The following is a 1069294-nucleotide window of genomic DNA, read 5'->3' as shown; positions in this document are numbered from 1 at the left end:
CCCTGGAGTATGGCTAGCGGCAAAACATTTTGAATACTGCACATATGAATGCTCTTATGAGCCTGTATATTCTTTACAGAAATAGCATACGGTGAAGTAGCATAACTATGGGGGAACAAGTTCTATTAGCCAAAGAGTATAGATCTTGTCTTTCAATATCATATAAATGTTGGGTCAGAACCCTGAAAGTTTATTGTTGCTCTAGCATTAGAAGTGATTCAGACAAAACAGCCGTTGAAGTATTTTTATATAAAATTATATAGGACCGTTGTCTAAAATATTAATCTGTTAGCATAGATATGAATGAAGAAAAAAGAAGACGTAACACATATTTTAGTATTTGGACCTACACTGGTTCCCACAAATACTACACCAATTTCCAGACACATGTTTGCATATCCTACCCAGTTAGGTACCCCCAGAATATAATGTAAGAAAAATGCCTGGTGCAGAATTAGACATCTCAATCTATAGAGATACCATATAGTAACAGGGACAGTAGTTTGACCGTGAAGAATACGGCGGTCACCTTGAAGATTTGTTTGAATATACAAATCACATATAAGAAACAATCTTCCTTGAAAGAGCATGAAAAGTCCCTTTCTGGTCAATAAACACTGTAACAGTTTCCCTCTGCTTGGGTTAATACAGTTGTTGGGTCAGCAGGATAGACTGCAGATGCTGTTGGTTTAAAGCCCACAGTTGCTCAGTGGCTCCCCTTCTAAGTTGTCAGAGGTAGTGTCTCCAGTCCGGTGTTGGAGAACCCCAGGATGGTGGTTCTGGGTGACTTCAACATTCATGCTAAGGTTGGATTCATGCTAACTGATCTGGATTGAAACTTTATAACCTCCATGACAACCATAGGGTTGCCCCAAGTTGTCAATGGAGGAACGCAAAGGGCAGGACACACACCAGATTTAGTCTATCATTTCAGGGTGAGTGTTGAGTGGTGGTTATTGGAGGAATGGAATTGATCCCTTTGTCACAAGCTGCAAAGTTTGGGCTCGCAGCACCAGTTCTCTCAACATACACACAGACAGTAGAGGTGGGGAACCAATTCAGATGGTCTTCCCTTGGGAGACTTATGGAACCTGATAGATTTCTGAGTGTTCTGGGGAATTTTCCAGTAGCTGAAGCTGGTGATTTTCTTGAAGCCCTCACCTCATTCTGAATGTCAAGATGGGGAAGGGTAAGTAACACAATCCCCCCAGAGTGCATGTTATGACCCTGCAGAGCTCCTTGATTGTCCTCAGACCTCTCAGCAACAAAGCAGACAAGATAACAGCTAGAGTGGAAGGCACACAACACCACCTGTTTAGTGTTTAGAAAGCACAACTGCATCTATCAGTAACAACAATGGCAGCGAAAAAGACCCACATTGCCTCCATTGGGTTCTCAAGTTGCTGCCCAGATGAGCTATTTTAAGAGTTTTCTTCCCTACGGGGGTGTATGTAACTCAAAATAGAAAGAAAAATGAGTAGGTTGGGACATTCTTGGCAACTAACCAATATTGTGTCCTTTAGTTGGGGGACCCCAGGCAACAATGTGACTTGTTGAAGCTAATCTAAATGATATACCGTATTTTTTGCACCATAACACTCACTTTTTTCCTCCTAGAAAGTAAGGGGAAATGTCTGTGCGTGTTATGGAGCGAATGCCTGCGGGTGGCGGGGGGGGGGATCTGCTGCAGTCGTGAGCAGAGGATCCATGGTTCCCCTTCCTTCCCTCCTCCGTGGTTACAAAGCATGGATCCACATGGATCCTCAGGATTTTTGCATTGGGCTACTCCAAACTCACTGTCAGATCACATGTCTGTGGCCACAGCATGAACCACAAAAATCATATATCCACTATTTTGTTTAGAATATTTTTTTTCTTGTTTTCCTCCTCTAAAAACTACGTGCGTGTTATGGTCTGGTGCGTGTTATACAGCGAAAAATACGGGTATGTGGCCCATATTAGCAGGTGTCATAGTTTAAGTTTCTGGCACAACAGGTCAGTGTGTCTGGCAGTTAACCAGAAAGCTGGTGGTTCAAGTCCACCCAGGGATGGCCTTGGCGGAATGGACCATGCTGCGAGGTAGGCAAAACCACCAAACTGGGGCCAATTTGACTGGTGGACAAATTCCTGCCCGGACTTGAATACGGTGACCATAGCAAAGTCAGAAATACACAAAACACAGCACAACAGGAGGCGTGGGTGGGAGATCCGATGAGGAAAAGGCCAGGTGCCGGGGCTAAGGCAGGTTGGTTTAAATATTCTGGGAGTGGATCTGAGGGAAGCCTTTGTGCTCTGTCAGGGAGATCCTTCTTCCAAAACTGCCTGCCATTGGCCAATCTTGCAGGCAGGCTTGGATCCGTTTCCTGACCGGGGAGGAGAGTGTGATGCTCCCTTGCCAGCCAGCCAGGCAGTCCCAGTACCCGGAGCTCACATTGGATCTCAGTGGGTGGACACACCATGCTTCTTCTTGGGTAGTTAATTCACCCCCCCCCCACACACACATTCAGCTCTCGCCTGTGGCTTCTAGAAGCTGTCAGCATGCAACAGCGGACACACCCTAGGAACAGCTTTGACTGGCCGGCTAAACTAGGTAAGGGCAGCCGATGGGTCTCAAACCCTCAGGGAGTTAGTGACTTCCCTTATATGAGAAGACAGGCTCTGGCAGATTGAGTGGACGAGGCCAATAGTTGGTCCAACAGTCAAGAAGGTGGTTTCTGCATGTTCTGTAGGGGGAAGTATGGGGCAGATGGGACTCTTCAAACTGGGAAGGTAGTGCATCTAGATGAAGAAAAGATTTGATCCTAAACCTCCACTGTCGTCTTTGGGAGAAGAAAAGTCAAAGGAGTAAATGCTACACAAATCTGGCGTGGAGCTCGTAAGACGCTTCCTTTCGGCAATTCCTGCAGCCAAGCTGGTGCAAGACGTAATGCTCTGCTTTCCTTTGGACTGTATTAGCAAGGCTGAGAGGTGGGGGTCTTGTCATCTGGGCAGCCCAGGACTCCCGTACACAGTGCTGAGGCTTGTGCACCGTAGAAGGTCACTTCAGTGCTGCTAATGCAGCGGTTTGACTTCCTAAATTCAATTTTGCTATATACATCAATAACTGCTATCAATATTCTGCTGTATATAATTTTTGGCTACGAGATAAACCAAACATAAAATGCTCCTCCTCCAAACAGGTAGTTTGAGAATCACTCCCTGATGTTGAATATTTCTCTCCTGTTACTTTACTGAACAACAAAGGGTTTGATTTTCCCCTAACATACAAAAATATAAAAAAAGACCTTCATTGTCTCTGTTGAAAGGTGCAAGGATTTCCCCCTCACCTATGTGTTCTGCTACAACACAAATGGACGACTCGGGTTTATGGGAGAGTTCTATCCCTTTCCCCTCTCTGAGAACTACCTTACAGTGGTACCTCAGGTAAAGTACTTAATTCATTCTGGAGGTCTGTTCTTAACCTGAAACTGTTCTTAACCTGAAGCACCACTTTAGCTAATGGGGCCTCCCGCTGCTGCCGCGCCGCCAGGGCACGATTTGTGTTCTCATCCTGAAGCAAAGTTCTTAACCTGAAGCACTATTTCTGGGTTAGCGGAGTCTGTAACCTGAAGCGTATGTAACCTGAAGCGTGTGTAACCCGAGGTACCACTGTACTTGTTTTGATTAGTGAATATCCCTTTAAGAAAACAAACCCCTCTGCATCCCCCTCCCTTCCTAATCAAAGGTTCTGACTCATGGCTTTTACTGCCGGCAGCCATTTTGCCTGCCACTCCCTTCCTGGCCTCTCTAGGGAAAGGAGCTCCTTCTCTGTTTTTTCTTTACCCATTTGACCTTGGGGTTCCCCTTTTCATTCCCTCTAGAACTGTAGCCATTCTTCTTTACCTCTCCAAGTATTGGGGTTCCTATTTCTCCTGTCTTTCTGTTTGTAGCAAAACCTTGTTTATTCAGGCCTTCCCCCCCCACTTCCCTCAAAGACATTTTTCCTCAAAATTAAGACAGGCTATTTTTCTTTTTTAAATTAAAGATGAAGGCACTTCAAAAAACCCACGGCCTCTCCACACAGAGTTAGGCTTAGCTTTAAGAAAAGATTTAGGACTGAGGAGAGAACAGCAGGCCAATGGGCATGCAGGTAAAGACTTTGCACCTGGCTGGTGACATCCGTGAGGTTATGCAGCCCTAGAAGCGCCTCTTTTGCGATTGCTTCCCAGGGTAGCGAGACCCTTCCTTCTTCCTTCCGTCTTCCTCTTGTCTATATTTGCTGCCTTCAATTTGGGCCTCATGTCAGCCCGCTTCGACGACTTAGACCCTGCCGACCGCTTCACGGATCTCGACCAGCTGGTCTTTGCGGCCATGCTGTTGGGTTCCGTGTTCATTGGCATCTTTGTCGCCATGGGCGAAGCCCATCTAAGTCACAGTGACTATTTGATGGGCAGCCACAGCCTGAATTGTTTGCCTGTGGCATTCTCCCTCGCAGCTAGCTTCACGTCTGCGTTGACCATGCTGGAGACCCCAGCTGAGGTCTACCGCTTTGGGAGCACTGTGGGACTCATCGGTATTGCCTATTGCATCATAGTGGTGATCAGCGCCGAAGTGTTTCTACCCATTTACTACAGGCTGGATATCGGCAGCACCTATGAGGTAGGTAGGAGGTTGCCATGGCCTTTGCAAACCTGTTCCTAGGGCTGAAGACTACTGGTTCCCTGCAAGAGGCATTCTTGTAGCTGTGGCCCATTTCCCCCCATTAATGTTACCTGTGGACCTGGGTGGAAAGGAGCAGCTTTCAATTGAGCCTGCATTTTCCCTGCATTTTCCCCAGACCAGGACTCAAGGCAGCGTACAGATAAAAATGTAAAAACACAGATCAGAATATTAGATAGAAGAAGTAATGTAAATAAGTACAGGCAAATGGCTCCCAATGCATATGTTATCTTTAAAAAATTTTTTTTTTTACATATTTAAGGAAAATTTCACGCGCTAATGGTAACATTCCTTTTCCATGGTGTTGGATTTTTATTTCCAATAATTTAGAAATTTGTTTGTTTGTTAAAAAAGACAATTTAAGTAAAGGAAGAGCATATTATGGTTAAATCTTTGATTCTAAGCTTTTGAAATCTCAGTAAAGAAAAATAAAATGGAACTAGAATTACAGGTGGTGAAATATAAGCGCTCTAGCTGAGATTCCTGCATTGCAGGGGGTCTCTACAATTCAAACTCTACAATTCAGTGATTCAATGATTAATATTAGAACATTGATTATTACTTTATTCCTGTGTTTATTTGCTATCTTTATATCCTACTTTTTCCTCCAAGGAACTTTGAGTAGAGTACCTTATTTCCGGTGTTCCGGGATCAGTGGTTTCCAAATTTTTGTTCCTATGGACCACCTGAAAATTGCAAAATATCTGGGTGTACTGCTGCTGCTTGTTGCGTCTGTCTTTCATAGCAGTTTTAATACACTATGCTAGATGCTGCATTATCTGTAACCATTTTTACAGACAAGCCTTGGACCACATGAATGGTGGTCCATGAACCCCCGTTTGGGAACCCCTGTATTAGATAATCCTTCTGAAGTGGATTAGGCCAGCTTCATGGCTGAGTGGGTTAGTAACCCAGGTCTCTACAGTTCTAGTACAACACTAACTTCTACAACATGCAGGCACGAGCAGAATGCAATTTAACTGTTTGAAGCCCTCATCCTAGAGATACTCAAATGTTTTCATTCCAAACTCTCATGTGGGGATGGGGAAGAAAATCTTCAACAGGCTGCAACTTGCATTCTCCCTTCTTTTCTCTTAGTCATATATGCCATTTAAACAGGAAAAAAATATGTAGAAGAACATAAGCATACTTATCAGGCAACAGCAAACCCAGACATACAAAAAATGATTCAGGAGATCTATAATTAGGGTCTCCCGCTTAAAAACAACAAGTAATTGGAAGCTGGACATAGCAAGTTTATATGGAGAGGTGATACTCTGGGAAGAAGATGTTTATTCCTTTCCTCTCATTTCCTTTCCCTGACCTAAATTGCCCTCATTCCCCACAGCTTCTAATAGCTACAGAGGAGTCATTTCACTAATTGCACAAAGTTCCATTGACAAACTCTGATATTTACCCAGCTAATTCTCTGAGATATGTACTTAATTTCATTTTAAAGGAATGGTGTCAATACTATTTCTACATATTAAGTAGATTCAGTATAAATATGCATGTTTTGTATAAAATAATGTGTCTCTTTTGCAGTACTTGCAGCTTCGATACAATAAATATATACGCATGCTTGGAACAGTCATGTTTATGATAATAACGGCAAGTACAGTGCAAGATGATGATCTTTTGTATTATTCTATTGTAAATTATAGTTGGACCATAATGTTTAGTTACATAATATTAAATATAAATGTCACTTCCAGAGCTGCTCTTACTCCCAACTAGTTTCTTTGACCTTAGTGCTGATAATTTATCAATTGGAATGCCATATCTGGCTACTGTTTGACATCTTTTTGCAGTGTGGTATAGATTGCTTGGCCTTGCTTTAGATTTAAATTAGTTCTCTATTTATCACTTTCCCAAGGACCACATTTTTCAGAGAAGATGCAAACTTCAGTTATGTTCCCTTCTTGTTACAAATAGATGGAAGTGGGACAGGGAATAATGCATTCATTTATGTCCTAATATCCTACGAGTGCCATAATATACTTTGGTTTCTCTTTTTACCTAAACTGAATACCATGGGCTGATCTATTTGGACCGTTTGGCTGTAGAGGATTGTATCAGAATACAGATTTCTTCAAACCCTTCACAATACAGTATAGTTATACAATATGCTGCTTGCAAGGGAGTATAGGCATAAAGATAATAATTGCTAGAAGAGAAATAGGTAAAGCGCATTGGTATTCTACAGAGGCTCACTGCTTACTGTATGTATATACATACTGTAGCAAAGAATCTCAAGTGTCTGCATTAAAAGTGCATTAATTATGAGATATCTCTTTTGGGTCTCATGTTAGTTGATGTAGCTGAAATGACAGGCATATAGTTAGTATGCTAAGAAATGTCTGATGATTTGTTTGTTTGTATTTGAACAGAGCCAAATTTAATACCATGGTGTTACAACAAATTTTTACTATGAACGCTAACATAGCAATACATAGATATAATGGGTGGACTACTTTCCATTGGCTTCAAACAGTAATGGCAGTCATTTTATGAATAAATAAATGGAATTCTAGAAAAGGTCTGGGCAGGCCTTTAAGTGGGTCATATACGAAGGGTTTATTCTTTCAATGGCTTTTCATTTGAAAAAGAAAAAAATTTACAGTGCCACTGCCAATACCAGGTCCTCATTTAGTTTTGTAAGATGAACCATGAGAAGGGTTTTCACCTTTTGAGATTCTAGACTCTGCTGGTGTTTAGGTTTATTATTTACCTCATTTTGAAACATTTCCTGCTCTCTAGCTACTCTCATAGTTTACCTTTATAATTTGCTTCAGTTCTGCCTGAATGAGAGTCTGTGAAGTTTAAAATTTACCTAACTCTTTTCAATGAATTGATCTAGTAACAGTTGCTATTTTGCATTTAAATCAGTGTAAGCTGGCATAGGACAAATGATTCCTAGAGAGACCATATATTTCACATGGATGTTTATTTGTTCCACCTCCTCAGATAATATACACTGGAATTGTTCTATTTTCTCCATCACACGCCTTGAATAAAGGTAATGTGGAAATACTGTTAAATACATTTTTAAAAATTAAGGAAAAGTTTGACCTGTTATCTTTAATGTGATATTGCAAGATGTAGGCTGACTTCTGTAGGTGTTAAACGAAAAGCATGAGTGAAATTATGTGTGCCCTGCTGTGTGTAAATAGTATGACACCAAAGTCAATATACAGTCATACCTTGGGTTACAGACGCTTCAGGTTGCGTTTTTTTGGGTTACGGACCGCCGAAACCCAGAAGTACCGGAACAGGTTACTTCCGGGTTTAGGCGGTCGTGCATGCGCAGAAGTGCCAAATTGCAACCCGCGCGTGATGGTAGAACTGTGCAACAGTGGAACAGACCACCATGCAAGGTGGTGGACTCTGCTTCATTGGACTTTTTAAAGCAGAGGTTGGGTGCTCAAGTATACCTGTTGCTTACTGTTGAATAAGTATTTATATTCCTTGTCAATAGCAAGCTTAAAATTCATAAATGTGGTGATTTTTCATATGCATTATTTTTTGTTATCTTTCCATTATTTAATTTAATTGTGTTATGTATCTTTCCCCCTTTTTCAGTTACAGGAGTTCAGTTGTGGGAGTCTATTATTTCAACAGCAGTAATCTGTACTTTCTATTGCACAGTGGTATGTTAAGAACTTGTTTTAATAAACAAATGTTCTATTTAAGATTTATGTGGTAAAAAATAAAGAATAACTGCATATAGAACCCTGGTAACTATAACAAGGAATTCTAATCCAGTGATTGCTACATCTCTCTGTCTGCAACACTCTTATTGATTGATTGATTGGTTGGTTGGTTGGTTGGTTGACTGACTGGTCTGCTAGGAGGCTCATATCAATGAGGCCATCTGTATGATTCCCAGGGAGAATCCCATCCAGGTACTGACCAAACCCAAGCCTGCTCAAATGCTTTCAGACCATAGCCTGATATCACATCCACTTAGCAGGCTAGTAAAAAATGTAGGAGCCCATGAACTTTTGTGGGCTTATCTATACTTATACTGGTTTTAGACAACTGTAATGATCCGTGACATCCTTAAATTTTCTGTCTCTCTCTGACAAGCACTGGGAGTCCTCTCGAGCAAGGCATTCTTGGCAAGATGGCCTAAGACAGTGGTTTTCAGTCAGTGTGCCACAGCACCCTGGGGTGCCTTGAAGGATGGTCAGGGGTGCCATGGGCAACACTGGTCTCTGTCCCTCTTTCCTTCCCTCCTTCCTTCTGATGCCCTCTTGCGACAAATCTGCCTCCCAAAGGCTAGCACAGCTGTTTGTTGCAGCAGCCCTGGCTACAAGCTCCTCAGGCGAATGGTGCGTCAGGGACTGGCCAAGAGATGCTGGTTTCCTGGAGCTGAGGTAGCCTTGGAGTAAGCAAGCAGTGGGTGAGGGAGCCCAGTCCACCAGTCCTTGCTGTTGGGAACGGACAGACAAGTGGGAGGCCGGCCGGGCAGGCAGGAGCTGTGTTAGCCTTTCTTGTGCTTGCTGTGTGCAATGCCTGCCTGCCTGGGAGGTGAGAATCCAGTGCCAGAGGGGAGCCTTTCTACCATGCAGGCCCAGCGGCACCTACTGCTGCCTTCCAGGGTGAATAAGATGGTGGCCTCACATTCACTTTTGGCCAGTCTCTGTTGGGCTACTAAGGCTGGGGGCATCCTCTTCCCAGGCCCCCCCGGGGGTGCAGCATGAGGAGGCACCTCTCTTTGGGGTGGTGACGGGGCGGCTCAGAGACCAGGGGCGGTGGTGGCTGCTGCCCAGATGACTTCCAAGAAGAGGAGAGAAGAGAGGAGGCTGAGGGAACTCTCCACAAGGGAGAGTTTGAAAAGGGGTGAGGGGATGCTGGCTCTGCAGGCAAGGGGTGGCATAACAGGGCTTCTGAGGCTTGGAGCACATTTCCCCACAGGGGAGCTGCAGAAATAATGTAGTTGGTCAAGGGAGCCATAGACTCAAAGGTTGAAAACCTCTGGCCTAGGAGACTGCCTGCAGCTTCACTGCTATGGGTAGAAACTCTCTTTAAAATTTAAAGCTAAATTTAAAGTCAATGCTGTTAAAATTAGTGTGATTATTTAACTGAGCAAGGACACAGGAACTGGTGCATAAAAATTGAAGCAATTCTACAGAACTATAGGTAGAACTACTTTACTACATACTGTATCTGCTCTTTCCAAATAGGGTGGCCTAAAAGCAATAGTTTGGACAGATGTTTTCCAGTTTACGCTGATGATATGTGCGCTTCTGGCAGTGCTTATACGGGCTCTGATTATTAAAGGAGGAATCGGTCCTATTATAGATGATGCTGTCGATGGAGGAAGAATAACAAAATGGGAGTAAGTGTCTTTTTGGTTAGGCTGCAGTGTAATACCTCAGACATTGAAACGTTTTGGTGTTTAGGTTTCAATGAGTCAACAACGGTAGAAGTAGCATCCTTGATAAAATCTCATGAGCATGGATAAACAGTTGTATCCGGCTGAGCCATACTCAGATTAACTTAGATTGGATCTACTCCCAAGTATGATTTATTTATTCATTTATATATAAAAAAAATACACACTTCCATTTATTAAAAATATAAATATTTTATAAAAAAATATGCAAGTACAGTAAAACTTAAAATACCATAAACATTAAAAAATAATCATACCAATGACCAACTCATCTGGAAAAACTTCTAACAGCTGGGTGTCAACTCAGTGCTTCTCCAGATTTCCTTTTGTACTGCACTTTCCAGGAACGGGTTTTCACTTTTCAAGTCCATGTGCAAGAAGTTCTTCTTCTTCTTCTTTTGGTCCTGGCACTTTCCACAAGGAAACACACTGTTTACTGTTGAACAGTGCTCCCCCCCCAAAAAAAATACGTTTAGGGGTACTCTCAGTTTCCTACTCATATTGGAATACTGCCCTTCAATGAGGCCAAACTTAGATTCACAAAATGTTTAGGGGTATCCGTACCCCTGTGCCCCCCTGAAAAAAGCATTGCTGTTGAATTAGAACAAGTGGCAATTGGGTTTTCTGCAGATTGCCGTTTGTTCCACTTCAGTGATAAATGGTAAGTGTTTCTTGGGAAGGTGCTGGGACAAAACAAAAACCACTCGGACCTGAAAAGTGCAGACCTCCTTTTGGAAAGCACAGTGCAAAAGGAAGTCTGGATGAGCTCTTAGTTGGATACAACTCAATGAGTTGATAGTTTCACATAAAGTGAGCATGAGAGGTATACATACATAGATAAAAGGAAGTTTACTACCAATCTGAAACTCTTTGAATAAATATTTCCTAGTGTCAGTAGGGTGGTATGTTCTATGGGTGACATATCCTGTTAACCAACAATACCGCCATCCACCTTTAGGAAGGCAGCCATGTATAGGGAAGTTTTTAATGTTTGATGTCTTACTGTGTTTTAATTTGTTGGAAGCTGCCCAGAGTAGCTGGGGTAATCCAGTCAGATTGGTGGCATAATAATAATAATAATAATAATAATAAATAATTATAGTTTGGTACTGGGGGTGTCACCCAGAGCATAGACTGGGATGAAGAGGATTCTTTTTTGAAAAGTTCTAAAATCCCCCTTTTCTTTCACTAAACTCCTCAGATTTATTTTTATGTCAAAACCTATACTTTTAAAATACATATATTTTGTCTCTTAGCTTTGACCCAAACCCTCTGCGAAGGCATACATTCTGGACAGTAGTTGTTGGTGGTACTTTCACTTGGCTTAGCGTATATGGAACCAATCACTGTCAAGTTCAACGATACCTTGCCTGCAGATCGCAACGTGAGGCAAAAAAGTAAGTCCACATATTGTACAGTCATACCTCATGTTACGTTTGCTTCAGGTTGAGCATTTTCAGGTTGCGTCCTGCAGCGACCCAGAAGTAACGGAACGGGTTACTTCCGGGTTTTGCCGCAAAATGACGTCACACGCATGTGCAGAAGCAGCGAATCACGACACGCACAGACGCGGGTTGCGTTCTCTTCAGGTTGTAAATGGGCCTCCAGAACGTATCCTGTTCGCAATCAGAGGTACCACTGTATATCTCTTACTGCAATTCACATATTCTGAAGTGCAGCAGTAGGAGGCTGACATGCTCTTGCCTGTAAGCATGGCTGACCTGTCTTTCAACTAACAGGTTCCCCATGCAACCTATTTTTGTGCATTAACTTCACAGAGAAATGTGATTTGTAGATAGAAACTACCGTATATACTCGAGTATAAGCCGACCCAAATATAAGCCGAGGCATCTAATTTTAGCACAAAAAACTGGGAAAACTTATTGACTCGAGTATAAGCCGGTTCACCACACCACAAACCTGGTGGTGGCGGCAGTGGCGGTGGAAGAACAAGCAGCCCAAAAGGGCTGCTTTCAGGCTGCTCCTTCCTCCTCCTCTGCCTTTGGGCAAAGGCAGAGGAGGAGGAAGGAGCAGCCCGAAAGGGCTTCTTTCAGGCCGCTCGTCCCTCCACCGCTGCCGCCCGCCTCACTTGATTATAAGCCAAGGGGGGCTTTTTCAGCATAAAAAATGTACTGAAAAAGTCAGCTTATACTCGAGTATATACGGTAATTTTCAAAAATTGGATCACCCATGCAGAATTGGAGCAATTGCTGAGTACTTTGCCATTTTGGAGAATCTGTTCTTTTTAAAGGGCATATTTCTTCTTACATTGCATATTTACCAAAAAAACATGTTGGTGAAAATAAGTTACCTAAATTTCTATTTTGCTAATATGATAAATTAACACTAGATATCAATATTTTGCTTATTTATTTATATGACAAAATTTATATACCACTTGATTGCAGTAAAACCCCTAGAAATATTATAATTATCAATAAGATAGTTAAGGACAATACATTTTGTAATAACTAAACAGAGATTAAAATATGCTATAAGCAGGAGCCAGAGAGTACAGCAAAGGCACCTGCCTGACAGGGAGTTCCAAAGTATAGGAACTAAAAAAGTTTGATGTATTCGAACTATGAAATGACTAGAATGTGGCACCTATAACAATGCCAGATCTGTGCTTAGCAATAATTTGTAGTGTTGCCAATGCAGGAAACATCTTTCACATCAGAAAGAGAGTGCCATGAGTAGTCCTATTCTCTGTGCAGCAAAGCTGTCCAAAAGCTTGGTGGTATACCCTGAAATTAAAAACTCCTTGCATTAATTCACAGGATTTCCCTTGCATCCGATGGCTTTTTATGAGGCATGATGTTAGCTAGATATGTGTTCTTACAATCTTCTGCTGCTCTTGGAGTCTGAGTACCTTGATACATTAATGTGGCAGTACTCTATTTTAAAATAATTTTGTTAAGAACAAAGCTTTGTTAGCTTTCTTCTCTAACTTTTTTTTTAAACAGATCTCTGTATATAACTCTTGTGGGAATCTGCTTAATTCTGTGTTTTGCAATTGGATGTGGATTTGCAATGTACTCTATATACAAGGATTGTGACCCATGGACTGCCGGCTTTGTGTCAGCACCAGATCAGGTTTAGTTTACTACTGAGTGAAATACTTAAATATGAATTTGAACTACTCTCTGTGTATCTCCCATGGAACTATTTGAGTTTTGAGTAGGGCTTTTGGAAAGATAACATTATTAACATATTGTGACAAATAGGAATAAAGGAAAGTGCTATTTTACTTGAAATAATGGACAGATATAATGAAATCAGGAAATAAGAATTTTATATTTATGCGGTTGTATAATTTTATTTTTTCTGTAACAAAAAAGTGTGGTGTGTGAAAATAAACTGAAGCCACATATTTGAAAATAAATCTTTATTTTGAACTTAAATAATATCCGAACTTATAACAATACAGGAATGATACGTTAATTAGTTATAAAAGTATTTGTATACTGCTGCATCATAAAGAAATACAGTTTACAGCAATAAAAACAAATGCAATAAAACCATAAAAGTTCAAAACAGTTAAAAACTGGTCTCAATTAACCATTGTGGAAGGACACATGCTCAATTGCAGAATGGAAAAGTTTTCAGCAGGTATTTAAAAATCGGCACAAAAGGCATCTGCTGATGTCTTTTGAGTCAAACTCATTGGATTCAGTGCAACAGCCAGAGTTAACATGAACATTTAGCTTTCCCCTGCCCTCTGTTGAAGTAGTGGAGCAGTTTAGGAGAGTCATAGGTTTGCAGCTTTTGTCTGCAACCTGGAGGTTCTCTTGCACATTTTTCCTTTTTGTGGCTCTGGCCAGGATGTTTCAGGTTCTTTACATGCCTGTTTGGCATAGGCGGCAGCTGCTCACCTGCTCTTTATCTCTTCCTCACTTCTTTCAGCTGTGGATGATGACATCCCTTGGAAAATGAGCTTCTCGGCCCACAAAGAAATCAAGTCAGTACTCACGGGTGGTCTGTAGGCCAGCCCTACATAGATTTTCCAGTCCCAAGGCATCTCCACCCACAAGCTCACACTCCACATCCCAACATAAGCTCCCTCATGACATAAGTACTGGGCACCAAGCCCTGTGCATGCCAGCTGTAGCAAGTACCCAATATGCCAAGATGCCTCACACATCAGAAGATCAAAGCATATTTCTCTTCACAGCCAAGGCCTCCGTTGGAGAGCTACAGTTTAAATGGAACGTAGTATGACATGACTAAAATGTTTAAAGTTATATTATTCAGACACAGGTTATATATTTAAATGACAGCAAAAAATTAAAACCTCAATTTTGGGGGGATTTTTTTTTAGATCATGCCATATCTTGTGATGGATATTTTGGGAGACTTTCCGGGACTTCCGGGACTTTTTGTGGCTGGGACCTTCAGTGGAACATTAAGGTAAATTTGCAAATTGCCATCCTAGATCTAGATTCTGGAAAGTAACTGATTAGTTCTAGCCCATCTTTTTATGCTAAAACTGTGACTCTTGGAACAAATGACAAGCTATGTTAAGCACATGGTGTATTTTTGCAGTCACTATTGTTTTAACATTAAATTACCGCTGTGAGTGGCACAGGCAAAATTAGAAGTTAAAGCTACTACTTAAGAGTTAAAAATGCATAGATGTTGAAGTGAGTTTTAATCCGTTTTGAGTCTATTGCTATTTTAACTTCTTGAAAGTTTAAATTATTGTTGCATTTTTTTCATATTGCTGTTGTTTTATCTTCTTTGTAAACTACTTTGAGGTTGTTGGTTTTTTAAAACCATCAAGCGGAGTATAAATTTAATGAAATAAATAGATAAATAAAATGCAACACCAAACCATACATTAACATAATATAATGCACATTTTGGCCCTCAATCATCTGTTGTTGTATCATGCAGAAGCTTCATGATAGGTTACTCTGATTTATCACAACCATAATGTTTCACAAGAAAAGAAGGGAAATCAGCAGGATGCTAGGAATGCTTCAAAGGCTAGTTAACACCACAGGTGTTGTTAACATTATTAGAAACTGTATGATGTTAAAACATGGGGAGCATGCAGATATTATCAAGGGTAATAGGATGTGAAAGAAGGAGATTTAAACCCCTACAGACTTAAAGTCCATAAAAATTGGTTCAGCAATTAGCATTAGGAAAAAAACTCCCATTGGAAGCAAAGGGACTCTTTGCTTTAAATGCTAATTGCTATGTTGTGGAAGCTGACATTTTGGAATTTACACTTGCAAGGATGCCTTAAACCTTCCCTTCGCCATGTGCTGCTAACTTTGAGAACAAGTGCATGCTGGGCCTGTTAACATTTATTCTGATCCAGTGTACCCCCACCATTTATTTTTTAAAACTGTGGGCATTACCCAGGAACCAGAGCAATTCTGTAGTTTCTGGCGAAATACTGTATTTTGGTATGTTTTCTCTCAAGCTTCAATGTAACTTAAGCACTGTGTCCTTATTCAAGCTGTGTTGAATCCTAAGTGTGTACATCTGAGAAGGCTTCCTTTTCACCTGGAATTTTGGAGACAGGGTGGGGATATTAACCAGGCAATTCCGTCAGGTGAAGACATCACTCCGCCCTCTGGTACAGTGGGTACTTCAGTACACAACTCATAGTGCTGATGTGTACAGTGATAGGCAAATTAGCCTTGAAACACAACTGTGTATTATGTTGGAAATGCGTGCACAGTCTTAAATTTAAAAAGAAAATATGAGTTCCAACTTACTATAAGTTCCAACATTGAGTGGGGAACTTGGTATAACCTCATAGGAGCTGTGGTGCCAGTGGCACTACAGTGGAGATACCAGCTCTATAGCTTGGCAAAAATGTTTTCCACACTTGATGTCATTTTCCATGGAATGCTAATGCAGATGATAAATTTACCAAGTGGTTAACTCTAAACTTTTAATTAGCATTAGAATCGTGGTAGAAGGGGGTAGAATCTCACCCTGGTTTTGTCAATACACTGAGGTCCAGCGCCGAGGGCCTTCTGGCGGTTCCCTCACTGCAAGATGTGAGGTTACAGGGAACCAGGCAGAGGGTCTTCTTGGTGGTGGCGCCCGCCCTGTGGAATGCCCTCCCATCAGATGTCAAGGAAATAAACAACTATCTGACTTTTAGAAGACATCTGAACTGTTTAGGAATTTTTTTAATATTTGATGTTTTAATCTGTTGGGAGCTGCCCAGAGTGGCTAGGGAAACCCAGCCGGATGGGTGGGGTATAAATAATCAATTCTTATTCTTATAAATAACTAAACAAATTTGTGGTGAAAACCCCTTACTACTTTGTGAGTTGGTCATCTGTATTAAAGCTCTGTTTCTGCAGCTCCTCAAATTAGTTTAATTCCCTTGATTGAGTTTTTAATATTTTTGAACTATTTAAATATTTTAAATATTTGTCAGTAAAGATGCAAAATATTTTAATTTTACATTCCTTAGTACAATGTCTTCCAGCATCAATGCGTTAGCTGTTGTAACTGTAGAAGATCTTATTAAACCTAATTTCAAAGTCTCTGAAACAAACTTGGCATGGATTTCCGTTGGAACTAGTAAGTTTACATGTGACATCTTCTATCTTAAAAAAAAACAACAACCCTCTATCCTCTTCCCCTGCTAATAATAAAATACAACAGAGTTATACTAGAAAAGATATGGGGTAAGGTTAGAACATGTGTGGGTCCAACAACAACTGGGAGGCCACCATTTTCCTCTGGCAGAGCTGGGATTTGAGCTAGGTGTCCCAGATCCAAGTCCATCTCTAGTTGCTGAACCATTTTGGCTTTAGGCCATAACTGAATTTAGGCCAAGAGTAACATGGCAATTTCAAATTTATTAGGAAGATGTTGCACAAGGGAGTTTCTTACTCTAGTCATAAATGATACTCAGCTAAACATGCATAGTAAGCTTTTTTTAGCCATGCAAATAGGGTGTAACAGAAAATTCATGTGCTAATTGTATTATGTTTAAACTAATATCTATCATTTAAGGCTCTTGGAAAATTATTTTCATATTAGTCCTCTGCTAAGGGGGGGAGGAAATGGCAGTTTATTGGTTTGAGCATTCCTCAGAGTAAATCCTAATCGCCACATGTGATTTTATAATTGGCAAACAGAGAAACTTTTAAGTCAGTTGCATAATTAAGTTGTCCTATAAACGTTTTATACATTTATCCAACTAGAGGTGCTGTATGGTTCAGTGTGCCTTTCCATGGCTGGAGTGGCATCTGTTATGTCTAGCTTTTTACAGGTAGGTGTCATTTAACTGCTATTTTAAGTCTCATCCTTCTTAAAATAAGTTGCTGTATTGTTGTGTGCACTTCCAAAAGGTTAATTTTCATAATTTAGTGCTCTGCTGGCAGCTTCAGTGACTACCGTCATCCATCTTCCCAAAGGCACTCTGGGAAGGAAGAATGGTGGTGACACAAGCTCTCGTCCTGAGCTGCCAAAGGTACCAGCAGAGTTACTGGTTTTTAAAAAGTAAATGAAAGGGAAGAAAAGGGAAGGAGCAATTCCTCTCCTAGAAAGTCGCAAATTGCTTGGACTGCCCCAATTTGCCGACAAGACCCTGTGCAGTCAGGTGAAAGGAGACCACCCCTAGCTTGCTTTAGTAATTATGTGGGCTTGGGAAATGAATATCTAACCTGGCTATGTTTAGTGAAACTGTCATTGAAAAAGTAATCAATTTAAATACAGTATACCAATAAATTTGATTTACTCTTTTTCCTATGCTCAAGTAGATTGTCCCTAGTATTCTTATACTGTACAGTCTATCGGTGTATTTTTTTTTAAGTACTTGCTGTAGTAGGGATGCAGTTAATACCATTGGGGTTTTTATTCACCAGTGCATGAAGTTTGTTAGAATGGAGTGGGATGCCATTCCACTTGTTCAAACAGACCTAAAACAAGCTTTTAAACATATATAATTGATGCTGATTCAGTTTGAAACAAAACCACTGCACTTCCCTTTGTCCTGCAATGATTCCCAAAGCAAAAATCACATATAACCTGAGGGAGGCAGGAATGCTTTCAATATCCTTCAGTATATCTGCTCCCATTTAGTTTGGAGAAAGGTCGTGAAACTATTGACTTTTCCCCAGTTTACCAGCAATCTGTCTAGATAGCAGGGTGCTAGTTTACCTCCCTAAGAAGTTATTATTTCAGATTGAAGTGTATTCTGGGTCCTTTCTGATTCCATGCTGTGGGAGTGGTGAGAGAGGTGCACAGATCTTTAATTGGATCAGGTTGTCCTGGTCCCACTACATAAAACAAAACATGCAACACAAACATGTAGTGCTGCCAGGCAGACGGGAAGAAGGGGCAGCTAACCCACCTTTGCAGGACATGCCCCATTGTACTTGAAGTGACTCAGAGATAAATAAATCTTTGCTACCACTTTGATGGCTCAAAAGTACAATTTGGAGGGGGGAAAGGCTTTAGGGTAGGAGATTCTCTGAAGGTCCCCCGCCATCGATGCCCATTCCGACAGGAAGCAAAGACTTCCTTTAATTTGTGCCAGGGTTGAGATCCCTGATGGCAAAGGAAGGTAAAGGTATATGATGCTCATGGACCTACCCCAAAGGGATTGAAGCAACTTGAATCATTACCATTCACCTCATAAACTATATTACAAGGATCACAAGATGTGCAGGCATGGGAGCCATTCCTGTAGTTGCTGTAGAGATGAACACCATTGGGGGTTGCCAATGCAATGACCAGGGGTAACAGTGTGCCCACCAATATACCCAATTAAGATCTTAGGAAATTATTCTCAATTAATCAGTGGGTCCAACTTTTCCCACACCAAACTATGTCCATCCTTGACAAGGACCAATCATGCCTGACCCCTGCAGATCTCCCATAGATGCTCTAGTGGTGTTCACAATAATATTTTTGGTTTAGTGGCACACCCTCCAGGGGATATTGTTTTGCCCTTGTTTCAGTGTGATCTGGATCAACCTGGGTTTCAACAAATGAAGCAGACACTAGAAAGTCTCCTTTCTAGAATGGAATTTACATTAAAATGTTTTGCTGAGAGTCTGAGGGATTTCGTTGTTGAAGTAGGCAGGCTAGCTCCTTGGTAAGGTCCTTATGTGTGGGTCTTTAGTATAGGAAAGGAGGCTGCTTTGTGCCAAAGGCCAAATGGGCCTCACCTGGCTGGTAGTGAGAATGACAGTAGGCAGAGTGGTGTGTGAGAGCTGGAAGCAAAGAGTGAGAGCCATACTTGATTTCTGTTTGAATCCAAGGCTGTGGCTATGAGAGAAGCCAGACCTTCTGGGATGAAAATGCTATGAGCCCCTCCATTGTAGGCACAGGTTGTGTATATTTGGAAATAAACCATATCATAAAGACAGTACAGGTTCCACTGCCCCTCATTCCAAGGAAACCAAAGCCTGAGGATATGCCTGGAACCTCTGGAATCTCGCACCGCTTAGAGATTGGGGTGATGCACCATTATTCTTTCTCATTAGGTTCATGGAGCTATGGTAATGGTTAACAGGGCACTGAATATAGTGCAACATGGACATCTGCCACAATATCATTTGAGGGCTGCTTTTCTCTGGTTAAATCCATCCAACAATATTGGTGTCTGTTCACACATTTATGAAACATTTTATTGGCCTCAGTTTGTTCAGAGGATTCTCCCTCAGTAAGTACTCATGAAGTGTTTCGGCCTGCCATATACAAGTATTGCTACATTTTACCTTGAAAAATTTCCTCCTGCATCCCTAGCAGAAAATGGGTATTTTTATTTAGGTAAATTTCTATTCTGGAGAAAAACAGCAAGTAATGCTTCCTGTACTTACCAGAGTTTGTTCTTTTTCCTCCCTTCCTCAGGCTGCATTCAGTCTTTTTGGAATTGTTGGTGGCCCTCTTTTGGGGATATTTTCTTTGGGCATCCTCATGCCTTTCGCAAATTCTAAAGTAAGTACTTGTCTTTCATCCTACGCTCCCTAAATGGAGCGGGTATGGAGTGGTGATCACCTTTCATATTTTAGCATTTCAGAGAGTTCCTTGCGTCATTACCAAGCATCTTCACACAGAGAGTGAAACAGACTCTTTGTTCAGACAAGACTTAATGCTATGCCATGGTTTAGCATTCTGTCAACAAGCAATTGGGAGCCCAGCACTCACCCACTTTCTTTCAACGCCTTGTGTGTGGTCCTGCCCTGCCATTTACCCTGGTTGGATGCTATCCATAATTCGCCATTTCATTGGAAGCAGCAAACTATGGCTCCCTTCTTCTAGGATAAGGAGGCAGAAACCACATATACATTAGGGAAGAGTGTTAGCCTAGAGTCCTGACTACAATGGTTTGGTTATTTCTCAACCACCCTGAAATATAAAAGGCAAAGTGATACAATGAATTTAATCTAAAAAACATTTTCCATTGTAGAAAACTTCAAATAAACTGTACTGATAACTCTGCACAAGGAGCAGTCCTTTAGTTATTACATCTTAAAGGCCTTTACGATCAATTTTAAGAACTGCGGTGTAGTTCCCAGGTTGAAGTAACGCAAATAAGCCCAAGTGAAAACACATGTTCTGGAAGCACTTGTTACCAACAGTACTTTAATTTCAGTATAAAAGTAGAGTGCATTCTACAACTGGGAACTTGAAAAATAAGCCAGTTTGAACTCTTAGTTATTCTTGAAAAGAGTTCTCCAGGAAATAAATGTTTGGAGAAAAGCAAATGCCTTGTGGTCTATTAACTTTGGTTAATAGAATTTATTTTCATTATGATGTTGCTATCTTAGCTTCAACTTCTTCACTAAGTTACAGGTAGGCTTCCTGATGCAGAGTCCCATATACACAGAAATAGGCACACAGAATTTCTCTGCAGTTGCTTCTGGGTCTGCTTTCTCCATTGTAACAAATGGCGAACTGCAACAGAGCGCTGGGTTGAGGGCAAGGACTTTTTAAAAATGGTGCCCTAAAAGTAGCCAATAAGACTCGTTTAATATTGGGTAGGTGGCATTAATTTCCTTTAAAGAACTGGACCCAGGGCCTTTTGGTTTTTACATGATTTTTCTCTATTGTTATTGTTTAGCTTTCATTGTGTGTAACTTTGTTTCTTAGGGTGCATTTTCAGGTCTACTTTGTGGGTTTATTATTGTTTTGTGGATTGGATTTGGGTCTCGGAGGCACCCTGCCCCTCCACACAGAACATTGCCATTGCCCCTTTCAGTTAGAAACTGTACAAAATACAATACTACACAGTTAACTACTACTCTCCATCCTACAACTTCTGCAAGGTACGTACAAGAAGTCAGTGACAAATTTGATACGATTGAATGTTTCATATTGTTTGTCTTTTTTATAGTATAGTATGTTTTCGTACATTCTTTTAACTTCATTTTTTATTGACCTTTACTATGTTATTGTTGGTCCCTCTTAGGATTCTTTTTGGCACAAACATTATTATGTACATGCTCCTATATAAATTGAAATATATACAGTAAGGCAAATCTGGTAACTTTAATGATGGATGCTTTACTTATCATTCAGTTTCTTAAAAAGTAAACAAAGTATCATTAATACAGCGATCTGTATGCCTGAACATCAAAGAGGTGTGTTGGTTACCTACCCACAGAACAGAAAACTATTTCATAATCCTCCCTATGTCTTTAGGATTGCATACCAACTGCAATTCTGTGTATGTCTGCTCAGAACTAAGTCCTATTGAATTCAATGGGACTTACTCTCGGGAGGTTTGTACAGCCTTTAGCAGTTTAAATTATAGTGGGTAGGATTCAACTAATGAGTCCCATCAGTGGACACCCTGCGCAAGGACACTGGCTTGAGCTGTGGGCTTTCCCCGCTCTCCTCTACCTGCATTGTACAAACTAGCTCAGGGGGACAATCAGGAGAGCCCCTGGAACAGCACATGGGGGCAGGAAAGGGAGACCATTCCAGCTGGCAAGCCAAAATGCTTGCCTTGGCAGAACAATAATCTTAGCACAATGTTGAATTCCGCTCAGTGTGTTTGTGGATAGTATTACTGCATAATTCTATGAAATTAATATTAAATCTTTTATTTGTTTAATTCCAGACCTGACAAAAAAGATTACTGGTGGTTCTCACTGTCATATCTATACTTCAACCCATTAGGAACTTTGATCACATTTACTGTGGGATCAATTATGAGTTTAGTAACAGGTACCTTTTTCTGGTTTTGACATAAGCATCAAAATTTGTGTCTGCAGTTCTTTCTGATTTGTTGCTATATGTATTTAAGGTATAACACATGCTTCCTTAGTCTGTCTATCGTTTTACCCTATAAATGTAGGTCTTCATTGAGCAGCTATGTCCATACTAACAAATGATATGTGCTCAATTTTTATTGGCCCTTTTCTATAGAAATGATTGGCCCTGGAAGAAGTGTAGTCGTGCACAACTAATTATATGCAGAATCTAGAGGTCCCAGATGGCCATCCACATTAGTGGGTGCGTCCAAGCATTCTCTCTTGGGTGTTGGAGGTCTCTATGTGAGTTTAGTGTGCCCTATCACTAAGAGGCAGGGAACTCTGTATCTTCAAAGAAAGTGCTCAGCCGAGGCCTCAGTTTGTTTCCCGCCTCCACTTGGAAGCAGACTACTTGAACACTGCTGTCCTCCGCATTCTTCTACTCAGGCCTGTACCTTTCTTTCTCATTGTCTCCATTAATTCTGCAGCCATTTTCTTCTGTCCTCCTACATCTCTGCTCAGATCTTTGTCTCTGGGGGAGGGAGGAATGCCTCTTTTCTTTCTCTCCTCAGATCTTGTTTCTCTGAAGAGGAAAACAAAATGAACAACCCTTTCTCGGCCTCTCTCACCAGCCATTTTCTCCCTCTTCTGGTTCCTGAGAAAGACTAGGATTGGGAAAGCATTTTAGAAGCAGACCACTGTGCTCTCCTTGCATGTGTGTGTGTTCCACTGAGAGACGCCACACAAAGAGCTTTGTGGTAGCTGCATCCCTAACCTTATTCCCTGAGAGAGCAGTATCAAAATTGGTCACAGATTGCTCTTTGGAACACTGTGGAGCCAGATCTGCTCAAAGCAGCTGGGAACTCAGCACCCAATCTCCTGCACCTTCGGCGCAGGTGGTGATGCAGAGTCAGCCCAAAGTAGAATCTGCCACATCCCTGCCCTCTTGTTTCATCAGCAGCCTAGGAATAGCATTTTCTCTCTATTACCTCATCTCCTCTGCCTCTTTTCTTTTTGCTGATACAGAACCATCAGCCAGCTACCTTCCTCCCTGTGTCCTGAGAAAGGACTAGGGTGAAGGTCTTTCCTTGCAGCAATACATTTTGGGTGAGTGGCTGGGAAGCCACCTGCGCTGCTGCCACTTTGCCAACAACGCCCATCATCCTTGGCCATGCTTACTCAGGCTGAAGGATGCTAAAATTCATCAATGTCTGGAGGACAAAGGTTCCCCACACCTGGGCTAGGAGTGTACATGATCAGGTTATATCAGTACCTGAACTGCACTAGTCTTAATAAAAAGTATTGAGAGAGATCGTGTTGTTAATAAACTATCTTCTAGGGGGATTAGACCAACATGTGGAAAGCAAACTTATGTATGGCAAAGAGGACATAATGGCCAACTTCAGGTATTGGAAAAATAAATGGGTAAGTAAGGTTTTAAGTTCTCATATGTATTTCATAGGCAGATAGCTTATCCTTGCTTCGCCACTTCTCCAAGGAAAACCTGCAATTTAGTGCTGAATCAGAGTGGATGGCAGTCAGATTTTCCATTAATTGCCATTTGTTGCCAAAGAGGTTTTCCACGGAAAAGCAGCAAAGGCAAAACAGATCAGACCGGTGCCTAGAAAGCATGGGACCAGCGGAAGTGTGGACAACCCCAGGGTCTATCCATCTTAACTATGCTGTATGCTTATTTAAATTCACAACCTAATCTCAGACTTTCTATGCAAGCATGCATGCACTAGGAGCACAAAAGTTCCTTGTGGAGTACCAGTTCCAACTAAAGATCTTCCTGTCACCTCATCACCCTTGGTGGGACTTCCTTGCCCTTCTCCAAAGCCTGGGTACATAGGATTCAACAGCAGGTGTCAAATGTGTAGGGTGTAAGGGTTTTGAACATGTGCAAGATCTAGTTCAGAAAGTAATCCAACCAGAGATTTCTCAGTAAATTTAGCCATTGTGGAATAAGAAGAGAGGTCCTCTTGTAAATCAGAAACTGGTTCAAGTAACAGGAAGCAGAGAGTAGGCATAAATGGACAGTTATTCCAATGGAGGGATGTAGAAAGCAGAATCCTCTAAGGACTTGCGTTGAGACCTGTTTTTTAACTTGTTCATAAATGGTCTAGAGCAATGTTCCCCAAACTTGGGTCTCCAGTTGCCCAAGAATGAGACCTTGAGGTAATAGCTCAATGAAGAGGTTGAACCAGTGTGCAGCAGCTGTGAAAAAGGCAATATCCATGCTAGGGAGCATTAGAAAAGAAAATGAAACTGCCCACATCATAATGCCAGTGTATCAATCTATGGTGCAACTGTTGGGATCTTCAAAGCCATAATCAGTCAGAGGAATTTGGCACTCTCCAGGTGCCCGGCTTGATTCCCTGTTGATCTCCCCCCGTCAGCGACTCCCGGCAAGACAAGGCGAGATCCCGGCGATCCTTCTTCAAACGTGAGAAGGACACACCATCCCTCCTCCCCTGCCATTCCCCAGGGAGGGGAGAGAGACAGACAGAAATGTATTTACATGCCTTTATTTCTGTCTCTCCAGCAGTGCAGAGGAAACATGTCTGCACCCTCTCACATCAGCAGCCACAGCAGAGAGAAAATAACTCCACCCATGTACTTCTGGTACAGGGTCATGTGACACTCTGAGCTAACATCCGGTGCTCAGTGCACAGAATAGACTGTCCCTTGTTCCCACGGTACAGTCCCATAACATCAACATCCTGTTTGGCTTTCCAGCCATCTGGAGCACTCAGCAGCATTGCTCCTTTTTCGTAACAGCAACTGCATTTGGAATAATGTGTACAGTTGTGGTTGCCTCACGTCAGAAAGGATATTATAGAGTTGGAAGAGCTTCAGAAAAGGGGCAGCTGAAATGATCAAGGAAAGTGGAGTGACTCCCCTGTGACTAAAGGTTGCAGGATGGGGTGGTGGTGTTTAGAGAAGAGGCAAATAAGAGGTGACATGATAAAGATGTATTAAAAAAAGTTTCTTCTCTCATAACACTAGAACTTCATTGGCCTCAATTAAGCTGAATGTTTAAAGATTCAGGATAAAGCAAAGAAAAGTTTTCTTCATTCAGCATAAACTGTAGAATTCTCTCCCATAAGAGGCAGTGATAACTACCAACCTCAGTGGATTTAAGAGAGGATCCATACAATTTCATGGATAAGGCCACCAGTGTCTACTAATCCTGATGTACATGTTCTACCTCCACAGTTTGAGGTTTGGTTCTGAATACCATCTGCTGGAAATGGCAGGAGGGGATAATGGTATTCCACCGAAATCCTGCTTGTGTGCTTTCCATAGGCATCTGATTGGCTGTTGTGAGAGCAGGCCCAATCCAGCAGGCTCTTCTTATTTTCACACACACTGCATTTACTGGAGCAAGGTCATGCATTTCAACCACAGCTTTTATACCTAATCCCATTGAAAATAGTGCTCTTAAGCATACTTGGCACTGGACTTTGCAAGAGAACTAGAATTTTCTTATATATATGAAATTCTGACTCTTTCAATTATAGGTACAGCTGTCCAATAGGCTTTGTCCAACAGTACAGCCAATACAGCCAGTGGTTTGTGGCCAATTACCGTCTACAACTGGTGCTGTAGAAGATACCCTACCTTTGGAAGATAACAGAGAAAGAAAGAGCACCCTACTTTCGGAAGCGGGGAAGAGCACCCAACTTTTGGAAGGGAAGAGCAATCTACTTTTGGAACCGAAGAGCAACCTACTTTTGAAAGGGAAGAGCAACCAAATTTTGAAAGGGAAGAGCGGCCTACTTTTGGAAGGGAAGAGCAACCAACTTTTGAAAGGGAAGAGCAGCCTACTTCAAAAGCATCTCAAGTGAAAAATAAAAATGAGCATGCAGTACAAAGTCCAGCTGTGTTTGGTTTCATTAATTCTAATTAAAAATGGAAACTCTGGGTCCCCCTCCCAATAAATCAATGTTGAAACAGTCAGTTTGGTAACCAAAGTTCAAGCAAACTTGCTCGTTTTTTGTGTGAACGTGAGCATGTGGCAAAGCAACAATTCAGTAAAAACTGTGAATCAAAATTAGTCTCACACTCTTAACCACCATGTTTCCCATTTGGCCCTGACAAATAGCAGTTGGACCCCTGCCCCTAAAAAAACCACGATTTGAACTGGTTGCAAAAATCACACTTAGGCTCCATGAAACCTCGAAGGAAAAAGAAAGAGATCAGCTATTAGGAAGGGCTTCATATCTTATTTTTACTATATAATGCTTGGACACTTGACTGCAAAACTAAACAAACTTGCTTATTATGAAGCCCCATTGAACCTAGTGGAACGTATTCCTAGGTAAACAAGCTTAGGAGTGCACTAATACTATTAAGAAGGTACTCATCTCAGGGAACTAAGATAGGAAATAGAGAGCTAGGGATGTAATTCACTGTTTTATATTTGTCTATTGATTGCTGCTGGGCAGGGTCATTAGCATACAGAGGGCATTGTGTGCCTGTCCCTGCCATCTGACGTCCAGCTTCATTTCTCTGTTTTACTGGAATCGGCAGAGGCAATGACTTTTTGAGCTGGTGCCTTGGTGCAGTTGTGGACAAACAAAATAGATACTGATAACATTGATACCTTGCAGTTGAGCAGTTTCCAGGACTGGGAACCAGGGAGTGTACCAATTTTGGAGACAATCACAGACTCTTTAAAGAAACGGGTACATAGCTTGGGGTGCTCCTAAAGCCATCTCTGTGACTGGAGGCTCGGGTAACCTCTGTGTTGAATATCGGCAAGAATGATTTCAGTAGGAAGTAGAACCGAGCACTGTAATAGGAGGAAACGAAACAAACTAGTGGACTCGAAGCCCAATTTCTGTACCTTTCTGGATCATCGTCAAAGCAAATTCCAGAATGGATTATATCAAGGGAGTATCCTTCCTTGGCAGCCTTGCTTTTTCTTACAGCCTAGTATAGCCCTGCCAGTACTCCCAAACATGCAGCAGGTAAATTTATGAGACCAGTTGACATTATGCAACTATTTTGACTGCTTTAATCAAATTAAAACTTGATTAGTGGATTCATCTCCAGAGGGGCATCCAATTATAATCTGGATGGATTGCATTGCCTAAGCTATGCATTGTACACATGACTTTCAACATCACCTTTGTTGGCGTAATCTATTTTGACATCTTTTCTGATGCTTCTAGGCTCTCTGCTTTGCTTTCAAAGCTGAAGCAATTCAGGCAGTACCAGAGCAGAGTGTCTCCCAGGCCTTTGTAGCTAGCAGAAGTCAGCCACTCCATCTCCACAGCTCTCCCTCACTAGTCAGCTCTTGAACAATCCTGAGTCTGGGCAGCAGTGGGTTCTTAGGAGCAGAGGCCAAGTACTGCTCAATAATGACTCTACACTGTTACTAACAAGCCTCCTACTCCTCCACTTCAGGGTGACCACAGCTTGTTTCCTTGAAATATAGTCCTCCATATAAATGACTGTTGGAACCACTAAGATCAGGCATAGGCAAACTCGGCCCTCCTGATGTTTTGGGACTACAACTCCCATCATCCCTGACCACGGGTCCTGTTAGCTAGGGATGATGGGATTTTTAATCCCAAAACATCTGGAGGGCCGAGTTTGCCTATGCCTGACTTACTTAGATCCTCAGAGGAAACCCTATTGGTGGCACTATATCTTACAGATTGCTATAGGGTCATGTGACCTGCAAGGTTGCATTTTACATGGTTGCCCCTGTAGTCTGGAACACACCTCCCTCTGTGATTTTCTCTGCAAGAGAAAAACCAGGAAGATTTTGACGGAGAGAGTATTCCAGAATCGTGGCAGCACTGCAAGGCTCCTGTGACTCGTGCTCACTCACCAAATATCTTGAAACTGCACCAAGAGGAAGGTCTTCGACGATCTTAATTCTCAAGCAGGCCTATATGGGAGCAAACAGTCTCAAAGGTGACCTGATCCATCACATGATCAAATTTGAAAAGACACATGTCATATTAAATATCCAGTAACTTAGATTTTTAAAATAATTTTTGAAGACACAAAAAGCAAGAATTTTATCCATAATTTATTTTTAAAGCTTATCACATTATTGAAGCATTAAACATGGCTTTATGTTGATGGTATATTTTAAGTGTGAAAATTTGACATTCTTAACCATAGGGCTTTTTTGTTTTTTGTTTTGCTATTTACAATAAACAATCTCTATATACTTTATATATATTATACATATGTATGATATATAATATCTTCCCTCAAAAAAAATGAAAACAAAGAGCTACCAGATATGTAATCAGTGTGTCTGATATACATGGTACTTTAATAGGAGATGTTATAATAGCCATTGCTAAAGTACCCAGATTTTTTTATGTCTATTTACTATTGGAAGTGTTGAAAAAGTGACAAGGAACATAATGCAAAAGAGTAGCAAACAGGCTGAAAAATAGTCCACGGTATATAAGTTTCTTGATTTTAAAAACGAGTTGCATGCTTGTTTAGAATGGCATATGAGTAGCAATCATATGCAGACTGCAAGATGATTTCACAGTAAAACTCCTTGACATGTTCTGTCCTGTTTGCTATGTCAGATTGTGGCATGCATTGAGGTTGCATCTTTTGTTCATTCTCTTGAAGGTAGTGTTCTCGTGGAACTGTAGTAAGCAAATGGAATATAGGTATCCTACCTGCAAATGTAAGCAGCAGCAGCAGCAGCAACAACAAAAAATAATATCCAGTCAGGAAAAGAGGAGACACAATTCATATATTCAACCAAATAGCAAGGATATTGCATTATGTACACACAAGTTGTGAGATTAAGCAAATGTGAATCTCTAACTGGATTCAAGGCCACAATTTTTATCTTTAGGGGACTGTAATTGGATTGCATGTATTTTAATCTGATGAAGGACAAAAGGGGAAACTTGTTGCATAGAAAGAGGACTCATTATCAAACGATATGTCTCACTGTGAACAGTGGCAGCAACACATTATGCCGATCCTTCAGACTGAGATTTATGTAAGCTCAAAAACACACAATAATACAGTAAAAGGTAATTTTTGTTGGGCCAATAGAACAAATTATTTTATCTTCTTCAATTTATATACCACCCTTCTTCATCCCTAGGTCGCAGGGTGGGTCAGAACACAAAAGTACATAATAATAAAAAGAACAAAATAAATTGCATTTTATTAAGCCAATGCAAAGATGTTTTCAGAAAACTTACCTTACAATCTATTCCTGTGTTTTATTGAACAAAACCTACATACCACGCTGAGAGTTTTTAATCACCAGGAAACCATACAAAAGGAGTAAACTGATGGTAGAAGTACCACAGGATGGACCTTGCATAACATAATGCAACACAATTTGTATTGTTGGTTACCTGAGCTATAATGGTAGGTTTTAACTCTCTTATTTCTCACCTTGCCTCCTATAGTTAAACTATTAGGCTTGGTATGGTTATGTTGAGCATTGTTAATAGAATGGTAAAAAATAGGCAACACAATTTTTAAACTCAGTGGCTGACTGGTAACACACTGCGAGCCAGAGGTTATCCACCCCAAGTAATAGGATAGGCTAGCTATATTTTCAGACTTGTTATGTTCAAGCCCCTTTGCCCACAAAACAGTTATCTAAACTCTTGATTGTATTAGAGAGTTTCTCAAATTATCAGGGCAATTTGTTTCACACTGTTGAACTGAGGTATCATTTAGAAATGCTCACCCAGCTTAGTTACGGCCACTCGTTGTGATAAGATTTCCCATTTTTCTTCCTTTCCTTCCGTTCCTTCTGTAGACGCTCCAGTTCTGCTTCATACATCATTTCCTGGATCAGGTACTTTTCCCTTCTCATACGATCCCTCAGATCTTTAGGTAGATCTGGGATTAAATAGGAAATCAAGTGTTTTATACAAAACACCAGGTGCTGTAGAAAACAAACGTGTAAATTAAGCATAAAAGTTCAACAATATGTGGAATACTTTTAAAGAAATATACTCAGCTAAGAAAAATCTGTACAAATGCAGTCTTTGCAATTGCACCTTTATTTATGCATTCACATTTTGTTCCATCTCTTAGGAACACAGGAAACTGCCAAGTCTGACCACCAGCCCATCTGAGCTCAGTATTGTCAACATTACCTGGAAACAATTGGGACTGGCCCGTTTGCTAGGAAAGCATAGGCTTTTTCGCTGAGCTATAACACACCCCATACTCCCCCCCCCCCATATTTCCATTTTCACTCCCAACAATTCTGTTGAGCATAAGAATGATTAATACCGATAAAAAACACAACCTGTACGGTTTCTCTTTCATACAGTACAGTAAGCCTGCAACTTGTGATCACAACCTTCCATGGGCTGGGGTAAATAAATGAATGGGGAGCCACAGTTCTTTGCTCTCAGTTTATATTTTCCCCCACCTGTGCTCCCAGCAAGTATTCCTCACTTACTAGGCTTTGGTAAGGGAGTGGGAGGGCTCTGACAATGTCCCACAGCCCTCATGCCACCTTCCCAAAGCAGGGTAAGGTAAAGTGAAGTGCTGGGCTTTGGGAAGGAGGCATGAGGGATCTGGGATACTGCCAGAGCCCTCTCACTGCCTTCCCAAAGCTGAGTAATGGAGGCACCTGACTTTGGGAAGCAGGTGGAAGAGCTCTGGGACACTGCCGAAGGAATTATTGGCTCCCAAACTGGGGGCTCTTCATTGGGACCACTCTGCGAGGAGTTTAACCATGAGCTCAGGTTCAGATGTCGTGGTAAGCCATACCTTTGGCAATGAAGGAAAAAAAGACTGGGGATGAGCAAACAGGCTGTAAGGACCCTGGTTGCCTCTTGGGCCACGGTGGCAGAGCTGCTGACCCTATTCAACTACAGGGCTACACCTTGGTGACCAACCAGGGCTTTTTTCAGCAGGAACTCAGTTCCAGCACCTCTCAGGTGGGCACCACTGCCATTATAAGAGAACAAGGGAGGCGTTCGTGGTGAGTTCCAGCACCTTTTATTCTAGAAAAATTAACCTGGTGACCACTGTGCCTGAGGCATAGCAGAACTGCCTCTTAAAGGAGGCAAGCTGGAATATTTCAGTAAACTGCCTAAATAATTTAATAAGAAAAACTCTGGGGCTAATGGTGTCTCATATCCACTTTGAGGGTTTTTTCCTACAATCAAGCAGTATAATTTTATGACATAAGTAGAATAAACAAAAAATATCCCACAATTTTTACTATTTAAGGTTGTTTTTATAGTATCTCTTCAAAAAGACATTCTCACCAAATGCAACCGTAATTCCCAATTCCCCTCCCACCACCAGCATTTCAAGCATCTATTTGGATAATCTTTGCTGTTACATACCATCTGTTTCATAGCAGTTTTCTCATATATTTATGTTCAATGCAAACTTGTGTGTCTCCCCACAGATAGTCTTATGTCTCGCCCCCACTTAATCATGAATTCTTTTACTTGTTCTGATTAAGTATCGTATTTAAGAAGCAATTTCCAAATCTCTGACAGTTAATGGTCCTTATGGTTTATCAGCAGTTTTTCAAATTATGTTAATTCTCTTTAAACTAGGATTGCCTCTTTTTATTTATAACTGAATTTATCTGAAAATATTCACAGCACGGTGGACTTTGCTGGTTTAAACAGTCTTTAATTTTTAATTATTCAGTCATGCTCCCACATTTTGGATTGCTGGAGTTTTCATTTCATTCACAATAATTATGTTGCAACAGCTTATTTGACAAAACTAGTCATAAACAGCATACTAACAATATGGGGAAATGGAAGTACAATATTTGATTAAATGCAAAATGACAGTAATTACTAATTATTCTTTTACCAAGAGTTATACAATACACTGACTACAAACATTTTAACAAGTTTCTGCCTTGGCACATAATACTAATTCTAAACTGAATATCCAGAATGCTAAGAAAAAGAGGGTAATCACTATTTGGTTTTCCTTCCCTTTTCTGACAGTAAGAAAAGGGTGTTTTAAAAAATGAAACATTTAGGTTACCTCACAAATTCAAAAACTGGGATTTGACCCTGAAACTGACCAACATGCTACATGCAATAAATCCTATGCTGTGCTGAGATCTGTTGCACAGAATCAACTAGGAGATCATTCTTTTTTCCTCATATATAGGATGATAATTGGTTTCAAAACCCAACATAAAGTTTGGAAGTCTGCAAAATTTGTTTTAGTCCTAAAACTTACCTCGAATACAATAATAAAAGCCAATCGTGCAGCTAAGACATGCCAAAACTGTAGCGTATAGCCGTAGGGCACTGGAGCATGAGGGGGGTCACGATAGTCTCTGTACCTAAGAACAAAACAAAATAGGAAGTTAGCCTTGTCCATCTCAGGGCAATGAATGCCAGGCCATAAATGCAAGAGCATTCTGCCCTAGGTCTGTTGGCATTGGCATCTGACTAGGCAACGTGAAAACAAAATGGTGGACTAGGTGGGCCTTTGGCTTCATCCAGCCAGGCTCTTCTTATTTTCTTACATAAGAAATAAGACTTCAATAGAGAGGCAAAGAAGTGCCAACCCTGCATATCTGAAGAAGTTCAACCTATGCATGAGGCTCCTCCAGAGCTACAGTTGTCTTTTTCACTCCACTTCTGCCCTCCTGAGCACACAGTGCTCTGGTTCTATACCACCAATTGAGGGAGAGAAAAGAAGCAGATCGACAGTGGGGATCTGGAAGCAGAACTGCTTCTGGACCCAGGATCCTGTTCTGAGTACTGCTGTCTATCACCATAGATTTGTCTGGTTGCAGTGTCTGTTGAAACCATGTCCTCCTCCTACATACCTGAGTAAGGAAACTTAGCAACAGTGCAAAATAAACTATGTTTAATCTACATGAACACAAAACAACCCCGTTTTCCAATATCTTTGTCTAGACAACTATTGAAGTGCAAAAAAGCAGCAACAAATAGCAATAGGATAAAAAAATCTCCTAGAATCTTTCAATTTTGCATATAATAACTGAGCAGGATAAATGGCCACTTTCTGCTCTTTCAATTCCTTCCTTCCTTCCTTCCTTCCTTCCTTCCTTCCTTCCTTCCTTCCTCCCCCACCACCCAGATTCTGTTTCCTCACCTTCTCCATTGTTTTCTGGGTTTAATGTCGGAAGAGACAGTTGCTGTTAATTCTGAGCTGTATTTTCGCAGGCTGAGAAATTATAGGGGTTACAATTATCTTCCCTGCCTTCAAAATTTAAAGCCAGAAAACGGAGAATACAGTGGTGGGACAGGTCTATAGCCATCTCAGGAATTCATGGAAGAAGAATTTAACTGCAGACTTCCTGATTCATAGCTCAAGCTCCTGGGCAGCTGTGAATGGTGCAGTGGGGTGGTAGCAGTTGCCTGACCCCCCCAGTCGGTGGGTTCCTGCTGCTTACCTGGAAGGAAAGTGGAGTGGAGGGCAGGAGCTCCTACGATTCACTAGCTATACTGATACTAATAATACCATCAGAATAGAGATTATTATTCACATGGCAGTAGTTTTGCATATATTTCTTTACCTGCAATATTTTAACGGCGTGCCGGAGAACTCACTTCCATTTGATGATGGTTCTGAACGATGTTCAAAATCGTACACTAGAAAAACTGATAAACTTGCATTAACGTAGCCAACCATACACCTGGGAAACAAGAATTTTTCCATTTAGTACATTCAGTCTTTTAACTTCAGACTTGTTTCAAAACATGGCATGTTGATGGGAGCGGGGGCAAGGAACACTTCCGTCTGTGAGCCAAACATCTTAGAAACAAGAGTTAATAAAATCAACATTCCAGCCAAGTGTGACTGATGATCACTTATGGATCAGTATTACTAACACTTATAACAGTTTTGCAAGCAAAGCGCAACCGCCGACTTTGGGGAATAAAAACTCTACTGAAGTACTGAAATATTTATATTTTATATTTCTTTCAGCAAAAGAATGCCACAGTAAATTATACTTTGTCCTATCTTGGTCCTGAGTCAGCTCCGAGAAGACCTGCATATTCCCACTTTAAAGGCAAGCTGGCATGAACAGAACAGGCTGAAAACCCTTACACAGTACATTTCTAAATTTCTCTCTCTCCATTGTGTTGTGCTGGCAAAAGAAAGGAGACAGGAAAAAGCAAACCTTCGAATGCCCTGCAGTGATACACAACTTTAGGGAGCCTGACAACTTAGAAATCAGACCCAACTCATTATGGAAACAGAGCATTTGTTTCCTCTCCAACATATACCAAAGTGCCAAATCCTTGACAAGCTAATGAGTTAGTAGCGCTGTCAATCACAAGTTGTAACTTTAACTGTTCATTTTCTGCCACTATGACAAAACTACAATGACGCCCAAAATAGAGCAAAAATATAACATCAACAAATTCATTCCTGTGCATGAAAAAATGAAAATGTAATACATCTGAATGTTTAATGGAAGTTACCCTTTGTGAAACGTGGCTTAGCTCACTAGGTTAAGGTGTTAAGGCATCCAGCAGGAACACAGTTCCCAGCACATAACGCCAATGAAACGAAGGGTAAACTTTTGAAATAGAAAAATAGCAACAGCATCAGTACTATGTCTTTCTGTCTTATTATACACCACACTATGGAAGCTTCAGTCACCTCTGTCTGCATTAAAATTATCACGGTATGGCTAAAAATTGCAGTAGTAGACCCTAAACATATGTTCTGGAAAAACTACAGGAAATGGCAGGAGACTCTCTTTCCATTCCTCAAAGAGAGCTTCTGGGAGTAATATCTTATTGTTATATTTATTGTTTCCCACAAAATATCAAACAACAAATCTTTACTTTGCAGAACTTATAATAGCATTGGTACAAAACTTTGTATTGCTGTAGTTTTTCCCTATTTATTGCCGCATTAGGCAAAAAGACATTTTTTTTATCTCGTTCCTTATGTTCTTTGAAGCCAAACAGGAGTACAAATGGCTGGATGAACTTTCAAGAGATGCTTGTGGAAGGCACTAAATTATGGAGATCTGGGCACAAGCCATACTGACATCCCTTATGTTTTTGAGGCATCGCGGTACTGCATTTTTCACCAATGCAATTGCCACTCAAGAGGCACACTATATGGAACACACTGCTGAATCTCATTTGTTTATATGTGCTACATGCCATCGCAAAGGGCAATACATACCTGGGAGGGTCTTTATCACAAAACTCTATGGCAACCATCACTGCAGTTAGTTGTAACTGTGCAGTGCTTGAAAGTTCACTCTTAAAAACAACAACTCAGGTACATGCATGTGTTAATCCAAGTTAATAGAGAGATCATCCTCTGAATTACTTTGCACAAGGGTGAATAAGAAACTGCAAACACACACCCCTCAGATAAGGATGTGGCTGTGGGTACACCACAACTGCATTTTCCCTCCCCATGAATAATAAAAGTTGCATGGGAAAGGCCGTTTAAGTTAAGCACAGGTGCCTACTAAACAGCAGCATTAAAAAAAAAGCCACCCAGTTGTTGGAGGATAAAACTTCCTTTCCATAGGTCCACTCCCACCCAGCTGATGGGATAGAGAGAGAAGATGATGAAGAAGGATACCAAGCAAGTTCTGTAGGATCAAAGTCTCTCCCACTTATAACAAAAGCAGCACACTGTGGGTTTGACTGGAAATCCCCAGCAAAAGAGTAATGCAATAAGTAGAAAGGTGGTTACAAAAATCATTTTAAAAAATAGCCTGAGAAGTCATGGAATCAAGAAGCTGAAGTGGTGCTATTATTACAGGTTGGGGGCATGTACTGTGTGCCTCCTGAGCAAGCAAGAAGCAACAGCATCACACAAAAAATGCTCGTGTAGATTGGGCCTGGGATGACCTTACTTCATGTTTCTATAATTAAAACTTACTTTTGTCCAGCTTCCCCTTGACCTGCGCATGGTCCATATTTGTAAGCGTAAACAAGCCGAGGGATAAAATCCGAAGTTACAGCAATAACAAATGCATTTGTGATAACTGAAAGAATTCCTATGCCTTCCAAAATTCCATACCAGATTCCTGTGTAATAAAGAAAATTCTGTGTTAGTTCCAGGAACAGCAGCAGAAGTAGCATTTCAAATGCAAATACAGTTGCAACTTATTAGTACAAATCCCATATAACGTTGGTTCTACATTTGCAAAGCATCTGTCTTTTAGTGCGGCGGCAGCTATGCTTTGAAACTCTCTGCCTATTGACATTAAGCTGGCGATCTTGCTATATTATTTTAAATATCCACTGAAAGCTTTTTTAAAAAAACTTTAACGAGGTTTATAGGCCACTTAATCATAAAACTCTCCAAAGAAATAAAATAAATAAAAACATTTACTACTTAATAGGCACATAGGAAGCTGATTTATACCAAATCAGATCACTGATCCATCTAACTCAGTATTATCAACACCAGGGGTCGCCAGCCTTTTTGGACCATAGGGAACATTTTGAATTTTGAGAGAGTGTAATGGGCAGCCGATACCATAGCTAAATGATGTGTGGCAAAACACAAAATGGCCATTCTGTATAGGACTTTGTAACACCAGTATCGTGAACTTAGCATGGTAGCTACTGTATTTTTCCGTGCATAAGATGAGGTTCTTTTATTTTAAAATTATGCTTAAAATTGGTGGGCATCTTATACATGGATAGTGGAGAGGTGGGACAGGCGATTGGTGGCTGCCGCGAGCAGGAGATTGTCAGCTATGTTTTTGTTGGTGATTGGTGGGTTTGGCAAGGTCCACTGGCTATTTGCTGCTGTAGTATTAGGGTGGGTGATTGCCGCTTGCTAACAATTGGTTGGTTCATCACTGTGCATGTGATTGGCTGTTTTGGTCCTGCGGGTGAGCTATTTTTGGCAATTCCACCCCCCCCCAAGTTAAACAAGTCTGGGCAATCCCCCCCGAAAAAAGCTCAGCAACTGTGGGCAATCCCCCCCCCAAAAAGCTCTTTAAGCAGTGGTGTAACATGATGGTGATAGTCTACCCTAAAGAGCATTCAAGTCTCAACATTTTGCACTAGATGCAGATTCTGGGGCAACCTTAGGGGCAGCCCCACAGAGGGAGCATTACAGCAGTCTAACCTAGAGAACAACTGAATGTATGAACAGATTGTGGCATTGAGCAGACACTTGAAATTCATAATGGTAAACAGCTTACCTATATCTTTGGCTCTAGAAGCTAATGGCCGCCTCCACTGTGTAACAAATTTGTATGCATCAAGCCGGATTTCAATAATATTGTTAAGTAAGGCCAGAAGTGGAGCAAGTGGAAAAGCTGCCACAAAGATGGTTGTGAATCCAAACTGAAGAACTGTGAAAGGGTGAGAATGAGGGACACACTCAGCCATATGCTGGAAAACAACCCAAAATTAGAGTGCTGACTTTGGATATATCTGCACCATTGATCTATCTTAACTTGTCCCTTGTTATCAAAATTTTCGGCATATTTGTTCCTGAGCTTTAATGAACATGAGAGGCAAATGGAAGACCTGGGTTCCCACTATGCTTTCTGTATGGTAAATTTACTTGTTTTTTAACCCATGACTTCATTGAGTAAGGAGAAGCACAGGCAATGGCTAACCAGAAGCCCTCCAAATGTTGTTAGATTCTAACTCCTAAACAGCCCCAGCCAGCATGACCAATGGTCAACGACAATGGGACTTGTAGTCCAACGAAGTCTGGAAGGCCACAGGTTAGTGACTCTGGTGTTGTGCCTACTGTTTCAAGTAGTTGATTTAAGTGTTTAAATACCCCTGCCAGCTGCACTCCAACTTACGACTCAAAATTTCAAGCTAGATCCAAAACACATTGCAAGGCCTTGAGTGTGGGAGATAATTAAAACAAGAATTGTTTTACTCCACTGCAGCACCTTGTGCCGTATTGTTGACTCCATATGGAAGTGAACAATCCATTCCCAGAACTGGATGATTGTCCTAAAGTAATAGACTGCAACTCAATGCTCTCCATATATTTTGGACTACCAACTCCCACCAGTCCCAGTCAGCATGGACAATGGTCAGGTATGATGGGAGCTGTAGTCCACAACATATAGAGGGCACCTGGTTGGGGAAGGCTGTCCTAAGCTATATTTGTTCTAGTCTAAGGCAATAATAATTTTATAGACTAAATGCAGTAATGCTTCGGATTGTTATACTAAAATAATACATTCTTGTTGTTTGGAAGTAGCGGAATGAAGCATGATATACAGTGGTACCTCGGTTTAAGAACAGTCCTGTTTATGAACTATTCTGTATAAGAACTCCGCAAAACTGGAAGTAGTGTCCCAGTTTGCGAACTTTACCTCGGTCTAAGAACGGAATCTGAATAGTGGAAGGGCACCGGCGGCAGGAGGCCTCATTAGGGAAACGGAACAGATTAAGTTCATAAACCGAGGTACCACTGTATAAATGACCGTGATGAAGCAATTTACACATAGAGTTCTTCATACTCATTTCTAGATATTCATCAAAGAGTCCATATGCATTCATAGGCTGAAGGTTGTAGTCTTTCTCCCACTGTGGGAAGCTTGCTTTTCGCAGTGAACCGTGCTCCTGTCGCAATCTTCTTCTGGTCCACCAGTTCTGAATTAACCTGCATATGTAGGAGGGAAATGCCATTTTTTCTAACCAACTGATTTCAACATTGTCATCTGCCTCTCCTCCACCATGCCACACTTGTGTTTGCAGAACAGGACAGTTAGTGGGTCCACTCTACTCCTGTTAGTCCATATACCAGATATCCTGCTGTTTGGGTATCTGCACACTATTTAGATCAATAAGGTTATATAAGGAGAGGATGAAAAATGCTGGAAGGTTTGCAGGCATTCAGGTGCCATGAGTAATTCATAAATATCAGGCACAAAGTCTGTTATGTGACAACCTTCAGGTTCCACAATAGCCATTAAAAAAAATAAGTGGGGTTCGAGTCAGACCAGTCCAAATGCAATTTTGACCTTTGTCTCTGGTTTTAACATTTAAAGCCCTATATGGCCTAGGACCCTCGTACCTACGGGACCGCCTCTCCTGGTATGTCCCACGGAGGAACTTACAATCTTCAAACAAAAACATCTTGGAGATCCCAAGGCTGTGGCTCTGATCTGGTGGAACACTCTGTTACAACAGACTAGGGCCCTGCGGGACTTGACATCTTTCCGCAGGGCCTGCAAGACAGAGCTGTTCCACCAAGCCTTTGGCCAGGGCACAGCCTGACTCCCTCCTTTGGCACTCTTCACAAAACTCTAGCCCAATGGTTGCCATCAATTTGATTTGAATTAATCTTATAATTAAATGATTTTAGAATGTTGTATTATTTTATTGTTGTTAGCCGCCCTGAGCCCGGCTTCGGCTGGGGAGGGCGGGATATAAATAAAATTATTATTATTATTATTATTATTATTATTATTATTATTATTAAAAGAGATTGAACAGCAAAGTTAGTTAGAACTCTTAGGAAATGTTACAAATTAACACACTAAGCAATTCATGACATAGACATGTTTTTGTGATGCACAGCTGATTGTTTAGATTAATAGCCTTTGTTGAACACAAACCAATGTTGTTACCTCCAGATAATATAAAAGGAAGAAAGAGAATACATACACGTTTTAGCCTGATTGATTGGTTTGTGTAACTCCCATTGCAAAGGACAGAGCTAATTGTCTGAACTAATCAGAAGAGGAAGCGTGTTCAGATGTATGGAGTTCCTTTAAAAAGGGTGTATTTGTGAGGACTGAATGTTCAGTATGCTAGGAAGCAGAGATAAGTGGGGAAGCTAATAACTACAGTACATGTTGTCTGCTAACAAGTGAACCAAGTGCTGATGCAATAGGTACAACTCAGGACATTATACAGGAAGCCATAAAAGATTTATAAGTTACTCTGTGCAACATACACAGCTGCCCTTACTTGGAAATAAATCCCACTGAAATTAGTGAGACATCCTTCTTAAGTATACAGGGCTAAGACTGGGCTGTCAGTCTCCAAGCCAAAAGCATGGTTTCTAAAACATAGATGTATAAATCAGCTTACCTATTTCAACAGGATTTTAACTGAAGCACTACTAGGTCCTACTACTTCTAAAATCAGCAGTATTGATTTAGTGATGTAAAATATTTCAATCCATTTTCTATATAAGGAGTTTTGAGCTATTCAATTATTTGTCATTTTGATGTTGGGTATTATTTATACCATTATGTTTCAACATGTGTATGTTTTAATCAATTAATTACAACGTATTTCATTTTATTGTATAAAACACAGGTGAATGCATTCTATCTGCTCTTCTCAGAGCACTTTTCCTCCTATCTCTGTTTTTGAAGGGGGGTGGGGAGAATGAATTTTATAGTACTATATAAATAATCCGCTTGCAAAACCATAGATAACAAGGCAAACCTATCTAGCCACCAATACACGGGCAAGCTTCTCTTTCAGATACTCCTTTTGTAAGGTCAAATCTTTCACAGAATAGTCCTGCTACATTATCCTTAGTAGAATGGCTATCAGACAAATACACGAATGAACAAGGTGCATCACATAAAAGACACTTGCCAATCATGGTTTAGCACCCCATCAGTTAAAAACAAGGATTTTTAAAAATAAAATCCCACAGTTACTTACGGGTAGCCTAGTTCCATGAAGTTGTTCCAAGTCTGCTTTAGCACCATTATAATACCCATTTGCATACAGAGATCTATAAGGCATCCACTAGGGTGGCACTGTAGGGGGAGGAGGGAGGGGCATGGGAGCAAATAATGGGCCGTTAAAGAGTAAAAATAGCTTGCATATTAAATTTGTATTACAAATCATGTTGCAAGTTCAAGGTTCAGTGACAATGTAATCCTATGCATGGTTACTCAGAAGTAATTCCTATAACAGCCGCAGGGAACCTCCAATCCGCAGGCCTAATTAGGCGCAGCAGGCCTTGTCATTTGGCCCATGAGGCCATTTTGGTCAAGCCATGTCCATTGGCCGACACCGAATGTCACATATGGAAGGTTAGGCTGAAAGGGATTTCACACACGTATGCACATATCACATTCACACCATAAATTTAAAGCATGTGGCTTCTCCCAAATAACCCCCAGTGTCCATTAAGGGCCCTGGAAATTGTGGCTCTGTGAAGAGTAAACTACAAATCTCAGGATTCTTTGGAGGAAGCCATGTGCTTTATATTGTCTGGTGTGGATATCTAATGGCTGGTTCAAATATTCAGTTGCTGAACAGATACATTTCTTCCACACAACCATTCATAGAAGCCAACTCCTAGGGGCCATGGGGGCAATTAAATAATTGAGGGGGCTGAGCTGCTCCTGAAGTTGATGGACATTCCCATTCAAATGGTGTGTGTGCACTGCATCATGTGATCGATTATGCAGGGCGGGGCTTACCTGTGTCCCCACAGTATTTTATTCAAGTTGGCACCCCTGTCATCATTATCACCTTACTTGTCATGAGAACATTCCAGTCACCCCCAATTTTACAAAAAAGCACCTCAGATAAATGGTAACATCTACTACAGTTGCTTATGGTGGTCTCCCACCATTTGGAAGCCCCCAAGGATACACTGCTGCTGATCCCACTCCCCTAGGCCCCCTCTTCTGCTGCTCTGATAAGCTAGTGTCCTCCTGCTTCTGCAGCATGCTATCCACGGCCCCCATGAAATAAACATGGGGGTGCACTACACAAGAGGCCCACTACCAAGGGCCCCCACAACCCGGAGTCCTGAATCTCTGTGTGAGGTTCATAACATGCAGATTGGGTGCTTTCAGATAGGTATTTCTTTGGTGGGATTAGTGCATGCATGTTTTCCAGGGTCCACGCAACATCATCAGAATAAGAACGCCCACCAGTACTGAATCCAGATTTACCCTTTCCTTGGAAAAGTGGATAAGTAAAAGCAAGCAAAAAATAAAATAAAAAACCCAACCAGACAAAAAACCTGTTGTCTGCTTATGGCACCTCAACGACCTCTTTACAATCTAAGTGCCCACTGCCACTTCTTTTTGAGGTGTTAAGTTTTGATGAGGGACATGACTTTAAAAGTGTTGGCACTTTCAAAGGAGTGTCTCCCCTTGTGACAAGTGATATGGTAGAGTCATGTGAGAGGACAGGAACACCCCAGCAAATGAACATTTTAACTGGTTCTAGAAAGGGAGAACAAAATGTAGTAGGGTCCCACTTCTAGCAAAAGCCATGATGTCATCCTTTAAATTGCTGTTGTTGTTCAGATAGGGATTTTTAAGACCCTCAAAATATTCACAAGGTTCATTTGAAAAGAAGCGATTTGTCTATTAGCTCTTAAATTCCTCACTCAACGATACACTAATTTTTATTTGTTTTTATTTATTTTATATAACATTTCATTTCTGTTTTTAATTATAAAATTATGTAATATATTATATTGAATCACATATATTCTAGACATTCCTGTTTTCCAGAGTGAATCATTTAGCTGCCATAGGACAGTATTTGACCCTAGTTTGTACCAGTTGCAGCACTGTACAATATGCCTCAATACGCCACTTACCTCTTCTAGTCTCCATCTGTTTATCAGCCTCAAGTAGGCACCAGGGTGACCTGTAAATCTTCAACATAAGAGAAACCATCATCCCTTTTGTGTTAGATTTCTGATCACAACAGGAAAAGACCAAACACAATCATTCCAGCTATATTTTTCTAAGGGAAATGACATTAAATATGCATTTAAATAGCATTTCTAAATATGCATTTAAATTAAATTATGTCTGAATATATGAAAGTCATTATTGATAGTCAGCATAGAGAGGTTATCACTCTGAGCAAATGTTTACCCACAGTTCCTTTCTGGAACTTCAGCATTAAAATGCTTTGTACCTAGCTGGAAAACCAGGATGTGCAGTTCATCATGAACAACTCCTGTACAAGTGGTAAGTGTGGATATCAGCTATTCTACAAAGATCATTCATTACAAACTAGGTTGCCTAGAAAACATTCCTGATAGATTGTAGCTGTACTGGAATACTGATATTCTTGCTTGCCCTGAGCTTTTATATAATAATGGTTTCACAGCTTGAATGAAAAATAAATTTAAAATGCAACTTCTAGAGGATGTTTCAGCCCTGCTGTATAAATGCTTTGCAATAGGTGCAAATTTTCCATCCAACTTCCCTTAAGTAAATGATAAATCTTAGCTTTCAGGTGTTTGTAATGTACATTTCACATTAACACTCATTATCAGGTTCCATTAACAGGTATCATTGATGTAATAGACAGTTGAGAGTAAAAATGGAAAGTCTAAAGGCACTTAACATCTTGTACCCAGCAGCACAGGGCATACAGAAAAGTACATTAGGCAATCCGTATGTAAACTATGAGAATTCTCTTTCTTATCCTCTCCCCCTCCTCTCTCAACGCAATCATGCCAGTCTGCAACTCATTTTGTGCTTTACTGAGTTGGGTAAGGGGTTGTTTCTATTCTGTTATATTTTATTGATTGTGGTGTTTCTGTTGTTATATTTTATATTGTAATCCATCCTGGGATCATAAATTGGTATGATAGGCAGGGTAAAATTAGGGTCAATGAGTTTACTCCGAGTATGAAGATAACCCTTTAAATTTTAACCACTTTTTTAATTAACCTGGATAGCAGCAGAATTTGATAGGACTTCTGTAAAACATGATATCTTTATTATTTATGGTATATTTAACATAGGAGTCACCAATGTGGTGCCCTGCAGATATTGTGAGATCCTCACTGCCAACAGTCCCAGCCAATGGTATGGAACTTGGCTAATGGTATGGAATGATGGGACTCCAACAAGGTACCATGTTGACAACCTCTGCTTTAGCACTTAAAATTAACAGCAATTTCATCTTTCCACTCCATCTCCCTTGATAGTTTTCTACAGCTTCCCAGGCAGGCACAATGCACATTATTAACCTTACCTTCCAAGAAAGAATGCTATATAAAAAGTAGAGCTGTTCAGATTGACAAACTGAAAAAGGAACATTTTCAAAGTGAAGCTGTTCTCCCACTCAGATTCAGTCCGAGGTTGCTCTGTGAAAAAGGGAGAGCAGATTTTAAAGACATGTAGTCAGATTTAATTGTCTGATAAGAGTTATTTATTTATTAAAAACTCTGGGGAGCTTGCACTGTATTTGCAAACAAAACGTTTGATCTTGCAGCCCAATCCTCATTCAGATGCAGTATGTCTGACTCCAGTTGCCTGAGAGCAGTAGCAAGAGAGGGCCATTGTCCTGCTTGCGGGCTTCTTAGAGATGCAACTGGTTGACCACTTGAGAAACAGAATAGAACTGCACAAAAAGGGCCTTTGGTCTTTCTGATTCAGCAGAACTCTTCTTTTGCTCTGATAAATGGTTACTCAGACATAAGTCCCACTCACTTTAATGGGCTTCAAAGTTTGAGGCACAGGATTCCACATTAAATTTAAGAACCAGACAATGCAAATTTTATCAGTATGCTAGCAAAAGCAAGGGATGCTTAAAATTCTACTCTGGGATCCTCTATCTGCTTTTGTAAAAAAATGTGACAGATGAAAATGACTGAATTGTAAATTTGCCAGAGGATACGCATTTTGTTCTGTTTCGAATTGCCAAACAGAAAGACTGCCTGGCATTTCCATGTTTATAGAAGTCTTGTACACTGGGTTCACTTCTGCTGTATACTGTAATTAAATTGACAGAATGTGCTCTAAGACACTGGATTATAAATTCCAAACTGACAGTCGGTTTGGAGAGGACTTTTCTTCTTAATGTTCGTTAGGGTGACTGGGAGACCAACACTCCAATTAGGACATAAGCATGTGAACCAGCAATTCAAACACCCACTCAGGCATAGAATATGCATGCCACAGAGACCCTGGGGTGAAAGGAGTGGGAATCAAGCTTGAAAAATAATGAAACATCATATTTGCCCTATAGAATACTGGAGGGGAAAATTCCAAACCACAATGGAGTCATTTTGCTACAGCTAAAGACTTGAGTGGCTTTCTGTCCCAGGATCGTGGCTCTTAAACTCTTTGTATCTGTTGTGGGATCTATTCTGACAGTCAACTCTGCATAGGTAGGTGATGGAGTGTGTTGTGCAATATTGTTTTCCCCTTCCACCCCCCCTGATATTCAGTATACATACTGGCTCTATGAACAGGATTAGTGTGTAAAATACAAAATTAATACATGAGATCCTATGAGATATGCCAGGGACTGAATCTGGAACCAGGGCTGGTTCAAGACTTTTTGGCTTCCCAGGGGCTAACTATAAGGTAAAAGCCAACATCCCATCCCTACCATGGCCAGAAGTCTACTGGAAGAATGGATTTAAATGTTATCCAATATGTTGCTTCATTGTTATTATTACTTACCTAAATTTGTAAGAAAAAGAGCAACCTTTTCATACAACTGCAACAAAACAAGAAACAGCATCTAAACAGATTGTAATGTAATAACATAAATTGCATTTTTGAAAAGAACAACCCTCCCTCCTCAATCCTTCCTCATTGGTACAATGACTATTATGTGAGAAGTACTTTTTATTTAAAAATGAACTTGGGTTCTGGCTAGAACTATTTCAAACATCCTGGTGGACAAATGTCTCTTGGCACTTACACTGTGTCTATGTCTCTGAACCAGGAGAACACACCCAGAGCTGCTTTGGAAGAGCATTAGAAAGCAGGGTATAAATTAATTAAATAATAAACAAATAATTTAAAAGCTAAAATCGTATCAATCAGTTGTTGGGTGGGAAAGCATTATTTGCTAAGGATGTCAGCTTTTGATAAGGTTTCAGGTTTTCAAAAGAGTTCCTTGAGCCATGGGCCATCTAGCCTTGGAAAGGTTTATGAAAGCTGACTTCCTTCCATACTGCTAAGGTCCCTTGCTAGATTGAGGGATATGTTCTGTATTGGTTATTCCTCCTAGATCTTTCAAATGCTAGCTGAGATTTTAAAATCCCTGCACCTCTTTCTCCACCACTGAATTTTGTCACAACAGCACCACAATATTCGGGGTTCACTTATTTTCAAATGTATGGAAAGCAATACTGATATGTGCACCACAATTCAATGCTGTGTCCAATGGGGCTTACTCTCCAGGAAGCGTGTGGAGGGCTGCAGCCTCATAAGCAATTGTTTCTCTGAGATAAAGGCAGTGACAATTTCAATGGAAGCTCTGCAGTTGTCTTAGGGGATATTGCTTGAATGTCCTTTTAATCAAGACATCTAACCTTGTCAAGACAAATGCATACAAGAATAAATTAACACCAACTGTATTCTCTTGCACATTAATCTCTTTGTTGCTCTTAAACTTGTAGTTGCTGCATTATTTATTTAGAATTTTACTGAAAGTCCTTTCAAATAACATGTTTTCTGCTTAGGCTAGAGCTGAATTTGACCATTAAAAAAAAGTTGAAATGCGTTATTCTTTTTTAAAAAGGACAAAACTGTTTGAAATGTACTCCAATATTATTATCTCTACTTACAACATTCAGTAGCATGATGATGCAAAAGTTGATGCATACAGCAGTCCCGGTAGTTGCAACCTGAGAGTTATTCCTGATTAAAGCCCATTTAAAGGCAGCAAAAGTGCTGACAGTCACGACACGGTAAATAACAATGCCAAAAACAGCAGCAATCACCACACAGATCTAAAGGGGCAGGGGAAGAACAGATAGAACAGGCTGAAAATCAATCCGCTAATAAATTTCCTCCTGCAATTGTTAAGAAGTGAAGTCTAAATCCAAACATTCCAAGGATGACCCAGAAATGTATGCTGATTTTCTCAAGAAGTTTGAGACACTGGTGATGTATGACGTGTGTGGGCTATGGGACAATTCTGAAAGCTACTTGTTCTTCTTGCATGTTGGATTGCTTCCACATCTTAATAGAATGTCATCTTCTTGTCCTGTGTCCAAAATACTAAGTCTGCAAAAAGCCAATTAAATCTAGCCATATAATTTCGTCTCCGTACAACAGTCCTAAATTATTACAATTAACCACCAGCACCACCATTATCTTAATCACACTTAGAGGGCTTTCTAGACTGTGGTGTCCCTGACATGGAAGACCCTCCCCAAGGAGGCTTAGCTGCTATCTTCTTCAAGATGCCAAGGATAAACTTCCCAATTTGCCCAGCATTTTTTTAGCTTTGCTGACTGCTCAGTTAGCCATTGTTTCAAATATATTACAGCTGGGTGGTTTTTCCCCTTTAATGAACTATATGTTTGTTTGCTGTTGTTTTTAAAAAGAAGTTTCTGTAAGGCACTTCCTATTTATTTTATAATGATATTTTTTGAACTAAATAAATGTGTCCACTTTTCCACTCTATTTTCAAAATACAGGGTAGAGCCTATGCCTTGGAAGGAACTTGAAACAATGCAAAATATGCCATAACCAGAATTGCAACATTCAAGCTGCAATCCTATACAAATTTACCTGGAAGAAAGCCCCCACTGAACTCAATGGGGCTGTCTTCTGAGTAGACATCTATACAGTGGTACCTTGGGTTAAGTACTGGATTCGTTCCGGCGGTCGTTCTTAACCTGAAGCACCACTTTAGCTAATGGGGCCTCCTGCTGCTGCCACGCCACCGGAGAACGATTTCTGTTCTCATCCTGAAGCAAAGTTCTTAACCTGAGGTACTATTTCTGAGTTAGCGGAGTCTGTAACCTGAAGCGTAGGTAACCTGAAGCATATGTAACCCAAGGTACCACTGTATTTTATATTTATGTATGTTGTAGAGGATTGCAGGGACAAATTTGCATTTCTCTAGATGGGAACTTCATTTTTTTTTTCTCCTCCTCTCAACAGCAAAGTTACTTAGGCTTTGTGAAGTCCTTTCAGAATGTTGACAGTTTCACACTTTTTATCTGAAGGGTTCAACTAGGCTTTGTTTCAGCAAAGCAATTAAACTAACAGTTGCTTAATTGCTTTTCTGATTAAGGCCAATTTAGAAACATGCTCAGCTGTTCTGCTGAAGTGAGACCTTATGCTGAGCACACCCAAACCTCTTATGATGACACCATGATGTCCGCTTCTTCTCAGAGGAGTCAATTAACACTAATGCTCAACGATACAAAAAGAACTCAGGTCTCAAATGAGATCTTCGAAGAACTAAGTGAATACCACTGATATAGAAATGGTCTCTAGTCCATTGAGTAGGCTCAAGTGTATAATGTTTGCAAAGTGCTTTGAGACCTTCAGATGATGAAGTACTTACTTAAATGGAAAGCATTACTACTGTCAATATGGGAGATGAAGCAACAAAAGCAAGGACAGAGTGGTTTGCTGAGCTTCATTTCCTAGTAGACAGAACAAAGCAAGCAAGCCCTCTGGCCTTTGCCCCTTAGAGAAGCACTTCAGCTTGTAAACTTTAGAAAACCCATTAATGACTGTGGTTACAATTACTATTACATGGCAGCTTGAAACACCCATCTACTTCCTTGCAAGAAAACACTCTGTTTTGGGCTCTTTTAATGCTGAAATGCCTTTACAAAATGTAGTTCAGCTATTTAAGCATAAGTAAAAAAAACCCTTCAGAAAATTGTGATCAAGTATTAAAATTGAAATAGTGAATTGTTTATCAATAATCCTCAAGCCAATCCTCTTCAGTAACACAACTAAAATTAAGGTTGGCTTACTCACAGTCCTGAAAAAGAAAAATTAAATTTATGTTACACACAAATGCTTAATACAGCCATTCCAGACATGACGGTTTTCCTATGCATGAATATATTCAAGGACAGGGAAATGGGCTTGTCTGCGTCATGAGAATTGCCCTGGCAACTGTCTTAAAATCTGGGAATGCAAGTGGGCTGCCTCTTCAACAAATTAGGCACATTTTCTTTCAAGATCAAATCAATATTATTTTGATCTGTTGTTGCGGGGCCCCTAAAAGGCATGGGGCTCATAGGCCGGTGCCTCTTCTGCCTATTTGGTAATCCAGCACTGAATGCATCATGCTCTAAAATAACCTAATGTGTCCTGTACATAATGTGTCCTGCACGTAAGGTAGGGAGGAATATGTGGTGGAGTAATTTGAATGTGAAATCTCCTGTCTTTATACTAAAGTGGCATAGTCTCATGAATACTCTACTGTATCAGTTGCTTTTTCTGAATATGTTAGTAACACCTAAGTTTTCCAGTCAGCAGAACCTTCTGGCAGGTAAAAGTTTCAGGAACAGCATGCTAAAATACCTTTATACAATGGTTGCTTATAAAACAACTGTGTCAGACCGTGACACAAACCATTTTAAACATCAGGAACAGCTTAATAATATTATGAACTCCCCCCATTTTGCTAACAGAGATGAGAAAGTCTAGTTTTCAGACAATTCAAAAGGAATTATATTTTTCAAACCATAAAAAATATTCCAGATGCAGAAACAATAATTCTGCTGCATTTATCTGCAAATGCTTGATAAGGCTCCGGTTTTCCAGATATGGGATTCATTCGTTCTTTCTTGGAGTACTTGGCTTCAAACTGGGGCCGTATTTCTTCCTAAAGAACATATGAAAAATTTGAAACATAGAATTAGACAAAGTCCTGTACAGCAAGCCCCAGGTTATCAGAATTTTGTCAATATTACATGATTTAATTTAACATGAAAAGCAGTTGAGATATATCTGCTGAGAAAGTGCTTTCTGCTGCTGCCAGAAACTAAGGGTTTTCTATTGCACTGGAATTCCTTCCTAACCTGAGAATAAAAAATATTATTTAGCAAGTGAGTCAGAACTGTAGGATCACCGTCTCTTCCCACATTCTGCCTCCAGGTGGAATTACACAAGCTAGAAAGATACAAGCAACATACTGAACAGACTAACTTTGGTCTGTGTGATCCTGAATAAATTCTGGATTGGGCTGCTGCCAATGAGGAAAACAGGAATGTCACAATTCACAGCTCAAAATTAGGCTCTGTGGTAAATTAACTTATTTATTCCTATGAACAAAGCTATTAAAAGATGTATGAAGAATATTCACAAGATCACACCAGCAAATTATGTAATATGCTCTGCTGAGCAAGATGAGAGGATTGATAGCAGATGCTAGCAATTAATAAAAGCTTCAATAAACTTAATTCCATTATATACCTCAGCAGAAAATGAAACATATGTTCTGTTTCTGGCAAGGAATGTTGTATTTACTGAGTAAAGTATCCCTGACCCAGATTAGGTCTTTGTGCCCTCCGCAAATCAGCCTACTGACATATTGCAGGCTCACAACAAGTCTCCTGTAAGCCACCATTTCATAGGTGGCAAGAAAATAGCCCCTATCTACTAGACATGCCAGTTTTTCATGTAAAAATTCTCTGCATGGAGAAGCACTCAGCCATGCAAATCCCCCACCTTTATTCGAATACTGGAACAGCCTTACAGTGATTTAGCAAGCTGTAAATAGTACCAGGCCCACACTTATCCCTTTGCCCTTTGCCCTTTGCATATAAACTGCTTGCATATAAACAGTCCTGGTCTGTTTAAGCTAGACTTCCCGGTTACATCCGAAGCAGGGAACTCTGGTTTAATGTAAGTTTACTAACCAGTATTGATTGGTGAACTGGTATTGAAGCAGAGTTCACAATTTTGGATATTACAAGGAATTCTGGTTTAAATACAACAGGGTGGAAGGGCCAAAGACAGTATGCAAATGAGGTGAGGGAAGGACAACTGCAGAATCCCGATGTCCTTTCCTGGCTTGCTAAACCATGGTTTGGCAAGCTGATATCCTTATATCCAGCATACAGGCTTGCCACCTCAGGGAGAAATAGGTCTAAGACTTCACAAAGTTGCCTCGCTTTACCTGTACAGCTGCCAATCAATTTTATTTTAGGAATTGTTGCTTGGCTGATTTCATCCACCTGCTGTGTCAGTGACTCAGCTAATGTAAAATGCCATGGCCTAGAAAGGCTCCGGAAAGGATGCAAGGGAATCAAACTCCATGCTGGGATAACTCTCTTTCTTTCTCTAAAGCTAAATCTGTATTTTGAAGCCAACTTAACTAAATATTCTTCCTACTCTCACCGGTAAAGCAGCAGCATAGACATACAAACCTCCTCTTCTTCCCAGTCTATCAAGTCCCAGTCGTAGGCAATTACTGCTCGTCTTCTTTTCCAAAACTCCAGGAAAACAGTTGCTATAGTAGAGAAATGGAAAGAAATATTAACAAAATACCACATTAATTTATCATCTCATTGTAGTTGAATAAGGGTACATTTTATTTTATTATGCAAACAGACATATTTTCTTTTGAGGAGCAAAACGTACTACTTTTGTAAAACCACTTGTCCTATGTGAATAATGCTTAAGCAGTCAACTTATTTCTCAGTGTTAAAAATAAGTAAAAACAAACAATTTTTTAACTGCAACAGGCAACCAAATGAGAAATTCTGTGATGGCTGCGTACTCCCCCCTTTCCAGTTTGGAAGTACACCTCTTGATTCTAAAGATTAGCAAACTATTACATTAAGAGATTTTCAATCAAACATATCACTGAAAATCTATTACCTGAATTCTGTATCTGGAATATCAGGATTCCAGCTGAGCCAGAGATGCTTTGGGGGCCCCACACAGCAGCCCACTCACACTGAAGACATGGAGAAACCCACACCAGTACAAAAACAGCCCGAAGAGATGCCCTGCCCATCCTGATCCCAGCCTTGAACCCCAATTCTCTCCCACCACTCCCAATCCACAGAAACAGATGGGAAGCCCAAACTTGCTAGAGGAGTGCCCATTTGGCAGCCAGGCAGTGCTATTAGCAGGAAACTATAGGGGGAGGGGGGAGTCTAATTTACCCCGGATGGGGGAGAAAACACAACTGCAAGCCATCACCCAGCTTCCGATAACAATCCTGCAGAGGGCCAGATGGAGCAGGGCTAGGTAACATGTGGTCATCTAGGAATTACTGAGCTGCAACTCCCATCAACTCTGACCATCACTTATGCTGATTGGGACCAATGGGAGTTGTAGTCCCAAGGCCACAGGCTCCCTAGTCCTGCAGTTGAGGAAGTGACTATGTAAGTCCCTCAGCCTTCTCTAATGTTCCAGCTCTAACTCTTTTTGAGAGTTATTCATGAATGACATTGGAACATAGGAGGCTGTCCTATACTGAGTCAGACTCTACATATATCTAATTCAGAGTTGTCTCTGCTGACTGGCCATGGCTCTTGAGGCTTTCAGAGAAGACTGCTTTTCAGTCATAGCTGGAGATACCAGAAAGTGAACTTGGGATCTTTCCCATGCAAAGCATGTGTTCCACCATGGAGCTTTGCCCCCCTCCCCTGCAAAGCACACTGTCTAAATCCTGCAGATCTAATATTGTTCCTGAAATAAATGTTGCGTCTGGACGTTATCGCTTGAGCAAGGATTTGACTGTGTTTGGCCACAAAGGCCATAAATCATGCAGAGCCTTTCATCTCAGCAGGGTATCAGACAGAAAGAGCTTTATTCTTTCAGAAAACATGAACATTTGCTACTTTCCAGAACATAAATCCTCTACATTAACAGGATTGTGGACTATGTTGGCAGACAACTGATTGAGTGCCATGGGCCACATTGAAACATGTTGTTGTTGTTAATTTAATATTGAGTTCAAGATATCAGTAGTCTCTGACAATCTATTGCATGAACATGATGAACAAACACACTGTCAGGAAAGTTTATAAATCAGAAAGAGTGACCTACAAATGTGAGTGGGGTGGGGTAGGGAAATGAGCCCACAGCACCATTAAAATAATCAAGTATTTAGAATAGAATAAGATTTTTAAAAACAAAAAAGTACTGACATAACCTACCTTTAGAGCAGAACTTACCCCACACTGCCATGAAAACAGCAAAAAACACAGTAGCCCCATTGTCAAAAAGATGTGTTACCTGTGAAAAGACAATCAGGTTCAGCCATTGATTTTGAATATTCTATTCAAAACTATCGTTTTCTATTGTGTAAAAAATAAGGGATATATCTTACTCAGGAAATTTGCTTAAACTGCAAAGGGTTAGGCCTAACATCAGGATGACAAACATTTATTAGGAGAAGTTTCCAATATGCTTATGATTCGGCTATCAGTAGCAAGCCAACCCTTGGGTATGTTTTTACTACCAGACCACTATTTCTACATGTCAGCCCATTTGTAGCCTACAGTAATATATTCCTCTTTGTACGAGCCTTTCTGAAATCATGCAGTCATTAAGCTATCAAAGGGAAATCTGCTTGAACTGTTCTCCTGAGGGGAAAAAAACCATAAGACCCTGACACACAGGGAAGCAATTAATTACACTGAGAAGATATATGTGAATTAAAAGCTCAAGACACAAGTGTCAGCTGCACAAAAAGACCTCATCAGACCCTCATGCAGACTGGCTACATTTCCTGCTATCATACGAAGAGTTGCATGACTGCAGAGAAGAGGCATGCTTCCGTGATTTATTTTAGAATGTATAAAGATCACAGAGGAAAAGTACAGAATTGCACCATTGAACATAAAGGGTAAGGCTGTGCACCAGATCCAAGCCAAATTCGAGCTATCTGAACAGATTTGGCTCTATCCCAGTTGAGCTGAGACAGTCACAAACCACTGAAGGTGGTGTTGGATGACCCAGGGGAAACTGGGGCTGTCACCGGGTGGGACATCAGGCAGGAAGGAGAAACATAATTCTGAAAGAGAGTGCCATGAGGGATTTTGGGCTTACTTTCCCCCTCTCTCCTGGCTGGGGGTGAGTGTGAAAGAATAATAGCCAATCTAACCTTGTAGCAAGATCTGGGAGCACAGAGAGGCCCTATTCTGCTCTATGTGAGAATCCAGTGCTATGGCACTGGGAAACTTCATTAAAAACCTAAGGAGAATCACTATCTATTGGAGGGTTAATGCTGTGAGCCCTTCCTTCTTATGCTCACACTGTATATATGTGTGGATAAAACCATATAGAGACACCAGAGTTTGTAGTGACCTTCTATCCAAAGCAGGGTTTTTAAACCTGTGCTTCACAGACCCTTAGGGGGTCTATGGATGAGTTTCAAGGGGTCCATGAAACAGAAAAACACAGAAAAAAATAAGTTCAAGGGGTCCATAGCTTTCATCAGATTTCCAAAGGGGTCCGTGACCCAAAAAAGGTTAAGGACCATGCTTCTAAACTAGGAAACCAGACCTGAGGTATGGACTGTCACTTCAAAGTTCCTCAGTGCTCAGAGGCTGAGGCAAACCACAGCCGCTATGTTGCAGTGATCAGAGTGTTGGGCTGGCACCTGAGAGATCAGAGTTCAAATCCCTACTCAGTCAGGAAGCTCACTGACCTTGGGCCAGTCACTGCCTCTCAACCTAACCTACTTCACAGGGTTGTCGTGGGGAATAAATGAGGGAGGGGAGAACCATTTGTGCCACCTTGAGATCCTTGGAGAATAAGTGGGATGTAAATTAAATAATATTTTTAATGTAACAATACCATAGTTTGTCCTGCTTCTATCAGTAATACTTTAATTTCCTTTTTTTTAAAAAAAACTTTTTATTCAAAATTACGGTAAAACAAAACATATTATCCAGAAACACGTAATACTTTAATTTCCTAAGCAGAGGCATCACCCTTGAAGGAGTTGCACTCATTTGCACCAAAGTTAAACGTAAAGTGTTTGGAAGTTTTAAAAAGGCAAACAATGTTTTTCATGGTACTAAATTAAACACTGTTGCTGTACGAAGTCAAAAGCATTTTTAATTTTTTAATATTTTTTTTACCTTGGCATAAACACAGCTGTCGGACAACCTCATGAAGGGGCAGTATTTATCACATATAGGGCACATTATAATCTCTGTAGCTTGGCAGACTTCTTTACTGGAAAAGAGAAGAGATCATGATTAATAGCTCAGTTTACAACTAATACGCTTCAGAGTGCTTTCATAATTTGGGCAGTGGAGTAGTGAGCAGGAGAAAAACAGGACAAACCTAAAATAAGCCATTTTTTTTTTACTTCAGAAAAAGTTAGTAGTAGTGGTAGTAGTTGTTGTTTAAGAGCTGCCAAGGAGGGTAAAACAAAAGATCAAAACAATACTGGTGTGTGGGAATGTTAAATAGCAACTGAATACATTTATTTATTGAATTGAATACATCTATTTCAGCTATTTGTATAATATTTAATCACTAAAGACCTCCATGCAATGCTTGCTTATATCAAATATATTAGTAGCCATGTTTTGTTTTCACTTCACCTGACTTGGCAGTGGTTCAATGTGGCTACTCCATACAGAAAGACAAAGAGTCCAACGAAGGCAGCTGGGAAGAGCATTCCTGTATACCAGCCTAACCAGGCAAAGTACAAGCCAATTTTCTCACCAAAGTACCGTCTGTCAAAAACACAAGGCAACAAAGTTATGAAGACATCTTTAATAGGATTGAACACTGGTTCTTAACATAAAAGTATATTATTCAGAGACTCAGAAGAATGACATTTTACTTCCATTAAAAACAAGGGGCAATTGTTGGGCTTTGAATGGATGGTTCATCAGGTCTCTAAGTTAAAACCCAGCCAACCTATCTACTTGCATTAACTCCACACCTTGTATTTTGTACTGTACAATGTCTTTTTGTGGGGCAGGTTGGCATGTTCCAGTGATCTTCCTTGAAGTTCAGGCTTTACTTGCCAAATGCAGTCAATTTGTTTTTGTATTCCTCTGTCAATCAGAAGGTCCCTTGGGTCTTCTGACTGAACTGATAAACTTGTAACCGTAATGTGGTCTTTTGTGACAAGGACAGCAGGTTGGCAGTGTAAAAACAACACTGGCAACAGCTGCAAATCTGTCTTTGCTGCATGAGAGAAACTTCTGGCCTAATTGTTTGGCTGACATACTGAATAGCAATCTGGGTTCGCTCCAGTGCAAAAGAAAACTTAAAGTCTATGGGATTTACATGGCCTACATGAATCCAAGCCTATAATTTAAAACTGTAAAGCAAAGTAGAAGCAGAACACTCAGCTAAGATTTATTTATACTGCTGTTCTCCACTCCCTAGGATAGGTGCTTTTTTATTTTTTTTTGCTCTCTTGTTTCCTTCAGTACTTGAAATCCCTGCCCAGTCCTGCAGCTGCAAGAAGCAGTGCACACATTGTGACTTCTGATACCAATGAGCAGCTGCTTCCAAGACCCCAAATGATGCCAGTGTTAATTTATGCATTGCAAAAGGACGAGGAGCGGGTGTACCAAACTGCTCTCTGTGTATGAATGGGATCCACAGGGCCTCTTCACTTGTAGTTTTAAAAGAGCACAGCCAGTAATGATTTTATTGGCATGCTTTATGTGAACATTGACACAGCTAAACAGTATCATTCACATCATGCTACCATTAAAAAAAACTGACATCACCACTGGCAGAACAGTAATTCAGACGAGAGCTTGGACTGTACTGAGGATGATCAGATCAATAGTTCCATCTCTTTGCTCTCCCAGCCCTGTCAGATATGACTGTTGGGTATTATTACTGAGAGATGCTGAAATGCACTTTAGCCACCCAAAGCCAGAAGAACAATCAATAGAGAATGACTGAACTTCATGGGATCATTCTCACTTCCCATGAGACCTGCTTTGGCAACTCTGCCTCATTCCTACCCGTTCCATCAGATTGATGCCTAACACACACATAAGCACTAAGGGGCTGCGTAACCATGTTGCCCACATAAGCCTGTTCAGGACGTACTGTATGCTTGAAGAGGCTCTGGGGGAAAGTGCTGTCTGGTGCGTGTCCTGCATCAGTAGTTACCTGGCAGCAGACACTGACAGTTCTCTGACCAGCCCAGGCGGCTGGATCTCCCTGCCATTTACATTGCCCACATAGGGACACTCTAAAGCTTGATAGCTAGATTCAGCTCTCTGACGTTTGGAGCGCTGGGCTGGATTTATTTAATGGTGGTCTTGGGTATTTGTCAACAGTGGGCCCTGAGAGTGGGTTCTCATGCTGCCCAAGAATCCCAGAAACTGATACTAGCCCCAAGCGTAGGCATCAATTCATACTGTGAAGAGCAGGGATGGAGGACCTTTTCCCCCAAGGCTGCATTCTGTAATAGGTAACCTTCGGGGGGGGGGGGTGTCACATGCCAGTGGTGTGCTAGCCAGAGGCAAAAGCAAGCAGAGAAACAAATGCGATTCTCATATTTGTACAATAGGCTACATTCCAGGCATGCAGAAGCCAGAGGTTTCCAACACCACCCTCAGTACTTCTCCATCCTCTAATCAAGCAAGCAAGAGACATCTTCACAGTTCGAAGGTACATTCTAGCCACGCTAATGCAACTGAGGAAGATGAGCAAGGAGTAAAGGGGTCCAGTCTGGGGATCTGGAGTGTGGCCTGAGAGAGTCCCATGGGCAGGACAGAGGCTTGGAGGGTCCCTGAAGTTCCCCACCCCTGGTGCAAAGTATGTATGAACTAGGAATGGGGAGAACCACAGCAGCAGACCCCACTCCCAACCTATGTGCATTTAACTTAATGCCTGCATAGAGTCGATACATATCTGCCAAGACTTTTCGCAGTTGTTCGGTTAAGCTGTTCAGGCTCCCTACTACACCCCACCAACTGCACACAGTTCGCATGTCTTCACATAGTAATCTGTCACTTCCTATTCTGTGTGTGCCAAAGGGCTTTCAAAGATCAAGCACCACGGACAGAGCTCAGTTATCATACGATGCAGTATCTATCAAAGAAAACCAGCTCAGAAACTGGGAATATTAACACTTCATAACTACTACCTTGGCTAATCTTACAAACCCGACACATCATCCCAGGTCCGACATCAACATGCACAAAATTAGGCAGACATCAACAGATGTCGTCTGCTCTGGAAATGTCTTAATTGCCAAGTTGATAGTGCTGCCAGCAGGCAGGCAACTCATTCATGAGGATATAGGTGAGCTACTGATAGGCTCTAACATTTAGGAATGACTGCTCTGCTGCAGACAATAACATGTGCAATTTCAAGTGAGGAAATGCAGCCAATTGAAAGAGCTATTAGTTTTTATACCCTTTTGGGTATTTTGTTTGTTTGTTTTGGAGCTTTTCCTGCAGTAACCTGTAAACCAATTTCAGGTGGAGATCATAAAGAGATCATCCAGAACCTTTAACAAAAGTTTTTGATACATGTTTTATAGAGAAACTACACATCACAGCATCCCATGGGGACATCTATTCAGAACTGTGCAGATTATTCACACACATTGTTTGTTTGCTTCTTTCTGGCAACTTTAGTGGCCAGCTGGTGTAATTAAACCAAAATTAATGACTGTTGAATGTGCCAGATTAATGGCACTGCGGAATTAAGACTTCAAATTTATTGCTAGAGAAAGCAGCAGTTGTACAAGCTTTCCCAGTAACAATGGAACTTGAATATGATCTGGTGGTATTCACCAGCGAAAAGAATACGGGGCAGTTTATTAGCTGCTTTAATACCTTGGTATCTCTGAATAGTGCCTGTGAGATCATGGACTGGGTAATGGGTATCATACAACAACTCCCACAAGGGGCCACAGGAACTCTGCAAACATACATCTTGATTCACAATAGGTGGTTTGTGTACATAATGCATTAAAACTTTTATTGGGGCAGCAGGGAATCTTGAATCTTGGTATTTCATGAAAATCTCAGCTTCTTCTTTCCACATAAAAAACTTAAAGCCTGCTACTCCATGGCCAAACTTGCATTGAAACTAAAGCAAATTAAAGGGAGGATTTCAAGTGTGCTGTGTTGAGTCATCTTGAGTATGTGCCATTGTCACATGTCCCTTGAACTCTGGATACCAGGAGATATGAAGATTTAACCATGCTGCTCAAGTCTGATGGATATTTACCTTGGGTGGTGGCACAGATGACCAGAAACAAATGTCACTACTAGAGCAATTTGCTTGCTTCTGAAGCAACTTAGTCACTATAAGCACTTATCTCTGTTTTTCTAGACTAATGGATAAAAAGAATCAATATTGTGACATGAAGAAAGCTAAGTAAACAGAAAACAAAAAGATGGACTGCAGCAGCTCAGAGACTAATTAGTGTCATAGAACAATGTATATTTGCAGCTACAAATGATTTTCAAAAATTACTCCCAAGCGACCCAGAATCTTAGTCATCTACTAAGGCAGAACTCTGAAGTTAAGTCTTAGCTTTTACTATAATAGAGTAATGCATTTGGAAAATGGTCAGTGTGCCCAACATTATTAGGCTGCCAAATTCTGCATGCCCCAAGAGGACCCTTGTGAGATTTGTAGGCTAGGTATTTTAAAAAGCACCCTTGGAATAAGGTGAAAGATTTCAAAAGGAAGAGTACTTCAACAGGCATTTAGGAATCAAATCATGTTCTGCTTTGTTGTATTTTCCAGACAGCACAAGCACCAGGTTTGAAAGGAGTCCCTCTATTAGTATGCCCTGGCAGGCGGCTGTAGTGCCTGGACCATGTTCTAAACATCTTGGGTGGGTGGGTTTAGCTGCCACTTAAATTTTTCACAATGATATATTGCTGCTGTGTGACCTTATGGGAAACTAATATGATGCTTGGGAGCAGCTGCCCAATACAGCCTGGAGCACTGCACTGGGTTTTTTGTTTTTTGGGGAGGGTGTCCAGGGCACATGTAAGCAGTGGGCCCTGGTGGGGCACTATGATCCTGGCAAATGCCCCAATATGCCTGGTACTGACACCAGATCTGTTTGCAGAAAAAAATGCAGTCCAAGAGCAATCTCCTATTGTTGTTGTTATCCTTCATTTAAAATTATTCTCTAAAATAACTTCATATAGTTACAAATATACTTTATATCAACCCGGCATTTACTGTAAAATATTTAATTTTTTTTTCTTTTAGGAAATCAGTTTTAAAAACAAATGCAGAGAAAGCAAATCTCCTAGCACTTGCTATATTTTAGAAAAATGTGTTACTGCTGTACTATATCATTTGCAGACTTTCAGACACCATTCTCAGTTACAGTATCTTCAGCCACACTTTACTCTTAAGAATTGGTGGTGGTCTATTCGCCTGCAATGCGGACGCAAAATCGGTGATGAAGGGCTGGAAGGGAGGTTGGCCATAGTTCATCTTCAGCACTTATATGCTGGCATACTAAGTCTCTTATAGTTGGGATGTAAGCCACAACTTTTAACTAAGGATACTGGGTAGGACACTTTGTGACTTCATACTGCAGTCCTTAAGTGGGCAAGATGCCATCTGGGGTGCCAATGTGGGTTTTAAAAGTGCCAGAAATCTAGTTGTTGTGACTATAGGAAAGAGTAATACTTAGCACAAGTCTATGACTCAACACATACTATAGTAGTTACTCAGGGTTTCGGAAAGTGGTCCCCTCTCAGCCCTATCTGGAGGTGTCAGATCTTGGGAGCTTTTCACGCAATTTATGTGCTCCACCAGTGAATACCAGCCCTTCTCTGCCACTTAACAAGCTGATTTAATTCATCCAAACACACCAAAATATAAAAAAATGAAGAAATGGTTTTTAAAAGGTTTTACCGTACAAGATCCAAAGGCTGGTATTTATACCAAGCTCCCCACGAAGCCCAGCACTCATAAAGTAGGTGCCTGTGGTTTTCTGCCCCATGAGTTCTTATGGATTTTTTACTTCTGTAACCACCCTAAAATAAAGGTTGTAAAGGAGAAATTAGTGAAGAAGTATTCATTAGAATAAACATACTATCCATGTAAGCAAACACACACACACACACACACACACACACACATTCATTTAGTATTATTTTCACACAAATAAACAGCATATTGCTATTCTTCAGATTCCAATTCCTAACCTTGGGTCTACAAACTCCCAGAAACTTTTGAAGGAAGATAAGAGCACTCAAAGAAAGCAATTCTAATGTTTGCAGTTTCTTTTCTAATGGAAGTTTTTATTTTTCTGGGCTTCCAGATAAGATCTTAGCATTAAGGTTGCACTGTATATTTCTTAGCAAAGGCGCACAAAAATTAGCCAAAAAGAACAAACAACTTTGCTGTTAGATATGTTTGTAACCTTTTCTTACATGATTGTGCAAATCCCAAGACATGTACTTTGATCTATCATAGGATCAGTGATCACAGAACAGCTGTTTTATACATGTTAACATTCACATGACCCTAACAACAAAGTATGGCAGGGTTTGGAAATATACGCAGGTAACCTCACAGATTGATTACTACTGGACCAGCCCTCAAAAACTTTGTAACACTTCAGCTAATACTGGATGCTGTTGTTTACTTTCTTATAGGAACAGACAGGAAGGAACACATAATAATACCAGCACTCCTAAATTTGAATTGTTATAGGGTCACCCAGGCATGATCACTTTGGGTACTGTTGTCCTGCTGTAGGAATAAGGATACCAGAAGTTGGAGTCCACTTTGAGGAAGGTCCAGAGACCAATGCAAGGTCAAACTCCAAGGTCAAGTTTGGTGAGGGAGGCAGTTAATGAAATAACCATAGTCCAGTCACAGGCCAAGGTCACACACACAGGAAAGTCAGGTTCACAGCAAGACAACACAGCTGACAAGAAGCTGCAGTACAGAAGCTGCTCCAGAAACTTTCCTAAGGAACTGCAGGCATTTATCTACGAGCCTGCTAAGCCCCACTCTAGGCACACCTGGTGGTCGTCACAGCTATCTGAGGAGTTTGATCTACTAATGAAGAAGTAGCTCCTCATGAGTAGCATGTTACTCTCAAGGAAGTCTTGGCTTTCAGATGAGCACTCCACTGGTTCTCCACTTTGCTTAGTTGATGTTCTCTTGGGCTTGGACGTGGCTCAGCTTCTAGCTCTGACTTTCTATTAGGTGGGATGCCATAAGGCCTGGTGCTTCTAATTTGGCCTTTCTGCTGCCTGGCCTAACTTCTTGTTCTCTATGGTCCCCTTCAGGGTGTACCAGGCCCTCCTCTGAGGAGGATTCCTCTAGAAGGAATTTGACATCTGTTTTGACCTCTTAAGTCACACATGGCCTCTCCTGAATCTATCAACTTCACAAAATGTGGTGCTCTCCAGATGTGACTGGCCAATGGTCAGGGGTGATGGGAGCTGGAGTCCATCTTGGGAGAACATCGTTGCCTATCCCTGATACAAACTGTTCTCTGAAGTCTTTTAACAAAGCTCTTCTTGGAGATTTGTCAGACTCTATTGTACAATAGAACGATGGTGTGAAAATGCCTTGAGTCTCAAAGGCAAGTATTTCTACAAAATACTTGTACCCAATCCAGCAAAAAACAGGATTAATATTACTGATGATAATTATAGTAAAAGTCATCTAGAGACTATATTGTGTTTGCTAAGAAAAATAATAGGAAATAATACCTCATGAAGAGGAAATGCAGCTTCATAGGAGCCATTAGTAAGCAATCGATTCAGACCTAAAAAACAAAAATATTCAATATATAGCATGCAGGGTTGGAATGACAATAATGCATTAGAAATAATACAGTAACAGCTGAATGTTGGAAAAGGAACAGCAAATTCTTTATAACACTTTATAAAGGTGTGGTAACTGTTGCAGAGTGGTACAAGCACTTTTGAACACCCACATTTCTCAGAGCTCCTTGTGAATTGCTCTTAATTTTGTTAGGATAGCTTTCAGGTATCCTATCCTATCCATCCTATCCTATCCTATCCTATGCTATCAAGTGCCTGGGAAGTTCAGGTATCTGTCTAGTAATCTTATCAAAGAATAATATGAGTGCCAGCCATGGCATCTCTTAAGATAAGGGTAGGGAACTGCATGCCCACAGCCTGAACCTGGCCCCTGAAGTCTTTTCAAAAGTGGCCTGCCAACCACCTCCCACATTCCACAGCAGTATGGGTTACATTGAACAAAACAAACAGCAACTGCCACAGTCTATCTCCAGATAAACTCTGGCATTGCTTAGGATTTTGAAGAGTGCTCCAGCATGTTCTCTGCACCACAGCAATAGCAGTTAAAACTGCAGTACTAGGATCTTCAGCAGCAATTGCAATCACTTATTCAATAACTGTGGGCTGCATTTTATTTATTTAAAATATTTGTATACTACAATTTCATTATAGATTTATAGATATAGATATAGATATAGATATAGATATAGATAGATCTTGAAAGACCTACATTGGCTCCCAGTACGTTTCCGAGCACAATTCAAAGTGTTGGTGCTGACCTTTAAAGCCCTAAACGGCCTCGGTCCAGTATATCTGAAGGAGCGTCTCCTCCCCCATCGTTCTGCCCGGACACTGAGGTCCAGCTCCGAGGGCCTTCTGGCGGTTCCCTCACTGCGAGAGGCCAAGTTACAGGGAACCAGGCAGAGGGCCTTCTCGGTAGTGGCGCCCGCCCTGTGGAACGCCCTCCCATCAGATGTCAAAGCGATAAACAACTACCTGACATTCAGAAGACATCTGAAGGCAAAGTTCAGGGAAGTTTTTAATATGTGACATTTTAGTGCATTTTTCATCTTTGTTGGAAGCCGCCCAGAGTGGCTGGGGTACAAATAATAAATTATTATTATTATTATATAGATATATAGATAGATATAAAACAATAACTGCTATTCTGGAAAATAGTTAAGAAGTCCAGATGACAATAAGTCCTAGTGCTGTTGTGGTGCCCTGTCAGTCATGCCTTTGCCTCTTTGCCTCTGAGGAGTGGAGGGTGCCATTTACCTTGTGTCATAGCCCAGTGCTGCAGTGGGAATTGAATTAGCATTTAGGAGTAGAAAGGTTCTGTGAATTTCATTTCTTTCGGTTTCCAAACTTAAATTCAGTTCACGTTTCTGCAGCAGATTGCGGATTTATTTTATTTTTTAAATCCTCATTAAAATCTGCATTTTAGTTCAAATTTCTCCTAATAAACACTTTTTTTTGTATGAAGTTTTGACTAATGTACACATTTTTGTGAGCTATTTCTCTTAAAATAACACATTTTTTCTTGTTATTTTTGTGAATATATTCATACACTTTACCCAATATATGCAATATTGTAAACCCAGTTTGGAAAACTGCATTGCAAAATTTGGGTAAGTGCAAATTTCAGAGGATGGCTGTGTTATGGTTCTCATATTGTTTCAGAAACCACAATTTTAATAGATTCATTTGCAAATGCAATTAACTCTCTTCCCAATCCTGAGCACCCTCATCACTTTTCAGATTGATTGACCAAAGAGGTGAGGTTGTGATTTCCCTCCCCATTAAAGCATTGGGATGCATATGGATGTTTAAAGCTACCATCCTACTTACTTGGAGAGGCTAATAAGCAATAAAATCTGTTGCTGTCCCACACTTACCAATTTTATTTTTTCCTTCTTCGTATTTCACTCTCTGTAAAATATGATGAACAATTCTACTTCTTGTAGCGTTGTTGAAGAACGTGTCTTTGTTGTGGATGATGAAGCTATTTTTGAAAACAAGCACAAGCAAGATAGTTATTGCTCATGACAATACAAGGTGTCACTGACATAGCTGACAAATCAGCAGTAGAACGTAAGTAAAGAATTAATTGAACTACAATATGAAATTTCTGCTAAGCTGGTTTATTTGAAGGACACTGTATATGAAAGATTTTTTAAAAAATAATAACATGATCTTGTGGTAACAGGGCCAGCCCAAGACATTTTGGCACCTGAGGCAAACCACAAAATGCCACACCAGGGAAAAAGGGGTTAGAGCTAAATGAGGAACAAGGGCTTGGGGATAAATGTATACACAGTTTCTGCTGCCGCTATGAATCCTGCTGCCTGGGGCAGCTGCCTCACATTGCCTCATGGGTGGGCCGGTCCTGTGGAGTTCAATCTCAATAGAAGTAAATAAGCTTCAGTAAAGCAGACTTCACAAGTTGGTAGATTGAACTGGACCTCTGCCTGTCCAAGGCTGTGGTCAAATGCAACAATTATGGAATTTAATGAGCTGCATTATTCCAGGTCAAGCTACCTTTCCATTTTGCCCAGTATTGCCTACTCAGACTGGCATCAACTCTGGCAGAGAGATCTGTCTCATCATCTGTTGCTACCTGTGGAGATACTAGGGACTGAACCTGGGACCTTCTGCATACAAACTATGTGATCTGTCACTGAATGATGGTCCCTCTCCTACGTAAGTTCCAGGTACACTTATTTAGGAGTAAACATCATTGAATGCAGCAGGATTTTTTTGAGTAAACATGCCCGGAATAGGTCTTCATACTTGTGATCACCGACTCAGACATGACAATAGCCAACATGAAAATTATGGATCCTACCAAAAATCTTGGGGTTAGAGTACAACCTCACTTCCTGGGTGCCATGGAGGACTCTCAGATGCCTAATGCAACATAAACAATGTTTATGCAAGGGATACAGTGAAACATCCAAAAGTCAGATAATGTATTTTGAATGACAGGGGATTTATTTTAATTGTGCCCGATTTTAAAAATGAAGCAATAACATTGCACCTTTCCTTGTTACTTGCACTTCCTAAGAGATGAGTAAAACTGGAAACTTGGAAATTTAAAAATGTTCTTGCAGTGGCTTAATAAGGCAGAATAAAGGCAATGCACCAAACTGTCATCTAAAGAATAGCCTTGAACTAACAGGACTCCAGCTGAAAGCCAGCCAGCCAATTAATTTCTTTTGATACATTCTCTGTTGGATACTTTCCAGGTTGCAAACTTTAGCTTGAGGCCAAATGTAATTTTACCCTTTCATAAAAGTCCACGCAACAACTCCTTGATTTACAGGAAGGTCTCCAGATGGACAAGAGTAGATTTTGGCCTTTATTGCAAGGTCATTAAGGGTCATGATGACAGGCCATTCACACAACTAACAATTGCATAAGTGTTTTTAAAGGGTAAATCTGGAACTCCCCCACTCCCGCAATACAAACAGCAGGAACATGGGACCCAGTCTGGATCAGAGCAAAGGTGCCTGCCATTTACTTTTAAAAATCACTCACACTGTTGTGTGGGAGGCATTATGTCTTGTTTGGCCTGAAGAGGTGAGCCTTGAGATGAGCAATTTAAAAATACACAGATCCCAGTCTCATGCACTGGCCACCTATTTGTAAGGAAATCTTGTCCCTTATAATTCCCATTGAAGGATCTAATGTCATATGCAATAAATGTACCACAAATTCTACTAGGAAACAAAATACACCACCTTCATTTTCTGTTATTAATTATTAGCATTCCGAAAGTCACATGCACTCCTAAAACTTCCAGGGATAAAGTAATTCAAAACTCAATCTAGTGTTAGAGTTGTTTTTTGTCCCTTCATTACTATATATAGACATAGAATTATAGAGTTGGAAGGGACCCCAGGGGTCATCTGCCCCAACTCCTTGGGATGCAGGAATCTCAATCCAACCTCTGCTTAAAATCCTCCAAGGAAGGAGAGTCCATCACCTCCCAAGGGAGTCCATTTTACTGTGAAACAGCTCTTGCAGTCAGAAAGTTCTTCCTAATGTTTTCAGCTATATGATGATGATAATTATTAACATAATATGAAAGGACTGTATTGGGGAAAATTATCATTCAGATTAAGGAGTGAGATGAGAATTTGGGGGTGGGTGGGTGGGAGAGAGAAAATCCATGCAGAAAAGCTCAACATCAAGAGTTTCAGAAAATTCCATCCATATCAAAAGAATTCCACATAAACATTATCTGTTCATGTAAACGGACTTTGTGCATATACAACATGACGATAGATTGATTTTTAAATGCTAAGAGTTACATTAAGTTTGTGTCTTAAATAGTTGGTTTAGGGATGCAGTACAAAATACAGATTTTGACTGTGATGCAAACCCAGATGGGCGGGGTGTAAATAATAAAATTATTCTTATTCTCATGCTTATTCTTATCCGAACTTTAAAAGCATCCTCAAGTCTGCTGCTGTTTTAATTATTTTTATGCCATTTTACTGTTTTTATAATTGCATAGGAATTGTTGTTATGTTTCTACACAGTTAAGAGCACATTTCATGCAGAAAAGCAGGACAAAATGAAATGAATTAAACAAAAACAATAAACTATTTGAAGCTGTGGTGCATTCATGTAACACATCAATACCCCTTTTAATTTGTCAACTAGTAAATGAAGTCTTGAGGAAATGATGAAATGGCTGCAATGGCTGCTTACCCCTTTCTAGGGGGCCCAGTGGTTGTGGCCCCTTGTGTTCGGCCATCCTACCTGGCAGCAGAAAGCATATGCAGCCAGCCGTTCGGGAATTCCCACGGCTGGGCGGAGAGGTGAACTGCCCACCTCAACTCAAGTTCAAATGGGTCCATCAGAGGCCCCTACCACAGGGCTCTGCCTCACCCGGTCAGCCAGAGGAAATGATGCAAAGGGCCGCAACTGCAGCATTTGAGCAAAATTTCAAGCAGTTCAGTAGGGGTCCATCCTTACTAATATGCTGCTATCCCCAAAATAAACTGTAGCAGTATTAGTTCATCTCAAAATTTGTCTTCCTTACAACACTCACTGATGGATCCTTTGCTGACTGAATGGGGCAGTGTAGCAGTCATTCTCCTCCAGGTCTGGCAGCCTTTCCTTGTCCAACCTCATTGGCTTTCTAGGTAACCATCCTCGAAACCTGCTTAATTGTTTCTCGATTCTGTAGCACGTGAAAGGCAAGACAAAAGGAAACATAAAGCTAAACGTTAAAACCGAGGCGGGTACTTTCTTTATACATACAATCATACTCGTATGGACAACACAAGTTTATGGGGAAGTTACATACAAGGATTTTTCAGAAAGTGTTTGTTGCATCGTGTTTTTTAATTGATCTGTATGCTGTTCTGGGAACACATTCGGTTGAAAAGAAAAGTGAAAATGCTTTAAAGCAGTTTCAAGAACAGAATTGTATAAAGTACAGGAGAACCAATTAGTTTTAATTGCGTGTGATCTACAAAATCAGAGTGCTCACTATCAGATTAGCTTAGTCCTGTTTGATTCACTACAGATAGCAAAAGAGGATTCTGTGGACCAACCTCTCAAGGCCGTAAAGCACTTATTCACCTCGCCAAACACATTGAGAACTGAGGGGAAGGGAATAAGAGGTTCCCCTTGTGTGCTGGACCAAAGGCAGGGACACCTGTGAAATGCCTCTCTTCATACCACCCTAAAATTTGAATCAGAAGCTCAGGGCTTTGGAGATTGTGGCAAGGAAGTGGTAACTGATTCCTGGGAATTGAAATAGAGAACTTGGACCATGAGAATTGTTTTCTCCAAGGAACACAACTTTCTCAAACCTTTATTAGCCCAGGAAGGAAAGTCTGCTTTCACGCAAAATACTACCCAGGGGACTTATTGTGAACAAGCAGGATGCCAACAGAACAGTCTTTCCTGCCGCTCCTGTCTCTAATGTCCTTTCTGACAGAACAGAAGCACTTGCTACAATGCAGCAAATATCAATGAAGGCCAAATAAGCTCTTGCCAATTTCATTTTTAGTTTAATCATTTTGGTTTAATCTAAATTTACACCTTAATTGCCAAAACTATACTAAGGATGCTTAAGCATGAGGATTTCAGAAACCACAGTAGAAAGCTCTGGCAGCAGAACTTTAGAGAAATTAATCGTTTTGCTTCCATTTGCCACCCACTCATGTCTCACAGAGGGTGCTCCTTTAAAAAGCTGCTCTGTCAATTTGTTTCAGCAACACTGTCCTGATACGCTGCAGAATTTATGGACTCTCTGAAGACAAATAATACACCGCAAGAGCTGGAAGCACTGCCGGTTCTTAGATTTAATAATCTCCTTTCCAACAGGTGGAAACAAGCAGAAGTCAAAGATTGACAACATAATGGCAATGGAAACAAACAGGCGTTGTATCCACATGGAGATTTCTTTAGGGATTCCGAATCTGACACAAGGCCATCTGTGTCTTCAGCTTGTGTTTAAGGCAATATGCAAATAGCAAGTATGCGAATAGTTTCCTGATATATCTACTTTAAATGAAAAGCAGCCATAGGTGTTTTCTAGTTTGATATTTTGTTTGCATCAAAGTAAAGGCCTTTTATAGGGCAATAGGTATGGGACACGGGGAAAACAGGAAGGTAGGTCATGCATCTCCCACCCCAACCACTACAAAACTCCTGAATAATGTCTAGTTTGGCCAGAACTGAGACTGCACAAACTTGTTGAGTCATAAAGTCAACATAACCCAGTATGCACTGTTGATATTGGTTCTTTTGTGAGACACTGTTCCTAGTGTCAATAAGATCTCTACAGGAAATGGTGTTGGTGCCAGGAAGCAAATAGCTGTGATGTAATAGGGCAAAAAGCACCACTGCTTCCATATGAGTCATATAATACCAATTCACTGGTAAGTTCTTTGCTGCATACATCTCCTATTGTTCTGGGAAGAAGATGCTAAAAATACCATCTTAACTTCCTGGTAAAATTGCTCTAATAAGGGCATGGTCTGAAGCCACATGAGGCAACCCCTCCTGTTGAAGGTGAGTCTGGTAAGAAACTGAACACATACATAAGAAAATGAATAAATGAATAAAGAAAAATATTCACTACAGCATCCTCGTGTACAATCCCCTCCCCCCCCCGCACCAGTACCTCAGTTCTGCAATGATAGTTCCCTGCTGATCACACTTTTCATGTAGAGTAGGAGTGGGAAAACATTCAGCTCGCACCCTGGGCTGAGAGCTCCTATACCAGGCATAGGCAAACTCGGCCCTCCAGATGTTTTGGGATTACAACTCCCATCATCCCTAGCTAACAGGACCAGTGGTCAGGGATGATGGGAGTTGTAGTCCCAAAACATCTGGAGGGCCAAGTTTGCCTATGCCTGTCCTACACCTTATGACAGGCCTAGTCAATGTGGCCTGCAATTTCCATCAACCCCAGCAGACATGGCCAGTGAACAGGGATTGCAGGTGTTGTAACCTATCATGAAGTGCCAATCAATATTCATGTGCTGAAGAATATTCAGCTAAAACATTCACTGAATAATTTAAGGAGAAGTAGGTACAAAGGGAGAATTGTGCACTCCCACATGTACATACAAACCGATTTGCCTACATGAGCCAAAAATCCTCTGACTCAGATCCTGGGCAGCTAATGCCCTTCAGAGTGAGCAGTGCTAGGCAAGGAGTCTGACCTGAGCTTATTATATATTTCATTCAAACACTACAGGTGCCTTCATTTAGCATGGGGCTGGCTGAAGCAAGTTCTGCTGCATGACAAAGATCGCACTATGCATACTACAAAAGACAACCCATGTCAGCAGTGTCGTTTTTGGCAAATTTCCTTAAAAATATATTTAAAAAGCTCACTTTGTGTCTAGATTTTCACTTTTTGAAATATGGCAACCCTACTTTACCTGGAGCAAATGAACAAAATATCCATGTAATCAAAGGGTGAATAATGTAGTAGGATGAATAAGGCTCCAAAGAAGCTTCCACATGCCTGATCTAAAGTAGGTCAGGGACTAAGATCAAACTGTGAACCATTTATAGGCTTCAAGTAATGCGACAACCAAACCCAACTAGCTATTTCCATTATTAATTGTAAAACAGAAATGCAATGGCTGGGATTCAAAGAACTAGGGGCACCCATAGGTTTTGGCATGCACAGTGGATCTCTTATTTAGTTTGGGTATTGTGTTGTTATATTGCAAGCTAGTCCCTGCATTAGTAACTGTTCAAGCTTTAGTATCTATTACCTTGCCTTGATTGGTTGTTCCTAGGTAGCATATCAAATCCTGCTTAAACTAGTTATCAGAAGTAGAGAAGTCTCTGTCTGCCCTTGTCACTGCCACTGTGAGTTGCTGCCTTGAAGGCCTGACCACCTATTGCCTTTTCACCTCATCCACAGTCATCTCTTTTTTTCTCAGACTGTCGCTATTTTGGGATGGAATTCAATCACATACTGGCCAATTCAGGCTGCACAGTTGTAGTTGATTTGAAGGTCTTGTGCAAACCTGCTTACTCAAAGGACTGGGTTTTTGCAGTAAAGGAAAATAACAGGAAAATGCACTAGGAAATGTGAGATAACACTTGCTTTGAGGCAATGCCATCTAACTTCCCTGCAAACAAATAAAAACGAATACTCATACAGCCAATTTTGCCTAACCTCCCTACAAAGAAATCAGAATGAATACTAAATAAATAGGTCAAAGCCTTTTATTTTCAGGTTAGAACAGCACATAAGGCAGCCACAGGTTGCAAGGACCTGTGGGTACATGAGAAGCTACATTAGCTAAGCACAAGCTAAAACACTGAACTAAAAAGTAACATGCCCCCTGCACCTTCCTTTTAAAGAATGGGGTAGGCACAGCATTTAGCATGGTAGTTGGGCAAGCAAATGGGCAATCCTTGTGGGCTAAATAGGTGAGGTTGGAGAAAGAAGTGGGGTGCATGGCTGTCAACTTTTCCCTTTTCTTGCGAGGAATCCTATTCGGAATAAGGGAATTTCCTTTAAAAAAAGGGAAACGTTGACAGCTATGGTGGGGTGAATGCCAGTTCAGATTCAGATTTATTCCCAGCTGTAACAGGGGAAGGCAGCTGTGGAGGAAGTGTCTGGAAAAGAGGTAATGGGAGGCACTTCTGAAAGTTTGCCTAAGCCTCTATTGGGGGCAGATCTCCATGCCCTAACTTGCTAGGACCCTCCCTGGGAAGAGACATCTCTTGGGGTTTGGAATCTGTTACCCCCCACTCCACTGGGTTACTCCCCAGGGTCCTCCAGGTTTAACTCCCCAAGTTCCTCCCACTCTTCCTCCAGGTCTGAAAATGCCGCCTCCCCCCCCCCTGAAGACACTTCCATGGGAATCATGACACTTTTATTATGTTAAAACACAGAGTTACGGCACTTCACACAATGTTAAAAGCCTTTTGAATTGTTCTCTAAGCTAACTATTTCTCAAACCTCCCCCTGGAATGTTAGTTTGAAATCTGGAACCCAATACATCCAAGATTAATAAATATAAATATAAAATAGTCCCATTAAGGTCAAGCTATGATACATACAAGAAGTAAGTTCTGATCGTTACTGATTCGTTAATATGGAGAACAAAACCATCATTATTTACTTCCCTAATGCATATCACTGTGGAAGATTTGTGTGCTTATGGTTAACAGACTGCTCACGAGGCCTTCATTATGAGCTTTATCTTGCACTTAGTTACATTTTCTATAGTTATTCTGCCTGCTTTTGTTTGGTTTCAAAGATTCACCCTGCTTTTATCAGCTAGTCATTTCATCCTCTAACTGTGGGGAGAACTGCCAGATGCAAGATCCATTTGCAGAGGTACCAAGGGGATATTTTCTCACAAGGCAAAAAGCTGTGGGGCCTCCAACCACATTGGGGTTTAAAGTGCCCTAAACTCCTGAGTTCTGGGCTGTCTACACACCATACATTTAAAGCACATTATTTTCCCCAAAGAATCCTGAGAGCTGTAGTTTGTTAAGGGCGCTCAGAATTATAGCTATATGAGAGGTAAACTCTTTTTTTTGGGGGGGGGGTAAATGTGATTTAAATGTATGGTGTATATGACTGGATTGGATCTCCATGCTTTTTACTCTAACAAAACATGTATTCAACTCAATTTTCCAATTGCACAAATGGTGTCTTTGGTCCTAAGAGTCTTTCAAGTGGAACATACATGTTAGAACAAACCATGAGATGACAGTAATACCTTGAAACCAACAACAATTCAACTATCCACACACAAAAAATCATTGTAACTACTGTATTTGCAGAAACAACAGTTGATTATTTCGCTTCCCCTTCTCCTTCTGTGGTTGAGCTTTTACATCAACCATGGCCATCTTCTGATGAAGGAAAAACATCACTAACCTGTTCAGGAACTTGTACCGGCGATGCAGGTAATAGATTTTTCTCCTGGAAGAACAGCAAAAATGAAGCCAGTCGAGAAGAAAACCCATCGTCAGTTACAGTATGAACTAGCAAGGAAGGAAAGGAGATTGAAGATAGAAGCCTGTAAGAGGTGGAGGAAGAAACTAAAGAGAGAGATTAACAGACAGAACCATCACAGAAACCCACAAAAGTGTCAGGTATGATGGAACTTGAGGAAACACTTTTTTGTTCCCCTTACTCTTCTTTCTTCCGTTTATGTTCATGCATGAAGAGAGGGGCCTTTTTTCTTTCAAAAGGATCCTGGAAACTGATGGCAGCTTTTTGGGAGGCAAATGCAAATATAAATAAATTTAACGCAGTGATTTCAACATCAATAACTGAATGGTTAAAGACAGCATTTGATAAACCGCATGTGCTTCAAACTGGGGAACATACAGCAATTAATACTCAGGCTAGGCAAACCCTGGCACTGGGCAATTGCCATAACTTTACATGCAGCACATCTCTAAGTGGTGCTAGTGTTAGTGACAGTGATGCAGTTCTTCTCTAGGAGGTGGCATGCATGTGGTACAGAAGCATTAGTTATGTGTTTAGTAAGTGCTTTCCCCTTAGATAAAAGAGTGGGCAGACTTCAGGCTTGTGGGATCTACTTCAATTTCTACCAGAACCCCCAATATACACCAAGTGGAGCATGGTTTAAAGGGCATATACTTAGATTTGATTAATATGAACCCAGGAATTAGTCTTGAGTACCAGAAGTAAACAGAGCTCATGGTCCTTCTACACAAAAATTCAATTCCTGGTTACTCTGAACTATCTTCATTTCAGCAGTTATAATTTAGAGCTAGGAAGGTGGTCATTTTGTTGCTGCTCTTGGGGGTTAGAAATTCTTGCTGATCTACCCTGGCCATACCAGTAGATCCAGTTCTACTGTCTGCCCACCCTGGTATTAGTCAAATGAAATATAAGTTAGTTTTTGCATTTGTTTTATCTGTGCAAATGTGAAGCTATATTGGCTAGAATGCACATTTGATTTGAAAATGGCTCTTTCCTGATATCCATCCTGCTTTAACAATATTGTACAAATAGTACACAAGGCAAAGATGTTGGGAGTTGCAATCCAACAACATCTGGGGGGAGCACAGGTGTTTCTCCACCCCCACTGGTGTAGGGAGTGAAGTGCTTCTGCTTTTTTATAGTTCTGGTCTTTTGTCAACGAAAGGAAGTACTTATTCATAAAATATGTAATTCCCTACCATAATATGTATGGTATCCAAATGCAGAGATAATCAATTCTTGGGGTGAGAGCTGGGATCATAACCATAGGTCTTGCCAAAACTTCATATGACTACCAGCCCTTCTACATGGAATGTAGTTTCATAGGCTCTACGCAGAAGAGCCTAGCAATGTGCAAAAACCGGGAGGAAGATCAATGAGAACACTCCCATATATCCACTCCATGCAATGGTTATCCCCACATTTGGTCATCTATACAAGGTGACTTTTATCTTTTTAAGAAGATTAGGTAAACTCATTAAGGGTATTGCCCCATGGTAACTAAGCAGAACCTCCATGTTCAGAACTGGTATACTTTCAAGTAGCAGAGTTGGCGGGTTGAGGGAGCAGTAGGGTATAGCCATGACTTTTGTATCCTTTTGATATCTCGCCCAGAATTATCTGGCTGCTCATTGTTGGAAACAGAATGCTGGATCCGACAGACTTTGGTCAAATCCAGCAAGGTGATTCTTATTTGCTTAATATGCAATAATGTATTTAATTTACAAAATGCAGCAGCACCAGTAATAAAGAAAATATATTGGCAGAGAAAGTTCATAATGGCTGTTTAAAGAGCCCTGGCTATGGGTGCCATGAGATGTTACCCAAAATTGAGTGCCCACCATGCTTTCAATAATGAAACCTGTGACCACAATAAGACCCTCAAAGCAAACAGAAAGCACCTGGGCGTTTTTGTTTGGAGAACCCCTTGCAAGAGAAAAGATGCAGTGTGGCAGGACAGAGCTCATGGCCATAACGCATCCATATGAGGAGCCTTTGTGATGTCATGTCACAGGAGGGGCTCAAAATTTTCAATTTTCTTTGCACAGCCTGGAAAGTGGCAAACTGCACTCACCTGCACAAGCTGCATTGTGTTTATAATCATAGTACAGTCTGACAAATTTTAGTTTTCCTTTTGAGATTTAAAATATGGATAAAGACGACTTCGGAAGAGTGTGCCTTATCTTGAAAACTGAATCCACACTGAAATAGCTTTGATCTCTCCAACTTGTTAAGCTCTGGCGAGGGAGTTAATAGCTAAAAGAGCAGACTTTCATAACAGCTCTTGAAGGAGACATCAAGAGTTGCTTAGAATCTGGGAAAGCTGGTCACAGATTGTGATTGCTCAGCAAATTCTGAACTCGTATTTTTCTTTCAGTGTATATACTCTGCAAATTAAGAACACCAACATTTCATTCTACAGACTTACACTAATGTAAATCTATATAGGTGAAAAAAGAGTTAGGCTGTTTGAATATGTTAATTAGTATAAGCCAAACAAACATTATTTTAAGTTTTTTCTCTCTAAACAATATAATATAAAGCAGGTGTAAGATTTAAAAATACATTAAAATGCATGTTTATATATATTTAAAGTTCATATATAGCCAAATATACCAAAATTTTCTTAAATGACATTTTGAAGTTAATTTGGCCATTAGTATTATACAATATTTTAGCTCTGTGGTTTTGTTTTTTGTTTTTTGTAATATACAGTATTTTAGCTTTGTGGTTGTTGTTGTTTTTTTGTAAAAGTCATGAAATGTATTTTTCTTTGTAGTAGATGCTTAAGTATTAAGGTGATTTTTTCCCCCTCTAGCAAGGCAGCATACATACTGGCAGGCTACAGGTGTTGGATATGCCAGATACGTTCAACAGGCATGCACTTTTCTGTGCTGCCGTACGTACCTGGATCTTCTCGATTTTCCATTGTTTTCAAAGAAATGTCCATTTAAAAAACAGCAGGGCACGAGTATGCAGGGGGCTCCAGCATTGAAGGGGTTAAAGGGCCTAAGGATAGAACACCCCCATGAAAATAGTGGCACTGCTATATACCACCTAAATTTAAAATTGAAACTGAGTCAAAATTGTAGCCCATTAAAAAGAAAATAACAATCATTTGCATTTCACTTTCATGGTTTACATTAGCTTTAAAAAACTGAATGGCAAGCCCAAAGATATAACTAGACCTACCTGAAAGGCATTCTTACATTCATAAGTTCTGCATATTTTCCCAGTACTTCCCAAGGGGCATGCAGCTTCACAAAGATGATATCGCTGTTTGATAATGATGACTGCAACAGAAAATGGGTTAAATGAAGACTTGGTCACAGAAATAATAAAGAATACGCATGCACAGGCACGCACACACACACACACACACACACACACTTAGAGTGTTCCTAAATTAAAATACATTCAGGTAGAGATAAGGACATAGGCTGCAATCAGAACCTCACTTACCTGATCATAAGCCCCACAAAATTCAAGACGACTTACTGCTGATTAGACATGACAGGAATGTGTGATGTTATTCATACAAGAATGTACACCACACGATATTTCAGGACATCACACACAATAAGACCAACAAATGAGGACTGCTTGACATGAACTGGGAGTATGGAAAAAGCCTTTGTTGGCACCACTGATAAAAGAGTAAAATAAAAATGTCATGAAAAAGAAGTGGAAAAACTGCATTTCTTGCAATTACTGTGCATAATACTTAAAAGTGGCACAGTGGCAGTATGTGTTCATATGAGGGCTGTAATAAAATGGCTGGCAGGGAAGCATTGCTCAATGAAATGTTCTCATGATTCTTAGCCATGCTATTTGCTATTGTCGAGAGAATACTGGATCTGCAAGAAATTGGTAGTGGCCGCTGTGCACTGGAAGAGCACACAAAATCTGTGCATAAGATCTGAGGTTCAGTTCCTGGCAAGGATCTCAGATGCTGCCACCAGTTAGAGAAAATACCACAGATTCATGTGTTCTGCAGTCTCATATATTCAGTTGCTGTTGAAGTTGTTTGAATATTTATAATGACAGGTACCTTGAAAATAGGGGAGGGGCTACTGCTGCCTTTGCTAATAGGGAAATCAACTTTTTCTTTTCCTGTGCATCTAAATTGAAGCCTTTCTTAATGTGAGAATTTCTATGTCTGCATGACACTGAATGAGTTTATAAAAGTGACTGTATCACAGAAGACAATAAACAATAAGAGCTGCTCAATCTTCTGTTATCTATGCTTTGGTGAACTCTAGGTTAGATTACTGCAATGTGTTATACATAAGGCTGGCTCTGAAGATGGTTTGGAAACTTCAGCTGGTGCAGAATTCGGCAAGATGGTTTGAGCATATTACAACGATCTGGGCCTGACTGCACTGGCTGCAAATTAGCTTCTGGGCCTAATTCAAAGTGCTAGTTTTGACCTATAAAGCCTTAAACAGCTTAGGACCACAATACCTCAAAACCCGCCTCTTTCTATATGAACCAACGCAGACTCTGTGATCATCATCTGAGGCCCTTCCTTGTGTGCCTCCTCTATGAGGGGTCTGGGGGGGTGGCAACATGAGAATGGGTCTTTTCTGTGGTGGCTCCCTGTTTCTGGAATGCTCTCCCCAGGGAAGTTCGTCTGGCGCCTTCATTACACATATTTAAAGGTAAAGGTAAAGGGACCCCTGACCATTAGGTCCAGTCGTAACCGACTCTAGGGTTGCGGCACTCATCTCGCTTTATTGGCCGAGGGAGCCGGCGTACAGCTTCCGGGTCATGTGGCCAGCATGACTAAGCCGCTTCTGGCAAACCAGAGCAGTGCACGAAAACGGCGTTTACCTTCCCGCCGGAGCGGTACCTATTTATCTACTTGCACTATGACGTGCTTTCGAACTGCTAGGCTGGCAGGAGCAGGGACTGAGCAACGGGAGCTCACCCCGTCGCGGGGATTCAAACCACTGACCTTCTGATCAGCAAGTCCTAGGCTCTGTGGTTTAACCCACAGCGCCACCCGCGTCCCTTACAGCGCCACCCGCGTCTTTAGTAAAAGCATTCCTCATCAGCCAGGCCTTTGGCGGATTAATATTCTACAACCTTTTAAATGTGTTTGTGTGGGGGGTGTTATTGTTTTGTTTTTGTTTTAACTATTTATTTTGTGTTGTTATCCTGTATTTTTATCATGTGAACTGCCTTGAGATCTTCTGATGAAGGGTGGTATATAAATCAACCAACCAAACAAACAAACGTAGTATAGATGTGATGCAACTGTTTTCCTTATATGAATATGAAGACAAGTAAATGCATTGCCCTCACAATGCAGGGGAGAAGCGGCATTATTTCTTCAAGATGTGTAGAATAAGATCATCTCATTGTAACACTATGTTCTTGTTCGCCATGTACACTACGAAGGATCAAAGGATTCTAAAATCCGGCCAGCAACAATATCTTCAGCAGAAAGGAATCCAGATAAATATATTTTACAAGCTTGCTCATGTTCCTTGCTGTCTTTAACATTTTAAAGGTCAAGCAGCTTAGAGTGAAGAAAGTTACGAAGAACTTTTGCAACTTTCTTGAGAACTACAGTGGTACCTCAGGTTACAGACGCTTCAGGTTACATATGCTTTAGGTTACAGACTCCGCTAACCCAGAAATAGTACCTCAGGTTAAGAACTTTGCTTCAGGATGAGAACAGAATCACGGCAGCGGGAGGCCCCATTAGCTAAAGTGGTACCTTAGGTTAAGAACAGTTTCAGGTTAAGAATGGACCTCCAGAACGAATCAAGTTCTTAACCTGAGGTACCACTGTATTTATTTCTTCATAAATGAATGTCTAATTCAAATGAAAGAAAATTGGGTGAAGTAACTAACGAGGTGGGGGACGCAGGTGGCGCTGTGGGTTAAACCACAGAGCCCTAGGGCTTGCCGATCAGAAGGTCAGCGGTTCGAATCCCCGCGATGGGGTGAGCTCCCGTGTTTGTTCCCTGCTCCTGCCAATCTAGCCGTTCAAAAGCATGTCAAAGTGCAAGTAGATAAATAGGTACCGCTCTGGCGGGAAGGTAAACAGTGTTTCCGTGCGCTGCTCTGGTTTGCTAGAAGTGACTTAGTCATGCTGGTCACATGACCCGGAAGCTGTACGCCAGCTCCCTTGGCCAATAAAGCAAGATGAGCGCCACAATCCCAGAGTCGGCCACGACTGGACCTAATGGTCAGGGGTCCCTTTACCTTTAACTAACAAGGTAAACAGCAGAAGCTGGGGAGGACAGCTTCCTGCCTCCCCCAACTTCTGGATTCATTGAATTCCAAACCTCCAGCACCCTTCCTCACCCCAAAACACCAAATTTCAGAGTCTTTTCCCTGGATACCATCAGCAGGAGGAGCAGAGGCAGTAGCTGATGTTGGCTTGTGTGGGACTACTCTCTCCATCCACTGATAGAGGCAAGAAAAGAGGACATCAGATCCCAACCTTGCCTCACCTGACACCAACATCAGTAGGTAGGTAGCAGTAGGTAGTATCTCTGTTTTTTTAAAAAAATAATATTTATTAAAAGTTTAAAGATTACAGAAAGAAGAAGAAAAAAGAAAGATTAAACAAAACAAATCAATACATTACAATACATAAAAAACAAAAAACAATACATCAAAACAGAAACAAAAGCAAAAACAATTGAAAACACATCCAATATTTCCATGTCTTTGTCTTTCATTTACTTGTTTCATCAACCTCCTCACACCTCCCTTTTTTGTATTCTAGTTTAATTATTTCAGCAAATCCTTTCCATCTTTCTCTGTTTTCTGTCATATAATTATCTTAATTTATTTTAACCTTATCTTACCATTAATACCATAAAACTTATTTGTACTTAACTCCTTATAACATTTCTACTAAAGCCATGTAATTTCATTCCAACATTTTTCTGACACTCATTAATTTTACAATATTTCTATAAATAAATTTTAAACTTTTCCCAATCTTCTTCCACCGTCTCTTCTCCCTGGTCTCGGATTCTGCCAGTCCTTTCTATCAATTCCATATGGTCTATCAGCCTGGTGATCTTCTGTCCGAGGCTCTTAACTCTTTTCCATGTCCCTTCTGCAGATCTTCTTCATATTTATACATACACTTTACTTTATCTTCTGCTGATCTTGTTCTTAATTTCCTTCCTTTGGCGCTGAGGAGTAGATCCCGGGGAAGCTCCAACCTAACAATGTCTTTATTCCTTCTCGACAGGTCAGCCCATTCTCCGTAGTTAAAACTAAAGTCCAAAAGATATTTCAGGACGTGTTTCAAAATCCCTCCAAAACTGAAGGCCCCCACAACTCCAATCTCCTCCTGACCCAAATCCAGGTCCCAAAAGCCAGAACATCCCTGCATAAGGGGATCTGTCCAACTTTCCTTCTCCAATCCAAGCGGGGCTCCAATCCTCAAAATCTGACTTTCTCTAAATTCAGTCATAGAAGGCAACAACTTATATTCATCAAATTGCCTCTGTAAGGCTGGGGCTCTCTCCACTTGTATTACTTGAGGTTCAACAACAACTTTCTCCCTCACCTTCTCCACAACTTGCCATGCCAAAGTAGATTCCTGAGTAGTTTCTGTATAGATGTTCACTTTTTGTCCCAAATCAGTCACTTTTTGTCCCAGATTATCAATTTTAATAGTCAACACATCCGTCTTCTTATGAAGCTGTTCCAATGAAGCACTTATCTTGCATAATGCAATCTCTAGGGCTTCTTCTGTCGACATTCTTACCAGTCCAAGGTCAATCCCTGATTCTCACGGTCTTTTATCTGTGCAGCTGGAAAATTCCCCAGCTCCACTCCTGTAACAGTTTCAAAGGCTCCCTCTAGAGGAAACAATTTCTATTTGTATCAGTCCTTTTAAACGCAGATCCAGCAACAAAATTAGTTTCAATTTTCAGTTACTTTTGCTCCTTTTTAAGCGCAGAAGGAAACAATGGAAACAATATATTTCTCTTGTTTAACTATCTGTCAACATACGTTTTATTCACAGTCAATGAACTTTCCCAAAACGTCAATCTTACTGGCAGCCCGTTTCCAGGTTCAAAACGGTGGTAATTTATCTTTTTTCACTCTCTCTCCTGCAGGCTTACGCGATCTAAAATTTCCCCCCTCTTCTCCTGCTTCCAAGGGGGGTTTAATGATTTTAGCCGATGGAGGTTTAATTCTTTACAAAAGACTTTCCAAGACTTTAGCTTGCAGCCTCTTTGCTTCAGTCTATGTACAAAAGGGGGAGGCGGACTTCCTGTTTAAAACCTCCCCGTTTCGGTGCCAAATTAAGACGTTTAAAAATCCAATTTTCCGTTCTACTCATGGGTAGTTGTTTTAAGATCAAATTGTCCACAGGAAAAAGTCAGCGCTCTCCGGCAACAGCAATGCGGCTTCACTCCGTGAAAAAAGCAGTCGATTCAAAGCACCGCGCCACTCACCCCACGTCGCTCTGGATCCCCGAGACCGGGTTTCCCCGCAAGTAGGGGAGGCGCAAAAGGTGCCAGCCGAATCCCACGTTCACAGGCTTCTCCCGCCTGTGATTTTTATGGGTCCCCGCCTTCGCCGTGGCGGCCAGACCCTAATTTCCACGCAGCGAATTCCTCCCGATCAGAGGAATTCCGCCATTGTCCGGAGGCGCCAACCCGGAAGTAGTAGGTAGTATCTCTGATTAACTCTTTCTAGAACACAGTTGTACTTTCTTTCAGATGCTGCCTATACCAATATGTGGAGTTATCTTATTGGTAAAGTATTATTTTGAAGTTTGAAGCTGAGATATTTTATTAGCCTGTAATCTGAATAAATAGTTTGCAATCCACAGGACTTAAGTCCTATGGAAGACAGTGGAGCTTCTGAGAAAGCATGCATAGGATCTAACTGTTAAGCAAGCCGAGAAATCTAATAGCTGAAATAAATAATTCAGCTTTAAGTACGACTTTAAAAAAACCCCCAAACAACAAATTCTTAGTACACAAAATTGTGGAGGAAAAAACTGAGAACATATTTGCAATATCTGCTAATGTATCAAGGGAAGTCTGTGGGGGCTTCAGATACTGAGTGAATATTTCCATTTGGTAAGCTACCCCAATTTCTGTCTGCCTCCACACCTATGTTACCTCATCATCCTTTCAGCTCATTGAGTCTATTTTTCCACTTTTGCAAAAAGCTAAGACTCCTGAAATCTCCTGTGGAGATTCCCCAGAGTCGTCTGCGACTGGACCTAATGGTCAGGGGGTACTTTTACCTTTTAAGACTCCTGAAATCCCCTGTGGATATTCCCCATGTCCTTACATCTCACTCCTGAGAAAGAAAAAGTGTTTCCATTTTCCCACCTTATCCCAGCCTTCCTTTTAGAAACTACAGACTGCTGCAATAGAAGAAAAAGAGCCTAAGAGTCATTGGTTCCATCCAGTTAAGTGTAATCATAGTGGCCACATGACCTAGAAGTCCAGAAGCATCCCATTCCATTTCATATTGTCTCTATAAAGCTACAACCATCAACCTCACTGCTACCAGAGTGTGGCTGCACTCTGCTATGTGGCTTTTCACTAGTGTGAGCAGGTAAAAAAGAGGAGAGGGCTTCTGTGCCTGCTGTGTAGGAGAGGGAATTTCAGCAACAAGTGAAATTCTAATGCATCTGCTGCACTTTCCACTTCCTGTTTTGCATCTAGCCACCATAGTTCATCGCTGTCAGTCCTTTATAAAAACTGAATCTCCTCCCCTGCTAAATTCTGTAAGAAAACCCTAAATAAATTGGACTGACAAAGGTCGCAAATTGTGTAAATGTACGCAATGCCTTCTGCATTATACTGGGATTCTTTAGTTGTATAGTATGAGGTTTTAAATTCAAAGCCTGGGTTGCCAGCATATCATTATGCATCCAAGTAAAAAACAAAATACTTTTGCTTCATGAAATTAACATCTTTGAGGCTTTGAGCACTGCCATAACAGTGACTTGCTGTAACAAAGCATCTTTAAAGACACAAAGATCAAAACAGACAACATTTAGTCAGTTCTTCAAAGAATGTTCACTTTAGAAACCATGACATTCATCTTTTAGAACATGAGAAGTGAATAAAACATCAAAGCAAAACAAATTAAGATATATTTGCTATGGCTCTTGAGAACAAAAATAAATAAATCACATGACTTGTTTTAGTATAGTACAATTGCTAGCAAACTGTCAAGTGTCTGTTGCTGTGAAAGTTGCACAGAACATTCTGCCTCACCCACGTTTCATTGCAAGCAGATTTGATTATTGCAATAGAAAAGTTTAACAAAACGAGATTCTGATGGGCACACATTTATTTCTTCTCTAGAGGCTCAGTCCCTCTAACAATTTGCAGGTTCACCACATACACATGGAAGTGTGCAAGTCCTTGCTTGCTTGTAGGTACATTATGTAGCAGGACCGTGGCTTCAGAAGGAACTACATTATAGGGTTCTTTATATTTAGCTTTCTCAATTTAGTTTTTCCATGTGCCCCACCCCCAGAATTTAACTAATGGACCATGCAATGCAATGCTTAGAAAATCCCTATGGTTTAGAAACATATTGTTGTAGAACTACAGATGTTGCAACTTGGGACAAACTAAAATATTTGGTGCCATTCCCCTTCCCATAATCCACATGTGCAGACTTCTACAAAGAAGCTGATATATGGCACTGCACATTCCACACATGGTATGTCTCCTTCTGGCAACTCCTGCAAGCCAAGCTGGTGCCAAATGTATTGCTCTGCTTTCCTTTGGACCACATCAGAGAGGCCAAGAGGGGGGTCTTGTTATCTGGGCAGCCCAGGACCTCCATAGACACTGCCCAGGCCAGGCTTGCACCATGAGGTGGTCACTTCAATGCTGCAAACTGCACATGCATTTCTATGATGTTCTCCGTTTGCTATCCTTGCAAAGTGTTCAAGCCTGGGTTCTTTAAAATCTCAGATGACAAATTAGAATGTATCTACACATACTTATCAGACAGATCACAAACAAAAAGTTTGTTAATTGACTGCCACCCCAACATAAAAACCCAAACACTATCTAGTGGGCTAGCAAGCTAATTTTAGGGAATGGGCATGCTCTTATCCACAAGAGAGATGGAGGACACAATCAGTTTTAACAGCACCAGACACTGGTTGCAAGTCCACAGGTTGCCAGAAGATTAAGTTGTGCAACATGCCTAATGGATAAGCAACGTCAGAGAAGATTGACAAGTGCACACACATCTCTTTGGCAGGTACACATACATGGAACATCACATATGCATATTTGTGGTAGATACAGAGTATTTTTTTTAAATTATATGCCTCAACCCTTTTACTGCTTTTCTTGGCACCGTAGCACAGAATTTACCTAAAGCAGAAATTTTAAATTTATAGGACAAAGTAGGCAACCACTTTAGGGCATTTTATGGTTGCTTCTATCTTTGTTTTCAAAGACATCTTAATTCATGGAGGAAAAATACCATTTAGAAGGGTTTGAAGTATACAGGAATATAATTAGTGTAATAGATTCATGCCTCTGGAAATGGATGTTAAAATAGTTCATCGTGCTGCAGGGAGCTGTAGACACTGATGTAATTAGGTAAAGCATGTTCCCAGCAGGGACATGTTGAACTACAAAAGCTATAGTTGGCATTGGGATGGCTTCCACTTTCCAGAGATAGAGGGGCTTTTAGTCCCACATCCTCAAGGGAGGCACACTTCTGACTCCCCTCCCTCCAACCATAGCAACTCCATACATGATAATTTCAAAAGTAGTTTATCAAGCTGGGCAGGTGTCTGCTGATATGATAAAAAAATATTCAGAAGACCCATTGGTCTCTCAGTTGCTTTCAGTACCACCAACCATGGTATTCTTCTGGAACAGCTATCCGAGTTGCAAGTTTGTGGCACTGCTTTGTGGTGGCCATTTTGAGAGGGTGGTACTTAGTACTGTTCAGCCCCATGGAGACTCTACGTGAGGTTCCACAGGGTTTGATTTTGTCAGTAGTGGCACCCCACTTGTGGGATGTTCTGCCCAGGGAGGCATGCTTGGTGCCATCTTTATTTTTAAGCACCAGGCAAGGACTTTTCTTTTGGGGGCCCTTCATTTGAAGGGTGGCATTGTGGCCTCTTTTGGTTGGGTGGGAAGAAATGGCATTCCTCAGAAGATTCAAGGAAGAGTGAGATAAAGTTATGAAAGATCACAGACAACTGCATTCTAATGCCTCATTTTTGGCTGACAAGTCATTGTGAAGTCTATGAAAAGGATAGCTGGCAGTGAACCCTCACCTGCTCAATAGGTATTCATTAGTTTGTATCTCATTATTGAAACAAGGACTTTATTAAATCCCATAAGGGACTACTTACATTTACTCTGTTAATGGATTTGCATTTCAAACTAGAAGAAACCTTTGCCTAGGGCGACTGATCTTTGGATGTCTTCTAAAAGTTAAGCCCTCATGGATTACCTGCCACTTCACAAGATGAAAATCTCAAAGGTAATTAAAGAACAAATGTCTGGGAGGACTTCAGCTCATCCTGGAAATATCTGCTTCTCAAGCCCATTGCAGAAGGCAATTTCCCCCCTGTTGCTTATATCAGGCCAACAGTAACCCTACCTTAGTAACCCTGCCTCAAAAGTCTGATGTTTTGCTGATGGTTTACCATTTTGTTCTACCCCCCAGCAAATCGTTGCCAGGCTAGCCTCCAGAGAAAGTTGGCTGGTATTATTTCCACCCTTGCTGAATTCATGATTTTATGAGTTCGCTCAAATTATAACCCTTCACTGAATATAGAGGTTATGGGGTGGTCTGTCCCCCATAACTCGTAAAGTATGATTGTTGTGTATATTTATAATATTTCTTTGTTTTATTTGTTAACAATTGCATTTCTGATTGTTAACCACCCCAGTTTAACACAAACTAGCTCTGTGAAATAACATGGAACGTGCCTTATTGTGTATAATAACAATTCATTCTTGTTTTCTTCTCCCACAGTGTTAGAACTGTAAGAATATAAAAGCCCTGCTGGATCAGACACCCAAGTTTCCCAAGGACCATTTGGTGAGAGACTTAGTCAAAATCTTTTCAAAGTCCAAATATATAATGTCTACTGGATAATTCCCATCCAGATGCTTGTTCCCACTCTGAAATAACACTAAAAGGTCAGTGAAACAGGACTTACCATTGCAGAAACCATGTTTATTCTTTTTCTATATGTTTTATGTATAGGCTTTTCCTATATGCTTAAACATGCTTTCCACCAATTTACTAGCCTCTAATTCCCAGGATCCCATTTTAGATATAGCCTTTAGAGAAAGATATAGCCTTTTACGTATGCCTATTAAAGTCAATGTCACAGTGGTGTGTGCAAAACTGATGTCAGGGATTGGCAGGGCTCTGAGGAGTGGGTGGAAGAGGTTGCGGGGCCAGAAGCTGATCCGGGGGAAGGGGTTGGCGATTTATGGGGTTTTGTGCCTCCTACAAGGCAGGGGGCAGAGCTGGAGGTTAGGGGGGAATTGGAGCAATTGGAGAAGGGGGAAGAGGTGCAGGAGGCAGGGCAGGGACTAGGAAGAGGATGCTCCATGAGCTAATGCAGAGACATTCTACTGTCCTCCAGGACCAGGAAGGACTTGAAGAGTCAGGCACAGCAACAACTTCAGTGGAGAGGTCACAGGTTGCTTGCGCTTGGACCGTCAGATGAGGGTACTTAAGTTTGGGTGTAGGTGTGGCCACCCATTGCTCCAAGAGTCCAGCTTGAAGTACAAGCCTGGGGAGGGGTAGCAGCTACCTAGCCACCAGAAGTGTGTGTTTGCATGTTTAGTGCACCTCTGAAGCTACTGTAGGTTGGTGCTTTGTCAATAAAGAATTAACCTGCCAGATGTTTATGCGCTCAGGATAATGATGGAGGATTTATCTGCAACTTCTTCTACACTACACCAGCCAGTGTGGTGTAGTGGTTAAGAGTGGTAGTCTCATAATCTGGGGAACCGGGTTCGCGTCTCCGCTCCTCCACATGCAGCTGCTGGGTGACCTTGGGCCAGTCACACTTCTTTGAAGTCTCTTAGCCCCACTCACCTCACAGAGTGTTTGTTGTGGGGGAGGAAGGGAAAGGAGAACGTTAGCCGCTTTGAGACTCCTTAAAGGGAGTGAAAGGTGGGATATCAAATACAAACTCCTCCTCCTCTTCTTCTTCTTCTTCTTCTTCTTCTTCTTCGAGCACTTGCAAAGTCCTTTGAAGTCTCTGAATTGTGCACAAGGAATGCTCATAATCCCCAATGGCAAGCAGAGGGGTGTTCATCCATCCCTTGTATCTATTTGGGAACAAGCTTTCTGCCTTCTGTCTGGAGTGTCACTATCACCAAAACTCCAAAATAGAATGAGGAGGGATGTGCCTTTCAAATTTGGATGAGTATCTAATAGTTTAAAATATCTAAACATGCAGGGTGAAATCACACTGACCCTTTGAAGTCAATGCCAGAGACACCATTATCTGAACAGAAGGAATTTTGTAGAGGAGTTCAACAAGCTGCATGTTATTAAACAAATGTGAAGAAGTATGTAAAACATAAATAGGATGATTTAGCCAGTTTCTTAGTGGCCGCCTCCTTTCTCTAAAATGTTTTAATTGTGTCCAATGTGAGCAAAAAAAGTGCTAACTAGAAGTCAGTGATATGAGCAGTGGCAGAGCTTCATGCTCTGGCACTGGGGGGCGGAGAGCAGGCGGGGGCTGGGCTGGCGAGCATCCCGGGGGCATGGCGGGCCACCTGAGGGGGCGTGGCGCCCAGCGGGGGCGGGGGCAGCCGCAATGGCACCCCACCGGGATCCCACTGCCGGGGGTGGTGTGCTCCCCCGCACTCCTCTTCCTCTGCCAGTGGATATGAGAATTATTTAAGAAAAGCAACACAAGAAATGCTAAGAGTGGCATCGGTGACTCAATGTTTATTCCTTCCCTGTGGCTCATTTCACATTTGCAGAGTTTACAATATTTTTTTTCCCTAACTGCCAGCTTTGCAAACGAAACTTAGATTCAGAATATCAATTTACTCTTTCCAACAATCATTTCAATGCTGCATTAAGTATGCTATGGCTAAAACATCAACAATAATTCTGCCATCTGGGGTGTGAAGTGCAATGAAATGGGACACATCTACCCCCAGCGTTCAGCCTGGACACTGAGATCCAGCTCCGAGGGCCTTCTGATGGTTCCCTCACTGAGAGAAGCCAAGTTACAGGGAACCAGGCAGAGGGCCTTCTTGGTGGTGGCACCCACCCTGTGGAATGCCCTCCTACCAGATATCAAGGAAATAAACAACTACCTGACTTTTAGAAGACGTTTTTAAGTTTTATTCTGTTTAATATTCTGTTGGGAGCCACCCAGAGTGGCTAGGGAAACCCAGCCAGATGGGAGAGCTATTATTATTATTATTATTATTATTATTATTATTATTATTAACAACATTATCATCATCATAACTGCCTTGGCTTCTGCAGGGTTAACAAGAGGATTAAATAGCTTGTTACAAAAGCAAGGAAGTGGGTTTAATGTGCCAAAATAAATATTGTTAATATTATCCTTAACTAGTATTTATAGCCTCTCTCTTCCCTTTGGTGGACTGTTATCAGGAATCACTCAAGGATGTGCACTTGTTACACCTGTAATTTCTCCTTCCATTCATCATCTTAACATGAGTTAAAGCTAAGATATTACTGAAATTATGAGAAATGGCTCAATACAAAGAATGAGAGGAGAAATTTTCTTCCTCAGTAACCCAGACCCTTGAAAAACAAAACACAAATTGTTTTGGTGAACATTATCCTACTTCAAGATGAACTCCAATGAATCTCAGGATAGTAAAATATCCCAAAACAAAGCCATGTGTCTTGTGTCATAAGAAAAACACTCAGGTCTGCTTTCCTGAATCTGTTTTTTTTTTTTAAGCCAATGCATTTTTTTTTTTATCCCAATACATTAGTACTAGCTGGGACAAATAAAAATTCTTGTGTCAAAATTTATTATGTTTCTTGGGATGTTTCCTGTCTCAGGCTCTGTTTTAAAAATCCAATTCTGTCCCCACTTACACATACGATGCAACTGCATCTTGCACTGGGGTTACATTGTGGGAATGGCATGTGTATGCAAAAATGTGTATACTCAACCATCCTCTTGGAACTACCCTCGCTTTAGCAATCGTACCTTTCAGGGCCAGCACACCAAATAGGTCTTCCCACTTAAGCTTATAAGCTCTCTGCATTGCTTACCGGGCTCTGGGAGACTCTCATGAGACCTTGCAGGGCCACGTGAGTTATCACGAGAGCATCCCAGAGCCCATGCGAAAGCTTCCTGGAGTCCAGTAAGCAAGTCTGAGAGCTTAAAAGCTTATGCCACACCAGGAAAACCCTGCCCCAAAAGAGCTTTCAAGCTTCTGCCTTCTTTGCATTAAATTTGTGTGATTTCAACCAACCACGTAAAATTGAAATCACACATGTTAAATGCATGTAAGCTGCAGTCATAACTGCGCATCTCTTGATCAGTTTTTTTAAGCCTAAAGCTTAAGTGAAAAAGAATGGATTTTCAAAAGACTTTTGAAAGAATGGCTGGAACATATAAGCACAAAATATGCAACATATCCCAGATCTCATATTTATTTAAAAATCATGCACTGTTCAAATCCTTCCAGGCATATCTTTTCATTTTTCAGCTGAAATAAATTTCATTTGAAACTATTTGCTCTCTGCTATTCATGCTAAGGTGAATTTCTCTTTTTTGTTTCTAGCTTTTAAATACATTCTGAGCATTTGCCCTGGCAATGTAAAATTTCTCTTTGAGCAATTCATCTGCATGATCGGAGTTCTACTAACAGCGAATTTAGTCTTTGAGTGCCCTATCTAGCCAAAAGAATACCATCCGCACACAATACTTGGGCAGAATGTCAAGGTTAGCAAAAGTACAATGTTTAGAAAGAAAATGCTAAGTGGGCTAAAACCCTGCTAAACAGGCCACAGGCATGCACCTGTAATACACCCTATTCTATAAGAGAGCCAGTGTGGTGTAGCGGTTAAGAGCAGTGGACTCATAATCTGGTGAACCGGGTTCGCTTCCCTGCTCCTCCGCATGCAGCTGCTGGGTGACCTTGGGCCAGTCACACTTCTCTGAAGTCTCTCAGCCCCACTCACCTCACAGAGTGTTTGTTGTGGGGGAGGAAGGGAAAGGAGATTGTTAGCCGCTTTGAGACTCCTTAGGGTAGTGATAAAGCAGGATATCAAATCCAAACTCTATAGGCTCTATTCTATCCCTGGCATCTTCGAGCAAGACTAGAATAGGCTTGAGCCTGAAACCATTGGAAATCCACTGCTAGTCAAGACAGGTGGTCCTGACCTAGGTGGACCAATTATCTGTCTTGGTATAAGGTAGCTCACCATGTTAGAAGCATGAACAATATTTATAGCAAGTAATCTAATTCATCCTGCTCAACAAACAATGGATGCAATCCACAAATCATTTAAGTGTGTTTTAATCTCACTGAACTAAATTAATAACAACACTTAACACTGCCATAGTGCCTTCAAGTGTTCAAAGTACTTCACTTTTTCTCCCCCCCTTTTAATTAAACATTATTATAGTTTTCAGCATAACATGGGAAGAAAAGACAAAATACAAATCAAAAGTACATTAAAAATTCTGTTGAACCATTGGGTCTTATTAGGGAAATCAAGTATATACTGGGATAAAATGTCCTTTAACCAACTTGCAGTTTATATAACAAACAGAACTTTAACAACTCAAGAGAGCAAAAAACCATAACACATTTTAGAAACATATTCTCTACATCTACCACACTAAATAGGATCTATCCAATTCTTCATATATAAATCTGGCCTTTGACCTTGCTTACTCCTTAAATCAGTCAATTTTGCCATAGTAGCATATTTCCACAGTTTTTCATACCAGTTTTTCACATCAGTTACAGACAGTATGCATGGCTGGCTCCTCTTCTTAGCATATGCAATCCTAGCAGCTGTTATCATATATTAATTAATTCTTTATGTTGTGGTCTTACTGATTCCTTCCCATAGTTCAACAAGAAATATGTGTGTGACAAGGAATTTCATACCCTAATATTTTAATTATAATCTTCTTCCTTTCTTTTTCTTTTGCCATATTTCATTCACACTACATGTGATATAAATCCTCAATTCTTTCTGCATTTCCAGCATCTTGATGAGTAGTCCTTATTAATTTCCCTGTATTCTAACAGGTGTCATATACCACCTACTCACCAATTTACAGCAATTTTCTTTTATTGTCATGTGTAGTACTTCACATGTCTTAACCAGCTATAATATGAGCAATCCTAAAAGGCAAGTGGGTATTATTATCTCTATTACGGAAAAACTTATGTTTGGCAAGAGTAACTTTTCTAGTGAGTTTGTGGCACGGGTGAAATTCTACATTATTTTTGGGTCCATTTATCTGGAAAGGTTTAAACAAATGACCACTCTATATGTAGGTGCTCATATGATCACCTTTTAAAAGCCGATCAGTAAGTGCCTCTCTGAAAAAAAGGCTTTTACGTGCACTTAATTCTCTGGACTGTTCCCAGTTTGTCTAAGTCATATTTCATATTGATCTTTTTCCCCAGGCTACATTTTGCAAATCATCTTTTTATTTGCAAGCCAAAACATTATGAAAAAAGGATATGGCTGAAAATGACTTCCTTTCCCAATAATTCACTCTAGCTATAATCAAAGCAACTTCCCTGGGAAATAGTGGCACGGCTGTGGCAGAACCAGCACTGTCCTGAAGCATTCTCAGTAGTGTAGTAGAGAGGTAAAGTGTAAGAGTGCGGCTTGAGGACTTTTTTTCCAGAGCAGGAGTCATGCCATCATCTGCCAAAGTGCCAGGATAGACCTTGCAAGTGAAAGAGGCAATAACAAAACTTCTAAGTTTACTATGTTTGCAGCATAGAGCATCTGCCCTCCAGATGTTGCAGAACTACAACTCCCATTGGCTCCAGAAAGCATGGTCAAGGGCCAGAGAATGATACCAAACACTATTCTATGGTAAGATAAAAGGGTAAAGGACCCCAGGACGATTAAGTCCAGTCAAAGGCAACTATGCGATGTGGTGCTCCTCTCACTTTTCAGGCTGAGGGAGCCAGGAGACAGCTTTCCAAGTCACGACTAAACCGCTTCTGGCGCAATGGAGGACTGTGATGAGTGCCAGAGAGCACAGAAACGCTGTTTACCTTCCTGCCACCTATTTATATACTTGCACTATTCTATGACTGCCAGCTCATCCTAATACGTAGGTTATTTTGCTATGTACTCTGTGTATCTGCATGTGTGCAAAATAGATTGGTTAACTTTTTGGACTCTTGCTTGGGAGTGTGACTTTTGGGACTCTTGTGTTCAGTTCCTGCACTTCAATAGTGCCTCTACATCGCTGAGTTTCTTCAAAACATTCTAGCAGCGCTGAGTAAGGAGGAAACTAGAGCTGGTACAGAACATGGCTGCCTGAGAAATTCTCCACTAGACTCCTTGGTGGGGCTGCTAGACAATCAGATCATATTACATTTCTGGGCACAGTCGAAACAGCTGGTTTGGCTTTTGAAACAGTATGATCTAAGGTGGGGTGCAACAGCAGTATTACCAACATATAAACATATGGTTTTTCAAAAAGCGAGTAAGAAACAAGTACTCAAACACATGTTTGGCTTAAAGGTGAGTCTCAGATTGCAAAAGTTTGAAGACTATCCTATGCTAAATGGTTTGGATACTGGTCATTTGGACGAGTATCTACAGCTATCTGAACCTGGACATCTTTTAACATTAGCTCTGAAGGCATTTTCATGTGCCTGCCTTTAATATGCTTTGATGCTTATAACTGTTGCTGTTAGCAAAGTTACTGTAATTCTGTATATTGAATGCTGCCTTGATGTATTTTACTGAAAAGTCCAGTCTACAAATATCTAATTAAATGAATAAGTAAATAAATAAAAAAAAACAGATCTATTAGTGCATTAGAGAACCTGACACCCTAACAGAGCTCAAAGGTTCCTATTCTGTGGAAATCCCTTTTTCTTCTTCTTCTAGCCAACAGACTTACTTACACACAGATAACAGTGTTTTACTGAGATCCACACCGGTGCTCAAAATCCACATTAAAACAACAAAACCTCATTTTGATCATCCTGAAGTTTAGAAATGTTGAGCGATGCCGAACTACAAAAGAAGTCACACACCAAATCAAATGGAATAAATGAGAAATAAAGCTGGATATCAGTGAGACAATAAAATGAAAGGAAGTGAATAATGAAATGTCACGAGTTTTGGTTGAGATGTATATGTTGCACAGTAGAAGAACATTAGCTTGAGAAAGGACCATTCCAAGAAAAAAGCACCCTAGCTTCGGAAACAGTATTGCTTTTAACCTTCTATCATTGCAGTCAATACTGCATAGCAGTGTATTATTTCATGATAACTCGCAGACACAAAAGCCTGTTCCAATAGTCTTCAAGTGGAATTGTTTAACAATGCGTATTTCAGCAGTGAAGACTCTGGGTTGTAAAAACTGAGAAACAATACAGTATTGTAAAACTTTCCCTTTGATTCTATGCAATAAATGTATATTAGAATTATGGGCTACGCAACTAAAGAAAAACAATCAAAATACAGTCTTTGGCAGCAAGCAGTAGAATTCATGTGTTCACAGTATGAAACAATGGAGTAATTTTTACATGCTGAGTTTGTCATATATACTTTAAGAAAGAAAGTATATAGCTAAGCAAATAGAGAGAGAAATGTATTGTGGCAGGTTCATGAAGAATGACCTGTGCAAAGTGCTTAAGGCTTTGCAAGTTTCTTACAACTCCATTGTGTCCTAAGTCAGCCACCCCCAACCTGATTTCTTCCAGATGTTTTGAATCACAAGTCCCATCAGCCCCAGCAAGCCTGGCCAATAGTCAGGAATAGTGGGAGCAGGTCTGGCAACTGAAATGTTTAGAGCGGACATGCCAAGCTGGTTAGTATAACTACAAAAAAATGAAAAGGGGTCATGGATCAAATGCGTTAAATCATTAATTGCATGGGAATATCCTTGTTTGCATAAAGTTTACAAGCAGATTTGAATTTTGAAAATGTTCCTTAGGGAATCCTCCTTACCTCTTTCTCCATTTGAAGTCCTTCTGCTCTGATATTTCTTTCAAAAACTTCTCTTTTCTCATTCTGTGGGTTGGATTTTCTGTACACCAAGAGGTAGTCAATCCGACATTTTCCATCCCTAAAATACAGTCCACTGGTTTTATTTTTTTCTGGTACTCCCTGCGAAGAAAAATCAGATCATTTGTTCCATTCTTTATATTAGTATTTGATTTAACACTATTCACGCAAACAAAAGGATTTCAATATAAAGGTCTGATATATAAAGCTATTACATGATAATCACTAAAGTTATCAGATTAACATTGCATCATACAGCTAGATGAATCACACCTCATCAGAATCTCCCATATGAATCAGTCTGCCAGATCTCATCCATGGCAGAAGCTCAGCAGGTAGGTATGCAGGACAGGGTCCCATCAGTTGCAGAACTCAACTGTGGAACTCCCTGACTCAGGAGACTCATGTGACCCATTGACATTTAGATACCCATGCTTTTGGAATAAATAGCAAGTTTTTTTGTTTGTTTTTTGTTTTTGCTGTTACCTGAATGTTATTACTTTTTAATTATTAGCACTGTTATGTTTTTAATTTTGTTTGCTACCTACCTACTGTGCAGGACAGAAAGGCAGGATAGAATAAATATAATATTTATAATATGCCCTTCCACAAGAATGGCATGCATAGTTCTTTCCTCTACAACAATCTTATGAGGTAGGCTGAGAGAGAGTTTGGAGGTTCTAGCAGGGGAGCGCAGCTATCGTATACCCTTGACCGAAGAACGGTACACTCCTTCTATCTGGGATGGTCGTTCTCTTCCACCAAGCACGCAGCTTTGGGAGGGACGCACATGGAGCAGTGAGGGAGGAAGGGGACACCCGCCTAGCCAGCCAGATCAGCCGAATCAAACCTGGCAATCAATGGGGTGACCACAACAGTTCTCAAACAACCAAGCCAACTAACAAATATTGGCACATTTAGGAGACGTTTTAGGCAGGCTGCAAACCCGATAAGGAAAGGAGAAAAGGGAAGCAGTGTCATATCTCAAATAATGACAAATCTATATGCCAATGAGCATAATTTACTTATAATTCTTTTCTACAAGTCCATTTGAAAAAAATTGATGTTTTCAACTTCATGCACAATGTATGTTAGATATAAGAGATAGATAAATCTGCTTGCTTTATTTCAAATAGTCAAGAATAATGTCTGGAACCTCTCTTCCATTGTCTGCAGATTAATGAAATCATGGTTAGCTTTGATTTTAGTGTTAACTTTATGACTGGGTGGGTCTGCGATGTCATTTCAAACTATATGCCCAGCAAACCTTTGTAAAATCAGATGCGACCTGAATTTCAGCAATGGAAACCCACAAATAAATGCGATATATAAAGCTTCTTACCTCTCTCACTGCCTCCAATCTGCTAGTATCCTCTGAAGTACTGGTCAAATTACCATGGTGAAGCAAAGATTCATCGTCCTTGGAAGGGCTGGCTATGCCTTCTAATTCATCAAAGAAAATATTGACATCCTTGGCTACTAAAAAGCAATAATAAAAAATAATACATCAACGTTGAAAGTAATACTGGCTTTGCTCACAAATATTAAATAAGATCTCAACTTTGTGTGTTTCAGATCAAAGTCAACATAAATCATTTGCATGTCACAAATTATCTGTTTCATAGCGCTAATAAGTAAATCTAAAACAATGATATTATGTAGCCAACAGGTCAAAGGTGGTGCTGAATGACCACAGCAACTTCAAGGCAGTGGTGACAGGGGTGCATGTCTCCCTCACTTAATCCACAAAGTGTTTCCAGCCCTCAGTTGAATGTTGTAGATTTGTAACCTCTAGATGGAATTCCACCCAAATTTATTCATCAAAGTTTTCTGAGACAAAGCCCTGCTTTAAAAACGGCAAAACATGACTCCAAATAGCATCTAACACTTGTGCCTGGCTAAATATATCATATAGGTTTTTTTAAAAAAAATATCCCTGTTTGCTCTGTATAAAAAGTCAAATCTCAGTATGTTTATATTTTTCCTTTAAAAAAGAAAGAAAAAAAGGCTGGGGAAAACAAATCCAGAGCAAAGTCATATGTAGTACTTGGAAGATTTATAGGTTTTCCATTATCCATTCAATACAATATACAAAGTGTCATTCCAGGTCTTTACGGGGAAATAAATTGGCAGCCAGCAGCAGGAGAGAGGCAGCAGTCTACATCCCATGCACCCACCCAGGGATGTACTTGCACCGCTACCTTTTCATTTGAAACCTGGACTTTAGGAGTCTTCATCGTTAAAGTTGTGGAAGGTTTTAATCCTCGTTTGAAATGAAAAATGTTGAACTCGCTCTTCCCTTATTGATTTTCCCCTCAGCGTGGAACATCCAGAAAAAAGACTCCGCCCCTTCACAGCAGCACAGCCAATCAGGTTCAAAATTTCACTGCCACAAGCACAGTACATCTTCAGTCATGGGGCGAGTGCCTCCAAACAGCTCACAACTAACTGGAAGCTTGCTTTCTACTTATTGCATCTGCTGAGCTCCCCCTGCTCCCAGTTGTTTTTTAATTTATTTTTTAAACTGATTTTCCTACTATTTTCAAATATGCCATCGTATTTCAGTTTACATGGAGACCGACAAACGTCACACATACAATTAGAAAACTGCATGCAGTCAAAAGCAGTGCAATTACTACACACATTCTGAATGAGCAAATAGGCTGTGTTCCAGTTTGTTGCAGCAAAAGCTTCTCATCGCTGTTTTATAATATCATAAATCCAACTTTTACATATGTGCATTTGGACGCACTGCACAGGAGAAGCACAAAACTGGTGTGAAGCGCACAGCATCCCTTTCCCTCCCTACAGATTTTTAGGAAGAATTCCATTACCAAATCTGTTCCCTTTTATTCAGAGGCTGCTGAAAATACATCCACCAACGTCAGGTAAGCATGGTTCTGGTGGTTCATTCACCAGACTGCCAATGACTATCCTCACAGTGTGACATCTTACACACAGGGAGTGAGTCAGCAACACATCTCTTCGACTCCTCGCTCCACCTTTTCTTCTAAGAATGTCCAGGAACATTAAAAAGGTTGTAGCACAGAATTCATATCCGTTTGCACCCTGGTGTGGCAATTTCAACAGAAAGCATAGCTAACCTTTCAACATTTTTTAAAAAAGAATATTTGATTATATATATATATTTCAGAAAAAAAGAACTTTAAAAGGATATGGCATACTTTTCCTTTTTTTACCTGGAGTATTCTAATGTTGTGGTCTTCTTTTGGAAATTCACCTGTGCCATTAGCTGTAATTAAGCCACCCATTCTACAGCACTGACACTATGCACCAGAATGCTAAATTCAGTTTTGATACTAATAATATCTGAGTAAGGCACTGGGAAGATCAAGAGAGAATGTTTAATGATGAATACACTGCTATAAGTAATTCAGGGGGTAGGAGTGGAAAAATGGGGAAGCACCCATTCTACTCAGTTTGGAGAGGTCCTTTTCAAGCTCTTCACAGTCTCAGGGGGTTGGACTAGATCAGGGGTCTGCAACCCGCGGCTCCGGAGCCACATGTGGCTCTTTTACACCTTTGCCGCGGCTCCGGGGCGGATACTAGCGAGGGGAGGAGGCGCATTCTGCGCCCCGACACTCTCCACTGTGGCAGGCGCTGTACTGGCTGTGACGTCGCATGGGGGCGGTGCGTGCGTTAGTCACGCACCGTCCTGACGTCACCTTCCCGCCCGCCCGCTACATTGTAAGGGGCATGTACGCTGGTCACTGCATTGAAAGGGGGCATGTACGCTGGTCACTGTTTTGAAGGGGAGTGAAGAACACACACACACAAAAAGGTAACTTGTTAATTTAACGTTTATTTCTATGAGGAGGAGTAATTCTGAGGGGTCAAACAAAGAAATAATAAAAAAGTGACAAAAAAGTTATTTTTATAATGACGAGTTTTGCGGCTCCCAGTTTTTTTTCCTTCGGAAACGGGTCCAAGTGGCTCTTTTTATCTTAAAGGTTGCAGACCCCTGGACTAGATGCTCCTCAGGGTCCCTTCCAACTTTACAATTCTATGATTCTTTTTGTTTTAACAGCTTTGAGCAATTTAGTATCATCAGCAAACTTGGCTACCTCACTGCTCATTCTAGTTCATTTATGAACAAGTTACAAAGTACAGGACCCAATCTTGATTAAGTCCAGGGTTGCCACCACTCTGGTTGGTTCCCACACCAACTGTTCTGTGTGTGGATACATCACTCACTGTATCCACAGACAGGACTCTGGCTTATGGTTTTTATGACTTGGTATGGTTTTTGGTGGCCGCATTCTGTAAGACTGCATTTTAAACAGGTTTGTGCAAACGCTGCTTACTGAGAAAATGTAACGTTCAAGTAGAATGCAGAATATTGTTAAACCCTTTTCATTATAATAGACAGACACACTATTACATGAGCTAGAGTTCACAAGGGCACAAGCACTAATGGGAAATGTTTGAAATAGCTTCTGGTATCATTTGTGTGATCTTTCGTTGCCTAGTTTTCATTCTAGAGAGGATGGCAGCCGAAGGTTCAACAGAATAACATATTAAAAAGAAATCTGTTTTTCACCAAGATTAAGGGGGGAAATGCAATGGCTGCTGGCTTGCCATGATTTTTATTGTTCAGCATCTAACAATGCTAAAGTTAAGATTGTGAGATAATATAATGCAAGAATAGGGAAACAAATCCATGTAAAAAAAAAAGTAGAGCATGAAAAAATGTGGTTTCCAAGTAACAAGTAGGGACCACAAATGTAAGCATTTTGTGCCTTCTTTTTTTTAGGGGTGTACACTTGCTATGCCACTTTTATTTTTGACACATAAAGGCTACAGCCCTATGCAGGAGAGCACATTTGAACTTGCTGCTCAGTACTATGCATACTTATCTGGAAGTTGTGTACATAACACGAAAATCTGTTTTTGCAGTTTGGAGCAGCTGCAAATAAATAAACTCCTCTTGTTCCTTGGAATTCCTAAACTAATAAATAACTCCATTCCAAGAGTGTGAATACTGACTACTGTAATTCTCAGCAGCCTTGTTGAACTTATTGCCATGTGTGCCATCACACTACAAAGCCTGGAAAGCCAAGGACCAAAATGGAGAATTTTTGTTCAAAAGAGTGAAATGCTTCATTGCTTCTTCTTTATGTGACTTTTCATTTGTAAACAAAGTGTTATTTTAAGCACTGTGTGTTCCCTTTTAATTAATGTGAGCTGCTTTGGTAAATTAGATTATTTGGCTGGCTCTTTCCAGACAAAATGTATTAAAAAATTTTCCATGCCACTTTTTAGGGCCTCCCAATGCAGCTCATGTACAAAGCAAAACAAAAACACGTGATTACAGTAAACTAGCTATCCATAAAAATTATACAGTAAAAGCTCAGTGCATCTTACAAAACTAAGGTAAACAATTTAAAAACAACAGCAATCTAAACCATCAACATTTTGTTCTAAATATCTATCAAAATGAACACTATCAAAATGAAATGCATATAGAATAGGAACATATCACAACTAATAAGAAATATTTTGAACCAGACTTTTAGGAACTACATCTGTAAAGTTAAAACTAAACACAAAAAGAAACCTTTGAATTGTGAAACAGTGGTAAATTATATTAACACCAGGAATACCTATGCTTGTCACATACCAACACACCTTTAAACCTGTTTTGAGAAGTAGAGTGAAATAATTATGGCTTTCTGAACTAATATTTTGGTTTCAAAATACTAACTAGTCTGAACGACAATGCCAGGCTTTATAAATGTCTAGTAGTACGTAATATAAAAATGCAACATGTTTCAACAACCAATAGACCAGCTCACTTTTTGCTCTTTTCTTATAAATATTTCCTATTTGTTGCTCACATTTGGTTAAATGTCTAATTACAAAGGGTGGGTCACTTAGGAAAAGAAAGAGAGAGAAAGACGCACTTGAGAAGTTTTTACAATTGAGAAAAACTCAAGAGAATGTTTTATTTTTAGTGCTACTTAAAGTGCACAACTCTCCATGCAATAGCAGGGCTGGGAAACCATTTTTCTGCAACGCTGCATTCTCTTTCAAGACACTGTGTTGGGGGCACAGTGCCCCCATTTTCTCTCTCTTTCTGCCACCCCTTCCTTGGCACACTCATGAAATTAGGCTAATGGTCACATTCAGCCAAGATGCCACAGGTGCCCCCCTCCCCGCTGTATAGTTAGGTAAGTAAGCATGGTGGCCTTCTCATCAAAATATATGAGTATCAGTGCAAATGGAACAGTGTATACACCCCAACATTGAAAAAAACTCCCTCTATGTGCACAGTTTTCCTGGGGAAATCACATTAAAAAATGTAAAAGTTTTTGAACAAATGATCTGGTCAGAAATCCTGAGAAGCACTTCTCTTTATTTGTTTTCAGAGCCTTTTTTTCATCATAAACGTGTGTAATTTCAGCTCTGCAATTCATCACAGAAGACAACTTGTTACAACCATTCCTTCTACATTCTTCAAGGCTCAGATGCTTCCAGACTGGTGTTTATTGGGATTGTTTGCTCGTCATGCATGCAAACTCTTCTCAGCATAAACACGACATTGCCCATCCATATTCCCCGCCCCCAATTTATTTAGGATTTACTTTCCATGGAAAATAACTTGTTGTCAATGCCCCATTTGTGACACCTGAATGATTCATTTGCAATATTTAAGCCCCTGGCTGTAAGAGCTGTTCAACAGTGGAGCAGCCCTCTCCTCCTGGCACTAGACATTATCAAATCTGTTCTCAAATGGGGTTGGCGGGAGTGGGAAGGAGGAGGCAGGTGCTTCCAGGCATGTATTGCTCTCCAAGTGAAATCCTCTGTAGGCAATCAGACACATTGTGAGACTCCGTACCTTTGCTGAAGGGTGGGAATTCTACATGTGAAAGCCCAACACATGTTTGGAAACAACCCCTTTCTACGTGAAATCTTTGAGAACCTTTTTCTTTTGTTGAAAAGCAGTACATAAATATTCCAAAGAATGTTTCTACCTGATCTGCATGCAGATCCCACTAAGAAATAAATAAAAGCTAATAAAGATTTACTGACAATTTCTTCACAAGTCCTTTTACACTGAAATCTGTACATCTGAATCCACCGCTTAATGCAATGATTTTCATTAAGCCACCTTATCTGAATCACACTTGTGTGCGTTGTTGTTCCTTTCCCACCTCCCCCTTCCAACTAATCAAGTATATATTCATTTCCATTAACATTTCTACAATGTTAAGAATCTGAGCCCCACAGAGTAACTTACTTTCTTGTATTGCATTAAGTATTTCTGAAAAGTCCACATCTCTCTTCTGAGCGTCAAGTCTTATTGATATTTGTGTTTCCAGGTGACGACCTTGACAATGCTCTCTTCCTTCTAAAGAAATTGAAGAGATTGGCGGAGTTTGCAATAGTTTAGTAGTGACTCCAGTGAAGATGGGTGGGAAAGAAACAACGGTTGCAAACACTAAAGCTGCCTGGAATAATTACTTTTGCTGTGAAGCGCAGGGAAAGTCAGTTTGAGAATGCATTTATTGAATCGTAACACCCGCAGCATGCCGCTGATGCCCTCCTCCCCATAAAGAAACAGACCATCAGCTACCTACACTCATCCCCGCAAATAACAGCCTCAGAGAGAAGATTTTTGGCCGGGAGTGAACGAGTTAAACTTCTCTTCCCCATAGTTACTGTTGACAAAACAAAACCATCCATTGCATTTTTGGCTGCAATTTACACAAGAGAAAACATGCACATTAATTGCATTAGTACAATAATATCATGCCTAGTTTGACCCTTAACAGCAACACAATCCTTAAATGAAAAGCCAAAGGAGTTGGGTGTAAGCCAGTTTTTTTCCGGGTAGACTCAACTAAACTAACACAGATGTAAATTTATTTGCTTTTAATGTTATAAATCTATTAACGATTCTATACTAAATTATCTCTGGGAATCCAAGGCATTTTATGATCTTTGTAACATTAAATCTGTTTTTCTGTTTGCTCAAATATTCTGTATGTTGCTTCCAAAACAATTGCACAAGGAAGATGTTGCTCCTGCTTAATGCAAACCTCTGTCAGGGTTATTTAGCTACGATTTCTACATTGCAGTGAGTTGGACTAGATTATCCATTGGGTCTCTTCCAACTCTACAACAGTGGCGGACTTGGGACTCTCAAATTTCAGCAGTACAGTGGTACCTCGGGTTACAAACACCTTGGGTTACAAACACTTCAGGTTACAGACTCTGCAACCCGGAAGCAGTACCTTGGGTTAAGAACTTTACCTCAGGATGAGAACAGAAATCACGCAGTGGTGGTGGCAGGAGGCCCCATTAGCTAAAACGGTACCTCAGGTTAAGAACAGTTTCAGGTTAAGAACGGACCTCCAGAACAAATTAAGTTCGTAACAAGAGGTACCAGTGTACCCTGTGCAATACTAAAATTTGACGCCCACCACCTCTCACGCTCCATTCTACAGCATTGTTGTGGTGCCCATTGCAGCTGAACCACTACCCTAAAACCGCCTCTGTTTACAGTTCTACGATTCTATGAATTGAATTTTCCATTTGGAAATATTGAACTTTACATTATTTGATCAGACATTGCCCTTTATTAAATTTGTGTATTAATAATATATATTGCTGTTAGTTTGGAGGATTCAATTGTTGAAGTAGCCAAGCCAGCTTCTTGGGCCTAAGTATGGTCCTTAGTTTGACAAAGGATGTTGCTCTGAGCCTGAGAGCAAATAGGTGGTCCCTCTCCCTCACTAGCTGGCAGCAAGAAGGACAATAGCTGGAGTGGTGTCCAGCTGGGCTAGAAGCAGGCAGAAAGCAGAGAATGAACCCTGTGTAATTCTGCAATTTCAGACGTACTGTAAATTCTCTAACACAGACTTCCCTAATCCGGTGTCCTCCAGATGTTGCTCTCCATGCTGGTGGAGGCTGGTGGAAGTTGTGGTTCAAAGCATCTGGAGAGTACAGCATATTCCAATGCATGCTCACTCTGAAGTGAGCCTCAATGTGCTCACTGAGATTCCTCCCTAATATGCATGTTTAGGGCTGCCACATAACTGAGTAGGGAGATGAATTTTTTTCCCAATCCAAAACTAACTGTTCCTCTATGTCAAGGACACACTGTGTCAAAAACTTAGCTATCATCAGTACAGACTCTTCTCTGATTCACGCCTCACTATACCCCTCAGTCGCAAAGATCCATACACTGAAACAACTCACACCCCAGGGTTTGACGCTGGTGCTGAAGTAACCTCATAAGGATGTGAATAGCTTCTGGGCATGGATGTCCCATCTGTTAAAATGTTTAAGATCTTGACTCTGTTTTGAATTCTTTTTGTACTCTGATGGGTAAAGTCGTACCTTGGTTCGTGAACATCTTGCGAGTTGAACGTTTTGGCTCCCGAACACCGCAAACACAGAAGTGAGTGTTCTGGTTTGCAAACGTTCTTTGGAACCCGAACATCTGACGCAGCTTCCAATTGGCTGCAGGAGCTTCCTGTAGCCAACCAGAAGCTGCACATTGGTTTCTGAACGTTTTGGAAGTCGAACAGACTTCCGGAACGGATTCCATTCAACTTCTGAGGTACCACTGTATTTTGTTTTGAGTTTTCGGGGTGGGGGGGATACAAAAAGGGACGTGAATAGCTGGCAGTAGAATCTAGTCAGCCTCACCATTGGAGTTTTACCTGCTAAATTTGCTGTCTGTAGAAAGTTGTAATGAAATGGGGCTTAATCCCAATCACATTGGCTTTACTGGATTGTGGATTGCTCTTGGAACTAGATCACACATTTTCTTTCACCATGGCAACATCAAGCTCATTCCAGTATGTATGGATATGGGAAGCATAACAGTGAAATAACAATTTCAACTATAACAAGTTCCAACTCTAAAACAGAACAAGCAAATAAGCAGAGAAAATGTCGAAATCCAATACAGCCTGTGACAAATATGAAGATGAAAGCAGCAGGAAGCCAAAGCACATCACTTCACCCAGCTAGTATTGTAAAAGGCAAGCTTCAGCATGCCAGCTGAAAGCATCTATAAAATGCTGCAACGCTACAGGATGCACTATAAAGGATGGATACCTTGATGCAAAGATTTATTGTGTGTGAACTGTAAAGTGTATTTCGGGGGAAAACTGACAGAAGCAAAAGAACCCATTTTCAAAATCTAATCGTGATGCACAACACAATATTCCTAAATTGCCTTTCTGCACAGTGCAAATTAAACAAAAAAATTTGTCATATACTATATGGGCAGGAAGAGGGTAAACATAATTTGACGGTTTGCTGTTAATTCCAAATAAAGGCATTCAATCTTTAAATTGAGCCTAAATAGTCTAGCAACTCTAGCCAGCAAAATTACAGGCTGGTAGCTGCAGAATACACTACATATATCAGCAGGATGATGGAGAACAACTCCTTGCCATAACATGTGAAATGACTTTAACACAGCAGTAGTTAACATGGTGCCCTTCAGATATTGTTTGACTGCAGCTGTGGTTACCAACACTTTTGAGCCCACTGGGACATTTTGAAGGTTAATCTGTTGTGGGCGCCACATAACCACCCTGCAATCACAAGTACTCACACAATACACAACTACGCCGATCAACTGCAAACACACAAGTACACCTCCACACCTATGCTATGACACACACCTCTGCACAACACAGAGAACTTTCAATCAAACAGCAACATCCTCTCTATGCAATCACAGAACTACACACCAAGATAATTAATGACTGGTTTGTGCTTTGCTTTTCTCAGAATCACCCAGTACTATACTGAAAAACTATTGTATATACTATGTCAGAGCTAATACTTGTAAGAATCCTAAACACCAACTAGTCACATGGGAGACTATATAGAATTAAGGATTCCTTTAGCAATACAGTCAGGCTCAGATGCTTCATAAGGCAATGCAGGACCAGGACAACGAAGGCCATTTTTGCTAAGCCCGGACACTCTAGACATCCCATCTGAGTTTAGGCCTCAAGACGTGCAGCTACATGGATGTTAAGCAGCAAGCAAGAAATAACTTCCTCAATCATACTAAAGAATTCCAAAACATGTTTTTTTTCTGAGAGACTCACATATGAATATCTGCCTGCTGAACAGGTCATGGGGGTGGAATTAGTGCAGTTGTATATAGTCACCCCTTCTCTAAAGGAGTATTATAGCACTGGGGAAAGTACTGAAAAGGCAACAAAACCACCAAGAGGTGGATCACCTACCTGAGGTGAGGCCAAAGCTTGGCACCATCCCTGTGGAACGCCCTCCCTTCAGATGTCAAGGAAGTAAACAACTTTTAGAAGACATCTGAAGGCAGCCATGTTTAGGGAGGTTTTTAAGGATTGATGTTTTTATTATGTTGTAAGATATGTTGTAAGCCGCCCAGAGAAGCTCTGGAGCCAAGTGAGGATTCCCAGGTAAGATCCTCCCTCTATTGTGTGGGCAGGTAATCCCTCCCCTACCTGGCCTGGTCTCCTTGGCAACGCTTCCCCCAGGTGGGATTGGACGACTGACTGAGGTAGGCGGAGACCTCCAGGCATCCCACCTGAGGGAAGGCAAAGCCAAGCCTATGTTGTTGGAGCCGCTCCAGATCTAGGGGCTGCACGCGTCCACGCAAAGGGCGCCCCCAGTTTTAAGCGGGGAGCGGTCATTATGTTGTAAGATATGTTGTAAGCCGCCCAGAGTGGCTGGGCTGGGGAATCCCAGCTGGATGGGCACAGTATAAATAATAAAATTATCAATATTATTATTGAAGTCAGATGACTAAAGAGGACATGATTTAAGTTTTTATAAAATTATGAATGGTAGGCCAAGAGTGGACTGAGAATCTTTCTCTCCCTCTCTCATAATACTTGAACTCAGATTACACAATGAAATTGATCGGCAGCAGGTTCAGAATGTACAAAGGAAATGCTATTTCCCACAATACATAATTAATTTATGAAATTCACTACCACAGGATGTAGCGATGACCACTAGCTTAGATGGCTTTAAATTCATGAAGGGTACTTCTGTCAATAGCCAGCAAGAGTGACGGATAAAGGAAACCTATACCTAAAGCCAAGGACAAACAATGTGAGAGAACTGTTGCTTTCTTGCCCTCCTTCTAAGCTTCCAGAGACATTTAGCTGGGCACTTGTTGAGAAGACGCTGCTAGACTGCATGGACCCTAGGCCATCCCAGCAGCATTAATCCTATGTTCAAAGGAGAGCACTCTCAGAAAACAGGCAGAAATATTATGACACCTTCCTCTACATCTCCAAAAGATCTCATGAGATAGAAAGCCATGGAAATCTTTCTGCAATTCTCCAAAGTTATGTGTAAACCAGGGGTGGCTAGACTTCAGTTTTGTAGGATCTACCTTGTGAAGCACCCTGTGATCTATGGATCAAGGGTGGTACACAAATTTAGTAAATATTAATAATAAATAAAATAAAATAAAATAAAGAATAACTATTAGAAACAAAGTGCATCTTTGGTTTTTGCTCTCAATCTGTGCCTCCTAAATTGCATGAAGTAGGTGAACCCACCTAATTACACTAGGCCAAAATCTACATAAAAGCAAACATGGATGGATGGATCGACTACAATGGTAGCAACGACAATAACAATATACTCACAAGCAATTTCCAGTGAAAAGAACAGTTGTTGTTTATGATGATTTCTTTGTATTGTATAATTCAGTGCCATTTACAGAACATGAACTGGAACCTTTTGACTCAAATCAGTTACGAGAAGCTGTGATGATAACACCTACTACATTTTGTAAATTAATAGGTAGCATTTATATTCTTTTTTGAGTGCTCAGAACATTCAACATACCTTGCCTCTCAGTAATCTTTCAAACAACCCTATACAGTATCTCAGTATTAGCACCACCTTATTGCAGATGGAGTAGATTGAGCTTGAGAGACAGTGGATTGGTTAAGGTCCTCTACATTCATGTGGTAGAATTTGGACCAGGTACTTGTCAGTTCACACAGCTTCTTCTGAACTCCACTGCCTCTTTAGATACTAAATATCAACCCGATGGATATTTGTAATGGAATGGGCAGCTTTTTAAAAAACAAGTCCTTTTTTGCACTGATGGATTATATGCAATGTAAGTAATGATAAAGGGTGCTTGCAGATTTGTTATTTTGCAACTGGGATTCAATGCCACAATGGCAAATTCATGCTGTGCAATTAAAGTGGATTTGCAGCTCTTGTGCAACAAGTGCACTTCCCAAAAGAAAAGAAAAATCTTGACTTTTTTCAGTAAGGGAAGTGGAAGGAAAATGTACTAGAAAATGTGGCAAGGCAAGTGCTTGATAAGACATCATACAACTTCCCTGCAAATGAAGCATAATTAATGTTCAATAGAAAGGCAATCTGGAAGTGACCAGATAAATATAGACGTCTGCATCCTGCAGTGACTGCTTCAGCTTTCTAGTTTTTGCTTTAATTTCACTGTGGAATAGAGTGTTAACAGAGCTTCGAAAAAGATATTGTCATATTCATCATGCCCTAGATATCAGCATCCAAATTCAGAGAAAGAGATCTGCATGTGGAAGCAGCCTTCCACTTGAGTATCAGGAACTGCAACTTGAACGTGCATCCAAAAGCCAGAATCGAATCAGCTACACATTGCATGATTTTTAATGGCATATACATTCCAGTGAGTGCTTGAATAGGTACCCCTTACACATCCAAATGCTCACATTAAAAGTAATTGTAATATTTTTGTAACCCACCCGAGCACCACTTGGTCAAGAATGCCCATAAGTATAAACAATCAATAAATAATGCAGTGAGGACAGGCGTTTTCCACATTCAGCCCAACATCTGATTTATGCTCTCAGTTCCTAATCTCTACACACACACGCACACCAATGTGAGTGTAAATGTGTAATCTATGTTCCTTAGACTTTAATATGCAATTGTACATGCAGGTTTCTTTCACCCTCAAAAAAAAAATTGAGTCACAAAAAAGGTGACAGCCTAATACAAATAAGAAATCTCATGATTTCCTTTAAATGGTGCAAATCTGATATGCAAATAAGTAGCAGCAAGTGGACAAAGATGTACTGCTGCCAATATACTTTCCTGATCAGTGCTGCATTTCTTAGGAAAAAATCATCTTCTTAGCTTTTGGAAGTTCCAACTCACAAACTTTTTTTTATAATAGAAGAACAACTCAAGAGATTAATATACCAAGTTCCTAAGTAGAGTACCTGAATGGGAAGGAGACTGTTTTCCAAGTCAATCTGTGTCCTGTATACTGATTAAACATTAAAACCAGTCATTTGACTTAAGTAATGAACAAATAGCATGAGTAGCTGAACTATTGGAAATAGCTCATATGGACAACAAGACCGCTATATGTATAAAATCCTATATCCACATGAACACATTTTTCCCCTGAGGCTTGGCTCTTCAGAAAATGGAGTTATGACCAACAGATTTCATAAGAGGTGAAAAGATGGGTAATAATCCTGCCATGTTAGGGGCTTTCAGTGCCAGATTACCAAATAGGCAGAGTAGGCACTGGCCAATGGGCCTTTTAGGGGCCCAGTGACAACGGATCAAAATAATATTGATTTGATCTTGAAAGAAAATTACAATCAAGCTTTCTTATTTCAATGTTATCCCACTAGAGTGCAAACAAGGGTTTGACTGTCATAGGGCCTCCACAGGGTTTAATCCGGCACCAGGGGCTTTGTGCTCATGTGTGAGAAGGTTTAATTTGGTCTCCCAGCCTCAAGTTCCAACCCTAGGTTTCCTTCAGGCTTGCTGCTCTGATCTTATTGCAGCTTTGTTTAAATGGAAACTCCTTCTGTCCTATAAATGAAAGCTCTCTGTCTTTCCTGGTGGTGAATTGCACTTAACTTTAATGGAGCATGATCCCCGCAGAAATTGAGGCCAACCAGCCGAGAGTTTCTCTTCAGTTTGCCAGGAGCAGCTCAGAGCAATAGCACTGGCCCTATCTATAAACCATCTGCTGCCTCCCTGAACCTTTGATGGGAAACGAGGAGCAATTGCCATTTCAGAATACTGTATGGCGACAGACAGACAAATGCATGTGCAACACCATAACTCAAAAAGATCTGTTTTATTTTTATTTATTTATGTATTTAACAATGAAGGGGGGAAATGAACCAATTCTGTTGGTAATTTTGAACTGTGTGTCTGTGTGTGTTTGTGGCAGAGGAAGATGTTTTATTTTATTTTTATTGAGAGAAAAGAGAGAAAAACTAATTACTGAAAAGGGAATCCTAAATGGAGGGAGTAGGGAGAGTGTAGAGTGAAGAGATGGACAATCTGCCACGTCCAAAACACTGCCAGCTTCAGCCAGCTAGAATGCGGATACAATGAGCCCCCCTTTCCCCCATGTTTCTTTTTTCTTTTCTTTTTTTTAAAAAGCTGCCCTGGAAGTAAATGTCAGGAAATTACCTACATTTTAATATTTCTATCTCACCTTTGCCTCCCAGTAGCTCAAAGTGTTGTGCATCCTTCTTCCCCTCTGCCTTTTATTTTCTCAGCAACCATGTGAGATAAGTTAGACTGAGAGTTGGTGACTGGCCCAAGGTCACCCAGTGAGCTTCAAGGGAGAGCGGGGATTTGAACCCTGGTCTCCAAGGTCGTAGTCCAACACTGTAACCACTATGCCACCCTGGTCTGCATGCGCAGTGGCTGGTAATGAGAACTGAGGAAGTGACAAAGGGACAGAAGTGCAGGAGTTCCTGTGCATAACTTACACTGGCCAGCTGAATGAAAACAGCTTGCTACGCATTGGGTCATGAAGAAAAACACACATGAAAGAGTCACCCTTGCTGCTCGGTAGCTTATAAAATAGACAGGTATGCTAAATGACATTTAAAAACAAAAACTGGGTGTCAGCATCTCAGGAAGTTGCTGCTTGCTGCCCTATATTGTGAAAGTGTATCAACAGGCCCTTTTGAGACACCTACACTGCCAAGCTGACATTGGCTTATGCAAGAACTCACAAAAAGAGCTGATTCTATTAGTACTTTCGATAAATGCAGGCTTTTCCTTGTATGCAGGAAATAAAGTATTTTGTTTGTACTGAAAAGAGAGTTTGGAGAAAGTAACACTACAGTGGTAACTCTGATACTGGCATACTTTAAGTGTCTAAAAATAGCAAGTAGCAGACTGGGTAAGTATGCTTGATGGTGATTTTATGAACAGAAATCTTAAAAGCTGTGAAATATCTCTTCTTTTCTAAAATTCCCAAACTTGCTCTACACTACTGATAACCACTGCAGTTATGAACAAGCACACAGAGAAAGGCCGAAGTGAACATCAATCTATGGATGTTGGCTTATAGATTGATTTCCATGCAAGCTTGATCAGATGCTATGAATTCATTTCATAGCATGTATCATTTGTGTAAAGCAATCAGGAAAACATTGTTACCTGGCTGATGCGTGATTGGCTTCCCATCAGATCCAGAAGATGAGGCCTCCATTTTTATTGACCTTCTGACTTGCGGGACTGAAGAATGCCTAACCACAGACGGGCGCTGTGATAAGCGATGGCTTGCTGTGCTTCTTCTCTGGTAGATCTGCACACGCTTTTCAGCCCCATGAATAGATAAGCTTCTACCTACCAGAAAGATTAAAAAACCAAGTTGGATGTAGGAGGCAAATTTTGCTTATGTATATTACAAACATAGATTGACATTTAAAGGTGTCTGAAATGAATCATTTGAAAGAAGTCAACACGTGTGTAAATTTGGTTGTTGACTTAAGTCTGCAAATTTCCCATTCTTAAAAGTGACTCAAGCCGTGGCGTACTAAGTAGTGACAGCTTATAGTAAGTACTGGCAGTTAGGTACAATCCCTTACCGAAGGCTCCAGGGTGAATTCTAAGGAATGCAGTAAGAGTGAAAGTGAAGGCAGTGTCTAGGGGGCCATGAAGGAAAGAAGATGGCCACTTAAACTCTAAGCTCTGCTCTAAGGCCCAGAAAAACAACTTCCAACATCCCAGTCCTTCTCTCCCACTTCCATATTCCATTCAGCTGTTGCCTCCCTTTCCTACTATCCTCCTCAGCTACCCTTCTTGCAAAGAAGGAATTCTGTTTTTCTGTCCTTGAAGCCATACTGTACTATAGCGCACTAGATTAAATCATACCTGTACCCTTAATTCTGAAATACTGTAAGGACATATCTCACAGCAGGAATGTGCTTTTTCCAGCCAGAACCAAAGTGTAACATGAAGTGGGCGACAGCAGAGCCCAGGTATCTTCAAATCTTACATTAAGTTTCATACTTAATGCAATTTACTTCAAATTTATTTTTGTGATTATATAAATGACATGAAAAGACTTGGTCTATTTATTTGTATCATTTATTATTCCTATGATCCTTGTTATGGTTCCTGAAATCAAGCAGTGGGTTTTTGCTTTTCTTTGCCTGGATGCCATTTTGAATCACAGTGCCAAACCAAACTTTTCAAACTGCACCAATTTTAAATCTGCAATGGTTTTTGGGTTTCTTAGAGTTCTCAGAGGACAGCCCACAAATATAAAGAAAAATAAAGAAAAGGAATGCAGCACAATATTTCATACCTGTACCTCCAATAGTTGTGTGGAAGTGAGAATTTCAGCAGCTGCATATTTTCCAACCCCTTCAGTGCAATCTTCACCAGCTGCTGCAGAGATTCCAGCTTCCACAACCTTATTAAAGGCACAGGAGCCCTGTCTTCATTTACAGTACTTAAATTACACAAGGAGTTCAATCCTCTTATCTTTTGTCGCAGGTCCCCCATTTTAGAAGGTACAGAGAGGGATCACAATTTGGCTAAAAGGAGAGACCTGGAGCCCTACATGTGGAATTTATTAAGGACCCCCTCTTTAATTCAACCACTGCTCTATTGCATCTGTTTCCAGTTTCCCTAACTTGTATGACTGGAGAGCAAAATGCATAGATTCATTTTACACCTTGGGCCACAGTACCATGATTTTTAAAGATCATGCTTGAATAAAACTAATACATTGCTGCTCTTTATTCAAGTTGCCTGTTGGCGATGCTGTACTGTAATTCAAAACCCGGCCTCCTTTAGTGTCAGAGCATGTTAAGTGATGCATAAAAGAGGCAGCACTAGGAGTAGTTGCAGAGATCTTGGCTTTGCTTCCTATTTATTCTATATTTTACTATTGTTTAGCAGTGTTTCTCAAACTTGGGTCCTCAGCTGTTGTTGGACAACAACTCCCATCATCACTGACCACTGCTCCTGATAGCCAGGGATGATGAGAGTTGTAGTATAAATGACAGCTGGGGACCCAAGTTTGGAAACACTGATTTAGAGTACAGTACAGTGGTACCTCAGGTTACATACGCTTCAGGTTACATACACTTCAGGTTACAGACTCCTCTAACCCAGAAATAGGGCTTCAGGTTAAGAACTTTGCTTCAGGATGAGAACAGAAATTGTGCTCCGGCGGCGCGGCAGCAGCAGGAGGCCCCATTAGCTAAAGTGGTGCTTCAGGTTAAGAACAGTTTCAGGTTAAGAACAGATCTCCGGAACGAATTAAGTACTTAACCCGAGGTACCACTGTATAAAGCTTTCTCAGCTTATGAAGGAGTAAAGTGGTTTTGTGAAAGCATATCTTTGTTTTTAAATCCTTTAAAAGTGACTAAAACCAAACGAGGAATGTCCAAATATGTTTTCAAATGAAACTATCAATTTAAATGAAACAATGGAATTTAAACTTTTCAACACTCTCCAGTGTTTCTGGAATATAAAGTATGCAAGCAAACTGGCCCTTTAAATATCTGAAGCTGGCTGAACTAAAGCTGAAAAATTCACAGGCAAATTTCTTAAGCAATTCCCTCCTATTTACAAGAACTGCACGCTCACATTTTTGTCCTCTTAATATGCATTTTTCAACCTTGCTAATTCTTGAATGTGGAACCTGATTGCACAGGAAAGGGCTGTAATAGGGCAGGGTATGCAAGATGTTCCCAAACCACCCATTAAATGGCTTGCCCTAGTTGCCATCTGCATCTATGTGCATGGACTGAGGGGTAAGGGATAAAACAGGGCTCTGTTGAATCTTATGCAGATCCATTAATGTGCAGACACTCTGCCCTTGTGGGAACAATCCTGCCCACATTTGAATTAGGATATTAATTTCCCCTCTAAAGCTATAGCCTGCTGGAAAAACTTTTTCAAAATTCTGGCAGGTATCCCACCAGAGAGCTCACAGAGCTACAGTTCCCATCACCTACAGTTCTCATGATTCTTGGAGGGGGGGAGTCATGTGGTTTAAATGCACCTTAAATGTATGGCATGGGTGTGGGGTTGAACATTTTTTAACGCTTCAATTGCCTGTCACCCTTGTCTCTGTCATGTTCTTGTTTTCTTGGGTGTTACAGATATAAAAGCACCAGGATATATGGTTAGAAAGTAAAGATGCCATTTCCCCTGGATGATACTCAAGTTGTTCTTTCCTCTTTACGTTGACAGTGAAAAATCCATCTTCACTTGGCAGCTAATTTTGATGGAAACAATCCAAAAAAGAAGTGGCAGTGCAGATTAAGAAGTACTTTCTGTAAATCTAGGCAAACATATAACACAAGGTGCTCCTAGACTTCAATTTATGCAATGATCAACAAGTGACTTGCTTGGCACGGGTATTATCTGTCTCTCCCAGAAAATTAATGGGGTAATGTGGAGTTGCTTATTTTAACGGAGTAATAAAAAGCCAAACCAAAAAACGAAAAGTGTTGCATTTCCTATTGCAGCTTTCTCAACAACTCAAAGAAATGTTTGGAAAAATATGACAAACACAAAACATACTCATGCTATTAGTGTGTGCCAGATTAAAAATGGAAGGGTACGAGATACAGGAAGGTGCTTTCACTTACATTTTTTATTTTATGACCTCCATTTTTAATTGACCCACAATTTTAATCCTCTGGAAATCAAAGCTGTGGCCATTTTACTTTTTTGCCACCTAAAATGCCCCCATTCTAATGCTACATGCCTACAGCTGCTGGGACGACACATAACTAGCCCTAGTTTGATGCCTGCAATAACGCTGCTAATTTGGTCAACTTTTTTTGTAAACCACTCAGTTTTATTTACAGTTAAACAGCATAAAAGTTTTGTTAAATAAATCATTTGCTCACCAGAAAGCTAGATTTAATGCAGCCCCTGTTCGATGTCAGTGCTATTGTGGGTGTCTGACTGGAAGACAAGGCTATCATTGCCAAGTAGCCACAATTACTAAGTTCTACCTCCAGAGGAAATCAGCCCTGAGTGCTCACTGGAAGGACAGATCGTGAAGCTGAGGCTCCAATACTTTGGCCACCTCATGAGAAGAGAAGACTCCCTGGAAAAGACCCTGATGTTGGGAAAGATGGAGGGCACAAGGAGAAGGGCACAACAGAGGACGAGATGTTGGATAGTGTTCTCGAAGCTACCAGCATGAGTTTGACCAAACTGCGGGAGGCAGTGGAAGACAGGAGTGCCTGGCGTGCTTTGTTCCATGTGGTCACGAAGTGTCGGACACGACTAAACGACTAAACAACAACAACAACCTCCAGAGGCATAATGCCTCTGAATTCCAGCTTCTGGGAATTGCAGGTGGGCAGAGTGCTGTTTCATTCATGTCTACCTTGCAGACTTCCCATAGGCATCTGGTTGACCACTGTCTAGCACCCATTAGGATGAATGAGTCCTCATCCAGTTAGGGATGTTCCTATAGAAATGGCTCAGGACCACAATACCTCAAGGACCGCCTCTTCCCATATGAACCAACCCAGACCCTGAGATCATCTTCTGAGGCCTTCTTCATGTGCCTCCTCCGTGAGAGGTCAGGAGGGTGGCAACAGGAGAACGGGCCTTCTCTGCAGTGGCTTCCTGTCTGTGGAATGCTCTCCCCAGGGAAGTTCGCTGGGCGCCTTCACTATACACCTTTAGGTGCCAGGCAAAAACGTTCCTTTTCAGCCAGGCCTTTGCCTGACTTGATCTACATCCTATACCCTTCTTAAAAATGCTGGCTCTTTTTTGGGGGGGGGAGTTATTGGGTTGTTGGTTTTGTTTTGATTTTATGTACTGTATTTTTTGCTCTACAAGACGCACAAGACCACAAGACTAGTTTTTGGAGGAGGAAAACAAGAAAACAAGAAAAAAAATATTCTGAATCTCAGAAGCCAGAACAGCAAGAGGGATTGCTGCGCAGTGAAAGCAGCAATCCCTCTTGCTGTCCTGGCTTCTGGGATAGCTGCGCAGCCTGCATTCGCTCCATAAGACGCACACACATTTCCCCTTACTTTTTAGGAGGGAAAAAGTGAGTCTTATAGAGCAAAAAATATGGTATCTGATATTTTATGTGAGCTGCCCTGAGACCTTTGGGTATAGGGCAGTATAGAAATTAATTAATTAATTAATTAATTAATTAATTAATTAAATGAAGTCCCTGAATCAGAGTGCCTGTCATATTAGGCAGCACTGCAATTGTAGTCTGGATTTTAATGCCAACCTCTTCATACTGGGTGCGGGGTAGAGGCAGCACGTATAGTTTCAGAGTATTATCTGAACATTCAAAGCTTTCAGCTCAGCTAAAAGTTTCGTTGTGTGAATTGACAGGGAAGCAATATTTAATTGCAAATCTTTCTGGGCAAAGGTGAGGTGCAGTGTTTGGGGGCTAAGATGCCCCCCCTTCTGCCTTGTATTTGAGTTTGGGGCCTTGGGCAATTTGTCTCCATTTTAGTTAAGCACTCAATTTGCAAGAATGCCAAAGGCATCTGGGAAACTGTCAAGCAGAACGTAAGGGTCACAGCAGCCTCCTGCAGCTTATCTCTAGCATTTAATACTGGAGAGAAAGAAGATGTGCTACATCTGTGCACATGAGTGGACAAATAGAGGAGATAAATATTTTGGCTCTTTCTGAAGTTTACTTTACAGATGCATACTGCAGGTGGAAGTTGGATACATGTGGGAATTTGCCCTTTTACGTAGCCCAGATGGGGGACTTTCCAAAACTGCATGGGGCAGAATGCAAGCGTGCAGGCCCCAGGAAGATTTAGAACAGCCCCAGGACTCCTAACAGGCCCATATAAGTTTTCTTCTTCTTCAAATTCTGCTTACCACAGACCATTCTCGGTGCCCAATCGGGCATGACATTTCAATCCCTTCTCTATTCAGTACTCCCAACGGAAGCACCAGTTACATAGGTTCCTCTAAATAGAAGAAATGTTTTGCCCTGTAAAATGGTTATTTAACAGTATGTTCAAAAATGCATCAGAAGAATGCAGTGCAGTAAGTGCTGCCAGGGAAATATTCTGTATCTCTTAATAAGAGAAATATGAGGCTTAAATAACAAAGGCAAGTTGCAATGGATAAGCAGAGAAGCATGAAGGTAATCAGCAGAAAGCTCAACACTAATTCAGGATTTGACCTAAATTTCTCCAGTCACTGTTGGATTGATTCATATACTTCAAGTTAATCTTTTTTTATTAAGCATTTTAAATGCTGTGGCCAGGAGGTTTCTGGGTTTACATAGTGAGCTTCAAAAATGCATTGGTGTGAAGACTATGTTGAAAGAATTTGTAAAAGAAGAACAAAAAAGCAATAAGCCTTTGGTGTGCATCTATACTTTTGCATAGTGAATATACTGAATTAACGATTTGCTTGATTTTTTGTTACATTAAAGCAGGCATCCCCAAACTCAGCCCTCCAGCTGTTTTGGGACTACAATTCCCATCATCCATGATCACTGGTCCTGCTAGCTAGGGATGATGGGAGTTGTAGTCCCAAAACATCTGGAGGGCCAAGTTTGGGGGTGCCCGCATTAAAGGGATGTTCATACTTGAGGTGTGGAGTTCAACCTTAGTTGTAACAGTTACAAGTCAAGCCTAGGATAATCCCACTTTAGTGTAAACCCAGCGTGTAGTATGTAGTATGTATAATATAATACGGTGCTTGGTATGTTGCATATGTATAAAACAAAAAAACCATACAACCAAATTCAGAACTGCAGAAAACTAGATATTGGGATCATTTCAGAACACTGGTCCACCCAGCCCAGTACTGGTCCACCCAGCCCTTCCAAACTCTGCTAGCTGAGGTCCTTTAGCAGGAGATGCTAGAGACTGAATATAGGGCCTTCAATAAAGCACGCAGCCTATAACTGTGTGATGGCTCCTCCCTATATATGACATCTTCACTTCTGAATTAGACAAAATGTGTTTTCTGGTGATAATAATCAAGCCAAGACCACACAACTCCTGCACCTATTCAGTGTAGCACCAAATTGCTAATAAATCGTGCTTTCTTCTGCAGATGGTCTTATGGAAGTAGAATGACGATTTGTAGCCATTTGATGTGGCTGTCCAGTATTTATTAAAGAAGAAAGTGCTCGTCCAAGCAGTTGTACATTTAAGTAAATAATCAAGTAAGTTGGAGCATTTTGGGGGTGCCTCAAAGTGATAATAAAACAGCTCTTTGCTCAAATAAAACCAGAAGCTTGGAGCTGTTGCTGAAGTCAGTGATATTTTTTCAACTTTTCAAAACATAAAGCACCAACCTTAATTCTTAAGATGGCAAACTGCTGATTAAGAACTTGGACCATTGCTAGGGTTTCCAGCAGCTGCCAGGAATTTAATCTTCTCAATCTATAGCTTGAAATACCAGAACAGTATCTAAACTATGACAGCACAAACGAAAAGAGCTTCAAAAATGATTTCACACAAAGAGTTATGGCCAGCTTGGTTCTTTGATCAGGATAACATAACCAGCAGTGGAAATATTAGGACAATAAATGCAGAATAAGTTATTAGTGTACATTGGCAAGCAATTTACAGTCTAAGATGCGAAACTGGAAGGATTTTTAAAAGAGATGTTGCATCATTTAATTCACAGATATAACACACTGAAACATCTGCAAAAGTTTTACCATTGTGTGTGTGTGTGTGTGTGTGTATATATACACATATATATACATACATACATACATACATATATACACATATACTGTACATTATAATAAATCCAAACAAGGCCTATACTATCTCTTTTATGTGTCATTATTGATAACCAAATCAACCCTCCCAAGCCTTCCCCACCAAGTGGTCCATTGCATTACCTTCCATTCATTTTTCCACTATGATTTTTTATCTAGCTACAGCTGAACCAGCCAGGAAAAGGGCTCCTAAGGGACACTTGGAGGGCTTGGATCATGAGAGCCTTAAAGGAGCGATGAGAGCAATCACAGAAAACCAGGAAAGCAAAATGCAATAGTAGCTCCCTACTCAGCATCTCTGCCTGACTGCAGTTCAGATCTCATTCTTGCAATGCCAAGCTGTATGCGTTCTTGTATGTAAAAATCTGCACTGCTTAACAGATGGTTGGCAGACAGACTTGAGCGTATGGCTCACCAGCTGGAGAGAGATGGGATGCCCACTATCACACCCTACCAGCTGAGTTGGGTTGTAAAGACCAGCAACAATGCCCATTTGGTTGTGCACATGTGGTAAAGTGTGTAGGTGGATTTTCCCCATGCAAGTGCCCTTTAATGTATCTACGACTGTATATAAAAGAGCATTTTTGCTGGAAGGGAGTGCATGAGATAAATATACTAAATACTATAGATTGCAGAGATTCCTGCACTCTACAGATTTTAGGTTTACAATGACAGAAGCAATCTTTATGTGCTGCATTATAGCACACCCAGGCTCAGCTGCAGTACAGTGTGCACTCACTTTTCAGTGCATTTGCACACTGAAGCAAAAGCTAGGCCCCCACTGCCTTGCTAAACATAATGGAGTTAAATTATCTTAAAGTGCAACCATATCCTATAAGGCAGGTATCTTCAACCTTTTCAAACCCAGAATCTACTTTGAACCCAAATATACATTTGGGGACCCATTTCTTAATCTTTACCATATGTTACTTTCACCATATATTTATTTTACCATATGGTTGCAGTGTTCCTGTTGCAACCCACCTTGAAGGCCAGTGTTATAGGGGGCATAAGCTTGCACTCCCCAAAGAGCATTGATATGTCAACTTTTCTTGTCTCCTCCATAACATGCAGTAACCTTGCCATAATATTGCACATTTCCATACCCCAGATAACGCACAACATCTTGATGTGATGACAAAGGTGTTAGTACACAATACAGTGGAACCTTGGTTTTTGAACGTAATCCGTTCCGGAAGACCGTCCAACTTCCAAAACATTCGAAAACTGAAAGCAGAAGCCTCAATACAATAGAGAAACTCAAAATGGAAGCCACATGGCATGTACAGCTTAAAATTGTTCGAAAACCAAAGCCGTTACAGTGCTACCTTCAAGTAACATAATTTTGAGTTTGTACTTCCAGGTTTGGCCACTCGCGCATGTGCAGAAGCATGCTGCACGCTTCACGCATGCACAGAAGTGCTCTATCGCGCCACACACATGCACAGAAGCGGCACCACCGGATACGGACTTTCTGGGGTAAGTACGGACCCCCAGGATGAATTAAGTTTGTATCTGGAGGGTCCACTGTACTTCCGGGTTTTCAGCATTCGAAAGCCGAAACATTTAACTTCTGAGATGCTCAAAAACCGAGGTTCTACTGCATATGTCAGAAGCTGCTAGGGCTAAAATGGGGAAGCTCTGGCTCTTTGCAAAGCTGCCTCATGTGGTGATCATCAGGGCTATTGGCTAGTTCTTCTAGAATCCAGGCAGCAAAGAGCTCCCAGGTACTGTAATCACTCTGCCCAGGGAAGTTCCTCTTTCTCTGCAGTCATTGTGAAACGGGGAAGCAGACAACATGAGGATGGTGGTTTCACCTAAAGCTCCCCATAATCCTAACTGTATACACCTATGCAAGTCTACTTGGAAATAATACCCACAGAATTCAGTGGGTCTTACTCCTGGTTAGGCACTTAATGGTGTAGCTTAATATTATTGGGTGATGCTTATGGTCCAAGCCAGTCAAAGTAGGTACTTAAATCTTTGCACAGCCAGCGACAAATACCTAAGTGGCAAAATACTGGTGAAGATCCTCAAATAATGCTTCACATTACATTACACTGTACAGTACACTGAAGGCTATCCAATTAGATTTATAACATCACAAAGCAATGTCCTAGTAAAAATGTACAGAATTTCAGCTTGTTCAAGTATCCTCCAAAGTAAACAGATTTTGGCACAAGTCTAGTCAATTAAGTAAAAGAACACGGACTCCGAAGAAATCAGAAAGGCATGCAAAAACAGAAGCTGCCTGCAGAATTGTTGTCCTGCAACGGGCAATGGAACAATACCAGAGTCCTTAGGCTTCAGTCCTAAAACTTACTCAGGAGTCAATGTTATTGATTTCAATAACATTTGCACATTGAAGCTTCCATATAAAGCTTCCAAATATTGATTTCAATTAGACAAAATTTAAGACAAAAATATCCCTAAGAAAACTTTGGTCTAATAATGCTATACAGTGGATGTGTACAAGCAGCTAGATTCTGTGACCAATGCTGTAATCCCAAGTAAGGATACCTGGACGTTAGACCCACTGAATAAAAGTGGGGCACCGATGAAGATTTTTATAGGTGCTGGGTTAGAAACCCCCTGCCTTAATAGACCAGCCTCCACTTACTTAAACTGGAGAGTAGGAGAACTGAAGAGTGGAAACAGTGCAACAAACTAAAATACTAGAATACAAAAATGGCAATTCATTATTTATAGTCACATTTCAAAGATATTTCACTGAACTCAATGGGCCTTATATCTCAGTAAACATGTACTGAGTAGGTCTTTTTCACATGCACATTTTTTTAGACTATTAATTGCAGTTCCTCATTTAAAGAAAAGTACACACATCTATTAGGATTGTGCTTCTTCCAGAGAAGACATTTCCCCAATATTTACACCTTAACAGGTGCAACTGACAAACAACAGCTTTGTGAACCCTGGAAACTAAGTTAAAGTCTGTCAAAATACTTACCAGTTTATAAATCTTAAAAACATTGTTTTCTTCTTCTAACTTGTCTTAAAGATACTGATATCAAATTAAGCTAATAGATCCTACACCCAGAGCCTATATATTCTTTCTAATACTTCAGTTTCAGGAAATATATATATATTTATATCTGTATTTTGTGAAAAGAGGTGAGTGCATAAAAAGATGTAAGAAGTCAATCACCATTTTAATACTTCACCTGCAGTGCCGAAAGCCCGACAGCTGGCCTTGTGGGCTGGTTTTCAAATGTGCATTGATGTGTCAGTGAATAAGGTGCTGCTGATGCAGAGCACATGGTCAATTTAGTGGACTGCAGGGAATTACCAATAAACCTGCTGATCTGTAGAAATGACCTTCACTCTTCTAAGCCTGAGCACAGTTATCTTTCAAGTGCCATTGGCGATGAAGAGGTAACATCCCATCTTAAACTGAAAAGGACTGCACTTTGGAAAGTTTGCTCTCACCCAACCTGCCTCAGGCAGTTTGTTCGCATAAGGAAATTTAAATGCAGACAGCTGAGCATGTAGATAGATTATTAAATAGCACCAATGAAATTCACAAATAACAGGCAGTGAAAGCACATGCATTTTCTGCCAGCAGTAGTTATTGCAAGGCAGGCACCCTTATCTTGACATTCTTATTCTGTTTGTCATTAACAATGAGACTTGCTTCAAGTTGGTGTCCTGATTTTACTGCTAGCACATGCTCAGAATGTTCAGAATCTGATAACTTTTACCGAGATTCAAGAACACTTGCACATTCATGTGATATGTAAGCGGGGCTGCACTGTCTGGACACACCACCAACACCTATGGGCTGGTTGCCTATAAAGGCGCATTTTCATGTATTCAGCAGGATGCACAGCCAAAGGGACACAGATCAATGTCAGGGGAGTTATGAGATGTTTCAGCCCTGCTCCCTCCTCATACCTTCCATGAATGCATGAGCACTTTAGACTCAATGCTAGGGGTGGGGTGGCTCTCCAGTCTAAATTCCCAAGCTACCACTTTCCAGCACTAGGTTCCCCCAAGTGGCTGTGGGGAGCGGAGGATGTGCACCGCAGAGCAGCCACCATCTCTATGTTGACAGACACCTGCTGGGACAAGTTAGCTGCTTACACATGAGCTGCTGATAGCTCCTCCTTCTCTCACACATTCCAGAAGACCATTTTAAAAAAATAAAATAAAATAGGTGTCATGGTGCACAATAGAGAAGAGCTCTGCACAGTTGCTTAGGCAACATGCTGCTGCCTGCCTGCCCCCATGCTGCAATTCCCTAGTGGCATTGCAAAAACTCACATGCACTGAAACATTATGTGCCAAATTAGAGTCTTTAAAAAAAGCTGTGTGGTTTTTTCAACCTCTCTCAGAGGAAGCTCATAATTAGTGGCCCAGATATGATTTGAGTAGAGGAGGATTCACACACAATAGAACACAGTGCTTCCACCCATAATCTCAAAATGATAGCCAATGCTCTATCTAAAGCTCTATAATAATAGTATTTGTCTCCAAAGCTCTCCCATATCCTCACATGAGACTTTCTCAATATATCCTCAAAAGGAATATTAACATCATTTTACCAGTTTCTAGACAAGGTTTTGCTGTGTCCCTAGGCTTCAGTAGCAGCTTGGTTCCTGACCCAGAAAAATAAATTTACATGAAAGGAAATAGATGATAGTTCCATCTGAACAGGAGCACTCTATGGATCTTATTGTAGAAGAAGATCTAGTACTGAGACAAGCCTACGAACTTCTTAATATGTGCTACCTGAGAACTTCAAGTCATCCAGAAAACACAAACATTAATTGTCCAAGGCTCTATTGCTCTCCCATGAATCTTTGCCTAAGTCTTCCACGGACATACCACGAGGAACTCAAGAGCACCCCGGGAGCGAATGGTCTGGACCAAAGTGTATTCCCTTTAAGCCCTTGCTTGTGTTCCGCTGATAGATGGAGAGAGGGAATCATTGTCACCAAGATACAAAGATTCTGTTGAATTCTGGTAACTCTCTGGGAGAAGCTGTACATGGCCTCACAGAGGGGTAAGGAACCCTCAGGCCCAAATGCAGTCCTCCAAATGTCTCTATAGAGCGCCTGGACTAAAATTGTCTATCAAAAACTTCACTCTTGTGATTTATCACCACACCAGCTACTCACTTTGGGTTTTAGTAAAGCAAACAGTCTAATTTGTCAGTGCCTAAATGATATCAAGCGTCAGAACAACTTGGCCACAATAAGGAAATTTTGCCCATGGTATGACTATTTTTCACCTTCCCATTTCGACTCTCTGGCACCCTATCTGCATAACCTAGCAATTCTAAAATATAGACACGCTTTTACTCTCAAAAGATTGAATGTATTGCCCTCGGCTGCACTTGAGGAACAATTCCAACAGATTCCACACGAAAAATGCCTATGTCCCTGTGGAGATGGCAGTACCGAATCGGTGGCACATGCCCTTCTGGCTTGCACTCTTTATAAAGACTTGAGTAATGAGATTATCACCCTTCTTTTATTGTCCATTGCACCCAACCACTGCCACAGTGTCCTTTCTCTTGGCAGATCAAGATGAGCAGGTGACAGAAAAGGTTGCAAGGTTTTTAGCTGGGGCAATCAGATTAAGATCCACTATTTGACTATTGATTCAAAACCCTAAAATGTATTTTATATAATTGACATTTTATTTCTATTCTTTGTATATTGTATTGTTGTTTTATTGCTATGGCCGATGGCTGATGCAAATAAAGATTCATTCATCAAGGTTATAGGCCTTCGTTCCGGGAAGAGATGAAAATGAGCAGCTTTGTCATTTTACTATTAAATGAACAAAGAAAATGTACAAGACTCTGTTGGGAGTGGAGGCATTGGCTCCAGCACAGCAGAATGAGAGTGTAAAGCTAATCAAAGCACACTGTGACAGCCTTGACCCAGACAACAGTATTTCTGGGGATACGTCAATTCCTTTGGCAGAGGCAGAGACATGACACTGGGATGCTTAATAGCAGTCTTTGTGCTGGTTCCCAACATTTGGCAAGATGTCTATGCATTTGTCAATACCTGTATGATTCAGGTGCTGCCATGTTACCACCAATGCTCAGAAAGTGATACAGAAAAAAATCCAGCATGAGAGCATTTGTACACAACTGGATTCTCATAGTCAGCCCATACAGACTCATATCTGGCGTACAAACAGGTCTAAAATTAGCTCAGGGCTTGACAACCTGATAATATGGGCTAGCTAATTAGGGATTCCTCGTGAATCACTGCAGGATGGAACAGAGACAGATGACACACGATTAGGTCCTCCAGATGTGCAAAGGTTGCATGCAACTTGGACAAGTTACTGGTGTGAGAATGTGGCCTCTGTTATGCTCCTTTCCATTCCCCTTAGCTTTCTCCTCTCAAACCCTGGCAGAAGCACTAATATTTTGCGTCAGCACCGGGAGTGGGAATCCCAATCTGCTCGGTGCTTACACGCAACAGCGGCACAGATTGAGAATGCTCCCTTCCTGATGATCAGGCTTGGAGAGATGGATTCTAATGCATTTTGCAGGTACTATACCCATATTAAAATACTATAGCAGGAAAAAAAGGAGTATGGTCACCATTCAAACATTCTTCTAAAAGAAGGTCAGAGGTATGTGCCTGGATTGTTGCCCTGACTCCTTCCCATTTTCTTTTAAATAGGTTTTTAAAATATATTATTTAAAATAGCTTTAGGCTGCATTTCTGAAAAAATGCCCACTGAAAGCAGCTTACACTTAAAACAAAAGATAAAAAGAGTACACCGTTTAAAACTCTTATTTTTAAAGAAAAAACCATTTCAAGTTAGCAACACTTGACTTAATTTCTTTCTTGCTTTCAGTACCAGAGGTAAGATAAATGAGTCAGATCAGCACCAAGCTAATGAAATAATGATAACCTCTGTTCAGGCTTTACACTTTAGTTGATTTCCTGGCACAATGTGGTTCTAGTGCAATCCCAATGAAACCCACTTAGGTGATTTTTAGACCCTGGACTTAATAGTCTTACATGTGTGTGAGAGCAAGAAACCCCCTCTGTCATTCAGCCCTTCGATTAACAGAAAAAAACTTATTCTAAACACTTTCATCTCAGTTGTCAGCACATATTCTGCAAAAACATAAAATTATTGAGACTAGAATTAACGCTGGACAATTGTAGATAGATAGATAGATGTACACATAGACACACACCTATACTTACTGAGACTGAATTTTGATAATGTGACAATATTCCTATTAGCTAACAGCCTTTTTACTAAAGGTTTTCTCAGTCTACAATACAGTACAGAATCTAACCACTTATGCTTTGTTTAATGATAATGACATTAGGATTTCAATTTGTTGTATATTTATATAACAAACTGAAATCCTAATGTTGTTGCAGTTGAATGAAATACCATTATGGTGAAATGCAGCAGTGGTTTATCTTGGAAAGAAAGAAGACAATACATCAATGCCATGTGTCTGTTCCAAAAGGAAACCGCAGCAAAATTATTTTTGAATCCGGTGTCATAGGAGTGCCAGTCCTGAAGATAATACTCCATAAGCACTGATGTCCCACAAGCTTGCTGCTTCAGCCTTAAAACATTTCCCATGCAATCCTATGCATGTTTACTTTGAAAGAAGTCCTACTGAGCTGAAGGGCTTTTCCCCCCACTGAAAGCACTCAAGCAAAAATACATGAAAATATATAGTCCATTCCAGCTAATCTTCTGTTCTCACTTGATATTATTGATTTTTTATAATCCATCTTTCCAATGTGCTCAAAGTGACTTGTTCATAAAACAAAAAACAAAACATTAAGATGTTGATAAATCAAATGATAAACTTAACATACTCCTTCTCTTTTTAATAGTATTTTATTAAAAAATACTGAGTACTGCCATAAGAAATGAGAGAACAAGAGGTGTGGAGCACATTACTTGCAAGATATACAGAAACATAAATTTATGGCTGAAACGACCAGTGGCACAAGGAATACCAGGAATAAAAGGCTCTATATTACGTCAAGAAAAAAATTCAACCAGTTTGGTGTCACTTATCCCAAATTTCTTGAGAGATGTGGAAGAGACAAATGTAAATTTTCTAATTTTCTTTTTTTTTTATGTGTTCAATAAAATCCCACCAAACTGAGACAACCTACTCAGAAGCATGCCTACTCAGAAGAAAGCCTCCTTAAGTAAAGATACAACGCCAGCCAGCAAACAAGGTCTAAAGCAGAACAAAATAGAATTGCATTCTTACTTTTCCTCTTAGTGGCTGATGCTCCTTTCCTGTTGCCATCCATCATCTCAGACCAGCACACAGAGAGCTATTTCTACTCCTGGTGTGAGGGGAAGAGTATCAAAGGAGCAGCAAGGATGAGAGAGTAGAAAGGAGACAGTCTAGGTGTGCCTGTCCTTTTTCTCTCCCTTTCCCTCCAAGTAAGTGTGCACAGAATTGCAGCTTTATATTATGGAAACGATGGGGAAGCTGTGGTTCTCCAGATATTGCTGGACTCTGACTTCCAGAGGCCCCAGCAAGTGTAGCCAGTGGTCAAGGAGCCACGTGTTCCCCATTCCCTTCTCAATGGAGCACCCATTCAATTATCTGTTCAGCACTGAATAATGCAAGGCAACCATAATGATGGATGGGCAACTTCTCCCTGATGAAGACCATATTCTGGCATTGTGCTGTACTGCTGGGGGAGGCAGCAATGTCAGCTTGCACTTTTACTGTAACTTCATATGCTTTGAGCAGCGAGCTCTTCCTGACAGATAAGGCCACTTGCCGAAAGGAAGAAGGAAGGGCAAGATCACCTTGGCCAGGTCAGTGACCAAGGCTGCAATCGTGATGCCAACTATCACATGTAAATTATCCTCAAAAGAAACAAGGCAACTCTCAACTCTCCTGACATATTTGGAGGGGTGTGATGGTCCTGATGCAACTGCAAAAGCCTTCCACTATGTCTCATTTATTTGAAAGGTATAAAGGTAAAGAGAAAAGGGACCTCTGACCATTAGGTCCAGTCGTGGCCGACTCTGGGGCTGCGGCGCTCATCTTGCTTTATTGGCCGAGGGACCCGGCATACAGCTTCCGGGTCATGTGGCCAGCATCACTAAGCCGCTTCTGGCGAACCAGAGCAGCGCATGGAAACGCAGTTTACCTTCCCGCTGGAGCGGTACCTATTTATCTACTTGCACTTTGACGTGCTTTCGAACTGCTAGGTTGGCAGGAACAGGGACCAAGCAACGGGAGCTCAACCTGTCGCGGGGATTCGAACCGCCGACCTTCTGATCAGCAAGTCCTAGGCTCTGTGGTTTAACCCACAACGCCATATGAGATCAGAAATTGCCACCAAATATCCTGCCTTAGGACAGGATGTGAGTGGTGGCCTCGGATTCAGCCCAATCAAATCAACTTCCAGTTCTCCATGTTTCAGAGGACACTGACAAGAGGGATGGCAATGTATTTTCTGAAACTCTCAAGTTTCTCAATAAGAAGCAAATGATGTTCAGTACCAAAGATCTGCTACCCTGAAGTGTATCCTCATTTTCAGAATGGTTAACTAATCACTTTTGAAACTAAGGCTGCAATCCTAAAATGAAACCCACTTTGAGTAAATACCATTAAATTGATTGGGTTTACTTCTAAGTAAACATGGCTGCAAAACTGACAGATACTCATTCTGCTAGGTACTTTTATTTACATACATGTACAATATTTAGCCAGTTAATGTTCCTAAGCAGATCTCCGAGTAATTTGCAGATGTGTAGATACTAATAATAAGCCACGGTAAGTTTTGAAATGCTCAATGTTCTGACCCAAAATGTGTTTTCCCACTGAAGTAGATGATTCAATGCAATTCTTCTACTTTGACAAACAGAGATATTATCTGAGATGGAGTTAGTAGTGCATGATATCAGTTTGAAAATATGGCCTTTAATACAGACATTTAATTTGTTTTGTGGAAATAAAGGCAAAGAAAAGTTCCTTTTCTGATTGTCAACAAAGTGTAAACTTTAAAATTAACTCCTGACATTTCCACATGAGCCATTGCACCAAATGTCATTACCAGCAAATGCCACAAGTACTGTGCCAGGACAACAAGAGTGAGCAATCTGCTGCCCTTGGTTGAATGGCCAGATGCAAGGCAGGACAGGACTTCTGTACCTTTAATAGTTGAGCAGGTGCCACACAAAGGCTACACTCACTGAAGTTTCAACTGCCACGCAACTATTAAAGGTTCAGGATCGCTGTCTCTTTTTGCATCTGGTTACCCAAGTCCCGGTCTAACTTCAGGAACCCTTTACAAGCGATCAGGTCACACCTCTGGCAAGAGCAAGCTGTCCCTCCCCAGAGAGAAGGGATTGTCAGAAATGGAGAAAAGCATAATAGTATCCATTGTTTCTTCCCCCCCACCAAAAAAATATGGAATTTTATTGCAATGGGATGTAAAAGAAGTAATTATCCAATGGACTACGGATATTGGTAAACCGATTCGATTATCATCATGGGTGAAATTATGGATGGAGAGTTGGAGATTTGCAGCTTGCGAGGTGATAAAGGAAAATGGGATAAAGATGTTTAACAGATGGTATTTAACACAAAATTGAACACAATGGCAGATGGTATTTAAAGAAAAAATTCAAAATGTATGAAACAAAATAAAAAATGGGTCAGAGGGGAAACCAAGTAGAGGGGGCACTCTTACAGGGCGTTTGGGCACCAAAGAAGGTTTCCTTTTGGGGATAATAAAATCCTTTCTTTACAGAAAGATTCAGCCTTGCTGGCATCCTCTCAATGCGGACAAGCAGAGGAAGGTTTCCTTTTTGGAATAATAAAATACCTTTTTTTACAGAAAGGTCATTGTTTTACATGAGATTATAATCTTGAGCTGACCAAGGGTGTATTCACATTACGCCTTAGAGTGCAGGAAAGTTGTTTTCCCTCCCTGTTATGCAATGCATTTCAAAGCTATTTTCTCCCTGGCTGATCATATCAACTTGGGTGGAATCTAGGTGGAATCTACACACATGTTAAAAACATTATGAAAATGTTGTGTTGGGTTTTTTTAAATCGTTTTGAAAAATGCATTGAATTTGCTATAGCTCACAGTTGTCATCTCGTGTGACAATTGTATATTGCACTTTACAACACACTTAAAACATTTTATTTGCTGCTGTATAGCTGAGTCCACAGCTGCTTCTTTTTGTTTATACACCAGGTGGGGATGTCTTTACCCAGTACAACAAATTAGGAATAGCTTAAAGACCTCAATAGGTTTGAAGCTGGTTTGAGAAACAATGCACCAAACTGTAGTGTCTTAAACAAATTACTGGGTACTACATATGCATCTTAAATAATGTTCTGTGAATAAGGATTAAAAACTCAGCACTGAGTGCACAAACACATTAAATGGGAACGTAAACGCAGTCAAGGTCTGAGATCCTGAACTCTGTTTATCTTTGGTGCCATCTCTATCCAAAAGACAGCTTAGTTTGGAAAAGCATCCAGAATGCTGTCATGTTTAAAGGACAAAAATGATTGTGTATGAAAGGTGATTTCCCTGCTTGGAATGATCCAAAAGAGGGTCATGTCCTCTGGGAATTGCAAGTAAGCAAGTTCTAGATAATCAGCCAGCCAACTTCTCCAAAGCCAGCTTACTCAGTTGATTTTATTTTGTAAATTTTGGGCTTGGTTCATAGAATACATTTCAATGGGTGAAGAAGCAATGCTACCAGATGAAACAATTAATTAATTAGGGTGGTGATAAAGTAGACGGGGCGGGGGGAAGCATAATATAAAAGAGGAAAGATGGTTTAAAATTACTAGGAAAATATAGTTGGAGGAATTGTTATACTCCTATTTCACCCATGTGTACATTTTTAAAAAGAAAACTAAAACTATGAACCCCTCATGTTGCTGTTAAGGCATTAATAATTTCAAGATGGAACTTGTGAGTATCTGATCTTAGGTAATAGTTTTAGGCACTTTGGGACCAGCACTAGTACAAAGGAACAACCAATATCACTGAGAAGACTTTGGCTGTGTAATGCTCCTGTTTATTCTGCAATATGTTCCCATCACTGGTTTAAAAATTTAGAAATGTCATAGGAAGACACCCACCCACCCTTCACACCCAGAGGTGCAAACAGACAGCACACAACTTGGAAACACATCAAACCACAAATGTAATTTGAAAAACAGCAGGGTGTGTGTGCAACTTTGCTGGGTTTTAACCATTAATGTGTACACAGCCTTTGAGTCAATCCTAACTCTAGTTCTGATGAAGCCTTTCCCTGCTAGGGGTGTATTTGATAGATGTACAACAGGGTAGGAAAGAATGTGGAGCAGAGGGGGTAGCCTGCTGTGCTCGCAACTGATTCAGAGGAGTTTTTTACAAATGGTTTTGGGATTCTTGATGCGAGGTGGAAAAAGAGATTAATGTCTCTGCCACTGGCAAACAAACCAGGCCACTATCTGTCTTTGCACTGCAGCAACGTTAAAGCAAGTCCTTTGGAATAGGCCCCTGGCCACAGATGCAAAAAGTTAAGAAGAGCCAAATTTAATTCTACCTCTTTGTTCCATTAGTAAATGTACTGAGCCAAGTAAGAATACTGTAAATATCTGCCTTCGCAAGGACTCAGTTGTTGTGTGAAGACCATATTCCTGGCAAAACTTTCTGAGAATGTGAAAATGCAAAAATGAAGCTGCACTGTCAGCACAAAATGGTCCATTTGTTTTAGATATTCATCAAATGAGGGTGAAGGAGGAGAGCAAAAAATATGGTTTGAAGCTCAACATCAAAAAAAAACGAAGATCATGGCCACTGGTCCCATCACCTCCTGGCAAATAGAAGGGGGGGAAATGGAGGCAGTGAGAGATTTTACTTTCTTGGGCTCCATGATCACTGCAGATGGTGACAGCAGCCATGAAATGAAAAGACACCTGCTTCTTGGGAGAAAAGCAATGACAAACCTAGACAGCATCTTAAAAAGTAGAGACATCACCTTGCCGACAAAGATTCACATAGTAAAAGCCATGGTTTTCCCAGTAGTGATGTATGGAAGTGAGAGCTGGACCATAAAGAAGGCTGATCGCCAAAGAATTGATGCTTTTGAATTATGGTGTTGGAGGAGACTCTTGAGAGTCCCATGGACTGCAAGAAGATCAAGCCTCTCCATTCTTAAGGAAATCATCCCTGAGTGCTCACTGGAAGGACAGATCCTGAAGCTGAGGCTCCAATACTTTGGCTACCTCATGAGAAGAGAAGACTCCCTGGAAAAGACCCTGATGTGGGGAAAGATGGAGGGCACAAGGAGAAGGGGATGACAGAGGACGAGATGGTTGGACAGTGTTCTCGAAGCTACCAGCATGAGTTTGACCAAACTGCGAGAGGCAGTGGAAGACAGGAGTGCCTGGTGTGCTCTGGTCCATGGGGTCATGAAGAGTCGGACACGACTAAACGACTAAATAACAACAACAACAATTCATCAAATAACTATGGCTGACTTCTGTGATGTCAGAAGTCTTATGGGAGTCAAAGGAGCTGACGATTAGAGAGCTGGGTGGGAAAGGCCAAAGGGTGTGAGAAATCCTGCATTTCCTGGGTATAGAGACAAAGGGGGAGGGCAAGTGACCATTGCTGGAGAAGGCAAAGGACTCAGGGTAGCAGCTGACAAAAAGAGGGAAACTGGGGGCGGATGCAATGCATACATGGAAACTGGTAATGAAGTATAGACTGGGGCAGCCACCAGTCCCAGTGAGAATGAGTGTATTTGTTGTATGTCCCTCAAGGTGCACAGGTAAACAGAAAACCCCAATAAACTGGTAAGTGATCAAGAATTGCAGTCTACAATCATCCCCCATTCTTTGCCTGATGACACACAAGTGTGATGACAAGCCAAGTGACATTTAATAGGCCTGATCAGAGCTGGCCCTCATACATAACAGAGATTAAAGGTGTGAGATAGAAGACTAGACACATCACAAAACTGAGTCACAGCTGTTAAACAGTCAGAGTATTCTGTTGGGAACCAGTCAGAGTATCCTGCTGGGAACCTAAAAATCTTATGTTCGCCCCCTATTACAGAACTTATTACAGAAACATTTTTTGAGTACGTTTGGTACAGCCGTATCATGGAATACATCGTACAGCAAGTCAGTTCATAGGCATCATTTTAAGGGTACATCTATATAATTCCTACCTAGGCAACAGTTTGTGCTCACATCACTTCAAATCCACCTATCTGATGAGAATAAAAATGTGCAATTAAGTTGTCTGTATTTGTCTGTATTGGTTTTATTCTTGAAGATGGAACATTTGTAATATATTTATTGCACTAATATCTCATCTTTTTCTCCAAGGAGCTCAAGATGAAGTACATGGTCTCCGCCCCAATTTAATCTCTATAACAACCTTGTGACGTAGGTAGGCTGAGAGGAAGTACTTGCCCTGTAAGGTTCATGGTTGAGTGGAGATTTGAATCCTAGTCTTCCAGGTCCTAGTCCAACACTCTAACCACAACACCACACACTTAGAAATCCTGTGCATGTCTACTAAGAAGCAAAGCCCACTGAGTTCAATGGGATTTACTCACATATACGTGTTTATGGACAGGATTGTAGTGTTAACAATGACATTTATATAATATTTACTCAAAATTAAGTTCTACCATGATCAATTGGGCTTAATCCATCGTAAATGCATTTACAATTGGAGCCTTCATCTAGAACACTTTATTACTTCTTCCATTACATCTGTAGGTTGAAGTGAGAAATGTTTTAGTTACATCTTCTTTGAAGCACTAAGGGAACTATAAAAAAAATTAGTGCCAAGATTACAGAAAATATGAACCACTGATATTTAAATTAACATTGTTGTTGTTGTTATTATTATTATTATTATTATTATTATTATTATTATTACAATTAATTTATTAATCTTCTTCTAATCCACTGTCTCATGGCAATTTACACATAAATAAAAAGTTAAAAAGACAAAACTTTGAAAATTGTACCCAAAACATATTTTCCTCCATGTATGGAAAACAGACAAATTCCATAATAGTAGCCATGCCTGTAGCAACAAAAACAAATACCATTTTGCAATACCTTAAAGACTAACTCTTTTACTATGGTATACACTTTATGGACCAGAGTACCTGTCAAATGGAATTTACCCCATGAAAGGATATGACCTGGTAAATTTGTTACAAGACCCTTTGTGCTTTAAATGTGAAAATGGTCCATTTTCCCCTACACAAAGCTTTTTCAGTTTAGTCATTCGAACCATACTACCTACAGATTTAAGATGTTGCTGAATGATAATTATGACTAATCAGACTTATTTTGAGGATGTATTTTTTAATATTTAATAAGTTTAACGAGTGAAATTGCACCTAGTTCTTTCTCTGAAGGTTATGCTAGCAGAACCTAGAGAGGCTCACTTCCAAGTAAACCTGCATCTAATTGCATTGCACATCTCTAAACTTCAATACAGTTCAAAATCTCAAAACTAGGCACCCTTTCTATGAACTTGATTTGACTTATATCCATACATAAGTGTTTCAGATCCAGATATATTTAATTTGAGGGCTGAATTGCCAACCCAGGTAACAATGTCAAAAGGTTAGTCATGTACACAGGAAATGGATACAGGTAAAAATCTGAGCCAAAATAAAGTGGAAGCAGAATACTGGATGTAGTATGTGCAACTTGCAGTGGTAGGACAAAAATAAGCTATATAAAACTCTTTTAAATGAAGCAGTCCTGTGGTCATTCAGCCACACTGAGCGTGTGTGTACATTGCCATGACCTAATCAGTCAAGTTCATGTTGTTGGCTCACTGAATGAAGGACAGAATGGATTTTTTTTAATGTTCTTTCTGCAGTTGTTTTCTATGCAGGATTCAGACACCCTGCAAATAAATTAACATGACACCATGCTGCGAGAAAAAGAAATACTCTACATGCAGCCAGAGCCAAAACCTACAGTGGTCCTTCTGAAGCTATCTGTCAATTAAAAGCACTGATACTCATGAATAGTTAAACGATGCTGTTAAAATAACACTCGCCGCTTTTTTGCTCTGGCTTTTAGATTTAATGCACACTGATCTTTCTGTGAGAACTTGCTGCAGGGCTGGTGTCAGTGGTCAGTTGGCATGGCTGGGCCCCCGAACTGGCAGAGTGCATTTACTGCTATTGCCTAGTAGATAATAGAGCCTGCAACACTGTGACTGAATGCTGACCTTTTGTTTAAAGTTGTTCATACTTGGGCATGTACAGAAGGCTACGAAACTACAGCAAAGCTGTGCATTGGGCTCAACAGCTCCTAGTGGTGCAAAGGGACAGCAGCAGAAGTATTGCCGATATCAGTTAAATTGGTTGTGTATATAGAGGTCCATGCTACCATCTCCCCTGTGAAATCTAGGTTCTAATAGAAAATATGTAATACATACAGTATTCTGTTACGGGATGCTACCACCAGGAGAAAATTGGGGGGGGAGCTCTTGCTGACGTCTCTTTCCTCCTTTAGCCCCTTGTGCCTAATTAGGAAGCCTCTGGAACATCACATACCCATCAACAGTCCCAATTTGACCGGGACATACCAGAATTTCAGAAGCCATCCCAGCTTCTTATTGGGTGTCTCATTTTCCATGCTGAGCATCACTTTGTGAGGGTGCCCATGAAGGCGGAGGTGGGGGAGCTGCTGCTTGTGCAGGCCAGGCCAACCATGCTGGGCCCAGAAGCCATGCCTCCTCTGCCCGCTGGAGGAGGAAAAGAAACCGAGGAGGACGAAGACGGGGAAGAGGAGGAGGAGCTGGAGTGCTGGTGTGGCGCTCACCGAGGGAACTGCTGCCAGTAATGGAGACAGGGGCTGGAAAACCTGAGCTGGCTCACACAGGAGCACAGCACTTAAAGATACGCATCTCAATTTTAATCAGCGGAATGCTGAAGGGTGTGACATCATGAAAGGCCACACAAAGGACTAGAGCAGGGAAATCTGTGACAATTGTCTCCCCCTGGTCTACCAGTGGGATCCTCTACTGCAGTGGTGTCCAAACTGTTTTCAAAGAGGGCCAGATTTGATGAAGTGAAGGGCTGTAAGGGCTGACCAAAGCTGTTGACCTTTTTTTAGGATTGAAGATATTGAGCTTTTTTTAGGGGTGAAGTTGTTGAGCTTTGAGCTTTTTTTAGGATTGAGGTTGTGGAGGGTTTTTGAGGGATTTTACCCCAGGAAATGAACTGCCACAGGGGCCGGATTAAACCGACCAGCGGTCTGGATTAGGCCCCCAAAACTGACTTTGGACATGCCTGCTCTACTGGATCTCAGCCCTATCCATGAACAGGTTGAGCTCTTTTGCCCATGGAACCATAGCTAGGATCCAAGCCACTTATCTTATGTCATCTGCTCTAGGAAACAACTAAGACAACCAAAGAGGCTTGTGGCACCTTGAGAACTGGCTTTTGTGGATTCAAACCCTCTTCCTCGGAATGCATTTAGTATAAGTGGGACATAAATGCATGAAATAAAGCAAACAAACAAAGTGGAAAGTTGTAAGGTGGGAGTTGTGTGGCAATGAGGTGCAAAAATTACAGAGAGTCAAAATTAGAGCTGAAATATATCTTCAGAAGGCACATCTTTAACCTTTCCAAGTTAGTGATAATTACGAAGTTTATTGTATTAACACCTGTCATGAGGCAGGTGATAGAAACCACAGAGAACTGAAAGGAAGTTAAGTGGAATTCCCTACCAGTGAAATTCCGATTAGGGGCAATAGGCAGCATTTGCCTCCTAAACTGTGTGCCAGAAAACAACTTATTTACTTTATTCCCTAGAAACTCAATGGAAACCACCAATAACCACACTTGCTCATAACTGCATTGCCCTGATGCTTCATGTGACTTACCTGTCCTGGGCTGCCTTTCTTGGTAATGCTAGAATGTGACAGAGGGACGCCAGGAACTTGCTGTTGTAATGCAAGCAAGCTACCGGTATTCCTTGTTTATGCATGTATTGATCCTTTTTTAATTGAACCCTAGTCAATTGTAGCCTGGTCGTATGGATAGAACTTGTCAAATAAACTATTGTTCATCAACCAATGATTAAATTGATACACATTTTTTGTCCTATGTATCTAGCATATAATAGCCTTCAGAACATCCCATGCTCAAAATAACTTTCTAAGAAAGGTTCTAGGGGGAAATAGCCTGCACAAATGTAATTTCCATATATTCAGAGCTGCTAGCTAATTTCATGCAGCATGTGCTACATATGAACAGTGGTGTGAACTGGGTCTGAAAAAGCTTCCTAGTTACCTGCTATAATTTTGAGGTGTCATTTTGATGGAATGCATTGAGATTCCTCTGGGCTTCAGTAACCCAATGTGAAGTTTAGTGATACAATGCAATTGCATCAATGCTATATTATTAGTTCAGTGAGCCTGAAACAAATCTTGAGAGTTTTAGAAGCATCACATATTTACATCGCTGTGCAGCACCCAAACACTTCAGCAGTGCTGACTAAAGATGGATTTTTGCAACACATAACATGTTTACAGTGCAAAAAAGAATTATCCACTGTGCAAGTACTTTAATAAAGAAATACGTCATAAATTGCAAACCTACGCTATAACCAGAAAACACTGAGTTGAAGAGTCAAGGAACCTACTAGTTAAGTCTTAGCAACCCTGTGTAGCAAGCTTCAAAGGTTCTCAGATCTGCAGTGTAGGGAGAAAACTTAGATGCCTGAAGTTTAGACCAGCTTTTCCCAACCTGGTGCCCTCCTGATGTTTTGAACTGCAACTCACATCAGCTCCAGCCAGCATGTTTGTGCTGGCTGGAGCTGCAGTCCGAAAACATTTGGAGGACACCAGACTGGGGGAAGCTGTTTTGGGCTTAAACCCCAACAGTTCCTCCTGCATTGTTTGAACTGGTTCACTCGCTCAGTCATTTGGAACAATTTGCTCTGCAGTAATCTTTCTGCAGTGCATCGGCTCCCTTTGTATTTAGGCGTGTGTGCGTTCTCATGTCGGAAGGATGGAATTGAATGGCTTTTTGTCCCTTTTTGCTCTCTGTTGCTGTTAACACAGGGCAATCTCATGCAATTCCTCTGGGAACACAAAGTAAGCCAAGTAGTGTGTCCTGAGTTATAAGAAACCTGGTTTGTACTCGTCTGAGGAAGATCCCACCTTTGTTTTGAAGAAGCATCTCACCTCACCGCACTATTTTCCTACTCAGATGTTGACATCACCACTGTAGCTCAGATCCTCCAGCACCGCTCCAACAGAACACTATTTCCACTATGCCAAAGTTATAGTTGGTCACAAGTGCCCATGTCTGTGCACCAGATTTGCTGTCACACTAAATGTGAAGAACTTTGCAGTGTTACTGCTTCTTTTTTCTTAAAAACAAACAAACCCAAAACCCATTAATGGTAATCTTGGTATTTTTTCACTATTGCAGGCATACCCAAAATTATCAGAAAAATAATATAGCTCCTTCCTGTACTACTTCCTGTACTACTCACATCACAGGTCAAATCACTAATTGAGATTTTCTTATTAGCAGTCCAATCTGTGCTCTAGTTAAGCCAGAAAGTCCAGTTTGTCCCATCAGTTTCCAAGGGATTAAATTGCTTGAATCAATATTAAAGGTGCAAGGGACCGTGTTATAAAAATCACATATTTATTAAAAATATGTTAGCTTAAAATGACACTCCATCTCTGTTCTGATCTTGGGGAGGAAACAAAGGACACCAACAGCACACTCCTATGCATGTCTACTCATATGTAAGCACAATTTAGTTCAATAGGCTTACTCAAAGGAAAATGTTTATAGGATTGTAGCCTGGGGCAGGTAAAAGAAATGCCCTGGCTCTTATCCAAGGTGAAGTCAGGGAGCATTAAGAAAGAACAGAAGGTTATACACCAACTAATGTGTTTATGGACACTTGCTCTTCATAAGATGTGACCAGTGCTGTCAAAGCTGGTCACCCTGCTCACCTAGGCAGTGTATTGCACAACATGACCCTGAGCTGCCCCCCAGCAGCCATTTATGCTGGTGGCAAACCTGATCTATGCTAAGGAATCTGTCTCTTCTTGTATTAAACCACATGGGTTCCTCTCCATGTACAGGTCACCTCATGTGTCTGTTAATTTCAAATTTTTATGCAGGTTTGGGGCTTTAGGTTATTATTACAGTGAAATAATGATCCAATGGAATCATTATTAAGCTGGGCATTTTATGTATTCATAAAATTCATACTGAAAAACATATTGTGCAGGATGAGCTCATGGTAACTAATCTGCAGTACAAGCATTTGTCCCTTTAGAAAGGTAATTTGGAAAGACTTCCTAAGGGGACTGCTATATTCCATTATATACTATATATGTGCTATGTTAACAACTGACAGCAGGCATATTCAAATCAATTATTGTTAACACAGGACAAAGTACGGCCCAAACAATTAGAATTTCTGTTTGGAAATATGTGCACTTTTCCTTCTCCTTGAAGCGTTGTAAAACGCTTAAGTTTTGAGGCTTCTCAGGACAAGAGAGTAGAGGTGTCTAAGTCCTGCTCACTAAAGTTATCTCTTTTCCCCCACCTCCCTCCTCTAGAAGCAGTGCAGGTTGGCTTTCCTCAGCACAAAGGAGAGCTCATTTTAACGCCCAATTAATCTTCCCAGATATTTGCACTTAGAAAACTGGTGCCTCATTTTATGAACAGAGATGATAAAATGCTGGTAGGAAAGACATGAGCTCCCACCCCTTCTGAAAGCCCAGGGGTGGCTTTCCCTCCCTCCCTCCCTCCCTCCCTCTCCTGGAAAGCATGAAGCTTATTTTTGTGGTGCGGCAGACCTATGTCTTTCCCCAAGTCCCCCTCTTCCACTTCTTCAGGATTCCTTCACACTGCTGTAAGCTGTCAGACAGCAGCATGCATGCTCCCTCTTTCAAGGACAAAAGGGGATTTCAAGCGAGGGGCGTTGAGGCGCAGGAGCCCGACCAAAGAGCAACTTGCATTTACTTCATAAAACACATGCCAGTGCAGGAGGAGGGTAGAGAAAATGAGACAGTAAATGAAGGTCAAGAGGCTTAGCTGTGATCCACTGGGGGGGGGGAGAGGGGGATGGAAGAGAGCTAGCGAGCACTGCAGCAAACATAGTCTGTGCACATGCCGGTACTCACCATAAAAATAGAAAGAACTGAAGAGAACCACTTTAGTAGGGGGCCCTTCCGAAACACCTTTCTCAAGAGCAAGAGATCCGCCGGTCCAGCGAAAGGCAAGGCAGAGGATGCTCAATTTACACACAGCAGCAGCAGCAGGAGCAACAACAACAACAGGCAAGTCTTTTCACAGCGTGTCAAACCTGTAAGCAGTTTGCGTTCTGGCACAAAACCTGGGGCAGGGAAGAAGTCTGACTCTGCTGTAGCACTGCAGCTAAAACAGACCGTTGTTTTTCCCCTCTGTGTCTCCCTCCCTCACACACAGAGAGAGACTCAAGCTACGCAATGTGGATTTCCCCCACCCCCTTGCTGTCTTCATATGCTCACAATTACTTGCTATTTGGAGATATGATGTGGAGGGGGGGTGGGGGAGGAGTTGAGGAGTGGTTGGGGGGGGGGAGAGAGAGAACGGAGCCACAGAGCAGCTGAGCCAGCATCAGTATTCTTAATCAGCCCTTGCCAGCAGCCAATCAGGTGGCACTTGAGCGGTGCCAGCATGACAGTTCGCCAGAGCCCTGACAGCACAGGGCTGAGGCAAGCAACACATTTCCACCACCGCTCGCCCGGCCAAGAACACTCCTAGGGCAATCTGTGTCTTTTGATCCTGCAGACAAATGAGCTGCCCACGGGAACTGTGGATGCTGGACAAGGAGCAGAGAGCTGTAAAAACCAGTGCCCCAAAGATGTTTCGTCGCTCACTGCCACTACTGCTTCTCCACCACCTCCACAGTTGCACCAAAGCATGATGCTCACACATGCCAAAGAGTCAGGGTGCTATCCTGGGCAACAGGGGTGCAAGTCCCGCTGAACTCAACCCTTTCTTGGTTCTGAGTAGGAACGCAAAGGATTGCACGGCTTCCCACCATCAGCTGAAAGTTAATTTTCTTCCATGGTGTACACACAACCCCCATCTATTATTCATCATTTAAAGCATTAGTGTCTTTACGCCACAGAGAGGGCAACATCTGACGGGATGAAAAGTTCGGGGAACTGCCCTTGTTAATTAACCACAAGGAAAATAAAGACAGTTCTTACGCCATGGAGGAGTCTAGATTTCTGCAATGGACATACAGAGTTCTGCCGTCAACCACACCCAAATCTGGCCTCAGAATAAACTGTGTCCCTCAACATTAACGCAAATAAATGTATTCACACATTCTCTCGTTTTAATCCACTTAGGAAAAAATTGTTTTATTTTTGGTTTTCTGCTATGAAGTGTGTGAATTAGAATGAGAACATGGGGGCAGTAAAAAAAATATTATAATAACAACTTAAAAAGGAAACAATGTGCTGTCCTTTCATGCAATGCAAAACCAGCTGCCTGAAACAGCTATCCCACTCTGCTAACGATAGGGCTGGCCCTCCAAGAAAAACATAAAGATTCTCTTTCCAGACCATGGGTGGGATGGGACACTACATAGGCATGTGTGTTTTTTTTAATCCCATGGCATTTCTCGCCTTATACTTTGAATCTGCTACTGTGATTAGAATCTTGCTTCTCTAGATGATAGTCTCAAACTCCACAACGTCTTTTACAATCTTTTACAACATCTTCACATCGTTGTCATAGCTGCTATGTTATATACATATCTAAATCAAAGCCTTTAAAACAAATGCAGGCATAAATAGCCAAGGCTAAAACTAAAATAGATTCCATTTGTCACATGAAGCTTATTGCTGCAGGTGCAATTCCTAAAATGGTGGTTCATCAACCTCAAAGACTTACATGATGAATAATGAATTTGCAATCAGTGCTCCACAATTTACCAAATATATATTTCAGTAAGAAAACCCAAAATCATTGTCAGATGATCAGAATATATATTGACACTCTTTATGAACAAATGTGAGGATGGGTGGGGGGGGGTGAGAAAAGGTTTATGTGAATCACACACAGAAAAAGCTAATTTTGTTTGCATTCCGCAAAGAAATACACATATTTCAAGCTGCTTTTAGAAATCTAGTCAACCGCCCTGTGCTAGAGAGCTGGTCTTCAAGGAACATTGTTAGGGGGCGGCCCTGGGTCTTTTGCAATGAGCACCTGGTCTTCTACCACTTTCCTTTATTTTTTAAATATTAAAGGGTGGCTTTGCATACTTCAAAGTACAGCACCAATGAGACCTCAGCCAACCACCAACTTAATTTGCTCAGAGGCTTGCATTTGCATCTCTACGTATAAATTGCAAATTTTATGCTAATTCGCATCATGGGCCTATGCCCTGAGACTTTTAAACACCCAGCAAAATCCCTGCTGGCCTCTATTAAAAGGTAAAGCTACTTGTGAGAATAGCTCTGCGAGGTTATACTTTTATGAGGTTTCAGCTTCCTAGCTAATATAACAACTTAATTTACCTTAGTTGAAGTACTAACTTGTATGCTGCTATGCCAGAAACTCTGCTGTGTCTGCTGCTTCGGTGCTTTTGAGTTTTGATACAGATTTAAGTTACTATTTTAACTATTGTTTTAATACAATGGTGGCATTTGTGTGATTTCTGGAGGCACCCTGAGTTTCTGTTGGAAGCAAGGCAGGATAGAAAAGCAATCATTGTTTTAATCATCTCCTCTTAAGACATCTATTAAACATTATTCCTGACACATCAAAGCCCCTGTGGATGCAGTTTTCTCCGTAATTCACTATAACATTTAAAACCACTACAGGTATGTATACACACAGAGTTTGCATATTGCATGGCATCCATCCAGGCCATAGATCGATGGCATGTATTAAGGTTAGGAAGACCATACAGATTGCAAAGACTTTAAACATGGTGCTAAGCCATGTGAAAGCTTCACACCCAACATCTTATTAATAGCTGCTGTCCGTGTCAGCTAAATAGACAGAATATTAGGGTACTTTGTGCCCTCTCACAGACTTAAATTGGCTGTCTCTTTTATTGGTATTCTTTGCTACTAGAATTCGTTCCCAGATTTGTCAGGAATGTGCATCTATTCCCAAACAATACAAGTCTGATTGGATCAGATCCAGACTTAGTTATGCTTAGAGTTAATTCACTGGACTCAGTGAGATATAAGTCAGACTTAAATTCCATTGATTTCAGTAGGTCTATTGTAAGCATGGCATCCAGACTTCCTTTGGTGCCATGTTTCTAGGGACAGGTCTGCACTTTAGAGCTCTATGTAAATTTGATAGACATCAATGTACCACAGTACTGTTAAGTTGTATGCACAATGCCTAAGCTATAGGTATACATGCTCATTCAGAGGGAAGAACAAAATATAATACATTGTCAATATTTTTGTTGTTTGGAGGGAAACAGCGTCACATATCTATATTTAGCAAAGTCAGAAAATTACTCAGTGAGCAGATTACAAAAGACATGCAGCTTGTTTGTAGAGCCAATTAAGCCAGCTGGCCTTGAAGGTTCGGCTTCTTATCTTGCAGTTCTTCTGTTCTCCAACTTCCCTTGCTATTGCAAGTCAAGCCCTACTATCAGAGGCAAAAAAACCCCCAAAGCAATGAAAGCAAAACCAACCCAGCCTGGAACATATAACATAACAACAATGTGATGAAGAAGGTCCATAGGATTATTAAAATATATTGCTGATATCTAAATAAACACTCACTGACCGATAAAATTTAGAAGAAGAAGAAGAAGAAGAAGAAGAAGAAGAAGAAGAAGAAGAAGAAGAAGAAGAAGAAGAAGAAGAAAGAATATGGTTTTTAGTTTATTGGATGATAGGACTGCTGCAGACATAATTTAGCTATATTTAATCTGTTCATTATTCTGATAAAATAGTGTAACATGTCAATGAAACAAGTAATCAGAAACACCACCATCCCATCATTTTTAGGGGAGAAAGGTATAATTACGTATACAGTTGACTATCTGCTTCAGATACAAGATTATTCAATTACCAGGGATTGAGGACACAGCATGGCGACCGGGTGGCTAATTTAATAATCCAACCTGGGTTTTCCTTTCCAAAAATGGCATGTGAATCCCAGGGTAAATCAGCGAGAAGTCAACTTGAATTAAGGTAAATAATAATAATAATAATAATAATAATAATGGCAGCTTTTTCAGAAAAAAGACCACAAATCTTCTTATAAACAGCCTGATCAGAAATTCAGATACAGAACAGACTCACATATTACAAATCTCTTGTTCCTAGATGGACTCATGTTTCTATATTTCTATATTTCTGGATTGAAGTTGTTTTATAATTTCATAGATGTTCTGACTGTTGATTGCTTCAGGGTGTTTCATGGGAAATAGTTCATAAATGAAATAAATAAATAAGTTATCACTACAGTTTTAGGGATGCCTTGAGGCATTCGATCTTTACCAATACGCCATGAACCAACCAACCTGATCTACCCCTCCCAGACTGATGTGTGGTTCAGGGCATAATTCGTAGCATGTATTTTTAAAGGAAATCCCTACAGGGAATTCGATTGCACAGAAAATTTCCATGACAGATCCCAGAAGCATTGCAGCCATGTAGCATACTGTACTGGACTTCTCAACGAAGCATAGAAAACAGCCCTCCATCTAGATCTCAGAATCATGGAACTGAAGGGACCACAAGGGTCCTTTAGTGCAGGAATCTTTTGCCCAATGTGGGGGCTCGAACCCACAACCCTGAGATAATGTGCCTCATAAAGTCCTGTGTGCAGACCAGCATTGTATGCACCTAATTTTGTATGGGATTCTATTCATTCTTCGAAATTGTCTATTGATCTATTACTCTTGACAGCACCTTCTAATCCACAGGCCATTTAAGGCTCTTTGGTTCACTCTGCTTGAAAGCTTGCCTGCAGCAAGCTGCTTGGAATGATGCTGATCACTGAAAGAGATGCTGGCATGCAGCTTTTTAGTAGTCTAATAGTGTTACTAGTCATAACCATTCTAGGCCTGCCATCCCAGAAAAGAGAAGGTATGTGTCATACACTTGCTCAGTAATATCACTGTTGCTGCAATAACTGATGTTATAACACTAGCCATAAAGATGGCTGCCAACCGCTTACTGCATAATACTTGTCACAAAATGCCATAAACAACCTTTGTGAGACAGTTTGAAAAATTCAAAAGGTAGGTTGTATGTGTACAAATATGTTTGTATTTTTCTCGTCCTTTGGATGGGCCCTGATCATGGAACTGAGGTCTGAAAGAGACCTGAAAGCCACAAACCAACCAGACATGCTAGTCGGCCCAGAGTATTCTGACCACTTTGGTGAATCTACAGCATTCAGCTAAAACTGGGTTCAAAGTGAGTTCAGCCTTATGAAGTATCCATTTTAACTAACAATGGCTAGCGGTCAGAGATGCTGGACATTGTAGTCCAGTGACATTTCAGTCACAGTTTCCCTATCCTTACTTTAGTGTCAAACTACATGACTGATGAGGGAACGCAGGTGGCGCTGTGGGTTAAACCACAGAGCCTAGGACTTGCCGATCAGAAGGTCGGCGGTTCGAATCCCTGCGAGAGGGTGAGCTCCCGTTGCTCGGTCCCGGCTCCTGCCAACCTAGCAGTTCGAAAGCACAAAGTGCAAGTAGATAAATAGGTACCGCTCCAGCGGGAAGGTAAACGGCATTTCCGTGTGCTGCTCTGGTTCGCCAGAAGCGGCTTAGTCATGCTGGCCACATGACCCGGAAGCTGTCTGCGGACAAACGCTGGCTCCCTCGGCCAATAAAGCAAGATGAGCGCCGCAACCCCAGAGTCGGTCACGACTGGACCTAATGGTCAGAGGTCCCTTTACCTTTACCTTTACATGACTGATACCTCCTGATGTGTTTTTAAAGCTTTAAGATGAGTGAGAGAGAACTTGCTCAGGGAAGCAGTATAGCTGGAGATATTTAACCATTTCCTGTGTTGTTTTCAGAATAAAAATTGTACCCTCCTACTAGTGGCGCTGTGGGTTAAACCACAGAGCCTAGGACTTGCCGACCAGAAGGTCGGCGGGGTGAGCTCCCGTTGTTTGGTCCCTGCTCCTGCCAACCTAGCAGTTCAAAAGCACATCAAAGTGCAAGTAAATAAATAGGTACTGCTCCAGCGGGAAGGTAAACGGCGTTTCCGTGCACTGCTCTGGTTCGCCAGAAGCGGCTTAGTCATGCTGGCCACATGACCCGGAAGCTGTACGCCGGCTCCCTCGGCCAGTAAAGCGAGATGAGCGCCGCATCCCCAGAGTCGGCCACGACTGGACCTAATAGTCAGGGGTCCCTTTACCTTTACCTTACTAAAACTGCTAGTAGCATTTCCAGAGTGAAGCTAATAGTGGCGTTGGAGACAGGGCTTCAGTTTGGGACCCTCATGAAGCCCCCACCTTCCAAGCCCTGCTGCCCCACCCCTTTGCTCTGTTGGCTGTTTTTAAGCTCTTTTTTAAAAAGCGTACATCAGGCGTTGCAATCAAAAACCTGCCATGCCGCATGTAGGTTTATCTCTTAATTAACAGTCATTAATTATGCCTACTTTCACCAAGAAGCACTTCCATGTTACAAGAAGTACTGAAGAATACACTGCTGAGCCTCACTTCCACTTTTACCACTTTGAACTGGGAGAACACCAATTTAGATTTTGACAAGAAAACTGTGTGTGCTTGAAAATGACTGTTGGTGATACAAACTGAAATAAGGTACAGACTGCACCAGTTTTAAGTGTTCTTTTTAATGATCATTTGCATAAAAACAAACAGGTGCAGGAAGGCATACCCCAGTGAAAGGGAGTACAAAATAGTTAAGAGCAGAGATAAGTATCTAAGACATAATTCTGTTACACGTCTCCCCAATCTCCAAGCAGCAAGAGATTCCAGGGGTCCCAAGTACTTTTCCAGGGTTTGGTTTCCTTGGAATGAAGGTCAGTCAGTGGGGACTGTGGTGTCTTTAGGATATAGGCTTGTATTTACACATATTTACAACCTGAGCATAGGATGGAGGGGCTTCCAGCATTAACCTCCCTCCCTCAAAAAAATAGCTTGCTTCTCACAGCTTTGGATCCAGCACTGAGCAAGACATGTTTCTGTCCCCTGCTTCCAGCCTGCCTCTTCCAGCTCTCTCACACAAACACCTAGCCACACTTTGGCCTGTTGTTCTCCATCACTTAGCAGTTGCAACCTAGTTGAGGAGGGCACTTAACGTGGCCACCCACAGTCATTGTCTTACAAAGATTGGTTCAGCAACCTCCGCTACTAGACGGGACTTGGGGCATCATTCAGACTGACCTCCCCAAACACATAAAAATGCAATCTTTTTGATCCTAAGAAGGGCCCATGGAAGGGGGGCTGAAGGGGACCTTCCCAACCCATCTTGTTCTGCAGCCCCCCAAATACTCTTCTGAGTGTCAGGAGACCCTCCTAAACAGGAAGAGCTGTAGTATAGGAGGTTGAGTGAGGAGAGGTAATTGCCCAAAGTTGGGCACTATTAATGAGCCTCTTAGGATCTGTTGTTGTTTAGTCGTTTAGTCGTGTTCGACTCTTTGTGACCCAATGGACCAGAGCACGCCAAGCCCTCCTGTCTTCCACTGCCTCCTGCAGTTTGGTCAAACTCATGTTTTAGCTTTGAGAACACTGTCAAACCATCTCGTCCTCTGTCGTCCCCTTCTCCTTGTGCCTTCCATCTTTCCCAGCATCAGGGTCTTTTCCAGGGAGTCTTCTCTTCTCATGAGGTGGCCAAAGTATTGGCGCCCCAGCTTCACAATCTGTCCTTCCAGTGAGCACTCAGGGCTAATTTCCTTCAGAATGGATAGGTTTGATCTTCTTGCAGTCCATGGGACTCTCAAGAGTCTTCTCCAGCACCATAATTCAAAAGCATCAATTCTTCGGCGATCAGCCTTCTTTATGGTCCAGCTCTGACTTCCATACATCACTACTGGGAAAACCATAGCTTTGACTATACAGACCTTTGTCGGCAAGGTGACGTCTCTGCTTTTTAAGATGCTGTCTAGGTTTGTCATTGCTTTTCTCCCAAGAAGCAGGTGTCTTTTAATTTCATGACTGCTGTCACCATCTGCAGTGATCATGGAGCCCAAGAAAGTAAAATATCTCACTGCCTAGATCTTAGGATCTAGACCCTACTATTAAAATGAGAATTCACTGGAGGGCGGGGAATCAAACAACCCATTAATCTTTCCTCTTCCCTTTTTCTGATTCACATTATTGAATCTTAGAATCAAGTGAAAGCAGAATGTTTTATAAGTAGAGGGAGCATATGCCAAAATACTCACTGAGCCAAGGCTGAACAACTGCAAATGAAAGCTGTTTCTGTTTCAATACAACAACTAATGCAAATATAAAAGTCCTGACAGAGCTTGGAGCGTCAGCGTTTCCAGTAAAATGTTTCATAAAATAGATCCTGTTTCCTTTGAAAACATTATGGGCTGCATAAAATATTAATTAAAAGGGAATGTCAGCCTTTTCACTATGCAGACAATTCTGTCAGCTCCAGAGTGACGAATGAGAGCCTTTACAATGGAGATGCTCTGTAAGGCGATACAGTTTTCTGCATCAACAATAATTGACTCCTTATAGGGTTCCAGAGCATGCTCTGAGGAGACATATGCAGCCATCTTGCTAGTGGCAAGGTCTGAGTCTGATCAATGCCAAGATGGCAGCCTGTCTTATAACTCCATGTATGCCACCTTACCAGATGGAAGAAAAGCAAGATATGAATGAAGCAACTAAGAGCATAAGAACCTATCACCAGCCTGCTGAACCAGGCTAATGGCCCATCCTGTTCTCACTGTGATCAACCAGATGCTTGTGGGAAGCCTGCAAACTGGACATGAGCACAGCAGAGCCCACAAACCATAGACAGCACATCTTTTCCTCTCTCATGTAAGTAAAATCAAATGGCATCCAAGGGAAAAAAGAGGGACACTGTTTCACACATTCTAATTGTGCCCATTAGATCGCTTCCTGATGACCTGTTTATTGCTCAGTTATTCTGATTTGTTTTCAGGGATGTTAGATGATGTCAGCTATTTAATTGAGCATTCATTCTGATTTATTTCTGGCTCCGCCTGCACTATACACTTAAAGCTGTATCATACCACTTCAAACAGCCATGGCTTCCCACAAAAATTATGGGAAGCGTAGTTTGCTAACCACCCAAAAGACTGAATTGGTTGAGAGTTGTTTGGAGACTCCTGTTCCTCTCACAGAGCTACAGTGGTTTAACCATCAGTCCCTATTCCCAAGGAACTCTGGAAATTATAGCTCTGTGGGGGAAAATGGGTCTTCAAACAACTCTCAACCAATCCAGTCTTTTGGGGAAGCACGTTGATCAACCTGAATTTGTCAGTATGTGATTGAATCCCACCCTGAAATAGTAATAGTTTGGAGGTACCCATAGCCTGAATATCTGAGCATAGACTTGGGAACCATCCATATTTTGTCTTTTATTTGGGATTTCCTGGATGCCACCCCTCAGATGTAATATTCAGCACAAATAATCTTAGAATCTTAGAATATATGTCAATTTATTCTTCAAGTCGACATACACTGATTAAGGCAGGTTTCTTCTAGCTACAGCAGGCAAGTTTATCTGGGTCTAGATACAAATCTGTAGAGTTCTATTTAATAATAAAGATGATGATGATGCACTGCATTTCCTGTCTAGCAAAAGGACTCATTGTCACTGTACTATTTATAGACGTTACTAAAAGCTCTACATATAGCATTATTTACATAATTCCAAGGTAGGAGAAAGAATTAAAGGACTATCCTCTACAACATACATGACTATAAAATACTGCAATCAGTAATTTCCAGTCATATACATCGCCAGTAACAAATGTTATGCCGGATCCAACTTAAGTTAGTCATGACTAACTTGACCCATTGATTTCAAGGGATCCAACCAACCGTCATGGAAGCATCTAAACAAATATACAACTTACAGATACGTTCATATGTGCCTTATGTTCTGAACTATCCTCTGTTACATTCCATTTATATTCAACATATAATACATCTGCTAATACGAATCTATTGGCTTCAGTAATAATTATTCATTAGGGCACTGGTGAAAGGACAACTGATTTCGTGTGTTACGAAAACAAGATTTTCAGAGTTTAAACATGTTCCAGAGAGAGACTGGATACGTAGGTTTCTTGAATGGCAAAAATATTTTTAAAGCAGGATAAAATGACTAAAATAAATACTTTTTTCCCTTCAAAATTACCCTTGGAACCTAGTACATAGGTAGTCCAAAAATACCCCAACGAATAAAAAAATCTGAAAATGGGATTACTCAAAATGAATGACTCGGAGTACACTGTAACATAGCTAAGGTGCTTTCAGACCAGAAACCTGAAAGATGGTGCACATGTAGCTCAAGACATGGTGATTACTAGAAAACTCTGAAAATGGAACATTTTTACACCTGGGGCAAGTTGACCTCATAACAGAGTCAGTGTAACCAAGACAGAACATGTCAAGGTGAACATTAGGAGTTTTGTTTGCATTTTCAAACTCTGTCTTGGCAGAGTTGAAGCAAGGAGCTTCTATCTATGCTTGCAGAACACAAGGTGCATTTACTAGTATGTATAGTAAGACAAATGAACTTGTACTATAATTAATACTTCCTCCAGCATTCAAAACCTTTTGTAAGACTACTGATCCAGCCTAGGGAACTTGAATGTACAAACTCTCTGAACAAGAGCTCCTGTATTCTGTTCAACACCCTACACACTGTAGCACCTGAAAAGGTTCGATTACTGTACAAAGTCTGTGTGGGGCTGCCCCTGAAACATGTTTAGAAGCTTTGAACTGGTATGGAATGTCATGGTGAGAGTTCTAACTGAACCCACTGCATGGAGAAAATGCAATTTGCTCCCACCTCCAGTTCCAAGTGCTGGTATTCTGTTTAAAGTTCAAAGCAATCTTTGGACCAGGTATTCAGGATACAAGTTTACCTGCACCTTTGATCCACATCGCCTCATCTTTGAAGGTTAATTGGGTAGATACTCAGGACTAGGTCTTTCCTGCCATTGCACCCAGGCTCTGAAACTAAAATTGTTCCCCTAGACCCCTCACTTCAGGCCTCCTATCCCTGTGTAAACACTTTTCCTTTGTCCTGGGGGGCTTTGAGGGGTGGGCTATAGTTTGCTTGATGCGTTTGCTTTGCGGCTTTCATTCTTATTATTTTATGCTGTCTCACTTTGCAGTTGATTGTTTTATGCCAGTTCTATATTTATTGTTGGCCACTTTGGATGTTCACCTCAAACAGCAAAGGATTCCATAAGTGCTCTAAAAATAAATAAATCACTGTCATCTGAAACATTTGGCCATCACCACCTTCTTCTCCCTGCCCCAGTCCACTTAAGAAAAAGCTTCTTTCCTTCACTTCCTTGCCTGCGCATATGCAATTTTAAGTTAAACTAGATTCATTCACCTAACTATTCTGCTGCTGAATTCAGCTTGGACCTTCAAAGGTGCAAGGGTCCACCAAAACTGAGTGCCTTTCTTAAACATGAAGTGTTGAATCCGTGTCCCCCCCCTCCCCAGGCATCCTCATAAGCCAGCAAAACCACTGCTGTAATTGATAGGAGAGGGAATTTTCTAATCTTGCAGTCCCTTTTCATGAGCAGATACATGAGAATGGGAGGAATTATGCAATACATCACTGCGTTTTTTACCTGGCCATCAGTCTATGCATAGGTTTTGTCTCTCTCACTGGAAGGCAGCAGCATATTGGCTTCCTATTGAGCACATTTTTGCTTATCTCCATTAAGGATAAGAGTGAAAACTGAAAATACTAGCTGTCTAAATACCTGCTTTGGCAAAAGAAGTATACGCTTCTCGTTACTTCAACACCAGATTGGTTGGATTAGTACACCAGTGTTTTTCCAGAGATAACATAGCCATTTACTAACAATCTAGTCTCTATCACTATCATGTTCGTGGTATTACATTACTTTTGATTTTGAAAGAATAGTTGTTTTACTCGTTGTTTTCTAATTGGAGAAAGCCCTCGTGTTGGGCTCATTTCATGATGCATGAGCTGCTGTTTCTTTTTGCTTAAAAAGCTGTAGGGAGGGAGAGGCAGAGCCATTTTGTCCTTTCAAAATAAGCTCTCCACTGGCTTCTAATAGGCTTTGACTTGCCTGAACAGAGAAGGAATTAAGTTCCTCCTGTGAAAAAGGCCTCCCCTTACTGAAGACCAATTAAATGGGATCTAAATTCTAAAATTAGATGAAAACATTTTAGACAAAAATGCTAGCATGCAGTTATCTAGGTAACTGTGCGATTTCATTGCTAGGACCTCCCATTATATCATGTTTCGCTGCAGTTTCTTGTGTTGAAAGCTCATTTATAGCTTGCCTTCGTATCCGATTACATCTCTCACTGAAATCTAAACATCTTTCCGGCATCCTCCACCTTGAATCCTGAAAGCACTCGGTCATTATTTAGTTCAGAAGAATAAGCGTAATGGTAATGATGATGATGCTTGACTGAAGCTGGTTTGAAGGGGTCCTAAATTTGACCCCTGACATTTAGGGGAGACCCCTCCCTGGAGCACAGCTGCCAGTCAGTATAGACTTAGCAACATGGACAATGCTAGGCCATGACAGTATAGTTTCCTTTGTCCCTCGCTTTCCAAAGCACATTCCATATAATATAGAAACACTGTTTGCAAATCCAGCTTTCTTCTGGAGTGCCAAACCACACCATAATGAAGCTGGAACGTCCAAACCCCTCGGGCTCTAACAAGTCCCTAGGATCTGAAAAGATGGATCTAAGCAAAAAAAAACAGGCGACTGTCAGTGAAACCCTGGGGATAGAACATTTCCAACAGTCTATGTGTTAAGACAGCCTCCTTCCTATGCCTAATGGAGCAAAAACACAAGTAATAATTTGTGATTAAACTGGTCAAGGGCACAACGTCCATTGTCTTGAGTATCTTCTGCTGGAAATACATTGGCAAGCAGGAAACTCCCCCGACCTGAATGATGTAGCTTACTTATTTATTTTATTGTTACACTTCTAGTCCACCATTTCTGCAAGGAGGTCAAGTAGCCCCCCCCTCCCCATTTTATGCTCACAACGGCCCTGCAAGGAAGATTAGGCTAAGAGATAGTGACTGGCCCAAGGTCACCCAGTGAGTTTTGCGGCTGAGTGGGGATTTGAACCCTGGTCTCCCAGGTCCTGGTCCTAATGCACAGATGCATGAAAATGCAAATCAATGTGCGAAAGATTAGGGGAGGGGTAAGCAGGACAGCTAAATCTACATTGCTCAGAGATATTTGTGAAAGGTGTTGCCGGAGGAAATTGCAGCTAACCTTTGTGCACACAGCCATTCAACCATATGGATTTTCCCCCCGCTATAAGAACCAGCCTGGACAGGGGCCAGGCCAGAGAGCCAGGGAGGCAGACAAGCACAGAGAGAAGCCATCATAAGGAAGGAAAATAAAAACCTCAAGTACAACTGTGGGTACTTGTGCAAAACTGAAGAGCAGGCACAGCCTGGTCCATCTTGAGTCTCCACTACTGAAGTGAAAGGACTGGCCACCTGCCATAGGGACATAGGAACAGTGGCGGACCTTGGAGTCTCAGATTTCAGTGGCGCACTCTGTGACACCAAAATCCACCACCCTACCCAGACCTCTTGCCTTCCATTGGACTTCATAGTTGTGGCACCTGCTGTGGCATTCAAGAAGTTTGCACCTGGTGCAACCGAACCAGTTACGGCCCCCTAGATCTGCCTTTGATAGGAAGTGGCCTAATACCAAAACAGACCATGGGTTCAGTTGCCACTATTCATGATAGCCATGTTCTGCTTCCACTGTTCGGTGGCAGTAGCTCTCAAAATACCAGTGGGCTAGGAATAAGACATGGGGAAGATGCTGTTGCACTTGGGTCCTGCTGGTGGACTTCCCATAGGCATCTGGTTGGTCAGAAAGGGGAACAGAACGTTGGACTAGATGTTCAGCCTGATCCAGCAGGGCTCTTTTCATTTTCTTACACTGACTGGCAACAGCTCTTCATGGTTTCAGGCAGGAGACCCTTTCCCAGCCCTTCCTGGAGACACCAGGGGTTTCATCCAGAACCTTTTGCATACAAAGCATGCGCTCTGCCACCGAGCTACAGCCCTTTCACAGTGGTGCTGCGAGGCTTGACAACATGCCTTCCAGGATCCCACCACCAGTACCACACTCATCCCTGCCCTCCATTGCCCAAGTGACTTTGGGCCCCATGTGAGACCCACAGTCACTCTGGCGAATTAAAGACGTATGGTTGTATGGCTTGTCAAGAACTTCATTCTGGCAGCAGTACACCTACTGTGAATATGTAGTTTAACATCAACGCTATACAAGACAGACAACATGGGGACTACAGTGGTAGCTCTGGTTACAAACTTAATTCGTTCTGGAGGTCTGTTTTTATCCTGAAACCGATATTAACCTGAGGTACCATTTAGCTAATGGGGCCTCCTGCTGCCGCCGCACCGCTGCCACATGATTTCTGTTCTCATCCTGAGGTAAAGTTGTTAACCCAAGGTACTACTTCTGGGTTAGCAGAGTCTGTAACCTGAAGTGTTTGTAACCCGAGGTATTTGTAACCCGAGGTACCACTGTACCACTGTGGCAGCTTCGTTTGGGGGGCCCTCTAGGGGTTGTGGGGCCTTAGGCCTATGGCCAACAGACTAAATCTAGCAGCCCCACACCTGCCCAACCCAGAGTGCAGCACACAATTTACACAGGACAGATATAATTCACTTTCTATGTGGTTCTATGTGGTTTGGCTGCTTACTGCTAAATGTGTAATGCTAATGTGCTGAAACAAACTGATTAATGAATGAACTTTTGGCCAAGCATTGTGTGGTTTTGCGTTTGTTCAATTGAAATTTAAATGGACCTGTGGCTACTGTAACTGGGCTGAGGAGAGCAATGCAGTGTTAAAATATCCATACTGAAAGAGTTCTCCATGGGCTTTTCTCTGAACAATCCTAGTGCCAACTTTGGAAAGTGATCCATTACAGTGAACAGGACATGGATCCACCAACTTTAGGCTCAGCCAGCCCTCACCTGCCTATTTTTTTTTCCAGCCCAGGAGATGGCACTAAGCCTCTTCCTGAGTCTCAGTGTTCCCCCTTGTACTACTTGGAAGGAGAAGGGTGGGGACAAAACTAGAATTAGTTAACCACGCCTTTCATTGACTCTGGCGCCACCTACTGTTGTGCTCCCAATGGGAACCAGCCATCATTGACTGCTGCCTTTGAACAGCAGGAAGGTGTTTGAATTGGGGTGCGGGGAGGCTGACCAAGAGGGGTCAGCAAGTACCCAAGTGCCAAAACCGAGAGCAGTTTGAGAAGCCGCTTAACATAAAACCAGGTGTTGGAAAGAGCTCGTTCATTGAGAAGTTTAGTTGTGCAGTGATGCCTTTTTATGTTTTTGATGGCTACGCATTAACATGAAATATTTGTTGTATTTGAAAAGCTGCTACCTGGTAATACTCTTCATCCTTCTTGTTTACTAATTGCCAGTAAATACAACAGCAGCCTGCAGTTTGGAAGCCTGGGCCTGTCTGACAGCTAATGGGATTCCTAGTCTCAAACAGTGTAACTTTCATGCAAGTACTTCATTCCTTATACACAGATTTCTACAATCATCAAATATATATATATATAATGCCACTGACAAGAAAGACATCATTGCAGCACAAGACCTTGCTGAATCTTTCCTCTATATTCCATTGTGTACAGATGAGTGACTACACATTAACACTGCAGAACTTACAAAATTCAAGAATATCTGCCTGAGAACTTTTATGAATGAGAATCTACCACTGCACATTCAGAAATGACAAACCTATGTTTACACATATAAGCTGTAAGGTAGGAAAGCTGCTCTCACCATCTCCACGTTTCGAAGCATAATCTCAAATGCCCGGGGGGGAGGGGCGACAACCAAGTACAGTGGTACCTCGGGTTACAGATGCTTCAGGTTACATACGCTTCAGGTTACAGACTCCGCTAACCCAGAAATATTACCTTGGGTTAAGAACTTTGCTTCAGGATGAGAACAGAAATCGTGCGGCGGCGGTGCAGCGGCAGTGGGAGGCCCCATTAGCTAAAGTGGTGCTTCAGGTTAAGAACAGTTTCAGGTTAAGAACAGACCTCCAGAACGAATTAAGTTCTTAACCCAAGGTACCACTGTACCCCCTTGAAGGCAGCCCTGTATCGGGAGGTTTTCAATGCTTGATGTTTTATTATGTTTTTAGATATGCTGTAAGCTTCCCAGAATGACTGGGGAAGCCCAGCCAGATGGGCGGGGTATAAATAATAAAATTATTATTGAAGAAAAATCCTTTACCTGTGTGGTCTTGGCTAAGGGTATCTTGGCTGCTGTTGCTGCTGCTGCTATAAGAAGGCACTGGGGTGATAGACAGTGAAGCTGGGCAGGACAAAGGAGCAGATAAATCAATTTGTGGCTCAAAATGTTGGCACAAGCCAGCATCTTCATGAAACCAGAGAGGGAGATGGTGACCAACTTGAGAGGAGGGATTCTTCCAGTGAGAAAATCCAACTGCAAATTGACCAGTAGCATCATATCCTGAAAGTAAACAATGAATATATTTCTAATAAACATAAGGATATAGGAAGAGCCTTACAGGATCAGACCAAAGCTTTCTCTTTCCAACAGTGGCTAGCCAAGTGCTCTGGGGAGGCCCATGAGCAGGGAATGGAAGCAGCAGGCATCTCCTATTGTCTTTCTGCGCTAGCCACACTTTCTCAGAAGCCCTCTGTTCCCAGACATGGAAGTCCCATATACTTAACCATGATTATGTGACACGAACAACCAGCAACTTGATTTGAGCAGAAAGTCACACCAGTGGGAGGTTTCACTTTCACATACCTTCTAAACACATTAAGCACTTTTCATTTAAGGTCTGTCGTTCAGGCTCGTAGACTTTATTCAGGTTTCCATCTATTCAAATGTATGCAAAGCTGGAATTGCTACAATGAATTGAACTAAACAAATCCTCTCCGGGTGGTAAAACAGTAGAATAGGCCATGCCTGGCCAGTTTTAAAATTATGATAAATGTGCCATTAAAATTACATGTGTTCCAACTACTAGAAACCAGTCTTCCAACATCAAGCACTGGAACAGTATCTAACAAAGGAGATCAAACTTTCTGATGTTGAGGGGTAGGTAATAAATGAATCTATTATCTTCATGTCTTTTAGCTTGCAAAATGTAGCTCATAATATCATTGCTAACAAAGTAGAATACATTGACTATTAAGAACACAGATAAAGTGTTTAGAGCCGTTTTACATATATGCCTAGACACCATGCAGATTCATGGGAGGAGGGCAGAGAACCAGACAGCCCATTCACAATAATTTATTTGATGTTTATACTAAGTTTACATAAACTTAGTGTTTATATAACATTATATATAATGTTAGATAACAGGTGTTTTTATAAGCATGTATATTTCTACTTAAAACTTCTTTAGGATATTAATAAAATGTTTCTAGCAAGCACCCAAGCACTTTCCTCTTTTTTTCAGAACGCTGGGAAGTCCACAGCCTGAAAGTCTTAGTTGTCACAAGATGGACCTCAGCAAGGTGCGGTACAATTCATGACTGCGCATTATAGAAGGATAACCAAGGCACTTAAAACAAAACGTCCGTCTTTTCAGCTGAAGTAAAGAGAACTTTTATAAATGGGAAAAAATACTATTGAATTCTGCAAATAAACAAACTAAGCATGTGTGTGTATGACTGTTGGTGTGAAATCTCATGCAATTTCTTACCCATTGTAATTTGGCTGATGCAACTGGTTCCAGTAGAAAGACTACTGCTGTCATGGGAAGTTTCGTTTTCTAAAAAAGAAAAAGGAAATTTAAAGTTAGAAATGTCAGACAGAAACCCCTTAAGGGAGCCTTTGGCAACTGTGCTGCCTGCAGCTGATGGGAGTTATGAATCCCAAACATGCAGAGGAAACCAGGTTGCCAAAGGCTGCCTTCAGGTGTCAAAAACGGTTATAAACCACAGATTGCCTCTGTCACCCACTGCTATTTTAAGAGGCTACCAATGAAAGCTTCTCTCTTGAAGCTTATAAAAAGCTTCAGTGGTCAGTTTTGGGGGAACCACAGCATGTAGGGGAAGGGTTAAGCCCCTCTCTTTATGAACCCAATCCTGCTTTCTCCATCACCTTACAAACCTCCTTTGCAAAGGCCCATTGCGATTCCTCACATATATTCTGAATACATGCAATTCCCTAATGATGGAAACATTTTCATATCCCTTTCATATCAATTATTTCTACATATATTGTCAAGATCACATTCGACTTCTATTTTCCAGCCTCAGTCCAGCATAAGACATAAAAGCCCCCTGAAATCAAGAGGGAAAGAGCTGTGCTTTCTGCATTAGCTTATATACCAAGTCTCTGCCAACCCATCGCCATGTTTAGTTTCCCATCCTCCAGGTCACAGGATTAAAGCCATCATTTTGGAAAACAGTGGCTTGTTTCCCCCTCACCCATGCAAGGCACACATACTTTAAATGTGGGGAAAGAGCAAAAACTATGTGACACCATTTACATAATTGCAGGAATTTTTTAAAAAAGAAAATGATGAGGGGGCTGGTATGGATTGGGATTTCGATGTGTGAGATGCAGCCCCATCTCGCTCCCCCACCCTTTCTGCAGCTTCTGCCCCAAAATGGCTATTGCTAACCAGCAGGGGGCACATCGCCTGCTATCTATATAGATAGGAAAGCTCCCATTCATACGAATGGATGTGCTGCAGCAGTTTCTGCAATAATTCCAACTGCTGAAGAATGCTATTTTTAGAAACCCCTTAGATAAAAGGAAATATTTTAAATTGTAAAGGAAAATATCAAAGGCATCACTGTAATTAATAGCCATTATACCTATGTGCAGACTTGTTTCAGCTATTATCTCATGCCTAAGAAATATATCAATATGTTGTTGTTTAGTCGTTTAGTCGTGTCCGACTCTTCGTGACCCCATGGACCAGAGCACGCCAGGCACCTCTGTCCTCCACTACCTCCCGCAGTTTGGTCAGACTCATGTTTGTGGCTTCGAGAACACTATCCAACCATCTCATCCTCTGTCGCCCCCTTCTCCTTGTGCCCTCCATCTTTCCCAGCATCAGTGTCTTCTCCAGGGAGTCTTCTCTTCTCATGAGGTGGCCAAAGTACTGGAGCCTCAGCTTCACGATCTGTCCTTCCAGTGAGCACTCAGGGCTGATTTCATTAAGAATGGATGGGTTTGATCTTCTTGCAGTCCATGGGACTCTCAAGAGTCTTCTCCAGCACCATAATTCAAAAGCATCAATTCTTCGGCGATCAGCCTTCTTTATGGTCCAGCTCTCACTTCCATACATCACTACTGGGAAAACCATGGCTTTAACTATACGGACCTTTGTTGGCAAGGTGATGTCTCTACTTCTCAAGATGCTGTCTAGGCCTGTCATTGCCCTTCTCCCAAGAAGCAGGCGTCTTTTAATTTCGTGGCTGCTGTCACCATCTGCAGTGATCATGGAGCCCAAGAAAGTAAAACCTCTCACTGCCTCCATTTCTTCCCCTTCTATTTGCCAGGAGGTGATGGGACCAGTGGCCATGATCTTCGTTTTTTTGATGTTGAGCCTCAGACCATATTTTGCGCTCTCCTCTTTCACCCTCATTAAAAGGTTCTTTAATTCCTCCTCACTTTCTGCCATCAAGGTTGTGTCATCTGCATATCTGAGGTTGTTGATATTTCTTCCAGCAATCTTAATTCCAGCTTGGGATTCATCCAGCCCAGCCTTTCGCATGATGTATTCTGCGTATAAATTAAATAAGCAGGGAGACAAAATACAGCCTTGTCGTACGCCTTTCCCAATTTTGAACCAATCAGTTGTTCCATATCCAGTTCTAACTGTAGCTTCTTGTCCCACATAGAGATTTCTCAGGAGACAGATGAGGTGATCAGGCACTCCCATTTCTTTAAGAACTTGCCATAGTTTGCTGTGGTCGACACAGTAACGTATATATCAATATACGTTACTCTTAATCCATCAAACTGTGCCCATATCTGTGTGTCAGTGCGATGGGCAATAAATAATCTAAATTTGTTAACCAAACAATGCTGCCTGTCCCAAGTTGATTTATGCACGCACACCTTCTGTATGTTCAGGTTGCTGACTAGCAGAATATCTAGCATGGCTGATTATAAGCGCTTGCCTGAAATAAATGCTGTTGCTTCTTCTTTTTAAATAACAAAATATTCTCCATTTTACAAAAGTGACTAGCTTCTTAAAAACAAAACAAAACCATGCTTTATGCAGTCTCCATCTCTTAATTTGCTGCAGAGTGATTTAAAGCTCTCTTTCCAACACACAATCAGCACCCCAGCAGATCTCCTTGCAGTTATGAATGTTCCTCAGACTATATTCACTAATAAATTATTAACAATCAGAAATGCAAAATAATAGGGCAAGTAACCCTATCCTAAACCGTAGACAGCAAAGCAAAATACAATGACAAAGGTGAGTGATATACGTTGCACGTTTAAAAATTAACTTTTAACTATGCTGCCAGAGATGTAAAGAAAATAAGGAGTCCCCAGACATATATGTCCAGAGCAATTCTACACATATTTACTCAGAAGCACTACTCTATTCAATGGGCTTACTCCTAGGTAAGTGCACAGAATGCTGCTCATTGTCACTATGAAATTCCCATGATTCTTGCATCTCACTGTATCCCTCTGAAACCCCCACATGTGGATGCAAAACTATAATTAATTCTTCCCACCTCAGTTAACTGAAGCGAGTCTATCTGTCATACCCATTCACAGAGACCCTCACGCTGAGGGGGTTTCAGAAAGGCACTCAATCAAGATGAGTTCCTACAAGTGGAGAGAGGTGGGGATCTTTCTTCCCACTGAAGCATGAAATACAACCTATCTAGCACAAAATTCCCCTAGGAAATATGTCCACAACGACCACACATCCACACAGGACTCATTTTCAGTAGCAAAGAGCTCCATTTGCTTCTCCCAGTCGCAACGAGTAAAGTGAGCAGAGCACATTTCAAACGCAGTAAGCTTGTTTCTATTTGTTTGCTTGTTTGTTTACCATATTCAGCTAGCGAAGCCATTCTGCTGACTTTCTTGGCGGGGCTGTTGCCAGGGCTACAGAACATCGCCAGGTCTCTCTGAGATGTCTGCAGGTCATCCCCCTTTGCTGCCTTCCGGATCGGTCCCATTTTGCAGCACCTCTGGTCCCCTGGACATCTACCTGGTTGGAGTTTCCTTGGTAGGTTCCAGTCTCTTTCTCCAAGTGGCAAAGTACACAGGGGCCACATATTAAACAAAGAGCCTCTCCACTGAAAGTTTTCTCTCTCTCTCTCTTTCGCTCAGAACTGCCTGGAACAACTGGAGGTATTTTCCTCTTTCAGCAGGCAAGGTAACGTGTGCCCTGCTTTCCTTTCACGTGATGCACTTGACTGCTGCTGCTGCTGCTGCTTCTCTGAGTCAGATCTTTTACAGCTCTCGGTAAGGTGCTCTGTTCTGGATTGGAGGGGATAGGAAAGCAAGTGGCTTAAATTGACAGGTAGATAAATAGATACAGATATATCTTTAAAAAGAACAAGAATCCTCAAGCAAGATCCTCACTGCAAAATATCTTCCTCAGAACAAGGGACTTTAAGCAAACATGATCGTACTGACATGGGGTTCCTCCAGATGACATGTTTACTAACCATTCATCCTGATTTGCTTGTGCAAATTTTACATGGATTTGCTTGTCTGGAGATTGTAAAACAATCAGCGTTCAATTCTGATTATGTCCTTCTGATCTGTGCGGAGGTTATGCATTTTGCTGTCAATTGATTGCTACCCACACTTTCCAGTACATTTCCCCCATAACTTTCCTAACTGCAAAAAGTGGAATTTTTGCACCAGAATGTTTTAATCTACTTCAATTGCACAAACCTAAATTCCCAGTATGTAACTGAATCCTTCCTGGAAAATGGTGACAATCTAGATGTGACCCCCCTCCCACACCCCTACACCTAAAGAACAAATACAGAACATAGGCTTAACAATAAGCCATGCAAGCTGAATTTTTTTATAGATGCATAAGCTACATACACACTGCCGTTTACTTTGCATCTGTTCCACTCTTACCACTGTTTTGGGAAGTGGTATACACACGACGTCAGCTACAATCCATATCTGCCCTATTTTTATCCTGTCATTTCTTAGGAAACATTGTCTCTTTTCCCCAAAGCAATCATTTGCAGATGTGAAATAGCTTTCACAGCATCCATGCTTTCACATCAGACATTATCCCAAACAAAATGGTTTTCAATGGAAGAGCTTTATGTAGTCAAGTTAAGAGATATGGTAAGAGCAGAAAAGGAGCCAATGGCTGATCTAGGCCAGCATCCTGTTCTTACAGTGGCCAACCAGAAATTTGCAAGCAGGACCTGTGCACAAGAACACTCTCAACTCCAGCAGTTTCAGGTAACTGGTGGTATTCAGAAGCATACTGCCTATGACTGTAGAGGCAAAGCATAGCTTCTATCATGGCTAGTAGTCATTGACAGACATTATCCTCCATGAAGTTGTCTATTCATGTTTTAAAGCCATCCAAGGAGAATCACAGAGTTGAACCTTGTAGTCCAACCCTCTCTGCTCAATGCAAGGAATACAGAGCTAGCACATCCCCAACTGAAATTACCCTCTAGAGACTTGGTCCCATTGTTGAGTTATGCCAAGGAATCTGTGATGTAATGCAATGGAAATGTGAAAAGTGCATTTCCTTCGTCATACACCAAGCAAATTAAAAATGATCTTATATGGTTATCATTTAAACTTTCCTTTCATTGCACACATAAACACTCATCACCAAGTACATAAATTTCCAAAGCAGTAAAGCTGTTATTCTATTACAGTTAGCAAAACACTGCACTCTCCATTTATATTGTTTGCTTCCATTTTTAAAAGATCTATTTTTGCAAAACATCTATTTGAAAGCTTCTGTTCTTTCATTGGCTAGGAAGCAGCTGCTAAGTGACCTGAATAGAGAAAACAATTGGGTTTTATGAGAATTTTTTCAAGCAAGTCAGTAAGATTAATTCTGTTTCTTCCCCGTATGACATTCCAACTGACTTTTTCTTACTGCTTTTAATGAATAAATAGTTTACAGGTGCACATCCATATACCTTATGAAACACATCTGCCATTGCATTCTATTATGAACATGGGAAGTTCTAGAAAATATCTCAAGACCTTATGGATACATACATTCAACACAGTAAGGTAACATATTTTCAGATCATTCCCCTACAAAATATAGCACAGTTCTACACATCCAGAATGCAGTTTCATTTCATCCAGGAATGTGGAACCTGCTGCTCTTTATATGTTATTAGATTACAACTCTCATCATCCCCAATCATTCACTGTGCTGCCTGGGGCTGACGTGAGTTACAGGCCAACTATGAAGGGAAGTAGGTCTGCTGCGAAGAGACTATTGGAAGACAGAGAAAGCAAAGAGAAAGCAATAAAAAGGGTCTGGCCCCCAACTCCAGAGATGAGTCAGTAAGAGGGAAAAGAAGAAAGGGCAAGTAGAAGCTGTTGCTCAGGTAGTAGAAAAAAAAGAGTGAGAAACTGAACTGCCCCGAGATGCTAAGTAAAAACAAACAAGAAGTACAGTGGTACCTCGGGTTAAGTACTTAATTCGTTCCGGAGGTCCGTTCTTAACCTGAAATTGTTCTTAACCTGAAGCACCACTTTAGCTAATGAGGCCTCCCGCTGCTGCCGCGCTGCCGGAGCACGATTTCTGTTCTCATCCTGAAGCAACGTTCTTAACCTGAAGCACTATTTCTGGGTTAGTGGAGTCTGTAACTGAAGCGTATGTAACCTGAAGCGTATGTAACCTGAGGTACCACTGTACAAGCCTCCACACCAGCTGATTCTCTGAAGGTAAGAGACCACTAGAGGGCTCCAGGCAGTGCTTCTTTTCTTTAAAAAAATGATTAAGGGTACTCTCATTTTGACTCAAGAAAATCACAATTTTTTTGTTCAAATGGGGGAAAATAAATACAGAAAATGGACAAAAGTACAACGATTCACAAAATGTTTAGGGGTATGTGTACCCCTGTGTACCCCCAGAAAAAAAGCACTGGCTCCAGTTTCTGAGGACTCCAGGCACCTTAGGAGCTGGCAGCGATATTCACCAAAGCCAACAGGAGGAAGACTATAGTCAGAGGGCTCCATCATAAACAATGATACCTTTGCGCCCTGCTTGTGACGTTGCCAGAGGCATCTGCCTGGCTACTGTCAGAAACAGAATGCTGATCTGGATAGACCGTAGATGGGTTTGGGTAAAAATGAGTCAGATTTACACTTGCAAGAAGGTTCCTTTTGACATTTAGTAGTATTGCTTCATTGGACTCCACACTTTTACATACAGTGTTTTCATTCCATCCAAAACAGTCTGAATACAAGTAATGGCAGGTGGTGGCACAGAAGTATCAGTGAATGGGAGACACTGGAAGGCTCTGGTTTTGACAAATCTTTTGAGGACAGGAGCTCTGCGACTGCCACAGCCACCAAGAATTCCCAGTGTAAGAGGCAAGGAATCTCAAACTGGAATGCTAGCAACAGGACGCGGCCATCTCAGACTATGGACACATTAGTGACTTGAAATGCAGCAAAGCTCTTTCCCCCTCACTGCATTTCAAGTTGTATTTCCACCTTGCTAATACCGTATTTGCCTGAATAGAAGCCTCACTTTTTCCCCCAAATTCCGACCGTGAAAAGGTAAAGTGCGGCTTAAATTTGTGACCTTACAAAATTTTGCTTTTACGATATCGCTGCTGAAACAGACATATGGTAAAACGGAATGGGTGTGAGTGCCTGCGGAATTTTAAGGGAGCTGCTTATATTCAGGTATTGTCTTTTTTTCTCCCCCCCCCCTTGAATTTTAAAGGTGCAGCTTATATTTGGGTGCAGCTTATATTCGGGCCAGTTCGGTAGATAAAAGGTAAAGGACCCCATGACAGTTAAGTCCAGTCAAAGGTGACTTGGGAGTTGCAGCGCTCATCTCGTTTCAGGTTGAGGGAGCCAGTGTTTGTCCACAGACAGCTTTCCGGGTCATGTGGCCAGCATGACTAAACCGCTTCTGGTGCAATGGGACACAATGACGGAAGCCAGAGCGCACGGAAACACTGTTTACCTTCCCGCCACAGTGGTACCTATTTATCTACTTGCACTGGCGTGTTTTCGAACTGCTAGGTTGGCAAGACCAGAGAAATTGGAGCTCACTCCATTGCAGGGATTCGAACCACTGACCTTGTGATCGGCAAGCCCAAGAGGCTCAGTGGTTTAGACCACAGCGCCATCCGCGTCCCATGGTGCACCTTGCTAACACCAGAGATAAGGCAGTGATGTCTTCTTCCAACATCTATTATCTGCTTGGGTTCCCTGGACCTGCCCCACCACCCAAAAAACCCTGCTATTCATGAAGCTGTCATCTGCACATGCACAAGGCTGGCCTGTGGTTTTCCACGGATCTGAGGGCAATGAAACAATCGTTGAGATGGCTAGAGCGCCGGTGGCAGATAACTCATTCCAAATCTGACCGGACACAGGTTAGAGCTCAACGTCGAGCCTGCCAAGTGGCGATAGCGACGGCGAAGAAGACTTTCTTCGCTGCCTCTATTGCATCTGCAGAAAACAGCAGCAGGAGACTTTTTCAGGTGGTTCACAATTTAGCGGAACCACCTGCGACATCTGGGCCCAGTACGGGCCACATGATCTCCTGCAATGATTTTGCAAAGTTTTTTGCAGATAAAATCGCTCAGATTCGGGAAGAAGTAGACTCCACCGTGGGAGCAGGGCCGGGGCAGGAGAGTGCTAGAGTCCTGTCTAGTCAAGTTGCGTGGGATCAATTCCAACCTGTTACCGCCGAGGATGTGGACAGGCTGCTTGGACGAGTGAAGCCAACCACCTGTCTCCTGGATCCTTGCCCATCCTGGCTTATAAAAGCTAGCCGGGAAGGACTGGGCGATGGGCTTCGTGGGGTGGTGAATGCTTCCCTCCGTGAGGGAGCCTTCCCAGACCCACTGAAAGAGGCAGTTATTAAACCGCTTCTTAAAAAACCATCTTTAGATGCGGCCACGATGGCCAATTATCGCCCAGTCTCAAATCTTCCATTCTTGGGCAAGGTGATTGAGCGAGTGGTTGCTGAACAACTCCAGGCACAGCTGGAAGAAGCGGACCATTTGGATCCCTTCCAGTCGGGATTCAGGCCTCATCATGGGACTGAAACTGCCTTGGTCGCACTGGTTGATGATCTCCGGCGGGCTAGGGACAAAGGTGAGAGCTGTTTCCTAGTTCTGCTGGATCTCTCAGCGACGTTTGATACCATCGACCATAACATCCTTCTGGACCGTCTTGAGGGGCTGGGAGCTGGGGGCACTGTCATACAGTGGTTCCGCTCCTTCCTCCTGGGCCGTGTTCAGAAAGTGGTGGTGGGGGGTGAGTGTTCAGACCCCTGGGCTCTCACTTGTGGGGTGCCTCAGGGTTCTGTCCTCTCCCCCATGCTTTTCAACATTTACATGCAGCCACTGGGAGAGATCATCAGGAGGTTTGGGCTGGGTGTTCATCAGTATGCGGATGATACCCAGCTCTACCTCTCTTTTAAATCAGAACCAGTGAAGGCAGTGAAGGTCCTGTGTGAGTGTCTGGAGGCGGTTGGAGGATGGATGGCGGCTAACAGATTGAGGTTGAATCCTGACAAGACAGAAGTACTGTTTTGGGGGGACAGGAGGATTCCCTGGTCCTGAATGGGGTAACTGTGCCCCTGAAGGACCAGGTGCGCAGCCTGGAAGTCATTTTGGACTCACAGCTGTCCATGGAGGCACAGGTCAAATCTGTATCCAGGGCAGCTGTTTACCAGCTCCATCTGGTACGTAGGCTGAGACCCTATCTGCCTGCAGACTGTCTCGCCAGAGTGGTGCATGCTCTGGTTATCTCCCGCTTGGACTACTGCAATGCGCTCTATGTGGGGCTACCTTTGAAGGTGACCCGGAAACTACAACTAATCCAGAATGCGGCAGCTAGACTGGTGACTGGGAGCGGCCGCCGAGACCATATAACACCGGTTTTGAAAGACCTACATTGGCTCCCAGTACGTTTCCAAGCACAATTCAAAATGTTGGTGCTGACCTTTAAAGCCCTAAACGGCCTCGGTCCAGTATATCTGAAGGAGCGTCTACACCCCCATCGTTCTGCCTGGACACTGAGGTCCAGCTCCGAGGGCCTTCTGGCGGTTCCCTCACTGCGAGAGGCCAAGTTACAGGGAACCAGGCAGAGGGCCTTCTCGGTAGTGGCGCTCGCCCTGTGGAACACCCTCCCATCAGATGTCAAAGCGATAAACAACTACCTGACATTCAGAAGACATCTGAAGGCAGCCCTGTTCAGGGAAGTTTTTAATATGTGACATTTTAGTGTATTTTTCATCTTTGTTGGAAGCCGCCCAGAGTGGCTGGGGAAACCCAGCCAGATGGGCGGGGTACAAATAATAAATTATTATTATTATTATTATTATTATTATTATTATTATTATTATTATTATGTCTCAAATGTACCTACCTCAGTTTAAGTGCAAAGTGAATGTGGATTGTGTTTTCAAATAAGAGGAAACTGGTTTAAGGGGAAACACATCAGACAGCAGAAACTACAGGATAGATATGGATTATGGCTATCCTCATGTGAACATGGTTTCAAACACCAGCCATGAGGGCAGGGGAGCCAGAGTAAATGGTAATATGTACACAGCAAAACTTCTCAAGACGATTTGACAGCAGAAAAAGCTGCTGTCTGCTATGCTGCAGCGACACCATTGCAGAGAGCCAGAAGGTGGTATTGCAACTATCAGCTTATCAGAGGACAAGAGACAGATATAGTTCCACTTTGACCTATAAGGCTGCTGCCAGATCTAGAATGGCCCCGCAGGCTAAGCAACTATTATCATGACTGTTTATTATTGTTTACTGTATTTATATAGGCAACTCAATTAACATAGGTTTCTCTTGGCTGAAAGAAATATAAGATGCTGATATTAATGCAAGTCCCCCAAAATAAAGGGCGACATGAAAACTGCTATTGTTATGCCACAGAAAGGAAGAGGCAAAACCAGTTAAGAGCCTATATTTGAAGGTCACAATTTTTTTCCAAAAGCCTAAAAGAATAAAAAGGTGCTCATTCACGCGGCACAAAAAGGCAGGGTGACTTTTCTGCAGTTAGGGTGCCACCACTGGAATGGGGTGTTCATCCGACCGGCACAAAAAAAACAAGCCGTTAGTATCATTGGCCGCTCATGTAGAATACTCTGCCAATACAGATTCAACAGGTGCCTTCTGTTTCAACTTTTAAATGCCTGCTGAAAACTATCCTATTCCCTCAGGCTTATGAAGGCAAATAAAAAAAAAATGCCTTTCCTTAATTTTTAACCAAATTCAGAGTTTAACCTTGAAATATGGATTTTATTGGATGGTTGTAAATTGCTCTGATTTTTGTAATGAATAAATATAAATAATAAATAAAGAACCTCTCTCTTGTCCCCTCTTCACCTCTTGTTGTTCAGGCAGAAGCGGAGCTGCAATCTCCCCAGCTTGACCACTTGTCTTTCTCCAGATCATAATTCCTGGCAGTGAAAACACACCAGTCTCTACCAAACTCACATCATGCTCTTGCGCATTTGAAAAGCAGTGGCTCTATTGCTGGCAGTGGCCAATTCGAGAAGATTCAAAAGGCTGGCCCCACATGCCTGATATCAGGTGCACTTAAAGCACAAAGGTCTACATCCTACCCAAATCAATGCAAAATCCCCACTTTCTTTAAGATTGCACCCAGGTCTAATATCAGGAGACAATGAGGAAGCCAAAACTGCTTAGCATGCTTTCTAAAAACTTGCTGCGCTCGTTGCTCAGTTTTGACAGCAGCAATAAATACTTTCAAGGTACTTCAAAGGCTCAATTTCATAGTGCGTACACAAATACACATAATTTATTATGGTCCTGTTTCACGGGTTCTTGTAGAATGCTGGACTCAGCAGAACTGAGCTGCTATTAGACATACTATTCATCAGAATGACACTTCACAGTAATTAGGTTTTTCCAGCTGCAATCACGTTGGCCCATGCAATGGACTTCACAGCATCTGTATTTTTGAAGGGTAAACAACAACGACCACAATTCTTGCAACCTACGATCCATAAATAGTTATTTAAAACCAAACACTTTATGCACAATGTAATATTGAATCAATACTTTTATTGGCATTTCTAAAGCAACTAGTGGCACCCGTCCTGTGGAACACCCTCCCACCGGATGTCAAAGAGAACAACAACTACCAGACTTTTAGAAGACATCTGAAGGCAGCCCTGTTTAGGGAAGCTTTTAATGTTTGATGCATTACTGTATTTTAATATTTTGTTGGAAGCTGCCCAGAGTGGCTGGGGAAGCCCAGCCAGATGGGCAGGGTATAAATATATTATTATTATTATTATTATTATTATTATTATTATTATTAACCACTTTTAAAACTATGAAATCATAGAAGGGTCATCTAGTCCAACCCTCTGCAATGCAGGAATTTCAGCACACAGTCACCCATCCAATTTGAAACAATACTGGATCCTGCTTGGCTTTATAAATGTGCTATCCATTTTGTTGCAAATAACACAAAATGAATGCCTTGTACTGTACAAAAAAGCCAAATTAATAAAAGGATCACAGCCCAAACAGCAGCAATGATTTGTATTATTGGAGTAGCTCCAAAAACGCAGCACCTTCAACTGGGGTCAGGAACTAATGGTCTACATGGAGCTTCCCTCTCATTTGACATACTGAGTTACAGATGGTGGCCTTCGCTGTGGAAAAACCTTCAGGTCCTGGACTGACTCCTGTACTTCATGAAGTGGGTGACAAACAAAACTAGGTTGGCAGGAGCAGGGACCGAGCAACGGGAGCACACCCCGTCACGGGGATTCGAACCACTGACCTTCTGATCAGCAAGCCCTAGGCTCTGTGGTTTAACCCACAACGCCAACCGCGTCCCTGTCAAGTTAAATAGGAAGTGTTTAATTACTAAGCCAGGATGAATTTTAACTTCCTATACTGTATTGTGAAAGGCAATCAGTCTCACAATCACAAATCTCTATTTCTCCATCTCCGTACTTTGTGGTCTATACTTCAGATGAATAAAAGGATATAAAGCATATAGGAAAGAGGAAAGTAGGGTGTGCGCTTTCATGTTAGAAAGGACTTAACATTGAAGCCAGTTATTTATTTATTTTCTCGACCAAACAAATTTCCTAAAATAGGAATATGACAATACAGTGGTACCTCAGGTTAAGAACTTAATTCGTTCTGGAGGTCTGTTCTTAACCTGAAACTGTTCTTAACCTGAAGCACCACTTTAGCTAATGGGGCCTCCTGCTGCCGCTGCACGATTTCTGTTCTCATCCTGAAGCAAAGTTCTTAACCTGAGGTAATATTTCTGGGTTAGCGGAGTCTGTAACCTGAAGCGTATGTAACCTGAAGCGTATGTAACCCGCGGTACCACTGTAATAGTTTAGCATAAAGGATATATTTAACCTGCAATCCAGCCACTTGGACATAAGTACCACTGAAATCCAAAGGATTTCCTGTTGAGTAGACATGTATAGGATTGCAGTGTTCACACACTGATTTCTGAAGACAATAAAGATGTAGGAAAATCATATTACTTCAGTGACATATTTCTAAGTTCACCACTAGAGGTCCCCAAAGTACTGATCAACTTTCAAAAGGGAGAAGTAAAAGCATAAGCTCATTGCACATACCAGTTCCTCATGCAAAAATACACAGGCAGGGAGGCCTAAGTGCTGAAAAGCTTATGGTGCAAAGCAGGGCTGGGGAGAGGGGAGCATGACAAGGCAATAAGAGGACCAGATAGAGGCCCAGGTGGCCACATTTAGCCCTAATGCTCCCCACACATTCAAAGTCCTGATTACTTCTCCCAGACTCCGCCCCTTCCTTAAGGAATAGAAGACCTTAAAGTGGCAGTAGTTTTACCTGGGCCTAGCATTCCACTTCTTCTCAGATACAGTGGTACCTTGGTTCTCAAACTTAATCCATTCTGGGAGTCTGTATGACTCCTGAATCTGTTTGAAAACCAAGATGCGGCTTCCGATTGGCTGCAGGAGCTTCCTGCACTCAATCAGAAGCCGCATCAGATGTTTGGCTTCTGAAAAACGTTCGCAGACCAGAACACTTACTTACTTTGGGTGCCGTTTCGTTCGGCAACTAAGCCGTTTGAGAACCAAGGTACCACTGTACTTAAATAGAAAATAATAATAATCCAAATTAGGCTAAGGTTACAGACTAAATGCCCAGCACTAAACACAATATATGAAGCAGCTGGTTTCCATGTACATCAGGGTATTGAAGGTGGGAACGCAAGGCTACTTCCAGATCAACTGTCTCGTATATTTTAGAATCTCTTGACAGATTGTGATCTAATTCTGAAGGGTTTGGGTGGGTCTGAGGAAAAAATCAGGAGAAAAACTCCTGTTCGGGGGGGGTCAGGTGACATGGTATACATGTTTAGCCCATTTCAGTGGCTGGCATGGCTAAATATTCCATCCTAAAGTACTGGGGTTATTGGCATCCATTCTCTCCCCGCCCCCCACCGGCCTTTCTTTTTCACCATGAAAAACATGATTTCTTGCATTGTTTCTTGCATACTTTTCATCATATTATACAAGTATACTGTAAAATTCAGCACTTCCTTGAGGGTGGGTGAGTACAGCAAGAACATAGGAAGCTTTTTAGTGTGTCCATGTCCATATAATGAATTATTTGATTGGAAGCTGCCTTATATGTAGTCAGACCGTCAGTCCACCTAGTTTGGTGACTGAATGGCAGAGACTCATCAGGATTTTGAACAGGGCTCTCTCCCAGCCTTACCTGGAGATGTCAGGATTTGAATCAGGGACCTTCTTCAAAGAAAACAGATGCTCTGCTGAGCTAAAGCTCTTCCCCTTAGCTATACAAGGGGATGTTCCCATTGCCTTTGGTAAATATATCTATATCTATATATATATCTATATATATCTATATACACAAAGGGATGAAGGTGACCCAACCAAACTGTACTAGGCAGCCAGTATGATATAGTGCCAAGTGTTAAACAGGGAGATCCAGGTTCAAATCCGCACTCAGCCATGACGGTCACCACATGATGATGGAACAGTCACATCCTTTCAGCTTTATCTATCTTACAGGGCTGCGCTGAAGATAAAATGGGGTAGGGGACTTTGTAGCCAATGCGAATTCCTCAGGAGAAGGGAAAAATAAAAACGTAGAAAGACATTTGTTAAAGGCCATTTCTGGATGAGCTCCCACACACACATTAGAACTTGCATGGATCGTGGAATTGTAGAGTTGGAAGGGACCACGAGGGTCATCTAGTTCAACCCCCCCCCCCGAAATGCAGGAATCTTTTTGCCCAACGTGGGGCTCGAACCCATGACTGAGATTAAGAGTCTCATGTTCTGCCAGCTGAGCTGTCCCATGAGCTTTCCATCTTTCCCAGACTTTCAGAGGCAGCTCCATAGAGCATACACAAGCCTCAAACACCGTAGCTCAGACTTAGTAGCCCCCAGTTGCCTACAGAGAGATGTTTCATGCACATACCATTTAAATACTAGTTGGGTAACTACAACACTCTTCAAATTTCATATAATCCCATTCCATGCTACTTGGCACATACGCATCATTATAGCATTGAACAGGGGAGGGTTCACTTTATTATTATTTTTTAAAATCAGGCTATCAGGCTGATGTGCATACTATTCAGTAACAGAGACTTTTTTCTCTTTTTTGGGCAACTAAATAGCTGTAAAGACTTCCATACTTGAGCCTTAACTAAGCACCCAAAAGCAAAAAAAAAAACAAAAAAAAACTTGACAACATTGCCACATTTCTCATAGATTGCAGCAGTTTATTGACTTACAAAAATCCATAAATAATAGAAACTGATAGTGCAGAAATGAATATTCATGTTATGGCCAGTAAAGATCGGACACTGACTTGTGTGAATACCTCTTCACTGCTGTTTTCCAATAAATAAAAAGTAGTTTTCAGGCACAACAGTTACTTTGTCTCCCAACCACTGCCGTATATGTAAGAGCCATATAGGTGCCATATATAACTAGTCACTCCAAAGCAGCTAAGGGGAAGGGTAGGTATAGACACGTTCCTGTGGAATTATCATGTACAGAATCAAGGAGGAGTGTAAACTGGCAGTGCACTGTTAGAATGCAAAGCTAACTGTGGATATATTTTGTCTACACAGCATTGTTTTCAATGGGACATGCATTCTGCCTCATCTAGTCAGGCGTTTCTTTTTTAAGTGCAGCTACAGCAGATGTGAAGAGCCGGGGGGGGGGGGTGCATGGCTGCTTATTTCCACATCAGTCAATAATGGTTTACTAATTTGTGATTTTGGGCAGAATCCATTATCTCAAGATCAATTTCACCTGGGTTCGCAATGTACGTTGCAATTAAAGACATGATTTGATATTCAGTAGTGCAACATGCAGGCAGTTTTGTGAGAAAGTGCTTTTCCTAACTTCTACATTTGAAGAAAAAAAAAAGTCTACGGAGAAGGAACTGCGAAGTTTTTTTTTGAAAAATGGTAAATTTCTAAAAAATACTGCTTTAGGAAGTACAGGTATATACAAGCTGGTATACACATGAAGTTAATACTATCTTGCTTGAGAATGTACAGCTTTGTACTGAAGACACTTAGATGGAGCTACTTCCGCTCCAAAGTTTGCTGCATATGGCAGGTTATGCTGTATTAAATGCAACAAGGAATGAATTATGTAGCTAGCATGAAGTAATGTGCAATATAAATATTAAAAAACGACGTAGGCAGCTTATTTGAAAGGCATTTGAATTGTGCTTACAAATGTAAATCATATTATCTGAAGGTTGCTCGCCCACTTCTGCAAACACAAGCATATTTCCTAGAATTCTACGGGGTGTTCCCCTCCCATAGGGAGGTTTGGCTAATGCATTTTAAGCATGCAATCCATTAAGCACTGTGGCTGCACAAGCTCCACTCGCCTCAGAAAGACTGACACGCAGAAGAGTTACAAAGCACCAGCGTTCATTAAATTGTTCCTGTGCAATCAGACCCAGAGTTTCATTTGCTTAAGCCCTGCTGAGATCAGCACAGGGCTCAGCCCACATGAATAAACTAGGGCACACGTCTGAACCCAGATATTTAAAATATCTTGTGATACAACTGAGCGCATCATGTGCTAAGGCACTGAAGTTATGTTTTAAGGCAGAAATTTTTAGTGTTCTTAGGGATCTGTATTGAACGCTTAAATGGGACTTACATAAGAGCTTTTAAATTAGAATAAATACCCCTTAAAAATGAAGGGTTGTATCCAGTGCTTCACACGTGTAGTTCCACTGCCCCAGCAGAACTTCTGTTTCTTCTGTTCCTGCCATCCCTGCCCCCAGAAAAATACCCCGCTGCTCTGGACACTCTCCCAACCCACCAGAGTAGATTTTGAGAGGGGAGCTGGAGGGGACAGGAGAGAAGGAGGAAGGTCTATTGTGCATATGGAAGTCCATCGCAGAACAGAGCTGTAGCACGAGATATGCCCTAAAGCTAACTAACCATTTCTGTTCAGCATTCAAGATCAGCCAAACTACTACTAATAATAACTCTGATCTCTCCCCAATATAAAGCTACTCACATGTTGGCTACTTCTACCTTGTTTGTTTGGTTTTTTTAAAAAAACTTACTCACATCTTATTCTTACTGAAATTAGTGTTTAGATGCAAGGCTCAATTTCCCAATTCCACTTTTGACAAACAGCATCTTCAGACAAAGTTCTGAATCAATGCACAAGAGCATCTCCTAAAAGGGCTAATGTCATCAGGAGATTGCACACATTCCTGATAAATGTACCCACTAATACAGGCTCCTATAAAGAATCCTGCTCCTTATTGTTTTTCCCTGGTAAGAAAAATACTAGGTGGCACATGGGATCCATTCAGAAATATCTGTCATGAGAAACGAACACTTTGTCACATCAAACATGTATGCCAGAATTGTACCAAAGATGCATAGAATACAGACTAAAGTAAGATGCCCTATAGAGATCATTGATCTACTGTATTATAGAAGACTGGTATAAGTTTTGGTGAACACTCTTAGCTGATTAGCAGAGCTTATCAAACATCATCATTTATAGACAAGGGAGTTAATGTCTTCATTACCATATTGTTATTTAAACATTTTACACTTTAATGAAGTAGCTACCGGAAGAGCAGGCAACATCAATAGTTAATATCCTTAGTTATTTTAACTTTTTGAGTTTCTTATTTCCACTCATAACAAAATAATTATCATCTTGCTTGGTCTTCAGTGTTGGGTCCTTTAAGCTTCCAGGTGTCCCCTTAGTAGTTACAGCGGTAGTCTTAACTTTTGAAAGAGGATTCTTAGTGGATGGATAAAGGTTCTTCTCATTCTGAGAAGATTTAACTGCTGATTGACCTCTGTTGGCACTTTGCATAGCCTTTTTCCTGGTTTCGACTTTGGTTGATTTTTGGGGAAGGCGCACCACGGACAGTGGGGTACGCTCTGGATGTTTTGACACACTGGATCCTACCGGAGTTCTCGCCGTGCTATTTTGGACCTGAACATTTTTGACAGATGTCTGGTTGTTAACAGATGAGGCTGCATTTTTACCCCTCGGTCCCAATGAAGACATCAGCTGTGTTGATTTACCATCTGTAACCAAAGCAGGGCTAACAGCAGGTTTGATGTTTTTGGCCTGGCTAATTTCTGGCATGCCTCTGGGTGACTGGGATTGTGCGGGTAATGTTTGGGTGGTGACTTTGGGAACTGGTTTTGCAGAAGGCTGTTGAGACAATGTTGGCTTCGGGACATGCGGATTTCTGTCAGCTGGCCTTGCAGGTCTTGCTAAGGTTTTTGAAAGAGGCTTAGCTTTGGCTGCAGCATCAAGTCGAGCTCTGCTATTAGGAGAATCGAAATCTTGTTCTACAGCCACTCTTTTAGCTTTTGTTCCAGGTAGCTCAGAAAGCTTACTCGCTGAACAAAAAAGGGCAGGATCCGAAACAGCTGGAGAATTCTGGGAATGTGCGAGTTTGGCTGGCGACAAGACACGCTTCTGAAGTGAATTTGAAGTTACAGCAGTTCTCAACAAGGAAGAGGAACCTTTATTTACAGGTTGCCGAACCTTTGAAACCAAAGTTGATTTATGAGGAGGAGGTGCTGATTTTTTTGATGCAGCTGCTGAAGGTTTGGAAGATGGCATATTGTTATTCACTACTAAGCCTTTTGACTTGGTGTGCCCTGGTCCAAGCTGGCTTGTAGGAGACGTACACGTTGTTACTTTGGGGGAAGAAAGACCACCTGATTGTGGAAATTTGGCTACTGCCTGTTTTCTGTTAGTTACATGTGGAGTTTTTGGATCTGAAACAGGAGTACAGGGCTTTGAATTCTGTTTCTGATACGTATCCACTGCAGATATGGGATTCATGAGTGGCGGCTGTGGCGCTCTAGCAGATGAATCGGGAACAGTCTCACTGGAAGCACCTTTTTGAAATGCCAAGATTTTCTGTTCCAACGTTGCAAACTGCAGCACCCGGCAAGGGTCGTACTTGAGTAGAAAACCTTGAAGGGTATCCCAACCTCCACCAACACGTACCATCACATGCTTGCCGTGTAACATCTAGCAGAAGAAGGGAGAAAGAGTAGAGAATAGGATATCTGCCCTTTTGTACTGCAGTATATTAGGCTTAGAAGGATCTCTGAGGAGCCTTAATCCACCCTCTGGGACTCTATCATAGTTTCCCATTTACCAGCTTTCCTCATATATTACAGAATGATCTCCAGTTGTCCCTGAAGACCACTCCACAAATCCTGAAAACATTAAACAAGTGCAGACCAAGAGGACAGAAGAATGCAGGCTGCCAACAACCACAGCAGAGAGCAGAGGGACTTATTGATCAAGCATTCCCTAGCCTCACTCAGCCAGGCATTCAGGCTGAATATGAAAAATACTGCATGGAAGATGGAGCAAGCTTGTTTTCTGCTGCTCCAGAGTGCAGAACCCAAACCAATGGATTCAATTTACTAGAAAAGAAATTCCAACAAAGTCTGTGGAATAACTTTTTGATGGCAAAAGATGCTTGGCGGTGAAATGGACTACACCTTGGAAGGTGGTAGACTCTGCTTCATTAGAAGTTTTTAAACTGAGATTGAATGGCCATCTCCCATAGATTATTTAGCAATGGTTCCTGCATTGCAGGGGTTTGACTAATGACTCTTGGAGTGCCAAGTCTATGATTCTAGGAAAGGTGCTAAGGGGGCCAGAAGTGCATGGACCAGCCTCTGCCCCCAAGATCCTTGAGCATGCTAGACCTTTCCCCTCTGCTACCAACCTTCATATGCTTGGTTTCTCATGATCAGGAGCCCTGCATTACCAGTCAAATACACTTAGACCTTCCTCACTGGGCACTGGGGGAGGGCTGATGCATGAGTCTCTGGGTCCTTCAAAAAAATTCTGCTCCTGTGTGTTGAGGCTGAATGCTTGCAGAATGCTAGGGACAGTCTTCCAAACAGGCAAGGAAATTGCAAAAGTAACTTCACCAGGATGATGGCTCCATTCATGAGACTGAATTCCTATTTGTGGGGATGTGGGCTATGCCCGGCCCAGATGAGACAGCCTATTCCAAAGCAAGAGATCGGAAACCATTTTGAGAAATTGAACTTACACGTATGAAGAGTATTTTGTCTCCCAACCTGTAGCGTCCTTCAGACAGGTACTCAATTGAAAACCTGTGGGAGCAGCTGCAAGGAGGATCTTCAGCAATGTGCTTAACCTATTTTGTACAAATATTTCTTGTTAATTTCTCCCTGTTATCTTTAAAAAATAATAATGTATGTGAACTTCCTGTTTTGCTACAAGAATGACATCACTGAAAGCCAATGTGAAGATCTCACCCTTCTTCCTCAAAACTGCCAAGCTGATAATAAGCTCACAAAATTTCAGAGGAAATAAAGAGCACTTTTAGTTGTTGCAACAGATGCATTTTCTTCTTCCTGCATTGTGATCAAATTTCCTTTCCTACTTTGCTGGATGTTTATTATGAAGATTGCGGCTGGTCTTACCTGGAAAAGAGCTCCACTGAAGCTATGTGGGACTTACTTCTCAGTAAAGAATCACAGGATTGCACTTATCAGATGGCAATCCTGTGCAGTTAGGCTGCTTAAATCCTACTAGGTGGGGGACATCAAGTAAATTTTTATGACTCTACTGAGTACGACTTAAATTGGATACAACTTGGTGAGATTACACAGATGAAGCTCATTTTCAAATGGAGCTCCTTTTAAATGCTCATTCAGAGGAGCACACAATACAAGGTAATTCACCGAAGCAAGCTAAAACTTCACTGGACAAAATGCAAGCAATACTTACTGCTTCGTGTAGTTCTCCACGTTGACAACACGACTTGGGAGTGACGGCAGGAGCAACAGGATCAGAGGACATTAATAAGGTCTCTTCCAATTCAATTTCCTTCTCCAGTTTTACTAATACAGGCGGTTCAACTCCATATCTAGAAAAAGGAAAGGAGGGGTGGGAGGAAAAGGTACTGCATTTAGGTTAAATAAAATTCTGAAACAAGGAAATGAAAAATAGTGTATAGCTATTACATGTCTCTAGCATGTCTAAGTGCATATACAGCAGGCTGTGAAGTATCTAAAATATAGGTTTGACTTCCTGAGAAATGTAGAAAGTGCTCTCCAAAGGTTCAATCATATAAGCTGCAGAGCCAGACTCTCAGAACATGTATTTGCCTGGAAACAATTTTCTACATCAGGCATAGGCAAACTCGAGCCTCCAGATGTTCTGGGACTACAACTCCCATTATCCCTAGCTAACAGGACCAGTGGTCAGGGATGATAGGAACTGTAGTCTCAAAACATCTGGAGGGCCAAGTTTGCCTATACCTGTTCCACATGAACACATCAGAGCTTGAAAGCAGGAGAACTGGAAGCTGGGAGAGTGGGACTGAAGAATCAAACTGGGATGTCGGTGTTATCCCTGATGGTGTGCCCCCTTTGCTGGGACTTGACAACAATGCCATCTTTGATTTCAAAACCAAAAAACCTTCTACTGCCTACAGTATCTAATTCTGCCATTTTGATTTATGCTGCCCAATCCAATGAGAGAACACTGCCCCTTCTAGCCATGACTTGCTGAACTACTCATACTGAATTAAAATTTGGTAGGCTTTCTTTCCCTGAGTGTCAAGGAGGCATAAAGAGGCTGTATCTCTGAAGAAAACCTTGAGAAACCATTTAACCATTTACCCATGAAGGGTAAACAACATAGTTGTAGCTGGCCTACAATTCCTATCATCCATAACAAGTGGCCACACTGGATGGGGCTTATGGGAGTTGTAGTTCAATAACATCTGGAAAGCACCACATTGGCTACCCTTAAGGTTTCTCAAGGTTTGCTCTACGTTACATACTCTATCTAGAAAACTCCAATGAATACACACCTTGATACGATGCGTCCGATTTCCAGTAGACAAAGGTACACTTGTCTGGGATCCTTATGAAGAACTGTGAAGAGAATTTTGAAAACTTAATGTTTTGCCTTATTTCATCTTAAGTTAATTTTTATTTAAGGGTAAAAAATCAACTGCAGACTAGAAATAACTTGCATGCAAGACAAAAGAAGAATAAGTAACTCAGAGAACGACTTCTGTTTCGTGCAACAAAAGACAAGTTATAATATGAAAGGCACCCACCATTTGCACTTTCCAGAAACAATTGAATATATTTTTGTTTCAATAGGCTTTCTCAGCTGGATGAATAGGTCTCTGCCGTGGGCATCTACAGTGGTGCCTCACAAGACGAAATTAATCCGTTCCGCGAGTCTCTTCGTCTTGCGGTTTTTTCGTCTTGTGAAGCACGGCTATTAGCGGCTTAGCGGCTATTAACGGCTTAGCGGCTTTAAGAAAAAGGAAACAAACTCGCAAGAACTCGCAAGACGTTTCGTCTTGCGAAGCAAGCCCATAGGGAAAATCGTCTAGCGAAGCGACGCAAAAACCGAAAAACCCTTTCGTCTTGCGCGTTTTTCGTTTTGCGAGGCATTCGTCTTGCGGGGCACCGCTGTATTTGGTATTGTTTTAAAACTAACTTGCTGTTATCTTCTGTGTTTTTAGCTGTTTCTATTGTATTTTGTAGGACGCGGGTGGCGCTGCGGTCTAAACCACAGAGCCTAGGGATTGCCGATCAGAAGGTCGGCGGTTCGAATACCCACGATGGGGTGAGCTCCCGTTGTTCGGTCCCTACTCCTGCCAACCTAGCAGTTCGAAAGCACATCAAAAGTTCAAGTAGATAAATAGGTACTGCTCTGGCAGGAAGGTAAACAGCTTTTCCGTGCACTGCTCTGGTTCGCCAGAAGTGGCTTAGTCATGCTGACCACATGATCCGGAAGCTGTATGCCGGCTCCCTCGGCCAATAAAGCGAAATGAGCGCCGCAACCCCAGAGTCGTCCACGACTGGACCTAACGGTCAGGGGTCCCTTTACCCTTTACCTTTATTGTATTTTGTACACAACCTTCAGACATGGATGTGGAAGGAGATGATGCTGATGATTAATCTAATATCCAAATTCTGAATTATTACTCCTATAAGCTTTGTTCTCCAGGGCATCAATAACAGCTGCGCCAATATAACACTTTCTGGACTTACTTCTCAATGAAAATCCGCCCCCCCCCTCCCCGCCGCCCCCCAAAAAGAAATTTGAACTGTAGGAATTTGTCAAGAGATTTGGAAAGATGCCAGATACAGATGTGTGAAGAAAAAAACAGACATCAACAAAACACACACACCACAATTCAAGTTTCCTAGGGTTCTATATCAGATATAGACTCTCTTCTCATTTTGTATTTTCCTGTTGTGAACCATTCTGGGATCTTCAGATGAAGGGCAGTATACAAATTTAGTATCATTATCATCATGTTGTGATCCTTGGATGGAGTGGCAGTATAAAAATTATTAAGGTTCCTGCATTGTTCAAATGCAAAGGAAATTGGGTGGCAAGCCAGAGCTGTATGCTTGCGCAAGGGAATCCAGTGTCCAAACAAAACAGCCACTCCTTATTTCCAAATATGCTTGAATGTAAAAGGGCACAGCAGGCTAAGAGGAATTTCGCCCCTCCAAGGAGGCTCTTTGCCAAGAGCATACAAAGCACGCATTTATGCTGCGAAGCCAGCTACTGTGTTAACTAGTCAGCAGCCTCCCCAATACTCTGAGCTACATACACGATGCAATATGGTGTGACTGATTCCAATTATAAATGTTACCAACTCCATTCTACCTAGATGAAAATGAAATTATTCTTTATTAGACATATTATTACATTATTTATAAAGTCATCTTACCCAATACGATCTCTGATTTTGCTACTGAGAGATGCTTGACAGAGGAAGGGGGGAATTAATGGTGACTCTGAAAGTATGGTTAACCACTGTGGTGCCTATCAGGCCCAGACCAATGGTCAAGGGATGATGGGCGCTTAGTCTAATAGTATCTGGAGGGCTCCACTTTGGCCACACCTGGAACAAAGATATACAGTTTCCTAGAAGTATACTTCACCTAAAGTTGGTGGGATTCAAAAAACAGAACACTTGCCATTGTCAACTGAGTTGCCCGAAATGCAAAATCAGCATTTATAAACTAAAATTACTAAGCATATCGCAACCAGTCGGTCCTAGGTGGTGGTGATGTTTGGTTTCTAAATGTATGCAGCAAACATATTTAAAGGTTGTGTTTCAACAAGCACAAGCAATTTCACAACAACTTAAGTAGCACTTCTTCTGCAGGGCTGGGACTCAGGCGGGTGTGCATCTATTTTAAAAGAACAATACCAAAACCTTAATTAACCAATTCTGTTTTGAGCTACTCTTCTTTATGAGCAGTCAGAGATTTTGCTCCATCAGGTTAAACCTGGTCTGGCAGCTGCTGGTTACAAAGTCTGGTCTGAAACTAGAGGCAGATAGTGTCATCCTCCAGGTACAAAACCAGCGCAAGATCTGATTTTAAGTTGGAAGTGTTTTGAAGGTGGCAATCCTGAACTTGCCTGAAAGTTTACATTTTCTTATCCATCTAGTTAGAATGAGGAGCGTAGGGTGGTAAAATCCAAAGCTCTTGCTTCTGATGCAAAATGTCAATTACTGACAAATTGTTGATGCTGCAGAGTCCTTAAACTGGCTGACTAATTTTAGCAGTCATGTACTTGAAGCACTTTATAAAGAAAACTGAAACAGAGACCGGCTCCTAGCTGGCATTTAGGGCATATCTGCCTTTGAGAGAGGAACTTAACTGCATCCAGTTATTTGCATCCAATTCCTGAAAAATCACATCTGCACTAATCACAGATCCATCAGTAAAATAGGTACAGTATGCATGGAAAGAGAACAAGTAAAAAATCCTGGCATGGCAACATGCTACCTTCTTTTCCCCCAGATGTTAGAATCAGGAACATAGAAAGCTCCTAAACATGAAATTATATCACCCTGTACTACCTGCAGCATCCCCCTTAACTACCAATCTCCATTACTAAGAATAAAATTTGTTACCAGGAGGGAAAGCATAGATTCTTGAACTACAACTCACTGGCCATACTAGCTTGGACTAATGGGCGCTGAAGTCCAACAACAGCAGTATGACCACAGGTTCCTAAATCCTGGGTGAAGATCATTCATATTTATGATCATACTTACTTATGCACACCCAGAGAGCTGATGCATGTGACCCAGGGGCCAGAGTGGCTGAGGGAAGCTTTGGGAAAGAGGAAGATTTTCCTTGGACAAACAGGTACTGCTAACTCCTGTTACGGCTGCCCCTTTCTCTGCAAGTCTCTTTGCATCAAAGGCCTGGGCCTGCATTCTGCACAACTTCCGAAGACATTAAGAAATGCTGGAGTTTGACAGTGGGAATCCCTGCCTTTTTAGAGAAAGTCTTTGCTCAGCACTAATAGGCAGCGGCAGCAGGGGGGAGTTATGGAAGCCTTGGACATCTTGACCAGTTGTGTCCATTCTTACTACCTCATGTCCCTGTCACTTTGTAACACCTTCTATAGCCATTCTGTGGAGTTTTTATAGAGCAATACCAGCCCCTCTGGGGACTTCTCCTACCACTGTTGTTAGAACACCAGCCTTCTATATCACCTTTTCTCTTTCTAGATGGGACTGGAGTCCAACAGAGCCCCCAAATCTCACGCATGCTCTGCTGGTACTTTGCATGTTGATGTTGATGTGGGGTGGGTAGGTTTGAGTGGTCAAGCCCCAGTGCAGGATTCCAAGGTAAAAACAAAAAAAAGCAAACTGAAAGAGAAAACCAACCTACCAACCAACCAACCATTGAGCTTTATTGACTCAGAAAAAGCTAACTTCCCATTTCCAAGTATAGTTATCTTTAAAAACACCCCAAAATGCAAACAAAGCACACCTAGATTTCCACACACACCCAAAAAATGTTTCTTAGCACCATCCAATGTCACCAGTGATAGCAGAGTCACATGTAGTAGTTTATAAGAAGAGCTGCCACAGTTGCTGGCATGGTGAATGTGGCAAAAGACCTCAGCATCACAACTCACTGCTTGCTGACTCCACCCAGAATCTGAAAGTGTTCCAGGATATGGTGAATCAATGCATATCAGAGCATTAACAAGGCAAAGAACCATACTGAAGTCCCCCGAACAAGTCAGAATATGGAGCAAAGGGGGAAGGAAATCCCAACATCTTGAGCAAATGAGCCCTGATTCCATTGAAGAGCATGATGCAACACCCTCAGTAAATCTGTACAGCTTAGTTTTAAAACAATTAATATATTTTTGTTCTGCAGCTGGCTTGAAAGCTATTCTAGGATCCCCTCTGTTATCCCCAAAAGCAACAATCAAGAAAGTCCTCCTCTTTCTCTCCATGATATACTTGGTACCCTGGCTCTCTTTCCATCAGGTTATTTTGCTCTGTATTCAAGCCTGCATTGGTTACACCTTAACTCTGTCTTTTATAGAAGAATATGCACCACCTGTTTCATAATCAAGAAACTCTGGAACACACTCATAGGAACCAGTTCTTATGAACAGTTCTACCCCTTTTAACTAGAAGCCACAGCAACAACCTGCCTGAGAAATTAATGGCCATGTCATTTCATGGGACTGACCTCATTAGGCAATATTTACCTAAGCCTTCAGATTCGAAAAGGTAAGTCTCATCCACGCCAATGCAGCGACACCATTTGAGAAAGTTGGCAGTGTTATCTCTAGCAAAAAAGGATCCCGAAGGCGCATCTTTCTTACAGGGCACTTTTCTCAAAGGGAAATCCTGGAAAGAGGAAAACGGTTGTGTAAATCAGTTGTACACATCTTTATCTGTAACCATCAGAAGGCTTGGGGGGGGGGGGAATCATTTTTATACTATCGCAAAATCCTTACATCTACATACACAGCAGGTTAGATCCAGATTAATTTTGGCAGCAAGGCTACAGGACGATTCACAGAGATGAGCAGGGTTAGGATCCAGCAGATCTCTGGCTTTGCTGACACAGCCAGCTAAACCAGCTTAACCCCCTCATCCTCAGTTCAGCTGCAGATACACCAGCTTCATCCCTCAGCTGGCTGAACCAAGTCTGGTGGTTCTTAAGCTGCTGTAAACCCAAAAAAGAGGATATTCTGGGGGAAGGACAAAATCTTGCACTAAACCAGCTTCTGGTGTATAGGATTGCTCTCTTAGTCGCTCCTTTAGTCTAATTGAAATCAGTGCTACTGGATAGAAGCCCTGTTGATTTCAGTGAAATGAAAGCACAACTAAAGTAACCTGGATCCAACACAATGTATCACATCTGGGTGGTGGTCACAGGAAGAGAGGTTTTGTGAGCACATGGAAAGTACTTTTAGATTGCTTTCCAAGGAAGAGAACTGCAATGGAAACAAATCTTGTTGGGTACGTATTACCAGTGATGGAAATGGTTTTGACTGGCACTGTTGAGGACTTGGCTGAAACAGGATTAAATAGACCATGTATCAAGGTTTGTGGAGGTTAGCCTTTAGTTGTCAGAAACACTTTCCTCACAAAAGGGGAGCCCACCCATACCTAACTGACTTGCTACTTGCTCTGCTGAAAATAGGATTTGAAAGATGGTTTAAAAATATCTTATCAGCAAAATACAGAAGAATGGAGTATCACATGAAAAGAAATCAGGACAAAGCCCCAAGGGTATACAAAATAATGCTCCAGTAATCTCAATGCAGAAGAAGGTTGTCAGACGACTTAACATATGATTCACTAATATTTCTAAGGAATTCCAATGCATAAACAATTTCAGAGCACTATGATCGGAAAGGTTGTGGGTTGTTTTTTTTAAAATTCAAAATTATCTTTTCCCTTTCACAGCAGAATAAAAATCGAACGAAGTCTCACCTTTTATCTGTTCCGAAGCATCATAAATAATCAAACCGATAACCAAATCGGGGGCTGATCATTTCCACCCCCTTATAATCTGGTGCCCCACTGGTGTGGCCACCTTCCAGCACTGCCCTGGGCTGCTCAGTACTGCCCTCATCTCACACCCATCCCTTCTCCTCCCACATACTTATGAGGAATCGCCTGCCTCTCCAGTTACAGGCGGCTTACATGCATTTTGGCATGTATCACCTGTAGCACTTTTGTTTCCAGAGCTTCTTGCCACTGTACTTCACCCTACAGCTTTTATGCCACACATCCCATAACTAAACCACCACCTGTCTTCCTACACTCCTGCATCTGCACCTTTCAACAGCCCATTGCACCTGTACTGCTCAAGAGGAAAGGAGGTGCACCTGAAATGTGTCAATATTTGTTTACTTATTTGTTAGATTTATATACCACCCTTCCCCCTGAAAGGAGCCCAAGGTGGGAAGCGATTCAAACTGTCTCTGTGTATCCTGTGCTTCATAAACAACCCCTCTCTTCCCCCCACTCCTCAGTGGACAAGGGTTCCTGCAATACCCTTGTCTTGTCTCCAGTGTCATTTTCTGTAAGGAGCTATGACATACATGCTTGCCATGACATGTTGCCAAGGCAACAACATGATGCTGATTCTCCTGGGCGGAGCATAAAAGACAGACTCCAGGGGCCCATGTCCCGAATGCATTACCTGAAAATGAGATCTCATCAGAAGTATAATAGCCTTAAACTTTGGATTCGAAGATGCAACCATGTTACCAAAGTTCCATACATGAGAACACTCTTGGGCTTGCACTTGCCCACATTCATGTGGAAAAAGCAACATCTGAACCAGGAGCAGAAGCACATCTGGCTACATGCTATCATTGCTGATGCAAAAGAACCTTCTGGTGCTACCACAGCTGCATCTTAACAAGGTAAATGTATACTTTCAGTTTGCATGCTACATCCTTCATGTGAACCTGAGCAGAAATAATCCCAGTGAAATTAGTTTGTAGAAAATCTCACTTCTGTGTTTTTATAAGCTGTGATGAATGCTGTACTTACCCTTAAACTATTTGGGTCACAAATTTCCTTTACTGTGCTTTGAATGACTCCAACCAACAAGCATAGCAACACACCGTTATCAAGATCTTCCAACAATTGGTCAGCTGTAAGTTCTACCCCTGTAAAAGAGCCACTTTTTCATTAGAGTAGTGAATAATAAACTTGAACGGACAACTCAGACATGCATAGCATAGACATAAACGCAGCCCATTTTCACAGGAAAATAATGTCCAAATGCTCCTTTTGTGTGTGTATTTCATCAGCTTTTGACCAATTCCAGCTGAACTTTCAAACCCACTTCAAACATTTCACGCCAGCCTTGCCCAGCAGCTGGGGATGATGGGAGTTGTAGTCCAAAACATATGGAAGACACCAAGTTGAGGAAGTCGGATGCACACAGCTAGCCAGGAAGATGTTATATGCGGCAGAGCCAGCACAATAACAGAAGGAGCTGTGGAAGGTTGCAGAAGAACCATGTGGCATCCTAAACCGAGCGATAAATTACCTCATACTCAACACGTTAGAAATCACAGCATCGTAGACTTCATTCATATTCTTCATTTTATTGCATATGATTGTGTTCCTGCATTTTAAAGCAATCATTGCAGCCTATATTATGGGCTACAGGTTGCAAAATGGTAATTCACCGACTTGTTCAACTAGTCCGTGCTTTTTGAAACATGCGAACATTTAAAAAGATTGTGGCAAGGCATTATTATATGCTCTTAGCAAATGAAAGAGAAAAAGAGACCCGGGGGGGGGGGAGTACCTTGAACAGGAAGAGGTGCCTGCAATTCCTTGGGTACGGTAATGGTTCTGACTTTTTTTGTGCTAAACTTTAGCCCAAAGCAGACATTCTTCTTCTCACACAAATCAAATCACATGAGAAGAGAGCAGGAATGTGCTTACTAAGATTGCTGCCTTCACTGCGTCCCCACTGCCTGCCAGGCATTGGAAGGCAATCATGTGCAGCAGGGGTTTTGCAGAGAGGCTCCAAGCATGCAGCAGGATCTGAAATTCAGATGCTTGCCTTCCAGCATGTGGAAAGTGGGATGGGACTCAGGAGAGGGGGCTAGCACACCAGCACTCTCTTCTTCAACCCTCATTTACTTAGAGTCCATCTCTCACTGTGGCAGCGACTGTGCTCTGAAACTCCTGCCTATTTACATTAGGTAGGCACCCTCAATATACAGTGGTACCTCAGAAGTAAAATGGAATCCATTCTGGAAGTCCGTTCGACTTCCAAAACGTCTGTAAACCAAGGCGTGGCTTCCAATTGGATGCAGGAAGCTCCTGCAGCCAGTCGGAAGCCGCGTCAGACATTCAGGTCCCAAAGAACGTTCGCAAACCGAAACACTCACTTTGGCATTCAGGAGCCAAAATGTTTGACTTGCAAGGTGTTTGGGATCCAAGGTACGACTGTACTTAGTTTTAGACTTCTGTTAAAAACATATTTTATTTCAGCAAGCCAACCCAGGCATTTGGTTACTTCTACAGTGGTACCTTGAGTTAAGAACTTAATTCGTTCTGGAGGTCCATTCTTAACCTGAAACTGTTCTTAACCTGAAGCACCACTTTAGCTAATGGGGCCTCCCGCTGCTGCCGCCACACGATTTCTGTTCTCACCCTGAAGCAAAGTTCTTAACCCGAGGTATTATTTCTGGGTTAGCAGAGTCTGTAACCTGAAGCGTCTGTAACCTGAAGTACCACTGTATTAGTTTTAAAATTTAGTTACCTTTATTAGTTTTATTTTAACTGTGTTTTAATGCTGATTATTTTACATATCTTTATACACAGAGAGGAGAGAGAGTTTTGAGCATTTTATCTGCAGTTTTATTACATACAGCTCTTAATAGTTCTTAGGCAGAATAGGGAGCACTTTGATTAAGCAGTTTATACATATGCCTGAATGAATGTAGGAGACAGATCCCTGAATGGGGTTCAAGGACAACAACAATTAGGGCAATGCCTCTTCCAAACAGACAAATATTCCCAGTACTGTACCCAACAAGCCAGAGAGCCAGATGGACAGGTCCTCCTGCATAGGAACCAGAGTTGCCTCATGTCGGACAGATATCCACTGGTCGTAGAGCAAAACATCTGCCAAGCCTGGGCCATGCCTTGGAGTCAGCGGACTTCGTGGACTTTGAGGGGGATCCTCTCCAAACCACACCTAAGGGGAGACGTCAACAGCTAAACAAGACAACTTGGCTACACTTTGAAATACACGGTAGGCTGCAACCTGCAGTACAGGTTGTGAGTTGTAACGGTTGAACATTATTGCTAAACATTATTAAGCCCTTTCCAAAAAAAAGGTACAAAAGTAGTATTAAGTCAGTAATGACATTATCTAATCTATTACCCAAACGCTTCACGTTTGTTTTAGAACAGCCTTATTGAACATCAGAGATGCTGGTTTTATGTATGTTCCACAACAGGCATGCAGCCTGGATTCTAAACTTTGAATTTCCATTTTAAAAGAACAGCGAGTAAAATAAACAGCGAATTATTACAGCACATAAATTTGGCACATTTGGGTGGCAATTCTATTCCCAGTTTCCAGGAGCACTGAGCTCAATAGGACCTACTCCTGAGTAGGCATGCACAGGATTCTGCTGTAAATCGTCACAGGTCTTTCTTCAGAAGCATATTTTTTTACTTCGTTACGGTAGGAAAATAATAAAGACGTCAGTAATTCACTGTGCCTACCTGAACTGCATGCTGCATGGCGATTGTACTTTCCTAGGAATGGAAAGAGACACGTTAAATTAAAACTCACAGGCTATTTTATATTGGAGTCACAGCTAGCACCTACAAATGTCGTGTTATGAACTGCTATGAGCAAAGATGTTATGAGTCTCATATGATACATAGATCCTAAGATAAGCTAACCTGAAAATCCTTCATGGACAGAAAGTTTATCATCCATTCTCTCCCTGCAGCCAATTGCAATCCCTCACAGGCTCTCTGGGAGGTCAGAGATCCTCCAAGACATCGTCAGACAGAGTGCAAAAGAGGGGATAGGCAACTGGTTTGGAGGAATTCTCTCCTCCTACATGGGTGCAAAAGTTTCAAAAGCAGATTGCAAGAATTGCAATAACTACAAACAAGGAAAACTAATAAAAAGAGTCAGAAACATTAATTATATTTATATAAGCCATCCAATTACATGCAATCGCTAGGCAGAAATAAATGAATAAGAAATTATATTAAAGTGCACAATCATAAAAAAACAAATTACAGTAATAGAAAATTGCAACAGAGGAAAAAATAAAATCAGTTTAGCAGCAAGGATGCACATCAGCTTTGCTGAATCTGGCACTCTCCAGGCATTTTGGATTCAAACTCCCATCAGCCCCAACAAGCATTGCTAATGGTCAGAGATGAAGGGAATTATAACCCAGAACACCTGAAGGCTACCAGACTGGGGAAGGCTCGAGCACACATTTAAGGAATGCAGAAATGTTTTAAATAGCCCGGTTTGGATGATCTTTCTAAATCATGGCTCAGGAACCCAGGAAAGATTGTCCAAACCAGGCCAGTAAATCTCTTACAGGAAGTTGACAGAACTTTGCTCTTGAAACAGAGTTTAAGGCAACACAATTGAAAAAACATCATTATTCAGCTTGCATAAAACTCTTGCACTGGGGGGGGGGGCAAACCATAGTTCTTAGAATTGCCAATTGGATTATAATGTTTAGAACACAAACATGTTTCTATTCTAAATTTTCCTTCACATCAAGCTGCAGAATCATCATGTCATTTTATTTATTTCTCCTTCCTCAGAAGAGCCTGGGGAGATGTACATTAAGAATAAGAAAAGATAAAGATAAAATAGTGCTAAAAACACATATACACTAAAAACCCTTGCTAGCAAATTCATTAAAACAAAAATCCATATACTATTGATGAGGAGTATCACCTCTTATTTTAATTCTTTGCAATACCAACCTTGCTTATACTCCAGATTTAGGACTAGGTCAGAGGTTGATTTGGGTTTCGAGCCATAGTCAGTTTGAGAGCACAGCTATATCCTGAACTAATCATATCTGTCAGTGCAGAAGTTCCACTACTTCTCTCTTGGATGTTAATAGCACATGCCCCTTTCCTGTTGATATTTCTCTTCTCTGCACCATACGAAAGAGGGCAGAATATAAAAAAGCAGAACATTACTAATGAATGTATTATGCTTCCCACAAGCTGGTCACAGGGAATAAATTTCATTCAGCATAAAAAGCCCTTTGTCCTAACTACAAGCCTGAGAGAGTTCATTGACTTTTTAGAAAGGGGAAAATATGGCAGGAGCAGCAAGCAAAGAGGCTTGGCCTCATTAAAATAAGGAGCCCCATACAATCAGACAAGGGCCTTAACATGCCAATCGCCAGAGTAAGAACAAAAGACAGCCTAATGTGGAGGGCACGCTCGGTGCCTGAATAAAATGAAATATTCACAAATGAACATTGGAAGAATGTCCAGAATCTTCATTTTTCAGGAATGCCTCACAAAACTAATCTTTGGAGGGGAGGCATGGGCATTTCAAAGAAAATGTCAAGTTATTTCACAACAGTTCACTGGGTAACACCACATCTGTCATAGAAGTCTATTAAAATGTCATCACTGAATTGGCCATATGTTGTCAACTAGAAGCAGGATTCCTGCTGCTCAGGCACTCTAGAGATATAATCAGAGCTTCTATTCAGACATCATATTCCTGATCCTCCAAACCATGGTTTAGCGGACTGGGAGCAAGCAATGAGCTTGCAGGCTACCTTCTGCCCTTCTGTCCTCCCCCCTTCTTCATATATATATATATATATATATATATATATATATATATATATATCCTTGTTGCCTCAAATCACAGTTTGAATATGAATTGTGGCTTAAGGAAATGAGGAAACATTCTAATAAGGAACGAGAAAGAAAACACTGCCAGACGGAACCATCATCCTTCTCCATTCCATGCGTGCTGTTGTGGGTTTTCTCTTGACACCCACGCACCACCCATGAACAGGGATCTTCACATCATAAATGCGACTGCAGATCTGAAAGGAAGCATATTCTGGCATCTCCCACCAGCAAGGGGACCAAGAGCCATTGGGAGATCGGACTCCCTTCCACCCCGGGAAGTGCAGCTTGGTCAAGTCCATTGGCCAAAGAAAGGTACTTGCTCTTCCCCTTTTTATTAGAAAGAACACACTCAACTCAAACTGCAGCTTGCCCTAGTACCAAAGAGAGGAAGACAATTGCACACTGCCCTGGTCCACACTGTTAATGCCTGTTTGTAATTCATCCCTTTCTTCTGGCATCCTGAAGCTGATATTACTTCTCTACCTTTGTTGAGTATCTTTATACTCAACTATTATTTTTTTTTAAGTGTGTAAACTTAAGGACAAGCTTGGCCTCTCATTTTTGTTTAAAATGAATGTGAACCCATTTGGGAGAAAATCTTAAAAACTGAAATAAGGAGGTAAACAAAAAGAAAACAAAATTAACTAACTAAAGAAGTGGTCACTCCCAGGCCAGCTAAGTGCAATACGCCAGCCACAACTGCAGAATCCTAGCATGAACCATGATGCAATTGCATCAAGCCTATTGGAATTCTTTAAAGAAAGTGGGCAGGCTATGCTGAGGCCAGACATCTCCTCCTTCCTGTGTAAGAGAAGAAAAAAATCAAACAGTCATACTCTTCCTCAAAAGTGACCACAATTCAAGAAACTGGAGATTAAACTGATTTACTCCTGAGGGAAGGAAGTATGTGGCCTGAGTCACTCACACAGGCCCATCTGACTCACATACATACTGCCACTACTACTTCAAATTCCTGCCTGAAGAAGTGATATGTGCAACTCAGAAGCTTGCTTCTCACCCACACATCTGGCCCGATGACAGGTATCAGCTGACCCACTTTGGATTATGTATGTCTTTCAAATGCTGACTCACCAAAAGCATTCAGTATCCATGTCTCTCATCCACTAGCACCATAAGTTATTAGCAGTTAAAGCCACCATTCGCTGCAGCTTATCATTCCAACACCACTTCTGAATTAGCAAGTAGCTCACAGTGAGTTTAGGCACTGGGCGTTAATTCAGTGGCTATTAGTTGGGCATTTTACCTCTGTTCTTAAGAGTGTTATGAAAGTTTCCAGAGAATACATAATCAAACAAATAAAATATTGTAAGCATTTTAATACCAGCCCAAAATTATATAGCAGGGAAGTTTAAAAAGGTAAAGGTAAAGGACCTCTGACAGTTAAGTCCAGTCGTGAATGACTCTGGGGTTGCGGCGCTCATCTCGCTTTACAGGCCGAGGGAGCCGGCGTTTGTCCGCTTCTGCAGACAGTTTTTCCAGGTCATGTGGACAGCATGACTAAGCTGCTTCTGGTGCAACGGAACACCAAAACCAGAGCAGCGCATGGAAACACCGTTTACCTTCCTGCCGGAGCGGTACCTATTTATCTACTTGCACTGGCGTGCTTTCAAACTGCTAAGTTGGCAGGAAGCAGGGCAGTTTACCAAATGAATAAAACAATTAAACACACACGCGCCACAAAAATCAAAAGCATGAAGCTGTTAGTAGGATTGAAACTGCATCCAAAAGACTCAGGAGAGGACAGGGAGGTAAGCACCAGGCAAGCCTCTTTGGAACATACCCCAATTGGAGCACCATCACTGAAAGAGTCTCTTCAGTGGTAGGCTGACAAGGGCTTCTGCTGGCAAGGGCATGAACAGGGGCTTCAAATACCCACTAGGGGCTTTAAAGGTCAACACCAGCACTTCTTAATGTGCCCAGAAATGTACTAGGGCCAATGCAGCTGGCATCATACAGATGTACTATGAGCTTAACATCTATTCCCAGTTAGCAATTCAGCTGCCATTTTCTGTATTAACTACAGTTTCCAAATGGCAGCCCCACAAACACAGTTCAACAGCAGATGGTCTGAATCCAGATACTCACTAGTTTCCTAACGCTAATAAATGCTGAGCTTTGATAAACTTCTGGAAATACATGCTCAGTTCTACTTAGCACATGGATGAAATATAACACAAAGCCCTCTGTTCTCAAATAACTGCAAAGACCACAATAGGAGATGGTACAAAAGCTTGTCTCTAACAGTGCAATACTATGCATGTTTACTCAGAAGTAAATTCCACTGTATCTAGGAGTAAGGAAGGATTGCAGCCTTAGATACTTAGAGTCCAAACCACTTCTGTTGCTGAGCACAACTTGAGAGTCTTGTGTTACAACCCATGTAAGTAAACAATGCTTTGGACAAATCTGCAGTAGCAGCTTATTATGTTGCAATGATTTATCTTGTACAGTTTTACACAATACTTCAGATTCAAATGTGGAAGCCACCCATGCCTAAAGGTTAAATAGATATTTAGGGTATTTCATCACAGACAAAGCTAGCAAAGTGTTTTTCCCTTCTCGTATACACCTAACCACCAGCATAACTCAGTCCAAATCCTATACACTTACCCCAACCAATTCCCAAGTGCTGCTCTTGATCCTCCTTATCATTTGCTGGTGTGAAAGTTTTCAGAAGTGCAAACGACACTTAAAACACACACTGTAGCCAGATATGCTGTAGTAATCCATCAGATATCTTAACTGCAACATCAGATTGCCCATGGACAAGCCATGGAATATTAACTTTCCACAGCTTTTATGGAACGTCTCTGGATGCAAAATGTGCTTCCATTGGTTCCACTGGAATCTTACTTGGAAGTAAGCATGCTTATACACAGTTGCAAGGAGAAGGCAAGCTGGAGGAAGAGGAGAGGACATGGGTGAAGATAGAGCTGTGAGCTGAAGGGGGTCCTTTTCCTATCCTCTGGACCCCCGGGAAACTTAACAAACCAGCTGTTTGAGGATAGGAATGGTACTTCCTTGGGCTGCCCACAAATGGGTGTGGAGAACGCAGCTGAATGGGACACAGTTGTGGGCAGCCTGAGGAAGTACTATCCACCTTAGGTCTGCCCTGCTATTTCCAGGAACCCTTCTCAATGTGAGACTTTTGTGGGTGAGCTGAGAGTTTGTTTTGACCTGATTCTGGGTGAGAACCCGGAGACTGAGAGGGAGGGTGCGTCAGAAGGAAAATGAATGGATATTGATATCAACCAATAGATTAGTAACTTTGTATAAATGGGCATTTTTGAAATATTTTGTTCAAATTGTGTATTATTGATTCCATTTTCTGTACACTGCTTAGAGATATTTTTAATATATTAAGCGGTATGGAAATTAATCAAATCAAACCTACACAGAACAACATGCTGTTTGGAAGGTATTACTCTGGAAATCAAACCTAACTCTACTGAACTCAAAACTGCTAATCGAGACTGTTAAGGTCTGTTTTTCACGCTGGAAGACAAATGTTTGCAGCCATACAGCTGAAGAGCCTACTTTCAAAGATCCCTAAAGCTTCACTGGAAGGCTCATCATTCAAGTATTAGTATGCTTAGGAACTGTTCCATGTTGTGCAGATAGTTTGCTTTAAGACTCCCAAAGATATAGCCTTGATTTGAAAGACACCATCGGGTTTTGTGATCCTAAAAATCAGATTCATATTTTGGGAATTGCATGCGCTGCATACAATCACACATACAAAGCTACACATCAGCTACATACCTTGCAACTGTATGAACTTACCGCTACTTGAAGAAAAAAATTACACTTGGTCAAAAATCTTTAGTAAACTAACCTGCCACTAGGCCTGGCATTCTCCACTTAAAAACCTGAATGCTCCCAGGCCTGTTAGGACAGGAGGCAGGACAAAGGACAGACTGCCACAAACATTACTGAATTAAGAGGGCCTGTCCCACATGCATGCCAGTATTGTCTTCCAGCTCAGAGTTGGCCCTAAAACCTCTGGACTGCTCTGCATTACTCCCCCCCCCCCCATAATAACTATATTTCACGTTCTCCGTTCTACATTTTTGAAGACAAACTGCATCTGTAGGCACTGTAACGCCCATCCAAAGCGCTGGTGTTTTGTTTCCCTAACGCAATGTAAACAACCCAGCAGCCTTAGGTAGCCAGAGAAAGCAATCTTTTTTAAACCCTCGCTGTCTGAGGTGGAAAAGGGAAAGGGAAAGCCGCTCTCCTCAAGCTCATGCCTCAAAGGCAATGCCTGCGTGAGGAAGAGCAACCTAGTCACACAGCCTTGCCCGCAGCATGTGACCATTGCAACTGTCCACCGGCTGCTTGCGCACTCCCCGAGCAAAGGCTGAGCTTGCAGCCAGAAGGAAAGCACGAATCCCCTCGAAGGACAGGACACGGGGAAGGTTACTCACTCACACGGCAACAGCCCCCCGCGTCGAGCTCCCCCTACATCGTCTGCCAGGCACGCTGTGATTGCGGCGGCGGCGGCGACCCCTTCTCAGCTGCGGCGCGCGCTGATTCACTCGCCTCCGTCCGCCCGCACAGTTCGAAAGGCCCAATCAGGCGGCGCGAGGAGGAGCCGAGGGCCGCGAGGAGGAAGCGCCGACGCCAGCCGGGCAGCTCCAGTCTGCGGCCTCCCGGGGGCGCCGCTGCGCGCTCTCCAGCCCAGCCCCGCAGCCGCCCCCTGCTCCTCCTCGGGCGGCGGTCGCGGCTGCCGAAGCCGCTGTGAAGCTTCCGCCGGGCCCAGCTGGGAGAGGAGAGTGGGGCGAGGAAAGACGCTTCGTCGCGAAGCTTTTCGCCTCCGGGTACGGGCCGCTCTGGACTCCGGAGCCAGAGAGGAGCTGCCTGGTGATGCCTTCTCTCCTAGGCTGCAGGCGGAACCAGGCAGGCGAAGCACATCGCAAGGAAGCGTGTGCGCAGGATTTTGCGCTGGAACTCGCTACCCTGATAGGAAACGAGCACCCGGACTGCCTACACGTGTAAGCGTTCTCCGCATAGTCCATTGGATGCTTTAGAATGCCAGTTGCATACCATCCAGGGCCATACCACCCACTGGGGTGGCAAGAACGCTAAATGATGATGATAATGATGATGATATTGATATTGATATTAATTTGTATCCCACCTTTTCCCCAGGCTGGGACTCGAGGCTGCTGACAGATAGAATAGAAAATGCTAAAAACATAGAAAAGATATCAATAGAAAGGAAACACTAATAGAATTAAAACAGTATATATCAAAAATCTATTAAAAATACAGATAATAACAACATAGATGACCTGTATGGGCCAATATAAACGTGTCATGCAAGGAAATATGTTGCCCTCTTCACCCCGTTTACCTACAAGTAAGCCCCACTGAATTTAATAGAAGTTACTTCTAAGTACTGGGACGCGGGTGGCGCTGTGGGTTAAACCACAGAGCCTAGGGCTTGCCAATCAGAAGGTTGGCGGTTCGAATCCCCGCAACGGGGTGAGCTCCCGTTGCTCAGTCCCTGCTCCTGCCCACCTAGCAGTTCGAAAGCATGTCAAAGTGCAAGTAGATAAATAGGTACTGCTCTGGCGGGAAGGTAAACAGCATTTCTGTGCGCTGCTCTGGTTCGCCAGAAGCGGCTTAGTCATGCTGGCCACATGACCCGGAAGCTGTACGCCGGCTCCCTCGGCCAATAAAGCGAGATGAGCGCCGCAACCCCAGAGTCGGTCACGACTGGACCTAATGGTCAGGGGTCCCTTTACCTTTACCTTACTTCTGAGTACACATGGTTAGGATGTTTGTAGGCTGTTAACACCTATGCGACATGCTGCATGTCATGTGATAAATGTACATAGGTATGTTGTGCCACAGCTTCCCGATCTAGGAGGATGTGATCTGCCTCCCTGTGTATCATCCAGGCAACAGGAGGTTTACCTGGTAGCTGTGCCACGTTAACCATACTTTGTGGTAAAGACTTGTTAAAGATAGAAAGTGTCTGTAACACTTTCCAGCCCTGCTCAGGATCAGGACTTAAGTTGACAACTATGGGAATTGGCTATTGGCACTCTGTGGCGTTTTGGGAATGCAATGCTTGCTTTCTGCTCAGACAACTTGGGTATTTGGGATATGTCCCAAACTTCAAGCTGGTTACATCTAGTGTTAGGGCTAAGATTTAGCCCAGCCAAATGATTCCTCATCTGCTTTGTAGGGTGTATTTCACCCTGAACCAATGTCACAGATGTCCTGGCTGGCCATTGTGCTAGGGTAGACTTTCTGTAATGGGCAGCTGGATTAGGACTCCATCTTTCAAGTCCACGATGTTGCACAAACATCAACAGCAGTCTTGGTCACCCGTTTTTCAGTCTTGCGAAGATCTGCCTCCCCAGTGTGTTCCCTGTGGGTAACATGCTGGCAAAGCAGAGCCAGATTGCACCATCCAGTCACCAGCTGGAAATAGCCCCTCACTGCTCTTTGCAGAGGTGCCATGCCTCTCTTCCCTCCTACTGCCCTGACCCCTAACAACTCCAGACTGCTGCAGGCAGCCCAAACCAGGCTGACCCAGGGCTGACTCCACCTCAATCAAAGCCCAGATCTGCTTGAATTGGCCCAACTTGGATATCGGGTGCAAAGTCCTATTAGTTTCCTGTCAAATTTGGTTAATATCATCAGTGCAGTTTTGAATGATTCAGTCTACCTTCTTGATTCAAAAACCACATCCAAAGTTATCCAAATATAGATCAAAACCTCTCCCTATATCTTAGCAACCAACACACCAAATTGTGCAGTGCTACCTTCATACATGTCCAAATCAGCAAAATTTGGAATGGTTTGGTCAGCTATCTTGATTCAACATGGCACCTGACAGTTTCAAATGTAGAGCAAAACACACTTTCAAAATCCTCTATCTCAGGATATGTCATACCAAATTGAGTGACAAAGAGGGGTCCAAATGCATAGAGAATGGACAGACAGACAGACAAACCACTTTCCAAAATATATAATAGATCACCACTTTTGTTAGAGTCATCCTCTGGAAAGGAGAAAAAAATAGCACTTAAAACCATAACTTAGTATTTTGACATTTAAACCAAGACATGTTTGGGCAGAGTCATTTTTACTGAATTCTTACAACAGCTACAACATTGTATATTAATGAAACATTTAGAATAAGTATAATGTGATGAACAAGCTTGATAATCTTCTCAGGCATTTGAAATGAAGAAAGTGAGATACAATCAGTTTAATTTCGAAAGGTATAACAGGATGTCTGCTTCGGGCAGGAAGGAGTTCAGTTTTGTTCCAAGAGGTTTAGAGGCCGGGGCACTGAATCCATCTTCCCATGTGAAAGTCTTTTACATAATGCTTGGAAAATAACCTCTAACTCCCATAAGAAACACTTATTACATGTGCTTTTTTTGGTGCTTTAAAAAATGCAAAACAAGGAACTCTGTCCTGAACACATGTTTATGAAGTTCCATTGGTTCCAAGTAAATGTGTTTAGGATTACATTCAAACCCATTTTTCTTTATCACTGTACATCCCATATTTCACAAAGAAGAGGTGTAAACTTGTGATCATTCACTCGCCAAGACATCAGCATATCTGCATGGTGGTGATTAAAAGTCCGCAGTTCTGTAAGACGACCCAGGAGACATGCAAAGTGCTGAGGACTATCTGTGTGATAAAGCTTGCAGAATTTTTGCAGAACTTCTAGCAGTGGCTCTTGAAGCTTTTCCACAGACTCTCTGTCCTGTATGTATTGCCGGTCTGGTTTCAAATTTACGGGGGGGAAAGGAGGGGGGAAACAATTATGAGGGATAGTTCAGATTTGTCAATTCATAGGATTACAGTGTTCATAACTGCAATTGAAATCCATGGGTTTTCTCTTTACAGGCTATGTTGTTCACATATAAACAATTGTGGTACCAGGTTGTGCACCAGTAAAAACTTGTCACAAGTTTCATTGACATTAATTCTGATTATGTATTTACAGGACCACTGATCAACAGCCCCCAGTGACTGCTGTTTAAAAACAAACAACTGTTGTAGTCAGTTAAGCTTCTGAAACATGAGGGACAACGTACATTGCTTCTCGGGATGAACTCAGTGATCAAGCTGGACTAAAAGGGCTCAGGCAATCCTTTGACCTTTGTATAATTCTAGACCTGGCATTATGAACCCATCTAAAATTGTAAGTTATAAAAATAAAAACTAAAGTGAAATCCTTGTAGCTCAATATTCTTACTCCTGCTCATGAGTAGCAAATGATGTTCCCGTTCATTGTAATTATACCTTTTTATTATTAAACTGCATTAGCAAAATGGTTTTTCAATTACTTTTTAATATGAGACATCAAAATCACATCCTTCTGTCATTCACCTGAATTTTTATTCTTCTCACGTTGATCTAATAACAGAGAAACTGAAAGTACCTGGAGATAAGATAACTATTGCTGTGAGTAGAGCATATTCTTCTTGTCTCATCTTCAGTTCCCCAACACTTTTATAGAAATTGAACATGGGTATTATATATTCATCTGAGATGCCTATAATACAAAATATTGAGAAGTACTTAAACATCAATAAAAGATATAGTTACACCACTATGTAGTTGAGTAGCATGAAACTAGACAGAGTATCACGTATCATTTATTATGATATATTTAGCCCTTTTGGTATTTGAGGTACTTCATTTCATCTTTCACACAGTTATTCACATCTGGCTAATCAAGAAATGCAGCTAAGGCACATTGAAGCAGGGATGAGCACCTAAATCTCACCAGTGGGGGCACATCATTATCTCCCTGGCCCTCAAAGGTCTGGTGTGATAGATGGGCAGGGTTGCCAACCTGTCAGTCACCTATCACAATGATGTCAAGCAATCCATTTTCATTTGCCTACAATGGCAAATGATCTTCTGATCAGTGAATGCTTGAAACTGTACAGGCAAACCTGCTTTCGACATCTGTCCACATGTATATTATATCAGGTGTAAGGCAGTAGGGGTGTGGCTTTGCCAAAGTAGCTCTGTGGGCCAAGATAGACCTGAGAAGCCTAATTAGGCCCATGGGCTAGAAATTTGCCACTGCAGAGAAGTCTCCCAAGGCTATCTTTGATTCCTTAGCTGAGAGAAATTTGCATTCACAATGGTCAGAGACAATGTAAACTGTATCCCAACAACACCTGGAGAGCCATAAGTCCCTCACTCTGTTGTGATTTACTGGTGCTGGAGTTAGACCTTCTGGCAAGGGTATCAGTTGTGAGCTGATTCTCTCGCCTGCAGAGTTAAGCATCTTAGGGCCTCTGGCTGCAAAACATCAGATCATGAGTTCAGGTTCCAACACTTACATGCAGCTCCCCAGTAAATTTTGGTAAATTTTAAGAATGGAAAGAATCAGGCAGGAACATACAAATGCAATGAGCATCTATTTAAGAGCTTGGGAAAGGAATACTTTAAAGTAGGGAGAAATTTGGTTTGGTTTGCAAAATGCAGCATTATTTTGAAGTTCACACTTCTTCAGTTTTTGCAGCTGTGCTCCACCTTGCATCAAAATCAACTGACTTAGGTTCATGGTAGCTGCTACGGATTTCAATGTGACTGAAACTGACTTTATCTGTATTGGGGCCAAGATGGGGGGAATTTTGTTTCCGAAGCACATCAAGTTTCAAGTATGTGGTGATTTTCCAATTCATTTCAAGTCCAAAATAGATGCATTTTCTAATCATGAGTAATGTGCAGATATAGTCCTAAAACTGAAAGGCTTATAAAGGAAGAGATCGTATTTCAGTTTAAGCGTCAATGAGGCCCATGACAATAAGGGGCCTCATAGGGCCTGTGTACGCCTTGGCAGTAACTATTAATCATTATCCTTATCAAGTGGAAAGGAGAATAAAGAGAGAAACAGAGTAAAGCACAAACAACATTAGAATTATGTTGCAATCCAACGTATGTAATCAGTGGCGTAGCGTGGGTTGTCAGCACCCGGGGCAAGGCAAGTAATTTGCGCCCCCTAACCCGTGGATTTGCCCTAACCCCAGATGTTGTGCCCGGTGCGGCTGGCCCCCCCTGCACCCCCCACGCTACGCCACTGTATGTAATAGAAACTCAGCATGATTCAACACCCAAATTGAGCAACAGCCTGAAACCTTAAGAAGAACAGGCAGTGGGAAAATTCATATGTATCAGGTGTACACACACAAACACACATACACATACAGAGAGAGAGAGAGAGTGAGTTCTATTCATCCTTATTAACAGACCTGTTCTGCTTTCATTGTACAGTACTCGTCTGCATAGCCTTTTTAAGCCACGAGAGGGGGCTATTATCCTTTGTAACCAGCTACTCCACTGTCTGTTCTGTGAGTCTCATAAATGGAGGGGAAATACGTTTGGATAATTTGGTTGTTTGAGAGTTCATTTTCCTCATCTCAGTGGACTCAGGTTGCAAAATTGAAAGCTCAAGCCACTATCTGTTAATATGTTTCTCCTGTTCCTGTCATTATAATATCATGCCCAGAAAACATCAGTTTATTATTGTAACAAGTTTATTTGAGTGTCTGATGATTGAGAGCTGTACTCTTACTGAAAGAGGGACTTTATTAGGGCCTCGTAAAAGGTCTGGGAACACCTGATGGCACAGCAGTTTTAAAGATAAGTGAGTGTGGATCACTTCCCTGACTGAGAGAACAAGGGAGGCCTCATGTACAAGCAGAGTCTAAGTACAGTAGGCCCACAACTTACCGTAATGCAGGGGTTGGTGTGCAAGGGCAAAATCACACAAAGTCAGGAAGACACACACATGCATGGAACCATCCCGTGTGATGATTTTGCCTTTGCACACCAGCTCCTACATTTGCAGAGCCTGGTAAGCACGGTGGAGGGCTTAAAAACTCCCATTCACAGCAGGAAAACCCAGCACAGAAAGAACTTTTTAAGCCTTCCACCTTGCTTATTGGCCTCTGGGAAGGTCATCCGAGATCTTGTGGGGCCTTGGATCTTGGAGATCTTGGATAACACTTTCTGACTTATACCCTGACCCTGCTGGCTCTCCAAATTTCCCTGCCACTCATACAAAGCTAAAAAGGATGAACCAAGAACTCAGGCCACAAGTTTCAATGTAAGGAATGATTCCTACTCAAGAGTTGAACAGAAAAACGTATATATTCTGCTAAGAATACCAGTTTGAAGCTGATAATAGATTTAAACACAACGTGTAAGTTAATAGTTTTAAGGTAAAACGTTTAAGTACAGGAATAATGTAGTTTCAGAGAAACGCAAGAAAACTTGGGAGCATTCCATTACCTAAGGTGAGAAAACACCCTTTTGAAGTCCGTTTTTCTTAAACAATTTGACTGGAAATAATAACTCTTGTAAATTCTTATCTCTAGACGCGTGTCGACAAAGAAACATAAAAGAGTTAAATGATACAGACTTCTAACAGATTTATAGTCCTCAAAAATCCGAGGTATGGAACCAAATATCATGAGATGTGTTAATACACTTTAGAATGTATATACTTTATTATATTTATGATCTATGGTATTGAAGAACCTGATTTATTTTGACATATTATTTGATATCACCAGCTGAAGAAGGCGTTTACTCCGAAACAGGGCCCTGTCCTGGTCACTACTACTGAGTCGTACATCTGATTCACACTCCGGATACTCCTTTTCGGCCCTATTTGATTATTTAGTCCTTATTTTGATTCTATATAATATGGACTCCTTTTGACTGCCATTGAGACTTGTACAAAATAACTGTTGTATACTGGCATTTCATGTACCTCTATACTATATCACTGCATATTTGAAACTACATTATTCCTGTACTTAAACGTTTTACCTTAAAACTATTAACTTACACGTTGTGTTTAAATCTATTATCAGCTTCAAACTGGTATTCTTAGCAGAATATATACGTTTTTCTGTTCAACTCTTGAGTAGGAATCATTCCTTACATTGAAACTTGTGGCCTGAGTTCTTGGTTCATCCTTTTTAGTGTATTTCCAACAAGAACTCCAATTTCTTTAACTCATACAAAGCTGCCATTGCATAAGTAAATCAAAGGGAAGCTCTGGGCCTACTGTATAGAAAACGGCTATTTATTTTTTTTAAAAAAGGATGGCTTTTTCTTCTTTATTGTAGCAGAGAAATATACCACGTAAACACAAATATTTCTGCTTCAGTTTGTTTCCAAAAGCATCGCACACAAACCACTTAAAACAATATACTAGGATTGAAGACCCGTTGGGACTTTCTCCCACTTCGTGAATGAATTACCGGTATATAGAATTCAAATGGTAGAGTTGGAAGGGACCGTAAGGGTCATCTAATTCAATCCCCCACAATGTGGGAATCTTTTGCCCAATGTGGGGCTCGAACCAACATCCCTGAGGTTAATTAGGCATATGGATATGCTCAAATCACTAGTCTGCACCATGAGCTTTGTGAATTTTCTCGCTTAGCTCATGCAGCATGCACAAGATGGCAGTTTGTCCTCCTGGTGGCCAGTTCACATGATGGTTGTGTTATGTGCACCCCTTCTGTCCATGAAGGGGAAAAGAGAAGAGTGGAAGGGTTGAAAACCTTGACCAAGGTGGGACTATAAGCTGAGTCTGAGTACTAGTCCACATGGTATCTGCCTCTCGATACCTGTCTCTTCTATGCCTCGCCAACATGCAGCACCACTGTCCACACGGCTTTGATACATTACTTGGAAAATTCCTGCACCAGAGCTGGAGCTGGTGAAGAAACTGTATCTCCCCATGTTAGGACTATTGTGGTGCTATGAGGTGGGAAGGTGAAACACTATACCCAGGCTGTTGCAGGTGATGTGTACACCCTCTAAAAAACTTGCTTCAACAGAAACAAGTGGCTGGAGTGTGGTGCACTGCCCGTTGTGCTACAGCAGCTTAAAAAACAGCCACCCGGTATGTTATTGTGCTATTGTAAGCACTGGCAGAAATATTTTTAATCTGGGCTGGCAGCTGGCTTAAATCTGAATACTCTTGCCTTAATTCACTATATGCTGCCACTGTAAAATCAGTGCCTGTTTGTTCTGTTTCACAACTCTTCATATCTTTCTGATTATGAAGGACCATGTCCTGTTTTCTGCTCATTATTTCGTCTGGCTGCCTTTAGATGCATATTATCTAAAGAGACATTGTTTCTCACAGATCCATTCAATAATCAGATAAATAATCAAATACATGTATCGCTAAATGTATATAATTTTATTTCCTCTCCCAGACATTGTGAAGAGCCTATCAGCAGTAGGCTCTTGCTACTCATTTTGTATCTTTTGCTGTATTTTGAATGGACTTGGTCTTATGCTCCTTAGCCAAACAAGCCCTCGTCCTGTAGGATCTGTTCCCTTCCTATACAGCAGGGGTAGTAGACAGTCTGTGCCCTAGGGCCACCTATAACCCTCAGCCTGCTTTCACTTGGATGGGGAAACCTGGAAGGGAAAGAGAAAACAGGGGGCAGAAGCCAGATGGAAGGAGAAGCAGGGAAAAGCCCTCAGCAATGGGCTAGTTCAGGTCTCTGGTAAGAGCAATCTGTTGTTCCCCTGGTGCAGGCAGGGAGGGAAAGAGAGAATGAGGTGGCAGGGAGGGAAAGAAAAGCAGAGAGAGGGTGTATCTCTACACACTTTGCTTTGGCCACTGCAAGCCCATTGCCAGCTGTGGACCTGCCCATTTCACTCCGCAGCCCTCAAAAGAAAACAAAAAAAGGTTCTCCCCCATGCATAAAATAGTGCATGCAACGTAGTCAGGGAAATCTGTACTACTCCAAGTAATATATATTATTTCCATGATTATGCCCAATGAAAATACTGTCTCAGTGTTACTGTAGCGTCAGGTCTTAAATGAATGGTAGATTAAATTTTTATTTCTTCTATGGTACAAGTCAAATTTTATCTCCGCTTTCAGGCTTATGCTCTTTATTATACATGCTATTTTAATTTCCCTTCTTGGAGTAATAAGTTTTAGATTTATGTACTTGAAGACGGGGTGCTTATTACAGCTGGATGTTTAAATTAAAAGAAAAGAAGAGAAACAGCTGTGAGGAAGAATGTTTCACGCTAATTAATTATGACTAAGACTATTGTTAATATGGATGAAGAGATCTTTCATCTGGATAGGTTTGAAGCTGCCGGTGGATATTAAATCAAGGAATAAATGAGCTCTTGTTTTACTAGGAAATAAACATGTTAATTACTCATTATATTATAGTTTATTTCACAGTATTCATCTAACCAAAGTCGTTTCCCAATTCAAAGCCCTTCATTAGAAAATTTACTTCAGTTTTATTTAAATGTTATCGTGAGAAATATGTTTTTAAAAATCCTTATAAATCTTGCACAAAGCTCTGCCAAGCTTTCACTGACTGCTCAGGCAATGAGCCAAACTTTCCCCTTGGTCCTGATCAGCCCAGAAGCACATGTTTGACCCAGAGTCACATTCAGCATAAAACAAAATGATTCCTAAGCGACAGGTTCCAACACTTCTCAAGGCGACAGCTCTTCATCAGGAAACATTTGTTTTGAAATTTCTTTACAATCTACAAAGAGTAGCCTTATACAGTGGAACCTTGGTTTTCGAACGTAATCTGTTCTAGAAGACCGTTCGACTTCTGAAACGTTCAAAAACCGAAAACTGAAAGCTTAAACCTCAACACAATAGGGAAACTCAAAACGGAAGCTGCGTTTAAAAACCGGAGCAGTTACTTCAAGGTTTTCAGGAGCTGAAACATACGACAATGGAGGTGTTTGACGACTGAGGTTCCACTGTATCTGCTTCCAGGCCAATTCAAGATGCCAGTGCCTGCTTTGAAGACCTATGTGACTTGGGTTCCAAACTACTGAAGGCAGGTACCCCCTCCCATATTCTCCTGCCAGTGCATGAAACGCTTCTCCAACTGAGACGCTTGATGACATGGGTTCTGTTTGTACAAAAGAGAAGGCCTTTTTGTGTGGCAGCGTCTCAACTTCGGCAGATCCTTTCAAGAGCGGCTCAACTAGGGCTGACATCATAATATTTTTGGTGCTGGGTTTTGAATGTTAAAGCCCACACTGCTTGAGACATGGGTATTTAACTGGCTGTTTGCTCCCATATGAAACTGTTGCTGGTTTGTCAGCATCATCTACAGTATTTACTCAGTCTCTCTGAGTACGCCCCCCGCCCCGCACCAGAGTTTCAGTAGGTGGTGATAAGAGAGAAGTCTTTTGTGTAAGAGAACCATGTGCCCCACCAAAAAACCTCCATCAGGGCTGTCTACACGGGTGCCCCATTTGACTGGTTTTCAATGCCAAACTAAGATTTTCATATTTACCCAGCCTTTTTGCAATCAAAACATTTTGGGTTTGATCCAGACCTAGTCATCCTTAGTGGACCCACTCAAATCCACAGGTTTACTTTTAAGTATGTCCTAGTCTGGATCCAATCCTATATACTGCCTCATCTGGAATGCATTTTTAAATTGCTATTTCTGGGTTTTTATGACTCTTGCTGCTATTTTGATATGCATTTTACTATCGTTTTTCTTTACTGAACTCATGTAATTTGTAATGGTAAGGCACAATGAAATATGTCATATATATAAAAAATGCAATCCCCTGCATGCGTGTTAGATTGTTTCCAGAATATATGCTTTGAAAAAGCTTTGATTTTTTAAAAATTATTTGGGTTTTTTTCTTCTAGAATATATGCAAAGTGATAACATAGAGTTATTAAAAAATTAAAATTGGAATTAAACCACTAATATATTAAATATCTCCCTCTCACACACACAAAAAGATGATCTAGTCTGTTTTTCTAATTCTAGTGAAAATAGATACAAGCTTTTATTGGTGAAAATAAACACATGCTATAATTAGGTAACAAGAGTTGCTAGCATAGGTGAGAGCCTTGATGTTAGATAGAAATATATTTTCCTAACAGTTTATGCAAAGGAACTCAGGGCTGTAGACAAGATAGAATTATATCTCACAAGCTATTAAGCCAGTAGCCTTGCATTAATAACAACACAAACAGAAGCAGCGTAGGCATAAATATGCAGAAAGGTTATCATTACTCTGCAACCATTCCAGTTTATCTATCACACACAAAATTGTCATGCAAAACAGTCACGACGGGAGGGAGAAGAGCTTTTGTAGCTGCATTTCTCAAAGCCTGACAATAAGACCGAGCCGACAGCTTGACACTCATATTCACATAAAAACCATCTTAACACAAACCAGTGAAGTATCCCTGTACATTTTTCCTTCAAAGTTTGGAAACAATTCATTTTAAATTGAAAGTAAATTCTACAGTTATAGTATTTATGATTAGCATTAGCGCTTGCTAATAGATGGGGAACAGTCTGTTAAAGGTAAGGCATATTGAACCTCTAGTCATTCTTGGATATATATCTGTCATGAATTGCAACTGTTTTGTTTTGTTTGGGTATTTTTAATCCTAGAGACCAAGTTTCCCAGGTAGACAGTGCCTGCCACCTGTTGAACATCTATTATCACAAAAAGGCACATCACAAAAGGAATAGGGAGGGGGAGGGAAGAGGAAAACAGGCAAAATTAGGCCCCAATTGCTTATTTTTTAAAATATAAAAACCAGCTTGGGGTGGGGGTGGAACAGGTCGCTCACTCTTTAAAAACAGGCCACCAAATGAGAGCTGGTTCAAACATAAGATGCCTACATAATCACAGTTGCCCTGCAGAGTCTGCATGCTTCCTCTTGTTCAAAGATGGCCTGATAAGGACCAGAGCCATTTAGCCAGAAAACAGCTGTCACACATTATATTCTGAAGAACATGAAAAAGCAAACAATCTAGAAATGTAAGCTACTGCGTACAGATTGAACTCATTGTATGTAGCTTGTACACTGTTACTTTTTACCTGCAAGCATCTCCCACTCCTCAAGAAGCATGATCCAATCAGTTATACCCCTGATCCAGTTAGAGGATTTAGGAGACATCTCCAGAAGCAAGAGATAGACCACAAAGAAGAAGTTATCAGATGTCCTTAAAGCTGTGCTTAGAAACGTTTTGGAGAGAAATATCTCTATTTCTACAGATAAGCTATATAGGTCAGCCCAATGACAGGCAGCATGTCAATTCAGGCTGAGAAAATACAGCAGTCAAAATACATCAAAATAATTCTTTTTCAGTGTATTGGCTGTAACATGTTAGAAAGGGCAGCAGCTGAAAAACCCTCTAGAGATATAACAAAGTATACAGTGCAATTCTCTGCATATTTACTCAGAAGTAGACCTCATTGTGTCCACGGGGACTGACTTCTAGGTGGGTGTGCATAGGATTGCAGCATTAGAAGACATAGTTATGCCTGGTCCTAGTGGGGTTTGGTGGGATGCGAGACAGCAGCCAAGGAAGAGCAATTTTATCCTTGAAATCATGGCAGCAAAACAGGCAGCATATATGGCAGTGTGACTATCTGACCGACACACCTTAACACCTCATTACCCTCTCATTTATATATGAAAAGATGAAGTCTTTTGCGTGTGTGTACCTAGTAATGATGTCATTACAGTGCAAGGGTTGGTGTGTTGAGGTTGGACATGAGTTCAAATCCCAACCCTGCTGTGACATTTACTGGGTGGCCTTGAGAAAATCAGTAATTCTGTGAGTTGAGTTGCTGCAGAACTGTCAGAATTAAAATGTATTTTGGGTACAGAAGCACACTGTAAAATAATAATAATCTGCACGCAGCATTAAACTCAAAATCTAACCATTCTTTTAGAGCCAAATATATAATGAATGTATTTACACATCCACTGTAATTCAGTGCAATTTATTCCAAATGAACCCTTTTACCTTACTAATCTAGGCTTCCCCTCCCAAAGGTACACATTAGCAATGGTAGACCTTGTACTATCTTTTTACATAGTAATAACTGAAATGGGTGAGATGGTTTTATTGGAATGAATGTGCAAGAAGTACATTTCATTGCCCTAATTTGTTTATGCATATCCTTGAACAAATATAGTTGGTTACAAAGAAACGGTTTTATTCTTGGGGCTTATATTTTTAGGATTAAACATTTACTTGATAACCTTTGGACTCCAAGCTGACTAAGTAAGCTTGCTACTCAACACTGAGATGTGTAACATTCGCAAAATGGGTGCTTTTTTTTTTTTTTTGCCTGGCATTTCAAGGACTGGTGTAGTCCTTTTGCTATCCATCAGAGGCACCTACCACTGTTACGAATTCTTTCTTCCAGGAGGTCGGCATGTCCTACAGGAAGTTTCCTGTTGAAGATCTCAGCTGACCGAAGGAACATGGCTTCTACAGCTGAACCTTTCAGCAAAGCAATCTGATCCTCATGGTCCAGGGTCTGAAAACCTGGAATTAAAGTGCGTGACAATATCAAGCCAGTAGCCAGCATCTTTCTGCCAGCAAAGAATATTGTGCAGGGTGGCGGCACCTAAAGATGGTTGGCACATCTGCAGATTTGGCACAAGACCAGCTGACTATCTAATTACAGGCAGTTGTGTTTGAAGAGTGTATTCTGTTTTCTTTCTCAAGCCACCAGGCAAGAATCCATCCAAGTTTCTCACACGTGCACATGCTTGTAATCTTATTTAAGATTGCAAGGGTGATTACATTCAACTTGATTAGCATATTATAAATTAAATTCTTGCTTCAGCTAAAGGAGAGCTGGTTGCATTATCCTCATTCAGGACTCAATTGAGTAGTTCTGAGCGCTTTCATTTGGCCACTGACCTCGTTTCCCTCACTACCACCCTCACCCCCGGTTTTGTTTACATTACAAAAAGGAACTGGGGCTACAAAAAGGGATTTTAATATAACAATGAAAATATAAAGCAGCATGTAGATAAGAGAAACATGCACATTGCGATCAGTATATTTCTTTACTAATTATTTTGGAAGGAAGCATGATTGCCTTCAGCCAGCTGACATGGATCCCCAAAAGATACAGAGGTCTGTGAATGTGTCCTAGCTTATCTATATATATTTTCCAAGCCAGGCAGAGGTATCAAAATAAAATAGAAGCATGTCAGCAGCAGACATTGAGCTGGGCTACCTAAAGCCAACTCATGTAAACATGGGTGATAACCAGTGTTCTTCAACCTTGGTCTTAGGTATCCAGATGTTGTTGGACTACCACTCCTATCATTCCCAGCCAACTTATCCAAAGGTCAGTGATGATGGAAGTTGTAGTCCAACAACATCTGGGGACTCAAGCCTGAAGAACACTGTGGCAAATGAGAGAGTACCAATACCTATCCAGTCCACTTGTACTGAGAGATCCATATGGAACCAAATGGTGGGAAATGGTGACTTAACAATAGGAATCTAGCAAAGCTGGCTTTTGAGGTTTATGGGCACAAACAAGTTGAAGGATATCACAAAACTATTTGTCAACAAGGGAGAAACAAAAAATAGACTGTACATTGCTGGGGCAAATACCTGTGCTCATGTACATTGCAAAGGAGTAGTGCAATGTATGTTGATGGTGAATTTATGGTAAAATGGAATTAATGTTGATAGGGCATTTGATCTTAAACTGCTCAAGTTTCTAAATTTTGAGGATAGTTTCCAGTTTTTGATTAAGTTTGGAGGTAGTTCCCTCCCCCCTTTTTCGGTGTGAATAAAACAAGTACACCAACACAGACATACAGCAGTGAAGCTGTCTAACCAAAACACAGAGAGGAAGTGTTAGGCCAAATGTATTTAACATATTATACCTGGTAATCTTTTGGTGAATTCCACAAGGACCTGTACGTGACTGGTGGCCATTTCCGTTAAGATAAGAAAATTTTCTTCAGCGCTGAATTCCTCTTGCAACTGAGCATTAAAATGGAATTGTGTTGTTATTAATAATAATACTAGTAATCATATCAGTAGTAATAGTCAGCTTTATTTGTGATATGGTGCATAAAAAGACTTTAGAATTGGGTGGCTCCTTTCAACTGAATGACTCAAGATAATATGGGTTATGAAAGGTTGAAAAAACTGATTATGCTGGACTGACAGCATTTAACAAGTGGTTTTTTAAAGTTCTTTTTAAAGGAGCTGGAGGTCAAGTATTGCTGCGCAAGGTGAAGAAGAATAGCAGTCTTTCTTTCTGTGGGTGGAGTGTGGTGGCTCTTTCCACACCATACTACGTAGAGCAAATGCACCTCCTGTAAACTCATGTAACAACTCAGGGCCACGTAGGGAAAGAAGCAAAAGAGGCTGAACGTGGTGGAGCCCGAAACACCCTTGAATCCAGAGGAGAAGTGAAAACCATGAAGGGGGAGCTAGGGAAAAGAGCAGATTAGGTTGACCTATTCCTTTCTCCTCCCTACTTGTCCTGTATTTGCTGTTCAATGGCAGCGGCCTCTGTATGCTGCCATCACCATTAGGCTGCATTTGCTGAATGGGAGGTGAAAGGAAGTGGGGAAGTGAGAGAGATGAAGTGGCCCTTCTTTTCTTCTCCTACCTGCATGCATTTGTTTACCTGCATACAGAACTTCCACACTCGGCGCTCTGTATTTGGAAAGCAGGTTTGTGCCCAAAATCTATTAATCCTTACTATTTTACAAGGGGAGACGATTTCTAGAATTGCTAGAATTTAAACTGGAAATGCTTCAAGCAATTATTGGATTCTGAAATGCTTACGTATCTATTGTATTAAATGGGATACTTACAAGCTTTTTAGACACTTCGGGAGGGATTCGCTGTTTATTATATGAATCCATGATATAGTGAAGAAGATTCTGCTGTTCTGGGGTTAGTTCTACTTTCTCCTATACTGGCAATAAGAAACCATAAGCATCAGTAGCTGGATAAGATTCCCTGCCTCATATTTTAACTGTACTGTACAGATTTGAGCCGTTTGGTGCCAAGAACAGAAGCAGCTATTCCTAAATTATATATGCATGTAATTGCATTCTTAAATTATATATGCATGTAAACCTGAATATGATACAGATGCATTTTTCAGGGGATTCATACACTTGAGATGACAATTGTCTTTCCAAAACCAGCACTAGATATTCTATTCAATGATATAGGGGACGGGGATCCCATTATAGCCATAGTAAGACACCTTCCACCAATAAATGAATACTTCAGATGGACCACACCTACTGCTACATCACTGTCATGGCCCTCAAATGAGACCGGTGTCTCCAGCAGCAGAAGCTCAGAGAAGGAGTCAGACCCACTTCCCATCCTTCTAAAGCAGGACCCTCTACCTTGGACCCTGAATCCCTTGCACTAAAACTTCGAGAAGTACCACTGCCCACAAACTCTGAGAGGTTAAGCAGGAAGGCCCTGGAAAATGTTCCCCAATCAGGTAGGTCACTGAATTATACTCCTGAGAAGAAGTCAGGAACTGAAAAACTATACATGTTCCCTAAAGATACAGCACTAGAGCTTGCAGAAATATTCTCTTGGCCAGGCTATAAAACCCTGGTAGTTGCTGAGGTAGCCAACCTCTGACCAACAGATTTATGAGAACTGTAGAACTGTAGACTGAAACTTCCCTGATCCAGCTAACCAGCTGACTCGCTGTCCTCTTGCCTGAGCTGTCACCTCTCTGGGATGGCAGTGGTTTAGGACAATCACAAACCACAACATGAAACTGATGGAACATACTTAAAGAACATCTGACCATTAACAAGGCTTTTGGGGCACAATCACGCAAATTAAATGCAAGTAATGCACTTTACAAAGTATGAAAATAAGCCACAGCAGTACATCTTGCAATGCTTCTCCAGTGTGATCTTTAAGGCTGAACACAGAGACCAAACATCTTTAATGTCAAATAGCATATTTAACTATCTGCATGAATAATTAACAAACTCAGTGACTGATCTATAAAAAAATCAGGAAGTTACTAATAGGTAATTATTCTCATGCAATCTTCTATGCTTATTAGTTGTAGCCAACTACACAACAATATGTTACAATAATTTTATTACCTTGTAGAGTTTGGTTGTAGTTGACATTTGCTTCAGGTCAGGTCCCTCAGTACCTTCACCAGTTGTCTGATCTACAGGCTGTGATATATTCTTCCTAAGCCGTTTCGACTTGCACTGTATTTCTGTTAACAAACCTGAAACGTTGTGCATAAAGAATATATACATCAGACATTTTGGCATGTGTATGAGCCACATTACACATAAACATTGGTCCACATGTGTTTAATGTATTCTTTGAGCATTCATTCATTTTACTAGCTCAGGCTTGCATTACAACTACATACAACCTCTCCTAGATAGTGATAGTCTAGCTACCCATGCTCTGGTCACCTCTTAGACAACTGAGATGTGTTGTTCACAGGACTGCCCTTCAAGACAGTTAAGACATCGCCACTAATACAAAAGACATACGGTATGCAAGGCTTTTAAATGAAACAACTTGCTGGGAACATACCTCGGTGGTATTAATATAACTTCATTTGCTGTCAGTTTAATTCTGAGACCAATTCAAGCTGCAAATGCTGACCTTTTAAAGCCCTAAACAGCTTAGATTCCAAGTACTGAAAGGAATGCCTATCAATCTGCCTGGAAGCTACATGCGTTTCTTCCCTGCTATTAGAAATAAGGCAGGAGATGATCAGGCAAATGGTACTTTTGATTGTTCTAGCTTGTGGGATGCCTTTCCAGAGAGGCCTATCTGGTGACACCTGTAACTAGCCTTCTAATGACATTTTTATTCTCCCTGCCCTTTGTATCTCAGTCTACTGTTTCAATCAGTGTTTTGTTCTTTTGTTCTAGTGTTGATTGCATTTTAGTTTTTTATTTTATGAGATTTTTTTAAAGGGTAATATTTAAAATTGCCTAAATAAATTAAAGCATTAAACAGTGTATGTATAGTGAACTGTCTTTCAACACTCCTAGGTACAGATTAAATATGAGGATGAGGAGCAATATCTGTAGGGGACCATTTTTGATTGGATTAAAAACGGGAACTATGGTTTAAGTTCTACATTTGCGAAGGTACCTCAGAGACTGCCTGAACTCTTAGATTCCAGCTCAATCGCTGAGATCATTTGCAGAAGTGTTCTTAGTTGTTACCCAAGTTGGCGAGGCTCATTTGAAAACAACATGAAATCAAGCCTTTAGTGTAATTGGCCCATGTTCATACTCTACAAATTAGCAGGCGTCTTCTGCTTCAACTTTTAAAAGCCTTCTGAAAACTTTCCCATTCCATCTGGCTCTGCAGGAAATTAAGAATACATATTTTCCTAATAGTTAGCTGGTTTCTAATTTTAACTTTTTAATACGGTTTTTATTGTATTGTTTTTATGTACAATTGTTGTAAACTACTCTGATTGTTTATGAACAGCGGTATATGTGTATATGTGGTGCTCTCTCTATCTCTTTCGTATTAATAGAACACAAAAATTTGGTAGGAGTAGAAGGAGATAATCTGCATTTCACGTAGGGAACTAACACTGTTTACCAACCTTTCTTCTGGTTGGTAATTGTTTCAGCTGAAATAATCACTTCGTATCTACTCTACTTACTTAAAAATATTGGCATTCAGACTCAAAGAATAAAACACACAGCCTCTCAAATTGCCACAGAAGGTCTCCACAGTCTTTTGATCGGCTAAGGAGGTTGCAGAGCAAGTGATGATGCCCAGAAACTCCCTCCCTCCTCCCTTTCCATTCATGGAAGATTCTTTTGTATGAAAGAGCCTTCCATAAAAATAACATTGGACACAACTCACTACTGTAGTGAAGCTGCATGAAAAGTATCTTTTTACTAGCACAACAGTAAGTCATCCATGCATTATATACCCAGATGATCATGTGAGTCAAGGTTGGCTATCCCCACAGACTGGATAAGGGAACATCCACAGACACAGTTAATATATGGCAATATGTTTTTTACTGTTCAGAAATAATAAATGGTAAGAAAGGCTATGGTTTCCTTAATATGGAATATTTCATCTTTTGCTACATTGTGTTAATAAGATCTACCTTAACTTCAGATGACATCCTACCACTACACAGAAGCAGGCAAATATTAATCCAAAGGCAGAATCATCATAACAATTTAAATTAAAGTAGTTTTTTTAAAAAACAGAGTCACCTTAGTTCCCTACTTTTGAGGCTAGAGAACAGGAAAATAGCCTCTTTCAGTGACTAGATATTGTTAAGGAAGATATCAATGAAAATACCTAATTCAGTGGTGAATGCTTTTAATATCCTGTATATTATAAAGTTATGCACCATAGAAAGCAAGCTTCCTCTATCACTGAAAGAAGAGGAAATTTAAAGGATTAAAATATCTTGAAGGAGCAAAATAGTATTTATGATAATGACGCAAGCGCTAGATTTGGCATTGACTTTCATCGTTTCACTACTGGCTGTGTGATGTGTGGAGTTTTTCACAATCTTTAACCGGTCCAAGCTGTTCCTATATGTCTATCACATGCCTCTGGAATGGTTTAGATAAAACATTGGAATGTTTTAGAAGCAAGTTATATCTCAAAACACATGCCACACGCAAACACTGGAACCTCAGCACATTGTGTTTATGCGGGTTTGTTTGTTTGATGTGCATCTTCCTCCTTCCACATACTATAGTGACACATAGTAACACATGGTGAACAAACTCTTATTTGTTATATTAAAATGTGTATGCTACCATATAGGTGCCATTTATGGCTGTTTAATAAAATATATAAAACAGTGGACAAAAATCATATGTAAATAACAACAACAATAATAATAGCAGTTAAGAAAACACCTAAGACAGAAGCAAACCCATTTTACCCACCAAAAGCCCAACAGATTTTGTGTAGTGCCTAAAGGATAGCAATAAAGTTGTCAAGAGGATCTCACTTCAAAACCATAATTGGGCTACAGGAGCAAGGGGAGTCTCTCCCAGAGCCACCTTCCTGGCCTCCACAGGTAAGGTTACTAAGAGAAGGCCTTCTAAGACAATCTTGTATTTTCTGTAATGCACGGATAGAGAAACTGCAGCTCTCCAGATGGGAGTTGGAGTCCAACAATATATGGAGAGATGTAGGTTCCCCATTCCTTCTGTAGTGTGCAAAGTGGATTTGAGAGAAGATCGTTTTCAAATTCTGCTTCTTTGAATTACGTATACAGCTTTGGGTGAAAAACTGTATTTTACATACATAGAATGACATTATTATACATTGAGTTGTCTGTGATACATGACTAATCAGGAGCACACAAGTAAAACCATAAACATTGCTAAGATTACTTCATCTCTCTCACTTTTTGCAATATAGCAAAATTGCGCAGGGATAACTGCAGGACTGTAGTCTGAGTCAATGAAGCAAAGTCCAAGGTGATGTTAATTTCAAATAAAACATTTCACTTGAAGTCAATTGACAAATAGGAATTTAAAGATTAAACACTCTGGCAGACCTTGAATTAAATATATATCTACTACCACTCCTTATTTCAGGGTTGTTAGGCAAGCAGTTTGCAAAATGTCCTCATTGCTGTACTTCACAAGAAGATGCTTATGTTTAAGTTATGAGTTATATGAGCCTCGTCGTAACGAAGTACAGGTTTCCATTGCAGAGGATGATTCAGGTGGCAGCACCTATTGTTGGTCTTTGTTTCACACAAGACAATCTGAGAAAACGATCAGCTGCTTTTAAAGTTTCCATTTCCAGTATCCTTGGTCCGTATTGTTTACAATGGCCCATTTTTCCCAGTTTATTCTATTATTAGTCATCAGGACAATATGGTAGTCCTCCCTCCCAGCTCCATCTCTCTAAAACAGATAAAGCTGGTTCTGGATTCAGCACTGGGGGGGGGGGGGTTATTTTTATGCAACACCTACAGATTCACTAAGTGTTCCTATCACATTGGCAGCACTTTTGTTTGTGTGTTTTATGCATTGGGTGGAAATAGGGCATCTCTCAAGATCTCTGTGGTTTGTTAAATTTGCAGAATGGAAGATTAATTATATTATAATTCTTGCATGAATTCCAAACGCTGACAGAGGCTGTTGTTTTCCACAAAGCCTAACAGTTAATATAGCATCTCATGATCAGATTGGAGGATAGAAGTATATTAAAAACTCAGAGTAGATTAATTTCCTGTAGGAACCTAAATTGGTTTGGCACTACAGTTGTGCCAAGATGATTGGAGCTATCAATAGGGAACACAAAATGCAGCCTTAATCCCATCCTTGCATTTTTACAAAAGGCAACATTGTGAAGTTTTAAGTGAAATATAGCTATAGCTCTCATGCCAAACTAATATGGAGGGTTTAAAGGACCAAACTACATATTATGTGGGAGATCTGCAACTGCACATCCAATTTCTTTCTCCTTTGCTGAGTTACAGCTAGAGGACTACTTGTCTCCATATTCCTCCTCCTCATCCCATCTACTCTACCAAGGAGCAAACAGCACTTGGGGGGGGGCACCTATTTGGATCATGAAAATGCTTAAATGTCAGCATTTCTATATTGCAGAAACTTAACAAAGCCCAAAGCATTTATTAGAGCAGGTGCTGCCAACATTTTTGGACCAATGGGCACATTCAGAATTTTCAGAAAGTGCAATGGGCAGCCGTCAGAGAATGGCTGCTGTAGGAATGTGGCAGAATACAAAATGACTGCCGCATCTAGAAGAAAAGAAAAAGCCAGGAGCGCAACATGGTGCTGCCATGCCCCACCCAATCAGAAAAAAAATCCACCTACATCAGCCACCACCATGCTCACTCACAAAGAGACTCTTTGAACACCACTTCTGTTGAGAACAGATGGGAGGCTAGGTGTCCAATCTTGGCATTCAGTAAAATGTTAGCATGTTGAACGGGGCACAACCAATGTAGGAAAGGCTCAGGGAGTGCAAATAGGAACTGATCAGGAAGAGAAAACAGTCTCTTGTGCATTGTTGAGTTTTGAAGAGATATTTACTGAGAACTGAGGATCCCTTTACTGGAGGCTTCCAGTGAGATTATCAAATTAGCCAGTCCTTAACAAACACTGAGGTCCAGCACCGAGGGCCTTCTGGCGGTTCCCTCACTTCAAGAAGCAAAGTTACAGGGAACTAAGCACACGGCCTTCTAGGTAGTGGCTCCCACCCTGTGGAATGCCCTCTCATCAGATGTCAAAGGAATAAACAACTATCTGATGTTTAGAAGACATCTGAAGGCAGCCCTGTTTAGGGAGGTTTTTTAATGACTGATGTTTTAATGTATTTTTAATCTCCTGTTGGAAGACGCCCAGAGTGGCTGGGGAAACTCAGCCAGATGGGCTGGGTATAAGTAATATATGATGGTGGTGGTGCAGATGTAAGTCCCAAAAAACAGGAAAATAAAGACCAGGGTGCCCCTTTTGCTCCAAAAGCAGTTGACTGCAACAAAACATGTCTCTCTCACATCAGTCTCTACAGCCACAGCAGGTGCTGCAACCTTCCAACAGTTTGACTTCACCCCTGAAGGTACACTCCTCCACTGTCCCCTGAGACAGACGGATGCCAAGAAGTTGACTACAGTTCAAGGTATTTCAGCCATTCCTGCTATTTCCCATTATATTATCCATTTTCCTTAAGTGCAGCTGTCAGTACCTATGTCCCTTTTCTGGCCTCATGATGTGCTATGCTCACTTAAGGAAGCTTCTGTGATATGCTCCTCAATAAATGCTGGCTTCTGTCACTGTTTTCTATATTATTTAGATATTGCTACCATATTACTCAGTTTTACTTCTCATATATGCAGTCCCCTTTGAAGAGAGACTGTAGCTCACCAGTAGAGCACCTGGCGTCTGCAGGTAGGGAAGTCTGAAATCCTGGAGCACTGCTGTCATCCAGGGTCAGCAGTGCTGAGTTAAATGGGCCAATGATCTGACTTGGGCTTATGTTCAACTGTCCCATTTTTAGAAAAGACTGAATGGAATTGTTCACTTCACTAAATAAATCACATAGATTTTGTTTTCCCAGTTTGCCAAATTGTTTTTATTGCACTCTTTGAGGTCCCTGAGAGAGAGCACCTTGAGCACCTATGCAACCATAACCTGAAGACTATCTTGGGTTTTACTACCCTTTCCACAGCTCCTACAAAATGTGAGTGCAAACTACACAGGGTGAGGCCCAGGCTTACTCACACTCAGAGGAGACACAATTGAATCAATGGACATTGATTATGCAATGCAAATATATTTATACATACACTCCGCCAGCATTCCTACTTCCTTGCACTTCTGAAGACGGCACTTCTGACACTTTCTCCTCATATACATGTCCATCTCACAGTTCCCTCCATTTTTGCACTTGTATATAGCATTTTTGGTGATACTTCTTCTGAAGAAGCCTAGAGAAAGAACGAAACATGCAAAATAAGATCTCAAAATAATAATAATAATAATAATAATAATAATAATAAATTTTTATTTATATCCCACCCTCCCCAGCCGAAGCCGTGCTCAGGGCGGCTAACAACAATAAAATAATACAACATTCTAAAATCATTTCATTATAAAATTAATTCAAATCAAAAATATGAAACTAGTTTCTGTTTTGAAAGAATGAATTTATTAGTATCAACTCTTCAGTAACGCAAATACCTTTTAACCCAGTAGAACATATGTTCTGCTTTAATGGATATTTATTTCTGTCCCTTATGATAAAGAGATGTAGCCGATCTTATATTCCCATTATCCAAGTACCTGGAGGCCTGGATCATGATGTGTGTGCAACAGAAATATATGTAAAAGCCTAGAAATCTGGAATGCGTTTATAAAAGGGATCAGTAAGTTCAGTGCTCTTACTCCCAAGTAGGCAATTTGGTGCTTCCAAAAAGCAGGGCAGGATGAAGTCACTTGGCCCCAGCATCCTACTATTGGAAGTGCATTGTCTTCTGTGTGCACAAAAGGATTTCAGTTTCCTCTCCATCCTTTTCATACACACACACCATGTGTCCCCAATGGTTGGGGGACTTTCCAGAGCAGTTGGGTGGGGGGACAAGGGGAAGTCCTGTTGCATAAGAAGCCCACTCATACAACACTGGATATCACTCCTTTGTAAAACAGAAATATACCACCTCTAAAGTGTATCTAGTTTATAATTCCCAGCTTAGACATGCCTCTCAGTAACCAGCCACCATTTTTATTGCAGAATAATAAAACTGCTTCTTTTATTTAAAAAGAAACAAAAAAAAAACCTTGCACTTCACTGTCCATTTGACGTTGCATCTAAAATGTCTTGTGTACAGTCTCCATTGAAATATATTTGACTGACACTGACCACTTTTGAAATGCAAATTATGTGGTGCTTTCACTCAGAGCCACATAGTTGCTGTTTCATAATTCCCTAGAGTTTAGTACATTTCCATACGGAGATTAAGGAAGGGAAAGGTTAGATTTTAAAGCTGAGTTCTTCGGTGCATGTTGAAAACATTTTCCTACTTTTAAAATAAATCATAATCTGCTTTTTTATCTTAAAGAGATTTTTAAAATCCATGTTTTATCAAAAATTCATCATCAATGCAAAAATGGTACCTGCAGACATTATTATTAGCAGCAAACAGGTTGATTTTATTAAGAGTTGATTGGATAAAGAGGTATCTTACATTCTATTGAGGTGAGAAATAAAATACAAAGCCCACAGAATATCTGTCTTACTGAAAACATTTGGTGATGCAAGTGCAATTAGCATTTATACACCAATTTATTTCAGATACGTAATGGTATCCCACTAGAAGTTTATAAGATATCCCACTGAAAAAAGTCCTGCTAACCAATATACTTTATCATCTGGTTTATTAAGCAAGGCTCCCCTAAATCTCCTAGGAACCATGTGCAAATTTGTCTCTCAGTTAGGAATACTGTGTCACATGCAATTCCATTTTTAATAGATTACTAAGAGTTACCTCAAGCAGTGATGCTCTGCACACACATAGATCTCTGTGAACAAAGGAACGGGCAGGCCAGTCCACTCACTTCACTGACATTATTGGGGCGGCCAATTCCAGGCAAAGAACTCCACCAACATTGGCAAGGGAATGCATTAGAAATCCAAGTGATTACAAGATCAAAATGTCTAACTTGCCATGGGGTGTATTCACTTCAATGTGCAGTCAGTCCTTGCCTCGCTTGCTAATCCTTTGCTAAATAACAAACGGCTCCACCACATAGTCCCTGCCTTCATTCACAAACTCTTCTTCTGATAAATACAGTGGTACCTCGGGTTAAGTACTTAATTCGTTCTGGAGGTCCGTTCTTAACCTGAAACTGTTCTTAACCTGAAACACCACTTTAGCTAATGGGGCCTCCCGCTGCCACTGCGCCGCCGGAGCACGATTTCTGTTCTCATCCTGAAGCAAAGTTCTTGACCTGAGGTACTATTTCTGGGTTAGAGGAGTCTGTAACCTGAAGCGTATGTAACCTGAAGTGTATGTAACCCGAGGTACCACTGTAAAAGCAAACAGAACTTCCTATTTAGACCAATTAAACTACTTTTGGCCAATTACATGGTCACACAAAAATAACCTATATTGTTCTACTTGCAATAATTTTGTTCATCCCACCTTTGCATCCTTCACAAGTCAGGGCATTATAATGGTACCCAGAGGCCTTGTCACCACAGACCACGCACAACTCCTCTCCTTTCGTTCTCCCCCCTGAAGGACCCATTCGAGTCTTCTTGGCTACAGGCATTCCCTCGAGGTCTGGCTCCTTTAGGGGAAAGTTATCAGAGGGTAGTTTTCTGAACTCATACATTACAGGTGAATACCATTCTTCAGGCTGTTGGGGATAGAAGCCAAAGCTGGAGTAATAAGGTGGCGAAGAAACGGGAGGCTGCACTGGAGAAAAGTGCACAGCGTTGTACTGTGAATAGGGTGACACATCGGAATCTTGCACTGGGGAAGTCATTGCCTCGGGAAGTAAACCTAGAAAACAACACAAAAGAAAATTTTCTTTTATAAGGAACTTACTTCAACAGCTCTACAGTGGTACCTCGGGTTAAGTACTTAATTTGTTCTGGAGGTCCATTCTTAACCTGAAACTGTTCTTAACCTGAAGCACCACTTTAGCTAATGGGGCCTCCTGCTGCCGCCGCGCCACTGGAGCATGATTTCTGTTCTCATCCTGAAGCAAAGTTCTTAACCCGAGGTACTATTTCTGGGTTAGCTGAATCTGTAACCTGAAGCGTATGTAACCCGAGGTACCACTGTATTCCCTAAAAGAAACCCATAAATCACATTATGTTCATTATAATTTATTTTTATTCTTTTGCTGCTTCCTCCTCAACCTGTATTTAATTTCAGTCAATGTGAATGAGATAAACTGCTTCTATGAATGGGTCCATGGCTGTGTACACACCACACATTTAAAGCACATCCCATCCCCAAAGGAATCCTGGAAACTGTAGCCTGTTAAGGGTGTAGTTAAGTAGGAGGAAACTACAATTCCCATTATTCTTTCCGTAGGAATGTGCTTTAAACGTATGGTGTCTGAGCGTATCTTTAAGCAATCCATTTCTTGTACTTCCTGGATGTCTCTCTCAATTAGCCAAGTTCTAAGCTATAATAAAGGTTTCTGTTCTGTTAAGACTTTGGCTTATCCACCTGATTCTTAAGATAGGCTGGATCTACACTGATCTGTAAAAACACTATTAAAGCCTATTAAAAACATTAGATAGTTCTCAGTGCGATTTCCTATTGCCGACAGATTGCTGCTCTGCAGCGCTCTCTGGTGTCACATTTTTATAATGAATTTTTAATGTTATAGCCAACCAGTGTAGACTCACCAGGAGCCAAAGCTACAGCATTCTGATATATAAACAAAAAATATTATACTTTCAGTATCTTCCCCACCCTTTCCGCTCATGCATGCTTCTGTTCCTCCATGATTCCCCCATGAAAATGGCAGGAAAGATCTGTAGGCCACTATATGCCATTCCAAATTTTGTCATTTTACTCTCATGATTTTCTGGGCTAATGGGGCTGTAAACAGATTTTTTCAGCAAGCAACTGACAAGGAAACGAACACTTCCACTAGATTTCCAGTACATAGTGGCTTGTACATCATGTGAAAGCTCAAATATAGTGCAGAAATCAACAGAATAAAATGCAATGTGAATGCAGCCAGAACTGGAAGGTACCTCAGATCACTTAGACCAACCCATGCTTACAGAAGTGCATACACACACATAGATACAATTCTTTATAAAACACCCAGTAACAGTATCCTCCGGGCAACTTACAAAAAGAGTAAAAACAAAGTAAAAATGCATACAGTTTAATCTGATTTTATTGTTCTGAAAGCCACCTTGGGGTCCTTCTAGAATGTGGGATATAAATATTTTAAAATAAATACAAATTATGGAGCGGAAAATTGACAGGAAATAAATACTTTCCACTTACACATCCTCTGTACACACAAGCAAAAAAAAAAAAAGGTTCTATGGTAGGGTCAGGCAAAGGCAGAGTATGCTTTACAAATGATCCACAGGCCAAAATCTAGCTAGCAAATGCTGCTAGTTCCTGGTATTAATTAAAGGAATGCTGAACCAATCCTACAACAGACTTCTTGCATTCTTAAGCAAGGGTGCATATTCATAATAATTCAACACAGATTAGTTTTACCTAATTACAGGAGCTCTCTAGTATGTACTTTTGCTTTATAAGTTTTCCACACGGAGAACTGCTAGCATAGTCTATCAAACTGCTGGTAGTCTATCAAAAGAACAGAGCAAAAGAAACCAAAATAACCCATCTGAGGAAATAACATGCAGGGCAAGGAAAGTACAGAACAAACTAAAGCAAAATGCACTGTGCAAGTGAGTTAGTTTCGTTACATGACATAAAGATATCAGCTTCCTGAAAGCAACAGTGCAGGGAAACTTAGTTATACAGAGTCAGACTCTTGGTCTACCCATCTCAGTCTTATCTACAATGACTGACGGCTGCTCTCTAGGAAATCTGACAAGTGTCTCCCCTCCCCCCCCCCCCATTCCTACCTGGAGATGACAGGGATTGAACCTGATATATTTCTAAGCAAAGCAGATGCTGTAGAATTTCTAAAATGTTGGGTGCTTCAGGTAACAAAGGTCAGTTTCTAGATACTGATTTATGTATAGCAAAAACAATGTTATCTAGTACAGTATTTAGAACCACAAACTACAAGTCAGCTAGAAAAGCATCCTACCTTGAGGGACTGTTAATCTGACCATTTAAAAGACAAATCTAGTTCCTTCATCCAGTATGGCTCTCTCCCACTTCCTTAACTTCCCAATACTTTACTCACAAGTGAAAATAAAAACTTCCTCTAAGACCAGCCAAGGAAACACTAGGCCAGAGGTTATATAGTTTACTGATTAACTTTATTATGAGGAGCCAGTTTGAAAAAGTCTGAGAAAATTGCTATATAACATTTCCAGCATAATTTGTTAAAATCTGGAAAAGTTGATCTCAGAACATCAAAAAGAGTGTGGATAATCCCATTAACTTGTACAACCATTCAGATTCACTTATTGGATTTTTTAAAAAAATTATGATATGTTCCATTACTTTATGCAACACCTGTCTTACTGAAACAGCAGTCGGGTATTGCATAATTCACAATGGCAAGCCTTTGTCAGCTCTTTATCCCCACCACTGAGGCCAGGGCAGCTGAAACTGCCACTGACAGCAGGGGGGAAGGAGGGCAATGCCATCAGCTCCCCTCCCCTACACACACACACACACACACACACACACACACACACACACACACTGCATACCTGTAAGGATTCTGCAAAAAATAACTAATGGATATATAACTAATGTTCTAGTCCTGTATTTAGTGTAGAGGGAATGTTGGGGGGTTGCTTCCAGATAGGGATTGCTCTTTATCTCATCGTCAGAACCAAAACATCCAGAATCAAAGAAGAAATCAGGTCTAGGGTGAGGAATTTGTCCCTTTTTTCTAGGGTGGAAGATCTACAGCTGGCAGCACATCCCTGTGGAGACTGGAAATAATGTTTCATTCAAACATGTTTGTAAACCATATTAAAGACCTAAAAATGGTGGGAAAGGAAGGAAATACATATCTCAGACAGATAATGTTTTAAGCACATTTCAAATTGCAAGTCAGATAATATGGAATGGTACTCTTCTCCCCTGCAGAAAGATTGTTGAGCCAGAGTATGAGCACTGGCATGTTAGGAGATCATGTCTAGGTAGCCTGCTGCTCCTGGCTACTTTGGAATTGGTGGGAATTCAACCCTTTTCTCACAAGTCATTTTATTTTCAATATTTAACTGTAATTTAATTGTTGATTTTTTAATGCCTTTGATCTTGCTGTCACTTTTGAGCCTGTTTATTATCTCTGCTATATAAAAAAGCAAAAGCCAGATGTTGAATTTTCTGCCAGAAGCAGCTTGATAACAAGCAGTTAGCTAACCCGCCTTATGATCTTCTTCTTGTTTAATCATTTTTGACCTTTGAGAAATTGCATTTCTTTCTCTCTCAACACAACGAACAAAAGGATTCAATCTTTCTCACCCCTCTCTGTAGAGCCAAGAATATTGTAGATTTTCAGGGGCTCTCCGAGTGTCAGCACACTGTTCACACCGGTGGGAAGTAATATTACTTGCTAAATAGAAAACTTGCTAAACCTACAGTTCTGCTTCATTTCAGAGAAGACAGACAAGCATTGGCCTCAGTTTGTACCACATGTAAAGCCAGTCATTCGTAGAATGTGGCCATGGGGAGGCAATGCTTATCATGTCCTTGCTCAGGCCAGCCCAATATGTATGGCAGGCATCGCCAAACTCGGCCCTCCAGCTGTTTTGGGACTACAACTCCCATCATCCCTAGCTAACAGGACCAGTGGTCAGGGATGATGGGAATTGTAGTCCCAAAACATGTGCTGGGCCAAGTTTGGGGAAGCCTGATGTATGGAGTATAAAATTCTAATTGTCACCTCCCCCCATTCAAATATAGTAATAAAATTACAGAGCTTTCAGTTTCCTGCCTTTTAATGGCACCCAAGCTTTGTTACTTGAAGCAGGCGGATTACTGTACTCTATCTGAGGCAGCTGTCTTACACTATCATCATTATCATCATCATCATCATCATCATTAAAGCGCTTTACTCATAGAAATGTTTCAAAGCCACTTTCACACACAATAGAAGTACAAAGGACCTGCAGGAAGTGGTGATGGTGAAGGAAACATTAAGTGTCTTAGGAGGCAGTGGGAGAAGAGCCTAAAATAATTTTAAAGTTAGTAGTACTGTTACATTTTGTTGCTCCTTTAAAAATTAAAAAGCCTTCTGTAATATTTGTGGCAGGGAGCAACAACGCTTCTGAAAGTAAAACAAAACAGCAAAAAAATGCACAAATTTAGCAATATGTATTCTGATAAAATCCAGCAGCTGCTCATTAAAATCCCAGGTTTGCCACAGGGTTTGTAGGGGAACACACTCATATTGCATATGGCTCTTAAATATAATGACGGGGAGGGAGGCATTGCAAGACCTTCATAGGAACACAAAACAAGTTATGATGAAGGTGGTGGAAAAAAGCCAAAGCATTTAATGAAAATATATTTGATCATTGTCTTTCTCCTGTAGTAATGCAATGGAAATCTTGTAGCACCTTAATGACTAACACATTTAGTGTGGCACAAGTGTTTGTCACCTACAGTCCACTTGTCAAATGCATCCTGCTATAAGACATACAGTAATCATTGTTGCTGCAACAAATTAAACAGCTGCCCCTCTAGAAGTCTTATACAGTACTTATGAGTATAGGACTTTCTCTTTTGCTTTCAATTGTTAGATTTGCTTTATTAGCAACAACAGCAACAGATATATCACAGCTGACCATCCAGTTCAGAACTCTGTATACTGAGCCTCTTCAGTGTTTGACAGGAGTGTTTCTTAGCCCTACCTTGAGATGCTGGGGAATCAACCTAGGAGCTTTTGCATGCAGATTATGCACTCTGTGGGTGATCTACAGACCTTTCTTTCCCATTATATTCTGATTTCATTATGCCATTTATAATTTTTTCACAGTTGTGTTACAAATCATAACACAAAAATGTAAGAGATTAGCAAAACTGAGTACTTTGAACAAAAAAAATCACATGTAGCTCAAAGGAGTTTATCAGAAAATGTCAGCGTTACTCCATTCTATGGACTGAATTAGCATTTTGCTTGTAATATATTTTTTTATTTACCAAATAAATGAGGAGCTTCGGCAAGAGAAAATCCATCTGCTGAAGGTAGGTGGGGATGCCCAATTAGGTTCATCTCTGATGCCATAGACTCTTGAATAGGCTGAGTTGCAGCAAATTAAGCTGAGTGTTGAAGGAAACCTTAAAAACATAAAGAAAACAAAATGCTACATTTGCTTGCAACAGCGGTCATTCTAAAGAGCCTGTCCAAATTTTCGGAAACATTCCACGTGGAGCATCTCCACGGATGCAGTTGTCTGGAGGGAGTAATGTGTGATTATTTCCATGTGGAGAGGCCTGTTTCTTAATTGTTATTCATGTGAGCAGAGCAGCCTTTTTTTTTTTTTTTTTTTTTTTGAGCTGGCACACCAAGAAAGGCCGCTATCAACTTGAAATGGTCACACATTCCCATGATGCATCTGAACTATTTTTACATATGTAAATCCATGGAAGAGAGAGAGAGAGAGAGAGAGAGAGAGAGAGAGAAGGTGGGAATACTATGGGGCAGTATTCTAACCTAATAGTTGCTGTAGTGCATGAACCAGACCAGGATTGTATATTTTCCCTTGCTCTGTTGTATGTTTCACAATATAATTATCGTGATAATTGTCAACATGTTGGGAATTCCAGCTGTTAATCGTAATCAGTGAGTTGTTTATGCTAGATAGGAGAAAAAGTAGAATGAGTCACTCGCTAGGATTAGGGGGGAGGTGCTCTTAACAAAACATCAGGCTCCCTAATTAAAATACAGTTGAGGTTATCCATGCATGGATAAAATAAACAATTTATTTTAAAAAAATCAAATGTGTTTGTTGAATGTCACATGTACTACATACCAATGGGGCCTCTTATGGCTGGAAAACAAACTGTCAGATTAAATTTATGAGAAGCACCATCATACAATTCCCTTAGATGTCCCAGCACAACATACTAGCTTCCTGTCCAACACCTATGAAAATACTCTAGGATTCTACCCTGTGGAGTTATGTACTGAAATATGAGAGAAATCTTCTATTTTCCTACGGAAGGAGTAGGTCATGGCATGACACCTCACAGAAGAGAACAGGAACAACCATTTTATTATGAGCAGCTGGTTTCTGGCAGCTGGTTTTGGGCATCATTAAAGGGCTGCAAATTGTTATTTAATATATTATTATATTTTTACTGTCTGGAACGGAGGGGAGGGGCTTTTGAGATGTTTGCCAGGCCTTGGGTACTATGTACTACAATTTGGGGCACCATTACCTGCTCCACCTGAGGCAACAAAATATATTGGTCCAAACCCTGAAGAAAGGATAAGTTCTCAGTATGTATCAATAATGTTAACCAGAGGATAAAGCTGTAAAGAAGCGATTGGGTCTCTCAGACTATTTCTACACCCAGTTACACCTGTCCTTTTGCTGAATGTCAACTTATGTCAAGGTGCAAGTGGACTGGAGCTATCCAGCTAGCAGACCAGGGTAATTGCTGCTGGGATCAGTGATGGCCTAGAGATTTCTGTGTCTGAAATATTATGAATATTCAGAGGAAGTAAAAGGGTGCAATTAATTTAAACCTAAACTTAAAGCTTCTTATTAAAGAAAAAACAAAAGACAAAATAATTAGAATTCAATCAAGTCATTCAGTCCTCAATTCTATTAAAAGTTAGAGTCACTGATGTTTAGTGATTTATATTTTATTGAAGGATTATAGCAATAAGAACTCAATCCAGCTTTGCCAGCTTGCTGAAATTCTTAATTAGCCAGTCACTTTAATGCTTATTTTGTATTGTTTTAAAGGTGTTTTATGTTTTATCATTGTACATTTCCCTGATGTTTTATGATACGACAGTATATAAATACTTTTATAAATAAATAAATAGAAACAGAATTTAATCGGGTGTGTATAGTGCATGTCAGTAACATCAGATTCTTGGCTGGGAAATTCAGATGCCACAGTAATATTAATAATACATTATTCCGCCATAGTTTTTAGGAAAAAATGGTACTTTGGTAAATCAGTACATTTTACTGACTGTTATAAAAGAGATAGGAAGCATGCACCGACATGCTTGTTATCTTTAACTGTAATTGAAAAAGTAATTATGATAAGCCAGTCAGAAAGTTTGGTATTTGTAAACTTTTAATTTCCATTGTAATACTTATTTAATCAATATTTCTCCATGCTTTATTCTGACAATGGGGAAATAACAGTTGATCGCTACGACTGACATGGGCTGAAATGATAAAAGTGAAGTTCCAGGAAATGCTATGCTTACTCACCAGTGATTTCTTTTTCGTCACCTTGCTACATTCAATCCCACCAAAGTACTAACTTCTGAAGAGACTAATTATTATGAGACACCACATTATAGAAACCAGCAGCACAATCCTAACAATGTTTAGTCAGAAGCGCTATTAAATTCAGTGGCGCTTACTCCCTGGCAGGTGGGCTTAGCCTAAGCTTCTTGATTATTTGTTTTTTAAGCTCTTTATGAAGCACACAAATTCCCACACTTGTCAAAAAAAATATGATATGATGAATTTATTTAATTATAAAATTTCACGCTCAGTTTTAAATAGAAAATAATCCCCAAACTGGGTTCAATACCAATAAAACAGAACAAAATTTACACACTTTTATAACAGTGTTTTCAAATGTTCCAAGCCAACTTGAATCCAACTTGGGAGAAAGGCAAGATATAAATAAAATAATAAATAATAGTAACAAAAACAAATGATTGATGAAAATCAATAAAGCAATAAAAACAGAGAAGAGTCACAAACAGTTGTATGTAACATATCAGAGAAATGATGCACTTATCACAGTATTATCCCCAAAACATTATCCACTAAAATTAACAACTAAAAGTAGTAGCTTACACTTGGTGTTTTCCTGAACTCTAGCAGTAGAGACACAGTGCACTCAGTAGTTCTGCATTCAGCTCAGAATCCTAATGATTTTCAAAGCAAGAACATTTTTGTGTTGCTTTTCTCACTTTTGCAGAAGGCTTCAACGATAACAGGCTGACTTTAGGTTTAGTCCTCTTTTCATTGGCTCAGCGCTGTCTTGGACAACGATTACTCATTAACAGTTCTTTCTTTGCTGAACTATCTAAACAGACTTGAAGTACTGGAACATTATAAAAACTAGAGGGAGCAAATCCTGGGTAGGATATACGTCTTCTGGGATAGCAATTAAAAACCATATTGCTACGTTTGAACTTGCACGAGACAATTATTGTATGGATCCATTACAAAGTGGAGTTGCAGATACTGAAAGAAAGCAGAGACCTTTCAGATTTCACAGCTGCAGTCAGGAGTACCAGCTTGGCCCTACGACCGTGGGTGCCTGGGCAGCATGCATGGCACTGGCAATGAAATTTGTGGGTGCCCAGTCCCTGCATGGGGAATTTTGTGGGTGCTCGGGCACCCAGGACACCAGGGAACTGGCACCTATGACTTCAGTGATGCATTTTTAACACCAGTCTTAACCTTCTGAAAACATAAATAAAGTCATCACAATATTGCTGAAAACAGACTGAACAGAGGTCAAATTACAACTAAAGATGATAATTGTCACTTCATATTTATATTTGTCTAACCAATATCCCCCACCCCCAAAGTGACAAATTCTGACTCTTGTCTTGGAAATCTCGCTTTCAAGTCCCACATCAGAGAGATAGGCAGTAAAAGACTACAAAATTAGGTTGCAATTCTAACCCCACTTCCTTGGGAGTAATAACCACGGAATCCAGTGGGAATTACTTCTGAGTAAACTTGCCTCAGGTGTGCAGCTTTGTAACCGCCCTGTAGGCCTGAGGCCTCCTGGCCTACCTGAATGCTTAAGCCTAGCAGCGAGGCTTGGACCTCTTCCTCCACCCAAGTGTTTTGTAGGTGGGAATTACCACTTCTTTGTCATGTCCTGCCCAATCCATGTTGTGCACCATCTTGATTCTTCAGCAGGTCAGCAGACTGGGACGCATGAGACTTCCATGGGTCACTTTTTGAGTCACACGACAGTCCTGTAGAAACAGCTCTCCGAATGACAGACAAAATGTCTTAAAATGCCAATAGGAAATGAGAATTTCTCCAGTTCAAGCCTGTTTACACATGGGGTATTTACTGAGGAGGAGCCTGGCTTTGCTTATTCACTTGTTTACAGGCAGAATCTAATACAGTACACAATATATTTTTCTCCTGTTCAGCTTCTGCTGTCTTGTTTTGTTCATACCTCAGAAACTGAACTTTTCCATTTAAGGGAACAAGTGTGCACTTCCTCCAGGTGTAAAGCAATCCATTTTCTGGCTAATTTGGTCAGATTATGGCCTGTCTAGGGCCATTTTTCCCGACTGTGTCGAAACATTTCCTTCTCTATGGTTTGTCTGTCCTTTCTAGGAACTAATTGTATAACTTTAACCCTTCCTTTGCCCAAAGGCCCTGCCTTTATATCTCTTTTGCTCTTCTCTCCCTAAAAGGGAGCAGGGAGGGACTATTTAACCCTTTCCCCTCACAATAGCACCAGTGTAAATAAGTAATTCTGATAAAGGGGATACTTTGCTGTTTAATTATGATCACATTACATGGTGGCCATGCAGTTAAATTTTCTTTTAAAACAACCTTTCGGACATTCATCATGAAGCGCCGTGCTGTGCCTAGAGACATTGTGTATACTGCCTGTGCGAATACTAGCATAATGCCAAGATAGCAATGCTTATAGAGGATCATCTAGTTCAACCCCTACAATGCAGGAATATGCAGCTAGGGGATTGAACCTGCAACCTTTGCATTATCAGCACCGCGCTCTAACCAACTGAGCTGTCCAGCACATTAAATGTATAGTCATAGTCCAGTGAAATGAAGGAGGTCATACTAGGCATGGGTAAAAATCCGTATCGGGATGGGGGTGGGCTGGATGGGGGTGAGATCACAGGTAGTTTAACCCTTCCATCCTGCTGTGGCTGCAGGATAAATCCCCTTTTCCAAATCCAGTAATTGTATTGAGAGGGAAGCATCCATTGGATCAAAAGCCGAAACAAATATGCACACAAATGTGCAATACGCTTTTTCTTTGGCCCTGCTTCCCATTTCTAAGACACCCTGTGGGTCTTTTAACGCTGTACATAACAGTTTATATTATGCTCTGTCCTTCCCTTTCCCATAATACTGTTTGGGGCTCTATATTTTATTTCTTCATTGCTATGGATCCCATTATACTTTTCCTTTATTCATACTTTTACTTTGCCTGTTATATCTGCAACTGTTCAAGGTCTCTAGATAGTATTCAATGCTAGTCCTACTAAGGATAGATCCATTGAAGTTAATAAGTGTGACTAACTTAGGTTCATTAATTTCAATGAGTCTGCTCAGAGTAGGACTTAGTTGAATACAGCTCTCTGAACTTCCCAATGCTATAAACATGACCAAATTGAAACCAAAAATTTATACAAAGAATTGTTAAGAGTTAATTAAATATGACAGTGGTAGCCTGGAAATATGCACTGAAATGTGTGTGCAGGGATAATTATGTTAAGTAGTAATTAGTGACTAGGTTGTTGTGGAGCAGAACATTTATGTGTTTTTAAAAAAGAGAATCAACAAAAAAATCTCTTAACGTCTTTACTGTATACATGCTTATTTTATCAGTTTAATCATTGACTACATGTTGCTTCATCTCTCCGGTACTTAGGCTTTTAAAGTCAACAGATAATAATGTGAAAAATAAAACCTTTGTCACCCACTGCTGCATAAGATGTTACATAACTATCCTAAAAATGAGAAACCTTTGAACAGACTGCCAGTAATGCACACTGTATTAGAAAGAATTGAGTCAACTCTGATCTGGAAAGGTTTTGCTAATTCCAGGAATTAATCACATATTTAAACCTTTTCTACAAAGGACAAGTTTCATGTCATGTCATGTCATGTCATGTCATGTCATGTTATTCTTCTCTGTTCTACCCAGGACCTTCCATGACTTCTTTCAATTTTGAAGGAAAATGCTGCTGTCTTTATTTCTTCCTATGTTGTTCTAACTAATTTCAGTTTTATACCTGTTGTATATTGCCTTGCTATCTCTGCTTGCATTTTACTTGGAGTACTCCAGTCCACTGCCTTGGTTGTATGTAATCCTTTCCTTCATGTGTTGCTTCGCAACGCATTTCTCCACACAACTGCTTATAAACTAATGGAATTCACTGCTGGAAGATGTAGTGATGACGACTAGGTTGGATAGCTTTCCAAAATGGTTGGTGTAGCCAGTATGGCAGAGCTTTCCAAACTGTGTGCCGCGACACATTAGTGTGTCAGCTGCAATATGTAGGTATGTCGTGCAAATGCTCCCAGCACTCCTCCCAGAGCTAGAAAGGGGTTAGTTTAACCTCCGGTTTGCTAGTAAAACTGAAATACTGTGTTGCGTGAAACGATGCATGTCTAAAAAGTGTGTCACCAACATAAAAAGTTTGGAAAGCTCTGCTGTATGGTGTATTGTTATTATTTATTAAAATTGTATACCGCCCTTCATGCGTAGATCACAGGGTGGTTTACAATATAAGAACACAAAAATATACACTATAATAACAGACAAAAACAGTACCCCCCCTTTAAAAGGACCTAGATGGTTTAATTAGCCAAAGGCCTAGGAGAAGAGGAATGTTTTTGCCTGGCACCTCAAGATATGTAACAAAGGCAACAGGCAAGCCTCCTGAGGCGATCATTCCACAAATGCGGAGCCACCACAGAAATGGCCCATTGTCATGTTGCCACCCTCCAGACTTCTCATGGAGGGGGCTCACGAAGCAGGGCGTCAGCTGATGATTGCAGGTGTAGTGGTTAGAAAGTCAGACCCAGGTTCAAATCCCCACTCAGTCATGAAGCTCACTAGGGTCACCTTGAGTCAGGTACTACGTACCTCTCCTTCTACCCTGCCTCACAGGGTTGTTGTTAGGAGAAAATGTGGAATATAAATGTAAGTATAAATTTTAAAAATCCTTCTTACAAAGACAGTATCCCTGTTACTTAGGAGCAAAGAACAGGACAGAATGCTCGCTTCCCAACTAGTGTGTCAGCTCCCAAAGGCTTCTGGGTGGCAATAACTGGAAACTGTATGCCTAACTACAATGCCTAACTGTTCTGAGGTTTGTTTTTTTTCTTGTTCTTTTACAGTCAAGCTGTATATAAATTTTATGAAATAAATGGAATAACTAACTAACTAGATGGGCCTTGCTTTGATCCTGCTGGGTCATTTTTGCATTGTTTCATTCATAATTTTTATTGCCACCCAGAGCGGCAGGAGCAACCCAATCAGATGAGTGGGTTACATTTGTTTGTTTGTTTGTTTGTTTCATCTTTCTTCCTGATACATTGATTTCATTCATCCAAGCTGTACAAATTTTCATATGATTTAAAATGATAGCATTGCAGAAAAAGGCCATCTTTCTTTCATCTTTAGATTATGCAAATAATGTATATATTTCTATCCCAGCTGATTATTATAAGAATTTTGCAATGTTAGGGATTTGCTTTACTGAGTTTGATTGTTTCCCTTTTCCCTCCTTTCCCTTTTTCCTTTTCTTTGGTTTCTGTAAGTCTGAGGGCAGGGATTGTGTCATTTTTATTTACATGTAAACTGCTTTGGGAGCCTTTTCAGGTAAAAAGCATCTCACTTCTCGCTCCTTGGCTGCTCTGTTTTCTGCCTTACCACAAGAAATGAGGTAGAAACACGTTCAGAAGTAAGTTAGAGGTCATCAGCAATGGTGGTTCAGGTGCCTTTAATAATATTCTGACTTTTCACTTACTGACTGATCACCAGGGCCAGTCCTGTCTTTTGGCATAGTGAGGCAGACACTGCAGGCAGCAGATTCTGTGCGTCATAAAAGGGGAGCAAAGTGTTAGTTACTCAATTCATTATTGCTGTATTTTTTTAACGAACAGAGAGGAAGAAAAGTGCTTGTGGGATTTACTACCTCAAATACCAAAATAACTTGGCTGGCCTTGCATACTACTTAATTTAACTTGGAGAAGAGGGTTGCTGCTTACTGTTCGGATTCAGGCAGCAAAACATCTTGAGCCAAGCCTGTTGATAAACCCTGATAAAATTTCCTAATCAAAGCATGTCTCACATTCACAGTGCAGCTTTATTAAGGCCCATATAACAATAAAGCCAAGATTGCTATCAGTTATTGTGCAGTGATAAGTGTCAGTACTTTAGATTGCCCAACTGATAAAAAGCATTCCTATTAGCTATTCCTATTAGCTATTCCTATTATGAGACTTGTCATTAAGCAATTGACCTTTTAAGATCAAATACATTTTGCACTCCTCACTCACTCTGGACATTTTAGTGGGATGATCAAATTTATTGCTCACATTTAAGGAGATCTGAGGGGCAATAACAGCCTAGCCTACCTCACAGAGCTGTTGTGACAGGGACTTTAGATTAACCTAGGTATGCCATTTTGGGCTCATTTGAGGGAGGGTGTAATATAATTACAAAATAAAAGTAATAGGGTCCCCACAAAAATAATAGTGGGGGGTGAATTCAGAGGGGATAGGAGAGTCCAGCTTCCCTTCCCCCAGAAACACCTGTTGGGTAGACGGATTGCAGTTCCTTGTGTTGGTGGCACCTGCTTTTCTCAGCCATCACAACTCCTCATCCCTCCTCCTTTGTGCTGCCCTTCGCCCCCAGTGATGTTTCATAGCCAGTTTGAGGGGAAGGGGAAGTTATTCATGGCCAGAGCTAGTTTGAGAAGGAGAACTTAGAGGGTCATTTTGACTCCCAAATATTTCACCTGCTATTTACCTCCTATGCTTTCATGTCCCTCTTTTTGGTTCCTAGAACATCTGCATGGAGACTTGGATAGAAATAGATAACTGAGCTACTTTTGGATTGGTGCGCATCATCAGCCCAGTTCCATAGCTCTTGGCACTGGACTACCAGAACAATGGCAGCAGCCTAGCAAAGAGGCTCATAGGGTTGGGTCATAAATCTACCGTCAGCATCTGAAGCTAACAATCCATGTGACCTTGACTTTTCCCCAGTAAAGAAACAAACTCCTATGTGATCCATAAATGAAAGACAGAGCAAGTTTCAGAGTCCACTACTCATACAATAACAGGTAGAGTGTGCCTGATGCTGGATGCTTCTACCATTGTTGTAACTACCTGCTCTCTCAAAATCATTCCCATTTGCTGTTTCTCCCCTACCAAGATTGCCATTTCTCTTTCCTCTAGAACCTAGAAAAATCAACCATGCCCCATTATCTTTTCCTCTCTTAACCCAATCAGCTACTGGCCCCCACTGAATTGGCCATTTAACTTTTCCCTTCACCAACACTTCCAACATTGGTGTTATTTCTTCTGGAAGTCTTACCTTCTTCTACACACCTTCTCCTGCAGGTGTTGCTGACCTTCTCTTTTCCAAATGCTGCAATTTATCCCATGCCCCATGGGTTTCTGGGTACAGTGGTATCTCGGGTTAAGAACTTAATTCGTTCTGGAGGTCCGTTCTTAACCTGAAACTGTTCTTAACCTGAGGTACCACTTTAGCTAATGGGGCCTCCCGCTGCTGCTGTGCGGCTGCCGTGCAATTTCATCCTGAGGTAAAGTTCTTAACCAGAGATACTATTTCCTGGTTAGCAGAGTCTGTAACCTGAAGCGTCTGTAACCCAAGGTACCACTGTATTAACCACGAACCACAGTTTGATGTATCAATTACTCAGTTGGGGGCGGTGCTGCAAAACGCAGGGGTTAATGTGGGAAATCACTGCAAAACAACTGCAAAACTTTGGCACAGGTTTGGAGGGGATCCCAATTTTGGGGTTCATAGTTAATAACTGGAATTTACAATGGGGAATCTGTGGAGAATGACAAGGTTAATTCCTCCTCTTCCTCCAGTCTTGATATAATTACCCATCTACCCCCACTGCACATGTGTGCACACATGCTGCTGCTTTTAAAATAAATTATAATAGAAAGCTAAAAATTTCCAACATCCTGGCTAGTTTGGTTCTTGGACCAGCCAGTCCCAGTCCAACAGGAAAATGGTGGTATGGAAGTATTTTCATATTAAAAAGGATTAATAAATCTGTATTACATTATCATTGGTGAAAACAAAGTATGTCGTTTCAAAAGCATGCATGAATTCAAAAACTAGACAAAAAGTTATATTTATGTTTCTAATTATGCTGTTCCAATATTTTCTTGTGTTATCGGGAAGATAAGGAAAATTTCAGAACACCATATGCTGAATAATATAAACACTTCAAGGAAGAGGATGCAAAAATGTTATAAGTAATGAAGACCAGAGCATATTTCCTTGCCAGGATGAAGTCTTATCATAATCTAAAGCATGGAAAATATTTAGTTTTATTATATTATTCTAGTCTTTGTAAGAAAAGAGGAACATCAATTGAAACAAGTATTTATAAGACTCACTGCACAGTCATTTTAAATATCTGAGGCGCACTCTGATCTCTTCTGTACTGGGCTAACTGCTATGCCATGTTTGTCTTGTTTAGCTTTGCAAAACTGGGCGGAGCTTACTCCAATTCTTATTTTACAGAAGACAAATTGAGGGTGAGCAATAGATACTTGCCAAAGACCCCTCAAGATCAAGGCTAAAAGGATAGAGCAGGGACGTCCAACTTGCAAGAGACTGCGATCTACTCACACGATTAAAATCTGGCAGTGATCTACCTGGGGTTCAGGTCAAAGTTACTGAGCTTTTTTTAGTGAGGAACGTCCCTTGGGGGGGGTCAGGTCCAAGTTGTTGAGCTTTTCTTAGGGAGGAATGTCCCATGGGGGGGGGTCCAGGTCTAATAAATGAAAAAAGGCGCTCAACAATAGGTCGCTAAGGAGACACTCAGCCTCACTGAGAAAACTCACATCTTCTGTTATAGCGATCTAGAGGATGGGGGGGGGCGGATGGAGGAGCCAGCGATCGACTGTGATCTACCAAAGCCTCCCAGGGATCGACCAGTAGATCCCAATTGACCTGTTGGACATCCCTGGGATAGATAACCTAAGTTCAAAAGCCAAGAGTCTGCTCACCTCAGGTGTGTTGTGCCATACCAATGTTGAAGTAAGACTCAACGATCAGTCCATTCAACTTCTGTATATGGAATAGGAAGCTCCATCTTGTTTCTTTTTTTGCCTCAGGCAAAAGAATGCTTCTATATCTATCCGATATCTGCTAGTATCTTAATCGTGGGTGGAAAATCCAGTTCAATAATGGCAACTGTAATATCAGACATATGTTGTGTGCCACCCCCAATCTCTGCCAAGCAGGTAGCAAAGATTCCAGGGTGTTCTAGGTGGGAATCAAGACACAGCAGAGACTCCCGGGTCTTTAAGAAATATGGTTTATTCTACACATATTTACACCAGAAGCTTTCAGTGGAGAGAGATTTCACAGCATTCACATCTCAGGAGAAGCCCTTCTTTCACAGCAGCCCAGTGCTGGATTCCCAGACATCCCAGTGCTTCTCTCCCTGCCTTCAGCCAGCCAGTTGTGATGTTTCTGCCCTGCATGGCCTCTGCCCAGCGTTCTGGCACCTCCTTTCTCCTCCCCAAAAATCTTTGCTGTGTGGCATCATGCCCTCCCCTAACCTTGGCACATGATTTATGTTTGCACAGACCCAAGGATTTCTCTCTGATGGGCCATCAACACCTTTTGTCATGTTAACAACCTCTATTCGAGGTGAGGCCCTGACCGGGAAAGGAAGCTTAGCCTGCATTTTTACATTGTCTTGGAATCTTCCCTTCAATACTCCAAATGTTATCTAAATTCTACCATTTTTATTAATTTCTAACTCTATATATGTAATGGGGAACGCGGGTGGCGCTGTGGGTTAAACCACAGAGCCTAGGACTTGCTGATCAGAAGGTAAGCGGTTCGAATCCCCACGACGGGGTGAGCTCCCGTTGCTCGGTCCCTGCTCCTGCCAACCTAGCAGTTCGAAAGCACTGCAAAGTGCAATTAGATAAATAGGTACTGCTCCAGCGGGAAGGTAAACGACGTTTCCGTGCGCTGCTCTGGTTCGCCAGAAGCGGCTTAGTCATGCTGGCCACATGACCCGGAAACTGTACGCCGGCTCCCTCGGCCAATAAAGCGAGATGAGCGCTGCAACCCCAAAGTCGGCCACGACTGGACCTAATGGTCAGGGGTCCCTTTACCTTTATATATGTAACAACATTTAAAGTTATAGGCAGATTTAAGCACCCTTAATTTGACTATTTTCTGCCTCCCACTAAGAAGCTTGAAGGAATTATAGCAGCATTTCGATGGGATGGAAAGATTCGTCTTGCTTCCTGCTGTTACAAGTTTATTGCAGATTAACTATTTCTGTTACAATGTCACAGCTGCACAACGTGACAGAGTCAATAAGAATCACAATGTGACAAAATGGTTTCACTTGAATTTTACTGAGAGAGTGATAACATGAAAACAAATGAATCCATCATTTACTGAAATTCTTCAATCAGAAAACACTGCGAGCCTTGGAAAAGCCAGTAGCGATTTGAGATACAGCATGCTTTTCATGTGGTTGTCAGAGTTGGTGGGAAAAGATTTAGGCCTTTCAGTAATATCAAACATACTACTTGGTGTAAAAATATTATTGTAAGAACTTTAATAACCAGCAGATCCCCTTTTAAATAATACATGTTTGCTTCCTCAAAATACATTGCATAACATACATAGGACCCAGCCTAAAGCGAACATCATGTATGCAAACTACACTGAAATAAATAAGAGTTAAAGAGGACAAATGTTCTCTTGCACAAAAGAATTGTACAAAAGGATTTCAGTGGGATCCCTGCCCCCACTCCAAGTTTCCATTAGCCTGGGCCTTTAGTTTACAAGCAAGTATATAACAGCAGATTTCAGAAGCAAAGAACTGCATTCGCCTCCCAAATTGCCTATCTCCTTTACACCTTGTAGAGCCAATTGCTGGCCCTTCTGAACCTAAAGATAAGCTGGTCCCAGGCTGTTAAGGACCTCCTCTGCCGATATGAAGACCTGATATATATTCATTCACCACCTGAAGTAGGGGGATGGGTACACAGCAGGACCTTTTCAGTCATGGCACCTGCCTGGCCCATCATTGCTCTCCTCTGAATTACACTATGTAGTAAAACCCTGACTTATTCTAGAGGGCTTTTGAATTGAACAGGGTTTTAGTATTGCTTGGAATGACTGTTACTGAAAAGATTGTTCTTGCTGTTGTATTGTTTCCTGTTTATTCTTTAGTTGCGTTTAAATATTGTTTTATCTGATTTCATATTTCCAGCTCTCTTGGAGACATTTTTTTTATAGAAAAATGGAGTATGACCATTTTAACAAGCAAGCAGACCTGTACATCCTTTGCTGTGGATCAATGACATAATACACATCAACATTTATAACACACATATGCATTTTGGAGAGGCTAAAAAATAAATAAATCCCAGTCTTGGGGATTCATATGTTATCTCTGCCAGCAATTAAAAATTGAGAAGTAAAATAAGCTCTCCAGTGGGTTTCCCAAAACGGTCTCTAACAAATTGCCTTCGTTGTCAATTATTTAGTCTTTGGTTAAACATTTCATTTTCTCCTCTGCCATAATACATTCTCTGTTGCATATGGAAAGGGATGAACAGAGCAGGGCGGGGGGATCTGCTAAAGGACTGTGTAGTCATGGTGTTAAAAGCCAATAACATAATTATATTACTAAAGGGTGACATAGTACATCCAGAACTTTGTTGCCTTTAGTGAAAATTCATGTGATGTAAAGGACTGTGATCTTTACACAGAGATCTGAATCCATCAGTTTACCACAGGGACTTCTGGGAATCCAGTTTTGCTGTACTACAAGTTGAAAATGACAATATCTTACAGCTAGCCATTTGGCATGATTATCTACAAAAAGAACCCAACCAAATAAATATAGATACTGCTTTGTTTCGTACAACGATTGTAACAATCACACAAATCATACACAGTTAGATTTATGATGAATCTTGATAAGTCCCATTTTCATACTGACACGAAGTCTCTTCTTCTGCATCTTGCACCACTCCCTTTTGCTTTTGCAATGCTTTCCTTCGCCATTCATCATCTTGAACAGTAGCACCATATGTTTTCTTCGGGCTAACGAAGCTTTCATTGCTCAGATCAGTCTCTTCAGCCAGTTCATCTTGGTCAATTATTCCACATTTCTCTTCATTCAAGCTTTCTGGGTCAGCCCATTCCTGCTTCTCACCAGAAGCAAAGATGGCATAAAATATCACTCCACTATAGTGAACTAGGGCAGCTATTAGGAAGACATTTTGCCATTCTTCGCGGGTCTGGAGGAATGATATAGGACAAGTTACTTGCAACAGGTAGTAAGAATCCAAAATAAAGCCAGAAGTTAGAGAAATGAAGTGACTGTTATCCATTCTATTTTCTAACCTGAATTTTGAAAGAATTATTTTTTTCTGATACTATGGATTACCAAAATACACAGCAGAACTTGCTTTATTTCACAGAAATATGGATTGCTATAATGGCAGAGAAGCATTTGGTGCAGGTCCAGCATTCGAGTGGGGCTTTCAGCACAGGATTCGTGAGAAGTCCCCAGAGTGCTGGTATAGGCCTTCTTAGCATTGTGGCAGTTCTGTGGCCATGAGTGACTCACTCCTTCCCTGGACCAGAATTCCTGGTGTCCCTGGGACTGTTGGAATGTGAGCTGAGTGGTTGCTTGGGCAGTTATCATGTGATATGCTCCAATATTCAACCCCTGGTGTCCTTATTGGGAAATGCAGTGGTACCTCTGGTTACGAACTTAATTCGTTCCGGAGGTCCGTTCTTAACCTGAAACCGTTCTTAACCTGAGGTACTTTAGCTAATGGGTGTCCCGCTGCCACCGTGCCACCACCATGCGATTTCTCTTCTCATCCTGAGGTAAAGTTCTTAACCCGAGGTACTACTTCTGCATTAGCGGAGTCTGTAACCTGAAGTGTTTGTAACCCGAGGTGTTTGTAACCCGAGGTACCACTATATAACATGGCAACCACCAGGCCCATGCAGGGTGAGAAATGGGAGGCTGTGGCATGACCTGGGGCAGGGTTTGTGTTGGCAGGAAAACCTAGTTGGGGCAAGGGGCAGCAGCAATGCTGGCACAGGCTCCCAGAGCATAGATGTCAGTCCTTTGCTGGGGTGTGTGGACCTCAGTAGCTGGGCCTGACCCCATGGAAGTCAAGTCTTTCTTGACATGTCCGGCTGTAACCTTTTATCACAGAGGCCTAACACAGGAAAGTTCATAGAATTTTCCATATTACTCTTGGGCTATTTTAACAGAACACATGAGTAAAAATCAGATAAAGGCATATTTCCTAATGTATTCACTAATGTTAAATTACACCTACTGAAGTGAAGGCTCAGCCCTTAAACATGTCAATAACATTTTTCAAAACGATTGGGGATGGTTTGGAGTAGGCAAGGGTATTGATGCTTTATGGTGATAATTGACTGCAATGCATTTGAACATATTTCCAGGGAAAACAATCTAAACATCTTACCTTGTGTTTAGTCATTGCACCAACGATGAGGGGGCACACCATTCCTGACAGTGTCCCCACTCCATTAGAGATGCCCATGAGGATGCTGGCATACCGGGGCGCAATATCTAAATGGTTGACATTAAATCCTGTAACATAGAAAATTAGTCAACAATGCAGGGCTACTCTCTTCAGTCATAGAGAAAATGCCTTGAGCAGACCAAAAATATTTTTCATTTTACCTGAAATAGCAAATCCACTGAAGCCTACTGCTAAAACCAAGAAAGAGATTGCAACACCTCTTGTGTGAGAGAAGCCAACTACCAAAAGTAAAGTAGCTTCCATTCCAAAACCTGCAGAAAATAACAGAGGGGGAAAACAATTCACTGATAAATGCAATATATTACATTCTGTTCCCACAGTTATTTGTTCACTGTGATCCCTCTTCTCTGTTCCTAAACTCACAGTATACTATGTAAAAAGGTAAAGAGACCCCTGACCATTAGGTCCAGTCGTGACCAACTCTGGGGTTGCGGCGCTCATCTCGCTTTATTGGCCGAGGGAGCCGGCGTACAGCTTCCGGGTCATGTGGCCAGCATGACTAAGCCGCTTCTGGTGAACCAGAGTAGCGCACGGAAACGCTGTTTACCTTCCCGCTGGAGTGGTACCCATTTATCTACTTGCACTTTGACGTGCTTTTGAACTGCTAGGTTGGCAGGAGAAGGGACCGAGCAATGGGAGCTCACTCCGTCACGGGGATTCGAACTGCCGACCTTCTGATCGGCAAGTCCTAGGCTCTGTGTTTTAACCCACAGTGCCACCCACGTCCCAGTATACTATGTAACTGTATGAAAAATCACACCTTTTATTTGTACCGTTAGCACTTATCTATGTATTTATCAGCTCTTTCCCCCTCTTCACACAACTCCCATTTCCCATTCTTTTCTCCCATTTTGGTTTAGTTTTGATGCAATATATTCTTCAGCCAAACCTTCCCCCCCATTCCATACTCTTTTAGAAAAGCATCTTAAGAAAGTTTTTATCTGAGTCTTCTCATTGATGTTTTCCATAGAAATGCCCCATATGTCTTTGCAAAGATGGTCCTGAAAAAGAGTAATATGCTGGGCAAGTATAGTTAACGATTTTGTATTTCACCCCAATAACATATCTTGACTGACACTGGTCAGTTTGCATGCAGCTCAAATGCTCCTCCACTGCTCCTGCTGCCACTGCAAAATTGGAGTCTGATTTGCTGTGTCATCTGAACGAGGGCTTGTAGTTTGTTTCCTTATAATAAACCATCAATGGTGATTAAAGATTGTTCAAACTATTTGCAGTAACCAAGCCTGGGCCCAGATGACTCTGACTTGTTGCATCTGTGGCATGGCAGGAATGAACGAGGTACACTTTTGCGCGGTGTGCACCAACACCCTGCTTGCTCATGTTAAACCACAATGCGTTTTAAACTTTTACTTATTGTGATGTATGAAGCAAGCCTCTGGAAGAGTGATGTGATCCTGTTTCACTATTGCAACAGTCCAATCAATTACTAAAAGGTGTAGGCAGCAAGACTGACATCTCACATATTCTGGGGCTCTGCATCAACCAGATCCAGATATATAAATCAAAGACAGTATTGGTGTTGCTTTATGCAACCCAGTTGTGCAGAAAGAAAGTTAATAGTGGTAAATTTGTTGGGTAAATGAGTCCCATTCTCCAATCCACTATCAGTAACCAAGAAAGCCGCTGAAAGGCTAGTGTTCTTTCACAGGAAATGCCCATCCATGTGGCACATTCAGTAATACCCAATTCATCTGTTCCAAGACACTGGCACTGGCAAGTGCCAAAGCTGATCTACAATTACACACAATAAGCTGCACACCATACATTTCTACATTAGGTAGTAACATATAATTAAAACATTTTATCTATAAAACGTAACCATACCTCCACAGTTCATTATTTTTCTTACTGCAGTTGTGCTTAAAATTCTTCTGCTGCGTAAAAGGTCAGCCAGCTGCCCTCCAATGGGCACAATAATGGTCATGACCATATGTGGAACAGCAGACAAAAGGCCAACCTGAAAGTAAATACACACAATTCTGTGGAAGTGTACTGTAGTACTGTATGTATATGAATGCAATGGTGCCCATGTTTTGTTTGCTTTATCCAATCAAACCAGTGCAGTGAATGACCTGGGAGCACTTCATGCTAAAGCTGAGTTTGAATGGATGGATATAATCAGTACCTGGCTGGGACTCTACTGAGATACCCATGTAAATTACCAGATTATGAAACAATTATACAAATGGAGAAATCCAACATGGCTACTTCTGAGGATCCTCAACCTTACTGATTTTTTTTCTGGGAAATTGCAGGCAAACTAGCATGCATGAAGCGGTCAACCTAGCCCCATCTTCTCTGATGAAGCGAAGCTTTCTCTTCCTGATCTTTCTTTCTCGGCACCATGTAACTGAGCAAGAAAGATGTGTCTAAGCACTTAAAGCACATGCTTGAAGCTACATTTCTGTTTATTCTACTCAAGAGTATTCTGCCTGTGTTCTTCTTGCTGCTGCTTGGATAAATCCATAAATCTGACCTTTGAATCTGTAAGTAAAACATTTTTAACTTACTTAGCAGTGTGTGGCCTTAGCAGTTCATTGCAAGAAGAGTAGAAAGGAGCAACCACTGTATGAAACTAAATGGGATAAAAGGGTCTAACTACCTATATTCCTAACACTACACTGCTGCTTGACTTTCATTTGTTTAAACTCTGCTACTGGTGGCTCACTACTGTTGGAGAGTGTGTTATGCCCCATGTTTTGAATCCAGGCACCCAGCAGATTATTTTGTTATTTACCCAACACATGTAGGTCACAGGGATTCATATTTTCCTCTCTCACATTTTTATCATCAGAGTCCTAAAAAAAACACCAGACCTTGGATTCATTCACATACCTTACTTATTGCAAATCCAAAGACCTCTTCAAAGTAAGCAGGCTGACTTATCAGCAGTAAGTAGAAAGTCCAGCTTCTGCAAAAGTTTGCCACAATGATTGCATAAACCGGCATTGAAGTGAAAAACTGTTTCCATGGCGTACTAAATCTCTAGAAGAGAGAATGTCCAATTTGAAGAATCATCTGCAGTGTGGCAGCAGTTACACCAGTTATATAACTATATTGATAAGAATGTCCCCTCTAATATCAATTGTACCACACAATCCTAATGTGTGTTTACTCAGTAAGAAAGTTCCACTGTGCATTGTGGCTCAGTAGTAGTTCACCTTGTGGAGCACAGCCACAACAATAGTCTCCCAGTAGCAGCATCACTGCCACTTACTGGGGGGATGGGCAACGCGGGAGCTACACCAATGAACTGGCAGGAATGTAGTATTGGTTCCACTGGTGCATCCAGGCAACACAACCTTGCTGCCACTACAGGGAGATGACTGCTGTGGTTCTGCCCTACTGGGTGAGCCAATTCTGGTGGGGCTCATTTACTAGTATGTGTATTTAGGACTACATCTTTAACCGTATTGAAAAACATCTGAATTCAGCAATAGAATGCAAACACTATGCAGTGGTTTTCCTAAGTAATGTAAGACTTACATACTCGTGTAATACTTAATACCGAGATATTCATTAAAAAAAAAGTTTTCAGACCTTCATGTTCTGAGAAAAGTGAGGAATAGTCAGCCACTGTATGCTAAAAGCTTTGAAACTAAAATAGGGAGAAAGTACTCCGGTCTATTACATTTACAGAACTTGTGTTATCCAAACCCACTTTTGATGTATTTGCATTGCTGGAGCCCAGAAACTGGAAGGCTGACAATAAGTGATGCCACACTTCTAAGCATTCTCAGAGTCCCTTTGTACACACACCAGAAAACAGCAACATCATACATTATTGTAAAGTTTTTTTCATTTGTAGCACTATGGTTCTATAAGAAAACATAGCTTTAAAAATTTGAATTACCCATTTTGGGGTGGGGGAACCACTAAAAGCTTCAAGCTGGGTATATTATCAGCATAAAATATGACACAACATCAGTGATATAGGGACATTACAATGATATCAGTGAAGACACATGGCCATAAAAGTTTAGGAGCGGGGTGTTAATCTGACATTAGAACTTGCAACCATGACCAGGGAAACTGTATACAAAATTATGAGGTAGGGTTGTAAAATGTTTGTACAGTAGTTTTGAAGAACGAACCATCTGCCAAGACTAAGCAGCTAAGAAATGACAAGGTGCACTACAGCCAGCATGGCATAGTGGTTAGAGTGATGGACTAGAACCCGGGTTCAGATCCCCAACTCAGCAATAAAACTCACAGAGTGACTTTAGGCCAGTCACAGTCTCTCAACCGAACCTACCTTACAGGATTGTTGAGAGGATAAAAATGGAGAGGAGGAGAACCAGGTACACAACCTTGAGCTCCTTGGAGGAAAGGTGGGATGAAAATGTAACAAAAAATAAAATGAATACTACAGTATTTTAACTTACACTGGCACTGACAAGATTGGCTCCTCCTATACTTGTTTCTATGTAAGTTCTTTCCTCGTTGGTTATTGTTGGGTGAACAGCTGGACTTTCATAGGCCTGCAACAGCCAGAACATGTACCAGATAATCCCAAACATTCCTGCAGAGGAATTCAAGGAAACATGAAATGGTCAACACTACTTCATGTTCAGCACAATATGTAAGAGTCAAGGCATCTAGCAATATTATTTCAATAATCATCTTCTTCTTTGGCGATCACTCGTAGCCGAGTAAGATTGTCTTCCATAAACACAGTTTTAACAATGAGTCCATAAGTGATTGTGGAGGCCAATTCTGGATCCACACGTCCTTCCACAGTGGGGACATTGGTTTCCAGGTGGGAGTTAATCACGGTGTGGATTTGCCACGCGTGCCTTCCTCTTATCACGTTTCTCCCTTGCGTCCTGAGTTCGAGTGTCTTCAAAGTCCATGCAGCATAAAGCTAAACTAATAACCCCACCCCTTTAAAAAAAGAAAAAGGAGCCAAAAAAAGTCTGGAGTGCTGCTATATTTAAAATAGTTTAGAACTTTATTGTACAGTTTTAATTGCATTCATTTTTGCCACTAGACAACTTACCATATATATAAAAGACAGATGACCATCCTATGTACTGCACCAATACGCCAGCTAGTGGCATAGCAACCACAGCCCCCGCATAGGAGCCTGCAGATAAAAGGCATGTGTATATAGGTCAATAATTGTGTTCCAACACCTCCAACTCATTATCATTTATTAATTTAGGTAGCTCACAGCAGCAGGGTCTTCTGCTGAAAAACTGTACCATAGCCAGTTGACAAAAGGAGAGACTTACAATCGTCCTAAACAGTGCATGCCAGTGCATGTAATCACAGTGATGGCCAAACTTGGCCCTCCAGCTGTTTTTGGGACTACAACTCCCATCATGCCTAGCTAACAGGACCAGTGGTCAGGGATGATGGGAATTGTAGTCCCAAAACAGCTGGAGGGCCAAGTTTGGCCATGACTGACATAACAGAAACAAAAGATTCTGTCCCTTTAAGAAGGTTAGCAGCATTCAGCAGGTATAGCTCATTGCTGTAGCACTATGGGAAGAGAACTTAAACTTGTGGAATGTCATACTGAGAGGACTTAAAAGGACAGAAGCCCTTTGGGGAGATGATTCTAAATGTACTGTAAAATGTAAGAAGTCAGGGGAAAAAACAATTCTAAGGAGTATGATTTAATAGACTTTGTTATTATAAGATGCCAGTGGTGAATGGTTAAAAAAAATACATGTTATTTCAATCATATTGAGAACTCATATAGACAAGCCATGAAATTCTAGTTTGGCCTTTACTAGTGTTGCTAATGAATTATTCCAAGGGATGAACAGACTCAGGTGTTCTTCTTTTCCTCAATTGACATTGCTTCATACTTTGTTAATGAAGAGTTAACCTACATATGAACCACTGTTGGGCATGTTGAGAACACCTCACTAGGAGCTGCCCTTGGAATAATTCATTACCAAACTCGTTTAACTTGTGATTATTCATGCTTGATGTGTGTAGTATAACCTAAAAGGTATTTTCCAACCACTTTTTTTCAAGCATTAACTAAATCAAACACAGCAAGTTGCCTAATGAAAGAAATAGATTTTAGCTTACTATATCTGCACACTCAGTCAAATATTCACACTGTATGCAAACAAACTGGAACTTAAAAGAGGGAAGCAGTTCAGACACTGAGGGAGAATGAATTATTCTAGCAGGATAATGCCAAAAGAGACAGAGAGAGGTATAAGTGAGAAGACCAGAGCTGAGAGACAGATTATTATCTATTAAATTTCTATACCACCCTTCATCTGAGGCTCACAGGGTGGTTTACAAAGTAAGAGCACAAAAACACATAACAACATAAATACACAGCAACAAACAAAGTAATAATAATACTGTTTAAAAGGCCATAGATTGTTTAATTAGCCGAGGTCTGGAAGAAGAGGATTTATTTATTTATTTTGCCTAGCAGTTAAAGCTACGTAACGAAGTTGCCAGGTGACCCTCGCTGGGGAGAGCATTGCACAAATGGGGAGCCACTAGAAAAAGACAGGGCAGAAAAATAATGTCTGAAAATTAAGTATGTGGGTGAGTGGTAAACAGGCCAGCAAAAATCTGAATTAGCAAAGAAATGTGGAAAGGTAAAAAATTAGAGGAATTTAAATGGAGAGAGAAGAACTAAGATATACTTCTTTTTTTTTTTTACAATTGAAAGGGGGAATGGGAACAATTCCCCTTGAATGAGATATGGCAGATAAGACTTTTACCCTTGACTCCATTTTGAAAGAAACTGATGACAGGTTATGCATTCTTGGGATATTAAGAGATCTCCTCCAGGGAACTAGATTATGCCTTTCAACCCCTGAAATGGAAACAGTCAGAAGCCCTCAAATGAGGAGTGACCTGAGACCCTATTATTTATAATTAATGTTATGTTTTCTTTAAAGTCACGGTACACACGAACTTTTTCTCAAAAATTTATATGAAAACTTACCACAGAAAGATGTGGTTGCTAGCCTACTTCGTTCAAGTGGAGGTGCCCATTTACTCCACATTCCATGACACGCTGGGTAGGTCACCCCCTGGCAAACATATCAGATAAAAAGCATTCAATTTCTATTTAATTCCATCACTTGTATACACAGTATTTATTCTCTTCAACTAACTATTTATTTTTTTCTTTTATGGCAGTACAGTTGTACCTTGGAAGTCGACTGGAATCTGCTCTGGAAGTCTGTTCAACTTCCAAAACATTCGAAAACCAAATTGCAGCTTCTGATTGGTGCAAGAAGCTCCTGCAGCCAAGTGGAAGCCGCAGAAGCCCCGCTGAACGTTCGGCTTCCAAAAGAACGTTCGCAAACCGGAACAATCACTTCTGGGTTTGCGGTGTTCAGGAGCCAAAACGTCCGAGTTCCAGGGCGTTAGGGATCCAAGGTACGACTGTGATTCTAGGCATACACAAGAAAATAAGCCTGACTTCACACTTGCATCTTAGTAAGCAGGGGACTCCGCACTACAATGAAGCAGAATCAAGAGGTTTGGCCAGGGCTGGATTACCATTAAGCAAAATAAGCACATGCTTAGGGCATCAAGGGAAAGGGGGCACCACATAAATTTTCCATTGGCAGATTTTTAACATTAACTATCACAAATTGCTCAGCTGAGTGTTCATTTACTCATTTGAAGTATATTAATAATCCCAACAGGACAACTATGCAACAAAGCAAGCTGGATGCCTTATCTCAACTAAGTATAGAAGCAGATGTGTTACATAACGTTAGTTTTGAGAATCTGGTTTGCCGTTAGAAAAGTAGGATAATTTTTTCAGGTATAAAGTGGAAGTATACAAAAATAAACATTTTCCATTTTACTGTAGGTTTTGTTTCATTTTGAAAAATAAAATGTTATTTTATGGTTTATTATTGTTTATATTTTGAATTATATATATATGGGGGGCACCAAAATCTTTTAAGTGTTTAGAACCTCTAAAGGTCTTAATCCAGCCCTGGGTTTGGTGGAGTGGGGAACATTCTCAGTTTAACCACCTAAAATTCGAAGAAGTGCAGGTTTCACTGGATAGCTATGTTTGAGTACTGTTAAAGTTTTGTGCATAGTGTGGCACTGAACATCAAATATAGTTTGGTTCTCATATAACCATTTTCACAAGGTACCGGTAGGTGCCACCACAAAATCAATCTTCCCTCAGTATTCCGGCAGCTAACAGGACTTTGAAATAGTGCCCACTTGTGGTAATGTTGAATGTCTGCTATATAATGATTACACCACATTGGTGTCAAGTACTAATTCAACCCAAAACACCCTTTGTAAGGAACAAGCTGCACTGTGCTCAACTGGGATTTACTTATAAGTAAACATGTAGAGGATTGCACAGTACAACCTACCATACAGAAACTTTAAAAACTATTGTGAACCATTCTAAATTAATCAACGTTCAGTGTGACCTCATACAAATCTCTGATGTGACTGTATTTGGAATGCTGCATCCAGTTCTGTTTGCTATACCTGAAAAGGGTAACCAAAATGATGCAAGGGCTGGGGCAACTCGCCTGTGAGAAAAGGTCACAAGATTGGGGGCTTCTTAATTGGGGGGGGGGGGGAGTGAGTGGGGCATGATGTACAAAATGGTGCATGACATGTAAGAGTGTTTAGAGAAAGGTTTTTCTCCCTCTCCTATACTAGAAGTTGGGACATCTAATGAAGTTGAGTATTGGAAGATTCAGGAAAGACAAAAGAAAGTACTTTTGTCATACGCTTCACAGAGAGCATGGTTACACTATGAAATTTTCTGCCATAGGATAGCGATGGCCACCGTTCTTAAAAGGGCTTCCAAGGGAGGGCTGGATAAGTTCATTGATAAGCCTATCAATGGCTACTAGTCATTACGGCTGTGTGCCATCTTCAGTATTGCAGACACTATGCCTCTGAGTACCAGTTGCTGGGAAACATGTGGGGCAAGGGTTGCTGCCCTCACGCCCTGGCTGTAGGCTTCTCCTAGGCATTTGGTTGGCCACTGTGAGATTAAGATACTGAACGAGATGAACCTTTGGCCTGATCTATCTTGGCTCTTCATATGCCCTTAAGAAATATCTTAGACAAATATATTGGATACCTACCTCCACAAGACCTTGCAAAATTCTTACAAACATAACACAACCATAATGTACTCTGGCAGCTGCAGGAATGAACATATTTAGCATGGAAGTTAGGAAAATAGCTGCTCCAAATACCCTGTAAAGAAAGAACAATATTTTCCCCCTATTATCTTATAGAGAGATGATACTTCATCTTGTACATATATAACAATCTAAACAGCTGTTAATGCTATAAAGTCTTAAGAGGTGCATAGCTAAACCATGTCATCCATCAGAAACTAAAAGAAGGGGGATTACAGTCAGCCTTTTGTGATTTCTCTGTGTCTGGGTGAAGACCCTGCCCATAAATTATCACTTGATTTACCGTATATCAACACAATTATATAATATGTGAATTATGTTCATAAGCTTTCTGGGAAAATTCTCTTCTTTTAGACCTGATGTTCAGAAACAGTGACCCTGGATAACTTTGCCAATTTTTTACATGGACACATGTGCGTTACTTGACTTGCATTTATCCACATTCTTATGGTGGATAAAATGTTGTGATTAGTTCAATATATTAATCTGGCAAACTTCAGAATTAAGTAATCTTGTTCTAAAACCTGAACATGTCAAGCTCTTCAGAAGACTTTGTAGATGGCTCTTCACTGTGTCTCAGCAATAAAGTACATGGGGGCTGGTTTGCATGCTCAATATTCAAGTTTAAATCCCAGGAAATCTCATGGATGGGTTAGCAGGTGACAGGAAAGGCGTATGTCTAAAGTACCAGAGACCCCACTGTCAGCCAGTCAGTAGAAGATGCTGGGATAAATGGACAAAGAGTCTGACCTAAGATGACAGCTTCCTGTTTTCTTAAAATGAGTGCAAAAACCATAATCTCACAAAAAAACGAACTATCTGCAAATCCACAGGAAACTGGGCATGTGCTTTAGTGATGTGAGGTGTCAGCAAGCCACACTGATGTTCTTTTCAAAAACAATATTGCATAAAATTCAGTTAGAATTCTTAAGGAATAAGATTACAACAACTCATCGAAAAAGATGTTTCAACATCTATGATCTTTTTAACTATTACTCACTGAATATAGAGTTTTCAGCAGGATTAAATTAAGTTATTTAGTTATGGCTTGTGAAAGGGTGTAGAAGGCAAGTTATTTTCTGTACAAAATTATTAATGTTAAGTTTTGGAATATTAAATACAAAAAAGGCTATTATTGCAATTATTTTAGATTGGATTTTATTTGGCCATTGCTTCCTTGTACATGCAGAAGAACACACACTAAGTGACATTCAAGTTTTATTCAGAGTAGAAATTAATGGACCTAACTTAGTCATGATTAGCAATTTCAGTTGGCTCTACACTGAGCAAAATGTAGTTGAAAGCCACCCTTTGTACTTAACCATCTTCACACAGTTTACATATTAATTCCTACATCAAAATGCCTTCCATGTAGGAATCAAATAGTGTGGGGGAATCACCCTAAAAAAGCAACTTTTAATTTGTTCATGAGGTGGCTTTCGACAATCCAGAAATGATGAGAAATTGCCAGCATGAAATCTGTTCTTAAATTATGTATGATGTTGATCCACAAGACTCTGTTCTTGAAAGACAATATTCACGTGTGTCACATTCCTTGTCCTTTTATTACCAAATACCAGACAATCAAAAGCCTTGTCGAATGTATACTAAACTATGATTTGAAATAGATTCTTAACCTTTTGCAATTGCCATAAGACAAAATAAGGTTTTTAACCTGAAGCCAAGTTGTTCTCAGAATATTATTTTTGAGTTGCAATACTTGGTGGCCAGCAGCGCTTGCCTGATCTCCTGTTGCTGAGGCTTACCAGGGGTATGGCTGGAGGATAAGGTCAGCACAGTGCATAGGCACTGGCTGGATTGGCTCTGCTGGTGTGGTTGAACCATGACAACCTCACTGCCACCTCACCCTCCCAATAAGCTGCAAAGAAGCTGCCTATGACAGACATTGACACCCTTGCTAACTGCTACTGTTAAGTTGTGCTTTGTTCAATGAGTACATAGGATAGATTAGCTTTTGCCAACCAACTGCCTTCCTAGTGTTTTGGATTACAACTCCCATTATCACCAGCCAGTGCAGGTGGATGGGGATTATAGTCCAAAACATCTGGAAGACAGCAGGTTGGCAAAGTGGCATAGGTGATTCAGTGCCAACTAGATATCTTGGTCACAAGATATTCCAACAGCCAGTATCTAGCCTTACTGGGTTCAGGATTCATCCTGAGCAATGGCCAAAATTGAGTGCTGGACAGTGGGAATCTGATTAGATATGTACAGTACAACTCTGCTCCACAAATGGCCATACATAAATACAGCCCCCAAGTCATTCTACCCCTCTGTGGATGAGTTTGTATCTTTTTATTTTGATAAGATTAACAGTAGGAAAATGTAGACCCTTTTATTTGTACAGATCACTGTGTATTTAGAATTATGTTCTCTAGTGAGATGAGCAACTGAAATGGCTTTCCTTTTATTAAGTTGACATCCAGGGCTTATTACACAAGGAGGAGAATACCTTCATCTTAAACACAATCATTAAAATTAAATAGAAACTAGTATACTTCTGCCTTTTAATGTCACAGATATTACACATTCATTGTGTAAGTTCACAAGCAGTTCCCAGTTGCTAAAACTACTGTGGAGTTCATGAAATATAACTTAGTTTTAAAAAATACGGCATTAGATAACATATAAAATTGTAGTAATTACTTTATTACATCATATTATCTTATCATACCTGTTAGCTGCAAGTTTATTTGCAATGAAGCCTCCTGGAATTTGTGTTACAATGTAACCCCAGAAAAATGAGCCATGAATAAGTCCTACTGTTTCTGGATCCCAGTTGAATTGTGCTTTCTACAAATAAGACATATACATATGAAATTTGCACACCAATGTTTAGAAGATACATTTTGTCACATGATTGCCTGCACTCACTTTGGAGTTGCAATATCATGCAGAGCGCTGAACCAAAATTTGTGGAATTTTGTCTTGCCAAAAGCTATGAAAGTTACCTTGTCTGGTGAGAGTGTGACACTTTGCAACTGCCTTTTCATCAGTTAGTTGAGGTGCAGTTAAATTATCAAATATTATAAGGGCCATTATATAATTTCCCTTCTAAAGTTTTTTTCATTTAGAAAGATATCATTAAATGCACAATACAAGTCCCATTTAACAAGAAGTGCTTTTGTTTATTTGAGGCATACCATGTGAAATATTTTTCACATGGGACACGGGTGGCGCTGTGGGTAAAAGCCTCAGCGCCTAGGGCTTGCCGATCAAAAGGTCGGCGGTTCGAATCCCCGCGGCGGGGTGCGCTCCCATTGCTTGGTCCCAGCGCCTGCCAACCTAGCAGTTCAAAAGCACCCCCGGGTGCAAGTAGATAAATAGGGACCGCTTACTGGCGGGAAGGTAAACGGCGTTTCTGTGTGCTGCGCTGGCTCGCCAGATGCAGCTTGTCACGCTGGCCACGTGACCTGGAAGTGTCTCCGGACAGCGCTGGCCCCCGGCCTCTTAAGTGAGATGGGTGCACAACCCTAGAGTCTGTCAAGACTGGCCCGTACGGGCAGGGGTACCTTTACCTTTACCTTTACCTTTATGTGAAATATTTTACTGACCGTAACCATAGATTGGAGACAGAAGAGAAAAGCAAAATCTTAGCTATTTAAAAAGTTTTAACAAGGGTGGATCATCTACCTGAATAGGCAAGCTGGTTTAAAATGGGTTGCTTGTTCCACAACTCTGGCAAAGCACACACATCTCTGCCACCTAGAATTGTGGGCCCTATAATTATCATATTGACATATCAATCATATACTTCTTTACTTGGAAGTAGGTACCACTGTGTTCAGTGGTACTTACTTCTAGGTAAGTGTGCCAAGGATAGCAGCCTCACCTATTGTTAAGCTCTTTGACGCTGAATTTAAACAATTGGTAATTGGGTATTTTCGCATATTGCATACTTGTTCCTATTTAGGACTAAAGTGTGGGTTTTCCAGTGGAAAGCCATGAGGCAAAGGCAAACCTTCTCCAACCCATGCTTTCTAGGTAGAAGACAAGCAGAAGCGTGGACGAGCCTTTATACTATCTGAATACCCATACAAAAATGAAAGCACTTAGCTATCATCTTTCAAACATCTGATCTGGCATAGGGACTTCTTACATAGTCTTCCCAGCTAAATGGGGATGTCATTTCTCTGTATCAAATAACATATGTCCCTACTCACCTCAATCTCTGGCTTTCCATTGACATAGATTGTGCTGTTGTTGACCATTTCCACTATGGCAACACCAAGATTGCATCGAATTCCAAAAGAAATGCAAAACCCCAGGCCACTCATGATGGCAATGATGTAACGTTTGGGAAGTCCACAGCAATAGCAGTCAAATAAAGGTTTCCTCACGGCCTGCACAGGCCTTCCTTCTTCATTCAATTCAATGTTATCTTCTTCTTGGTTGGTTCCATCAATTTTTCTGAAGGTGTTAACAAAAGTAAAAGTAAAAAGATGTTCTTAGGACAAGCTGTTGATGTGTAGTTGAAGTAATACGCTGATTAGCTGCTACAATTACATTCCCATGTTAGCTGTTCCCAATTAATTGTAACCGAAGCATGTGAAAGAAAGCAGCTGGGGTTTTTGCATAAGGCCTTGAAGATTTCAGAGAAATACTGGGGCAGCTGTCAGGTTTGTCTCAGGCCCATTCACACATCATGGTAACTATGGGTGGAAAACATCCAGCCCATAGGCCTAATTAAACTTCCCCATTTTGCCTGTGCAGCTGTTTTGGCCAAGCCATTCCCACTTGCTCTACACCTGATATCATTTGTGACATCACATGAGAGACAGGTAAAGGCAGGGCTTGGACCAAAGGCGGTGCTGATTCCCAGCATTTCCCAGGTGGATAGCAATCAGCTGATGGTTGGGAACTTGGGAAGTGTGTGTAAGAAACTTTGCAAACCTACTCTGGAAATAAAAAATGGTCTGCTTTTAAAAAGAATGGGTCCGTCTGTCCCCCCCGCTCCCAAAGGAGATTTTATGCCTCAGAAAAAGCTAAGTCTGTATTAATTTATTTGAAACATTTCTTTCAAATAAAGAAACATGCATTCTTTCCTGCATTTCATTTAATAAATTCATGACGGCTAACAGCAATATGTGTGTGTGTGTGTGTGTGTGTGTGTGTATGCATAGGCAGCTATTAAAACAATGAGACACAATCCAGCAAGTTCTGTGCGTTTAGTTGTTTCTGTTATGAGACCTGCAATCTAACCTTCAAACATGCTAGTTTTGGATCTCACTACAGCCACTACCTTTTGGTCTGCTTTATTTCCAAAGGGATTTGATGAAATCCATTGTGTTGGTGCATAAACAGATAGACTTCAATTTGTGCAGTAGTTCCTCTTTCTCTTCTTTCCCTTGCAGTTCCTCCTTTCCCTGCCCCACGGACAAACCTGCTCCAGAGGTGTCCTCCAACCCTCCAAAGCAGCTTGCAAGTTGCACCAGAAGACCAGTTGCATGAGCAGAAGTCCATTTTGTTTGTGCACCAACCCAACTGAATATTACCCATGGTTTCAAGAGAATGTTGGGGCCACCATTCTGACAGCATTATGCAGGTTCATAGACTTCTATTGCAAATGCACCTGGCATCAGAAATCAGATGAAAAAGTTTGCCTGGCATGGCAAACAGCTGAACATCTGTCACAAACCACAGTGCTCTTGGCCATAGAGGGTTTCTCCTAATTAGGTTCAAATCAGTTTATCTGTTCAGATACATTCTTCTTCATCTTGACTGGAGTAATTGCCTTCTCATAATTAATTCTGTAAGCAATAGCAGTTAGGTCAAGTGAGGAGAAGAACTGACAGGGATATTTAGATTGCCATCTGGGCTACCCTTGAGCTTTCTGGAACTCTCAAGTGATGTTTACCACCTCCTGTTTGCTCCTTTCCTGCAGTAATTCAGAACTTTTCTTATCTTGCTACACTGGTCTTGCATTTATTGAGCTAGACATGCCTTTGCCACCACAGCTGCAACTGGGAGGCATGTTTGGTGTGAGATGTCTCTGGGAAAAAGAACTGTGGACTTGCAGGGGCAATACCTTGTTGCCAAAGTGGTTTAACAATTCATGAAGCCCTTCTTCAAATAACCACTTACTCCTTTCCATGACCTCTTCCAGGACCAAGGTCACCAGTAGATAATACTTTGCTCACATGCTTTCAGTCTTATAATATGACATAATATAAATATGACACAATGCAAAAGGTAAAAAGGATGTGAAGAGAAGCAACAGAACCTCCAAAGACAAGGCCAGATCTAATAACACCCCTAGATGGCAAACCTGAACATTTAGAAGGAGTGCAGTCCAGAAGGGACTGAAGATGGCTTCATTGACTTTGGAGGCCCTAATGGCTTCTGAGGGGGCTGAAACCCCCTCCCAGATCAAAAGAGCCACCCACCTACAATTTCCAGAGCAGCAAGTTGTGTTCTTATCAACAACTTTTTGAATGGCCACTGTAAATATTATAATTGTATTTGTGCATACTTTCTGCGTTATATTTCCCTCTTATCACACTGTATACAAACCACCCACCATGACCATGTGTATACATACCTTCTCAGGGTTGGCCCAAGATATTTTGTTCCTGAGGCAAAGGACAAGATGGTATCTAATCCATGTAAAATACCAACATTGCATTGTTTCTAGGCATAGCAGTTTGGGAAGCTATATACAGAACATAACCCATGTTTTCTAGTGCCATTAAATGAGACTTTTCAGGAGGTAACCTGAATGTGATTTTCAGATTCAGGGACCAGTATTCAATCTAGCTGAAAACATGGTGATTTCTTGTCCATCAATTAGAAATGTGTAAAACATGTGCCCATCTGAGTTAACTCACAAAACCAAATTATAGTGCTAAAGTTGTCTTGCTCTAGACATCTTAATCACCTTCCAATACACAACATGATGCTTCTCTCTTGTCTACCAGGGGCTCATGAGGAGGGTCCTTTTTAATTTATGCCTCCCCCCATGCATGATACTCAAATGGCAAGCGCTAAGCACCTATCTTCTCCAAAGATGCACTTCTGTCACACTTTTTTACTGTCTTGTGATGGGTTTTCTCCACCATGGATGGGTTTGAGTATACTTTGCCTTCACTTTTGGTTGCCTGTGGAGACTCTGTTTGGTCCCTCCTGGGGTAGCCACCATGCTGCCTTCCAGATGTTGCTGGATGCTCATCAGTACTAACTAGCATTGCTAATGATCAGATATAATGGAAAGTGCAGTCAAAAACATCTGGAGGGCACCATGTTGGCTAATTCTGATTAGAGCTATAAGGATTTTAATGCAGTCATAAAATACAATACTTCTTTAAATAATTTTAAACTATTAAATGCACAATTGTCAACCAAAACAATCTGCCTCATTATTATTGAATTCAAATTAAACATTTTCTGCAGGGCCAGTCTTGCTCCCTGTTGATCCTAGGTGACTATCTAGAGCAGCACTTTATGGGACCAGTTTTGTTGCAGCATACGGGAGTGACTTTTCCTTTCTAGGTTGCTTTGATGCTTCTTGTTTGCTATGCAGAAATTAGAGCATTAAGGAAAATATATGGGTTTGATGCAATGTAGGGAGCAGTGCTTGAGGCAGAGACAATGAGAGGGCCTAAGCAGCAGAAATCTACTGGGACTTAAAAGTACACAGAATAGATGGGTTTATTGGTGCAAGGGTTATAGAAGAGAGACCCAACAACAGGTTTTCTGGCTGATTGGAAATGGAGCAGAAGTTTGAAAACCGTACAATGAGTTACTTTATACCTTCAAAGCAATGAATGAACTAATGCAGAGCTGAGTACCATTTAAATATTTTGCAAGGGTATCAAAATAGCCAAAGTATGACCTACTCATTCTATCTACTGGAGATACCTTTGTCAATAATTCATAGATATATATTAATTTACTGTCAGCTCACTTTTGACGTCAACATGTAATATGATAAAGCAGGAAATCTGTAGGTGTATGAAGGTATATTGGTAGGTGTATGAAGGAAAACTGTAGGTGTATGAAGGTATATTGACCAAATGTCCTTGGCCAATGAAAAAATATCTTCCTCATAACATATCTTCCTAACAATATTTATGAAGAAAAACTGGGAAAGCTTCAAAATAATCCTAGGAACTCTAGCAGTTTTTACATTTAATAGCATATACTGTATTAATATATTTAACTGCTTATGATGTCTTTATAGTTTAACAGGTCTTATTTTAAAAGACAAACACCTTAAGCAGATCAAAGCATGATTTTGAGTGATAAATGCTCCTTATTTCATCTTTCAATCTGAAATTTTCATCTACCTGTCCTAACATGTCACAGAAATATATTGAGAAGAGGCATCTCTTAAAGATTTATTTGCTTAAAGCTTTGCATGTAATAAAATTCAAAAATGATATTGCAGTTTATTATATATCTACAGATGGTGGGTTGTTTGGCTCTTTTAAAATAGTTTACAAGAAAGTAAGATATGCGACAAGTTGGCTACCCAGGACGAAACAGAAAACTGCAAGTCCTATATCCGTACATTCAGAAAGTATGAATAAGTCATTATATATGAGCAGCATGAACCAATGCATGTTTCCTCAGAAGTGCATCTGTTGTCTTTAGTGATGCTTCATCTCAGGTTTGCAACCTAGATAGCATTGCAAGCTACATAAATGATAATATAATAGTATATTATAATGTGTGTGTGTGTGTGTGTGTGCGTGCGCGCGCGCGCACACACACACACACACACACACACACACACAGTGAGTCCTGTTAGTGGTTTTGTAAAATATTGGAAGCTGCCCAGAGACTTTATTGCTTGGGGATAGCATAGAAATGACATAAATAAATACATAAAGAAAATCTTTATTATTAACAAATAATTTTGCTGTTTTGCAAAAATGATATGCTCCCCATGACAATACAACAGTTGATTATTTGGCTGGTAAAATAAAAGTCTAACTGTCTGAATCTTTCAATTTTTTGGAAGATTAATGATAAACTTGTTAGTCTTTAAAGTGGCACAACACTCTGTTGTTTTTACTGTGACAAACTGAAACAGCCGCCCCTCAGGAAATTCATGTATTTGAAACAATGTGAATATTGTGAATTTCTGCACTTTCACCCCTATGGTTTTTCTCTTATAAACTTTTAAATGGCTGCCAATTTTTAACATATCCAAGCATATTATAAACAGACAAAATCCAGTTAAGCTAAAAAGCTTGCATTTAAATTGATGCTGGTTACGATCCTAAGTACACCTGTACTGACAAAATCAAGTAAAGTTGGACTATCTAGCTGCATGCATCAGAAGATCAAAGAGTTTAATCAGATTCATGGTCACTTTTGCAATTTCAGTTTTACACAAGCTACAGTTTTTGAATTGTGCTCTATGTTTCACCTCTATGTTTCTAAAACATGACATGGATATAAATTTAGATACATGGTATAGATATAAAATCGCATGAAATTTTCACATTTATTTTCAGTATATGTTTCTTTTATTTCAGTTCTTTTTATTGATATTTTATTTTCCTTTGGTTCTTTTTCTGGATATTATTTAGCATTAAATCAGCTTTGTCTAAGTTTTATCAACAATATTTAAAATGCTTAACACTAGGCCTATTTTGCAATTATTTCATATTTTAGCAGCTCATATTTTATAGTGGGGTTGTGTGTGTGTGTTTTATCCTATTACTTTGTTACTAAGGTACAGTTCCTTGCATATGCTGCTTATTCAATTATCCTTACAAATTTCCTTTCCAAATTTAAACCTAAACTTTATTTGCTTACATTTTTGAAGTTTACATTAAGTTTTTACCTTTGGAAGTGTCCCAGTGAATCACTCACAGTATTCTTCACCTCTTCTTTCCCAGGCTTTAAAAACCTCTCCCTTAATGAGTTAAACACTTCAAAAGGCATCTTGTCTTCCTTAAATAAATCCTTTAATGGAACATTTTGTTTGCTGTCATCGCCAGTTTCCCCCAGACTTTAGTAGCCTGCCTCAGTGCTTTCCTCTATATTTTTTTTCTGTTATCCCTGGTACGACGACCGGATGATCCACACAATGTTAATACTCCAAAATATCCGTCAGAGTGAAAATTTCAGCAGAGTCTCCTCAGAACTGCCAATAGCTCAAGCAGAATTGTAGTGGCTCTGTTTTTCATCTATTGTTGTTCCGTGGCTGATCATCATTAAAGAACAAAGGGCTACACCTGGAGGTTAGAAACACTGGACCTGGTGCTTCAAGCTGGTGCACCCGACTGAAACACACTATAACTTGCTCATCCTCTCTCCCAGCTTTCTTCCGCTGTCTCTCTCACACAGATGCTGTGCGAGGTGATGCTATAGTAACGAACACAATACCTGTCCCTCTGGCCACTCAAGCTTATTAATAGATCTCATCCACAGCAAACTTTATTAAACATTTATACATTCTCCCTGTCACAGGACATGGACTTGTAGTTCCATTTTACTCTCAAACTTCCTCTGCACCCCAACCCCCCAACAAACAGCTTTTGTTGGTCTCTTGGAAACGTAGCCACCCTAGGCATGTCATTTATGATTGACATCATTAGTAGCTCTGTCTTTAAAAAACCCACAGAAACAGAATTGCTTTAAAACGCTGCGTGAGTAGTCATTTGCATTAATCCAAACAAGAACACATGGGTCATTTATTTACTTATTTATCTGTTTATTATAATCATAAAAAATGGATCAGAAAGCGAGTTATAAAAACAGAGATCTGCTTCTTTTTCTGAACTGGCCACATTGTGTGTTTACCTCTAATCTTATTATACTTATTATTGGAGTTACTACTCTTAACAAAAGTGCACCTTCTCTAGAAAATACAGGGGTGGGTCAAAAGTTGAAGCACTAGCTCAACCAACTGTGCTCTCTTAAGGTCAGAGAAGGACCCATAGCTCTAGGTTCAATTAATTCAAGTTCTTAATATGCCAAAGTCAACACTGGATTTAGGGCAGTGCTCCACTGCACAGAGCGCTGACCCAACGGGGCACAAAACAACAACAACAATAACAGCAACAGCAGCAGCAGCAGCAGCAAGAACAACAAGCCTATATTTATATGGAGGTCTGGAGGGGCACCAAATTTTGTCTTTACTCATGGTGCCATACAGTGGTACCTCTGGTTACAAACTTAATTCATTCTGGAGGTCCGTTCTTAACCTTTAAACTGTTCTTAACCTGAGGTACCACTTTAGCTAATGGGGCCTCCTGCTGCCACTGCGCCACCAACACGCGATTTCTGTTCTCATCCCGAGGTAAAGTTCTTAACCTGAGGTACTACTTTCGGGTTAGCGGAGTCTGTAACCCAAAGTGTTTGTAACCCGAGGTACCACTGTATTACTAAAGTCCACCCCTAGGCCAAACTACAGCATGTTATTTATACAGCGCACAGCATATACTGTATTATAAAGCATATACAGTGGTACCTCGGGTTACAGACGCTTCAGGTTACAGACTCCACTAAACCAGAAATAATACCTCAGGTTAAGAACTTTGCTTCAGGGTGAGAACAGAAATCGTGTGGCGGCGGCGCGGTGGCAGCAGGAGGCCCCATTAGCTAAAATAGTACCTCAGGTTAAGAACTGACCTCCGGAACGAATTAAGTTCTTAACCCGAGGTACCACTGTACAAGTAATTGGGGGTAGGAATCAAGAAATGGGGCCATAAGCAGGATAAACAAACTGACTGACAAGCTGCAGCTAAGAACAGCTGCTGCTGCTACATTACCGGCTGAGGGCAAGGAGGATTGAAGAGGTTCTTGCACTCTTACCTTATCATTATCATGGTGAGTCACGGCCCCTTCAAAGCACTTCAGGCCTACTTATATTCACTAGGGCTAAGCAATTTTCTTAACCAAGAAAAAGAAATATTAAGGGAGTTGAAGTATTGGTAATATTGCATTACAATCTCTAAAATTAATTTGGGATTTGCTTCCACAAGAAACGGTGATGGGCATAAATTGAGAGTGATTTAAAAGGGAATTTGACAAATTCATGAGGGCGATAAGACATAGAATCAAAGAACTGTACAGCTGGAAGGTACACAAAGGCTCATCTAGTCCAATGCATGAATCTCAGCTAAAGCATCCATGATATGCTAGCCATACTGTCACCAGGATCAGAAGTAGCAAGCCACTGAATACTGGTTTCTGGGAAACAGTGGCAGAAGAGGGCTACTGCCCTCACTTCCTAGTTGTGGGCTTCAGTATGGCCAGTTTGGCTCTTATCCTTACTGACAATATGCTGACAGGGCGCCAGGTGTTCACAGAGAGGCCTTATAGGTGGCTTCTTCTGATCTGCTGTACATTCTGGGTATCCTCTTAAAACCTATCTAAGCCATCTTTATGAAGGTTGACTTTAAAGAAGGAGAACGGGAGCGACAGACAGATGTGGTAATTTAATTTTCTTGTTGGAGAGTCAATGTGGGCTGGGATACAGTATATATTGAATGAATAGGAAGTGTAGAATCCTGATGTTGACTTTTGCTCCTTCCCAACTTCAGTGATGTATGGTTTTTCAGCTTGGAAAGACATTATATAGCCATTCCTAGTTGTTGGCCTCATTCACCATGACATCAAGAGATAGGCAGGATTATCTACCACAGCCTTTAAGATAGGACAGGTTCAGTAACAACATTTATGGTGTCTATATTGTTAGCATCTGTCTGTCTCGAGAGACAATGGCATGCGCCTCCAGGGGTGAAGTCAAACACTGCATTAGCAGCACTGAAGTGACCTTTCACGGTCCACAAGCCTGAGCAGTGTGTATGGAGGGCTGGCCAGACCACAAGACCCCCCTCTCGGCATCACTGATGTATTCCAAAGGAAAGCAGAGCAATACGTTTTGTACTAGCTTGGATTCAGGAGCTGCCGGAAGGAAGCGCACAGGCCCCATCCATCTCTGGATTTGTGTAGGGTTTACTCCTTAGCCTTGTCACATCCACTAGCACACCGTTGGAACTCATTAAGTCTTTACAGCCTGCTTCACTTCTCATTATAGGCACGACAGATCCATAATACAATCTTCTGGACCTACTCTAATTCGAAACCATTCGGCTCCGTTATACCAAATACTGCACCAAGAATTGTTCTTTCAGATGTATTGTATGAGGTACATGAAACTATATTTTGTATAATTCAATGCTTTTGCTATCACCCAGCACTTTTGCTCAGCTACCAGAGTATAAAAAGCTCCATCTTTAGAGCTCATGAGCATGAGACTTAATCTGAGGGTCATGGGCTCAAGTCCCTTGTCAGGCAAAAGATTCCTGCATTGTAGGGGGTTGGACTAGATGCCCCTCATGGTCCTTTCCAACTCTACAATTCTATGACAAAGACCAATAATATTAGATTCAGAAATACTGTAAGTTATCCTGGAGACTGAAAACTATGCAGTCTGTTAAGTACGTCAAACTCCTATATGGAATTAAAAACAAAACAGAACACATCCACACCAAGCCACATTGCTCTCAATTTTCCTACTTCCATACTTTTTGAAAATCCAACTCTGTATAGTTTCATAAGGTGAGCAATTAGGGGAACTGCTTGCTACTGAAAAAAAATTAGGCTCACGGGACTAAACATTTGAAGGTTTTATAGTTATCACTTTCAAAAATTCTTTAAAAAATTAAACATACACATGAATACATAGGTCTATGAGGTCACAAGTCACTGAAAACTTTCCTTCAAGTTGCTTTTGTCCAGCTCACATATATTTACTTAGAAGCAAGTTTAAATAATACGAAACTGAACACATATACCAAGCCCCTATGAAAGTGAATATGATGTTGTGACCCCAAGTATGCTTATTCATTCATTTAACTTGAGATTTATTTTTAATTTGGGGGGGGGGCAAAAGTTCTTCAGTGGACTATGCTACACATAAAAGAAGTTTGGCTGTTAATGTGACATGAAACTACATTTGACTTTTTAGAACCTCACACTTTTTATGCTATAGTGACATCTTATGGTCATTTTATTCCATTTAGTTTCCATGTATATTGGATGCGTGTTTTTTGGTTCATGTGTTTTCTAAATTCATTGGACCTATGATGTACCGTATTCTTTGCTGTAGTTTCAGCTTAATACAAATATTACTGTATCATTTCAAGAGTGCTGAAATTTATGGTACTCAGAAATGCTGCAGTAACAATGTACATGCAGCGAAAACACCACCACAAGGATGAAATATTAGGTACATTTTTTAGTCCTTTAGATTGCTGTGGGAAACACTGAATTTTAACCATGTGGAAGGCATTACACTCTCACCTTAAAAGGTGAAAATATGAAAAGTTTATTATTTCAATAAAGCAACATCATTCAAGATTTGAAAACTACACAGTTATTCATTCACAGTACAAAGTTGTAGGAATTTCTTGTAACCATCACTGTACATTTTACATATTTTAAGTATTACCAGTTTTAAAAGTTGATATAAAGAATAGATTTATTTTGAAAAGCAGCAAAGTCCAATAAAACCAAAATAGAGTATCATGCTCCAACCATTCTGCTGATCACAAACCACAGCAACACTAGAGTAATATCATTACTTTACACACACAAAATTGAATGCCTTACAGTCTAAACATAAAATTTGCCACAACTAAGGAAGGACTGTACAATTAGACAGACATTGAATATTTTGAATCAGGCCTGAGTTCAATACATATAAAGCCATTTGAATATACAACTTCCAACTTGAGAGATATATACAACACTTAAAATTGCCTGAAATTTTAGTATTTCAAAGAGAACCTCTTTTTACAAATTTCTGTACAAAGGGAGCCATTGAAGATTTAGACTGGAAGCCAAAATTCAAAATCAGAACCTGCTTGGACTAATCCTAGCTTTCCCGTCAATTTCTATTTGAATGCAGATTGTCACAACAAATCTGGTGCATCCAAGTTCAGGTTAATTAAAATTGCAATCATATATTGTAACAGTCAGTATATATTACAATGCCAAAAAGGCAGACCCAGGTAAATTGTTCTTTTAAAAAATATATCTGGAACTGCACAAACCCGGCAAAATTCAGAAGATATCCACAAGACAATTTTGAAACATCATGTAACCAGGAACGAGAGAGCAGTTGTTTATTTAGAGTGAAATATCCATCTCATACCAATTAGGCTAGATCGATGAAACTATAGCATACAAAGATAGAAAAGTATTATTTGTATGTGAAACATACATGTGGAAAACTGCAGATCAATTCTCACAAGTTTACACTGAAATAATCCTCAACATTTTCTAATGTACAAACGACAATATTGCTTACTTGTTTTGTTTTACTGTTATGAGAGCCAAAAGCCTTGATATAGTTGAGGGGAAAGCAAGGCTACTGAAATATTAGCCTGCCTGTGAATTTCAGTGATTTGTGTTTTCCAAGAATTAAGACTTCTACCATAATATTGCTTTACAGACCCAGCTAAACTGATGTCAAGCTATAACTTTCATTCCTTCTGTTTATATGGGTGTATATTGGGTTATATCTAATTGGGGATCTGCTGACACAATCACACCCACCCACACACACCCACACACCATCTGCTCTGGAGTGTCCCCAACTCTCTGCAGCCAATTTTGAGACTGTGCAGGAAGCTGGAGGGGACAGGACAGGAAGTTCCATTGTGCAAATGAAACCCCAGTTAGTAATTTTAATAAGGGAATATCATGAAAGTAACTGAATATAGTAAGTGTTTTTTCATTAAATGAACTCCTAACTTCCTTTTGTTAGGAACTACTCCCATTTGAAAGAGGGAGGTTACTTCTAGTTACATCCCTTCCTTTCTATTTGTATAAATAGCACTATAGCAAAGGCGTTCCTCTTAACTGCCCAACTTGATGGCCCATTCAAACAAATTACATTTCAGCTCATGTTGAGTAAACAGGACTTGATCCCTATTAAATACAAACGGGGCATAAATAAGCAGGTTTATTATCTGCTGCATCTGCTTTCCAAATTACATAAAAAAATTTGTATTTCAAGTAATCTGAGAAGCTGAAACTAGGATTTACAGCTTGCTTTACTAATTAAGATCATACTTCAAGGTATTACAATTCATAAGGGTACAATAAATAAGAATAGCATTTGTCATCAAGCATTTACAATCATTGTGTCTTTCATACTCCTTCACCCTATATGTTTTTTCAACCATCACACTCTTGCTAGTGACACCTGTCAAGTGATCTAAAGGTGTTGACATATCATGTGTAGATTTCCCGTCATTATGAAAAGGTGAGAGTGCTGGTGTCACTAGCATTATCCAAACATCCTATTGAGCACATAGCAGCTCCTTTGTTTAGCTCACGGTAAAGGAAAAAGTCACCAGCTATAAAAGCATAAAAACAGGTCAAGGAGATTTTCATAAATGAACGCTACAAGGAATAGTCTATCTCCAAATTCACAACATCTTCCTGCGGAAATGGCAACTTCATGGAATTTGGAGAAGTTGAACAAACATCTCTGCTAGCAAATCAGTGAAAAAAATCCCTTCCTGACTCAAAAAATACATAGCTGTGGCTGGAATACAAAACTTTTAATGTTTCATCATGGGTCATGATGGGGAGTTGAAAAAGAACTTTACTAGAGATTTATTTGATAATCACAGAAAGAACTATTCACATGTTATATTTAACAAGTGTCTTTCTCCTCTGTTGTCTTATGAAAGGTAATCACTATGCTTCTATAAGCAAAAACATAACATGCTGATTTTGTAAGAGACTTTAGTCATGTATCAAGGTGTTTCCTCATTACATGTTTTTTTCTGCTTGCAGCCTTAGCTCAAATATAATTGTCACTATTAAAAAAAAAAGTGGCCAACAAAATTGCCATTGATCCTTAGGCTCAAAGGTTTGTAAGGTAAAGTCTCCACAGTATTAGTACAAAATAATTTCCCTCCCCTGCTCTCTCAAGCAGTCTCAATGGAATAATGAAATCTGAAAGGCTGAAAAATAAAAAGGTTAACAAGCAAGGCCAATCCCAAATGTAGGTATACATTATTATTATTTTTACAACAAACTGGGGCAGGGAGCTGTGGCTGGAATACAAAACTTTTAATGTTTCATCATGGGTCATGATGGGGAGTTGGAGTCCAGCAACATCAAGAGAGCCCAAATTTAGCCACCCCTGAAAGAAACCATCCCCAGCCTTGTGTCGTTAAAGAAACTTGTTTTCCACATATTATAGGGAAGCTTCATATTCTGTACTGTTCTGTTTTTTTATTTTTTTTTTTTTAAATAATATTTATTAAAATTTTTCAAAAATACAAAAAATATCACTTTACGGGACTCCCCCCTTCCCCCACCCCTACCATATTCCCCTTTCATATTGTTGGCCAAACAAGTTCCCCATTCAAATTGAAACTTAATTTGTTTTACCCTTAATAATAATAAAAAAAAAGAAAAAAACCCAGTGTTCTTTCCCCAAGACCCACCCCATGTCATTCCACAATTTCCATTTTTTAATAAAAGAAGCACCCCAGATAATAGAAACAGAAAAAGTAGAAAATAAAAAAAAAAATATAATGAATAATAGACCAATTCAGCAAAAAATAACAAAGTTGGCAAGCCTTTGGAGTTTTAGTTCTCCCCCCCCTGTCTCCGGTTTAATTTCCCCCTGACCATCAACCCCTAGTGTCTGCCTGGAATTCTTAAGGCCATAAATCACAACTTTTCCCCAACTCCTTGCTGGCTTTTTCTTTTTAAAATTAAAAATAAATTTTTTGAAAATCAAAATTATTATTATTATCATTATTTTTCAAAACTTTAACTTCAGTCTTTAATAAAACTGTAATAGAACTCCCTCCATTGTTCTTTCCAGGTTGTAGTCTAATTTCCCTTTGTTCCGCTGCTAAAACGTTGTAATTCGAAAGTTTGGTAAGTCTGCAGGGATGGTTGTTATTCAGGGGCAAAACCTTACGTTCAGTCCCTTCCTTTCTTCAATAGAAAAATCTATTGTCTCCTTTAAAAAAACAAAAAAGAAAACACCCTGAAGACGAGATGTTATTTCCGTTTTGCAGCTTTCCCAGAAGATAACCAGTCCTGTAAAGTTCCATTGGTGTTTTTCCACTTTCCCAATCCTTGTAATGTCCCGAAGCTCCTCAAGGGGGATTGTTGTGACTTTGTTTCCTCTAATCCAAAAGTCAATTTGTTATCCATATTCGCCATTTTGTATCCAAATTTTAACAAGTTGTAGCAAATTGTATCAAATTTAACCAGCCAAGTTCTCATAATAAAATCCACTCCGCTTTTCGACTTTGACAGCTATTTTGACAGCTGTCAAAATCTCCGACTCCTTTCACCAGGCTCTCTCTTCAGTCGCCCCGGTTCCCAGGGGGGGGGGTTGCGTTTCCCTTCTCCAGTTCCTCCTCCAGCACAGTTCTTGTAGTTCCCCATCGTGAAATTTTGGATTTTTATCAGCAATGCAAGCCTTTTTGGGTCTTGGTTTCCCCGTCCTTGTTTTGGAAAGTTTACAATAGGGAGGGGACTGACTTCCTTTTTGGATCCCCCCCGCTCGTATCCAATTCGAAAAAAAAAATTTTTTTTCCTCCTTTTGAACCCGGTTTCCAAATTTACTCACGGGTTGTTGTTGAAAAGTCCGAATTTTCAATGGAAGAAGTCAGCGCTCTCCGCCGGATGGCATGCGGCTTCGCTCAGCAGGGGAAGCAGAAAACTCAAGGCACCACGCTTCTCCCCGGCACCCGATCCGTAGCCTTTAAAAAGGCTCCTTCACGAGTCGGGAGGGCGCTAACGGTGCAAGCCGAGTCTCCATGTCCACGGCCTCCGTGGCCGTGGTTTCTAAGGGTCCCCGCATCGCCGGTGCGGTAGAACCCAGCCCCTGCCGAGCAGACTCCCTCCGGAGCTCGGAGGGAGTCCGCCATTCGGCGATGGCGCCAACCCGGAAGTCTGTACTGTTCTGTTTTTTTAAAGAAAAGCTTTACACAAAAATGTAAAGTTTGAATCTTAAGAAACCTGGAGACCATACAAGGAACCTAACACATTTAATATTCATAAATTTACACACAGAGTTATGTAGCTAATTGAGCATATTCAGTGAGAGTATTAATATAACATAAATAACACAAGTGTTGTGTGTGTTTTTCTTTTTTAAAAACAACACAATTTTATCACTGGTCCCAGAGATACAAAACAAAAGTACTAAGGCAGCAGCTATAATACAAAGTTCTTAAGATACATTTAACAGTATTACAGCTTAAAATTGGAAATATAATTTAACAAAATACAGCTCACATTTACAGCATAAGGCCCTTTGGTTTCTTAAGCAGCAAATGAAAATGATTCAATCAGTGAAAGGCTTTGAAAAATAAAGTATGTAGGCTTTCTATAAAAACGGTAACTAATTCTTTCCTTCTCAAAATAGCCAGCTATAGTCCAAAGTATTATGTAAGAAAGATCTCAAAATTCCCAGGAAAGAAAGAGTTAAATGTACAGTAGAAATAGCAGACAGGGTAGAGACTGGTTCATCCCCCAACTAATTAACCACATAAACTGTTAATTAACCACATAAACTGTTGCTTCCATTTTGGGGGAAACTTGTATTTGAAAGAATCCTTTAAGGGAGATGCAAAATGGTTGTTCACTCCAAATCTGACTGCAGAAAATTTTATATTAGCCTTTCAAGTGAGACTGAACATTATGTATACAATGATTTGGCATACATTAAACAACCTGCCTTAGTCAACTGCTGCATCATCCAACTTTGTAATTTATTCAACTGAACTAAAACAATTCACTGAGGTCTCTTGAATGTGATCAAATTTAAATTCAAAAGAAGTATGTATCGGAGGGATGGCAACCTCTTACTTTTGTGTTAGAAGTAACCAGAAACTTGGAGTACAAATTGAAGCTCTTTTTCTACTAGCAAGCCAAATTTCAATGTGATCAAAGTGACTTCTAAATTCTGAGGTCATCCACCTTTGCTTCTAGGATGATCCAAAACAGATTAATTTGCACTTGTATTCCTTTAGTGCCTAGATTTTCAGTGTAGACATAAGCATGATTATTTACTTACTTTTTTAAAGACCTGACTTTAATATCACCATGCCAGCATAGCGGCTTCTATGGTAGGGACTGAAATTTTGGCATAATCAACTGGAGACAGGTTATGTAGCATGGTTACCTAAGCAGCATTTTTCAGTGATAAGGAACACATCTCAACTGGGAAAATATCACTCCTACATACCTTATTTTCTGCTGGGAAGATTGTAAGTAGCAATCTAGTGTCTTCATGTTCAATCTTGTATGTTTATAGGAAGTTCCAGACTAATGTATGCACCCTACTATAAGGTATTATATTATACCAAGATGTATTTAGAACTCAGTATCATATCAAATTCAGAAAATACAAGATCAACAAGAGCCCAGGGTTTGAAGTCTTCCAACAGCTTATCAGCAATTACAACCTACTGCTAATTTTTATTGGTTTATTTGTAAAATAACATGGTGGTCAGAAGACACATTTCTGAAGTTGTGAGGTATGCGGTTTTAATTTTTTTCTAACTCTGGGCACCTGGATTGACACAACCTGACCTCAAAACTTTGAAATTCGGGGCAAGAGAGATCACTTTGTGCCTAAGAAAATTAAATGCATAGGCAAATGAAAGTGTATTACTAAGTTGCATCCTGGAAATAGCTTTTCTCTTGTCCAGTTTGCTAGATGATGTTTCTTCAAATCAGGTTTTTACCATACATTAACTCGTTCACAATCAGAGCTATTACCCAAAGAGGTCTTTTAAGTCATTACTAGCTGAGCTGCTGCTTGTCATGCTGTTTGTTGGTTGTGTGAAGTTTTGAGGACTAAAGAAAGGATTTCCCTGCAAGCCAAAGCCAGATTGTCCCATCGCATTCATCTGTGTTCCTAAGGCAGTACTGCTGGAACCCTGAGGAGGTGCAAACTGATTAAGCCATGGGTTTGTTTTTTGTTGCGACAACTGATTCATACTAACTTTAGGTTTTTGAGCCCTAAATAGGCTATCTAAAGCTGACATATCTGGTGGTCTGCTTTGTTGTGCTGGTTGTGAAATTGCAGCTGTAGTGTTCATAGGACTATAGGGTGCCATGTTTGCTGCTGGCATCATATTCATGTTGGCCATTCCTGTGACACTAGCAGTACTGAAGTAATTCTGGCTTGTAGTACCAATTCCCATCCCAAATCCAGATGGCTGAAATCCCATATTAGCATTTAGTCCATTTCTCTTAGCGCTCTCAACAGGGGATGAAAACCCCATTCCAATACCCACTGAAGAAAAGCTATTTGAAGAGGGAACTTTAGGTTTGTTGATGGGCTGGCTGGTCAATGATGCCATGCTTTCTCTCAAAGTGTCAGTCAAGTCCTTGGTCTGAAAAAAAAAGCACCTATGGTTAAAATACTTTGCAATAGCACTCAACATAAGCAGCAGCTTTAAGGATGAAAAATAGATGGCAGCGCAGTAAGATCATTTTAGGAGGCTGGAATGCCATATTGTACAAGCAACTCAAAGATGAGTTTACAACAGGGGATGCTAACCTACGACCCACCAATAACCTTTTCACAGCTTTCCAAAATTTATCTTTCTTTTTTAAATTAACCATTCGGTTTGCTGCTGTGGTGCTCAGTAGTTCTGTGGGCTTGGGGAGGATTCCAAAATGTCCTAACACCCGCCCTCAATCAGTACAGGTGATAGCAGAACTGTATCCAGTAAGTTGTCTCATGCTTCCTTAATTCACAGGTGCTTCTGCTTTACATAATTTCCTAGAGATTGTATCTCTTTGTTCAGCATCATTGCGGCCAGTGTGGTCAGTGCCAGCTGACAGAGAGTGAGTGACACCAGCAGTTAACAGCAAAAGAGAGACTGAGTACATACTGCTCCCTCCTTCCACTTACCAGATTATTCATTTGGAGAGAGTAAGCTGCAATCCATGTGTATGTTCCCTGGCATGTTTGTGAGACATACGTGCACACTCTGTTGTGTATGGGATGTGTGTACATGTGCATGCTTATTGTGGGGTGGACTTTTTATTGTGGGGGGTCCCTTTTATGCCATGCCCACCATTGACATGTGCACCCATACAACAGGTTGGAAGGTGCCAGTGTAGCCCTCAAGTTGGAAAAGATTAACAACTCCTGGTTTACAAGTAAATGTATGTGGTTATGTTTTTGCCATTCACACATCTGCAGCCCAATCACTTTATTAAAACAATGACTTTGGATGCTTATATGCAATTGCAAATTGAGATTTGCAACTACTGCAAATTTTACAGGATAAAACTTATTTTTATTAGTTAGCTGCAATAGGACCAAAGATTACAATGAAGACTGAATACATACCTGCTTGACTGGGGCAGTAACTGTGTGAGGCTGAGGTTTAAGTGGCTGTTGGTTTTTCATTTTTTGTGCTTGTTCTTGCTCTTTTGCTAACTTTTGCTTCTCTTCAAGTGTAAGCGATCCCTTCAAAAGAATACATTGTTAGTGAGTGGCATGAACTTCAGAGACTTGGAATAGGCCCAACATCTATTCAGTATTAAAAATTATTCAGAAAGAGAAGAGCCTTGCTTATTTATGTTTGCAAAAGCATTTCTCAAGAACAAAAAATAAATTCCTCAGTAGACACACATTATATTTCCTCCTAACAGGTGAGTTTAGTATCAGTTTTAATAATAATAGTAATAATAAACTGACTTAGGTGGAATCTACACACATATAAAAACCGTTCTTAAAATGCTTATTTAAAGTGGTTTTTTTAAAAAAATATACTGATTTTTCCATAAGGCTCACCATCAACATCTAGTGTCACATTGTATATTGCACTTAAAACACACTTAAAACGTTTTATTTGCAGCTGTATAGCTGAGTCCGTGGTTGCATCCAGTTATAGTCCCCTCCACCTGCACTGTTTTTCCTTTCTTTTTCCTCACACCTTCCTCTATTCTGGCTTGTGCTGGAGAAGAACATATCTCTGGCTTCTCCCTTCCCAATGCACATCTTCTCAGTCCAGGCCTTTTCATTTTCCCACTGCAGATTTACAGAGTGATTAAAGTACTGTTTCCTTCAGCCTCCAACTGAGGATGGTGCTTGATCAAGATGAACAAGAAAACTGTCCATTTTAGCCTAGTACTGTCTACACACTGACTAACAGCAGCTCTCCTGGGTCTTAGGCTGAGGTTCTTTCCATCACCTTGCACCCGATACTTTTAGCTGAACGTATCAGGGATTGAATCTGAGACGTGCAAAGCATGTTTGCTACTCACTGGGTTATGGTCATCTTCCTAAGGTGCAAGCTCTGATATTAGAGGTGGCTGAGAAACCCACAGGCACAACGAAAATCTGTTTGTACAATGGGACTTCTGGTTTCTCTTCTCCCCACTGCTTCCCCCATCCAAGCTTCCAGAGCTGATTTTAAGAACATAAGAAGAATCTGCTCGATCAGGCCAATGGCCTATCTAGTCCAGCATCCTGTTCTCACAGCAGCCAACCAGATGCCCGTGGGAAACCAGTAAGCGGAACATGAGCACAAGAGCATTCCCTTCCTGTGGTTTCCAGCAACTGGGATTCAGGATTGCTGCCTCCAACTGTGGAAGCAGAACACAATAACCATTGCTAGCAGCCATTAATAGCCCTCTCCTCCTTGTATTTCCCTTATCCTCTTTTAAAGCCATCCAAGTTGGCGGCCATCACTGCATCCTGAGGAAGGGAGTTTCATGGTTTAACTGTGCTGGGTGAAGAAGTACTTTATCTGTTCTGAATCAGCTTCACTGGATGTCCATGGCTTCTATTTAACCCATTCTAGATTAAAAGTAATTCTAGCCAATATTTCAATCTGATTTAAAGATGCAAGAAATTCAACAAATAATTTGATCAGTCATTCTGATAAGTGCTTCAACTCTTTTGCTGTAAAAAAACCAGTTTGGCAACAATCAGGACCACTATTTCATACAAGGCTCAGCATCATCTCATGAAGAAATGCTGATTATTTCTATCAGAAAAAACACAGGGGACACCATCTCTCTCCAGTGCCCCCTCTACATAAAGTTGAACAATTGAGTACTTCCTATTTCTGACCTCACAAATCTAGATTCTGAACTCATGAAACCCTGAACTAGCAACACCAAGAAGGAAGGAGTGCACATGGGTCAACCAGGATCCATTTAAATTGGCCTTATTGGGGAGCCTTGGTAGACCAAGATACATAGCTCAGGATATAGAACCCCTGATAAGCATACTGATGAAAAATTCCTTCTTATTTATACCTCGCACAATAATTTATAAAAGCTTACCTTTCTCTTATTTGTCAACATTCCATTCTCTTTACAATCAGGTCCACTAGTTAAGATATCTGTTCCTAGGCTGCTAAACACCTTGTCAATCTGTTCAAATTAAAAAAGATGGATGAAGATGCATTTATCTTTAAAACGAATTTGATTAAGCAAATACTGGAATGATCCAATAAAGACAGCTTCTTGCCTGATTGCCTGTATTATTGGCTTTTGTTTCTTCAGGTGGGCTCATTGGATTAGTTATATCGAAAGATCTACAATGCAAAAGTACAATTGTAACAAGGCGCTAGCAAATAGTTTCAGGATAAAACCAACCCCATAAAAATGCAAATTATATGTTCCATCTTTAACAAGACAAATGATAGACAATTTGCTGTAATGAACTTCTAATTCAGTGTAAGAGAATATGTGCTTTGATTCATCTATGGGTGAAGAATTTGCAAGCTACTTTACTTTGCATAAATCCAAAATGATTTCCAATATTAATTTGTATATGTACTTCATGAAGTAAAGCATATCAAATAATTAAAATATAAGCAACATTAACTACTATTTGATAGTTTAAAAAATCTCCTTAAAAAAAGATCTTCACCTCTTAGGCTTCACCTGTTAAAATAGACAGCACCTTGCCCAAGAGTATCTATTTTACTTGATAATACCAAAAATGTCATTGCATACTTCTGAAAAATATATTTAGTTGTATCCAAACGTGTCATTCATTCCATGAACGGGACAGCTTCCCATGCTCCTCCTAAATCTGCTGCAGAGTGTTTCCCATTCCTCTGGAACAGACTTGGGGAGTTGCAGGGGCAGGATGAGAGCTGAAAAGTGCTGCCTTCTCCGTTTCACTCATGGAAGTCTTATGGTTTCATGTCATCCTTAGTAAGAAAATCTATGTTGTAGGTGGGGAGTGTTTTTCAGCCTGAAAGCCGCATTCCCTTTTCGACAATGTTCCAATGTGGAGTGGTCTGGGAGCTGCATTTAGCTGGAGGGTTTCCATCCCTGCTGAAGAGCAATAACTTGTCTCCCAATTTTGTTTCCCTTTAATAATAGTTTATTCATGTGACAAAATAACAAAACCAATAAAAAGTATACTCAATATATATATATAGTATTGGCAGAGCTAGGACTGAAACAATTGTGCTAAGGAAGAGATTGCTATCTGGTCTTAGATACTGCAATTTCATTTCTAAACAACACAGAAGGGTCATTTGGTTAGCATGGTTGATCTGCAACATAAAAATTAATATTTAAATTAGTGGGAGACATAGTGGATTGATTCCTTGAACATGGAAAACTGGTGTTCCAAGTTCTGCTGTTGAAAATCATTGGTGACTAACCTACCTGACAGAGTTGTTGTGAAGCTAAAAACGTGCTCTGAACTTCTAGAAGAAAGATGAATACAAATAACCAACCAACCAAAGAAGGGTTCTTCAAAAATGGCATTTAAGGAAAGGTTGGTCCAATTTGTTAATTCCCAGTCTTTGCCAATACTGGGAACTGGATGGATATGCAAGAAATGCAGATACCAAGTTAAAAACCCATTTATTATAAGGAAAACCACACTATACAGATTTGAACTAAAAATATAAAAAGGAAGCTTGAGTGGTATAACAAAGACACTTGAATCTTGAATGAACAGTGAAAATTTTCCAATTAGTTTGGAAACTATAAAAGAAGACTGTAAACTATCCTTTAATTCACTGTACATACAAACAATATGCACACTTACTTTTGCTGTTCTTGCATAATATGGATCTGTTCAAGTTTGGTCTTATGCTCAGTTTCCAATTTACATAACATCTCTTTTATGACTGAAATGAAGGAATTAAACTAGAAAAGAAATACATGTATTTTTAATTATTATTTTAAAGGCTGTGCCACCATGAGCAGAATACAGTCACACCTCGGGTTGAAGTCGCTTCAGGTTGAGCATTTTCAGGTTATGCTCTGCGGCAACCCGGAAGTAACTGAACGCGTTACTTCCGGGTTTCACCGCTTGCGCATGTGCAGACGCTCAAAATGACATGCGCAGAAGCGGCAAATCGCGACCCGTGCATGCGTGGATGTGGGTAGCGTTTGCATCCAGAGGTACCACTGTATGCAAACAATAAATATTCAAACTAGTTCCTAGATCTGTTTTCATTTATTAAATTCTTAAAAACTAAATGTTGCACAGCAACTATTGTGTCCCTCAGGTTTAAGTTGAGGTAAAAAGACAGAATTTTAAAAATATTTTAAAAGGCTTATGCTTTTATTTTTCTAAGAAAATAGATCAAAGTAGCTAACAATGGAATACAAACCCAGTAAAAAACATGAAACAAACAAGGCAGGGAAGTCAAAGATGATATAAAAAGCAGCCTATAAAATGAACGGTTATAAATATTTGTCCTCGTCCATGCATTTGATCCATATATCTTAGCTGACTTTAAGACAGAATATGAGACAGGAAACTAAATATGGATCCCTTGAACATTAGAACACCCACTAGCTAGAGAGGGGAGTTCTGAGTACTGGGATCAGAGAGGGAAATACATTTCTATCAGCAAATGAAGATTTGTTGAAATTGAAGAGTTGTTGAAAGAGAGGGAAGAAACTGGGCAGTAGAATTAGCGTCCAAGCACATGTGAGAAGAAACGGTTTACCATATTTATGTAGAACTGCAATGGATAGCAGTAGGATGTTTTCTGCTTTATAGTGGTGTACAAAATGAATAGTATTTTACAAAAGTGTTGCAATCTTATCTATAGCTACAGTTTTCGGTAAAATATGATTCTCTCAGGGTGGTGGGTTCAAGCCCCACGTTGGGCAAAAGAATCCTGCATTGCAGAAGGTTGGACTAAATGACTCTTGCGGTTCCTTCCAACTCTTCAGTTCTATGATTCTAAGTCCCAATGAAATCAAGGATACTTACAAATAAACATAGGAGAAACATTATCCTACCTGATTTAGATTAAGATTGTTCTCAATGCTGAGAGGAATCAGATGGGGCAGAACCTTTCCTGCAAGTTGCTCTTTTGTAATTCCCAGTTTCTTATGACTAAACGTACATTTGTAGATACCTTTTATGAAACATTAAACACAATGATTTATCTAATAATCGTGCCTTCACAAAGTAACATCATTATATATTCCTTTGAACCAAAGGCTAGGTTAAATGTATTTTTTTTATAAAAAAAAATATCACACACAAACTACAATTTACACCTTTCTTAACAGGTGGTCTGCATTATTCCGAGGGCAAGGGAGTGGAGAAACGAAAAGATGCTATATTAAGTATTTCTATAACTGTGGGCATTAGTGTGAACTTTAGAAGTTAAACCAAGTCTTTACAGCGTTTGACCAAATTAAAAGAAAACAAAAAATATGGGATATTATTTTTTAAAAGTTATAGACTTGCAATGCCTTGTGGTATTGTACATTTAACAGTACCACAAAGATTAATACCACAGAGAGACTACTACAGACAGCACAAGAAACAAAATATCATGTTACCTAGAATTCCCATAAGGACTGCGGGTTCCTTGGAAGGAATTTGTTGCAAAAAAGGCAGAATATCATCAAGAACGAACCACTTATCCAAGTATTCCAAAATCTTTCCCAAACAGACTAAGGAATTTACACGTACCTAATGAATATAAAAACAAACCCTCTAAACTAAACTTTTATAAAAATAGAGAAAATGCTTGAAAATATCAATACAGGAGTTTTAAGATTTTTCAATAGCCATATGTTCACAGGATTTGAATTTTGAGTTAATTTCATATAAACAATTAATGCTTCAATCCTAAACTTACTTGCCTGAGGGGAAGCCCCATTGTAGTCAATGTGACTGACTTCTGAATAGACCTAATTTCCCAAAGTAAAGGATTTAGGAAGCAATGTGATTTATCTATTTTGACACACACAGGAGCATGCTGGTTGGGAACTACATGTTACAGTAAACATTCACTGCTGCCAGTAACAGTATCCATGTGCCAAGCTCTCCCACTCAAATGCGTACTATTGCTTAACCAGTGGTATAAGTCACAACACGTTTTATTTAATATATCCCACCTTTCAACCCAATTTTGGTTGCCAACAGATAAAACACTATCCAACACATAATATATAATAGAAAAAGCACAACCCAATGTCCTTACTTCTTTGAATATTGTAAAACAACCAAACTATGGGTGACATCCAACAGTAGTCATACACAGAGTAGACCAAATGAACTTAATGATTTCACTGGGCCTATTCCAAGTAAGACTAACATTGGAAATTAACAAAATCTTAACTATGACTATGAACAACAAAAACAGAGAACGTATATAAATCTGGAAAGTACAATCCCTGACCATTGGGCAATGCTGCCCAGAAGTGATGGAAGTTGGAATTCAAGAACATCTGAGGGGAACCAAGTTGGGCGAAGGCTGGTGTATGAATGCGGAAGGGATGGAATGGAATGCTGGATGCCTCTAGGAAATAAAACCTCTCCAGTATCTACCCCACCTCAGTTCTGAAGATGGGGCATCTGGAATAAGGCTTCAATTGATTATTACATAATGTAAAGTACTACATAGTCATATGGAACTGTAAGTATCTCACTAGATATCTGTTTCAATTATTTGTTTGTTTGTTTTCACACAAAAATCAATAATATTATCCAACTAATAAAACCTAAACATGTTAATAGATTGTTACTATCATCATAGTAGTGGTGTTTGATAAAAAAATCTCTTCATGGAAGGCTCCCAGACTCCAGGTAACTCTGCATTCCACACCCTATTAAATTCTCTGCTACATTATTTTACTTTGGCACTGGCCTGTATAGTTCTCATTCTGCACAACCAGGGAAAACCAGATACATTCTAGTAACCAGTGATTTCAGCAGAGAAAAGTCTTTGGGTAAAGTAAGAACTTTTTAATCACTGGAATGGTGCTGTTAATAATTCCTGCAAATCTAGCTGTTAGAAGCTGAAATGTAAAAATTGAGAGCAGCTTTTTTTTAAAAAAAGACACATTTTGAGGGTCTTGAGGGTACCAAAACATATTTTGGCATCAGAGTAGGGAACCTGCAGGAGTAACCAGGTTTTTTTTAAAAAGTTCTTTTTTAAAATAAACATGTTTTCAAGGGCTTGGGAGAGTTACAAAAAGTTTGGGCATTCATAGTATCATAGCAGGGACCCTCCCAGGAGAAATCTTTTGTTTAATGACAAATTAGGAGGGCTCTGACAGACCCCCTAAAACACTTCTGGGCACAATCTGTGGCCTACAGGTTAGTCTCCCCTACCTTAATCTGAAGAATGAAAATGCTCTATTATATAATTCTTGATTTGATGAATTCACCATATTCAGTACCACTTAGGAAAGGCAGGTCTATGGTCACACAATAGTATAAGTCCAGTTTTTCACTATATGTATAAATCCTTCAAAACTGGAGTTCTCAATGGAATAGACAGCCTATGTGCATAGAGCTGTGTGTAAATAGGCCCCCACATCTGAAGTTGAATGCAGAGATGTTTGGAACTTCCCTCTCCATTTGTTCATGTGGGACGGAGGATTCATTTGAATCCCTTTATAATGAAGCATAACTTGCAATTGATCAGGATATTATTATTTTTTTAAAATAAAATTAACAGCAAAAAAATTTCAATATGGTTTTAAAGACTTCTGAATTTTCAACTTACAGCAAGAGATGATGTTTGTAAACAGGCATTTTTAATTCTTGGTATCAGTGAATTTTTCATTGATGGATAGTCTATAAGGTTCGCAAACGTAGGAATTATGTTTAAGCAGAGTTCCTGAAAATAAAAGTATCACAATTAGTACATATGAACAATATGCAGTTTTTAAAAATAATACTAAGTCCACAGTTCTGTCTTTCTCTCTGTCTCTAAAACTAAATAAACCATAACATTTATTTATTTGAAACAAAATCTAGAATTCCATTTCCTTAAGAGTTCAGAGCCAATAATAATAATGAACAACAATGTTTGGCCCTCTTGCCACAGGCAAGCACAGCCAATAGTTGGGGATAAAGGGAGTTGTAGTCCTACAACATCTGGAGGGCCACCACTTCCCCGTTACTGGTGTAGGAAAGCCTCCTTTATCAATGTTATTAAAATATTCCTCTAGTAACAAAATGTCCAAAATAAGATGATTAAGCTTGAATGCTGCCTGCAAATGTTTTAGGAACTTTATACAATCACAGAGAGAGTGTAAACTTCCATGTGTTCCATGAATCATGACCAGAATTGTTTACTAGAGAAAATCCTTTTATCATTTCTAACTTTCCTAACTATTCTCTCAGAAAGGGCTTCTGATTTAGTGTTGGTACCACTGATGAAAGAGAAGTGATTTTTTGCCTATACTCCCTTCCCCCTGCTGTTCCCCCGCATCTATCTCCTAGAGCTTCTCTCAACTCCCTGGAACCATTTTCAGGGGTTACTGCAAGTGGAGTAAGCACAAATAGAAAAACAAATAAAAATGTGAGAAGAGGGAGTTCCTTTCAGTAAGCAAATCTCCAGCTAGATTTTCCAGCTAGAATGAAGCTGAACAAAAACTGAAATTACCAGACCTGAATCTGAATCGAAGGTGCTTCTAATGCTCGATAAACCATTGGAAGAACGCTGTTCTTTATTTCTTCGGGAGGTGTTTTGGTTAGCAGCAAGTCCATTTTTTGAAGAAATATCAACAGAATCTGTTTTTAAGAAATGCAGTATTGACATGTGTCAAAGCTTTAATTTTTGTTAATCACTTCCAGGGTAACATTTGCTATTGCCTTATATAATCAAATATTCATGTAAACATAGCAAATGCACACACTCACCATGTTGCTAGCCTGGAAGCATGGAAAATAAGAACATTCTGACATTATTCTCTATTTTAAAGATAGTAATCCAATAGCATACATTTGAACTCTCCAAGAGAATGAAGTACATATACAAAGTGCAATGTTCTAGATTGACAGACAATATATACCCGTTCACTAAAAGCCCAACTAGTACCTAACCATACAACTAACCATTACACATACTGAAATATGTGGCTGCTTTGAAATATTACTGGCTGTTAAGCTTAACATCAACATCAACAACATCATCATCATTCCCTGCCTTTTCCCCTGACAGGAATTCAAGGTGACTTACAGATAAAATAAAAACATGGAAATAATAATGATTATAAATCAACTGAACATAAAAAGAATTAATATTAAAAACATACAAATAATTACAACAAAAACAGTATGACTCAAGCTCTTCCCTTGAAACAGTCAGTTCCCAAAAGCCTGTTAGAAAAAGAAGTTCTTCACTTGCCAGTAGAAGAACGAGGGAGCCAGTCTAACTTCTCTAGGGTGGGAGTTAGTCTGGGAGCAGCCACTGAGAAGGCCCTCTCCCACATCCCTACCAAGTGTGTCTGCGAGGGTGGTGGGACCGAGAAAAGGGCCTCCCCCTAAGATTTAATAAACTGGTGTTCAAAACATAGCCCTAAACAATTGGGTAGATGGTTCATATGGGACCAGAATTATGTTTAAGACAGAAATGTACCTGAATTGGTTCCTGCTGTTTAAAGACAGGGTTGAGATCAGGTAGAATTAACTTTATATACTCTTCTTTGGAACATTCCTCTGCAATGAGCAGAACATTAGGCAGAACAAAAGGTACCATGTCTGGGTTCACAAATTCGGATGTCAAGGCAGGCAAAATCCTCTGCACTATAACACGCTGAAAGAAAACAGACATTATTTTGCAAGGAAATGAAGTTTCTTCAGAAACCTGCAAAAAGCATGCTATTCCTATGTATTGCAAGTAAAACAGAAATTTTGCAAAATTTTAACAATATTGGTATATATCAGTTTGCCTTATAGCACACTTTATAAAATGCCAATTTAAATGAGGAACTGTTAAGGCCTTTGCTTTGCTGTATTGTTTTTAACACTTGATTGGGAGCCACCCAGATGGGCGGGTTATAAATAATAAATTATTTTATTATTATTATTATTATTATTATTATTATTATTATTATTACTACTATTATTATTATTTCTTACTCCAAGAACACTATAATAGAGCAGAAATGCATGCTTCAGCTACAAAAGACACAGAGTTCTGTGTCAGTACACATGTCTAGTAAAATAATCTGAGATTGCTGACCTTAGGCAATTTTGGTAGAACTTTTGGCAGCCCTTTAAAAAACTGTGACTTTTGAAGATTATCCCTTTGGAATAACGAATCGAAGTACTGTAGTGTCATTGCCCCAACATCATCAAAGAATGGTATCTAAAAATACAGATTTTTTTAAAAAAGAAAGTGATATTTGAGGTCATAAGCATGGTATATATTAAACTTTTTCAAAAGCAACATAACACTTGCAGCGCAATCTTTTATATGTCTACTTGGAAAAAAAGCCCCATTGAATTCACTGGGGTTTACTCCCCAGTAAGTAGGTATACAATTGCAGACTTAATACAGTTAAGTTAAACCTAAAAAAGCATATATGAAAGAGAACAAATATAAAATCTCAACTAAATAACAAAGATGGGAATAACACTAAATGGAATTTTTTCTCTTTTTCATATATATAGAAAATATATATTTTCTAGTTTCGGCAAAACATCCTCCTCTAAAAGAAGAGAACATTTTGCAAAATAACAGTTCCAGTTAATCACTGAGTGCTTGTTATTGGGCAATAAAGTATAAGGTTTAATCTCCTGAATTGAAAATTTTGAACCAGAATGTTGTTTTTAAAAATGCTTCAAAATTTAGCAGTTAAATGCTGCTTATTAAAGCACTTTTAAAAAGGTTCTTCTTATATTCTACAGCTATTTTAAGTACTCTTTTTACCTTAGTCATTTGGTCAGCATCTGGTCTGACTGCAGGAGCTACGTTTAACAGTAGTTTTACATGCTCACGGACTTCTTCTGGAATGTCTTGAAGGTTATTGGCGCCCAAACGACTAAGCTGCATAAATAAAGCACATGCATTAGCATTAAAACAAAACCCTGCATACAACACTTGGAATGATCTAGTTCAGTTGAATGAATTCAATGATCTACTTTAAAAAATCATTAAAATACCCCTGAACTACATGGAAGGTAGTTCACTTAATTGCTAGATAAATGAAATATGTGTTAAGTTCATTTTTGGGGTAATATACCCCTGCTCAATTCATGAAAGACAAACAAAGAGCTTCCCCAGTGTGGCAAATATTCCCACTTCTGCACCCATTCTACATCCATTTTAGCTGGTTTCAGAGACACTAGAACAGGTCCTGTAGCTGATTTTCCTTATCTCAATGCAACACAACCAAACTTATAAAAATGGGAGTAAAACACATATTTCTACTTTGGTGATGTTCCTTATCAACAAGGATGAAAGAAACTTTAATGGGGTCTTCTCACACACAGGTGAACCCAGTACCCTGAAACTTGGTGATAACAGGCTCTAAAACATGAGGCAAGAGTTTTATTTACCCCACATTATTGCTTTCCATGATGACAGACAAGCCACCTCCTTCAGTAAAGTTAAATGTTCTTTTCATTAACATAGAACCAAAATACTTACAACTTGTAGACATTTTAATACTTTTTATAAGTATTATTATTATTCAAAGGTGAATTTAACAAACAGACCCATAAAATACCTGATCCAGCTGTCTGCTGAAACTTTTATAAATATCCTGTTTGTTGACCTCAAAAATAGGTTTTCCATTATTAAACACAGCATACATAATTGCTCCTAGAGAGTACATGTCACTGGCTGTCTCACAGCTCACTGAGAGGATGTATTCAGGGGCCAAATACTCAGGATTTGGAAGACACAAAGATGGTAAGTTTGGGTCCCATTCTTTACAAGAGAACTTTGGCTGGGGGAAAAAAACAAAACAGCAAAGAGGTTACAGAAACATAATTTAAAGTGTAAGTTTAAAGAAACGTAGCTGGAGTGATTTTCTTTTACATTAATAATGACCTAAAGAGATCTAAATCACTCATGATACCTGAGAGACGTTATCCATTATATAAGGTAAGTAAATCCTGTGTTTGCTCTGAGTGCATCCATTTTTAAAGTTGAGTATATGAGGTCTGTACCATAACACATTAAGAAAATATAAACAGAACATACTTGTCTGTTTCACATTAGCTCTTGGCTAGGTAGCAAGATTATCTCCATTAGCAGTTAGGTAGCCTACCTTCAACATAAATTAAAAGCACTTAACTGGTATTGAAACACTCAATGGTGTTGTTGTTTTTTTGCGTGAGGGAATTATTCTACTATAACAACTCATGACTTCACATATATTAATGGGCAATATGCTACTCCAAGAAAGACTGTATAATTTAGGAAGAGTAAGCTGCTTAATTCTTGACTGTGGTCGTATCCCTAAAGTTTAATCCTGAACTCAGCAGGCAAATGGGTTACATTATTAAATTTGTATATTGTTATGTAGCTAAACATTAACAGCTTGATTAAGAGCCCCAATGTTTCCAGGTTATCCTTTACTGACAATGAAAAACAAATTGAAACCTTGTTACCTCTTGCTCAGATGGATTTATAGATGAGATGCTGAAGTCAAATCCAGTAATTTTCCATGCTCCACTTTTATTCAAAATTATATTTTCAGGAGTAAGGTTGCCATGGACCATTTTCACACTGCTATGTAGAAATGACAAGCCTTCAGAAACCTGTTAGGAGGAAGATATTCTTGTCAGGGTTTTGTTTTAGAGCATTTGGAATAAGCTTAGATATGATGGTATATGTTGTTTTCCTCTTTGAGAAACAAATAATCCACAGAAGTGAACTGGTCCTAGAAGTGCTGCGGCTGGGGTAAAAAAGAAAGGGGTAACAAAGTAGGGAGATTCAAGTCCAGATCAATGACCAACACACTTTTACCTTCAATCCTTTGCCACAGCAGCAGCCATTAGGCACAGCTGTATCCATGGCAGCAGTGGTTTTGCAGCAGACCCGGATAACTTGCATAGCTGCTACCTAAATATTCCCACCTTTGTCTTGATAACACCACAGCGTACACCAGGATTTGGCAGATCGTCATTTGGCATTTTAATTTTCCTCACTTGTGGTTAAGAAAGGGATCAGCCATGTGTTTTTATAGAATGGGGTGGAGAACCTTTTTGCATCCTAAGTGTCAGAGGGCATCAGTGGAACACTGCTGAGGACTGCATGTCAGTGTTTGGTCGGGGGAACATACAGGTCTTTTTAACCAGCCCCCTCCCCCCGTCCCATATCCAGCTTACCCATACAAAAATCACTGCCCCCTACAGAATACACACACCCTTTACCTTCTGCTCAACCCCTCTCGCCAGCTAATCTTGGCAGATCAGCCTAGATTAGGGTCACTTGGAGGGTTATTTGAATCTTCATTGCAATGCTGGGATGGGGATGAAAATCACATTCTCCCTGTACATACCTTCTTCCTAATCTTCCCATCCTACACACTTGATCTCTTACTTTAGACAGAGGACATTCCTATCAGTGTCAACAATGTTTTCCGTGATTTACTGGAAACCACATTTCTGGGATCTCTGAATTTCTTGGGGAAGCTGCTGAGAGCTGCTGAGGACTTTTGAATGTTTCCATAACTATGTGCACAGATTCAAGCACTGCAGAGGATCCAAAATTATGCAAGATACAGTGACCACTAGAAAAAGGCTAAAACCACTGGTAGAAAGGTGCTGCTCAGTCATATCTAAATAAATAACTGAAATAGGATGGGAATGTGGGAAAGTGGGCATGATATGGGGAGTGTAGGAGAGGTGAATCCAGCAGCCTAGAGGTTCCCCATTCCTATCCTAGAGCATATAAAGTGTGAGGAATAAAATATAAAGGTTTTCTGCTACAGCTAATTAGTTGCTGTGACTTTTTAACACTGCCTTCTAAACAGACAAGGGAAGAAAAAATGTTTCTGCGTTTTGTGAGAAAAGGCAGGTGGCTATAGTATAAATTTATTGCCTGGTTTATATAGGTTGATGGCTAGATATTGAGTGCATTATACCCACCCATGTGTAAGACTACCAGCACTACAGACCAGTCACCAATGTGCATACCTGAAGCAAGCCATATTTCATTTCTACATCAAAAAGTTTGTATTCTTTGATGTCAGATGGTAAAGGTGAGGGAAGATTGTCCCAGCTGCCAAGTATGTTAGCCAAACTTGCGCAAACTGGTTCTGTACAAAATGCCAAACAGTCCCTAGAAGGAAACAAATATCCTTAGTAAACACCCCAAATATACTTCAGAACAAGAGATAAGTAGGTATATAGGTAGACTTTGACTTTGTGACACAGCAACAGTTAGGAAATGGACATTATGATGGTGCAGGATGTTCAAGAAAAAGCACCAGGTGTTGGGCTTCTTAACAGCCTGAAAAATGAAACTCCATGACAGTGAAATCAGCATTCAACATAATATCAATTTCTACTGCACCAGAGAAGTGGAAGGTTCACAAGGCCTTCAGGGAATCACGATGAGAGAGTGAAGAACAGGTCTTCACTCAAATAAGGACTACATGAACTTGGTGAGTTTTGCTCTGCCAAACAGCAGAAAGGAAAACAGAATAAACCACATCAGTTGTATCTCTTAATCACTAAAATAATAACGAGGATGTGAATACTTGGCATATATTCAGAATAGGGACACACATTGGACAATTACACAATTTCTTTTGGGAGAAGTGGATACAGTTTCCAGAAATTAGATTGTGTAGATTATTTAATTTTCGGAAAGTTTTGAGCATGTATGAAAACTCAAACCTGTAATTGTTTTAGTAATAAACTTACCTGGATTCTTCCAATGGATGTTGCACAGTCAGCAGCCGAGGATGTCGCAGCCTTGTTAGCTGCTGAACTCCTCGTTTTAAGGAATCAATGATTTGATCCTTCTCAAATTTCTGATATTTGTCTATCAGCTTTTTATCAAAAACAAAAACTGCCACTTCCTAAAAATTAATCAAAAAATATTATTAGTGAACTATATGAGAAACAAAAATGCTACAAAATAATAAAATACTTTTCAATAATAATAAATAGCTTTCGTTGTCTTTCAATTTTAAAATAAATTGGCCACTGCTATAATAGTGTTTCCATCCTCTCTTTACATTATTACAGTGGGCAGCTTCAGAAGTTAGGTGTGTTTGTGTGTGTGTAAATACAGGGGAAACTCACAGGAACTCAATTCTGGCACCTCTCAGGTGGGTGCTATTGCCATTCTAAGAACTAGGGAAGTGTTAGTGGTGAGTTCCAGCACCTTTTTTCTAGAAAAATAGCACTGTATTGTGTGTGTGTGTGTGTGTGTGTGTACACCCAAGGAAATTTAGAAGCGTTGGAGATTTGGCAGAAGGAAAATGGCGGGGAAAAAGCACCCTTCCTTTGCAGCCCATCAATGCCAAATTCTGCCCTACCCCACATAGCAACCATATTAACATGGAAAGTTTGCTCCTTAATGTTAAATTGTACTAACAAATTCAATATTCTGTTGAGCAATAGTTTGTCCAAACTGCATATTATATTCTCTTCCAGTAACAATTAAGCAAAACGGAAGGTGTTGTGTTAGAGTCCCACAATGTCTACATATTAATTAGCAATAATGTCCAAACAGATTAATGTCAGACTGCATCTCTATTAGATAGGCTTGCCATACGTTGGATATGTCTGACGTATACGTCCAGGGGGAATTTCTGCTGCAAAGCAGTGGTTTGCCCTGGATCTTCAGCAACACAACTGAATAATTATGTTCACTTTTTTTTACCAACAGCTCAACAACTTGGGTCACTCAATAACTTTAACGTTTTCCTAAAAAAATATATGGCAACCCTATATTAGAACACCACAAGACTTCTAAAATTATCCAGGAGGTCTTGCTCAAAGTGCGGTCAGGATGTTACACATAGTAAAACTACAGCAGATAGAAGGGACTTATTCACATTGAGCATTTCTCATGAAGAAACATGTCAGAGCCAACTCTGTTACAAGATTTCAAAATACTCTAAAATATTTTTCTTCAGACCAGAATTGCATAGCTACCAGTGTTGTTGTTGTTTTAAATAACTTTAAGGTTTGCTTCTCATCATCAGTAGTAGGCAGGGCAATTCGCTACTGGCAGTTTAATGTGCTCATTTATCCTCTGTTCAACCAGCAGTTAAGCTTACTCAAGAAGAGTTGTAGTAACAAAAATGAATGTAGGAGCACTGGACAGACAGCAACTCTGGAACAGCCACCAGTCACAAAGCGTGTTCTCCTTCATGGAGAGCACGTGTTGCGGTGGGGTCTGCTGAGCCACCCCTCTGTTACCAGGCAGGGTCTCTAAAGATGGCCTGGGGCAGTGATTGGTTCACTGGGTTGCTGGGGTAAAAGTTATGTTGCAATTTTGGTGGGAGGGGTAAAATGTTTAAATACTCTGCACGCAGCCTGGAGCTTTCTCTTTGCTGCGTGCAACGGATCACCCGCCCACCCGCCCTTGAATAAGGGGTTGTTGCATTGACCTTGCTATGCCTGTCATGGGGTCGTCTGCCGTTGGGGCAGGGGCCTGGTAGGAATTTTGTCCATCTGGCTGATTGGCTGGGCCATTTGGTTTTTGCCTACTGCGTAGCAAATCGTCACAACTTGTAAGGTTGTGGTTAGGCAATGGTTATAAATTGGTGGAGGAAGGGTTAGGATAGGCTGGGCCTGCCCCTCCATGGTTGCTGCGGAAAGGGAATTCCGTTAAAGGAATCCTGGGGCTTGCCATCTTTTCGTCCAATCCCTAGAATGGGACTAGGGCCGGCAAGCCTTCGGGGAGCAGGCGGATGAGAATTGAGGGTCTGTGACTCAGCTCCATTTCTCCCCGACTTGCTTTCCCCCGCACTGTCTTTCGGTGGTGCCCGGAAGTCAGTTCTGTCCCCAGGCGGGGGGACAGATAGTCTTAACCAATGCCTAAACAACCAATCACGGTTTTGTATTTAAATAAAGTTGTGGCCAAAATTATGCCAAAAACCTTAAACAAAAATTAAGTGTGCGTTGTGAGTTATTTGGGGGGTGGCTTGGGGACCTCGACACGCAATGCCACTCACTGAAACCACACCCACTTTGCGAAAGCATGAAATGCTGCAATTCTAAAACACACTTCCTTGGGTATTAGTCCTATTGAACACAATGGGACTTTAAACTGCACACTAAACTGCACTGCTAAATAAACATAGATTGCTAATGTTGTTTATACTATTTTTTCCTTTGCAGTCCACATTTATAGCACGGTTCATTTACCAAACAAGTGCATTCAGCATACTGCAACCCTTTTACCAAGCTGCTATGTTTTTGTTCCAATAGTGTTTCACCTTAGTAAGTTTCCTATTGACATTTTACCACTACAACTGGCATTATATTAATAAATTTTTGCTCTTTGTTGAAAAGATGCACAATATTAGTTATTTATCTACTTTAACACTTGTTATACCAGAGTGCAGATACATATATCGGTATAAGTGCCTAGAACTGGAAACTAAGTTTCAAAGGTATGTTGCTGAAAGACATTTGAATAAATCTAGAACTTTCGGTCCCTTAAAACAATTGAGGTACTTTGTTCTGAAGTTAAATATATAACTGCTAAATCAAGCGGAGCAATTTGTTTGAAACAAATCAAAGGTACACACAAAACCCAATATAAATTACAAAGGATTTGATGTATCTATTTGCAATCAGCCAGAGCTACTTGGAGGTGACCAATCTGAGAAACTATGACTAGAACATTTAATTCTTTGCTATTCTTTCAAGATCTGTTTAACCTCAAGGACATTATGCAAACCATATGAGTGCGTACGGTGCACTGTTGGCACATGTCTGTCTTGAGAGATGATGGAGTGTGCCTCTGGGGTGAATTCAAGAAGCCACTGTGTTAGCAGCACTGAAGTGACCTCCCCAGGGTGCAAGCCTGGGCAGTGTGTCTCGAGGTCCTGGGTTGCCAAAGTGACAGAACCCCCCTCTTGGCCTCGCTGATGTGGTCCAAAGGAAAGCAGAGCAATATGTTTGGCAACAGCTTGGTTGCAAGAGTTGCTGGAAGAGGCATAGAAGGCGACATCCAACTGGGACTCCACTCCAGATTTGTGTAGGGTTTACTCTTTAGCCCTTTCTTCTCCCAAGAATGTCCCGCAAGGCAGATGAAGTCTGTCTTTGCATGCAGGGGAAGTCCCTAACTCACCGAGAGTTTGAAACCCATCGGCTATCCTCACTTGGTTTAACTGGCCAGTCAAAGCCATTTCTGGCATGCTGACAGCTTCTAGGAGTCATGGGTGAGAGATGAGTGCTGAGTGGCAAGCAAAGTGGACAAACTACCTCAGAAGGAGCATAATGCATCCCCAGCAGATGTACTCCTCCTGTTTTAACACCCCATACAACTTATATAGCAGAGACATAAAAATGATAAGTTACTAATAATAATAATAATAATAATAATAAAATTATTTATATGCCACCCTCCCCAGCCGAAGCAGGGCTCAGGGCGGCTAACAATACTAAAATAGTGCAACATTCTAAAAACATTATAAAAATTAATTAAAATCAAAATTGATGGCAACCATAAACTAAAGTTCTGTAAAGATTGCCAAAGGAGGGAGTCAAGCTGCGCCCTGACCAAAGGCCTGGTGGAACAGCTCTGCCTTGCAGGCCCTGCGGAAAGATGTCAAGTCCTGCAGGGCACTTGTCTCTTGTGACAGAGCATTCCACCAGGTTGGAGCCGCAGCCGAAAAAGTCCTGGCTCTAGTTGAGGCCAGCCTAACCTCTCGGTGGCCTGGGACCTTCAAGATGTTTTTATTTGAAGACCGTAAGTTCCTCTGTGGGGCATACCAGGAGAGGCGGTCCCGTAGGTACGAGGGTCCTAGGCCGTATAGGGCTTTGAAGGTTAAAACCAGCACCTTAAACCTGATCCTGTACTCCACCGGGAGCCAGTGCAGCTGGCATAGCACCGGATGAATGTGGTCTCGCAGCGAAGACCCCGTAAGGAGTCTTGCCGCAGCATTCTGCACCCGCTGGAGTTTCTGGGTCAGTCTCAAGGGCAGCCCCACGTAGAGCGAGTTACAATAATCCAGTCTGGAGGTGACCGTCGCGTGGATCACAATGGCTAGGTCAGGGTGAGAGAGGTAAGGAGCCAACTGCTTAGCTTGGCGGAGATGAAAAAATGCCACCTTTGTTATAGCTGCAATCTGCGCGTCCATGGAGAGGGAGGTATCGAAGATTACACCCAAACTCTTAACAGACGGTGCTGGCACTAATTGCACCCCCGCAAGAGATGCAAGTTGCCCCCTCAATCCCATATCGTCCCGTCCCAGCCAAAGGACCTCTGTCTTCGAAGGATTTAACTTCAACCGGCTCCCACGTAACCATCCAGCCACAGCTTCCAAGCATCTGATCAGTGTGTCTGGGGCCGAGTCAGGATGGCCATCCATCAACAGATAGAGGTTGGGTGTCATCAGCATACTGATGGCAGCCCAGCCCAAAACTCTGGACAAGCTGGGCGAGGGGGCGCATAAAGATGTTAAAAAGCATTGGGGAGAGTATCGCACCCTGGGGCACTCCACACACCAAGGAGTGGCGCGATGACAATTCCCCCCCAAGCGCCACCCTCTGTCCCCGACCAGAGAGAAACAAGCGCAGCCATTGAAGGACTGTGCCCTGGATCCCCACGTCAGCAAGGCGGTGGTCCAGGAGTTCGTGATCGACCATGTCGAAGGCTGCTGACAGGTCTAGAAGAATCAGCAGCCCCGACCCGCCTCGATCCAGCTGCCTGCGGAGATCATCTGTTAGGGCGACCAGAGCCGTCTCGGTCCTATGACCAGCGCGGAAGCCGGACTGGAATGGATTCAGAGCTGATGTTTCATCTAGAAACCTACCAAGCTGTTCAGCAACCGCTCACATACTGTGATTTCTTTTTCTACAACTGTTAAACCATGTATTCTTAGGCAATTGTTCCTTAAAACATCATTGTAATGACATGAGAAGCAATACGTATTTCCCTCCTAAAACCTCACCTGTTTTGTTGATTTTTTAGTGCCATTAAAAATCTTCCAAGCAAGCCCATTGCCACCACTAGCAATATGTCGTCCAACATCAAATTCCCTGGTAACTGGATTTCCCATGACTGCACTAGTGACATCTGCAGTCACTTTCGTAACCGTGCTCTTCAATTTGTTTAGCATGGACTCCATTGTTATGAATGTATGCTAGTACATTTACCTACCAAAAAAAAAAAAAAAAAAAAAAAGAAATCTCAGAATCCATCTTGGAAATTTTGCTAAGCAGAACATAGACTCTAAATGTTATTAAGTAAATGATATAAATATTTAAATCTATGTTTTTCTAGCTGGCATTCATTCTCAGTACTTATATCAACTGAAATATGCTGTCTCAAATAAGAGCAAAAAGCAGCAGTTGAAAATCAGTTTCTATTCCTGTTTGAAGCTGTCAGTATGAGAGATGAAAACTAAGTTGCTACATTTAACAATTTCTAACACAGTTAGCACTTTCTGTTATAATTTAGGTGTTAAAGATATCAGCTGTTTTTCTTTCACTTGCCCAAACTGTATCCAAAAAAGGATGAATCAACAGATCATGCACAGGAATAGGCAGACAAAGTTAATATGCCAGTTAGGTCCACCACAGAATTTATGAAAAAATAATTAACCACTAGAATTAACATCGCCTTGATTGCAAAACAAGTGAAGAGAGTTCAGGGTGTGAATTAGTTATCATATTTGACAAATACCTGGATGTTTAGAATGAGTTCATTTAAAAGATTAATTGCTGCAGTTGGATAGGCCAGCAAATATAACTTTTTTAAGCTGAGCAGTAATGTCTGCTTAACAAATTTAGAAGTATGCCGAAGTGTCCCGAGACTACTTAAATAGTTTCTATCCATTACCTAACACAAACAAATCACTGGATCCAATACTCTTATCACCTATTGTACCTGTGTAACAGAGTATACTTGTACAGCTTTTGGGGGTGAAGAGGGGAGCTGCAGGGGGTAGGTGAGAAATGCAAAGCCCCACTACACAAGTGAATTTCTGTCACACTTAGCAGGCTGACCTCACGATTGAATCTTACTCACATAAAACTGTTGGGTGTCAGCTTTGCAATAAGCAGCAGATAAAATAGCACCAATATATCATTTAAACTGTAAAACATTCTTCTTCCAATTGATTTCCTTATAAAAACCATGCATTACTTACATGAGCAATTCAGAGCTTATAATGGATCATTTACTGCATTTTTTGTTTTCGTGTTTTTTCTTAAAATGTTGAGGATTTATGGTGAAATATCCCAGTATACATGTGCACACTTTGTCTTTCTCCCCCCCCCCCAACAATATTATATTTTACAAAAGGTTAATGAATGCTACTTATCTATTAATATATAGTATCACCCATAAGACTGTAATGCCACCCTACTTTTAGCAGAAGGATAATTTTTAGTTTTCAAAGTTACTTATGATTTTGTCACACTACGGGATCTACATTTTAAACTAGTAAGTCATTCAAGAAAACATACTCTGATGATATTGCGGCATTATTATAAGCATTACAGCACTGAATTTAGTGGATCCTATGGGAATTCAGACTACTGCCACTAGCAACTTTCCCCAGGTGGTGTTTTCAAAGGGTAAGATTTCCATTTAACTGCTTACTGCTGCCAACATGCCTCCAAGGCTTGTTGACTATATTTAAACTGAATTGTCAGAAGAAAGTTTCAGAATGGACATTGAACACTCAGTGTAGGAGGCACCGGAAAGCAATGATTTCCTATACAGCAGTAGCCTAATGAAGGCTGTTCCCTTAAAAGAAGAGGTGTGGCTTAGAAGAGACACCTGACAATCCTCACAAGGGCTTTGTCACATACAGTCCTGTAATAAGCAAGGGAAGTACACATAATATGCGCACAGATGCTCTCACGCCCCATTTGGAATCACAAAAGCTCCAATTAATGTTCTACATAAGTCACTCGTGTGTGCTTCTGTCAATACAAGCCTTCATATATATTTTCACGGTAAAATCTACCGTTACTGGACACTTCAGCAATATTTGTGCGGGATACTTTGCATTTATCACAGCGAGACTGGTTTCATCTTATAATGAAGAAGCTTTGTTGCTGAAATCAGAGCGACAGTGGAGTAAGAGCAGAAGCCTTAAAGAGCAATTAGGGAATTTCAATACCTCGACCAGCCACCCTCAGCACGGCAGAGCAGCCCTCCCTCTTACCTGAGAAAGGGTTTGAGAGCTCCTGCCACACCGCAGGCAGATAGGCCCCTTGCCTTCCCTCTCCCCAAGTCGGCTGACAGCCACTCGACAACTGCCTGCTCGTGGGCGGCGGCACAAAAGGGAAGCTCCCCCCACCCGCCAAGCCCTCTTGCCCCACTTTGTGAGCAGCCCAGGCCCAACCCTACGGTTCTGAGGAAGGAAGCGAGCAAGCCCTTCCCTTCTCCGCGGTCTCAAGGCCACGCTCGGGCCCCCGCCGCAGCAACAGCCCCGCGGGCTTCTCACCTCAACCTGAAGGGGGGAAAGCGCTGCCCCACCGTGGGGCGTGGTTGACCGTGCCGCGACCCCCGGCTCTGCTACGCCATGACGGCCACCTCAGCACAACCTAACCTGACCGGTTCGAACACAGTAAATATATATATTTATTTCTCTCTCTCGCTTCCGCCTCCGCTGCTGTCACTGGGAGAGAAAACAGGGCACCGGAGCTGAGGCCGGAAGTCGAGCCCTAGGAAGCCCCGCCCCCTCCGCCTCGCGCCGCCAACGGTGGTTTCCGCGAGAGCGGCAAGTTTGATTGTCAGGGCGACGAAGCGCCGGCCTGGCCCTCCGTTGGGAAGTCCTCTGTGGAAGCAGCAATGCTGTTTTGTGTTTGCTTTGCCCCCCCCCCCCACCGGGGTACTTTCGAGCCTCCGCGATTGCCTTTCCGTTCTCTCACAGCGAAATAAAGCAGTGAAGTTGTGGGAAAAGAGGAAAAGGCGTAACAGATTTAAGGCTGAGGAGGAGAAATATATACGGACTTGGTTCTCTCAGCGGAGTGGTCCATGCAAGTGGGGCAGGATAGCAGACCCATTGTTATTAAAATACATACTGAGTGAATGTACCACAAAAACGGCAAAAGGAATTCTGTGTAAGTATGTATGTGGACGGTGGTCAAACTTCACTGTTTGTTTGCTTTTTCTATGAGAGGACCAAGTATGCTGAGATATATTTTACTTCTAAGGCAAACATTCTCCCAAGGAGCTCCAAGGCATAATGTTGGCCCTCAGGCAATGTATGGTTTCCTGTGGAAATGTTAAGGCCTACAAACATGAAGGTTCTGTGGTAGGTCACCATAAGGAGTAATGAATACCCCAGACACCTTAGGGTTGTTTCATCCCCTTTATTTGTCAAGGTGTAGCTTTTTAGGAAGATGAATAGGCAGGATTCATCCAAAGGGGTGGGATTCTTCCAATTTTCCCTGTTATTCTTTTATGCTGCAGCTATAGCTTGAATGAATCTTTATTTGCGTCAGCCATCGGCCATAGCAATAAAACAACAATATGATATACAAAGAATAGAAATAAAAAGTCAATTATATAAAATACATTTTAGGGTTTTGAATCAATAGTCATATATCTTCAAGGGCTCTGGGCTCTCTTCCAGCTTTAAGATTTAAAGTCTTTCAAGTCTTCCAACGAGCTGATGTTCCAAATAAAGGTCTTCCATAGAAAGCAATATCATAGGGTATATTTCACGATTAGTAACCTTTCCCACATCTTCTAATCCACTAGCATACGTCTTGAACAAGTTGGCGTTGTGGACAGGAGTTGCTTCCAAACTACTGTTTTGTGAGGTATAACTGTTTATGTGCACACACACAAATTGGATGCCTCTTCGTAAGTGTAGAACAGCTCAGGTAAACATAGCAATGGTGTCTGGTTGCTCTTCTCTGTTCAGATTGCACCACACCTATGAGCAATGGGTTGTCATTCTGCAATGGGGAAAACAAATTAATCCTCGAACAACATCCAAGGTGGGTTGAAGAGTTGCAGTTTTTTATTTAAAAAAGCAACACATGGCCTGTAGCTTATTTGAGCTGTTTCTCTAATAAAATACTTCATAATACTTTTTATTATAAAAATGTTTTAAATTGGTGACTTTTTGTTTGACTTGAGCATCTATTGTTGTTCTCTTTTTATTCCCTTTCACAGAAAATAAAAGCATTCCTGCTTAAATCCCTCTTTAATGTAATAGTAGATAGGAACTGGTTAAGCAGAGTGTTTGAAGAAATCTGGAACTAGCCTTCTAGATTTATGATCTAGTGTGCTTGTGTTCAGTTACAATACAACCACTATTTTCCAAATAAACTTTGGATTCAAATGTTTTATTTCATTTTCCTACTAGATATTCTAGCATATTGTTAATTGAAGAAATGTACTTTTATGGATATATTTTCAGTTCAGCCATTTGCATCCAGATTTCAGTTTCTATCAGCATTTGAGTGGCAAAGAATATGAAGGAAAAACCCCAATAAGCTACATGTATATAAAAATGAATAAAACCTTACAAATATATTAATTGACAGTACAGTTTCATTCTTTAAAAAAAAAACTACATCAGGGTTCCAATCTAAGAAAACTTCCCAGGTCTTTAACATATACAATATAATGTCCATATCTTGTGAACCATTTAAATATCAAATTTCTCTTCACATATACTATGTCCATTTTCTTCATAGTCTTCTCTGGTTACCACCATATCTTCAAAATCGTCATTTTCAGAAATCAGCTTTCCACCTTCCCAGGAATAAGTAATAGGGCTGGAAAGTGAATAAAATAATTGTGTAAACTGTAAAATACAGTTAGTTTACAAAGTTAGTTTAATATTGATTTTCAGTATCAGCTAGTACTACATTATATGACATTAGAATATGGAATATAAAAATAGAGTGGGTAACTATCAGTTGAGAATCCACATTTGTAACTGAAAGGTTACTTACTTCTCTGGCAGAACAACAGAAACATCGTAGTCAGTGGGAGTGAGGCATCGGACCTCAGAGTAAACACGATCCCTGAAGCCGGGGAGATGTGTGTTTCCACCAGTTAAAACAATATTCTTAAAGAAATGTGGTTGCATTTCTATGAAGACCAGAAAGAAACAAGTTATAATTCTATAATAACTTGCTTGATTTTATATAAAGTCTGTAATGAAAAGCACTTGCATTGGAGGCAGTACCTCAGTCACATGCTTAAATATTCTTCTAATGCAAATTGCTTACTTCCAAGTTTATGAAGAGGGTGCTAAGTGTTCTGGCTCCCAATCAACTTTGGATGCATTAAACTACTTAATTTAGAAGTCTGGATATTGCCTAGGTAACTTCAGCAATTTTACAACAGTAACATGTCAAGAAATAGTGTTTATTACAATTTGTTACTGGAGAATTACTAGAACAGAGGTTTTCAGCCTTTTTGAGTCTGTGGCTCCCTTGACTAACTACATTCTTTCTGCAGCACCCCTGTGGGGTTTAGGAGCCCAGCCTCTCACCATTTTTCAAACACTGCCTTGAGTGTTCCCTCAGCCTTCTCTCCTCTCCTCAGGGCAGCCACTACTGCCATCCCTGGTCTCTGAGCTGTCCCCCCCCCCCCCGCCCACCTCAAAGAGATGTGCCTCCTCACATTAGCCCACAGGGACTGGAACTTGTCTGTCCATTCTCAACAGCAACGGCTGGTGGACTGGCGGGCTGGGCTCCCTCACCCGTTTGTTTGCTTACTCCAAGGGTGTCTCAGTTCCTGGCACTGTTCTAGACAACTGAGTTTTTGTCCTTGATATGGGAACTTTAGAAGCAAAACAAAAAGTCTAACTATGCAACATGTTCTACAGTTAATTTTAGTAGTTACATTGTTTAAATAAGAATACCTTCCGGCAAGTTCTGAATTGAATAAACAATGGCTTCAGGAATTCCCATTTCTTGAATACCAATATCTGAAGGATGGAAGAGTATCTCTGGAACAGCAAATCGCTCATTTGTAAGACGAAGTATTTGTTCACCAGTTTTGTATTTTCCACTTAACACCATTTCTTCCCTTGGCTAAATCAAACAGATGTGAATTAACACACATGTAATAATGAAACCAGCTTTTAATATCAACATTAATCAGTCACCTTATTTGCATGATTTTTCCCATGTAGTAGCTGGGATCCAAAACCTGTATGGGAATCTGAAACTTGTATATTTCTTCCATACAATTATACCTAGCTATATCAGCACATAATAACATAGAAATTGCAGCCAACATGCTATGACTGAACAGTAAGAGGATGAATCAACAAACGAAAAATGGCAATTCATTTCACACACTCCCCCTCTCAATAGAGACTTTATTTTTTTTCTAACTAGGTTGCATAAGTGTTGGAGAACCTTTCATCCTCCAGATGTGTTAATTACCTTGTTTTAAATTTGCATTTTACATCTGACTTCCTCTAATAATGTTTCCTTTTGAAACATTTAATATAATTTTTTATTATCTTTGCTGCATTAAATGTGCATTCTGTAGTTGACCTCCTTTGTAATTTTTTAGTTTCAAAATCTTAAAGGCAATATTTTAATTTCCTGTTAATTATGCTGCTTTGAATATATACTTTATATTGGACTTTCTTCTGTAATGTCTTCTTCTGGATTGTTTTATTTGATGTAGGTTGTAAATGCTTTGAGATCTTTTTCTTAAAAATATATGTAAGTATAGAAATGAAATGAAATGAAGAAGAAGACTGATTTTATGCAATTACCTTACAAAACCCTTTTTTTATTGTGCTGAAGTCTGGTAAAACATAGTCCAACATTACTGTATTTTCTTCCCCCTTCAATCTGAAACAGGTTGGAATTCAGAATACATCCTAAGTTAATGATTCTTCAGAGCCACAAAAAAAAGTATTTCATTGTAAATAAATAATTAACAATTTACCCTAATATGGGTCTAAGTCCAACTTTCTCAAATGTGGAGACCTCTCAAGAGGAGGCTTTGATAATAACTAAATAAGAAAGCTGCATAGGATAACCTCCTTTTGACTTTTAATCAGTAAGACAGCTCACCACCATGTAAAGCTATTTGGGGTATTCAGTGCATATAGATGTTGAACTTAATAGTGGGACAATCACACCTTGCATGGGGTTTATGTTCTGGGGATGGCAGGAATATGCAAAACTGTGTAAATTCAAACCACCCCCGCATAACTATCCTTGCCAAGGAGCCTTACCATCATCCCCCACACCCCGGGAAGACAGCTGTTAAGCTCTGCCATGCCTACCGGGCAAGTCCCGCACACTGCATAGGCTTTGGGATGCTCTTGCAAGTTCCTGTGGGACTGTCTGAGTTCCTGTGAGATCTTGCAACAATATGCCAGAACTTGTGTGCGCTCTGCGTTGCATGCAATTTCAACCACATAAGTTAACTGCATATGTAGAGCTTGAAAATGATTTGGAACACTGCAGATGCTTCAGTAATGGAATCAAGACTATAAACCCAAGTCTGGCTGAAATGGGACCTCAAAGATCATTATCCCTGTTTCCAGATATGGGGACATGGGTCAGAACAGCACTCCCTACATGCTCAAAGGTAGTCTTCATAACAACATGTTTCAGAGCTAACCCTTAATGAACCCAAGCTTAAATTTAAGCCCCAGACACAAGCCGCTTTCAGTAAAGGAATTTGATATTTAATGTATTCATAGACCACTGTCAACAGAATGGTGGTTTTTTTCACCACAAGGCAATACATAATAAATTATTCAGGCCATAGACAAAATTACCATTAACTATATTTAGCAGTATAAAAAAACCCATACTTGGCAGTCTCCATATCCTTGAAAAAGTCTTGGGAAACATAACATACATCTTCTTTCACTTGGTTAATCACATGGGTTTCATCCATAACATGGAGTTGCCTATAATTTTTAAAGAAAATAATGCTACTTTATCTTGTTTTCATTGCTGGTCTGTTATGAGTATTCAATATGAGTATTTATTGAAGCTTAAATGTTATAGTAAAGCTGTTAGATTAATTGTGGAAAACTCACTTAAGCCTTTAATCCTCTGTGGAGTAGGGCATGCTATTAAACCAAAGAACAGTAAGAGGAGGATGAACGTTCTTAACACTGCACTTCTTTGAGTTCTCATTAAGTTGTGATTAGGAACTAATCTGTTAAACCCGATGAAGTTCATGGTTTTAAGTAGAAAAAGTTAATAATATTCTCATACCACCCTTTCTATACAAGAGGAACAAAATTACATATATAGGAAAGGTACTGTTTGATGGGGCTTTTTAAAAAAAGGAGATTATACATATTGTAATCGTTCAGGAATCCTACCTTTACAGAAGACATTCAGAATTGGCACATGAGTAGTATCTAACACTAAACAGCCCTCTAAATAGAACCAGCAAGACCCAAGGATGCAGGGGGATCTTCAGAATAGAAAAGTTCTCACTACTGTTGAGATGGGGGATAGGGGATGGGAAACAAGTGGCCGTGAAATCTAGGTTGAGTAGCTTAACTCACTGTGAGGAACCCAGCTGGTTTTGCCCATCTGTATATTCCCAATGAACTTTCTAGGGTGTAGCTTATGAAAGTTTGTGTATACAAAAAGAGGTAGCCCTCAAGTTCATGAACCTCGCCCCATTATAGTCTACTCATGTGGCCCAGCATACCCACAGATTCAGTCAGATTCTCCATGGAATCCAGTGGCATTTGGAAACAACCAACAAGATATGCCAGTAAATTATGGTGCAGTTTCATTACCATACCTAAAACAATTCACAGAATAATTTTACTGCTCATTTTCTGGAGTGTTCCATCTATTTTTCCGATTTAACTTCTGCTGCAATTAATTTATTGCTGCAAAAAAACTAATTTTAAGTATCATTGCATACCTTGCACCATAATCTAGGCAAAGTAAGCCTTCACAGTCCTTCAGCAAACCATGATATCAAAATTTGGTTTCTCTTTTTGCCCTATAAAATAAAATAAACTATATTTTTATTACTGTGAACCAGATAAGATTGTAATAACTTCTAGTTAGTGCTTTACCTGTAAGAGATTATCTCCTTTAGATGATTGGTTAAGAGCTTTCCTCCCACGTTAATTCTAAGAACAAGAAAGATTTTCTTTAATATTTATATTTTAAAAACACGAACACATCTTTTTAAAAATATTTAAAAATATTGGTTTTTTTACCTTATAATGGCCTCCTTCTTCTTTTTACTCCTGCAGTAAGGTACAATGTGTGTAAAAGAATACCCACTGTCTACAATGATGCAACACAGTTCTGATGGGTTATCCCGGAAGTATCTATGGGCACTGAGAGCCCCAGCTGAAAAACAGAGCCATATCATAGTGTCAGATACATTTATTAACACGTGCTTCAGGCAGAGGGCCTTCTCAGCAGTGGCGCCGTCCTTGTAGAACACCCTCCCATCAGATGTTAAAGAGATAAAGAACTACACAACTTTTAGAAGACATCTGAAGGTAATCCTGTATTGGGAAGTTTTAAATGTTTGACATTATGTTTTTACATGTCTTGGAAGCCACCCAGAGTGGCTGGGAAACCCAGCCAGATGGGAAGTGTATAAATATTATTATTATTATTATTATTATTATTATTATTATTATTATTATTATTTTAAAGCAAACAAAAAAAGTGTTGTAGCAATGCCAAACGAAAACATTTTCTCCCCCAAAAATAAACAGTAAGAGGACTTGCCATTCACCATTTACTCTGAGAACTGCTTGGAATTGGTATTCTTCAAACAATATTTCGTTCATGGACTCTTGTATTGAGCTGAAGTTGAAATAAGGTTCTGTGATGATGATATTGGTATCTACAAAATCTACCTATGTAGGAAAATATTTCAAGATTCAGAAGCAATCTTTTTTCTTAAAAAAACGAGTGTATGTAAAATTAGGGTCTGACTATTAATAAATATGTTCTTAATAATATGTACAGAGAATATTTCAAAACACTTCACATAAATTATCTTAATAGTATTTGGAACAGTCTTAGAAAGAAAGGCCAGTAATGCTCCTTTGCTGCACATGAGAGACTGGGTAAAAGTGGCTTGATGAAGGGTCATCAATGGCTAAGGTGAAATTTGAACTAGGGATTTTCTCCTAATTCACAGCTCACACTTCTTGCCACTGTAGTATAGTAGCTTTCTGTTGTGACAGCAGGAACGCCTACTTGAAAAAAAATTGTAGGTTATACAAAATTTAATAAACCCTACATATTCTTACAGAGGTAACTCTAGTGAGTAGGCAAGTGACCAATGGATGAAGTAATTCAAGCTACCCATACACCTGCAAGTAGGCTTCACTGAACTCAGAGGGACTTACTTTTGTGTATACAGGTACAGGAGGGATGTCCAACAGGTTGATCCCCGGGAGCTTTTGGTAGCTCATGGTCGATTGCTGGGTCCCTTTCCAGCCCCCTCTCACAGCCCTCCATTGTTGCAGGATGTGCATAATGTAAGACCTTAGTGTGAGCTTGAATTCTGGTTCAGCAATGTTTTTTCCCTTGTGTTCTATGGAATTCTTTAGAAAACTGAGTGGTAACTTGCAATAAAAAAAACCCCATCCTAAACTATATTCTGAACTCTATAAATGTACTTGCTAAAATGTATCATCCTGTATGCTAAAGACAGTAACCAATAAAAGTCTTGAGTAAACACTGGCTGAGATGGGTTTGCCATGATGCAGCTTGGGATGTAAAATCAGCAGGTGCATCGGGGTAGATCAAACTCCAATTCAGAAAAATACGCAACACTGAGATAAAATACTCTTATGAAGGTTTGACAGATCCCACAAGCAGATATGGATTATTTTATCTGCTGATACATCATTCTTTAGAACACCTACAATGAACAAGCACATTTTTGTAAAAATAAAAACCCATGCTTTAAATGAAACAGTAAATGCCCTCATTTGTAGAAATCAAAACACTCACAGTTTAAATTAAAGCTGATGCACAAGCTTCAACTATTAGGTTATGCTGACTTCCTATAAGCAGCCTGCATTCTTATATTCTTCTGGTGCTACCTTCAAGATATAGGAAAGTGTTTAATTACCTGATACATTTCTTTTCCATAAAGATAGTCCCACACTTGTCTTTGAACATCCCAGTTTACCAAGTAGCCCTGTTATTTAAAAAGTAAAGTTACTGCTGTAACCATTTGATATTTGCATAATTTTATACTGTCCTTCAAACTTTCTTTAGCACCCTACTGGAAGAAACCTGATCTCTTGAAGGTGTTTGGATGATTTGACTCCAGTCCTAGAGTAGTATTTTACTCCATGTTATTTGTTTATGATCAGGTATAATAAATACATTATTTAAGACTTTATCCTGACCATTTCTATATATAAGTATATTCCTCTGAAGGCAGTGGGACTTACACCCAAATAAGTGTTAACAGATTTGCAAGTTTAATTTATTATTAAGATGCACAGCTAAATACAAACAATAATTTCCATCTAAGGCTTCGTTATATAGAAAGAAATGTTTCCCTCCTCTCTGATTTTAATTACATTAATATTCTTCATGACTATTGTTCAAAAACTACATCTACTCATGCATAAATCTGACTAAACCTTTACCTCTCTTACTGAACCTTAACTGATTCTTGTGTAAAAAGATTTCCATGCTATTTAAATTACCTTCTGGAACGGGAGTATATAAAAAAGTCCAGATGGATCTTTAATTTCATCCAGTTGGTTAGCTGTAAATGTTTTCAGACGAGCAGTCTTTGATCTGAACTGACAGTTCGGAATAACACTGTGGGGAGGGGAAAGAAACCCAGCAGCTTTATACACATTTTAAAAAGTCAATAATGTAAGTGACCAACTAATGCCTGTGGAAAACCCACAAGTGTGACCCAAGCACAAGAGCTCTCTCTCCTCCTGTGGTTTCCAGAAACTAATATTCAGAAACCTTACCTCCTCTCACTTCAGAGGCAGAGCATAGCCATCATAGCTAGAAGCCTTTGAAAACCCCCTCCATGAATTTTTTTAATCCTCCTTTAGGTTAGATTTCCTCCCACCATCTAGGTTGGTGGCCATCCTCCTGGGAGAGTGGGTTCCACAGTTAAACTACTTTAACATGTCAATTAGCTGGAAACACCTTTTGTAACCCAGATCTCTCAGAAGTTTGCACACTCCTACACTAGCTGTTTCCAAACAAACCATACTGATTTCATTCTTTCGTTGGATTTAGTACCTGGATTATGTTTTCTGTAATAGCCACTTTTTCACTGGACGCTCGTTTGGACAATTCCTGAACATTTGGAATAATTCCTTAATTCATTCATAACTGCCAGTGAATTGATTACATTCTCACAGATGCGCATATCAAAAAATGCGAGAAAACCCATAGAAGAACCGACTGCCTGTTCCTGAAGAATTTAACTCCATCCAGACCTCAAGCGAATGAGGCTTCTCACCTGACATGAGCGTGACTGTACCCGATCTTGGCATTGTAAGCGCCGTTATCTAACACGAGAGTCGCCATTTTTCTCCTTTGGTCCCTCAGCTCCGCCCCATCGGCAAGCCAGCGCTAAATAACCATGCGGCTGAAACGTCTTTAGTCACCACCGGGCGGATCCTCTCTTTCTCGCCTTCTCATTGGTAAAAGGAACTTAGCCCCGTTGAATGATGGGATAGTGGAGGACTTTCCCGACTAAGAGAAAATACTGTAGAGGGAAAGTCATAGAGATAGGAAATAATAGAAGAGCTCTAGATTCTTATGTTTGAATGTTAGGTGTAGACTTGTAATCTTAGACTAATAGAGTCAGTTTTAATATAAACTTAGACTGCTTCATCCCAGTTTCCAGTTTCAGTTAAGTCCATTCAGACAAGAAAGGGGGATGTCTGTTCTTTGAAACTCGGCTCTTATGTGGTGTGAAAGGAACATTTTGTTTGGGGGACCTTTTAGGCATGTATCGGGTGAGATGCCCGGATAGCGTCAGCGTTCACTTACAATATCTGTATAGCCTTATATTTTCGCATCTATATAATATGCGAGTACTGTGTATAATTGTCGTGGAAACCTCTGTAAGGGGAAAACTTCAGCCTCCAGCACTTCTGCAATGTAGGGAAAATTATGTCGCTCAGAGCCAGCTCTCGTCATCTGCAATATAGTCCAATATATAGATGTTTTATTTATTCGCTGATGATGAGCAGACTTTTCCCAGGACATTAAAAAAAAAGAAGCTTAAAGGAATGTGTGACGGTGTGTCTCATTTTTCACCCATACAAGGCAATCTGGAAAGATTACTCTGCTGCCAAATGTTGTGTCCTTTAAACACGTTTAAACATTTATTAAAGTGGAAGGTCAGAAATTGCATAGTGAAAACGCAGTATTTCACTTACACTAGTTATCCCACACTACATAAACAAAATCCTATCTTTTAGTTGAGGGGAGGTATTGTCTTCATACTTTTAAAAATTCTACTATGACTTTTCCCCTTCAGGCTTTTGGATAGTTTGCGGGCTTAAGGTGGTTTTTATTTAGCTTCACACTTTGCAATTATTTCAGTAGTACTTATTATTCCCGAGTAATTGTAAACAGGATGTGTTCTTGGATTCTGATGGTAATTAGATGCTAAAATTGGTGAGGAGAAAAACAGTATAATGTGGGGAGGGGCAATAGGGAAGAAGTTCTAAATTGCTTTAAGGAGTCAGATCTATGCGCATCACCATTCGCCTCATAGCGAATTTGGGTGACAGGGTTCATCGCGAAGAGAGAACTCAGGGAAAAAAATCGTGTTTTTGTATTACGCTCCTGATAAACGTTGCAAGTGGACCTGGATAACAGGTAGTTAAGTGCTATTGTGTAAAAGCTGCCCCTCTTCGTTGCAACCCCCCCCCAACCAACTCCTCGAGACATTTCTTTCCCAGTTTGGAAAACGGACTTTTGTGAGTGGGGCGGTGAGGCTTCCAGGCCGGCGTGCCCCGCTGCCGTGAAATTATTCAGCGGGCGTCATTCACCGGAGGCAAAAGGTGACATCGGCGTCAGGCAGCGGCGTCCCGGGGAGCCCTTGTGGCGGGATCCTCGCCGCCCTTGCCCGCCGAATCCCGGCCGAGAGCCGCCCGCTTCCCCCGTCCAGGTTCCAGGCGGGCGGCGCTCCTGGCGCTGGTGCCGCCCTTTCCCCGCCCGGCTCTGCTCAGCGAAAGCCTGTCAGCTGGCGATACTGCAATCAAGATGGCGGCGGAGCCGGAGAGCGGGTGAGCGGGGGCGCCTCCGCTCCCTGGCACAGGACGGCAGGAAGCGCCGGGATGGGTCGAGGAGCGCCGGCTTTCTTTCGGTTTCCCTGAAGCGGGCGGGGGGTGAGGCGCGCTGGCCATGGCGGGCATCATCAAGAAGCAGATCCTGAAGCACCTCTCCAGGTCAGTGAAGTGGGGCGTCGGAGGCGCGCTTGCCGGGGCCGCTCTCAACAGGCTTCTCTGAGGGAAGGGGGCGAAACTGAACCGCCTCGTAGTAGCGCCCCGTTTCCCTTTCGCCGTGGGGCTGTAGGCGAGGGGTGGGAAAGTCCCTGAGGTTGGGACCTGTTCGTCCCTCTTGTATATTTTGGAGGCGTTGGGCTACCAGAAGAAACGTATCCCTAACACGGAGGGTCACTGCGTGTCTGCACCTGAAACTGGGCAGGTGTGGGGGTGGGGGGAAACACTCGCCCTGCAGCAGCAAGAAAATTGAGGAGGGGGAGAGTCTTCCTTGGGGGAAAGGAGCGGGTTGGCCGCCCTATCTCACTCTCGCCCCATCCTGCTTCTTGCCGCAGTCGGGGAAGCCCGCACAGGAATCCCTTCCCCTCGCGGCGTTAGAGGAAAGCCGGGCAAAGCGTGGCGGCGCCTGAGCCCCTTCGCCCGTCCCCGCCGGTGCTAAGCGCGCGGCGGCGACAAGGCGACGGAGCCGTAGGTGTCTCGAGAAGGGAGCCGCGCAGGCAGGAGCCCGAGGCAGAAGTGGGTGGATTGTAAATTGTGTTTGACACGTTGCCTGTGGGAGGGGCGAGCGGCAGCTTGGCTGATGTCACCCTGCACATTGTCTGTTGCAGACGGGTCTGGAGACGCCAGATTTGTGTGGGAATGAATGACAAATCGGGGTTGGGGGAAGCTTGGCAAGTTGTGCATCACGCCGGGGCAAAGGAGATGTCTGTCCGGGGTTTTGATTCGGCAAGGCGCACAAAAACAATAAGAAGAAAAATGGTGATTGGAACTGGGTTATGCTGTTTTCGCTGGCCGCTTAAGCAAACCTTTTCATATATCTCTAATATTTGCTATGCATTTATAATCCATGATGATTTGATTGAGGGATGTGTATTCGCTGTTGCAGTCAAAGGTTGGCATGATAGGGTCACACACACAAATGAGGCATTGAGGAACACACACAAATGAGGGTATTTGGCTTGTGCTGCCAAGAAATGAAGAACTGGGGAACAGTCAGAGCAGAATGTAAAACCAAAAGCCCTTCCTTACCACATTCAAGAGCATCTTATGGAATCTAAATATTGCATATTAAAGGCAACAGATCTGTGTCGTATGATTTGGTGTTTTTATTTTCTGCCATCGTCTTGAAGGATGCCCTGATTTTCTGGAAGAGTATTACTGAGCTTTGGTTTCCCAGAGTGTTTGCTGCATTCAGAAAACTCCAGTTTCAGTCCCTAGTATCTCTAGTTTAAAAAGGACTCAGTTGGTAAGTGATGGGAAAGAGACTTGGGAGGCTGCTGCCAATCAGAGCAAACAGTACTAGGCTAAATGTAGAACTAGTCTGATATAATGCAACCTGCTGTGTACTAACAAGGGATGTCAGCTTATTAAAAAAACTATGAAGTTGTCAAACTAATTAAACATAATTACTTTAAAACAAAACCAAACCAAGCAGAGATATTTGGAAGTGCAATCCTGCACATGTCTACTCAGAAATAAGACAGACTGAACCAGGTAAATAATTAAACGATTGCAACCTAAAGAGGCCAAAATTTGATCAACTGGGATGGGGGTGGGAATGAGGTATTGTTTTTAAAATGTGTCACATATTCAAGCAAGTTTTGAGTGAGTTTTTTTAACCTTGGGCATTGTCCGAGGCCACATGATAAAGCAATGCTGTTGGACGCTAAGGAGGTGTACTTAGAGGAGAGACTGCCAGTGAGCACAGTGTGTGCTGTTTTGAATTCTATGATGAAAACAAGGTGAAATATAGCTATCTTTCTGCTCCCTCATAGAACATAAGATGATAGTTCAACCTCTTCCTCCTGTGTGCAGTAACCTTTTTTGCTTTTGTGCGAGAGTATTAGGGGTAAGAATATAAACCACTGTTTATTCCTGTTGTAAGTAATAGGTAGACAAGTATCATCCTTGTAATGTGTAGCTTGGTTCCCTTGCTTTTTGGAGCTTCTGCAGACTCTATTCTGTAGTGCATCAATTGTCCTACTTTCATCTCTTCTCTGCATTCCCTAGTCTAGATTATAGGCATGTGTCTGTATGATCTGGAGAGTTCTGCATGTTGACAGGGGATTGCAATTGATTGCCCCAGGCAGCTTTCACCTCTCCTTCTGTGAACCATGGTCTAAGATTCTTAAGTAATCAAGTGAACAGTGCACTAGAGCATTTTTGCCCTGATTTCATTTGATCTGCCTAAACAGGTGTTTGCTTGGACTGTTTATACAATACCATGTGCCCTATTTTTAGTTGGGATTAGTGTGCTTTTGTTTTTCATTTTTACTTGGGGATGAAGTAGTATAATATTTGTTATTAGTATATGCGAATGTCCTTTGAGATAAGTGTGTTGCAGTCCCAGCAGTTTTTACATTGACTTCTCTCAGTGCATTCGCCATTTTCACAACCTACTTTGTTTCCTTCCCTACCTGTCAGCATGACACAGTCTGTACCTTTTCTATCTGGATGTTCTATGGACATTGGACTGTCACGAATAGGTGCATACTCAGATATAGTGAGAAATGTTTTTCAGATTCTGTGTGAAAATGTATACAGTGGTACCTCGGGTTACAGACGCTTCAGGTTACAGACTCCGCTAACCCAGAAATAGTACCTCGGGTTAAGAACTTTGCTTCAGGATGAGAACAGAAATCGCGCAGCAGTGGTGCGGCAGCAGCAGGAGGCCCCATTAGCTAAAGTGGTGCTTCAGGTTAAGAACAGTTTCAGGTTAAGAACGAACCTCCAGAATGAATTAAGTTCTTAACCCGAGGTACCACTGTACAGTGATGTGAATGTTAGTCCTAGTTCAAGGTGGGAACAAGTATGCTAACAACTGGTTGGGCATATCCTACCTGTTGTAGAATTCCTGATCAACTGCAAATGCAAGCCTTTCTATTTTTGTTGAACTCTTATAAATGGAGGGATGCAACAAGGAAATAAATGAGGAAGTGAAGGAGACTGGTGTAGAAAGAAGTTCTAATTGCTTTGGATTGAAAAACTGCAGTTAAGGATAGATCTACTCTGTGGCTGAGAATACACAATTACTTTCTTTTTAATTCTTTTGGTGTTCATTCATTTATTTAAAGCATTTTGGCCCAATCTTCAGCTCTCAGATCAGTTTACAGATCAATAAAAAGCCAAGACAAAATTGACTAGAATTATTCTTTTTGGTTTTTACTTTCATTAGATATTATGATCATATCTGAGGCAGGAAGTACTTTGACAAAGTACCTGCCAGAATTAATTTATTTCCTTTTGGTCAGCATAAAGGAAGCAAGACCAAATAATTCATGTTTTTTACTTCCTTTAGAATGTACTGATTCATATATATTTTATAGCATATGAGGTAAAAAACGCGCTCAGACTTATTTTCCCCTGTAACTCCTGAACTACATGGTAACAGCATAGCTGTTTGTTGGTGCTGTACTATTTATTTAAGCTTTATAGAATCTAAAATCAGGAATTGGCTTTATCTTCTCCCCACCCACAATTTGAAGGCTTCATTTTAAGCCATTGAGATGAAACTTCATTGTACATTATTACCCAGTGTTGCTTATTAATAATATCGTTGTTAGTTATTAAATTTGTATATCGCCTTCATCTGAAGACCTGCATATGATGAACGGAAAGAGCATTTTGACTGTGTTTACATGTCACTGTTGGAATCCATCCATCTTGGTAGTCAATGGAAAAGTGCACCTTTGGGGGTCAAGTCAAACTGTTGGAAGGTTACAGTACCTGCTGTGGTTGTAGAGATTGATATGGGAGAGACATGTTTTGTTGCAGCTGGAGGTGTCCAGTTGCACTGCTGCAGATGCACCATGGCGTTTCTTCTCTCTGTGCTCCTCCCAGTGGTCTTTCCTCCTCTGGTCACGGCTATGGATGTACGACTTTACTGTCTGTTTCCAGGCACTGCAGTTGTCTGCAAGGGATTCCCACATAGCAGGGTTGATGTTGCCAGCCTTCATGCCACTTCTGCAGAAATCTTTGTAATGCAGAGTTGGTCTGCCAGTGGGCCTTGTGCCTGAAGCCAGCTACCCATAGAGCATGTCCTTGGGGATTCTCACATCTTCCATTCTGTGGACATGACCAAGCTAGCATGGACGTTGCTGAGACAGGAGTGTGAACATGTTGGGAATGTGGGCTTGGGATAACACATCTTTGTTTGAGACTCTGACTTGCCCTGTGATGCCCTAAATCTTCCTGATGCAGCACATGTGAAAGGCGTTGTGGTGTTGCTGGTGGTGGTTGTAAGTTGCCCACAACTCACTTCCATAAACCAGTGTGCTCAACACGCAAGCCTGGTAGACCTTCATCTTGGTTTTGAACATTGGCATAATATTCTCCCATACCCTTTTGGAGAGATGAGCCATTGCTGTTGGTGCCTTGCTAATATGCTTGTCATTGTAATCCATTACTAAAAGTTTGCCATGAATGTGCAGATGGCTTCTGATTCGTCCCTCCATTAGGGAGAGCAGGAGCAACAAACCACGATCTCCGCCATATGACTATGGTAATCGGGGATTGTAGATTGGGAAACTTGACAGTGGCGTGTTTGGAGGATTTAAATGAGTTCTCAGTAGAACAGAGTGTTTTTATCAGATTTGCTAGTGTGTCAGTGCACTCATGTACAAGAAACCATAAGGGAATTAGCAATACTATTCTTTGGATCTTTGCTGGAGATTGTACTCTACAGACTGGATTACATTGGTTGTGATCACTTTGCTTAGCTTGGGAAGTCTAGGATTGACCAATATTAGTGTAACTGCTCCAGAGAGCGAGCAATAAACAAAGTGAAGTTGCAGTTGTAAAACAATTATGATAATTCATGAAAGCACATTGAGTTTTACTAGAGGTTAATGGCTTTGCAGCTTGAAACACTAATACAGAGACTTAGAGTAGAAGGGGTTAATAATGTGGGAGTTTTGCAGTTAAACCTGTTAATGCATATCTATGCTGGTTAGTAAGTGATCACAGAGCTGTAAATGTTTAGAGAAGGGACAGTTAATGCTCCCTCACCTTCGTGGTGGGAGGTTGTGTTGTTTGTTTCTGTTCCTTTCTCTCTTCCTCTCCTCTTCCTTTTGAACCATGTAAACCCAGCAGACATCTGAGACTGGGATTTCAGATTCAGACCACATGTTTGAGACTAATTTATGTATTTTGAAACCAAGAATACCTTCCCTGTGTTGTTTCTGCTGTAGCATTGAAGGATGCATGAGTGAGTCCTGTGATTACTGTAAATAAAGCACTGAAACGTACTTAAGGTGGTATACTATTCACTCTGAGAGTGGTAGAGGCAGCCCCCCCAATTTTAAGCACTTAATACTGGGACATTTAAAGGTCTAACAACTTATATTTCCTGTGCTTTGCAAATGCTGCATAGATCTGTGCTTTAAATTCTGCTGGGGGCTATTTTGGCTAAAGAGTAAGCCAATCCTCACATGCTTTTAAAATTCAGATAGTCACTTTTTCTTTGTAGTTCCCCTCATGTGGGACTTCAGAATTAATTGGTATTCACCAGTTATTTATTTCCCAACAAATAATGCATTATACAGGCTAGCTAACCCCACCTTCTTGTTTAATTACTGTTGCACATGGGGCAGGGCAGAGGCCTACAGGTGGAAACTTGCCATAAACGTAAGTAGGAGGCTGAGCCTTTCAGACTTGGCTGCAAATGGAACTGGGAGGGACAATAAGGTTGCAACTTTCCCAAAGAGTAGCAAATTGGAAAATAAAGAAAATAGGAAGAAACAAAAGAATCAAGACATTAATATTTATCTGTCCCGTGCTTAAAGAAAACTGGAGAAATGAAAAACTTGAACTTCACTATAACTTGAGGGGAGAACTGTCAAATATAGGCTAGGAATCCATGTTTGGTATTTTGGTTTATTTTGGGGCTATTGGGAGAGATCAGTATGTGGCTCTCTTTATATAAAGAATTTTAATAAGCAAGTCTTCTAGAATTATAGGATCCCCTAATCCACCACAGTTCTCAGCATGTTAGTGTACTTTACCCCCTTCATTAAGCTTTCCTCTGTTTAATTTTGATTCCAGTTAAAATGTAGAAATACTCTTCTAGGAAGATACTGGTGGATGCCTTTCCATTGAAGAATTTAGAGGCAAGGAAAGAACGGAGCTAATTTTTTTCTAGGAAAAGAGAGAAGGAAGACAGATGCTGTGGCCATCTACATGTGGGGGTGGTAGAGTGTCTGAAAAAGCACAGCATGGGGCAGCTTTCTAATGTAGCTCCCAAGGCCTGAAAAAAAATGGGGGTGCAATGTGTACCCAGTTATAGGATAAACTTACTGGTGAACTGGCTGTGAATCTAAAAGGACTTAGTACAAAGATCCAGGCTTGGACATGAGTACTTGATGATGCAAAAGACACTTTTGCATGGACCATGTTTAGATAAATAAATGTGCTACCTCCATAAGATGTTGGCCATGTGATGAGACTTACATTCCAAGTTGACAGGATTACTGCATATCTGTACTTCCGGCAGGCTAATCAGCTTTTCTCCCATCTCCATTTGGTTCTTTGCATTCCTTCAATTTCTATTTGTGTGTTCTCCTTGTTTGCCTCTTATAAGACTTAAGAGTTCAGGGCTGTGTTGCTTTTTTGGCTTTCCCTCATTCTAGTTTCAGAGCCATATCTTTACCCAAACATAGAATAGAGATGTTGTAGGTATGCCTTTGAACTACTGTTTTTTGAAGCTGTGTAGCATTCAAAAGGATATTGTATTACTGAAAATTGGCACAGGATCCTTTTCAGTCAATGAATCTGTTTTCAATTCTCAATGCTTCATATTCCATCACTAGAATTCTGTCAGCCCTCTGTCTCTCTGCTTGTTCACTGTTTCTTCATTAATCAGGTGCTCACTGTTGGAACTTTTCTTTTGTTAGTCTACTTTCCCATTCCCCCCCCCCCCCGTTTCAGATCATTTCTTATTTCTGCTTTTGAGCTTCCTCTGTGAGGCAAACATTAATATTTTTCCTCCCCCTCCCCCTTTCATTACTGCTCTGATTTATTTTGGGCTATAGCTCTTTTCTCACTTGTGTTGGCATCAGCAGTCACTTGGGAGGGTAAAATCTCCTGGACCCCTATAGGTTCACTGGTACTTTCTGCTAATAGATTATCCTTCCATAAATAGCATCCTTGATATATCCTCTGTTAAAATCTATTCCTTCTCTCTTTTCAATTAGGGTAACTATTCCTGTAATCTCTCTTTTCCTTCCAAAGAAAACATCTCAGTGTTTGGCAGCACCTGAGGATGACAAAGCAGCCAGGCTTTAAATGAATTGCTATATACCTACTACAGTAATCGGAGATTGCTGGGAAAAGCTTTTTCAGAAAGGAGGAAAAGTCTGAGAGGAAGATGAATGATTTTTGGAGAGGTTGGCGAGGAAGAGAACTTAAGAGTTTTGAGAAGACAGGATGGAAAATTTATGTGGAAGTGTAAAATGTTGTAACTAAAAGTAATACACCCAGAGATCAGAATCTGACTAAAATTAGGTTTCAATAACAGAATTTAGATTTTGCTTTAGGGGTGGCATAGTAGTCAAATACTGTCAATAAGCTATTGAATATTTAACATAACTCCCATTTTTGCAGCAGCTGGAGGTAAATCTAACTGCCTAGGGGACATTCAGATATAGGCTACTTGCTATCACAGCAGACATCTCCAAGAGGAGCACAAGCCATTATCAGTGGCAAAGTCTTTGTCAGGCAAAGTCTGTTAATAGTCACTTAGCCTAGGTAAATGAACCATTTTAAACTGAAAGGGAAGAGCAGAGTTATATTCAAATATGAACTTCAGACTTGTTGTAGTCAAGAGACAAACCACGTTGGTGTCTTCTGATGTTTTGGTATTTAGTTGATTGTGCCCAAAGCTGCTTTGCACAAATAAAACCCCATTAGATATTGTTTTTTTATTTTTTTATTTTGTATACTGTATGTTTAGATGTTTTATGTGTTCATCAATTGTAAGCTGAGTAATTGCTTTGTTCTGAAATAACTGCAGTGTTGATATTCTGTTTTAGGTTCACCAAAAACCTGTCACCTGACAAAATCAACTTGAGCACACTAAAAGGTGAAGGTCAGCTAACCAATTTAGAGCTTGATGAAGAAGTGCTTCAGAATATGCTGGATCTTCCCACTTGGCTTGCCATCAACAAAGTCTTTTGCAATAAAGCATCTATTAGGGTGAGTAAGTGATTTTCCTGGCACAGGAATAAAGACCAGTTTGCCACAGTTGATTGGAGGACATTTGGTTAATAGGACGACATCTCCCTCTGGATGGGATAGGCAGGGTCCTCAGAAGTCTTTTGCTTCCTCTTCCGGGGGTGGGGGGGGAGCTGGATTGGTCCGGACTGAATCAGATCAGATCAGGATTTACAAATTGTTTTGTACAAATAAAAAATGGGGTGGAGGGACTCGATAGCCCCAGTAGCTTCTTCTGCCCATATAGCTGTATGGTGTCTGTTTCCTCCCTTCTCTTTTGCAGGTGTTTATTCCCCCCCCCCCCTTGTTGCTTTTTTATTTGCTGTGTCCTTTTTCTAGAGCTATGGTGCTGGCAATGGACAGAATAGTACACAACATGGTCACCATCCATTAGAGGATGGAGGGTGCATGTGGGGATGTGAAAACCAAGATATACTATAATCTGTAGTAATTTGTGGATTAGGAAAATGTCTGTGTCAAAAAACAGAAGTGCATTCACTATCAAATATAGGTGAGATTATAAGCACCCTTGCTTCTAATAGTGGTGATTACTTTGTCTGTGAATTGAATTATAGGCATACAGCAGTTTTTTGTTTAGTTTGCATATCTCTGGATAAGATTAACACCATGTTAGCTTCAGAAGCTAGGTGAAGGGAATTCCTCCCCTCCACATGCATATATATTGCATACATGTATGTACACCTACATAGACACACAGTCTCTTGACATATGTAGTAAAGTGTATGGAACTGATCCTTACTGAATCAGATTTGTGTGTCCTTTTTGGTTTCCTTAATTTGAGTGTCACATTCATTTTGTTTTGACTTCATTTGGTAAGTTTGCAAACACTTCAGTCCTTATGAACAAGAAGAGGCAAGTTTGGTTTTAGGCTTGCAGAAAGGTATAAATGAGACATTTAATGTTTATGTGTATTGTTATATGCAACATGAGATTTCACATTTGCTTTGAGCATTTTCAAAACAGATTGGTGATGATGCCATATTTTCTTTAATGATTTTGTTTTTATTTTATCTTGCAGATACCATGGACAAAATTGAAAACACATCCAATCTGTTTGGTGAGTATGGAATTCAGCTTCCCAAATTAACTATGTTAGAATGGTGATGCATTTGTAATTTCCTTGCAATCATACTGAAATCACTAAGCAATAGCTAGCGGAGAGAAGAACATTTTGCCATTACTGGCAATACAAATACAGGGTTGTATCCAATGAAGTTGTTCTGTTTAGCTGAGGACTTACTTCCTTGTCTTTTGTGCCAGGCCCCCCAAATCTTCCCCAGAGGGTTGGGGGAAAACCCAGAACAGATATAGGGAGCTTGTGGAAGGAGAAGAAATCCCATTGTGCACACCGAAGGCCTTGTACAAAGAGGACAATGTGATTGGATACAAACCATTGCATTTTACATGATTCTAAAGTGTTATAAAGCCAAATAGTTTCTGAAATGTTTTGTCATGTATTTTCATGTGCTCTCATTCTAAGTTTTAATTCTGCGAGATGGCTTTAAATTAGTCACTGAATGTAAAACATTTCAATTGTTCTAAATTTCTCTTGCATATCTAAAGTCACTGGATAAAGTAATAATGGAAATGAGTACATGTGAAGAACCACGCCCTCCTAATGGACCATCGCCTATAGCAACTGCATCAGGGCAAAGGTCAGTCATAATTTAAATGTTGCAATAGAATCAAGCATTACATATGTAGGCAGTGCTGAGGAAAACAAGCTGAATAGGCTTATATATAGTTGTTAATTAAAAGTGGGCTAAATGGCAGATCTGCTTGAGAAGGGCTGGGTTAGGTTAGCTAGATTTGTAGAATAAAGGTAATCAAAGCCCAGTTTATGCATGTGATCCTAGTGCTTGTCTTTTCCATGTGGTCCCCACTGTGTAAAGGATCACATGGAGAGCCCATGGTGTGAAGTGGGCTGCATGCAAGTATAGCCCACAGAGGCCAGTAGTGATTTCCATAACTGTGATTGCATTTTTACAAGTCACTGTGATTACTGGAAAATGGCTGCTAGTCAGTAGTCCACATGTTATCTGTTTCATGCTCACATTTCTTGAAGCGACCCAAAGATTATATGTAGAAATAGGCACCTATTTCTCATGTGTATCTTCTCTGTAAGTGATAAAAAGACCCGCCTCTTTCTTTATTAGCTCCACATTGCACTTACAAAGCTTTGGAGAGAATTAAATATAGCTTGTAACGTCATTTGTAGGAGGGGGAAACAGCCTTGCTATGACGCTACATACACAAAGGGGCCTTATTGGATCATAATAGTGTTTGGGGATTGTGGTGGTGAACAATAAAAGGCAAACCAGTATATGGCTCTTTCATATCTCTCCACCCACCCCTGCAAATGGCTCAGTGTGAAGGAATGTGGTTCATGGTGTTCTGTCCCAAATGCTTAGGATGCATTGCAGTGTGGCAAAGAACATCATATCTATTATCTCACCTACTTTTTCAAGGTGATCTTCCTGTAGTTCTAGTTTGGCACTCAATTGCAGAAGCTAAAACAGGGGTGTTGACTCTTGGTCTACATAGTCCCAGATTATGATCTGTTCTAAGTTTTTCTTTTATTGGTCTCTGAGCGATTTCAGTGCTAGTTTTATCTTCATTTGAAGTAGCTGTTAAATCTATGCTGAAATTCTGTTTTAAATGCTTGCATTTTATTTCACCAGCGGATATGGTTTTGCTGAAAAAGTTGTAGAAGGAATATCTGTTTCTGTAAACTCCATTATAATCCGAATTGGAGCAAAAGCATTCAATGCTTCATTTGAACTCTCCCAGTTGAGAATATATAGTGTAAATGCAAACTGGGAACATGGTGATCTAAGGTTTACTCGATTACAAGAATCTCAGCGTGGAGAGGTAAGGCTGACTTTAAATTTAGAACAAGCTATTTTATTCTCTTTTCTCTTTCTGTAACTAGTTTATTTTCTTTTATACAAAGAAAAAAACCACATTACAGAATCCACATTCCTATTGTAGCATTGTCTAATCAATAATATTAACCTGGCTATTTTGCTTTAATTTTACCATTAAACCTACATTATTTCAATAGCAACTTGCCATATTGAGACCCCTGTCACCATTATGGCATGGCCTTTAGTTGGCATAGTTGCTGCTGACTTTGTTTGCATACTTGGCATATGACTCATTATTTCTGGCCCTTGCTAAACATGATAAGTGAAGTGTAAGTGGGGTGGAAGGCTTTTGTGGACCCTAGCCAGTCTATTGGAAACCATATCATGTCTAAAGAACAATTCCTATGCATGGTTTTAAAAGTTCATATACGTACAGTTGCAGGGATCATGGAGCAGGAAACAGCCAAGTATGAATGACAGTCCTTCAGCTATTAGTTATTTGCTACTGATGAACATAGATACCATAATATCTTCCTTTATGCTTAACAAGGGCAACATGCTTATACAGTGAAAAAATGTGCTCAGGCGAGGATTTATCTATGAAACTAAAGAATAGTTACAATAGGCATGTCCCTGGCTTTGTGTCTGAAAGTGAAACCATGCCTTTGAATTAAATGTATATTTTGAAATGCATAATATGTGTTTAGTATAAACATTCAGAAATATACTGTGTTTCACCAAGCATAACTATAATGGTAAAAAGGGACTTTTTGGAACCAAAGGAAGCTGGTTCTGCCTGCCCTAGCTCCATTGACTTCAACAGGCCTTAGACATGATTAACTTGGCCCAACCTGCAAAATATAGGTTTGACTATTATATATCTGACTCATTTAAAGTTTATACAAACTTTTTCAAATAAAATAACGGAAGAAGTTTTGGATGCTTGATGTCAATTTCTTTTTCTTTGATTTATGAGATTATTCTTCCAGGTAAGTTGCAAATTTAAATAGAAACCTTTTTTTGTTCAACAATTAAAGTATGAAGGGTAGAAAATTGAACCCAAGTTCAGATGTGACAAGTCAACAGGCCTGTGGGATCTAGGGAAGCAAGTCTGTCTTTTTACAGTTCTCAAATAGATATTTTAAATCAGGGCACGTGTGTTTTATTTTAGGTACTGACATTTAAAGAAATCAACTGGCAGATGATCAGAATAGAAGCAGATGCTATCCAAAGCTCTCAGCATGAAATCATGAGTGCTCCAGTTCGCCTGATTACTAACCAGTCCAAAATCCGGGTCACACTTAAAAGAAGGGTAATACTGCTTTGTGATGATTTTGTATATTCCTTAATGATGGCAAAGGTGATGGAGAGATTCTGCAAAAAATATGTATATTTATGTTCAGCATTAGATTTGTTTAACATTCTAATCCGTTTGACATGAAATGGGTAGAAATTTTAGTTAAAACATAGAAGATTATTGTACAAGCAGGATCCACAATTATGCTGACATGTTTGAGCTAGCACCATTTTCTTCTGGTGAGATATCCTGCCTTTCTCTGAGCTTGGAGAGGAAAAGAACCACCTCTAGATTGAGAGAGAGAGAGAGAGCGCACTTGCTGCTTTATGGATTTCCAAGGCTTATGTTGGAGGTTTTCCCCTGAGCACCTTGTTTGTAGTACCTCTCATACCCAACATGATTACAGGATTGAGGGGCAGGATTACTGATGAGCACAAGGTTTGATTAGCTAGTGGTCCAAGGCTTCCTAAAGCTTGTAGTCCTTTATTCACAGGTATACTCATTTGTGCTTGTTAAGTCATAGATAATGGAGGATGTTAATCTTCCATACTTGCAATAATTTTCTACTATCATGAGAAACAAAGTCTTGCAACAGGTGGGAGTCAGTTTGGCATCTTTGCTGCCAACATTGGATGTCATCAGAATGAGGAGGCTAGCTTTCAATTTTCAGATTATAATGTATCACAAGGTTTATTATATATATGTATTTTGTATTGTATTGTATGGCTCATTTTGTTAATTGCCTTGAGCATGCTAATGGTAGGCTTGTCATACGTAAATAAAATCTCTGACATGTCCTGGTTTTCGGCGTCGGGGGAATTTTGCCAGGAAACAGCTCTAAAAGCTTAAAAAGGGTTTGTTAAACAACTTTGCTGGTGTCAGGAATTTTACTTTTTAAATATGACAATCCTAGCTAATGGAAAGATGGGGTATAAATTTAATAATGAGAGGCATTGTTTTGCCTCTAACTCAAAAATATTTTTTTCCTGAAATTTCTTGGGACAAATTGATTAGGTATATATTTGTTAAATTAAGCTCCTGAAAAATACTTGTATAAATTAATGATGCATATTCCAGCTTGCCTCTACTGTTACTTCACTGCTAATAAAAGGTCACTCTCAACAGGAGTACGAAAGAACAAAAATAACTGAACAAAGATTCCTGCTCTGTGCTATGAGTACTGTTAAGTCTTGCTTTGTGTTCTGCTTAAAAATCATTGACTGTAGTCCCAAATCTTGATATAAAATAGATTCTATCAAAATCAATGTTACCAATATTCCAATTTTACTTTTTCTCTTCACAACAGTTAAAGGATTGCAATGTGGTGTCATCTAAACTGATTCTAATACTAGATGACTTGCTGTGGGTTCTAACTGATTCCCAGTTGAAAGCTATGGTCCAATACGCTAAGTCTCTTAGTGAAGCTATTGAAAAATCAGCTGAGCAGAGACAAAGTCTAGCTTCTGAACCCACACAGGTAAGGAAAGCAAACATTATTGTGGCTTAATATTAGTAGGTATATTTTCAGGTAATGTTTGTCTTATCTAATGGGACTCAAACACATAATTTTAGCCTTAGAAATTTTGCCTGCATGGGGCTTCTGAGTGAATATGTACAGTACTGCACAGTTAAGATTGCGTTAGGATCTATTGGTAGCCCTAGGAGTAACAGTCTTGTATGTATTTGTAGTATTCTCTTTGCCTCTAAATTATATTATGCATAGAAAAGCTTTTGTCCTGGGGGAAGGGATCAAATGCTGTTTTAAAAAATGATATTCCCTTTAATGAAATTTTGCACTTACAAATTACTCCCATGAAGTAATACAGTAATTACAAATTATTGGCCAGGCAAGTGAGGAAGGAGTTTCCAAAGAACAGGGTGATTGTGTGGGAGAAGTTTGGTATGATGCATCAAGGTACAGTATTTTTGCAAAGCTATCCTCTGTCCCACATGTTTATCAGTATATGACTAAGAAACAAGTATGAAAAGAAATGCTTTTAGATTTGTTGAAAGCACCTAACTTTTTAGTTTGGATAGCAGTGAAATGTCATACACCCTTGATGATCAAAGGTGTGTTTCAGATGCTACATTTGAAAGCTTTCCTTAACATGAAAACATTAAGCATTTATGGGAATTCTTTTAACTCTGAGATTTTTCCCCCAGTGCTTTGTGGTGAGGCTCTTGCTAAAGTTATATATTTGAATGTTTCCAGAGTTCTGCTCCTGCATCCAGTTCTCAGCAGGTGAAAACACAGCAGTCCTCAGCCACTACTGATCAAAATGATGCAATTGTGAAATTATTCAATGATTTTGATGTTAAGGAAACTTCTTATCATCTAGCAATTTCCCACTTGGACCTGCATATATGTGATGATATTCACGCTAAGGAAAAGGGTAAGTGTTTTGTGTGATTCCTTTATGCTGTTTAACATTGCTAGTCTTTTGTTATGGCTATCAGAAGATTGATTGCAGTATATTACTAGTCAATTGTGTTCATACACTTTCAGGTTTACGCAGTATTTGTTGAATGCTAATTGGTCCTCAACAGCACATAGCATGAAATGTGCATTGATATAGCCACACTTCCCTATAGGTATTCATAGTAAAGCAGTTTGAGACTTCCCAAGAAGGGAAGCATGTTGTCTTAAAAGCTGCCATTAAAAGGCACTTCCTCACAGAACAAATAAGAAACACTACATATGCAGTATTTTTAAGCTTTGTATTATTTTGCAGATGCAAACAGGCATGTTTCAGGAGGTGCTATGCAGCTTTCCTTTAGTCAACTAACTGTAGACTACTACCCTTTTCATAAAGCAGGTAAGAGTATATGCTGAGTGGTTGTTTTTATCAGTCATATTTGATCAAAATTAGTTCCCAGTATGATCCTGAAATATATGTTTTTTGTACTGTATACAACTTATTAAGCTACTTGCATGTAGTTTAATATAGTAGGAAATGGAATGAGAATGCTGCAGGTTCAGTATCTTGTGCAAAAAGGTGTATTGCACTTTGCTTTCTGCCTGTTGAAAATATGCTTAGATATGTTTTAAAATTAGTGTTCTGAGCACTTCACTTGCATTCTCAGTAGTCTGTAAGATATATTATCTACTGGTTATTGACTGAAATTTTGTGTGTGTGTGTGTGTGTGTGTGTGTGTGTGTGTGTGTAGTCTTAGCCCTGTAGGATTGCCAAGCAACACCATTGGGGTCTTTGATTCACAGCTCAAATTCTTACCTCTCCAAGCATATGTTAAAATTTGGGCTGCAGCATTAATCAGTTAATTGAACTGATCAAAGTGGCAGGTCTTGATTAAAATTATAGCATGATTAATGAAGCATTGCTCATACGTCATTTTAAGCCCTTTCAGCTCTCTTCTTGGTTGTGTGCTGCTTCTACCAGAAAATGGAAGATCACCCCAGAACCACGTGTGTTAGTGACGTGGAAGTCTCTGGGAGTGATCTTCCATTTCCACAGGGAGGAGCATCTGGAGGAAGGAGGTGGTAGTTTATGTGGCTTTGAAAAAGAGAGTTAGACAAATTAATGGAGAACACATTTACAGACCGAGAATATTTTTAAATGGCTTTAAACAGTGCTTCTTCTCTAGAAAAATAAGTGCCGGTATTCACCATGAAGTTGCTACAGTAGGTGCCACACTTTTTAACAACAAAAAAGAAGTGCCAGTACTGCATACCCCTGATTACTACCTGGGGGGAAAGCATATGCTTTAAATAAAAGAGTTAAAAGAGTTTTTAAAAATATACTTAATGGCATGTTTCTAAAATTATTTTTAATTATTGTCCAAATATGTCATACTTACAGATGAGAGCTGCAGCCATTGGATGCATTTTAGCGATGCTACCAAAGCCAGAAGTGGATGGGCAGAAGAATTATTACACGATTTCAAAGGCAATGTTGAATTGCTTAAGCAGGTTATGAAGGATCATAATATAGATTCTCCCAGTAAATCCCCACCCCAGGGGTCTCCACAGCTCATACAAACAGGTACCTTATGGCATACATTGTTAACTTATATGAAATGGTTTATATAAAGATATTTTACTGAAATCTTTACAATTGATTTCATGGGTATAGGCCCCAGTAGTTTCAGTACATCAGAAGGAATAGTGCACTTGCATTGTGATTAATTCCTTTGCGACTGTAAAATGATTTTTAGAAAGTGATGCTTAGACTCATTTGAGGAAAATAGCTGATTAGTTTCCAAAGCCTGCACAGATATGGCAAGTGTGCAACCCCCAAATTACAAGAATAATCATTTATATTTAGCAAATGAATGGGTTTTAATTTTGATACTGTTGATTTTTACTTAACATGCTTCTCTTTCATTTATCTTCCACTATTAGGTTATATTTTGACTCGCCAATAAAGGTTTTCTAGGCAGCTTACAAAGCAAAAATTACAACCAAAGGCAACAAATAATGCAGCAGTGAGATTTTATAAGTAGTGTTTTAGTACAAAGACAGAGAGAGAGAGTTAATGCTAAACTTGGTTTTATGCCTTCTGTTTCCTGCAGGCAAGGAACAGATACCTAAAGGAATCTCTAAGCCTTCCCCTGTGTCATCACAGCAACCAAAGGATAAACTGATGTCCAGCCCTGTGGTAGTTAGACTTGCAGATATTAATATTTATCAGGTATATTTCATTACTAATTGCTGATATCAGTTATTTTGTTTGTTGATATCTGCAACTATGTTGAAGTTTTCTTGATACAGAAGCTGACTTTAATGAAAGCTGACACAAGCTTTGCCAAGTGGGCATTAAAATGTTTATCTCTTGCAAATCTGGGCGTCCAGTTATGTTAATTTAGATGTTTCTCCTAACTCTGGTTCATCCTCACAATCGCAGGGTCTTTTAAATTATTTGGGTCCTGTAGAAATGTAGCCAGAAACATAGCTGGATTTCACACTGAATTTTGTTTGTGAAATTGGCTGGGTATGGTACAAGTTTGTTAAAGGAACCCTTGCTCCTAGGTGTTAGGTTGTTCCTCTTCTATTTTAGAAAATATTTATATAGAAAATGTCAGTTCTTTTCTAAGTTTATTCTCCCTTATGTGACATAAATACCCTTTTTAAAAATGTACATATATTGATGAATGGGAATCTGAACCCAGGTCTTCCAGGCCCATGTCTAGCATTATAATACTGGGTAATTTAGGCATTTGTTTGATCACTATAGTACATCAGTGAATTATCAAAACTATCACTGATCCCCCCCCCCCAAAAAAAAGCCTATTGCCAAAATTGGGACAAAACAGGTTATAGTAGGGCAGCTGTAAGAAATCAGCACTCAGAATTTTGAGCATTTTAAGGCTAACAACGTCTGAACTGTTCTTGGTATAAATCCAGATATGTGGAAAAGTAGGATAGGTAACAAAACAATTTACAACCCTGCTCCCAAAGCAGTGAAAATACTTTCAAATGTTCGAATACCAGCAGTATGATAAATAGAGAAGCAATTGTTCACGTTTGGTACTTCACAAAATCTAAAATATTCTATTGCTAAATGCTGAACTTCCTAATTTCAGGTTTCTACAGCTGACCAGTGTCGTAGTTCTCCTAAAACGCTTATTTCATGCAATAAAAAATCTTTGTACCTTCCATCAGAAATGCCAGCCATTCATATTGAATTCACTGAGTACTACTATCCGGATGGAAAAGATTTTCCTAGTAAGATGTTTTTAATTTCTTTTTCCTTCTTGTAAAGTGTTACAATTTTTTTATAATCGAACATTGGCCAAGGGCAGTTAGACTATTTTGCAAACTGTTACTCTCCTCTACATCCAAATGGGCTTCATTGTGAAAAATATGGGGGGAAATAGCCCAATGCTCAGAGTGCTCTTAACTTGGTGTGGTCCTTAAAGCCCCCCTGTTTTTCCATACCAGTGAAAGCCATGTGTAAGGATGTGAAATGTCCTCCAGATGTTGGACTCTCAAATCCTATCAGCCCTAGAGTGGTCAGGAATGAAGAGAGTGTTGTAGACCAACATCTGGAGAGCCACAGATTATTCATCCCTCATGTACAGAAGTGTGCTGTGTTCAGATTATGACAATTGGAGATGATACTGCACAGGGATTACTACCCATGCATTTTATTTCCAACATATTCTGTATCCAAAATGAGCTTTGCAATGTGTTGAATCAGTCTGTGAGTAAAATGTTATTTAAAAGTTGTATGTAAATAGAACAAAAATGTGTTGCTGAATTCAGCATAAGTTTTCTTCAGGCGTTCAGGTGACAACAATGGCAACAGGGGTGAGGCTAGTGCTTTCATCCTTATTGGCTCTCTTCACGTATTTACTTTAATACCTGAAGAGGTTACAGTTGTGATTATAGGAGGTTAACAAGTGAGAGGTGAAGCCTGTTACTTTATATGCAAGGGTTATCAGGTTACTGATGGTAGCCTGATAACTTTCAGTAAAGTTGGTACAGTTGCAAAGGAAGCTGTTGCAAGCCTAGTGATTCACAGTTAGTTCTGTCAGTTTATATACTGGACAGGAGAATAAAAAAGGTCAAGATTTTGATAGCTCAACTAAAGAACATTATATTGGTGTGTGATTGAGTTTATTCAGTCTTACTCTTCCATGGGACTTAGATGGGACTAGGAGAAGTAAGGTAACTTAGAATTACCTTACTTTTCCTGTGATAAGGCTGTGTCCCTCCATCATTCTCTCCTGCCCCCCCCCCCCATATATGGGATTGCCAACATGGTGCTATCCAAATTTTTTAGAGTACAGTTGCCATCATCCCTGACCATTGGCCATGATGGCTGGGGCTGATAAGAGTTGTAGTTCAAACATCTGGAGGGCACTACATTGGTTACCCACATTGACTATACACTTAGAATGGACTTGGGGACTAAGATATCACCACTGTGTGGCCAAATGAGGGAACTGGGGACAAGAGGGAGAAAGCATGTTCAGGAGAGCCCCAGTTGTGGAAGTAGAAAAAAATAAGTGGACAAAAAAAATCTCAGAATAACCCATTAAGAACTTGGCATACTCAATAGCCACAGAATGCAGAGTTCAGAATGCAGTTGTTCAGAAATAGTACTCTGTATACAGCCAGAACATTGGTTTCCAAGATTGGCTTTTCCTGTGCCCATAATAATGGATTTAGATTTTGTTAATGCTCTCAGCCAGTTGTTAGAGAGAATGATGCTACTTCTAAAAACGTTTTTAAGATAATAATTTTGTTTTTATTCCTTTAGTTCCAAGTCCAAACCTTTACATTCAGCTAAATGCTCTGCAATTCACACTGGATGAGAGGAGTGTTCTTTGGCTTAACCAGTTTGTGTTGGACTTGAAACAAAGTCTCAGCCAATTCATGGCCATATACAAGCTAAATGACAATTCAAAGCCGGAAGAACATGTTGACGTTCGAGTTGATGGGTTAATGATAAAGGTAATGTTGTCAAAGATACAGCACAACATTGCTCAGTGTTGAATTCCTGCCATGAATGATGCATGGGAGCGGCCACTTTAGAGAGAAAATATGTATTGTCCAATAAAGGGCAACTTGTGAAATGCAAACCACACATGATATAAAAGGGGTAAGTTGTTGTTGGAGATTGAGGCTTCACTTACTTTAAAAGTTAATTTCTAGCTCATTTGGCTGAAAAAAAATATTTGGAGCAGGTTTTCAGAAGCACTTCCCAGTGTAACATTAGATACCACACAACTTTCCTAACTCTAATCATATAAGGGAAAGAGAGTATGGGGTAATACAGGTAGGTAGCCATGTTGGTCTGCTGTAGTTGAAACGAAATAAAAAAATTCCTTCCAGTAGCACCTTAGAGACCAACTAAGTTTGTTATTGGTATGAGCTTTCTTGTGCATGCACACTTCTTCAGATACACTGAAACAGAAGTCACCAGACCCTTATATATAGTGAGAAGGTGGGGAGGGGTATTACCCTTCTGAGTAATAGTCTAGGAAACAAAGTTAAAGAGGAATAAACTCTGTGGAGTAGACAATTTAGACCTGAAAAGTATTTTAGTAACTTACAGTGTCCTAATTTAGCACATACGAAAGTGGAAAATGGCCCAGAATGGAATATATAATCCATTTAAATAATGGAATATATAACCTGCCAACTATAAGCAAAACCACTTGACATCTGATAAAGAAGATTCTAGTCCACAAAAGCCTTAACCACAATAAATCTGTTCATTTTTAAGGTGTCAGAAAACACCCTTTGTATTTTTATTTGCTATGCATATTTATCCTCCTATTTAGTTTTTATTAAGATAGCTTTTTATACTTTGTGGAATTAGACCACTAAGGACATCAGCCTTTGTTCTACCCACATACAGCAATCCCACAATTTATGTGGGGGTTATGTTTCAGGGATTGTGCGTAAAGCCAAAATTGTGTTTGGTCAAAACCCCATGGGTTCTATGGTGGGTGGGATACCCCATGTCATTTTTAATGGAATCTGTCCCTTTCTGCCTCTTTTTAATTATTTTTAATTTTTTGCCACATGCGTAAAGCACAAGTTGAATGCACTTAAGTTGTGGGCTTACTGTATTCCTTCACCCTACTTTTAGCTTATGTAGTCACCCCAGTATCACTTCAGCTCCAGTGTGAAGTAGCCAAGAATGTAGCAGTCAGACACTCAACCTCACTCCAATTTCTCAGCAGTTCCAGTGGAATTGCAACCTGAATTTTGGGAAGCTATGATTCCTCAGAATTTTTATGTACTTTGATCAGTAGTGTAGGCACTCCCTGCGGTAGATCACGTTTCTTTCTGGCATATATTCCTGTAGTTTGAGAAACACTTTTTCAAAAAATTCTGCACTTGAATCACTTCTGATTTTTAAATTAATATTTATGCTTTTTGTTGCAGTTCATCATACCTTCTGAAAGGAAACGAAACCATAAGGATGATCCACATGCAATTTCTATTCAGAGTTCTGAAATGATTTGTACAAACACAAGGCACTCACCAAACTGTAGGCACTCCGATTTGGAAGCAGTGTTCCAAAACTTCAAAGACTGTGAATTTTTCAGTAGAACATTCACAGGCTTTCCAAAATCCCCTGACTGTTTTAATCTTCTGCATCCAATTTTCCAGCGACATGCCCATGAACAAGATACTAAGATGCATGATGTCTATAAAGGTTTTATCACTCCCCAGCTGAATAAATCTGCACTTAAAACATCTGCTGCTTCTGATGTCTGGGCAATTCATTTTTCCCAATTTTGGATGGACTTTGAAGGAATGAAGAGTGGAAAAGGACGGCCAGTGAGCTTTGTGGAGTCATTTCCACTTACACTCTGGGTTTGTCAGCCCACAAGATTTGAGCAATTGCATAAAGAGCCCTCTTATCAGAAGCCCCACACCTCAAAACCTGACTCTAGTGACCTTGCAAACCGACTGCAGCGCAAAAAGCTTCTGAAAGAGTATTACAGCACTGAGACTGCAGCCTTGGCCAACGGTATTGAAAAACTGTGCACTATGAGATCCCAATCTACACATTTTATATCTGACGCTGATATTCATGTTCTTGTTCACGTCCAAAAACATGTGAGCATGCAAATCAATCATTACCAGTATCTTTTCTTACTCTGCCTCCAAGAATCTCTTGTGTTGCTCCTGGATAACTTAAGAAAAGATGTAGAGACTGTGACAGGCAAACCTGCAAAACAGGCAGATGTCTGCATTGGGATCTTACTGAAAAGTGCAGACATAGCTCTGTTGCTTCATCCACTGATGCAAGGAAGCATCTGTAAGTCTCCTGTTTTAAAAGGAGAAAGTCCAGTGGCATCAGACCTTTCACCCCTGGAGAACGGAGAAGCTTATGCATCGGAGAGCAAGCTAGTTCCTACTAATACTGCACAGATAAGCAGTTCAGATATGAATGCTGTAACTGACAGTAGGTCTGTGAATGCTGATTTTAGGAAAGCCATTCTGACAGACCCTCTTTTCAAATCAGATAGTGATTCGCGAAGGGGAAGTACATTCTCTGATGATGCCTCAGAAAAACTCTGGGGGAAAATAAATGAAGAAAATAGTGGGCTTTTCAGTCGAAGTGATTCAGAAGAGATTTGTGAGTCACTCAGTGACAAGAGTAATACATATCCCAGGGATTTGGTTAATGTTTTGAATTGCAGAGAAGATTCTCTTGAGATGTTGATGGAGAAGGAGGATGACAAAAGTGTGTTTTCAAATAAGGAAAGTGGAGCAGGAGGTTCACCTCTTAAAGTCAGAGACTTCGAATCTGATGCTGCTTGGCAGTCTGAAGAGCTTGAAAGTGACAAAGAAAAGTTGGCTACAACCAAAACGCTTGCATTTCAGTCTTCATTAAGGTATAGAAAACTTCTAGAAAATTAACTTTGTTTAGATTCAGTAAAGTGGGGGGCCCATGCGGATAACCATATATTGAGACTTAAGGCTACTCTAACATGTTACCATCATTAGGAAGTTGGCAATGGGATTTCTATGGTAGCTTCTTCTGTGATAACTTACTGTGCAAGTGCCAGCTGCTGCCAGGAGAAATAAATGGGAGGCATGGCTTCAATGAATAAGATAGAGAACCAAGTAATGCATAGTATGGGAGGAGAGAAAACACAAACCATGAGGGAGGTGGAAAGGCAGGATGGAATCTGAAAGGGGTTCCTGGTATTTGAGAAAGGGTTAGACGTAAGCATATTTAGAAAAGGTTTAGAAGGCCTATACACCTAAGAAATATATGCCCTATAGCTGTGGCAGCAAAACATTTCGTAGACGCTGGTGGCCTTGCACATTATGCAGCCTTCCCAGAACAGTTGCTCTAGGAAACTTAGGAACATAGGAAGCTGCCTTTTGCTGAGTCTCAGACCATTAGACCATCTAGCTCAGTATCAGTGGTTGTCCAGAGGTTCAGGCAGGAGTTGTTGCCCCCCCTGTCGCCGCCACCAACCTGCAAAGTAGGTGTTGTGCCATTGCCATAGCCCTGTGCCATCTTGGAACACTTTCCCTTTCTTGCTGCTCAATTGCCAGGTTTTGTTTGTTTGTTTATTTTTAGTTAAACAAATCTGTTTTTGACAGAAGTAAGAGCAGGATAAATTTTTGTACTGGATTTAATTACTGACTTGTAGAAATACAAAATTCTCGCCAACATTTGCCTTAATTTAATGGTTTGGAACATTTTTATTTTCTTTGTTTTTTTGTTTTTTACCTTAATAATTTCCTAATATCTTTATATTAAAAAGTGGAAAGCCTAAGGAACGCTGCCAGTCCAATCTCCCTGCATTCTCTGTTTCTTATAAGAACATGAAGAAAAGTCCATCACAAGCCTCTTTGGATACCATGTCTATTGATAGCATGTTGTTGGAGGAACAGTATTTAGAGAGTGATGGAAGTGATAGCCACAGCTTTTTGGAGAAAGGTAAGTAAATGTCCAGTTTTTGGAGTTTAAAGTGACAGTGGATCAAATAATCTTCTGAGTTTTTCTCCTTGATTCCACTAGTGCTTAGTACTAGTTTTAGACTGTATGTAGAAAAAGAGAGAAATATCTTATTTACATTTGTATATCTCAGTGGTATCGTTTTCAACCTCTTGTAAAACTGCCATTGTTGTGAAAATACTGTACATTACAGGCTGAGCCCATTGATTTGTAGAGTTGCTTTACCATATGGCTAATGAGTTTCCACTTGACATTAGTGCCAGCATATCTAATTCCAGCCAAGCAGACTGGATCCTTAAGAGTATTCCTCATAGATAATTGTTAATTATGACTAAATGCTGTTGGTGATTGCATGACTAATTTTTCCTTATATAAATGAGGAATTTTATTATGAAGGACAGAGTTTGACTTGATCTTCAGTATATATTAGTTTTATTGAATTTACTTTGCCATGTATATGTTTAATTATTAGGAAAAATTCATTTGAGAGAAATGTATAGATTAAAGTGTAAGCAAGATTTCAAAAATTAGCTTTCTGAGTATTTTTCTGCTGGAGACAGTACCTTATTTCAATTTTATTGATTTCAGCAATTTGTATACTGCTTAATTAGACATTTCTAAATGGCATACAAGAGACTCGATACAATAAGATTAAAAATGAATTAAAACTATAAAATCAGAATTTAGTTTAAAAGCCTGTTGGGTAAACAAATTCCTGGGTATTCCTTAGTGATGCACTTTGTGTGTTGTCTCATTGCATAACTAAGTTGGGTTCATTAATTTTAGTTCTACTCTGAGTAAAATTAGGTGGCTGCCACCCTGTGTTTGAGAGCTGCTTCCTGCAGTCTAAGATAAAAGACTATTCAAACGCTGGATGAATTGCTTAAGTTGTGCAGTATTTTTGGAAGAGGCTGTAGGTAGATAATGGTTAGATGAACTGAATTTGAGCTGGTCAGTATGCCACATCCATAAAAGCTAGTATGTCTGTATCTGTAAATCCCCTTTTAAAATTTCGAAACCTAGTTACAATTGCATGAAGTATCTTTATAAAAATGTGCAGCAAATGTAAACACATGTCTTTTTATGAATATATAAGCTATCTTGTCAAATAAACCGTTGGAAAACACTCCTGATGAAAACACAGTGATGGAAAACTATGGCGGATCATCTCCGGATGTCCTCAGCGCAGCTTCAGAGAGTGCTCAAGATGCTAGCGAAGAAGAAATGGTAATGGTCTCCCAATAATGAGGATGTTTTCACAACGTTTCTACTGGATGGGGTTGTCTGAGCAGATCTTTGGTCATGAGAATTGAAGCGTTGCTGTTTTGAAAATAGTGGGATGGTGGGGAAAGTATGCAAATGAGGGTGGCACAGCCTGGACAAAAAAAATGGTCCTCGGTGAAATAGGGGAGAAGGCTACAGAGTTCACTCTGCTTTAGCAACTACATAAAAAGAAAGTACAGTCGTACCTTGGTAGTTGAACAGAATCCGTTCTGGAAGTCTGTTTGACTTCCAAAACGGAAGCTCCTGCAGCCAATCAGATGCTGCAGAAGCCCTGTTGGACATTTGGCTTCCAAAAATAGTTCACAAACTGGAACAGTCACTTCCGTGTTTGCGGTGTTCAGGAGCCAAAACGTTTGACAATGAAGCTGTTTGAAAACCAAGGTACAACTGTATATGTTGAATAATGTTTCCCCTAGCAATTTTGGAATTAGCAGACAGCCATGGAATCATACAAAAGGTTATGTAACTTTAACCTTTTGTGGCAGCCTCTTTAGTTTAACTACTCTATAGAGGGGCCAGTATTTCCTTAAAAAGTGAGAATGGGGCTTGTGGATTTAATTATCTACACCCCCCCCAGAACAGTGCTTAGAGTTGGAAAATTCAATTGATATATTTATTTCTCATTATGCATAAATCATAAACTTATGAACTAGCATAAGGTGAACAAATTGCTCCATATGTTTGAAAGCAAATAAATATATGAAGTCCTTCTTCTGCATGGATCTCATGAATGTGAATGGGCTTTTTGATGAGCTGCTGCCAAAATAGAGCTTCTGTGGGTTACATTCACAATTATTCTGTTCCAATTATTTATTTTAAAACTCATTCCCTTGCAAAATGCTCAGAGCCGCCCACAATAAAATGGCAATGGTATTTCCTTTGAAAAGTGTTTAGAAACTCATTCTGGTTGAGAATACAGGTATCTGACTGGAGCCAGATAGTAGAGCAGGTGGTGCCCTTATTACAATTGCACTGACATCCTATTAGAGTTCATGCCAGTTCAAAGTGCTGGTTATGACCTAAAATCCTAAAAGGATCAAGTTATTTGAAGGATTGTCTTATTCCAGTATAAACCAACCTGTACATTAAGATCTGTGTGAGACCCTTTCAGTGATCCACCATCTGAGAGAGAGCCTTCTTAGTACTGTGCCTATGCTCTAAAGCATTCTTCCTAAAGAAAGCTGTCTGTTCCCTTCTTGGGCCTTCCATTGCCATGCAAAGACCTTTTTGTTTCAGAGGCCTACTGAGTTGATTATGTTATTTGTCCTGCAAAATACATGTTTTATTAGCTCGTGGTTCTTTAGCTTCTCTTCTGTATTTTGACATGTGTGCTATTTCATTGTTTGATCTGTAATGTTGTGAGCTGCCTTGAATATATCGTATGGAAAGGGAGGATATAAATTTCCCAAAATAACTAAAAATAATCGATCAGCCCAAATATTCAATCAGCATCCCCGAAATAAAACAACTGAAATTCATCCAAGCAACTATGACTAACAGATGTATCAGATATCACTAACACACAATAGCTATGTTCAACTTGGAGCAGATATAAGTAGTTTTATACTCAGTGCTATGAGTCAAAAGTTCCCAATGGGTTACAGAACCTACTCTAACTGAAATTGGTTTTTATTTCCCTTTTGTTACTTCGACTATGTGATTCTTTGAGTCTGCACATTTGTTGGGGTGGGGTGGGGAGGTCAACATAATATGAGCTTTCCCAGATGAGTTACTAATTGTATTTTCATTTTGTTGACAGATGTCTGTTGTGGTTTTTAAAATATTTGGTGTTAATGGTGAAATTGACATCAGAGGTAATGACACAGATGTATGCCTTCAGGTAAACCAGGTTGCACCAAATCAGTTGGGCAATATCAGTGTTCGACATTACCTTTGCAACCGAACAGCAGGTAAGAACTAATTTAATATAAAAAGGAATTTTTGGTGCTTTCACACTAGTGAAAATGTCTTAAGGATTCTGTTTTGTTGGTTTTAGTATGTTATGAAATAGCCTGCAGATTTGGACAACTAAAGACTTTAAAGGGGCTTGAAAATTGTTTACCTTTAGTGGATTTGTAGGTGTGTCTGTGTACTCTTCTGGAATTTTCTGAAGAAAGGCCAGAACCTAGATTCCCCACCCCCTCAGACTTCTCTAACCGCAATAAATGGTTATCTGTATTCAGTTAGGTACTAGCATACAGTGGAATCCCATGTGGCGCAGATGGGACTATCACCCATGCAATGGCACTTCAGCTTCCTGTACCTTCCCATCCTTCACATGCCCCCTAAATCTGCTTTGAAGTGTTCTGTACCTCTGCAGAGCAGATTTTGAAGGCATGCAGTGGGGCTGCAGGGGATAGAAAAAGTCTCGATCAGCAAGAATAAGTCTATTCCATTCATTCATGGACAACATTGGATACAGCCCATAGATTATACTGCAGGATTTATTTTATACTTTGTTGCTTATTCAGTACATCTGAAATATCATTAAAAGGAAGACATGCTATGAAGTTTGTGAAATTAATTTGTAAAATAGGCATTTGAGAGGAAATTATGAATACTTCCTTTATCTGATTACACTCCCTTTGACTGTAAAGATTATGGAAGCAGTTTCCATCCTTTTATAGATTTTTAAATCAAAATACCTAATACAAGTTAGCTGTCTAGTAGATGACATAGCCCCATTATATTTTGTGTTGTTTCAAAGTAGTCAGTGTTTACATCATGTTGGAGGATGGACTATAAAAGAGAGACATTTAATGTCATGTAAAACTGGTTTACCTGATTCTGTACTGGTTTTATAACAGGTTCAGATCCTAAGACTGTGACTGGGCCAGTTAAATCAACTCCTGAAATCAGACTGAGATGGGAAAGTGGACCCAGTGCTATAATACATTCATTGCTATCAGAAAAAAATGGGTTTCTACAATGTCATGTGGAAGGCTTGAGTGCTGATTTCCTAATGTCTTCACTTATGAACATTCAACGTTTTTTGGAAGATGAAATGGTTGCAGAAGTGATGCCTATGAATATAAAAATTTCTAATACAAGGATCAACTTAAAAGTATGTAATTTTTGGAGTTAGATTGATGTCAGTTCAGAGTAAATATTGATAATTCGGGATTGAGGGAAAGCATTGCTTAAAATAAATAAAGCTTAAATTAACAGCTCCTGTTAGGTACTAGTCAATAGCTTTAAAGTTATTAAATGATGTGATGTTTTCAAACAAGCACTATTGAGTAAAATTTGGCTTCATAGAAAGCTATTCTAACATTAGTGCTCTATATTGTCTTCAGCTATACTGCCAGATTAGATGAAGTAAAATTCAACGTTCTGCCTTGTTTTAGAGATATTTAGTTGGATGTTTCGAAGCATATTCTCATGAACTCTTTGCAGTATAAAGAGTCTCAGAGTTCATCTGTCAGAAACTTGCTTGTGAAAGAGGAGAGTAGGGCATGCAGAAGCAGCCATTCCTCAGTGGTAAGCAAAGTCTCTCTGTCTGTCTCTGTTTGATGCTTTTGGGAGTTCCGCCATTGACTCAAATATCACAGAGAACTTTACAGTCTGCTTGAATTTAATCTGATATATTTTTTAAAATATGCTTGTTTCACTTATATTTTCTAGGATGACAGCCCACGTGACAGTCTAACTGCTCCTGAACCAGCCCCCGTAACGCTGAATATTGACCTCCTTATGGTGGAGAGGAAAGATGATGGTTCATTTTGCATCAGAGGTCTGCCTGCCTGCCTTTATTTTACCAAATTATTATTCTTAGTGTTTTTACCCACCTTGGAAATATTTGTATTGAAAGTGGGATAAAACTCATAAGAAAATAGAAATAAATACTATAGTCTAATATCGTCATGGGAAAAAATCACGTGTTGCACAATCTAGTCCAAGCCTCTACCATTTTTGATGTTGGCATCTGTCTGTCTTGAGAGACAATGGAGCGCACCTCCAGGGGTGAAGTCAAACCGTTGCGTTAGCAACACTGAAGTGACCTCCCTGGGGCACAAGCCTCGGCAGTGTGTTTGGAGGTCCTGGGCTGCACAGACAAGAAGACCCCCATCTCAGCTTCGCTGATGGTGGTCCAAAGGAAAGCAGAGCAATATGTTGGCACCAGCTTGGTTGCTGGAGTTGCTAGAAGGAGGCGTAAAAGGTGCCATCCAATCAACTTGGGGACTCCACTCTGGATTTGTGTAGGGTTTACTCCTTAGCCCTTTATTCTCCTGAAGGTATCTCGTAAGGCAGCGAAGGTTTAGATCAGAGTTTTCTTTCTCCTGGATGTGCCACCTTCCCAGGTTGACAAGGCCCATCTGCCCCTCCCATTTGGGCTATATAAGGGGGGCGGGAATGCAGGTAATTCAATAAAACATTTAAACTATAGAGAATGCTAAAATACTAAACTGTAAGTTCAACTGTTTAATGTTGAAGAACATCTGATTTTTCCAATTCATGGAATGAGGCAAGGATGATATTTATTCATAACAAAAATAAACATCATTTTTTATCATACAGATTGATATCATTGATGAATCATGACTAAGTTTTTACACTAATAGATTGAACCATATAGGTCAAAATCAGTCAAGCTTTATTAGTGGGTGAACAATCTTCAACAGTACAAGGAGTGTATTGAATTTTTTAAATTATTGTCCTGTTGTTGCTGCTTGCCTGATCACCATAAATATCAAATGCAGAATTTACTAGCTTTTGTAATTTTGGACACTGAAATAGCATTAAATCAAACAGAAAGAAACTTTTAAATTAAGATTTTGGAAAATGCAACATAGGTGTAGTTTTCACTATAGGTGATATTAGTAGCCTCATTTAAATTTATAAAGGATTTAAGATGAAGATGCAAAAAACGAGCTTGAAACTAACATATGAAAGGATAACTAGTTAAGCTTCCAAATATATCTCCAATGTCTGTTTGTAATGAGGGCCACAGATAATTTGGAAACTTATTCCTAGCCCCTATCTGGCTCAGAACTCGTAAGAAGTTGCTGATACTTAAGTGTCAAAGGATTAATTTAAATTCTGATATTTGATTTGGGAGTATGACATGTGAAGGCATAAATCTGTATTTAGCAAACTAACAGGAAGAAGTAAATGGTAAATCAAAGATGTGAACACTGACTCATTTCACTATCAATAATATTATGTGTTGGATGCAGTGAGATACTAAGGCAAAGGTTGTATTGAGTAGTAAGAGTTATACGTAATTTACTTCATAAACAATAGAACTCCCTCCAATCCAGATATTTTGGAAAGTAAAAAATGAATGCCCCAAAAGACTGATGGGGTAAAGTGGTTAGCTACATCTATTAACACTACTGTAATATCATAACAACCACTAGACCAGTCTAGCTTATCCTTTTAAGGGTATCTTGTGGCTACACACCTGCCATTAGAACCATAAAGTCTAGTATTATAATGGCATCTCAGTTTAAGATGTTTGCTGAGATATAGTTATGTGAAGGTGTGATTGTACAGGTATGCACTTTTTGAAGGATTAGTTATTTACGAAAGCTCCTGCTATACAGCTTTGTTTCATAGTACTTGATACTTTTTAGCTGTAGATCATTAACTATTCAATATTTTTTTATATTGACACTGTACAATTCAAGTTACTGAGATAAATTGCTGTTGAGGTACAATCATTGGATACTATCAAGTGATTTCAATGTTTCTACTCAGTATGACTGATATTGCTATATATATATATATATATATATATATATATATATATATATATTCTGCCTTTTTCCTGATTCAAGGCAGCTTACAGATAAGAATGAGAACTGCTAAAACACAGAGAAAACAATGATTAAATAACAATTAAACACTGATCGACTTAAAATTATATACATATATAAAATCTATTGAAACCATACCAATAATTACAATAAAAACCAGCATGGCGCCATCCTTTTAATTAAGAGCAGCCAGTTCCCAAATGCCTGTTGGGGAAAAAAAAACCTCTTCACTAGCCAGCGGAAGAACGAGGGAGCCAGTCTAACTTTTCCAGGGAGGGAGTTTCAAATTCTGAGAGCAGCCACGGAGAAGGCTCCCTCCTGTGTTCCTACCAAGTGTCCCTCAGCAGGGGAAGGACGTCAAAACCTGGGCTGGAATGCAAGTCTTTCAGATAGCTTGGACTTAAGCTGTGTAGGACTTTATAGGTCATAACCAGCGCTTTGATTTGTGCCCAGAAATAGACTGGTAGTAGTGGAGCTGTTACTGTTGGGTATCACCCACTTTAATTATTATTTATTTTTAACAGATAACCGAACACCTAGCAGTGATGTTCCAAAGACTAAGACAAGTAACGATACAAGAGAACAAACTGCTGAAGTTGATGCGCACAAAAAACAGAATTGTCTGTCTCAAGCTACACAAACATCTCCAGAAATTAGCAGGTCTCTTAAACCTTTTAGGAATTTATCTGATTCGATCAAGGAACAGGTAACCATAAAACTACAGAACATTTCATTGTGCAGGTCTCTTGACAAAAATTGTATGTTTTAGCATGATTTTTTCCTTCTGATCAAGGCCATACCTTTTCAAACTATTCCCCCATCAAAATGAACTTTACAAAGCATTTTGAAAGAGGGACATGAAGTAATTCTAGATGACTAATACCTTTGGTTCAAACTCATGAAAATTTGTTCTTGTTTTTTGTTAAGAACGCATTATTTGGGGGGGAAATTGTTAAGAGGAGTCTAAAATTGTTAAGAGGAGGAGTCCCACCTTAGATCAAATCTATGCTGCCAGGTGCCATAAGAAAGCGGCAGAGATAGCCTATGCAGGATAGTACGCACCCTGGAAATGATCTCTTTCAGCTTCTCCCTTCTGGAAGAAGGTATAGGGTTATAAAGGCCAGGACTAGCCGCCTGAGAAAGTTTCTACGCACATGCAATTCTGGTTCTAAACGCAGCATAAGGGGTCTCTATAGTATAGTGTATTTTAAAATGGGGTTTCAGAGTTTTTAGGGGTTTTTGAATGTTTTATGTAGTTTTTCAATTTCATTGTTCTGCATGGGACAATGACAATAAAGATATCGTATAGTATAGTATAGTATAGTATAGTATAGTATAGTATAGTATAGTATATAACACTATTAAATTCTTAATTTCTACTTTATTATTCCAGCTGATTGAAGAAAATGAATGTCTTAAACAAGAACTAGCCAAAGCTAAGACAGCTCTTGCTGAAGCTCACTTGGAAAAAGACACCCTGCTTCATCAAATGAAAATGATGAATACTGAAAATAAATGACAGAAGACTCTATAATGTTGCACTGGAACAAAAAGGGATACATTTTAGACTGTGTTTGGAACCTGAGCTCTGAACAAAATTTCTGCAGAATAATCAGTTCTGTCAACATCTTCAAAGAATTAGGATGTGCTTCTCTTTAGCCTGAATTTAAGATGCAGTGATGCAGGGAAAATCAATTTCTATTATATGTTACTAATTTGTTTAATAGGTGGTGGCATGAATAAAATGTACCATGTGTCATTGTTAGGCTATCTTCATTTGTGAAGATAAAGTTCTGTTATTGGTAGAAGAAAAGTACTATTCAAGGGAGATTAAATTTGCACTATTAACTGTAGGTGGGCACAACATGGTCCATCGTAGCTAACTAATACTGAAGTAATCATCCAGAGACTGGGCCTAACACCAACAGAACTTGCCTGGGACTGCGCACCCCCTTTATGCCTACATTATCAGCTGTGTTAATGTGTTGAAACCACTCTTGGAAAGGTGTGACCCAAGAAAATGAGGAAACACTCCAACTGTGCTGGAACCATGCTAATGTTTGGTTTCTTTTTATCCAGTATTTGTGACCATTGTACAGTGAAGAATATTGGAGTGGTGCTTGGTCAGCTGATCTGTCACTAATTAATGATTAGACCAGGGCTCTTCAGAGATGATCACTAGGCATTTGTAGGAACATTCCTTACTTAAACCTTTTAACAGATTGGGGTTTTTTTTTTTTGTAAAAATGTAATCTAACTGTATATTAATGCACTTGGGAGGGGGAAAATCGAATAACTGCCCTCTTGGACTTGTGAAATTCCATTAAAAATGTAAAACTGCATTATAAACTATGGGCTACTTGTAAAAAATTAAATTCTAGTTTTCAGCTGAAAACTGCTGCAAATATATAAATAAAAAGCACAGACTTGTGCAGGAGGTTCTAAGTTTTTAAAATAATGAAGACTACACCCAATAGGAAAATTCACTTTGGATAGACCTTTCTGAATCATTTTGTTGAAAACATTGTCTGGTATGTTTTGTCTGAATTATACAATGTTTTACGGAATTGGGAAATACCTTGTTTTTAAAAGTGCAAACCAGAGTCCTAGTATCTACAGTTCTGTGGTTGGAGTTTTATGTGTGTGGGAAAGTGAAGAACTGGCTTTGGTGGAAGTGTCTTTAATTAATTGTTTCTCCTGACAGCAAAAATGGGAGCGTGTATATATACTTTCCATTTTGCTGGTCCAGCTTCCAGCTTCCTCTCATAAGGTCAGCTGCAGTGATGATATTGTGGTTGAAATGAGATAACACTTTTCCAAAAAAGATCTTGTCATTTTTAATAATTTCTTATCTCTAACTTGAGGTGTCATATGTAGTATACTCTGGGATTGCATTTGTACTCAGTACACAACATCATCTCAGTCATCTGGTCAATTTTGAAGAACCCCAGCTCCCTTCTTGTGTCATTCCCAGTAGATGATTCTGCATTAAGTAGCAAAAGTCTTTAAACAGATGATCTTACAGTTTGTATTATTACATTTCATCCAGTTCCTGTAACTCCAGACAGTGAGATCATTTGGTCCATCCATGTTATCTTTCAGTATTTAATTTGTAAAAAATTTTTTTTATATTGACATCATCAGTGCATTATCTAAGTTCCAGTTAAACAAATTGATTAGTTGAGGAGTTTCACTCCCTCCTAAATATGAAGCCTTGCTTTCTGGAAATACTTTGATGCCCTTCGAATTAGGCTTTAGTCATATGCTTTACTAAACATTTTTTTATAAAAAAGATTCCCAAGGAACATTCATTGTTGCTTCAATTACAGCAAGCTGAAGGACTTCGAGGGAGCACCAGCTCCATCTAGTGAGAACTCTGCGAACCTTCCTCTTGGGTTTGGAAATTGGAAATGCATTTTTAGTTTAGTTTCAAGGGTAAACTGTTATAGTTAGTCTTTATGAGGGTTTTACGAATGTAAAACCTACATTGACCAGAATGTCAGCCTTATTACAAATTCTTTTTTATATGAATAAGTGATCTGATATTAACATAAATAGCACAGGAGGCTCAAATGCCATTTAAATCTCACATATAAAAACAGTCCTTGGCTTTTGACCTATACAAAAACCATTCTGCTTCTCCCCTCATCCCAAATGAAATGTGAGATCAGCAGAGCCATTTTCGTAAGCAACTGTTAATTCTGTTATTCCAGAATATAGAATACAGCCACTAGTCTTTCAGTTTATTTTGAAATGTAAAAACTGATTTCAATATCATTTGGAAAATGGCATGCATGTATTGTCTTTGTTAAGTACACATGTCAAAGATGGGAAGAGAGGCACCTTTGGCGAAAACTCCAAACCTAAACATAGTAACACTTTTTGAAAACCAGCTCCTCCTATTTAGCCAACCCAATCCTCAAAACACCTTCCCCCTTCCTTCTAAATCAACTTACCAGGCATGACAGAAGGAACAGCAGCATTGCAGCCAGGATTACAGAGGGAAGGACAAAAATCAGATTTCAGCCCTGCCCCCTCGTTTCAGCAATAGCAGTAACCCATGAAAACAGAACTCCCAAAGGTCATCTTGATCATGCTTGCAATGTGCCCGAGAGGAAGGAAAGGGAGATCAAGGGAAATGGAGGGTGCAAGAAGGTAAGGTAAGAATTGTGGGTCTTGTGTAGCATATGGTTTATTAGAGGTGAGCTTTACTAGTTCCCCAAAGGTCATATCACAGCCCAGCATGGTTCACTGGCGGCTTAACCTTTGTGCCTAGTATTTTACAATAGTCTTAATCTCTCATAGAATGTTGGAAAGGTTATGGTCATATAAAGTACCCATTATAGTACCTGCAAAAAACCCCAACTGATTTTATCTGAGCCACCTCGTTGGAAACACAAAACAAGCAAACAGAAAAATGTTGCTATCTTTGTGGACAGACAAGCCCTACAGGTGTACAACAAGAAGCTAAAAGTAGAGGCAGAGTCAGAGCATTGGTAGGTACTAATAACAGATTCAGCATCAAGAGTACGGTAATAGGCAGAAAGCAGGCTACAAGGGAAGAATAGATAGCAAGGTCCAAAGAATGCTCTGCTAGACCATGGACAGCTCCAGGATAGCAGATGACACACTGCATTTTAAAGAAACAAACATGATACATGAAGTAGTGTTCATAATGTCACTTAAGCACTTAAGTCACACTTGTCTTTTCAGCTTGTTCACTCACGACTTCTCCTGGATGAAAAAACCTTGGAGATAAAATAGAAACAAAACCTTACCTAAGAAGAGTTAATAGAAAAGTCAGTGACAGATTTAATACTAGGCGCCACTGCTGTTGTTCTGTGAACTTGGAAACCAAAGAGTGTATTTGGAATAACCCCAAGGAATTCCTGATTCCAACTGATTGACAGAAATTGTAAACCTGTTGCCCAAATTATGTACAAGTTGTATTCTGGTTAACCTTTGGTTGAAGGAGATCAATCATACAGTCATCTAGGAAACTGTTCCCTAATAGTCTCTGAGGTGGGGAAAAGGAACTGGTATAATGAACCTAAAGACTCAGCTATACAGCTGCAAATATAAGGTTTTAAGTGTGTTTTAAGCACATTATAGACACTAGACTGGATGTCGATAGTACACTTATGTCAAATTCAATGTATTTTTCAAAATGTTTGTTTAAAAAGCATTTTCACAGCGTTTTTTATGTGTGTCGAGATTCTACCCAAGAGGGGCTATGGACAGAGGAAAATACACATCCTCAAGCAGGTTCTGAAACCTTGCTATTTGAAAAAACATTCTTAGAAACTGCATGTAACCTATTTTTAGCATACCCTCACTGGGGGTCAGAGATTTAAAGTTAGAGGTCTAATGGTAGAATACACAGAAGTCATTCAAAGTTTCCCCAGTGAGTTGTAAAGCTTTTACACAAAATCTTTACAGAAAAATCTACTGGTTTATACCCAACTGTACAGAAATCGTTCAAGGCACTATATTAAGACTGATAGTTTTCTATTCAATCTAAAGTTAGATCAAAATTCTGTTGAACCCTTATCAGTAATGTCTGATAAGTTTATCACCACAAATATAGAGAACTAAGTTGAATGTTTCCAAATACTTTTCACTGAAAACTCTAAAAGTAGCGGTAACCTACAGAATGAAGAGAGCTGCTTCAATTCTTCTTCTAGTTTTCAAATACATTTAAGCCTATTTGACATCAGAGGTTTTGCCAGTCATTACAGTGTTGAGATTTCTTGAGATGAAGCGTGAGAAAAGCTTTTTGCTGATGAAAAGGGAGGAACTTAAAGGGGCTCTTCATAAATTGCATATTACTGTTGTGGGATCATATATCAGTGGCTGAGTCACTACATTTTAAGTGCCAATCAGGAAGCAACATGGAAGGATTAAGGTACTTATATAACTCTCATGATTTTCTATGCCAGGAACTGCCAGCTGCTGCATGTTCAGCTGTTCTGAGAGGGAAGGAGGAGGTGCAATGAACCATGTTGTTTACAGTGGAAGAGTTTAAAAGGGTCATAGGCAAGAGTTGCCTTGACTTGTGGGACTTCTAATATGTCATTCTGCTGAGAAAGAGAAAAAGAGCTTTCATATTTTAAACTTATTAATCTTTTTCTGGAATAGGTACGTTAGGGAAGTCATGGGGGTATAGATTTTGTTCTACGTGTATCTTTCATTTTACAAAAAGCAAGTGAATAGAACTTGAAAATAATCTCAGAACATGTTACATCTTTTATGAATTGCCCTCTGAAACCTTAATATGCTCATTCTGCAATACTGTTTGGTAAACATGTAATTTAATTGGAGCTGATCCAGCATATTATGTAGACCATATTTCCAAGACAGCCTTGCTGTGCAAGGTTTTGACATGAGAATGGCAGCTCCTGAAAACCCAGATTTGAGGAGGCACATACTAATACTGGCATTGTGGTGTGTGTGTGTATAATCTGAGCAGATTCTAATAAAAACATGATGTGCCATTTCTGAGCAAAATAGATCAAAATAGAAGAGACCACTCATACATCCACGTCCTAAGCATTTTTTTAGTCTCAGTACAAGCTTGAAGCACAGTCCCCATTCCCCACACATAGTACTATCCCATCTCATACATGCAATGCATGAGTCATGAAAGAAAATGTTCCAATTTCATTCTAAATTTACTTTTTCTACATTTTTAAAATTACACGGGACTTTTCTATCATCAGAGCTCAAGCATGGTATCTGCCCATCTCTGGGTCCTGGTACAATGCATCCTTCTCAGCCATCCACTTAGGTTGAGCATTGGAAACATCTAGCTGCAAAAACAACATATAGTAGAACGTTGGAAGTCTATTCACTCACAGCTCAGTTTATATCCTCTCCAGTATGTCATCTACTTCTATAGAATGGGGGTACATTACCATTCACCTGCTTTCTGCACATCAGGCAAAGCAGAAGAGACTTCAAATACTAGATAACCATCATATGCGCTCTCAGAAAGAAAAGGAGCTGCTGCTAGCCTACAGGTGAAACTCAAAAAATTAGAATATTGTGGAAAAGTTCGTTTATTTCAGTAATTCAACTTAAAAGGTAAAACTAATATATGAGATAGACTCATGACATGCAAAGCGAGATATGTCAAGCCTTTATTTTTTATAATTGTGATGTTTATGGCGTACAGCTGATGAAAACCCCAAATTAACAATCTCAGAAAATTAGAATATTAAATGAAATCAGCAAAACGAGGACTGCAAATAGAGCAATATTGGACCTCTGAGAAGTAGAAGCATGCACATGTACTCAGTAGTTGGTTTGGGCCCCTTTTGCATCAATTACTGCCTCAATGCGGCGTGGCATGGATGCTATCAGCCTGTGGCACTGCTGAGGTGTTATGGAAGACCAGGAAGCTTCAATAGCAGCCTTCAGCTCTTCTGCATTGCTTGGTCTCATGTCTGTATATATTGCTTGGTCTCATGTCTGTATATCAAGCTTAGCAGCTACAGCTATCTTTTTGAGTAAGTCATTTGTCATTTGCTTCAGCAGCAACACCTTGTTTTACTATGGTATAATCAGTTATTGCTTTGGAAAACATTTTTAAGAAAGAAAAAGACATCTGCTAAACAGAGCAGGTTGATGTGGGATAGCAATACTTTTCGTTTGAGAAACCCTATGGTATGCCATTCCTTGATGTTCCTCATCCCTACTTTCTGTTCAGGTGCTGTTAGATGGTAATCCTGATTCCTTTTTAGAATTTAAAACTAGCAGAGGGCAACGCTCATCAATGCTGAACTAAAGCTGAAAAAATGCAACAAATAGGGAAGAGTACAATATTAAAGGCTGAGCTGAAAGTTCTGTACAGAATGCTTTATCTTGAGGTTTGTCAGGGCAGGGACAAAAGGCGTATAAAAAACAAGGCTATTGGGGGAGAAATGAATATTTTCAAAGTGTTTTGTTGGGGGCTTACCATTGGTGGAATCTGAGACAGATTTTTTTTTTTAAAAAAAAATCCTGCTAGAAACAGGAAGCTACATTACACTGAAGCAGACTACAGATCTCCCTTACTCAATATTGTCTACTAGGGCTGTGCAACTGCTTCATCAGAATCCTGAGGTGACTGTGTTCAGACCCAAGTGGGGCCTGCTTAAAGTCATCCAAAATAAATACCCCCCACCAAAGCTCTTTGGAGATTGTTTTTTGTTTTTTTAAAGTCAGCCCATCTATAAAACGATAGAAAAAAATATGAACAACATAATGTAAGTGCCAGGATGGGGGAGAGGAAGGAAGGAAAGGAACTGGATCTTGATCATTGGGAGAATCTCACCCAACACACTCCAGTCACAGTGCTTGGAGGGATGGATATAGCGTACTGGTAAGGTAAAGGCTCGTCTCTCCAAAAGGGTATGGAAGAATATGATGCTAATAACCAATACCAAGATGATGGTCTACCTACCAGGCTTGCATGATGGGCACGCTGCTTTAAGGTAGTGATACGTAGGCAACTTAAAAAATCTAGGAATGTTTTAAACATTATTAACTAGGAAGGCTAAACCTTTACAGATTAAAACAAAAGAAAGATTAGGGGAAATTAAGAAGAATTTATAATAAATTTGATTTTAAAAGTTGTGTTAAATATTTAAAGATCTACTAAAATCTGACCCCATTGCAATAGCCTCAGATATACATAATGCAAGTTCCACTCTCCAGCATAATGACTCTACAGAGCGAAGCAAGAGATATAATTCAATTCAGACAATTAATTAAAAATATTAAGTTTCTTCCCTTTGAGGAGCCAATAAAAATGAAACGGAAGTACATAAGCTACCATACTACACAGATGTAGATAATTATTTATATTATTACTGGCTGAGAAGAAACCACCTGCAGCAGGATAGCTAATTTTTTTTTATTAAAATAACTCCTCCTCTAATACTCACCACGTTAGTGGACTTGGCTGTAGTAGTGGAAGTGCCCTGCGAACTTGCACCTCTTAAAAGGGACTGGGGAGGGGAACCAGGCAACCCATATTTTAAGACTGGGAATCTCTGGATTCCATAATATTCCCACCGTGGATTCAAAGGTGCCATTTTCGTAACAGCCCTACCCAGTGGGTTTAGAGAGGCAAATCTGCTTTGATTAGCGGGTGAGGTGTGCGGTGTTTTAAAAAGTGTGGGCGCACCGACAGCAAACGGGAATACCGTGATTGCTGCTGCTGGAATGCTCTCTATGGGTCGCCTCCGCTCTGGAGAACCCCAAGTTCCCCCATATATATCTCCCCTCCCTTTCCCAGCTCCCCTTCTCCCAATGGGCAATCCTGGCCTGCCTCGTCACTCCCGTCGCAATGTGGGGGGGGGGGAGAGGAAGCGAGCAGCCCAGCTTCCTCCTTCGAAATGTTGTTTTCCTACTTCTATTTCCCCACCCTGACGGGACTACACCGCGGTCTCACCCCACCACCTCACCCTCCCAGCTCCTCCCTTTTCCACTCCCTCCCTCCCTAACGCTATTCCTGCGTGAGGGTGGGTGAGCGCGCGCCACAGCCACGGCGCGCGCGCAGCTCCTCGTCCCCCCCCCCTTTTCGGGCAGCCGTTATCGATCGAGTCGCGCGCGCGTATGTATATGTGTGCGCGCGCGACACCGCAGTGGAGCGCGAGACGAGCTCCTGTTACAGTTGCTGCCGCTATTTGGGCGGGCTGGACAGCTGAGGGAGGGCAGCAGAATCCCTCAACGCAGCGGGAACCGGAGCAAGGGCACGCGACCGGGAGCCAGATAGGGGAGGGAGGGGGGAGACCCACATAGTCTGCCAGCCATTCAGAAGCGGAGAACTCTTGTCTCCTCAGCAACGGGCCTGGGTGGCCAAGACTGCGTCTCCCCTTATTTCGCGCCCTGCTGGTCGTTAAGATCTCCCTCACTCTTCACCCGCTTCAGCCTGGCACGAGAGCTCTGAGCACTCTCTCTCTCTCTCTCTTTCCCCGCTTCACCAAACTAGAATTTGGGCAGAGGGTGGGGGGAAGAGTCTTTCTTCCTCTGCGCCCCCCTCCTCCCTCTATTTTTCTTCCACACTCCACCCAGAAATGATCTGCTGAAAATAGGAGGAGGTGATTTTCCCCCTCCCAACCACTGCTCCTGCTGCTCCTTTTTCTGCTGAGTTCTCGCGAAGCCTTCAGGAATATCCCTAAATCGCTCAGTCTGACAGGCGAGCAGGGAAATTATTTTTTTGTGGAGAGGGTCCATTTTTGGGTGGGGAGGCGGGGATAACTTACACGGCGTTTTGGGGGTGGTCTCGTGTGAAGGTTCTCTGATGATTCCCGACCATGGGGAAGGACCAGGAACTGCTGGAAGCTGCTCGCACTGGGAATGTGGCTTTGGTGGAAAAACTCTTGGCTGGCAGGAAAGGAGGGCTCCTGGGCAGTGGATCTGGACCTATTCCTTTATCCAACTTGCTGAGGTAGGGATATGGTTTCCCAGCAGGTACTGGGGATAGTAACCTCCTCCTCCTCCTCCCCTTCATCATCATCATCATCACAACCACCGCCACCCTCATTCTTGCAGTATTATAGTAACTATAAAATGTGTCTTTCTTCTGAGTATGTACAGCTGAGGGAGAGGTGTGTGTCCTATATGAGTTTAAAAGCAACTGGCCATGATGTTATTGACATACAGTAGTAACATTTGCATTTATCTCCTTCAGTGAATCGGTAGGAACTTGCACTGGCTTCATTACTTGTACTGGGGCAGAACTTTGGAATATATTGGACAACTTGATGTGTACATGCACATTATTTCTCTCAGGTTTTCTTTTTTTCATCTGGATAATAAAAAATTAGTTCATTTGGTAATTAAAGGCATGCTTGCATATTTGTAACTATATAGCAAATAGCCTTCCTCCATTGCCTTATGCTTACTGCCCTAATTTGCAACAGAAATTAGCCATGTGTCTCATTAATAGGACTATACTGTTAAGAAATTTGAACTTCCTGGTGAGAGGTCAGCTACAAGCAATAGGTGCAAAATGTATGCAGTCAGTGATTAACATTTTCAGAACTATATGAGACTAGGTTATTAGGCATTTCCAGGTGGAAGGGGCCAATTTCTAATCCTGAAAGAGCTTATACAATGTGTGGGATAGCATTTAATGTAAAGCATGAATGGTACAGTATCAGTACAGTATCTGCAGGTGAGAAGAACATATTTTTTTTTACAGGTATTTGACTTTAGTCAAATAAAAGAAGGTCTGCAGCACACAGTTCTCTGTTACGGCAGACACAAGTGCAGCAAGGGAAAATGAATTGGCATGCTATTGACCTAAAACTTGAACTAATCATTAAATGTGTTCCACTGCAAGAACAGAAGCAGGCCTGAAGTAATGAAAATTGTTTCAGTGACAAGCAAAAAAAGGTCATGTAGTTTCCAGGATTCTCCATAGTAACAGGTTTAATATTTTGTCAGGCTGCCACATTATCTTTTTGCAAATGTAGTTGTTTTAAAGGTTATTAATTTTCACCCACTTATTTCTTATTTTTATATTTTGCAATGGTTCAATAAGAACAACATTTTTGTTAGTGTATTGGTTGGCATAGTGAATATATAGGATTGTTTTTAGTAGTATAATTATATAACTTGGGTCAAAAAGGAAATGCCAGTTAATTTGATGAATTTTAATGTAAGCATCATTAATTAAACATGATTTAAAAAACAACATCAACCCTACACGTACCAGAAATTCACTTTGATGCAATTAACACCCATCTCTTCTGTAATCAGTCTGTACAGTTCTTAAATGTTTACTTTCTTTGGATTCCTTTTAATAGAGCAGTGTATTCCTATACACATCTCTTTGAGAGAATTTGATGGCTCATTTTTAAAAATAGGGAATAGATTGAAGAGATGCATTTGTAATGTGGCTTGAAGACTACAATGGTGGGTATTATAGAAAACTGTTGATTACTAAAAGTAGAAAGTTACATTAAGTGCTATCTGGCACTATTTTTAATAGAAAGCATATTAGTTTTGTAACGCATTACAGTTGCATATTGCTGCACTTTCCCACTCACTTAGCCCTGCTTTTTGGAACCTATTTAAAACAAGACAAGACATATATGACAAGTGTCATTCAGGTTACTCAACAAAGCCAAAATTAAGGCCCTATCTTCAACAAGTACAAAATGTACATATTTATCAGTAAGGCTGGAAAAATATTTCTTTTTTTTAAGTCAGTTAACATCCAGGGTTGTATTCTACTAAGTTATAGAGCAGGCTCACTGAAATCAATTTGTCCATTGATTTCATTAGGTCTACCCCGACTTAATTAGATGCAGCACTAAACATTTGCATGGCAGTGTAGAAAACATAAATAAAGGCACCACCATCACATCAAGTACCTGTTGAGCTTCTTTTGATAACTTTGTTGATAACATAATAAATGATCAGATACATCATATTGCCCTGATACTGCATTAAATTGCTGTTGGATTTAATGGTTTCTTATGTTCCTAGACTTAACAGTATCACTGACATCATAGTCACTTATCTTGTATGTTTTTCAAGATCAAATGCTGGTGGCAGTTGTGAATCCACTCACAGATGTAGTTTTCTCTGTACAATTCCAGTATTAATTAAAACTTCACTTGTGAAAACTGATGAACTTTCAAACTGGAATGCTTACTACAGTGAAATGAACAAAGTTTGCAGCTGTCTATTTGGATATTGGCATATGCAAGTGGGAATATTGTGGTATTATGACCCATTAGGAGAAGGATCATTCACAGGAACCCTGAACTTGTATGGTCCTGTACATATAAAGTTTGGAAGTGAAACAGGCCATTCAGAAATAAGCCAGAAGCTTTTGCATTCTAAGGTGGAATCTAGGTATACAAAATTAGTTTAGTTTGTATCTTAATAATTGTCAAAAATACCTACAAGCCTGTTGGGGCAGAGGTGGATTTAAGGGAGAGTGATTGGTTTTCCTGCACTGAGCCTTGAGCTGATAAGGCACTGCAGCAATAACTTAGACCCTCTAAATAGAGATACTTGATCTCTATTTTCCAGGGATGTCCCTGATTTAGAGAAGCCATCCCAGCTTCTAATTTGATCCCAAAATGTCCTGCTTTTCCTTAGGACGTCCCTATTTTCATCGGTTAAATGTTAGAGGGTATGGAGTTATTCGACTCGTGAGCTGTCTGAAAGCAATCCTGTATAGGGAAGTTTTATTTAATGTTTAATGTTTTAGAGTGGTACCTCAGGTTACATACGCTTCAGGTTACAGACTCCGCTAACCCAGAAATAGTGCTTCAGGTTAAGAACTTTGCTTCAGGATGAGAACAGAAATCATGCTCCAGTGGCGTGGCGGCAGCAGGAGGCCCCATTAGCTAAAGTGGTGCTTCAGGTTAAGAACAGTTTCAGGTTAAGAACGGACCTCCAGAACGAATTAAGTACGTGACCCGAGGCACCACTGTATTATGTTTTTATATATATTGGAAGCTGCCCAGCGGTGGCTGAGTCAACCCAGTAAGATGTGTGGGGTACAAATAGTAACATTATCATTATGGAATGAGATGTCCCTATTTCATCAGAGAAATGTTGGAGGGTATGGAATAGAAGGCAAGAGGCCAGGTTGAAATTACCAGAGCCTAGCAATCTAGAAGGGGTCCCAGGGCCTGACTATCTTGCATTTGTTTTATATAATTTCTAATAAAATATATATTTCATATTCAGTGCACACACAATTCTAAATAACTAGCTTACAAACTTGTGCTGTAAACATTTGCGACTCTATATGAACATTTGCTTCTGTGGTTTGACAGTATGACAGTGTAGTCTCATCTTATTACAAAGTCACATTTGTATGTTTTTTTAAGTGAATACTGCAAATACAACAAAGTTGTTGTGTTATACACATTGTGTTGTGTTACACATACAAGTGTAGCATTTAAAGTACTGTATAGTTAGTTGAGCAATTATTATATGAGTGCTTATTGATATTAGTCATTAGGATCTTAACATTCTCAATAGGTACAAATATTATATTTATTATTAAACTAAAAATGAGAACACACATTTATTTTAAATCCCATGTAAATATTTTTAGTTGGCCTGCCCTTGCTGGAGGGCACAATTTTTTTCCCCAGTGGGGCTCGAACCTGCTTTCAGTGGCTCTGGGAAGAGAAAGCTTTATAAAAAAGAAAGAGGGAGAGAGAGAGTGGCAGGAAGAGGAGGTCTCACCTTGTGATACTTTTAATCCCTATCATTGCAGTACTGAATTTTCAAATATGAAAAAGGGATATAGCTATAGCAAGGTTAGCTGTACACCTTTCAACTCTACAAGTCTGGATTAATGGGAAACCTGTGTTGTTGTTGTTGCCCATACCTCTCAGTTGGAGAAATCTTGATGTTTGCTCTACACTGGTTTGAGAGTGCAAGAATACAGCAAACCACTGATGTTTTAAAGCAGACTGTGGAAGTGGAGCAATGAACTGTCAATTCAGACATAAGCCCAGCCTGTGTATCTGACTCTCTATTTGGTCATCAGGTTGCAATTATTGCATTAGTTAGAAAGTCGTTTTATTAGCTAGGGAAGTGTAGTGTTAGGGAGGGAAGTGATACATAAAATCATTACATCTTTTTAAATGTAAGTGGGATTTCTTAGTGGTTTCTGTATTCTGGTTCTACCACTCAGTGATGATTCAGAATCATAGGGGACTATTCCTCCTCAGTCCTTACTGGATTGTTTTCAAAACATCATGCTTGGGATTAGTTTAAATACTTCCAGTGAAATGGCCTTCCTTTTCTTTTGTGGACATATTTGGAACAAGGCCATCTCCAGGTTTTGGAGGGTTTTTTGACAACATATTCTCACTGGGTCCAATTGCTTGCTGAACTCCCCACAATTTGCTCATGACAGCAAATTTGTGTCCAGCGTGGAGGTGCCAGGTGCCTCAGATTGACTGCAGTAATATACATTGTGAAGATGCTACAACTCCAGTTTCTCACCTTCTCCTCATTCTGTGCTAGGTTGTAAAAGCTACACAAGCTTAACAGAGAGGCTTGCCAATGATGTGTCTTTCAAACCATGGAGAGTTTGTTTCTTTTTCTTTTCTTTTTTAAAAAGAGTTCTGCAGAAATGGAGGAGAAGAAAATCAATTTCTTGTATCGCTGCTGAATTATGAAGTCCATTCCTTTCCTGGGAAGAATGAGCTCAAGATTCATGTCATTTATGAGCAACACAATGCCCTGGGGATAGCTAGGACTGACTCTGATTCTTCATGTGAGGAAATGACCTGTGCTGATGAGGAATTTTGAAGCTAGCAAGAATCTAGCTAAAGGAAGGAAGCATGTTTCTGATTCAAGAAGACTTCAGGGGAGAGCAGTGGTATCCCATTTGCAGAAGGAAGCTAATCAATAGGAAAGGACAGAAGAGAAATTATCTTTCATCTGCAAATGAGATACCATTGCTCTCCACTGAAGTCCTCTTGAATCAAGAGACATGCTTCCTTCTTACTGAATTGTTTGCTTGATTCATCCATTCATTTGCTACTGAAGGGGCAAAGATCAAACCATCCATATATTCTCCACCCGTTGGGCAGAGGTTGTGAGTATGTCTAAACTGCAATGAGCTCCTGGCTCTCTGTGAACAAGCTTGTTCCCTTAAGGAAAAGGTGGTAGACCTGGAAAAGGGAAGAGAGAGAAATAGTGGTAGATGCAGCTTTCAGGGGCGTTGTAGCTGTTTCCTACTGCCACAATGACAGCTGATATGCTGTCAGGGAAAATGAGGGTCTCAAATAAGGAAAGTGAGGAAGACGGAAACATTTCCTTAGAAGGGAAATGAGGGGGACATCTATCCTCCTCTGCTGAGAATACTTCTCCAGTGGGTGGAAGGATTGTGGTAGTAGGCGATTTGATCCTTAGATATATAGTTGGGTGTGCAATGGACATACAGACCGCAGGGTGAATTGACTGCCTGGTGCTAAGGTTGAGGATGTTACCTGCCACCTAGATAGCCTGGTAGATGAGGAGGAGACAGTGGTTGTGATGCTTGTGGGCACCAACATCATCAGGAAATGCAGTCACGAGGTCCTGGAAGTCAAATTTGGGTTGTTAGGTAGGATGCTGAAAGCCAGGGCCTCCAAATGCTACTGGTCCCATGGAGGGGCAACTAGCTAGGCACAGCTTTGTGGTCTCAATGCTTGGGTGAGACACTGGCTTTGGGAGGAGGAATTGGTTAAGTTGCAGGAAACAAAGAGTAGGAAGGAGTAGAAAGGGGTTTCCCCCAAGGACAGGTATTGGAACTTGTACTTTTTAAGATGTTCATAAACAATCTTGAATTAGGAGTAACTTGATGATGATACTAAATTGTTTAATGTGTGTGTGTGGGGGGGGAGATTGTGAAGAGCTCCAAAAGGACCTCTTCAATCTGAGTGAATGGGTTGTAAAATGGCAAATGTAATTCACTGTAAAAAGTGTAAACTAAGTGATGAATGGGACGCAGGTGGCGCTGTGGGTTAAACCACAGAGCCTAGGGCTTGCCGATCAGAAGGTTGGTGGTTCGAATCCCCGCGACAGGGTGAGCTCCCATTGCTCGGTCCCTGCTCCTGCCAACCTAGCAGTTCAAAAGCACGCCAAAGTGCAAGTAGATAAATAGGTACCGCTCCGGCGGGAAGGTAAACAGCGTTTCCATGCGCTGCTCTGGTTCGCCAGAAGCGGCTTAGTCATGCTGGCCACATGACCCGGAAGCTGTACGCCAGCTCCTTCGGCCAATAAAGCGAGATGAGCACCGCAACTCCAGAGTTGGCCATGACAGAGACCAGCCTTGTACATACACCTGATTAGATACTAGCCTACAAGTCCCCATAAGTTACTAGCCCATAAAGGATGAATGAGATAGATGAATTTCTATAGTAAGCAAAGTGGAGGAAGCTCTCTCCTCTCCCATGTGCAACTGTGTGTGTGTGTATTGTACAGACTGGCACACTGTCTCTTGGATATCTTATATATTTGATTAAAGGATATCTGGCCCAGATATCTGGCCCAGTCAGCAATGTAAAAAGTTTGATTAATAAATTGCACATAATTTCAACATTTGTATTATAAGCTGTGAAAGCTGCCCTCAGACAGGTTGCTATTACAGTCATGGTCATTGCAGCCAAGATCTATGAAGACACTTACATGTAGTAATTAAAGGCATAATAGCAATTAGACTTTTGAATAGGCATGTCTTTGCATTACACCTTGGAGCGATGTATGCAGTAATTATAAGCAGTTTGTAGTGCTGTTTATTCAGATGGATGCTGATTATTGCTGTGTAAATAAGATAATTTAACAATGAGTTTTTCTGAAGATACTAGTAGTTTGTTTTAATATGAAATATGAACTTGACGTCAGATATACACTGGTAGCAAACAATTCTTGGCTGTTATGCCTGTATATGTTTTAAGAGCAGCTTAACTTTAGGCCAAAATGAATTTGAAGAAATTTGAAGAAAATTTTGAACATAAGCTCATGGTAAAACAGATTCTGATTGTTTCCATGTGGTGATTACAGTAGTGTTTTATTCGAGGGTTACGCAAAAACACATATACTTGAATCAGCCCCTTGGAACTGCCAGATTCACGAGTCTACATACACAGGAAGGGCATTAGCATCTAGTTGGTGGTTATCTATAACCTCTGGGTCCAGGTCTCTTAAGAAGGCTCTTTTTGGCCTACTCTTGAAGGTCAAGAGAGCCTAAGTAGTTGGACAGACCTCTGTCCTTATATGTCCTCAAGCTGCAATAACTGGATCTCAAAAAAATCAACCTGACAGTGCTCTACACCAGGCATAGGCAAACTCAGTCCTCTAGATTTTTGGGACTACAACTCCCATCATCCCTAGCTAACAGGACCAGTGGTCAGGGATGATGGGAGTTGTAGTCCCAAAACATCTGGAGGGCCGAATTTGCCTATGCCTGCACTACACACTTCTCCAAAATCTACATTAATGTGTTGTCAGTGTCAGCACAGATGTGATAGCTGTGTGGGACTGTCTTTCCTCATACAAACTGACCCAGACCCTGCAATCATCATCTGTGGCTGTTCTTCATGTGCCTCCTCTATGAGAGGTCCCCAGAGGGTGGCAACACAAGAATGGTCCTTTTCTGTGGTAGCTCCCTGTTTGTAGAATCCTCACCCCATGGTGGCTCACCTGGTGCCTTCATTACATATATTTAGGTGTCAGGTAAAAACTTTTCTCTATAACAAGGCCTTAGGTTGATTAACTTTCTAAGGCCTTTAAAATGTCTTTGTGTGAGGGGAGTTATTGTTTAGTTTTTGTGTTCTCATTTTGTATTTTTATGTTGTGAATCACCCTGTGATCTTTGGGTGAAGGGTGATATACAAATTTAATTTTTTTTAAAAATGAAATAAAACATGAGCCAGTTTCATAGGGCCCCATCCCTTGGTTTAAAAATCTCTTTTAACTTTGGGGTTAAGGCAAGAGTGTTTTCTTATTCTATTTATGTTTGTCTTGCTTTAATGGTGTTACGTTTTATTTTCTATTTTCTATTGTCTTTATATTCATTTATTGTAGGCCACTCAGATAACTTTATGTTTTGTGGCAACATATAAATATCGTAAGTAAATAAAATTAGTTGATGCTAAGGGCCATGGTCCTATCTAATTTGCACAAATTCCTACACAAAATCTTGAATTACATAACTGGATTTTTAAATTATTAACCACTTGCAATGTACTGAGATCCAACCCGTGTAATGGCCACAGAGAAAGGAACAGAGAGTGAGAGCAGCCTTCCTGCTGTTAAATAAGGAGTTGGCTCTGTGTCACATGCAGCAGGTAGGCTGCTGCTGAGACTGCTTGGCTGAATAGAATCTCTCTTGATTACTGCAAGTCCGCTCACCCCTTTTGGTGCGGCGGCGTTGCAGGACGGCCGAGGTTCCACAGGAGCCCCAACAATGGAGCCATGGCTTCAGTGTATTTCCTGGTAGGCAGCAGAGGCACAAATCCCTGTCACCTATCAGGAGCCAGATCCTAGCCTGCACCCTGCTTTGGAGAATGGGGATGCAGGCTGGGATCTGGACTGTGCCAGGGGAGGAGCTGACGGAGCAAGTAGGCTTCTCTCAGGTCCACCCCCTGGCCATTTAAGCAGCCTGCACCTGGGGCACTACCTGTTTGTTCTTTTGTCTGGTTTCCTTGCCTACCCACCCTTGGTTTAGGCTGATAGTCAAGGACCTTGCTGTGGCTATGGTGGTTGCTGTTCTTTACGGGGCAGGGTAGGAATTTGTCCACTGGGCATATTGGCTCTGACTTGGTGGTTTTGCTTACCTCATAGCAATCATCACAACTGAGGTGGGGCATTGGGGCAATCCATTGTTTTGGATGGAAGGGAGGTTGTAGTATCCACCTGCCCTTCCAGACACTTGGGTATCCCCTTAAAGGGATCTGGGGGGAGTGGTCATGTCCACATGCCCAGGCAGGGCCAGGACCGAAGGCACTCCTCCAGATGGCGGTCCCTGCGGGGGTCACCCTATTTAATGTAAGTCCGCTGCCTGGATTGACCTACGTGTCATTTCCGGTGGGCAGGCTGGAAGTATTTTGATTGCCCCATGCCCAAGACAAACCTCTTTCATCTGTATTCAATAAAGTTGTGGCATGTTTTCATCCAAACAAATCTTACTGATCTCTTATTTATCTGGGTTGAGGATTGGGGAGCACAGCGCTTTGGCCTGCAAATGGGCCTATCAGGCAACTAATGGGTATTTGGGATCCGAGCAAAAAATATTAATATTCCTTGCCAACTGAGAATCTTGCTCCCCTTGCAAATGACACCTTTCATTAATGGGAAGAGTAGTTCTGAGGCAGAGAAAGTTGGAGAGCTAAGAGCTTGGATCTGTGAGTTTAAACTAGATTGGAAGTTATTTGGAGAACTGTAGGGGTCCACACATATTTGTAGTTGGATTAATTGATTGTATGAACTACTCACATTTGCTTTTTTAGTTTTCTGAGTGTGTGGTCTTTAATACATTAATTATTTCATTTTATTTGCATTCTTATAAGGCTATATAAGATGACTGAATGTGGCAGGTTGATTTCTTTAGAATATAAATAATCCAATCCTTTAAAAATATACACACAAATATACAAATTCAGTGTAAGAGTTGCTATAGCAACTAGCTGGTATTTTGATTGGGACATACTGATTGCTGTACAGGTTTCATTATAGAACAAAGAATATGCAAGCATTACAACTCTCAAATTCTGGGTTGAATTAAGATCCTCTCCTTTGTATCCTAAATTTCCAAAATGGCAGCTTTGCATAGCCGGAAAAAAACATTTCAGAACATCTGACCATGGAAAGTCATAAAAGGTAACCAGGGCTTGAAGTGGCTTGTAAATCACCCATGATTCTGATTGACTATGGCAGCTTCACCTGGAAAAATACCTGGGAAGGAGAAGCCCAACTCTCACAGATGGAGAGAGGGTCATCTGAGGAGAACGGACTACCTCTGTGAGGTGTTTATACAGGTTCAGCATAAGAATTTAAGAAGAGCCTGCTGGATCAGGCCAAAGGTCCATCTAGTCCAGCATCATGTTCTAACATTGGCCTACCAGATGCCTGTGGGAAACCCTGTTTTAATATCTTCATTCAATCTAATAGAGCTAAATTGCTCCCTTAGATTGGGCAGGGAGATTTAAGTAGTATTTACTTATGAAAAAGCTGGTGGACATTAGTTGCTTCTCCAAACTCAGAGCATCAGCTGAAGATGGGAAACAGAGTGGTAATGGTCTAATATTAAGGCATAGTAGAGATATTTTTAGCCAAGATGTTTCGCTACTGAACTTTGCTCATTGGTACCTGACTCCATTACTATTAGCAAAGATTATGGGCTATGTTCCCCATATTGTTGGAGAAAATGCAAAACTCTTGCATCCATAGGTAGTAGGTATACCCATTGGTGCAGTTTTTTTGGCACTGTGTTCACGAGGAAATACATGCAATCTTCAGACAGAAGGTGCAGCTATTAACTCTGCTCAGCCTACTGCATATAGAGTTAATAGGGTTTTGCTTTGTTTTTTAATTAGTGGTTGCCATTATAAAATATATAAGTCATCCAGATAGTCAAATGCACAGAGGTTTTTGGGAAAATGTATTGCAGCAAAATCAAAGACTGAAATATTATGAAAGTGAATGGAACTACATGTGTGTTGATTTATGTCATAACCTAAGTGGGATGTGATTTAAAGCACTTATTTTTGACTGTTGCTTAGTTTTTTTAATGAAATTTTGGTTATTTCTTGATGGTATAATAGATTATTGCATAAGCACATTATTATTAGCTCATGATTAGAGAGGAATTTTATTCTTGTCCACTTTCACTTAAACTCATATATATTGTGGAATATTTCCCCAAATTAGCTTCCTGCCCTGATATATTTTCCATACTTTCGAGTATACTGCATATTAATCCTGACAAACAGATTTTATTCTGTTGTTATAGATTTACAGCAGTGTTCAACTAACCCATCCATCAGTGCAATTATGCAGTGGGAATCATCCCTCTGTCCTTACCATGTACCCCATTCCCTCACCAAATCTGTTTCTAGAACAGGATTGTGTGCGCATGGGGGAGGAGAGAGGTGGAAAGTACCATCGTGCAAGCAGAAATACTTGCAATGACTGAACATTCACTTAGTGATATGTTGGTTTCCACCCATATTATTTAACCCTAATTTTGGCTTAGAAATGTTTGTATCTGGTTGATACTTTGATTTTTGGGAATAGCATGATGATTGGACTCAGTTTGATAATTCTAAAATTGTTGCTCCATTTAAGGCAATTGATGTGTTTCTCAGTAATGTATTAGTGCTTTGTCTAATGTAAACAAGGCCACCTGTGGATGAGTCTTCAGGTACTAACAGTTACAGCCTGGCTGAGCAGTTATTTCACAATTTGCTTGTTTTGAACCTGAAGTGTTCTGACTACAATGAAAGAAGTATTCCTTCAAAAGTCTCTTTGGATGATGTAACTATACACAAAGCTCAATAAGCTGCCTTGTGCTTCCTTTCAGAAGGAGGCTAATGAGAGAGATCCATTGTTGGACAACAGTTAACAAAGTTTTTATTCAGTGTAAGTTAGAAAGCTTTATTTTTTTGACGAATGGCAGAGTTTTTAAACTAACAACCTATAAAGTAATAGTAAGGCCGTAAATGTCATAAAAGTTTTCCCATATTTTATTGTAAATGTGGAATCATGTAAATGCAAACAATAGTAAACATAAGCAAATTAGGCGGCAGATACACAAACATTAATCCAAATCATTCTATTCTACTCATAGCTAAATATTATTTTCTAGAACTTGATTTCTGTTTTAATATGGGACACATTTCATTCACATTAGTATGCAGGACAGCTATTACATTATTATCCTACAGAGGTATTTGTGGCTTTTTCACTTAGGCCAAGTATGTTCCTTCAGCACTGGAAAATTAATTAATGTATTGTTTCTTCCTTAGAGATTAATTTTTCGGAGTTCTGTGGCATTTTTTTTCAGCATGTTTAGACTATTCTCTTATCCCTGAAAAAAAAATGTAACTTACACATTCTCATTTTAAAATGCTGTTTTAAAGCAAGAAATCCCTTCACAACACAACTATCTTTTTCAGAATGTAGTAGTACTACAAGTCGCTTTGAGTCCCCATCAGGGAAAAAGCTGGGATATAAATATTGTGGACATCCATCTGTCTCAAGAGACAATGGAATGTGCCTCCAGGGGTGAAGTTAAACGGCCAGAGAATCACAGTGCCTGGTGTGGCTACAGAGACCAGTAACTCATAACTGCTGCCTTCCACTGTGCTGTTTTTGTTGTGTCAGCAGCACAAAATTATCTCTCCAGGGTGCAAGACCCACTCCTTTCTCAGCCTCGCTGATGTGGTCCAAAGGAAATAATAGCAATACATTTGGTGCCAACTTGGCTGCAGGCGTTGCCAGAAGGGGCGTACAAGATGCTGTCCAACCATCTTAGGGACTCCACTCTGGATTTGTGTAGGGTTTACTCCTTAGCATTTTCTTCTGAAGATACCGCAGGAGAGTGGGTCTAGATTTTTCCTTGGGATTTACTCCCATAGCCTTTCTCATAAATGAGTATAGCTGCAAGGGATATAACAGCAACAACAGGAAGAAGAAGAAGACGATGACTGTGAGTGGTGCTAAAAAGTAAAAACCTTTTGTTATTAGTTTTGCTCATTTCTATCCCTATCCTTGCTACTGCCTAAGAATATAAAAGCAGTCTATTTGATCATAGAATCGTAGAACTGTAGCGTTGGAAGAGACTCTGAGGATTGTCTAAACCCTGCAAGTTTGGTGTTATCAGCACCACGCTGTAACCAACTGAGTTATCCAGGAAAATAAATTCACTTCAGTACCCTATCCTGACAATGCAAAATCCAAATCCTTAGGGCATTGGATGCACATGAAAATAAATTTAAAAGCCACCCAAAGTGTTAAATTTCCCTAGGCATATTTTGAAATTGCACACTGAAAAGTAGCAGAAAATGGTTTCTGTTTTGTCTCCTCAGCATATTCTTTGAATTTCAGCAACATCCTTGTATTTCATTTGCCAGGGTCATTTGAGAAAAGTTCCAATACTGATCCTTAGAGATTATTTCTAGTAATTTGTTCCTTGGTTAACAATATTGATTGAACCTGTTTTACAGTTCCTGTGATATTAGTCACCTTACTTAATAATTTATTGTGTGAAACTACTGTGTCCTTTAATGAAAGCCAAATACATTGAATCAGATGTGTTTTCCTTGCCCAGAAAATTTGTTACTATTGTCCAACTCCACCTTACCTCAAATGTATCTAATGCAGGGAAGCCAAGATTAAGTTTTGATTATGTTGGTGTGGCGGTCACATTAAATTTCCTGACGGGGTAAATCCTTACAAAATCAGAAGGTTCATAAGCTAAATGGTTCACAAGAGCCTCATAGAGAACCAGCAGGAGAGGGAAAAGTGAAAAAGGAGGTTAAGGGCAAGAAAACAATAGCTGAGGCAAGAGGGAACTAAAGCCAGCATGAAGTCTTGGACAGCAAGGTTGTGCATGGAAACAAAGCAAAGGGTGTGTAAAAGAAGAAGATTGGGAGCAAAAAGTTCCAAGCAAAAGTTGAACACAAAGTCAGGTGGACTTGTGCAGAGGCTAAGGTCTGTGTCTGGACGCTTTTATCCTCAGAAAGGTCACTTATGAACAGCTTATGGGTGGCTTGACAGGCAGATCTATAGAAAGAAAAACCCATCAAGCTGAACATTCTATTCTCTCAGTCTAGGAAGTTGTCATCTCATTGCATTAAAAAATGTTGGTTTACAACTTGGAGAACTAATAATCTGCTTGTTGAACTAGTCTCGAAAATTACATTGCTCTGATGTGTGTGTGTGTGTGGGGGGGGTACTTTTGTGGCCCCACACTTGTGGCAGGACAGTCTGAATTAGATTAGACTAGTCTGGAAACCATCTGATGTTTGCCTTATTGAAATACAGTGGTACCTCGGGTTAATAACTTAATTCGTTCTGGAGGTGTGTTCTTAACCTGAAACTGTTCTTAACCTGAAGCACAACTTTAGCTAATGGGGCCTCCTGCTGCCGCCATGCCGCCGGAGCACGATTTCTGTTCTCATCCTGAAGCAAAGTTGTTAACCCAAGGTAATATTTCTGGGTTAGCGGAGTCTGTAACCTGAAGCGTATGTAACCTGAAGCATATGTAACCCGAGGTACATAGCATGTCTGTATTTGCCAGCAGTTCCCACACAAGTGTCTCACAAATGTGTAGGGTGCAGGCAGGCCTGTGATCAGTCTGCACTCACCTTCATATATTGTTTGTAAGACGTGCACATTTTTTCCAGCTGCTGCAATTGTACATATCACTGGCCACAAGCTTGTCCCTCATTCTTCCAAGTTGCTGATATGGAGGTTGCTAGCAACTGTGAGGTAGCCCTTAGTTCTGCCTTTCTGTGCTCCTGTGAAGTTTTGGACCAGTTAAGCCATGCAGTGCAACCGTCTCATTTTGAGCAGGATATCCTAGATTGACAGAAGCCACCCCAGTTTCTGATGCCAATCTTGGATGTCCTGTTTTGGCTCCCTCTGCCACCATCTCTACCGCAGCTGTTGACACACCATTTTTGGTGCTGTGCTCCCTATTTCTCCAGTGCCACTTCTGGAAGTACTTGCATGTGTGGCATGTGTGGCATGTGTGTGAGTGCTGGCAGTGGGGGGTAAGGCTGGCTGGTGGCGAGATGGTGTGAATTGTGGGGAGGCAGTTGTGGTAGTGTATAAGGGTGGCCGGTAGTGGGATGATGCAGGGGGAGGCTGCGGCAGTGGTGCATAAGGGCGGCAAGGTGATGTTGAGGTGCGTGGGGGAGGTTGTGTCCCAATTAGCCTCCCCCCCCCAGGATGTTGGAGGGAATGCAGTTAGAATTTCTGCTCTTAGAGACTTGTGAAGCTTGCTGGATCCTAGAATTTTGGAGGGCTATACCTCGTAGCTTGAGTACTGTTCTGTTGATGGCCTGGTAAGTCTATGGCACATAAGGTTGATTTTGGTCACTTTTAATGGTTGGTTCCAGACATGTTTTCTCACAGTTTTGTTGGCATAAGTTTCCCTAGTTTATGAACAACCTGAAACTTATAAAATTGAAAGAGGGATTATTGAGAGAGCAGGTGGTGTTCAATTTATACCAAGTACAACAGGTTGCAGCATAGATCATTTTTATAAATTTCTCAGTAGAATGGGCAGTTGTAAAGAAATATTTTTATCAGTTGCAATTTTGCCTGAAAAGTCTCATTTGTTGCGCTCTTCCACCTAGTAAACTCAGATTGTTTCTACCATACTTTTCAAACAAGGACCCTGTGAATTGAAAAACGTAACATTATATGTACCTTTGTTATCCATGAAAATCTTTTAATAAAAACATTTTTATAAAAAAATTAATCACTTATATTTTGTTAAACTTGAACCAAAATTTTTAATGCAGGTCAAACACTGAGATGTTGGAAGCTGGTTTACAGGAGAGTCCCAAGGGGCAGATGAAGAGACCCAGAGGGCTGCATTCAGCCCTAGACCTGAGGTTTCCCACACTGGCCCTAGTCATAAGAGGTGGGATGCATCACAGGCAGAATCAGTCTTTGAGCATCTGTACTTGAAAGAACAGCCCCACTTGTATGTTCTGCTGTGATACTTAAGATTGATTAAGAATGTGAAAGAAAATTATATTTTAGAGATAAGGCTTTTGGATATTGGTCATCTTTCTGAGGTAATAAACTTTTCACATTCAATTGCTTTAAAAGCTGACCAAAGTGGTATACTCCCCACCACAAGAATATTCTGCTTCTGATTTTCTTGCTTAAATTTACCTTTATTTGTTGGCCAGTGTTTACATTTCAGTGAGCCTCTGTCTGTATATAATGATTATGGCTAATGTATTTGAAATAAATAAACCTACCAAAGTATGTATTTATTATAATAGAGTTTGTGCTTTATTTTCAGCATCTGGCGAGGACCAAATATAAACTGCACAGATAGTTCGGGTTACACTGCTTTGCACCATGCAGCTTTAAATGGTCACAAGTAAGTGTCAAATGGCTATCAATATTATGCTGGTATTACTTTGTGTTAAAAATGTTGGTATTAACCTGCATTAAGTTTAGACATAGTCATATTTTTGTGTGCACCAAGCTTTAGTAAACTGCCCTACTTAAAACACCTGCTCCACTTCTGCTGTTGTAGCAGCCACCTCCATTTTCATGTGTACAAAATAATTTTGTTCTCCCTTTCTTTAGCGAGAAAATTCAATTTGGTTAACAGCAAGTATATTTAAAACACAGCTTAGAGCCCATTTTGGGTTCTAATCTGGGCAATGATAGTGGTGAAGAAATCACCACCATCATTGCATCCGCTCAGTTTCAACCATGGAACTTTTCTACATAGGTAAAGGCCTTTTGCAATGTGACTAGGGTGAAGATGATTGGAATCCTCCTGCTCGCACCATAATAAAATGCAGCAAGGTAATTTTGTTGTTGCTGTGTTTCAAGTTGTCTGTAGCAGTCTTAGAGTTGTCTTTCTTGAAGCTGCCTGTCAGCATGTAAGCAGATTTTCTGGCTGATTGCAGTGCCTGGTATTATTTGGTTGCTGGCTGAGTGGATACAGCTGGGGTGACAGTGTGGAGTTATATGCCACACTAGAGGAGTTCACTGCTTTGGGTTACCACTTCAGGGAGACACAGGGACAGGGGTGTCCCACAGTGTCAGCTGGGATATAGAATTGTAGGCCAGACACTGGAGGAGACAGGCCTGTGACCTTCACCCACGGTTGAGGGTGGCAGCCTGGTTGAGGGGAAGTTTTATTTGGTGGAGTTTCCCCCTGAGTGAGAGGCAGAGGGGACAGTTGTACCATCTTCCATCTGACATTGTAGGATGTCTTAGTTTACTGTCTGTAGGCCTAATCTCCCAGATGTTTATAGGGATGGAATAAAATAGTGATGAAATGTGTCTGGGTGGACAGCTAGCAGAAAGTGGCAAAGATGCTGCTCCAATTCCAGTGCAGGGGAAGGTAAAGTTGGAATGAAGGGACTGACTACCATCTGCAGTGGAGGCCTATATGTTTGGTTTCGGTTCCTTGTTCCAGCCATCCGACATCTCTGGAAGGTACTGGTAGCATTTCCGCTGAGCCCTCCAGTCTGCTGGTGCTGTTAGTGAATACCAAATCAGTCCTTAATAAGACCAAGGTCATCCTGGACTTGATTGTGAAATTTGGGTGAGTGAACTGGGTGGGCTTGACCTTATCCAGCTGTGCCCACCTGGGTACTCGGTTCAACACCAGCCTATACTAGTGCATTGAGAAGGAGGGTTTGCTGTTGTCCACAATAAATATACTTTATTACAATATCCTTGAACTTAAAACCTCTTGACCTTAATATAGATTTAGAGGGTCTGTACCTTGTGTTGGGCCAAAGAGACAGATTGGGGATGCCGCTGGTCTACTGACCACCCTGTTCCCCATCAGCACCCCTAATGGAGCTAGCTTTGGTAGTCTCTGGGGTATTGTTGAAGGACCCAGGGTGATAGTCCTGGGTGACTTCAATAGTCAGGTGGAGATTGTTACTGGGCTTGGGGCTTGATAGCCTCCATGACAACCATGGGTCTGTCTCAAATGATCATCTGTCCCACACATCAGGCAGGGCATGATGTAGTCTTTGCCCCAAGTGATATGAGGGATAGGTTGACAATAGGGGTAGTGAAATGCACTCAGTTGTCAGGGTTGGACCGTTAACTGTTATGTAGAGTGGTGGGCCCTTTTGCCCCAGAGACGGATGGAACCAGTGTGTTCCTGAATGCACTGGGGTATTTTTAAGTGGAGAAAGCTGTCAGTTCTATTGAAGCCCTGGTCTCACAATAGAACAGCAAGATGAAACAGGTGGTTGACATGATTGCTCCCGTGTCCTGTCTGGCATTGTGGAGTTCAAGTGTCCCCTTGATATTCTGGGGAACTTGGGGCTAGGAAGCAAGCTGGACAAAGATTTCAGTGCAAGTGACCCAAGTCTCACTCTGAAGCTGCCCAAACACTGGTTAAAGCATGTAATCATGGCTACTGTGTGGCTGTGAAGAAGGCTCATTTTGCAGCTTGCATTGCATCCTCTGGTAGCTAGCCAGTAGAATTATTTTGGATGGTCCAGAGGTCACTGACTCACACTGTATGTGAGGGACCTCTGAGTATACACAGAGTATAAAGTAACTTGACTTCAGAGTGATCTTGACTCTGCACTTATTGCAGCTCCAGCTGAAATACCCAGCGCCAGTAGGGTGTAGTGTGTATGGGGGCACTGTGGGGTGATTGCTCCAGGCATCTTTTTTGGGGGGGGGGGCTCCTCACACCACCTTCCCTGAGCCAGCCTTGCGGTGCTTTGCGATGCTAGGATCTGATCAGATCCCAACCTTGCAAAGTGTGGTTGGCTCGGGAACGGCCAGTTTTGCCCTTGAGGAGCTGGGATCGAAGGGCACAGGGCGTCCTTCTCATGACGCCTTCCCCGAGCCACTTTGCAAGGCTGGGATCTGATCAGAAACATAACTAAGAACCTTAAAATTTGAATACCTTATTATTATATAGAAGAATAGTTCAGTTATGATTATAACATGGTTTTGAGTGATATATTTTATTATGACCACCAACCAATATAAGCTGATAAACAGAGAATAATTAGTTTATGTAATTAAGAAATAGATAATATTTATGGAAGAGCAAAAAGGAAGTTCTTTCTTCACCATCTGTTTATTGATGATAGAAAAATTTAACTACCTGTTTAAACAGTAATATAACAAGAATTTCAGTGAGTCTTCCTGGTAGAGTTCATAATAAAGGAAGAGTCAGCCTCTCTCTGGGCTTTCTATACAATGGTAGAATAAAAGAACATGACCCAAAGATGTTCATTAAATGGAATTGTCTTAAATTGGTCAGTTAACAGAGCAGAGGGCAGAACATTAAAGTGAGGGTACATAAATTCTGACCTATATTTGTAAACAGTTAATGTCTGGAAGTATGAAGTTCTGGCAATTATAAAATATTACAATATGATCACATCATATATGCATTTAACTTGTACAATTTCAACTACATGTAATTGAAGGACACCAAGAAAACGCAACATGAAACCTGCTTTTAAGCTCTCTGCCTTGCTTAGGAAGCAAGGTCCTTGCCGTGTGAAGGCTCTAGAAACCCTGAGTGAGACTTTCTCAGTGGAACAGCTTGACCATCTGGCAGTCCGTTGTGAAGAGAGTTTTTATTCAAAGTCTCTTATATTAGTTGACACAACTGGAGCTAAAATTGTGTCAAATGTTTTCACTCACCTTCCATTTTTCTTTCCCCCTTTTACAACCCTCTTTTCTCTCCTTATGCTAGAATATTCCATTACCTGCACTTGCAAAAATTGGCTAATGACCTCATGGTACTCTTGCATTATTTCTTCATCAGCTACCTGTGTGGTACAATACTATTATAACATATCTTTGGAAGTGTTTGGGTGAAAGAGGAAGTATCCACAAAAGATGGAACAAAGCCATGATTTTTACCCTACCATCCCAGTATCCATGACCATCCAGCTAGAATATCTCCCCATTGTTCAGTTGACCTAAAATACATGCTCAAAGTATTATTCTTTTTTTAATCTGGGTTGGTAAACTGGTTTTTGGTTGCCTCTGTACTGTACCAGGAATGTATAAGTACTTGTAAAGCACAGAATGGTGAAATAGGGGATGGAGGGGGTGGATAAGATAAGATAAATGCTAATAATAATAAGACTGTTAAGTCCAGCACCTAAATTACCTACCTGCACCACTGATTGTAGGGGAATTGAAATGTAAGCGTGGGATACAGAATAAAGGGGGAAAGAAGAGTTACGAGGGTTGATATTTAGTATTGTGGAGGAAAAGAGAAAGGACAGCCAAAGAGGTAGTAAAGCTGGTATCAGTGAACTGAAGGAAAAAACAGGAGACAAGATCAAAGAGCAAGCCAGAAGTCAAAACCAACCAAAGGATACAGAACCAACTAAAGGATAAAGCTCAGAAAGACTATGTTTCTCAGACAAGACTCAACTGTAACTAGAAACCTTCATATTCCTTCCTGTCCAGGAAGATGCAGTGGTCTTTCTGATGTCATTCAAGGAAACTTTGCAGCTAGTGGATTGCTGAGCAGAGTCAAGGCAAGTAAGGGACTGCTGATATTAAATTGTTAACCATCCAGAACTTTAGCTGCAAGCCTCGGGTATATCAAATGTTTATACTCCCTGTAATCTGTCTCTTAAAATATGGATATTATCTTTGCTCTTTTGATGTCATTATGAATATCTGTGGAATACCCAAGGAGAACAAACCTTCTGTGATTATGAAATATCTACTCTCTTATCCCATGAGATATAATTCTTACAACCATTTGCAAATGTCTTAGCGATACTAGCTTCTTTGCTCTTGTGTTGCTGTCATTTGAGTAAAGACTGAATGCTGTGCTTGTTTGGTTCCAATATATCATGACAATATGTGCTCTGATAAACCAGCTTTACAAAGAAACCTTGTTGTCAATCCTTAGGTCATATTTTATGTTTTTCAGGGATGTAGTTATCAAATTACTTCAGTTTGAAGCATCAACTAATGTGGCAGATAATAAAGGGTATTTTCCTATACACTTGGCTGCTTGGAAAGGAGATGTAGAGATTGTGAAGATTCTTATCCATCATGGGCCATCACATTCCAGAGTGAATGAACAGGTGACGTTATTAAATATCTTTGTTTATGTCTTCAGAAAACACAAGTAAGTATAATTTTATTCTTACAGCTATATGGACGGATTCATGAAGCTTCTTCATGCTTAAAAAATTCTATGGTTGCGTATAAGGATCATTGTGTTTGTAGAGCTATATGGATAGGCCAGTTAATTTTAAAATAGCAGACATTAGCATTTAAACAGTTCTTATCATTATTATTACTATTGAATTGTATTCAGCATAGCCTTATTTGACAGCTCTCATGACTATTGAGGCATTGATACTGTTCAGTAGTGGATGGTGCAGGGGGGTAGTTCCTGGGAGTTTAGCATGGTGTATATGCACTAGCAGAGCCAATCTGGCACTCCTGCCAGTGTGTTCGCACAGCATCAACCTTCTCATCACCTTACCCTCCCTCTCTCCATCCCAATAAGCAGCAGCAACTCAACTGTTGGAAGGACAGGTGAACACTGCTGCCCTACCATGTCATCAACTACTGGTACTATTACTGTACTACTAAGCAGTAGTAGGGTCTGCTACTTTTGAATTCTTTACAGACAAGCAGTGTAGTCCCAAGGTTTTTTTAAAAACAATTTTGTATTTCAGAATCACTGTGTGTTATAGGTTTTCAACCTAGGTGATGTGATGTTGTATGCCCATAATCTTTTTAAACCAAGAAATTAAAAATAAAGAATGCATCAGTGATCTCATACCATTTTTAAAGGCCTCTGAGCTCCGTTGTATATTGCAGACTTCTTCACATCCTAGCACTACACAACACTATACTGAATATCAAGGCTGCCTTTCTTAAAATGAGATAAGATGCCTCCCAAATCTTTATAACATTGTATATTTTTAGAAGATATTTCTTACCATGGCATGTGATATTCAAAACTGTTGATATTGTCTATACTGTATGTACATGGATTCCTGATCAATATAATGAATCTACATGAATCTAATGGAAACATGTACTGTACAGTGGTACCTCGCAGGACGAATGCCTCGGAAGACGGAAAACTCGCAAGACGCAAGAGTTTTTCGTTTTTTGAGTTGCTTCGCAAGATGATTTTCCCTATGGGCTTGCTTTGCAAGACGAAAACGTCTTGCGAGTTTGTTTCCTTTTTAAAAAAAACCGCTTGAAGAGGTGCAGTTGCGACTGACCGTGCTTCGCAAGATGAAAAACATCGCAAGACGAAAAGACTCGCGGAACGAATTAATTTCGTCTTGCGAGGCACCACTGTATATTGTATCCAATAAAATCCCACAATGTCTGAAAACAAAATTCGTACACCAGGAATTCTTATTAGCCTCTTCTTGTTCCATTACTTCCTCCTTATTTTTTTTTTTTTATAATATATTTATTAAAGTTTTCAAATAAAGCATATATTAGATAAGCACTTATCATTGTCCATTTAACATCTCTCAATTGTTACATGGGACTCCCCCACACCTCCCGCATACACTTACATCATTATTAAATTAATTTCAAGCAAATTATCATTTAACTCATCTTAATTAATAATCTTAATTTGGTTTGACATATAATTCAGCCTTAAATCTAATTTAATGGTAGACAATTGTCTGCACTGGCATCCAATTCAGCACTCAGCCAAATTACAATATTTTTGTAAATAAATCTTAAATTTCCTCCAGTCTTCTTCCATCCTTTCTTCTCCCTGGTCTCGAATTCTGCCGGTCATCTCGGCTAATTGCATATAGTCCATCAGTTGCATCTGCCATTCTTCCACAGTGGGTAGCTCCTGAGTTTTCCAATTCTTGGCAATTAATATTCTTGCTGCTGTTGTTGCGTACAAAAAGAATGTTCTGTCCTCTTTTAACACACTCTGGCCGACAATACCCAGGAGAAAGGCCTCTGATTTCTTAGTAAAGGTGTATTTAAACACCTTTTTTAATTCATTATATATCTTCTCCCAAAAGGCCTTCACTCTAGGGCAGGTCCACCAGAGGTGAAAAAATGTTCCTTCATTTTCCTTACATTTCCAACATTTGCTATCAGACGAATGGTATATTTTAGCCAGTTTAACAGGGGTCATGTACCATCTATACATCATTTTCATCACATTTTCCTTCAACGCATTACATGCGGTGAAGTTCAGCCCAGAGGTCCACAACCTTTCCCAATCTTCAAACATAATATTATACCCAATATCCTGCGCCCATTTTATCATTGTTGATTTTACCATTTCGTCATGTGTGTTCCATTTCAGCAGCAAGTTATACATTCTTGAAAGTACCTTAGTCTTAGGTTCTAACAGCTCAGTTTCTAACTTTGACTTTTCCACTTGGAATCCTAGCTTTTTGTCATTTTTAAACACTTCTTTAATCTGAGCATAGTGTAACCAGTCTCGCACTTTGTCTCTCATCTTTTCTAAACTCTGCAATTTCCAGTTGTCACCATCCTTTTCTATTATCTCCCAATATTTTGGCCAGTTGGCCTCCATATTGGCTCTTTTCCGAGCCTTAGCCTCCAGGGGTGACAGCCACCTCGGAGTTTTATTCTCCAGTAAGTCTTTATATTTTGTCCAGACATTAAAAACTGATTTTCTGACAATATGGTTCTTGAAGGCCTTATTTATCTTAGCTTTATCATACCATAAATATGCATGCCATCCAAACGCATTATTAAAACCTTCCAAATCCAAGACATCCGTATCTTCAAGAAGTAACCAATCTTTTAACCAGCAGAAAGCTGCAGCTTCATAATACAACTTTAAATCTGGCAGGGCAAAGCCCCCTCTTTCTTTCGCATCTGTTAATATTTTAAATTTGATTCTGGGCTTTTTGCCCTGCCAGACAAATTTAGAAATATCTTTCTGCCACTTCCGGAAGCACTCTGTCTTGTCTACAATCTGCAGTGTCTGAAACAAAAATAACATTTTTGGCAATACATTCATCTTGATGGCAGCTATTCGGCCTAACAAAGAAAGTTTTAATCTTGACCAACTATCCAAGTCTCTCTTAATCTCTGACCAACATTTTTCATAATTATCTTTAAATAAACTCAGATTTTTTGCTGTTATGTTTACCCCTAGGTATTCCATTACTTCCTCCTTAAAGAGGAATGCACAACATCAGCCATACTATTTTCAGATTTTCCAGAACAGCAGGAGTTGTGCTTTTAGGGAGAAGTTACCAGACAGGATAGGATGGGGGAAATTAGGGTTCATTCACACACACACACACACACACACACACACACACCCCATAAGGAAGAGGGTAGTGTACACAGAAAACAGAAAGTGTCTGATGTAAGGTATTATTTTAATTATTATAATTATTTTAACACACTGGTTTATAACTATAAGAGTTTTTTCTTTTACATTTGCATACTGTTACAGACAGTAAGTGTTTTGTTAAATCAACAAATATGAAAATGTTTTCAGTTTTGCTCAGGAGGGATATATATGAAAATAAAGAAGGAGTCTTAACTTCCCTCTCACATCAGGATCTATTCAGTAATAGCTGGTCAAAATGTAAAATAGATGAAAATGTGCTGAGTGCAGAGAGAAATAAAAATGGGCTGTATCCAGAGGTTTCTTCAATGATGGAAGGCACCTTAATCCAGCGAAGGCATCCACCAGTGGTACAGGGAGGGAGGTATCTTTTTTAGGTTCTCTTGTCCCTTTGGCTGAGAGGTAGCACAAATGGTTTCAACGAAGCAAGCAGAACTGGTAAAAATTGCCTCCCTATTCTGTCCTTAACTGAATCAAAGAGCTGTTCATCAGTGAAGGGCACCACTGAATACATCCCAATATGGTGAAATGAATACCCTTTTAAAAAAGGATTTTGCATATGGTTATGTCTTGTCCAGGTTTGTAGTTGATGAAAAGAACTTTACAAATAAAAAAGTGTGGAATGACATTGTTTTAAAACAATGAAATGGGTTATTTTAAATGAAAAAATAGTTGATATGGGAATTAATATTTTAAAAAATCTAGTCTTACCATATATTTCCTGAAATATTTATATTGGCTATATATTATCTTGGTGAACATGACTAAGAAACAGACTGAAAAATACTGACAGACAGTATTTTTAATTGAGTTCCCTCTTTAATTAAATGCTTAAAAATCACACATGGTTCTCTTCTTGATTTAGAAGCCTTTTCAAAACATAAGAACAAACTGATGATTTTAGACAAGCGAAACTGGGATTTGTTCATGTCTTTTGAAATCAGCTGTATGGAACTTAGATTTTAATAACATAAAAATCACAGTAAAATAGTTACATTAGCAGATAATTTTTATTTAGCTGAGACTGTTTGGAGTCTCTTAGCACATTGTTTTCAATGCTTCCTTTAGATGCTTTCTCCTATTGCTACATATTAAAAAATAAATAAAAGCGCAGTAATAAGATCATGATTTTCTGAGCTAGGAAAACCTAGGCAATAATTTCCTTTCCTTGGATTAAAAATAAGGAGAAATTTTGTGTGAATTGCTCCTGTAAGTGCTCATCTCTGAACAGTAGATTACTTTTGTCTTCTCATTCTTGTTGCACCCTCTAGTGGTCCTTATTAGTCTCCTTCATAGTGATCCTAATGAGAAAGCTACAAGATTTTGGAGGCGTTTGACTCTTAAATCTGGAGTTTCAGAGTAATTAAAGCAGCTCCTATTCACAACAATGGCATGAGAATAATAAATCTGCTATCTTTGATTTTATGTAAATGACAATGGAGGCTTCTTCCCTTGCTGTTGAGCTTTTATCTGAGATTGCTGGATTGCAGATGCTAAGGTGCTACAATACGTAAACTAGGAGAGAGAGCAGAGTATAAACTGTGTAGAGGGGATGGTGTTTAATGATGGCTAGGAGTGTGAAACTAGGAAATAAATATAGAAATATGTTGAGGAGGAACAATCAGGGCAGTAACTGGGGAGGCGGAACCTTAGGCACGCTGTCGGAGTTATGATAAAAATAGTTAAGGGAAGAAATAGAGAAAATACAGAGCTGAAATACAGAGATGGCAGGTATTAGGAAGATTGTAACAGAAACGTAATAGCTAATTTTATTGGTACTACCTTCATCCACTTTTAATAGGAAGGAAATGCCTTAATCATATATGTATAAGCCATGTGGGATGAACCTTCTGTCTAGCATATGTGATCATTATGTGTGTCATTACAGTGTATTTTGTTTCATCTTTTATTTCTTTCATTTAATTTAAGAAGTTGAGTAATTCTCTTCCTTATGCGATGACATCTTAAATATGTCTATTTGGTGACAGAGTTCAATAGTTTTAATTTATTGTGAGTTGCCTTGGAGGCCTGCTGTCAGGCAGAAAGGCTGGAAACAAATATTATGAGTAAATAATAAAATCGGGTTTTATTTTTTAAAATCTTGAAGTTATGTGACATCAGAATTAATGTAGCTAAAATATGTTTCATTAAAATCACCTGTCTGTTCTCTTAGTCTATATATTGATCAAGTGATCATTAATCTTAAGCAGAATACATTTTGCTTTGAAAAACTATCCAGTATTACATTAAAAGCAGTGTCACACTTTATAATTTATTTAGGCTCTTTTTTATTAGAGATAGTAAGATTTTAAAAAAACCAGAACATGTATATTTATTGTTCATTTTGGTACATTATATTTAACAAACAATATAAAACTCATTCAGGTTTCCCTTAAAGGAATTAATTCTTCCATTGGGGCTTCTATGGTTCACCTTTGGTCATTATATTTAATCAGTGCTTTTTTTCAGCTGGAGTGCATTGGAGCATAGTTCTGGCACCTCTCAAGTGGGCCCCATTGTGGACTGGCACTCCTCCGGCCTGCTTCTTGCCTTTACATACTTCTGAGAAGCCCAAAATGAAGATTTCAAGTCAAAACAGAAGCTGGCCAGTGTGTGCAAGTCTACACTTTTTTTTAGATCTATGACTTCACCTAGCTCCTAGCCACTCCTATATGTGATTTGTCAAGCTATGGGGCAGTGCCAATTCATATAATCTTTAATTCAATCTATTTCCCATCTAGCGGTGGCAGGAATTAAGCTTTCCAGCCGGTCCTCAACTATTGCACATGCACCCGAGGGCATTTCTGAGCTGCCCTAGCCATCCATTTGAATCTAAGAGAACAAAGGAGTCGGGGTGCATTTATTTGGCCTTCACCAGAACCAGAGGTGACCCCAAACCAGCTAGGGAGAAAGGTTGCTGTAGTTCTTAGCACCTCTGTGGACAGCGAACACTGCTGTTGTCAAATTGGCATCAATTCAGGGCTGCCCTGAGTTGCCTGGCGACTTACTGGAACAACTTCATGGGGAGCTCCATCACCTGTTTTTCTTGAAAAAAAGCACTGTATTTAATATATTACAGAGTTAGTTTTTGTGGACATAACTCAGCACTTTAGTTAAAAAATCTTTATACAAGTTTAGGTTCTAACATGAAGGTGTATGCAGTCCCTATAGTATGCAAAGATGAAAGTGAACTGAATGCACACCACAGCAAACCTTTCTGAAATGATAACATATGTCTAGATTTTAAACTAGCTGATAAGAAAATGTAGAGGAGGTTTCAACAATTTCCCTGTTCTCCATCTTTTCTTATCCCTTGTGTGTCTTACTCTGTGCATCAGTTATTTCCTACCTTCCTTATTTCTCTCTCTCTCCCCCCCTCCTTGCTCTCTACTTTCCCTTCCTCTTTTTTTTTCTTTTTCTGTTTCTTAGGGTCAACTCAGCAGTTGCAGTAGAACTGCAACCAGAGGTGTTTTACCAATGACACTGACACTAGATTGAAATTGACTAGACATTCACAGTTTTAGTCAGTTTCAATCTGCATCTTGAGTCCCAGGTAATGTCCTTCACAATTTTCTTGCAACATGCTATTCCATTTCTTCTGCACTAGTTTTTTCATGTACATTGAATTGGGTAGAATATATTACCTAATCTCAATGTGTGCTTTTTCAAGTACATCTTTTGTCCCTCTAAATTACACACATCTTAGAACTCCCTGTATCAACACAAGGCCGTGGTATACCTCACTGCCTATTTGAAGCATATGGTTATGCATGCATGGCTTATGGTATACTCATTATGCTTGTGGCTGAAACTATGTTCCACTATGTTTTGGTTAGGTAGATAACGTGTTTGTTTGGTAAAGACCACTATGTTAAAAATATATTCATTTATAATACAAATAACTTGAGAAATGTGGGGCCAAGTAAATTCCTGGTAATTCTGTTAGTGGTAATGCCTGTTTAGGTAAGTAACTGAGTAAGTTACAACCAGGTTGAAATGGCAAAACTGAAAAATAAGATTTGCTAGCATACAGTTTACTGGCATGTTTTTTGCCATAAATTTCCATTGACAAAGGAGAGCAAGGTAGGTCGGAATTTTTCTTCATAGAGCCTGCTCCAAAGAACTAAAAAAAATGGCCCAAATATAGAACATGGCACAGGATTCAGCCATTCTCTGCAGCCATTAAGCTATTCTGTTCCTAGGAAGTAGTGACTGATTGCTTTGGCTGTCTATAACTCTATGTTCATTATTTCTCCCCCTGTTCAGTTTCACCATACTCTTCCTAGGCCACTGGTAGTATTGTCTTAGTGACAGACTTTATAGCAGGGAAATTTAATTCAACATATAAAGGGCATTGAATTTTCAATCCCACATACTTGCCACTGCCAATTCATGCCCATGTTCTTTTCTCAACAAAACTGATCAGCAAACAACAAAACATTTTATTGTACTTTGTCAGTTCATTCATCCAAATCTGTTTTAAAAATCTGATAATTTCCTCCTATTGTGTACTAAAAGGAAAGGTGCTACTGATTCCTCTTCTTTTGAAATTTTAGCCAAATTCACAATATGTACTTGATAAGATCAGCACTTACAATATTTTGTTTGAAGCAAATATTATTTTATCAAAAAAACAACCCAACAATTTTAAATAAATACTGTGAACAGTAACACAGTACTTGGAGAAAAAACATGCAGCTGCCAAACTTTATCATGCATGGCTAGTTCTTATAGCAGCTTTGTCTTAAATAAAAGTTACCTGTAGGTTAAATGTGCACATGTATGTTGGTACTATTTTGAATAAAACAAGTGTTTGGAACTTTCTTTTTCAACTTCTGGAAGGGGTTGTTTGTAGTTTAACTTGGTAATTCAAACTACAATAGCACTGTATAGAACATACCTGTTCAAATGTATTATGTCTACAGTATGCAGTGGTACCTCGGGTTAAGTACTTAATTCGTTCCAGAGCTCCGTTCCTAACCTGAAACTGTTCTTAACCTGAAGCATCACTTTAGCTAATGGGGCCTCCTGCTGCTGCCACGCTGCCAGAGCACGATTTCTGTTCTCATCCTGAAGCAAAGTTCTTAACCTGAGGTACAATTTCTGGGTTAGCGGAGTCTGTAACCTGAAGCGTATGTAACCTGAAGCATATGTGACCCAAGGTACCACTATATTTCCAATTTCTATGATATTTTACTATCAACATCAAATAAATATCTAGTGTTCCTTATTTAGAAACACATGCTTGCAGAGCAATACTGCTCCCCCCTCCCCCATATCCACAGTTCTGGAATGAGTTAGGATGAGGCAGAGGTGTCTCTTTATCATACCCTCCCAGCAGGGGTGCTATGCTGCTGCACAGGCCTTGCTGCAACCACCAAACGCACAGTGGGTGCATATGGATGGTAATTCCTCTGGCACTAGCCTTTGGAAGACATAAAAATGAGATGCTAGGGGATGCTAGGTAGGGTCACTGGTGGATTGCATAGATCCAAAGATGGAGCAAAAAGTGAAAAATAGCCATCCACTAGGGATGTCATTTTGGGGGTGAAATTTTTTGCAAAATTATTTAGTGAGATGACCTAAAAATATGATTTTGGGTGTAAGGAATTCAAGTCTGTTATTATTTTTGTGACTGGACAACATTTAGCTTGGTAAATCTATGTTTGGTTACAAAACACATAAACTGCTCTTGAAAAATCAAAGAATTTTAATTTTACCATCTGAAATGTCAGGTAATGCTATAAAAATAGAATTTTGGCATAAAACATATCCTACTTAACATACAGTATTACCTTGTAATCAAAAAAGAACATTAGAAAGTAATGTTAATAAGAAATTTAAGCAACAAGTTTCATCAAGTCTTGCATTGATTCGTTCTTGGACATCAGCTGCCATCTTGCTTCTTGGCCTCTGATGTAGCCCTCATGTTTCTTCTGTGTATACACCCTCCCTGCTGCCTCTGTGACTTGTTTCAAACACCTCTCTATAGACTGACCATAGCAGGGCCACTGTGGAACTTATTAAGTCCCCTTATTTTTGGAATTTGAAAGTTGAAAATTCAACATGCCCTAATCAGCCACCTTTTGTTTTGACCATCAGGGCTTCAGATGCAGTGGTGGATCTGCCACACTGTTCTACCTTGCTGTCCAGGGCTTTGAACTGCTCCAGATACTCAATGAGGTTTACTTCTAAGTAGACATGAATAAAGGGATACGGGTGGCACTGTGGTCTAAACCACATAGCCTAGGGCTTGCCGATCAAAAGGTTGGTGGTTCGAATCCCCATGACGGGGTGAACTCCCATTGTTCGGTTGCAGCTCCTGCCAACCTAGTAGTTCGAAAGCACGTCAAGGTGCAAGTAGATAAATAGGTACTGCTCCGGCGGGAAGGTAAACGGCATTTCCATGCACTGCTCTGGTTCGCCAGAAGCGGCTTAGTCATGCTGGCCACATGACCTGGAAAAACTGTTTGTGGACAAACGTCGGCTCCCTCGGCCAGTAAAGCAAGATGAGTGCCGCAACCCCAGAGTCGTTCGCGACTGGACCTAATGGGGGTCCCTTTACCTTTACCTAGACATGAATAAACTTGTGTTGTCAAATGAGTATTTTATCACCATATGATATACTTAAAATATAAATGTGAATTGTAATAAATGTGTGTTATTACAAGTCTTTCAAACCTTTATATAAGCTACTGTGCCTAATTTTTAAACATATTTTTAAAATGATAACATTTCCTTATCTAATTGTGAAATATTTGTGTAGTGATTTATTTATTTTTGCACTTGTGTATGCAAATAAATGTGAAGTTCTATTCTTATTTCTACATTCTATTAGGGTAATTATGTATATGAATTATGTGATGGTACAATACAAAATAGTTCTTATTACATAGAGAATGTTTAAATATATGAAGCCAAAATTCCACTGTGCAAGAGATGGAACTTGTATTTTTAAAAGTATTTGGAGCTACTCTTTTGGGCACAGCCCTTCCAAAGTAACCTACCATTTGAAGAACAAAAACCAATAATACAATTTTAAAAAACTTAAATCTATCACTCAGCAATGCTCCACTTTTTTTAAATGGAGCCAGGAATAAACTAATTCAGCCAGCACGTTGAATCTGGAAGAAAAATGAGGGATCTTTGGAGCTGTTGGAAAAGCCTCCAATTAAGAAATTTTATGCAATAGAAGGGAGTTCCATAGCAGTGGATCCATTATATAGAAGGACCTCTCCTTCATGACCACCTATCTTACCGATCCAGGCAATGGGTTTCTAGACCATCTGAAGTTCTTAAAGAGTTTTTAAAGGCACCTCATTGTCTTTAAAGGCAGCCCCCTGTAGAGTGCATTATAGTAGTCCAATACAAATGTGACTCAAGCATTGATCACTATGGCAAAGTTAATCCTTTCTAGATAGTGGCACAGTTGGCATACTAGCTGAAACTGGTAAAAGGCACTCCTTGTCTCCAGTGCCACCTGGGCTTCCCCAGGCAGTGCTGAATCCAGGAGCATTCTCAGCCTGTGTACTTGGGAAGGGCTACCCCAAAGAGCAGAGGATCTCCCCATCCACAGCACCATATTACTTGATTCAACCTCAGTTTATTTGATTGCATCCATGTCAGTGCTGCCTCCAGTCAGCAATTTAGAATTTCCACAGTCTCCCTGAGTACTGAGGATGGAAAGAAATGGTAGAGTTGTGTGTCCTCAGCATCCTGATGATATGCAACCCAAATTTTCACTTGACTTCTCCCAGCAGTTTCATGTAATGTTAAAATGTTAAAAAATGGGGAGGGGGCAAATTAGACCCCTGTGGAACCCCACTAGCCATTGGCCATGGGGCAGAGCAAAAATCCTTCAGCACTACCTTCTGAGTGGGACCATCCAAGAAGAACTAGAGTCACATTTCTGACCCTTAAGCAGCCTGACCCCAGATTAGAATGGACCTAAGTATTTACTAGATTCAGGTAGGTTGCCGTGTTGGTCTGAAGCAGTTGAAATATTAAATAATTGCCCAGTAGCACCTTATCTTCTTCAGGTATCTGAAGAAGTGTGCATGCACACAAAAGCTGGACAATTTTTAAAAATTTTTTTTCTAAGTATTTACTGTTATCCAAAACCACCTGGAGTTGATAGAGCAGGTGTCAGCCTATCACATTGCTCAAAAGGACAAATTGGTTGTCCATGGCCAAAGGATCTAAATTTGTTTTTATGTAAGAGAAGGGGTATGATCAGTTTCCTCTTCATTTACCTGTCAAAGACTGGTGTCAAGGGGCTCGGTGATCCACCATAATGTCTTTTGGGGAATATATAGAAATTATTACCTTTTGCTCATACACTGAAATCCTAGGATCTCAGCTAAAGTTTTTGTAGTTTTAGGTAAATGCCATCAGAAACAGTGTAACCCAGGTTTCCATCAATTAGTAGGTCCTTAAGTCATATATACAAATAATTAACTCTGTATACAAAATTGAGTAGACTGTTAGTTCCTATAGTTAAGACTAAAAGTATTTTGATTGTTCAAATATGTGCAAAATCCTACCCTCATTTTAGCATTAAAACTGTGTTATTTGGCTGTGTTTCTGTACATTTTCATTTGTTGGCAGCTTTGGGAACTATTTAAAGAAAATGAGTTGGGCAAGAAAATGTTTGTGTCTGAATTAGCTTCAGTAAGCAATTAACATAATCTGCAGAGCTGCATTCAGATGAGACCACATATTTGCTGAGGTTTATGTTCCTCCTGTAGGGATGAGGCAGGCTTCCTGAACTGTAGTAGAGGGGGGAAACCAAGCCACCAGAACTTTCTGACTCAGACTATTGGCAAAATTGATTATGGAAATAGTATCTTGATCTATTTCAGTGTGCTCAAATCAGATACTTAGAAAGACTATGCCAAGCATCATACAGTTGTTGACAAGACTTTCCCCTTCCTCTTGTAACAGAACAATGAAAACGAAACAGCTTTACACTGTGCAGCCCAATATGGACACTCAGAAGTAGTAGCAGTTTTGCTTGAAGAACTTACAGATCCTACAATAAGAAACAGCAAGTTAGAGACTCCATTGGATTTGGCAGCCTTATATGGCCGTCTGCGAGTAGTGAAGATGATCATCAATGCATATCCAAACTTGATGAGCTGTAACACAAGAAAACACACGCCGTTGCACCTTGCTGCACGTAATGGTCACAAAGCGGTTGTACAGGTGCTGCTAGAAGCTGGAATGGATGTCAGCTGCCACGTTAGTATACAATTTCTAAAATTATTATTTAAACAAAGTTTTGTTTTGTTCCATTTAGATAAAGAGATGACATTGTTTTTCATTATGTTTCATTGTTACAAATACAAAGTACAACCTACACTTTGCAACTGGAGTGGCTCTGTACTTGACTGCCAGGAGCATATTATACCAGTGTTCAGTGTCTCCTTGGCATATTTCAAATATGTGTTTCTGACATATATATATCAGATGCTTCCTCCTTCTCTTCCATATTTTCTATGGTTTCAAAGCTCATTTGAAAACAGCTGTTTCAGTGCATCCAGCAATAGGTAAGAGCAAATAAACGTGTTCTGAGGGGGTGTTTCCCAGCTTTATGACTTCCTTCAAAGTTTTGCTCAGTTACTGATCCTCAGTAACTTTTGGAGACAACATGAAGTTAATTTGGGGGGGGATTTATTTAGTGGCTATGAATAAATTGAGTTGTTTTCATTTATGGATTCAAAATGGGAAAATTTTGCTTCAGTTGATCATGTTCAATACCACATCTTCTAATATCTGTGTAAAATTATTTGATGACAAGTAATAAATGACAAGTATACTTCTAAAGTGTTTCATTGTGGAATTTTGTTTACTTTTCTGGCAAATTAAAATAGGGAAAATGTTCAGTGATGTTGCTTTGCAAAAGAAGCAGAATATTGAAAATTATCTGAATAATAGGTATATAGAGTGCTGCCTTATACTGAGTCAGGACATTGGTTCATCTAGCTCAGTATTGTCTGTTCTGACTGGCAGTGGCACTCCAGGGTTTAAGATTTCCCCCAACTCACCTGGAGACCAGGGACTGAACCTGCAACATCTTGCATGCAAGGCAAATGCTCTACAAATTACTGTATTTTTCGCTCTATAGGACGCACTTTTCCCCCCTCCAAAAATTAAGGGGAAAATGTGTGTGCGTCCTATGGAGCGAATGCAAGCTCCTTGGCTTCAGCAATAGCAACGCGAAGCCTCCAAAGCGCAGAGGGAGCACTCCCTCCACGCTCCGGAGACTTCGCGTTGCTTTCGCTGAAGACTGGAGAGCGAGAGGGGTCCCCTGGAGAGCGAGAGCGACCCCTCTCGCTCTCCAGGCTTCAGGGATAGCCACCTGAAGGAGAGGGAGAGCTGCGCAGCGCCCCTTCAGCCAAGCAGGAGGAGAAATGGAAGGGGTTCCGTTTCTTATGCTGCTTCGCTGAAGGGGCGCTGAGCAGAGAGGGGGAGAATTTTTTTTCTTGTTCTCCCCCTCTAAAACAAGGTGCGTCCTATGGTATTTCCCCCCACAAGCTATGGTTTGTTCATCGAAAGAACCATATCTCTCTCTATAAAGTACAAGAACTACAACTAGGAATGAATTCCATATTTCTACTCTGCCTGTAGAGCATATTGGGCATGCTTTACCTTATTGGGCGTGCTTGAGTGTCTCAAGCAGCAATATTAATAGTGTGGTACTAACATTTATTTAGAAGCTACAGTGTTCCAGACAGACAAAACACATCAAGTGTGAAAGGAAAAGGTCACATTTGACAAATTTGTAGGAGGGCTTTTTTTTTTTTTTTAATATAACTCTGAAAGAGGATGAGTGAAGCAATAGCCGTAATATGACATTTACTGCTGTTGATGAATTGGTTTTCTATAAACATGTTGACATAAAGAATAAAAGCATTTTTTATTAAAGAGAAAGAAGTAAAAAGTAATATAATCATGTATCTACTAATAGTTATTGCACAGATGTTAATTTTTTAAGCCAAGTTACAATAATCACTCTTTTTATAATGCTTTATTTGTCAGTTACTCTTGATTATTAGTATTGCTTTAGCCATTAGTTTTCCCAGTTTTGTTTTCCCAGTTTTATGCTTTTCTTTTATTTTCTGTTTCAGGACAAGTTTTATTTCTACCATGTTCCCACAACACTTTATGGTGAAACATTTAACTTTATTTTCCAAGCAATATTCTGTTCTTCTATTTACATCATCACCTAGGCATTTCAGCCAGAACCACCATATATAGAGAACCCAGTCACTTGGCTTCAAGGTCATTTGCCGCTTCATTTTTGAAGCTCTCACAACCCAGGCTGAGCTCTATTTGTGGCCCTTCCTCTCTGGTAGGTCAAATATCAAACCTTCATTGTGGGCAGTAGTTAGTAATTTGTGCAGGATTATTTCTTTCATAGAAGAGCCAGCCGACGAAAAATTGAACCCAACTTGAGTTTCCAGGTGAGAACTCTCTCTGAATGATAGGTAAGCACAGAGTTGTACTGCTGCATACCCCCCCAAACAAAGCCAGGATTGAAAACCTCACCCTTGATAGTAATAACATTTTCAGTTACCAAAACAGCTGAAGTTGTCAAGTAGCCCAAGTCTACACTATGGTTTCTAGTATTTTCTCTCAGGCTCTGTACATTACCAGAGTGGTAATTTATTCCATCTAAGCTACTGCTCAGTCATTCTACCAGAATATGGCATACCTTCATTATTCAATAGAAAATGTTTTCCTTGTTGCAGAATAAGCATCATGAAATACATCCTCTGTTCACAAATGAACATAGGATATTGTTCAACATACAGTTGTTGATGTTAATTTTTAATATCTTTATTTTGAATCTTATGATTTATGTGGAAATTGTTAAATTTGGTTGTGTGCTTTTTGATGTTTTGTTTATTGTTTATGACTACTTTTGTTATGTTGGTAGTTATGTATTTTTATATGTTGTAAGTCACCTTTCACGTGGTTTTAACTTTGGGAAGGCAGCATACAAATAAAATGATTGATTGATAGATTGAAATTTCAAATGAATCTACTTTTAGTGACATGGCCATCCTAGTAATTCCAAGAATTGTGACCTCAAAAATTCATTTATTACCTGATTGAACTACACAGACTGGGGCAATTCTGAACTTCCCTAAGAGTACACTAAGCTCCATTTACTAAGCATTTCACCCAAGGGTGGGGCTGTTTGTGAAGGAAAGCTTTGCCTCTGTCGGTTATTTCAACCCAACATGTTTGCTCTCATCTGACCAATGCATGGGGTGGATTGATAATGTTTATTTTATAATCCAAAACTTCATTCCACACCTGAATCCCTCCCTAATATTTTTGAAATCAAAGATCAAAGTGTTTGAGCCCATGGTCACCTTTTATTTAAGATGCATTTGATTAGCATTTTTTTAGCTTACACAGAAAGTAGGTATAATTTCATCCAGATCTGAAGTTTTGCTGTAAGAAACTCTTTTCCTTTCACAAAAAATGACATGTTTCTACTTACTCATTTTCCTTGATCATAAATAGAAGTAAGTCCTGAATTTGCTTGATGTCCAGGATGCACTGTATTCTTATTTGCATAGAATGAAGCAATTCTGTCAATCGTAAAGGAAATACCATAATGGAAGCAGGCTTATGTATGTAGTATGTATGTAGTATGTATTTATTATTAATTTTCCATACCGCCTTTCATCCGAGGATAAGAGGGCAGTTTACAATATAAAAACTCAAAAATACATAACATAGTAAGTTATCACACACACACACACACACACACACACACACACACACAGAGAGTTTAAAAAAACCTGTAGATTATTTAATTAGCCAAACTGGGACAAGAGGAATGTTTCTACCTGGCATCTAGAGATATGTAATGAAGACACCAGGTGAGCCAACCTGGGAAGAGCATTCCACAAGTGGGGAGCCACCGCAGAAAAGGCCTGTTCTCATGTTGCCACCCTCTGGACCTCTCACGGAGGAGGCACATGACTAAGGGCCTCGGATGATGATTGCAGTATCTGGGTTAGTTCATATGGGGAGATGTGGTCCTTGAGGTATTGCAGTTTGGAGCTGTTTAAGGCTTTATAGATCAAAACCAGCACTTTGAATTGGGCCCGGAAACTAATTGGCAACCAGTGCAGTCAAGCTAGGATGGACATTATATGCTCAAACCATCTTGCCCCAGTGAGCAACCTGGCTGCTTAATTCTGCACCAGCTGAAGTTTCCAAACTGTTTTCAGAGGCATCCCCTCATATAACACATATCAGTAAGCTAATCCAGAGGTCACCAGAGCACAGATGACGGAAGTTAAGCAATCTAATCCAGAGGTCACCAGAGCACAGATGACAGAAGTTAAGCAATCTCTGTCCAGATAAGGGTGCAGTTGAACCACCAGCCAAAGCTCCATGCTACTAAGTCCACCTGAGCCTCAAGAGACAGCAGTGGACCTAGAAGTACCCCCCACTGTGTATCCACACCTTCAGAGGGAGTGTAACCCCCTCAGGAACAGCCAACCTCCCATCCATCTGGCCTAGGGAACCACTCACTTACAGTGCCTCAGTCTTATGTGGATTGAGCTTCAGTTTAATGGTTCTCATCCAGTCCATTACTGAGGTAAGACCATAGCCTTAGCAAAGACACTAGATGTTTGAAGGACAGTCTTATCTGTCTGTCTATCTGATCAACATATGTCCAAGAAGCTTACAATAAATCTAATAATAAACCACAGAATTCACTTTATGTATACAATTAAATATACAGGATCATGAACAACATGAAACAGCCTTTAAACAGTTGATAAAAAATATTTTATTCAGGCCAGACTCCCCAATGCCTGCTGAAGTAAATCAAACTCATCTAATGAATTTTCTGGGAAGAAATTTCTATTACTGAAGTGCCACCACTCCACCACTAAAAAGCTCTTGCTCTATGTCCCAGTCAGAGTACGGACACATTGAACAAGATGCCTCTGAGAACTGTAGTCCAAGTTGCTGTCGTACATGACTAAATTTGTAGCAAATGTGGATACTGCTATTTTGTGACAGATTGCTGCCTGTCTAGCAAAAGAATGGGGGGAAATGGAAGACACCATTTTCTGGTTAACACAAGCCTGGAGGAGTGGAACAGAATGACAGAGGCAGATTTAGGGGAGTGCCCCTGGTTTACTCGCACTGGGCACTGAGCCAAGAGAGTGCCACAGGGGGTGCTGCAACAATGACAAACAATGGAAGGTGAGAGGCAGGGGTGTGCTGAATTTTGGTGTTGCACAGGGTGCCACTGAAATTTTAAAGCCCAAAGTCCGCCGCTGAAGAACAAGGAGATACATGGAATGGAGCAGAAGGTGAGTCTCTTATCACACAACAAATAGATTTAAAATGGGATATATGACCATGATTCCCTGTGGGATGGTTCCATGGGTTATGGCTGGGGTGATGGTTTTGGGGCTATATAGCTCGGCAGAGCATTTGAAAGCAGCTCTGATATGTTTTGTTTGCTGCTGTTTTTCTAAGTTGTGTGTGTGTTTGTTTGACAGAACAAAGCCGTCAGAGTCATGAAGTGTGCTGGATCAGCAACCCAAAAGCATGAAGAATTTGTAGGTGGTTGGCTCTGTACCACATACAGTTCAGTCATACTATGTTTAAAGTGGGCAATATGGGGACCCCCCCCATATACAATTATAGAGCTACATTAAGAGCTTTGCACCAGACTCATGACCAGATGTGTTGGGGATTTTAATTTTTTAAGCAGAACATGACCTGTGAATGGAATGGAACAAGCAACCCAGGCATGTCCCAACCCTAACAGCACAGGAGTATCCCAACCCTAATAGGAAGATATTACAGACACCATTTCCGGAAGGAATAATACATCCACATACATGTGTTGAATGTATTTTGTGGTCACTGACTCTTAAATGGGTGTATGATTTCCATACTTCCCATTTATTGTGTTCTAAATGCTGTACTTTTCAAGATTGTAAGTGGACAGTGTCAGATTCATATGGAACTAAGGGGGACACATATGAAGATTTCTTTTAAGTCTGTTCATATATCACCATTGATTTGGGGAAAACAGTGAAATAATGTTGTTTCTTTGTTTTGGTGAATTGCAGAACATATGAAAGAAGTGATAGAAGTCATCAGGTGACAGATTGAAATGGACTTTCCTCCCACAATGCACAACTATGATACTTGGGAGAGCATTTACAATGAGAAGATGTCTACTACCAAGCTCTGCATTAGCTTGGTTCTGCATTAGCTTTAGTTCATGAACTAAGCAACTGCCTGGATTTAATTTCTAATTCCTAAATGGAATTACTTCAGCCATGGAAACCATGGTACTACAGTACCAGAGAAGCATTCCTGACAGGAGTCATGGTTTTGTTTGCAGTTGTATTTGTTATCGTTTTGCTTCCCTTCTGATGTTAAAAAGCATGGGTAATATCCAATGTTAATCATACTGAAAGTTGACCCACAGAAAGCAAAGGACCTAAGTCCATTATTTAATGTCTACTCTAAGTATGACTTAATTGCCTATTACCCCATTCTTCTCACTTTTTATTTCAATTTTTTGTAAAAGTATTGTTATTGTTTAAATTATAGCGAAGTGTGTTTGTATTAATATTTATTTAATTAAATGTATATAATTACATTTTGCTACATTATTCTATATTATTATATGGAAATATTACAATATTTTCTGTTACACTATTCATATTTTAGGAAGCATTAATAAAAGGCGCATTTTTCTATCAAGTAAATTAAAAGCAACAATAATGCTCTGTTTTGGTTTCTCTTTGTGGGATGCTTTCACAAATGTGCATCTTAAAATCACAAGTTACCCTCGACATCATGGTTTGTTGTTTTTTTAATTCACACTACTTCCCTTTTTAAATCTCTCCTCCCCTAGTTACCAACTTCCCCCCTTCAAATAATGCCAACAAGCATTTACTACCAAACATTTATTGTACATGGTAATAGCAAGCTAATTCTGTAAATACCTATTTTGTCAAACAACCCACAAACGAGGAAGGTATCAGCAAAATCCTAAATTTTTCAGAATTCCTTTCACCAGTGGACCCTGGAGGAGACCTTCTAGCATATATATTGGGATAAGGGATACTACTTAACACATTTGCAGAACAGTTAAAAACATGAGAATTCATCCCACTAGTACAACATCATGTTCCTTGGTGGGAGCTACTAGCACATAAGTGGGCATAACAGCACTATTTGCATCTGGTTTGTGGAAGCAAATCAAAGAAGCCATAAATACACAAATATCCTAATACAGAAAGTACAGAAAATAATTGCTTGGCTAGGTGGTCCATCTACTAGTTAACAAGTTGCTTGCATGCACACTAATCTTCATTTTGAATTTGACTGACTCCCAATGCAGAACAATTAACTTGAAGTGAAACAGTCTTTAAGTTACAGGTTTTTAAAAGTATAAGCATGCAAAAAGTGATTAATTTATTTTAACCTGCCAAGATTGACCTTGTCCTTGAACCGCTTTGGATGTTTTTTTTTAAAAATCATGTATACTTTTTCTTTTAGGATTTTCAACTGGGAATGGTGTACAAATATGTGGTCATGAAAAACAGTCTTGTTTTATAAATCATGAGTTTCACAGCAGTAATTAAGAGTTTAAGGGGAGGGGGTTGAGAATAAAGAGCTTCTTGCATGTGCCTAAAAAGCATCTCCTTTGGATGCTTAAACTACTAACATGACCATGCAGCACCTTGTTTACTATACTAAGTCAGAGGACCGTTTATGGAGAAATGGTGATCATATTCAGATATCAGTTAAGCATTACCAGCTGGCGCAGTTGGTGTTTTGAACCATGTAATTATGAATGTTAGCATCATGTTTGTGTTCTGAGGACTGAGTCTCACTGAATTTATTGGAATGTACTCTTTGGTTAAGAAAAATGCATAATATTTTGTTATATTCACACACAATCAGTGTCCCGTTCTATACTTTATAGTGATAATTAATAAGTTAACAAGTTATGAGATAATTTCTAGTAAGTTAAACTATTTAATTATTGTATTTAATTTCTTTCCAGACAGAAAAAGGGAGTGCACTGCATGAAGCAGCTTTGTTTGGAAAAGTGGATGTGGTACGCATTCTGCTAGAAACAGGTAAATCATAATTATTCTCCAAATGAGTTGTAAATAATCTCACACTTTCCTAATTTCAAACCATGTTATTTAGTCTTATCCAGTGGCGTAGTGTGGGTTGTCAGCACCCGGGGCAAGGCAAGTAATTTGTGCCCCTAACCCGTGGATTTGCGCCCCCTAACCCGTGGATTTGCGCCCCCTAACCCTAACCCTCAGATGTTGCGCCCGGTGCGGCCAGCCCCCCCTGCACCCCCCACGCTACGCCACTGGTCTTATCTGGTTGCTATTTCTTGCTGAATACCAGTAGGGTTCTTGTGGAACAAACTGTGTTTCCAATTGCCATGTGTCCAGACAGACAATGTAGTTGAACTAAGAATGTTTAATGTCCTTGGAGTATGTCTACTGATGTTAAGGCAAATGAATAGCTACCTCTCCTCTCAGAGTAACCCATAAATGAAGCTGTTCTGCCAGGCATTCTGTAGCAAAGGCTATTTTGTTTTGTGGTGAAAAAAAGAAAAAAAGAACAGTTTTCAGATTTCTGTAGCCATTTGACTTTTATGTAGTCCATAAACGTATATATGAGATTTAGGATACTAATTAGTACATTTTAACAGCTTGTATTGATATCCAACATGCCATCAAATAGCCTTACATTAAATTACTGGTCTTGATGTTTTGCATTTATGCTGAAAAATATTTTATCTAATAAGTTTAATCTTTAATTACACAATTTCTATTTTAAATACACAATTTCTATTTTAGGAATTGATGCCAACATAAAAGACAGTTTAGGTAGAACTGTTTTAGATATTCTCAAAGAACACCCATCACAACAATCACTCCAAATCGCTGCATTACTTCAAGGTAAGTTCTGTATATATAATGTGTATATGATTAAATATATGCATTATATAGGAATGTATAAATATAAAATTTGTGTGTACAAAATATATGAGAATTTTTGCAAAGTCCTTTGGTTATATGTATTATAGTATATTCTAATATTTCACGTCTAATCATGCCTTTACCAAAATGTTCACTTACTGTAATATAAAAATGGGGTATCTTTATAGGCTTGGTTTCCAAAATTTGTACTTCCTATTTTAAGAGGCAATTCAATGGCACTTAATTTTTATCATTTTCAGATGCAGTGCAGCACTCTTTGCACTCTTGTTTATCTTTGGGAGTGCTGATTGCTCATAGATGATACCAGTTGCGTGTTGAGATCCCGAAACCACCCCCTTGTCGATGAATGAGACACAAGGACACAGATATTAGGTTAATGTTATTGGGCAAATTTTGGCCACAACTTTATTGGTTACAGAATGTGAGCAGTATTGGCTTAGGCATTGGAATTGACCTGGCTATATCTGACTCCTGCCTGTCACACAGGGAGTCCGGTAAGGGTCAACCACCGATAGGAGGAGCCCCGTTGATGCAAACCAACTCGAGCTCCCCCAGGGTTCCCGACGGGGTCGTGGCATGCCCCTAGCCAAGCCCTGGACTTCGGACAAGATCTACACCCCCGGATTCCTTTAACGGAATACACTTAAGCTTGGAGGGGCAGGTGATGGCCATACCTCCCCTCCCCCATCATAAGATTAACCAATGCCTAACTGCCAAACCTTACAAAGTTGTGACGATTGCTACGAGGTAGGCGAAAACCAAATGGCCCATGCCAATCTGCCAAGTGGAAAAATTCCTACCAGGCCCCTCAGCGGCAACCAACCACGGTCCATAGCAAGGCCAAAGTAGAAACCTGCAAATTAGGGAGGGCAGGAGATTGAGGAAGCTCTCCGGCTCTTGCCTCTGTTTAAATGGGGCCCAGCCACGCCTCCCCAGCCAGTGGATTATCTGTGGGAGTGCTGATTGCCTGTAGATACTACCAGTTGATAAGCTGGTGTTGCATCGTATAATCAACTTTACATTTAAGAGATAATTTAACTGGATATATGTGTTACTGGGTAGGATGAAATGTTTCTGTGTGACCATGCTCTTAAAAAGTGATATATATATAAGAAATGATGTAGATGATAATTGTTGAAATGTGGCATCCTTTTATAAAATACTTCGCTGGTAACCCTGAAGAATGGATTTTGTTTTGTATCTTTTTACTTTTAAAAAATTGTTATATATTGAAAATTAATGAATATAGATATAATGAAGTATCTTACTGATATAATATTGGATTTAACAAAGTGAACCCAAATGCAGATGAGCATGGAACTTTCAAAATATAGAAGGACTTGGATGAGTAAGATTACATTGACATTTCTGCTCAGACTAAGAATGAGGCAGAATATATTCTAAGTCTTTGGACTATGCTGCTGTAATCAGAACAGAAAATTGATGCTTTTGAATTTGCTTTGAAAGGGAGAAATAATTATTTATACAACTTTTGAATTAGACTTTCAAATATTGAGCTGTTTTGCTCCACTGTTATGCTCCAATTAATTTGCCTTTCTTCTTTTTCCTTTGTATGTCATGATAGCAACTCATTCTTACCATTATTTATTTTAAAGCCTGCCACTCTGTCATATTCTTGCAAAATTTATAGAACTCCTAAGCTGATGTATTTACATATGTTGTATAAATGATTATATCATCTGCAACTATCCGTATAAGTTCCTTCTTCTGAATTACTATTCCTTTAATTCCATTTGGCTGTCAAATTGCTAGAAGGGTTTGAGTTATATTACAAATAGGCTGGCAGAGGACTCCCATGTCTTGTCCCTCTACTGAGTTGAAAATTCTTAGCTTTACTGTTAATGATCAGTGATGTGTTTTAACTCAAAATAAATTATATAAATCCATCTACCAAAATGCTTAGCTGGATGGGGGGCAGGGATTTATTATGCTGCTAAATTATTGACAACACTTAATTTTCAGAAAATGCATTATAAAAGTTTCCTTTTTTTACTAGATTTTTTACTGGTATTTTTATAGATGCTAAAACTGGCATGGGCCACATAATATTGGGCTCATTTTCTATCTTTTTATTTACATAGAGCTGCCACATATACAAAGCATCCACCCAATGCCAAATTAGATTTGAAGAACAGCTAAGTTAATATGTGAGAGATTTTCTAAAGCTGTCTCATTAGTCCCTTGAAATTCAGTAGCTCATTCCAGCTGAGCCTGCTTGTATGCCATCCATGGCTGCATTCCCTCGCATTTCCTGTCTTGAAAGGAGGCAGCTGTGTTTCACTAATCGCAATGCCTGTGTTAAGTCTGCCCTTCATTTCTTGCATATTCTCTGATTGCCTTGTTTTACAGCTGAGTTTCTCACCATTTCAATGAACGTGTAATCTGGCAGATATACCACTCCTTCCAGAGCCTAATCTTTTAAATGAAGAGAAACTTATTAATTTGTGAAGAAAGAAGTGATTAAATGATCCTAGTTTTAGTGGAAGCTCTATCCTACTCTCTGTACCTTGCTTCACACTGCTTGTGCTTAAATGCTATAACAAAGTCATGTACGTAGCACAGATAGTCACTTAGCTTTTTCTGTGTCTTGTGTGATACAAATTGTTAGGCCTTTGCCTAAGGATAAACATGAAAAAATTTATACAATGTGACAAAAATGGGGCAAACTGGAACAGATACACCCACTCACACCACAGCTGTGTTTTCGCTGCCTAGGGCATTGCTGCCCAGAACTTCCCCATAGGAAAACAAAGCCTCTTATTACCTTTTGGGAAAGGCCCTTTTTCTCTTTGGTGTGCCACCATTATTAGAAGTACTGAGACAGAAAACAGGAGACAGAAGGAATGCTTTTTTGTTTCCTGTGTCTCTTAAGATTTTCTAGTAACCGCACCATACTTCATTGGGAGTATGTTTCACTGATCTCAGTGGAATTTATATCTGAGTAAACATGCATAGGATTAGGTTGCATGTCTTAAGACATCCCATTTTAATATCCTATAATACTTCAAAACACACACACACACACACATGTTGCATTAGGATAAATGAGGGAAATTCAAAAATAAGTAAATTAGATTAATTTAAGTATGGTATATTTACTTACCTGTTTATTTTTTACTACAGAATACATAGAAACAGGAAATGCCACAGTTGCAGAGGAACCAATAGAGGAATGTCCAGTGACAAATCATCAATCCTGTGTTTTGTCTCCAGAGGTTTCTCCTACGCAAACAAATAAAAGTAAATACTCTCTAAGAATTATTCCATAATAAAGTATGTTACAGAACTACTGAGAAGCACAGTCATTGTGAAATTTTACTTCTCATCTAGATGAACAGTTCTGTAGTGTCAATGAAAGTCAAATATATTCTAACTAACTCGCTTACTTTGAATGTGTTAAAGCATGGAAATGTGATAATCAATATTTCTTTATGTCCTACCAGGAGCACTCCATATGTTGGAGGCTAGTGAAATAGCTGACTTGTACTGGTTGTTGTCTGGCAAGAATTCAGACCCATCTTTACTCTTTAGAAAGTCAGTCATCATTAGTGTGGTTATTTCCTTGGCTTCTTGCAGCCCTTTACCGTCAAACAATCCAATAACCTTTTGCTACAAGTTATCATTTGTAGCACTCAATTTCCCTTTCCACACCCTGCTTTACCTTAAACACCTCTTGCTGCCAATTGCCTTATTAGCGGGGGGAGGGCAGCTTGGTGAGGATCCAGGTTTGGTTTTGGTGTAGTGCATCAATCTCTTCCTGTGCAGCATCCTTCCACAGATGAGCACCAGTGGCTGGTATCTGCTCAGTCTCTTCCCAGGTGGAAGGTTCTAGGGGTTGTATCTTGTGAGGAAGGACAGTTGTGGAGCTGGAATACCTTTGTTGGGTCTCATTGAGCACCTGACAATCTGGCTGTGAAACCTCATCCATCTCCTCATCACTCTTTAAGGCAGAGATCTTGTCATCAGTCTCCTCCCCTCTGGTTGCACTGCTTATTGGAATCTGCAGATGTGGACTACAGCCATAACTCTTGTTATGTCAGTCTCCAGTTGTGTTTTTTCAGGATATGAACGCGGCAAACCCGGAAGTGTATACTTCCGGGATTTGCCGCACGCACATGCACAGAAGCACTCTGTGCACCTCGTGTGAGCGCAGAAGCACTCTATTGCGCTGCACCTGTGCGCAGAAGCGGCGCTCTAGTTGCGGACTTTTCGGGGTGCGAACGGCACTCCGGAACGGATCAAGTCCGTAACTAGAGGTACCATACCATACAGAGGTATTATACATCAATTCATGGCTTGTTTTTCTTCCTCTGACTCATCTGAAAAGTCTGCCACCATTGCTTTCTTGTCAGCTTTCCTGTGTTCATCAAAATGAACCACATGTCTTGTGCTAACTTTCCCAGTACTCAATTCTATTACTTTGTATCCTTTGCTTCCTGGAGCATAGCCAATCTGGATAGTCTCTTTTGCTCTGGAATCTAACTTGTGGTACAGAGACATAGACAGTACTGCCAAATACACACATGTGTGTGACAGGTTAGGTACTCTTCAGTGCAAAAGTTCAAAAGGTGTATGTGTTGTTTCCTTGGTTGGCAGTTTGTTTTGGAGATATATTGCAGTGGCTGCTGCATCTCCACATGTGCATTTGGTTTTTTTTTTAAATGATATTTATTGCTTTTAAAGATTACAGAAAAAGAAGAAAAGAGAAAATTTAAAGACAAACGAAGAAAGAGAAAAAAAAAGTGAAAAAACACCACAATACAATACAGTATACAAATAATATAAACCCCAACCCAATCCCATTAAGCTAAACACATAAATAAATCTAAACAAAACAGTTTAAAATACATCTCTCCTTTTCCGTATTCTATCCTTCATTTCCTTGTTTCCTCGACTTCCTCACATCTCCCTTTTTGTATTCCCATTCTTCTAATTATTTCAGCAAATCCTTTCCATCTTTCTCTGTTTTTTATCGTCTTGTAAATAACATATTTTTAAACCTTATTTCCCTTTAAAACTAAATTACTTATCTATTCTTAACTTCTTCTAACATTTCTACTAAATCCATATAATAACATTCCACAATTTTTCTAACAGTCATTAATTTTGCAAAATTTCTAAATAAAGCTTTAGCTTCCCAATCTTCCTCCACCCTCTCCTCTCCCTGGTTTCGGATTCTGCCAGTCCTTTCCGTCAAATCCATATATTCCATCAACCTGGAGATCTTATGTCCAAGGCTCTTAATTCTTTTCCAAGTCCCTTCTGCGGATCTTCTTCATATTCTTTGATGCTCAGGAGCAAATCTCAGGAAAACTCCAACCAAACAGAACTTTTGTTCCTTCTGAACAGTTCAGCCAAATTTCCATACTTGAAACTAAGGTCCATAGGGTATTTCAGAACGTATTTCAGGATTCCTCCAAGTCCATAGGCCCCCACAGCTTCAAGCTCCTCCAGGCCCCAACCCATGTTCCAGATGTCAGTTAATCCCTGGATGAAGGGGTCTTTCCAACTTTCGTTCTTCAGTCCAAGCCAGGGTCCCATCCTCAAGCTCTGGTTTTTGCTAAAATCAATCATGCAGGGCTTCCATTTGTAATCCTCGATTTGCCTCTGTAGAACTGAGGATCCTTCTTGAGTTACTTTAAGTTTCACAACGGCATCTTTCTCCTTTTCCTCCATCATTTGTCTTGCCAAGATATTTTCCTGTACCAAGTCCATGTTGTTGCTTGCTTTTTGATTCAAGTTAGTCACTTTCTGTTCCCGGCTGTCAAGTTTGAAGATCATGTCATCTACATTTCTGTGCAGCTGTTCAAGTGAATGATTTATTTTGAATAATGCAGTCACAATACCTTCTCCTATCAGCATTTTGAATAGTCCAAGGTCAATCTCTAATTCTCAGAAACTTTATCTTGCAGCTGGAGTTTACCCTGTTACACTCCTGTAACAGTTTCACATTCTCCCTCTAGAGGGAAGCAGTTTCAAATTGTATCAGTTCTTTCAGTCACAGAAACAGTTTCGATTTTCAGTTATTTTTCACCCTTTAATAAACTCAGAAGAGATCAATGGAAACAGTATCTTTCTAATTTTAAGTATCTGTCAAATCTGTTCTGTCAGTGAACCTTCCCCAAACGTCATCAGGCAGACCGTCCCCAGGTTCAGAGCAGTGGTAGTTTACTTTTCCCTCTCTCCTGCAGGTTCTCCCTAGGTCCACGGCTTCCCCCCTCTTCTCCTGCTTCCAAGGGGGGTTTGATATTTTTAACCAGTGGAATTTTAATCCTTTATCCAAAAACTTTCAGAGACTTTAGTTTGTAACGCCTTTGCTTCAATCTATTTACAAAAACGGGAGGCGGACTTCCTGTTTAGAGCCTTCCCGCTACTTTGCCAAATTAGAATATTTGAAGATCCAAATTTTCCAGTCTACTCACGGGTAGTTGTTTAAAGTCCAATTGTCCACAGGAAAAAGCCAGCGCTCTCCGGCAACAGCAATGCGGCTTCACTCCGTGAAAGAAGCAGTCGATTCAAAGCACCGCGCCACTCACCCCACGTCGCTCCGGATCCCCAAAACAGGGTTTCCCCGCGAGTAGGGGAGGCGCAAGAGGTGCCAGCCGAATCCCAAGTTCACAGGCTTCTCCCGCCTGTGATTTCTGTGGGTCTCCGCCTTCGCCGTGGCGGTCAGACCCTGCTTTTCACGGAGCAAGTTCCTCCCGATCGGAGGAGCTCCGCCATTGCCGGAGGCGTCAACCCGGAAGTTCCACATGTACATTTGGGAAGACCAGAGTCATTCAGCATGCACCTAGCAATTTCCAGATCTAAACTTTCTAACACGCCTCTCTTGTTTTATGCCTTCCTTACTCAGGAGAGTTTTAATGTGGTGCTAATTTCAAAAAAACAAAACTGAGTACATCTGAGTGATGGGAATGTACTTTTGATCTGGAGGTTATACTTGTGCTGGCTATGGAGTGAAAGTGTGGGAAGCAGAGCTCATCCACAGCTCAAAAACCCATTTCTGAAACCCAGTGAAAATCAATAAAAAGTATGGTGCTTCTGAACATGTGAAGTTTTCCAAAAGTGAAAATAACACAGCCAATCCTGTCTGAATGAGGGAAAGCGAGTCCTATGTTTAAATCAGGACAGAGAACAAATTTTCATGGTCTTTTGCTAAAGTCCTGACTTCTAGAAGAATGCCCAAGGAGAGTATTTAAATAAGAATTAACTTCTGAGCAGTTTACATGTTTACAGAGAGAGGCCATCAAGTTGCCAACTCTTAATCTATTTCTAAGGTTAGACCATGCTTAACACAACATATTTTATATTATATTTAGACTTGTTTTGCTTGGCTTACTACACTGACAGGTTGTTTTGCTTTCTGTAAAGGTGAAGCTGTGACTGGGGAGTTGTCAAAACTACTGGATGAAATCAAACTGTGCCAAGAAAAGGATTATTCTTTGGAAGAGCTTTGTCATACTGTATCTGACCACTATCTGGACAATGGTAGCAAAGTATCAGAAGAAGAACCAGTGGTGAATGAAAGCCAGTCCAAATCCAATATAGTAAGTAAGACAGAATATGGCTTAGTATCTGGCTATTAATAAATTGTCTAGTTTACACACACACATATGCACACACTTCAAATCCCACCACACTTGGCATAATCAAAAATTGTATACTAAATAAAGTAAATAAACTCGGCCCTACAGATGCTTTGAGACTACAATACCCATCATGCCTGACCACTGGTCCTGTTAGCTAGGGATGATGGGAGTTGTATTCCAAAACATCTGGAGGGCTGAGTTTGCCTATGCCTGGGCTAGCCAATCTGTTAGGTGCCAAGTGCCTGTTGCCTTTCTTGAGGTGCCTGTTGCCTCAGTGCTTTCCAAGACTTTGAGCTTCAGAGATGATCCTGCCCTTTTCCATTTCAGGAGAAGAAAAGAGCTCTAGCAGTGGTGAACACATCTGTGGAAACAGGGGCTTGCTCACTGCTTTGTACAGTTTTCTGGATTGGAGCTAATATATATTAAAGGGGTATGTGGGTATGGATGTGGGTGAAGGCAAGTAGAGTTAAAGTTAGCTAATAGGTAATATTTTATATTATATTTCATTTTAAAAAATGTGTCCTAGTGCATGGCTCCTTAAAGACTTGGGGCAACTTACAATAAAAGCTATAAACATTACCTAAATAGCAATGACACCAATTAAAACCACAATAAAACATATGAACTATGAATTAATAAAAACACTAGTAAATCTAAAACAGCAGCAGGTAACATAGCAACAGCATAGAAAATTGTCTGAAAAAGTAGCAAGTCATTTTAAATTCTGCTTATTGTCCAATGCCTGTTGAAAAAGGAAGATTTAAAAAAATAATTTTCCTAAAAGCAGAGATCCACAGGAAAGTTCCACAGTACAGTTGCCACCATGGGAAAAACTACAGTGGTACCTCAGGTTACAGACGTTTCAGGTTACAGACTCTGCTAAGCCAGAAATAGTACCTTGGGTTAAAAACTTTGCTTCAGGATGGGTTGTCAAGCCTCAAGATGGCGGCTGTAACAACTTCTCCTTCATGAACCCTCCGGATTACAAACCTTTTATAGCCTTTTATAGCCTTTTATAGCCGTCTTTTTAGCTGTTTTTATTAGACTTTTAAATCATTTTACCTTTGTTAGAAGTTTTAATCGTTTTACTTCTATGGTTGGCCAATATACGTATCAACAAGGATATTCAAACCTTCTGCTGATTAGTACCGCCGCCTTGAAGATTGGGTTATGCTGAGCAGCGGAGGAGGAGTAGCAGAGGAGTTGCAGCCATAAAAGATAAGTTCTCTTTTGTCTCCGTTTACCTCTACTTTGAACCTCCGTAGTCAGTGAGACAGCGACAAATGGGTCATGGCAAGCGACCAAGATCTGCTGAGAAAGGTTGTTCTCCTCCAAGAGCAAAGCAGTCAAAGCTTGAATCCCCCCCACCATCTACTAACAATAACAGCAAAACGGAGCAAGTAACTGTTTCTGCGGTCGAAACATACAACCGCTTCTGGCCTCTGTATGATCAAGGAGAGTTGGAAAAGCTGGCTGATTCAGCGGGGGATGGAAGCCATAGGGAAGCCCTCCTCTCTGACACCTTAATTACCCCTCCGTCACTGAAACGGGAAGCATTAGGGCAAACTGCCCATGATTTAGTACCTGATCAAATACAACTGGTAATCAGGACTTTAAGCTTCATTTTCAAGGAATTGGAGGGGATTTCTTTGTCATTGAACAAACTTTCACGGGCCCTTCTGGCTCATCTACCTTCCTCAACTGAACTATCTAATTTGCATCAATCTCCTGTGCAGCTTGTAAGTGCCTTAAAGAGACAACTTGATCAGAAATCTCTCCTTAAGGGCCTAAGATGCAGGCTGCCTCTGCTCCAAAGGAATAAGCAATCTTTGATTTTTCAACCTAACAAAATATGTTTATCCATTTTTTCCCGTGACGCCCCCAGTCTTAGGTGGAATAACCTGAGGATGGCTAAAGGGTACCTTCGTGATTTGTTAAATATTCCTTTTTTCCAGATAGATCTTATATCTGTAGCACCCCTAAATGCCACGCCCTGGCCAAGGAAATTTATGCTCTCCTTCCAGTCTGCAAGGATCCCACATCTTCTTGCAAGACAAAAAGATCGGCTGGCACCCTGGGAGATTGTAACAACAAGAGTCTTTAAGGACATGAGTGTTAAACCTCTTTTTGCCAACATCTCAACTGGCAATGAACGCTCGTTTCCTTCTTCTGTTCCTATAATAACGGGAAAAACACCTAGCCGGGTATCCCCTGTTCCACCTGCGACCCCAAGTGCCCATCTAGTTACGTTGAGGAATGATCCAATTGCAAGCGGAGATTGGAATATCCCTGAAGAGAGAAATCTTATCTCCTCTTATGGAAAACTCCCTTCAGAGGAACAGCAGGCTATTCTCGATAGATTGGATCTACTCAAACAAAGACTTCTATCGCAAGGGGACCCCTCTATACCGATGAGAGAGGAGAGCAGGCGCTCCACATCCCACATGGTGTCTCCATCAAATGCCCTGATAATTTCTCAACCTGAGACCTTGTTACCCCCTACTGATCTGAATCAGCAGCCACCTGTTGACCAACAGCACCATTCTACCGTGGAGGAAGTCGATAAACTCAATACTCCCGTCTCAGTCCTTATGCCCAATCAAAATATGGAAGTTGATGACTCCTTTGCCTCAATGCCTGAGCTAGAATCTACCCTGCCTGAAGATCACCAGGAAATGACTATGCATGCACCATCCTCACGTTCATGCCCTTTAATACATCTGCGTGATAATTCCTCTCCATCTGCGCAGCAACTACAAGTGATGGCCGGAACACCTCTTAGCGCTACCCTGGTTAAGACTGATAATTCTGACGGATCTACTAGTGTAGCCCACCAAAGACTTGTTACTACTCACCTCAATGAACAGCATCCGACCTCACCAACTTTGCCTAATTCTTCCTTCCCGGCAAAGCCCTTCCTGCCTGTTAATGTTACCAAATCATCGATACAATTAACACGGAAGAAGACCTTATCCGCACAAACTAAAATTACCGATTTCCTTATGGGTCCTCGTTCTACCTCCAAGAACCCATTAAACAACTCAAAGTGACAATTACCGGGACAGCACAAGGACTCGACATTATCAATACTTAGCTGGAACATTGCTGGTTGGAGAACCAAAAAATCAGACCCCGAATTCAGGAAGTACATAAATTCATTTAAAATCATTCTATTCCAAGAAACATGGGATGAGGAAGAGATTACCATAGACGGCTTTGATCTTCTAACACTTCCGGCCTCCCCTTCTTTGAAAGGTGGTCGCCCCAAAGGGGGCCTTTTGATTGGGATTTCACTCCAACTTCGCGCCAAATTCACTCTGGTACGGGCTTCCCCGCCTTTTGCTCTATCTGGACTGATCACAGAAGGGAAGTCCTCATTACTAATTACTAATGTTTATCTCCCCCCCGAAGGCTCAGCGCCTGATCTTGATTGGAGATGGGAATCATTTGAAAATCACCTACTGTCACGTCATACTAAATGCCCTAACTCGTACTCCTTAATTGGGGGAGACTTTAATGCTCGTATTGCCACAAATTGGGACTTACTAACCAAGTCCAAATGGTGGACTCCCCCATGTTTGGACAATTTTGACTTGGAACATGCCAGAATTAGAACTTCAAAGGACAACAGAGTAAACAAAGCAGGAGTGACCCTTTACCAAATGGCCATTCGCCTGAATCTAGTATTTTTGAACGGCACCTTCCCCCCCGATATACCGGGGGAGTTCACTCACCTGGGACTAACATCTAACAGTGTTATCGATTACCTCTTGATCTCCGCAAATCTGGCCATTAATGTACTTTCCTTTCAAGTTGAAAACCAACATTTCAGTGATCACCTCCCAATAGTGACCACTCTGTCATTGTTCCGGTGCCAGAATGACAATAAACACTCAGTCCTTCTGGAAACCTCATCATCGATCAAAATAAGAGGGATCAAATGGTCGGAGGCTGTGGCCCAAAAATACCAGGTTTTCTTCCATAGGGAAATCAACGCCTACTTACCTCAAATAACTACTGACTTACAAGATTCCAATTCGGTTTTGAAACTTTTTAACCTTCTTATAACAAACCTTACCACTTTTTTTACATCACCTCCTCAAAAGGCGAAAGTGGCGCATTGCAGTGCTGGGGCCCCTTGGTTTAACACCTCTTGCAAACAAGCAAGATCCCTTCTTCGTTCCATCTATAATGAATACAAAAACTCTAATGCTAAGGCTCTACCATCTTCCTATTTACAAGCCAAAAGAGCATACAAACAGACTTTAAAGCTGGCCAAACGCGAGTGGTATCAAAAACGTTGGCGAGCCTTGATTGCGGCCTCGAGATCCCGCAGACCACAGGAATTTTGGGCTCTGATAAACAAAAGAGCAAGGAAGTACCCACTGACGATTATCCCTGCGCCCACATGGGAACAATTCTTGAGTAAATATTTCTCCTTGGCAGAGGAATCCAACTCATCCACGGAACTCCGAGCCGACCATCTACCTTTGTGGCCCTCCACTGACCCAGACCTGATAATGGACTTGATATTAGATCTGAAAACGGGCAAAGCCCCCGGGCCGGATCTAGTCCCTGCTGAGGCTATTGTTGCGCAACCGAGGTGGTGGGCTGAAATTCTGGCCAAAGTCTTTGATGCAATTAATTCTACGGGGCTTATCCCTAGGTCATGGAAGGAGGCCGTGATCGTGCCAGTCCATAAAAAGGGTCCCCCTGCTGACCCGGAGAACTATCGGAACATCAGCCTTTTGTCTATCATCGGGAAAATTTATGCAAAATTTTTGCTGTCCAAGCTGTCCCATTGGGCAAATGACTCAAATTTGATTGGCCATGAGCAAGCGGGTTTTAGGAACAACTACTCGACCTCTGACCATATGGTAATCATGTATCATCTTGCCAGAAAATATTCTGCCCCGAGTCGGGGGCGCCTATGTGTCGCTTTTATAGACCTAAAGGCTGCCTTCGACAGTATCCCAAGAAATTGCCTATGGAAGAAATTAGAGAGATGGGGCATAGATAGAAGGCTGTTATGGCTTATAACCCAATTACACCATGGGTCGTCGGCTAGAGTGAGACTCACACCGGCGGGAAACCTATCCAACGAGGTCCCAATAAATAGAGGTGTGCGCCAAGGCTGCATTTTGGCCCCACTCCTCTTCAACCTGTTTATTAGCGATATGAAGCTCTTTCTGAACGAGTCTCATGCCAACATTCATGCCCCCCGCCTAGCTGATTTTCGCTGCCCTTTGCTCCTATATGCCGACGATGCAGCAATCCTTTCCTACTCTAGAGTTGGTTTATGCAGAGCTTTAAAGATTTTTGCGGCTTATTGCAAACTTAACCATCTGACAATTAATCATGGGAAATCTAAAGTCCTGGTCTTTTCCAGGTCTCGGAAAACTTACAGCTGGAAGTTAGATGGAGTCCAATTAGAACAGGTTTTCAAATTTAAATACCTGGGAGTCTTTTTTCATTACAATCTAAGCTGGAAGCCACAGATACAGTATTTACTAAACAAAGGGAAAACAATACTTTATACTCTACTCCAATTTCTTGCGGCCGACGGAGCCTCTCACATCCCTTCTGCATTGAAGGTATACCACGCAAAAGTGGTTTCCACCCTCTGTTATGCTGCCCCACTCTGGGCCCCAGGGTCCAATTTAACATCACTGGGGACATTGCAGAATCAGTTTCTCCGTCGCCTTCTGAAACTCCCCATGTGTGTGAGCAATGCAGCCATACGTCTGGAGTTAAGGATTGCATCATTGGAGACTGTCATCTGGAAGCGAGTCTTTGGCTATTGGCTGTCCAGCTGGCATAGGCTTCCCGACCATTACCTTTTTCAGTGCCTCTGGCGGGACGTCTTTGTCAATCCGTGGGTAGGAAAAATCCATGCCAAACTTCTGAGCATCGGAATTTCCCCAGCGGACTCCTTAAAGATGAACTTACGCTCAGCCAAAAGCCTTATTGAGCAAAGATTAGCAGACATTGAAAATCAACACAACCTCGCCAGGGGTGGGGGTGTCTGCTCCCCCAGGTATCACGGAATAACCCCACCACTTGGCCTTCCATCATACATGTCATCTCTTTCATCAGTACCACACCGACGTGCATTTATTCGTGCAAGGTTCAATGTCTTTCCATCAAACCTGCTGAACCACAGATTTTCCAATGGTTTGGTGTCTCCGCTGTGCGTGTGTGACGGGGAAACTGTTGAATCTCTTTCACATATAATGTTCAACTGTCCCCTACATAGCATAGCCAGGGCTAAATTCCTGGGTCCTGCTTTACTGCGCTTGGTTGGCAGGCCTGTTGAGTCACACGCCGCACTGCTTTTGCAGGATACAGATCCTTCTGTAACTCTGCAGGTGGCGAGATTTCTGAATGCGGTTATCTCACACTCAAAAACCACCAAAAAACAACAACAACATCAAAACTAATTGGACTGTTATGTTGAGAGTGCATGTCGGAGTTCGTCTTTAGTTTTCCTTTTCTGTGATCCATCCCTTGGAGCTCTCCTGGCCCCAAGCCGTCACTTGGCTCTGCTCAATGACCCACCCTTGCATCGTGGTGTTCACCTTCTGTGTCGGATATATCTGTTTTTATGTCCCTGTGTTTTTATGTTTGTACATATTTTATGGGCTAATAGCCGTAAATAAATAAATAAAATTGCTTCAGGATGAGAACAAAAATCGCGCGGTGGCAGCGGGAGGCTCCATTAGCTAAAGTGGTACCTCAGGATAAGAACAGTTTCAGGTTAAGAATGGACCTCCAGAACAAATTAAGTTCTTAACCCGAGGTACCACTGTATTGCAGTAGAGGGGAATAGTGTTATCTAGTTCATTTTCTGGGATCTCTTCAGAATATCATTCTTGATTCCTGGAGCGTGGTGATCACACACAGGGCCCCCGGACGTTTGACGGTCTATTGACCCTGTGCTGCCACTGCGATTGCTTTTTCCGCTGCCACCATCCTGTATCTCACGGGGACACACGGAGTCCAGTCAGTTGTTAACATAAACAAATAATCAAGTTTATTTTTAAATGCAGGAACAAGCTTATAGTTTCAGTTATTTTTTCTCTTGTCAGTTTCTTATTCTTAGTTCCTAACAACTCCAAACTGATTATTCCAACTATCTATCTGACTCCACCTAACAATTCCCCTCACTCTCTCACAATACAACTCTATCAACCCACACCTAAACCTTCCTCTACCTTCTTCAACACCCAAACCTCAACTCAACTCTACTGACTTTCAAAACCTCCCACTCTAACTTTTATTCCCCCCTTGCATTCTCACTGGCCAATCACATCACACCCATTTTAACCCTTTCCTTATGAGCCATCCTAGGAGGCAAACGCCACATGGAGTTAAGAGCAGAAGATCAGGGACTTCATGGGTACTTCACGGGTATTGTACTGTTTGGACATAGATCTACATATTTGTTCTTTTCAAAACCCAGGGTAGATGAAATGACAAAAGGAAGCACCTAGACAGAGCTTCAAAATTCACACAAACACACAAACCAGCAATACACACACACACACACACACACACACACACACACACACACACACTTGGTTGTATCCAAGTGTATTCTACTCAGAGAAGACCCATAAAAATTAATAGAACCAAGTTAGTTGTGTCCATTAATTTTAGTGGGTCTACTCTGAATTGGATCCAACCTGTTTACTCCTCCTTTTTTTATAAAAAGCACACAAAATAGAGATATATATTTTTAGAACATCTTACTCGCCTTTGATATATTTTTAATCAAGTTTTGATCAAGATTGGATTTTCCCAGACTTCCCACTTCCATACACTATAAAGGGAAAGACATATTTCGAGTACAGTGGTACCTCGGGTTAAGAACTTAATTCGTTCTGGAGGTCCGTTCTAAACCTGAAACTGTTCTTAACCTGAGGTACCACTTTAGCTAATGGGGCCTCCCGCTGCCACTGCGCCACTGCCACACGATTTCTGTTCTCATCCTCAAGCAAAGTTCTTAACCCGAGGCACTATTTCTGGGTTAGTGGAGTCTGTAACCTGAAGCGTCTGTAACCCACTGTATCAGCACCATTTACTGTAGATTTTTTACTTCTTCTTAAGGAAGGTATAAGGTTAGTTTTCTTTTAAGAACATGTTTTAATTGGTTTCAGTTACCTTTCTGGCTGCCCTTATTCTTGTAAAAATATCTGTATCTACCCTTTGCTCCAGATTCTATGCTTTCTTCTTCCCTTCTGCTAAAATCTAGCAGGGTGGCTCTGGTACTGGCATCAGCATCATTGTAGCAGTCAAGAATGCAACGATTTTTGCTGCATGAGCCAACTGCAGCATTCTAACGGAGCTAGACATCTCTTTTCCATTACTGTAGTGTTCTATGCTCCCCAAGGAACCTGCAGTGCAGTATGTCCTGTATTGTCCACTATGACAAACACATTTATTTTAATTTCTCCTGGCACATTCTACAACATTTTACAATTTTTAATTATTATTTTTTTAGATCTTTACCCCACCTTTCAGCCCACAAGGCTGAAACATGGAATTACAATAAATATAACAATAATGCAAACAATGCAACAAAAACAAGACTAAAAAGCATACAATCACTTCTAAAGACAGCAATGTGAGAACATAAAACAGGTCCATTTCAAATGAGACAAAAACACAATAGGAGGTTAAAAATGCAAGGCATATTAAAAGCTTGACAAAATAAGAGATTATTTGTTACTCTTTTAAAACACAAAACAAAGGAAACAACTGAACCCACCCGGATGGGTGAGGTATAAATAAATAAAATACTATAAAATATTATTAATTAAATAATTAATTATTATTACTGTTATCATCATCATCATCATTGTGAGGTAGTTACATAATTAGTGCCTTGTGATTGAAAAGGGCACTCTCTTGTGCCCCAGCCATCCATACCTTAGAACAGAGCTTTCCAAATTTTTCATGTCGGTGACACACTTTTTAGGCAAACATCATTTTGCGACACAGTAATTCAGTTTTACAAGCAAGCCAGAGGTTAAACCCCTTTCAAGCCCCAGGAGTTTAGAAAGCTCTGCCTTAGAAAGTGATTCAGAGGAAGGCCTCAAATGAAGAGCAGAGACGGAAATTTATGCTTCAGTTTGAACAGAACACTAAGCCACAATATGCTTTAGGAAGAACATACAAGCATGTAGGCTTCTGGAGAGGACATTGTGGTCACTTCGCTTCTCTTCATGCTGATGTGAGCTGAGCAATGGGCTCATGGGTTGTCTGCTGCAAATCAAGAACAAATTACACCTCATGGTTTGTCTAGAGTGAGACAAATCGCAGGACTAGAGGAGGAGCTAAGTGGCTGAAATCTCCTCTCTAAGCCTGAGCATTCGTGCTAAGTCATGGTTTGACTTAGTGTCATTGCAAACTGGATCTTTGTAGTTGGAAACAGTCCTTTAGGCAACTTGGTCCCAAGTTGATTAGGTACTCACCAGCACTTTGAATTTCATGTAAAAATAAACTGGAAGCCAGCACAGATGATAAAAAATGCATGTTATAAAGTACAGATCTTCCAGGAAGTGTAGACAACTCTGGCTGTTGCATTTTGCACCAGCTGAAGTTTCCCAATTTTATTAAAAGGTAGTTATAAAATCTAAGTGTGACCAGGGCATGAGCATCAGTGACCAGATCTCCACGAACAAAGAGAAAATGCAGTAGACGTTTGCCACATGCTTATTGTACTGTGGCCTTGGTAAAGCACTATGCATTCAGTGTGTGAAAATGTGGATCAAATTCAATAGAGCTATCTCATAACTAAACCTCTCTGTGTTTGCATATAATGTATCTTAATTAGAAAATTGGCCCGATGTGGTGTTTTTTTTTCTTTTTCTTGTAACATAGAAGGTCTAATAAATGCTATAGTACTACTACTACTACTATTAAAATTTGTATACCACTCTTCATCCAAAGATCACAGGGTGGTTTGCAACATAAAAATACAAAATGAGAACAAAGTGCATAATAAAACAAAAACAAACCAACAAACCTCCCCCCTTCCCACAAATATATTTAAAAGGCCATAGAATGTTCATCTACCAATGGTCTGGTTATAGAGAAACATTTGCCTGCCATCTAAAGATCTGTAATGAAGGCCATTCTTGTGTTGCCACCCTCTGGACCTATTGCAGAGCAAGCACATAGTTGGTTGGTTCATATAGTAATAGATGGTTCTTGAGATATTGTGGGCTGTTTAAGTCTTTATAGGTCAAAACCAGCACTTTGAATTGGGCCTGGGAACTACTGTAATTGGCAGTCAGTGCATCTTGTCTCAGTGAGCAACCTGGTCAATGAATTCTGCACTAGCTACAGTTTCTGAAGTGTCTTCAGACGTAGCCCTATGTATATACTGTGTTGCAATATTGTAACCTACGTAAAGGTTACAAGAGCATACACAGATGTTAGGCTCTCCCTTCCAGGTATAGGTGCAGCTGGGCCACCAGGCAAAGCTGATGAAAAGCACTCCGCGCCACTGAGGCCACTTGAGCCTCCATCGACCAAAATCCTAGCAGGAATCAATAGATTCTAACCTGTTCCTTTGTGTATGGAACTTTTCCGTTCATAATCAAGGAACACTGTCAGAAGGTCACATGATACTGAAATACTTGTAGTTATAACCTTTATTCAGAAATATTTAATTAGGGGACAGTCCTACTAAATTTGCATAAAACTAGTGATGTGGAAAGAATAAAGCCCATGCCTACCTTTACAGTTCTTCCAAGTTCTATTAATATACTATTGATATATTATGTAGTATTGCTGTAGTATTTTATACTTGTTCTTGAGGTTAATGCAGGGTAAAAATACTGATCCTTTGTGAGAATATTTTTTTCTATGTCTGTGGATGATCAGTTGCTCTCTTAACATCGAATTTTGAAACTATAAATTTTATTTTCATCTGTCTAACACAGAAATCTAGTAAACCTGTTCTGTCTTTTTGCTCATAAATCATTCTCTCCAAAGTAGTTAGAGCTAAATTCAAAGCAATATTGTAAAATTTAATATTTATGAAAGAGCTTAATTGGTTTTCTTGCAACCAAAGTGGAGCCAGTTCTAACTTATCATACAAACCTCATTTACTGGTTGAACTTGTAGACATTAAATGTGATCCAGTTTGAGATCTCACCAACTAATCCAAAAATGTTGTTAAGAAACAATAAAAGAAGGACGTTTAGAGAGAAAAAACATTCTTAAAATTGTCCCAAACTAACATGGTGGGATTGTAATTATGGATTGTAATTAGCTAATACCCACCCCTAAAGTGCTACCATTTTGAAACACGTGGCATAAATAATATGTCATCAACCTGGGTACTTTCAGTTCAAACTTCTCATAATATTTTCCCAAGGGGGTTGCTGCAGTCTTTGATCTCTTTCTGGTCCAGGATAGTTATATTTTACTGAAGCAGATTCCTAAAATCAATAAGGACTGATAACACCTGGAAGTAATAAACATGTACAAAAATAATAATATAGCATCAATAGAATGCTTAGCTAGTCAGATTATTTTTAAAGTATTTTCCAATAGGTGGCAGTCTGGTTCAATAATATAAAGAACAGCATCAGCCATTTTATAAAAGCCTTTAAAAATTATGTGGTTTTTTGTTAGATTGTTATAGAATTAACAGCAAAATATTTTTAAAATAAACATTTGCTTTTTTAAAGAAGCAGCTATTCTGATAATACTAAACAAAATATAGACTAAAATGTTGGAAAGAAAATTACATGTTGTCAAGTTTTAAGATGAACCAAATGAGTTTAACGAAAGCTAAAAAGATACAAACCAGCACGACTAGTATGCCACAGGAAGAATTTTACAGGGAAATAGATTGCATGGCTTCTGTTGCAGTCTCTTTCAAGCCCTAAAAAAACAGATGGAACTCTGTTGTAGGTCCCTTTTCTTCTTTTTAATAGCAAAATGGGTATATGTATTTGTCTAAATATTTTAGAAGTAGAGTGAGTTTTCTACAAACCTTTTTTAATTTGTCACATTTACATCCCAATTTCCTCTGTGGAGATAAGAGCACAAGCCCTACTGGATCAGGCCAAAGGTCCATCTAGTCCAGCATATTGTTATCCCAGTTGCCCACATGCATGCCCCCCAACATTTTGGGATGGTAGTTTGGGGCACCCCCACCACCCGCTGACCCCGTCACTAGCCGTCTCCCTGCTGCTGCCCCTTCCTTGCCCACACACTCGTACCCCTCCTCCCTCTTACCTTTGTCCAGTCCTCCTCCTCCTCTGCAGCCTCTGGGGGACATCAGGAGAAGCAGCATGGACTCGCATGGCTTGCCAGAAGGCTGCCCCAGTGCAGTGCAGACCCAAGCGGCCTGGGGAAGGCTGCCCAGCCTTCACCAAGTCTCACAGCGCTTAAATGCTAGGATATTGGGTTATTTGTGATATGAAGGGAGAATACAAGCTGCAAGGGGATTCCTGGGCTGCCTTATGCAAACCAGTCTGGCTGACTGAGAGAAGAGCAGAGCTGTTAGCATTGCAATAGAGTACAGTTGAGGGTCAACAACTCCTTGTCCCAGGTGTAACAAGAGACTGGAGAGTTGGAAGGTTGCCAGGGTAACTGCTCTGGGGGAGGGCAAGGGCCTCTGGGAAGAAGAAAGAGGAAGAAAGGCAGAGATCCATCTTGGTGAGGGTGAAGAAAGGACTGCTTTCACTGCTGTGGACTATGCTGTAAGATCTGGGCCCCCTCCATGCAGATGGAAGGTGTAAATAGGCGAATAAACCCTATTTCTTAAAGCACGACGGCCTCTACTGTGTCTTCTATTCTCAAAAGGGACACAGACCCTGTGTGGGCACCTGAGATCCCATACACTCTTGCCACAGCTTGGCAGAGAGAATATTGAATATTGAAGGGAAAATACAAAATGCAGAGGAATACCTGGGTTAGCCTAGGCCAGGGTTTCCCAAGCTTGGGTCTCCAGCTGCTTTTTGGACTGCAATTCCCATCATTCCTGACCACTGGTCCTGCTAGCTAGGGATGATGGGAATTGTAGTCCAACAACAGCTGGAGACACAATTTTGGGAGTCCCCGGCCTAGGCAAACCAGCTGTCTAGCAAAGTGCAGAGACATTAAGAAACAATGGAGTTCCATTAAGGCCATTGTGAATGTAAAAGAACTATCCCTGCCCCTCTGTTCTGAGAGTGGACAGAGACAGGAGAAACAGAGCTGGGTGTAATCAGCTTGCTGCTGACAACATACTCCAAACCTCCAAAAAAACCCACCCAGCAGTTTCAGGCAGATGTCAAACAATGTAGCGGATAAGATTGAGCCCTGCAGAACCCCACACTGAAGGTTCCACAGGGCTGTAAAGCATTCCCCAAGCAACACCCTCAGGGAACGACCATCCAAGTAGGACTGGAACCAACATAAAGCGGTGCCACCTACCCCTAGCTTGAACAGTCGCTCCAGAAGGACACTATAGTCAATGGTATCGAAAGCCATTGAGAGGTCAAGAAGAATTAACAGGGACATGTTTCACTTGTTTCTCTCTCCACAGAGGTCATCATACAGGGCGACCAAAGCAGTTTCTCTGTCAGAACCGGGCCTAAACCCCAATTGAAATGGATCCAGAAAATCAGTTTCTTCCAAAAGCGCTGGATCTGGTCTTTGACCACTTGCTCCAGAACCTTGCTCAGGAAAGGGAGATTAGCAACTCGCTGGTAGTTAGTTAGGTTTTCTGAATCCAGGAAAAGTCATATACAAACTGTTAATATACATAAATACAATACCTTAAGGTGCCCTTGCAAATATTTTAAAGTAGCTGTTGTACTGTATGAGTATTATTGTACTATTAATATCCTTTATTCCAGTAAGAGAAACAAGTGGATTAGAAAAGGACCAGTTGAGGGCAATGAAAATGATTATAGCCCATGTAGAGCTTATAAATGACAAAAGAGATTTTAAAAGCCAAAGATTATTCACTTTTGAAAGGGAAAGATTAAGAAGAGATATGATAGAGGTGGATAATGTAATGAATCTAACATTGCTGCCAAAACAAATTGGTCACTTCTGTTCCTTCTGTTGTGTAATACCAGGGGTGCTGAATGAATTTATATGGCTACAGATGTAAAGCGCACAAAAGGAAAGCAATTCTTTCATTCATGTTATTCATCAAGCAGAAAATTTGCTTCAGTTTAATGTCATTGAATCAACAGGAAAAACTTGATCTTTCTGGTTTTTCTGTGCATTGCTCCAATTCAGCAGTAAATAGTGTGTTTTCACAGGAAAACACCAGTGGGGAGGGGGGAGCACTGAGACAAGGACGTTTAAAGCACAGACCTGTGCCTGGAAACACAGCATAAAAGGAAGTCTGGATGAGCACTTAGTTTTTAGTATTTGTTCCAGTTATTTTCAGAGAGCAAGCAGGAGTGTAAGTATACTCTTTGTTTATCAGCATACCAACAAATATGTATATTTAACACAAAGAATGGTATAGAGTCCTGTAAATAATGTAGAAATGTATTAAATTATTTTATTAATAATGATTACATTATTAAAGCTGATGACTCAAGGTAGCTGTTTTACTACAATAATTTTTTTTAAGTGGCTAGGGGTTTCCTTCTCCTCTCTGCCCCTTCTATTGTGAGTGGAGTCAAAGGCTCATCTGCCATGTTTTGATTGTACATTCAAGCTGTCACTGACAACCTGGAGGCAACAGCTGTGCCCGTGTATGCAGCTGAAATATTTAGAGCCTTCTCCTCCTATGTCAAAATATACTAGATGGTGAGATGTGTATTGGCTCCAGTGTTACAAGGTTTTTGTTCGTGTCAGTTTCCTAAGAAGAGCGAGCAACTTGAATTATATGTTGGAAAAATGGTTCATGGGACCAGAATTGAGTTGTCAGGGTTAGGGCTGTAGAAATTAAGTTGGAATATTGGTAATGGTGGGCCAAGGGATCAGCTGGCAGGCAGCAATGCTAGTGAGGAGGCTCAGATAGCAGAGACATTGGGTCAGGAGCTGGAGGCAAGGCTAAGGGTAGCAAACCAGGCCTGCTCCAACACCAGTAAACCTTCTGAAGGCACATATGCCTTTGCAGGGACCTGTTTTTTGATCTGCTTCCTGAAGAACCAGCTTCCAATTAAAGAGGTGTTTTTCACTTTGGCAAAATTGGTAGATTGCCTGATAATCTCTAGGACTAGTGTGAGATATCAGTAATTTTACAGTGTTTTCAGTATCTGTGTTTGGGGGCAAATTGGTAGTCTATCAGCTTTTAAGTAGCAACATAAGAGCCTTGCTAGACCAGACCAAAGGCCTGTCTACTAGCACAGCATCTTATCTTCCACATCATATCTTCCAACCCAAAATTGGTGGGAGCTCATAAGCAGACATGATGGGGGGAATGGCTGTCTTCACTGTTTTCCCACAGAATCCCATTTGCTGGTATTCCACTGAGTACCAGCAACTGATATTCAGAGGCATGTTTCTGCTGATCCTGGATAAAGTATACAGCTATCATGACTAGTTGACATTGATTATCCCCTGTGAATTTATGTAGTTATCTTGTTGTAAACCGCCCTGTGACTTCCAGGTATAGGGCGGTGTATAAGTTGAATTATTATCATTATCATTCTTATTATTAAAGGTAAAGGACCCCTGACAGTTAAGTCCAGTTGCGAACGACTCTGGGGTTGTGGCTCTCATCTTTACTGGCCAAGGGAGCCGACGTTTGTCTGCAGACAGTTTTTCTGGGTCATGTGGCCAGCATGACTAAGCCGCTTCTGGTGAAACCAGAGTGGTGCACGGAAACGCCGTTTACCTTCCCGCCGGAGCGGTACCTATTTATCTACTTGCACTTTGATGTGCTTTCGAACTGTTAGGTTGGCTATCTTGGACTGAGCAATGGGAGCTCACCCGTCGCGCGGATTCGAACCGCCGACCTTCCGATTGGCAAGCCCTAGGCTCAGCGGTGTAGACCACAGCGCCACCCACATCCCTACTATTTATTAATAGTTCCCTTTTAAAGCCATCTAGGTTGGTGGCTATCACAACATCTCGTGAAAGCAAAATCCACAGTTTAACTGTGCATTGTGCAAAAGAAGTATTTTATTTTGTCTGTCCTGATTCAAGTATTATGAGAGATGAGGAAAAACTTCTCTCTATCCACTTTTTTCATACCATGAATAATTTAATATACCTCTTAATCACCTTAAAGGCACATATTGAGACAATAATTTATCAGTAGCATATTTATCATATTTTAAAACTAATTTAAAATATGATACTTTGACAAAATAGCTCATTATCTGTTGTCTTAAAATCTCTTCCTTCCTGTCAGTTTCCATCCTGCCAACTGCCATATGTTGTCTATTGCAAAGTTCAACCTGTTGTCAAGGGACTATCAGAGGAAATAATGAAAAACAGCTGGTTGTTGTTCTCTTCAAAACTCTTTATCATTTTCTCTATTTCAATAGACTAACTTCCCACTCATGTGGCCCTTTCGGCATGCCAAGATATTGATTTAGAACTTTTTATTTGTTTCTTTAGTTAGTTAGTAAGTAGATAATAAAGTAGTGATAAATATATGATCCTATATCTCTTTTATTCACAATTTAAATGGCGTTGAATCAAACACTCTTGAACAGCTGGATATCTACTCCATTTGCAATTATCAATGTAGAGAAAGAATAGTGACACTGCTATAAAGTAGTCTTGCAGAGAATGTAATGTTTCTTGGGAAAAAATGATACAGTGCAAATAAATGTTCTTTATTTGTGATAACATCTTCAGCCTTTAACTCCAGATAATTAAATGATGGACATGTTGAGCATATTTTCAAAAAAAATCAGATTTTTTTTTATTTATCTGAGCCATTTTGTAGGGCAAGGACATCTTCAGGAAGGAACTGACTGTACCCCCCCCCAAATGCAAATTAGAAGAAAAAAGCTGGCAATAAGATAATAAAATTGTGACCATTGCCTACTCACTTGCCATATTATTTCTCTCACTTGTTTAATTTATGTTTCCTGTTGCAGCATGAAGAATAATGCATTTTCCATACTCTACCACCCACTTATCCACCCTCACTTCCACAGTGGAAAGCAAAGAAGGGAAACTGTTTTTGAGCCAATTTGCTTTCATCTAGGTTGTATTTCAGATGTACTATTGTTTATATGAATAGAATTCCCACGGGGTCTGGCTGATAAAATGAGACAACAACTACATACTTACAAATAATTCAAAAAGAAGAGTTCTGAGGTTCTACTATAGGAATATTTTTGTTTGCTTTGAATTTATGCCTTTTAAAATCTCTGAAAGCCAAAAAGGCCTTTACGTGTACAATAATATAGAGCTGTTGCTGATGTTGTTGTTGTCTTCCTCTGTTTCCCAGCTTCACAAGAAGACAGCACCTATGTAGAAGAAGCATATATCAGTAGATTAAAGGGAATCCTGAATTTTGCAGAAGTTGATGACAATTAAAAAGTTCTTCCCAATATGAGCAAAGATCCCCCAAATGAGTACCTGAAGTGTGGGAATGTGTGCAAAGAATGTATCCCTCACTCTGTTTGATAAACATTATTACTCATTCTGATCTTTACTCAGATGAGGAAGCTGTGAATAACTTCTTTTTCCATTGAAGTACGGTTATAACAGCAGAGAGAAATAAAGATGCCTTTGCTGCTTACAGTTGAGGAAAGCCTGCCCCACCACACAGATTAATAAAAGAGGGGCTCACTTTTCACCTAGCCCTCCTCTCAGCCACAGGTGTGATGAAATAACCAGGACAAACAGTGCAGTGGCACTTGGGCAGGATGGTGAATGGGCATCTTGTCCTTGCTCAGCCAGAGGATGTGATACTGGGTTAGGCTATGGACTAGGCAGCTCCAGGTACTCCTGGAGGAAACTGATTTTCTAGCTCCATTTTAATCAGGATTTGGGCCCGGTTTTGGCACAGAAACCACTTTGGTTGCCTTGTGTGATGACCTGTTGGGAGAGAGACGGGAAAAGTGTCTCTGTTAATTCTCCTCGACCTCTCAGCGACTTTCAGTACCATTGACCATGGTTTACTTCTGGAGCGGCTGTCGGAGATAGGGGTGGGTGACACCGATTTGTGGTGGTTCTAGTCCTACTTTGATGGACATTTCCAGAGGGGGTTGCTTGGGGAGTGTTATTCAGCCCCCTGGAGGCTTCAGTGTGGGGTTCCTCAGGGTCTGATTTTATCCCCTATATTGTTTAACATCTACATGAAACCGCTGAGTGGACTGGTTAGCTGGGAAGTTGCCTACTCTAAGGACTGGATACACAGCTTGGGGGTACTTTTGGATCCTTTGCTGTCACTTGAGGCCCAGGTGGCCTTAGTGGTATTAAGTATTTATGTTCAAGGTAATCCACCAGAATTTGGGTCATGTTCCCAGCTTCCTGATTCTTCTTAGGCCTCTAATTGATGTGTGTGTGTGTGTCCATTTCTGTCCAATTGTTTCTCAAGCTTCAGGGCAAGATCCTCTGTGGTAGTAGTGGCAAGACTTAGTGCTCTGTTTGCAGTTTGAGATATGTATTTTAGTTGATTAGAAAGGTTTTCAAATGGTGCCAAGAAGATGGTACAATCACCCATGAGGGCCTGGCGAAGTCTATCAATATAGGCACCCGAGTCTCTATCAGCCTCCATGACTGCTGCTGCTTTTGCACCTTTTGGAGGATGAGTGTTGCTTTTAGACATATTGGTATATGAGGCCTCACCTGAGTCCCCAGATAATGAGTCTTCAATTTGCCCTTGTATGTCAAGATGTGCGGACTTGCTTTTATAAGCCATCAAATCATCAAATCATTGCCAGTAAGGTTTTTGCTATTTCAAAACCCATGGTTGTCCCTCAGTATGATTTTAGCCCTGTTGTGATTATGCTGTGTTATGTTGCCATTTAGCTTTGCAGCTAGCCATGCCTCCTATGATTATTATTATTTTTAAAATCGTGAACAAATGCATTAAAGATCAGAACAACCCTAACTGCTTTACGGTGTAATTCTATACATGTATATTTAAAAGTAAGATTTTAAAAACTTATTTCCAGGTAAGTGTGCATCAAACTTCTATTTTAAATAAGGCCAAGCTAGAAATTCTCCATCCCCTGCCACACCAACTTTCAGAGAGAGGAAATTCACAGAATAGTTGGATAGAAGTGGGATTTTTTAAAAATATCAAATGGCCACTTTTTGTTGTTGTAATCATACTGATACGAGAGAAAGATAACCTTTACCAATTTCATACATAATTCCCCCAATAATAATGCCACTGCTTTTATTAAATGAGTGTTTTGCATTCCTTTGGCATAGTATTTAAAATATCCTCTAAGATTAACTTTTTTAAAAGAAGAAAGATTGGATCTAATTATAAAAGTGTAGATAGATGGTGAATCTGACACACATCTCTAACTATCAGGGACATATAATCTTAATGTGCTTGTTTGTATGAACAATGTACTAAATCCTTCAAACTCCAGATCCGGCAAAGTTCACCCTGCCATTCTATTCATTTGTGCAAGAGTGCTTGTTTCTATGGCAACACATAATGTAGTACCATTTCACTGTCAAAATAATTTGATCAAGTAGCACATTAAGAAATGCATTGAAATTTAATTTACAAATACATAGCAGATAAGCAAGTATTTTTAAAATGCAAAAATACAGTAAAATATATCCAGTGTATTTAAATGAGAAAGATAAATTGTACATTTAATCTTGTTCAGTCATATGGTATCGTATTTATTTAGTCACCTCAAGTTCCTAGGGGGAAAGGTAGGATAGTAATCTTTTCATTCATTCATTTATTTATTCATTCATTATCCATTTCTATTTCTGCCAAAACACTAAAGAGGGCTTAACAGTTTAAAATAATTGTGTGTAGCAAATTCAGATTCAAACTGTTACCTAATGAAGAGACCATTTTGGAAAGGAGAACCCAAAATGGCAGTTGATCCCAGCCAAACTGAAACTCATTGGCCTGGTTCAAAAGTAATGTTATACCTTGGTTTGTTTAGCTTAACTTGTTTGGGGACAACAAAACCATAGTCTAAAGTTGGTTGTGACTCTCAATTTCTGTTAACTTGCTTGTTATATTTGAGCTCTGTATCCTGATTTATCCTAGTTTGTTGTGTCATTCCATTCTTGCCACTTTCCTGGCTACAGAGAGTCAGCTGAAACAAGTTCTGACTCTCATAAAAATGATTGCCCTAAACATGAAATTGTCTTAGGCATTTGTACATCTCGATATCACCATGGAGGAGATAGTGTCACAGTCTTCTATAAATAATTATTAATTAGGAATTGCAGGGAGATGAGTGCTCAGAGGGCAGCCTAGGAAGCAGATCTGGGCAGATGAGTACAAGAAACAAAATGGGAGGTGATGTGGTCCAGGCAACCCATCAGGACCATGTTGGCTAGACTTTGTGGAACTAAACTCAAAATGTCATGGGAACAGTATTGAACTCGAACTAAATTAAACATAAGCTCACATAAACAAACAAACAAACCCTCCCCATTGTAGTGGTTGAGCTGTCCCTGGCTTAGCATATTCTGGTCAGAGATCTTTGCTGAAATACCTGGAATTATACAACAATCAATGGTGCCTGTGCTTGCTCTTGCCATTTTTTTTACTGTTTTCCCAGATATGCGTGGTAATCTAGTAGCATTTCACTAGGATTTGGAAATTGCCCATCAATGGAAGTCTCAGTTCTTGTTTACCAAGAGGGACTCATTAGTTAAAGTATCAGAAAAGTTGATGCAACAACATCGAGTTCTGTGGGGAGTGGTGCAGACTGACAATTTTGTTGACATCTGTTTTTGCAATATGTATAGATGAAGGTAAAGATGGTGGGAGACCACCTGAGTATCAGAGCTTTTTGGAAAAATCCTTTTCCACATTTATCCCAGGGCAACCCTTCATAGGAAGTAGAATATGCTTGCTGCATCTGGAAATTTTGCTGTAAGCAATTTGAATGGTTTGGAAATTATACACATGATTTCCTCTTCTTTTATCTGCCTTTTGGTGAAATAAAACTAAAGAAAAAAAGGAAAAAGGAGAGATGAAGGAAGATACTCTCCTTGGTGCTCTCAAATGTCTTCTTCCTCTGCTTGCAAGAGCCTCCTTTTTTCCACTTACCTTATTGCTGACAAACTCTCACACTCCACCCTGGTTGCCTAGATCCACAGCAGCCTTGCAGGGGGAGCAGGGAATTATAGGGACCGTGAGACTGCTGGCTACATCTAAGAAGGACATACTATATCAACTGATGCAATTACACATTTGACCTAAAAGCTTCCCCAACTGCCACCTTCTCACTTCCTGCTAAGCCCTTTCTGTGGCAATTCACCCAACTCCTTTTATATCCTTAAAACCCAAACTTACTGCTATTACATCTCTCTCTGCTTATCAATAAAGCTGAAAAGTACTAGTATCCTTCTTGCGGCCACAGCAGGAATTACTTTCGTTTGGAATGGTTTGAAAGAAAGAGGACCAGCAAACCTTTATGGGGAGCATCTAAGAATGCGGGAAGGGAAGACAACTTAACACTGTTTTTTTCCTTAGGAATGTGCTGAGAGGATTTATCGTTAGCAATGACTTGACTTCTTTTTCTGAGTTATTTTTTATTACCCCTGCAAGCTAGAAAATGGTAACCTTGCTACTAATGTTGAGCTCCTTGAAAAGTGTCGGAGAATATTTATAAATTCCAGAATGGGTGGCAAATTGGGTGCCTGTAGACATTTTTGCTCAATTTATACAATGCTAATTTAGTTATGAAGTTATGTCACACAAGTGGCATCAAAATGTAGACGCAAAGTAAAAAAAATAAAGTTTCATCCCAGGCATTGTTTCAAGCTTTCTAAAGATAATGAAGGACACTGTTGCATAGTTTACTAATAAAATTAACAATAATCTACTGATAGTTTATTAACAAACACTTTGCTAACCATCAAGCACAGAACTAAGTGGCTTTAAGTCAATTACAATTGTTGATCAATTCTATGTTAGTCACATTTGAAGACTGAGTAAGAACTGTTGAATGCACTTTTCAACATGCCATTTGAAATTTAAGTAGACTGAAAGTGAAAACAATTCCAGGTTACAATATTTTAAAATCTGAATCATCAGAGTGAATTCCAAATAATGTTTATGTCACAGTCATTTAAAGTATAACTTCCTGTAGTTCCATTTGAAGATTCATTCATGTTGGCATTCATGTTGGCAGTATATACAAATTCAGCTGTTGTCTATTTCAGCAGATTTATTTATTTATTTATTTCATAAAATATACAATACACTTAATTTTTGAAATGCTACTCTTTCATCTTCAGAAATCATCCACAACAAACCTGTTACCAACAGAAGAGGATGAAGAAGATGGAGGTGAAAACAGTTGTGGGCCTACAGGTTTGTGGGAAGCACTGACACCTTGTAATGGATGCAGGAATCTTGGCTTTCCTAGTCTTACTCAGGTATTTTATTCAATTCTTTACTTCACAATAAAATAGTGGTTGAGTAATATTTTTTCTATTGTACTTTTTAGTGTTTATTTTTATACCTGAATTAAGAAAAAACAAAGGAGTACATTAAAGCACATTATGTCTTAAACATCAGAAGACTTGAACGTTCTGGGGGAAAAACATTCAGAACAAATTGATTCTGAAAGTTAACAAATTACAGCTTTTAAAAATACTTAAATACCTTCTTTGTTCCTGAAACAATACTTTAAAGGCAAAAGGAAATCCAGTCAGTGGAATCAGCGTCTTCTCATCCTTGCCAACTGTTTATTGGTTTACAGAATGACACTAATCCTAATCTGCAGAGGCAGACTTGGATCTACAGATGCAAGGCCTCTTTGTTCATTAGATGACTGAATAAGTGGCAAAGGGGTGTATATCTCTGACCTCATACTGTGCACCTTAGAGCTCACAAGCTGGGGGGGGGGCGAACTCTGGAAGTAGGAAACTATGGATGATATGAACTTTGCACACAAAGGGGAGACAAAACAACTCATCTCCAGAACAGTTATAGGAATGTGAGCCCGTTGATAACACTCTTCTGCCTAGAACCTTACAGGTTCCTCATCTCAGGACTCCAGACACTGAACACCAAACTGCACCCCAACCACTGGAGAAGCATGGAGAAAGCACTCCACACAGGTAAGTAACAGAAGCGGAAACATGCTGTAATGTATAACTGCTTCAACTGTCTTCTTTCTCCCACCCACCACCTTTGCTACACATGAATATGGGATCTTGTCTGAACTGCCATTCTCTCTCTGCTTCTCCCCCCACAACAGCAGCGAACGGTGTTTCCCACAAACAGGGAAACACTCAGTTAAGTTCTGCTTTGGCAGTGGTCTGGCGCTCCAATCATAGCAATTGCTGGCCAAACACAAGCACTTTTACTTTGCAGAGTCACATCCCAAAGGCATGGAGGGAAACAAACAGCCACTAGTGTTTCCCAGTGCTATGGCAATGGCACCCACCTAAGAGGTGCCAGAACTGAGTTCCTGTGAGTTCCAGTTGAAAAAGCCCTGGTGTTTCCCTGTAACCTCAAAGGGAGATGTATGCACTCAGTCACAGCAGTCTCTGTCAGTGGGTGAGAGGCTGAGAAATTAGCACTGTCAGAGTACTGAGGTAGCACCATGTCCAAACACTGGCATTACTACCTGGCCAGGGTCACAGCAAGGTTGGGGCTGTGTGGTTGCACCAGCAGAACCAGCCTTGTCCAGGTAAGCATCAGTGATGCCAGTGTCAGTAAGATGGCTCTTCTGAAGCCCCACCACATGCATTGTTATTGCCACTTCCTTGCTTCTCTCACTGCCTCACAAATATGGTATATTCAGTTTCAGGGACTTGGTGCTATAACCACTGACTTTTGCTTGTTACTTTCTTTTTGTGTCTCTCCTTGCTCTCTACAGGTCACTTACTGGTACAGAATCCATCCCATACCCTGCTTCATTCTGGCCAGGAGGGAAGTGCATCCCATGACCAGCAGCTGTGACAAGGATGTTTATGGCTATTCACCTGTGGGATTGTTAACATGCTAGGCTCCTGTACCATCACAGGAGGTGAACCACGGTGCTGGTGCCAAAAAGGACTCTGTACACACTACTTTGATGTATTTTGAGCTACTTTCCAAAGAGAAGGAGTCTTGCTGCAGTAACTGGTTGTCAACCCCACCCATGTACTTTTCCCTTTCTAGATCACCATCCCAGATGCTGTTCAGTAAATGCTATGTGGCTATAAAGGACACGTGTGTAGTTTCTATGCTGTTAGGGAGTAGTAGGTAAGGATTCCATGCACACACACAACTAGGATCTGGCCTCAGAATGAGACTGTGGGGGTGTGACATTTATTTGTTTTTATTTTATTGCCAGGCGTTCCAAAGGTAAATGGAGCCATATTCTTCCTGGAGGGATCTGAACTCCTATCTCCTGCTTCACAACTAGAGATGGTCAAATCTAATTCTTGGATCCAGCACAAATTCAATTCCTGGAATAGCCAGGCTACCTTCCTGATGAGGTAATGGCCCTCTGAATATGGGGCATTAAAGTAACAAAGAAAGTGGCTCTGTGCCAGAAAACAAATGGGTGGGCCTTTTTCCCTCAACTCCCTGATAGTTACAAAGTCGAGAGTTCTGTGTGTAAGCAAGAAACTGGAAGCAAGGCAGCAGGTTCGGAAGGCAGTCAGAGCCATGCCTGATTTCTGCAGGAATTGAAAGCTGTGGCTATGGAAGAAGCAAGACCCTCTTGGGGTATTAATGCTGTGAACCCCTCCATCATAAGCTCAGGTTGTGTATATGTATAAATAAACCATCTATCATAAAGATACCACTGTCTCTCTTGTCCAACATCATGAAGGAAACTGAATGCTGGGTAAGCGCCTGGAACCCCTGGAATCTCACACCGCTCAGAGATTGGGGTGGTGTATGACACTGGTGTCAGTAGTAGGGTTCATGTTTCCTCAGAGAAGACCTGTGAGCAAGGTGTGCCCAAGTCATGATGGAGGGAGGAATAGCAACACTCCTTGAACAGCTTGAGAGAATGGAGCAACAGTGGAGCAAGCAGCTTGACCAAATGAAGAAGTGACAAAGTCAGCAGCAGAGCCAGTGGCTTGATAAAATAGACCAGCTGCAAGCAGAGTGGGTGAGACGCCTCCTTGGAGGTGAGAGCCCTGGCTGATGTTCTCCACTACATGGGAGCCTGCTGTAGAAGAATGGGTGCAGGAGGAAAGGCCAGTGAAGGAGGAAAGTGCTCCACAGGAGAGTGAACTGCAAGATGGAGGTGAAGAGATGCTGCTTATGGATCTCTTCATTCCATGTGTGCCAGCAGTGATGCAGGAGGTGTGCATGCATGAGCAAGAAGAAAGAGTGCCTGAAGAGATGCCAGAAGAAGAAGTGCAACAGAAGGAATTGGGAGGTGTGTGTGAACAATGCAGACGGCTCAGCAAGCGCCTGAGGAATGGCAGTAGAGAAAAATGTGTGGGAAAGTTGGAGACGTGTGTGCATGCACCAGAGTAGCATCTGGTGCCTACTGAATTGGACGAGATAAAACCGTCCAATGACATTGTCCCTTGGGTGCCCCAGAACCAGTCCTTATAATGGGTGCAGCCCTTATGTAGGCCCCAGCAGTGAGGGTCACCCAGGTTCCAATGAATTTTGGGAGCAAGAGCCACTTGAAGGGTTGCCTGCCTTTGGGCCCATGAAGTATTTGAGAGATGTTGGGAGTAAGCAGTGAGGGGAACTCCTGGCTGCCAACTTGACTGAACTGGGCCAACTGATTCTGAAGGTGGTGCTTCCAGATAAGGACTTGTGGCAGAACTTTGATTTGCAGTTTGGGACAGGGGATGAAGTGGACTTACCCAGAGGCAGCAAGAGGAAAAATAGATGGAGGGGACCCCCAGTGTGTCAGTGGGAAATCTGATCATGCAGTTGTGTCTTAAGGCCCAGTATGCGACCACAGAGACTGTTTTGGGACTGGAGTTTGAGTTTGGAGCCTCTGATCTACAACCAAGGGGAAGACCAAAGACAAATTGAAGAGTTCCACCTGTGATTTGAGCCCCAAAGCAGCTGTCAATCTACTTGAAATGAGAACTTTCTGAAACTCCAAGGCAAAGAACCATGCAAGCAACTGCAAGGGGTGGGGGCTTGTGCTTTTTGGGACTGTTTGCTTATTTGCTGCAGGGATCCTTCCTGCAAGGTTTGGCATTATGTCTGTGTGTGTGTTTTGAAATGCTGTCAAGTTGTGCTTTTTACATGCTTGTGTTTGATAGGAACTTTTATATCATTTTAGGAATCATTCTGATAACTTTGTGAAAGGTGCTTTGTGCTGCAGTGGGACAAGGGAAAGCATGAGCAAGGCCCTTGGGTAATGTAGCTGTGGTACTGAGGCTTGCATCCTAGCTTAAACATGCTAGAAATTCATCATCATTTAGCATGCCAAGGGTGGGGGACTGGGTAAGCTGCAGAACTGTTACTTGGAGCACCTCAGCTCTGCTTCCCTTTTATCACCTGAATCTTGATTGCAGCATCTGGGCTTAATGAGGCATGTGATCCTCATTTGTCCTGAGCCTACTCCAGCTGAGAAATCACCTGGAATCGCCTCCTCCCAGAGCTAACAAACCCCACCTGGCCAGCTAGAGTGCTGGGCTGTGGGCCCTTGATTGCTTCAGCCTCCTAGAGCATACCTTCCACAGGTCCCTACACCTCAGAGCCCACCGTGTTTGTGGAGATGGGGGGCCCTCTGGTGATGGGTCCTGCTCATTTGGTTCCTCTGCACTGACCCCCATCCCTTCGCCATCCTCTGTCACCCTGTGAGTACTTTATATGCCCCCATCCTTTCTTTCTCCATCCCCACCTTGCCCCGCTGTGTACTAGTTGTGGCTGCATCCTCATCCCCATTGTCCTGCCGGGTCATGACAGGTAAGCACCTGGAACCCCTGGAATCCTGCAATGCTCGGAGATTGGGGTACCATGCAACAATATGTTTTTACCTTCTCTCCTGGGCTGAGAACACCTAGCATAGAGTGGCTGGTCTACCAGTATGGTGGCAGTGTATCCCTGGTCTAGGAGCAAGGTAAGTATTGCACTGCTCTCTTAAGCGTCTTGCCTTCATGCTATATTATGTTGTACAAGGACCACCTCTCTTCAAACGAACTAACCCAGACCCTGCAACCATCATCTGAGTGCTTCCTCCTAGAGTGCGGGTCTATTAGAATGGGCCTTTTCTGTGGTGTATCCCCATTTGTGGAATGCTCTCCCCAGGGAGGCTCGCTGGGCATCTTTATTTACTTATATTTAGGTACCAGGCAAAAATGTTTCTCTGTAACCAGGCCTTTGGCTAATTAACATTCTATGGCTTTTTTAATGTGCTTGTAGGAGGGGGGTGTTAATGATTTCTTTCTTCTTTTATTATATATTTTGTCTTTTCATTTTGTATTTTGCATTTTTATGTTGTGAACTGCTCTGTGATCTTCAGATGAAGGGCAGTATATAAATTCAGTTAATTATAATAATAATACAGTGGTAAAGGTAAAGGTAAAGGGACCCCTGACAGTTAAGTCCAGTCGCAAACAACTCGGCGGTTGCGGCGCTCACCTCGCTTTACTGGCTGAGGGAGCCGACATTTGTCTGCAGACAGTTTTTCCAGGTCATGTGGCCAGGATGACTAAGCCACTTCTGGTGAAACCAGAGTGGCGCACAGAAACACCGTTTACCTTCCTGCCGGAACGGTACCTATTTATCTACTTGCACTTTGACGTGCTTTTGAACTGCTAGGTTGGCAAGAGCTGGGACCGAGCAACGGGAGCTTTTAGCAGATGACTAAAACGCTTCTTAAGGAGCACTTGACAATCCTTCCCCCAATCAATATTAATTAAAAAGGCACTTTTGGTTCATCGCCTTAGTGGATTTGTTGTTGATTGGTGGAGAAATAATAAATAAAACAAGCAAAGTATACAGCCTCTCTTATGACACCTTAGCCTACAGTAAGGGAGAGATTTTGGCTGGACTGTGAAATGCTAAAATAAAAGGCTAGGCAACAATGAGAAAGAGGATGGGGGAATCAAAATTATTCCTTGGTTGGATGCTTAGGTGATGGAGATGGTAAAAGGTATTTTTTCCTATGGATTGAAAGAAGATTTGAATTAAACTTAAGTTGTGCCTCACTGGGAAGTTTCCAGGCAGCAGATCTTGCAAAGCAAGAGGGTGGAATTCACTCAGCCTATACTAAAGCCAAGCCTTCACTTCCTTCCCCTAGGCAATTTCCTAGAGAGAATGGCAAGAGTATCTGTTTGTCTAGTAGTCTAGTGCAAGAGAGCTGCTTGCATTAGAGCTAGATAATTCTGCCACACTTGTGTGAACTTGCTTTGGTGATGCTTGTGGTGGAGCAGCTATATTAGACAGAAACATAGGAGGAAGAGCTGTAGCTCAGTGGCAGAGCACTTGCCTTGCATGCAGAAGATTACAGGTTCAATCACCCTCATCTTCAGGTATGACTGGAGAGACTCATTTTTGTTACAAGACTTTAAAGAAAGAATCTACTAGTGAAAAGACACCATTTTATGTTGATTTTTTATTCTAGAGTTTTGTTCGACATCTCAGTTCACTGTAAATCTTCCTCTTATAATTTGTAACAAAGACACTTACAAAAATGTGCCTAGTGATTAAGTTAATGACCACATCAGGCATAAATGTCATAGCTTTATACCTTCTATACAAAACAGCACAGTTATTATTAAAATTATTATGCAAAAACTTTTTGATTTCTGAAAAGTAAAGCCATAGGCAGTTGTCACAGTTGAGCCATGGGGAGTTGCCAAAGAGCATGCCAGAACCACCAAACAAACCAAGAACTGGAGGCAATGAAAAGAACACTAGCAACAATTGCCCTGGCAAAATCCAAGCCAGCACAGGAAGATTTTATAACCCTTCCTGGTGAGTAAAGCCAATGACCAGCTTGGATGTGTGGAGCCAATTCAGTATTCAGGAATATTTTATTGAATAGGAAAATAGTTTAGTGCATAGAACAATAGATTCTCAGTTCTATCTACAACAGTTCCTCACAGATATTTCATGCTTAAATTAATGCTAAAATCAAGTAAAATTAAATGCTGGGTTTATCCTACATCAGACTACAGCATTCAGTTCATTTCCTAATGTTAAGCACTGAGAGTTGTAGGAACAGTCCTGATCTAACAACTGAAGAGGACAGCAAAATATTTGGGTTGCAGGATTGGAACAAGTGAAGCTGTGTTCATTCTAATTGTCTTAAGCTGCTGGAACAGCAGCACCATACCTCTTTAAGATACATTTTTTGTGAACTGAACAAAATGCCTGTCTTCAAAAGAAGCAAATCTTCTGCACCTCCAGAATATATTTGGATTAGCATACGTATTTGAAAAGTATAGCATTGTATATGTTGCAAATTGTCCATTATGATGACAGTTCCATTTACATGGAATATAAGGAAACTAGGTCATTGACTGATATGTCTGCCATATGTCTGTCAAACTGGCAGGTGCAGATTATTTTTTACTCATAGGGAATACAGCCAAAGATAAATTTGTTGGTCATTGATTTGATTTAACAGCAGCACACATTTTTGATTGAGTTCTAACAACTGCCAAAAAGGCCAGGTTTGTGAGAATCAAGAGAACTAGATAGTGGATTCCTGGATGTTAACAAATACAAAATAGTGAATTTAATTATTTACTTTATAAGGTATCTTATTGCCTCAGAAACTGTCATTCACCTAATGATTACACATTCATTTTAATAGCAGAATCTTTAAACAAAATCTTTGAAATTGAAACAACCCTGCTTTATATCTTATATCTTCCAGTGAATGAACAGTTATCTGAAACACTTGTTAACTGGGAAATTTTTTGTAACTAAGGAAATAAAATGTTGGGCTCTGGGAGTTCTGTTGCTTTTTCACATACTATAATTAGGAATGCTTACAATATTGTACCAATTCAATTTTGTTCCTGGATTTGGGGTTTCAGCATTACCTGATCTTGTTAGAACAGCAATGATAAGTGAGATATCATCCATTCATCTGTTTCTTTATTTCTGGACTTTGTTCAGACAGTTGAGTATGCACTGGTTGGCATAGTTTGCCTCACCACTTACTGATGTGCATTGCTAAATAACAGCATAAAAAGGAATCGTAATGGGATTGTGTGATTGCATCATGATTCCTTTTTGCTTTGTGGTTTAATCAATGCATCTATGAACTCCTGCACATCAGCATGGCGAAGGGCACATACACATGAACTGAAAACTACACCCAACCGCAGTTGTGCAATTAATTAAAAAAAAATCCAAGTTAAACTAGAAAGCAACCAGGATGGAATGGAGGGCAGATTCGTACCAGAGAAAAATGGTTGCATATACAATGTACATTTAAAGCACATTGCTTCCACCAAAGAATCCTGGGAATTGTCATTTACTCCACACAGAGCTACAGTTCCCAGAACTGTTTACAATTTAGAGTTCCCAGGATTATTTGGGGGTGGGTGAGAGTGGGCTTTAAATGTATGGTGTATATGCAGCCAACAATCCCTGGCAAGTCTTAGGGACATTGCCAGTATCTGCCAGATACACATTCTTATGCTTGCTGAATGAAACCTCAATTGCTTAGTATTAAAGAGTTGGGTCTCACTAACTTGCTCGCTGTGGTACCAAATTGTCACAGTACTTCCCACATAACTTGGAAAGGTGTTGTTTTGCATGCATATATAGTACAAAACACAGCGATTCCAACAGAAATCTGAAAATAGCATATTTATAAACCCATTGAAATGGAAGGTGTGAATATCCCCAAATGGATAAAAGTATTTCCATATGATTCAGAAAGCTGAAATTGCACTTGTAACCAAGAGAACCTGATTATTAGACGTTTCTGAAAGAATGCATTTGCATATGTCCCTACACAGATAGTTAATGCTAGCTAAGAAATGGAAATTTGGTACATGCACACACAAAACGAAACAAAACAACTTGATTACGTGAAAAGTCTGAAAAGGAGTCCCTCCCAATTGAACTCAAAGCCCAGCGTGTAACTTATCATAGAAAGTAATGCTCCAGCACAGAACAAAAAAACACACATGAGACAAAATGTTGGGTTGTGGGATTGCTGGCAACAAACAGGAATGTGGAGCTGTGCCTGACTGCAGAAAATAGTGTTACACGTAGCCCCAATCTCTGAGCGGTGTGAGCTTCTAGAGGTTCTAGGCACTTACCCAGGGATTGGTTTCCTTGAAACAAGGGACAGCAGAGACTATGATGTCTTTATGATATAGGGTTTATTTACCATATATCCAACCTGAGCCTATGACGGAGCAACTGACAGTATTAACACCCCCAAGAAGATCTTGCTTCTCCCTTAGCCACAGCATTGGATTCTTGCAGAAATCAAGCATGTCTACCCCGCAGCCCACTTCTAGCCTTTAGCTCTCACAACCTCAGCTCTGGATTCTGTTTTTCTAATTACCAGCTAGTTGACAGAGGGGGCCCCACCCATTTGCCCTCTGGTGCAGAGCCACTTCATTTGTTACCTTACCTTAGGGCATTAGCAATAAGCTGGCCAACTATTCCAAGAATGAGATTCTCGCCAAGGTTTAATAGAAAGCCCCCCCCCCCCCACTCTCACACACTATATTCCAAAAAAGCCCATACCAAATTTAGACTCACTAAGAAGTGGATTTTTCCACTGAAGATATCTATCTTCAGGATTCCATAAGCTGTCAGGGGCTCAGTTAGATCATTTTTTCTGCCACCATCATATCTACTGTTATTTACTTATTTGCAATTGTCCTCAACATTCCATGATTCCTGGAGAGTAAGGATCATATTCAATTCCTACCAAGGTTTCTTCTCTTTTTTGGGGGTGTTTGTGTGTGTGTGTGTGTGTGTGTCTTTTAAATTTAGAATTCTACAGAACAGATAGAAAATGCAACTTTATATGTGGTTTGCTTTGGGAACTTACAGTTGTACAAGAGTTCTGAGCTTTGGAACTCAGATGAGCAGAATCCTGCTTACCTAGCTCCACACCTTAGCTGTCTGGCACTGTAGAGCACTTGGTACATCCGAACTAGGAACTAGTTAGCAGGAAGCTGCTCAGCTAGCTCTGGCAATGAGTGGAAGCAGTATTTCAATGGAACTGGCTGGGGAATTGGGGTGAAGGAATATGTGCTTTACATCAGGAATGTCCAACTGTTAAATAAATCACAGACTGTACCAAATGAAAGAAAATGGTTGGCTTAATTTCTATGGAAAGTAACAATCAATATAAGGAAGCACTAAAATAAATTTCAGCTCTCTCTCACTATGCTGATTTCCCCTCAATCTTCAGCAGGGTATAATCATTGCCTGCTGATTCCTTCAGGGTAGAATACATAGTGCCCTTTTCAGTTGCTCAGTAGCTGCTTGAATGTGTGGGTGGTATACTCTTAAAGACTTCCAAACTTTCAGTTTACCTAGCAGTTAGAAATTCTACTGTAAAGTCAAGAATTCACAGTGTACACTTTGAAGTTTATATGGATATTATGGCTTGCCAATATAGTAGTCCATTTTAATCAATTTAAGGGAGAGTACCATGGCTTTCATTCTACTTCAGCATGTTTGCCAGATTTCAGACAAAGGATATGCTGGAAATAATGGAATCTGAAAACAGAGGTTACTTTTGTGCTTATCTCTCCTGCTGATTGGCTTCTGCATGAGGAGATGCTGCTGTTGGCAGAAACAGCAGATGAGCAAGTAATTCAACAAATGTAATTATCATAATAAATGCAGTAGCTAGCAATTTAACAGGGAAATAAGCTAGTAAGGGTTATCCTAAAATAAATGTAATTTTGTCTCGTATTTCTCTATGAAACAGGTAGCCCACGTTCTTTGCCTTGTAAAGTACATAAATTAGATCACGTACCACACAGAGAAAATTTCCTTAAAAATGCTTTAAAACTTTTATCATTGAGCAACATAAATGACAACCAATTTTCTCACTTATACCAACAAAAAAGATACTCCAACCAGTGATGTCTTATGACTGTTTTTCAGGATGGTTCACACAGTAAATTATTTAAGTCATGCAATATGATATTCATTTTAGAATCCCACCCCCCTAAACCCCCGCTACCGCTAGCATTCCATCTCCACTGTAGGATATTGTTGGACCAGTAAAGTGGTCTGTGTATTCTAGGTGAGTTCTAATCAGGGATGAAAAGTAATATATATATATATATATATATATATATATATATATATATATATATATAATTGATGCAGAAGTAGTATTGGGTTACTATGGTTGATCAGAGATAAAATTTTGCTTGCTAATTCATCTTGTGCTATGATTTTTTAAATACCTTCAAAATGCTGTCCAGTAATACTTTTAGTTGCGGGGGGGGGGGGGGGCAGGAATCCACTTAGCACACATAGCTCTTTGCTGTTCTTCAGGCTACTGGCTGTGCTTTGCTATATACCTGCTTTTGTTGTTCTGCTTGGCTATTATGTCATTTTATTACTTGGCTTTTATTTATATTGATGGTTATAAAAAGGTTTATTGTGTGCCACCAGAGTCAATGAATTATTTAGAAAAATGGCTATTAAAGGTTTAAGTAAATAGTGAAACTAGTTTCCTACTAAATATAAAAAAAATGCTACAGCACTAGGGAGTTCAGCATTGTTTTTCCACCACATCATCTCCTGAGAGCCTTGTTTAAGCACATACGAGCCATGCTGATAAGGTGTGTCAAAGGTCCCATCAAATTCCAACTGTTGGCGATGTGAAAGTAGCTTGGCTGTTTGGGGATACACTCAAATCATGCTTCTTCTTTTCAAGGGAGTATGTAAAAGCACTCAGTTGTCAGTACTTTTATAGGAAATGAGGTGTGCCCCTTTGGTTACTTAGAATGCAGTCTTAATCCCCCAATACTGATGGTAGGGCTGTGTGTTAGGGTGGTGAATGTTGGCACTGGTGGAGAGGGGGCAGGCTCCACTGTGGTAGAAATCTCAAGTATCAACATTCTTCCCCAAATGGTGGCCAACAGTCAGCACTGAAATCGGGTGTTTGGTGGTAGGTGTGTACTGCCATAGCCACATTAAATCCACTAGGGCAGCAGCACCAGACTGGAACTGATGTAGCAAAAAATAGGGGGGGGGGGGGGAATCTCCCTATCCTGACTGGCAGGAGCTGGCAAGGCTTCAAGTGTAGCAGTGAATCCACCTCTCTACATCTTCCTGGTTTGGATTGCTCTGCTTCCGAGCATCATTAATATGATTCAGCCATGGTTGAAACCCATTTTGCACAGAAAGGCTGCTGTGTGGAAGCCATTTAGAACTGTATCTGCATGGAGACTGCTCTATATGGCAAACTTGTTTTCTGCAGTACAGCCCTACAGATTGTTTCCATAGGATCACAAAACATTTTTATCATTTTGAAAAAACAGTGGTGGCAGCTGATCAATATGGTAAACCATATTATGGTATCATATTTCTGAAATACCAAAATTGAAGCTTTTGCCTTTTGCCTTATCTCTGTGTGTCTAATAATAGCAGATAATAAGCTTCAAAAAAAAGTATCATGAAGTATAATCTTATTATCAACTCAAGGTTTATGATGCCCTAACATGATTATTTCTTTTTTTAAACCTCTAATATGCTAATACTTTAACTGAATATTACTCTTTAATTATTTGCTAAGCTATGCACAGAGCTATTTATTATTTATGTTGCCATAGTAATAGAAATATTTTAATTACATTTTAAAGGAAGGAGACACATTTCTTTTTCTAAAAACGTGCAGACTTTATAATGAATTTCATTTTAGTTTTTAGTTTTTTTAATTATGTCATTTTCTTAGAAGAAAAAATGATGCATTCCTTGCGATCATGAGAACACTGTTGTAAAAAGCGCACAAGGGAGATTCTCAGGCAAAGGGCAACCACAAATATCTGGTAGGAAAGCACCACAGCCAGGAAGCCTACCCTGCGTGGTAGCAAATATATGGAACTTCTTCCTTGCAATGGCTAAGCAAAGTAAATCCCTGCCTAGCAGTCTATGACACCACAATCCCCTCATGTTTTACAGTCACACATCAAGCTGCCTAGATATGCCTATCAAGCCTTCACATACATTCTATTCAGAGCTGGAAACTGAACGGAAAGGTTCTGCATGATCAACCGCCACCCCTCCTTAGTCAACACAAGGCAATGTTTGTTGGCAACGTTTCCATACCGTATAGTTGTGAGCATCACAGGGCTCATGCAATGGCTCCATGTCTCTGCTTCCTGCTATCCATGTGAGTGGGCAGTATCTTGGCTTAAAAAACAACAACCCACCTACACTATTCTGACATTACACGTTAATGCTGTTATCAGCTTAGTATTTCATTTGCTTTACTTTGTAATTATAAATAGGGATAGTTTTGCCAAAGTTGCTATCATCTAATGCAAGTTTACATGGATTTTGACCTGTGATGAGGAATGTATCTCACGAGGCATATCTGGATGTTTCCCAGCAACTTGATAAACTTCCTGTGCTTGTTGCTTTCCTGAGACTGCAGACTGGTGTGCTGTGCATGACTGGTGGTCCACGTTCAGTCAGCATAATAGATCAGAAAACTTGCATAGCCCTGATACCTATTATTCATTCACAATTTAAATAAAGATTAAATCTTATTATTACCCCTAAACTGAAAATCCAATAATAGGGAAATTGTTTTTCCCTAAAACAAATTAAGGCACAAATCCTTTCCTTCCAGATTGGAAAGTTGGTCCAGGTGGCTGCTGATATTGCAAAGGTTGTGGGTTCAATCCCCGTATGAGCCCGCTGCATATTCCTGCATTGCAGGGGGTTGGACTAGATGACCCTTGGAGTCCCTTCCAACTCTACAATTCTACAATTCTATGTGCATGAATAGTGCCTCAATTGGATGCACTCAAAATGGTCACCACCTGTATAGCATTTGACTACTAATGTGTCTATACTATATAACTCAAAGAAAAACAGAGGGTCAGAGTAGAGTTAGGTGGCCTTTGACTTTATGTAGCCATACATCACACATACTTCTGTGGAAAAGATGCTTAATAGCCTATTGCATATAATAATTGGGCAGAGGGGAACTCAGCAGCCTGTCAGATGCAGTTATGTACAAACAGATGCAAGAGCAGATCACACACTTGCACCAGCATATGAAAAACACACTCTTATATTGCATCTCCCTCTCTCTTTTACACACATGCACAGATGTAGCAGCTCCCTCCCCCCATCTACTGTCTTCCACTGCTAGAGCCTGGTGACGAAATTGCTATTTTTATTTTGGGGAGCGGGTTGCACCACAGAGGTTTCCGTCTGCCAAACAGACATGGGTGACAGTACTTGCCCTTAGTTAAATGACAGATTAAAATAGGAACTTAAAACCTTATAACAATTAATTTCCATTACGTCAACAGAAAGCATGCCCTGGCAATACCCTTGAATTTCTGCCATAATTTAAATTTCCCAAATGAAAAGGTGTAGATATGATTTGGTGCTGTAGAGATAGAGGGGGGATTGCAGATGTGGAATGACTGCTCTTCACCACCAAAAATTTAAACTGCTATGACTTTGCCAGTCTTTATTAGACTTTTTTGGAATGAAGTCAGAATATGCCAGCATTCATTAGTTTTTTTTTTGGAACTAGGTCCAAATATACCCCTTACTAGATAGATTCCTTGTTTCAAATATCATATTGATATGACAAATTGTCTTGATTTTATGAAGAACAGAATTCTCATGCATTAGGAAGATAAAATGCTGGAAAAGCCACCCTCCCTAACTTTAAAGCTCTTAGAGCCAGTGTGGTATAGTGGTTAAGAGCAGTAGATACGTAATCTGGGGAACCGGGTTCGCGTCTCCGCTCCTCCACATGCAGCTGCTGGGTGACCTTGGGCTAGTCACATTTCTCTGAAGTCTCTCAGCCCCACTCACCTCACAGAGTGTTTGTTGTGGGGGAGGAAGGGAAAGGAGAATGTTAGCCGCTTTGAGACTCCTTCGGGTAGTGATAAAGCGGGATATCAAATCCAAATTCTTCCCCGTCCCCCTCCTCCCCCCTCCTCCTCCTCTTCTTCTTATGGCTCGATAATTCAGCATCCCATTCTTCTCCAGCTCTGCTGCCCCCCCCCCCATTACATGCACAGGTTCTTTGCAGTAGAAGAAATGCTTATGCTGCTTATTCTTATTTTACTTCTAGCCATTTAATAATAGTTGTTTGTGTTTGTTGAGAAGCATAAAAGACTGATCAAAATATTCAGATGACTTGACTGAAAACTGCATTATGTTTCTCACACATATTTTTAAAATAAAAAAGCAGATGTGGAATGTATTCCCTAAATATGCACATAGAAATGATAGGATAACAAACTGAGCTGTAACATGCTGCTCATAACTATATGTAAGAGTTTAAGCAAATGTGCCTCTTCTTAATTTTAATAAGAACAAAATAGTGAGTGTTCCCCTTGTAGTTTTGTTTTCCTTTTCAGCCACCCATTTAAACTTGGCAATGTCAATATTCACTTTGCTTAGCAGAAAACTGATAAGAGCAAGAGAGCAGGATGCAATCATGTCCCCAGTGCTGTTTGGTATCTATATTAAGCCATTGGGAGTGGTAATTAGGAGATTTGGAACATGGTGCTACAAGTATGCTATTGATACCCAGTTCTATTTCTCTGTTACATCTGAGTGTTGTGGATGAAGGTTATGTGGGAAGGTGGTTCAAGAACTGGGTTATTTGGTTGTTCTAGATGGGATTACAGTCCCCCAATGGAGCAGATACATATCTGTGATGCTTTTTTGTTCTCATTTGTTCCTGGAGGCTACAGTAGGTAAGAGTGTCTTTTACCATCTTCTGCTGATATGTCAACTATGACCATTTCTGGACAAGGCTTCTCCCTTCTCCCTTCTCCCTTCTCTCTTCTCCCTTCTCCCCCTTACTTATGCGTGATTCTACATTCTTTATTGCATATAGTATACTTGCAAAGGAGTTGGGAGTGGTGTTTAATTTCTAGGAAGAGCAGAGAATGTCAAAACTGGCAAGGGCAGCGATGGCACAAGGTCAGCAGGACTTCTGCAAGTACCTTATCCAAGCCAGAACCAAGTCTCCGCAGCAATGTATTAATCCAAGTTTTTAGCCAGTAGAGAAAACAGCAAGTCATTCACATCAACAGGCTTCATCAGACATCCGTTGTTGCAATAGGACAGATTGAGCAGTAAAACAATAAAACAATAAACTAAAAGCAAAGAGAAGTGATGAGGTGATAAAGCAGCTGGTAAGACGTTAGAACTGTGAGTTTAAAACCAAGAAGTGGCTAAAAACTACTTAAAAGCTTAACTGAAAGCAGGAGAGTCTGACTAGGCTGCTGTCTCCATTGCCATCTTGGCTCCTCAAATTCATTCATTTTGTTCATTCAAGTACCTTATCCACATTCTCAGGTCTCAAAAGCTGGAACCGATCCCACAAAACCAGACTAGATGGTGCAGTTTAATTTGCTGCCTCAGTGTGTCCTCAAATAGTTGTCCACTAGCATTATTTGGAGGGTTTAATCTCCTCAGTGAATGAAGTTGCAGCAGCTATCAGAAGCCTGCTGTGACAGGTTTGCTAGGCATTTTGATAATAAAATTGCTTGCCTCTGCAGTGACTTGGATGCCATTGACAGTCAGACACCAAATGTAACACTCTCTGCAATGAGGTTTGCTCAAAACGTCGAGAGGTACAGCTGAGAGGTACAAAATTATGTACCACTTTATTCTGAAAGCAATAAAAGGCATGTGCTATGTCATTGTCCTCCCCAAAATGTGACAAACTGAAAAAGAGATTTGAAACGACAAGCATATCAGCACATATTACTTTACAAGCTGCATGACCCTCTCAGACTGGGAAGACCAACTGTTTATAACATACAATATTTCCTGGTTGTCACACTAGAATTGTATATTTTTGTTCCTAAATTCCCCACTTCCCTGCCAGATACAGATAGCCGCTAGAACTGAATGGGAAACAAATAAATGAATGTAAGATCCCTAGTGATTTCTAGGCCACCTGCCAGAACACCAGCAGCCACATAAAAAGATTTTGAAGGCTAGACTTCCAGACACATTGTACTGGGCCTGTAGATCTGTTTCCACATTGAGTCAATCTTATCAGAAGAACACTGCTCCGAAATTTGGCAAGAAGGCAAGCCAGACCTTGAAGTCATCCTTTATGCCCTTGGTAACCCTAAAATGGTGGTGAGAAAATGTACAAATGATTCCTTCCAGGCCTTCATCTTCTTCTTTTGAAAATCTGGTTGTCTGAACTTGCACATGTATCTTGAAATGTGCTCTTTTTAAACAAAGTTTCATTTAGTATATATCTGGTTGTTTCAGCAACTTTAAAAATATGTTTCCAGAGGATTAAAAAGAACAATTGTCAAATGATAGAAACCTTGTACCCCTCTTCTGTGGCATACGTAGCAATCCTGTGGATGTTTGTTCAATTAAACTTATGCCAGGAAAGTCTCTTCTGCCTTGTTCTTTGATGTCCTGGGGCTTGTAGCATTGCAGGCTCAAGGAACATTTTGCTATATTGGCGGTTTACCTGCTTATGTGAACAAAATGAGGTAACAACTATGAAGAAGTTTAGAAATTATATAACTTATAATGTTGTTGTTGTTTTATTTTTACCCTGTCCATCTGACTGGGCTTCCCCAACCACTCTGGTGGCTTCCAACAAAAAATAAAAACACAGTAACACACCAAACATAAAAAACTTCCCTCAACAGGCCTGCCTTCAGATGTCTTCGAAAAGTCAGGTAGTTGTTTATTTCCTTGACATCTGGTGGGAGGGCGTTCCATAGGGTGGGTGCCACCACCAAGAAGGCCCTCTGCCTGGTTCCCTGTAACCTCACTTCTCGCAGTGAGGTAACTGTCAGAAGGCCCTTGGAGCTGGATCTCAGTGTCTGGGTTGAATGATGGGGGTGGAGATGCTCCTTCAGATAATTTTTCACACAACCCTTTTATTATTACAAAACGATATAAGTTTATTGTTCTAGCCAAACCTACAGCAACAGTACCAATAGAATAATAAAGGTCACAAATCCATAATATGAACCAACATCCACGATGTGAGAGGTTTCAGGAGATACCAACAAACTTAAATCCAGCTTGATTTCAAATTAAACCTCTGAATTACCACAACAATTTATAGCACTTTAATTCCTTTTTCCTGAAATATTTTGTTGCAGTCAGTGCATAGAGGGCTGCTCTCTGTGTTACAAAGCTATTATTGTCACTCCCAAAAAACATACCTTCCCTGAACCTGCTTTTGGAAAATTGCCTTGGTATCATAATCAGATTTATGCACATGACTTTACTTACTCCCAATTTTAATACCTAGCTATAGATAGCACTGTCAACCTGTCTGTTATCATGCAATCTTAAACTGCAAAATGTATTTATCATAAGAGCCTTAACAGGGGTATTGTGCAGACAAGTTAACTTTTCTCTCTCCCTCTCCTATATGTGTATTTGATGGTGGTGGGCTTGTATTTCTGTTCCATTATCTCAGAGTCGAAGTAGAGTGTCATGGTCACTTGGTGTTGCATAGGTGCTGGTGTGCAGAGTTTTTCCTGTATTTTGTTCTAGAGATTATGAGACACTACAAAATAGATAAGAGAGCTCATCTTGTCCAGTTCTGATGGAAAAAAGAGTATGCAAATCTTTAAGCTGCAGAAAATACTTCCTTTGGGGAAAAGAATGATTTAAGTTGTCTTAAAGCTGGAATTCTCATAATAGCATGTTTATTTTAAAAATAAAATAAAAGGCAAATTATGTTTAGTGGGCCTTACAAGCTAGTGTGTTTAGGACTGCAGCCTATGTTAACGAGCAGTGAAAATACTTTTGTCAATTTAGAAAATGCATATATATAAAGCAAGCTTTATTCTCTGAGTTTGCCACATTGCACTTCCAAATTTAGCTATTAAGTTACATTCCTTCACATTGGCTCATCTCTGCTTCCGGGTGAGTGCTTTCAGGAACCATATAGACTGAGTGCCCCAGGCCTTGGTGTAGCCTTAGTAATATGCTTGCTTATATCAACAGTCCAACAGGAATTCTTTTCAGGCATGGTTCAGTGATCCTCTGTAAAATAAAATCTGGGGGATGGCTAGCCAAAGAGTATGACTAATTCGGGCAGAGGGCAGACAGAAACAAAGGATCCCTTGCACACTTGAATATATTAGGTGTCAGCATACACGTTCTGGTGATGTTTCTCATAAGAACTGAAAAGATGGGAAGATTCTTGAGTAGAAGCAGGAACTCATTCTGTTTGAGAGGTTGCTCTACGTCAGCAACCATATGAGCCCCCCATGTACAGTTTTGTGATTAGTAATTGGCAAATCTCTTTCCGTTTCTTATTTTTCCAGTCTTTCAGTTCTCCACATTTCCTCATCAGTTTATGAATTTTTAAAAAATTCATCTCTCCTAATATACACATTTGTGTGCAATTTTGCCTTATATACATGTTTGCAACACAATTTCCCCCTAATATAATGCATATTTGTATGTTATTTTCACCAATATATGCATTTTTATGCACACTTCACCTGAGTGTAAGTATTTTTGTTCACTGGAGAACCGCATTGCAAAATTCAGAATGGTTTGTATTTTGAAGTATGGCAATGTTTCGATTTGCATATTGTTTCTGTTTGTTTGTTTGCATTTGACCATTCAAGCTGTAATACCATTTTACTTCACAGTGCCATTTTGGTAGCATTAGACAACTTTATTCTGAGCCCAGAATAGGACTAGTTGTTTTTGCTAATTTCCCTTAGTAACTGAAATGTAGTGCCTCTTATCCATAGCGTGCTCTGACTCTGGGCAAATTTGTTTAAAGTATTATTGCTTTCCCAGAGCTTTGAGGTGTATTGTTTTTAAATAAGTTACTTCTAAACTTAGAGTTCCCTCCCAGTTTTGAAGGAGTTCTTCCTACTGTGCCTCGAATAGTGGGCTTGATCAGCAGCAATTAGCATGTGATCTTGCCTCTGCCTTGAAAAGCTTCACCCACTGATTTCTGTAGTAGGACGATTGCTATTTATCTGGAGTGGACGGCTGAGCAGTGAAGTGGTTGGGTTTGCAAATTAGAGCAAATTATTCAGAAAAGGGAAAACTGAAGCACACTGTAAAGAGCTCCAAAAGGATCTGTCAGAACAAGTGAATGGGCAAAAAATGGCAAATGGGTGTAAAGTGAAGTGATGCATATTTATTTTGAAAAATCTGCTTTGTATATATGTTGGAGTAATGTGTGTTGAGTGTCTGAAGTGCATAACCACAGACATGTACTGCAGAAAGGAGTCTGCAACACATTTACTGAGAAATCTGCATATTGTGCATATTGCACACAGAATGTGCAAAAATAGTTGAGCATGCACATCCCTCAAGGCCCATTGGAAATTATCTAGAATGTCCCGAGAATGTATACAATCCTGTTGAGGTTTGCATATTCTTTAAGGCATGTTGGAACATATGTATATTGACTTAAAAATGTGCACAATTTCTTGCTCACGGACAGACCCTATGCACATTCTCCATGAAGTATGATGAGTGTACACAGTGGTAGTTTTTTAAAAAAAACACATTAGTTGCTCAATTACATCCATAACATATACATTGGATCTGAACTTATAACAGCTACAAAAGGTAGCTCAATGAGAATGTCAACCCAATATGTTGCAGCTGTGAAAAATGCAAAGTCCATGCTAGAGATTTTTTTTGGGGGGGGGGATATGTTTGTATTGTAAAACACTTATATAAATCCATAATCTTGGAATACAATGTACAGTCCCAGGCATCTCAAAAAGAAAATAGAATTAGAAAAGCTATGAAAAGAACAACCACAATGATTGGGGTGTGGAGCACATTCCCCATGAAGGAAGTCTAAAGGGTTTTTTGGGATAGGCTATTTAAAAAAATGATTATTAATACTGTATGGTAATGATTGACACTTATGAATGGTGTGGAGAGACACTTTCTCTCCCTCCCTCCAACTAGAATGTGCATACCACAGTACTAGAACCCAATAAAACTGATCATCAGTAGGTTCAGAACAGAAAAAGGGACTAATTTTTCATACAATTCACAGTTATTTTAATACTTAGCATTTTTATGATTGTTGAGATCATATCCCATACATAATCTTTGCAACACTTCTGTAAGGCAAGCCAGTATCACTGTGCTCATATTGCAGATGGGGACTCAGAGAATGTTGTTTGGTTAAGGCCATCTAGTGATTTAAACATCTAGTGACCGGATTATACTAGGTCCATCCTAGTGGGGGACCCAGATTCTTACCCACTTCCCTAGAGCACTATTAATGGTAACACTTTCAATATTCAGGACACACTATACAGCTTTTTGCTATTGTTTCAACTGTTCAGTGCTAAGTAACTGATACAGTCATATGCACAGCTTTATTCTGCATGTAAACTTGGACAGCTCTGACATTTCAGATTAGTTTGTAGAGATTGAAGGCTGAATCATCTCTAATTGACTAAAATTAGACTCTAATGAAAGTCAGGATTTGATTTTAGGTATATTACTCAATCATAAGACAACAGCTAACAGATTTCTTAAAAATGTGCTGTATCCACCCTGTTCTATCATTGTTGCCCAGAAGTCCTGTTTATATCAGCTGAGGAAATAACCTTTACAAACTGTCAATAATATTGGAAAAATATCACTTTTTACTTGGATGTAGGAATAACGAAACATGCTAAAAGATTTTAACATAGTTTTTCCCCCCTCCTCTCCCTCTGTTGTCTTCCATATGGTCAAAATCTACACTGCAAATTTAGCTTCTTGGGGGTAGGAACTTTTTGCATATGGAACTACATAAAGCATTGTGCACACTACTGTAAAAATAATATAGTATGATCTTTAATGTAATGTAGTATAGTAATAATAATGTTCATGATAATGTTTGGATAGCTAGCTGGTTTTTCTATCCTTGTTATAAGAATTAACCATGAATTCCTTTTTGAGGGAAAATATTATTTTAACAATTGCTAGAAATTATTTCCAAAAGGAAAATAATATGCAGTATTTTTAAGCAGCAAACCTATGCACACTTATCTGAGAGTCAGAATTATCTCAATGAGACATACTTCTGGTTAGATATGCATAGGATTATATGAGATTAAGCCCTATTGAACTCAATGGGATTTACTTCTGACTTTGAATAGGCATGTATATAATTGCTTCCTTATCTGGTACTTTTAGAAGAACTTCCAATTAATAACATCACTCACTCACTCACTCACTCACTCACTCATACACACACTCATTTACACACTTTTGCTGTCTTATTTCAGGAGTCCTTTCCAAAGAAGAGGAGTTATACACTGGAAGCAGTGCCATCTGCTGCTTCTGAGGCATTTCCTGTAGAAAATGAGAATGATCTCTGTGATTTTCTGGATACGACAGTTACAAAGAAGCCCTGTTCTTTAGAAATAGCAAGAGGACATTCCTCAAAGACAGGTAAATGCAGTAGTATTTTCTCTTACAATCAGTGCATTCTACCATTATGTGCTGCACACATTTTGATTAATAATGTGCTATGTACTTCTTTGACGGATGGATAGATACTATGTGCCCACAGTGGGAAGCAAATACAAATTCCCTTCTCTGCGCATGAGGAATCTTAGGGGATGCTGGCTTCATCTGATTGGTGGTTTCCTTTCCTCCCAGGCCAGCATTCCCCATTGAATGCCCAGAGTTAATGGAGTAAGTTTTCCACTGTTCGTGTTTATTGATTCCGTGATTCACCGGGGATGGCCCACACTATTTGCATGTCAGCTGGAAATAATCTGTAATTTGCTAAGACTACCTTTGTGAATATATGCTCTTCCCCCCACCAGCAATAGCTCAGTCTTAGAGCATCTGCTTTGCATGCAGAATGCCCCTGTTCCAATCCCCAGGCAGGCTGGAAAAGATTGACTTCCTGAAACCCCAGAGAACTGCTGCTAGTCAGTGTAGAAACTAGATGGACAATTGATCTAACTCGGTATGAGATAGCTTCCTGTTTTGTCCCCTCTCTTATCCTAATTAAGCCTCTCCTCCTTACAGAGGGGAGGAGTTGTGAGCAGGAGCCGCCGCATTGGCAGGGGGCGTTCCAGCCCCTGCCCAGCTGGCTTGGCTGTCGTGCCATGCCCCCTGGTAGCCAACCAATCAGGTGGAGGCTTGGGGTGGGGTTTAGCCGCTCAAATGTAGCCGCGGCAGCACTTCCCTTTCATTCCGCTGCTGGTTTTCATCGGATCATACATACTAATTATACTTACTTAAAGAAATCCCTTCTGTTGATTGAAATTCAGTAGTTGGTTAAGTAGTTTCCTAGCCCCAGGCCATGGTCTTGCTTGCTTGCCTTGCCAGTTTGTCCCTGCTCTATACTTTCAAGGAGAGTTGGGGTAATGACAGATTGAACTCTAGCTTCCTGCAAGCAAAGCAGGAGCCTGGAGAATTTATCCAGCTCCCTTCAGACCACTATAAATACTGCAAGCCTGGCTCTCTTTCTCACCTGGACGTAGGTAGGCAAAAGGGAAAGTGATGGTGGCACTACCCAAGAGTAAATAACCAAAGATGCCACGGTGTCTTGGCCGGGGGTGGGTGGAGGCAGTGGTATTCTCCTGGTGGTGGTGCTGTGTTTGTGGGATGAGGATGGAATGAGGCAGCAGCAGCAAGTCTGGGACTGCTCTGGGGCAATCCTTTCTCATAGGATCAGTTTGAGTACCGCCCTTTTTGTTACTGAGCTTGACATACAGTGGTACCTCGGGTTACAGACGCTTCAGGTTACATACGCTTCAGGTTACAGAGTCCGCTAACCCAGAAATTGTACCTCGGGTTAAGAACTTTGCTTCAGGATGAGAACAGAAATCGCGCGGCGGTGGCAGTGGGAGGCCCCATTAGCTAAAGTGGTACCTCAGGTTAAGAACAGTTTCAGGTTAAGAACGGACCTCCAGAACAAATTAAGTTCTTAACCCGAGGTATCACTGTATTGGTATTTAATATGGTACTATATTTGAAAATGGTGGCTATCATTGCATTTACTGAGTTTCTTTCTAAGTTACCATGCCTGTTATATTACTGGAATTGCAAAATGTAATCTAGCCACAAATAGATGGAATGACTGTCCTCTGCTTCATAAGCCTTTTAATGGATTTAGATATGTATTACCTTATCACTGGATGCAGGCTTTATTTACCTGTGCTTCTGTTACTGGAGGTCTAAACACAAATGCCTCTTATTTCACAGAGATTAGTGTCATGGGGGTTGGGGTGCTTGACTTCCCTTGCATGTGCATGTGTGTTTTGGTCACAATTTAGGTAGAAGGTGATTGCATAGAGCAGTTACTTAGAAACTGAATTTTTATTTTCACTTTTTTACTGTGTATTGAGGAGGCTTAAAGTAAGCCTTGCTTTTTTAAAAAACAAAGAACTCCTATTTTTCAGCAATTTGTCTCCCATACGACCCTTAAGTTAATAATTGAGTTGCCTTTCCTTCATGACAGATGTTGCCCTACTTACATTATTTTCCAGTTCCAGAGCAGCACCTGGAATAACCTCTTCTAGACACTTCTATTAGGCCTATTAATTTGCATGTTTTCACTTTGTGACAAATTAATTCTGGTAAATATATATATATATATATAACATAATGTATTCTTGCTTTGTGAGGTTGAGAAATCAATCATCCCTTGAAAAGTTACAGGATTTAATAAATCTGAGGTACCTTAGATGCAAAGTAATTGTATCACTAAAGTGATAAAGCGTGTTCTCCATAGCAGAGAGCATAACGTTGGGTGTCCTCTTGGCTGTTTTGCACCGGATCACCCGCCCACCCTCCCTTTAATAGGGGTTTTTTTTGTTCACTTGACCTTGCTATGCCTGTCATGGGGTCGTCTGCCTTGGTGCAGGGGCCTGGTAGGAATTTTGCCATTTGGCTGATTGGCTGGTGCCATTTGGTTTTTGCCTACTGCGTAGCAAATCGTCACAACTTGTAAGGTTGGTGGTTAGGCATTGGTTAAAATTGGTTGGTGGAGGGGTAAGTGCCTACCCCTCCAATGGTGGTGCAGAAAGGGAATTCCGTTAAAGGAATCCAGGGGCTTGCCAGTCTTTTCGTCCTTGTACCTGGCATTGGACTCGGGCCGTGCAAGCCCCACAGGAACATGAGGGTGAGAAGTGAGGGACTGATGCCCAGCTTCATTTCTCACCCAAATACTTGTTTCCCACGCTGGCTTCCGCTGGAATACGGAAGTCAGTTCTGTTCCTGGGGCAAGGACAGATAGTCATAACCAATGCCTAAGCAACCACTCACATTTTTTGTATTTGAATAAAGTTGTGGCCAAAATTATGCCAAAAACCTAAACAAAAATTGTTGTGTGATGTGTGAATTTTTTTGGGGGTGGCATTGGGAGCCTCAACACGCAACTATCTGGCACCTGTAAAGAAGTAAAGCTTAATCATTTTGGGTGATGATAGGGAATAATTAGCTGGTGGATTTAGTGACTGAAAAGCAACCAAATATTTTGAAAACATACAAGATATGTGTGTGTTTGTTTTTTTAAACAAAATACAAGCCATAAAATGTTGCTTGATTTGCAGAAAATTTAGCTTGTGCATTAGTGCACACACACACATTCCTCGTCTAAGAAAAGCTATTTTCAATTTGTTCACACGTCAGTCTTTATTCCTGCCCACCAAAAGCACATACCTTTATTCTTTATATTACATAGAACAAAAGTTTGTAAAGAAATGGCCTCCTCTGCATTGACATTCTTCACTTGCCATGCATTTCTGGATTTTATAAATCCTTGCTGTGGGAAAGGGCCAAAGAATTTGGCAGTGACCACCGCAGACAAACTGGATGGTCTTCCATTGAGACATGCAGCAGACACAGCAGCAAACTTTACCATGGTCTGGTGCACTAAGGAGTAAACCCTACACCAATCCAGAGTGGAGTCCCTAAGACAGTTGGATGGCCCCTTGCATGCCTCCTTCCAGCAGCTTCTGCAGCCAAGATGGTGCCAAATGTATTGCTCTGCTTTTCTTTGTACCATGTCAACGAGGCCAAGAGAGGGGTATTGTTGTCTGGGCAGCTTGGGACCTCAATGCAGCTTGCGCCCTGGGGAGGTCACTTCAGTGCTGCTAATGCAGCAGTTAGATTTCACCCCCAGAGGCATACTCATTGTCTCTCAAGACAGACAGATGCCAACAGATGAGCCATGTGCTCATGTGCTTCCTTAACACATTATGATTCAATGAGTTGCTTTCACTTTGGCACAAACACACAAACTGAATTGCAAACCAGCTTCAAACCATGGTTTGCAATCTTGTTAGCTTGTTGTTACTGCTGAATTTGCAAGCTGAGTTTGGAGTCAGAGAGAAAGAATTAATTGAATCAGACTGAAAGAATGAAGGAAGAGCAGAAGAAGCACATGAGTACAAGTAATTGTACCAATGCTCCAGCTTTAAGATCTGCAAGGAAAACTCACTCGGGTCTTATGTGTGATCGTTCCTCTAACGCTCAAAGTAGGTCTTGTTTTATGGCTACAATAATTGAACACACTCAGTAATGGGGCCTACCAGATTGCCTTCTTGTATATTTTAGAAGCCATTAGGGAAGTTCTTTCTTCAGGCATTTTATTCCTTGGGTGCTTTATTAAATGTTTGTATGTGTTCTCTGCTGTTGTTCTTTAACCATATTTTAATATTGACGTTGTAGTGTCTGTTAAAGAGACATTTCTCCCCTTGCTTCTCTGGGTATGGTCCTCTCCTTATTTAAGTAGGAAAGTGAGAACCTTACTCTTTTCTGCAAGGCAAGTCCCATCTGCTATGCAGAATTGTTGATCATACACCCACCCACACCCACACAACCACTACTACTGTATTTTTCGAAGACAAAGTTTTTTGCTAAAAAATAAAAAGGCAAAAGTTGGGAGTCGTCTTGTACATGGATAGTGAATGCAGGGGGGGTTGGCTGCAGCAAGCAGGTGTGCGATTTGAGGCTGGAGTGAGGTTTGCGTGTGATCAGCAATGGGTGGGTGATTGGTGGTGGCAGCGACCTCCCCAATATATATGTTGATGTTATCCTGACTCCTACTGCTCCCTGGTATTAGGACAGACCTGTTGCAAGGTTTCCCTACACAGTGAGTGCCCTTCCCAAACTCACGGAATACTTCGTTGTGTCAGAAGTGCAACTGCACCTTCCCAAACCCATTGAATGCTACAGATATTGTATTGTAGTCTTATTATTAATTGTATTTTAATCATTGTTGGGTGGTGTTTAACATCAACCATTCTTGGAGTAGACCTATTGAAAACAATGGTCCATTGGTTTCAGTTGGTCTCTATTCTGAGTATGATTAACAATCAACATCACCCATAGTTTCTACATGTATTCTACTTTGTGTTCCAAAGACTGTCTAGAATTTGAAATGAATATAGTGTAGCATTGTTTGGAATGCTCCACTGGGTATTTACAAATTACTCAGGAAATGAATTATTCCCCCTCATTAGTACGTAATGAGAATTGTTATTCCAGACAGTTGGCTGACATTACTAAGCAATTCCAGGATCTGTTTCTGCAGGTGAAAGATGAGGGGAAAGATGAGGTTGGTAATCCTCATGCTTATACTTTTTTATATGAGAACAACAAACTGAGCAGACTCCCTCCTGCCGCCAGAATGCATTTCACTTGTGATTAATTCTAAGCACCACCCCAAATAACTTGCAGAGACAATATCAAGCTTGTTATAGCTATTCAGTTATGTATTTACATTCCTGTTCAGAACAACAGTAGGGATTCCATTTTGTACAGCACAACAAATAATTCAAAATAATAAATGCAATCTGTTTTCTATTTTCTGTTACCCTTTGGTTCCATCTTTGGATCTTCCATCTGCTCTTTCAGTTCTTTCTAGTAATATTTTTGCTGTCTGTCAGATCCAGAAATACCCATGTTTGCTACTCTGAATTGTGGCCATTGTAATTTTCTCCCCTTCAGCATATGAACTATGCAAAATTCTGCTCTACATTAAAGCTGCCAGCTTATTTCCCTTCCTCCCCCCTACTTTTTTATTTTTTACTTATAGGTTAAAGCAGCACTATGGTAGGAAGGCAGCTCCTTGCTGCAACCTGCCCCCAGCACTTCTAGTCCTTGGCAACAGTCTGCGGTGTAGAATTTTAAAATGCACAGTCTATGTGCAAACCACCTTCCACCAACTCATCCTCCCTCTAGTATATAAGCAGCATGTGAAGGGAATCAAACATGTTTACAAAATGAACATAAATTATTTCATAGGGACAGGTTGATCAGGAGAGGAATGGACCTGCTCTTCAGTAACAGGAAGATAAACTCTCTGTCTCTGTTTTTCTTTGGGAGAGGGGAGCGAGAGATGTGGTTGGTTCACTAGCCACTTCTGTGAAATGGATGGTGGAGGACCATTTTCACATTGGGGTTGGACTCTCTCAAGTTTCACACTGGAATTGGTCAGTTGACATTGCTCCCAGATTGACTGTGGTTTGGTTCAATATTAGTTTCGGAAATACCCACACAAATGATTCAACAATTTGAAGACAGCTCATCAGCAGTGTACTGTATTGTCTGACAAAGAAGATAGAGAGAAGGAAATAGAAGAAAATGGCACCATAAAGAGAATTCAGTTTATGAGAGCTTAATATATTTTGAGTCCAACAACTCTTCCTCATGAGCACCTGAAATTGTTTTTTCAAGGGAACTGCTTGAGGTAATCAGGCACTTTTGAAATACGTTCCCCTTCTCTATTGTTTCTTGCCAGGTTATTGAAAACCTCCCACCTCTAGATTTTGCAGTTCCACAAAAACAGAAGCTTTATTGAGCTCCTGGTATGCCATTAAATATGGCTGGTGGGCTGTTTGACTTGTGGAGTCACAAGTTATGTGGTGTAATTTCTATCAATCCCAAATCATCAGGTACTGCCAACTACCGTGTTTAGTGGGTTTTCTTAATCCTCAGTTTTCACAATGACTGGTTTCTGTGACAGTAACCTGCTATATTGAAAAGATGGCAACCTTCTACCAACACTTTTGATTCTTTGATTGATGCCACAAAGGAAAAGTGTCAACAAAGAAGCTTGCATCTGCCTTGGTCCTCCCCACCCCTTTTCCCTACCATGCTGCATATCATCCAAAACCAATATTCATGGTAAAGTTGTCTGCTCACTAACCACAAGCTGTAGCCAGTGTGGGACTACTTCATCACAAGTCCCCATTCAGATGGTATGCTAAGCTAAGCATTGGCTTGGCTTAGCACAGTGCAGCAGTACATTCAGACATACATACATAACTTTATTTGCAGGCAACCTTTCCAGAGTTCAAACCATGCTCAAGCCAGCTTACAATGTGAAAAATACATAACTGCAACATAACAAAAGTAGTCATAAACAATAAATAAAACATAAAATATCTAAAATAAAGATACAAAAAGACTACCAGCAACAACCCCTCCACAACAAAACGGTCCCAACACCACCCGAGCTCAAGCAGTAAAAAGTACCAGGGAGGAAAAGTGGATTTGTGCTCCTTTTCAGGATCATCCATGCTCACATGTTTTTGCTAAGCCAGAGTTTGGCTTAGCATGTTGTAGAAACCAAGTCAGTTATCTGGCAACACTAATAATAATTCTGGGAGTCTATATGTTTACGCAGTTTCAATAAACCCAAGTTTGGCTTAGCATGTGTGTGAATCAGCTTAATATGTGGTTTACTTTTGGCACAACACTTTCACTTAGAAAGCTGTTTGCATATCCCTAATTGCATTGGCAGTCATTTTTTTTTAGTGCATGCCTTTGATCAAATTTAAACACCTATAATTATGCAGCATTTTTCACTTTGATTTCTTCAAACCAATGTTCTGCTCTTTGGTTGAAATGTTGAAGTTTTTTATTCTTTTGAATTGCTTACAAAATTATAGAACATGTCAAGAAATGAAACCCTATCATGCTTGCAAAACATATTTTACTAATTTAATATTAGGGTCAACCTAGTCATATCATTTGTGATAAAACAAACCAAGTGAGGTGTATATGAAAATTACTCCAGTTTGATATAAAATATGGAATTGTATTGAGGATGAATGTGTATTCTACAGAAGTACAACTATACAAGAAGCTTATCTGAGACCTTTAATGAACCTTGAAACTAATTTATATGAAGTCTCATAGCCCACCCATACCTTACTCATGCACTTTCCCCTTCAGTTAAAAACAGACATGAATGATTTTGTTGACATCTGTCTGTTTTGAGAGACAATGGAGTGTGCCTCCGGAGGTGAAGTCAAACCTCTGGAGAATCACATCACCTGCTGTGGCTGCAGAGACGGGTAACTCATAACTGCTGCCTTCCACATTGTTTTTGTTGCATTAGCAGCAGCGAAGTGACCTCTCCAGGGTACATGCCTGGGCAGTGTGCATGGAAGTTCTGGGTTGCCCAGACTGCAGAACCCACCAGTCTTTTGACCTCATTGTTGTGGTCTAAAGGAAATACATTTGGCTGTAGCTTGACTACAGGGATTGCCAGAAGGAGGCATACAAGATGCCGTCTTAGGGACTCCAGGAATGGGTGTCTTTGTCCAGGAATCCAAGCGGGGACCGATGGGCCACAGCATCCTTCCCAGTGGTGGCCCTGCTGCAGTCATATCACCAGTCAGGGTGAAGAAACAGAAGAAGAAGAAGAAACAGATGTTCGCCAATGTATTTCCTATTGTATTGACCCAAACTTTTAGTGCCACTCAAATTTTTTAGGTCTGACCACTGAATAAGTATTCCTTTTGAGCTTAACATTGCCTTTCTGGGTGTGAATAGAGCAATTTGGATGAAATAAATAAGAGATGTGCTAGCTATCTTATATAGTTACTGTGTATCTCTAGTCCATGCCATCTGTGTTTAGCTAGAGCTCTTCCTGCACAAATGTTTAATGTGCAGTATATTTTGAATATTTTGTAAGTAAAATTATCATTGCACACAATAGGAACAAACTGAGTACATTTTTATTGTTTGTGAAATCAATATTTCTAGAATCGGTATTGTAAATTGCACAGTTGCTGAATTAAGTATAGGAACCAAAGTAACTGACTTTTGACTGTGATCTGGAGATTGGTTTGCATAGTCACAAATTCTGCTCCCACCTAATAATGCTGTCAGTGATGATAGTACAGACCACCTACTGGAACTCAAAAGCTGTGTTTGAAATCAGCCTTTCCAAGCCAACTGGGGTGTCATGAATATATCCCTAGTGCCGAAATATATAGAATATAAATGAATATATCCCTGGTTACTATTTCGCAACATTCTTTTGTATGCTTGAATAATGCCTTGAGGGATAATCTTCACACATAAGCTTGTTTCTGCAAGAGTTAGATTTGAATACTTGGCAAAACCTTTGATCAGTTCCATACTGCTCTTCAAAACCAGAAGTGACCATATTTTAGTGAAAACAAACAATAATAATTTAGATGACAATAACTGTAACATATTCACATCCCCCCCTTCAAATGCAATTTCCTGTTTCTAAATGTATTTTCCATAGAACATTGTATTCACTGTAATGCTATTTTTATTCACAGAGAATGCACCTCAAGTAGCAATTATTGCACCAGGTACCAGTAACCATAGAAACAGTTCAACAGGCCCAACACCTGACTGCTCTCCTCCGTCGCCAGATACTGCACTGAAAAATATAGTGAAAGTTATAAGACCTCAGGTGGGTGGTCGGAAATAATGTTCTTTGATTTTGTTAAAGATTTCAACGTTTTATCTTACATTCCTCTAATAATCTGCAGTGATATGAACTATTTTAAAATGTTGAAATGAAATCCCTCCACTGATAATGCTAAAATATCTTTATAAGTTTGATTTTAATTAGACCTGACCAGAAAGAGCATACCCAGATTTCTATTTGTGTTCTTTTTCAGCTGTTATGCTTGATTTTTGACATTTTATTGCAATCTTATATTGCATTGTTACACTAGTGTACTACACCTTCTCTTGCTTCTCAGCATCTGTTTTTTCCTCTAGGCTAGTTTTCTTCCTTTTGGACTTCACTGACCTCAGCCACATATGCCTTCACTGATGTTCATTCTGATTCAGTGTGGCAGCCCATGCAATTTTTTGTTGAAGAGGTCACAATGATGCATGAATGAGGATATTGGGAATGCCAGTCACAGCCAAACAGATTAAACAGCAGTGGGGGCACTGAGGGTAAAGAAGAAAAAGAAAAATTGTGTTAAGATGAATGAGCAGCTAGCAAAACAAAAAGACACCAAATAGTATTGAAATGTCCAAGTTTTGGTGAGGTGACTTTTCTTGTGTGTAATTAGTTCAGCTCATTTAAACATGCCAATTTTGATGTAAATATAAAATTGGAGACTATGTGGTATAAACATAATTTTGATTGACTGTTATTGCTTGCAAACTCTCAGTTTCTATTTACCTCTTTTTAAAAATTTAATGTGTTTCATGAAATTTATTTTATTTCATCTAAAAGACTTTCCAAGCGTCAGAGCTGTTTTTACTTCATGCTGTCCACACATGCCTCTTTTCAGCTCTATAACTCCTTTTGGCTAGCACAGGGTTCTTCATTTCCTCTTTCTCCAGACACCGCTGTATTAGCCATTTATCACTTTCTGTCAAAGCTATTTTTTTCTGTTTGATGGCTTGCACACAAGAAAGCAGAGAGAAATTGGAATTATTGTTAGAACAAGCTGTTATGTGATAGTTAATTGGAAACAGCCTTTAAATGCTATTTTCATCATGAAATTGTCAACAGATGGACTCAGAACATTGAATAGCTGTGCTCTTGGATTAGTTCATTACTAATTCAATGTCGGGACTTAATTAAAGTCAGTGACTCGGTTCCCACTGAATTCAGTGGCATTGCATTCTTTGAGTGCAGAACACTCTATTCAATATTTTTGAATGAGTGAGTGAGTGAATGAATGAATGAAGTGGAGGCCATGCTTATCAACTTTGTAGATCAGGTAGGATTTAGAGTGGTAAAACATTTCATGCCTTTCTAAGCTTCCATACTGGTGATGTATTGAATGAAGTACCTCGGAGACTGTATCCTCCATAGGTATCCTCCCATATCCTCAGATTATCAGGAGTGCATTCCTCCATGTCCCATACACAGAGGAAAAGTAATGGTATCCAGGAGCCTGACTTCTCCACAATGGCATCCACTCTGTGGAATGCTCTGCTGGTAACATCCCTCTTGCATCCTATTTACAGCTGTCATTCTGACATCTGGAATATTTTGACACTGGTTAGTGACCTGGGAGTTGGTTGCTGCTGCTTGGGTTTTCAGCAGTTGTTAATGCAGTTGTGTGTGATGTTGACTGTGATGGTGTCATATATTAATTTTGTTATGATTTTAGAAGTACAGTTAAAATTATGGCTGTATATACATTTTAAATGCAGCATCTGCAGTTGAAATAAACATATATTTTGTTGGTACTATTCGTATTAAAAATGGCTTAGATACTGATATTCTGGAGCATGAAAGAGCGTTGCAAAAAGGGATGAAATTATAGCCGTGTGCCAGAAACGGGAAGATTTGTTGCTAGACAGTGGCACTGCTAGAAAGAGCTAGAAATGATTGAGGATTTTAAAAACTGGAAATTGTTGTGAGTCTCCTGTTTGAGTGCTGTGAATGAGTCTGGGGAATGAGTCTGAGTCTTACTTATGGGTACCAGTTGGCATATGGGTAGTCATTGTGGGATGAGCTTGCTGAATCAGATGGGCCTTTGGTCTGATCCAGTAGGGCTCTTATGTTCTTATTTTCTTTCAAGGTGTGGACATAAATGTATTTAATTGACCATCTCAGTGGTACAGAAGAGAATATAATACAACAATGAACCCTCTCATTAAAAATAGGGGGCCTTCTTTTGTCTGTCCCTGATATCTCCCTTCATTACTATCATGCCTGTAGTGTACATTCAGGCAAAAGAAAAACCCTTTTTATATATTCTGTAATTGCCATCCACACACTTTTTGCTCAGTAATAAAAAGCAACCCATGATCTGCAAGCCTTAGGCAAAAGGTCTGGAGAAGTACTCTAAAGCACAGACTATATCAGGAAAGGCCAACTGATGTGAACCTAAGGCACTTCAAACCAAACTAACTCATTTTGGATTTTGAATGCGTCAAAAGCTTTGGATCAAATTACAGTGGATTTAAGACAAAGTTTAATTTTGGTCTGAAGCATATTATCAAGATTGTATCACAGAATATACTCACAATGTTTATTTTAATTTCTGTTCTATGCCTCATCTATCTAGATATTAATTTAATTTTGCCATTGAATCAACATTGAAATGCTGTCTCTCCAAACCCTCTTTGAAACCTACTGAAATGTCAATATTTTATTGGCATATAAGGTTTTCTATTGACCATATAATATGTTACCTCATACTGATATGTTTTTTGGTACTGTATCATAGCAGTTGGGATGTAGCGGCAGTAGATGATTGCTCTTACATGCACATGGTACCTGCAGCATTGTGTGGAGTGAACCATAGAAATAAACACAGGATATTTGTATTGGGTTGAAATAGGTCAGAATTTATTATTGATTACAGATGTAAGTAGGTTTTGCTAAGGTAATCTACTCACTTGCTGGTTGTGAAATGAGATGGGGTCAACCTGGAGCTGGGTAGTCGCCTCTGAGATGCACCAGGTGCTACGATCCTGCTTGGGCCGCCATTGAGAGAGGTGTCATGGCTTATTGGCCCGCCCAAGTGGGTTCATGGACAGAGACACCTCTCCTTGAGCCCTTTAATCAGCTAAGGATCCATCCCAATGCCTTATCCACCAAAGTTGTGACTGTTGCTATGAGGTAGGCAAAAACCTGCAGACCAGCCAATTTGTCTGCAGGGGGAGGAATCCTCCCTGTCCCCAAATAGAGATCAACTAGCCATAGCAAGGTCTTCACGCTGGCCCACCTACTCAACTATCGGCAGGCCACTTACAGCCTGAGTGGGCAGGTGGTGAATCCCATTATGACCTCCCAAGAGGGTGAACTACACAATATCGCCCTCTTAAGTGCAGCGGGCACGGACTGGGCTCAGCCCCTTCCCCTGCAATCTGACTTTCCTGATCAATCAGGCCTTCCCTGTTGGGCTGGCACAGCTGGCAGGGGAGGTGCCAGGTGTCTCCCCCCACAATGGCCGCATGGGAATAAGATGGCCTCCTGGATCGGGCTGTGGCCCTGCCAAGCGACAAACGAGAATGCAATAATTGTAGGAATTATGTATGGAAGATCAATCTACAGGGGGGAAATGCAATGGAATTTTTGAGCATCTGTTTTAACAAACCATTTTTTTAAAAAAGGTGATGAACCTTAGAGGCAGAAAATAAATTAAAATATTTACATTTCAATTCAATTTTTTTCCAGCCGAAGCAACGTACATCAATAGTATCAGCTTTTGAATTTCACCGATTAAATCACAGCCATGATTATTTTGAAATCAACTCTTCCCTTGGATATGCAAGCTTTACTTCCAGTCCTCCAATCAGTCCAGCTAATTATTCCATTGGATCCATTGAAGGAAGCATTGAAGATAATGACATTCCAGGTAAAATAAAAATAAGTTGCATATTAGCTATACATTTTGATGTTGCAATAAGCAACTGGCATCGCATCCTAGGCCACCTCTGCTCCCTCAGAGGGACATGGCTGCTTTCTCGGTAGCTTTCTTTCTGAATTCCATAATACTTTTTATTCATTTACATTCCCTTCTCCAGTTTTTCTAAAGGATTGTTTGAAGAATACCCTAAAGTGAAATACAGTCAAGGGGTGCTTTCATTTGGGCTTACTTACACCCATGCATAAATGTGCAGTAGAAGCTAAGGTGTGGGATTAATATTTATCTTTTGCTCAGAGCAGACCTGGTATTTTTATCATGTCAGGTCACATCCTTGCTCTGAATAAATTGTATGATGTTTATATTTATTCAGTATTGCACACTCTGTAAAGTGTTTCTCCAACTCATGAATCAAACCACTTTAGAATTCGCTACCCAGGAAATCTAGCTTAATGAAATGAATAGAAGAGTTTTTCGTGCTTCGAAACAGAGTGCTCTGATAGCTGTTCTTGCCCTCGAAAGAAATAATAAAAAATATGAAGAAAAAAGTAGAAGGTGAAAAATTCATCATGCTACAAAAATGAGTCTGTGAAAAACAGTGTAATACATATTGGCCCATCTAATCCAAACAACATTTTCAATTGCTTATATAGTTTGCAAAAAAAAGTCATATATTGCTAAATACCAATTTATCATATGCTTATGATAATGCAGCATTGCTTGTTGTGTTCTGTGGAAAGTAGGAAAGTAGGAAATCAGTGCTTGAACTGATACTCTACTTGTATAAGTCTCAGGTTCAGTATTTGCAATCTCCAGTTAAAGGATTGCTGGTATCAGAGCTGGTACAATGTATTTATTTATTAAATTTACATGCTGCCTGTACAGCATAGTTCTCTTAATGGACAAACCCACTTAAAGTACAATAATAAATAAAATGTTAGCAAAAACAATGCTAACACCATTATATATCACATAAACCCATTTTAGATGGGCCCCAAATCCCGTCACAGCTGAAAGTCTTACACAAGGTGACTCAGTAAAAAACCAGTTTCATTTATTTTTAAACAAGATAATTTACTTTGCTACTTTTGCATACATAATATTGCATAGCTACTACTCCAGATTTCTTCTTCCAGCTTCCTAGACTGGCTTGCCTTGCATGACAGCTAACTGAATGCATTTATTTTAACTTTAGGTCACCTTCATTATAAATTGCTTTATTTCCTGTTCACAGATGCTAATTCTTCTATTTATACTTGTTCTTGTTGCTCATACTAACATCAGAGTTGTATCTACAGAATGTTTGCAGCCATAATAGTTCCTTAAGATTTGAAGAAATTGAATCATAAGCCATTTAATTTCTACAGAGAAACCAAGAGATTTGGCTAGAAATAATCTTTCAAATAATAGCCATAATAATCTCTAGCAAAACTTTAGCATGTTAGTCAGCTGGTTGTTGTTTATTATTTTTTCTAATATTGAACTTGGAAGGTTCCCATTCTATCAGTCTGGATGTGAGATTTGGCCAGCCAAAAATAAGGTGGTAGTTGCTGAATTCTCAAGAGACTTCCTAGGTGTGCAGATGTATATTTGTTCATAAATGTAAACAAATCCAGAAAATACTTACTGACGGCCAGTACAGGGGTCTACAAAATGCTGCAGGGAGTTGCGCTATGGAATGTTGAGGTATTGAGAGGGGGGAAGAAAATGGAGGAGTCAGAGGAAGAAACTGACTGGCTTGAACCTCGAACTACCTTTAGTATCCTGGAAGTGGTGATGAGAATCGGGCAATTGTGCATCGTGAAATTAAAAACCTCTTTCATGCTAAAGAGAAGGATCCACAGGGAAGCAAGATTGTACTTACTTTAGATCTGAAGTGATCAGCTGCACAGGGCTTTGGAATTAGGTCGAGTCACATGAAAAGGACTGCAGGTTGCCCCCCTCTGCTACAGAGGCAAAGGCAGATCTAGAAGAACACGACTGGTTTGGTTGCACTAAGTGCAGAGCTTCTAGGGTACAGCAGCAGGTGCCGCAGCAGTGACATCTCACAGAAGGCAAGAGGCTGGGGGGCTGCACCAGCTTTTGGTGTCACACGGGATGCCACTGATATTTGAGACACCAAGGTTTGCCTTTGACAGAGGGAAGTCTCATAAGAGAATTGCCCAAAATCAAGTTGCGGCCCACCCAGTCTGGGGTCATTCTTTCCTCCCCAGGCCATTCTATGCCCCATCAGTTACTATAAACTGATGATTTTGAGAGTGAAAACAAAAAACAAAATTTCACAGTAGAAGTTTTTTAACCATTAACAAAACATAACTCCCAATTGCTCACTGTAATTACAATGCACATACTATTAAAGCCAGTGGCATAATTCCAATTAATTTTAATGGATGTGGATTGTCCCACCAGAATTAGTGACCAATATATTTCTTCTTCTTCTTTCTAATGGATTTTTTTAATAAATAAAAAACCTTACTCTTGCTTGAAATATCTATGCAATTTACATTCAGTTTATGCTTTTTATTCTGCCTGTTTCATCTTTGGATCAGATAGATTTTCTTTTCATTTTTTCCTCTCAGCAGATTGTTTATAACTTTGAAAATGCTTGCTGGTTATCAGATATATTTATATGACATATGGGCAGTAATTGGAGCTGAAGAAACTGGTTAAAAACCCGCTGCAGAGCCTGTAAAAATGAGAATTCTAACTATTGACCTCTTAAACAAACTGCTTCACACTGTAGACTATAAAGTGCACTTCATTTTATCATGTAGCTACAATCTCATATATCTACTCAGAAGCAAGTCCTATTGAGTTCAGTTGGACTCCCAGATAAGGATTGCAGCCTTTGTTTATTCAGCTTTTGAAGAAGCAATAACATGCTTGTTTAATTTTCCAGTCTACATTCCCAAATTCTGGTTTGGTACTACTTAAAAATAGAATCTTACTTCCTTAGCTCGAGCTGGCACAAGACATTGTGGTGCCTGGGACCGTCCTAGCAGTATCTCTCCCACCATTCCTACAGTCTTCTCCTTCTCCCGCCCTCCTGACCCCACACGCCACTCTCCACCACTACCATATCTGCCTCACAGTCCTCTCTTCAGCCAGTCAGCCGTGGGTGCTCCCAGCTTTGCTCTGAGGAAAGGGTCCCTACTCAGAGTGAGGCATTGTGGATAAGGTCACCCAGAGAGCAACCAAACCAGCACTTAGTGACTGTTTGAAATACAGGTTAAAAATTTGGCGTTCAATTTTATTTAAACTTTAGGAATTTTTAAACTGTGTTTTTAACCAGTATTTTAAAGTGTCACATATTAGTGGTGGTACAGGTGCTTTCTGGGCAACCTTGCCCACAGTGCCTCTCTCTCAGTGTGAGCAGGGAGGTGGGCAGGTAGAAAGGAAGGCCAGAAGCAGCAGGTGGGCAAGATGGAAGGAGTGGTGGCAGGCAGCAGTGTTGGCCGGTCAGCTTGTGGGGCAGGTGTTAAGCAACCTTGTGGGGCATGAATGGTGATAATTCACCGCCTGAGGCGAGTGCCTCTTTTCACCTCATGGAAGGCTGGGACTGTGCCCAGCCATTGTATTATGCTTTTGTGTGCTCATTGGCCTTGGTGGTTCTCAATTAATTTACTCATCTTTTGAGTCATTTATTGAAATTGTTGACAGGAGAGAAGACATTTCTTATACAATTTGGGGGAAGGGGGGGACAGCCACTGGCTTATCATATCTGCTTAAAGAAACAAACTCAGAATACTAAACATTTGCCTAAATAAAAATATAATCCCTTACTTGCAAATGATAATGAGGCTTGGGCTTTGCAAGAATCCTGGCAGGAGAAAAAAAATTCAAGCTACGGGGCATAACCTGCTAGTGCCTCAATGTTCCTTTTGCTGTTTATATCTGACACACATTAAGAGGCTGTTCTTGGCAGGCTACTTCCAGCCATAGGGAAAGTGACAATATGAATATATGAGAAATGGAACATCATGTTTTTAAAGGACGTTGAAGTAGTCTGAGCCTAATTTGAAGCCTTTTCTTTCAGCAGTTTGTGTGACAAGTCTTATGTGTGTCAAGTCTTTCAGCAGTCTTGTGTGACAAGTATATGACTTTTAATGTATCACTTGTATTATACTTAATAATGTGGGGACACTTTGAAGGTTTCAGCTGAAAACCAGCATACAGAGCCACTTACTTAAATAACAATTAAACATCCCAATCCAATCCTAATCAGCTGCCTTCACCTACCAATAAAATCAGGTCTGGTAGGAAACATACAGTCAGTTAAAACAAAACTCTGTAACCTGGGGAAGGTTCCAAGACTTAATAACATGAGCTAAGTATGGAGTGGGTAGTTACTATTAGTACACCTTGTCCTTCAGAAATCCAAGTAGATAGCAAAGGACGAAGAGGGAGGGTGACCTTCTCATACGGTCTCTTTGAATAGTCATTCCCAGAGGAAATAAAGCTGAGATCCCTCTTCTTCTTGGGTAGAATTAACTAAATGATCAAATTGCACATCTTCTTATAATAAAAGTGGTTACTTGAAAGGCAGGAGGAAATTTGATAGGAAATCTGATTATCTTGTGGTGAAGCATTTTGCACTATCATTATAGGAAATGCATTGTATGTGCTATCAAGGGGGAAAGAGTACTAGGCTTTCTCAGCTATCATGGAGGTTCTTTTCCCATAGCTGAACAAAGGGAATAATTTTCTATATTTCTTTTAGGTATTAGTCTTCAGCAGCTGCGCGTGTTTGCACATGCACAGTGCCTTGATGAGCAAGGGATTTAAAATGAGTCCCTGGTCCTCTGAAATGGAATATTTTGACAAATATTTTAGGGGTGCAGCTTGGGTTCTCAGTGGGGTGTTCAGTCCATTTCTACCTCATAAATACTCCTGTTAGATGAGTGCCTGTGCAGTTGCTGTTTGTCAAAACAAAGGCAAGCAAAAAAGGATGTGAGATGAACTGCAGCTGATGCAAAACGTAGTGGCCAAAATTGAAACTTACGTTACAGGACATATTACTCTGGTTCTGTTCAATTGGCACTGGCTTCTCGTTTGTTCCTGAACTCATTTCAAGGTTCTGGTTAACACCTATAAAATTTGCTTGGCCACTACATTTTTTATCAAGGGGTTGCCCTATGTCCCACTGCCAGCAGATATATAGTTGGCTAGGGTACAGCATTTTTGGTTGAGGTACTCAGGTCGTGAAACTCTTTCCTGGGAGAAGTTTGGTTAGGTTTCTTGTGATAATATCTAGGTGGATGGTAAATACTTTCTTGTTTTGCTATGCATTCAAGTTGTCATAAATTCCTCCAAACTTAGTGGATTTTAATGGCTCTGTTTTAATGGCCTCTATGTTTTGTTTTTATGGTTCTGTGTTTTTTAATGGATCTTATCATAGAATCATGGGTGGGGAGGCGTACCCAAGGGTCATCTAGTATAACCCCCTGCAGTGCAGGAATTTCTGACAGATGGCCATCCAACCTCTATTAAAAAACCTGCAATGATGGAGAATCCATTGCTTTCTCTTTTTTGAGAGAGAGAGTCCATTGCCTTCTGAGATAGTCTGTTCTACTGCTGAACAGCTCTTAGAGTCAGAAAGTTCTTCATAGTGTTTCATCAGAATATCCTTTCTTGTAATATGAAACCATTGGTTCGGGCCCTGTTCTCTGGAGCAGAAGAAAACAAGCTTCCTCTATCATCCTTCTGGCAGCTCTTCAATCTTCTCTTCTTCAGGCTAAACATACTTCGCTCCTTCAACCATTCCTCATAATGCTTAGTTTCCAGACCTTTTATCATATTGATTGCCCTCCTTTGCACACATTCCAACTTATCAATATCTTCCTTAAATTGTGGTGCCCAGAACTGGACACACACACAATTTTTTTTAATCTTTCTGATTGCTGTATATTGGTTTTATAGTCCTTTATTTTATGGTGTCTTCTTTCATTTTTACTCTTCTTATAAAGCTCATTGAGAATACAATTAAAGGGAATTATTGAGGCAACTAAAATTGTAGCCTTTCAGACCTTTCCCATGAGTAGGATGAGCGTTGCTCCCGGGAGGGAGGGAGGAGTCAATGGACACCGAGGGTTGGTACAGAGAAAGAGTTTATTTCTGCTTCCTAGGATAGCAGAAAGGTACTGCGTGATCAGTCACAGCAAGCACACTTAAAGAGCAGTTACATACAGCTTATATTCCCTTCAGGTCCCCTTTCCCCCCTCCCCAAGAATCCAGCCTCATGAGTTTGTACATGTAAGTTTACATCCTTGAGCATGAACAGACCTTCCTGTCTCTGTACTCTTATCTTGGGGGGAGAAAGGTCACCCAACTATTAGGAGTACTCCTGGTGCCATCCCTGGGCGCGGGGGCTGACAGGCCTGTCTTGCAAGGTCTGTGTGTCAGCGTGGTCAGGATATTTACAACCGGTAAGATAAGACCCAGATCCGCCATCCCGTCTCCACTCGGAACTGACAAGGCCATCCATTAAGCTCATGGACTGATAAAGGAGAAGGCTTTGTTTATGCAGCTGGGTTAGTGTTATACAGCTCTAGCTAATGGATTTTAGCTAATGGATCCTCAAAGAAAGAATTTGGGAAGTTTGGGGCCTAGTTGGGGTGACTACACAGTCAGGTTTGGGTAACCTGTCCCTTCAAAATGAACAGAAATCTCCCTTTAACTCAAAACTGTGTTTTCTCCCTGAAGAGAAGCTGCCGCTACACTGACTGCTTGCTCATGAGTAGCCCAACCATACATACATAATTTTATTTGTATGCCGCCTTTCCACAGTCCAAACCATGGTCAAGGCAACTTACAACATGAAAAAATATAACTACAGCATAACAAAAGTAGTCATAACCAATAAATAAAACATTAGAAAACACACAACCAAACTGAACAATTTCCGCTTAAGTCACAAAAAATCTAAAATAAAAATACAAAAACCCCAGCAACCCCTCCCAAACAATACCCCAGCCCAAGAATAATCAGCCAGAATGAGTTGTAGGCAGAGCATATTTAATAAGAGACCGCAAGTTTCCATCCTGCTGACAGTTTATAAACCCAGAAGAAGTCAGGGAAAGAGGCAGGAATACAGAGAACTTTGAGAACATTGAAGGTGGACTTTAGAGTAAGAGGTTGAGATTGATAGGTGGGGTTACCTACCTCTCCCTGCATCCCCATGAGCAGAACTTCTCTGTTCTGACAGAAAGACAGAGAAGGGAGTGAGTACAATCTGCTCTTGAAGAAAGCAGTTGCTTAAGCAGTGAAGAGCCTGGGGCTTCTGCACCCACGTTTTCCAGCAAGAGGTATACTATTAATCACCTTATTCTCCAACTGTCTTTAAGTCACGCTGTCTTAAAGAGCTGCACGTAAACAAAGATCTCTTTTGCGTCCCATTCCATTGTGTACAAGTAGGGACAGCAGTTTTTTAAAAACCCAAAGAGGAGACAGTCAGGAGTATGCAGCTGCAGCTTCTCTAGCGGCAGTGATAGATGCTGTTTTTCTTTCCCTTGAGGAACAGAAGGCCTTTTCAAGTTTCCATGAAGGAGAAAATCAGCCTACGCAGCTGAAGTCTCTTTGGCAGCAATAGTAGGTGCCAGGCAAAATCATTCTCTTTCCCCAGGCCTTTGGCTAATAAAAAAACAATGGCCTTTTATTCGGGGGGGTGGGGTTAATATTTTTGTTTGCTACTATGTATTTTGTGTTTTTATATTGTAAACTGCCCTGTGATCCTTGAATGAAGGCTGGTTGAGAAATTTAATAAATAAATAAAATAAAAATAAAATAAATAGCAGGTGCTGCATTTTCCTTTAGACATTCTTAACATGTACAACGGGGGGAGAGGAGATAAAAATTATGTATCAGATTAATATATGTATATCTACAGGAAGGTCTACTGGCACTTAAAACAAGTTAACTAACCTTTAGCAGACTGCAACGGTGGCTGCTGGCCAGGGAAGAAATGCTATTGTTCTCTGAATGCTGTTATTGCAACACTACAGGTAGGAGCCAGTAAGTTAAAAAAAGAGATACTTACTACCTGTATTTGGGGAGTTAGGGAATCAACTTTAATTTTCTTAGAAACTATTCCAGATTTCTTTTTTAAAAATACATCATGAATATGATTACACACAAAAGTATTACCCATTATTTTCCTTGGCATATAGGATTTTTCTAATCCAGAGAGATAGAGGGAGAGAAAAATATTGAAACGTTTTTTAAAAAAGATTTTCCCTGTAATTATTCGGTGAGATACTGCTCTGTACAGCTTCTTTTTACAGTACTAAAACAACCAGACCTGAATTATATGTATGTGATGTGCATGCTTTTGACAATGGAATTTAGCCCATGGGTGTTTTTCAGAGCTAATCATCATTCTTGCTATTGTAATGAAATGAATAGGCTTTTTGAAATTTCTTGGTGGTGCAGAATCAGAATTGGAAAGGTTTTGCAGGTTATCTAATCCAACTACTTGCCCCGAAGGAGAATGTGTGGCTTGTATCTAAAGCAGCTGTGACACTTTTTCGTGGTCCCCCCCCTTTTTTTAATACTGTCTTTGTCAGATTCATCAGTTACTAGCTTGCTCCAATAATTTTTTTCTGTTCATTTTGAAAATTTAAAAAGTTTAAAACAGAACACTCCTATATATATTTCAGTCTCTCCTCATGGCTAACTTGACCCTGTTCCTTCAGCTATTTATTTATTTATTTACTTACTTACTTACTTACTTACTTACTTACTTACACCGTTTGATTGTAGTAAACCTCAAAGCAGTTTACAGAAGATAAAACAGTAAAATGAAGAAAAATTTACAACCTCACTTTAAAACATACAAAAGTTAAAATACTAAAACAAATTAAAATTACCTCAGCTTCTGGATAGCATCTGGGTAGGCTCGTCTAAACACGAATGTTTTTAGCAGATGCTAAAAAGAGTACCGGGAAGGTGCCTGCTTACTTTCAGTAGGCAAGGAGTTCCAAAGTGCAGGTGCACTATAAACGTCTGAGTTCTTACAAATGCAGAACAGGCATTATGTGGCACCTGAAGTATTGCCAATTCCACCAATCAAAGCAGTCAAGTGGGCCCATGTGGGGTAAAGCAATCTCGTAGGTAAACTGGTCCCAGGTTATTAAGGGCTTTATACGCTAATAGTAACACCTTGAACCTGGCCCTTGTGTGAAACACTCAACGTAAAGAAAAGTTCTAGGTATCTCTCAGGCTTATATGCTGCATATGGAAGATTAGTTGGTCTAAATCATGGATAGGGAAACTTAGACCTTCAGATGTTATTGAACTTCAACTCTCATCACCTTTCAGCATTGAACATGCTGGCTAGGACTGTTGGGAGTTGGACTCCGACAACAACTGGAGGGCCACATGTTTGCCATCTGTATTCTAAATAAAAATATATTACCTCACTTTTCATTTGTAATGGGATTGTCCAGAGTAACACACTGTGAATTTATTCCTGCGTACTTTGCTTTGGCATAAACAGTGTGCACCAAACATCTGTTTCAGGTTTTCTTTGTAACTAGGGAGAATGGCAAAAGCAGTTTCCTTTCAGGAAAGGTAATTACAAGAGCTGTGTTTGGGAGCTACAACCTTGAATAAACAAAACCTGTTTAATTTAGTCCCTGATGTAGTTCAAGGCAAGTATGGCTCTGCAAACAGAACCATAATTAGATAAGCATGCTGGGACTACACATTTGTGAAAGGGGGAAATGTGTTGGAAAACCTTTGCTATCCTTATCATATACATAGAGTCAAGGAAAATGGTTCTTAAATCTTAAGGCTTTCCAAGAGGATAAAATTGGACTCTTAAGTGCAATACCATGCTCGTGCTCTTTAGAGTAAGTCCCACAACAAAAGTAGGTCTTGCTTTTAATTAACATGTATAAGTTTTCATTTTAAGGATTTTAAATTGGCTCTCAGAACGTTATAGTACTCTTGAAAATTCTACAGCACCTGTATAATAGAAATGTGTTCGTTTTTCAAAAAGCATGTCTGCCTACCTCTGCAAGACTTGAGGTAGATTCAAACAGAGCTTCATAGAAATAACGATAAAGCCAAATTTAATACAATAATAAACCAACACAACAGAATCACCAGTATTAACAACTCAAGGCCATAATGTCCATTCAGTAGCCGTCTAGGCTTTTTTGAAGAAATAGGTTTTGTATCCTCTCTCAAAAGCTGCAAAAAACAGAACAGCTTTATACTACAGTTGTGAGGGGTGGAGGAGGCGAGAACAGTAATTCTACTGCCTCAGACCAATGGTGAGTGGCAACGAAGGTCAGGATCTTCTCAGAAATAGCACCTAAATTGTTGGGAAACCTCCTTGAGAGAGCTTAGCAAGTGAGGTCAGTATGCAGTGATTATGGATGTTTTGGTCCAGCAACATTTGGAGGGCCAAATATTTCTCACCCTTGATTTATGCACTGTGTGCACACAGACCACAGGTCACCTGTGGAACGTAAAAAGTGGTTGGGTTCATGCAGATAGTGATAAATAATCTAGTTCAGCATTTGATCTGTACTGAGAATAGGTAGAGTATCGTTTTGTTATTTATAAGCTGTTCACTAGCAACAAAAGACTTACAAATACATGGTTGGGGAAAGACATGGTTGTATCTTGTTGGTTTTATTCTACTAATGGAAGTCTCATTGATCTAGCAGGCATCTGTCAGCAGAATGGAGACAGACATAATCTTATCTTCTCCCTTCCACACACCTCAAAATCTGCTCCTGAGCATTGGGGGACCCTTCAGAACAGTGTGGACCTTTGGCACGGGGGGGGGGGGCTTTGGGGAATGAGGAATTTCCAAAAATGGTCTCTGCCTTAATTCTGCTGATGGAAGCCTCCATTGGATCAAAGAGCTTTATGCCAGCAGAGTAACTCAACTGGATACTACAACCCAAAGCATTTGATGCACCAGGAGCAGTATACGGTCTTCAAGCAAAGTTACCGGTAATAGTTCAAATAACCTAGCTGACTTCTATTAATGTTTGCATAGCCATGAAAAATACATTTCCATCTCAAAAGCTAAGCTTTGAAAATTAAAGCCAAATGCATAAAATACACTGATGGTGTTCTGTTCTTAAAAAGTGTTTATGGTGTGCTTTATCTGAAAGTACAGAATAACAACTTCACGTTTGGGAGGGAAATAATGGCTGACTCATTGCTTGCCTCCTAGGACAAAAGAAAAACCAGTCTATGGCAATTTTCAGTTTTTCTCTTTTGTTAGGCCATCTTTTCAAGCAGTAACAGAAGTGTCAGAAAAACAGACAGAAACTTCTAAGCCCCTCTCATGCAGACTTTAAAAATATGCTTATAATGGTGTGATTATAGTTTGTCTATGCCATGTTAGCCAAAGAGATGCTAAGAAATAGTTTGGTAGTGAAATGCTTTAACCCAGCTTATTCAGTTACTGGAGCACTTAACACAATTGAGTAATTGGTGTGGCCCCTGAAGAAAGGATTTTACCCAATATGCATTGGGCTTCTGATAAACTCTGTCAGTCTGTTTATTGAAACACACAATAAAACTTGCACATTTTAGGACTTTTTAGCTGTTTTTGTCTACTACCTTAGAATGATCTCTCTCTCAGATTTGCTATTAAGCCTTTAATGCTGATGTCTGTTTCTAGAGAGAGTTGAATTGCGATGACAGACAAAAATATTTTTGAATTTGTCCTATAAGCATCTTGCTGTTTAAGTTAAAAGTGTGCATGAAGGGCAGTGGCTATGATTAATTTGCTTATTATATTACCCATTGTTTCTTGGTAGCAGTGATGCTTTGTATGCAAATAGCTTAGGTTCTAGATAGATGTGGCATATTAACTTCTTCCTGAAATAAAAGAAGGTGAGTGGTATCGGTGTTATTCTTTGATGAAAATAGGAAAGAGAATAAAGAGGGAAGGGACTTTAAGTCATGTTTGTTTATTAAAGGGCTAGAATACACACCAATAAAATGAAATATATTGATATCAAACAGACATACAGTACATGCATACATAATCTTCATATACTGTCTATTGGCCCAGAAAGGTTATCTTCTATACGGTCTGTGAAGATAGCTCTTTTTCACGCAGATGTGAACATTGCATATTTTGTATCTGTAGAAGTGCACTAAAACAGATATGTATTGTTTTTACTATGGAAGTTGCAAATGGTATACATAAATTTTAAATATTCCTAATTATAGCCCTGTTGATTTTGATTGTGTGGTGTCATGGCTAGAGTACTGGACTAGGACTGGAGAGTTCTGGGATCAAATTCCATTAGGTCCTGAAATGCACTTGGTGGCCTAGAGCCGGTGTGACTGTCAGCTTAACCTACCTCACATGGTTGTTGTAAGCATAAAATGGGAGGGAAACCATGCACATTGCCTTGAGCTCCTTGGTGGATAGGTGACATATAAATGTAGTAAGTAAATAAATACATAAATATTCATTATTCAGGAATTGTTTTAGATAGAAAATGCAGCATAGCAAAGCAGTTACTCTGTTCTGATGCAGAGTTGTTTGAGAAAATAAAAACAGAACCTGCAAATGCCGATTAATCAACAGTTGTCACTTTGGCTAATATAAGGACAGAATACTGAACTAGATGGGCCTTTGGTGTGAACCAGTAGGGCTCTTTATTTTTGTAAGTAAAACAAATTCATTTACTCCAATGACTGCTTTCCAATATGTTTACTTTTGGTTTCCACTGTCTTATGTTGTTCCTGCATTGCGGGGGTTGGACTTGACCTTGGCTTACCTTCCAACTACAGTGGTACCTCGAGTTAAGTACTTAATTCATTCCGGAGGTCTGTTCTTAACCTGAAACTGTTCTTAACCTGAAGCACCACTTTAGCTAATGGGGCCTCCTGCTGCCGCCGCCCTGTCGGACCACGATTTCTGTTCTTATCCTGAAGCAAAGTTCTTAACCTGAAGCACTATTTCTGGGTTATCGGAGTCTGTAACCTGAAGCGTATGTAACCTGAGGTACCACTGTATACAATTCTATGATTCCCTTGGCACTCAAATTTATTAATTTATATGACTCCCCTAGGCTAAGTTTGAAAGGCAGAAGCAGGCAATGTGGTCCAAGACAGGCCAATGGGCAGGCAGGCAAAGGGGTCTAGAGGCAGTTAATGTTGTTCAGGACAGAAATGGTGTGAACTGAGTTGCCGGAAACAAGCCAAGGACACTTCTTATATAAGGCCAGCAGATTCCCAGGTTGCCTGATAACTTTGGCTTACCAGTCTCTCTCCTGCCCATGGTAACAACATAGAGCAGCAATGATCAGGCCAGTAATTCCCTCTACATACAAACTATCACAGTGCTACATAAAGCAAGCTGCCTGGACTCTGCTTATGTGGTTTGTGCCATGCATAGGCAGAGCAATTCTGTGCAGTTGCCTGTCTTCCTGGGATGCAAATTATCTCCCTGGTATATACATTCCAAAAGCTAGCATAGTTGCTTTATTATATTGCTTAAATTAATAAACTAATTTCATTTGGGAAAATAATTTACCTGAGAATTTGGATTCCCACGCTTTGAATATTAGCTTCAGGATCTAACTGAGGCCATTTTCAATATAATAGTATATTTTTAGAATCGTGCTGATTAAAACTAAATTGATCCATTATTTCTCCCCAACAATTTAATGTAATCTAAAGATTAACACCAGCTAATATTTCTTTTATTTAGTACAAGTGACGTAGACTATACCTCATGTGAGATGAATGAGCAGTTCTACTGACTTCTTTGGTAAATGAAACTACCCACAAACTGGACCCTTTTAAATCTGAATGACTTTCCATTCAAGAAGATTACCTTTTTGAGTTTTTTATTCTCAGTTTCATAACAGTGGTACTGGGTTGCCTAAGCAACCAGAAAAAACACCAAGATACTGGATGTCTGATGGCTTATATATTCCTAAGTATACTTAAAGCATTCTGTAGTGACTCCAGGCATAGTACCGTGCAAATCCCTAACTGTGATAAAAAAGAAAGAGAAAAAACATTTGCTGATAGATTTTGCCAAGAGAAAGAATGTATTGGTATTGTGCCTTAATTATGATGATGACTTTGCAGGATGCACAAGTGTAAGAGCATATTCGAATTTATCCTGGAGATGACACAACTTGATTTAAGCTGGCATGTATTAAACCTGAATTGGGCACATAAACATTTTACAATATGATAATAATTTGTCTTTCATGTTTTTATCCCTGAAACAACAATACTGTCTAATGCTAGTGTTCAAAAATGTCTAGAAATGCAAATTTTACACTTTATCCTTTCCAGCAGGAAAAATGATTGCCAATTTCCAAGTCTTCTGCTTCTTGCTATCCATAGCCAGTTAACAACTGAAACAGTGAGTGAGTAGTGAAGTGATTTGCTGAAGGTCAAACTGCAGATCAGAATTTCCAGTTCATGATACTAATTTGTCTATTAGGACAACTATCCTTTTAAAGTTATTTATATAGCTGATAAGCCTGAGGAAGAAAAGGACATTTTATGCATGTGTAGTTTATATATGTTTGACTTTTACATGGGGGAAACGCTGGTTCTTATACTTCTATATCACTCTGCAGTCTGTGAAATTTGAAAAGCAGTTTCCTGCGCCTGCCATGAATACCCCACTTCCTCTTTCATAGAAGATATGATTCCATGAAAGTACTGAAAAGAGTAGCTAAAATAATTGGAGTACTGATGGTGGTGAATTTCCCCTACAAAGAGCGGCTTAGTCAATTGGAGCCATAAAAAAACCCCACACCGTTCCGCATTGATCATGGATAATAATTAATAAACAATATCATGGGACAGCTCATCAGTGGCGTAGCGTGGGTTGTCAGCACCCGGGGCAAGGCAAGTAATTTGCGCCCCCTAACCCGTGGATTTGCGCCCCCTAACCCTAACCCCCAGATGTTGCGCCCAGTGCGACCGGCCCCCCCTGCACCCCCCACGCTACGCCACTGCAGCTCATTAACACCGATTGGCAGTTGGTTCACTATGGCATCTTCTATACTTGACTTGGGCTGCAATCCTGTGCTTCCTCAACTGGAAGTTTTATTCCCATAGGACACACTAGGACTTACATCTGAATAAACATGCAAAGGATTGCACTGCATGTCTTTCCTTACAACTTGCGAGTTTTCAACCTGTAGCTTGAAACGCATTTCATCTCACAACCATTTTGCTACGTATTTTCTATACTTTCCTTTCATTTTTCTTTTCCTCATTCTGTTCGGATGGATCTTTTTTACAGCATGTGGTCATTGTTTCCTATATGTTCAACAGCACATAGCATCTCACACCAGGTTCTTGGTACCACATAGGAATAAGGGCAGGGTCACATGCCCTCTTGTTGGTTCCATAACCAAATGTTTTTGGGGCACAGGTTTTCAGGATATCTGAAAATATTGTCACTTTCTCAGTTCCAGGATATGCCTTTATCAATTATCCAGTTTATGTGAGGATAATTGAAGGCACCCATTACTATAATGCAGGGGTAGCCTATGTGGTCCCTCCAGATGTTGTTGAACTCGTAACTCCCATTGGCCACTGGAATGGCCAGTATTCACAATTGTTGGGATGACACCATGTTGTGATTCGAGGACCCGATCCCCGCTTGGGGAATAAAGACATGTGGACACAGAATGTAAGGTTAATGGGTAAGGTAAAGGACACAACTTTATTGATTACAGCATGTGAGAAGGTATTGGCTTAGGCATTGGACCACGGAACATTAGACTCCACCCACTCGTAGAGGGGTGAGTCTGAGGAGGGGTTAACCACCAGCAGGGGAAGCCTGTTGATGCTAATCCAACTATAGGCTCTCTTCCTGATGTCACCGAGGGTCGTGCCATGGCCCCCCGCCACACGGGCATCGGACACGATCCACAACCGCCGGATTCCTTTAGCGGAATACCCAAAATTGTCGGGGAAGGCGATAGCCACACCTTGCCCCCCGAAACACCAACAACACATTCCAATGCCTAACCGCCAAATACCATGAAAGTTGTGACGGTTGCTACGAGGTAGGTGGAAAAAACCAAGAGGCCGGGCCAATTTAGCCAACTGGAAAAAACTCCTACCAGGCCCCCTCATTAAACAGGACGACCAACCAGAGGTCCATAGCAAAGTCTCAGGAACAGCTAATCTAAAGGGAGTGGAGGGTGGGTGACTCGAAGAAAATGTGTGTGAAATGGTGGGGATGGCTGGCGCGGCTGCGTTTGAGCAGCAAGCCACGCCCCTGTCGAGCTTCCCTATTGGGTGCCCAACTGGGGAGGGGCGTGGCGCCAGCCCTGGAGTTGAAGCAGAGGGCGGAGCGCCCCCTACATGACGCAGGAATCGTCTCCCGCTCACAACCCCTTCCCTCCTGGGAGTAGGAAAGGCTTTGGCTACCTATGCAACATGTCCTTCACTGGATGCCTTCCTGATTTCATTTTCTATCTCAAGATCACCTGAAACATTTTAGCCAGGGGGGCAATGGTATGACCCCAGTGATGATATTATTTAGGAGCTGGTATTGTCGGTTCCATTAAGGGACGTGGGTGGCGCTGTGGTCTAAACCACAGAGCCTAGTGCTTGCTGATCAGAAGGTTGGTTGTTTGAATCCCCGTGACGGGGTGAGCTCCCGTTGCTCGGTCCCGGCTCCTGCCAACCTAGCAGTCAAAGTGCAAGTAGATAAATAGGTACCGCTCCAGCAGGAAGCTAAACGGCATTTCCGTGCACTGCTCTGGTTCGCCAGAAGTGGCTTAGTCATGCTGGCCACATGACCCGGAAGCTATATGCCGGCTCCCTCGGCCAGTAAAGTGAGGATGAGCACCGCAACCCCAGAGTCATCCACAACTGGACCTAAAGGTCAGGGGTCCCTTTACCTTTATTGTCAGTTATTTTACAGTATATGACCCTCTTGTGACTTGTGTGATTTTGTGCCCTCTTTGATTCTAATGCAGTGAGGGCAGCTGTTAATGGCTTTCATTCTTGAGAGATACCACTTACCTTTCATTTCATGATTTCTGACCACTCATATTTTAGAAAACCTTTTCCCCTGTCCTCACATTTCATGGAAAGCTTCACTGGTTTCCCTTCTCCCCTACCTCACTTCCATTATGTTCTTGTAACCACATTCCCATGACAGGGTCCTATAGCTGCACAGGAGACAGCAGCATATATAGTAGAGGTAAAGAACATGTGGTCCTCCAGATGTTATTGGACACCAACCTCCATCAGCCCCAGCTAGCAGGACCAGTAGTCAGAGAACATGGGAGTTTTAGTCCAGCAACATCTGACGGGCTACACAGTCCTTCATCTCTTGTCATGAATTATTTTGTGTATGTGGATTCAGCTCCTATTTAAGAAATATGTCTCAACATATACAATTTTTAGTTAATTCTGGAAACTAATTTTAAAAAATCATTTGGATGTAGCTGATATTACCATAAGAAAAAGCGCTGCCTGTGTAAGAGGTAATTACAAGGCTATGGAATTGACAATGAAATTAATGCTCTTGGTGTTTATCATACTATTAGCACTTTTTACATACACATTGAATAAATCAGTTTTGTACAGCTGGCTATTAAATAGGAGTCCATTGATTGTATAGAAAATTAGAGAGAGAAAGTTCTCTAAAGGGAAATGGTTCTGCATGCAAATCAGAAAGAATGATAAACTGGTGTCTGATGCCATCAAAGGAATGGATGGGGGGCTAACACGCTTAAACTTAATCCAGACCTCAGATTGATGTGCTGTTGATGAAAAGTACTGCAGATGTAGGTGAGGTAGTTCAGTCTGCTCTTGATTGGGTTGCCTTCCTTTTGAAACAGCACTGGGGATGCTCCTGGATACATCACTTTCCCATGCTGCCCAGGTGGGATGACTATAAGCACCTTTCATCAGCTTGATATTGTTGACCAGCTACAGGCTCTCCTGTAGAAGACAGAATTGGCCTCAGTTATCCAAACTTTGGCTACTTTCTGGCTAGACTGTTTCAATGTACTCTAACTGAGACTAATTTGCGAAAATGGTCTAGACACTTCCGCAGGTTCAAAATGTAGCTGCCGGACATTAGACTGGTATCTGCAAACAGGAACATATAATCCAATCCTTTGTCAGCTCCATTGTCTACCTATTTGCTTTGAATTCAAAATGATACAGTTTGCAGAACAGCACCACCGCAGCAACATATATTTGGATCTAGTCCATTATATTTTATGATCTCTGTTTTGTTTATTTAACCTATGCAATGAGTTGATCTGAGTACATCAGTGGAAGAGCAGGGTAGTCACTGGCGGGGGAAGGTGGGTGCAGTCCGCCCCGGGTGTCATCCCTGGGGGGTGACATTGCCGCTTCACCCCCTGAGACGCTCACCCTGGCCCTACAGGTGGCTCACCCTGCCTCCGTGGGCAGCTTGCCGCTCCCCTGGGTGCACAGCATGTGTGCCACTCTGGGTGCCGGAGCAGCTAGCTCCGCCTCTGAGGGTAGTATTCAGTTTCCAGGAGCACCAGTGACACTGGCTGGTGGTCTGTTTGTAGGATGGCTAGATTCACTAGTGGAATGCTCTTCCTGCAGTATTAGTTTGATTATTAGGTATCATAGACTATAGCATTTCCTGAAACTTTAGTGTCTAAATCTTCTGATTTTTTACAATATCCTTAAAAGCCTGCCAGAGCTGCTTCTGGACCATAATATATATGGGAGGTAATTAGTGCATAGATATCTGCAGCCATGATGTCTTGATTCAGGAATGGCAAACCAGCCATAGCTGTGCATCATGGACTAAGTAAAACCAAAAGGAGGTGCACCTCAAAAGAACTTCATGAAAGTGTATTTGCAGTAGTGTTACCCTGCTCACATGATGCTGTGATGTCCCTTTGGAGAATATCCACAGAAATTTTTTAACACATAAGTAAGAAAACAAATAGCACATTCATGCCTACTCAGTAGTAAGTCCCACTGAGTTCAGCCTCCTAAGGCTGAAGATTTCAGTTCTTCAACCACTTACCCCAAAGTAATCCCCATTTAATTCATCCCCGTTGAATTCATCAGGACTTACTTCTGAGTAGATGTATATATGGTTGCATTGCAAGTACCGTTCCTCCCATTTTCTCTTTGCTGTTGAGGGCATCAGGATAGGTTTACTTTTATTGTCCACTCATCCTCCATCTCTGTCAGCTTTATACCTCTTTAATTTGAGTAAAAAAACATGTATTGTATTCAATTGTATTAAATCAAAGAATTGCAGTTAACTTGGTTTGTAGTACAGAATTTTCATGTCTTCCACTTCTTTTTGTTCTAATATTTGTTTACAACCTTAGTGCTGCTGTTTTATATATGAACAGTAGGATTATTCTTTTCCATGAGAAGAATCAAGTTCCAGGCCATAAGAAGCTTCCCTGGTGTGTCGGTGTTGATGCCGGCATGTAGTTACAAACAATATGCCTTTATAGCTTGTTTGGTGAGGCGGACACTTGTTTTCCCTTGAGAAATAAGCTCTGTAGAGCACTTGCTCACTCAAGAAGCCAGAAATATTCACAACTTCTCAAATGCAGTAGTACCATTTCTAGCTTTAACAGATTGCTACTGTCACACATGCTGTCTTGCTTACTTTGCTTGGTTAGCATCATGTAGGCTGCAGAAGCTGTAAAGAATTCAATTCTAGACCAGAAATGTGGGGTTGGATAAGACCTACCTATGCTTTGAATAGAACCACTGAAATGTTTATGACAAATTAGTATTGAATCATTTAAGTCCCATTGTTTTCAGATTGGCATGAATTCCATCTGGAATTCTTTGTAAAATGCAGCTTTTCTTTGTAAAATACAGTCTAATGATTGCTCATTAGATTTTGTTTGCTTATTTTAACTTTACCTATTGCAAATATAGCAGTGGGGATGTAAATAAACATTGTCAGCTGACATTAATAAAAGTATTCCATGAATCCTGACTTTAAACATATAAATTAATATCGGCAGTCCATATGTCCAAATAGTTATCCCAACAAGATTGATGAACATAAGCTATATAGGAAGGGGAGAAAGATTTTCAGATCACTGAGTAGCAGATGGTGGGTGTTTATCGTTCCATTAAGTTGCACAGTGTACAATGGAGTCTGTTCACAGGTAAGAGGGCAGAGGATTACAACCTAAGATTTTCTGAATTTTGTATTCCATGTCCAGTACTAAGTTCAGCACAGACAGTCAAGTTGTAAGGTATTGATGCAGGCCAATATACAGAAGTGCCCATTTGTAAATGGGCAAACTTACATTCCTAAGAGAAAACAGAGAAGAACAGTGTTTTTTTGGTGATGTGAAGTTGCCTTATCCCATTGGTCCATCCAGCCCAATACTGTCTATTCTGCCTTGCAGCTGATCACCAAGGTCCCAGGTAGAGTTCTTTCTCCATTCTAATACCCCAGATCAGTGCTATTTTTCTAGAAAAAGAGGTGCCAGAACTCACCACGAATGCCCCCCCTTTTCTCTTATAATGGCAATGGCACCCACCTAATTGGTGCTGGAACTGAGTTCCGGCGAGTTCCGGCTGAAAAATGCCCTGCCCCAGATCCTTTTAACTTGAGATAGTGAAAACTGAATCTGGGACCTTCTGTTTGTAAACGTGTACCTTGTCACAGTACAGTGGTACCTCGGGTTACATATGCTTCAGGTTACACACTCCGCTAACCCAGAAATAGTGCTTCAGGTTAAGAACTTTGCTTCAGGATGAGAACAGAAATCATGCTCCAGCAGCGCGGCGGCAGCGGGAGGCCCCATTAGCTAAAGTGGTGCTTCAGGTTAAGAACAGTTTCAGGTTAAGAACGGACCTCTGGAACGAATTAAGTACTTAACCTGAGGTACCACTGTATAACTCTTTCCCTAATTACTGCATGACTTTGCCCTTGATATTAAAGTTTATTAATTGCTTTAATATAGTCTCAAAATCTCATGGGTAGGTATTGTCTGCCAAGTAGTTACATACATGTTCAATGCAAAATCTGTTAGTAAAATAACATAAGTTCTGAAGACTTAAGTTGTTTGAAGGAAAGAAAGAAAAAACCTTAATTATGTAATAATGATGAAATGATTTGTTCTCCATGTTTTCCTTGGTACTTGAACATCTTTTTCATTCTTGTCAATTAAAAGGAACTAATTGCATATTGTTCAAGTTACTAGTTTCTGGGATTAGCACAGAATCTTCCACTCTCTCCTTACCCAGTTTTTCTAGTGATGCAACTAAGAAAGTGGGGAGTTTGGTTAGACAAGCTTTGGCAGCTTGTGCCATATAAGCACTCTGTTATAATCCTGATTGGGGGTTCTTAAAAAAAAAAGATACTTAAAAGTATGTTAATGGAACCAATTCACTAATTTTCAAATAAATTTAATTCCATATTATTCTTGGGGCTCCTTCATTTTCTCTCTCTCTCTTTCTCTCTCTCTTGAATGTTCACATTTAGAAAAAATTGTTTTTAGATAAATTATCTCAGGAAAAAGAATTAGGATGTGGAACAGTGTGGTAGGAGTTGGGCTCCTATCTCATTACACTAATTAGCAAACTCATTGAGATAGAAATGGCTTATGCACATCTAGAGACTTTTAGCTGTTTTCTTCAAACAGTAATTCCATGCTACATCCTTTTAAAGTCATCTTCCATTTACAATCTAGTTTGTCATGGAACATGAGAGTAGGGTGCCCTACTTTAAGAATACTATCCCCTATTTGAAGACGTCCTTCTGGATGCCATACAACTCCAGCTCCCATCGGTCCCTGCCAGCAGCATCTGTAGTAGCCGAAGGCTCCTCATTCCTGCTCTATTTCAAGGGCTATATCACACCCAAGTTCAGTTTTAAAGATGATAAACTCTAAGAAGGAAGAGCCTTGAAGTTGCCTATTAGCAGTTATTATCTGGACAGTGACTGGGCAAGCCTGGAGGTCACCTGGTTACAGTTTTCCCCATTATGCTGAGATTTATTTTTCTATTTATAGTCTTTCTAAATTTGCATTTATGGATATATGTTAGTATATGCAAGCTGTTATGCAAATTATCTTTTATCCTCCTATGGTGATGTGTAAATAGCCACCCTACATAGGAAGCTGCTGATCTAGAAACAGAAGCCCAAGCCTGAGTTGCATATGCAGACCTAGTCATGAAATTCTTAGGCTGCTGGGCATTTTTTTTTTAGACAGCCTCATACATTTGGCATAGGATATTAAAATATGTATTAGATGTATATAATGCAATGTGCTAGATTCAAAATTTGCATTAAAAAGAGCAAACTCTCAGTAGCTTTTTAATATCTTCTGCTGTTGCAAAAAAAGGTAAGCAGGAACCCTTTCCATAAGTTTTAATCAGTATCAGCATGCTTCCTGTGACCTATTGTACTGACACTTATTTTATCATGATTCATTTTCAAAATTATCCCTGTGAAATTTGGAACTGTATTTATGGCAGGTGAAATTAAATGAACTGCTGAAACTAAGGTCACTATTGTTGACGAGTAGGTTGAATACAGCCATAATTAAATGCAGATAGACTGTACAATGAAACGAATGACCTAGTGTATTGTACCCACTGACAAAGAAACAGTCAACGGTCTGTCATCTTAGTACGAACATGAAAGCTTTCTAAAGCTTTGAGCAGTGAATTTATAGAGCTATTAAAGATGATAGAAAAAAGTCAGTTGTGTTAGTTATGAAATGGATTTATTTCTGATTATTCAGAAATGTGCACCAAAAAATCTCAGTAAAATAAAACATGGCATTTGACAAATATTAATTTCCATTTTTGAAAGATCTGCTCTCTATTTGTCTTATTATGCTCTTATTTCTTGCTTTCCTTTTTCGTAATGTCAAAAAAAGTGCAGTGGGGAGATCAGGAATCAAGAAAAAGAATTTTTTATCTCTTTTATTAGACAAAATGCATTTTCATCACATATACAGAAAATCAGATTAGATTTTTTTGAGGCAAGTAGCTTTTGAGAAATTTTAAGCAGGTGTAATTTCCTTCTGAGTCCTATTGTTGTTACACTGGAGTAGTTTGCCATATTCTTGAGGGAGGGAAATGGTTTTCAAACCTAAATATTTCAAGAGACTGGAGGTTAAAACTTAATTGCGTGCCAAAGTCCTGTGACCCTCAATTCCCTAGTAGGTAATAAACACATGTACACAAATATTTTGGTTTATGGGCTCAAATAGGTCACAACTTTATTGCTTACAGATGTCAGCAGTTTGGCTTAGGCATTGGGTGAAGCAGGAAGTTCAACTAAGGGTAAACCACCAATAGGGGCACCCCAAGGGGTCCCTGCTAGGCTCGTGGCATGGCCCTAGAAGGGATGAACGAAGGCGTTGTGACACCCGGGGCAGGGTGTTGCTATGTAGGGCGCATGTGCAGCATTGCTACATACAACGCATGCGCCGTGCGTAGCAACGCTGCACATATACTGTACATAGCGGTTTGCCGGGATCCTGAGCTTGCAGCTGCAGCCGCGAATGGAGGATCCTCTAAATGCAGCTGTAGCGGTGATGGAGGGATCCCACCGCCATTTGTACAGCGCTTGAGTGGCGCCGGCGGCAAACCACTGTATACAGCGCATGTGCGACAGCGTTACATACAGCGCATACATGCGGCGCTACACATGCACTGTACATAGCGGTTTGCCACCAGCACTGGGATCCTCTGCTCACGGCTGCAGCCACGAACAGAGGATCCTCCACATGCAGCTGTGGCGGTGCGATGGCTGCTTGCGCCGCCGCCGTGGGGCAAGCCCCCATGGGGTGCCTTCTTGTCACTGCCCCAGATATGGCACCCAGGGCGCACCACCCCCCGATGCCCATTGCGATGCCACTGGGCCCTAGTTCACATCTGGGCATTGGTCAGAATCCACACCCGGCAAAAGCTGACGAGAGAGGGAGGGCCCCAGCTGCGCCACAGTTAAATATCCCACAGACTAGTAGTGGGGTAGGGATGACTGTAGAATTTGGGGCCCTGAAAAGCCTGTGAATACGCACAGGCTGCAATCATAACCCTTCTTACATGAGAGTAAGCACCACTGAATTCAATAAGACTTACTTCTGCACAGACATGGTTAAGATTGTGTTGTTAGCTCCTAATTTAGCAGCAGCTGGAAATAGGGAGAGTGAGTAAGTAGCAGAATAGGCAAAGCCAGAAGCCTGGGAGTTTAAGCAGGTATTTATGTGCCAGAGATAAATTGCTTACCAATTTGTTTCAAGCAAAGCATTTGCTTTTTGAAGTATTAACAATATTGTTTTTGAAACATTTATTCATCATAATTAATTCAGTCAAATTTTACTCTATTCACTCCATTCACTTTTGCTGGCAAATCATATTTGCTTCACACAGGAAATAAATGGAGTATTCAGGGTTCTTTCAAAGTTGGAAACTCTGAAACAATACAAAGATAACTGAAGAGGCTAATACATTTTAAGAGCTACAACAAAGCATTGCTTAATGTAGTTCGTTTTGAACAAAAAATGGATAGTTGTTTGTTGGTTTACACAAAGTAGTTCAGTACTAAAGTAAGCAGTACGAAACCAAATACCGGTAAAAGTGGTTTTGCCTTTCTTGTTCCTACTAGAAATAGGATCATACTTTTTTATAGACTGCGCCACTTCAGCAAAAGCCAATCCATGGAATAAGACCATCGGACACAGCAAACAGATAATAATACATATTGAAATTGCCTAAATCAAAAATTGAAGGAAATTTGAGCATTCTGCCTCCAGCCAAACATCTGAGAAATATCGAGGAAACCCAAAACTAGTTTTGATATAACTTGGGAAGTGAAAGCCTGCACATCCCTACTTTAACTAGGCAAAGTCAACTGGCAAATCTGAAGGGCATTTGGCAGGGATGAAAGAATTTCACCCATTATGTTCCTTTCTTGTTCTTCTGGTTCACTTGCCTGAGTTCATCCTAATATTTTGTATCTTAACTGTCTAGAACATCTTGTCTCACTATAGTCAATACTCACAGTTCCGTATTAGTCTGCTGGGGGGGGGTGAGGGTTGTTTGTTTATTCCCTGCCCCTCTTTCAGGTAGAAATAACTACCTTATTTTTTTAATAGTCTTGGGTCTTCTTTTGCTTCAAAATTCACAAGCATTCTACTATCCAAGTTCGCTGTTAGAAGGAATAAGGCATGTTTTTCTGCTCTTTTGTGTGCTTTTCATATGTTATGATACAGATTGGTGTCGGGGTTCAAATCCCCACTTAGCCATAAAGCGCAGTGGATGCCCTTGGGCCAGTCATGATCTCTCAACCTAATCTACCTCAGAGGGTTGTTATTGGTGGTGCAATGAAAAATAGATATTTAGAAAGGAGATAGCCTGGATGCCAGGATCCAAGTTTGGGGCAAGTACTCTTTAGTGAGAGAACCCCAGCAGAGATTTAAAATTACAAAATATGCAGCAAAGCAAAATGTGCCCTTTCAAGTGAATTCCAAAGTTTTCCTCTTCCCTTAGCATAGGAAAAAGACCACATGATTGGGAAGTTAAAAATGGTTTACTTACAAACTCTTTAAAGGTTAGGTTCATGTGCATCAGGAAAGGTTGCACAGGCAGTAAGACTTGGCTTAGTTACAAAGTGTTGCAACTTGGCTTAGTTACAAGGTGTTGCAAGTTCCTATATGATTGATATAGGAACTCAAGAGTGGTTATATGAGGCTAGTTACACCACAGTTGTGAGGATAACATGAGGAAGGGGAGAACTACCTGTGCTACCTTCAGCTCCTTAGAGGAAAGGTGAGATATAAATATAATAAATAAAAATTTAAAAAGCATGATTTCATTCATCCCATTTTAATATAGCAGTGCTTTAAAAACACAAAGTAACTAGCTGTCATTTGCCTTGCAGTATTCTTAAACAAGCACCTCCATTTTCTGCAAACATATACAGAGAAAGCATAAGGGGGGGGGGTTGCAAAAATGTTCTGCAGTTCTTGCCATCATTGGCTGCCAATCATTCCAGTGATTATGCAGCAATCATTGCTGATGTTACATTTATAGATAGGTGATCCAGATTTGTATCACCAAAATTTCTTTCTGGATCAAGCATGGAAAGAATTTAAATAGATTAGTAGCACAGGTGTCATAATGTGCTTGTTACCATAGCTATGGCACACATTTCAAGCAGTATTCCACACTAGAATCTCTTGCTATGGCAACTGCAGTGCTGCTTATTGATATAATGTGATAGATATAATTGATTCACTGCATGTTAAGGCATTTTTCTACAAACATTTACTCATCCAATGAATATATTCATGTTTTGAAATACACATCTTTATTCTATAGGTGTGAATAATTCAGTTAACATCACATTGACAATTACAAAAATTGCAATTTTATTATTTTTAGTATATTGTTCAATTCTGCCATGTATGGATCATAACTGGAAGTAAGGGTTTTAGACTGATGCAGCGTGTACACTGTGGAAAAACTGAATGCAAAAGTAACATATGCTTGAGGGGAAAATGTGGGCACATCCATGGGAAGGCTAGGGCTGTTTCAGCATATAAATTAGCCTTGATTTGCAATTTACTGTGTTGTAAACCATTTTGTTTTCATATGTGATATTTGCAAAAGAGTAATTCAGGGATGTGAGGAAAAAGCTAAACCAAAGTGGATGCTTTTTGACTGTTAGAATGTATCATTGAATACACACAAACACACACACACACACACAAACACACAGAATGTGGAATATGTATTCACAATCAGAAACTTCTTCACTGCTATAACTCCAAAGAGGAAGAGAGTCAGTTAGTAGACAGGGTCTGAAAACAGCAATAATATTAGAAATGCTTTAGAAATGAAATGATGTGTATGGGTTTTCATTACAGAATTATATAAAGAAATTGGGCAGGAGCTCAAACATATTATCTTGGCCTTACCCCCCTCCTTCCACCCTGTTGAAAAACATGTCTTCCCTGAGGGGTTTATTCAAATTCAGTGCTTAAATATATTAACAGTTTACCCTGAATCAGAACCAAGGTGAAGCTGATTCAAAATGCCATCAGATGTACTAAAACGGAATATTTAAAAGAAGAGTTCTTTAACTCTTATCGTATAATTTAAAACACCAAAACCCTTAAGCTAAAACAGCTTTGTATTTTTAGATACTTACAAATAAAGTTCAAGTATGCCTAGATGGTTTCAAATTTTCTACATAAATACAAATTGCACATCCTTATTCTGGGAAATGCATTTAGAATCAATATCAAATCAATAGAATAACAGCAACTAATCCCGTGGCAACTATTCTTTTGCCTGCTGGCCCTTCTTCTGATTCAGTGCTGTATGTCTGAGAGGTTGTGTGTCCATTTCTTTGACATGTCTATGCTTGGGGTGAAAGCAGATTGGTAGACCATAGGCAGAGAAAATGTTTGGCAAACCAGTAAGGTGCGCTGCCAAAGCGGGATGGGGCACTTCAGACTTGAGGGCGAGGTACAGCCCTCCTAAGTGCTCTACCTGCTGCTTGGGACTTGCCCACACCACACACCCTGTGCCATGGTCCTTTACTGGCCATGCTTTTCACCCTCCTTGAGTTTTTTGTCTGGCTGGAATGTGCTCTTGAATTCTCCTTGCCCAGTTTTGCCTCCACTGGCATGTGACTCCCTCAGAGGTTGTCCGGAAGGGAAGGTTTCCCACCTCTTGCCTAAAGTTTTGGGATGTGGGAAGCAAGATTGAAATCCTATCCAGCCAAGAAGCTTCCCATCCTCACCTAGTATAAGAAGCATTTTGAATTGTGTTGGGCAATCCTCTTTCTCTTAGGTCACCTTTCCTTATGGGGACTGTGACGGGCAGCAAAGCCAGACCAGAGTCTGGGGACGCAGTACCTCAGAAACTCCACTAGAGTGCTGGAGCCTCTCTCTGATTGGCTACCAAGATAGGAGCCAGAAGTGGGTGGAGCAGCACTCTGGCAGAGAGAATAAAAGGAGCAGTTTCTGAGGGAGAGAGTTAGATAGGGACAGACAGTACTTTTTTCAGGGGGTACTCAAGGGTACGCAGACCCGCACCTCTTTTGTTGTTGTGAAAAAGTGTGGCATTTACTTCATGATGAGTACAGACACTTATTTTTCTAGGGAAAAAAGCACTGGAGACAGAGAGAAGGCTTGATTTGAGATGGGAGATAGGCATTCGGATAGGGTTTGTCTGAGGGAGAACTGGTTCTGATTTGAGTTAGGAAAACCAGGTTGAGTGTCTGGGGAAGGAATACAGACAGGAGTTAACTGGAGGGCTGAGTAGAGCCAGGAGAGGTAGAACCTGGGTCTCATTCTAGCCAGGAGGGGAGAGTACTTCTGGATAAAGAAGTCTCCCAAACCAGTAACAAGGGCTGAGGTGATCCCCTGGGTCTGTTAAACTGATTAGAATACCTCAGGAGTGGGATTGCTAAAAAAAAAAGTGGGTAACTGATGAAAAGTGCCCCTTTGCTTGTGAACCAAACTACAGTGGTACCTCGGGTTAAGAACTTAATTCGTTCTGGAGGTCTGTTCTTAACCTGAAACTGTTCTTAACCTGAGGTACCACTTTAACTAATGGGGCCTCCCGCTGCCGCCGTGCAATTTCTGTTCTCATCCTGAAGCCAAGTTCTTAACCTGAGGTACTATTTCTGGGTTAGCGGTGTCTGTAACCTGAAGCATCTGTAACCCGAAGCACCACTGTAATAAACACTGACCTAAGTGTAAGGACCTAGGAAACAGTAACAGAAACTGAAGTGTAACAACTGATTTTGAGCAAAGGGAGTTTAAGAGAAGCTATGCCTGTACTACTGTGTTTAAGCCTGTGACACCCTTATGTTTAGTTTTAGTAGTAACTTCTACCTGACCCAACTTTGTTTCACCAACTTCCTTTTTTTTTTGTAAAAAAAGCTTTCCTTGTTTGATTAACTGCTGCCTGAGACTCCCTGAACCACAGTTTCCCTTACACAAGGCCCTCATCCAGGTAGCCTGTGGTAAATTGTAGACATTCATTAAATTGGTAACGTGAGGTAGGTCCACTATATTTAATTGGGGGCAGTTAGCAGGGTAAATCCACTACAGGGACCAATTTCAGAGGGATGTCTGTGTTAATCTGTTAGATTTCTGTAGCACCAGAAAGACCAGCACATGTATTGCAGCACAAGCATTTGTAGACCAGGATCCACTAAAATATTTTGGTGTGGAGTGAGGGAGGACATTGTAAATAAAGTCATTGACTTCACCCCTTGTATTTCATGGACTATATTTCATGGTATTTCCACAGGACTCAGCTATACAGCTGCAAATAAAAAGTTTTAAGTGTGTTTTAAGTGCAGTGTGACACAAGATGGCGATAGTGAGCCTGATGGAAAATTCAATGTGTTTTCAAAAACACTTCAAAAAAACATTTTCAGAACGGTTTTTATATGTGTGTGGATTCCACCTGTTTGTCCAGCTGCTGACTATTTGTTTTCTCTGTACCAATGTGTATAGTTAAAGATCTGCCAATGAGGCTGATAATTCTTCATATGATGAAGTGGGTTCTAGTTCCCAAAATTATGCAACAATAAAATTGTTCAAAGTCTTCAAAGTGTTATAAGACTTTGTTTTGTGTCCTCTTCATTAGGTTTTTTTAAAATAAAGCTAAAAACACTTCATGAGCTGCTAAAGAAAGGTAACTAAGTCAGTGCCTATAGAAATGTAGCAAAGCAAGTAAATAAATATTTCCCCTTCCCCTTCTCTTCTATTGTGCCAAGGTTTATTTACAATCAGTCCTAGTCAGTATAGTCAAGGAAACGATATGCAAATACATTTTTCTTCGGCAAGTGGCATCAGGTATTTTTAAATGTACACAATAAACATCATGCTAAAATTACTATTTTGTTGAAGGAGAGGTTTGTTTTCATTTTGAAGAATATTTGATAAAAATAATAATTGAAATAAACATTTTATATTACAGGAACTCAACAAACCTCCATTGAAAGTGAGCAACTTGAAGCACACTCTGCTGAACAGTTTGCTGGCCTACTTCATGGATCATCACCTGCTTGTGACCCACCTGAAAACCCACTTCAGCTATATAGAACAGGGAGCCCAGCTGATGAATTCTACCACAAAAATTCAATCCAAAGTATTTTGAATTCGGCACAGCTGCAACAAGAAAACAGCACTGATATTTCAGTCAAAAAGAAAAAGCCACCCATTTTAAGCAGAACTATATTTCCTTCTAAAAGTAATCTAGGAGAAACTAACACACTGGCTGGCATCACAAGAACTGGGGATCAGTGGGTTGTTAATGCTGCAGGGTTTGTGGAACGTGCTTGCACACTTGGGAGGATACGATCTTTGCCAAAGACTCTCCTTGACATGCATTTATCCAAATATGTTTCAAAATCAGACTCTAATCTGATTTCCTACCCATCTAATGAGCAAAAAGCAAGAAGAAATTGGAATGAATCTACAGTAGATCCAGAAAGCTCTAGAAGAAATTCTGAAAGAACACCATCCTTTACTTCAGAATGGGAAGAAGTAAGCCTCTGATTTTTTATACCATACATACATACATACATACACAAAAGATGTGATGGAGAGCCCTGAATCAAAATTCAGAGAGATGAATGTCAATAGCATTGAGGCCCTTGAGTGCAAAAAATATGTCTAAAATGTAGGATAAATAAATAATATAACTCCCAAAGCTGTGATGGTTGGGGCTGAAGGGAGTTGTAGTCCAAAACACCTGGAAGGCATGAGGCGGGTGAAGACTGGATTAGATAATACTCATTGAGATGGACAAATAATCTGCCCTATTATAAGGCAGACATGTTCCTGTGCACTGTAAGATCTCTGAGCACAGTGGAACTTTTGGTATTTGTATGTGTGTTTCAATTTGTAGCCCTCCAGGTCACTTGAGAAGACCTGTTGAACATTTGGAGATTAAAAAAAACACACACATTCTAAATCAATTGGTGAACCTTGAGTTGTAAGTGTTTTTTTAATAAAATTGGTAGAAAAATTGATAGCCGTGCTGCATATATACAATCCTTTGCACAAGATCAAAAGTGTGCTTGGTTTTTTGATGAAAACAAAAAAAAATGTACTATATCTAATGAAAAAATTCTCAGGGAATATATATTGTGATAGCCCCAGAGCAGTTAGATATCTGGCACAAATTTCAGAGGTTTTTGTTGCAGTGCCATAAGCTTAATGGAGGTTATTATCTCCACAGAGAATTCAGTCACCTAGATGTAATCTGTGGCCTTTGGTTGCAAACCAATTAATGGTTCTGTAAACTGCAGTTTCCAAACCCAAGGGAATCTCTTGTTAATTCAACCAGTCTCCCTATAACAAGGGACAACAGAAGAAGTGTATAATGAAAAATTGACAAGCACTATGGGTATGTGGAACAAAGCTAATTGAAGAAATTACCACCAGCCCTTTAGTGTAAAAGCACATATACCTTATGCTTGGTAATTGAATGAAAAGGGATGGGTCCTGTTGAAATATGGACATGTCTGCATCTATTTTTTATGGACAGTCTTTGACTAGAGTCCCTCACCAAACCTTAGGTTTTCAATTTTTAAAAAAATCGTAGCTCCATTTCTATTTTTTGCTGTGTGCTATGATACCAAACATTTTAAGATACTGAGTTAGGTGATCTTCACCCGACATTAAGTAGGGTGGCCCCCATGCTGTTGGAACTGCATAGACTGAGCTTCTCTGATAATTTTTGAAACTACTGAGATTGGAGAGGGGTCAGTCACATGTTTTTGTGTACTGTTCTCAAGTCTCTTATTGCCCCTTAAATAATACAAGCAATTTTTGTTTCTTTACTTGTAAATGTATCATGAGGCATAATCATAGCATTTAATACTCCCCCCTTTTTTCTTTCAGATTGATAAAATAATGAGTTCCATAGATGCTGGTATTACTACTGGACTAGAAGTGATTAATGATGGTATTGCAAGTAAGAAATAAATACTTTTTCTTTTAATATGATAACCTTAATCACTACTGTGATAGCTAGGAAAATGGTAAAATATAGCCATGTTTTGTGATTGTATCATATTTTAGTAGCACTAGCCAAGGTTAAATTGCATTCAGCATTTTTGATGCAGTACAGCAGTTTTGGGGCACTTTTCACCCTTTAATCAGTACTAAAAATAAAAACACATCCTGCTATTTGACTTTGAATAACCATGATGTTCAAAGCATATGCTTAAATTCAGTGCCTCTCTTTATCATTTTTAATTCATTTGTGGACAGATATGTCAATAGGATACTATTAGCAATGTCACATCGCTCATCTATTTCTGTGCTAGGAAAAGCAAGTGTCGTTGTCAAAAATTGTAACTAAAGAGAGCTGTATCTAAGCCAGAAATGTTTTCCTATTGACTACTGAAAAAGATCAGTGTGATTGATATAAATTATGATTGACTAGAATGGTTTGAGTAAGTGAAACACAGAGGAGATGAACAGGAGAAATTGTGGCAGGAAATGTTGGTAGAGAATTAACTGATTTGAGTATGGATTGAATTTGCTGATGAGATATGGATGGGTAATATAACTGGTATTTATTTCCTTTTTCCTTTTTAACTTTTCTAAAGAAAAAAAAATACCGACCATGCTAGTGGTCATATCTGCCAGTGTGGCAAGCTAAAGCTGTGGTGCAGACATGACTTAAATGCTTGTTATTTTCCACATATGACTGTGCCCTGTGTTTCCAGTTGCTTATTTTTAACCACCAGCATTAGCATTAGGTGCTCTGGTTACAAAGGGACACTGGGGCCAGGTTACTAACCAGCCCTCATCATTACATGCCAGTATTGCTCTGCTATCCGTGTGATAAGTGTATACCTGTGCAGATGTAAAGCCTACACACATGGATTCCAGGCCTGTCTGTTTAGAATTCCCCTATGCAGACGTCCATGCTCAATTTGCAGGGTCAAGGAGCTGCATACCTTAGAACTTTTTTAAATGCAATCTGAAGGCAAAACAATATGAGAATGGTTGCCATGCAACCTCCTTTGGGGGTGGCAGTCCAAAGCAGGGACTCTATCACTGAAAAGGTTGCCTCCCTGTAATCATTTACTATACTTGTCTGCTGAGGATGTAAAATTATGGGCAGGCACATATCAGCAGCGTAGCTAGCCGCTCAGGCGCCTGGAGCGTCACATGCACCCTTGGTTTGGGGGCAGGGCAAGTTGGGGCAGGGCACGCTGCACCGGGCCTCATCACCCCCCCCCCTCAGCTGTAGGGTGGCTGAGGGAGAGGTGGCAGGTGGATGCAAGCCACAAGCTGCCATTTTGGGCAGTGTGGAGCCTGCAGGTGCCCGAGCTACCATGCCACTCCCAAGAAAGATGTGTGGCTCGGGCATGCTGCAGGCCCTGCAGTAAGTGCTGCCCCCCGTGGTGTGGCACCCAGTGTCCTGCCCCTGCCCCCTAGCTATGCCTTTGTTCTTGATTGATTCCAGCAATATAGTTTGTTGTTCTGTTAGGCATTCATTTTGGGTTAATTGCTTCTCTAAATTAACCTGACAGTTAAAAATGCCACAGACTTATATAGCCCATAGCCATTTTGTCACCCCCCTCAGTGATGACACCTGGGTCGGACCGTACCCACCGCACCCCCCTTCCTACGCCACTGGCACATATGGAGATGGGCCATCCTTGCCTCAGATATGTTCAGCTTCTCCATAGAAATCTCATGGACCTAGTGTCATCCTTTATATTTCATAGCTTTTTGGTCACACTGCTTACATTTTTTCTGTCTCCAAACACACTAACCAACGATAACTTTTTGTATATCTGCAAGTGAGTTCTAGTCCATGAAAGCTTATACCACACAAGTAGTCTCTAGACTGCTATGATATTCTCGAATGTTCTTGGAAAGAAAGTAGTTACAGTAGTTGCAATATTGTTTGAGAAACAGTAGATTGCTCAGTAGCAGATTGCTCGATTTTTTTACTGTAAAGGTATATGGCACGGCCATGTTTTCCCACTCAAACTGATATCTCTTGAAATCAGAATACACATTTTAGAACAGGAAACAGTAAATGTATTTTTCTAAACACTAACTCTGTCAAACTGCACCAATTGTCTTTTGTATGATCAGTAATAGAGCACTCATAAAGTGATGGTTGAGAAAGAAGAAACTAGTGTAAGTATGTATTTAGCCTTTACTGCGAGTTGTTTAAACTCCCTTTTTCCTACATTCTGTGATATTGGTTTCAAGAGGTATATGTTAGTAGCTCCTCAGTATAGTTGAGAGTGTAGTTACTACCTGTAATCTTAGTGTAACAGTCAAAGTTTCATCTCCTCCTGGATGAAAATAAGAGAGAAAAGAATAGAATAGAGTCCAAAAAACCCTTAATGTTTTTAAAGGAAGAAGCACTGCTATATTGGCCATTCTCTGTATTTGTTACCATATGGTTGTAACTTTGGCAAGCTTATTTTCCTTCAAAGCTGTTAATATCCTCCCTCTATAAGGGCAGAAATGAGATAAAATATAAGTATTTAATTAGAACAGAATTTTAATTGGAAATGTGTAGGCATTTTGATATAAACCATTTCCCCACAATTTTTTCTTATATATTTAGGAGAATATAGGTTGATATATAGGGTTAGTCATAAACAGAACCATTAAAATCAGTGGATTTCAGCCAACTTAACTGCTGTCTGCTGATCTTCACTAGCTACAGTAGTCTCATACATGTACTCTTCAATGAAAAGTTATCTTTATTAATCTAATATGTGACACTGGCTTTGATATTGACCGTATTTTAATATGGATGCATGTTATGCATGTTGCCAGTGGCTATGGGTGGTAAAGAATACAATCTCCAGATTTCTGCCAGATTCAAGACTCTGAGAGTTGCAGATACTTTATTTATATCACCATTAAACATTGTCTTTCTTAATGACAGCCATTAACAAATGCGGTTATTAAAATTGTGTGGGCTGAGCTTGAGAATAAATGACCACTCAGTCAGTAGTTATTGAGGACACCTACAGCATGATTCTATGTATGTTTACTTGAAAGTGAGTCCAGTTTTGTTCAGTGGAGTTTGCTGTCAGGCAAGTGTGCATAAATAGTATCATAGCCTTTGCCACACAATCCTTTTTCTGCATTGTAACAAGATTTTCTATACTTAATAAATTGCTCAGGCATACACTTATTCATCTCTTATTATAATCTGAACTGTAAACAAAGAATAGGAGCAATGTGTGTTCTGTGCCAAGGAATGCTAGAGAAAGGAGCAGGGAGATATTAGAAAATAAAGACAAAAATATTGCAAAAATAAAAGAGTATTCAGCTCTTTTAAACTGTTTTTTCAGGTATATAAGCTATTCAAAATATTTAGGATCAGGAAACCTTTGCGATTTTGTTTAAGAAAGCAAATCTTAACATCTTGGTCTGATGGCATTATGCAATTATTTATTTAGAATACTTAAAATAGCTTTATAGCTTTATTCTCAAAATAAAATCGCACTCAAATATGATACAGGTTGTAATCCAAGGACTGCATTCTATTCTGGGCAACTTTTGGGGGCCACATGCCAGTGGTGGGTGGGGCTAGATGTAAAAGTGGGCAGAGTAATAAGCACATTTTTACCTTTGCACTGTAGGCGAATTTCTACACACCCACCGTGTGTGCCAGATAAGTAAGCAAGAGGCATTATCAGAGTTCAACGACACATTCCAGTCAGGCAAAACACTCAGGGAGGGTGTGAAGCAGGGCAGTTGAGGGGTTTGGCCAGGAAAGGGAGTGTGGCCTGGGAACTCTTATCCTCCTTTCAGGATTTTCAAAGGTTGATGGATAAATGTGTTTTAGTGGTGAACTTGATATACAGTCATACCTCAAGTTGAATGTGCTTCAGGTTGAGCGCGTTCGAGTTGCGCTCTGTGGCAACCCAGAAGTAATGGAGCGCATTACTTCCGGGTTTCACTGCTCGCGCATGCGCAGATACTCAAAATGACGTCACACGCATGCACGGAAGTGGCAAAACGTAATCCACGCAGGCGCAGACACATCATCGCATCTTGCGTTCCGTTCGGGATGCAAACGGGGCTCCGGAACGGATCATGTTTGCATCCCGAGGTACCACTGTATTAGCACCCATGGGGGTTGATGGTCTAGACTCTAAAGCAGAGCCTTCCAAAGTGTGTGTCGCGACATGCTAGTGTATCAGCTGCAGTGTGTAGGTGTGGCGCACGAATGCTCCCCACGCTCCCTCCAGGGGTGGAAAGGGATTAGTTTAACCTCCAGTTTGCTAGTAAAACTGAATTACTGTGTCACAAAATTATGTAAAACTGAATTACTGTACTGTGTCGCGAAATGATGCATGTCTAAAAAGTGTGTCACCAACATGAAAAGTTTGGAAAGCTCTGCTCTAAAGTGATGATTCTGAATCCTTCTTGCAGTACTGGGAGTCTGAGTGCTGTGTCACACATTGAGAAGGGGAAATTAATTGTTCATCTGCTTCTCGGAAATATCATTGCAGATTTCTCATCCTTAGGCCTTAAATAGAAATCTTTTGAAGCACAGAAAATCTGAAGTGAGATTATTTCCTAGAGGCTGTATCTAAGCAATAATGTAAATGTGCACAGATAAGTTTGGAACTGTTGGCCTTGTTGCACACCACCCCAGTCTCTGAGCCATGTGAGATTCCAGGGGTTCATGTTTCCTTTGGAGTGAGGAACAGTGGAGACTGCAGTGTCTTCATGACATAATGATTATTTCCAGGTATTTACATCCTGAGCCTACAGTGCAGTGGTTCACAGCATTAACAACCCAAGAGGGTCTTGCTTCCCCCATAGCCTCAGCCTTGGATTCAAACAGAAATCAAACATCACTCTGTCTCTCTCAGTTGCCAGTTTGCTGTTTTTCTTCTAGTTTACATCACTCCACACTCTATTCTCAGCTTTGGATTTGTCCTTCTATCTGTGAGTTGGAGGAGAGGCCCCACCCATTTGTCATTTCACACAGAGCCCCTTCTCTTTGTTCATCACCTAGGCTATCACTTTAGCAGGAAACTAGCCTGGCTGTTCCAAGAATTAGAAGGGGGCCTAGGCATTAGAAGGGTCTTGGCATACACCCTATTCCCCCTACTCACAAACTCACAACACTATCCTTGTTCAGACCAGTGGCGTAGCGTGGGGGGTGCAGGGGGGGCCGGCCGCACCGGGCGCAACATCTGGGTTAGGGCAAATCCACGGGTTAGGGGGCGCAAATCCACGGGTTAGGGGGCGCAAATTACTTGCCTTGCCCCGGGTGCTGACAACCCATGCTGCGCCACTGGTTCAGACCAGAAAAGCATTAGCATCTAATAAGTCAGCAAGGTCCCAGCAAGAAAACAAAAAAAGTAGTAATACATCTCTTTTCTGATTGTCCTCTCAGTACTATAGCCTAGTGAACTGCAGAGGATTTAGGGCAGACTTTCTATTAGTACTAGATTCTGACTGAACGTTTAGTGATGACATTAGAGAGAAAAGAATGCCAGACTACTGCAAGAAATGTTGAAGAGAAACTACAATTGAATTAGATTTCCAACATTCCTTGGGGGCTGACTTGGAAAAGAACCAAATCTGGTAAGTTGATTGTGTGAAGTAGACTGATGACGGGGGCCTTAAGCTCAGAGACTCTGACAAGTTGCTGGGAGTCTGTAGACTGGAAGAGGCTTCTTGTAGCTGAAAGAAACACTGTCTTTGGAGGAGGAGAGGCAGGTGAGAGGATACAAGCACAAAGAGAACTAGGACTAATTTATGATGCTTTATACACTGTCTAAATTTACTTTGGTTGTAAGATTACTTGATTATTATTTCATGGTATCCTAATGGTGAGCTTATTGTCCAAGTGTGGATCCTTACATAGCTGCCCATCTACTACTGAGCCAGGTTCAAGTTTCTTGTTTAACTTTACAAAGCCCTGAATAACTTAGGTCCAGGGTCCCTCAGGGATCATCTGAACCCTTATATCCTAGCTTGATCACTGAGATCATCTGCAGGAGTGTTATTGGTCATTCTTCCAGTTGGTGAGGCTCTTTTGACAAAGCCTCTCCTTCTACCAGAGGGGAGGAGTTGTGAGCAGAAGCCAGTTCCCACATTGGCAGGGGGGCGTATTCGGCCCCCTGCATCAGTTATTCCGGCTGGCTTGGGGGCGGGGTTTAGTCACATTTGAATGGCCGTGCCCTCATTCTGCTTCCTGAATTCGTCGGAATTCATTGGAATATGTGTGGTGTGTTGGAGGGCAGGTTGTGGCCATCACCTACCCCTCCCCTTGTTGGGTATTCCGTTAAAGGAATCTGGCGGTCGTGGATCCTGTCCAATGCCCTGATGATGGCTAGGGCCATGGCATGACCTCCAGTGACATCAGGGGAAGCTTCCAGTTGTATTTGCATCAACAAGCTCCTCCCACTGGTTGTTAAGCCTCAAATGACTCCCCGCTGTGCAGGGTGGAGTCATGTATAGATTGTTTGATCCAGTGCCTAAGCGAATACCACTCACATGCTGTAACCAATAAAGTTGTGGCCTTCTTTAGCCCATTAACCTAAAATACTTGTGTCCTTGTGTCTTATTTATATCTAAGTGGGTGGCGGGTCCTTGACTCACAACAAAAAGAAACTGAGCACATAGAAACAATTGAACATGTTTTTCTCCACTGCCAGTATTACACAAACGTATGTGCTAGGTTTAACCTGCCAATAATACACAAATTTCCAGGACACACAGGGCAACTCTGTATCTCCTTACTGCCAATGGAGATTTAGCAGGCATCTTCTGTGCCAACTTTTAAATGCCTGCTGAAAACTTATTTCACCAGGTCTATGCAGGCAATTGATAAAGCATCTTTCCACTATGGTTAATTGAGGTCTGTTTTTAACTTTTTAAATATAGTTTTTATTGTATGGTTTTAGGGTTTTTTCTGCTGTAAATGGCTTTGGGTTTTTTATGGTGTAGCAGTATATAATTTTTTTTTTTAAAGGTCCCATCCATGCACAAGAGGGAGAGAAAGAGTGTTGATGGTTGGAATCCTGAGCAGAAGCACCATTTTATTTTTATATGTAGTGGGGGTTCAGGATTGCTCGCACTCTCCTCCCTGGCATGTTTTCCTAATCTTGCCTAATGTATGTGAATTGGGTGTCACATTTGATTAGAAGTTTGTGTACAAGAGTCTAACTGATATAAACCTGATGTCTATGTAATCCTTTTCAAATATGGGGGAGGGGGGACTGACCACACAGATTGTGTCTACATGCAGTCCCCTACTCCAACATGACTTCAAATAGTTGTCAGTCTGGCCTGCCAGCAAGTGGGAAACATGGTCCTATGGCCTACTTCATCACCATTAATTCACAGTTGGGGAATATCTTTATTAGGACCAACCAAAATGTCACAAAAGAATACCTAAATAATTCTACAGAATTCTAAATCAGGCAACAAGTTGCACAAAGCAGGAGATTGGGGACGGGGGAGTTTTTATAAAGGACGGGGAGAGGAAGACTGGATTTGTACTGTATATACTTGAGTCTAATGCGCAATTGAATCCAATGCAGACCTTAATTTTTGTAATGTAATTTGGCCAAAAAAGATGAGCATTAGATTCAAGTAAATACCGTATTTACATTCCGTCTGAAGAAGGAGATTGCAAACTCAAGTAATCTCTTGTATTTGCAGGTATCAGATTACGTGTAGAATTCTGGGATGAAGAATCAATGGCCTAGTTTTTGAAAACATCAAATCTTTCTATTATTCAGCTCTTTTTCAGGTCTTAAGCAAAACACCAAGCTTCCTGGTTAAGCAGAAAGCAGATGCACAGCAAAACATGGCAGTCTTTATATCATCAAAGCCTGAGAAAAATCTTGTGTGGTATAATAAGTAAAAGAGTTGATTCAAGCCAACTTGTGGAGTATTGCCTAGTGATAGGAGGAAATGTGATTCTCAATATGGAAAATCCCTTTCCAGCTTGTAAAAAAATAATTATCCTTGTGTTGCAGATACCACCCTGAATGGCTAGATACAGTATTCTCCAAGGTACATAAAAAAGGCAGCTGTGTTGGTCTGTAAGGAAAAATCCTAGAAGTCCGTAGCTGGACAATACTTATATCAAGTAAAATATCGCAAAATAGTGTGCAGGCTTTCAAGTTCTTTAGAATAATTAATCGGGCAAGATGTCTTATACAAAGCAGGAGTTGTAGGTGGAATGAGGATGGATCTTGAAACCTTGTAGTCAGCATTTAGACCCAATCTAAAAATCTTCTATTCTTTTGTTTAAAAAAGTGTTTCATGTGTAATAGAAAAGTTTTAATCTTCTGCTAGAGACCACATAAAATTTGATATTTTGCTACACTTTTTTGCCACTAGTTCAGCCAATGTCTAAGCAAGCAACCAAATTATTTTTAGCTATATAGGCTTGTCTAAAAGGTTCACACTGTTTCTCACAATTCATTGATTTGGCTTGAACAACATACCTTTAGGCTATTTCTCTGCTCTTTCCATGCAGCTTGAAAGTGGGAGGTTTTAGGTTTTCCCTAAGTTTAGCTGTATGGTTTATTATTACCACTGCATTTCCTTGCAAAACAAAAGTTCTGAAATATCCATTTGTGAACCTGGGGGACGGGAAGGGCTGACATGACAACAGGTAAAGAATCGCCACAACAACATTCTGGAATTGAAAATTGCCACAACTTTATTGACTACAGGTGTAGGTAGGCTTAGGCATTGGGTGTGGGTGTGTATCCTGAATCAGCCTCTTGCCTGAAGGCTGAAGTTAAAATTCTCAGATTTAAAAGTAGCTTCAGTGTACATAATTAGTATTGATCTTTGTTTCTCAGGTGCATATCTCTTATCGGATCTTAATTAAGCCTATTCCCAGTTTATTACACACACACACACACACACACACACACACACACTATTATTCATAAAAAGCAGTAGAAACAAAAGAGACTTCCACAAGACTGGGCCAATGGCACTAAAGGATTGGTTTCTTGTTGCTGTGAAACAAGTCTCAATGTTATTCCTGCAGATGATCTTGAAATCAAACTGGGATGTAAGTTCAAGCGGTCCCTAAGTTACCCTGGACTGAAGTTGTTCAGGGCTTTCTAACTTAAACCTGGCTTGGTAGTAGATGAGCAACACATAGACCCTTATCCAGTCCACCACTGCATTGAGACAGCTACCCAGCACTTTCACAGCCTTTCCTGATTCCCAAGGTATAGAGGAGTAGAGCTATGTGTAAACAGCATACTATTGGCACCTTGCTTTAAAACTCCCAATGACTGTTCCCAATGGCTTCACATAAATGTTAACTAGCACTGGGGAGGGGATAAATCCTGCAGAACTCCATCACACAGATGCTAGAGGGCCAAGGAGCACTAATAATAATAATAATAATAATAATAATAATAATAATATTTATTATTTATATCCCGCCCATCTGGCTGGGTTTCCCCAGCCACTCTGGGCGGCTTCCAACTGAATATTAAAAACAATACAGCATCAGACATTAAAAACTTCCCTAGGTCTGCCCTCCTGGTTAGCCAACCTCTGGTCCACATGGAACAACTCTTCAGGATGGGTTCTTGGGGATGCAATGGAGGCAGCAAAGTAGGAGCTCTTTGCTGCCCACGCTGCCATGTAGTAGGCTTGATTATGAGCTTGAACACATGCTCAGTTGGCTGCAAGAACTACACCACTTATGCTATAACCCCCACCCAGTCCATTTCATCAATCACAGCTACCCATAATACCAAGTGAAGCATCAGGGAGACCTCAGGAGCAATCATATCAATGACCTATGAGTCTCAACATTCCATAATGAAGCTAGGACTTCAACAGGATCACCTGCTCAATCCACTCAGAAAACTCAGTAAGTGTTCATGAATCTATCACGTTCCGTCCTAACCGGTCCATCCCTCCCTTTGCAGGGGAAAATTGTTGCTGCAAGTTCAAACCTCCCTAGTTTGAAGGTATCAAAAACATTTCTGAAGGAGGGGAATGAGACAAATGCCAATTTTCTTATACATGGATTGCAGCTGCAGTGCACAGAACAGGATTTCCTCCATTCTGCCCTGCAAGCATGCAGAGAATTGGGGCATGCAGAGAATTGGGGCATGGAGAGCACCATATGGAAAGCCTTGTGTGTGTTAAATAAGCCTGACTAAGACGTGCCCTTATTACAGCTTTTCTCTTTATCTGCTATACCTCCTCCTGTTCTGATTCAGTGTGTTTCCGTATGTTTCACAGCAATTATAGGGGGGAAATCAGTGCCAGGCAGCTTACACAAACAAAACCTCATTGATGTTTGAGGGACCATGTAGATGTGAGGGTCACTAAATCACTTATCATATTGATCACGTTTGGTCTGTCCATTATGCCACATGCAGCATTGCCCCATAGATGACACTTCTTTTACCATTTAAGATGCAGCTGTTGGTACCATATATTAGAAGCTACACTGCACCGGGCTCTGATTCTCCCCCGTCATTTCTGGTTACAGACAAGAAACATGTAGCAGAATACATTCTCCAGACTCTTCTTCTCATGTTCTACTACATCTATATTTTCTTCCCTGTATTTTACTTTTTAAAAAAAAGAAAAGAAAAAAATGTAATGTAAATGTAGGGGCATATCACAAAACATCAACCTCATAGATGGTCAGTCAGCAAAGCCACAGCATACTACTTGCCTATTTAAGTAAGATCTACTGCAACATCTACTGTAACAATTATCTCCAAAAGAAGACACCCTTTCTTCTGAGTTGAAATATATACTGTATCACATTTTAAAAAGATAAGTGTAAAAGGGAATCCTATCTCCAGCATCAATGGCCATCTAATATTTTTATGTAGAAGATTTTTTCCTATATTAAATATGTTGCTTTAGAAACAATTGGCAGGTTGCACTATTGTTTTTGACTTCTTAAAAAAAGTGTTGATATATTTGACATGAAACACAAAGCTGTGAAAATTGCATCATGCTGTATATAAGATGACAAATCTGGGCCAATACAAATGTCTGGAAAGAATAGTTTTGAAGAAATGTAGAACAACTATTGTGTTAGACGGGAACACAAAGGGAATGACATCAGCCTTTCAAAGTTGAAAACTAAATTTGAACAACTAAAAAGTCAAGTTTCAACACGACTGAACATTACAAACTTTACATTTGATGGTGTGAAGCCATGAGTATTATTGGATGGACTGCATAACTTAGTGGTAGAGCACATACTTTGAATGATAAAGGTCATAGGTTCGCTCTCCCGTATCTCTAGGTAGGACTGGAGGTGAATCCTATATGAAATCCTGGAAACTACTAGTCGTGGTAGACTTGCCTTCCCCAATCAGATGCCATCCTAGTGTTTTGACTACAACTCCCAGCTGTGCTGACTGGGGCTGATAGGAGCTGTAGTTCAAAATATTTGGAGGGCACTAGGTTGAGGTAAAGCTGGTATATGCAATACAGAACTAGGATGATCGAACTTATGATGCTCACTATAAGGCAGCTTCCTTTATTCCTAGAGTTCTTTTGACTTCTTCCATGCCACATGCAGAATTTGTAAAAAAAATTATTCTATTATTAAAGTTCTTTATCAAAATTACTATTAAATGCTGTTATGGAGAAGGAATGTTGAATTTCAAAAAGTTTTTCAACACACCCACATCAGTTCCTGTTGTTTTCCTTTCTTAGAAATGAATGTTGTTTTCTCCATTTCTTCTTGTACGGATATTGGGAAGCAAACTTCAGATCATACCAGTTGATTTGCTTCCACCCCCTACTCTCCTCAGTGCAGGAAGAGGTGAGAAAAACAACGGGGTGTGGGTTACTAAATGGAGGTGTAATCCAAACAAGATAGAGCTGATTCTAGTCAGTAGGACTACCTATTATGGGTTAACAACACAGTTTGCTTTAGAATGGGCTGCATTTGCCCTGGTAAAATTTTTTTGCAACTTGGGGGTGTTTTTGTGTAGTAAAATGAAAGGAGTGCATTTGCCAAGCTTAGGTTAATTGCCAACTATGCATGTCTTAGTTAGGGCTGCCACATGTCTGGAATTTCCCAGACATAGCCAGAATATAGCAGTTGGAAACAGTGTCTGGGCGAAAAATTTCTGAAATTTGGATGCATGGCAACTCATGTCGGAAGTTCAGATTCTGGCAAATTTCCATAAGATTTGGCAACCCTATTCTTAGTGAAGAGAGAACTTGCCATGATAACTCATGCAGTTAGTTGTCTTAAATGGCTGGGAGTTTCAAAGTTACATCAAAGCAAAGACTTTACATGGAACTGCCTTTGCAAAGTATTTCATGTAGCCCATAATGCAGCAGTTAGAATTTTAGCAGGAACCAGCTTTATGGAAATATGCCTCTGTTGCTATTACAGTGGTACCTTGGGTTACAGACGCTTCAAGTTACAGATGCTTCAGGTTACAGACTCTGCTAACCCAAAAATAGTACCTCAGGTTAAGAACTTTGCTTCAGGATGCGAACAGAAATCGTGCTCTGGCGGTGCGGCGGCAGCAGGAGGCCCTCTTAGCTAAAGTGGTACCTCAGGTTAAGAACAGTTTCAGGTTAAGAACAGACCTCCAGAATGAATTAAGTTCTTAACCCAAGGTACCACTGTACACCTATATGAGGTTCTGGTTCATTTCTAAGCTCAATTGAAGGTGCAGCTTGAAGAATCTATTTGTCTAATTACCAATCAGTCATGGTACTATTCCTTTAATCTCAGTGTCCCTGGTTAGTCTCCTTCTGTGCTCTTGGCCCTATTGGTATTGAATGCCAGAGCTACCAAGCCAAACAAAGCACACCTGCCATGCATGGCAGCCCTAGGCACTTGGTAAATCTCCAGGTTTTGCTTTCTCCTTGGGTCTGCAAACAAAGGTCATGTTGAGCACTTCTGGCCACTATACTTAACTTAATGGACTGCATATGGCTTGATGTCTTACAAATTGCACACCTTTGCGTTAATTGCTTCCCTATAAGTTCCTTGAATTCTTTTTTCTGCATGTGACACTCTACAGCCTCGTTTAGTTGCACTGTCTGTTTATTCAGAGCATAGACACATATATATATTACCCATCTTATGAATGTAGGGGAACCCTGCCTGCCATTTTGATAAAGTGTGCATGTTCGTGTTTAAGCTGGATGCATTTCAGAATTGTGTATGGTCTTACAATTCCATGTTTCTATATCTGTGACATTGAACAAATTGAATTTTATCCTCTATTTCTAGTTGCAGGAGGGCATGGTACCAAAACATAAAATAATAATTAAAAATAATCAAAATCTGTAAGTCAATGAAATGCTAATTCCCTTTTTAAAGAGATTGTGGCAGGTAATTAAAACTGGAAGGAAAATCATACCCAAGAGCTTTTTCTTTAACGTGTGTTGCAGTTTACATTAAATATTACATTAAACATTTATTTTCAATGATGAGGCCCCACAATCCTTTGCAGAGCTGATTGAAATCCATGGACTTGGGTGAATCTAACTCTGCATACATTCAGGCTCTTACTAGGAGGTAAATCCTGTTTTATTTGCTAGACCTACTTTTGAATAAGTGTGCATAAGATTGGCTGAAAATCTTTAATCTGCTTCCCCAATTCTCAAAATACTGTGAAACTGTTTCTTAGATTCCTGGTGGCTCTGAATGGATGAATTTACCTTCATAAATATCAGCAACAAAACAGAGTACTATTTGTTTGAAGTCTTCAATAAATATTTTCCAGTTCAGTAATGCTTCGTTGCCCATTCAGTAGTACATAAGTTATAAGAGCTGAATAAGATATTTTGAAGTCACCTAGATACTTCCCTCTGACTTCAGTTGCACTAGAAATGAGTCATAATGTGTTGTGCTTTCTGATTCACTCATGTGCTGGGTGTGTAATGTTTTGGTTATGAACAATAAAGGGATTGTTTATGTAGGCACTAATTTGCAGCAGTACACACCTGGAAATAATGTATTTGTAAAAGCTTCTAACAAATATATTTTTGAGCAGATGTGAATTCCTTACCCACCATATTTCATGTATATTTAGAAAGTTCCTATAAATAAACTGTTATCCCTGTGGTTAAACATGGCATTTAAGGTGGAAAAACAAAGTTTATGAATGAATTATTGTTATAGTTCCCAGAGTATCAGCTATATTGGTAAATTTAGAAATATTGAACATTCAGTCTTCTTAAAATGTATCATGTTTATATATTATTTTCTCATTCAGACAGTTCCTCTTTTGAAAAGGAATATGATATTTTACATAGTAAAAAAATCATTTAAGTGTTAACATGAATTGATTACCTTTTCCAGACTGAATTTTAAACAGATTATAATGAAGCTTTGCTGACAAGTCTGGTAGTATTTTATGCTTGAAAAATTTAGAAGATGAAGAAATAATTATTTTGACTGAAATGGTGGTGTTCAATTTATGTTACTCGGTTTTAACAAGAAAACATGCAACACTTCATTCATTATGAGCTGATTGAAAAGAATTAATAGGAGCAGTGGTTTAGAGCACACTGTGTGAGCAGAGCAAAGCTCAGTGCAGTCTAAAAAAAAAGGAAGCAAGTAGTAAAGCATGCAATAGGCTACAGCTAATGCTTTGCGTCTCCTGATGTCTTCTGAAACGTAAAAAATCTACAACAGGCAGATCTCTGTAACGCATCACTGGTAGAAAGGTTCTATTCAGATTTTAGCGTTTTAGCTTGCCTCTGATGACCTGCTATTTTCTGCATTTGTTTTGACTGCTCTCATCATTCAAGATTGATGCTTGGATGGGTGTGTAGGTGGAAGCAGCAGTAGCAAGCTTACAGCTTACAGACAAAAAATCTGCCTTATCTGATGGCTATTATTGAAAATGCGAGGTGTAGCCTAGGCTGTGTAATGAAGGGGAGCGAGCGAGGGGGAGCAAGGAGCATGGAGCTGCATACTGATGAATGTAGGAGTATTTGATAAAAGATTTCTTGCTGCTAGCAGTGCATTGCTCATGGTGGAGTATTCCGACAATCACATATAACAGAAAACAGCTCAGCTGACAGCTTGATATGCCTTTTCCCCTCCACTGCATGACGTACTGGTCTGTAGTAGAGATTAATACCTACGAAATGTTGAGGTAGGAGCAGATCTTACTCTATAGCTTGCCCTGGAAACTATGTGCTACTTCTGACTTTCTTTCTTGCTGGAAGCATTCATTTGACAAGCTGGCGGGCTCCTTTGATACCAATTTCTCTCGGAACACGATGTGGCAATGCCACCTCTCAGCCCAGGACCATCGTTATTATCCTGTGGATGGATATTCCCTGCTTAAACGCCTCCCTTCTCAAACTCTTTCAGCACCCAGATGCCCTGTCCAGACTGTGGGACAATGGTTGGAAAATATTGGGCTACCTCAGTATGAGAACCACTTGCTGGCTAATGGATTTGACAATGTACAGTTTATGGTAAGTGATTTTCTCTGTGTAATATTGTGTACTGATGTCTGGTTCTTTGCCTCATGAAATCTTATACAGCATAGAAGGGAATCTGTTTTGTGTTTTGCAGTGTGCTTTAGGATAAAAATGCATTTGCATAATCCTATCTGCCTACCAGTACGAGCAACGGATTTGGGAGCCACAGTTCTGCTTGGTTCATATTTCATTCCAAAGCATTTTTAAAGAAAGTAAAAGCGTGATACATCTGGACTACCCCTGAGGGGGTGTGGAATCAGTTTTTCTTTCTATGAGGACAAGTGTATCGGTAGGGAACAGATTACCCTAGTTAATATTGATATTATGTAAAAAATAATCTCCATATTCAATTCTAAATGTTCAAAAGGACTACTGTATGTTGAGCTTTAAAAAAGAACTATATCCCTAGTGCATAGAAATGAATGGCTGTTCCTTTAAATGTAAACCTAAAACCCACCTACATTTAACTATTAAAGAGTTAACAGAGATAGATGTGTAGTGCTTTAAGCTATGAAAGCTTTCGACAAATATGACCATGGACAGGAAGAAAGGTAACTTAGTTGATAAGGCAATAGCTTACCCTTTTGTATACACCTTCCAGTTCCTAGATGTAGTAACACTCACCACACCTGTTGTTCACAAGCTGTTCTTATAACACATTTCACTATATTTTCTGTGAAGTCAGATTTTTATGTGCTGCAGTGTTATTGCCATAATAGAAAACTTCCATACGCTATATGAAATGCATAGTTTTGTGTCAATGCACAATGGTGATTTTCTTAAACATGTGAAAAACCTTTATGTGAAACTAAGATGTTAGAAAATATTTAAATTAGATTACAAGGTGGCTCTAAAGCAGTTGAAAAATATATCTATGTGAAATATTACCAACTCCTAACTTCTAGGCTCTATTAATCCAATTTCTTTATACGATAAGATTTTGTACACTGGATTGAATATAAGAATCTAATTTTAAGCAGATCAACCATCAATGGCTCTAGATCAGGCCCAGTGATATACCTATGCAGATATTCCCATTTATGATTTAAGCATTAAATGTCCAAGGTAATTCAAGGATTACATGGGTTCTTTCCCCACCTTTGTATTGTAAGATCAATATACAATTGTTGCAGTAGTGTATAGCTGCTTGTACAACAAGGGATTAAATTAGCACAAATTTGGATGAAATGTTAGGTTCTTATAATCAGTTAAATTATTATACAACCAGTAAGGAAGAAAGTAAAAGTAATCATAAGTGATAAAATATGCCCTGTTATTCATAGCCATGTTATACTGCTGTTACATTATTATCTTGGATACTTTGAAAAGATTAACCAATATCCCATCTTCAAATCTAGCAATTTTAAGTGACGTATATACCCTGCAGTTGCATATCATAAGTTCCTAGCATACTAAAAAATGCACAGTGTAACCAATGATTATTAATGCTAGAGAGACTAAATAGCATTCACATTCAAAATACTGAAAAGGTGCTAGTCTGCTGAGAAAGAATAAACTTGGTTAAGGTAAAACATATATATTTTGTTATTTTCTGGCATTAAATAATTGCTTATCCACTGACCATTTTGTATAGTTCAGACCTGTACATGTCTACCAAGAAGAAGGCTCCATTTAGTTCAGTGGGACATATTAGAAAGGAAGTGGGTTATAGGACTGCTGCCTGATTCTGTTTTATGAATGCTTATTTCATCAATGGAATATTCAACCCCATTATCAATTTTAATTCCCAGTTTGAATTGTTATATCAGGACAGGCACTATTAATTTGACATTTTTGTTCCTCCTTTATCATACTTCCCATTTTGATTTTCTAGAAATACACTTTGATGCTTATTTGTTTTCCTGTTGCCTAAGCAACACCATCACACACCTTTTTAGAATTAAGTAGTAATGTATGTCTTACTAGAAATTTCATGGAGGAATACGTGTAGTTAATGGTGATAGAATTTTCAGTATATGAGGAAATATGTTAAGGCAGCTCTCAACAACAGTGCTATATTCATTAAAATCACATAAAGTCTAATGTTTTTTCTCAAATAAAAAGCAAACTTGATAAAGCATTCATTAGAATAGTAGAATAGTCCTTGGGTTTATACTCCTTTGGCAAGAAAAGTAAGCATTTAAATACCATATAAATTCATTAGAGATATTGTTAGCAGCTTATGTACATAGAATGAAGAAAAACAGCCTCTATTTGTTTTGCCTACATTTTTCAATTTATTTTAATTATTTTTCTGCCATTGTTTACAAATGCAGTATGCAAGCTATGTCTTGCTTCCAAACATGTTATATTTTTAGAATATTTTTGCCTATAGTGAGTGAAATTCTGTAATCCTAAAATGTTGATGCACAAAGCATCATAGGCAACCTGTTGATGGCTCTACCTAAGTTGAATTTCAGAATGTAGAAAACAAGTCACTAGATGAGATGGCTATGCTTCAGTAGATCCATTTATAGTACCACCAGTAATCTGTCACAGAGTGAGTTGTATCCTTTGAAAGTAAAAGTTGGATAATGGAATAGTGTGCACTTGCTGAAAGGACAATGATGACATCAAAGACAATGCAAAGCAATGATTAGTGTGCTATTTAACTGACTGCTAAGACAGTGGAAGAGTTATATCCTTGCAATTAGGGTACTTCAGCTAATTGCAAATTATAGCATCCTGTCTGGCCTAAGCACTTAGGAAACCTAATGAGCTAATGGGCATAATTCTTTTTAACTCTTCTATTCCCATTATAGGCTTTATGCACACTCAGGAAAGTACTGTAAGAGGTCTGATCAGAGCAAACCTGAATTAAAAAACAGGATGATTGATATTTAAATATATTTGATTACAGCTTTGGAATTGGGATAACATTTGGTTTCAGTAGAAAAACAGCTAAGCAAAAATTTAGAATGAGCCAACACATGATGGATTTGGAAAACCACATTAACAGACTTGATGTCATCTTGGAGAGGTGTAAAGAACCAACAGTCATAGTCAGGCTATCAGACTTAAATAAAAAAAAACCGAATTCTGAAATAAGCTTAGAAAAGGCAGGCTGAAACTTATAAAGGTCTGTTTCTTTGCCCCGTTAGTCAATATTTGTGGGAGTGTCTTAAAAGAAGCCCAGTCTCTCCCTACAGTGGTTATTTGGGGTATGAAGGGAAGGCTGTATGCCCATGTATAGAATAAAATGTTTTGTTGGCATCCGTCTGTCTTGAGAGACAATCGAGTTCACCTCTGGAGATGAAGTCAAACCGCTGGACAAACACAGTGCTTGCAGTGGCTGCAGTGACTGGTAACTCATAACTGCTGCCTCTTGCATTGTTTTTGCAGCATTAGCAGCACCGAAGTGACCTCTCCGGGGCGCAGACCTGGGCAGTGTATATGGAGGTCCTCAGCTGCCCAGACAACATGACCCCCCTCTTGGCCTCACTGATGTGGTCCAAAGGAAAGCAGAGCAATACATTGGGCACTAGCTTGGCTGCAGGAGTTGCTGGAAGGAGGCGTGCAAGGTGCCATAAAACTGTCTTAGGGACTCCTCTCCAGATTTGTGTAGGGTTTACTCTTTAGCCTTTTCTTCTCTCAAAGATGTCCCACAAGGCAGCAGGCATGGATTATTCTTCAGGGTTTGTTCCGAGAGCCTTTATCATGGATGAGTATAGCCACAAGGCAATGGAGGTTTAGGATCAGAGTTTGATTCCTTCTCCTAGATGGGCTATCTTGCCAGGTTGGCAAGCCACACCTTCCCCTATAGAATAAAAAATAGAATAAAAACCCTTCAGGTATCTGATGGAATAGGTCCTAGTCCACAAATGTTTATGTTCAGTGCTGTTTTTTCTAGAAAAAGAGGTGCTGGAACTGACCATGAAAACCTCCCTTGCTCTTATAATGGCAATGGCGCCCAGCTGAGAGGTGCCAGAACTGAGTTCCTGTGAGCTCCAGCTGAAAAAAGACCTGCTTATGTTATACAGTGGTACCTTGGGTTACAAACACTTCAGGTTACAGACTCCGCTAACCCAGAAGTAGTATCTCGGGTTAAGAACTTTACCTCAGGATGAGAAAAGAAATTGTGCGGCAGCAGCAGGCCCCATTAGCTAAAGTGGTACCTCAGGTTAAGAACGATTTCAGGTTAAGAACGGACCTCCAGAATGAATTAAGTTCATAACCAGAGGTACCACTGTAATAATATATAGACTTTAAGATGTTAGACATCATATGTTGTTTTGTTGCAGAAGAGAACTAGATGTAAGGAATGAGCCCAATGGGGTCAATTATTACCCCCACTTTAGATAGTCACTACTACAGCATTGGAAAGTTAAGTGCAGAACATGGAAGGAGAATTGGGCTCTCAGCTGCAAAATAAGGTGAGGGCCCCTTAACAGCCATCCAGGTCTTATTGCCAAGACAACAGCTCACAGAGCTACCATAGTAGTAACCTGGGAGCTCTGCAAAGTCCTGCAGATGATTTTGGGGGCTTGAATTCCTACCTTGAATACTTTAGGGGGCACTACTGGGCTTCTTCTGTGAGTCTTGAGCTCATAGAACAGGATACTCTGTTACTTATCTGCACGTTGAAACGCTCTCTGATTGTAATCTCCCCTTCCCATTAAGTCTAGGTTTATTCATTTGATCAGACTAACCAGTCCCATTGTTTTCTTCTAACACTCAGAATTCCAATATCTTCTTGAGTGCCTTTCCCAATATAAATCTGCCCAGACCCTTGGATCTTTGTCTGAGGCCCTTTTCCAGCTCCCCTTTTAAAGGAGGCTTGGAGGATGGAGACAAGGGAAGAGGGCATTTTTATTTGTGGCTCCCCAACTGTGGAATGTACTCCCCAGCAAGGTTTGCCTGGTGCCGTCGTTAGCATTTTTTCAGTGCCAGGTAATTATTGATCCCCCCCCCGTGCTTTTGATAGACTAAGGTGACATAGATTGTTATTACTGTGCAGCTGGAGTTGTTTCTTCTTCTTTGTTTTGTTTTGTTTTATGGTATAATCTATTTGTGTTTTTAACAATATTGTAAGCCATTTGGGTAACAAGTGACTAACAGACGAAATCATAATATTAATACCCAACATGTTCATGTAGACTACAGTTTCTCATACAAAATAGCCTATTATTAAAATAATGCCCAGACATAAGTATCACTGGAATTTTCTGAAAATCAGTAGTATTACAAGGGTCTTTCAGCATAGCCAGTGCAATAAATGCACAGGTGTTGGTTATTGTTCTTCAAAATATTGTTTTGAATATTGTTCTTCAAAAATGAAGTTATGTTGTGAGTATATATTTATTTTCCAGCAGTATGCTGAATTTGGATCTGGAAAAATTCCCTTCCTCCTTCAGCACATTGATTGTTATGTGAACTATGAATGCCCAAGTAGTTTCCTGTGGTATGAAAAATGAGGATGTACCATTTCGTGCATTCCATTACTGTTTGTGGAACTTTGAGTTTATTTATGTATACAGATTAAAACCTTGAGACCTGTGCTTTTTCTACACTTTGTCAGTATTTGTCCAACACAAGACTGAGGAGCAGAAAGCTCTCATGACTGAATGCACACAAACACATTTATATAAAAATGTTTCATTTTAAAATTTGTTGTTTATGTTTTCGGTTGTTGTTGTTGTTGTTGTTTTGCTTGCTGGCCACACATTTTCCTGCACCATATTAAACTAGCCCCAGGACACTCATCTAGCCCCATTTTACAAACATGAGTTGCAAAATGCAGTCTGGTTATTTGTGCCTATAGATGAGGGCTGTTATCACATTGCTGGTGCTGAGTTGGGGCTTGTGGAATTATTGTGTCAAAAATAAATCAAGTCAGGGCATGTTTTTTGTCTAATGAAGAAGTTGCACAGGAAAGCTCAGTCTAAGATATCACATTTCTCAAGACAGCAAGAGAATTTGAAACAGGACGTCTAATGCAATTTGTCAGGAAGACTAATACAATTTGTCAGTTGCTGGTTAATGGTTGTCTAATTGGCATATATTCATCAGTATGCCTGGTCTGATGTGGGTCAGTTTGTTTATGGTGGTGGTGGGAATATTTTTCAACCTAGAGGGTGGCATGCCAATGGTGGGGGGGACCAGAGACAAGAGTGGGCAGAGCAACAGATGGGCAAAGCAACAAAGCAACACATCCACACAAATGTCACGGGTGTATACACACACACACTTCCAACCTCTATCCAGCAAGAACGAGGCACTATCACTGTTCAAGGATGCATTTCAGCCAGCCAGAATAATCAAATATGCTATGGTGCAGGGAGGCAAGGCCATTTGGTCTGGAGAGTATCCTGTGGGTCTTCATTCATCACCTGATCCTGAGATTCCTGAACCCCTTGTTTAAAGAATAAAAAGCATGTGTCAAAGTTATATGATTGATAGTTCAAGATCAGTCTTGAAGGTGAATAAGGAACATTTTTGTTTTGGTCCAAATAGGTATATATTCCCCTAGGTCATGTGCTCACCACATAGGTCTGCTGTGTAACATTCCTGTTCCTGTGCCTTCTTGTACTGCTGCTTCTGGGTATAGCACTGCTGTGCTGAGAGTGCTGCCATGCACTGGGCATTCACAGAAAGCTAGGGCTCTGTTGTAAAGTATATATTGGCCATATCACAGTAAGCCAAATCACAGTTTGGTTTAGATGAAATAAGCACATGGCCATGTATTCGAATTGGATCATTGTAAAATAATGTCTGAAACGTCTAGGGAAAACATGACATGTGCTAAACCATTCCTCCAAAGGGAGGGATAAAAGAAATATCTGGAGTGACATTTATGTAGGAGTTTATCTCACACTCTGCTTGCTTTTCCCTTATGACACAAATCCTGAAAATGTTAACTGGTGTTCTGAAAGACAAAACAGTGGTAGGGCCAACATCTTCTTCTGCTTGTGATGTGGCATTCTGATGCTTCCTCTTCCTTGGTATCTATATAGCTTCAGTCATTGTTCTTAATTTTTCTTTCATTCATTAATCACTCATTTATCATAGATGAGGAGATAATCAGATAGTACTAATTTATCTAAAATTGTATTTCCAAAAATTCCATTTCTTAAACCAAGAGGTATATTAGTATATTGTATTAATTTACCATTCATATGCTGAGGTTCATCAGAACTAGATTAGATTTATCCAAACATTCTTAAGAAACTAGAATATGAACTGCAGACCTGCTGATAAATATATATAACTTGTCATTGAAATGAGCCTCATACCATATGACTGGTCAATGTAACTGTAAGATCAGTGTTTTTAAAAACTGTTACCAGCAAACCAGGAAACTACCGGTACTGCCCTTTTATCTTATTTATTTATTTTTCTATTTACTTATCAAATGTACCCCTCTCCATCATTGTAGAATTATCTGGGGTGTGTGTCTCACACCATATCATACAAATACATGAAATCACAGAAACAATTATACACACACACTGTACAGTTCAACAAAACCAGTCCCATAACTGTTCCAATTCAGTAAACATTCCCATGGATGTTCAGAAAGAGGCAGAAGAGGAATATTTTCAGCTAGTGCTGAAAACCGGCTAGCGTTGGTAGTAGCCTAATACTGGACAGGAGGGTATTCCACAGCTGAGGTGTCACCACTGAGAAGGCCCTATTATAAGCCCCAGTTCCCCAGAATGTTAGATGATGTGATCTTAATTTCTATTCTAAGATGGGCAAAATATTATTCATATTTAACCAATGCACGTAGGAAAAGTTAGACTGGCTTTCCCGAAGGGAAATCAGGCCTAAGCAATTTTAAATATTTAACACCACCAAGAAGCATGCAGATGGAGTGAGAGTATGGTCTTGCATTTTCAAACTCTTTTTACAATAGAGAAAAGTAAAGTCAAGCAACAGAGAGCCCCATGGCACCCTCAATACCCACCAATGTATTGTAATATAAGCTTTCATGTTCTACAGCTTACTTCATCAAATGTATGACAACTGGCATTTGTCACTAAACAAGCCTAGCAATCTTGGCACAAGTGGACAGAGTTGGGAAACTGGAAACAGAAAACAAATGATCAGTATAAATGGAAAATTTTCACAAAGGAGAGGTAAACAGTGGCCCCACAAGTCTTCCGAACCAATAGATTAACAATGTACAGTTCTTGCAGATGTTGAAGAGTGTTGGATTTTTTTTTCCCATGCTGAGTGGCTAGGTAAGATCATTTTATTTTATTTTATTTTATTTATTTATTTATTTGGAAATTATATCCTGTCCTTTCAGTGCATTTGCATCTTTCAGGATGATTAAAAATATATGAACCAATAAAATCAGCATATTAAAAAAAATGTAGCAGGCAAAATGAAGACAAGAGCAGGAAAACTAAATGAAATAAGTGTTTGCTGCAGTACAAAAAGCACATTCCCAAAGTGAAGTGCTTGTCAGAATAAAAAAGTGTTAGCTGTGTGGTGAAAAGAGACAGCCAAATGAATTGCAATATTTGGAGTTTCAATAGACTAGGGGCACAGTCACAGTGAAGGCTGTCCGTGAACCAGCTCTCAGAGATGTTTGACAGTGCCTGTGATATTGAAAGACTTTTCTTACAATAATAAGAGGAGGTGATAAAGAATTCTTGCAACTTAAGACAACCTCAGGTCAAATAATGGAAAATTGATTATCTGAGTACAATTAGGCTGAAACTATCAGGGGGACCTGATTATGGGTAATTATGTGTTGTAAATAATATAATAATGTGTACAGATTAATAACAAGTGTGTAAAAATAAGTTTATGAAACTAAGGCAAAGTTATAGCACTGGGCTATATCTTGATAGAATTGCAAGTGCTTTGATTCAAATTGTTTATTTAGCAACATCCACCGACTTGGACATGCCTAGAGGGATTTTTTACTTGTTGTTTATTTGAACAGAAAACATTCTACCAATAGATCTGCTTTTGAAAGTTATCTTACTTCAGTTTCAAAATGATTTGCTATATGCTATGGTGGTGAGTGGTGGGTGTTGGTGTTGAAGAAACTCTTTGAGAATGCAGAACTGAGTGGTTATGGTACATATGAGATAACCTAGATGATTATAATGGGAATTAAAGATGAACTGAAAGTTTTATGACTTGTTGTAACTGGGACAGGAGACTTTGGGGACAGCAATAATGTTCAAAAAGTGTTGGGAGCAGCACTTGCCACTGGTAGAAAGCTAGGAGTTTCTTTCTGCTCGCTCTTCCATGCCATCACTTATTATTGCTGCTGCCTTGTAGTTGTGGTGATGGAGTTCCCCTCAGTGGCAGGAATTCATCCTCCCCTCCTCCCCAAATGCCCCTGAAATAATACTACATCACGACTCATGACACAATATCATTCCAGGGACATTTGGGGATGGTGTTTGCTGACCGCTGAGAGGAGTTATGCCACTGCTGACTCATGTGGTGGAAAAAGTAAACGTCATGGTGAAACATAAAGGAGAAACTGCTGCTGCTTGCCCCACCCATTGCAAGTACATTACACAGCGGGTGGTGCTGTCAGAAGGTTGGTGGTTTGAATCCCCACAACGGGCTGAGCTCCTGTTGTTCTGTCCTAGTGCCTGCCAGCCTAGCAGTTCAAAAGCACGCCAGTGTAAGTAGATAAATAAATACTGCTGCGGCAGAAAGGTAAACAGTGTTTCTGTGTGCTCTGGTTTCTGTCACGGTGTTCTGTTGCACCAGAAACGGTTTAGTCATGCTGGCCACATGACCCACAAAGCTGTCTGTAGACAAACGGAGGCTCCCTTGGCCTGAAAGTGAGATGAGTGCCACAACCCCATAATTGCCTTTGACTGGACTTAACCGTCCAGGGGTCCTTTACCTTTTAGGCGCAGCCTGACTCCCTCCTCTGGCAACCTGCACAGAGTTTTGCTTAATGGTTGCCATCAACTTGATTTTAATTAATTTTTATAATGAAATATTTTTAGAATGTTGGTTTATTTGATTGTTTGATTATTTGATTGTTGTTAGCCGCCCTGAGCCCGGCTTCGGCTGGGGAGGGCGGGATATAAATAAAATTTATTATTATTATTATTATTATTTTACCCCTGAAAGCTTTCAAAATGGTCCCCCACTAGTGACCAAATGTCCCTCAATTTCACCACCTGTGAATTTTGAAGGGGAGAAGGCAGTTCATTTCAGGCCTAGCTGAAAATTATTTGAAGAGGTGGAAGTGAAAAATAAATTAAATTGGGGAGGAGGACTGACTGTACAGCATGAAAGGGAACAAAAAATAGTGTAAGAACATCAAGAAGCATGAGAGAATAAAAATGCAAAAAGTATAATAAAATGTGTTGATATAAAAGGAAATGGGAAAAGTTCTTAAATGTATTTCAAGGTTAAAAGGAATAGAAAGAGAAGTATGTCATCTGGCAGAGTTCAAACAAAAAAAAATGGACAAGGGGGTTGTTCTGAAATGCCATAGGATCCTTTCAACTACCAGTGGCAATGGCTGTACATAGAACTTTCTCCATGTTCTCTTCAGTGGATCTATGGGTTCTATTTTGAGTTTTCATCACAAAGAATGAAGTAGGAAGATCAAAAAATGCTGTAAATGTTAATGAAGACTATTGGGATCTCAGGGACAAAGAATTTATATGAGGCAGATAAAAATGTATTTTGATAATTACAAAGTGAATCTTCAGGGTCAGATTTGTCAAAGGTGTTTTAAGGAAAGGATACATGGATAAATTTAGGACTGTTTGCACGCATATCTACTGTAAATCACTGCATGAGAAGAAGAGCAGTATTAATGTAAGCCTTACCATTTACCATACATTTCCATGTATAAGACAAGGTTTTTTTATTTTAAAATTGTGTTTAAAATTGGGGGTCATCTTATACACGGATAGTGTATAGGGGGGACGTGGGATTGGTTGCTGCCACGAGCTGGAGATTGTCAGCAGTGATTGGGCGTGTTATTGGTTGCTGCGGCAAGAGCTGGTGTTGATTTGCTGTTGTTGCGGCAATTGGGCGGGCGATTGGCAGTTTCTGCAGGGTTGGGGACAGACAATAGGTGGCTTTGGGGCCGTGTGCCAGTAGCAGCGTAGGCTAGGTGGGTGGGTGATTATCAGCCATCCCCCCTCAAAACATGCTCAATAACTCTGGGCAATCTCCCCCCCCCCAAATCTCCCCCCAATCTCCCAAAAATACACAGGGACATGTTATACACAGAAAAATATGGTGCTCACTTTCACTATATTTTCTTCAGGTGGCCATATGATGCTGCATTGCTGCAGAGGGGCAACCATTTTTCTCCTAAAAAATGCCCCTGGGAGGATGCTATATATCGACCAAATAAAGATCCATTGTGGGGCATAGGAGTGCTGCCACTATTTGCTGTAGTAGCAAGAATGAATTAAGAAAGGAGGAAAAGCAGGAAAAGATGTCTAGAACTGGAAATCACCCCATGCTCCACTTCTGAAAAAGTATTGTTGCATGTGAATATTTGCCGGAGTGGGAAAGGGAGACATAGCAGTGTATCTGCTTGACATACAACCCAGCTAACTGGCTTTCCTTTGCACACCACACAATACTGGGATGGCTGTTTGAACAAACCAGTGCTCTGCTCAGCAGCAATGGCAGTTGCAGAATGAGGGCAGCAGAAGGCTGAACTGCATGGTGCTGGTGAGAAAGAGAAGGAGCAGAGGACCACATGGGTTCTCTGTAGCCCTGAACTAAAGCAATCCCTATTTGCCCCCTCCCCTGCATATACTTTGCTGTCAGAGGATCACACCCATCCCATACCACTCCATCCCTCAAAGCCTCAAGGGTTTTTGTGTGTGGTACAAAGGTGCTTCTCAATGAGTGACAATGTAGAATAAGGTGTTTGTGTGAGGAGGCAACATATCCAGCCTCTTAAAAACCAACATGTTTAACTCTAATTAATGCATGAAGGGGTTATGACCATAGAGTAAGCTGTCCTGCCAGGCTTAGCTAGGTCACACACCCTCACCTTGAGAGGAAGGGCTACTAAACTCGTTGTTCTCTCCTTCTCCTTCTACCATGTGGACCCAACCAGTAAGGCTATCTAAGCCAGATGCTCCAAGATTGGACCACATTGCTTTTGCAAGCCATCTTTGTGTTTCTATAAAAATAATTTAGAAGCATTTACCACTTTGAAATGAATCTAGGTTTTGCTGCCTGTCTTTTTTTTGCTGTTTTATGGGAAAGGACATAAATCTGACCTTTGAAGAGTTTATAAGTAAACCATTTTAACCTACTAGTCTCTCTCTGTGCTAAGGAACGAGGGGAGCTTCGGAAGAAGCTTAGAAGGGGGTATTTTAAAGTTTTAACAGCCTATTTTTCCATGTTTGCATTGTTGCATATTTTGTGATTTTAAATCTCTGCTGGGGCTCTTTCACCAAAGAGAGACTAAAGGGCAGGGAGGGAAATTAACAAAGTGACATGACTCCACCAACTAATAACGTTCTCGGTTTCTGCCTTTTTTTTGAGTATTAGACTTAATTAAATCACTTTTGAAACCCCCTAATACATTTTCCAGAATAATTAACAAGTATGAACAAACTTAATTAGTCTGTAATAACATGAGGGACAGAGATTAATAACATGTGGGACACAAATTAATCATCTGCGTTGGACGGACGTGTTAAGGAATAGATTCTTCCTTTGACATGTGAGATCCTTAAGAGCATAAGAACATAAGAAGAAATTAGGGTCTCACAAGTCCCACAGAAGCTAAACAGGAAAACTATAAGCAGAGAATAAGGGCAATAAATATATTATAATTAAATAAATACATTATAATTAATTAATTAGTTAATTTCTATCCACCTTTTATCCAAGGAGTTCAAGGTGACATACATGGCTCTCCTCCTCCTCCTCCTCGTTGAACCCATACAGCAAGCCTGCGAGGCAGGTTAGGTAGATATTCTGCAGAAATATTTCCCAGAGAATGGCAAATGCATAAATAAGCATAACTAGCAACACTGGGTGATTTTACAGGGCTGGTGTAACCCACACACTCGCAGTCACAGTCCTGCCCTCTGCAATATACTTAAAATAATGATTGACTTTATTTGTATTGTCATTTACAGTGTTTTTTAAGAAAAATATTTACAAATTCGGAAGGAAATAAGATTTTTTTGTATGAGATATTATGAGTTCTTGTCTTTGCTTTCATCTTTTGTTTTTGAGTTGATACACTACTCCCTAATCGCAGGTACACTCAAATTATGGGTGCCTAGTTGTTGTTTTGCTATGGGGCAGCAATTTCTTCACCCAGGGAGACAGCAGGAAAGGACTTAAAAGCAACCCAAGAATCTAGATAATAGGTGCTTTATTCTAACCTTCTCTTTGTCTAACTGACTACATTGGATTTCCTAAATGTCAGTCATTGCGATGACTTCATTCCTTGGCTGAAACACTGAAAGGTGAGAGCAGGCTAGTTTTTCACAGAACAAATGAGAAAAATAGTGCTTGTACATTTTGCCTCATATCTCAGATTCGACAAATGCTAGAAATTTGCTAATTTTGAAAATGAAATATATAAATCAGGAGTTTATGGTTCAACTGGGGTGGGGGCAACAGCCCCTGCTGCAGGTGTGCATGTGATATTAAAGGTAAAGGGACCCCTGACCATTAGGTCCAGTTGTAACCGACTCTGGGGTTGCAGTGCTCATCTCGCTTTATTGGCCGAGGGAGCCGGCGTACAGCTTCCGGGTCATGTGGCCAGCAAGACTAAGCCACTTCTGGCGAACCAGAGCAGCTCACGGAAACGCCGTTTACCTTCCCGCTGGAGCGGTACCTATTTATCTACTTGCACTTTGATGTGCTTTCGAACTGCTAGGTTGGCAGGAGCAGGGACCGAGCAACGGGAGCTCACCCCGTCGCGGGGATTCAAACTGCCAACCTTCTGATCGGCAAGTCCTAGGCTCTGTGGTTTAACCCACAGCGCCACCCGCGTCCCACATGTGATACTACAATTTTTTAAATAGCAGATTAAGCAGGAAAATATTTTCAGCATGTATTATTCAACTTATTTTGTGATAAGCTAGCAGAGATCAAAATAATTCAAGTGATCTCTTATAATTAAATAGCTAGGCTGTAAAACTGGATTGCCATATCTCCCGCATATCAGATAGACCTCTGTACCAAAAAGACCAATCTTAAGATCGCTAGTGAGTTATGTCTCCTCCTTAACCATCACAGATATGTGGAAGTTATATATTCATCCCTGATCTCAAGACCTTAAATGTAGAGTATGTGGACAGCCTCAGCCTCATGGTAGTGGAAAAAATGAACCATGTGATGCTCTTAACCAACACTTTTCCTTGCATTGGGCTTCATCAGGACAAATCTCCAATGAATCATTCTGATAATAAATGGCAGTCTTGGAACTAGTAAATGTTTTAATTTTTAGTAATACATTGTCTCTTGTGAGAACTTTGATGCCTTATATATCACACTTTGAGGGAGCCTTTCTTTAGGGTTTTACTAGTTTGTAATCTTACAGCACCAATGAAGATGTGTCCAGTAGCTACCTAGAGATATAGTGGTGGTTAGATTTACTTTCTTCCTCCCATAATATTTTGTGTTATTTATTGTGAGGTCAGCAGTAAATAAAACATCAGTTATTCGCATTTATTTCTTAATGAGATTTTCATGCCAGTCCTAGGCATATCACACTGAAATCTTATTGTGGTTGCACAGATGGTTCAAGGGCACTGTCAAATGAGGATTGTGATATTCGTGGGAACACTGGCATGGAAACATTGGGCAAGGATGGCTAGTTGCTAAGTCCAAGTTTCCTAACATTTTAAGCATCCTTTCATTTTTTGCTTGGAACAACAACTTGATCTAAAGTCATTGACTAGTGATAATGCTTTTCTCTATGCTAAGTTTCTCCTGACAATTTCTGCAGATAAAGCTGCTGTTAGAGGAACAAAAGAACGCCAAGCCATATTTTCTTGTCAGTTGGCAACTCTTCATCTGACTCAGAATACAAATTCCTCGTAGATGTAAGACCTGGGGAGGCCTGCTGTGTCTCTAGCTAGGCTTTTCATGCTGATTTTGAAGTTGGTGCTGTGGTACAATGCTCTCAGGGATTTCAGCATTAATGCCAAGGCTGACTGTTCCAAGCACTGTTGACTGTAACCCAGATAATTGCTGGCAGAAAATGTAATATGTGGTAGAAAATGTGTTCCCCTAGAGAGGCAAGCATTTCCTTGTTTGGGATTTCAGTATGGTATCTTTGTCATTATTATATCATTACCTTCTGTAAGAATTCCTTCCTCTGATTCTTGTGAGATGGAAGTTAATCAGTTAGAATAGTCTGCCAACCAAGATTAATGGAGTCCACTGAATTTCAAAATTATTTGCAGAATTCTTTTATACTGGGGGATTTTTCTGCCAGCTCTGATAGTTGCTATGATGATGACCTTGTTTTACTTTGCCTGTGCTGTACAGTTCTGATTTTAAAAGCATGACCCTTAATACTGATAAGTTTGTTACCATTGGTGGTATGTTTTAAACTGGCTTATTAAATGCAATCTCTGTGTTAGTATTATTTACTGATAAATATATTATGCAGACCTTTTTTAAAATTTTCAAGTACCATATATTATTATTGTGTAGCTGTTTGTCCTTCTTGCCCTTCAAAATTCTTTTTAGGGTTATTATGTGGAGTAACGTTTTATTTTTTGGCAGTTTCATACTGTGTTATTTTTATCTTATGCAATTATTTCATGTATTTGTCAAGAGTTTTATAGATTCCCCTGAATCAGTGAAATGCATCTGGGGGAGGGGATTATAACCATAGCATCTTATTATTTTTGCCGGCAACATTCAGCCTGGTTTTTTGGTGCATCTCCCTTTTTCTGGTTGCTGTTCTGATGTTAGTCTTGTTGACTTGTGGAACATGATTCTAGGCATCCTCTCTCACAGCTTTGCTGCTATATATCCCCCAGTTTCTGAACAGTCTAATTTACTAGTTGCCCTGAGTCCTCAGCATGAGTCATGCTATCTAAACAAATAAAATCATTGACCTTGATGGCAGCTTGTTTCATTGATAATTTAGTTGAATTGTGGAATAGCAGGTCAAGATGTCTAGCAGCAGAAGTGTCTTATTCCATTTTCTCAACAGTTCAGGTCCTGGATTAAATTAGGATGGTACATAATTAGAAAGAACAGGTTTGATTTATTTTTAAAGACTTATGTCATACAAAGCCATGGGAGAAATCTTTAATTTCTACTACTGTAAATTTCCCACCCAGTGGAGCTGTTCCAGATGATATATGGCCTGGTGCGCTTTGCTTGCTTATCGTTGGAGGCGAATAATCTTGAACCTGCTGTGATGAGTACGCCGCCTACAATGAGTCCCAAAACATTAAACCACACATCATGCCAGGAGATCTGTGAATGATCTTACCTTTTTAAAAACTAAATGCTACTGGTGGAATGCATGTGCTAATCTGATTAAAAAGTGGTGGGGGAAGGAAGGGAATGGGGAAGTTTAGTTCTTTCTAGGCACACCATCTTCTTGCTCTAAACTGTTATTCCACATGTATCATACCTGCATTTCCTCAATCCATGGAGTAAATGTGTGTGTTTACATGATTAAGCTTGGCAAAATAGTGCAGAGGAAAGGGTAAACAACAACATCTCTGCATCATATTCCTAGTCAAATTAGCTGTCCCCACCCAGTGGCTGTGTTTAGTAAAAAGGAAAATAGTCAGGAAATCAGTGATGATGCTCCCAGTATATAGCATGCAGTTTAGCCCTAAAGAAATAGGAAACAAATTCATATGTTGACCTATTTTAGAAACTGGGTGTGTGTTTTAAATGAACTTGGAACATATGTGAATGAGTTTGTGTGGTGGCTACTTTATATATTCTGTACTAATACATTTCTTAGTACTGTAAGATAAAATACTGTATTTTAATATTTGTAATCAATTATTTTTTAAAAAACAAAAAGCCCTATTGCTTTAGGGATCCTTGCTGTGACAAAGGTTGAGAACCTCTTACGCATGAAGCACATGAGATCGCATCACAGCAGTCGTCTTGTTACCACAGTAACAGGAGTGAGCCAGCTAAGTGAGCCCCCCAGCTGCTGAATAGGAAAGGAGAAACAAAACACAGCCCTCTTCCTGTGTGAAATAAATTGCTGGAACATTTTTTTTAAAAGAAAAGAAAAATGGCAACCTTTAATCAATTGCTCTTATATTTTTTTAATGGTGGGAGAAGAATCAGGCAGTTGAAATTGTTTCCAGTAAGCATTGGGGATCCCAGGAATGTAACATTTCTACATAGATTATTAAAATAAGTATTAGGGAACACTTTGATTGACATTTCCTGCAGTCTGTTTTTTAAGATTCAAGTATCTGGCTGGTATCCTGGTATAACTAAAGAATGAATGGAATAAACCAACTGCCTATAGACAAATAGTGGGATATATCTCAGAGCACACAAGACTTCCATTCTGTAGTCATCTTCTTTAGCATAATTTGTGCTGTTATGTTCTGATAAGAAAATGTGATGTCTTCCATGCAGTTCTATAATGCCTGGCATTTTAATATCTCTAATCTTTTTAATACTGTTAATAGGGATGGAAATATATTTCAATTTCAGTTATCTTGGTTTCTCTTTTTTCCAATCTTCAATTCAGTTTCCATTTCTGCAGCAATTTGCAAATTTTGTATTTAAAAAAATCTTCATGAAAAAATTCCAGCATTTCAGTGTGAATTTATCCATAATCTTGCTGGGTTCAGGCACCAGTGTAGTGGCACAGATTGCATCATCTTGTTAGTGTAACAAAATTTCATAATTAATTCAAGGTTTTGCACCTTTGGACCAAGGTGTCTTGTTGGGTTTGAAGGGCTTGAAGGAGAAAGTGACATAGAACAGTTTGGTCCAATGGGTTATAATACTAGATTGAGCCAAATGGGAGGAATTAGATAAATGAAGTCATTTTCAAAGTAAGAAAAATGACAAGCAAGAAACCAGTTTTTAATATTTTACTGAACTATATACACTGGATTAATGAGCTGTCGTTCCTGGATAGCACATCCCAAATACTATAATGAGGGCACAACATGTCACATAGAAAATGGTTTTAATAAATCAGCTTATTTGTTTATTTAAAGCATTTTACCCCATGTATTTTTGTCCGCCTCCTGTCACTAACTCCTGCAGTCAAACTGGTGCCAAAACTATATTGTTCTGCTTTCCTTTGGACCACACCAGCAACGCTGAGAGGAGAGACTCATTGTCTGGGCAGCCCAGGACCTCTATACACACTGCCCAGGCCGGCACCCCATAGAGGTCATTTTTGTGCTGCTAGCACAGCAAAAACAATGTGGGAGGCAGCAGTGACAAGTCACTGGTCTTTGCAGGCTCAGCGGGTGCTGTGATTCTCCATCCCTGGAGGCACACTCCATTGTCTCTCAAGACAGACAGAAACAAAGACAGCCCCTGCTTTCAGGTACGATGCAAAAGAATAGCTGGTGAGTTGCGGGGGGGGGGGGGGAGAAAACCCTCAGGTGCTAGTTATTAAAGTTACTTTTTTATCATAGCTAGCTGTGATAGAAACATTTTATATTGGTCATGGTTGGTGACTGACTTATTGACAATGGAAACAGGGATGTTGGCACTGCATGGGCATACTGGCAGGAGTGCCAGCAGAGGCGGATTTAGGGTAGCGTGAGTGGGGCCATCACACTGGGCACACAGCTGAGAAGGTACATCCATGCGTCTGGTCAAATAATTTATTCTACACTAACATTAGGGTTTAGATCAGGCATAGGCAAACTCGGTCCTCCAGATATTTTGGGACAACAACTCCCATGATCCCTAGCTAAGAGGACCAGTGGTCAGGGATGATGGGAATTGTAGTCCCAAAACATCTGGAGGGGCGAGTTTGCATATGCCTAGTTTAGAGAAATCATCCAAATGTTAAAGCAAAGCACAAGGTTTTCATTTAATAATAACATTAATAGAAAAGCATTAGAGCAGTGCTCTTGCAGTCACAGTGAAACATGAACATTTCTGGCCACTTGCTAATTTTAATGTACAATGGATGTATTTGATATATTGCCTGACTAATCTACATTAAAAAGAGTCAATTGAAAGAAGAGCTGAAAAACACATTTTCCTTTCCTTTTCTTAATAATCTAGTAAATATTTTTTTCTTTTCTTTTTTGCCTTTATAAACAAAATTACAAGGACCTTATTCCAGGCCTAGAATGGATACTCTGCATAGTGTAGGATCTCCTTTTCACTTTTTTTTGGGGGGGGGCACCATTTGAAAAGAAGGCCTCCATTTTGGAGATCTTTCAGCAGGCATGTGAACATACCTTCCAACATTTCTCTGATGAAAATAGGGACATCCCATTCCATAATGATAATTTTACTATTTATACCCCACACATCTTATTGGGTTGCCCCAGCCGCTCTGGGCAGCTTCCAACATGTATAAAAACACAATTAAACATTAAACATTTTAAAAAACTTCCCTATACGGGATTGCCTTCAGGTGGCTCAGGTGTTAGACAACTCCATACCCTTGAATATTTATCCATTGAAAATAGAGACATCCTAAGGAAAAGCGAGACATTTTGGAATCAAATCAGAAACTGGGATGGCTGTATGAATGATGACAATCTGCAGTGCTTTCCAAAAGAGGGGAGGGATTATGCTGTGTGTTGCATGCAGATCACCTCCAAGGATTGAATTGCTCTGGGTTGCCTCCTTTAAAGAAGGTGGGCCATAGTGGTGTGATACATAGCATGGTACCTCAACCGCACTTAGTAAAATATTTGCCCAAAGATGTTCACACTGCAAATTGCTTCTTTCAGAGTGATAATGGCCACTTTAAAGGAGATGATGTGCAGTGCAGTACCTCCCTCTTCACTTGGGGTGAAAGAGAGGTGAGACAAAGGTCACCATATTGCAGTAAAATGGTTTTTTTCTCTCCCTAGCGAAGTGCTACTTTTCAGAGAAACAGCATCTTTCATTGTGAAAAACAGAACCTATAAAGATTCAGTGCCGGAACAGCCCTACATGGCTTAACACACTGATAAAGAAATATGTTTTCTATTACTGAATAAGATATGTTGCTAATTTACTTTACAGTGTGATCATAAATAATACACAGTTTTCCAACCATTAAACATATCGTGCTATTTCATGACTTAATATGTCAAGCGGGGTGAGTTGGCTTTTAAACATTTTACTAGCACATAAGAGCTGCTTTTTCCTGGTTTTGTCCTACAGTGCTGCTGTACTGTTTAAAGACCAGCAAATGGTCAGTCTGTGAGCCAGAGATGGAGGAAGGGGGGCGGTGGGGGCAGGTTGCCCCGGGTGTCACCACTGAGGGGTGACAAAATGCCAGTCGGTACTCATTGTGGAGCCTGCCCCAAACGGTCTGCCCCCCACCTCCCCCTCAGCTGTAGGGCGGCTGAATGAGAGGAGGCAGGCAGACTCCTTGGAGGCCCCACGGAGCGTCCTGCCCTGGCTCACCCCGGCCCACGGGCAGCTGGCCCCGCCCCTGGGCGCAGGGCACACGTGCCACCCCAGGCTCCCATTTGGCTTGCTCCGCTGCTGCTGTGAGCACTTAGAAAACGATGTTGTGATTACTACGACCCAGCATGGGTTTCTCAAAAATAAGTCATGCCAGACAAATTTCATTTCTTTTTTTATATATACTGTTTCAAGCTTGGGGGATCAGGGGAATGCTGTGGACATAGGGACAGTAAGGCTTTTGACAAATTCCTTCATGATCTTCTTGTGCAGAAGCTGGTAGAATGTGGGCTGGATGAGGTAACTGTTGTGTGGATTATTAGATGGTTGACTGACTGAACCCAAAGAGTGCTCACTAATGGCTCCTCATTACCCTAGAAAAAAGGGACAAGTGGAGTGTCACAGGGTTCTGTTCTGGGCCCATTGTTATTAAATGTCTTTATAAACAACTTGAATAAAGGAATTGAGGGGGAGTTCATCAAATTTGCAGATGACACCGAACTGTGAGGGATAGCTAATGCTGCAGAAGACAGAATCAGGAATCAAGATGACCTTGCCAGATTTGAGAACAAACAAAATGGGAACAAATGTAAGGTTCTATACTTAGGCATGAATAACAAGCTGTGCAAATATAAGGTGAGAGACGCCTGGATTGCGAGTAGTACATGTGAAAAGGAACTGGGGGTCTTAGTAAACCACAAGCTTAACATGAATCAACCGTGTAATACATTAGCAAAAAAAAGGGGGGTAATGCTATTCAAGGCTGCATCAACAGAAGTATAGTGTCCTGATCAAGGGAACTGATAGTACCAATCTATTCTGCCTTGGTCATACCCCACCTGGAGTACTGTATCTAGTTCTGGACACCACTAAGAAGGATATTGATAAGGTGGAGCATGTGCAGAGGAGCGTGGCCACAGTGATCAAGGGTCTGGAAACCATGCCTTATGAGGAATGGTTGAAGGAGTTGGGTTTAGCCTGGATAAGATGAGGCTGTGAGTACATATGATACCCATCTTCAAATATCTGAAGGGCTTTTCCCTAGCCCTATGTTCCTTTTGTTATTCCACCCTTTTATTTAGCTTTAGATTTCTACCCTTAGTTCCTTTCCCCCACCCATACTTTTTGCCTTTTTAAAACTATATTTACAAAAATATGAATTAAATATTTCTTTAAATGAAATCTTGGAAAACCAAAATAAATTTACATTATATCCTTGTGCTTCCTTTGCAAGGACATGAATGAAAAGTGTCATTCTGAGTTGGCTCTGATGTGTAGCCATTTCTATTTTTACAGACATTATAGCCCTGTAGCCTTGCTGCTACTTCTGGTTCAAATGAGAAAGTAGGGACTCCTTGGGATAGCTCAGCATGAGACTCTTAATTTCAGGATCATGGGTTCGAGCCCCACAATGGGCAGAAAGATTCCTGCATTGCAGGGGTTTCCCTAGATGACCCTTGTGGTCCCTTTCAAACTCTGCATTTCTATGAGATCAACAAAACCAGAATTTCCCAATCAATAGAAAGTACCTTCATTTCTTCCTATTTCCCATCCCACCCTAGCTCTGTGCTGACAATGCAGCTCCAAGGGTTTTAATACAGCTATAATCGAAGTCATGCTTTTTTTTAAATGCATAACGGTATTTGGAGTTTTCTGCTGAGCACTGCACATTATTCTCTAACGTTCTTTTTTGGGGGTGGGGATGGGGTGGGGAGACTGTTGTCTTTCTCTGAGGCCCATGAGATGCTGCAGATTTCACACAGAGAGATCAGGCTTTAACTTGCATTTGCACTCTCACTTATTGCTCATCAAATCTTTGCTCATTTTCAGAAAGTGATGCCTATGCACTATTTAATTGCTTCAGGCTTCCTGTTCTAGATCCTTAATTACAATGGGTATCTTTTCTGGGAGTAATGTTGTTGGCAAAATTAAGGAGCAATGATTATGCCAAATATCAAAAGTAGTCTACTTCTTATGGGCCTTCAGTTTCATAAGCAATTCAGATGTCTCATTTCTGTCTTCAGCCTTTGGAGTTACTTTGCTTACCCCCCACCAAACAATCTGCTTTGGGGGGAAATATGCAGATATTCACATGACCACATAATGGGTAGTTGCTGATGAGCAGTGTTCTGCGAGGGCAAGGACTAAATGACAGATTGTCCCAGTAGGTTAATGGAATAGCTTTAACTTTCTCTCCACCTCCTCACAAATTTGTTTGCTTGCTCAACTTTCAGCCCACTTTCCTGCATATTGAAGGTTACACAAAGAATAGATAGAAAATAAGAAAAAAATGCTTTACATAAAGCATGGAAAGTTGCTGTAAGAGCCCCAAATGTAAAATGGGATATGTTTTTTCTTTAGTATGTTTTAATCTATGACTATTAGCTTGCAGCCATGTATGTATCACCTGTACATAAGCTAATAATAGCAGGGCTCTTCATTTAGTGAATGGTGGTACTGTGCTACAATTCAGGTAACTGGTGAATGATTCACACATGTACGTATGTAAATCTCTTTGTGTTTCATCTAGAGCTGCACAAAGGTTGCCTCCAACTTCTCCCTCAGACCTTTCTTCCCAGCAAAGGTGTGGGTGGGAAATTCAGAGAGTGGAGAAAAGATCAGATGGCATTTGGGTCAATGGTGGCAGTACTACTTTAAAGTGCCAAGTTTAAATTACAAGGTGGCTTCTTCCATTAACACTTTTTTCTGCCTCTTTAAAGCAATGCCATGGACTGGCTGGATGCAGAGGAGTGGTGGGAGGCGCCAACTGAAGAACCCCCAAGGGAGGGGGAGATATAGAATGGGCAGAGGGAGAGGACTAGGGAGAGGAGCAGGGGAGTATGAAGGGGGGTGCAGGGCGTGCAACCCACCCCGGGTGTCACCCTGACGGGGGGTAACAAAATGGCAGGCAGCACTTGTCACCGCGGGGCCTGCAGTGTGAATGAGCCATGCTTCTCGCCGTCTGCAGGCTCCACACTGTCTGCCCGCTGCTCCCCCCCCCAGCTGTAAGGCGGCTGAGGCCCTATGGGCGCCATGTGCCTCGTCTTGTCCCGTATGGGCGCCCTGTGCTGTCCCTATGGGTGCCGGGCACCCTGTGGTGTGTGGCACCCATAGGGACAGGACAGCATGGGGCGGGGCATGCAGTGTCCATAAGGACAGGGTGCACCGCAGCGCCCATAGGGACGGCACGGGGCATGCGACCTCCATAGGGACGGGGCGTGTCGTGGCACCCATAGGGATGGCACGGGATGCTGCGCACCCTGTACCGTCCCTATGGGCCCTGTGCCCCTATGGGCACCACGCCCCACTCCTGTGGGCTGTTTGCCCCGTCCCTGGGCACACCACGCAAGGTGCCCGAGACCCTTCCTCCACTGCTGGAAAGGAGATGTAAGAAGCTGAAGAGGGAACAGGGTTTAGTGAGCAGGAAGAGGCTGTGGCAGAGAGTTGTCCAGACTCAGAGGCGGGGGGCAGGATACAGAGATCAGGCAGGCTGTTGAAGAATCCAGGGAGTTTCCCACTCCTGCTGCATCCAGCTCCTCCCCAAGCCCAGTATCCCATAACATGCAGATAAATGAAAAGAACTGAGCAGAGATTGGTTGTGTGCAAAAAACAGTTTGTGACTGCTTGGGAAAAACCCTGGAGAAGAGGAGCCTTAGAGGGAGGTGGGAATACAGGGACCTTCAGTGCCTCATTGGGGCAAGACCTACTAGAGTTGCTAAGATCACTAGACATGCGCTGTTTTGGTGTCAACTTTACTGACACTGGTTTTTATTTATTCATTTATTGCTGAGATACTCCTAACCCTGGTTCCTGACAAGCACTGCAATGGCTCGGCTCAGCCCCTGCCAGCACCACTGTTCTCGCACACTTTGGAGATTGGGTGTCATTCCCAGGACATTATATTTGGGGAAGGAATAGTACTGCTGTCACCTCACCCAGCCAAATACGTGCTCTCCCTTCCTGATCTTTGTGAGAGCTTCCCCTCTGAACCCTTAAATGCTGAGAAATTTGGTGGGTTGGAACATTTGGATCAGTCTTAGTTTCATCAATGTCTCACTCATAGTAGAATGCATGAACTACCCTTTGAAAAAGAGCTGCATTTGAGGTGAGAGAAAAGCTCTGCCTGGGGTACATGATTTGAGTGTTTGGCACCCATGAGTCATCACTTGATATTGCCAGTTGAATGATGAACAAGCCGGTATTCACCTTACTCCAGATCCACCTGCTTGCCATTCTGTCTGACTTTGTTTCTATCTGCTTCTGAAATAGAGTTGTTTTAGCTACTGTGGCAGTAGTGGAGTGTGCTCTAAGTTATGTTTATTTTTACAAAGTATTAACAATTAAATCACATGGGTTGCATCCAACTTAGTTTTTCCAATTGAAAGTGATAGACATGACTAACTTAGATACATTCATTTTTATGGCTCTGCTCTAAGTTAGTCATGTCTATCGATTTCAGTGGGTCTGAGTAGGACTAGCTTTGCCTGCAACCCATCTATATGGTTCCTCCCACTTAGACCCTTTCCCAAAATCTTGCAATAAAATCCAGCAAATAAAATTTTTGAAAGCAGGAAAAGAAACAGGAAGGGGGAAATCAACACAAAGGAGAACCAACACTGGATTCCTTGAAGAGTACACAGAAGCGTTCTTTTTAAAGGAGCACTTCTAAACAGCAGTTTAGTGTGGACTCCATGCTGCTCATGCATGCAGCTCTTTGTGCAACAGCCACACAATGTCATCTTCATACAGTGATAATGATGGGAACATGCCCATGCAGTGCTTTTTGGTGTTGATTGGTACTCACTGGTGCAGAGTACTGTCACCTCTAACTGCCTGATCCTGTAACTTAAAATATGAACCAGACTAGCTTCCTGATGACGTGATTGCCTGGGTGATGGGTCATTAAGGGGAGCAAAGGAAAGGGGCTCTGTGTGAGACAGTTATTTAGAAGGATATAGCCAGAGTTTAGAGTTGAACGTTGCAATAATATGGGCCACAGGAAAAAGCAGCAAGCTGGAGAGAGAGTCAAAGCAATGTTTGATTTCTGTTTGAATACAAGGCTGCGGTTATACTAGAAACAAGACCCTTTTGGGGTATTAATGCTGTGCACCCCTCTATTGTAGGCTCAGGTTGTATTAGTGTGTAAATGAAACATATATAATAAAAACACCACAATTTCTGCTGTGCCTCATTCAAAAAGGAAACATGAATCCTGGGAAAGCACATGGTCCCCCTGGAATCTTGCACCTCTTGGAGATTGGGGTGGCATGGAACAATATATTTAATTAATTGCTAGGAGTACCTGTAGTGATACTGTAACTTTTACATTTTCTGAACCTGAAAAGAAGTACAGTATGATCATGATTCATGATTTGTTGTTAACAATGTACTTGTTAAAATCCAGTTTTAAACTATCCAAAATATTTGCCAATATATACCTGTCACTATATTTTCTTGTTTGTTTTAGGGAAGCAACGTGATGGAGGATCAGGACCTTTTAGAAATTGGAATACTTAATTCTGGACACAGACAAAGAATTTTACAGGCAATTCAGCTCCTTCCAAAGGTACCCTTTTGTTTTCCTGTCCACATTCCAATGTCATAACCAAGAGGCTATTATTATTATTATTATTATTATTATTATTATTATTATTATTACTATTAATATTACTATTATTACTATTATTATTATAGCATCATTCTAAAGTAAAAAATGTTGTCCTTCCAGGCCTCGCTATCTGCCAACATAATTTTTAGTCCTTGTCACCTGTGCTATGTCTGATTCATATCGGTGCCCTTTTTAAAATAACATACTATATAACTGGAGAAACAGCAGTAACATATTCAAGTAGGTTCATTGATAGCCTTATGATCCATGAGTTATTCTAATCATCTTTTAAAGTCATCCAAGTTGGTGGGCATCACTGCTTCTTGTAAATTCCATGGTTTTCCCTCCTTGAGAAGGGAGGAAACCAATCCACATGCACATCAGGATATTAAAACAGAAAGATGACTGTTTTCAGACAACAGAGTCTGCGTTCTGGCACTGGGGATGAGTGACAACAACCAGTTTATCCACAAAAGTGCTGGGTCTTGTTGCTTCTCATTGACTATATAGTGGCTGGAGGTGGGGAAGAGAGAGAGAGATCCAGCAGAGAGGCAGCCTGTAAGTCATCTTTCACAGTAGCTTCCACTTTTGCCTAGAACTCCCCCACCTCACTGTCTGTGCATATGTGTGCTCAGTACCTCTGGGGCTCAGAAATCGCCACCATCTCCACCCAACCTGCAGTGCCCAGCAAAAGTTAGAATAACTTCCCATAGTGTCAGGTGTGGGTGATTCTATCCTCCCCTGGCAGCATCAAAGATCAAGGCAGAAACAAGAAAGTTTGTATTTATGGTTCTTGTGGTGTAAGGCAAAGAATTCAGTCCTTAACTCCATAGTGATGTTGCTCACTCTAAGCCCCTTCCCTTCCTTCCCCAGCAACAGCCTGTGGCCCTAAGGGTGGCCTCAGGAGTCAAATGTCTTTGAGCAGGTACGGTGGCTCTTCTATGCTCTCCAAGGACATCTCTGCTGGCAATTCTCCCACTCTTCCACCTTCTCCCAACACCCCATAACTTGGCAGCTCTGAGTTCTGCTGCAATTCAACCCTGTCCCCCTCTTCTCTTGAAACTACTGGAGAAGGGGGGGGGATCAACCCACTCCCCCCTCCTCCTCCGAGGGAAGCAAAGGAGGAGGAGGGGGTAGTTCCCAGCCTTCCCCTTCAGTCTAGTCCCTGACACTTAGGCAGCTCAAAGCAGCCAGGCAGTGCTCCAATACATTAATGATTTTTGAGATCCTTTCCAAGGAGACCTGCAATTCTTTCAAGAAACTTTCACTCTATCTATGTTTATTTGTTTTAAAAGTTTGTAAGATGCTCTGAAAAATGCAAACATACTAGAAGGGGCATATATACTTCTAATAAAACTACATACACATCATGTTGGTTAAAGTTGCTCTGCCTTTGATACTTCCTGCTGGATGCAAATACGGAATCCATTCTGTTAATAATTTCCCCAAATATGAGAAAAAAATAATTATAATCTCTCAATGTGGAGTTATGACACATTGCAGACCCAAGCCCAGCGGGCCAGAGGTTACTGTGTGGAGGGGTTTTGAAGTGTAGAAGCAGCAAAAAATGGTGAGACACCAGCTTGGGATCAAAATGGCCACAACTTTATTGATTACAGATGTAGGTCGGTTTCGGCATAGGCATTGGGTATGTATCCTGAATCAGCCAACCCAACTGCTGGCTGATAACTCCATCAGGGTCGATCCTGTGGTTAAGGATCCTCTATGATGTAAATCTGTAGGATGATCCTGCCAATATGACATCTGGGGTGTTCTGTGGCCTGTTGGCCCATGTCTGGGCTTTCAGTCTGAACCCAACCACTGGACCCCCTTACTGAGGTTCCCTGAATTTTGATCCTGGATCTGTGGGTTGGGCACCTACCTACCCCATACCTTTAGACTAAGGATCCAACCAAGTGCCTTTTTCTGCCACATGAGTTGGCCCCTCCATGCCAGCTTGTTGCCCAACTGCTCACATCTGCAACCAGTCCCAGAGGCTCCAGTAGATGTTCATCAGCCTGGCCTCATTGCTTGTTGGTGATAGGTACAAGCCATTTCATCAATACAAGTCCATTTTGTCATAAGTGATAGCAGGATGCCAAACAATGCACTCATCTAAAGCAGGATACCAAGCAGGACATTGCGATGTTCACCTTCTTCCAGGCAAGATTGATAGCAACAGTTCTGATGCTCCGTGCCACTGCCACCACTCCAAGTACCTGGACCCCAAAATAGACAAGCTTGGGTGTGCCATATGAAGGCCTTGAGATCTGCAGCTGTAGCCCAGATGAGGTCTATGTATTTCTTCTTTACCAGATCATTTTCAATAAGCTGAATAATGAGGGCATCAGGCAGCTCCAGTGCTGTCACCCATGCTGTGAACCATGGCATTAGATCATCCCAGTGCCCGCCCGTTTGGCTCATCCAGGTGTTATGTGCTCTGTCTTCTAAACCAAGGTGCTGGCCCCATTAAGTTGATAAAGCATGTGCCTGAGCTCAGTGCACTATACATAGACTACAGATCTATGCCTGTTTGTGGCTTGTACCTGCAAGAAATCATCAACAAGAGGCAGTGAGGCCATGGATCCCAATGCACACATAGTGCCTATAAGCAAATGATTGGCAATGGCCCAGAGCTTTAATGCGAGCCAGGGAAAGGCCCCAGCAGAAAGCCATGGCCTATACAAAAGGAATGTGCAGAAAATACTCTGGAGTCCAACCCACACTCAAGGATGGCTTTTCTAAGGACTGCTGTGAACTGGCATCTGGATAAGTGAACACTATCTGTGTGCAATAGCAGTGGGATGCCTACGTCAGGCCTCACCTTCAGGAATTTCCTTGTGTGAATCATTGGGCTGAAGTTGGGACATGTCACCGTCTAAAGAGGGGTCGCCTTACTACGCGTACAGTTACCTAATTGCGCTGCTGCACCACACAATGTTAAAAATAAGAATAAAAAGAAATGCAAAAACTGCCAATGAGAAAAAGGTGGTATTGTTGTAACACATGATATATTATGCATATCATTTTCACATGATGCACATTTGAGATGCACATGCACAAAATCCTTAGATACTTCAAAATCTTGAAATAATGGAGAACATTTCCACCAAGCACATAATACTGAATTCATAACTAGGCGAGCTAAGTATGATTTTTGAATTATCACCCATCGTTAGTTCCAAGACATATTGAACTGCATTAGAAATCTGAAACACAGTTGTGCAAAACCCAGTTGGTTTGAACAGAATTTGACATTTAAAAGTTATAATATTATATAATGAAGCAGCGAGGCCATCAATGCAGTTGAAAAATATTTGGTTTTGGTGTCAAGAATCCTTTCTTTTCTATAGAGGTAGCAGGTAAGAGAATTCTGCTTAAGAAACAAGCAGCCATGGAGTCACCAAAAGGCCTAAAGGAAGAAGCCATCAGCCTGGGAATCAAGTGACAGCAATGCAGGTCATGAAGCTAAGATGTGCTTATGAAAAAGAAGTGCTGAATATAAAGTTATGATCTAAAGAGTGGGGAGGATGACAGCTGGAAAGGCAAGGAAGGAGGCTAAGAATTGTGAGGAAGCTGATAATTTTGGGGGGCAAGGTGCAGAGACACATTGTGAAAAGGCACCAAGCGAAAGTGTCAGTGAATCACGACCCCAAGCCTTCTTCACCCCACACAGACATCATAAAACTCCTGGCACACCAGAAAAGCAACTATGTCCTAACTTTTAAAAGGATCATGCTGTGATTTCTGGATCTTTTATGAGCATTCGGTTGACTTCTGCTCTCAGATTTGTGAGTGTATAACTGAACTGCATTAGAATGCTGAGGGTTTTGACAAAATCAGAAACTATGAAAAGAACAAGACTTAGATGAGGAAGATGATTAGTTTAACCATTAGCACAACTGTGTTTTTTTAATGTTATCAAAAAAGTATGACGTGGCTTTTGCTATTTGGACCATATTTTAAACTACTGGATGGATGAATCAAAAGCTAGAATTCAAGAAGCAATCCTTTCACTATTGAGCCGATAAAATGTAATTATTTGCCAGAGTGTTGCAAGAGGATGATATAATATAAGGAAAAGTACATTCAGCACCAAAGAAATCCCTGTAGGCATCTCAAGCTTGAAAATTAGTGTTTTAATAATGTTTTTGGGTGGCATGCATATTTGTGGTACGACAAGGTTAAAGCACATAAAGCATTTAAAAACCATATGGTCAGAAAAGCATGGTTTAATGTCTGGATAAGATATAAAGACTTACTTGAAAATAAAACCCCAAGGTGGTTGTCACCGATGGAAGCAAAGGCTCAGAAAAAACTCAATATGGAGGCCAAATGGCCGAAATATTGGGAAATTTTGGAGCAAGAAGGAGACAAATTGAAATTGCAGAGTTTTGAGAAATTAAAAGACAAAGTGCGAGACTGGCTTCACTATTATCAAATAAGGGAGGCTTATAATTTGGACAAAAAAATTGGCTTCCAGGTGGAAAAATCAAAATTGGAAACAGCTGTTAGATCCCAAAACTAAGATACTTTCAAGAATGTATAACTTGCTTTTGAAATGGAATACGCAGGATGAAACGGTTAAATCTGCTATGATTAAATGGGCACAAGATGTTGGACATAACATTGTGTTTGCTGACTGGGAACAGTTGTGGACCACAGGTATGAAATTTACGGCATGTAATGCCCTAAGAGAGAATATTATGAAAATGATATACAGGTGGTACATGACACCAGTCAAGCTTGCAAAAATCTATCATTTGCCCGATAATAAATGTTGGAAATGTAAAGAAAATGAAGGTACATTCTTTCACCTTTGGTGGACGTGCCCAAAGATTAAGGCTTTCTGGGAGATGATCTATAATGAAATGAAAAAGGTATTTAAATATACCTTTCTGAAGAAACCAGAGGCCTTTCTCCTGGGCATAGTCGGCCAATTGGTGCCAAAGAAGGATAGAACTTTCTTTATGTATGCTACAACAGCAGCAAGAATACTCATTGCAAAGTATTGGAAGACACAAGATTTACCCACCCTGGAAGAGTGGCAGATGAAGGTGATGGACTATATGGAATTGGCGGAAATGACTGGCAGAATCCGAGACCAGGGAGAAGAGTTGGTGGAAGAAGATTGGAAGAAATTTAAAGACTATTTGCAGAAATATTGTAAAATTAATGAATGTTAAAATGATGTTGGATTGAAATTAAGTGGCATTAGCAAAAAGGTTAATAAGAATATGTAAAAATGGATTGATAATGGATGAAAATATATAGTTATAATATGTTAAGATAGAGTTAAGATAAATGAAAGAGGGTAAGGATTTGCTGAACTGACTATGTGAACGGGAATACAAAAAGGGAGGTGTGAGGAGGTCATGGAAACAAGCAAATGAGCTTAAAGATATGGAGAAAAAAGGTTTTGTTTTTATTTTATTTTTACTTAATTTTTTCTCTTGTTTTTGTATTTTGTATTTTCTTTTTTTCTATGCATTTTTGTATTTTTTGTATTTTTCTTCTTTTTTCTTTTTTCTCTTGTTTTCTTTTTACTTTGTAAATTCCTGCTTTTTGTAAAACTCTAATAAATATTTTATAAAAAAGAAAAGAAAATTAGTGCTCCAGTAGAGTCCCGAGGAACAGGAGGGCAGGGATATCAGTAACCTCAGAGCTGTAAACCTTCAAAGCATCTTCCTGAGTTCCAGCAGGAGCAACATACTGAAGGATGTGTGAAAGAGACTCAGAAATCTGTTTTAGGAGGAAGCCTTTGCCTTGTTATATAAATGTAGGTCCAGATTTGTATGCAACAGGGAACCGTGTAATAAGAGCTCCTTTCCAAGGGGGTATGGGGCCAACTGGGAATTGCAATGCCAGTTAGTGCTTATCGGAAAAGTACTGACTTGCACTTCTCAGCCTAACTGCTAAACCTCCTGACATCAAGAAGTTTTGCAAATAATAAAAGAGAAACTTCCACTGAACTTCCACTAGCCGCTGTTAGGAAAAAATATTAAAGCACTACGTCAAATCTTTTATACCTGTCAGAAAGCAAGGAGGTCTATGCATGGTAGAAGTACCCTTCCAGAGGATGTCCATTGATACTGTGGAACCATTGCCTTGATCCATTCACAATGCGTGTGGCAGCGGCGGCAGCAGGTGTATGCATGTATGTACTGTATGTAGGATGCTTCTGAAATCATTGCCTGCTGAATTTCTCCTTGGTTTTTCAGGTTCTGAATTACCAGAATATTTTTCCAACTAATGTTGGAATCTTTAGGCATTCTGCAGTTTTGTTTTGTTTTGTTTCTGGCTTTTGGGCATCCTCTGAAAGCACTTTGCCAAATAACTTAAAAGCTGAGTAAACCAAAAAGAAATAAAGGGCAGATGCCTAACACTTGTCTTCTCAGAAACCTTACAGGTACCCTGCCTCAGATTCCAGCCACAAACAGCCACCATGAACCTCAATCCCACTGCTGGAAGAACAAGATGCCCCACCTAGGTAAGCAAACTCACCAGGGAACCATGCTTTCCAGTATGGCATCTGAAATTACTCTATCCTTCACTTCTAAGCCACCCAAGAAATGTCAATGGCCACAGAATGTTTCCCATTCCTCCACTGTAATTTGTGGACACTGCACTGGCTTAACAATTCTCCCCTACTTAGCAGGGTCTACAAGTTTTTCTTTCCCTAACCATGGAACACAGAGTAGAGATGCTCTGTACAGAAAGGAGTGTTTTGATGGCTATAAACCCCCAAATGCAGGCAAATATCTACCACAGGCAGACTGATGAATGCAATAAAGAGCAGAGATACCTACGAGGGTGAACTTTAGGTACCCCAGTACCTTAATTGGAACTACTGGCAAATGCCCATTAGTCATTTTTCCTTGTGTGGCCTGTTTTCCAAGCATTAGTTACCCCTTCCAACAGTAGGCACACTCCTCCATTGTCTTCCAAGGCAGACAAATGCTGAGTTGCTGTCAGAATGGACTACAGCAATGCTCTCTATGTGAGTCTGCCTCTTAAAGATAATGTGTAAATTTCAGCTGGTTCAGGATGCAGTGGCCTGCCAATTACTCAAACATCTGAGCATATTTCTCTGGTCTTTCATAACAGGGAATGTTTCCAGGCTCAGTTTATATTGTTGATTTCAGCCTTTAAAGCCCTAAATGGTTTGTGGCCCAGTCACCTCAGTGCCTATCTTCTCCCATAAATTAGATCAGATTGGCATCTGAGTTCTGTTCATGATCCCACCCTTATACAAGATCAGATGGACAGAGCCTTTTTGTGGTGGCACCAAAATTGTGGAATACCATCATTGTGAAGTCCCATTTGTACTTTTCTCCTTTAGCGTTCAGAAACATTTTGAAGATCTCTCCCCTCATTCAAAAAACAAAACAAACTCAACTCCTCATGCTTTTGGTTTGTCAGTTTCTGTTCTCATGCTGTGCTTGGCTTTTATTATGTTGTTTTGGATTTGGTTTTCTCTGCTGATGTTTCCAGTTGCTTTGTTTTCAATTCTTTTCTTTTAGGGCAAGCCCTCACAAGGAGACTTACATTTTAAAAAGTCTGAAGCAGTATAGCATGGAAAAGAAAAATTGTAACAAAACCAGCATCATATAAAATTATATATATGGAGCCAGTAATATCAAAGGCGTAGATGAGGAGTTTTTAAAAAATGTCTTTAAGGTCTGCATTAAAGCTACAAGGGGGAGGGGCAAGAAGAGCTGTTGGAAGAGGAAGTCCACAAGTGTGGGGCTACCATTGAAAATGCCCTGTCCATGATCCCTGTTGGTCTTAGTGTGGAGCTAGTCCTAGACTTAGGGTCTAGACAGGTTCATATTGGTGTAGGCATTACTTCTAATAACCTGGTCCCAAATTGTCCAGACTTACCTCCTATGCTTTTATAGATCTACTTTTGGGTTGGGGAACTTTAAAGTTTATTTCTTGCACTTCAGATTGTTTATATTAATTTACTGAACTTTTAAAGTCCAGCTACTTTATGTGTCCATAGTACAGAAATAAAACTAAAGATAATCTAATGAGCACCTACTCTGTTGAGTACGCTGTGTTACTCATTCTTCATTACCATCCCCATGTTTCTCTTGTGTCTCCACAGGCAACCAGGCAACCATTCAGAATGCATCTCCAGTGCCATGCAGACCTCAAGCAAGGCCTACAGCAGTAGAAAATGGGAAGCCAATTGTGCCTCTGTGGGGTTGCCTTCCTCCTTTGTTTTCTCTTGTGTCTGGAGATGTTAAAAGAGTACATGACAGACTGCAGTTTAACAGATGCAGTTGTATGCAGCTGGAAATGGGGAAAACTGCATCTGTTGCTCACTGTCATGCAGATTACAAAGGCACAAAGGCACACAACAACTGTTTTTGAATTATTTATTAATCATACCATAATGAGAAATAAATGTATGTATGTAAAAGTGATTTTATGCCTATATTCTAGTGTATTTGACATTAATTACTACAGATCCCCCCCAAAAAAAGGTTTGTTCAACTTGCCTTTAAAAAATTATGGCTTTCTTTGTACATTTTAAAAAATGTTTGGTTGGGTTTAGGCCACGGGAGCCAGCTCCTAGGGGCTGAACCCTTTTGCCCACCTCTATATTTTTGTGGTAGGGACTGGGGGTCCCCCTATGCCTCAAAACCACAGAACAGAAGAGCAGAGCTGAGTGTGCCGTGCCTCCAGTGACCAGCTGCTCCTCCTGCTCCTCCTGCCATGGAAGGGAAGGAGGGTCAAAGCAGCCTCTTGCGAGTGGCGCTGCCAAGAGGAGCTGCCGGTCATTGAGCTGTGTGGCCACCACATTGGCTCCTCCCTTGGCTCCTCCTAATGCCCTGATGTCACATGCACGACGTCGGGATGTCATGTGTGCAACATTGTCCTCCCCAATCACCTTTAAAAGCTGGAGCCTCTGGTTTAGGCATTCCTTTTTGGTTAATAAGTGTTACTGAAATGTTGTTAAACATTGTAAAGCTTGATTCAAAGAAGCTCATGATTTGACTAAGAATAAACTTCATAAGAGGAAATCCTCAAAAGAGGACTTTCAGCTCAAATTTGGAGGACATAGGGAATGAAAAGGTCACCTACTTCCATCAGTTTTGCGGACATGGGGGGGGAATGTACCACCACTGCCAGAATTTTGGCCAACAACTGGCACCACCATTGCCTTCTCCCCCACCCACAAAGCTGCCAGGAAAAGGTCACATAATGACCTTGCTCTTACAGGATTTCTAGAGGGGTGTTAGCCATGAATGGCAGCTATCATTTTATTTTCCTCGGAAGCTCTCATCCGAGTGACCCTATGTCATGTGGAGTTATTCTGGGATTTTTGGAGGAATAATGTGATGACTGTCAGGAGCAGCAGTAGTGAGTTTCACCCCCACTGACTCCATTCCCCCAAACCTCCCAGACATCCATCCAACTTTGCAGCTGTGAATTGGAGCACAAAATTGTGGAATCTTGGGTTAGCCCTAGTGTCCACTCTCAAAAGTATCACTGTCATCTGTTGGGGTTTTAAAGACTACCGTTAAGAGAAATTGGCAAACCTTTTATACAGTTTTTAAACACCGAGAAAACGTTTCAGAATGCTTTCCTTTCAGCACTTTTTTCTGTAACATCCAAAAGCAGTGAAAATGCTGTGATGGAAATAAAAAAACCTTTCCCATCTAATAGCTTCTGCATCCTTTTCAAGTAACAAGAGTTCTGTTTTTTATATACACTGACAGGTTTTTGATACATGAAAAAACAACAGCTGCTATATATATAATATTGAAACAGATTCTAATAAAGAGCTTCTAATATGTTCTTGTTATATAGGTGAGCTTTCCATAGCTGCATTTAATTACCTCTGAAATTATCCAAGTTCTTCTTTTTTAGTGGGTGGGTAGCTGGGGAGAAAACATCAGTCCAAGCGGGGAGGGAGTCCAACACTAGACAGCTTATTTTGTCCCTGTCTGGTGACAACATCATAATAAGAAGCTGCTTTATCTCAAAGGAGAGGTAAGCCTATCTGGAGATGCAAGGGATTGAAACTGACTGTACACATGTGAAGCACATGAGCTACTACTGAGCTATGCCCTCCCCCACCCCCAAAACAATATGCTTATATATATTTGAAACAATAATTCACTTCATTACAGACATTATGGATTATCATTTACCTTAGACATTTAAAAATTCTTTTCTGTGATCTGAAAAGGAATGCCAAAATATGTGATATGGAATTGATTACTGTTATCCTGTGTGTTGACAAACCAGACGAGCTAAGTACGTTAATAAGTGTATTTGATGGGACATTATATGTTCATTTTTGGAATGAAATAAATTAACTCAGTTATTTGTCTTGTTCTTTTAAAAAAATGTATTTATTTATCTTCTCATGTTCAATCCACATGTACTCATTTGTTTATACCATTTTCATACAATTTACAGTTTTACCTTTTTCCTGTAACATTATGACTGACTAAGCTAAGGAAATTATTAAAACCTTTTTCAAAGAGGAAGGAAGAAACCACTTTCTTTTAAAAGCAGCACTGATTTCTTCTGCAAAAATATATCTCTGCAAAATATTTATTCATAGCATGCATCAATGTGTAACTCTTGTAGTTCTCTGAATCTTCATCTTCATAAAATAACATCACACATTTCTTCTTTCCTATATTACACTTTTCTCTTTTCTCCCCCTTACATCATTGAAAATAATTGAATTATGCCAGTTTAAATACTGTTCCTGATCCTAATCTATTTGTGTATTCCACTTGCCCAGCCCTGTTATTCCTGATACTTACTTCAGAAAATTTCTGAGTCCTGACACTGGGGAAAAAAAGTTGTTTTCCTGTTTCCATCCATTTCACTGTGTACCCTTTCTACCTATTTAACCTAGAGATGTCTATAGAGATCTTCCTTCAGGTGATCCAACTACATGTATTTGAAGTGATGAAGATGGCAGCTGTGGGGAGGGCATGAACAGGCTCTCTTATCATATTTATATTAAAACACAGTTCAAACTATGAGAACCATATTTTCCAACAGTCTGAAGCTTATCCATAGGGCAATTTCAGTGAGTTTCTAGAAAATACCCGTTTTCTCAACCAGTTGATTTATACCAACAACCCAGGAGAATAGTTTATGGAAGCCATAAGATAATTTCTCTTTTAAAAATTTATTTCCAACTTAAAATAAGTTTTCCTCAATTAATTGCTTTTCTTAAAGATGATTAAGATTAATCTGAATGGCCAGAATCCCTGTCTTTATGGTTTTCTGCATGTGTTTCTCTTTATAAATAAGGGCCCTGGAGACGAAAACTGGCAGTTTAAGTCCTCTTGACTCTGAGAATATGTCATTTCTTCTCACAGAACTCACAAAAGGGGGGGGGGTATCCTGTTCTAGGCTATCCCCTTTGGTTGTGTGTGAGAGAGAAATTGGCAGACAGCTCAAGGCTACATTGGTCATCCATTTTTTTATTGCACTGTTTTACCACAGACGTTCTCCAATACTGTGGAAATCGTTAAAACAAGAAACCATTCATAAAAGTACACTGCCAGATGTCAATAAAGAAGTTTAAAAGCTCAAATGGTCTGACCTAAGAATTTAATCCAGAGAACTATAGTGTTTTCATTATGCAGAAATTAGTCTGTGGAAAGGTCCTTTGGTATCCCTTATTTCTTCTCCTACTCACACACGTCCATACATAATAACAAAAACTGAACTTTTTTTGTGGGGCGTTTTTATGTTTCAGATGAAACAAATAGGCAACGATGGCTACAGCCCCACCTCTGTAGCAGAGTGGCTAGATTCCCTGGAACTGGGTGATTACATCAAACCCTTTCTGATAAATGGCTATACGTCGATGGACCTTGTGAAAAAAATCTGGGATATTGAATTAATTAATGTAAGTCAATATATTTTTACCTTTAAAAAAACCACGAGTTTTAATCCTTAAAAAATGGTCAAATGAAAATAAATTGTAAAAAAGCATAAAGCACCTACTAACGTGTTTGTTTGGGGTGATCAGTATTGATATCTGATGTTTAGACCTGCTTCTTCTGACATGCTCAAGATTCTTCTGTGGTGTAGTTCTTGTATGCAGCATATTGTTGGCCTCCGGCAAGCACATTACTGTAGAGAAATTTTGGAGCCTATTTATCTAAGAGTTTCTTGCTGCCAATTTAAGAAAGAAAAAGAAAGCTATAATAATATTTTTTTATTTGTACCCCGCCCATCTGACTGGGTTGCCCCAGCCTCTCTGGGCGGCTTCCAGCATATATAAAAACATAGTAAAACATGAAACCTTAAAAAGCTTCCCTGTACAGGGATGCCTTCAGATGTTTCCCAAATGTTAAATAATTACTCATCTTCTTAACATCTGATGGGAGGGCATTCCATAGAGTGGGCACCACTACCAAGAAAGGCCTATGCCTGGTTCCCTGTAGCTTCGCTTCTTGCAGTGTGGGAACCGCCAGATGGCCCTCAGTGCTGGATCTCAGGGTCCAGGCTGAACAATGGGGGTGGAGACACTTCTAAAGGGATAATGGGCCGAGGCTGTTTAGAGCTTTAAAGGTAAGCACCAACACTTTGAATTGTGCTTGGAAACGTACTGGGAGCCAATGTAGATCTTTCAGGACCGGTGTTATATGGTCTCGGCAGCTGCTCCCAGTCACCAGTCCAGCTGCCACAGTCTGGATTAGTTGTATTTTCCGGGTCACCTTCAAAGGTAGCCCCACATAGAGCGCATTGCAGTAGTCCAAGTGGGAGATAACCAGCACATGTACCACTCTGGTAAAACAGTTCAGGCAGGTAGGGTCTCAGGTGGCATGCCAGATGGAGCTCGTAGACAGCCACCCTGGACACAGAATTAACCTGTGATTCCATGGACAGCTGTGAGTCCAAAATGACTCCCAGGCTGTGCACCTGGTCCTTCAGGTGCAAAGTTATTGCATAATCTTAATCATAAACCAGATCTTCCACTAGTCTGAATAGTTGACTGTGCTGTCTTGAACAGTGTGTCTACTTATTCCCCCCCAATGCCTCATAAATTTCAGAATGTTCATAAAGTATTATTCTCAACATGTGATCCTATCTTTCCCTTTATAGTTTTTTAAAATTATAAAATCACTAATTTCACAACCACACAGACACTATTTAAGTTCACAAATCTCAGTATTCATATTGTGTAAAAATAACTGTTCCTACTCTCTGGGTTCGTTAATAAAGGTCATATTTTGCTTTGTGGTTCATATAAAATCTGTACAAAGTTTAGTTTGTAAAAATATTTTGTCTATAACATTCATTTCTGTATCCAACACTTTTCCTTTGCTGTTGGTCAGTAACTGTAGGGTCAAATGTCAGCCTGGGGTTTGAAAGGGAGTTTGGAAAGTAGTATCAGTGAGACTGAAGCAGAAATGTGCTAGCATAACAAATGTCTTCCCTCAAGGCCAGCAGAAAAAATTCATAGTGACAAAATGTTTATTTGAACATCTTCACAGGCTGACATGCATTTTGTCTTGTTAGTGGTAAGGTAAAGGGACCCCTAACCATTAGGTCCAGTCGCGGACAACTCTGGGGTTGCGGCGCTCATCTTGTTTTATTGGCCGAGGGAGTTGGCGTACAGCTTCCATCTGCTAAGTTTATGTTCACTTGATTCCTCTCCCGTTACTGAAGTGCTGACTGTTGCATTTTGTGTCACAAGGTCCTGAGAGAGATGACACCTTTTCAAATCAGAGGACTAGGAAAAAGCTGTCACAGATCTGTTTTTGTTATCCCACCCCCAAACTGCTCCTAACAACATGGTTTCTCCAACACTATGAGTAAAAGAAAGAAGCCTGAGAGAAAAACAAATGCTTCAGCTGCTATTGTTCAATTCTACATTAATGTATTGTTTTGCAGTCCCTTTTCAATTGCTTCCTGTGTAAATTTATGCAGGGTAGCATTGAGAGTTATTTTTAGATTAATACATCTAAACCATTGATTCAAAATCAGCCGTTCACATTTAATCCAATGTAGTTGTCCATATAATTATTTGTGCAAGAAGCTGGGGTTGATCCAATTCATGGGATATTCTTCAAGAGAGTTGTGTGAGAATCATGCTAAGTGCTTTAAGGCACTGATTAGCAAATGCCGTGATTGTGTGCATTGCAGGGTGCTGTAGCACCCTCACATTTTTGAAACCATTGCTTTCTGACCTTTGTTGTATTTTATCAAAACATGTATCTGTGGAAGTTTGGCCTGCGGTTGCCAGTCAGTTCAGAATTGTCCCAGCGTCAAAGCTCTGGGGTGGATATATTTTTATGGTTGTAAGTTGTTTTTAATTGTTTTTAATCCTGTAACCCACCCTGGGACCTTTGGGTGAAGGGTAGGAAATGAAGAATGAATGAATGCCATTGGGAATTTAATAAATAGAATGGAAAACAATGGGACTAGCTGGTGTAAGTGGGTGAGCAATATAAGGTCCCCCCCTTTATTTGAAAATTTAGTTTTTCCATAATATTACATATTTCTTTTTTTCCCTTCTTTTTAAATAACATATTTCAGTGTTACGTTACAATCTAGAACTATCCCTGTGTACTTTTTCACCACTTCCTCTTCCTCCAATTATTTTAGGCGTTTGAATCTTGTATGTTTAATCATCTGATATTCAGAACATGAGAAGGGCTGGCTGCATCAGACCAGCTGCATTTAGTCCAGCATCCTGTTCTCACAGTGGCCAACCAGATACCTGTGGGAAACCCACATGCAGGACATGAGCGCAGCACTACTCTGCCCACCTGCGATTCCCAGCAAATGGTAATCAGAGGCATAATAACTATGGCAGTGGAGGTGGAACATAGTCATTGGGGCTACTAGCCATTGATAGCCTTCTCCTCCATGAATTTGTCTAATCCTCTTTTTAAGCCATCCAGTTTGGTGGTCATCACTGGCATATGTTCTGTGTGAAGAAGCACCTTCTTAATATTACTTGGCTTATCATATATGCCAGTCAGAATCATACTGTACAGTATATTTTATTTACTTCAAGTCTAGATTACTGCAGTGTATTCTATGTGGGGCTTCCCTTGCCCTTCATTCAAAAGCTACAGTTAGTGCAGAATGCTACAGCACAATTACTGACAGGAGTGAGGCCCTGCCAACATATAACGACTGCACTCAGTTGCTGATTGCTACTGGGCTAAGTTCAGGGTATCAATATTAGTATATAAAGCTCTTCACAACTTGGGACGAGTTACCTGTGAGATCACCTTCCCCCATATATGTCCATTCAGCCACTTTGATCTATGGAAGCAGCAGTGTTACAGGTGTCACATAATACCCATTCTGCATTTGAAGGAAATGTTTATACCTCCACAGAAGGTATAATTTTTCCTTGCTCATCCATTTGAGAAATGAGGATAGGGAGAGGTCTGAACTCTCAGTTTTTCTGTTGATCAGTAACAGCAGTACTGATTATTATTCAGTATCAGCCAGTGAGCAAGCAAAAGAGATTTTGGGGACCCATTTACTCTGTCCATTACCCTGCTTTCAGTCTCCATGAGCAATTTGACTGGCAGCTGGAGTAGAGCAAGTTTCCTTCTCCATTTTTGCCTAGAGTAGAAGAGGAGAAAGAGTGCTAGAGCAGAGAGAGGGGAAAGGAAATTACTAGATGGCTGGATGAGAAATGGATGCTTTCTGTGGCTCAAGTGCCAAACGAAGCTAAATACATATCAGCCCTCCAGTGCTTCAAAATAGACAAAGGAGAAGGGGCGTGTTACCTGTTCGTACCTAGAGGAATTATGCTTGTGCACTGGATCCTTGACTTAGATTTTGGAGCACAACGGAAGCTATGCTTAGGGTAGGAACAGACTTTTGCTTTCACCATGTGAAATTTGTTAAAAACTTTCAACAGCAATTCCTTCATACACCAAAGTAATAATTAAGCCAAAGTCACAGCAGCATGGTGTCAAACAGGCTATATATTTTCTTCCCCCTTGCCCATTAATCCCTTTTAAAAACACTAAAGACTCTTCCAAGCCCTGAACTTTTGTTGCTCTTTTTATTTAAAAGTTTAATTTGTTTCATTCAGCTATTCTATTTTGGTGCTTTAGAGCCTCTTGAAACAACAGTATCATAACTTAAAGGAAGAGCCATTGAATTGCTTACATTGCAGCCAGAGAGTGATGAACACTTGTCAGCAGGAGGGTGATATTTTCTATCTGTCTGCCATCCACGGATTTATAGGCCTTCTTTTTTCTTCCCTTTCATTCTCAGTTAATCTCCTTCTGTTGTCCCCTTCAACTGTATTTATTTGCGAGAAAATTTGATACTGGTAGTTGCTGGAGAAGTGAGCACCACCAATGAGCAGTCCTTGGTTGTAGTAGAGAGTATTCAACCATGTGGGTGTGGCTGTGGGCACACATACTTATATGGGGATAATTTGCAACATTCTATAATGGACTTTAGAGCTTATATTATTTCCATTATCATGCATATAATAAGCAGAATCAAAATGCTGCAATGCAACTGACTGTTGTGGATGATAGAGGGCAAGTTGATTGTTCAAACACATATGCAGAGCACTTGAAATTACATTTCATTATGTTGCTAAGGAACTAAGTGTGCTATCTCTATTTTCTTGAAGAAGCTGAGCTTCAATTATATGGATTTTCTTTATAGTTTCTAGAATAGATAAATGGTGCATTATATGAAATTCATTTTGATAAAGCTGTTATAGACATATTTGAAAAGACAAATCCTAAATGTCTAGTTTTGCTTTCCCTCACCAGCTGATGCAAACTGAATGACATATAGTAATTTCCCCTATCTTTCCCCTCATCTCCGTAATGCTTTGTCAGTGCCTGTGTGATCGTATTAATCTGCAGTAATCTAAAGAATTGATAACTGATTTCACAAAGATCACATTTGTCCATGTTCTGTGTCTTTTCATACTGGGTGGAAAAGTGCAAAGGTTTAGGATCAGAGTTTTCCTTCTAGATGGGCTACCTTCCCAGGTTGACGAACCCCATCTGCAGTGAGTATACCATGAGTATAACATGCTTTAGCGTGTGCCATTCCATATATGGAGTGAGGCATATTTTCAAAGGCTACTGCAGAGAGAAGAAACCCTATAAAAAGGATAGAATGAACAATATCATTGACTGAATAGGTAATTCAAACAATGACATGTTAATTTAACATATCCCCATTTGGACACAGCATACTGACAATTGGAGGTTAAAAAAGGAAAACGGAGGTAGTAGAATGGAATGGAGAGTCCGGAATCCTTAAATGTTACAGTGTACAGTGCTTCTTTTCAGGATTCCAGACACTACATTCCATTCCACCAGTACCCTAGTTTTCCTTTTTTTAGTGTCTCACTTGTATCTTTTTATCCTAAGTGGCACCATAGACATTCAAGAGATAGGCACCAACATGCTTAGGAAAACCTGAAATTGACAAGAACATCAACAACAACCCTAAACAGCTCAATGAGGACTGAGCATGCTCTGTAGCCATGGGATGCTGACTAGCCATTTTGGGAAATGAAAAATCGGGTGGGCAGGGGTATTGAATGGTGTGTTGTGGAGGAGGGCACGGCTGACTTAACTGGAACAGTGAACAGGAGCAGCTCCACACTGCAATATTTTTTATATTTTTTGCAGTTGCCATTTGTTTCTTCTGCTGTTGTTTCCTGTCCACATTTGCAGCATGGAACTTTCCATTCATCAATCCTTGCATATTCTTAGTTGATGTGTATGGAGTAGGTATTATTTTGGGTTATTATTGCTGTTGCCTCCCAGATGTACTGTGTAAAACTAATCATGTTTGCTGTTGCAAGAATGTGTCAAATTAATGAAAAGTGGAAATTTAGTACATTTTTGGACTGGCATCTTAGACCATGCTTAACTCTTGAGCTTTCAATACACATTATTATCTTGTGGTTTGTGATAGTCCATTTGTTACATTTTCCTTTATTCCTAGTTCTTTCCAAAACAGACTGCACTGTTTCTAACTGAAGGCAGGAATTCAGTGTAAGCTGTGGTAGTTTTTCCAAATCTTCTGCACTGTCATTTCCTCCCACTTCATTTTAGGTTTCAGCAGGACTCAGAGTCAAAGGAAAGTGGGTGGGGGAAGTTTCTTCAGTAAAAAATGAATGCTGTTCACTATACCGTAAGGCTAGAGAAAAGTTGAAGGGAAGCAAAGCGTGTACCTTGCAGAAAAGCTTTGCTGGTGCACACTCAAAAATAAAAATCAGTCATTTATTTTTTTGAGCCTTGCTTCAGCAGCTAAGCTGCTGAGACATGATGATCTGTGAAAGATTCTGATGGATGCCAATAATTCTGCCAAGCTGCAATCTTGTGCACGCTGATTTGGAAATAAGCTTGTCTGGAGACTTACTTCCAAGTTAACCTTCATAAGAACAAGGAACTTTGGGACAAACTGCATTAGTGGGAGCTCATCCACACTTTGCTTTGTCACATAATTTTGTTCCATTTGTTCCGTGACTTTTTTGGTTTCTATTTTATTCGTTTACCACTGAATGAGAACAAACGTCAATTTGCAGAAAGCCCAGTTGACATTTGTTCCAATTCAGCACTAAACAGCAGGTTTTCCCAGGGAAAGCAGCAGGAGAAAAGGAAAACCTCTCAGACCCGTGCCTAGAAGTCACAGACCAAATACAAGTGTGGGTGAGCCCTTAGCATAGGAGCCAACTCCTAGGGGCTGTGTGGGCTTTGGCGTCATAATCAAATATTTGATGGGCCAGGCACCCACAAAGTTGATGGGCATTACCATTCAAATAGTGTGCATGCACCATGTCCTGTGATCAATTATGCAGGGAGCGGCTTACCTGGGCTCCCACAATATTTCATTCAGGTTGGCACCCCTGGCCCTTAGCTGGTTCCTCCTAAGCTGCAAATACAGGGTGAGTCTTTTAAAAGAGGCCCCATGGATACAGAGTACACATCTTCCACGGGGCCTCTTTTAAAAGACTCGCCCTGTATAAGGAAATAATCAACAGTGAAATATGCGTATTTCAAGTGACCCAGTCTCAGGGCATGGAAAAGAAGGCAAATGGAAGAGAATGAAATTATACAGAACTAAATTAGCACAGATAATTGCAGTGACTCAGACAATTATGAGGTATCAGGTGTAAAAACAATATATAATCAGTGATTTGTAAAGCAGGATCCTTCAAGCAACTGAAAGAACTGGCTCAGTCATTCAAGCATGGATCTTTTAGGTTTACTCAGTGCTGAATGCACCTTTAAAAAAAAATTCAAGCTCAAAACAGGAGACAATGGATCATAGGGACCCATGTAACCAGGCAAATTGTAATTTGCAGTTCTGTACTACCTGTGAAATAAATACATTACCATGGGATGATGTTAAAAAGCAAGGAGTGGTTTAAGATGAAGAGTTAAAGTCATGAAAATCCAGCATAAACTCGTAGCCATGGTCAGGGGATGCAAGCCGTCCTCAATGTATCTAAAGCTCTTGTACCAGAGGAAATGAATCTCTATTAATCTCTTTATCCATAAATTGTCCTTTGGTCTCACACTTCCTCTGAAGCATCTGACTACTTGAACAGATGGACCATGCAAACATTTGGCATGGCTCCTTTTTCTGCTTTAAGTGTGTGTGCTAAATCTTCCTATTCTTTTTTCTTGAAGAAGATGCAGGTATTTTTTTTATAACTGTGCAACCTACTTTCATGTGGATATTCCACCCCCTCTGTTTTTTTAAGCAAGTAATTTCCCCCTCTCCTTCCTGAACACCATTACATTCTGAAAAATTGCACTTGGTTGCTGAACCTGCTGATTGGCAGCAATTGTAAGCTGTGACAATCAAAGTTGAGTATTTTGGGTGCCTATTGTGTTCCACTTGAAGAATGCTGCCCTTATTCTATCATGCTGTGGCTATGGCAATAGAAATTATGCACCTATTATGTGAGGTATGTATCTTGTTACACAAACTGTCCCAATTATCCCAAACAGATAATACTTTCCTGGAAATGTCCTGATGGAATGTTCCATTGTTCAACAACAAATTGACCTGACATACTGCCTAATTCATTATCATAAATCTTGCTATTTAGAGAGCAAGCTCCCTTCAAGGGTTCAGCATGGGGTGTTCCTATGGGGGAAATACAGAATCAGACTCAGGGCGAATGTAGAGTTTCTACTGCCTCTACATAAGCTAAAAAAAAGCCTCCCTTTACAGCCTACAATCCATCATACAATAAACTGATAAAATAAATAGTCTCTAAATGGTTTGTTGCCCTAGGCAACCACTGCCTACAGTATATTTGAGCAGCTCTGAATAAAGTATCTGCGCTTTATCTTTTTAACCCTTTACCGTTAAAGAACAATGGGGGGATATAATGTGAAGATTTTCTTCCAGACCTAAATAACAAACATTTTCACATAATTTTAGTTCACCTTTCATGTTCTTGTTGATTGACATAACCTTAAATGAGATATATTTCATACATTTAGGCTCTGACTTTCTTCCTATATACATAAGAATGCAAAATGTCACAATGCTCTAAGTTTGCATGACCACCAATAGGTGACCTTGCCAATTGCAGTGTGAGGATTGCCAGCCCAGCCCAAGCAAGCTGCTTAAAGGATGTGGGGAGGTGCACAGTAGCATGAAGGTGGAAGGAACTGTGGGGAGATAGTAAGGGGGTGGAAAAAGCCACAGTAGGTGGGTGAGGTAGAGAACTGGCAAAGGAGACAGGGGGTTAGCAAGGAAGTCAAGCAGAATAAGCAGGGTCAGAGTGTTTAGTTAAGAAAAAAACAAATAAATTGGCAGACACTAAAAGCCTGCAGTTGCAATGTTGCAGCCCAGCCCTATACTGCAAATAACACAATCTGACAATTCAGATTTGAATACACGGATATACCTATAACTACACCTTTTTTAACAATATTTTCCCACCCCTCTCTCCTCCCCCTACTTCCCACCACTATCTGCCTTATCACTTAAATATTCATTCCATATTTCTTCATATTTATCCATTCTTATTTTGCAACAACATGCAATTCGTTCATATGTAGCTAATCTGTCCATATTATCAATCCATGTGCTCAATGGAATCTTTTTGCGGCTCTTCCAATTCATCAAAACAAGTTTTGTTGCTTCTAATATAGCACGGTACATCCTTTGTTTTTTGACCCCTTGAAATCTCCCACGTTTCCAGAATATAATTTAGAATTAAATTCAATTCCCCTAAATAACAATTTCTTTTTATTACTCAAGCGATGAAAGCAGGCAGGCGGTGGCACAAGTGGGAAAGCAGCTAGCCCAGGCAGGCTTTCCTATGCTCCTCATGTTGCCACTGCCACCTGCCTGCCTGCCTGCCTGCCTGATTGCACACACACACAACAGGCCAAGGGAAAGCTGGGATCTGAATGAGTGGGTGGCCCAGATGCGTGGGCAGGAAGTCCTAACCAATGTTGATGACCTGGTTAGTGGGGTAGAAGTGGAAGGATCATTAGGCGCGAGTGATCATGCTCTTCTGAAGTTTACTATACAGCGGAAAGGAGCAGCCAAGCATACTAGGACTCAATTTCTTGACTTTAAGAAAGCCGACTTCATAAAACTTAGGGAAGTGCTGGGTGAGATCCCATGGACAGTAATACTAAAAGGAAAGGGAGTTCATGATGGCTGGGAGTTTGTTAAGAGGGAGATAGTAAAAGCACAACTTCAGGCAATACCAATGAGACGGAAACATGGAAGGTGCCTAAAGAAGCCAGGGTGGCTATCTAAAGAACTTTTAACTGAGTTAAGATTAAAAAAGGATGTGTACAAAAAATGGAAAAGGGGGGAAACCACCAAAGAGGAATTCAAACAAATAGCCAGCACGTGTAGACACAAAGTCAGAAAAGCTAAAGCACAGAATGAACTCAGGCTTGCTAGAGAGGTTAAAAGCAACAAAAAAGGCTTTTATGGGTATGTTCGTAGCAAAAGGAAGAACAAAGAAACAGTGGGGTCACTCAGAGGAGAAGATGGTGAAATGCAAAGAGGGGACACAGAAAGGGCTGAACTCCTCAATGCCTTCTTTGCCTCAGTCTTCTCCGATAAAGAAAACAATGCCCGACCTGAAGAATTTGGAGCAAATGATTCAGCAGAGGAAACACAGCCCAGAATAACTAAGGAGATAGTACAAGAATACTTGGCTAGTCTAGATGTATTCAAGTCTCCAGGGCCAGATGAACTGCATCCAAGAGTATTAAAAGAACTGGCAGGTGTGATTTCAGAACCACTGGCAGTCATCTTTGAGAATTCCTGGAGAACAGGCGAAGTCCCGGCAGACTGGAGGAGGGCAAATGTTGTCCCTATTTTCAAAAAGGGGGAAAGAGAGGACCCAAATAATTACCGCCCAGTCAGTCTGACATCAATACCAGGGAAGATTCTGTGAGCACCTAGAAAGGAATGCTGTGATCACCAATAGTCAGCATGGATTTCTGAAAAATAAGTCATGTCAGACTAACCTGATCTCATTTTTTGACAGAATTACAAGCCTGGTAGATGAAGGGAACGCAGTGGATGTAGCCTACCTTGATTTCAGCAAGGCATTTGACAAGGTGCCCCATGATATTCTTGTAAAGAAGCTGGTAAAATGCGGTCTTGACTATGCTACCACTCAGTGGATTTGTATCTGGCTGACTGACCGAACCCAAAGGGTGCTCATCAATGGTTCCTCTTCATCCTGGAGAAGAGTGACTACTGGGGTGCCACAGGTTCTGTCTTGGGCCCGGTCTTATTCAACATCTTTATCAACGACTTGGATGATGGACTCAAGGGCATCCTGATCAAATTTGCAGATGACACCAAACTGGGAGGGGTGGCTAACACCCCAGAGGACAGGATCACACTTCAAAACGAGTTTGACAGATTAGAGAACTGGGCCAAAACAAACAAAATGAATTTTAACAGGGAGAAATGTAAAGTATTGCACTTGGGCAAAAAAAAATCAGAGGCGCAAATACAAGATAGGTGACACCTGGCTTGAGAGCACTACATGTGAAAAGGAGTCTTGGTTGACCACAAACTTGACATGAGCCAACAGTGTGATGCGGCAGCTAAAAAAGCCAATGCAATTCTGGGCTGCATCAATAGGAGTATAGCATCTAGATCAAGGGAAGTAATAGTGCCACTGTATTTTGCTCTGGTCAGACCTCACCTGGAGTACTGTGTCCAGTTCTGGGCACCACAGTTCAAGAAGGACACTGACAAACTGGAACGTGTCCAGAGGAGGGCAACCAAAATGGTCAAAGGCCTGGAAACGATGCCTTATGAGGAACGGCTAAGGGAGCTGGGCATGTTTAGCCTGGAGAAGAGGAGGTTAAGGGGTGATATGAGAGCCATGTTCAAATATATAAAAGGATGTCACATAGAGGAGGGAGAAAGGTTGTTTTCTGCTGCTCCAGAGAAGCGGACACGGAGCAATGGATCCAAACTACAAGAAAGAAGATTCCACCTAAACATTAGGAAGAACTTCCTGACAGTAAGAGCTGTTCGACAGTGGAATTTGCTGCCAAGGAGTGTGGTGGAGTCTCCTTCTTTGGAGGTCTTTAAGCAGATGCTTGACAACCACATGTCAGGTGTGCTCTGATGGTGTTTCCTGCTTGGCAGGGGGTTGGACTCGATGGCCCTTGTGGTCTCTTCCAACTCTATGATTCTATTCTATGATTCTATGAAGTCGGGTGAATGATCCAGGCCGGCCGGCAAGCCTTCACGTGCTTTCCTTTGCTGCTGCCACCCACACATTCTCCCAAATTTCCCCATCTTCATCCCCCCCAAAAAAATTCACCCCGGTCTCAAGATCCTGCTGCTATTGCTAGAGGAAAGCAGGATGAAGAGGTTCTTCTCATCACCCTGCACTACGGCCACTTCCTTCTGTTGGCAGCGCAGAGTGAAGGAAAGGGAAGATAGACTCACCCCTTTTTATTACACTGATATAGGAAGCAGTACTATTAGGGCTGAGTTGAATAAAACATAAAAGGTATCCAATAATTTCTGAACAATCCCTCAGTGGACATGCCATCAATAACTCACTGACCTATTATGCCATTCTCCTTGACCCCCATACTATCAGAGCCTGCGTCTATATTTTATTGCTTTATTTATAAGATTTCATACCCACCATTCACCATAAAGTCCCAGGGTCACAGCAATATGATATAGAATTATACAAATGGATGGAAAAGTTACAAGGATTAAAAGAAATAAAATTGTTCCAGCCCCAACAGAGCAGTATAATTTCAGCAAAAGAGGTGGATCCCACAAAACAAAATACAGTCAAGGGCCTTGGTAAAGAGGTGCTTCTTCAGCATCCTCCCAAAACTGTACAACAAAGCTTCTAGATGCTTGTCTGTGGGGAGGGAGTGGCACAATTCAGGAGAAGCCTCAGAAAAAACCCTGTCCTGGGCTGCCATTCACCACATTGCTGAGGGTGGTGGAACTACCAAAAGAGCCTTCTCTGCCAATCTTAACACCCCAGGGTCAGCAGTGAAGAAGGCGGCCTTTCAGATATTTGAAAGATACTTCTTTTCTCTTGCAGTCCCCTGTCTCATGATGCAAACACAGCAAAACTATTACACTCTGCTCCGTTGACAATCCAGGAAGCCTCCCCACCTTACATGCAGCCTGTCTATCAGGAAATTCACATTTTTTAATTATAAATAGCTACATGTTGGCTGCTTTTTAGGTCAAAGCCTGGAAAGGAGGGGTTCCGCTTCAACACAAATTTAATCTTCTTAGATTGGCAGAACTCTTTAACTTTGGGAGAGAAAGTGTAATGCACAAAAACCATCCTCTTTTTAGTTCCCTATGCTATTTTTCTTTACTGCTTCCCAGTCCTTGAAGAAGGCAGAGTACTGACGCTTCGACAAACCTGTGTTGAAATCCTCTTAGAAGTTGGTTTATGTACTCTATTTGTTCTAGTTGGGGCCATTGCATGTACACCCACCTCTGTGTATGTATTAATATTTATATACCACTGAAATATATTTAGCTGATTTGGGCTACAGTGCAAGAGTACCTAAACGGGTCTGAAGTAAGAGTTGATCCCCTCCCCCTTTCATCAGAAACATTTTTGTCAACCTAATTGGAGTCAGACTGGTGGATGAGAGATGAGTCACATTTCTCTTCTCTCTTTGAGTTGTCAGAAATGCAGAATCAGACTTAAGAGCCCCAGTAAGTGGAAAAAGTTACACCTGTGCTTCTATGTAGTCCCATTTTTGATAGGTAAGCTTGGCAACTTCAGCCATGTCCATGACGGTTCCTCAGTTTGAAAAGTTCCTGCTTTGGTGGGGGAAGTTTTCATTATTATTTACAGTCAGTTGCTGTAATTTATTCTCATTAATTCTAGTTATTATATCTCATTCTCCAGTAGTCTTAAATAATGTATGTTTATTCCCTTCAGTTTTTGCAGAGTTGAGGAGGTCTCCCCCCCTTGGCAATAAGATAGATAAGCTATGCCTTTATTCAGTTCTTTGATCTCCCCCACTCCCTTTAGCCCCTAGGTTTTTCATGTATTAAGCTTTATATAAATTACATAAAATACAGCATTTTTCTGAAGCAAAATATGAATTAAAATATTCCTAAAAGTTTCACAAGGGAGGAATTGTGCCTTGCAACAAAAATGACAGAGTAAGAAATCTGTGTTGCCTGAAAGATCTCAGAAACTGCCATTGGTGTCTTATTTGCAAAACCACACCAACACAAATCCACATTACTGAAATAAAAACATGTTAAGTTATGGCTTCACGACTTTGCACTCTACCTGGGAGTAAGCCTCATTTAACACAGGGCTGGGGTAGACAGGGCCCAGTGACCTAATGGAGGTGCAAATTGCTGTTTCTCTGGATATCAGGTTGATCATTTGATGGGTGGAAAGTGACAGATAACCCTCCCTCCTCAGCTAATCAGTACAGATCAGCTAAGGGGAGAGGTGTGTGCATGGCCCTATCTGTACCATACATTTAAAGAGGTATGATACCACATTAAAAAATAGTAGCCTTCCCCTAAGAATCCTGGGAACTGTGGTTTGTTAAGGGCGCTGAGAGCTGTTAGGAGACTCCTATTCCCTTACAGAGCTACAATTCCCAGAGTTCCCTTTGAAGAGGGATTGATTGTTAAACCACTTTGAGAAATGTGACTCTGAGAGGAATAGGAGTCTCCGAATCCTTCATGAACTCCGATTTCCAAAATTCTTTGGGGGAAGGCCATGGTTGTTTAAAGTGGTTATCATTGTTCTTTAAATATATACTGAAGATGAGGCAAGTATCGACCTTTGTTTGAGAGTGTAGTAGCCACACCCACTTTTGCCTCACCTAATACTTTCATGTGGCCCCTGGAGGGTTGGCCAAGGGTGAACATGGCCCTCAGGCCCAAAAAAAGGCTTAGCCATATCTGCATTATGTTCGGAAGGTTAGGCACAGCAAATATACTGAATTAGCAACCTCTTCCCCACTGAATATTAAATGCTCACTATGGAAGTCTGGAATCAACGGCTTGCTCACGGTAATAACTGAAAGACAGTAGTCCACAGTGTCATTTGTGCCAGCGACTGGCTAAGCACTGGGACACTGAGCAATCATCAGAAATAATTTTAGTAGCTAGATCACTCTAGAAACCAACTATAGTCTTGTCAGTGTTCCAGTGTGTTAGCTCACTGCTCTAGTAGGCATTATTTGACACCAATCTATGCAGTTAGCTTAACCTTCTCTACCAGCTGGAGTGCTGTTAAAAGAGCAAATAACAACCCTCAGAAGTGCCCCATACAACATTCCAAAACACTGAATTAGAAGGGAAACTATTGCTTGGGAATCTAGTATGGTCACTTTCACCAACCTTGTGCTTTCCAGATGTTGTTAAACTGTATCTCCCGTCATTCATGGCCATTGGCCCGTTGGCTAAGGCCAATGGAAGTTGTAGTCCAAAACAGAGCACCAGGCTACAGTCCAAACTCCTATATAAATCCATTATGTCCAAAGCATGGCCTGTCCGTGCTAAATGTTTGGATTCAGTTTAATAAAATGCATTGGAAACAGTTATGGGTTGAAAGAAATGACACAGAGCAGCTAAACAGATGGAGGGTATGTGTTCTGTGCATATACAACTGTTAATGTACAACTCCCAACACAGATATTCGCACTCAAGCATATAAAAGAGAATAGATGACAGCTTCCAGCTGATTCAACAATATTAAAGTAATGTTTAGTTTGGAAGACAACTTTCTTTTTCATTATGATAGCTGTTGTTTTGAAGTAAATTTTATCCTCAACCCTTTCAAAAATAAAATAAGTTACCTTCTACCTATAGTGTACTGGCATTGCAGTACACTAATGGAAAGCACTTATACTCTGGCAAAGTGAGGCACACAGTGTTTTCTGATCCCCCCATACTACTGCAGCCCTTTGCACCATCTTCCGTACTATTCCAGAAAGTCCCCTGGTCTTCCAGGCAGGAACTGCTTTCTAGGGTGTAGGGGGTTTACACAGCACCTGCATAGCTCATAGCAGGGGGGCTGAACAGAGCACACACAGTCCTCCTTGAGGCAAGGAAGGGGAATATGTTGTTGCCAAGGGGGGTGGAAGGGCACACAAGGAGGGCAGCCACAGGAATACACTGAGTGCAGCAGCATCCAGTGACTTGTTCTATAGAGTACCTGTGGGTCCTAGTAGCAGGCCCCCTCAAAAGTCCAGGGAACCTGAGTGATTAGGAAGTGGCAGAGCCAGTGCCCCAGCAACATCAAACTCCCTTCCCCACTACTGAGTCAGGTAAAGACAGACAGCCCCCATCTACCATTCCCTTGCATTAAACAACAACAACAAAATGGCCATGTCAGAGCCTTTACTGATCAGCATCCCAGATGAAATAGATCTTGAAAGGAAAAGACAGGTGTATGGAGTTGCCAACCAGTCACCTCAGCTGAGCTCCTGTTCCTGGGCTAGGCAGAAGGTATGTAGATTTAGATTTCCTGGTAGATCTCTGAGCAATTTGCAGTATGTCTGCAAAAGTTTCTGACTCTCGGTTGTTTTATAACAGCCACAAAAAATGGCTCCCCATGCTGTTGAAATGGAGAAAAGCTTGGGAGTCAAGCTTACTAGAATCTATTCGGTATTAAACCATAAGCATTGTCCCTGAGGTAATTAGAGCTGTGATATCAGCTTGAGGTGGACTGGTGTTGAAATCTTTATCTTAGAAGACAAATCTTGACAAAGGATTTCTTTTCTTAGCTAAATTAACCCATTGTTACGTTTGGTTCTGAAATGAGTTTCCATTAGATTGCATTGGGAAATGATTTGAACAGCCAGTGTCTCTTTGGGGGGAAGGCAAGAACTTGCCTTTTCATTTATAGCTAAACCCATTTATCTAAACCATGTATGTTTCTCTTCCTAAATGTAACTGCTTTTCTGCTTTGTGGTGCTCCTTGCTTTCTCTTTTTCTATGATTGAGGCATAATATAATCTGGATTATATTATCTAATCTATTAAGAATGCCTTAGTGTAATTGTGTAGAACAGATTACTAATTCTTCAGGCTTCACCCAGGTACAGTAGAGCACAGCGATAAGTATTACTATCTAAAACCAACTTTATTTTGTAATCAGTGTTTACAAATTGGCATAAAATCAGTGCAGTAAAGGAACATTCCACTAGGTGGATCTGGTGTTCTTCTAACAAAGTATCAAACATTCTAGCATCATGTAACTGGCATTTTATTTTACCATTGTGCTTATATGTATAAACTGGGTACATATCATAACCTCAGTCTGACTATTTGCTAAATTGCTTAACTCGTAAGATGTTATTGACAAGTTAAAGTGGGTATTTAATTCACTGACTTTATTTCTTTAACCTTCGCCCGAAATCTTGAGTGTTTCTTGAAGGAGCTGCATGTAGAAATTGCATCAGTGGATGTTACTGTTTTAATTAATAGAAGTTTTGAATAACAAGTACAAAATTCTATAAGACTTAAGAACATTCATTTTCTTTCAAACATTGTATAGTTTTTTTTGTAGCACAAAATTGTACTTTAACCTTTAAAACCAGCTTGTTCAGTGCTAAATACTTTTTTTATTTTGACTTTAGTGCAAATTTAAATCCTGTTGAAATTTACTGAAATGCAGCGATTACTCTTTTCAAAAGGAGAATGAACTCTAGTTGTGGTTGTTTCCCCAAGTATCCTGCACAATAAAACTATCAATTTGGACATAAACAAGAAAAGAAAACGTTAAGCAGATTAGATAATGTTTCTAGAACACTGATAGGAGAAGACATAAAACAAAAATTGTTCTTGACAGATGTGCCCTTACATTTAGGCATCAAAAGCAAGTTGACAAATATTTCCAATGAAAATAAATAAATTCTGCTTCCATGTTTGATTAAGTATTAGGTGTCTGATTTCTGAACTCCAATGTTAATCTTGCATTTTACCCTTCTAGAAAATGTGAAGTATCTCAGTAGTAATGGGTTGGACTAGAGATTACCTGCTCCTTTTGTTCCTACTTTTCAATCTGGGCTACAGTTAACACCAGCCAACTATTGGTCCTGTGCCTGATAAAGTATACATACTTCTTTGTAAAAGTAGTGATAATAACTATTGTGGTAGTGCTGCTGTTTCTCCAGAAATAATATCCTGGACCTCGTAACAATGGGAAACATTTGCATGACCAACTTTTGAGAAACTAGCAGGCATTTTTGCAATTTTACTTAAAATGTCCTCTTTTGCTATCCAATTCTGTATTAGCTGAGCAAACTTGAAAACAGAAGTTGAAAAGCATATACCTTTAAGACATTTCCTTTGCATCTTTCTTTGTTCGACCTTCTGTCTTATTTAAAAGTTTTCAGTGCAGTGTTTTCTTTGTTGTCTCTGTTCCAGTTATTGCAGCAGTTGGTTGCAGGCCTGTGACTGTTGTAGATATTCAAGCAGGGGTGGGGAACTGATTTTGGCCAGAAGGCCAGAGCTGAAAGTGGCTTACCCATTGCAGGCTACTTTGACAGGTAGCCAGGGCTGTAACGGAGAGGTAGGGCATGTGCTTCTGATTGTTTTGTTTTGTTTTTTGCAGCCATGGCTTCACTTTGGCACTTTTCCCTGTTCTACTTTCAGCAGGAAATAGAAACACTCAGAAGCAGCTAGGAACTTCTGAGTATATCTGATCCCTGCCCAAAACAGAGCTCCTGACTCTAACATACTCTCCAGCATTTCTCCGATGAAAATAGGGACGTCCCATTCCATAATGATAATTTTACTATTTATACTCCACACATCTTACTGGGTTGCCCAACTCACTCTGGGCAGCTTCCAGCATATATAAAAACATAATAAAACATTAAACATTAAGCAAAACTTCCCTATACAGGATTGCCTTCAGACGGCTCTGGGGTCAGATAACTTCATATCCTCCAACATTTCTCCAATGAAAATAGGGACATCCTAAGCAAAAGTGGCACATTCTGGGATCAAATCAGAAACCAGGACAGCTTCTGTAAATCAGGGACGTCCTTGGAAAATAGGGACACATGACTTTGGGAGGTCTGTAATCTGGTTAAATGAAATAGATCAACTTCTGGGAGAGGGGTTAAGTTAAGGCAGCAGCACTAGACAATTGGGGGCTAACCCTACTTCCTGCTTTCCCAGTTTTGATTTTCTGATTAATTTTTTCTACATACTGCTATATGCAACTCTGGAGGACATCTTGCATCTAGAAAAGAGCACGGTGAGGGAATTTCCTTCCCCAATACCACGACCATAATTCAGGGTATGGAGTTGCTTTTACTTTTTAAAAACAGCATCTCAGAAGTTCTGATCATTTCTAGTTTGGCCTCAAGATCATAAGATTTTGATCAGAATCAGTGGCATGTGGTCAGTGGACCAGGGGGACCAGGCTGGTCTTCTCAAAGCCCGGGAAGCTTGTGCCTGGCTTAGGGAGTGAGGTGCAATAATCCAAAGGGTCCAAGAGCCCTCCCACTACCTTCCCAAAGCCCACCTGGCTTTAGGAAGGAGGAAGGAGGACTCCAGCATGCTTTCAGAGCCCTGGTGCTTCCTTCTCAAAGCCCAGGAAGCTTCTGCCCACCTTAGGGAGGGAGGCACGAGGCTTACCCACACAACGTCCCCCCATTGGCCTTCCAAGCTGGCGCCTCTGGCCCTAACTGTTCCCCTACAAAAGAATTGACCACATGCCTCTGATCAGAATGACTTGAGGAGGATGAGGAAATACCATTCAAAATCTCTGGATTGTTCATTCAACCTGAAAAAATATCCATTGTTTAGAATACACATGATTTACAGACACAAATTTTCTCCTCTGTTGCCATCACAAAGTGCCACAGACTTTTCGTCCAATGGAATTAACTCATATAATTCCCAATTAAGTATTATTATTATTAGGGGAAGAAATAAAAGATTACACTGTGAGAATAATTGTCTTACTAATAGTGACATATGTACGTGGGCCCTTATTTTAAAAACACTCCCTCCTTTACCTTTTTTTTAAGAAATCCATATCAAATGTGTTACTACAGTGTGAAAATAGAGGATATCCTGCAGGGATCCATTCTACATTAATAGAGGATCAAAAAAACAACGTTTTGTAGCATATGCTTTAAAATAACATTATGGCTTATGCAGCTTTGGAATTAATAGTATCATTTAGAATACCGGGAATATAATATAAATGGCGTAAGCAGAAAGATTTGTTTTCCAATAACCTGTTTTTGTGAGGTGTAATTATCACAATAACAAAAAAATTGAATGTTTTTGCATTTGTGAAAGCTTTGGGTGGAATAGCAGGGAAGATGTACAAACATCTTTTTGGAAACTGAATTATGTTAAATGTTGAAAACAGTGTTTAGATCCTGAAAGCAATACATTATATAACACCACAGATGAGAGTTTTGGATTAGCATTGGAAGAACAAGTGGAAAATCCCTTTTTCAGAAATTATGTTTTTAAAGATGTCATGGCAAGTGAAAGAAAAATAGAGATTCTTTATTCCTAGGCTTAGCTAGCTCATCATTATCTGTATGAATCAGAAAGGAACAGTCTAGCCTTTCAGACCTTGGGGTAAAACCTCTGTGGATTAATTTTAATTGCAAGTAGAATCATTTTTTTCCTTCAAAATACTGAACCCCCATGGCCATGATGTCATTTATATGGGTCAGCTGGCAAATGGAATGGATAGAGATGATAATATTAATTAAAATGATAGTATTAATTAAAATAAGGAAATGTTGGGTTTTTATAGAAATTTGAATACATACATTTTGCTTCCAAAGTCTCTCCAGTCTGTGCTTATTTTTGACTAGAGGTCCAGTGAGAAAGGTATGCTCAGACCACACATATGTCACCATTTTGATTGCTGAAGACACATGGCAACCACCATCCTGGAAGTAACTAGACATGCACAAAGGACAGCTAATGCAGCTTAGATCTGCAGCTGAATTCTGCCTAAGGAAACTCAAACTCCCTTAAAGATTTGTCACTTGGGACAAAACTAGATCTGATGTAGGACATTCATGATCAGGATCTCCAGCATTTTTGTGAAATATTGGGGTGGGGGAATCAAAGTAGCCCTTGGAAGGAGGGAGAAATCAAGACCATAGTGTTGCGGTTAGCCTATTTCCTCATGTGCCATTTTTCTGATCTATATTGCGTCACTGAGCTACTATTTCCCCTGGGAGCGGAAAAAACCATGTGCATCCTTACAGATATCTGTTTTATCTATATCAAATAGCTGCTTCAGATGGGAGTTATTTAAACCAGTTAAATCCGTTTGCAGGGCATCCTAATCACAGAACTTTTGTATGTCACCTATTTGCAGCTCTTAGAGCCTGTTGTTTCACACCTTCATCAGAGACAGGTGAGAAGAAGGGATAAACTGTATAGTACATCCTGCAGATGGAGGGAACCTCCTGCTTTTCCAAAATAAAATTGTGACACATGAGAGCAGTTGATTTCTCTGGTGACTACCCAATACTGTAGAAGCTTGTCAGCTCTTCAGAAGGTTAAGTAATCTGTCCTTTGAACACTTCAACTTTAGAGAACTGTACTTAGCTGGCTGAGCATCTCTTCAGCCTCTTAGGTTATGAATTAAAGTTTTCTTCCCAAAATGAAGAGGCACCAATTTGATGTTGTTTTTCTGTGTATTAAATTTTTAAAAGGCACATCTTTTCTTTTTAAAAACTTTGTAAACTGGAATCTTTCTGCTGCAATGGGGATCTGTTCTGTCTGATCTAGCCAGACCTCCAGAAGGGTATCGATGTGGAGGGGAGGGTGGTTGACAAGGTAAGCCTGTTAAAATTATTTTATTTATTTACAATTATTTATATCTTGCCTATTTGCTCAAGTGTGCCATGATTGCAAATAGGATTAAAACATTCAGTTCTTCGATTTCAAGGTCAGAATTCTTCATGCCTTGTGACAGAAATGAACTCCAAATAACTTTCTTCCTACTGTGGAGTTCTGCCAGCACTTGTGCAAAAGCATCACTTCTTACTCAGAATAATACCCCAGATTTCCAGAAAGGGGCACCATATCCCTGAGAATAATTCACTCAGTGTTCTCTTTCGATTTCAGTTTGGCAGGTGGTGGTGGTTTCTCTGCCTTTAGTTGCTGAGAGCAGGCAGACTGTGAACACCCTGCTGATGAGTGCCTGAGAGGGAGAGATGTGCTGGAGATACTCAAGGAATCATAGAATCATAAAATTGTAGAGTTGGAAGGGATCTTGAGGGTCATCTAGTCCAACCCTCTGCTATGTAAGAATCTCAACTAAAGCATCCCATGACAGATGGCCATCGAACCACTGCTTAGTCTTAATCTTCCCAATCTCAATGAAACAAGTTTGGATTTAGGTATATTTCTTAATCCTCAATGTTTCTCCTTTCCCCCAATTATTTTTGGTAAGCCACCAGGTAAATTTTGAGGGTTCCATCTGTGAAAACTGATCTTCCTTTTCAGACTTCCTAATAATAATAAGTAAAATGAACAGAAAGGGTTGGCTGGAAGATTTCACGCTTGGTGAATGGTTGTTAAGGCTTTACTTACTTCTATTGCAATCATTGCAGCAATTTGATTAATAATGAGCCTAACAGTTAATGTCACGGTTAAAAAGTTCACAGTTAATATCACAGAAAATGTTGTAGATAAAATTGTACTGCTATCTTTAAAAAGCAGAGGTTTTTAAGAAGAAATTTTTTCCAGTAATTATGTTTAAGGTTTATGATATTAGGCTGTAGATAAATAATATATTACTATATTAGATCGTAGATAGGTTGCTTATTGGTTTTTTAAGGTGAATAAATGTCTGCATTTGAAAGTATTGGGGTAGGGTGGATATATATATATATATATATATATATATATATATCCAGTGGGTCTCACCAGTCCCCCCCCAAAATTGAGAAATACTGGTCTAGTCTGCAAAAAGTTACCATGGAAGTAACCTAAAATCAATTTAAGTGGTTGCACTGGAAATCAGAGCAGATTTTCTGACTACTGTAAAAAAGAAACTCTTGGTGTCTCTCCATAAAATGAATCTGAAATTGGACTGGTCTTGATAAATATTTACATTCCTTGGCCCTATAAATGATTCCTCTTCTTTATTGGCTTTCCAGAGAAGGTGCCAAATGTATCTCTTGCAATTGACCCTTGGCTCCTCTGAGTAGTTTTTTCTTTGTTTTTATAGTGTTGTTTTTCTGTTTCAATTGACTGCTAAGTTTGTGTTATTTTTTATTTATTTCTCTTTGGATACTGCCTTGAGTGCTGTAAAGGCAGTTAATAAATTCTTTCAATGAATACAGTTTGATTTGGATTAAAGGGCCTAATCTCAGAAATGTTTGAGGCATATCATGGCCTGTAGGTCTGCTGCTATCTACATTCTATTCTCATTAGCACTCTAGACCAGGGGTCAGCAACCTTTTTCAACCGTGGCCAGTCCACTGTCCCTCAGACCATGTGGTGGGCTGGACTATATTGGGGGGGGGGAGGAATGAATGAATTCCTATGCCCCACAAATAACCCAGAGATGCATTTTAAATAAAAGCACACATTCCACTCATGTAAAAACACGCTGATTCCTGGACCATCCGTGGGCTGGATTGAGAAAGCAGTTGGGCCGCATCCGGTCCACAGGCCTTAGGTTGCCTACCCCTGCTCTAGACCATTTGCTTAATATGTAAATGCTCTTTCTATATAGGAACATCTTCTATATCAAGCACTTTCTATTTGTACAGATACTTTCTGCCTGGCTTAGTTGTGAATCTGCCCCATGCAGCATCTCTAAGTTAGTGTATCTATACAGGAGAAAGGTGTGATTACTTGTGCAAATGTGCTCCTAATTCCTGCTTACTTGCAGTGTGTTGGCATTAAGCTATTACTGCTTTACAAAATACAAGGTGGCTTGGTTACAGCCAAGGATCTAAAATCAACTCAGCATAATCAGACTTTGCAACAACATGGACTTCTGTGCAATATTGGTATGTCATATTTAGCTACCCAACTTGAAACTGTATACAAACATATCTAGCTCTTTTAGAAAACTGTGCTTTTGCCCTAATAAACAGAGCACACAATGCACTTGTGAACCTTTGAGCTGAACTCTGTTGGCAAAAGCCTTAGATGTGATTAAGCAATTGAATTCGATTAGTTCTGTAACTTTAGTGCAGATATATTTAATTTGCAAACTACCAATGACACACTCCAGGTAGAAGCTGTTTACATATATCAACAAGGATACACTTCCAGAGACACAACCAGATAAAGCACATGAGTGGGATCTACTCGTGTACATAGCATTGTATCTTGATAGTGAAAGATCACTTGGACACTATTGTTTGAGTATGTTTGGTGGTCTGAAGGCAGGAGGTGTTCATTTACTATTGTTAAACATTCCACTTCAAAAGTACTTCTCAACTGTATATGATCATCTCCACAAGCTTGGATTTGGAGACATGAACATGAACATCATCTAAATGATTAGAAAGGACAACTCATTGCATTCATTCTAAGCCTTCATGGAGATTAAGTAGTTGTTATTTAGAGTTCTTACCCACCCTTCACCATGAAATCCCAAGGCAGGTTACAGAGTTTTAAAATAATTGACTGAGAGGTTATGCTTATCGAAGGAGATATCCACAAAGCCCTGCAATGTATGGTGCCTGTGAAAATAACACTATTAGTGATGAGATCTGTGTAGTCTATGCCATGAGGAGCATTAGGGAAGAAATGTTTAAAGAATATCACAAGTTTGAGTTCCATCTCACTGTGTCTATGTGAGAGTGTCTCTTCGTGGATTTTGCAAACTTCTGTGCATATATTTAGACCCTGCTTGGCACTAAGCTCTTCCACTAAATGAGAGATTAAGCACACCTGCCCCTGTTCTATGTTGTGGCTTATCATGTGTCTTGGGGATCAAGTTCAGAAAGAAGTTGCTAGTTTCCCCTACAATTGTATGTTATGAAAAATAAAGCAAAGCAATAACACTCTACACCCCACCCCTTATGTTTTATGAAGGCTTGTTCTTCTGCCTTTTTTTCAGGCAGCTGGACAACCATATCTAACATAGCGCCCCAGCAGGAAATGCTCTAAAAATCCCTGGAAGCAGTGCCATCCAAGGACTTAATGAACCATCACTTCTCCAGCACTTTCTCTAAAGAATAGAAGATACATAGAGTCCTCCATTTGCATTTTGGGTAAGCTGCTTTATCACAGATTTATTCAAGCATAATTTTGGCTTACCTGATGCCTTTTGAAACTCCATGCCACCATGGGTTCTGCTTTGTTACAAAAGCAGTATATATAATATGCTACAAATAAACAAACCCCATTGTACAACAATTATTTAAAAGGCAATGGAAATCAGCTCTCTTTTAGATATACAGATTTCTCATTACATTTTTACACAACATTTTATCCCTTAAAAAACAGCCACATGCTGACAAGTCTAAATTGACAGACCTCAGGATATACTTAACCTATATTTTCATTTTTAAACTGCTTTCCACCTAAATGATTTTCTGGAGGACTGGCGAAAGGTTAGCTAAGGGTGTTTTAATGATTGCATTTCAATAAAATATTATAAAATTAGTCATAAAGAAGTGACTGAGTCAACGTAGGGAAAATTAAATTACCTGAATACATTCATTCTCCAACAGATTTTTGCAGGTACTAGAAAAGTAGTACCTTTTAAAAAAACAATTCAACCTTTTATTAGTTCCATAGTGATTGATTACACACATTGGATCAAGACTTAGCCATCCTTAGAAGAGACTCACTAAAATCAATTGGACTTAAGAACTAAGCCCCATTGATTTCAGTATGTCTGTTCTGAGCATGTCTAGGGTAGAGCTTGGTTCCAGTCCATATTGATTAAGACTTTCCAGGGGGTAACTGTGTTATTATCTTGCAGCAAACAGAAGAGAGTTTGCTTAGCAACTTAGAGACTAACAACTTTATTTTGCATTTGGATAAGAAAATTTAGGAAATCACCTTTAAAATCCTTGTAATGTGTTAAAAAGTCATATCTCTTCTTGTGGAAATTGGCTGCCTATCAAACCTACTTAAATGTCATGGAACTGAAACATATACAAAAAAGAAAGAAAGTAGCTTGCTTTTTTACTAATGTAACAAACAGATAAGATAATGCTGTGAAGTCATAAGTCAAAGAAAGGGCAGTAGGTTGTGAGCAACATCCCAAAAGTTGCATGAATTGCATTTTCAAATTGCATACTTCGGACTGGTCATATCTCTTTTGTAACAAGCAGCGGTAGTGGAGATTACTATTCTAATTGGGGGAAAGCGGTGTCAACCATTTTCCTGCTAAAAACTTACCCTCCTGTGAAACTACTACTATACTTGCTTCTTCGGGTGCTATTTGTTTCAAGTAACAGTTTCAGGGGCAAACACACAAGGGTGAAAGGATTAATGCCCCTCACCTTATGCTGTTGGCTCAGTCTAGACTGCGCCTTCTTCTCACTGTTTCACTCAGCTTCTCTGAGACCAAGCCACTTAAATGCCAGCAGTATCTATCAATGCATCCTTCATTGGAGAATCACTTCAAATTGCAAATAACAGCTTGGTGGGCAATTTTCAGCAGGGAAATGACGTTGTGGGGGGAGGGTTTACCACTCCTGCCATACTGCAGTCCTTGTGAAGGCCATGGGCCCCCACAGCTGTCTTTTGTTAAGAAAGAGGCATGGTCAGTAGTCAGCACACTCTTTTAAATGCAACTGATGTAACATGCAGTATGGTTCTCATTCACTGCTGTGTTATGTATTCACAAAAACCTTCACTAAGGATGGCTGCCAGCTAGCTACTGGACTAAGTTAAAGGGAGTCATTTTGGTATATAAAGCTTGGGATTAGGATATCTGAAACATCGCCAGTTGATCACTGCTCTCTGCAGGTGAGGGCCTCCTGAATATACTATCTATCTTATCAGGAGGTCCTTTCTGCACAATGTAAGAAACTTATGGAAACATCTGATTGGATCAGGGTGTCATTGAGATCCAGGAAAGGGTGAAGCTCCAACTTCTAAGTCAGGTATAGGCAAACTCGGCCCTCCAGATGTTTTGGGACTACAACTCCCATGATCCCTAACTAACAGGACCAATGGTCAGGGATGATGGGAATTCTGGTCCCAAAACATTTGGAGAGCCGAGTTTGCCTATGCCTGTTCAAAGTCTTGAGTTGTTTCACTGCTAAAGCAGCAACTCAAATCCAAAATTTCACCTTTTCTGATCTGGGAAAATAACAAGCTGTCATCTGCTTTTCACTGAACTGCTGATGGTTGGGATGGGACCTAGAGAGAAGAATACTGCACATATTTATCTGAGAGTAAATCTCATTAAACTCAGTGGGGCATACTTCTGTATAGACATGTGTAGAATTGCACTGTACAAAGCTCTTCGTATTTCACATCCATTTGCAAGCACTTCCTTATTTCTAAGGACAGGAGGAACTATTTTGTGTAAAGTTGTTTTTATTATTTCATTCTATAATGTATATAAAACAGAGAGAACAACTATAACAACAGGTGAAAATTAAAAGATGAAAAACAAAACATCCTATAATGTCAGAATAAAAAAGTGCAAATTAGTTTTGATTCATCCAGGACACCAGTCCTTTCCACATATGGTGCAAGTAATATTACTTGCTTCATTGTTTTATTTGCTCCATGCTTGTAAAGGGGGAAATCTGCATTAGGGCTTGGAGAAATGACTCATTCTTCAAAAATAATTTTCTTTGGGCTCTTTGTGATAGTTCAGCGTTTCTATGGGTAATTCTGGTAGTATCATTAAGAAGATTGGAATGGCACATTTCCTGAATAAAATGATGAAAATGAAAAGTTTAATCATTTTTTTATAACTTCTAGAAAATTGTTTTCAGATAATCCATTGACATCTATATGTGAGGCAATGAACTTTCATGTTCAAGGCCACGTAGCTATACCTGTTCTTGAATGAGCAATAGTTATGCCTTCTCAGCTAATAAAAAAGGTGGTGGTAACCATTTGGTTGTGCCTACCATTAATTTTTTAAAATAGTTGAAAATCATTCCCTATTATTTTCCTCCCACTATTGTGATCAAATTTTCACATTTGATCATAGAGGATCATAGACAATCTTTTAGTCCTTAAACTTAATAGGCTGAATAAGGCTTTAAAAATAACTGAGCTAATCTAGAATGGTTCCAGAAAGAAAATGGGATGTCTTGAGATTATTGGGTCTTAGGTTGTTTTGTATGTTTTTAAAGAAGAATACTTGGTTTCTTTGTATTTGGTCTCTATATATCTTTAGAACACTTTACCTTTGTCACCGGTTTGCAAAATCTTGTGTGATAATGTCCCACATTTTTGCAAGTCTGTTGTCTGTCTATGTGACCATTGAAGTGAGAAAATATTGGCCTGACTGATATGTCATGGTAGGATAGAATATGGCTTACCATGACTGCTTGCATATGCTGCCTCCTAGAAAGGCACTCACAGCCGCTTTGCTTCTCCCTGGACTTTAGGTCAGTATGAGATGGCAGCTTAAGGCCAGGGAGGAGTGAAGTGGTTGCTATCGGAGCCAGTACTGTATGTTCACCCAAAGTCATGTTTCAGCTGAATATGATGTGCAAATATGGCCAATGTGTAAAAGTTGAAAAAAGGAAGAAGATAATATGTTTTATCTGAAGAACCAGTGATCTTCCTCTTGGGAAAGAAACAATAACCCTTTGTTTTATGAGCTGGACAAGGAAATCACAATACTTTCCTCTGCTTCGTTGGTGCCTTGGTAATGTTAACCACAATTGCACCAGTTCCACACTTCAACCATGTTTATCTAAGTGTATTCTAACAACTATTGTACCTTACAGGACCAAATTAGAGATGAAGTTAATTGTGTGACTCTAATTAAGATGCACATTTCCTGTTTTATAAACAACAGCTGCAGGGAAGCCTGAGAAGCCTTGGGACCATGAGGGAAGATGGACTTCAACTCTTTTTCTCCCTGCCATGGTCCCAACAAAAAATAAGCTATCTGAAGCCAGTGCTATTGATATACAAATAACAGTTTCAAACAGGGAAGGTAAGTTAGCATTCACACACCCTGTTACTTACAGCCATTGGTAAAATGGAATTTCCCTTTGATCAGGCCATTCCTCTCTTTGCTTACTAGAGTTTAGAAAAGAGATGTAGAATATAGACATAGGCGCCAACTCCTAGGGGCTGAGGCAGTTTCGGCCTCCCCCAGCGTGTCTTTAGGGCCCCCCTCAATGTTCAGAGGGTGTTCAGCTCCACCCGCTGGCTCCTTGCAACATCACATTGGGCCCTCTCAATCATTTGGAGAAGCTATCCCCTTTGAATATAGAGATTCCTTCCCTGCACATCTCCTCAAATGTCTTACCACTGGTAGATAATAGATAGTAACTGAGTAGATCTAGCCGGTATCTTATAATAAGAAGTACATCTTAGCACATACTATTCCATGCTGAAAGTTAGAGAAAGGGGGGAAATCGGCAATTGATTCCTCTGTGCTATTCTCTTAATGTGTCCAGTACAGGGCTAAGAACCAGGAGTGCATGTTCTGAACATCTCAGTTTGGCTCTTCAGATTACCTTCTGTCATCCTTTATCTATGCTATATATTTTTCTTGCTTTTTAACATTTCTTTAAACAAGAGCCCTTCATATATGCTTGAATAAGAGCTAGGATGCTGATGAAGTTCTTCTATTTGGAGTGGGGCTACTCCAGATAGGAGAATCCCATCAGAGTTGTAAGTCTTGCTCTAGTATATGAAGGGCTCTTGATTAAAGTCATGTTAAAAGGAAGGGGGAGACCATAGAAAAAGTGACAGAATAATACCCCTTGAGGAGGGGAGAACAGAATATCATGCGGATCTACAGTTTGAGAAATAGCACATTATCATTACAACTAACACAAGTCCTTTTGCTTGATTGCCTGTTTGCTGAGGTGAGGAGAAGTACATCCTTAAAAGGAGCAGAGCTTGGATAGCTCTGTTAAAAAAGAACAGTTTTTTGATGCACCTGAAAGTAAGGTCTGGGACAGGGTCATCTGAGAAATATAAGAAAATGTGAGAACTATGAAGAGAGATGGGGAGGGAGACAAACAGAGGCGTAAACTAATGAATTTTAACAGGTTTTAATTGAAGGGAACATGATTCTTACAGCAAATGGCTATTTATTTCTGTTTTTTCACTGAAACATGTAGATGTTGTTGTTGGAAAAAAACAGAAAATAACAAAAGCAAACAAAGTGTAAATAGCTTAATGGTATATGGCTTTTTACCTCCAGTTCCTTTTTTTTCCGGTCAAAATGTGTGCATATTTGATCTGTGTTTTATGATAAAGATTTTTACACTTTTTGATATATCCCTAATGCGACTGTACTAGAACTGAGGGCATTCCATCCTCTTATTTGTGGGTGGAAATAAAGCACAGTATGAAAATATACAGTGGTACCTCTGGTTAAGTACTTAATTCGTTCCGGAGGTCCGTACTTAACCTGAAACTGTTCTTAACCTGAAGGACCACTTTAGCTAATGGGGCCTCCTGCTGCTGCTGCGCCACTGGAGCCTGATTTCTGTTCCCTTCCTGAAGCAAAGTTCTTAACCTGAAGCACTATTTCTCGGTTATCGGAGTCTGTAACCTGAACCATATGTAACCTGAAGCGTATGTAACCTGAGGTACCACTGTATAATCAAATATTTAGTAACCATTCTGACACAATGCCAACATATAGTTGCATATCACTCCAATCCCCAAGCAGTGAGAGGTTCCAGGATTTCCATGTGCTTACCCAGGGGGCAGTTTCCTTGGAGTGTGGGACAGCGGAGACTGTCATGTTTAGTAACACACACAAACACACACAAACACACACACACACACAAATATATATATATATATATATATATATATATATATACACACACACACACACAACCTGAGCCTAGGATGAACTCTAGGGGCTTACAGCATTAATACCCCTACTATGAATACTGAACACTCTTCCACATATTAAAAACACACACAAATAAAAATGGAGGCGTAGGGCTTGAATTGTTTGATCAGAAATGCATGCTTTGGGGGCAATTGGAAAGCACACAAAACTTACACTACTTACAATAAAATAATTCCGCCGTTATCTTTGCTTTTCCTTTGTTATTTTTCAGGAAATTGCTTTTGTTTGTTTTAGCAGAAATTGTACATTGTGAAAATGTCCCTAGATGCATTAGGAATCATTCAACAATCTTATGGCAGAGTGACAACTGTTCTTGTTGCAAACCTAGCAGCCCTGCATGCAGCCTTGGCATTAGCTCTGGCTCATTCTCTCACCAGCCTACTCAACAGCTGATCCCTGGGCAGGATTGCCAGAGAAACAAAATCAGAGCAGCATTATATATAGGATTAGGAGAAGAAAAAGTAGTAGCAAGGAAGGCAGTCCAGCAGCAAGTGCTGCTCGTATGATTTGTTGCAGAAGCAAGCACCTCATCCAGTAATAAGGATGACCAGACATGGTGTCGTTTACTAACGGCTCATTAGGAAAAAAGCTTGTAAGAGTTTGTTATTTAGCAAGAGAACCAAAGTGGTGAGACCTTTCAGTTTGCAGGAGCTATCAAAGAAAACTAGTGAATGGTGGCATCATTGCCTATAGAGCTATAAACTACAGCATTAAGAATCAATCAAACAAATCACTTTGGGGGGTAGTTCCGGCCATAAAAACTCTTATTTGATTCTGCTACATTTGATACCCTACCAGTATTAGGCTCTGTCAGAACTTTCTAAACATTTTGGAAGGTTCTCTGAAAGTGCAGCTATAGTAGGCATTAGAGTTCCTTTGTGATTTCTCCCCAAACTGCACCATTTAAGGGAAATAAAAGTGACATTGTGCAGTTGGGAAAACACACTACTGCCATCTTGTAATAATGTCATTGTAGTCAGCAAAACCTTCTGACTACAGGCTTCTGCTTAAAAAAACCTTTGGCAGTTTAGAAACCATCCAGCTCCTCTGGAGTTGAACTGTTTAAATTCCAGCAATAGGTGACTATAAACCGCAGTTTTCATTTGAGAATCATTAGGAATTTCTCCAATTATTTTAAATTATTTAAAAATGTATACCCCATTTTTATTTACAAACTAATTATATATATATATATATATCCGTCATAATAGCTTAAAAAAAAAAGCTTCAAAATCTGAACTGAATTGGTACTAGAATGAAACAAGAAGTTAACGTATAGCTGGTACACAGGGGACCTTCATGTTCCGTAATAAATAATTATCTCTTTCTTACATTGGCTATGCTACACCATTGCCCAAAAGGAAATGGTATAGTTTTCTACATTAGCATTTAATCAAGAGGGTATGTAAAATCATCACGTAGTGTGAAAAATTGAATACTATTTAGTCTGAACCTGATCCAAAGTCTAGAAACAAATAAATTATAAGTGCTGCTAATTCTATTTTGTTTATTTAATAATAATCTACAGGAGTCTCTCTAGAACAGGGGTTGACCAACCCTTCAATATGTGTGTTATAAATAGATTATTAGTTGGCTTTCTATAAATAATTTTCATTTTTTAAAATTTGTGTATATAAAATCAGCAGAATTCACAAGCATATTCTATTACATAGTAATAAGTCACATATGATAGATAAATACCTTTAGACTACAATGCCCAAACACCCTGCTAGACTAGCAGGGAAAATTGTAAGAAATTGTAAGAAAATTACCAGCAATAAGTGGACGTTTCTGTTTACACTCTAAAGAACTATTCCTCAAAAAACAACACATACTAACAAAGGAATGTCAGTTTCAACAATTCAAATTTATTTGGGGAAATATGACAAATCCCTTCCCTGAAGTACAGCTTTGAAATTATCCAGAATGACTTGATGCTCATTTTAAATCTTTCTTTCCCCCTTCAGAATCTTAGAAACTGTGAGGTCTGATTGAATAAGTAGTATTGTGTTGAATCTATCCAGCCATATCATAGGAATTTGGCACTCTCCAGGTGCCCGGCTTTGATTCCATGTTGACCTCCCCGTCAGCGACTCCCGGCAAGACAAGACGAGGTCTCTATCGGCCGATTCTCCTCAACGTGAGAAGAACACAACCATCCCTCCTCCCTCACTCCCAGGGAGGGGAGAGAGACAGACAGAAATGTTTTTACATGCCTTTATTTCTGTCTTTCCAGTAGTGCAGAGAAACCATGTCTGCACCCTCTCACATCAGCAGCCAGAGAGAGAAAAACTCCACCCATGTACTTCCAGTACAGGGTCATGTGACACTCTGAGCTAACATCCGGTGCTCAGAGCACATAATAGACTGTCCCTTGTTCCCATGGTACAGTCCCATAACATCAACATCCTGTTTGGCTTTCCAGCCATCTGGAGCACTCAGCAGCATTGCTCCTTTTTCGTAACAACCTCCCCCAAAAGAATCAATGCATGTTGCGGCAAGCAAAGCGTGATCCAGAGAAGAAAACAAACAGTTGTTATACACATAACACTCCCCTGTTGTTTCAGTTCCACCCTTGGAACTACCCGCCACTGGTTTCCCCAGTGTACCTCTCTGGTTGTCTGGCTTCCAAGGAATGAGTGCATCTGCATTACCTTGGCTAGCAACTCTCTGTTGTGTCTTTGTCTCTGACTTAGACACAGCTCCAACCTGTCCTCGGTTGTGTACAACAGCAACACATGCAACAGCTAAATTAGCATACTCTTCTGAGTACCTTTTGGGTGGTTCACCCTTTGTGACTCTCTCAGACCTGCGTATGAGGTGCTGATCCTCTCTGCTCACTGGTTCTGTCTCAGGACTCTTAGGAGAACCAGTTCCAACAGTAAACAGTGGTTCAACCTTCACCTGTGAAGGTCTATCCATTGTGTGAGATTTCCTCTCAATGACTGTGACAACAGAGCTCTCTGAGCTATCACTGTCACTCTCAGTACCACTGTAATCTGTGAAATCATCATCATCATCTGAATCGTCCTCTGTGGGAAATGTGTGTGCTATCACTCTCTCCTTTTCAGGAGCACTCTCTAGAAATTTTGTGAGAATCACCTGACCAGATGCAGACAAAATTACTCTGTAGAGACCCTTTTCATATCCCACAAAAATGCCTCTGGCATTCTTTACTCCACCTGGAGCTTCTGTCCTCACATGAGACCCAAAAACCTTGAAATGGGCAACAGAAGGTTTTCTCTGGAACAGTTTCTCAAAAGGAGAACTTCCCAACTCTTTTGAAACCTTTCTCACCCACGCATGACAAAACGACATGAGTGACTCCGCCCAGAACTCATGTGGCAGATGTGAACTAAGCAATTGCGCATTCAACCCCTTTTGCAATTCTTTGTTCAGCCGTACACAGACACCCCTGTTCCACGCTTCCGCTGAAACAGCAACCTTGTGTCTTATCCCTTTCTTGTGCAGGAACCTCTGGAAATCCTGTAAAAGAAAAATCTGCTTCTCATCTGTGAAAAGACAATCAATGTTAGCATCATGCATATCCTTAACCTTGTCACAAAACTCCTGAAACCTTTCCAAGGCTTCCTGTGGCCTTTTTAACACATAAACCCAGACAAAATTAGAGAAATGATCCACACACACAAGATAAAATCTTGCATTGCCTCTAGATGGTTCTAGAGGACCAATCACATCAGCATACACCCGCTGAAACGCTCTGTCGACCCTGGCCACCTTCTTGGCGCTCGTTTTGGTCACACCTGCAAGAGAAATCAAGTTAGACTCAGAATTACATTCCATGTAATCACTTTGCTCAAAGTCCAACAAATACAGTCCACCTTTCTGTCTAGCAGAAAGATACAACTCTCCATCTTTGAAGATCTCGCAGCTCTTATCATCATAGGACAGTTTCAGTCCTTTCTTTGCAATCTGCGAAACACTCAGCAGATTGAACTTCAATTCAGGAACCAAGTAAACATTGTGTATAGTCAGGTTCAGACTCTTAAGATACACAGTTCCAACCCCGGTCGCTTCCAGCTTCTGACCGTTGGCTTGTTCCACAGCGAAGCTTTGCTTCTTAAACGTCGAAAAGAGTCCTCTGTGCGGGGACATATGAAAATTACAGCCCGTATCGATTACAAAAGAGTGTCCAACATCTGGCGTGGTTCCTTTCGCCATCAGGGCCTTTGCAGGTTTCACCGAAGACGTGGTACGACCTTTGCCTGCTGCCTCAGGCTTTGCTGAGCGGCCCTTCGCTCCTTTCGGCTGGCGTGGCTTCTTGCAGTTCCGCTGAAGATGCCCAGCCTGTCCGCAATTGTTAACTCGGACAACGTTCAAAGCTACAGCATTCTCTCCAGTAGCAACATCAGTGGGGGAATTAGAACTCCGTTCTTCCCTCCCCCTGTCCTTGGCATCCATTTTGAATCCAAGTCTCAGCTCTTCACCCTGGAGCTATTAAAATCCCAAAAGCTCTTTTTTGAGCTGTCTTTCTGCCTCTCTCTCAGGCAGGCAATCTCCAAGCTGTCTCAAAGTCAAAACAACTTTCGCTTTCCCGGCTCTGACTGAGCCAGCCCCAGGTGTCAGTAGTTTTCCTCTGTCCTGACTGTCGTTGCTTAGCAACTGTGCATACCTCTTCGTTATCTCACCGCAAATATGCCTGGTATGCAAGGCTAGGCTCTCAGAGCTGTTTTTCCAAACGCAGCTCTCTCGTGAACCAGAGAATAAATCAATCTGCATTCACACTTTTAGCCCGATATTCAGCATACCTTTTTGGGGCTCCGTTGCTTGGAAAACACCCCCTCTTGGTGTCCAGTTGTCTGTTCAGCTGATCAGACGTTATCTTCTTTCCTTGGTGCAGAGGATGGCACACGATCCATCAACCTCTCACCTCTCATGCTGATTCCCATGGATCAGATAACCAGCAGCTTCTGCTACCATATGTTGAATCTATCCAGCCATATCATAGGAATTTGGCACTCTCCAGGTGCCCGGCTTTGATTCCATGTTGACCTCCCCGTCAGCGACTCCCGGCAAGACAAGGCGAGGTCTCTATCGGCCGATTCTCCTCAACGTGAGAAGAACACAACCATCCCTCCTCCCTCACTCCCAGGGAGGGGAGAGAGACAGACAGAAATGTTTTTACATGCCTTTATTTCTGTCTTTCCAGTAGTGCAGAGAAACCATGTCTGCACCCTCTCACATCAGCAGCCAGAGAGAGAAAAACTCCACCCATGTACTTCCAGTACAGGGTCATGTGACACTCTGAGCTAACATCCGGTGCTCAGAGCACATAATAGACTGTCCCTTGTTCCCACGGTACAGTCCCATAACATCAACATCCTGTTTGGCTTTCCAGCCATCTGGAGCACTCAGCAGCATTGCTCCTTTTTCGTAACAACCTCCCCCAAAAGAATCAATGCATGTTGCGGCAAGCAAAGCGTGATCCAGAGAAGAAAACAAACAGTTGTTATACACATAACACTCCCCTGTTGTTTCAGTTCCACCCTTGGAACTACCCGCCACTGGTTTCCCCAGTGTACCTCTCTGGTTGTCTGGCTTCCAAGGAATGAGTGCATCTGTATTACCTTGGCTAGCAACTCTCTGTTGTGTCTTTGTCTCTGACTTAGACACAGCTCCAACCTGTCCTCGGTTGTGTACAACAGCAACACATGCAACAGCTAAATTAGCATACTCTTCTGAGTACCTTTTGGGTGGTTCACCCTTTGTGACTCTCTCAGACCTGCGTATGAGGTGCTGATCCTCTCTGCTCACTGGTTCTGTCTCAGGACTCTTAGGAGAACCAGTTCCAACAGTAAACAGTGGTTCAACCTTCACCTGTGAAGGTCTATCCATTGTGTGAGATTTCCTCTCAATGACTGTGACAACAGAGCTCTCTGAGCTATCACTGTCACTCTCAGTACCACTGTAATCTGTGAAATCATCATCATCATCTGAATTGTCCTCTGTGGGAAATGTGTGTGCTATCACTCTCTCCTTTTCAGGAGCACTCTCTAGAAATTTTGTGAGAATCACCTGACCAGATGCAGACAAAATTACTCTGTAGAGACCCTTTTCATATCCCACAAAAATGCCTCTGGCATTCTTTACTCCACCTGGAGCTTCTGTCCTCACATGAGACCCAAAAACCTTGAAATGGGCAACAGAAGGTTTTCTCTGGAACAGTTTCTCAAAAGGAGAACTTCCCAACTCTTTTGAAACCTTTCTCACCCACGCATGACAAAACGACATGAGTGACTCCGCCCAGAACTCATGTGGCAGATGTGAACTAAGCAATTGCGCATTCAACCCCTTTTGCAATTCTTTGTTCAGCCGTACACAGACACCCCTGTTCCACGCTTCCGCTGAAACAGCAACCTTGTGTCTTATCCCTTTCTTGTGCAGGAACCTCTGGAAATCCTGTAAAAGAAAAATCTGCTTCTCATCTGTGAAAAGACAATGTTAGCATCATGCATATCCTTAACCTTGTCACAAAACTCCTGAAACCTTTCCAAGGCTTCCTGTGGCCTTTTTAACACATAAACCCAGACAAAATTAGAGAAATGATCCACACACACAAGATAAAATCTTGCATTGCCTCTAGATGGTTCTAGAGGACCAATCACATCAGCATACACCCGCTGAAACGCTCTGTCGACCCTGGCCACCTTCTTGGCGCTCGTTTTGGTCACACCTGCAAGAGAAATCAAGTTAGACTCAGAATTACATTCCATGTAATCACTTTGCTCAAAGTCCAACAAATACAGTCCACCTTTCTGTCTAGCAGAAAGATACAACTCTCCATCTTTGAAGATCTCGCAGCTCTTATCATCATAGGACAGTTTCAGTCCTTTCTTTGCAATCTGCGAAACACTCAGCAGATTGAACTTCAATTCAGGAACCAAGTAAACATTGTGTATAGTCAGGTTCAGACTCTTAAGATACACAGTTCCAACCCCGGTCGCTTCCAGCTTCTGACCGTTGGCTTGTTCCACAGCGAAGCTTTGCTTCTTAAACGTCGAAAAGAGTCCTCTGTGCGGGGACATATGAAAATTACAGCCCGTATCGATTACAAAAGAGTGTCCAACATCTGGCGTGGTTCCTTTCGCCATCAGGGCCTTTGCAGGTTTCACCGAAGACGTGGTACGACCTTTGCCTGCTGCCTCAGGCTTTGCTGAGCGGCCCTTCGCTCCTTTCGGCTGGCGTGGCTTCTTGCAGTTCCGCTGAAGATGCCCAGCCTGTCCGCAATTGTTAACTCGGACAACGTTCAAAGCTACAGCATTCTCTCCAGTAGCAACATCAGTGGGGGAATTAGAACTCCGTTCTTCCCTCCCCCTGTCCTTGGCATCCATTTTGAATCCAAGTCTCAGCTCTTCACCCTGGAGCTATTAAAATCCCAAAAGCTCTTTTTTGAGCTGTCTTTCTGCCTCTCTCTCAGGCAGGCAATCTCCAAGCTGTCTCAAAGTCAAAACAACTTTCGCTTTCCCGGCTCTGACTGAGCCAGCCCCAGGTGTCAGTAGTTTTCCTCTGTCCTGACTGTCGTTGCTTAGCAACTGTGCATACCTCTTCGTTATCTCACCGCAAATATGCCTGGTATGCAAGGCTAGGCTCTCAGAGCTGTTTTTCCAAACGCAGCTCTCTCGTGAACCAGAGAATAAATCAATCTGCATTCACACTTTTAGCCCGATATTCAGCATACCTTTTTGGGGCTCCGTTGCTTGGAAAACACCCCCTCTTGGTGTCCAGTTGTCTGTTCAGCTGATCAGACGTTATCTTCTTTCCTTGGTGCAGAGGATGGCACACGATCCATCAACCTCTCACCTCTCATGCTGATTCCCATGGATCAGATAACCAGCAGCTTCTGCTACCATATGTTGAATCTATCCAGCCATATCATAGGAATTTGGCACTCTCCAGGTGCCCGGCTTTGATTCCATGTTGACCTCCCCGTCAGCGACTCCCGGCAAGACAAGGCGAGGTCTCTATCGGCCGATTCTCCTCAACGTGAGAAGAACACAACCATCCCTCCTCCCTCACTCCCAGGGAGGGGAGAGAGACAGACAGAAATGTTTTTACATGCCTTTATTTCTGTCTTTCCAGTAGTGCAGAGAAACCATGTCTGCACCCTCTCACATCAGCAGCCAGAGAGAGAAAAACTCCACCCATGTACTTCCAGTACAGGGTCATGTGACACTCTGAGCTAACATCCGGTGCTCAGAGCACATAATAGACTGTCCCTTGTTCCCACGGTACAGTCCCATAACATCAACATCCTGTTTGGCTTTCCAGCCATCTGGAGCACTCAGCAGCATTGCTCCTTTTTCGTAACATATTGTTCATTATATTTGTTTCTCATATTTTAGCACATATTGCTATCATGTCAAGGGTATGTGTCATAGATGCTTTAGCTGAGATTCCTGGATTGCAGGGGGTTGGACTATATGATCCTTGGGGTCCCTTCCAGCTCTAAGATTCTGTGTTCTCAGACTGATTAACAAAGGCCCACAGTACAGACAGAAGGGACTCTGTCTGCATCTGTGTCACATGCAGGCCGCTTACTTCATACCAGGGACGTAGGAAGGGGTGTGCAGTCCGCCCTGGGTGTCATCCTTGAGGGGGGTTTCAAAATGGCACAAAGCGGGTGGGGCAGCACTTACCGCGGCACCTGGCCTGCAGTGCGCCTGAGCCACGTGTCTCTCCTGGGAGTGATGCAGTGGCCCGCAGCCCCGCACTACCCGAAACAGACTCCATGGGCAGCTCGCCGCCCCCTAGATGGATCGCCAAATCGCCCCTGTGCGCAGATCACTGCAGCGCCCCCGTGTGCGGATTGCTGCAGCGCCCCATGTGGCGCCCCCGTGAACGGATCGCTCCGCCCTCGTGGGCAGCTCACCCTGCCCCCGCCTCTCCGGGTGCCAGAACACCTAGCTATGCCCCTGCTTCATACATTGGGTGGAGAAAACCTTCTTAGTCAATTTGTAAACAAGCAGAAACCCTACATCATGCATTAATGATGTTAACATTCTCCCCCACATAAAATACTTCCTGCACGTTCAAAACGTTTGTGTCAGAGAGAAGATTCTAGGCTAGTATTTTCACTGACAGGGACGTTCTGAATGTACAGCGGCTCTTTATGTGGGAGAACAGTCAAATGCTATACCCCACTCAGCCAACAGTATGAGGTGGTACAGCCTAGCAACAGCCAATCTGTTTTAGCTCTATGAATGAGTCTCTTTGAGTTGATTTAAGATTGTTATCTTAATACTATCGGGGAAGTAACTGTCATAGATGATCCACTCTACATGCCTTTGTTTTCTACTTGTTTGGTTAGCTGAATAAGTCTGTAAATATTTTTCTTCATATTACTCACTCTTTACAATAAATCTGAGCAAGTTCAGCATGATGCTCAATGTGCAGTTAGTGTATTGCTATTGATTAGTCAGAAAAGATGATCATTTGCACAGCTCACATACCTTGGCTCCGGGTAAACTCACATTTAAATGTCTTATAGTTTGAGGACTGAATCAACTGATAACTTGTTGTGTGAAAGAACCACCATAGACCAAACATAACACAGTCAAGTGTTTTCATTTTTATCACCTCAAAACACAATATTTTCAGTCCACATTGCTTCTCTATCAACCATCAAGTCATGTTTTAAAATAAGTTGTGTACATGTGGGAAGAGCCCTTAGACAAACCACATATAAACATTACTGATACATTATTAATTCCAAAATAACAACTATTAATTCCAAAATAGTAACTATTAAGGATATCAGAACAGCCACACCAAACAAATTAAACAATTCGGATGAAGTTAAATAATTTTGTTTTAATAATTTTTTTCTTTTTATTTTTTAGGTTTTTGTTTTCCTGCTCTGGACAGCTATTCCCTCACCTTCCTCTCCCAAACCTCCCCTTTCCTGAGCACTTAACTTATTTGCCAGTCCAAGGCTAACTATGCATACTATGTTTTGATTTAACGTTTGTTAAAGTTAAGATCCAGGGCCTCAGAACTGCTCTCCTGGATCACTGAGAATCACTTTGATTCAGCCCAGGATTACTGAGTGGCTAGGAGATGCATTTTAAGATTCACATTTTCAGACATTATTTTGTCTGTTCCCAGGAGTGCTGTGTTGCTCAAGACTTCAGTTGAGATATGAGAATTTCCCCTCTTTCTTCTTGACTTTTGCGGGTTAGCAACTTTGGGAAATTGTTTTGGGGCAAGTCTGCAAAACGTAAAGTGCTACCCTTAGGCTGCACTCCCATGCTCAAGGTAAAGGTAAAGGGACCCCTGACCATTAGGTCCAGTCGTGACCAACTCTGGGGTTGCGGTGCTCATCCTCGCTTTATTGGCCGAGGGAGCCGGCGTACAGCTTCCGGGTCATGTGGCCGTCATGACCAAGCCACTTCTGGCGAACCAGAACAGCGCACGGAAATGCCGTTTACCTTCCCGCCAGAGTGGTATCTATTTATGTACTTGCACTTTGATGTGCTTTCAAACTGCTAGGTGGGCAGGAGCAGGGACCGAGCAACGGGAGCTCATCCCGTCGCGGGGATTCGAACCACCGACCTTCTGATCAGCAAGTCCTAGGCTCAGTGGTTTAACCCACAGCGCCACCGTAATTTGGAGGAATCCTCTTTGAACTTAATGGGCTTTATTCCTAAACTGCATGACTCTAAAATGTCTGACAAAATCAGGAATAATTGGGGAGAAAGGTACTATTTGGGAGAGTTAGAATCATAGAATTGTAGAGTTGGAAGGGACCCTATCATGTAGTCCAACCCCCTGCAATGCAGGAATCTCAACTAAAGCACCCGTGACAGATGGACAACCAACCTCTGCTTAAAAACCTCCAATTAAGCAAGTCCACTACCTTCTGAGGGGGTCCATTTCACTGTCAAACAGCTCTTACTGTTAGAAAGTTCTTCCTGATATTTAGTCAGGATCTTCTTTTTTGTAACTTGAAGCCATTAGTTTGAGTCCTACCTTCTGGAGCAGGAGAAAACAAGCTTGCTCCATATTCCATGCGACAGTCATTTAGATATTTATAGATGGCTTTCATGTCTCCTCTCAGCCTCCTCTTATCCAGCCTAAATATACCCTACTCCCTCAACTGTTCCTCATCAGGCTTGGTTTCCAGACTCTTTTCTAACTTGGTCACTCTCCTCTGCACACGTTCCAGCTTGTCAATATTCTTCTTAAATTGTGGTGCTCAGAACTGGACACAGTGCTCCAGATGTGGTCTGATGAAGGCAGAATAGAGCAGGACTATTACTTCCCTTGATCAGGACACTATACTTCTGTTGAGGCAGCCTAGAATAGCATTAGGGGGGTTTTTTGCTGCTCCATCTCACTGTTGACTCATATGAAGTTTTTGGTCTACCAAGAATCTTATTTGTGCAGCTGGTTCTTCCTGCCTACTTTTTACTTTTTCCCAGAATGATGAGAAACCATTAGTGAGCACTCTTTGGGTTCGGTCAGGTGAAGCAAGGTAAAAATATAAGGTCTTTCCTACTGTCAGCAATAGGCATATTTATTTTTAGCTTTACTTTCCTCCCCACCCCACCACCATTCTGCTTCTACTTATTGGATCTGCATATGGAATGCAGCTGATGAAAGACCTATTCATTGCTATTTTTGTTTTCACTACATTGTTATCCAGTATACACAAAACATCTACTAATTCAGAAGAAATGTGGTAATTTCAAGGACACTTTATGAGAATCAAACGCTCTCCAAATTAATCAGGGAGAGAGGGGCAAATTTTTAAAAGAGGCTCAAATCAAGGGCACTTGAGAACCCTAACCATCACACATGTGAGGTCCTGAACATGATTCATCCACTATTTAACAGCTTCAAAATACACAGTGTGCTGATTTGGATCATGTCTGAAGCAGTGCTTTTCTTTGGTTAAAAAAATGAGATGTTGGTACTCATAGCTTGATAAAAGTGCTTTGGATGCTTGCATGATATGGTTGACATGGGCCGCAAAAAATAGAGGTGACAGTACTCCATACCTCTGTTTAGCATCACACAAAAAACACTGATCTGAAGCTACCCAAAAGAAAGTTGTTCAGAAGTTTCTCCTCTAATTACTAAAATAGTTGACCAATCCCTTCCCCCGCCCCTGAAATCCCCATTTTTTATTTCTGTAACTTGTGGTTGACTCCGTGTAAACTGTCCTTCAAAAGGAAAAGAAATGTGAGGTGTCCAACTTTTTTTAAAAAAATATTTATTCAATTTATATCCCACCCTTTCTCCCTATGGAGCCCAGGGCGGCAAACATAACAATAATAATAAAAAAAATTAAAATCATTCTAAGAACAGATTAAAAGCACCATAAAAGCAGATTACAGGTCAGTGTCAACCAACCAGAGCCAGTGGCAGCAGCAACAGAAGGGATTCACCTGCCTATCATAGGCTCCAAGATAGCTGATAGCAGGGAAAGTTTTTAGCATACCCTCCAACATTTCTCCAATGAAAATAGTGATGTCCTATTCAACAACAATAATATTTATATCCCACCTATCTGATTGGGATGTCCCAGCCACTCTGGGCAGCTTCTAACATATATAAAAACATAATAAAGCATTAAACATTAAAAAGCTTCCCTATAAAGGGCTGCCTTCACATGTCTTCTAATGGTTATATAGTTACTTATCTCCTTGGGGGTCACATACCATATCCTCCAACATTTTTCTGATGAAAATAGGGGTGTCCTAAGGAAAAGTGGGACATTCCAGGATCAAATCAGAAATGGGGATGGCTTCTGTAAATTCAGGATTGTTCCTGGAAAATAGGGACATTTGGAAGGTCTGTTTTAGGTGCCTGGGTCCCAAGCCTTTTAGGGCTTTATATCTAGTACTAACACGTTGAATTTAGCACGATATGTTACGGGCAACCAGTGTAGTGCTTTCAAGACCAGTGATCTTGATACTTGGTCCCATATGGCTGTTAACAACCTAGCAAGCTGCATTCTGCGCTAGTTGCAAGCTCCAGAATCCCTGCAAGGGTACAACACATGTACAACACATTACGTAATCCAGGTTATGTACAACACTACCTAAAGGACTGGGCATGCTGTGCATGCAGCTCTTCTATCGTAAAGCAGACTGAGGGTGTTATCTCACACTTTCCAGTGCATTTTCCTGTCACCTATCACAAAAAAAGTTCAATCTTTTGAGGAAATGGGCTTGTTTCACAGCCCTCCCAATCAACTATTAATTCTGCAATCTGAATTTGCCAGCATGTGATTGAATACCAGTCAAAAATACCAACAGCCTGGAAGTGGCCCCAGTATTTCAGTTTGATTGACAAGAAATTATGCAGGAAATAATAACAAATACTAACATTTCAGTTTTTACTTAAAAGCAGCTGCAGAGGAAGGGGTGTTTGATTCTGCCCCCTTGCCCTCTTCCTGATCTTAGTCACAAGCTCCATACTGCTATTAGTCCTGCTGGGGGGGAGGGGAATGCTTTCTGCCCAATGATGCTAATAGCAGGTTTGGAGGGGTAGTTTAGATCAGGAAAATGGCATGAGGGGAAGGGATTAAACACCATCTCCCCAGGGCCACTATTCCCGCCAAACTTCTATCTAAAGCTACTTTTAAGTTGTTGTCTTTTATAAGTTAGGAAATCAGACCACAAATTTTCTGCATAACATATAGATTGGCCCTTAGTGTCTCATAATAAATGCAATTGGAATTAGCTTAGATAACTAATAGATTTAAACATTGTTTTCATTCCGAAGTGTTATCAGTCTTGGATTATCTCTCTTTTTTCCAGAGGCCTTTCCCTCAATTTCAACCCTTATTGCAACTGCATTGTTCGCCATACATCCAGCCAATTATTATTCAGGATCATTAAAAAAGAGCTCAGCTGTTAATTAAATTTTGCATCTAAAGAGATTATCGCTTGCTGAACATTGCTTTTATTAAGTTCTTCCAGTAATGAACTTATTTAACCCTGCTAGTTATAGGCATGAAGGAAGGAATCCAGCATTGTAAACAAAAGGTAGGATATTTAAGACAATGGAAAGGGGATTTGACCCACTAGAGAAATAGTAAAATAAGTGCATAATCCATATTTGAGAGGTTTTTTTAATATCACTCTTTTTAATGATCATTTATATATTCAAAAACTACTAACATGTCCCAGCTAAATTTTCTGTAAGGTTAAACATGCCCTATTTCTTCATGTGGTAGCAGGGTGTGAATCAAAGAAGAAACCTGAAGAAAGCTGTGTGAGTTAGAGACATGGCACTTAAGAATAGATTCTAATGTTGGCATTAGAACATTAACAAAGGCCAGTAATGTAGCAGATTTCTTAAAAAGGCCATACATGCAAGTTTAGCAAGCAGCAGTACAGAGGCTGCATCACACATGGAACTGAAAAGGTCGGTCGAGCCAAGGCAAGGTTTATTAATAGAATGACTTCCAAATATCCCAGAACATTTTCAACAGGAATGTTCTTTGATTTACACACACACACCCCTATCCAAATCAGCCGCTTTCTCCTATCCAACACACCTTAAAATAGCTTTTCACCTCCCTCTTCTAAAGTGTCAGTAGCAAAAGAAGCTTTTGACAGAGCTCTCCCCTAACTCTGCACTTCAGATGATCCTGTATTGCTTATGCAAATACACTTTTCATACAGGGGAATTGGGGTTGAAGTGAAATTTGTAGGCCAGACTGGATGTGGGAGATCTAGGAATTTTGTTATTGCTTTATTTTTATTTTATTTTATTGCTACCTAGAGGCTCTATGTAGCTGATTTGAAGCTCAGAGAAGTGGCACTTTGAGAGAGGATGTTTGAAATCCCTGCTTTGAATCATGGAGGCCTCCCCTCACATCATTGGGGAAAGAGCAAGATAAGATAGTATTAAATGCTCTCTCCCAGAGTGCCACTTCTAATTTACAAAAGCGGCCATGTGATGCAGGTAACTCTTTAAAAACCACACTTAATACACAGACGGTTCTAGTCACAGATCTTCTACATCAAGTCTGCTTTGGCCTTCAGTTCACACAGGAATTCCTAACTACATAGAATGCTAATTGCATTAATTGCAATTATGCCATTGTTGTTGTTTTTTAATACCGCCATAGGGGGGAAATGCTTATGGGGAACAGAGTACATGGGGGGTGGAAGTTTAACACTTTCCATCTTACAACAACAAAAATCACACCCACACTCATGCTAGAGTTAGCCATGAAGTGTGTGTGTATCCCATTGGGACATTTTCCCTAAACCTAAGTGCCAAGAGGCAAGGGATTTCATTGTGATTGTAGTAGGTAAAAAACAACAAAAGCCAGGGTTGGCTGCATTAAATGCTGTGGTCTACCTAATTTTCTAGAATTATAATTTGTATGATGTATATGTATTTGCATTGTTTTCATGTTGTGTATGTACCTAGTATAGAAAGGGATAAAATATTGTTTCCCTTGGTCTTTTAAAACAAGGTTTATTTTTTTCATTCATGCATATGGTGTTATAAATCATTCTATATGCTAAGCTAGTCAGATGATTAATGTGGGCCATAGTTGACAAATTCATGCTGTTACAGTCCACTGGTTCTCATTAATCAGCAACTAGTTAAGCACATTTATTTGAAGCTTTTTTTTTGTTTCACTATAATGTGTCCAAATTGTTTTCTCTGGTACACAGCTCTTATTGATGCGTGAGAACATCTTCCAAGCTTGGTATACACCAGAGCTTAGGGCAATGAAACAAGCTGGGGTATGGCTTCAACACAAGTGGAGGAAAACTCCAGATGAATGCAGTTAAACACTCATAATTATTGAGCCTATCCAGTGACAGTGAAGGTTGCAAAGAAGTAGTACTTTGTCACATCCATTGTATCCATGGTATGCTGGCCAGCAGAGCTTTTCCACATAGTGTGGGGCCTATTGCGGTCTGGCCCAAAGGAGATGGTAGAACCAAGTCATTCACTGTTGGCACTACTGTTAAACCAGATGAGTCTCAAGAAGTGTCCAGAACCCTGATTAGTCCTGTTGTATTGGATGAGTTTCAGTTAGTAAGGCTTAGAGATATGAACAATGTGTTTGGCTTGATCCAGATGACCACTTGTGCTCTTGACCCTCATGGCTAATAAAAACATGCAAGGAGGGGCCCTCCTGCTGGGCCAGGGTGGTGACCAGTGCCTTCTTGCAGGACAGGAAGTAAAACTACTCCTTAAGAAACTCTCCTTGGAATAAGAAAACCTAATTAATTATTGACCTGTTGCTCAGCTCCCCTTCTTGGGCAAGATCATTGAGTAGTTAATCACAGGCCAGATCCAGGCTCTCTTAGATGAAACTGATTTTCTAGATCCACTTCCGTTGGGGTTTAGGCCTGGTTCTTGCACAGAAACTGCCTTGGTTGCCTTGTATGATGTCCTATGTCAGGAGAGAAATAGGTTTTCCTGTTATTCCTTCTTGATCTCTCAGAGGTTTTCAGTACCACTGGCCATGGGATTCTTTGGAGCAGCTGAGCTGGGACTGAGCGTCACCTTCTACAATGGTTCCAGCTCTACTTTGATTTTGATTTTCAAAACATGGTACTTAGGGAATATTGTTCAGCCCCATGGAGCCTCGAGTTTGGGGTTCTGCAGGGTTCAGTTTTATCCCCTCCCCCCAAGCTGTTTTACATCTACATGAAACTGCTGAGTGGGGTCATCTGGAGTTTGGAGGACTTTGTCAGCAATATGCTGGTGACACACAGCTCTGCCTATCATTTACATCTGCAAACGAGACAGTGGATGTACTATATCAAAGTCTTTCCTCTGTAATGGACTGGATGAGAGCCAATAAACTGAAGCTTAATCCAGACAAAACTGAGGCTTTATTAGTGGGTGGTTCCCTGGACCAGATGTATTAATTGTGGCCTGATCTATACTAACTCTGAAATAACATGTACTTAGCTTTGGGGCACATCTTGGTCCATTGCTGTAGTGATAGACTCAAGTGACCTCAGTGGCATGGCATGGAATACCTAGCGTCCCAGCTACACTCCTATCTGGACAAGAATGACTTAACTTCTGCTGTCTATGTTTTAGAAAGCTCTAGGTTGAATGTATTATGTATAGGACTGTGTTCAAAGGTGATTCAGAAACTGCAGCTGGTGCAGAATTTGACAGCCAAATAGCTGAATAGGGCAGAATGGTCTGAACATATAACACCAATTCTGGCATGACTACATTGACTACAAATTAGTATCCAGGCTCATTTCAAAGTGCAGGGTTTGACCCAGGGCCAGCCCATCTATGAGGCAGGGCTGGGGCAGCTGCCTCAGGTGGTCAAAACTCAAGAGGTGACCTTGGTAGGGGCACTGTGCCTACCCTACTATCTCCAATAGAGGTGGAAAACAAGTGGCAGTGGCGGCTTCCAGTGAGATCTTGCCAGAATCCACCATTGTTGCTGCTGCACAACCCAGGTAAAGGAGGCTAGGGGTGGCAGTGGGGCCGCGATTGCAGGGTGGTACCTTCGTGTTTCACCTCAGGCAGTGAAACAGAATGTGCCATCCCTAGTTTGAGCTATAAAGTCTTATATGGCTCAGGACCCCAAGACTCCCAAGCATGGTCTCTCTCCACATGAACCAAGTTGGATCCTGCAATCATCATCTGAGGTTCTTCTCAAAGTGCACCCTTCACAGGAGGTCTGGAGGGTGGTAAATGAGAATAGGCCTTTTCATTGGTGGCCCCCAGGAATGCTTCCCCAAGGAAGCATGCCTGACACCATCTTTATTTTTAGGCACCAGGAAGATACTTTTCTCTTTACCCAGGCTCTTGGTCCTTTGTTTGAAGGGGGTCATGCACTTGTGGCCTCTTTTAGGGGGGTAGAATCTGTGTTTATTTTAATTGGTTTTAATGAAAGACATTTTTGGTCACTTTTGTGAAGAATGTGACTAACAGTTAATAATAATAATTTTGTTCACCAACATTTAATTTTCCTTTTTAGGAATATTAATTCGTCTCTAATCTTGAAATAATTCCCATTGGTAAAGTGGGATATTATTAAATTTCATTGCCTCCTTTATGGCTGTTAAGTAACTCTTTAAAATGTGAATTGACTGTGAGCTGATACTGCAATGTCATATACACTAAATAGCTTAGGGAGTTGAGAATTGCTGTACTAATCTGAGTTCAAATGCCTACATATCTAAAATACTAGAGACGGGAATCTGAACTTATTTTTAATTTCATTTTGAAACATAGGAATGGCACAATTTAGATTGATCATGACTAAGTAGCAACTTTCAAAACCCAAGCCCAATATTAAAATATGTATTGTTTCTCATAGGAGACGGTAAGAAGGGGAACTCTCTTATGAAAACCTACACAGTTTTATCCTATTAATGCCAGATTTTTCAATTGATAATGCCTTGGATCCACTGCGAAATCCATATTAAGCTAGTTCATCTAGAGGGGTCCAATACACAACTGCAGTTGTGCCCAATGCACAACTACCACTGCAGTTAAAGGTAAAGGTAAAGGTACCCCTGCCCGTACGGGCCAGTCGTGTCCGACTCTAGGGTTGTGCGCCCATCTCACTTAAGAGGCCGGAGGCCAGCGCTGTCCGGAGACACTTCGGGGTCACGTGGCCAGCGTGACGAAGCTGCTCTGGCGAGCCAGCACCAGCGCAGCACATGGAAATGCCGTTTACCTTCCCGCTAGAAAGCGGTACCTATTTATCTACTTGCACTTAAGGGTGCTTTTGAACTGCTAGGTGGGCAGGAGCTGGGACCGAAAGACGGGAGCTCACCCCACCGCGGGGATTCGAACCGCCGACCATATGATCGGCAAGTCCTAGGCACTGAGGATTTACCCACAGCGCCACCCGCGTCCCACCACTGCAGTTAGGGCAGCGAAAATAATTAGACAATGAGAATGTATGGTGGTCACAAATTCCACTGGTCTTTGTAATATATCAGTTGCCCCGCTTCTATAGAGATCTCCAAACAAAATCCTAACTACTTCAAATGTGTCCCTATTTTGAGATACAGCAGCCTCACTATTGGACCATTAGTTTTTCCCAAAAAAGGGAAGAAAAATGGAGTTCATGTGATAAACTGTTTTGAATACTGAAAGCATTATAGAAAGTGTTGCATGGTTATGTATGGCTATGCATAATTTATGCTGTGTAGGCATTATCTGGGAGAATACCATTACTACCTTTTTTAAAATGATGCCTGTAGAAATCAGTGAAGATACTGCTTCTTGTATAATTCCCTCCATAGCATTTCACTCAGAACACTGGCTATGCTCACTGTAAAATAAAGAACTAAATGGAAAAAAATGGTCCTGGATTAAGGGATATGCATAATTAGTCATTAAACTGTGAAATTTAATAGGTTCTTAGCTAGGGCACCTCTGAAATGTATTGTGGCATTGAATCTTAATAAGAGTTCCTTGTGAAACAATTCTGTGACTCTACTCTCTCTGCTGGTTACTTAGCCCCAATTCCTCCAAAGAAACAGTTGCATGCCTGCCATTTGAAATACAATGGTGTGGAAACTAGCTCACCTCTTTATGTGAAGCTGCTTACCAAGAAAATCCAGCAAGTTTCACTCTATTAATTACCCCCTCCCCAAAAACCCCCACATTAATGCATACTAAAAATACTTTCTTTCACATGGCGGTCTGCTGCACATAAGTGGTTGGCCATGTGGAACACTTTCCAAATTCCCAGCTGCTGCCATGTTTGAATTGGGTCTGGGCCACAGCAGTAATGGAGTCGTGTAAGCACCCTACCTCTTTCCAGTCTATAACCAAAGTGGGAGAGTACTAGCTGTTTCCATGTCCAGGATTGGAAAAACTGTTTCCTTTTGCTTTTCTAAACTATTAGAGAGCCAGAGATAAACTGAAGAAGGGTCTGCTTCTATGTTTTCTTTTTCTCTTCAGGAACTGAGGGAAATCCTGGAGCAAGTTTCAGAGGGAAATGCCTTGAGATCCTTAAGTGATAATTTTGTACCTTGAGTCAAGGTTATCCAGGGGATAGCAGTTTCAACCTCATACTTGCACACAACCAAATATTAGCAACATAGAGCAGCCCACAATATATACTGGAAGCATGTTGGTTATGAATTGGAAGAAGCAATTCAGTCCTGCTTTGTAGAGACATGAAAGAGGAAGGAATCAACGCTTCTGAATTCAGGCTAGATCAGAGTGAGGAAAGCTTTATCCCCCATGCTGAACACTGAGAAGTGACAAGGCACTTGAAAAAAAATGACAGCTTTTCCTACAGTACCTCAGCTGGGTTTTTGTGTTTGTTTGCAAATATAGTAATATGCCGTTACCTAAAAGTAATCATTTAGTAGGGTGGACACTGGACATAGCACTGAATAGATGCAAGTTGTTGTTGTTGTTTAGTCGTTTAGTCGTGTCCGACTCTTCATGATCCCATGGACCAGAGCACACCAGGCACTCCTGTCTTCCACTGCCTCCCGCAGTTTGGTCAAACTCATGCTGGTAGCTTCGAGAACACTGTCCAACCATCTCGTCCTCTGTCGTCCCCTTCTCCTTGTGCCCTCCATCTTTCCCAACATCAGGGTCTTTTCCAGGGAGTCTTCTCTTCTCATGAGGTGGCCAAAGTATTGGAGCCTCAGGTTCAGGATCTGTCCTTCCAGTGAGCACTCAGGGCTGATTTCCTTAAGAATGGATAGGTTTGATCTTCTTGCAGTCCATCGGACTCTCAAGAGTCTCCTCCAGCAGCATAATTCAAAAGTATCAATTCTTTAGCGATCAGCCTTCTTTATGGTCCAGCTCTCACTTCCATACATCACTACTGGGAAAACCATAGCTTTAACTATACGGCCCTTTGTCGGCAAGGTGATGTCTCTGCTTTTGAATTTCAGAAGCTTCTGAGGCAGAAATTTGTGACCTTTAAGCAGTAATCATTTATCTTTGATATTTTTCCTTTGCTTCCAAGCATAACTCCCAAAGCAGTTTATGAAAGATGCAATCACACAATTTTATTGTATATTTTATCCAAATTTTATTGTTTATTTTATATAGACTATAAAACATAGCAAACAAATATGTAGCAGAGAATTGTAAAAGAACAGTGCTGTAACAAGATATTTTTTCCAGCTCCATATCACTGTACTGGTTGTTGTGTTTATCTTGCTCATTGTTGCAAATAATTTAAAGTTTATCTCAGATATTTGTGTATTACTTCATGTGTAACTTACTTACATATAGAAATTCTAGGACTAGAATAAATATACTGCTTCACCATAGTAGTGTGTAATTTTCAAATGTTGTATCAAACAACATTTTGAAAGCGGCATAATTAATGGTTGATGCTGAATAACCTTTTACTCACGCAGTTTAGTTTTATCACATAAATGCCAAGATAATGAATTTATACTCAAGTGCAGTTTGGAAAATTGCTTGGACTAAGATACTGCTTTTCTTGTTCATACCAAGTACTATTATTAATCAGAAACGATATAATTGAAATTGATTGGCTTGTTCATATATTAATCTTTTGCTTGACATGAATCAGGTCCTAATTCAATTTTACAAAAGAAGTAGGATATCCAGTGTGAATAGGTTGCCATGATGAAGTTAAGGGTTTTCCCCCCATTATATAAACCCAGGATGTAGACTTTAGATGTTTAGTAACTTTTTTCTATTAACATTTCTGATAGCCATTTCAGTTTCGAAAGACTGTTCTCCCCTCAACAGCTCTTGAATTGTTAATGATCTAAAAAAATATTGATAGTGTTTCTTTCAGCTTGTTAGTTGTTCAGCTTGTTTCAGCTCCTTTGATGGCCTAGAATAAGGCCTAGTTGATGAAAATAACTATGATTCAATTATTTTTCAAAACATAAAGGGGGCCGTTGCTCTTGCAATAGAGTGTTGATAGATTTCTGGCCGTCATGTGTAATTATTTTTGTTACTATGTCAATGAATCCAAGGTAACACAGCCTTGTGTATTTACAATTGTAAATGATTGTAAATGGGTTCGGTGGGCTTGCTCCCAACTAAGGTGGAATCTACACACATATAAAAACCGTTCTGAAAATGTTTTTTTAAAAGCATTTTTAAAAATACATTGAATTTTCCATAAGTCTCACCATAGCCATTTCATGTCACATTGTATATTGCACTTAAAACACATTTAAAATGTTTTATTTGCAGCTGTATAGTTGAATCCTAAGAGTTCATAGTATTGCAGCCTTTGTTCTTAGTGCCTGAGCCAAAGTCTTTTAAACTGAATCCAGATTGAAGCTGTGCTCACATTGCTCGCCAACCCCATAAAACCCTGAAAGGAAAAGAGAGGAGGACCACAAATGGCTGTCAAAACCTCCCTGTGTGGCTTCTATGGCAGGAGTAGAAAGCTAGGGATAAGTGGCTTCCATTCAACAGAACTGCACCTACCTCCTTAAGCAAGGCATGGGCCTAAGATTTTCCCCTTTCCACCACAGTCAAATGGGATGAAAAGTCATCCCAGCAGGATTAGGCGCATGAGAAGGAGACTAGAAGCACTAGCAAGCCACCCTGGATATCTTCTGCTGTAGCAATGGATTACCAAGACAGTTGGCCACCTAGCTGCCTTCCTGTGCTCCTAAGTGGCTGTGGATTAGAAGCAGCAGATCCTCAAGCTGGTCAGTGAGGAGGAAGTTGGCTAGTAGGAGTGCTGGCTGGCCTGGCAGTCTAGATCCTGGGGGCAATGCTCCAGGGGCTGGCAGGTGGAAGAGCCAGCAGAGCAGGGCAGCTCCTGCAGGACTACTGCAGCCTATTCTGGCTGTTGCTCAGTGGCTCACCTCAGACCCTCCCAAGTGTCCCTATTTTCCAGGGACAGTCCCAGATTTACAGAAACCACCCTGGTTTCTGATTTGATCCCAGAATGTCCCGTTTTTCCTTAGGACGTCCCTATTTCCATTGGAGAAATGTTGGAGGGGTCATCTCTATTTCCATCAAAGAAACGTTGGAGGGTATGGAATAGGATGTCCTATTTTTGTCGGAGAAATGTTGGAGGGTATGTAATCCTACTTGTTACGCTGCATTTGTAGCACCAAGCAAACTGCAACATGATGATATTATTCTATGTTTACTAGATGTAAGGTATGCCTTCCAGGTGTGCAACAGGAATCTATAGAATTAGTTAAGTTTGAATCCAAACATCCAATGGGCTTGTAAGCAATATTTACATTATATTTAGAATAATTTCTACTGTGCTTACAATCTGTTTTTCAAGTGCTCTCTGAAGATGCACATTTTAAAAATCCCACATATGTGAGGAGTTATGTTCATGCTATACAAACAAGAGTGGCAGCAAAAACGAATCAGAACAACAAAAACAAGCAGAAGCATATCATACAAAGCAGCATAAACTTCCTGGTTTCAGTATAGTAATTTTAGAAATGGTTATATTTGTGTGTGTGTGTGTGTGTGTTCTTTTCTAAAAGAAATGTCAGTGGTGAATAAAACAGATTAAGAATAAACAAAAGATAAAGGTCAAATTGGGATGATCAAAACTTAATCAGATGAGATATTTGCAAACCCTTTACCTGCGCCTGCCATCTTTCTTCCTCTTTTCACACCAAACAACAATCAAAACAGGAAGTCTCCAGTTTCCTCTGAACCAGGAAACTATAGCTACCACATTCAGAATAAGCCAAAATTCACAGTTCAAAATTGTGTTAAGATTCTGAGACTAAACATTTGTCCTACTTACGTTGATGTAGTTTTTTGTGTGGATTTCTTCTGAACTGGATATCATTTTTTCTGGATTAGCATAAGGACTGGAAGAAAAGGTTATTCTCACAGGCCACATTCATGTGTAGTCAAGTTCAGTGTAATACTGAGACCTGTTTTGGAAATACACTGACAGACTGGAAGGAAAAGAGAGGTGACAGGTGAAGACAAATGCAATTGGAATAGTAACATGTACAGTTTAGTGCCAATCTTGGTGTTCTAGATCTAATTTTGGAACCTATTTCAAGGTCTCAGGGCAGTTCACGATACAAAATTACAATATAAAAAAATACATAATAATACATAATAAAAATAAGAACAGAAACAAACCAATAATACCCCCTTCCACAGCACATTTTAAAGGGCCCCAGACATAACATGCACACAAATATGTACACCAAACACAGCAAGTAGTTTGGAAAACACATATTTCCCAAACCTGTGCCTTGAATCTGCAGTCAACACAGGGCAACAGTCTATTCTGACTAGTTGTGTGTTTGGCAAGGTATTCCAAACAGTTGGTAGGCAGATCTTCCTTTCCCCAGCCTTTAGTCACAGAGGGAAATGCTGGTAATCTTTAGTTTGGAGGCACCAGGAAAAATGAAGCTGAATACATTCTTCTCTACAGTTCAAAACTGTGAGCAGGCTTTTGATACTTTGGGGAACATGAACCATGATTAAAATCTTAAAGTCTCCTCTGCACATACCATTCTGAGGTTATCTAATAAGCAGTCATCCCACGAGGCTGGCAAAAACTGGTAAATTTGATGTTGCTGCAAACCTAGAAGGCTGGTGTAAATAACTAGAAAACACTCAGCTACCACCCCGCCAGGCTGAATGGTTGAGACAAATGTTCTGGGTTATGGAAGTGGAAAGTGTAGTTAAGAGAGAAAAAGACAGACTCCTACAGCATCTGGTACCCGCTTCTTAACTGCTGTTAGATAGATATGGTTCTTAAACAGATCTGACATTATTACTTTACAGATTCTCTGCAGATGTTCTCTATAATGGGTGTCTTATATCCCAAATAGTTTTAGCCTGTTGAAATATTGCCTAAGTTTCTGGTTAATTCTATATAATATGAATCAGAAAAGATAGAAAATGTGTTCTTCTGAATCCTATATACTTCTGTGTTCTTGATAGAAAAAGCATTTATATCAGATTGGGGGGCATGCACACCTCTTTTGTTATTGTAAAAACAGGTGTTAAAAAGTTTACAACAGGTAACAGAGCAAATAGCATCAGGTGACTGGAAAAAAACCAAACCAAGCCAAACATTAGGGAAATAAACCAATGGGTGAGAGAGAAGAGTACACAATGTCATAATTTACCATAAAGCCATCTGCCTCAAACCATTTAGTAGGGGTATTTCCAATTAAAATAGGATTAAAATCCACTTTATTTAGTTAATGGACTAATTGATTTTCCAGATTAATACTCAAAGAATTAAAATTGTTAGAGTTAAGCACAAAGCATTTGAATTTAAATAGCATAATTAAATATTTTGATACTGAAGTGGGAAATGAAACAATTCTGAATATGTACAACCAGCAGCAGTGAGAAGAAAGCACTGTAGTTACAAATGTCAAGAGGGAGGATGTCTATGTTGCTCATCTATTAGTTGGACTGATCAGATGTTAAATAGCCTATCTATACCAGTCCTCGCTGTAAACAAGTAACTAACATGCACATGTTACTAATGGGTAAGGAATAACGTGAAAAGTTGAGGTTCAGTAGTGCCTTGCAACAGTTTGAACAAAATAGCTATTATTATTACTACTATTGTTGTTGCTGTTGTTGTTGTTTCAATTTATATCCCACCCTTCCTCCCAGAGGAGCTCAGGGTGGCAAATATTTTGCAGATCTTCTACCTTAGTTAATGGTTTACTCCTTCTTACTTTGCATTTCAATTATTACATTTCTTTGCTGTACCTGAACCAAGTTCCTTGTAGTCTCTTGGGTTTGGCATCATGTTCTGCATTTGACCCCCTTCTGTGATTTTGTATTGGCGAGGTTTATGTTAGTAAAGCATTTTAATTACATTCCTACTGTCGCTTCAGTGGTATTGAAACTTAATAAACTGTAACTAGGTCACCTAATGGGGGTATACGTTTGTTCTCATAACATTGATCTTAAGTAGGATCTGGTGTGCGGATCTAACAAAAAATGTTAAAACCCATCCAGAAATTGCAAAGAGGTAGCCTAGTGTGCAAGAACTGTGTGAAGGGCTCATTAAATGAGTGTTAAGGGACAAAAAAGGGCAAAAATGTAGGTGCAAAACTGTTATCAGGTAGATATTTTTAAATAGTCCAAATCTAATTAGCTGAATTCAATAAAATAGCTATCAACAAGCTTTTGCTGAAGTTAATAACATCCTTCCATAGTCTTCTCCTCTCAGGCTAAGGAGCAGTAGTCATTAAATAATCATGATATTGTCAGATAGGGAAGGGATAGAATTCTAAAAATCCCATAATATGAGGAACATAGCCCATTTGCGCACTATAAAAGCAGAGCTACATCTGATTCCAGTGTAATTAGGTCTCAACCCCAGAATCATACTGTTCATTAGCCAAGGTCCCCCACTCCTCCATATGGGTTGTCTGGAAAGGATAGCATTTTTGAATATACGGTAGATTGACTCCAAGTACAGGAGACAGGACTGCTGTGTCAAAAGGCATCCTCCTAGGAAGGGTTGGACTCATTTACTGCTATTGCGTAAACGACTGTGTAAAGACTGTAGTGACACTTTCCACAGCCCCACCTTCCTTGAATTCTGACTGAATTACTTTGAATGCAAAGACTCATTTAACTGATTATTTTTATAGTATGGCAACTTTAGCAAAACTCAGGGGTAGAGCACTTTGAATGCAAATGGTCCCAGATTCAATCTCTGGCACCTCCAGGTAGCATTGGGGAAGAATCCTGCCTGAAATCCTGGCCAGTCACTGCCAGTCAGTGTAGACAATACTGAATTTGATGAACTAGTGGTCTAACTTGGTATTATGATAGTTTCCTGTGTATTGGGAACTTGTAAATATTTTGCCTCACACAGGTTGTCTAGGTTATATGGATAGTTCTCCAAGTTAGCTTTCTACGTCCATTAGGTCCACTGACTCTGTTGTGGCAAACTATGGCAAATATGATAGAGCCAACCCACACAATGTGAAAATTTTGCACGTTGTTGTTGAGACATGAGAGGTGACAATAGATAAACAGTTTTACATAAAATATTTCTAGCACTAGAAAAGCTTAGTTGTTGGATTCATTTTCAGCAGATGGTGGGTTTTCACAATTGAAAGAAAAGAACAGGCGTCTGTAGAAGTCGTACTACCATGAAAATTCCAAAGTCCTTTTAAAAGTATGGGAGAAATGTTTAATATTTCCTATTCCGAAAGTCCATCTTCTACTAGTAATTATGTCAGAATGCTGACAGTTTGGGGACAGTTTGGGAGGATGCCATTTAAAAAAATATAATATTCAATGTAGTAGGTGGTTCATATTCAAAGCCCAACAGCAATGGCTAGTCGCATGAGATATCCAGGGTCATATCAGGACCTGACCTCTGTTGGCTTTATTTTGCAAATTTTAAGAACTGATGTTTTACCCTGTCAGTCAGTGTCACTTTCTTGAAGAACGTTCTTCAAGAAGTAAAAGGGGGAATAGTAATATATGCTACTGCCATTCATTTTCCTTACAAAAATATATTCTAGCTTATTTTTTCAGAATTTCAGCAGTTTGGTTTGATGTTTTTAGATTGACCTGTTTCAAACATTCGACCTGTAGGTAACTAGGTAAAAGTATGTGTTATTATTATTATTTATTTGCAGAATGAAAGTTGAGCTTATATGTCAATGTTTGTTGGAATGAGCCCAAGGTGTAGGAGAGGCACACACTGCAGCAAGGGGAGGGAGGGATGCAATTTTTGCTGATTTCTTCCATCATTTCTTTTGCCACATCCCACCCTAATCCAGTGGCTTCTCCAACTCTCCATAGCAGCTTTCCAGATGGCAGCAAAGGGAAGGAGGAATCAGCAGAAATAGCTCCCCCCCTGCCCCACTTTCCAGATGAGAGCCTCCTACATGTGAAATTCTGTCCATCAGAACTTTGGATTCAACTTATAGTGGTGCTGTCAACGTTTCCCTTTTTTTAAGGGAAATTCCCTTATTCTGAATAGGATTCCTCGCAAGAAAAGGGAAAAGTTGACAGCTATGACTTATAGTGCAGAAATGCTTCCCAAGTTAGAAGAAAGATAACATAAGCAGGGTGAGGAGATTTGATTGTTGAAATTCTGTGCATATAAAACAAACAGCTGGATTATACAAATAGTGTGGTTTTACAATACAGTTTGAGAGTGTTTTAAAGTGGGGATACTGTTGCACACCACCTCAATCTCTGAGCAGTGTGAAATTCCAGGGGTTCCACCAGTTTACCCAGGACTCATGTTTCCTTTTGGAAATGAAGCACAGTGGAGACTGTTGTGTCTTTTAGATATAGGGTTTATTTACACATATACACAACCAGCTCCTATGTTGAAGGGGTTCACAGCATCAATATCTCAAAAGGGCCTTCCTTCTCTCATAACTACAGCCTTGAATTCCAGCAGAAATCAAACATTGCTCTCTGACCCTGTCCTTGCTGCTTTTTCTCCCCTTCCTAGGTTACTTAGCAGCCAACTCTGCTCTTCAACCCAGGCTTAATCCTTATAACCATCTAAGCATTGAAGGAGGGGGTCATCTGTTGTAGCTTTAAGAACTATGATCTATCCACATACAGCTGAATTTAGATGGAGGGGTTCCAGATCTTCTATCATGGTAATCTCAATAGGGTTTGTTCCCTGCAGCACTGGAGGCATCTCTCCCATCCTGCCTTCAGCAAGCCAGCCCAGATCGTTCTGCCCTTTTTTCTCAGCTATTTCAAGCCTCCTGCTAAAGGCCCCAAACCCTTCCTATGATAGCTTGCCCAGTTACCCTGACAACCTTCCAAATCCCCTGTCTCTCTTCACTCCTCAGGGCAGGGGGGAAGGACAGTTCTCTTGCATTGCCAATGGCCCTCAGTGGCCCTGTGTTGCTTCTTAATGGCCCTAGCTTGGCCAGGTCATTTTCTTTGCATAGGCTAGCCCAGGAATTCCTCTGCAGCTGTTATTTCCCCTTCATATCCCAAATATTCAAAATCTTACCATTTATTCATTTCTAGGATTTTGAGGGTCCCTTCCTCAAACCTACAACAATATAATAATAAACTGCTGGGTCTCTTCCTGTACAAAATGCCAAGAGAAATATAAGCATCAAAATAATTTAGTGATTTCCAAACCTTTTATATAAAGAAGTCTAAACTAATTACTTCTCAACCTGACAGCAGCTTAAGAACACTGCCAAAATTTACCTGTTTTGCTTGCAAGTACAGATTACATTTTTTCTTCTCGATAATTATGTGCCAAAAATAGCATAGGAGTAACAAAATGTTAGCAGAAAGCATTTTGTTTAATTTATCCAGGGATGCGCTGTATAGATATACCACCCAATTGCAATCATGTTATTTGGTTTAATCCTATTTTACTGAAGTAGAAGGAGCTCATATGATGTGCACAATATGAAAAACAGCATTGTTATTTCAGCCCTGAATGGGAATCAAGATCACTTGGTGTCCTGCCATTTGCTTTAATTGCATAATAGACAGATGAGAAATTATGTCCCAGTACAATGAGCAGAACTTCCAACATAGACTTCAATAGCTTTAAAGAAACTCTTTATGCTATATATTATGACACCTGGTTACACTGCACTGATTTACAATACAGTACATACAGAATGTAAAAGGCAGTGGTAAAGCAGGTAAAAGAATAAAATGAAAAATATTTAAAGTTATTTTTAAATAATTTAATTTTTTTTGCTCCTAGAGCATTTAACAGGTTAGTTCATGGGTAGGCAAACTAAGGCCCAATCGCCTTCTAAATCCGGCCCACGGATGGTGCGGGAATCAGCGTGTTTTGACATGAGGAGAATGTGTCCTTTTATTTAAAATGCATCTCTGGGTTATTTGTGGGACCTGCCTGGTGTTTTTACATGAGTAGAATGCATTCTTTTATTTAAAATGCATCTCTGGGTTATTTGTGGGGCCTGCCTGGTGTTTTTACAGGAGTAGAATGCATGCTTTTATTTAAAATGCATCTCTGAGTTATTTGTGGGGCATAGGAATTCGTCCTCCACCCCCCCAAAAAATATATATAGTCCGGCCCCCCACAAGGTCTGAGGGACAGTGGACCAGCCCCCTGCTGAAAACGTTTGCTGACCCCTGGATCTGATTCTCTTACACTGTCCTATTTGAAGTGTGTTGCATTTACCTGTCTCAGGGGACAATGGAAGCGTATACCTTCAGGGGTGAAGTAAAACCCTTGGAGAGTTACAGTCCCTGCTGTGGCTGCAGAGACTGATACAGGAGAGACAGGTTTCATTGCAGATAGGGCAAAAAAGGCATTTGGTTTTGCTGCTACAGGTGCACCATGGTGTTTCTTCTGTCTGTGCTGCTCCCAATAGTAACAAGATAAGGATTTATGGTATAGCCTTTATCCATGAAAATTAACGAGAGATTTGACATTGCCTTTAAAGGCATGTGGATTGCACCCCCTAGGCTATGTGTATACACATACAGCAGGATGAAGGAAGAGATACTATGAAGTACTTCATACCTATAAGTGCAGCAAGTTATGCACTTCAGGAAAATCCACATTGAAAGCCCTCCCAGATTTGTGCAGGTTCCCCTAGTACAACACCTATACTTTCCTACCATAGTACCCCAGTTTAGATAAAGAAACTGCTGTACTGACAAGAAATTCTCATACAGCTGCCACATGTGCATTGAGTAATTCCATACACTTTTTAAATTGGCAAATAAACAGGGCAATATAATGTAATGAAGAGATTATGTAGATTATGCTGGACACATCTGGAGCAAAGCTATCAATATCAATGACAGGCAGAATCAGGCCAATTTCATATTCTAGTCAGCAAAAACAACTTCAAACTGCTGATTATTCTGAAGCTCCCATCTTTTTTATACTTTAAATGCAGTTGTTAAATTTTCATTTTCTGTCAATGCTGAGACACATTTTCACTGAATTATGCAAATTCTGAATCTCTGTGCTTTAACAAAGAAAATATTTATCTCCAACTTCCAAACTATAATAGAACAAGGTTACTGAATGTTATGGGCTATATTTTGTGCAGTGTGAGAGACCATTCTAAGATAGAAAGACAATACTCAAGGGAGCAGATAATGCAATCTAGTTTAACATAAATCTGGCATAGACTTGTATTCCTTTGAGTTTGCTATTTTGCTGGTCACAAGCCAAATACAGTCCACCAGCCATGAATGAAGGGTTGTTTTTTCTATTTGCAGTGGACTAAAAAACAGGCATAGTCAAAATCCTTGAAGGATGTAATATAAGGCTAGTAGATTGTGGAGGGGGGGTTGGGGGGGTGTCATAGGTTATACACATAAGCTCTAAAAAAAAAAGACCCCACCTGCCAGTCACCTGACATAACTATGAAGTCAGCTGATTGTGCACTTTGAAGCCTCAGTTTTTGGGACTTTTAAGCACAGCACAAGCTATTTGAGCCCTTTTGCAAACAGAACCATACTACTCTTTAAATTTCTAGGAATCAGAGGTTCAAAGAGGAGGGTGGGATTGTTTATGAAAGAACTTTAAACAGCCCTGCACAGCTGTTTGAACATCTGGTTTTCAGAGGTCCAGTGCTCTTTCTCTTTCTAAAGTGAATAAGGTGGTGGTGATAGTGTTGCTTTGTGATTGCTGGTGGAAGATGAGATTGGATTACTGGGCTCTAAGCCCTCTTCATTGGGAATTGTGCACATGGAGTCATTTTCCCACAGGAATAGGACTACAGGACCTAACATCCCTAGTTTGAAAACGGCACTTTGCACATGAGGCCTGCTAAGGATAAGAGGCTTGTTGATGGGAGGAATCGTTTGCAGGGCATCATTTTCCCACTAAGCAAAGATGCTCTCTGCCTTCCTGCCTCCCATAAAGGATGTTTCTGGGGAGCAATTTGGGCAGAGGCCAGTGGCTTATTGGATTGGAGAGAGAAGAAGATGCGACCAGGGCTATGTTAGCTTTGAGCCTGTTACCAAGCATTTGTTCAGAGGTGCTTTCAGAGGAAGATTTTTCCTCAGAACCATAGCAGGGTGAGAGAGGGTTAAATCCCCATCCATATCTGCTGAGACCTTGATAACTGTCAGGGAAGCATGTAATAATGCATTTTTTTTAAAAAAAGCTTGCACATTAAATGCAAAGTTGCATTTAACTTCACGGCTAGTTGGCCCTCATTTTTCTTCTCAGCATATAAAGCGCTCTAGGTCAAACTTGTTTTTATTAGTCAAGCTAGTGCTGTCTTACCCAATTACTAGATGACCTCTCTAGAAATAACTTCTACATTTTTTTCAAGGACTAGGGGAACAGACACAGATCACAACCAGAAAAGGATCTGTGAACTTTCTAGTCCTTGGCACTTGTGTTGCTGCTGTAACACTGGGATATTTACATTTCTCTGTAGTATTGTATCATGTTTTTTCTAGGATGATATTCTGGACTGATTCATCATATGTCCTAGCTTTTCTAGTTAGCCTTTGGTACTTACATTTTAATTTCTCTTGGGTACAGCTCAATGGTTGTGTGACTTTATGAAGAAGTTTGTTCTGTCATTGAAACCTGTGTGCTGTCTATTCTGTAATTGTTTCATTCCATGGGGAAGACTGCTCTACTCTGCCATATCAGGTGTGTCCGGACAAACCTTTTATACTGTTTTCTCTATGGTTTATCCATACATTTGTATCATAATCATTTTAAATGGGGTATATGCATGACATCCTTTTTTTGCAATAACCACATGCTTTTTTTCCTTAATCTATTTTTCCATTAATGCAGAAAAAATCTTACTTAAAAAAAAAAAAAGATTCAGAACAGCAGTGCAAAAAAACGTTTTGGTGTGAATGTTTTTAGCACTTCTTTGTGCTTCTACCCTTCAGGTTTAGGTGGGTTTGGTTTTAACATGGACAGTGATTTATTGTGCTATCCACTAAATGTACTTCCTGCCTTCCAGTTGCTCTCACTTTGTTCGCACCTGAGCCATTTTATTTTGGTCCACCATTATTGCCAGACATGTTTTTACTTCCATTTGTACCAATAGTGGTTCTGAAAAGAACTCCAAGGATCTCCAGACAGTGAGTGGGAACAAGTTTCTTGTTTAAAATTATTGTTTAAAAAAAATGAATTGGACATTAATTGAGAAATCTGTTATTTCTTTATCTCCTTTGCCATCCTGATTCCCTCCAGATGTTTTGGACAGATGGGAGATGTAGCCCAAAACATCTGGAAAGCAGCAGATGGGCAAATGTTTCCTTAGAGACTGAGTGAAGGGCTAAGTCATAGTTCAAAAACAAAACAAAACCACAGCAGCATGGTCTCCTTTGGGACAGACTGCCCTAATGAATGGTGCTGCATCATGATCTACACTCTCCCACCCTGGAATGCCCCTGGGAATCAGGATTGCTCACACACTCTCATCCATCCAAAAACTGCTTCGAACACTGGTTCAACGGTTTCACAACCTCCCTGGGAATAAGGAGCTGGAAAAGAAAGGTAGAGCTGAGTGTGATCTACATACTGATAACACTTCAGCCCTAATCTCCAGATGACTCCCCACCTACCCAGCAGTTTCATCTGGATGTTGAAAAGCATGAGACAAGACAGTACCATATGCCAGTCTGGTGCCCAGATGTCATGCATTACAATTCCCATCAGCCCAAGGAAACAGTGCTATCTCTGAGAACAGGAATTCTGCAGAAATTGCCTTCTGAACCCAACCCAGACCTGCTCTAGAAGGGACCTAAGTTCATTATATTCAAAGCCACAGAGAGGTCCAGTGTAACCAATCCAGTTGCACTCCCCAAATTCCTTGGCATTAGTCATCCACCAGGATGACTAAGGTTCTATCTTGAAAAAGCAACACATAAAGCTGAAGTGAGCATAACATGAGGAAAACAAATTATATCCGAGCCTTTGAGAAGAACAAGTACAGGAAAGAAAAAATACCAGACCCACAGGGGTTAGCGCAAGTGGGGAAGTAGAGAAGATCATGGAACTGAGAAATTATGTACTTTTATCAAAATGTAGCAACATTTCATTTCATTTCCACCAGTAATCTGCTTACCTTTAATACCCAAAGTACTCGTTAAGAGGAAATATTAAACTGGAAGAGACCAGTGCAGGCCCTTGCACTCATTTCCATACAAGCCAAATTACCAGGCAATTAACTCCCTTGCTACATTTTTCCTTATTAGAGATGTTTTTATTGCTAAATGGAATACATTTACTAAAGTAAATAATCCTTTGGGAATCTTACTTGTAGCTGTTTTGTTTAATTATTGCATTTTAGATTTATTTAAACATCGATGTAGAAAAAAGTTGCTTGACTGAAGGAAATGAAACTGAAGCTGTTGAAGAGAGTATATAGGTTTTATTTGCCCCTCTGCATCTTTGGGTGCCTGTTACTGTGTGTGACCATTATTCCTCTCCCATTTTGTTCACTATTTATCCTTTTTTCATGGCAAGCAAGAGTCTGAAAGGGTTGCATTTTTGCAGCAATCAGATTGCACATAGTCCAGCCAAGGAGTTAAGCAAGTGCTTAATAACCATGGCTACTTGCAATTTTGTGCACTTGCAAAAGTGAAAGCCTTGGTTGAAGAACCTGGGTACTGCTACCCCTTGATTGCTCTGCATTCATAGAAATTTGCTACTTTAGGATCCTCCACCACCATTTCCCTCGCATGTTACAACCTCTGTAATGCAGCTTCTACACTATATGTTGTTTGCTGTAGGGACTGAAGGAAGTAAAGGATCTTATTTGTATGAAGTCATTTGTATGAAGTCAGAGATGTGGGGTTGGTAAGTTTAGACACTAGGCAGTAGGCGTCCCCTCTCCTTTAGTGTACTTGTCCTGCTTGTCTTATATTCTGGTCTTCCGAATCTCTGTACTTTGCCCTTCCTTTTTCCCTAGCAAGTATGATGTTGTTGTTGATGATGATGATACCCCACCCACCTGGCTGGATTTCCCCAGCCACTCCGGGTCGCTCCCAACAGAGGGGTAAAAATAGATTAAAACTTCAAACATTAAAAACTTCCCTAAACAGATGCATCTTTCCTCTTGTGGGTTCATTTGAGATCATAGAATTGTAGAGTTGGAAGAACCCTAAGGACCATCTAGTCCAACCCCCTGCAATGCAGAAATATACATCTCCCCAAACCTGCAACCTTGGCATTATCAGTGTTGATGAGGTAGGAATCTACTTTCTGCAAATACTTCAATAAGGGATAAATATTGCCCTGGGGGAGAAGTGCCTTTGACACTCCCCTCCCCCATGGTCAGCTTTCCAAGGCTACCTTTTTATGGTGCCTGGTGCAGGTGTGATGTTGGGGGCCCTGCCGCTGCCCTCTACAAGGGTCCATCCATGTGTATTCAAAGCTGGTGACTGCATGTGGGAATTATTGCATGTACAGACTCCTCTCTCTTGCAGTTGCCCTGGCATTCAGCACGATCCAGGCTTGCTTTTTCTGAGAGTACCAACAAGGTTTCTTTTTACTGTTGGTTCAAAACATTTTCAGGTGGTGGCTTTCACAGTGCCAGTTCTTCACTAGGGAGTACCAGGACCAATAACTAGAAACACTTAAGGGACATTCTGAAACTGCAAGAAAAATCACCCAGTGGTTTCACTACATACTGCAAGTGGGTTGAAAGAGAATCTAGGCTTAGATTAAAGAAGCAATGCAAAACATAAACCAAGAAGTTCAGCATTGGAGGAGCATGCTCTAATGCTTAATGGCTATTACACTCTTCCTAGCGGCACACAACTTGGCATTCCATAACTTTTAGCAATATCAAAAAACAGAACAGGAAAACAGGGACAAAAAAAGGGAGAAGACCTGTTCTTTATGTTTTAAGTAGTCTTAATATTCAGTATGGCAAGTACCAGGGGAAAAGTGATAGAGGAAAGAAATGCAACTTTGGACACACCACTTACTGTTGGTATTCTTCAGCAGATATTTGCTGAACAAATAGAATATTTCAGATGAAAGATGAATTAAACGAGGATTGAAATTAAACCAGAGAAGAATGAAATGCAAAAAGGGATCAGAAATAACATAGAGGTGTAGATGACTAAGTACTGACAGGACTGAGAGATGAAACTATGGCAAAACTTGAAGGAACAACTGGTGAAATGAAAGAACCTGCTATAAAAGTGAATGGAGAAATGAAGCAACTAAATGATAAAGCTGAGATTTTGGAAAACAAAAATGAAGTTATAAATGCAGAGACTGAGGAAGATCTGGATAATCTGACATAGATGGAATTGAGAGAGGAAGAGTTCTACCTGTGACATGACATGATCCCAGGCTATAAAGCTATTAAATCTCTGTCATTCTTTTTGGAAAAAGAGTGGAAGAAACACCAATCAAAGAGTCAATATTAAGGCTGGAAAAACATGGCAAATGCACAGGAAGTAGAAACTGGAATATACAGAGCTGGGTGTGGACCAGTAATAAGAAAGGGATTGTGGAGTATGATCTTAAGATACGATCACAGCAGAGCAACTCTTATATGCGCAATATGTATGATTGGCAGGATTGCTTGCTGAAATTGTTGCAGATAAAGCTGAAACTATTGCTGACATTTATCAGTATTATTAATTGGGATCCCCTTTTGGACTTATTGTGTGAAATGGAAAGTGGACATGATATTTGAGTGGAAAAAATAGAAAAAATGCTGGTTTGTAGAAAGTAGAATAGTTGAATGTTATCATAGAGCAAATGTTTTGAATAATTCTTTTTATGTACCGGTAACTGACAGCTGGAGAATCGGGATCCCTTTCTCTTTTTATTTCACCCCCTTTTTCTTTCTTTGTCTCTTTTCGTTTCTTTTCTTTTTCTTCTTTTTTCCTCCCCTTTTTTTTGTTCTATACATGCTCATCTCCTCTTTACTTTTTCTGCTTTTGTTTTTCTATAGACTAGGTGTTTTTTTAAATCTTGCTGTATTATAAAAAGCTTTAATTATATATATATATATATATGAGCGAGAGAAAAGAATAGGAAGAGCACGCAGCACGAATCACAAGGTGTTTTCCCGATCCCTGGATCCCAGAAAGGGACTAGCAATTTAGACCCAACCTTTTTGTTTTAACAACGTGTGAGCTACCACAGTAGAAATGCACCTCCTCCGTGCAGAGGTGTGTGTGTGTGTTGTGTGTGTGTGTAGGAGTGCTTAAATGTTACTGGAGGAAACCGTGGTGGTGGGATGGGACACACAGAAGCAGAGACTGCCTCACTTTGGCAGCACAACATCAGAATTGCCCCTTGATTCGTGTAGCCAGCAGCTACGCGCGTCAGTCTCCCCGCCTGGTTACAGGTGCGGCGCAGTTCGCTTTTAAATGGCTACTGCGTTACTCCCGGCCCTTTGAATCCACTCTACTACTGAATTGTGTCTGGCTTCTTCCGCGAGCCTGTGTGGCGGTGGATGCTCTGCGCGTCACGCTCCGCGCCGGAGTGGTGGCATTTGCCTCAGCTGTGTAGGTGCCCTGAGGGTGATCCTCTCTCCCCAAGGCTGCAGCGCGGAGGCGCGTGAGGGCCTCTCTCCCTCCCTCCCTCCCTCTGCGTCTCCCTGCCTCAGCAGGGTGTAATCAGCATTTTCATGAACCTCCCTTAGCTCCTCAAGCCGAAGGAGCGGGGAGAGTCCGGCCCTGGCGGGATAGTGACAGGTAGACCTCTGGCGGCTGAGGCGAGGGCGGCGAAGCGACAGTCGCTGCAGCGGGGAGGGTCGCTTTGGGTGGCGGTATGTGGGCGCCCGTCGAGCAGCCCGGCAGCCACTTCCCTCTCCGTGTGCAGGCGGGAGCGGAGGAGACACACGGTGAATATCCATAGTAACAGGGGATGCGGGGGGGGGGGCGGGGAGGCGCAGCGGTAGATCGGCAATCTGCCCGGCCGGAACCAGCGCGGCGTACGGCCCGGACCTCTCCGCTGCGCACGGGAGAGCCCGGTGAGTGACGACGAGCGGCCGCGGCCCTCCTTTGGCGGGACGAAATAACGGGGTGGGGTGCGCGGGGAGCCGAGCTGCTGCGGCGGCGGCAGCCGCTTTTCCACCCCGGCACGAGCACGCGGCCGGGAGCGCGGGAAAAGGGGGAGAGGCGGCGGCGGCACCGGCGGGGGATGGGAGGCGGGGGGCGCGCGCTCCCCTCCCTCGCTCCCTCTCGCCCTCTGTCCCTCCCTCGCTCGGCGGTGCCGGCGGCTGGATGGATGGGGGGGGGGGAGGCAGGCAGGCAAGGGAGGGAACCGCTCAGCTGCGCTGCGCTCGGCTCGGTTCCGCTGCGGCGTCCCTGCCTCGTTCGCCACACGGCGGGGAAGGAAGATGCACAAAGGAGAGGGATAAACGCTGCAGAATATAAATATCCCCGGCTTGGCTCGCAGCCCCCGCCTGCCCGCCGCCGCCGCGTTAGCTTCGCCTCGCCACCGTCGCGGCCGCCGCTTCGCTGCGCCTAGGTGAGACCGACCGACCGCCCGGCCGGGGAACTGATGAGTAAGCGAGTCGCTGTGTGAGGGGATGGCTCGGGAGGAGGAGGGTCCGGGCTCAGCCAAGGACGGTCCCTGCCTCGGGCAGCCGAGGGGGGCTCCCGCTCTTAGGCTGCAGGTTGGACGAAAGGGTAAGGAGGTGCCGAGCGAGAAGGAGCCTTCGTCGCTCGGGTCTGTCTGGCCGCCCCTGCCTCGCTTCGCTCTTCAGGCTCTGCGCTGTGCCACAGTGGAGTGGACATCACCTCAGAAGGGCAGCTTCCCTCCGTCCCTCATTTCCCCCCCCTCCAGAAAACAAGCAGTCTTTAGGAATGTCGCCGGTGCCTAAAAATAGCCTTTTTAAACGGAAAGAAAAAAAAATTGCAGAGAGACAAAGAGGGAGCAGGAGAGAGATGTGCCTCGCCTGCCATGTAGTTCTAAGGAGCGCCTGGTGGAAGTGGTCCTGTCGTGTGGCGGGCGGCGAGTTTTTCCTCGCCTCTGAGTGCTGCTGGGGGAGGGGGACCGGGAACGCTTCATCTCCAGTGCGCTCACTCCATGTATTTTTAAGCAGTGATTAAAAGTGGGCATGTACTTTCCAGCGATACACCCTGGAGAGCAATAACGCAGCGTGCGAAGCCTGCAACTGCTTTTTTTGGTTTTGTTTGGAGGTTGTGTCAGCGTTTATATTGCACAGGGGGGCTTGATAACATTCGCTGTGGTCTCAAACTTGTCAAGGAGTGGAGGGCGATAGGGTCTCGGGTTTGCAGAGAGGCTCTTTTCGTCCTTTCTGTTCAGATATTCTCAAAGAAAGGGGCTTGACTGCCTCTTCTCAGGTTTGGCACACCTGCTGATTGAAAGCATCCTTTCATCTATAACATAAAAAAAATGACATTTTAAATGCCATCCATTAAATATTTTGTATTTTGGCCCGCCTTTTGAATGAACTGGACACAGAGGAGATGGAAACAACGTGCAAACCTTTATTCCTGCCATATCTGACTGGAATGCTACCATGTGACAACATACTTATACAGGTAGCATTCTCTTAGGCCTTAAAAACAATTGCTTGACAGTGGTGCAGTTTCATTTATTTCAATGAGATTCTGTTAGGATAAGTAGTTATTGAGCTGGTTGGCTACTCAGTATCTTACTCCTGCATGACTGTAGGTGTATACGTACATATATATTTCCTAGGGGAAAATGTACGTCATCATCTGTGAAGTGTGCAGCAGTTGTTATTTTATTGCAAGCTGTACTCCCAACAAATACTCATGCTGCGCTTCAGACATGCTTTTCTCACACAAAAGTCTGTAACATAGTGGGAGTAATACAATGAACAAAACAGTCTTAGATGTTTTATACAAACCTAACTGTAGACCACATAGCTCTGAGAATTTTAGCATATAGGTTTATGTGTATTTACACCTGAATGCTGAAACAAATTGCCACCTTTGCCCATGTCTGGGGAAGTGGGTGATTTTAGAAAGCTGGTGATAAGGTGTTTCAGTGTGCATGAAGTCATGATTTATCTAGTAGTAATGTGGCCAGTATCTAAACCTTCTAAACCTTAATATTTAGCTTTGGCAATATAATACTAAATTGATGCCATTGTTCCTTGGAAAGATTTTCTACTATTATTTGCCAAGAAGCCATTAATCAACCTTGAAGTTATCCTTTGGACACAGTGGGCAACACCTATTTTGGATCTATGATTATAATCCTTATTGGCCTAATCTGCATTATCAGGTGTGCTGAGGGAACAAGACTTTGTCACAAGAGTAGTTCTTTGGTTTTTCTGTTGATTTCTATATAAGTCCAAGGGTTTTTAAAGAGCAAAAGGGCTTTTCTTTTCAGAGCAGGAAATCTTGATCCTGCAATGTTTAATTATCTCCATGTAGTAAAACTCCATCCTAATGGCAACATAAAGATTTTAATGAAGCTATAAAATGGAGACTTAGTTATTTTAGTGGATGCTATTTGGTGCAGCTTGTCAGGGAGAAGTTTAGCTCTCTCTCCCCTTAGATATATGTAAATACACACTGGCTGTGATCTTGCAGACCAGTGTTTTAACTGTTCACATGTGAGTATTTTTATTAAGCTTATTATTCAAACCTGTTGCACGAATAAAGATAACCTTGTTAAGTTGTTGCTGAATGAGAGCCCTGAAGTAATTAATGCAAATGACATGTCTGACTCATTTTGATTGGTAAAAAGGAAGGGCATGTACTTTTGCTATTTAAATAGGCCAGTTTAGTCACAAGAGGAGTTTTTAAATGAACTGTTATATTAGTTCATGCATTATATATTCATTAGGGTTCAGAAGGTATATAAGAGAAATACTTTAAAAAATCAGTTATAATTTCATCTCCCCAACTTTAAAAACAAAACAAAACCCGGGATAAAATGAAGTGGTAGATAAGGGGTTGCAGTCTGACTATTAAAACAACCAGGGCAAGAGAGGAAGTCTAATATCTAGAATACTTTATCAGCATAATATCCTCAGAAATGGATGCGATTTTCACTAGTAGAGATTGCTGAACTTTGTAAAGTTGCAGCTCACAAATTGCACCTTCAACAAGCCCATTCACTGTCCTTACATTGGCATAAAACTAGGCTCTGGAATACGTAGAATCATTCAGTCAGTGAGATTTTTTTTTTAAGCAGTAACATCACAACTATTAACAGTAAAGTCTTAAACCTTGAAACTGAGAACTCTCAGAAAATAAAATAAGATGTTAGCAGATTTAAACACCATAAGACATTTCTGACAGACTAAATGAGAAACTGATTTTATGAAAAGTATCGTACAGGCAACATGGAAATGGAAAAAGTCCACCCTGTGTATGAACTTTGAAGATATTTTGTACAAATTGTTAAAACCGAAAAGGAGTCAAATGCATATGCAAGTGAAAGACAAATGCTGGTGATGCAATTTTAGCAGATCTCATAGGTTTTGTATCTTTTGGACCTACCTCTAGATCAAAAAGTATCATAATGAAATTTTAGGTTATGACTTACCAGTTTACCCATTAAAGCTATTAAAGCTACTCTCAGAGGCAGTATGCTTCGGAATGCCAGGTGCTAGAAATCACAAGCAAGTAGAGTGCTATTTATTGCACTCTGGTCCTGCATTTGGGCTTCCCATGGGCATCTTGGCTGCTGTGAGAACTGGATTCTGGACTAAATGGGCCATTGGCCTGATTCAGCAAGTCTAAAGTAATTCTTAATCACAGTTATCCAAAGCTTTGGGGTTATTATTTAAAAATCTCAGTCCCCTAAAAAGCCATTGTCTGGACATGTCTCATAGGAACAGCAGATACTTTTTGAGATGGTCCTTACGATATGAGTGTCCCAGACTGCACATGGGTTGAAAGGTTAAAGTCAGCACCTTGAATTATGCCCAGAATCTCATGGGTGCAATATATGTCCATATTCCAGAAACAAAAAAAGGAATGTACAGCTGCCTTGTGAATCACTAAAGCTTCCAAGTCATCTTCAGTGGCAGTCCAGTTTAGACCAATCTTGGGAGTTACAGACACTGGCATGATATATTGAAATGTATCAATTAATGTTTTGCAATGTTTTTGTTGTTGCTATTATGATTATATAGTGCTATATCTGAGGATGTAAGTCACCATGGATAGATACTGTAAATTGTATGGTGCCTAATAAATTTCTTCAATAAATAAATAGCCAGTAGGATGTATTGGGAGAGGTAGAATAAAAATTACAAGTGGCGCAGAATGGAAAGGTGGTAATACCAATCTCAGAGCTGAAGCTATAGGAATTCTCAGCATTTCATGGTTAGTGCTGAATCTGAGGTTGTTTATAGATAAAATGCTAACTGTAATTTAAATCAACCTGAAGACACCAACCACCTTCTGCTTCTTCCCAGTAAACACTGAGCACTTGGCTTTTCAATTTTTTTTGACAAAGTTCCTCACTGAAGACGCCTGAGTAGCAGTTATGGGATAAGTGGGGCAGGTCCTTTTATGGAACAGTAACTAGTTAAAGAATAGTTATCAGAGAATAGGAACAGTTTTGCAATGGAGGAATGTGAAAAGTGAGTCCCCTGAAGATTAGTATTAGGACCTATGCTTTTTAGCTTGTTCTTAAATGACCTAGAGTTAGGGATGAGCAGCAAGCTGACTAAATTTGTTGATGATACCAAATCATTCAAACCGACCAACTAACCAACCAACCAACCAAAAGGTTGTGAGTAGTTTCAAAAGGATCTCTCCAACCAGGTGAATGGGCAGTAAAATTACAGTTCAATGCGCTTGTGATACAATAAAAGCATAATATAATACAATAAAAACATAATATAATGCATGGGGGGGGAATCATTATTTCACATGTGCAGTAATGAGATCTGAACTGTGATAACTGGCCAGGGGTGAGACCTCGGGGCCATAGTGGATAGCTTAATGAAGATGTTGACTCAATGTGCAGCAGCAATGATGTCGCATCCTAGGAATGAATTAAGAAGGCGTTTGAAAATTAAACTGCCAATATCATAATGCCACTATACAAACCTGTGGTGCAATCATATTTGGAACAGTCATCGTATTATGTATATTTGTGGTCATCTCACCTGAAAAAGTGTATTGTGGAGCTGAAAAGTTCAGAAAATTGGAAACAAAATGATCAAGGCATTGGAGTAATTCCCCTATGAGGAAAGGATTAAAACATTTGCTGCCTTTTAGTTCAGAAAAAAAAAGTTTAGTAAGAGCAGACATGTTAGAGGTGTATAAGTGGTGTGAGGAAGTGGATGGAAGGGAGTTTTTCTCCCTTTCTCATAATAGTGATGCTGAATATTGGAAGATTCTGGAAGGACAAAAGGAGGAACTTCTTCACATAGCATATAGTTAAATTATGGAATTCACTCCCAGAAGATGTAGAGGTCGCCACCAATCTGGATGGATCAGGTCATTTCCAAATGATTAGACAAATTCATGGATTCGAAAAATTCATGGAAGATAAGGCTATCAAAACTACTGATCATAATGGTTGGATCTCCAGTCCCCAAAGTCTCTGAATATCAGGCCCTAAAGGTGGGGCACCTGGAAAAGGACCCCCAATGCATATCTTAAATTTCAGGCAGATCCCTTACTTAAAATATTTCTCTTCCATCTTTCAAAACTGCTTGTGGCAGCTCAGTCAGAACATCTCTTCAAAGTAATTTAAAATAATATAACAAAATTAACACTTAAATTCTAAACAGTAAAACCTACAACTTCTAACCAAAGGCTTTCTTGAACTGTTGGGACTTGCAACCAAGCAGGCTCAACACTGAGGGGAAGTCATTACACGAAACTAGGCTTGCCCTCTATGCTCCACAAATATCCTGAAAGGTGAAACAGTTCATACAGAGACAGAAGCTTTCTAAAATATTTCAGTCTGGGGCCATGAAGGGTTTACAGGTAAGAACATACACCTTAAATAGGGTCTGGAAGCTCATTGGCAGCAAGTGCAGTTGACACAATGTGCTTCATTTGCCAGTTCCCACCAGTGGGCAGCCTTTGGGATTCTGCACCAGCTGTAGATTCTAAACTATTTTCAAGGGCAGCTCTTCACACAGAATACTACAGTAGTCACTCCTTGAAATTTCAGAGACATAGGTAACTGGCATGGATAACTTTTATAAGGCCTGGCTTTTAGCAAAGGGACACAGCTGAAGAATCAGATAAATGTATTTAAACAACACTGCATACTGCTGCTTATTCAACAGCAGCGGTGGGTTTTGAAGGAAATCTAAATGGTTGAGCTGCTCCAGTAGAGCAACAAATATACCACCAATAGCAGATTGCATAGTCCTGAAGCACTTGGCCCTTCACCAAGCATAATTTCATGTCATCTTGATTCAGTTTTAGTTTGTAAACCCATATCCACCTTCCAGACATTGAATCAGTTTAACAACAGCTCCTGTTTGCTTACTTAAAGTACAGAGCTAGGTAACAACAACAACAACAACAACAACAACAACAACAACAACAAGGTATAATCAACCCCAAAGTATCTTGTTACATAGCTACATATTAAATAACATTATGAGCTACATATTAAATAACAGCAATTAGGGCCATCCCTGTCATAAGGAAGTGCAAGGCATCTTTGGCTACTTAAGGTATTATTATATTTTTCCCTAGATAAGCCTTAGTACTATTAGGTTTTGCACCTCAGGCCCCAAAATGCCTTGGGGAAAACCTGTCTTTGTATTTTTGGAAAGGGAGAGAAGAACTAGGTCAATGTTAGTGAAATGGTTACAAGTGATTTTGCACTTCCTTGTTGCTGTAATTCAGGCTGCAAATGCACCCGGGAACTTGTTGGCATCTGATTGCTCCACTGTGTTAACATATTCGGCTCAGAAAGCAAAAGTGAAATAATAATATGAATTTGGGAAAATTCTATCTAATAATGCCATATGAACTTCCTTGACCACAGCTCACAGCATAGGTATACTTGACCCATTCTCCTACCATGTATGTTTAGTTATAAGAATTGTGTATTGCAAGTAATGAAGACAGAAAGCACTGTGACAGAGCCATCCACTGGGATTGGGGAGGAATGGGGCAGCAGGTCCATTGCCACATAGGCATGCCCTGCTGGTGGTAGTTGGTGTTTTCTTCCTCTTCCTTTTTCACCATGTCAACTTCAGGCTGGCAGGGTTAAGGGTCCTGAGAATCAGGCCCTTTGTGTGATATTTAAGGTTTTGGATCTAGTCGATCCAAAACAGCTGGTGTTCTGCTCTCAAAACTCCCTGTTGTGGGACTTTCTACCTGTTACTGTGGGTAGGAGAACTGTAAACTCCCCTGCCCACTGTACCATTTCATCAACATGAGGGCTTAGGATTGCAGTTACTGTTAATGAATCAAGACCATTAAGGCTGCAAAGCTGAAGATACTTACTAGGGAATAAGCCCCATTGACCTCAAATAATCTTATAAGAAAACACAATTAGGATTACTCTGTAAGATGATAGGACAGTTTTGAGTTCTAATTCGTTTTAAAAATCAGTGACATTAATAATTAACGATAAAACAGTTATAACAGACGTATTGTTTATCTGATATGAACTGAACTCTTGGTCCTTTGATTAGCCATTTCGTATTAATTTTTATTTCAGTTATATTTGATTTGGCATTTTGTTAGTTTGGTTTCTGGAAATATGAACAGAATTAATCAAGATTGGTCCTTGAGCATTCATCATATTCGTGTTCCCATTTGAGAAGTGTATGCCCTTGGACTGTGAGCTATTAGCCCTTTAGAAAATGCCTGTAGGGTCTGTATGTACATTTAACTAACTGCTTCAGCTTTCTCAAATATTGCTATAGGAAACTAAAAAGGCTGCTTGCGTACTGCTGTATGATTTCCCTATTTACTGCCTAGGCAATGGATGCTTACTAATTATCTACAATAAGAATATAAGAATAGCCGGCTGAATCAGGGCAATGGCCCATCTAGTCCAGCATCCTGTTCCCAAAATGCTCGACCAGATTCCTGTGGGAAACCTGTAAGCAGGGCTCGAGCACAAGAGCACTCCCTACTCCTGTGGTTGCCAGTAATTGTATTAAGAAGCATTGTTGCTTCCAACTGTGGAGCCATGGCTAGTAGCCATTGATAGCCTTATCCTCCATGTTGCCCCATCCTCTTTTAAAGCCATCCAAACTGGTGCCCATCACTGCCTCCTGTGGGAGCAAGTTCCATAGTTTAACTAGGTGCTGCATGACAAAGTAGCTTCTTTTATCTGTCTTGAGTCTTCCAACATTCAGCTAATAATGATAATAACTTGTACGCCACCCATCTGACTGGGTTGCCCCAGCCACTTTGGACAGCATCATTGGGTGCCCATGAGTTCTAGCATCATGAGAGAGGGAGAAAACCTTTTTTAAAATCCATTTTCTCCATGCCATGCATAATTTTACAAACGTTTGTCATACCACCACTTACTCGCCTTTTCTCTAAACTAAAAAGTCCCAAATTGGCCGCTATTTACTATACCAGTTGCCTACCCCCTTGGAGAGCTTTGTGGGAGAATATTAAATGTACATTGGGTGAGCTGAATTTTTATTTATTTGGAATATGTACCACTTTTTAGCAAAGACTTCTCAAAGTATTTTACATAATAAAATTGGGCAGCAAGTTAAGTCTCAAACTTTCTTAGGCAGATAGGGTCAACAGCTCTTAGTTCTTGGAAGTCTTGATGATAATGACTGGGGGAATCATACTGGCATTTTCTGGTGATCTAGTTGTTGTTGGCACCTCTGGGAGTGAAGTCAACCCGCTGGAGAATCACAGCGCCTGCTGTGGCTGCAGAGACAGGTAACTTGTAACTGCTGCCTCCCATTTTGTTTTTGCTGCATTGTTGTTGTTGTTTAGTCGTTTAGTCGTGTCTGACTCTTTGTGATCCCACGGACCACAACACGCCAGGCACTCCTGTCTTCCACTGCCTCCCGCAGTTTGGTCAAACTCATGTTGGTAGCTTCAAGAACACTGTCCAACCATCTCGTCCTCTTCTCCTTGTGCCCTCCATCTTTCCCAGCATCAGGGTCTTTTCCAGGGAGTCTTCTCTTCTCATGAGGTGGCCAAAATATTGGAGCCTCAGCTTCAGGATCTGTCCTTCCAGTGAGCACTCAGGGCTGATTTCCTTCAGAATGGATAGGTTTGATCTTCTTGCAGTCCACGGGACTCTCAAGAGTCTCCTCCAGCACCATAATTCAAAAGTATCAATTCTTCGGCGATCAGCCTTCTTTATGGTCCAGCTCTCACTTCCATTCATCACTACTGGGAAAACCATAGCTTTAACTATACGTACCTTTGTCAGCAAGGTAATGTCTCTTCTTTTTAAGATGCTGTCTAGGTTTGTTATTGCTTTTCTCCCAAGAAACAGGTGTCTTTTAATTTCGTGACTGCTGTCACCATTTGCAGTGATCATGGAGCCCAAGAAAGTAAAATCTCTCACTGCTTCCAGCTCTTCCCCTTCTATTTGCCAGGAGGTGATGGGCCCAGTCATGATCTTAGTTTTTTTGATGTTGAGCTTCAGACCATATTTTGCGCTCTCCTCTTTCATCCGCATTAAGAGGTTCTTTAATTCCTCCTCACTTTCTGCCAGCAAAGTTGTGTCATCTGCATATCTGAGGTTGTTGATATTTCTTCCAGCAATCTTAATTCTGGCTTGGGATTCATCCTGTCCAGGCTTTCGCATGATGAATTCTGCATATAAGTTAAATAAGCAGGGAAACAATATACAGCCTTGTCGTACTCCTTTCCCAATTTTGAACCAATCAGTTGTTCCATATCCAGTTCTAACTGTAGCTTCTTGTCCCACATAGAGATTTCTTAGGAGACAGATGAGGTGATCAGGCACTCCCATTTCTTTAAGAACTTGCCATAGTGTGTTGTGGTCGACGCAGTCAAATGCTTTTGCGTAGTCAATGAAGCAGAAGTAGATGTTTTTCTGGAACTCTCTAGCTTTCTCCATAATCCAGCGCATGTTTGCAATTTGGTCTCTGGTTCCTCTGCCCATTTGAAATCCAGCTTGCACTTCTGGGAGTTCTCAGTCCACATATTGCTTAAGCCTTCTTTGTAGAATTTTAAGCATAACTTTGCTAGCGTGTGAAATGAGTGCAATTGTGTGGTAGTTGGAACATTATTTGGCACTGCCCTTCTTTGGGATTGGGATGTACACTGATCTTCTCCAGTCCTCTGGCCACTGCTGAGTTTTCCAGACTTGCTGGCATATTGAGTGTAGCACATTAACAGCATCATCTTTTAAAATTTTAAATAGTTCAGCTGGAATGTTTTGCTGCGTTAGTAGCACCAAAGTGACATCTCTGGGGCACAAGCCTCTAGTGTGTATGGAGGTTCTGGGCTTCCCAGATGACAAGACTTCCCTCTTGGCCTTGCTAATATGGTCCAAAGGAAAGCAGAGCAATGTATTTGGCACCAACTTGGCTGCAGTAGTTGCTGGAAGGAGGTTTACAAGACATCATCCAACCATCTTAGGGACTCAACTCTGGATTTGTGTAGGGTTTACTCCTTAGCTTTTTTCTCTTCTGAAGATGTCCTGGAAGGCAGTGGGTAATAGTGATCTAGTAACATGTCTGCATCACTTGGTGCTCGACTCAGGCTGTCTTGTTCTGTCGGGTCCTTTAGAATGGTCCTTGTAAAATCTTATTCCAGCAGGATTGTTATGCTGAGTTTCATTTTGGACCCCCGGTGTGGGCTGTACAATTGCTCGTGACTGTAGTTGTGTGATAGTGTCATTATATAGTATAGTGACTAGGTGACATTGGACTTAAGTCGTATGTGGGTGGCATCAGGAGTTACCATCTACTACCTGTTCTTGATGGAGAGAGACAATAAAGTTCTTGTTTAGCTTCTGGACCAGTGTGCCCTCTAAACTTTCAGTGTTGCATTTCTGAGGACTTCTGTGTATATTGTAGTTATTGAACTGCTAAAGATTCTTACATGAATCACCTTGAGGGCCTCAGTGGGCTGAAAACATAATTGTAAATATAACAAATGATTAAGCCTCAGCCTAGATCTATTCAGTCCACATCTCGTCTCCATGTGGGCATGTGAATCAAGCCTATATCATAAACACTGTGCTTCTTATTTGGCAGGCATGGTCAACTTTGTTTTCAGAGCTCAGAAAACAGAGGCATATCTAGAATGCTTTCACAGGCATTAGATTCCTAAAGTGTACAGTTATTTGGGGTTATTTACATAAGCTCCCAAGAGTGTACCATTTACCTGGTTTCAAGAATCATTATGGACTCAGCATAGTAGATAAAATGAGGGCATTCTACTAGTACTTTTTAAAGATGATTTTGAGTTTTGTCTCTCATCTGAAGCAGTGCCATAGCTACAGGGGGGCTAGACTTTTTTTTCCAGGTGAAGCCTCCAGAGGGGTGCCATTGAAGCTCCCAGCCTGCATGTGTGTACACAAATGCTTGGGGTATGGGTGTGTGCCAGACTGGGTCTTTGGCCCAGGTGAAATAAAGCCTAGTTTCTCCCTAGTTTACTTGCAGGGAACGAAATGTAGATGTACCGCTATGTATGCTATGCCTGCCATCCAAATTAATATATTCCAGATCTGACCTTCACAGTTCTTTGTATTGCTTCTACTTAAAACTTTAGTTAAAGAAAGAATGCCTTAGAGAGCGTGTGAAACTTTGTGATGCCTGATACATATTTTATGTTGTTCCATACAGATGAACTGGACCTAAGATCTATATTTCAATTGATGCTCAAAGTAATGTCTCGTTTCCCCTTTAGCCAGTCCGCAAGGCTATTTTTATTTCCCTGGGATCAGTATAGTAGGAAGTCAGGATACCATACGTTGTGCAGATAGTCTCAAAGGTATTAAATAAACCTATAAAATCCTTATATTATTTATGACACATGGTAACAATAAAGGGGTCATATGTGCATTCAGAAATGGTTAATCTTCACACTATTGCTATTAAATAATGGCTTTTCCAATAGTAACAGATCTTAAAGGCAGGAGGTTGGTAAAGTGAATTAAACACAAAGTTGGTTTGGGAAAGTAATGGCAACTTTTGGTTTAGAGTCTGGGGCATGGGCAGCCATTTTAAAGCACCCTTCCACTCATTTAAATAACTCTCTTGTGAGCTGGCTTGGATTGTTCATTCTCACAAGTTCCAGAATATCTTTGCTATATGTCTCTGACATGTTTCCACCCTAATGTCTGCTAATGAAATTCTGCCAGAAAGTTGACTTTATTCTTTGACTTTATTGTACATGATTGCAGATCTGCTTGACAGAACAGTTCTAGAGTCACTTACACCATGTCTCTCTTTGGTTAAGAACTGCTTATTAATTCATTGTGCAGGAAGAACAAAAAGGTCATCCCCACTCCTTAAAGATGATTAACTGCCTGAATGAGCTCTTGTAGCTGCTCTGGATATTTGTGATAGGATTTAGTTTTTAGGAATTAAGTATCTCTAGAGATCACAAAGCATTTTATAATCCCTTTTCTTGGGAGGGGGTGCATAATATGTTTATCCACAGGCTTGTTGGCTGGTTTGCTTGACTAAGTTGTGGAGGTCCCCAAAGTGTGTAGTCATAAAACTAATGCAATATTAAAAATGGGGATGAAGCACAGTGCAGGAAACATTTAAGCACAATTTCATTTTCCACATCTGATGGGCTTCTGAAAGTTGTCACAGAGAATTTTAATTAAGCATAGGGCTGAGAGAACTGTAGACCTCCAGATTTTGCTGAACTAAAAGTCCCATCATCCCTGGCTATTGGGCATACTGACTAGGGCTGGAATCCAGCAACATCTAAAGGGCCCAAGCTTTCTTCCTCTGGGCTAGCATACTGTAAAGCAGCTATTTAAAATATGCAATCAACGGCACACATTTTGTTTAGAGTTGATAATATGAATAATGTTTGTGCTGACTCTTGTATTGACTCCTTTAAAATACACATTATCCTAAAATGGTTCCAAGAAGCATATATGTTAAAATGAGGTTCAGATTTGGACATTGTTGCTTAGTGTCTTTTATGAATCGCATCTTTTAAGATGTTTCAAAAATGCAAATTATCAAAACTATTTTCATTTTAAAAATAAATTTCTGAACATTTGAATGGAGTGTTCTTTATGAATGCTCTCTTGACACAAAACCAAGTTTTTTTTTCCAGAGTAGCAGTGACATGTTATGTTGCTAGGTAACAAGGCAGAGCTGTATTGCTTTATTTGCAGGAAGAAGAGATGGGTTGCTGTTAGCAGCAGTCACATATAAAATATATAAGTTATTACTGGGGCAGTTAATTCCACCCCCACCCCCCAGTTTCTGCAATAAAATGTAATTATTTTCTATGACATGTTGAACCATTTGCTTGCTAAGCTGATGGATACAACTGTGTTATTCTTACATTAATAACTTGCATATTTCCAGATGTTCATAAACATAAGATAAACTTTATTTATAGCTCCATTCATAGAGTGTGGGACTCTTAATCTCAGGGTCATGCGTTCTAGTCCCATGAAGAGCAAAAGAAGGGGGTTGGACTAGGTGACCCTCGTGGTCCCTTCCAACTCCACAATTCTATGAAATCAAATCAAAATAGTTAGCATTTCAGCTTCTGCTTACTTCTGTCCCCATCAGCTGCCTGATAACTTTGATCACCAGCAAGCTCTTCTGATATTGCTGAGTCTGCAGCCAACTCTATTTCTCACCCCTGATTAAGAATCAATTGAAGATCTCTTCTGTTTCTCGTATGTTTCTCCTTCTTCCGTCATCACCTTATAAGATTGAGGAGTTATTTCTCAAGAGACTACAGCCTTTTGTCCCCACTTCTGCTTTCTTGAGCATTCTTTTGATGACCTTGACACCATGTTCCACCAGCCCATTAGACTGTGGATATCTAAGACTTCAAGCTGGTTGGTTGGCAGCCATCTGACTTGGGAGACCATGGAGGTACTGTGCCTGAAACCATATTGTTGTGAAAATGCTTTGAAGTCAAGCAATCAAACTGGGGAGCAATATCAGACATGACTAGAGGAAGTATGCTATGTCTTGAAAAAATAGATTTGAGATGCAAAATGACATGGACAGTTGTGTTGTGTAACAATCCATTTTATGGAAAATGGGAACAGTATTCCAGAACCAGTATGTAGTTTTATCCAGCATGGAAGAACAAATCTTTCAGGGAGAAGGAAAAAGCTAGTGTGTTCCTTGCAAAGAACAAGAAGTTCAGCCTTCTCCTGTTGCACACAATCACCTACATTTCCTGAGCTTTTCTGGACAATCCAGAGTGATCCTAGTTTGGTTAAAGCACTTGAGCTTTGACCTTGTTGGTATCTGCCTGTGGCAGAAGACAATGAGGGAATGTGCCTTTGGGGTGAAGTCAAACTGTTGGAAGGTTGCAGTGCCTGCTGTAACTGTAGAGACCAATGTGGGAGAGACATGTTTTGTTGCAGCTGGGGAAGATGAAGGCCTCTTGAATGGCTGCTGAACTGAAAGCTTTGTGTCACAACCGGTAAATCAGTAAAATAGCAGTTCCATCTATACCAATAGTGCATGCATGATTCTTCCCCTTTATTGTAAACTTTTCCACTGAGCCCTTCCCCACTTAATCTCTGGGTCAGTTTACCAAGATGATTTGTTTAGCACAGGGGATTAATTAGGTCCATGTCTGTTTCTTCCTGTGGTGTGTTACCTTTTAGTATTCATGATGATTCAACCCATAGCAACCAGTTTCAGTGAATGAGATGCACATGTTCAGAGCGGGGGGAAATATAGCACTATTTTGCACTCGAGAGAGAAGGACTTTTCATTGGGTTTATTTCAAACATTACTTCTAATTTGCTATGTAAGGAAGAGGAAAGTTTAAAAGTATTACCTGCCTGAAGGTAGGATTTTATGCCGTGTAAATAGAGTATGTAAATTCCCTTCATTCTCCCTCTGCTGGATCAGCAGCATGCAGTGCCAAGAACTAAACAGAAAAGGTACTTTAGTGTCTACTACCCTGGTATTACATTGAGATCAATAGGCAATGGAGAGGAAAAAAATAAGTATGTTCTATAGCCAGCAGGATTTCAGCCTTAATATCTAAGTTATTCAAATATCTAAACTAGTGAATTACTTTTCTAGTAATTAGCACCGCTAATGCATGAGAAACATAATACCACAGACACGGCAAAATTATTTGTTGCTTCATTCAGCGCATAATGAACTGGAGTAAATGAATCCCTTTTTGAATTTACTGCTCATAAATTTATCTATAGAACTTTTTGAATAAGGAGTAACATTGAAATAACAGTACTGACCCAATTAATGGTAACTTTTATTTCTAAATATGTATCTTGCATCTTCTGTTCCATTGTATGCTAGTCCTTTGTGGAGCAGAGCACCATGGATGTAGCTGGTCAGCTGTGTTTTGCCTCGCACCACCTTGCTGTAGGGCTGGCAGATGAACTGGTGTCCTTATGCTCCAGTGATTCTAAGTCATTGAAACAGCTGCCAGAGAAGAGCACTACAGCTGCTGTCATTTGCTCTGGGGCTTCCAGTTGGCAAAGATACAGAACCACCTTTAAAAAAAAAACTTGATCTTGTACTCAGCACATCTGTTTGTGTTCTGACAAAGCATGTAGAACAATTACATATCTTGTAAGTTTAAGACATTATCTGAAATGTGAATTTTCACTTCAGTGTTGTAAGAAAAACAATAATTTCGTATGACAACTTTGTATTTAACTTATTTCTATACGTGCAACCTGAGGGTTTTTTAAAATGTAATGCTATGTACTGTACATATGATTTGATGGTTGCTATAGAAACTTGGAAGTTATTTTATTTATTGCCAGTGAAGCTTTTAAAAATAGGTCTATCCTAATTCTCAGTAAAGTAAACCTGAACCGTTCCCTATAAAATTAATAATGAATTGCCACTATAGGAGCCACAAAATCTAAGCATATGTTGGCATTGAGAACATTCTGTGTTTGAAAGGAAATCTTTAAAATATATAAATCCTTTGTTCTTGCCAGTGAAGCACACTATGTGCTTTTTGAACTGGTCCCTATAAATAGAAGAGATATTTGTCTACACCAGAACAAAATGTAAACTCACACCGACCTGTCTCCCCATTAATGAAGGGACATCCCCTTCCCAGTATTTGGTGTCATAGTACTCCAATAGTAATCTATTCCACTCCAGTTCATAATCATATAGTAGGCAAAAGTATCTTAGGTATGTCACCTATTCAGGGAACTGAATTATCTTCCTCTGCTTGAGCAACATCAAGGCTGTAGCTCTTGGGATGGGATAGTGAGGAGTTCCTTATGGAGGTGGTCTCCTCAGCTGGAGAAGTGGAGGAGACGGAGGAGGTGGCAGGCAACAAGTGCAGATGACGGTGAGTGGTGTGATCCCCAGGGCCTGGATCTGCCACCCTTCTCAGTTGTCTTCAGCCTGCCTCTTGGGACAATTGCCTCACTATGCCTCATGGGCAGGCCAGCCCTGAGTTGGCAGTAATATGGAATGCTGTTAATGCATTTTTTTTAATGTTAGATTTTTATTAATAATTATGACAGCTGCAGAGTTATCTTTTTAAAGTTATTTTTTACAGGGTGCACATAATTTACATGAAGAGATTTGGATGGCATTCATAACTGCAAGAAATTGACACATTCAACCTTTAGAAATTACCACATTCTAAAGGTGTTGATTCCTTATTTATTCCTTACTGTATACACCTTTTGACTTTCCATCCAGCAAAATACCATCCTTATTACTGTATACTCAAGAGATATAACAAAATATAATTGACCACTTTATATTTAATATACCGTATTGGCCCGAATATAAGCCGCATCTGAATATAAGCCACACCTTTAAAATTCAAGGGGAGAAAAGAAAAAAAGACAATACCCGAATATAAGCCACTCCCTTAAAATTCTGCAGGCGCTCACACCCATTCCGCTTTACTGTATGTCTGTTTCAGCAGCAATATCATAAAAGCCAATTTTTGTCACGTTGCAAATTTAAGCCGCACTTTAACTTTTCATGGTCAGAATTTTTTGGGGGGGGAAGGTGAGGCTTATATTCAGGGCAATATGTTATTTGTATTTAAGTGCATTAGAAACTTCATATTGTGAGAAATCTAGGAAACTTCTTTGGAGAGAAATAGGGGAATTTTTACCATTTCCTTCTACTTTTTCACTACACCTTTTGGAGTAGTATTGGTGAAAAGTTCATGAAAATTCCTGGTTATTTGCAAGCTGAACTAACTGAGCCTAACCACTGTACATTATAATCTATACAGTAAAGTGACACATTCATATGTTAATCTGCAGTAAAAAAAAGAGCACTAGCTCCTTTTGATAATGTTTCACAGTGGATCATCTCACAATTTCTACTGTCTTTTCTATCCCTTGAAGCATTTCAGTTTCATTCTTTCCTCTCTTCTCATTTTCTTCCCACCCGTAAGCTGGCTACAGAGCAGAATGAGCTGCAAATTCAGATTAAATTGCTGAGCCAGGTGGGAGGGAGCAAAGCAGAAAATGGACGGAACAAAGCAGTTACGTGAAAAGGAATTTGGGTGGGTTGTTAAACTGAGTAGGAGAGAGGAAATTATGGAGAAAAGGTTATCAAACTTGAAATAGGAATTCAGAATTTAAGTAAGTGAGAGAAAGTAAAGGATGGGGGGAGAATTGAGTAGGAAAGAATTTGAAAATGCATATATATGGCAGTATTCTGAATACAGTGGTACCTCAGGTTACATATGCTTCAGGTTACATACGCTTCAGGTTACAGACTCCGCTAACCCAGAAATAGTACCTCGGGTTAAGAACTTTGCTTCAGGATGAGAACAGAAATCGTGCTCTGGCGGCGTGGCGGCAGCAGGAGGCCCCATTAGCTAAAGTGGTGCTTCAGGTTAAGAACAGTTTCAGGTTAAGAACAGACCTCCGGAACGAATTAAGTACTTAACCCAAGGTACCACTGTACTGACAATAAGCAAACACAAATCATTACTTTCCCTGGCCTATAATACATGTATTGTGGATTTTGCTTTTCTAGCAATTCACACATAAACATATTGATCAATCACTGTCTTGTAGAGTTGAGATATTAGAAAGCTACCTAATTCATCCTTTTTTCCTGTGGCAGGATTAACTACACCCAAGGTATCCATGACAGGTGTTTATCCAATCTGTTTTTGTTTTCTGTCCTAGAATGCAGCCCCATCTTTGGGCAATTTCTTTCATGGTTCTTGTGATGGATAGACATTATCTCCAGACATCAACAAAAACCACTTGCCCTATTTCTTAACCCATTTTCTTATCTCTTGTTCTTAGAGAACTTGCCCTCCATACCATTTATCATCTTTAAACATTTTCAGTCTCTTCTGAAGCTGGGCAGCATCCCTCTTAACATAAAGTAGTAAAAAAAGTTGGCTGCCTAACCACACAATTCTATACTTGTATCCTCAGAAGTAAATCCCATTGAGTTCAGTAGGGATACTCTCATGTGAGCAGTTATAGGATTGCAGTTTAATAGTGCTATATTCGTGTGGGGGGGGGGGGAGAACAGCAGCACCAGCAATCTAAGAAAGTGCAGCAAATCTCAAAAGGTGCAGAGAAATCTATATTGAAGTACTCCAGAATACTCCTGATTCATTTCAAGCATGAGCCAAAACTCTCACCAGGAGAAATTATCTCATGCAGGAGACATAAAATGACCAACAATTGCCTGCGATAAACAGTTGCATCATATATGAAATTTGTCAGACATAACAAAATGTTCCAGATTGATTCAATAAATCCATTTCTTAGCATTTTTGAAGGTTTGCCTTACCTTCGTGGATTTCTGTTATTATCTTTATAATTTACACATGAGCTGAGTCTTTCCTTTGGTATCCCTGTGGAAAGCTCTATGGGGATAGATGTGTCACCACTCTCACCAAGCCCCGCTTCTCATGGCCTACATTGGCATGGGCCTTCTAGAGGGCCCAAGGTGCCTGCCTCAGGCACTCCCTCCAGCAGCCTCCTAAAGGCCTCCTGGCCAGCCCAAGCCTGGCCACCCTGTTGAGGATGCAGAAGAAGAAAATGTACAGCTGGCACTTGATGCTGCCCTACTCTTGGCTATGATCACCCTGGTCATCTAGCACACCCCAGAGAAGAGTCTGCCTTTGCAGCAGATCATTGCAGATATCTAGGCCCTCTTCCCCATTTCCAGCAACAGCTGTCAGAGCTGGAAGGATTCAATTTGCCAAAACCCTTGCTTCAGTTTGAAGCTCAAGGACCCATTGAAACCTAACAGCAACTGGAACTATTGGATGGTGGACATGGCCCGCGCCCCTCCAACGCCCTCAAGCTGCAGAACATCCCCATCTCCCATCGCAGCAAAGTGGCTTTCACCCAAGACTTGCCCCCTAACGTGCTGCATTCCTCTCCTTACCCAGCACCTCTAGACCTCCCCGGCAAGCCCCACCTGGGAGGCGCATTTATGCTGGACAACCTCCACCTTGGACTCCAAACCCTGGAGTATAAGCCTCAAATTTTGCTGTGAGACCTGGAAGACACTCCCTTCCTTGCAGGCCTTTTCCCACCTTGTCTTGGGAGGGCAAAGCCCTGATTGCAGCTACAAAAGCTGAGGCTACTGAAGAGGCCCAGAGACCACCTTGGCTGTCTCTTAGTGCAGACCCAAGTCATTGGGAGAGAAACTGGAGAGGGGCGTCCTTAGGGGAGGAAAAGTTGCCCCCATTTCCTGTTTTGGCTACATTGAGCTGGTTGGGCATAGAAAGTTGCAGTAGTTGTGTAATGGATTTTCTTAATGCACACCCTGTTGCCATAGGATTGCTCTGTAAGTGTCTCTTACAGAGGCCAAAAATATGTATGAGACACTGCACTAAAATTCTATAAATTGGATGTGTACTGTGTAGTTGAATAATTGTCCCATAATTCACAGTGCTTAGAATTAATTTACTTTTAAAACAAAGCAGTCAGTTAGTTTAATGTTGCAGCTCATGCAAGAAATATGGATACATAAAAAGAATCCCAAGAGGTTATGTAAAAATACTGCATTACAATTTAAATAATAGTTTTCTGGTAGTTTACTCCACATCTACTCTTCTGATTCATTATTAAAAATAATTCCAATTATTTCCATGTTGTGGCAAATTAATGATGTCAGTATCCTGTTTTATGCACAAGAAAAGATAGTGTGGAAAGTTGTTTAGATATTGTAGATTAATATACCTACCTCTTGCTTTTTATCATATAAATTATTAGTCTTTTATTTCTTCCAGATAAAAACTGTCCATATCCAGCAGTGATTCAAGAGTAGTTGCCTTCTTTCAAAATACATTGTTACAGGCATTATTTCTAATTAGAACACTTTTTAAAAATTTGCATGTTCTACAAACTACTGCTTTGGCAAAGCTGTGTGTGCATGTGCCTTTTCAAAACACTTTTGCTCCCTGTTAAAATATGTGTCTCCCATTGATTTTGTCTTTTGCACTGATATATGAAGGGTTTGGAACAGTTCAAAAAGGGTTAGGTTCATGGGGGAAAGCAAATCATAACCCAACTGCTGAGGCAAATATACCCAAAGTTACTTCAAAGTTCACACTAATCCAATAGAATGGCAGAATGGGCTAAAATAAATAAAGTTCCAGTTTTCCATCTTGAAAGATGGGACCACTTTGTGTGCCACTGTGCACACAAATGGGGAGAACCCCCATCGCTTCCTCTCCCTAGCTTCTGACTTCATTATAGCTTGACATGGGGTTCAGTGGGAACCCATCAGGGGCTATGTTGGATCCTGGGGTGTGGGAACAGGCAGAGCAGACCAAACAGGAAATTTACAGTCTGGTCCGTGCCTAGCTTTTAAAGGCAGATGGTTTGTTTCACTACGTCTGGACATTTCCACCCTCCTTCAATTCTCATTCCTTGCTTTGGATGTTCATTAGCCACCAGTTGAAGGGGGCTGGGAAGGAATTTTCCCTATATCCATTACTAGCCTTAGGAATGTGTGGCTTTCACCTTCCCTGGAGCAAGGACCTTGTATTCATATTGTGTCATTTACAATTCCCAATCTTCTGTTGTTACAACAATGATGGCAGGTAGGCATTGAGCAGGATCTCCAAGAAGGAAATGGGGAACATCCCTAAAGGTCTTGGGAGGTGTTGCACTATGGCACCAGCCCCATCTCTGGGCACTGCTGCCACTACACACCCAAGTTGACAGTAGCGACCACTGGGATGGCCAACACTGATGTGTCCCTGAATTGCTGGTCATCTCCCTGATGGTTGGCACCTAGCAGGTGGGCTGGGTGTGGACACTGGGCCTGCAGGCCACTGTGACCAGTAATGGGAGTCTCTCCTGTGCCATGCCAGACTTTGGGATTGTTGTTTCCAATGAGGTTGTGGCCATTTTTAAGCCACACTCAGACTCTGTGTGTTATTCCAAGTGTTTCCAAAAACAATACAGTACAGAACACAAATGAGCCTGAATAGAAATACAAAATAAAAATACTTCACAAGAATAATGATATTTAGGAGTGGGGGTATTGGTAATATGTTGTGAGTGGGGCATGGAGGGCGTTATCTTATCTCTTATATTATCAATGGTGTGAGTTTACCCTCCTTTGGCACAGAGTTACTGCTGGTGCAAAGTGTAGAATTTGAAAGGAGGACATGATTCTGAGGCATATAGAGCCTCTCTCTTATGACCAGTCAACATGCAGATGGGTTAAATCTAGCACTGGATCCTTGTTGAGACACACAGTATTTGTGGGAGGTTTCTCCTTCTCTTGGTTCACCATCCCAACCTGACTGGGAATGAGCTTTAATTATTTAATTATTTTTCTCTTTGGTGGAAGCATGTCATGTTCTCTTCATCTTCTAATGTCAATATTGGATTAGTGTCCTAAACCACAGCTGTTTAGTACCCTGACCTATAGTTCCCTGATGAATACAACTGTTACAGTAATGTTTGTGTACTCTGCTACAGTTTATATTTAAAACCGAAATGAATAGAGTTGGAACAACTTGATGAACTGCAACTGAAATTCCTTTGTTAAAGTACAGCTGCCTTAAGTTTAGTGGTATAGTGTCCCATTAGATTGAAATGTTTTCCTTCTGCTTTATCAATATTGCCATTTCTTATGTCAGATTAGTGTCCATTGGCAAAAAGCAGGATATGTGACATTGGAAGATGAGCAGGTGATTGAACCATTTATGTTGTGTGCTAATATTTATAAGGTTCTTTACTTATGTTGCGAAAGAACTGATGACTAGTTTGTTGCAAGTTCTGGTTCCTCGGTTATGTATCTCTATTATGTGGCCTATATTATGTGGTCTATGTGTGAATAGCTGTTTTAGATTAGGCTGTTGGTAAGCAAGATCAGGCCTATCTCCCAAAGCCATAATTTTCAGGATGGGTTGCAGATTCTTGATAATAAGTTGCATTGGTTGTGACTGGAAGCTGTAGATGGCAACAAGTTGCCTTCTGTCACTTTCTCTATTGGGTCTACCCTGTAATAGTCTACCCCAGGGTAAGTCTGGCCTTGTTGATCTATTTACAATATCCACCCAATGAAAGGAATAATCTGAGAAATGTCTGTTGTAAATCCTTAAATCCTGAATAGCTGTCTGACAGGTTTGCATTTAGATAAAGGGTGGTATCTGATGAACTCATGCTAGCAGAAGACTCATTTAAATCAATGGACCCCACTTAGTGATGGCTAATTTAAGTCCATTGATTTGAATGGGTCTTCTCTATGACTTAGCCAGATACTACCCCAAAAATATAGATATTTATTTATTTTATAGAATTTATACACCACTCGATTGTAAAAACCTCAAAGTGGTTTACAAAAAGATAAAGCAAAAAAATTGAGCGTTATCCACAACCATACATTAAAACATACAAAAGTTAAAATATTAAAACAGATTAAAATTGCTTCAGCTTTCTAAGCATCTGGGTGGGCTTGTCTAAACAGGACTGTTTTTAGCAGGCCCCAAAAAGAGTACAGTGAGTTTCAAAGTGCAGGTGTTGCCATACTAAACTATTGAGTTATTATAGGTATGGAAAAGGTATTATGTGGCACCTGCAGTAATGCCAATTATAAGTTAAAATGGAGCCAGCAAAGAAGTATTAAACCAAAAAACCAAGTTAAGAATAATACTGTTAAAACAGATTTTAAGTGGAAGATGAAAAAAAAACTTGAAAATAATTGTGAGAGAGTTGTGAATGACAAAGGAGAGGAAAATGTGATAGCAAAGGCCAAATTTCTTCACTGAAAGAATCATATAATGAAATATATGTGGCAATCACAAGACAATGTGGGTATATGGCTTAAAAGGTTCTGAGTGTTTTCCCATCACATGTATGTCAGACAACCTCTTATTTACTGTTTAATTTATATTCTGTAAGCTTCAACACACAGTGCTCTTACAGAGGCTAAATATAGATGATAAAAAACTATAATCAGAACACTAAAACTACAGTAACCAGCGTATAAATTATAATAAAGGGGAAGACCATATGCAACAGTGTTTGCCTGGTGCTAAAATGAGAACAGATGAATGTCCCAGTAAGTTTTCAGTTGTGGCAACCTGCATGCCAGATGCAGGTTGTCACAACTGAAAATATTATCTCTCCCGTCCTCACTCGTCTTGTCTTGCTGGAGAACCTCAGGTGAAGGTTTCAGTGTTTGGGTGGACTAGTATGGGTTAAGACAGTCCAGAGAGTCCTAAGAAATGTAGCTTTAAAGGGTAGGCATCAGCTAAGCATCATCACTTTGAACTGAGCTTGAGAGAGCACCATGAACCAACAAAGCTGCTTCAATATGGGTAGAATATGATCTAGATGATTGGTGTCAGTTCGCAACCCAGCAAATATCGTCTGTTAAATCTGCTTACCACTTCAGTACCTTGGTGAATTTGCCACCCTGGTTTCCTTATGAGAGAGAAGCGGAAATACAAATTAATGTAAGCATGTTATCCACTACGGTCTGCTCCCCTGTCAGTTGCGCTTCCAGTTTAAATTGGGATATCCATACATTTTCCCTTGTATATATATTTACTGCTTTATAAGACATAACAAAATATTTAAAAGGAAAATTGAGAAATACTATTTATTATTTATTGAATTTATATCCTAACTTTGTCATGAATGCAGTGGAGCTGTCACCCATGCAGATCAGCTGAGGAGGGGCATTATTGTCCCCTCTCTGCTCATCAAAAGATCACAGTGATTAACAGGGAGAGACAATTTGCATCTCTACCAGGATACTGGACTCTGCCTAGCCCAGGACTGGGTCTATTTTGGTGCTTTTCTTAAACCCCAACTCTTGCTAAAATCAGTTGGATCTTTCAGGACAGGGAAAGGAAATTTGCTTGGAGGGCCAAACCAGCCTTCTTAATTTGGGGTTGGCTAGACAAGATTTTAAAAACTCCACAAAGATTTGACAATTCAAGAAAATACTATTACATTGGGCATCTACTCATACTGGTTTGTGTAGCTCTTTCTTCTTGGTTTTCATCTACACAAAAACTTGGTCCAAGCATGCTGGCACTGAACATTTGATAAAGGGATCTACATGAGAAGATATGCATGCTCTAACAGGAGTGATTATTTGAATTTATCGCAAATAGTGCAGGCTATAAGCTGTCTGACTGGAATTTTTCATGATACTTTGAGTTAGTGAGGAGAATTTACTTAGCTTGGTATGGATGACTACGACTTTTTTTAAATGCTGTTTGATTTGCAGGCTTTTGTCACCCTTCTTCTTTGATAATAGTCTTTCCTTTCTCACCTTAAGGCATTAAGGGAAAAGATATTTTGAGAAATGCTGTTGATGTCCCCTCCTTGCCCCTGGCAGAGTTAATCCAACTGTCCTGCTGTGCTCAGAGAGCCTGTTCTCTCCCACCCACAGTGTTTTTTCTTCACAGATTAAGAGCCAGAGAGCAGCAGGATGCCAGGCTATGGTGTGCTGTGCTAACTGGCATTGACTATCATTGTCTTTCAAGATAAGAACTGTATCCAGTTTAGATGGGATTCCTGGGAATGCGTTTTGTGATTCTTCAGGCTATGTTTGAGGAAGCTTGCCCACACAATTCCTGCAGTATGCATAACTGTTGATGATATCCTTCATTTCCAGCTTCACAAAGACATATTAATATTTTAATTTTGAGTATTTTTTCTTTATATTATAATTGCACTGCAACTAAACTATTCTCATTTCTATGTTGTTTGGGAGTCATAGTTCAGCTCCCAGAAAGTCTGTCCTCTTCATCAGAAATCAGGCAGATACAGTGTGCCTTGCCTCCAACTACAAAACAGCCTAGAAGTTATTTGAGAGCAACACCCCCAGAGAGAGTCAGGAGAATTGAACAGCTAGTGGGTTTCTTAAGTATACATTCACATATATTACAGGATCCATGGGGAGGACCAACCAACCCTTTAACCTACTTCCTTAGAGATTGTTAGCTGTTCCTCCCTATATCTGCTACTTCTGTAATGTAGATAGAAAAATTGTGTCTTAGAATGGATGTCCAGTCAGAAACAGAAGCAGCAGACAATTAACAAGGAGTCAGTTTTGGTAGAGGAAGAATCAGAGACTTACGGCAGGTGTCAGTGCTGACAGTGGCCCGCCTTGAAGCAGAGGAAATCAAAGCTACTCATTGCCACCATTATCATCACGAACAGATGAAGAACTAACTACATTTGGGGAAATTACCTTTTCCAAACAAATCTCCTAAGAATCAAGAGATAGTTAATATTTGCATTGATTCAAATTATATTTGTAAAGGTATAATAAAAGCAAAAAAACCCAAAACCCATTCAACCCCCCCCCCCAAAAAAACCACCTGAAGTATTTCATAGTGTTCTGCTTTATTAATACTGTGACTACAAGACTGGATATTAATTCATCTCTGTGTACAGTGGTACCTCGGGTTAAGCACTTAATTCGTTCTGGAGGTCTGTTCTTAACCTGAAACTGTTCTTAACCTGAAGCACCACTATATCTAATGGGGCCTCCTGCTGCCGCTGCACGATTTCTGTTCTCATCCTGAAGCAAAGTTCTTAACCCAAGGTAATATTTCTGGGTTAGCGGAGTCTGTAACCTGAAGCGTATGTAACCTGAAGCATATGTAACCAGAGGTACCACTGTATTTTAATTTGGGCTTTTTCTGATTAAAGATGTTGCTAATTTTGAATTATTGATTAACCTGAGAAATAGCTTTGCTCAGATATAATGAACAAGCAATTGTAAAGTTGTTTTACAACTGAGCACATCTCAGGTTATTTTGGCCAACTTGCAACAAGCTGTAAAGTTTGCAGGGGAGCTCTTGCTGTATTGTTGTTGCTTTGATCAAGCAAGCACAGCTCGGTGCTGCAATTTTTACTTATATTTATAATACAGGCAGCAACTATTTTGCATGGCGGTTCCATTCCTGGCCCCTGTGCACATCGGTGGACTGTGCATAAGCCCATTCTGCCCCCGTTCTGCAGTCTTCCAGGTACAAAAGGACCCATACATTGGCGCTTCCATGTTATTTTGATGCACACAAAATGGTTGCAGCCTATATCACTTACAAATAAAGTTGAAACTGACAAAGAACGGTGGAATACATTTTTAAAGTTGAACAGAGGGGTATCAGTTATAGCATGCAGTATTTTACTACAGAGGAAAGGGGCAGCTGCAATCAAATTTTCCCAGAAAGTATACTGAAATTTCAAAGCACTAATGGAGAACTACATGTAAGAGAAAGGCTTGTCTGGAATCAACAGAAATAAGCTTTACATTGCTTTCCATGTCAATTATTTTGGCTCAAGACTAGCACTTCTGCATCTAAGTCTGCCCTGGTATCTGCTGAAGGCTAAAATGCTAATGGGAATTGGTGGAAACTTTTCTACAGGATTCCAAAACATGAAAAAGGCAATAGTCACAGAGTATGTTACCTAGCTTGGCGAGAACTTGAAAGGCACCTGCTGCCTGGGACAGGAGTTGACATCATCCCAGAAGCGTCAATTAAAACATGAAGCTGTGAAATGGTACTACCTTTTAAAGTGCATCACTGATGTACTTTTCTTGGGAGAGCATGGTCTAGCATTTACTGGTTTATCCCTCTGAATTAGTGATTCAAACAATGGAAACGTTTAAGGACTCATTGAACTGCTCTCCAGGTGGGACTTCAGGAATGTGTGCTAAGTGTAGAGGAGTCACAGAAAAGGAGTGAGTGGCTTCAAGTGCATTATGTCCCCCGACTCACAAAATGAATTTATTGCAGAATGTTCAAATCTTGTGAAACAACACATTTTGCTTGAGAGGCAATCTGCAAAGTACTGTGTAGTAAGAGTAGATTCAACACCAGATTCTTCCCACACTGAACACACATTTCTTTTGAGATACGTACTTTTGAAAGAAATGCAGTATGAGATTCAAGAAATATTTCTCAAGTTTGCAGATTGTAGCAACTAAAAAGGGAGGGGGGATGATCAGTTGATAACTGATACACTGAAAGAGCATGCTATTCCTCTCAGTGATTGTAGAGCTCAAGCCTACAGTAATGGGGCAAATATGCCCCCGCTGCTCTCCAGGCTCCACTTCTGCCTCTTATTCTGGATTACTCTCTGCTACAGACTCTTCCCGCACACTAAAACCTGTTACCTTTTCAGCTTCCAACACCTTCTCCTTCCGGTCTGCTACCTCTTCTCCCTCTGACCACTCGTTGTAGTCCCACCACTAATCCCCTGGCTCTGAGCCTTCTTCCCTTGGGGGTTTCCCAGCTGGTGCCTCTCAGCGCTCCTCTGCATCCAGCCAGTCCATGATAGTCCGTATTGGCATTTGGGACAGTAGCCTTGGCAGTGAGGCCTTTGGAGATGTGATAGCTGCATCCCACTTCCAGGGTGACAGCTCCCCTGCTGTCATGGAGAATGAAGGCCTTGGGAAAGGAGATAGTCAAACTGAGGAAGTGGGAAATGATCCTTTAGAAGGAACCCATTCCTTGGGGTATGAGCAGGGGGATTCTGGTAGAGGGTAATTTGATAATTAGGGACATTGATGATTGGGTATGTGGTGGACATGTGGCTTGTTTGCCTGGCGCACAGACTGTGAATATCACACATCATCTAGATGCTGGGGAGGAGTCTGGAGGTAGTGCATGATGGCACCAGTGGTATAGCGAAATGTAGTTGTGCAATCCAGGAACTGAAATTTAGATTGATAGGTAGGAAGTGCAGGTCCTGTAAGCCAAGACTTCCAAGGCAGCTTTCTTTGAAATGCTACTAGTTCCATGAGCAGGGCCAGCAAGACAGGCAGAGTTGTGTAGTCTCAGTGCTTGGATGTGATGGTGGTGTTGAGAGGAAGGTTTTAGATTTGTTTCTAACACATTCTAGCTGTTTTCCCAGCAGTGAAACTTGTACTGCAGTGCCTTAGATTTCTATTCAGCAGCAAGTCTAACTAATTCCCAGGTGAATGGACATGGGAGTATAGCTTCAGTGTTCCTTCATCTTCTCTGCAGTGTGCATGCTGCATGCATTTACTTTTGCTTAACGGCTCAGCCACATTTATTTTTCAAAATAATGACAGCAATTACACTGTGTAATAGATGCCAGGTTTCAGCCTAGGGCAAATGTTTATGCATGAAATATAGGTTTAGGAAAATAATGTATATACACAAAGTACAGGTGTAATTTTGTTTTTTACATCTCTCTCTTTAGCAAGGGTTGGACTATGCTATTGCTGCAGGCTTCCATTCTGTCAGACCTTGCTGTGACTTGAATTCCCAGTGTTTTATATTGTTCTGCCTATATGACTGTAAATAATTTTTATGTTAAGGTAGTAAAGATGAATTTTATGTTCTCAATACTATAACATCAGGAGGCGATAGCAATAAGTAGCTATATTTTCATTTGTTGATGAATCTTGAAGGAGGTGATTCTAGTCTACTAGAGTCAAATGGAAAGATGGTCTTCAACCTTTTCAGATCCAGGACACACATTCAACTCAAACATGCATTTGGGGACCCACTTCTTAATTTTGTACCATGTATTTGTAGGGTGGTAGTGCTGCTGTTGTGACCTACCATGGATCAGGCCATGACCCAAAAGTGGCTCTCAACTTACAATTTGAAGACTGATGAATACTATAGCATTGTATCTTCTGAAGCCTGAAATACTGTCTGAAAGGTTGCTTGGTACAACCAATAGGCTGATTTGCACATAGCCTGGAAGTCATGAAATACCTCTTGAGCCGATCAATGTGTTCATGTGTTATCTTGCCAGATAAGAGATACCAAAGGGTTGTGAAGATTGTGTAGTGGTGGCAAGATGTATCTGACTTCGTTCCTTAGAAGGGATGGGAAACCAGAGGAGGCATATATCCTGGCAGGTCAGGGTTGTGTCACACAAGCTGATTATAATATACTAAAATCCATATTTAAATGTTATATCTAAACACATCAAGCGAAATGTATTTATTAAAGGAATTTTGTCTCCAACTATTGAACTAGAAAGGGATATGATATCCCCTTGTGATTGGCCCTTTTGTGTGATACTCATAGAAACTAGCAAATGCTATTTAGGTAAAGAGATTAAGGGATTCATGATAGGACAACTGGAGGTCAAAATTATCCTTTTTGCAGATGACATTGGGCACAACTCGGCTAACCCAGTAAGATTGTTGCAAAGGTTAACAAGATTACCCATCCATGTGAACATACATTCATGCAAAATTATAGCAAAACTGAGTTTATAATTTATTATTTAGGTTTTGAACATAACTTCCTTTTGGCTAAATGAAGGAATAAAGTATCCAAGTCATACTTAGAGTAGACCCACTGGAATTAATTGGCTTACTTAATCATTACTGAGGGTTGTGGCCTCTGCCTTAACTGAATGCCACTGTGGTCTCTATCTAAAACGTTTTTAGACCAATCTTAGTCTTGAGCATAGACTACATTAGCCTAAGTCTTACCATGAATAAAATAAAAGTCTCCCTAGATTCATAGCTGAGAATCTTCTGCAGAGCACAGAAGGCTGTCCATGTGAGAAAGCTACCCAACATGTTTGTAAGAGCTAGGAATCACAGAGTAGTGGGTATATTATAGTAATGTTTTAGATGCATAGAAAGCCTTTAATAAATCATAACGTATTCTTTGAATTAAGAGTATTCAGATGTTTGGGTTAAGTAATTCTTTCAGACTTGGTGTCTCTTGTCTGTTAGATGGCACCTGGCTCTCTGTCTCTATCTCGACTTCTCTGTTCCATCTGAATCAAGAGAGGCAGCTGAGGTGTTAGGCCAGTGCATGGAGGCAGTGATGGGTTGTATGTGGGCCAATAAACTGAAGCTGAATCCTGAAAAAGAAGTGTTATGTGTCCCAGGTTCTTGCTTCCAGGAAGCGGGGAGGTGACCAATCCTGGATGGAGTTGCACTCCCCTGGAAGGAGCAGATTTGCTCCTGGATTTGACACTGTCACTGGAGGCTCAAGTGGTCTCGGTGGTTTGGAGTGCCTTTTTTCAGCTCCAGCTGGTTCACCAGCTACAACCCCTTTTGGACCAAGATTACCATTGTACTCCATGCTCTGGTAACTTCCAGACTGAATTATTACAATGCACTTGTATGTGGGACTACCTTTGAAGACGACTTGGAAAATGCAGTTGGTCCAAATTTCAGTGGCCATTTGACTAAGGTTTATTTAAATCTCATACAGCCCATTTTAAAACAGTTGCTCTGGTTGCCAGTTCATTCCTGAGCCCAACTTAAGGTGCTCACATTAGTGTTTAAAGCCTTAAATGCCTCAGGCCCAAAATATCTGAAAGACCACCTCCTTCCCTACAGGCTCTCTTCAGTGCTGAGATTGGCATGGGAGACCGTCTTGGTAGTTCCTTCACCTTCAGACGCTTGCTCGGGTGGTGGGGGGTGGCCCGGGAGAAGGAATTTTCTGTGGTGGCCCCTCTGCACAGAGGTGTGTCTGGCGCCTTCATTATACAGCTTCCAGAGAATGCTGAAGGCGTACCTCATTACCCTGACTTTTGACACATGATGTGCTTATTTTTTAGGAGCCACCTTATTTTTATTTTTATGATATTGTTTTAAACTGTTTTTAGTACTGTGCTCTAATGTTGTAACCCACACTGACACCTTAGGGTGAAGGGTGGGTCAATTAATCATCATCCTCATCATTAACTTTGAAACTAGATTAACTTTGAAACTAGATTATCCAACAAAATACCGTATTTTTCGCTCTATAACACGCACCCGACCATAACACGCACGTAGTTTTTAGAGGAGGAAAATCCGTAGGCATGCCACCCGTAGGCATTTCCTCCATAACACACACAGACATTTCCCCTTACTTTCTAGGAGGGGAAAAGTGAGTGTTATGGTGCAAAAAAATGGTAACTTTTAAAAGAGGGAATAAGTACGGATGCCCCTTATTACCAGCAGTGTTTATTCTAGCTATAGAATTATTAGGAATTATACTTACAAAGGACAACCAGATGAAAGGCATGTCTACAAATCTTAAGCAGAACAAATCAGCTATTTATGCAGATGCCATTGTCCTAATGGTTATTAAGCCAATTAATTACCTAAATAAATTCCTGTAAGTTTTTTTTTAAAGTGTAGATCTTTGTCAGACTACACATTAAACAAAGAAAAATCTGAGTGATTAGGATTAAATATTGAACTCACGTTTCAATGTCTGTTGTATAATTGCAGTGATAAAGAAAACAAAATAAATGAATGAGGAATTGTGCTGACTACAAAGATTAAACAAAGTGGCACTGATTATGCAAACAGTTATGCAAATTGTTGTTTTCATAAAAACTGAGTAAATGGATTAAACTGAGTTCATTCCAGAAAAAAATGGTAGCTACTGTGGAAGCACCCCGAGTCAGTTATTAAAATACGAGCCCCTTGTAATATACATACAAGAGAACTATTTCATGCCACTGGGACAATTAATGTTGGTATTTAGTTCTAAACTTTTGCAGTGGTTGCATGTTTGCTTTCCCCCTAAGTAAATGCTGTGTTGTTGAAATCCTTAAAGTGGTAGAACTGGAACACGCCAATTTAGGTTTTAAAGATACATTGAACCAGTCGTATGATTGCTTTACGATGTAGCATTGCCTGCTGTGTGTGTGTGTGTGTGTGTGTGCGTGTAAAAGTGTCATGGGTGCCAGCACGAAATGGCTGCTATAGGCAACAACAGCAGCAACAACAACAAGGTGACAGTGCACTGACTATGGGCCACTGCAGCATGGCTCTTATCCATGCTATTTCTTTAATATCATAATCTTTGGACTGCATGGGATGAGTTCACTAAGTAGCTTTCCATATCAGCATTGCAGCTGTTTCTGAGGAGGACAACAGACTGGTGAGAGAAGGAACCACATCAGTTCTCCCATGTGATCCAGGACTTTTGGCATGACTCAAATGACACAGAAAGGAACTGTTGCACAACAGCTCTTAGACTGGACTGTGATTCAGCCTTCCAGAATTAGCTCTAGCTCTTTTCTCTGTAGAAAGAGACAACTGCCACAATTTCCTTAGATAGCCAATGGGTTGCCCTCCAGATGTTATTGGACTACAGCTCCCATCAGCCCCAGTCAGCATGGCCAATCATCAGGAATGATGGGAGTTATAGTCCAATGCCACATTGGTTACACCTTGTCTAACTTGTCAGGTTGTATGCATGGGTTGGTGGATGTCTGTTTTATTTATTTTTAATGTGTGGCTCTTGTTATCCAGGGAATGCACAAAGTAGTGAAGCCAGGATTATGATGAAAGGACAGTCTGTTTTAAAGTGTATTTTTGTTTTCTATATAATTTAGAGAAAAAAATTCCAGACAGAAAAATAGTCTAACTTAATGCCAGTCTAACTAGAACAATGTGTGCTTTTCAGTATCAGCAATAATCAACAGACTTGTCAGACTATGTGTGCTCCATACCCCACCATACACACATCTGTCAACTTTAAGAAACTTTCAACAGAGTATCATTATTGCATTGTATCAATTTATAACACTATCTACTGAAGTTAAACACTGTAATACAATTACTTAGTCTAATGCATAGTAGCCTACATATATATTTACAGAGAATTTTTGCACACATGCCATTTTTGAAAATATTGTAACTGTCTTATACCAAGTTGTAATTGAAAAGCAGAGATAGAATTGTAGTATTTAGTAGTGCATGTCACATTCGTTAGTGAAATTGGACACAATTTATTGATGCACTATACTAAAATTTAACCTGTGCAATGGGTTTTTCTTTAGTAACAAAGAAGTGGTGTAACGCAGATCATTTATCACAGCACAGCTGCAAAAAAATTGTTTTAGGAATAAGCACCAAAAATTGACAGCACAGTGTAATTCATAGTTGCCTTGCTGGGGCGGGTGTGAATGTGTCAGATATTTTCTCTATAGAATGATCTGCCTTCATAATTAAAGTGGTTCAGTGTTCTGGATAATAATATGTATATCAGATGAGCATTGGCAATAAAAACATACCAAATACGCAACAAATGATTCCGCCTGATGTTTAGATACCATATGCCACCATCAGACTCTTCTACAATACACTTCCAGCAGTGACTTGCACTGTGTCAGCTCTGTTTCACAGTTTAGAGTAGTTGCAATATATATTTAGCCCATCCAAATTGTTCCTATTGAAGAAAGGGGCCCGGATAACTGGTTTTTTACCCCTCTGCCACTATTCCTTCTACAGCTAGATGAGATTTGTTGGTGCAGAAACAACACTGCAAGAGCATGTATCTGCACAAATAATTTTGCATCTATTGGATGCACATGCAATGCACACTGGCCCCTACTTTCCACAGCAAGTCCATGTTTAGTCTCTTTCCTCTAGCCTGAAGTTCTTAAAGGATGCTATGACTAGAGGGCCACAGCAGCAAATAGTGTGTATGTCAAAAGGAGTGTACTTTGCAAGGAACATTTCTTGCCTTCCTGCTTCAACCCTAACAAGACAAACCAGGAGTTTGGGTTATTTTTTATTCTCTATGTATTTTATTACATTCCATTTGAGTTTTTTTTTTTTTGTGATTCTCTGTCTTCCCTGTTTGCTGCTCTCTCCTTCCTGCTCCTCTGCCCTTCTGACATGGCACATCTCTCTACTGCTGGCCTTTTGGCTTGTTCTGTAGCATTACCTCTCACTACTTTGGATTCTTTCTGGCATTCCTTCCAGCCTACTTTCCAACCAAACTCTCTATTATTAATAGTATCATTATATGCCTCTCCACACATTATTTTTCTGCACCTCAGCATCATGGACAATATTCTGATGAATAGTTACATAGCTGCATTTTCTTGGCAGGTTCTTCAGTCATTCATTATTTTAAAAATTTCTTTGTTTATCAGCTTCCTTTTACTTTTCAGGTTTTAAAAATCAGTTTGCTTGGCCATCGAAAACGCATTTTGGCCTCACTGGGAGACAGGCTTCACGAAGATCCACCTCAGAAACCACCAAGATCTATAACCCTCAGGGTAAGTTCCAGAAAATATGTCTTGTATTCCCTCAAACACATATTGTAAAAGGCCTATAAAATCTTCAAACACAAAGAATGATTATTTAGCAACTACCCATACGAACTGAGATTTATAGCTCTCTTCTTTTTTTGTATTTTTATAAGGCTCTCTAATTTGTTTGACCAGCATGGTTTACTTGAGGGATTTTTATTTTATTTTTGTGATTTTGCTTGAGAAAAAACACACACTGTGTATTTAACAGAATCAACAGATATTCTTGTTCAACTACTTAATGTAATTAATGTTCATATCTTACTTAATTAGTGTGTCTGTCTGAATTTTCTGCACAAAACAGTCTATAAATTGTTGGATTTTCTAGGCTTTTTAATTTCCACATTTTTTCTTGGCATATGATGTTAGGGGGGGCAGTATCTCTGGTGGAGGACACATCGTGCTCCTTCTCGAGTAGTTTGTCCACCTTTGCTCCCCACCCTGCAACTCAGCTCTCACCTGTGGCTCCTAGAAGCTGACAGTGGCCACACTCCAGGAAACTTTGGCTGGCTAAACCAGGTGAGAGTAGTCTATGGGTCTTAAACCCTCAGTGAGTCAGGTGAGTTAGGCACTTGTCTATCCACTGCATGTAAAGACAGACTCCGGCAGTTTGAGTGGACAAGACCAATAGCGGGTCCAATGCTCAAGAAGGCAGTTTCAGCATGTGCTGTTGAGGGAAATGAGGGGCAAATGGAACTCATCAACCTGGGAAGGTAGCCCATCTAGGAGAAGGAAAACTGATCCTAAACATCTGATGCCTTGGGACTATACACATTCCTGAGAAAGGTTTTGGAAGTAAACCCTGAGGAATAATCCATACTCACTGAACAAACTCTACTGAATTGCCCCAGAGACAGCATTGAAGCAAGGTGGAACTACATCAAAGAGGCATCCTACTACTACTAATACTAATACTAATACTAATACTAATACTAATACTAATTTATTATTTATATCACGCCCATCTGGCCGGATCCCCCCAGCCACTCTGGGTGGCCTCCAACAAAATACTAAAATACAGTAATCCATCAAACATTAAAGGCTTCCCTAAACAAGGCTGCCTTCAGATGTCTTCTAAAAGTCTGGTAGTTGTTCTCTTTGACATCTGATGGGAGGGTGTTCCACAGGGCGGGTGCCACTACCGAGAAGGCCCTCTGCCTGGTCCCCTGTAACTTGGCTTCTCTCAGTGAGGGAACCGCCAGAAGGCCCTCGGCGCTGGACCTCAGTGTCCAAGTAGAACGATGAGGGTGGAAACGCTCCTTCAGGTATACTGGACCAAGGCCATTTAGGGCTTTAAAGGTCAGCACCAACACTTTGAATTGTGCTCAGAAACATACTGGGAGCCAATGTAGGTCTTTCAAGACTGGTGTTATGTGGTCTCGGCAGCCGCTCCCAGTCACCAGTCTAGCTGCCGCATTCTGGATTGGTTGTAGTTTCCGGGTCACCTTCAAAGGTAGCCCCACATAGAGTGCATTGCAGTAGTCCAAGCGAGCGATAACCAGAGCATGCACCACTCTGGTGAGACAGTCCATGGGCAGATAGGGTCTCAGCCTGCGTACCAGATGGAGCTGGTAAGCAGCTGCCCTGGACACAGAATTGACCTGTGCCTCCATGGACAGCTGCGAGTCCAAAATGACTCCCAGGCTGCGCACCTGGTCCTTCAGAGGCACAGTTACCCCATTCAGGACCAGGGAGTCCTCCACACCTGCCCACCTCTTGTTCCCCAAAAACAGTACTTCTGTCTTGTCAGGATTCAAGCTCAATCTGTTAGCTGCCATCCACCCTCCAACCACCTCCAGACACTCACACAGGACCTTCACCTCCTTCACTGGTTCTGATTTGAAAAAGAGGTAGAGCTGGGTATCATCCGCATACTGATGAACACCCAGCCCAAACCCCTTGATGATCTTTCCCAGCGGCTGCATATAGATGTTGAAAAGCATGGGGGAGAGGACAAAACCATGAGGTACCCCACAAATGAGAGCCCAGGGGTCTGAACACTTATCCCCCATCACCACTTTCTGAACACAGCCCAGGAGGAAGGAGAGGAACCACTGTATGACAGTGCCCCCAGCTCCCAGCCCCTCTTGCACTGTAGATTGCTTACTATATTGCTAGGAACTGTCTATTTTTAAATGGAAATTTGGAGGAATGCAGATGTAATTTTCATTACTGTCCCTTTTGAGATAGACAAAGGGAGCAGTGCATTGTAAATTGTAAGCAACTATCTTTTTCTCTCACACAGACACCTTACTCAATTCCACTTATGAAAACATTCATATGGACACTCTCACTCTCATTGCTGGCATATCACACCTGGCTTCTGGGAGAGAAACTATAGCTGCTTGAAAGACTGTGTTACTGAAAGTGTCACTGAGCTCATGGTATTTTCCCTTTGGAGAATTGCTCAAATATAGGGCATTTTTAGCTGCTGTTTCCTGGCACAGTGTACTTCAAGAATGCTAAAATATAAATAGGGAGCATGAAGTGGTTGTAGGCTATGATCCAAGCAAAAGACTAGATATTTTTACAGAGGTGTCATCTTTCAGTTTTTAGGAATGAAGCCTATAGCTGTTATTTAAGTGAACTTCAGAAGATAAACTTGAGAACAGAAAAGGGAAATGGGTAAAAACAAGTGAGCTGTTCAGTAAAATGTGGCAATGTGGAGTGCTCCAGGGTTCAAGCCAGCCATGTTCTTTTTCAAGAGACTCCATGTTTTCCAGCTTTCCATGTTTTCTCGCCTTCTCAATAGTAGGTCAGCATTCTGTACCCACTGAACAGCCCAACTCATTGGGCTATTTTAGGGGAATTATTTTTCCTAAAGGGTTGGTTGGTTTTTTGTGGGGGTTTTTTGTACTTCAGCAAGCATTTTCCTCCCTCCAAGCCTGCTGATACTATTCTCTTGTGTGTCAATCAGGGGTGGGAGACTGGACCTGGCTGATGGGTTGTATCTTTCATTCCTCCACCCCCAGTTCCATGGGCTAACTTTTAAAAGTTGGGTGAGGCTGCCCACTTGTCAATCACCTGTTGTCATTATTATGTCAGGTGACAACTTGAAAGGGGCTTGCCTTTGAAGTCCATGTACAAGCATTTTGTATTGATACTGCTTCAAAGAGACTTCAAATTAAAGGCAGGCACACCTTTACCTGCCTGACACCTGACATCACATATTATTATTAATAATTTATTAATCACCCTTTACACAACAGTCTAGTGTGTGTTTGTGTGTGTGTGTGTGTGTGTGTGTGTGTGTGTACGTCCAGGGGTCCTTTACCTTACACACACACACACTGTTTAAAAAAAATCAGTTAAAAACTCAAAAACAGCAGGCACATTTAAAACAATAAAAATAGATACTTGTGGCAAAACCCATTTATCAGAGAGATGTATAATTCTGTCAGCAGAGTGCAGAATGGATGAGAGTCAACCAAGGTGAGACAACAGAAGGCCAGAGAGAATAAGACTGTCATAATCAAGGCGTCAGGGGACACGGGTGGCGCTGTGGGTAAAACCTCAGTGCCTAGGACTTGCTGATTGTAAGGTCGGCGGTTCAAATCCCCGCGGCAGGGTGAGCTCCCGTCGTTCGGTCCCAGCTCCTGCCCACCTAGCAATTCGAAAGCACCCTTAAGTGCAAGTAGATAAATAGGTGCCGCTTTATAGCGGGAAGGTAACGGCGTTTCCGTATGCGGCGCTGGTGCCGGCTCGCCAGCTGCAGCTTTGTCACGCTGGCCACGTGACCTGGAAGTGTCTTCGGACAGTGCCGGCTCCCGGCCTCTTAAGCAAGATGAGCACGCAACCCTAGAGTCGGACACGACTGGCCCGTACAGGCCGGGGTACCTTTACCTTTACCTAATCAAGGCAAGATACGGGGATGAACAAGAGTTTTCTTGTCCCTCCTTATCTCTCCATGCTTATGTCCTGCCACACTCCTTCCTGTCACTTGTCCAGCTCTTCTACCCTCAGCTGTCCAAAGGTCTCCTGCCATCTGAAATAATTCCAACCATTTCCTCTTTCTGCCCCTCATGCCTGGAACTGCCTCCCCAAATGGTTCTGTGTGACTACCTTCCTTAAAGCCTGTAAGTCCCTCCTCAAAATTCAGCATTTCCAGGATCATATCACTAGTTACTATGCCTTAGCGTAATGAAACCAAATATTTATATTCTTCCATTGCCCCCATTGCCCCAACTTTGTTCTTTTTCTCTATTTTAGAGTGTGATCTATTGATGTAGGAACCTGTCATACCTTATACCCGTAAAGCACCATATACATAGATGGTATATACATTATATATATGTCCAGCACTTGAAACACTGTGTTACTAGCTCTTGTAGTTGCAGTTCATACACTTTTAGCTTCAGTGCAGGAAAGTCTGTTTATTTCATGCTGTTACTTTCTCTAATTATGTGCAGGAACCCAGCGGTAACCACACTCCTCCTCAGTTGTCTCCCTCACTCAGCCAAAGCACTTACACTACTGGTGGCTCCCTGGACGTTCCACACATTATCATGCAGGGGGATGCAAGGAGGAGAAGAAATGACAGCTATTTTGATGATATTCCTCGGTCAAAACTGGAGAGACAGATGGCACAGGTAATGTTGGGAAACCTTTCCTGTTAAAATTTAATATCATTAGGGTTGTATGTTCACTTCTCTAAAATTTGAGAAGGTATACCTTTAAAAATAAGAGTATATCTTTTTGTGAATGTTAGTATGTTTTGGAAGCTTCAACTAAATTGGTTTGCATTTATTTTGTAACTCTTTTATCCTGCTCTATAAACACACATTTTAAAATCTATGCTCTAGAGAGACTTTATATTCTGTAAACTAGTTTATTTGTATGCTAACAGGACTGGGAGATGTGAATAGCGTTGAGATGTGAAATCGAAATATTCTGTTTGTGTTTGAAGAAGATAAGGTTTTAATGACTGATTTTTTTTGTCTCCTAAGAGTGAATGATACCAGCAAGATGCCTTATTGCTAGGATTTGGTTGTAGAAACAATGTTGAACACATTACTTTTTTTAATGAAAGGCAGCTAAAGTCGAATTCCTTAGCAGCCACATTTTTTATAGATCTTCCAGGGTGTATTCTCACAATTATTTCCCTGCATTTAGTGTTAAATGGAATCATATTGCTACATTCAAAATAGTTTTGGCTGACTGTAGAATGAGTTCGTTTTGCTCTGTGTAACTGAAGTGAGTTGTGGAATCATGAATTGATGCCACGGTACATTCCGCACATACATAGGGCAGCCTAGGAGTGTCCTCTTTGAGCATGCTTTGATACCAAGTATATGGCAATATCCCTGTCTCCTTGCTGAGACAGATACCTTCAAGCATGGGAAGTCTGAGAGTTCAGCTTCCTATGTAACTATGTAAGTCAAGTTCCTATGTAAGTCAAGCCTATGTAACGCCTCAGCATCCATCATAAACCAAGGGCAAAAGCCACCTCGTAGTTGAGTGGCTGCTAATGTACTTATGATACCTAGTTTTAGTAGTTAGTATTGCCCTTCAGTAATTTTATTGCATGCTTATTAAGGAATTTCTGAAAGTTGCTTATTATCTCTGAAAATCACTCTCATCAATAATGGCCCATTTCTTATTTTTGGCCCCACAAGGGATAATTCTATGTAAGCTGCAAATGAAGCCACTTTGCCTTCCCATCTAATTATGGATATTCTTTCTTATTCAGATTTTGACAGAAATACATTTCATAGCTTTTTGACAGAAATTGGATGGTGTGTGCTCACATTTGGTTTTGATTTTTGCTGACATTATAGCAATTCAAGGGATTTGCTGAAACTGTTATTTTTACAATTAGATTTCAATCATTCTTAAAAGGGCTTTTGAGTACAGTGGTACCTCGGGTTACAAACACCTCGGGTTACAAACACTTCAGGTTACAAACTCCACTAACCTGGAAGTAGTACCTTGGGTTAAGAACTTTGCCCCAGGTTGAGAACGAAAATCGCGCGGGGGCGGCATGGCGGCAGCAGGAGGCCCCATTAGCTAAAGTGGTACCTTAGATTAAGAACAGTTTCAGGTTAAGAACAGACCCCTGGAACAAATTGAGTTTGTAACCTGAGGTACCACTGTATTGTATATTTAGATATTTTATGTTGGCGCTGTTGAAATATTTCCTGTCTTTACTTAATGAACACCATAATAGTGCTGCAGACATTACACTAAACCAGAACTGACTAACCTATGGCCTTTGGTGTATAACTCCCATCACCGTGACCATGGAGCATGCTGGTTGGGGCTGATGGAAACTGGAGACCAATAGAATCTGAAGGCCACAATTATGTTCCACCACCACAACCACATTCAGCACCCTTTAAAAATGGAATGCCACTTACCCTCAATACATTCTACCACAAATGAATAATCCACTGTCTACCTTAAATATAGCATATGCTTGACCAAAAAGATATGCCATATTTCATTCTAAAGGTCAGCGTAGCTGAACTTCTGTCAGTGAAAGTGCTGTGGGTGATATGTGCTGTTCTTTGATGGTGCACAGGACTTAAGGCCAGATCATAAACCATGTTGTAATGCATCACTGTACGCATCAGAGACCAAACTCTGAATTGCACCCAAAACAGATGGAAGGCCAGTTGAGTTCATGAAGCATGTTAGTGACAAGAAAGTTTCACTCCACTGAGCAGGCATTCTGCCCTGATAGAGGCACCCAAGTGCCTGGCATAGCCATAAGTACAGATTGATTATTTCAGCAGTTCAACCAGGACGAAGGGGGGATGTTTAATGCCCATATTGCAATCTTTTAAAAATCTAACAGCAACATAAAAAGGAAACGTGTGGTTCCCTCTTGAAAAATCCAAGGGCAGCTGATAAGTACTATTTGCTGAGTTGAACATTTAAATACAAATGTTAATATGTGGTTTTAAACAGCTGAATTATGGTAGGTTTTCTGCTAACCTATTATTGGAAGGAATTGGGGAGTCCTCCTTGGTATGCAAGATAGCTTTGATAAAGAAGAGCAGAGTAACAAAACACCACTTACTATAAAAGAACTTCTCTGCAGGTTGCAAAGATTGAATGTCGGAATAGGCAATGCCAGATTTATTGTCACTGCGTAGCTTGATATATGCACATCGTGTCACTGAGTATCTCATCCTTCACTGTTGCCGCTTCTAGTCCCTTATACCCTCTTCAAGTCCTTCTCTCATTTCTGCATATTTGAAAATATAAAACTCCCCAAAGATATATAAATTTCCTTTCTAGAAGTTGTCTCAATTTCATTCTTGAATTATCTCTCTCATACCTTCTATGATAAACATGCAAGGATGAAACTGAGGTTATAATTCCATAATATACTCAGCCTACTTCCTTCAAAGCAGTTCCACTGATTTTGTCCATAAAATGCATGTCACAGCCCATTAACATTTCTTTAGAAGTCTGTTGGGCTTCCATTTACATTTGTATTTAATATGTGATCTCTTTATAGTTATGCAAATTCACTTCCTCTGTTCTGACCCTTCCTGTAGGCAGGGTGTGTACACGCTCCTGTTTAATCTGCATCCAGTGTATTCCCATTGCTGGCTTTGGAAGTAGTGTACACATCTTAGCCACAATCCATATCTATCCTGACGTTTCTTAGGAAATACTGTATTTTTATATGTTCCCCCCCAAAAAAGTAGCTTTGATCCCTGTTGAGAAAAAGAATGACCTAGCTGTGATTTAAGTCAGTAAGGTGTACACAGCCCCAAACTCTGGTAACATTTTCGTGCCCACTGACTTCTAAGTGGGAAAATCTGGGCAAATTTGATGTGTCTAACTCTGCTTGGAGTATTTTTTTGAGCTGATTTCCTACTCTATACAATCTGGACTCATATTTTCAACCTCTGATTGTGAAGTTGTTTATACTCTTTTTTCATACCTGCTTTTCCAAGGGAGGGTACTTGACCAAAAACGTTTGACATATCAGCCACCTGTTCTAGATTCATTCTGAAGATGAAAGGCTGTTAAGGTTGAGAAGGTTATAGTGACATTATTAGCAAAAAAGGAAGTGGTTAGTCAGCAGAAGTTTTCATTTCACTGTACATGTTTGGCACATTAGAACTGAAATCGCTAGGATAAATCCTGCTTTGAGAGATGAGCACCAAGACTGACTTTTTTAAAAGATTAGACAGGGCTGAAAAACCCGCACAGTAACTGACAGCAGGAACCTGAAGCAATTGCCCCTGAAAAAAGCACAACTTTTGTTCAGCTAGATGGAAATTAATTTGAAAGCAGTTTGCAATAGTTTTAGGGCTGTCTGCATGTACCAGCTCATCTCAACCTTAGGGCAAACTTGTTCAAATAGAGAATTCCATCTTGGTGAATGAAGTGTGAGGAAGAAACTAGATTCAGGCAAATGTAGCCATCTTTCTGTTCTTTTTTCATCACATACAATGATGTGTTGTGAGTCTTGAAATGACTGGAGCAGCCACAGGCCTTTCATATCATGGATGTGAACATTTGGGCCCAAGAAAGACGTAGTCTAGTATCCTTAAAAGACACTTTTTATAACCAAAGTGCATCTTACAGGAGTGAGTTTTACTCAGAGTGGACCCACTGAAATGAATGGGCCTAACATGGTTATGTTCATTAATTTCATTGGGTCTAAATTTGGTTGAATACTACACTATGTCTTTGCCTCTTGAAGGTGTCAGGGTGTAGGCATGGGTGTTATACACTATACTAAAATGCACAAGAATAATGATGTGGTTTCCCCCCCCCCCCATTGCTTTAGCAGTCTAGAAAGGAAGGCTTCTTTGTAATTTACAGGATCTTTTATTTTAATGGCTATCTTAGTTGTCAGTTTGAACCTCAGAAGATCACATCCTTCCATAAAAACAAACTGAAGCAGCAGCTGATAGTGGAGAAAATTTCCTTAAAGTTTATTTGTTTGGGCTTTCCTCTCTATCCCATGGGGATGGAACACAACTGACACAATCTGACAATAACCTCATTATTGTTTGGCATGGAATGCTACTCTTTTTAAATACTTGCTGATACTTGCTGGGATAGTTCCATAGCATCTATATACCATTTCCTCACATAAATGGATTCTTCAGACTCCTGTAAAACATTGAGTTTCTCCAGGATAGGTTTGATGATCTGTCATACTATAATGTTCAAAGACCTCTAGAAGCCTCAGCACCCAGCTGCAGTTCATCAGATTCTCACAGCTCTGTTACACTCAGGTTGCAAGTGAAATGGAGCTGGAAAGCAAAATAGATTCCCAGATGGCAAGAGTTATTATTAGTATTAGTATTATTATTACAGTGGTACCTCGTGTTGCGTATTTAATCCATTCTGGAGGTCCGTTCGTAACAGGAAACTTCTCGTAACATGAGGCGCACTTTCGTTAATGGCGCCTCCGCTGCTGCTGCGCCACTGGAGCGCGACTTCCGCTCGCATCCCTGGGCAAAGGTCTCAACAAGGGGCATCTACTTCCAGGTTAGCGGAACGCATAACCCGCAGCATTCGTAAGGGAGACGGTATGTAGCACGAAGTACCACTGTATTAGTAATATTTGGTCTACTCTTCTCTGTGATAACTTTGCAGCATAATGAACTATTTACTTCAATAATTTATATGTGTTTTCAGGATGAATTACACCCAATTATCACTTCATCTTTTAAGAACTGCAGCAGGTTAACTCTAGGTGTCTGCTGCTTCCCAGATGAAGAAGTGCTACTTCTCTTTATGCCTTCATGGGAGCTTGCAAAGAGAAACTGACCATCTCCCCTGTGGGGAAATGCAGGAGTTGTCACTATATATAAAGTTTGTGCCTCACACTGCAGAGGAGTTGTGAGGGCCATAACAGAATGGTGATGAATTTGTCAATATATTAAACATACCAATCTTTTCCTTTAGTATCAAAATAACAGTTGTAGAGTGCCTAACCTGGATCAGGACCTGGGAACATGGGGAGGGAGTTAACTCTTTCTCCCACACCACAGCCTCAATGAAAATAGCACATACAGCTATTTGTCTGTGAGGCAAAAGCTCCATTGGCTCCAAATGAAGTTTTCCTCCCAGGCAAATTGCTGCAGGGGAGCAGGCACATTTTCACTGGGATAACAGCAAAAGGGCTAAACAGCACTCCCTGACTATCACAGCTCCAATCCTGCTTTCCTGCCATATTTTGACAGGAAAAACAAGCAAAATACAAATGTATTCATGTATTTAACATCACATATGTTCTGGCCCTTTCTCATCTCACCCTGGAAACACAAAAGAGAATGCACAGGTCATCTTATGGAACTGCTATGTAAGGCCACCTCAACACATGTTCATTTAAACTTCCCCAAGTTGCAGAAAGGACAAGCGACCTTTGTATTAAAACCATTTTCATTCATACAGTTTGCATTTTCTGCCATGCCATTTCTCTGTTTCCTGTCCATTGAAACATTAACAGACACGGAGTTAGTTAATGAGTAAAACAAGCCTTAGGCATTAATGTAGTCACAATAAATTATCTTCAGAACTCTGCTAGGTCTTTAGGAATGCTTCAAATATATTCATATTTTTTTTAAAGAGATAACTACTGACTTCTGTAGGTAACTTGCTGAAAGGTAGTTGAATACTTTGGCAGGAGGATACTCTGAGGCATGCAAAGTCCATTTTCTTTGTGCCAACACAGCTGCCTGGGCTCCACTCTCTGTGCATGTGTTGCATAAGCACATCTGGACTGATAGAAGAAGAGAGCGTGACCCATTAGGTAGAGAATAGTAGAGGCAAGAAAGCACAGTTCTGTTCCTTTATGTGTGTTCCTTAGTACCTTGGCTCAAATGATTTCCATTTTGTTTTGCCCATAAATGACAGCTAAGCAGAGGCCTAGGCACAGTAAGCTGCTGTGTATAAGGGCTGTTCTCCATTACCATGGATGAAGAAGACAATGATTCCCACCCTGTATTCAGTAAGCATGGGACCTCTGGAATGTGCTAACATGCTACCTTCCCCCAATTCCAATCTACAATTTACAAGCACTTTTGCTTAGCTCTTCAGCACTCCTTCTAGTCCAGGCTGAAGCTATACTGCGCAGCTTTGACACCCAACTCATCCTACAACCATTCCTTTCTCCCTTCACAAAGTGTCATAGCTATCCAGTTAATCAGCTTTAGTACCTCACAAGAGTGTCTACCCAGACCAAAGGAACTCAACATTAGCTATGCTGGACTTCTTTGCATTCTGGCCAGTGTGCTAGTAGGACCAGTCTCCAGTAGACTGATATCAGGTTGTCCTCCAGTGGAATGGGGTCAGATTGCATTGGGAAGTTTGCCTCTAGCACACCATCTAGATAATTCTCCAAAGTATGTCTGCAGTAGTCTATTTTTAACCTTTGTCCAATTTGCAGCTTAGGTAATTCTTGACATGGCTGCTAATACTTTGTGCAAAACCTACTGAGGAAGCAACCACCACATGGTCTGACATCCTTCAAATGGGTTAACACATACATAATTTCAGTTTCAGTAGCCAAAGTACTAATATTCAATTACTATTGATCTGATTTAGACAGGAAGCGCAATGCAACTGGTTGTGACAGTGTGCTGCCACAGTGGATAGCATGCCCCCTCATTATCACTTATTTGCTATAGTGTGGGTTTCTAGGATTGAATTGTAGGAACACTTTCTGGTCAGTTTAGATGAAATATACTCAGAGTCGCAAAGTGATTTCATGCTCTTTATTCAGCTCATAGTGGTGAGGAGGAATGAATGAATGTCCCCTCAAGGTATCTGCTTTATATACATTATTTACACAATGGGCTGCACATGATTGGCTAATTCCGGAATTCTACTGTAAGCCAATCAGGTTGTGGATTCACTTCTATCTGGAGCATGATTGGGTGGTTCCTGCCAACCAATCATACTGCTGCATTGTTCTAGGACCAATCAGACTGCTGCATTCTGAATCCTATTGTTCTAGGACCAATCAGACTGCTGCCTTTTGGATCCTATTGTTCTAGGACCAATCAGACTGCTGCAGTTTGGATCCTATTCAACTCAGTACATAACATTAGAGAAAGGCAGTCTCTACTACCAGTCCTTTGAATTTCAGCAGTGACACAGCTTGTCAGTCAGTGTGAGGCATCCATATTTCACTAAGGGAAACATGAGCGCAATCGTGATTTTCTTGCAGGAAGCTGTTTCTGTTTGAATGCAGGCTTTATTTAGACACTGATATTAAATTCCTGCTGCTTGTCTTAACTGCTGGCTATGCTCTGCATACTGTGGTTAAGCTATTGATGTATTAATTGCTAGCTACTCCAGAGATTGTAGTTGCATTTCTCAGCTGTTTAAAGCCTTTCATTGTTGCATTCTCAGGAGACTCTGGGTAGCTACTCTATTTGGTGCTTATTTTAGTTGCTTGGCTACTATGAGCTATTATATTGGATTTGCTTGTGGTGTCCAAATAAGGAAATATATACGACATTCTGCTGTCAGATGATATGAATCTGATTTTCTTTTCCTTTTTCTGTATTGTTGTAATGTGCATCTTGCTTTCTCTCCAAACACAACATGTATTTAGCATCCTGCTTTCCATATGACGGTTGGAATGAGATAGTGTGTTGTTACTTCATTTTACAGCTATGAATTTGGTCTTTTCTAATTGCATTTTAAAGGTATTGGTCCAATCTACTGAGCTCTGCTATCTCTCTTTCTGGCTTACTGCATGGAAATGTTTGGAGACTGTGCATCATGCAGTCTTGGTTGACTATAGCTAGTATCTTTCAAATAATTACGGCCTTTCAAATACCTTTCCAATGTTATCCACAAATACCACTGACGTTAGTTGTTATTGCTCAGCAGCAGCACATTTGATTATGCTCAGTATTTGTTTGTTTTAGCCTTTTCTCCCCAAAGTAAATCTCCATTGAAAAACCCTTTACAGCTGTAGAATGCAAATCAAAGGCTAAGATATGATTGAAGAGTACACACTTTCCCCCTTTCTGCTATTAAGTTCTATTTCATAATCATATAATTGTTTTATTATCCTGAATAGGTCCAAAACTCAATCTGAAATCCTTGAGCTGTGTTTTCTTTCTATAAGCCCAAAATATGTTTTGTCAGCAAATATGTTAGAGGGCTTTAACATCTGCTGCCAGTTTGAAACGCTCTCTTTTTTATACAAAATCTTGCAATACTTTTTCTTCCTGGGCTTGGGGGTGTTTGTGGTGCTTTACTATTTACAAGATGAGATGTAGTTTTCTGTTTATATTAGCAGTCTTCTGTCTGTGAAATTTGGACCAGCCAGAATGCAGGATATCCTTACACAGCAGTCCATCAGGTTCATAATGTAAGATACTTCGATAAATTGTCACTGTATTGGTGTTCATTGTGTTGCCTTGGTGTTGTTAATACTTTATAGAGGTGCCATGCTTTTCAGACTTCAAAAAGCAATGTGTAGCATCCAATTATTTCCAGGATTGTACGTATGTGTTTTTACATTTTGTTTTCATAGTGTGCAATAAACTTGTTGGCTTTTGTGTAGCAGGATACAATTTTTTCAGCTCCAAAGGTCAGTTTTTTAAAAAAAAGAAGTGACCTCATCTATAGTTTAACTTCTGCTCTGGGTGCTTTGTCTTTGTTAGCCTTCAAAGACAAGGATGGGAGTAAATTGCATACATTCTGCAATTTTACTCGGTTTTGTGCCTTCTGTTTTCAGTGACCAGGAAGGATCCTTCTAGTTTCTTGGGGCTGCTTCTCCCTTTTTTAAAGATGTACTAGCTCATCATTTCAATGTGTTCTTCATGAATGGTATCTTGTAGCATGTCTAAACAATCTGCACTTCTTTTAGATACAGGAAGTCCCTTGAAGCAATGTGCTCATATCATAAGCTGTATCTTGAATATCAGCCTTATGACTGTCTTAATGTGCTACTTCAGTGCATGTTATACATGCTATTCCTTCCTAGCGCATGTGCAAAGCAGACAATTTCTCCATCATTTATATTGTGTCACAATTAAAAAAACTTTAGTCAGAGTTCACCTTTGCTGCAAAAGGGAGAAAAATGCCTAGAACCAGGGGACCAGAAATGCTGTAAGAACTGCAGCTGTATCTGTACCTTCCACCCACCTATGTGCTGTCAGTTCTGACAGTTCTATTATTACTAATAGTATAATACTTGTTATATAATATTTAATAGTATGTGCAACTAAGAGCATTTTGGTATTTTGTTACTTAGTTGTGAGGCATGAGGAATGCCATCTGAACTGATTCCTATGCCTGCATCTTCCCAGCTATTAGAGGGAGGCAGAAGAAGGTCACAGGTCCTTTAAGGAACCCAGCAGAAATACTTAAATACCGTATTTTTCGCTCTATAACACGCACCTGACCATAACACGCACACAGTTTTTAGAGGAGGAAAATCCGTAGGCATGCCACCCGTAGGCATTCCCTCCATAACACACACAGACATTTCCCCTTACTTTTTAGGAGGAAAAAAGTGAGTGTTATGGTGCAAAAAATACGGTATGTTGATAACAACAGATTAATTTGAATTATGAGTTTTTTCACAAACCAATAAAACAAATAAAGGAACAACTTGAAGCTTAAATGACCCATTGTGAAACAAATGGCAATTGCACATATACATACATGTAAGAACGTGTATGCAATCAGTGGTTCTTTTTAAAATTAATGATACATTAAAATGCATTTTCAATGATGGCAGAATGGTGCAATAACAGGAGCTTCACCTGTTTAATTTCTATGTGCCACTATTAATATTTACAGTGAGAATGATCCACCAAACGTAAGCACTTCTGCAGCTCACTAATTTTAATTTTAAAGTTTGTACAGTCGTACCTTGGTTTTCGAACAGAATGCGTTTCGGGAGTCCATTCGACTCCCGGAACCATTCAAAAACCAAAGTGTGGCTTACTGATTGGCTGCAGGAGCATCCTGCGGCCAATGAGAAGCCGCAGATGTTGTGCCGGACATTCAGCTTCTGAAAATTGTTCCAAAACTCACTTTTTTCCAACACTCACTTCCAGGTTTCAATCGTTTGGGAGCCAAGGAGTTCGGCTTCCAAGGTACTTAAATACCCCCAATTAAATAACTCGGACATAAGAGTTCTCCCATTTAGCTGGATCATAACATAGATTTGGAAGACAATACTTATGTGGTAGACATATGTTTGACTGCAATTAGCTTTCTGTACTTACTTATACTTACGTCTCAGTTTTATTTTGTTTAGATTCCATACTTGCAGCCTCTGCCACCAAAATCATAAATTTCCCTTTTTAAAGGCACTATGGTTTTTTGTAGGACCTTGATCCAGATTGCTGAACATTTTCTCATTTCAGCTGTAGGTTCCACTTTTTAGCTATTGGACTGAGAACAGCTAGTCTGGACATTTTTTGTAAATTCTGAAAAGTATAAAATCTGTAAAACTGCGAAATTAAAGGGTTCCATGTTCATTTGTAACAATGTATCCTAGAGTGCAGAAGTATGAATTTACATTGGGAACAAGAACACAAAGGGCTCTGGATCATGGACATTGTTTGACAGTGGGGTATATATAGGAAGATTCTATGCCACCTCTGTTTTTGGCATTTGTTACTGTTCTACATCCTAACGTTTTTATACTCAGAATAAATCTTCATACAAAAGCAAATACTTATTTTGCTAAAACATACTGTCCAGAGCTTTAAAACAAGCAGATACCAAGCATTCTGTCATCTTAACAATAGTCTTGACAAGTTGAGCGTTCGGATGGAACAAAGTGTAATCTCAGAGCGTAATCACATTTCTTTGAGTGATATTAATAAGATTACTTAAATAAATGGAAAATAAAACTGCAAGCCTTTAACATTTTTTTGTCCACTACACTGAATTGCCATATCCAGTGATAATTCTACAAGGTCACAATGTAGTCAAAGTGACTTGTTAGTGCAACACATTAAGTGATAGAGCTAAATATATTCCTAAAAGATGTTTTGCAGGATTATGCCAGCATTTGAGGATGGTAAAATCAAAGGCTGACTCTTATTTTTGCAGCACACGTTTGCTATATATAACTGATATCTGTGATATTGAATACTGTAAAGTGTGAAGAAGAAAATTGTAGTAAAAATGCAGTGAGCATAGGCAAGAAAATTGTGGGCAATGTCAGTGCCTGAATACATATCCACTGTATGCCCTTGGGTGTTTGAAAAGCCCTTCCATATTTCACCAACGGAATGCCATTATACATGTGGCAAAGAGGCACTGCATACATTTTGAATGGGCTCAAAGACAGATAATTTATCCTTATAGAATCTCCATGTTTAACAACTATGAATGTCTAATGTTGATATTGGCAACTGCAAAATGATAATCCATGTGACATGGTTTAAACATTCTAAAGTGCTATATAAAGCTAAGTATTAACTATTATTTTATTATTGTCTACACAACAGACATTTCACAGTTTCAGCATTTTCCAGCATCAAGAAATAGTGATTAGATAAAGCGCTACTTGCTGGAAATGTAGTGTATCTGCCAAGTCTACCCAGACACCTCCTCCCTCCCACCAAAAATATATATTCAGAAAAGCACAGGAGTTAATAGTTAATTGCAAGATGCCAATTTATATATCTCTGAAGCACTTTTAAAGGAAAGTACCACATCTGCAATTGCATTACTATTAGTTTTCAATGAGGCAGTAATATTGGCACAAAGTTGTTTCTGCTTGTTTTGTCTTCTGCTCTCCTGCTTCAGTTTTCACGTTGGAAGGTTACTATTAATTTTGATGTCTTCCAGTTTACCTTGTGCTTGTCCTTGTAGATCTGTACAAACCAACCTCTGTCTTGTCATGATTGTGTGGCCATGAAAATGGATGTATAATGCTTGTTTTGTTTGCTCTGTCCTGGTTTACGAAATGAAACAACATTTTCTTTCATTGGAATTTTCTCATTTGCTTTCAACAGCAATTACGTGTTTCAGTTGCTTTGATTTAATCTTGGGATGGAGCCAGAGAAAAGGCTACAGAAGGGAGCTGGCAGAAGCTGGTTTTTTCTGCCCTCTACCCTGCCCAAGCAGTCTCCTGAGTAACAGGGATCCTGCCAAATGGGATGGCACAGAGGACAAAGGAGGAATCCCCCATAAGTTGTCAGAGCATATTCTGTGAGCAGAGCTCCCACTCACAGAAGGCAACTTGCCTACTTTTTACAGATCCACCGCATTCACTCCCCTGATCCTCATGAGAAGCTGGGCGGGGTTGCCATGGGGAGGAGGAGGAGCAGAAAACCAGATTCTGCTTCCTTCCTTCTGCAGGCCTTTTTCTGGATCCAACCTCTTATTTCTCAAGTTTGTTTAAAATTGTTAGTAAGCTTTTAACAAATAGTTGCCGATTTGATCTCAACGGAGTTGAAAAACAGTGAGTAGAAAGAGTATATTAAACTGGGACAAAAAGGCTCAGAAGTCAGAGATAAGCAAATTGTAAGATTTGTTGTAATACATATAGATTTAGAAAGTACTTTCCAAATGCAACCATTTTGCTAAATCAGTTTAAATATTTGCTTTTTTACGTGTAAGAAAACTAATTAAATTCAAGCATCCTTGGTTGTAGTTAAGAGACATATTCAGATCCTCATCAACGTTTCCTCAAAATAAGGCTGCAGTCCTATATACACTTAAATGGGAGGAAGTCGCATTGAATTCAGTGGGACTTGCTTCTAAGGAGGCTTTCATAGGATTACAGAACAAGTCCCAATGATTACAGTTGGGCTTCCTCAATAAGCAAATGGGCACAGGCAGAGGTTGCAATCCTGTGCAAACTGTGCAAAACTGGACAAAGTGGATTTGAGTATGGGTCTCGTTGCATTACACTCCTAAAGGTGCTTGAAATCATGAGGCTTGCTTCCAAACACTCGTAGATACGGGCAAGCTGTTAGTTTATTATGCACAAGGATAACAATGGTGTATAAGTAGCAGCAGCATTTAAATAATGTCTTCCTATTTTTGACATTGCTCCTTGCTAGAAAACTCAGATTGGAGGCTGTAGTGAAGTAATAAATGCTGACTATAAGTTATTTTTATTCTTCAGAATGGCACGTTCTGTAAATAATAATATGTAGCCAAAATGCCATGGTTGCAACCACAGTGAAATATGCTAATTGCCTTCAGTTTACATTGCTTTTTGAATACATCTGATTTTCAGACTGGAGACTGGGGTGAACCATCAATTACCTTACGACCTCCTAATGAGGCAACAGCATCAACACCGGTACAATACTGGCAGCATCATCCAGAGAAACTAATCTTCCAGTCATGCGATTACAAAGCATTTGTAAGTTTGCCAGACTCAATGTTTTCTTTGAGAACAGTTGGAAATTGTCCAGTTTAAGGAGTGACCATTAACATTTTGGTAGTCTTTTTCTCTACCTAACACAACTATAACATCTTTCTTACAGAAACAAACATAATACAAATAAAAATTTTCACATTATTGTGAACAGAATACAGATGGAAATTGTAGCTTTATCTTTAAATCTGTGTTTCAGTCCCTTCTCTTTATTAAAGAAACATCCAAATTTTTATGCCATTGCATCCAAAGTCTCATAAACATATAAAAAGGTAGTGGTAGGGAGAGAACTTAAGGGGAACCCAGATGCATTGTTTTCAAGGTTTTTGAGTATGACCATGAAGACAACCATAGCTTTCCACTTGTCCCCAGAATCAGGTACTCAGAGCTGCACCACAGCCTGTGTACATGGATATTGAATTTAGCTCCCATATTGATAGACTAATCCTCCATTAATTTGCCCGATTCCTTTTAAAATCTCTCTAAGCTAGTGGCCATTACCACATCTTGTGGTACTACTGCCTTCTATAAAATTCTTGCTGTGTGAAGTACTTCATTTTGTTCACATGCTGATTCCAGCACATTGGAAGCAAACACTTCAATCGCTGTTTTAAAAGTGGTGCTATTAAAAATTACCAGTCCTTGGTTTTATCAAAAGCCTTGAAGAATCTGTCAAATCTACTACTCACTTAATAGAAAGAAATTAGGCTCTAATAAGACTTAATCTTTTTTTAAAAAAACAACCCAAAAAACCACCCTTTTACATCTTGAGCAGCAGTGTGCTACACGCGTTATTTTTTAAAAAAGGAAAAAAGCTTCACAGCTTTAATTCAACTGTACTGAGATGATTTAGGCTTTTTTTTGCAGAATTATAATACTGGACTTTATGATTCTGAACAGAATTTCCTGGTAACACACAATAGTGAACTAAATAAAATGTTATATACCAAGATGAATGTATACCACTGAGCAATAATGTGGTGGTGGAAATTTCACGAAAGGATCCACCGTTTCTTTGGCACCACTAGCCTGCTCCAGCCACGGTAGAAGGTAGCAGTAGTGGCATCTTTCTCATTTTTCTGTATGTGTCCATCCCCATTTTATCCCATTGACATCAGTGAAGGAAGAATGACTACACCTGCTCTAGGACTGGTATAGATTTTTTGTGCTTTTCAGGGGAATGAGAGAATACAAGGTCTCCTGCAGTCTACATCCAATATGCGCCCTTCATGTCCTGCCACTGGCACTGCATCTACACCCACTGAACATGCCAGGGGCTCCTTCAGGGTCATAAAAGTGCCCCAGAGGCAGAACTCCTCCACTGGTGGATTGGCACATGTGCCCCTCAGCTGGCCCCTTTGGCCAACATTAGAATTGCAACCTAAGTAACTTTACATGACATGTGTACCCTGCATGGTCCTGTAACTGCACAGTAGTGTAACTTTTTATTTTCTATTTGTATATGGACAGCTGGTATAGACATAGATTTTAAGAGTAAATCCTTGGTTTTGTTTTTGATGACTTCTCCCCATGAATATGACATCTGTAGGTGTTCCTCTATTTTAAAGGTGAAAAATGCAGAAGCTCAGGGCAGCGGCGGAGGAAGCCACTTGGGCGCCTGGGGCGGCGTACCCAGGGGCGGGGCGATCCGTCCATAGGGGCGGAGTGAGGGTGGGGCGAGCTGCCCATAGGGCAGGGTGCACCGTGGGGCCTCCGGAGTCTGCCTGCCTCCTCCCACTCAGCCGCCCTACAGCTGGGGGGGAGGCAGTGGGCGGACAGTTTGGGCAGCGTGGACCTGCACGCGCCCAAGCCACCACGTCTCTCCCAGGAGAAACATGTGGCTCGGCTGCGCTGCAGGCTCCTGCGGTGAGTGCCGCCCCATTTTGTCACCCGGTCAACCCGCACCCACCGCACCTCCCTTCCTCTACTCCTGGCTCAGGGGTTCATGTTGCCAGACAGGGCATTCCCTTTAGCAGCCCCTAGGTTGTGGAGGTTCCTCCCCACAGATGTGTGTCTGGCAAGTTCACTATACAGTTGAATGATGAACATGCACTTCTTTATTCTGGCCTTTGACAACTAAGTTGTTTTAAACTGTTTTTAATGTATTTTAAATTGTTGTAACTCAACTTGGGATCTTAGGGTGCAGGGTGAGTAATTAATAATAACATCAGCAACAACAACACCTGCTAGTACTGCTAATAAATTAACTTAGACAAAGAGCATGAAATAACACTTTGTAAATTTACTATGTAAAATCTAACATTATGAAAGGGAATATTATAGATTTGATTTAATGAAAAGGATTTAGCTCAATAGATTCCAGGCTGGAGAGCAAAATTCTTAAAAGCACATAAAACACAATCATAAATCTTAAAACCCTTTTAAACAACAAGAGCAGCTAAAACCACCAATCAATACATTCAAACACTGAAAATGCCTGGCACAAACAGATAGGGCTTTACTTGGTGCCAAAGTGTCAGCACCAAGTGTACTTCTGAGAAGAGCGAATTCAAGAAGCAAGGCACCACTACAGAGAACACTGTATCTCACATTATCTACTCTCCCTAGAATGTTTTAGGTCAGCAAATAAGCTTTCTTTGAAATTTTGCTTACTCTGTTTCGTAACTTCAGAAAACAGTGCCTTGTTTCTTTCATAAGTATTTAGGTTCTATGCTGGTAAAAGAGCTAAGAGGCACAGAATCAACGCAGGATGCCTGTGCAAAAATGAGGGTGAGTGAAACTTACTTTTTCAAAACGGCTGTAATAGGCCGGACTTTTACTTGTAACTGCCTCACTTCATCTATGTTGTACATTAAATAAAATAACTCTGGATTTCTTTGCAATGTTCTTTATACTTTAGTTATACGTATGTTACATAGTTTTTCATGTTATCACTAAAACCTCCATCTGCATGCACGTTGTACGTTTCCTACCTCTTGATAAGTAGATTTCCCCCCCTTGCACCTTTTTATTTCTGTAGAGAATATAATAAGATTTAGCAGGCCAAGCATTTCCTTAACGGAAAACTTGACTAGTAAACTCCCATAGGACTGGATACTCAAGCCCCTTTTTGGTGGAACTTGGGAGCTCCCTTGGGGAAAGCGTAAGCCATTTTAAATCCCTTGGAATATGATGAGGGGGCGCGGAGAGAGAATTTCCACCTTTACTGCTGGGAGGCAGTGATTCAGGTAGAAGTTGCTGAATGGTGCTTACTGGGTGGATGGTTTTTCCAGCACAGACACAGCTGCTGCAGGGACTCAACAACCGTGCCTGTGCATGGGGCTGGCAGTGTCATTCCCACCTCTGCTGCTTCCTCCTGGCACCTAAAGGGTAAATATGGGCATTCCAATCCTGCGTCAATTGCTATGCATGGTCCACTGGCAGCTATTTGTAGCAAACTAAATCGCTGGCCACCATTGGCCAAGGGAGTACTGAAGGAATATGGTGTCTTTTTGTAATGCCTGCCCGTTTGCAAAAATACAAGCAGAACATTTAAAACAGAGAGCAAAACCACTAGTCCTATTTCAGTTTCCCAAGGAGAACAACTGAAACCCCCAAAGTACTTTTCCTTTAACAAACTCAGACTCCTTTCTCTGCTCAAATTAAAAGGGGGCGGGGGGGATCCTTCCCCCAGACATTGATGGATGCTACGTTCCAAAAGCTAGTACCATCAGGGAATATTGGTTAATTCCTTTGGTTCATTCTCTGATAATCCTTCAAGTATTTCAGGCAAAACAGCAATAAGCCTGTTCATGCTAATCAAGGCAGAAAACCCATAATAGTAGAGTATTAAAAACAACTGCTGAGAGCAGGGACAGGAGAGATCAGTGTGGGGTCACACTTCAGGAGGGATAATGCCCAATCATAACATATTTTTCACTTAAGACATTATAAGAATATCCTACAATTGTGTCACTGGCGGTTGTCCAACAAAATCTATTTAGATAAGAATAAAGTCTTAACAGCTTATTGGCATCATTGTTTTCATGTGTAATTGCAAATTTATGAAATGATTAAGAATATATACCATTGAAAATACAAATTATTTCATTTTGTTAATTTGTTTCTATCTGCAGCAAAGTGTAAATAAGAGGCTGATATTTAGTTTTGGGGAGATAAAGGCTGACGCTTTTGAAAGGCATTCCCAGGATGTCAATTAAATACGTATAAACCATAACCTCAATCTTTCTCATTATACATTCTGTATGTTCTTTTCTGGTGCTCAAATATATTATTTGTATGAAGAAGAGGAAAACTGTTGGCATCTTAACTCAACACTTACGAAGCATAATTAATATCTATATTTATCCCATCTAAATGTAGAACTATACAAATAAAAAGTTTTATAATCTTTCTTTATAATTCAAAAATCTTTCTTTATAATTGGGAGCTAACTAATCATTTTAATATGTTTTCCTTCTCCTGATATTTATTGTCTGTTGGATGTTTTCTTTTTCAGTGTTTCAGTTGGTAACTGCTTTGTGTTATCTTTACTAAAAAGGGACACAGATTATATTAAACATAGATAAAATAAATATGGCCCTTTTACATAATTTTTTGAGTTTTTCAGGAAGTAACAGAATCTCTAAAACCCTTAAAATGTCAAAGGAAACCTCAGTACTGCTACACAAGTGCATGCAGTTGGGATAATCAGTCAGGCTACTTTAGCATTAAAAATTGTAGTGTATCGAAGAATAAGGATGTCATCCTGAGAGGCATTAGAAAGCAGTTTAAGTACTGTCCCACTGGTGGAGAGGGAGGCCAAAATGCCTCAAATGGCCCCCCCAAATCTCCTATATAGCTAAAGTTGGGTTTACTGAGGTCATGTTGGTATGGCCATGGATTTATTTTATTAGAGTTAGGAAACATTTTAATCCTCATCTTTTTTCACCAAGCTTTTGCTTTTCTACCGTGAAGCTCATAGTTTTCCTTTGGCAAGTTTTTTCAGTATGCTGTCTAGCTTTCAGTGTATCTTTCGGCTAGAGAAAACTTACTTAAAGTACTTTATTTTGCACTTGTTTGCAATATGGCACTATTACCACTAGTTGTTTGCTGTCCTGAGCTCCTTTGAGAGGAAGGGTGGGATGTAAATTTAAGAAATAAATAGTTTATATTGTTGGGTAGGGAATAATTTTGTTTGTTTGACCACAGGCCACAACAAACTACAAATCAGACAAGTTATTACGCATTTTCAGAGATGGGCTATTAAAATATATAAGAAGATATATCCTGTATTTCCCATTCCCTACAGTTGAGTGTAGTATATTGTTGTCTTGGGAAAGGAAATAAGATGTACATTGTTCAATACACCACATTCTTTCATGTTTGTTTTTAATTTCAGAAGTCTACAGAACAAATGAAGAAAGTTCCTACTATTGTTTTATCAGTCTCTTATAAAGGGGTAAAATTTATTGATGCAACAAATAAGGTAGGCATCATTTGGTTACTCATACATTTTATAAAAAAATGTTCTTCCACATGTATTGCCACCCATTTTCAAAGTGCACGTTAGTTCTGTTGTATCTTTTGAGCTTCCTGGACAACAGTTTACTTGCACAGGATAATGGTGGGATGACTCCTAGCATAAGTTTCTGTCCTTTTCCAGCATTGTTTTCTCCGTCCCCATCTGGAAGCAAGAGGGCATTTAAACTCAGGCAAACAAAACACACAGGCTATTCCCTTGTTATTTTTAAAACATATTCAATAAGTCAAGAAAATATAGGCACAGCTGAGATCACTTAGCAGTAAAATCCTGCACGTTTATGCAAAAGTAAGTCCCATTGTTTTCCATTGTTGTGTGTATAAGCTTGCGGCCTAAAAGTACAAAGTTAGCACTTGATCCACTAATTGTAGTAAAATGCAGTGGCGTAGCGTGGGGGGTGCAGGGGGGGCCGGCCGCACCGGGCGCAACATCTGGGGTTAGGGCAAATCCACGGGTTAGGGGGCGCAAATCCATGGGTTAGGGGGCGCAAATCCACGGGTTAGGGGGCGCAAATTACTTGCCTTGCCCCGGGTGCTGACAACCCACGCTACGCCACTGGTAAAATGTAATATTGTTTCCCACTAGGTTGTTTGTACCCACTGAGTTTACACAGTAGGTCTTGGGCAGTCACTACATTTCTATCAGGAGCACAGGGACTGCCTTAAAGTGGCAAAGCACCCTTCCCCCTCCTGCAAATGTGGGGAAGCTGCTCTACTTCTGCTGTAAGCAGGTGGGTGGCAGCGTTTCCCATCTGCATGCCACCCCCTGGCTGATTAAGGGAAAAGGAAAGGGCTTTAATGTCTGATGAGTAGAGTTTAAATTCTGCTGCCTATGCAGCATGATCTTGTTCCCTGCTGGAAACAGGGTGGCACAGCCAACATGGGATTAAACCCTATTCTCTCACCCATCAGCCAAAGTCACCAGTGACGTCGGCTGATGGGTAAGTGGTTGTGGCTTGGAGGAAATGGCCTGGAGAGCCAAGATTGTCTTGCAGGCTGGAAATTCCCCACCTCTGCTGTAAATGCATGCCATATTCACTTAAGAGAGTTCAAATTGCAGCACAACTTTCAGTGGACCAGAGCGGAGTTTGAAATGAACATTAAAAACTATGAAGTCCACAGAACTTTTAACATAAGCATTCTTTCCAGTTCTAATTCGTTCTGAAAACTAATCTTGTGCTGTCAACCATCAACAGCCTATGACAATCTTTTTTTAATTCTCATTCATAGGAAACGGAACCCCTGCTTTTTAGTATCACTGCAATCTATTCTGAAACTAAGAACAAGGAAGTAAAATTAAGACGTATTATTGGTTTTACCCAAAGTAGTGTAAAATTAAATGAGTATTAAACCTCACTGAGTCTAAAGATCTTTACATAATTATTGCTCATTAAGGCATAATCATTAATTTGATTGTGGTCCTTTATGTAGAAATAACAGTTTTAAAAATGCTCCAACAATTTGAGATAAGAGGATTTAATAGTTTTGATTCTCTTCTAAAACACAAGCCCATAGATTCAAATAACCAGTTTTCAGTATACATTATTAAAATAGATTGCTAAATTAATATTTCAATGAGCTCTCTTGAGCGTTCATAGTTGCCTGAAAATATACTTTTTCAGAGTAAATTTGTCACAGGGGAAAAACAGATTAAGGATGGCACATGAGCATGGCAGATTAACCATCATCCAAATTCAGAAGATAATTTATTCTAATTCTTAAGTATGTGATTAAAGATGAAACACAACACCAGTTCACAAACAGGGTTTTGGATTGTGGTGACAGTATTGCATCTGAAGTTCTTAGCTTAAACTAAACAAACTCATCCTGGTGGTTTTTATGTGAAATAACATTTGGAAAAATTGAATGCAATGAAGGTATAAATATCATTTTGCTATACCAAGTGTTAATGTATCTGGGCAGTACCCTTCATTTTGCTTGGCTCATTTAACTACTTCACATCCCTGTTTCACTGAGCAATGAGCCTTTGCTGGGTTCTGGTTGCCCTTCTGATTGCAGAGGAACAAGTCTGGATCCAAACCATTATAATGTTCTTGTTCTCTGTGTGGCTAGCGGTAGAATAACGACCACGATCTATTGTCAGAATCACTAGTACAGGTATATCCAAAGCCCTACTGGCCAAGTGACAGGAGGACACAGTGGTGGGCATGTTTTTACTCTCCCTCTCTTTTTGAAGATTGGCATATGTATTTTTCCTCCTGCTAGAAACAATTGGGAGGAAATATATTTATGCCAATTCTGTTTTGGGGAGGGAGGGGTATTGGGAGAATGGGAAGGTTATGTAGTCTTCAGATCTATGTCGTCTTCCTATCTGCCCGATACACACATTTTTTTTACCTCTGCTGACAAAGGAAAGGCTGCCCAAGTGTATTATTTATTGAGCTGTTATTAATGCTGCTATGGTCGCTATGGAACGTTACCCCCATCTCCCACTGCCCCAGATGTTCATACTCTCACTTTGCAGCTGAATGATTGAAGGGCTGTATGATGTTAATTAAATCCACTGAGTTGCCATTTCTTTTTCTTTCATTTAGAATATTATTGCTGAACACGAGATTCGTAACATTTCTTGTGCTGCACAAGACCCTGAAGACCTCTCTACATTTGCTTATATCACAAAAGACTTGAAGACAAATCACCATTACTGCCATGTGTTCACAGCCTTTGATGTGGTTGGTCTATAAATATATTTCTACTTGGTCACATTTTAAAATCAAAAATATTTATAAATGGGTGTCATAGAATGCAATTTTGCTGAGACAGATGCAAATACTTTAGGCTGCAATCCTAGCCCCACATTACTGGGAGTAAGCAGAGGGGGGTGAACCAAGCCTTATGAGGAGCAATTGAGGGAGTTGGGTATGTTTAGCCTAGAAAAGAGGATTCTTGTAGCATTACGGGGGGTGGGGGTGGACTAGATGACCCTCTGGGACTCTTCCAAATCCACAATTCTGTGAATCGATAAGTTCCATTGAATTTAAAAACCTTGCCTCCAAGTAGGGATGCTGAGGATCACAGAAATAGAAGTATAACTAGCCAGATCATCAAGTTCTCGGTTGTGGTTTATCTATGATGGATTGTTCAGGACAAACCCTAGTACAATATAATTTTTTTGCTCAGCTCTTCTGAAATAGGTGGGACATTTTTAAAAATATTCACTTTTTAAAAGTGTGGCAATACTTTTATTTACAAATTTAGTATGCTGCTTCATATCATTATCGTGTTGTAGCTTATTTCTAATTCAGTAATAGAAAGCCATGATTCGCAGTAGTATCCCAGGGGATAAAGGCAGGTTGAATGATTATTGCCTATGATTACTGCTTTGCACACATAAACGTGTCACACCTTTTCCTACTCATAAAGCAGTGCTTCTTAGACATCAGACTAGGGCCCACAAGTGAGTTTGGGGCCACTTTCAGGTGGGCATCACTAGCACAGCCTGCCCAGTGCAAACTTGCTTGCTGGCCATGCACTCTTCATTAGACCAATGCAGCATCAGCCACTCCTTGAATACTGCTTGAATACATGGGCAGGAGCCAGAAAAATGAGGGTGAGGAGAAAGGTCGGTCTTCCTCTTCTGATGTAAAAGGGCCAGTGAAGGTGTTGAAGAAAATTAGAGACAGGTAACAGGTTAACATTTATGATCATTAATCAGATGGTAATAGGAAGGGGTAAGAAAAGACAAGTATTATATAAGGAAAAATGAATGTGCAAGGACCAGGAAAGAGGGATGAAAGAAACTGGCAGGCTTTTTTGGTTGGGTGGAAATAAGGTACAAGTTGAGGGCAAAAGGGGAATGGCAGAAGATATTACAGGAGATGGCTATAAAGACTTTGAGAGGCACGTAATGATGGGATAGGATAGATATACAAGTAAAACTCCTCTTTACAAAGATGAGTAACAATAACTCCAGAGCAGACCTGAGGAAAGCTTAGCTTTGAAACACCTTGTCATCAGGAGAACACTGTGGGAAAGAATTTAGCAATTTGGAAAGATGGATTAGATATCCGCTGATTATGCCAAACTGCTTTCATCTCACACTATTTTGGAACTGGCTGTTCCCTTGTACCACTTGTTGGTCTTGGTGTTTTTCAGCTCTCTTAAGTAGACAGAAAGGTTGAGAACAAAGCAATCTTGAATAGTTTGTTATACTTTCAGGAATCTATGTTAAGTGATAGCACAATTTTGTTTTTTGGCTAGGAAAAGATGCCTGGATTTAAATAAGGCAATATGATTTTATAGTAATACTCTTATACATTTCAATGCTCCAATAGGCTCTGAAAACAATGACAGAAACTCTTTATAAGGAATGAAAATTTGACTTTTGAAAAATAAATTTATGTACAGCTGGTAAATGATAAAGCAGGGGTGGGGAAACTTTGGCCCAGCAGATGTTGTGGGGTGCCAACTGCCATCAGCTTCAGATAGCTCTGCCAATTGTTAAGGATGATGGAGTCGGAATCCAACAACATCTGGAAGATAAGTGTTCAAGGTAACCTCTTGTCTATTTTTAATTTTAACAAAATAGTAATAGATAGGTATGCTGGAAGCGTCTGTTTTATTAATTTAAATTTGTGCCATGAAACTTTAAAATATTAAATCTTCACATAACTGTAGTGCTTTTAGCTTTCATACTTAGAAAAATAATAATGTGTGCATTATAAAAGACTGCATTAGAGTTTTCTTGTTGAGTTATGGCTGGTAAGTAAGAATGAATGAATGTATGCAGATAGTTAAATTGCATGGAGAGTGGCTGTGAATTGGTTCCCCCACCCTTCAAAATACATTTTCTAATACAAATTGAGTGGAAGAGAAAAAATTTCATAGGGCTTCTGTTATTAACGGTCATCTGAACTGAAAATTAATGAATGTTTTGTCTGTGTTCTGAGGATACAAAAGGTACAGAAAATTAACTAAAGAAGCATCTATATAGCAGAACAGCTCCTTGCTTTTTACAGATGTGCTGAGAATACTTGCTTTAATGCCTCAAGCCCATATTCTTGGTCACAGTTCCACAATTTTCTTCCCCTTAAGAGCGAGGTGTTCTTCAAAAATGGGGTAAAGAGGCAGAAAAGGGCATGACAGGAGTGGAGAATCAATGGATATGAAGAAAGCAGCAATAAAGAGGGGAAGGCACTCTGAACAATATTTGGTGTAACACCATAACCACATCCATTACATTAACATATGATTTTTAATTCTATGTTTATTGATTCTCTTATTTCTTATTGTAGTAAAATTTGAATTCTATATAATAATAAAAAAAAATACTTTAGGATCTTGTACACCGAATTACAATTGCTAAGCAGGCAGAAAAATCCATTAAGTGGTCTACCAAGACCCTTGGCTATTTTTCAAGTGGTCCAGGAGAAAAAGTTTGGGAATCACAGTTCTGCAGTATTCCACAGTGTGTGAAAATTAAGTTCTGTCTGATACGTGACAATGTTATAGTTTAGATTTCTAAAAGAAATGTGTTTAAACTAACTTGTTTTCATGATGCTGTTTGTTGCTGTTCCAGAATTTAGCCTATGAAATAATTCTCACGTTGGGACAGGCATTTGAAGTAGCCTACCAACTAGCACTTCAGGCTCGAAAAGGAGGTCATTCTTCAACCCTTCCTGAAAGCTTCGATAATAAACCTACAAAACCAATTCCAAAACCTCGTGTTAGCATTCGAAAATCTGTGGTGAGTAAAATATGTACAACACATGAGAGAAGCCTGCTGGTGCTGGTGCTTAGGCTGAACTCATTTCCCCATTTCTGCAATGAAAGGTTCAGCAGATTGGGTCTTGGCTCTCTGCCCACAGGGGAAAGGCAGGCAGCAATGTTGGGCTCCCAGGATTCTCCACTAACACTCCATTACTAGAAATATGCAGGGCTGCTGCCAGGGCCTCCCCCAGCACCTTTATAGGACACTGTTGCATAGATGCCTTCACTTCAATGGAAGCCACCCTCAGTTGGAAGGTCCCAAACTACTGACCTTTCATTGCAGAAATTGGAAAAAGTACTTGAATCATACTTTTCCATTGCCAATGAAAGGGCAGCTGGGCCCACCCTTAAGACCGGCTGCAGTACATCTGCTCTTCACTTCACTTTTTCCTTATTCTATATATGTCGGGGGTGTAGGATTGGGTTTTTCTTTCTATAAGTCCTGATCTTTCTTGAGCTTGGTGACTTCACAAACTGAATCCTGAGAGCCCTACGCCCCAAATGTTGCTGCCTGCCTCCGACCTGTGGGCAGAGAGCCAAGACCCAATCTGCTAACCTTTCATTGGGAATAGAAAACTACAATTCAGGTAGGTACAATCATACTTTCTCTTTATAATCAGCATGCTAGTGGCATGAGCAGTATTCCATTCGCTCATCTTTCTGTAGAAATTCAGTATAGTTACTAGCTCTTGGGCACACAAAATTCATTATGTAAAACAGTACTGGAGGGATTCCTAGGCATGCTAAGGAAGCCACCTGTAATTAAACATCAATTTCACCTTATGTATCTGTAGTTCAGTTTTTCCTCTGTGGCCCATTCTCTGCTTAATAGCAACACTAATACTGTAGATCAAACATAGCTTCTTGTGATCTTCTTTAGTATATATTTACCGTATTTTTCGTCCCATAGGACGCACCTAATTTTTTTTTGGGGGGGGGGGGGAATAAAGGGAAAAAAAAATTCCTTTATTTTCCCCCCAAAACCAGGTCAGGGAACAGCGGGATGGCGGCGCTGCACCTCCCCGCTGTCCCCCGAGCTTGTGGGGCTGGCCGATATCTGCCCGAAGCGCAGGGCGCTCTGCTTCAGCGCACCCGCGCTCCGTGCAGCAGGCTGCTATCCGCAGCCTAGGGAGCCCTGTGGGAACTCCCGCAGGGCTCCCCACGCTGCAGATGTCTGCCAGGCGCGCGGGGCGCTCTGCTTCAGGGCATTTTGCGCGCCAGGCGGCAGGCTGCTATCCGCAGCGTGGGGAGCCCTGCGGGAACTCCCGCGGGCTCCCCAGGCTTGCTGATAGCTTCCTGAAGCCTGGAGAACGAGAGGGGTCGGTGCGCACCGACCCCTCTCGCTCTCCAAGCTTCAGTGAAAGCCTGTATCTGCCCCATAGGACGCACACAGATTTCCCCTTCATTTTTTGGGGGGGAAAAGTGCGTCCTATAGGGTGAAAAATACGGTACATTATAAAGGCAATACTTTTCTAGAAGCTCTTACCAGCAGTTCTCACCTTCAACTACCAGACCAGAACATAGTCAGGTAGTTGTCCAGAGACAGACAGCTTTTTAAAGAAAATGTAAATATGTATTGGACAGAAAAGGCAGGAGCTAATTGGCATTATCATATGCTAATAAATCCATCAATTCTTAACACTGTTAAACAACTTAGGTAGGGTATACAATTTCTATGTGCACCTCTAGCTAAATGAAGAATTACATAAACAAATGAGTGCTGTGTACTCAGTTTCTCCTCCAAGTTGTCCAGGATGTGCATGGTTAGCGGTTAGGAAAATCAGTGACAATGTAGATTGGCTGGGTTTAGTCCTACCCAGCTAAGCAGCCAATTGGTGTGTTTGCTGATTGTTTTACAAGCTGCACACACACATACTTGGAGCAGCGTTATTAGCAAGAGAGAGAGAGAAAAGCAATTTTGGCAACCTGATCTTCAAGGCAAGTTGTTGAGCATGAGTTCCTTGTGTTACTGAGAACAAAACAGCATACATATAGTTGATAAAGTTATAGTTACATACCTATAACTTCAGATTTTATGTAGATACATCTGTTGTTGCACTGGACTCATTCTATGAGAGCAGTGAAACTAATGAATCAGTATCCTCTTGGATTATCATGATAAAATAGAATATAGACTGTAGCCTCAGGAAAGCAATCCATGGTGCATGCCGTGTGGATAATGATGTGCTACTGTGTGACCCAGTTTGAGCACTGTTTTAATGCTCAGCAATTAGAGTAGATAAAGCATCATTGTGTTTCTTTTGTATTTGTTTCAAAGCAGATAGATCCCACTGAACAAAAGACTCTTGCCAACCTACCATGGATTGTAGAACCAGGACAAGAAGCTAAAAGAGGAATTAATACCAAGTATGAAACCACAATTTTCTGATAGTGAACTGTCCTCTGTTTCTTGTTGTGCCTTGCACTCAAAGCAGTCATAGCACAGCCTTTCCTTGACGGCAACTCTTCAGTCTAGTAGAGGGGAAGACTGCACTATATGAGTGGCCTTGAAACTAGCAAAAACATACAAACAAAAGGCTGCTGGTCATTTCTGGTGATTGTTCTTCCTGCAGCACTGATAGAAGAATGACATGGGATGAAGACTTTTCAATTACAGCCCACAAGAGGAGTGGGAGATTGTTTCACGCACGCTCTTCTCTTAGGACTTTGCCACAGTGCTTTCTTTTGATTTCGTATTTTAACGTTCTACTTTTACAAAGGTCTCTAACGGTAATGCTGCTTAGTAATACAACGTTCAGTTGTGGTTGGGTTTTTATTTTCACACATGGCAGTTTTTAAATTGAAACAAACCCAGATTAGTTAATAAAATATTTGAGATATGTTTGTGAAAACATGGGGATCTATATAAGTTAATTCTACTGTTTAATATGTTTTTCAAAATTAGTAATGGCAAGACATTAGCTTCCTTGACTTCTGTATTTGCTGGTCTATGTATTCTTCATGCCATTTAATCCTCTAGAGAAATGAGGTTATATATGTCAGTGTGAAACAGAATCAGAGTTTTATTAATGGCTTAAAAAAAAGAGGAATTAATAATGCATGAAAATGCACCTTGTATTAAATATTTTTGTGGGAGAGAAGAAAACTATAAGAGCAAGTATGATATTTATGTTAAAGGAGGTCATTAATTATGAAGAGAGTCTGGCTTTATTTTAAAGTTAAATAAACTGCTACTGTACTATCTAACAGTAGTAACAGTGGGGCCATCATAGTATGCTGGATGCTTCACTTCATGGGGTAAAACGGAAGCTGCCCAGCAATTGCACTACAGGCACACGCAACTATACACAGTTTTTCAAGTTATTATAGCCATGAGTTTCAGTTTTTAAAAATCTGAAAGATGGTTTTAAACAAAACTAGGAATTTTATCAAATTTTCTGTCTCAGAAAGCTGGTTTTAATGAAAAAGTTCAACTCAAAAGGTTTTTTCCTAAATGAAGCAAACCATTCCAAAGTAATAATTCTTTCCACAAATCAGTTGAGCATTGGCTTGACAGTTGACTTAATGAAATTTGCTTACCATTTTCTTTGAAGTATTTTAATTTTTTAATGTCTTTGTGGAGTATTTGTATAATAACATTATGTATTTCAGTGAAACTGAATGAATTATAACAGTAAAAATATCAATCATAGGCAAAAAATGACATTTTAATGTATGTTCTATCCAGTCAAATTGTGAATCATTTTGAACTTCATTATAGAGATATTGATGAATAGTGTGGTTGACTTAAATGTTTTTTATTATTCTTTCATATTTAACTGAAAGGTTTCAGTTACATTCAACAACTGAATTTTTAACAAAATTGATAATTGAACTTGCTTTAAAATTCAAAATTGTATATGGTTTAGTTGAACCTAATCATAGCGCTGAATGACAAAAAACCTTTTAATACAGTATTCAATTTACTTGAACCAATCAGCTCCTTGTACATATTATGCCTATTCATTGTTGATATGTATGTAGTAGGCTGACAGTAAACACTGAAAAATATAGTACCAAAAGGAATATTGTATAGGAGAAAAGTAAATAGTAGCCTCACTGCAACAAATACTACTATGTAAATATGCTTGGGCTTCCAGTTATAAATTTTGTAATTTTTGTCATTATTTATATCCTATAAAAGCACACAAAATAAATTGAAGTTGTACAGTCAGCATTAGTTTCTGGAAAATTTAGTATGGATAATATTGAACATTAAGCTGTTGTTAAGTGATGGATCAGTCTTAAGTGTCAAAGAGACAATGGTATGATCCTATGAACCACTTCACTTACTCAACAGCTTTCAATATCTCACAAGAGACTAGTGCGTCAAAAAGGGAACTCCTCCATGCTTCAGGCCAATGCTAGAACTTGGTGGATGTGTAGTGTCTCTGTGCTATAGAACACAGACTTCAAATCTAACCTAATTGTCAACTTATCTCTAATAGCACCTTCAGCCTCCCCAGCAAGATCTTGACCTTGCCTCACGTCAGTATTCCTGACATCCTCGATATGTTATGAAACTATTACTCTTCTTATGGAGTATGTTTAGCTCTCACGCTAGTTTTTCCTTTCTGACCTTTTTGTTATCTCTTAACTAATACTTCTATATAGAACTCAGCCACCAAAATAATTTGCTCTCATGTCACTCAGAATATGCAGTATCTTCAGTCCCTACACTGGCTGCAACACAGATTTCTTGTTCTTGCCTTTGAAGTTCTTTCTCTTCCCTCACCTCCTAATATAGCTCCGCCCGTGATACTTCCTTCAGTTCATCCACTCTAAGCTATCTAAAGAATATCTAATACTCTGCCATATCTCCTTTGCTATGCCTGGGAGTACCTCTCATGCCACCTGTAAGATACTTGGGTCTCATTCTTCAAACAGACCCTTCAAACCCCACCTTCAAAGTTTACTCTGAAAATATTGAAAGCAAGAAAACCAAACACTACCTCAACATGGTCTTCAGGTATGTGGCAGCAGAGTCTTCTAAAAGAAATGGTAGCAATGGTGGGGGGATGAGAACCAAGTTTCCAAGAGAACAAGCTTGTGATCCAAATGGTAGCTGCCAAAACTTTCTCTCTCTCTCTCTGCCTTTGCTGCTATAGTTGATGTGGTAAACAAAAGCAAAAGTCACGAAGCAAGGCAAAAAGCATTTTCTGAGTCCAGTGACACAAATGAGGCACCAAAGCTGAAAACATCACAAAATATAATACTTACCTCCTCCTTCCTTGAAACCATAAAGCTTATTTGCACATATTTACACACAAGAAATTGTACAAGAAATGGGTGCAAATTTGAAATTTGGATTTGTTCATTTCTTCATTCAGGTATCTTTTGGGAACAAATAAAATAAATGCTTTTTAAAAAGAGGAATAATTGGTGAAGCTGGCACAAGAGGACCTGGAACAGATGCATCTAATTCACCCATAATACGGCTTATGCCCCCAAAAGTGCTTTTGTTCTCAAGAGTACCACTCAATGGTTTATTTTTTCTTCAAAAAATTAATTTCAATTTAGAAAGTTTGCAATGAACTTACCCCACATTCTGGCAGAGGAAAGGCATTATATATTGAGATTTTAGTTCAGGCTTCCTCAAACTCGGCCTTCCAGATGTTTTTGACATACAACTCCCATGATCCCTAGGTAGCAGGACCAGTGGTAAGGGATTATGGGAATTGTAGTCTTGATAAACATCTGAAGGGCCACGTTTGAGGAAGCCTGTTTTAGTTAGATCTGGGGGCTTCAAACCCTACAACAAGTATTCACTTTAAAGGGCTAAAAAATATTGGCAATCCACCAAATACAAAATGGCAGTGCAGAGCTTAGTATCTGTCACAAAGTGATAGCAGATGAAGGCCAAGTGAACATAATCAGCTGGCAGTTACTGATACTTTCTACAAAGAAAATCCCTTTTATATTCCTCTCCCAGCTACAGTGCCACATACACCTCGAAGTACTTTTTACTCATTTCCTTTCATTTCTAAAATAAACTGAAAAGCATATCATAAATTCTCTCATCCATTCCCCGGGCTGCTGTTACATTCACTTCTTCCTCTTATAATGGCTTCCTTTCCTCGATTAAAACAAATTTCAGCCAAAAAACAACAACCGATTATCTCTTTTTATATTCCTTCAGTGCACCCTTTGGTGCTTTCCCTTCAGAGAAGAGAGAATTTATTTCCTTCCCCTAGCCCCAAAGTCTCCAATTCTCAGTCACATTCACATACTTCCACCTTTGTTTCTTTAGCCCTGCATGGGCAGAAGCACACACCTCAGATAGTTCTGAGGTGGGGACACCAGCTACCATCTTGGATTTTGGGCAGGAGAGACTTCCTGACTTGGAAGGAGGACTGAAGTAAGGGGTAAGAGTTTGAGCATGTGTGGTGCTAGGGAGATGCGGAGGCACCACAGCAACTCTGGCTGCTGCTTCTTTTTCTCTTCCCTCTGCTCCCCACCCCCCTTTTGCCCCTCTCCCTCCCCCAGTTGGTTTGCCCATCTGCCTGCTTTCAGTTTTCTCTCCTCCAGCCTTGCATGCTATAGCCTCACTTTCTTAACTCGCATTCTCACACATGCCTATGCACTGAGCTTGCAGGGAGCTGATGCTGGGGCAGTTGGGAGCACGGTGAGTGAGGAAGGAGGCACTGGGGTGGCTGCACTTTTGAGGCCCACTGGCTATCCCTGGCCCACAGTTTGAGAAACCCTCTTTGAGGCAGTTCTCACAGAAAAAGAAAAGCACACAAAAAGCCAGTTAAGCTCATGGAAGGCATAGCTATTGTATATCATTACTTGCCAATCAATAAATTCCCAAGACAAATGACAGTCTCCACATCAGGTTGTGAAGAAGTTAATTCCCCCATCAACAATCACATTCTTTTTGATTTCCACAATCCAATCAGTTTGACAGCAGCCACTTCCCAACAGCAATTTAAGGTACTGCAATACTCAGTAATATTTACATTGTTATGTCAAAGGTTTGAAAACAGCATTGCTTCTAGTGGCCAGTTTGCAAGCATGACATGCCTAAAATGTGCAATGCTACAGAAACAGTTTTGCTTAGCTTCTGAAATGAAAGAGAAAACACTCCAGCTCATATTGAAGAGTTTTAAATTTAAGATATTTGATATCCTAACGAACAGAAAACCCAAAGAAGTGTTATGTCTGTGTATAGCACATCCAAATCACAATGCTTTTCAAAATCTCAAGGGCTCTACTATAATGGAAATTAAAAATAATTGAGACTTACCTGAACACGCATGGTAGTTTTTCATTTAGCAAAGCTGGGAACACCATCTAAAAATAATCTGAGTTTTCTAAATTAAGAACTGCTGTATTTCTCTTTACTTCTGCTCTCAGCCTACCTGGGAACTGTGTTTTTCATTTAAGGTTGGGTACAATTCTGGGTTACAAGCTAAACTCAGAATGAGGAACAGTCATTGTTTTTTAATCCTGAAATCCTAGGTGTGTCATCTGATAATTGTAGCTATTACAGTGGTACCTCAGATTAAGTACCGTATTTTTTGCCCCATAGGGCGCACCGGCCCATAGGTAAAGGTAAAGGTACCCCTGCCCGTACGGGCCAGTCTTGCCAGACTCTAGGGTTGTGCGCTCATCTCACTCTACAGGCCGGGAGCCAGCGCTGTCCGCGACACTTCTGGGTCACGTGGCCAGCGTGACGAAGCTGATCTGGCGAGCCAGCGCAGCACACAGAACGCCATTTACCTTCCCGCTGGTAAGCGGTCCCTATTTATCTACTTGCACCCGGGGGTGCAGCACACGGAACACCATTTACCTTCCCACTGGTAAGCGGTCCCTATTTATCTACTTGCACCCAGGGGTGCTTTCGACTGCTAGGTTGGCAGGTGCTGGGACCGAACGACCTAGTTTTTTGGGGGGGGGATAAAGGAAAAAAAATTATTCCCCCCCCCCAGGCGCGGGGCTGGGGCGGGGAAAGCCCGAGCTTCCCCCGACCCCAGCCCCCAGAACAAGCAGCTCTCCACAAGCCGTGGGAGCCCAGCGCGAAGTGGGATGCAGAGGAAGACCCTTCTGTTCCTCCTCCAGCTTTGCAGGACAAGCACATGGCTGAAGGGTCGCTGCACAGTTCTCCCTCTCTGCACAGCGCCTTTCCTTTGCAGGAGAGGTGCTGCACAGAGAGGGAGAACTGCGCAGCGCCCTTCAAGCGAAGCTGGAGAAGGACAGGCTTTGCAGGACAGGCGCCTCACTGCGAAGCTGGAGGAGGAACAGAAGGAGACCCTTCTGTTCCTCCTCCAGCTTCCAGGCAGGTGTGTGGCTGAAGGGGCACTGTGCAGTTCTCCCTCTCTGCGCAACACCTCTCCTGTGAAGGAGAGGCGCTGCGTGGAGAGGGAGAACTGCACAGCTCCCTTCAAGCGAAGCTGGAGGAGGAACAGAAGGAGACCCTTCTGTTCCTCCTCCGGCTTCGCAGGACAGGCGCGTGGCTGAAGGAGGACAGGCGGGCACAGTTCTCCCACCTCCCGCAGAAGCCACACGCTCTTTAAAGGGGCTGTGCGGCTTCTACTGGCTTTTCTAGGAGGTGGGGGATTCCCCCACCTCCCGCAGAAGCCCGCAGGAGCTCCGTGCTCTTTAAAGGGTGTGTGGCTCCTGTGGGCTTTTCTACGAGGTGGGAGAAGGGACTGATGCGGCCAGTCAGTCCCTTCTCCCTCCTGGGGAAAAGCCCGCAAGAGCCGCATGGAGCTTGTGTGCGGCTCTTGGGGGCTTTTCCTGCCTGCCTCCCCCCTACATTCACCCCATAGGACGCACACACATTTCCCCTTCATTTTTGGAGGGTAAAAAGTGCGTCCTATAGGGCGAAAAATACGGTACTTAATTTGTTCCGGAGGTCCGTTCTTAATCTGAAACTGTTCTTAACCTGAAGCACCACTTTAGCTAATGGGGCCTCCTGCTACTGCCGCGCTGCTGGAGCATGATTTCTGTTCTCATCCTGAAGCAAAGTTCTTAACCTGAAGCACTATTTCTGGATCAGCAGAATCTGTAACCTGAGGCGTATGTAACTTGAAGCGTATGTAACCTGAGGTACCACTGTATATCCAGCCTCTCTCCCTCTCCCTTTTTACTTTTTAACTGAAACTTACACAGGGGCTTATGTTCTAGGGATAAAGTCAAAATCACGTATAGTCAAAACCCATTGATTACATGGCTGGTGGCATTTGCCAAAGTATTTTTTACTGCCCTGGCTCTATGTATACAATTTCCACACTGCATACTCTAGTAAAGAGTTGGATATGCCATTTGAAAAAAAAAAAGCCACTGAAAGCCTTCTCCTCCATAGATTTGTCAAATCCTCCTTCAAAGTCATCTCAGCTGGTGGCCATCACTGCTTCCTGTGGGCGTGAGTTCCATAGTTTAACTATGTGTACTTCATTTATCTGCAATTCCTGATTTTATGAGAAAAGAGATGAAACTACAGTTACTTACCAGGACTGCTTTGCCATGGTGGCCTTTTAATTAAGGAGACACAAATACCAAAGAGGCTGTGAGAAAGAAACTGTTAAACAATGCCTATGCCCAGCCCAAGCAAGCCATTCACAGTAGCACAGCAGAGGGGTTTGTGATGTCCCATGATAGTATCAGAAAGCAGCCACTAGATGCCATAACACTGTTTCACTACTTTGCCCACACTGGAGGCTGAGCTTGTCACTAAGCAACGGAGAAAGGGAATTCAGATATAATTAGAAGATCAAGCTTTCAAAGCAACAAATTTCTCCACCAGACAACTTCCCTTATGCTCACAAGGACATAACTTACCATTTTTAATACAGTGAGACACAATGACACTTTGAACTGAGCCAACTGTGAGTCACGGTTTTGTCCTCTACAGATGAATCATGAAAAACACTCCTTCACCTGCAATTCTGTCTTTCTTTGGTTTGTATTATCCCAGATCACCTTTGCATCCAAACTGGCAAACTCTGGTTTGAACTTGCACAGCAGACCAGGACTGCAAACCAGATTGGATACTGGTTTGAACTGCAAGCACAAGTAAAAGTTTACCAGTTTGTATGTAAGGGCACACTAGGAATACAAAAACCAGGGATGGATAGAGGGGATTACAACATACAAATGAAGTGACCATTTTATACTGATTTACAGAGTTTCACAAATGATCTTCCTACACCTGACTACACTTGCAAAGCTACTGAGCTTTGGCACAGAGAAAACATCATCTTTCCACAAAAGACAAGATCCAGATGCTTGTTCTATTCTTCCAACACAATCTATGCCTCTTTACTTGGAAGTAAGTCTTGCTAAGTTCTAATGGGGCTTACTTCTATGCACCCTTGTATTCTATATGAGAAAAGAAAATTCTCATATGGAGAAGACTTTGAACTTTGGAGAAAAGGAAGAAAATGTATGGACTAAGATATAAAAAATACACCACATCCTGCAATATATTAAAATATTTATTGCTTTCAAATGCACAAACTTGTTTAATTAAAACCCAGCAACTTTGCTAATGCAAAGTTTTAGAAACATAAAAAAAAAGCAGTCAGCAAATTCAGCAATTTCCCTTGATGCACAGATATATTCCAATTAACACCAACACAGTACAGTATAGCTAAAAGCAAAAGTTGAGCTGCTATTAGTACTCCGATTATCTCTTGTAATGCCAGATAAACCGGAAACAATTCCTTTCTCCTAATGTAATAGACCAATGAGCCTCATTTTAATTATCTAGCTTTATCTTAAGTTCCAAAAGATAACGCCAGCGGAAAATTTAGACAATCTCAGTTGATGAATGTTACCTTAAAATATTGTCCACAAGCTACTAAAATCTAAATTAAACCTTTTAAAAAACCCAACTAAATCCTTGTTTCTTCAACATCCTTCACTGAATCTTAATGAGCCCCCATAACACAAATAATTCTCCACTCCAGCTCCTACACAGCCATTCAGTGGAACACTGTGTCAAAGAGTAAGGGTTTCCTTTACATCCCTTTGAATTGTGTTCTTTTCTTAATGGGAAGGCTTCCTAGCAAGGGATGCACAGGTGAGAATAGGGTCACAATTCACTGAAGCTAGCCCAAAGGATCACATTTCCAGATACAGCATGAGGGTACTGCTAATTAAAACACAACATTTTTAAAAAAAAACAAAACAGTTTGACAACTGCAGAAAGGCAATGATTAAATTTAACCTGAAACACAAACACAAGAAGTACTGAAATGGAGATGGCAAAAACTTTGAAACAAGTGTAACTAATTGGTTGCTATAATTATTAGAGATTGCTTATGCATTGGAAATAATTTCTATTCCTAACCTGCTCATAAACTCCTTAGATGTTAATGGTGAAAATCCTAGATTTGTGGTGTGTACTCACAGTTGGTGACACCAACATGGGAAAGAGCCACATTGCGGACACCTTTCTTTTGGTCTAGAGTCCTGACATCACTGGACTGGCTCCCATTCCATTAAGATGATGGGAGGAGTCCCAAGTATGACTAGAATTTACCCGAAGGGGGACAATATATTTCAGTTAAAGATTATATGCAACATGAATTATTTTATGTTGTCCTTTTCAATTAAATATCTGCTGACACAAGAGTGAAGAAATGCAGTTGAGAAAAATCTGAGATATGCTATCTTAAAATAAAAAATAAAGCTACATTATGATTTTGCAATCAGAAAACTTCATTTGAAATAATACCATCTACTTTAGTAGATCTGACACTGATATTTTGGTTTTATCCAAAAACAAACAGATAAGCCAGCTTCCAATAACTTCAGGGGAAATTTACCTTCAGAAAATTGTCTCCATATGCCCTAAGAATAAAGCAGGTGCAGAGTTCTGCGCCTTTACCACACTGGCCCAGTTTGCACAAACAATAGCTCAAATGTGAAAGTATGTGATACTCACAGAGCTAATTACAGCTGCTTTGTTGCAGCACTACGCAGAACTAAGCCACTGTTTGACTTCGTGTTATGTCTGAGCCAGTGTTCATGGGTTGTCTCATTCAGACAACTATACTCAGGTTTTGATGTAATGCCAAGGCAAACCATAGTTTGGCTTACCTGTGTGGACCATGGCAGCAGCAGGGTCACAATTTTTCCTGCAAATACTCAAACACTTGTAAATTCAATTGGCCATGGTTTGGCCTAGATTTACGTGCAAACCAAGGCTATGTGTGAGAAGCATGAATCTGCTACTCCTAAAAACATAATAGTACCGTTTGGAGTATAATTTCCTCCTACTGGAGTTTTTAGTCACATTGTGTATCATGGCTCTTAAAATTCTTTTTAAATATTAAAGTGTTTGGTTTATTTAGAACATCCACACCCCTACTTTTGTCTCAAGACAAAATTGCATTAGTAAAACAGAGGTTTATGGTATTTTAAGGAAATGTACTTATGGCTTAGAAACATTTGCCACTAGATCAGTGAAAATATTTCAGTTATCATAGGGCTGGTAATTCACCTACCAATTATCATTAGTATACTACTTAGCATACATATTGGATCAGGGCAACTTTAGTCCTCAATAATTAGTCCCATTAATTTCAGGGGGACTAAAGTTTGGCTAAAGTTTAATCTGGATGTAACTAACCATGGGAAAAGCCACATATAAAATGCATATCAAACTGCTGATCAAAACACAACATATAAAATGTATGCTGATTTAGGAACGTTTACAAATTTACCATACAGGTATTTTATGCCAGAGTCAAAATGACTTCACAGTTTAAAGAAAGTTTTTTGGGAATATGCTTCCGGCTCAAAACACTGCAGTTACAATCAGTTTTAAACAGATTTATTTCATAATCTGTAGCACGTAAAGAATGCCAAGATTATCAACAGTCACACATACTTTGAAATCTGGAGAAACGTGTAATGATTTAAGGTTTGTTCCATTTGTATAGAATGTTTGTAGGAGTTGCCCAGTAGCTACATTCCACCACTAGGAGGAAGAGAAAACAAGTTTTCAATTAGGGAGCAATAAATCTGAATGTAGCATGTTACAGATATGATACCAATAACTTGGGAGTCCCACTCTAGATCTACACATTAAGTGCACACTATTAATTTCTCAGATGTCAGTTTCAGAAAACAATGGTTGAGGACAACTGACTGATACAACATTTTAACATCTTTAAAACTTTTGGATATATTTTCTATTTGCAACAAAACACTAATGAAATCCTGACAATTTACTATGTATTTAGAGTTGTTTCACATTTTCACATTTGTTAATAAATTACAAAATAATTCTCCTTTGGTACCCATTCTTGTTGAACTTACCTGAATGCATCCCCCAGAAGAAACAAGTATCTGACTATCAGGGGAAAAGCGAAGGTCTGTTACCCAGCCTCCGTAGGCTGATTCTCCCTCACTCTTTGAAGCATGGGAATAGAGGTGAAGCAGTTCTCCTCTCAATACATTCCAAACCTGAGACACAAGCAGTACAAAAACAGACAAAAACAGGTTAAGGTTGCAGTGTAACTGTAGTTGTGTTCATAGTCCCTTAAAATCATAAAATAGTATAATTATCTAGTCCAATCCCCTGCAATGCAGGAATCTCAACTAGATAAAATGACCTTGGCACAGAAAATTTCTACAAACCACAAGGAAACCTATCCCACACCAGAGGTCAAGACAGGAAACATTTTTAACTCCATGGGGTCAACTTTGACAGGTGGATGACTTTATCCACCTGTCAATCATATAACATCACATGTCAAAATCACTTGTGCCCCCTTCTTAAACCCTCAGTCTCAGAAGCTTAAAAGGGGAGTGTGGGAAAACCCACAAAAAGCCCTTTAAAGTCCCTAATCTTGGAGCCTTAAAAGGGGCAGATGAAACTCACAAAATCTTTTGCAAGTCTCCCAGTGCTTCCCTTTTAAGCCTCTGAAATTGGAGGAGGCGAGAGGCTTACAAATGGCTTCAAGGAAGCCCCCATGCTCCTGTTTGATCATCAGGTGCTGTCTCCATGAGCTGCTTCAAAGGGTGCTTTGGCACAGAGCTTTCATCCCAATTCAGCTGATGGTTTTATAATATGAAAACTAATAATTAAAAAATCCTGCTGCCTTTGCTGTGCAATCTTGTTTTTGGCTGGGAAAAGAATTGCATAGCTAATGCAGGATTAAACTGTATCTGCTTATGAGCACAGTTTGAGGGAAATGGCCTCAAAGGTCAAACGGGATCCCATGGCAGGCCAAGACTGGCCACAGGCCAGAGATTCCCCACCCCTGCCACAGGAGTTTCTGACATACCTGTCAAACCTGTTCTCTGAAACATCCTCAACGTAACAAACATTTCTGAGCCATGCTATATGTACTTTTCTGCCATTTAAACATGTGCTAGCCTTCATAAAATTATAGATTTAAAAAACTGTTTAAGAATTAAGTCTCTCACAATTCACTTGTGCATGAAAAGTATGAAAATTGTAAATAAAGGCTACCACCTTTTCTTCCACACCATCTAAGCAGTAATGACTAATTTTAGAGTGTCATATATTGTGCTTACAACCAAGGCTCGATGTATACATTTCTTTGCACTGTCAGCCCTAATCCTCTACAAGTTTGGGGCAACACTGAAGCCACCAGTGGCACAATGAGCATTCAAAAGGACCACTCTATACCGCATTCTCTATGTGCTCTCATTAGGTTTGGAGAGACAAATCACATGTTAGAAATGAATGGCTGCATGGGACAGAAGGGAAAGATTAATCAATGCAGAAGGACATAAAAATGTATGCAATTATCAAGATGCAACACATATTAACAACAAAACAGAGGAGGCAAGTAAGTCCCACATTTATATGTAAATATGTTTATGATCTATAATGAAGAATTGCCTTCCTTTCCCCAATACCCTTTAATCATTAATCCTACTTTCCTTTGGATTTAATGCAGCCTTTCTATTTCTAATCATCTTTTTGTTATCAGAAGTGCACCTGACATCCTTCTCCACCTCTGTTAATATTCTTGTTGCATTGGAATTCTAAAACCTGTACGCGGTCATACAAACCAGGTCTTAGAGTACCAAAGAGCCACCACCTAATTTGTGAGAAACTCATGTGTCCCCTTAACTAGCCGATACCTGCTGCAATAACTTTTTATGCTAAATTTTTAAATAAATCATTTAAAAACAAAATGGAGTACCCGTATTTCTCCATTGTCATCTCCTGTGGCTAACAATTCATTGTCAAGGGAGAAGGCACAGCACCTCACACAGCCGTCATGACCATTCAGCTTATGAAGAACCGATGAACTTTCAAAACTCCATACCTAAAAATTTAAAACATGAAACACGTTGTTAAATTATATTCCAGTATTTTTACGTTCATTTTGAGCTTCCTACCTGTAAAAGATATTTGGACTTCAGTGACTCAGATATGAAAATTGGTTAAGGTACTCCCACAATAGAAAGCAAGCTAAACTTTTCTACACAGATGGTTTAGGACAGAGCAAAGTGCAGAAGGTATATAAAGGGACAACCAAAATGAGAAGTTAGGTGGTGCACCCTGCAAATGAAAGTTGACGTGTTTTAAGTTTTTGTTTCGTTTTAGATTAAAGAAGACAGCTAATCAGATCTTTCTGATTATCAGCAAAATACCATCAAGCATTTATGTAACTCTTCTACTGAATTAGGATAAAAAGTGCTAAACTCAGAGTAGATGGTGCTTTATGTTTTAGCATTCATTTGTAAACCTGTACTGACCTTGGCAGTCTTGTCAGCAGAGGTAGTGGAAAACATAGTGGTATTGGGTGAAATTACACAAGAAAGAATGGTGTCTTCATGGCAAATGATATCTCTCTCAAGTTCTCCTGTAACTGTGTTCCAGAGCTGTAATATTAAAATGTGCCAGTGAACAATAGTGCAGGTAGAAGGGTTTAAAACAGTACACAGGTGTTTTTGTCTTTCAAAATACTTAGCAGCAGATGCTCTTAAAAAAAGTACGTACTTTAACCACTGAGTATTTTGCAGTCAAAACAAGACTCGTAAATAGTGTTATCTAACTTTGAAAACACAACAAATATGATGTTCACATGATGTGCATTTCTTTCCTTTAAGGTTTAGCTACAGGCACCAATCTAAATTGTCAATGCTTAGGTTTTTTTATTTACCTTAACTGTCCCATCAAATGACCATGAAAGAAGCCCTGAGTGTTTTAGAAGGTGAAAATTCTTGACAGGTTCCTTGTGACCTTTCAGGAGAATAAATTCCTCTGTTTGCCAATTCCACACCTAATAAAACAGAAATTAGGATAGAGTATGGGAAATTGGCTTCAACTCTGGCTCGCTTTTATGGTGAAAACAAGACTTATTTCTTTAGTAAAACAAAAAGCCCTCAACTTTTCTTCACAAGACAATACTACTCCTCCCACAAGGTCTTTAAACCCCCCCCTCCCAAAAAATTATTTGATCTCTAAGAAGCATTTTTGTCTTACCCTCACAAAGTACCTCAAAAATAAATTTCTTTAGTAAAACAAAAAGCCCTCAACTTTTCTTCACAAGACAATACTACTCCTCCCACAAGGTCTTTAAACCCCCCCCTCCCAAAAAATTATTTGATCTCTAAAAAGCATTTTTGTCTTACCCTCACAAAGTACCTCAAAAATAAAAAATTATTTGATCTCTAAGAAGCATTTTTGTCTTACCCTCACAAAGTACCTCAAAAATAAATAAACATCAAGCTTTAAACAAAACATAAACTTTGCTGGACTGCACCTAGCTTCTTCAGAAATATATATTCTCAAGCAATAGTTTAAAATGTTCCGCACCTGTATAGTTGAGTCATCAGAGCTTGAAATGAGTGTTTTCCCATCAGAAGTAAACTGGCAGTGCTGTACAGCTTCCTTGTGTCCAGTTCTGGATTTTAAAATATTCCCACTTGACAGATTTAATACCTTTTAAAAATGGGATCAGACAACAGACTGTTGTGAGTTCACATTGCTTACAGATTGAAAGGAATCAGAGATGCAAACCCACATGTATAATTTTAAAAAGCAGTAGTATAATGAATGAGATTGTGTTATAAAAAAGCTACTTCTTTAAAGTAATGTTTCCTCCTTCGTTATTTTAACCTAAAACAACTAAAAGGAGAAATTATAAATGAAACATGCAACAAAAGTTTTCTGCATGATCTATGGCCAGACATATGCATAGCAATCCATATGGACAGCAGATATTCCTTCTACTTCGTTAGCATGGCTATTAAAAGGTATCTTTTTAAAAATGCATTCTTACTGAAAAAAACACACATTTATAGCAAGTATTGTATTTATAAAGTGCTTGATTATTTACTAGAGAGCACAACCAACAGGCACTTTATAATAGGTAGCTATACATAAAAAATACATGATGCAACAAGGAAATTAATGCATTCATCATCAAAGTGTGATGCTTCATAACTGGATTTGAGAATATCAGAAAACATACTGAGAGAACCTTAAAAACAAAGTACAATTCTGTTCTAAGTACCATATTCTTTGTATATTTGCCTCACAACATGTAAAGGAATCTGGGAAAACTAGTTTCAAGGAAGCGGGAAGTCTATTAGGGGACCTCAATGATCCACTGTAGCCTTTTATAAGTACAGGTATTGCAAACCAATAGGTCTCGGGACGGAGAAATTCAATTAGGGAATTCCATCCTTTTCCTTGGGTAAATTTTCAGGAAGAGGACCTGTTTAATTATAATGAAACAGAAAATTATTTTGCTTTTATATTTATTATATTGCAAAACTAATATATTTTTCTGCAACAATATAGTAAAGCATGAACTGAACACGATAGCTCAGCTGGTACAGCATGAGACTTTTAATCTCAGGGTCATTGATTCGAGCTCCACATTGGGCAAAAGATTCCTGCACTGCAGAGTGTTGGACTAGATGATCCTTGTGGTCCCTTCCAACTCTACAATTCTATGATTCTAAGGAGATGATCATCAGCTTGACTTGGTGAATGAAGCTCTCATCCATTCCCAATGTCATAATCTAAAGTGGCAGGAAGTTTGAGGAGAACTGAATATTAGGTGCTTGGTGGACCTAAATTATCCCAGAATATAGTATTTTCCAACTGATTCCCTGCTAGTGTTTTTGCTTGTGAGATTCTGAGTGCCAATTTATCATTTTTTGTATAACACCTGAAATGATCACAATCAGAGAAGCCAATGCCTAACTAATCTCAACTATTTTACCTTTACTGTTCCATTCTTCTCTCCAAATGCTGCAGTCTGAAGGTCTTCATATAGGCAACAGCAGCTAATGAAAGGCTCCTGTTCTTCAGTCTGATAAACAGTATGGCCTGTGAAGCCATTAATTAGCTGCAATGCAATGGCATATTTGGAAATTATTATTGTACAACACACACACACACACACACACACACACAGCTTTCACATAAAAAAGCATCTGACCCTCTCCTCAACTTCAGTAGTGATTTTTAAGATTACTGGCATATTTATAACAGTTTTTATCCAAACCAAGAAACTCCAAAATACATGGTTCTATGATTAGAAGTAGCAGAAGAATTTACACTAAATAAGAAAAATAGGTAGTAAATGTGTATGACTGGCACAACTGCTCTTTGTTGCTGCTTTGCTAAGAGTGTGCCTGCTTATCATAATCTTGTAGGTCTGAGTCTTCTGACAACTACATAGAAACAGTAAGAGCTTTGTATTAAGGGCAAACCACCCACAATTTCACTTTAGAAGGAGTTCTTCCGTATCTAAAAAAAACTTGCAATTATTTTTCACAAATGCTTTAACTATTCAGCGGTAGGCAGACATGAACACCGCCATTGCACAGCTGCAACCTTTTTTTCCCTGCTTCACAAATATCCATAGCAACGCTAACAGCAAACACTAACTGAAGAACAAAAAAGAACATCACCACTTTGATCCTTATTTATAAGTCTGTTACAAAAAGGGTGGCCAAATTGGATAATTTTGCTCTTCAAAACAGTTGCCTAATGGTATTTCTTTTCTTCAAACAGGCAGAAAAACCAGTTTATGACATTTCAGTCTCATAGCCCTTTGACAGGTTAGAGAAGGGTTTATAGAAGACCCTAGCAGTCTCCACATGGAAGAAGGAAGAAAACAAAAAAGGGGGAACCGCATGCAAAAACAGTTTTTCTTTACCACTTTCTACTAAGATAGTTGACTGGGAGATTGCAAGAAGGCACAGAGAACTTATGAATGTGCCCTTTCTTCTTTTCTCCAAGCCTGCTTCCTATGCTGAGGTGGGAGTATAGCCCATATATTCTGAACATCACAGGAGACATGCTAGTGAATAGGGTGGTCCACAGGAGCTCTCAAAGTTCCATGGGAGAATAAGTGGAATAGAAATGTGTAAAACAGAGGCATCTGTATTGTTCTAGTACACACATTTCAACAAACATTTCCAAGGAAGTTTCAATGAGAGATTATAAATGGAGATAGAATTTCTTAACACCTATTGAATTGAGAACATCTCTTCTTCTGACGTTCTTTTTCTATTAATAGTTCCAGTTCTTTCATGCACTGTTACTGAAGAGCTCAGCCTTTCTGCCAGTTTGAGTATTCCCCCAAATTCATACTTTTCAAATCTTCCTTTTGCCTTGGATGGTGAACTAGGCAGAGGCTTGGGAAACCACGGCAAGAGCATCTGTTAGCTACTTCAACTCCAGTGACTCTTGCTCATTATGCAGAGGAATTCAATAAAATGCAAATGTCTTCCTACCTGCCTGGTCCCTTACAGGATCAAGCTATTCAGGAGTGTCTGCTAACTGGCTGTCTGAGAACCCTGAGGAAGAGCAACTCCACACCCTGAGGCACTGGGAAGCCTAATGGTGCAATCAATACTGGTATGTAACCAGACATCAGCACCTATTGGCATTCATCAAGATGAGGGATTCAATCAACACAACTTGATTTATGCGCCACACATTTTGTACTCAGCAAACATGGTTGGAAAACTCAGATCCTGCTAGTGACATTAGATGCAGGTTTTTTCCTCTTCAATCTGGGAACCTACTCTTCTCACTTAATGTTTTTGTCTGAGGGCTGCTTTTCCTTATGGACAACTTTCAGGGGTGGGGATGGCACATGCCAATGTTGGCCAGAGGAAAAGGCAGAAGGAGCAAGAGGGGCATCTATTATCTTGGGTACAGTAGGCTACATTCAAGTCATACAAGCCAAAGCTTTCTAAATGTTCCATATGCAACATACAAAACATACTTACTTGCAGATGCTTCATATTGTCAATAGCCAAGATGAAAACTTCATTAACAGGAAACAAAACATCTATTTCACGTTTCAACACAACAGCAGAGGACTCACACACCTTCTTTGTCTCCCATATCTGTTGAAGAGAAGAAGGATATAGCAGAAGTTCTGCAATGTCAAAAATTTAAGACTTTAGGGCACAAATTGGAAGTCTGAATTTAGAACTGTATTTACTCTTTTAAAAATATACTTTAAAAAATATTGCTTTCATGTATGAAGTTACTTAATGCAGGCAGGCATTTTAGTTTTCAGTCACTTAATCAAACTACAATTTTCTCATATGGTCTTCAGTCTAATAGATTTTTAAAAAAGAGGTTCCATCATTTGTAGAGTTAGGATCAGGGTATTCTCCACTGTGGCAGTCAGACTATTCCAATTTCCTGCCAAAGACAACTTACTAGCCCCCATCACTAGTCACGCTCCACTGGCAAGTGTACACCATAAGCAGCCAGTGTAGATGTTGCTGGAATGCACTCAATGGGCAGGGATGTTGGGAGTTCGAATCTAGCATGTGGAGGGACGTTGCTAGCTACCCATGATGCAGACCCTCCTGTTTTAAAAGGTCTTTACCAGCAGTTAACAATGCATGTTTCTATTTGCTGAGTCCATTTCCAACCTGTGGTGTTGCTTTTTTCTACTTTTAGGGGGAAAGGGGAGATATTTCTGATACTATGGTTTAGTGTTTTTATTGCCCATGTGTACTGCTTCGCAATTATGGACTAGTGCCTTCTGATTCACAGAACAATCCTAACTATAAAAAGCCAGCTTAAGTTTTACCTGTTCCAAACGCCACCCTTTTTTTGTCAGCTACGTTCTGCCAGGTTGCTAGATCACATGACCAAGGTAAAGTGGGTTTGGAGTGTCTCTCCTTGCTGTCTGCTGCCCCCCACCACACCCTAGGAAAACCCCTTTGGGGGGACTTGCCTCAGCTTAACTTCTGCCAGCTGAACCAGGGTGAAGGAGTTATGCCAGCATAACTCCTGCTTAGCCAAGACTCAGCCAGAAAAGTACAAGGTCTACCAAAACCAAACTCATCCTGTCAATCTGAATTGTGCTAATAAGGTTTTTAATTTTAGTGTTTCTATTATATTAATTATTAATATTGCATTTTAAAGCAGATGTCTTTGTTCAGGAGAGAATGATAAATATAATAAATGTATATACAGTGGTACCTCGCAAGACGAATGCCTCGGAAGACGAAAAACTCGCAAGACGAAGGAGTTTTTCGTTTTTTGAGTTGCTTCGCAAGACGAATTTCCCTATGGGCTTGCTTCGCAAGACGAAAACGTCTTGCGAGTTTGTTTCCTTTTTCTTAAAACCGCTTGAAGAGGTGCAGTTGCGACTGACCGTGCTTCGCAAGACGAAAAACCTCGCAAGACGAAAAGACTCACGGAACGAATTAATTTTGTCTTGCGAGGTACCACTGTACAGTATTTTATTTTCAAAATATTTTTCAGTAATAAGGAATTTAAGAAATGGTGCGGGTGACATTTCCCCAAATATGCCAAAGTTTCATGAATGCTTTGATTGTTACAATTCCTCCTGACTCAACTCATAATAAATAAATACCTAGATCTTGGGAGTCTATGACTGGATGGGAAAGCTACCATATTTTTCGCCCTATAAGGCACACCGGCCCATAGGACGCACCTGGTTTTCAGGGGGGGAAATCAAGGGAAAAAATATGACACACACACACACACACACACACACACACACCCCGCAGCTCTGGGAGCAGCGGACAGGCTGCACGCAGCCTGTGCGCTACTCCAAGGCCTTCTCCCTGCTTTTGCGGGAGGTGGAGGAATTCCCCCACCTCCCGCAAAAGCCCACAGGAGCCGCGCTCGACTCCTGCGGGCTTTTCAACCAGGAGGGAGAAGGGACTGAAACAGCCAGTCAGTCCCTTGTCCCTCCTCGGGGAAAATCCCCCAAGAGCGGCGCGCTCTTTAAAGGGTGCACGGCTCCTGCGGGCTTTTCTACGAGGTGGGGGAAATCCAGAAATGTTGTCCAGAAATTTACGAGTCTTGTCCAGAAATCCCCCCACCTCGTAGAAAAGCCCGCAGAAGCCGCGCCCCCTTTAAAGAGTGCACGGCTTCTGCGTGCTTTTGCGGGAGGTGGGGGAATTCCCCCATCTCCCGCAAAAGCCCACAGGAGTGAGAAGGGACTGACTCAGCCAGTCAGTCCCTTCTCACTCCTTGGGGAAACGCCCCCAAGAGCTGCGTGCTCTTTAAAGGGTGTGCAGCTTCTGCGGGCTTTTCTGCGAGGTGGGGGAATTCCCCCACCTCCTAGAAAAGCCCGCAGAAGCTGCACACCCTTTAAAGAGCACACGGCTCCTGAGGCTTTTCGACCCAGCTTGTGGGGCTGGCAATGGGGGGAAGCGCTGCTTTTCCCCACCGCCAGCCTCAAAGCGGGGTAGGGGAGCAGCACGAAGGTGTCACATGCCTTCCCGCTGCCCCCCGATCCTCTGGGGCTGGCATTGGGGGGAAGCGCTGCTTTCCCCCACTGTCAGCCTCAAAGAGGAGACTCTCCTAGCTTCAGCGAAAGCAACGCGAAGCCTCCGGAGCGCAGGCTTTGGAGGCTTCGCGTTGTTATCACTGAGGCCAAGGAGCCTGCATTCGCCTCATAGAACGCACACACATTTCCCCTTCATTTTTGGAGGGGAAAAAGTGCGTCCTATAGTGCGAAAAATACGGTAAATCTTTATTAAAGAAACACAATTCCCAGCAAATATTTGAAAAAGAATAAGCTCACCCTTATTGTCTGGTCATCAGAAGAAGTGAGAAATAATGACCCATCAAGTGAAAATGTCACAGAATGGACCCAACTCATATGTCCTCGGCAGTCAGCAATTTTGGAAGAGGATTCAATATTCCATATCTAAATCAAATTCAGAACAAACTAATTATTTGCAGTTTTGGTAGCAGTTTGGGACATCTATTCACTTTTAATCAAAGTGTGCTTAGTTTAGAGTTAGTGTCTTTATCCATCTGTGAATGAGACTTCATTTGGGGAAATCCGCATTAACATACATATATGAGATTTTCAAAAGAGAAACAAAATATTCCTGCTATCTGCCTCACTATTTCAAAGTTGCTATATTAAGACATGCTTACAAGCTGCATCTCATGACCACTATTGAATACCCCATATTACATGACCAAGCGGACAGAAGCAAATTAGCTCTGAATTGTTTTGGTATTTGTTTGCAGAAACATAGTGAATGAAGAGTGCAGTGGCTGACCATTTTTCTAGTAGAAGATTCTATGAAATGTCACTGTTTTGATTTAAGATATCAGAGTAATTCATTTTATTGTTAAAATATGCAGATTTAAACTGGCACTCTTACATGATGATTATATAAAAGTTTATTTTTCTTTTGCTGAAATTGGTAAAGGATTCAGAACACCAATAAAAGATTACTGAGATAAATGAGAAAATGATGTGACCAGTAAAACCCAGTTAACTATTGATTAGCCTCAACTAGATGGACACATAGCTGAATCAAGTGAAATCCTGAGTATCCCACCAATCAAATCAGTGGAATCCTATGCATGATTGCTCAGATGTCAACCCTACTGTGTTCAATGTGCTTTACTTCTAGGACTGCATGGTATTTTTATGCATACACAGCTATATAGAGGCAACAGGAATTTCCTGTTCTTAAAAATGTTCAATTCAAGGTTGACTGCCGAACTTTAAAGTGGGACTGAGCTCACCGACCAGATGAGCCTTTGAAAAATGCAGACTATACTAGAAAAATCCATACTCAAAAAGATTCCATTAAGCAGCGATAGAGGGATTCTTTCATCATTCTATGCTAAGGGGGTGATTCAGAAAGGTCAAACTCACTTGCTGAACAGTGAGACTTTAGAACACGGAGAATACATATGGTTTTTCCTGTGAGTACTGCCATAACTCCCAGGGCTCTACTGGAAATGGATTAGGAAGGCGACACTGAGGCATATTACAGATCTTTGATCAAAATTTAACAGCAGTCATGTGTGTCTTGGTTTTGATGAAAGTAACTCTTTGATGGAAGGTAGTGCTTAAGTGATATTCTTAACAGCAGAACAGCAGTAGCGTTTGGCAAAAAGATGATCAATTTGAATTAGCTCAAATTGGCCAGATGAGCCCAATTCCACACAAAGGTTAACATTATAGCTTCCTAATATTGCCTTGGGTCACCTAACTCAATTCCATTTATTCTGATGGGCAGCTGCTCTGTTTTTCCCAGGTCTTTCTAGAGGCAAGTAAAGGTAAAGAGACCCCTGACCATTAGGTTCAGTCGTGGCTGACTCTGGGGTTGCGGTGCTCATCTCGCTTTATTGGCCGAGGGAGCCGGCGTACAGCTTCCAGGTCATGTGGCCAGCATGACTAAGCCGCTTCTGGTGAACCAGAGCAGCACACGGAAACGCCGTTTACCTTCCTTCTGGAGCGGTACCTATTTATCTACTTGCACTTTGATGTGCTTTCGAACTGCTAGGTTGTCAGGAGCAACAGCAGCTTACCCCGTCACGGGGATTCGAACCGCCGACCTTCTGATCAGCAAGTCCTAGGCTCTGTGGTTTAACCCACAGTGCCACCTGCGTCCCCTTTCTAGAGGTGCCAGGGATTAAACCTGGGATCTTCTGCATGCAAAACCTGTAATCTACCACTAAGCGATGTCCTCTTCCCATTCTGAAGCTAACCACCAGAGCAAGAGGAAATATTAAGAATGGAAAGTATTTACTTACATTTTCTTAAATATAGTGACTTACCTCAACAGAGTAATGTGATAAAGCAACTGCAACCATCTGGCTGTTGGGACAAAAGTCACAGTACTGAATAGTGCTGTGGTGGCTTATAAGAACCTCTGTCAACAAATCACTGGTCTTAACGTCAAAAAGCTGTAAACATAATAGCCATATTAAACAGCAATCTTAAATGTCACATGATTTTACATAAATATGTCTTTATAAAAGAACATCACTGACAAGAGTTTAAACACCAAAAACATATTACTTAATTCTTTCAACGGGATGCGGGTGGCACTGTGGGTTAAACCACAGAGCCTAGGACTTGCCGATCAGAAGGTCGGCGGTTCGAAGCCCCGTGATGTCCAGAACCCCAGAGTCGGTCACGACTGGACCTAATGGTCAGGGGTCCCTTTACCTTTACCTTATTTCTTTCAACAGTATATTGACTGCCAGAGGACCAATTTTATTTTATTAATTTTTTTATCTGCCCTTTCCCATAAGGTGCCAGGGTGTGTTGCAGCAATAAAATATACAATTAAAAAAGAAAGTTAAAAAAACACACCTCCATATATAAAAATTAAAAATGTACTTCCAATACAGATGCAGAATGATATCTTAGCATTCTCCAGAGTGGCTGGGGAAACCCAGCCAGATGGGCGGGATATAAATAAATTATTATTATTATTATTATTATTATTATTATTATTATTATTATTATTGGGAAATTGATAGCCAATTATACAATAGAATGTTTAACAGATTCAGTGTTTTATAACTATCCTCAAAAATAACACTATTTCTGTAAACTATAATTAAAAGGCTGAATGATCAAAACTTGAATAAAAAGTATTATTACATCAATATTATCTCCAAACCAGTTTAGGAATTTGAGTGTATGTTCTTCAAAACACTGCTTACAATTTTAATTTTATGTGTGTTATATTTAAAAATCATTAAAATCCTATCCTCTAACCTACAACAATTCCACTCCTGATGTTCATGGAACTTGGTGGAACACTACCAAAATCTTTTGGAGTTATTTTCCTAACTCCAACTTATACTCTACTCAAAGAGAGTTTAACATTCTATAAATCAATACAATTTATTCATGCCTTCTTACTGATAACTTAACAAAAATAAAATGATCCTTTCGAAGTCTGTGAATGCGCTACTACTATATGATATATGTTCTCTGAGCAATTTAGTAGAAGTACGGCAAAAATTGCATTTGACCATTTCCAACATAACAAAAATCATCTCTTAACTGCAGTTCAGAGCCTGTGAGATGGCAGGACTTACACTCGCTTGTGGACATCAAAACTACAGTAGGGAAGAGGACTGGTGCAAAAGAGCCATTCCTTGTGGGACAAAACTGCAGCTCAGCAGAGGCAACTTGGAAAAGTCCTTTGATAAGTCCCTTTGAAAAGTAAGTGTGTGCATGCATGAGAAAGTGTGGGCACAGAACATAGGATGCTGCACTGCACTGAAATAACTTCTGGTTGGAGACCAGCACTTGGTTGAAGGCTCTGCACCATGAAGTCTAAGCACAAGTGATGTGTTCCCTATGTTTCTGTTGTTCTCTTCTCTTTCACTATTGCTCTCCTGCTCAATTTTAAAAATAAACACAAATGGAAAACAAGATGGTGACTCAGAGGAAAGAAGTCATTACTGACATACTTAAGTACTTACAAAAAGCCTGTTTTTCGCTGCCACCAACACTGTAGTTCCATTAGATGACCAGGAGCAACACTTCACTAAGACTTCCACATCATCCTGGTACTCATCCACATTTCTAAAGCAGTCTCCTATGTCAATAGTTTTCAGTTCATTTGCTGAATGTGCATACCAAAGCTTTAAAAATAAATACACTGTATTAAGCATTTAAAAAATGAATCTGAGTAGAAGACAACATTAATGCTACCTAGTGATTTGTAAAATTTAATTTTGCAAAGGTATTTATTCATATCCAATTATAGCTGCTAACAAAACAATTTACTCTCTCCAGTGATCTATAGACATTAAAGTCAACTGTCTGCTTGTGGAATTAGAAGTAAATTTTAAAAAATTGCAGCATATTAAAATCAAGCAACTAAATTAATGTCAGACATTTTATATTTGGGCTGATTTATATCTGAAATATTGCCAAATAATGAACAGAGCTCATAAATGCTTTTTGTTTGAGAATACCCAATACTATTTTTTTTCAAGTGCAAGGTATTTGTGAATAACAGGGACATCTATATTTATAACCCTTTCAATGTAAATTTCAAATGTCTTTTAGTTATAAAATGCCATCATTATCTTTCAACGTAATCTGCTTCAGAAACATAAACGAGGCAAGAATGAAAAATGAAGAATGCTATAGTGACACATGTGTATGAGACTACATGAGAGTAATGCAGAGCTCCTACCATAACAAAGTCTCTCCCCCACAGGAATACTACAAGAGATATTCAGAGTAGACTTCAATAAATTAATGGACATGACTAACTTAGGCTCATTAATTTCAATGGGTCTACTCCAAGTAGAACTTATCTAGCTGCAAATCAATAACAAATCTTGTTTATCTCAACCAGTAATACCTGCTTTAGCACTTAACTGTCTTAGTTTCTCTCCAGCTGGGTTTTCTTATAAGTGTGCAACAGAGAGTGAAACTATAGCTAAGAATTTATGGGCACAGTGCAGGATTGCAATCTCTGCTTTTGAAAAGCATTTAATTCCTGGACTACAAAATCAAAAGGTTATTGAATCTGGCTTTAAGTACTAGAAGTCAAAGTTTCCAAAGCATACCTTTAAAGTTCCATCTGCTGAGCAACTAGCCACATACTTATCATCCGGTGAAAATCTGCAGTGAGTAACAGAACTACTGTGACCAAACAGTGTATTACGACACTGTTTCTTGTTCAAATCCCAGAGCTGCATATAAGAATTGGGGTTGCAGGGGGATAGAGTAAAAAGCATTTGAGTTTCTGCATAAAAAAGTGGTTGATTCAGTTTCTATCCTCAAAATAGCCACCAGTACAAATTTCTTTTTTGGGGGGGGGGGGGAATGCTGCTTGCAATTTTCAGTATGAACTTTCCGAATTTCCTTACCACAAACTGTTCTGCAGTTTTAGAGTACAGTATTTTGTTTCAGAGAGTAAAGTTACAGACCCTATTCTGTTAGTGCATTTCATTCCCTTAAATCTGTCTGCCTAGCCTTATATACAGCACCTCAACCCCTAAGTACATAAAAAACAATGACAGTTATATAAAGTCTCAAAATATGAGACAGATTTGCAGATAAGATAGGAAGCAGTGTGGGAGTTCCTTAAAGCCCATCCAACATGAATTAAGGATTGCTGGAGCAAGCAGCAAGAAAGTAAGATGTTCAGAAGCAGCAATATGCATATGCATGCATGCACGTATTTAATAAAGTAACCTTATCTCCCTAATTGAACCCCAAAGGCCAGCAGCAAAGTATATATGTGAAACATTTTACAAATGGTAATATAGGACAGACACTATTAAATCAATGAAAGTATATACAAATCAAATACAGAAGCCAAACTACTTCATTTTATTACCTTCATTGTTTTAGAGAATGCCTTGAACAAACATATTATCTGACCAATACTATTTTTAACATGATATCTGAAGTCAGGAAGTATTTGAGTGTCCTCAGGCAGAGTTCTATAGCCTGGGTGCCACTGCTACTAAGTTCTCTTCCCAGGTGTTTCACCACTGCAAGCCTGAAGAGCAGCCTGGAGTAGCCTCCCCTGACAATCAATGAGAACAGGTAGGCTCATATACAAGAGATCCTTCAGATATCCTGGTTGAAAACAATTTATTACAAAAGTATACATGGCAAGCAGGAAGAAACTGGATATGTAATTAATGTGCAGTCCAAGCATGAAAGCCTATCAGTGACTTCTACAGGAAACTTGGAACCGGAGAGTAATGGACATAAGGAAGCAAGTCTGTAATTCCTTCTCCTACTCTAACAAAGCCAGTAATCATGCAGAATCCAGGTGGCCTCCAGTGGCTAAGGTAAGGGATACCAAGTCTGCAGATCTGAGATAAATTTCCATGGATACTCTCACCACCACAGAGTAAGAAAGTGTACAAATTACAACTGTAAAGTAAGTGTAACTATAAATATGAATTCCGTATTTTTTACTTACTTACTTTGACAAAAGTGTCATTTGAACATGTAGCCAATAGAAATGGGCGGTGATTTGTATTGTTAAACTGGCAGCAGTTGACCTGCTCTGCATGTTCTTCAAACACACACACAAGCTGGCCTGTTCTTGAATTCCAGACCTACAGGTAATTTTAAATAATAATAAAAAATTTAAATAAGTGTTTTGAAATATTTTTCAAATATATACACTCTAATCAAACATTCATCTGGACACTTGGCAAAGCTTTCTAAAACATTTTTTGTGCATGCAGTAAGTTTCCTGAGATCTCCACATTTCAATGATAGTGGAGAATAGTTGAAAAAAGAATTTTAAGCATGCTACTGTGATTTGGATAACCAACAGTTGTTGTTGTTTAGTCGTTTAGTCGTGTCCGACTCTTCATGAACCCATGGACCAGAGCACGCCAGGCACTCCTGTCTTCCACTGCCTCCCACAGTTTGGTCAAACTCATGCTGGTAGCTTCGAGAACACTATCCAACCATCTTGTCCTCTGTCGTCCCCTTCTGCTTGTGCCCTCCATTTTTCCAACACCAGGGTCTTTTCCAGGGAGTCTTCTCTTCTCATGAGGTGGCCAAAGTATTGGAGTCTCAGCTTCAGGATCTGTACTTCCAGTGAGCACTCAGGGCTGATTTCCTTAAGAATGGATAGGTTTGATCTTCTTGCAGTCCATGGGACTCTCAAGAGTCTCCTCCAGCACCATAATTCAAAAGCATCAATTTTTGGGCGATCAGCCTTCTTTATGGTCCAGCTCTCACTTCCATACATCACTACTGGGAAAACCATAGCTTTAACTATACGGACCTTTGTTGGCAAGATGATGTCTCTGCTTTTTAAGATGCTGAGAGTTAACCGAGATTTACCATAGAGTAATCAGAATGAGTTGCAGAACCTGCTTACTGGTTTGCCAGGCAGCAGTGGTTATAGCCTGGTGTGGCCATAGGCAATGGCGGGGAGTGGGATCCTTTTGCTCTTGCACAACCGAAATATCTCCCTCATTGGCTTTGTGGGATGCTGGGAAAGTCCATGAAATTCAAATTGGCTTGGCCAATCGCAGACCATGTTTAAATTTAAACGGCGCAATCATGGGATGGCTTGGGGGTGGGTCATTCAAGGTAGTCCTGAGTCCTTTTCCTGCCTAGCTTTCAAACAGGCTCATTTCCTTTCTATTCAACAGCAAAGTCTGCAATGAATGTCTCTCCCTCCCACCCTAAAGTTTGCCCCTTCCTGAAGGAGATGTACAGGAATTGTACAGATGGAATTTGCGGAGAACCTAGAAGGCATTATAAATATAAATAATACACTGAAATACAAATGGAATGAAAATCCAAAGCACTAAGTATAAAAACAAAGTAATTTTGTTATTTTCTAGGTGTGGGAAATGACAGCGACAGGGGAGATCTTGATTCAAATCCTGGCTTCAATCAGTCATGAAGCTCAATGGGTTACCTTGATCCAGTCATATCTCACCACCTAAGCCATTATCATGGGGTTGTGGTAAGAATAAGATGGGAGGGAATGGGTGGAAGAAGGACCATGTAGCCCAACTAAACTTTCTTAGAGGGGAAAAAAGGAGTACAAAAATGTAGTAAATGCCAGCATAAAATAAACTACAAAGGGGGAGCAATATCTTCTTATATTTGTTGATCACAAACTGACTGTGGGCAAAATGCAGCCACAAACAGGGCAAATTAAGTTCCTACATATATTAGTGTACGTAACTAGATGTGACAGCAGCATGACTTGTTGGAACACATCATGCTGATTTAACACAGAGAAATGTGATGGCTGGGAATAGAACACCCTCATGTCCCATCACCTCCTCATACTTTCTTTTCTCTCAGAGAAGAAAAGACTTCCAGTCTGAGAAATCACCAGAACAAAGCAATAGAGAGTTTGGGGAGAAAAGCCACATCTTGTATGCTATCTTGAAAATGCCAGCTTGTACTCTAAAAGTATACATCTGTCACCATCATGTCTAAGCTGATGCTCAGGCAAAACATGTCTAGTAGAGACAGGGAAATGTCAATAAGATTTTAAAAATTTGGAGCACTAGTGTATAATATTTGTTTAAAGATTTCTCTTGTAAACTACCGTGTGAGGGTAGATATGCCTGAAGGAAAAGTTAAAATAAATTTAAATACATTAAGCACTGATATCTTTCCGTAAGTTCCTGATGAGGTCTCTTCTAAAATGCTACACATGGCTTTACTTATCCATGTTTCAAAAGGATCCATTCATGCTAGAACAGATTCAAAGAGCAGCAACTAAACTTCTAATCCTAAGCACGCTTACTTGGAAGCCAGTCTCACTTGTGATCCTCCATTATCTCTCACTATTAGTCATGCTGTCTGTAGCTCATGAAAGTTGGGAGTCCAAAAGCATCTGGTGGGCCACAGGTTCCTCCTGCCTCATCTAATGCTTCCCTTTTGGAAAGACAGAAGGACCTATAGTTCTGTTTTCTGCAGTGGCTCCCTGTTTGTGGACTGCTGTCCCCAGGCTCCAGGTGAGAATGTTCTTCTTCAACCAGGCCTTGGGCTGATTAATATTCTGTGCCTTTTTAAATGTGTTTGTGGGAGTGGGGTTATTGTTTTGTTTTTGTTTTAACTATTTTGTGCTTTTAGTCTATATTTTTATTTTGTGAACCGCCATAAGATCTTCAGATGAAGGGCAATAGATAAATATAATAAATAATAATATAGAAGTTTCTATATATAGAAGATACAATAAAAATACTGGGCTAATTTCAAACTTAGCGTTCCATTCATGGAAGAAATCTTTGTAAAAGAAGTTTGATCTAACCCATCCAAGTTATTTAAAATGTATGAATTTCTCAGTTAACTACAGCCAGAAATGTAAATAGCTGTATAGGTTCAAAGGAGGATAACTGATATGTCATCATTTGCTTACTTTTACTTTTCTATCTGCTGAACAAGTGGCAACAAATCTGTCATCTGCTGAAAAGGTGCAACACAGCACTTCATCGTCATGAGCTTTCACTTCCAAAAGTTTTTCTCCACTTCCAGCTTTAAACACCTACAAATGCAATATCACAGATACTTATGAAATCATACATTAAGTTTAAACTATTTTAAACATAGATTTTAGGACTGTTGTGTTATTCTTTTACCAGCTGCACTGTCCGCATAACTGAACTTTTATTAGTTTAAAAGGAAAAGGGTGGAAGGAAGAGGAAAGATGTTCAGCAATATTAAATGAACACCAATATATGCCATAGAAATTTCTTATTTTTTCAAAAATGGTTGTACTGTGTGGCTGGAAAAACTCATTGGCATGGGTAACAGTGCCACCTTGTGGTCAGAGGCAGGAAAGAAAACTAGAGGGAAGCAGGCAGCTCCATGAATCCAGTTTGTATCCTTGCCAGGCTTGAACTGGATGTTTCAACAAGACCCAGAAAGACAAAGAAGAGAAAAAGATATTTATTTCCCTAACAAGAAACAATTATGTACATACCTAGAATAAATTTAAGTAATTTGAAAGCAGCCAAGAAGCTAGAGGTGAGGGCCTGAGGAGCTTTGTTAATTAACACAGAACTACCATTCAGATGCAGGTGGTGCTGTGGGTTAAACCACAGAGCCTAGGACTTGCCGATCAAGTGGTTCGGTGGTTTGAATCCCCATGATGGGGTGAGCTCCTGTTGCTCGGTCCCTGCTCCTGCCAACCTAGCAGTTTGAAAGCACGTCAAAATGCAAGTAGATAAATAGGTACTGCTCCGGCGGGAAGGTAAACGGCGTTTCCGTGTGCTGCCCTGGTTCGCCAGAAGCGGCTTAGTCATGCTGGCCACATGACCCGGAAGCTGTATGCCGGCTCCCTCAGCCAATAAAGTTAGATGAGCGCCGCAACCCCAGAGTCGGCCACGACTGGACCTAATGGTCAGGGGTCCCTTTACCTTTAACTATTCAGATAGGAACCAACAGTTCTTTCTCATATTGCTGGAGGACTTAATCAACATGGAGTGTACGAAGGCTCCTCAAACTAGGGTGAAATGTGTGGCTATTGGAGGAAGCAAACAGCCAAAGCTTAAAAAGTGAAGCAGACTATGTCCTTCTCCCAGCCAGGTGGAAGGAGAGGGGAGAACATATGATTCCCAGCAAAGCCTGTGTGTAGTATACACTGGTTGTGCTTGCATGTCATGCTGAACCATAGTTTAGCACTGGGGAGGCTAACCTGCAGCTCTCCAGATGTCGTTGAATTACAATTCCTATCAGGCTTTGCCAGTATTGTCAATGACCAAGAATTATAGGAGTTGTAGTCCAGCAGCTTCTGGAAGGCCACAGGTTAAGGTACTGCTAATTTAGCATGGCACAAAATAGCAGCAATTAAACTAGAGCTTGCATGCTCAAGATAGAGTTCAGAAGCATTCACTTCTGTTTTAGCTTAACAATAGCTTGCTGTGTCATCCAAACCAAAAAATCATGGCTAATGTTAATTGTGATTCATTTTAAGCAAACCAGCTAAAAATATACCCAAATGTATCTTACCTGCAGCATTTTATCAGCTCCACATGAAGCTATTCTTTGTCTATCCTGGGAAAAACAAGCATGGTAAACAGCATCTGTATGTGGACGCACAACCAAACGGTACATGTTCTTCATGGATTTTTTATTTCTATATTATAAAAAACACACAATATTTTAGTTTGTATATTTCTGGGGATAAATTTTAAACATATTTCAGGCAACAATATATATTACCAAATTTTGTTTTTGGAAGAATAGTCACTCACTGAAATATTTATTGTTCTTTTAACACACATATTGTTTCTTCATCAACAGGTTATTATTTCAAAACTGCCTTGCAAATTTCATCAATTTCCAACATAACTTTAATTTCCTTCCACATCATCATCATCTAGTTGCTCTTTAAGTTCACAACAGGACATTGTATTTGAATTATATTTGTTTGCATTTTAACTAAGAGCCCAGCTGACAATACAAAAAGATGCATGTTTCATCGCCACACACAGGAGTATTGTAAGCTGCCTTGTACTCAGTTAAATCCATGGTGCATCAAGCTAAGTATACCTTAACAGGCATTGGCTCCCTAGGAGTTTCAAACAGAGGTCTTTCCCAGCCCTACCTGGAGATAACAGGGATTGAGCTGAGACCTTTTGCACATCAAAAGGCAAACACTGCTGGTTTCTGCTCAACTTTTATAAATCGTGCATGCACAAAAGCTTCTGCACAGAATTGGGGTAAAAATTGTATAGACATTTATATTTTAGGGGGTTGATTTGGACAGAATATTATTCATAAGTAAAAATGCATCTGCTTACATCCATTCCACATAAAATGATCCATTCTCAACTTCTTGCTGAGCTTTTAGCTTTGCTTGCCGATAGACTTCTGAACTTTCTGGTTGACATAGACCCAGCTGTACAATGTCTGGAAATGGTTGCCGCCCAAGGAGGTGCCCATTTAAGGATAGAAATTCCTGGAAGTTTTCACGTGCAATGGCATCCTGTGAACAATATGTATCTTATCATAAAAAAAGTGAACCTGGACAGTATATAAAAAGAGAGGCTGCTGGAAGTAGCAAGCATCATCCTGTAATAAGGAGGAAGCTAGACTAGATGAGGCCCCTCAAACATTTTCTGACTGTTACCTTTGCCTCTTTCCTCACTCCTAGTTCTGTTTTCCAACATTGCTGAAATTCTGATTGCAAGTTTCTCTCGTACATACATATATATATAGTTCATAAAAATTTGCAAAGCACCATGTTGACAGCATAAAACAATAATCTAAATTGTGATCAGCTTCTAGCAAGATGCCTTGAAGCATTTAAATACCTTATGTTCAGGAATGAAGCAAATCACACAAATTCTGCTAAACAAAACTAGATTAGTGGGAGTCTAGTGGAGCTAACTGATCAGAAGGGTAAACGGGACAAAAGTTTAAACTGGGATGTTAGACATTTGACAATATAAATGGAATGAATCAGATCCCCCAAACTCTTTCTGTTACCTCAGTTATTAATATAATCAGAATCTGTTTCTTTTCAGAAATGCAGATACACTGTCTCTAAAGTCTTTAAAATGTCACCTGTTCCACACAAGGCAGAATTATCAACTATGCCAAAATTTGGATGAATTATCACAACAAACTTATCTTTAAGTGAAAAAAGAAGTGCAAGTCATGCGAAGTATAGTTGCTAATTTCTCACAGTATACCTTTTCATCCAATATTTGACTGTATTCAGCATATTCATGAATTAAATGAGCAGGTCCTACCAATTCTGTTTTGGTTTTAATCCAGTCTAGTGAAAACATGAGAGCACAGAGTTCCTAGAATAAGAAAAATTCTGTAAGTAAATAGTCCTGTTTGCAAGCTACACTTAGTGCTATTTCAAACTGTTACTTAGCTTTGCATTTTCAGAAGAATAAACTTCCTTTCTATTATAATGTTCCAAAATTCATTTATAAAGTGATAACACTTTGGAAACATTAACAACCATACACTGTTGCACATTCTTTCATTATTTAACAGATTAGCTATTGCTTTTCAGATCAATCTCTTACACATCTAAAAATGAATATTTTTCTTGGCATGCTTTTTCCAATTTTCACAAAACTAGATGAATTGTTACCATTCAACTTATCATGTAATTATGGTAAGATTTTCGAACACCTGTGTTGTGCTTCTACTGCCATTTTATTAAAGGAGTGCATTCTTTAAGGAATGCAAACCAGACCACTAAGCAAAACCATGTCTAAGTGTAAACAAGCAGTGGTGAGGGTACTGAAGAGGAGAAATGTGACTGCTTTGCTCATCTCCCAGTCCTACTGCTGCTGTGTAACCCAGACTAAGCCATGGTTTGTCTAGTGGAGACATAACACAAAGCCAAAAACATTGCAAGGAGGAGCAAAGCAAATACAGTTTTCCTCTGAGCACCTGCAAACTTGCTTATTCATGCATAGCAATAGCTTGACTTACTGTTACCTGAAACAATTTGCAGTTATATATCCTTTTTCATTAAATTAAGCTTTTTTAGTGTTCAATGAGAAAAAAAGAATTGAGAATTTAAAAATATCTTACGCTGTTTTATGTATATTATTGTATTTTAGGTAATTTTTATCATTGTTTTATATCTATTTTAACCTTTGTTTTGGGAGTTGCTTTGAATTCAGTTTTTGAAAGAAGCAACTAAACAATAATAAACAACCACACTTCCCTTATATGCAGAAGATTGATATAAGTGCAGACTTACATTGTGCATATTGGCACTTGCCATATGGTAAGCCAGAAAATTATACCAGTACATGCAGTCTTCTTGTGATGGTATATACTGTTTATAACATTTCTTGTATTGATCAACTACTTTTTTATGTAGTGCCTAAAAAACACAATGCAATTGTTAAGTTTGGGCTGAACTTATCCTTTATGTAGTCATTTTATTGAATTAAAATAACTGAAGTTGTCCTATTGCTACAAGTATACATGATAATTTCACTTGCCCCGCTCAACATGGTAAGAGGGGAGCCAGGATCTGGTCAATGTACAAAAAGACACTGAAGTTGGAGCTGTAAGCATGCTGATATGCTGCCTCTTTCCACCTTAAGGTCAGATCTGAGAAGGAAAATGTTTGGGTTTCCCTCCTTGCCCAAATGGTACTCCAAGCGTGCACAGACCACTGCAGCTCCAACCTTCCTACAGCAAGGAATTGGAGACAGAAGGATCTGAACCTGAGGGGTGCTCTGGGCTCAGAGTGTCCATTAGCTGCGTAGGTTGAGCAAGCTGATACACTTCCATCTCCCCCTTCACTTTTGTAGCAATATATCCAATGTCAAAATCAAATTAAAGAATTAGAATTGTAGAGTTGGAAGGGACTCTGCTGGTCATCTAGTCCAACCCTCCGCAACGCAGAAAAACCACAATCCTAGACAGCCATAGAATTGGACAGAGGGCAAGAGGGCAAACAGCCAACCACATTTTAGAAGGGGTTTTTTTTTTACTACAGTTGATACTCAGCAGAACTGACAAGCCACTCACCCATCCTTCCTGCACATGGCTGTCAAAGGGCCAACCTAGTTGATACGTTAAATGAATTCACTGGACATATGTGGTTTTTGTTATTTCAATAGCAGCTGCCAGAGAGGGGGTTGATACACCATGATGGCACAACAAAGCATACCCACCCTGCTGCTGAATTGCAGCCAAAGGCTTCAATCCAATATGACAGCATACTCCAAGATTCTAGGTAACCTAGTTTTTCAAATGACTACAATGTGAGAAGCAGCTTGTGTAGTGAGGGATGAATAAGCAGAAAGACCTGTCCCAACATTGAAATCACCAAAGGATCCACAAAGTTTTCCCCCAAGCATATAAAGCCACTAGACTGAGCTTTTAAAATCCATCTTCCCCCACCCATTTTAGTATCATTTCCCAATATTTCTGAAATATTAAGTGCTTTCACAAAACAAGCTAAAATTATGCTCCAAAGATGACACAGTACTTTCCCCTATAAGGAAGCCCATTTTTAATAACCATAAAAAGCAAATAAAACACTTTTTTCATTTCAAACAATTGAGGAAATTCAGAAGAATTTAATTTTTAGGTACTTCAGTTTGATTAGTAGCAAATATAAATAGATTCCCCAAGATACTCCCTCCTCTTGGACTTTGCTCTGCTAAGGAATGGGAAGCATGCAAATTATTGTGTCATACAATAAACCTGCCAATGTCATATAGTGTCACTATTAATCTAACTAAGCATTTTACGTTGTGCTGTATCAAAAGAGCTTTAAAAGTTGAATTAGTATTCAATTAAGAAATTAGTACTGATGGATATCTAACTGTACAACTAGCAATTTAAATAAGATTTTGAACACTGCGTAAGTACATTTTTAAGCTATGTCTAATTCTTATATAAGTCACCATTAGAAATTCAGAAGCATACTTGAAGCTGAGAGCGATTCTTCTCTGTTAGAAAGTCAAGCTGGAGATCATGCAAGTAATACTGGAATGATTTTCCATTCCGATCACAGAACAGGAGAGATTTGTTAACAAATTCTTGCAGTATGTCTTCGGCTTCCTCTGTCTCCATATCCCAAAGAATACAGAATACCTGAAGTGCATTTTGAAACAAATAATTGGTCAAGTAGCAAATACTTTTGGTGATAATCTAATTCAGAATTTAAAATATGCAAATGAATCAAATTTCTATGCAACCAAAGAAAACCAATGAAATCCATAACGTTTTCCTATGTATCAGTAGGAAGAGCCATTTCCAGCAAGGGGAGCACATTCCATCATAAGCAAACCTCTGGAGGCTGTATGTCAGTGGTAGATGGGACCAGAGGCAGAAATTGGTAGAGCAACTGGTAAGAGTCTTACCTTTGTACACTAGACTGCATTCCAAGCATGAAAAATAAGGTTTCTTTCTCTCTCCCCCCGCCCTGCCCCAATCCTCCATCAGGCAAACAAAAGGCATCATCACAGTTCTAAGGTCAATTCCAAGTCAGGTAGAAACACCAGTGTGAGGCTCAGAAAGCGTCCTTCAGATGGCATTCAATGCAGCACTCAGACAAAAATGTTTTCGTAAAGGATAATTCCCCACGCCTCCTCCCTAGGCTGGCCTCAGCTAGAGCCAGGGCTTTCTCGGCTGTGGCTCCAATCTGGTGGAACGCTCTGTCACAAGAGACTAGGGCCCTGCGGGACCTGACATCTTTCCGCAGGGCCTGCAAGACAGAGCTGTTCAACCAGGCCTTTGGTCAGGGCGCAGCCTGACTCCCTCCTCTGGCAATCTGCACAGAATTTTGCTTAACGGTTTTCATCAATTTGATTTTAATTAATTTTTATAATGAAATGTTTTTAGAATGTTGCATTATTTGATTGTTGTTAGCCACCCTGAGCCCGGCTGGGGAGGGCGGGATATCAATAAAAATTATTATTATTATTATTATTATTATTATTATTATTATTATTATTATCATCATTATTATTAGTGAAGGCCCCTAATTAAGTTTCTTCTGAGGGTCATGGATCTTGCTAATATCAGCAGAAGCCTTAAGCACGTACTTCTACTACAGTGGTACCTTGGGTTAAGAACTTAATTTGTTCCGGAGGTCCGTTCTTAACCTGAAACTGTTCTTAACCTGAGGTACCACTTAAGCTAATGGGGCCTCCCGCATGATTTCTGTTCTCATCCTGAAGCAAAGTTCTTAACCCGAGGTACTATTTCTGAGTTAGCGGAGTCTGTAACCTGAAGCATCTGTAACCTGAGGTACCACTGTACTAATTTTATTATTTATACCCTGCCCATCTGACTGGGATGCCTGGGTCCCAGCATATATAAAAACATAGTAGAACATTAAACCTTAAAAAGCTTCCCTATACAGGCCTGCCTTCAGATGTTTCCTAAATGTTATATAATTACTCATCTCCTTAAATCTGATGGAAGGGTGTTCCACAGGGTGGGCGCCACTACCGAGAAGGCCCTCTGCCTTAACTCTCTCAATTAGATTTAAAATTAGTATGAACTGTTCCCACTACATAGAAACAAAATTGTACAAATATAGATATAATTTTTATGAGAATCTGTGAACTATTTTTCCAACTGCTTTTTCCATGTTTTTCAGCTACTAAGTACTAATATTTAATTATAATATTTGGTATTATTAAGAAAATATATGTACTACTTTTGACATCTTTATCCTAATGTTTAACTAGTGCTCCACTCTATATCAATGCAGAAGCAATTTTAAGAACTCTTCCAACAGTTGATACCCCTAGCAGCTGCATAATGCCCACCACCCTGTGAGCAAACAGGCAAGCACTTCTGAAACAATCCGACCTCTGAGTCTTCTTTGGCTAGTGAGGAAGGGAACAAGACCAAACATTACATATTGCTCTGGTTCGCCAGCAGCAGCTTAGTCATGCTGGCCACATGACCATGAAGTTGTACACCGGCTCCCTCGGCCAATAAAGCGAGATGAGCGCCGCAACCCCACGACTGGACCTAATGGTCAGGGGTCCCTTTACCTTTACCTTTACCATAGCATTGAGAGAAAAGGGGAGAAATTATGCTCAAGGATGGGTCATTTCTAATGTCACTCTCATTACAACATCAGTTTTCTGCAAGATGTCATGGTCACAATTTGTTTTTATGATTTAAAAGTCACAATCTCCATAACCACCACCAGTGTTTCTTTAAAACGGGTTTTACCTTTGAAGGCACTTTAACGTCCTTTTGAAGGACAGAAAGATCTCTGTAATAGTCTTTGAAATCTTTTGGCAACATTTCAACACTTATGGACATGGCTTCATCAAGTGCTTCATAATCATATGATGATGATTTCCTTATTCTTTTAAATTGCTTATTTTGAAGTTGTTTAAGGTAGTATTCCCAGCGATTGGGGAAATCTCTTAATAATGCTCCTATCAAAGATACCACAAGAGGAGAACCTGAAAAACAGGAATGGATGAAATTACTAAATGAAAATTAAACTTTTGATAAAAGAATAGCAAATTGTAAAGAGAATGCTGTGAAGGAAATGTAATTTTTACATTGAGTTGCTCACTGGTCTAGCTTAGACATCAAAGTTAACCGTAGCTAATTGGTTACTATGCACATATAGTGGTACCTCTGGTTGCGAACGGGATCCATTCCAGAGCCTTGTTTGCAACCTGAACAGAACGCAACTTGCGTTTGCGGGTCACAATTTGCCACTTCTGCGCATGCACGTGATGTTATTTTGAGCATCTGCGCATGCACGAGCAGCAAAACCCGGAAGTAACCAGTTCTGTTACTTCCAGGTCACCGCGGGACGCAACCTGAAAAGATTTAACCTGAAGCAAACGTAACAAGAGGTATGACTGTACTGATCTCACCCACTTTGCTTCTCTGCACTAGCACATGGGAGAAGAAACCATGATACCTCAGCTTAGCATTGTGTTCAAACTGTGGGTTTTGCTTTGTTTTCTCTGAAGCAATGCATGATCTGTCAGTCAAGAGCAAACCTTAGATACAGTTTGTAGATTATTCAAAGTGAAAAAACCCCCACAATGCTCAGTTTGAAAACAGCAAGGGATTGTGGTTTCTTTCTCCTACATTTTTGCAAAGGAGGTACAAATGCTGCATTTACAGTAAATCATTAAATATGGTTTATCATGACATGTGAATGAGGTCACAGTCTAGTAAACAGCAGATATAAGATGAAAGTTAAAAATGGTTTGTTTCAAAATGCAGAGAAAAGGAGCATTCTTACCTTTGCATTCTTTTACAATACAATCAGCTTTTTCTGGTAGTTCTGTTATTTCTATATTAACAAACCGAGATAATATTTCAAGTGATTTTTCATGTGTTAGTCCACTTTCCACAGGAACTTCATATTTCTTGCCTGTGTTTAGAGTTAAGATTCAAATAAAAAAGGAAATATTTAATTTAATACATGCTACGTATGAATTTACACTGTAATTAGGATTTAAGTTACAACATGGGAATTTTAACAGGGCTTGCTTAAATGTGCTGTATTTATTTATTTTAATTATTTAATTATTGTTGTTCATGGTATATATGCATGGTATATTCCACAGAATTGTAGAGTTGCAAGGGACCACAAGGATCATCTAGTCCAACCCTGTGCAATGCAAGAATCTTTTGCCCAATGTGAGATTAAGAGTCACATGCTGTACCATCTAAGGTATTATTATTTAATTTCCTCTATTGTTGTCTATCTCTTCCCTAATACAGTTGTCTGAATCAACTATTTACAGTTTTCTCAAATTTTGTATGCTCTTCAGTGTTTCTCACTGATACTGGGTCATTCTGTGAAATTCACTAAGAAGCTAAATTAATAAAAGCTCAAATCCTGCCTTTCTACATCTCTGTCTTCCTGGCTACATAACAGAGATTATGAGCTATTTTTCAAGGACAGTGCAGTTTTTCTCCTCTGTACAATGCTTACATTACTTAATAATAATAATAATTAATAATTGTTAATAATAATAATAATTAATAATAATTAATAATAATAATATTTTTTTGTTTATACCCCGCCCTCCCCAGCCAAGGCTGGGCTCAGAGCGGCTTACAAGCAATAATAAAAACAAGATGAATGATTACAACTTAAAAACAAAAATAAAATACAACATTAAAATAATGGAACATTAAAATATTAAAATGTAGCCTCATCACAGGAGGAGAAGGAAAAGAAAAAAGAAAGAGAGGGAGGGAGGGAATCAAATTGGCTCCAAGCCAAAGGCCAGGCGGAACAACTCTGTCTTACAGGCCCTGCGGAAAGAAATCAGATCCTGCAGGGCCCTGATCTCATGAGGCAGAGCGTTCCACCAGGCCGGAGCCAGAGTTGAAAAGGCCCTGGCTCTGGTTGAAGCCAATCTAACTTCCTTAGGGCCTGGGACCACAAGGGTGTTGTTATTTATGGACCTTGAGGCTCTCCGTGGGGCATACCAGGAGAGGCGGTCCCGTAGGTACGAGGATCCTAGGTAAGTGTTAATGGTAGTCATGGCAACACAATTAAAAAAACCACACTGTACATGAGTAACCTTAAATACTTAAAAGGAGGAAGAAGACGCAATCCTTACCAGCTACAGAATCTGTTACACTCCTATCTCTACTGGTGATAAGAACCTGGCAATGACTGTCAAAGGATTTTAATACCCAGGAATCCCAAATGTCATCAAGCACCAAGAGAGACCTATTAGAAAAAACACACGTCAAGCTTGGAGGCACTGTACACCTGCTTTGAAGATTCCTCAATATGTTAAGAACCAATAGACTTTTCATTTCACTTCATTTTTCAAAAGTGCTCCCTTTTAAATATTTATTCTAAACAAAAAATTGAGTCTCATGTGCTTTATATCCACGACAACTAAAATTGCCCAGAAGAAAGAATTATTGTCCGGGACAACTCTCAAGAGCTTGACTGGACTAAACCATAGCAGTTCTATACTTAATGAACAGCATTTTCTATGTATTTTACATTTATTAAACATTTGCAGAGTTAAAGGACATGCTAATATTGTATTCAGTGTTACCCTCATTTGAACATATTTGTTAAAAGATAGTTGTTTTCCAAAAACAGCTAGGTATGTTACAAGAAGCACAATAGAAAAAGCTAAATACTGCTAAATTCTGAATCTGGATGAGTTGAGATCAGCCAGAGATAGCTGGTGACTGTGGAGAAGCCATAGTCTAGAACTAGTAATACTGAATCAATTCAGTAAGTCTTTTGGACATATGTTCAACATATTGCTCATTACAACTAGAATCAAATGGGAGTAAGGAGTTCTATTAACGACAGCTAACAAATCTGGCTCATGCTTTAGGTCAGAGTGGTTTAACACGAAGCCTTTTTTTGGCAGCCCTTGCCAAGTACTAAAGAAGTGTTGCTAGTGCTAATGACCATTCCCTTCCATTTTCAATTAAATATGTTAATTGTGTATATTAAATAATATTAACCATATTGCAAACACTTCAATTTATGACCTAGAAATTTAATTCAGTGTGTGTCCTGCAGGTTCTGTGTAGAAGTACTCTTGCAGCCCACTTGGTCTGAGAGGCTGGATCACTCTGCTCTAGATGAACCAAGCATGCAATCTAGAATTCTTTTCAAGCCAGTAAATGTGCAAAAAATTCACCAATGGTAAGGAACTTAAAATTCGCATGCTAGAAGACAGAGCATTGCTAATTTGTGACTTGGGCTAGATCTAGACACATCAAGGAAGCGTTTCAATTTAAAGTGTTGTAAATTTAAACAGGGGAAACAGGTAGAGAAAAACAATGTTATATCACACATACAACGCATAAAAATCTCCTTTTCTTTACCAGTCTAGTCGAGTCCTTGGAAAAGTCTTGATTAAGCCAATGAGTACATACATGAAACAAAGACAACACAATTCTAGTAGCTGACTTGAAATGTTCAGATATTTCTTTACACTATTGACAGTACCTTGGGTATTTGCGCAAAAATAGCAAACGAAGGCGATCTTTAGCTTCCTCTATATTAAGTGGTGGCCTCTGAGAGTAAGTGAAGTCCTGGTCTAATCTTAGACAGAGATTTTGGAGTTTCATTAACAGACCTGCTTTGTCTTGTTTTCCAACAGAAACCCAATGTACTCCTCCTGGGAAACAATCTAGCAAAAGGATACAAAGTTGAATTTATAATACAGATAGATACAGTTACATGTATGTCTAAACATAAACAAATTTGTTTATTTTAAAAAGCAACAAAGCTAACTGAAAAAAATTCTAAATGTTTATATTTAAGAACTTGTGCCTAAGTTGGCTTGTTTTCCTCTCCCCTGCCATGCAATTTACTTTTGTGACATCTTTTCTAGATTGTAAGCCTGAGGTCAAAGACTGTCTTGTTTGCTATTGATATTATGTAAACTGCTCTGGGAATCTTTTGGCTGCCAAACACTGTAAAATGCCTAAAATAATAAATAAAATCAAGCTGTATTAAGAGAAACAAATGAGAACAGGATGTTTACATTCAGCACAAATAGGTATAGGACACATATATTGCATCATTCACAGAGGGCATATAAGGCTCAGTTCTCAAAGCTCAAAATGCTGTTATTCACACCAGATCTGCTCTTTTGCTGCTATAGCTGTGGAATATAATACCCTTCACTTTTACAGTGATAGCAGTATTACATGAAAGGTTAGTGTACCAATTGTGTTATAAAAATAATGTAATTAGTTAATATGGTTACAGCAACATAGCCATCTTCATGAGATCCAAAATACATTTTCAGCTTACTGCAAGTCATAGCTTATTTCATAACTACAATATTTGCTTCTGTGAGTCAAACCGCGCTACTCCTCATGTGATTTTCTAGTATTCACAAATTAAAAATTTAAAAAATACATGGTTCAGGCAAGCTATTTTCACGACTATTGCCTCTTGTCTGGAGGTAAACTATCCCTTGCAATAACCTCTAGGCAGCAGAACATTTCTTATTGATACAAAGCAGCTAGAAATACCTTTCAAAAGACTGTGGTCACGTAATGCTTCTGCCGCCAAAACAGTCTTTCCACAGCCTGCCATGCCATAAACAATAACCCATCCTGGATCGTTTTTTAATTTATACAATTTCTGTTGAATTCTATTTGCTAGTTCTGGACGAGTGACGAACACTACTGGTCGCTGTGGAACACCACCTTCACAGAGAATTGTCTTAACTTAAATTCAAAAAGAGAAGATACAAAAAATTAGAAAGAATGTAGACAATGTAACTTGCAGAGTTTTAAAGTATTAAATAGAAATACCACATCACCACTCCTAATACACAGAATAGCATCATCACTCATGATAATTATTCTATTTAGACGCCAACTAAAAGAAATTTGGCTTCAAATCACCTAGGTTGTAGGTGTAGCAGCCAGCCCTTTAAAAGAAGCACAAATTGCATTCCTCAGCTGTTTGGTATGGAGACAATCCTGGAAGGGAAAATCAATTTAACCTTAGCCCCAATGTGTAATAGTAACAGTATGAAAATTAAACTCCTACTCACAAGCCACAAAAACTAATGCAACCCTATTGTTGACTTACTTTAGTGGATTTGTATATTGTAGATTAAATCACTTGGAAATGAAGGGACCATAGAAATTAAATATATCCTGAAATACATTTTCAATAAAAAGCAGAGTACAGAATATTTTCATGCAATGAAGAATAGTTTGTCATACTGACCATATGAAGTTACTCCATCCATAGAATTCTTTCCATTGTAAGGAGAAAGAATAGGGATGCCATCCTGGAGAAGGGCAGCAAGATCTTTGTATCCCTCATGAAGCAGCGCATTATAGAAGGATACGTAAGCATAATTATCTTTGGCAAGAATTATTTTTACTAACATAGCTGCTCGTTCTCTCTGTGTAGTCTAATAAGGGAACAAAAAGACAATACATATTTGATACAATCTATCCAACCTTCAGCACTTTTAAGCCCCATTTCAGGCGCAAGGACAAGTATACAGAGGTTCCACGATTGGAACGCACAATGCACTGCCAGGAAATTGTTCATTAGGCGAGCTGATGATTTCCATTATTTCCTTTGGGAACATTTCTAATCCATGCTTTCTGTGTGAAACTGCTGCAGCCAATCAGCAAAAGCCAAACAAAGGAAAATCTGATTTGTCCAGTTTCTCCTGCTCCCTGATATGTCCAATCTTTATTCCTCCACAGTTTCTGCCCAAAATGACTGCTGCAAACTAGTAAAACCAAAGCAAGTAAGGATGTGGGCAAACTTTGGCTGTTTGGATATCTAAATCAACCATTTGTGTAGCAAGCTTTGGGTGTAATTCTGTGTGTTTGGATAACTGAGATTTCAAATCACAAGTGCTCTGATAGTGGGACCTTGCGTTTAAATCTTTTCCATTGAAATCAATTAAGTTTGGATTTAGGTGGATTATGTCCCATACAGCTATTGCTTGGTTACTTAGCAAACAATCCAGACAGTTGTGCACTTTTGCAGTCCAATATGATGCATGTCTATTCCAAAATAAGTCTCAATGGCAGTTTTTGAATGTCATCCTAAACCATAGTTTAGCTGCAGGAAATGAATAACCCTGGTTTCCTTCTGCACTTTCTGAGTTTCCTCCCAGACAGCCAAGAGTCGTTTAGCAACTGTTGCTTTTAGTTAAGCAGGAATTGTCATGTTATCTGATAACAACACAGTAGTTAAGATTAAAACAGTTTAGCTTAAAACAAGTCAATTTAATGTCAAGGTTTATAAAATTTGCTCGTTTTAAACTACCTGTGGTCCTCCAGATGTTGTTGTGTTCTATCAGTCCCAACCACCATGGCCAGGGAAGATGCGAATTTGAGTTCAACAACATCTGGAGTTCTCAGATTGCCCACCCAGATTTAAATTAACCACGGTTTATGTTAACCACGGTTCTAAGTTCAGATGACACAGAAAGCTGTAGTTAACTAAAAACAGAAGTGAAAGCTTCTTTTGGCCACCTGGTAGCAGAGCACAAGCGCCTAGAAGAATAGGTTTATTCACATTGTGCTAAACCATGATTTAGGATGACGTCCAAATGCGAGCACTATGACTTAATTCCAGGTAAGCACGTGGTGGGTAGCGCTGTGGGTTAAACCACAGAGCCTAGGGCTTGCCGATCAGAAGGTCGGCGGTTCGAATCCCTGCAACAGGGTGAGCTCCCGTTGCTCAGTCCCAGCTCCTGCCCACCTAGCAGTTCGAAAGCACGTCAAAATGCAAGTAGATAAATAGGTACTGCTCCAGCGGGAAGGTAAACGGCGTTTCCGTGTGCTGCTCTGGTTCGCCAGAAGCGGCTTAGTCATGCTGGCCACATGACCCGGAAGCTGTACGCCGGCTCCCTCGGCCAATAAAGCAAGATGAGCAAGATGAGCGCTGCAACCCCAGAGTCGGTCACGACTGGACCTAATGGTCAGGGGTCCCTTTACCTTTGCCTTTAAGCATGTGTACATTTGCAGCCTTAATACCATGTACATACCACAGGCACACATCTATAAAGTATTAATTCAACAAAAACATACATTAATATGAAAAGCCATGTCTAAGATACTCAGGAAGACAATTGCTCAAACCTATGAAAGAATGACACCCCTCTCCTCAAATTTGGAAACCATTTTTATAGGATACAGTCTGAGTGCAACCAGATCTTCTAGAAGATGAAGACAGTAACATTTTATTTGACGTAAATTGAGCATGTCTATTTTGCTATGTTTCCTATTAACATTATTAAATTACTGTTTTTAGTCACAGAGTAAGTTATTTTCACTTAGTGGCCACTGAAATAAAGGGGAGAGTCCCACTGATTTCAAAGCCATCTGTCTCCAGATGAAGCTAGTTGCAATTAGTTCCCATGGATAGGTAGTCACATGTTAATTTAATGACTAACTATCCATGGGATCTAATTGCAACTAGCTTCATCTGGAGCCAATCCAGGTTTTCATTTAGCTAAAATATTCCTACTTTTTCTGTTAAAGGTATCAACTTTACAACTTCAATGTTCAACTTTGTATTGCACTAATGTCCATGAGAACCAGAAGACCACTGCATTTATAAGAGAGTCTGTAGGGACGCGGGTGGCGCTGTGGGTAAAACCTCAGCGCCTAGGACTTGCCGATCGCATGATCGGCGTTTCGAATCCCCGCGGCGGGGTGCGCTCCCGTCATTCGGTCCCAGCGCCTGCCAACCTAGCAGTTCGAAAGCACCCCCGGGTGCAAGTAGATAAATAGGGACCGCTTACCAGTGGGAAGGTAAACGGCGTTCCGTGTGCTGCGCTGGCTCGCCAGATGCAGCTTGTTACACTGGCCACATGACCTGGAAGTGTCTGCGGACAGCGCTGGCTCCCGGCCTCTAGAGTGAGATGAGCGCACAACCCTAGAGTCTGTCAAGACTGGCCCGTACGGGCAGGGGGTACCTTTACCTTTAATGTCCATGAGAACCAGAAGAGCACTGCATTTATAAGAGAGTCTGTAGGTGCTTAAATATTACAGCAGCATAAAATACAAAAACTGCAAATAGTTTACCTGGGCTTTTACTTTCTCCTCTTCCAGCAATGTTAATGCTTCATCCGCAATCATATGATCCATTATGTAAGAAGTCTTGATATCTCTTTCCAATGCCTCGCAATTCTGAAGCAAATAACTTCGAGCCATCATATCCATTTTTATTCCAACTTGTTTCTTCCTTGCTGAATGGTAACATGAGCTAGCCAAGACAATATAAACTTAGTAAATTTTTAAAAATACCCTTAAAGTGTGTTAAAATCACCATTACATTATTTCGAGAAAAACTAAAACTGCCAATCAGGTATCAATCAATCTTTACAGTATTGGCATAAAAAGTGCACTGTATACATGGATCAGAACACAACCGTTAATCAAGTAAAGATTGCTATGGATTCTATGGATTCTTATTAGACATACAACACTTACCAGTATTTCAATCTGCAACTGATTCTGGAGGCATCAGTATGTAGGTAGTTTTTTAATTATTCATGAACCAGGTGTTCACTGACGTTTATAATACACCATTCCAAACAGTATTCTGAATGTAACAAAATAAAGAAATCCTTAGAAAACTTTATCAGAAGATAATTCAATAATGCAAAGGAATGATGATCTGAGGTAGCAAGCAGATATGTGAATAAAAATGTTACTTAATGATCTTGGGAAATATAGATACCAATACTAATGAAGCACAATATTAATTAATTGAATCTACAGTAATTCACAGAAAAGAAGTGCAGTCAAATATGCAGATATTAAAAGTTTTTATACACTTGAAAAAAACTGTACATGACCTATATAGAGTCAAAAAAACTCTATTAAAGCCACTGGAAGCTTGAGATTATAAAATTAATGTTGACGAAACACTCTACAGGTTTAAAAACTACTTGATCAAAGTGCTCTCCAAACAATGGACAAATGAAATTGTACATAAAACACAGCTAAATCCATATGACAATTAAAAAACACACACATCATTAGAACACAGATAAAGTTAACAGAAGACTTTCCAGTAGAAGTCGCTGCTAGACTAATGTAGAACATCCATTACAAACTTCTGTAGTACAGTGCAACACACACTAGGAGACTATTGTTCACCTCTTTATACATTATTGGTCCATACAATTACTAAGAAGCTGCTGGCAACAGCAACGTAGCTTCCAAGTATAGAATAAGTTATTTAAAGCACACGCTGCCTGTTATCTTGTCTACCCATCTGAATACACACACAAGCAAAAAACAAACTTGCAAAATAATGTTAAGTCTCCAGACTTCACCAACTGAAGCCATTCTGCTCCAGATAAGCAAGGACAATCTACCACCTAGACAAAAGGCAAACAGAGGGATGACATACGATCTTGGATATTTGCCCACATAAGCCATCAGAATTATGCAGAACAAAAGACTTGAGGAAGTGCATCCGAAAAACTGAATAATCTATTGTTACTGGGATTTGCGCTGTCAGGTGCATCAAGTTGCGTCTTCAGGCAACAGATTACCTTCAGAATTTAGTGACTGCTCCGGGATATATGTGCATATAAATCTATCAGCTATGTGATAATACCCAAGCCCAGCCCCTCATTTGCCTTAATCAAGAAATACAGTACAGGAGCGGACTTTTGAGAAGTCAATGGGCAGGCGGCCCACTCCCCCGCCCCGGATAATTTAGCAATGCGAAGCTATGTGTGACCCTCACCCAAACCGTCTCTCACCCCCTTTTTCCCCACCCCCCTCGCGCGCGCCTGTTCGTGCCTTTCTTATTATCTCCTCACAAGGCTACGCCCCCTCCCCCCCCTCCGGCTGCCGGAAGGGTTACCTGAGGAACACAAGCAGCACCGTGCGCGCTTTGAGGGAGCGGGCAGGGGGGCAGTTTCCCTGACAGGGTCTGCTTCTTCTCACCCAGGGGTGGGGCACCCAGGAAATAGCGGCCACTTCCTCCTCCCCGGGGCAAGGCGAATGGCTAAGCGGAGGCGGGGCGAGTCCGCACGGCACCTTCCGAGGGGAGGCGCCTAGTTCGACGGAGCCCCCGCCTCTCAAGAAGCCCCTCACGAGGCGCAGGGGGAAACAAAGCCGCGGAGGCTCGTGGACCCGAGTTGGCCGCGGGTGCGCGCGCTGCCGTGTGCTCGGCACCCGCCAGCCAACCAGAAAGGAAGGAAGAAAGCGCGCGCGCCTTTCGCCATCGTTGCTCGTGAATTCCGTTCGACCGCCCCTCTCGCGCCCGCGAAGTTAGGCGGGTTGGGTGAGTATTGGCGAGCATGCGCTTTGACGTGGCGCCGAGTAGTGGATGTCTGCGCGTGAAGACCCGGGGCTGAGGTAAAAGTTGGGAGAGCTTCCGCCCCCTGTTTGGTAACGGGGGTGGGTGGGGTGCTAAACTAGGGAGCAAGGAGAAAAGGGAACGGGTTGAATGAGGGGTTATAAGCATGAAGGGTGCAACCCCAAACAGCCTTGCTAGGGAGCAAGGCTGTTTGGGGGTGCAACCCAAACGACCTCGGTCTAGTGTACTTGAAGGAGCGTCTCCACCTCCATCGTTCTGGCCGGACACTGAGGTCCAGCGCCGAGGGCCTTTCTGGCGGCTCCCTCACTGCAAGAAGCAAAGTTACAGGGAACCAGGCAGAGGGCCTTCTCGGTAGTGGCGCCCGCCCTATGGAACACCCTCCCACCAGATGTCAAAGAGGAAAAATAACTACCAAACTTTTAGAAGACATCTGAAGGCAGCCCTGTTTAGGGAAGCTTTTAATGTTTAATAGGTTACTGTATTTTAGTGTTCTGTTGGAAGCCGCCCAGAGTGGCTGGGGAAACCCAGCCAGATGGGCAGGGTATAAATAAATAAATAAATAATAATAATAATAATAATAATAATTAGTTCTGCACTTGCATTCCTTAGCAGGCAGGCTTAAGATGCCTCTGCAAGGCTAACACTCCACTGACTTGCTTCTTAATGAAACATGGATTGGGGGGGGGGACGATGCTCAGTCCATTTTTGAAAAGATTTGTAAGTAGCGGGTTGTCGTCCTCCACCCCACCCCCGCTTGATCTATGCAGGCATTCCCGTATAAGACGTTGGAAATATGGCTGAAGTTAAGCAAAGAAGGAAAGCTAACCTTTCAGGCAAATCAACTGAAGATCAAGGGAAGACAGCACCGATGTTGAGGACTACTGGTGATGAAAAGTCCGGCTGGCGGGACCCACGAACGGCCTCAAGTTTACTGTCCCTTATAGCTTGCCTAGGGCTGACATGGTAAGCAAAATGACTGGGAAGTTTGTCTTTACACTGATGTCTTCTGCAAGTGATAAGCCCAAACCCGTTTCTTCATCTTCAGCCGCTTGGCAGGTTCAGCTTTGGGGCTCAAGTCATCTGTCTATACTGTTAAGTATAAACATCATGCCTTAACGGAGTCCTTCACATTTGCTCTTTAATTATGGCATATATTTTTATCTGAATTATAAAATCAAGGCTAAGCTGAAATCGTACATGCAATTATTTGAGAATAAATCCCATTCAACTCAACTTACTGCTAACTAAACATATAGGATTGGGCTACCCAAGAAATTGCTGAGAGTCAGTTCATTCCAAAATTTATGCAGCCATATTTTTGGATTGCAAGTCTATTGTTTTTGTAAGTTGTTTGCTGATTCTGTTTTTCTACATTTCCCAGGTTTCTTTTTCAGCAGTCAGCTCAGCTGGCTGAAGTGGAAGAGAAATACTATTTATTAAAGCAGGAAGCTGCCAAGTTTCAAGATACAGAAAATAAGATTAACTTAATATCTGAAAAGGTAATTCAGATGGGTGTCATTTTAATGGTGTGGGTGTTTCTCAACTTCTCTAAAGTCTGAGATATTTTTCATTAACTAGTATTAACTGTACCTTGCTAGATAAACTACACTCAAGTGAAAAATCATGTTTAGTAATTACATTTGCCATCCATATATTAAGTCAGTTTCTTTTCTCAAAACCAGATGCTTAAAGTTGTAATCTTATACAAACTTCCTGGAAGTAACACTGAACTTTTTTCTGAGTAGAAAAAATTGATTTGAGCTGCTAAACATACTTGCTGAGAAATAAGTCTGTGTCATATTGCAGCCACTATTTTATCTTTTGAAACAGTTATAGAGCCATAATACTGAATAAATGCTAATTAAGAATGTATTCAGAAATTATTATCAGTAACCCTACCAGAAGCATTTATGCTGTTTGAAATTGCATTCATTTAGATGGCTTTCAAGTTTTACTTTGTATAATGCAATTACTTATGAAAAAAATACTCTAATATTTATTGTGTAAGTCTTGTGATCATGAGACTGTAGCTTAAATGGATTGTCTTTTTCTTTTGATGTTTTACTTTCTGATGTTAATTTTTTTTAAAAAAAACAACATTCATTTTGCTGCACATTGCTCTTCTGAATGACACAGCTATAGAAGTGTCAGGATTAAAGTCTGTTTTTTTGCACAGCCCTGCTTCCTTAGTCTCTGCTCATGGCACTTACACACATAAGTGCTTATAGGATTGCAGCCATGGCTTCAGCTTTAGAAAAATGTCATTGATCTAGGATGACATTTCATTTCCTGTATATTTCATACAAATGTTGCAATTATAATCATGCCATAAATGGAAGTATGTCCTTTTCAACACTGGATTTTTCTACCATGCAGAGGATCAGGCTGTACAAAGACAGCCAAAAGGTTGGAAATTGAGTGACCATTGTTACACTAGAAGATACAACAGGACTGTCTTTTACTCTCCCCCATCCCCGTACCCTCCAGTATGTTCTGAAGGGTCCTCCAACTTCCCAGAGCAAATCGGGGGGAGTGTGGTCTGCAGGGGGGAGACCCATTTGCACAAGTGGGCTATGGGTTGGATGTCAGCCATAGACTTGAGGCTATGTATGCATGTGGATTTACAAAAGCAACTAAAAGTCTTGCTATCCAGTGCCAAATAAGAATTGTGTCATGTGCCAGAACAAAATTTGTTTTAAAACTGCAAAATAATCCAATTTTTGAAATACTTCAGAACAGTCAATATCTGAGCTGAGCATACTGTTTTGTAGGAAATTACTGCCTCCAGGCTACCTTGTAATGCAATTCATTCCTCCCTATGGCAACATATTGAAGTACATTTGGCCAACTCAAAACACGTTTCTGGAATTTTAATTCTAAAGTGAAATTTGTTTAGTTTTTTTTCTAAATAAAGCTATGCAGAGTTTTGAAAGTATGCATAGAACAGATTAATATGAATCAACAAACTGTTAGTTGCCAAATGCATGTGGACTCAGTCTCTCTCATATATACAGACACACCCATGCACACATGAACGACTTATTTGGAATATGTATCTTAAAACTTATGTTTATCGAAACCTTCGTTTTATATTTTTAAAAATCTGTATTAAGTGAAGATGGACATTGTTTTGTGTTACAAATGCAGTTTGAATCATCTTCGGGTATCCTGCAGGAAGCCTCTTTCTTTCTCTCCATGGTGACCAAGTTTGAACAAGAAGTATCTAACCTCCGTAACATAATAAGTGACATTCAGAACAGTGAGCAGGCACTCTCTAAAAGGATGCAGACCACTGATGCAAAATTTCAAAATATAATCAAGTCCTGGGAAAAGAGCCAGACTGAACTGGATACAAATACTAGCAGTTTAAAATCAGAAGCCAGGCTTTTACACATTGAAGTGACCTCTCAAATCAATGCAGCAGATCAAAAACTAAAATCCCTTTCTGAAAGACTGAAAGATCTTGAAGACAGTACTGTAAGAAACCTCAAAACGTTAAGTAGGCAAGAGGAAGATGAACTGGCTAAAGTTGAGCAGCAGCTGCAGTCTGATACCAAGGCAGTTGGAAAATTAGAAGAACAGCAGAACAGTATATTAGCCAAAAATAATGATCTGAGACAAAAGCTTGCAGGCTATGAACCCAAACTGGAAGAGTGCAAAACTCATTTACCAGCAATAGAGAATGCCATTCACTCTGTTGTTAGAATATCAAGGGATCTGATGGCTGTAGAGAAGAAAATGGAAGACATGACTACAAAAGTGTTCAGCGTGGAAGATGAAATGATGAAAGCTGTATCTGATATAATGGACATACAAAAAACTCTTGAAGGCATGCAGTATGATAACAGCCTACTAAGACTGCAGAATGAAGTGCTTGTGTTAAAGGAGAAAGTCCATGACTTTGCAGAATCTACAACAGAAACAGAAAAAAATACAGAAAACTACCAGAGTGTGAATGATGAGTGAACTAGTCATAATGAACAGTACAGTATTGCTGAAGCAATTGCAACTTCAGTTAGCTGACTGGCAGTTCGAAAGCACATCAAAGTGCAAGTAGATAAATAAGTACCGCTCCGGTGGGAAGGTAAACGGCGTTTCTGTGCTCTGCTCTGGTTCGCCAGAAGCGGCTTAGTCATGCTGGCCACATGACCCGGAAGCTGTACGCCGGCTCCCTCGGCCAATAAAGTGAGATGAGCGCCGCAACCCCAGAGTCGGCCACGACTGGACCTAATGGTCGGGGTCCCTTTACCTTATTCACTGAAATAAGCAAAATTTCCCCTTTACATGAGAAGACTTTGAAAAGGTGAAAATACGTTTGCATTCCTGTGTGGGGTTTTTTATTGGAATATGTATTTGCATGTTTGTTGTACTTTACCCCTCAAATACTACATTGTATTAGGAAGACATATAATATCTGTTAATGTGTTAAGCTGTATTATTCAAGTTAATGTACTTAGACTAATTTCAGCTTAAAAGGTTGTTTTAAATGCCTTTGCAGGATTAACTGTTACAAAGTTTGAACACCATGCTTTCAGAGAAAGCAGTATGGACAGATATAAGATCACAAAGCTAAGAGGTATAATTATAAATAAGCATAGCTGCCAACATTTCCCTTTTTTTAAGGGAAATTCCCTTATTCCGACTAGGATTCCTTGCAAGAAAAGGGAAAAGTTGACAGCTATGTAAATAAGGGCTTTATGAAGTAAAGGCAGGGGAAACTATAGATATTTAATTGATATGGAAATAAATGTAATAAAGCCACAGGCATATTAATTGTCATATGAAAGGTATTCCCACTTCACCACTTGCATATGCTGCACAGAATCAGGCAAGTCAGAAAAATAATAGTTATTTAGAATGAGATGGTACAATTGGGTGTGATTGGCAGGAGGGAAACAATTTTCCTTTGAACATGACTTTGAAAAACCAACCATTATTCTCACAAACACATTTGTTTTGCTTTAACAGTAACTAAAATGCAGCAACACCATTTTTTCTGGATAGTAGAACCTATTAAAGTACTATATGCTAGTTTTGTATGCATTCGCCTGTGTGCCATTTTTCTGGAATATTGCCACCCAAAGTGTATTTTATTAGAAAGAACATCAGTTGTAATTATAACAAGCTATTATATTATCTTGTTTTGCTTTGTTGGAATACACAACTGTTAAGGAGCTAACTTGTAAAGTGAGGATGAAGACAATGTCTGATTGCTCCTCCTCAGTTTTCACATGTTTTTCTCTTTGTTTCCATACACTGCTTGTTGATGAGAATCAAGATTTACAATTTTCCCCATTGCTAGAAAACTAAATACGCCCCTGCACTCCATTATGCCTGTTTTTGGGACCTAACACCATTGTTTAATAAATTAATCAGAAACGTATGTATGAGTTGCACATCCTTTCTCCCTTTAAAGAACATATTGTACACTAATCTTTTAAATAAATTTCAAGACAGCTGGTATAAAATTAAAGTGCAATTTTCTTATGATTTTTTTTTTTAATTCTTAGTGTGAGAAGACATTAAGCTTAATGGAGCAACTGGAAGATCTTCATATAATTGCTCAGATGAAGCACCTGCAGGAGGAAATGAACACCATGCAGATCTGGTCTAGTAAGTTAAGTCAAGAAGAAGAGGAGCGTCAGCAGAACTTAACATCTCTCTTTCGTGCAGTTACTAAGTATGAGGAGATTATAACTTCAGTAACTAATAACTTCTCTGTAAAGATTGCCGCTGTGAAGACTGATATTAGACGCATTTCAGGTCTTGAAGCAGATGTAACCTCACTGGTAGAGAATCTACATACTCTAGAAGACAAAGTTGATAAAGCTGAAAAGACTACAATAAAAAGTATAGGGACTCTCCTTACAAACAGCATTGACAGGACTACAATACTACGGAGTTCTGCATCTGAAAATGCCAGACAAATAGAACACATTAAGACAAAATCATCTGAGCTGAATGCTGAACTTAACAAGCAATTAAATAAGCTTTTAGATTTGGAAAGTGATAGAGCCAAAGTTCTTACAACAGTAGCCTTTGCAAATGACTTAAAACCAAAAATACACAACTTAAAGATGGATTTGGCACACTTGGAACCAATGCTAGATGAACTAACATTAAGAATAGGAAGACTGCTTGGGGATCTAATGGAAAGACAGAAAGAAATATCTTTCCTGAATAAGAAACTCTTCAATTTGACTTCTGCTCAGAGTGATGTTAAGACTATGAGTGATGAGCTAAGTGAAGTTTCAGATTTGAAATAGTCCTATCACATCAAGCCTCACTTCTAGCACTGCTTGAGGTTGCTAGGTTACCCTTCAAGTTTTGAGGTTGAAGCAGTAGTGAATTTATTATCTGCTTACAGCAAATTGAATTCATAGAGTAAAGCATGCATAAGATGGTGCTGTCATGTTCACTACAACTTACACCCAAGGAACTATTGAGGACTACAGTCTTACAAGTAGGAGTGTCACATATATCAATTGAGTTACATTCAATCAATGATAACTAGATCAAAAATTCTTTTATAAATCACAAAGTTGTGTTTGTAAAACATGTTTCAGTAAGTCTTGAATGGTATTGGATGTTAAAAAGATGATTGCAGAAGACCAAAAATAGATTAAACCAAAAGAATAATGCAAACAGAATTCTGCTCAATGTCCCCACACACTGAAGTGCAGTAAGGAAATCTCTCCTTCCACATTAGGGGCAGGCTCTGCCGGATCAGCAGCCCTCCCATTTTTCAGGAAAGCTATTCTGGAGGCAAGTTAGAAGATTTGTCTGAATCTATAGATTGTAAAAAAAAAAATTCTCCATATTTAGAGCTGAGAACTGATATCAACTGGGGTAATACATGCACGCACTTATAAGGTACTAATAAAGTTGTCTAATACCTTTTATAGGTGGATTGTAGGGCCATGTTTAGAGTAGTACTGTATATAGTTTCAGTCACTCCATCTCAAATGAGAGCTAATAGAGTTATATAAAAACACGACTAAATGAGTGCGTAGAAGAAAAATTACTAGGGACATATGTATACCTGTGGGAAATGATTTTTCTTTTTTCTTGAAATAGAATTCTGGATCCCCTAATCAATTCAGTGGCAGAAAAATGACTTTACAAATACATCTTGATGGAGTTCAGTTGCATGCAGTATAAATGGTGGCAAACATCTTTTAAATGGGAGGGTATTTCCAAAATCCTGAACAGCCACTGCCAAGGTAGATGACCCAATGGTTCGATTTAGGAAGCCATGCAATTATTAGACACTATCAAATTGAACTTTTCAAATAAATTACATTACTAAATACCAGTTGGCAATTATTAAAGGACAGCTGTTACATCTTGCTTGTGGGCTTTCTTGAAATATGCCTGGTGCTGCTGTAAACAGCACTAGGTGGATCTTTTGAGGTAACAGTGTTCTTGAGTATTTGTAGATAGCTGATAACATACAAATGCATATACAACTATTGATTTTAGTGCATCTACGTGAGAGTATGACTCACCTTGATTACTGCCCACAGCTTTTTATTTCGGCCTCTGACCACTCGGAACTCCTTCAGGCTGGTCATCCATAGCTATGGCTATGTGTCCCCAGTTTGCAAAAGGGCTCTAAACCAGCATATATTCCCATATCTGTTTCACATGCCAATGGACACTCCATAACAGCATCAGGGTACTGCGGGCCCTATTTAGCAATGGATTTATGACCAGGTACTGATCTGGAGGGTGGCAACACAAGAACAAGCCTTGTCAATGGTGGCTCCCCACTTGTGGAATGCTCTTCCAGGAAAGGCTTGCCTGACACCATCATTACATAGCTTCAGGCACATTCCTTTTTAACCAGGCCTCCAGCTTTTAACTGCCGCCATTTTGCATGGGTAGGATGTTTTAATAGAGTGTTTGTTTTTGGCTTTAAAATAGTGTAACTTGTTCTTATTTGCCATGGCAAAAAAGCAACAAATAATAACATATCCTTGCTGATAGATATGTCAAGACCTTTCAATAATAACGGCTGCAGCAGTATTAACTGGTCATACATATACTTTGAATACATACGTCTCTCACTGGGTTAGTGATAAACATTTGTAAACATAATTACCTAAACCAAGAACCTGATTACCTAATTTATAAAACTGCCTTCACAGACACTCAAGTGAACCCACGTTAAGGCAAAGCAGTTTGGTAGATCATACTTGTAAAATACTAGAAATTCATTATTTTCTTCTCTGCTTTAACCGACTGTCAGTAGCAACACATGAGGGGTCCTTTTTCAGGAGTAGACCAGACCAGTTCCCTTAGCCGCCATGAAACCATTTTTTCCAACAGGCTGAAAACTAAGGCAAACACTTGTCAATCTAGTACTTTATTTTGACCAACAGCAACAGTGAGGCCTGAGCAAACAAATACTTTATTCTCCTACATTGCCATGTGTATAAAGTTTCATGATGTTATTTAGCCATTCAGTCCATGATCCATCTACTCAGAAAGACCAAGCTTTTTCTTCAGAGATTCTGGCATCTCTGGTGGAGGTGGGCGGGGAAGTCTGAAATAAACTTTCACGGAGTCATAGATGAACCACTGTAGTGCTGTCAGAGTACCAATCATAATAATACGGGCGAACAGACCCTTCCATACACCTGTTGGAACATAACATTATTAGTATCTGGAATTATTCATGCACTTTCACAGTTCAGTATCAGCTTAAATGCTCACCTTTAAATCCCAGCCTCTTCAGTACTTGAGCAGCTGAACTGCCTTTTTCTTTGTTCAACACGGATACCACAGAATCAGCAGGATGTGAAACGATGGCACAGAAGACCCCAGCTGAAAAGCAAGTAGTCACCATTAATTTAAAATATTAATTAATATGTTTATACATATTCCAGAAAGATCCTATGTCAACAGGAGACTGACTCACAACTGCTATAGGGAGATGAGATCTTCACAACTCATTACATAACATACTTGAATCATTAGATGCCCCTGTCACCTTAAAAGAAGTTAGATAATTCAATAATCCTGCAGGACCTACTAAAGACATTGGCCAATTGTGTGTGCAACATCCACAAATCTGAATGCGACTTGTGTGATTCAGGGCAGTGGCTTCCTGGTGCTTGTCAAACAGGTCAGTTTCAAAACAAGCCAACTAAACCATAGTTTATAAAGCTGGCTTTTAAAGCTGGAGTCTAAAGGTAAAGGACCCCTGACAGTTAAGTCCAGTCACGAACAACTCTGGGGTTGCAGTGTTCATCTCACTTTACTGGCCAAGGGAGCTGACGTTTGTCCGCAGACAGTTTTTCCAGGTCATGTGGCCAGAATGACTAAGCCGCTTCTGGTGAAACCAGAGCAGCACATGGAAACGCCGTTTACCTTCCCGCCTATTTATCTACTTGCACTTTGACGTGCTTTCAAACTGCTAGGTTGGCAGGAGCTGGGACCCAACAACAGGAGCTCACCCTGCCACAGAAATTCGAACCACCAACCTTCTGATTGGTAAGCCCTAGGCTCAGTTTAGACTACAGCACCACCCATGTTCCATAAAGCTGGAGTTTATTATACCATTATTTATCATCTGTATGCAAGGGCAAACCAAGATCCTATGAAAGTGAAAATGCTGCTGAAAGCATTTTCATCTGCCTACGTGGGAGTATACATGGAAGCATGCAAGCCAGACTCTTCTTCCGACTTGCTCATGAATACTAAACTGTTACTATATTCCAAAAAGTTAGTATTTCCTTACCTATATAACCTGCTACAAATGTAACAACCAGCTGTTCTCCTTTTGAACATTCGCTCCTTGGTTTCGGGACAACGTACTTGTAAAGCGCTTCCACAGTTCTTTCAAAGCAGGCAAATTTCATCATGGTGTATGGAATCTGCCTCATCCATAATGGAACAACACCTTTGTAGAAACTTCAAAGTAGACAAAAATTAGAAAGCCCAAATTTAAGTGCTTCTGATTTGGAATTAATTCTGGAAGACACAGGAATTCAAATCAGTTACACTACCTGAATGTAACAAATGAATCTCAATGGCAGAGCACATAGTTTTAATATAGTAGGTCCCAGGCTCAAACCCTGGCACTATTAGGCAGAACAGGGAAAGACACCTGTGTGAGACCCCAGGAAAGACAGGTGTGACTAACGTTTTGCCCTAAGCAACCATGTCATTTATGCCATGGGTAGGCAAACTAAGGTCTGCGGGCCGAATCAGGCCCAACTGCCTTCTGGATCCGGCCCACAGATGGTCCAGGAATCGCCACGTGGATTGCCAGCTCACACTTTCTTTCTCTCTCCCTCACATGGTAGCAGCACCTCCTCCCTCCCTCCTCCTGGTTTCTCCCCACCCTGCCTAGAAAAGGAAGGGGGCTGGGCTTTGTTGGTGCCAGCAGCAGCAGCACTTGAGTGGTCGCCATTTTAAGCCGCCCCTCTCCAGAGCCCTTTTGCATGCCGCTCATTGTCCTCCCGCCACCACCAGCCCCTGCTGCTCGTAAGAGAGGTAAGCAGCCACTGGAACTCGTGATGCTCTTGCATAATTTTTTTTTCCAAAATATAGTCTGCGTTCCCCCCCCCCCCAAGGTCTGAGGTACAGTGGACCGACCCCCTGCTGAAAAGGTTTGCTGACCCCTGATTTATGCACACACTAGAAATACCAGTATTAGCAAAGACTGAATTAAGATTAGTGATGCCTTCCCTTGTGAAAACACAGTTGCATTGAAGTTTCTTTCAAACTAGTCATATCAGAAACAAACTAAACCTCTAGCCTCGCTCTTAAAAGAACAATGGGTATATAGTCCCTTTTGCCTTTAATCTTGGAATTGATTGATAAATGTCCACAATCCAGCCAAATCCTGATAGTGGAAAATGACATGTATTGTATTACAGCCATTGCTATCAGAACATAAAAGACCAGAGTGAAGGTATATTATTCTCACATGCCAATGACTCAAGCATCTTTGACTGTACAACCATAAAGTTGTTGATCCCTCTTGGCTGGAACTACTCAAAACCAAAGCTGTAAGCAGAACTCAGCACAAGAGACATCTAACAAAGATGGATCTAAGGGAGCATGTTGGCTCATATTGCTTAAGAACTCAGAACTCTGCTCCATGTCTAAAGCAATAATATCCATGATCAAAGCTTAACAGTTCATAAACAAGGAGCTGTGCAGGATCATCAAGAGCCACTTTAGGGCCCTGACTTAACTGCTGTAATACTTACGCCCAAACACCTTCTTCTGCAAACATTTTTGGAGCAGCTTGTCTCAGTGTATTTGCATACCCAGGCTGTGTCTGAATGCGCACCTTAGCAGCTTCCATTGGAGCCAGAGCAATATCAGCAAAGAACTCTGCACTGGCAGATGCAGCCAAGTATAGTGATGTACGCCACAGATATGCATTTTCCTGAAATAAAATTTAACAGACCAGAAAATATGTTCATATGATATTCTTTGGACAAATTCACAATAAAGGGGTGCTGAACTGCAGGATAAATAAACTTACCTCTCCCAACATGTTGCTATACATGATTTTGAAGACTTCATAGAAACCAAATTTGCAGAGCCCTTGCATGGAATATCCAATAAATGTTGGAGCCCATCCTTTTGCCAAGCCACGAACACCATCCTCTTTGACAGTAACTGAAAAGCCGTTGAAGATGCTCTTATATTTTTGTGGATCCACCTAAACAAGTTTTGAGAAGTCAGCAGTTGTTAATTTTTTTAACCTTTCTCACATTCACAGTAACAACCAATATACTCCAAACATATAGTCATCGTACTTAATGATTGTTTTAAAGAGTTTAGGATTTTTACCAAGTGAAGAAGAATGCAGTGAAGAGAAAGATTAAAAATGTTAAAAATAACAAGTCAACTGACAGTGGCAAGATGATTGCAGAACTTCATGAAAGGTTTTGTGGAAGTAATTTTTGAAGGGGGGAAAAAGAGAAAGTTCTGTGACAAGTAGTAAGATAAAGAACAAATATAGGCTGCAAGTATAAGATTCCTGGGTTTTGAAGCAACTTAAATATATATGCATATATAAGATATACGCAACTGGCCAAACCAGCTCTACTCATCAATTTGGAAATTTAATCAAAGACACATCCAGTTCTAACAGTGTATCATTCTACGTGGTACACTGGATGCTGTCGTGCACCATATAACTAAGTTACTTCTACAACAGAAGAATTGTAATCATCCAATATTGAAATGTTCAATTAAGCAACGTATTATGAATGTGCTTCAGTTGAGAGAAGGATTTTGAAGGATTAAGGCAGTAGCAAATACGACTTGCATTAAGTGAAAGAAGACGGGATTTGGGTTGAACGGCAAGAATATGTGAAAGCAAAAAGGGACAGTATCAGTATACAGATATTCAGACTTTAATATCACCAAAACTAACAGCGCATAGGGGTGGGGTGAATTGTTACTCTTCACTGTAAGAACACCAGTACTGTCTCAACTGAATAAATGGGTAATTAACAAGTGTCCACATATTAGGGTTTTTGTATTGTTTTAAATGTATTAGCTTCTGTGTTGAACTGTTTTGTTATCTTATGTGTAAATGCATTGGAAACAATGGTTTAGAAAGCAATTAATAAATCAATTGTAAAAAGAAGTACTCAGAAAAGTTGTGCATAAATGTTCTGAAAAAGGCTGCAATTTGTTACAGCTATTTAAGGTTTGCCTAGATATGCGCAATCTCAGTAAAAACTGTTCAATATTACAAAAATATTTTATGCAGAATTTGGCAATATGCTATTTTGTAAAAAAAAAAAAAAAGACTTTATAAGATGTTAATACTCTCTGGTCCTACCTTCCTACCTCATGTCGCCCTCTACTGACTTGTTCCATTTCACCTTTCATCTTACTTCCTGGCCTCTTTCTGACTTCTGCATGAACAGGATTACATTTTCTGTAATGTATACTTGGATCATACACAGCTCAAGCATATTTCCTCAATACTTTTAACTGCTTTAGAGGAATATAATAGTTGAATCAACTTTGTGAAATAAATATCTAAAATATCTAAAAATCAAAGCACTCTTTTTAATATATTACAAATATAAGCAAAGGGTTAACTTCAGATTCTTCATTCCACGTAACCAACTTCCTTCTGCCATAAAGCTAGAGGTTGGTTCATTATATGGCTAAAATCCTATAAACGCTTCCTTGGGAGTGATTCCCACTGAACTCAGTGCAACTTCTAAGCTAATTTGCAAAGGATCATACTGTTTCTCATTGACTACGTCCTCACATATTCAAGCTTCCATTGTCAAAGTTTCCGTTGTCAAATGCATGGATCATTATTATCTTTTCTTCAAATTATAACTCCACAACAAAGAAATGACACATGCATGAAGTCATTCAGCCTTTATGCTACATGCATGTTAAAGATTCTGAATGTTTAGTATTCTAATATATCAGGCTCAGATATTTTAGACATATTTGTACTGGAGGTATACATTTGATAAATCATGGTTTCTGATCACTCATGAAGCTTTCAAACACAAGTATCTGCCATTACAGCTTATTTGTCAAATGCCAGTTACATGGTTCCTAACTAAATCTGGCCCAATTTAAAATTTGTCCAATTATTTCATCCCAAATGATAGGGGGAAAAATCCATATTTGGCAGCATACAAACCTGGATGCGACACTTCACTAAATCCAAAGGTACCACTGCTGTATGTGTCAGACCACAACTTAGGACCCCACCAAAGCCACAGAGAGCGTAAAACTTGAGAGAGCCATATTCACAACTGTATTCTTCTGCAGCAAAGACAAGACACACCATGCTGTTAAATAAACTACATGCAACAATATAAACAACTTTATTTGCGTGAAATCCAAGCCTTGTTTCCTTTTGATTAGTAAGATTTCACACTTTTATCATGCTATGATAACCAACTTGACATGCAATCAAACCTGAATTCGGCATTTAACGAGATCTAAAGGAACCAATGCTGTGTGCGTGGTACCACAGCTAATAATCCCACCAAAGCCACAAAGGATGAAGAATCTGCCAGAGCCATATGCACAGCTATAGTCTTCTGCTTAAAAAGAGATAAGTACAAGTTGATAAACTACAGAGTTTGGCATTTGAAGTTAGCATTAAATTATGTAAGCTCAATCAAGAAATTTCACTTTTCTCCTAAAACAAGTTTGTCTTCCAAAATTTATGAATTGGTAGTAGGTCAACTAAAAGCATTTATTCTTTTTACCAAGACTGCCTGAAAACATTCTCAAAGTAATTTAAATGGATCTTAATTCACTTTCAAATAACCATGTTCAAGGACCAGTATCAATATCAACACATAGGCTGGTATGCTACTTGACAAAGATGTCTATGCCAACATGAATGGGATTCAAAATAATATCATAGTTACTGCACGTGTCATAGGAATGACCAAAATATTGGTATTTACAAGGTGCATTCTGCTTAAGGCAACACTTTCTTCCAAGAGATGTGCTGTGCAGGGATTAAAAGCCACATAAATATTAGATAAGGGTAAATGTCCAGTTATGCCAAAATAACATATATACAGGATATAAAACAAAAAAATTATTTCAGTTAAATTCAACAGAGCTTGATTGTGTTTGCTCATTGTTTTAGGTAACTTACCAGGCCCTGATTTCAGATTGCCTTGTAAGGGCTAAACAAACAAGTAAGTAATTTCACAAGTTACTGCTGTGCAATTCTTTACATGGGCATATAAACACTCACTGGTCAATAGACCTTCACATGATTAACCCAGTATCTTTGTAAGAATATATTGTGAGGATTTATTCATTATAAAAAAAATTAAGGCAAGTAAGTACGTATAAGGTACATCTTAGATTCAAAACTATTGCCTCAAAGCTACATGCACCAACCTCTTATCATTCCAGGGTTCTTGTAACATAAAAAGAAACTGCTATAAGGGTCTCTTTTTTTTAATACAAAAAACAAAGCTTAATTGAGTTATATATCATGAATGACATGTTGGTATGTGCCAACGGACGATGATGCTTCATGCATCTGACAAAGCAGTGTCTATTCTTTTCACAGGCCACTACAGCTATGTTCATCTTTTAAATGTGCTACAAAACCCTCTTCACTCTTTTTTTCCTAATATACGGCTGCCCTATGCAATTAAATAAAGGACAGGTTTAGTAGTAAATATTGTGTCATTGTAAGAAAACAGATATGGCACCAACGGGACGAAGTTGATGGAGAACATTTGTAGGGAGGTTTGCTTATTTTCATCATGAGACTTAAAAATATTGGTTGCTTACATAGGTGCAACATTGTATCGACCTAATAAACCCTTCAAGGTAAACGAGAGTGTGGAAAACTACTTAGCCTCACCTGCTCCTCCCAGTGTCATTCTAAGCCTGTGACCTTGTCCCCACCACACCACCCTCCTTTAAAAGTGTTACCCACCCGGGGAAGGCCCAGGCCGCTGACTAGTTGCCATGGAGACATGCCGTCTTCTGCTAGCCTTGGGCTTCTGCGCAAGCAGCATCCTTAAGCCGCTGAGGGCGACCACGCACTAGAAGACAAGATGTCCCCAACCACATGCAAGGCATGGCTAGGCCCGACCCCTTCCAGCCCCAAGGTCGCCGCAGAGCAAGCCTCCTCCGAGGCCTACACAGGCGGGGCTCAAGGCACAGACGGGAACTCATCCTGGCCTTTTCCAGTGGGAGGAAACGGAAGGGGCTCAGCCAAGGAGGCACCGTGAGCCAAGCACAAGCCCGGCCTGCATTGACCTTCCATGTCCTCCAAGAGGAACCCAGGGGGCCAAGTAGCTGAAGCTCCACCCGAGAGAGATTTCAAAAACCGGGGGGTCCTTCCAGAGAAGGAACCGAGTCAAAGGTCGTGCGGCCTGTCCCCCCCCCATTCCGCCCACTTACCGTCTGCGGACGCGGCTGCCAGGCTCCGCCGGGTGCACGAAGGCTCCGCGGGTTCGGCCGGGAGTTTCCTTAGACTGAGTCCGTCCTGCTGCAGCTGCAGGGCGTGGAATGGGTTGAGCCGCACAAGCGGCACTATGGACGAGAACATGGCGGCGGCAGGAAGCTGCGGGAGGGAGAGCGAGGGATGTGGTTAAGCAGGAGGCCCCCGCCTCGCCGTGCTTGTGAGGCGGGGGAAAACAAAACTGCCCCCGTCAGCAGCCGGGACTGAACGCGCGGCGAAGGTGCGAGAACGGAAAAGCCGCCCCTGCACCCCATTCCCCTCAGGAACTCACCTTCTAAGATGGCGGAACCCGCTTCCCCTCCGTTCCGCTACTCGGCCGGCGACTGCACTCAAAGGCCGAATATCACCCTTCCTCAATGACTTTGTCCTTCTCTGACGCAAAAGGGCGGAGCGGCGGTCCAAAAAGGCGCGCTGCGATTGGGCGCCGCAGCCCCGCGAGCTTGCGTCACTCCGCCGACGCTCTCAAGAGCCAATCCTGTCATCTCGCCTAGCTCTGCCGCTCTCTGCTCCGCACCCCTCGATTGCCTTGCCTTAGAGCGGCCGTGAAATACTGGGAAGCGGGTGAAGGGAGAGCGAATGCGCGACAAGCACCAGACCTTGGAGGGAGCCTGCTAGCTGGACCTTCCTATGACTGGCACCGTCTGGTTTAAACCCTAGAGGCGACCGTGAACTTAAGTAGTTGGGTGAAGGAGAAGGAACAAGGTTACCTAGTTGGCAGCGCCCAGTTCGTGCGTGGTGGAAATTTTGTGAAAACTTCCACGTACTGAGATCTGCTCACTGGAGTTTACATTGCTTGTTCCTAGAATGTTTCAGTGCATTTCCGACCGATATCGTTTGAATTTTAATACCACCAATATTATTTTTAAAAATAATTTTAAGAAAAGCTACGCGCACACACCACAATACTCCTGTTGCGCGAAAAGACGATGGCGCGTTGGACTAACAAAAAACAAGATGTTTTGCAGTAACTTCTGTTCTCAGGCACAACAATAAATATCTTAGTATAAGGTGTGGTAAGGCTCTTAAAATGTGGGCCAGAGCTTCATCCACAAGAGTGCCACACTATGCAACCATATTGTGGCTATGAATTGGGTGGTTTAAATGGTAACCTGATTTAGAAAAAGGAAATCTCCAGGTTGTGCTTAACAGGCAAGTGTGTTTCTGCCAAAAGCTTTGGAAAGCAATGGACTACAAAAGGCCATTCCAGGGGGAGAGTATTTGAGGGGTCATAAATCCTGACAGCAGTGTAGTATTCAGAGATGAGTACTTGGAACTCAGCTACCATCTGTCAACTACAACCCTTCACCTACAGCATGGATATATTGTTGCAAATCTGGGGTGACAGTTGTGGGGAGGCGAGGGAACCCATAACTGCTAGTTAGGGAATGTTAGAAATTAATAAATGGTAGAATTTAGATAATATTTGAAATAATGAAGAAAAGATGTCAGATGTTAGGAAATGACCTGGGGAGAAAGACCATCATGGTATAAATGCCAAACAGTGTGCAGTCATTGACCCTCTGCCTGCCCTCTGGGTACATAGTGTGGAGGGGAAGGTTACAGGAGGTGTGATGTCACACAAGAAAAATGTGTCCTTTTGAAATCTAGAGGTTGCAAGAGAAGAACTCCATGAGTGGCTGTGAAGTCCAGAACCATCTTGGCAGGATGGCACAGTGGCACTGAGATGGCTTGCAGGATGCCTTGGACTCCAATGCTGCACTGCTGTGAATAACAAGCCCCTCTTGAGATGTAATGCTCTGAACTCTCTCCAAAGTAGACCTAGGTGTAAATATGTGTACAATAAGCCATATTTCTTAAAGGCTAGTCTCTGATGTGCTTTGATTTCCTAAAGGAAACATAACCCTGAGCATCTGGAAGCTTGCTACTGCTTAGCAGAGATTGCGAGTGGTATGCAACCTTTGTAACACTGGTGTCAGTAACAATATATTACAGTATATTATCTTAATATACCAGTCTTTGGTCCTTTTCTCTTCATAGTAGTCTGAAAAGTAGTAACTGGTCCAAGATCACTAAGTAACTGTCTAAAGTTTGGAATTTGAGGTTCTTCAGTCTATGCACTGGGCCAGACATTCTCTGACCGATTACAGTGGTACCTCGGGTTAAGTACTTAATTCGTTCTGGAGGTCCGTACTTAACCTGAAACTGTTCTTAACCTGAAGCACCACTTTAGCTAATGGGGCCTCCTGCTGCCGCCGCGCTGCCGGAGCCAGATTTCTGTTCTTATCCTGAAGCAAAGTTCTTAACCTGAAGCACTATTTCTGGCTTAGTGGAGTGTGTAACCTGAAGTGTATGTAACCCGAGGTACCACTGTACAGAGTTGGCATAAGATTATTGAAGTCATGTATATAAATTGCTTTGAATACTCAAAAAGCTACAGAAATCCCCTTATTTCCTTTTACTCAAATCGGCTTACAATATTGTAATGTCCACAGTACCAACTGAGGGTTTAGGACAGTGTGCCCAGTCCAAATACATGAATTTTCCTACAATTGTCATGTAAAATCTTTTCTTCTCAGCAACCTACTTCCAGTGTTACATCCTGTAGTTCAGAAAGTAGCGCCATACCTCTCTTCAAAAGATCATACTGGCATCTTCCCAACATGCTGGAATGCAGTAACATTTATTGTGCACTGTGAAGAACTGATAGGCCAGCATGTAATTCTTATCTTTAGGTTTAAAATAGACTATCCTTACATGTCAATTGCAGTTCCATGCTTGGAAATATCAAATAGCAAGCCCTATGCATATTTCATGTAAAGACCCCTAAGAAGACGCGTTGACAAACATATATACTTATCAATATTAATACTTGTCTTTTAATACTTTGCCCCAGTTACATAGGATTGTTGTGTGACAAGTAATATTGCTATCTAAAAGGATGCTATAATAGCATATTACAGTGGTACCTCAGGTTAAGAACTTAATTCGTTCCGGAGGTCCATTCTTAACCTGAGGTACCACTTTAGCTAATGGGGCCTCCCGCTGCCGCCGCACCGCGATTTCTGTTCTCATCCTGAGGTAAAGTACTTAATCCGAGGTACTATTTCTGGGTTAGCAGAGTCTGTAACCCGAGGTAACATGTATAAATGTTCAGCTCATATGGCAAATGTGGCCATTTTGCAGCTAGTTCAGGCTTTGTACCTGACTGTCTTTTATTTTAATATTGAAGACCATATGAAGAAAAGTTACTAAAATATTCTGAAGCTGTCAGACAGAGTGTCATGTCAGAACTACCTTTGTTATAATGCTTTTTTCTGGGGGTACGCATAAACTTAAACATTTTGAGAATCTAAGTTTGGCCTTATTGAGGGGCAGTATTTCAATATGAGTAGGAAAATGAAAGTACCCCTAAACATTTTTTTTAGAAAAAAAGCACTGGCAAACATAAGGTTGCCTTAGGAGCTGGCATGCAAAAAGTACTTTAAAGTGCCATCTAGTGCCACTATTGTGTCATAGCAGAGATCAAATTATTGCCACATACCGTATATTACGTTCTTTTACATCTTAAAAAATGCTCCAGACCCAACCAACACTTTTCAGTACTTGCAATTACAAAACACTGCCAACAATTTAGTTGGTAAACATGGTCCTATTTCAGAACTTGTAGAATCTGAATCTTTTAACATTTAAAGACCCAACACAGATTATTAAATAAACAATATTATATTATCATTAATACTGACATAACAATTAGCACATCATTTCAAATAAAGGATCTTGGGCAATATGTTCTGCATCAAACCAAAAGCATCGCCTTGAAATAAAGCTTGTTATGAATTCATTTTTCACTGGTATGCATTAAACCACATATATAGGAGATAATCTATGTTGAAGGTGCAAAACAATGAATGGTGATATGCCCAAATATATTTTAGACAACTGAAATAAGAGAAATTGAGAATATAACTGGATATGATCTACCCAGATCTGTTGGCAAGTTGCTATCTCCAAGAGCCTGCCTGGAATAGATTCTATTCCAGTATAACCAATGGTTTTTTAAAATGACTTTAATGTGGTTTCCTTTGCAAAGAAGGGAGACTAACAGCATCATGAGAAAGATGCCAAAATAGTTGCATGGACCACCTCAACAGAGGTAATGGCTCATGTGTTGGGCATAGGACATAGGAAGGCAAGACATAGTTAAGGGCCAGATCCAGGTTTTCTTGGAGAAAACCAATTTTCTAGACCCATTTCAATTGAGGTTTAGACCTGGAAATGTTGCCTGTTTTTGACGGGGCTATACTACCTCTGAAGGAGTATGTAAATTACGGACACTACTGGATCCATCACTGTCACATGAGGCTCAATCTCTTCTTTCTCTAAGTGGAAATGCCAAGTATCTGAAACCTTTTTCATGTAAAATATAGAAATAACACTTGTTGTCATTGACACATTCAATATTTCCCTATGAACCATTACAATTTAATTAAGGAAAAAATGTCAGTAATAAGCACACTAGTTCATAACCCATTTAGAATACAGTATTGTGCAGTTAACTCTGATCAGGCTGTAAGGCTACAGTTCAGAGCACAGGTAGGCTGCTTACATCTCAGTGACCAGTGAGTTACAAGTAGCCTAACTCATTGGTCACTGAGTGTAAGCAACCTACCTGTGCTCTGAACTGTAGCCTTACAGCCTGATCAGAGTTAGGTACGCTAAAGCCCTTCAAAACATTAGAACTAATAAGTATGCTTAAGAGTGTGCTCCTATGGCCCAGAAGCAAGGGGGTACTAGAGCTACCTTTCCATAGGCAGGCAGCCCTCGGATGTGTCTCCAGAGATGTCAGAGGAAAGGTGAAGAGAGCAAAAATGAGCTGCATTTGGTCTAATGGGCATGCCCCTGGAAAGGAGGAAGGAGGGAATACAACCCTAGAGTTGGTATACTAATTTCTCCTTCTATTGGATTCAATGGGTTGTTCCATAAATGTGCCTCGCTAAAGCATCAAGTAAGGTGAGGTAGTAAGATAATTTTACAACAAAAGTTAAGGTTAATATCTGATTGTATTAATACCAATTTTTGATGAGACTAGAATGTTAAAAATAAGTTTATTGCATTTTGTATAGAATATGCAGTAATATCAGGATCCCATATGTGCTGCAAATTGATACATTCACATTATATTTGTAATAACCCACACTTGAAATTAATTGAAGTTACTTGATTGGTAAATGCAACTGATAACAAATTATGGCAGACTAAATTTGTTGCATCCATCAGCAGAACTTTTAACCTTGGTTGATACATAATACGTAACATAACAATGCCTTTTTAATGAAAGTATGAAATGTTTTGGAATATGAACATCCATGATGGTTCAAACAAAATTCCAAGTTGGAAAAAAAAGAAATCTATACATAGAAGTCAATTTACCTACATAAAAATAGAGGTTTTTGCTTGAGAGCATAACCATTTTGTAATAAGACAGGAATTTTAAATCTGCAGTTAATGATTTAAGATTGTAATTATTCAGTAAAAAAGTAGTTCAGTTTATTTAATGTAAATTTTCTTTCACACGATTTTACTAATAAATATGTTTTGCTCTAAGGACACCTATTGCCAATTTGATCAGTGATATGACATTAAGCACTAAAGTAGAGAACTATTATTAAAAATAGAGAATAGGGTTAATTGGAGTTACTACAATTAAAACTAGGACAGATACAGAAATGTATACAATAGGTTTACATTTATTTATTAAAATGTTACAGTATTCTACAGAAAAAATGCTGGATTTTCCATTAAACTACAATACACTAAACTTAGCTGCACAGTTTCAACAAAATGCATCCAAAAATGCATTTCCCTTTATTATCTTAGCACTTCCCACCCCTAAAAACAATAGGCAATGTAGAGAAATTTTCAGTACATTATCTTTTTAATATGAAATAAAAACATTAAAACACATTTTCACATTTTACTATCACTTTTGCCCTTGAGCTTGCAAAAACAAATATACAATCTCAAATGAATGTAATGATATCCACGTTAAAAAAATAAATCCTACAAGAAATTCCAGAGAGATCTAAAAATATTAATTATGGCACAAAGTGATCTCCTAATACTGAAAAAAGTTAGTGATGTCCACTTATACTGTCTTGTTTATTTCACTTTTCTGATGCCGCTATTATTTGTATGCAGTCGCTGAAATTGATGAAGGATGAAGACATCTCTACAGTTAAATAGGAGACCAAGTTGTGTGTGCCATACAAACACTCAATCTGTATTTTCCTCCAGGTTACTATTACTAATAAGAAATTTGGAGAATGGATTTCCTTGGTTGGTTTCCATAGACTGATAGACCAAAAGTAAGAACACTGAAATAAGAACAAAGAGCAGGATTTTTATCCACATAGGAATGGAACGTTTTTTAATGATTGGTTTCTCTGGGTTGAGATCTGCTGTGGCAACATATTTGGGGATATATTTTGATGAATAGGTTTCCTCCAGCCGGAAGTCACTGTGCTCTATAGGTCGACCAGCAGCTCCCTTGATTGGTCTGCGGCAGGTAGCACTGTTAATTAATGAGAAGTAATTACATGTTTATTTAAGGCTAAAATAGACCTCATTTGTAAAAGGCATTTGGGAGGGGAAGAGGTAGGTATTTAATGCTCTGAAGTTTTTCTAGGGAAGACAGACAAGTGGTTTGCCTCACCGAAACTATGGATTATGAGAAGGGAAATACATTGAATGAGCTTCATGATGGATACTAAATGTTATATCCATCAAATTTATATTGTTTGTTAAGATACCAGTTCTTTGAATACCAGACTTCTGACAAGCTAGAAAATAGAAGATCTGTCCCCTTTCACCCCCTGTCCATCTTCAGAGCATGCATGCCACCCAATAAAAAGGCATTCTTTTGAGACAGACAAGAAGTGTTCTCAGCATTCAACATTCCTCGTTTTAAGTACTAGAACTGTATAGGATTTTTATAGACCTGCAACTTCTAAAGCAGAGAACTTTAGGTCAAGTTACTCTGCAAGAAAACCTGCACAACAGTAACTTGCCCAGACTCAGAACTATAACAGTAAGCAGAAGACCAAGGGAAGCTGGGTAAACCTGAGCAATGTGTTGTCCCCAACTTGGCTGTGTAAATCAGATAGTTCCATCCTTGGGAATTAAAATCTATGACATGGAGTTCTACCATTTTTATACCTAAGGAATATAATGAGATGGAGGATCTTAATCTTCCAGAAAGTTAAGGGTATAATAGCTGCTTGAGAGACAAGGTGCAAAGCTGTGTGAAAGACAACTAACTGTACTGTGCACCCTATTACTAAAGCTTCCCTCCTAGTCCAGTTGCAAATATTTTCTGTGATTTAGCAGTATGGCGCAAATCATATGTTGCTTTAGAAGCAGTAAGTTCAGTATATTTACTTTATCAGGTTATACTATCTGCTAATTAGAGACTATTCCTATGATGGCTTTTGATCTGGATATCTCAAACAATCAGCCAAATCCTAGAACAGTCTGTGGTTCTGGAAGTGACAAGTACCTTAACACATGATTTGCTTCTAAAAACACCAATTTAAATGATATACAGCTTTGAAAGATCTAGGGTTTTCTAGTTGCTATCGATAAGCATGAAAGAACTGGAAAACATATTTTTAATATTATAAAAAATAACACTCCTTTTAAGACTGGATTCTTAGAAATGTTATTATAACAGAGTCAAGTGCACTGAGTTGTGCTAACAAAGCCTAAAAAGGCAGTCACTGCATGCTTGAAACAATAATTACACCTATATATACCTAATTCCTGTAGGTGTTGATGCCTCATAATGGAACATTTCTTTAAGAATATCCCTGTCTGCTCTTCTTTCCTCTGTAGATGTTTTCTCCATGACCTGTAAAAAGTTAGACAAAGGGAGAATTAAAAAAAAAATGCACAAGAAAGCTGTACTAGAGAAAGAAAAAGAAAGTGTGCATCACTGTGTAATTTGTAAAAGAATTTGGTAAGCAGAGTAAGCTTTAAGAAGATTATTGCATGGAGTTTAGCTGTTGATTAAAGATTGGTTATTTTGGTCTGTTTGGCCATTTTTGTATCCAGGGATCTTCAGTACCATCCTTTTGTTCTTTCAACATGAAGTATAGTGTTATGTAATAAAGGCTACCTTGATAAAGGAAGACTTAAAAGGCACTGTCAGCACTTCTGTCCTAACTGAATTGTATGGCTATTGAATATAAGCAATTTTATGTTTATTTCCCATTTCCGCTTGGTGGAAAGTGAAAAACGCTGTCAGTACAGAATAATACTATCTTAAAAACAGTGAGCACATATTTGTAGTGAGATTTCAAATTCTCCTATTTGTTAGTAAGGTAATAATTGGCACATAAGAAGCTTTTAAAAGAAATAAAAAGCTACACAACAGAGATGAGTAGAAAAATAATTATTTTGTATCTATTCTGCTGACTTGGTTATATGAATTTTGTTTAAAATTTCACGTTTGATGTAGTCAGTAAGAGTTATGTGATGAAATCTTAAGTTCTTAGGTATCCCTAAATTCCTGTTTGCTCCAAATATACAAAACATCACTCAGGAATACACTGTAAGCTGAAGTGAGAAAATAGTTCAGAATTAAGTTAGCATGACATTTCCAAGTTAAAAGCCAAATGCATATATGTAAGTGCACCCTCCGCCCCTTTCTAATCAACAATCTATGTTTAATTCATTTACTTCAGCTGACATCAATGGTTTCTTTGGTGTTCTTCTGGGCAACTCTGAGAAGTCACTGATTGACAGTATAGGATCTGCATGCTTGAAATTTCCAGGCACCCTATTGACAACCTGCTGAAATTCAAATTGTTCAGACTCAGAATTAACAAAAGAAACAGCAATAAAAAACTTAACCAACCAGGTAGCCTTACATATGAGAAGCCAGCCCTCAGAAATTGATTGCAGTGTTTTAAAAGAAAATTAGTGCATTCCAGATAGATAAATTGTAAGAAAAACAGCTAATCTATTATCTACAGGCATCACCCCCAGGTACTTAAGCAAAAGGAAGAGCAGCTTTCAGAGGATTATATCCAACAACATGTGAACAGATATGCACAATGGGTACCCCTTTCCTGCACTCCACCCTTCTGCCCCTTGTGCTTCCCCAAATCTGCTCTGGAGGGTTCCCCAACCATCTGGAGCAGATCTGGGACCACATGAAGACATGCAGGGGAGAGGGAATCCATTCCATAAACAGCGTTCATTCTGCTGAAAGACAGGTGTAGTTGGATATCAGCCAGAAAAATGTAGTTCAATATTGCTCCTTCTGATTTTACTTTGCATCAGACTTAAGAGCAACAGCACATTTCTTATTTAAAGAATGCCTTTTTTAAAGGAGCCCCCATTCCCTTTTTCCAAGCAGAAAGTGTTTTTCCAGGAGGAGGAAGATTATAGAATACCACCTCTTGCAAATTCAATATATTTACTAGGGTCTCGTTGCTTGAAGCCACTACAGTATCAGCTATAGGAGTACTCTTTGATATTACTGCATCATGTACAGGTAGCGGTACTGTAGTTTCAACCTGTTTGTTTAAAAAACAAAAACATAAAATAAGTGTACAATTGTCACTAGGGCCCTGGGGAGGAAAATAAAAGTCTAGATTTCAAATTAGCCTTGCATCACCCTTTTTCTTGGTGTTCTTCTTGATACTCTTGCAGACTCCCTAGAAACTGCCTGCAGAAGTCCACTTTTTGAAGATCCACTTCTCCAGAATGTCTCAGTAACTCCATCCTGAGAATAGTTCTATTTAAGCATCAGACATGTTAGCAAGCATATGGGTGCTTAATATTTTCACCAGATGACCACTACCGAGTGCCCTAGTACTTGCATCAAGTTATAGAGAAACATTTAGGCGCCACACATGGGTTCTATCCTACGTTACTCTTTAAAATATCACAGAAAACAGAAATCGTTATTAGTGATAGCCAACATGGGGTGAACTCTATGTGTTATGGAACTCCAGTTCCTGTCATCTGTTACCACAGGTTCAGTGTGTGATCATATGGCCATAGTATCTTTTGATTAAGACTGCCTACCTATCCACACCTACCTGGAAATAAGGCTCACAACCAATGATGGAGACATAATTACAGAAATGGAGTATTTTCTTTCAGAAAAAGCACAGGACTAGGTAAGCACCCACAGAAATAATTAATTTTGATCCCAACATTGACAATGAAGGGGGAAACACAAGAAACTAGAAAGAAGTCTTCTAATTCCTACTTAAATATATAAATGCTTGAGAAATGTAGTTGCATTTAATTAATGGAAGCCAAAACAGCTATAGCTTGCAACTGGAAGCAATCAATTCTATTCCATTCTTGTGAATGGTCTCATAGACCTGGCAATATGGTTCTATTGCCTGAAGTGACGTATCACATCAGAGGTCAGGTTGTGCTTATTATAAAACTGATTTATACAAAAATATGCATTGTTCATAATTCCTTGAATGACAAGCTTCAAAACATACCAAGTTATTTTTTCTTTGATCACTGAAAAATATTTATTCCCATAATCCTTGGGCTTTTCTGTATATTTGTGAATGCATTTGGATGTTTTTCATGAGAATAAAAAAAAATTCAGAAACATGCCATTAGTTTTAGGTCATTCTACTTAGCAGGCTCCTTTTTATAATATTTGATTAGTAGCAGTATTTTTATTATCAAAAGAAAAAGGCTAGTTCTAGTTTCACATAGATCTGTTCCTTATGTGTTCCTAAGATGTATGAACATTCCAGGCCTCATACAACTCACAATAGACAGTGCTATGCTATGTAAGTATCAGCTCAGAAATAAGCCCCCATCAAGTTTAATGGGACTTACTCAGATAAGTTTGCCAAATACCTAGATGACCAGTAATAAAAATAGTTTCTGAAACGATTTGTCAAAATCCAAAAAGTAGCAATTAGGCGCCTTCAGCACCACTTTCTATGCCACATACCATAGAATCCTGGGAACCTGCCCAAAAGTATTCCTACATGCTAGATCAGAAACATTCAAATCCAGTCATCTGCAGGTCTTTCTGTTAAGAAATCTGGTGAAAGAACTGGCTCCTGCTAGGAATATACATTGCCAACTTATGAAAGAAGCATCACTGACCAATGTTAGCTAGTTAGCTGACTATATATGCGTCTCACAATACACTTAATACAAATTGGCAATGCTGAACCAGAATGCACCACTCCTTTTTGATGGTGAGGGATAAGCTGTTTCAGTGATCCCTCCCCACTGCCAGGACTAACAGAATGTGTAACCATTCCATTATGTTCAGAAAGCTCTGATCCATCTCATCACCTATGATCCTTTAGGGGCTGATTTGCAGCCTGGTTGGCTGCTATTTTAGCACGCCTTTTTCATATAAAACAGCCCCTCTTACTAGTAACAGTGATGCTGTCATGCAACCATTTCTTGCTCCACAGCAATAGCACTTAGGGCAAATGAAGCTAGTTTTCCCCTCTTCTGAAGATGCTTTGTTTACCCTCTATGGCTGTACGATGTTACTATTAGGAAAAAGAACTATTTTCAAAACAAAAATAGTCATGAAGCTTGAAGCAGCAATTCAGGATGAAAAGAAAAGGTTGAGAGCAAATTTAGATAATATTTTGGGAGCTCCCAAACACCCCCTCTTCCCAACAAAATGTTTTCCTTAAAGATTATAGACTGCCACACTTCCAATTATTTTCCAATTCCCATCTTTCAAAAATGTGCCATTTTTAATGTATTAAGGAAATAGACAAGAAACTTAATTCTATTTAGCATAATATAAGGCTTTATCATTTTGCTTCAGTCAGGAAAAATGACAGTTTCCATTGCTATACAGTACTGAATTGCCTATAGCCCCTTAAAAATAAGCAACTGTTAATCAGTGTATACAAGATGTAAGTCAAATTTCTAAGGACACCCTCATTTTTATATGAGAATGGTATAAAACTGGTAAGAAACTGCTATAATGGTACCTGATTATGTTCGGCAATTTTTCTTTGTCTAACTGTAACTGAAGTCTTTGTCTTGCCCTTCAGTGGTTCTCGCTTCTCAAGTCTGAATTCTGTTTTCGGATCTGTGAATAAATGCCATCTATTATTTTTTTTCCAGGTAAAAATGGCAATTTACAGAAATATTTTCCAAACACTACAAATTATGCTAAAGGTTAACATGTGATCACAGCTTGTGACAATTTCACCAGCTGTTTCAATTTATATTTCTCAAACAACAACCCGCTGAATTTAAGAATATCCAGAGGGGCCAACACCAGCAATCTGAGCTCCTCTAACACCCTTGTTCCCCATTTGGTGTAGGCTTCCTCCTTGGAATTTGAAATATTTGCAAACATTCTGAAAAGTATTTCAAGCAAGACTTGAAATTCCAAGCAATAAATTTAACTTCTTAAAAGAAAAAAAACACAACTATACTAAGATATAATATTTTACATTTTAAAACTGGTTTTAAAACCGTTTTTTCAAAATGGTTTTAGGGACCAGTACAGCTTCTATAGTTTTATCTTCTGTTATCAAATTTTTCTGACTATTTGCTTAATATTGTTATGGTTTTTATAGTATGCTTCAAACATGGTGTAAAGAAGTTGTGCAGGAAGCGGTATTGAAATAAAAGTAAAACAGAAATATCAATGCCAATGCAGCTGCTGGAATTAAGACTTCTCCAAACAACATGCTCCGATTTCTTCTGAATGGGTAAGACCTGACACTAAGCAGCTGATGAGTTATTAGTTCACATAAAGTATAAATTTTATTTCATCTGATGTGAACAATTAGAAAGGACATCAATCAACAAATATGTGATCACAGTGAAACAATTTATGTCTTTTATTCATCTGAAACCTAGTACTATATCTCTGGCAGCTGGTAACAGTTTGAATGGAGGAGCTAAAGTTGATTTTGAGAAGACTGATGGTACAGATACAAATCCATAAAAACAACCCATTCAGTGATTGGCAGAGTCTTCCAGAATATTACTGTTTCAGTAGTTGACAATGTGAGACTATTAAGACTATTATAATTTAAGAAATATTGCACCTACATCTTCAGTATATATCATGGGTAGGCAAACTAAGGCCTGGGGGCCGGATCCGGCCCAATCGCCTTCTAAATCTGGTTCACGGATGGTCCGGGAATTAGCATGTTTTTACATGAGTAGAATGTGTCCTTTTATTTAAAATACATCTCTGGGTTATTTGTGGGGCATAGGAATTCATTCATTATTTTTTCAAAATATAGTCTGCCCCCCCCCCCACAAGGTCTGAGGGACAGTGGACCGGCCCCCTGCTGAAAAAGTTTGTCTATTCAAAGCACACACTGACTATAGATATTGCCCCTATGGCAACAAATGATACTTAATGCTGAAATGGGCTTGGCCCTAAAATTTAAAGGTTAGGGTTATTCAGTCCAAATTTTCTCATATGCTAAACTAAGGACCTAACTGGGAAAAAGTCTTCATATGAAGTTAGTCATAACTATTTGTCTCATTTAAAAAAACTGAAATTAATATTTTCTGTAAAAAGAATTGTTAACACATTTAAAGATTCCTTTCCATTACTCATTACTGTGCAGAATTTAAAAATTATTATAAACTGATCAAGTTCTAGTTTATTATTGGATAGAAACCTTAAATACATTTCTACGGAGTAAGTCTCAGTCAATACAGTGAGACATACTTCTCAGTAAATATGGGTAAATTGGGTTATTAAGAACATGGGCATCATTTAAATAGTGAGACTACAGAAGGAGAACCTGAAGTTACCTAGAACTAGTGCACATATATCATTATCACATAGATAAAAGTGCTGTGCCCAATTTCTCATACAAAGTATTCTGAATAGGTGATATTCTCACATCATTCTTCTTCCTGCTCCCAACCTTACATGACCAGGGTTGAGTCACAGGCATAGGAGTTTCTTCTCCTCCCTTATCCTAGTCTACTTATAGAATGCAGTATCCAACTCAAGAGTTCCTGTATTAAATTGAATATGAGGTCTCAGATGGGGCATTACCTTCTACATGTGGTAAGGAAAACGCTGACCAATAGAAAGCAATCAAACCCAGGAACTACTTCTAATCTACTGTAAACTATTATCTTAACATTTTCCTTGTCAGCTATTCATATTTCTTTGGATTTATTTCTACCTTCTTCGTTGTCACTGTATTGATCTGAGTCATTATTTCCATTTTGTTTGTTGTTCTCTGCAGATGAAGAAACAATTGGTGCAGGTATGAAAGAACTTGGCTCTTGGCCCTGCTCTTTCAGCTTCAGTAATTTCTTCTCATACAGCTTCCTTGTAGTAGCTACAGAAGAACAGAAAATTAGATATCTCAGAATAGACAAAAAGTTCTAGTTCCTATATGTGAGTTGATAAGAAACTCCATTTTCCCCACTTTGTTCAGTGAATCACCAATGTAGGAACCTTTGAGGATAGTCAAAACAATCACAAAACAAAATGGAAACCCCTCAGTTAACATAAAGTAAACAAGGCCACATTTTATTGCTGAATATTTTTAGGTTTCTTGAATTATGTGATTATGAAATGACAGATGAGGAAGCTTGATGGATTCGTTTGAGGATGTGAAAGAAACACTTTTATGGAGTTAAGAATGAAAGATCCAGGAAGGGGTGAGGGAACAAGGGGCATGCAAACACATTGGTGGGCCTCTCAGGGCCAAACAATGCATTACAACAATTACACTTACTGAAGTGTGCTGAAGCTGGCCACTTTTATTGTGACAGAAAAGCGGCAATCCAGGGCCCTAAATCACTCTGCATTAAAGTCCTGTGCCTATTTCCCATCAGCAATCCCCACCCATACCCACAGTGCTATTTGCCCCTGAATATGCTCTTTTCTACAAGCAACACATTGAGGTAAATAGCAGCAGAGGGTTTTTTCTTGGGCGGGGGCAAGTTCAGCAGAAAATTGTTGCCTTGACACAAAATTAAGCCAGATTATAGAAGTATTATTTGTTCATATATACAAAGTGTAACATCAACAAAGGTTCAAATCTGGAGGAGGGGCAAGGCCACACAAAGCCCATAAACACATTTTAAGACTGTCATGTTGTATCCAAACAGTCAGTGAGATAACAGCTTAGGTACATCCAACGAAGTATTAGTGGCAGTTTTTCAAATTCTAAATTGCTATCTACAACAGTAATTTCATGGTTGCACCACCTTCATGCAAACCTTCTCATTTCCCATGTGGAGAGTCTTTATTTATACCAGGGATGGTTGGCCTAGATATTGCTGAACCAGAATTTCCATCACCCATGATCACTTGCCATATTGGCTGGGGCTGATGGGAGTTGGAAACTATCTATGTTTGCAGGGCCACAGGTTTATATGACTCAAGAACAGCTTCTGCTTGTATCCTGCTAATCAGCATTATGCAAAATGATTTGAGGTGCTAAATTCTTGTTTACTGGGTGTATGGACAAGTATTATGGACTTGTGCACCTTGCAGGCATCTAAGTTAATGGCAGACATTGTAGCACTGACCAAAGGAAATGCTATTTCTGCCAGCCTGGAGGGGCTGGGCAATTACTAATGTTGATGAAGTAAACACCACCAAGCAAGTAATTATTATTTTGATTTAAAAAACACTATTAATGAGATACTGCAGAGTATTAGCTTACCCACAATAGGACCTGGATTCACACCATATCTCAGAAGCTGATCTTTGAGTTCTTCATTACTGAGATCTGTTACATCTATATCATCCTGCTCTTCTGGCCGCGGTTTGTCAGTTTTCTTTGTTGCCTTCTGGGAAGAGATAGCCAAAGTGTTAACTGCATTGTAGAACTAGGTTATTAAGTGTGTAAATACACAATAACATAAGCATGAGGAGCAATACCACCAGAGCAATCCAGATTCCATCTTAAGTGTTCCTGCGTACTGATATTTTGGAGCTGAATGGAAAATAAGGCAACATCCCTATATAGTTTATCCTATTAATGCTGTGAAAAAATATGCTACCACCTTCTTCATGCCCTTTCCATTACTAAGAACAGTTTGCACCAGCAGCTAACAATTACCAGGCCTTGATGGAGTTTTGCTTTTTAAAAATCAGGCTATGTCACTTCCTTTTGGCCTATGTTACTTCAACATTTCTGCACTGTCACTAAAGCATGAACTGTGTGCAACAAATCAAAACCCTATTTACAGTGGTACCTCGGGTTAAGTACTTAATTCGTTCCGGAGGTCCGTTCTTAATCTGAAACTGTTCTTAACCTGAAGCACCACTTTAGCTAATGGGGCCTCCTGCTGCCGCCGCACCACCAGAGCACGGTATCTGTTCTCATTCTAAAGCAAAGTTCTTAACCCGAGGTACTATTTCTGGGTTAGCAGAGTCTGTAACCTGAAGCGTATGTAACCCGAGGTACCACTGTATTGTCTTTCCCAATTATGCTAAAGACCTTCCAGGGAACAGCATAACTTTGGATATGTTTGGTTCTTTTGTCTCTATAAAAATAACACAATACCAATACATAGCTCTGGAAGGCTGGGGGACCCTCTACAGCAGATTTTTAGAGTATGCAGAGCAGGAGAAAAAAGAGGAGTCCTGTTGCACAGTATTGGATAAAAACCCCAGTTTCTAACTTTTCACTATCACATAGTCTATTTAACGATTCACATATGGAATGCCATAAAATCTTCATTACAAAATAGCCAAGGGAAGAAAATTGAAGCACATTTCTGCAAATGCATTCCTATATTCTGGAACAGCCTCAAGTAATTAGCATAGCCTCCTTGTGGATCCATGGCAACCAACAAACGGAGAACAAGTATTGTCAGTAAATATTACAGAAATCTGATAATATATTTGGCCCATTGAGAGGAACACATTTCACAATCTTATAACGGGGAAAATAAAGTAGCAACATGGGACAAGTATAAAAATTTGCTTTCCAGGAAATTCTTCCAATCATTCCTATAACAGACTTTACACACTACCTGTAAGAATTTAGAAACAGAAGTGTTCTCCAATAATAAAAATCACAGCCAGAAAGGCCCAGCCAAAAGTCAAGTCTTTCTACTGAAATAGAATCAGCTATGTCCCAAGTGCTACTCTGATGGCACACATTTTGGCACAAGCATTTTATACACACAAAATTGTTCAACCATTTAAACTTTAACATTTATCACTGTAATCTATGACTGCATCTCAAACAAATTTGTGCTAGAGATTTAGCAGACCTGAAGGAGGACAAAATTGGGCCTCTTTTGTAAAATGAAATTAAGCTACAGCCTTGGCACACATTAAGTTAAGCAAAAAGCTTAAGAACCAATCAAGATAAGATGATACTGAAGTACTTTAAACTCCTAACTCAGTATTTGGGATGCAAGACCCTTCTGCTTTTTATGACAATTTCTGAAAAGCAAATAATCATTGCTTTATCACAGGGCTGGGGAACCTGTGATCCTCCAGATGTTGTTCAACTACAACGCCTACCCGCCCTGATCACCGCTTATCTGGCTAGGGAGGGAATTCAGAGTCAAACAATATCTGGAGCCACAACTAAATATTTAGCTGTATTGCAGGAGCCTGGACTAGATGACCCTCATCATCCCTTGCAACTTTACAATTCCATGATTCTTTGAAATAATTTCAAGCAGAGGATAGAACAGTTGTATTTAGTTCTAGCAGTTGTATACATAGCCAGTAGGAGGCATCAAAGTCAGCAGAACATACTTTTACTTTCCCAGTAGAACATCTCTTGCAGTACCAAATGAGAAAAGCTGCATATAGAGAAGCACTGAACAGATAACCCAGTGGAGAAAAACACAAAACAGTTTAAAGGCGGGGTGATTACAAGACCTCCAGAGAAATAACAGAAGATGAGTTGCCAGCAAGATGACAATTTATCATGCAAAATTGAGGTTGTGTCTGAAAACAAAGTGGAAACCAATATGCATGTGGACTACATAAATATCTATTTGAAAGGTAGGTTGGCCTTTAAGTTGCTTCAGCATGACTTAAAGTCAAGAACCAACTGGCTAACATAAAAATGCACTTGCAACCAGGTTGGCTACCCACAAATGCCAGCAAAGGTTCTCATCAATCAGTCATTTTTGTTTCACTACCCTGCTAAAGGAGTTGCAATTAAGTAGAATACTGTTACAGATATACTCCATTTGCACATTATTTCTCCTCAGCTCTATTACATATAGTATAGTAATGATAGCTATATGTTAGCTATAACATATTAACATCAAAATTGCTTTAGGCAAAGTATATATTCTATATATTCAAGAGAAACTTCAAGTATGCAGACAAAAAAATTGTTAAATATATTTTTTAAAGTCATCTTAAAAAGCCCTATGAGGACTAAGTGTAGTCACTTCTGTCCACTGTTGAAGGCAGTTGAGTCAGGAAAAAGGAGTGAAATGAACAAGATCAACCCCAAAATAGCTTATACCCTAAGTTCTCTTCCAGAACACTATTTCATATCCTGGGGAAGTTAGAATTAAAAGTTGGAGAATGACTACATTGAGGGGTATGCATCCCCTAATTCATTCCACATAGTCTAGAATGATATGAACTGCTACAGACTATTTAACAAGGGTGGCATGGAGGAAAAGTGTTCACTTATCCTAATTAACTCACTCTCCAGACCTCTATCAACTATGAATGACACAGGCTTCAACAACGTATGTCATTCTAGAGAAGTGTAAACATGTGTATTCTTTCACTCCAACCCTCCTTTAACTCTCTCATATAGCAGAGAACAGATAATAGCTGCTTCTCACACAGTGCCACTCAAGATTAGAAGCTTTCCTCCTCAGCTAGTGCTGAAGCTCACTAACAGGGAAAGGGTTGCCCAAATAGTATTCTCTGGGTGTTACTGGACTACACTTCCCATCAGCCCTAGCCAGCACTGGTAAATGATCAGGGATAAAGAAAATTGTAATCCAACAGCATCTGAAGGGCACCACACTGGCAACTCCTACGACAGGGCAATTGCACTTTTGGGTTAGTCTGCAGAGGATAAGGAATCTATGCACCTAATTCCATGAACAAGTCTCCGTTGTGCTGGTGGAATGGGAAGCCGAGTTCTCAATTGTTTATCCTCCTTAATTCATCACCGCATCACAAATTTCCCCCCATGATTGGAAAAAGAAAACCCTAGTTTAATATTGATTTTGTACTGTTCACATTTCATGGTGCACATAGTTAATTGCACCTACCTTCTACACCTCAACTCAAATCAATTTAACATTTATTAACCCAAGGAAGCTGCATCACACTGTAACAAAACAAGTCTCATGGCACATTAAAGACTAACTTATTTTATTAACTAAACTTTCATAATAATACATTAATTTTGAGTACCATACATCTACATTTTTCTTTAAATCCAAATAATATGAGGGAAATATATGCTACCAAGCTGTGATGTTTTGAAATATTCCAAATAAAATATTCCAATAAAACAATGTCAAAGTAACCCTTTTTACAAAGTAAATTTTATTAATTCCCTTCCCCACCCTCAATCAATTACTGAATTTCATTACTTTGGGCTGCTGGAAAATTTATCCAATATTCAAACACATTTTGATTTACATTTTTTCCTATTAAAATTTTGAGAAAGCCCTCATTACTCTTTTGAAAATCTATTTAATGAATTGTACATTTAACAGCAAGTGGACAAGTGAATGGTGGAAAAACCCAACTGGTTTACCATGGAAACTTAGCCAAGGCAAGGTCAGCTACCCTTTTAAATACAAGGTCTTGCTGATTCACATTTAATACTTTCTTCTTAATTACCTGACTGATCTAAGGTCTCATGCAAAGCAGACTTTCAAATAAAAAGTATTTTTTGTTGTTTATTTTATACTGTGGAGAACCCAGATGCCTTTAAAAGAAATGAACTGCATATTTTCTCTAAGCATTATCTGGATAGATTATTCATGATTTTAAATATGTCACTAATAGGGCTATTGTGAAAGTCACTCCATCAGATTAGCAACTGTAAAGCAAATTTCTGTGTAGTGCAATCCTATACATTTATATAGTCGTACTTCGGAAGTCGAACGGAATCTGTTCCGTAAGTCTGTTCGACTTCCAAAGCATTCAGAAACCAAGGCGTGGCTTCCTGCAGCCAATCAGAACCTGTGTTGGATGTTTGCGTTCCAAAAAAGTTCACAAACTGCAACACTCACTTCTGGGTTTGCAGTGTTCAGGAGCCAAAACGTTCAACTCGTAAGGCGTTTACCTTCTGAGGTATGGCTGTATATTAATAAACCCAGGTGCGTATGTAAATATGATTTACTGTCATTGTGATTAGATTTTTCAGATTGTTTTATTATGAAGCACATATTTTTATGTGCCTGCTCTTGGATTGATTTGAATGAAAAGCAGGTTACCTAAGTAAGTAAAATATGTTTAGATTTGGAACTTTTTCCTCTGAAGATACAAAAGTTACTTTGTTTCTAGTATTGCAAAAAAAAATAAAAATGAATGTTTCTTATATAGCCATCCACAGAAACAAAGGACACTTCCAGATAAATGGTTCAGTGTCTCAAAAACAAATGATCCACAGACACAAGCACCACATCAAGTATTTTGGAGTGGTTGTCCCAAACCTTCTGGTTAGTATTTCTTTTCTGGAGGTGCACTTGCAACTTTAAATTGGGTTTGCCAATATTTTCATTGCTGAAATTGCTACACAGGATTGCCCTGAAAGCAAAATCCATGAGGCAACGTTCCAAAGGATAATTAAGACTGGGGTATTTTAAATAAAAACGCAGATGGAAGTTGCTAAAATCCATAATTTCATTTTCTACATTAGGCAGAAATTTCTAGCTACACTTTCCTCTGCTCTTTCTTGTAGGTTTCAGAGGAGAGCTCAACCTTCACTACATGAAGGGAGCAGGGTCAACATTTATGTGCCCTTTAAATATCAGGTTAACTCTCTGAGGTGCTTCAACAGAAGTTTGGTCACCTAATATTTCCCTATCTGCACAGCTCCTTCAACTTAGCTGTTCAGTACTCCAAAAGTCACAACTCTTTTTGACACTGAACACCTGTTATTTGAAACTGAATCCCTGCTTGAAAACGTTCAAGTCACGACAAGATGCAGAATCTTGCAACACGTTATTTTATGGCTATGTTCATTAAATTGCCTTTTAGAAGACTGTTTTTAAAGAGGCAGGGGAAGATTACTTGGAAGCAAGAATGCCTCTGATCGGTTACGCAGAAGGAGCAAAAAATTGTCAAAAGAAGTTCAGCCATAAAAGTGCAGAACAGCTTTAAATCAACAAGCTTAAAAGGGATTTTACAAAGGCAACCAGTTTTACTGTCCCGAACCTCACATTCATGCCCAGTGCAACATGGAAGTAGGTTCGTGCGCTCAAGGAAACGTTCTCTTGTCGCGAAAGTGCTACGGGTGACAACGTGAGTCGCCAGGGGCCTAGCTCAGATTTTTCACGTGGAGAAGAAGGGGCCTGGTGTAGTGTGCAGCACAGGGCTCGGAGCCAAGGCCCACCACGTGCCTTGCCAGCGACAAGTTATGCACAAGTGAAACCCTTCTTGCGCCTGGCAGGGCGCCCGCTAAGTTCAAACTCCTTTTAGGCGAGCTCTTCGCAACCCTCCTTATAGAAAGAGCAGTCTGCAGCGCCAGAGGAGGGCGGCAGGTGACAGCTTTTTGGGAGGAGGGGGGAATCAAAGGGCGGCCCAGGTCATCTTTGGCCATTCCGGTCGCGTTTTGCCACTAGAACTTGGAGCGGCACCTTTCAGGTTACCAAGCGCCCCCCCCCCGGCAGACTTCCTGCCTGCCTGTTTGCACCAAAGCAGTTTCTCTCCACGCGCAGCCATCATCTCTCTCTCGCGCGCGCCCCGCCCGCCTGTGAGGAAACATGGCGCCGCCCCCTGCGAGAGAAAGCGGGAAAACTCCGCCGCCCCCTCAGCGCTCGAAGGCCGCCTTCCAAGCTCGTAATCTGCTCTGGCGCCAGATAACGGCCACGGGGAGGAGGAGGAGGAGGAAGGCGGCGCGGCTTACCCGGCCCACGGCGACGGTCGCGGCGGCGCCATCTCCGCCGATTCTGTTCCTGGCGACGACCGGGCTGGGCTCCTGCTCCTCTTCGCTGGAGAAGTCGGGCTGCGCCTGGGCTCCCGGCGCGTTCCTCGAGGTGAGGTGCTGGAGGTAGAGCTGCACATACACGTCCTTGCGCTGCTCGCCGCCCGGCAGGCTCACATTGTTGGCGATCAGCTCGCTCTTCAGCTTCTCCTTGGTGAGCACCGACGGGTCCGCCAGGAACTCGGGCATCGCCAGGCTCGGGCTCTTGTCGCCGCCCTCCCAGGAGACAGCGAGAGAGAAGGAACCGCCAACAAAGAGGGGAAGGAGGAGGAGGAAGAGGGTGGCGGGAGGGAGGAAGGAGAGGAGGAAGAGGAGGGGCGGGATGGAGAGAGAGGGACGAACAGCCTCGCTTAACGCACCCAACTCCCGCACAGCGCGAACGCCCCCCCTCCTTCGCCCGCCCGCCAATAAAGCGCGCCGGCATTGGTCGGCGCAATCGCAGAGCTGCGCTGTGATTGGCTGCGCGGCGGATAGGAGCCGCGCGCGGGTTCCCCCCGGAGTCGGTACTTTGCGCGAGCTCCCTGTCGCGCAGTTTAAATTCGAGTCAGGCGGGAGCGGCGGAGAGCGCGGCCCGAACGCTTCTCCCGCGACGGGGAGCTTCGATTGTCGAGGGGCGGGGCTTGTTTAGTAAATGAGGCAGACGCGGGCAGAGATATTTCGTTACTTTCCCGATAGGGAGAGAAGGGAAAGTAACCAAGTTGTTTCTACCGGGGTCGACCCTGGACGGGACCGGGATTGGGGAAGCGGGGTCTCTAGGCGGAGAACTGGTGAGGCGCCCATTGTGAGGAGAGAAAGAGCCTTTGTTTACCACATCAGTTCCTCGAGGGCCTTGTGATTCTGTTAATAATAATAATAATAATTAATAAATAAAAACCATTTAAACATAAAAGTATTATTCTCCCGTGCGCTGCTGTGTTCCCCTTGGATCGTCTTGCCCCGGAGAAGCGTCCCGGGTGTCACGCGGACAAGCTTTCCGCCGGATTTGTTGCGCAACGCACGAAGCCACCTTCTCGCAACTCGCCCAGTTTGTTAATTCCACTTGCGCAAGGCAGATTTTAGAAGTACTCGCTGGGCGACAAGTTTTATTACGTAAAAGGAACAATTGGGTTTGGCACTGGTTGCATGATCAAAGGTTTTCTTAAAAAAACGTAGGTTGTGATAATTGCTAGCAATTTTACAGATAATTCCGGTAAAGACCGAACAGCCAACAATATTAAAAACTTGGTTTTGAAATCACCTGCATATGTACCATGTTTTAACACTAATTAAATAAGTGTTAAAAATCAGTCTGACCAGTGTAGAAAACTGCAAGGAGTTACCACTCTTGTGTAGTAGAACTTGTAAGATTTTCTTGCAATGAACTTTTTTCTTTAACCATCCACATGAGTGTAGCCAGGATTTTTGTTAGAGGGGGACAGGCTTTTATTAAGGGGGGCAGAACCTCAGATTTGTATTGATTTCTATTGATTTGGGGGGCAGCTGTCCCCTCGGTGCTACACCCATGGCCATCCATGGCTGGAATTATGAGTCACATTTTCATCTACCTAGTTTCTTAGGCCAGTATGTCTTTTTATATTTACACCCATGGCCATCCAGGGCTGGAATATGAGACATATTTTCATCTACCTAGTTTCTTACGCCAGTATGTCTTTTTAGATTTTTATTATTTTTTCATGTAATCCATTTTAAGTACATTACACATTATTTTTGTTGGGTTTTTAACTTCCCATATCACTTGGTAAGACGTAGCTCAGATCTCGTTACTGCCCGTTTGTTTTTAACAATGCATAAAATTAAACGTACGAATATCAAATTCTTGTTTTTCTATTGCTAGGGATATAAATCCATCTTGTATTACAAAAGAATTAAAATAATTACCTAGGAATCCAAAAAGGGTTTCCACTTTTTTACAAACACCTTATCGTTAGAATCTTAGTCTGGCAGTTATCGTAGTTTTGCCATTTCAGTATACAGTGGTACCTTGGTTTACAAACTTAATCCGTTCCAGAAGTCCGTTCTTAAACCAAAGTGTTCTTAAACCAAGGCATGCTTTCCCATAGCAGCGGGGGACTCAATTTACAAATGTAACACACTCAACAGGAAGCGAAACATTTCTTATTCCAAGGCAAAGTTCACAAACCAAAACACCTACTTCCGGGTTTGCAGCGTTCTTAATCCAAGTTGTTCATAAACTAAGCTGTTTTTAAACCAAGGTACCACTGTAGTCCATTAATTAATAAAATTAGGCAAGTATGTTAATAGCCCTCTTCATCCTGTGTATGTCCCCACTCCAGTTTAAGAAGAAATATGTGAACTTCTCCAGCTATTGATAATAAATAGATTCTATAGTGCTGTGTAGACACAAGGGCTAGTTTCCCCTCCATTCCTGACTCAATTCATGAAGGCCCAGAGTGCACAAACTGCAATGACCTTCTGGTAAGCTCTGTGGTTGCTGCATAAACCACTCCACAATGTGCCAATCAATGCATTTCTGTAGGTCAGATATGGTTGGGGCTTCGAGCTGCTGATTTCTAGTCTGCAGTAAGTAAAAGCTGGTGGTTTTTTTTGCAGTTGCTGTGACTACAGGCAAACGGGAGAAATGAAGGGGAGCAGAGGTGCTGAAAACATACATAAAAGTTTCATGGACAGGATTCCAGCAAAGGGAAAAAAACAGTTGTGGGGTTTCCTGTGTAATTTTTAGGAAAACACAGTTGCACATCAATTGTCACTGAAGAGTAGCTGCTGTAAGGAAATGCTAAAAACAAAACTGTAGAAGCAGGGAAGTGAGGGGAGCAAGTAGTTCCAGGTTCCTGGGACTATTGCTTCAAAATTCTGGGTGCCGTTCCAATATTTGCACTTTCACTGCACTTCAGAAACAATCACATAGAGAAGGTAGAGTAGAACACATGCTAGGTGGGGAGTTTTAGATATGGAAGAGCATTCAAACAAGCAACTGCAGTCTTAAATGTTTTAATCTTGGAAAGGTCCACTACATCCTTTTTCTTTAATCTAGATATGTTCCTTGCCATACAATCTGCTGTGATAGCTGACGTGGTATGGATACCACTGGGTGTATATTTTCTGTTGGTGTGTGTTTTATAGGGTGATATTGCAAAATCCCCAGTTGCATCACATTTTAAAATAATACCAGCACGAGGAAAGCTACGGTGTCAGCACATTCACATTCTTTCCAAGAATATCTTCAGTTACTTCATACTATCTTCTGTTCATAAATTTATTGTTCTAGCCCAGGGATCAGCAAACTTTTTCAGCAGGGGGCTGGTCCACTGTCCCTCAGACCTTGTGGGGGGGCCGGACTATATTTTGTGGGGGGAAATGATGCAAGAGAACCACGAGCCCCGGTGGCTGTTTACCTGTGTCTTGCAAGTGGCAGGGGCTGGCAGCGGCGGAGGGAGGATGAGCAGCACATGAAAGGCCTCCAGAGAGGGGCTGCTTAAAATGGCGCTCCTGCTGCTGGCACCAACAAAGCCCAGCCCGCTTCCTCCTTTAGGCAGGGCGGGGAGAAGCTGGGAGGGAGGAGGCACTGTCGTGTGAAGGAGAGGGAGGAAGAGGGAAAGAACATGCACACTGGTGAGTCATGCGGTGATTCCCGGACCATCCACAGGCCGGATCCACAAGGCAATTGGGCCTCATCCGGCCCACGGACCTTAGTTTGCCGACCCATGTTCTAGCCAAAGACCATGACGAACTTGTAGCAATAGTATTTACAAAATAATACCAAGCATACATCCATAATGTAAACCAACATCCAGGATGTATGAGAGAGAAGATACCAGAAACACCAAGCTAAAATCTAGCTTGATTCCAAGAATATCAAACAAATGGTTACATTAAGCGTACAATTCTATGCACACATATGGGAGTAAGCCACACTAAAATTGAGACTAACATCTGAGCAAACATTCCTAAAACTGGGTTTATAGAACTGTGTATTAAGTATTTCAACTGTTGGGGGGGAGGAACTGCTGAACGTGTGCCTAAAAATGCGAAGTATGTTGAAAGAAGAAGCCAAAAGTATTTGTGCAATACTGTGCCAGAATTTCTAAACTTGTAGGAATGTGAGAAGGGGAGATCAAAACAGTTCCTTAATATGAAGGCACAATTGACTTTTTGGTAATATGAGGTTTGGAAGTTATCAATGTTTCTTTTATTGCAATCTAAACAGAATTGTAATTTCTTATTCCCTAAGTTTTATGATTAAGAATGAAAATTTCAATCAATTCTTACGTTGTAACTCCCTTCAGGCAGCCATGGCCAATGGTCAAAGATGATGTGAGAATTGTAGTCCAAAACATCTGGAGGGCATTAAGCTGGGAGAGGCTGACCTACATAAACATTAAACAAGATACAAATTATCATTTCTAAGCATAAAACTTAGGCGATATGAAATTAATATTTTGTTTACAATTTCATTAAAATAAATATTGATAACTTCTGAATCTCAGCTTACCAAAAAGTCCATTGCACCTTCACATTAAGGAAAGTGTTTTGATCTAGATCATTCACCATTAAGAATTTTGAGGATTAGCTCAAAACATTTTATTTTCATTATTATATACCACTTGATTGTAAAAAGAGAAAAGAAAAAACCCAACAGCCGCAAAACAGCTTACAAAGAGTAAAATAAGAAAATTATCAGTAAAAACAATCAAAAACAACAATTTTAAACATTTAAGTAATAACTATTCAATAAAACATTCAAATAACACTATTAATCTTTTTTTCTATACCCTCTTCTATCTACTTGGTGCAACCTCAATATAATTTTATATCTAAATGCAATATTATACACCAGGAGTCACTAACCTGTGTCCCTCCAGATATTGAACTAGAACTCCCAATAGTCTCAGTCAGCATGGCCAATGGTCAGAGATGATGGGGTTTGCAGTGCCCACTTTCCTGAGCAGAAGCCCTACTGAACGTAGTGAGATGTACTTTTGACAAAAAAATGCATAGGATTATACTGTAAATTATTTAATCTGTAATAAGGACCCACAAAGCCATTCACATAAAATAGCAAAAATCACAATGTAACCAATAAAAACCTCAAAAGCAACAGTAATAAAACCTTCAATTGAATACTGTACAGTGGTACCTCGGGTTACATACACTTCAGGTTACATATGCTTCAGGTTACAGACTCCACTAACCCAGAAATAGTGCTTCAGGTTAAGAACTTTGCTTCAGGATGAGAACAGAAATCGTGCTCCGGCGGCGTGGCAGCAGCAGGAGGCCCCATTAGCTAAAGTGGTGCTTCAGGTTAAGAACAGTTTCAGGTTAAGAATGGACCTCCGGAACGAATTAAGCACTTAACCCGAGGTACCACTGTATTAAAAACCACTAAAAGCCTTGTGAAATAAGAATGTTTTCATTGCCCACTGATACTTTCACCTCCTTTGGGAAGAAATTCCATAACCAGGGAAAAAGGTAAAGGTAAAGGACCCCTGAAAGGTTAAGTGCAGTCAAAGGCGACTATGGAACGCTCATATTGCTTTCAGGCCAAGAGAGCTGGCGTTTGTCCACAAACAAGACAACTTTCCGGGTCATGTGGCCAGCATGAAACACAGTTTACCTTCCTGCCGCAGCGATACATACTTATCTACTTGCACTGGTGTGCTTTCGAACTGCTAGGTTGACAGGAGCTGGGACCCTGAGCTCACCCAGTTGTGGGGAATTCAAACCGCCAACCTTCTGATCAGCAAGCCCAAGTGGCTCAGTGCTTTAGACCACAGCGCCACCTGCATCCCTGATACTTTCACCTCCTTTGGGAAGAAATTCTACAACCAGGTACTGCCCAGAAAAGACCCCATTTCACATTTCCAACAACCAGACCTCTTTTGGAGGCGAGACAACAGGGCCTCTTGTAATATTTCTTGTGTTACACTAGGACTTCCTGTGTTACAGGGCCTTCTGTAAGACATCCTGTGTTACTAGTTCCTGTGCAACTCCTGTAAGCAGAAGACTTCCTGTTTAAAATAATTTAGAAAAGAATAAACATGGTTTGTACATTTATGATTGACTTAGTAGACAAACAAGCTTAGTTATGGGACATCTTGCACAAGCAGACCATTATGCAACATGGAGTACACTAATTGCTATGTAGAACATCACAAACCACAATACAGTAATTGCAAAATATTATCTTCATGGCAGTCAAGGGTGATGGGTGTAAACACCAGGCTGTCGTTTCACATACACTTTCTCTCTCACACAAAAGTGAATAAGGTATCAACTGCAAACTATACTGTGATACGCAATGGAACGCAATCTTACATGGGAGAGTAGGAGATACCCTGCCTTTCAGCATCATAAAAGCTAACACTGCTACTGTGGAGAAAGACTAAGAAGAGTTACATTACTCTGACTTCTGAGACTTCTCATATGTATACATTCAAACATGCATGCGTGCATAGGTGCATAGGACAGGTTGCCATTTCTGGTGTATATGATGACTGAACAGTGGTGAGGTCTGGGTAGACCTGGTTTCTGAGAAACTTATTTTCAGTCTACCCCTTCATTGGTTCTCAATGAGTAGATTTGCTGTCTGTACAAGTAGACTGGTCCAGATAACATGTTTTTATATATGGACTTATTTTAAATGTTGGTATTGTTTTATATATAGACTTGTTTTTAATTGTTTTATACATGAAACTGTTTGGCACTTTCCTTGTTTTATGGTTGTAACTGTTTTATTTGTTTTATAATTGTGTATTTTATTATTGTAACTCACCCAGGGATTGGGTAAGAAATCTAATAAAATAAGCAAACAAATACCCTTTTACTCACTGATGAAGTCTTCATCCTCCTCCAACCCTTAATTGCACTACTGCTATATAATCAACTTTACAACCCTGCAAAACACTGTATTTCCCTAAAAAACAAAAACCATCAATGTGCAAGAATAATAAAACTGGAATACATACACTACTCTAATCCTCTCTCCCTAGCGAAATGGGTTTAACAATGCTGGTTTACTTTGAAGGAGCATAATCCATGGTCTCAGCTACAGCCCAATCCCTTGCAGGATGGGCATAATGTATGGATTTAACACGCATTGGCAATGGCAGAAGAAAATGTTTACAAACATCAGGGAGGGAGGAAATCACATTTCCACCTATAAGATCTCAGAAAGATCATGAACTCCTCTCTTTGCTGTTACCATTTATTTTTGGGTTGACATGCCTCTCTCAAATCACCCGTACACTAATATCTGAGCTATCTGAATTGTTTTCTGTGGGACAGCAGTCCAGCAGGAAAGCCTAGCAAAAAAGGCTTGAAAACAAGTCAAAAGCTTCCATCTCTTTGAGTCTATAAGCAGCAGGTGTTTCAATCTAGCCTTCTTGTCTAATTGCCCATGTTTGTTTTCCATTGTATCAAATCATTGCTATGATTTCATTCATTAGCTAAAAGCACTGAACGGCACCATCAGGCTAGTTTCGCAGAAAACAAGTGAGGTCTGCACTTTCTGCCTCACATATATCTCAGGTCCTAGGAACTTAATCTTAAAATGGTAACGCTCGGAATCTGGAGATTTCCATCTGGGTGATGGGAAATGCTCCTCCTTACCCTGCCTGCAGACACCCATGACTTGAACTTAACAATGGGCTGATAGATGTCTATGTTGGTTGTGAAGACATGGTTGATTTTCATGTCACATTCCTTTGAAGCACCACCTGAAAATGTGGGAGTCAGCTGAGGAGGAAGATTAGTCCAGGCCCTGAAGAGATTTCCCATGTTTTATTTTTTTCATCAGACGAAAAGAGAGAAATGCTAATGCATTTTGCCAATTTACCTGAAATTATTACATATTTTAGAAAATTAAAAATGTAAAAAGCTTGCTGTGCTGGCAATTTGCTAAGTGTTCTCTTTAAAATGTTGGTTATGAGTGAAGTATATCCCTCACTCCTGTGCACAAGTAAAAAGAACAATGTGGTAGAGAAACTTCATGGTGGGTTCAATGTCTTTTTCAGAGTGCTTGCATGTGCTGTGTCAGCCATTCATTAATTGCTAGTCATCTCTCTTCTTTGCTAATGCTCCCACAAACCTTTTAATTAGAAAAGGATAATTAGGGTCTTTGCTGCCAGTGAAAAATCATCTGGTACTTACCCAAGTTTGAGGCATAAAAGCTTGTGTCTGTGTACAAAAAAGAAAAGGCACAATCACTTTATTAGTGAGCCTTCAGACAAATTCTGTTTAAAAATGTATTCAGTGGGGCAACAAGGGACACAGTTATAGAAGTTTTATTTCAGAAGAGAGTCCCCCACAAAAAAGTCATATTAGAGTGCTGTTGGGCTCATGCCCTACTTGTAAGTTTCCCAAGGGCATCTGGTTAGCCATTTTGAGAACAGAATGCTGGACTAAGGAGGCCTTTAGTCTGATTTAACAGGACTTTTCTTACATTTTTATAGCATATAAGTGGAACTTATACAAGTCCAAATAACCTCCCATAAACACTCCTTGATTTTTGTTGTGGGTCTAGTCCAGCTTTGCAAAAGGAACACAAATGCATGGCTGTTTTTATTAAATACTGCCTTGTACATTCATGCTTTGAAATGGATTGTCAGTACTGTATTCTACTTAAAGAGAATACAGATCATGAATCAGATCAGAAGAGTAATTTCAAGAGGTGGAGGGGGCCATGGTGGGTGGGGGTGGGGTCTGATCTGTAGAAAATGTAACTTGAAAAAAGAGACATGGCACATACTTTTGTAAACCAAGAAATCTTTAATAAAAAATACATTTTAAAAAAGAAGAGTACAGTGGTACCTCGGGTTAAGTACATAATTCATTCCGGAGGTCCGTTCTTAACCTGAAACTGTTCTTAACCTGAAGCACCACTTTAGCTAATGAGGCCTCCTGCTGCTGCGCTGCCGGAGCCCGATTTCTGTTCTTATCCTGAAGCAAAGTTCTTAACCAGAAGCACTATTTCTGGGTTAGTGGAGTCTGTAACCTGAAACGTATGTAACCCGAGGTACCACTGTAATTTCAATTTCCTTAACAGATCTTAGTGTTTCGCTTCAGCTTTCCAAATGTTTATTAACGTTAGATTAGGTTCATTTTCGGTTCAGATAAAAAACGTAATAGGGCTTTCTAAAGGTTGACACCAGGCCTGGCATGCAGCACACTTGGGCATGTGCCAAAGCCTAATGGCCCCATCAGGGCCCACTGCCATCATTATTGTTGCTGGGTGGCAGCAGCAACCACCGCTGCAGCTCCTGTTGCAGGAGCCTCCTAAAACCTGGAATCATTCTCTGCATGAGCAGAAAAACCCTATGGAGTGAGGATAACTTTCAAATCCTGGAGACAGAGGCCTACATACATACATTATTAATCACTTTCTATTAAGCACCTCAAAGCAATTCACTGCACAATAAGAATATACTGTATAGAGAACAATTGCCTATATATAAAACAAGCAAACAATGTCAAATGCAATAGATACCAACTAGGATCTCCACTTAGATGGCTTGTTGAAGGAGGAAAGTCTTAAAACAGAAAGACAATACAGATGGCACCAGTCTGATCTGTAATGGGAGGGAGTTACAAATAGGTGCTCCCTACGACCCTATTCCAAAATCGTGTGAAACAGATGTCTTTATAGGATTGTATATGCAGGAGTGTAGTGATTGGCTGAGACTATAAGGAATAAGATGATCTCTTAGGTATCCTGGTTTGAAGTTGTATAAGGCTTTGTAAACCAGTACCAGCACCTTGAACTTAGCCCAGTAGCTAATTGGCAGCCAGGACAATTTTTTCAATAGCAGAGTAATGTGATGGCAATATCTTGAGCTGCCGAACTGACACATTTGGCACTAGCTGCAGTTTCTGGGTCAACCTCAAGGGCAGCCCCACTTTGATTGTGTTGGAGTATCCAGTCTAGAGGTTACCAGTGCATGGACAACTGTTGTCAGGCTATTCCAGCCCAGAAATGGCTATAGCTTCCTTTCAGACAGAGCTGTTAAAAGACACTCCTAGCCACTAAGGTTGCCTGGGCCTGTAGTGACAGTGGTAGATCCAGGAGCACAGTCAGACTATGAACCTGCTTCTTCAACAGGAGTATGACCCTTTTCAAAGCAAGCAATCTGTATATGTTTAGGTTCTATGCAGACATTGCACTGAGCATAGAGTATGTGGATTCTACCTCTATATGGGTATGTTGTGAAAGCATGGATTATACATTATCTATAACTGATATCTTTTTCTTGACAGAAGTTCTTGGTATTTTATAAAATGATTGTTAGGAAAAACCCAGCAGGTGCAGTTTTCCCCCAGCATGACAATGGAGTGATTGGATAGCTTACACCCTTAAATTTCATAGGCACTGTTGGATATTCTCTCTCTGTGTGTGAGAATCATTTGTTCCAGAAACAGAGAACAGAGAAGCAGCAGCAGAAGGCTGAGACTGTTTTGTCTATGCAAGGACATTTTCTGTGGGAACTGTAACTATGAGCATGAGCACTATGCAGGGCCGGATTTAAGTTTGATGAGGCCCTAAGCTACTGAAGGTAATGGGACCCTTTATATGTCCAGCTGTCCTTTGTCAACAACAAATTGTTGCTGTTTTTTGTGTTGAATATATGCTATATGGTAATTTATGGACCTAATAGATATCGAAAGCCATTTGCACATAACAAAACATGTATTATATCAAAGTACTGTAACTGATGAACTGAAATACAATTAAGAAGAAGTATATTAATAGTGAAATTTTTGGGGGACCCCCAAGAGAGTGGGGCCCTAAGCTATAGCTTGTTTGGCTTATATGTAAATCCGGCACTGGCAGTATGACAGGAAGTATGGATAGCAATGATTCTGTGTAACTTGTTGTAACTTGTTGTGAGTCTCTTGCTTGCGTCTTGCGGTGAGAAAAGCAGAGAGAGAGTCTTGCACTCTTGTTGGACTCTAAGCATGCCTTGACCATGGCAGTGGTGAATGTCTGTATATATTTGCTACCAATATGTTTTTATGTCTGTCAAGTAAACCTCTACACTTGACTGAATCTTTATGATGTTTATGAGTGTTTATTGCCTACTTCAATCCCAAAGACGCTTCCAAGGAAGGAGCAGCGTTGAGATGGAACTCTGATGAGTATGGATACTAGAACACGTGTGCAGCAAAAGTGATGCTGCACCCAGTCCTTTCTAAATCATCCATCAGAGGTTGATGGATTGATCTAACAGGCACAGAAGGAGGGATCGGATAAATTGGTGGAATGTGTACAAAAATTGTTTTTGTGCAAATAGTCATTTTGCCTCGTAAAGATTCCATCAAACTCAAGAGCCTATGAAGCATCTTTTGCCTAATGGATAACATCTCATCAGTCTTCTTAGGCCTAACCACATGCAAATGTGTGTAACAGATTTGCCATAGAAGCCAGTCAAATTAAAGAAGGACAGCTTTGGATAGAGGGAATATGACAGGAAGCGATGGGGCTACTCAACCTTTCCTTTGCCCATCATTTTTCTGTTCTCAATTGCATACACATTTCAGCACTTTCTGATAAAGCATTCAAGTTCCTGTTGACGTTACATTTTGAAATATTATTATTGCATGCCGTCCCAATCTCTGAGTGGTGTCAGATTCCAGAGGTTCCAGGTGCCTATCCAGGGAGTGGAGAAATAAGTCAGAAGCAGCCCCTCAGCTCCAGCCAGCTCATCTGTCTGGGAGGTGTTGTCTTCCCCTTTGCCTTCAGCTACTGACTGAATCTCTTCACAGTCCCAGCCCATCAGCTGCCCATCCACACTCTGGATCTCTTCAGCCACCCCTTTCATCTGGGTGCCTTGCAGCCAGGCTTCTGGGTCATTTTCAACCCCCTGTAGCATATGGTCAGGCAGGGCCCTCACCTTGCATGGAGTCACACTTTTCTCCCCTAGGAGGGTTCTCACACACTCTTCTTGCAGCTGCTTAATTTTGTCAAACCACTGGCTCTGCTGCTGGATCATTTGCCCACACCACTCAATCTGTTGCTGGAGTTTCTGCTGGAGCATCAACCTGAAGGAGTGTTGCTGTTCATCCTTCATCTTGACCCAGGCACACATCACTCACAGGTCCTCCTCCAGGAAACACAAATCCCCCTTCTTACACCAGTGTTGCATGCCACCCCAGTCTCTGAGTGGTACGAGATTGCAGAGGTTCCAGGCATGTACTCAGGGTTCAGTTTTCTTGGAATGAGGGACAGCATAGTGGAGACTGTGGTGTCTTTATGATATATGGTTTGTTTACACGTATATACAACCTGAGCCTATGATGGACAGCTCACAGCATCAACAGCCCAAGAGGGTCTTGTTTCTCCCATAGCTGCAGTCTTGGATTCAAGCAGAAATCAAACATGTCTTTCCCTCACAGGCTTCAGCCTGCCACTTGTGTCCAGCTTCTACATCACATACACAACTAAACTCTGGCCTCTGTCTTTGAACAATCAGCAAGTTTAGGGAGGGCAGCCCACCCATTTGTTTTCTGCCACAGAACCACTTCCTTTGTTATCTTAATGGCCCACACTTAGGGGGACATTACCTCACCAGGAATTAGAAGGGACTGAGGCATACAGCCTACTCTTGCCCCCAACTCTTAACACTTTGTTTGCTTTTCTGTGCATAAATTAACATCTGAAGTAGTCACATAAAGGATTGCAGAAGTTACTTCGATAGTTAGCAAAAAAATGCATGGTGTGATTTTACTAGAAGGAGATACTGCATGCATCCTTACTTCTGAAGTTAAACTGCTTGTGAAAGTATACCATTCACAAGCGCAGTTCCTTATAGGGTTAGTTACAGGACTGGCCCACCCATGAGGCAGGATGAGGTCTGCACAAATAAATGCAAGTGTCACTTGTTGTCCATTCACATATGTACAAAGAGCAGCAGCTACAAGAGCCAGGGCAAGTTCACTGCTGGGCTTAATGGGCCAACACACTTTACGAATGGATTTACATGTCAGTGGGGGTGTATGCATGAATGCTCATACAGGCACATGGCTACAATCACCACTTAAATAATAGCAGCATCTAGCACAAGAAGCACTTTCTGTATTACGGGTGTTCGGCAGTTACGAGGAAATACTTAAGAATAAAAAAAACCTTTGACCCCGACGTGATTCGAACACGCAGCCTTCTGATCTGGAGTCAGACGCGCTACCGTTGCGCCACGAGGTCCTGGTGGTTTGTGGCAGGCAGGGCTGCAGAACTCGCTGAGCGCGACAGCTGAAAGATACCCGATTCAAAAATATACGGCGGTTGGGAAAGTTAAGCCGGGGGTGGGGGGCGCGGGAAACGTAAGAGTCTGGCGGATGAAAAAGAGATATTTCGATCTAAAGCTAATAAATGCACTTGAGTCTCTGCTAAGCGACTGCGGGTTCCCCAGGCGGGAAAAGCTCCAGTCTGCTGAGGGTGTGAGGGAGCCTGAGAGTTTGAGGGCAGGGGCGAAGCCAGCATTTTTGTGGAGAGGGGGGGCAGGCCTTTTATGGGGGGGAAGAGAACCTCAGTTTGTTATGTATTGAATTTCATTATTGGGGGGCAGCTGCCCCTCCCTGACCCCCCCTTGCCTACGTCCATGGGGCCGCTGTCCCGCATCAAGTAAATAAATAACCCCTCCCCACAGAATGCCTGCCCCCCCCGAAATAAATCCCGGTTGTGGGGCTGCCCCTGACAGGAGTCCAGTCCAATATCCCCTCACTGCAACTTACTTTCCCGCCTTGTTCTTTTGCCTCCTTCCTCCCCTCCGCCGTTGTCTCCCACCCGGATACTCCCTCATAGCCAAGCCAAGCCTTTCTCCCCTTCAATATCCACGTTTATCAAAGCCAACTAAAATGTCACAAATCATGTATGGAAGAAAGCTTTCGAGTTTTCTCTAACTTGGCTTTTACGGGCCGAGGACGCGGCTCCCTTTTCTTGCCCGGATCTCTTATCTCATCGCGGCGATACAGTGGACGTCACAATAGAACGCCAGCTACATGAGGTCTAAAGAAGACACCTTTCTAAGCAGCTCCTCGTTAGTATAGTGGTAAGTATCCCCGCCTGTCACGCGGGAGACCGGGGTTCGATTCCCCGACGGGGAGAGGCAACGATATTTTATTTTTTTTACCCCCTGCTGTTAGTTTGCTTTCACACAATTTAACAAATAATATAAATGCTAAAGAGCTGGACTAGATGTCTTTAAAAAAGAAAAGAAAAGAAGAATCCAATTAAAAAGGCGGGATAAGTCTGCCATATCCCAAAGAGGAAACTGAATTGTAGTCTCTGACTTGACGGGCAGAGATAGAAACCGCTATTACGCTGTTTTACTGTTCATTTTCTGAATGTTTTGAGCCACTTGGTGTAAATTTTGTGGGGAAGTGGCATAGAATTGATTCTAATGAACGTTTATGAGAAAACCCAACAATCAAAGGTGTTTTATCACTCAAGGGTCGGGTGTCCTGGCATTGATGCTCCTTAGTAAGAAAGAATAATAATAATGTGAAGCATCAAAGTTAAATGCTTCCTCATTACTTCTTCTCCTTCCCTACCAGGAATAAGTTTCCAAGACTCTTTGAAGATTTACTTTCTAGAAACCCAAAATAACTGGAGGTTGTAACACAAGACCTGGATTGCCGGGTAGAGTTTGCCTTCTTAATGTTTCATAACAAAAAAGCAACTATTTATTCCTCCGGAACAACAGCTACATCCCTGGTTATTGTAAGTGACAAACCAGCAATTGCAGCAAACGCTCTTAAAATTCTACGCCGCTTTTCGCCAATTTCTATTCATTCTATCTGCTAGCACTACATCAATCAACAGGGCTGTTTTGCTATTTCTATTTAAAAGTAACACTGACCAAAAAAAGTGCTTATATTTATAGAAGCCGGCATGGGGTAAGAAAGCAAAACTTCAGCCCTAATCCCATTTACCAGTGAGCAAACCTTATTTAGTTCAGTGGGGCTTATTTCTGAGTCAACATGGATAGGATTCACTGTGTCTGCTTGAATCTATCCCAAGCTGTTGTACAGAAACCCTAAATGTAACATTTCTGTCTACATGTCTGTGCTTTTTAACCTCAGTGCTCTGTGCACAACCAGTTTAAGCCACTCCAAGGCAACTTAAACATATATAATTGTGACGACACATTGCAAAGAATGATCCAATGCTAATGCTGCAGTAATAGCATCTGCTTCAGGGAGAGAACAGTTTGAGTTTCAACATTGTTGTTGTGGTCAAAAGGGCTTGAGACCTAAATACTTTATTATTATTATGAGGGCCGGATTTACATTTGATGAGGCCTTAAGCTACTGAAGGTAATGAGGACCTTTATATGTTCAGCTGTCCTTTGTCAACAAAAAAACTTGTCTCTGTTTTTTGTTTTGAATATATGCTGTGCGGTAATTTATGGACCTAATAGGTATTGAAAGCCATTTGCCACTGTTGCTGTATGTAGGTTTTATTTTATTTGTTTTTTATCTTATATTTTAGAAATGTACAACCAGGTTTTTTCCCCTTTAAATTTTTTGGGGGGCCCCAAGATAGCTTATACGTAAACACGACACTGATTATTATTATTTTTTAAAAAAATCAAGACCTCATATTTCTGGAAGTTTCAAAACAACACTCCAAACTAGCACAGACTGTTGAGGCAAGAAAGGTAGACACGTCATGTGGAGTGCAAAGGATTGAGATGGTACAGAACTGCTAGGCACGTCTCTGCTCAGATTATTTTTCATCGTGGAAATTAGAGAAGCAAGCCGAGTCAGCATCGGTCAAACACCTGCTGCTGGCATGCCGAAAAAGGAGAGTAGAAAAGGAGAGTGGAGGCCCACTCCCGGAGAAAAGCAGCTATCTAGTGACTGAGTGGTGCGTCTGCTTCTTATGTTTGTGCCCTGCACAATAGGCCACGGTAGGGCTGCACAAACATCAGATAGGGCTTCTGGGCAGGCAGGAAGAGGCTCAGTCATTCTTGCAGTGTATGCTTTTATTGGAAAACCCGCAAGTACTGTGCATTTGCAGCAGTCTTTGCTCCCTCTAGTGGTACTCGGAGATTCCTTCAGAGCTAAACAACAGCAGCGAAAATGGACCATTCTAAAGGGACATTTTTGGCACAGCCGGTGCCACCACAATAAACCTTAAAGCAATGCAGCCCTTGTGTAACTGGAACTGGTTACGGTTGTGTAGACTTGTAGAGTTGGATGGGATCCCAATGGTCATCTAGGCCAACCCCCTTGCAATGCAAGAATCTTGCCCACAGCCATCCCTGGGTGGGCTTGAACCACCAACTTTTTGATTAACTGCCAGATGCACTGACTTATTGCATACCCTACAACATTTATCCGATGACAATAGGGATGTCCTATTCTATAATATTTATGTTATTCTATAATAATAATGTTATTATTGTTATTATTATTGTTATTCTATAATAATAATGTTATTATTCATACGCCATCCATTAAACTTTTTTTAAAAAATCCCTATACAGGGCTGCCTGCAGATGTCTTCTAAAGGTTGTATAGTTACTGATCTCCTTGCTTCGGGGGTTGCATATCTCTATACCCTCCAACATTTCTTTGATGGAAATAGGAAGGAAAAGTGGGACATTCTGGGATCAAATCAGAAACCAAAATGGCTTCTGTAAATCTGGGACTGTCCCTGGAAACTAGGGACACTTGCAGGGTCTGTTATTGCACCCCCGTGTTTGCTCATTGAAGCCCCTCCTATTAGCATTGACAGCAAGCAGGGGTGCCAACCTGAATAAAATATTGTGGGGACCTAGCTAAACCCCACTCCACATAATCTATCTCATGACACAGTGCACATACAACATTTGAATGGGAACGCCCATCAACTTGGGGTGGGGCTGGCCCCCTCAAATATTTTACTGTGGGGGCCAAAGGTCTCACGGCACCTAGGACATATTATAGCTCAACTTGACATATAAAAATATTTGCTAGCACCAAAAAACTTTGCTATTATTTTATGCTTTGCAGTCTGTAGCATCCTCTAACCACTTCTTGTGGTTATGAGAGAACTTATTAATAACAGACTGGCCTTAGGCAAGATAATACAGGGTAATCTCTATTTTTCAAGGGGTGTTTCAAAAAGACATGGAGCTCTAGCTTGTCACATTCATTGTTTTGTTGTTGCTTTAAAACATCAGTAGTTTTTTAACAACACAATAGGTGCCTAGAAAGAGGATTTAGAGATTCACTATAATAAAACACTGTCTGAAGAAAATAAAACTGAATCTTGTGGTGGCTTTAGAAATTTCCAAACATCTAACTGTGTAATAAATTGTGGTTGGCAAAGCTATCCCCCCCCCTAGTGTAGGGGTAGTTTTAAAACATCTGGCGTCTGAGGGGATTTTTTGGATAGGAGGTACCCTATCTCATGGCTTGTGGTGAGCCCAGGGGAAAGCTCTCAAGATTCTACAAAGTTATGCTAGTAAAACAAGCAAGAACCATGAAGATTCTTGTGGCATGTTAAAGACTATTATGGCATAAGCTTTTGTGGGCTAGAGTCTATTTCGTCAGATGCAAGCTTCTTTCACCAGGGGAAGAATACTATTCACAAAAGCTTATGCCATAACGTAGCCCCACTGTGCTTTTAAAGCACATTTAAAACACACCTAGCTTCCCCCCAAGCATCCTGGGAACCATGGCTCATTAAGGGTGCTGGGAATTGTAGCTCTGTGAGGGGTAAATTACAGCCCCTAGGATTCTATGGGGGAAGCCATGTTATTTAAATGTATGGTGTGGATGCAATCTTTATTTTGTTGTGCCACAATACCCTTTCTTAATTTTTCAGCAACAGCATGACTACCCCTCTGGTAGTAGAGTAAAGCCCGTTTGGGGTGTTTCACTAACATGTTAAACCTATGTGGGAGCAGGGAAAGTGGGGATGAGCATGTTAAACTCCACAAATACGCCTGCTTGTAGAGTGTGAAGGTGTGAGCTGAGCACTACTCAAGGATTAAGCAGAGTCTAAATTCCATGGGAACTTCCACAGTTAGAAGGGACTCTCCACTTCAGACCTTCACTTTCCATGAGTTGGAGGGGGGTGGGAGAAAGAGCTTAGCGTGCTTATCCCTGCTCTCCCTGTTCATATGTAGGTTTTACACCCAAATCAGGCTTACGTGTCATATAAAGGCATGCATTTCATGGAGAAGTACTGAATGTGGACTCTCCTTCATTGGAGGCCTTTAAGCAGAGGTTGGATGGCTAATATTCCTGCACTGCTGTGGGTTGGGCCAGATGATGCTTGTGGTCCCTTCCAATTCTGCAGTTCTGTGATTCTGTGAACAGGGATGACAGATAAGCTGTATTGTTCAGTAGACAGTTGAAAGCAAACCCAAATGTTCCTCTGCATACTGTGCTCTTAGGTGCCTCTGATGGTACTTACATTTAATAAGATTTTCTTCATTACTTGGCAAATGCAAACAGAAATGGAAAATGCTTTCATATGCACGTTGAAAGATTAAATTCAGCATGAAAATAAATAGTATTTGAGAATTAGCTATTATTAAATTCGTGTTTGTATGGATTAATTAAAGCGCTTTTCACAATATCTAAGACGTGTGTGTTTGAAAAGAAGAAATACCACACACAATAGGAATTTTACAGGTTCATCAAACTCCTTTTGCCTTTTCCCTCGGCACCTTGAAGGAGTCCTAAGCATGTCAGTCACAGAGAAGGGACTTGGCTCTCAGCCCGGCAAGTTTTTGTTCTGCCTCCAGCAGGTTTCTCTGACAGACGTGATAGGGGAGGAAAGTGTTCCAAATGCTCAAGTGCACTGCTGGGGGATTCTGAGATAGAAATACATTTTAATGAATCCGTCTTTCTTAGCCAACTTTGAAAATGGCTGAACTAAACAGTCTCTCCCACTCTTTCCCCAGTCAACCTGATCGAATAAAGGTGATAATATATTTAACTCCAGAAGGGGGAGCCAGCACCATAGCTATGCGTTCTCTTCCAGACAAAATGTCTACCTGCTGTTCTTCAAAAAGGTTAGGTGAAGTAAACATCATCACAATTGCTGGGCTCATACTATATCTAGGATTGCTGCTTGCTGGCTGTGTCATTATCTCTTGAAATAGACACTGTGGTTGATGGTCCAGATGACCTGCTTTTAAATGGGAACAACAGGTTTGTGCAACATCCAAAGTGAGAATAAAGCTATAAGGCCAACCCCTAGTTCTGCATGCATCTCTCTTTCTCTTCCAGGGAGAGTGTATTTTCAGCAAGATGAAGTGAATAGCATCACATTCTTCCTTCCATAAGGGAACCTCTTTAGGAATTGGCATTGTCACACCATTGCCTGCTTGCCAACTCTCTTTTCAACACCTGGCAGCTTTTCTTGAGAGCAAAGGAAGCAGCTGTGCTTCTAATATTATTTGGGGAATTAATGCATGTGGAAGAAGCCAAAAAGATTGGGCTGGAGATGCACTTTACCTCTAAAGCTCTTTTGAGGGAAGAATGGCAAAGGGACTGTTAAGCAATCAAATCCCTGAAGTTTTTGATGTTTTAATTGTATTCTTAGTTCTAACTCTTTGATAATAATAATAAAAAACCTATGCAAATTAATTACCTGCATTGCTTGCTTTATAGTCTGTCCACCTGTTCAGAGAAACACTTAGTGCAGCTCAGGAAGCTGTTCTGGCTGCTTTCACTTTTTAATAGAAGAAATATATTCTGTTCCAGTATGTTTTGGTCCTCTTTGCCTTTCTATATGTCGTTCTCCATCAATCAACATGATTCAACTGAAGATGTCAACAAGAAGAAAAGTAGTGATAACTGGAAGTAAATAAAGTCTGGGACATGTCTGGGGGAAAAAAAAGTAATAATCAAATAACATAGCCTGGTTTTATCAATAGCAAGTGTTTCTGAATTATATGTCAGGTTCCAAAGATCTTGGACACTTTATGGTGTCCTTTTTATGGCAGATTCATGATGGTTTGAGCACAAGATGCTGTTGGGTCAGTCATATGGCACCCCCCTTTCAATATTGCATGTACCTGCAAAAGTTTTAAGGCGGTCACGCTGCTGCTTTTTCATTCAGTGCATATTCTGCAACTTCTGCTGAAACCCCATAACTTTTTATACTACAGATGTTCTGGTTTATTTTTTCTTGCTTCCGTTGTATCACCAATTGTATCACCAATACAGCAATAATGTGGTAACATTGGGGAAGCATCGAAGCACAAACTAAAGCAGAATCAAAGAACCCCTAATCCACTATTATTGTGTCAAGAGCACGTTGCAAAATGCACCTGACACAAGCAGCAGAGTGGAGGGGGCCTTTGACACTCAACTTTTCATGCTGATTTTGATTTAGTCCGTTAAGTAAGAGTGCTTATATACCCAATACTCAAGCAGAAACAGTGCTTCTAGATGTTCACTATGTCCGAGTGACAAATTCAGGATGCACAATTAGACTCGATTTGGCGGTCTTGCACAAAAGATCTTTTCCCTGTTTTAGGATTTTTGCATTCTGGTGCACTCAACTTGCGCTAGTACACTTTCGTTACGCTGAAGGCTTCAAGGAGCTTTATAGAAAGCCAGCAGAATTCCCTCCAAGCTGTAATATTTCCCGAAGCTTTTGAAAGAACTGATGCCAGCTTCAACAGCAAAAAAGGGTGCCAAGCTTTGCATTGTACCCGGCAACAGCTATCCAGCACAATGCTTCTGCTCAGAAATCTGCCTAGCAACCAGCTAGAGACGGAGGTGCTCCATCTACAGAGCAAGAAGGGGAATCGCACCTGACAAAGAGACTATATGCAGCTTTCCTGCTAGTTGTCGGGTTGATTCATTTGTTGCTGTTTGTATCTGGGTGTAGAGTTTTCCTGTGTTTTTAAGGAGGGTTCCTAACAAAAAGCTGTGCTCTGAATTTTCTGTATGAGCCAGGGCCAGATTACAGCAATGGAGTAGCTAACTGGTTATGCAGTGCTTAAAATTCCCAGCACAAGCCATGGACATATGTGTTTGTGTGTGGAATGGTCTGTATTTTATTTTTATTAAATTGGGTAGTTGCTTTATCTTGCCCAAGGCAACCCAAAGCAACTTACAACCAACCAAACAACCCCCTCTGCCCACATAAATTAAATTAAAACCAGGTAGGGGAATGCATTTAAAAAACATCCCACCCACTTCTAAAAGGCCACAGGCAGTTAAAGGCCAAAAGCCTGGTTATAGAGGAAAGTTTTTGCGTAGTACATTGGTACCTCGGATTAAGTACTTAATTCGTTCCGGAGGTCCGTTCTTAACCTGAAACTGTTCTTAACCTGAACAGTTCCCACTGTTTACCTTCCCACCGGAGTGGTACCTATTTATCTACTTGCACTTTGACGTGCTTTCAAACTGCTAGGTTGGCAAGAGCTGGGACCGAGCAACGGGAGCTCACCCCGTCGCGGGGATTTGAACTGCCAACCTTCTGATCGGCAAGCCCTAGGGTCTGTGGTTTAAGCCACAGTGCCACCTGCATCCCTCTTCTTTTAGATACCTGATATCTATTAGATAGGTAAAGGTAAAGTAACCCCTGACCATTAGGTCCAGTCGTGGCCGACTCTGGGGTTGCGGCGCTCATCTCGCTTTATTGGCCGAGGGAGCCGGCGTACAGCTTCCGTGTCATGTGGCCAGCATGACTAAGCCGCTTCTGGCAAACCAGAGCAGCGCATGGAAATGCCGTTTACCTTCCCGCCGGGGCGGTACCTATTTATCTACTTGCACTTTGACGTGCTTTCGAACTGCTAGGTTGGCAGGAGCAGGGACCGAGCAACGGGAGCTCACCCCATTGTGGGGATTCAAACCGCCGACCTTCTGATCGGCAAGTCCTAGGCTCTGTGGTTTAATCCAGATGCCTATTGGAGGCCCACAAGCAGGGCCTAAGTTCAACAGATCTTCCCACTTGTGATACCCCTTAACTCAATATGTATTTATTTAAAAACTATCCTGTTTCTATGCCTTTAACAGCACCATGACAGGACAGAAATTTAGGAGAGGACAGAGGACATGGAGTTATTCTCAGATGGCAGCAGGTATATTTATACATGAATGCAATGGTACAGAGAAGAGGGGGGAAATTAAAGCCAAATGGCAATGAAATGTTAAAGGCACAGGAGCAAAGCTCATGTTGGCAATACTAATGCCACATGCCTGAAGCAACTGAAAAACCTCGCAATGTGGAGGTGGTCCTAATTAGCAGCAATAAAAGTTCTGAGGAGGAAAGAGATGTTTAAAACAACATCAACAAAAATACCCCACAAAATAGCCATATTGGAAGATGGAGAGGGAACCAGCAGGAAGGTGAAACCTGAGGAGTATTTTCAATTACCTTTTAATGTGATTTGGAAAAGAAAGTCGAAAAGTTTGATCAGGGGCTAATTAAGCATAAACATACATTAACTGTTAGGGGCAGGGACCGCATAAATCAGGCCTTCTTGGAGAATTACCACAGGAAGCAGTGAAAACGACTAGTCTTTTTGTAGTTATTTTCAAATAGCACATTTTCCCAGCAGTCCTCCAAGGGAGAATATCAAAGCATGACATTGAAACAGCATCAGTCTATATTCTCCTAAACTGTATTTCCCTTCCTTAATTGGCTCCTGCCTGCTTTAATAGCTTCATAAATGTTGCAAGGGAATAATTAAATTGTACATCACTTGAAGTTGCAGACAGCACCAAGCTAGGAGGGATTTGCAAACACGCCAGAGAAGAGAGCCATGACAAAGTGTCCCAATGACATTTCAGAGAACTTGAGAACAAAGCTCCTGTGGAACGAGATAAATAATGGATGTGCCAACGGCAAATCTTGCCCCTATCTCTCCAGCTGCAGGAGCTTTCTTGGCAGCGGAGCTGGTGCAATGACATAATGCAGGGACATAATCAACTCAGCCAGATCATAAAAATCTATTCTCACAACTGCGGTGGTCTGGAGAAACCAGATTCCTCTCTCTCTCTCTGCTCATTATATTAGCCATTTTGCTGCCATGTAGTCAATTCTTTCCTCAAGGTAGCCATCTTTACTATACAGTTGTAAGGAGACCCCTGTTCTCTTCACAGAGCTATGATTCCCAGAGTTCCCTGGGAAGAGGGAAACCACTCTGAAAACTGTAGCTCTGTGAGGGAAATATGGGGTCTCCTAACAACTCTGAGCACCCTTCACAAGCCACAGTTCCCAGGATTCTCTGGGGGAAGCCATGACTATTTAACGAAATGCACTGCACAAGTGTAGAACTTTACATTCGTCCTTATTGAAATTCATTTTGTTAGTTTTGGCTCGGTTCTCCAATCTGTTAAGGTCGTCCTAGTTTGGTGCCGTCTTCAAACTGGATGAGTGCCCCCTCAATAAAGATGGCACTCCACTTGTCACTTTTTCACAGGATGAATAGGAACTGTTAGTGAGCATTTTGGGGGTTTGTTTGGTCAGTCAACCAGCTACGAATCCACAGTTATCTTATCCAGTCCACATTTTACCAGCTTCTCCGCAAGAATATCATGGGGAACTTTCATTGTGAGAAGTAAAAGTTAGTGAGGAGATGACTGTGTGAGAATTTTCAGAAAGCTTGTTACAAAGATAAATTGGCAAAGCACAGCAGAACTGTCACAGTTCAGCTGACAATGCATTTGTATCCGTTTTTTGCTCCTTTCAGTGCTCCAGTATTACAGGCATCCAGGCTAGCACCAGGTTAATAATAATAATAATAATAATAATAATAATAATAATAATATTTATTATTTATCCCCCACCCATCTGGTTGGGCTTCCCCAGCCATTCTGGGCGGCTTCCAACAAAATATTAAAATACTCTAATGCATCAAACATTAAAAGCTTCCCTAAACAGGGCTGCCTTCAGATGTCTTCTAAAAGTCTGGTAGTTGTTGTTCTCTTTGACATCTGGTGGGAGGGTGTTCCACAGGCAGGCGCCAATACCGAGAAGGCCCTCTGCCGGTTCCCTGTAACTTGGCTTCTTGCAGTGAGGGAACCTCCAGAAAGCCCTTGGCACTGGACTTTAGGGCTTTAAAGACTTTAGGCCATTTAGGGACTTTAGGCCGTTTAGGGCTTTAAAGGTCAGCACCAACACTTTGAATTGTGCCTGGAAACGTTTGAATGGGCCCTGCAGAAAGCGCTCCTTGGAATGCTACTTTCTTTGTGGAGAGGCCTGCCAGGTGTACCTGGTGGTGGCAGAGGCAGGCCTCAGGACAGGACTGGGCAGATGAGTCTAGCATCATTTCAATGGGGCATCATGGGTAATTAAAATGGTGGTTGGATACAGTCACCTGGTGCTGCTTGAACTGATGGGTGAGATTTAAAAATCAAGACATAGGAGTCCAGGACTGGCATTAGTGCTGAGCTGCATTGCATGCTGGAGCCCCACAGCTGCCCAAGGATCATGGGCAAACACCCCCCCCATTCACATTCATTTTGCTGTTGCAGGAGAACCGGCGGGTTTAATTTGAGCCACTGCTCGCTGGGATTTGGCCCCGAATCTGCCTCATCACCAGGGCCCATGCTGAGAATCTGTGAAATATGAGCAAAGAATGCTTCTGAACACGTGCAAAGTGCTTGCACACACTGCCAAATAGGCCTTATCTCAGCTGTAACAAAGAGCTCTTGACTGAAAGGCATTGGGATCTTCTCATTAAAAAGAAAATTAATGTTATTTTGATATTTTGTTGTAAGTTGCCCAGAGAACTGTGCTTATGAGCTGGCAAGGCCCCCTACCTCCGACATATAATTTAGTTACCTATATTTGCTTTAAACGTTTACTGGTTTTGCGTTTAATGATGATTTTATGTATAGTTTGTTTTTTAATTGTGTTGTGTATTTCAGCTGTGTTTTAGTTACAACTGTAACTAAACACCTTTCGGTAGGTGATTTATCAATCTTCTAAATAAATAAAATGAGGAAATGAATGAATGAATAAATAAATAAATAAATAAATAAATAAATAAGAGAGTAAATAAATAAATGCCTGTATCCATTTACTTCTAATGAGAATTATGAATACTTTCTGCCCAGCCTGCTTTATTTTTCTCTATGCCTAATGTTTGAGCTAAAGCTGTACAACTGTACAAATGTAATCAAGAAAGAAAGAAAGAAAGAAAGAAGATAACAAGCCTCACATTTTAAATGTGGACAAAGGTGGTCGTTGAAATACCCATTTTGTTGGATCTCTGTCTCCATACATTATTTCGGTTGAAAGAGAGAAATCCATCCAGTTTGACAGTGCAGGCTGGAGATATGGTACAATTCAGAAAGTTAGATATGCAATTTGGATTCCTCAATCCAGCATTAGTTCAGAGTAAACAATTATTACAAACACCCATAGGCATAAAATCCCACTGTGTTTAAAAGTATTTTATCTTTTATTTTGCATAAAAAACTCAGAGCAATTCTCCTATTTTTCTCTTTTCTCAAATCTGAAAAATAAGAATTTTAATTCTTGAGCTTCCAGGCTTGTCTTTGAATATGCACATTTACATCGATGAATTCATTTGTGCTAATGACATATTTGAAAGTAGCCATGGGCTAATGTATAACTAATTATTATTATTATTAACAATGACTGACCCATAATGCAAAATTCATACCATTGTTATTCTGCATTTCCAAGCAGAGTGATGCTTCCCCATTATCAGAGTTCTGATCCTTCTTGTGAGCTCTTAAGTGATGCACCCCATGCTGTGAGTTGTGGTCTACCTGTATGAGGTGTGGTCCCATCTATACCATGCCATTGCACATGGCTTCCCCTTAAGAATCCTGGGAACTGTAGCTCTGTGGGTATTTACTATAGTTTTCAGCAGTAGCATCTAGAGCAGCGGTTCTCAACCTGTGGTCCCCATATGTTGTTGGACTACAACTCCCATCATCCCTGAGCTCTGGCCTTGCTAGCTAGGGGTGATGGAAGTTGTAGTTCAACAACATCTGGGGACCCACAGGTTGAGAAAGGCTGATCTAGAGGCTGTGCAGCTGGGAAAGTATTGCTCTCCTGGCTTCCCAACATAGCAAGCTGCTGTTTCTTACTGAGAGGCAGCAGGAAGGGGTGCGAAGTGGGGAGCCTGGCAGTGGGAATGACAGACTGGCTCCACTTACACATGCCACATTGCACCAAGCCTCTCACACCATGCTGCTGCTGGTTCCCAGGATGCTTTGAGGGAAGCCATGATTGTTAAAAGTGGTATAAATGTGCTTTAAGCTTATGGTGCGGGTGTTATATTTGTTGCTGTAACATACAGTGGTACCTCGGACTACGTACGCTTCAGGTTACATACGCTTCAGATTACAGACTCCGCTAACCCAGAAATAGTACCTCGGGTTAAGAACTTTGCTTCAGGATGAGAACAGAAATCGTGCTCCGGTGGTGCGGCAGCAGCGGGAGGCTCCATTAGCTAAAGTGGTGCTTCAGGTTAAGAACAGACCTCTGGAACGAATTAAGTACTTAACCCGAGGTACCACTGTATTAGGAATTTATAAGCGTTTGTAAACAAGGAAGTGGGCAAAGTCATGTTAATTGTGTTCTTCACAACACAAGCAATGGGCATATCTGTCTAAAGGAGCAGTCCCTAAAGGCCATTAAGTCCAGGCTCTAAGATTACCTGGCCCCACCGCTGAAAGGCTCAACAACACCAGCAACTGGTTTTGTCCAAGTATACTCTTTTTTTATTGCAGAGATAGTTACTACTCCTTCCACGATGTGCTGCTCTCATCATCATTGTGACGTGTGCCCTGATTTTCTGAATGATGTGCAAGTCCAGGTGAAGCGCTTACCTGGGTTTGGTTCCCTCTGGAAAGAGAGATGAATGGAGTCTTAAGGTGTATCTGTAATATTTGAGTTTCTTTACAAAGATGCAAGTTGAGCATAGGTTGGAGGCACAGCTTAGCACCTCAACGAATCAGCCACATCTACCTCCCTAGGTCAGATTCTCAGAGAGCAGTTCCCATACCTGCAAATCCTTCCAGGTTCATTGCTAACTCTCCCTTCTTTTGTCTGGGCAGCTTTCTGGGCCATTTACCTGTAATTTCCTTAAGAATAGATGTGGCTGGCATACTTAGTAACTGACTATTAAGCTGATTTAAGCAGCTCTTCTGGGCGTATTAACCCTCCCCTTTCCAAATCTCAAACTTAAACATTCATTATTTTTAGCAACCAAGTTGAATTTTCATTTCTAAATTCAGTGAACTCCTACTTTGGAACATCATTCCTCTGAGTCAAAATTTCCAATAGACTGCTCCACCATCATGTTCTGCTTCCCCCCATTGCTTTTGAGCCTAAATTTTGCCTTACCAACTTCTGTCTACCTTTGGAGTTCTGGGAATTCTAAACTTGCTACATAGCCCTCACAGGGGAATTTGCAAAATAACTGAGGATGTAATTGCAGGATTTCCTAGATGTAAACCTTTGCAGAAGGATGCTTATTTAGTTTTGGAAACCACCAAGGAAAGGAACTAATCAATGCCCCTGGGCATCTTCTTCCATTGCCCAGATGTTCTACTCAGTGTTACTTTCCCCTGATATGCAAAGTAAAACTGTAGTGAGCACCACTCAGAGAAGGAAACCACAAACTGCTGCTTGTAACAGTTTTAAACCTGGACATATCTGTGAACTTCCTGCTAGATTCCTGTTGGGACCTGTTCATGGATGCAGCTCCAGAGAAGTTGTGCGGGTGATTATTACAGTTCCATATTTTCTTTTTTTCTTTTTTTTGCATTTTGTGCTATTTTTTTTTAATAGATATTTATTAGAATTTTACAACACATAAAAAACAGACAAATCCACACAAAAAACCGAAAAATACACACTTAATAAAAAAGAAAAAGAAAAAGAATCCACTTTTAAATTTCAAGGTTTTATAACCCTCTTTCCTGACCTCCTCACATCTCCCTTTTTTGTGTTCCTCTTTATTCCGTCAAACTCAGCAAATTCTAACCCTCTTTCATATCTCATTTATAATTGTATACTCCCACTTGTTATATCTCTAATTTCCCCTCTTTTTTAAATCCTTTTTTTATAGCTCTTTTAACTATATCCCAAATGCCGTGTTACCTTTAGATCCCACATCATTTTAACATTCAAACAATTTACTATATTTCTGTAGATAATCTTTAAACTTTTTCCAATCCTCTTCCATCAACTCTTCTCCCAGGTCTCGAATTCTGCCGGTCATTTCTGCCATCTCCATATAGTCTATCACTTGCATCTGCCATTCTTCCACGGTGGGCAAATCTTGTGTCTTCCAATACAGTTCCATATTTTCAACCATTGTTGTCCCTTGGGAGACTGAGATGTTAGCGGTTCCCACACTGCAATACTTTATCAGAAGGGGAATACCTGTGATAGTCTTTTGGCTTGTGTTGTCTACTAGGAAGGATGCCAAGAGGTGTATTCCATATTGCTTCCCACGTGCCAGAGATGGAGAACTGGTGGGTTCCTGATGTTCTTGGACTCCAGCTCCCATCAGCCCCAGCTAGCTAATAGTCAGGGATGATGGGAGTTTGAGTCCAAGAACATCCCCGCCCTAAGCCATTCCACAAGCCCTGAGTGCATGGGGGGGGGGGTCCCTGCTGCTTGCAACCACAACTGGTGTTTCTTGCACTTCTCATGGCAGTCTTCAAGGAACCTGAAAGTTCCTATCATGTCACGACTTTGTCTTCTTTAAGCAGTTTAATATATGCCCAGTTTCTTCAGCTATTCCTATCACAGGCAAAACTCTTATTTATTGCTCCCATCTGAACACTATTTTAAAGTTATTAACTTTAACAATTTACTCAACACCGTGACTGGATCCAATCCTCACAGAAAATACAGGATAATTAGTCTGATAACTCATGCTTCCATTCCACCATCTTGCAGTCTCTAGCGGCCACATTTTAAAAATCCATCTTCTTACAGCTTTCCTTTACTGTTCTCAAGCATACAGTACAATTACCACTAACTTCTGCTTTCATTTGTCTTCCTCTGCACCTGGAAAGGACATCAGTGACAAAACAGACAATAACTTGAAAGATAGGTTCAAGATCATGGTCAATAACAGCTTCCAACCCAGGCTAATATGGAGCAGGGGCTTTCATGGGGATCGGGCAAATGGGCTACCCCCCCTCTTTCCCATGCCAAGGCCTCGATACTGTTTGTGCTGCATTGTCTCAAAACCCCTCAGATATGTAAAATATGATCACACATTTAATGCAACTTGTAGTTGGCCCCTAGTCTTAGTTACCTATTTTTAGTTATCTTTTTTTACTTTTGGACTAGAACTCCAAGGTCCACAAACCAGAGTCAAGAACAAAATGGAAGATGAAGCTACATGGAAAATGGTGGTAAGACCTAATTGTCTATTCCATTCTATGAGCTATACACTGGGATGTCCCACACATGCAAGCAAAAATTTACACCAGTTACTACAGATTAGAATTATAACCTTTTGGAAGTGTGTGTGTGGGGGGGGGGCATTATTGCTTGTTGCTATTATTAAGCAATTTGGGAGGCAGAAACCCTTGCCAGCAGTAGCGGTTGGTGGGGTGGCACAATCGGGGGGCATTGCTCATCTGGCTTCGTAATGCTGTGCGTTGCAGTCAGTTACTGAGGAGACTAGGGGCAAGGCAGCAGCATTGCCTTGGTGCAGGGCAGGCACAGTGGTGGAGGCAATCTGATGCTCCCACTGCTGTACCTGCATTCAGTGGCGTAGGAAGGGGTGTGTGGTCCGCCTCGGGTGTCATCCCTGAAGGGGGTGACAAAATGGCTATGAGCTATGTGACACGGTGGCTTGGGCACCTGCAGGCTCCACACTGCCCAAAACGGCAGCGTGGGGCTTGCTTTCGCCTGCCACCTCTCCCTCAGCCACCCTACAGCTGGGGGGGGGGGCAGTGGCGAGGCTCGATGCGATGCACCCTGCCCCAGCTTGCCCCGCCCCTGGGCAGAGGGCACATGTGATGCTCCAAGCACCTGAGCTACGCCGCTGCATGTGTGTGTGTTTTGTGCTGGTCCTGTGGGTTATCCGAGAGGCAAGGTCCAAGTCCAGTCCACGGTCAAAGGTGCAATGAGGAGGCAGTCTGTAGTAGCTGAAGCTGGGCGCAGGGCAGGAAGTCGGGTGAAGTCACGAACAGGCTTGCAAGCAGGGAACCAGGGTGGGTCAGGTGCGCAGGCAGGAAAGCAGGACAGGGTTCAGGCAGGAACTAACAACATTGCTCCCACAACTTGGGACAGCGGCTGGCTGGCTTTTATTTGTCCCGATAGGCATAGGCATAGGGCGGCCGCGATCCTCTGGTAACTTGCCTCTCCTGGCCTGGAGGCGAGCACTCCTCCTGCAGGAACTTAGTTCCCTCCGCCTCTCTGCCCTGAGCCTCTGCAGCTCAGGAGAGGCTGGAGGGTTACTGGACTCAGAGGCAACCTCAGCTTCCCCTGACGTGGCTGAGAATGGAGCACCTGCAGGCAATGGGTCCTCCATCACCTCAGGAGCCAGAGCAGAGTCAGCTGATGCCTGCACCTGAGGATCCAGTACAGGTGAGGACCCTTCAGGCTCATGCCTCAGCTGGTTCTGGAGGCGGGGAATCCTGTGCAGGCTGGGATCCCTCAGGTTCTGCATCCGAGTCCAAATCCCAGGCCATCACGGTGTGTGTGTAGGGAACCAGCTGCAGATTGCAAACGACAGGAGCAAAGCATAGCAAACAGGTCTGCAACCAACTACCCCTCTAAGAAGGCTTCAGCTGGGCGATTTGAAATGGGCAGCAAACAGAGGGGTGCTGTGGGTGCCGTGGTCCCGGGCCCAATTTTGAGAGGGGCGCAAACAGGCGCCCCCCCCCCAGCAGGCTCCTTCACTGGAGCCTGACTCTGTGACAGAAGGAGCTGTGCTTTGACAGCGGCGCTTCTGCCTGGCGCAGCTCTGCGGGGCCCGGGTCAGGCCTGGCCCACGGAAGGAGAGCAGGTGAGTGGGTTGGCAGTGCTGCTGCCCACCCTCCTCGGCCACTGCAGCAGCTCTACCACCAAGTCACTTCTGACCTGGTGGCGGAGAGCAGGAGAGTCGGGGGCAATGCAGCTGCCTGCCCTCCTTGACTGAGAGGCACCTCCTGCCTGGCTGCAGCAGCTCCCTAACCCTCAACTGTGACCCGTGGAGGGTGCCTTATGCTCACCGCCCCCTTGGCGGCGTGCCCTGCATGCCCACCCCGGGCAGCGGGGGCATACGCTCCACTTCTGCCTGCAATGCATTGAGCTCCCCAATGCATTGCCCCCCCATCACTGGCACTACCACAGAGTGTTGAGAAACCAGGTGAGCAATGCTGCAATGCTTGGCTGGCCTGCCCTGCTAGCTGCTACTGCTTGCCCGTCAACTGTAAATGACCCAGTGATCTATCAGCAATCAGTGCATGAGACATGCTGGAGAGATATATATGAAATATCAAACATACCACGGTTTGTGGCATATTCCACATCATTTTGCTTCTTCTTGTGACTAGGCATCTTGCACTTGGGAAGGGCTTTCTATTCACACTCCAGTGTTTTTCTCTCAACTCAACTCCCCTCCACTCCACTTCTTAAAACCATTCCACGCAAGAGTGGGTCCTACAGTTTGGATTTTAGCAAGTTCCCAATCTCCAACTCTAAGGTAGCCTTTGATAACGATGCAGAAATTGGTTTTTCCCCAGAAGTGACTTCAAACTTCACAGAAGTTTAAATTTTTCAACTCTTGTCCAATTTTTTATTTTTTATTATTTTAAAGCAACTGCAGTGTTATTGGTTCTCTGAACTGGTGTATTCAGACACCGGCAAACTTTTGATATATGAAAAGCTGCTTTCTAAGGCACTTCGGGAACATAAATCTTGCTGGAAATAAATGTGTGGACTTTAGTACTTATGCTTTTACAAGAAGCATAAAATGTTCAGTTGTGATTTGGCCTGGGACTACCATTAGTCCTCTCAATTTGCTTTAGGGATTTGAGAGTATTTGGTGATCAAATCCTGTTGTATTTCATGGACATGTAACAGTGCTGAAACCCTGGAGGAAGGGACTGGTCTCAGAACTGCTACTCAGTTGACATTCTCTACTGAATGTCAGAGCGAATATGTGTTTAGGTACCTGGTACAGTGGTACCTTGGGTTAAGAACTTAATTTGCTCTGGAGGTCCATTCTTAACCTGAAACTGTTCTTAACCTGAGGTACCACTTTAGCTAATGGGGCCTCCCACTACTGCCGTGCCGCCACCATGCTATTTCTGTTCTCATCCTGAAGCAAAGTTCTTAACCCAAGGTACTATTTCTGGGTTAGCGGAGTCTATAACCTGAAGCGTATGTAACCCGAGGTACCACTGTAGCTGGGAATGTTTCATATCCTCTCTCTATAGGCTTGTGTGGTTTAAAATGAAACAAAAGCAACTGTAACAAATCCATGCTGTATCATTTCACAGATGGATTTCACAGTTTGGAATTCTTCTAAAATCTACAGGTGAGCCTCATATATGCTTGGAGTTATGCACATGTGTTTAAAACAACACCTTCCTATTTGATCAACACTGAAACAATGATTAGGAAAGGATCCAGGACCTGTTTCAGTGTTTACGGCTGTGAAAAGAGATTCCACAAGGTGGCAGAATTTCACACAGAATTTCCAGTAATTTGGTAAGCATAAGACTGCAAGTGGGCTCGCTTGACTAAAGCTGTTCTTTTCATTATGGACCCCAGCTTTACTTTGCTCCCAGATGTAGAATTGACAGCCATATTATGGAGAAGGTATTGCCACTGCACATTTAAGGCTGCGGATTGCATTCCATTAGAACCTCATGTCTGGAAAAAAGAGAGAAAAGGGCTTATTTATTAAATTAAACATGGCAAGTGATTGGAAGATGATGTCTCACTAGGTCACATATTATGTTAAGGATGCTTCAGAAATGCAGCCTTAAATGTACAATCGCAATACCTTTTCCAAACATGATGCAGCAGCAAAAATAGCTAATGCTCTTTTAGGCCGCATCAACAGAATTATAGTGTCCCAATCAAGGTAAGTAATATTCTGTTTTGGTCCAACCACATCTGGAATACTGTGTCCACTTCTGAGCATGATAGTTCAAGAAGGATATTGACAAGCTGGAACATGTGCAGAAGAAGGCGACCAATATGATCAAGGGTCTGGAAACCAAGCCCTATGAGAAACAGGTAAGCGAGATGGGTATGTTTAGCTTGTAAAAGAGGAGATTGAGAGGAGATATGATAGCCATCTTCAAATATCTAAAGGGCCGTCACATGGAGGATGGAGTAAGCTTGGTTTTTCCTGCTCTAGAGGCTAAGACCCGAGCTGATGAATTCAAGTTACAAGCAAAGAAATTCTGACTAAACTTCAGGAAGAACTTTCTTATGCTAAGAGCTGTTTGATGGTGGAATGGACTCCCTTGGTAGGTGGTGAACTCTCCTCCTTTGTAGGATTTTAAGGAGAGAGTGAATGGTCACCTGTCACGTATGAGCTAGTCAGTGTGGTGTAGTGGTTAAGAGCAGTGGACTCATAATCTGGTGAACCGGGTTCGCGTCCCCTCTCCTCCACATGCATCTGCTGGGTGACCTTGGGCTAGTCACACTTCTCTGAAGTCTCTCAGCCTTACTCACCTCACAGAGTATTTGTTGTGGGGGAGGAAGGAAAAGGAGAATGTTAGCCGCTTTGAGACTCCTTCGGGTAGTGATAAAGCGGGATATCAAATCCAAATTCTTCTTCTTCTTCTTCTTCTTCTTCTTCTTCTTCTTCTTCTTCTTCTTCTTCTTCTGGTTGAGATTCCTGCATTGCAGGGGGTTGGACTAGCTGACCCTCAGGGTACCTTCCAACTCTACAATTCTATGATGCTATGAACAGTATGTTGGACTGCTGGCCTGATTCTACAGGCTCTTCTTATGTCCTTATGGGTTACCACCAGATCTTGCCCCATGAAGCCCTAAATGGCTTAGGACCAATTTACCCAAAGACCTATCTTCCTCCATACAACCCTGCCTGAGAACTGAGATCTTCCACAAGGGTCCTTCTAACCAGTGCTATTTTTCTAGAAAAAGAGGTGCCAGAGCTCACAATGAATGCCTCCATTTTTCTCTAATTACGGCAATGGTGCCCAAACTGAGAGGTACTGGACCTGAGTTCCTGTGAGTTCTAGCTGAAAAAAAGCCCTGCTTCTAACTGTCCCATCAGGTACCCATTAGGCAACAATGCAGAGGAGGTCCTTTTCTGTGGTCCCCTTGCCTCTGAAGGTTCCTCGCCCCATGGGATGAAAGAGCGTAAGAATGTAATAAGAGCTCTGCTAGATCAGGCCAACAGCCTATCTTGTCCGGCATCCTATTCTCACAGTGTCCTACAAATCCCCGTGGGAAGCCTGCAAGCAGGACACAAGCGCCTTAGCACTTTCTTCACTTGTGATTCCCAGCGTCTGGGGATCTGTGTGGCTTCTCCCCTGCTTGCATTTAGGATGATAGTTAAAGCTTTTCTTTTCAGCCTTCCTAGTTTTTGGGACTAGGAAGGTTCAAAAGAAAAGCTTTAACTACCATCCTCTGGAAGGACAGATTGTGAAGCTGAGGCTCCAATACTTTGGCCACCTCATGAGAAGAGAAGACTCCCTGGAAAAGACCCTGATGTTGGGAAAGATGGAGGGCACAAGGAGAAGGGGACGACAGAGGACGAGATGGTTGGACAGTGTTCTTGAAGCTACCAACATGAGTCTGACCAAACTGCGGGAGGCAGTGGAAGACAGGAGTGCCTGGTGTGCTCTGGTCCATGGGGTCACGAAGAGTCGGACACGACTAAATGACTAAACAACAACAACAAGTTTTTTGGACTGCCATATTCTCCATTGTCTCTGTTGCTTGTTGTTATTGTTTTACTCCTTTAGGCGTGCACTGTTTTGATCTCCTTAGGGAGGAAAAGCGGAATATAAATGTTCACAATACTGCGTAATATCTTAAACATTGCCCTGAGTGCTACAGTAAAAGGAACACCTGCCAAACTGCTTCTAAGATCCCCATTTCTCAATACATCAAAGGAAAGTTCAAGAGACATTACTGGACAATGATCTTGGCAGGATATAATTATGCAGGAAGAAGCTTCTCCTTTATGGCCATCAGCTCTGCTTCAAATAAAGTGCAGAGATTTATAACTTTTGAAAAAATGCTATTTAATCTCTCTTTCTTTCTGTGTAATAAAGATTAGCTGTTTCCTTAGCAGCAGAATGCCATCATCATTGGCAGTAATATCTTCTTCTAAACCTCTTATGTGCAGAAGCAGAGGTTTAAAGTGCAACGCTGCCGTCAAAAGCCAGCCAGCCTCCCCTGGTGCCGAGATGAACAAAAGGACCAAGGTCCTTAGCAATGCTACAGCCCTTTGATCTCTAAAAGCCACTCGAGCTGGAAAGCAGCTGTTCTTCTGTAGATCTAGTTGCTCGCCCCCTACCCTCTCTGCTTTTCATGGCAACTTGCCAGAGTTCCCTTTGTCCTTCCAGTGCTAACTCATACTGTAGGTAAGGCATGCTGTTCGAGGAGTAGTTCTGAGGAAGCCTTGCAAAGTTGCTGAAAAGCCTATTTGGGGGGTTGGCTTACACTGCATCTCATAAAGTTAAAATCAGGGCCAAGCGGGGACCAGCAAAGCCAGTTTGGTATAGTGGTTAAGAGCGGTAGACTCCTAATCTGGGGAACCGGGTTCACATCTCCGCTCCTCCACATGCAGCTGCTGGGTGACCCTGGGCTAGTCACACTTCTCTGAAGTCTCTCAGCCCCACTCACCTCACAGAGTGTTTGTTGTGGGGGAGGAAGGGAAAAGGAGAATGTTAGCTGCTTTGAGACTCCTGAAGGGGAGTGAAAGGCGGGATATCAAATCCAAACTCTTCTTCTTTCTAAGTCTGCCATCTCATTTGGTGCGGTGTGTTCCTTGCAAGCATATGTTAGGATGTTGCCTGCCATCTATCTACATTTTATGTGGTCATACAAGCCCTTCATGTCTTGGGATGTTACTGATCAGATCCCCTGCTTTATCTCGCTTGAGTCCCTTTGTGTAAAGTGTCCTTGTCTGGCACTTTATGGAGGGCTCATTCGCACTTTCCTTTTGCCACGTCCGAGCACTTTTTCTGCCCCAGCATTTTCCCCACACAAACCCGCTCTTTAAAGCTGAATCGGAACAAGCAGCAATTCAAGCCTGTAGTCTCCACTGCCAACAGTTGCACACCAATGTTGTTCTACCACTCTCTGTAAACTGTAGCCATCGACTTTAACATTAATACAGCTATAGGCCTTTCTGCTCTTACTGTTTATAGTGGTATAGTTGCTGTCTGATCCACTGTTTAAGAGTGAATTCGTAGCTGATTGTCTTCACCTTTGGTTGCATGTTCCTGCTATTGGAGAGTAAACCCAACATGGTGGATTGTGACGAAATTGAGAACGGTTCTGTGGCTATAGCTACACCCCTTATGTACCACTGTCTTCCTCTAGTCAGTAAATTTCAGCATTATGAGCATGTGCACAGGGAAAACCCTTTTGCTGCTTAATTTTTTTTTATTTAATGCCCAATAATCCAGAATTCTAATCCTGTGGAAATATAGGAGATTAGAAGGAACTATATGTCTGTCCGAGCTACGGTAAAGCCTGGTTATTGTGATGTAATTTTGTCTGCATCTAATGATTGTTGTACTATGACTCAGTACCATTGTCTCTCCCTGCAATATCTCCCCTGTAAACTGAGTTCACAAACTGACAGCTTACACCATGCCCGCCATCCCTCAACCCACCCCCCACTCAGAAACCAGGACTATGCTTGAACACATGCCACACAAATGAAAATACTGAGTAATCATTCCAGATCCTTCACAGAAGTTGGATTTTTTTTATATATTTTGCTGTAAAAGAAAAAGCATTTTAATGGGTACATTATTCTGGAATACTAGCTGAATAATGATGACATTGTGTTGCAGCATTCCCCCAAAGTCTGAAATCCCCCAGCAACTATTTCAGTAGAAATGGTAAATGTGGAAAGACCCTAAGGTGACCATTCTGTCCCATTATGCCAGGAAGCTGAGAAGTATGTGAATTTGCATTTGGATCTAGTGATCCTCCTACAGGCATTTGGCAGCTCATATGTGGGGGAGTGATAGCGAAGTTCCTCCGCTAGGAATATATTCTGAAATGCCTGCTTCTTTCTTCAAAAATATCCAATTGAATGAGTATATTTAATTGTCTGACACCTGACGGTTCTATTGTCCTCTCAAATTGTAGATTTAAACTTTTGATGCTCCTTGCATCTGGAAGAGCTCAGAGCTGAGCCAGCTTTGGCAAGACACAGTCATTTATTTGTGGACACACCTCCTGGTCTTGATGTCTCCAACGCCAAGGCAAATCATCTGTATCTTCATCTAGCTCATCTTCTTTGCAGGGCTGTTCTAAATGTGACTCAATAGGTGCAGCTTCTTTATGATTTATTCCAATCTGCATGACTCTCATCTGCTGAAACATTAAGATGAAATGAGAACACCCATATGGAGTGGATTTGAGCAGGGTCCTGTAGTCTTTCTCCATGCATTATTGGGGGTCCTGCTATGGGAAAGATTCTGGTGTTCTCTGCCTTTTTCCTTTTCAGCAGACTTCCCTTAATATTGTAGTGTTCAAAGCAGATTGCTATGTCTCTAAGACAGGGGTGGCTAGCCTGTGGCTGCCCAGATGTTGCTGGACTACATCTCCCATCATCCCTGACCATTGGCCATAATGGCAGGAGCTGATGAGAGTTGCAAACCTGACAACTTCTGGAGGACATAGCTATCCCTGCTCAAGGCTTTGCATTAGAAAGGGGCTTAGGTGCTCCTTATCTCAGTCAGTAAAGCATGAGATTCTCAATTTCAGGGTCATGGGTTCAAGCCCCAAGTTGGGCAAAAGATTCCTGAGCTGCAGGGTGTTGAACTAGATGACCCTCATGGTCCCTTCCAACTATGATTCTATGATCAGGAGCCCATAGTCAGTGTCCTCCCTCTTTATCAGTGTGTTCAAGCTCTAAATTTGGGAATTGGTCTTTTCACCATTCAGTGAGAAAGCCCACAGTGTCCTTCCCATCTGATGATTTTAGAACCTTATGGACATGTGACAACGATTATTCTCCACTTATTCTAGCTTCATATGTAGTTTCCTATTTGAAGCCATCATACTTTGCATTTCCCTGAGATGCTGATCTTTACTGACAGCTTGACGGTAGGCTGAAAGCCAAATGAAATTAAGTCATGAGCTGCATACAGTCACAGGTTGCCCAGTCCTGGGATAGGGGATTTAGCCACACTATTTACATTTGGCTTAAAGGGCATTGTATGGCTATATTAGTAACACTGCACTAGGAAAACCCAGACTTGGCTCTTTTACTTCCTGGGTTTTCCACATTTGCTCGTGCCTTGCTTTCATTCTGGTCAATAAGGATGCCTCCAGGCTGTCAGTTTTTCTGTGGGAGGGATTCATGTGCACACATAAACTTGTGCAGTTAGCATGGATTAAAAAGCTCTGTGGACCGAGCTCAATGAATCCACTTTAAAGAAGAAATGAACTTTTTGTAGCTTGGACATGGGGAAATGTTTTGAAAAGCATTGGGTGAATGGATGACTAATGGGAAACCCTGCAAGCAAATTGGGATGCCCAGAGAATAAATTCTCCTTGTGGTATAACTGTCCTGCAAGCAAATCAGAATGAATGATCCATGAGGACTGGACTCCATGTAAGCTTGGTGCAAGCTAATCATGCATTATTATATAAACAGGTAACTTGGAGGGGCCCTAAGGTACAACAGTGGGCATGTCCAGCAGGCAAGAGGCTTATGGTTAGCCACCTCAAAATCTGAACCTAATAGTTATGCTGACCCAAATCTTCTTCCTTCATTGGTTCTTCTGCCTTGCCAGTGTTCTCTTTGTGAAAAAGGAACAATATGTCTTCCATGCTTTGATGAAGTGCTTGTAAGCACTGAAGGGATAAATAGATATGGTAAGCAGTGTTCTTTTCTCCAAAGGTACCAGAAGAAATAGAGGAAGAGTCCGGCAGAAGGAAGAAGCACTTTGCTAATGAGGACAGGATGACACTCTTGCTGGCATGAATTGGCCTAGTTGATCGTAGCAGGTTTTGTTAAGGCTGGCAGTAATGCTGATCTTTAATCCCTGCTAAAAGTGAGATCGTGTTCTTTCTAGAGCTCACAGTGAAAAGGCAGTGGCAGCCTCATTTTCAGTGAAGTGGGCACATGCAGTGATTAGTGCCATGACAGTCCTGGTTACCGGTATGAAGGAGACGAAACTGAGATGATGAATGTGTTTAACTTCAGTATCGTTGGGCTGTTGTATTAATGTAAACACTATTTAACACAATTTAGAAATATGAAAACCAACAGAATATCTGCGTCCAGTATCAAGGTGGCATAGACTTCATGCACTTGTTATATCTGTGGGTAGAAACCTGCAGGTTGGTTGTACATGGGCAGATGATGTGCAGATATGTAGTGAAGTTGCTCTCCTGCATTGACAGTCATGGAACAGAGCTCATTTGTCTGGACCACATCAGTCCTGGGTTCATAGGATGCAAGTTGCAATTCAACTGTTCTTAACATGAGGGATGTGCATTCCCTACAGGTCACACAAACAGGGCAACACTGAATTCTAATATCCGTTCCCCAGTTTAAAATTCTGATACACATTCACCATTTTGGCATGTCCTCCTGCCATTCAAATGAACAGCCTAGTGTAATTTTCATAGTACGCTAACAATCTGCACAGCTGCAGTCACAGAAGAAATAAAACAATGGGTTTGTAACCTGGAATCTAGTGACTCTTTTCAGATTATATGAACTTCATTGTTCATTTCTTTTTAAGGAAAGAAGGTGGCGACACAATCCATCTTCTCCCACATTCACAGTTGTGCAAATGGAAAGGAAACCCCATAAAGTTGTCTACCCTCTCCTCTACCTCCTCTTTCCTCTCTTAGGGGAATGTTGTATTGGGTTTTTTAAAAAATAAATTTATAATTTAGATTGCAGAGTTACTAGCATGGAAGCTGGATCTACCTCCCATTCTGTCTCATTCTCCCATCACTAGGATTGCTTAAAAAGAGTAAACAAGGTTCCCTGGGGGAAAAAGAAAACTGCTTTACTCACTGTTTCTTCAAATTTACAAGGATGGCTTTGAATTCTAAGCCTACAGGGTAGGGCTAGTTTCATGGCTGCACCATGCAAGACAGAGGAATGAGAGCAAGAGCTAAAAGAAGGGACTGAGCTTGGCAGCAGTGGCGGTGAAGGGAGCATTGTGGGAAATCACAAAGTGTATTTCCCTCTGGCTATGTGTTCGTCTCAACCCTGGCCTTATACCTGACATGTTGCTCTGCTCACGATGACCATCACCTCCAACTGGAGGACCTACTATGCATCATGTGGAACATTCTTTTCCAGATGCCCTCAGGGTGGCCAAAGGTTTTTTGCTGCCTGAGGCAAAAAGACAAGATAGAGCTCTCCTATGTACAAAACTCAACCAGACTGTCAGAATTACTTGAACATTGGCAACAGGATGGCGTAGCCTCTCTAAGGCTAGCTTAGAGAGCGCAGAACAGATGCATAAAGCTCTGCCCACTTTGCACCCCCTAGTATCTGCTGCCAGAGGTGGCTGCTGCACTCTGCCTAGTGGTAGGGCCGGATCTGCGGCAACTTATGCTCTTTGTAAGAGTAGTCTCTGTGCTGGAATGCTGGACGGCAGCAGGCTGCTGTATCCATTTATGTGACTGCAGAGGAGATGGAAGAGGACAGACCAAACCTGTCAGTCTATAACAAGAAACTGCGCAGGGGAGATGGAGTGGATTATACCTCAAGTTCTTTGCTTCTCTAATTGTGCTGAATAGCAAAAGGGCCAAGACATTTTCAAGCTAACTGCTGGGTTTCTGTCTCTCTGACAATACACACATTAACAAGTTACAGTTCCCAACTCCTGAATATAAACTTGACTATATATATATATATATATTCCAAATTTTCCAACCAGAATAAATGTAGGCATTCATCAAATGCACACATTATCAACTGACCCAGTTGGTACCATTTCTGCAAGCTGCAGAATTTGGGTTTCCTGATCTCAGGCTGTATATATGAGCCCTGGATTGCTGACCAAGGAAATTGCAGACTTTGTAAAAGGGCTATTGATAAGAGCCCCTGTAAGTCGCTAGCTTATGTGGGCTAGAAGAATTTCAGCTCTATCTATATATAGATACAGAAAAATCATTTACTGGAATCCATACAAAATGTGCAAAGAATACTAAAGGGAAGCATTTCAGACTCTTGACGGCAAAGTATAAATAAATGCCATATGTAAGCCCTTCCCCAAGTACACAGAAGCCCACAGATGTTGACTATATTGGCAAAACATAAAGAGAGCCATATTTTAACGCAAGTGAAAATTAAGCTATTAGGAGAAACCTCAATGAATAAGGAAAAACATGATTTAACACTTCCATTGTGAAAAGAATATATTTGCCAAGATTGCATTACAAGTACAGTTTCACTGAACTGTTAGACAGAAACAAAGTGTTGAGAGAAAACACAATAAAGGTTAGTTTTGTATTGGCTCAGCTACCACAAGTTTTCAATGGGTGAGGATCACAGTTTGCCTGGCTATGGTAAATCATTCTTCCAGTTGCTAATAAAAATTACTGAGATTGCGGCACCCTTTAAAAATAATTCCTGTTCCTTGCTGCTAAAATAAAATCCACTTGTATTCATTAAATAGGATGGCATTTTCCATCGGGACAGGTCTATTCTTAATATTGTGTTTCACTTGCATACTGATTGGCCTAACAAAACAGAGGTGAAGCACTCCCTGCTAATGGGAAAGATATGACAGATGGGAGATTTTGGACCAAAATCACAGAGAAAATTCTATCCGGTTGGAGACGCTGTGTTCTCAAAATAGCAGAACATGTGAACTACCGGTAGCTCTTCAGCTTTATAGCAACCTTTTCTTCGATACAAAGAATAATGTACTGCATAAAAAAATGAGGACTGAGCCAAACCAAGATAAGGGAGCCGGCTTTTCATACAAGACAATTCACCCTGCAAAACCCACTCCACCCAGCTTCAGTTTGGTGGGTGGTGAAATGGGGAGAAAATGTCTGATTCAGAAGATAGAGAGCATTGCTGTCATTCAGATTTGGCTTTGTGGTATCTGTTGCAAGTGCATTTTGCAGCCTGTGCAAACTCTGAGCCACCACCCCTTCACTCACAACCCAACACTCTGCACATTCTCAGAGGAAGCATACTTTCTATTTGCCCCACATCCACTGGGGGAGCTGAGGCCCACCTCAAATTACGCCAAAGTGAGGGAGAAAGTCTAGGCAGGAGAAGCCTCTGTGTTAAATTTTTTCTCCCTCTTCCCATATGATTTGTGTTCCAAAAGGACTCATCCCATCAACAGTTCACTTCCAGGCTCAGTTCAGGATGCCTGAATAAAGCCTTATGTGATTCAGTAACTGAAATATCACTTCCCCCCCTTTCATGGACCCGCCCAAACCCTGTAGTCTTCATTGGAAGATGTCTGGAGGGTAGCAACATGGGAATAGACTTTTCCAGTGGTGCACCCCGCCCCTTCGTAGAATGCTCTTCCCAGGGAAATACATCTGGCACCATCACTGTCAGTTTTTAGGCACCAGGTAAAGACATTTTTATTTATCCATCCTTAAGGTAGCCTCTACTGCGGCTCTCATGTTTTAATGGGAAATGGTAAGACTTGTCCTCCTTGTATTGTTGGATGAGCATTTTAGGAATTTTGTATTATACATTGTTTTCTTTTTTACTGGGTTTTTACCCTGGGTTGAATTTTAGCTTGTAAATTCATTTTGAGACTTTCTCTCTCTCTCTCTCTGTGTGTGTGTACAAATGCAATACATAATACTAAATAAAAGATTTAAAACTCAGCAGGGTAGGTTTTGGACATGTATAGAGGTACATGTCCCAAATAAGCCCCTTTTCTGTGTGGTGTGTTTTATAATTATTTTTTATAAAGTTACAAAAAGTAGGACACCACAAATTCTTGAATAACTGGCATACTGTTGCTACATGTTACATAGTGCAGTAAAGGGACATACGCATATTGCAAATGATCTGTGGCTAAAGAAGCCAATTTCTCTCCATGGTTGCAACCTCACCTACTCCCACCCCCTTTCCATAAGCAATCAATTCATAACCCCAAGAGAAAAGCTCCTTTGTTAGATTACCCAGATTCATCTCACCTTTCTACATGCATAGAACTCTAGAGAACTCCACTTAACAGAAAGGCAGAATACTAAAGATGAGAAATGCTGGGAGGATCTGAGAGGAAAGCTGTTCTGTGAGGGCACTGAATTCATTTCAAGAAATGCCATTATTATGCTTCTGCCTATGACCAGACTTTAAAAGGCCAATTCCATTTCTGTAAGTGGAATCATGCAAGCAGCATCCTTTTGTTGTCCTTCAGGAAAATAGCCATTCTGTTCATATTTATACTGCTGTGCTTGAATTGGGCCATTTTCAACCTCTGTTTATCTCCTGAGCGGAAGCCAGGAGATAAACAGCCAGAACTTTGGAGATCTCCTAAGTGACTCATGTTCTGTTTTATAAGCTTCCTGATTATGAATCAGCAAGTGTTTGTGCGCATGCATATGCGGGGAGGACACCAAACTGCTCTTTAAATCCTGCTAAACAGAACCTTCTACACTAATGAGATTTTAGAGGTGACATTAAAAATGCTTTAAAATCCAGATTGCATTGTTTGAAGTAAAATCATTGTCATGTTCTGTTCACCAGGCTCTATTTCTACTAGCTTGTTTAGGACAGAGGATGGTCTCAGAAAATATCCAGTCTAAATGAGTTGGTTGCTAGTTCTGCCTCCTTAGGTCCCTGAAGGCATTCACTGCAGGTAGCCAAAATACACATCCTGTCACAATACACATACTAAGGACATGTGCCCATTGGAAGATAGTTGTTGTTTAGTCGTTTGGTCGTGTCCAACTCTTCGTGACCCCATGGACCAGAGCACGCCAAGCACTCCTGTCTTCCACTGCCTCCCGCAGTTTGGTCAAACTCATGCTGGTAGCTTCGAGAACACTGTCCAACCATCTCGTCCTCTATCGTCCCCTTCTCCTTGTGCCCTCAATCTTTCCCCAACATCAGGGTCTTTTCCAGGGAGTCTTCTCTTCTCATGAGGTGGCCAAAGTATTGGAGCCTCAGCTTCAGGATCTGTCCTTCCAGTGAGCACTAAGGGCTGATTTCCTTCAGAATGGATAGGTTTGATCTTCTTGCAGTCCATGGGACTCTCAAGAGTCTCCTCCAGCACCATAATTCAAAAGCATCATTTTTTCAGCGATCAGCCTTCTTTATGGTCCAGCTCTCACTTCCATACATCACTACTGGGGAAACCATAGCTTTAACTATACGGACCTTAAAGCTATGGTTTTCCCAGTAGTGATGTATGGTATGCTGCCTTATACCAAGTCAGACCATCAGTCTGTCAGATTCAGTGCTGTTGACACTGACTAACAGTAGCTTTTCAGGGGATCCTTCGCTGCCCTACCTGGAGATGCCAGGGTTTGAGTGCGGGATGCAAAGTCTGTGCTCATTGTCACCATGTGTGTATCCAGTACCTACACCCTAGCTTTTCTGCTTCCTGGAGATTGCAGAATGAACTTAGCAGTGGTTTCTTGAAAAAGAAGGAGTGAAGCACCAGTTTCCAAAACCACCCAACAAACTGAGGTGAATTTGGCACTGAAATGAAGACCTACTAATTGAAGCATACCAGGAGTTCTTAAGAGCTGGAGAATTTCAAGCATAATGCAACTATTTGTCAGAGGCAATGGTCATTCCATGTCTCCCACATGAGAAGCATTTTCCCTTGACAGAGTGCTTCCTGTTCATGCTTCTCAAATCTGGCAGCAGCTCAGCTCTTTGATTAGCCAGTTGGGCTCTGTCACTTCCCAAAAAGACACAATGGGCATGGGGAATCTTAGGGTGGAATTCAGTGCTGAGCTTTTCAAGTTGTCTGGTCTGCGCAAACATTCCAGCTCGGCAGATGGAATGATATCCCCCCTCTCTGCACACTGTTTTGGGGTGTCTCCTGACCCCACTCAGAGCGGGGTGGGGAAAGGAAAATTGGGTCACCCATTGTGTTTGCAGCTCCTGTGGCTTCAGCAAATCGCTGAATTGTGTCAAATTATGTAAATTTAGAAGAGCGAGGACTACCTTTTAAAGGATGGTTTACCAAAGCCAAAAGTTTACTCACTACAAGAAGCTATTTTTTTAATAAAAAAAGTCAATTCAGTTATTGTCATAGTAAGTTGATGATTTGCTATACTCCCCTGCTGCACTGTAGAGTATTAATTTCAGTCAGCTAGCCCCTTCAACATGTATTTCAGCTGGATGCTGTTTTTGTTGAATTAAGATGCAGAGGTTCTCAGCTTGGAGAAAGAAAGGAACTGTTGCCAAGTGAATTCAAATTAAGTCCATTAGATACACAATGAACCCATCATTGTTTTCTGTAAAACACAGGTCATTTATCAAACACATTTCGCAATTCCCATTGGGCAAGATTATTAAAGCTTCTATGAAATGGAACTTCATAATACCTGCTGAAGCTTTTCTTCGCATTTTCCCTCTCTGCCATTACAGGGGCTTCCTTCACTCGGCTGCCACCGCTAACTTTCATTTAGTGAAATGCTTTTACCACTTTGCTTTCTGAGCATGTACTCCAAGACCTTCTGCGCAATCCGAAGAGAATGCATAGAAGCTATCTCTCCAAGGGGGTTTAAAGAAGTTTCAGTAAGAATGTAACATTTAATCAGACTTATGCACTTTGCATGCAAATAAATCAACGTGAAAGAGACCTAGGTATGTATGTTAATAAAGCAAAATAATTATAATTGAAAGTAATACCATCAAGAGGCTTACAATAAGCATTTTCACCTTATTAAATAGTAACGAAGTAATCATCCAGTTCTCAATAACATGGTAATGAGGATCCAATTTAATCAGAGCTTGAATTAGTGTTACAATATTAAGGGTCTCTGCCTCTAAAATATGCCACCGTTAATGCTTATATAATGATAGTACAATAGAGCTTATTATCTTTACTATTAGGAGCAGTCTAATGCATGTGTGTGTATCTCAGTGCTTTCATACCATTCTGTTTTCATTCTCCCTTTCTATAGAATTGGTTGACTAGGGGAGTCAGTGATGTGTTTTTATACCTCTAACAGGAAGGCAAACCCTCCGCTGACCACAGAACAGCAGAAATTTGCTACAGACTAACCTGCAGACTGAAGTATGATAAGTCAATCTTTCCAATTAAGACATCCGTCTGTCTCAAGAGATGATGGAGTGTGCCTTTGGGGGGTGAAAAGGGTAGGTTAATTAATATTAAGCATATTCAACACAAATTTAAGGCACATTGCTTCTCACAAAGAATCATGTGAACTTTGTTAAGGGTGCTGCTAATTCTTTTTGAGATGAAAGCTATAGTTCCCAGGATACTTTGGAAGAAGTCATGTACTTTCACTGTGAATTGGATGTACCGTACTTCAAATGTGTTGTACGGATCTTTATTTGACCCTCACTGGAGGAGTCATTTTGTGGGAATGGTAACCAGTGGATGGAGGCTTTGGGCCTAGTAGGAGACTTTAAGGTTGGAAAAGCAAACAAAACACTTGAGTGCAATCTGAAGAAAGTTAGACACACCCATTGAGATCTATGAAACTTGAATGCATCTAACTTTCTCTGGATTATATACTTCAAAAGGTATATTCATGTGAAGAAGTCGTTAAAAAGCTAAGCTGCAGTGGTTTTTTCCACAGTATGTTAGCATGTGGGTAATGATGATGCCATTATAGCTTCCTCTCTTTTCGCAATTCTGGTTTATTTATAATAACAGCACAGCCATGATATTTTGCATAGCGTAGTTTTATTTTTCCCTTTGTGAGGATGGCTCCATATGGCTGCTGCAGGTCGGAACAAAAAACATTTTCGGCGCTGAGTTTCCTAATCTCCTGCATCACATTGAAGCAAAAGAATTTGGCATCCAAAGGCCATGCTGCCTTTATTTCTTCTTGATGACACTCATTTAAGAGCCATTAAAATGCAAATAGAACTATGATTTTTAGATCACAAAATTAACATTAACAGTTGGATGATGGATTAAAGGTCATGGCCACTGTATGACTTAATTTCTCACATAATTGTGTTCAGTTTTCTGCAGATTGTTTAAAATTTGGAATTAATTTTATCTGTTGCTGAATACTGACAGCTTCCAGTAATTGGTGGGGGTTTGCATTTACGCTCTGTGCAGCCCCATCTTCATAAGATGCGGGAAACAGAAGTCATAGGGATAAGAATTTCAGTACCGCCATCCTGTAGTTAGTTGGAAAGACTGTAAAGAGGATATATTACTGAACTAGGCAGGGCCAAAACAGCAACTGGTTTGTGCCCCACAAATTTGCCCAGTGTGTTTTATGGAAGATGAAAATGATGCACTTTAGTGGCCAACCAGGCACAAATATCTCTTTATTATCTATTTTCATCGTGTCGTGGCTGAGATTCAGCTGTTTTATTATCTGAATGGGATGCTTCAGGGGTGGAGGCCAAATGCAGCACTCCTGGCCTCTTCTCTGTCTGGCCCTTGCAAGTTTCCCCAGGACAACCCCTCCCCAGCCCTGCTCTCCACTTATAAGTTGTTTCTAAGATTTGTAGCTGTGCAGGGGTTTGTGGGGAGTCGAGAGATAGTCTTCCCTCTTTAGGCACTGTCTTCCTACTAAGAATCAGGCTCCCCCATGCCTGTAATTGTTGTAGGGAAAACAAAACATTTAGTTCACTTATTTAGCAAACATCTTGTTTGGCCCTGAGTCATGTTCTATGCTGTCATTGTTGTTTGGTGCCTGTTTTTGTGCCCGATTCCTTATTCCCTTGAGAACAAACTTTGTGTGGACAGGCGGAGTCCCCAGATCCCGCACGGTCCCCCCGTCATGTGGAATAACAACTCAAGACAACGTGCTATGGGATTAAATTGGCCACAACTTTATTAAATTTCAAATGTGGCTCAGGCATTGGGTGTTCTCCCTCCCCAGTCCCCAGCCGGGGACCTAGGGAGCTTCAGGGTTATCCAGTGTGTGGGGGGGGGATGGGCCGGCTCTGGAGAACATATGTTCAAGCAGAGATAGCCGCCCCCGTTACGCCGCCGCCGCAGGGGAGAGCAATGATGACCTTTCGGCGTACAGTCAAAGCCTCCCTTCAGAAACCCCTTTAATGGGGACCCTGGTATCGCCGCCGCAAAGAGGAAGATGGACAAAAGGATTCCGCCCAAGGCCTGATACCGCCAAAGTTGTGACGTTTTGCTACGGGAAAGGCGAAACCTGCCAATGCAAGGAAATTCCTTTCCGGTCCTTTAACAGCGACCTTAACGTAGCAGTGCCCGCATACCTGTGAAGAAAAGTTAACCTGCAAAACCTATGAAGAAGAGTTAACCTGCAAAAGAAGACATTAACTGAGGGTGGGTAGGGTGGGAGAAGCTCTGGAGCCAAGTGAGGATTCCTAGGTAAGATCCTCCCTCTATTGTGTGGGCAGGTAATCCCTCCCCTCCCTGGCCTGGTCTCCTTGGCAATGCTTCCCCCAGGTGGGATTGGACAACTGACTGAGGTAGGCGGAGACCTCCAGGTATCCCACCTGAGGGAAGGCAAAGCCAAGCCTATGCTGATGGGGCCGCTCCAGACCTAGGGCTGCGCGCGTCCACGCAAAGGGCGCCCCCCGTTTTAAGCGGGGAGCGGTCATTCTGGCAACTGAACTGTATGGCTATGTATGCTCACTAAACCCACATGCAAACATGAAAAGAATAGCCTGCTTTTCAGGCTGTGGAGCCCCCAAAGAATGAAAACAATCTTGTGATGCATTGTATTTCCCAATGACTGGGACCACGGCTCAACCTCTACATCAGAGGGTCTTTAGCAGGAGACAGATGAGTGTGGAGAAAGGACAACATGTCACAGACTATTTGGGACTGCCCATCTGACTGGGTTGCCCCTGCCACTCTTTATTGGGTGGCTTCAAATAAACTTCCCTTTACAGGACTGCCTTCAGATGTCTTCTAAAAGTCACATAGTTGTTTATTTCCTTGACATCTGACGGGAGGGCATGCCACAGGGAGGGTGTCACCACCAAGAAGGCCCTCTGCCTGGTTCCCTGTCACCTCACAGGGAGGGAACTGCCAGAAGGCTCTCAGCACTGGATCTCAGTGTCCAGGCTGAATGAAGGGGCTGGAGATGGGCTGGAGATGGGGGTGGAATATGATATACATGTGCAATAAAGACTTTACTGGTAAAGTATCCAAGGATGTGTGTGAACCAGCCCCAAGTCTGCTGCTTGCAGTGTCCATGTCTTAAACAGGGCAAAACTAATTTGAATCCAGATGGCTAGTATAATTGCATTTTTTAAAAAAGATATTTTCCCCAGCTTTCAAAAGGTTCTTGTATTTCATTTTAATACTTTATCCCTGTTACATTTTATTATTATTATTAGGGTAATAACTAAGGATAAATCTATAGAATCCTAATTAGGAAAAAGGTGTCTGTAAGTTTGTAAGCAGATCATTAGAGGCACTTGTCTATGACATCTTAAATCCTGAAGTTGTATTAGAGTTATTCAAATTTAAAAATCGGATTTGCTTCGTAAATGTGCTGATTTAAAAGGGCAGATGTGTAAACCTGCTAGTGAAAAATGAACCGAACTACAAGAATTTGTGGTTCTTAGTCCTTGGACTCTCAGGCAAGCAGGAAGACTTCTGTCCACTTGGGGGCACTGCATACTTAGTCTAAGATCTCAGCACTTCTGTAAGGAATTGGAGACTCCTCCCCCAACTCCAGAGCTGTTAAAAACTGTTTTTAAAAAACACACACTCACCTAAAACTATCTTAACTGATTAATATGCCATCTCCACTTCCAATTTCCTACCTACTAAGGGAGAAATCCTATTATAAATTACAGCTCAAAATGGTCTAAGAATCTTTGCACCCAGAACGGAAAAGGGGGTGTCAGCATGATCCCAAATCCTATACTGTATTGGAGCAATAGCATCAGTAGAAAAAATATCCCTTGTTCTGTGGGTGTGGTCTTGCAGCCACATCTTTTCAAGACCCTTTCCCACTAACAAAAGAAGAAAGTGCAACAGAGAGTATTTGTGGCACCTTAAAGCCTAGCAAATTTTTATTGTGGCTTTAGCTTTCATGGATTAACAGTAGTATTATCAGATGCATGGAATATGCTCTTTGGTTGTCATGTACACGAATACACATGCATGCAAAACGGGGAATGAAATGGCCGGAGTTAAATAAGAATGGAATGTAAAAAGTGTGACACTTCCATTTGAACTGGAATGTTTGCAAAAGGACCCTCCACAAAAGTAGAGACATATTCTATCCCACAAATGCCTATGCCATAATAAAAAGTTGTTCATCTCTACAATTTTTTTTGCTACAACTTGCTAACATGAGTGCCCCTCCTGGAAACGAAAAAGTACTGGTAGTTTCCTACTCCAATAGTGTCTGGGTTTTTTTTTTAAAGGTATATGAGCCATCTATCCGGAAGATATTTGTATTTTGAGGAGTGAGTGATCTAACATGGTTATCCTTCCTGCTCCCTGTTCCTTCCTTTTCCCTGTCTTTTGTTAAGCTCTTTGATGGCATGAGAACAGCCTTTAATGTTTTAATCTGTTGGAAGGAAATGATAGGACTAGGTACCGTCTTTGATGTTCAACATTGTTTCAAGAAAGTGAGGCATTGGGAGAGGGTGGCTAATGAATAATCTCCACATAGCTAGCGATCTGCAAGCCACACAGGTTTCCTATCTATAAATCGGATAGTTGAGGCAGAGTGTTAGAAAGAAGCTTGTGCACAGACTGATGACTGCGAGGCTGTGCAAACTAAGGCTACCTGGGGGAGTCAATTTGCCACTTCTTGAGGGCTTCCAAGTGGCAGACTGGGGTGCTTGCTTGGTATGTATATATGGCTTGCTGTTTAGAATAAAATCTTTAATCTTCTCACTCGTGTTTTGTATTACTTCTGAATCTCATTTTAAAAGAACCACCTTGCATTTGGCAAGACACAAGGTGGTATGATTTTGACGTATCTAGTGGGTGAATTATCATAGCTCCGCTGTGGTGGAACCATCGTAAAAGTGTCAACATCAAGGGAATGAAGCTTGGGAGACCTAAGCTGAGTTTCAGCCAGGGCCTCAACTCAGTAGTAGACTATCTGCTTTGCATGTAGAAGCTCCCAGGTTCATTCTCCAGTTAGGGCTTAGAAAGGCCATTGTCCAAAACGATGGAGAGCAACTGCTAGTCAGTATAGACAACACTATGCTAGATGGACCAAGATTCTGAAAGAGAATAAGGAAGTTTCCTAAGTTCCCGAGTGAGAGGGGGAGGGCAAAAGTAGAGCCCTCGTGAACCCCATGGAGACACCTCTTCATTCAGACACTCTCTTTGCATGAGAAAATATTATGCCCTTACTGTTTCCACTCTTTTCCAAAAGCAAAGCCGAAGAAGCCATTTAGAAAACCATCACAGCAATACGACATGATTACAGCTCACACTTAGATCAACATGACAGTCAGTATATCACCGTATGAACAACAAGCATACGTAGTGTGAAGCTGAGTGCTGGATCAGTCACCAGTAAGGCCTCTCCTCTCATGACTCAGATGGGTATGTCCAGCTTTTAAAAAAGATAGGCACAGATCACAAACTTCTAAAATAAGATTAAGATGGAAAAACTAGGTATTGCAGGAAAGTCGGAAGTGCTGTGACATCACCCCTTGTGATATTGCACAATGCAGCATTTACCTAAATAGCTCAATAACCTCAGGTCCTGGACTGGCTGTGCCCATCCAAACCGATCATTGTAGCCTCCTGGACAGTATGTACCATCCACTGGCAGATCTTCATGATTCAAGAACCACAAGCTGAAAATGTTTTCCAAGCGTTCATCTCAGAACAGAAAATATGATCTTTACAGAGCAAACCTACACAATTCACCAGTTTATTACCTATTTTCCCAATGCACACTACATGCAAAGGGTGTTCGTATATGTGTGGAATGACCAAATCAGAATGCAAGATACAGTCCAGGTGAAATGTATGGATGGTGATTAATTAGAGGGAATTGATTTTCAAGAGTGACCTTAAAATGTACAAGCCAGTTATTATTATTTATTGAACTGAATTATGGCAGACCTTGCCACGTTAGGTAATTACCAAATAGAGCACACTAGCATGCTTATAGTTACTGTATTTTCATGTCAAATATACTTACATTTTTAGTCTGACAGAGTCTACATTTCAGGCTGACAAGCTCAGGTGTGGAGAAAGGAGGGGCGCCTCACCCACACCTTAAAACATGGGTAGGCAAACTAAGGCCCGGGGACCGGATCCGGCCCAATCGCCTTCTAAATCCGGCCCGCGATCGGTCCAGGAATCAGTGTGTTTTTACATGAGTAGAATGTGTGCTTTTATTTAAAATGCATCTCTGGGTTATTTGTGGGGCATAGGAATTCATTCATTATTATTATTTTCAAAATATGGTTTGGCCCCCCCACAAGGTCTGAGGGACAGTGGACCGGCCCCCTACTGAAAAAGTTTGCAGACCACTGGCCTAAAATTTGGAATACCCAACCAGAGCAGTCTTATGATTTACCGGTACTTGCCGTAGAACAAAGAGTTCAGATCATTAGGTCTATGGGAATGGCAGTGGACAAAGGTTGTCTGGGCATATTGGTACAGTTTCGTAATGTATGTACCCTGTACTAGTGGCTGGGGAAATGAAATGCAATAATGACATACAGCTGCTTTCAAAACAGCAGAAAATGCTAGCCAAAGAGAATATATAGAAAGCCATGCTTGGCAAAATGCTTTTGGAGCCGTACTAAACTGCCCAAAGTCCTAACTTTCTGCAGAGTTCTAGCAGTGTGTAAGCAGTGCAGATTTTAACACGTCTGGTGCGTAGTTCCCTGTACCTCGCTTTTCATGTCATTCATTGTATAGCAATTGATTATTTTCAACTGAGATGTTCTCATGCCCCTGCCCCTGCCTGGACCTGGATTATTTCCTGTCTCTGAGGCAGGGTAATACTACTTCATCAGACATTGTGCAAGTGTTTTCAATATGTCTCTAGGGCTCACTAGTCTTCTGCTTTTGAAGTAGTTGCAGATTTCCATAGCTAAACAAATAGGAACAGCTCTGCTTTTTTGCTTTCCCTCTCTAGTAACCTCATATAGAAAACGTGCCTTCTTTTCAGCCTTCAACCAATCAAAACAGTAGCACTAAGTTTTTGTTTACCAAAGAAAGGAATTTTGCTAATGATTTCTTGAGGACCTTGTCAGTGCTTTTGGTCTCTATTCTTGGCCACCGCCCCACCCGCCACTCAAAAAAGCAGGGTGCTCACCAGATCACCCAAAGGCACCACAACTCATTTTTAATATCATTTTTTTGCATTTCTAGGGTTTCCAAATCTTGTTACATTTGCAAAAGCAGCATCATTAGATCTGAGCTAGGTGTATGCATCTGAACTGCCTGCTGGTCCAAGAAGGCATTCCTCTAGAAAAGTACAGAAGGTGAGCCTGACATCCGCTCTCAACAGAAGTGCTTCAGAGATCACTTTAAACCTCTTGTTGACTAGCTGGATGTGTGTGTGTCTGTGTACATAAAAATAAACACATATGGGGTTTCTGGAAGACAAGTGCCCATGCTGCCCCAATCCTCAGGCACACCCATGAGCTGAGTGCTTCTGCAAAGGCATCTTCTTAATTACCTGAACCTTGTCAAGGTGAATTGTTGACACATCAGCCAATTTTTTCCCCAGCAGAGGGGTGATATAGCACCTGCAGCGCTGGCATTACTACAGGTGGAGTGCTCTGTTCAACTCTCATCTAATCCAGCCATTACAATGCTGCAGACACTTCAGCAAGCCTATTGAAAAATTGCTATTGCCACTTACACAGCTTTCCTAATAAGCAAGATCCTCTTCGGCAAAATCTGCCCTTGCTTGCGCCAGTGCACGCCACTGAAGTTCACACAAGGCACCTTCCTCAAACAAATTAACTCTGATCTCATTGGCAAAAGCCACAAGTACCAATGGTCCCCTCTTGGTCATCACGATCAATGAGCACAAGTAATGCTTTTCATTTTTTAAAATTTCCTGCCCTATACTGCAAAAACAACGCTCTTCAGCCAGTAAAAATGGCAAAATTTCCCATTTTGATTAAAGCTATAAAAAGGTGCATGAAGGGGAGATGATGCTAACCCGACACACATAGAAACAAATCAGAAGTGACTGTTGTACTAACCCAGCCTGTGGTGTGCCTATTTTCATCAAATCTTGAAAGGAGGCTGACAAGCAGATTTTCTTGTTTCACAGATCACTTTCAGAACATGAATGAGCAGATGTTGTGTGAAGAAGTGGACCAAGAATGTTGACCTCACCTCTTCCTTTGAGACAAAGGAACAACCAATGCAACTGACTAGAATCTGAAGAAGGCCATCTGAAATACTCAAGATATATATATTTTTTATGATATGTGATTATATATGGGCTCCTTACAGACTTCCATGCAAGTATTGACTGCACAATTCACTTCATTGTAAGGGTCTGTTCCAAAAGACGTGCAGAACCCAGTGCAAAACACTGTGTGCACATCAGAACTCTGTATCCTTAACCCAAGCTAAGGTCACTAGCAGCCTGCAAACTTCATTCGGGTGGTCTGTGAAGAACAGCAGGAGCAGCAACTACAGGGGGCAGGCACATTCATTCTGATCTTTAGTTTTCTCTTTATTGCTTCTTTTGCTTCTTAGCTTCTTAATATGATTTATTATTGTATTTTATGGAATTCAAATTGTAATGCAATGAGATGGAATGTAAGAAGTAAAATAAGCAATAAACAGGCAATTAAAAATCATACAGCATCTCGCACAGCATGTTACAATCCATGGCACGGGCAGAACCCCCTCTTGGGGGTTGACCAAACCAAGTTGAGTCCCTGGATTCCTTTAACGGAATACCCTTCACATAGGGATGGTGTGACTGTTCTCCCATTCCTATCACCTGAACCAGTGCCTATCTGCAACCTTACAAGTTGTGAAGATTTGCTACTTGGCAGGCAAAAACCCAAATGGCAACAGCCAATCAGCCAAGTGGGGAAAATTCCTGCTGTGCCCCTGTCCCAATGACAGACAACACACGATGGCATAGCAAGGTCATTGTTCCGTTTGCATGAGCCGAAAGAGAATCTCTGGGTCACGTGCAAGGGATTAAATAGGTCCCTCGAACTGTTTAGACTGCACCCCATTGGCCAGATTACACCCAGCAATGAGGGACCTACCAATCGGGTGTTGTGTCTATCCAATAGACCCACCCACAACCAGGAGGTCAGTCTCCAAGTCTCACCGCAACACATGCCCTTTTTTAGGGAGGACACGATTTAGCTTCCATTATTTTCTGGATAGTAGCATGTGAGCCAGTGAGGGATACCGGTTCAGGGAAACCTGAAGTGCAGAAGACACACCTGTTTATTCTGGCCTTTGACACTGTGTGTGTGTGTGTACACACACACACACACACACACACACACACACACTTTCAGCCCCTGGTGAAATTCAGTTATGAGGATGACAGTGCATTTCAGTCAATGCACAAGTTAAAACATTGCTTCAGGGAGAGCCTAAATGTTCTACCAAACCACAGAAACCCAGCTCCTTCTGCCACTTCATTAAAAATAGGAATCGAATTTACTGCTAATCTATGACCCATTCACGCAAGCCTGCTGCAAAATGGTTTCTGCTGATTTCAAATAAGGGCCCCTCTTGCGATTTTGAATCTCTTGAAGCTGATGTCGCAATATACTTTCATAGGACTGACGGCAAATAAAATATTCTGCCACTTACTGCAATCTTTTTTGACGGTGTAATTATGGGTATCCTTGCTCCAGGCTCCCAGTATGTTTTTCACCAGGCAGGCGGCCTTAGAGAATTTATGCATCCAACAAATGGATCAGTGGTTTTCTGAACATTAAATAAAAAATTGAATTGACGTTAGAGAGCGGTCTCTTTCTAAGTTGTTTTCTGTCTTCCATGTTTCAAAATGCAAAGACAAGATTCTAGGGTGAATTACTAAGGCTCAGGAAGAAAGTAAGAATTTGGTGGGGCATTTTTTTCAGCAAAGGGAAGATGGTTTAGTTTAAAGAAATCAGATTAAGAATTAAACCCTATCCTGCATTTTGATTAAAGACCACTTAATTGGTAATATGAGCTGAAACTTTATTACTGGTAGTTGGATATTTGTTTATAAATAAATAAACACTTTGATTTAATATTCAATTTATTTGATTTCTTCAGATCATTATCATGGGGTCCCTTCACTAATTGATAACAAACACAGTGCAATCCCAATCATGTTTACTTAGAAGTGGATCCATTGAGTTCAATAGAATTTACCCCCTAGTTCTAGTCTTTAGGATTACAACTTATGCTTATTGTTTTTAAGTATTTTGGCACTTAATTACTTATACCATGGCACACAAACTAACAAATCACTGATAAGATAGCCATTTGCAAACATGGAGGCATTGTATAGCAAAATATCAAATGCTAAATTAGTAACAGTGCATACCTATTCCCATTCAATTCCATGGGTTTACATCTGGTAAATTTGTATAAGATTACAGCCTAAAGCTCCAGTTACTGATTGATTTTAAGGGATTTATACTTTACTTTTCAACATAAGCAGTCATCCTGATCACACACAGCAAAACAGCAATAGCAAATTGTGATGAGAATGGATTAACTCTATCTTATTAACTTTATATCTGAAATTATTTATTTTGAATTCTCATTTCAGCTGCACTGAAAGCTCCAGGAACTAAAAAAGTGTAGTCCCAATCTGAAAGACAGCGAACACCCACGAGTTCCATTAGCTTTCAAAAAGGCCTTGGCGACTTCCAGGCCCAAATCCTTTCAGTATTTGAACAAAATGAAACCTTTGTGACCCTTTCAATTACCAAGTTCTCTGACAGGATGTAACTGTTTGAGAAAGAACATGAAAATATTTCAGTGCAAAATCAGGGACCTGGCAAAAAAGAAGAGTAGGTTGATCTTGTGCTTTTTTCAGCTGAACCTGATAACATATCTACTATTTTTTTTAAAAAAAACCCTCAGCTATATCTTAGTCTTACCAATAACTGATCTCACTTTTGATTGAGAGACTTGGTCTTTAGCTCTGACATGAAGCATGTGTCAAGACTTTGGACTTCCCTTCTTCAGGTTTAATTGTGTAGTAAATTGTTCTTCCATCTCTTCATGTGGTCTAGGAATCTGCTTTTTGCTGGTCATCTGTCTTCTTTTATCACACTATGAGTTCTTTATCTTCTTCCACAGAAAGGCAATAGCCTCATAAAGGACTGCGAGTTCTCTATCTTCCCTCATATACAATATGATTTGTAAAATGAAAGATGCCAGGGCTTACAGCAAGCACAGAGATACTTGTTTTGCTTGAAACACAATTCCTCCTCACCCAAGATATGTGCGGTTGGCTTGTAGATTCCCAGTGGAGAGGAATGGGTTAAAATTAAGACTGAAACTCTTCTTTCAGATTTTGTTTGTTAATGCAGCCTGGTCCCTTAGAAACTGTCTTGCCTGATTCACCACACTCTATCATCATCATAATCATCCTCAACACCTTATCATTCATATACTGCTTAATGCCAAATTCGGCTTCTAAGCAGTTTGCAAAGTATAGAAAACTTTAAAATATAAACGGTCATAATTAAAACATACAATAAAACAATGCTGCTAAAATATAAAAACCCATAATTAAAATAGTTTTTTACAATGTGAGCACTCTCTCAAGATGTCGGCAATATGTTGAACCACCTTATGTTTGCTACTGTTCAAATATTTGTCTAGTTAAGTACTCAGGAAGAGATAGATTTTCTTCACATTTGTCTTACTACTGCTCCCTGATGCCTGATTTTTTGAATGTAGAGTGCAAAAAATTGGAATGTGGTAGGGAAAGAGTTGCAGCTCAGTGACAGAGCATCTGCAGGCAGTCCCGGGTTCAATCAATGGCATCTTCTGGCGGGCAGGGCAGGCCCCAGTCTGAAACACCAAAGAGTCTCTGCCAGCTGTCCTTAAACACCCATCGTCTCTCATAATGGTGTAACCCTTCTCTTATCACTTAATTGGCTCCTCTTCCATCACTGATCCACCGGTCAACTTTGTCTCAAGGAAATTAGCTGAATTCAGTCAACTGAAAGGTGCCCCTCCCTAGTCCCATGCCCTGGGAAAAAACATCCTACACTCAGGCCAATCAATGAAAAATGCAAATATTCCTTCGCAACCCCAGCAATGACTGAGAAGCCAGGGTGATGAAGTGTATTTGGCTCAGCCTAGCTAGAATTTCAACTGCAGAACTGTTGAGGTGGAGCCAGGTTGAAATATCCCAAGGTGTTACTCTTTCTGACCAATAGGTAGAGGGTGTTCCTAAATAGCTGTTTTACCCAACATCCCCACACCTGCTCTATATTACCCCCACGTGGTGAGCTACATCACTCAGGTGAAGAGCCATTGCAATGAAATGTCAGGTAATGAGACTCTATCTCTTTATTATAGGAATATCTCATATGTCTTCTCCATTTTACTGCTCCTGAATGGCTTTACCAGTACAAGGGGAGCAGCACCATAAGAAAGCTTAGATGCAATCTACTGAATTTGAGGAGAGATATCCCCCCAGGAGACGAATCCGGTACAAAATTACTATCCAGTGCAGAGTGAATGGCAGCTATTATAAGTGATAATCCCTGTTTTCAGATGTGAACAGCTGCCACATTAGCAGCTAGTACAGCCAGTGCTTTTTTCTGGGAGGACACAGGGGTATGTACACCCCTAAACATTTTGTGAATCTTTGTACTTTTGTCCATTTACTGTATTTCTTTTCCCCGATTTGAACGATAAAATGGTGATGTTCTTGAGTCAAAATAAGAGTACCCCTAAACATATTTATTTTTAGTAAAAAGCACCAAGTACACCCATCCTTCACCCCTACTTTCCAATATAACTGAGAAACATCAAAGAAGCAGAGTCCACGTCCAAAAACACAACTCATGGCAGAGCTAGGCAGGTAGGATCTATACATCTACTGCTAAGGTGGCCATGGGAATGGGATGTGGCTGAAGGCACAGGCCTGAGTTAAGAGTGAGGTAGTGGGGAAATTGGCATAGTGCAAATGTACTAGCAGAGCCAATCCAGTGATTCTGCCAATGTGTTTGCACTGCACCAACCTCTCCTCTCTCCCTCTCTTTCCCTGTAAGCAGCAGCAACTCAGCCGTCAGGAGGTCAGATGAGTACCACCACCTCACTCACTGTCCACTGCTGCTTTCTTTCTTTCTCTCCCTCTCTCTCACACACCAGCATTTTGATTAATAAAGGACCAGAATTGAAAATTTACTGGTCTTTCTTCCCCCTTCCTATTTGCGGTGCTTAACTGTGTTCCTTTTCTTATTTCAGAGGAGTTCTGATTGCTACTTAGTTTTCTTTATTGTCGATGCTCTGTGCGATAGCAATCACATTTGCCAGGAACACTAAAACAAAATGTCATTTAAAAAGGAAAGGAAAACATTCATGCTTGCAACCTATCGCACATCCTGACATTTTACAAATCAGAAGAGACATTCAAGGAGCCATGTGAGACAAATGAAGTACATTTTGGATGGAAGCAGCAAATGACCACAGCAAGGTGATTAGCTCTGGACTCTTTCTTCAAAAGGGGGGGGGGAGAATGCCACCAAATGGGAAGATCACAGATGTTCAATCCTGTAAAACAAGACTCTGGCAAGAATAATTGCAAAACTAAAACAGCACGTACGATGCTCAGGAATAGCAGGGGGCTGTGAAGAAAAGCCACCACCGTGGATGGAAATAGAGAGTTAGTAGGAGAGAAGGGCCACAATCCAGAGACCTACTTTCATCATGCACCCAGATGGGCTTTTTCTTTGAGCAGCCAATCCTCATGCCAGATCATAAACTGCTGCTGAAACTCCACTGAGTTGGCAAAGAAATTTCCCAAGTGGTGCGGCGAGTAGCTGTTTGAGAAGCACAAATGCAAAGCCTCACAGGGCATGCAGAGCTAGTTATTTGGATTGTATCCTAGAACTCCAGCCAGCCAGCAACCTTTAAAATTTCTGCTATTTGCCACTGGAAATATAGAAATGACTGAATTGGAAGATGGTGCATAAATAACTATATGCACTCACAGGAAAAATAACATTCAGATCCTAAAGTGAGTCCAGATAGTATGAAAGTCAAAGAAGGATTCTGCTGGAAAAACAACTAGACAACTGCTTGTAGACATTTATTCATTAACATCAAAAAGCAAGTACATGTTGTAATGTTTCATGTGTAGTTTTCTCTCTAAGGCCTTTTCCTATGGTATATTAGCTATGCAGTAGTGTTTTCTGTGACAGCAACGGAAAGGGATGTTGGTAACATCACATTCTTCTGCAATCTCCATAGTTCGCTGCGCTCACACAATCTTTCTCTCTAATTTTTTGCAGACTCCTCACCTAGAAATCCAGTTTTGTGCCAAAGAATTGAGACTTTGACTCGCCTTTCCCAAGCTGGTGCACTCCAGCTGTTTTGGACTACAGTTTCCATCAGTTGACCATTGACCATGATGGGAACTGCAGTCAACATCTGGAGGCACCAGATTTATCTGCCATTAGGCAGGGCATCATAACGCAGGGAAAGAAACTATGATTTGGACTTGGATATTTCAACCATCCCACAAGTCTATAAGGGACATAACCACCTTCATTTGATGGTTATGTATTTTCCTGATGCTAGACTGCTACATTATTGAAGCTTGCTCATGGTTTTATTGCATCACGATAGCATTTATATATTCTTACAGCCCATACGTTAAAGCATCTTTATATAGCATCTGAAGATCCACATGTATATCTGGACAAAGATAATGTCTCTAATTGGGCAGTCACCTGATTAAAGAACTCATGGCTGATTCAATAAATCAAGTAATTTGTTTAATTTCCACAATTTTTAGATGAGTACTGAAGTAAAGAAAGCATTTGCTTTTAGATTATGCATCCATGTGTTGCAGCAAGCATAATCTTAAAAGAAGCATTTCATCCTTTGTTAGAAAAATGACCAGTCTTTATAAGTACTAGACTTTTTAAGTCTAGATTGACTCTAGACTTACCCTAGACTAGAGTCCTAACCCCACTTACTTGGCAATAACCCCCACTGAGTTCAAGAGAGTAGGCATGGTTAGAATTGTGCTGTAAATCATCTAGTGGATCTGCTCTAAGTATGGCTTAAGTCTAGATTCCCCACCCGCAGTATGTTTATATGTTAAAAATTTGCTGCCTGGTTATCTGGGATATCTGTTTAATTGATCAAAGGATGGTTAATCAATTAATCTAATTAATCAATTAAGCTTTGAAGCTATATTCCTGAATCTCTTTAAAGGTACTCTACCTTTTTCTTTTCCCTACACTTCTCTTCAGTCCCCTGTCCCTCCAATTGGCACTTCTTCCAAGCAATGAAATTGTTAGGAATATGACAACCAAGTGAGGAGTCAAAGAGAAAGTTTTGGCAGTGTTACTGAACATTTGATGAAAAACGGTGGGATTTGTTTCTCAAAGTGTGTATCTGTAACCTCATCAAATATGGACACAGCTTATGTCAAGATGGGCACACATGAAGAAGGCATTGACAAGTGGAATCATTCTGTCAAATAATTTGAAGAAGCAATTTTTGAACAGACACTAAGTAAAAAAAAAATTGTATATGCTCTTTCTATACAAGACAGCTCTCAAGGGAAATCAGCATTTTAAAAATGATGGTGTTTTCTGAGTTTCTGACTGTTCAATCCTATAAATATGCATTAGTTACAAAACCATGAACTGTGGTATCCTGTAAAAGGCAGTAGTAAGGCCACTATCTGGAATACTTTGTCTAATTCGGGTCACTCTAAAATGATCATAGGAACAGAAAGTTTAAAGGAGTTTTGTCTGTTTGAATAGGCTAATGCTGTAATCCTAAACACACTTTCTAGAAATAAACAATGAGACCTACTCCTGAGCACCAATGCATAAGATTATTATTTGGTATGGGAAATTACACACACAAAAGTAAACTATTTTATTTAAAGAATGTTGTGGGCTTAAGAACCAATGATGTCAAATTGGGTGTTAACTTCTGATTAAAGATAAGTGTAGTTTTAACTATTAATGATATATAATTCTGTTCTCTGAACAAATATCTCTTCGTGTTCTAGATAGGTATGGATAAGTGAACAATACTGTACATAGTTATTTCCTCTGATCTTTGTCCTGCCCCCACTACTTCAAAGACTTTTTTAAATGATCAAGATCTGCCCCGATTCCCATATGGTGTTGGCAAATAAGCTAGGATCCAATTTATCCTGATCATATTATCCTTTCTGTCAACGATGTTTTCAGACATGTTCATGTGAGTTATCCAGAGTGATTTTCTATGTTAACATTTTCAGTTAACCTTTCAGTAGAGCACCAAGGATGTGAAAGGTTGCTTGCTGGTTGGAGAATTCCTTCACAGAATCCTTTCATGATGCCTCTTTGGCCATTTCCAGCCCTTTGACGGAACACATAATACATGCATGCACAAACTTTCCTGATTCTGAAATGTGGGTGTAGATTATGGGTGAGGAACCTGTGGCCTTCCAGATGTTGTTAGATTATAACTCCCATCATCCTTGACAATTGGCCATGCTGGCTGGGGCTGATGTGAGCTGGAATTCAACCACATCTAGAAGACCAGAGGTTCCCCATCACTGGGCCCTTGCATTGTTAGTTCCAATTCTTTGTGAAAAACGTGCATACTGAAGTGTAATATAAACCTTTGTAAAGTGTTATGTTCTAGCTGCTCCACGTAATGATGAGGAACAAAACCATTAGATGCACTATGAAGTGAAGAGGCTGCAATAATCTGAAAGGTTGGGATAACTGTCAGTGTTTGTTTGGATGGACTCAACTGGGTATTAAGTGTAAGTATTTAAACTAGAAAGGTGACCAGTAATCTTATTAATTGTGACAGATAAGTCAATTAGTAGGCCAGCTAAAGAGAAACTGATGTGGACAGTAAATACTGAATGATGTTTGCCAAACAGGGCTTTAATTTCTTACCTAAAATTTTGCTGAAGGATTTGTTCTTCAGATAATTGTGGCAATTTTAGAACTACGTGCGTCATGTAGTAGATTTACTTTGATTACACAATGGTCAATATTATTGATTGTTTCAGGGCAAAGTAGTCCAGCTGTTCCAGCTCCAATCAATAGCTCTCAAAGCAAACAGCTAACAATTTCATCTGTGATCCTTATGTAATTCAGCCCATTGGACTGGTTTGTGTTTATTACAGGTCTTTGGGAAGATTCAGTTCCATCTGTAATTAAGAGAAGGACTCGTTGGTATTTTTGCTCCAAATGTCCTTTGCTCCAAATAGGAGTAGATCTTAATTTGATCCTAATGGAATATTCCTGTTTTAGTGAGCTTCTGATCCAAGAAGCCAATCTGATATTTTGGAGCTCCAGTTAAAGCATGGAAGCTTCACTCTGGTTAACTTGAATGAGGTGCAAGTCACACATCACTACAGATATGGAAAAGTGGGGAGCTTATCTGCATCTTTTCAAGTTTGACATGATTAAGGGTTAAAGGACGAAATGCTGCCTAGCATGGTGAGATCCACAGGTTACCATTTCAAGGACAGGGCAAACTGTGATCTCACCACATTGCTACACCTTCACAAAGACCATTTTCACATGTTAGAATGAATATCCAGAGTGAGCAGAGCAGGGTCGTGCATTTTGTCCTCCTGGCTCTTGAGCTCTACACATTCAATCTAACAGGGGCACCAACTATAGGGTCTCTGGGTGCCTGAGCACCCACAAAAAAATTTGTGAATGACCTTGCAGGCCCAACTGGAACCTGTGATGGGCCTAATCAGACCCAGAGGTTCCCAACCCCTGAAAATTGGCTCCGGTTTGTTCCACTCAGCATGATGCATCTTTCACCCTCTTTATCATATGGCAGGAAGGGAATTCCCATACAATCCATACTCAATACTAGGTGCTATGGAGAAGGAAGGGAATGGCTTTCCTGCAAACATTCTGTGAGATGCTGCCTGTTCCATTGTCATCTAGTCTGAAAGCCGTCTCTGTACTTAGATTTATAACTCTTCCCATCTTTTGAAGGTTTCATTGGAACTGCAGGCATTGCTGAAGACTGCAAGTGGATTTATAGTTTCCAGGTGCAACACTGAAAAGCATCCTGCCACTTCAACATGTAATGGGATATTTCAGCCATCATCTTGGCAGCATCTTCTCTATTATTTTCATCATGGTCTCAGAGCCAGACCATCCGAAAGCATGTCAGTGACCGCTGGTGGTTCCTGGAGTGCAATCTAAGAACAGCCTGTCATCACACTCAGACCACAACCGCTCCGACTGCTCCTGTAATCTGGCATCTGAAGCCATTTGTTCACTTTGTTTCACTGGCAAGGCTAGCCTAGGTAGTAACTCTTCTTTTCATGCCATGGAGATGGATGGGGAAATTAATTTAGCTGGAAGCTGTTTCAGAGTATAAGGGGACCCCCCCTCGCCACAACCTTTCCATTCCTCCCATCTTGCTTAAGTCTGCTTTACAGTGCCATTTTTAAATATAGATATAGTGTTATGCAGATAAAAATGGCCTGATAGCTGATCTATGTATTGATGCCCTTTCACTTTAAATTAATGTAATGCACGTGTCACCGGTAAGGCATATAAAATCTGTTTACAGAGACTGTAAAATTGTTAATCTCCTTCTCTTGGAAAATGTTATCCCCCTCCTGTTTTTTTTTTTTTTTTTTGTTTTTTTGGGTATGGGTAGAAAATCCAGTAGCAACTGCCTTAAGTATTTTCTTCCTTATTTAGCAGTCTTCTAAAATCTATAATTCTGTAAGACATTAAGTACTTGGCATTTATTTCTAAACAATTCCATTCCACAAGCCATACTGAGAATTCAGCAGGGCATTCTTGCACTTGCTAGCTTTTGTTATCTGTAACTCTACATGAAAGACATTTGATTTGTCTGCTAATGGAACATGCCATAGGATAATGAAGTCACCTACCAGCTTAAAATACTAGCTTGGATTGTAGCCACTCCCCCCCCTTTTAATAAGAACTATACAAGTAGTATCTGTCGCAATGTTGTGGTCATATGCCTCTTCCCCCTGCCTCCCTTATGCATAACTGACATCCCTTCCATTATACCCTGGGAGCTATGCTTCAAGAGAAATACAGCATGTTGAGTGTTTTTAAAATACTGTATATATAATTAGCTATTTTAAATGAAAGCTGTATATTACAGGAGCAACTAGCAAGACACTGCTGCAGAGCAGGTATGGAAGTGGAGCTGCAGCAAAGTTGGGAAAGTGTGGGTCCACCAGTGGAGCTGACCTAGTGTTCCTACTGTTGTACCTGTGCTGCCTTGACCTTACCGCTACCAAAATGCTTGTTTACAAAGCTATTGTACTACCAATCTTACTGTATGCTTGTGAAATGTGGACCACTTATAAATGCCATCTCCGACTCCTTGAAAGATTCCATCAATGTTGTCTCTGAAAAATATTACACATCACCTGGGAAGACAGGCGAACTAATGCCAGTGTACTGGAAGAAGCAAAGATCACCAGTGTTGAAGCAATGATTCTTCAACATCAACTTTGTTGGAGTGGTCATGTTGTGTGGATGCCTGTTTATCTTCCAAAGCAACTACTCTATTCTGATCTTAAAAATGGAAAGCGTAATGCTGGTGGTCAACAAAAGAGGTTTAGAGACTCTCTTAAGGCAAATTTAAAAAAAATGTAGTATAAACACCAACAACTGGGAAACACTGGCCTGTGAGAACTCAAGTTGGAGAACAGCCTTTACCAAAGGTGTCATGGGCTTTGAAGACGCTCAAACTCAGGACGAAAGGGAGAAACGTGCTAAGAGGAAGGCATGCTTGGCAAACCCTCACCGTGATCAACTCCCACCTGGAAACCTATGTCCCCACTGTGGACAGATGCGTGGATCCAGAATTGGCCTCCAAAGTCACTTACAGACTCACTGTTAAAGCCGTGTTTACGGAACACAATCTTACTCAGTTATGAGTGATTCCCAAAGAAGAAGAAGACTACTCTGGCAACATCTCGGTACATGGTACTGCTGTCTGGAGACCAGTGGTGCTGGTCAAAGGTTTGAGCCCCACGTTGGACGAAAGAAACCTGCATTGCAGGAGGCTGGGCAGGTTGACCCTTGTGGTATCTTCCAGCTCTACAATTCCAGGATTCAACGTGACTGACAGCTAAACCTAAAACTCTGTTAATACAAAAGGGTTTGCATATCCTGAGCCACCATTGGGTGGTCTTAACCAATGAGTTTCATTTTACATCAGCAGAGGCAGGCGCTGGCACCATGCAGGTACATAGGCTGGGCTGCACTGAACCCCGTTGTTCACAGTTGAGCATATGCATGGTGCTGAGTTACTCCCTGCTCCCAAGTGAGGCCTGGCAAAAAGGGCATGAGAGCCCCTCTCCCTTGATTACAGCTCAGCAGGAGCTGCTGCTTATTTAATGTCAGCCCCATCACAGGAGTTACCACTGGCCTGCACACAACAACTCAAACTGTCACACTCTTGATCTTGGGGCTTTAAATCGTCACACATTAGGAACATGGAGATTTCTTATGCTGAATGGATCTTTCTGTGCTGAAATATGGCTTCTATTCCTCAATGCAGATCTATTATTAGTAATTATGTTATCTGAAATAAACAACCAAATGAACAAGTCCTGAAGAAACTTCTGTTTATTGGAATCGAACCATCTAATGAATCACTCTTGAAATTCTTTCCATGTCTGTGCTGCATTCCCTGCAGATGTACAAGTCAGACTCTCTTCTCCCTTGGGGTTTGCACAGGAGGAAAGCTGCTTATTTCATTAATTGAAATATATCAGTTAATCCTTTTGGTAGTTTCCACACTAGCTGCTTAGTCTGGAATTGTCATCCTTCATTTGTCTTTTTTTCTAATGGAAAATGTTTTCTTCATTTCCCTTTTCAGACCTGGGTGGAATCTAGACACATATAAAAAACACTGCGAAAATGGTTTTTTAAGAAGTTTTAAAAATATATATATTGAATTTGCCATTATGCTCACATTTGTATAATGCACTTAAACACACACTTAAAACGTTATATTTGCAGCTGTATAGCTGAGACCCTGGAGTGATTTTTCTCTCTGAAAGTGCAACTGAGGCATCAGCTTGTCCAGTGTGCACGGATGAAGTGTGTCCACACTTCATGTTATCTTTTGTACATGGTGCAAGGAAGGTGTAAGGGAAGAGCTCAGATCCAGACTTCCACTAAATACAGTGGTACCTCGGGTTACATACGCTTCAGGTTACATACGCTTCAGGTTACAGACTCTGCTAACCCAGAAATATTACCTCAGGTTAATAACTTTGCTTCAGGATGAGAACAGAAATCGTGCTCCGGTGGCGTGGCAGCAGCAGGAGGCCCCATTAGCTAAAGTGGTGCTTCAGGTTAAGAACAGTTTCAGGTTAAGAACAGACCTCCAGAACGAATTAGGTACTTAACCCGAGGTACCACTGTATTATAATTGTGCATGACTTGTCATAGACCAAGAGGATGCAGACCCTAGGCTATCTTTCTATGGATACTGGTTTGCTAAGTGCCCTGTGCATGGCTTCCTAGCTTATCAGTGAAATGTAATTAATATTGTTTCGTTTGTATATGAGATGATGAAATACAATGCTATAGTACCATGGCTGACTTGGTGGCGAACGGATAAATGTTAAAATTAGAGCTCCAATCCTAACCAGATGTACCCGGAGTCCTCTTGGGTTCTGTTTAGGACCAGACTGCAGATCTGTAGAGTTTAGCTAAAGGTTGACTATTCATTAGACTGCTGTATTTTACCTCCAGAAGTGCCAGCAATTTTATCGGGGTGGGTAGGAGAGACTGATTAGGGTAAAGGGAAGCAGGGGCGCTAGGATAGCTTCTCCGATGCATTATAGGCTTTGATGGGAGATTGCATTAGCAAGAGTAATGGCAACCTTTTCAGCCAGGATTACTGCCTTGGGCAGGAAGAAAGTCCGCTGTGTACCTTTGTCATTGTCATCCATTTGGTACAATGCATATTTCCCTGACTTATCTTCCTTTTCCAGTGGGCAGATGCACACATTGCAACTGACACAATGATGGGCACAACTCTCATGCAGGTCACAGAAGGAAAAGGTCATTGTGACCAAACAAGAAGAAGCAAATCACCAGTCTGGGACACATTGGCAGGGAGATGTGACTTGAAATGTGCATTTTTCTCATGATTCTTTTCAAGTTTCAAGTTGTTATCTTTCGTATTCCCCAGTTTCCAGACCTTAAAACACTCGCTGTTGTTCTGTTGTGACTGAAGATCAGGGTCAGTTTCAAACAAAACTCCCAGGCAGAGGCAGTCACTGCAAGGGAAACCTTTAAACAGCAAAACAATGCATTCTTGGAGGAAAATGGCAACAGGGGTTCTTTGCAGGGTGAAGAAGAGAAATGGATTTCAATGCCTGGAAATTCAAACTCCACAAAATGACTAAGGGGCACATAGCAGTGGAAAAGGAGAGAGATAAAAAGCAAGAGGCTTGGGATGGAGCCCAGCAGGTGATATTCAAGCACTGTTTACCAAGTAGAACAGCACAAATATAACCACCTTTAGTGCATAATGGATTTATTTCTTTTTTCAAATGTTAAGAAAAATTGATGTACATGGTAGGGAAGATAGAGGGAGGGAGGGGAAATGGTGTGCCAAAACAATAATCATAAATGAGGAGGATGATTCAGACATTCCTATATGTTTTTCCACTCCCCCAGAAGGGTTTCGGGGGTTCTGTGAAAATGAGAGTCTTGCTATGCAAATAGACCAAAAGAAAAGAGTAGATTAGAAATTATCAACAATGATTTGCTGCCTTGCAGATTTTTAGAAACTTATCATTCCTAGATCCTTTAGCATGTTGTAAAATGTCCTGGTCCACAAATAAATTACGAATGGCAAAGACACATCATATAGTTGGATGGGTTGGCAGGCTGGATAAGCTTTTATAGTGTGTTTCTGATCTGTTCGGACCCTCCGAACTGGAGAGTCTCTCAACTCTCCATATGACTACGGAACCCATGTGTGATGCATATTTTGTAAAGGCACCTTCCATTTTTTGGCACTGGGCTGTCCTGGTGTAAGATACTTTTCTTGTCTAAGGGTATGTTATGCATTGGCTTCTTGACGTGTGTAAAAATGACAAAATAAACCCTCCACATTTTCATGTGATGATTTTCTACCACCTGAATACAGGACTTAACTATTTGAAGGTTATGTTCTCTCCAGCAAGAATGTAATACTACCCAACTTGGTTTCTATTTACTTTCTAGCCTAGTATACCACCTAGAATCAACCCTTAGCATCACTACTATGAAAGCTGTGAGGTTTCTCTTTACTTCTGTGGTCCTTCTAGCAATACAGATAATTGCCATGTTTTTTGGACTATGTAAAAAAGCTGCTTCTGGAAAACTAGTGGAGTCTAGTAGAGGTTTAGCACTCATATCCGTGCTATTCGCTTCTAGGAAATCCTCCGTTTGCAATCCCGCTAACTTGGTCAGGGAAGATGAGGTGCTGAAGTCCAGCAAGATCTGGAGGACTAAGGTTCCCCATTCCTGTTCTAGATGAAACATCCAGTCTATATTCTAATGTAGCTAATGGAGAATAGCACTGGTGGCAGCATATGGGATTTGATTGCCAGTGCAAAGTAAATGTTGCCTATTATACTGAGAATAGGTTAGTTATGCATAAATGCCAACAACATGCAGGTGTTTATTTGTACGTTGCTCTGCCAATTACCAGCACTTGACCATGTTCTAATATCCTGAACCTAGTTTTCTGCAAACAGAAAACTGGAATGTTGGGGAGAACCTTTATCCTTGCCATCTAGTTTTCCATGTACAGGTATTTGGTCATTTTGTGTACAAAAGCATTTCATCATCAGAGTCACCTACAGTCAGATAAGTGGTTCCACCCAGACACAGGTTTAGCATCTCAGTGATTTTGTTGTTGTTTAGTCGTTTAGTTGTGTCCGACTCTTCGTGATCCCATGGACCAGAGCACGCCAGACACTCCTGTCTTCCACTGCCTCCCGCAGTTTGGTCAAACTCATGCTGGTAGCTTCGAGAACACTATCCAACCATCTTGTCCTCTGTCGTCCCCTTCTCCTTGTGCCCTCCATCTTTCCCAATATCAGAGTCTTTTCCAGGGAGTCTTCTCTTCTCATGAGGTGGCCAAAGCATTGGAGCCTCAGCTTCAGGATCTGTCCTTCCAGTGAGCACTCAGGGCTGATTTCCTTAAGAATGGATAGGTTTGATATTCTTGCAGTCCATGGGACTCTCAAGAGTCTCCTTCAGCACCATAATTCAAAAGCAATCTCAGTGATAGCAAGGGCTAAACCAGCGTGTAAAGGAGGGTTATCATAGATGACCATTCTTTTGCACTGTGGGATTTTAAAGGACTTGTGATGAGATGAATTCACCAGCACTCTGGTGTTCAGACTAGCACTAGAGGTGCTGGACCGCAGTGGACTGGATTCCCTTCTCCTCGTTTTTCTGGGTGAGGAAAGAAAAGAATCTTGGGAACCCTGCAGTACATTCCAGTGTGAATTTGGTGCTGGATTTATGGCTTTGTTACATAGTAAGCAAATGCAACGCAATGCAAAGAAATAAATATATTGCGAGCACAGAATGGACAGATAGTCCCAACATGAAAAATGGCATTAGTTTTTATCTAGCTTCCAGCACAGAGATAGGGAAACTCATAGACAGATGAGGAAACTAGCCTTTTCATTCACAGCTGGGCTAACATATGTTAAAATTGCAGCTATTGAAGATAATGACATTTTACTTTACGTCTCTTTTGAGAGATAAGTGTGTTTGGAACCGAGGCTACACTTTTGGCCAAACAGTTTAATCGCTATTGTATCTTTTAGTGGAGATTTAAGCAAACTGACTGAAATAAACCTTCAGGGAAACCGTGGTCTCTAAGGTAGGTCTCATTTGACAATAAAGGACAGCACAGTTGGGCTAGGCACACTGTGCTATTTCCCTGCTTTCTTCCTTTGTTATAGCCTGTAGAAAGCAGGGACTGCGATATGTCTCTGTTGATCAATATTAAACGCATAGAGCAAAATGTCAAGGAGAAAATTAACTGAAATGATACTAAATTCCAGTGCTAGCTGTGAAATCTCAGGTCTCGAAATGGCAGTATTATAACTAATAATTGCTATTTAGTTTTAAGTAATGAAGCAAGTCGGAAATATAGAATGTGCTACATTGCCCCCTAAATGGAGCTTAGTATAATGATACTTCAGTGTTTGCACGATCTTTAATCTAAGACATTTTCTCTTCATGTCTTAATAACAAGCCCTGGTACTTGAAATTTACTCCTCCATTGCAAGGTAGAAAAATGGAAGGGGGAAATTGAAAAGCACAATTATGCATTAACCACATACAAGAAGAAAAGCAACGGCTGAGGTTGCAGGAGTGTGTTAGAGAGAGTCACAGTGAATAAAAGTCACATAATTTTGCCTTCATATCTATCTTTCCTGCAGGTAAGGGCAGGATTAGCATGAAGAATCTCCAAAATAGCCTTCCCTCCCTCTTGCCCCATCTCACGGTGAGCTGGATGTATTATTTGTCATTGTTTACCAGGCCTTTGTCCTTCTGAAAACCCACACAGAACTGAAATGAAAAGAGCAATTCCTACTTTTGAAAATGAGACAGACACATGGTCTCAAAGATAATGCATGGAAACATTTCTGTAAAAAAAACAACAACCACCCACTTTTTAGTATTGAATAACTGAAAAAAGCACAGAGGTGAATGTTAATGTGTTCAACTTAATGCCTCATCAGATTCTCCATTCAGAGGGTATTTTTAAATATACATCTTTTGTTTCTGGGATTACTGTGATAATGTAATGGTTGGAAGGGTTTTGCATTTATAGTCATCAGTAAGAGCAAAGGTTAACTTTGAAATATGAGTGATAAACCAAACCCTGTGTGAAATAGGGCTCGAGTAGTAAATGACCAAATAGAAGAATTACCTTATATCCTCCTAAATATTTGCTTCTATTGTTTGTTTATGATTACCATATTAAGCTGAATTATTCATATGAACGGGACTAGTTCAAAATCCTGTCCTACACTTCAACCTAACCCATTCACATTAAGGATAACATAGTCACGCTTAGCATGTTCAAATGCACTGTTATGGGTTTGCTGTGGGCAAAGAGCCCCTAAAATTCCTGGGTGGCAGGTTCTCCCCCTAATTTCTCAAATTAGTAAATGTGGGGTTTGAAGGCAAGCTAGCTTCCTTAGGAGCTTGGCTTAGAGAGGTGCCACCCAAGAATAGAGCCAAGTGAGAGCAGAGACATTACCCTGGCAAAAGGTGAGACATTCAGCATCAGGCAAGAAGTAGGGGTTGGAGTTCCTCCCCCAGCTGTGTGTTAGTTAGCAAAAGACAATAGGGGATGCTGGAAGCGGAGGAGGTTGGGGTAGCCTGTAACAATACATAAACTCTGCACTCATAAGTCTCTTGAGGTGGGATGATGTGGTGAGTGCAGTGTTGCAGGGCAACTGAAGAATCTGCATCTGTTACCATACCCTCCAACATTTCTCCAGTTAAAATAGAGGCGCCCCATTCCATAATGATAATTTTACTGTTTAGACCCCACACGTCCTACTGGATTGTCCAAGACACCCTGGACAGCTTCCAACATATATAAACACATAATAAAGCATTAAACATTAAAAATAATAATTCTGTACCCTCCAACATTTCTCCAGTGAAAATAGGGACACCCCAAGGAAAAGTGGGACATTCTGGGATCAAATCACAAACCAGGATGGCTTCTCTAAATCAGAGATGTCCCTGGAAAATAGGGACACTTGGAGGGTCTACATTCCACAGTGAGTCAAATTTTCTGAGATTTAGAGACCACTACTCGTGCACAAGGGATGCGGGTGGCGCTGTGGGTAAAACCTCAGCACCTAGGACTTGCCGATCGTCAGGTCGGCGGTTCGAATCCCCGCGGTGGGGTGCGCTCCCGTTGCTCGGTCCCAGCGCCTGCCAACCTAGCAGTTTGAAAGCACCCCCGGGTGCAAGTAGATAAATAGGGACCGCTTACTAGCGGGAAGGTAAACGGCGTTCCGTGTGCTGCGCTGGCTCGCCAGATGCAGCTTGTCACGCTGGCCACATGACCTGGAAGTGTCTTCGGACAGCGCTGGCCCCCGGCCTCTTAAGCGAGATGGGCGCGCAACCCCAGAGTCGGACACGACTGGCCCGTACGGGCAGGGGTACCTTTACCTTACTCGTGCACAAATCAGAACGGCATCACTTTTCACCTGCTAGTACTGTAAGGAATTACTCCTAGATTATTTTACCATGTTTATAACATTGTAAGCTTGTAAATTTTGCATGATTTGGACTGCATATTTCCTTAAGTATTTGAAGTGGGAATACATAGTTCACAAGCCTGTTACCCATATTACAGAGAAAGTCACTTTCATTGGCAGTCTTGAGCTAGGTGAATCCCTGTATTTGGTAGGTGGGCATCCTGAAAGCTTTCTGCTAACATACCCAGATGTCCAACATCTGAATATCACATTGCCCAAGTGTGGCATCTGTGCAGCATGTACTTCATTCTTGCACTGCAAATGGTTGCAAGGCCATCCAATACATTTTGGCACCTGAGATGAACACAAAGCGGTGCCACCCCCGCCAGAGAAGAAGTGGTGCATCACCTGTGGGGGGAATCAAATCCACCTGGCAGTTGAAGGGGAAATCAAAGGCCGTGGGGGCGGGGAGGGAGGAAGAGACCAGCTCTGAATTACATTGGGAGGCTGCAGAATCTAGAAGACCCAAGAGGGCAGCCTCTGCCATGTTCTCCATTGGGGTGGAAGGAGACCAGCAGTGCCTCCGATCCACCAAGAGGCTGCTGTAGAGATGGAATTGGAGAAGGCTGTCAAGGAGGTGGCAGATCCGGCCTGCAAGGTGCGTACTGAAGCTGTTGATGCAACTACAGAAGCAGCAGCAGCAGCAGCAGGCAAGGTATTCATTGGAGGCTGAATCTGTTGCCCCTGTGGATTATGCCACCTAAGGAATTTGGCTGACTCAGCCTCATGGGTGGGCCAGCCCTGTGGTTGGGCATGATTAAAGACTGAAGGAGCATCTTGGCCAACACAACGTAAATTGTTGAGATAGTAAAAAGATTAAATGGAGGTATTAAAAATGATGCCAGATAGCCCTATCAGGAAAAAAACCCCACATCAAAAGTAAATACAGTGGTACCTTTAGTTACGAACGCTTCTGGTTATGAACGCTTCAGGTTACGAGCTCCGCTAACACAGAAGTAGCTGCTCCTGGTTGTGAAATTTGCCCCAGGATGCGAATGGAAATTGTGCGCCAGGGGCATGCGCACAGTGGGAGGCCCCATTAGCGAAAGCGCGCCTCAGGATAAGAATGGTTTCAGCTTAAGAATGGACCTCCAGAACGAATTAAGTTTGTAACCAGAGGTACCACTGTAATAAGAAAACAGGTGAAATACTTGGATGGACTTCCTTTCCATGTGGAAAGATTTCAGGCGGTTTTTGTTTTTGTTTACTTCCACATAAATCCCTTCCCCCAGTTAAAAAGCAATGGCTTTAAAAGTATGGAACAAAAGCTACCTGGATAAAAACAAAAACGTGCATTACCCCACCTGTTAAAAGGAAGTGCTTGTGGAAGAATTGGAATATCTACTTTGAACTCTCCACCTTCTGTCACATAGAAACCACAAAGGAAACTAGTCATTAATGCTCTAAGAACATGACTGTTGATAAAGCTGATGTACCCTATCAATTATTATTGTTGGCTTGTTTGAACTGTATTTGTTAAAAATAAAGTATGTATTTAAAAAGTGTGAGTGGCAGTGAGAAATTGTGACATATATCTGGGCTGTGAAGTGGGTGGAATAGAGATGATAACTTCCTTAGCCAACTTCCGACCTGTTTTTCCTTTTATGTTTGGTGCCAGTTCTCCCTCGCTCCCTCCACAAAAGCCATTGCAGAATGTGTGTGTGTGAATAGGAGAGGGTATGCTGCTTTGCTGAGAGTTGACAGGCATCAATCCTTGGTAGGACAAATTGTGGAGAAAAGAGAGAAATGAGGTTAGTATTGGCAGCCAGAAAGGGATGACAAATCCAAGATTCGAGTTGTCCCCTTCCAGTAGAAAAACATATATTAAATAAACTTGGATTTCTCTATCAATTTGCAAAACCAAGCCATTCAATTCTAAATCTAACTGCAAAAGTGTGAAAAGTTATTTACAGGTCTGTAGCCATCTCTGATTCCATCAATTTGTTCCCCACTCTCTGTTGTCATTGCTCGCTTCTCATGTATCTCCTGGGACTGTTCCTTGCTTTAGGAGAGAGAATGTCAATAGCCTGTTTCTCCTCCAGGATGTTTCCTGGTGACAACAGCAACACTTCCACATTCTGATCATCCTCTGTTTATTTTATCTGCCTTGTGTACAATAACAAACACTTTAATTTTTTATTTTTTTTAAAAAAGCAAAAGCATGAAAAGCATCTAAAGCAAGCTGAAATGTAACAACAGACTAGTGAGGCTGTATTGGATATGATTGAAAAAAATAAATTCATTAGCCTTTCTCTTGGAATTCAAGAACCTGTCATTACTATGCAGAAATGTTTTAGATGCTGAACAATTTCTAGATACCGGCACTGAGATAGAGAGCAAGCTTATTCAATGAATAATTTTGAGATGTCCATCTAAAACTGTATTTATTATATCAGTGTCTAAATGGGTTTCCATTTTAGGAAGCAGCTTGTGTTTTATATAGCTTTTGGGTTGCTGTTTTTTGTTTTTTTGTTTTTTGTTTGTATCAAGGCATGTTGTGAATTGGTAATATTTCTGCAAGGTACCAGAATAAAAGGTACCGTATATAAACTAATGTTAATTCTATATAGGGTCCTAAAATAATATCAGGTGGTCAGCTGTATTTTGGAATATGCTAACTTAACTGTGTATGATGTTACAAATTACGGCATTCAACCAATATCATACTTATATGCGTTGCTGTTATATATATATTACTTTGGAGTTCAAAGGCAGGTATGCCATCTCTGTAGGCATCTTGATTTAGCTTTGTGGCTCTGGACCCATCAGGTGGGTAGGAGCAGGGAATTGGGTACCACCAATGTACAAGCAGGAACACCACCTACACCTGTACAATGGAACACACATAGGTAAAAATGGTGTGGTTAGTTGCCTAATTGAAATAGAAAAGCAACTGAGATGGCCTGAGGGGAAGGGAGGAGAAGAAGAAGAAGAAGAGTTTGGATTTGATATCCCGCCTTTCACTCCCTTTCAGGAATCTCAAAGCGGCTAACATTCTGCTTTCCCTTCCTCCCCCACAACAAACACTCTGTGAGGTGAGTGGGGCTGAGAGACTTCAGAGAAGTGTGACTGGCCCAAGGTCACCCAGCAGCTGCATGTGGAGGAGCGGAGACGCGAACCCGGTTCCCCAGATTACGAGACTACCGCTCTTAACCACTACACCACACTGGCGGAGGAGGGTAAGGGCTGGTGTGGAAGGGGTTCCTTCACTGCCGTCCCACCCTCCGGCATCTTAAAGGGTCAGGGGGCCAGGTGGGCTGGGTTCAGGCCCCTGGTGGGCCGGATATGGGCCATGGACCGTAGTTTGAGGACCCCTGATATAATCAAAGAACTGCAGAGTTGGAAGGGGTCCTGAGGGTTATCTTGTCCAATATGCAAAGGTAAATGTAATAGACCCCTGGACGGTTAAGTCCAGTCAAAGGCAACTATGGGGTTGCGGCGCTCATCTCGCTTTCAGGCTGAGGGAGCCGGCATTTGTCCACAGACAGCATATGACCCATATGGAGATCAAACCCATGACCTTGGCGTAATCAGCACCACGTTCTAACCAACTGAGCTAACTGCTGCTCTTGCAGACCTTTCAAGTGTCCCTATTTTCCAGGGACGTCCCTGATTTAGAGAAGCTGTCCTGGCTTCTGATTTGATCCTGGAATATCCCACTTTTCCTTAGTATGGCCCTATTCTCATTGGAGAAATATTGGAGGGTATGGAGTTATCCAAACCCCGAGCCATCTGAAGGCAATCCTGTATCGGGAAGTTTTTTTAAATGTTTCATGTGTAATTATGTTTTTATATATGTCAGAAGCTGCCCAGAGTGGCTGGATCAACCCAGTAAGATGTGTTGGGTATAAATAGTAAAATTATCATTATGGAATTGGACATCCCTATTTTCATCGGAGAAATGTTGGATGGTGTGCTCTTGTACACACTTGCTCCCATCCATGAGTTAGATCCAGTGAGGGGAGAAGTAGGATCTGATCCAGCCCTTTGTTACCCCCACCCCAAAATAAACTAAATAAAATGCTTTGACTGAAACCTCAGCTGATGTGTTTAGATGTGCACTTGCAAGAAAGCAATAAACAACCTTTCAGCTCATGAGGAAATGATTAAAAAAAGCTTCCTCTCCCTAATAGGATGCGACTCGGTTTTATTTGTACTGTTATATCTGCTAATAGAACCAAAAGCATTATTTGTTTGTAATAGATGTTTTGCTTCTCACAAAGTGGCTGTAGAATGGCCTGATTATACGGATGGTATAAAGTAGCTGCCAAAAGATTGGCCTCCATTGCAACCTCTGGATTTCAGCTGAGGTTGTGATGATGTACGGCTTTTTTGCATCTTCCCATCTTCCCATTTTTCTTCCCCTGTGTATCTTTGTGATGCTGCCCTCGTATCCTTGTGGGATCAATTTAGCATGATTTTGTTTTATGGCATTGGATAGCTGATAATATGTCCAGGCCTATTTGTTTATGAGAATTTGCTGTTGTCAAATATTACATGGTGCCTTGAGAGACAGGAATTTGTGAGTAAAAAAAAGAAGCTTTTTTAATTTTTTGAAATCTGAGGTAGAGATGTGATTCTTTTGTTGAAAACAAATATTCAGATTAATCATGGGGCTAGTGGATCAGTCATCTAGAATGACAACTGTGTGACTTAATCATATAGATTGGAGGGAATCTAAATCTTTGCCAAAATACAGGGGTAGGGAACCCTTTCCAACTGAAAAGCCCCATTACCTCAGAAAAATCTTCCCACGGCCACATGCCAGAGGTGGGTGGGGCCAGAAGCAAAAGCAGGTGGGACTACAAATGCAAATTTTACTTTTGCACTGTAGGCAATTTTTACTTTTGCACACACCCCTCTATATGTTCTTCATATAGACAAAGGGTACAAAGCAGGGCCAATAAGAGGTGTTGCCTGGGGAGAGTTCCAAGGGACCAATCGATAGGGCTGAAAGGCTGAGCCTGAGGTTCTCCACCCCTGCTGCCCTGAGGCAAGGTCTTTTGCCCATGTATTCCCATCAGGTTAAACTACTTGATTTAAAACCAAGCTACATGATTAGGAAAAGCCAGCAGGACAATGCCTGGACTATGTTTAAGGATTGCCAGGTGAGAGATTGCCTGGATAGAAGCAATTTTGGTAAAACCAGCTGAGAATGGAAAACCAGGGCAGCCGCCATGTTGAGATCACTTGTTGTAGTAAGAGTTTGCACAATGTTTGGTTGTTCTATTCGAAAGTCTCCTGTGGCGTCATTTGGCAGTTGCAAATATTACATGGCACCAGCAGGCAAACAGAAAGGTAAAACAAACAAAAAATCAGAAGGGGGGGCAGGACAACCTGCCTGTCAATCCTGTGGTGTCACAATGATGACCTAATGACCTGCCCATCAAAGCTGGCTTGCATGGTGACGCCAGATCTTTATCTGGAGCCGAAAAGGTTCTCCACCCATGGTATATTGTTCAGAGTTATTAGTCTAAATGGCCTCCCCATTCTTTCCTAAACCCCAACCAATGTTATTTAGTAATACATCTTTTCAATCTCACCTCAGAACACTCTCAGAATATGGGAAGCTAAAGAATTAAATGAAGGGATGGGTTGAGGAGGAACTAAGCGCTATGCCCTGAAAAACTGCTTATAGGAGCTTCTTTTCTCATCTTCTTTTTTAATGCTGAAAGCTGGCCTGTGTGCGCATCTACAGGAACCTAATTTGTAGTCAAGAAAGCAATGTTTATTTGGAGGCAGCTTACTCCTGAAAATCAACGGAAATCTGTCAGCTGTTTTGTTTGAGGTTTCAGCACCAAAAGAACAGAGTCGGTTATTATTGCTGGCGTCCACTGACAATATGAAATAGTGTCTTTTAATGCTTTTGTTTAAGAAAGAAAAAGTTTACACAATCTATGAAAAGTTGTATCACGGGGAAAGAAACTTCTGGTTCTTCTGAATTTTATTGATATACATGGCACCAGTCTCTCTCTCTGTCTCTCTGCCAATTCTTTCTTTCCAGAGCTTGCAACTATGTTGAAGCAGAGGTCATGTCTTCCTTTGTGTTTGTTCTGAAGCTGGCACACTGTAAGCTGAGCTGTTTAATAATAGATAATAAAAATGAACTTTCAAAGTGTGCATTACGACGACAGGAAAAGGCAAGCTATTACTTTTCATATATCTACTTTATCTGAATTTCTGTCATAATCATGTCTATTATCCTTTGAATGTTCTGTGAACACGAGCTCATTTCAAAAAGTGCAAGCAGCTGCCCATACAGTGGATAGCATTGCTGCAACTGGGTGGCATGCTAAGAGCACTTCCTATGCTCATGTGCTTGGAAGTGGTTCCAAGCTGGACTGTATGATGGCAAATATATGGCTACAAACTCGGAGCTTGCTGAAATGAAGTCACAGGGAACAATCATCACTAGGATTCTCCCATGAAAATGCCCCCTCCCCCTGGATGCTCATACCTACCCAGTCTTGAACATCTTGTTTTAGAGCACAGTATTGACTCTCTTTTTTTAACAAAAAAATGTCTTGGAGAGGCACTAGCAGATCAGAAGTGATGTACAGGGAAAGCAACTCCTCGGACTTGTAATATAGGCGTTGTGCTTTAAAACCCAAAACTTACTATATAATTAACATGAGTTATGACGAATGTTAGCCATTCATACATGTCCATTGGTGTGTGCACTTGCATAAAAGTAAAGTGCTTTTTAGTTAATGCAAGTGAGATGCAACATTATATAAATGATCCCGGGTGATCATGACCAGTGTTTTTCTCAGTGTACAGATCCAACCATTTATTTTCCAAAGCAATTTCCAAAGCAAAAGGAAAAGCAACCAAGTGTTAAATCCTACCTATTTTAAAGGTGTCCTCCTACCTTTCAGAGCCAAATTGTTGTTCTCTGTTGAAGGGCTTTGCTGCCTGTGATTATGGAAATAAATCTGTAGTACATTTTAGCCCAGTGGCCCATTGCAGCCAGCTCCAGGTTCTTAGCTCTGAAGAATAACGACAGTCATTTTATGGGACTGAGAGATTATAAATCATTTGCTTTGTCAGTTCAATGTTTTCCGACAGCATTCTTCTCTCAGTTTCCAAGACAGCTGGCCCAGTAGAACCCACTCATTTGTGGCAGCTACTCTGAAAGCTCCCACCCCCACCCCCTTTGGTGATCCCACCAGATTCCTTAAGTTTCATCAACTGCCTCCACCAGTCTGACATGCTGATGCATCAATCTCAAATGATATGTAATACAAATTATTTAGGACCAACATAAACCTTGGTTTATTGATTTTAAAAATAATGAATTAAAAGGAAAATAGAAGTTTGAGGGCAGTCGCGACACATTAGTTTGTCAGCTGCGGTGTGTAGTTATGTCGTGCAAATGCCGCCTGTGCTCCTCCCGGGGCTGGAAAGGGGTTAGTTTAACGTCCAGTTTGCTAGTAAAACTGAATTACTGTGTTGTGAAATGATGCATGTCTAAAAAAGCTTGTCACCAACATAAAAAGTTTGGAAAGCTCTGGTTTGAGAGGTGTGTGTGTGTGTGTGTGTGTGTGTGTGTGTGTGTGTGGTGTATATATGTATAAGTATATATGGTGGTTGTTTTGTGCATAGAACTAACATCTGATAAGTAGACCAAGGATTTTTTGATTCCTCCAGCAATGTACCCTGCATAATCCATGCCCCATCAACCTAAGTCAGGGAGAAGCATACAAACACAGGCATTTTCCCATGTGTCACCCCACTAAAATATTGAGAGTGGGACTTCGACTGAACTGGGATTATGTCCCGGTTATCTGGAGGGCACACTGGCTTGGTCTGGTTGTCTCTGGTTATTATGGAAATAATCTGAGTGAGCTGCATTTCCTTTGATACAATATGGTTCAGGTTTGGTCTAAACACATGGCAAAATGAGGTGGAAGAATCTGCAGGTAAGTATGCTTTCTTAAATGTTGTAGTAAAAACAAAACAAAACTCAGCAATATAAATTTAGCATATATGGGGAAAAGTTCCACGCCTGGTTTATTACTGCTATGCCAGCTATTAAATACTTGCAAGTGATCCATACCTTTCAGTTTGCAAAAGTGACAATGCTTTCTGCTGCTTTTGGTCTCTGGTTCACCCCATTATACAGAATGTGTAGATCAGGCTTCAAATACTGCATACAGTAGTTTGGGCCAACTGGCTTCACATCATACAGGGTGGTTTTATTTAATGTGTCCAAATGCCTGAAATGGAAGCTGTAGGCTGATTGCCTAAAAGCTTGTATTTAACTGTAAGGAGGGGGCACTCATTGAAAGCCTTTGGCTATGTGTTTAAGCCTACCATTCCTCTGTATACTCTCCATAATCTGGAAATAAAAATCCACTTGCTACGACTTTTTCTTCATCGTGCAAATACATTGGAAGCAAACGATGAAACAGTATTATGAAGTTTGGCTACACTTTTCACTTTATGTGATGCTTCTGTGGTAGTCTACAATGTTGAACAAAACTCACATGTCAGATCTAGACTGCCATTTGAAGTGGTTATTTATAACACACCGAGACTTCTCTCTTTGCAGTCTTGTGTCAATTTATTTGAAGACCTGATCTTACTCCCACTGAGTTTGATCATTGTTAATCAAGAGCTATTTTTATCTTAATTTAAAATCAAGCTTAGTTCAATTTGCCTTAATTCAAGGGAAAAGATATTCAAACCAGACTGAAAAACACACCAGAATACAAGATGTCAAAACCACTATTGCAACAGTTCCCTCAGACCCACCTTTGAAAAGACCAGCACCTTCCGATATAATGGGGTACCTAATGATAACCTCAAGGTTATCTTTCCCCCGATCTGCTTCACGGCTACAGCCATGTCACAGTTCACCTTGATCTCATGTGCACACACGGCTAAGTCCAACCAATATACCAATAAAGGCTAAATGAATGAATGACTAAGCCCAACCATGGCTTGGTGCAGACCAACAATTGTGTGTGCTCCTGGAGAGAACATCATGACTACTTTGCTCCTTTCCCAGTCTCCGAAACTAAATAGAAAGACGGTAAATACACTTTAAAAAGCCAGGGAAAATAAGTGAGAAAACAAGCAGGAAGGAAGGAACTCTGATGTATTGGGACAGCTTAAGGAGGCATCAGGCACTGCATGAAATGAGGTCATGGGCCACAGACTGCCCACCTGTGATACAGAACAGTCCATGGCATAATACTGTTACATGCCACCCAATCTTTGCTGAGCAGTGCACAAGATTCTAGGGGTCCCAGGCGCTTACCCAGGATTCATGCTTCCTTTTGATATTTGATATGTATTTTATATTTGATGTTAGCTGCCCTGAGCCCTGTCTTGGCTGGGGAGGGTGGGGTATAAATAAAAATTTACTTACTTACTTACTGACTTACTTACTTACGGAAATGAGGCACAGCGGAGACTGTGGTGTCTTTATGATATATGGTTTATTTACACATATATACAACCTTAGCCTAGATGGTGTTCCCAGCATTACACTTCAAGAGGGTCTCTTGCTTCTCCCATAGACATAGCAGTATTTGGACCCCAAACACAGAAATGAGCCATGCTCTCTGTCTCTTTGTTACAGCCTGTCCTTGTCAACCCACCTGGTACTCTTCACCCCACTTCTTCCTCTTTACCACTAACAGATTGAACAGGATTTTTCTTCCCCACCCACATCAGGCAAACTGAAATCCTAAACCCTTTTGGTCTCTGCCCACCAACACACAGCTGGAGGAGGGGGCCTCATCCCTCTTCATCCAGCAGAGGGTAACTGCCCTGTTAATCACCCATTATCTTTCTTTTGTTCTACATGATGGCTCTTTTGCCAGGCAATCTCCTGATCAGGAAAAAAATAGTTTAGCCTGTATTCTATCACTGCTAAATCCAATGGCTGGTACCTTCTCTTAACACTCCAAGTATTGGTTAAATTCTAACATTTACTAAATCTAGGAATTATGAGGAGGATCTGGCCTGGCCCCCAGGAGTTTAGGGGATCCTTGCTCCCCACCCAGCTTATAACAATACAGTATCATTTGGGCTGGCATGGAGGCAAGAGGAGACAAAGGGGTGAACTATAATGTATCTTATCTGACCATTTCAGTTAAGCCAATAATGGTTAGCAGTACAAATGCAGAGGTATTGCCTCTTTTAAATGTTGGCATCATATACTGTGAAGTTCAATTTTCTAAGGATCCATATTTTTAAAAAGGTAAACCAACCTGTTCCTCATACAGGACAAATATGTGGAGTCTCAAATCACACAATTTGTCTTTCCTTTTCCATTCTTTCCTTTTTTAATGATGAAGCAAGGTGTTATTTCCTTTAATTAACTTGAGACAAAGTGGTGGATTGTACTTCAGGTCTGACACTTGAAATATAAATGTTTACTTGCTTGAAACTCTATTTTCTATGCAGCCTCCTGGGTATCCAAGCCTTTAATGAATCACTCAGCCTTTGTATGTAATGATTAATGGCTTTAGAAACAACATCCATTACCCCATCTCCGAAAACGCAAACTTGCCTGCATACTCTGCTCTCTCAGAAATGGCAGAATGGAGCAATTGTTAACAGTCTGTGGGTAAGGTGTTTGGGCACAGGCCCTGGTTGCTAAAGAAGTTTTATTCCAGAATATAATTTGGATTTGGGGCATGTTTGCAGAGCTAAAAGGGCATCAGTTACATTCAACTAAGACATATTCTGATCCTATATACTGAGGTCAGTCATGATGACTAACAAGTCTGTTGATTTCAATGTATCTGTATTGAGCATGAGAGCTTTTAGCAGACCCATAGAATCAAAAGTGTGTTAAGCACTGCATCTCCATAAGTGCTAAATGGTCATTAAAACGGAAAATAAACTGAAAGAAAAAAGGGCTACTTGTACATGCCATTATAGTTAAAATATATGATTTAAAAATAAAAAATAAAAAAACAGTTATTATATGAATTGCACCTGTATTGAAGGAATTCTTACTGTGCTTCATCACTAGACAAGGGTCAGCAGAGGTTAGAGTTCAGTTCAACTGGTTCCACTGTATAATGAACTAAGCCAGAGGGGATAAGTTTAGTGAGCCAAGTATCAGCTTTGAAAAAGCTTGGCTCCCTGGAAACAAAGGTTGAAATCCCAGCAGGTATAGCTCAATGTTTTGAGGTAGATAAACGGATTTCTAGTGCGCATTACTGCGTGCAGTCCATTTTGATAGCATGAGACCTTAAAAAGAGTGGTGTGTTTGACTCTGAACATTAGAAGACACCAGAGAAACTTTCTGAAGAGTAGGGGTTTGCCTTTGAAAGCTTGACCTGATGTTGTGAGGCTCACCATGAAGAGTTCTAACTCTTCAACTTAAAGGTGGGATGCACTTCAGCAGGTCTGCACATACTTAATGCTGGATTTCACTAGACTGCATCGGAACTTTTTACAAAAATACAAAACCTAAGTACTATGTTGCCCAATAAAGATGTCCTTATACATTATTTATGCATGTGAATACAAAGTAGTACAGAAAACAACAATTTTGAAAGCATACACAAGTTGTTTCATTGCTAAATTACACATATATACTATACACTAGTGGCCAAAACTGTGGAAACCTTTTGGGAAAAGTCTATTTCTGAGGTTTGATGGCTCATAATACCACTTATTTTTGGAGTAATACCATAAAATTATATATCAATGGAAAGATAATTCAATGAAGAATGTAATGCAACAAAGTTTGTTCAATTATCTGTATTCTATCAAACATTATAGCCAAATAACCAGAAAAAGGAAGCACAAATTGCTTAGGTTGATATTCAGTAGCTTCCCTTCATTTGAATGTAGCCAATAAGCATGAGTGTTTAGAGTGCCAATCAGGTGTTATGAGCCATCAAACCTCTGAAATACACTTTTCCCAAAAGGTTTTCACAAGTTTGGCTACTAATGTATTGGGGGATAATATGCTCACCAAGTAAGCATGTTAGAAACACCAGAATCACAAATGTCCAGGTTATATGTCAACAGTGTATTCTGGGGCCAATTTCAAATGGTTTAGTTTAACCACAATCACTATGAGGTGTCTAATTTCCCAGCTGTGGCGGGACTGCTGTAATCTTTTACAAAAGATGATGTAACAGGAATAACTGTTAAATTACCCTTAAACTGTTGAAGTATAACATGTGGTCACTTTAAAGAGTTATTAACAGTCACATTCCACATAACATTTCCCATTTTCCATGATAGCATTCACTATGGGAGAATACTTTGTGAGGAGAACCTGAGCTTACAGGGTTAAACAGCTCAGAGTGTACGCCCTGCCTACTATTGGGAGGGGGGAGATTCGTCATTTCCGAGAGTCTCCAGCCTTTGTTCTTTCCCTCTACTTTCGCTTTTGAGGAGAGAGGACGTGTTTTCACGATGCTGTTTGCTGTGATAGACAATGGATAGTCTGCTGTAAATAAAAACTGCTTCTAGCTGCTAATATCCTGAGTGGAATTTATTTAAGCACACTGAAGAACGCACTTGAGTTTCCAGCTTTCTTTCTTTTTTTTTTAAATGATATTTATTCAAAATTTCATCAATACATAAACACGAAAAAAGAAACAAGAAAAACAGAAAAATACAGCAAAAAATAAAACAAAAAGAAAAAAACCAAAAAAGAAAGAAGAAAAATACAACTCTCAGATTACAACTTTTCATTTGCTTATTTCTTGAACCTCCTCACACCTCCCTTTTTGTATTCTAGTTTAATTTGTTATTCCAGCAAATTCTTTCCATGTTTCTCAATTTTAGTTTAATTTTATTTATTAATTCAACATAACCTTTCCATCTTTTAATATAATCTGTTATTCAATTTACCTTAATCTCTTTAACCTTATCTTATCATTAAAAATCTTAAAATTTCAAAGTTTACATCATATTGATGCATATCTCCTTAAATCATTTCTGCTAAAGCCAATTTAGTTCCTTTCCAGCATATTCCCTAATATTTCATTAATGTTACACTAATTCCAAAATTAAAAAAAGAATTTCCCTTGATATTTCTAATTTTTATCCAACGTCCCTTCTTCCTGGTTTCGGGTCATGTCAGTCCTTTCTGTCCATTACATCCAGTCCATCAATCTGGTGTTCTTATGTCCGAGGCCCTTAAGTCTCTTCTAGGCCCCTTCTGCAGATTTTCTTGTTCTTGTTTGTACTTACACACTTCTTTATCTATTGTTGGTTTCTTGGGGAGTGGGTCTCCGGAGGGTTCCATCCGGTAATAATTTCCATTTTCCTTGGTCAGGCTGGCCCCTTCCCCCCAGTCCCACTCTCCGTCGTCATCTTTGTAATCCAAAAAATATTTATCCAAAAGATAGTTGTTCACCTGTTTCATAGTCCCACTAGAGTTAAGAGCTTCCTAACAGGGTTAAACAGCTCAGAGTGTACGCCCTGCCTACTATTGGGAGGGGGGAGATTCGTCATTTCCGAGAGTCTCCAGCCTTTGTTCTTTCCCTCTACTTTCGCTTTTGAGGAGAGAGGACGTGTTTTCACGATGCTGTTCGCTGTGATAGACAATGGATAGTCTGCTGTAAATAAAAACTGCTTCTAGCTGCTAATATCCTGAGTGGACTTTATTTAAGCACACTGAAGAACGCACTTGAGTTTCCAGCTTTCTCTTACCGCTGCTTAATCTCTGCGTGTTGCTCAGAGCCTTTGGAATGTGGCCTTTGAAGTCCGGAGGCCTGGCTAGCAGAACTGCGGAGCTGAAGCGGGCTGGACGCCAAGGCTTATCTGAGCAATAAATCTTCATACTTCAGGTAGTATTTATACTTGGAAGCACATGCAATGGGATCATGGTTTTCTATTGGCTTCCACTAGTCTTCAGATGGTTGTCTGGACACACAACCTGACTTATGATGGGTTGCTGCAAAACCACTACCACCATGCTGTGTTTCACCAACTCTTTAGAAAAGTTTGAAGAGTTAAAGAAAATATATATTCAAAATTTCAGAGAAATGTTTTCAAATTCAGTGTTGGTATGACTTACATTTAGTGTTCATCTTTCAGTGGGGTGGGGCAGGATTTGTCACCAATAGTCAATGATGCTTTATCTTTGTGATATTGTTTTCAGTTTTTTTTATTCCATAGGTTTTTACAATTTTAAGCCATTTTGAGACATTTTATGTAGCTCTGGGTGGACAGAGATTCCATTGATCAGAATCAGGCTTTATATGTGCTACTTCTGACAATGGTGCATTAGTTTACTTCTTTTTTAATTTTTTATTTGAAGATTTTCCAAAAGTTATAATTTTATTTAAAGATTTCAATTACCTTCATCTATCTAGTACAGTGGTACCTCGGGTTACAGACGCTTCAGGTTACAGACGCTTCAGGTTACAGACTCCACTAATCTAGAAATAGTACCTTGGGTTAAGAACTTTGCTTCAGGATGAGAACAGAAATCGTGTGGCGGCAGCACGGTGGCAGCAGCGGGATGCCCCATTAGCTAAAGTGGTACCTCAGGTTAAGAACAGTTTCAGGTTAAGAATGGACCTCCAGAACGAATTAAGTTCTTAACCTGAGGTACTACTGTACAGGCATCCCCAAACAGTGGTCAGGGATGATTGGAATTGTAGTCCCAAAACATCTGGAGGGCCGAGTCTGGGGGTGCCTAATCTAGTACATCTATACTTCTCTCGGTGCATTAGTCCAGTTCAATTCTATTTCTTTCCTTACAAGCACATTGCAAGACAATGCTCATATCACACCAAGTTCAGGGAATGGCATTATGTACTCTAGCTGAAATGATTAATTTCTGTCACTGTGCTCAAATAACTAAAACAAACAAGCAAACTCCATAATAATAACAAAGCAGGAACAAAAATGGCATTTTGCGATATAGGATTAATCAGACGATCCCCACAGACTTACCTTGGGGTTTTATTCAGCACCTCCAGCTATCATATAGGTTACATGTTTGTCCAGAGCAGACAGCAAATAAGAGACCTTATGAAAGTCTGTTAGCTCAGTGAAACTTTTTATTAGAGCTAGGCTAGAAATTTATTCTGAATTTTCTTTGACCATCCTTCATTAGTTAATGAGAAAACAAATTATATCTGAAAATTATCAAAGGGGTCAAATATTTTGGGGAATTTCTCTTGGGTGTGTGCGCAGGGTTTTTGTTGCACTTTTCATTGGCTGAGGGTGTTTGTGAACACCTTTCATTCTACAAAATAATCTCACCAGTGGTCTGCACTTTGCAGCCTTCCTTGGTTCCTGTATTTCTGTCAAAGCCCAGAAGACATCATGCAACTCCATCCATGGGGCACAGACAGCTGGGAAGGCTATAGAGTTCTAGAGAAATGTTTACTGGAAGGAACACCCTCAGCAACCTTGCAGTAGAATGGTAAGCTTAAAACCCGGAAACACACTGAAATGCTAAATAAATTCTAAAGTACCCCTAACAATGAGGCATTTTTTTAAATTAAAAAATTGGACATCTCATTTACAGGATAATAAAGCTTTAGAGAAATTGGAGGACACATTTCAGCAGGTAGAAATCTCTCTCCAGAGGCCTTAGAGACAGGATCTGTTGCCAGCCAAGGTGGGAAGTTGCAACATTTCCAGGTGGCACTTCAAAGAAATGAGCAGAAAATCAGGAATATCCTCATAAATAATAGAGGCATCCACCATGCCACAAAGTCTAAGTGTCTATGCACATATTGATTTCTATGAATTGCTAGCATCAGAATCAAGAGTCCTGAAGAACAATCATTATAAGCGAAAATGCTTTTATCTACTTATAATGAATAGCTTCCTTAGATGAATATGAATTTCCTTAAGTTACCCCCTTTGAACACTTGGGCATGTTCACAACCAAACATCTGCAGCATCTGAGCTGGGCAGATAAGTACAGTTTGGAATGTTAACGTGGTGGGGAGGACAAGCCACCACTTAATTTCAGGCAGGGGTGGTGCATCCTGTTTTACCGCTAGAGGCATAATAATAATAATAATAATAATAATAATAATAATAATAATGGGAAGAGCCGCCCTATCCTGCCATTCCTGTCCAAGCATCCCTTACTTAGGTTGTGTGGTTGGGGTGGTATGAAGTGGTGGCAACATCTTGTGAGATCTCGCTGGAAACTGATACCACTTCTCCAGTGGTAGAGGAGGTGGGGCAGGGCCAGGGACTTATGCCGCCTGAGGCTGCTGCTTCACCCTGTCTCATGGGTGGGCTGGCCTCGATCTCAGGAATGAGGGAACCTGTAGTCCTCCAGATGTTGCTAGATTGACCACAGAAATTCCTTACTGTGGCAACTTCTCTTAATAAAGATGAGAGCTGGGTTGGGGGGTGTTTTACATTGTAGACACTTCCTGTCAGTAACACCTGAGAGGTCGTCCAGGGGGAAAACTGTGAAAACTTTCCCCTCAATTGGAGCACAAAGACAAGAATGAGACACATTGTAAATGAAACTGGATTTTTTGTAAAATACAGTCAATGACAGTTAAAGCTTAATGGTTACTCTGATAATGTTTCAGTCAAAATTTCTACAGAAATAATTAAGACCTTTACTTAAGCTTTCACTTTAAACTTGCTTCTGATTGAATGATTTCTCCTAGAATGGCTATTTGTTCTAGTACAACACTTCAGGCCCCTCCTAGCATCTTTGCCTGGGTTGCCATGCCTAGCAAACCCAGCTAGTGGGTGATGCTAGGAAATGGGTGGCGCTAGGAATTGGGTGTCGCTGTGGTCTAAACCACTGAGCCTCTTGGGCTTGCTGATCGGAAGGTCGGTGGTTTGAATTCGTGCAATGGGGTGAGCTCCCATTGCTGTGTCCCAGTACCTGCCAACCTAGCAGTTTGAAAACACGCCAGTGCAAGTACAGTCATACCTCAGGTTGAAGTAGCTTCAGGTTGAGCATTTTCAGGTTGTGCTCCGTGGCGACCCAGAAGTAACGGAGTGCGTTACTTCCGGGTTTCACTGCTCGCGCATGCTCAGACGCACAAAATGACATCACGCACATGCGTGGAAGTGGCAAATCGTGACCCGCACATGCGCAGACGTGCAGAAGCGGGTTGCGTTCGCTTCAGGATGTAAATGGGGATCCGGAATGGATTCCATTTGCATACAGAGGTACCACTGTAGATAAATAGGTACTTCTGCGGTGGGAAGGTAAAAGGCATTTCCGTGCGCTCTGGTTTCTGTCACAGTGTCCCGTTGTGCCAGAAGAGGTTTAGTCATGCTGGCCAAGTGACCTGGAAAACTGTCTGTGGACAAACGCCGGCTTTCTTGGCCTGAAAAGTGAGATGAGCGATACAACCCCATAGTCGCCTTTGCCTGTCCAGGGGACCTTACCTTTACATAAACCCTTGAGAAAACCCACTGGTAATTGCTAAATTGGAACAAAAGTAAATCCTCAGAAAACCCGATTAATGTTTGTTCTGATTCAGCAGTAAATAGCGAGTTTTCCTGGAGAAAGCAGAGGGGCAAAATAAGAACTTCTTGGACGTATGACTACAAGTCAAGGGACAAACAGAAGTTTGGATGAACCCTCAGTTATGTGAATAATAAAGGAATGTAGGTAGGGACCAGGCTAGCTGGGCAAAAACTTCACTGACTATTTCATGAATAACCCAATGTTATAAAAACAGGAAAGATAAACAAAAGAAAATCAAAAGATGCACCCTAGTTTTAAAAAATATTGTGGGGTTTTCCAAGGCTCCAGAACACTTGCTCATGAGTAAGTGGTTTGACTTTAAATTTCCCACTATGAATTCATTTCTGCCATTCAAAAATATCTGTCTTCTTTTTTTCCTTCTGCATTTTAACATTCATCTCACTATGCCTTCCTTGCCTATAAAAATTTAGAAAGATGAAAGTTGGATGCATAAAAAAGAATCTTAGGACATAGCTGTTACCTTAGCAACCTTGTCGTAGTCTTCAATGGCCCAGGGTCAGCTTCAAAGCCATTCACACACTAAGGAGACATTCATAATGACAGCTGCCTGAAATTTGGAATTTGCTAATGAACTGCCAATTTATTTGATCAAAATCATAGGAAGAATATTGTCTTCATCTTCCTCTGCCCCTGAAAATGAGAAAATTGGTCATAGAATTAATGCCACAAAGTCTTTATTTCGATACTATCTTCTGCACCAAACAACCAAATAAAAGTGATCACAACATAATGACAACAAACTCCATTCATTGCCTCTTTCTTGTGACCCTTATAAAAATGCAGGTGTTGGAATAAGCTGTCTCTATGGATGAAACATCTCCTGTTTTGAATCTCTCCACTGGTTCTAACAGCTTCATTGCTTTCAGTACAAGCTCACCTTCAATTCCTGTCATAATTTTCCCACTCTTTGCTTGACTTGATTTTTCTTTTTGACATGTGTCTAGTCACCCAGGCCACTTATTCTCTATAGCATCCCAACCAAATATGATGTCCATCCCACACTCTCCCTGCCATAAAAAAAAAAGAATGGTCATACAATCTTGGAAATACAGTAACTAAATTTTATTAAGACAGGTAACTACTTGGAAGGGGAGGGATTGGAAAAGGAAAAAAGCCCGTAGTGCTGAAATGAAAACAGCTGTAATGATGGCAACAGATGCTACAAGAGCCGGCTGAAGAGCTAATTTACTTCTACATCCACATCATTTGTGTTTTCATGATGGCGCCCGAACCTTCTGTGTCAGGTCCTTTGGGACAATGACTGGCATCTAGTGGGACAGTATTTAATGGAGCACATTATAACTTCAACAGCAATTACCTATCTGCCCAGACATTATTCTTGGATCATTTCTACAGTAGCATTCGTGTGATGCTTGTGTATAAGCCTGCCCTTCAAGACTAGACACCGTTGCAAGAAACTCTTGAGAGTGATGGGTCATGAAGATGTATATCCCACCCATACTCTAGTTTCTGTGCTTGCTTACTATAACAACACACTGTGTGTTTGATTAACTAAGCCCTGAATGGCTTCAGCCTATTACGCTAAAGAGGCTGCCTTCTCCCCATGACCACCAGTGACCTTATGACTTTGTTGGCTCTTTGCAAGGTAGGCCCCTTGAGATAAATGTTGTTGCTTAGAGAAAATGCTCTGACCCTGTCCTTTACAACAACTTCTACAAGTGAGCTTATGTCTCTTGCCAGTTCCCTCTTCCAGAGCTTGGGCTCTGCATGTTGACCAGTCTGCAACTTCATTCCCATCTATTGGATTTGAGATATGATGATAGTAGGCAGGAAGGACCCTCCACAGCAACTTTACAAAACAAACAAACTATTTAGCTAGGCCAGAAATGGTTAGCTTCTGCAGACATGACATAGATATTTGCAGAGATGCTGTCCTGGAATATTGCCTGGATCTTTGCCCTCTTTCAAATATTCACACTGTGTATTGACACAGCGGGTTTACTCATTTTGTTACTGGACATGCTTCACCACTTTCTACTCTTTGTTTTATATTGCAGTTACTCTAACAAGAAGCAGTAGGGGGAAAAACTTGTTAATAATTCACAACACCAGTTCTTCCATTGTGGTGGGAACTTCAAGGGGAAGGAAAATAGAGGAAGGACTAGACATTATAGCTATGGTCTGACTCCATGGTCAGAGGCAGCCGTGCTTCTGAATAGCAGCTGCAGGAGAGGAGAGGGTTCTTGTGCTTGGGTCCTGCCTGAGGAATTCCCACAGGCTTCAGGTTGGCCACTGTGAGAACATGGACTAGATGGGCCATTGGCTTTTCTCATGAATGTATGAAGGCACAAGTGAGAGAAAGAAGAAACTTCACTATGTAAGCAGACTTGCCATGTACTGGATCTCATCCACTATCTGGGTGCTCTGTTTTATGTATTCATTTCTTTTTAAAATAAATTGTTAATTGAATTTACAAATCCTTCCCAATGCCACTTGCTACCATGTACAGTGGCAATTTAATTATTGCTATAAAGCAGACAGACACCCACCCACTTATTCCCAAATTGAATTGCTCAGTATCGCTCTGTAATACAACACTAATTCAAATGTGAAGAAAGGTTTCAGAAGGTTACAAAACTAGAAAGAGTTTAAAAAATAGATCAAATATTCTAGTTGTGTGCAGTTTTGTTTATTGGAAATAACTCAGTTTGTTTTATTGTATCATTTGTTACTGGACACTGGGCTCCAATAAACACTTTGATAAACATCAGATCTTGGGAACTCATAATCTCTGGTTATGTCTTTATAAAAATGTGTGTTAGTGTCATTCACCCCGTATCCTGACTAAAAATTATATACCTGGAAATTATAATTTCCCCATATCTTGTGGGAGGGAAACATTTCTTGTGAAAGCACAGGAATAGCAGTATGGCGCTAGTTTAATCCAATAAACTTGGCACTCAAAGTGCTACAGATATTCGTTCTTCTGACATTTCTTTCATTCCCGGTTACAAGGTTAGCTCCATGTGGAGCAAAAGGTTCAGCAGAAGACTCACAAAACAGGCAATTTCATTGTATTATCCATGGGATTTCTTTCTACATAATTTAAGCTGTTTGCAAAATGACAGGGCCCAGCCTGTGTTCCCAACCCTGCTTCTCCTCCTCTCTTTTCCTTTCCGCTGCTATCTGCTTCAGACCTTTTTGTGGTGTTCCTCCCAGGGGCGTCTTACCCATAGAGGCTAGTGGTGCAGGGCGCCAGGGCGCCAAGTTCTGGAGGGCGCCAAGGAAGAGGCAGAGGCTGGACGTGGCGCCTCCCAGCATCAGCTCGCCACCCTCACCCGCCTCCGCCATGCTGCACTGAAGCAGCGCTGCGCCCAGAGCCTCCATCTGCCATGGCCACCGTGGCATGCAGCAGCCAGCCTGGGCCTCTTACCCACTGTAGGAGCTGCCCTCCAGCCACTGCCTACCTCCTCCAGCCCCGCCGGCAGTGCTGCCCTCCCTAAAAAACTCTGGGAAAAGGGGGGCGCGCACCGGAGGGAGCTTTGCACCATGGTGCCGGATATGCTTAAGACGGCCCTGGTTCCTCCTGACTGCTTTAACATTAATGTCTTAGTGTTAGACCAAACAGCTATGGTTCCTTATGTTACAGCATCTGAAATGTCTGCTTATCTTTTCTGGTGGGTGGCTCCCTCATCATTATCGCCTGGCCGTGTTGTGGGGAGCGGCTCTGCTGTTCAATCAGCACTGGCAGGAGGTGTGGCCGTGGGAAATTTAAACTGCGGTGTGGCTGGGGACCATCTTTTGCCGGATTTTCTACACACCTGCCCTCTTTTTATGCTTGGCTTTGACACAACCTTGCTATGGACAAATGTCGGCCGCCATATTTTGGGGACCAGACAGGAATTTTTCCTGCTTGGCAATTTGGCTCCTGCCATGTGGTTTTTGCCTACTTTGTAGCAATCATCACAACTTTGTAAGGTTAGGCATTGGGTAAGCCTTTGTTTGGATAGAGGGGAAGTTGTAGCCTCTGTCTGCCCCTCCACATTAAGGGTATCCTGTTAAAGGGATCTGGGTTGTGTGTATTCTGTCGGATGCCCAGACGTGGGCTAGGGCTATGCCACAACCCCTATGGGGATGCCTTGGGATGCCCCTATTGGTGGTTTATCCTTAGTTGGACTCCTTGCAGATGGGCGGGAGTCAAGATATAGTCTGGCTTCACCCAATGCCTAAGCCAAACTGCTCACATCTGTAACCAATAAGCTTGTGGCTTATTCAAACCCATAAACCAAAATCCACTTGTCTGTGTTTTTATTTATCCACTAGGGAACTGTGGGTCATGGGGCCTTGGCACACAAGTGATTGTTCCTATCCTGTAAAGGATCCTACTTGTACAGAAGCAGATCTTTCTGAATGCATATCCTTAGTTGGATGGGATTCAAATAGCTGCTGTATGCATAGATCCCCAGCCTGGGGGTGTGCACTAATCAGCTGTTTGGAATGCTAATTGGGATGTGTGTGTCTGTGCAGATTTAGTGCCCTTACTTTTACTGCACTGTGAAACAGATGATTGGAGCTACTCAGAGTATCTCACTACACAACACACATAGACAGTTTGGTATGCTGGGGAGGCAATCCCTGCTCAGTCATGAAGGTAACTACTGTTCTTGGGCATTCACCCTCATAGAGTTGCTGGGAAGCTAAATGAGACAGGAGTGGAAGCCACTTTGCACTTGAACAGTAGAAATTTAATGCAGATTAGAATAATTACAAAGTCATTAAGCAGTGCTTCCCACAACCTCTAAACAGAAACTCTTAAGAGGCTCTTCTGTTTCCAAACAACAAAACCGCCCTGTTCCCAGGTGCAGTAAAAACATCCCTTAATAAATAAGTGTTTCTTTAAAATCTGTTAACCCAGTGGTTTTCAACCAGTGTGCCCTAGCACCTTGGGGTGCCTTGAATGATGGTCAGGCATGCTGTGGGCAACACTGGCCTCCCTCTTTCCTTTCCTCCCTCCTCTGATGCCTTCTTGCGCCTCTGCCTCCCAAAGGCTTGTACAAGCAAGCAAGCAGATGAGGGGAGCCCAGCCAACCAGTCCACCAGCCCTTGCTGTTGGGAATGGACAGAGAAGTCCTAGGTCCCTGTGGGGCAGTGTGAGGAGGCACCTCTCTTTGGGGCAGAGGGGGGGTGGAGCTCAGAGTCCAGGGGTGGCAGCAGTGGCTGCCCAGAGGGCTCCCAAGAAGAGGAGAGGGGAGAGGAGTCTGAGGGAACACTTCACAAGAGAGGGTGTTTGAAATGAGGTGAAAAGCTGCCAGCTCTACAGGCAAAGGGTGATATAACTGGGCTCCTGAACCCCACGGAGGTCCTGCAGAAACAATGTAGTTGGTCAAGGGAGCCGTGGACTCAAAAAGGTTGAAAACCTCTGCTTTAACCAGTTAGGTCTTCCTTCTGCATTCTTAAATCTTAGAAAGAGATAGGATAAGAGGAAAGGAGATGACAGTACAGGCTTTCCCTTTTCATTTTCAGCGAACACATGACAGGGGCAGTGATCAGTGCACTAACTCTGCCCCCCTTTGTGTTGTTTCCTTCAAAACAGTGGCAGGCAACCTTGTCAAGAGGAAAGCCCTCCTCATGCATTTTAGAACCTGTGTTTTCCAGGCTTCTAGAATGTCTGAGAATTCTCCATGAATACAGGAGACTCCCTGCTTCATGCAGTCACCTTTTAGGAGCTGGAGGGCAATGGAAACTCTGATGAGGGGAGCAAATCTAGGGTATTGGTCCTCAATGATCCCCCTTATGCGTTTGCAGAACGGCAAAAGGGAACAACCAAAATAATTTAAGACTAAACACAGATTATTTTAATTCCAGGTGCAGCACATGGCTCCAGATTTCAAAGGCCTCATGGAGTAAATGACATTGAACAAAGACGCGAAGCTTGTTTTCAATAACACTGTCCAAAGATTTCCTTTTATTGAGTAAACAGCTTCACAGGCCCCTACATGGGAAGATATCAAGATTCTCTTAAAGGTTTCAACAGCATACCAACTCCTTTCAAGCACTTTAAAAAAAATAAAAAAATAACCCCCTTCAGTATGAAAGCTTCAAAGGAAAAGAGCTGAGCAGAAAGGAGAAAAGAACAGCTGGGAGAGAGGGCTGGTTACAAAGAGAATAATAATAGGTATAAATGGCTTCTTAGATGAATCAGAAATGATAACGCATGCAGCACAGATATAACAGAAATTCCAGAATGGTTATTGGGGATTGAAGCAGCTGAGGCAATTGACTTAAAAACTGAAAATAGTTTGGTACTCTGGCAGCAATGAGACAAGAAGAGGGATTCTTTCGCTCGTTCAGGCTCTTTTTCCTGATAAAGTAGTGAAAAAAGAGCAGAAGACAGTAGGTTTTGTACAGTTGAGAACTTCAATCATGGTGGAGCTTTCAGCACGTGTGTGAAAGGAATATCTTGCTCCATAGCCATCCCCGATCAGAATTGGCAAGAAGCCTGTATTAATTGGAAACAGAGTAGACTCTGCAAACTGTGGCACATGGGATCACCCAGTGAATTACTTCTTAATGGCCTAATGGACAAAGGGTCTGTGACTTTAAGAGGTGCATGGCAAACTTAAATCAGTAGGCCAACTCTACCCGTTGATAGTTACGATGTAGCTCAGGTGTTGGAAACCTTTGGGTCCACCAACTGTTGCTGAGTTGTCTGGCCCTTCACTGTGCTTGCTGGGCTGATGAGAGAGTTGTAGTTCAACAACATCTGGAGGGCCAAAGCGTCCACACTCTTGACATAGCTACTAAATGCTGGTGGTAACCCTGTCTCTGGCCTTCTGTGTAGATAAACTGAAGAATATGAGAATGATTACGTTTACTTTGGGCTTTGTGTGATAAATCAGCACACTTGAAAAAGGTATCCTGGAGACTTTTTCTAAATAGCTATTAACAGTATCGATAGTCTGCTTCAATAACGAAGATTCAAGAATAGCCTCAAATATGCATTTAACCCCCTGGTTAACAATAAAATTGACTGAGAAGCCATATGAAGAAACAGCACAGGAGTGTTAAGGGCCAATTACCACACCTTCTCTCCTTACCACAATCTATATAGCCAAGGCTATTTTCCTGATTTTTTGTTTCTTACTTGAATACCCACACAGAAAACAAGGTCTAGACTGGTCAATGGACCACCATCACCCAATTCGTAATGTAAAGTAAATAGAAATAAAGGAGCATTTGCAAAGCCTGTGTTGGACAACTATTTCTTTTAGGGGGCCTTGCTCTCTTAGCTTGTCTCCTGGTACTCAGTGTCTGTTAACAATGAGGTCATAGAACACTTTGCAGGATTGATCCTTAGGAAAATAAATTGCTCACACCTGGGAAAGATCAATTTCATAGTTTAGAGGCTCTAATTCGAATCCTTAGCTGCAAAAGGGAAAAGGAAAGTAAGAGGGAGAGAGTGAAAAGGCATGTCTATAGATACGCTTGGTTAATGGTGACAGGAACAACCATCAATCAAATTCCTCATATTGATTGGCTACATCTGTCTTCTCAGTTGGAAAGCAGACTCTCTCAGGTAATGCTGATTTATAAAGGAGATAGCAGCTTTTAGGCATCTTTATACAAAAGAGTCAATCTGTCTATAAATCAGCATTAACAAATTTAGACAATAATACTTCATGTTATATAACAGTGAGTCAGCTCCAGGAAAACAAATTGAATTAGTCACCGAGGTTCTGTATATTTTCATGGAGGCTTGAGGCAGGTGGGTCTGCCCTCCCCCTCCGTATCTTAAAAATAAAATCCCACATAGTACATAAGGGATTTTAGCACACTGCCTCACTGTAAGAAGCAGACCATTTTCAGAGTATTTGTTCTATTCTGAAAATGCATTTGTACGTAGCTTTAGAATAAAAACAAAAAACCCACAAAATGTCACTGTTTCTTTTTTGAGCTCGTAACACCACAGAGACGAGAAATAGGCCTCAACATGGCACCTTTTCTGTTTACAAAAAAAATACAGATTTTCACTGCTACAGCTGATGTAGCTCTTCATATAGTTAATTTTTTATTATTATTTCCTTAATGTTAATTCCTACTGCATGGCAAAAGCCTACAGATAAAGGATAACATAACAATAAAGGCTCTCAGGAAGGAGGAAAAAAACAAAGGAGAGGAAACATGAAAAGGACTTGAAAGAAGAGGGTACAAAAGGACCCCATACAAAGGCCATATTTAAAAAGATGATAGAATTAAGAAGAAAAAATGTGTTCGTGTAATCTTTAAAAAAAGGAGAAATGATTCAACTCAACCCCCTTCAAACAAAAGATAAAATGAAGGAACATTAAAAAAATTTTCTAGGAGATATTTTTATGCAGGCAGCTTAACCTGAGGGGACAGCCTTTGATGAAGCCAGATGTAGTTTACTGAAATTACGATTGTAATAAAATGTGTAGCAGCACACACAGTGCCATAACAACACGGTGTTTAGCACATCGTACTCCCATTTCCAATTCTTCATTTTTAACACATCATGAGAGAACCTTCTGAAAATGGGTATGAGGACAAGTCCAGTTCATTACGCCTTAGCTGGAATTTGACAGCACATTACACAAAACTGTGCATAATGAAGCCCTGAGAGATTTGTTGTTTTTAAGAAAAGCGGGCTTTGGGTGGCTATGGTTTTAAGAGGACAAGCTGAGGTGGGAGGGAAGAGGAAAAGTTGCAGAGGATTTTCTGCTCCAAGCACCCACTAACACCTTGTAAACCATATGAACCATATGAGGAACAATACTTGCTAACTCAGATAAGACATACATAGGGGAAGGGAATGTATGTTGTGCCTTTGTAAGAAGCTCCACCTCACACTTTGAGAACCACTGACTAGCTATGTTAAACTCATATAACAAAACCTGAACTGGCTCCCTTGTTTCCTAAGAAAACTGGGGTGGGTCCTTTTTTTGAGTAGGAAAGTCACCATTCCCCCATTCATTTTTCCACTCAGAATCACAGTCCTCTTCCACTGCCTCCAGTTTTTGTAGCCAGGAAACAAAGATGCCTGTTTAGGTTTTGTGATGTAGGTTTAACATGTCGTTTGTATTCCTTCTCAAAGTGTGCCTTCTTATGAGGGCACAGCCAATTATCAGAAAACCCATTCAAAATATATACGAGCTCCTAATGACCTCCTTCTGACCACTGCAACTCAGGAGATTATATGTGCCATCAGTTGTTTGAACACAAAAGCTCATACCAATAACAAACTTAGTTGGTCTCTAAGGTGCTACTGGAAGGGATTTTTAAATTTTGTTTCGACTACGGCAGATCAACAAGGCTACCTACCTGTAACTACATCAGTTGTTTGGTTAGGTTGGGGTCTATGTGTCTTCCAGTGCAATCATATAGATTTTTATTTGACTTCAATGAGGTTTACTCCCAGGTAAGCAGGTATAGGATTGCAGCCTTAATTAGCAATTCCTCCTGCGAGGATGATCCGAGTCCAGATTGTCACGCTGAGCATCTGTCCTGTTGTGCAGCTGAATGAAATTACCTGCTTCAGGCAGCACCATGAAGGATGGACACATGAAGGTGTCTGAATGTTTCAGAAACATTTTTTTTAAAAAACGTTGGCCCTAGTGGGAGTGGATTGGTGCCATATCATTTGGGCTCTGGTTCAGACACCATGCAGAATCTTCATTTAACAAGGAAGAAATGAAGCTGGATAGGATGAAGACATATGGCATCATTAAGGAAATCACCAAGCCTATATGTGGTATGCACCAGTGGTATCAGTCATCAAGGAAATGGAGAACATCTCTATCTGCATAGACCTTACAATTGTTAATGATGGTATAGCTGGAGGAAAACATGTACTTCCAATGCTATAGGGCTTTCTTCCAAAAGTGACAGGAACCAAATTGTTTTCCCAGTTTGATGTTCTGAGCAGTTTCTGGTAAATAGCTAAACTGACTACATTTATCACACCCTTGCCTTGTTCAATGCTGCTTGCCATTTGCACCCACAGATGCTTCCAATAGAAGATAACATAATGCCTTAGAGACATAAAATAAATTATTATCTTCATGGACGGCATCCTAATACAAGATCATGGCTGTGTACATGCAACAGTATATTCTACATTCAATGACCACTGAGATCTTATTTTTTTCTACCTAGTTCACACAAAATCTGAACCTATTGCATATTTCTTGCCCCAGAAAGGTCTTTTTCACAAAAAAGCTCAATGCAAATTTATTCTGCATTATGCTCCAGTGTATCCACACCTGTTGTGGGTGGGCATGTACCAAAATCTTAATTACCACTTCCTTTCATTCACCTGGAGCTTGTGTGGGGAGGAAAATATCATGGATGCACAATTAAGGGGATGGTTTTCAAACACATATCAAATAGCTACACTCACCCTTGTGGATAACAGAATCTAGAATCAAACTAGATGGAAAGCAACATGTTGATGATGAGCATGCATGATTCCATATTGAGTAAAACTACTTCTTTATGCTACAAATGGGTAACAGGATAACTGTGTATAAAACCTATGTGAAAGTGCTGGTCATCATCTTGAATTGGTTCTAGGACCCTTGACTCAAGATAAACAAGATGAAATCCACTGTTGTGAAACAAGAATTTTTCGGACAACTAGTCACACAACAGTGGCAAGGCCTTGCAACATGGCATATAGACAGTAAATGCCATTTTTTTGTTGTTGTTGTTTAGTCGTTTAGTCGTTTAGTCGTGACCGACTCTTTGTGACCCCATGGACCAGAGCACGCCAGGCACTCCTGTCTTCCACTGCCTCCCGCAGTTTGGTCAGACTCATGTTTGTAGCTTCGAGAACACTGTCCAACCATCTTGTCCTCTGTCGTCCCCTTCTTCTTGTGCCCTCAATCTTTCCCAACATCAGGGTCTTTTCCAGGGAGTGTTCTCTTCTCATGAGGTGGCCAAAGTATTGGAGCCTCAGCTTCACGATCTGTCCTTCCAGTGATCACTCAGGGCTGATTTCCTTCACAATGGATACGTTTGATCTTCTTGCAGTCCATGGGACTCTCAAGAGTCTCCTCCAGCACCATAATTCAAACACTGACTAACATTACAGGTCTGAAAAGGGGGTCAGATCAGGAGGTTGTCTTCACAAAGGTAAAGGACATAGTCTCCAGTACTCTGGCCTTTTATGTTTTATGATGCCAACAAACCCACAAGGCAGCTGCGGAGCAAATGGAGTACTATTACAATTGCATGGTTTAGAATGGATCCCCTAACTGTTACTGAAGCAGAAAAATGCTATGCTTAAATAAAAAAAGGAGTGGCTAGCTAGTTAATGCATGCATGAAAAACTTTTTACAGTTGTGAATGTGGTCTACCTTCTTTTAGACTCCTCAAAGATCATAAGCCACTGGTGACCTAAGAACAGGCTTCCTCAAACTTGGCCCTCCAGATGTTTTTGGCCTACAACTCCCATGATCCCTAGCTGGCAGGACCAGTGGTCAGGGATGATGGGAATTGTAGTCTCAAAACATCTGGAAGGCTGAGTTTGAGGAAGCCTGCCTAAGAAAAATAATATGGACCAAGTATGATGCCACCATCTTCTAAAAAGAATGATGAGATTTAACCCAGTAGCAAAGTATGTTCCAGGAAAAAATCTGGTCATAACAGACACCATGCCAAGAAGACCCACAATGCAAGTATAGGAGGTACATTGAAGCTGTGCATGTGTTTCTACCAGCACCTGAAAATAAGCTTCATCAGATCTAAATGGCTAGTCACAGTGATCCAAGACTTTAAGAAGTCTCATGCTAAATCAGATCAAGTTACTTTCCCCAGGGCTGAATATAGCATTCCAGTTGCAATTTTCTGTTTACAGCTGAGTAGATATTTTTGTTCAAGCTGTTCACAGTAGCATTTAACATTGCTAAAACAGCATCTTTTGGGCCATTGATATGAATTGTGCTTTATTCTATTCTGGATGTAGTTTGCTTTGGAAAATAGAAAAAAGGAAATTTCATCTTTCAGATGTTCATTATGGTTCTTAGGAAAAATAAGGACCTTTTCATAACTTAAAAAATGTTTCGACTTAATTTACAATTAAGCAGATCTCTAACATACTGTTATGAAGGTTGCCCACCACCCCTAATCAACATGGTTGATAACCATGTTGAATATAGAGGGTGACATTAGGTCATCCTGTTTCACTCCACAGTGCGGCCTGACTTCATTGAAGATCTCACTTCCAGGCATGATTACAGTAGTGCTTCTATTGTATATATCCCCGATATAATCAACCATAGGATCCGGCACACCCATCATTCGTAGGGTTTCTTCTATTGCACGATGTGCTACCAAGTTGAATGCTCTTGCAGCATCTAGGGAGGCAATATATAACAGCTTTTTTTCTATTCTTTGTGATAGCATAGTGCCATGTCCAGTAGGAACACATTTTCCAAAAACCCATCAAGCTGTTGAAAGGCCCTTTGCCATGGATCAAGGTGGACATTTCTCATCATTCTTAGTGCCAGGACTTTGTGAAAAATCCTGATTAACACCAGAGACATAGTCCTGACACTAGCGTTGATTTCAATGGGACTTAAGCATGGACTATAATGGTATTCTCAAGTACAACCTTTCTTTACAAATAAATAAATAAATTTCAGTTTATTGCTCAGAATAAGTATTATTTAATAAAACAACAACACTTTTTTGTGATTCAAGGAATGTTGTGTCCATAAACATCCTTCCACCCCCGCCCGGGCTCTTAGTTGTCTATATTTTCTCCATTTAGAGCCACCTTTTCCTGATGTAATGGTCTTACACTGGAAGCGGCATTATGGAAATAAGTTAGCAGCTGCTCTACATCAATGTTTAGAGAATTAACATCACCCCCATTATCCAGGACAGAAGTAGAATTTTAATGAAGCACAGAAACAACAGGCAAATTGACCTCTAACTTCATCAGAGAAATAGGAAAACATAAATTCAATGCAGAAAGCCTGCAGCTTCCACCAGAATTACCTGGCCAGAACTTTTGAGAAGAGCAGTTTTTTCATAACAACAAAGAGTGAATTTCACCACACATGTGAGGAAGGGATGACAATGACAGCTAACCCATTATCTGACATTATTAAATCTTAGAACTATTTTTCATGTTGGCTTGACAGAGGAAATTGCAAAGTTAAAAAAATTGTCAATATGAAATAAGGAAAGAAAGGGAAAATCCTGTTTATTCTGCATTGCTTTACATTGCTGTAAAATGTCATAAAAGGGCTAGAAAAAAAGGTACAGAAACGCACATACTCTCAGCTGTTCCTATTTACCGGGGGCAATCTGGATTTTTTGGCACCTGTATCTGGTAAAACACTGTTCCTCCCTCTTTTTCTCTTTGTTGACTTCAGGAGTGGGGGAAACATTGGAGATTATGGGTTGCAGAGTAGACCCACTGAAATATATGGGCTCAACTTAATCAAAATACAACTCTCCATTTAAAAAAAAACATCTGATCTCAGTGCAGAGGCAGGAAGCACCTGGTCTAGAAGAAAACTTTTCTAATGGTTTTTAAGGATCTAAACTACTGTTAGTTATGCACATATATACACTATGTAGCATATACACATATACACTATGGAGCATTGTATACTTCACCCCTAAAGATTCTAAGGGATCAGTTGCTTGGGCAAGATGGCACTCAGGAAGTTATTGAATCAGATGTGAAATTAAAAAACCATGCAGCATAATTAAAATCAGCCTCTGGTTGAGAGGATTGAAGGAAAGGTAACATAATACCAATGCATATAAAGGGATCTAGTTTCAATCTGGTAAATTACAGATCTGCTTTAAGTCTGTTCCCCATAAATTGGTAAAAAACACACATATTAAACCTTGAATTTTGAAATATACAGAGCAACAAGCATTGCTGAAGAAGAATCAACATGATTACCAAAGGGAAGTCCTGTCTCTCCAACATTTTACATTACTTGGACCATGTCAACAAGTATATAGATAGAAGTGATCTATATGTTGTTGGGGTTCAACTGAAAACCGCATGTCAGGAACTGGGTTGATTTTTTAAAAAGGTTTGGGGAAGCATAAGGCAGAATCGGGCTAATAATTTCAAGGTTTTGGTTCTTGAGGCCTACAGAATGACATCCTAGGCTATTATAGAATTAGTGGTGGTGAGTAGGACTTCCTAAATGCCCAAAATTGATTAGCTGGTTTGAATACTCCGTTTTGGTGCAAGATGTATCCAGAGATAGTCATTAGATAGAGGCTTTTAGTGAGGTTGATTGATAGAGAGCAGCTGCTGTTAAGAAAAGTCTTCTAAATAAATAAAGCACCCTTTGCTTTTATTGTGAAGTAGTTTCTTTGTTCTTGAGTTCTTCAACCCATCCAGCATGCATCTGAGAAGAAATAAATTTTAAACTTTCACACTGCATGTGAAAGTTCTCATGTGCTTAAATAGTCCATAAATATTCCTCAGTGGTCCTCCAATGTTGATTGTTTTGCTAAATTTGCTCTTTTTAATAGCTTCATTGCTTTTTCTTCCCCTCCCCTGAACTGTTACCCTCCTTAACTGACAGTCATATTAATTTTGGTGTGTTTGAATTAAGACCTTATATGTCCCTTGATATTCCTGGATATCTACTACTAATGGGCAGCATAAGGAAGATGAGAGTGAATCTATTATCTCTCTAGCTAATGTGTCATGGCCAGGTTTAATGAAGCTGAAAATTCTTAGTTAATATACCTTCTTTCCCTTAAAGATAATCTTTAAAGTATGCAATGCACTTTTAAGGATGTTTTTTCATTTTGGGGGGAAAATGTAGAAAACACCAAAATCATTAATGACAGCTGTCCCTTGCTTAAGGCACTGTTTTTCAAACTGTGTTCCAGGGAATCCTGGATTCCTTGAAAGCCTGCTTGTAAATATTTCTCAATGGGAGAAAAAAAACCCCCAGTAATGGCACACAAACTTTCTGGAAAGTCAGCTTGCCTTGTAGCACACATCTTTCCCTGGAATGTACCGGACAAGGGGCTTGTTTGGCTTGTTTTGGGTACCCCTTCAGGTCACCTGGTGAAATGAGAAGGCCTAAAAGGGCAGGGCATGAGTCTGACCAAACTGCGGGAGGCAGTGGAAGACAGGAGTGCCTGGCGTGCTCTGGTCCATGGGGTCACAAAGAGTCGGACACGACTAAACAACAACAACAAAAGGGCAGGGCAGTTTTCGGTGAACTGACTGTACCTTAGAGCATATTCCAGAATGTTCTTAATCACATAATAATAATAATAGAGTTCCTCAGCTGAGAAGCTGATGTGGAAAATGGTTTTTTTAAAGTTTAAAAACCACTAGTTTAAGGAAACAGCACAACCTTTATTTCAAGTATTGTCTGTAGACAACTGGGCTGGTCATTATAACTTTTGAATGCAGTAAATAGGAAGTTTGGGAATTGGTGCCTGGGACCTACATAAATGTTCCTCTGCAAAAGTGTGGGACCAACATGCTTATCTGACCAGGTATCTCGATGCTCTGTGGGGCATCATGTGTTCTGTGTATCTGCTGAGGGCAATAACTGCTAGTATGGCATGGCAGGCCTAACACATATACAGGGCTGGAGAAGAATTTGACATAAGAGGACTAATCTTCTTGGGATAGCCTCCATGCGCTGCAGAGGTAGTGTGAAGACAATTATAGTGATGAGATAAGAAGGGGAAGCAGTCATTTGGGAGATGAAGTAAGATCTCCCCCACTCAGTGTTGCAGCCTACAGCTCCTCACCCATCAATGAGAACCTTTTTCTGACTGTAGACTTTCCCAGTGAAACTCACAGGAGCTGGTGTGCATGATACAGCCATGAACATTATGTTGCTGGCAGTTTGTCTCCCTGACCAGTTAAAATGTTTTGAACATTCTTTAATACATTTACTGCACAGCAAATTGCTGGGAGGGTGCCGTTCAGGTTTAGTCTGTCTATATATGTATATATATATAGAGAGAGAGATAGAGAGCGAGAGAGAGAGAGATGTTGCTCACATCGGCTATATTTTATGAGTCTGGAGAGATATTTTGACATTTAGCGCAGTCTTCCAGTAAGTAGATAATTACGAAGGAAATTTTGAACAAGACACCTGTTAAGCAAAATGTGAAAGACATTACTTGGTAAATAACCATGGCAATTAAAGCTTTGTTTGTGCTGATTTATTTTGTTACATCCTTCCTACCCATTTTCATCAGCTCACAGCGCTGGATTTGTATGTGAACTACCAGTCATGCATGCTGCGAAAAAGACCTTTAAAAGCAATAAAAAAGTCTTTTGAAGTTTTCATAGTTTTATATTTATTCCATCTAGAAGTACTTGGCAATGTGTTTAATGTGAAGTATTGCAGATTTAAAACCCATTTATAGGCCAGTTCAGTTCCTATCTAAGACGTTATAGATAAAAGAAAGAGACATTAAGTTCACGAACAATCTCTCTTAAAGAGCTTATTTCTTCACATTCTTCCTAAAATGCTGTCATTTCACTGTAAGTTTCCACAGTGGAACAATTATATCTTGCTGCTTCCCGAAGAACCCCTGTCGTAGCTACTTCCGAGAGTAGCCTTTGTCCGCTGACTGGCCTGCTGATTCAATGCTCAGTTTAACAATAATTAATCTCTGTGGCTCTTAGGTGTAGAATCTTGTAATCTTGCTCCTTTGGGAAAAATTGTACAATTTCCTTGATTGCCAGAGATCACGGCAGCCCAAATCTCTTTCTTCGCCACTGCAGTCCCTTCAACCACTTTAAATTGCCACCCTACTGTCATTGGTGACAATAGACTCTTTCCCCTACAAATCCAAAATAAACTTTCCTACTTGGAACTCTCTTCATCTTCTGACTTGTTCCTGTCTTACCTTTTGTCTCATCACTGCTATCTAGCTGCATGAGACTTTCGTTCTTCACCCCCAGTTGCCCCAAGTTTTTTTGACACAAGGTCAATTGCTTCTTCAAAACCACATCTTCTATTAAGTTTTTTTAAAAAACTCTTTCTTATCTATCCTTACTCTTTTCTATTGTAATATGCAGTGCTTTCCCCCCTAGAAAAATAGGTGCAGGTACTCACCATGAAGTTGTTACAGTAAGTAGCACACTTTTTAACAAACAACTAAAAGAGGTGTCGGTACGACGTACCCTTGAATACCCCCTGAAGAAAGAAAAAAAAAAGCACTGGTAATATGGCGATCTTGGGCTGCAGTGCCCAAGGTGACATGTATGCTTGGGGGCCAGTAGTTCTCTCCCCTCTCCACCCCCGCAAAGGTCCAGAAGTATTTTGTTATAGGCTCTTGCTGGAGTGTGTTCCATTGTGGGAGCAAAGTGTTGACAGAGAAATCGCATTATTGTAGGCTTTAGTGTTTTAAACTTGGTGAATAAATGGTGTAGTCAGGAAGTTGTTCCAGTTGATGTGGAAATCATGTGGCAATATCCTGAAGGAAGTGGTTTCTTTGGTATGTAAAGCCTAAAGCCAAGGAGGTCAATTTGTAAGTTCATAGGTATTACTTTATTTTTCAGTCATTGGCTTGGGGAGGGGAATAAAAGTGTATTTCATCACAGAAACTAGCTTTTTCACAGATGGCCAGATTCTCTGATGAAGTTTAGGCCACCTAAGGGTATCATAGGTATCATAGGTATAGTGCATGCACTCAGGCATACCGGTAGCTATGGCATTGCATACAGGATCAAAGAAATTGCAATGTTAAAACAAGGTCTACCTCTCAAAAACTCAAAAATGTCTTTTCTTCACTTGTGAATGTGTGGGCAAACATTTTGCCAAAACTTGATAAAAATTTGGTAAGACTGGTAGGTACCTGATGAAATAAGTTTTGGGGATCAGATCTGCCTGTTGGCCATCCCTTGTTTAAGCTATTTAGGAGTTTGTCAGTAGAAACCTGTCAATCGAGTTGTAACTGGGAGGTTTTGGGGGGGGATAAATTCTTACAACAAAATTTATTATTTATTTGTTTCCCCTTAAAAATGTATATCTTGCCATCTGTCCTAATACACTAGGGTGGGTAACAAGCAGGGAGGGTAATACATAAAGCAATAGACAAAAAAACACAATGAAGTATCAGCACCCTGTCAGTTTCCTAATACATCTGCTAGGATGGTCCTCATCATTAAAAGGTCTTCAGCTAGTGCCTAAAGCTAAACAGCACTGGACACCAGCCAAACTTCTATGAGAAAGAAGCACATTGCATGACTGAGGTACTATGGCTTAAAAAGGCCCTGTGATGGGTCACAGACCCTTGGAATTCACTCAGTTGTCAAACTATCAGCAGTGGTTCCCTGCAGACAAAATGGAATGCTGTTTTCTAGACCAGCTACAGTTTCTGAATGATGACCTTATGAGAAATTCCAGGCCAGAATGGAATTGACCAGGTATGAATCTCAAAGAAGCTGTCATAGCTGCAGTAGCATTCTCAAAACGATAGAAAGTTGATCGATCAATAACATGCTGATATGCTTCGATTAAGCTTGTACAGGACAATCAATATTAGATATAATATTAGAAATAAAGAATAGAATATAAAAGCATAGATTTGAATTAGAATATAAGCAATGTAAAGTTTATTATGTGAGACAAAGTGCAGAAGAGATTTGATGGAGGGAAGAGACAAGGGATAGGGAAGGTGGGAGCAATTCTTTTACAACAGGTGATTCTTGATGTTTGTAATGTCATAATTGTTTGTTTCCCTTTTGTATTTTTATATCAATGATGGAGTTTCTTTATTCTTAAATAATAATCGAAAAGGAAATAAAATGATCGAAAGTTGTGGAATATCGGTATTTTTCTTTGTACTTTCAAAAATTACTTCAAAGACTTCTGAGTAAATTTATCAGTCATGGAGTAAGAGGAGAGATCCACTTGTGGATCAAGAACTGGCGCACAGAGTAGGATTAAATAGACAGTTCTCCCTATGGAAAGATATAGAAATACAGACTCCCATTGGAACCTGTGCTTTTTAACTTGTTTATAAATGAATAGAAATGACTGCACTTACTAAATTCCAGGAAAGAAACAGTCCTGATTCTTAAGATAACTAACTTCAGATTTTCTGTATTAATTAGGAAGCAAAATCCCCAAGTGACACGTTTATGGTATCCAATTTCCTTTTATTTCTAATTGTGAACTATCTGATCAATATTAAATCCAATTTACAATTGCATCCCCGAAATCGCTTGCAAGGTAATGGTGTAGTAACATCCCTTATCTCTGCTTTCTTGATCAGTCTGATTAGGGCATCCACGTCTCCCTCACCTGCTTGTACCTTTAGCGTTTCATCTATTAGGATGAGTCTGTGTAGTTAGAGTAAGGCAATATGAATCTAAGATTTTCTGAGTGGCCCATTAGCCATGGATATTGTGGTTGGCCTTGAGCAAGACATTATTTCCAAGCTGCACTTCCCGAAATGGAAAATAAAAACAAGGTTGAGCTACGTGACATGATTGTTGAGAGCATCAGTGTGCTAAGAATCTTTTACGTGCTTTCTCCATTTTGGCCGAAGGGATGTAGGAATACGGTAGGTAGATATATGCACAGATAAAACAATGTTCTGCAACTGTATTCAGCTAGCAAATGCCTCATTTCTGCCCTGCCAAAGGTAGGAAAATAGTATCTGAAAATGCAAACAAACAAAATTAGAAAAAGCATTTTTGTTTTCTCAACTGGTGGACCAAAGAAAACAATAATTGTTAGTCTCTTTTAATAATGGAAAGTATAATAGACATTTCCATAAATATTCTCCAGAAAGGAATGCACAGATTACTTCACTGCAGGGGGTCCAAATAACTTGCATTCTTCCATAATGTTACATTATTAGCATACAATTTAATTTGTACATGAATTTAACCGTCTGCAGGGCAAATCTGAATACATCGCTTGCAAACACTTGAATGAAGTTCTGCAGTGTTTAGACTGAATATCCCAGACAAACCAAACAAGTTGTTATGCCTTTTACAACTATCCTCAGGAGCACTTTGTAGGTTATAAAAGTTTTACATGGAGAGAAACTAAGTGTCATGAAGCTAGGAATTCTGGAGCAAACAGAAGGTCCTTGATATATGTAGCCCTAAGATTGCAGAAGAGACGCGGGTGGCGCTGTGGGTAAAACCTCAGTGCCTAGGACTTGCCGATCGCATGGTTGGCGGTTCGAATCCCCGTGGCGGGGTGAGCTCCCGTCTTTCGGTCCCAGCTCCTGCCCACCTAGCAGTTCGAAAGCACCCCTAAGTGCAAGTAGATAAATAGGTACTGCTTTATAGCGAGAAGGTAAACGGCGTTTCCGTGTGCTGCGCTGGTGCTGGCTCGCCAGAGCAGCTTCGTCACACTGGCCACGTGACCCGGAAGTGTCTCCGGACAGCGCTGGCCCCCGGCCTCTAGAGTGAGATGGGCGTACAACCCTAGAGTCGGACACGACTGGCCCGTACGGGCAGGGGTACCTTTACCTTTAAGATTGCAGAAAGACTTCCCCAAAGAAAAGAATATCAGAGCTAGACCTACCATTAGATAGAATAAGATAGACACCTCAGATGCCATATGCTGAGGACAGGGGGCGATAGTGAGGTGGTAGAGGATAGCTGTGTGCCATGTGGCCTGTCTTGAGCTTCCCAAGGTTGCCTCCTGTCTTCAGGTACAGTGGAGAATATGGTCCCACCACTAGTGCTGAAATAAGATTTAGCTGCCAGTTTAGTCTGTATGTGGAATGGAGGTGGTGGTGCCATATTGTCCTTCACATCAGGCAGCAAAATGTATTGAGCCCATCTGAAGAGAGCTGGCAATCAACGTACCTCTCTCCCAACCACCAGAAAAAGGTCAAGGCCCCCTTTGTAAAGCATTGTACAGTAAGCACCTGTTAATTTTGAAGTAATTGTGAACATAAGAATGTGAGAAGAGTCTGCTGGATCAGGTCAATGGCCCATCTAGTCCAGCATCCGGTTTTCAGGGTGGCCAGACAGACACTTGCAAGAAGTCCCAAAAGAGGACTTGAACACAGCAGCCCTCTACCCAGCTGTGATTCTAAGCAACTGGTGTTCAAAGGCAAACTTCCTCTGACAGTGGAAGTAGAACATACCCATCTTGGCTAGTAGTCTTCTCCTTCAATTGTGGATTTGCACAATTGTGGATCTCCAGTTTGCTGATTGCTTGGTTTTTAGTAGTTTGCTGCAATATTTTAACTACTTCATTTTCATCTGCAAACTTTATTTTCATCTACAAGTTTCTTCTAATGTTGCACTAGCTATCTACATATGCCAGTTTCCTAATCTCCATATACCAAAACAAATGGAGTTGTCTGTGATGGTGAGCTGCAAAAAAAAGAGTGTTAACTCTGACTTCTTGGCTTCCTCCTCCTCCTCCTCCTCCTCCTCCTTCTTCTTCTTCTTCTTCTTCTTCTTCTTCTTCTTCTTCTTCTTCTTCTTTTGGAAAATAATGTATTTATAGTTTGCCACCTGATACTCTGTTTATAATACTCTGTTTATAAAAGTTATGGAAAAGACAATGGAAAAATCTCTGTGTACGTAAATACACAGACATAATGCAAATGAACAATGGCTTTTTTTCCTTATGAGAAGGGTGGCAAATTTACATGTTCCAGTTTTAGAAGTAATCTCTTTTTCTTGCAAGCCTTCGGGTTTACCAGTCTAGTCATGTCTCTGCTCTTTCTAGTGAACAGTTTTCATTCAAGATAAGATGTAGGAAGGACAAACTCATCTCAGCAGAGTTTCAGGGCACCTGCCTATCAATTCTTTATACAAGATCAGTCAAAACTTTGCAGTGGAATGGCAGTTATCCACAAGAGGGTACTCTGTTTCTTGCTGTCACTCACTGCCTCCATTCCATTTCAAGTAAGAATGTGTGTTGCTATGATTAATCCCACAGAATTACTTTTCTACCTCTCCAAAAATCCAGCAAGTGTATTGAGTTTCATCAAGTTAACAGGAGGGAAAAATTATCTAATTTCCACTTGAGCAGATGGATGGGTAGATCAGGATTAGAAAAATGAAATGGCTTTTGTCTTTGAATATTTTATGATCTGGCACATGTAAGTGAAAACTGAATAATAAAAATGATGGTCAGGAAAATGTCCTACTACCTAATTGTTTAGCCTAAATGCTTGGACAAGCTTGTTAGAGAGAGAGAGAGAGAGAGAGAGAGAGAGATGTAACTGGCTCCCTCTCCTAAAGATGCACCATACAATAGCACATGGAAAGACTTGTACAGACATCACAACATGGCATCCTATGAAAGGTATGCAGAGTACTAACACAGTTCCAATTTTTGCTGCATGTAACCTCTACTTTAATTCAGTAGCATACATTTTTATAGGTTTTTGCAGACACAGAGGGCTCTGTGGTGCAATTTACAAAAGGCGGAGACATTACATTGTTAACAAAGATCCGTAAAGCTATGGTTTTCCCAGTAGTGATGTATGGAAGTGAGAGCTGGACCACAAAGAAGGCTGATCGCCAGAGAATTGATGCTTTTGAATTGTGGTGCTAGAGGAAACTCTTGAGAGTCCCGTGGACTGCAAGAAGATCAAACCTCTCCATTCTGAAGGAAATCAACCCTGAGTGCTCACTGGAAGGACAGATCCTGAAGCTGAGGCTCCAATACTTTGGCCACCTCATGAGAAGAGAAGACTCCCTGGAAAAGACCCTGATGTTGGGAAAGATTGAGGGCACAAGGAGAAGGGGACGACAGAGGACAAGATGGTTGGACAGTGTTATAGAAGCCACCAACATGAGTTTGATGAAACTCCAGGAGGCAGTGGAAGACGGGAGTGCCTGGAGTGCTCTGGTCCATGGGGTCATGAAGAATCGGACATGAGTAATCAACTAAACAACAACAACAACTCTGTTATACCATGGCTTTATCAACTTCTGCATATTTCCAGTGCAGATTATAGCCTATTCACACATATGAATTGTGTGAAGGCACATCAGTCATAGAAAGGGACTGTGGGTCTGCTCCTCTGGCCACATCCCAAGGCTATATGGCTTCCCCTGCCCCACCTGCAGCATCCACACATTAGGTGTGGGTGTCTGCAAGCCTATGTACATAGACCTCCATGGAAATAGGAACCCTGATCGTACAGGGATCCAGTTCACATGAAAAGCCTAAATAAATAGAGATATACATGTCTAGACTTTCCCCTGCAGATGTCCATGCCCACGTCTTGCAGCTCCTCATGAACCTCCTTCTGCAATGAATGTATGAAGGGGATGGATGTTGACATCTTTTACTATATGATGGATAAATGAACATGATAGAAACTTCAAATTCACAATTACACACAATAATTATTTCTCCCCTCCTTCTCTTCCTCTCATTTTACCCCACCTTAAAATAAAACAGAATATTTTTTTCATGATGACTTACAACACTTTTTTAAAAAAATTAAAAAGGCCAATTATAAGCACAGTTAAAACAAATAAAGACTTCAGCCTGTTTTCTTTCAGCAGTCATAAACTGCTCAGGATACATCTAAAAATTAAATAAAAAACCATCTAGAAACTCAGAAAAGCAAAAGCAGTTTTTACCTGGTGCCTCAAGATCATCAAATTTGGTGCCAGGTGAACTGAAAGGGGATAAAAAATTATAACTGAGCTGTCATCATCTAAGCATTCTTTTAAACTGCTTTTTATTTGTGCTTATATATTTTTTTAAAAAATTGTTTTTGACTGTTTTTATGTGTTGATTGGCTGTTTCTGTTTATATTTTGATTGTGTATTTTGTGCTTTTAGATTGTAATTTTATCTTGTGAACCGCCCTGAGACCTGCGGGTATAGGGCAGTATATAAATTTTAATAGTAATAGTAATAGTAGTAGTAGTAATAATAATAATAATAATAATAATAATCAGTGTTATATTTGGTCATGACCACTTCACCTTCAAAAATTGGTGCACCTAGAGTCAAACTAGACATAGTATTTGTTGCGTAGTTAGCCCTGGTGGACATTTTTAAAATAAAAAATAGATAACCAGTCTAGGGATGGAAAGCTGAGTTTGTAACTGGGGTGAGGGGGGGGCTGAGGGAAGGGAGCTTTAACCTTTTACCTTTGCTGTAGTTCCCAATCAGAATTTAGAATAGGGGTGCCATTAGCACCTTGAGAGGGCTGGATGGCCTTGAAAGGTTGCAACCAAATGCCTGCCTAAGTAAATAAATAATAGGTGTGTGGTTCTTGGTGGGTGCGGGCTGACTCCAGTTGAGACTGCAGCAGAGGCAGACTCCCTTGTTCACTCACATCCTGGCCTTATAGGATAAGGCTACCAATGGCTATGTTCTTCCTCCACTGTCAGAGGCAGTATCCTTCTGGATATCAGTTTCTGGGAATCACAAGTGGTGAGAGAACTGTTGCACTAAGGTCCTGCTGGTGGCCTGAATTAGAATGGCCGCTGGTCTGACTGAGCAGGGCTCTTCTCATGTTCTTCTGATCAGGCTGAAGAACCTGTGGGTAGACTTTTTATTTGTAAAATGTATTGCACACTGGGGATAACCACATGATATCTAGTTTGCTCCACAGAGTCAAGCCTCTGACAATGATCTCAACAGTAGATGTTCCTTCTGCTACACTAGTTATTATCACAGCCCATCACAGAGCTAAGTGCGCTCAGGCCCACTGAAATCACTGTAGTTGGCAAAAATTATTTTGACCTTTGTTGCCAAACCTCTTTAGTACTCCTGTCTTCTCTTCTACCTTGCATAGAGTCCTTCCCTCCTGACCACAAGCATTGTGAGGTTTCTTCAGAGTCCCCTCAGTCGGCATCTCTGATTTTACCTCTTTGTTACCTGTGTCCTTTTCTTCAGCTTTTCTCTTCATCTTCCTCAACCTTCAGGTTCCTGTTTCTCCATTACCTACTTTTCACTCTTTCTTCAGCCACTTGAAGGAGCTTTCTACATTATGGGGCATCTTCCCATTCTTCAGCTTTCCCCATGAAATTACTTCTGTCCTTGAAGTCTGTTGAGGTTTTACTTCCAGCTAAATCAAATTTCCCTTCTCTCACTGAAGCTGCACATACTACGAACTTTCTGAAAGCTTTTTTCCCATAGTATCACAGAATGTTCATGAACCAGGTCAGCCAACCAATATCAGAGACTTTGCAAACACTAGTGCAATACAATGTAGATTTGATTGATACATACAGATCTACATTTGCTTTGTACATTTTTTTTATTCAGCATTGAGTTGGGGATATGGAGATCTAACCCTTAATCAAAAAAGCTGTTTTCTTTCCTATTTATAGACAACTCTTCATTGTCAGAAATAGAAAAGGTTCAAAGAGTTCTTATCTTTTCTTAAAAAGAACCTGGTAATTGGAAAAACAAAATCCCTTTACCACCATGTGGTTTTTCTGTTCTTAAAGAAAGATTAAATAAGGTGATGCTATTCTACACTTCAGAAACTGGTATCTGTGACATCCATCAGGTGCTTTGATTTTAATTGGTATGCACACAAAATGGTTGCTCTGTGTGACTGAAAACACTCATAGCTAACAGCTGGAGAATCACGCTTGCCCTAAGAGAAAATGGAAATATTCTCTTTGTGAGACTCAGTTTCTAATCCTAATACAATTTATAAACTATTAGATATAAAATAATAACCCCCACACTGGTCATGCTTTCCCAAGAAAGAAAGCAGAGCAGAGCATACCACCCACCACAATAATAATAGGATATGCTTAAAGATCAAAGAGAGATAAAAAGAACAATATGTTTACTGGTTTGGAGCCCATAGGATCTGGCTTCCAGTGCCAAATAAATTTATTAAAGGACTTCCCTTAGGTATCCAGCAATTCCACAAACAAACATTGCAAATCTCATTATTTTTGCCATAGGCAGAACAGTGATTTTCTTTTAAAAGGCATGTAGATACTGTACATATTTGTTCCCCTGGGTTGTTTTTGAGTGATGCCTGTTGAATTTACCAAGGTAAACATTTTTCTTCCTGTCAAGAGCAGACACAGCATAGCTACACACTGACAAAACTATATTCTAAACTTGTCTCAAAATACTATCAAGAGAATTTCCTGGTGGTTTTAGGAATAAACATGGAACTTGTGGAGCCGCTTAAAAAGGGCACTTTCTGGTGATAATTTATTAGAATTCAGATGCAGTAAGTATACAGCTGTAGACTGAGAGACTGTGAATTTGATGCTGTGTAGCAGCTCCTGCACTGGAAGGAGTCGGGAGGAAACAGGATTGCTAGTGAAACCCCTTCCTCTGTGTTTTCATTTATCATAGGATCGTAGAATTGTAGAGTTGGAAGGACCCAAAGAGTAATCTAGTCCAGCCTCTTGCAGTACATTTCAAGAAACCGAATTTAGCTTCTTGGCATCTCTTGTCACTCAAAATCTATACTTTATATCAGAGCATTCTTTCAGTCCACCCTCATTCATTCTGTTTCTGACTGACATTGACTTGAAGGGAGCGTCAGTCTTGATTTTCTGTCTTGTGAGATTTGGTGCTTTGTTCAGCTGAAGCGCAACTCTTTCCATCATCTCCTGATCTTGGCTTTTCCAGGGGCATCTGGCACCAGCCTGGTCACCAATGGAAACAGATTGCTGCGGTAGATTGACCTTTTGGTCTAATCAAGCTGCAGCAGTCAGTGAGGTGCTTTGGTGGCAGGAAAATTGTCTACTCCTCTCTGGCGTGATCAGGTGGAGAGGTGAAGTCACATCCATATCAGTAACCAGTAGGAGGTGGCGCCAGAGGCCATGCAAATATGCAGCAACTGTGCATTTATTTTCAAAGTCACCAGTTCTTATGTTCTCTGTGGCTGGCAAATGGACAGAAATGTACGGGGCCGTCTTAAGCATATCTAGTGCTGTGGTGCAAAGATCCCTCCAGATTTCCCAGAGTTTTTGACCTTTTTAAGGGGGGGGGACCCAAAGTTGCTGATCTTTTTTAAGGAAAGGTTTCCCAGAGTTGTTGACCTGAACTTGGGAATTCCACAGATTTCACTACAGGGAAGGAGAGGCAAGAGCTGGGGGTGGGGGGAACCTACCCCTTCCTTTACTGGATGAAAAGGAGAGAGAAAGTGTGACAGAGGAAAGCAGAAAGGAGAGGGCATTTAACCCACCGACAGATAGAAGAGGAGGGTGGTGGTCAGGAAGCTGAGCCGGGGTAGAAATAGTGTCACTCCTCCCGCCCACGCAGGCCAAGAAGGAAGGACAGCAGGAGGGGTTTTTTTTAACACAAATACACACTCCAACCCAGTTGCTCCCTGATTCCCTTGAAGTGAGTGGGTGCATGCGATGGGACAGCAGCAGATTGTCCTCACCCACAACCATACACACGCAGTGCATGGGGTGTGCGTGTGCAGCCCACTGCATTTCACAATGCTATTTAAAGGCAGAAATAAAGGTGCACCTGGGCACAGCTAAGGACAGGTCTGCTTCCCTTCTGCCTGCTGGGAAGCCACCACACTGAAAAGGGAGAGACGGGGTCCTCGCTTGCTGGTGAGGAGCTTTGACAGGGAGCTGCTGGGAGAGGCTCCAGCGTCCCTGTTGACACCGTCCCCACCCACCTCTTTGGGGTTTCCCTCCCGTGCTCATGCCATAGACAGGCGGCTTGGGAGGCAAGCTGCAAGTGACTGAGCGAAGGAGAGCACAGCTAGGAGAGGGAGGAGCAGGAGGGCAAAAGCAAGCCAGCCGTGTGACTGAGACAGCAAGCGCACCACGGGGGGAAGGAGGAGGAGGAGCCTCACCTCACCTGTGCCTCCTTTCGTTTCCCATCCCCAAGAAGGCCTCAGCTCCCAAAGAGGGTGCACGAGGGGAGGGTTGCCATGAGCTGCGCTCGCTCAGCCATCCAGTTTAGAGAAGCAAGCGCACATACACACCCCAACCTCACAACACAGCCAGCGAGCAACTATTGCGTCACCCAGGATGCAGGAGCTCATTAGTCGCCCAGTACGCAGGAGCGCTGTGCGTGCACGGGGTGAGTGGATTCTAGGAAAACCGAAAGCCGCCGGCAAAGCCATGCAGCTCCCCCACTCGCTGGGTCACCCTTAAGAGGCAGGCGCTGTAGCGCAACACACCACTAAGCCCTATGGGAAATACGGTTCTGGAAATGTATTTACCTTATCTCAGCTATTTATTACATCATATCCCACCTTACCTCCAAAGACCTCAAGCTATTGTACATTGGTTCCCCTGCCCCAGCCTCATTTTATCCTTGCAACAACCCTGTGAGGTAGATAAGGCTAAGAGAAAGTGGCTGGACTAAGGAGACCCAGTGAGCTTCATGGCTCAGTGGGGATTTGAACCCTTGTCTTGCAGATCCTAGTCCAACACTCTAATGACTACGCAGTGCTATTTTTCTAGGAAAAGAGGTACCTGAACTCATCGTGAACACCTCCCTTGTTCTCTTCTAACGGTAATGGCGCCCATCTAAGAGGTGCTGGCTGAAAAAAAAAGGCCTGCCAATACTCCACATTTTCTCTTCACGTGCTGAAGTGAAGCTGCCACTCTGTCACTCACATGGCATAGGAATTGGCCACTGTGGAGAGTTTTGTGTACAGGCATGCTGGACCTAGTCAGGTGCTAGGACAGCGCTGAAGATTCAAAACATTGTACCATGTTTCCACCACTGAATGGCAGCCATTCCCCATAATGTAATGCATTTCTATTCCTTGTGAAGCTGCCTTTCAAAATACAATGATAGCAAATTCCTAGCGCAATGGCCTCTTGCCCATTCCCTAGTCTTGAGCATATCCTCAGATTAAAGCAAGTGTTCGTGTAAAGAACCAAGACAAACAACAAACCCCTATCCTTTCTCTGCAGACTGTACGTTGTATCACGCTGTGAGGAGAAGGGTGTGTGTGTGTGTGTGTGTGTGGAAAGGGATGGGAAATGTGGCATGTTTGTTCTGAGAGACATGTTCTGGTAAACAAGCTGAAGCTTTGTGGAGGCTTTAAGAAAGGGCTTCTTTTTTTAAAAGAAGGGTGAGAAAATCCTGAACACCCGAGTGTCAAGGTCAAATGAAAGCAGCTGAACAAATGAGAGTAGCATTTAGATTTTAGATACTGCAGTGATAGGTTACGAATAATATAGATTAAGAAAATCAATTTAAAATGGCGGCGTTGAAAGGTGCTGTATTGATTGCTCCAGAAACTGAAGGTTTTTTTGTTTAAACAAGTGCTGCTTATGTAGCAGGTCAGGCTTTTCACTCCAGTAACATGGCTCAGAAAACCTGACCAGAATAGGATTTTAAAAAGTCCCCCCCCCCACTTTAGGGTGGAAAGGGAAGAAATTAAATATATTTCCATTGCCTGTGGCAGTGCTTTCTGGTTATATCTTTAGACATAAGCAAGTTCATTTTACCATGACTTCAGAGCTGTCTTCAGAAAGTAATGGATTTTGAACTTTTTTTGAATACAAACTATTATACGAATCCCCCCTCCCCCCGTGGGGCATTTAGAAAACCTCTCTTACTTATTTCATATTAATTTCTTCCTGGTGCAGTTTTCACAACCACTGGTCTGTGGCATGTCCTGAATATCTTATAAAAGGGATGGTCAATATTTCAGTATTCGGCTTCTGCAGCTTTAATGGTTGTATATAAGAGGACATTTGGGCAAGTTCTGTTTTCTAGCATAGTGACATAATATGCTGGACCTGCTGAAATTTCTTCTTCTCCCACACCAGATATGACCCTTTAGATGTTGCTGGACTACAACTCCCATCATCCCTGTCCATTGGCCATGCAGCCTGGAGTTGGTGAGAGTACAAAAACACCCGGAGGACTACAGGTTGCCCACGCCTATTCTCTGTTAAAAATTCAGAACTGCTCCTGGCAGGTCTTTTGACAGAAGCATAGCAGACAGAAATTTAGTGTGAAGGCTCTCCTACTATGGAATGGAAACAAGGGGGAAAGCTTCACATCCACCTCAGCCATGAAGCGATTTCAGTCCAGTTACTAGCTCTCAGTCCAACCTACCTCACATGATTGGTATAAAGATAAAAAGGTGTGGTGTGGAGAAAAAACCATAAATGCTGCCCTGAACTCCTTGAAAGAAGGATAGGACATAAATGAAATAAGTAAATAAATAAATAAATAAGGAAAACCATCTATCTGTCTTACAGTACATAACTATGATGACTGAAAGCTTTAAGCTAGGTTCCCACTTTTTTTGGGGGGGGGACTTCTTTGTGTCTACACTACAAGCTTGATGCTGGGCTGACCAGCCAATATTGACTGCCCTGCCCTGCTATGGGATTGCTTGCCTCCAACTCAAAGCTAGTTAGATGATGCAAGGGTAGTACCTGGCTTGAGTGGACAAAGTAGGAACTTCTCCCCACTGGTCTACTCAGTGGGGATATAGCAGTGGCACCTCCATGGGCCCAGCCAGCTGATTTCTGGCCTACTTATCCTCTCTCCCTCTTTTTGTTGTGTTATCATAGTTTCATTAAGACATCCTTCTGTTGCTATGGACCCAGAGTTAGCTGCTGGCTGATGAGGCTGGGAAGGAATTTTAAGTTCTCCTTCACAACCCTTGCTAATTACTATTTTTGACACTGGGGCTTCAGGCAGAATCCTTCATCACAAGCATACACTCAGATGGTCAGGACGCATGAAGCTATTGATCCATGTCTGATTGAGCTGTTGATTGAGCATTTCTGGCAGCATGTTGGCTGCCAGAAACAGGATCCTTACTTGTATGCCTTGCCTTGCCACTGTGGAGTTGTATCCAATAACGTCCTGTCCTCTTTTTAGATTCATCTTCTGGATTTCCTTATCTGCTTCCATTCCTGACTACAGGCACAATGGACTCAGATGCCCATCTTCAAACCCTCGCAAACCCTGTTGTGCATGTGGACTGCATTAAAAACAAACACCACAATCTACACATAAAACCTTGCTTCAAATTGTCTTTCCTAGATTGGGTAGCTCATGTTTTAACTGTCCTTCTTTCAGCACCAAACACAGTATTTTTGAAACATCTATTTCTTGAAGAACACAGAACAAGTTTTATGCCGCAACACATGAAAAGCATCTGACAGAAATCACAACATAAAATATATTCCGTCTTGAATATTATCAATCTAAATATTATGTCATCGAAGGCTAAGCAAATATGTCTAGAGAAGCTCATTTATCCCCTTATGCTGAAATGAAAGTTATTTTGCAAAAACTTACAGATGCAGTTGAACCACAGACTCCCCAAGTACAAGGTCTATAAAAGCATCCTTTCATTATGCAGCCAATTAAGGTGATTTGTTTGTTGCTGATGGAACCTAATGCAGAGACTTGTTTCCTTCCAATAAATGCCTTATACTAAGAAGCCAAATTAGCACAACTTTTTAATTGCTCCAATTCCACAGGGAGGCACAAAGAAGTTGTGAAGCTGCTAATTCATTAAAGCCAATCACCTGATACGAAACAGCACCAGGTCTTCATAAAACTTCTAGAGCAGACTAAAAATGATGTTGCATCAAATTTATAGGTTAAGATATGAGAAGCTTGATAACCATTTCTAAGCTTTACATCTTACAATGAAAAATAGACCTAATCTCAAGTGCCTCCTACAAAGATTTCAACATCTGTTCCATAAATTTGAAATAGATAAAACATTTTATCCCAAGTTTAAAGTCTTCACAATTGCATTTCCACACGTTATGTGTTAATAGGAAGCACTAGGGCCCGAGGATTGCAGAACCATATGGGCTGTAAAATACATTTATTTCAAAAATCAATGGTAATCAAAGAATTTGATCTTAATGTTCAAGTTTTAAATGCATATACTAGAAAACCCATCTGTGATTAAGACTGCTGTATTTACTGGGGCCTTTCTTTAAATTGACCCACTTTCTCTTGTGTTATTTGAATTTAACAGTGATGCCTGTTAAACTCAGGGCTGGCCCTATCATTAGCTTGGCTGAGCCACTTTTCTCGGGTGGTGGATTTGAAAGGGACACAGAATCAGTGTCCTCTCTTGCTGCCTACTTGAGTCCTGCCCCACTGCTTTAGTCTCCAACAGTAGGAACCATCAGAATAAACAGACTCTGTGTTGTTGTAAGCACTCACTTTACTGCCCATTGAAAAGCACTTCACATCCTCTCATGGAACCCTCTCTGTCTGTGCACCTGAGACACCACCAACATTGCAACCCTAGACCCTACCACCAGCAGCTGCCCGGCCAGGCAGTCCTTGTCTGTCATCTGATGTAGAGTATCAAATCACAAGACAGCCACTCACAGCTGGGCAGAGTTGTTAGATAGACATGTCACAAGATGTCACTAAAATCTCATGAGATTTTGGTGAAGTCTCATGAAAAGTAGGAAAGTTTTGTGAGAATTTGGGGGACTGCATGTAGTGTTGTTGTGACATCCGAACATGGTGGGGGATATTCCTGTGCACAGCGATGACATGTAGTTTTGGGCTGTGAGAGATAAAAGCAAATCTAAAACAAACCCACCACAGAATTCTATGTTACTTCATTCCAAATTATAGTGTTTTCCTTCTTTACAGAGTACAAAATTCATAGCTGAATTTTGTGTTTTCCAAAATTTGATGGCACACTTCATGTGGTGATGTGGAAAGGATAGACACTACTGATGCCTGTTGTGAGCTGTCAGAAGGACTGCAGGAGAAGCAGGTCTTGTTTTGGCTAAGTGGAATATACTAGGCATGTGCCATGTAGTTCTGTATGAACTGAATGATTAGATTGCCCATTTGCAATGCGATAATTGTGCTAAGTTCCTTTCAGATTCTTAACACAAGGTACTGATGGTGTTGGAGACTATGTAACCAACACACTTAGCTTTTGCTAATGTCTTGGCTTGCATGAGAAAGTCCTATAACTAACAAAGTCTACACGGTAGCTGATCATAAGATATTGAAATAGTGTTTCGGAAGGATTTTCTACGTATTGTTGATGCTAGAGGAATCCCTGAACCAGAGTTAATGTGAAGAAAATGAGCTAGATACATCTCATTAAAGGCTTATTGCTGTATTTGCATTTTTGACTAATTCTCAAATATTGAAATACAGCTGATGAGGTGTACATTTAAACCCCTTTCTTTTAAAACTAAATAAAGATTTAAGAAATGCCAATGATATGTAAATTGAATAGAAACCTGGACCATTCCATTGTACAATAGTTAGCAGGAGCTAGAAATGGACAAATAAGTAATATTTGCATTAGCCAACTCGATAAAACGATGCCACAGGAAAATTTAAGTGTTGAACCAACAACTTTACATTGTGCAACTCTTTTTACAACTGAACTCAAAATGGCTGCTCCTCTAGGTTTCAGTTCTCTACTGGTGCTTCCCAGAACTGCTTTGCCTTGTACACTTAAGGAACACTGGTTCCTGCTGTCATTGCAAACACTAATAGGACTCCATGCCAAAGCACTGTGCAATTTAGGGTACTTTAATTTATTGAGCATAATATGGGGTAAGCAGAAATTGTGTCTCATTCGTAGACTGAAAAATTGCAATGGGCTCTCATTTGAAAAGGGAATAGAGTTTATTTCCAGTTTTTCTTCATTATCATATAAAGTATGACTATTGCTGACATTAAAATTCACGTTTAGATTTTTCTGAAAGTGACTCATCCTAGAGCAAATAAGGCAATCAGTTATTTATGTTCAAGGTTAGATAAGCTTTAGAAGAAAACTTAACTGTTTTGTTAACAGTTGATTCTCATATTATTATATTGGTTGTCAGTTATGAAAGAGGCTTACGTTATAAAACCCATATTATTTATTCATTTTACCCGATAACAGAAAACTATAAAACAATCATCATTTTCCTAATGTGTACTTGAAGTGTCATGAATAGGCAATTCACACACAAACCTTCCTAATCTAATGGATACTAAAATGTGGGACGCTTTCACACCTGAAACTTAAAGCAGTTCTTGCTTTAGTCAGGGTAAAATGTGAATCTGAAACCACGATTGGCTACAGTGCTCATTTGTACTGAAAATGGCTGTTCTCTACATTCTCTTTGTATGAACATTGCAATAAACAATGTGAGAAATGGTAAGTAGCTATTTCAGCCTCATTTGTGAAAATGCTCTAAGGGATATACCAAAACCAGCACGCTTATTTAATTTTATTTCACTTTTGTCCTTCAGTGTCCTGGTGCTCATTTTTATGCATTTCCCATGAGCTTACCTAACTGAGCCTTCAAATCAGCTTCAGAGGCTTGCTCTTTGGCCTGTCATTAGTTAAATTTAGCAACCCCAGAAACGGAATCTTTTTAGTGGTGGCTCCACAGTTGATAAACTCCTTCCCTGTGGAAATCTGACAGGTTTCTTCTCTTACTGCCTTTAAATATGCTGTGAAGACCTCTTTGTTCGACACAGCTTTTAGAATATCATTATGTTAAGTGAGTTTTAGTAAATATACATGTCAAGAATGAAAGCTACCATGAAGGAAAAAAAATTGACCAGGTTAAAGTAGCTGCAACAAAACAGAGGTAAACATCAGTGTAGAAACCTCTCCGGTCAGCAAGATGTGTAACAGATCAATAAAACATTAATATTTCTCAGCTAACACTTTTTGTGGGATAGCTACACAATATCCTGATAAAATTGTTGTTCTTCCACAGAAAATCAGTGTAAGATACAATTATAATAGTAAGACAATTTCAACAGCTGTTGATGACAGAGAAAAAAGTGCAGTTACACCACCTGGTAGGAAGAAATAGTGTAATAATGATATGGGTGGAGCTACCCAGACATTTCCTGATGGTGGTACAGCTTTGCAATTTCCCTTCCTCCATTTATTGGCGATGTTGGCAAGGGCAGGGTGCCTGTTAATGGCACCAGTGCAACAGTTTCCCCTTATGTGGTGATGTTCCTGGGTGCTGGAGCAAAGAATATCTGGATTTGGCCTTCCTGTGCCATGAGTGATGCTTCCCTGCCTTTAGACTCTATAAGGGTATAGCGCAGTGGTTTCCAGTTGGTGGTCCACAGACCTCAGGGGGTCCAAGTAACCCACCCAGGGGGTTCATGACACCCTTCACGTAACAAAAACTACCACAGATATATCAAAACTTTACAAAAGTAGGAGGTCCATGGTTTGACCTTTGAAAAAAGTCCATTCTCCAGTCCACTTGCTGGCTATTTAAGCTGGCTCCAGCCATGCTCAGTAGCTTAGTCATTGTTGGAATTCTCTCCCTCCCACCCCATGCATCAGTTTATGGTCCTGCCCAAAGGTGAGCAGGCAGGCTACGCAAGAGACCTTGCTATGGAGATACTTGGTCGTTGTATTTGGGGCCAAGGAGGAATTTTCCTGCAAACAAACTGGGCCTATCTGGAGGTTTTGTCTACCTCAATGCAATTGTCACAACTTTTTTCTTGGGGTGTGTGTGTTAGGCATTAAGTTGGATCCTTAGTCTTGGTGGGGTTGGGGTTTTGGAGCTCCTCTGTTGCAACAAATTTATTAAATTTGTATATCGCCATTCATCTGTAGATCTCAGGCTGGTTCACAGCATAAAAATAAAAGATAAAAACACAAAATACATAATAAAAACAAACAAACCAATAACCCCCACACCTGCCCAATTGGGAGCCAATGGGCCATAGGAACCCTCCCAAATGGCGGCCTTGGAAGGATCGCCTGGAATTGATGCAGATCATAGGGTGACTGTTAACCTAGGGTCAACCTAGCCAAATTACTCAACCAGCAGTCAAGTTGGTTGATTCAGGATACATACCTAATGCCTGCTTACATCTGCAATCAATAAAGTTCTGGGCCATTTGAACACAAGATCCAGTCTGGTCTCTTTATTTACCTTACTTTTGGTGGACCCCACCAGCTGCAGTCTTCCTGCACCTGAACCCACAACTGCTCTTACCTTTATTTGATGCTTGGCAAGGGAAATGGTCTTTCATTTTATTTTATTGTCTTTCAGCAGGTGCTGAGAATCAGCTCTCCAGCAGTGGACTGCATATGTTCCCTGAATACCAACTTGGAAGATGCATATAGGCTGATATTATGTTACCAAGACATCCATCTCACAGCCTGCAGACAACTCCCTTCTCTACCTGACAACAAGAAGGGGGAAACAGTCAGAATTGCTAAGATGAAATGCAGGCAATGATGGGAATTAGGGAGCTTGTTGATTACCTCAGCCTCACATCTTCCAAACCTTCCAAACAAAAGAGCTTATTTTCTGTTTAAAAATATGTCCCAACTAACTGTATCAATCCCTTCTCTTCTTACACACCAGAGTGCGGACAAATTTGCAGCATGTGATGTGTTGTGTACACACTGCTACAGGCTATGGGATAATGCAGGAATTTCAGTGGTGGGGGAGGGGGGAATGTACATTTTCTGCCCACCAATTGTTATTTGAAGATATCTAAAAAGCATTTAAATTTTAAACAGGCATACAAGATCCAAAGGAGACAACATCACACTCATATTATATTTGTACATAATATGCCCCTGGACTAGACTAGGGATTAGCACAAAATAGACCAGACTATTATGGCAATATATCACATTGGTTTGTAACGTTCCAATAGAAAAATGGAAATAAGTCAGGAAGGAAGGAAGGAAGGACTACCCAAAGGATGGGGGTGTTTTTTACGTTGAATTAATTGAATTTTAAAGGATGACTTATTTTTTTAAAAATGGTTTCACAGCTGAAAATGAGAGACTGGGAGTTTCTAAACTGGATTGCTTGACTATCACTACCACCCTGGAAGACAGAAAGAAGTGGGTCAGGAAACTGAGTGTACAGTACTTGGTTTTCCTAGAACACCAGGAATCTAATCTCAAACATTTCAGTTGGGGGAGGTTAGTGTAAATGGGCTAACAAGCAATGGAAAGAGCAAAGGATCTGAGTAGATCTGGGCCACACAAATGGAATGTGAGATTGTAAGATTCTGATCTGGACATTCGTAGAAATGTGAATTACGGCACTCATACCCGTTCCATGAGCATCTGAAATGTCGTATGAGCAAAAACAGGGCACAGCTCTGCAATATGTGTCTGTTTCAAGTTTGGAGAGGTGCATCTCTCTTCCACTGCACTGCCGTGTTATAGCCACAGTGTAAAGTGATTGCAATTATGGAAGGCTACCCATTCAGAATGGAGGATCACAGTCAAAACTGTGGTAGCCTATGCTCACTGAATTACATTGTGGCCTTTTTATAAACCTTGCAGAACTTCACTTGGATTTCAATTGGTCTATCTATCTATCTATCTATCTATCTATCATCTATCTATCTATATCTATCATCTATCCTTGGGCATTTGAGAATGATGTGCTTGAAATTTATGGCACAGAGGTGTAAGTCTGTATTGTTAATTCACTTGCTTTGGAGAAGAATAGCATCATGAAGTTTACCCTTTTCCCTTAGGAGATCATAGCGGAGATCCACAGAGTTACATAGTTAAAATGCAATTATAGAAGGGTAAATAACTTGCATTTTCCTGCCCTTTTGTGACACCCAATTTGAGGTGCCTGAGGCAGCTGTCCCACTCTGCTTAATGATAGGGCTAGGTCTGCCTATGACTACTGCAAATAAATTCCAGCCAGTCCATTCCACTGCATCAAAGTACTTTTTAATGAGCTCAATTGGCCTATTCCACCAAAGGGCCCTTTAGGAGCAATCTGAATGTTACATACCAAGGGCATTGGCTCCACAAATTAATCCTCATTTCTGCTTAATTTTCCACTGAGTAAAGAAAACCTAGGAATAATCAAGGATAATGTAGATGAGTGATATCCTGTCTATTCTGGCCTCTGTACTTTACATTGACATTTTAATTTCATTGCCTGACATTTAGCAAATCCTTAGTGATATTGCACAATGTCATGATTGAAATAAAAGCTCACGAAGGTGGCAGCCCCAAACTCACTTGTGGGCAAGACATATAGATTTCTCAGATAGCGGCTTTAATATACTTCATTTTTAATTTTCGCTATATACCTTAAGAGCAATCAAATCTTATTTTAGCCATGTAAAAATGAACTGTATTATTCAGGCTGAATCTATTACTTACTGCTTCTTTAAAAATATTTATTTATTTATGAGATATTTATATTAATCTAGGAAGAATGCATTAGTAGAAACTCTTGAAAATGACAATACCAGAAAGTTTTCAAACTGATGTTACTGTTGGATCTAGTGCCCTGATAATTTGCCAGCTCTTCTCTTTTTCATACATACCTAATAAGACGAGCCATTGCAATAACCTGAAGAAATGGCTTTAGGATGCCTCTGCAGATATTCTACAATAGAATCATATTCTTTCCAACAACCTACAACAAATCCTACAGGAACAATTATGAGAACTTCATACCCACTTGGCACAATAGCATATGGAAATTTTCTGCAATGCTAATGAGTACAGCTTCAATTTTTAGCCAAAAATGTCAGCACCCAGCATTCAATTAGTCGGCAGCAGAATTTTTAAATTGACCCTTGTGCACTAAATTAATTTGCCAATTCTTTTTCCTGGAGGCCATTTTTGAACTGTTTTTTCGGCCGATACAGGTTTTTTTAAGAAAAAAAGTGCTTTTTATTTATGTTTCATAATAGTAATGTACACAAAACAGCAAGTGCATTCCTTTTATAGCTAGCCCTGCTGGTCATCCAAAAATGTGTGGTTGCTGGGATCCTACGCCTTTCCCAGTGCCTCCTTCCCTACAGACTGTCCCGGTTGTTAAGATTGGTAGACAGTCCCCTCTTGGGAGAGAGTGGCCCAGGAGAGAGTGTTCAGAAATGTGGAACTCCCTCCCCATAGACATGCATCAAGCACCCTCATTATATATTTTCTGCCATTTGCTGAAGATGCACCATTTTATCCTGGCCTTTTTTGTTGGCATCCATCAGGAATGGAATGCGCCTCTCGGGGTGAAACCAAACCGCTGCGCTAGCAACACCCAAGTGGTCTCCCCAGGGCGCAAGCCTGGGCAGAGTGTATGGAAGTCCTGGGCTGTCTAGACAACAAGCCTCACTGATGTGGTCCAAGGGAAATCAGAGCAATGCATTAGGCTGGGCTTGCAGGAGTTGCTAGAAGGAGGTGTGCAAGGCGCCATCCATCCGTCCAAGAATCTCCAGTCTGGATTTGTGTAGGGTTTACTCCTTAGTCTTTTCTTCTCCTGAAGATATCCCACAAGGCAGCAGGGGTTTAGGAGTAGAGTTTTCCTTCTCCTAGATGGGGTACCATTTCAGGTTGACAAACTCCACCTGCCCCTCACTTCTCTCTACAACACGTGCAGAAACTGCTATCTTGACCTTTGGACTGACTATTAGTCTTGTCCACTCAATCCTCCAGAGCCTGTCTTCACATCTCTAACTCACGGGGGGTTTGAGACTTATCGACTACTCTCACCTGACAATTCTACATCTTTGAATGGCAGGTTACTACTTATACCGAGGGCTTGTTAACTTCCCTATGGCACATTTCATGGAGAACACATTTCAATCTACTCCCTGTCTGGAAACTACCTTTAGTGACAAAATGCTGTGGCTTGAAGAAAAAACTGATGTGCCAGACCCCTACCCAAAAGGACAGGGAGGGGTAACCAAGGCCATAGACACACCAGCAGCTTAAAATGCAACCCAGCTGCCTTTCAAGTTGCATTTTCATGTTACTAAGTGTCAGGATGCTGTCAGCGGCTCCTGGCTGGTTGCCCAGGAAAGTATAAACACAAGGGAAGGTTTCTTACCATCTTTTTTATTCAATATTTAGAGAGAGAGGCTATAGAACCCAGCCTCTTGAATAATGGTGCTGTTCCTAGTGAATCTCCACCCCCTGTCTCTCCCACTTCCTCATATGTCACTTCTATGGGTGCTGCTACGTGCCCTCTGTCTTTGAGCTGTGACCTCCCTAAAACCACTGTTGTAAATCTATAGCAGGGGTAGGCAACCTAAGGCCCGGGGGCTGGATGCGGCCCAATCACCTTCTCAATCTGGCCTGTGGACGGTCCGGGAATCAGCATATTTTTACATGAGTAGAATGTGTCCTTTTATTTAAAATGCATCTCTGGGTTATTTGTGGGGCATAGGAATTTGTTCACCCCCCCTCCATTATAGTCTGGCCCACCACATGGTCTGAGGGACGGTGGACTGGCCCATGGCTGAAAAAGGTTCCTGACTCCTGATCTATACTGTCTTCCTCTTCCTCCTCCCTGGGAGGGTCAGGATGCCCAGTCCCCAGTGGCGTAGCGTGGGGGGTGCAGGGGGGGCGGGCCGCACCGGGCGCAACATCTGGGGTTAGGGCAAATCCATGGGTTAGGGGGCGCAAATCCACGGGTTAGGGGGCGCAAATTACTTGCCTTGCCCCGGGTGCTGACAACCCACGCTACACCACTGCCAGTCCCTGACACTGAGGGAGTAACATTTCATGTTACTAGAGAGAGAGAGTGGGGATGTTTTCACCCAATGCACATTACCTGATTTCCCTGCATTTGCAAACTCTCAAAACTGCAGTTCCATGTTATCATCTGCACATGTGCAACAGCTGTCTCGAATGTACACACCTCAGCTTAACTGCAGTTTATGTCTTCACATTGGATGGAAGCTGGCTTGAGGGGAAACACATAAAACAGCTGTGTTTCTCAAAACATTGCAAGATACATATGGATTGTGGCTCATGTCATGTGTACTCTTCTTCAAACACCAGTGGGGGTGAGGGTGTGCACTGGGAACTGAAGTACCTGTGCATCACTCAGGTTTGACAGCTGGGTGGATAGTGATGCAACAAGCATGGAGTAGTCTGTTGCTACTACCTAACCAACTCTTCAGCAGTGTGATGCATGAATACGTAAGCTACTTTTACTATGGGTGTACATTTGGAGAGGCAAGCAATGCAATCCTATGAGTTTTCTTATTGGGGGAACAAATCCAACTCTCATCAATGAGATTTCCCCCTAGGTAACTGCGTAGGATTTCTGTTAATAGGAATTAATAATATAGAATGTTTATGAATGTTTACTTCTTTTATTAATGCAAATAATGGTAGGATGAAGTGTTTGCCTTAGCATGGTTTCCTCTTACCATATCAAACTGACACTTCATTATTTTGCTGTAATGTCTCTCATTAGGGAAAGAACCAAATCCACTACATGCAGTGGCTCCAAATGTTAGTACAACTCAGTTCTGATATCCGAGCCTTGTTCTTTATCCTAACTAGAACTCTCTTGATATAAATTGGGAATATAAATTGATATAAAGCCCAAGAATAAAGGCTGAACAGCTGGGAAGATTTTTTTTGTTCAGTTTTATCTTTTGTTCAGTTTTAGCCAAAATATGCCTTTTATTCAATTCTTTCTCCCCCACCCCCTGAGACAGTTACTCTGCAGAGAAGTTACACATTGTTCCATCCTGTGGAGAAAATTAAAAACAAGTTTTCTGGCAGTTCCAGCTCTGCAGTACATTCTAGGCATTAAACTGTGTCATGCTGTTTTAAAAGAAGGATACTTCGGTGCAGCTCCTCAAATGGAAGCTGTGACTTTTCTAAGTGGAAGAAAATCTGTGAAGTAGAGTGAAAAGGGACATGCATGAAACTATTCTTGACTCACAAGACCAGTCATAGCTCCCAGCTATATAGCAATAACCTGTAAAGTCGGGGATGATCTTTAAGGTCAGCCTCTAGTAATGCGAGGGACTCAAATATCAACCCAAATCACAGAATCATAGAATTATAGAGTTGGAAGGGACCATGAGAGTCACGTACTCCAACCCACTACAATGCAGGAATATTTTGTCTGATGTGGGGTTCAAACCCACAACCCTGAGACTAAGAGTCTCCCCAGGAGAGATTGGGGCAGGGGAACTGTCACCCTTCACCAAGCACACAGTTACCTTAAGGGTCACTGGTGAGTGAATGGGCTTCCAGCATCACCCATGGATTTTTTTTAAAAAAAATACAATGGACATCCAAAGCCACATGGTGACTTGAAAACTTAGTGAGACCCTAATCTGACTTGAGATGCAACTGAAAAACATTAGAACTTTCCCCAAATCACCCATTTGTCTCACAGTTTGGGATGCACCAAAAACTGATGCACACCCCTTAATAGGTAGCCACCAGGATGAAAAATAATTTAGGAATGTGAGGTCCCTGTTGATAATCCTCACCCAGCAGATGGGGGAGGGTTCTTTGCCCAGGGACCTCTCTCTCCACTGCACTCACAATGGCTGCTATTTTGGATGTTCAGATATGAAAAGAATTTATATTGATTCTGCAGCATTGAATACAAAAGCACAGTGGGACGCTTGCAATTATAATTCATATTGCCTTTCCCAGTTTCTATTCCCTTCCTCTCCTCTCTTCATTTTCATAATTTGTCTTTGGGCCTTGATGTTATTCATGAGCACATACAAACACAACCTTATAAATTGGGCATTATCTCAGAGTGGAGTTCCTCCCTGGCACAACCATTAAAAATGTGTTTAGAGAAGGACAGTTTTGTGGGCTGGTAAGCTGCAGAGACCTATGCAGGTGGCAGTTGCCCTGGTGCAGAGCACAGGCAGTCCAGTAGGTCCCAGGTTCAGTCACATACAATAAGCCTGCGTTATTGAAAAGCCTTAGACATATTAGGGCACCCCACACTTTGCAAGCGGAAGCTCCCAGGTCACTCCTTGGCAATTCCATCTGCAGTGTAGGCATTCCAGGTTCAATCACAGAGGTACAGGGTTGTGTCAAGGGAACCCATATACATGATTGGACACAGGTTTTGGATGTATAAGTTTCCAAGGACAGGACTTGTGCCCAGTCTAGCAGGCTTCCAACAGGCTCTGGCACACATCTTGGGAACAAGACACTGAGAGCACCTCTGTGCTTCAGGGCCTTGCTCAGGTTTGAGCCTACTTGATTGACAAAATGGAGTCTCTGGGATCATTTGCCCAGTCAGTCACTGCCTGCTGCTCCGCCCACCTCAGCATGTGTCAGTAGCCCAGTCTCTGCCTACAGCTTGTATTCTTCATGGCTGTAGTTCTGCCTGCAGTTACAAGGAAAACAGTAACTTCATAATGAAAGTTTTACCTTGGATAAGTCTTGCCAGCAACGTTTTTCAATGTTGAGTTTCAGGCATCAGCGTGAGTCTGCTTGCTTACAACATCTCTGCTTAATTTTGATCAACTGTATTCCGCCCCCCCCCCCAGCTGACGTTTCTTTGCTGAGCTGGTCTGATATACTGCAACCAGGTGTGTGCGAATCAGGTTTCAGAGGCTACGAGATCTGTGAGATCTGCAGAGACTACCAAAGCTCTAAACTATGAATTCTCTGAGTGATAATGGCCAAATCAATATATTTTATATCCCCATTATGATAGACTTAAAAAATTGCAAGCTCTTTCTGATGTGCCCATGATTCAGTAATGTTAATCTTTTAAAAGAAGCCGAAAGGAAATTTTGTCATGGCTCTGTCACTGCGTTCAAGGGTCTCTGCCTTATTATATGGAGCACTGAGTTCCTGTGAGCAGATCTGCTTCATCCTTCAAGCAAGAACTGCAGAGTAGTTTTTGCTTATGTCTGGGCCAACATCTTGCCAATTAAATTAATGCACATTGTGGCAAGTTCAATATACTGTCCCATTTATACAATACTATATCATTACAGAGTTAATGAAAGGATGATCATTTCAGCCTCAGAACAGGTTACATGATAATCACTTATGGGCCCACAAAGTGTAATTATGTTTCCAGACATCAGTTCTGGAATCTTCATTTCTAATTTAAGATTAACAATTTTATCTCAGCACTGTAAACTGTACCTTTAGAAAGCATAATTTCATTAACTTGATTATATTTTGGACTTGTCAGAAGAAAACAAAATAGTTAATCCAAGAAATAATTATTCCCAAACACTATTATTTAAAAAGTACAGAAAATTCTCTAAAACTGGCCAAATCAATAGCTTGAATTTATCTTTTCATTCACAGTATGAAATAAAAGTTTTATTTCTTGGCTGTCTAAAAAAGTTTTCCTCAAAATACTCAATGGATTTGGTGCATCCATAAGTCACATTAATTTCTTTCTGCTCTTTTAATACCTTGAGGTACTTGTTCTATTTTCAAGAAAATTGCCCCCATCCAATCAATAAAAATATAAGCAGAGGATATGAATCTTTCAGAATCAATGGTGCATATAATAATTACATGAGTGATGGTTGGGAAGCTTAGTCTGTCAAAACAAAAAGCTTGATTTCAAAAAACCTTAACAAACTGGGAGAAAAGCATTCAGGGTACAATCCTATACACGTCTACTCAGAAGTCCCATTAAGATTGATGTCAGTTATTCCCATATATGATTGTAGCCTCAGCTACTCCTTTCTTTTATGAAGGCAAATCTCCATTTTCACAAGAAAATACCTTTCGCAAGAGCTCAGAGGTACTGTATTTGTAATGGGCAAAAGTATTAATTTGGTACAAGACCGGTATATTTGAAGTCCTGAAATCAACTGGTTGCATTTTATTTCGAAGGGGTTTCAAGAACCAGACTTTAAAATATATTTGTAGCAAGTGTCATAGCTCAAAAGTGACTTGGTTTGGAAACTATGAATTTGGCATAATTGCAGTCTTCGGTAAGACATTCTTTTGACAAGTCTTGAGCAGTGTTTCTCAAATCCTTTATCAAGGAGACAGTTCAGTGCAATATTATATTTGTTCATAAACAAGCAGCTTTAGATGTTTCAGGAAGTGCCAATAAGTGGATTTGAGGGTTCCTTGTATTTTGTCTGCCCTTCTATTATAATGGCTGACTAGGAACTCACAAGCTGTACATTCTACCACGCAAGTTATTGTTTCGGCACCTCAGTGAAAATTGTACAAGTAAAGCACTGCACACTTACTTGTTGGTGCTTTTTGCAATGTCTGAAGCCACATGTTTTTTGCCTTGATATCACCATTTGTTAGGTGCTTGCTGACCCAACTGATACATCATTTCAAGACCCAAGATGCTGCCATGCAGATTCACTCAACCATATCTATATATATGCATGTCATTTCAGTTGTGAAAATTCATTAATAGTCTGAAAAGCAGTCTGGGATTCTGATAAGATAATACCAAACAAACAGCAGATGCTGACATCACCAATGAATGTTTCGCTGACCACATGGAAAAGCCATAGAACATCTTTCCCCAACATGGTGCCTTCCAGATGCCCACCAAGGGGGCACTCTAACTATCTTCAGTACCAGCCAGCATGGCCAATGGTCAAGGATGGTGGGAGTTCAAAACATCAGGAGAACACCCATTGGGGAAAGCTGACCTAGACCATAGAAAGGCAAATGCTGGCATATTTGCTTATATGTCTGGTAAAAGAGAGAGCTGAGGTACAGTGCTACTTCATATATCAGACAAAAACCATAGCAGTCGTGTGGGCGCCACCCTGTGTCTGAACTGCATCGGGCAACCAAATGTCTGAACTGCAGTAAAGATATACTAATTGGATCTACATTGACAGAACGTGCCATTTGAGGTTGTCCAGCTATTGAGCAATTATGCCTAAAGAAGAACCTTTGGTTTGAAAGACAGTAGAGTTTTATCTGTCTTCCTACACTACTGGCACAGCCCTCTCTGTCTGCGTTTCCTTAGATCTATGCCTCTTCCACACAAAAATAGAGATCTATATTTCTTGCAGATTTTTCACAGCATTAATGTTTCCTGGATGACCTTTGAATAATCCATCAGGGTTAGAGGTTAATGAGATGCAGAAAGTGTAGGAAGAAATTGTCAGTCTAGCCTGGCTACAAATGTTGGTGTGGCGAACTTCAAAGGCAGTTAGAAGGATATAAACAAAATTCAAATTAGGAAAATAAGAAACGATATGCATTATAAAGGATTTCCATTTTAATATTAAAGTTTCGAAGTGTCACATTGAAACTCAACTTTACCAGCAGGAGTCTATATGCTTAAATTTCAAACACTGAAGAAAATCACCTATTCAAGAGTTTGACAGTACCTTGTTCACAGAGATGGGTGACTCTTTAAAAAAAAAATCAAATAAAGTGAACTTGAACATGCCTTCATTTTTGTGTCCTTGAGCTGCCAAGGAGAATGATACAACTGCTTAAAAGGAAATTTATAGCAATCATAAATGTCTGCTTCTTTGTTATACTCATGAAAAATATCACTAGGGTCCCTGTAGGAGGCATCACCAAAGTGGTACCCTCCAGATGTTTTGGACTAGAACAGCTCTGGCCAGCAAAGCTGATGAAAGTTGTAGTCCAAAGTATCTGGAGGGTACCAGTTTGGTGAAGACTGCCCTAAAGACTCCATGAGTGGTACCTGATTTAAACAAGAAAGGGATGCTTGAGGGGTTGCTCATCAATTAGCAGATGACACCATTAGGGGTAGCTAATGCTGCAGAAGACAGATTCAAGATGACCTTAACAGATTCCATAACTGGGCCCAAACTAAAAAAAATAATTTCAATAGGGACAAATCTATGGTTCTACACTTTGGTAGGAATAACCAGCTGCACCAATATAAGATTTGGGGCACCCAGCTTGCCAGTAGTGCATGTGAAAAGGATCTACGGGTCTTAGCAGAGCTTCACATGAGTCAATAGGGTGATGCAGCAGAAAAAAGAAGCAGCTACGACTATTCTAGGCTGTATCAACAGGAGTATAGATCAAGGGAAGTAATAGTCCCACTCTATTCAGCCTTGGTCATATCACACTTGGCTTAGAGGAGAGGTGTGTGTAGGATCTCTTTGTTGAGGTTCTGCATCTTATGAGACATATGAATATGGAAGTCTGCTTTCATGTGTGTAAAGCTGCTAGCTAGATTGGAAAGACCAGCTATTATTCCTATACGAAGTAATAAGATTTTATTTTATTTTTACATTTCATAGCATATGTAGCTATTACATTACTTGCTCCCTCTCCCACCATGAGATCCAACCCATTCCACTGAGTTGCAAATAGTCAAAGTTTTAACGCTCGCCATCTTTCTGCAAACAAACTGTATAAACTTCAATTTAATACACCCACTTCCCAATTTTCTGTCATTTTACAAATGCTCCACTATTTGAAATTTCCATTCATTGTCAAGCTGTGGGGAAAGGACTTTTCACTCTACAGGTAATCTTTGTATATTTATTAGTTGTACCAAGAGATTCATAATTTGTGTTTTGTTTGCCCTAAAACAACCTCTCGCAGTGGGTGTGAAATTAGTTTGCTAGGACATATATCTGTTGATATGCAGATTCTCCTCTTGTAATGCAGTGGCCGTTTGGTATTAAGTCATATACAGATGATATATGGAACAAAGATCCACAAACTTCCTGTAACTGAGTCTTCTTGAATCCCCTAGAAAATGAATAGGGCTTCTGCAAGACAGATGAAGGGGAGTTTAATGGAGGCAGATAAATGTGGTGTGATCTTTTGAGATGGAGACAAGCTGGGTTAGCATGTCTAGAAAACTTTCGTGGATCAGGACTTTCAAGATGTGCATAAACTAAAGGAAGGGGGTATTTTATAAAACAGGGGTGGGGGGACCTGTGGCCTGCCAGATGCTGCTAGATCCCATCTCCCAGTATCTCTGACTGTTTGCCATGTTGGCTGAAGCTGATGAGGTATTAAAGACCCTTTAAATCTTGCACCTCTCACGGTGGTAAAATAATTCTGATAAATTCTGATAATTTGGTGTCCTTCAATGGTACTCTCGATCATTGTGGCTGTCATGAGTGCTGGAAGAAAGACCCATTTCTACCTGGCCTGGGGGGCGAGGCCCAGACTCACACCCTGAACAGCTAAAAGGCTCCTGGGAGGCCACTGGGACATTGCTGGAACTACTCTTGGGTTGGGGCAACTGCTTAAAAGTTTCAAAACATTTTAAACAGTTCTAATTTTGGTTCCTCTGTTGTCGGGTTGGTGTTGGTTAAATGGTTAGTTGGGGTTGGTGGTTATTTTAATTTGGGTATGACTGTAAATTGTTTATTGTTGTTGTTGTTGTTGTTGTTACTACAGTATTGTTGTTGTTGCTATTGTTGTTGGCTTCTGTTGATTTATTGATTTGTTTGTTGCTTGTACAGGATATTTTGTTTTTTAAAGTTTGATGTTTTGTTGTGTTTTTATATATGTGGTACGCTGCCCAGAGCAGTTGGGGAAACCCAGCAAGTTGGGCGGGATATAAATTAAAAAATTATTATTATCCATCTGATATCTGATCACAAGTGGGGAAAGTGCTCTTGTGCTCAGATCCTGCTTGCGGACTTTCTATAGTTATCTGGTTGGCCACTGTGAGAACAGGATGCTGTACTAGGTGGGCCCTGGTCTGATCCAGCAGGCTCTTCTTAGACTCTTAGGTTCTTAATTCTTTAATTCTTAGGATTCTAATGGCAGGATCATTCCTGAACCAGCATAGCTCACCTTGAAGACTGCGGACCCCAGATGCAATCTCAAGAATTGCCTTTATCTGGAAGGTCTTTAGATGTCAGTGCAAAGCATTAGCTGATATAGAGTCAGAAACTGGAAGACAGGTAGTCTAGAGCATCTCACTTCCTACTGCAAGCTACAGTGCAGGTGTTTGGGGAATATATATATATATATATATATATATATAGTTGTTGTTGTTTAGTCGTTTAGTTGTGTCCGACTCTTCGTGATCCCATGGACCAGAGCACGCCAGGCACTCCTGTCTTCCATTGCCTCCCGCAGTTTGGTCAAACTCATGCTGGTAGCTTCGGGAACACTGTCCAACAATCTCGTCCTCTGTCGTCCCCTTCTCCTTGTGCCCTCAATCTTTCCCAACATCAGGGTCTTTTCCAGGGAGTCTTCTCTTCTCATGAGGTGGCCAAAGTATTGAAGCGTCAGCTTCACGATCTGTCCTTCCAGTGAGCACTCAGGGCTGATTTCCTTAAGAATGGAGAGGTTTGATCTTCTTGCAGTCCATGGAACTCTCAAGAGTCTCCTCCAACACCATAATACAAAAGCATCAATTCTTCGGCGATCAGCCTTCTTTATGGTCCAGCTCTTTATGGTCCCCTTCATGGATCACTGCCTTGTCGTGGAGAAGGGGCTTGAATAACTCAGAGAAGCTATGAGCTATGCCGTGCAGGGCCACCCAAGATGGACAGGTCATGGTGGAGAGTTTTGACCAAACGTGATCCACCTGGAGCAGGAACCGGCAAGCCACTCCAGTATCCCTGCTAAGAAAACTCCATGGACAAAGACAAAAGGCACACACACACACACACACACACACACACATGGTTTGATATAATTTTAATCTCCTTCTCACAAACAGGAGAAGAAATGAGAGTTTCATAAACACCCTGTGAAGTAAAGCTTGTACAAAAAAATGATAAACAAAATCATCGTGGGACCAAGATCCTTGCCAACATGCTTTCTCTCAGCAACAGCAGATGCCAATTTTGGAAGAAAATCCCAAAGATTCAAAGGATTTGTATATGCGTATGCATTATCATATTGTTGTTTAAACAAATAGTATGCCTGGTCAAATAATATGGGAAAATTAATATTTGCAAATAATTATTGTATGAAAAAGTGCCAGTAATCAAAAGTGATATTATTTGCAAACACTTTTGGGGGAGAGGGAGGACTAGCTCTGATAAATAGGATAGCAGATGGGTCCAGATTAAATACATGGTTGTAAAATACTCCAGGGGCCCGACTTGTTTACGAACAGCAGCTGAACCCTAAGAGTAAATTTTACCCTGGGAGCCTCCTCTTGTTGAATGTTGTTCTGCTTGCTGGATTTCTTTATTAGCTAGGTTTTTTTTGGGGGGGGGCACGGTGACATTCATTATTTTTTAAAAAAGTTGGGAATGGCTTTTGTATTGGGAATTGTGTTTCTTTGACTCTGTTTACTTCGTGCGGTGTGTTTTTCCTTTTGACACTACAGTGGTGGGCCTATATCACTTTACTGGCCACTAGTTCAGCACATTCTGCCACCTCACCTGCAGAGGATGTAGACGAGTAAACAGAGCTGCATGTCATCAATGTATTGCTTCAGATATGCCTATAATGTGGGTAGAAATAAAATGCTAAAGGCCGCAGTTCTAGTCCAAGCTGCATTAGGAGCTTTAACACAGCTGAGAAATGCTGAAAGACCCCACGTGCAAGCAAATGTAACTTTAAAATATGTGAAATATTCAGCTGTTTCTGATTCTTGTGAAATCCGATATTCATAATGCATAAATGAACAACAACCATTTATTCATGTTTGCTTTTTTCCTTGCAAGCCTTATTTGTGATGGCTTTTAATATGTATTAATGCCTAAAAGAACAACATTAAGTCATGGAGCAACTCAGCTAAGACTTGCTGAAATTGATTAAATAGTTGGATCATCTTATCCCTTTTATTCAAATTGACAGAACGTAGGCCAAATACGCATACCATTGGTTTGCCCTTTTCGTTATGCTATGGCATGGTGATATACCACCTTGTTATCAATCTGTTCTTTAACAAAAATTGTACTAGGTAATAACAATGAAGATATACAGATATTCTGGGGTCTGAACTGTCAGCAACTGACCAGGTGACCTTGGAGTCAGAGCTGATAGCTCAACAAAGATGTTGACCTAGTGTGTGGCAGCTGTGGAAGAAGGGACATGCCACAGAATCACTAGCAAAGGAACTGAAAACTGCCCAAATCATAATGTGGTTATATAAAGCTAATACAATGCACGATTCTGGTCATCTCACCTTCCAAGGGACATCGTATTGCCAGAGAAGGTTCAGAAAATGGCAACCAAAATGATAGAGGGCATGCAACAGCTCCCCTATGAGGAAAATGTTCTACATTGGGGTTTTTGGGTTAAATAACAGGTCAAGTAAGAGGCAACAAGATAGAAGTCTATAAAAATATGTGTGCTGTGGAGAAAGTGGATAGATAAAAGTTGATCTCCCTCTCTCATAATACTAGAATTTGTGAGCATCTGGTGAAGCCGAAAGTTGGAAAATTCCAGACAAAAGAAAGTACTTCTCACAGTGCATAGTTAAATTATGGAATTTGTTCCCATGAGAAGTAGTGATGACTACCAACTTGGATGACTTTAAAGGAAGATTAGACAAATTAATGAAGGATAAGCTTATATCAGTGGCTACTAGCTACAATGGTACTGTTCTTCCTCCATGGCGGGATGCACTATGCCTTTGAATACCAGTTGCTGGGAATTGCAAGTGGGGAGAGGGCTGTTGTGGTCAGGTTCAGCTTTCAGGCTTCCTATGGGTATCTGCTTGGCCACTGTGAGAAGAGAGTGCTGGACTAGATGGGCCTTTGGCCTAATTCAGCAGGGCTTTGCTTATGTTCTGTAACACAAAATGGTATCTCTGCAAAAACTACTGACTTAATGCAATATTTTTCTTCTTCTTCAACAGCTTCGCTGTTGTATATTGCAGCTAAGTCTTGATTATTAACTTTTTGAAAAACATTACATTAACCAGCATGGTGGTGGAAGCCAAATGCACCTGAAGCAATAAGAACGTGCTGTCATTTTTGCAACACAGAGAAAGAAAATATATGAAAGAAAATGTAACATTGACTAGTCTATTGATTGGAGACTTGTAACCAGACACAGTTCTATAAAACCTGCCATCCTGAGCTCTCCTTAGCTTTATCTTTTGCACCATGCTCAGTTCCTATCCTACTACCCCCCTGCTTTGCCTCACTTCTCTGCTTTTTCCTAATTTTAGTCCTTGGCTCTATCCCTATAGCATTTTGATTCACGGCCTGTTCTTCTGTTGCTGCCATCCTTTTATGACTGAGTGTTGCGCAAAGGGAATGTCAAAAGCACGAATGCTGCCATAGCAAGGCTGTGACTGACTAGAATCCGCTTTCTGTGCCTGCATGAATATCAGAATCTCATTACGATTTTATTCAAATAGCAAAGGAACCATTTCCTGTCTTCCACCACCAGGGGGGACCATAGTTACAACCATGGCTGTGTCCTTGACTAGTGTCAAATAGGTTTGCTTCTTGCATAGAAAAAAAAATATGATTTCAAAAGGAGTTTACATATTAAACCAGAAACACCACTAACATCACAACAACAAAAGCCACATCTACCCTCTTTCAGAGCTACTATAAAATTTGCTAACCTCGTTAAGTTAAATGCACTTCAGGAAGCAGGGTAGACCCTTCTCTTAAAATAAGGGCAAGCTATTTGGTTTCTTTTGTAAATGAAAGGGAGAGAAGTTTTCACATATTGCTGTTAAAAGGATAACCGAGACACCTACTGATTGCATGCAATAGTTAAATAAAGTGATACTTCAGCAGAATGCATTTTCATTGAAGTGCATGAGGAAAGATGCCTGTGAAGTAATTCCATGTGAGCACTGCAACATAGGTGGGTTCTGGATGGGGGCGGGGCTCAGAAGGCAGCGACCACCAAACCACCTATCAGCAAATTAATCAAGCAAATTCTCCCTAGCTAAGCAATAGTCCACGAGAGCTTAGTGTAATGCTTGACTATGAAAAAGTGAACATGAAAAAGTTATTTGGATCATGGGATTTGAAATTCAAGTTAAATATGCACAAGTTAGCAAAAAGAAAGACACTTTAAAAAATAAAATAAAAAAGGTGAGTAGTTGGAGAATGGTCCATTGAAAATGGAGGCAGTCCTTTGCATGTTAATGATTGCAAGTTTAATCTGTAGTTCAAGTACCAGTAGTCAGGAACTCTGAACAAACCAAGATCTCTACTTGAGACGCCAAAAAGATGCTGTTACCTGACTTATTTATCTATTATAAAATGCATAACCTGGCCTTCAAAAATACTTTTCTTGGCGGCCATCTAGGCTTGTGACGTTCAGGGTGCACCTGCTGTCACTTTCAAGGGTTCCATGTTCAATATTCATTAGAATAACAGAATAATTGAAGTCTATGGAATTGGAAGTGACTCTGAGGGTCATCTAGTCTAACCCCCTCCAATGCAGCAATCCTGCCCACAGCCATCCCTGGGTGGGCTTGAACCACCAACTTTCTGGTTAGCAGCCAGATGCATTGACCCACTGTGTCACACAGAGTTCTCCTAGCAGTTGCAGTACAAAAGATGTCACAGTGACCTGCCCCAAGCTGAAGCCTGAGTATGGCAAAAGCCGCTGTTCTGTTCCACTGGTGTAGTCTCAGCCAGATTGGGTTCTAGTCTGAATGCGTTATGCATGACTTTGGTTTCCAGCAAGGGAAGCAATGCAAAGTCAAGCAAGTCCAAATCTGAATTCCAGTAAAGGCAGCATCATGCAAGGCAATGGTTCAGGTTTTGATAAAGCCAAGTCATGCAAGATACAGTTCAGGTTCCAGTAAAATATTGTTCAAGCAAATGAGAGGTCAGGTTTCAATAAGGTAAAGTCAAGCGAAGTTGAAGTTAAGTTCCAGCTAGGCAAAGTCCAAGCAAATGGGTAGCACCTTGAAGAATTCTGTGTGCCATTCCAACTGAAGAGTCATACAAAGAGGCCCAATAATGGTTTCATTTAGATGTCCTTTTTATTGCACATCGCTGATTATTTGTATTCATGACACAGTCACGTACAATCTCCCTTTCAATACTGTTCTTCATTTCTAATCAGTGCATACCCCATGGCTTCCCGCTTGAAATCCTATAACATAGCACAAATCATATTGTGGGAATGGGGTTTTTTTAATATATGCTTTTGTTGTGCTGCAGCCCCTTTAGACAGCACTAATGTGGTAGCATTGGAGGAGCATCACATAACTCAGTAAAACAGAACAAAGCCATCACTTTGATTGTGCTGAGAATGTGTTGCAGAATACACCCACTGTAAAACACCCGTCTGGAAGGACTCAAAGACAAACCAACCAACACTGAGCCTTAAACAGAGAAGAATCTCCACCTGGGTGACTGGCTCTGCCTCAGGTCACCGAAGACTCTTCAGTTAAAGGGGCCTACCTGATTTAGCAGCCATTGATGATATTGGGGCAGGGAGATTGTAGTTCCACCGGGGCTTCTGGGCTGAAATCCAAGGACATCAATACAGCTTCCTCAGGCTGTACAGGTGTTTGCAACATGGACTTGGACTAGATCTTCCTTTGAATTTCTGTCCTTCTCTATCAAAATTAGGGAGTCAAAACCCAGGACCATGAAAGGAATATGCAACACTGGTTGGCTGTGGACAGAGAACCAAGATATACAAGCATATATGGTTTGTTTTTGTTTTTTAAAGGAAACAACCACATATTCTGAAAGGAAAGGACATATCTCATAGGTAGAGCATCTGCTTCACACACAGATGGTCCCAGGTTTAATCCCCATCATCTCTAGTCTGCAGGATTAACAGTGCTGAGGTACATGAGTTTGACTCAGATAAGAGAGCTTCTCATATGAGAGAGAGAGAGAGAGAGACAGACAGACAGACAGACAGACAGACAGACAGAGGAGGGCCATTAGCTGTGATTCCTGCAATGTAGAGGGTTGGACTAGATGACCCTTAGGATCCATTCCAACCCTACAATTCTATGATTCCCACTATTTTTAATTTACTCAAATGTTTCAGTGCCTTATTTGCCATACCTGCAGAAAAATCTTTTCCCTTGTTTTTGCTAGCCACACTTCTCAATCCTGAGTGAGTGATGATTTTGCCTCCCCTCTTCCCTAATTGCTGCATTCCCTTTCTTTCTTTCTTTCTTTCTTTCTTTCTTTCTTTCGCATTCCCTCCAGCATCAAGCTGTTGTCCAATGTAAGCCATCACAATGTGTCTTTGTCACAATTTGTCTTTGGTGAAGAAAGGTTCCACATTAGTGGAGAAATCACATCATCCTGACATTCACCCCCTGCTAGCTTTTGGTGAGTATGTTAGATGAGGGAGACTAAGAAGAAAAATGAAAGCCCTGAAAGTCAAAGGAAACTGTTAAACACTTTTCTGACATCAAAATAAGCACAGTGTAACCCAGCAACACTTCTGATTCTGTGCCTGAGTTATGGATTCTCTCTTTAACAAATCAACCATAAACAGCCCACACAGTTGGCTCTAGTAATTTTCAAAATATGATATACATAAATTTAACTTTATAATCTTGTGATCAGTGCCACTGTGGGGAAAAATAATAAATCAAGCTCTATTGTGCTGTTTTATATGCTGCCAGAATGCATAACTGCTGTGCAGATATTTGATTGATTTGTCATGCATGGACAGGGAGACATGGATGGGGCTTATCAAGTGCCATTTTTGGCTTTGCAAGCCTGCAAGGCAGTCACAAAACTCTCACCATGCTCCAGTGTGTTTCTCAATTATGCCCCAGCTTATTTTATTGGTTATAGTATCTGTGGGACCTAAGCATAGTGCAAACCACTTGGTTCCATCTTAATGCCATGAAGCAGCAAGCTGTGTTAGCTGAGGAGGAAAAAAAACCTTAGGCTGCAATATTATGGATGCCTATATTTAGAGAAAGCTTCATTGAACTCAGAGGTACTTGCCTCTGAATAAACATACAGGTGTACCTTGGAAGTCAAATGGAATCCATTCTGTAAGTCTGTTCAACTTCCAAAATGTTTGACTTCCAAGGCATGGCTTCTGATTGGCTGCAGGAAGCTCCTGCAGCCAATCGGAAGCCGCAGAAACCCCGCCGGACGTTCGGCTTCCAAAAGAACATTTGAAAACCAGAGCAATCACTTCTGGTTTTTGATCATTAAGGAGACAAAAGGTTCGGCAACTAAGCCGTTCAAATTCCAATGTACAACTGTACATAGGATTATGCTGTCAAAAACTGCCTAGTCTGAATCCTTTACATATAATCAATGAAGTTATCAGACATCAACTTCCAGTATAAATGGTTGAAAAGCCTTGTTTGTATGTAGCGTTAAACCATAGTATGATAAACTGCGGTTTATCAAACCATGGCTTCTTGATAAACTGAACCCTTCCCAGTTGCGTAACTATGGTTTGTTTACTGCTAACAAACCACATCTGAAGTAATGGCTTGTTGGCTTATGAACCTTGGTTTATTTTGATTTTGTAGAGTGTGTGGACTTTTCCTTAACCATAGTTTGTTTCACCACCCTCAGCCAAGATGCTCCAAACCTGCAATGGGATAAAGCAAGAGCAGCTGGAAGACAAACCAAGCTTTGGAAACTTGGCTTGTAGCTGAAACCCGGGAAGGGCAACAATGTCATGCAACCCACTGTGAAATCATTTCAGAATTGTGTGACTGGATAAATAAATCGCATTCGGGTATTACAGCAAACCATGGTGTGCTCTAATGAGATGGACCATCGCACACCTCATGCTTGTTTCCTTTCCTTTCCTTCTTCCTCCTTTGTGCATAAGAGGAGGAGATTTTAAGCTTTAAGATGTATTCAGAGGGAACCACATTTTTCCATATCTTCCAGAACAGGATATAAAACTGTTATTTGATTTCTTTCTTTCTTTTTTTTAAGTTGGTTGTTTGCTAATACCCCTGGATAATTGTTTGATGTTTCATTAATGGAAGCTAATGACAAGAGATAGTAACTTGCTTTACAGTCCACCTTTTAGCTTTTGGTACCCATCACAAAGCAACATCGCTCCAGATGAACTTTTATCATTGAGCTTTATCAGACAGAATCAACAAAGAAAACATTATTTGGAAGATCCAATAAAGACTTTGAACTGAGCTGGGCCCATAAAAGCCCATTACCTGTCGATATTTTACAATATTTTAGAGCACCCCAAAAAGTACTACAAGGAATTGAGGGGTGCACTTGTCAGATTGTGTGTGCAGCCTCTTGGGACATAAAATGTCTTTGGCCGGTTTTGACATTATCACATTATTACTCCTATGCCTCAGTCCAAATCAAAATGCCAGATTTCCCTTTGAAAAAGAAGGGTTTGTTCCTTTTTGACACTACCACCATCCTGGTTTATTTCTGTACTTCACAGAATGTTTAGCACTTTCTGCCCTGTTGAGCACACCTTGACATCTTTGTCTTTCCCTTTAACAGCCCTTCCGTAGCATATGGCGTACATGCGCAACTGCTCAAGTATTTTTAGATTTGCTCCCTTACAACCACCCAAATATCGAACAGATGTGCTAATGGTCTTTACAATGAATGCACTGTGGACACAGAGGTATGATGAGGCTCGTAGCAAACTCATTTCTTCATTTGCTCATGTGGTGCTCACCTGTGTTATACTGGCAGCCTGTTTGCTTACTGTATGCACAATTCTCTTCAAAACTAACTTTGGGTCTTTTTTTTTTTACCTGAGGGAAGCGCTTTATGTGACTCGCCCACCTTTTACACCCCCTAGACTTAGTTTGCTAGGTACAACTAAACTATGCAAGCAGAGGTTTATCTCGTACATCCAGTGTTTAAACAGAATGCACACAAAATGAGCAAAAGTAATAGCTGGCTTGTTTTTAAGCCCATGTGGAAATTGGTGCTCTTAAATTTTCTCACGTAAAGTCTGCTGTCAGTTCTCGTTATATAGAGTTCCCATTTGTAATGTAAATGGACATATGCAGTCAGGAACAACCCATTGCAAGATGCTGGCTTTTGGGTTTACACTGATAGATATGCCCTTGGCTCTCATTTAAGTCTCATGGTTGCTGGTGAGTAGCAAGGCTTCACCTGAATTCAGTCTTGGTTGGATTTTGAACCTAGCCTGCTAGGTTGACAACTTTTTTGTAAGTTATAAGTAAACACTCTTGGATGTAAATACTGTTGAAATAAATAGGACTGGTTTCCAAGGGAATGTTTCTTAGTATCTGGATGTAGGTAGCACAGAGGCAGAGATAATATTTATAGAACTACCACACACTTGGAACCACGAAGGAAAGTTTAGCTGTTCTTAATGAACTGTGTACATCACCTTGATACATATGTATATGTGGAAGTGAGATTATTATTATTAGAAATGAATAACCTTTCAGAAGTAAGAAGGGATTAAATGGCAATCTGGACCCACAGCAGTTGAAGCATAGTCATCAGTGATTTAAATTTAAGATTTTAAATCTTAAGAGCATAAGCTGTTATTGTGTATAGTCTGAACAAAATGGGCACCCTGATCATAATGTCCAGCCCTTGTGGTACAAAAAGATGTTCTCCAGATGAGCAAAACTAAGATATAACCATTTATGGAATTCTGTCATCTGAATTTCTATTTCTGTTCATCTAGTTCCTAACATGCATATGCTTCGCACTGAGGTTCTGGCAATCATGAAAATTACAGTGACTGAAACTGGTTATCATGGAGAAAATATAACATTAGAGCTTTGAGTGACCAATAAAAAACCCAAAAGAACCATGTTGACTGTCTAAAACGCCATTTAGCTGAATAGTTTTCTACGTAATGCTGCTTATCAAGAAAGTGGCTGCTGATCGCAATGATTCTGCAGTTGCAATGGCCCTTGTTCAAAGTCATTTTGCAGGCAGGGACATTTTTCTGGTATAATAAGTCTTGTGCCAGCAGAACTCTCAGTTGTGTTCATTGTCTTTGCCACTAAGAGTTCAATGGCCCTTGAAAGCTAGAGGCTCTTAGGCAGTAACAGACCTGCATTAACTCTGCTGCATTTACCTGTAGATATATTGTCAGACTTTATTAGTGCATGAATATTTGTTATGGATCCTTATGAGAAAATAATAGCTCCATGGCCTTTTAGGTTTCTAATATGTGGTTTGTTTAAACTGTAGATATTATACTTCTCTTAGTGTCTCCACAGTGCCTACTCTTTATTCAAATAAGCTGCCAAACTTGGGTCTCCAGCTGGTCTCCTGACCACTGCTCCTGCTAGCTAGTGATGATGGAACTTGTAGTCCAAAAATAGCTGGCAACCCATGTTTGGGAAACCCTGGCCCTATGTGCATGACTCTCAATTTGAGGGCAAGAAGTTCTGGGTTCATTCTCCAACCAAGCTTCTGTAGCAAGGGGGAAGTGGAGCCGTGCCTTGCATGTAGAGCCAGTGTGGTGTAGTGGTTAAGAGCGGTAGACTCGTAATCTGGTGAACCGGGTTCGTGTCTCCGCTCCTCCACATGCAGCTGCTAGGTGACCTTGGGCTAGTCACACTTCTCTGAAGTCTCTCAGCCCCACTCACCTCACAGAGTGTTTGTTGTGGGGGAGGAAGGGAAAGGAGAATGTTAGCCGCTTTGAGACTCCTTAGGGTAGTGATAAAGCGGGATATCAAATCCAAACTCTTCTTCTTCCTCTTCTTCTTCTAGAATGTCCCAACTCCAGCTTTTGACATATCCAGCTACAGTGGTACCTCAGGTTAAGTACTTAATTCGTTCCAGAGGTCCGTTCTTAACCTGAAACTGTTCTTAACCTGAAGCACCACTTTAGCTAATGGGGCCTCCTGCTGCCGCCGCGCTGCCAGGGCCCGATTTCTGTTCTTATCCTGAAGCAAAGTTCTTAACCTGAAGCACTATTTCTGGGTTAGCGGAGTGTGTAACCTGAAGCGTATGTAAACTGAGGTATCACTGTATATTGAAACAGGGATTGGAAATCTCTGGCCCATAGATTGAAAGCAGCCTTCCAAGCATCTCCATCCAGCCCTTGGGGCTCTCCCCAGACCATGCTTCTCCATGGCCCTGTTTTGTGCCCTTGTCAAATGCTTGCATGGTGGGGATGTGTATGGTGATAAATGCCTCTTGCTTATTTGGGAGGTGTAGATGGTGGTGTAGAAATCCTTGGCTTTTGTGAGGCTGGAGTGCAGCCTGCCTTAGAAAGAGAAGAATTGCATGCATCCTTTGACCTGCTTACCTCTGACCAAGCAGAAATGTAGCCCTGGGGCTGAAAATGGTTCTTTGCTTCTACATACGCTCCAAGTGTCCCAATTTTCCAGGGACAGCCCCAGAAGTACATAGCCCACCCCCGTTTCTGATTTGATCCCAGAATGTCCCTATTTCCCCTGCCAGCGCTGAGCTCAGGGAGGCGAGTGAGATGGTGCTTGTCCTGAGCAGTGGCAAGGGAAGCATCCTGTTACCTCTCCATGGCTGCTGCTGGAGGCCTCCTCCCTTGGGCAGCTTGTAGCAGTTGTGGGAGAGCGGGTGAGGAGGAGGAGCGGCTGCAGTCGCTGAGGCCCAGCCCTGTGTAACGCACTGGCCCTGAGGGGCAGGAAGAGGGCAGGGCTGCCCTGGGTGGGAAGAAAGGAGGAGCAGAGCAGAGCACTAGGAGGCTTGAATTAAATAAATAAATAAATAATAATAATAATAATAATAATAATAATAATAATAATAATACATTGTGTGTCCACATCTAATCTTGCCACTTTCTAAAATTTATTTATTGGTGTGTAAATCTTCCAAAGAATAAAATAAAATCAGGATTAAAGGGTTTTCTCAGGATGATGGAGGGTGTGAGTGCTGTGTTCCATTGGTGTGGTGGCGGTGGCAGCCCTCACCCTTCTTCTGATAGGAAATGCTCTGCAATAGGGGGGGATGGTGGACTGAGGAGGGTCAGTGGGGAGTGAGAGGTGTTCCTATTTTCATCTAAGGAATGTCGGAGGGTATGCTTCTGTACTTAAAGGATCAGGTTGCAGTTGATGAGAGGGGCCTCTGTCAGAGACTCTGGAGAGCTGCTGTCAGAGTAGACGACACTGAGGTAAATGCACAAATGTTCAGATCTTGGTACAAGGCAGCTTCCTATGTAATGAACTCTAGGCAACTTGAACATTTCAGTCCTGTTCTTTTAAGTGCTTCTTCTGATTGTTTTTTCTTGATTTATATAACAGATAGAAGGTGTGTGCTTTCCCCCGCTAATGTCAAACTTCATCATTCAGTTGTGTAAGAACATTTCAATCAGCAGAATATTTCTGAAGCCATTGATACACCCACTCAGTTGTGCATATGCTAATTTTAAAGTTCCAGCTTTCGTCTTTACAAAATATCAGTGTTAAGTGTACTACCTCATACAAAATTCCACACAGCATCTTGAAGTAGAAATGTTGTCAGGTATGAGTATAACTGGGAAATGCTGAAACTACTAGCCTCTTGCTTCCATATGCACAAGAGACCATTCGCTAATCATCAGGCTTAGAATATCCTTCCAATTCTCAATGATTTTTCTAGGGACTGATGGCAAAAGACGAGTTGGGAGTCCAAGCGCTGCATCCACCAGCGAGGGCCAAGAGTCAGACTTAAACTGCTGAATGCTGGCCAACAAAGGATTGGTTGTCCATGGTGTCCCCCCAGCTCACCCCTTGAAAGCAGCTGCTGAAAGACATATTGGAATCAGGTGGTTTTGCCCTTGATATGGCTGAAGGTGAGTTTTAGCAGCAACTCACTCCAGCCCACACTTCTAGGTAGAATGTTAGCAGCCCTTTGTAGATCTGCTATTATTAAAAGCCATGCCTCTTTAATCCCATTTAATTGTCTCATGTCTTCATTCTGGGTGAGAGGTATGTTCACTGATTTAAATTAGATTTTACAACACTAAGTAGTATCACTAGGTCTGCTCTTAGGGCCGAAAACTCTCAGCTGTCATACAAACTTAGGCCAATTTTACAGTGAAAATGCATGTCCACAGTAACTTCTATCATTCTAAACACTAGTTATTTGTTAAGAAAAGCATTTTCAGACGGATTTTCATTAAAAGAACCCCTCATTTTTATAAGCACAAAGGTGTTCATTTCAGTTCTTAACAACTGAGAGCTGGACTCCCCCTCCCTTCACCCCCAGTTTAAATATCACTGTTTTCTCAGTAAATATACAACTGTATGTTGTTACCACTTGCCGCTTCAGGCTTGCCTTTATATTGCTGTAATTCACTGCACTGTATAAACCTTTATTCCTTTTCCTATACAGGGAATCGTGTAACTCAAAATGTTTTCCTGTTGTGACGGAGAAGATGAAGAATTATAAAGACTAACACTACAATTTAACGCTTCACAGAAACAGTGTATACCATTCCTTCTCTGTAGACAAGCACACTAATTAATATTTATTGCACCTGTCAAACCTGTAGCCATGGTCAATCCATTGCCGCGGCAGTTCAGTGGGAGGCTGGGCACCATCCTTCTCCTTGGCAGGCATGTTTAGGTCATCAACAAAGACAAAAGCCCTTTTCCCTAGCGGAGCACTGCAAGCCCTCTTCTTTCTCCTGCAAAATTAAACCATTAATTTTATTCATGTTAATTTTCATCCTTGCCTGAAACAGCAGGAAGAAGAGGCAGAAGGGAGGGAAAGAGATATATAAAAAAAGGAAAGGCAGCCTCTCTTTACCAGGAAACTGCCTGACATTATTGTTAGAATCAGTACTTTTGGAATCTGTGACCTTTGATTTTTATCAGCTGTGCCTTAAAGGTCAGGGAAGCATGGGGAGAACATAGTTATAAATCCACATGGTGTTTAATCAAAGATGGCAAGCCCTTCTGAAGTAAACAAGCTAATAAAACCATTCTAGTTAAAAACCTTTGTTAACAGAGTGTCAACAAAACCCTGCTGTCATTAAGTGACTAGCAACTGAATTAATTAAACATGGAGGGTAAAAATAAACAAACTTGGGTTGTCTTGCCTCCTGAAAGTACTTTGGCTTCCTGAGTTAGGCCCTTTCTGAGAACATAGTCTCTGGGCACGCTCTTTCTGCTGTTTCTTTCATCTTAGCTAAATTTGGAGGTATAAACATTCCCAAAGACAAAGGGTAAACTAGTCATGTAAACTAACTGGTATCAACAAAATAACACCAAGTAGTATTAGAAAGTTGTAACCAATGATTCCAGTTATGAGGGACTGAGGCCTTCAAAAGATGCTTGAAAGCAGATAATTTTCTCTGCCCCTGATGTTTAGAATCTGTGTATTCCGTGCATAGAGGAAGAAACAGAATCCTGCCCTTGTTCTTGCTCCCAGCCTTGGCTATGTGTACATAAAACCCATGAATGTGAAAGCTGCATACTCCTTCTGTGCAACCAGCCCTAAGTACAGATGCAGTTCCCCTGAAAATATAATACAAATGGGAGGCGGTGTGTGTGTGTGTGTGTGTGTGTGTGTGTGTGTGAGAGAGAGAGAGAGAGAGAGAGAGAGAGAGAGAGAGAGAGAACCTGCCAAGCCTACTATTGTCCCTCATTACACACTTCATACCTAACACCAGTGCTTTTTTTTTCCTACAAAAAATGTTTAGGGGTATTCTCATTTTCCTACTCATACTGAAATACTGCCCCTCAATGAGGCCAAACCTAGATTCACAAAATATTTAGGGGTATGTGTACCCCTGCGTCCCCCCAGAAAAAAGCACTGTCTAACACACACACACATTACCACAGAGGAGTGATATTTTGAGATTTTAGGAAATTAGCAAAAATCGCTAAATCTCAATTTCCAAAATAAATTTGTTTGTTATAAGCACCAAAATTGGATTCAAGACCAAAACGGTTGTGTAGCTGGAATCGCCAAAATGCAGGCTCTACAAATCTGACTAAACTAACAGGTTATGCTTTTTTTCCTCGCTCCCCCCCCCCCTTTGATAGAAATGTACAGAAGTGAGGAATAATAATGTTGCACTGCAAGGAGAGAGGTGTGGCACTAGAGATCTGTCAGGCTGCAGCATTAATGTAGGACACTGTAGTTTAGCCCCCCCCCCCCCGGTTACAATTCTCAGAAACCCTGAGCAAACTACAGTGCCCAGAATTCTTTGCGGGAGAGAATGTTAAAGTGTCCGTGTTTTCCAGGGACAGTCCCAGATTTACATAAGCCATCCCGGTTTCAGATTTGATTCTGGAATGTCCCGCTTTTCCTTAGGATGCCCCTATTTTCATCAGAGAAATGTTGGAGGATACTGTAGGACACCCCTATTTTCATCAGCAAAATGTTGGAGATTATGGAATAGGACATCCCTATTTTCATCAGGTAATTGTTGGGATGCCCCTCTTTTCATTGAAGAAATGTTGGATATTTGCAGTATCTGCTTAAAAGGAGACGACAGCAATAAGGCTTCTGTGCCTTTAATACTTGTCTAGAAGAGTGGTTCTTAGCACATCTGGTTTGTCATATCACAGTTTTGCAAGGATTTAAGAGATTGAATATTCCCTTGTCTGCACAACTATTCTAAGCACAGGGGCCCCTACTTTGAAAAGTTGACCAATTCTGTGCCCATTGCCCTTATAAACCCTCCAGGTTGCACCAGGTACCTCCAACCACTGGTGGGATGTCATGCTTTTAAATATTACCATGTTTATTTTTGCTTGAGACAAACGCTTCACAGACAATTTGGCCGCTAGGCCTGGAGAACAAGATGCACAGAGTCCTAATATTGTGTTGAAGTGTTTTTTTCTCCCTCACCGTTGTTTATACCTAATTTGTACAATAAACGGAATATGTGTTTGCAGCATCTTATTACAATCAAGGAACCAGCAGCATTTGACAATGAGTTTATTCATCTATCAAATCGTAGATGGGCGCCATGCATGGGTGGTCATGGTCGTCGACAGCAGAATATAACCTGAGACCGTATATTGCCGGCTAAATTATTACTTTTATGAAATCACCCTTAAAATGATATACAGTCAAATATTTTAACACACACAATTTAATTCTCAGAAGAAACTCAATTTAATGCTTGTATAGTGTAGCCATAAGTCTTTTCTTTCAAGTGGATGAGTATTCCAGAGGATGTAAACTACAAAATTATCATATGCTGCTGTAAAAAGCATTACTCAAATCCTGTAATGTTTCACATCATGGGCTATTAATAATTTAGCATAATTAATTCAAAACACTTCACGCGGTGTGAGCTGGGGAGGGGGAGGGGGAAAACGATGCATATTCCAGCCTTCAGTAGTGGAATTAAACATGAAAAACAAGAAAAAGATAAAGAGCTGCCAACACTTATTTGGAGAGTAATTCACCTATTTTGAACTTGATATAAATTTCATGTTTTAAGACTTTCAACTAAATTCACAGACCTAAATAAAACCTTCCTTTGCAAGCAAATTGTTTAACATAATTATAGTTGTTTGTCAGCCCTACGAAGAAAAGGAACAAATTAATCAATGAAGGACAAAGCACAGTGATTAAACACAAGAAGAGCTTTGCACAGAGCCTTTAAAATGCAGCGCCGCTCCCCAAATTGCAGCGCTTCACTGCCAAATGAGAGGAGCCATGGCTTTGCCTGTAAAATGTATCCCTCTGCATATGCTTACAAGCACTCTGTTCGTCAGTCACTTTTCCATATGCCTCATTGCATGCCCAAGAAGCGTGGGATGCCTTTGCCTGGTGGTGTTGTGGCCCATAGATTGCGGCAAAATAGTGGGCAATTTGCCCAGTATCCTTTCTGCATGGGCTCATGGGAAAAAGCTGTCCCATAAGCCTTTGTACAGGGGAGGAGAGGAGAGCCTATATAAGGCTGCTTCCCCTGGAACTCAGGGCCATTTTACCTTGAAAGCTTCCCACCCAGCCATCTTTGGCTTAGAGCCTTCACTGAGCAATTTTGGGTCACCAGTTAACAGGGCCAGAAAGGTTTCTTTTCTCTCTCAATCTGATTGGCACTTGGTTGGTTCCCCACCCCCACCCCGGCCTTTCCCTTAGTGATATTATGGCTTGCCTTTGTTAGGTGAAAAAACAATGTTTGTTGAAGGCAGAAATGGCATTGGGCAGGATCAACATAGTATAGGGGGCCTGAGGGAAGGATTGACCATAGCACCCCCTGTTGAATGGTCTGTTTAAATTTGAAGGTTCATTATTATTCCACAAGATGTGTATTTCTTTAAAGGCCAGAGCAAATAACGTGACCTAGTTTTACAGCTGTGAAGCAGTATAGCAGGTGCTGTTAAGTTGTGGTAATTAAGCTGTATGGTATATAAAGAGCAACATATAGCTCTCTCAGTACCCTGGTGGATGGGCTATGCTTATTGAAATATTGTAATTTAGTGTAAAAGGAGTTTTTGTTATTAAAACCTAGCAAAAGTTACTTTTGCGTTTCTTGAAATGTGTGGTCTCCCTAGCATGCCTTCTGCAGCGCAACTAATCTACAAATAGCCAACACCTGCCTGCTCAGGTAGGGTATCTGCCTGGTTGGAATCTGCACCCTGGTTCCCCAGTGAGACCTTGCTTGGTTGGCTTGCACCATAGAAGGTTCAACATTGGGTGATTCCCATGGAACAGGTTTGGAGCGGTCCAAACCCGACAGATCCTTTCCATCAACACGGGGCTTGTGGAATGATGAACTGATCTTGGACCCAATGCCATGCCAAGCCTTCCCCTGCCTGCTGCTGTCAATAAAGATTTGGCCTGATTTTATCCTACCACCATTCTACAGGGTGGTTATTTTGCTGCTCTCATGGGTCACATAATGTGCCTGCCTGGGCAACCTCAGCTCCCGTTCTAGGGCTTAGCTCTGGCATTTGAAATAGACACAAGCAAGTCACAACAAACCCGATTCTTCAGAGGAAGTTCAGGAGTACACTTTTTTCTTTTTGCGAGTTCTTATTGATATTAGTTTGCAGCCTTCATAATTGTGAATAGGCCGCAGGGGTGCTCACAGCCTTAACAAATAGGCTGGATTTTCCTCAGTTGTTAAAGTTTTCCCACCAAATAAGGCACAAGCTATCATGAACCTATCACTTGGTCCCAGTGCATGTGGGAAAGGTGATTAAATAATTGAACAACCAAAATATAAAGACACTTCTCCCGTAAATATATGTCCATGTATTCAAAGCATAACCTAGAATTGTCTTTCAAAAATATTATTCACTTGAGAATTGCAAAAATACACATTAGACATAATCAGCAGTTGAAAGCTGGCGGCAGAAAATTGGTTCAGTCTCTCACCTGTTCAGAAATAAAGAGCAGATGGTACATATATCACAAGGAGATCCAAATTCAGTTTGTGCGACACACAGGTGGTTGGTTCTTGATTTGTTTTAACAAAAACTGGCAGCACTCAAAAGCCAGTTCATTCTCCCATTATGCCAACCATCCAGACACAGGAGGAATCCATCCCTGTGATTTAGACACAGTGACTATGAACTTCTGTCATTCCCATTGTTTTATATGCTGTATCTTGCTAGCATGGCCAGAGAGCATAAAAGCTCATTGAACATGTGTGTTCAACGTGGTATTCAAGCAAGGAAACTGACACTGAATCTATTAAAAAGAATTGCCTGGATCTTACTTGCTCTTGCATTATGTTTAATACTGTGTGCAATGGTTAACTTCTATGAGAGAATATGCACAAAATGTTTGAACATTTGTGTGATGTAAAAGAAGTATCCACAAGATGTCTGAGCTTGCTATTGGTACATGAAAAAACAGAGCAGAAGGGCTAACCTCTTATTTGAATAGCTATAAATAGTAAGAAAATATTATTCTGAAGTTGGTGCAGAATGACTCCAGAGAACCAATAGCATCTGTATGCTATACTTGTTATATATTAGTTGATGGGCCTGTTCAAAGTGTAGATGACTGCCATTAAAGTCCTAGGTTAGTTGTGGGAAACCTCCAGTCCACAGGCCTTTTTCTGTAAAAGATATCCACCTGCCACACACCTGATGTCACTGTGAGAAGCAAAGTTACAGGAAACCAGGCAGAGGGCTGTCTTGGTAGTAGCGCCCACCCTGTGGAACTCCCTCCCATCAGATGTCAAGGAAATAAACAACTAGCTGACTTTTAGAAGACATCCGAAGGCAGCCCTGTTTAGGGATGTTTTTAATGTTTGATGCTTTATTGTATTTTTAATATTTTGTTGGGAGCCTCCCAGAGTGGCTGGGGAAACCCAGCCAGGTGGGCGGGGTATAATATATTGTTATTATTATTATTATTATTATTATTATTATTATTCGTGATGAGAGTTGAACAACATCTGAAGGTTAGCCACTCCTGCTTTAGGGACATCTCTTTTTATAATTCCACTGCTTCTCTCTTTATAATTCCACTGAGGTCAAAGAGATCTTACTCTTTATGAGCTAAGAAATACTTCAGAGAAGGTCACAGAAAGGCCCTTTTCTTTTGTTTTCCCTATCCACAACTGTGGTTCCTCACTGTACTTTCCCCCTGTCCAGTAAAAAAAGAGGGCTACAATGGCTCATCAGTCAATGTGTTAGATTAATCAATTAAAAGCGTTTTGATGGATTAGAAAATCACCCTCATTTAATCAAGCAGTGTATTTCCCCTCCACAAAAAATCTTGTTAATAATTTTAAATGCAAGTACTTTAATATAAGTTCATATATAAGTTTCACGGGTGACAGGTGCCATTTCCCTCTCCCAAACAATGGACATTATGTAGATGACGAATATGTTAACTGAAGTACACCTCAATTATGTTACATCTAGCAGGAAAGAATGTCTCTTCTGCTGCTAGTGTTGAATACTTTTAAATGTATTTCTTTTTCTGGCTTTTATATGTTATCCATATTATTTTATAATGAGTTTTTATGTCAGTTTTAACAGTATGTCACTTAAGAGAGAAATGACTAATAAAATATGTAAATGAATAAAACAATAACACAGTTCAAGTTTTTCCCTGTTCCCTACAATTTACAGATGGAGGTTGCAATCCTATGTACATTTAGAGAGTAAGCACCATTCAACTTTTGAGTTAGCATTCATAGGATTGCACTGAGGCTCACTAAAAATGAGAGGGTATACCTTTGTCTATGGCAGATAGTGTGGGGACAGGCCAGTGACTTCAAAGCAAGCCTCTCTGCTGCTGGGTGATATTGACTAAACTACTCTCTCATTCCTCATTAGGGATGGACAAAGAATCTGTTTTAAATAGATTTATGCATGAAATTTGGTAGAGCTGACTCGTCTGAGCTTTGCCTGCATTGGATTTTGAATGATGTGGCCCACTTAAACTTCTACATCTCCCTGTATAGCTTCACTTTCTGCAAATTTTACCTCCCTAAGACTTTGCAGTAGAAAAAACTGAGAACCGTAAGAGCCTATCATGTTCTCAAGCCTTGACTTTGAGTGCTGCATTCTTTCATTGCAGTGCCTGAGGACAGACTGGTCGTGTATCCACAACAATCACCGGAGTAATGTGGTTATTAATATTGTGCATATGGAAGCAACAGGATGAATAAAAACTAACACTTGAATTGAAAATTGTCCAGTCCAAAAATATGATTCCAAAGCTTTACTAACAGAACTTGTTCCAAAACAGACACTCAAAACACTAATGTTACATCCAAATGGTTGCATAATATCATCATCATCATCATCATCATCATCATCATCATCATCATCAAACCTTTTATTGGCATCACATCCAAACATCAAAAATCAATACAGAATTACCACTTCCCTAGTAGCACAAAACATTTACTAAAAGAAAGGAGGCAGAGCAGTCTATTGCATAATATCATGCGATTGTCCAAGCACAGGTACAGCATATTAGAAATATAAAATTACTTCAAACAGAGCTGAAAACAATAGCTCTTTCTCTCCCACAGCCTCCATTACAGCGTGAGGCTGTGTTCTCCTTGAGAGAGAATCATTAGCACCCCTTCCTCTTGGGATGCATGAGAACAAAGACTAACTAACACACCCAAAATGGAGATTTGCAACTGAATACTTCTTATGTGATGTAAAATTAAACACCTCATGGCAGAGTAGCAGGGATACATTCTAAGTTAATTATCAACCTGCTGGCTCTCTGCAACTCCTTTGTTTAGCTACAGTGGAAGTTTCCATGTTATTCATTTAGCAGTACACACACAGAGTTATTTTCCATTTCAATGTACAATTAAACATTGTACATGTTATACTTAACAAAGAGGAGGAATGTCCGCTGGGAAGAGTGCAGAGAGAAGGAACACCATGATGCACCTGTGGCAACAAAACCAGATTTCTTCATCTGCCCCAACAGCAATAAAACATGTCTCACCAGTGCTGGTCTCTACAGCCACAGCAGGTGCTGTAACTCTCCAATGATTTGACTTTGCCTCTGAAGGCACACTCTTCCTCTGCCTCCTGAGACAGATGCTAACAATTTTTTAAAAATACATTCAGTTCACTTTCATCTTAAAGAAAAAATATTAACTGAAGTTATGCCACTGAAAAGCTCAAGGGTTTCCACTAGATGGCTGGCAAAATCCTACCTATGTAGGGAGTGCAAATAATACACTGAACTTTTCTTATGGTGCCAATTAATGTTGTACTTGCTTTTCTGCCATGTGATGAGTTAAAAAATGTATGAGCTGGATGCTGAAAAAGCCAAAGACAATCCCCCTTAGACTCTGCAGTTCTTCCCATTGATCTTTTTGCCCTCCCTGTGTTGGCAAGGACTACCTATAGGCTATCACTCAGATCTTTCTCTAACAGATGGTTCTCTTTAATACTCAGAACCCAATCTGGCAATTCCCTTTAATATGTTTTAGACTGATGAATACCCTGGACGGACAGTTAATTCATTCCCCTTCACCCGAAAGAAACATATGAAGAAAAAGTTAAGTCAACACATTCCTTTAGACTTGTCTTCCGTATCTTGCACATCACATCAATCAGCAGATTTGTCAACATCAATTAGAATGCAGTTTCCTCACAAATGAACAGTATATAGGGAAACAAATCAAATTTTATTTATGTTGTCAGAAACTAAAAGAGATAACTTTGTATTATTTTATGAACAAACTCTCTTGGGTAAACCAAGTACAATTGTGCACTTGTTTTTAATTAAAACACTGGGTGTCTTTCAGGTTTTGTTTGGGAAGTGTCCTGGGTCTGATTAGCTGAGGCCTGCACTGAGAAGTTAATTTGACATCTAACATATTTTTCATGAGGTAACTGTCATAGGAAGTTGTTTGTAAAAGCACTCTTTCCAGGGCCTGCGGGGCCTACAAAAAGTAACGGTTTATTCTGAAGCAGCATCTTTTCCAGGAAGTGCGTCTGCATAATGGTCTGAACAGCTCACAATAATGTCATTAAGCTGTGTGAATAAAAGAGGGGGTCCAGAAGATGTAGATAAAAATGTTTCATTGCCCAACTGTACACAAAGCAACAATAGAATTCAATCATAAAATACGTAGTTTCAAAGCACATTAAAAAACAAGACCTAGAGAAAAGGCATGAGGAAGGTAGAGGGAAAGTTACAGATAATGAGCAGTGGTAATGCTGGTTTGGGAGATTTGATGTAATGGAAAAAAAGCTAAGAATCAATGTGTATTTGAGGACAGGATATTGAAACATAGCTTTTAATGATAGTGTGTAGTGTTTATTAACTGCTTTCATTTACAACACATGACACAAGGTTAAATGATGCTGTCATTAGGCAACCACCCCATGCAATATGATGGTAAGTATTTTTGTAGTTTTATATTGTAAACCACTCTGTGATCCTTGGATGAAGGGTGATACAGTGGTACCTCCGGTTATGAACTTAATTCATTCCGGAGGTCCATTCTTAATCCGAAACCATTCTTAACATGAGGCGCGCTTTCGCTAATGGGGCCTTCTGCTGCTGCCACGCCGCGCGACTTCCACTCGCCTCCTGGGGCAAAGTTTGCAACCAAGAGCTTCTACTTCTGGGTTAGCGGAGCTCGTTACCCAAAGCGTTCATAAGGAGGACGGTGCTTAACCAGAGGTTCCACTGTATATGAATTTAATGAATAATAAAAAAAACCCATAGACATAGCAAACAAGACTTGTTTGCTGATCTGCCTTGCCTCTTCTTGCCTTTCATTCTTTAGACAGAAAACCAACACACTTTACCTCACATCTCAAAAGATAGGCCTGATATAAAGTGCTACATCTACCTTGTGCTTATTTCAGAGTTGATTATTTTTTAAGGCTGTTGTTTCAGGTGATCATAAGTGTAGGTTTGGCCAGTCATGAGGCCATTGAACCTTATTCAGTTGCCTGCCCCCCTTCACTTTCCAAAGGATTTGACAGTTTACCACAAGTTATTGTCAGTGAAATTATCTTAGAGATTTCAGGGCTGCAGTGCACATTGTCTGCAATTCTCCCATTTCTTATGCGGTTGAAGTTCACAGAAAACGATTTCATATAGCCAGAGCCAGCTTATATAAAGGGAATAAAGAAGAGTTAAACATATTGAACCTTATCATTCCTTCTAATAGCTAACCTGTGGTTGAATGCCTGTAGGTTTGGAAGTAAAACATAGCCAACCAAAAATAAAGCAGTGGTTTCTAAATACGACATTAAAAACAGTTTGAAACAACTTACAAGCAAAAAAATGGATGGGGCCTAAAATATACATCTCAGTATGATGATGGTGATGATTTTATATTATTTATATATTATGTTATTTTATAATGTAGTGCAGTGTTATTTTAATTAATACTTGTTGGGTATGCTTGCAATATATATATATATAGGTATATATAGGTCCCTTGGCCCGTTTAGATAGCTCCCCATTGGCCAGATTAAACCCAGCAACGAGGGACCTACCAATCGGGTGTTGTGGCTGTCCAATATACCCACCCACAACCAAGAGGTCAGTCTCCAGGTCTCACCTCAACACGTACCCTCTTTTAGGGAGGACACACTTTGTTGAATGCTTGCCATACTTTTTTGCTGAGTTTAATTGCTGCTCAGATATCCATACCATGAGATTCTCCATTGCAATTTTCATAGTAATAGGAAAAATCACCTCAATTTTATGAGCCGTATTTTCATGGTTTTATCATACAATCCCTCATAGAGCTACCAGCTCTTTCTCGTCCTGCCTTCACTATCTACAAATGATATGGCAGCATAACTTACCCTTTTCTTTCCATTAACTAAAATGGACTTTTTTCACCCTTAACCTTAAAACCTCAAAAGGTATTTCTCATATATATATATATATATATATATATATATATATATATATCCCAGTAGAATTCTTACAGTGTAATCCTACACATCTATTCAGAAGTAAGTCCCATTGACTTCCATGACACTTCTAGGCAAATGGGTATAGTATTACAACTACACCATTTCAGTCTCCAGAAAGGGAGTTGGTACATTCTTTAATGCAATGCGATCATTTAATGCACATAAAGCACAAAAAAGCGGAAACAATCCTTCCTTTTCTAGACTTTTTTTAATGTTCAACTTGGCCATTTTACTGTGTTGTAGGGCTGATTTACTTATCCATTCTTAAGGAAATCAGCCCTGAGTGCTCACTGGAAGGACAGATCATGAAGCTGAGGCTCCAATACTTTGGCCACCTCATGAGAATAAAAGACTCCCTGGAAAAGACCCTGATGTTGGGAAAGATTGAGGGCACAAGGAGAAGGGGACAACAGAGGACGAGATGGTTGGACAGTGTTCTCGAAGCTACCAGCATGAGTTTGACCAAACTGCGGGAGGCAGTGGAAGACAGGAGTGCCTGGCGTGCTCTGGTCCATGGGGTCACGAAGAGTTGGACATGACTAAGCGACTAAACAACAACAACAAAACAACATTGGTTCTTCTGGACAAGCTGTAAATTTTACACACATGATTCTCCATGCCAAATTTCATATCAGCATTATGAAGTTATCAAATTTCATATCAACAAATCTGTTTTACGAGGAGTAGAAACAATAGCAGAACAATATAAAATGGTCACAACTTAACTGCATTTTTCCTATACAGCACACCCATTGCTGTATGATTATACATAATATCTGTTACATGTCATATGTTATTTGGCCTTTTCTTGACCATCTATCTTTTCCTGACTCTCCTGTATATTAAGAGTATCCCAATGCCAGGTTCCTGACATATGCCAGGAAATCATCCATCTTGAAAGAAAATGTGCAGGTTCAAGTGCAATACTAGTGTGTAAAGGGTAGACTCTGACATTTCAAGATAATTGTAATGGTGTAGACTCAAACGTGAACTATCATGATGGCTTTGACAGTGAGACAAATATTAGATGCCAAAAGACATAAATGGGTTTCCGTGTCAATCAACTGAATAACTTCTACAAAGATCTGACACACATAAACATCCGCCTGTGAAAACCTCCAGAATGTGGAGAACAATATTGCTAAATGTTTTTCAGGCTGTCCAGAAATTTACTACAAATTATTTTTATACATTTTGCATCCATACGTTCTACAAAGAAGCTCAGAAATGCATTCACTATGCCCCTGTTTCTTAGGAGAAGCACCATACTACTAGGGGTTTATGGCCAGCTATCAGGATCTAGGTGGGGCTGTAGACACAGGTTGTGTGTGTGTGTAGCAACTGTTCATTCTAGAACATTTTACAGTGCGGCATAGTGGTTAGAATCTCAAAGTAGGACCTGAGAGACACAGGTTCCTACTCAAATATGAACTTCACAGGCTGACTGTCTCTCAACCTAACTTACTTTACAGGTAGGGAGGGAAGATCTGTCAATTTCAGTTTCTTGTCCCCCCCCCCATATCAAGTTCAACCCTCCACATTTCTGCAGCAATTTCTGAATTTTTATTTCTGAAAATTCTTCAGCATATTAGTGCAAAATTATCCCAATAAACACACTTTTGTGTGCAGCTTTGACTAATGCACACTTTCTTGCAAGCAGTTTCTCCTAATATAATGCCTTTTCGTTCACTAATATGTTCACCTTTGTCCAATATATGCATTTTTGTAAACATTGTTTGGGGAACTGCATTGCAAAATTTGCGTTAGGATGACTGTGTTTTGGCTTTCTGTTTTTTTCAGAAACTGTGAATTTGATAGATTTACCTTTCAATGTAAAGTTAACTGAACTTCTCTACCACATCTACTTACTGACAGATTGTTGTGAGGATAAAATGGGAGGGAGGAGAACCTTTTGTGCCACCTTGAGGCCCTTTGAGGAAAAGTGGGATGTAAGTGTCATGAATGCAAATTTTGGATGGGCAGTTTTCCGATCAGAATTTGAATTGCCATTGATTTGAAGCTATCGGGTCCCTTTGCCTTTCCAAGAAAAACATTAATATCAGCAAACAAAACATCTAGCCTGTCTCATGTGTTCAGTAGCCAGCCTGGGAGAGACCCAGGTCACAGGGAACTCCTTTAATAGCCCCAAGGTAAAGGCTCAGGGTCAGATAAAAACAAGCCCCACTGTTTGCAACTATGGAATGAGAAGCTAGAGAAACCAATCCAATAATGCATGGCAATATAAAACCAGTATCAAAAATTTGACAAGTCTTAAGCAGTAGCAGATGGGGTAGCGTCACAGTGGCACTCATCTGACCTTCCTACAGCTGAGTTACTTACCAGGAAGGAAAGGGGAGTTCAGCATGGTGCAAATGCATGGGCAGGAATGCTGGATTGGCTCTACTGGTGCGTTTGCACCGTGTCAGCCTCCTGGCCATAGCTGTCAACTTATCCTATTTGGAATAAGGGAATTTCCCTTTAAAAAAGGGAAACGTTGACAGCTATGCTCCTGGCTGCATCACACCTCCTGCTTTTCTTTCTAATAAGCAGAAACAGGTCAGCAGATAGGAGGTCATTGTGTCATTATGTCTTCAAGTGTTTTGCTTCTGGGGTAAACCTACAAATTAAAATTGTTGCTGAAATTTGGTTGCAAACTCATCACAGTGAGCTGACAGTGATGCAAAGGCTCAACGGAAACAGGACAGATTTATCAGCTCTCCTTCACTACCTGGAATAGATCTGCTGGATGGAGCTTTTCAGATGCAATGGCTGCTGAGCAAAAACGCAAAACTCGCATAGGATTTTATTTAGCCTCACATGCTTTGAATAAATAAGCATAAACAAAACTATGTGACTGTAGGAGTAGCAGGTTTTAAAAGGGAAACAATTTCTAACTGTGGCAATGACAGCTCATTTGACTGTTGAGGTTTTAATTGTGTTTTGTCACTTGAAATGAAATGCATTCCCAAGAAACTTTTTTCATCCCATAGCGGTTAGCCTCCCCTCTAATTGCAATGAACCTATGCCTTTAAAAGATTTTAAGATGAACATCCTCATTACTAATTCATCACTGGGTTGTTTTGTTCATAATTGACACAGCTCATACAATGTGAGGTCAAGTAAAATGAAGGGTATGCAGAGGTTCGAAAACAAACAAATTGCACCTCTTTTACATGTTCCATAAATACACACATGCAATATATGTATCTAATCTTCAGAAATAAACTAAGCCCTGACTTTTGTTACTAAGTAAAGCATCTGAAAAGTCTGAAGAATCCAGGCACTGTGCATGCTTTTTTATGTCTTATATTTCCAAAGCATAATATAAAGGCTACTACTATTGAATGTATATTAATAATTTAGGAATATCAGGAATATCATAAATAGGAATGACACAGGCAGAGGATCGTATAGGGCTGAGAGATAACTGATAAAAAACCACTGCAGAATCACAGCACCTGCTGTGGCTGCAGAGGCTTGTAACTTGTAACTGCTGCCTCCCACATTGTTTTTGATGCTTTAGCAGCATCAAAGGGCTGGTGTCTGCAAACTTGGGCAGTGTGTATGTTGGTCCTGGGCTGCCTGGATGACATGACCCACCCATCCCTGGCCTTGCTGATATGGTCCAAAGGGAAGGAAAGCAATAGATTTTGCACCAGCTTGGCTGCAGGAGCTGTCAGAAAGAGGTGTTCTGTATCAGAGGCCATCAAACCACCCTAGAGAATCTACTCTGGATTTGTGTAGGGTTTACTCCTTAGCCATTTATTCTCCCAAAGATGTCCTGCACTCATTCCAAAACCTTTATCAGAAATGTGTATAGCTGTGAGGCAACAGAGGTTTAGGATCAGAGTTTTCCTTCTCCTAGATGGGCTACCTTTCCAGGTTGATGAGCCCCATCTGCGCCTCACGTCCCTCTACAGCATGTGAAGAAACCAGCTTCTAAATGACTTTGCTGGGACCACAAATCTGTTTTTCCTGGATTGCTGTGCTTTAATATGCTTTCTTTCAGCATGAATTATGAGTGTGATTAAAGTATTTAGGTGTATGAATGATGATATTATGATTAATTGCAATGCATGGAATGCCTCTCCTTACAGATCCATAGTGGAAAGAAATTATAATGAATTTAAGATAAGAACTCTCTTGTTGTACCAGGGAGTGAAATAGTTCATTTTGGGTTATGGTGGTTTGATATTTCTAATGAATTTAAAGGAAACAGAGCTTAAATTGACCATCCCTCAATAGGGTGAGTCATTTTAGGAAGTGGAATGTAATTTTTGCAAATTTCTTCAGTGAGGTATCTTTAAAAATGTTTTTGGGTGTGAGGGATCATTTTTGTGATGGGACTACATTTGGCTTGGTAAATTTACATTTGATTGAAAAGCACATAAACTATGTAAAATGTAAAATATAATATAATATGTGTATGTATAGTATGTATGTCTAGTATGTAATTATAAAAAACCAATAAAGATCATCTTAAAAAAAAACCCACATAAACTGTTCTCAGAAAGCCAAAAATGTCAGGGAATGCTATAAAAATGTTAGATTCTCTGCATAAAACTAAGCATACCACATGACCTGGGGCACTCAGAGCAGGCATCTGATTGGCCACTATGAGAACAGGATGCTGGACTAGATGGGAGATTGGCCTGATCCAGCAGGCTCTTCTTAACCTTCATTTCAAATACTGGTGGGAACTTCTTCAGGAAATGTCCTATAATTTAGAGCATATCAGTTGCAGTGGAAACCCTGAGTTGTGCCATGGTAGCCAAGTAATAGCCTGTTCCCAGGCAGGGGAGATGAAGCTGTGACCTTGCCCTTCTTGCCATATATTAAGAGACAAAGACTAAAATGAATAATCCAAACACGTGGGTGGACTGACACTAGAGTTCATGCAGATTTAGAAATTGTAAGGGAAAAGATGTAATCACAACTAATTTTAAACACACACACCTATGGATCCGTTGCCATTTTCTGAAGCAGATTGTGAAACACTATCAGAATGCGCATTGTTAAAGGTAGAAGTTCAGGCACAACTACTTATATGATTCCTATAGTGAAAAAGTCTAGCTAGGCTATCTTTCCATTTCCAATAGCTATAACTCTATGGACTAAACCCCCACCCCACCCCTCTTTAAAGGACTTGGAAAATACAATTCATTTCTGATCATTCAGTGCTGGCATTTCCAATAGACTTACAAAAGTGGAAAATTCAGCAAATATTTAGAAGAAAGTTTAAGCTGCCTTATATTGAAGTCTTTAGTCACTGTCACTTCATAGTCTTCAGGCTATTCGTACCAAAAATATTTGCTCTTATAGGGAGTTTAATAACTCTCTCTCTCTCCCCCCTCTCCCTCTCCCTCTCCCTCCCTCCCTCCCTCTCTCTCTCTCTCTCTCTCTCTCTCTCTCTCTCTCTCTCTGTGTGTGTGTGCATGTGTGTCTGTGTAAGCAAGTCAAAAAGTTTGCAGATTTCCACCCCACCACTACCTAGTAAAGAGCCTTGAGCTGATAATTGACAGCTACATTTGTTTTTGATATGCTATTAGATTTCTGCAGAAAATGAGAAAAATGTTACATATGGATTGTTAGGGACAATTCACTGCTATATCCGTTGCAAAATTTAAATTCACTATTGTAAAAGCACTGTTAGACATTGCCTCTAGTTTAAATAAGTGTGGTGCAGTACTCTAAAACAGCAAACCAGAATAGTTATTTCTCAAGAGATTCCTACATAAATGGAAACTCTCCTACATATATATGGGATAAGTTATTTAATATGTGGAAAAGAAAAGAGCATTTACAGTATGTTGTCTGTGGACAATCACATATAAACAAGCAAGAGAGAAAATAAATCCTAAACAATATTATAAACCGTTCTTGGAGCAGAAAGATTTTGGCTGAACTGCAAGGCTGTTTCTGATGAATGAGAGAACTAGTGTGTCAAAATAACATTTTAAAATTTAAAAATAGAAGTAAAAGGAAAAAAGATCACTAATTAAAAATCAACATAATATAATGACTAGAAACTCTTTTGAAAATTTAGTCCCCTGTGTTTGAGAACATTTTAAAAAGATTAAATCAAACTACCTGCTAGCTGTATGTGGATTCCAATTGTTATTATTATTGGCCAAACTGAAAGGATATATAGCCATTTAATTAACGCTCATACAAGAGCTAAGTATAATCCTTATTTAATCAAGGAGTCTATGGAAGCAGAGAACTTGAGTGGTCTACTGTAGGCAATAATGTGAGACTGTCTGACCATCTAAAGTCTACAGAAGGTGGTGGTGATGAAGACATCCTACCTTGCTTTTCCAACAAGTGGCCTGGGGTGGGGAGGCCACTCTGTGTTTGCTTGTTTTTCCTATCTTGACAGGCAACCCTGAAATGGAGATTGTGATGAAACAATCCTGAATGGGTGGATGGAAGCATAGCTGACACCACTGATCACAGTTGATAACAGGATTTCAAGTAGCTGGTTGTATGAGTTTACAATACCCTATACTCTTTCTTCTAGACAACTGGGGAATAAGTCACAATGTGTAATTTTACACTTAAAGTTAAGGGTAATATAAAGGCAGCACCCTATTCTGATGGATCTTATCTATAACAATTACAAAGAACTTTCAGCCTTAAACTGCTAAATGGTAGAGCCTGGAGAAGCAGGAAATCTTGGCACAATGGGAATATTTTTAAAAATAGTATTTTGAAGTGATGTGGACACTTTTCAAATGATTCGGCTACAAGAGGCCTTCATGCAAAAGTACACATCAATTTTGTACACAGTCACTTTAGCTGGTTACATCATGAACTATATTTAGAAGGTCTCCGGTGTAACCATGGAAACTGCTTCTTGCTTAAGCTACTGCATTAATTCAATCAACATAAGATGAGGGTATAGAAATACTTTAGAGCATTTATAGAACACTTTCTCCCAATTGTCAAAAATGAGACAATTATGTGTAGGCGGTAAGTTTTTCTGTTTATTTATGCTAATGTGATTGTCAGAAATGGGGAATATTGACATTTTTTAATATATTGTTTTCAAGTGAATGTTGACAATGGCTGGTGTATGTAGATAGGTAGCCATGTTGGTCTGCTGTAGTCAAAACAAAATAAAAAAAATTCCTTCCAGTAGCACCTTAGAGACCAACTAAGTTTGTTATTGGTATGAGCTTTCGTGTGCATACATAATTGGTGTATGCAGTTAATCACCAGTGAAAGCTGACAATCTCCATTAGTGATATTCACAGAAACATATACATTCTAAAAACAAGAGACGACTCCTGTGAAAGTCACACTTGTCCTGTATCAAATCAGTTGTGGCTAACTTGTCCCATTTCAATAGGACTTAAGCATGTCGACATTTATTTGGATCAGAGTCACAAAATGTTTTGAGAGTAGATATGCAACTGTATAGTAGTGACAGGAGAATAAATAAGAATTGAGAAGGATATGGAGACATGAGTTTCAAAAAACAAATCTTAGCTTATAGGGACATTACTATCTATCATCTATCTATCTACCATCTATCATCTATCTATCATCTATCATAGTCTACCTGTTTAATCAAGCCTTGGTGATCAGGATAGATGCTGCAATTGTCTTTAATAAGATTTTTAACGGGCCTTGTTGTTAATATAGTCAAACCATTAGTTTTAAGGAGTCTTTGATTTAGGTTTTAAATGCTTTGTTTTACAATATTCGTTTTCTGGCTTTGTTGCAAATTGTCTTGAATATATGGAGAGGTGAAGCATGAACATAACGGGTTAGAGCCAGACTTACTCTCCCATTCACTAAGGTGTTATCACCCCAAGGATTTGACTCCCCTTCTTCAGAGGGGGAGTCAAACCAGGAAACAAAATTACCCTCAGAGCTGACCTCCAATATCTACAGTGCTCCAGAAGCTACAGCACAAGAGGAACCCATTCTACCAGCAGCTCTCTGGCCTGAGCTACTCTGATTCTGACTCTGAGGACGTCAGCATAGAAAACCAACAAAACCGCCATCTCCTTTGCCCCTCCGAGTAAATGGCTGTTGAAGCAGGCTATGCCCATTTGACTTCTGTTCACTCTGATGAAGTTGGATTCAGGTAGGTAGCCGTGTTGGTCTGACACAGTCAAAATAAATTAAAAAATTTAAAAAATGTCCAGTAGCACCTTAGAGACCAACTAAGTTTGTTCTTGGGTATAAGCTTTCGTGTGCATGTACACTTCTTCAGATGCACACGAAAGCTTATACCCAGGACAAACTTAGTTGGTCTCTAAGGTGCTACTGGACATTTTTTTAAAATTTTTAAATTTATTTCTGATGAAGTTGCTCTGATGAAGCTGCAGTTTGAGATGGTCTGTTGCTGAAATGACATTCAAGCTTTGCTCCTCTGAGCTCTCAGTGGAGCTGTCCAGGGTGCTATCTGCAGTTTAAACTCCTTCCTTGCATTGCTTCAATATATTTTACATTGGCTTTCTTTGCTTTTCCATAGGGTTGGAGTACCTCCAGCTTGCAGTCCAAATCAGGGCCATGAACGGTCCTAATTTGGCCCCAAGAGGCTGTTTCCTCCCAGCCATGTCCACCTGGGCCTTCCAGACATCTTATGACATCAGGTCAAAAGTGGCCTGCTATCACTTGAACCTTGCTTTGCTTTGCTTTGATCCTGCTGGCCTCACTTAAGCTAGGAATCTGCCCTGCTTGCATCACCTGCTTCTGCTTTTCTGGTCCCTAAGCTTGGGCTAGGAACCTATCCCGTTGGGCCAGAACCTTCATACTGTTGTGACCATTGCTTGTAACAGAACAATAAAAGATCCAGTGAAGCATCCCCAAACACCACTTCCCACACCGCTCCAGGGAGCTCCCAAGCCTCCAGAATACCTTTTGGGGAGCATATAGGGGACTGTGGGGACAAGGAGGAATGTGAAAACTACCTCCTCCATACTTTCTGGTGGTCAAAGTTTCACCCAGAGGAACTCTGGATCCAATTCATTGAATACATAAGAGAAAGTGTACCTGGTTCCAAGTATTTCTCCTTATTTGAATTCATTTACATTCTCTGCTAGGGACGCGGGTGGCGCTGAGGGTTAAACCACAGAGCCTAGCACTTGCAGATCAGAAGGTCGGCGGTTTGAATCCCCGCGATGGGGTGAGCTCCTGTTGCTCAGTCCCAGCTCCTGCCAACCTAGAAGTTCAAAAGCACATCAAAGTGCAAGTAGATAAATAGGTACCGCTCCAGCGGGAAGGTAAACGCCATTTCCGTGTGCTGCTTTGGTTCACCAGAAGTGGCTTAGTCATGCTGGCCCCATGACCCGGAAGCTGTACGCCAGCTCCCTCGGCCAGTAAAGCGAGATGAGCGCTGCAACCCCAGAGTCGGCCACGACTGGACCTAACAGTCAGGGGTCCCTTTACCTTTACCTTTACATTCTCTGCTAATGCAAGATCTAACGGTTTCATGACGTGATGACTGTGCTTTGCCTCCATAGTCGGTGGTACTGTGCTTCTGAATACCAGTTGCTGGAAACCATAAGATGGGAGGAGAGTGCTCTTGGCCTCAAGTCCAGTTTCACACAGAAATCTAATTGGGCACTGTGATAACAAAGTGCTGGACTAGTGGACCTTCGGACTTACCCATAACAGGACTCTTCTTCTTATCACTGCCCATGCTGGCAGGGGCTGGTTGGAGTTGCAGGCCAACAACATCTGGAGGGTACTGCACTTCCTTTCCCGTTGCAGTGCTGCTTTCAGCCCTGGAAAATTGGTTTATACATTATAAAATGAAGAAGTCACACTATGAGAAATGTGTCGCCCCACTCATTCTGTTGGGGTTTTTTTGCTTGTTTTAAAAAGACAGCGAATACTCATATTTTGGGGTCAATCTGTTTCTAAAACTTGCCATCAAGGAAATTGCTTACATACTTGGACCTAGAAGTGTCCACACAGTTATGTGTGGATCTTAGAGGGTTTTTTGGGGGGGAGGGAGTACTACTATCACATTGGGCTTCAGTCAGTGTGATAGTCCAATCATCATCTGATAACAGCACTATTACTGGAACTGAATAAATGAGTGCTTTCAGAAACAAACGAATGATAAGGATGGGAATGGGAGACGTTATAAATCTGAACATCACACCTGATATTGCATTTACACCCTAACCCTGATTGATACTAAGGAATTCACTGACTACTGCAAAAGTGATGACATAAAACCCCTTTTCAGTTTTTCTAAGAAATATAGCAATACCTATAACGGAGCTGTGATAGCATTCATGAAACCCCATCACATCAATGCATTATTGTCAGCAATTGCCTTCAATTGTTCTTTTGCCCAAGTGAGCTATGGCTAGGCCTTAAAGGTAAAGGTAAAGGTAAAGGGACCCCTGACCATTAGGTCCAGTCGTGACCGACTCTGGGGTTGCGGCGCTCATCTCGCTTTATTGGCTGAGGGAGCCGGCATACAGCTTCCGGGTCATGTGGCCAGCATGACTAAGCTGCTTCTGGCGAACCAGAGCAGGGCACAGAAACGCCGTTTACCTTCCTGCTGGAGTGGTACCTATTTATCTACTTGCACTTTGACGTGCTTTCGAACTGCTAGGTTGGCAGGAGCTGGGACCGAGCAACGGGAGCTCACCCCGTCGCAGGGATTCGAACCTCCGACCTTCTGATCGGCAAGTCCTAGGCTCTGTGGTTTAACCCACAGCACCACCTGCGTCCCTTCATGGCTAGGCCTTATTCCTCCCTAAATGTATGCTAGCTTATGAGAGAAAGAGAAAGTTTACAATCGCCTGTTCCCAGAAGTCCTAAATTTACTGCATGCATCTTTTCATACTGGATAGCTTTTTTAAAGGCACTCTACTTGCTGTCTAAAGTGGTATTTTCCAGAATTCTATTACCTCATTCTGCATAGAACATGTAGGTTAGCTCAGAGAATATAGTATCTTTAACTGATGAAGAGCAAACCAGGATAATGAGCTGGGAATTCCTAAACTTGAATTCAATACACAACAAAAACATTTGTTGGACTATCAAACATAAACATACTCTATATAAAAAAGAAACTCAAAACCTAGGAAAAGCAATCAAATTTCCAGTTCTGGGACATCTAGTTACAACTATCAGTTGAAGGAATTTTGCTCATTTGCCTGCTTTGTTTTTGAGGAATACTACTCAGTGGCGTAGCGTGGGTTGTCAGAACCCGGGGCAAGGCAAGTAATTTGCACCCCTAACCCATGGATTTGCGCCCCCTAACCCTAACCCCCAGATGTTGCGCCCGGTGCGGCCGGCCCCCCCTGCACCCCCCACGCTACACCACTGATACTACTTGGATATGTATAAGCCTTATTTTAAAAATTATTATTCACAACAAACTGCTATTCTAAACAAGACATCCTTTTCAATTAAAATGATTGAAATTATAATTTAATTTTAATTAGAGTTGTAAGCACTGGTTCATTTTTATTTTATTGTGGATATTATTTTTAGCAAAGCTCTTCAAACCATCTCAGCATTATTTATTATATATGATGTTGGTAATAGAATGTGTGTATGAAAACTATGCTTCCAGTGTAAATGAGTTAAAAAGGAGGATAAAAATAAAGTTTAAAACTAAAAAATCCCCATTAAATGTAAAAATACTGAGTTGCAAAGCTGAAGCTCTTGCACTGCAAATAAAGTTTGATCCTAACAATATTTCATTATATAAAGAATTTGGAATAGATTGCAGGTTTTGTCTGTCTGCTTTATTCGTTGTAACGGTACACTTGCAAATGGCAATATGCAGATGATCCTCTGTTGTACAATCATTTGTTAAGCTAAGTTCATAGACAGCTCCAAGCCTTTGCTGCTGCTGCCTTAATGTTGCAAAGTAGCACAAGCCATCTCAGAGTCTTGCATAATATGCTGAACGGACTCCAATTTATCCAGAAACTATAAATTGCAAACTACCAGGCTGCAACTGAAGTAATAGACCCAGTGATCGCTGTTCCATACATTTTAGTCTGATATTTAAGGCCTCTTGGGAGATCAGTGTGGTATAACCCATTTCTCAGAGATGCTGTCAGCTATGTCAACCTCTTGTAATAACTTATACTAATATATTTTAACTGGTTTATGATAGTAGAGAGAATAAGTGACAACATCAGCATAGCCACTGTGATTTAGGAAATAAGGTTGGCAATGACTTGGGTGGTTAAAAAGTTTCTTTTCCATTAATGACATGGGTGGTTTAAAAAGTTTTTAATTCAATGCACACTTGCAAAAACAAAAAAAAATACCACCATATGATTATATATTGCATTTTAGGTGCAACATGTGGATAAACTACTTGATTATTCCTGTACGCTGCATTGTTGACAGCTGGATAAATTTATTTATTTGATTTAGTTGTATCCCACCATCCCTCCAAGGAGCTCAATGTGGCATACATGGTTTTCCATCTCCCCATTTCATCTTCACCTTACTCTGTGAGGTAAATTAAGCTAAGAGGCCTTGACTGGCCGAAGGTCAACCAATGAGCTTCGTGACTGAGTCTGGTTTTGAACCCTGGTCTCAAAGGCCAACACTTAATCACTATCACACTGGTTCCTTAGAAAAGCATTGCATCTGAGATGATAGGAAAATTTTATTAGTGGAATCCCCCTCCATGTAAGTCACACATGTAAGTCATCAATTCACTTTGCAGCCATCAATTAATGAGCATGTACACATAAAACAGTCCTTGTAAAGAACTGCAGGCATTAATGGGAAGACTCTGAGAAAATGAGAGGAGATTTCTGGGCTGATTCTGTGCCCTTCTACTTTGCAATATATGTTCCGTACACAATGCACCTTAAACAATGTTGTTGGCAACTAAGGAAAACTGTAAACGAGTAAGGGGCTTTTAATTTTTTTTATTGAATTTATACACCGCCCTATACCCGGAGGTCTCAGGGTGGTTCACAGAACAAACTCAAAGTATAAAACCACAAAATATATAAACAAAATAAAAACAACAACCCAATAACCTCCTCCCCCTCCAAAAAACAAAAACAAAACACATTTGATTGGCATCCCATTGTTAGGATATTTCCGTTCCACCTTAAAAAGGGAACCGGCTGTTGTGTGTCACATGCCTGTTTACTTCCTGCTCACTGGGAGTTTCCGTTTTGTATATAGCTTTTGTTCCGGCTGGTTTTCCTGGACACGGAGGCAAGCAGTCATGTTTTTCCTTTGTTCTGATCTACATTGAATAAAGCTGTAAATATGCTCTCCTGTCAACGTCTTTTGTTGTGGAGACTCTGCAGAAAGGGTGTGCACGAGTCTTGCAATGTCTTTGAGGCTCGTGTCGCTAATTGTTCCACGGAAGACCAGTGATCGTCCGGAGATGACTTGGAGGCCTGCCTGATGGCTCCGTCTCCCTGGCAGTATCCCAACACCTATGCCCTTTTAAAATCAGCCAAAGGCCTCGTTAAAAAGGAATGTTTTTGCCTGGTGCCTAAAGGTGTATAATGAAGGCACTAGGCGAACTTCCCTGGAGAGAGCATTCCACAGATGGGGAGCTACTGCAGAGAAGGCCCATTCTCATGTTGCCACCTTCCAGACCTCTTGAGGAGGAGGCACACGAAGAAAGGCCTCATAAGATGATCTCAGGGTCTGGGTAGGTTCATATGGAAAGAGGCGGTCCTTGAGGTATTGCAGTCCTTATCCAACTAAGTCATTTTTAGAAAGGTAAAGGGACCCCTGACCATTAGGTCCAGACGTGGCTGACTCTGGGGTTGCGGCGCTCATCTCGCTTTATTGGCCGATGGAGCCGGCGTACAGCTTCCAGGTCATGTGGCCAGCATGACTAAGCCACTTCTGGCAAACCAGAGCAGCACACGGAAACGCCGTTTACCTTCCCGTGGGCGCGGTACCTATTTATCTACTTCCACTTTGACGTGCTTTCAAACTGCTAGATTGGCAGGAGCAGGGACCAAGCAATGGGAGCTCACCTTGTCGTGGAGTAGGCCTATTTAATTCTATGGACATAAGTTAGTCATCCTGTCAGGGCAGCCTTTCTCAACTGCAATTGTTGGACTACAACTCCCATCATCCCTAGCCAGCATGACCCATGGCCAGGGATGAAGAAGTTGTTATTCAAGAACATCTGGGGACAAAAGGCTGAGAAAGGCTGATTTTGGACTAAGACTTGGGAGATCACGGTTCAAATCCCCACTCATACATGAAGCTCAGTGGGTGTCCTTTGGCTAGTCACTATCTCTATGCTTAACCTACCTCACAGAGTTGTTGTCAAAATAGAATGAGCTGTGGGAGAACTGTTTACACAATCTTGAGATCCTTGCAGGAAAGACGGTGTATATGTCAGGGGTTGGATTGAGGAGGAATGGTGGGGACTGCCCCCACTTTTCCTAAACCTTCCTAAACAGGAGGACAGTATAGATTTAGAACAGTGGTTTGCAGAAGGGCATAGTTCAGAGGCTGCAGAGGGCAGAAGCTGGGAAATATTGGAAGAGGAACAGCAGGAAGAAGAAGCACCAGGAGAGAGACAGCTGACAGACTCAGTGTCCTTGGAAAGTATTCCTGACCCCCCCTCCCAGAACCAGGTGTGCATTGAGGGTAGTAGAACAGAGAGCTCAGAGGCGGAAAGCTCAGATTAGCCGATACAGGGGTGCTGTAGAATAGGGGAGATGTACAGGGGTGGGACTTTACTTGGAGCAGCACTGTTATTTAGGGAAGACTGCATTCCTTCGTCTCTCGCTCTGAATGATTGAATAAATTGCTTGGTAAGAACTTTTATCGTTTCTCTGTTTCTTGGCTGCAATTGTGGGAGGGATCTGATTCTCCAAAGCCTGACAGTATAAATGAAGTAATTAATTTAAAAACCATAAATTTCAGTGGGTTCACTCTGAGTATGACTTCACTAGATACAACCCTAAGTTTACTGTTGGAAAACAAATTACTTTGTGACATATCTATGCCAAAAGGACAACCAAGTAGAAAAGATTCTTACAGCTAATTCTATATCCCTTTTGCCTCCAACAGAGCTGTAGTCAAAAGAGGGACATGAGATATGCTTTGGGCCCTTGATTTCAATGGAAAGAGAAAGAAAGTGCCTAAGTTAACCTAACTAGCATTGGTTGCTACAGACAAGCTAAGAACCTCTGCTTGGAGATTCAGATCAGTTTCCACCAGATCAACTTTCTTTGCCATGTAGAAATAGGGTGTGACTGGGGTTGGGACTTAATTAGGGACAGTTCAGTTTTTGCTCAAACTCGGAGCCTAAAAATGAAACTTTTCTGGGTTCCAGTTCATACTACCCTATGTGCATTTAAAAGTATTATTTGCACATATAAGGCAGGGAAAACTGTGTTTACATTTTCTATGTATTCACTGTGGCATTTCAAAATCCCATAGGGAAAGAAAATAGCTGGCAGAATATTTTAGAAAGAACACTTGCATGCATTGCTTCAGATTTTTAATTGGCTGTTTATTTTGGCCAGGTTCATACCCTTTTTATTATTTGCCATTCACAGGCATTCTGGAGAACAGAATATTTTTTGCATAATTTATTTGTATGCAGATAGAGTATTCATACATACACAGAACTGAATTATTCATTTTTTTAAAAAAAAAGTCCATTGGGTATTTTATTAATGGCAATTAATTACCAGAAGTTTTGTTTCTAAAAATGTCCTTTTAAAAATATTTTACTTATTTACTTTCCCTATATCCCTGCCCAAACAATCTAATACGTAGATGTGTTATGATTTTCAAGGCCTGCAAAATTTCAGGCCACTACAAAACTTCATTTTCCGAAGTGATTGAATTTCTAAAAAAGAAAAGAAAAGAAAAGAAAAGTGTGTTAATGATATAGCTACAGTTACTGGCTCAATTCAAACATAATGGGAAATCGTGGTTTCACATATGTTTTATCATCACGAGCATTTTAATTAAAAATTTTCAGCAATTTAATTTCAACGTTACAATACAACATTAAAGCAGTGTAAAACAACTGGCAGCCACAAAAGTAGGATGAGTCCTAAAAATATGTATTTCAGGTGTCAAAGGACAGGGTAGATAAGTGTGCCTTCAGCATTCAGTCTCTGTGAGGGAGTTGGGTATGTTTAACCTAGAAAAGACATGCCTGCGGTGTGTAGGCATGTGATGTCGCACATCTGCAGTGTGGCAGTGGGTACCCACAATCCTGAGGGCGAGGTGGCACCCCCAGTGCAGAGCTGTCATGTGAATGCCCCATATCCTTGTACTGCTTCCTGTTAATGCCCTTGAAATGTTCAGCTTGTTATAGAGAGTGGTAGAGTGAATATAACTGGCTTTTTAAAAAGTGTGAGAGCAACTAGGTCCTTTCAGGACGCCTGTTAGCCCGCCTCTTCAGCGCCTGCATGGGTTGGGTGACCGGAGCACCTTCTCTGACCCTCCAATCACAGGAACACCAATGCAGTAATCCTGAGGAGCAGGTCCTGGTGCTGTGGACTCACATCTGCTCATGTGAGCACCCAAACTCGGCAGAGTCAACAGAAGCAAAGCTGTGGAGGTTTTGCAGCATACCTAATTTATTTCTATCAATTAGTCAAATAAAAGAACATATCAAACATGTATGAGAGGAGCAGCTCTCATACAGACATCCTGTCTCTTTGTAAGACAGATCAAAGAAAAAGTACAACCGTACCAATGACAGAAGTCTTGAAGAGTGGCTTCTACCCCTTCCTTTCTCACAATATGAAAGTAAACAATAGGATCAGGTGATTCTTGCAGTGGGAGGCATGAAAATACTGACAGTTCTTGTCAGTTCTTGTTAGTCTGAGAGAAAGTGACTGGCCCAAGGCCATCCAGTGAGCTTTGTGGCTTAGTGGGGATTTGAACCTTCGTCCAACACTCTAGCCACTACACCATGCTGGATTTTTGAACCAACTGAAATTTATCTCTTTAGCCAGTTTTCTTAAAGATGCAGGGCTCATAATGTGTTAGGCCACTGGTACTTGGAAAGAAGAGAACTCTAAATATTTATAAATTGTATGTTGCTTTAATTAATATTTTGCTATTTGCTTTTTTTGGTTACTATTTTTTAATTTATGCCCCACCCTGGGTTTCTGTGGTTTGATGAAGGGTAGGACAGAAATGAAACTAGCAAACCATGCTTGTCTTTAGCTGGTAGAGTCAGCACTCAGCCTGCTCGTGTATTTGTCGGTTTTAGGCAAATTGTGACTAGAAGCTATGCACAAACTCAATTAGATTGCCATCAGATTGAGCCTGGGGTTTTAGAAGTAAATATTTGGTGTACTCTAATCCCCACAATACACAGCTCTTCTAGAACCATGCTTTTGAAAATATTTTTGAAAGCAAATAAAAGTTTCATTAGAGGATGGAAAAATAAATTGGTAAGGTGACAGATTCTATGATTTGATGGAAGCTCAATTATAAACGGATAACATAATATAACAAGTGCACATGAAATCCTATTAAGGTCTGAAAATCCAATATCTCATCTCTATGACTTTTAATTGATCTTTACACATATTGTCATTGCAGTCAAATATTTGAGATGATTCCTGTACACATAAACAAATGTAAGCACATTAACCCGGTTAATAATTTTAACAAGCAATTTGTATTTCCCATTAGACTGTCTTATATTTTGCTTTAGTGTAATTAAAGATATCATCAATGATAAGGCTGGTGCAGTATTCAAAGTCAAGCCTGTTCCCAAGATTTACTTTTATCATTAACTGCAGCTTGATAAGATCCACGTGTGCCATTAAGAAATTGGATTTCCTCTCTCCCAAGCAACAGGGAAGAATTTCAGAAAATTCCTATTCGTGTTGCTGTCCATTGTGCACAGCTTGCTACTATGTATTAGTTTAGTTTAGACACAACAAGTCTTTTACTTTGGTGGAAAAAGTCATACTTTTGGCCGATACACTAGTTTATCCCATAGCCATAGCATGACATCTGCCATGAATACTCTTGAGCCTGCAACCAAAATAGATGAGCAAGAAACCAGCATAGGATAAAGTTCTGAGTAGACTGAACCTTGGGAGCTGGGAATTCACAATAATATAAGAATTTTAGAATCAAATGGAGGAAATACATAGACCAAGCAACTCCATACATCAGTTTTGCCAGGATGAGAAATACGCTACACCAGTGCCTTGGCTGCCAGATCTTATATGTGCTTTGAATAGGAGGAGGCAAAAATACTGCTCTGAAAAACTAAAGTTCCCACAGTTCTTTGAGAAAAGCCATGACTATTAAAATAATATAAGAGTGCTTTACATGTATGGTATGGACATGACCATTGTTTTCCTTATACATGACACAAGAATGGAACACCTTTATTTATTTATTTATTTATTTGCTTGCTTGCTTGCTTGCTTGCTTGCTTTTGAATTGAACCCATGAATCTGGAGTCAAACTAATAAAGTTGTGAGTTCCAACCCCACTTTGGGAAAAAGATTCCTTCATTGCAGGGGTTTGTACGAGATGACCTTCGTGGTCCATTCCAAGTCTACATAATTATGGTTTTATGATTCTAAATAAAAGTGTATTTTTCATCAAAGTGAAATAGAATTCTTGGGGCAAGTAATCACACAACATGGGTCAAAGAAGGGGCATGTCACCACAATGCTTTTTAGAAATGGTGAACTACTTAGGTTAGATATAATATTTTGTTCAGTTGGCCATTCCTGATAAACCCTTGATAGATAATGCAAACTAATTTCCAGCATTAGAATTCTAATTATTCTGGACATATTACCACTATCCTTAAGCAAACACAGAGAGAGCAGCATGAAATGAACAGAAAATCTTGAGACAGAATGACCTACATGTTACTTTTTTAAGCTACAGGTCAGCACCACTGGTAGCTCCTGGATATAGCTCAGCATACCGTAATTGCTAATAGGACAACAAATCAGAATATCCATTCCAATTTTAAATAGGGATCTCATTCCAAAGTGGCCTGACCTGGAAAAAGTTGTCACTTCAGATTGCCAAGGTAAGAGAGGTTATGAACATTTCTGTAACCATTATAGAGTTCCCAATTGCAGGCAGGCAGCTTCTATCTACCGTATATGAATTAAACTGCATTTAGAAATCCCTTTCAGATATTTGCACTGAATGTGAGAATGTCTGCAGTGGACCATACACTCTGGGACATGGGACTTGTGGGGTTTGTGAATGCATACACATGCTATTCACTTTAAATCTGCAAGTTTAGGGCTTACATCACATGGGTCTGAATTCCTTGAGAAAGTTATCATTGTTATGATCACCATCTTTAGTGTTTTTATTATTTTAGTGTATTAACAACAGGGTACAAAGGAAAGCATATCATATATATTTTTAAAAAAACTATATTACCAGAAAAACCATAACCAACAGTAAAGACGCAAGAAAACAGCATCAAAGATATCCATTGCAAAAGCATATAATTAATAAACAGTAATCCCTAGGGACGCGGGTGGCGCTGTGGGTTAAAACACAGAGCCTAGGACTTGCCGATCAGAAGGTCGGTGGTTCGAATCTCCGCGACGGGGTGAGCTCCCGTTCCTCGGTCCCTGCTCCTGCCAACGTAGCAGTTCAAAAGCACGTCAAAGTGCAAGTAGATAAATAGGTACAGCTCCGGCGGGAAGGTAAACGGCGTTTCCGTGCACTTCTCTTTTTCGCCAGAAGCGGCTTAGTCATGCTGGCTACATGACCTGGAAGCTGTACGCCGGCTCCCTCAGCCAATAAAGTGACATGAGCGCCGCAACCCCAGAGTCGGTCACGACTGGACCTAATGGCCCTTTACCTTTAACTAATCCCTGGGAGATGTTTTTACCTGGCACCAAAAGGATGTGAATGATGACACCAGGTGGGGAGAGCATTTCACAATTGGGGTGGCACAAGTGAACTAAACCTCTCCTTCCTTCCTTCCTTCCTTCCTTCCTTCCTTCCTTCCTTCCTTCCTTCTTTCCTTCCTTCCTCAAAGAGGGCACCTAGATGAAAACTGAAGGGTAGGTTCATATTTGGAAATGCACCTGAAAGATTTTGGGTTCCTGAGTAGTACACTGCTTTATAGGTCAAAACCAGCATTTTTATTGGGCCCAGAGATGTGCAGGTAGCCAGTGTCACTGTGCCTGAATCTATGGTTCTATGATCAGCTTGCCTCAAGCCTTTCAGCAGTTGGGAAGTTGTATCCTGCAGTTCCCAAAAAGACTTCAAAGACAGCCCCACATAAAGAGCATTATCGTAATCCAATCTTGAGGTTACCATAGTATTGATTATCACAGCCATGTGACCCCTGTGTCAACAAAAGCATTCAGGATGGCTCACAACATAAAGAGGGCCAACCAATAATTTCAATAAAACAATAAAAGGAGGGAGACACCAATCTTTAACAATTCAGTGCTTCAACAGATACAGCTGAAGATGGACTCGCTTTTGAAGAGGTGCTGGTCTGCCTGGATTTGAGGTTTTTTACTTTAGCTACTCTGAGCATAGAGGTTTTCAGCCAGGATGCAAATTTCATGTTTTAAGCATAAGCAGGTTTTTGAATAGCTTCAGACAACTATGTTCAAACATCTGAAGTGTGACTCAGTGGTGCTTTTGTACATATTATTAATGTTCGCAGCTGCTCTCTGTTTACCCTTTTAAAGTATCTTTCCCAACACATACTTTAAATTTAAACAGAGACCTACACAATAAGATGAAAGCCAACAAATATTTTAAAAGAACCAGATTTTGGACTCTTCTCCCCTCCTCCCTTATCTATGCCTGTTAAATGCAAATCTGTTCTGAACTGACTTCAGTATGATGTTTTTGATACTGCTTATCAAAGCAAGGGGGGAAATATGAATATTTATTTTCCAGCTTGGAATATGAACTATTTGCTCACGGTACAAATGTGACATTTGGGAACTTTCTTTAGTTATCCACAATACAGCCAAGCTGTAAACAAAAGCAACTTTTAATACCAGCCATGACTAATCCATTGCTTAAGTTCAGTAAGCAGAACAAACATTTGATTCACCAACAGCTGAATTACCATGAGAGCTTGAAGAAAAATATTTTCTGGATGAATGATATTAACAGGCAGGTATAGGTACATAAGCACACTTGTGTAGATGTATGAGGTTTTTCAGGAAAGACTGGTAAATTCCCAAATAAAGAACATGAACAAAGATATAAACACAGTTTCACCAAGTGTAAAATAATGGCTTAATTGTATTATAGTTTATTTAAATATGCTCCAATGGGACTATCCTCACTCAATATTTCTGTTATGCTTTGATAATAGCAAAAGGTGACTTCACCACATAAATGTGTTGCTTTGAAAGTGCTCTCATGAGTTCAGTGTGTCAAAAAGAAGCATGAAAATTGACCTAATCTTGCAGATGAATCTCCAAAATGAGAGGTCTGAAGGACAATCCTGACTGGGAATTGTATCTTCTGACAAGCAACCATTCTTTCTATAATTCCAGCTGAGTACATGGCAACATAAGAAGGACCCTTCTGAAGTAGACCAAAGGGTCATCTAGTGGTAAAGTGGTAAAATGGATGCCAATGGAGAGTCCACAACAGGATATGAGTGCAACCAGGGGTGCCAGCTCATGGGGACAGAGCTATTATGGTCCCTCCGATATATTTTGGGAGAGGGCTGCCCCCCCCAATATTGAGGGGGCAGAGGTAGCTGAGTGTAAAGCTGAGCACGGCACTGTTTCAATGGCCAGCTCCTCTTCCTTCTACTGCAGAAGGAGGATGAGCACAAGAGAAGTTCTAGAACATAATTATAAGCACATAAATTGTACATAATAATAGCCCTGGTGTTTTCCCAATGAACACTGTTGCCAGATAGTGTCAGGAAGTAGTGTGACTTCTGGTGCCCCTTGAGGAAGTGTTTTAACATGTAGATTGAGACAAATCAAATAACGTACAGGGAGCTATAACTTTTCTTCCTCCCAAGTTGTATCCCTGTTTCCTGACATCAGCACTCATTCTTTGTTTTGTTCTACTGAATCTAGTTTGATGGATTCTTTCTCTCTGCTTGTCATTTCATTTTAGTAGCCCTTCAGCCTCCTTCTCTCTCCGTCTCTCCAGCTTTCACTTTGATATGAAATTACAGTGTTTGCTGTACTTTATTGCACTTCTTACGTACTGTACAATAGTGTATCGGGCTTTAGTGCATTGAGATGGTAACAGTTACAATCTTTATCAGAGTTATTTATTTTTTATTGATCAGGTAAAGCTTTATCACAGCAGGTTCTCTCCCTTACAAGTTCTGGCATATGTGAATTCAACTTGCTTTCAGCTACAGTGGCTGATAAACTTGGAGCAATAATGTTGGGGCGATTCCTGGTTGACAACTCCCTTTATCAGCCAAGGGCAGCTGTTAGAAGTAAACCTAGGAGCTGTTTGCTAGATAAAGCCGCTATAACAGAAGAAGCACAACAGCTAACAATTGGTTATCAAGCTGCAATTGTTTAGCACGGGTTATGCTTGCTATTGGCTATAGCTGAAAACCTGCCATTTAGAGTACAGTTATACCTCGGGGTTGGGAACGTGATCCGTGCAGGAGGCACGTTTGCAACCCGCAGCGCTGTGTCTGCGCGTGATGCGATTTGGCGCTTCTGTGCATGCATGTGATGTCATTTTGTGCTTCTTGTGCTTCTGCGCATGCGCAAGCACCAAAACCCGGAAGTAACTCGTTCCAGTACTTCCAGGTTCGGCGCAGTCTGCAACCCGAAAACGCGCAACCCACGTGTTCGTAACCCGAGGTATGACTGTACAGTATATTAAAGAGGCCACTTGGAACAATTCAATGTCAGTTTGGGCTACTCTTTGTTTGTCATTTTTCCAATCTTATGTTCAGTTTTCCATATTTCAACATCTCCACTGGTGATGGTGATTTTAAAGCCCTCATGAAAACTCATCAGCATTTTAATGCAACTTTCTCCTCAAATACAAATGTTTGTATGCAATTTGACTTAATATGCAGATTTTTTGCAAAACAATTTTGCCTAATAAAATGCATTTTTGTATCTTATTCTCTCTCTCTCTCACACACACACCACTTTACATCAATAAATACAATTTTGTACATATTACTTGGCTGGTGAAGTGTGAACTTTGAAGGGTGGCTGTGCTTTCAGTTCACATATTGTTTAGGAAAGTTCAAATCAGGGAAGCTCTTTAAACAAGAGCTGAATCAAACTTCTTTGCAATCCCTCCTCCCAGCACTTTTGGTGGATTGCATTTGTGAAAAATGAGCAGAAACTTCTGCAAGCCCACAAGTGCCTAACGTTCAAGAGTTTCTGGCTGAGCTGGTAATTTATAGAGGAAAACATATAAAACTGGAAGCCTATTAGGAAATTGAATAAAATTGACTCTAGCATTAACTAGCCTCTCTGTTCTTTGGATGGAACACATGGTATCAAGAAACTTACTGGTAAGAGCATTTAGTTTTCTCTATTGCTTTCTGCTCCATATATTTAACCTTTCTCGAGAGACAGTTTGCAGCAGCCTTAATGCGTCTTTGTCAGCTAGCCTAAGGCCAGAACTACATGTTACAAGAAAAACATGTGTGTCCTAAGCCCATGTTTCCCTTGTAATACTAACACAAGGTGAGGGAGAATTGGCAGGCAGGAGAAAGGGGATGATTAAGACCCCCTTTTGAATTCACTTCCCCTGCTCCTACATTTGCTTTAACCAGAAAGCTGGGTCGGGAAATGGAAGACTGCTGGGTTAACATGTCATTACACTTAAGTGAGTCACTGTGCTGGCCATAGTTTAAACCTAGGAAAATACCCAGCAAACCAGTTCTTTGATGAATGAGAAGCGTGTAATGCACTTTGATAGTGAAACAGCTGAACAATGCCAGAATCTATTCTTCTAATGTTCTGCACAAGTTGATGTATGGTAGGTGTTTGGCTGAATAAAACTGGTAATGTTTACATGATTTTGGTCATGCCGTTCCCACCATTTGGGGGGGGGGAATGAATTTGCCACACCCCTCTGCCCCCCTGAAGAAGAGGAGAGGTGATATCTCCCTAGAGGAGAATGTTATGGCCTGATGGGTGATTTCGCCCAATGGGGAGAGGTGGTGACAGGCTATTAAGCTTGCTCTGCCTCAGACTCTTCACATTGCCAGATTGGAAAACAAAATAAAAAGAAGTTTGGTAAATGTCCAGAGGAATAAGCTTGTAAGATGAGTATGTTAAGTTTCCAAGTTCATTCTGGGCAAATAAGATAAATACCTGATTTGATTAAATATATTAGCTTAACCAATAACAATGGAATTTGCATAGTGGCAGGACCTTAATTTCTCAAATATTTTCTGAAATAATAGCATACTAATCATCATGGTTTTGATGATATTCCTTTAATAGACTTCCAAATGAGGCCATACATTATTACATAAATGTCTTGCTGAAGTTGGTTATTTAGGGACCAATTTGCTGGGCTTTTCCTCCATTGAGATCTGAATTATATCATCTCCACTAAGTACATTTGCCAAACTGTTTATAGCAAAAGACAGGGTTGCATATCGCAGTAGCACTGAAGTACTTAAATATTTATGATATAGTTTTACGATAATTTTATGCAGCATTTTTAACAAAACACAGACCGCAAAGTTTAAGAAAGACTTTGGGGAATGCCTAATGAATTGCCCTTCATATCCTTAATGGAATTTAGTAATGATCAGACATGATGTGATTAACAACCATTTAAAGATAACAATAAAGTTAAATGCAATAATAACATTGCATCCAAATTATTATTCCTAGTGTTGCTGCCAAATTTGACAATAACAGAATTGAAGCTGAATACTAAGGTTCTGTCAACTCTACAAAATTACTTTGAACGTTCTAGCAGCAATACTGAAATCTACTGTGCTTTCATTTAAGGAGCGAATCGTCTGTGTTTTCACACTAGAGAAACCAGTGTTTTGTAATCTCAAAGTATTTGAAAACCCTTCAGACATTGGTAATAACTTTGTGTGTTTGTTTATGCTGCTATTTCTGTTCGTTAAATTGAATAAATACAGTGTTTGGCCACATTACAGGTATCCAATAGGCATCCAGCAGGTATTTCTAGTTTGGGTCTAAACCCAGAATAGAGGAAAACAACATCTAGACAGCTGAGCCTGGCCTGACTCTGGCTCAATTGTAATATGTCTTAAAGCAAAAAAGTGTCCCAGTAATTATTAAAATAAACCTATAGGTACTTAGGGTTTTGTGCATATTTTCCACTAAATGATTTGATGCAGTTCCCTAATTAAGAATCCCATAACCCAGACTCCCCATCCCTTTTACTACCTTCTCCTTAAATCCTGCTTATCTTAAAGGTAAAGGTACCCCTGACCATTAGGTCCAGTCGTGAACAGCTCTGGGGTTGCACGTTCATCTCGCTCTATAGGCTGAGGGAGCCAGCGTTTGTCCGCAGACAGCTTCCAGGTCATATGGCCAGCATGACTAAGCCACTTCTGGCGAACCAGAGGAGTGCACAGAAACACCATTTACCTTCCCGCCGGAGTAGTACCTATTTATCTACTTGCACTTTGATGTGCTTTCAAACTGCTAGGTGGGCAGGAGCTGGGACCGAACAACGGGAGCTCACCCCCGTCGCGGGGATTCGAACTGCCGACCTTCTGATCGGCAAGCCTAGGCTCTGTGGTTTAGACCACAGCGCCACTCATGTCCCTTCCTGCTTATCTTACCCCTTAGCAAATGTGTTTAACATGTATATCTGGTTCCCAGCCCAGATCCAGATCTGCTTCGCTTTAGCAAGTGCCTTAAGAGTACAGCTCATATCTGGGACCACAAGTTTATATTTTCCTTGTAAAAATGTCTTCTGTTTCTTAGTATAGAATATGTAGCTAGCATTCTTCTAAATAAGGTAAAGGTAAAGGACCCCTGGACAGTTAAGTCCAGTCAAAGGCGACTATGGGGTTGTGGCGCTCAATCTTGCTTCAGGTTGAGGGAGCCAGTGTTTGTCCACTTTCTAGGTTATATGGCCAGCATGACTAAACCGCTTCTGGAGCATTGGAACACCGTGACGAGTGCCAGAGCGCATGGAAACGCCGTTTACCTTCCTGCCACAGTGGTAACTATTTATCTACCTGCACTGGTGTGCTTTCGAACTGCTAGGTTGGCAGAAGCTGGGACCAGAGCAATGGAAGCTCACTCCGTTGCAGGGATTTGAACCATTGACCTTCTGATCAGCAAGCCCAAGAGGCTCAGTGGTTTAGACAACAGTGCCACCCACTCCTATTCTTCTAAAGAACAGCAGTCCAATTCTACACATGTTTTCTTGGAAGTAAGTTGAAGAAGCTTTGCTCCTGTGACTGCAGCCTTAAGCTCGCTTCTTTAATGTGACTCCAATTTATAAAGTTATACACACATACAAGGTTTCTTTGGTAGATTATAACTCCTATGAGCTCTGATCACATACAGTTCTTTCTCATGCAATGATCCCTGTGGACCAAACATATCTTTTAGATAGACACTGTGAGTTATTCATGTTTGTGAACTAACTAGCAAACTAACTCACAGACCAGCACAGAAAGGCTGTGAGATACACTTATTGTCTGGGGAGGAAAAATAATTATTTTTGCTGGCAATTTGACAAATAATATCTTTCCTGGTAGGAGCTAGTCACCATTTCAGAAAGTGATAAATAACAAGGCTCTTGGACAGGATTTTTATTATTATTATTTTTTGTTATCTGGGCACCCTTACAGCTGTAATCATGCTTCTTGTCAGGTACTGCAAAGATAAAGACAAATGCTCTCCATTGCTATACTGTCGATGCATTTCGACAGAAACCAAAGAACAGCTCACCTGTTAGGAGGAGAGAATATACTATTTGTCTTGTCATCGCTAGAGAACAAGGCACATCTTTTTCAGACAAGGACTTTAGGGCAGGCAAAATCAGATATGTAGCTCTGCTGATTTGGTATAGTAACCTTTTCTACCCGTGACTTTTCATAGTCACAAAACGAAGATCCGAGTTTTGCAACTGTAAAGAGGGATCTTTCTGTGCCTATCCACTGTGGTCAGCCTGAAAACATCAAGGGGGCATGGTCTCCTCAATACATGATTTCTTGAAAAACATACATTGCTTAGACAGGTATTAGAGATGGAATGCCCCTGCCTGCTCCCCCCCTCCCGCTCCCACCGGGACCAGAGACAGTTAAGGAACTTAAAAATTACTCTTCAGCTCTCAAGCACAACAGGACAACAAGGGGATGGTCCATTCTTAACCTTTCCTCTCTAGCCTTGCCCTGGATTTCCTGAAGGAGCTCCAAACTTCTAGAAGGAAATTTGGAGTATGCAGAGAATGTGAAAATAAATATAAGGAACCACAGAAAGAGGGAGAAGGAAGTCAAGGTTCAAAATGTTTAAATTATTGTTGTAATGCATACAAATGAAAATTATATTATATTTTTTTTTTAAAAAAAAACTTCTAGAAGAAAGTACTTTCCTGTGATAAATGAACTCTTCTTTTCCAGAAAGTAGTTGCTGAGAGCTACACCCAAACTAGAACTAGGTATTTAGAGGAATGTTTCCTACAAACAACCTAAACCTTCTTTCCTGATCACCCAATTCCATTATTGCACTGAGACACAGCCATTTCAGCAAACCTATTCACAATCCATGTATGTTATTTTGCCTTTTACAGCTGGGTGCTTTTTCTGTTCAAAAATTAAAGTGTGACTAACCTAGACAGCATCTTAAAAAGTAGAGACATCACCTTGCCAACAAAGGTCCGTATAGTAAAAGCTATGGTTTTCCCAGTAGTGATGTATGGAAGTGAGAGCTGGACCATAAAGAAGGCTGATCGTCGAAGAATTGATGCCTTTGAATTATGGTGCTGGAGGAGACTCTTGAGAGTCCCATGGACTGCAAGAAGATCAAACCTATCCATTCTTAAGGAAATCAGCCCTGAGTGCTCACTGGAAGGACAGATCGTGAAGCTGAGGCTCCAATACTTTGGCCACCTCATGAGAAGAGAAGACTCCCTGGAAAAGACTCTGATGTTGGGAAAGATGGAGGGCACAAGAAGAAGGGGACGACAGAGGACGAGATGGTTGGATAGTGTCTTCGAAGCTACAAACATGAGTCTGACCAAACTGCGGGAGGCAGTGGTAGACAGAAGTGCCTGGCGTGCTCTGGTCCATGGGGTCACGAAGAGTCGGACACGACTAAACGACTAAACAACAACAACAAAGCCCTCATTGAATGACTTTATGCAAGTAACCACCACCAAATCTACCCTGCTCTACAAGGTGATAAATTGCTGCTCCGAGGATGAGCTCTTCAAAGTGATCTATATATGCAAGAAAAGAGAGAGAGAGAGAGAGAGAGAGAGAGAGAGAATACTGAACCATGCCCTCTAACATTTCTCTGATGAAAATAGGGACATCTTATTCCATAATTATAATTTTACTATTTATACCCCACACATCTTATGGGTTGCCCCAGCACTCTGGGCAGCTCCCAACATATATGAAAACATACTAAAACATTAAACATTAAGAAAAAACCTTCCCTATACTGGATTGCCTTCAGACGGCTTGGGGATTGGATAACTCCATATCCTCCAACATTTCTCCAATGAAAATAGGGACATCCTAAGGAAAAGTGGGACATTCCGGGATCAAATTGGCTTCTCTAAATCACGGATGTCCCTGAAAAATAGGGACATTTGGAGGATCTGCTGAACTAGTATATTATGTGGTCATTCTATAATGGGTGGAGAACATTTTTGGCTTGTAAAGGCCTGACAGTAATGCCAGTGGTTTGTAGGGAGAATGTGATTGCAAACACATCTCTGTGGCACCAACTGAATGCCTTAAATAAAGAGGTTAATCTCTACAAGTGAACATAAACTTTAATTTTTAGCACGATCTTTCACCCCCAAAGCAGCAGATGGAACTGATGTTAATTGTTAAAATAATTTGCCATATGGATTGGATATGAAACTGCACACAGTCTATAATTGTGTTTAACACTATTTTTTAATATGCTTCATCATGTTATCAGAACTACAGTTGTCACGATCGATCGTCTGCTGAAAATACTTATTCAAGGAATTTGCAGCCCAGGATACCACTGCCAACATATGGAATATAAATAGACCTTACCACCTGGAGCCTATTCATTTGTGTGTGGGGGGGGGACTCCTGAAAGGAAGAGATTGCCACCGTGTTAACACCTCCCTGCTGGATGTCAAGTTTTCCAACATCAGACAGTTAAAACAAAGTCTTAGCAGGAAGACTTTTTGCTTACTGCTGTGCCAAAGGGTTAAGTGTGCTAATTGCTTTGTAATGCCCTTTAAGAGATGAAGTCTATGCTAACAACACAGAACTGGTGCCAGTGTTGACAAAGAACAGAATGTACAACAGAGAACAAGTGTTGCAGCTGTTGGAACCAAGCGGTCGTGCATAATGGTGTTCGCTGAGCATAGAAGGCACAAGCTCCAGGGTGAAGCAAGATCACCAGAGGGACAGATTTTCAGTGGAAGACGCCCTTCAGGAAGAGACTTGAAAAAGGAAATGCATAAGACAGGGGAGAGTGCAAACCCACTAGCCAAATCGCCTTGTTAGTAGATATGGCTACTTATATAAACTGTTAGGTAAATTTAGGATTAAGACAAGGAATAAAGTACAGTGGTACCTCGGGTTAAGTACTTAATTCATTCTGGAGGTCCGTTCTTAACCTGAAACTGTTCTTAACCTGAAGCACCACTTTAGCTAATGGGGCCTCCTGCTGCCGCTGCGCTGCTGGAGCACGATTTCTGTTCTCATCCTGAAGCAAAGTTCTTAACCTGAAGCACGATTTCTGGGTTAGCGGAGTCTGTAACCTGAAGCGTATGTAACCCAAGGTACCACTGTAAAGTGAAAATGGTTCAGTGGTGTCCAAACTTTTTTCAAAGAGGGCCAGATTTGATGAAGTGAAGGGCCATGAGGGCTGGCCAAAGGGCCAACCCTTCTGTTGTTGTTGACCCTTTTTTAGGATTTTACCCCAGGGAATAAACTGCCACAGGGGCCGGATTAAACTGACTTTGGATTTGCCTGGTTTAAGCCAAGGGTTCTCAAAGCGCCAGAGAGCTTCATTCTCCGAGCTTCATTCAGGTGGCCCACAGCATGTGTGTGGACATGTGGTGGAAGACAGGAGATGGCACATACAGCATATTAAATATTCATATTGATTTATTGCTTATTTTATTGCTTATTTTATTATATCTTATCGCATCACAACTTGAATGCTATGGCATTAAAATTGTCATACAATAAAACACAACCGATAAGGAATAAAAGAAGAAATAAAAATGCAATTAAAAATGCTATATCATCGAGCACAGCACATTACAATTGAAAACAACAGGAAGAAAAATTATGAAGTGGCCCACCAAAAGCATCAGCAAATTTCCATGTGGTCATTGGAGGAAAAGTTGGGGAACCACTGGTTGAAACACAAGCTGTCTTCAGACCTTACAAAGAAGGGACGGCTTTGTGCCTCTGTCTGTCTGAGTGCCATTGAACAGAAAGGAAGTGTTTAACTACCAGATAATTAAACATTTAAATATAAACCTCCTTCTGTCTTTGTATGTGAATTGATGTGAAATTGCTTTTGATGTCTTATTTCTATTATTTGTTTATTTTTAGATTGCATTACAGTGGCACCTCGGGTTACATACGCTTCAGGTTACATACGCTTTAGGTTACAGACTTTGCCAACCCAGAAATAGTACCTCAGGTTAAGAACTTTGCTTCAGGATGAGAACAGAAATCGTGCAGCAGTGGCACGGCGGCAGCAGGAGGCCCTGTTAGCTAAAGTGGTGCTTCAGGTTAAGAACAGTTTCAGGTTAAGAATGGACCTCTGGAACGAATTAAGTACTTAACCTGAGGTACCACTGTATTGGCATGGAGCAACTCCAAAATGTATTTGTGTATGGCAAAATTTCATTTGTTTTAACACCCCAAAGAGGGCAAAATAAATAGGAGGGGGTGGGGATAGTGAGGACAAGCATGGCACCTCTGAACCTCTCCTGCCATTGTTTCTGTCACCTTCCAACTTGTGGAATGTGATGTGAGGCGCCTTCTGTAGTTCCCAGCTGGTCATCTAACCATCAGCAATGCATGCCAACAATACACATGAAAGTACATGAGGAGAGGACACAAAAGTGTCAACAATCATGAAGGAACCTTAAGAACATAAGAAGAACCCACTGGGTCAAGCCAATGACTCGTCTAGTACAGCACCCTGTTCTCAAAGGGGCCAACCAGAAGCCCAGAAGAAGGACCTGGTCACAACAGGTCACACCACGTACATGTGTTTCATAGCAACTGGTATTCAAGGGCAAACTGAGGTAGAACATAGTCATGGTGGCTAGTAGCCACTGATAGCCTGATTTTCATGAACTCGTTTATTTATCTTTTAAAGTCAGCCATCACTACTTGGGGGAGAAAATTCCATACTTTGACTTTGCACTGTGTGAAGAAGTACTTTCTTTTGTCTGACCTGAATCTTCCGACATTCAATTTCATCAAATGTCCACGAGTTCTAGTGTTATATGGGGGGGGGATAACTTTTCTCTGTCCGCATTCTCCACACAGCGCATAATTTTATACACCTCTATTATATATTCTGTTATTCACATTTCCTCTAAACTAAAAAGCCCCAAATGTTGTAATATTTCCACATAACCATTGTTTTTCACTCCGCAATTTAAATATTTTAATTGAGAAAGTAAAAAATTAAAAGTGGATTCAGAATGGGGAGGAAATGCAGCAATATATTTCATTAAAAATTGAGATATAAACGACCAGATGCCTGGAAATGCAAAGGCGCAGCTGTCACTTTTGCTGACACTATGCAGTCTGACATAGTGTCAACTTTAACTTTGAATTACTGGCTTTGGTTGGCTCATGTTCTCACTGTGAGGCACAATTTAAATGTACTTTTTGTCTGAGAATATAACTATAGCTCTTATATTGTCAATAAGAATAGGGTTCTTTTCTCTTTTTTTGCCCCCTCGGGGCAAACGCTCAAACAAATAGCATGTGAATCAATAAACACCTCAGACTCCTATATTTATTCATGAGATGTGTATCTCTTTGCAAATTCCTTAGGGGAGGGGGAAATCCTTAATTCTTAATCCCGCCATATTGGATTGACTATTTATCAGTCTTAAATTAGATCTGATTCATACTTTTCTTGCCCGAAAATGAATCTCGTGGGACAGGCTTTTGTCTGACAAAACCTAATTCCATTTCTATTTTTCTCCCCTTTCATTTTCTGCAAACAAGGTCCCAGGTAAAGGAGCATATGGCATCAAACTTGCATATATCAACATGCTTGCATTTGGATATTCTATAAGCCATGCTGCTATCTGCATATGAAAGGCCGTTCCCTAACCTCACCAATGCTTGGCTTCCCATCCACCAGTGACAGGCCTGATCTCTATTCTTTCCTCCACCCGCGCTCCTTTGTTTTATCGTTGGCTCATTGGCAGCTGCTCTGAGTGGAGATCAGCTTGGCAGGGCTGAATACAATTACATTTCTAGGGCAACAAAGGTACTTATGAACCCTTAAGCATAACCAATGAACCTGATGCCATTTAGGTCCTACCTACTGACTGCTTCCTGAAAAATTCAAGAATAATATTTTGCTTGGGGCTCATTTGAATAATCTCACCATTCATTAGCTACAGCTGCAAGGCAAGGAATGGCAGAGTTCAAAAAGCAAACCAGGGGAATATATTAGAAATAAAATTATCCCACTGCCTTCGGGCATCTCCCCTCTCCCCTGCAAATACATAGCACCATTAGTTATAACAACAACTTTGTCACTTGCAGACATTAGAAGTGTTGCTACATGATTATTTTGGTCTGGCTGAGAGGAAACGAATCCACATTTAGAATTTCTGATAATATGTACACAGTACAGCTCTTGTATCCACCGGGTGTCATTCAACATGAAATTTTCGTTATTGCTGAACTGCAAACTCCAGACAGTGCCTTTAGCTTAACAAACCATTTACCCATTCCTCTTAAAAATCAAACATTAATACTTGTGCTATTCTGGGGGCAATAAATGGCATGAAAATGTAACATTCAGATATGCAAATGAGCCTAGCCTTTGCCTGATTCTTCCTGTTAAATTCTAATTAAGAGGCACATTTGTATTCTCCATCCAAATGACAATCGTTTGCCCATTAAAAATGCACCTTTTGTCAAACAGGTGACATGCTCAGAAAACCCATCTGCTAATATGCTTGCTGCAGCAAGCAGCTAGCACAGGAATGGATTTGTTGCTTTCAATTCAATTTGTACAGTTTGAGAATGCCAAAATGCTTCAGGGTTACCAAAGTGTTGACATCTTTAGTGCAATTTTCATCACTCTCTTTGCTAAATAAAATAAACTACCCAACAGGGCTCTGGAGATTGGAATGTTGCCTTCTCCTCTCTACAAATCAAGAATGTTTTCATTCTTTAATATTTATCAGCTTGCATCCGCAGGGAAACACACAATCTTTCAATCTCTACAATGTACATTTCTCTCTCACTCAAAGGACAGGTGGCTTCTAGAACAAGTCGAGATTTAAGTTTGTTTTTTATGTTTTTTGTCACGTGGGTCTAGAAAGACATTGGGAGACACTTGGGGGAAGGAGAAATTTGTCATATATACATCAGAGTGATTGGAAACTGAAATGCATGTTTTGGTTTCTGCACAGCGCTTCTCCCAAGCATATAAAATAGGCTATAGAAACTGCTGTCAAAAATGCAGCTAAGAACTACTAAAATATGGGTTGTTTCTCACTTATGGCGCCAATGCAAGAGAAACCAACGGATAGCCTCAGGAAAGTATTCACATCTTTTCCTGATGGCAGCGGGGGCCAAAATGGTGAACATAAATCTGATTAGTCACGGCTGCAAGAAAGAAGTTAAACTTAGGCTAAGTTCAATAAGTGTATTACAGTAGGTGTCAATTTAGACTCCTGCTGAATAGCCTGATGGTAAGTGACCAAACGTTTGTACTTACAAACATTTAGCAGCAATGCAGATCAAACCAGCTGGTGTTTCAAGGTGATTCCGAAGGACAGTCCACATTTCACTTCTATGAGCACATTTCTTGGTACACGTTAGTCAGTGGAAAAGCCAGGTAAGGAAGAAGCAGGAAACAGTAGTTACCAGGAGGACTCTTATGTTACACAGCTTTCTCTGCACTGGAGATTAAACGGCAAACTGTGTCTGACTCTCTGTGACCCCATGAACCAGAGCATGCCTTGGAAACTCTCGCCTTCTTTTCAAAACTTCTCCTTTTTTATGTCCATGGAGTTTTCTTGGCAAAACTGAATGTTACATAGATGCTATATACAAACAGACCCTTGTAGCTTGTAAAGTTTCCTCAGAGTGAACATGGAAAAACTGAACTGCGTGGCTAAAGAGAGGCAGTCAGGGAAAGGCTGCTCTTGGTGCCTTGGCCTGCTCTCTGCTGCCCTCCTTCTAGTCCTCCTTGGTGGCTCTGGTACTGCTGGGATGCCACTGAGCACCAAGGAGAACCAGCTGGCACTCCCATTGGGAGCTCGCTGAGCCGAGAGGGCGACCATGGCGTCTGACAGATGACCTCTGAGAGAAGTGGCTGCTGCAGGGGCACAGCAAAATCTTCTTGTTGCCTCCCACAAAGATGTTAAGAGGTACTGCCAATGCATGCTACGCTGCTGAATAGGCACCTTTGCTCCATTTTGCATTTGACCAAAAACAAACCTTCAGATAAATGAATAGTAATAAATGTGTGTCCTATTAAGGATGCTTGTGCATGGTCATTCATTACATTGGGGAGCTTACCTGTCTCCAATGCCTGATTGGAGAGATCAGCCAGTGACCACTACTAGGGATGGTCACCATTTCCCCCAAGTAGACCCCCAAGCAGCATTGTTCCAGAGTATTGTGGAAGAAGGGGTAGAGAATAGCAGCTGCTACAAAAACAGCCAGAACAATTTTTCATCCAAATACCCTGGAACAGTCCTATGTAGGGGCACTCGGGGGGGGGGGATATGAGGGTTACACTTACAAGTTTGGAAGTGCATTCTGCCTGCTTGATTATTCTTAGATCTTAAATGATATTGGCTACAATCATATTCTCGATGTGCAACAACCAGCCCTGTGCATATGCTAATGGAACATCAGGTTCCAGAACACATGCATACTTGTGCTTGTCTAGGTCTGGTATGGTGCTTTATGAGGTGTTGGTTTTTTTCTCCACATTTGCTGGTGTCTGGGAACATGTGAGAATACCAGGACATCCTGAAAGTTGTTGAGCTTTTTTTAAACAAAAAATGCCAAAGATCCAGGACAAAGTGCCACCTTTCGGAAATCCCCCCAGACGTATGGCAGCCCTAAGTAAGCAGGAATAGAGACACGAGTTATGTTTCATAAACTGACATTCAAACATTAATACTAGAAAAGGTTGTGTGAATTGGTTCTAGATTATATTGAAATCCTAAGAAATTTAAAATTTGCAACTATTACCTGGATTATATCGTTGCTGGTTTGGGGAGCAGATTTTGAAAATGTTCATGTACATGAGAAGCTTGATTCAGAGAGTTTTGCATTTGAAGTTCAGCACCAGCTTTGAATCAGAGGTGGGCAGGTTTCAGGCTTTGTTTCTTACTGAAACTCCAAGATTCGCCATTCACAGCTGGGCGAAATAGAACTAGAAACAAACAGCAGGGTGTATCAGAGCACATTCTAAGTCTAGGTATTTGTTTTCAGTTCCAGACCTTAAATCATAGTCATTTCACATAAAAGTCCACTTCCGGGCTAGCTTCCTTCATTTCAGCATCCTAATATTAGATGAAAAGGTCATTTAGCTGTTCTTGTTGTTTAAAAAACTGGGAGTCAGAAACCACACTGCAATTTACCCAGAGATCTACTGGTAGATCCCAATCTGTTTTCTGACCAAAGTACACCATGTTTTAAATAACAGGCAACTCTCTGGCTGCTAGGTATAAGAAAAAGGGAACATGCTTTATTTCACAGGGCATTAAAATCACTGAAAGCCATGACATGCTCTTACTGCAGAATATAATTGGGCCATTTTTCAGCATTTTGTATTTAGTTCACCTATTTATATTTAATGCGGCTGCAAATAGAAAGCAAGAATGTTGCCTTGGTAGAGTAATGATCTATTAGAGCAGTCAGAAAAACCCCAAGGCTTGGCAGTCCTGGTGTATCTAGTCAGCTCAAATGCCAGGTTAGGAGATTTGGAGTCAAATATAAACATCCTCTTCCCTCCCCCCCCCCACCCTGCTGCCCCCATCTCTTCTTTACTTTATCTACAGGAGAAAAGACAAGAAAGTACCAGGGAGGTGGCCCAGAAGTGCATTTGTGTTTAACCATTTGCAGCTATAAATAGCATTGGATCCTCAGAGGATCTGATGTGCTTCTACCATTTAAAGATATCTATTGCCAGTGCACATTTATTTCATGTTGCTGGAAGAAGAGTATTATTGGGCACACTAAAGTTGACAATATACACAATAGGAACAAGTGACTCTCTTTTATTCATTCAACTCTTTCTTTCATTAAATTTGTTTCTCGTCTTTCCTCCCAAAGGAGCCTCGGGCTCTAAAGGTGTTAATTGTGGTAATCGGAGAAAGGTAAAATCAATTGTTCTCAGGGTAAGGCAAACCACATTTGGCAGCAGCTGGAAAGCTGTGAAGCTCCAGGGAGGGAAAGGACTGCTCCTTCCCAACAACTGAGGTTTAGCTTGCAGCCATCAAAACTTCTGTGCCAAACGAGCTACACTTTTCCTGGAGAAAGTAATTCATGTCATACCTTGGACACACTTTAGTAGGATCATTGCACATGGATTGGGGCTACCTTTGAAAAGTATTTCAAAGCTTTCAGTCAAGCCCGGCACCAGCGGTCAGCTAAGTTGGGCACTGGCTGAAGGCCCCCGGGGACTTGCAAAACTTGCACTAGCTTATTATCAGTTTCTAAGCCCAATTCAAAAGTGTGCTGGGGAAACCTGAAAAGACCTAAATGGTTTAGGAACTGGGATTAAGGTTTCTAAAGGACTGCCTGCTCTTATATGACCCAGTACTCCTGGTTTACTCTGTGGTTTGCAAGTGGGGACAGGCTGCAGAGGTAGGTTTACTTGGGCTCCTTCCTACTGCCATTTGAGGAAGACTTTTTATATGATGTTCAAGCATAGTTTGGGGACTGAGTACCATTTAATCTGTTCCATTTGTTTTCTGATCTGTTCTGCTTCTGCTGGTGATCTCCCCTCCTTTCTTTTTTCCTTCATTTGATGCAATTAATTGTTACACTTTGAAACTATTACGCACCAAGGAGGATCCCAATGTGGTACAGAAAAGAGAGATATAAATTTTCCAAACCACTGAAGCTTTAGAAAAGCATGAGTCATATTAGGAGTTTGGCCACAACAGCTCCTTCTCCATTTGCCTTCATTCCTGGCTGGTTTTAGGAGGGAAGGTGAGTTGTTCCTACTGTCTCTTTTGGAAATTGCTGTTAGGTTGCTGACCAAACCCACCCCTCTGTGTATGCACTAGAACCACATTCACACCATACATGCAAAGCACCATGATACCATTTTAAACAGTCACTCCTTCCATCAAAGAACTCTGGGAACTGAAGTTTGTTAAGGGTACAGAGAGTTGTTGGGAGACTCCTAGTCTTCTCACAGACTAACAATTCTCTGAGTTCCCTGTGAAGAGGGATTGGCTGAGAACCATGCATACTGTTTTGAGTTTCATGGGGGGGAATGTTTGAAAAATGTCTGGCCAAATAGTTCCTAGTGGCTTTGATTAATAATGTTCTAGAGGGATGGAAAACAAACCACCTCAGGTCTATTATTTTGAATCAGAACCATTTCCTGACTGTTCCTTGATATAAATTTAATCAAGACATCACCAAAGGAAAAAATTGAGATTAAACTTCCATAATGCCAGTCACGAATTATAAGATCTGATGAAAGGCCTTTATCACATTATGATCTCCTATGCTCCATTAACCTGACTTGTAGCTGTTATTAGGGTGATAGGATATGCTCCTGTGATCCTTTCACTGATCCAAGTGCTATTGTCCTAGTTATGGTAGGCAAAGTTGTGTCTGTATGGGGACTTCCAGATGCTGTTGAAAAGACAAGTATTTGATTGCATGTTTGCTTCAGCTTCATATTTGCAGCATTTTAATGAGAATAAAAAATTAACAGCCTAATATGTATGCAGGCACTACAAGAGACTAGAACACCTACAAGCCGCCCAGAGTGGCTGGGGAAACCTAGCCAGATAGGCAGGGTATAAATAATAATAATAATAATAAAATAATAATAATAATAATAATAATAATAATAATAATAATAATACAAGTGCATAGGGATTTATTTATTAATTGCTAACTTTGGCAGCTGTAGTTTGCAAATAATATCATTTTTATAACCAGGCTCAGGTACAGCTAGCTGCTACATTTTAAAAATAATTCTTCTTATTTCTGTTTATTAGTTGCTCCCAAGTGACTTTCAAAATGTAAAAGCATAAAGCATGGCATAAAATCAGAAGTTCTCTCTTTAGCCCTCCCCCTTTCCCTTTTATTTTATTTCCCCCCTCCTCCCATGTAAAATCTCCCATGTAAAACTGCTCTCATAGTGTAGTAACGATAAACTTAAATGGCTCCTTCAGACATCCTTACAGGCCAAATCCAGTGCTCAGTGTGTATAGAAATAACTGACTTTGTTGGACTGTAAAGGTAAAGGTAAAGGGACCCCTGACCATTAGGTCCAGTCGTGGCCGACTCTGGGTTTGCGGCGCTCATCTCGCTTTATTGGCCGAGGAAGCCGGCGTACAGCTCCCAGGTCATGTGGCCAGCATGACTAAGCCGCTTCTGGCGAACCAGAGCAGCGCATGGAAACGCTGTTTACCTTCCCACCAGAGTGGTACCTATTTATCTACTTGCACTTTGACGTGCTTTCGAACTGCTAGGATGGCAGGAGCAGGGACCAAGCAACGGGAGCTCACCCCGTCGCGGGGATTCGAACCACCGACCTTCTGATCGGCAAACCCTAGGCTCTGTGGTTTAACCCACAGCACCACCCGCATCCCTTCCTTTGTTGGACTGTAGCCTGCTGCAAAAAGGTAAAAGAGTCGCTTGGCTGTGGTCTCCAGAAGATTGTTCACAAGGGCTGTGCACTGAGAGTGGCTCCCCACCTCTGCTTTATAGTGGGGTTCTTTTCACAATTAACTATTTTCTATGCTTGAATAGTTGAAATGAGAGAAATGAAGGAACATAGAATGTACAAATCTCTCTCTCTCTCTCTCTCTCTCTCTCTCTCTCTCTCTCTCTTTACTGTAATTCTGCCAAACAAAATATCCCATAAATCTGAGCTAGTGCTTAATATGCTGCAGACAGGGAGAAATAACTAGTTGGCTTTGCAGTAAACAATATCATTATCATAAAGGAAAATTGATTAGGCTCTCTTGAGAATCAAAAGTGGTTAAGAAAGCTTTCAGCAAAGAATTCTTTTAATGATAAGTGTCAGTTTAATAAGAAGTCTTCTCTGCCACATAATGGAGCGACAAGGTCAAATAATAAAATCTGATACATCAAATTAATGGATGAATTAAATACTCATTTATTTGTTACATTATCAAGAGGTGATATGAATACAAAGTTTCAAATATTGTAACAGAGGTAAATAAAAGCAGACTGGCTGACTTAGGACACAATTCTGTGGGTCTTGGTAAGGTGTGCTGGGGGTCTTCACCTCACCTATGGTGAAGAGAAAGGTCTACCTGCAGAAAGGGAGATTGGGATTCCCAAGACTACCAGTGGCCTTAGAAAGATATGCAGCTGGTGCTTGTGGGTCCAGGGTTCACTGAGGGCTGGTGATGTCACAGAGCACTGCTGATTCATGTTTAGCTTGAGGTTTATTAAAGCCTCAAGAGCTTTTGCACTTCAGTGCTGTCAGATAAGACCAGGCAATTCATAACTCCAAAATCTGAAAGAGAAATCCAGATGAGGAGAATTTCAGAAGCATTCCTCGTCCTAGGAATCATATCAACCTAGCTCTGGCTTTGAATCATGAGATTCCACTTCGTTCATGCATCAGATCCCCTGATATATAGTTTCCACAGAAATATATCCAACTGCTATGTTACCAGGATTAGAAAAGGCTATTCAGCAATACCATAATGATAATGCAGAGTAAAAGAGATGGTGAGATTTAAGGAGTAAGGTCAATTGCAATCAAATCATGGCCCTCACACAAAGCTTCCCTGACAAAAAGTGAAAAGCCACTAAAATGTATTTTCTCTCAAAAGCACCAACATTAAAAAGCAAGAAAAACATATATGCAAGCAACATCTGTTCCCAACATAACACCAATCTCCAAGCATTATGTAGTATTTGGTACAGTAATAATCTCTACAATTCATTCATTTTCAATTTAACTGGATTATCACCTTCAGAGCGCATATCAGACAAAAAGGTGCTTGGATTTTATTGCACAGTCTTCATCTTTGACATTTCATAGCTGCATCTTTTAATAGAGAGCTCAGTTCTGATAGTTCCTCCTCCCATTCCAGGCGCAGTCCACTTTTTTTGAAGTAAGTGGCAAAATGCCCATTGATTTCAAGGGACTTGTACCTTTTAAATAGTAAACCATTCATCAGTCAGACCCAGTTGCACTAAAACTTGAAGGTGAAACTCTGTGAGCAGGGATACACACACACACACACACACACACACACACACACACACGAATATATGACTTACTAAAGCAATGCAAAGCATATGTTATCAAAAGAGATTCAATAGCCATGGCTATAAATGTCATAGCCTTTTACATGACAAAATACTCTTATTTGTTCCGTAAGAAGAACAAGACATTTTGGCACCTGAGCTGAACCACAAAATGGCACCCCCATTAGGGAAGAAGGGTGAGTAAAGATCTACATCAGGAATGGGAGGGGGGAACGGACTGAAAGTCTATATTGGGGACAAGGGGGGAATCAAACCAACTGTAGCTGATGACTGAAGTGAGAATCAAAGGCTGTCATGGGGGGGGGGATGGTCCTGCTCTGAATCACACCAGGCATCTGCAGAGTTCAGGAGACCCCAGAGGGCAGCTCCCGACATTTTGTCCCTAGGGGTGGGAGGAAACCAACAGTGCCTCCTATTCATCAAGAGATTGCTGTGGAGGTGGCTGCCGAGGAAGCATCAGATCTGGCCACCAAGGTGCGCACTGCAGCAGTTGCTGCCACTGCATCATGGGTGATGTATTCCTTGGATCTGCTGCCCTTGTGGATCCTGCAACTAGAGGTGGTTGGTTCTCTTTGCCTCATGGGTAAGCCAGCCCTGTCCCTAAGTAGCCTGAAATGAATTAGTGAGGGCACACAGCAAACAAGAATATATATCTTCATTAGTCTCAACATTTCCATTTAATTTCTTACATGTTCCTTCATAGCTGTTTTCCCTACTAGAAGCACCCTGAACAGCAATGAAATGTCTCCCCTCTTCTCCATCCCCAAAGCTCTGGGGGTTCTCCTAACTCTCTGGAGTATGTATGCTGGTGTTCACTATTGGGGCATTATTCTCCTGCCCTCCAGATGTTGCACTAAAACACTCATCATTTTGACCGCTGGCCATGATGATGGGAGTTGTGGTCCAAGTATGGTGTCCAACATCCAGAAAGCCACATGTTCCCCCATCCTTGCTGTAAGGTAATTCACTTGTATTATAATGCTGTAAGTGCCTTCTAAAAACATGGAAATGGCTGTGCTATTTATATATCAAATGAAAAATGGCAGTGGATCTCATATAACTATTTGCAAACTCTATTGTCTGCAAGGTTAAATGGTTTTGTTTTGTTTCAAAACATCAACGGCACTGGTATTTAATCCCCTGTAGGTTAAAACATATTTATAATTTGTATTAGAGATGCGGAGCTCCCGTAGCTTTTTTTCTACGTACTTTCTGGAACTGCGAAAAGGTCAAATTGTTTTGGAGATTAGTGTTAAAGAAAACAGACAAAATGACAAGCATGAGAATTCCTGCAGATCCCTTACGTGTTCTGTTAGGATATTTGAAGGTCATAGTTGGGGCTGTTGACTTGGGGCTGGTCATCAATCTTTTGACCATAGTTATTGGAAGAAATAAATTTCTCAGACCTTATGAGAATAATAGCACAGAATTTGAAATGTGGCTACCCTAGGCTGCAATCCTATGCCTACTTACATGGGAGTAAGACTCACTGAACTCTATTGGATGTCCTTTGGAGTAGACATGTGTAGGCTTGCACTGTTGATGATATTAATCTACCATGTAGTATCACTCTGAGTGTCTCTCAATTGAAAATAACTGTTCTCTCAATGTCCATATCTCTTGTCAGCTGTTTTCTCGCCAAGCCTTAGCTCAACTAGACTCTGTTCAGCTTGGAGATCTGACAAGATCACTGCCTGATGTATCCTGGTAACTCTTAAAAGTCACTCCAGGCAATTGTAACATTACACGCTTGACAATGGGCTGTTAGATCAAAGAAACCTAGTAATTTAATTTCTTTTACACTCCTGAAAACATCTACAGTGACATGAAATAAATGTCAAGTTAAAAATATCAATTTCTAGATCATGATTCTGAAATGTGGATTCATTGCATTTCTTTACGCTTATGCACGCCTGAATGATGCAGCTGCCGTGGTCAGATTTAAGCTCCCCGATTCAATATATATGACGCTAAATATGAAATATTGTTTACCCCATTTCTCCAGATGCTCACCTCTCAGAGCACCTGAAAAGATTTTACTACAACCTTCTGTTCTTACTCCTACCCATAGTTATTTGACATTTCAATCCTTTGCTCAATGTTGTGTCATTAGTCACTGAATCAGAAAATAGAATAAAGGATACAGTTTTTGTGCATTATATTTTCTATGCAACAAAAAGTACAGCATCATAACCCTTGAGATTTCTTAGACATATGGGATGGAGAACTATGAGATATTTCTTTCAAGAAAGCAAATCTCATGAAAAAGGCCATAAAGCATGATATTTGACCGTAACAATGCATTGAGAGACTAATTCAGAGAAGGAAAAGGGTTACATCAAGTATCCTGCCCCTCAACAGTAGCACATCTTTTCTTACAGTGCAAATTAATTTTATACATTCAGTGGAGTTATTTATTCTGGCTGGAAGAAATAGCAGTAATTTATCATGTAGATCGGCAGTGCTGCCCATAAAAGAAGAATAACACCTTTATAGTTTTTCTTTCCATGGTATTTATAACATTCTGTGCTGAACTGCAGTGAAACTACCTATAATACATAATTCAGTTTTATTTTTAAGTTGCTCCCCAAATGGGCATACAATTGTATGAAGTTTTCCTCCCCACTCACTTCAGATTTAAATCCTTGTAGTCCAATGTCTCAGCAGTAAAATTATCGAAGAAAAGTACAGGAGCAGAAATGATCAGTGGTGTCCATAATAGGATTGTAATAACTCAATACTGTTTTATAAATTTTTGATTCACTCTGCTTCTTTTATTTGACAGCTTACCAAGTTCTAGTCTTTATCTGATCATCTTTACATTAATAATACATTACTGCGGGTTGCACTGAAAAGCAAATGCTCCTATTCTCTAAGAACACTTTTACCAACAAATACTTCCATTGAAATAGATCAACACTTTCCCCAAAACTTTTTTGGTCATTCACACTCTTTTCTGCATGTGAGAGTTTCCTGCATTTATTTCTATTAGGGCTGCTGTGTGTTTAATAATGTTTGTAATGTAAGAATATAAAAATATTGTTTACCTACATAGATTTTCAGACTCGATTCAAGCACACAATAGCAGTGAAATAAATCGGGCAAAATATCTTTCTAGATTGCAAGAGTATGTGGTTCAGATCAAAGACCATGCCTGTGCTCAGGATAGCACAGACCCTGCATACTATCCTTTTGGCTGCATGGTGAGAAAGATACTGTTCTGCAGGTGGGAGGAAGTGGTAAGGATTTTCTTCCTATTGTTATCCTTCTCACCTGGGCAAGCAGAGGATGTGACCTGACGGAGTGCCTTATAGGAATTTACAGGGAACTCCACATGTCTTAGCCCTTTGCTCACCTAACCAACATGGATTTTTTATATTTTGACTGAAGCATCATTTCTCCACAGTTCCAACCCACCAAGCTGGCTGCTCCTGGATCATATTATGCTAATTTGCAATTCTCTGCGCTGGCTGCTTTTTAGTCCCAGGGCACAATTTTCAAGGTGTTGGAACATGTACAAAGTCCTATAATACTGGGGACACACACGTTTAAAGGAGCTCCTCACCTAATATCTGCTTACTTGCTTGCCTGCCTGTAACGGAGGCCCCGATCATTGTGTCATCAGTTGTTGAATTCCAAGGCACAGTGACATGGGGCAGGGCCTTCTCAGTGTTGGCTCCCACTTTCCGCATTGTCATCATTTAAATGTCTTTATTTCACTAGAGTTTTGCTTGCTAGTGTACATTTTAACAGACTGTCTACTGTTCTGCTGCTGTGTTTTTAAGATTTTACTTTTTTAAAAAAAACATTAATTTGGAGTACTTTTAATTGTTATTTTTATAATATTTGGATTATGTTTTAAGATTTGTTGTTGGCTGTCCTGGCCTCCTGCAGGAGGAAGTGCTGGATATAACAGCAAGCAAGCAAGCAAACAAACACATACACAGACTTCAAAACATATTCCAATCCAATGTTAGTCTTATCAGCAAGTCAAAGGCATGCGATCTTTCTGCATCTGTCAAGCACATGATTGAAAGCACAAAATGGAGCACCTGATCACCTAAATCAGAAACAAGTGGGACATGCCCTGAGAGATTGTCCAAACCAGGGGTTGTCCACAGGTAGCATCCTGCAACCTAACATGTTTAGGTCAGTTAAAGTATTGAGTACTACCAAAGAAGCTTTCCCAAGAACTCATTTGCCTGTTTTCTTTCCTTTTCTTCTTCTTTGCTTCTTTCCATCGTAATTTGCTGCTGCTTTTTTGCTCAAAAGGAGTCCTTTGCATGCAAAAGATCAAACAGTGGCTCTCCACACCTGACTGGCTAATTCCTGCTAACATTTAGATTGCTTTTGAAAGCCAATATTGGCTGAATCCCATGAAGAACCAAACCAACCCCCCCCCCCCCAAAAAAAAAGAAAGGGAGAAAAAAGGAAGGGGGAGATGGCAGCTCATCAACTCTCACTATACCTATGCAATATTCCAAGTAATTATGTCAGGGTACAAAAATATGTCCCTATGTGGGTAGAAATATATTCTTGTTTTTCAAAATTAATCTAGCTGAATTAGCAATGATACAACTCCTCAATCATCATCTCAGCTGCAGAAGAATTGGACTAGAAGCTGTTTTTCAGTCTCCATTTGGGAATCATTTTCTCCACAAACAAACCAGAAATAAACAAATGGTCTCTTGCCTGCCCACATTTATGCCCATCTGTTTGGAAGGCATCAAGCCTCTTCAGAAAGAGCCCAGAACTTTACCAGCTGAGATTCATGCCAAGCCATGAAGATTTCACATGGCATTAAGCCAACTTTGAAAGTATCATCTGTCCTGCCAGAGATCCTCCTTCTTGAAAAGAACTAAATCGCAGCAAACCTCTTTTCACTGAGCTGCACCTGTCTTTAACACCTCAACCCAAACAAAAATACTAGAACAGGGAAGGCTTGAAGAATGTGGTGCCTATAAGTATTTCACATAATTTGCAGAAGATGAGCCTCCTACTGGAGACATAGGAGCCAACTCCTAGGGGCAGAGGCGTCTTCGGTTCCCCCAATAAAATATTTGAGGGGGCTCCTTGCCCAAGTTGATGGGCATGGCCATTCAAATGGTGTGTGGCACTGCATCATATGATCTATTATTCAGGACAGGGCTTACCTACCCCCCTATTTTATTCAAGTTAGCACCCCTGCCTGTACATCAAGGCTTCTCATACCCTGGATTGCTGTATCTGTTGTATCCATTCGACCCCACTTCCAAAGCTGGCTTCTTGTAGCTAGATCCAGGAAGTCTGACGCTGAGGTGAGTGCAGAAACAGGAGCTAAACAGGGGCTGGAAGTAGAGTTGCCCAAGAAATAATAAAAAAATACCTTCAAAGAGATGTTGTGCCAGCAAATATACAAGGACTCTAGCTCATTAGTAAAGTATCTGCTTTGCGTGCTCTTTCATCTTAGAAATCATCATTTAAAAATGGTTATGATATCTTAAGAGGTATCCAAATACATAGCAAATGAACTAATAACAAATTAAGTGGTAAAAACCACTGGGGGAGGACCTTACAATTCTATAAAAGCTAATATACTTCCATCACTAGAATATAAAAACTAGGAATTGAAACTGCTTAGAGAATAAAATTAGCAAAAGCACACAGAAGATACAGTTATATTGCATGGTGTAATCCATCTCTCCGTGCCATGTACCTATCCCCTTCTATGTATTTTTGTCCTCTGTCCTTCCAGTATGACTTCCTCAACCCCAAGTTTCTACTATGTAGGCATGCAACCTGGTGTCCTCTGGACATTTCAGACTACAACTGCCAGCAAACACAGCTAGATGGTCAATGGTCAGGGATGATGGGAGCCCAACAGTGTTTGGAGATCATCAGATTGGGGAAGGCTAAGCTGGACACCATATTCTACATACTAAGACTATTCCTTACTGGCAGCCAATATGAATTATTTGTGCAGCGGTACCTCTGGTTAAGAACTTAATTCATTCCGGAGGTCTGTTCTTAACCTGAAACTGTTCTTAACCTGAGGTACCACTTTAGCTAATGGGGCTTCCCACTGCCACTGCACGATTTCTGTTCTCATCCTGAAGCAAAGTTCTTAACCTGAGGTACTACTTCTGGGTTAGTGGAGTCTGTAACCTGAAGCGTCTGTAACCTGAAGCATCTGTAACCCAAGGTACCACTGTACATTTCATTTTCGGCCATCCCCAAAGGAATTTTAAGTGGTGGTTTAGGCAGAGAGCAACTTTCCTGGCTCCTGAGGTCAACTACGCCCATCTCCTCCCACAGCCAGTTTCACAGCCGAGTGAAGATTTGAGGCAGGTTTCCCACATGACAACCCAACACATTCCTCACCATGACACCAAATTGTGGGTGGTGGCAAACATTTTGTACAGAGTTAACATTTCAAGAATAACATTGAAGTGTGATATCATTTTCTATCAAGTTTCTGGAAATAATTTCCAGTAGTGTAATCTGTATCCTTGCTTTTCAAAACAAAAAATCTTTCTGAAATGAAACATTCTTTGCATATATGAGAAACGTTCCAATTAATTTATTGGCAAGTTGTTGTTTTTTACGGTTATTACATCATGTTGCTGCTGGTTTTCTCCTCTTACCTTTGCTCATGTTCTGTTACTTCTTGTTATGATGCTCAATTCAAATCTTATCCAAATGTTGGTTGTATACCAATTGTGTATGTGGTATGTGTATATGTATATGTATATGTATATGTATATGTATATGTATAGGCACTGCATGTGATTGTTGTTCCTCTGCCATGGTACTGTTTACTTTGAAAGTGCTGATTGCCTGTTGGGCAAAGAGAGTGACTGGTTGCATGTGTTTCCCCAGAGAGGTGATTGTACTATCAGAGCTTAACGTATTTTGCCTTTTTGTGTATGCAAAGCTCTGATCTAGTAAGAGGCACTGTGCACAAAACCCTGGGTGCTAGATGTGGGTATTCTGCCAAACAGTACCTATTTGTACTGGAGACCTAATCAAATGGGGCCAGTTCATCAAAACATCTACCTAATATTTTAAAAGCAAATAATATAGGCTAGCTCCATATTTCCAAATCAAAGAATGCAATATTAAAAAGCCTGGTCTGAGAGAATCATGAGGTGGGGTGATATGCAGTGGCGTAGCGTGGGTTGTCAGCACCCGGGGCAAGGCAAGTAATTTGCACCCCCAAACCCGTGGATTTGCGCCCCCTAACCCATGGATTTGCCCTAACCCCAGATGTTGCGCCCGGTGCGGCCCGCCCCCCCTGCACCCCCCACGCTACGCCACTGGTGATATGCTCCGATTTATTATATTTTTGGTGGGCTGGAGATGTTGCTGCAAATTCATTTTCTATTTGTTTTCTCTAAAGCGTACCTCTGCAATGCCACGGTCAGAAGTAAGCAAGTCGGCCCTTGGGATAAGGTCAGAAAGGATGCTATAAAATGGAGAAGTGTCAGGGGGAAAAGAACTGAAATCAGAAAATATAGATAAGGAATACACATTGATAGGAGACAAGTCTATGGGGGACTTGTCTCATGCACAGACCGCTCTTCCCATTAATTTCAATGGGGCTTGCTCAGGAGAATTTCCCAAACAGGCTGTGCTCATAGCTGACAGTGAAAAATCATTTTAGCTTTCCTTATTTAGAGCTTCCTTTAATCCTTCATCTACAATTAATAATTTTTAAAAATTCACAAGAATCCTCAGTTGTTTCTGAAACATAAAAGAAAGCTTCTTGTCTTTCATCATCTAAAACTTGTATATAAAACTTTGGGAATCAAAGTCTCTTTTCAAACATCTCAGAGGAGACAACTTTGAAAAATCCCAGCTACGGCTTTCAGCCTGTTGTAAAAATGCTGACATCCAGCACTGTTAAGACAAGATGAGCTGTTCAGTGCTGCCAGTTTGTGAGTGCTCCATTAGAATAAGCAAAATGTAAAGAAGCCCCCCCTTTAAGAAAAGTTGAAAAATCCTTCACATGCCTGAAAGCACAACTTTCCAGTTTTTTAAATACTCTCCGGCTGAGCAGTGCAAACTGAACGCTACCCAACTTGCCCTGAGGGCAGTTGCTGTCACTTGAGAGACTTATCCAACAGCTAGGCTTCTCTCCTCTGAGCTCATTAGTGGTTTTGACCTGCTGGCTCTTGATTGGTTAATGGTGCCTAAACCTTCAATGGCAGCTGCATTTACTTGCAGGTCAGAGGGCAGTCATTTGCTGGTCCAACAATCCTGGATGCTGTTGCTTTTTCCTTGCATATATGTATTATTCCTGATGTCTATCACGTACTACCTTTGCATTTAGGCCAACTGCCTACTTTCTCTCTGTCTCTGGAACTTCACCAGTAGCAAGGTCACAAGAGTGATGGCTATAGAGGTCAAGCAGTCACTTCATGGTCACGATAGGGGAGAGATTTTATTTGGTTCACATTGAAAGGTCAACTTTCCTAACTTGCCCCTTCCAAAACTATATGCAAAACTATCTGCTCAAATGTTTGGGATACCCTGAAGTTATTTTTCCTATTATTATCATTCAGCATGTCTGTATGAATGATATTATAATCTTTAAACAACTTTAAAGTTGTTTTTTCAAGTCCAGCTTACTTGTCCCCTAAGTATTTTTTTCCAGTTGATAAATGTCTAATTTAAAGCATCTGATCTCCCTTCTACCCAGAAATCCTATGTTCAGCAATAGCTTCATTGTTGTCATCAATATGTTTTGGGAGAATCTTAATTTCAGTATTATACCATTATACTACATTAGACTCAGTGTAGTAGTATGCATTCCTCATAATCCAATTAGCCCATAAATCCAGCAATGTAGTGCTACTGGGAGAGTCAGTAGCCATGTGGTGGGGGGAAAGAAAGAATTTTATCTTTTCTATAAGTAAATTACTGAAAATAATATCTTCACTAAATATCCACAGCCTGTTGCACTTAAATGAATCACAATTAAACATATAATAATATTAAGCCAATACATTAACATCGGTTCAGTAAACAAACAAAATAGTTGAATAATCGATAAAATAAATCCAAACACCTTTAGTTAATTGCACTTAAATCAGCTGTTATGAAACTAAACACTTTTAACAGGCTTCAGTGGGCCCGTTTAATTAATCAAATTAATCACATTGAAGCAGTACCTTAAATAGAACAACAATCTTCTCTCATAAATCACATATCACCATTATCTAATAACTACAAAACTGGTATTAACCACCAGCAGCCTTGCATCGAAGCAGGAACGTAGTCAATAGTCTGCAGGCTGAAGATTCAGAAAAATTATGTATAAACTTTTGTCGTATCTAAAACTAGCACCCCACTAAGTGGTCTAGTTTGAGATCAGGCCTTTGGCAGCTGCAGGACAGATTAACAATGCCAGTTATGGTATTTAAATATGTCCTGAGCCATAAAGTCCAGAGCACAACAGGTCTGGGCAAATTCCACAGTCCAGAAACCTGCCACACTTTCTTCTCACTTCTGGGGGAAAATAATGGTGGAATTATTAATTTAAAACCACAAAAATAAGATATTCAACAATGCAGAACACTACAGGCCTGATGGCATGCACCTGTCACCACACAGTAATGAAACCTGGTTATTGGGGGCTGCTTGGTTTGGTTTCAGATGTGAGTGGTTTGGCAACATGGCAACAAGGAGGGGGCCATCTTGGGTGGCAAAAAAGGCATTGGGTTGGATCCTTAGTTTAGGATACCATGGTAAAGGGGTACATGGGAACAGCTTTGTCCAGTGTCTAATGGGCCATAAAACTGTTGGAAGTTTCCATTTCACCTTTAGTTGCAGACATGGGATTGTTACGTGTCGCATGTCTGTTTACATTCCAGCACAGTTTGCTGGCATAAGTGGAACTTCCACTGTATTGCTTTTGTTTTGATTCACTCTCTGAGAAGACAGCAAGGAGAGACGACGTGTTTCTTTGTTCTGATTGATGTAAAATAAATCCGTAGTTTTAGTATGTATCCACAGCCTCAGCCTCTTCTGTTGTGAAGTTTACACTGCTACGTATAGTGTGCTCAAGTCTGGGAAGCTTGAGTCCCTGATTTATGTCGGAGCCAGAGGTCGATGGATCTTCACAGCGGCACGGCTGAGAAGGAGACGATCCAGCTGGGGGCTAGCCAGTTGGCCTTTCGACCCAAGGATGCCGACAACGAGGTTATGGGCCCAGGAAAACAGTCAATTACAGTCTCTTATCAGGCAGTTCGTAAATCAGGAGTGCCTGCTTCTCTCAGCCTTAATTGCCTTGCACGGACTTCAAAGCCTTCCTGCCGTCGTGGCCAAAGTTCTGCCCCATTTGATTGGCGTAATGGGGGGATCCTTTAACCTAGAATCAAACCTAAAAGAGCAATCAGTCAGCAATTGGGCTAGGCTGATTCAGGACACACCCAATTTCCAAGCCAAAGCCTACTTACATCTGTAATCAATAAAGGTGTGGCCATTTTAATCCCAAGCAGTTGCCCTGTCAATATTAGTACACTACCTGTCCCCAGTGAACCTGGACTTACTGTGCCTGGGCTTGCAAATGAGGAAGGAAGCAGAATAACCAGCAAGCAGAGTTCAGTTGACCTGATTTCTTAAATAAATTGCAGGATTGTGCCAGATCCCTTAGATAAGAAAGCTGTCTTTGTCTTCTTACTCCACTTGGAGAGGGGGTAAGATTATCAACTTAAAGCTACAGCAAATCTCCTCTTTATAATACATTTTTCTTTAGACAGAAATAATTCATCTTCTTGTTTTTAAATAACCTTCTCATATATAGGAAGAAGTTTTATGCAGAGATAGGGAGGGGTTGGTGGTGTCAGGGAGCATTTGCCATTTATAATAGCAAAACATATTATAATAGATGTTAGTCTAGATCCTGGGAGGTCTGGAACTCTCCCAAGTAAGGTTAATAAAGGAGCTGGCATTTAACAGCAGGGGGCCTCTGGAGTTCAGCAACTGATATTGTGAAAGTTAAAAGAAAACCTTTAGCAAGGGCAGAACTAGAGTGTATTTTTCTCACCATCTCAGCTGAAAGAGGTTGTGCTTTCCAGAATATGCTATGGTTTGTTCCAAGATGAGTATTTGCTTTCTTTCTTTTGGCCTTCCTTGTGAACTTAATTGGGTTTTCCTCTCAGAAACATCCCTGTTGGTGTTCTAATGAAAATATCAAATTAAGTTAAAAGTGATAAAGTCTTGATTAGGGATGAGGAGAAATTGGATTTTGTTTGCATTTTAATGAGAAGCCACCTAATTTGAATATTCTCAAACCAATACATGAACCAAAATACAAGGCTCCTTCAGTATTTGCACTTCTCAGAATTTTGAAATGCGGTTCACTTACTGAGCAATGTGTACAAAAATGTATATGTTAGGGGAAAGTGTGCATTAGATTGCATATATTAGTTAAAATGGCATATTCAAATGTATTATGTTAGAGAAAATGGCTTGCAAATTGCCGCCACATTGCCCCACAAGCTGCCAGTGGGTTACTCCCCTTTGTACCATTTGCTATTTAGCTTTTCCCTTCACAGCTGACAAAATCAACATTTTGTAGTGTTAAAGGTAAAGGTACCCCTGACTGTTAGGTCCAGTCGTGGATGACCCTGGGGTTGTGGTGCTCATCTTGCTCTATATGCCGAGGGAGTCGGCATTTGTCCGCAGATAGCTTCCGGGTCATGTGGCCAGCATGACTAAGCTGCTTCTGGTGAAACCAGAGCAGCACACAGAAACGCCGTTTACCTTCCCGCCAGAGCGGTACCTATTTATCTACTTGCACTTTGACATGCTTTTGAACTGCTAGGTGGGCAGGAGCTGGGACCGAACAACGGGAGCTCACCCCACTGCGGGGATTCGAACCGCCGGCCTTCTGATCGGCAAGCCCTAGTCTCGGTGGTTTAGACCACAGTGCCACCCGCGTCCCGTATTGTAGTGTTACTATATTCCGCGTCCCATATTGTAGTGTTACTATATTCTTACTAGCTTCAAAGTTTTATTTAGTGGCCCAGCCTGCTCTGCCCGGATGTCATTCTCCAGTGCTGAAAGCATCTAGACACTATTTGTTTCTAATCAAGGCTCAACTGCTAAATTTATTTCCTGTTACTTAACATTAAGGCAACATTAATTACTTAAATTACCACTCATTAAAGGAACATTAATTACTGAGTTTTAACAAAGAAACCTGTGTTCTCCCTAGTTCCCACTCAATTAAAACCTAGCTTATATCTCTGAACATGTAAGCAGCCAAAGAAATCTGCAGTGCTTCTGTCTTCCATCCAGATGGAAAAATCTTTAGGGAAATGTCACTGCTGCCACCAGCTAAGTAGAAGAGGAACTTGTATAAAAAGGCATGGGAAATTGTGATTTAAGAAAGATCCAGGTTTGTTTAAGTTAGCAAAAAGGGATTTTGAGTATTATTATTTAATCATCATTTACAATTTATTGGAGAAATGTAGTATTACTGATGGAGGATTCAAGGAAGGCTTTATACCTCAACTAATATTCTGGCTGTCCTAGGATGAGTTTCATCTGAGTTCACCATCCACCTTACTCTGCTCCTTAGCTGTGTTCATTTATGTGAATTGGTCTTGTGCAGGAGCAGAGTGCAAAATCTCAAAACTCTTTATTGCTATTAGTGGGGGCTGCTTTGTGTATTTTAGTTGCCTGTTGGGGCCTTTCAAACAACCAGTTTGCTTCATTGGAGCAATTAGAAGTGATTGTCAGAACCCACTCTTTTTTATATCATCATCATCATCATCATCATCAATCTTTATAACGGTCCAGCGACCCAACAAATCATTACAAAGCAACACACAATTCATACAGCCTACCTCCAGGTTATAAATGAACCACACACAAAGATTCCCAAGATGGTTTTGTTCACAGAAGTACCATGCTAATACTGTAGACTACCTAATGAAAACTCATTTGGGGGTTTTGTTTTGAGTACTCCTGATACTAGTCTACACTGCACAAAATTCAGAAATTTAGAAGTTCCAAGTTCAGTCACTAGAACTGTTGTGTGGTATTAATAGATCTGCTAGTACAAGGATATTTGGCTGTTCAAGGAAACCCTTCCTCCTTCTCTGCATGCCTCCCTGTGTCCCACCATATCCATTCTGGGTGTTCCCCTGATTTTCCATAGCAGATCTGGGAAGGGCACAGTGGCATGCAGGAGAGGAGAGGGAGGAGGAAGTTCTGTTGTGCAAACTTAAATCTGTAAGGCGTACCATGAGTATTTGCAGGGGCAAGGCCCTGAATGCAGTGAGGAGTTGCATGACCAGGCCCTTGCTGCATTTGTCTTGGGGGAGTCGGGTGTGGCCAGATCAGGAGACATGCAGCACCTGGAAGCAAGCCGAAGAGAAGTATATAAGGCTAGCATTTTGCCCGGGTTCTTTGCCACAACAACGTGGTTTATACCACATTGCCAGTTCTTGTTTCCACTCCTTCTCCTGCTTCAATTCCTGATCCTGCTTCAGCCCTCATGTCCTTACTCCAGTTCCTCCTCCTGGTCGTTTCTGATCCTGCATTCCAGCCTCCTCAAGTTTCAGTTCTCCATTAAACTGCTACCATTGTTACTATTCATACCCTGGTCCCAGCATGTGAGGTCTGGACTGCTGCTACCTATGTCCTGAACCGTGTCAAAATCCTTGCACTTGCATTTAGTTGGATGCCACCCATTACTTTGTGCTTTAAAAACAATTGGCCATCAGTCAATGGGGATCAGTGGCGTAGCATGGGTTGTCAGCACCCGGGGCAAGGCAAGTAATTTGTGCCCCCTAACCCATGGATTTGCGCCCCCTAACCCGTGGATTTGCCCTAACCCCAAATGTTGCGCCCGGTGCGGCCGGCCCCCCCTGCACCCCCCATGCTACGCCACTGATGGGGATCCTATCTGGGTTGCATGCCATGTGTGTATTTCTAAAGTGGATATCTATCAGCTAGGAACTTGATCGAAAGCACAAGCTTATTTCCCATATGGTGCACTGCAAAGCCATCAAGTGGTAATAACTGATGGTCCCTGTTGACCTGGAGGCAAAAGCTTCTGTTATTTTTATCATTCCCATTGGCATTCTGGTCATCTAATGGTTGTGCTGAAGCTCTCTGTTATCTGATGTTCTGGAGGTAAAAGGCTTCTGATATTTTTATCAATCCCACTGGCATTCTGTTCACTTGGGGACTAAACTTCTTACTGATGTTCTTCTGTGTACACACACACACACACACACACAAGAGAGGGACCACACACACAACAAGAATGATAGAAAGGAAACTCAGCCCGTGGCTTTTTAGAACTCTTCAATTCTCACTCTGAAATTACAGCACACATAAAAAGTAACCATTATGATAGAAATTTTTAAGTTAAACCAAATCCTTTCACTTCTAGAAATATGTCTTGAAATAGCTGCAAACTGAACTGAACAGGGAAAAAACCTTTAACAGGAAAGTGAAATTGCTCCTGGGTCACCATTCATAACACAAAGTGGATCTAAACTCATGTCTTTCAAGTGGGAAAGATGGCTGAATGATTTGAAAATAGCATCTTGGATATTTTATGCAATTTTTATACACCAATTGAAGTTGAAAATTGACTCCTGGAGTACAACGTCCTCTTTAAAAAAAGACTCCCAAAAAACATTTTTTACTGACAATCCTTCTTTTTATGGTTTTTGTGACTTTCCAGGCATGCTATTTCACATTGAAGGAAATGTGCATAGGACAAAATTAATGCTTTCTGCAGACTTGCTTCAATCCCAAGCTTAAAAAATTAGACACAATGGGGCAAATTTAATACCTGGACAACTCTGAAGAGAAATTGATTTATGGTAAGGAGAGAGGCTTGTGCCAAGACTTTACACTGCCCTTATGTGACCCAATCACTTTGTTTCCAGTCAGTTCTGTGCATTCAGACATCAGTTAAATATATTGGGAAGCTGCAGTATTTCCAGTGATGTTTCAGGGCAACAGCGCCTCCCTTCATTGGGTGGAGAAAGACTGAAGCCATGGATACTCTGGTCAAGATAGATTTTAGAGGAGAAATTATCCCAGAAACAGGGCCGGTCCTTCCATCAGACAAAATGAGGCAGTTTACTCTGGCAGATGATTTAGGTAGTCATCAGAATGTAAGAAGAGCTTGCTAGATCTGGCCCATGTTCCATCCAGTCCAGCTTATCTCACCATGGACAGCCAGATCCCTGCGGGAAAACCTCAAGCAAGATTCACCTGCACAAGCCCTCTCCCCTCCTGTCACCTCTAGCAAATGGTATTCATTTCTGTCTCTAGATATGGAGGCAGAACATAGCCATCATGGCTAGTAGCCAGCAATGGCCTTCTCATCCAGGAATGTGTCCAATCTTCTATTAAAGTCATCTAAGTTGGTGGCCATCACTGCCTCCTGTGGGTTCAAGTTTCATAGTTGAACTATGCTCTTTGTTAAATACTTTCTTTTCCCTGTCCCGAATCTTCCAAAATTAAGTTTCCTAGGATGTCTGTGAATTCTAGTGTTATGAGGGAGAAAAACTTTTCTCTATCCACTTTGTCCATGCCATGTGTAATTTTATAAACTTCTATCATGTCACCTGTTAGTTAGCTTTTCTCTAAACTGATGTCCCCGATGCTACAACCTTTCTTAATGAAAGAGTGGCAAGTCATTGATTGTTTACTTTATTATTGTAGGATAGGAGTGGGGAACCTCTAGCCTTCCAGACCCCTCTCCATTTGGCCCAGGAGGACTTTGTCAGGAAGACACACACACACACATACACACACACACACACACACACACACACACACACGATATCAGGTTTGGGGCAGGTAGAACATCAAAGGAACATAAAGTCCCTGATTTTCACTTTGATCAAGCAAAGCATGCTCCCACCTGCATTAGCATGTGCTTTATGCGGGGCTACCTTTGAAGGTGACTTGGAAACTACAACTGTGGCAGCTAGATTGGTGACAGTGAGTGGCTGTCAGAACCATGTAACATCAGTCCTAAAGGATCTGCATTGGCTCCCAGTACTTTTCTGAGCACATTTCAAAGTGTTGGCGCTGCTTCGCCACTTAAAACCATTCTCTCTTTTATATATGTCTGGCATGACCCATGTTTTAGCCCACGCCTCTGTCACATCTAGATGGAGCCTTCCATTTTCCACTTCCCACGAGGGCTGCCAATGATGCTCTGACTGTGGTCTGAGACAGGAAATGTGGCAAATTCAGAGCTCATTTTAAATCATATCAGGTGTAGAGATTATATAAATATATATATATCTCCCATTTACAATGATAAGATCAGAAAGCTCACGATTCACTTTAAAGTAGACCAAAATCTGCCTCCTGATTAACATCAAAGAGCTTAAGCACCTGCAATAATGTGTAAAAGATACAATTATGTACAGTATGGCATTGACTTTCTCATTAGCAATATGAAGTGGAAATTGTTTTTTTCTTTTCTTTCAGAAATGATGTTAAGTAGGTTGACATTTTAAAATCAAGGTCTCTATCTCCTCATTTCTTACTGTGTGTTTAACTGCCCAGAAACTAGTTAGCTGAAGCTATGAACATTTATAGGCCCTCTAAACTGCTCTGGCATGGAGCTCTATGCCTGGAGGGCATTCTTTCTTGGCTGTGGAGAGAAAGCTTCACTTAGAACTCGGTGGCTTGGATTTCTTATCAACTCCAGGTCTGATAACCTCTGGAAAACCTAATAGTGAATCTTGAGTCGTAAGCTCCACTTAAAGAAACATACACATACAATTTTTTTTTCACCTCAGAAAATTCAGCTTAAATTATTTATTATTTTTTTTATCAGGGCTCTTCTTTTAGAGAGCTGGTGAGAAACCCCAGGTAAAGGAGTGAATCATTTGCTTAGCTCTACTGTTTCACACTCACCAACATAACACATTTGTCTCTTTATTCCAATTGTTGCCCTAAGCTGTGCCTAGCCGTTTACTAAGAGAAAAAGTGCTACAATGGTTTAGATCCTAAAATAGCTTAAAGGAAGTTCACAGAAGGAAAGTTGCCTGTTTTCCCCCTTGGAATCTCGTGTGCCTCTTGAAAACCTCGCTAAAGGATCAGGGGGTCCTTCTGAAAAATATGGGCTAGGGTTTGGGGTGTTACTGGGGAAAGGAGAAATCTGGATTGGATCCTAAAATAAGTTAATTTAAGGAAGTTTGTGGGGAAACTGCATCTCCCCTCCTCTCCACAACTACCCTACATTCCACATTGTTCCGCTGAATCCCATGGCACTCCCTCTCAGAGATCCCTGGGGTATGGGTGGGGTGTGTTTCGACAGCAAAGGGATGTTGTAAGAGAGTCTCTAAACTCAATCTGAGCCCAAGGCTGAACATCATCTGAATTTAAAATATCCCTCCTCAGAGCCGAACAAAATTCAGCATTCTTCTGAAGAAAGCCATCTAATGAAAGAAATCATTTTCTCACAAAGGTGGGGTTGCTTTTGAGAGATTGCAACTAATTGCCAGAAATAATGAGATGCTTTCTAGGAAGAGTAAGCTATACTCAAAAGTTGCCAAGTAACTGAAAAAAACACCATTGTTATAATAACAGATAGTTCTAGATACCAGTTCTAGATACCTCTGGCAACTTCCAAGAGCTTTCTATAGGCACACCTTTCGAAAAAGGTGATGTTCCATTGTTTCTAATATGATTGGTTAATTGCCATTGCTAAGGGAAGACAGCCAATGAAAAGGGTGTTAGAGCCATAGAGCTTCGTATTTGTGCCAGGCTTTGAAGAAACTGTAGGGACGCGGGTGGCGCTGTGGGTGAGCCTAGGACTTGCTGATCAGAAGGTCGGCGGTTTGAATCCCTGTGACGGGGTGAGCTCCCGTTGCTCGGTCCCTGCTCCTGCCAACCTAGCAGTTCGAAAGCACGTCATGTGCAAGTAGATAAATAGGCACCGCTCCGGTGGGAAGGTAAACGGTGTTTCCGTGTGCTGCTCTGGTTCGCCAGAAGCGGCTTAGTCATGCTGGCCACATGACCCGGAAGTTGTCTGCGGACAAACGCCGGCTCCCTCGGCCTATAGAGCGAGATGAGTGTGCAACCCCAGAGTCGGTCACGACTGGACCTAATGGTCAGGCTGGCCACATGACCCGGAAGTTGTCTGCGGACAAACGCTGGCTCCCTCGGCCTATAGAGCGAGATGAGCGTGCAACCCCAGAGTCGGTCACGACTGGACCTAATGGTCAGGGTTCCCTTTACCTTTACCTTGAAGAAACTGTATCAAGAATGCCACAGACATCCTTAGTCAGGAAAGATTTCTGGCAGTTTTACTAGTACCACTATAAAGATGCCATCTTTATAAACTTTAAAAAAATAAATTGGCTTAATCATTCTGGCAGCAGGAACTGCCTCCATGTGGGTTAACAACAACTCTTCTTCCCTTGCCCTTTACACTAGCAACATCTCCAATGTTAACCCCAAAAAACCCAAGCAAACTTGTAAGTAGAACATGTGCTGGTCAAGTTGCAATATTCTAACTGGACAAAGGAAGTGATGTGCTGGATGAAGGCCATAAATGTGTCTGAATCCTGAGAGGTGGGAAGGCAGCCAGTGTTTGATAGGGTTTGCTAGCTGTGTATGCATATGTTTCTATATTCAATTTGCTGCTCTGCTTTTCAAACCAGAATCTGCTCAAAGCAGCTTGAATTTGAAATCAATAACAATAAAATCTATGAAACAATGGCAACATGATCGGCAAAGGGCAAAAGCAACAGATTTGAAAATGCTAGTGATTTATTTTTATTTTTTAAAATAAGGATCAGGATAATTTCCTCCCACAAATAAGGTTTTAAAGTAACTTTTAAAAAAACAACAATATGGGGAAATTAAGAGGGAGGCTTCTTTTCTTTCACAAATTAAGTTATATTTTGCTTCTTTCTTGGAAAACCTAAACACAGTTAACCTGAAAACAACCCGACATCTGTGTTTGGGTGGGAACAAGACATCATTTTAGTTAATTAATATAAAATATTTTACACCTACAAAACAGAGAGAGACCAAAAATAACAAAAAGGGGATAACTAACAAACACCTCGTGTTACTGAGACTTAATTATGTCTGCCCACACAGCTCCCCAAATGAGGTCTTCAAAAGATCTGTGCTATAATAAATAGGCTTTTCAAAACTGCTCGGTTATGCAAAGAACCCTGTTCTGCTTGAAACTTGATTAACATAAGGGTATGCAATGAAGATACTTGCCTTGTTTCATATATCCACCAGCCTACTTCTTTTTTTCCTTGATGAAAAATGGTCAAAGAGATGAAGTGTTTGCATTTCATACATCATCCCTAGCAGAGATTTCAACACATGCAGAGAAGGGAATAGGCAACACTACTGTTGGTCAGCAGAGTGTATGAAAGCTGTAGGTGTATGAGAGGGCAATGCAATGTGTGTGTGTGTGTGTGTGTGTGTGTGTAGTGTGAAAGGTGTGTCTGGATGAGAAATGATCACAAAAGAGGTATCATAAAATGTGTGCATTTATGTGGCTCTTTATTTGCCCATAGGAATCTCAGATTACTGTTGCTACATTTCATTTCATTTCATTTTCATTTTCAGGATCTCCATCTGTAATTCAGGGAATGTAAGACTGGCCTACATTCTACATTTTTGTATGCAAACCACTATAGCCATTTAAAGAAAGTCTGTGTCACTGTTTTCAAGTGTATAATGTTTCACATGGAAAGAACCTTCTTGTTCTAATCATTGTGTTTGTCGGTAGAAGAGTGTAAAATATTTTTTAAAAAATAATATGTCTGACAGAAGGGAAGCTTTCATGTTATTTGTCAGTGGGAACCTGTTTATGAGGAAAACAAGAACATGAGTGAACCTCGAGTCATATTTTGAAAATATAGGAAATGAACCTCATAGAAAATGTTCTGGTACAAAACGTGACTCACTTTTTTAGTGAGGGTGGAAATTCTAATTGGTAAAAATGTGACTCATTAATTTCTTCTTTTCTGTACAATGCTAAAACAAGCTGAACTGAAAAAAAATAGTTGTACATGAATACTACTTTGTAGCACTCTGTATGCCCTGGTGCATGGTTTCCACCCTTGTTTGAATATCAAATGCTTATCACTGCAGGTGATAATATCAAATGCTTATCACTGAGGCTCCTAGAAGATGCCAGCATACAACAGCAACCACACTACATTTTGAATCAACTTTGTTTCAGCTCTAATCCTAAATGACTGCAGGCATGTCATGAGGGGAAACCAAACATGATGGCTGACAACCCTGCCTATCTATAGCCTTGGGATTAGTAACAGTGTTTATGCTTGGAGGGGGGGTATTCATGGTGAGTTATGGCACCTCTTTTTCTAGAAAAAAGGTTGGTGATACTGAACCCCAAAACTCCAGGCAGCCTGTCTCAGAAGTTTCATGTAAATCATAGACCCCACTGTACATAAACAAATTCAACAGCAAATAAGACAAGTACAAATAAAACCCAGAGCAATCCAGACCATACAATTCCAAAACTGGGGAGCAGGAGTAGCCAGGGCAAGCTCTGTCAGCAATGGCTGCAGGACAAAGAATTAGACTGTAAGCAAAATCCTGGTATCCACTTGACAAAGATTGCTTCATTCACCAAGCTGACCTTTTTCTAAGCATGTCAGAAGAACTCAATAGTACTAGAATCAGGCTCCCCACTCCATGTAAATAGCTCTCTCTGGAAAACTTGAAGCATGGGACTAGCAGCTTTGATTGGGATTGCAGTTCAGAATACAGCAAGCAACATTTAGAAAAGGCAATAGCAGGTCGGATAGGTTATTCCAGGGGTAGTCAATGGGTCCACCCACTATGGCCAGTGGTGAGGGCTGATGGGAACTGTGGTCCAAAGACCAGCTTATAGACTGTTGACTATCCCTGGGTTAAACAAGTGCGTTTGTTTTGTGTTATGTAAGAACTGTATATGTAAGAATAGCTAGCACTGAGATAACAAACTCAGGGATAAGCTCTAGCTCCAATTAAACCAAGCTAATACCTCAATTTGTTTTCAGTGCTCCAGTAGAAGGGACTTTTTTAAATAAAAAAGAAAAGAAAAACCAGCCATTATGGAGGGGAGCAGTGTCTAATTGGCCGCCACTTGTCAGTGCCTCAAAAGTGGGGAACTCGTTTAGCAAATTACTCACCCAAGAACATGAGCAAAGATAACTTGGTGACGTCCAAAGGCAATAGAGGAAAAAGGCAGAATTTCTGATTGCAGTTTATTGTGAAAACCAGAGTTTGTATTATTAGATTCATCATGCACCTGTGGAGAAGACAAGTTTAGTTCTTTTGTAACCCGGCAGAATGATAACCTGTATCATTTTGTTGTTTGGAGGGTCACTTTTCTTCCTATAATCACAGCTCTATCAAAGAATGCCCTTTTCTTTCTTTGAAGAAAGGGAAAGAGCACAGAGTCATCTTATTATTTGGCAGCAATTGTGAAGCGAGTTTTCTTGCAGCACTCACTAAAAAGTGAGGACTTATCAGCAGAAAGAGAGATTCCTTCCCAATTATGAAATCTCAAAGTAATTCAGGAAGCTGTGATTTGGTCTGGTACACTTTCTATATAATAAGGAGGTCTGAAGGAGACATGTAAATTAACAAACATGTTTGTTATTAGAACACCCTTCACCATATTGGGTTTTCTTGGCACTTCTAAATGTGTTGATTAATCGTTAGCACTGAGAGAAAATCTCTAGTCAAAAATCTACTTTGGAATAATAGAGCACAATAGATTTTGAGGGGAAATATTAAGATCAGGGTCTCACTGCGGTTCTCCAGCAGCCCTTTTGGGGAGTGGGCTGCAATGAGAGCTCCACCACGCCAGGGAAGACCAGATGATGACACTGGGCTAGGGGGAATTGTTAGAAGATCTGCCGAGAGTTTCATTCTCTGATGCCACGCCAACATACTCCTCAGGACTCAAAGTGTTCCAGACACTTGCTTTGATTTTTGCATAAATCAAATGTGTAAATTTTAAATCAAATAAATTGATTTATACAGATCAAAGAGCAGCTACAATTCCAAAGTGGTTCCCCCCTGCCATTCATGGTGGCTCTCAAAAAATTCTCTTTCATGTGGATTTATCTTCTAGTCGCTATTCCTATACCCAATCATTAAAATACTTCTTTTTTAAAAAAATAAGATGGCTCTCTGCATTCTAATGGGTGACGAAGGTATGTGAAGGGAAATACTGCATTTTGCAGGGCCAGCCAGACATTTTAAAAAATGGTGGTGTATATGTGCTGTCCTCTAGGCACAAGTGTTAAGAATAATAAAAAAGGGTTTCACAGAATTATAGAGATGGAAGGAATCCCAAAGGTAATCTAGTCCAACTCCCTGCAATGCAGGAATCTCAGTGCTTTGTTTTGTTCAATGCTTTGTCATAGCTGGATGAAAGAAGGGGCTTGTTCTTGATATCTGTTCTCAGTTACAGGCTCTAGGACTGGAACTAGGATTTCTCAAAGTTATAGTGTCCATTGACTCTAGGAAAAGACTATGGCTTGTGCTGGGGCAACCATATGTAGCAGCTGTCATGTGTTGAAAGGCTTTTGGCACACCAGTGGAACTACTGCTGTGGCATGCCAAAAGCCTATGTGTGGAATCACATAAAGTTGGACCCAACAGGTATTGACATGTTCTACTCAGACATGAAACCTGCCAAGGAATGCCTGCAAGCATGTGCAGAGTAGATTTTCCCCTCCCAGGCTCCTGGAAATGGGGCAGGTCTCTTCTGTCAGAATCTGAAACATCAAGGTTGCTGAGAACTCTTATCACCTCTCGTCTGGGAAGAAGAAGAAGAAGAAGCGTTTGGATTTGATATCCCGCTTTATCACTACCCTAAGGAGTCTCAAAGCGGCTAACATTCTCCTTTCCCTTCCTCCCCCACAACAAACACTCTGTGAGGTGGGTGGGGCTGAGAGACTTCAGAGAAGTGTGACTAGCCCAAGCTCACCCAGCAGCTGCATGTGGAGGAACAGGGAAGTGAACCCAGTTCACCAGATTACAAGTTTTTAACCACTACAGCTTTTAACCACTACACACTGGTACCACACAGGGGAAATGATGTACTGAATCCAATTTATGGATGGACGATTCTGTCCATCTTAGTTACTCTCGGTTTCTCATTTTTCCAGTCTGAGGTTCCAGTTCTCCACATGTCTGCATCAGCTAATTTAAAAAAAAGTCCTCTTGAAAATTGACCGGCATTTAAGTCCACCTTTTCATTAATATACACATATTTTCAACGAACTTCTCCTGATATAGTGCATTTCTGTATCTTATTTCATGTGTGTGTGTGCGCAGACACACACACACACACATATGTGCACTTCCTCCCAAGACACACATTTTTGAACACATTACTTGGTTGGATAACTGCACTGCAAATTTCAGAGAAGAGAAGATTTCGAAGGTAGGCTGCAAATTAAGTAGTTTCACATTAAAATGCACACCAGACCAAATCTCTCCCATCTTCTTAGTCCAACTAGTTCCTGGCGTCAATGTTGCAGCTCTCTTTTTAACACTGAAATGAGAATTTTGGAGAAGGCTGTGGGCAGAAGAGGCCAAGTTTTTGTGAAAAATTTATATAATATTAATGCCACATTGTCTGTGCACCTATCTGGGAGTAAATGGGAACTCAAAAACTTCATGGGACTCAGTTCTGAGCTGACATGCATAAGGTTGTGCTGTGCTGTAATAGTATTACTGGAAGTCTGAAAAATGCAAAGCTTTACTGTGATACAACGACCTGCTCCAGGAATGGGTACTCTGACATATTACTGAATAGTTTCTCTATTTTTAGTGGAAAAGGCTGAATTGCACAAAGATTCCTTTGTATAACAGGAGTAGGGATTCAGTTGAAAGCAACCTAGATTGGGTTATTGCATAGCCAGCAGCCAGATTTCCTAAATGTTTGGCAGGTGCTCAATCTGGAGGGGTTGGCAAGTTAAAAACTGTAGCGACACCTGCCACAAAATGTACAGTGTTCCTGTTCAGGATGCTCCATTCCTTTCTTCCCCCTCCCACCCACTTTTCCAGATGTAGGAATGGTTGGCACTGTCAAGTGTAGAGGTAAGCCAGTATGAGATGTGGACGGACAGACAGTGTGGTGCAGTGGTTAGAGTGTCCGACTGAGACCTAGACCACCAGGGTTCAAATCCTCACTTGGCCATGAACATGACTGGGTGACCTGATGCAGTTTTTAATCGGGATCCGCCATTATGAGATAGACTATGTTGCAAGATTAATAGCCATAGGAGGAGGCGAGCCAGCACTTTGTTACTTTGTTATCATGTTTGTATCTTAAGTTTGACTTGGCAAATCTTCCCTGGAAAGGCTAATGTATGGTGCAACTTGTCTGGGAAAATTAATGAGCAAACGCCTAGCTTCTATTTCATCGGAACTGAGAGAGATGGCGTCTGCCACCCGAGGAGGACTGTTGGATGGATTCGGCATAAACAACAGTGTGTCAGGATTGATGGCAAACAAAAGACTTACCAGCTTTTAAAAAAAGGGAGAGCCATACAAAGTTCACACAGAAGCATAACATTGTTTACTTTAACTCGCCTGTGGAAATAACTCAGAGGCTATTAAGAAGAAGAAAGATAACAACAAGAAGATTGAAAGATGGGACTGGTGAACACTAAAAGCAGCAGAAATATGAGATGATTGGACCCTACTGAACTCGAAGCATAGGAAGCCCAACAAAAAAATTATAATTTGGCAAAATATTTGGACTTTATGATATTTATTGGTATTATTTGGAATAATTAATGTGATGTGATTGGATTGTTAAAATGGAAAACTTAATAAAAATTATTCTATAAAAAAAAGAACATGACTGGTTTACCTCGCGCAAGTCATTGCCTCAGCCTCACATACCTCACAGGATTATTGTGGGGATTAAATGAGGAAGGGGAGAAGCAGGAATGCCAGCTTGAGCTCCTCCGAGGAAAAGGTGGGGTAGAAATGCAACAAATCCAATAAGCCAAATTGATTGGAAGAGCAGCAGAAGGGTGGGCCTGATCAGGCTGGAAGAGGCTGTGCATGGCATCCATACTGGAGGAGGGAGAGGAGAGGAGAGACTAGACCTGCCAGAGAATAAAGGCATGGAAGGTAACACATTTAGAGGGGTGGAGGTCCAAACAGGGGAGGTAGAAAAGACAAAGAAGGAAGGAGCAGCAGAAAAAGAAAAAAGAGCTAGGCTAAGGGCAAGCCTTGCCACAGAGACTTAGGACTGCAGGCTGGGAGGAAGGAAAATGCAGCAAGTCTGGGGCTAGTCACCCCAGTGGTGAATCAAGGAGGGAACGGGGAGGCTACTTATTCATGGGGAAGCAAGACTGCTTAAATGAACAGATCTCAGAAGGGCTCTGAGGATGAGCAGCGTGTTTTCTGAAGGAACAAGAACCCCTGCGGCACTTGAGACCCATAGTGGTAGGGCTGGAGCTCTTGCACAATTCCCACCCCCTCGTTCTGCAGTCCTCATGGGGCTTGTCCCCACACCCTTTTAAGGGATTTCCCCCTCAATATCTTTCTGTACTTTTGCAAGCCCAGCAAACCCCCATGGTACCTGAGTCAACAGCTACATGAGCCATCAGCACTCGCAGTCTCAAGCTTGGAAATAGAAGGAATGGTTACGTATATTAATAAAGCCTTATTGCCCAGGCATGGGACCATATTCTGTAGAGTCCCCTTGTGCACTGTAAAGTACAGGGAGATTATGAAGTATTAGCAACAGCCTTTACTAAACTGTAAATCACTAATAAGATGGGTGTGGGTTTTTGTTTTTTTTTGTCTTTCTATAGATCTTTACCTTTAAAGAACAAACAAAACAAGTCTTTCCCAAGTAAAGTGGTACAAGTTGATCTAGAATAATTTAAACTGTAAGCTGTAAATGTGACTTCAAAGGATCATAAGCATTTGGGGGGGGGAGGCTGTGTTTCCAAGCTATGGTGAATGGCATTCTAGTCATCTATGCTAATTAAAATTCAAATCGAAAACTGGGTTTTAATGAAGAGGCGCTCAGTGCTGTTCTTCTGGGAGCAACCTCAAAGACGCTGGATGGAAAATGCACATTGGTAGAAGAGACTTCATTTTTCAGTTACAGGAAATATATGGTAAGGTTTGTTGTGTAGGCATCTGGAAAGAGTGAGGGTGGTATTTTTAACCGCAGCGTGGAGCCACATAACCAGTGCTTCTCCGTGTGTCTCAGATTCTGGGGAAGGGCCATAGTTCAATGGAAGAGCACCTGCTCTGCATTAAGAAGATTCCTGGTTCAATTTCTGGCATTACCAGGTAGTGTTAGAAATGTCACATCTGAACTCCTGGAGGTCCACTGCCTTTTGGTGTAGGCCAGGGTGGGACATTTTTTGGGCCTGGTGAGCCAGACCCCCTATTGGTCTCCACCTGTGCCAGTCAAGCACCTGATAAAATTAAGATGTCATGTGAGTTTCCCCACCCACCTATCAAAGTCCCTTGTGCAGTGCTTCCGGTGCTTGGGAACTGCAGCATCAGCGGGTTTGCCAGCCCTGTGCTCAGCACTTCTCAAGACTAGATGGGACATAGGAGATTCATATTGACAACATTTCCTATATTTAAAAGCAGCTGGGGCAGGACAGTGGGATTTAGACTGGGACTAGTGCAATAACAGCACAAAGGTGTTTTGCAATTAATCGCTGGAAATATGCATAAAATGGAAATCTAATTGATGCAAAGAAATTTATCTTGGGAAATGGCCATCTATCAAACACAGGCAAGGTAACAACAAATAATACAGACGTGTATTTTTAAAGCTTCTTTTTCAGCCGCTTCAGGAACGCAGGTTTCAGCAAGGAAATCTAATTTAGTATCAGGACTTTCTCCCAAGGTTGCCTATGTTTTGTGAAGACAATAAACAGATAAACAACAGAAAATGGAGACAGATTGCAAAGATCAACCAGGTCACCTCAGGTCATATAGCAAGACAGACTAGGCTGCAGTTGTCTTGCATGGACATTTAATTATGCTTGTGCAATTTGGAAATGCAGTAAATTACCTTCTTAGTTCCCATTTCTGAATAGTGGGAGAATTCTCATTTATTGGAGCATCAATCTCTGTTTTTCTTTTTTCTTTTTGCTAGACGCAACTGCAGTATTAAAGCAGCCTCTCTCTCTCCCTGTCTGCAGGCCCCTTCTAGATTAAAGCGAACTCCTGTCTTTTAAAGACTGTGAGTGGCAAGTTGTATTCCAGAAAACGAGAGATCTTGCAGCTCATCTATCACGAACAAAATGCTATGTCTCCTCACAATCCTCCCGCTGTCACTGTGTTCAGAGGGCTGCGACAGCAATATATCTCCCACCGGATGTACAGTAGAGAAGATGGCGACACTTGAAAAATAATGCACACACTCTGAAGGACACATTTCACAGGCGCTACCAGTTGAGTTTGATTAAAATATGCAACATTTTAATTTTTCTCCCCATTTAACGATGAGCTTTAGTCAGTCTTGTTTAATGTCAGCACCGTTAATGAAGTTGTCAAGCTTGTAATTTTCATTGAATGCCAGCTTTGCCAAGAAGCTGGTACTACAATTACCTCCAGCTCTATATGATTAAATTCATCAAAGCACACCAAGGCTCCAGATTGTGCCAGACCTTTGAAGAATATCCCTGTGGTTTTGTAGTCCTTGCCACTCAGAATGGTTAAACAATGGTTTGGGGTGGGGAGGAAAGAAAACAAGCTTCGAGATATTGTTTTAGCATGAAAAATGAACAGATTGGATACGTTGACTACTGCAGCTCAGCTGTTTGGAAGCAGGGATCTCTAGCAACACTTAATAAAACTGCCTTTGCCTACAATCATTATGGCCCTCCACCACCAAGAATGAAGATGCAAGATGCTATATGGGATAAAAGGGCGGCAGCTTTGCTAACTTTCAAGATCTGAAACCAACACAAACACATTAGCCGGCTAATAACCCTTCAGGTGAACAATTCCAACCTAGCTCTGAGCACCAGGGCAGACTTGTCATTACCTGCAGAACTTAAAGGTGTGCTAAGGAGGCATCTGGCATGAGATATTATGAGACCACCATGACGTGAGCACCCTTTTCTAATGCTGCTATTGTGCTTTTGATGCTGCTGTGAGTGCTTAAGATACCATCACTAAGTTGCACCACTGTAAGTTTCTGTCTGAAACTCTAGAGCAGGCCTCCCCAATCTGCGGCCCTCCAGATGTATTGGCCTGCAACTCCCATGATCCCTAGCTAACAGGACCAGTGGTCAGGGATGATGGGAATTGTAGTCCAAAACATCTGGAGGGCTGAAGGTTGGGGATGCCTGCTCTAGAGAGAGAGCTGCTCTCAGTTGGCACAGAGTAGGAGAGACCCATGAATGGACTCTGCATAAAGTATATTTTTTCTGTTCCTGGCAATGTATTTCGATGCATGTTTACTCAGAAGTAAACTCTGTTGAATTCAAGGCAGCCAATGTAACTTCCAGCAGTCTTGAACCATGAGGAATTAATAGGGGTGGTTGTGTATTAGATCTAGTCTTATGGTTTCATTATCAGGAGCTGACTGGCAACAGAAAAATAAATGAACCCAATTTAAAAGTGCACTGGGAAGTGTAAAGTGCATGCAGCTTATTCTACATAGTCCGTGATATATAACTTTCTCTATGCCCCAAGGCATTCCAGCAATGTGTGCTTGTCTGAGTAGACTGTATTTGTGCAGGAAGTGTAAAGGCACCCTGCAATTTTCTCTCGACTGTCACTCCCTTTAGCATCAGCTGTTGGAGCAGGGGGAGGGGAGGGGAGGGGGAATCCCCGCTATTCCCACTTTTGAGTGCAGCCGGATCCCCTACATGGCCCTTTGAACTGATGAAAACAGTGCTAAGACCAGTGACTCTCATACTTGTAATTATGTGCACACAGGGAACCCACATCCTTAATTTGTTTTTTGCCTCCTGTGGAGTGTAAATCACGATTTTCTTGCCATCCTCTGCTGCAGCTTGAGGTAGCTTTTTTGCAAATCCCTCCCTTCCTTTTCTCTGTTTCTTGTGGTCCTTCAGATCCTATGCTAAGGTTTTGCTGAAAGGTTCCCATTAGACCCCTTAAAGAAGAAAGATTTCTAGGGTGAAGATAGTATATTAATAAATGAAACCCAACCTTTTTAAAAATTAAACTGTCAGAAAAACCCATTAGGCTGTAAAAGAGTTGAAGTAAACATTAGATTTTAATACCTACTCCAGCTTAGATATTTCTGAACTGGGAAAAAAATCCCCAGCGAGCACTTAAAACTTCATTACTACAGCGAAAGGTTGTGAAAGGCTATTTAAAGGTTTTCAGTTTTGCTGAAGTCTAGAGGTTATTACAGCTAGAAAGAATACAAACCTTAATATTACATGGAATGAAAGGAATCAAATTTATGTTCTCATCTCCCCTGCAGTTTAATCCATTTCTATTAGGTTCATTGGAAAAATTAGAGCAAATGGAAACTTTGTATAGGTCTGATGAAAAATAATGTTTCATTGTGGTAAAAAAGAATTTCTATCCATTACCTGCATTCAAAAAAAATCTCTCTCTTTCCAGCCCAGAGATAAAATTATGCTGTGTCTAGAAACCCTTAGGTTATGACCTGTGGCGAACCTGTGCAAAACACATCGAGAAATATGCAAGCATGGTGTTTGGCAACTGATTCAAAATTACCTGCTGCAAGCTAACACTTACCAGGGGGGACAAATTAAGCAGTAACTGTGCAGCAGATCATAGGGCAAGATGCAGATTTTTAATCCCAGACCCAGTTGTCTATCATTGAACAGCATTCCATATCTCTGTTGCTGGTCAAAACCTGTGAAACCAGGATCTTAGCAGATGGTAAATCAGTCACACAACCAATAGATCAAGACCCAAAGTCAGCTTGTATTCAGTCAAGCATATTAAGTCAAGTATATTTTTCACACTTTAACTGAAAGCAGTCTGGAAAATAGATCTGGATTATTTCACATAGTGGGGAGAGGGAACTTTAATTGAAGCAAAGGCGTAAGCATTCACATGTATTTTCTATTAACCAAGTTTTCCTTCCTCTCTCCTCTGTGAATCCAAACTTATTTTGGCAAAACGAGTACAGTGGTACCTTGGGTTAAGTACTTAATTCGTTCCGGAGGTCCATACTTAACCTGAAACTGTTCTTAACCTGAAGCACCGCTTTAGCTAATGGGGCCTCCTGCTGTCGCCGCGCCGCCGGAGCACAATTTCTGTTCTCATCCTGAAGCAAAGTTCTTAACCTGAAGCACTATTTCTGGGTTAGCGGAGTCTGTAACCTGAAGCGTATGTAACCTGAAGCGTATGTAACCCGAGGTACCACTGTATCAGCATTGGTGGTGGTTTGCAGTGGTGTCAGCCTGAAATCTCCCTTGCTTGTTTCTTTACATTTCATATGCTAGATCAAACTAATTGTCTTCCTGGCCCACTGTTGATTACTTTGGCTAGCAACAGCTCTCCAGGGTTCCAGGAAGTTGTCTTAGCACCTATCCGAACCTTTTATCGAGCTGGAGATGTCAGGGATGTGAAGCATGCAAAGTATCTGCTACTCCACTGAACTATGGCCACCTCCTGTAACTCAGTGACCACCGAGAATAACCCAGTATGCAACATATCCAAGCAGAGATCTAAGCCTATGACTCTCTGGTCCAAGCCTAACTCCAGCTGCAAATCCCACTTTGGCAGGAACTGGTTTCACTTTAGGAACTCCTGAGGACAACTACACCCAGAGGGTTTTACTGGTTTTTCTGCCAACCTAGCAGTTCAAAAGTGCACCAGTGCAAGTAGATAAATAGGTACTGCTGCAGTGGGAAGGTAAATGGCGTTTCCGTGCGCTCTGGCACTCATTGTTGTCCTCCGTGCTCCAGAAGCAGTTTAGGCATGCTGGCCACATGACCTGGAAAGCTTTCTGTGGACAAATGCCGGCTCCCTTGGCCGGAAAAAGGAGATGAGCGCCACACCCCATAGTCACCTTTGACTGGACTTAACCATCCGGGGGTCCTTTACCAATCAGCTGATTAGTAGTGCCTGCAGACCCTGCTTTAAGTTGGGATCATCTCCATTCAGAATCCTAGTGAGGCTTGAATTTGGTACCAGATTTAGAAGGTGCCAAAGTCAAGCCTGTCTTCTCAAGAAACAATCCGGAGTGCACTATAAGGATTTCAGTTATTCTTTTGCAGCTTCAGCTTACCTTCCCCAAACCTAATGTCACACCTGATGTCAGGGGTGGAGTAGATGGGTATGGTTTGGGGAAAATGGCCTCACTGGCCTAATGATGACCTAATTAGACATGATATCTGGAGGTTCCCCACTGCTGTTTGTGGATAGACCAGGCATCGGCAAACTCGGCCCTCCAGATGTTTTTGGCCTACACCTCCCATGATCCCTAGCTAGCAGGACCAGTGGTCAGGGATGATGGGAACTGTAGTCACAAAACACCTGGAGGGCGGAGTCTGCCTATGCCTGAGATAGATCTAAGGCCAGGGGTTCCCATGGTTAGGTTGTTCCAGCATTCTTTGGGAGTGTAAGTACCAAAACTGGGTGATAGGAAGCTGTGGAAGCCATGGAGGAGAGCAGCAGTTCCTTCACTCCAAAAAGCCCACCTGGCCCCAGTCCTAGATCAACTTTCAGCATGTGGCCAATATCTACCTTTTCAGATGTGTCTTTGGCAGGCTGTGTTGTAATGGTATGTTGTTACCTGCTAACAACAACAACAACAACAACAACAACAACAACATATTTATACCCCACCCATCTGGCTGGGTTTCCCCAGCCACTCTGGGCGGCTTCCAACAAAATATTAAAATACAGTGGTCTGTTCAACATTAAAAGCTTCCCTAAACAGGGCTGCCTTCAGATGTTTTTTAAAAGTCTGGTAGTTGTTTTTCTCTTTGACATCTGGTGGGAGGGCGTTCCACAGGGTGGGTGCCACTACCAAGAAGGCCCTCTGCCTGGTTCCCTGTAACTTGGCTTCTCTCAGTGAGGGAACCGCCAGAAGGTCCTCAGAGCTGGACCTCAGTGTCCAGGCAGAACAATGGGGGTGGAGACGCTCCTTCAGGTATACTTGACTGAAGCCATTTAGGGCTTTAAAGGTCAGCACCAACACTTTGAATTGTGCTCGGAAACTTACTGGGAGCCAATGTAGGTCTTTCAAGACCAGTGTTATGTGGTCTTGGCGGCCGCCCCCAGTCACCAGTCTAGCTGCCGCATTCTGGATTAGTTGTGGTTTCTGGGTCACCTTCAAAGGTAGCCCCACATAGAGCGCATTGCAGTAGTCCAAGCGGGAGATAACCAGAGCATGCACCACTCTGGCAAGACAGTCCGCAGGCAGATATAGTCTCAGCCTGTGTAGCACACGGAGCTGGTAAACAGCTGCCCTGCACACAGAATTGACCTGCACCTCCATGGACAGCTGTGAGTCCAAAATGACTTCCAGGCTGCACACCTGGTCCTTCAGGGGCACAGTTACCCCATTCACGACCAGGGAGTCCTCCACACCTGCCCGCTGCTTGCACACCTTCCAACATGACACATTCCGAATCTGGGATGCCATCTTCCAGGTTCACACTCCTGCACACATCACATGACCTGTGTGAGATCACAGTCCAGCAAAAAGTGCTTTTTGAGGCACAGCACCCCAAAACGTGCATTTTGGAGTGCATGCCTGAAAAAAGTGAAGCCTGACATCATGTGAGATTGCAGTGACCATTTGGGGCCCTGTCCTCTTGTGAGAAAAAATGAGATGTCCCATTTTTTTCCAGGGCAGGTGATGGGTATGTATTTGTGGCACCCATTTTGAAGGACTGGCTTTTAATTTTATTTTAAATGCTTTTTTTATTATTATTGATGATGTATGCTGCCTCGAATAGCAAGACATAAAATTATGTTTTATTTTTATTTTTTAATTGCTAGACAAGTGGGGAGTTAGGAACTCTGGAGTCAGTAGCTCCAGGTGCCAGTTTGATGTATATACCTTGTTTCAATGAGAGAATAACCACATTACAATGGACTTTGTTTAATGTTTGTATAAGAGGCCCTGAGGGTATGCACACAAGTGGGAAGTCTGTTGCTATGCACTGTGTTCAGTTAGGTATGATGTGAATTACTGCCCACAAGATGGCTGTTTTAAGCCTCCAGAAGCATTTCACTTCTGAAAACACAAACTCACATACCTTTACTATAGGTACATAAAACAACACACTGATTTGTCTCGACAAATCTGCAGTCAGACTTCAAGCTGATTATCAGTGCAGTCTATACATGTTTACTAACAAGTAAATCCCACTGAGTTCAATAGGGCTTACTCACAGGTAAAAGAGACAGGCTACATGTTTCCTGTACAACATATTTTTCACCTATTGGGAAAATGTGGATCTTTACCTTATATACCTGCACTCATTTTTAATTTTACTTATTTATTATGTTCATTTATATGCTGCTCTTAATTGAGAAAAATCCCAGAGCGGTTATGAAATGTATGTGTTTACAGTCTACAGAATATGATAATTTCCCCTCCAGTGTTGTATATACTTCATTTTGTTTTCAGAAATCTTGAACTTAATTTCTTAAATGTTGGCATGTGTGCGATCCCTACTATTCCCTTAAAGGTCACTGAGTACATTGTGAAAAAGAGAAAGAAGTAAATAAATGCTCGTTCACCCAGGAAGACAGGTGATATTTGAGTCATTCTTACCAGGCAATTTTCATCCTACTTCAAATTTATTCATTGTGTCAGCAACAACAAATCAATCACGCATTGCTTGTTCAAATAGATATTCTTGTTTAGCAGGTGGAGAGAATAAATTTGAGAAAAGAAACTACTATGAAACCAAAGGTACTCAATTGAGACTCCTACCAATGACCGCTACTTAATTTCTAAAAGGAGAGGTTCTGGAGCTCATGGAACTTGTGGGTTAGATTCAGACTAAGTTAGTCATGATTTAGTTCTATTAAAATCTATGGGAATTAAATTAGTCATTGCCAGAGATGGCAGAGAATTTCAATCTAGCCTGAAATTTACAATGACCTCTCCCCTGTCCCTCCCAATTCATCCTACTGAATCGTTCTTCAGGACAGAACATAGATCTGAGTGTTAAACCAACAGATCTATGAACCTTTCTGAGGGCTGGTTAAACCACCATATTTATGAAGTGTACCAAGAGCTAGTATATATTTCCCCACTGGCTTTAACACTGTAAAGCCACCTGGAGCACATCCATCATATTCACACACAGGGTAAAAAAGCTTTAAAAGAAAATGCAGGCAATGTCTGCTATCGCATGTACAACAAATAGCTGCTTCCAGGGGTCCAACAATGGACAGCCATTTTATTTTATGCACAGTGGTGCTTTCTGCAATATGCAGTCACTTCCTGCACCATTTCCAAAAGCTTTCTTTTTTTAACCCAGCATGGTTGAAGTGCACCTTTAAGCTGCTCCAAGCACCTTTACACTGTTAAAAGCAATAAAAAATACAGACCTGCCCTCATAAGCCTCCTCAAGTTGTCTTTTATTTTGTCTTTATATATAGATTGGTACTGATTTCCCAATAAATATCCAAAATAAAAATCAGGAATGGGGTGGTTAATGGTAATAAAAATAATACAGTCATTTTCATTAATTTATTAATTGCCTTCTACACAGACATCTCAAAGCAATACAAAGTAAAACACCAGCAGCAGTTAAATACAGAAAACCCCCAGCAGAGAACTATACTAAAATGGACACTCATGGCAAGACCCATTCATCCAGCTGGGAAAGCCCAACAGAAGAAAAAATGCCACCAGTTGTTTCTAGAAAGTGGGCAGCTGTTGTATCTTGAAAGGAATGCTATTTCACAGAACAGGAGCAGCCACTATGAAAGCCCTGCTCTGAGTTACTATGGAGCGGGCAGCAGGCTCCAGACCAAAATCAAAGGCAGTCCCACGTAGAGTGGATTGCAGTAACCTAACCGTGAGATTACCAGTGTGGAAACAACTGTGGTCAAGCTATCTTGTTCCAGGAATAGCCATAACTGTCTTACTAATTAAAGTTAGTAAAAGGCACTCCTAGCCACCAAAGACCCCTGGGCCTCCAGTGACAGATTAGCATCCAGGAGTACTCCCGAACTATACTTTTGGTCCTTCGGGGAGAGTGCGACCACATCTACTGAGAAATTGAAAGGGGTCAGGATAATCTCCTTGCATTTTAAAGAAAGCAGACCTAGGAGGTATTTGCCGTCTCTGTAAGGTAAAGTGCAAAGGAAAGCAATAAATTTTATTTGACCAACTTTTGCTAGGCAGAGTAGGCAAGCTGTCCCCTTGTAAAGGTTAAAGCTATAACAATATAAAATTCAACCCTGTTTTAATGCACTTTCTTAAAGGATATGGGTTACTTCCATGACCATTCCATCATGTTCTTACAGATTTATTTAATTCTGGAAAAATCAATGAGATGATGTAGAAAGTTTATCTCTATTGAGGTACAACAGATGATTTTTTTGTAGTTTTTTAAAGAGCGGCACTGGCAAAAACCTTTTGGTAATCAATAAATAATAAAACAGCAGATACATTAGTACTGATAAACTTCTTTCATGGCTTGCAGTTAAGTTAAAGGGTCCCTCCACACATCCTTTTATTGTGCATTCACGATGATTCACGATGATTTGTGCTCATGATGCTATCAGGGCAGTCACAGGTGATCCTGCTTTCAATACAGTTTGTGCCTGCAAAAGCTTTGGGTCATCACACAGATTCATTTCCAGTCAGGGCATATCCCATAACTTCCTGCTGAATTCCATAATATTTCAGTCCAAGATCTTTCTAGTTTATTTTTGTCCTGCTTTTAATGTGCTATAGCCACTCCTAACAGCAATAATGTGGTAGCCCTGGGGAAGCATTGCAGAGGAAACCAAATCAGAATAGGTCTTCTTGTGCCTTCATTTTGTTCAGACTGGCTTGCTTCACAGCCCTTTTGTAAAAATATTTTAGGCTCCTAAGTTTTGTAATTATATAAAAGCAGCAAGTGTTGACCCTCTGTTTGGACCAAAGGCTTTCTATTGAACAGCTTTTCAACCTGCCAGTGATTTCGTACCCCGCAAGTGTCCTGGAAAAACCGGGACATTCCATTTTTAATCATGGGAGCACAATGGCCGTTTGGGTTGTTGTGATCTCACGTGATTTTGCAGCAAAGTTTTTCTTCAAAAAAAGCTCTTTGGGGGCATGCAACCCTGTGCAGTGCAGTCAGTGCTGCTTTGTGAGCAGTGCAGGGAAACTACTCATGAAGGAACAGCACCCCATAGGGTCAAACCTGCCTGCTCTAGGTTGGGAGGTGGGAGAAGGAGAAGCACACCTTTCCAGCCCTCCTGACCCTGTATTAATATAGGGCTTTAAAAACCTTTGGTCCTTCCCCTAGATTCCTTTCAGGATGCATCTGGAGCAGATGGTCACAGGGGACAGATCAGCCACAGGTCAGGGCCACAGGGTGGACTTGCAGGTGGAGCTACTCTTTACTCATCTTTATGTATTCAGGGCCTGAAGAATGATCTTTGTCATGCCCAGTATACCTGAAGGAGTGTCTCCACTCCTATTTTCAGCCCAGACACTGAGGTCCAGCTCCGAGGGCCTTTTGGCAGTTCCCTCACTGCGAGAAGTGATGTTATAGGGAACCAGGCAGAGGGCCTTCTCAGTAGTGGTGCCCACCCTGTGGAACGCCTTCCCACCAGATGTCAAGGAAATAAACAACTATCTGACTTTTAGAACACATCTGAAGGCAGCCCTGTTTAGGGAGATTTTTAATGTTTGATGTTTTTTCATGTTTTTAATATTCTGCTGGGTGTCGCCCAGAGTGGCTGGGGAAACCCAGCCAGATGGGCGGGGTATAAATAATAAATTATTATTATTATCTTCATCATTATTGTCAAACAGCAAAATATTAGTTTCATTTAAGTTACTCTTGTGACTCTTGGTGCAATGGGAGATTATGAAAACTGTAATAATGATCGGAATTCAGTATATTTCTTCAGCCATTAATGAAGAAAAAAAATGTTTACTTAATTAAAAGCAACTGGAAGTCTGAACAGTCTGTATCACTATTCCTTTATGAAGATAATCTGAAATAAAGAAAGGGCATGACACAGGCTGATAATGTTCTTCAAAGGATCTGTTAAATAATTAAGTTTAACTCCTGCATAAAAATTCATATTCATTTAGAAATGCGCAGGCAATTATTTCTGCACACAAAGTGCTGGCGTTTTAAGGAACAATCTCTGCATTTTTCAAACACAACAGAGACTTTGAATTCTTGCTATGTATGTGAAACTCAACTCTGGAGCTTTTAAAGACACACTTTAAAATATTTCTTACAATCAAGCGCAGGAGGGAGAAGTTCTGCAGAGCCGATTCAGTGATATTTGCTGAGGACAGAGCTACATATTGGGGTACCCAGGATATAGTGCATATATTGTTGAAACATGCAAGATCAGTGAGTGGAGTGTTAGCACATTCAATATGTATGTGAATGGAAAGTTGCCTATAAGATCCAGTTGGTGCAGTCGTCCTAATGTGCATGGAGAGCATACCATTGCAGATAAATCTCCACTTCCTATGGCTCCCTGCCAGCTCAAGGTGGTCAGGGCAGAAGATGTGGAAGTGAATTTTTAAGCCCCACCTCCCCCATTGATACCAATGGAATGGAAAGTAAGCCTAACAGGTAGCTCATTTTTGCCCCATTTTTCCATGTCAGGAGAATGAGGCTGCTTTGTAACTGGTAGATCTAAGACTGCTCCCAACCTGCCCCTGACATGCCCCTGTCCTGTTTCTGACACTACCATCCTCCGGCATACTGCCAGTGGTAGCGGGATGGTGGTGGACCTTTCTACCACAGCACTAGGAAGGTCTGACCTGATGATCCTCTCCATGTGCTTGTGAAGAGGAAGAGCCACACACCCTACAGCCCCATGGCAACTCTCACAGGGAGCATAAGACTGCTCCCAAAGGCTTTGATTTTAAAAGAGGATATTTATGTACACAATAACAACACTCTTTATATTACTGCATGCCAGGGCATTATTCTTCCACTAGGGCCTATCTGAAACTAATAAGATATGAAGCTACCTAATGCTGACTCATGTCACTGGTCCAGTTAGTCCAATATAATCATCTCCAACCATCGGTGGCAGTCCAGGTATTAGGCAGAGGCATCTCCCTTTCAAGTCTTCAGCACACTTAGTATGTGTTCTGCTACTTGATTATGACGCTCATATGTAGACCTGGGTATTGGGTTGGGCCCAAAATGGAGCATCACCACATATATTCATGCTGCCACATCATGTCCTTTGTGTATAGGGTGTTAACCATCATAAAAAGGTAAATCTAAAAAGGCAACACATTGAAAGTTTAAAGTTTAAAGCATACAGTGATTATAAGGCTTCAAATACCGATAGCTAATGGAATCTGACTGATTAATGATGTCTTTCATTTATACAGTTATAATGGGGGGGAATTAAAGTCTGTTTTATCTTTCTTACACAGTCTGCAAGATTTCAAGGTCCTGAAATCCTCGTTATGAATAATTACATACTTTCTAGGAAAGAAGAATAAACCTGAAGTGACAAAATCATAATGTTACTGAGGCACAAATATGGCAATAGAAATGAAAGGGGGAAATAGAATGGAATAGTATTGACATGCGAGTAATTTCATTGCTTTATTTAACAAATGTTTTGTTTTCTCTCTCTATATATATATTTATTTGTTAATGTAATGGGCTGTCACCTAAAACAAAGGATGGCATATAAATTAGATTGGTAAAAGATCTGAGTCAAGATTTCCACAATCAATGGTGGCTGGATGAGGAGGAGAGCACAGAGGGTGACAAAAGAGCTGTGAATGGAAGGGGGTCCTTTTCCTATCCTGTGGACCCCCTGGGATACTCAACAAACCTGCTGCACCTGGAACTGGGTGTGGAGAGTGGAGAATGGGACACAGCTGTGGGCAGCCTGAGGAAGCACCATCCACATTGGGCAAGTCTAGAGTGAGAGACTAGAGTGGTGTCCGCTGTTTCCAGGATCTCTTCAGTTCCTGGAACGAACTCTTTTCATTGTGAGACTTTTGCGGGTGAGCTGAGAGTCTGCTTGGACCCTGAGTGAGAACCTGGAGGCTGAGAGGGAGGATGTGCCAGAAGGAAAATGAATTGATATTGATTGATATATATTTGTAACTTTGTATAAATGTAACATATGTAACTGCATTTTTGAAATATTTTGTTTAGCTTATCTGTTGCATGTTTACTGTACACCACTTAAAGACATTTTAAAATATATTAAGCAGTAATATTACTGCTTAATATATTTAAAAATATATTTAAGTGGTGTACAGGGTGTGTGTGTGTTTGTGTGTGTGTATGCAGTAATATTGATGGAACTACTTTCTTTATAACTGGGTTTTTCCTGTTCCACTTTCAAAGTGTACAGATTCTCTGGATCCACCAGACTACCAGACTTGATCCCCAGGACCTAACTCAGGTCCCACAATGATGTGTTTCAGGACTTGATAGTCTTGTCTCTGGATTAATTGTAGCCACTGTAATGTTAGGAAATCCAGTTTATGTTCTTTGTGTTCTGGTTCTTCAGTCTAGAGAAGTTCCAGTCCAGGGTTTATTCAAAGGTCATGCACTCTAGAGGCCAGGGTTCTGAGGCATCAGATGATACAGATTTCTAGTGGCCTAACGTGTATTTGAATGGGTTCTAAATAAAACATTTTGATCACCATCCTTTGTGCAAAGAGTACATATTACAGCCACTACAGGGCCAAACTATGGTCCAATTCACCTTAGTGTTATATTATGGTACTCTTGGTTCTTACTTGCTCACCAGTCACATGACACAGGCCCTGCCTTGTAGTAATACCACTGCTTCTGTCCTTTATTCTGGGATTTTTCAGGAAATTAGGACTTGCTAAAAAATATATCTCTTCTTCCCTTCCTTTCTCCAAACTCTCAATTCCACTTTTGCCTCAAAATATGTAAGCTATCATTTTTTGTCCACTACTAGCACAAATAAATTCATAGCAAATATCCTAGTGAGATATCTATTAACTTGTCACCGGGGGTAGAATTTATTCAAAACTTAAAACATGTTTTGCTCCATAAAATGCTACTCAGTGCAGCAGTAAATAGTACATACTAGCCTAATAAAGTACTTCGTGAGAACCATGTTGAGAAACACAATCTACTTACTCTTTATAAATGAATTAAAATCAAATACCAAAGCTGTGACATGATGAGTGCCCCAAGAGTAATGCATTCCATTTGTGTCAGCTTCACTGTCTCTCAGACTATGACAAGATATTGAGTTCAGTTTAGTTTAAGATCTGTTTTTTACAAATAACTCTTTCAGACAGTGGTCAAAAACTGGGCCAGATTAACCATCTTGCTAATTATAGAGCACCAGCTCAGTCAAGGGTCCTACTCTCAAATAATTCACCCCCGATTGTAGGAAAGGTAAGTTATCTTACACAAAAGGGCAAAAATAAGCAATGTCAAAACTGAATATTGGCATAGAATAAAAAAAAAGGTCAACTTGTTTTAAAGAAAGCTGCAATTGATTCACTGGAGGGAAAACTCTAAAGAAAAGCAGAGGTCATATTTTAATGCATTTAAAAACCTTTTCGACTGTAAAGGAGACATGTTGCTCTATTTTTCTACTCTGACTGCCTCCTACTGTTAACTTCTCCTTTGAGATATGTTGAATTGGCCATTTAGCAATTTAGTGTGCGTCAGAAGGCTGCTGATTTCCCTTATCAGCCTGTGATTCATTTGGCTAGTAAAATCACTATTGAAACCCATTTTGCATCATTAACTGCTATTACTAAATCATTCAAAGGACTGAGGAAATGCAGCCACGGGAAAGGTTGCATGTCCAATGTGAAACACATTTGATAAGCCATTGAAAATAAAACTCTGGTGCCTAAATCCATTGCTCGTGTCAACGGAATCCCACACAAGAATTCAAGGTGTTTATGCAATGTTTTCCGTACAAAGATATAGAATCCTGTCCTTTGGCAAATTGTTACTTTTTTGCCTCACATTCTGATATTTTAAAGAAATCTGCCTCAGGGCCAAATCAGATGTGACATTAATTGTGTGAAAGCAATCCATATGCCTGGGTTTCAAGAAATGGGAATAGTTACATCAGGAGCCCCATCACCGCCACACACCAGGACAGGCTCCGATGATCCTGAAAGCAGCGTCATGGGGAGGAGATTTTTGTTGGGGCTACAGCATGGGGGAAGGGCCCCCAGCCCTCTCACTGCAGTCCCAATCTTTATCTCCACATGTCGTTTTGACTTCAGGTGGTCTGTGACTGGAATCCAGAGTTCCGTCCAAAACATGCTGCAAGTGACAGGAAGGGGGCCCTGAAGTTAGGGGGCAACATAGGGGCACAGGAAAATGCCCCATACTGATTTCTTGAGCTTGTGCAAGGACACATCTAGCATCTGTGTGCCAGTCAGTGCTAGGATTTAATCTTGAGCTTAGTGCTGGCAGAGCACCAATGCTGCACCAACCTTATTTTGTGGTGTTGCTGTGCTGGGAGGAGGAATTGATAAAGGCCCTTGATATAATATTTTGATGGCTGTTAGATTCCTGTGTCATTTCCTTTTAGATATTAAGAGTAAAAGTGCGGGGTGTAGCTGCCTCTTTCTCTCACCTTCAGGCTCCATATGTAGACAAGAAGCGTTCAGCCAATAGCAGCCTGTGGAGTGGTGTGATCAGGGTTGCATACTCTTCAACCATCCCGATTTTCCTGGGACATCCTGGAATTACAAAAGCCATCCTGGCTTCTGATTGAATTCCAGAACGTCCTGTTTGCTCCCTCCAGCACTGCTGCTGCCAAGCTTGGGGAGAAGGATGAGCTTGCAGCTGGGACTTCCAGCTGGCTCCTACGATAGCATGGCACCAAGAGATGCATGTTCAGATTTTCTTCAGCAGAATGTTGGAGGGTATGGGGTTGCAATCCTGACCTGGCTTCCCACAGTCACGAGTTGCAGCTAAGCAAGCAAGGAGAAGCGTGCATGAACATGTGTTTGAACTTTTGTGTGGACTTTTTAAAAAGACAAATCACAAATTGATGCGGAAATGGAACTAACTAAACCTATGCCAAACGAAAAATTGAAATTGACATACGCATCCATTCCTATCTGTGGGAAGCAGCACCTCCAATGTTACATGAATGGAGCTTCTTGTTCAGCCTAGCCTTGTTCAGCCATTACAGTGGATGCTCGGGTTGCGAACGTGATCCGCGTAGGAGGCATGTTTGCAACCCGCAGTGTCCGCAACCCACAGCGCTGTGTCTACACATGCACGGTTGCGATTCAGTGCTTCTGCGCATGCACAAAGCATGATTTAGCACTTCTGCGCATGCTCGAGCGCCGAAACCCGTAAGTAACCCATTCTGGTACTTCCGGGTATCAGCGCGTCCGTAACCTGAAAATGCGCAACCTGAAGCTTCTGTAACCAGAGGTATGACTGTATGTTGGCTCCATCGCTGGAATGATCAGCTCACTGCTATATTGCAAAGCTGAGACTAGCTTGATGGTGACAGCAGGGCATTCTTCTTACACCAGTTGGGCAGGCTTCTGCAGGAGCACAGTGGTGATGAGTCCACTTGGCAGTGACCAAGTGCTACTTTCAGCCATATTTAAGCTGCGGGATGCCTGGTAGTTTTGCAAGTTACGCCGCAAGTGCTTTGACACATCATGATTGCTTATATACATTCACATTTGACTAATGCACTTAAAGAGATAAGGTGCCTTTTGGAAACTTTACGAGCTGTATTTATTATCATGAGTGTCAGCAGTCTATTTGATTATCATTGATCCCTTCAACTGAGGCTTTGCTTCTTTTCTTAATCATAAAATGATAGTTTTGCTTTTGCTTTAAAGCTTCATTAACTTGTTTATTCCTCGCCATAACACACAAAAGCAGCTTGTCAAAACCACTTGGCCAGGCCAATGTAAAACTCATCTGTTGACCTAAATCAGGCATTTCCTATTTGAGAATAATACCTTTACTTGAAGAGAAAAACAATTATTATTCTGGGTCACAGAATAAACTAGGTATCACACAAAACTATGACAACCAAGCTGTGTAACTATTTATCTCGAAATTTATTAAATATCTTCATTGAGTGTACTGAAGTCGTTCAGTTCATTTAGCAATGAACAAAACAGGGCACTTCCACATGGCAGTTTATTCTGGGCTCACGTATACATGGCATAACTCTGATCAAAATGCCATCCCAAGTCCTGCACCCCACATCAATTTAATCCAGATGTGTTGCGTCCACATTTTCTATGGGAGCAGTAAATCCAGGTTTAATGGGGCAATAATATGAAACAGCATTTTGATAAGGGTGGTTTACAGATTTACAATTTTCAGAAGGACAGTACACAGGGCATTATGATTTACAGTGTCGAAAGCCTTAGTCAGGTCGATAAATGTGTAGGTCCAGAATTGGCCTCCATAGTCACTTACGGACTCATTGTTAAAACCGTGTTTATGGAAGACAATCTTACTCAGCTACGAGTGATCGCCAAAGAAGAAAGGATGGTATCTTGCAGATCCTGTGCAAAAGTTGTGCAAATTGAGGACTGAATTTATTTGTTGATCAGGAGAGTTAAATTGAAGGAACTAATATGAACTAGTCCTCTAGTAATGTGCTATTTATTATGCATGCTCACTTCAGCAATAATAAAACATGGCCCCTTCTGTCCCAGCGGCTCTCCAGATTTTTATTTCCCTACTACTTCAATTCAACTTTTTCTCATTCTTCTGCCTCCACCTCTCATTTCCCCAGGTCCCTGCTTTTCAGAATACTGCCCTGCTCCATTTAGCCAATTGGCCTCTCCATTCTTTTTCCACTTAATTTTCTAGCTCTCATTCTCCTCGACTGCACAGCACTTTGTCTTTATCTCTTCATATTCATGCCACCAACACCCAGCCTTTCCCATGGCTTGGAGCAGTGCTTCTCACCAGGCTAGGGATGCAGGAGAAGATTGATTTCTGGGACTTCAGAGGCAAACTTACTTGATCCACACCACCTCAGTTCATGTGTGGATCAGAACACCATTATTCTTTGGATTTCACACATGTCTGCATTTGCAATAAAAGGCTCAAGAATGTATCAGAATGTGTTAACATGCATATTTTAGATTAAAATTATTTACAACTGTGTAGATATGTATTTAAATAGTAATTTGTGATGGGTTGTTTTTTTTTAGAACTCTCATAGATAAATGTGGAAATGTGATGGAAAGGATGAATAAATGAAATATCTCAAATTAACATCCTAAATTCCCTTTCTTCGTTGTTCTTTTCCTCAGTAATCTCCTGTCTGTTCCCTGCCTCTCACAATATTTCTGTATCTCTGGGCCACTTCAGTGTCATATTCTCTCATTCAGCCCCACTATCTGTCTTCCTCCTTCTATCCTCATTTGTATGGTCTCCACATCTGGCAAAGGGAAGGTGCTCATTCCATCCACTGTGCTAATGCTGTGTACCCACAGCCGAAAGATGCACAGTTAAGTTTTTTGGGAGGTGAAGCTTCAATGTGAAACATGTTGCTAGCTCAGGAATGCCCAATCATCCAAAATTCGACCCTCAGGATTTTTCTTAAGCCTTCAGAGAAGTATGATACAATTTATATTGAGACTGGCCTTTGTGGGGGAAGAAGGTACATGAAATGTCTTTTTTTATGTCCCGCTGGGCAGAACATTTTGGGGGTAGTTGTGGCTGAGTTTGCCTTTTGTTTTCCCCACTGTTTCATTCATAAAAGGAAAACGAACAAACAAACAAGTTCCCTTCAATGAGGACCATAGGGAATCTGCCTTATACCAAGTCAGTCCATTGGTTCATTGTGTTCAGTATTGCCTTCACTGACTGGCAGTGGCTGTCCAGGTTTTCAGGAAAGGGCTTCTCCCAGCCCTACCTGCACATGAACCTGGGACCTTCTGCACACAAAGGTGGTGCTGTGCCACTGAAGTATGAGCCTTTCCCAATAAATCCAATGGGAGGGAAATAAATACACCAGCTCTAGGGCTAGCTTAATTCTCTCTGTGTGTGTTTTGGGGAAATCAAAGGGCTTTGGCCCATGCGGATCCACAATCTCTTCCAACATGATTGGAGGACAGCTCTTCCGCACGTTCTCACCAACGCTGCTGTTGTTCCAGTACTGGAGAGGCACCATCTGCAGACCTTGCCACAGCTTCATGGAGGAGGCATAAGAAGTCAGGACATCCTTGGAGAAGGAGGTCCAAAGGATTCTATCGGTTGTATCCAACTAAGTTATAGGCAGAGCATACCTGTTGAAATTAATGGATGGCTGTTAGACTAGTCATTTCATTGGGTCTACTCTGAGTAGGAGTAGCATTGGATGCAACCCTGTGCCCCCTGGGAGATTTTAGGACTGCAGCCTTAGAGTTAACATGCTTATTTTATCTTCTTTTGGCTCCCAGTTGGCAATTTTCTAAGGAGCCATTCATTAATACCAACTGGGACTTGCATTTATACATTTCATTGACAATCTACTACCTTCTACAATAAAATAATGTTGCTGGGTCTAGAACTCTTCTGCTCCGTTCCCAAATGCAATGATGCTGTTTGCATGATGAAATTCCCCCTTAGTCGCCTCTTCTTATGTGTGGCATGATGTGAGTAATGGATAAAAAAATAGAATTGGCCTGATGTTTTTGTTTGTGCACTTGAGATCCATGCCATTTTGCACCAGCTGCTATTGACAATAAATAGAAACAAACTAATTGTTCAATTTGTTTCTTAAAATATTATATTTAATTTATGATGAACTTTTAATTTAATCAATAATGCGTGACAGGACATACGTTATAATAAATGCAATATTAGGCACTTAGCAAAGCAAAGCTCTCCAATAAATCAAAAAGTGGCATTTTTCTTGCCTAACACTTACATACTCAAGGGTGTTATTGAAATCACATTTTCTAGCATCCGTGATATACTGTCCTTTTTGATTCTCTTGATAGGTTCTCATTAGACTTTAATGATTACAAAATGAGAATTAGGATGGAATAATTTATTATAGTACAATTACTGAAACTTTCTATTTTTCTGCCGTCAGCTTTTTAAACAAACATCTGGGCACAGCTGACTGCAGCATGTCAATGTATTGTCATTTGCGCCCATGGATCGACCACATTATTCAATGTGTGAATTGTGCAAACTGCTAACAATGGTGTTCTAATTTTGAGAATCCCACTTTGCCACCTGTATCAACCAAAATACTTAACAGTGCAATCATATGCCATTGGGGATTCTGAACACAGAAGCGGTAATGTAGACTAACAAACTGAAGCTCAATCCAGTCAAGAGAGATGTGTTCCTGGTCAGGAGAGGGTCAAACTCTGGAACAGGGACTCAGCCTGTTTTGGGAGAGATTGTACTCCCCTTGCAAAATCTGGTTCACAATTCGGGTGTCCTCCCGAAGCCAGTGTGGTGTAGTGGTTAAGAGCGGTAGTCTCGTAATCTGGGGAACCAGGTTCGCGTCTCCGCTCCTCCACATGCAGCTGCTGGGTGACTTTGGGCCAGTCACACTTCTTTGAAGTCTCTCAGCCCCACTCACCTCACAGAGTGTTTGTTGTGGGGGAGGAAGGGAAAGGAGAATGTTAGCCGCTTTGAGACTCCTGAAGGGGAGTGAAAGGCGGGATATCAAATCCAAACTCCTCTTCTTCTTCTTCTTCTTCTTCCTAGATACAGCTTTACATCTAGATGGCCAGGTGGCAGCAGTGCCTCTGCTCAACTTAGTATGGCATGCTAGCTGTGCCCATTCCTGAGGAAGTCGTACCTGAATATGGCAACAATGCCTTGGTTATATCAAGATTGGATTGTTGTTGTTGTTGTTTAGTATATATTTGTAAGCTGCTCTGGGTGGTACATTGGCAGTGGAAGGGTGCAATAAAATATATAGATATGGTTCCTCATAAGTAAATCCCATTGTCTTTGATCTTGCTTACTTTGAAAAAGTGAACAAGATTGCTGCCTCAGTCAATGACACATACATCTATAGTTTGAATGATCAGCAGGGTTAGCCATACAATGTTAGCCACTGATTTCAATCAGCCTTAGTTTGACTAAGATTGGCTATCACTCTTAGTATGTGCGGGCTCATCATTCAGCAGTAAGTACAAAGACAATCAGTAACTGTAAAGGTATAAAATACCTTAGAGAAAATTGTTATTTTATTTCAGTGTTCTGTCAGTTGGAACAAACGTATCACTACTGCAAGGAAAATCTTCAAACACATTGGCCTGATTCCATTCTCAAACAATGGGTCTATACTGCTACAAAACCTTAGGAAATTCTGATGGATTTGCCCTGCTTGAAACCTTGTGGTGATACAAATTAAGATATTGGTCTCAAACAAGGCAAATAATAAAAAGGTATTATTTATTAAATTTACTACAGTCAAAATGCAGAATGTACAGCTTCCTGATAAGAAATACTGAGTAACTAGCCTGTTTTATTAGGGCTGCTGCTCAGTAATACAACCTGGCGGGATGTTGAGATTTTATCAGTATGCAATATGTTGCTATTCTAAATATACCACTCAACATGATACAGGTATAACCCAGAGCCAGATAATACATAATGCATAATACAGTCTTTTAAAATCTGTCTTTGAAACCTAGATCAATGAACTGTGAAAGCATGGGAATGGCAATACTGCTAATGTTAAATATACAAGCCCGGCAAACAGTTGGGGAGAGAAGTCTTCATTCATTCCTTGGCTCCTTCCTTCTTTGATATTGTGTTAACATTCCATGGATCAGTAGATGCCATGCCAAGGTGATGCCTTAAAAGGTTGTCATGGTATGGTACAATGCACAGTGTTGGCTTTGAAGGTGGGCACTACAGCTTACTTCCAGTTCAACCAAGGAGTTCACTGGAAGTCCTTAAAACATTTATTGCAGGGAAGGGTGACCTTTGGCCCTCCAGATGTTGGGCTCTGAGTTTCCATCAGTTTCAGGTCAGGGATTGTGGACCATAGATTCCCCATCCCGGGCTTATACTCCACCTCTCCAAATCTTCAAAGCAGCATGCCTACAATTACCACCTTTAGTAAAGTGTGTTTGTTTTTTTGGTAGAAAACCAAGCTAGACATTCTGAATTAAACATCTAAAAATAAATCAAATGGAACAGAATGTCATTCACTTTTAAAGAAACACTAGACTATGCACACTCAAACCAATTGAGGCAGTGTTGTATAAGGGTTAGAGTGTCAGACTAGGACCTGGCAGATCAGGGTTCAAATCCCCACTCAGCTATGAACCTCACTGAGCGACCTTGGGCCAGTCACTGATTTCAGCCTAACATATCTCACAGGATTGTTGTGGTGATTACATGAGGAGTGGGGAGAACCATGTTTGCCATCTTGGAGAAAAAGATGGGATATAAATGTAATCAGTCAGTCAATCAATCAATCAATCAATCAATCAACATTGGGCTGTCTTCAGTAAAGTCATTCAGTTAGCATAAGGACTTCAGCCTACACATTCCTTTCCCTCTCCTCACCTCATGTGCCTCCCCAGTCTATTCCAGAGGGTTGTGGAAAGCCCCAGAGCAAGGAGAGGAAATCCCATTATGCAACAAGAAGTCCTTACAGGAATGGGAAAACTTTGTTGGGTACAGCACATGGTTTTTGCTCTGTCTGGCTAACTTACCTAACAGGGTTATCATGAGCATAAAGAGATTGGGATGTATTAGCAGGGATGAGCTAGCAGGGTCCTTGGAATACTGCATGAAAAACATTGAAATGAATATTTATAAAACCAATGAAGTCAGAAGATCAAATGAGCATGGATAATGGTGACAACGGCCACAAACTATTTAAAGCTTTCCTTATGCGCATTGTGAAATAACCTTGTCATACCTTGCAGACAGTAACTATCACAAGAACCAAGATTGATCTGGAGGAAGGTTATCACCAGGTGAATGAATGGCTCATATGAGAAAGCATCCGCCAGGGTTTCTCTCCAGATATTTGCCATCTCCTGGGCAATCTGCTACAGTTCCAGGGGGAACAGAAGCACTATAAGAATACATTAGGTCTTCCAGTCCTACAAAGACCTGGCTAATTAAAGATGATCATACCAATCAAACCATTTTATATGGGAGCAGGTGGCTTTTTAGATGCCAGGTTGTGGCTGTGTTGGTTGTTGTTATTTGATATTAACAGAAGAGCAGGAGATAAATGAAGTACCTAGAGTGACTAAAATTAAAAAGTAGCTTAGCGTTGAAACATGGTTTTCTACAGTGTTAACATAAAGGGGAAATGGAATCCAAAGGGGGGGGGATCACTGTGATATGAGTAATCTAAATATTGATTGCACAGAATTAAATGTTTTTGTTTTCATGCTTCAGAAGTCCAAATGCCAGATGGTGGTGAAGGTTTAAGGACTGGGGAATAAACAAACAAGCACCACAATCAACTTTATTCTGAAAAGATTTTACCAACTGCCTACGTGGCTTGCCTACTCACAGAGAGCTAACTGGCATGCCCAACCAATGGCAACGTTTTATCATTAGCAGAATCATTTAAAATGCCAGTCTTTATTTATCGATCTTACAAGTCTATGCTATCTTAAACAGGCTTGAAGAAAAGGAATACATTGTGTGTGGATTAATCCTTGTAATTCTCTATAGCATTTTCCCTGTGATAAGTCACCCTCCCTTTGTCTCCTCATTATCTAAACAGACATGCCTTTCCTTAAGTCATCAGCAGAGGTCATCACACAAATGCCCTTGTGGAATATTCATTAATCTAATAACTAATTTGAAATGGATCTTCAAAGCATTATTCTTCCCCCATCATTCTCCATAGATCAATTTAAATGCCTTATGTGTATAATGATTAGGTTGATGGTTAATTAATTGTGAAAATCTGAATTAAAGCTTGGTTAGAAGATAATTTATCTGGCACAGAGGAAAAGTTTCGCTCCCTTTCATTTACTTACTCGGGGTTTCCTTCTTCCTTCTTCCCTTCCATCACCTTTCCCCCATGGTGTGCAATTTGTACACAAGATAGGAGCCCACCACATTTCTAAGGGGTCAGATAGGAGAAGACCAATTTGATTAATTGATTATTTAAAAACAAACACAAAATACCATCTATTAATTTGCAGACCTCACTGGGTGGCTTGGAAACAAAAAATACAAAAATTCACAAAATAAGGCAACCTATTTCAAACAGCAAAACAGCAACAAACTGATGATGACAGTCAAAGCAAATATTTATTGCTACGGTTAATAACCAGCGCCAAGAAAACAAAACAGGAAGCATATAAAACACATTATACAAAAGTATAAAATAATATAAAATAAGGTAGATATATATTTTTAAAGCACAGAGTAAAATGAAACGGACATCAACAACTTAAAAGATGCAATCCTTTCACAAACTGTGAAGAGGAAAATTACAGAGTGTCTGGGATCAGTTCTTGGCGGGTTTTGCTCTCTGCAGCCCAGTACCTGGCCAGATGATGGCAATAAAAACAGTAAAAAACAGAATAAATTGAGAAAAATCAGCAGTTAAGACCAGCTGGATGATGTGCTTGAAAGCCTGGGCAAATGAAAGGCAAATGAAAGGACAGCTTCTGAGCCAGGCAAACTTCTCTAAAAATGGCATGTGGGATAACCAGCCCCAGCCAGCATGGCTCCTGGAGTTGCAATCCAACAACATTTGGAGAGACGACATTGGCTACTCATTCTATTCTATTCTATTCTATTCTATTCTATTCTATTCTATTCTTCTATTCTATTCTTTCTGTGCTTCCTTTTAATAATTGTGTGGCTGAGGGAATTTTGGCAGGCGTAACATCTTTTACACAGCTTTGAGCATGTGTTGTTGTTTATGATTCGGTAGTTTGTTTTTGTTTTATGTTCTGTGTCCCATCCTTCTATTTGCATTAATAAAATAAGTGGTAATTAGTGATAAAAGTTATTAAGATTATGCAAAAAAGGTATTGATAATTGGTTGAAAAATATGGATATAGTATATGTTATGGTACAAAGTTTAAATATTTGATAAAGGGTAAGAATTTGCTGAATTAAATATTTGAATGGGAATACAAAAAGGGGAAGGTGCGAGGAGGTCAAGAACATAAGCATATGAAATTGAGGTTATTGGAAAAATGGAGTGGTTTTATTTTTTCTTTGTTTAAATTTAATCTTTCTTAATTAGTTGTGTTTTTCTTTCTGTATTTTTTTTCTTTTGTGTGTTTCCTTTTTCTGTAATTTGTGGTTTTTTTATTCTGTGAATCTCTACTTTTCTTTTTTGTAAAACTTCAATAAAAATCTTATAAAAAAAAATATTTGCATTAATAAAGGGTACGTACGTACACACACACACACACACACACACACACACACAAACTGTTAACATAATGGTGCATAAGACAGGTTGAAAGGTTTGCCATCCCTGTTTTAAGCCAGCATTAATTCATTTCCTCTTGATGGCAGAGGCCAGGATTTGTTCATTGGGGCATGGCTTGTTATCACGATGGTGGCTCTGTACATTTACTAGCTGCCTGACAGGCAGCAATACAACATGTGAAGTATTTTCAGCATGAAAGTGTCATGGGGTGGAAAGCTGCACCTGTTGAATTATTCTTTTGACTGCATGCAACAATTAAAGGTATTCAACCTTTGTGGCAGTATGGGATGGCATTCCCGTAGCTGCCATTATCTGCCTGAAAATTGCTGCTGCACGTTCTCCATGTCTGTGCCATCAGCTCAGCGCACATCTGGCTCTGCTGCCATGGAGTGCTGGAGATAAAAGTGTTTGCTGAGTGGAAGAGGTTGAGGCAGTTGAGTTTTAACAGCATAGTAAGAAACAGAATAAAGCTCTCAAGCTGTTTCCCTCTTTTTTTGCATAATTTCTGATTTGCATGTTAATTGTGTTGGGAAATTGGCTGCCATTTCTGATGGCTAACAACAACCAGAGATTGTGAAGCATCTTCTGCAGTCTACCAGTTGCAAGTAACTGATTTGTTTGCTATTCTTTGGATGTGTCCAAAAAGAATTGGGATTATGTTTTAGTGACTTTCCACGGAACTCTGTTAAAGAGACATCCTTTTTATCACAAGGCACATTCTCTTAAGCTGTCATGCTACACTGGAGTTTGTAGCTTTCGTCTGTAATATTTGTTCCCATTGTTGTTTTTCCTCTTATCCACTGGACTCAGAAATCAGTGTGGTTGCTGATGAAGCCACCTGTCTCTATCAGGTCCATTGTTCTGCTCGTGTTGCGAACGGGGCTCCGGAACGGATCCTGTTTGCAACCAGAGGTACCACTGTATTAGGGCAGCCCTACATTGACTAAGTGCAGCATTTGTCATGACAATGGTGTCAGGGACTGGACTGAAGGGGGGGAGGCTGGGAAGCGCCCTCTCCTTCTCCTTTGCTTCCCTCGGAGGAGGAGAGGGAGTGGGGGGGGGGTTGCCCCGTCCTTCCCCAGTAGTTTCAAGAGAAGGAGGAGACAGGATTGAATTGCAGCAGAACTCAGAGCTCCCAAGCTATGAGATGTTAGGAGAAGGAGGGGGAGAAGGGGAGAATTGCCAGCAGAGACATGCTTGGAAAGCATAGGAGAGCCACCATCCCCACGAATGCGCTGCTCACTGAGAATTCAAGAGCAAAGGGCTCAAAGACGTTTGACTCCTGAGGCTACCCGTAGGGCCACAAGGCTGTTACTGGGGAAAGAAGGGGAGGAGCTCAGAGTGAGCAATGTCACAATGGAGTTAAGGACTGGGTTCTTTTTCTAGCACCACTATAACAGAATAAAACCATAAATACGAACTTTCTTGCTTCTTCCTTGATCCTTGATGCTTCCGGGGGAGGAGAGAATCCCCCAGGCCTGACAAATGGCAAGATTCCCAGTTTATGCACGAGACACCAAATGGTTTGTTCTGTATGTGTGAACACACAAACCTGCTGAACTCTGAGCAACAGGTTGGCACCTATCAGGCATCCCATGATGGGAAGATGGTTTTACGTCCCCTCCATGGTAGCTTGGGTGGGAGAGTTACTTGAGAGTGAGGGGGTTAGCCCTTAGTAGCAGGAGGTAGATTTTCTGCCTGCCAGCACAGGTTATGCCTTCCCACACTCCTGCTTCAGTTACCACAAATCTTCCTTGCTATATTTTCATGAATATAACCATCGTTCCATTTGTGGGGCACCGTCTGAATATTACACGATTGGGAATATGAGGATAGGTATTTCAAGATTTGCAAAACCCTAGCCTTAATAAACACGCTACACTGTCATAGATGGTATTTATTGAGTTTGAGTAGGCAAAATTGAATATTTTAATAGTGCTGCCATTTCCTCAAGAACCTCCTGCTGAGGATGAAAAATAGTCAGACTGCAGCTCACCTGACATCAAAGATACTTTCTACATCCACTTGCAAGAAAATATAACCCACTGAAATTAGTGGGACTTGCTTTGCAGTGTACATGCACTTAACTTATCCTCAAGGTCCCACCACAAAACTTCTGAAGAGGGGGTATTGTGGGTTTCTTAAGAGTGTGTGATGTGCTGTGAGCTGGCTGGGATAGATATCTGTTATACAAGCACTTCACCTGGACTGCAGTGCAGCACAAGTAAATAGTTATGTGACTTGGCTCTGGCCCTCACTCAAATATGGCTAGTTTATTTAATCTATTGTATTCTAGTGCCACTAATTTTATGCCAAGGTGAATAACCTTGCTGCTTTCAGCAACAACACTTCTGTCTCACAATTTCAAGTACTAACTCAGCACAATTCCACTTTGTTAATGAAAGAAAAAACACATGAATGCACAAAGTTAAGTCAGTTCTTAAGTTTTCAGAACATTGTTATCAATTCAGGGAAAAAAAGGGCCTTGAAGTAAGGAGAGAGAAAGAGAGAAGTTTATCATTTTGATTCAATATATTTTGACAATGACTGATGGGTGAATAATCCAACTGTTTAATTGTGTGAGATACTTACAGTTTACAAATTAGTTTATTTAATCTCATGGGTTAAGCAAGATATCATTTTAGCAATGCATGAAACATTTTTGAATGTTACAAGAAAAATATATTATGCTTCTCAGTTATTTGAGATTTTTAAAATGCTAGCTCCCAATAAACTCTCTAGTATCTCTCTTACAAATTCAATCTGCAAAATCTGATTTCTCCACTGCAGAATGGAGGGCCCTGATTCCAAACCTCTGGCTATGAGAATTGTAACTACCTGGGGGATGGATTTGGCTACCACATACAACATCCCCAGTCACTAAAGGAGAATTTGGATCCTCTTGGGACCCAGATGGCCAAATTCACAACACTATATAACAATAGTTGTGTGTGTGTGTGTGTGTGTGTGTGTGTGTGTGTGTGTGGGTGGTGGTGGCTCACACTATTGTGTGGTTTGTGTGTTTGTATGTATGAGAGAACCCACAGCCCCTATGAATTTCACCCCGTATTAGAGAGATGCTCAGATATGTGATGGCAGCACTGTAACTGGAAAATTTTTGACCTGGTTCATATCAGTCAACCACTGCATTGTGGGAACAGCCTTTCCATGACATTTATTCCTGCTTGTGAACAGAATGAAAGATCAGACTTTTGAGTGGCAGAAATTAATAAGAGGGAAGTATTGACCATCATTTAGAAACCAGGAACATGATCAGGAAAGGCTCACTAACCAATAACTCACCTCAGGGAACATGTCTCCTCCAAACAGATACTTGCTGCCAGCCCAGATATAATGTATGACACATTAGAATTAGTAAGACAAAGTTTGTGTACTCCAAATGCAGGGATTTGCACCATGCATCTCTCTTAGGCAAGATTACAATCTTGAAGCCCACTTGGTAGGAAAGTTACACACACTCATTCTAAAAGACTACTTCTCATTCTCCTCTTGACATCATATGATCATCATGGCTATCATTATTATTATAAGCAGCCGTCACCAGTTTGACATGCTGTGAGGTCAGGAACTTCTGTTACTGATATGGGTGATATTGTGAAACCCAGAGGAACTGCACTCAGTAGAGCCTTTTAGTTTCAAGAGGAAACTTAACCATGGAAATTTCTGATCCTAATTTCTGGTATTGACTCCATTGCAGGCGTACCAGACAACAGTTTTCAAGAACTGGTAGACAAGGAGGATTATAAAATAGGTCCACAGAGTGGAGGGATACAGAGAAAAAGATTAAAAACAATAAGAGATGCAGAGTAAAGCAGAACTGGTCAAGTATGAAGAACGAAAAAAGACTGAGAGGCCCCATCAATTACAGTCCAGGAAATTGAATAAATAAACTCAAGGACAGAAGCTCATTTTTCTCCTTCGACTGTTGGAAATATTGTTTCCATCCTACTTGGAGGACAGGCATTCCTGTAGGGCTTCCAAATTTAGGCCACTATACAATTGCTCTTCTATATATTTTCTTACACTTCCTATTTACTTTCCAGGATAAAACTATGTTGCGGGGGGGGGGGGGCGGTGAAGCGGAAGATTAACCATTATAGCTAGAAATGAAATACATATATCTTAAAAAAGAAAACAGTTTTGTTTGTGATAAGAAAAAAGCAGGTGCCAGAGTCATAATTAACTAAGTGCTTACATTTTTAGTGAATAGGCATGCAAAACTCTTCACACCTGAAAATGCAGCCCTGCCTATAGCAGGTGCTGCACGAATCCTAGTGTTTTCCTCCCCCACCCACTTAATGATGTTGTAAATGGCTGTCTGGATTTACATATTTAGTGTGTGTCTTAATGATTCACATCAACTCAATTAATATTTGCCCATTGCATACAAACAGTGACTCAGTGAAAACAAAAATTTTTTTTCCTTCCAGTAGCACCTTAAAGACCAACTAAGTTAGTTCTTGGTATGAGCCTTCGTGTGCATGCACACTTCTTCAGATACACTGAAACAGAAGTTGCCAGATCCTTCTATATAGTGAGAAGGTGGGGAGGGGTATTACTCAGAAGGGTGGTGGGAATGGGTGACTGCCTCCCCACCTTCTCACTATATAGAAGGATCTGGCAACTTCTGTTTCAGTGTATCTGAAGAAGTGTGCATGCACACGAAAGCTCATACCAAGAACTAACTTAGTTGGTCTTTAAGGTGCTACTGGAAGGAAAAAAAATTTTTGTTTTGACTATGGCAGACCAACACGGCTCCCTGTCTGTAACAGTGACTCAGTGGTTACACACATTTCCGTTAGAACAGCATATAAGGATGAAGAATCCTGCATAAAAGGAAAGCAACAGAGCCTTGTAGCACTTTAAAGACTAATGTGTTTATTTGGGTGTAAGCTTTCATGGACCACAGGCCTCTTCATCAAATGAATTAATTCTAAACTGGCAAGCATACATACTGTATATATGGAGGGGAGAGAGGTCAAACAATCTAATCAAGGCAGTGTTGGTGATAACACAAGCAACTTGGCATTGGTAAACTAATTAACACATGGGCTGAGATTTAAAAACACACATGCTTCATCTCAATTCAAGACACAGATGATAGAATTGTAATTTAGAGGTTTCACCCTGAAGTGCCCCTTTGAAGCTCCTTTGTTCAAGGATGTCCACCTTAAGGTCAGTTACAGAGTGTCCTGAGAGGCTGACATGTTTTCTTAATCATGTGCTCCATCATGGAGGGCACGTGTTGCGGTGAGATCACCTAAAACTGCCTCCTTGTTGTTGGGGCAGGACCATTTGGATAGCCACAACACCCCATTGGTTGCCCCTCGGTTGCTGGGGTAGAATTTGGCTGTTTGGGGATTGTGATTGGCAACCGAGGGGCTATTTAAGCTGCTGCACGTCGTGTGGAGCTTTATCGCGACGTGCATTGGATCACCTCCCCCCCCCATATTTAGGGCTGTTCTTCTGACCTTGCTGTGCCTGTTTATGGGTCATCTGTTTTGGAGCAGGGGCCTGGTAGGAATTATTTTGCCATTTGGCTGTTTGGCTGGTGCCACTTGGTTTTTGCCTACCGTGTAGCACATCGTCACAACTTCATAAGGTTGGCGGTTAGGCATTGGTTCAATGTTTTGTGGAGGGGAAGTGGTTGGCTGTGCCTCCCCTCCATCGCTACTGCTAGGGAATTCCGTTAAAGGAATCCAGGGGCTCACCTTGCTTTTGTCCAAACCCTGTCAAGGGACTAGGGCCACGCCAGAGCCCCTGGGAGCATCTGGGGTAAGCTGTGAGGTCGAAGCCAGCTTCTCGCTCCCCCAGGATGCTTTCCCTTAATGACATATGGTGGTGCCCAGTGTCAGTCCTGTTTCTGCCACAGTGCAGGTTCAGGTAGTCTGGAACCAATGCCTAAGCAACCACTCTATTGATTTGCTGTAATCAATAAAGTTGTGGCCAAAATTAATGCCAAAAAACCTTAAACTAAATTCTGTGTCTATTGTGTCTTTATTTTGGGGGTGGTTTTAGGGGTCTTCACACGCAACTGGTTTCTGGCTACTGCAGTTTTTGCTGTCAGATTTGTGTCCTTTTATTCTCTTGAGTAGAAGCTGGCCTGTTTGTCATATGAGGAAAAATTAAGAAATTGGGGGCTTCTTAGTTTAGAAAAGGGCAATAAAGTGTGTGAGGGGAAGATGATAGGAGTATATAAAATTATGCACCGTGTAGAGAAATCAGATGGAGAGAATGTTTGCTCCCTGCCCTGTAGTACTATGGAGTCATCCAGTGAAGCCGAATGTGGAAAGTTTCAGAGTAGAAAAAAGGCAGTAATTCATCCCACAGATCATAGTTAAACTAAGGAATCAACTATCACAAGATGTAGCAGTGGCCATTAATTTGGATGACTTTAAAATAGATTTAGACAAATTCAGGGAGGAATTTGTAGAACAGGAAGCACTTTTCTAGCAGATCATTCCATCAGTCTGATGTTATTGATAGACCTTTTCACAGTTAGAAAGAGAAAGTGAATATACTATAAAGGTAAAGGTAAAGGGCCCCTGACAGTTAAGTCCAGTCGCGAACGACTCTGGGGTTGCGGCACTCATCTCGCTTTACAGGCCAAGGGAGCTGGCATTTGTCCGCAGACAAATTTTTCCGGGTCATGTGGCCAGCATGACTAAGCCACTTCTGGCAAACCAGAGCAGCACATGGAAACGCCGTTTACCTTCCCACCACAGCGGTACCTATTTATCTACTTGCACTTTTTGGGGTGCTTTAGAACTGCTAGGTTGGCAGGAGCAGGGACCGAGCAATGGGAGCTCACCTTGTCGCGGGGATTCAAACTGCCGACCTTCTTGATTGGCAAGCCCTAGGCTCAGTGGTTTAGACCACAGCGCCACCCGCGTCCCATGAATATACTATAGCTGCTACTAACTAACCCATTCTCAGTCTCATTTCATTTTTTTTCATGTGCATGCACATTAAGGCTACAATCCTATACTCTCTTACTTGGATTAAGTTCCATTGCTTCTGAATAGACATGTCTAGGATGCCTCTGCAGTGGTATATTAATAATATACATATTACAGGCTTTTCTTTTATTCATTATTTTCCTACTTCATGCATTATAATGAAAAGAAAAGGAATATCATTAAAGAATTATTTGAGAAGTGTGGTTTGGCGCATTATTTCATGCCACCCAAACAATCTGATTCCATTCTCAACCCAAGATATTTATGGACATGAAACTTATTTAATGGAATCTCTCATATCATTCCGTGACTGCAAACATTTTGTGCGCTCTTAAAATCTATGATAATCACTTTCTGCTTCTAAATGTGCCATTTATTAAGAGAGTCATTTCATTCATCTGCTAAATGATAGTATAAAAACCCCAAAATATGATGTCTAAATATTATTGCTTAGCTCAGCCCTCTGCAGAATAATATCTAGTGAGTGATAACTCTTGTGCTGATAAACCTACATGGGGATTTTATTTATTTATTTTCAAATCTAGTCACAATGGAGAAAAGGAGCACAGCATTCCTTAACAGTCAAATAGAGGGGGGGGGGGAATAGTAAATTTTACCTAAAACAAAGTCTGCCCAGTGTTGGCATTTCAGTGCCGGTTGCCAAAGCAAAGCCACTTGAAAAAGAGAGTAAATGCCACATGAACTGAAACAAAGGGTGGGCTTTTTGGAACCCAGGTTGCATTGTAATTGGCAGTTCTGTTGGTGTTGCCTAGTACCGGGGAGGGGGGGGGGCAGCCTTCCAGTGAAGCTGAACAAATGCCACATTTGCATTTCTGATCAGTGTTAGCATTCCTTACATTTCTCAAACAACCTTTGTTTAAAGAAGAATAGCTGAAATGTTACCCAAATTATTACCAAGTGAACTTAATCACAATGACAACACTGGAATTTTTTCCGAGAAGAAGTCCCTTGACTCAGCAGAAACAACTTTGCAGGCAGTGTCTGGGGACTGCAAGATATCATCTAAGGCAACTCGGATGGATATCACTGTCTCTCCTTTAAGAAGCCTCCCAACAGCACCAGACTGTGATGTGTGCCAACAAGCAGGGGGTGTTATACACAAAATGTCCCATACACAGGAATGCATTCATAAGGGTAAAACAAAACCCAGACATTGTTCAGGGGGAATCTCAGTGCAAAACACCACTGTCTGCTTTGCTTAGCAAACAAAACATTTGCAATCTTGCTGTCTCTTTTAGTATTACTGTGCTATTCTCAACAAAGAATGCACAATTTTACTGAAGAATTCGACAAAACGGATAACAGATAGAGACTAAGTGCACTGCAATGGATAAAACTGCTTATTTTCAATGGAAAATGTTAAAGAGAGCAGGAAATAATGGTGCAGAGTATCCTTCAATACTATAACTCTTGGCTGCTCTCAAAGCAAACAACTTTAATGAGAAATACTATGAGATTACAAAAAATGGCAAAATAAACCTGTCTTTCCAAAACGGACTGTCAACAACTTATCTTGTTCCATAAACAAATTTTTAATAAAAGATTATTATTGTTATTTAGCCATTTTTTTATCATAAAGGGGAATTCCAAACAATTTACAGAAGCAAACATTAAAAGCAGGAATAAAAACAAGAGTAAAAACAACCTAAAATGTTCGTGGACAAAACGTATAAAAGAGCAGACAAAATTCAACTTGTCCCTCTGAAAAAAATTGAACAGAACATTAACGTCCAAGAGCCTAAGTGAATTAAAATGTCTTGCTTGGTGCCTAAAACCATAAAGTATGGAGAAAAGAAGTGACAGGAAATTAGAGCAGGACGCTAACCTAAATAAGAAAGCATCTTAGGGAGAGATGTTTTTGGAGAGTGTTTCATGGCATCAAAACTTACATTGTGGTAAAATGTATAAACATTTGTACTTCCTCTTAGCCTGTGCTATAGTATAAGGGTATCTGCTTTGCATGCATAAGGTCCAAAGTTCAATTCCTGACATCTCCAGGCTGGAGGCCTGGGCAGGCCCGGTCATCCTCTTATATACCTGCTGGGATTGACAAGGCATCTGACCCTCACCTGAATCTCATAGCTCTCCTGACAAGTTCTTTGGTCTGCCCACCAGATATCAGGCGCTCTACTATTCAAATTAGGCCCCAGTGTTTTTATTACAATCCCCTTCTTAATTAAGTAATCAATTTTAATCTAGAATTTAAATTCTCAAAACTTTCTTATTTGTTAATTCAAGCAAGTAAACTACTGCTCTCACTTCATTACAAACAGTATTTCTACCTGCAACACACTTAAGCAAACCTGCTCCTCTTCCTTTCACAGATATTTTGTTGCCATTTGCAACTGTAGCTGCCTCTAATTAGTTATCATTTAACTCTTGGGGGAAATAATTAGCATCACACGTCATGTGCATGGAAGTTGCCGAACCAATTAACCAACTAGAAGGATTACTGTTAATAGCACCAGTTTTCCTATAACTTGATATTGCTGGATAGTTTTGATGAACTGCAAAAGCATTTTTAGTTTTCTTTCAGTTGCCACCCTGGAACTTTACTTTATTAGTGCCACTTTGTTTTGCATGATTTCTTGCAAATGAAGGAAACAACTTTTCTTTTTGTATATGTTGATAATATAATTTTGGTTACTGGGGACAAACAAGATTGTACAAAAACAAGATTGGGTACATACCTGGCCAGGACACAGGTGCCCTGACTGTGACAAAGGTGACCTGTGTGCTTGCTTGCTTGCTTGCTTGTTTGATTAACAGCTGTTGAGAACTTCAAGGTCCCTGCTCTGCCTTCTTATGGTCTTTGTGCTGGACCTGGAGACTCCAATAGAGGGCATTCCATGTTAAGAAGGAGGGCAAGTGGGCACCCTATCAAATGACAGGGCAGGAGCTGCACAGAGCAGGGCCTTTTCACAGGTGGTGCCCATTGTATGCCTCGCTCTTCCCACACCTGCTCTCTTTTGGCCTGTATTTTGGAGCTTTATAATTTAGGAAGACTTTGGACGAACTGGTTGACAAGTCTTATCAGTCACTGACGTATGAGCGGATTTTATTGGCTGCTATTCTGGGCTTCTGGTGCACCAGGATTTACACCAGCGTAATAGAGTTGGCCAGGATGCCAGACGGGATACAATTTATGAGCTTTCTCCATTATCTGCACAGCAGGAGGTGTTCAGTCAACAGTGCAAAGGCTGAGCTGAAGTGTTCCCTGCTGGTTACCTGCTTTCAGCAATAGGGGTCACTGTTGGGTAGTACTCAATTGGTTAGCTGTCAGATTCTAGAGCTCCCTATTGGTGGCTCTTAGGTAATTCACAAAACACAGAGTCCATTCATAAAACACAGTGTTCATTCATAAAGCAGTAACATAAATCTCCATTGCTACATATTGGGTATATGTTTCAGCGGTTGAACGTACAGGTTTATGGCCATGCTGTAGTGTAGTGCTTATGCGACTGTGAATAAAAGGTGGCTGGGCTCATTGTCTCAGGGTTTGGGGGGGGTTAGGTGACAAAACTGATTTCCAATAAGTGCCCCCCTTCATTTCCATAACAAGTCCTTGAGTCTGTACTCTGAACTCTGGGCTGGACTTTGGACATGCCTGGTGTAGACAATTCTGTGCTAGATGGACCAGTGATCTGACTCAGGCTGCATCTAGACACGTCAAAGAAGCAATTCAGTTAAACAAATTCTAACTCATACAGGGGAATCCAGTAGGGAAAGACAGACTACATAGCACTATCTGTTGTCACAGGGTTATATCACACATACAAAGCATATAAAACACTTTTTCTTTACCAATCTAGCTGAGTCCTCAGGAAGAGGCAATTTCCTATGTCTGCAGGGCTACCAAAGGAACCCCCCCCCCACTAAACTGATCAAATTCTCAGTAGTCAATATGGTTTTGAGGTAGAATTCTTCCATTTTTGATATCTAAGCAAAATAATACATTGCCAACATTGGGAGTGAGATTTACATAACACGAAACAGGGAAGACTTCCTGGAATATCCTTCACTTTCAGTCACAGCACCAGCTAGCAGTATTCCTTGCAGTTCTGGACAAAAAAAATAATCTCCAAGCCTGAAGCAAACTGAGAAGTAATGTAGAAGCCTTGGAATTCTTATAATGGAAAAAAAAAAAAAAGAAATGGGAAAAGGTGCTAAAGCCCTTATTTGGTAACATTGCCCAAGTATGGTTGAAGGAGATGCATAGAAGTGCAACCTTGTACATCCATTCTTGGAAGCAAGACCTACTAGGTTCAGTGCAGCTTTCTCCCAGGGAAGTGTGCACCCCTAGTTTAATTTCCATGCAGTGGTGGAGTTTGGGCTCTCAAATTTCAGCAGCTCCCTGTGCGGCACTAAAATTTGGCACCTCTGCCTCTTGCACTCCATTCTGCAGCACTGTGGTAGTGCCCCCTAAATTGGGGTGCCCAGTGTGGCCACACCAGTCACGCTAACCTAAACCTGCCTCGGTTCCATGCCATTAAGACTGTCTCAGAACATAAATTAATTTCTCCCTTCCAATCTAGGATCTCCCATTTAACGTCGTTATTTTTTGGAAAGTTGAAAGTGGCGGCATGGGCCATTTTTATGTTACAGAGCTAGAGACATTGCACACATCTCTTGTATCTGTTTTGTAATAAGCAGGGTGACCTTTTTGTGCTCTTTCATAATTCCAAAAGTGGCTTGCTCTTAAAAGTTCAAACTTGTCATGCAGTTAATCCTGGATGAAGACAAGGGCATGTGACATGTTGGGAAACAATGGATTTTAAAATAAAAAAGGAATTAATATTCAAATTAGCTAACCTTTGCAGCGGTTTCAAATCTATTGGTGGAAATTGCATGGTGAACTAGGGGCTTATAAATATTCTAATGCACATCTGGTCACGTCTTTCAGACATCATGTCAGCCTCATGGCTAAGCATCTTGTGGCATTTGTGGAATCATCTACGTATTGTGATTTGTGTACTCATTAATTGAACAATTTAGAGGCTCTTGAACGTTTTTACCATTCCATACCATTTCAGGTGCATGCTCTATCAGAAGCTAGAAAATGAGAAACACCATTTCTTCCTTGGGTGGCTATTCAAATAAAGGAAACTTAGGCCCAGTGAGATGTAGAATACTCTGGGTGGATCCAACATTCTGTACAAGAGCACCTGGTAAGTGGGTTAGGGTGACCAAGTATCATAGAATCATAGAATCATAGAGTTGGAAGAGACCACAAGGGCCATCGAGTCCAACCCCCTGCCAAGCAGGAAACACCATCAGAGCACTCCTGACATATGGTTGTCAAGCCTCTGCTTAAAGACCTCCAAAGAAGGAGACTCCACCACACTCCTTGGCAGCAAATTCCACTGTCGAACAGCTCTTACTGTCAGGAAGTTCTTCCTAATGTTTAGGTGGAATCTTCTTTCTTGTAGTTTGGTACCATTGCTCCGTGTCCGCTTCTCTGGAGCAGCAGAAAACAACCTTTCTCCCTCCTCTATGTGACATCCTTTTATATATTTGAACATGGCTATCATATCACCCCTTAACCTCCTCTTCTCCAGGCTAAACATGCCCAGCTCCCTTAGCCGTTCCTCATAAGGCATCGTTTCCAGGCCTTTGACCATTTTGGTTGCCCTCCTCTGGACACATTCCAGTTTGTCAGTGTCCTTCTTGAACTGTGGTGCCCAGAACTGGACACAGTACTCCAGGTGAGGTCTGACCAGAGCAGAATATAGTGGCACTATTACTTCCCTTGATCTAGATGCTATACTCCTATTGATGCAGCCCAGAATTGCATTGGCTTTTTTAGCTGCTGCGTCACACTGTTGGCTCATGTCAAGTTTGTGGTCAACCAAGACTCCTAGATCCTTTTCACATGTACTGCTCTCAAGCCAGGTGTCACCCATCTTGTATTTGTGCCTCTCATTTTTTTTGCCCAAGTGCAATACTTTACATTTCTCCCTGTTAAAATTCATCTTGTTTGTTTTGGCCCAGTTCTCTAATCTGTCAAGGTCGTTTTGAAGTGTGATCCTGTCCTCTGGGGTGTTAGCCACCCCTCCCAGTTTGGTGTCATCTGCAAATTTGATCAGGATGCCCTTCAGTCCATCATCCAAGTCGTTGATAAAGATGTTGAATAAGACCGGGCCCAAGACAGAACCCTGTGGCACCCCACTAGTCACTCTTCTCCAGGATGAAGAGGAACCATTGATGAGCACCCTTTGGGTTCGGTCAGTCAGCCAGTTACAAATCCACTGAGTGGTAGCATAGTCAAGACCGCATTTTACCAGCTTCTTTACAAGAATATCATGGGGCACCTTGTCAAATGCCTTGCTGAAATCAAGGTAGGCTACATCCACTGCGTTCCCTTCATCTACCAGGCTTGTAATTCTGTCAAAAAATGAGATCAGGTCAGTCTGACATGACTTATTTTTCAGAAATCCATGCTGACTATTGGTGATCACAGCATTCCTTTCTAGGTGCTCACAGACTGTTTGCTTAATGATCTGCTCCAGAATCTTCCCTGGTATTGATGTCAGACTGACTGGGCGGTAATTATTTGGGTCCTCTCTTTTCCCCTTTTTGAAAATAGGGACAACATTTGCCCTCCTCCAGTCTGCAGGGACTTCGCCTGTTCTCCAGGAATTCTCAAAGATGACTGCCAGTGGTTGTGAGATCACATCTGCCAGTTCTTTTAATACTCTTGGATGCAGTTCATCTGGCCCTGGAGACTTGAATACATCTAAACTAGCCAAGTATTCTTGTACTATCTCCTTAGTTATTCTGGGCTGTGTTTCCTCTGCTGAATCATTTGCTCCAAATTCTTCAGGTCAGGCATTGTTTTCTTTATCGGAGAAGACTGAGGCAAAGAAGGCATTGAGGAGTTCAGCCCTTTCTGTGTCCCCTGTTTGCATTTCACCATCTTCTCCTCTGAGTGACCCCACTGTTTCTTTGTTCTTCCTTTTGCTACGAACATACCCATAAAAGCCTTTTTTGTTGCTTTTAACCTCTCTAGCAAGCCTGAGTTCATGCTGTGCTTTAGCTTTTCTGACTTTGTGTCTACACGTGCTGGCTATTTGTTTGAATTCCTCTTTGGTGGTTTCCCCCTTTTCCATTTTTTGTACACATCCTTTTTTAATCTTAACTCAGTTTAAAGTTCTTTAGATAGCCACCCTGGCTTCTTTAGGCACCTTCCATGTTTCCGTCTCATTGGTATTGCCTGAAGTTGTGCTTTTACTATCTCCCTCTTAACAAACTCCCAGCCATCATGAACTCCCCTTCCTTTTAGTATTACTGTCCATGGGATCTCACCCAGGACTTCCCTAAGTTTTATGAAGTTGGCTTTCTTAAAGTCAAGAAATTGAGTCCTAGTATGCTTGGCTGCCCCTTTCTGCTGTATAGTAAACTTCAGAAGAGCATGATCACTCACGCCTAATGATCCTTCCACTTCTACCCCACTAACCAGGTCATCAACATTGGTTAGGACCAGATCTAAAATGGCTGTTCCTCTTGTTGCTTCTCCCACTTTCTGGACAATGAAGTTGTCTGCAAGGCCAGTGAGGAATCTGTTTGACCTTATGCTCTTGGCTGAGTTTGACATCCAACAAATATCCGGGTAATTCAAGTCCCCCATTACTACTATCTCCCTTCCTTTTGCATGCTTGGCCATCTGTTCCAGGAAGGCATCATCTATGTCCTCCGTTTGGCTTGGGGATCTATAGTAAACTCCCACAATGAGGTCACTGTTATTCTTCTCTCCCTTAATTTTGACCCAAATGCTCTCACTTTGGCTTTGAGGTTCTAAATCTTGGATCTCTTCACAGGTATACACATTCCTGACATATAACGCCACTCCTCCTTTCTTGTCTGGTCTGTTTCTCTGAAATAGATTGTATCCCTCCATTATTACTTTCCAATTGTGGGACTTATCCCACCAGGTTTCAGTGATGCCTATTATGTCATATTTAGTTTGCTGTACCAAGAGCTCAAGCTCATCTTGTTTATTTCCCATGCTTTGCGCATTAGTGTACAGACATTGAAGTCCATTAATCATTCCCCCGTGTCTCTTATTTAAGGATTTTTTCCTCCCACCACTAGGTCTGTGTGCTGTTTGCTCCATTTGGTCTATGACATTTGGATGATCATCTTCATCAATTGATAGACTCCTACCTTCAGGAGCACTGTCTCCCTCCCCCACATTAGTCAGTTTAAAGCCCTCCTGATGAGGTTTCTGAGATTTTTGGCAAAAACATTCCTCCCAACCGTTGTGAGGTGCAGCCCATCGCTTGCCAGAAGTCCATCTTCAAGAAACTGCAGTCCATGATCTAAGAATCCAAACCGTTCCTGTTTACACCATTTGCGAAGCCAGCTGTTCACTTCCACTATTTTTCCCTCTCTCCCTGGGCCACGTCGTTCAACTGGGAGGACAGATGAGATGACAATTTGTGCATTTTGAAAAAAGGAAAGGCACCAGGACCGGATGGTTTTACATCTAGTTATTATAAAGAACTGAGGCATACCTTGACAGTACCATTGAAGGAAGTTATGAATAATATTCTGAAACAACAAGACATTCCGGAAACGTGGAAAGAAGCCTTTATTACACTTATTCCTAAGCAAGATTCCGATTTGACACAAGTGAAGAACTATAGGCCGATCTCATTGCTGAACACAGACTATAAGATTTTTTCTGGAATATTAGCTAAAAGACTAAAAAAGATTCTGCAGGAAATTATTCATGCAGACCAGGCAGGTTTTCTCCCAGGCAGACAGATGAAAGACAATGTGAGAAATATAATAAATATTATAGAATATTTGACTGCCAGGAATGAGAAACAAGCCATACTAATGTTTGTGGATGCGGAGAAGGCCTTTGATAATATATCGTGGGAATTTATGCTAAAAAATTTAGAAATGATGGAAGTTGGAAGTGATTTCTATAATGGAATAAGGGCAATTTATTCAGAACAAAGAGCGAAATTGATTGTAAATAATATACTTACAGAAGAAGTTAAGATACGAAAAGGTACTAGACAGGGATGTCCTCTATCACCATTGTTATTTATAACGGTTCTGGAGGTCCTCTTGTGTTCAATTAGGAATAATGGAAAAATAAAAGGAGTGACAGTCGGTCAAAATGAATACAAAGTTAAAGCCTTTGCCGATGACCTGGTAATAACGATAGAAGACCCCAAAAACAGTTTAAATGAAGTGCTAAATGAGATAGATCAATTTGGCAGAGTGGCCGGATTTGTGTTAAACAAGAGGAAAACTAAAGTAATGGTCAAAAACATGGACCAGAGTATGATAGAAGAAATGCAAAGAGAATCAGGGATTGAAGTGGCTAAAAGGATAAAATATTTGGGAATCTGGTTAACCCCAAAAAGTATTGACTTATATCAGAACAACTATATACCGGTGTGGAACGGAATTAAGAAAGACTTAGAAATTTGGAGTAGAATGAAATTATCTTTCTGGGGCAGAATATCAACGATCAAAATGTGTGTGCTTCCAAAGATGTCATTTTTGTTTCAAATGATCCCTATAATCAGGGGAACAAAGATCTTCAAAGAGTGGCAAAGAATGATTTCAAGATATATCTGGCAGGGCAAAAAGCCTAGAATACAATTCAAGTTACTAACAGATGCCAAGGAAAGAGACGGTTTTGCCCTGCCAGATTTGAAATTATATTATGAAGCGTCTTGTCTCTGTTGGTTAAGGGAGTGGATAAAATTAAAAGACAACAAATTACTAGACTTAGAAGGTTTTGATAATAGATTTGGTTGGCACGCCTATTTATGGTTGGAGAAGAAGAAAATCCACAAGGGTTTTGATAATCATATTTTCAGGAGCTCCATAATCGAAATATGGGATAGGTATAAAAATATATTGGAACCGAAAGTTCCACACTGGTTGTCACCACTAGAGGTAATGAGTGTAAAGAAAACTAATATGAGAGAGAATTGGATTACCTATGGTGAGTTAGCAATCAAAGAGGGGGGGAAATGGAAAATGAAGCCATATGAGCAAGTTAAAGATCATGTTTATGACTGGTTGCATTATCTTCAGGTAAACGAAATGTTTAAAAAGGACTTTAAAGAGAGAGGATATACAGAGAAAAAATCGAAATTTCAAACAGAGATAATCGACAATGATGTTAAGACAATGTCAAAAATGTACAAAATACTTTTGGAGTGGCAAACAAAAGATGAGGAGATTAAGTCGGTAATGATACACTGGGCCAGAGATTTCGGTTATAATATACAGTTAGCTGATTGGGAGAAGGTATGGAATGAAAATATGAAATTTACTGCATGCATGGCGTTAAAGGAAAATATTATGAAAATGGTATATAGATGGTATATTACACCCGTAAAGTTAGCAAAAATGTTTAAAACATGTAACAAGTGTTGGAAATGTAAAGAAAAAGAAGGATCATTTTATCATATGTGGTGGGAATGCAAGAGGGTAAAGGGTTTCTGGGAAATGATATATAATGAGCTGAAAAAGATGCTTAAATATACGTTTGTAAAAAAACCAGAAGCCTTTTTGCTAGGAATAACAGGAAGAGAGATTAATAGAAGTGATTATAAACTTTTTCAGTATGCAGTAACAGCGGCAAGAATACTAATGGCCCAAAAATGGAAACAAGAGGAATTACCGACTTTGAATGAGTGGAGAACGAAACTTTTGGACTATGCAGAATTGGACAAAATGACTGGAAAAATCAGATACCAGAAAGACCACAAATTCATCGAGGACTGGGGAAAGTTTACTGATTATCTGAAAACTATCTGTGATGAACAGACAACGCTAGTGGGTTTTAAGGAGGCTTTGTGATGGTAAAAGGTATATTGCAAAAAAGAAATAGTGAGGAAAGATAATAGAAAATTGGCAATAGCATATAGAAAATGCGTGAAGGAAAAAAAATGGATGATTGAGGGATGTGTTGGTGGAAGTTCAAAAATCGGAAATTTGTAAACATGGTTGTACGAACTTATTTGGAAAGCGAAAACTTAATAAAAAATTTATTATAGACAATTTGTGCATTTAATTGCTTCAATTTCCTGCCCAGAGCCTCGTAGTCTCTTTTGATCTTCTGGAGGCTATTGCTTGCAGTGTCATTGGTTCCCACATGAACCAAGAGGAAGGGGTATTTGTCAGTGGGTTTTATGATTCCTTGCAGTCGTTCAGTTACATCTTGGATCTTAGCCCCGGGGAGACAGCACACTTTCCAAGACATCTTGTCAGGCCCACAGATTACTGCTTCTTTATTTTATTTAAAGTATTTTAAATAAAATTCAGATGCATTTTGATCTGGTAATTACTATCTGCTAAGAGGATGTGTGACACAAATGTAAGTTCTTAAAAAAAATAGTTATACTCCCATATGACAAATATTTGTCCGGGGACAGATTTGCAAATCCAGGGACTGTCCCGGGGAACTGGGGACATCTGGTAATCTTCCATTATTATGCAAAAAAGAGAAGATTAAACATTTGAATTGTATAGGTAGGAGTGGGGGAAACAGCATTTATAGATCATCCTGATGCCTTCCTTTTTAACAAAACAACAACAAGCAAATAAACAAACTACAAATCCCATCAGCCTGGCCAGCATGGTGCTCACTGGGGCTCCTGAGTTCTATTCCAAAACATTTGGAGGGCACCAGGCTGGGGAAGGTTGATATATAACCAGATGTTTATTTATTTATTTGACTTCACTTTGAGGACTAGGATATGGTTCCACTGAGCTTATCCACACACATACACAGGACTACAAAAGTTATTTTGGTCTTCTCTATCAAATGGAAGCTTAGTGGAAGTTTCATTACAGTTTGTAGAGACTTCCTGCCAGCACAAATCAGAGAATTTTGTTATAACATGTATAATAAAAGGTTCCTGGCAGTACTTGGGCTGAATTATAGGTTGTGTCATGTAGACTAAAAGCTCTGCTGAGCTGAATGCTTCTCACTTGGCCTGTATCACAAACATGGCAACCTGTAAATCTGCTAAAATTATAGCCTCACACATTTGGCATCGTCCATAAACGGTTTGTTTAAAAATAAAAAAAGCATGTCAGATCATTATAATCAAAGATTGTCCTACAAAGTGGGAATCCAAAGAAAAAGGAGCAACATACCCAACAGTATGTAAACAAGCTGCTAATCTCCTTAATGACTATGAGCGCACAAAGCAGAGGCAGAAAAGCATTTACGTGCAATCTTTTAGATTTGTAATATGCTGCACTCTAACAAATTGTGGTGTGGTTGTTATCAGTAAGAGTTCTTATGGCACAGGCACCTCAGTGAGCTTTTGCGGGGTTCGGATGAGGACTCTGAACTCTGGAATAGTTTGGATATCCCCAATTATCTGTGAATAAGACCAGAATCAGCTGTCTTGGAAGGGTGGGGGCTGTGTCTTTGTTCCCAGGCTCTGTGGGTGTAAGGATTGTAATGGAGGCTGGAATTGATCCCAATCCTGTTTAAAGTTATTTTTAAGATGTTGAACCTGTGCTGGACTTACACAAGATATCGGACAACTGTTTGGATGTATCATTTATTTCTCCAAGTGAGGTTTTGAACTATCTAATGGGTCTGGACAATGTTTCAAGCCAAAAGGAGACAGTTTTTACGCATCCGGTTGCTTCAAGCTGCACAATTTTAATATCTACAATAAAGGCAACCCGCCACTTCCTGAACTGCCAGCAGGGTGGGTAGCCCAGTGAATGAAGAGTCCAGGAGAGAGGTGGGGCAAGCATAAATAGCCCACACACCAGCCCCACTCCCTCTCCAGTGTCAGCACATGGTGTATCTGCATATTGAAGCCACTTGCCATGGCCTCTCCACCCTTAGAGTTGCTACAAAAGCCACTCACTGCCACTGCTGCTTCAGGCACAGCTGGTGTGGGATTGTTTCTGCAGTTGCCCTCTATTTCCAGGACATGTCCTCTTTCTCATGGGTATGTAAAATGAGAGTCGTCATAGAGATCCATAGTTAAAAGTAGAAGCTGGCAAATGTGTCCTCTTTTTTGCTCTTCAAAATATGGCAGCCCTAGTCAGACACCTGAAGATTATTCCACAAACCATCCTTGGAGCAGCCATAACCTATACACAATCCATGAAGGTGCAAATTAGGTCTGAGGGAGTCACTAGAAAATTAACATCGTGTGTGAGAGTGTGTGTGTGTTTTTAAAAAAATACCTAACAAAATAAATGAACTGGCCCATGCTTCCAAGATCAAAAATTTTAATTTTCCTGAATATAACATGCCAAGGAAATCTGGGTCAATAAGCAACTACTGGCTGTGAAATGCACTGGAAACCTACAGCAATGTTTAATTGCTTCTTCTCCAAAGTTCTGCTCCCTCCTCCTGCTTTTATTCATTTCAGAGAACCTTATTAATGTGTGCTAATGAACAGAAGGAAAGGAAGGAATAGAAAGAGCAGAGGGAAGAGGTGTCAGGCAAGAGAGAAAGGAAGCAGGAAGAAAGGATTTTTTAACAGTATTCTATAACCTAAAGAAAGGCCTGGTAGACAGATACCAGCAAGCTTTTCTGTGAAAACTGAATCAAGGCGCCAAAAGCTGGAAATAAATATTCAAAAACAGAAGAAAAGGAGAAAGTCAGAGGGAAAGATTTTCGAATTGCAAGGCTAGGTAATTATAAGTGAATAGGGGGAGTAGGTTTTTAATGGTTTCTCTTCATAATTATTTCTTCCCGTGTTATGATGGTGACATGCCTATTTCAGAATAAGCATTTCACATTGTTGAATATAACCTATTCGGTTAACATACTACTTTCAAGGGCCTCAGAGTAACATTGCCAAGAGTGACTTAAACCCCACTCTACATTCGCTTGAAATGGAAAACTAGAATTTAAACCCTGGTAGTCTGACTAAAATTAGGCACTCAACCTCCAGTAATTTGGCTTCCATGTGATATTTCTTTGTTAGCATTTCAAGGAGAAAAAGGAATTTACTCACCACTTTCTCTTCTAGAGGCATTATCCATCACTCCCTTCTTATAATTGCCACCTTGTTTGCTGATGGATACTCTGCGTGTTTAATAGAAACATAATAAACAAAAGCCCAACAACCGTAACATTTCCAGGCATGGAGACTCACAGGGAATGAGAAACATGAATCCACCACCTACCCATTTTGTTCATGCACTTGTTAAAGTGTATGCCAGCCATATGGGTTTCCACAAGGCTAAGGACCTGGTGAATGTGGAGGCTGGAAGGGTTGGACTGCATGCAAAAGGTTCCAGGTTCCATTCCTACATCTCCGGGTAGGAATGGGAGAGCCTTCTGCCTGGAACCCTGGAGAGCCAGTGGCAGATAGTGAACACAATGGACCAATGGTCTGACTTGGTGTAAGGAAGTTATTGCTGCATATTTGTTAAAAATAGTTCATAGACTGACCAGGGTTTGTAGCGGATATATACTACACACTTAAAATGTTTCTGGAAAGATGAGAGAAAAGGAAGTGGAACATCTTTTTGTTTCCTACCACTCTGGTTGCATTTCGCATAACATATTAGCACAAAAAAAAACCCAGAACCGTGTGTGTGTGTGTGTGTGTGTGTGTGTGTGTGCTACAAGTCAGACAGGGTTTAGTGTACTATATGAAGTGTGCCTGCCACTTTAAGATAAGGCAGCCTTCATAGGCCAGAAGTGAAAACTTGAAAGGAACAGTGAGGTTCCGAGGTAAGACAGACAACTGTGCATTTTTGTTCAATAAAATTATATTAGCGTTGGAAGCCATGAAAAATGGATGAGCTGTTCTTTGTGAGCAACAGTGTTTCAGGTGATGAGGTGCAAAGAAACTGAAGCTCAGTAACAGATGAGAAAAGAGAATGAAACCAGTTGATGAAGAAAATGCTTCTTTGCGCTACACAACAGAAGGGAAGAGATACAATTTGAACTGCATGCAGGGACAATGTGAGGAAATGAGGCAACTGAGGAAATGGTCCTTTCCATTGCTGACAATGCCAGTAAGACGGGGGTTGCCCACATAGTGCCCACTGGTGCCTGCTGTGGCCTCTGCAAAAGGTCTTAAATATTCCCTCGAAACTCCATGATGTGTTAATGATCTCTTTACTACACCAGAGTACAATAAAGACTTTTATATTTTGACCCAGGGCGAAAAAAGCAGTGGGGATGGGCTGAAGGATTTCAATAACAAAATATGTCATACAAGGGAAGAGTCAAGTTCCCCACTCCCTTGTTCTCTTCCCCAGCAGAACATCTGCTCCAGGTTGCACCTTTCAAACCCCACCTTTGGGAATCTTGGGGAAACATTCAGACAACTGCTCCTGTGATCCTCAGAGAGGGAAGAGAAAGGAACAAGAACTTACAAATTAGCAACCAGAAGGGTTGAGTTCTTCATTAGCAACAGTATGCAGAGAGCAGCATCGAACCACACAGTAGAAGTTGCTCTCACAAGTAGAGAGTCTGGACAATCCCTTTCCCACATTTTCACCATAATCTCCCAAAAGAGAAATGTATCAACACAGAATTCAAACTATTTGAACAACCCTGAGCTTGTACGTTCCCTCTATGTGATTTCCTGTTCAGATTAGGAATTATTACAGAAAGGCATTCAAAGTCTCTAGTACTTCTCTCTCTTTCTTTCTTTCTTTCTTTCTTTCTTTCTTTCTTTCTTTCTTTCTCTCTCTCTCTCTCTCTCTCTCTCTCTCTCTCTCTCTCTCCAGAAAGAAGCCAAGACCATAAAACGAACTGGCCATTGTTTGGGGGAAATGAAAGGCAGGAAACATAATGTTTAAGTTGGTCTGAGCACTATGAGGATGGACGGCAGTCTCATAAAAAATTAAGAACTGTGGCTGAGGTACACATGCAGGTAAGTCCCCGTGCATCTTTGCCTTTTACATGGAAGCTGGTGGCAATAATGGGCTGCAATATTTAAAAGAACAACATCCAGTACGCTTTTTAGATCTGTTGTCAGAAACTCATCCTTTCTAAATACTACTGTGAATAGATCTCACACTCACAGGGTGTCATTATACAATAACACTGACTGATATTAACACTGACTGATCAATGGAATTTCTAAACTTAGAAATACCAGCTGGGAGGACTTTTAAAACCACCATTTGCACAACCATCATCGCCCGGCTAATATCTCATCTTTCCTGGTCCTTTATCATTGCCGCATTTGCAACCCTCTTTTTGTCATTGCCTCTCGACTGAGTGTCTTTTTAGTATTTAATATGTTCAGTCAAATAAAGAAATATTGCCCAGCCACTGATATACATTTCTTTGTTTACAAGGTGACATAAATAAATCCATGGAATAAAGGTGGCCCTGCCTGCCTGCTTTTCTCTTACTGAAATATTAACAGGTTATCTGTGTGCCTTGGTGCTGCAGCAATTCGATTTTGAAATTGGTTTCACTGTTGCCCTCTTCACCTCATTTCTATGAGGGTTTAGTGTCATATTTTCCCATTGATTTGTCTCTTCTGACCCTAGAGAGATTGAATGGATACTTAGCTTTTACTACGATTTTCACTAAACCTCAAATTTATATCCCAACTTTTCTCTGCCAGTTCCTTTTTGGATCAGTGGGAAAAGGACAAACTCAGTAAAGTGTAAAAGTAACTATGTTGGAGGGTTAGTAGAAGCCGCAGAACAGTTGTTTATGTGTAAATTGTCCTTCTTGATCACACCAAACCTAAACTCATGACTTGAAACATACACACAAGGCACGAGTGACATCAGGAACTAAAATATACTTTTAGAATGAATTATAAACATGACATATAGGGGCAGAGGTGGGCCATGTGAGATATATTGGCATCAGTGGCCAGGGATTAGGGGGGAAATTATTTCAGTTCACATTTAAAGATAATCTCACAAAAGACATACCTTTCAAAACAATATGCAACCCAAAACCCAGCCATTATTTTAAATTCTCAATTCTCTGAATGCTGCAAAGCAGTTCTCCAGTCAAGTTATGTGCAAAATGCATAAAGTAGGGTAGTCACTGACATGTCTAGATGAAAAAGTGGTTACCAGAATCTCAGTGGTGGTACAACAAAGACTTGGTTTCCATGCTGTACATACATTTCTTTTGAACCATACAATCCCTGTTGTTTGAAAGACTACAAATCCTCCTTACCAGAGAGTTAACACCACAGGCAATCATGTCAGTTCCACACTGTTGTCAACATTCTGGAAACATAAACAACTTTTGCCTGATTTTAGTTCTAGTAATATACCAGGTTCACACAGTTCATATGCAGAATGTACAGCTAAAAACGCTTAAAGGTAAATCTCAATAAAAATAGGGTAATAAATGGGCCAGGACAGAGGTTTGGTGAAGCACAGAGTAATTCATTTAAAGCAAAAAATTTCTTTTCATACTTGATTCAGTTTGCAGACTTATGCAGACATGCTTCACAACTTCACATTGGAAAATGTATGTTAGAAATGGAGATATATAGAAGTAGAATAAATGGTTTATATCCAATTTGTAAAAGTCATCTTTTGTAAGTTAGCACGAAACATGAATGTAAGAAAGCCAGACTTTGCCATTCTGGTGAGTCACCCAACTCCTTCCACTGAGAAATCTATATTAAACTTTGTTTGACCCACAGTTTTCTTACACTCAACTCTTTCTTGATCTTTTGGGTTTTATCTTTTGTGTATTATTCACCATTATAACCTTTTGCAGTACATGCTTTTGGAATGGGATATCTTTTGACTGAAACTGATTGTGGCCCTGTAAGTGAGTGGGTGGCTATAGAAGTTTCAATCTGTAACATTTTACTTAAGTCCTTTTTTCTTTGAGCATATGAGTTCTCTTTGTATCTAAGCAGGCTGCTAGAATTCTCACAAAATGGCCATTCTCTCAAAACTAAGGACATTCCAAAAGTTCAAAAAGTTTGAGGTTCAATCAAACCTTATAATTTCATGGTACTCAAATGTTCCCTCTCTTACATTTTTCACCCATGTGCTCTCAATCTTCCTTCCATGCTCCAGATCAGGGCTCACAAGCGTACGTGTCAGGGACTGGACAGAGGAGGAATGATGGAGGCCGCCTCCCCAGCCTGAACCTTCCAGAGAAGAGGAAGACAGTATAGATTTGCAACAGCGGTTTGTGGGAGTTCACAGCTCAGAGGTAGATGAGGGGCAAAGTTGGGAAATAATGGGAGAGGGGGAGGGGAGGCAGAGCCGGAGCAGCTGGCTGACATGTTTCCACTAGAAAGCATTCCAGGACTCCCTTCTCCCAAGCATTGAAAGTAGGAGAGCAAAGGGCTCAGAGACAAATGGCCCTAAGTGGCCACCATAAGGTGGGTGGTGCGGTTGGCAATTGAGGAGAGAAAGGGGGTGGAGATTACTTGGAGTAACACCATTACTCTAAGAGGCTGCATTTCTAAGCCTCTCTCTGTGAATACTGAATAAAAGACAATGGTAAAAGACATTGGAAAGAGACATTGGCAGCCTACCGTGGGAGGGGGAGGGGTCAGATTCCCTCATGCCTGACAGTACACATCCTTTACATATAATGCTACTCCTCCTCTTTTCCTGTTTTGTCTATTTCTTTTTAATGTGTTATACCCCTCAATTTCTACATTCCAGCCATGAGTGCCCAGGTTTCAGTAATAGCTGCTGGGTAATATTTGTCATCCTGTATTAAGAGCTCAAACTTGTCTTGCTTGTTTTGCATGCTATGGGCATTAGTATAGAGACAACTGAAAGCATGAAATAGGAAAGGAACATAAATTTATTTCTAATACATACCTATATAAAAGGTATTCTTCCCTAGGTGAAGATAAAGGGACCCCTGACCACTAGGTCCAGTCGTGACCGACTCTGGGGTTGCAGCGCTCATCTTGCTTTATTGGCTGAGCGAACCGGCATACAGCTTCCGGGTCATGTGGCCAGCATGACTAAGCTGCTTCTGGCGAACCAGAGCAGCTCACGGAAACGCCGTTTACCTTCCCGCCGGAGCGGTACCTATTTATCTACTTGCACTTTGACATGCTTTCGAACTGCTAGGTTGGCAGGAGCAGGGACCGAGCAACGGGAGCTCACCCCGTCGCGGGGATTTGAACCGCCGACCTTCTGATCGGAAAGTCCTAGGCTCTGTGGTTTAACCCACAGTGCCACCCTAGATGTGTGCAATTAATACATGTCTAATTCTCACCTACATTTGAATCACTTGATTTCTTCATTCTTGATTATTGCATGGTTAACAAGAGGTCACTAAATGTGTGAACCAACTCCATTCTGTTGCACAGCATTATCTTACTTCATGCTTTTGGCTGGGGCAACACTGCAGTAGATGATGGGAAAACAGTGCAAAGCCTTCATCTTTACCAGTCAGATAACTTCCTTTCTGAAATGAGTGTCCAAATTTGAAGAAAATGTAGCTACATAGGAGGAACTGTTCTTAAAGTCACCCACACCCTCAAACCCACAAATTCCTGCTTTATATTCCAGTTATGTCCAATTTCTTCCTCATTGACAGCCTTACTAACAAGTGTATGTGGACAGAGGAATAGAATATTGGTATCATGAGAAATGTTTTGAAATCAGAGCTGTAATTTTGCTGAATTTTCCAAGGCTCTGCAAAATGTAAGACTCTTGGAGGAATTACCTCAGGTTTCTTCTTCCTCCCCAGCTGCTCAGTGTGGGAGTGGGATTATGATAGTGGTCACCTCTCTGCATTCAATGCCATTATATTTTTAGTTTTTGAATACCTATTATATAAATGAAAAGGTCACAGTACATTTTGCATTATGTTAGTTTTCAGAGGAACAAATGCACACTTTATAGGAAACAAGTTTGTGTAAGAAAAGACTAAGTATACATGGGGGGGGATCCTTTTTTTCAACACAATTTTCATTAGAAGCACCGACAGTGGAAGACACAAAAAGGACTAGTGCTTAAGTTTATTCTGCTAAGAGAGCTTTTTTTTTTAATTCAGTGAATGAACACTGATTACACTTTGAAGAGCCCCAAAGGTACTATGAGTAAGAAAGATGAAGACAGCATCCTGGAGCATTCAGACCAAGTCTCCAACCTCTAATCAAAGAAATCTGAAAGTCCACATAGCTGTTCAATATCAAGCTGTTAACCAGGCTCACTGAGAAGTGGCTAACATAGATTACTGTTAATAGGCTTCTTGAACAGCACTATGTCTCAAATAATATTTTAATTAAATATCTATAAGTGTAAGCTGGGAGGCAGGGGTCTCTGATGTGACTGAAAAGACAGGTAAACCACTAGATGTCAATTTCTAAAGACAATTTGGTTTATCATTGTACAGGTGCTTTGATGTACCAGCTTTGATTCAAGACTGAGATCTTTTTTGTGGTGTGTTTAAGACAGCCTTTGCCAGCCTGGTGCCTTCCTCCTGATGGGAGTTGTTGACCAAAACATCTAGAGGACCCCAGGCTGCAAAGGCTGGTCTCAGAGTAGCAGTCCCCTCACAGTGTGAAAGTTTTAAACATTGTCTTTTATCAAGATTCACTCACCATCATTTTCACCTTTCAGTTTGGGCCTATGAGGGTAACAGAAGACACTCAGCTTCAAAGATTACCAACATGCCCTCCTTGACCCATGGATGGGTCTGGATTCTCATTTTTCCAAACTTATGTTTGGTTTTTGCATTTCCACATCAGTTTGTGATTTTTTTATCTAGAAAAGGTCTCATCAGTATTTTAGTGTGACTTTCTTCTAATATATACAAGTGTTTTGTGTGCACTTTTGCCTAATGTGCACATTTCTGAAAAGTAGTCTTTTTGAAGGAAAGCACACACTTGGAAAAATGAAGCAAGGTCTTCTATTGGGAAACTAATGCTTGTAACAGATTCCACAGACCAATCATTTAAATTAAGGTGTTTTTCTCTTCTCCGCCAACTCTCCTTCATACTGATAGTGTCAGGACATTTATCCCATTATTTGAGTTACCTCTTGATTATTCTCTTTTAATGTATAACAAAGACAAACGCCAACAGTCTTAACAGATTTAGGGAATGGTAAGAGACACAGTAATACTGAGTAATCTACAGCACGGCAGCAAAATCCTAATTGAATATCCCCCTCCTTGATCCTTCTTGCCATTAATCTTCTTTTCATTCTGCGAAGCTCTTTTGACCATTTCACTCTTTGCTCCTTCAGCACATCCCATAAAAAACATTTTTAAAGAAAGAGATTCTTCTTCTACTGTGTGAGAAGGGTTTTCTTCTTCTTATCATTAGATTCTGTTTATCTGAAGATAAACTAGTGAGTTTCTGAGGGAAGAAATAGCAGAGAACCCAGACATAGCCCTTAATTGGTATGCCAGCCCACGCAGAGCTATCTGATTGCATTTGGTAACTAGCGATAGACAGCCAGCATTTCCAAGGGAAATAATATCTAGCTGTGTGAGAGTGTGAATATGTGTATAAGAACTGAACAGTAAACATCAGGCTTAATTTTAATATCTTGCATTATACAGAAGTTTTAAAAGATGAGTGTTCTGATATTCACGCAGCCCCCACTAGGCTACTACTGTAATGTTATCAAGAGAAAATGATGGAAGCCAACGTCAAATCTCCAGCTGGCAGGAAAAGCTCAGAGTTTTAAGAGCACCAAGAAGTCTTCAATCACCATTTTCATCATTCAGGAGAAGTAGCTTTACCTATTAGGGAACAGGAAAAACCTGTTATTTTGCCAGGTTAGATGATTGCAGGCAACATTGCCTTTCAGGTTAGGTTTTTATAGCCTAACATGTAACACTCTAAATAGCCTTTAAAATGGAAAGCTGAAAATGTAAAACTATAATCCAGCTCTAAATGGTCACTTCAGCAGCGATCACGCCAAAGCCCAGGTGGGCTGAATACCATCTGTGAGGTGTTCCTGTTGGGGGGGGGGGAATTGTACTGAATGCTGAGTGGTACTTCTTTAACATGACTGCTGTGATGTGCGTGAGATGGAAATACCACATTTATCATCCTTTATACTAAACACGGACATGGGAGACGCTGTGGTCTAAACCACAGAGCCTAGGGCTTGCCAATCAGAAGGTCAGTCCCTGCTCCTGCCAACCTAGCAGTTTGAAAGCATGTCAAAGTGCAAGTAGATAAATAGGTACCGCTCTGGCGAGAAGGTAAATGGCATTTTTGTGCGCTGCTCTGGTTTGCCAGAAGCAGCTTAGTCATGCTGGTCACATGACCCGGAAGCTGTACGACAGCTCCCTCGGCCAATAAAGCGAGATGAGCACCGCAACCCCAGAGTCGTCCACGACTGGACTTATACTAAACACATTCTCCAAGTATGGATCCTCAGTGTTAGCCAAAATGGGACCACACTAGCAAGAGTGAGAAAATCAGCTGGCTTGGGGAACCCACAACTTTTGCAGAAATATAAAAGGAATCTTTAAAGGAAAACGCTGTGCACAGGAAACCACAAAAACAGACTAGTGAAGACTGAGTATCTCAGTGGGCATGGCATATGCATTGCTTTTTATGGCGTGAAAGCTGCTATAAATAGATTCGCCCGGCACACTTCCGACCAGGCTTTTAGCAGAGTTGAAATACAGTCCGCAGCGAAGCGTGAGAAAATCAGCCCTGAGTCTTGATTGATGAGCAACACACGATTGTTCTAGGCAGATTACTTTATTGCCTGTCATTAAGCTTAACGGTTGCTATTTACAGACTGCTGTGGATCCCCACAGCAGCAGATCTGCTTGCATCCTCTCAGCAGATAAGAACCAAAACTCTCTCTTAGTCACACTCTAACACACTGTGCATGTCCATGACTTCACTGTCTTATCTTTGCACCTATGGAGAAAGCTAGAGAGTTCCAGAAAGACATCTACTTCTGCTTCATTGACTATGCAAAAGCCTCTGACTGTGTCGACCACAGCAAACTATGGCAAGTTCTTAAAGAAATGGGAGTGCCTGATCACCTCATCTGTCTCCTGAGAAATCTCTATGTGGGACAAGAAGCTACAGTTAAAACTGGATATAGAACAACTGATTGGTTCAAAATTGGGAAAGGAGTACGACAAGGCTGTATATTGTCTCCCTGCTTATTTAACTGATATGCAGAATTCATCATGCGAAAGGCTGGGCTGGATGAATCCCTAGCCGGAATTAAGATTGCCGGAAGAAATATCAACAACCTCAGATATGCAGATGACACAACATTGATGGCAGAAATTGAGGAGGAATTAAAGAACCTTTTAATGAGGGTGAAAGAGGAGAGCGCAAAATATGGTTTGAAGCTCAGCATCAAAAAAATGAAGATGATGGCCACTGGTCCCATCACCTCCTGGCAAATAGAAGGGGAAGAAATGGAGGCAGTGAGAGATTTTACTTTCTTGGGCTCCATTATCACTGCAGATGGTGACAGCAGCCACGAAATTAAAAGATGCCTGCTTCTTGGGAGAAAAGCAATAACAAACCTAGACAGTATCTTAAAAAGCAGAGACATCACCTTGCCAACAAAGGTCCATATAGTTAAAGCTATGGTTTTCCCAGTAATGATGTATGAAAGTGAGAGCTGGACCATAAAGAAGGCTGATTGCTGAAGGATTGATGCTTTTGAATTATGGTGCTGGAGAAGACTCTTGAGAGTCCCATGGACTGCAAGAAGATCAAACCTATCCATTCTGAAGGAAATCAGCCCTGAGTGCAACACTGGCTTTTCATAGAATCATGTTGTTTGTTGTTTAGTCGTTTAGTCGTGTCCGACTCTTCGTGACCCCATGGACCAGAGCACACCAGGCACTCCTGTCTTCCACTGCCTCCCGCAGTTTGGTCAGACTCATGTTTGTAGCTTCGAGAACACCGTCCAACCATCTCATCCTCTGTCGTCCCCTTCTCCTTGTGCCCTCCATCTTTCCCAACATCAGGGTCTTTTCCAGGGAGTCTTCTCTTCTAATGAGGTGGCCAAAGTATTGGAGCCTCAGCTTCACGATCTGTCCTTCCAGTGAGCACTCAGGGCTGATTTCCTTAAGAATGGAGAGGTTTGATCTTCTTGCAGTCCATGGGACTCTCAAGAGTCTCCTCCAGCACCATAATTCAAAAGCACCAATTCTTCGGTGATCAGCCTTCTTTATGGTCCAGCTCTCACTTCCATATATCACTACTGGGAAAACCATAGCTTTAACTATATGGACCTTTGTTGGCAAGGTGATGTCTCTGTTTTTTAAGATGCTGTCTAGGTTTGTCATTGCTCATAGAATCATAGAAACACTGTCTCATAAAACTGTAGAGTTGGAAGGGACCCCGATGGTCATCTAGCCCAACCCCCACATTGTAGAAATCCTGCCCACAGCCATCCCTGGGTGGGCTCGAATCACCAACCTTCTGGTTTCAAGCAAGACACACAGACCCCTTGTGCCACAGGCTCCCTTGTGGGAACAAATCCCATAATTTAACTATGCAATGTTATGTTTCATTTGTCCATCTGGAATCTTCCAACATTCAGCTTCATTGGACGGCCACAAGTTCTAGTATCAGAGGAGAAAAACACCTCTCTGTCCATTTTCTGCACGCTAAATATAGTCCTATACATCTCTACCGTGTTCCTGCTTACTCTCACTTTCCAGGAGGGAAGCCCCATTGAGGTTTAATCTTTTGTCGGTTGCACTATTAATCACCCTTAAATAAAAACTGTGTAAAGAATGTAACTGTGAAAAGGGGGGGGGAGGCTGTCGAAAACAACCCCTACAGTCTGTTTCTATTCTGGTAGAGACACAACAAATCACTGATTACAATAGGATATTAGTGGGAGGATGGAATTAGAGTCCCTTAAAGAAGAGCTCTTCAGAGGAAAATGGAATAATAAAATCTTTTGGATTACCATAGTTAATAATCCAATTTTCTTCAAGCACTGTGCACAAAGACATGATGCTAAGTGGGAAATGCAACTGATTTTTGAAGAGCATGGTGCAAAATAATATGGTTTTTTAGTGCGCTATTTAAAAAGTGACTGTGTGCTTGAGAGCTATTCAAGATTTCCAAGTCAAAAAGAAAGAGATAGAACAGGTCACCGTCCCTTATAGCTATGCTTAATGGGGGAAAAGGAGCGTCACTTTGTTCTAACAATAATTCCATGACATTTGAATGAGTGCCTTCAAGCCTTTGAATAAAGACTGTTGCTCTGATTAAAGCTTTGTACACTTGGCAGAGGTGTCTAGCCTACTTCCGGAACATTTTGTAGAGAAAGAGAAGGGAAAAGGTGACTGTTCTCAACAAGTGCATGAAGTGATATGCAGTACAATGTTCATGATAGCCCACTGATGTGTTTCCAGACACTCCTTGCTGTTGATGACCCAAGTGTTCTCCTGATGTTCATCTTGCCATGTGGCTAATTGAGCACATGGGCTCTCAGACCCTAGATATGGGATGATCCTTGAAGCAAGGATGGGCAAAACTATCTATTTCTTGTTCCTATTACTTTTGCATATGTTCATTCAGAAATCCATTTGTAACTTGAGGGAGGTAAATAAAAAAAAAAGTATTTTCTGTTTAATCTTAAAGACATCTGTAGAGAAACGAACTAATTCCATACAGTTTCATTCATGGTTCCTCATAGTGCCGCTGCAATATCAAATCTATTGGTTTATAATCTATTGATGCCATTTCTAATGTGAACAGATTATGGTGGACACTGTACTACTATGCCTAACACAGCTCATTTATCCAGCTTTTCAGCTGATCAGATATCTAGTATGCTTTTGCACATAGAAAATTGACTGCATGATAAGGTGGGGGGGGGGAGACTAGACAGAAAAAAATGGACTAACTCAAAACTTGGAAGCCAATATCTGAAGTAAATATGAATGGAAGCATGGCTTTATTCAAAGGACAGCTCAGGAGGCCAGGCCTAGACAGCACAGCTCCTCTTCCCAGTAGAACTTGTCGCTATGAGGCAGTTGTGAAGGTCCCCACCTTCTCACAACTCCCTAAGTCGCCTCTACCCCAGGTTCCTTTCCAAGCAATCTGAGTTTCCATCATCTTGTCTGTCTTTGCTCCACCTTCTTCATACCTCTTCAGGTTCTGGGAGACCAGGGGGTTGGGGAGCTGGCTGCAGCAGGAGTGGGAGACAAACTGGCTTCCTCACCAGCCTGACTCAGTGCTGCATCTTGCCACCTCCTCTTCTGCCTCCTCTTCTAGCTCTGATTCTGGACTGCTCTCTGACACAGATTCTTCCTGCTCACTAAATCCTGCTTCTTCTTCAGCTTCCAACACCTCCTCCCAATCAGCTCCCTCTTCTCCCTCTGACCACTCATTGTCATTCCATCACCAATATCCTGGCTCTGATCCTTCTTCCCTTGGGGGTTCCCCTGCTGGTGCCTTCCACCATTCCTCTGCATCTCTTGGCCACAGGTTTCACTGTGCTGAAACCATTGATTTCAGTAGACTTAAATTCATGTATGTGTTGAATTGTGGCAATAGTGTTTTCTAGTCTGTATATAGCATTGTGGATTACAGCAAATTATCCTTAATGAAAAACAATTAAGCATCTGATTAGAAAAAAGTTCATTTGGATTGAAACAATCTAGTTCATTTTACATTATGCTGAAACACACACTCATCCTTATCTTCCAAACAGCTCTTAGTAATGGAGTTAAAAAAAAAAAAGATTAATTATGGGATCCATGCTCATAAATCTTTGCCAAAGAATGATATTTTAATCTTCTAAATCACTCCAGTAATGAAATTATTATCATATCTACATGTGATTTTTGAAGCCAAGCCATATCTTTATAAGTTCTAAGTATAGCTCCTGAAGTTATTACGGCTTATTAAACATCTATATTTCTACAGCAAATGAAAAACCAATGCAGCATCTTAAGCTGAAGTCTTTCTTCAGGCAATACTTCAGTAGCCTTCAAAATTCAATAGGTGTATTGCATACTACAGCTGTCGATAACAGCCTCATGAGACTTTCAAAGTGGTTCAAAATTATATGTATGTTAAGAGGTACTAGAGCACAATAAGTCTCACCATCTCTATTGTCTCTTGGACTATCTGTTGCCAATTAGTTAAAAAGTCTAACAGCTATTCCTATAACCAACTTTTCACTGTGTTCACACACAGCAACCTAAGGGAGCATAGTTCCCATGACTAAAGGAATGTCTGAATGGTTTCCATGTGTTATTCACCACTGACATTGAGGGTAGATGAAGAAAACATCCCAGATGAGTGTGCACTTGCAACCTTGGCATTCCCACAAGGTGAGAAATTGTCCTACCCTGTCTCATTTTCAAAAGCTGGCAGAAAGGGTAGGTAACCTTGTTGGGACATCTTTGTTGCTTCCATCTGGGTTCTGAACTTCTTGCCACACTCTAGAACTCCTGAATCGTGGCTCCTACGCACTAATTCTGCTGCCCAACCTGCACTGTTACTTGCCATAATAAAGACCTCATTCTTACTTACAAGTCTGTATGTTTGGGTGGGAGCCAGGGCACTAATTCTCTTTCAAAGCCATCCAAGTTAGTGGCCAACTGCAGATGCTATGGGAAGCCCAGAAGCAGCACCCGACTGTGATATCCCTTTCCCCACTTGTGATTCCAAACTTCAGAGGCTTCAGAGCTTCCAGCCGTGGAGGCAGAGCATCATCCTAGGAGTCACTGATAGCTTTATCCTCATGAATTTGTCTTAAAGCCATTGATATTGGTGGCCATCACTGCAGCTTGCAGGTATGAATTCCTTAGCTTAACGGGATGCCATGTGAAGCAACTCCTTTTGTCAGCCCTGAATTTCCCAGTATTCCGCTGCATGGGTGCTACCCTTGTTATTTACTTGGAGATACAGTCAAACACTGGTTTAAAAGCCAAGACGACATTTGAGTAAAAAACAACAACTAGAAAATACTAGAAAAACAGATTTCTCCTACAATATGTCACCAACAGTTCTAAATATACCTTAGCAGCTACGATGTGTGAAACTACAAATTACGCACTACATGATGCCTTGGGGTTTGTTTTCAAACCCTAGAGCCTGTAGTCAAAATATAAAAGACTGACCAAGCATCCAAAACTTTTAATTTCATAATTCATTGAAACTATGAGGAGGAATACTGTTTAATAGAGCTTAAAACATACTATTGGCTGCTAAGGCAAAACATACATAAATGGACAATGGCCTGCATCCAGGGCTGCAATTCCATTTGCAAAACAAATTTATATGTGGAGAACGGGAACTTTCTCCTCCTCTCTTGTCTCCCCTAGCTTTGCTTTTTCATGTCCAGAGGGCTGGGAAGATCTCTGCAGCAGATTTTGGATGAGTGGAGAGGAAATGAAAATAACTTTGCACAAGTGGAACTCCCCTTGATATTCGATTACTTTTTGGATAGTATTTTGCATGGGTTTCCAAGTTTGCAAGCAACTTTCAATGTTTAGTTATTTTCTCTAGTTTAGGAAGTGTGCATTTATTTGGATTCTCCATATGACTTTCTTAGATCTGAATCTTCTGTTTCAGGTCATTTAATTCAATTTAATTTAATTTAAGATTCTCCAGAGTCTGGTTTAATTTAAAATTATTGAAACCTTCTCAAACAATATTTCAAATGTACTTATGTCAGTTACATTTACCACAATGGGACCTTAAATATGAACTTTCATGAAAATGCAGCGTAAGAGAAAAAAACATATTCATTCCATATATTTATTGAATATTAAGCAATCTAATTTTATGATGGACAACTTTGCAATCACAGTAACAGCAGCACTTACAGTATTTTTATGAGCATAGCTGGGTTTTTCCAGACATTTTAAAATTATTTAATCCAGCATACATTTTATGTGTTCTCAGAAGAAATAGGGAAATACGTGTTTAAAGTGATCTGGAATAGCATTTCCAAAACATAAACGATAAATCCCTGATTCAAGCAGGAGCAGCTCCATGGGATAGCAAGGTGAAGATGGCTCCAAACCAGCAGGGAGGCCACAAACCTAGCCAGGTTACCAGTTTCACTGATCACAGAGAATCCAGAAGAGCAGAAGTATCCAACGAGAATTCTCAGTTTTGTATGTTCTGCCTCTTTATGTTTAGAGGGTGCCATAGCCAACCACCCTTCCAAAACCAACCAACCAACCAATCAACCAACCCAAAACCCTTTGGAGCCAACAATCTCAACTGAGCCATGAATTTACTGACTGGCCTTAGGCAAGATATCATCTCTAGGCCTCCCACCCCCCACTACTAATTTGTTATATGGGGATAATAATAGCCTGCTTAACAGCTGAAGAAAAAGAAAAATACAATGCTTTGACTACGTAGTATAGAGTGCTCTTTGAGTGTTGAGTTTTTGTCCCATGGTCAGTGGGAGAGTGGAGGGAGCAAAGGAGAGCTAGCCTCTGCTTGTGGTGGAAAGGCCAGTGTGTGGAAGAGGAGCTGCTTAGTTGGAGAAGCTCTGGACCTTCTCCTTGCACCAGTACCACATGCTGGGCAGGGACTATTCTAGGCCAGATGCTTCCAACATGAAGCCTTTCAAATGGACTTTAGCTCTCACCATCCATGACCATTGGCTTTTCTGACTGAGGCTGGTGGCAGTTGGAGTGCAAGAACATTCAGTGAACACCACATTGGTTACACGCCAGCTCTGTGGATTGTCAAAAATTATCTCTTTGAGAGACGTAAACATAGTTGTGTTCTATTTCATCTAAATTCTGGTGTCAGCCTCTCTTTTTTGATGCCACAACCCATGTTCAAAATCCTAAACTATCTTTTCATAGGCAAATGCTGGTTTCCATCTTCTGGTGTGCCCTCTGACTTCCTTTCCCAGTGGAGCAAAGAACCCTCAGAAAGTCTCCTTAAAGGAGGAACTCTCTCTAGCTAAGAAGTATCCTCTGAGTTATATGGAAAATCCTAAAAGCAGCAGGAAATTGGGTTACCTGGTGTGAATTGTTCAGCTGTTATACCACTACATACAGGGAATCAGGCCTGAAGGGTGGCCCAGAGAGGAAACAGGCAAAGTTTTGCAACAGTTACCAAAATAAAAAATAAAAAAATGACATTACTCAACTCATGAGAAGAAAGGTCCAGATTGTTGTGGGATGAGAGACCCTAAATCGCACGGGAAAAACTGTGTGCAAAGGCTAAGCAAATCTAGTTCTTCCTGCTGAAGTTTCTAAAGATGAAAGTGTGGTTCTCCATACTTGTAGCAAATGTTATATACACATATATTAGTGTTAGTAACCAGTGATTTTAAACTTTGGATCCTCCTCCCCACTGAAAGTTGAAACAGAGTTCTCATTTGCTTCTTAGGGTTTGAGGTTAATTCCACCTCACAAAATCTTGTTCAAGCCCTCCTGTAAGGCATACCGAGGCAGCCACCTCAGGCGAATTATTTTGTGTGTCATGAAAGGGTAGAAAACATGTTATATATATATATATATATATATATATATATATATATATATATATATATATATATATATCTTGTTGTATTCTTACCAACAGGGAGGTGGGAGGAAGCTCTTGTGGGGATTTTCTGCCTCAAGTGCCAAAATAAGTTGGCTGGCCTTCCAATTAAACTGCAATATTTTGTCACTGGCAAAATAAATAAAGAAGCAGCACCATTTATCATCACATACTGTCTTTCTCCTCGTTATAAATAAACAACAACGCTTCAGTGCATATTATTTTACCACAGAACTGAATACTTGCAATTTCTATTCAGCTTTCACACATGGAAACTCCTTTTTCTATTATGTTTTTAAGAAAGTGTTGCCAGCTGTCCTGAGTGCAATAGGTTGTATCTTAACAGTGTGGCTCAGCAGATGGCAAAGCTACAAGCAAAGGAATAGGAAAGAAAAACCAATTTGTTGGTGATTCCCCTCCCTCTGCAGCTCCCTACACCCTCTGAAATCTGCTCTAGAGGGTTGTGTGGCCCTCCAGAGCATATTTAGCAGGAGCTTCAGAAAGGAAGGAAACTGATGGAAATGGTTTCCTCCTCCATCCTGCTGACAGAAGCCTTGCCATCAGCTGAGAGACACTATTGGATTCAACCCTACGGTTTTAGCAGAATATACAAATAAATAATCCTTAACATGAATTCAACAGTATTGATTCGGCACAGTCATCAAATGCTACTGAATAAGATATTTAATGCCGAATCCCTCCTTTTCAGGGTGGGGCAAACCTTGCAGCCTCATGCGAGGCTATTCCTGAAGTAAGTTCATTTATCATAGTCATTCTGAAAAATCCTGCAGAGAGGGTGTGACTGATTAAGCTAAGACAAACACTCATAAATGAGGTGGGCCAGTAAATCAGGAGATGCTTTCTAATTAAGCAGAAAAAGTTTATACATTAATAACTTTGTGAAATGGCTAAATTGATCTCAGACAGTGATGCTGGAGAGGAATGAAGAACAAAATTAGAGTCTCTGAGGAGATACATGACTGACTTCTAATTTCTGAAACATATAGAACTGAATTTAATAGATTTGATAGCTGGAACAGCACTCGGACTACAGATCAAGTGGTGATATTGAAATGCTTTGATCAACTTCCAATCACTTCCCACTTTTGCCATTTCAGCCTAGGGAAGAAAAGTCTAAAGTCAAATCAAGGAGAAGGAGGAACATGGGGAATGGTTAATGTTGTATGAACTATGGAAGGCCAGAGGTGGATCCAATCCTGTTTAGGCTCACATAAGGGGTTGGCATGGGCCTCTCTCACTTTCAGTAGTAGTTTGTCAAATGGAACTAGGGAAGGTGGAAAAGTTTGGAATTTTCCCTCGTTTATATGTTTTTGTACATATTGCTTGGTTGGAGAACCACATTGCAAAATTTGGAGAATTGTGAAGGATGGTTGTATTTTGGTTCATGTATTTGTTTGATGAAGTGCACCTTTGGTATGTTAGCCTTTAAATAATGAATTGAATTATTCCCCTTTTATCGTTCCTTTTAGTGCATGTCATTTTTGGTAATAAACTGTGGCCTGGGTTTTAGCATTTGGTGGGGTTCTAGTAGGTGTGGAATTGGACAAGGTGACTTTTGGTCCTCTCCTGAAATGCCATTATCCTCTTAATGACAGAATTGCTCTGCTCTGAATGAGCTGTATGACACCTCTTACAGCATTACCCAATGCCATGATTGATCTAGCAACTGTTTATCGCCATGGGCAACCAATGGATATCAGAATTTGAGAAGTAATACACTGGCAAGGGTTTCAAGGTCATAACTGTTTAATTTGAAAGTGAACAACATTTAAATATAGATATTGTTTATTGACTTGACTTTTAAATTTCTCTCTGCAGGTGCTCTGCTGGAAAAGCAGTATTTCTGTAGAATTAATGACACATCATCATTATAAAAACTTCTTTTCAAATCTCTTGAGTGCCTATAATTAACAAGTTAGGCTGTACTTCAAATGATATAAAGCATCATTATATGCATGATAAATCATTGAGAATTGCTGGATTATTTGTTACTAAAATTGCTCAGGTAATTTCCTCAGCTTTGTTAATAACAGATTTCATGTACTTCTCTTTATACTGGAGATGCCTAACCTCAGGGGCTTTGGTGTCTTAACGGTCCTGCACTACAAACTCAAATTTGCAATGCTAATGCTATTACCTTTAAAAACAGAACTTACATGCAATATTGGACTAGCATCCCTACCATGCATATCAGCTTGCTTCATTTAAGGTTACCACATATTTGCAAGCCTTGTTTAAGATGCCTCCAATTATGTGCTCCTTCTCCCCTCTTCTCCATCCATTGTCCCCCAATATGTATACTGGAAATCCCAGTACTTCAGCTGAGATCTAACAGCTCTGACACCAGTCTTTACATTATCCACAGAAACACAGATGAACTTACAGCTCCAAAAAGAAGAACACCACACTGCTCCAGAATTGTTTTATGTCTGCTTTGACTTTGGATTTTTATTCTCTGAGCATTATTTGGTTCCTTTTAGATTTCAGTTCTCATCTAGCTCCACTAGCTAATCCTTCTCTGTGCCAGTGGCGTAGCGTGGGGGGTGCAGGGGGGGCGGGCCGCACCGGGCGCAACATCTGGGGTTAGGGCAAATCCATGGGTTAGGGGGCGCAAATCCATGGGTTAGGGGGCGCAAATCCACGGGTTAGGGGGCGCAAATTACTTGCTTTGCCCCGGGTGCTGACAACCCACGCTACGCCACTGCTCTGTGCACTGGTTTACTGGCCACCAGGCCAGATGAATTTTGGGTTTTCTTCATTTTCCATTTTCCTAATCTTAAAATCAGTACTTCCCAGTTCCACGTCAGATTGCATTTAAAAGATAAGGGGGGTAGGTCTGCATGAAATCCAGACATATTTCCATCTGTATTTCACCTATGTGCACTTCACAGTTTTTAATGGCAAGGCATTTCCCCTAATATAACACACTTTTGTACATTTCCCCCCACTACTATAAGTATTTTTGAGTGCACTTTTCTCTAACAACATTCATTGTTGCTGTGGTGGTCCTATCACAAAAACAGGGTAAGTGTGAACATTGAAGGCCAGCTGCTTGTACATTGGTCCAGGATGTGTGTTTTAATAACTCACTATATTCTGCTCCCCGCTCTGTACATTTTAGCATCTCGCGCCCTACCACCACTTGACCCAATTCTGTGATCATTCAATATCCCTTTCTTTCTACCTTGAGCAGTCTAAGTCATTCTCCTTTCATGCTACCTTGGAACACTCCACCACCTCTCCAGGTTACTCCCATGGCTGGGCACTACCACCCAGATTTATTGCACCTGTGTGAATTTTAAATATTTACGTACTGCGCCTGGTTCAGAAGCTACAGCTGAGTGCAAAATGTAGCCTCTGGAATGCTTTATGGGTTGACCAGCATTACAGACATTATGTTGGTATTGAAGTATTATCACTGGAAGCCTATTAGCTACTGTGTCAAATTCACGGTTTTGTTGTTGACGTATCAATTCCTAAACACCTTGAATCCAGGATATATAGTAAACTTCATTCCCTGGTACAAACAGAGCCAATCAATCTTTAAGATATTCCAAGGAGACTTCTGCCTCCTTCCATTTCCTATGACAAGGTGGGAAATTGTATGAGGTAAATGCCTAGCAAATGCTCTGATTTTCCCATAGCTCCACTCCTTCACTTGCCAGAAACATTTGCTTCAGCCAGCAGGGAAAGGGGGGAGGAGAAGTATGTTTGCATCTATTTAGGAGATGAAGTGAGTGAAAAAGAGAAAAAATGCAGACAGGGAGAATTAGGAAGGCCCCATTATATCTGCCAACCCTTTTCTTTCTCTGTGTTGTCCATCTCTGAAATGTCTGTGGCAAATGAAGAGGGAAAATGGGGAACCTGGCTTGGAAACTGTCAGGGACTTGCCTGCTCTGAATTTACTGCTTTGATTACCTCCTTCTGCTTTATTGGTACCACACACCTACACACAAAAATGTTCAGCAGAGCCTTAATCAGCAAGAGGAGATGGCTGCTTGCCCTAACACCATTTCCTTTCCTTAATGCTTCTGAGACGATCTGTTCCTGCACTACACAGCTGCAGTCTGTTTGTGTATCTCATAAGGACCACACAGTGAAACAGGTTGCACATTGAGGTCTCATCCACTGCTTGCAAGTTTTTAATAGGCCAGGCCTCTGCAGTCATATTTTGAGCCCGCACACTCTGCCGCAGCTGCTTCTCGTTACCTGATGTTGAATATATTCTGGTGACGCATCGTTGTCAAGATGGTGAAAACCAATGACCTCCAAACCCAGCTGGCAGCATCTCGGCTGTGCCCATTAAGTTGTCTACATAAATACTTAGCATTAAGTCATCCGCTTCTCTCACTGACAACAGTGGACAACATAAAATTGAAGCTAAAGATTGTCATTAGCCCCCTGGATATTGCAGGCACACACACGGACATCCACTCAGGCATTCATTTGCTTAGAAAATGCCAGCAGTCAAGTGTTAAGAACATTCCTAGTGACAAGTTTTCATACAGCTCAATTCTTCCACCAGCACTAAGTGATGCAAATATGAAAGGCTTGCCTTTCGAAGGTAATCTCCTCCGTACCTCTTGCTGTAACAACAGGAAATTGCATTTTAGCCAATGTGACAGTAAGTGGGGGTGGGGCAGCATTTGCAGACAATGTAACATTGCAAATAAGTGTGTGAAGCAAATCCCACATTTGCTCATGGAATCCGAAAGCTCTGCTTGTAGAAGCAGCTCGACCAATCCTGGAGAGAGCAAAAAAATGGGGAGGAGGAAGCCTTTCAAAGTGATTTCAAAGATCTGCCAAACTGTCAAATCATCCATTTAATCAATCAGAAAATTAAAGAATGCGCTAGATCTCAGAGTAGCAAGAGGTTAAAACATTGCCAAAAAATTCAACTAAAGCAGGAAGCTTGTGTCACAATAGCAATTACTTAATGATTCATTTTCTGTCTAAGTGTTGATGTAAAAATGCAATTTAGTTTTCAAATTATTTGCAGCTGTGATTTCATCTAGAAACAAACTATGGAAACTTTTGCGCAGTTGCTTCAACCACTGTTCCAAAATATATTCTCTATATGCACCCATACTAGTGCGGTGCAAAAACAAAAACAAAATCCTCTTCTACTTCCATAGGCCCACTCACAGGTCACAAAAGAGGGGGGTATTTTTTTCTGCCATTTTCAGAAAAGTGGAGAGCTTCACCTGTAGTTTTCTTCTTTCTTCTTGCAAAGAGCCCCGTAGCTATGACTTCTCTACAATGCCTTCAATGTATCATCATTCAAGGTGAAATGTAGGGAAACATAGAAGCCTCTCTTGCCCATCATTCCCACCCCCCACCCCCAACATTGCACCTGAAACTGCACTGCACCATTGTGTTATGTCATTGCATGCTGTGCCATTCAAGAAGACATTGTGGAAAAGCTACAGCCACCACAGCGGCAAAGAACTGGGGGGGGGGGATACAAATAAAAGTTCATTCTTCCCTCCCCAAGTCCCTGAATATATATTACATCTCCCCCTCCTATGACCCTCAAAGTTGCACACAAAAAATTAACAGCCAAACTGCAGACCCAAATACACAACTTCCAGAAACAGTGAGTAACTCTTAAGATATCAAATGGTTCCTCTGTAAAAGTTATTTCAGTATTCATAGTATTCAGTAATACTATGCAGTATTGACCTAACACCTCAGCAACTGCAGAGTTTTCATTCCATATGGCAATCTTATTTTGCATCCATTTTTGCAGAGGGAGATCTGTGGAGATTTCCGGTAAAGAAGCCAAAAATGCAAGAGAATGAACCCAAATATATCACAACATATGATAGAGGCAGCAGCCCTTTCAAGGAAAAGCTGGTTTCTCAGTACGTTTACTTGCTTATTGAAACTGAAGACTGAAAACAAATATACCAAGACACAATTCTGTGAAAGAATTTATAGCATCTGGCTATCACTTTGAGAATTTGTTAAAGTCACATTGATTTCAGTAGGGTATGCAAATTTAAAAAACGCAGAAGTCTGTTTCAATGACCTTAGTGAGACTTCAATAGTGCTTGACTTTGGTTGGAATGGAACAGCACCAATTCTATGTAAAACAAAAGACTTCCGACTTATGCCTCCTTGATGAGCCACACCAGAGGAAACTTGGCATCATGTACACCACCTTGAGCTTCATCATGAAGGAAAGGTGAGGTAAGATTGCAATGAGATAGAATTAATGATACATAATGTTCACAGGGCAAAAGATCTCCTCAGCTGATGCCCTTACAACATGCAGCATATGACTAATTCAGTCTTTTGTAGTTAACTATACCAAGCCATGGTATAAAGCCATGATTTTCCCAGTAGTGATGTATGGAAGTGAGAGCTGGACCATCAAGAAGGCTGACCGCCGAAGAATTGATGCTTTTGAATTATGGTGTTGGAGGAGACTCTTGAGAGTCCCATGGACTGCAAGAAGATCAAACGCATCCATTCTTAAGGAAATTAGCCCTGAGTGCTCACTTGAAGGACAGATCATGAAGCTGAGGCTCCAATACTTTGGCCACCTCATTAGAAGAGAAGACTCCCTGGAAAAGACCCTGATGTTGGGAAAGATGGAGGGCACAAGGAGAAGGGGACGACAGAGGACAAGATGGTTGGACAGTGTTCTCGAAGCTACAAACATGAGTCTGACCAAACTGCGGGAGGCAGTAGAAGGCAGGAGTGCCTGGCGTGCTCTGGTCCATGGGGTCACGAAGAGTCGGACACAACTAAACGACTAAACAACAACAACATACGACAGTTTTCCAGAGAGCATCTGGCAAAGGTGGCAGTCACTACTACAGATGTATACACATTTATGCCAGGTGTACATAATATGCATGTGCCCATATGCGCTAGTGTGAACCTGCGCTAGGGTGGCAAATTCACACCCACTGTATATGTGTATGGCTGTATGAACTGTTGATTTTAGAGTAACCCATAGGTATGTATGAAGTTGTCTTCCAAACCCCAGGAAGGGTAGTGCAAGTTGTCTATCCAGACTTTATTGTTGAGAACTAGTGTTTCATAGCATTTTGTGTATGGCTGTTTCCTACCTCATCTCCAGAGGGCATATCATTCAGCAACTTGCTTTCAGCAGCAGGAATGATTTCCCTGAACAAATAAAATCAGAGTGTATTCTGTGAAAAATGAGATCAAGTCAATACGGATAAAGACAAACATGGACACAACACTTGTTATGCACATGTTTGATGTGATATGGGCAGCTGCCTACCTCTCCATACTTGAGAAAGGGCTCTTAAGTAGACCTGGGCAGAAATGATGCCTTGTTCTTGGGCTCCTTGCCATGAAAGTACACAGTAACCTCAGAATAATGCCTTCCTTTTACTTTATTGTATAACTTCTCCACTGACTGCCTCTTTCTCTCCAGCAGTACCTAAGCACTTTCACAACCATTTCATCCTCTCTCCCCTGTGTTCTTCTTGCTCTCTGTTTCTGTTGCTTTTAAATTAATTTGTTTTCTCCTTGTCTTAGTTTTGCTCTGTTACCCAGGTTGCCATCCTGCTTTCGTGCTGCTCGGAGCTGTAGGCACCATCCATTAGCTAAACTGAAAAAGACTAGAGGTAGAAGGCATATGCTGTGCATCACACGAGTTTCATCTGCAGAGATGCTTTGCCTCAGAGCAGAGTCGGCTGTCACTGTGGTGGGGTTGATCAGAGAGCCATAATTAGGCTTCAGAGGCACATTTGTCAGGCAGGAGGTGGTGCTGACCCATTCCATTACTCTCTGTCTCTCCCCACACTAGGGCTCAAATGCTTATTCATTCCACAACCGAAGCAGACGAAATGGGGTTCTCACACAACTCAGAATACCAAAGGCAGACCAAAAATATAGGATGCTTCATACATGTTATTTATTATGTATACATTCAATATGTACTTACATATGCAGGTGCAGATAGTGGCCAAGATATCTGATCTATGAACCAGGAAGCCTCTGCCATGAACTTGTTAGACAAACCATCCTTCTATTAGCCTCCAAGGGTGGCCACTTAGGCATCACCAGGTGTGCCAACTTTAGGGAACTGAGGTGTCTTTAGCACCTTTGATATTTGTGGAAAGGGGGTCTGGGCCCCTTAATATTGAGGGGGCCTGGCACATGGTGCATGTGACATGCATGGCATGTCGCAGCTCCAGCACCTGGCTCCTCCAAGGTACATGGCCTCCTCCAGACAACACAACATCACACACTTGACATCTGTGTGATGTCACACACATGCAACGCATGCTGGGCCCCCTCAATCTTCGGGACAACCTGACACCTCTGGGTGCAAACTTAGTAATAATTAAGACCCTAAATCCAATACATCTCACTATGGTGGGAAAGACTTAAGAGTAGGTTACTGTGTTCCTGTCCAGTCTGCTATCCAGGTGAAATACCTCTTGATGTGAAATAGCTTGACCACTGTTGTCCAGGTATTCATGACCTGACAGCTGGATTACTGCAATACGCACTATTTGTGGGGCTGCCATTGTGGGTTTGTTTGGAGGTTGAAGCTAGTGTACAATGCAGAAGATTCCTTGCCAGGGCAAACTACCACCAGCACATAACCCCCCTGCTTGCAGGATGTGCACTGACTGTGAATCTGCTACCTGGTCAAGTTCAAAGTGTTGGTACTAGCATATAAGGCCCTACACAGCTCAGGGGCAGGTTATTTGAGAGACCACCCTATCCTGTATACAGCCAGTAGATTGCTTTGGTCTGTGTGGGGTGGGGGTGTCTCCTGCAAGTTCCAAATATCTCAGAAGCCTAAGATCTGCTCTGCAGAATCTCAGAGCAGGGCTTCAGGGTGCCTGCTCTTGTATTGTGGAACATCATCCCTGTCAAGGTATGACAGGTGCCCACTAAACTGCACTTTCTGGAAACAATTGAAAAGATTTTTGTTCTGACAGGCTTTCCCAGCTGAATAAATGGGTCTATTTGTTGAGGTTTTGTTTTAAATATATTTGTTGTTTTTGTGTTTTTAACTACCTCATATGTAAATTGCCTTGAGATTATTGTTTAGAAAGTTATTAATAAAACAACAATAATCATTTGTGTTGCTTATTGTACAAGCTGAGTATTCATTACGAGAACTTTTCTTAATATCCAAACCTTTCCCAGGAACTGGAAAAAGGATGCAGTTGCACATACTCAGAATTTACATAATTAGGCCACTTCCTGGCTTTGATAGCAGTTGGATGTAGCCCATTTCCTCAACCAATTTTCTTCTGTTGTGCAGAATCTCCAGGAAAAGGAGTAGCAGTAATGAGAGGCAATATGTTACCTGTGGAGACAATCTCTGTGTAGTTTCTACTGACTTTATCTCTTTACCATCTGCTGAGCTCTGATCCCTTTACACCACTCCTTCAAGCCTTCCTACAGTTACAGAAGCAACCCTGAAACTGAAGTATTCATGGTGGAATAGAGGAAGCAAAGCGTGAGGTTATAAACATCCATCCAGGTCACTTCCCAAACCGAATGGGTGTGATTTATTTATACATTGGAAAGGTTTATGTCCACCACCTTTCAATCAAAAGATCTCCAAAGCGGCTTTTGATTATAGGCACTGTAGTTATGTCAATGCTTTATTGGGTGCCAGAGAAAAGTTCTTAAATCCAAGCATAAACTGTGGGCATAGTGTAATTTCTCAGCACATTCCTTTTCCTCCTGGGGCTGTGAGCAGCTCAGACATATTTCCCTTTGCCTCAGTATTAAGCCTGAGATGAAATTACTCACAGGTTTTCACACACTTTCAACAGTGTCTTAAAAAATACCTTGCCTTTTCTGGATCTTTCACACGCAGATTTGCTTATTTTTTTGGTACACAAACTGGATGAAATTTTGATGAGAAATGCCCTCTCAGGGATATTTCAGCCCCATGTCCCTGAATGCTCAGCTTTCATTTTGAAAAGTAAGCCTCTAGAAGGGACATTGTAAGCTATTCTGACAGGGGCGCTTACAAAAGTGAGAACTCGCAAGCAGGATCAAGATGAATAGAGCCCTTGATCCCATAGACTAAGGACCATGTACCATTTGCAGACCTTGATTTCCACTGAAACTACTGCCTCCCATCCTGGTGGGCTTTTTAAAGTATTTGTTAGCAACATATTGATGAGTAAAAGCCGGTGTGGATTTGTCAAGAATAAATGCTCCCAGAGAAATTCTCTCTCTCTTTTTCTCTCTCTCTTTCTCTCTCTCTTACTGGATTAAATATTTTAGTGGATTGTGGGAATGCTGTGGACTTGATGGCATGCAAGCCCCCTTCCACTCTACTTCTGTCACTTGGTTATTATATTTTTGTTGCTGCAGAAAGAAAAAAGTGGAACAAGACCTACAATTTAAGGGAAGTCTGAGCAAAGAACACTACAGAGAATAAAGTTGTGGTGGCCATCAGCTTGGATGGCTTCCAAAGAAGGTAAGACAAATGGAAAGAGGAGAAGGTTATGGCTGAATCCTAGCCATGATGAAGGTGTTCTACCTCCACTAATTGCTGGGAATTACTGGGAATCTTAAGTGGGGAGAGTGATGTTGCACAGCACTCAGGTCCTGCTTGGCCACAGGATGCTGGACTAGATGGGCATTTAGTGCATCTGAATATTGCATACAGATCTCCATCCGGGGGGGGGGGGAATGGGCACTCCGAAGCTCATTTTAAATCAGTGGGATATAGTTAATCATCATTAAATTCAGTCTGAATGATTTCCGTGAGATTTAAGGGCAATTAATTTTCTCTGGATTAAGGCCAGTGTGTTGAAAGGGCAAGGGAAGTGTTTCGGTTTGTGCTTCCTGCGAAATATTTGAATGGAGAATGATGCAAGCTCCTCTTTCATTTGAAACTTCTGTATCTCCCTGCGGGGAAAATGAGTTGCCCTCACTTCAGATAGAGCATAGGATAGAGTAGAAAAGTGCATGCTGCTGTAATGTTACACCAGGAATTCAGACCAGGTGGAGGAATGTGTTATCCCTCAAATGACACAGTTAGGTAGCATCCATACCCTCCAACACTGAACTTTATGAGACTTGCAGGTGTTTTGTTCTAAGTTATGCATTTCATTTGCATGAATTTATTGCTCTAATTTTCAGCGAAGAGCCATGCAACAGGGGGAAAGCAGGAAAGGCATGGCAAATGTGGACCATAGTCACTGAACAAAAGATTCAAGATCGTGTAGCATTCAAAGCCAGTCACCATTTATATGTGCTGTTAAAAAAGCATAGCTGTACGTGCTAGTGAAATCGGACCACATGTAGAGAAGCATGCAGTATTCCTCACACCACCTGTAGACCGTTCCTAATGTAATTGTAGTGTGCAGCATCACTTCTTAAGGTGTTCCCAGACCAGGGGTTCTCCAAGTGTCAAGAGCACTCGTTCATATAGCAGTCTTGGCTAGAGTATGATCAGTGTAATGAGCATAGTTCAAAAGAGTGATCTTTCTAGCAAAGTCCTAGGCTATTGCTCTTCTATTTGTTATAGTACTACCACTGTAGTACTATACATGGAAGAAGCTGTGCTCTAGATGCAACCTTATAGAACTTGATAGTAAAATTACAATGGAATGGATCTGTTATTTGCCAAGTTTATGCTTTGACCATCTGAAATCACAAGTTCTGTCCCTGTCTCATGCTAGAATGATAAAAGAGTCATTTGCATACAAAAAGTGTACCTTGTGGGTTTGTTTGTTTTAAAAAAGTGCGTATTTTATATAACAAGGGTGCACAAAATACAAAATACAATTAAATGTGGACTTTTGTGCACACTAAAAAAAAATCCACTAAAACAGGATGGAATGAAGCTATGATTGAACAGTGCTGAAGCTGAAATGCATGTAATTAGGCTAAGACCATCCATACTTAGTCTGCAAGCACAAAAGCCTTGCAGAAGGTCCTTAGAGTCAATTTAACAGCTAAGCATTTCAGTACCTGGTGCAAAAGTCACAAATCTAAGGGTATGACTTTATAGTCCTGTGACTCCCCTCAACCTCAACCACCATCACCACAGATAAAGAGTTCTGTTTAAGGGGTCATGCCAGACGTTTTTCAAAATCTATTATA

At 40.7% G+C, this 1069294-nt stretch overlaps 13 protein-coding genes and 7 long non-coding RNA genes across 75 annotated transcripts; 7 read left to right on the top strand and 13 right to left on the bottom strand.

Moving 5' to 3' along the window:
- The first annotated feature begins 2518 nt into the window (after nt 1–2518).
- LOC310743407 (sodium-coupled monocarboxylate transporter 1-like) lies at nt 2519–26168 on the top strand. 4 transcript variants are annotated; one of them, XM_083573634.1, is made up of 16 exons: nt 2519–2590; nt 4475–4638; nt 6244–6309; nt 7666–7717; nt 8281–8348; nt 9888–10042; nt 11356–11496; nt 13066–13195; nt 14421–14509; nt 16545–16654; nt 17284–17351; nt 19940–20026; nt 21182–21357; nt 22155–22261; nt 23627–23712; nt 25812–26168. In XM_083573634.1, exons 1-16 carry the CDS (start codon nt 2539–2541, stop codon nt 26136–26138), a joined length of 1878 nt encoding a protein of 625 aa, XP_083429760.1. In that variant the 5' UTR covers nt 2519–2538; the 3' UTR covers nt 26139–26168. The 4 variants fall into 4 exon arrangements, with proteins under 4 accessions (XP_083429760.1, XP_083429761.1, XP_083429759.1 ...); XM_083573635.1 differs by lacking the exon at nt 2519–2590 and adding an exon at nt 3146–3179; XM_083573633.1 differs by lacking the exon at nt 2519–2590 and having other exon boundaries at nt 3737–4638; nt 16560–16654.
- Nucleotides 26167–28193, bottom strand: LOC310743416. Its single transcript, XR_014539006.1, has 2 exons — nt 28133–28193; nt 26167–27085 (listed from the first exon to the last, which is right to left on the bottom strand). It is a non-coding gene; the product is annotated as an uncharacterized lncRNA (long non-coding RNA).
- A 126-nt stretch (nt 28194–28319) lies between these two features.
- Nucleotides 28320–160832, bottom strand: ANO4 (anoctamin 4). 5 transcript variants are annotated; one of them, XM_083573609.1, is made up of 31 exons: nt 160521–160832; nt 157188–157256; nt 155738–155977; nt 110699–110887; nt 101523–101633; nt 95604–95740; nt 94205–94363; nt 76253–76353; nt 75968–76069; nt 72983–73027; nt 67655–67786; nt 64491–64597; nt 62539–62594; nt 60722–60843; nt 55444–55578; nt 54973–55069; nt 53059–53119; nt 51298–51380; nt 49611–49751; nt 46735–46899; nt 45620–45656; nt 44184–44295; nt 42787–42844; nt 40878–40975; nt 38711–38853; nt 37421–37573; nt 36142–36289; nt 33797–33916; nt 32485–32590; nt 29993–30193; nt 28320–28952 (listed from the first exon to the last, which is right to left on the bottom strand). In XM_083573609.1, the coding sequence occupies exons 1-30, from the start codon at nt 160747–160749 to the stop codon at nt 30002–30004; spliced, it is 3648 nt and encodes a 1215-aa protein (XP_083429735.1). In that variant the 5' UTR covers nt 160750–160832; the 3' UTR covers nt 28320–28952; nt 29993–30001. The 5 variants fall into 5 exon arrangements, with proteins under 5 accessions (XP_083429735.1, XP_083429736.1, XP_083429737.1 ...); XM_083573610.1 differs by lacking the exons at nt 155738–155977; nt 157188–157256; nt 160521–160832 and adding an exon at nt 139427–139749; XM_083573611.1 differs by lacking the exons at nt 75968–76069; nt 155738–155977; nt 157188–157256; nt 160521–160832 and adding an exon at nt 139427–139786.
- Nucleotides 160833–172426: 11594 nt separating this feature from the next.
- Nucleotides 172427–195682, bottom strand: GAS2L3 (growth arrest specific 2 like 3). Of its 3 annotated transcripts, none has more exons than XM_083574216.1 (9): nt 195369–195682; nt 188779–188811; nt 188074–188242; nt 186070–186188; nt 183762–183903; nt 179065–179128; nt 177975–178113; nt 177271–177378; nt 172427–176225 (listed from the first exon to the last, which is right to left on the bottom strand). In XM_083574216.1, the coding sequence occupies exons 2-9, from the start codon at nt 188794–188796 to the stop codon at nt 174828–174830; spliced, it is 2157 nt and encodes a 718-aa protein (XP_083430342.1). In that variant the 5' UTR covers nt 188797–188811; nt 195369–195682; the 3' UTR covers nt 172427–174827. The 3 variants fall into 3 exon arrangements, with proteins under 3 accessions (XP_083430342.1, XP_083430340.1, XP_083430341.1); XM_083574214.1 differs by having other exon boundaries at nt 195373–195482; XM_083574215.1 differs by lacking the exon at nt 195369–195682 and adding an exon at nt 190021–190215.
- Nucleotides 195683–195786: 104 nt separating this feature from the next.
- On the top strand, nt 195787–199151 carry LOC310743766. The gene is made up of 2 exons (XR_014539218.1): nt 195787–195935; nt 198923–199151. It is a non-coding gene; the product is annotated as an uncharacterized lncRNA (long non-coding RNA).
- Nucleotides 198027–231430, bottom strand: NR1H4 (nuclear receptor subfamily 1 group H member 4). Of its 8 annotated transcripts, none has more exons than XM_083574217.1 (11): nt 230877–231430; nt 229923–230315; nt 227065–227202; nt 221425–221787; nt 219070–219210; nt 212876–213009; nt 211598–211696; nt 210653–210752; nt 209139–209285; nt 199361–199474; nt 198027–198696 (listed from the first exon to the last, which is right to left on the bottom strand). In XM_083574217.1, the coding sequence occupies exons 3-11, from the start codon at nt 227147–227149 to the stop codon at nt 198458–198460; spliced, it is 1422 nt and encodes a 473-aa protein (XP_083430343.1). In that variant the 5' UTR covers nt 227150–227202; nt 229923–230315; nt 230877–231430; the 3' UTR covers nt 198027–198457. The 8 variants fall into 8 exon arrangements, with proteins under 8 accessions (XP_083430343.1, XP_083430346.1, XP_083430344.1 ...); XM_083574220.1 differs by lacking the exon at nt 229923–230315 and adding an exon at nt 227579–227721 and having other exon boundaries at nt 231274–231428; XM_083574218.1 differs by lacking the exon at nt 229923–230315 and adding an exon at nt 227579–227721 and having other exon boundaries at nt 230877–231227.
- An 8062-nt stretch (nt 231431–239492) lies between these two features.
- On the bottom strand, nt 239493–262298 carry SLC17A8 (solute carrier family 17 member 8). The gene is made up of 12 exons (XM_083572178.1): nt 261624–262298; nt 255994–256240; nt 254505–254623; nt 251750–251864; nt 249610–249697; nt 247681–247767; nt 247067–247203; nt 245517–245666; nt 244506–244638; nt 242801–242911; nt 242580–242707; nt 239493–241364 (listed from the first exon to the last, which is right to left on the bottom strand). Exons 1-12 carry the CDS (start codon nt 261722–261724, stop codon nt 241026–241028), a joined length of 1755 nt encoding a protein of 584 aa, XP_083428304.1. The 5' UTR covers nt 261725–262298; the 3' UTR covers nt 239493–241025.
- A 3798-nt stretch (nt 262299–266096) lies between these two features.
- Nucleotides 266097–296848, bottom strand: SCYL2 (SCY1 like pseudokinase 2). 2 transcript variants are annotated; one of them, XM_083573607.1, is made up of 19 exons: nt 296603–296848; nt 294095–294299; nt 288879–289036; nt 288147–288291; nt 286617–286766; nt 285728–285949; nt 284929–285045; nt 284239–284364; nt 283633–283809; nt 282663–282785; nt 281773–281886; nt 279596–279728; nt 279044–279162; nt 277833–277933; nt 276288–276354; nt 276101–276190; nt 274155–274274; nt 270740–273186; nt 266097–269034 (listed from the first exon to the last, which is right to left on the bottom strand). In XM_083573607.1, exons 2-18 carry the CDS (start codon nt 294269–294271, stop codon nt 272563–272565), a joined length of 2763 nt encoding a protein of 920 aa, XP_083429733.1. In that variant the 5' UTR covers nt 294272–294299; nt 296603–296848; the 3' UTR covers nt 266097–269034; nt 270740–272562. The 2 variants fall into 2 exon arrangements, with proteins under 2 accessions (XP_083429733.1, XP_083429734.1); XM_083573608.1 differs by having other exon boundaries at nt 296321–296798.
- A 1593-nt stretch (nt 296849–298441) lies between these two features.
- On the bottom strand, nt 298442–308091 carry ACTR6 (actin related protein 6). Its single transcript, XM_083573597.1, has 11 exons — nt 306559–308091; nt 305777–305894; nt 305188–305256; nt 303835–303958; nt 303302–303437; nt 303155–303211; nt 301916–302014; nt 300860–300938; nt 299990–300161; nt 299073–299211; nt 298442–298892 (listed from the first exon to the last, which is right to left on the bottom strand). The coding sequence occupies exons 1-11, from the start codon at nt 306624–306626 to the stop codon at nt 298763–298765; spliced, it is 1191 nt and encodes a 396-aa protein (XP_083429723.1). The 5' UTR covers nt 306627–308091; the 3' UTR covers nt 298442–298762.
- Nucleotides 308092–308296: 205 nt separating this feature from the next.
- BLTP3B (bridge-like lipid transfer protein family member 3B) lies at nt 308297–341827 on the top strand. 2 transcript variants are annotated; one of them, XM_083573562.1, is made up of 21 exons: nt 308297–308503; nt 316585–316747; nt 317805–317843; nt 318350–318441; nt 319468–319657; nt 320825–320965; nt 322257–322427; nt 323163–323343; nt 323683–323766; nt 324769–324951; nt 325481–325599; nt 326492–326633; nt 328174–328367; nt 329811–331273; nt 332159–332334; nt 333449–333579; nt 335396–335546; nt 336444–336700; nt 337261–337369; nt 339920–340101; nt 340789–341827. In XM_083573562.1, exons 1-21 carry the CDS (start codon nt 308460–308462, stop codon nt 340912–340914), a joined length of 4338 nt encoding a protein of 1445 aa, XP_083429688.1. In that variant the 5' UTR covers nt 308297–308459; the 3' UTR covers nt 340915–341827. The 2 variants fall into 2 exon arrangements, 1 of the variants encoding a protein (XP_083429688.1); XR_014538987.1 differs by having other exon boundaries at nt 308365–308503; nt 332217–332334.
- A 380-nt stretch (nt 341828–342207) lies between these two features.
- Nucleotides 342208–348538, bottom strand: LOC310743393. The gene is made up of 2 exons (XR_014538990.1): nt 348323–348538; nt 342208–346408 (listed from the first exon to the last, which is right to left on the bottom strand). It is a non-coding gene; the product is annotated as an uncharacterized lncRNA (long non-coding RNA).
- Nucleotides 348539–348965: 427 nt separating this feature from the next.
- Nucleotides 348966–679213, top strand: ANKS1B (ankyrin repeat and sterile alpha motif domain containing 1B). 20 transcript variants are annotated; one of them, XM_083573578.1, is made up of 28 exons: nt 349722–349830; nt 361438–361496; nt 365902–365982; nt 370035–370105; nt 370510–370666; nt 382864–383160; nt 391001–391076; nt 391818–391919; nt 395106–395222; nt 399354–399529; nt 421910–422050; nt 443966–444131; nt 453248–453384; nt 457075–457255; nt 487184–487752; nt 489115–489187; nt 504551–504657; nt 530612–530710; nt 542496–542648; nt 645390–645497; nt 649940–650119; nt 658762–658836; nt 663685–663813; nt 666487–666558; nt 669170–669256; nt 671865–672002; nt 674849–675016; nt 677318–677575. In XM_083573578.1, the coding sequence occupies exons 6-28, from the start codon at nt 383026–383028 to the stop codon at nt 677426–677428; spliced, it is 3300 nt and encodes a 1099-aa protein (XP_083429704.1). In that variant the 5' UTR covers nt 349722–349830; nt 361438–361496; nt 365902–365982; nt 370035–370105; nt 370510–370666; nt 382864–383025; the 3' UTR covers nt 677429–677575. The 20 variants fall into 20 exon arrangements, with proteins under 20 accessions (XP_083429697.1, XP_083429702.1, XP_083429700.1 ...); XM_083573571.1 differs by lacking the exons at nt 361438–361496; nt 370035–370105 and adding an exon at nt 677613–679213 and having other exon boundaries at nt 348966–349830; nt 658765–658836; nt 677318–677406; XM_083573576.1 differs by lacking the exons at nt 361438–361496; nt 370035–370105 and having other exon boundaries at nt 348966–349830; nt 658765–658836.
- Nucleotides 520365–560816, bottom strand: LOC310743397. Of its 2 annotated transcripts, none has more exons than XR_014538997.1 (3): nt 560529–560816; nt 542751–542875; nt 520365–520776 (listed from the first exon to the last, which is right to left on the bottom strand). It is a non-coding gene; the product is annotated as an uncharacterized lncRNA (long non-coding RNA). The 2 variants fall into 2 exon arrangements; XR_014538998.1 differs by lacking the exon at nt 560529–560816 and adding an exon at nt 546890–547103.
- Nucleotides 679214–685465: 6252 nt separating the features above from the next.
- Nucleotides 685466–725645, bottom strand: APAF1 (apoptotic peptidase activating factor 1). Of its 2 annotated transcripts, none has more exons than XM_083573583.1 (28): nt 725500–725645; nt 724110–724221; nt 723702–723882; nt 720871–721060; nt 720162–720359; nt 719125–719308; nt 717758–717870; nt 716422–716553; nt 715380–715618; nt 713112–713279; nt 711424–711549; nt 710387–710500; nt 709493–709677; nt 708699–708825; nt 707107–707232; nt 704183–704317; nt 702806–702931; nt 701705–701866; nt 700037–700165; nt 698031–698156; nt 695236–695355; nt 693213–693338; nt 691796–691921; nt 691140–691259; nt 690733–690858; nt 690174–690299; nt 688312–688458; nt 685466–687970 (listed from the first exon to the last, which is right to left on the bottom strand). In XM_083573583.1, the coding sequence occupies exons 3-28, from the start codon at nt 723837–723839 to the stop codon at nt 687824–687826; spliced, it is 3756 nt and encodes a 1251-aa protein (XP_083429709.1). In that variant the 5' UTR covers nt 723840–723882; nt 724110–724221; nt 725500–725645; the 3' UTR covers nt 685466–687823. The 2 variants fall into 2 exon arrangements, with proteins under 2 accessions (XP_083429709.1, XP_083429710.1); XM_083573584.1 differs by lacking the exon at nt 725500–725645 and adding an exon at nt 724782–725215.
- Nucleotides 725646–725785: 140 nt separating this feature from the next.
- On the top strand, nt 725786–733268 carry IKBIP (IKBKB interacting protein). 5 transcript variants are annotated; one of them, XM_083573602.1, is made up of 4 exons: nt 725786–725922; nt 726726–726921; nt 727340–727457; nt 731469–733268. In XM_083573602.1, exons 2-4 carry the CDS (start codon nt 726752–726754, stop codon nt 732222–732224), a joined length of 1044 nt encoding a protein of 347 aa, XP_083429728.1. In that variant the 5' UTR covers nt 725786–725922; nt 726726–726751; the 3' UTR covers nt 732225–733268. The 5 variants fall into 5 exon arrangements, with proteins under 5 accessions (XP_083429728.1, XP_083429725.1, XP_083429727.1 ...); XM_083573599.1 differs by lacking the exon at nt 731469–733268 and adding an exon at nt 729106–731341; XM_083573601.1 differs by having other exon boundaries at nt 725868–725996.
- A 1042-nt stretch (nt 733269–734310) lies between these two features.
- Nucleotides 734311–742348, bottom strand: SLC25A3 (solute carrier family 25 member 3). Of its 3 annotated transcripts, none has more exons than XM_083573603.1 (8): nt 742191–742348; nt 741859–742021; nt 739891–740018; nt 737465–737644; nt 737184–737365; nt 735704–735876; nt 734677–734787; nt 734311–734600 (listed from the first exon to the last, which is right to left on the bottom strand). In XM_083573603.1, the coding sequence occupies exons 2-8, from the start codon at nt 742004–742006 to the stop codon at nt 734440–734442; spliced, it is 1083 nt and encodes a 360-aa protein (XP_083429729.1). In that variant the 5' UTR covers nt 742007–742021; nt 742191–742348; the 3' UTR covers nt 734311–734439. The 3 variants fall into 3 exon arrangements, with proteins under 3 accessions (XP_083429729.1, XP_083429731.1, XP_083429730.1); XM_083573605.1 differs by having other exon boundaries at nt 739891–740015; XM_083573604.1 differs by lacking the exon at nt 739891–740018 and adding an exon at nt 739610–739734.
- A 4624-nt stretch (nt 742349–746972) lies between these two features.
- Nucleotides 746973–765552, bottom strand: TMPO (thymopoietin). Of its 11 annotated transcripts, none has more exons than XM_083573589.1 (9): nt 763936–765552; nt 757570–757696; nt 756073–756231; nt 753892–753992; nt 751560–751679; nt 751363–751458; nt 750617–750730; nt 749692–749786; nt 746973–748451 (listed from the first exon to the last, which is right to left on the bottom strand). In XM_083573589.1, the coding sequence occupies exons 1-9, from the start codon at nt 764200–764202 to the stop codon at nt 748154–748156; spliced, it is 1377 nt and encodes a 458-aa protein (XP_083429715.1). In that variant the 5' UTR covers nt 764203–765552; the 3' UTR covers nt 746973–748153. The 11 variants fall into 11 exon arrangements, with proteins under 11 accessions (XP_083429715.1, XP_083429711.1, XP_083429714.1 ...); XM_083573585.1 differs by having other exon boundaries at nt 751339–751458; nt 763936–764790; XM_083573588.1 differs by having other exon boundaries at nt 750617–750727; nt 751339–751458; nt 763936–764790.
- Nucleotides 765553–768207: 2655 nt separating this feature from the next.
- On the bottom strand, nt 768208–772160 carry LOC310743395. The gene is made up of 2 exons (XR_014538992.1): nt 768841–772160; nt 768208–768359 (listed from the first exon to the last, which is right to left on the bottom strand). It is a non-coding gene; the product is annotated as an uncharacterized lncRNA (long non-coding RNA).
- Nucleotides 772161–773039: 879 nt separating this feature from the next.
- On the top strand, nt 773040–775033 carry LOC310743398. The gene is made up of 2 exons (XR_014538999.1): nt 773040–774600; nt 774917–775033. It is a non-coding gene; the product is annotated as an uncharacterized lncRNA (long non-coding RNA).
- A 218339-nt stretch (nt 775034–993372) lies between these two features.
- Nucleotides 993373–995888, top strand: LOC310743781. Its single transcript, XR_014539222.1, has 2 exons — nt 993373–993477; nt 995526–995888. It is a non-coding gene; the product is annotated as an uncharacterized lncRNA (long non-coding RNA).
- The last annotated feature ends 73406 nt before the right edge of the window (nt 995889–1069294 follow it).

This window comes from Podarcis filfolensis, assembly GCF_964270895.1.
Source record: "Podarcis filfolensis genome assembly, chromosome: 10".
NCBI classification, from domain to species: Eukaryota; Metazoa; Chordata; class Lepidosauria; order Squamata; family Lacertidae; genus Podarcis; species Podarcis filfolensis.
Note: the sequence above shows the minus strand (reverse complement) of the source record. Positions and strands in the feature narration are given on the sequence as shown.

Excerpts from the sequence above, each read along its gene's own strand:
- NR1H4 (XM_083574217.1), bottom strand. The coding sequence starts at position 227,149 with ATGGCATCAGAGATGAACCTAATTGGGCATCCCCACCTACCTTCAGCA. Across the intron at positions 210,753-211,597 it reads CCGAAGTGTCTAAAAAGCTT|TTGCAAGAGGAATTCAGCGC; the intron begins GTAAGTATCCCA and ends TTTAATGCTCAG. Across the intron at positions 199,475-209,138 it reads AGAAAGAATTCGTAACAGTG|GCATCTCAGATGAATATATA; the intron begins GTAGGTGCCTCT and ends TTTGTATTATAG.
- SLC17A8 (XM_083572178.1), bottom strand. The coding sequence starts at position 261,724 with ATGCCTTTTGAAGTGTTTAACTCATTAAGGGAGAGGTTTTTAAAGCCT. Across the intron at positions 247,768-249,609 it reads AGCAACCACATCTTTCTGTG|GCTCCTATGCGGGGGCTGTG; the intron begins GTAAGTTTTCAT and ends TTTTATCTGCAG. Across the intron at positions 245,667-247,066 it reads CCAATCTTGTCAGTGCCAGT|AGATTTAGTACGCCATGGAA; the intron begins GTAAGTTAAAAT and ends TCTCTCTTCTAG.
- ANKS1B (XM_083573571.1), top strand. The coding sequence starts at position 349,697 with ATGGGGAAGGACCAGGAACTGCTGGAAGCTGCTCGCACTGGGAATGTG. Across the intron at positions 422,051-443,965 it reads GCTTTCCTAGTCTTACTCAG|GAGTCCTTTCCAAAGAAGAG; the intron begins GTATTTTATTCA and ends GTCTTATTTCAG. Across the intron at positions 675,017-677,317 it reads TTAGCATTCGAAAATCTGTG|CAGATAGATCCCACTGAACA; the intron begins GTGAGTAAAATA and ends TTTGTTTCAAAG.
- LOC310743407 (XM_083573632.1), top strand. The coding sequence starts at position 4,279 with ATGTCAGCCCGCTTCGACGACTTAGACCCTGCCGACCGCTTCACGGAT. Across the intron at positions 4,639-6,243 it reads ATATCGGCAGCACCTATGAG|TACTTGCAGCTTCGATACAA; the intron begins GTAGGTAGGAGG and ends TCTCTTTTGCAG. Across the intron at positions 6,310-7,665 it reads TCATGTTTATGATAATAACG|ATAATATACACTGGAATTGT; the intron begins GCAAGTACAGTG and ends CCACCTCCTCAG.
- BLTP3B (XM_083573562.1), top strand. The coding sequence starts at position 308,460 with ATGGCGGGCATCATCAAGAAGCAGATCCTGAAGCACCTCTCCAG. Across the intron at positions 333,580-335,395 it reads ATGCTAGCGAAGAAGAAATG|ATGTCTGTTGTGGTTTTTAA; the intron begins GTAATGGTCTCC and ends TTTTGTTGACAG. Across the intron at positions 336,701-337,260 it reads ATACAAGGATCAACTTAAAA|GATGACAGCCCACGTGACAG; the intron begins GTATGTAATTTT and ends TATATTTTCTAG.
- GAS2L3 (XM_083574216.1), bottom strand. Across the intron at positions 179,129-183,761 it reads TTTCGAATCTGAAGGCTTAG|TTCTTCATAAGGATCCCAGA; the intron begins GTAAATATTGCC and ends TTCTCTTCACAG. Across the intron at positions 178,114-179,064 it reads ATCGGACGCATCGTATCAAG|ATATGGAGTTGAACCGCCTG; the intron begins GTGTGTATTCAT and ends TCCTTTTTCTAG.
- ANO4 (XM_083573609.1), bottom strand. The coding sequence starts at position 160,749 with ATGTGGCCCCTGTGTACTTTGCCACTTGGAGAAAGAGACTGGAACCTA. Across the intron at positions 55,579-60,721 it reads CAGCCTTTGGATCTTGTACG|ACGGTACTTTGGTGAGAAAA; the intron begins GTAAAACCTTTT and ends TGTTTTTGACAG. Across the intron at positions 45,657-46,734 it reads TCATCATGCTACTGAATGTT|TTGTATGAAAAGGTTGCTCT; the intron begins GTAAGTAGAGAT and ends GTTTTGTTGCAG.
- ACTR6 (XM_083573597.1), bottom strand. The coding sequence starts at position 306,626 with ATGGCGACTCTCGTGTTAGATAACGGCGCTTACAATGCCAAGATCGGG. Across the intron at positions 303,438-303,834 it reads AGCAGTTCTCAGAGTAAATG|CTGGGGCTCTCAGTGCCCAT; the intron begins GTGAATGGCAAG and ends TCTGTTTTTCAG. Across the intron at positions 298,893-299,072 it reads TCTGTTGTTCTGCCAGAGAA|CCCTATTACTTATTCCTGGG; the intron begins GTAAGTAACCTT and ends TTCACTTTCCAG.
- APAF1 (XM_083573583.1), bottom strand. The coding sequence starts at position 723,839 with ATGGATATGATGGCTCGAAGTTATTTGCTTCAGAATTGCGAGGCATTG. Across the intron at positions 702,932-704,182 it reads CAAATGACACTTTTGTCAAA|CTCTGGGATTTGAACAAGAA; the intron begins GTAAGTAAGTAA and ends TCTTATATGCAG. Across the intron at positions 700,166-701,704 it reads CAGCGAAAAACAGGCTTTTT|CTTTTTGACGTTAAGACCAG; the intron begins GTAAGTACTTAA and ends TTATGTTTACAG.
- IKBIP (XM_083573599.1), top strand. The coding sequence starts at position 726,752 with ATGGCTGAAGTTAAGCAAAGAAGGAAAGCTAACCTTTCAGGCAAATCA. Across the intron at positions 726,922-727,339 it reads GCTTGCCTAGGGCTGACATG|GTTTCTTTTTCAGCAGTCAG; the intron begins GTAAGCAAAATG and ends TACATTTCCCAG. Across the intron at positions 727,458-729,105 it reads TTAACTTAATATCTGAAAAG|TTTGAATCATCTTCGGGTAT; the intron begins GTAATTCAGATG and ends TTACAAATGCAG.
- TMPO (XM_083573585.1), bottom strand. The coding sequence starts at position 764,202 with ATGCCCGAGTTCCTGGCGGACCCGTCGGTGCTCACCAAGGAGAAGCTG. Across the intron at positions 753,993-756,072 it reads ATACAGTGACAACGAAGAAG|ATCCGAAAACAGAATTCAGA; the intron begins GTAGAAATAAAT and ends ATTTATTCACAG. Across the intron at positions 748,452-749,691 it reads TCAACACCTACAGGAATTAG|TGCTACCTGCCGCAGACCAA; the intron begins GTATATATAGGT and ends ATTAATTAACAG.
- SCYL2 (XM_083573607.1), bottom strand. The coding sequence starts at position 294,271 with ATGGAGTCCATGCTAAACAAATTGAAGAGCACGGTTACGAAAGTGACT. Across the intron at positions 279,163-279,595 it reads AGTCCTTATGGGAATTCTAG|GTATCTACAAATGTACGTTT; the intron begins GTAACATGATAT and ends GTTTCATAAAAG. Across the intron at positions 276,355-277,832 it reads ATTATGCAAGAACAGCAAAA|ATCTTTCGATATAACTAATC; the intron begins GTAAGTGTGCAT and ends TTTGCATTGTAG.
- SLC25A3 (XM_083573603.1), bottom strand. The coding sequence starts at position 742,006 with ATGTTCTCGTCCATAGTGCCGCTTGTGCGGCTCAACCCATTCCACGCC. Across the intron at positions 735,877-737,183 it reads GCAGAAGAAGGTGTTTGGGC|TTTCTACAAAGGTGTTGTTC; the intron begins GTAAGTATTACA and ends TCTACTTTGAAG. Across the intron at positions 734,788-735,703 it reads ATTTGTAGCAGGTTATATAG|CTGGGGTCTTCTGTGCCATC; the intron begins GTAAGGAAATAC and ends CTTGCTTTTCAG.